The sequence below is a fragment of the Marmota monax genome, unplaced genomic scaffold, assembly GCF_021218885.2.
Source record: "Marmota monax isolate L192 unplaced genomic scaffold, Marmota_monax_Labrador192_F-V1.1 WCK01_AAM20220418_F8-fsc00065, whole genome shotgun sequence".
In the NCBI taxonomy this organism is placed as follows: Eukaryota; Metazoa; Chordata; class Mammalia; order Rodentia; family Sciuridae; genus Marmota; species Marmota monax.
In genome coordinates, this window is record NW_026694038.1 from 6,974,342 (window position 1) to 8,015,984 (window position 1,041,643).

General features: G+C 36.8%; 16 protein-coding genes, 1 long non-coding RNA gene, 3 other non-coding genes and 3 pseudogenes across 45 annotated transcripts; 13 read left to right on the top strand and 10 right to left on the bottom strand.

Annotated features, from left to right (window-relative positions):
- Positions 1-53,883: 53,883 nt before the first annotated feature.
- Positions 53,884-169,900, bottom strand: Ptpn12 (protein tyrosine phosphatase non-receptor type 12). 2 transcript variants are annotated; one of them, XM_046464125.2, is made up of 18 exons: positions 169,747-169,900; positions 122,113-122,221; positions 114,602-114,678; positions 112,596-112,691; positions 110,493-110,531; positions 107,173-107,244; positions 104,840-104,899; positions 103,241-103,383; positions 89,708-89,774; positions 87,294-87,371; positions 87,101-87,199; positions 80,969-81,054; positions 65,295-66,259; positions 60,105-60,182; positions 59,297-59,364; positions 58,330-58,360; positions 55,412-55,519; positions 53,884-54,730 (listed from the first exon to the last, which is right to left on the bottom strand). In XM_046464125.2, exons 1-18 carry the CDS (start codon positions 169,843-169,845, stop codon positions 54,669-54,671), a joined length of 2,337 nt encoding a protein of 778 aa, XP_046320081.1. In that variant the 5' UTR covers positions 169,846-169,900; the 3' UTR covers positions 53,884-54,668. The 2 variants fall into 2 exon arrangements, with proteins under 2 accessions (XP_046320081.1, XP_046320082.1); XM_046464126.2 differs by lacking the exon at positions 58,330-58,360.
- On the top strand, positions 59,148-59,219 carry Trnaa-agc (transfer RNA alanine (anticodon AGC)). Its single transcript has one exon. It is a non-coding gene; the product is annotated as a tRNA-Ala (tRNA).
- A 51,678-nt stretch (positions 169,901-221,578) lies between the features above and the next one.
- On the bottom strand, positions 221,579-222,001 carry LOC124106519 (small ribosomal subunit protein uS4-like; annotated as a pseudogene).
- Positions 222,002-259,117: 37,116 nt separating this feature from the next.
- LOC124106539 (high mobility group protein B3-like) lies at positions 259,118-259,717 on the bottom strand. Its single transcript, XM_046464201.1, has one exon. The coding sequence runs from the start codon at positions 259,709-259,711 to the stop codon at positions 259,118-259,120; it is 594 nt and encodes a 197-aa protein (XP_046320157.1). The 5' UTR covers positions 259,712-259,717.
- A 32,528-nt stretch (positions 259,718-292,245) lies between these two features.
- Positions 292,246-455,171, top strand: Gsap (gamma-secretase activating protein). 6 transcript variants are annotated; one of them, XM_058585497.1, is made up of 32 exons: positions 292,246-292,477; positions 301,848-301,924; positions 307,557-307,613; positions 314,807-314,876; positions 315,186-315,239; positions 320,983-321,071; positions 325,026-325,095; positions 326,656-326,705; positions 329,441-329,545; positions 329,796-329,855; positions 331,166-331,209; positions 332,279-332,364; positions 339,080-339,157; positions 340,444-340,521; positions 344,349-344,441; positions 344,554-344,771; positions 346,867-346,936; positions 347,481-347,563; positions 351,067-351,120; positions 358,244-358,372; positions 359,571-359,629; positions 360,294-360,325; positions 362,436-362,497; positions 376,470-376,565; positions 378,732-378,802; positions 379,233-379,327; positions 389,557-389,676; positions 390,471-390,532; positions 391,754-391,855; positions 392,008-392,107; positions 402,079-402,215; positions 402,573-408,292. In XM_058585497.1, exons 1-31 carry the CDS (start codon positions 292,381-292,383, stop codon positions 402,168-402,170), a joined length of 2,553 nt encoding a protein of 850 aa, XP_058441480.1. In that variant the 5' UTR covers positions 292,246-292,380; the 3' UTR covers positions 402,171-402,215; positions 402,573-408,292. The 6 variants fall into 6 exon arrangements, 5 of the variants coding, with proteins under 5 accessions (XP_058441480.1, XP_058441478.1, XP_058441481.1 ...); XM_058585495.1 differs by lacking the exons at positions 402,079-402,215; positions 402,573-408,292 and adding an exon at positions 451,875-455,171; XM_058585498.1 differs by lacking the exons at positions 402,079-402,215; positions 402,573-408,292 and adding an exon at positions 429,520-430,894.
- Positions 366,844-373,161, bottom strand: LOC124106480 (RNA-binding protein 27-like). Its single transcript, XM_046464096.2, is given in 2 exon segments — positions 366,844-371,980; positions 371,983-373,161. Coding segments are annotated over 2 exon segments (3,114 nt in total). The 5' UTR covers positions 372,998-373,161; the 3' UTR covers positions 366,844-369,881.
- Positions 382,816-389,562, bottom strand: LOC131424935 (small ribosomal subunit protein eS24-like; annotated as a pseudogene).
- On the bottom strand, positions 392,593-532,783 carry Ccdc146 (coiled-coil domain containing 146). 4 transcript variants are annotated; one of them, XM_046464099.2, is made up of 19 exons: positions 532,659-532,783; positions 501,959-502,136; positions 441,028-441,110; positions 437,698-437,907; positions 423,847-423,904; positions 421,947-422,123; positions 420,188-420,261; positions 419,176-419,403; positions 417,929-418,115; positions 411,347-411,442; positions 408,331-408,501; positions 406,359-406,447; positions 406,104-406,268; positions 404,349-404,573; positions 402,699-402,927; positions 399,862-399,990; positions 398,931-399,068; positions 397,089-397,337; positions 392,593-395,448 (listed from the first exon to the last, which is right to left on the bottom strand). In XM_046464099.2, the coding sequence occupies exons 2-19, from the start codon at positions 502,124-502,126 to the stop codon at positions 395,245-395,247; spliced, it is 2,880 nt and encodes a 959-aa protein (XP_046320055.1). In that variant the 5' UTR covers positions 502,127-502,136; positions 532,659-532,783; the 3' UTR covers positions 392,593-395,244. The 4 variants fall into 4 exon arrangements, with proteins under 4 accessions (XP_046320055.1, XP_046320053.1, XP_046320057.1 ...); XM_046464097.2 differs by lacking the exon at positions 532,659-532,783 and adding an exon at positions 532,413-532,555; XM_046464101.2 differs by lacking the exons at positions 437,698-437,907; positions 532,659-532,783 and adding an exon at positions 532,413-532,555.
- Fgl2 (fibrinogen like 2) lies at positions 474,257-479,725 on the top strand. The gene is made up of 2 exons (XM_046464103.2): positions 474,257-474,933; positions 477,066-479,725. Exons 1-2 carry the CDS (start codon positions 474,321-474,323, stop codon positions 477,770-477,772), a joined length of 1,320 nt encoding a protein of 439 aa, XP_046320059.1. The 5' UTR covers positions 474,257-474,320; the 3' UTR covers positions 477,773-479,725.
- A 28-nt stretch (positions 532,784-532,811) lies between the features above and the next one.
- Positions 532,812-581,987, top strand: Fam185a (family with sequence similarity 185 member A). 2 transcript variants are annotated; one of them, XM_058585499.1, is made up of 9 exons: positions 532,812-533,497; positions 536,344-536,453; positions 541,000-541,092; positions 546,242-546,380; positions 555,319-555,360; positions 564,356-564,451; positions 568,396-568,530; positions 577,447-577,508; positions 581,096-581,987. In XM_058585499.1, the coding sequence occupies exons 1-9, from the start codon at positions 533,053-533,055 to the stop codon at positions 581,135-581,137; spliced, it is 1,164 nt and encodes a 387-aa protein (XP_058441482.1). In that variant the 5' UTR covers positions 532,812-533,052; the 3' UTR covers positions 581,138-581,987. The 2 variants fall into 2 exon arrangements, with proteins under 2 accessions (XP_058441482.1, XP_046320060.1); XM_046464104.2 differs by lacking the exon at positions 581,096-581,987 and having other exon boundaries at positions 532,819-533,497; positions 577,447-580,630.
- Positions 581,612-791,892, bottom strand: Fbxl13 (F-box and leucine rich repeat protein 13). Of its 4 annotated transcripts, XM_046464167.2 has the most exons (21): positions 791,667-791,892; positions 777,761-777,864; positions 776,536-776,626; positions 765,410-765,477; positions 764,280-764,434; positions 760,792-760,901; positions 758,352-758,513; positions 726,180-726,275; positions 721,241-721,373; positions 694,939-694,991; positions 690,267-690,367; positions 681,052-681,181; positions 656,672-656,770; positions 655,953-656,070; positions 655,696-655,858; positions 645,997-646,116; positions 645,097-645,223; positions 622,687-622,770; positions 598,991-599,125; positions 591,281-591,444; positions 581,612-582,563 (listed from the first exon to the last, which is right to left on the bottom strand). In XM_046464167.2, exons 1-21 carry the CDS (start codon positions 791,739-791,741, stop codon positions 582,377-582,379), a joined length of 2,475 nt encoding a protein of 824 aa, XP_046320123.1. In that variant the 5' UTR covers positions 791,742-791,892; the 3' UTR covers positions 581,612-582,376. The 4 variants fall into 4 exon arrangements, 1 of the variants encoding a protein (XP_046320123.1); XR_009228595.1 differs by lacking the exons at positions 581,612-582,563; positions 591,281-591,444; positions 598,991-599,125; ... (15 more) ...; positions 776,536-776,626; positions 777,761-777,864 and adding exons at positions 789,956-790,473; positions 790,713-790,791; XR_009228594.1 differs by lacking the exons at positions 581,612-582,563; positions 591,281-591,444; positions 598,991-599,125; ... (15 more) ...; positions 776,536-776,626; positions 777,761-777,864 and adding exons at positions 789,956-790,473; positions 790,713-790,828.
- On the top strand, positions 680,834-712,028 carry Lrrc17 (leucine rich repeat containing 17). Its single transcript, XM_046464205.2, has 4 exons — positions 680,834-681,111; positions 697,383-698,290; positions 707,079-707,234; positions 711,084-712,028. Exons 2-4 carry the CDS (start codon positions 697,519-697,521, stop codon positions 711,479-711,481), a joined length of 1,326 nt encoding a protein of 441 aa, XP_046320161.1. The 5' UTR covers positions 680,834-681,111; positions 697,383-697,518; the 3' UTR covers positions 711,482-712,028.
- A 107-nt stretch (positions 791,893-791,999) lies between the features above and the next one.
- On the top strand, positions 792,000-812,279 carry Armc10 (armadillo repeat containing 10). 3 transcript variants are annotated; one of them, XM_046464079.2, is made up of 6 exons: positions 792,001-792,394; positions 796,838-796,983; positions 802,481-802,615; positions 805,220-805,396; positions 809,345-809,416; positions 810,488-812,279. In XM_046464079.2, the coding sequence occupies exons 1-6, from the start codon at positions 792,256-792,258 to the stop codon at positions 810,740-810,742; spliced, it is 924 nt and encodes a 307-aa protein (XP_046320035.1). In that variant the 5' UTR covers positions 792,001-792,255; the 3' UTR covers positions 810,743-812,279. The 3 variants fall into 3 exon arrangements, with proteins under 3 accessions (XP_046320036.1, XP_046320035.1, XP_046320034.1); XM_046464078.2 differs by having other exon boundaries at positions 792,002-792,394; positions 796,835-796,983; XM_046464080.2 differs by lacking the exon at positions 809,345-809,416 and having other exon boundaries at positions 792,000-792,394; positions 796,835-796,983.
- Napepld (N-acyl phosphatidylethanolamine phospholipase D) lies at positions 811,227-850,728 on the bottom strand. 4 transcript variants are annotated; one of them, XM_058585500.1, is made up of 6 exons: positions 850,193-850,571; positions 835,031-835,162; positions 834,191-834,491; positions 824,626-825,272; positions 820,845-820,959; positions 811,227-816,217 (listed from the first exon to the last, which is right to left on the bottom strand). In XM_058585500.1, exons 3-6 carry the CDS (start codon positions 834,473-834,475, stop codon positions 816,071-816,073), a joined length of 1,194 nt encoding a protein of 397 aa, XP_058441483.1. In that variant the 5' UTR covers positions 834,476-834,491; positions 835,031-835,162; positions 850,193-850,571; the 3' UTR covers positions 811,227-816,070. The 4 variants fall into 4 exon arrangements, with proteins under 4 accessions (XP_058441483.1, XP_046320037.2, XP_046320038.1 ...); XM_046464081.2 differs by lacking the exons at positions 835,031-835,162; positions 850,193-850,571 and adding an exon at positions 850,611-850,728; XM_046464082.2 differs by lacking the exon at positions 835,031-835,162 and having other exon boundaries at positions 850,355-850,571.
- Positions 850,729-851,909: 1,181 nt separating this feature from the next.
- On the top strand, positions 851,910-852,015 carry LOC124106548 (U6 spliceosomal RNA). The gene has a single exon (XR_006856092.1). It is a non-coding gene; the product is annotated as a U6 spliceosomal RNA (small nuclear RNA).
- Positions 852,016-867,884: 15,869 nt separating this feature from the next.
- Positions 867,885-869,045, top strand: LOC124106521 (large ribosomal subunit protein eL33-like). The gene is made up of 3 exons (XM_058585485.1): positions 867,885-867,931; positions 868,373-868,385; positions 868,704-869,045. Exons 1-3 carry the CDS (start codon positions 867,885-867,887, stop codon positions 869,043-869,045), a joined length of 402 nt encoding a protein of 133 aa, XP_058441468.1.
- A 175-nt stretch (positions 869,046-869,220) lies between these two features.
- LOC124106522 (large ribosomal subunit protein P1-like) lies at positions 869,221-879,972 on the top strand (annotated as a pseudogene).
- A 25,009-nt stretch (positions 879,973-904,981) lies between these two features.
- Positions 904,982-917,635, top strand: Pmpcb (peptidase, mitochondrial processing subunit beta). 2 transcript variants are annotated; one of them, XM_046464136.2, is made up of 13 exons: positions 904,982-905,125; positions 906,177-906,317; positions 907,161-907,247; positions 907,770-907,899; positions 909,804-910,002; positions 910,339-910,418; positions 913,942-914,054; positions 914,492-914,635; positions 915,660-915,820; positions 916,673-916,758; positions 916,902-916,990; positions 917,125-917,200; positions 917,284-917,635. In XM_046464136.2, exons 1-13 carry the CDS (start codon positions 905,024-905,026, stop codon positions 917,346-917,348), a joined length of 1,473 nt encoding a protein of 490 aa, XP_046320092.1. In that variant the 5' UTR covers positions 904,982-905,023; the 3' UTR covers positions 917,349-917,635. The 2 variants fall into 2 exon arrangements, with proteins under 2 accessions (XP_046320092.1, XP_058441484.1); XM_058585501.1 differs by lacking the exon at positions 904,982-905,125 and adding an exon at positions 905,364-905,386.
- Positions 917,557-948,173, bottom strand: Dnajc2 (DnaJ heat shock protein family (Hsp40) member C2). 6 transcript variants are annotated; one of them, XM_046464131.2, is made up of 17 exons: positions 948,084-948,173; positions 944,973-945,163; positions 940,435-940,510; positions 933,741-933,839; positions 932,325-932,466; positions 930,155-930,235; positions 929,212-929,277; positions 928,341-928,432; positions 928,133-928,254; positions 927,555-927,704; positions 924,457-924,545; positions 924,238-924,307; positions 921,951-922,135; positions 921,235-921,335; positions 920,868-920,975; positions 918,006-918,160; positions 917,557-917,707 (listed from the first exon to the last, which is right to left on the bottom strand). In XM_046464131.2, exons 2-17 carry the CDS (start codon positions 945,003-945,005, stop codon positions 917,633-917,635), a joined length of 1,644 nt encoding a protein of 547 aa, XP_046320087.1. In that variant the 5' UTR covers positions 945,006-945,163; positions 948,084-948,173; the 3' UTR covers positions 917,557-917,632. The 6 variants fall into 6 exon arrangements, with proteins under 6 accessions (XP_046320087.1, XP_046320089.1, XP_046320086.1 ...); XM_046464133.2 differs by having other exon boundaries at positions 944,973-945,074; positions 948,084-948,150; XM_046464130.1 differs by lacking the exon at positions 948,084-948,173 and adding an exon at positions 946,581-946,874.
- Positions 948,174-948,189: 16 nt separating this feature from the next.
- On the top strand, positions 948,190-966,454 carry Psmc2 (proteasome 26S subunit, ATPase 2). The gene is made up of 12 exons (XM_046464138.2): positions 948,190-948,346; positions 953,603-953,640; positions 954,292-954,373; positions 955,074-955,173; positions 959,260-959,391; positions 959,987-960,059; positions 960,470-960,565; positions 961,399-961,563; positions 962,533-962,620; positions 964,297-964,499; positions 964,592-964,688; positions 964,773-966,454. The coding sequence occupies exons 1-12, from the start codon at positions 948,277-948,279 to the stop codon at positions 964,928-964,930; spliced, it is 1,302 nt and encodes a 433-aa protein (XP_046320094.1). The 5' UTR covers positions 948,190-948,276; the 3' UTR covers positions 964,931-966,454.
- Positions 966,455-970,054: 3,600 nt separating this feature from the next.
- Slc26a5 (solute carrier family 26 member 5) lies at positions 970,055-1,020,336 on the bottom strand. The gene is made up of 20 exons (XM_046464139.1): positions 1,020,244-1,020,336; positions 1,016,894-1,017,011; positions 999,451-999,655; positions 998,864-999,003; positions 993,320-993,430; positions 991,917-992,083; positions 991,120-991,284; positions 988,385-988,537; positions 986,404-986,486; positions 981,911-982,058; positions 980,679-980,792; positions 979,598-979,675; positions 978,835-978,930; positions 978,554-978,660; positions 976,763-976,832; positions 975,049-975,141; positions 974,343-974,450; positions 973,421-973,621; positions 972,457-972,511; positions 970,055-971,536 (listed from the first exon to the last, which is right to left on the bottom strand). Exons 3-20 carry the CDS (start codon positions 999,600-999,602, stop codon positions 971,343-971,345), a joined length of 2,235 nt encoding a protein of 744 aa, XP_046320095.1. The 5' UTR covers positions 999,603-999,655; positions 1,016,894-1,017,011; positions 1,020,244-1,020,336; the 3' UTR covers positions 970,055-971,342.
- LOC131424936 (uncharacterized) lies at positions 973,611-990,613 on the top strand. 2 transcript variants are annotated; one of them, XR_009228597.1, is made up of 4 exons: positions 973,611-973,907; positions 977,321-977,412; positions 988,269-988,335; positions 988,460-990,613. It is a non-coding gene; the product is annotated as an uncharacterized LOC131424936 (long non-coding RNA). The 2 variants fall into 2 exon arrangements; XR_009228596.1 differs by having other exon boundaries at positions 973,611-977,412.
- On the top strand, positions 1,007,192-1,007,264 carry Trnaa-ugc (transfer RNA alanine (anticodon UGC)). Its single transcript has one exon. It is a non-coding gene; the product is annotated as a tRNA-Ala (tRNA).
- Positions 1,020,337-1,041,643: the final 21,307 nt, after the last annotated feature.

Consider the following 1,041,643-nt stretch of genomic DNA (forward strand, 5'->3'; position numbering starts at 1 on the left):
CGCTCGTGCATTGAGGGAAGATAAAGTCCTATGAACAGGATACTTCCTTTCGGATTACTTCCGAGCTTGAAGGTAAGATATCCCCTGGGTTTGAAGACTTTTAAAATTGTGAGTGGTCCCTTAAAGGTTTTAATTTTTTTATTTTTTTGTAATTATAACTTAAACTCATCAAGAAAATGCGATATTACTAAGTGTTTGGAAACAAAAAAAATTAAGCTTCTGTATTTTATTGTGTAGTAGCGCCGAGTGTTCCATACTTTGTAAGCGGGTGTTTTGATTTTTGGATTAACAAGTAAGGAAGTTGGGGAGACGGGTTGCAATACAGTTGTAACCATAGCAAAGAGCATGCTTTTAACTCTTAGATGTCATAGGACGTCAGAAAGTCAAAAGGAATGAATGTAAAAATAAAAGCAGTCAACTCAGTGGGCCAGTGAGAAGAAATTTTATGATTCTAAGAGGAGCCCTAAACTGCATAGGCTTTCTGGAAACGCTTAAAAGTAACTTTTAAGAATATCCATTCTTGCGACCTCAGAAAGTTGGAATTCTTTACTTCCGTTTTCTTTCTTTTCCCCCTTGAGATTTGGGAAGGAGTAGTCAAATTTTAACATTGATTTATAGTTATATTTAATTTTAAGTACCTAAAATTTTTACAGTAATGAAATATTTAATACATAACAGTAAAAACTTTGGAATTGACTGGCATCAGATATCTTCAAAATAGGAGCATTGGTGGGAGAGTGAACAGAGAGGATAGGTAGGACTGGAAATCATCTGTCAACTCAATGGAGTTGTGACCTTACGCTGGCTTCACCTGTCACGACCTGTTTTCTTATCTGTTGAATGAGTAAATTTCATCCCATGATCACTAAGTTCCCTTCCACACTCTAAACTTACGCAGTTTTGAAGAGGGTTTTCAAAATCACACTGAAATCATTATAAATAAAATAATTTCTTAGCCAGATGCATTGGTGCATATCTGTAATCCCAGCTTGGGAGTCTTAGGCAGAAGGATCACAAATTCAAGGCCAGCCTGGGCATTTAGCAAGACCCTGTCTCAAAATATAAAATGAAATATGGCTGGAGTGGGGCTCATTGGTGCACACCTGTAATCCCAGCAGCTCTTGAGGCCAAGGCAGAAGGATCAAAAGTTCAAAGCCAGCCTCAGCAATTTAGCAAGACCCTGTCTCAAAATAGAGATTAAAATGAGCTGGGGATATGCTCAGTGGTTAAGTATCCCTGGGTTCAATCCCTGGTCAAAAAAAAAAAAAAAAAAAGTGCCTGAGAATGTTGCTAGATGGTAGACTGACCCATGAGTTCAATCCCTAGTACTGTACTACAAGTAATAATAAAAGTAATTTATTAATTGTTGGCCCTCCTTATCTAGAGAAGGATCTCATAAACATTAAGGTATGCCTTGAATCTTGTACACTCATTTATCTTCCACACTGAAGTCTTAAAAATCTAACTTCTTAAAGGTGCAACTAAATGATACTCTTATCTGTGTGAATTTGTTACTCCTTGCACAATAGTACACTATACTACCCTGTTATCAGGCCTGGCCTTAAACTAGCAGAGCCTGGACAAGACCCATGTACCACCTGTCTAAATATTTTAAGTTATAAATCAAGATAACAAACTATTACATAAAATATATTGTATTAAACCTTGACAAATCCACTTTTGTAATGATCTGGAAGGCTAGCTTTAAATTTAGAATTCTCAAGACTCCTCAAACTGATTCTGAGTTCTTTTCTTCCCCCAACTTCTTCACCTGCCACACTAAATGAGGCCATGTATGGACCCAGCATGTTGAAGCATGTGTCCACATCCCATACTCCCTGAAAATAAGTACAATCAGCAGCTCAGTCTACCCTCAGACTTAGGCAGTCTTAAAGAGATGGGGAGTCTCCTAACTGGCATGGCCACTTGACCTCAGGGATTCCTTGTTCTTTGCAGCAGAAAGAGACAGATTAGATAGGGGCCCCTTACCTTTGCCTAAGGGCAGCACTGTCTGCTATAAATCGGTTTGATTGTAGTTAAGTAAGGAAGTGACCAGAAAGAGGAAATTTTTTTCTCTCCTATACAATTTCCATTTTCATTCCTAACATTGTTTAGAAGAGAATATCTACCACTTTCACCAGTTCCTTTTATCATCTCACTAGCCCTAAAAACTATCCACTTACATCCACGTTCACTGTTCGTACCTGTGCCAAGCACCCCCACTTCTCAACTATTTGACTACATTAGCCTTTTTTCTGATCTCCTTGTATTTAAGCTTTCTCACATCTGTTCTCCATTCTACCAACAGAATGCTCTTTTCAAAATCTAAATCTAATCACATCTATTCCTTTGTTCCAGACTTGTCAATGTCTCTTATTGCTCTTAGGATAAGAACAAAATCCTTAGTATGGCCTATAAGACCTTCAGGATCTAGCCCCTTCTTCAGTGTAAAAGTAAAGTCTTTAGCTTCAGAAGACACCATGTCTTTCAACATAGGAACACTGCATATGTTCCCTCTGCTTGGAATGCTTCCTTTATCTGATGCTTGTGTAATGGTTTAGATAATGAACATAAGGGAGGCAGATAGATATCATGAATGTCTCTTATATTTCTAACCTGCATAACAGTAGGTCCGTTCACTGAGCTAGAAATCACTGAAGAGTGACAAGTGTCAGGTAATTCTTTGGCATTGGACTGACTGAATATGAGGTACCTGTAAGATATCACGTTCTTCAGATCTCAACTCAAACCTCACTTTCTTAGAATAGTCTTCCCTTCTCCTTTCAGTCAAGATTAAGTTATTTTTCTGTTTGTTCCTTTTTTGCTTTTTTTAATTGTTGGTATTCGGTGTTCATTCTCTCATCATCTCTCCCACCCCTTTTCATTCCATCCACTGTAACCCCTCTACTGAAAACACTACCCTGTGCCCTACTTTTCCATCTTGTCTGAAACTTGACTGCTCTCTGAGAACACACTACATTTTTAAAAGTAGTTTATTCTTTCTGAGCTATGGATTATCTCCCCAGTTCCACATTACAGAATTTCAGGTTGTTATTACCCTTTTAATATATGCAAAAAGCCCTTCCCTTTACAAGACCTTTAGGATATCCTGATATCATCCTTCAGTGACTTCCTGGTCATTTTACCACACTTTTTGAAGATTTTGATACTTGGCTTATTATACTCCTCCATCCTCCAACCATCATTTTAGCTGACTTCAATGTTCATGCTAATGATCCATCTAATTGCTCTAGGCTCAGTGTTTTTCTCAGCCCTATACTTCCATTTGGTTTCAGCCACAAACTCCAATGGGCTCTCCATGATTTTTTTCATTACCCCCAACTCTTCCATGTCTGAAATTCTAAACAATAGTGTTTAGTATTCAGTTTGCAAGGGCTAAGGGTGTAGCTTAGTGGTAGAACATTTGCCTAGCATGCACTAGTTCCTGGGTTCCATCCCCAGCACCAAAAAAAGAAAGAAAGAAATCAGCTTTCTGACTCTTTTTACACCATGCTCTAGCCCTTTGACCTCAGGATTCCATCTTTTTTCACCTACAATAATTGTCAAATAAAATGCAGGCTATATACAATGTTGGAGCATATTTATTCTTAAAAATATTCTGTTTATCTGAAATTCAAATTTTTCTGGGCCTTTTTTTTCCCCAACAAATTTGACAGCCCTGCATTGATTCATACTATCTATATTTTTTTCCCCTATCTAGCTGGAACATGTATTATATTATTTGCTTTGGTTTTTGGGTATGTTTTTGTTTTTGTTGCAGTACTGGGGATTGAACCCAAGGGTGCTCTATTGTTGAGCTGCACCTCTCACTCTTTTTTATTTTGAAACATTGCTCAATTGCCTAGGCTGGCCTTGAACTTGTGATACTCCTGCCTTAGCATCCCAAGTAGCTTGATTTACAGGGGTGCCCCACCATACCCAGCTGTGTTATATTATTTGTACTGAACATTTGCCAGCATCTCAATTCCTTGCTCCCTAATTCTCTTCATCTCTGAACTAACCCCAGCCTCAGGACATTAACATCTACCTACTTTTCTGTATCCAGACTGCCAATCTTTGCCCCCCACCCTTTTGTTTGTTTGTTTGTTTGACAGTGTTGGGGATTCTTAGGAATGTGCATTCCTTTTTTTGTTTGTTTGTTTTTGTTTTTGTACCAGAGACTGAACTCAGGGGTACTCAGTAAGACCCTCTTTAAATAAAATACAAAATAGGGTATTTATTAATTACTATTCTGTGTGCTACTACTCAACCCTATTTTGTATTTTATTTAAAGAGGGTCTCACTGAGTTGCTCAGTGCTTCGCTATTACTGAGGCTAGCTTTGAACTTGAGATTCTCCTGCCTCAGCCCCCAGAGCTGCTGGGATTACAGGCATGCACCACCAAGCCCGGCTATGCTTTCTTTTTTAATCATTCTGTATACTTTCATGTATTATTATTCATCACATTGTCTTCCAGTATCTCATAAGTGCTCTTTTTCTCCTGCCTTGACCTTCCTCCTGATTCTTGACTCATAGCCAGGTGCTTAGTGGACATTATCATCTGTGTAACTACAGACACCTCCAGCTTTATACCACCCATTCTCATCCTCCTAAATATCATGCTCTTGCATTCTTTATCCACCTGTCTTTCTGGCCACAAACCTGGAGACCTTCTCAATACCTTTTATTTTCTCACCCTCCACATTCAGTCACCATCCCATCCCTAGTCAATTTGTCTTCTCAATTCTCACTATTGCTTCCTGCCTTCCAGCCTCAAATCAACTTGTATTTTGCCAACAATTTCATTAACTGTTTTTTCTGTCTCTAGTCTTATATCTTACAAACTATTCTGTGTGCTACTACCAATGATATACAAACCTGGTTATGCTTCACTCCCTTCAGTAATGCCCTATTACATATAGAGTAGAAGTCACACTTTTTAATGTAGCCATACAAGCCATTCTTGATACAGTCCCAGCACTCCTAACTCACCTACAGCTTCTCTCTATTTCATCTTTTTGGAACTGTGTATACATTGTTTCTTCAGCAAGTTCCCTTTCTCCTTCAAGATTTGGCTGAAATAATATGCTTTCTAGCCTTCCAAATCAGAATTGATCATTCCTTTGAACCATCATCATTCTGCCTAGGATCAAGGGTAGAAATGTGTTATTTATATTTGTATGCATAATATCTGGGGCATAGTCACTGCTCAATAGATGTATGTTGAAAAGAAGTTAATAGGATACAGGTTTGTGATCTTTATGAGAACCACAGGTTATGTGCAGACTTAAATGCTAACTGTCTTGGTAGGTATTTTAGTCCATTTTGTGCTACTGTAACAAAACTTCTGGGACTGGGTAATTTTTAGAGACCAGAAATTTATTCTCTCATAGTTCTGGAAGCTAGGCTATCCAAGGTTAAGACCACTAGGGGTTCTGTTGTCTGATGAAAGCTGCAGAACCCCAAGAAGAGAAACTCCATGTCCTCACGTGATGGAAGGTGGAAGGACAAGCAGGACTAATTACTGTGAGAAGCCTCTTTTATAAGGGCCTTAATCCCAATCACTAAGGACTCTTCATGGCCTAATTACCTCTTAAAGGCTCCATCCCTTAATGTCATCATACTGGCCATTAAGTTTCAATACCTGGATTTTGATGGTGACACAAACTATAGCAGGTTGGGGGACAGTTGGAATGTTAGGTAATAGAAAGTGGTGAGAACTGTGGCAAACTGTGAATACAGATAGTTCCTTAGTTTACCATGGGGTGACATCCCAATAAACGTATCCTAATTGAAAAAATGTCAGAAATACATTTAACACAGCCAACCTACAAACACCATAACTTGGCAACATTCCACAGTACATTGTAGAGTATTGTTTGTTACCCCTCGTGATCCTGTGGCTGACTGGAAGCTGTGTTCCACTGCCCAGCATCACCTGAGTATCAGATTGCCTATCACTAGCCTTAAAAAATCAAAATTCAAATTTTGAAGTATAGTTTCTACTGAATGCATATCACTTTCACACCATCGTAAAGTCAAAAAATTAGAAGTTGAAACAGAATAAGTCAGGTCCATCTTTACCTGCCTTATCTACAAATTTCACTTGCTTCTCAGCTTTAGCTGATTGTTCCCATATGGAAGAAAAATGGTCCTACTTGCTAAATGTGTAAGGTTTTTTTTTGTTTTGTTTTTGTTTTTGTTTTTGTTTTTTTAGCATGCAGTTTCCTAAGAAACTATGCAAGCCAAACAAAACAACTATGAGTCAGATATAACTCACAGTCTACCAGGCTGACTCTTCTAGAGAAGAGTGGTTTAATTTTGTTAGAGTGGTTGAGGTAGCTTGTGAAAGCTTTGTTTGTATGTTTTAATAGCCCTACCCTTGCTAATTACTGGAATAGATGCTAAGCAAATATACTCAAACCTCCGATCAGAGTAAATGGGTATTAGCAGTGCTTAGAGCTGTCCTCTGCACCACCTAAAAGCTGGTTTCTCTGTACGTGGTGTTCTCCTGTGTTCTTGAGATGAACGGCATTTTCACTCTGTAGATAAACTATTCTCTGTCTTTGGCTAAGATTCTTGACCCCCTTGGATGAAGAAAGCAATTCTTTTATATCTTGGTTCCTTGTAGTTTATGCAACTGTATACTGACCTTAGAGACATTTCTACTTCCTTTATGACATGAACGTCTCAAAATTCTACCTTTACCACATTGATCTTCTTATCATTATTTGTCTTTCTCATTTGAAGCAATTACTACCTCTCTGTAATTACTAGGTCTATGCTTTAGGAAACCTAACCTGTTCAACTTCTGTGCTTTCAGTTCTAGAATATTTAGTCCATATTCTAGAACAGGGGCCCATAACTTGTTTTGTTGCGGAGACTGGCCTCAAACTTGCAATCCTCCTGTCTCAGTTCATGAGTTGCTGGGATTACAGGCATGTGCCACCACACTTGGCAACAGTCAGCAACTTGTTTTGTAACCAGCCAAATAGTAAATATTTTCAGTCTTGCAAACCATGTAGTCTCCAGCAATTACTGCTTGTAGCACAAAAGCAGTCATAGATGATGTATAAATGAATGGGCATAACTGTGTCTCAATAAAACTTTATCAAAATAGGAGGCAGGATGGATTTACCTGACATAGTTTTCTGACTCTTGCTCTAGGAATTTTTTATTTATTATACCTGACAATAGAGTGTATTTTGACATATTATATATACATGGAGTATAACTTCCCATTCTTTCAGTTGTACGTGATGTGGAGTTATCACTGATTGTGTATTAATACATGAACATAGAAAAGTTATGTCTAATTCATTCTACTGTCTGTCCTATGCCCACCATCTCCCTTCCCTTCATTCACCTTTGTCTAATCCAAAGTACTTCTAATCTTCCTTCCATGCCCCCTTATTGTGTGTTAGCATCTGCATATCAGAGAGAACATTGAGCCTCTGATTTGTTTTTTTTTTAAATTAGCTTTTTTCACTTATCATGATAGTCTCCAGTTCCATCCATTTACCAGCAAATGCCAAAATTTCATTCTTCTTTATGGCTGAGTAATATTCCATTGTTTGTGTATACCACATTTTCTTTATTCACTTATCTGTTAAAGGGCACCTAGGTTAGTTCCATTTGCTCTAGGATTTTGATTTTTACCTTTATGTCATGTGAAAAAAATAGCTGAAAATCTCATGTGACACTGCCCATTGTTCACCCTGCTACAGCCACACTCATTTTCTCTCTGTTTCTTGAACATGCTCCTTCATTCCTTAGAACCTTTGCCCAGGCTGTTTCTCTTGCCTGGAATAGTCCCTCCCTTGTACCTTTCCTCTTTTAAATGTCATAAAGAGAACCTTCCTTGACCATTTGGTTTAAAGTGGTCTCTTTTATATTCTTCTCTACCACAGCATTCTTTTTGTTTCTTTTAGAGCATACATCACAGTTTATAATCATTTTATAGTTACTTAATTTTTACTACCTATCTCCTCAGTAAACAGTAAAGCTCCATGAGAATAAAGGTCATATCTTATTCACCCTAATTAACCATTGTATCCCTGGAATCTAGTACAATGCCTTGTACACATCAAACATTCATCAAATGTTTGTGGAATGGATAAATCAGTAACTCATCCTAAAATCTAATTAACCAATTTGTTTTTTCAAGAACTTTGAAGGAATCATTTTATAATAGTTCAAAGTTACAACCACAGGGAAAAAAGTCAAAATTTTAGCTTTCTGATGAATCGTGTTATACCAATATGTGCATTTCAGTCAATATTGTTGTTTCTTAATATATTAGTACACCAATACTTTGGGGTTTTTTGTTTGTTCAATTGGTTCATTGGTTGGGTTTTGGTACCAGGAATTTAACACAGAGGCTCTTAAATACTGAACCACATCCCCATCCCTTTTTTAAATTTATTTATTTATTTTTTTTAGTTGTAGATGGACTCAATGACTTTTTTATTTATTTATTTTCATGTGGTACTGAGAATTGAACCCAGTGCCTTACATATGCTAGGCGAGTGCTCTACCACTGAGTCACAACCCCAGTTCCCTAAATTTATTTTTTGAGATGGTCTCATTAAGTTGCTTAGGGCCTCACTAAGCTGCTCACTCTGGCTTTGAACTTGAAATCCTTCTGCCTCAACCTCCCAAACTGCTGGGATTTATGCGCATATATTATAAGCACCCAGCTGAATACCTGTACTTTGAACACATCTCAGAATGCCTCTCTATCACTGTTTTGCCAAAGGTGAAGAGTAGCTTTAAGTACAAAAAATCCACAGACCAACATTGCAAACACTCTCTCTATCCACACCTCACCTTTTGAAAGGACTATTGGAATTAATTATGGAAAAAGGAAACTTTAAGCAACATAAGATCACACTATAACCCTTTATATTTGACAAATAAGACTTCTAGTGAAATATATATATAAAGAGAACATATCAAACCATAGATTTATTATTAAATTTTCCAGTATCCACCAACATTGAGCTCTGAAACTAATTATGTCCTTTCCCTCACAGAAATTATAATCATTATTAAATTTAGGAAGTAAAAAAAAAAACCTTTTTTATTACAGGTCCAAGAATTGAGAAAAATTACTATATTATAAATTGGTCATTATTTAAACACATGAAGTGTTTGGTTTTTGTTTGTTTGTTTAAGTAATTATTACCCAGGCACAGCGGTACAGACCTATAATTCCAGTGATTTGGGAGTCTGAGGCAGGAAGATTGCAATTCAAGATCAGCCTGTGCTTAGTAAGATCCTCCCTCAAATTTTTTTAAAAAGGACTGGGAAAGTAGAGCTGTAGAGCACCCCTGGGTTCAATCCCCAGCACTAGTGGGGGGGAAATAATTACTAGAAGATTGGGCTATAGGGAAAAAGTCAAAACAGCCAGACAAGACAGCCTTTGTTTAGTAATATAGTATCCAAAAATAATTTTCTTATACAAGTAAAGGGCAAATATGGGGACAATGGGAGAGAATCGCCTGTTACATTTGACTGCCACAGTCAGTTTACCTGTATATCAGTTTTTTACAGGCTTCTCCTTTTCTCTGACATTATTAAATGGTAGAGGCCTCAAGTGTCAACTCAACAGCCTTTTTGCCCCCTCATTATTCTTTTTCCTGGCCAATCTCAAAAAAATGTTCATAACTTAAATAAATTGTATTTATTTATTTAGATTCTAGGGATTGAACCAAGGGCCATTCTACCACTACCACTGAGCTAAATCCCCAGCCCAGCACCTCCCATTTTTTGAGATAAGGTCTTGCTAAGGTGCCAAGGCTGACCTCAAACTTCTGATCCTTCTATCTGCCTCCTGAGTTGCTGAGAGTACAGGCACTTACCACTACACCCAGCTAAATTATGTTAATGGCTCCCTGATTTATATCTCTAAACCTGAATGTCGCTCTTGTGTTTTGACCTAACTGCCCAGCAGCTTCCACAAATAATGTCAACACTTCAAACCACACATGTCAGTGGCCAAGATTGCTAATTTCCTTCTAAGTATCTGTTTTCCTCCCCCTTTTCTACTACCTATATTAAGGGACAGACAGATGAGGATCATGAGAACACAAGGTTAAGAGAATAGTTCTATAAAATGGGACCACGGTGCTGACTCCCACAGGCTTTCTTTTTCAAGAAACAATTTACCTGAACCCTGCCTGGCCTCAGTGGACAGGATGTGTCACATTCCTCAGCAAGCTACCTGTTTACTATAGGAGAAATGCAGGCTCAACATAACCTTGATAAGAGGAGCCCAAGTTACTCTGAAGGAAGAGACTTTTGTGACTAGATCCTGAAACTCTGGGAGATAAGGATAATTCCTCCTAACCATAAAATCTTGAAGAATGTATGGTTAAGAATCCAATTAGAACTGGTCAGCATGGGCCTAGGTGACCTAGAGTTGTCATGACAGTGGGGACTTGACCTGGGTGGGACTCACTGGAAACTTCTCTGGGATCTCCAATAAAACTGGAGTGCAGGAGAGGCACATGATCCCTTTCCTCTATGAGAGGACTCATTCTCTCCCTCGAGTGTGTCCCCTTTCCCTTTTCCTATCCCTTCAATAAACTCATGCCTATTGTTCTGAGTGACAAGTCTGAAATCTTTCTGACTTGGTGGCAAGAATTGGGATTTGAAGAGGGGACTTTCCAGTGCCTCAGTTTCTCAGAAGGCCCTAGCTCCGTACACCTGAACCCTTATTTCATCGAGATTGCAAAGTAAGGGAGAGGCAGGTTGCCCAATCTCCTTTATTCCTAGGCATGGCAGTGAGATATCAGAGGAAGTCTTTGGGAGAGGCTTTCAGGAAAGCTCCCCATAGGTGGGGGGATTAGCCTCTTTTCCCTGCTTCCTTCCTTAAACTCCAAGAAGTGGGGGGAATGGGCAGGAACTGTCAATACTGTAAAATTCCAGGCTGTATTTTTCTTATTCAGCATTTCAACTGGCACATGCCTCTAATCCCATCAACTTGGGAAACTGAGGCAGGAAAATCATTAAGCTGAGGCCAGCCTCAGTTACTTAGCAACACATTGTCTCAAAATTAATAAAACGGCTGGGAATGTAGTTCAGTTGTAAAGCACCCGAGTTCAATCCCCAGTAACACATAAAAACACACAGCACACAATTTTTTTCCCCAGTAGTTCAGGTAAATTGAATTCTAACCTTTTAGTCAGTAATATCATTTTACTATAAATGTGGCCTAACTACTTGTTCAACCACAGTCTTCCTTCTAGTTTGAATATGTGCTTTGCTCTGGAAAGGAGGGAAAATTTAGTTCAAAGTTACAAGTAATCAGCCACTTCTTGAAGACTTTACTAGAGAGCCAGTAGCAACCACAAAACAGGAAGCAGAAAGTAGAAAGAGTAAAAGAAGCCAAACAGAGTAAGTAGAAATCATCAGTAAATGCCTCTTAGGTTATTTTTGCTGCTAGAATTTTTATATGGAAGGAAATCAGATCATCTTGATACCTATTTTAAGAAAGAGATGGGAGCCTATTAAAGGTAAGAGAGGCCAGGTGTGGTGGCACACGCCTGTCATCCCAGTAGCACATAGGCATAGGCAGTAGGATCCCAAATTTGAGGCCAACTTGAGCAACTTAATGAGACTCTGTCTCAAAACAAAAAGTAACATCAGTGGTAGAGCACCCCCAGGTTCAATCCACAGCACCATAAAAAATAAGTAAATAAAGGTATGATGGGAGCCCTATTCAGCAGTATATATCTCTAAAAAGAAAAGCATCTGTTTTATAGTTCTAGGAAAAGAGAACTATTTTAGTGAAGAACTAATGAGTAGAAAGCAAAGTGTATCATGACCTCAAAGCCTAGGTTGGTAAAGAAGTGTAAAGAAAAATGATAAACTTATAAAATTCATTTCTTGAAAAAGCAATCCTGTATTTAAGTTGTGAATTTCCTTTACCATATACCCTTTACTTTCTTTTTGAGCATGCCTCCAGAATAACCATTCTCACCTTCACAGTTTCAGCCACTCTTCAGACTATTACTGTTGAGTAGGAGGATAGTGTTTACTGAGTGCCTTGTGTATGTGTCATATTTATGGATGTTTTGCGTCATCCCACCTTTAGAAAGTTTTCCAAGGAATTTTTCAAAATTTGAGCTAGAGTTCCTTGTTTTATCTGGCTCTGACTAATTTTTTTTTCTAATCTGTCCTACCTTGCAGGAAGAAACAGAAATCTGAAGCTTCAAAATTTTAAATCCAAATTGTATATACCTTGTAGTTCTTTCTGTCTTTCTGTGTACACCCAATCTCTTCAACTTCTTTTCAGTGAATTGTCAGTTCACAGGCATGAATATTAGAAGCACACAGTTCCTCTTAAATGTTGTTTGATGTTGATGCCAAGTGCTTCAATGATAATCATAGGAAAAGAAGCCTAAAATTATGCAGCATTAATACAAACTACAGTCATACTGTGGGATGCTTATAAAGAAGAAATAACTGAGTTCAGAGATGAAATGCCTCTTCTGCTCCAGGTAGTGGCATTAAACACAAAAACATAAATACATTAGTAGTATCTGATCATTATATTTGCAAATATGAAAGACATCATTATTTTTAATTCTCTTAACAGACATTTAATGTCTGGCAAGTTGTGACAACTGAAAGCACAAGTCATATTTACATCAATTTATATTGTCTCTTTCCCCCCATAATCTGTTATATTTATAAATGACAGTTTTAGTAGTTTTGTTTTTACTAATCAATGATGTTATTATTTCTGAATGTTTCTTTATTCCTGAGTTTATTACTACTGTAGAGATACTTTTCTTTTTTCTTTCTTTCTTTTTTTTTTTGGCATTACTGAATGCACCACACCCAGTAAAATGGACTCTTCTTGCTATTTATTTGTGCATTTCCTTCTTCAGCTTGTCTTCAAGTGGTTATTAGATAGCCTGTTCTTTCTTATTTGGCTCAGACATTAAGTATTTAGTCAGTAATACTTATTAATCACCCACATGTTGCCAGGTACCTCAGTAGGTTCTAAGAATACAGCAAGAGAAGAGGCAGACATGGTCCGTTTCCTTGTGGAGCTAACTTTAATCACATCTTATTTCCAAGTAATCTTTCCATTGGTGCTTTTTTGTTCAAGACTATGACATCATTTCTTATTGATTTATTCGTAAAAACAAATAGTACTGAACATCTGTATTGTACCTAGCAATGTATGACAATATAGTCAATGATATAATTGAGACATCAACAGAAAAATTGAGTGAGTATTCTAGGTGAAAATAAGGCAATAGTGGCATGAGCTATGTTCAGTACAAATACATAAGACACATCAACAACTCTAACTGAAGAAGGTAAGAAAGTATTGAAAAAAGATGTGTGAGACAAATTTTTAAAATATTAATAGACAAAAACGATTGGGAGGACTTTCTAGGAAAAAGCGCATTTGGAAAGAGATATAAAATAATGGCATGTTCAATATGCTATTTGCTATAAGAGGTTCATTATGGTTCTAATATAAAGGTCATAAAGTACCCCCAAAAAGGAGAAGAATCTCTGAAATGGGTGAGAGCCAATTTGGGAAAGATATTGGGTGCCTTACATGCTGAAGAGTCAATAAACACATTTTATTAACATAAGGGCTTTACTGAAGAAGAGTAAAAAATGTTCACATAACCATGTTTCACCTCCTGCTAATCATTTACAGGATTCACCAGGTGGAGCTGAACAGTTGCACATGTGGAACAGCACCAATTTGGTTTTAAACTATCTACATAATTCTTAAACACTATTTCAGATATCACAGCATTTCTTCAAAAAAATTAATATTGGGAAAACTTGAAATTCTGAAATTAGACTTTCCTTTACTGTTACTAAATAATTATCAAAATTTTATGGTCTGAGGCTGTAGTTCAGTGGTAGAGCACTTGCTTCGCATGTGTGAGGCACTGGGTTCAATCCTCAGCACCACATAAAAATAAATAAGGATACTGTGTTTTCATCTACAACTAAATAAATATTTTAAAAATTTAAATGTCATAGTCACTGTACACAGCTAATCTATTTAGCTCTGTTACTTATATACTTTGTAGTTCTTTCTGTCTTTCTGTGTACATATACATACATACAAATTCCACATGTTAAACCCTGGGATGCTTTACCACTAAGCTACATCTTCAGCCCTTTTTATTTTTATTTCATTTATTTTATTTATTTTTTGAGACAGAATCTCACTAATTTGCCCAGTTTGCACTCAACTTGTTATCCTCCTGCCTTAGGCTCTGGAATAGTTGGGATTATAGGTGTACACCACTGTGTCTAGTTAATATCTCATTCTTAGAAAAGAAAATGTCCAAGTGGAATCTGTTGTGGTATTAGAGTAAGCCTTCCTTAAATCCAAAAAGTATACTATTTTATCAAACTATTTTAATCACTGAAAATATAAAATGAAGAAGACATGGTCTTTGCTCTCAATGAACTTTTTGTCTTGGGAAATGTGAAATTGAACCACATGAAATTGCCCTGTTTTTGCTGGTCAAAAATGATAAATATCAGTTCAACCTAATGTGTATACATAAACAAATTTGCAACACTAAAGACGTGAACAAGGTGCCATGAGCACTGATAAAGTGGCTCATGCTTCCTAAAGCAGTCAATGAATACTTCCCTGAGGAGATGGCATTTGAGAGGAGTTTCAGAAATGACTGGGAGTTCACCATGTGTTCACAGGAAGCAAAAAGAATTAGGGCATTGCAGAAATAGGAAACAGCATGTGCAGAGTTGTTGACCAAGAAAGAACCTAGCACAGGTGGGAAACTGCAAATGTTTAGATTCCAAACATTTAAAATATCAGATAAGTTAGGGGTGAAAGAAGATGAGGCAGGGGGCTGGGACTGTGGCTCAGTGGTAGAGGGCTCCCCTAACATGGGCGGGACCCGGGTTAGATCCTCAGCCCCACATAAAAAATAATAAAGTCATTGTGTTGTGTCCATCTACACCAAAAAAATAAATAAATAAAAGATGAGGCAGGCAAAGAAAGTTGAGGGCAGAGTGTGGAAGGTTGGATGTGTCAAATCAAAGAGTTGATTTTATTCTTGAGATCCGTGAAAGGTATGTAACCTAGAGTGTATGCAAGGCAATCTGTCAGAGTTCAAAAAGAAAAGATTACTATTCCCAAGAATATTTATTTTTGTCTTAACTTTTACATTTTTCTAACTGTGAGAAGTTACAATATATGTAATTCTTATTGCAGTACTATACTAAAATAGTTTATAAAAATAGATGTTTTGGGCTAAACTGTGTACCCCCAAAATGTTATGTTTAAGTCCTGACCTTCAGTATCTCAGCACGCTACTTTATTTGGAAATAAATTGCAAGTATAATTAGTTAAGATGAAATAGGGCGGGCCTCTAATCTAATACGACTAGTATCTTTATAAAAAGGGGAAATTTTGAACAGGCACACAAACAGGGAAAATTCCACATGAAAATGAAGGCAGAGATTATTAGGACGGTCTGTTTACAAGCCAAGGAACTCCAAAGTTGCCAGCAAACCATTAGGAGCAGGGGGAGCAGGAGGGAATGCATTCTTCCTTACAGACCTCAAAAAGAACCAACCAGGCCAATACCTTGATCTCAGTTCAAGCCACCAAAACTGTGAGACAGTTAAACTGTTGTTTAAGCCATACAGAGTGTAACTCACTGGTGGAGTGATTGCCTACTGTGAGCAAGAACCTGGATTCAATCCCCAACACCATTAAAAAAAAAAAAAAGACATTCAGTTTGTGGTATTTTATAATAGCAGCCCTAACAAACTATGTCAGGAAGCTGGGTGCAGTGGTGCACACCTGTAACACTAGCAGTGTAGAAGGCTGAGGCAGGATGGTTGTAAGTTCAAAGCCAAACTCCACAATTTAGCAAGACCCTGGACTCAAAAATAATTTTTTAAAGAACTAGGAGTGTAGCTCAATGATAAACTGTCCCTTGTTTCAATCCCCAGTATCACACACACACATACACATACACACACGGCTTGGATACTCATTAGATGATGGAGAATCATTGCAGAGCTACTTAAAGGATCCAAATCATTAGTGATCTATCTTGATTTAGTCTCTGCATTCAATAATTTGAATAATTAATTTAATTTGAAGTGATTTCTTGATTCTATGCTATTTATTGTACTTTAGAAAAGCATATTGGAAAAACAATTTGTTCCAGCCTAGGGGTGTAGCTTCACTGTAGAGTTTTGTGCTTAGCATACACAAGGCCCCAGGTTCAATCCCAGCACCAAAAACCAAAAACAAATTGTTTTTGTTCATATTTGTGGTATAGTTTAAGAAAGAAGAGACTAGGAAATATTTGACCCTTGGCTCAAAGCAGATAGAAGGATGGTGATATAAAACAGTTTTAGGGGGAAAATAAATTAATATTTAATTTTAAAAAAAAGTGTCATTTAACCCGATTAGGAAAAAAACGGGGCCAAAATCAGAAATAGGGTCTATTATCGGATGTTTGTGTTCTCTCATGAAGATTCATATGTGGAAATCTCATCCCCACTGCAATAGTATTTGGGAGGTAATTAGGTTAAGAAGTTGTTGGCTTTGTGAATGGAATTAGTGCCTGTATAAAGAGAGGCAGAGAGGTAGTTCTCTCTCTTTCCACCATGTGAAGATAAAAAAAAGTCAGCAGTCTAGGGCTGGGCTTGTCGCTCAGCGGTAGAGCGCTTGCCTAGCATGTATGAGGCACTGGGTTCCATTCTCAGCACCACATAAAAATAAAAAATAAAGGTTAGGGCTGGGGATGTGGCTCAAGCGGTAGCGCGCTCACCTGGCGTGCCTGCGGCCCGGGTTCGAGCCTCAGCACCACATACAAACAAAGATGTTGTGTCCGCCAATAACTAAAAAATAAATATTAAAAAATTCTCTCTCTCTCTCTCTCCCCCCTCTCTCTTTAAAAAATAAATAAATAAATAAAGGTTATTGTGTCCACCTACAACTAAAACAAATTAAAAAAAAAAAAAAAGGTCAGCAGTCTTCAACTCTGCAAAGAATCCTCACCAGAATCATATCATGCTGATACTCTGATCTCAGAATTCAGGCCCTAGAACTATGACAAATAAATTGTTTATGAGCCATCCAATCTGTGGTACTTTAGTATAGAGCCAAACTGACTTAAGATGGGGTCCTAACAAGAGAACTCATAGCTGTGAACAGTAAAATGGTACTATATATCATCAATGTGGGGAGGACTATAGGCAAAGTATACACTGTTCTACCTACATAATCTTTAAGCATTAAGGACACAGTCCTTTTTATGTAAGTCATACATTAATCACATCTTGGGATTCCTAGACAGAGCAATTGAGAGTTTTCAGATAGAAAAAACACCCTAACCTTGAATGTACCTATTTGTAAGTCAGTAAAATTCAGAAGTTAGCAATATGTTAATTAGTACATTAATACAAAACATACCTTTGTCCAGCAACTCAGGAAGCTAAGGCCAGAGGATTACAAGTTCAAGGTTAGCCTGGGCAACTTAGTGAGACCTGTATCAAAATTAATTTTTTTAATACTTTTAAAGGGCTGGGAGTATAGCTCAGTGGTAGAGTACCCCAGGGTTAAATCCCTAGTATCACAAAAAATACTTCTGAATATTATATTTTCTGCATTTTAGATTTTGGTGCACCATGAAATGTTTGATAGTTTGTAGTCATTTATCCAGGTCAACCAAAGTATTTTAAAATACTATCACTTTTTAAATTCACATTTATTTGCTGCCATCCTTTAGACAAGTAGTTTTAGACTTTTCAAAGTAATAGAACCTTTTCCTCAAATTAAATCTTATGTGTTGCAGGGCTTGATGGCTCACACCTGTAATCCCTGCAACTGGGGAGACTGTAGTAGGAGGATCATAAGTTTGAGGCTAGCCTCAGCAAATTAGCAAGGCCCTAGGCAACTTGGAGAGACCCTGTCTCAAAAAATAACAACAACAATAATAATAATATGTGTTAAGTCCAATAAGAAGTAACTATGTTAGGTAGTTTACCCCATCATAGAAGACTAGCCATTTGTAAAAATATACCCTTGATCTTTGTTTCTCAATCTGTGTAGAAATTCTATATTTTGCGAATATATATATTCTGTGTTCATTGTGTATAACTCGTTAGCAGAAAGAAAAGGAATTTATATGGATGAGGCTAGAGCTTATGCTTAGACTTGCGCTCTAGTAGTGGGAATGGATTTATAAAACTTTATACATCCTCTTTAATTTGATCCCCTTTGTTGTCAACACAGCAGTCTGTGACCTACAGCCATTTGTTCAAGAATATAACATCTGTATCCACAAAAATACACTTCTCAGTAAGGGACTTTCCTTTCTCTGCTTTCATCACTGTTCTTGTAGCACTTTTTTGTTTTTGTTCTTCTCCTTTAACTATACCTTTGCTACCTTTGGACTTTAATACACTCAAAAACCTGCTTGTCCGGTTTAGTACATTTGTTTTTTCCCTCACCCATGAATTATATTACTTTAGGCTGAAAAATATTTGGAACTACATATTCTTCTTATATGTTTAGAGTATTATAAAAACTAGCACTAGATGGGTGTGGAAGCACTCACCTGTCATCTCAACTACTCGGGAGGCTGAGGCAGGAGGATTGCAAGTTCAAGACCAGCCTGGACAACTCAGCAAGACTGTGTTTCAAAATATAAACAAGGCTGAGGATTTAGCTCAGTGTTGTCACACTTGCCTAGCATGTATGAGGCCATGGGTTCAATCTCCAATGAAGTAGGGAAGTTTTTACCATATGCTTGGGATAGCAATGGAGTCTTTCAGAATTATGGTTTTTGTCTCCATGGTATTATATGGTTCATTTGTCCAAGATCAAAATAACTCAGGTAGCCAATCTGATAGCCCTAAAATCAAAATTTAGAGACTTTTTTTCTGTTTTCTAAAAGGGTACATATAAAATGGTTACTTTTAAATGGCAAGATTGATATTGTTTGGGCCTTAAATGTCCCACAAGACTCATTTGTTGAAGGCTTATTCCCCAGTGCAGCAGTGTTCAGAGGTGGGTTTAGAGAACTGATTGGAGTAAGAGGGACCTCATCTGTGGATTCATAACTTAATGGACTATTAGGAGGTGGAGTATATTTGGAGGAATTAGGTCTTTGGGGGACCCTCACAGGTTATATTTTGTCCCTGGCCCCTTCTTCTGTCTGTCTCTTCTTCTGCCCCTTCTGTTTGTCTTGGACACCATAAGATAAGCAGCTTTCTTCCATTACATGTTTCCACCATGATGTTTTGCCTCACCTCAGGCCTAAAAGTTACTGGGCCATTGGACCATGAACTGAAAACTCTGAAACCATGAGCAAAAATAAGTCTTTTCTTCTTTAAGTTGATTTCTCTAGGGTATTTTGTCAGAACAGAAAGCTGACTAACACAAAGCCTGTTCAGACAATTTGATCATCAGTGAATCATTACAATAAAAATATATCCAACACATAAAAAAAATAACTTCAGACTACTATCTCTAATGAACATAGATAAAAAAAATTCTCAATAAAATTCTGGCAAATTGAATATAAATACATATCAAAAAGATAGTACACCACGATCAAGTGGGGTTCATTCCAGGGATGCAAGGTTGGTTCATCATACAGAAATCAATAAATGTAATTCATCACATCAGTAGACTTAAAGATAAGAACCATATGTTTGGGGCTGGGGATATAGCTTAGTTGATAGAGGACTTGCCTCACATGCATAAGGCACTGGGTTCAATCCCCAGCACCACCACAAAAAAAAAAAAAAAAAGAAAAAAAAAGAACTATATGATCATCTCAATAGATGATAGATGCAGAAAAAGAAAAAGCATTCGACAAAATACAGCACCCATTCATGTTCAACACTAGAAAAACTAGGGATAACAGGAACATATCTTAACATTGTAAAAGCTATCTATGCTAAGCCCCAAGCCAGGCCAACATACTGGAACATAATCAACACCCATAAATCAAAAGCAACACCCATAAATCAAAAGCAGTGACAAATCCTCTGAAAGGGAAATGAGGAAAACTACCCCATTTACAATAGCTTCAACAAAAAGAAAATACTTGAGAATCAAATTAATGAAAGAGGTGAAAAATACCTCTACATTGAAAACTACAGAATGGTAAAGAAAAAAATTAAGGAAGATCTTAGGAGATGGAAAGATCTACCTTGTTCTTGGGTAGGAAGAATTAATATTGTAAAAATGACCATACTACCAAAAGCACTATACAGATTTCATGCAATTACAATCAAAATCCCAATGACATTTCTCATAGAAATAGAAAAAGCAAGTATGAAATTCATCTGGAAAAATAGGAGACCCAGAATAGGTAAAGAAATCCTTAGCAGGAAGAGTGAAGCAGGTAGCATCACTATACCAGAACTTAAACTATACTACAGAGCACTAGTAACAAAAACAGCATGGTATTGGCACCAAATTAGACTTGTAGACCAATGGTACAAAATAGAAGACATAGAGACTAACCCACATAATTACAGTTATCTTATATTTCACAAAAGTGCCAAAAACGTACATTGGATAAAAGATAGTCTCTTCAACAAATGGTGCTGGAAAAATTGGAAATCCATATGTAACAAAATGAAATTAAACCCCTATCTCTCACCATGCACAAAACTCAACTCAAAGTGGATCAAGGACCTAGGAATTAAACAAGAGACACTGCATCTAATAGAAGAAAAAGTAGGCACAAATCTCCATCATGTCAGATTAGGCCCCAACTTCCTTAATAAGACTCCTATAGCTCAAGAATTACTATCAAGAATCAGTAAATGGGGGCGGGGATGTGGCTCAAGCGGTAGCGTACTCGCCTGGCATGCGTGCGGCCCGGGATCGATCCTCAGCACCACATACAAAAACAAAGATGTTGTGTCCGCTGAAAACTAAAAAATAAATATTAAAAATTCTCTCTCTCTCTCTCTCTCTCTCTCTCTAAAAAAAAAAAAGAATCAGTAAATGGGATGAATGCAAACTAAAAAGTTTCTTCTCAGCAAATGAAACAGTCAGTGAGGTGAATAGAGAGCCTACTAATTGGGAACAAATTCTTACCACATGCATGTCAGATAGAACACTAATCTGTAGAATATATATAGAACTCAAAAAACTTAACACCAAAAAAAAACACAAAAATCCAATCAATAAATGGGCCAAGGAACTGAACAGACACTTCTCAGAAAAAGATACACAATCAACAAACATGAAAAAATGTTCAACATCTCTAGCAATTAGAGAAATGTAAATCAAAACTACTCTAAGATTTCATCTCCAGTCAGAATGGCAGCTATTAAGAATACAAACAACAATAAGTGTTGGCGAGGATGTGGGGGAAAAGGTACATTCATACACTGCTGGTGGGACTGCAAATTGGTGCAGCCAATAAAGAAAGCGGTATGGAGAATCCTTGGAAAACTGGGAATAGAACCACTGTTTGACCCAGCTATCCCACTCCTCAGTCTATACTCAAAGGACTTAAAAACAGCATACTGCAAGGACACAGCCACATCAATGTTTATAGCAGCACAATTCACAATAGCTAAACTGTGGAACCAACCTAGATACCCTTCAGTAGATGAGTGGATAAAGAAAATGTGGTATATATACACAATGGAATATTATTCAGCACTAAAAGGGAATAAAATCATTGCATTTTCAGGTAAATGGATGGAGCTGGAGAATATAATGCTAAGTGAAATTAGCCAATCCCAACAAACCAAATGCTGAATGATCTCTCTGATTTAAGGATGCTGATTCATAATATGCTGCAGGGGTATGGGAGAGGATTAAATGAACTCTAGATAGAGCAAAGGGGAAAAGGGGAGGGAGGGGATGGGAGGGGGCATAGGAGTAGGAAAGATGGTGGAATGCAATGGTCATCATCACCCTAAGTACATGTATGAAGACACAAAGGATGTGACTCTACTTGGTGTATAACCAGAAATATTAAAAATTGTGCTCTATATGTGTAATATGAATCACAATGCACTCGGTTGTTATATATAACAAATTAAAATTTAAAAAAATTAAGAAAAAAAATATATCCAATGGAGGCTGGAGATATAGCTCAGTTGGTTGAGTGTTTGCCTTGCATGCATGAGATCCTGAATTCAATCCCCAGAACCACCAAAAAAAACAGTAAAATAAAATTTTATATATATATATATATATATATATATATATATATATATATATATCTCCAGAATCTTTTTAAAATACTTTTTTAGTTGTTGATGGACCTTTATTTCATTTATTTACTTATATATCTGTTGCTGAGAATTGAACCCAGTGCCTCGCAAATGCTAGGCAAGTGCTCTACCACTGAGCCACAACCCCAGCCCATATCCAGAGTCTTGGTTTATTTTAGCAAATATTTATTGAGCCCCTACCATGTGCTAGCACTTATTATGCTAAGTGGTGAGCTAAACGAACAGGAGATTATTACAAATAATGAAGGAAATAAACAGGATTCCACAGGGGGCATAGTATTTTTTTTAAGAATAGGAAAAAAATGAAAACAAAACAAAACAAAAAGTCCAAGCAGAAAAATTAGTTTGTCAAAGACCCTGTGATAGAAAAGAGCTGGAACCATTTGAGTATAAGATCTTAAGTTCCATGAGGAAAGTGTTTTTCTCTCTTTTGTTTAGAGCAATATATGTTTCATAATAGGCATACAGAAATATTTGTATATGAATGAGTATCTGTATACCTAGGATTTAGGAAGTATAGTTATATGGAGAGGCAGGCAAGTTTCAGACCATGCTGAGCCCTGTTAAAAATGGGTGGACCACATCTAAGTGTCCTGAGAAACCAATGAGAGGTTTAATGAGAAGACAGGTAATTAGATCTAATTTATATTTTATAAAAATCACAACTGCTAGGAATTGTTAGGAAGGGAGCAAAAACTGAAGAAGGGAAACCCAATTAGGTGGTATAAGTGAATCAAAGGAAATCACTAACTATAACAATATTAGAGCCAAGGTCATTTACTTTAAATTCCTACCCATTTCACCACTTCAGCAGCTGAGCAAAGTAATAATATTATTAGGTGCTATTCTCAATTTGATTTTAGATTCAATACAATTCCAGTCAAAATCCCAGTAAGATTTTTTGTGGATATTAAAATGGTTCTAAAGTTTACATAAAGAAAAGAAATACCTATAATAGTTCACATAATATTGAAGAACAGCAAAGTTGAAGGACTGACACTACCTGACTTCTTACTGTATAGCTACAGTAATCATGAAGGTGGAGAAAGGATAAACAGATTATTTTTGTTCTGCAAAAGATACTATCAAGAGAATAAAAGGAGAAGCCACAGATAGGGAGAACACATTTGAAAAAGATTTATGACAAAGGACTATTACCCAAAATATACAAAGAACTCTTAAAATTCAGCAATATGGGCTAGGGATGAACCTCAGTGGTAAAGTGCTTGTCTAGCATTCTTGAGGCCTTGAGTTTCAACTCCCAGTGCTGGAAAAAAAAAAATTCAACAATGAGAAAACATATCACCTGATTGAAAAATGGGCCAAAGACCTTGACAAAGACCTCACCAAAGAAGATACAGAGATGACAAATAAGCATGTGGAAAAAAGGCTCCATACCATGTCATTGGGGAATGCAAACTAAATAATGAGGTACCAATAAACACCTATTAGAATGTCCAAAACTTAAAACACTGACAACACCAAATGCCAATGAAGATGTGGAGCAACAAGTACTCTCATTCATTGCTAGTGGGACTGCAAGATGATACAGGCACTTTGGAAGACAAATTGTTTGTTACAAAACTAAACATATTCTTCCTTCATGATCTAGAAACCACAGTCCTTGGAATTTACCCAAAGGAGCTGAAAATTTAGGTCCACAAAAATTCCCACACAGGGATGTTTATAGCAGCTTTACTCATAATTGTCAAAAGTTGGAGCAACCAAGATGTCCTCAGATAAACAAACTATGATGCATCTAGACAATGGAATATTCTTAAGTGCTAAAAACAAATGAGTTATCAAGCCATGCAAAGGCATGTAGAGCCCTTACATGTATATTAGTAAAAGAAGGCCATCTGAAAAGGCTAGTACATTCTGTGTGATTTCAGCTATATGACATTCTGGAAAAGACAAAACTATCGAGATAGTATAAAATCAGTGGTTGTCAGGAATTGAGGGGAAAGAGGGATGACTATGTGGGACACTGAGGACTAAAATACAGGGCAACTAAAATACTCTGTGGTACTGCTATGGTGGATACACATCATTATGCTTTTGTCCAGACCCATAGAATGTAGAACACCAAAGTGACCCCTAATATACTAGAGACTTTAGGTGACTTAGATTTATCAGTGCAACAAATGTTCCATTCAGGTGGGGAGTGCTGGTACTGGAGAAACCTATGCCAGAGTGGGGTCAGGGAGTGTATGGGAAATCTCTATACCTTCTACTTTCTGCTCAGTTTTGCTGTGAACTTAAAACTGCTGTTAAAAATAAATAAAGTCTGGGGGCTGGGGTTGTGGCTCAGTGATAGAGTGCTCACCTAGCATGTGTGAAGCACTGGGTTCAAGCCTCAGCACCACACAAAAATAAATAAATAAATAAAGATATTGTGTCCATCTACAGCTAAAAATATTTAAAATAAAAAGTCTATTAAAAACAACATGTTACTTAAAAAATGTTAAGCTAAATAAAGCCCGTGAAACTAAAACTAATGGTTATTTTTCTAGAAAACTTGCCCCTCTCATAGCTTGGGCTGTATTTTGAAGGGATAGCAGCATCTTTTTTTTTTTTTTTTTTTTTACAAAGATTCTATCTGTAGTTATAAGCAGTGATCAGTAAAATTGAGTTTAGGGATTGTCACGGAAGTATCTGAAGCTAAGAAGCAATTACATGGTGGATAACTCTGAAAGACAACTGAGACAATAATTTTCCTGGGTGTTAGAGGAACCCCAGCTTCCAGGTGGGAAGGTTCAGCTAGAATAATAATAAACAAAGTAATTAAAAATCAGGTCATGCCAGGTACAATGGCACACACCTGTAATTCTCAGCAACTCAGAAGGCTGAGGCAGGAGGCCCACAAGTTTGAGGCCAGCCTCAGCAATTTAGCAACTTAATGAGACCCTGTCACAAAAAATAAAAAAGGGTCTGGGATGTACTCAGTGGTAGAGTGCCCCTGGGTTTAATCCTGAATACCAAAAGAAAAAAAGAGAGAGAAAGAAAAAAAATCAGGTAACTATCCTACTTGTCCCTCATTTTGTCCCTCCTCCACATTCCACGATCATTTTCTTTTCTTTTTAGGTTAATATATGGATTATTGGGCTGGGGATGTGGCTCAAGTGGTAGCGCACTCACCTAGCATGCGTGAGGCACTGGGTTCGATTCTCAGCACCACGTAAAAATAAAATAAAGATATTGTGTCTACCTAAAACTAAAAAATAAATATTATTTTTTTAAAAAAAAATATATGGATTCTTTATATTTTATTTATGTTGGAATAATTTACAATATAAAATTGAGAAGAGGGCTGGGGATGTGGCTCAAGCAGTAGCGCGCTCTCCTGGCATGCATGTGGCCCAGGTTCGATCCTCAGCACCACATACAAACAAAGATGTTGTGTCCGCCGAAAACTAAAAAATAAAAATATTAAAACTCTCTCTCTCTCTCTCTAAAAAAAAGATAATAATAAAAATAAAAATAAAATAAAAGGTCCTTTGTTCTTTGCTTCACATTTCTTATTTCTGTTCCCCAAAAGGAAATTAATTGAAATCCTTTTGATATTTATGGCCATATTTTTAAATACTATGGTTTCGTTATTTTTTATTAATTTTTTTATTTATATATGACAGCGGAATGCATTACAATTCATATTACACATATAGAGCACAATTTTTCATATCTCTGGTTGTATACAAAGTATATTCACACCAATTCGTGTCTTCATACATGTACTTTGGTTAATAATGCCCATCATATTCCACCATCATTTATTTATAACCCCATGCCCACTCCCTTCCCCTCCCACCCCTCTGCCCTATCTAGAGCTCTCCCTCTCCTCTGTCTATACCTAAAGGACTTAAAACAGCATACTACAGGGACACAGCCACATCAATGTTTATAGCAGCACAATTCATAATAGGAAAACTGTGGAACCAGCCTAGATGCCCGTCAGTAGATGAATGGATAAAAAAATGTGGCATATATACACAATGGAATATTACTCAGCAATAAAAGAGAATAAAATCATGGCATTTGCAGGTAAATAAATGGATGGCGTTAGAGAAGATAATGCTGCATGAAGTTAGCCAATCCCCAAAACCCAAATGCCAAATGTTTTCTCTGATATAAGGAGGTGAGGGGGAGCATGGGAGGAATAGACAAATTCCACGATCATTTTCATAACTGGTAGAACAGTGTTAGGATTATCTCTAAGTGTTCTATGGAAACCTCTCAGCACTTAGCTCTGATGCTGTCCTGTCCTGAGGTTCTGCAGAACGGACTGGCTACTATACTGTTCCTCACCCTCTTTTTTTTCCAGAGCATCCTCCACTCATTTTTCTTTCTTCCAGAAATAGTCTCACTGAGTGACTCAGGCTGTCCTCAAACTTGTGATCCTCCAGCTTCACGTTCTTGAGTCCCTGAGATTACAGGTATGAGCTACCATGTCTGGCTTCTTATCATTTTAATGGTGTCTCAAGGAGAAGATATAAATAAGCATGGTCAGTCAGCCAACTTGAACCAGAAACATTAATTACACAAACATGTAATCAATTATAAAATCATGTGAAAAACATTTGGAAAAGATAGAAATTTAAAAAAACTATAATTATATCATATTAACACAAATCTATATATTCCTTTGTATTTTTATTCATTCATTCATTTTACCACATATTTACAAGATGTCTATTGTGGTCTGAGCTTTCCAGAGAAATAAAGGACTGGGGATGTCATTCATGTGGTAGAGTTGCCTGTCTAACATGTGCGAGGCCCTGAGTTTGATCTATAGCACCACAAAAAAAAAAAAAAAGAAGAAGAAGAAGAGGAAGTTTTATAAGGGAGTTATAGTTAGACAGAAATAACCATGAATGGGCTGGGGTTGTGGCTTAGCAGTAGAGCGCTAGCCTAGCATGTGCAAGGCACTGGGTTCAATCCTCAGCACCACATAAAAATAAATAAATAAAGGTATAAAAAAAGAAATTACAACTAATAATACTCTGGTATTTTTATGGAGTCCTAATGTTTTCATGGTTTTAAAAATATAGCCAGATGCAGGGACACATGCCTGTAATCTCAGTGACTAGGGTGGTTGAGGCAAGAGGATTGCAAGTGTGAAACCAGCCTCAGTGACTTAGCAAGGCCCTAAGGATTTAACAAGACCCTGTCTCAAAAAAAAAAAAAAAATGGCCAGGCATGTGGCTCAGTGGTTAAGTGACTCTGAGTTCAATCCCTGCTACCAAATAATAATAATAATAGTAATAATGATAAAATATGTATGTTGTGATTGTACTATGTAGCCAGTCCTATGTCTTTTTTTTTCTTTTAACTTATAGCAGAGTGGGAATGATGAGGAGGCAAAGTTTATTATAGATTATTGCCCATTGAATATTCCTCACCTGCCAACAAGTCTTCAACCAGGATGCTGATAGAGCCTACTCTTACCAAAATGGGGGAGGAGGTGCAGAATAAGCATTACTCTAGGGAGGGAATCAGGCCTTGTGCCATGGTCTCGATACTTCAGTTCCATACTGCTCAGCCTGCACAGCAGATGACAGAAGAGAGTGACACTATGCATGTTTTCTCCTCTCCTAATTCAACTCTTCCTCCCTTATTTTCCAAAGTCCTCTTCTTTTGTCTCTTCCCCTCCCAGAATTCTGATCTCCACAAGATTGCTTGGATTTCTCCCAATGCCGGCTACCTCTCCCTGAGGAAAAAGTGAAAGCCTGGTCCATTCAATCTTTTCTTATGTCTTACAAATTTCAAGCATCCATTCTAGGTCTCTTTTATTCCTTTATCTGATTTCTGCTTTCGTTGTCGAAATCATATTTTAACATAACTAAACCATACTCCAGTAATTTTTTTAATTCAGAGTTTTTTGTACATTCACAAAATTGTGCAACCATCATCACAATCTAATTTTGGAACATTTTCATCACTCCAGAAAGAAACCACACTTCCATTAGCAGCCACTCCCTACTTTCCCTATGCTCCTGTCAGTCCTCCTTATGGACAATCATTAATCTACTTTCTATTTCTATAGATCTGCCATTCTTGCTGTTTGTATGAGGTATGAGGGGTGCGGATAGGGAGAAAGATGAGCTCTGCCTGAGAGGCTTCTACTTCTAACCTCTGCTTATCTGCCATCCCTAAAACTAGAAGTTCAAACTCCTGGTCCCTTTGAAGATTAATTTTTTTCCAAAGATTCCCATCTCATCTCCAAAAGATTATTCACATATAATATCTATAAACACATATGTGCCTAAATTTGATCTTATGTCATGACTTGGATCTTGTAAAGTAAGACTCTCATCCACATGCACACACATGCCTTGTCCCCAGATTATACTTCAAAACTATCTTGTCTGAATTGACAATGAATAGCACTATGCTTCAGATACTTTCTTCTAATTCCCTAATTCCTAGGTTTTCCAGATCAGGCTGTCATACCTGTAACTTGCTGATGTTAGGGAAACTATACAAGTTACTAGGTAATGCTGAAAGGTAGGAGGCAATAGAATGAACCATAGGAAATGACCTGAACAAATACCTGTCACTGTCGTGTACATTAGAAGTGAACCTGGGGAGATGAGGAGAGAGGCTCTTTAGTGAATGCTTTTTCCAACCAGAGCATTTTGGCCTCCCCAATGTCCCAACCCCTCAGGAGCGGTGCTTTGTGAGGTCTAAGCATCCCATAGCCATCATTGGTTGTGGGGAAAGACATACCAACCAAACACAGCTGAAGAATGAGTTCTCATTGTCCTGGGGAGAGCCATTACAGAGAGGACATGATTTCTGGAATATACGATTGCGAAGCTTCGCCATGGCATAAGTGACCAGGAATTCATGGAATCCCTGCAGACTTAAAAACCAGGAACACAGGCACCAATCAGTGGAAGAAGTTCCCCTCTCAACATAGGTAAAAAAGAGCCAGTGGCATAGCCAGGTGACCTTACCCAAACTTCTCCTCCTTCTCCTCTCTATTTGTGTCCTCTACCCCCAATCTCAAATTTCCCACCTCTACTTAGCACAAACTTATTTCTTAGCTTCCCTCCACCGCCTCTCACCTCCCTCGATTGGGGCCCTACCAGGGTTAAAAACACAAAAGAGGGCTGGGGTTATGGCTCAGTGGTAGAGCTCTTGCCTAGCATATATGAGGCACTGGGTTCAAACCTCAGCACCACATAAAAATAAATAAACAAAAAACACAGAAGAATGTAAGAAAAAAACACTTCACATGAATTTAAGAAAAAAAAAAATCTATAGCTGTTAAGTACCCATGAACACAGAAAGAGTGAAAAGGGATAATATAATCCAGACATCACCACAAACTAAGCCAAGCAGCCAGGCAGGCCCAAAGAATGGCATAGAACCACACAATTCCAAGATAAGATCTGTGCAGACACTACCTGAGCAGCAAGAGCCAGAGAATTAAGAACAATATGCTTCATCTCTAGAGTTCTGGCTACTAAGAAATGACCTACTGTATGGAGATTGACTGACATAGTAACATAGAACATGGGATGCTATGTTGATTATTAAAATATAATCCAAGGTACGAGAAGCTTCTCAAAAAGTAAAATTAGACACCCAGCATAGAAATGGAACTGTGTTGCATTAGCATTTGAAACTGTCCCTCAAAATGAGGGAGTGAAATCACAAAGAGTGTTTCAGTGTGTTTGCAGCAAAACAAGCCCTAGGTCCCCCACATCTTCCTCAGGAGAGAATATACATGCAGTTTACCAAGGGTGGAAATATATCCTTTCTAGAACAACTTTCCCAACTGAGGCAGACCAATTTAACAATTTCTTTATCTGGTAATCTACATCCATGTTATTTTAATTTTATTTATATATATTTTTGTATTGAACTCTATGAATGCAAAGCATACACTCTACCACTGAGTTCCTTCCAGCAGACCCATTTTAAATATGAATAAAATCAGTATGATACTGATGCCTGTGTGCACTCTGGGTGGCTTAAAGGTAATGGAGAAAGAAAAGGGGGGAGAAAAAAAAAAGAAAAAGAAGAAAGCAAAAGTATCTTTAAGAGGCTGTGACATCATGGTGCAGGACTGAATTGCTCTAGGCACTTGGGAGTAATTAAAGTTGAAAATTGAAAGCTTCATTGTCTCCCTCTGCCTCTATTGACCTTGCAGTGCCTTGTTAAAAAAAAAAAAAGAAAAAAAGAAAAAGAAAAAGAAAGAAAGAAAAAGAAAAAGGTCAAGGCCAAAATCCACCAGAGTAGTACCAGGCCCAGCCACCAGGAGAAGATGGATAATCATGTCGCCATGTCAAGCAGAGGCCTCACCAAATACTCACCTCAGGCCTGATAATGTTCAGCTTCCTCTCTCTTTCCATCAACCATTTGAAAGAACCTGTACCCTCTAAGCACAGTTTTAAGTTGACATTCAAAAATTTTTATCATGAGTTTAAACACTTACTACAGATTTTTAAGCTTTCTGTGAATATTGGTATTTAAAATAAAACTTCAATCAGCCTCTTTTAATTTTTTTTTTACAGTCTGATGCATATTTTTGTCCCGATCAATTCTACCCCACTTTCCTATGGAATTAGATTAGCCAAGTACCCCCAGGCAGCATTATTATTTGGCCTGTATTTTTCTCATAAAGTTTCAAATCCCCTCAAATATTTGAACAAACACATAATTGAGACTCAATTCTTTACCATGCCGTGAGACTGAGGTGATTTTTTTCTGTATATTTTTAAAGACTAATATTACTAATTATCAGCCTTAACCATCAACACAAGTGCTAGTGTGGCTCCTTGTACACCATGTGTATCTGCAGGATACAGGAGCTGCAAAATGCACCCCCAAGGTGTTGAGTGAATGAGTCAATTACATGCAGTTATTTAGCATCATCATTTAAAAACTAGATGGCCAGTGTTGTATAGCATCCTTTGTGAACAGAAATATCTTGAGCATATATTTTGCAAGTGAAAAACATAACACAGCTGTGTATATACATATACTTTTTCTTATAGGGTTGAGGACATAACTCAGTTGTGGTGCAAGACCCTGGGTTGGGTCCCATCCCTGAAAAAAGAAAAAAAAGCTTATAGTGTAACATTGAAACCACTGTCTGGTTTCAATGTTACACTATTGAAACTACCACTGTTGGCTCTTTTCATACCTTTTTACTAACTTTGTCTTATTTTTGTGGTAATGGGGACTGAACCCAGAGAAGTTCTATCACTAAGCTACATCTACAGTCCTTCTTCTTATGTTTCATTTTTCAGACAGGTCTCACTAAATTGCTCAGGCTGGCCTTGGACTTAAGATCCTCCTGACTCAGCTTTCTGAGTAGCTGGGATTACAGGCATGTGCTACTGCAGCCTGGATTTCTTTTTACTAAACTTGGAACAAATTCTTTGTCATTGGAAAGATCACAGGAAACCACTAGCAGTAGTTGCTTCTAGGAAGGAAAATTGGATGTCTGGGGATAAGGGAGGGAGGTAAACTTCTATCAGATATCCTCTTGTAGTTATTAAATGTTAAGCCTGTGAAGGCACTGCATTTCAAATTTAAAATATGATTTAAAAATTTGTATTCAAAGAGAGAGTGGGTTGGTGGCACATGCCTATAAGTTCAGCTACTCAGGAGGCTGGGGCAGAAGGATAGAAAGTTTGAGTCCAGCCTAGATAATTTCCTCAGAACTTATCCCTTTATTTTATACAAAATAAAAAAGAGATGGGGATGTAGCTCAGTGATAAAGCACCTGGGGATTCAATCTCCAAATACCAAAAAAAAAAAAAAAAAAGAAAAGAAAAGAAAAGAAAGAAAGAAACGAAGATTCAGAGAATCTCAACTTTTATATTAAAAATTTGAAAAATTAATACAATGAGCACACATAACAATTAGATTTCACCAATTGTTACATTTTATAAATATCCCATTTGTTTTATCACTATAATTTTATCTGAATTGTCCACAGTCCTGACAGCCCCAGTGCTTTCTGAGATTTTGATCTTGCTGCCCTGTTGGATTGGGCTGGAAGTGTAGCTCAGTGATTCAGTTCTGGCATGCTTACAGCCCTGTGTTCAATCCCCCCCCCAAAAAAAGTCTCCTGTTTGGTCTTTGCCCTGGGAAACCCTGTCATATTATTCTCCTATCACAATAGCTAGGTTATGGTGTCCTCAAAGATACTGCAGACCTGAGAGTGCTACCCGCTTTTATAACTTAGACCTGAACTTGTGACGGTGTATAAAAATCATGAGAACTCAGCATCAACTGAATTGGTCGTAATTCTTGCCAGATATGTTGTTGGAAGGAGCTATAGAAATGGCTTATAAGGGAGGAGGCATTAGGATCCTTGGAGAAAGAAGTGTAAGGGACTCATCTTAGGGAATGATGAAGGAAGAAGCAACCAGGCTAATGGAGTTCAACAGCATGTGATGATGCACTTGCACAATTGGGAGGATTTAGATAGGAAATTTAAATTGTAGTGGGATGTATATAACATCTTAAGACCAGAAGAGGAAAAAGAGGGAAGTTGAAGGGGAAAAACATAGTATGGTAAACAAGCAAATAAATGCAAGTTCAGGATCATACAGAAGGAATTAGAACACTAAATGAGATTCCTGTTAAAATATCTCTGAAAACAAATTATAAATTATTACCAGAATAACAGATGAGTTTTAAAGTTAAAAAAAATGTGGTTTCTTTTCTCTCCCTTCAAAGATATAAAAAGGTGCAATGTGAACTGGAGAATAAGTATTTGTCCACATGTTTTAACCAACAAGGTCTCCAAATAACAGATGATACTTCAGAGACGGAACTATTTCCATTGGGAAGAGGGAATGAATAACAGTTTGGGACCATTCTAGAGAGAATCATGTATTTTATGGTAGGGATTTCTGGAGAATCTTTAATAGGGGATAAACCTCAAGAAGTCAGAAAAGCTGTCACCGCACTTACTCCCCACCTCCTCTTCGACCCTACCCGCACAGAGGAGCAACTCTCATTCAAGAGCTGAGAGACTTACCAGCAGAGCTCCTCTCTGTTCTTATGAGTCCCAAAGAAGGCCTCCAAACACCATTTTTTTCTTAAAAATTTCTTCATATTCAGCCTGATGATTTTTATTTGTTCAATGCGATTCATCGAAAGAGTTTTCTAGGGCTGGGATTGTGGCTCAGTGGTAGAATGCTTGCCTAATGTTTGAGGCACTGGGTTTAATCCTCCTTGGCGCCCCATAAAAATAAATAAATACATACATAAAATAAAGGTATTGTGTCCATCTACAACAACAAAAAATATTTTTTAAATTAATTTATTTATTTTAATAAGGGATATATGACAGCAAAATGCATTTTGATTCATTGTACACAATTGCATCACAACTTCTCATTTCTCTGGCTGTCCATGATGTAGAGTCACACCATATGTGCAGTATTACACATATCTATGGTAAGGATGTCCATCTCATTCCACCATCTTTTCTGACTCCATGCACCACCCCCTCCATCCCCTTTGACCAATCAAATTTCCTCCATTTTTCCCATGCCTCCCCACTCTCTGTTTTGGATCAACATCCACTGATCAGAGAGAACATTCGGCCTTTGGTTTTTGGGCATTGGCTTACTTCACTTAACATGATATTCTCCAGTTCCATCCATTTACCTGAAAATGCCATGATTTTATTCTCTTTTAATGCTGAGTAATATTCCATTGTTTATATATACTACAGTTTATTTATCCATTCCTCTATTGAAGGGCATCTAGTTTGCTTCCACAGTTTTGCCATTGTGAATTGAGCTGCTATAAACATTGATGTGGCTGCATTAGTATAGTATGCTGATTTTTAAGTCCTTTGGGTATAGACCGAGGAGTAAGATAGCTGAGTCAAATGGTGGTTCCATTCCAAGTTTTCTAAGGAATCTCCATACTGCTTTCCAGATTGGTTGCACCAAAAATATTTTAAAAATATTTTGTTTAAAAGATTTTTCTATTCTCTAAATTATTTCTATTAAATATGAAAGTGAATTTACTTATTTCAATGATAGTATATATGGAATTCTGAATCATAACTCCTTTTATCAGCTCCATAGAGCTTTTTAGTTTGAGGTTTTCACAATATTTAGTCTTTACTCCCACGGCTAAGTTTTGTGGGTTCTCCCCTATCCCTTAATCCCATGATTTAATTTTCTTTTAAACCTAAACCTCGCACTTGGAAACCATTCCTTCACATACTTATAATTAATCATTCATCATGCCTGAATGTCTTGGATTTGACTGAACATGCCCAGTTCTTTTAACAATTTCTCATAGATCTAATTTCACAAGGCTTTAATCAGTTGCTATTCTCTGAACATTCTCCAATTTTTTTTCTCTTTACATAGCATGGCATGTAAAATGAAATAGTTGGTTCCAGCTGAAACCTGCCCAAAGCCAAATAAAGCAAAAATAATTGCTTTCCTCCTTTCTCACACATATGCCTTAATACAATCCTATAAAGTATTGTCTCTTATTTCAATATAGAGAAGACTCATCCAACTTAAAACCAAGCATCATCTTTGGATCTCGTTTGGCTTTGTTTCATGGAGGGATGTCTTAGCCGGTATTTCCACATATTTGTTGCAATTCAGTAGTGTGTTAAATTCATAAAAGAGTTTCATCCACACACTTTTTCTTAAAGATTGGTATAAATGTGAATTTAGTGCTTGGGGTCTTGAGAACTAAGGCTTGAATGATTTGGAGTACATTCATAGTGGAAACTAGAAAGAAGGATTCAGATGGGGATATTAGAAGACTGCCCAAGACTGTAGAAGAAGCAGGCTGCTTTTGTTTTCTTCTGTCAGAATTCCTTGGTTATAAGTAATGGAAACCAGTTTGGGCTAACCTAAACAAGGGGGGAATTTGTTGGAAAAATATGAGAGGATTTCTAGTTGGCTGGAGAACCATGCTTAGAAACTAGTAAATAGCAAGAACACTCCAGGAAGTAGGACTCTCAGCCATGATCTAAGGAACAGTGTTATCATCTACTTGTTGGGACTATTCTTGGGTTCCTCTCCAGTCATTCAGAGTTCTAAACTTTGGATGTTGGATATGAGGCAATGTGGAAGATTCTAAGAGTGAAAAGATACAACCAGTGCCCTGCAGAACATTAAAATCTAGGAAGGAAAGAGATACACAAATAATGAAATATAAACCCAAGTGTTAAACATGTAAGAAAAGTAAAACACGCTAAAAGCTGAATTCCCAGCTGGTCTCCTGATTATAGAGAAATCATTCCAGTAACTCTTGCTGTAACTATGGTTGCTGATATAGTGCATTTAGCCTACCTTTAACAATTTCCCATTTATCTTCTCCTTCATATTCTTCCCTCAGATTGCATGGTATTTTCAGTCTGGGAAATGACAAAATGAAAATCATCAATCCTTAAAGATGCAATAAATGGGCTAGACAAAGTGGTGCATGCCTGTGATCCCAGCAACTCAGGAGGTTGAGGCAGGAGGATTGGAATTTTGAGGTCAGTCTCAGCAACTTAGCAAGTCCCTATCTCAAAATAAAAAATAAAATATAAAGGGCTGGGGATGTAATTCAGTGAAAAATGTCCCTGGGCTTTACCCAATCCCCAGCACGTATGCGCGCACACACACACACAAAAAAAAAAAAAAAAGAGAGAGAAAGAAAGAAGAAAAAAGAAAAAAAGCAATACATGGCTTTAAAAAACACCTTGGGCTGTATAAATGTGCCTTCAGTACTTAAGTTCTACCTTTGCTCTTGAAAATTCTTTCAGGCATTGACTCATTTATAGAGGGCTGGGAATGTAGCTCAGTGGTGGAGCACATGCCTAATATGCATGAACCCCTGGGTTCCATCCCCAGCATAAGGAAAAAAAAAATTGAATGCCTACCACATTTACAGCATTTTCTTGGATGTCCCCTTGCCCAGAGCTTACAACATCAGTAAAATAAGCATTTTGATATGTCACAGTCTGATATGAGGTGATCTCAAATAATTTAACTATCATAAAGTACTCCTGTTTTGTATTACTTATCTATGTACATGTAAAGATTCACATAGAGATATTTATGAGGGAAGGGCTAGTCAGGTTTGCCTCATGGCTATAATTACTGATGTGTTCCATCAGGCCTGGCAAAGTAATTTTAGTAAGAGTAAAAAAATATAATGTGGCAGTAGTCAAAAGGTAAAAATGACACAACTGTCCATTGATGAACAAACAGAATATTGTGTACCCATACAATGGAATATTATTTACCCTTAAAAAGAAGTACAATTCTGATACATGCTGGATTAATCTGGAAAAGTTTATGCTAACTGAAATACAAGCCAGACACAAAAGGACAAAAATGTGACTTATATGAGGTACTTAGATTTTTCAGATTCATAGAAACAGAAAATAGAATGATAGTTACCAAGGGCTGTGTGGAGGGAGAAACAGAGAGTTATGGTTTCATAAGTGATGAACAAGTTCTGGAGATGAATGATGGTTGATGGTTGTACAGCAAGGTGAATGCACTTGATGCCACTGAATTACACACATAAAGATGTCTACAGTGGTATATTTTATGTTATATACATTTTACCACAATAAAAAAGAATATATAATATATCAGAGACTATCCTCCCTGAGTACCCATTCTTCCTTTCTCTCTTTACTAGTGGCTAAGGATCTTGCTAAGTTGACCAGTTTGACCTTGCTAAGTTGCCATCCTCCTACCTCAGCCACCCTAGTCTCTGGGATTACTGGCATGTGCCACTGCACATGAATAAAATAAAAGGTGATTTTATAGTTTTAAAAATCTCTATTTTCCTTGTCCCAAGATCTCTGCTTAGATAGGCCGCCATTGGGAAATTTGACCAAAAAAAAAAAAAATGGAGAGATTTAAAATTACTGCTGTTACTCTCTACACAGGAACAATAAAATAGTTTTTCATTCTCTTATAAAGGAAAAAATATTTTTGAAAGTTCTCCTAATAGCTGTTTAAGAAGTATATTAGCATAGTGAACTTGTGCTGACTATGGAAATGTTCTTCCAATCCAGGAAAGCATCAAAGAATTATTACCTTAAAAAGGTAATTTGTGGTTGTGGGTTTAGTTGTGGGTAAAGTGCTTGCCTAACTTGTGAAAACCCCTGGGTTCAATTCCTTGCGTGGCAAGAAAAGGAAAGTAATTTGAGATTTGCAACATACTTGAATTTCCCCAGGCATTACTAATAGTTTGCAGGTACAAAAAGGGAATAAATGAATAGTAATAATTTAAATTTAATGACTCTTGCCCCATCTGATTCAAAGAAGATGTCCAGCCTCATTTCAAAACTTCACATTGGCTGGGCTCAGTGGTGTACACCTGTAATTCCAGCTGTTCAGGAAACTGAAGCAGGAGGATCAGAAGGTTGAAGCCAGTCTCAGAAATTTTGTGAGACCCTCTTTCAGTGTAAAAATAAAAAGGACTGGGATGTAGCTCAGGGGAAGACCATCCCTGGGCTGATCCCTAGTACTGTAAACAAACAAAACAAAACAAAGCAAAACTTTATTTACATTTGTTTCTGGGAAGTCTTGTGTTTAAAAAGGGCCCAAACAATTCTGGAAAATTCTTCCACGGACCTCACCAGAAGACAGTACTGCTTCTGCCCAGCAACAGGTTTGCAGGACCTGCCCCACCAGTATCACCTGAGCCCTATGGGGAGAGGCAAAGTAGGCTAAAGCTGGCCTCCCTCTGCACGTATAGAAAAATGGTCATTTCTATATAGTTATGGCCCCAGCTCTAGGATAGCCAATATACTGCTCTTATTTTAAAGGTAAGACATAAAAAAAAAGAAAGAAAAAGAAAAGAAAAAAAAGGAAGGAAAGAAGGGAGAGAGAAAGGGAACAGAAGGAGGAGGAAGAAGAAGGGAGAGGGGAGTGAGAAAATAAGACGGGGGAAAAAGAAAAAGTAACTTCTCAGTGGAATCTTCAAGATTTCTCAATGTGTTTGTTTAAAAAAATTAAATTATAATTAATTTAATTTACTTATTTATGATACTAGGGATTGAAACCAGGGGCACTTAACCACTGAATCACATCCCCAGTTCTTTTATTTTTTATTTGCTACTTTGCTTAGAGTCTCACTAGTTGCTGAGGCTGACTTTGAACTTGGGATCCTACTGCCTCAGCCTCCTGAGCTGCTGGGATTACAAGCATGCACCACATGCCTAGCTAAGAGTTACATTTTAGATAACATTTTCCTGTTTGAAATTTAACAGTATTCATTATATTTCATAGCTATTTTGGGTTTTATTATGTTGGAAGGCAGGTCAATTGTCTTAATTTTGACGTTAAATGTGTGAAGATTTTATTTGGGGTGAAGCATTAGAATTCACTCGCGGCTGAGGTTGTGGTTCAGCAGTTGAACCCTCGCCTAGCACGTGCCAGGACCTGGGTTCCATCCTCAGCACCACATAAAAGTAAATAAATAAAATAAAGGTATTGTGTCCAACTACAACTAAAAAATAAATATTAAAAAAAAAAAGAATTCACCCATTCCTTTGGTAAATACTTATTGAGCACTAGTGTGTGCTGGGCAGTGTTCTATGTACTTGCTGTGAACAAGTGATAAAGGAAGTGCCTGTGTTCATGAAGAGTAACAATCAACAAAGCCATGAACATTGGACTGGACCCATAGCTTAGTGCTACAGTGCCTGCTTAGTAGGCCCACAGCCCCGGATGTAAACCTCAGTGCCACACGCACACACACGCACCAAATAAAAGTAAATTAATGAACATTTAATTCATGTTCTCAGTTCATTTTCACAGACCTTTTATCCTTGGTTCATCAAGTTTTTTGAGTTTCTGATCTAAACAATTAACTATATTCAAATCATTTGAGGGGATGAGGTATCAGTGATATATTTTCTCTTTTATAATTAAAATAGCTGTAAAAAGAAGGGAAGTTCTGAGGGAAAGGATAAAAAGTGTTGCCGTCTTGTTGCAGAATTTCTGATCTGTTTCTCACTCTACTTGATGCCTCTTGTACTCCCCTACAACTCCTTTCTAGACCCTTCCTCACTGTTAAACACTATATACAAATTTACTTTCTAATGCATTTTATGGCCTTTGGAAGCCCTCCAGTGGCCAAATATTAAATCTGAAAAAAAAAATCCATTTGCTCTCTTGAAGTGTTTAGGTGTGCACTATATGCACGTTTTGCAACTTACTTTGAAATGTACTAAAAACTAAGATGGATTAAAGGATGAATAAAAGTCATCAATTGTAGAATTCAGGTGATGGGTTTATGAGTCATTGTACAATTAATTTTTGTGCATTTGAACATTTATGTAATACTGAATAAAAATCATTTGCTAGACTCTGAAGATGTATGCTTGATAGCTCACATTATTGAAAATTTTGTTAATACAATATTTAAACTACCTCTCAAATAAAATTGTCTTCATTAATAAACATGGATTAATTTTTAAATGTTTGGAAGAAAACACTTGTATCATTTTAGAAAGTTTTAGACAATAAAATGTGAAATGGCTGTATTAATTTTGTTTAAGTCCACTTTTTCGTCACTGTGACCAAATGACCTGACAAGAACAATGTAGAGAACAAAAGTTTTCTTTCGGCTCACCATTTCAGAGGTGTCAGTCCATAGACAGCTGACTATTGCACTGGGCCCAGGGTGAGGCAGAATACCATGCGTGTTGGAAGAAAGCAGCTCAGGACACGGAAACCAGGAAGCCGAGAGCGTGAGCTCTGTTTACCAAGGACAAAACATAAATCCCAAAGGCATGCCCCCAGTGACCTACTTCTTCCACTCACACCCTATCTGTGTACCATTACCACTTAGCTAACCCAAATCAGTATATTAATCCACTGATTAGGTTAAGCATCTCATAAAACAGTCATTTCATCTCTGACCTTTCTTGAATTGTCTGACATAAACTTTTGGGGGACACCTCATATCTAAACCATAACAATTTATTTATTTAAAAGGGGTTTATCTTTCCAGAGTATTTTATGAATTCAGGAAAATGTTAACAAGTTAACTAAATTTACTTTTTAAAAATTATTAGACAGGCAGTTATTAGAGGATATACATTGATCAGGATTGAAGGATGAGAACAAAACCCACTCTTAACTAGTTTAAGCCATAAAAAATAATAAATTGGCTGGGCACTATGGCACTCGCCTGTAATCCCAGTGGTTTGGGAGGTTGAGGCAGTAGAATCACAAGTTCAAAGCCAGTCTCAGGAATTTAGCAAGGCCCTAAGCAACTTAGCAAGACCTTGCCTCAAAAGAAAATATGAAAAGGGCTGGGGATGTAGTTCAGTGGTTAAGTGCTCCTGGGTTCAATCCCTGGTAGAGTGCGTGTGTGTGTGTGTGTGTGTGTGTGTGTATGTGTATGTGTATGTATGTGATATATATATCACAAAAAGTTGGCAGGGTTAAAGAAAAGTCTATAGGCTGAGCTCCAGGAGTGACTCAAATTCATGCTATTAACTTGGGCTGTCAGATGACTGTGGCTCATGACATCCCAGCTGAACCAGGAAGCTACTGCTATAGCCACTGACTGGTTCCAGAGCCACATCACCTTCACCATAATATACCCCATCAAGAAGGATGTCTCATAACCAAGGTCTCCCCCGCTCAGTTCTGAATCCTTTACACAAGTGCCCTCCTGAGGTGGAATATAAATCATATCTATGGGGCTAGGGGATGTACCTCAGGGGTCCCAAACATGCTTAACATTATGCAACGCCCTGGATTCAATCTCCAGCACTGAAAACAATAGCAGCAAAACCACATCCAGGTTAGAAATGTAGTTCGGTGGTAGAGTGCTTGCCTAGCATGCATTAAATCCCTGGATTTGATCCCCAGTACTGCAAGGAAAAAAATAAAACGAGAAATCCATAACTCTAGCCGCATGAAATCTGATGGAAACTTTATAACGAACAAATCAGGCTGATGCAACCTATCCACACTGGTCAATATTACCACTGAGATTACTAGATGTAGTGAACCTCCTGATGGGTGCTACATATAGGAAATAGATCACAGTACCTATGAAGCAAGCTTGCCCAAAATATCAAATCTGAATGTGAGAAACCCTCTAGATCCAACTATGAAGACCACAAGAAATAGAGGCACATGTTAATATTACTACACAGAGTTGTAATCAGCAAAATCCAGAGTGTGGGAAACTTGATTGGACAAATGGCACATTTTCTTCAACAAATAAATGACAAGAACAATAAAACGGAGGGGACATAAATTGAAAATGACCTAAGAGCCATATCAAGTAAATGCAGTGTGTGAACCTTAAGTGGTTCTTGATAAAAAAACAAAAAACAAAAGCAAACCAAACCAAAAAAACTATCTTTGAGTACATTTGAACTCTGAGGGGCCACAAAGTACTATAATATCTAAGTTCTTTTCCTATCCACAAGAACAATATTTTGGTTTTTAAATTTTTTTTTTTGAGAGAGAGAGAGAGAATTTTTTAAAAAATATTTATTTATATTTTTTAGTTTTCGGCAGATACAACATCTTTGTATGTGGTGCTGAGGATCGAACCCGGGCCGCATGCATGCCAGGTGAGCGCGCTACCATTTGAGCCACATCCCCAGCCCAAGAACAATATTTTGGAATATACAGTCTAAGCCCACTGAGAGAAAAAACTGGAAAGACAAGATTGCAGCCAACTAGTTTTGAGGCACCGACAGCCCAGGTGTCATTCCCTTCAGTGTGTTTGATAACACTGTGACCTTCGATGTGCCTCTCACTTTTCTCTTCCTGGCTGGGGATATGCTTTGGGGTTTTCCTCATTCTTATAATGAGACAACAGTTACCCTCTCATAGTTTCATAGACAAAGGAACATTTTGAAAATGTTTGAAAGTCTAATCAAATATCTACTCTATGGAACCTGACAAATGCTTTCTTGAAAGGATATGTTGTATGGTAATTTACCTATTAATTATTTCTTTCCTTCTGGGGTACTTGTGAAAAAAGTAGTTTCACAAACACTGGCTTAGGTCAAAAGATGTCTTATTTAGAATACTATGATTTTAAAATCATGTAAAATGGATATTGACACAGGGGATTGAACCCAGGGGTGCTTAACCACTGAGCAACATCACTAGCCCTTTTTTATATTTTAGAGACAGAGCCTTGCTGAGTTCCTTAGAGCCTCACTAAATTTCTGAGGTTGGCTTTGAACTCAAGATCCTCCTGCTTCAGCCTCCAGAGCTGCTGGTATTAAGGCGTGCACCACGTGCCTGGCTGACTGTTAACTTTTTTCCTTTTTTAAAAATATTTTTTAGTTGTTGATGGACCTTTATTTAATCATTTACATGCAGTGTTGAGAATTGAACCCAGCTCCTCACACATGTGAGGCAGTGCTCTACCACTGAGCCACAAGCCCAGCCCTGTAAACTTTTTTAAAAATTAATTTTAAAAACTAATGTTTTCTCAAGTACATACAGATCCTTTCTTTTCAGATTTCAATTAAACTATGAAATGAAAATACTGCCTTGCTTTCCAAAAATGATTCACTCACATAGTTTTCAAGGAAAACACAGCATCTCTGCCTAATGGAGAAGTGGTGATTTGTTGACTAAAGGGATGAGTGCGCAGCCTTCCTGGGGAACTCTAGCCCAGGTGGCTCATACTGTCTACTTTCAGTGAACTAATGAACTGGACATTGCTAATCTTCACTAAACTTCATGCTTTGTAAACAACCTAAAATGTCTTGATGAACTGTTTATAGTTGGTGTCTCATACATGTAGGTTTTTCCTCCCCTTCTTTTGCTTATATGGGATTGCTGTGTAGTTTTCTAGCTTGAATTTAAGATATGAGATTGCTGTTCTTTACCCTGAAACCAACACCGCCTTGAGGCAATACCAGAAATAAATGCTATCTCTGCATGTCTCTAAATTTTCTATAAAAGGAATCAAGTCTGAAAAAGGTGTCCTCTTCAGCCTGACTGAATGTTACATCCATTCAGATGATTTAATTGCAAATAATATGCACACCTAGGACTACTTGGAAGCAGAAAATTGGGTTAGGCACTCAAAGAGCTTGCAAATACACTTAAAAATATATATTAGTATATATATATATATATATATATATATATATATATATATATATATATACACACATACGTATACACACACAAACATAGATTCAAACAAACTAATTTATATAAGGGACTTGAGCATCACAATTTTTGGTATCTCACTGTGCTTGATTTCCTCATCTATAAAATAGAGATTGAAGAGAATGCCTTTCTGGTTAGTTAAAAAAGTTATAACAGTATGTGAATACAACACCATATAAGTGCTTATTACTCTAGGTAAGTTGTGAACAGTGGATACAGCACTACCTATCAGAAATTCTCCAACAGTTGTTTTGAGACATAGTGGCAGAGGAAGGAAGGATTTAAATTTTTTTTGTCTCTGTTAATTCCTAATCATGAATTTAAGACTTTTCACAATAAAAATCATTATGTATATTACTACAGCCATAAAAAGCATAATTGGTAAAAGGACTATTAGTATGCCCTTTTAGAGTCTAGGTATACACTTTTCCAGACCTACAAGCTTCTTATAGTTTTTATTAAACAAGTGTATGCATTTCTTTCTTTCTTTTTTTAGTTGTAGATGGACACAGTACCTTTATTTTATTTGTTTATTTTTATGTGGTGCTGAGGTTCAAACCCAGTGCCTCACACATGATAGGCAAGCACTCTACCACAGAGCTACAGCCCCAGTCTAAGTGAACACATTTCTAATTATTTAGGTATTGATGTAAGACTTTGGAAATTCCTCGGCTTTTAGCTATAGCCTTTTGACGTTTTCACTGTTCATTACCAACTCTATGCTGTGAAAAGAGAAAGGGTGTAGAGCCATTTTATACATGTATGAACAGTAGAAAAGTGAGAATTGATAGGAAAAAAGGTAGGATTTCATTATATATTTGTAGACTTACGATATCTTCAATTCTCCATTATTATAATAGTATACGTTGCTGCATTAGAAACTGCCACAAAATATAACTGCTTCAAAACAACACTATGATTTCTCATAGTTCTGCAATTTAGGAGAGCTCATCTGGATGATTTTCCCCTACGTATTATTGGCTTGGAATAGCTGAGTATCTTCCTACACCGTCTCATCATTTCATGGCTCAGGCTCAGCCATGGGAGGAGCTGCAAAATATAGTGGTCATGATTTCAAACATCACGGTAGTTGACCAAGTTGAATGTAAAATTAAAGTTGACCAAGTTGACAGAAATTCCAGATTTTGCCTTCTACCATCACAATGTTTACACCCTCAAAATTACCTTACTAAAGGGTACAAAGTACACAGAGATAAGGAAAAACATACAGATGGGGTCCATCAATTTTCAAGCTGTGTGACAACTGATTTCACTAGCTCATTTATAGTCAGATAACTAGCATGCAAGTTTCTTGCCCATTCAAGCTTACCCTCTTAGCTTCTCTGAAATCTAGAGGCATACAACAGGATTGGTGGTTGAAGAGTGAGGATTTTGGAATGAGTTGGTTCTAAATTCTTGCTTTGTGACTTTGTGTGACTTTAGATACTTCTCAGATTCATCCATAAAACAAGGATATCTGCCTCACAAGATTTTTGTGAAGATTTTGTATACAGAGATTAGCAGAGTGTCTGGCAAATTCTAAGCATTCAACGAGGTTAATCATATTTATTAGACAGGTCTGAGGCTGCATGAAGATAAATTGATGCTTTAAGTTTACTTAAGCATCCTACAAAGTGATCTCTGGGGTACTTGGCAGAAGGGCCTCCAAAAACACTCCAAACAGGCCCCCCCGCATCCCCTTCCTTTGTATATCAGCTTTTTGAATTTTGAGAGTCTTTACAGATTTTTTTTTTTTTTTTTGGATTCATAACTTTACTCCTGGTTTACTTTGCTGCCCCCATCTGGTAAAATGAGGGAAGAATTAGGTGACCTTCCATCTCTACAGCTGCTCAAACTGCTAAAAAGCTATCAATTATTTTAAACTCTGAGTCAAAAAATCCAGAATTCACAATTCTTTGGTCTGAAGTTCAATTGATTACAAATGAAACTAAATGTAAAAGATCTATCTATGAGGCCAGACACGGTGGCACAAACATAAAATCCCAGCACCTTAAGAGGCTGAGGCAAGAGGATCATGAAGTGAGTTCAAAGGCAGCCTCAGCAACAAAACAAGACCCTGTCTCTAAATTTAAAAAAATTTAAAAAAGGGCTGGGGATGTGGCTCAGAGGTTAAGCACCCCTAGGTTCAATCCCCAGTACCAAAAAAAAAAAAAAAAAGATTTACTTATAAACTTTCAATTTATATCATATTGGTAGATGGAATAATCAATGTGAAAAAGAATAACTCATTTTAGGTTGAAAAGATCTAAGAATATTTGGTCATTCTGAATGTCAATAAAAAATTCCCTAAAAAGTGCACTTCACTTTTCTGAAAGAGTGAAATATGTATAAACAGAATTTTAGTTAAAACAACAACAAACTTTTTCCTGGGGCTGGGGTTATAGCTCAATGGTAAAGAATTTGCCTAGCGTGTGTGAGGCCCTGGACTCAATCCTCAGTACCATATAAAAATAAATAAGTAAATAAAAAGTATTGTGTCCATGTATAACTAAAATACTAATTCACCCCCTCAAAAAAAACCTTTTCCCTAATGTTAGCTATATGTATTCCTAAATTGGTATTTAAAAAATTTTGCCTAAATGCTGCATTAAGAATGTTATTGTGGGCTGGGGCTGTAGCTCAGTGGTAGAGCACCTGCCATGCACATGTGAGGCACCGGGTTCCATCCTCAGCACTACATAAATGGACAATAAAGGTACTGTGTCCATTTACAACTAAAAAATTAAAAAAAGAATGTTACTGTGTATTACTTCAAATAGAATGAGAAAAGCTAAACATAGATTTTTTTTGTTTTTTAATTATTTACTTAGTTGTAGATGAACACACAGCATCTTTATTTATTTTTATGTGGTGCAGAGGATCAAACCCAATGCCTAATAGATGTGAGGCAAGCACTTTACTACTGAGCTACAGCCCCAGCCCCAGAACACAGATGTTAATATGTAGATTATCTAAATGCTTTTTCACATTCTTATTTCTAGAAGATAATGGAAATATTCTATTAGATTATATCTGTACACTCAAATTTAGAAGATACTTTAACATATCACAGTTGTAAAGATAAATTTGCTTCTTTAATTTTGATACTAGGAATTGAACCCAGAGGTGCCTTACCACTCAGCCACATCCCCACTCCTTTTTAATTTTGAGACAGGGTCTCACTATATTGCTCAGGCTGACCTTGAACTTCTGCTCATCCTGCCTCAGCCTCTCAAATTGCTGGGATTACAGGTATGTGCTACCAATCTTGGCTTTATTTATTTGTATGTTTAAAAAGCTGTTAATCCTATTGTAAAAATTTTCAATCAGAAGAACTCTTTTTTGATTCTTGATTTTCAGAAAAACATTTTTAAGGAAATATTTAAGTTAAAATTTTCTGTTTACTTTATATTTGGCTATTTGAGTAGAAATCTGTAGTAGCTGAAGAATATGTTCTTTCTGAAAATTGGCATGAGTTCTCAAGTCACAAATGCTATTATAGTAAATCGTAACAGTACATATGCAACATTATCTGTAAAAAATGTAAAATGACTGGAATCTTTGGAATTCCCTTCCCCCACTAATTCAACAAAGCCCAGATTTGTTGTAGTTAGAACACAAGAGACCTAGCTACCCAAGCATTGCTGCTTTTCCCTGGTTATATTTTCAATATAAACAAGTCATTGTATATTTTATAAGATTTATGCACCTTGAAGACTAATAGCAGAGGAAACAGGTTGCAGCAAATCTGTTATGAAAATATAGTTCATATTCAAAACTAGATCTACTCTACAATTTAACCTAAAATGCAAGGGCTGATTATTGAGTGGATATAGGCCAACGTTTTTGACAAAGGCTTTGAAATTCTCCATCTGTCAGAATGAAACACGCGCTTCTGGCCTTTATGAGCTACAAAGATCTAAAATTGTAGAAAAAAGTTAAAAAAAATTGAAGTAAAGTCACCTTTATAGATTGGGCACAGTAACACACACCTATAATCCCAGTGACTGGGGAGACTGAGGCAGGAGGATCCTAAATTCGAGGCTAATCTCAGCAATTTAGTGAGACCCTGTCTCAGAATAAAAAATAAAAAAGAGCTGGGGATATAGCTCAGAAGTAAGAGCCCCTCAGCTTAATTCCTAGTACCAACCCCCCTTCAAAAACAAACAAAACCCACAAAACTCACATTATGGTACTGGAGATCAAATCCAGGAACACTCTACCACCAGGCACCATTAGGCCAGTGCATCTCATTATTTAGAAAGCTATGAATAGAATCTCAATTTTTAATATCTGAAATATCCACCCAAAGCAGACAATTAGGAGTTGCCTGTTAAAATCAAAAGCAGCAAGAACTCTTCCAATACCATCAAAGCAATGACCTAATTCAATTTAATCTTGCATTTTAGTATTAGAAAGATTTCATATATTGTAATTAAGAGTGCCAAATCGCACCTTAGGAGGCTGAGGCAAGAGGACCACAAGTGTAAGGCCAAGACAATTTAGCAAGAAAATTAATAAGATCCTATCTCAAAATAAAAAATAAAAAGGTCTGGGGAGGTTGCTCAGTGATAAAGCACTCCTGGGTTTGATCCCCAGTACAAAAAAAAATGCCAAATATGTATTCCAACAAAAATATTATAATCATAAAATATCTTAAGGCTAAATATAATTAAGGTTATTTTTCATTGAAATTCCTTTCAACTTCAGAACGCAAATTTCGATTTAAAGCAGTTTTATGCTTTCCTTTTATGTTTTTTATGCTTCCCTTCATGTTAAGCACAAAGTTGTCTTTGTAGCTTTAACTATGAAAAACATTCTTAATACATGGATACATACTTTTGGAACAAAGTCAAATATGAAGTTTGGAAATCATGGATATATTCTTAGCAAAGTACTCACAGTAAGTAGATGAGATTTTTAACCATTTTACTTAAGAGCTGGCATCAAGAGCAGAAACAAATATGAAAACAACCTATGAGTATATTGAGTTTCACTCAATGAGTATATTTATCTAGATGCTTTAAATCATGTCAAGTATTAAATTTGAAAACACAGATTTAATAGTGGATGTGAATATAAATAAAAGGCAGGAATGGATTAGCTACCTTTACATTTGGTATGGTCTTGGATTCAATTTGTCTATTAAACATCTTTTTTTTAATTTATATGTATTTTTAGTTGTTGATGGGCCTTTATTTTATTAATTTATTTATATGTGGTGCTGAGAATCAAACCCAGTGCCTCACACATGCTAGGCAAACGCTCTACCACTGAGCCACAACCCCAGCCCCTAAACACTTATTTTCTACGCTGTCAGGATAATATTTAATACTTATATTCAATATTATTTCTACTTTGCACACTTAGCTGCTTGATGAAAAATATATATATATATATTTATGTCAACATTTTCACCAAATTTCATGGTCATTTCTGCCCAAGGGCATAAACTCTAAGTGCAATGATAAATGAATAGGTTTAAGTATAGACACAAAGAGAATGGCTGATTTGGTTGGAAACAGGATGAGTGGGTTTAAAGAGGAAATGACACTTGAACCAAGTCTTGAGAGAGGAATAGGGCTCATCAGAGAAAGAACAAAGAAGGGTTTTCAAGACAGAAGTCATGAGATGATTAAGGTGCAGGAGAGCTTCAGGAAATTTCTAATTCATTATGACTAGAGCACAGGTATAAATAGAAAAAAGGCCAGAGGGGTCAGCAGCATAGATCTTGAACAGGGCCCTGATGATCTAACTTCATTATGCAACAAAATCATCTATGGAGCTTATCTAAAATACACATTCCTTAGCCCCATTCTAATTTAAATCCAGAACCTTGGCACCTGGATTTTAAACACAGTTCCTAAATTCTTGTGCAGGAAAACCTGGGCCAGATTTTGAATGTTTTAAAGAAACTTTACCGTAGGCAATGAATTAAGACTTTTTTTAAAAGAGTATTTTTATTTGTAGATGAACACAATAACTTTATTATTTATTTTTTTATGTGGTGCCAAGGATCAAACCCAGTGCCTCACATGTGAGAGGCAAGTGCTCTACTACTGAGCCACCACCCCTGCCCATGAATTAGACTTTAAAAAATATATATATTTTTGGTAGTTTAGATGCATACCTTTATTTTATTTATTTATCTTTATGTGGTGCTGAGGATTGAATCCAGGGCTCACACATACTAGGCAAGCACTCTACCAATGAGCTACAACCCTAGCCGGAATTAGACTTTTTTAGGGTGAGCTAACAAATGGAAAAAAAGTCAACAGCAAATAAGATTGGCCTTTTAGAAAGATCATTTTGGTGGTAGTGAGGAAGGTGAACTGACAAGATCAGAACCTAGGAAGAAGAATCAGATGACTGGTATGGGTGGTGAAGAAAGGCAATGACATTGATAATGGATAGAGCCCATGTTTAACTTAATCATTTTTTTAAAAATATTTTTTTAGTTGCACATGAACACAATAACCCTGGCCCCCCAATAATATTTTAACAAACAGAAATGGTAAAATTTTCCATATAACTGCAAAATAATCACTGAATATCAAAAAGTTCATTTATTCTCCCTGTGGTTTTGGTGTACATGCATGGTTTCATTCACATCTATATTAATGCCCCAATTTTGATCTTGTCTGGATATTTCTTCTGAACTTCAAATGTCTACTTCTGCGAACTGGACATCACTTCCTGGATAATGGATGTTACCAGTTATATAAAATTCAACATATTCAAAACTGAGCTTTTCCTTTCCAAGGCAGAATCGTGGAAACTAAGAGACCTTCATTTTCTTTCATATCCATTTAGTTATCTAAGTAGAAGCAGGAATTCTGTACTTCCTACCTATGGTAAACTTAACCTCAGAATTTTATAAAAAGACAAACCGATTTCATATTCAAGAATTTGTCACTCATAGTTTCAACTATTTTAAGTCACCCCTTAGAACATACAGTGAGGTAATTTTGCTTATGCAAAAAACCTTAACCACATACCCTAAGAGGATATTTCATGGGAGCATGTCCCTTAGCTAGGGACCGAGCCTAGTTAAGCACTGACATTTAACTATGGTTATATTACTCTTCATTTAGTCAATATTTGAAGAAAATGTCCATAAGTAAAAAATATTATTTATGAAAGTAGTTCTAAAAGAAAGCTGATAGTATTTATGAGCCAGAAAAAAAGGATTTCATGTTTTTTGTTGTTTTTTTTTCAGTATTGGGGACTGAACACAGGGATGTTTTATCACTGAGGCAGAGCTATATCTCCAGTCCTTTTTAAAAAAAATCTTTTGAGACAGGGCCTCACTATGTTGCTTAGGGTCTTGCTAAAATTACTGAGGCTGGCCTTGAACTTGTGATTCTGTTGCCTCACCCTCTTGAGTTGTGTACCACTATTCCAGGCCTCAAGGTCCTTGGGAGAAGGCTAAGGATGGAGAAAGGATGAACTTAAAATATCATCTTGGTCTGGGTATGGTGATGTAGGCCGATAAACCTAGTGACTTGGGAGGCTGAGGCAGGAGGATCATAAGTTCGAGGTAAGCCTTAGCAATTTACCTGAGGAGTCTGTCTCCCTTACTCCCAAAAAAGGACTGGGAATATAGCTCAGTGGTAAATGTGCTCCTGGGTTCAATTCCCAGTACTGGGGAAAATACAAAATAACAAAACCAAAATAAAAAAGATGACAAGAAAAAAATTCCAAAAACTGACCCTCAAATCAATGAATACCTAATTTATGACAAAACTATGTAATAATAGGAAAAGGAGTTTTCTTAATAAATGATGGTTTGTTGGTTGAAAGCAAAATCTACACCATAAGATATCAATTCTATAAGATTTAGGTAAAAACAATATAGTCATGTGTGGAATAACAAATGTCTTGGTTCAACGATGGACCACATGCATGACAGTGATCACCCAATCATTTATTGCCTGATGACGTGGTAGCCATCTTAGTTTGTGTAAGCACTATATAATGTTCATACAACAAAGAAATTGCTTAACAACACATTTATCAGAACATATGCCATTGTTAAGTGACACATGAGTGCATCAATTAAAAAAATAAAGCTTCTAGAGAAACATAATGATTTGAAATCATTATGTTGGGATGGGCAGATTTCTAAAGGAGGATACCAAAAAGTATTAAAGGAAAAGACTGATGGGGCTGGGGTTGTGGCTCAGTGGTAGAGCGCTCGCCTAGGACGGGCGGGACCCGGGTTCAATCCTCAGAACCACATAAAAATAAATAAGTGAAATAAAGGTATTGTGTCCAAGTACAACTAAAAAATAAACATTTTTTTAAAAAGGAAAAGACTGATAATCTTGACTAAATTAAAGAACTTCTATTAATAAAAAAACCCCAACATTAATAAAAGGGCAAGCCAGGGCAAATCCATAAGAATTAAAATGAATTAAATTAAAGAATTAAAAAGAAAAAGATCCAAAGTTCACAATTGCTGGACTTTAGGGTATGTATACATTCAGCTTCAGTTTATTCTGCCAGATGGTTATCTACATGAAACTTGAATGCTTTCTTTCCTTCCTCTCCCTACTTCCCCTTTTGTGAGGCTGGTGATCAAACCCAGGGTCTTGTGCATAGGCAAGTGATCTGCTGCTAAGATATACCTCTATTCCCTGTTTGAGACTTGAATAGGCAGTTCATAAAAAAAGATATCCAGGGCTGGGGTTGTGGCTCAGAGGTAGAGTGTTTGCCTAGCATGCATGAGGCACTGGGTTCCATCCTCAGCACCATATAAAAAAATAAAATAAAGATATAGTGTCCACCTATAACTAAAAACGAATTTGGAAAAAAAAAAGATATCCATAAGATCATAAGCATGTGTGAAAAGGCACACAAACTCATTGATCATCTGGAAAATATATCTTCAGATATATACACATAGATCTTCAGATATATGGCAATATCATTTCATTCCCATTAGAATGGCTAAAACAGAAATTATTAGCCATACCAAATATTAGCAAGGAGTTATAACAATTATAACAAGTTTGTAAAATTTTGGCAGTGTCTCCTAAAGCTTAAATATATATTATGCATACCCTATCATCCAAAAAATCCCGGTCTATAATTTATATCAAACAGACATATGTACATGTGTTCCCAAAGATACACATAAAAATGTTCACAGCAGCACAGTCTGTAGTATTCCCACACATTCAATGTCTATTATAAACAGTAGAATATTGTGGTATATTCATACAATGCAAATGAAAAATAAACAACTACTACATATATGAAAATGAACAGATCTTGGGGGAGAGCTTCTTAGTGGGTATTACTATTCTATTTCTTTTTTTTAATATTTATTTTTTAGTTTTCTGTGGACACAACATCTTTATTTTATTTTTTTATGTGGTGCTGAGGATCGAACCCAGCGCCCCGCGCATGCCAGGCGAGCGCGCTACTGCTTGAGCCACATCCCCAGCCCCACTATTCTATTTCTTGACCTAGGTGGTAGTCACATTCACATAAACATGCATACATTATGATAACTAATATGATTTTTTATACTCATTTGAATACAGTATATTTTAATGAAAGTATTATTTAAAGAACAAAGACAAAAGATTTCAAAATGATTTCAGTATCAGATTCATTAAGTATGTGAAGGGTCTAAAATTTCCTTCAGTTATACTTTACTTCAGTTAAAGTTTCATTAGAAAAATGGTATAAGAGCATTCATGTCTTGTGAACGTGTACTGTTCACTGTATTACCACTTCCTTACAACCAAAAATACAAGTTTTCGACTTCTAAGGATTCAACATGAAGACCATTTAGCTTAAAAAAAATTTTTAACACAAAATTATGGTATTATTTTCTCATTTACAATTAACCTTCTATTCATAGTTATTCCATTTTATTTTAGTTTAATTTCTTTATTCTCCTGTATGCACAGGGAAAATAAAAATGTTCATCAATTCCAATCCATGATGTCAGTACTGAGACAGTATAGTATTTTGGGATGGAACTAACTCAAGCTTACCCTCCCAATTTCAACCTCTGGCACTCAACCAGGATCTTGGAAGGCTAATGACGATAAGGATGAGATTGCTGATTTAAAAATGTGTTTAGAATTGGCAGAGACAACTGGGCATGGTGGTGCATGCCTGTAATCTCAGTGGCTCATGAGGATAAGACAGGACGATCACAATTAGCGGCTCAGTGAGGTCTTAAGCAATTTAGCAAGACCCTGCTTCAAAAACAAAAACACAAAAAGGGCTGAGGATGTGGCTCAGTGGTTAAGTTCTCCTGTTCAATCCCTGTTACCAAAACAAAATGAAATAAAACAAAATTGGCACATTCTTTGTACCTGGGACCACAGGTGAGTACCATTACACACAGCTTACCATTCCTTAATTAAGAGATTAAACCCCATTCATATTTGTAACTTAGAAAGTTAAGACTGAGCCAGCTAGAAGGTTGATAGTAAGTCTAATTTCCTAGGAATGAAAAACCAAGACACTGTGTAGGCACTGTAAAATTGGTTTTGTTTTTTAATGGCAGGTCAAATATCCTGAAACATAACATATATTTTGATAGTCTTCTAATCCCAGTTGAGTTCAAATATTAAAGTAACACACACAAGCTAAGAGAATTCAATATTGTTCCAAGGCACTTACTGAATCTCCATGACTAGATGAAAACAAGAACAATTAGGATGACAATTAGACAGTATATAATATAAAAATAACTTTTTGCTTACAATTTACAAAATGTATTATTATTACAATCTTTGATCTCTGATAACCTGCAATGCTGGCTGCATGAATCCAGCAATTTTAAAATTCAAAAACTATTTTCTAAAACTTCAGGGCAAATAATTTACAAATAAGGTACACAAAGATTTAGACCATGCAGAAATTTCTTACATCTTCTGTTAATAATATTTATGACTGCAACTTTATCAAATTATATACCTACTTGCCCTGTACATATACAAAATAATGCATACATGATAAAACAGCAAAAGAGTAGTCCTTAAACTCAATTTATCATAAAAGTATTACTATATTAACATGTCTACAAGCAGCGTGTAACAGGGTTAAGAGACATTAAGGCAATAATACTTGAAGTTACAAAATAAACCATATTTAATACTTTTTCCTAAGGCAGGTAGATGGTCCCAGCAAAGTAATATCATGGTAACAATCTACACTGCTGTTAGTCCCACATTTTAAAGATGGAATACTATAAATCTGGCTTTCAGTGGCACTTGGATTTTCCAGTAAATTTAAAGTGTCTTTTAGTTCCCTGAATCATGTCCATTCTGAAGGTGGATCTCTTGGTCCTTTGGGTTTTCCACAGCGATTACCAAAACCTAGGGTCAAAACACCAAAACTGGTCAATGTCCAGAAAAACCTTTATATTACTAAAACCATATCCACAGACATCCTCATTTTCTGAAACAGATTTCAAGAAGGGAATTCATAATTCAAACCAAATGAAACTCTATAAATAAAAAAACAAATAAACATTTATTTGGGGTAACTGAAAATAACTGCTTCTTTTTAAAAATATTTTTATTAGTTGTTGATGGATTTTTATTTATTTATTTATATGCAGTGATGAAGATTGAACCCAGTGCCTCACACATGCTAGCAAGTGCTCTACCACTAAGCATAACCCCATCTTGGCAAGATACGTGGAGGGAAGCAAAGCAAAAAATAAAACCGATTCTATCACAAAGTAAGAAAAATATCTACGCTACTTTAGACTTTCAACATAAAAGATTCATTTGCTTATATATTGAAATTTTTAAAATATTTTGGGTTTTAATCTCAGTTGTGGAACAGAATAAGTTAAGTATTTCATTTACTTCATAATTATTCCAAGACACTTTGACCATGCATATTTCATTCTTGGCAAGTATCTTTTCAAAACCTGAATAAACCTTAGTAAAAAGTCTGAAAAACTCAAAAGGAAATCCTGGAAAATGATCTTTTCTAACTCTTGACAGCATTAACTATTTAGTTTTTAAATTATTAATTAAACAAATTACCAATATCTGTGGCTTCTGTTGGACTTTCTGCTATTTGATCTTTCTTGTCACTGAAAGTAGATGGACATTCTGTACAAGTCTCTGTGTGAATACCTCCTGCTGGATGATCTAAAATACAAAACAAAGCTTCAATCATCATTCTTTGTAGCACCATACATTAAACACTTCAATTGTTTTAGTGTGGGCAATAAGTTAAAAGAGCAACTTTTACTTTAGGTTATCATAAATTTTAGTGTGCACAGAAAATCATGTTAGTTATTCTCTTTTCTTTTGGGTACCAGGGATTGAACTCAGGGGCACTCGATTACTGAGCCATATCCCCAGCCCAATTCTGTATTTTACTTAGAGACAGGGTCTCAACTGAGTTGTTTAGTGCTTCGTTTTTTGCTGAGGCTGGCTTTGAACTCGCAATCCTCCTATCTCAGCCTCCCAAGCCTCTGGGATTATAGGCACGTGCCATCATGCCTAGTATGTTACTTATTCTTGAGGGTACCTAGAAATTTGCAGTGAGAACTCTGGCAATGTGGAAATTCTTGTTATGTTATGTTTTCACTTTATTCCATATAACTAGATCTTGTATATTTCCCTAAAGTAGGTATACCACATGCTTTGTGTTCTAAGGCAATAATTGCAACTGAAATGCCTTTAAATAGAAATCAACGGCAAAGAAGTTCTTGGTTAATTAATGGACTATTTGTCTTCCAAAGTAGTAATTCTTTTCAAATCTTACTTGTTTAAATTGTAGTTAGTTTACTCATTTAATTATCAACGTTTAAAATTGGTAACAAAAAATTAACTATTAAGATTCATTCACTCCTTTACAACCTTTATTATAAATCCCCTATACCTCCTTGAAGAACTTTTCTAGAAACCTAGAATTTAATTCAAATAATACATGATTCCTATCCTCAAGATGATTAGTCAGCAAACTTCTTCCTAAGATCTCTATCACATATATTTTGTTTTTGTAAGTTTGTTTTGCTTTAAAACAATTTTTAAAAAGTTTAAAAGGCCCTTGTTCAGCTCAAGGGCATATGAAAAAAAATGAATCCAAGAGCAGGATAAGGCCTGTGGGCTACAGACTGCCAATCCCTGGCCTAGTGAAAGACAGAAATGAATATTTATTATAGTAGTGTGATAAAGTGATAAACTTTATAATGAAATAATACACAGAGTACAAAAGGGACAGAGAAGAAAAACACCTACATAAAACTAGTGGTGGTGAGATATTCTATGCAGGGCCATATACTAGGATGAAGAGATGATCTAGTCTTAAGGTCTTGGCTTTTGAAGTAAAGGTCAACTAAGAGTTAGTGGAATTGATAATTTTATTATTATTTTTTGTGATGCTAGGGACTGAACTCAGAGGTTCTTTACCACTGATGGAAAGGAACTTACTAATAATTTGCCAAGGCTGGCCTCGAACTTGCAATCCTCCTCCCTCTGCCTCCTGAGCTGCTGCGATTATAGATGTGCACCACTATGCCCAGTTCAGTACTGATGATTTAGAAGTAAACATGTAAAAAACTTGGAAATAGAAAAGTACCAACTAGAGCACATAAGAACAGCAGGCAATACCTGTGAGGGCCCAACTGTAGATGACCCTAAATTGTGGCTTAATCTTTAAATTTAATGATATTCCCCAGCAGCACTCAGCATGGGAATTAGGGCAAGAAAACTGAGGATAACTCCAAGTGTGACTAGAGTGATGAGGATGGTATCTAGGTTGCATAGAGAAAGAAGAGAAAACAGAAAGGAGTTGACAGACTTAAAGAAAGTAAACCAACCATCCAAAGATCCACCAGTAGTAACAATGTAATAACGATGTAATAATAAGAGCAATGCTACCATTTGAGGGCCTATCATGTGCTAGGCACAAGTGTTTAATGTTTTACATATGTTGTTTAATTTAATTAAGCGCTCACAGAAATCTTCTAAGGTAGGTACTATAATTATCTCCATTTCACAAATAAGAAAATTTGGGCTCAGAAAAATTAAGTAACTTGTCAAAAGCCAAATACTATGTACAATGGCAAAAATGGGATTGCAATCCAGGTCAGGATGGCTTGAAAGATTCTTCTCTTTTCATTATAATCTGATGCCTCAGTAAAGACAGAGGGAGTAATGAGTTTATGTGATGGAACAGACCCATTAGATCAAGATTTAAGGTGTAAGCATGAAAGAGAAGACCTGAGACAGACTGGAGAATAAGGGCAGAGACAACAGGTAAACTGAAGAATTTGTACAGAATAAGTTGTTTAATAAGTCCCTTACATGGTCACGGACATATAATAATTTGTCCCACTTTAGTAGTATAGGAAAAGTAGTATGGTAAAAAATTTTGTAAACTGGCATTGTAACAACTGGTTTGGGTTACATAATTTTATTGGTTGTTACAAATAAATGTAAATTTCATTAGAGGAAGATACCTAAAAAGAACTGTTTTTAATGAATCCAATCCCATCATCTAGGTAAATTTGGGGATTTATTAAAGTCAGCATCTAACTTCTAAATGTTTTGTTTGTTTGTGCATGGGATATTGAACCTGGGGCTTCACCTCAATATGCTAAGCACGTGACTCTACAGCTCTACCATTGAGCTACATGCCCCAACTATTAAGTGTTTTTATAAACAACAGAAAACTAAATACAGCAAATGTCTTAAAAAAAAATTACTCTATATATTAACGTGTAACTACTGAAAAGAGATGTTCCTATAATTTTTCCAGGTCCATAATATCTGGTTAATAATAATAATTCTAGTTAACTTAGAAGAATTATACCACTTAAATAAAGCTTCTAGAAAAGTTGCCCTAGATATCTTCAAATATAGAAATACCAAATACCATGAACCATGCTTTTATAGAAATTAATCTACAAAGTCTATTGAAGAAAGGAAAAAAATATCTAATAACTCACCACATTTTCCATTTCCAGAGGTTTTCAAGCCCTATAAGGAAGACATTTAATAGCTATTATATTACATTCATTTTATGTGCAAATAATAGAAGGCTTAGTCTGTTATGGGTATATATATATCAAGGTCTAAAGATTTTCAATGTCAAAGGAAAACAATGATGTTTTCAATTATGCTTAAAAATCATGTTGTTTAATATTGCAAGCAAAAGTTTCTCAGTGAAAACTGAAAAAGCAAGAGCCACTGCATAAAGGAATACACACATAGCTGAAACTTGCCAGTCATCTACCATATTGCATTAAACTTACTGATCTTTATAAGATTATCACTTTTGTAGGATTGTCATTATTTCATGACAATTAAAATGCATCTTGTTTTTATTTCAGAGATACTACAATTAACATTGATGAAAAGTGGCATTTCCTATTGCCAAAATGTCTAACTAACAGATCATTTCCTGAATGTGAGAGAAACCTAGGATGGCCACAAAAATGAAAGGAAAAAAACCAAGGGTTACCAGTAGTGTTATAATGAGGAGAACAAAATCTAGGAAAGTAGCATGACCTGGAAGTAGTAAGACCTGTTCATACCTTCATAACAATTTGGAATATGATATAACTTACAAATTTCAAAAGCAGCTTGAGAAAATAATACTGAAGTGATGATCTTATGTAGGTAAGGTTGTGCTTTTATTAAAACAATCTCCTACATTTTATATAGATATTATACCAGAAATCTTACAATAAAAAAGACTCATCAAAAAATCATAAATTATATTCAATGGTTTAAAGATGACAGTTATTATAACAACCTTAAGGCTTGGGATATAGCTCAGTGGTAGAGCGTCTGCCTAGCATGCATGAAGTCCTGGGTTCAATTCCCAGTACTGCAAAAAATAATAACAACTGTAAGAGAAATAGGTGAGTAAAAATATTAAGCTCTAGTTGCTCCAATTCCAAAAGGACTTACTTTAGATTCTATTTGTTCAGACCATTCCTGACTTTGACGTTCATTCCATTCTGATCTTATAGGTGTATCTGAGAAAAATAAAATTTTATTATTCAAATTACATCATTAACTCCTGAAATCCCCAAGTACATACAAAACAAGATTCTACACGTTTTAGGAACTATTGCCCTCATTAAAGAGTTTTATTTTTCATTAAATCAAGGCAATTCCTGAGTTTCTGTCCCTAAAATTTAAATTAATTCAATCATCAGCTTATTATTGTCTATAGATAATCTGACAAACTTTAGAAATCTGACAAACTTTAGAAAAATTAAAGGTACAGGGCTTCACTGTTTTTAATGTCTTTAGAATCAGTCAAAATGAATAATGTGCTGGTAATATGACTCATTAGAAGAGTAAGCATCTCCACTGAACATGAGACACAATAAATATATTCAAGCTTTTCCTGCACTGTTTTTAGAAGACTAATGGGGAGAAGTACATTATTAATGCTTTGAAATATGATCACTTTTGCCCAGTTCTGATAGTCTAGTGTTCTGAAGTGTCTCTTGGTTAATACCATTTAACTGATGCCCACCCACAATCAAGCTTAATGTTAACTACACTAAAAAGTGAAAAAATTAGTGTTCTTATAAATACCATTTTAAAGGACTTTTCAAATGAGGAATTAAAAGCATGCTAATATCAATTCAAAGCAGCTTTTGAATTTAATTATTCAACATAACAGTTATTAAATTAAAACTGGCCACATTTCCCAGAGTCTTTTATTATAGTATAAAATAAATGTAAAAGTAGAAGAGACACTCACTATGTTCACTTGCCAATACAAAAGATTCAGGAGTTCTTTCAGGTAGGGGCGGTGGTGAATCTTCACTAACATCACCATCTAAATTAAATACATAAAATGTAGTCAATTTATTAAAAATTCACAACATGTCATCTAAATAAAATCTGAGAGCTGTTTTGATATTCTAAAAATTATAGTCACAAGTATCTAAAAGATCAGTTCCTTTAGAAAAGCAGGGTGGGAAGGAATATAAAAGGGTCACATGAAAACAGAAGGGAGACCAGTAGAGAACAGGGGCTCAGGAGGAGGGGAAGAAGAAAAAGAAAAGCGGAAATATTGGAGAATAAAACTGACCAAATTATGTATTATGCATGTCTGAATATATCACAAGGAATCATGTGATGTATAATTATAATGTACCCATAAAAATGTATACAGTAATATAAAAAATTGTTTTAAAAAACATTCTTAAAAAGACTAAAAACAAATCTTTATCACTCAACTCATTATCAAGAAGAGTTGTCATGCTTACTAAGAAGAATTAACTCTACCACTATTGCACAAAGATTTTTCTTACACTACAGACATAAAGCAGATTTGTCCTCTGAGGCTGAAGACTCAATAGAGAAGTCACTTGCCTGATGGGGCTTATTGATGATGCTTCTTTAGTCCAAAAAATAAAGCTTTAATCATTTCCTTAAGCCAGTATTTCCCAAAGTGGATTCAAATGCTTAACTCCTTTCATGATTTTTGCCATACTATACATCTGCCCTATTCACTGATTAAATCTAATTTTAAATTTAACTATGTACTTCAGTCATGTTCTAAATAGTAATAACTGAAATAATATTTGAAATGCTAGTTATTTTAATATACAAAAAATATAGCTATTAAAATTTTGATTCCCATTTATTATTGCCTAAGATATTGTGAACAGTGTATTTATAAGAACACTAATTGCACATGGCTATAATTTGAGAATACTGACAAAAGTCATATGAAAGTTTTTCACTTTCATATGAAAGTAGCCAGGCATAGTGATGCATACCTGTAATCCCAGCTACTCCCTTGGGAGGCTAGTGTAGGAAAACTGCAAGTTCAAGGACAGCTTTGGTAATGAATATAGATAGCAAGACCTTGTCTCAAAATAAAAAATTAAAAGGACTGGGGATGTATCCAAGGCATTAAGTAAGTCTCAGAAGTTAACTTTATTATGCCTTAGGATAAATAAGTATATTAGATCTTTGAGCTGTCAATGGTGATAGAGAAAGTAAATGTGAGCATACAATTCTGTATAAACCATAAGGACTTTCAGGCTAGGAAGCATGGGATAAAAAAAAGGTAATGTAAGAATCCCATATTATTTTCTCTGGGCCTTGTCCACTGGACTCTTTTAAAATGAACAAACAAACAGGGCTGGGGATATAGCTCAGTTGAAGAATGCTCAGTTGGTAGAGTGCTTGCCTGGTATGCATAAGGACATGGGTTCAACCCCCAGCACCACACACACACACAAAAAAGGAACAATCAGCCTGCCCACAATACTGTCTTTTATCATATCTGTAAGCTATGCATTAAACTGAAAATGAAGTACTTTTTCAACAACTTGAGGCAGGTTAAGAGTGCTCTTTGCCCCTCCTACATTTATTTAGCTGGATAAACAAGAAAATACAGCTTGGGTTCTGTATCTATCTAGAGTATCTAAATTCTCTTGCCACTAAATAACTATCTACATTATCTATCTGATAGTAGCAGTGGAAACAGGATACCTTCTTGTTACTAAAAACTAGAAGTTAAGAGATGTTTGTTGAAAGGAACAACACATAATCTTGGCATTGTGATACCATCTCATAAATTAAGTGAACAAAGCAGGAAAGGTAATTCTATTTGTATCTTAAAAATTTTGTATCCCCTCATTTATAACAATCTTTACTTTTAACAATTTATTTTCTGGGCTGGGAATGTAGGTCAGTGGTAGAACAATGTATAATGCAATTCCCAGTACTGCAAAAAAGAAATAAAGGGGAAAAAAAAAAGAGAATTTATTTTCTAACTGTGGCCCTTGCTTCTTGACTGGATGTTTCTTTTCTTTTTTTTTTTTTTTTTGGTGGGGGGTACTGGGGATTGAACTCAGGGACACTTGACCCCTGAGCCACACCCCCAGCCCTATTTTGTATTTACTTAGAGACAGGGTCTCACTGAGTTGTTTAGTACCTTGCTTTCACTGAGGCTGGCTTTAACTCAAGATCCTCCTGTCTCAGTCTCCCAAGCCACTGGGATTATAGGCGTATGCTACCATGCCCAGCTTTGACTAGCTGTCTCTCCCTGGATCTCTATATTAGCTTTCATATGTTCATGTTACATGACTACCGTTTTAAAAAAAAGAAGTTATTAAAAAAAAGTTTATACAATTAGAGCCTGCACATTTTACATAGGTTTTTGCCTGCATGGAGCATACTATGGGTAAATCTGAGAAATCTTCCAGAAGGCTTGAGACAAGACTAAAATCAGAATTCATGTAGTATGCTTAATATGCATGAGGCCCTAGGTTCAATCCCCAGACCAAAAAAAGAAAATTCACGGCCAGGAATTTTTGCCAAGCAATAAAGGCTATTTTAGGTGTCAATACAACATTATTTAGCTAACTAACAAATTCTAAGACAAAACTCCCTAATTCTTATATCAAATCAATGATATAATATATAAAGTAAACAATCACCAACGATTAAAAAGAAGACTAATTGTACTTAGGTTGCAGCAATGAATATTTATACAGGAAAATTTTCAGTTAATATCAAATCAATAGAAAGGTGGGTAAGGTGAAAAGAAATGAGAAATCAAATTTACAACTACCTTTGTCTTGAAACACAAATTAAAAAAAAAAAAAAAAACCCAAATATGAATTAGCATATAGCACGGTGTTTTCACTTAATCCTGTACAATATTTGTTACTTTAAAGGAACTCTTTCTGTATCATCACAAGACTGGTCACCTGATAATAACTTTTTTTTTCTTCTTTTTTTTTTGAGTGCTGGGAATTGAACTCAGGGACACTTGACCATTGAGCCACATCCCCAGCCCTATTTTGCATTTTATTTAGAGACAGGATCTCACTGAGTTGCTTAATACCTCGCTTTTGCTGAGGCTGGCTTTGAATTGGAGATCCTCCTGCCTCAGCCTCCCAAACCACTGGAATTACAGGTGTGCACCACAGAGCCCGGCCCCGGACCTGACAATAACTTTTAAAGAGAATATCATATCATGCATCCTTCCTGTCCTCACCAAATTCTATTTCCAATGAATAGTTTAAAAAGAAGGGAGGGAAGAGGAAAGGGGAAAAAAGAGAAAGGAAAGGAAAATTTCCTGGAAAAAAAGCCCCAAATTTATACTCCATGTATACATAATTGCTTGTTATATATTTTCTTGCATAGTTAAACGTTAACAGTTATAAGCGTATATGTATAAAAACAGAGTATATAAATATAGTTATATTTCTGATTTTGAAGTTGAGGAAGAATAAATGGTAATACAACTTAAAATTATGGAAAACTGATAAAATGATAATCATTTTCTTCAGAAGATTCTTCAATTAAATACATCATATCTTCAGAAGATTCTTTAATTAAATACATCAGAGAAGAATAAAAAACAATAGAATTTGGGCTAGGCATGGTGGTGCATGCTTATAACTTGTGAGACTGATGCACGGGATTCATGAAGTTCAAGATCACCTCAGCAATTTAGCCAGACCATGTCTCAAAATAACAATAAAAAAGGCTGGGTATGTGGCTCAGTGGTAGAGTGAGCCTGGGTTTTACCTCTCAGTACCCCAAAACAAAGAGAAAAAAAATCCAAATTCTGTAACTTATAAAATTAGATTAGAATCTCATGTAGTCTACCAGATACGTTCAAGACACAAAATACAGTATATATGATTGGAGAAAAGTGCCACAGCCTGGATGGTTTTATAATTGGTCAGAAATAGAAAGTTATCTTTCAAGTTCATAGTACTTTTTTGGGGGGAGAAGTGGGTGCTAGGAATTGAGCCTAGGTCCTTGCATAAACAAAGCCATTCTTTACAGTACTGTATCATTATTACTTTAAGCAATTCTATTTTCCCTAAAAAAAAGGTTCACTGATCAATATATCAGTAAATAGCTTTCATGTTTATACATCTGCTTTCATCTTTATGGGGGAAGGAGGGAGGATGGAAATGGGAAAGACAGTAGAATGAATTAAGACACACAATAGGCAAGTGTTCTACCACTGAGCTATATCCCTAGCCCCACAGTACTTATTTTGCCTTCACATTGTATCAGTCTGCAATGCCCTTCAATAGATGAGTGGATATAAGAAAATGTGGTACAGATACACAATGGAATATTATTCAGCAACAAAAAAGAAATGAAATTATGGCATTTGCTGGTAAATGGATGAACTGCAGACTATCATGCTAAGTGAAATAAGCCAATCCCAAAGAACCAAAGGCTAAATATTCTCTCTGAAATGCGGATACAGACTCAAAAGAGGCGCGCGTGTGTGTGTGTGTGTGTGTTGGGGGGTGGAGGGGTGGGTGTTTGTCGGATTGGACAGGGTAGATATGGGGGAAGGAGGGAGGATGGAAATGGGAAAGACAGTAGAATGAATTAAGACAGAACTTTCCTATGTGCATATATGAATACATGACTCTACATCATGTACAACCACAAAAATAGGAAGTTATACTCCATGTATATATAATATGTCAAAATACATTCTACTGTTATATATAACTAAAAAGAACAAATAAAAAAATCAGTCTGTGTGTGTCACCATCAAGGTTCACTGATCAATATATCAGTAAACAGCTTTCATGTTTATACATCTGCTTTCATCTTTATGGTCTGTTTAAGAAAGCATCCATGGTTTTTAATAGCAGATCAAAAACCAATAATATGTCTTAGAAACTGAATACACGCATTATCTTAAGACCACTTGGGCTGGGGTTGTGGTTCAATGGTAGAGAACTTGCCTAGCACATGTGAGGCACTGGTTTGATCCTTAGCACCGTATAAAAATAAATAAATAAAATAAAGGTATTGTGTCCATCTACAACTAAAAAAAAATTTAAACAATGTTAAGACCGCTTAAAGAAGAGTCATTATAGTTTTGTTAACTAGGTAGGTATATATCCCACTCAAGACATTTAAGTGTTAGATACTGTATTATTACCTTTTTCAGCACCCAAAAGTATCGTTTCTGCCATATCATGTCTAGCAATGGACATTGGCAATACTTTCCTAGTAGAAATGCTTTCAGTACTAGTGGCAGCAGAAACCGTGGCACTTGCTGTTGAAATATTAGTTTTATTCTTGGTCACAGCACCATCAGAGTTCCTTTCATCTGAATCCGAGTCATCAGAGTGAAGAGGATTAGTAAAGCTAAGGGGTGCTCTGAATAGAGGTGAACTATTTTGATGATCCACAAAGGTTTCAACTTGTGCTGTAGGGCTTGGTGTTAAACTCACAGTTTTCATAGTTTGACAGTGCATATCTGAAGATTTGCCTTCAGATGAATCAGGTGTGGCATTTTCAGGTCCATGAAATGACCACATTACATGCCCTTTCTTATCAAGAGGCAAGCGATCTGGCCTTGGAGGTGTGTCTGAATTCTTCTGTGATTCTTCTGGTGCAGTAACAGGAGCTTTGTTTGACTGTGCTGCACTACAGTCCACACAAGAATTCTGAGATATGTCATCAACTTTTAGATCCCCTGAACTTACTTCCTGTGGCTTAGACATTTTATCAATTATACAAGATGAAGTAGATTTAATTTTAATTGCATGTCCCCTATTCAAGAGTGCATTCCCATCGAAACTTTTTGGTCCCTCTTGGAGAGGGACTTTCTTAATCTCAAAACTTAAATTTCGCTCCAATTTTTTATCTATTTGTTCAATAGTTGATTCGTTTTTCCCTGGAAGATCTGTTGATTTATTATAGTTTCTGTTGAGGTCTGTTGAATGCTGTTCTGATGAAACCACGTGCAATACTGGCTTTGGGTGGTATCTATCATTGTCCTGCCACACAGTAGTGACTGTTGGAAAAGCTGAAGGGGGAGAAGGTGTCAAGATGGGCGGCACTGGATGAGGTTCTGGTGGTTGCAGTATTTCTTCCTTAGCATCCCCTTCTACAAGGCAACTGAAAAATATTAACAGAGGTTATATTAAAAGCCATTAGAATATGGTTATAAATAAAAAAAAATTATAATTTTTCAGGGAAAGTTAATGTTTATCCAAAGCAATACACATATACTGTTTTTAAAAAGTCATATGATGCAAGTTTTAAAGAAAAACAGTAGTTTCCTCTTATGGACTTCCAGTTAGCCACAGGTATCTACTTTCAACTTCTTTCACAGGTGTTTCTGACTTATTTCAAAATGTTTACACTGCTCTTTTAGTTTCACACATTCTCTACTGATTTCCTACAACATAAGCATCTTTTCTGGTACTGTTTTATTGTAAATTTTGGCTAACTCCATCTTATGACTTCAGATATTATTCATACGTATGACACCACGATTTCTTTCCTTCTGTAACTTCCTGTTTTTCCCCAATAGCCTTAGGATTCTGTGTCATTATTACTTTAAGCAATTCTATTTTCCCAATTGCTTGGTTCTCTATGTATTATCTGTAACTCATTTCTTCTAACTGTAGTACAGATTTGTAGTATACCTCTCAATAAGGGTCAAACACACCAGGTAACTATCAATACCACAGATAACACTCTTAGATACCTCGGGCATTGTGCTCCAGTGTGAATCACTGGCTCCTTAGGCCACCATGGAGCTCTGGTTTCAGACTCTCATGTCTTCCAGTCCCCATCTTTTTCTTGTTTTGGTGGGTTATATTCTCTAGTTACTTCTCAAAAACTATATGTAGGAGGCAAACATCTTGAGGGCTTGTATATATTTGAGTATTATATTTTCAGAACCATTAATTTTTTAAAAGATAGAGACTCATTATTGCCTAGTGTGGTTTAAATATGAGGTGTTACACAAAGGCTCATGTATGAGGCAAGGCAAAAACATTCAGAGGTGAAATCATTATAGACCATGAGAGCTATAACCTAATCAGTGGATTTAGTTCACTGATATTGATTAACTGGATGGTATCTGTAGGCAGGCAGGGTATACCTATAGGAAACAGATCACTGAGGTTAAACCTACACAGTTTATATTTTGTCCCTGGTGAGCAGAACTCACGCACGCTCTCTCTTTCTCTCTGCATCCTGGTTGCCATGTCCTGAGCTACTTTCCTTCATCTGCCATTCTGCTGTTCTGCCTCACTTTGGGCCCAAAGCAATGGAATTGGCCAGCTGGAGACTGAACATCTGAAACTGTAAGCCAAATAAACTTTCCCTCCTCTACATTGCTCATCAGGTCTTTTGGCCACAAAAAAGCTGACTAAAACAAACTGGTACTGGGAGTAAGGCCACATTGCTGACTAACCTGACCACATGATTCAGAAGCCTTTAAGTCGGTTTGCAGGGAGAGGAATTTTAAAAAGTTTAGAGAAGCAACTGGAAAAGTTTTAGAAGGCTGTAAGTGGAGCTCAATGGACAATTCAGATGAGAGCTTGAAAGACCAGAATACCCATAGGACTATGGACAGTAAAAATTGGGTTCTAAGGTTTCAGGACTCTTGAAAATCGGACTAGACACTATTGATGTTATGTTCTGACAAATAAGTTTCTACATTTTGTTTGTGTTCTGAGACATTTTGTGAGGCTAAATTTAAAGGAGATGAGCTAATTATATGGCAGAGGAAATTTCAAGGCAACATTCTGGCAGTGGCACCGACATTGCTGGTGGTTTTTGGCCAAGTTTACTGTGATAACCAGGAGCAGAAAAAAACTTGAAGTTTGGCAAGAAAAGTGTGAGTAATACAAGGGCTAACGAAAGTGTGATTGTTAAAGAGTTTATAGTCACTACAGAAATGACAAGTCCTTTGCCCAGAAACAAAAGGAAAGATGGCTTAAGTCCATCTCAGGTTTGGCAAGAACACACCCATCGAATTCAAGGGTATCAATAATGATTTCTTTGAAAAGAGACTAGGGGCACTCTGCTTGCACGGGGGTTGCTACGAAGGTGTTTCACCATGCTTAGCTGCCAAGACACTCAGCTGCAGCTGGGTCTTAGGAGGATTGGTTACTGCTCTAAATAGTGGCAGACCTTGGTGTCAATCACGTGGTGCTGGTTTTGCAGAAATGCAGGATATTGGAATTAGAGAGTCATGGAGGCTTTCAAAGGAAGCTCTGGGAGGCCAGGCAAACTGCAGCAGATCAAAGTTCCATTGTGCTGCCTCTGAAAGGGTGATGCATGAAGATGTGAGAAGGAAGCTGAAGCTGTAGTGGAGACTCCTGAGATTAAATAATGCAAGTAATGTGGAATCTGACAAGGAAAGGTGTGGGAATCAAGCAGAGACAAACCCCGAGAGGCCAAGGAGGCTCAAGTAGCAAGGACTCAAGAGCGAAGCTATATAAGACCTTTGGAGAGAACATCACAATGCCATGTGCTCCGGATGCTGGATGTGGAGCTACAGAATTTGCTTGCCCAGCTGGGTTTTAAGCTTACTTGGTCTCATCCCTTCCTTCTATGCCTTTATCTCTCCCTTTTGGAATGAAAATGTTTATTCTATGCCATTGTATATATGTACCTTGCTTTTTATCTTTTAAATATTTTTAAAATTGTAGACGGACACAATACCTTCATTTATTTACTTTTTATGTGGTGCTGAGGATCCAACCCAGTGCCTCATACATGCTAGGTAAGTGCTCCACCACTGAGCTATGACTCTAGCCCCTTGCTTTTGATGTTTTTTTTTTTAATTTTTTTTTATTTGTAGGTGAGCATGATACCTTTATATTTTATTTATTTTTTGTGGTGCTAAGGATCAAACCCAGTGCCTCACATGAGCTAGGCAAGCTCTGTACCACTGAGCCACAACCCCAGTCCCTGCTTTTGATCTTTACAGGATCAAAAGAGCAAAGACTTTGCCTTGAGTCTCAGAAGAGATTTTGAACTTGTGAGTTCTGAGTAATGCTGGAACTTTTAATGTGGGGAGCAGTGACTTTGCTCAGGATTTCTGTCTTGCAGCAGGAGCCTACAACTGTACTGGGAACTTCCTGTGCAAAGGTGCAGATCAAGACTGCCCAGTTGCTATGGTGACATAGCAAGGCACAGGACTATCAGTCTTGACCCTGAGTTCAGACACCAGCTGCCAGGGGTAAAGAATTATGAGCCCCAAAAGATAATTAAATTTAGTTGGCTGCCTAGTACTTTGTCCTTTAGCCTGCCTGCTTTGAAGAAACTTCCTCACAGAAAACCCTTTTGATGATAAAACCTATATAATAAATGTGCTGAGCTAGTACATCTATCAGAGGACAGTGTCCCATCTTTCTCTCTGTGTCTGTTTGTCTTTTTTAATCCCCCATATCCCCTTGCTGGTTTCTGAATTAATGACCATGCAGGTTGTGGCACTTTAACACTACAGGAACACTTAGAGATGAATTAAATGTACTTTGAATTATGAAATGGACATCAGCTTTTGGGTACAGGGGTAGAATGTTATGATTTAGATATGAGGTAAAAGCTCATGTGAGGTAATGCAAGAATATTTGGAGGGCTGGGATTGTGGCTCAGTGGTAAAGCACTTGCCTAGCATGTGTAAGACACTGGGTTTGATCCTCAGCACCGCGTATTAATAAATGACTAAAATAAAGGTCCATCAGCATCTAAAAATATATTTTAAAAACAGAATATTTGGAGGTGAGTTGTAACCTAGTATGGATATGAATTAACTTGGATAGTAAGTAATTGTAGGAATGTGGGGTATGGCTAGAGAAGAAGGGTCACTGGGGGTATGGTTTTGGGGATTTAATTTTGTCCCTGTGATCAGAGCTCTCTCTCTCTGCTTCCTGGTTGCCATGTCCTGAGCTGCTTTCCTCCATCATGCTCTTCTGCCCTGATGTTCTGCTCTACTTCTTAATCAGAGCTATCGAGTTGTCTGACTATAGACTAAATTCCTGAAACTGTCAGTCAAAACCAACTTTTCCTCTGTATGCTGCACTAATCAGTTTTTTTGGTCTCAGTTAGGAAAAAGCTGACCATGGCTGTCTTCAAACTCACAGTCCTCCTGCCTCAGTCTCCTGGATATATAGGATTAAAGGCACTTGTCCCCATTCATAGCTTAAACCTACTGTTTCCCTTTTTTTTAAAGGCACAGAATTCTAGATTGATTCTTTTTCTTTTAATTGTGAGCTGTTTTTTTTTTTTTTTCTCCTCTTGGAATTTTTAGTTTCTTCCTTTCTATTCTATTTTTAAAAAATATTTTATAATATTCATTTATTTTTATATGGTGTGGAGGATCAAACCCAGTGCTTCACACATGCTAGGCAAGCAATCTGCCACTGAGCTACAACCCTAGCCCTCCTTTTATTCTTGATGTTTTACAATCTCATGATGTGACTTTAAAAAAATCCACTGCATTCCAATCCCTTTATACATATATTATGCTGGGAACTTGGTATATACTTTCCATATGGAAACTCACATCCTTTAATTCTAGAAATTTTTCTTATTTCTTTGCTAATTTCTTCTCTACTTTCTTTTCACACTGTTAGTTCAGTGATGGACCGACCTTCTGCTTTAGTGCTATAATTTGCTTATCTTCTCTCTCCTTTCATCAATTCATTAACTTTTTGGGGAAAGTTTCTTGACTATTTTCCAACCTTCTTTTTAATTTTTAAAATTTATGCTGTTATACTTTTTAATGTTCAAAGGTTTCTTATTATTATCATCTGGCTCTTATTCATGGTTGCAGGATTTCCTAATGAATGAGAAATGGGTTAGTTGTTATTTTTCTTCCATCTTTTTTCCTACATTTCCTCTGTCTTTGATGCTAGAGAATATAGTTCAGTGGTAGAGCACTTACCTAGCATTTGCAAGGCCCTAGATACAATACCCAACACCAAAAAAAAAAAAAAAAAAAAAAATCCATTTGATCAAGGTTGTTGTAAGATTACTGAGTTCACTACACTGCATATCATTTCAACACATCACCAACTACCTACAAAATGAATAAAGAGAAGACATGGAAATACCAAAAAAAAAAAAAAAAAAAAGAAGAGAAGATTTGATGGCAGACTGGTGGAACCCACCATACGGTATCCATGCAGTGGCATGCTGACACAGTAAGGCAGACAACTGAAAGAACTACCCACAAGGTGAAAACCACAAATAGGGATTTCTAGAATAGAAAGAGAATTAATAAAAAGAATAAACTGCACCAGTGTTGGGTGCACGGTGGCTCAATGGAAGAAGGAGGAAACCCTCCTCAAACAAACTGAAAAAAATCTCCCCTGCCGATTGAAGAAAAACAGGTGTCATTAACTAACAGATTTGCAACCTGTGCAGAAAATTTCTTCAGATACTGAAGTGGGCCAGCCTGGGAGAGTCTCAGTGCTTTCCAGCAGATTTTAGAGAAAGCAGGGAACTGTTGACAGGGTTAGATTCTTTCTTTGGACTTCCCAAACAGGACATCAGAAATTCCTGCAGTTTACCTTTGTTTTTCATTTTTCTCCTTTTAAAAATTCTGTTTCTGTCTTGTTCTTACTATACTTTCTTTTTGAGTACCCAAGAACCAACAGATGCTTAGTTTTTACTTTTCTCTGGATCAATATAGGTACCCAAGCCAGGAGTCAATCTGAGCACAGGATAGAAACTGTAACATCCTTAGGAGAAGCTCTGGATGGCAAGAGGAACAGTACTGCCAGTTTGCAAGTCTGTAGAAAAAGAATAGGGAAGGGCTCTTTCATTTGAAATTGCTGGTGTGGAACTGGGAAGGATCAAGGTTGGGTGGAAAGTGGTGACACCACAAAATTCTACTGTAGATTGTCATCTCCTCAAGTCCAGAAGGGTCTGGAGAATAGACTGGTGCATCCTGGACACTTCCCACACCTTTTCCCAGCACACAGACTAAGGCTCTTGGAATGGGGATATAGGACCGTCTGAATCAGTCCACACTGCATGGGTGAGAGGACTGATGAGCAGCCCTGCTAGAGTTACACTCTATTTCCAAGTCACAATAACACAGCCATATTTGGGGTGAATTCTGCTCTGAAATAGGTAACACTCCCACAGAACTTGCTGTCAGGCAAGAAGGGGACAGAATCCCCTAACAAGTTTGGCCAGTTTGGGTCAGAGTTGAAAACAAATAGCATGATATTTGTGTCACACAAACATCCTCATAACTAGGAGATTCTAAAACTCTGGAAAGAAATGTCTCTATTTAGAAAACCTCAGCAAGAATACAAAACATTTTTTATGACTTGTAGTTGTACTAGTTGCTCTGTGTAACATAACAGTGTCTTCCTTCATTTTTTGCTTTATATTATATCTAATTTATGTATATACAATTTATATACAATTAATTATATCTTGTCAATCAAATGGAAACTTTCTCAGGTAACCTAATTTCTTTTTTCTCATCTCCATTCCTTTCCCCTCTCCTTCATCCTTCTTACTTCAATTTTATATTCTGTCTTCCTTATCTCCCCCACCTTTTCCTTTTCTTTGTTTTTATTCTTCTTACAATTAATTTAGCATACTATCATTAATGCTTAACCTTCTGAGAGTATTATATATTATTTCTCACCTACATTTCTCATTGGTTAAGTTACAGAGGCCATTAGTAATAACTTCTGTAGTATATTTTTTTTTGTGTGTGTGTGGGGGGGTGGGGTACTGAAGATAGAACCCAGGGATACTCTATCATTAAGCTACACCCCTAGCTCTTAAGCCTTTTCTAATTTTTTTCTTTTTCTTTTTTTTTAAATTTTGAGACAGTGTCTTAATAAGTTGCCCAGGCTGGCTACAAACTTCAAAGCCTCCTGTCTCAGCCTCCTGAGTTGTGGGGATTACCGGCATGCACCACCATGACCAGATATGGTATATTCTTAAACTACCAACTTTTTTTTTTTTTTTTTTTTTTTGCAGTGTTGGGGATTGAACCCAGGACCTTGTGCATGCGGGGCAAGCACTCTACCTACTGAGCAATCAATCCCTAGCCCTTAAACTACCACTTTTAATGGCAGTTACTCTGTCCTATCAAAGTGGAACTAGTGGTTGAACTCAGCACTTTTGATTATGGTGACTGGCTGTGTTGAGGCTAAAATATACCCCTGCCCTAGCCCAGGGATTATTATAAAGAGAAAACTGCATACTAAAAGACCCTCATATAAAAAGGAGGAACCCATTACAATGATGTGCAAATATAGTATTGTAGGAAACATGACAAAAAAGATCAAGAAGATGCCTCAAAAAGTTCATAACTCCCCTAAATTGAATTCGCCTATAAAATCCCAAAGAATTCAAAAAGTTGATTATTCAAATGATTAATGAATTAAAAGATGATGCAAGAAATGAACTAAGGGAGAAAATACAAGACAAGAAAGGGCATTTCAATAAAGACTGAAGACTATAAAAAGAACCAAACAGAAATCTTGGAAATGACTCCATAAATCAAATTAATATATTTCAGTTGAAAAATGTCTCCAATAGATTATGCCAAATAGAAGACAGACTCTCACAGCTTGAAGAGAAGGTGGTTAGCCTTGAATATTCAGAAAGTATTAAATCAACTATATAGAATATACAAGAACTCTGGGACAACATAAAAAAACCAAACTTAAGATCCATTGACACTGAGAAAGTAGACATACTGGCCAATGACACTGATAACATATTCAGTGAAGTAACAGAAAATGTTCCAAATCTTGGGATTAAGCACATAGGACATATCCAGAACTTCAAATGGACAGGGCCAAAAAAGAATCTCTCCACAACACATTATAATTAAAATACTAAACATACAGAATAAGGATAAAAATTTTAAAGCCCCAAGAAAGTCAGGTTACATTTATAGGTAAGCCAATCAGCATGATATCGGATGTATAAGAATATTTAAAAATTTAGAATAATGTGTTTAAAGCACTGAAGAAAATCTGTACCAACTAAGACTGCTTAGTCCATCAAAGCTATCCTTCAGAATAAAAGAAGCAAAACTGTTCCAATTCAAGCATAAAGTCAAAGAATTCATGACCACTAAGCCAGCATTGCAGAAAGTACTTTGACAGATACTATAAACAAAGGAACATAAAAATTTCTGAAGAATAAACCTCTGTATTTTTATGGTGATTTTAAGTCTTTGGGTATAAACTGAGGAGTAGGATAATTGGGTCAGTGATGGTTCCATTTCAAGTTTTCTGAGCAATCTTCTTACCGCTTTTCCATAAAGGTTGCACCAATTTACAGTCCCATCAGCAATGTATGAGTGCAACTTTTCCCCGTATCCTTGCCAACATTTATTGTTGCTTGTATTCTTGATAACTACCATTTTGACTGGAGTGAGATAAAATCTTAGAGTAGTTTTGATTTAAATTTCTCTAATTGCTAGAGATGTTAAACATTTTTTCATATATTTGTTGATTGATTGTATTTCTTCATCTGTGAAGAATCTGCTCAGTAAGATTTCTGAGTTTTTATACATTCAGGAGATTAATGTTCTATCTGAGGTACATGTGGTAAAGATTTTCTCCATTCTGTAGGCTCTCTCTTCATGTTATTGATTAAACAAACAATCCTTGCTGAGAAGCTTTTTAGTTTAAATCCATCTCATTTATTGATTATGGAACCAACCTAGGTGCCCTTCAACAATAAATGGATAATCAAAATGTGGTACATATACACAATGAAATATTACTCAGCCTTAAAGAAGAATAAAATTATGGATTTGCAGGTAAATGGATAAAGCCAGAGAATATCATGCTAAGTGAAATAAGCCAATCCCCCCAAACCAAAGGCCAAATGTTTTCTCTGATACATGGATGTTAGCTTACAATAAGTGAGGGTGGAGTGGGGGGGATGACAATGAGATACTTTGGACTATACAGTGAAGGAAGAGGGAGGATAACTGGGTGAAGGGAGAGGAAGGGGTATGTGGGTAGGAAGGATAGTAAAATGAATCAGACATTATTATCCCATGTACATATATGATTACATGACCAGTGTGATTCTACATTATGCACAACAAAAGAATGAGAAGTTATAATCCGTTTATGTACAGTGTGTCAAAATGCATTCTATTGTCATGTGTAACTAGTTAGAACAAATTAAAAAAAGAATAAATCTCATTAAAGAGTAGCTAATCTAATCAAATGATAATTAGAATTGAATTAAACACTAAAACAAATCAAAATGTCAGGAAATAAGAAACATATACCTCTCTATAATAACAATGAATGTAAATGATGTCAACTTTCCAATTAAAATACATATAGACTGACCAATTGAATTAAAAAAACAAGACCCAAGTGAATATTGCCTGCAACAGAAATACCTAACAAGCATAGACATACTCAGGCTGAAAAATCAAAGGACGGAAAATTACATTTCATGTAAAGGGAACCCCAAAAGCAAGCAACAGTAGCTACTCTTATATCTGACAAAACAGACTCCAAGCCAAAATTAATCGGAAGAGACAAAGAGATCACTATATACCGATAAGGGAAAAATCCATTAAAAAGAAATAATGACAATAAATATTTACACCCCATGTCAGTGCAACTAATTACATAAAACAAATATTACTTCACATAAAGGCTCAGATAAATGTCAATACAGTAATACTGTGATTTCAATATATCTAGATAGGTTGTCTAGATATAAAATCAGCAAAGACACTTTTGGATCTAAAAGATGTTATAAATCAAAATGGACTTAATAGAAGTCTATACAGTAATTTTTTCTTTCTGCATTTTTTTAAATTAGTGCATTATAGTTGTACATAATGATGGGGTTTGTTGTAACATATTCACACATTCATACAATATAACAATATTCCCAAGAATTTTCTCCCTTGCTCCCCTCCTCTCACCCCCTAGTCCCTTTCCCTCTACTGATCTCCCTTTGACTTTTATGAGATTTCCCCACCCACCTTTCCTTTTTCTTCTATAGTTTCTGCATATGACAGAAATATATGACCCTTGACCTTCTGAGTTGGCTTATTTACACAATGGTCCCAAGTTTCATCCATTTTCCTGCACATCACAAAATGTCATTTATCTTAATGGCAGAATAAAACTCCATAGTGTGCGTATATATATTCCAAATTTTCTTTATCTATTCATCCACTGATGGATACCCACGCTGGTTCCATAGTTTGGTACTTGAATTGGGCTGCTATAAACACGGAAGTGCATGTATCACTAGGATATGATGACTGTAATTCTTTTGGATAAATGCCAAGAAATGGTATAACTGGGTCATATGGTGGTTTCATGCCTAGTATTTTTTTTTCTATTTTTTTTATTGGTTGTTCAAAACATTACAAAGCTCTTGACATATCATATTTCATACATTTGATTCAAGTGGGTTATGAACTCCCATTTTTACCCGTATGCAGATTGCAGAATCACATCCGTTACACATCCACGTTTTTACATATTGCCATACTAGTGTCTGTTGTGTTCTGCTACCTTTCCTATCCTCTACTATCCCCCCCTTCTCTCTCTACCCCATCTACTGTAATTCATTTCTCTCCCTTGTTTTTTAATTTTTTTCCCTTTCCCCTCACATCCTCTTATATGTAATTTTGTATAACAATGAGGGTCTCCTTCCATTTCCATGCAATTTCCCTCCTCTCTCCCTCTCCCTCCCACCTCTTGTCCCTGTTTAATGTTAATCTTTTTCTCATGCTCTTCCTCTCTGCTCTGTTCTTAGTGCTGTCCTTATATCAAAAAAGACATTTGGCATTTGTTTTTTAGGGATTGTCATGCCTAGCATTTTGACAGGCCTCCATACTGATTTCCCTTGTGGTTGTACTAATTTACAATCCCACCAACAGTGTGAAAGTGTTCCTTTTTCACTATGTTTCACTGAGTTGCTTAGTGCCTTGCTTTTGCTGAGGCTGGCTTTGAACTCGAGATCCTCCTGCCTCAGCCTCCTGAACTGCTGGTATTACAGGCATGTGCCACCACACATGGTTAAAATGATATATTAAGTGTAACCTCAAAGATAAACTATATTTAACTTTTCCAACCAAGAACTTTTAATTTCTTTCATTAATGCAAATAAATGCATTTCGACTTAAAGGCTTTACTTTCCACTTAAACGCTACTGATTTTTCTCTTATCCAGTTATTTTGCTCCTCTCTTTCACATAAATTAAACATTTTAAGGCAACTTATTTGAGTTTAATATAGTTTTTGTTAAAAAACCTAATAAGGAAAATAAATTTCAAAAAAGAAAGAATTTTTTAAACAAACAAACAAAGGTAAAGCAGAATGTTAACCGTTCTATGTGCTATGGATTTCTCCCATTCACTAATTTTCAACCTGCCATTTTCCCAAGGTCCTAAATCGCCAATGTTCTACCACATCCTGAGCTATTTGAAGGTTTCCAAATGAGGTAGCTTTAAATTATTCCATCTGAACAGTTCTCAACTCTTTGCTTTGACCTCACTTTCAGACAAAATAGATTTGAAATTCCAGTTCATTCTCCCTGGTGACATTTTAAAGAAGGAGATATTAATATATTTTTGCCATATTAAAAACTCTCAGGGGCCACAAGTATGGCTCAGTGATAAAGCACTTGTTTTCCCCCAAAACTACAGAACAGAACAAAATGGAAACAATAAAACCTCTTTCCTTCATGGTTTCTACATCACTGTTTCTTGGTTTTATCTCCTTATTGTTCTTTTTCTTCCTTAAAAAAAATTTTTTTAGTGTTTAATAGGATTATTACCTCTGTGGGTATTTTGTCATATCCAGAATCAGAGAGATTTTAGCTATTCCCAAGTCTTCTATCATCAGTTACATAACTAAACCTTCAATAAATCTTTACTTCAGCTTAGAGATCAAAATGTGTAAAACAGAATCCTACTGTGTTCCTCCCAACCCTATTCCTAGTTAAAATGTTTGACTAGAGAGGCATTAGAAAAAAGCATCAAGCATACTGTCACTGTTTCTGAAATGTTAAACATAGTAAGAAAATTTAATGAGGTATAAACTCTTTTGTGTCTCCATAGTAAATCTGTGACAGTCTGCAGAAATAGCAAACAAGGTATATTTCCAAAGTGATAGTATTGGTAAATAAAGTGCACAGAGAACTCTGTTTTTAATACATACTTTGTTAAACTAATAGACAATGAAATCTGCTGTTTGAAATATGTTTTAAGATTAGACAAAGGGGAATGAAAGGAAAGGAGGGGGATGGGAAAAGGAAAGACTTTTCTGACATAATTTTCCCATGTACATATATGAATATACTATGGCGAACCTCACCATCATGTATATCTATAAGAAATTAATTTTAAAAAATATAGGTAAATGGCAGAAAAATCAATAGAGCAGGGAGCAGGAAAAGAGAAGGGAAAGGAGAGGTACTGGGGTCAGAATAAAATACATTCCATTTATATAATACATTCCATTTATATAATGTAAAAATGAATTCTATTTTCATGTAAAACTAAAAGGAACCAATAAAAAATTAAGCCATCAAAGCTTAAACAAACAAACAAACATGATTTAAGTGTTTATAAATCAGAGCAGAAAAGTAATTAAATCTAATCAACAAACATGAATGTTTCTTTTGAGTCTTTCTCCAATAATATGTACTTTAAACAATTAATGAACTTGTTACTACACTCATAGAGAGTAACATATACTGGAAAACAAAGCACTTTTTATCAATCTTTCAATTTTGTGACTTTATTTTCAATTATGTTGTAACAATTTACAATGGGTTCTAGCACTCATCTCAACTTAGAAGTCACGAAGTCACAAAGTTCTCTGTGGAAAACAATGAAATTCTGGCATTTGACTCTACTGTATGAAGGAACTTGCCCCCCCCCATCCCTAAAAATCAAACAAAAAACCAGACTTACATATGCAAAATAAAATTATACACACATAAAACTTTGAGTGTGCCTGCCAAAGAAAAACCTATCTTAAGTTGAATATTTTTCTAATACTTATTTGCAGCCTTATCATCTTTTTGGATTATTAAAGAATAATATGAGCCAAGTTTTAAAAAAAGAGAAAGGTTTAAAACGTAGAGCATTCTATTCATTTTTTTCCTCTGCAAAATTAGGAAGAGGCCACTACTATATGTTGTTACAAAGTATAAGAACATATAAATCATAAGTACCAGCATACACTTGGAACGCTTCAACACTGGTTCAATCTCAAAAACCAAATTTGAAGATTCTAGGGGGCAAGCATGCTTCTTAAGTACCTTTAAGATCAATAGTTTTCTTTTAGGACCCTAGAACTTGGAACAAAGAAGTTAGAGAACAGTTCATAGATTTCAACTGGCTTTCTCCCACAGGTGGCTAAAATACCAACTTTGATAGATAATAAGATGAAAGTCAAACTGGAAAGAATTATTAGAAAATTCTGTTTTCCCATAGTTTAACATCTTGAACATTTAAATGTGGAGACCTAACCTCTCTATACTGGCTTCCTGATTTCCTTTTGCTTTTTGAAATGCATTCCAAAGACTATAATAATTATATGTTAAAAACCTATTACTACAGGTCAAGCATGTAGCTCGATGCTTCATACATATTATCACTAATTATTAACAATTTTAAAAAGCAGCACTGTATCTCAATACAGTGAAGTAAACAATTTTCAAAGAAATAGCTTTAGTTTATTCAGTTTATCAATACTGAAGTTAAGGCGGCTGGGGTGTGGCTCAGTGGTAGAGCGCTTGCCTCTGGTTCAATCCTCAGCACCACATAAAAGTAAATAAACAAAATAAAGATACTGCATCCATGTATAACTAAGAAATATTTTTTAAAAAGCCCCTTTAGACCAGAGTACAAAGGTGTCTTTTCCATATCCAGAATATTCCTTCACAAGCAGATTGAATCTTGCTTAATCAAAATGTGAGACAAACTACTCCTGGGGAATACAGAAATTCTGGCCAAATCTTTAGCTACTGAGGAAAGTTGTAGGCTTTTTTTTTTTTTTTTTTTTTTTTTTGGGAAAGAGGGATGATCACATTAGAGCTGTCTCTTGGTATTAGCAAATCACTTCATTGAACTTAGTCAAGCCGCAGCAAACTTTCAAGGGGGAAGAATTAAGAATTGGTGTACCCTGTATAAAAAAATCCTAATTTGAAGGAAGGTCAATCAGCTTGGACAGATCCATATGCAAGAAAAAACACTTGAAAATATTTTATATGTCTTATTTAATCCTCAAGACAATACTTAAGCCCTGCTGTCACCACTGCTGCCCGCCCCCTCCTCCATCCAAATCCTAAGGATTAAATAAATAACAACTCCAGAGCTAACTGATGAAAGTGATTTGAAATTACATCCTTATGATTGCCTATATTCCTTCCATTATTCCATGTAACTAACTTACCAGCTATTCCTGTCCCCACCCCAAAAAGAGAAGTAAAAGAAGAGACAGTAATTACTTTGCTAGTAATGTTATTAAACACACATGTGTACAATTTTTGTCATATTATTGGTACAATCATTACAAGAAGATAAGAACTCTTCGGAATAATTAAAATTTTAATTGTAACATGTATCAAACAGGAGCTATAGTCAATTCATGATTGACTGTCTTCTGGCACAGTACACCACAGACATTTTATCCAAAATAATTAAAAAAAATTTTTTATTATACCAGAAACAAATCAATTGCCGTACATATCTTATATCCTAAACAAAGTAACATTTAAAAAAGTAACTTAGAAATATAGACAATTAATCATTTTAATTAACACCCTGTAAAATACAAGTATCCTTCCAAAGAAAATACTCAAAGACATATAATACCTGCGAGTCCTTGGTGGTTTTGGAGGAGGAGAATCTTGTTTTTCCGTATCTATGGAGCTGACCAAGCTTTCAGTGCTAATTTCATTCTGCCAAAGGAAAAAAAAATACTTTACTAAAGCTAGGAAAAAAATAATTTTCCTTCCTTATGTTTCAACTAAATTGCTTCTGGCTTTTGAAGTTTTAAAATAATGCTACTTTTGCAAAGTAAAAAATGGTTCTTAAATTCTGGCTCTAAAAGAGCAAACTTCAACAGGAATAATTTATATAAACCATTATCAGTTACTGAAAAAATTAATTGGGTACCTGAGCATTTCAGCACATCTTAAATGCTACTCTAAAAACCCAAACTGTCCAAGATAGAAACTTCATATGTATAGAGAAGGAAAAAGTAAACACCTTTCTCAATCTTTTTTGGGTACTACTATGACTTTCCATTTACTACCTTAAAACTGTACCTTAAAACTGTCTAGGATTCATTTTAAACATTCTTTGTCCCACCCTCTTCCACCATGTGAAATACCCTACTCCATTAGGGAGTGTAACATTTATATTGCTAACTAAGTAGGCCTGGAGAGACCATTTAAGAATATCATGGTTCCTGTGAGTCACAAGAACCAATGACATGTATTCTTGATAACTTCCATTCTGACTGCAGTGAGATGGAATCTCAGTATAGTTTTAATTTGCATTTCTCTAATTGCTAGAGATGTTGAACACTTTTTCATATATTTGTTGACCAATATTCTATGAAATGCCAGTTCAGTTCCTCTGCCTACTGACTGACTGGGTTATCTGTGTTTTTTTTTTTTTTTTTTTTTGGTGTTAAGTTTTTTGAGTAATCTGTATATACTGGAGATTAATATTCTACCTGAGGGGCATGTGGTTAAGATTTTTCTGTTCATGTTCTTGACTGTTTTCTTTGCTGTGAAGAAGATTTTTAGATGCTAACCCATAACAAGGGAGGGTAGAGAAGTAAAAAATTTCACTGGATTAGACAAAGGGGAATGAAGGGAAGGGAGGGGGGATGGGAATAGGAAAGACAGTAGAATGAACTGGACATAACTTTCCTATGCTCATGTGCGAATGCATGACCAATGTAACTCCACCTCATGTACAACCCCAAGAAAGGGATAAAAATTGTAATGGACTGCACTCTATGTATGTGTAGTATGTCAAAATACACCCTACTGTCATGTATATTTAAAAACAATAAATTAAAAAAGAGTTAATAATGACATCATTCACATTGATGGATCCAAAGTTAATACAACTACAAGAATCTTAGAGATTTAGGACTATAAAATTATTATATAAAATGCTCTCTTGAATTAGTTTCATTCTAGCCAGGCTATTAATTCTGGAACAGAAAACAGAAATCATTTTCAACCTTTTTTTTGCCTACATCTCAGATAATTTTTTTAAAAAAGCTCTCAGCATATACTGTCAATAAATAACAAAACAACTGCACTCTCAGAGTTCCTTTATCAAAAGGTATTTCTAGTCAGGTGCAGCCAGTATATATTGTGATCCCATTTGTGAGGCTGAGGCAGGAGGACTGCTTGAGTCCAGGAATCTGAGACCTTAGTGAGATCCTGCCTCAGGGGCAAAATAAATAAGCAAAGAAGTAAGTAAGTAAATAAAAGACATTTCTACCATGGCTATCATGGCAGGTTCTTTTTCTTTTAAATTTATGTTACTTAAAGTGTTTCCAACTAAAGAAAATTGAGATCTCAACTTCCCAGCAATTTTCAGTGTGCCCTGTCTCCTAATATATAATCTGATAGATCAGAAGAGTTTTATATTATACATCTAACCAACTGACCAGACAACAATTACATCATAAAAGTGAAAACTTTCATCATTACCTCAAGCTACCCACCATTATAAAAATATCTGTTCCAGGATGTGTGCTATTGGTAAGGTGACCATATGTCACCAATGTACTACCCAAATCAGGGCTCTTTTGAAAATGAAAGTGGAGGACTATTGATCATTACAGGTAGAAAACAAGTACAACATATTACTGTCCTAGGCAAATTAGGAGTTTGGGTCATCACAGTTTTAAATCCTCAGACACCATCAGAACTTTTAAACACCCTCCATCAAAAAGATCCCTGACATATTACTGATTCATTATCACACAATATTCTCATAACACTCATTACTACTTTGCACCAAAAATCTAAAATTTTACATTAAATAAAAGTTAAAGGTGAGGGCTGGGATGCAGCTCTGTGGTGAAGCACTTGCCTAGCATGTGTGAGGACCTGGGTTTGATCCCTAATACTGCAACAAAAATAAAATAAATAAAGGTGAATTACATAAAATTGCTTTGAGTAAACTGTTTCTAACCAAAAAATGGTATTTTTTTTTAGTACAACATATAGCCTCATGCCATATTAATAGGTTTTGCTACAAAATGACTATAAAAATTGGACACAGAAACAAACAAAAATCAAAGCACAACAAAACTAGGTTTTCAGAGCATTTGGACATCTGGAACTGTAGGTAGGGCAATGAAAAAAAAAATCAGCAGTCAAGAGGATAACAAAGGATATTGGTATTTAATTTCAAGAAGTAAAGTCTGGAATTATCACCAAACAAAAATATAAAAGTAAATACTAAAAGTCCTAAGGTGATAAAAGTACCATGAAGCTGTGAAATCAAAGAAAAGAGATATTACAGTTGAAAGAAAAAAAAATATGTACATATAAACTAAGAATATCAAGGTGGAATGGTATTAAAGTTAAGGATATTTGTAGGCAAGTGACTATATGTGATATAAAGAATTCCTCTTTCGGGGTGAATTAAATGATGATGGGAGTCAATAGAGAGAATGACACAGCCATTAACAGGAAAAAAGAAAAAAAGCTTTCTAAACATCATAAAGATGAATTTCATCTGGTGAAATCAACCAATGTGGCAATGCAGAACTGCAACTCAATGGAAACCTACCGCCTAACAGCAGGAACAAAACCTGGCCACTAGACTTCATATTAGAATAATATTCTTAAATGTCCCAGTATTTACCTATAATAATTTTGTTGTATACTCTTACATCTTCTGATCTTTTTTTATTATTTCATTTGTCCTGATTTATACAATCTCTTGGGATGCTTTTATTACCTGATGAAGCTATCACTAATTTTCAAAATTGAAAGTATTTAAAAAATTAATCTATAGGAAGGTTAGGTTTCTAGTATAATCTCTTTCCATCAGAGCTTATAGAAGTTATTTTGTGTATTCCATTTAACAGAGCTGTATAAAAGGCCACACATAAAAAAAGAAAGGCTCAGACCCTAAGTATCAAATATTTAAGAACATATGTGCTTTAAAAATACAGAACATTCCATTTGAGGAAGTCTTCCAGAATTCAATATTTAAATGAATTCAGAATTCCTCTAAAATGTATAAAACAAACACAACAGAAAGACCATAACACACATTATTGATCATTCATTCTAGAATTAAAAATCCTAGTGTTGATAGTACCAATAATGATGTTCTTTATATCAAAGATAAAAAGGCTCCCATGCATACCTTACAGATTTTTGCTTACTAAGGTGTTTCTAAATGGGAATCAATACGATACAACAGAACAAATGTTCTTTAGCTCCCTTAATCGGTACATCATTTTAGGTGTAAACAGCTCTAACAAATATCATTTACTGTAGAGTCTTATACTACCAAAAACTATTTCAAACTAAAATTTCTACAAAACTAATTCTGGAATAAAGATTTTTTAAAACTTTTACTTCTGAATTAAACTGTGAGAGAAATAATAAGAGATTTATTATTTTTTATAGCTTTGGAACAGTAAATGTATATATCTGTAGATATATATTTACTATATATACAGTAAGTATATATTTTTATAAATATAAATACATATAACAATAAATATATATACATAATTGTTTATTTGAAATACAACTCATTTTACTCAACCACACAGTTCTAAGATGATTTCTCCCATTTTTTTAGATTCCACATTTCTCTAAGTGGGTCTAACAATCTCCAGCTACATATAGTTGTCTAATAAAAACAGTCATTTTATATTTAAAAATTCCAAAAGAGTAAGATTTTTTTAAATGTTACAAAACTATCTATGATGATTATATTTTCTTCTATCCATTTATTTTTCTATTTTTTAATCAATTCATCCACCTGGGATATAAACATACAGTCATGTACCACATACCAAGTTTGGTTCCACAGTGGATCACACACACGATAGTGGTCCCATAAGATTATATTGCCTTGTAATAGTGGTAGCTGTCTTAGTTTGTGTTTAAGATAATTCTATGATATTCATACAACATAAATAGTCAAATAATAATTTATCAGAATGTATACACACTGTTAAAGAATACACAATTTGCATATATCTCAACAACAATTAGCGTGTGTCTACTACCAGGCAATGATAAGAAAGTAGATTTGAAATCAACACTTATTTGCTACTGGGTATTATTTCATCTTTTCTTATCCAATTTATGACTTTGTTTATTATATTTCTTAGTCATCTGTAAATATCTAACCCATTAGACACAAACACTTATGACAAAATTATAATCCTAGTGTGAACTTCAGGCTAGTAAACAAGGAGTGAGAAAATAAAAACCTAATAAAGATCAGGTAATAGGAATATTGAGATGAGAGAGCAATGCAATATTTATCATGCATTATTTCCTGGAGATTATTTAAATATAGCAAAAAGCTTAATAAAAAAAAGTAACACTGAAAACTGCAATAAAAGAATTTCCTATACATCTTATTAAACATGTAAAGGTTAGTAATGGTTAAAATTTTTCACTACTATATAATAAAGAAAATGGTAGTCTAAAATACATTTCTGAAATACAAAAACCTTAGGTTTGAATTAATTTTGCATTTATGGAATAAAATGAAAATATTTCCAATTAAAGTTTAAAGAAAAGTCCATACTGAAATAGTAAATGTCTTGTTTTAGATAAATTTTACAAAAGAAAAAACATTTCGTTTATAAAAAATGTGGCTAGATTTAGAACAGGTTACATAACAGGATTTAATTAAACAAAAGGGAAAAAGAGATGGAGATGTAAGGCCTAGTTGTAAGATCATTCTTATATTAACAAAGGAATAAGAGGATCCATATATATATAGCCTTGTGCCTGTAAGGTAAGCACTCTACCAACCAAGCTATATCCCCAGACCAATGTATATAAATCTTAAAAACAGGACTGGGCTTATAGCACTTGCTAGCATGGGTGAGGCACTGGGTTTGATCCTTAGCACCACATAAAAATATAAAGGTTATATTTTATTTAAAAAAAAAAAAAACACCATTAAAACTGTCACTTGACTAATAAAGGGAATACACAGAGTTCCTAAATTCATGGAACACTATTAGATAACCTGAAGGTATACTAAGACTAGCATTTGTTAATAAATCTCTATTTGAAAAACTAAGAAATTTCAAATGAATACTCTGGGAAATTGACAAAACCATTTAATAGAGAAAAAGGAAAACAAGATATAATTTTACAATTAATTTTCTCATATTTGGTTCATTATAAGATAGTTCTATGATAAAGGTATAAAGAAATTCTACCCCAAAACTTAGCACCATTATGAACAAGGAAAGAACTATTACAAAACAGAGGCAGAAATGAAAACACTAATGAGAATACCTAATTTTTGTTAGGTCAAAAGTATGAATATCTGATAAGCTCTTTTAAAGCTAAAATGACATTGAACTACAACATGACAAAAGGGAGCTTATAATTCTGCTTAAATAGCATACAGTATACAAAAACAACTGCAAAACTTCATACTGTCAAGCCAAGAACAAAATAAAATTTAAGTGAAAACAACTCACAATTATTTAGTTGAGTGGGGGGAGAAAACAATACAGTAACATTTTTAAAAAGTAATTATACTTTAAACAATAATGAATTATATGACTTGACAGAGATATAAACATGAAGAATGAATTTGGGAAACATTCACAACTTAATAAAATCACATTAGATGAAAATAATAACTGTTGTGGCTATTCTTATGTTAGATAAAATATAAGGTAACAATTAAAAGCTAAATATTATAGCTTGGTAAAAAGTTTGCTAAAATTAACAGGTCAAGAACACCTACCCCTTCATCAGCAATTTTCTGGGTTCCATGAATTTCATACAACTGTAGCTGTTTTTCAAACAGTTGGGCGATAGCTCTATGAACAAGCTCATATTGCTCCTATCAGGGAGACAGATGATTAAGGGAAAAGACATTTAAATAAAACAAGGCATTTATAAAAATGTAGTTTATAGAGTAAAACAAACAACTATACCTTTGTTTGCACTGCAGAGTGCCTTTGAGTTCTCATTTCTTGTATTAAATTAAATACATTAAATTCTTCTGGTATTTTCTAAAAGAAGGAATAATTATAAAATCTGGATTACTCCAAAACACAGTAAAAAAGACCAACTTTTCATACAGACCTTAGATACATTTATTTCATTTCTTTTCATATAGACATTAGACACAACTATTCACCATATATTAGACATGGAATGTGGCATTGTGGATACAAAGATAATATCCAGCCAAAGCATGATTACAATGTACTAGGAATAAAGAGTCTGTCATAAACTCTGATGGGTGTAGTGACAATTAAGATGGCTATGAAAATAAGGTTATTTCATAAAAAGTGAAGAAAATATACACAGGCACGGCAGTTTGAATATACAATTTACTTGGAGGACTGAGAATTTGATATGGACAAAAACTAAGATTAAAAGGAAGAGGAGAAGGTACTGAAGGGAAGAGAGAAGATAATGTTCCTCAGGATCAAACTGTAAAAAATACACAATTTAGTCTTAACTCTACAGGCCAGCATCTCCTGAATCAGCAATGTAAGGACCAGCTAAAAGTACTAGGTAAACATACAGATTCAACACTTTTGTCTCTAGGGAATGATTGTAAAACAGCCTACACAATTCCTTGTATATTTGGAATTGGAAGTACTGCCACAAGGCAATCCTAACATGAGCAGATCCAATACTCTGGAAATGTTTGTATTAAGGAAGATGACAGTCTAAATGGGAGAGAAACTAGTACAAGTTTATTAAAACATAGCTATTAAATATGCTGATCAACAAGGATATTCTGAGGTGATAAGGAAGACGGAAGAGTTGTGAATGTTTCCCAAATTCATTGCTAGAGAATCATTGTAGACATCAAAAAGAATTTTGGACAAATAATTAAGGCCTATGATTATTACATTTATGTTAAGCCAAATTCAATCAAATAAAGACTGATTTAAAAATGTTTAGGGGCCAGGGCTGGGACTCATGTGGTAGAACACTTGCTGGAACATGTGAGGCACTGGGTTCAATCCTCAGTACCAAATAAAAGTAAATAAATAAAATAAAGGTATTGTGTTGGTCTACAACTAAAAAATATTTTTTAAAAAGTTTAAATGATCTGACCATCTCAAACTTTCTGAATAAACCTGAAATTTTGTGTGCTGGCATTCATTTAAATGCCTCTTCCCATTTCAGTTTTAATCTTTGACTTTAATGTTAAAATGACATAATTCTAGTTAACTTTTTCCTCCACTTAATAAATTTTAATTTGAGAACTAGTAAATGATTATAATTTTTAAAGAATACAAAAATAAACTCTAACACCACAGAGATGTTAAAGAAACTTTTTAAAACTTAAATTTTCCCTAACAAAAATTTTAAAAATGGGGGCTGGGGATGTGGCTCAAGTGGTAGAGTACTTGCATGCGTATGGCTGGGGTTCCATCCTCAGCACCACATACAAACAAAGATGTTGTGTCTGCCAAAAACTAAAAAATAAATACTAAAAAAAAATTCTTTCTCTCTCTCTCTCTTAAAAAAAAAAAAAATTTAAAAATGGAAAGACAGCACAGGAAAAAAAGCAGAAAAATAGAGGAAAAAGGAAAAGTGAAACTGTACTGACTCTATTTTAAGGAAGATATAGAATGACATGCTCAAAGAAAGCCTAAAGCTACAGGATTAAAAATCTGTCCTGAATGCATAGAAAATGAACATAATATAGAAACAGCAAAAGCACCATATATATAAAATATATGGTAATATGTTTTTTAAATCTATAATGAGGGTTGTGTCTTATCTATTTTTGTATCCTCCATAGCTTCATACACAATTTTTTGGAAATAGCAATGGCAGAAATAATCATAATTCCAACAATTAAAAACAATAAACTCAAATCCCACAGCTCATAGAGGAGAGTCAGAATTTTAATCCAGGCAGTGTGGCTCCACCATTAGCATTCTTAACTACTCTACTATAATATCTCCAGTAGGCATAAATTTACTGAATACAGTACACTTATACCTAGAATAAATATAAAAAAGGCAATGAGAAGTCTGTATTAAGAAAAGTTAGATTGTCCCATACATTACCCTCAAGGCAATATGAACTATTTATACCTTTTCATTATCTTTATTTTTTATTCTTATGTGGTAAAACTAATTCTGAAAAAGTACCATGTATAACCAAAATATATGCTATTTCTTAACATCATGTACATCCACAAGACTGGGATCCTAATTAAAATAAGATATATTCCATGCTTGTTAAATAATAAAAATAAATTCCATTGTCATGTATAACTAAAAAGAACAAATTTTAAAAATGGCCATTTACTGCAATTAATACTGTTTGAAAATCATAACAGATAGATATAATGCTACATAAAAAATTTTCTTACCCCAGCTTTTAGTAAATTCCACGTATAATCTATGGCACAAATGGCACCTGTTCTTCCACAGCCTGCACTAAGGATATAAAATTTGAAAAAAAAATTGATTTTATGATAAAACAAATACAAAATACAGATGGGCATATGAACAGTCACAAACAAGAAATAATTTTAGAAGTGTATAAAATACTACTTATTTAGTAAAAAAAAACTACAGCTTAACAATGCATGCATGACATTTATAACATCAGTATTTATATTGTTTTAAAGCTTAATTCAAGAAACTTCTAAGAGTGACTCATAGAATACCTGTGAGCCTTTAGTTTAGAAATCTTATTCTAACTCAAAAAATCTTGTCTAGCTAAAAATATCCTTTAAATTTATTCTATGTTCAAAATGGCTCTTGTGTTTTATAGTAGAGTAAGAAATAGTACATTTGACCTGAGAGAAGTAATGGCAAGATGACAAAATGCTGCAAGCCCTTAGAAATTAGTTTCAGTACAAGCAATGATTTCCCTAAAAGAACAAGAAAACTGATGTCAGCTCTCACTTCCTGAAGAATTAATGGGAGCTGGAGAGTATAAAGTAAAATAACCTCAGGCTTTTTAATTTAAAAAATTTTAGTGGTCTTTGTCTGTGGACCCCACCATTCTTTGGATTCATCTCCAGACTTCCTCTTTTATGCTTAGGAGGTCCAGGTTGCTGAGCTGTGCAGGTGCAGGCTAATCTCTAAGAGGCAGGCAAGGCACCAGGAAAGCCAGGATGGTTTACTGTTTCAAAGATCAGCCTGCGGGGGAGGAGAAGATGGTAGAATAGCTCTAGGTGTATTCTCTAATCCCTCCAAAGCCCAGAAAGGAAGCAGTGAAAGAACAGTAGCCCAGAGAGTGATTTCATACTGGAAACAGCTAAGGACACACTGAGTGAAAGCATCAATACCTGGATATTCACTCAGTCCAGGGTCATATAGAACTTCAAAGAGAAAAGATTAAAAAAAAAAAAAAAAAAGATCCTCTCCATGACACACAGTAAGAAAATGCCCAACAAACAAAATCAGGACAGAATTTTAAAAGTTGCGTGAGAAAATGGTAGGTTACGTTTAGAGGTAAGCCAATTTGAGTTTCAACTGATTCCTCAACCAGGAGGGCTTGGAATATACAAATCCCTGAAAGAAAACAGGTGCCAACCAAGATTACTAGATCCAGTAGAACTATTTTTAAAAAATATTTATTTTTTTTTAGTTTTAGGTGGACACAATATCTTCATTTTACATTTATGTGGTGCTGAGAATCGAACCCAGTGCCTCACGTATGGTAGGTGAGCGTGCTACCACTTGAGCCATATCCCCATCCCAGTAGAACTATTTTTTAAAACTGAAGATGAAATAAAACCTTTCCATGATAAGCAGAAACAAAGAATTTATAACCACTAAGCTGGTAAAACATACTCCATGAAATATTTCATGGAGAAGAAATGAAAAATAAAAATGAAAACCAGCCCAGGGATGCATCACAATAGAAAAATAGTTAAAGGAGAATCAAGATATAGGAATTAGACCACGCACAGAGCAGGCCCAGCGGCCTGCTGAGGGGCAGAGCTGCCCCCCACCCCCCGCGCCTCCCAGGTAGGTGGAACGGTGACCACCGACAGAAAAGGCCCAGTGGCCCGCGGAGGGACAGAGCTTCCAATCACTCCTGCAAGGTAGGCGGGCCTGCGACCCACCGGCAGAAGAGGAGCAGCGGCCTGCTAAGAGGCAGAGCCGCCCCCTCCCCCTGCACCGGCAAGGTAGAGGGAACTGTGACCACGCACAGAGCAGGCCCAGCGGCCTGCAGAGGGGCAGAGCCGCCCCCCACCCCCCGCGCCTCCCAGGTAGGTGGAACGGTGACCACCGACAGAAAAGGCCCAGTGGCCCGCGGAGGGACAGAGCTTCCAATCACTCCTGCAAGGTAGGCGGGCCTGCGACCCACCGGCAGAAGAGGAGCAGCGGCCTGCTGAGAGGCAGAGCCGCCCCCTCCCCCTGCGCCGGCAAGGTAGAGGGAACTGTGACCACCATCAGAACAGGCCAGACCTGCAACCGAGAGACAGAACAGGCCCAGTGGCCTGAGGAAGGGTAGAGCCGCCCCCCCCCCGCGCCTACAAGGTAGGCGGACCTGCGACCCACTGGCAGTACAGCCCCAGAGGCCTGCAGAGGGGCAGTGCCGCTGCCTGCGCCTGCAAAGTAGACAGAACTGTGACCACCGACAGAACAAGCCTAGCGGCCCGCAGAGGGACAGAGCCGCCGCCCGCGCCTGCGAGGGAGACTTTGCAACTATACAAGACCAATATAAATATATAGGGGGAAAATTCAATAGCACAACAGTTTCACCAAGTAGAAAGGAACGCGAACAGTATGAAGAGACAAGGAAAGAAAGGACCACAAGCATTGCAGGTCAACTCAACGTTAGAAGAGGTAATAGCAGCAGCAGATGGAATGTTAGATAAAGAATTCAGGATATACATGCTTCAGATGATCTGGAGTCTCAAGGAAGATATCAGATAGCAAAATCAGACAATGAAAGATCACTTCAACAATGAATTACATAAACAAATCCAAGAAGCAAAAGATCAACTATACAGGGAAATAGAGGTTATAAAAAACAAACAAACAGAAATCCTAGAAATGCAGGAAGCAATAAGCCAACTTAAAAACTCAATTGAGAATACTACCAGCAGAGTAGAACACTTAGAAGACAGAACATCAGACAATGAAGATAAAGTATTTCAACTCGAAAAGAACATAGACAGCTCAGCAAGACTGTTAAGAAACCATGAGCAGAACATCCAAGAAATATGGGATAACATCAAGAGACCAAATTTAAGAGTCATTGGGATACAGGAAGGGACAGAGTTTCAAACCAAAGGAATGAGCAATCTATTCAATGAAATAATACAAGAAAACTTCCCAGACTTGAAGAATGAGACAGAACCCCAAATCCTAGAAGCCTACAGGACGCCGAATGTGCAAAATCATAAGAGACCCACACCTAGACACATTATAATGAAGATGCCCAACATACAGAATAAGGAGAGAATTTTAAAAGCTACAAGAGAAAGGAAGCAGATCACATTTAGGGGTAAGCCAATCAGGATAACAGCTGATCTTTCAACACAGACTCTGAAAGCTGGAAGATCCTGGAATAACATATTTCAAACACTGAAAGAAAATGGGTTCCAACAAAGAATTGTGTTTCCAGCGAAATTAAGCTTCAGGATGGAAGATGAAATTAAAACCTTCCACGATAAACAAAAGTTAAAAGAATTTGCAGCTAGAAAACCATCTCTTCAAAACATCCTTGGCAAAACATTACAGGAAGAGGAAATGGAAAATAACAATGAAAACCAACAGTGGGAGGTAGGACACTAAAGGGGGGAAAATAATCAAAGAGGAAAACAAACCATGTTTAGTAACATAAATAAACAAATATGGCTGGAAGAACAACCCATATCTCAATAATAACCCTAAATGTTAATGGCTTAAACTCACCAATCAAGAGACACAGGCTAGTAGAATGGATCACAAAACAAGACCCAACAATATGCTGTCTACAGGAGACGCATTTGATAGGAAAAGACATACATAGGCTGAAGGTGAAAGGTTGGGAAAAATCATATCACTCATATGGACTTCGGAAACAAGCAGGAGTGTCCATACTCATATCAAATAAAATAGATTTCAAGCCAAAGTTAATCAAAAGGGATAAAGAGGGACACTACATACTGCTCAAGGGAACCATACACCAACAAGACATAACAATCATAAATATATATGCCCCAAACAATGGTGCAGCTATGTTCATCAAACAAACTCTTCTCAAGTTCAAGAGTCTAATAGACCACCATACAATAATCATGGGAGACTTCAACACACCTCTATCACCACTGGACAGATCTTCCAAACAAAAGTTGAATAAGGAAACTATAGAACTCAATAACACAATTAATAACCTAGACTTAATTGACATATATAGAATATACCACCCAACATCAAGCAGTTACACTTTTTTCTCAGCAGCACATGGATCCTTCTCAAAAATAGATCATATATTATGTCACAGGGAAACTCTTAGACAATATAAAGGAGTAGAGATAATACCATGCATCCTATCAAATCATAATGGAATGGAACTGAAAATCAACGATAAAAGAAGGAAGGGAAAAGAATACATCACTTGGAGAATGAACAACAGGTTACTGAATGATCAATGGGTTATAGAAGACATCAAGGAAGAAATTAAAAAATTCTTAGAGATTAATGAAAACACAGACACAACATATCGGAATCTATGGGACACATTGAAAGCAGTTCTAAGAGGAAAATTCATTGCTTGGAGTTCATTCCTTAAAAAAAGAAAAAACCAACAAATAAATGATCTCATACTTCATCTCAAAATCCTTGAAAAAGAAGAGCAAAACAACAGCAAAAGAAGTAGAAGGCAAGAAATAATTAAAATCAGAGCTGAAATTAATGAAATCGAAACAAAAGAAACAATTGAAAAAATTGACAAAACTAAAAGTTGGTTCTTTGAAAAAATAAACAAAATCGACAGACCCTTAGCCATGCTAGCGAAGAGAAGAAGAGAGAGAACTCAAATTACAAACATACAGGATGAAAGAGGCAATATCACAACAGACACTTCAGAAATACAGATGATAATCAAAAATTATTTTGAATCCTTATACTCCAATAAATTAGAAGATAGTGAAGGCATAGATAAATTTCTTAAGTCATATGATCTGCCCAGATTGAGTCAGGAGGATATAGACAACCTAAACAGACCAATATCAATTGAGGAAATAAAAGAAACCATCAAAAGACTACCAACTAAGAAAAGCCCAGGACCGGATGGGTATACAGCAGAGTTTTACAAAACCTTTAAAGAGGAACTAATACCAATACTTTTCAAGCTACTTCGGGAAATAGAAAAAGAGGGAGAACTTCCAAATTCATTCTACGAGGCCAACATCACCCTTATACCTAAACCAGACAAAGACACTTCAAAGAAAGAAAACTACAGACCAATATCTCTAATGAACCTAGATGCAAAAATCCTCAATAAAATTCTGGCGAATCGGATACAAAAAATTATCAAAAAAATTGTGCACCATGATCAAGTAGGATTCATCCCTGGGATGCAAGGCTGGTTCAATATACGGAAATCAATAAATGTTATTCACCACATCAATAGACTTAAAAATAAGAATCATATGATCATCTCGATAGATGCCGAAAAAGCATTTGACAAAGTACAGCATCCCTTTTTGTTCAAAACTCTAGAAAAACTAGGGATAACAGGAACATACCTCAATATTGTAAAAGCAATCTATGCTAAGCCTCAGGCTAGCATCATTCTGAATGGAGAAAAATTGAAGGCATTCCCTCTAAAATCGGGAACAAGACAGGGATGCCCTCTCTCACCACTTCTGTTCAACATAGTTCTCGAAACACTGGCCAGAGCAATTAGACAGACGAAAGAAATTAAAGGCATCAAAATAGGAAAAGAAGAACTTAAATTATCACTATTTGCAGATGACATGATTCTATACCCAGCAGACCCAAAAGGCTCTACAAAGAAACTATTAGAGCTAATAAATGAATTCAGCAAAGTGGCAGGATATAAAATCAACACGCATAAATCAAAGGCATTCCTGTATATCAGCGACAAATCCTCTGAAATGGAAATGAGGACAACCACTCCATTCACAATATCTTCAAAAAAAATAAAATACTTGGGAATCAACCTAACAAAAGAGGTGAAAGACTTATACAATGAAAACTACAGAACCCTAAAGAGAGAAATAGAAGAAGATCTTAGAAGATGGAAAAATATACCCTGTTCATGGATAGGCAGAACTAACATCATCAAAATGGCGATATTACCAAAAGTTCTCTATAGGTTTAATGCAATGCCAATCAAAATCCCAACGGCATTTCTTGTAGAAATAGAGAAAGCAATCATGAAATTCATATGGAAAAACAAAAGACCCAGAATAGCAAAAACAATGCTAAGCAGGAAGTGTGAATCAGGCGGTATAGGGATACCAGACTTCAAACTATACTACAGAGCAATAGTAACAAAAACAGCATGGTACTGGTACCAAAACAGGCGTGTGGACCAATGGTACAGAATAGAGGACACAGAAACCAATCCACAAAACTACAACTACCTTATATTTGATAAAGGGGCTAAAAGCATGCAATGGAGGAAGGATAGCATCTTCAACAAATGGTGCTGGGAAAACTGGAAATCCATATGCAACAAAATGAAACTGAATCCCTTTCTCTCACCATGCACAAAAGTTAATTCAAAATGGATCAAGGAGCTTGATATCAAATCAGAGACACGCCGTCTGATAGAAGAAAAAGTTGGCTACGATCTACAGTCGGTGGGGTCGGGCTCCAAATTCCTCAATAGGACACCCATAGCACAAAAGTTAATAACTAGAATCAACAAATGGGACTTACTCAAACTAAAAAGTTTTTTCTCAGCAAAAGATACAATAAGAGAGGTAAATAGAGAGCCTACATCCTGGGAACAAATCTTTACTCCTCACACTTCAGATAGAGCCCTAATATCCAGAGTATACAAAGAACTCAAAAAATTAGACAATAAGAGAACAAACAACCCAATCAACAAATGGGCCAAGGACCTGAACAGACACTTCTCAGAGGAGGACATACAATCAATCAACAAGTACATGAAAAAATGCTCACCATCTCTAGCAGTCAGAGAAATGCAAATCAAAACCACCCTAAGATACCATCTCACTCCAGTTAGATTGGCAGCCATTATGAAGTCAAACAACAACAAGTGCTGGCGAGGATGTGGGGAAAAGGGTACACTTGTACATTGCTGGTGGGACTGCAAATTGGTGCAGCCAATTTGGAAAGCAGTACGGAGATTTCTTGGAAAGCTGGGAATGGAACCACCATTTGACCCAGCTATTCCCCTTCTCGGTCTATTCCCTAAAGACCTAAAAAGAGCATGCTACAGGGACACTGCTACATCGATGTTCATAGCAGCACAATTCACAAAAGCTAGACTGTGGAACCAACCTAGATGCCCTTCAATGGATGAGTGGATAAAAAAAATGTGGCATTTATACACAATGGAGTATTACTCTGCATTAAAAAATGACAAAATCATAGAATTTACAGGGAAATGGATGGCATTAGAGCAGATTATGCTAAGTGAAGCTAGCCAATCCCTAAAAAACAAATGCCAAATGTCTTCTTTGATATAAGGAGAGTAACTAAGAACAGAGTAGGGTCGAAGAGCATGAGAAGAAGATTAACATTAAACAGGGATGAGAGGTGGGAGGGAAAGGGAGAGAGAAGGGAAAATGCATGGAAATGGAAGGAGACCCTCAGAGTTATACAAAAGTACATACAAGAGGAAGTGAGGGGAAGGGGAAAAATAATATAAGGGGGACAAACGAATGTCAGTAGAGGGAGCAGAGAGAGAAGAGGGGAGGGGAGGGGAGGGGAGGGGAGGGGAGGGGGGATAGTAGAGGATAGGAAAGGCAGCAGAATACAACAGACACTAGTATGGCAATATGTAAATCAATGGATGTGTAACTGATGTGATTCTGCAATCTGTATATGGGGTAAAAATGGGACCTCATAACCCACTTGAATCAAATTGTGAAATATGATATATCAAGAACTATGTAATGTTTTGAACACCCAACAATAAAAAATTAAAAAAAAAAAAAAAAAGAAATAGGAATTAGAGATAAATCAAAATGGAAGGAGATAAAAATCATCTCTTTATAACATGGAATATAAATGGTTTAAGCTCTTCAATCTAGGCATAGACTAGCAGGTTGGATTAAAAATAAGACCCAACCATATGTTGTTTACAAGAGACTCGCCTTACAGACAAATATATCCATAGACTAAAGGAGAAAGAACAGAAAAAGATAAACCTTGCAAATAATAGCCAGAAGCAAGCAGGGGTAGCTACTTTCATATCAGATAAAGTGGACTTCAAGCCAAAATCAATCAGAAGAGACAAAGGTCATTTCATATTGGTTAAGGGAACTATCCAACAAGATGTAATGAATGCAAATATTTATGCCCCATTACACCTCAAAGGACTAGAAAAAGAGTAACAAACTCATTCCAAAAGCAGAAGACAGGAAATAATTAAGATGAGAACTAAACTCATCCTAGGGATGCAAGGCTGGTTTAACACACACAAATCAATAAATGTAATACACCACATAAATAATGCTAAGGACAAGAAATATATGATCATTTCAATAGATGGAGAAAAAACATTCGACAAAGGCCAGCACTCATTCATGTTTAAAACACTAGGGAAACTGCAAATAGAAGAAACTTAACAGTACAAAGGCTATATATATATGTGACTATCCCAAAGCAAACATCATACTGAACAGAGAAAGACTGAAACCATGAGAAACAAAACAAGAATGTCCACTTTCACTACTCCTATTCAAAATATTCCTTCAAACTCTAGCCAGAACAATCAGATAAGGAAATTAAAGGGATACAAATAGGAAAAGAAGAAGTCAAATTATCTGTTTGCTAATGACATGATCCTATATTTAAAAGACCTAAAAACTCCATCAGAAGAAACTTAAAGCTGATAACTTTAGCAAAGTAGCAGGATATAAGATCAATATACATAAATCAATTGCTTTCCTACACTTCAATAATGAATCTGCTAAGAAAGAAATTAGGGAAATTATCCCATTCACAATAACCTAAATAAATAAATAAAATGCTTGTGAATAAATCTAACTAAAGAGGAGAAAGACCTCTTCAATGAAAACTACAGAACACTGAAGAAAGAAACTGAAAATGAGTTGAGTGTAGTGGGTGCACGCCTGTAATCTCAGCTGCTTGGGAGGCTGAGGCAGGAGGATCGAAAGTTCAATGCCAGCCTCAGCAACTTCATGAGGCCCTAAGCAGCTGTGAGACCCTATCTCTAAATAAAATACAAAAAAGGGCTGGAGATGTGGCTCAGTGGTTGAGTGCCCCAGGGTTCAATCCCCAGAATACCGCTCACCCAAAAAAGAAAAAAAATAAAGATGACCTTAGAAGATGGAAAGACCTTCCATGTTCCTGGATAGCAGAATTAGTAATATCAAAATGGTCATCCTACCAAAAACATTATATTGTCTGAGTGCAATTCCCATGAAAATACCAATGACATTTTTCACAGAACTAGAGGGGGGAAAAAAAGTTCTAAAATACATTTGGAAAAATAAGAGACCCGGAATAGTCAAAGCAACCCTGAGTAAAAAGATCGCTGTTGGAAGCATCAGAATACCAAAACTCAAATTATACTACAGAGATATAGTAATAAAAGCAGCATGGCATTGACATAAAAAAAGACAAACACAAATGGAATAGAGGACACAAAAACAATCCACATAGATACAGTCATTTGATATACAAGGGAGCCAAAAACACACACCAGAGAAAAGATAGCCTTTTTAACAAATGGTGCTAGGAAAAATGGATATCCATGTATAGAAAACTGAAGTTAGATCTCTTTCTCTTTCTCCCCAACACAAAAAGACCTAGGAATTAGACCAGAAACTCTGCAAATGCTAGAGGAAAAAGTAGACCCAACACATCAACATATTGGCACGTACCAATTTCCTTAACAAGCCTTCTAAAGCACAAGAAATAAAACAAAGAATCAATAAGTAGGACAGCATCAAAAAGATTATGCACTCCAAAGGAAAAAATTAAAGAGTGTGAAGAGAGAGCACAGATCTTTGCCACCTACCTCTCAAACAGGGGGATAATATCCAGAATATATAAAAAACTCAAAAAAACTTAATACCCACCCCCCAAAAATCCAAGAACAAACAAAAACCTAACTAGTAAATGGGAAAAAGAATTAAACAGACACTTTTCAAAAGAAGAAATACAAATGGCCAACAAATAGATTTTAGATTTTAAAAAATGTTCAACATCTCTTGCAATCAGGGAAATGCAAATTAAAACTAGAGATTTCACCTCACTCTAGTCAGAATGGCATTTATAAAAAATATGAATAATAAATGCTTGTGAGGATGTTGGGAAAAAGGTATACTCATACATTGTTGGTAGGAACGCAAATTAGGACAACCTCTCTAGAAAGCAGCATGGAGATTCCTCAAAAAACTAGGAATGGTACCAATATATGACCCAGCTAATGCCATTCCTTGGTTTTTACCCACAAGAACTAAGATCAACATACTATAGTGACACAATTACATCAGAATTTATAGTCGTGCAATTCACAACAGCCAAGTTATGAAACCAGACTAGATATCATCTGAAAAAAAAAGAAGAAAGAGATTATAGCATGTGCTGATAAATGATTGGAACTAAAGAATATCATGCCAAATGAAATAAGCTAGACTAAGAAAGTCAAGGGTTGACTATTTTCTCTCATATCAGAAGCTAAACCAAACTAAGGAAAAAGAAAAAGTTGGGGGATGAAGGGAAATCCATGAAAATCGATGAGAGATGTATGGGGAGTGAAGAGATGGAAATGGGGAGTGAAGACGGATGGAAAATGGGAGGAACAGTGGAGTAAAACTAACCAAACTTTCCTATGTACATTTATGAACATACTATCGTAAATCTTGCCTTTATGTACATCTTTATAAGGCATTAATTTAAAAAAAAACTATAAATAAATGGAAAACCAGTAGAGTTGAGGAAAAGGAACAGGATGGGAGGAGGGGAGGGATGGGGGAAGTTCTGAGACTAGAATTGGAGTAAATTATATTTCATACTTGTATAATTATGCCAAAATAAATCCCAATATTATACACAACTATAATACAGTAATGAAAAATTAAAAATGTAATTAATCTAAAAATAAAATAAAAACTACAAAAATACTTCAAAGCTTTTTAACTAGAAGAGGTATATATAATACACCTCACAAATGAAAAATCACTACAAGTAATTAGATATTACAGACATCATCGAAATAATTTTATAGTAAAGCTGTAGCATTAACAAATATTTTGAAGCTTTTATTAGTTTATTAAACACGTAACCTAAAAATTCCTGATAAGCAACTTTATAAGAAACAGTATGATTTTTAATACACTCTTAATAATAAAAGTCAGTAAAGAAATATAAATTTTTTAAAAATAGACTAAACAATAAACATGTAAGCTATTGTTTAAAACATCCAAAAAAGGATGTGGGCAGAAATTAATAGCAAATATTTAAGATTAAATATAAAGTAGTATACTCATAATATACTGCACTAAACAAGGGAACAAAAGATTGTCAATATTTTAGGATTAAACAATCATACAGATTCTTATGAGCTATGGGACAAAAATGCATTTGTAATTTCTCTGACTCTGCGCTCCCCCCAAAATTAAGTACTTCTTCCCAACTGAAATGCTTCCTTGCTCTCTGTTATAAACAGGATCAAGTACATTATCAACTGGAAAATAACCAGATTACAGTATAACCCAAAATATTTAATTAAGAATAATTAGTGGGCTAGGTTGTGGCTCAGAGGTAGAGGGCACGGCTAGCATGTTTGAAGTGCTAAGGTTCAATCCTCAGCACCACATAAGTAAAATAAAGACACTGTGTTCACCTATAACTAAAAAATAAATATTAAAAACAAAAAAGAATAGTTAGTGCCAAGCACAGTGACATATCAGCAATCTCAGCTACTTAGGAGGTTGAGGCAGGAGGATTTTAAGCTCAAGGCTTGTCTAGCAAGACCCCGTCAAAATAAAAAACAAAAGGGCCAGGGATGTAATTCAGTGGTAGAGTACCCCTAGGTTTGATCCAGTACTGCCCAAAACCAAACCAAAACAAACAAAAATCCCCAAACAGAACAGAACAATTAGTTATCTTAAACTAATTAATCTTAGGCAAAATATATAACAGAACTAAACTCTACCCTACCCTTAGAATATAAAATTAGCTACCTCCCTAAAACAAACAATATCATATTCAATATTCATTCACCCCAAAATCAAAGGCAGGGTTTACATGATTTTTTATGTCAAAAGGACTAGTTTTGCAAAGATTAACTGAACTTCAAATACTGATTGAAAAAATGCCAAGACTTTTTTGGGGCAATATTGGAGACTAAACCCAGAGGTGCTTTACCACCTAGTACAACCCCCAGCTCTTATTTATTTTTGGTATTAGAGACTGAATCCACTGAGCCACATTCTCAGCCTATTTTTATTTTTAAAATATTTTTACTTGTAGAAGGACATACTTTTATTTTATTTATAAAATAAATGCTGAGGATAGAATCCAGTACCTCACACTTGCTAGGCAAGCACTCTACCACTGAGCTACAGCCCCAGCCCCCATTTTAATTTTTATTTTGAGATGGGGTCTCACTAAGTTGCTTATGGCCCCCAGCTCTAATTTTTTTTGAGATAAGGTTGGTCTAAGTTCTTAGGTTGGCTTCAAACTTGGGATCCTCCTACCTCAGCCTCCTGAGTAGCTGGGATTATAGAAATGCATCACAGTGCCCAGCTCTACAGAGCAATTTAATATAGGTACATCTAAACTTTAAAAATGCCAGCAATCATTTAGTCTTAGGTATTGCCTACAATGAAGTCATCTTCTATAAAGCACAATTTAATAAAGATGTCTAGTAAGTGTGTATCAACAGTTTATACTGCCTTAATATAAGAATGCTAGCCTTCTGGTCTACTTAGATTTCAGTAACTTTAAAATATGATTCATGATACGATGGGCAACATCGCAAACATGGAAACTTATGTGCCTGATGAATGGAAACAGCCACTGAATTGTTTGTCAATTCTAAAATACACATTTAATCCCCATCATAACAGTTGTGAAATTGATATGTACCTTATCAACTATGACTTCTTACATATTATCTCCTTCCCTTGTATGTGGTAGTGATTTCTGATTCTTAATAAATATCAAATAATGGAACCTTTCTTTAAAATATATTTTTAATTGTTGATGGATTTTCTTTTATTTATGTACAGTACTAAGAATCAAACCCAGGGCCTCACACATGCTAGGCAAGTGCTCTACCACTGAGCCACAACCCCAGCCCCATAATGGTATATCTTGAAACCAATGATATCTTAGACAAATAAGACCTTATATACAGTATATATATATGTGTGTGTGTGTGTGTGTGTGTGTATATAAATTCACATCAATGTTTATTAGTTATGAAAACTGACCACTGTTCAGAGAAATTAAGTTAAAAAATTAATGATTTGCTTTTATTCTCTAATACAAGCTTTAATAGCCTTAGGAAAGAATATTTACTAATTTGCTATAAAACAATGTTTGGGTCATAAGATATCTACCCACATAAAAATTTCTTCTTTGGGTACCTTTTAAAATTTCAACGTACTATATAACAAGGCTATAAGTTAAGGATTACTATCATCACATTAATGTAGAAATAGAACACATTAATGTAGAAATAGAACCTTATTCAACATTGAGGTTAAAGAAAAGTACTGTATTTATACATTTGGAAAATTCTTTTGTACCTGCAATGAATACATATAGGAACATCTTCATGTTCTTGGTATTTCCTCATTAAGCTTATCATATCCAGAATAGAATCAAATGATGAAGGAACATCATGGTCTGGCCAGTTCACATAATGAAACTGATAGAGCCTACGAGATTCCTTCATGAAAAACAAATTCAATAATTAGGAAAATACATTTGCAAAATTTAAAGCTGTACATCTCATTTAGTTTCATTTTTGTTTGGTACTTAGCACTACCTAAAAAAAGGTAACAAACTATATTTACTGATTGCCTCCAATAAGCCAAGTACTGATGCTAAATGGCTTCACATGTAACAATTTATTTAATCTCCATAAGGAAGGTAGTGTTGTAATGTCTTCATTTAACAGGTAAAGAAATTGATAGAAAGATTAAATACCCTACCTAAAGTTTCACAGGAAGTGACAAATGTGGGATCTAACCCCAGTGGTCTTACCTCCAGAAAGTACATTTTAACCATACATTATATATACATTATTTAACTAATACACACTATTAAATGAAAGAGTAATATACCATAAACATTGTGTTAAAATGTGGTATAATTAGACCAACAGAATACTGAACTAAAAAAGAACTTCAGTTCTCAAAGTATGGTCTGAGTACCACCCTATCTATTCTCAATCCTTTGGGGTCAGGGTGGGTCCATCAATTTTAAAGTGTTTTCAGATTATTAATAAGGGGTTATTTGTCTTTTCCTTTAACAGCTAGTAGAATATATGCTGAAGACTCTGGATTTTATCTTTTCATTTTATTCATGCCTTGTAAAAACTCAGTTTCCATTTTAATTACAGTATAAGATACAACCCACATAAATAAATAAAAGCTCTCTGGGAGCCTAAAAAATTTTTAAGAAGATAAGAGAGTCCTGATGTCACAAATGTTTTGAGAATGGTTATTCTAGGTGTTAACAGAAAGTAAAGGGTTTGGAATCTAGGTAAAACTAATCAAATTTTACTTCTGCCATTTACTGAGTAATTTAGGTAAACCATTTTACTTTTTCAAGCCCCTGTATCTTCATCTATGCACAGTGCAGATGATAGTATCTACTGTTAGGAAGTTAGAAAGACTCACAGGCCTGATAATACTATAGAAATTCAGTAAGGTACACATTATTATAGATGAAAAAAATTGCAATGTACAATAAATGACTCATCTAAGGGGACATGTTAATGATAGGTAAAGTAAGGGGCAGTAAAAGTACTTGGAACTATGCATGTAAACAGGAAGGTAGAGATTATAGGTATGTTTACAATTGCATAAATTGGTAAGAATGATGTATTTTATGAACAAGTTGAGTATTTATAATGGTTTAAAAATTAAGATAATAAAAATAGAGACATGAGGAAGAATTTGACAGGCATTTCTACAATGTTCATCACATTTTTCTCAGATTCTTTCCTTGAGAAATTACCATATTATACAGCTCTGAAACACTGAAGTCAACAGCCTCAAGTAAAAATAATATATACCTAAATGAAGATTTAGCTTGCATGGTGACTTAAGAGTATAGTATTTATATACCTTCTCTTTGAAAACTATTCTTAGAGATTGCATCTAATGGAAAGTACTTACATTTTGAAATTCAAGTAACAGTGTCCTAATGAAGTAGTCTGTCCTTGCTTGTTCATCTTCCTAAAGACAGAGAAACATTTGTGAGTCAAAGAAAACATTAAAACAAAAACATATACATACCAAACACATAAACAAAATACTTAAAGCCCACAATATAAAATTATCCTTTAAAATTCCAGATGTACCTGATAATTATACAAACAACCATTCTAAAGGTTATACCTCTTTCTCTCCATATATATATATATTTGGCGGGGGGTGGGATATGGTATTGGGGATTGAACTCAGGGGCACACTACCACTGAGTTAAGTCCCTAGTCTTCTAAAAAATTTTTAATCTTTGGACAAAATTCACTAAGTTGCTGAAGCTGGCTTTGAACTTGTGATCCTCCTGCCTCAGACTCCCTCAATTCTGTGCCTGAAATTACAGACATGTGCCATGGCACCCAGCTTATCTAACTTACTTTCTCTCTCTCTCTCTCTCTCTCTCTCACTTTAAGTCTTTCACTGTCTGTCATTTAGCCAAAGTATTAGAATGAAGCCTCTTTATCAGTATGTCTCTAAGCAGATTATTCTTATAGTCCTATTAATTAAAACCTCAGATGATATTTTAGGTCAGTGATTTTCAAGGATAATAGCATATGCTATTTTATTAAAAGAATAATATTTTTCCTGTTTCAGTTTTTCAAATCATGGTAATTTACTTTGTATTTTTCGAATATATATGTTTTTACTTTTACCAAAAAGGAAAACAGGGCTGGGGTTGTGGCTCAGTGATAGAGCGCTTGCCTTACACGCATGGAGCACTGGGTTCGATCCTCAGCACCACATAAATAAAATAAAGGTATTGTGTCCATCTACAACTAAAAATTTAAAAAAGAAGAAAAAAAAAAAAAAAGGAATACAGATGAGAACCACTGGTCTAAGATTTGACTTTTTCGGTAAAGGACCAGAGAGTAAAAAGTTTTTTGGAACCAGCAAATTTCTGTTTACTCAGAAATTTGTGTTCTGTTGTGATAAATAAATATGTGAATTATATTTCACTTAATTATAGAAAGCGAAGTGAAAGTAATGCTGAGAAATGGGGAATGTAGCAGTTGACTTTATATCTTGGCTCAACTTGGTTGGGCCAAGAGTACCCAGATTATTTGGTCAAATATTATGGTAGGTGTTCCTAAGAGGGCATTTTTAGATGACATAAATATTTAATGATTCCAATTAATTTTCACATATATACAAGCCTGAGCAAATAAAATCTTATTTTTTTTTTTTTTTATGTGGTTAAGAAAGAAGATGCCAAGCCAGATGTGGTGGTGCATGCAGGGGCAGGAGGATCACAGGTTCATAGCCAGCCTTGGCAATTTATGGAGGTTGTAAATAATCTAGTGAGAGCCTGTCTCAAAATAAAAGATAAAAAAGCTGGGGATGTCAATCAGTGGTTAACGGCCCTTGGGTTCAATCCCTGGTACCAAACAAACAAACAAACAAACACACAACAACAACAAAACAAAAAAAAAAACAAAAGAACAAAGAAGATGCCACATGACACCTAAAAGGAAAAAAAAAACAAAACTATTCTATTCTTAAGCTTGACTATATTAGACTTCCTTCTGTCTGTCCTTTGTTTTTCTTACTCATGCTTTTTCTTCATTGTTTTTATTTTAAAATTCATTTTCTCTGATTTCTGCTGTGTTCTATTTTTGGCTTGACTTAATTTACTTAATTTATTTGATTTAATTTATTTAATATCCTTAAGTAATAAGGTATATATTCTAAGTTTCATATTAAATTATCTGCCATGAAGGATTGATTTTTTAACTTCCAGGAGAGCAAGTCTCAAACTCAACAATTTTGGGAAGGATAATATGGATATGAAAGGTTAATATGATATATTATACTTGGTCTTTCTCATTTATTTCCCTTGAAATGAACATATAGTTTCCAAACAGATCATTCAAAGCACACTATTACTCCATTTATTTATTTATGGTGTTGAGGATTGAACCCAGTGCCTCACATATGCTAGACAAGTGCTCTACCACTGAGCTACAACCCCAGCCCACCATTTACTCTTATTATATACATAAATCACTACTTTCAACAGATAAAGTAAAATAAAATTGCCATAATATACAAGTAAATTTATACATTTATAAGAACTTATTCCCAAACCTTATAAATTTAGACTATAAAAACAAACATTATTACTATTTTTAAAATTGTAAGTGTAAGTTTACTGGAAACTGAGTGTTTGGCTTATATCAACCTATTCTTCATCAATTCTAGCATGCCCATTTCCTGATTAAATAACGTGTATAAAAATAGGCACTTACACAAGAAATTTTGAATGGTGCAAATGTTATAGGGTCTTCTCCACACAAAGGCCAGTAGCGCTCACATTTTTTCTGTTGTTCAAAAAAAGATAGTAAGTAATGTACACAGTAGTTTTCCTTAAACTTTCACAAATATTTTGTATCCTATGGTTCAGCTTACTACTTCTCCAAAATTGAAAAACTGGCATCACTAGGTTATGAAACAGCTCAGACTTATCCCAACTATTTTTAAAAGTAAGCTACTATATCTTCTCTGAGATTAGTCACAATGACCTTAATTTATGTATAAGGTCCATTGCACCTGCCCAGTCTACCCAGCAGATCAAACACTTTTGTATAGGAAAGGAAAACTACTTTTAAAAAGTATCTGGCACAAAGAAATTCATTTAGTACATAGGGTTCCCAGATAAGTTTTAATGCCTATAACTTGATAATTCATTAATGTTAAATCTGTGAAATGTGTAAAGAGCATTCTTCTTGGTATAAGAATTTTGAAAAGTACCGATTTTACTATTTATTAATCTTTAATTTCTTCATCTGTAAAAAGGGGGAATACTAATCCTTATTTTATAGGGCTGTTATATATACTAATTATGAACATATTACACATATTCTATTGATTTAACAAACCTTAGGCAAGTACCATATATTATTTTAAGTATTCAATTTTGAGATTAAAAAGTATAGGCAGTTTTCCCTCTTATCTTCCTATTTTAAGCAGGTATAAAAATAGAACACTCAATTTTCACTGGTTTCTAATATTAAGCTCCATCACTTTAGGAAACAAGGTAAGTTAATGAAAAGCTTAATTTTTCAGTAGATGCTAGCATTCAAATACTAAAAAATGGTGCAATTTTTATCAAGATCCAATAAAATGGAAGTCTATGGTCGACCATCAAGTTTAAAATAAATTTTTTGGCAGTGGGAAATGCATCAGTTCATTAATTTCTCATTTTAAATTTATTTTTAACTCATATATAAACCCCCAAATTGTACATATTTATGAGGTAACATTGATGCTTCAATACATGTTTATATTGTATAATGTTTAAACCATGGAATGAATAGTACATTACTGTTATCTATAGTCACCCTAATACCAGAACTTGTAATTTATAAATTTCTAGTGTCAGAGTTCCAGAAATAGTGAAGTTATTACATATCAGCTGGAATGAACTGTAAGTTGACAATACTGCTCAAAGGACAGCAAAGGAGAACTATTCAGTGTGTCAGTTTAGCTTAAAAATACTAATATTTTAGAGGCTTAAAAGCACAAGTAATTTCTAAACCCCATTGCCCAAGAGAAGTTTATAGAAAATATCATTTTTAGGGTTGTTTATAATATTATTTTGAGGATTGTTTTGTTTTTGATTTTTGTAATTTGGTCTCCTACTTGGTAAAGTTTTAATATTTTAAAACAAACAGAAAACAGTTATATGAGTAACATGCCCCTCATTCAAATGAGCAGTAACTAAATATAGATTATATAGTAGTGTTTATATTCCTGGTCCAAAACCAAGCAAGTAATACCAAAACTTATTTGCTAAATGTCATAGCTGCATGATCTCTAATACTGCAAGATGGGTATTTATTTCAGAGATGAGGAAGTGAAGCTGAGAGTGGCAGTAGACTGTACACGGTCAAAATGGCAATAGAGGGTAGGTTTCTATGCTCCTTCCATCTATCATCTATGCTCCTTCCATTAAGTTACATTCAAAGTTGGAATCCAATTCAAGATTATCAAATAAATTCATAAATCCTAACTCATTCACAATCTACTACTTTTTCTCTTATGAAAAAGTTTAAAACCTATGAAATGCTTCAATTCCAAGTGCAAAACTTTTCAAGCATGATGTTAGTGTTCAAAAAGTTTTAGATTTTGCAGCATTACTGGTTTTGGGTTTGTGGATGAGGGAGGTTCAACTAGTAACATCTATGCAATTATATAAAAACTGAAAATTTCCAAAATTTGAAAAGACTTCTGGTCCCTAGTATTCTGGATAAGTGATTCTTGACCTATACTAACAAAACATATAATCACAAAACCTTTTGCTTCAAAAAATTTTACACTCAATACAGCTTTTCAACAAAAATTTTTACTATGATACAATATAAACTCATCAAGAAAAAAAAAGAAAAATCCTAAACCTCAACAGTAACTAATTAGAGAACATTAAATGTGTGAAATTTAAATTTCCTAGTACAATGAACTAATAATAGTATTGAAGTATACGCTGACAATATTTAAAGGAATAATTTCATTACTTAATTCCTTAATTGTTATATTTTCTAATATTAAATTGTTCATTTTCTATCCAAAAAGACAATACCAGTAAAAATACAGTTTGGAAGGAATAAATTATTAGCTAAATTACAGTTTCCTAATTATTTATATAACATTTCACATAACTCTTAAGATGTATCTTTCTTTTGCAATATTTCTCTTATTGAGAAAAGAAGTTTACTGGACATTATAATATTTTGAATATACTTAAACAACATCAGTCAAAAAAAATATCAAGGTAAGAAATTTTCTTCTGAGTTTTGAAGACAGAATAAGCAAAAAAAAGAAGATAGTGATGTTCATAGAAAGATTAATCAGAATATCCAAGCTATAAACTGATGATAAATAATCAGAATTATTATTTTTTTAAAAATACATTTTTTGTCGATAGACATACATTTATCTCTCTATCTATCTATTATGTACTTATATGTGGTGCTAAGAATCGAACCCAGTGCCTCACACGATAGGCAAGCACTCTACCAATGAGCCACAACCCCAGCACTAATCAGAATTATTTAACACATTCTCATTTGATTTTATTCCTATTCTAAAATACCTCTCTACTTTATAACGCCATTAAGTAATTGTAGACTGTTAAGTAACAATAGTCAATAATTGTAAGTATATCATAAAATGTATTTACATAATGTAAAAAAAAAGCGGGGGGGGGGGGGCGCTGGAGTTGTAGCTCAGTGGTAGAGCACTTGCCTAGCATGTGTGAAGCCCTGGGTTTGATCCCCAGCACCACATAACACTAAATAAACAAAATAAAGGTATTGTGTGCCCATTTACAACTAAAAATATATATATAAGAAAAAGTTTGTGTTATAGAAATTGTTTTGTTTCTTAAGTCAAATAAAAACAAGAGCGGAGCACAATAAAGAAGTACCTAACTACTTGGGCTCAGACTATTATATAATAAAAGACCACGAACATATTCATGGTCTAAATGGTCTAAATACTTCATGCATATTTATCTGGAACTCACGAACATCTATTGTTAGAAATGATAAATATTAATAGGTATACATACCCTTCCCATCTCAAATTCTCGACAGGCCATTACAATGATCTAAAAAGAAGATGGTGGTGGGGCAGAGAATGGAATAAAGAATATGTTAACTAAACACAATTTTACCTTTTTAAATACAAATCTCAAGAACTATTTTTTATGCTGAGCAAAAATACACTTGGTCTGTCTAAAAAGAAGTTTAAATATGAAAAGTATTGATCAAATTATCAAAATTGTATTTTCCAAAGTCTTAACTATATAGCAACAAATTAACTTGACTATAATTAACACGACTGACTTAGTTTGAATTAAGTGATGTGAATCTCCAGATTTACTTCTGACTTTTGAAATTATATTAAAATGCCATCTTTAGAATACTTACCTAATTAAACAGTATTTTAATCAAATATTATTTAGTATTTAATAAATATTACTTAGAATACATTTACTAAAATTATCTAAAGGTTGAATGTATTAAATTTAATACTGTCCTTAAATATAAGTTATAGCTATCTCCACCCTCAACATTTATTTTTTTTACCCCCAGTCCTTTTAATTTTTTTATTATTTTTTAAATTTTTTTAAATTTTAATTTGTTACATATGACAGAAGAATGCATTACAATTCATATTACACATACAGAGCACATTTTTTCATATCTCTGGTTGTATTCAAAATATATTCACACCATTCCTGTCTTCATACATGTACTTGGGGTAATGATACCCATCTCATTCCACCATCTTTTTTACCCCCCATGCCTCCTCCCCTCCCTTCCACCCCCCCCCTTTGCCCTATCTAGAATTCATCTAATCCTCCCATGTTCCCCCAGACCCTCAACATTTATAACAGAAAAGTTGAAAGAATTTTACAATAAACATTGTATAGTTTTCACCCATAGTTCATCATTACCATTTCACTATAATTGTTTTTAAATATATATATATTTTTAGTTACAGATGGACACAACACCTTTATTTATTTGTTTTTATGTGGTGCTGAGGATAGAACCCCAGAGCCCCACATGTGCCAGGCTACAACCCCAGCCCTCACTACACTCCCTCCTAAATACTTCATGCATATTTATCTGGAACCCAGTAATTTTTATACTTTGTTTACATTATTTTTCCCTTGAGGTAAATTTTACATACAATGAAATGTACTATCTTAAGTGAACATTCCAATGCACATATCTATACAACTCAAACTTTTATCAAGATAAAGGATGTTCCCATCACCCAGAAAGTTTACTCTGGCTCTTTTTCAATTATTCTCCAACTTTATCTTGTTTCAAGATGAAATAAAATGGCAAACACTAAGAACTGGAATGTTACCCCTTACCTTACTTATCTTTCAAAGGGCCAATGGAGGATGCTAACACTTTAGAATCAGTATAATTCCACAGAAAAAGCCAATTACAATGTTCATGAGAGAGGGATGAGAGCTCCTTATTGATTTTCTACATTTACCAACCAAAACCAACCCCAGGCAAATACTTTGGAGCTCCAAGGGTAGGCAGTAGAACAGGATTTCTCTTTGCAATATCCTAACTCACTCATATTTCTGCTTTAGAAAACTAAGGGCACACAATTTCCCTTCATTCAAAATAAGCAAGACGGAACTAAAAGGCTAACAGTTTGATATGCTTCTAAATGAATGAGCTTTAGGTGAGGGGTAGGGGAAAAGTGCAGAAGTCCTACAAATTATCTCAAACTTTACATAATAATTTGTAATTATATGCTGACATATGTTTTCCTGGAAGAGGAATTCAAAGGGCTTATGTCTAGAATAATGTTTAAGAATATGACTATATTATCAGGCATTTTACTGATCCATAAAACCACTAATCCTTTCCTGCCTTTTTAAAGTTATTTGGTAACTGTCTTAATAGTTATTGACTTAGGACAAGATTTAAGTAACTACCACACCCTTTTTCTTAAAATAGGGAGAACAGTTTGTGAAAATTTAACTGAAAGATCCTCAAAATCAGTTTTTGTCTTTTTCATAATAATAGCTATAATTAAATATACTGTTATGACTAAAAAAGTCCTTTTCTTCCTGACTCAATAAAACATCCTATGTCATTTCATACAATACTTAAAATATGTTTCAAAAAGTACTTACTACAACATTATACTCCCATATCATCCTCCAAAAATCGATTACTGTATTTGCTAAAGGTCCTTGGGTCGCCACATATGCTTTTGGCCCATAGACACCCTAAAATGATCAAATGCAAATTTCACATTTATTATTTACCAAAGATATTTCATTACCTAAATTTTAAGGTTTCAAACTTTATCAGTAATAGTGTTTTCACCTAAAGCATTTCTAAATAATTTTTCTTTCATAGCACATAAAAACATGGCAATAATATATCCAATTCACTTCAGGTTTTGTTAACTATTACTTTTGTGCATTTATTAGACATGCAGAATTAGTAATTAAGGATCATTTTATACTAATTAAAATTTATTATTTACCTGAGTATTAAAAACTAAATTCCCAATACCTAGTCAACAAGCTAACTGCAGCAGAAACACAAAAGCATGCTTTGATTCTACAAACAATACTAAAACTAGTAGTTAATCGTTTCTTCCACAGTCACCATCAATTATTTATCTATTAAACTTAAAATTTATTGAATATCTCCTACATAGGTTTTTATTTTATTTTTTGGTACCAGGGATTGAACCAGTAGCACTCAATGACTGAGCCACATCACCAGCCCATTTTAAATTTTTATTTTATTATTATTGTTTAGGCTGGTTTTGAACTTGTAGTCCTCCTGCCTCAGCCTCCTGAACTACTGGGATTACAGGCATACACTATTGCACCCAGCTCCTATTTATTTTAAAAAATAAATACAAGAATATACCAAATAGGATAATTGACTAAAATAATAAAACTGGCACATAATGTACATACAATGAATTTGCATCATTAAGTACAATTAAAATCTACTTTTAATACACATCCTCATAAAATAATATAAATACTAACATCTGAGAAAGCTAACAACCTATTAATTAGTTTTTTTGAATCTATTAATTTTAGATTTTACTGAAATTATAATAAAATTGATTTTGCAAAAAAATTTTATTTGAAACCATGACTGTTCATTGTTGACATAGATAAGATTAATTTTGCTACGCAAACTCTTCCTACTTGACATTTTTGTCAACACCTTATTAAAATATGTATAAATACCATATTATTATAAAATATCTAAACATTACACTTTTGTATAACTGTAAAGATTAAAAAACAGCAAAACTTATGGAACAAATTAAAAACTTTTAATTTAAACTCAACCAAGTAAGAGGCTTGCATCTCTCTTTGTTTATAACTACATAAAAATCTGACTACTTTTGATATAAGGATAACCAAAGTTATCTAAACAAGGATAAATTTAATCTTGGATGTGAGCTGTCACTTGACATAGTAACAATTACCAAAAGTTTTAAAATCTAAATTATGCTCTATAAATTTAAATAAATATTACCTATTAATTCCAGTCCTAGTAATTTATCCTAAGAAATTATTCAAATGAACAAAGAGGCTTATTGCAATATTATTATTAGAGAAAATTGGAAAACTATATGGTTCAGCTACAGAGAATGACCACGAACATTTGTACACATAAGCTCAAAGTGATAATTTGAAAGATGACTTAGCAATAGGTAGTGTTTATAAGCCTTAAATGTAAAAGAAGAAACAATAGAAAACTATCTCTGTCGTCATAAAACTTAGCAAAAATTGTTTACTTATATGAATAAGGAGGCTAGAAGGAAAGCATAGATTGTGCCAGGGCAGTGACTTACTTTTCTTTTGTTGTTGGTACTACTACTTAAGCAATTTAAAAAACTTTAATAAAATTGGTATGTAGGAGACAGATGTGGTAGCACATGCCTGTAATCCCAGGGATTTGGAAGGGTAAGGCAAGAGAATCACAAGTTTGAGCATAGTCTCATCAATTGAGCAAGACCTTGTCTCAAAATAAATAAATAAATAAAAAGTAATACTAGAGAAGCAGCTCAAGAGCCAGAATGCCCCTGGGTTCAATACCTAGTACCACAACAAACAAAGAGAAAAATGGTATGTAGGAAGATGACTTAGAGCATACATACCTTAATAAAATTTGCATTGATATAGTCTGAATCTTGAGAAGGAGTCTTTAAGGTCAACTTAACCCGACTGTGATCGACTACAAAAAAAAAGAAAATATTTCATAAATTATGTATAGTTGGCATTCAGATATTTTCTAATGAAGCATAAGTACGGTCAAGAAGATAACTAAGAATATTTTCTTTAAAAAAATTAATGAAAATGAAGTATAGGTACCAGAAATGTAATTTCTGACATGACAGTAACAGAAAACAGAACTTAAGTAAAACAAAACCAGTGATGTAAAAAATTGTATTAGGACTGTAATCAAAATCATCTCTGGAACTTTTTGAAAATACAAATTCTAGACATAATCCCAGATTTACTACATTAGACTTTAGGATTTAAGCCTCTGTAGCTTTAAAAAAAAGCATACCAGGTGGGGAGCAGTGGCGCACACAATCCGCCTGTACTCTCAGCGGTTCAGAGTTCAAAGCCAGCCTCAGCAACAGTGAGGTGCTAGGCAACGCTGTAAGACCCTGTCTCTAAATAAAATACAAAATAGGGATGGAGATGTGGCTCAGTGGTTGAGTGCCCCTGAATTCAATCCCTGATACCAAAAACAAAAAACAAAAACAACAACAAAAAACCTAGCATACCAGGTGGGTGACTAATGAACAATTAACCACTAATAACTAATACACACAAGCTCACTGGCACAAGTTTTATTAGGAAATCTAACTTTCATATTTTACAGGTAACTATAAAAATTAAGTAAATTATGACAAATTAATGAATTAAAATATATCAAAATTGCTCAGTGATGTAGTTGCCAATAATATTTATCAAATTAGGGTAAAAAAATCTATAGACCAAAATTCCAAAAACATTAACTTTATGAAATCACATTTTTCTTTATTACATTGTATTTAAGTAAACAAAATATGTACATGATTTTTAAAAATTAAATCTGTAATAAAGGTATAATATTAAAATCAAGTCTTCCCCTGGCCTTCAATTTCAGAGTTCATATCTTGTTTTGATTTGTATTTCTTGAATTATACAAATGACTATACATATTTTCATACATTTCTGGTTATTTATATTTCTTTTTTCCATAAACTGATTATTTATTCTTTGCTTATTCTTCCATGTCTAGTTTTTCCTCCTTCCTTCTATGTAATCTACACAAAAAGAGAAAAACAACTCTGTAAGATAGGTAAATAGTTTTTTCCAGTTTGTGTGGATTTTAAAACTTTTTATTTAATAAAGAACTAATTTTAGATATACAGAAAAAATGCAATACTAGTTTCCCAGTACTTCTGAGTTTCCTCTAATATTAATATCTTACATAACCACAGTACAATTATAAAAAATCAGAAAATTACATTTTTAAAACATTATAATTAAATACACTGCACAACTTTTATCATTTTTCCCCTAATATCTTCTAATTCATGGACAGTGATATCAAAGGCAATTAAAAACATAAAAAGACAAAAAAAAGGTAACAAAAAGAAATAAATTTTTTTGGCGAACTCTTAAACTTATTTTTCATCTGTCCAAAAAAAGATTTAGTGCGAATTTTATTAATTTATTTTCTTAAGGAAACTTCTTTGAAAATTTGTAGGAAGAGACAAAGAAGAAAGACATGCGAGCTACTAATGACAATTATTCAACTCCTCACCATGTTTCCAGTTAAGAGAATATTAACATGTTTTAATATTATACAAAAATAATATACTGTCATTTATTCTATTTACCCTAGATATTGCCCCCATTTTTATGACATTTGAAATAAAAAATATATGTTAAAAAAAAGCTTACTTCTGGTAAATGAGAATAAAATATTCAGTAGTTAGAATAAAGGTGGTAAAATAACAATATGAAATTTCCTCTTACCTATTTCCCAGTAATAAGGGCTTGGGGTTGGGGTTAGGGTTAGGAACCCTTATTCATATGGTATATTAGTCTCTATTCAAAGTATCTCAATGGCAGAGTACAATAATTTGTTTAGCACTGGGTTTTCCATAAATATTTCTGATGGTTATGAATCCAAATGAAAATAGTGATTACCAAATAGCTGCCTACATGCCAAACTGTTTATATGCAGGCTGTGAATTAATTTTTTCTAAGATGAAAAATTTTAAGTATATATACAATAGTATAGTGAATTCTTGAATGTCCATTATACAGCTTCAATAATTTTCAACATTTTGCTAATCTTACTTCATCTATCACTAATCATTCAACAGGTGGGGACCGAAGAAAGCAAGTTAAAATTCAAACTTTTTGGTGTTCTATATTCTGCATTAAATTTGAATCAGTAAGTTCAAAATGGGGCACAAACCTGCCTTTTTTAGAATTCCCCATTTATACTCTAAAGCAAGGGTAAATATAGTAGTCAATGACTTATATTATACAAATACTGTATTTTAATTAAGAATTTAAAAAATAATTCATACTGTTTATATAACATCTCATATATTTTAATATTCTTCATTGATGTTTTATTAAGCATAAAGATGAGAACAAGTCTAAATATCAAAGAAATAAAATCAATTATTTCTCTTCATGGTTTTGCTGACTGCCTCTACAATCTCCTAGGAGCCTGACTTCCAACACAAAACCAAGAGACTCCTTAAGACAGCAGTTTTTCCCTCTCTATCCTAAGCAACATTAATGACCTATGGAAAACAAAAAATACCAAAAAAAAAACATAAATGTTGTTACCTCCAAGGACACAGAAACTGTCTATTAACTAAATCCTACTTCTGAGAAATAAAAGAATCTCTACAATTAAATCATTAATAGGCAGAGTATCATGATCCATCACTTTTAAAGTCTAGTTCAGTTCTAGCCTTTTCAATTTTCAATGAACAAACCATAAGTGGGTCATCCTTTGACCCAACAGTTTGCTGAAATTTCTCAATTCTGGGATTAGCCTCAGTATCCAGAACATATTAAAAACTCTTACAAATCTGTAAGATTAAAAAAAAAATATAAATGTGAACAGACTTTTACCAAAGAAGATATACAAAGGCAGCACACACGAAAAGATACAAATTAGAATCAGAAGGTGAACCACTAGTATAAACCTATAATCCCAAATTCCAAAATTAGGCATTACACCTGTGGCACACATCTGTAATCCCAGCTGCACAGGAGACTAAGGCAAGAGAATCACCTGAAACCAGGAGCTCCAGACCAGTCTGGGCAAAATAGTGAGAAATAATCTCAAACAAACAAATGAAAATATCCCACAGTAACAAGTGTTAATAAGGTCGTGGAGAAATTGGAAGCTTCACACATTACTGTTGGGACTATAAAATGGAATAACCACTTGGATTATGGTTTAACAGTTTCTTAAAAATCTACATGTAAGTTTCTAAAGACACAGCAATTTCATTCCTACATATCATCCACCTAAGAGAAATAAAATTATATGTACACATAAAGACCTATATGGAAATATTTATAGCAGCATTATAATGTTCAACTGGTGAACAGATGAAGAAAACACAATATATACATAAAATAAGATACTATTACTCAATAATAAAAAAAATGAACTACTGATACTATACCCTGTATGACTGTGTTTATATTAAATTACCAGAAAAGGAAAATCTGTAGAAATAAAGCAGATTAAGCAGTTGCCTGGGGCTTACAACAACAGATCTTTGGGGGCAATAGAATGTCCTAAAAAATGGATTGTGCTTATTGTTGTGCAACTCTAAATTTACTTAAAAAAAATCATTGAGTTGTACACTTAAAATGTGTAAATTTCATGGTAAATTTATTTCAAAGTTGTTTAAAACAGACATGTTAGTAAGCATTCAAAGGAAATTGATAAATTATTCTCTAATAGTAAATAAATATATTAAGTATGATTACTTTTAAAATAATTTTCAAAATAAAAACAAGTGGAAATCTACCAAAAACTTATCTACCTATCTACTCCATAAATAATTTAAAGACACACTGACCAGCCCAGTGATCTCAAACTCTAGGCAAAGTCTCTCAACTTTAACACACTGGCATTTTGGCCTGATAATTTTCTTGTGGGGTAAGCTGTATCCTGTGCATTATAGGATGTGTGGCAGTACCCCTTGACTGTATCTATTAGATGCCAATAGTAGCAGACCTGACAACCCCAGACCTACAACCGAATTATCTCCAGGTGTTGCTAACTGCTGCTTGAGGAACAAAATCATACTATATTATCTGAGAACCAATGTCTTTTTTTTTTTTTTTTTTGCATTTTGTATTAGTTCATTTTAGTTATATATAATATCAGGGTTCATTTTGACATAATTATACCAGCTTGAAATATAATTTGCTCTAATTAAGTCCCCAGCATTTCGCCTTTCTCTCCCCCTGTTCCCTTTCTTCTACTCTATTTATTTGTAGTTTTTCTATAGGTCTGTCTTCTATTTATTTACAGTTTTTTTTTCCCCCAAATTAGTGCCTTGTGGATATACATAAATGTGAGATTCATTGTGGTAAATTCATATGTACATAGAAAAGTTGTAATGTCCCCCTTCTTTTCTCCCTTATTTTGGTCTAGCTTTTCTTTTGCTTAAATTCTCACCCCACAAATTAATTAAACAGATACTTCTCAAAAGAAGAAATACAAATGGCCTGAAGATAAATGAAAAAATGTTCACATCATTACCAATTAGGGAAATGAAAATCAAAACTACACTGAGATTTCATCTCACACCAGTCAGAATGGCAGTCATCAAGAATATAAACAATAGGTGCTGGAGAGGATGTGGAGAAAAAAGGAATATGGGAATGTAAATTAGTACAACCACTATGGAAATCAGTATGGAGGTTCTTCAAAAGAACCACATTATGACCCACTATACCACCCCTTGGTTTTTATCCAAAAGAATTAAAGTTATTATATTATAATGATATATGCATACTCATGTTTATAGTAGCATAATTCACAATAGCCAAACTATGGAACCAGCCTAGGTGTTCATCAACAGATGAATGGATCAGGAAAATGTGTATAATTTTATTGTGTATAAAATTATAAAATAATAAAATTATACACAATAAAATTTTATTCAGCCACAAAGAAAAATGAAATACGTCATTAGCAGGAAAAATGGATGGAACTAGAGATCATTATGTTAAGCAAAAAGCCAACTCAGAGGCTAAAGGTCATATGTTTTCCCTCTGTGAGCTAGACAGGAAAAAGGAAAAGAAAGAGGTGAGGAAGGAAGGGATTTCATGAAAATCAAAAGGAGATCAATAGAAGAAAGGGACCAGGGGATGGAAGGTGGAGTGGAGGAGGGAAGTGCTGAGAAGTGATATTGACCAAAATACATTTTTATATTGTGTGCACGTATGAACATGTAACAAATCCCATTATTATGCATTAAATATAATGTACCAATAAAAAGTGTGGAAAGAGAAAAAAAATTCTCACCCCAATTAGTTGCAAGCAATCTAAGCCTCTACCTTTCAGTTTCTAATCAGTAAAATGGAATATAATAAATAGCTTTGTTGTCATAATTATGGTCAAAAATCCATTATGGTGATAATCTATTTAGCACAGATATCAGCAAACATTATAAATTAAGGCTTCCATTTTTTTCAGAAGACCACTGACCTTGTCCTCTAACCCTATTCAAAATTAGAAAATTCTTCTTTCTACTCTCAGCTTTCCTTATGTCCCTCATTACTACTATATCATTCTCAATGATCTGTATGACTGATCATATATGTTTAATCTATTGTTTATCAAGTAGACGAAAATATAAACTTCATAAGGCAGGGATTGTTGACATTTTGTTTTTTCATGTATCATTAGTACATAATATATACTCAAAGCCTTCTATAAAATGAAATGAATGAAACAATATATAAAATCAGAAATCTGGAGCTATTTAAGATTTCCCTAGATGACGGAAAAATAAGTGGAGAGAATGAGCATTAATTACAAAGCACTGCAAGATCACCTCAAGATTATCTTGCTTAATAAAGTGTACAGAAACCCTTGCCAATCCCTATTCTTGAAGTGAACTAGTGCTAAATCTAAATATTGGTGTAAACTACCCCCCTCATTTATATCTAAAAAAGAAGCTCGATGTAATAGTATTAAGAGGTATAGCCTCTTAATTAGTATTCTTATAAAAGAGACCTAGGGAGCTTGACTGCCCCATCTACATATAAGTACACAGTAAGAAGGCATCATCTATGGCAAGCCCTCACCAGATACCAATATGCTGTTGCTCCGATCTTGGACTTCCCAGCCTCTACAACTGTAAGAAATACACTTCTGTTTATAAATCATTCAGTTTATGGTATTTTTGTTATAACAGCCTGAAATACAACTGGTGAGGAATGTAGGGTGTTTTGCAAAAGCTTAATGAATGGTTATTATCCTAGGTATCATAAAATGTTTAGATCTATTTAACACTCCAAACAATCCTAAAAATATTATCATTATCATCATCTCCATTTTTACAGATGAGGAAATCAGGTACAAAGAAAATGAGTCCAAGATAGGTACCAAGTGGTGAAGTTGGGATTTGAATTTTTGAAGTTAAGAACTCTTCACCATTATCCTAAGCTGCCACTTGTTATTTCTGCTAACACTGGTCATCCACATATCCCATAGCTGAGAATAATGTAGAACAACAGAAAGATGAAGGATTAAATTTAGGCAACAAAATCAGTAAGGAACAGAGCAATGAAAACAAGAGAAGAATGAGATGATCTAAAGGAGAGTTATTATTAAAAAAGAAAATTTTAGAACAGGGACAGGTGAATGACATCAAGATAGCACAAAATAAACACTGAAAAAAGACCACTGAATCTGCCAATTAAAAAGTCATAGGAATTTTATATTTTATCAAGGATATTTTAGAAGTTTTAAAAAAGACTAAGAGTTAAAGGTATGGTGTCATGAAATGCAGATATTTCAAGACACTAGAAGCAAAGGCAAAGAGAAAAAAAGACTACTGGTTGCTTTATTAGATAGCAGGTACCAAGCAAAGTATGTGTTTAAAGTTACTCTGTCAGAAAACTGTTATCTAAGAATATAATTATAATGTTATTAGAATATAATGCTATTTTGACCCCTAAGAATAGTGAACCCACAAATAAGTGAGCCATCGTATGACCAATTTTTTTCATGCATAAGTAATTAATCAAGATTCTTATTGTGAACAGATAATAGATCTGTCAGTATTTAGCATTTTATAAAAACATTCATTATCTATTATATTTTAATGAAATCGCTTCTTTGAACAAAGAGTCTATAAAAGATATCCTTAAAATTTTAGTATTTAAAAGCAATTTATTATTAGAGAAACTGTGGTGTTTAAAGGGATAAAATTAAACAACAAATTAGAAGGAAAAACACAATTACAAATTATTTTGAAGTGTACCTTGGAAAAAAAGATTATTTACTAACTCCTTAACAATCAAACTTGGGAAGAATAAAGCTAGTTAGGTTACAAAAGACTAATTAGCATTTCTGTTTTGTTCTATCAAAATATTTCAAACTTACATGGCAGTATGTCCTTATATCTGTTCTTTTTAACATTTTCTTCTTTTTCTCCAGTGGCTGTGGGATAAATCTTTTCTGTTCTATATTTGGTAGATAATCTTCTTAATCGCTTAAAATACAAGAAAATAAAATTCAAGTTTAGAGAAACATTTATATTTTTAAATGTTAATGATTACAAGAAAATAAAATTCAAGTTTAGAGAAACATTTATATTTTTAAATGTTAATGATTTACAATCACTAAATTTTGCTGACCCAATTCTTCACAACTAATTTTCCTGTTTCTCTAAGCTCTTAATTTCCCCATCCCTAAATAATTAACCCTAAGGATTTCTTTTAGCAAAAGTGCAAACATAAGATTCACATTTATTCCAATGAGAAGCAAAGGTGGTAACTAGAATAAAAATTAGTAATTTTATTTAAAAATATCATTAATAAGCTGAGTCAGGATACTTAGTTCTTTAATGTATTCAAGTAATTTCTGTTTTAACCTAACTGTTGCAATAACTAAGTTGAAAAATCATGCCTAAAAAGAATTATGTACGATTTCTTTATTTCTTCTCTCAATAAACCATGAGCATCCATGATGTGCCATGCTAAGGCATAAGCTAATAATTACTTATAAGATACTGCAAAACAAAGTTCTTTCATATTGAATTGGAAATGTCCAACAAAGACCAATTCTACTTATTCACTGCAATACAGAAGTGGTTTGTGGGTTAGTGACAAATTCTTACCACATATGGCAGTAGGGATGTTCGTTGGGACTGGAATATTTCTGCACGTCAGTAATACACTTCCTGCTTTCAGAAGTACTGAAAGTCGGCATTGTGAATTGTTTAAATTCTACTCAACTACACTGCTAAAATTTAATTTCAAAGAAGTTTACTTTCTTTCAGGCTTAAAAGACATATTGAGGGCATTATGGTTTTACTGTTCAACAAATTATTAAATACAAATGAAATGAAAAAGATGTCTGGTAACATTTAACTTTTTCACCATTTATTTTTGCTTCTTGTAATGTTTTTAAGCAACTAAGAATGGTACATCTGCTCTTTTTAAAATCATCAATTTTAATATAAAAATCTTTGCCTCATTGTTGTTATAATTTAACATTAAGCACTTGAAATAAATAGGCACTTAAATGCAGAATGGATAATGTTTTTGTCTTTAAAAATTACTTAATTTTATCATTATAAGATGATGAAAAATCTTACAATCTTGTTCTGTGTTGGCACAATGCCAAGTGCTATATTTACAATGTTTTTTCTCCCTATGGTAATGAAGTTCTTAAAATATATACAAGGTTATCAAGGGAAAACACTGTATTCAGTTTTTTGTTATTGGTGAGAGGGTGGTCAAACCAGAACTTGGATACAATGTTGGTGGAAAAAATCATCAGCACAACTCAAGGAGGGAAATCTGGAAATTACAAATGCATATAATGTCTTGGTAGTTATTATTTCTACAAGTTTGTCCTCCAGATAAAACTGCCACACACATGAAATAATATATGCACAAAGTTACTTATTGCAGCAATGTTTATAATAGCAAAAGACTGCAAATAATTTTTAAGTTCTTTAATAGGGCTGTCTATATACATTTGTTTTATTCATATAGTCAACTTTTATGATACTGCTAGAAAACAAGTGAGAAGCTCTGTATATATGGCAATTATGGCAATATCTCAAAAATACATATTAAATGTAAAAGGCAGAAAAAATATGTGCATATAAATATACTACTACTGGTGTTTGAAAGAGTTTAAAATATATTTGTATTTGTTCATATGCATAAAATATCTGGAAGAAAACAAATATTTGTGGGGATGGCAAATGGGTGGGAAGGAAATATCACTACATGTCTTTTCATACCTTTTGGATAGGAGTACACTGCCTGTTTACAAAGTTAAATATAAAATAATGGGAAAGTCAGAAAGACTTTGATTTCATATTCCATATTAACAAAAACATCTTACATATTTAATCAGAATTTTGTTTCTTCTGCTCAAAGATTAGGTATCTAAAAGGACACATCCCCCACATAATGCATAACAAATATGTGAATTTGATTTGCAAAAGGATATCAATTTAACAACTGCAGAAACACAGGAAAAGAATGCATTTTAAATTACTGCCTCAAAAAATATATGTAACAAAAACAACAAAAAAAGGTGCTGAATTTAATTATAAATGTTAATGTACTTTTGGACTCTGTTGTTACTCTAAACATTTCTTCTTTTATGTGACAAATTATGTTATTGAGAAAGGTACAAAGTTTTTATGTCAAAGAATTGCCAGTAATTATATAGTGAACCTTGAGAACACTAGTATGTCACAACAGATATTTAAGTTTGATTTTTCTTCTCTTTTTAATATTTATTTTTTAGTTGTAGTTGGACACAATACATTTATTTATTTATTTATTTATTTATTTTTATGTGGTGCTGAGGATCAAACCCAGGGCTCACAAGTGCTAGGTGAGTGCTCTACCACTGAGCCACAACCCCCGCCCCTTAAGTTTGAATTTCTATTATTCAGTTTTCTTAAAGCCTGGCATATCATGGAATGCTTTATACATTCAAGCTTAAAATGAAAAATGTTCTAGGAAAATGATAGTCTTTCTAAATATTATACTTAGCTCTGATATGGTTATTACAACTGTAAAAATGTACTAAAACATCAATTGTACCCCATATGTAAAATTACTATTAATGAAATATATATGTATATGCGAAATATATGTATACATAAAGAGAGAGAGAGAACTTAGAAATTTTCACACCCATCAAGATACAAAGGTGGTCTACAAAACATATTAAAGCTTTGTTTTGTATTTAAAAAGCAAATTCTATTCAAGTGTATTAAAAAGATATCTTCAAGTAGAAGTACAAAAAAATAAGTCAGCTTAACAGTTGAATTAAAATTCTGGATCTGCTACTTTCAGTTGTATGACAATGAACACATTTAATCCCCCAGTGTCATAACCCTTATCAAATGGAAATAATAATTCCATACTCAGCAAGAGCCTGGCATATAAAATGGATCAGTAAATGTTAACTACTATTACAGTCAATTATGGAAAACTGTTCAAATGTTCTGTTATTTCAGACTTATTTCTTTAAACCCTTTCCTAGATGAAAGATCAAGAAGAATTACACATTCTGGGTCAATCTGTCTGCCTGAACTGGTGAGTACTATGAAACAGGAGTTTGCCTACCACACTTCCAGGTTCAGGCTTCAGAATCACCTGGGTAGGGGTTATGGGGGGAGAGGCACAGTCTGACAGCCCACCTTTAGAGTTTTTGGTTTAATAGGTCTGCAGTAAAACCTGACAATTTGCATTTTTAGTTCCCAGGTGCTGCTGCTGCTACAGTTCATGACCAAGTTTTAAGAACTACTAGTACAATAAGGTCTCTAAGCTTTAGAAGGAGTGTTCATTAACATGGGAAAATGAAGGTTGATTTTCAACAATTCTTAGGTTTCTCTGTATTTTATGTATGGCTTGACAGCATCAAATAATTTTGAAAAAAAAGTGCTTAGGAATTTTTCATAGAATAATGGAGAATCAGGAATGAAGAGGGAAAATTATAGTTATCAAAGGCAAACAAAAAAGATGGGTGTGGAGGAATGGAGATCATGGTTAAGCAACAAGTCAAAGCAAAAGCTCTAATTGCAAGAAACAAAAAGGGCATAAATGAAAGAACTTAAAGGTTTTGAAACCGCAAATAAGAAAATTAACACTCTTTTTAAAGTCACTTTTCTCTCTCATAAAACAGAATCATCCACCTGTGTATGGACACAGTAACACTTCACATGCTTTTTCATTGTGAGGCTATTCCACTTAAATACCTCCAAACTTAGCAATCTTTTAAGACCTAGCTCCTTTAAAGCGTTTCTGATGTTCCTAGTCCAAAAAATAATCTTTCCCTTTCAAAATCTTCTTATGTTGAATAAATTAATCTCAGAATAAGACTTGATTTAGATTAAAGCTTTGTTATTTTTAAACCACTCAACATGCTACCAAAGTTTAACTATATGAAACAGAAAGTACCTATATATACAATATTGTTTTAACTTTCTTACCAAATTCCTTTGTCTCTAGTGAAGCTGTCACTAGGAAATTAAAAGAAAGAAAACAAAAACAAAAACCTTATATTGTTGAGAAACATGCCATCACATACTAAGGGATCTTTACAAACACAGTATTATGTGATACACACTATGAGAACAGCATGGAAGTAAACATTTAATAAAATAATTCATTTATTAAGTAGCATAATTATTTCAAATAATTCTAAAGCCAAGAAAGGACTTTGAATCATTTTATCTTAACTGGGCAGAAATATACCAAAATGGCAAAAATTAACAGATGCCCACACCACACTCTATCATGTGTGGGCTTCTTTTTTTTTTTTAAACTAAGAAAATAAACAAAAGCATTTTATTTAGATATTTTTAATTAAGTCACATTTACTGGGTTTGGAAAAGTTGCATAAATGAATTCCTTAAATAATTGCACTACTGTATCAGTTACACTTCTAAAAACCAAGTATGATCATTTTAACTCTATACTCAAAAACTCCAATGAGTCTATCACCTTCAAGAGAACTACCAATTCTTAGTTTAATTATCAAATACTTTTCTGCCTATTCAATTTCCTAGCCTCTTTCTGTAATACTCTCTCGCTGCAGTATGATGCTTCAGTCATACAGAATTAATTACCAATCACCACCACCAGAAACCCTGATCACTTAAATATCAGTTTCACAATTTTTGCTTGTTGATAAGTTCGTAGGACTGGATAGTGTTATTTCCTTTGTGAAGCCCTTCTTGAAACTTCCCTCCTTGCTCTCCAGCCCCCTTGAGTCCATAATATATCACTCTATTATCACTTAGGATAAAAATACTTTAATACTTGTCTCTCCACAACACTATAAAACTGAATGCAGCTGGGGGCTGCAGGTGGCAGCCCAGGCCTATAGTCCCAGTGGTTCTCTAATGGCGGAGGCAGGAGGATCACGTATTCAAAGTCAGCCTCAGCAAAAATGATGCATTAAATTACTCAGTGAGACCCTGTCTTTAAATAAAATACAAAATAGGACTGGGGATGTGGCTCAGTGGTACCCCTAAAAAAATCAACAAAACCAACCAACCAAACAAAAAAACTCCAACCAAAAAACAAAACAAAACAAAACTGAATGCATAGACACAATACCTTTATTTATTTTTATATGGTGCTGAGGATCGAACCCAGTGCCTCACACGTGCTATATAAGTGCTCTAGCACTGAGCTACAACCCCAGCCCAGAGCCTGGACTATTTTATTGGGCTTTGAAGACCAATATCTAATGCAAAGCAAATCACCTTAAAAATTGGTGATTTCAAAACTTACTTATTGTGCCTTCTCAAACAAGTCACAGAAATATTTTTAATGCATTAGTTTTCTGTTTTTGTGGTGCTGGGGATCGAATCCAGGGTCTCTACCACTGTTAGGCAAGCACTTTACTACTGGGCCTTAAATTGTAATTTTTGATGCAAACAAAATCTGAGTTTAATATTCACTTTGTTTTAGCAGTGCTGGGGATTGAACACAGGGCCTCATGCATGCCAGACAAGCACTCTACCACTGGGCTAGCTTCTCAGCCCAATATTCACTTTGTTCTAAATTTCCAAATAAATTGTTTTTCCTTTAATTTTTAAAACTCAAAACTGAATTCCCATAATCTGAAACCAATAAACTGATTTTCAAAGGCTTCAAAAGTCAAAAGTAATATGACTATTCTCTTTAAAGATATCTGATTATGTGTCAAGATTTCAATTCTCAAAGGCTAGAACAGCTTCATTATTATTTAGGGACTGACCCTACTGCTAATATGGTCTATGAAGTTTGTTCAATCTCTGCAGAGTCAAATAGCTAATTGTCTGTTGGGTTATCTGCTGAGTGTGTCTCAAGGGCATCACAAACACATCAAATAGCACCATCATTCAACAGCTGCTCAAGCCAAAACCCTAGGAATCATCCTTGAGTCCTACCTTTAGCTCACCTTATTCCACACTCCCCATATAATCCAACAGCAAGCTCTACTATTAAAATATAGTTAATGCACTTCACATTTGTCAAACAGAGTTTGAATTGAGAATACAGACATGCATTAATTTTTTTTTTTTTTAATACCAGGGATTTAACCCAGGAGTGCTTAACCACTGAGTGACATCCCCAGCCCTTTTTATTTTGTATTTTGAGACAGGACTCACTCCGTTGCTTAGGGCCTCACTAAACTGCTGAGGCTGGCTTTGAACTTGAGATCCTCCTGCCTCAGACTCCCAAGACGCTGGGATTACAGGTGTGTGTCACAGTGCCCAGCTGTTGGCAGAATTTCAAATTAAGAAAACAATAAATGAACAACAACAACAACAACAAGGAATAAAACTGCCCAGCACGGTGGTGAATCAGGAGGCTTAGGCAAGAAGATTCCAAGTTCAAGACTCTATACTTGAACTTGCCTCAGCAATTTAGCAAGACCCTGTCTCAAAATAAAAAAATAAAAATTGGGGATACCACTGCTAGCTCAGTGGTAAAGCAACCCTGGGTTAATTCCAGCACAAAAGGGGGGAAAAAGGAAGAAGAAAAAGAAAAAGAACTAAAATGAAAATTAAGCTAATTCAAATTCTTTTTGGAATAGTTGGAATACAAATAAATTAAACACCAGAGCTTAAGATCTCTCATACTTTGTTACCATTGCCTCAAATTCCTCAATGTCACAACTTAAATATGCACAATCAGAATATACGTATCTTTTTTAAAAAAAATTACAATAGACCTTATTTTTATAAATAATTTTTATAAATAATTTTATTTTGTTTAGTTTTTTTTAAATGTGGTGCTGGGGATTTAACTCAATGCCTTACATGTGCTAGGCAAGCATTCTAACACTCAGCCACAACTCCAGCCTGAATATACGTTATCTTTTTTAAAAAAATTTTTTATATTTATTTTTTAGTTGGACACGATATCTTTATTTTATTTATTTATTTTTATGTGGTGCTGAGGATCGAACCCAGGGCCTCACCCATACTAGGCGAGTGCTCTGCTGCTGAGCCACAACCCCAGCCTTAAAAAATATGTTTAGTTGAGCATGGACACATTTTTATATGGTGCTGAGGAGCCCAGTGCTTCATCACATGCTAGGCAAGTGCTCAACCCTAGAATACATGTATCTCAAAACTACACTGGGTATAGTAAAATAAGATAATTAGGCTTAAAAAGGTACATTGTAGCAAAACAGTAGGGATACCTACCCCTAAAAATCACAGTGTTTTGACATTGCTATGAAAACTTTGAGTTAATGATATAGAGCAGAATAAGGAAGGGTAATGGAGTGAATATGACCATAGGAATAGGACTATAATCATGTGATAGTCATGTATGAATATGCCATGATGAAACCCATTATTCTGTAAAATTAAAGCGCCCTAATAAAAAATGAAATTACAATATAAAATAAATTCTGGATTTAATACTGGAGAATCCATCTGAATTTTAAAAGTGGGTCTGGCACCATTATATATATATTTATAATGCACAATAAAAATATGGAAAAATAAAAGATATTGGGTTTGGGACATAGTTGGTATTTAACTATAAAAAGAATAAATTCATCTAGTTTTACACATGAGATATTTATTTATCCTGAGTCACACACACAAAAAAATCACCCAATCATAATACTATTAATTTAACTCTACCATACAAGTTGCTTTAATGCCAAACCAAAATAGGTTTTAAACCCCAATAAATAAACTGGACAAAGTGGCACATACCTGTAATTCCAACTACTTGGGAGGTCTGAGGCAGGAGCATTGGGGATTTGAGGGTGGCCTAAGCCATTTTTAAAAAAGCAGTCACATTAAAAAAAAAATTAAAATCTAAAGCAGCAAATAGTAAACTATACTATGTCTAACTATTGTGAAATCTTTACAAACACAGTAAAATATACGTATATACTAGTAGCTGTTTATAAGCACAACTAAAACAACCAAAGGGGTTTCAACTGTAAAACTGAACAATATAACCTTCAATTGCAAAATATGTGAAAATTCATCTTCCTGTCCTGTCTTTGCTCACCTTTTTTTTCACCACTGCCTAATAAACTAACTTGTTTGCCATTCTTCTTCAAATGTATGGTTACACCTCCTCATTTGAAGCCTAAATCAAGATTGATTAATAAAAGGCATAACTTTGAAGTAAATAAGGGCCAGTCTTAAGAGTCTGTGTAAAAGAAAAGTCTTTGTTTAAAATTATTCTGTGTTTTAACTCATTTATTTCTATGTTTCAGTTATTCCCCTATTTGTCCTTGCTTCCTTTTACCTCAGTACAGAAATCATCTTGATGAAACATTTCCTGAGACTAATACTGACATATAGCCCCATCATCCACTTCCTCCCAAACTGCTTCCTCATCAAACCACAGCCCACTATATGCACCTCTAATCTAGGACATATCCCAATGCAAAATAATTATACATATGCCATGCTGACAGAACATGAATTCCCTGAAGAGGCAGACCATACCGGCTACTATCAGAATAACCCATGACAAACAGTAGAGAGTCTAAAACTATTTAGGTCTTCTCAAGAGGTAAAATTCAGAGAAAACACATGTAAATCAGAAGTGACCAACATACTTAAATGATTTTCTCTCCCTTGCTTACACTTCATTTCTACTTTACAATAGGACAGCTCTGAGTCAGAGAAACTGGGGATCAATTTCCATCTCCATCGTTACTAGCGAAGAAGATCTCCCCAACCCAGTTTTCTCATCCTCCCTGAACAGATCCATCACTACTAGCAAAAACCTCCCCAACCAAATTTTATCATCCTCCTTGAAAAGGTGCAGCAATGGATTCCACCTCTTGGGTCCCCTTCTTCCTCCGGGAGAAGTCTTTTCTGCTGTCCTTTAATAAACTTCTAATTTCTACTCTGACCTTGCCTCAGCGTGCTTCTTTGGTGTTATTCTTCAACATTGGGGAAGCAAGAACTCGTCACCGGTCAACAGCGGTAACATATTGGAGGTCCCAGACCGAGATTCTACACCGAGGTAAGTGCACGCACCCCATGTCTGTTTGAGGTGCATCTTTCTCTATTTCTTTCTGGAGGGTAAGGTGGGCACCCGACGGCTACTTAAACGCAATTAGTGCAGCCGCCACTCTTCAAGACTCGGGTGAGAGGTTTCCCGGACTAGGCAGCTCTCAATCACCTGTTCAATACAGAGCAGGCATGTTGGGTTCTGCCAAAGCCGCTTCCAACTTTTCTGTCTGGGCCTGGAGAGCAATTGGCGTGAGTACACAGTGTCCCGAATCCCGATCTGCCTCGGATGCGTGGAGGTGGAGGAAGGAGTTTGGAACAACTGCGGAATTCCGGTCTGGGCTACACTCAGACGATTCCTAAGGTTCCTTTCTCTTGAGCCCCCTCCCGACAGCCCTCAGGGGTATCTAGGGTGATGGTAGATGAATGGCACTGAGGGAAAGCCCCAATCACATTTGCCTCCGTATGGGCCATGCAACACTCCCAACCTCGCATCCATTCCTCCTGGATGCTCCCCTTCCTTCGCAGGTCAGAAATATTAGCAATTCAGGTTGTAGGACTGAGAGAAAGGCATGGGATAATTAGCAAAATCTGCCCAGGTTCCCTAAGATGCATAGGTAACTTTTAAACATCTGGTCCACTCATGGGGAAATCTATGGTGCCACTGATAAGAGTCATAATTAAATGGAAGTTCAAAACCTGGAGAGATTTTTTTTCTTTTAAAGAGATTTTTTTTGTTTTAAAGGTTATTATAGGTTGTTTCTTGGGGATGATCTTGGCTAAATGTGTGTCTAAAAGATGATTTTTTAATTGTAACATCTGGTATCTAAATGAGTTTGAAGCATTGCATAATTTTGCAGTTAAAAGTTGGGGTTAGGTAATTGTTTAGTTTGTGATTCCAGATAATTCATGCCGGAGAACTTAAATACTTAGGATAGAAAATTAAAAGAATTCTACTTCCAAGTTGGCAAGTAACTCCCAATCATTTAGTTTTATTTTGAACTGGGTAGCCTGAGAAGATTTCACTAGGTGTACCAGTGCATTAACTTGGGCAAGGATAGTAAATTATGATATGGTATCTGTTCCCCTCAGTGTGTAAGATTTAGGAAAAAAATGTTGAATTGGAACGTTGGTCTGGCTTATTGAAATAACATTGAATAGCAACAGTCTTGGAAATTTTTAAAAGCTTAATTTTGGATATACATGGTAGTGTGTGGTTCTCTTTAAGATTTTTTTTTCAGGTGATTTAATGTAACTTAATACTACTTTAGGAACTTCAGAATAAAGGAAGTGACTTAATGATCCTAAAGAAATTTCTTCTGATGGTAGAGATCCTATTTTCAGTTTTGTGTGAGCAAGTTTTTCTAGTGTAGGAAAATGTAAAGGTATGAAATTTTATAAATTGTATCTTAAACTTGTATCATAATTTTCAACATCCAAACCTGAAAATTGTGACTTATGGTTAAAATGCCTTAGGCATGAGGTTTCTGCTCAGAATTCCAGTTTTCCCAGTTCCTTCCAGACCTCAGCCAGGACTTAAGTTGATATGCAAATAGAAGAAGCCTAGAGCACTCAGTAGGAGACAGATCTAAGGCCCAAGAAAAAAAAAAAGAGTAAAAGTGTCTTTTTATGGGAACTCAAACTAGATTAAACCAAAGAGTAAATTATATGGTATTTACTAATTACTGGCCAGTCATCTTTTTTCTAGGACTTTTGCTCTTTCTTAGATTCTGTATTTTTTGAGCTCATGATTTTGATCCTACAGACAAGTTAATGTTTTTCTGATAAGTTCTATTTTTGATCAACTGGAGTTTTTTTTTTTAAACATTGCAATGAGATTTCACCTGAAAAAGCTACAAGGCCTTTACTATTGTGTTGTGCTACACTTGTGTTACGTGTTGTATGTTGGTATGTCTGTGTGTATGTCCATATATTGTGCAGTGATATGACAATTGACAGATGAGGAGCGCTCATGAAAAATTTTTAAAAAATGGATCCAAATATCTTTGATTCACGTGATTCAAATGGCTCAATTTAAATTTGGTAAACAGATGAAAGTAAAGATGTCTTTAAAATTAAGCTTATAAGTTTTTCTAGATGTTCAAAAAGGCCCTAATAAAGTGTTAAATCTGCTTAAATTCAAAAATTTACAAGTATTGTTTCAAAATGTGAACAGGAGGAGGTTAACAGATGAAAAAGAGAAACTAGAAGGTTCTAGATATGGATTTAATAGAGGGAAAATGTGTTTCTGGATAAGAGTCTATATGATTAAGAGGGTTTAAGTAAATGATATAAGAAGGTCTGTGTAAGTTGCTTATAAGTGTAAGATTTTGAGCAAGTAATCTTAAAGAAATTAAACAGCTGGTCAAACAAGTACTGTTGTTTTAGAGAATTGTGCTATGTTATTTCTTTAAAAAGCTAAACTTGATTAATATAAAAACATCAATGTAATTGTGGGGTTAATGTGTCCATATCTTCCAGGTATACAAGTCTGTAAGGTAGAAGTTTTAAAAAGAGCATTATATCAAGCTGGTGTTCTAAAGTTGTATGGTAATTTTAGGCTTAAAAAGAAAAACATGTTGGAGATTTATTTATATCATTTGTGTTCTATAACTGGACTTATTATCAATAAGATATGTAAAGTTCTATGTTACTTTTTACACTGAGATACAATTTAAATGTATTTTTAAGTTAATGAGAGCCTAATCTGTGTGAAGGTTTTATTGCAAAACACAAAAGTACTTTGCTACTTTTCTACAAAAGGTTAAAAGCTTTCAGCCTTTCTTTAATTCATGTTTTAGAAGTGATATTATGTTGTGTTTGCTCAAGTTCACAACAATTTATGTAGGCTTTGTAAAATGATGTTTAAAAAGCAAAGATCAGTTTCAGAACTACAGTACTTAAGATTTATGAAGAGCCCTGCCTTACTTGAGATAAGGCTCTGTCCCATCTCACTACATGTGAAAGTGACTATGAAAGAAGTAGGCCAGATTTCAGTACATTTAAAGTTGTCTCCAAAAGTTGGTTTTTGTCAAAAATTACTAGGATCTCAAACAGGGGATTATAATGTATAACTCTGCCAAAATTCAAGGTAGCTATTACATGAACTAAATATGTTTTTACTCTTGATAAACTCTTAGTATAAGGCTGTTGAAACTTATTTGCTGGATGTTTAAGATTAAGTTTTAAAATTAAAGTTAAATTAAAAGGGCCAAGAAAACCAATATTTGGCTCTTGCCCTCTAAGTCAGTCTGAATCAGGGAATAGGGGACTTCTCCAAAGGGCTCTGCAACTCTAGGCCACATAACCTCCCAATCAGGGAGATTAATGAGACCAGTGGAGGACAGAAAGCCAATCAGTGCATTTGCTGTGAAGAGGAGGGTCATCACAAAAGGGAGACATCCCTGATGCTTCCAAGGGAAGCCACATGGTCAAGCAAGGCCTGGACCCATCCTAGCGCAATGGCACTAGCAGAACTGAGAAGCTGCTGTGAAGTTCCCTGAGGACTCCCAGGGAAGCTCAGCTGACTGTTAACAATAGATAAAAACAAAAGTCAGTTTGACTTGCTTCATCTTAAACACTTAGCAAAAACAGTCAAAGCCAAAGCACAGCTGTTCCTGGACATTTTAAATAATAATAATAGTTAAATGTAACTTCCAAAAATAAGTAAACTGGAGGCTACAAAAGAGATTCTCAGACAGGAATGCCTGATAACTATCAAAAGGAACTGCCAGAGTAGTTTTTAGTTTAAGGCCTTTATTTCTAACTTACACAGGTAGGCTTAGTGTTTGCAAGTATGGTTATCCAGCCCTAAGTAACAGAATTAAAGATTTCTCTATTAGACACAGAGGTCACACTAGTAAAAGGATTTTGCAAGATCAGATGACATTAAATTATTAAACTATATCTTAAGGAAAGGACATCTGTAACCCTACAAGTTAAATGTTGTGTTTACATTCCTGACAATTCTGGCAATGTGACAAATATCCTTAAAGATTTACATGCTCAGATAGAAGCCATGTCCTCAGCAACTTTGTCATGGAAACAATATCTTAGCTCCTGGTTCTTGGTACTTCCTGGTGGAAAACATTGTTAGTCTTTGTCTTTGCCATCATACTCATTGGCATATTCCTGTGCTATGGCATTTATTGCTGCATCGATATGGTTCCAGTACTAATGAATTCTTGTTTCTCTTATAGACCATCCATCACTCAAATGGCCCTCCAGCCTATTCTCAATCAGACCTCTATCATGGACCACTCGATAGACCCGATTTTTTAAAGGGGGACTCCAAACTGCTTGCCCCACATCGTCCCTTTTCAGCCTGAAGAAGCCAGAGAGATTCTCTTCGCCCCCCCTTCCTTACAGCAGTAAGGAGTTACCAAATTAGAGGGGGGAATGAAGCCAGATTTAAAGTTAGGTAGTCAGTGTAGTTAGATAAATCGGGTCTAATGCCGAGTGAAATCTAAAATGGAGGCCATGCTGGCAATGATTCCGGGAAATGCAGGACAACTCATGGAATGTTAATGAAGTCCCGAAAAGGCCCTAGGCCAAAGTCCACCTCAAAGAAATGTTAATGAACAGCCCCCAGCAAAAAGGTGCTGACTCAGAAGTCCTTCCTGACCAGATTACTTCTTTGGCCCACCTGTGTCCCACCCCTGGGGCCTTCCAACCTACATTCCATCACCAAAACTATAAAAAGGGGAAACAACCGCACTTCCACGGATTCCACCTCTTGGGTCCCCTTCTTCCTCCGGGAGAAGTCTTTTCTGCTGTCCTTTAATAAACTTCTAATTTCTACAAAAAAAAAAAAAAAAAAAGAAAAAAAAAGAAAAGGTGCAGCAATAATCCTTAATTTCAAGAATTTGCTTTTAAAGAAAACTCTGTACTACATACTTTACAAATAACAATAAAAAATACGGCAAACATGGAACTTAAAGTAAAAAATAATTTTAAATTAACAGCTTACAATATAGACCCCCCTATACACACACACACACACACACACACACAGCCTAGACAAATAAATACTTTTCTTAAAGAAAGGCTCAGCTGGTTGCAGTGGTTCACATCTGTAATCCCAGTGGCTCGGAGGGCTGAGATAGGAAGATCTCAGTTCAAAGCCGGCCTCAGGGATGGTGAGGTGCTAAGCAACTCTGTGAAACCCTGTCTCTAAATAAAATACAAAATAGGGCTGGGGTATGGCTCAGTGGCTGAGTGCCCCTGAGTTTAATTACTGTTATTCCCCCCATCGACCCCCACCCCCTGCAAAAAGAAAGAAAAGAAATAAACACAAGGCTATCTTCTCCCTACCCAGAAGATGTATTTCTATGGAAATTGAAGTAGAATACCATTCAAATTAGAAGGATAATAAAATTTTATCACATGTACTACTTTTACTGAAAAGAAGATATCTAATACAGTAAATGGAACAGAAGTTCCAGAATTATTTTATTTTTGTTTCAACTCATGGGGCCCTCACATTTTCTTTCAGTTCCTTCTTTTTTTTCTTTATATAGTGCCCCTCTATCCATTTAACTCATGTAATCAATAGTGTTTTCACTGATTTTCCAAGTCAATCTCATTCTCAAATATCTTCTCCCATTGTCCCATGGTATGCTGAAACATTAAAAGCTCTAGGCATTAAAACTATGGTTGCCCCTGACTATGCCTTCTCTCATCTGGTTTTATGTCCTGATTTTGTTTCAGGAAAACAGGATCAATATAGTCTCCTTCTGCCTCCAAAGGGGACCAAAGCAATCCCATAATATGTGTGTGTGTGTGTTTGTGTGTGTGTGTGCGCGCGCGCCTGTGTGCACATTTTACTCAGTAAAACAGAGTATCAAGGTTCAGTGTTTAGACATAAAACCACAATTATGTTAATTCTATTGAGTTCCAACTAAGACATAAAACAAAAAAGATCCTCAAATTAATAGCAAGTACAAGAATTCATATTAATCATTGTAAAAACAAATATGACACAGGAAAAGTATTACTTCTGTAGTTTAAGAGAGATCAATACACAGTTACCACTATATGGATTTTTTTTTCAGGATAGAGTGCCACAAAACTATGGTCAACAAACCAAACTTTTCGAAGAAAAACATACACTTCCTAGTGAACCTAAGCTCCCTGAAGAACATTTTATTTATTTATTTTTCCCCTTTACTGCTTAACTGAAATTACTTTTATAAAGTCACCAATAATCTCCAAAAGACATCAAAATCTCAGTGTTCGATACAGATATGTATAGTAAAAAGAAAAGGTAAGGTTCAGATTCAATAGTCACCATCATGATGATAATGATTAGTTTCACTTCATTTTCTCCTAATCTATCCCATTTGCTAATGTTTTAGGTTGTATAGATACAGTGATAAACAGGGAAAAATCCCTGTTCTTATGCAGTACACATTCCAAAAGTATGTTATAGTCACATAATATTTATCACTCCTGCCTTTTAACAACCCTGCCCTACTCACAACCACTGCTGTTACAGCCAATGATTATAATTTACTGCCTGAGAGGTATCTCTAATTCTTTTTATTATCCCAGAGTGCCACATATAATACTTCCTATATATTCAATATGGCATAATATGACTTCTAGACATAATGGGCATTGATAACCACATATGTAATATCAGAGTCAATGAACTGGAACCCAACTATCATTTATAACACAATAAGTTGATTATTGATAAGTCAAAAGTTGAGATAATATAGTTTGTGTAACGGGAGAGTACAAAATGCTATTTGTAACCTGTTTTTTTTTTTCTTTTCTTTTTTTTTTTTACCATCACACAAAGTGAAAGCAGTAAAAGGGAAAGGTGAAAGAAGCAAAGTCCAGAAACACCAGACAAGTTTTCAAGAATTCTCTCCCAATGGAGTTACCTAGGACCCACTGAATTCTTGCAGGAATTAGTTGTGACAGCATGTGTGAAATGTTGTCTACCAGAGAAACTCATTAAAGGTACAGAGCCCAGGTCTATGACTGGAGCATAGTCACATAAGCACTCTTTGCTTGGCATATAGCAAAATTCTAAACTCCCAGAAGGAAAGCAGGTGTTCAACATAAATCATATTGTTTGTGCCACAGAGACACAGTGAGCCACTCTTATCAGCAAAACCCTTTCAAAAGCTCAAGTCAAAACATCAGACAAGGACCAACCTTGCAAACAAGCCTAAGAAAAGCAGTCTTAGGCCTGCTATGTTAACTATTTTCTATGCACAAGTTTAAAATGAAAAAGCAAAATCTCTCCCCCCACTCCAAATCTTTCTCCTTTTAAGTAGCCAAACCATGTTAAACTGTTCTCCTAATAGATATTTTAGGTTATTTCACAAAAATTGTTGCAACTAACATATGTAGATACAGTACTTTATGCACACATTAATATTTTTTATATATAACCTTGTCAACATTTACTTCTCTCAACTTCTCAATTTTGTCATTATCAATTTTACCAAATCAGGTGGACCTTCCCAAAAGTTAATGTTGATTATTTTGCATCTCTCTGATTGCTGGAGAGGTTGGTGATTTCCCCTCATATAATTCAGTAATTATATGAATCCTTCTTCTGTTAATTATTATGCCATATGTCCATGTTTGTACTGAAATGTTCTTTGAATTATTTTTTTAAATCCTATATGGCAAAGATTTATTATTATACTCATTGTATTTTTCAAATTTTACGATTCTTCATTCCCTACACAGCATTTTACATTATGATTTTGAAGGGTTCAATCCCAGGATTCAGGTTAATAGAAAACTGAGAAAGAAATTCATAAAACCATTATAATAAGTAAAACACACAGCAAAATTACTACATGGTACAGAACCCAAACTCATAAACGCAAAAGCTGTCTTTTTCTCTCTCTGGCACCCATTTGTACTTTCCCAAACACTTATTAGCCTTTTAGGTATACTTCCAAAGATACGTAATGCATGCACAAGCGCAAATCTGTATCAATTCTATAAGCATTAGATAGATATTACTGGGTATTTTGCATGTTCACTATATAATGCATCCTAAAAATGGTCCCACATCAACCCATATAGAGAGCCCCCTTTTTATGGCTTCTTAGTATTGGTATGCTATAAATTAATTCACTAGACCCTCTGGGTAGATATTTACTATTTTGCTATTTTCTGCTAGTAGAAATCAAGTGAAATTCCATACTTCTCTACAGAAGTCATGTTGCCCAGGAATTTATTTATTTCAGAATAAATTCTTGAAAGAGAAATTGCTAGGTAAAGGGGTATGTACACTTAAAATTTGACAACTATTGCCAGATTATTCTCTACAGAAGCAGTACTACTCTAAATTTCATCTCACTCCTGTTAGAATGGCAATCATCAAGAATATAGGCAACAACAAATGTTGGCAAGGTTAGAGAAAAAGGTACACTCATACATTGCTGGTGGGACTGAAAATGGGTGCAACCACTATGGAAAGCAGTATGAAGATTCCTCAGAAAAATTGGGAATGGGACTACCATTTGACCTAGCTATCCCACTACTTGATTTATACCCAAAGGATTTAAAATCAGCATGCTATAGTGATGCAGCCACATCTAAACAATGGAACCAACTTAGGTGTCCCTCAATAGATAAATGGATAAAGAAAATATCATATATACTCAATGGAATATTACTCAGCTTTAAAGACTGTATGCAGTTGGAGAATATCATGCTAAGCAAAATAAGCCAATCCCACAAAACCAAAGGCCAAATATTTTCTCTAATATGTGGACGCTAATTCACAGTAAGTTGGGGCGGGGGGGGGCACTAGGGAAGAATAGCATTACCTTAGACTAGGTAGAGGGATTGATGTGGGGATAGGAAAAGTAGCAGAATGAAACAGACATTATTACTGTATGTATAAATGTGACTACATGACCAATATGATTCTGCAACATGTATACTCAGAAAAATGAGAAATTATATCCCATCTATGTATGATATATCAAAGTCGATAAATGCACTCTACTGCCATGTATAACTAATTAAAACAAAACAAAACAAAAAGACCTGGGGATGTAGCCCAGGGGTAGTGTGACTCTGGATCCTATCCCCAGTATCACACAAAAACAAACATGCAAAAAATGTTTCTATAAATGGAAGAGAAAAATTCTAAGATCTTGAAAAGAAAAATGGCAAAAAAAAAAAAAAAAAAAAAAAAAAAAAAAAAAAAACCCAAAAGTGTCAGGTAGAAAAGGAATTTAGAATGGTTCCTAAACATATGGAGACATTCATCATGATGGCAGAAAAATAAATTGACAAAATAAGTATGAATCATCTTTTTGCATAACTGGTATTTTCTACTTTTATGAGGTCAACTCTGATCTTTTCATTGTAACATCTGTGCTTTAAGCATAAATCAGGTGGGAAAGGCACTTTAATTCAGATTGGCTCTGCTCTAAATAATTTTTGTTTTGTTTTGTTTTTGAGGGGTACCAGGGATTGAATGCAGGGGCAGTCAACCACTGAGCCACATCCCTATCCCTATTTTGTATTTTTATTTAGAGATGGGATGTCACTGAGTTGGTTAGCACCTTGCCATTAGGCTGGCTTTGAACTTGTGATTCTTTTGCCTCAGCCTCCTGAGCCCAGTTTCTTTAACTGGCACACTGCCTCCCTCTAGATAAGTATCTATTACATAAGAAAAAATTTACCCCAATAGGGTGGACACTTGCTATGGATTAGCAAGACCCTAACTTTTTAAATAAAATATAAAAAGGGCTGGGGAATGTGATTCAGTGTTTAAGCACCTCTGGGTTCAATCTCCAGTAATTCCTTCCCCCCACCAAAAAAAGGGATTAGGCCATGAGGGCTCCTCCCTTGTTAAAGGGATAAAGATTCTTATAGAAAAGACTCTATCTAACATTAAGCTAGTTTGTCCGGCTTGCCCTTCCACCTGTCATGTAAGGATCCACCAAGAAGGTCCTCACCAGACCAAACCTGGCACCTGGATCTTCAGCCTCCAAAACGACGAGAAATAAATTTTTGTTTGTTTGTTTTTAGATAAAATACCTAGTCTAAGTAGTTACAGCAGCACAAATGAGCTAAGATACTGTCTTTCTAAACTTGCTTATTTTATTTATTTATTTTTAAAAATATTCTTTTAGATGTTGATGAACCTTTATTTTGTTCTTTATTTAAATGCGGTACTGGTAATTGAACCCAGTGCCTTACACATGTTAGGCAAACGCTCTACCACTGAGCTATAACTCCAGCCCTGAACTTGCATATTTTAAATTAGGATGAAGAAATCTTCCAATTTAGCTAATTATGAGGGGGTATCTTAGACAAAGTGGTATTTGCATCACTTTATGAAGTGATAATTCTTAGATCTTAGCTAATTTCTAATACAATAAGGCCATTCATGTGACTCAATACTTCACTGTTACCCTGACCTCTCTGAGCCATGTTATACTGCTATATAAGTTTACCTGATGTATAGTATGGTTATACGGGTAATCTCTGGGCTTAAATTAGAGTGCAGTGGCGTGCACCTGTAATCTCAGTTACTAAGGAAGCTAAGGCTGAAGGATTCCAAGTTCTAGGCCAATCTCAGCAATTTATTGAGACCCTGTTTCATAATAAAAAAATAAAAAGGGCCAAAGATGTAGCTTGTTGGTAGTTGCCTCTAGGTTGTAATACCCGGTACCATATAGCCAGTAGATAATTTACTTATCTAAATTTAATTTCTCTATATTAGACCTACCTATAAATAAATCATATATTGGCTGGAACATTTCATGGATGACAAAGACAAAGTCTACTTTTGCCTATCTCTAATTTTATTCTAAAAACAGATACTTCTATAGCTAATTCTTTAACACTTATAAATATACCAAGAGCTCACTGTATTAGTTATTTCTATAAATGTTCTTTTTTAGTTAATGATACTACTAAATGCTTTCCGTCATCCTACTCTATTTGTTTGCTCAAAAGGTTACTTCCACCAAAATCCACCTACCCTTCTGGTATGTTAAAAGTCCTTTCGTTTAAAGCCCTGTTTTGAAAGCACGTGATCTCTTCCTTCTAAGAATCCTCATTGAACAATACTCATGTACTTAATGCCTCTAAACTGTACACTTCAAAATACTAAGTTTTATGCTATGTACCTTTCACCACAAGGGGGAAAAAGGGTAAATAAAATCTTCACTTCATTGCACTTTGTTCCACAGCATTATATTCAGCTTTATGTTAGTTATTGGTACATATCTTTATTTTCTCATCTCCACTGCAAATTCCTTCAAGAAAGAGACCATGTAAGTCCAATGTCATTCAAAAGGGTTGAATTTACCAGAAAACTCACTTTCTTTGAAATAAAGCAAACCTGGGATTAGTCTATATTAAACTCACTTGAGACTTCTGGTTTCCAGTTCTATATGTAAGAAGGTTAAAAGTTGTCCCTCAGACCTAATAAATAAAAAGCTAAACAAATTTATTAAAAATAAATCACGGGCTGTGGATATAGCTCAGTTGGTAGAGTGCTTGCCTCACATGCACAAGACCCTGTATTCAATCCCCAGAACCACAAAAATCAATGAGTCTTCTTAGATCCATAAAATAAGTGAGGTCACAGGGCAAACTGCTATCCCCAAAACTGAGGAGACCACGAGGCAAATATAAAACCACGATTTATTAAAGCAGCACCCTACAAGAGTAACCTGATCTGTGACAGATTTATGGAGGCTCAATGTGAACAACAGTTTGTTAAAAATCTCCAGGTGGACCTAGTCAGAGGTGGGATCCCACACTTTTTTATCTCCAGAAGCTCTACAGGTCCTCACAGAAAATACTAGAGGGAAATAAACCCTTTTATTCCTGGTAGGTGGAGAGGAAAATGAACCATTTTGAAACACCAGAGTATTTTGTTTCTTAACAAGGCCTACTTTAAGGAGAAACTACCCAGAGCCTAAACTGCTGGGGTGTTAGCAGAGCCTTACTGACTAGAAGAGAGGAAAACTGAGAAGTACATTAACTTAAAGCCTCACTATAAAAGGCTGAGACTTAATCAAAGGATTATAGAACACTACTCCTCCCCTGAACACCTTACCACCACATTACTAAAGGCACATTTATAGCAATTCCTTTTCCCCAGTATATCATGTTCAGCTATCAAGAAAAAAAGTATAAAGTCAGATGTGGTAACACATGCCTGTAATCCCAGCTGAGGCAGGAAGATCTCAAGTTCAAAGCCAGCCTGGGCAACTTAGACCTGATCTCAAAATAAAGTTAAAAGCACATTGGGGATGTAGCTCAGAGGTGAAGCACTCCAGGGTTCAATCCCCAGTACCTCAAAGGAAAGGAAAATTAAAAAAAAAAAAAATTATAAGACCGAACAAAAGAGAAAACAGTTTGAAGAGACAGAGCAAACATCAAAAACAGACTGAGATATGACAGAGCTGCTATAATTATTGGGAAGTAATTTAAAAAACCTATGAGTAATATGCTAAGAGCTCCAATGGATAAAGTACTCACCATGCAAGAATAGATGTATAGAAGAATATAAAAAGAAAGATGTACATTCTAGGAAATAACCAAAAAGAAATGCTAGAGATCAGATAAGTGGATGCTACTCCATAATGGTGGTGGGGGCGGGGGAACAAGAGGAGAAATTCTGGATTGGGCAAACTGGAGGAGGAAAGAGAGGGGGAGATGAGGGTAAGAAAGATGGTAGAATAAGAAAGACATCATTACCCTAGGTACATGTATGACTGCATGAATGGTGTGACCCTACTTTGTATATAACCAGAAGTGAAAAATTGTGCTCTATCTGTGTACAATTAATCAAAGAGCATTCTGCTGTCATGTGTAACTGATTAGAATAAATAAATAAACGCTAAAGATCAAAAACAAAAAAAAAAGGAGCAGAAATGAAGACACCCTTTGATAAGCTTATTAGTAAACTGGACATGGCTGAGAAGAAAGAATCTCTGTGCTTGAGGATATTGCAACAGAAATATCCAAAACTGAAAAATAAAGAGAAAAGAGAAGAGATAAGGTTGAGGGAACGGGAACAGGATATTCAAGACCATGAGACAACCACAAATGGTATATAACATGCATAATGAGAAGGACATAAGAATAAAGAGAGAAAGAAACAAAAGAAATATTTGAAAATACCTTATCTATAGAAGAACAAATATAAGAATTATACCTGACCTCTACTTTTAATATCGAGGTTCTAGGAGCATGTTTCAGTGACATTATACTGATAAAACACTTTGAAACTGGCAGGAAGGTGCCACATCATTCAGCAAAACACACATTAACTAGCAGAATACTAAAGGCCTATGAACAGAAATGCTTTGATTGGTAAGTTTGCAGAGATGAAGTAATTGCTTCTCCTTGATTAAAAGTGGTTCACTTCATATGCAACATTTTAAAAATTTTGATGTTAACAGGCTTGGGAAACTAACATGTTCTACCCCATACACAGTATATTTAAGGTAAAAGAGTCTTAACAAATAGCTAAGAGTCAAGAGAAATGTTAAATTCTCTGGATAATCAATAACCTCTTATTTAAAGGTTCTACAAACCAGTCTCCGATTACAAACGAATGGATAATCATGCTGATGGTTCCCACACTGAAAAAGACAACAAAATACAAAACAGCATAGGTTTTATAGCTGAATAGTCTGCCACTTACACATTCAGCTGAACACATGAACCTTCCTAATGTTCTGTGCTCTCCTGTTATTATCAGTGTGTGTGTGTGTGTGTGTGTGTGTGTGTGTGTTTGTGTGTATATATATATCTTACCTCAGAAATCTCATCTTCCATGAGTCTAATGATCCCTAATACACACACACACACACACACACACACACACACACCTACACCTGTATTTATAGGGCAAATCCCTGACCTTGGGCAAATTCAGTTTCCTCATCTATAAATACTGGACTTGGATTAGCCTGAAGACATAAGGTAAAGCACTTGTCAGTATTTCTTACAGTTTATTATGTAAGCAATATACCATTATTTGTATTATCTGTTGAAAATATACTTTGTGAGCATATTATAATGATTAACTTATTTTTAAAGATTTATAAAGTACCTATTGTGCAACCACTGGTTAAGCACCAAAAGTAAAAAGACAAGTAAAACCCAGACCTGGCCACTGCAAACCTCACAATACAGTACAGGTTAAGTATCCCTTATCCGAAATACTTGGAACCAAAGTATTTCAAATTTCAGATTGTTTTTAGATCTCTGGGAATGGGACCTAACTTCAAACATGAAATTCATTTGTGTTTTGTATACCCCTTATACACATAGCCTGGAGGTAATTTTATACAATATTTTTAGTATGCCTATATTTTGACTGAGACCTGTCATATAAGGTCAGGTATGGAATTTTCAACTTGTGGCATCATGTCAGCATTCAAATACATTTTGAAGCATTTTGGATTCTGAATTAGGGATACTCAATCTGTATCAGAAAAACAGATGATTCCACTATGATATAGTGAATGGAGATAGTTAAAGTGCTATGCAATCAAAAAGAAAAAAAAAATGTAAGTCTGAAATATCTCAACTCTGTTAAATCCAACTTATTTCATCAACAGTTTTCTGATGCATCATGTTCTTCCATTTAAGGATTACCACTCTCAGGTACCCTGACTGATACCTTAAAAGGAAAAGTGCTAGGGGCAATGGCTCATGCCTAAAATTCCAGCAGCTTGGGAGGCTGAGGCAGGAGGATCACAGCCAGCCTCAGCAACTTAGTGAAGCCCTAAGCAACTTAGCAACACCATGACTCAAAATAAAAAACAAAAGGGCTGGGGATGTGACTCAGTGTTTAAGTGCCTCTGGTTTCAATCCCCAGTACATTAAAAAAAAAAAAAAGTATGATATTATACTAGTTGGGGTTCTAACCAAGCTGAAGAACAACTCTACCAACTGTGTTTTCACTTGTAAAATGAACATAACAACTTTCCCACTGGGTTGTAGTGAAAACAAGAGAATTTATTAAGCACAAAGTGGCACCAACTGAATACTTGTTTAAAATCACCTCTTGGATTCTATTTATCTCTGGGCTTTGAGCCATTACTAGCTACAATGATCAACCACTGCCTTAGAGTGAGAATACAAAGTAAAATAGTAGCACAGGGTAACAGCATAGAAGGTACAGAAATGGGAGAAGGGATCCAAGGTTAAGAGAGAAGGAGAGAACAACAATAAATCAAATCAACAAACAAGCTGTTTGACCAAGTCCCTGGGTCACTTCTCTGCTTCTCTCTTCCCTAAAATGACTACAGCAGGTTTACCTCTGGGGGCAACTCATATACAACAGGATTTAATGAACAAGGACAATTCTTCCACTACTTTAAATTAATAAAATCTATTTTAACCTATTAACCACTGGCTAAAAGTCTCTTAATGTTATCTTTAATATTTAAAAACTACAAATTTGGGCGCTGGAGATGTGGCTCAAGCGGTAGCGCGCTCGCCTGGCATGCACGGGGCGCTGGGTTCGATCCTCAGCACCACATAAAAATAAAATAAAGATGTTGTGTCTGCCGAAAACTGAAAAATAAATATTAAAAATTCTCTCTCTCCTCTCTCTCTCTCTCTCTTAAAAAAAAAAAAAACTACAAATTTGGGTTGAGGTTGTAGCTCAGTGATAGAGCACTTGCCTAGCATGTGTGACGCACTGCGTTCAATCCTCAGCAGCACTTAAAAATAAATAAACAAAAGGTATTGTGTGCATCTACAACTAAAAAATATTTCTTAAAAAAAATATACAAATTTGCCCTACTCATTTCTCAGTGCTTTGGATCAGGCTGAATCTTGGCTTAAATCCAAATTCAAACCCCCTTATTCCACTTGGTCTCTATCTACACTACCCTCCGAATTCTGCTGTATTGTGCAATCACTGGTTAAACACCAAAAGTAAAAAAGACAAGTAAAACCCAGATCTGGCCACTGCAAACCTAAACCTTCAGCACTAATGATCTCCTCAACCAGACACTTAAATGTCCCTAATATTTTGTGCTCCTGTCAGCCAGGTGCTGTGGCTCATACTTGTAATCCCAACATCTTGGGAGGCTGAAACAGGAGAATTCCAAGTTCCAGGCCAGCCTAAGCAGTTTAGGAGAGGCCCTAAGCAACTTAGTGAGACCCTATCTCAAAATAAAAAAATAGGGGGCTGGAGATGTGGCTCAGTGGTTAAGCACCCTTGGGTTCAATTCCTGGTATATAAAAAAGAAAAGAAAAAAAAATCTCATTTTTCATTACCATAATCTTACCAACAACTCAAACTAAAGACCTCTAAAATTAAAATGATTATCTAACTTCTCAAATGAATTTCTTTTTCTGTATTCCCTATCTCATCATTAACCCTAGTGTCCATGGTTGCCTAAATAAGTCTGTCCTAACTCTCTATTTTCACCAAGTCTTCTTGGTAATGTTACCTAAGAACTGCCTTTCAAACTCATCCCTTTCCTTCATATTCACTGTTATTGTCTTTAGGTCCTTCTGTTTAAACTACTGGAACCATTTTCTAAGTGGTCTCTGCATCTGTTCTTAACTCTTTTACATCTATTCCCCACAGAGCAGTCAGGATGATCCCTCCTAAAACAAAATGTTAGTAAGATAATATCATACCTCAGGGGAAAATTCAAAAGGTTCTTATCTCACCCACTAAAGACCAAAGTCCTCATACAATGGCCTACAATAACCCAAAAGGTCTACCACAAGTTCTGATCCTACTGTAAATCTACTACTCTCCTTCTTACTCATTCTGCTCAAGCACACTGGTTTCCTTGACATCCTTTCAGTGTACTTGGGCTCTTGCTATTCCTTCTCTCTGAATAGCTCTTCTCAGGATAACTGCATGTTTTTCTCCCTCTTTCACGTCTTACTTCAATGTACTAACCTCCCATTGTCATAATATCTTTGATACCTACCATATGGTAGATTATCAATTTTTCTATTATTCTATTTTTGATCCTTCCAGATAAAAATACATGTGATTCTGCAGTTCTTCTGACTTAAAAGGTGGAGTCTCTTTCCCTACTCCTTGAAATTAAGCTGGCACTATAACTTGCATTGACCAACAGAATGCAACAATGTGACAGTATGCCAGTTTCAAGTCTAAAGAGATCTTAAGTAGTCTCCCTCACTTGCTTTTTTACATCTGCTACAATCATGAGATTGTGCCTAGGCTAGTCTATGGGAAAACAAGAAACATGGAGCAGGAAGGGACCATAGCCATGGGGGATGTACTGACAGTCAAGTGGTCCATGGAAATGTAATGAACCTAGCCAAGATCATCCAAACCTCCTAGCTGAACACTACAACGTGATACATATTTCATAATAACAAATTTTGGTATAGTAGTGCAAGAGTATGATTTATAAATTAAAGAATATATAGAGAGAAGATGCTTGCTGAAAACTTTCTACTGAGAAAAGTGTGGAGATCACTAGCATGGATAATACAGAAAACTCCCAAGTGCAATAAATATGAGATCTTCTATAATCTGCTCCCAATCTCCTCTTTCCTATAATATATTTGCCACTTTTTGCATGTACACTATATCAAGACAAATTATGGCTCACTGATCATCTGCTTCTGTAAATAGTTTTATTTGGACACAGTCACATCCATTTGTTTATATATGATCTACAGTTATGCTATACAACAAGTGTTCAGTGGTTGCAAAAAGACTATATGGCTTACAAAGCCTACGACATTAATAATCTAATATTTATAATCTAATCTATTTATAAAAAATCTATCTATTTATAAAAAATCTATTTATAAAAAGTCTGCTGATCCCTTAGCTCTAGACCAGCTGTTCTTCTTTTTTTTTATTCTAATTTGTTATATGACAGCAGAAAGCATTATAATTCATATTACACATATAGAGCACAATTTTTCATATCTCTGGATGTACACAAAGTATATTCACACCATTCGCATCTTCATACACGTACTTAAGGTAATGATGTCCAGCTCATTCCTTTCCCTCCCTCCCCTTTGCCTATCTAGAGCTTATCTAATCTTCCCATGCTCCCTGTCCCAACCCTACTAGGAATCAGCCTCCTTATATCAGAGAAAATATTCAGCATTTGGCTTTTTGGGATTGGCTAACTTCACTTAGCATTTTATTCTTCAACTCATCCACTTACCTGCAAATGTCAGGATTTTATTCTCTTTTGATGAGTAATATTCCATTGTGCACTGAATGATCTCCTTAACCAGACAGTTAAATGTCCATTTTCTTTACCCATTCATCTACTGTACGGCATCTAGGTTGGTTTAGCTATTGTGAATTGTGCTACAATAAAAACTGATGTGGCTATGTCCATGTAGTATGCTGTTTTTAAGTCCTTTGGGTATGGACCCAGGAGTAGGACAGCTGGGTCAAATGGTGGTTCCATTCCAAGTTTTCCAAGGAATCTCCACACTGCTTTCCATACTGGCTGCACCATTTTGTAGTCCCACTAGCAAAGTATGAGTGTGTCTTTTTCCTCACATCCTCACCAACACTTATTGTTGTTTGTGTTCTTAGTAACTGCCATTCTGACTGGAGATGAAATCTTAGGGTAGTTTTGATTTGCATCTCTCTAATAGCCAGAGATGTTGAACATTTTTTCATATATTTGTTGAATGACTGTATATCTTCTTCTAAGAAGTGTCTGTTAAGTTCCTTGGCCCATTTATTTATGGGGTTATTTATTATTTTGGTGTTAAGTTTTTTGAGTTCTTTATATACCCTAGAGATTAGTGTTCTATCTGATGTGCAAGTGGTAAAAATTTGCTCTGAAGCTGCAGCTCTCTATTCACCTCACTGATTTCTAAGAAGCTTTTTAGTTTGAATCAATTCCATTTATTAATTCTTGATTTTAATTCTTGCCTATAGGAGTCTTATTAAGGAAGTAAGGAGCCTAATCTGATATGAAGAAGACTTGGGCTTCTATTAGATGTGGGGCCTCCCTCTGGCCCGCCATCTTGGGTCCCTAGGCCAGCTGTTGGGGATGTGAGCATGGGAGAAAGGAGAGGGAAAGGGAAAAATAATCTTGAAGGAAGACCTGGGGCTTGTTTTGGTTGGAGATCAGTATCTTTCCTGCCTCCTTTCTCATCCAGTAGGTGGGGTTGTCCGTTGTTAGTTGGTATCTCCGCCCTCAAGACAGCTCTCTGGCTTACAGTGTCAGCTGACTTTAAAGCCTGTGTGAAGTTCTCAGGTGCAGGCAGGCAACTGTAGGGGACTACGTGGGCTGCTGCGCAGTCCCAAGATCACGGTGGTAAAAGATACTGAAAATACTAATACTGATATATTAACTGCATGTATGAATATCCCACTGAAATCCACTATTATTTATAATTATAATACACCAATGAAAATGGAAAATTTTCTTCATCTGAAAAAAAATTTTTCATAGAATTATTATTTTGAAATATATTAAAATAAATATTTCTAAGATTTCTTATTTTCGTTTCATTTCCTTTGCTACCTTAATTAATTCCCTTTAATCTTAAGACACAAAAAATGGGCAAGATATTGTAGAAGGGTCATTAGATTTATCTTGTGTAGACTGTTCCAAAGCATACAATAAATAGGGAACTACTCTAGTTGTTTACTCTAGTTGTTTACCCATTCATCTATTGAAGGGCATCTAGGTTGGTTTAGCTATTGTGAACTAACTGTGCTGCAATAAAAATTGATGTGGCTGTGTCCACGTAGTATGCTGTTTTTAAGTCCTTTGGGTATAGACCCAGGAATGGGACAGCTAGGTCAAATGGTGATTCTATTTGGGAATGTTAAGGTGATTCTATGACTTAGTAATATTATTCCCAAGACTCCTTTCAGTTCTGAGATCCTTTTAATTAAAAAAATAAGGGTTCATAACAACTCTCCAAGCCATACCTTCTCTGGCAGTAGTATTAGTGATCAATAACAACAACAACAAAAAGGAGAAAGCTTGGGAAGAAACTAATCTCAAAGGCGTGAGGTACAAGAGTAGAGTTGACATTCTGAATTTATCACTCTCTAACAGGCAGGAGGCAAAAATTATGGCTTTGGAATGAATCTGTTATTTTATTTATTTTTTAATATTTATTTATTTTTTAGTTGTAATTGCACACAATACCTTTATTTATATGTGGTGCTGAGGATCGAACCCAGGGCCTCACACATGCTAGGTGAGCACTCTACCACTGAGCCACAACTCCAGCCCAAATCTGTTATTTTAAGCAAGCCAATACTTGAAAGTAATAATGTAGGAGGACATTTAAATTTTTTAAACATCTTATGCAGATCAAATTACATACACTACATTCAAAACATTAACTTTCCCAAAATAAAACACGATTTTCTATATATTACTTGTATTTTCCATATAAAATGACTGGGGATGTGGCTCAGTGGTTGAGTGTTTTCGAAAAGACAAAAAAATAAAAACCTTCCATACAGAAGCCAGAGTGTGGGAACCAGTCAGATGGGCTGGGTTCTGCAAGGTTTTGGCTCTGCCACATATTTATTCTCCCTACTTTTATTTTTATTTTATAAAATTTTCTTCTGCTTTCAGATAAAAAAAAAACAAAACAATTTTTGTTTTTTAGAGATCAAAGAGAAAGGGAGCCCACAGCACCCACCTGTAATTCTAGTGGCACAGGAGGATGAGGAAGGAGGATCAGGAGTTCAAAGCCAGCCTCAGCAACTTATAGTGGCCCTAAGCAACTCAGCTAGACCCTGTCTCCAAATAAGATATAAAAAGGTCTGGGGATATGGTTCAGTGGTTAAGCACCTCTGGGTACAATCTCTGGCAGTAACAATAAAAAAAGAGCAGGCGAAACGAGGTTTTAGTATGTCAAACACCTACATACTGTATATTTAATAAATGTGACCTTCCTTCTCTCCTTTTCTCTGTTCACAACAAGTTCTTCTTTATAGTGAATTGAAATCTGCTTTCTTCTTCCTGCCTTCTGAAGCTAAGAGTAAGTTTTCTAAATAGGAAAGAGTAGAAGAGCATGAGTTTGAGGATGAAGCCCAACTTCAGTACCTTACAGTACCTCTTTCAGTATGAATTTTCTGATTTGTAAAATAAAAATAGTACTTATACTCAATAGTACTTTAGTATTCACAGGATTGGTTGCTAATTGAATTAATGTTGGATGTCAGAATTCAAACATTAAAATGTTATAAGATAAAATTTGTATTAAGTTAAAAATTTAAATTGGACACATTATGGAATAACCTTATAAAAGTTCAGTAAAAAAGATCTATAGATATTAAGTGCAACAAATGTTATGGGTCAAAAGTGAAAAATATCATTTAAAAAAGACATGAGAAGACCCACTGTGTCTTTAGAAATAAGATCTCAATAAGGACTATGTTAAAGTTTCTAAATGCCATATTTGAAGAACAATGATAAAAGTATTTGGCCTGTCATAAGTGAAATAGTTGACAATATTGAAAATTTTGATTTAAAGAAAATATCTTAGGAAACAAACAAAACTGTTTTCAGGTGCTTGAAACAATATAATATAGAACAAGATGTAGGATAATAAACTACTTTACTAGCTATCTACTCTAAGCCAGGCATTTTTACTCCCATACCCCCTTCATGAAAGGTTCACCAAAAATTTCTTCCCAATTATTAAAACAAAGAATGTCCACTACTGAAAATAGAAAAATACAAAAAAAAGTATTAAAAAATTATCCAGAGTCAAACATCAAAAGATAATCATCATACCAAAAGATACTTAAATTCACTTCTAATATTTTAAAAATTATTTATTCAAGGGACCAACTGTGTGAGGGGGGATGTACGGTAAGTAAACAAATAAGAGTATATTCAGTTACAAACTGAAAGAGCTAGGAAGTCCTCAAGTCTGTAACTTGCTTAGTCTGGTAAAATGCCACAGAAATGACACTATGTTGAGTTACAGAATCTAGACCTTATCTAAAGAGGTCTTGCAATTCTTGAATCCCTAAGACCACCACACTGTGAAGTAGCCTGATATGAAAGAGTAAGTGTAGAGAGGAAGAGAGTTCCTAGCCATTCCAGGGAAAAGTCCCAGACATGTGACTGAGGTCATCATACAACACTCAAGGATAGGTTGAGCCTCCAGCTGATTGCAGCAGCATGTGTGAGTCTAGGCAAAACCAGAACAAAACAAAACGAAACAAAAACAAAAAAAACATCCTCACCCAGTCAATCCACAGAATCATGAGAAGTCATAAATCTTTGTGATTTTAAGGAATACTAAGTTTGGGAGTTGTTTGCACCACAGTAATAAACACCTACCTAAATACTGCCATTTACTATTATATATTTGTGTTTATATCACATTTCCACTTAACAATGTATCTATCACGAGAGCTGGGGTTGTAGCTCAGTGCTAAAGCACTAGCCTGGCATGTATGAAGCACTCATTTTTTGGGGGGTGGGGACAAAGGGTACCACGGATTGAACTCAGAGACACTCAACCACTGAGCCATATCCCCAGCCCTATTTTGTATTTTATTTAGAGACAGGGTCTCTCTCAGTTGCTTAGCACCTCACTGTTACTGAGAATGGCTTTGAACTTGAGATCCTCTTGTCTCAGCCTCCAGAGCTGCTGGGATTATAGGCCTGTGCCACCACGCCTGGCTCAGCACCACAAGCAAATAAATAAATAAAATAAAAGCCCACTGACTACTAAAATTAAAACACACACACACACATATATATAAATATATAAACATTGTATCATAAACATTTCCTCATTTAATCTTCTAAATCTAATAAGAAACCTTCACTTGGCAAACCATTTAAAATGACATAAAAAGATCTTTGTATATGAACTGAAGGTGCTAAACTGCTAAACTGAGTCATTACTGCTTTCATCATATATTAAACAGTTTCTAAAAAAAAATTTTATAAAAAATTATCTTACCCCCCCTTTCTAATAATGCCACCTGTGTCTTCTGTTATTTGTGCAACATGGTAATCTAAAACAATGTTTTCCAGTTGTGTGATCTCCAGTGGGAAGTCAATCAATTTAGCATGTTACAATAACCATTTTTAAAAAAATGAAATAGAGAACACAAACTATAAGCACACTGCAAGTAGTTAGGGTTAAGAATTCTTAGATAAACCTTTGGTCTATGAAATGTATTCTAAATATTCATGTACGATGTATTTTTAAATCAGGGCTTAGGTAAAAATCCTTGAAACAACACTATGTTGACTTGTTTGGGGATACCTACCATCAATGGCATCTTCAGATTAATATACTATAGATACTGTTTTTATCTCTCACCAAAAAGGTCAAAAGAGAAAGAGCAAATGATTGTCTTTTTCTTCTCACATTTACTTTTCACTCAATACTCTCATTCTTCCTTCCTAATTCTCCTAGCATCTTTTATTTTATAACAAGTCTAACACTACAAAATATTTACTTTATGAATACAGAACTAAGATTGAGAGTGGTTTAAATCACTCAAAGTTACACAGTTAAGAACCAGATAGGTCTAACCTATATATGACTGTTGTAATCCACACATTAGAATGTCCAGTATGCTGGGCTTTCAAATTACTAACTAAAGTCAAACATACTATAAAGATATACTCTGTCCATGTATGCATTCCTTCCTTAATCCCATATAATTAGTATTCCTGCCCACGTGTATCAAAAGATTATTTTCCCCTTGTCTATCTCCAATATACATTTCAAAGACAAAAGAGAAAATACAGAGATCTGGTTAAATTCGTTCTATTTTAAAATAAAAATTCCTAAGCCTTATTTAACAATTAGAAAAATAAATGGTGAGGTCATTTTGGAAACATTACAGTTCAAGAACTTACAGTGTCAAGAACCAGTACAAAATTGGTATATAGTAAAGCAATGACAGAAAATTAGTTGTACTGCTTATTTACTTTGTATTTCTAGTTCAGATTAAGTTCCATTTTCTAAAACTAATTAAATAATTTAAAAATAATCCACCATTCATCACAATAGGCTATAAAAATATTAATATTATTCTTCTAAAATCATAAAGAGCATTAGGATAACCCGTGTCACTATAGTCAGTTTTACCACATTAGTTGGATTCTTCAGTATTTATAAATAGTGAAGTATTAGACTATATTTCCCTGAGAATCTAAGAGCATGAAAAATATAAAATAATGGTGCATCTGAGCATAAATGAATAGAAAGAGACTAAAATAGGAGAAAAAACAGGTTTAAGTGGTGCTTCAACATCAAGGGAAGAATGGGCTTTAAAAACAAAGATGGCAACAACACTGAATACTGAAGAGAGATCAAGAAAAATAAGTACTATTATAAAGTGTTCATTGGAGCTGGGAATGGTGGTGCACACCTATAATCCCAGAAATTTGGGAGGCTGAGGTAGGAAGATTGAAAGTTCAAAGCCAGCCTCAGCAATTTAGTGAGGCCCTAAGAGCCTGTCTCAAAAAAATAAGAAGGGCTGGGGGATCTTGCCCAGTGGCTAAGCACTCCTGGGTTTAATCCACAGTACCATTTAAAAAAAAAAAAAATTGTTCACTGGATATGTCCAAGAGGTACAAGGTAACCATGGCAAATACAATTCCAGCAAAATGCTAAGAGCTAGAAATTAGCTTACAGTGGGTTAAAGAAATGAAAAGGCCAATAAAGTAGAACTAGCCAATGCCTACTTAACTATTTATTCAAGAGAGCTCACAATAAGTCTTCATTTAATATTACTAATATTTTTTAAGTTGCAGATGGGCACAATACCTTTATTTATTTATTGAACCCAGTGCCTCATACATGCCAGGCAAGCACTCTACCACTGAGCTACAGCACAAGCCCCCACTAATAATTTGTGAGTGCTTACTTTCACAAAGAAGTATTTTCTGCTTCTGGCTTTCAAACTACTAAAATACTCATCTTTAACTTTCTAAAGTTAAAAAAAAAAAGCATCTGGTATATTAAAACATTAAAGGCACATTTCTCTTTTATAATTTTCTACTAACTTTATTGTAATTTTTTAAAAAAGCTTTTTAATTTTTTATGACATTCAATAATGCCTGTGAATGAGTGGAGATAAATATTTGAACCTAATCAACTATTTCAGTTGAAAATTGTATTATGGATATCCATTCACCCTGTGTTCCCACTTGACACTTATGTTATTTATAGTATTAGACGTAAACAATCACAAATAACTAGTTATAAATTACAGGACATTTCCAAATTACGCAAGTCCTCCCCCAAGCTAATATCCATTATCAGCACACAATGACAGGTGAACTGACAAGAGTAGATAGAGATGGTACATAAAGAGAGGTACATAAAAAAACACAAAGGTAGATACATAGGCACAGAGACAGGAACACTGATACCCAAGAAAGTACAATATTAGAATATATAGAATATATAAATTTTTAGGTGATTCATGAGTTTAGATTAATTTTAACAAAGTATTCTGATACATATTCAGGAAGAGAATAAACAGTGACTGGATACCAAGAAGGTTCCAGATTTTAATATTAACAAATTATTAAATTTTAAGATACTATAAATATGCTGTCACATATGATCTTAATTTTATACTTTCTACACAGAATCCTTACAATCTTGCTTAATGCTTAATGTATACTGTAAGCATAAAATAACACTCTGCCAGAACCAAGACAGTGTTCTCTCAGGTCATGAGGACTCTTGAGGCCTCTTTTTCCTTCTCTGAAGAAGATAAGTAAGTTTATTTGAGGGTGGCTTTAGTTTGGAATGTCCCCTAAAGTCCATGTGTTAGAGGTTGGTCCCCAGCTGGCTGCCATTGTAAACTGGTTGAATCTTAGAGGCAGGGCCTAGTAAGAGGTCTTCTGTAATTGGGAGTATGTCCTCAAAAGGGAATTATGGGATTCCATTCTTTCGTGTTCCAGTCATGAGGGAAGCAGCTCTGCCCCAGGGTACACTCCTTGCTATGATGGGCTGACTTGTCACACACTCAAAAGCAATGAAGCCAATTAATCATGGACTGGAATCCCCAAAGCAAAATATAACTTTTCCCTTTTAAAAATTGAATGATCTTGGGGGCTGGGGCTGGGACTGGGGCTAGCACATGGGAGGCCCTGGGTTCAATCCTCAGCACCACCTAAAAAGGAATAAGTAAAATTAAAGGTATTATGTCCAACTACAACTAAAAAAATACATATTAAAAAAATGATGATCTTGGATATTTGTTTCATTAACAGAAACTAACACAGGGATGAAACATTAAAATAGTATTTTTTTGTGTTTTTTTTTTCCTTCCAGTTTTGCTTCAAGGATTCTACACTGAACACTCTGGACTGCCTAATTAGTAAACCATTCCTCTTTTCTCTAAGTTTCTTCCACATAATTACGAATGAACTCCCATCCTGGTCAATTACACATACTTATACTACAGAATACTCATCTCACTGATAAGTTGACTGATTCTCAGTAATTGGAAAGTGAGATATAACAATTCTAGTCATTCTAACTCTTCCCCTCAACTAAGGTAAAAGTGAATAAGACAGGATAGACCACCATAAGTTAAAAGAGAAAGTTGAGTTAAAACAGAAGTCAAAATGTAAAGAAAGAACAGTATAGCAGGTATGTAGAGAAGCAAATACCACTACTCAAGCAGCCCCAGAAGTCAGAAAAACTGATAAACATGGAGGAACATAGAAAGATGGTATGAAAATATATAAATGGATCTCCATTTCTCAGTTCTTATTCTTCAAGCAGCTGAAGAGCAGTATTTTATTGCAATAAATCCTTTTTTCACTTATGCTAGTTAGGAAGTAAGCTGTAGCCAAAAATCCATAATGATAAAAAACGATTTTTTTCTTTTACCGATTTTTCTTCTAAAAAATGCCCACGTACTACTATGTCTTAGAAAAAGTACCCCCTTTCATTTAATGTATTGGGTTAAATCCAGCTCTGCAACCTTTGTAATTGCAAGATCCATAATAAACTCCTCAGTTTCTGGACAGTATTAATGTTCCTTTTAACACTAAAGAGTCAATGACTTCAGAAGTAGAGCCATCATACAGAAAGTATGTAAAAAGCTATTCTCTGTCTTTGTAGCATATGACCTAGAACTCCTTTCTGTTCCGATCACAAATGCATAGTCTCAAAACCTCTTTAGAGTAATCTTATTGAAAACTCAAATTTGCTGGAGAATCAAAACTAAACAAGAAACCACCATTATAAATCAGTTGCCCATGTCCTAAAGAACAGATTTGAAAGAAGAAGATGAAAAATTGGGCATAATTGTGGCTGGGAGTGTAGCTCAGGGACAGAGCATGTGCTTAATATCCACAAGACCATGGGTTCAATCTCCAGCACCAAGAAAAGAGAAAGGGGATAAAAAAGAGCGATCTAAGAACTGTGAGAGAGATATAAGAACAGAGTACTGCTTTATATATCTGAAATAAAATAAAATTACCAGATTTAAGAACACTGGCTAAAAATTGATTTTAAAAAGTCCTACTCTAAAACAGGCATGGTGGTACACACCTGTAACCCCAGCCGCCCAGGAGGCTGAGAGAGAAGGACCTAGAATTCAAAGCCAGCTTCATCAAAAGCGAGGCTCTAAGCAACTCAGTGAGATCCTGTCTGTAATAAAATACAAAATTGGGCTGGGGACGTGGCTCAGTGGTCGAGTGCCCTTGAGTTCAAACCCCAGTACCAAAAAAAAAAAAAAAAAAAAAAGGTCCTACTCTAAGACTAAAAAAACTATACCATAAAATAATGGGACATCAAAACATTTCTTAGGCTGGGCATGGTGGCATATGACTATAATTCCAGTAAACCCAGGAAACTGAGACAGAGCACTGCAAGTTAAGAGGCCAGCCTAGGCAATGCAGCAAAACATTGTCTCAAAATGAAATAAAATAAGCTGGTGGTGTAACTCAGTTATTGGCTAAATCTCCAATATTATATATATATCCATCATACACATAACCATATATGCACACATATATGTGTGTGCACATACGTGTACATATCTCTATATATATTCAGACATTATCTTGGTCTTTCCAGGTAGGTATTATATCTTCAGTTTCTCTAGGCAACTTGCTCATGATCACAGACAGATCAGGATAGAAATTAATGCCTGTATGGCTCCAAAGCTTGTGATTCTTCCAACAGTCCAGAGGTTCTAAGATTTTCGGCATCCAAGCCCTTGTAAGTCAAGGACTATGAACTTTCTTCCCTTCAAACTGGACTAATAAACAAAATTATACAATATGAAAGGGTTCACAGATCCCCTGGAGGATCACTCACTACCCCCAGGAAAACTCCTTTTCAATACGTATGTTCAGTTAGTACCTTCCTAAATGCCATACTTTCAATCTCCAATTCTAAATACAGCACCCAGGGCACTCATAAACTTCAACCAATATCTTTGGTATGAATGGTAAAGACCATTGATGACAGGGACAAATTTCTGAATTTCTTCATGGCCTACCATGAATTCCTATCTCTCACCCTGCACAAAAGTCAACTTAAAGTAAATCAAGAACTAGAATTTAAACCAGAAACTTTGCAACTGCTAGAAAAAAATGAAGGGTCAACACTACAACATACAGACACAAGCATCAACTTCCTTCACAAGATTTCTAAAGCTAAAGAAATAAAGCCAAGAATTAAAAAGTGAGATGGCATCAAATTAAAAAACTTATGCACAGCAAACAATTAAGAATGTAAAGACAAAGCCTATAGAATGAGAGAAAATCTTTGCCAGTTACTCTTCCAATAGAGAACTGACATCTAGAATATATATTACAAAAACCTCAAAAACTTACCAAAACAAGAACAAAAAAACCCCAATCAATAAATGATTAAATGAACTAAACATATTTCTCAAAAGAAAAAAATACAAATGTCCAACAAATAAAATGAAAGAAAAAAGTTCAACATCCTTAGCAATCCCGTGAATGCATCAAAACTACACTGAAATTTCATCTCACTCCAGTTAAAATGGCAATTATCAAGAATACAAACAATAATAAATGCTGGCAAGGATGTGGGGGAAAAAGGAAAACTGACACATTGTTGATAGGACTGCAAATTAGTCTAAAGACTATGAAAATCAGTATAGAGGCTACTCAAAAGACGAGGAATGGAGCCACTATATGATCTAGCTATTCTTCCACTTGGTATTATCCAAAAGAATTAAAATCAGCATTACTACAGCAATATATACATACTTATGTTTAAAGCAGCATAAGTCACAATAGCCAAGATATGAAACCAGTTTAGATGTCTGTCAACAGATGAATGGTTAAAGAAAATGTGATATTTGTACACAGTGGAGTTCTACTCAGCCATTAACAATGAAATTAAGTCATTTGCTGGTAAATGGATGGAACTGGAGAACAGTTAAGTAACACAAGCCAGACTTAGAAAGTTAAGGGTCAAATGCTTTTTCTCATATATGTAAATTAGAAAGAAAATAAAGGATTTCACAAAAATAAAAGGGAAAACAGGGATAGAGGAAGAGGCACAAAGGCAGGCATGTATATCAATGAAATAGAAGATACAGAGACAAACACACAGATACAGTCATCTGATCTTTTTTTGAAGGAAGGGAGAGGGGAAAAGAGAACTACTAGGGAATGTGGACAGATTATGCTATATGCATGTACAAATGTATCACAATAAATCCCACTTTTATAAAATTATAATGCACTAATTAAAAAACATAAAAGGGAAACCAGTAGAGGAAGGGGACCAAGGGGAGAAAAGAGTGGAGAGAAAGGGGAATTACAAGAAAATAAACTGAGCAAATGTTGTATGAATGTCAGAATGAGTTCTGCTATTATAATTATAATGCACAATAAAAACATTAAAAAATAAAAGCACTCTGAAAAAGTTACCACAGGAAATACAGACATTAATATACATCCCCAAAGTTTCTTAGTAACATGATCCATATTCCACAGTCCCAAGGAAAAACTTTAGAGAAGCAACTATTGTTTTGTTTCTTTTCTCTGCCACGAGCCAGCCACATTTGCTGTAAGATTATACAAATGGAAACATTCGCTGTAAGATTATACAAATGGAAACAAGATTTGTGTGTGATTTCTGAGAGAAATAGACAATTGTCTATTTTGTCAACATTTGATTGCAAAAATCTAAAAAATTTAAATAGTGTAGGAATATGAAGTAACAGGAAAGGAGTTATCTTTTTGGAAGAGACTAGTGGTGTAAAACAACTGTGTATTACCTGACTGACCTCTGTAAGTTTTCAACTCAAATCTAATGAAAGGCTTTTATTCTTGTAGAATTCAAATTCAAATTTTATAATGAAGAAGTACTTTAAGATAAACTGAGCTAGCTAGGTGTGGTGGCACATGCTTGTAATCCCAGACACAAAAGAGGCTGGGGCAGGAGGACCACAAATTCAAGGCCAGCCTCAGCAACTTGGCAACTGTCTCAAAATAAAAAAATATAAAGGTTAGGGATGTAGCTCAGTAGTAAAGTACCCCTGGGTTCAATCCCCAGTTCCAAAATAAATAAATAAATAAAAGACAAACAGGTCTAAAATATTTATCCCAGAAAATGTGTATTATATTTTTGCTTCTGAGTTCTAAGTAAACACAATAAGCTCATTCTAAATTTTTAGTTTTCTGATCTTCAAAGTACTAGTCTGTAAATAAAGGAAAGCTTTCTAAGAAGGGAAAATATATGTTCAACCACAGAGAAGCAAGATTTTATTCATTTATATTCAAGAATAAGGAAGAGCTTATTTCAGGGGGAAGAGAGGTACATAATGCATAGTATAGGTATACTCTGTAAATGTAATGTGAAAATATGTTAAGGCACTTATGGAATGCCAGGCTAAATAGTATAAAGTTAATCCTATAGGCTTCTCAACTAGAGCCAGAATTACAAAAAAGATGGGAGGGGACAAGTAGAAATCAGGGAATCAAGATGGGAAGGAAAAAGAGAAGATAAATAAAATTTGAAAAACAGTGGACATTAGATCCAATATTTTGAACTGCTTAGGTATTTAAAATTTCTAATAATTTTAATGTTTAGCAAAAGGAACCATGAATATTTTAAAACAATATTTATTGAAAAGAAAAAGATCATGTTTCCAATGTAGTCCTTTATACATGCATTAAAGGACTAAATACAACTAAAAAGGAAAATGGAGGCTGAACATACATCTGATTTTAGTAGTTGGTTCCTATTAGCCTACAGATGCCAACAAGTGGTATTTTGGGAAAGTACATATGATATGTGGAATGGATTGGATAAGACAAGAAACAAGGATAGAACAGTTACTGTTTGTAATCACTCCCAAACATCTATGTGTTCTCCATTTTTTAAGAGATGACAGTAACAAATATCTAGGTTTTATTAAATCAAAAACCAAATGTTTAAAATTGGGGCTGGGGATATAGGTCACTTAGTAGAGGGCTTGCCTTGTATGCCCAAGGCCCTGGATTCAATCCCCAGCACCACAAAAAAAAAAAAAAAAAAAAAAAAAGTTTAAAATTGGACATTTTGTTAAAATTAGTAGTCTCAGAAAAGGTTCTCCAAGTATGATTGGCAGGGAATAGATTAGTAGAAAAGTTACTTTTAGAGGGCCCTAATACATCCCTATGCATACCAAGCAGTGTCCAGAGACAGATAAGTAGAATATTATTATACAAACTTATGTAGAACAAATTATAATTAATAAGCAATACTTAGTTAAAAGGTCTAAATTTAGTCTAGCTCCTTATCTTGTATTTTCTTTTTCAGTGGACACTGTGTATAAGCACACCTGTGTGTAGGAGTGAGGAGAAGCAAGTTCTCATGATGGTCTAAGAGCAAGCCCCTGGATCATTTGAAGAAATCACCTGACAAAATTTTCTTTCTAATACCATTAAGCTCACCTTCAATATTTACTCATGCAATGGATATTAGTACCTATTAAATATCAGGAAGGTATTATATTAAGGAATGGGGAAACAGATAATTAAGTCCCAGTTTCTAGCCTGGGAGGCTTTCAGTTTGGATAAGATAAGACAGTGGTAAGTGTTTATGAACCTAATGAAATGAGTGCTATAGGAAATGCATACATTTTTAATTTATAAAATAAATAAAATTAAAACTAAATAAATATTAATGTCTTGCTTTTAGTTTCATCCTTTCAAAATATTTCCCAAACAAAACTGTCCAATACTGAAAAAAAGAAAAAAATAAGGCAACCATATTCTAAAAGTAAATACAGTAAAACATACTAGAGAATTAACATGAAATTAATTTTTAGTGTTCATCTCAGTGAGCCATGTCTGGACAGTACTTAAAATTTCGCTTCTACTCTTGAAGTTAGTTAAAATGTAAATATGTGTAGTTAAATACTCATCAAAGGATGGACCCCCAACCCAAACAAACAAAACCCACAGCTAAACAACAGGCACCAGGAAAGCATTAAGATGCATGGAGAGACTGAAAAATATCTTTGAAATACAAAATATCTTTGAAAGACAAGTTGGACACACAAAACCTTACAAACCAACAAGGTACTTATAACCAAAAAGACAAATGTAGAGAAACGGGAACCCATATATAGTACTGGTGGGAATATAAAATGTGCTATCTCGGAAAACAGTCTGGCAGTTCCTCAAAATGTCAAATAGAGTGTTATCTTCTGACCTAGCAATTCTGCTCCTCAATGTGGACCTAAGAGAATTAAAACAGTTCCAACCAGTGGTGGCACATGCCTGTAATCCCAGCAAGCCAGAAGGCTGAGGCAGGAGGATCACAAGTTTGAGACCAGTTTAGGCAATCAAGGAGACCCTGTCCCAAAATTAAATTTAAGAAAGGGCTGTGAATGTAGTTCAGGGGTAGAGCACCTGTCCAGCATGTGCAAGACTCTGGGTTCAATTCCAGTATTGCAAACAAATAATAAAAAGAAACTATCAGTTCACACAAAAACTTGTATACAAATGTAGCATTACTCATAAAGACCATGGAAACAATTAAATTACCCATAAACAGAGGAATGGATAAACAAAATGTAGTATCCATAGGATAGATTCTAATTCAACCATCAAAGGAATAACATACTACTGACACACTCTACAACATGAATTAACCTTTGAAAACATTATATTAAGTGGAATCAGCCACAAAACACCAAATATCACAACACTATTTATATGAAATGTTCAGATTAGGCAAATCTAAGAAGACAGAAGATGTATTAGTGGTTGCCTATGGCTAGAAGGAGGAGAGTGACTGCTGTTGTGTGTGGGGTTTCTTTTAGGGTGATGAAAATTTTCCAAATTGACTCTACTGATGATTACACAATTCTGTGACTATACTAAAAACTACTGAAATGTATACTTTAAATGAAATTTATGGTAGGCAATTATACCTCAATACAGCTATCATTATCTTAAAGCAAAGAAAACCCTACAAGCCACAATATGAATAAACAATTACGATTTTTATACTTATCTAGTCTCTTCAGCATAAAGATCTTTCTAGGCTTTCAGTCTTCCCTCCCTTTTTGATTTCTAATATTTCAAATCCAAACACGAATCAAAACTTTCAGAGATTTTGCTTAATCACAAGACAAGATTATTGATATCTTTAAAAATTATATTTAAACAATCACTTCACAAAGGAAAATATGCACATAAATAAGAAATAATATAAAAATAATCTTTGTTATTTTTGTAAAATAGCAGGGATTGAGAGGGAAACTGTCTTGCTTATTGAAACCTGTACCTTCTTTCATTTCTACCATCTACCTTCCAAATATTAAAATGGAAGGTAATTATACCTATACTTTATCTATTTTCTCCTCAAACCACTACAATCTGGCTTCTTCCTGTAACTAATCCCAAACTGCTTTTTCTAGGACAAATACTCCTACTTGTCAAAAGAAATGGGTTCTTCTCATCCAGCATTATTTGACTCTGGTAACAACTGACATCTCTAGTTCGGCTCCATTATCTTTGGCCATACCTTCTTAGAAACAATCGCTGGCACATTTTTTGGCTGCTTTCTTTAAAGCCATCACCCTGTCAGAATACCCTTATTCATTACGACGCTTGACTATGTCCTACATATGTATATGAGGACACCTAAATCTTTTTTTTTTTCTGATACAAGGGATTGAACCCAGGGGTGCTTTACCACTGAGCCACATCCCCAGTCCTCTTTCGTAATTTTCTTTCTTTTTTTTTTTTTTTTGAGACAGGGACTCACTAAGTTGTTGAGGCTGGCTTTAAACTTGTGATCCTCCTACTTCAGCCTCCCAAATTGCTGGGATTACAGGTGTGCACCACTGCACCCCAGGATTATCTCCATTTTAACATGTCCAAAACTAAAATTCAACCTCTTCTTCCTTGAAATTTTTTCCCACTATCTTGTTTCATCCCCTCTACCTGTTTCTACTCCCTTACTCCTTTATTCTACCAAATGTTACCTTCTAGCTTTTTCTTTACTATTCACATCTAGTCAATCATTAAGATTTTTTTTCTTATCAAATCCACTGTATACTCTCTATTCTCCCTGATTTAGTTCAGCAAAGGTCCTCATGTCTAACTTCTTATATTTCAACAGCTTCTAAAATGCCATACTTTATGCTGCCATCAGAATCAACTTAAACACCAATCTGTCAAATATCTGCCATCTTACTTAAAACATTCAGTGGCTCCCCAGAGACCCAGAGTAGTGATTTCTCAGCTTTTCTACCAAAACCTATTTGGATGATACACCTTAAGTTTTATAGTAATCTCAAAAAGCAGTCTGCAAAGATGGGGTGGGAGAAGATGGAGTGGGGTATCATTGCAAGACTGTTTGGCCAGAACAATTTACTTTCTTAACACCATCTTACTCTCCCTGTAACTCTAAGAATTGTAGTGCAGAACTGTCTATAATTGCCATTATGAGTCTACAGAAAAACTAAACATAGTATTGTTAGTACAAGATCCTTCACAACCCCACCAGCACCACCTTTAGCCCTAGCTCATACTGGCTCACTGGTTCTCAGAGTACAGTTGAGGGACACCTTTCCTCCAGACCACTTCAGGGTACTGTATGGAGTAAAACCTCACTGTCAAACATGAATGACAACTTGTCATGATCACAGCCTGCTACCTTATAAAGATTAAAAGTTGAGATACTAAAGTTCAAGTTTTACAACTGTCACAAATTAACTGTTTATTTGCCAATTTGTTTATTAGCAAAATTAGCCTGTTTCCAACATGTAAGTAATAATCTAGGTGCCATAATTTACACAATCACAGTACCTTAAGTTTTCTCCTCTTTTAGAGGATGGGAACACAAGAGACTAAGGCCAAGAACAAATGACTAACTCACAGAATATTTAACAATAGGTAGAAAAATTCCTATCCTCAACAGTATTCAAGAAATACAAATTAAAATAAGATACCATTTTTTCAGCCATTAAGTAAAGATTAATGCAATTATAATATGAACACTCATATTACTGACAGTTGTATAAATCAATACAATTTTTTCAAACAGTTATTTATAAACATGTATTAAGCGTTCATATCCTCTTACCTAGTACTTCTACTACTGGAAAGATATGAGATAATCATGAATACAAAAGCTCTATGTATGTCTATCACATATTATATATTACAGAAAATAGAATGGCCTAAACATTTAAGCATAATGAAATGGCTACATTATAAAATGGCCACTTGGTAAAATATTATACATACTATTAAGCCACTAATATTAGTTAAAATTATTTTTACAAAGCAGTTTTAATAAATGAAAAAATCTTATCAAAAATCTAAGTTTAAAACCACAAGAATATAAAATGAGACATGCAGTTATGGTCACACAGAATGATTAAAAATATTAACATGGCAGGTGTAGGGCACAAACCTATAATCCCAGCTACTGGGGCTGCGGCAGAAGGATTACAAATTCCAGGACAGTCTGGGCAATTTTTTAGTAAGACTGTACCTCAAAATAAAATAAAAAGAGCTGGGGGTGTAGCTCAGAGACCCTTGGTTTTACCCCTACTGCAGGAGGCAACATAAAACTAAAAAAATTGAACAATAAATATAGGCTTTGGGTGATGCGACTACAGAATAATGGAAATAGCATTGTGGAGTCAGACCACAGGTTTGAATGCCCATTCCACTTTCCTAAGTATAAGGCATTACTGATTATTGTTAGTAATTACTACTCTAGATTTTCCAAATTTGAAATACCAGTAATACTTCATAATGGAACTATCTCTAAGGCTCAGTTCTAAAAATGTTAAGATTTTAAAACACATTTTTAATCCACATCAGAATTTAAGAATAAATCTGATCATCTATTATTCTCTTTCCATGACAGTACACAATTCCTCTCCAGCCTTCCAGTCAAGAGAAAAGCAGCACCAACTACAGGCAGTCTTAATTATAGTTATTGCTTATCAACTCAGGAAATTAAAAAAAAAAAAAGCAGGCACTATAAAAGAATAGCTTTAGTCATCAAATCTCCAATGTAGAATCACCTAGCTACACCAAAGTATTATGGAAGAAAAAAGTCATTGAGTCCTTGAGAAATGAAATCTCCAATAAGAATCCCTGACTCATCCCCAAAGCATGAACCAACCTTAAGGCTACTTCCCCTGTTCAGGAGTTCAGAGACTGGTCACCTGTCCTGATGGCCTATATTATCAAGCAGTGCTCCTTCCAAACCATATATATCCAGGCATAACAAAGTGAGAAACCAAGAAACAGCCAGGAACCACACCACCTCTTCTTCCATAACCCAATAGGACTGAAAATTATTACTTTTAAAGATTCTATATACTCAATGCATTTTATTTTTGCTAGAGAGTAGCAAAAGGGGACTCTACACAATTATTGTAAATGACACCATTCAAAAGATACCACACAATCCATTCTCAACAGCATAAATGGAAAATGTCCTCTCCTTTCTTTAATCTTTTCAGACCAAAAAGTAATTTTTCAAAAACATAAAGACTAAATACCAAGAGAAAATGTTCAAAATAGACTTTTATCTACAATTTTCAGTTTTCACAAGATAATAATAAAACCTACTCCTATCCTCTATTATTGGCCTGGGAAGAGGGAATCACAAAGCTCAACATGCTATTATAATACTGTTTTAAGGCTAAGGATCTGTTTTTTCAGCTGTTAACAATTTTAACGCTAAAGCTTTACTAGACAGAATCCTTTAAAAAGGTGAAAAATTATTTCCGTCCTAAAAGCCATTTCACCTGCACATTGAAATCACTGCACATGGAAACAAACTGGCTAACGTTTGGTGCCTGTTCATTTTTACAGACATTAACTGTGTATCCTTCTCACAATCGAATTTCAGTTATGTGATTATTCTTGCTCCCTATTCAGGAGCAAATTTTTCCCTAGCTAATTTCCCATTCCCAACGCCCGCCAAGGCTAAAGGAGCAATCACTTCCCAAAGTCCCACTTCCTTTTCCATTCCCCAGACCTCCAGGGTTTCCAACGCCCCAATCTTGCGCAATATCCGTAGGAGCAACAGCCGCAACCACCGCCTCCTAAGCCGGGAAACAACCCTAGAGGGAACATTGTCCAGCAGAAAAATAAAAGGGGCGGGGTTGGGGGGGGGAACGTAGGAAGTCCGCTTCTGGTCCCACGCCTTCGGATCTGACCCCCTCACAGTGATATATCTACAGCAATTTCACGAACAAGGTTTTTAACCCTCACCTCCTCTCAAGCCTGTCTGCACAAGCACAAGGCGGAAAGGGAGGGGGGCGAGGGGGGGCCGGGAAGGTTATCTCCCGGTTCAGGGCTTCGGCCCGTACCGTCGCCTCCGCCCCACCAGGACTATTGTTCCCAAGTTCCCCACCCCCACCCCGGATAGGAAGTGATAGTCACATCCCCTCCGCCTTCGGCAATATCCCCCAGGGAGTCCGAAGTAAGCTTCCTACAGGACAACCCCCACCCACAATGACCCCCTTCAATCTGAAGTCACAGTGACCCCAAGACTATCTCAAACCTGGGTCTCTAGAGAAGAAACGACACGGGAGTGAATGGAAATTAGGTAAACCATGAGACTCCACGGACAACCCTCTCCCAAATGTTGGAAAAAATAATTGTGAACCAGGAGAAAGCATGAGTCCTACCTTGCCCACTTGGAGGCCGGCTTGAGCAAAGGCACCCTCGTTCCTCTGCCAGCCACAACCCGCTGTCCTCGGGTCGCAGCCAGACACCCTGCCTCGAACATCCCGGGAAGGGCAGGCCAAGTGGAAAGGCGTGGAAAGGCGAGTCCCCAGACCCCTCGGCCTGCACCTCACTAGCCTCCGGCTCCTGGCCCGAGAAACAATAGGTGGTCGCGGGCGGCTGTGCCGAGTGCGAGCTCGGCCCCGCGGGCGCTCGCCGAGGGGCCGCGAACCCGGGAGGATGAGAAAGGAGGCTGAGGGGCGGAGGCGAGCTCCTCTCCGCCGGCCTCTGGGACCACCCGGCCCTCGGGTGGGTGCGCGCCCCCTGCTCCTCACAGCTGCACACAAAGCGCTGGCAGCTCTGGCCGGCCCGGAGAGGCAGCAGGGGGCTCCGGTGCCGACGAGCAAGGCGACAGCGAGCGGAGACACTCACCATGAAGTCCCGGGCGAAGTTGTCCTCCCCATTGTGGTCCGGACTCTTCATGGCCTGGACCCTCTGGATGAATTTCCTTAAGATTTCCACTTGCTCCATCCTCCCGCGTCCCCCAGGCTGCGGTCGCTGGCCCCCCCGCAGCCCGCCCGCCCGCCGCAGAGCCCGCTCCGTCTTCCCCAGCTCGCTCCCCCTGCCCGTCCCTCCCTCCCGACCCCCGCCAACCCTGACGCTCCCTCCTCCTCCCCACCGCCCAGGCGGCGGCTGCGGCGGCACCCGCCCGGCTCCCGACACCACAACTTCCAGGAGCAGCCAGTCGTTCTCCCACAGTACGAGGCCAGCCGCTGCGGCTAGCGCCAACCCCAACCCCCAGCTTGCTCCATCCTCCTTCCCCGCCCTCCTCCTCCTCCTCCGTCCGAGACGCCGCCGCCGCCTCAGGAACACTGCTCTCCGCTCGCCCTGCCCCCTTCCCCGGTTCTTCCTCCCCCCCCACCCCCCACTCGCAGCCGCAGCCGCCGCCGCCTCTCCCCACGGGCGCGCCCCCGCCGCCACCCAGACGCGCGGCCCCGCGCTCCGGCCCCGCCCCAAGCGCTACGCCGCGCCGGCCCGCCCCCGCTCGCCCGCCTCACGGCCGCTCCTCCTCCAAGCCCGCCCAGCCGGCTCCGAGTGGCTGGAAGACGCTTGAGCTGTCTGGGGGACCACCCGTCTCCACTTCCTGGGCGTGTCCCGGCCGGGAAGCTCGGTGGTCAGAGAAATGTTAGGATGAGTTTGTTCTGGAGGAAGGCATGCAGCTCCGAGTAGGGGAAACCTTAGTTGTCACAATAGGACTTCATGGCCTCACTGCTAGGAGGAGTAGATTCCCAGAGTGCCTCAGCCTCACCGCCAGCCGGGGGCTGGGACTACAAGTCCCGGCCTGCCGGGGTGACCTGCAGCGGGCAGGGGTGGGCAGTGGTGGGAAAAGGCATGCTGGGAACTGTAGTCGCGCCCCCTCCACGCTCACAGCAGGTAGGTCTTACGAGTGGCCTGGTGAGAGTGAACAGGCGAATAGACTGGCAGTTTGGGAGACTGCTATGACTAACCGAGAAACGAAACGCTTCTTGGGTGAAAGGACTTGACTCCTTACAAATCCATTTCAATCCCGACGAGTGAGCGCCTGAAATGAGTGTGTCCTTCACGTACCCCGCGTATGCTAGGGACTTTGATGAATTGATGGGATTTGTCATCTTGCCTTGAGATTTGCACACCTTTGAAACTGATGTGGGAGCTTTCCCTCCTCAGAATAAACTTTGTAAATATTCTTGTTGCCAAAGAATAGGCTAATCTAAATCATCTTTAAAAAATTAAAGTGATTTGTCCAAGTTCCCACAGCATATTCTTGGCAGAGCCAGAACTAGAATTAAAGCCCTTTTGCTTGCACTACAACATCACACTGCCTCTCAGTAAGGAATGTAAATTTGTGCTAATGTGACAGAAATGAAGGATTTAATCCAGGGATACCCACTAATAGCATTATTTTTTATAGAGCAACTGGTCAGGGAATTTGTTTAAAATAGGAAATAGCAGTGGTAGAACACTTTTCCTAGATGAATGTTTAGGTGCACTGTGGAATCTGATGACAAAAAAAAAAAAAAGTAAAGAAAATAGATGTGAGTAGCAAGACACAATTGATTTTAAAAAGGAAAATATTTAAAGCAATGCACTAATGTATACCAATCTACTCCTAGTCTCAGAAATATGAGTTTCCAGGTGTTCCCTTCCAAATCTTTTCCTATAAATTTATATGTGTATGCATGTTAAGAAATATAATTCTCCATTTTAACAATTCATTTAGTAAAATGGTTCAATTTCTAAGATAAACTTTATGGAAACAAAGGCCTGTAGTATTTTACTTTAACCAGATACTGAGACTCATTTTCACTGAGATGAATCTGGGCTTGATCCCTATTAGTATAGGTCATCATAGAGAGCCCTTTTTCAAAACTGGGAGAGAAATCAGACTGTAAGCAATGAATTGAGTAGATGAACAATAGTGCCTCTACTTTTGATATGTCCAAAGAAAGTAAAAGCTAGACAGTGATTGATAAAGACTATATGGACAATCTAGTGACAGTATGGTAAAAAGTATTACTGACATACTGAATCTCATATTGGCTGGTGTTTTATAGGTTTTTTTTTCTTTTCCTCTTATTGACAAGCTTCTGTTTCTATCTTGCAACACTCCAGGATTTCTTGAGTTCTCAGCAGTTACTTTTGGCATCTACTATAGGTTACAGAAAATTAACAGGAGGCACTCCAAGGATTTCAACTCTTGGAAAGGCTTAACAGTGTTTTCCTTGGTATCTAGCTAGTTTTTTCTTCTTTTTAATATATTTAGGTCTCATTTCAATCTACAGATGTTTTTAAGCACCTCAAAATATGGGGTTATACTTTGTGTGTGTGAGAAATAGAAAAATGTTTTAGGTATGGTTTCTTCTAAGAAGCATATAGCTTAGTTCAGGAGAGAGAACAGCTCTTATTTTAAGATAATAATTGCCCTGTGATACAAAAATGAGTAGTTTATCAAATTAGAGCATTGTGGACCAGGCTGTCAGAGCATGAGGTAGTCACAGTAAACTAAACTATATTGAGTGTTGATTGCCTGTTTAAGGATTTGAACTTGACACTGTAGGTAGTGGGAGCCTTCAGTGGTTTCTGAAGCTAGAAGTAAAATCATAAAAATTAGAAAAATATTAATCTGGCACTTTTGGGATAAATTGTGAGTTGATAAAGGGAGAGAATGGAAAAATATGCAAATGGGGGGAAGAGAGACTTCAGAAGAATTGAGCGAACTTGATGACCCACCTAGGGTTCAAGGAAGAAGGCTGAATTTTAAAAGATTGAAATTAGGCCTGGGGATGTAACTCAGTGGAAGAGCACTTGCCTAGAATGTGTGAGGCCCTGGGTTCCATCCCCAGCACCATGTACACAAAGACTGAAATTAACCAGTATTTAATTGGAGATTAGATTGAAGGAGAACAGAAAGGTTGACAAAACATGGGCTGTTGATGGTATGGGCAGATGGACACTCTCATACACAGAGAAACTGGCACAGCATCTTTGCAAGGTAGTTTGGTAATATCTATCAAAATTTTTTTTTAACTAATTTAAAAAAAAATTTTTTTATTTGTTGATAGACCTTTATTTATTATTTTACTTGGTGCTGAGAATCGAACCCAGTGCCTCACACATGCCACGCAAGTGCGCTACCGCTGAGCCCCAGCCCCAGCCCCTCACTATCAAAAGTTAAGAGTCACCCAGCAGCTTGGGAGGCTGAGGCAGGAGGATCTAAAGTCCAAAGCTAGCTCCAGTACTTATCGAGGCTCTAAGCAACTCATTGAGACTCTGTCTCTAAATAAAATATTAAAAGGGACTAGGGATGTGGTTCAGTTGTAAAGCACCCCTGGATTCAATCCCTGGTTCAAAAAATGTTTTGAACAATTAATAATAAAAAAAAAGAAAGAAAGAAAGAAAATACCACATTTTCCAGCAGAGTGTTATTGAATGCAAAATACATACATGTATGTATACATCAAATATTTCTCATTCACCTGAATGTGTTGCCTTTTCAAATTGAATACTCTTTTTATTGTTTTTCACAAAGGTTACTATTTAATTTTGGTTAAAATGAAATATACTTAGAAATAAAAGAAAATGTTCAATTTAAAAAAAAAAATTGAAAATCACATATGTATTGACCAAATTGCCCTTATAGGAATTTAGACTATGGATAACATTTACAATTGTGTGTAAATATATATATATACTTACTATAGCCCTATTTGTAATGGCAATACTGGAAACACTGTAGCTGCTTATCAAATGGGCACAGATTAAAAACAAAATCATATATATAATGAAATTCTGTGAAGCTGCTTAAGAAAATTTTTTTTAAATTATATATGCTAATGTGGACTAGACCCCAAGATCAACTTGTTATAAATTAGTAAAGCAAAGCATACATCATGTTTGTTTTATTCTTCCATATATGTAAAATTTAAATGTGGATATAATGTTTGAACACATGAGATTTTTCTGAAGAATACTTTAAAAACTGTTAGCTGTGGTTTCTTGTTTGAGGACCTTGAAAACCGACAATAGAAAGGAGATGATTTCCAATATATATCCTTTTATATTCTGAATATTTTACCACGTACATGCATAATTTTTTCAACAAAATTAATTCTACTGAATTAAAATTTTTTTAGAATTTATTCCAGGTGGTGGGAAGAATAACAAATAAAGGGAGAAGAAGGCAGATCTTGTTTGGGAGGTTTTTTGTTTGTTTGTTTTAATGACATACGACAGACGTTTCAGAATCCTTGCTGGGTACACCACAGTTCTCTTCTCAGGGAAGTGCCTTGCTCATCCTCAGCTGCAGTTGAGTGTTTGGGTGCTTAACGTAAGTCATCAATCCATATAAACTGGTCAGTGACCCATGGCCTGCTGTAGGAATATGAACTGGGTCCACTTCTCATTTGGGAATCTGAGCCTGGAAACCTTAAGTCACTAAATCAGCAAGTGCTGATGCTGAATGTTTGTCATGAGGTAAAATTTGGTAGAATTTACTGGCAGAGTAAAAAGCCTTAAAGAATCTGATTAGTCAGGAGAAGAATATCGAGCAGGCATGCAGCAATATGTAGAGGTGTGATATAACCCACATGCCCATGTAGGAGAATCCTTGAAGCAACTCAACTTCCTAATAACTTTTCAGGACAGTTTTGGTTGATATTTATTCCATAAATAAATCCTGTTTTTCTTAAAAACAGAATTGTAATAATAAAGAGCATGGACTCTGAACATTCATTCAAACATTCAACGTTTGAATGTTCCAAAACCTGCTTCATTTCTTACTTGGACAAGTCACTTTTCCCCTTTAAATCTGAACTTCAGTTTCCAGGTAGAAAAGCCACCTGGTGCTATCTTAAGGAGATGATTTTAGCAGTGGGGCACTACTCATTCTATTTTCTCATGGAAAACACAAAATAAGAACTGGTTAAACTGAATGCTTTCTGGACATTTTTTTTTTTTTTAATCAACTAACTTACTCTTCTGCCTCTTTTACTGTGTACTAGCCAGCCACCTTCACTCTAGGTAAGTAAATACATTAAGAATGAAGAGGAAGCTGAAGATCATTTTTAAAACCCTTTCTTATGCTTTTGTGAAGGGTTGAATGGGAGTGAATTTAAAATTAATAATCTGAAAGAGGTTTCAGGATTATCTACTTGTTTCATATTTGCAGGATCACTGTCCTCCTTAGCTAGGTTAAAAGAAAGTTTCAATATCTGTTTGAAGTTTAATTTTTAGACAAGTTTTAAATATGTTTTCTCATAAAAGCTATGATTGTTGCCACTGTATAGCATCATAACTCTTTTGAGTTTTATTTTCTTTTTCCTTTTACAATCTTAGGAAATAATTTGGTATCATTAGCATCATTATTAGACGAAAAGCTAAATATAACACCACAGGGAGTGAACATGATTAGCTCACTCACTTATAGAAAACAAATGTCAGACTCATGGACAGAACCCACAGGTCCTGAGTTTCCAGCTTGTTGCATAAACCACTGAGTCACAAACACTTTTATATCTGGTATGCTTTATGTGAAACTACAGGTGAAGCTTCAAACCATTCTTGAGATTCTGATATTAACCTGCCATTTCATTCTAGGTCCCTCAGTCCTCTTTGTAATTTAAACTATATGTTAAATGGATTCCTAGCTGGGAATTTATGGGAAAGTGAATGAAAAGGGAGGGAAATTCTTCTCTAGTTTATTCTTGGTATCCCTTACTCCCTCATTCCTAGCTCATCACCATTGTTTAATCTGTAAATTTTTCTCTTGAAATATGTAATCCAGTATATGGAGAAGTGAGGATAAGGGAACATATTTTTAGTTTCTTAAGATAACATAAGATTTTTAGAAGAAAGCCACATAAAAATGGTGAGAAGTTTGGAATGGATGAAATTTCTTTAATAATATGTATTTCTACAGCTTAATATTGCAGAGCTTTTTTACATGTTACTCCCTATTTATTATCACAACTCTAGATAGGTCAGGTATTATTATGCCCATCTTTAAATGTATACTAAAATACTGGAGGGAATAATAATATGTAAGCTTAGAGAAATTCAGTGATTTGCCTAGAGTCACGCAGAAAGCCAAACTGGAACCCAAACCCAGGTGACTCTCCACTCAATGAAAACTTCAAACTGTAACACAACAAAGGATACAGCAATAATACTGAAGGAGAATGAAGTAATTAAATATACCCTCTCCTCCAACTTTTTATTTCATATTTCTTATGCTGTTTCATTGAACATTCAAAGAAAAATTAAAATTTTATAAATAACTTCAAAGTCAAGCTCTACCTGAGCATCTAATTAGTGATTCTTTAATATAATGACATTTAGTTTCTGTTCAGAAATGAATCATTAACAAGGACTATGAAATATTGTACCAATTGAAATCCATCTATTATATTGATTGGGCTGAGGCCAAACTATCAGCAATAAGCCCCCAAACAAAACAAGCAAAAATCTCTTTCATTCAGAGACTGTAAATATTTTAGATTAAAAATAAACTGAGAGTCCATTTTTAAGAGGTATTTGATGTAGTCAAATTCATAGAAACAGACAATAAAATGATGGTTACCAAAGGCTGGGAGAAAGGAGGAAAATGTAATTGTTTAACAGGAATAGAGTTTCAAATTTGCAAGACAAAACAGGTTTGGAGATCTGTTTCACAACAATGAGAATATACTTAACACTTCTGAACTGTATGTTTAAAAATGGTTAAGATGATAAATTTTGTTTGTTTTTTACTAAAATACAGATAGGTGGATAGATAGGGTATATTGTTTAGAATGATGAAAAAGTACTGGAGATGGAGTGGTCACAGTTACACAATAGTGTAAATTTATTTAATGTCACTGAACCGTGCATTTAAAAATGGTGAAAATCAGTCAAGCATGGTGGTGCATGCCTGTAATCCCAGCTACATGGGGAACTAAGGCAGGAGGATTGCAAGTTCAAAGCCAGCCTGAGCAACTTAGCAAGACCCTATCTCAAAATAAAACTTTATAGAAAGACCTAGGGATCTAATTCAGTGGCAGAGTACTTGCCTAGCATATAGAAGGTCCTGGGTTCAATCCCTAATACTATAAAAAAAAAAAAAGGTTAAGCTGGCAAATTTTATGTTAGATATATTTTATCACAATAAAAAATAATAAATTGTATTTAAAATTGTATCATGATTTTATATTTTTATCACATTAGCTATTCTGTAAAAAAACTTTCATGTCTGTGTAGGTAACATAGTTGAGTAGGTATAAAGTCTGTGTAGGTATAAAGCCAAGATTTCTTTTAGCGTCTCAGTTACTTAATCTATAGTTCAACATAAATAGTTGGTGGTGTAGGGGAGCCATACAATTCTAAACTAAAATCTAGAAAAGAAAATTTCATTGCCAAAATTTATATTATGCAAAAATCTTTTAATTAGAATTGTATAAGACACTTTATATGCATATTGTTTCTTTCATTGAAATCACTGAATGAATGCCTGACCTTGTCACTGAATATCACATTTCAAGATGACCAGTTTGTAGAAGTATATATGTATGTGTATGTTTATGTGTGTATGCAAGTATATACATATATTTAGAGGTTGAAAAATGTGTTAAAGGACATTTATTTTGAATAACTAGTTTCAATTGATAAGCATTTTGTGATTTTAAAATTATTTTAAACTTTACTTTTAGTGCTGGGTTCATGTCTATATTCCCAGTGACTTGGGAGAATCTCAAAGACAGTCTTGGCAATTTAGTGAGACCCTGTCATAAAATAAAAAATAAAAAGGACTAGGAATGTCACTCAGTGATAGACTACCCCTGTGTTCAATCCTCAGAACACACAAAGAAAGAAAAAAAAAAGTTTCTTTAAACTTTTGTATATATTTTGTATATATTTTCCATCTTTTTCAAATAAATTATTATGTGACTTATCAAAGCAATTATTATCTGACCTTTCATTGTCAATTCCTAAATAAAATTCCATTGTTTCAAATCTCTGGTGAAGTCTTGCTTACATCTTTCTTCAATAGTAACTTTCTCTCTCTCTCTCTCTCTCTCTCTCTCTCTCTCTCTTTTTCCATCAGTATTGGAATTGAACCCAGGCCCTCGAACATGCAAGGCAAGTACTTGACCACTGAGCCACATTCCCAGCCCTTTTTTACTTTATTTTATTTTATTTGAAAACAGAGTCTTGCTAAATTACACAGGCTGGTCTTGAACTGGTGATCCTCTTGCTTCAGCCTCAACTGAGATTACAGGTATGCACCACTGCACTCAGCTCCTTTCTTTTTTTAGTTTAACATTCCTTCAGTAGATTCCGGTTACCTGTCTGTGTTCTCCAGTTCTGCCTGATTAAAACTTTGTTACATGTTACATAAACACTTTTAAAATATATTCATAATATATCCCAAATCCAATATCATTTGTTAGATGGTTTAATTTTTAATTTGTGGAACAATATTAATCATGCAGTGCTTTGAATCTTTGAAGTTTTTCATTGTTTATTTGTATGTGTGTGGTATTTGTGATTTCTACAAAGATCTTAAAGCCGCCCAGCAGAACTTTTATTCATCTTTGTCAACCCCCAAAGCTTACTACTTACTCTCTTGAAGCTCTACATATTTAGAGAAAATAGGAGTTGGCAAATTTCGATTCATTCATTCATTCATTCTCTCTCCCCTATGTGAAATTGAAAATCATAAATTTACTCCTATACTTATATTTCTCTCCAGTGTTAGGATTCTTAATTCTTTCCAATGCTGACCTCCCTACTTGTTGACTCTATTCTCTTCTATCTTTTCTTAGACTTGCTGTATAAGTATCTTCTCTTCTTGCCTTTTTCACTGACTCTTTTACCTTATCCTACCAAATGCTCAAGACTTCCACAGGCTCATCTCATGCCAATGTACAACAATATGACTGCTGACGTGTTTCTCCTAAGGTCTTCTTACTTGACAGATCTAGTGACTTCTTAATTTATATCCTACTTGGCCATTCTGCTGCTTTTGACCCTTTTCAATAAATGCCTTTCTTGAAATTCTCCCTTTTCTTAGAGTTTTTTTGTTGTTATTGGATTTTGTTTTGTTTTGTTTTTGTTACTGGGGATTGAACCCAGGGGTGCTGTATCATTGAACCACATCCCAGCCCTTTATATTTTGTATTTTTGTATTTTGTTATTTTATTTTGAAGGGTACTCAGGATTGATCTCAGGCACTCAACCACTGAGCCAGATCCCCAGCCCTATTTTGTATTTTACTTAGAAACAGGGTCTCAATGAGTTGCTTAGTGCCTTGCTTTTGCTAAGGCTGGCTTTGAACTTGTGATCCTCCTGCTTGTACCTCCGGAGCTGCTGGGATTACAGGCGTACACCACTGTGCCCAGCAAATTTTTTATTTTGAAACAGGATCTTACTAAGATGGTGAGGCTGGCCTCAAACTTGTGATCCTCCTGCCTGAATCTCCCAAGCAACTGGGGTTGCAGGTGTGCACCACCATGCCCAGCCTTTTTTAGAATTTTTTTTTTAGTTGTAGATGGACACACAATATCTTTATGTATTTATCTTTATGTGATGATGAAGATTGAACCCAATGCCTCACCCATGCTAGGCAAGTGCTCTGCCACTGAGCCACAACCCCAGCCTCTGCCCAGCCTTTTTATAGTTGTTTAAAATTAAAATAAAATTAATGTAACATGTAATTAACCATTTTAAAGTATATAATTTAGTGGCATTTAGTACATCCACAATATTGTGCAGCTATCGCCTATCTATTCTAAAACATCTTCATGACCCTGAAAGGAAACCAACTGCACATTATTCCCAATTCCTTCCTTCCTAAACCATAACAATCACCAATCTATTTAGCAAAATATTACAAAGCAGGGCATAGTGACACTCATCTTTAATCCCAGTGACTTGGAAGGCTGAGTTCAAAGTTAACCTCAGAAATTTAGTGAGACCATAAGCCGATAACTTAGTGAGATCTTGTCTCATTTTTATTAATTAAAAAAAAATAACATGGGGCTGGGGTTGTGGCTCAGCGGTAGAGCGCTTGCCTCACACGCACAAGACCCTGGGTTCGATCCTCAGCACCACATAAAAATAAATAAGTGAAATAAAGGTATTGTGCCCAACTACAACTAAAAAATAAATATAAAAAAAAAACAGAATTACTGCCCTACATGTTCTGATCCAGCTCCTTTCCTTCCCTAGCTCTAATTGAATCCATTTGATTAGCTCTCTGGTTATTATATGCCTCTGCACTTAACTTCCTGTGCCCATACTCGTTACTGGCTTCTCTGTTGTTCCATGGAAGCTCTAGCACATGCCCACTTCAATCTGCATTTGCCATCTCTTTCCTCTGCTGGCATGCTTCTTTACAAGATATTCACATGGATCATTTCTAAAATGAGTATCTTTAAAACTCCAAGAGAAATAGCTGGGTATGGTGGTGCATGCCTGCAATCCCAGTGATTCAGGAGGCTGAGGCAGGAGGATCACAAGTTTGAAGCCAGCTGAGCAACTTAGATATTGTCTCAAAATAAAAAGAGCTGGGGGTGTTGCTCCTTAGTAAAGCATCCTTGGGTTCAATCCCCAGTACCAAAAATTTTTTTTTTTTAATTTTAAAAAAGAAAGAAAGAAAAAAACTTTTTTTTGTGTGATGATGTTTTAATTTTTTTTACTCTTTATATTACTATGGTTTTCGAAAGTATAATATCACCTGGAGAAGTACCATTTACTTTCCTTCATGCAGTTGATTCATTCATAATTGATTCTTTAAAGGTTCTAATGTACTTTTTGTTAAGAGGATTTACAGCTAAAACCTAATGTTATTTATAAGCCATACCCATAAGGCACACTGACGTGTATCCTATATGTGATATAATTAGTCTGAATCATAAATTACTTATCAATCATATGCCCTTAGGTGTTAGAGGAAATATAGGGTGTCTTTCTTAAGAAAAAAATGGGGAAACATTGTTAATACAAATACAATTTGTCTGAGCCCACCTACTATTTCTGAAATTGAATAATTTGCTTGAACTGAGTTAAAATGTTTATCTTTGCATATCCTTAAATAAAAGCATATCAGTAGTATAAATGGGATTACAGGAAGAAGATCAACCTATGTAAGAGAACAGACTACTTGTAAATAATCATTTGAAGTAATCCTTTATTTATTCATTCAGCCAGCATTTATTAAGCAGCTATATAAACACCAAGTGTGGGTCTGGAAGTATAAGGATAAACAGGCATAGCTCCTACCTTTAAGGAATTTATAATCTAATAGGAACACAGCAAGTAAATAAGTACAATAAAATGTCATAGTCACCAAGATAACAGTCTTACAGTGGTTATATCCACCTGTGGAATTGAAAATGAGGAGGAAAAATCTTCAAAGAGAAGGTAACACTTGAAATGAATCTCTGAAGTTATGAAGTGGTTGTGTGAGCGAACTGGGTAGTAGGTAAGTTAAATGAGGATATTCTAGGCATAAAGAGCACCATGATCCAGAGATGTGAAATACTGTGCCATTAACATAATTATTTAGCCCAGTTAGAGCACAGATGACTCTGCAGGAGTGATAGAGCTGGAATGGTGGTACTGTTAATGTTTACTGAAAGAGAGACAGTTTACTTCACTTGTATATCAGTGAAAGATTATTCTGGTGGAGCTAGCAGTGAACTTCATAGGCCAAATCAGCAGTATTGAGATCTTGAACTAAGAGTTCAGCAATTAAGATGAAGGAAGAAGATACATGCAAGAATCTATAGGCCCTAGTTATTGGTTATAGATGGAAGTAAGGAGAGAGGAAGAAGTTAGGACAGGAGTCACAGTTTCAGATGCCTTCAAAAGCCAGGCAAGGGGCATGGATGAATGAAAGAAGCCTCACTATCCCATTATGAGCATTACATGAAAAAGGAGTTCATCTGAATCTAAATGGGACATGTGCTCTCATCACCAGCCAGTTTCATGCAGGTGGGACCTGGAGTTGCCTCATCTTCTGATTTTTAAAGAGAAGTCTAAATCTGTATTTTCATGCATGATCTCCAAAATCTTAAATGTTCGTCTAAAGATTTTAAAGTACCGTCTAAACCAAAACAACTTCAGCAAATAGGCACACAGGTTGTAGTTTCTGTTCTGGAATGATTTCTGTTTTCTACCATCAGTGACTAAAGTATGGTACTCACTAAGAGAGTAGATTTTATGTATAGGGATGTGATAATTATCTTGATTATGGAAATTACTTCACAATGTATACATATACCAGAACATCATTTTGTATACCTTATCAATTATACATCATTTTGTATACCTTATCAATTATACTTCAAGCAAGGTGTGATGGTACACACCTGTAATCTTAGTTACTCAGGAAACTGAAGCAGGAGGATCACAAGTTCCAGGCCAATGGTACAATTTAGTGAGACCCTGTCTCAATAAAAAATACAAAGGAATGGGAGTGTAGTTCATAGGAGAGCACCCTTGGGTTCATTCTCCAGTACAAAAGGAAGGTGAGAGAGAAAGGCAGGCAATTACACCTCAATAAACCTGGAAAAATAAGAAAATAAAGCCATGAGGCTAAAATAAATTAAAAAAAGAAAACACTGGTGTCATTCAATAAGATAGGAAATGGAGGAGAGACAGGTTGGAAGGTATTATGGATAAGACTAATGATTAGATTTTGAACATGTTGAATTTGGCATGGCTCACTTAACAAAGCTACAAAAATGTAGGTCTACAACATAAGGGAGCCCAGCAGAGTGGCACACACCTTTAATACCAGCCTCTCAGGAGGCTGAGGCAGAAAGATTGCAAGTTCAAGACCAGCCTCAGAAATTTAGCAAGACTCTGTTTTAAAAATAAAAAAGGGCTGGTAGCTCAGAGATAGATGAACCCTGGCTTTGATCCTCAGTACTGAAAAAGAAAAAAAATATTTAGAACACAAGAGATAATTCTGAACTGAAAAATAAAGATCTGGGAAATCAGTAAGTAAATGGTAGATGAAAATGTTGAAGTGAACTTGTTTTGTCCCTGGAAAGAAATATAGAATGGGATGAAAAGAGCCAAGAACAGAATCTTAGAGAGGACTATCATTTAAGAGGCAGGCAAACAAAGACAAGTTAGCAAAGGACAATAAGAGGAAGTTGTCAGAGTAACAACTGTTTTATGATATACAAGTCCAGGGAGATAAATATATTTTAAAAGTGTCAGATACCTTAAAGAAGTCAGGTAAAATACAATAAAAAGAGGAAGAAACGTGGAGTGTGTGTGTGTGTATGAGAGAGAGACAGAGACAGAGACAGAGACAGAGAGACAGAGAGAGACAGAGGATGAAGGAAATCCTAGTTAATGGGTCAGGCCTAATTATTGACCAGTTACTGAAAGTAAAGGGGATAAGAGACAAGGTTGCGTTATGTTATATAATACAATGCCAACTAAGATTTTGGTTCTTGTTTGTTTTTAGCAAACTTTAGCTTTTGTTTTTCTCTCTGGTAAAATATTACTGAGAGGGCTGGGGTTGTGGCTCAGTGGTAGAGCACTTGCCTAGCAATTACCGGGTCCTGGGTTCGATCCTTAGCACCACATAAAAATGAATAAATGAAGGTATTGTGTCCAACTACAACTAAAAAATAAATATTAAAAAAATATTACTGAGAAGTAGCCAGGTGGCACCCCTATAATCCCAGCAACTCAGGAGGATCTTGAGTTCAAGATTAGCCTCAACAATTTATAGAGAGGTTTCAAAACTTTTTTTTTTCTTTTTTTGGTGGTGCTAGGAATTGAACCCAGGTCCTTGGAAATGCAAGGCAAGCACTCTACCAACTGAGCTATATCCCCAGACCCTAAAAGTTAAAAATGTCTGGAGATATAGATTGGTAATGGAGAGTCCCTGAGTTCAATTCTCAATACCTCAAAAACGAATAGAATATTACTGAGACATTATTCTAGTATTTCTGAAGCAAACTACTCCAGGCAGTTAGTAGAGAGAATCAGCCGTCTTACTGTATGGTGAACTCCTGATAGAATCATAGACATTTGAAATAGTAAGAAGGCCTTGGACTTATTTAAAGCATTGATGTCAACCCTAGTTACATATTAGAGTTATCTATGAGTCTTTTTTTAAAATATTTTTTTAGTTGTTAATAGACCTTTATTTTATTTATTTATATGTGGTACTGAGAATCTAACCCAGTGCCTCACATATGCCAGGCAAGTGCGCTACCGCTGAGCACCAGCCCCAGCCCCCTATGAGTCTTAAAAATACTGACACCCAGGCTCTGCTCCAAATGAAAGAAACTCTTCCAGTTGATTCTACTGTATATCTAAGGTTGAGAATTACTGGCCTAGTGGAAATGGATTCACCTTGAACCACTTAGGAAGTATTACACAAAAGTAGAGTTACTCCCATATTCATAATAATTATGATAATTGCTAGCATTATAATTGTGAGAATTGATAATATAATTATTACTATTCATAAACTAAAGTGTACAAGAAATAATATAGTTCTTTATTGTCTATAATAGTTTAAATTTTTTTTCTCCAATTCTACCAGACTGACAAAAATCTTAAGAGCAAACCATTAAACCTTGTCTCCTTCCTCAATTCCTGTTATAAGGTTAACTGATTAGCCACCTTAATCCCATCAAGTACCTTAATTCCGTTCACCATGCAATATAATATATGCACAGTTTCTGAAGATGAGAATATGGGCATTTGCGGGGGCCACCTCTTTATATTCATGCCCTTCTTCCATCTCATACCAAGATTGGTCTGTGTGACAAACAGCATTCAGAGGAATAATGATACATCATTTCTGAAGCTAGATCAGAAAAGACATTGTCAGCTTCTGACATGTTTTCTTCAATGTCTCAGTCTGGGTGAAGCCAGCTGTCAAATGTAAGGAAACCCATGGTGAATAAGTAAGACCTCTTGCCAATAGCTGGCCAGCCATAGTAGTGTGCCATATTAGAAATGGATTCTCTTGCCCCAATCAAGCCTTCAGATGACTATAGTCATGATATGACTCTCAACTTCACAAGGGACCTGATTCAGAACCATCCACCAAAGCTGCTCCTGAATTCTTTCCTAGAAAAACTATGTGAGATAAAAAAAAAAAAAAGGTGTTTTTTTTTTTTAACCCACTAAGTTTTGGTGCAATAATTTGTTACACAAAAATACGTAAGTAATGCAGCATAATTCCTCTGGTATAATGATTTTTTTTTGCATATGTAACACCCTGGAAGCACAGGAAATCCACCATTTGATGAGGTACTTGTAATATGGATATAACTGTGAGGTTGCCTATGGCACTATTTGTCCCAATATACAATGTACTTATTCCTTTAGCAGACTTGCACCTTCCTGGTCTCTCTACTGAGGAAACAAGGTCTAAATTGCCTCTTTTCCTAAAACTACAGATCTATCCCATCTTTGTCCCCAGTATTTTTTAAATATTTATTTATTTTTTAGTTGTAGTTAGACACAATACCTTTATCCTTTATCCCATCCCATCAATACCTTTATCCCATCCTTTGTCCCAGTATTTTTTAAATATTTATTTATTTTTTAGTTGTAGTTAGACACATACCTTTATTTATTTGTTTTTATGTGGTGCTGAGGATCGAACCCAGGGCCTCACATGAGCTAGGTGAGTGCTCTACCACTGAGCCACAACCCCAGCCTTGTCCCCAGTATTTTGTTTCTTAAAGCTTTCTCCATATTTATGGCCATGATACTTTGTAGTTCAATCTTCTCAATCTTTTCTGACTTTTGGAAATAAAAGTTAAAAAATGGAAGACTTATCTGTTTTCTACCATCCATATTATAATCACTTCCCTAGAGCAGTGAACACATGGTTATCTCCTTGAATTTAGGGAGCTGTAGAAGGAAAGGGTAAAATGAAGGGAGGAAAAAATAATATGTGAATATTACAAAATACTATTCTATCAATATATGTCAATTAATTACTGTGGTCACTGGGTATAACAATTGATTTGTTGACTCATTTGAATTCCCTTAATAAAAATTGTTTTGAATAAAAATGCTATCATTCAAATGTACATGTTTAAAGAAACCCCTCTCAGGTATAGCTAATCAATCTATTAGAGCATGTGTGGGAAGACATTCTCGCACGTGCACGTGATTTGAGTTACCTCCCTGGCTGGGTGAGAGGCGCTTAGATGCAATTGTGTCAGAGCCTTCCCCACCCTGTCCCAGGTTCGAGGGCTTGTCCGTGTGGAGGTGTTCCTGACCACTGACCCTGACCTTGGAATGCTGCCCCCCTTGACCTTCATTGGATGGAATTTTCCCTTGAATTTTTTGTTCCCCAATAAAAGCTCACTCCCTGGCGTGTTCTCTTTCTCTCTCTCTCTCTCTCTCTCCTCTTGTGTTAATCTCACCACCACATTGAATTATGTCTCTTTAATTTTAAAACTCACTAGTTAATTTTTATGCTTCGGACCTCTATTATGAAGCTCGCGTGCTGGTCTCATGGCTGAAGCATGTTTCCTTGTTCTCAATTTTAAACTCCCCCCTAAGACTCCTTTCCCTAGAGCTATTCTTGGGAAGCTCCATCCACCAACTGAGTTTACTCTCATTTTGCCAATTCACATTCACTGGAAATGTTAATGTCTAAAACACAAGGAAGCAAGAAAAACATGGGTAATCTTAAAACTGGAAACTCAGGCTTTGAATAACCTTAACTCCATGAAAATCAGTTGTGCAATCTGTAAATTTTCTATATCACTTAACATACAGAGTAAATATAAGAAGGAAAACCACATTGTAGCAATGTCTTATTCGATATAAAACCTGATTTTATGCTAGAAACAATTATCTCAAACTTGCATGAAACTTTAGGATCACAACCTACCAAAATATTGAGTTAGATACTACGTAGAATGTAAAGATATGTAAAACTTGATTCTTTTTGAGGAATTTAATACTTAATAGAGGAAATAAAGCACATTTGTATAAAAAATAATAACCTAAGCTACTATTTGGGGTCAAACAGTTCTAATGATAAGTAAATATTTTTTATGAATAATATGACAAATAGTGCAAATGGTAAAGAAGTAATATATTTTTTTCCATCAAAAGGTCAAGAGTATTTGTTAATAATATGGACTTAGACTATTTACAACTAAACATAATACTCAGAAATGTTTTAGGATTTGCCAGTTCAATAATGTGCCTCACAATATTCAGAGCAATGACAATGGGAGACTCATTTTTAACTAAACATTATACAATACTTCTAAATTCTAGCGTAAATTCATAGGAGAACCAAAATCTTTCCCCAAGTCATAAATGATGGAGGATATATTTTGAAGATATAAACATTTTTAGCCTTACAGCTTTTATAACTTGTATTTTTTTCTTATTCCGGCAATACATGTACATGCAAAAAAATTTAGAAAAAGTAACAAAAAAAAAGTAATGTTTTAATATTGCAAAGGAGGTATTTTGACTAATAATGCTAGGCTCTTATTTGAACCAATCCTCCAAAAATAACTAAAAACATCTAAGGAAGTAGTCTCAGAAAACTGAAACCCAGAGAAGTTAGTACAGAGGTTATTTTCTAAAAGCATGTGCTGACCCCTAGAAAATTCCAGCTTTAATTGGGTGCGGGGCGGGGTGGAGTGGAGGGTAACTAGGGATTAAACCTAGAGGTGCTTAGATGCTTTCCTGCTGAGCTACATCCCCAGCCCTTTGTTGTTGGTACCAGAGATTGAACCCAGGGTGTTTATCCACTGAGTCAGATCCACAGTCCTTTTTATGTTTTATTTAGATACAGGGTCTCACTAAGTTGCTTAGGGCCTTGCTAAATTTCTGAGGCTGGCTTTGAACTTGTGATCCTCCTGCCTCAGTCTTCCAAGATGCTGGGATTACAGGTATGTGCCACTGTGTTCATCTCTATTTTTTAATTTTGAGACAAGTTCTCTCCTGTAATCCCAGCAGCAATTTAGTTGCTCTAAGCAACTAAAATTGCTGGGATTTAGAGCAACTAAATTGCTGGGATTAACCTCAAACTTGGATTCTCCTGCCTCAGTCTCTTGAGTTGCTAGGATTATAGGTGTGCACCACTGTGCACGGTTTAGCTGTAATTTTCATAGCTTCCTGGTACCAGGGTCAGGAAAATCAAAATGTGTGCTAAACTCAATATAGAGTCCAGTAGGCAATTTGGATTCAAACAGTAAACAGACTCTAAAAGAATTCACCTTTGGGACAATGGTAAACCAGTGATAAACCAGTGCTCAGTACACCATTTAGGTTTACTTTAACTGGATGGTTTCAGGGAAGCTCTGACCTTAAATTTAAATCAAGATGGTTTCCAATTGGTAGTACTATCCCAAGACCCTAGCAAAAATAAACATAGAAAACTACCTTTATCTTTGGCCTCAAATTACTACTTCGAATAACTTTTCAAGTACAATGAACTGTGCACAAAGATAATTGAAGTACTTAAGAAAATCTTGCCCTATAAGCAAGTTAAAGGAAATAGCATATAGAAACAGACCCACAAAGATTTCTGTGTGTGGGCTGGGGTTGTGGCTCAGCAGTAGAGCGCGGCCTAGCGTGTGTGAGGCCCTGGGTTTGATCCTCAGCATCACATAAAAATGTATAGGTAAAATAAAGGTATAGTGTCCAACTACAACTAAAAAAATAAACATTTCTTTAAAAAGGATTTCTCTGTGTGTGACAACATTGTCTTTGATTAAAGAAATAAAAACTAAGGCAGTAGAGAGAACATGAAACCTGCTATGGAACAAAAGCCCACTTGATCCTGATTTTCAGGACCAATACAGAAGATGAGAGCAGGGAAGTTCCTTCTGACCTTTTGGGTTTGAAGCAGAAGATGTCAGGAACGTTACCTCAGGGATTTAAAAATGTGGGGGGAACTGGGGATGTAGCTCAAGCATGCATGAGACCCTGGGTTCAGTCTCCAACAGTGTAAAGAAGAAAAAGGCAGCTTTGGAGAACAGAAGACTATCTAGTGAGATACAGATTTGAAATGATTATTTTGACCAAATTAATTGTGTAAATTTAACTAGTTTGTCTTTTTCTTTTTTAGTCTCATGTTTAAAACCTTTATCAGTTTACTGTGGCCAAAATTGTTAATCTCAACAGCCCTGCAGAATATAGATATTATTATTATCATCATATTAGAAAAATCAGATGGGCATAGCCCACTTCTGATTCAGGGCCTGTAATCCCAGTGATTTAGGAGACTGAGACAGGAAGATCCCAAATTCAAGGTCAGCTTTGACGACTTAGAAGGCCCTAAGCAACTTGGTAAGACCCTGTCTCAAATGAAAACCAGAAAGGACTGGGGATGTAGCACAGAGGAAAGGTATCCCTGGGTTAAATATCCAGTACCAAAAATAAATAAATAAAAGTAGAAAAATCACAGTACTACAGTGAATGGTCATTAAGTCTAATGATAACATAATTTCAACTTACAATACAGATTTATGATCTCACATTTGTACAAAGGCAGTTCATTCTGACCCTTACATTACTTTTTCTGATATGTCTATCTGTCTTATGTATTTGGTACCAGGGATTGAACCCATGGGCACGGAACCACTGAGCCAGGTCCCCAGCCCTTTTTTATTTTTTATTTTGAGACAGGGTCTCTCTCAGTTGCTTACAACCTCACTAAATTAATGAAGCTGGCTTTGAACTTGCAATCCTCCTTCCTCAGTCTCCTGAGCCGATGGGATTTCAGGTGTGTGCCACTGTGCCCAGCCCATCTATCCAATTTAAAGAAATGAAACCAACCTTAAATACACTGATAGATTGCTGCAGCAGGATTAGTTTCAGCTATGAGGAATAGGTCCCAACATAGTAAAGACTTAAACAAGGTAGACCTGTCTTCATCTCATATAAAAATCTACAGCTATTGTGAGCTAGGGCTATGGTAGCTTCCATTATCAAGAGCACCTCATATTCATTCCAACTGGACTTCTTCAGCCCTCTCAACCACATTCCATCCATGTGAATGAAGGAAGGAAGAATCACAGGCAAAAGACACATTCCAGCTCTTTTAAAATAGGTTTCTGTGAATACCATGTGTTACCCATAAGGAAGATATAAACAGCCCCTGGCATTGTAGAATAGCCCTAGCACTTGCAGACCTTGATGTTCTCCTGTTAAACATACACAGTTTCAAAGAACAACATTTGACAGGCCACTCTGTGACTGATCAATATAAAAACAAGACTACTGCACAATTATGTCTGATCAGATAGAAACATGAACATTGTCCAAACTGCAAAGTGACAAAACACTCCCTATTCTGCCTAGTATTATTTGCTATCAATTGTAGCTTTAGCTGTGCTTCATTCCTCCTGATAATGTTTTAAGATACCCAATCAAAGAATAGCCCCTGTTTACTCATCTGGAGTAAATCCTTTCAACCCTCCCTAAAATCAACTAACACAAAGCAAATCCTATAGTAAAGCCTTCCTAATGCCCTTTTCACTGAGCCACCCATGGTTCCCCATAGTGTGCATTCTCCCTTATTACAACAAGCAATAAACCCAGCCTACTTAACTGCTAAGCCATTCCTGTGGTCAATGCACAGAGGATATTGATACCTCATATTGGCAATAAATTAGTTCCAGGACTACACTTGTTTGTAAGAGTTGCTGAGAAAAGTAGTCTTTTGGGTAGGAGTTTAGGGATGCCAAGATGGTGGAGGCAGGGTATAAGAAAGATGCTGCCGGAGGACAAGACAGGGAGAGGAATCATCATGTCCCTGTTTATCATAAAGTGCCATTACCATGACAACTCCCACCACTGAGGACTTGTCACCATGACAACTCCCGCCACAGGTTCTATATTTTTAAATGACCAATGGGGGTAAAGTAGGAAGTATTCTAATTAGGTTTTATAAAGTAACCAGTGGGGGAATATTGGACCATATTTTAGTCAGGTATCATAAGGTAACCAGTGGGAGCAAATGAGGTTAATAAGGTCTTCAATCCTGTCCCTATAGAAAAGAGAATACCTCATAGCTCAGCATATAAGACACTAATTTCCAGATGTTGGGCCGTAAGTCTCTGTTTCTGGATTGGCCACTCTGCTATACATATGCTGTCACCTTCACTTTCAATACATCAGTACTTTTGCGTGTTGCTTTTGTGTGTCTTACTCAGTTTTTTGTTCAGGACAACAAGGAACTGGATGTTAGAGTCTGTAAACAAGTCAAGATGGCGCCTGGCATTTTGTCAGAGGGAGTGATTTGTGAAGTAACGCCAGTGAGCCATTAAGTATAGAGATTCCTTATTGGTTGACTGCTGTATCTAGTTTATGTTAATTAAGATAAGCTGTGTGGAATCTATATATACCCCTCCTGTCCTAAAATAAACAGCTCCCACTCCTGCTGTATCAATGTACACAAGTTGTTCGTCACCCCCGGGTTAGTTTGCTGCAGCCGGGCTGCGGCACCTGGACCCCACTGGACACCCCAACAATAACAGTCTTTTCCTTGGGTCTTCGTGTGCTCAATGAATGTTAGGTTTCTATTGTCACAGAAGGGAGAGAATATAGGATTCAGCTAACCATCCCTTCTATAATCTCCAAACTGAAGAAACCAAGAAGATTTTTTCAATGTTACTATCTAAAATAAATGTGTGCGCCAGACTCGGTAGTGCACACCTATAATCCCAGAGATTCGGGGGGCCAAAGCAGGAGGATCACAAGTTGGAAGCCAGTCTCAGCAATTTAGTGAGGCCCTCAGCAACTTAGCAAGAATCTGTATCAAAACAAAAAATGAAAAGGGCTGGAGATGTAACTCCATGGTGAAGCACTCCTGAGTTCAACCCCTGGTACTAAAAATAAATAAATAAAATGTGTGCTAAGAAGCAAGAACACAAGTTTAGAAAATAAATAAGCCATGTAATTATTTGGCAGTCAAATAAGTGAAGTTGTGGGTCCAGTCTCTCAGGAAAAAAAAAATAGGATGTCCCAGATGAAAATATAGATTCTACAAAGGAGGGCAGGCCATATACAAAATAAAAATCAGCTGGACTAAAATCAAATTCAAAGAATAAGATATCCTTTGGAAGTTCCTCCCCCAAAAGAGAAAACAAAATAATTGTTGATGACAATTGCTATATACTTGAAGGTACTGTGTGATTAAGAACAAGGGAAGGTGCCGGGTTTCTGTTCTCACGACTAAAAGGCTCAGGGGTCACTCCAGTTAAACTGGGCTAATTGGGCTGCACGAAATAATCACACAAGAGACAAATACCTTTTTTGCGGGGGTCGCTCTGACGGCTCCTCTGACCTTAAGGGTCCGCAGGAAGAGAGAGAGAGAGCAAGAGCAGGCACTAACCCCTTTTATTGAGGAGAAGCTATTCAAATGAGGCAAGGGGTCAGGTTTCAGGGGGCTGTCCACTGTCAGCAGGTTGACTGACACCTGGATACGCCACACCCAAGAGCACAGTAAGAGAAGGGGACACACACAAGGCACTTCCATGGCAGATTCTATCCTAAATAGGGCAAGGGGTTACATTACAAAGGAACAAGTGAGCATAGCTTCACCCATGGGCTATAGCAAGACACATCCACGCACGAGACACTGACCCTCGAACCCAAGAAGGGTGGGGAAAGCTCTGCCACATTTCTGCGACTGAGCCCCTCAGCACCCAGCCGGGGAGTGTGACTCAGTCACGTGTAAGGTTGGTCTCCCACAGGAAGGATTATTTCTTTTTTTGGAAATGAGAGAAATATTAGTACCAGCCTTACAAAGGAGGTAACAATTTAACTGTGTTTTGAAGGGTAGGAATCTGTTAGCATAGTTTAGGTGTTAAGGATACAATAATAAATCAATGGATTTTTCTCCATTCAATGTGGAAAAGGTTATCATTTTTTAAAAAATGAGGTTTTTAAATTAATTGGAGTAAAAAGAAAGTAGGCACCAGCATTGTCAAACTTTTTCTGTTGTGAAGTTATTTTTGATGTCCTTGGGCCAGCTCTTTGTTTCTATTAGATTTTTAAAAAATGGCATCAAAACAAACATCCCTGGGGTTTAATGCTTAGGAAAAAAGTCATTATAAACAGCTTCTGAGATGTTTCTTCAAAAATGGTCATTAAAGTCCTTTTATTAAAAGGAACCCACAGTCTAATGAATTTATTCCTTACATTCTGATTTTTTGCAGACCTAAATGAGGAAGGAGTGATGACAAAATAGGAAAACAACATTGCCTCTTGGGTTGTTGGTCAGCCATTAAATGCACAAAACAATAATGATTGATTTCTACCACTTCTTGAATAATAATACTAGCTAATATTTTTTGATCCTTTATATACCCTATTTTATTTGGCCAGACAACTCTATGAATTATTTTTCATTCATTTTAATTTTATGGATCTCAAGGTTATGTAGTGTATAAGTGGCAGAGCCATAATTTCAACATAGGCATATAAAATTTAGAATTTGAACTCTTATCAAAAGTCTATGATATCTCAATAATAACATATTGAATACTAGTTTATGATTTGTAAATAAGTAAATCTGATGTTTGAGGACAATAAATACAAAGAAATCAACTATTTTGAGCAAACACTATATGCCATTCACTGGACTGTGGCTTTACTTATTTAATCTTCAGATCACCTGCTGCACAGTATATGCAATTTCTATTCTTAATTTATAGGTATGACAATTGAGATTTGAAGAGCTTAGATTACTTATTCAATGTAACCTCAAGTCCATCTGGCAGTAAATTTCCTGTTGTTAATCACTATAAGGTGTCACCTATATACTCATGGTTTATTTTCAATCCTAAAGATTTTTCTATTTTCAGTAAGAAAGTCAACTTTTAGTTTTTCCTACATTTTTTTAAAAAATATTTTGTTTAGTTGGAAATGGACTCAGTACCTTTATTTTGTTTATTTTTATGTGGTGCTGAGGATCGAACCCAGTGCCTCACATGTGTGAGGCAGGCGCTCTACCGTTGAGCCCCAGCCCCAGCCCCCTATATTTTGTATTTTATATAAAACATTTTCAGTTGCTGATAAGAGTTGTCATATTGCTCACAGATGTCACTTAGAGAATAGGGAGTAACTTTAATATTGAAATAAAGCACCATAAAGATGATATATTTGCCTTACAATTATCTCATAGTTTAAGATATTAAAGGCTAATTATAAATGATTTTAAAATCATGTGTCCTTGGATGATCCACTATACTGTTCCTTTCTGTTAATGAAGATGTAAAATTCATAATTTAGACAGTAGTTTCAAAATTCAAAATCTATCTAAATTGTATTCACAATTTACAATTGATAACCATGCTCCTCTAACTAATGTTTTCCTCATCTAAGCTTTATTTATTTTTGTTTTATTTTCAGTGCTTGGGTCAAACCCAGGGCCTGTGCATGCTAGGTGAGTGCTGTACCACTTATCTATATCCCTAACCCTCATCTGAATTTTAGATATGACAAAATACCAGAATTATAGAACCTGAAAGCTGGACAAGATTTGTTAAATTATGTAGTTCAGCCTCCTGATTATACAGATGAGGAAACAGGTCTCAGAGATTAAAATAATTTGCCCAATGTGACAAGTAGTGCCAAGGAATAGAAATGTGCTTGTTATGAAATGAAACTTGAAGATCAAATATCTGTTAGAATCCCCCCAAATCACTTCAGGTTTACTTAGTTAAAAACTTTGTTTGTTGCACAATCATGGAATCAAATTGCTGTTCCGATATCTCTCTTCTATATAAATTCTGGAGTCATGCCTGTCAGAACAGCTGACTTCAAGTACAATTTGGTGCTAAGTCCACTCACAACATAGTTTTAAATAATACTTGGATTGTACTTACTCTGGTCAGAGACTGTGGTAGTTGCTTTGTGTATACTAACTTATTTATCTTCCCAGGAACCCTCTAAGTTAGGTCCTTCTATTGTCATCCCAATTTTAGAGAGGCAAAACATAGGCACAAAGAAGTCAGAATCATCCAAGACATACATAGCAAACTGGAGATTCAAACACAGGCAATCTGGATCCATAAGCAGTGCTCTTAATCACGGTACAAATACTTCTTGCAATGTAACATTCATGGGTCTTTCCAGAAAAAAATTTAAGCATCTGTTCTTAGAATTTCTTGCATCACATATATCTTCTTGATTTATAGTTAACTCTTTTGCTTTAGGCAGAAGAATCCTTCCTTAGAGGTGTTAGCCACTTAGATCATATCAATGGCCATTCCCTTTCTATATATATTTTCAAAAACAAAATAAGTAAAATGCATCCAATGTAAAAAAAAAATTATACAATATAAGGGTGAAAGTCTTTTTTAACCTCTCCTCCAATTCTATTTTGATTTTTCCAGGTAGTTTTCAATCTGTTTTTAAAAGTATATATATATGTATACATGTATGTGTTTATATATATATAATGCACACAAATGTGTATGTGTGTGTGTGTGTGTGTATGAACGTGTGTGTAAATATCTGAAATGCATATAGGATATAAAACTTTTTTTCTACATATATTTCAAAATAAAAAATATACTCAATATTATATCTACATGTGGTTCTAAAATAATTAATTAGTAACAAAAGCTTTGTAATAAAAAAAAACAGCAGACATCTACCTGTCTTCTCTCCATTTATCCTGTCCTCTATAAACAGTTGGGTTTTTTGATAATTACCTCTAAAATCAATAGCTTATGATTTGTTTCTTAATTTATCAATTTAAGAGTTTAGATTAGTAAGCTATTGCTACATGACAAATTACCTAAAAATATAATGGTTTATAGCAGCAAACATTTATTATCTCACATTTTCTATGGGTTAGGTCTTCGACAGTGGCTTTAACTGGGTGATTCTGGCTGAGGACTGCAGTCATCTAAAGGCTTGACTGAGGGTGAAGGACACACTTTCAAGATGGCTCACTCACCTGGATGTTGGCAGGAGACCCGGATTTCTTGGAGGCTATTGGCTGAAGGCCTCAGTCCCTCACTACCTGGGCCTCTCCACTGGTAATCATAACACAGCAGCTTGCTTTCTCCACATAAGCAATTCAAGAGAGTCTAAGTAGCAAAGAAGCTTCAGTAAAACTTTTTATAATCTAGTCTCCAAGATTACATACTGTCACTTGCACTTTATTCTGTTTGTCAGAAGTAAGTTGCTAGCTTGAAGCAAGGAAAGTTAGTTTCCAACACTCGAAGGAAGGATAATCAAAAGAATTTGTGTACATATTTTAATAACATCACAAAATTTATTTACTCTGACATCACAGATGTGGATTTAGAATTCTTATTCCCCTACCACTGTATATCATCCCCTCTCTACACAGATGACTTAGGTACATTTTGTTTGTTTGTTTGTTAAATATAAAGTCAATGCTTGCATTATTATAATTATATAAGTGGCATTCATTGTAAGGCCAATCAGGATCCTATGATTATGTTTGTTTTTTCTCAAATAGTATTTTATTTTCCTGGAGTTCCTGATTCTCTTTTCCCCCCTTTATCATATCCGAGTTATTTTCCCTGAATACTCCAACATAATGGTTAAGTTATGGAATCCCTATTTTTTTTTCTGGAAACTTTTCTCCTAGATAACTCTGTCAGAACTGGTTGCTTCATGGCTGCTGCACAACAAGAATCCCAGAATTTCTCTTCACTGTTGGCTCCTGTATCTCTTGGATCCAGTGTCTTCTCTCTTTCTTGGTTTACTTTTCCATTTTATTGGAGCATATATTCAAACTGCTTTCTAAGGAAGATAAAATGGAGGGGGTAGGGTTGTGGCTCAGTAGTAGAGCACTCACTTAGCATGCCCGAGGCGCTGGGTTTGATCCTCAGCACTACATAAAAATAAATAAATAAATAAACATAAAATGGAAAGTTTAACTCCTTCTTACCCTGTCTTAGTCCATGTTGTACTACTATAACAGGATACCTGAGACTAGATAATTCATAATGAGCAGAAATTTCATGGCTTGCAATTCTGGAAGATGGCTAGTCCAAACTCCAAGTAGCAACATCTAGCAAGGGCCTTCTTGCTGTGTCATCACATGGTGGAATGCGGAGGGCAAAACACAAGAGAAGGCCAAACTTGTCCTGCCCCGCCTCACCCCAGCAGAAAGTGCTAGGGACTCGTCACAGGCCCTGGAGTATCCTAGGTGAGCACGCTACCACCAGCCACACTCCCAGCCCAAACTTGTTCTTTAATAACAGCATTAATCCATCCATGAGGGCTATCACCTCCAAAAGATTTCACCTCTGAATGCTGTTAAACAGCAATTAAATTTCAGCATGAGTTTTGGAGGGTACGGACATTCAGACTATACCATACCCTATGCTAGGGTTTGGGGGGCCAACTGGCTTCTTTTTTTTTTATTAATTTCTGTTACTCTAAACTATACTTTCTCATTGATTTATTCTCCTCCAGTTACTTTAGAAATCTATGATAATCACTTGCCTCTTTTATTCTTCTGTGTCTTTGTCCTTGTGGATTTATGTGATGTTTTGTTCTTTTATATCATTTTAATGAGGCTTTAGTATAATAAAATTTTCATCTTTAATGAAAGACTACCTCATGACTTTTAAGGACTGCATGGTATTTCACAATATGGATGTATCATAATTTATTTAGCTATATCTTATTGAAAGACATTTAGATTCTTTATTTTTTTGGTAAGTATCCTTACTTGTACATTTTTTGAATAAATGTAGAAGTATTTCTATAGGATAAATTTCTTCTTTTTTTTTTTTCATCAGTATTGAGGATTGCACCCAGGGATGCTTAATTACTGAGCCACATCCACAGTCCTTTTTATTTTTTATTTTGAGGCAGGGTCTCCCTAAGTTGATGAAGCTGTCTTTGAACTATGATCCACCTTCCTTAGTCTCCTGAGTTGCTGGGTTTATAGGCATGTGTCACTGGGCCCAGCTTTTTAGTATAAATTTTTATAATGTGTTATGTTAAAGAATATATATTTTTGTATTTTAAAATTTGGTAGTATCTTCAACAAAAGCTGTACCAATTTTTCCTATAATTCTTCTTCTTCTTCTTCTTTTTTTTTTTTTTTTTTTGGTTACTGGGATTTCACCCAGGGGCACTTTACCATTGATCTACATCTCCAGCCCTTTTTATTTTATATTTTGAGACAGGGTCTCACTAAATTGCTTAGGGCCTTACTAAATTGATGAGGCTGGCCTTAAACTTACAATCTTCCTGTCTCAGCCTCTCAAGCTGCTGGGATTACAGGTGTGTGCCACCATGCCCAGCTCATTTTGTTTTTGTTTTTTTAATTTTCTTTTAGTTGAATATGGACACAATACCTTTGTTTTACTTATTTATTTATTCTATGTGGTGCTGAGGATCGAACCCAGTGCTTCATGTGTGAAAGCAAACGCTCTACCACTGAGCCACAACCCCAGCCCTCATTTTTAATTATAGTTGTTCATAACATAAACATCCCAAGACTAAGCAAAAAATTCTTTTATGCTATATCCTGTTCATGAAAAAGTGGAAGGAAAAGGATATATAAGCTATTTCCACATCATAATGACAATTCCATCTTTAGTCGGTAAACAGGAAACAGAACCAGAATAAAAACATGACTTCCTTCATTTTCAATGAAAAAAACATTACACTTTCTCCTACCTCTGCCTAAAAACAAAACAAAACAAAACATGCAACTAAATAAACAGGCCGTCACATCTCCATAGTCACATTCACAAGTAAAATTGATACTTTAAACCAAATGAAAATAAGAAAGCTGGTAGAAACTTAAAATGTCTTTTAAAACTTCTGCTTGTACATAGTCTATATCATATCTGCTAACATTCCATTGGCTAAAGCATGACAGAGGCCACACCCAGTGTCAGTGGATGGGGCTACATAATTCTCTTTCAGGAACCCCCTACTTGGGAACATTCATTCTTCTACTATACAAGGTGACTATATATTTTATGCTGTGGGTATGATGAAGAGGTGAGAAGAAAAGAACTGCCACATTGAGATCTCGCTCTTCTGATAGGCTAGGAGAAATGCTTAACAATAATTAGATATCTGTGCAGAATAAAGCCTTTACTTATATTGCTGTGATGAAAGAAAGAGCCAGATTATGGTGTAGTGAGTCTGCAATAAATTGCATACATGGACACAAGGTTTGTTTTTAGGGTAGTGAAAATGTTTTAAAATTAGATTGTGTTGATGGTTACCCAACTCTGGAAATAAGCCTCAATATCTTAGAAAGACACTGAGAAATTTAGCAAGACCCTGTCTCAAAATTTAAAAAATAAAAATAAAAAGGTCTGGAGATGTAGCTCAGTGGCAAAGCACCCCTTGGTTCAACCTCCAGGACCAAAAATAAAATAAAATAAAAATAAAACACATGTGTAATAAATAGTACCTATGAAGTTTTTTAGCTTTTTGTTATGGAAGATTTCAAACATACACAAATAGAATAGTATAAGAAAGTCCATACACCAGTTACCCAGCTTCAGCAAGTATCAATTAGCCAATTTTGTTTTCTCTAAACCTCATATTACTTGAAGTCCTGAGTGTCATATTTTATCGCAAATATTTAGTACATATATCTAAATGAGAAGGACTCTATCATTTAAACAAAATTGCAATATTATTATTGCATATCCAAAATGCAACAGTACCTTTTTTATATCATTAAATATCCAGTCAATGTTCTTATTTTCTTCTGGATCTATAAATAATATTTTGTGAAGTATTTTTCTTGAAAAATAATTTAGTATTGTGAATTATTATAAAAGACGTTATTCAGAACAAGAAAATAAAATTCTTTTTAAAAATATCACTAAACTACTTTCCATACAATACTAAATATTTGAAAGGGGATTTCTTTTTGCTGCCTTGATTATATATCTATAATCTCATGTATTAATATATGTGTGTTCCAAGGAACTTCTAAGAAAATCCAATCAAGTATAACTAAACAGATGAGCAAAAGGAAGTCTCCTTCTAGAAGAAGGAGAATGGGAGAGGGAAGGGAGCTGGAAGGGAAAAGGGGGAGGAAAAGGGAGAAGGCACATTTAACTGAAATCGAATTCCATGCATGCCTGAGTTTTTCGGGATGTACCCAACTGCTATGTATAATTATAAAGCTCTAATTAAAAAAGTGTATGTACATCTATGTGTGTATTTGTGCATGTGTCTATAGAGAAAAGGAATTGGAAAAGAGAGGAAAGATTTTTAACTTTTTCTCTGTACTATTTGAAATTTTTAACTATGGCTACGTATTACTTGTACCTTTAAAAACCAAATATCAAAAGGACTTCTCTAGGTGTTCCTTTTTCTTTTTTTTCTTCTCAGTACTGGGGCATTGTATGACTGAGCTACATCCCCAGTCCTTTTTATATTCTATTTTGAGACTGTGTCTCACTAAGCTGCCCAGGCCGGACTTGAGTTTGTGATCCTCCTACCTCGGCCTTTCAAGTAGCTATGATTATGTGCCAGGGGAAGAATTTTATTTCAACTATCTTCTTTTTATTTTTCTCTATTAAAATAGAATACTTGTTACTTTTTAAATAAAGTGAGAGAGAATGTTGAAACAAAGAACAAAAGCAGCATGAGATGCAGTCCAGACTGCCTTAAGCCTTATACAGTTGCTAAGAATGGACTACAAATTTTTATTTAGATTTTCTAGCAATCAGTAAGAAAAGAATAAGCTAATGTTTACCATATTTATAAGAGAAAAGCAAACAAAATTCTTTGGACAACTAATTGCTTGGTAGTTCTCTTAATAAGGCCAATAGGAAATTCCTTCTCGAGGTCTTCATAAAAGATTCAGTTTTGTAAACAACATGGAATCTACATTCACTGTAGCTGAATACATAGTTTCAAAGGCTGCTTTACAGCATCCATAAATATAGGCTGATGACAACTACCAAAGTAAAATCAGTAAAAGCAATGTTGACACTAGAAAGGCAGCATCATGATGAGATCCTGTTACTCAGTTCTCTGCTGAATTAATCAATTTTAGAATATTTATAGGAGTCACAATGCAAAAAATGACCAGGGCTAGATATGCGATGATAACAGGGTGTGCGAGTGTGTGTGTGTGTGTGTGTGTGTGTACATGCGTCTATGGGTCCTGTGACCACTGGGGCCCTCTGTCCTAACTGAATGGAGCAGCAGTCATTTCTCAGCTCTTGTAAGTGTTGTCATGTGGGGATACTGGTACAGAGTCACCAGGCCATCTAAATGTGAAATCTCAATTTTTTTCAATGTTGGCTGATATTTTTTAAAATACTGTGTGGGTCAAATAAATTACTACTGTGAGCCAAGTTGATTCCAGTTTGTGACTGGGTATTTAGAGAGATGGTTTGATTTCATATCTTTAGGTAATCTCCCATGAGCATGTTTTAATGATTTTCTAAATTGGGAATATGATGGACTTCCACTTGCAAGACTAGAATTGCTTAATATGGATTCCTGAATAGAACGCCAAAAGGAAGTGAAAGTAATTCATTCAGTTTTCATCACTTGATTATTCCTTCCAAATTTTCATGAAATGACCAAATGATCAGAATTTTAATTTTAGAGCTGGCTTTCTTCCACAGTGCACCTGAAACTGACCTAGAAGAGGTCCAGCTTATTTCACAGAGATCAAAAATGGTGTCAGCACTCAGAGGGGACTTCCTTTCCATTTTGGTTCTTGCAGTTATACTTCTCACTGCTGATATTAATGTTTGACATTCTCTTACTCCTGAGTAGCCAATTCAGAGTTCATAGATGCTGGGGCCTGGAATGTTTGACTCCTGATTTTATTAGCACCAGAGTACCATTGAAATGTCTACATGTGGATTCATGGGAACTCTAGTTCTCACAAGGTGGCCTCCAGAGCTAAGCTTTTCTGACACAAGCATATCACTAAGGCAAAGTCAAGGAGGATGCTCCAGTACGGTATTCTTCATTAGCTTTTCATCAAGGATGACAAATATAAATTTGCATAGATACTAGATTGACATAAATGTGTATAAATTTGCATAGCTACTAGATTCACAAAGATCATTTCAAGATGACTGCAATTATTCAGTTGATCAAAATCAACCTTGCAGATAACACCCAGATAAAAACTTCAGAGACCACATGTAGAAGTATTATCAGACTTATTTGTTTCTACTATAAATCCAGGGAATAATTAAGATTTTTAAAAATCCAGATATAAGACTAAGTGATTGGTAGCATGAATTAAGGGAATTTTCTAGCATATTTGTAATACATGACATATTAATAGTGTATATATTTCTATTTGAAGCTGTTGGACATATTTGGAAGTAACAACCATATGTATTTCTGGGCAGTATGACTGTGTATTACTACCTCTAAGTAAACTCATACCCCAGCATTTCCTGCTTGTGTTGGTGTACTGCTTATTAAATTTAAGCTTTAACATTATAAGCCCAGGCATAATATTAACTTTAATTATAGTAATTGCCAAAATAAGAAAAAATAATATACATTGCTTGACAATGTATATTTATCTGTATTCTTTCTGAAAAGATTTGAAGTAGTTTATAATAAAGCACAGAGGCAAATTTTTAATAAACAAGAGAGCCAGGTGCAATAGTGCATGCCTATAATTCCAATGACTAAGGAGGCTGAGGCAACAGGATTGCAAGTTTGAAGCCATCCTCTTTGGAAATTTAGCAAGATCCTGTTTAAAAATAAAAAGTAAAAAGAGGTGGGTATGTAGCTCAGTGGTAGAGCATTCCTGGGTTCAGTCATCAGCACCATAAGTAAACAAACGACAGAAAAAGAACAAAAAATAGCTTATGAATAGCAGAAGGTATAGGGATATTGAGTAATGAAGCTGAAAACTTGAACATGAATAGATGTCAAAATTAAGTGGAAAATTTAACTCTGGACTTTTTGGCAAACAGAGATTTAAGTTGCATAGTTTTCATTAACTATTAAAACGAAGCATATTAACAGAACAAATAAATACTGTATTTTCTTTTTTTTTAATACTGTTTTTTCTAGCACTGAACTCTAAGAAAATTTAGTGTACAGAGCTTGTTATGGACAATATTAAAGAAACAATAGTATAATCAAATTACAGTTTTGTAAAAGATATTATTTCTCACATGATCATTTCAACATAAACTTTTGGCATTTCAAGTAATATTAGGGCTGGGGATGTGGCTCAAGTGGTAACACGCTCGCCTGGCATGCGCGGGGCGCTGCGTTGGATCCTCAGCACCACATAAAAATAAAATAAAGATGTTGTGTGCACCGAAAACTAAAAAATAAATATTAAAAAATATTCTCTCTCTCTCTCTGTCTCTCTCTGTCTCTCTCTCTCTCTCCTCTCTCTCTCTCTCTTAAAAAAAGAATGTAATATTAAATAGATTTCTATGAAGGTTGAAAAAATGTATTTTGTAATTTTGAAATGATGGTATATGAACAAGGATAGACTCAATAATTGCTTTCTCTTAAGTATCCCACTCAGCAAACAAATAATTTCTTAGCAAAAGAGATTTTTTTTTAGTTGTAGGTGGATACAATACCTTTATTTTATTTTTATGTGGTGCTGAGGATCGAACCCAGTGCCTTCCACATGTGGGGCCAGCACTCTACCCCTTAGCTACACCCCCAGCCCAAAGTACAACACATTTTGAGACTCACAAACCTTCTGAGATCTCTTATGTTCATTAATTCAGCTGGATTTATTGATATTATGCATACATTCTTGTTCTGTTATATGCCCCTGAATTTTCATGAATATCTCATCTGTAACAAGATAGCTTTAAGCAATTATACATAATGTGTATATCCACTTGGCCTAAGGAAAAGTTATACTTACCATAAATTCACTCTCTGAAATGTGGTTGTATTGAATTCTGAATTCAGCTACTGTTTTCATGAGGTTTATGGCTAGCTATTTTTTTCCTATAGTAAAGTGAAGATATATGGTTAAAAAGAAAATTCACAAAAAATACAAGACTTCAATTTGTAAAGAACATTTTTATGTTGTTAATAATATAAATAATTAAAACAATAGTGGGAAAGATATTTAAAATACCCAGAAAAACTTTCAGACTTGCATAAACTTTTATCTGGCTATTTGATCTAGCCATTTGTAGTTCTGATAAAAACAGGTGTTTCTGGTCAAGTTCATTTGTATTTATTTTGACCCTTGACTTTGGGAACCCAGACAGCCAACATACATGCCAGCTGGTTCTGATTATAAGGGTGATAAATGATGAAAAGGAAAATATTGTAATGCAAGGCCCATATCCAACTCTAAAGCATAAATCTAACAATTTTCTCAACTTCTATTCCTTGTTTCCCTGGGAAAATGCATGTGATATAGTTGGAATGGATGAGGTGCATCTCCAAAGATAGACAGCAGAAAAGATGAGATTAACTTTACTGAGGCTCTCCTATAAAAGACTGTATGAGATGAGACAGTACCCTGGACCTGGACCTTTTTTTTTTTTTCTTTTAGGTATTATATGTTCTCAACTCCCATCCCATACATGAACAAACAGATAAGTAACTTGGCCAATAAGGTGAACCAAGTGAATGTTGTAAGGGTAGCAAGAACATGAGAAATCTGACTTCAAAGGGGGTTAGGCAGCCTCTCCAAACTCCCACAGTAAGAAAGTTCAGGGCCAGGAAGTGATTCCATCATCCACAGGCAGCACTGTCAGCCTGGAAAGACACAGAAACACATACTTTCAGAATTGAAAGAGACTTCACGGATCATTGCATTGAGTTAGTTCAACCTGCTATGGCACACCAATTTTACATATGCAAAAAAAAAAAAAAGGAAATAATATTAATGTGCTTTCAAATGAAGATAAGTTGTGAAATTGTTGGTTCAATTTAACTCTTTGCCTAGTATATTAAAGGCATTCACATTACAGTGACGAGGATGCTGCGATAATAATTGTTAGTTTTTTTTGTGTGTGTGGTGAGAAAGATGTTGCTTGCAGTGGGATAATCATCAGTGAACTTGGTGAGCAAAATCTGAGTGCTTGTGCATTATTAGGAGATTGGCAAAGTTTGAATATGGACAGTATATTAATATAAAAATTATGTGAATGTTAACTTTCCTAATTATGTAGGAAACCGATTTCTATATAAATATAAATATGCACTCACATGCAAAAATAGATAGATTCTGTAAATAGGATAGTAGAGTCAGAAACTGGCAAAGCCAATACTAAAGTAAGTGTGTACAACTGTTAAAAATTGGTGAATCTGTCTGGGCATGGTGGTGCACACCTGTAATCCCAGCTGCTTGGCAGGCTGAGTCAAGAAGATCACAGGTTCCAAGCCAGGATAAACAATTTAGTAAGAAACTGTATATATATAAAAGTCTGGGATGTGTCTCAGTGGTTAAGTGCCCTTGGGTTCAATCCCTGCTACAAACAAACAAACAAACAAACAAACCCCCCCCCACCACCACCACACACACACATATTGGTGAATCTGGGTGATGTCCTATTTTTTTCAACTCTTCTGTAAGTTTGAGGTTGTTAAAAAATAAGTTTAAAAAAAGAGCTTATAAAGTTTTGTACAAAGTAATTGATGTCTTGATACACCTAGTTGACTTTTAAAGCAGGATGTATTTAGAAATAGCTAAAAGGTCCAGATGAGACATTAAATCTGCCCTTAACCTATGAAGATTGACCTTGAAGTAATGAAGGTGATGAATTCTCTCTCATCCTTTTAGAGGGTGGTTCCCCCATGCAAGTCCAAGGTCATGGATAGGATCTTCATGTGAAAGTTTGCACTACTAGTGTGAATTGAATTAACAAGTAAAATGAATGGTTTTGAACTTCCATATGCAAAAGGTAGACCCACAAAATAAAGAGAAAACCTCTTTTGGGAAAAATAAATCTCAATTTGGCACATTGATCCTTAGAGCAAACTATTAATATATACATTTTGAAGAATCATTTAAATATTTTAAATTTGTTTTCTCTGAAAATTTAAGAAGTTAAATTTCTCAGAAATCAATAAACAGATTAAATATTACTTTCTGGAATTAGATATTTCCAAAGATACAAGGAAATCCTGAATATTTTACTTTCCCTCTTTTTAAATTAAGAATGTAAAATTCCTTACATGTAATAATCAAAATACTTCTTCTCCTTCTTCTCTTCCCCCTTCCTCCTTTCTCTTTTTATTCCTTTTACAGATATCAGACTCCTGAACATAGTGCCTGTCATAACTGTGGTGTAGCAGAAAAACATGAGCCCTGAGTAACTACAACCTTGAACTTCAAATTCAAGTTTACCATTTACTGATTTACAACCTTGACAAATCACTAATGCCTTTCAGATTCCTTTTTCATTCTTAGGAAAGAGTGAGCTCTCATTTTCATTTTTAAAGCCTTATTTTATTTTTAATTGACTCATTAATAATTATATATATTATGGGGTACAGTTGATGTTTATATACATTATATAATGGTTGAATCTGGGTAAGTAGCCATATCTGTCATCTCAAATATTTACAATTTCTTTGTGATGACAATATTCAAAGTCTTCTCTTCTAGCTATCTTGAAATAAGTAATACATTCCTGCTAGCTATAGTCATTCTCTGTAATAGAAGCCAGAATTTATTCTTTTTTATCCAACTGTAACTTTGTACCTGTTGAGCAACTTCTCCCCCTCTACCCCACTACCTTCCTAACTTCTGATAGTCACAATTCTAATTCTATTCTACTCCTGTGAGATGAATTTTTTTTTTTATTCTACATATGAGTGAATCACGTGGTATGACTTTCTGTGCTTGGCTTGTTTTACTTAACACAATGTCCTCCAGTTTCACCTATGTTACAGTAAATGTCAGGATTTCATTCTTTTATATGTTTATATTCCACATTTCTTAGTCTGTTCATCTGTTGATGGACGCTTAGGTTTATTTCATTTTGTATTTATTGTGAATAGTGCTACAATAAACATGAGAGTACAGATATTTCTTCAACATATTGATATAATTCTATTTGGATGCATACCTAGTAGTGGGCCTGCTGGATCAAGTAGTAGTTATATTTTAAATATTTTTATAAACTCTCCATACTGTTTTTTTATAATGGCTGTACTAATTTACATTCCCATTAACAGTATTTAAGAATTTCCCATTCTCCACATCCTCAACAATATTAGGGTTTTTTTTTTGTTGTTGTTGTTGTCTTTTTGATAATAGCCATTCTAGCTGAGGCAAGATAATATTTCATTGTGGTTTTGATTTGCATTTCCCTGATGATTAGTGACGTTGGTTGAACATTTTTTTCAAATACCCTCTGGTCATTTGTACGTCTATTTTTGAGAAAAGTTTGTTCAAGTCTTTTGTCTATTTTTTTGGTTTGTTTTGTTCTTGTTGGGTTTTGTTGTGTTTTTTTGCTATTGAGTTGTTTCAGTACCTTATATATTCTGGATATTAACTCCTTGGTCAAACACAGTTTGCAAATATTTTCTCCTATTCTGTAGATTGTTCTTCATTCTGTTGATTGTTATTTTTGTTATATAGAAACTTTTTAGTTTGATCTTATTTTGTTAATTTTTGTCTTATTTGCTTGTACTTTGAAATCTTATCCAAAAAAATTTTTCCTGGTCCAGAGTCATGAAGACTTTCCCCTGTTTTCTGCTAGCAATTTTCATTGTTTTGGGTCTTACACTTAAGTCTTTCATTCATTTTGAGTTGATTTTTTTAATATGGTGAGAGACGGGGATTGGTTTCATTCTTCTGCGTGTGAAAGTCCAGTTTTCCCAGTACCATTTATTGAAGGATTGTCCTCATTTGAATGTGCATTCCTGGGGCCTTTGTCAAAAATAAATTGGTTTTAATGTCTGGATTTATTTCTGGGTTCTGTATCCTGTTTCATTGGTCTATATGTCTGTTGTTATACCAGTATCCTGCTGTTTTAGTTACTATAGTATGTTTTGAAACCAGATGAGTAAAACTTCCAGGTTTTTCTTTTACTTAAGATTGTTTGGGCTATTCAAAATCTTTTACAGTTCCATAGTTCCATACAAATTTTAGGATTGTTTTTCTATTTCTTCGAAGAATGTGATTGATATTTTGATAGGGATTGCATTGAATGTATGGATTACTTTGGGTAGCATGCACATTTTATCAATATCGATTCTTCCACTCCATGAACACTGAATATGTTTTCACTGATTCAACCACTATGTAATGGTTGAATCTGGATAAGTAGCCATATCCATCACTTCAAATATTTATAATGTGTTCTCTTTAATTTCTTCCATCAATGTTTTCGTTTTCATTATAGAAAGCTTTCACCATCTTGGCTAAATTTATTCCTGTTTGTTTGTTTTTGTTGCTATTGTACATGGGTCCACTTTCTTGAATTCTTTTTTCAGAGAGTTTGCTATTGTCATATGGAAAAACTATTAATTTTTGTATTTTGATTTTTTTTTATCCTGAAACTTTACTGAATTTATTTAGTAGTTCTAAAAGTGTTTTGGTGGAATTTTTAGGGTTTTTTTTTCTGTATATGATCATGTCATCTGTAAACAGGGACAATTTTATATTCTCTGGAAATACATATGCAGCAAAATGAAACTAAACCCTTATCTCTCACCATGCACAAAAATCAACTCAAAATGGATCAAGGACCTAGGAATTAAATCAGAGACCCAATGCCTAATAGAAGAAGTAGGCCCAAATCTTCATCATGTCAGATTAGGCTCTGACTTCCTTAAAAAGACTCCTAAAGTGCAAGAATCAATTAATGGGATGGATTTAAACTAAAAAGTTTCTTCTCAGCAAAAGAAATAATTAATATAGTGAAGAGAGAGTCTACATTTTGAGAACAAATTTTTGCCACACACATGTCTGATAGAGCACTAATCTCCAGGATATATAAAGAACTCAAAAAACTTAACACCAAAAACAAACAAACAAACAATCCAATCAATAAATGGGCTAAGGAGCTGAATAGACATTTTTCAGAAGAAGATATATAATCGATGAACAAATATATGAAAAAATGTTCAATATCTCTAGTAATTAGAGAAATGCAAATCAAAACTACTCTAAGATTTTATCTCACACCAGTAAGAATGGCAGTTATCAATAATACAGACAACAATAAATTTGGTGAGGATGTGGGGGGAAAGGCATACTGCATTGACTCTTCATTGAATTCAAGGCATACATTGCTGGTGGGACTGCAAATCGGTGCAACCACTATGGAAAACAGTATGGAGGTTCCTTAGAAAACTTGGAATGGAACCATCATTTGATCCAGCTATTCCACTCTTCTGTCTATACTTAAAATCAGCATACTATAGTAACACAGCCACATCAATGTTCATAGCAGCTCAATTCACAATAGCTAAATTATGGAATCAACCTAGACGCCCTTAAATAGATGAATGGATAAAGAAACTGTGATATATATACACAATGGAATGTTACTCAGAATTAAAAGAGAATAAAATTATGTCATTTGCAGGTAAATGGATGGAGTTGGAGAACATCATGCTAAGTGAAATAAGCTAATCCCCGCAAAAGGGGGGGCTGAATGTTTTCTCTGATAAGTAGATGCTAATCCTTTATGGGAGGGCACAAGGGATGAGTGGAGGAACTTTGGATGGGGCAAAGGAGAGGGGGCAAGAGGGTAGGAAAGATGATGGAACAAGACAGACATCATTACCCTAGGTACATGTATGATTGCACAAATGGTCTGACTCTACTTCACATACAACCAGAGAAGTGAAAAATTCTGCTCCTATTGTGTACAATGAATCAAAGAGCTTTCTCTGTCATGTATAATTGATTAGAACTAATAAAAATATGATGCTTTCAAACAAAATATAAATGGTACTATTATTTGTATTTGCATCCTTTCTGTATTCTTTACTTTTGTTTTAATCTATAACTTTAGATTTTGTCTGTTTTAAAAAAATTCCCTTTATAAAACTAACCAAAAGCAAATGCTAATTTATCTCAAATATTTTCCAATTGAGAAATGGTCACAGGATCCAAGACCATATGTCACAAGGTCAGAGAAATGGTTCCTGTGTTGTGGAATCTGGAGTGCTTTTGTAAGTCCTTGGGTGGTCTGGCTGGATTTCTAAGTTAAGTTGTAACAATCTTTTATGTCATGGGATGCCTTGCCCAGGTTGTGCAATGTAACCATTAAAACCAAGCAAACCTGTTGCTCAACTACTCAAGTCCTGGTTTCTTTGCTTCTAATGCAGGTTATTTACATTCAAACATGGTTTCATAGAATTTTTACCATCTGACAAGAAGGGTTATAAGATTTCTGTGGATTTTCTGATTTAAAAAAGAAGGAAAAAACTATTATGAAAATACACTTTGAACCTATTTATTGTCTTGATAAAATTCAGGTTCAGCAAAAAACTGGTGATATCCAAAAAATTGTCCTTTGCAGAGGGATCTCCCTTTCTTTTTTCTACCCACATAACCTACCCATATGCTCCTTTACTTCTCGTCCTGGGACTCTGTGTGCCACAGTTGTGGTAGGTTTGGCACATGCTGGCACAATGTCGGAAGAGATGTCTGTACTTCCCACCAAAGCCAAGGGCCAGGTTGGGCATTCAAGTAAGAACCAATGGGGCCTTTTCCTGCCCTGGGACAGAAGATAGGAGAGAAAGAGGAGTCTATGAATCACCCTGACAAGAGAGCGTATTAAGTTCCAGATTTCAATAGTTCAATTGTTCCAACATTCTATAGTTTTTATATACAATGACCTTGACTTCAGTCATCTATTTACCTTGAAGTAGGTGATTCATTTTGTGTTTTATGTTCTGGCTCTCAATATATTTTGAGAAGAATGTGGATCAAATAAATTTGAGCTCAGTCTCATTTATTCATCAATTCTTCAACTGCTAATCCCTCAAAGAAAAATAAAACAACCACATGAAATTCCAAAAAAAAATGATTTGGAAAATTAATTTTTAAGAAGAAAGGAAAATAAATCGCCAACATTTCTTTGGGTAGTTCTGTGTCATAACTTTGCACTGGAACTTCCAGAGATTGAGTTTGCAGAAACTGCTTTTGCATAGGATTTTCTTTGATTTATTCTTTAATGTTTAGAGCCCACAACTACTTTACTACATTTTGAGGATCTCTCAGGGTCTAAAGCATGTAAAGATACACAGATTAATCCTGTCTATGTAATAAATAATTACTGAAGGCTCACCACGCGCCAGTCACTGTCCAAGTACCAAAGATACAACAATGAAGCTCCCTACCTAATTGGGGAATATATACATATCTGAAAAATAGGAATAGTCACAGATACCTAAAACAGATACCTACTAAGTGCAAGTGGGGTTAGACAATGGAAAAACTAATTGTGCCAGAGAGTCCAAGAATGTGGTAATATTTGATCAAGGTCTTAAAGGATGACTAGAGATTGACTCAATAGGTCCACCCAGTGGGAGTTGGCATTCCAATCAAAGGGAGCATTGTTTGCAAAACATGAAGCCCTGAAATGCAAGATAAATCCCCAAAGTGGCTAGGAATTATTGGAATTTAGGGTACAGAAATTAAGCATACCTTCCCTTACCCAGTTCGCTGACTTTCTCAGCTGCTTCTCATGTTTCCTTAGTTTCATTCCTGCTTTAGCTGTTATGCAACAACAGCACTCATTCTCTTATTAGCATCTCTCATCACTGAGTGGGTGATTTCTAAGCTGCTTTATAAGCATCAGACTCCTTTCATGAAATACAACTTATGCCTCTCGGTGCCTATTATTCCCTTAAAAAAATAGTACTGCATCTGGATACAGTGGAGCACAGCTATAATTCCAGCTACTCAGGAGGCTGAAACAGGAAGAACACATTTTCAAGAGAAGCCTGGACAACTTAGCAAAACCATGTCTCAAGAAAAAAAAAAAAAAAGAAGAGGAGAAGAAGAAAGACTGGGGGGTGTAGACAGCACAGGGTTCACTTCCAAGTAACAAAACAAATAAAAAAAAATCATTACTGTTCCATCTGATTATTCTCACTATTCATTGTGAATAAAATATTTATGGTTGTTTTCAAGTCAAATGTAGCCATGAAGAGTGAAGATTGGTCATAATTTGGGATACATAGCCTTGAAATATATGCAAAGATAGACTTGGACATAGCAAGACTTGAAAGAAATACTGATCAGATATATTCCAAAAATGTTTTAAGAAAGATTAGCATTGTTGATAGTATTTTAAGATGATTCTTTGAAGAGAACCCTTCTTTGAATGTGCAAATAATGGTATACTTAAAATTAAGCCAGGAGCTAGGCTTGATGGTGTATACCTAAAATCCCAGTGACTTGGGAGGTTGAGGCAAGAGGATCACATGTTCAAGTCCAATCTCAGTAACTTAGTGAGGATCTCAGTTACTTTGTGAGATCCTGTCTCAATAAATAAGTAATTAAATAAAATGAAAAAAAGTATATATATGTATAAATCCTTAGTACTACTTCCCCCAAAAAAGTCATTTTTAAAAGGATATATATACTGGAATAATAAAGATGAAAGGATGTGGGATTTGCTTTAAAATAACCCAGTGAAGGGAGAAGAGAGTACTTTGGGGAGTATAGATGAAATAATATTAGTCATATATTGGTAGACATATGGGATTCATTGTACCAGTCTATTTTTGCATATGTTTGAAAATTTCAACAATAAAAAGTAAAAAAAATAAATTCATATTGTAGTTACACTTTATCTTGCACATGTAGCAAAGAAATAATCATTCCAACAAATAAAAAGATACAGATACATTTTAACACCATCAGTTCGGTACTCCATCCATAAATGGGGGAAATCTAAGTTCTTTTTTTTTTTTGTTGTTCTAATTAGTTATACATGACAGTAGAAGGCATTTTGATACATCATACATAAATGGAGTATAACTTCTCATTCATCTGGTTGTACATGATATAGTTACACAGGTCATGTAATCATATATGCACATAGGGTTAATAATGTCTGATTCATTCTACTATCATTCTGACCCCCATATCCCCTCTCCTTCCCTCACTCCCCTCTGTCTAGTCCAAAATACCTCTATTTTGGCTCCTTATTATGAACTAGCATTTGTACATTAGAGAAAACATTTGGCCTTTGGTTCTTTGGGATTGGCTTATTTTGCTTAGCATAATATTCTCCAGTTCCATCCATTTCCTGGCAAAAGCTATAATTTCATTCTTCTTTAAGACTGAATAATATTCCATTATGTATGTATACCATATTTTCTTTATCCATTCATCTGTTGAAGGGAACTTAGATTGGTTCCATAGTTTAGCTATGAATTGAGCTACTATAAACATTGATATGGCTGTGTTGCTGTAGTGTGCTGGAAATCTGAGTTCTTTATAAGGACCTACCCTGGAGAGCCCATAGACCAGGAGCATAGGGCAAGTTCATTGGTCTCTGGGCTCACCTCAGGATCTCAGAGATCTTGGGAGATATCACCACAGGCATCATATGCTTCTCTGATGCAAATGAATGCTGAACTCACAGTGTGTACATTCACCTTGAGCCTTAATAGACCCTAAACTTTTTCATTTTATGAATCACTACTACAAATTGCAATTTATGAATTTTCCAACATACTTTCCCTTTTAGTGAATGCTTCCCAAAGACTGATCTAAGGATCCCTGAATCTGAATCACAGACATTATGGCTGGGCACCTCTAGAGCAGAAGCCTGGGAACAGGGGTCCTAGGCACATTTAGGACCGACAACTAAGCTTCGGAGGAAGTTTGAATATGTAATGGTAGGGCCAAGAACAATAGAACACCAGTCTGCTCCTGTCTTTCCTGTTATATAGAAGCATATTTCCTCAAGTTTTAAGATGCACTGTTGATTTAAAGACAACTTTTTAAAAATATAAAAATATCCATTTCTCCTAACATCAAAGAAATTGGCAACATATAGAGGTTTTACAATTTGCTAAGTTGCTTACACTAATTGTAAGCTCTTAAAAAATACAAATATACCAGTTGACATTTAAATGTTTAGTCATTCTCATTCTTTTCACATTCAATTTATGAGTATTTTATACTAATAGAGAAATAACACACAGTGGTCTTCAAACTAGTGTGGTATATGAACACTTTATAAAGGATATCAAGAATAAGAAGAGTTTTAAGGGGAATCAAATTCTGGATATTCATTTCCTCTTTGCCCTTCTTTCAACTGACCTACCTGAGAACACATCTTTTCCATCTCTTCTTTCACATACCATTCTCCCATTATCTCACATCATCCTAATCTGACTACAGTGTCCCTAGGGTAGAAAAGTTTCTGCGATAATTAGAAACAAAGTATAGTGATTGGTATTGGTGTTGAGAAAGGAGTCACATTAATGAATGAGTAACAAACTCTTTTGAAGTTAGATGGTTTCTTAGTTTGCTTTCAATATAATCACAGGAAATTTTAGAATTGAGTTGTAGATGAAAAGATAATTAAAAATAACTTGTTGTGTGGCGATGGGGTTTGAATTCATGGCTTCACACCCGCTAGTCAACTGCTCTAACCACTAAGAAAGAGCCCCAGACTTAAAAAAATAAAATTTGATGTTAGTTGGCCTCAAGATTTTTGTCATGATTCTGACAGAGTACAAAGAATAGAAGGTATTGCTTCTATTTCCACCTACTTACTTATGCAAACAAATATCCTCAGCATTTACATGAATAATAAAACAAAGGCAGAGGAATAAAATTGAGGTTGAACCATGTCTTAATTTAGCAGTAAACAATTTTTATCTACAAATTCTTGGCCTAATTTGAACAAAACCAACCAGGCTCATCCTGCTCAACAGAGAGACATTTAAAATAAAAACTGACTTTTTTGTTTAATAATTAGTTATCAAAATTTATAATATATTCATGCCTTTATCAAGACTATGCTTATAATAATCGAAATTATAACTCAATCTAGAATAATTTTAAACCTAACTTCCTTGTCACGGGAATTAAGCATATAATTTTGATATATATACTTTCATTATGATAACTAAGATAATTGATCCAAAGACTTTCAGGAATTAAAATATGTCATAATAGAATGAAATTCTTTGGTGAAAGCAGAATAGAAATATGAGCTCAGAGAGAAAGGAAAGATGCAAAATCTCTACTAAAGAACAGCTTGATCATGCAGTTTAAAGAAATACATGATGTGATATTTAGATTCTATTAGATATGTTTTTTAATTACTATATATATTTTTTTAAATTTTAAAATGACAATATTTATAGCACATTGGGAGTTACATCCCTTGCAAGTATTTTAACTTTGGATGAGAAATTTTAAATGTCAGTTTAGTAATGTGCAAGAGGATACAAACCTTTGCAAAATTCATTTTGAAAGTAGTTTCAAGTAAAAAGTTTGAGGAACACTGTTTTTGGGAAACTCAGTCCAGGGATCAGTGTGTAGAATGGACTAGAACGAGGAAGAATTAGGAGAGATTGGGCACGGCACCAGTTAGAAGACAATCGATTTTTCCCAGACCGAAAGAATTTGAACCATATTAAGTTCACAGACACGGAAATGAAGAAAACCAGACCAAAAAAGCTACTGGGAAGTAAGAATCATTGGTATCCTGCTTCCTTTTAGCTTAGGTTTTAAATACTATCAGAACTAAGTTTCCTAATGCTTTCCACCTGTTGTCTCTGTCATGACCTTGTCCAGAGCTTCTTCCTTTCATGCTCACTTCCTTCTTTCCTTCCTTCTGCTACTTAGCTGTCAGATGTTCTGTTGAGTGCTGGGGCTTATGAACAGCTGTTAGGTACCTGGCCTCCGAGAGCTTCCAATCTTGTAGAGAAGCTTATAGCTTAATAGGGTGCCAAGAGAGAGATCCTGTCTGTCGCACACCACCATTACACCCCTCTTCTCTTTGCAGCATGCTGTAAGATAGACAGCTGAAGCTTCCATTTCCCAAACTCCTTCAGATTCTGCATGTGACCCAACCTTTGCCAAACAGACATATGAATGTGATATTTGGATGGCAGAATCGAGGCAGAGGTGTCATATCTACTGTTTACACTGGCAAGCAGGGACATGGAGGCTCCAGTTTTCTCTATGACAATGTAGCAGAGGCCTCAGGGTCTGGTGGCCTACTTCTGTGAGTGCCAGTGACAGCTGTTTTGCTTGCATGGATCTGGGCAGTGTGCCTGGAACCAGCATTTGGGGCATTTCCTCATTCTGATTATTCCTTATTTTTGATTATTCCTCAGTTTTCTGAACCTAGCACAGGCAATAGCTACATTGGTTGGCAATTCTGTTGATCATTCTTGGAATTTCAGGGCTTGATTTCCCAGGCTTTCCAACAATTTTATAAGCAGCTGACTAATTATACAAATGCTGCTAGATTTAATATCAGGTTACATCTCAATAAGACCATCTTAAGTTGCAATATCGTTAAGTCGCAAATGCATTTAATACAGCTAACCTACTGTACACCATTCATCATAGTTTGGCAACACAGTATGCTATAAATATCCTGTTGTTTACCTTCATGATCACATGGCTAACTTGGGAGCTGGCGTTTGCTGCCTGCTGCTCAGCCATCAGGAGGGAGTATCATACTGCATATCACTGATCCAGAAAGAGATCCCAAAATATGAAGTATGATTTCTATTGATTGCTGATACTTTTGCACCTATTTAGAGTTGAAAAATCATCCAGTCAAACCAACCTAAATTGAAATATTGCTAAGACAAGGACCATCTTTAAATTCCTTTGACTTTAAAGTATCTAGAAAGGCTTTCTTTTCTGGCGACCAAATCCTGACTGACACAGGTGAAGCCCTGAATCATTCCTCCAAGCTCCCCATCAGTCTCCTGCATTGCTCCTTAGGGCTTTTTGTTATCAAACAGAGTGGGGATCTAGCCAGAAGTGATAACCCTGGAATGTAACATTGTTACTTGAATTGCTACTGTTTCTCTTGTGATTGCTTTAATTCTCAGAACTAGTCTCTGGCACACCTTATTCTGGTTGGTCCTCCCTTTGGGGAGATAGAGTCTCTCCTGACTTATTCTGGCAAATACTGTTCATGTATGAATCTAAAAGATGGGTTCAGAAGTAATGAACCTTGCAGTTTACTCTGATTTTCTGCCTCGGTTCCACCCTCCTGCATGGGACTCCATCATTTCCTCTTGGATCTCAATTGTGCCCTTTGGATAGGGTATCTTACTCACCTGCTTCTCTTCCATGCTATGTCTTTCTGTAATTGGGTCATTTCCTTTAGAGTGTTGATTCTTTTTAGTTGGCTTTAAAAGTCCTCTTGGGATCTAATTTAAAATGCTGATTCCTCAACCCAACCATGATTCAGTAGGTCTGAGGTATGGTTGGAAGTCTGCATTTTTAACAAGTGCTGCAGGGTGTTGTGACTCACAAGGACCTTGGACTTAACCTTGACAACTCTGATGTCAGTGCCTAACCCACATTAGTGTGTAGAACTGAGAGTAGGTTCTAGGTCCTTCTCTCTTTGCTGTACTTGTACTGAGAGGATGAGAAAAGAGAGCCATCCTAGCTTGTAAACTTGGATGATTAAGATTAAGATTGTAGCACTGGTTCACACAGAGAAATTAAGAAGGGAAACCAGTTTGTGGAGGAAGATAATAAGGTCCATTTGAAACCTGTTGGGTTTGACATCCAAGTGAAGATGATATATTGTTGGCGCTAGTAAAGTGGACTCGATGACTCAGGTCTGGAGGTTGATTAGTAGGATGGATTCTCTATTGAGACTTCAATCACTGCTCTAGCTAAATTATTTCTTTAATATGGTTCAACCGTGGTTGTCTTGAAGATGACATAAATCTATTAGTGTCATTCCCAGCATGACTTAGAGTCAAGTGTACTTTGTATTTTCTATTGAGTTGTCTAAAAGGAAAAGTGGGAAGGTATATGGTAGGAAAATCAGCATTACAGGTTGCCTAAGAGATGCTAAAGGCTCAACTCTTTCCCTGAGAGCTATCTTTCCCTTATCCTCCTTCACCTTTCCTCCAGCCAACTGGGAAGTACATCTTGGTTGCATAAATTAGGGAAGGAAAAATTATGTAGGCTAAGAGCAAGAGAGGACAATAAAAGCTAGGACTAGGAGTAATACTGTAATGGTTTCAGTTAACCCCAAACCAACTAAAGAATCAGAATCTTGCAGATATCTTTGTGCAAAGACCTGTAGAGAATGGGCACAGTGGGACACACACCTGTAATCCCAGCTACTTGGGAGGCTGAGGTTGTAGGATCACAAGTTTGAGACCAGCCTTAGTTATTTAGTAGGACCCATTTCAAAATAAAATTTTAAAAAGGGGTGAGGATATACTCAATGTAGAGCACTTACCTAGTATGTGTGAAACCCTGGGTTCAAATTCTGAATAAAGGAAGAATGAAAGGAAGGAGGGAAATAAACATCTAGATTATTTTTCCAAACTTAATGTAAAAGTTATGTTTTTTCTCCCTGAAAAAAAGGAGGGGTTTTCAAGTGAAATCTATGTAGAAATGGAATTTTCTTACTTGTAACTGTACTTGATTGAATTTATATATATACACTGAATTCATTCTAAAGTTGTTGCCTGAGTTTTCTAAGAACAATGAGCTTTTTTTTTTTTTTTTTTTGTACTAGAAATTGAACCCAGGGAGTGGGGCTTTATTACTGAGCTATATCTCAGTCCTTTTTGTTTTCATTTTAAGACAGGGTCTCACTAAGTTGCTGAGGCTGGCTTTGAACTTGTGATCCTCCTGCCTCACTGGACTTACAGGCATATACAGCCATGCCTGGCTATACATAACTTTATTTCATTTCTTTTGTACTGGGGATTGAACCCGGGAGCTCTTAATCACATCCCAGTCCTTTTTATTTTTTATTTTGAGATAGAGTCTCCCTAAATTGCTTAGGGCTGCGCTAAATTGCTGAGACTGGCTTTGAATTTGTGATCCTCCTGACTCAGGCTCCTGAGCCTATGGGATTACAGGCATGTGCCACCTCTCCCTGCCTAGATATAACTTTATTTTATGCATTTATTTATTCATTCATTTTTTAATGAAATTCTTTTGATGGAGTAAAACATGTTAAACTAATGGGCCAGTAATGAAGGTTAGTGGTAGAGTGCCTACTTCCCATTTAGCACGTTCCAGGTCCCTGTTTCAATCTCCAGAAACTAAAAATAAATAAATAAATAAACAGAAGAAAGAAAAAGAACAAAGAAAGAAACTTAAGCTAGGTATATAGGTTATATATAAGCAAGCAAATTTATTTCCAAATGTGAGTTGGTTACATGGTATTGATGATATCCTGATACACTTAGAAAAGTAGTTGCAAGTGGAACACTTAAAAAAAACATTTTTTGCAGTCTTAGATGCTATGGAAAAACAATTCTGAAATCTATGCAAAAAGAGTTTAGCCTTGTCATCAGTCATAGATGTTTCTTGAACCCTTAGCATGTTGTAGACACTGAGATTCCATTACAGAACAAAAGAGACACCTGGGGTTTATAGCTTAAATTCCACTACATAAATAGACATTAAATAAATAATTGTGAGTAAGTATAAGTTCATAAATTACAAGTTGAAAGAAATTATGAGTATGCTGGGAATGTGTAACAGGAGGCCTTCTCTTATATAAAAGTGGTCAAAGACATTCTTCCTTAGGATACGATGTTTCTATTGAGACATGATAGATGAATACACAAAGGGAAGAGAAAATAATAAGTATTCTGGGTAGATGGGACAGTTTGTGCAATGCCTTAAAGGTGGGAGAGAACCTGGTATATTCAAGGAACTAAGTCAGCGTAGCTTTCACCTAATGACTTAGAGAGAGTGGAGAGCATCACAGAGAGGCCAAGTAGAACAAGACATTTTAGCCAATGTATTGGGGGCTGTTTGTAAAGTATTAATTGATGTGTTTGTAATCCCAAAAAACTATGTCAGCCTTCAACCCTCCACCACTTGGACTGTAAGCTAGGAGGCATCTCCCCAAAGACAGGAAGAGGATGCTACAAAGAAACCCAAGAAGAGAAACTTGAAGTTGAACAACAACAACAAAATAGCCAGTTGAGCACTAGAAAAATGAAGAACGTATACTCCCTGAGTAGGAGTATATGCAAATCCTCCATGGGGTACTAAAGAATTGGACCTGAGCACAGATTCACAGGTAAGTGGGCTGTGGAGAGGTCATATTTTCCAACATATTAGCCAAAAAGTGACTCTCACAGCAGGCTGACTAGGAGGATGCAGATGAGGCCACGGAAATACTGAGGGCAGCAAACAGTTAGATGAGGAAAGACAAGAGTCAGTATCCTGGAGTGGGGTTGGGGACCACCAATTAATATTTCTTATGTCATCCTGATATATCTATGTTAAATATTTGGGCATTATTTAAAAGACATTGGAAAACCTTTGAATGATTTTAAAAAGAAACCTAACATAATGATATCCCTCTAGTTGGGTTTAGATAAAGTTCTAAAGAGGAGTGAGACTGATCTAGATGGACACAGAAAACTATCGCAGTATCCCAGGCAAGAGCTGAAGGTAGCCAGGCACTGCAGTGCACACTCTGGGATCCCAACTATATGGGAGCCCATGACAGGTGGATTCCAAATTTGAGGCCAGCAACTTAGTGAGACCCTGTCTCAAATGAAAGGAAGGATGGATGCATGGAAGGAAGGAATAAAGAAAGAAATGAGTGATGATAGCCTATCCAAGGATGGTAGCAGTTTATAGATATGTCTTAATCTTCGTGGACTGCCATAATAAAATGTCATAGATTGAGTCTCTTCAACAACATTGACTAATTTTCTTATTGTTCTGGAGCCTGGAAGACCCAGGGTCAGGCAGGGTTAGGCTCTGGTAGGGGCTCTCTTCTTGGCTTTCAGATGACCATCTTTTTGCTGAATCTCAGAGACAGAAGGAGAGATGTGGAGAAGCGGGAATGAGGGGCACTCTTCTTTTTATAATTCTCAAGCCTAAGGGATTGGGGCCCCCATAGGATTGAGAATTATGGTTTCATTTAGCCATTTGATCTTAAATACCTCCTGAAGACCCCAGGTAGAGCCACATAAGATTTTAAAACTTCAACATATGAATTTTGAGCAAACACATTGACCCATAGCAATATCTTATGTTGTTAGGAAATAGTCCTTTATTGGATATGTAGATGAAGGGGAAGAGAATGGGGGGAGTGAAAGATGACATGTAGTTTTTTTTCCGCTTGAGCAGAAATGATAGTGTCATTTGTAGAGATTGGGATCACTGGAGATAGAGAAGATTGGGGTTGCAAATATCTGAACTTAATTGTAAACATGCTAATTTTGGAAATATCAACTTGGAATTTAGAAAATTCATCTGGAGTACAGATATTGATTTAGGTCTCATCTGCCTAGAGATGGTGTCTTGGTGCACTCTTATGCTTTAAGAGATTACCATAGGGGCTGGGGATGTGGCTCAAGCGGTAGCACGCTCGCCTGGCATGCGTGCGGCCCGGGTTCGATCCTCAGCACCACATACAAACAAATGTTGTGTCCGCCAAAAAGAAACCTAAAAAATAAATATTAAAATTCTCTCTCTCTCTCTCTCTCTCTCTCTCTCTCTCTCTCTCTTAAAAAAAAAAAAAAAAAAAAAAAAAAAAAAAGAGATTACCATAGACTGGTTGGCTTATAGTCAACAGAAATTTATTTCTCACAGTTTTTCTTTTTTTAAAAAAGTGTTATCCTATTTTATTATTTGACTGAAATACAAAATAGTTCTCAGCCCAGGAGGAGAGAGGCGGGCTTAATCTTTCTCTTCCTCGGCTCCATCTTAGACCCCACCCTGGCCCTTGTTGGCATTCTTCCTCTTCCTCTGGCTTGGGGGCCATCCCCCATGTGAGTCCATTGCTTCTGAGAGGCCAGGCGGACAATGAAGGGGCGAAAGTTCATCACCCGCTGTGGACCCTGATGTTGTGCTGACGGGAAGCACACAGGCAGGACAGCCTTGGTGGACAGGAACCGGTGGTGGATGGACTTAGCCAGACCCAGCTTAAAGACCTGGGTCTGCAGGCGCCTAAGAGATACTCAATCTTCAGGCCCAATATGCAATAATCCTCCTTCACCTTGTGCTCGTCCAGCACCTGATGCGGACAAGCTGCCGTAGCAAGGCTTTACCCATCAGCTTCAGCTCTTGATCAAGGCGGGATTTATCGGAGGTCACTGGCATATTGGTTCCGCTTGCTGGTTTCTGCCTTCAGGCTGGTCCCCTGAGAGAACTTTTCCCCTCGCAGTTCTTGGGGCAGGAAGTGTAAGATCAAGGCATCAGCAGTTCCATGCCTGATGAGGGCTCAATTCCTGCTTATAGTTGAAGCCTTCTTGCTGTAATCTCACATGATGCAATCAGACAAGGAGTTCTCAGAGTCCCCCATGACCTAATCACCCTTGAAAGGCCCCACCTCAGACACTGCTACATTGGGGATTTGGTTTCAACGTGTGAATTTTGGGGTCACATAAACAGTCAATCTCTAGCAGGTGGTCATTAAGCCAGGAAAGTGGGTGAGAATGTCTAGGGCAATGGTTCTCAAACTTAAATGTTAAAACAAATTGACCCCACCCTCAAATTTCCCATAGCATTTTACTTTCTGAGGCAGTATGAACATTTTAAGATGTTTGAAATATACTGGTAAATTACTTTCCAAAGAGCTTATAAGAATTTACAGTTTTTCTAGCCGAGTATGAGAAATCTTATCTCAAAGTACTGTTTCCTACATTGAAGAGTGTCATTTTTTTTTTAAGTATTAGAAAGCAGATCTTATTACAGTTTTATTTGGCACAACTTTGGTTATGAATATGATGGTGAACTTTTTTTTCACACTTAAAAATACTGTTTGTACATCCTTTGTTTTTTGGTTAAAAAAAATCTTTTGGTTTTTACACATTTATATTGTAACACATTTTTTTCTTGGGGCCCTTCAATACACCATTGCATTTCATGATAGTCATCATTGGGAGATAGTTCACCCTGATGAAATGTACCCTAATGTGTGTGAATATTCACTGTTAGGCAGGTCTTTCATATTCATCTTTGTGACTATGATTCAAACACCGTGCTACTGATATTTTCCAAGTTGAGTAATATGAAAATGTAGTCTATTTAGTTCTAGAGGCAGTTTGCATGTGGTATGTAAAAATAAGACATTGTTATTCTAACTGACCCTAGGCTGTCCTGTGGCCTTTTAAGGGGACAGGGGCCCAGAAATTTTTCTTCTAAATGTAGAACATACTTGACTAGCTCTGGAAAACTGGACATGACCTAATGTTCCATCGTACAAGATCCCATTGCATGTGAAAGCCAGCCCAGGATGTTTAGCCAGCAATGAAGTTAATGATGACAAAACCAGATCCTTCTGGGAGCTCAGCTGTCTTGTCTTTGTGGCTCTTTCAGTTAAAACAGGGCTCCTTTTCTAACAACCTTTTTCAGTCAACGACATTGGATGACTTGAAATTATATTTGAATGTATGCTGCAAATGCCTTCTGATTCTTTCTTGGCCTGCAGGCTCCCTTGCTAATTTGTCATCACATCTGCCTTGGTCTTTGTCATCACTCCTTTTGGCACCTGACAATCTCAATGCAACGAAGCTGGGATTAAGTCTGGTTTGATGGCTGTGAAGCAAATGTTCCCCAGTTCATTAAATTGCATGTCTTAAACACTCACCCTAGAGTTAGTTAATCATAGCTAGAAATTTCTTCTGGCTCTTTGAATTAAAGGATAGCCAGCAGATTTTGCAGATAAAATGCACAGAGGCATAATCTGGCAATCATAGCAAAGTCAAGTCTCTTTATATCCAAAGGACATTGGATTTTTACAATACATTTTCACTTTAAATATATACATAGATTCTGGGGTCCTGTAGCTGTTCTTCAATTGGGGAAAGAACAGAGTATGGTGGAATGGGCTTGAATTCTGAGTCTAGACAGACCAGTCTTCTGGTTGTGTGACTGAGAGAAATTTTCTTCAGTTCCCAGAACTGGTTCCTTCTTTTGTGAAGTGGGGTAATGCATATTTTACAAAGCTTTTGTGAGAATGAGGAAGCATGTAAAACACAGCGCTGGTGCTCAAATGTCAGTTCCCTTCTCTTATTGACTAGGAGTAGTCACCACTTTATGAGAATTTTTAGTACAGGACCAGAACTCAGAAGGTAAGTTCTTCAATGAATAGCCTAATTCTTGGATAACAGTGGCTTACCCACAGGGCTTGAGTAATTGTTTTGTGGCATTGAACTTTCCTTGGTATGGGCTCCACCCAGCGCATATGAAAATGAATACCTCTGAGCAGCCAAATGTTCCTCATTCTCAAGACAAATTTGTAAAAAAGAATTCAGCATTCAAGAATCAAGTAACCACATTTGAATATTATGCATGAAGACCAAGAACCACAGGTCCAAAATCTTTTGTATATCACATGCTTAGCATGACAATCTCATTTCTCTTTATAATATATGATGATGAAAGAGAAAAATGAGGTCAAAAGACAGACAAAGTCCCTCTTTGGTGCTCCATTGAAAATCTTGGGTATTTTCTTCCAGGTTCCTTCTTTCCCTTTGATGGAGATTTTTTATAATTACACCTTTATTAGGACTTCCAAAATTCAAATTTGAGAGAAGCTGACTGGGCGTTAAACTTCACTAATGCAGGAAAAGATAGAAAAACTCAGCTAAGACATCTGATTTATTAATTCTTCAAATTCAGTTACTGAAAAACAATCCCTAATGTCTCTGAGAGACAGTCAGCCTAGTCTCGTATTTACTCCAAAGAAAAAATTCTTCTGAAGTATTTTTAACTTCACTCTTTTGATCAATTCAGACTATGTTCCCACACAACCTACAAAGCCTTTTAGTTCAAATTTGACAGATGTAATTGCTTGAATATATTTTCCTCTAAGTATACCAAATAGAGGTATAATTATCAGAATTTATAAAATATAGTATAATTTAACGGCTGGTTATTAACTTTTTGAAAAATAATTCTCTGGTTGAAACTTCTCTGATTCAACTAATTTGATGATAAGTTCATGGAAAAGACAAGTGGGAGCTTGGGAAGAGCTCTGACCTAGATTCTAGGGCCGTTACCAACCAGTTTTGTCACACTGGTTACATCAGATAATTCGCTAATCCTTGGTTGCTTAATATTAGGGAATTGAGCAAAATATTTGCCATGGTTTCTTCTGTAATTTCAAATTACAGGAACTCATCTATTGTACAAACCAAGGTCTAAATTTCTGTCTTGGAAATTCTGAATATCTTGTGGAATTGTTAGTGGAGTTAGGAATTTCCCAAATTCTATTTCCCATCATTCCTTCTACCATTAAATGCCACTGGTCACTGACTTCTGTTTTATTATAGCAACAATAATTTAACATTGAATTCAAGGACATATGGAGGAGAAAAAGTTTCATGTTAAAAGCATTCTTAATATGTCTCATATGATAATGAACTTTTTCAATAAGGTTGCAAAAGTTTCCAACTAATTGAGTGTTGTTTTACAACATTATAAAATCTAATGAACAATACCTTTCCCATCTGATTCGAAAGTATGCAAATTAATATTAGTGAGAACATTTTAAACAACATCTATCATAGTGTATGACTTAAGTCCTAAATATAAAATCATATTGTGTTACAATTCCCTTGCCTCCTTCTGATACATTTAAGAAGGTTGATAATATTACTCAACCATATCTTAGGGCGTTTAGGATAACTCTATTTTTTAAAAAAAACTGAAAGCAGAAAATCTGTAAGGATTGCTTATAAAAGTGACTGGCCCAATTTGGTGGTCAGCCCATTTTTGAAAGATTAGGTTTGAATGGAAAATTGAGAAAGCAAAAGGCTATTAATAATGACAGGAGGTGGGTGGATGAATAGGTGTAGTAGATTGTGGTGGCAGAAATGTGAAATTGCTATAATTCTAAAGAACCACATCTCTGTTTCTTTGTCACCTTCTCAGAAAATGGTGGTTTCATGGTTCGGAAAAAGATGTACTAAATGTTCAGATGAGATCATGAAGCTCAAGAGGGTGGAAAGATTTCAATTTGCTATTTTAGTACTCAAAATAAGAATTTTATATCCGTGAGACAATTCAATATTCTTACAAGCATTTATAATGACCATGACCAGAAAGTCCCTCATTCTTCACATGCAGGAAGTTATCAGGTGTTACTGACTCTAAATATCTTCACTTACATTCATTTTTCTCTGTCCTGTCACCATATAGGTGCATCCATTACCATTTCTTACTTGGATGTCTGTACCAGCTTCCTAACTAGTCTGTTTCCAGCACTGGTTCTCCATTTTACTAACAAAGTGATCATCTAAAAACACAAATCTGATCATGGCCCTGTACCATTAAAAAATCTTCCATAGTTTCCATTGCCTTCAAAATAAAACTCAAATCTTCAGCAGAACATAAAGGTTCTTTGTTATCTGACATCTGTCCCTCAATTCAGCCTTATCTGACAGCACTCTTTTCCTCTCTGCAACTTAACTTCTTGGTCATGCTGAAACAATTTTACTTCCCTAAACTTGCCTTGCCTTCTTATCACATGTCCATAACTCCACACATATGTATCTTTTGCTTGAAATGACTTTCATTACCTGTTCACGTGAGAAACTCTTGATTTTAAGACTTGGCTATCACATACTTTCTTCATTTGTTCTCACTTCTGCAGTTTGATTTGCACCAGTATGTTCCTGTTGTGAATTTCAAAGCTTGATACTTCCTTCTCTGAAAGGCACTTTATCATTGCTCTGAAATGTAATTGTCTTTCTCTAGACTAAAACAAGGAAAAGGACTATTTCTTGTTTATCATTTTCTCTCAGTACTTAGCATAATGCCTGGCACACAGTAGGCATTCTTTTTTAAAAAAATATTTATTTTTTAGTTGTAGTTGGACACAATACCTTCACTTATCCATTTTTTTTTTTAATGTGGTGCTGAGGATTGAACCCAGGGTCTCACATGTGCGAGGCCAGCGCTCTACCGCTGGGCCACAGCCCCAGCTCCCACAGTAGGTATTCTTTAAGTGAATGTTAAAATAATCAATGCTTAAAAGTTCAAGCAGGAAAAGCACAACTTGGAGTAACTTCAAAATGATATTAGTTATGACAGTTGTTTGAATTGTTTTTAATGTTGTCAAAGCTACTATTTACAGCACAAAGGCCTAAAAATAATCTCAAATTGACCATAAAGAACCACATTCAAGGTGTGACTCCACTTTGTGTACAACCAGAGACATGAAAAAATTGTGCTCTATATGTGTACTATGAATTGAAATGCATTCTGCTGTCATATATAACTAATAATAATAATAATAATAATAATAATAGACCACATTCAAACAACAATCTTTCCTGACACTTTGTAATTTTACTTGGACAGAAAAGAATGATTTTTTTAAAAATTCATAATTTCTTTTCTTATTCTGCAGCTATCAGAGGCATCTGGAAATCTCTGAAAACTTATCAATTACATTTAAAAGAGAAGAGATAACTACTGTTTATGTTCCATTATCAACAATTTCTATAAAGATTTTAGAAATTTTACTTTTATTTTCACACCATAGTTCTAGGAAAAAAATCCAAGTCCCGAGTGACCTTGCTTTCATAGAAGAAACAGCTGGCAAAGCAAGATAAAGCTCCAAAAACTTGGGCATCCAGAAATTTTATCATATTCTTCTATATATAATCTATGATCTTAATTTCTACATAATACTCCAGTAGAAAGGCTAAAATGAAACATTACAGAAATTTTTTTTTTTGGTACCAGAGACTGAACTCAGGGGTATTCGACCACTGAGCCACATCCCCAGCCCTATTTTGTATTTTATTTAGAGATGTTTAGTGCCTCAGTTTTGCTGAGGCTGCTTTGAACCCATGATCCTCCTGCCTCAGTCTCCTGAGCCACTGGGATTACAGGCAGGTGCCACCAAGCATGGCTAGAAACTTAATCTTGGTCAATTTATGCTCTTTTTTCTTGAAGTCTAGAGGCTAATCTAGTTCCTGGGTATCAGAGGGATGGAACAAGGGTTGTTTTGTATTTACTTTCATCATTTAACATGCTGTCTCTCAAGTATTTTTATGTACAAACATGGGTAAATTGCATGGTACAACTACAGTCCACCTCTAATTGATAGTCATCTGAAGTGGACTATTATAGACATTTGAAATTCTGAAAACAAAAGTCACAGCATACTCTTCTTTACCAGACCCAAGTCATGGATTTTATTATCTAAGCTTCAGAGCATTTTATATGCCTTCTGAGAAGCTCATACCGGTTCCAAATGTTATACAAGGACAATGCATATAATAAGTTTTAAATAAATTAAAGTATTATATTTCAATATATGTAACAGTGCATTAAACAAAAAGTTGTAAGTAGGTGATTTTTATTTCCAGGAAATCATAATTGCTAAGCAAATCCCATGCTGTAAGCACCAAGCAAAATACTAATGGCTTTAATGTGTACAAAAATATAAACCCACCCAAACTACTAGCATAGCCTTGAATATAACAATGGAAAAAGACAGGAAAACAAAATGCATTCTGAGGTATTAATGATGATTGTCTCTAGGTAGCAAAATCACTGGTGATTTAATAGCTTTTCTTTCATTTCATTTTCTAAATTTTCTGTATTGTATATGTATTATTTTTAGAGTAAAAATAAATTACATCTGAAACTTTTTGCTTTTGAGGATATTGTTATAGAGCTAGCAGGAGCTTCGAGTATTTTTGTGTACTCATGTTAAGAGTGAAGGCTCTGTGAGGGCAGATTGTACTCCAGTGCACAGGGGAGAATCTCAAGTGGTGATGGGTGTAGGGAGGGCAGACAAGAAACGTAGGTGAAAGAAAGCAGGGAATGTGGAAAGGGTGCACTCTGTCTTGGGGGAAGCTGTTACCCATTGCCAGCTGACTGTTGCAAAGTAAGAATATGGCTCAGTGTCAATTTTTTTTTAATGAGAAACCAGATATCTAGATTTCTATTTGAAAATTGTTAATGTTGAAAACAAGTTATTATTTTTAAGTTGTCAACAGTGTTTCTGCCAAATCAAAAATGTCTACAGGCCAGATGCAACTTTTAGGTAGTACATTTGAACTTCTGCTTAGATGTTTTGGTTCACAATTTGATAAATAAATTTATAGCATAATAAATAATAAATTCCCATCATACTTGAACAAGGGCACATAGAAAAATAAAGTAACATTTGTCCACCACAGGGAAAGAAGCTTTTCATTGCCTAGAGGTGTCCAAACTGTGGCCTCTCAGTGCCTAGGTTAGCCCTTCTGTTGGAATTTCTAAGGGGCTGAAGGAAGAATTAGCTATCTTGGGCATCTGTGTAACCCATTTGCAGCATCGGCTGTGACATGGTACACTCTGCATTTTAAAACATGGAATAATGTCTGCAGAAATGAGATAAACATAGCTTTGGGTGGATGGTGTGGAGAGAAATCCTTGGAAAAGTCCTTACAGGGAAGCAGAGGGATTTAATGGGTGGGCTAGAGAAACTTAGTGAAGAACTTGAGACCTGATCAGCTGGTATAATTTCTTGAAGATAAGAAGTGAAAAGATCTTAGTATCCCTGGGGTTCATGGAGATGCTGATTTGAAAGTGCCCCCCTACCCGCAACAAACAAACAAACAAAAAAACCCCAAACTTTGTTGAGCGAATGCAGCCCGAGGGTGCTGATTCAGGAAGGAGAGATCTGACCTCAAGTTTCTACCACTTTGTGAGAGTAAAGGTGAGTATTCCATTCCTGACCTACCCCACCCATGGATACCAGCCACTCTTTTCTCCTCTTGCTCTCTTCAGCCCCATTCCCTGAGGAGTTTTCCTTACCCCATGGGACAGATTGATGTTTCCTAGATTTTTCAAAAATACTCTTGCATTTATTGCAGTTTTTCAACTTTTTTTGTCTTTCTTTAAAAAATAGATTATGAAGCAAGAAAGGAAATATTGGTTAGTTTAAATCAACTAAGGATATACCACAATTTCTAAGGGGCGTGAGAGATTGACTGGAATCAGTTTCTGAATCTTGGACTTCCACATTCTCCTTTGAGCTTATCTGCCTTAGGACACCCTTGCAGTATCTGCTTTCTCCTCTCTCATTTTCCTTTGCTCAATTTCCTCCCTTCCACCAACCACCTTAGGAAATTCAAGATAGTTCTGCAGCATATTACTTTGGGGTGGAAGAAGCTCTTAAGTGCCAAACCAAAAGACAATTCAAATAATTGGAGTGGATAATGAGCAGGGGAATAACTGAGTAACAAGTCCTTTTAAAACTCAGGAGATTTTCAATTCTTTTCAGTAAAAGAGAAACTTTAACTGAGTGGTCAGTTGGTGAGTTATTAAAAGATAACTTTTGATAATACCTTACCATGTGATTTTACTCATAACTCTGAAGGTATTCGAGTATAATTGCAAGTCATTGCTGTAATAACACTCTTTCTTGTTTAATTATTCTTTTACGTGAATAAGTTTTTCAGAGCTAACATTGCGAAAGAATAAAATGGAAATAAAAGTCTAAATGTAGCAATAATTATTATTAACTCACAGTTACATAAACTAATTGAAAAAAGTCCCTACTATCTCTCAAGATGAATTTACAATAAAATTTTAATGATGTATATTAACATTAGCTAAATGTGCTATTTATCCTGGTTGATCAATTTTATCCATATAATAAGTTATGATAGCTACATGCAAAAGAAAAAATGACAGCAGTATAGAACCAGAGACTATTTCAATTTTTATGCATATTTTATTGCAAAGGATTGTGATATAGTGATCAATAAAATATTTCAAGTATCAAAATATGGCATATTAGGGCTGGGGATATAGACCAGTTGGTAGAGTTGTTGCCTCCTATGCATATGGCCTCGGGTTCAATCCCTAGCACCACACACACACACACACACACACACATTTTAGGATTAGGATATAATTTTGTTGGGAGGATGGAATGAAAATATGAGTTCAGGGAGAAAAAGAAATAATGTAAAATTTCTGACAATAAAGAAAGGTTTGTTTATACACATATTTTTAAGTGGATGATGGTCACCAGGCATGGTGGCACACTGTAATCCCAGCAATTTTGGAGAACAAGACAGGACTGCACATTTGAGGCTAGTCTTAGCAATTTAGGGAGACCTGCAAGTTCACTGGGCTGGGGATGTAACTCCATGTTAGAGCACCTATGGGTTTAATCCCTAATACCATATCCAGATACACCAAAAAAGATAAAATAGATGATGGTGAATGTTGGGCCTATATGGTATTTAACTTGTCTTTTCCTCCCCCCCCCCTTCTCTTTCCCTTTCCACGCCCCCCTTCTTCTTCACATCCACCGTTTCACTAAGTTGCTGATGCTGGCCTCCAAATTATGATCCTCCTGCCTCAGCCTTCTAAGTCCCTAGAATTACAGGTGTGCCACCCTGCCTAACTATATTCTCTTGGTTATATTTAAGAGTGATTTAGTAGCTTAATTTAAATAATGTCTATATTATAATACATCAGAAATCATATCCTATGCCATTAACTAAATTTACAATAAAAAAGTTTAGATTACGATTTTAAAAAGTCTGAGGGAATATAAAAAGTTTCAAATTTATTTTAGGGAACAAGCAAGCAAAATCTGAAGATCTCTGTCTTAGCAGCCAGGCCTTGGATCCTACAATAAAATGAAATCCTGTTTATATTTCCATGGGTACCATAGCCCTGATTTTTAGAATTGGCCTAATGTGCCTTGTTGTTTACTTCTTCAGTGGAGCAGATAGATACTAAAGAATGCTACAAGAAATTCTCAGTGATTAGCTGTCACTCAGTAATAAGGAGAAAATGGTTAGAGTATTTAGCTTTAACTTCTAAGTGATGAGGATTCATAAACCCTCCCCTAGTCAGGACCGCTCCTCTGAGTTTTAGATTTACATTTCCAGGGACATGTGACAAATCCATCTGGGCTGTCTGTCGGGCAGTGTGCCCATATCAGGTCCACTATTCCAGTTCTGATACTGTGATCCCCTTCCCTGCAACTCCAAACTGGCTTCCAGTGAACCTTTCATCTCTCTGAGTTTTAGGCAGCTGGGACTCCCTGCTCCTGCCACTGTGTGGCTGCCACCGCTGCAGCTCCTGGTTTGCCTGGATGAGTAGGAATGAGACAATGGGGGAGAGAAAAAAGGAAACAGATGTTTCTCCTGTTTTCTCTGAGCACTAGGGATCTCCTTTCTTACTCCTTGGTTTAGAACTACAAGATTTCATCTGGGGCTTTTTCCTTGCCTGGTTTGGGCTTCAGGTTTCAGGAGATAATGGAGGGAAAAGATAATGGGAAACTCCCTGCTTGTCAGCATGATTTCAAAATCTGGTCTTCTTTCCCAGTCTGCTTGCTGTGATTTTATTTAAAAATTATTATTATTTAGTGCTGGGGATTGAATCCATTTCATTTCACTTTTAGAGCTGCCTCATTTATTCTGTCCATTTTACATATGCATTCAGTGGGAAAGACAGGGTTATAGTCTGCTTATCCAGAACTTCTCTGTATTCTGTATTTTAACTTATTATGGGATAAACATTGTCTATTTTTGTTAGTTAATGGGTGCATGCTCCCCTCTTTACCATCTTTCACCAACGTAATCATTTTAAGTCTATAGTACAGTAGTGTTAACTATGTGCACCTTGTTGTGCAACAGATCTCTAGAATTTATTTGTCTTGCAAAACTGAAGCTGTACCCATGAACAACTTCCCTATTTCCCTCTCCTATTTCCCCCTCCTGATAATCTCCTACACCATATTCTTGATTGGGTGTTTTAGTTTCTTCTTAGTTTCTATTATAATTGTGATGGGTATATAGTTAGGAGAGTTTAGAAAAATGTCTTTTTTTTTTTTTTTGTGGAGCCTAGGCCTTCTATGCAAATTCCTATTATAATGAGACTTTTTCCTTTTGCTACCAGATTGTCTCTTAATTTAGCTGAAATTAGTAGCTTTCAAGTAATAAGCAATATCAAGAAGTTCTGTTATACTGTAAAAATTGAATTTGGGGACAGATGTTGTATTTGACCTGTTAGACCAGGTCTGGCCTATAGTAATGTAATTTGAAGATGTATGCCTGACTGTTGTGTTTTTTCTTTCTTTCTTTATTTTTTTTAAAGATGTGGATGGACATAACACCTTCATGTAATTTATTTATTTATTTCCATGTGGTGCTGAGGATCAAACCCAGTGCCTCATGCATGCTAGGCAAGCGCTCTACCACTAAGATACAACCCCAGCCCCTGTCTGTTGTTAAGACCCATCATGATATCTTGCTGGGTGTGGAAACACCTGAGCCCTCTGGTTCTCTCCAGAAGAGTTTGGAAGAATGGGATTCAGGTCAGCACCATGTATTTTGCTGCTGGAACCTGTAAAAGATTCTGCTTCCCTCTCCTCTAGGTATGAGGCAGATGTTGTGATCTTGACAGATCTACAGGCATGCAGATACTTCCAATTCTTTTCATCAGTATATGCTCTGATTTTTCCCCAGAATAGTGAGAATTAAAACCTTTACTTTCTCTCCTGGGGCAGGGACCCTCATCTTTCAATCCACTAAGTCTGCAGAGGGCCGGAGATGGCAGAAAACTTGCTTTTTCTTCTAACTATGGCACATAGTCTGAATTTTCTGTGTAAATTCACTTGATTCGAGGAAAAAAAAAACCAGAATTAGTTCCAAGTTAGTAAGATATTACTCTGATTTTCTTGAGTGAGGAATAATCTCTCTAATGGTTAGATTTCTCTCCAGAAAAAAAATGATACCAATTTACATTTATACTAAGAATATATAAAAATACGTATCTCACCACACCCTCACTATCATTCTCATCCTTTTATTGTTGTTGTTGTTACTGGGGATTGAACCCATGGGTGCTTTACCATTGAGCTGTATTTCCAGCCCTTTTTAAATTTGAGATAGTGTCTTGCTAAATTGTTGAGATTGGCCTTGAACTTGTGATTCTCCTGCCTCGGCCTCCTGAATTGTTTGGATTACAGTTCTGAAATCATTTTTTTTTTCTGAAATCATTTTACTGCATTATGGTGGCAAAGATCACATAAATAACTGAAATCTAGAAAGACTCCAAAGCCTAAATTAAAATAATGACGTAGGTTTTCTTCTTCCAACTTTTTAATCAAACCAATTACAAATGCTCTTCTTCTTGCCCTGCCTGCCCTCTGGTGGAGTGGCTAAAGAGCAGGCAAGGAGATCAAGCAAACCCTAAAGTGGACTAGGAAAGAAGTTTCAGGTAAGTCTAAATTGCAAACCACCCCTGAATAAGTAGAGCCATTATCTCATGAGTAATAAGTGTGTATTTATTTTTTTGGTTTTCCCAACATTAAATTGGGTCAACAGTATGGGGACAAGAAGGTGTTATTCCTAAGCTGGTGCCTTTCCGTAGGTACTACTCCTTTGGCTTGCTCACCTAGATAATTCCCACATGGGAAAACCATCTCCCCTACCCCCAGTTCTCTATCTGGAAGAGAATGCAGCTTGGTTCAGTGTGGAACACAGTGAACTTGGAAGTGAGGGTGCCATTTCCAGTACTGGCACTTGCTAGTTAATCAAATGCCCTCAGATAACCTCTTAACCTCCTGAAGACTTCATCTGTAAATGAAGAATAGTGATATGAATGGGTCTATTGTGAGATTTAAATGAGATAAAGGTAGTACAAGTGCTGTGTAAACAGCGAGGTACTCTACAATCTAGGACAGTATTGATATAGTGTTGACTCCTCTTCTCTCTGAATCAACATTTGACTTGACTTAGTTACCTGTGTATTTTAAAATTTTTTTTAAAAAATCAGTCTATCCTTTTAATCTTTAGCAAATAAATGGAGGCTTTAGTTTCAGATCCCTAAGAGAAGCTAATTGTGTGTCCTGATGTGACTCAGGTCTCTGTGTATACTCTAGTTTCACTTTCATTTTTGTTTTAATTATAGCATTGAAAAAGTAGAAGGCTTACAATTACGTCTTTCAGAACTAATCATTATTTAGTGATTGTACATTTCAAAAATATTGATCATGTCTTTAATATAAATTATTGGGCTCTTTTAATGTTACCTTGGCCTACTATAAGTTTGTTGACAGCAATGATAATAGTTTTAAGTTTTTTTAAAAAACATTTAATTGAAGCTATAATAATTTAGAAGATGTAAGTATTTAAACACACCTAGGTGTTCAAATTTATTATACTTTTATTTATTATACATATTATTCTGTGTAGCTAAAGATAAATGTGAAAATTCATAAAATTGTTTAACCAGAGAGTTGAGTTCTGCATTCTTCTTTCTGCTGTACACACAATCTCTCATCCCTTCTTCTATCCCACTTTAGTAGGTTATACTAAAAGGAAAACAAAAACAGAAAGGTAGCTATCTGAGAAGTCGTAAAACTGTCAGAGTTGCCTGGTCCAAGTCACTATTTTTCTTGTCCAGGTGTTTACAATAGCCTCCTATCTGATTTTCCTACTTTAGTTTAAACTTCTTAACAATAGCAGCCAGAATGTTAGAATTCAGGTCAGATAATGCCATTTATATATTCGAGTTCTTCCAAGGGCTTTTACTTCTCAGTCCTCTATTCCTGCCTACATCTCACTCCCTCAGTCCAGCTACATTGATTGGCTTCCTTGAATAGCCAGGACCACCTCAGCCTCAGAGCCTTGCTGTGGGATGCTCTCCCTCAGGTATCTGCACTAGTGGCTTCCTCACCTCTTTCAGATTTATTCATTTTTTTCCCATTTTTTTATTGGTGCATTATAGTTGCACATAATGATGGGATTTCTTGCTACATAGTTGTACATGCACACTGTATAACAATATAATTTGGACAATATCGGTACCCAGTGTTTCCCCTTTAATCTATTCATTTTTCAAGTAGGGTCTTCTCTGTCACCTTTTTAAAAATTCCAGCTCATACTCCATCCTTATAACCCTTCCTTTATTACTATCTAGCATACAATATGTTTACTTATTTCTTTTGTTTATTATCTGTCTCCCCCTCTAGAATGCAATCCACATGACAACAAGGAGTTTTGTCTGTTTTTTCAACAGTTGTAACTTTAACACCTGGAAGAATGCCTGGCTCATAGTAAGTGCCCAATAAATAATTATTATAAATAATTTCTGAATGAATAAATGAAACAAAGTCGAGGTCCTACTTGATTTGCAGCACTATAAAAATTGCAAAATGTCCATCAAAACTTTACCTAAAAAGTCACAAAACTTTTGGTATGTTCTGGTAAGACCTGTTACTATAACATCCAAGGGGTTGGTGTTCTCTTCCATATCCCTGCCCCTATCCCCAAATATATTGGTCTTTTTATGCTTCTAGAATGAAGATCTCCTTTAATCTATCATTGTTCCTTTTAGTATAACTGTTTAAATCATTCCTAATTTTTCATAAGAGGAGGAAATAAATGAATTACAGTGAAATACCTATCCTATGCTTTCTTTGATGCTATAATCTCCTAATGGACTTAGTTTTGGTTACCCATTTTCCGACTTCTCTTTTCCCCCCATCTCCAAAATATAGATATTATAACCAAAAGATTTTATTTGGATTTCTTGTCTTGCTTTACATGCTCTTCATTAGCAATCTTGCACATTTGATGGTTTCCATAATCTCTTTCTTAGATTACTCTCGAATTTTTAAGCCCAGTCTTGACATTTCTTATTGACCCTAGGTTGGGCCATCATTCAAATTCTCAAATCTCATGTGTCTAAAACCAAATTTATCTTTTTCCTTTAACACTATCTTTTATTCCAGTAATCTGTCTGCTAATGACCTTGCCTTCTTCCAACTTTGGAAACTCTTCTAAGGCTTATAATTATGAAAGCTTACATGAGTTTCTTCAGTGTCAAGTTTCAGTGCTTATACTTCTACAATATCTTTTGATTTGTACCTTTCTTTGTTTTTAGTAGATTTGGGATAAGCCTGAGATTCTGCATTTCAAGTATGCTTCTGAGTTGGCTCAGGTTGCTGGTCCAATTGTTATTCCTTAAGTTGCAAGGGCATGCTCTAGGCTAACAATGATCATCTGAGCCTAGTCTTCTACTTCCTGTTCATAGCTATAGTTACGAAAATTCAATTCTCTTCCAAAAATAGAGATCTGATGTTGCCCAGTATTGCTTTAAAAAACAAAATGGTGCCCGGTGGTGGTGGCACATGCCTGTAATCCCAGTGACTCAGAGGTTGAGGCAGGAGGATTGCAAATTCAAGGCAAACCTCAGTGATAGCAAGACCGTGTCCCAAAATAGATATTAAAAAAAATAAAATAAAAAAAAAAAGACTGAGGATGTAGCTCAGGAGCAAAATGCCCTTGGGTTCAATCTCCAGTACCACAAAAACAAACAACAACAAAAAACAAAAGCCCAAACAAACAAAAAGAAAAGTTTTGTTTATGTCACAAAAAATTCAGATATTTACAGATAGAAGCCATAATGGTCAATTCAGATTTGATCATTAACACATTAATGTATATCTTTTCAGTTCTTTTCTTGTTGGCATGTAAATATATATTTGTATTTTAAACCATAAAGGAATCATTTATATCTCATTGCCCAGTGTACAAATTTGCTCCCTAAGTTTGTTGGACTTGCTCATTTTATAAAACTGAATTTTTCCTCTTTTCTCTATATGATAAAAATGCCAGATTCTCTTTTGCTCAGCCTCTCTTACAGCTGGGAACTGGGGCCTTAGTGCAGTCAAGCAGATGCATCCTCTCTGGACTTTAATTCAGGAGCTGGTGACTCAAAGCAGCAGGGATGACGCAGAGGCCACTCTGGCCAGGGCACAGCGGCCATGACAGCTGCATCCGGTTTCCAGTGGCAGGAGAGACAGCTGTTCTGTGGCTGTCCTGCACCCAAGGACGTGGCAGTGGGAGCCATGGGGTCAGTGCTCAGCAGCTGGGGTGGTGACTTCACAGAACCAGCTCTGTGGAATGATTTGGGTGTGGTTCTTGCCTGGATGATTCTTCTTCCCACCTTTGCTTCTTAAATTAGTTTAAAAGTTGTTTTTAGTTTATTAGCAACAAATACTAATGCTGCAAACAGTAACTAGCTCTTGGATAGTTACGCCCTTTCTATGTGCCATGCAGATCTCTGAATGCCTTATGTATATTAACTTATTTAATTTTTACAACAATCCTGAGAGGTAGGGACTAGTAATATCCCCATTTTACAGAGGACAAAACTGAGTTATAGAAAGATTAGGTTATTTGACCAGGGTCACATGACTGTAAAAGGTGACTTTGAAACTAGTCTGGGATAGCTGTTATGGCCCTAAACTTTTTTTTTTTTAAATTTTTTTATGTTTATTTTTTGTAATTGTAGTTGGACACAATACCTTTACTTTATTTATTTATTTTTATGTGGTGCTCAGGGTCGAACCCAGGGCTTCGCACTTTCGAGGAGAGCGCTCTACCGCTGAGCCATAACCCCAGCCCCAACGCCCTAAACATTGTATAACTTATTTTTTTTTCATGTAACAAAATTTCATGAGTATTTTCATTTTATTAAATATTCATCTGGATATTTAAAGTAGCTATATAGTGTTCAAGTATAAGGTTGGCCTGTGATTTTTTTAATCAATTCCCTATTGTTTAACATTAACGGTATCCTGGTAGCTAAAGTCTTTCTTAATATCCATGACTGTTTTCTTGCAATATAGTCTAAAAGTGGAATGCCTGGTCAAGGGTATCTAAATTACCTTCCAGAAAGATTGTTCTTATTTGCACACCTGACATATCCTGTTACCCTGAATTCTTATTAATGTTGAATATTGTCCTTATTTTCTTTGTGGCATTGAAAATGACAGATCATTTTCTCTTAAATTCGAAATTCTTTATATATATTTAAAAATACTTCTTTTGGCCCTTTGTTCAAAGTCATTTTATAAATTGTCTTCATCAACCATGGCATAATGTTGAAACTATTTCAATTCAAAACTTTTCTTTCTCTGGTTTTAATTACTTTTCTAACTAACTTTCTTCCTACAAGTCCTAAATGTTCATCCTAAATACTCATAGGGATTATTTTGTATTAGATTGAACCATATGAATGTGCTACTTTCGGCCTTGAAATTGCAATCTTCCTGCCTTGGCCTCCCAGGTCACTGGGATTATTATGGGCATGTGCCTGGTGCACTAAATGCGTTTTGCAAACGCATTTGCCTCTCTCTGCTTGGTGAAATCCTATTAGTATTTTGTGAGGCTGAGTGTATGGGTCAGGTCCTTGTCACTCTTCTCCAGGTCCCCTTTCCACCCCTCTTCACCTTTCCACTTTCTTTCTTTCCTGTCATAGATGTAGAATGGCAGGTTTCAGGGCATTGTAGCTGAGTAGGAAGCTTGGGACTGCTTGGCAGTGGGCAAGCCTCCTTTTGTTGTTCCCTGGTGGAGACTTCTTGTTTTGGCAGCCACAGGGAATGGCAAAATTTCTGGCTCCTCGCAGATGCATAACAGATATCTGTTGAATTGAAGGACTAGTAAGTTTTGAGTACAGGAAATGCCTTATTAGCCAAATAATACTTGCAATTGTCTCCCATGTTGAATGAGAAAGATTATGTGTAATGTCCTCAAATATCTTCTAATTTGGTTGGTATTCTGTTTGGAATTGGTCTTCCTTTTTTTGAATTCTCCAACTCTCCGAGTCATCTTTTTTGGGGGGGGGTGAGGGTGGGAGGGGGTGAGAGGGGAGGGTACCAGGGATTGAACTCAGGGGCATTTGACCACTGAGCCACACCCCCTGTCCTATTTTATATTTTATTTAGAGGCAGGGTCTCACTGAGTTGCTTAGCACCTTACTTTTGCTGAGGCTGTCTTTTGCGATCCTCCTGCCTCAGCCTCCCAGCCACTGGGATTACAGGCGTGAGCCATGGCACTCGTTTTATCTTTTCTTATATTTTCAGGTGCGATAATGATATTGCTATTCAATGAAATTATTTTTCTTCATGGCACAGTTCTCAAGAATGAAACAACACAACTCTCTAACTTGTTGAATAAGTAATCAGTGTACTTTCTAAGAGATAAATTCTATTATTTGTTTCCCTTTAACCATATTTATCTTTTCTCTTAGGTGAACTTCCAGGAACTTTCAGGAAACATTAATAATGCTAAAGATACAGTTAAAATATTAAACAAACTACAAGTATTTTTAAAATACATTAAAAATGAGACTTCCCCAAAGTCTCATATGCTAAAGGCGTGGTCACAAGTCTGTGGCAGGGCTAGGAGGTGGTGGGACCTTTAAGAGATCGGGCCTAGTGGAAGGGAGTCAGGTCATTAGGGGTTTACCATTGAAGGAGGTATTGGGACTCTAGCCCCCTCCTTCCTCTCTTTGGTTTCCTAGCTGTTATGAGGCAAGCAGCTTTGCTCTGCCACATGTTCTCCATCATGATGTTTTGTCTTGCCACAGGCACCAAAGCAACAGAGCCAACAAACCATGGAGAAATCTCTGAAACCATGAGCCAATATAAAGCTTTTTTTTCCCACTTAAGTTGATTTTTAAAGATATTTTATCACAGCAATGGAAAGCTGACTAACCGGGATACTTAGTATAATCAATTTAAGATACACTTACAAGAAGAAAATCATGGAATTATAGGATTTTAAAAAATGGAAGAGATTCCCAAGGGTTTCAGTATGTGCTCTTTGGGGACAAAACACCAGATGAAAATGTTGAGGAGGAGAAAATAGTCTTGAGTTTAGCTTTGGCTCCATAGTCATTCTCAAGTTAATTTGAGTTCTGTCTCAACCCTTTCTCAGCTATGCATCCTGCACTAACCAGTCCTGAAACAAGTTCATGTGGAAGCAACGGCAGTTCTAGTTCTTTTGGTTTATATTCAGAAGGGACTGGGTGCTGCTTTATGTCCTCCTTGCCCCTGAGTCCACCAGGCATCCAGACAGCTCTTGCCTGCTTACCTTTTCTTTCCTGCTTACCATTAGGAAAATGTGCACTCAGTATTTTGCGTTTGGTAAGTGGACTTCTCTAACTAGATCCAAGGATCCAGAAGATCAGTTTGAGATTTGTAATGAGGGGGTGAGGCATTATAATAAAAAGACAGGTAAAAACAAGTGTTGGTGAGAAATAGAAAAAATTCCAACCCTTTAGATAGGTGAGTTATATACTCTGTGAATTATTTCTCAATAAAACTGTCAGAAATAAAAAAAGGCATCTGTATTTTATATTTAATTTTGTCTTCTGGTACTTCTCTGGCTAGCTGGACATTCCTATGTCTAATTCTGCTCCAAGTCCAGCCAATAGCTAATGTAGCAGAGTAGAAATTGAACTCACTGCAACTTGGGCATGAAGGGAAAATACACGTTACTTATTTAGTCTATCGTTCTGAAGTCCAACTGATGGACAGTGGAGAAATTAGTGACATGCTGAGTGTGTGGTGTCTGGGAAGCCACTGTGCTGGAAGGACTGGCTGGGACTGAGTCACCTGCAACTAACACACAATATTCTTGCTGCCACTACATCCACCCAAATTACTAATGGACAGGGCAGTTAGGGAGGTGCTTCATATGTATGATCTGAATTTTTGTTTTGGTTCTTGATTCTGTTCCTTGTTTTGGACTGTGATCCATGTGATTTAGGACTTGCTGTGAACTCCTGCATGTATGTGCTCTGTAGCCTACAAAGGCTCTCTTGACTTCTGACTGCTGGCTCTGTCTTGAACATTGGTTCCCTGGCAGTGTCTCTGTGTCTGGGTTTGCTGTACTCCTGTGGCTAGTCACAAAGGTTCATTGTTTTGGTGTCTGTCTTGGCTCATCTCATCTCTATGATCAGTAGTTGGCCAGGGTGATAAAATGATTGTTTTGTGGCTTCCTGAAGCTCAATAGAATTCATGCACTAAGTCCCTTCATCCAAAACTATTTAAAGCACTCTAAAATGTTTTAAATAAAAATTACTATGTGTTTATAATTTTTTTTGTTGATGATGATATGAACACTTATTTTACTTGTAAACCTGTATTATGTTTGTTTGTTTGGAAAGAGAACTGCCTGGCTGTATTGGTGTTTTGGAAGAAGGTACAAAATCATATTATATGAATTGGCTCTGATGGAGATAAACAGTAATGTACATTTACTTTTCACATTCTTTTATTTTGGCCAAACCAAATCAGTGATGTAATAGTTCAAAATAAAATTTGGAGTACTTACTGGTTGCTTTGAGTAATTTATATCTTAAAGGATTGTGACTTCTACAAACAACCAAAATTATTTTAAAATTTGTATTCATTTAGGAATGAAACTTAGAGTATCTGCCATTCTTTTTTTTTCTTTATCTGTTTTACAGCATGTTTATTTCTGTGCCATTAGACATTATTCAACATTCCTATTTACAGTGGCTATGCAGAGTTCTGGAGTGTTCACTGAATTCCTTATCATGGGATATGTATTTTACATTGCTCCCTGAATAATTTTTCCTGTGATAGACCATACCATTAGAAACAATACACCAGAGTCTTTGCACATTCATGACACTTTCCTTAAGATAATTTCCCAAGTGGAATTTTGAAGTGAAGCAGAATGCACATGATTGAGGCTTGGGATGGGCATTTCCCAGTGGCCGTTGAAAGTGAGTGTCTGTGCACAATTCCACCAGTTGTGCAAGACTGCCCATGCCTATCTATCACTCTGGCTAATACTTAGTGTTGTGTAATTTTTCAGCTGGATAGGAAAATGGGGTTTTCAATGTTCTCTTTTTAGTTACTGGTGAGGCTGAATATTTTCATATGCTTATTGGCAATTTGTTGTTTTTTGACGAAGTTTATTGTATATATTTGAGGCTTACAACATGATGTTATAGGATACATAATGTGTAATAATATGAGGCTTACAACATGATGTTATAGGATACATAATGTGTAATAATATGGTCACTCTACAGCAAGGGGTGTGTGTGTGTGTGTGTGTGTGTGAGAGAGGGAGAGAAAGAGAGAGAGAGAGCGAGCTGGTATATCTGGCATTCTTACTGTCAATGCTTGGGTAGTCATTTTTATTACAAATAATACTTTATTTTGGAAAAATAGACATTTTATGAGAATTTTAAGAGTATTTAACATGAGTGTATATTGAGCTTATAAAGAGACCAACTTGATTAAAATATTTTACTACTAAATGAATAAGAATTTGAGAATGAATCTGTTACATAGACTTTTAATTTTTAGACAAATCATTTGTCAGTAATATACACACACACCACACATATGCATACACACACACACCACACATATGCATACACACACACACATATATATATATATATATATATACTCAAACTTATGTTTATTTTTAGAAATAATCTGTTTATTTTTAGAAATGTTGCCCTAAGATTCAACAGGATATAATTTTCACATTATTACCTAAACCAAATCATACTTGTTAATTCATAAATGTTTATATCTGAGAAGCAAAAGGTTAATAAAGACAATTTAAGGAATAGGAAGATGGCGGCGAGGGGAGTGCATTGCCCCCGTGTGCTGCTTCACTGTGTGGGAGTATGACAAGTCAGGACGGCTAAAGGCTATCTTGTTAGGAATTTCCAGCAATAGTGGGGTGCTCCGGAACCTGGAGGAAGGATTTCCATCACACGAGGATTGGCTACGGGGACTCAAACGCGAGAAGTTTGTCGCACGGAGGGTAACATTGCTTAATCGCCCCGCGGCTAGAGTCTGCAGCCCACGCTGGGAAACGAGGAGATAGCGACGCAGGAATACAGCGCTGCAGTTTCTGCCAGCCGTGCAAGCACCGTACTCAGGGCTGAATTCTGGGTTCGAGACGGGGAAGGAAGCAGTCCATCTCGGTTCTCCACACCGGTCAGACCACAGAGGAGGCCAGCGGCCACCATGTTGGAAAGCTGACGTCACCATCCCTGTTTTCGACTGACCGCAGCTCATTCAGCCATAGAACAGGTAATTTCAGGCTGCCATTCGCCTGCGGCTTGCAGACAGATTGCTCGGGCTCAGTGCCTGGGTGCTTCTTAGAACCTGCTCTTATAGGAGAGAACACAGAGCGCGGGGCGGCCGAGTTCCGGCTCCCGGAACCGCCCTGGCCCAGGGCTGGGGAGCCTGCGGAGGCTGCTTCTTGAGCACTAAGCGGCCGAGTTCTGGCTCCCGGAACTGAGCCCGTGGGGGATGCTTCTTGGAGCCTACTCTTATCGGAGCATACACCGAGCATGGAGCGGCCGAGTTCCGGCTCCCGGAACTGCCCTGGCCCAGGGCTAGGAGCCCGTGGAAACTGCTTCTTGGTCCGGGTCCTGCTGAGGGCCGGTCAGGACTCACCCGTTGCTTTGGTTGCCGGGCAAGGGGAACGAAATGCTGCCATTCGCATAGGATACCAACATGGCAGAGATCTGATGTCATCAGAAAGCAGCGGAGGAGAGAACTTCATCAATACCAGCGGCGACAGAAACAGTTGGTCTCCTGGTAGGGGGGGTGAGGCACAGACACCCGAGTCTCCTCGATTTGTCGTCGAGCCAGAGGGGAGGAGCCAGGCTGCCGCCAGCGCCGGAGCAGGCCCAGCGGCTCGCCAGCGTGGTGACCGCGTGACCCCAATTGGAGAGGGGGCAGAGCGGAGCCACCACCCGGGCCCGCAAGGTGGGCAGATCCGCGACCCAGTGGTACACGGGTGTGGTAGGAGGGGCAGGGCAGAGCCGACGCCCACGCTTGCAAGGTAAGCAGACCTGTGACAGCCTGGCGGGTCAGGCCCAGTGGCCTGCCAGCGTGGTACACACGTCACCCCAACTGGAGTAGGGGCAGAGCAGATCCTTCGCCCACGCCCGGATCAGGCCCTGCCGGTGTGGTGGTCACGTGACCCCAATTGGAGTGGGGGCGGAGCGGAATTGCCACCCGTGCCCGCAGGGTGAGCAGACCTGTGACTAACCTGCAGATCAGGCCCAGCGGTCCGCAGGCGTGGTAGGAGGGGCAGGGCAGATCTGCTGCCCGAGCCTGCAAGGTAGGCAGACCTGCGACAGACTGGCGGATCAGGCCCAGGAGCCTGCCGGCGTGGTACACACACCACCCTAATTGGAGTAGGGGCAGAGCAGAGTCGCCGCCCGTGCCAGGAACACGCCCAGCAACCTGCAGGCGGGGTAGTCACGACACCCCAATTGGAGTAGGGGCAGAGCAGAGCCAGCACCTGTGCCCGAAAAGTGGGCAGATCTGCGACTGACCAGCGGGACAGGCCCAGTGGCCTGCCGGTACGACAGACACGTCACCCCATTTGGAGTAGGGGCAGAGTAGAGCCGCCGCCCGCGCCTGCAGGGTAGGCAAACCTGCAACCGACTGGCGGATCAGTACCGGTGGCCTGCCTGCGTGGTACACTCGTCACCCCAATTGGAGTAGGGGCAGAACAGAGCCGCCGCCAGCGCCCAGAACAGGCCCAGTGACCTGCCGGCGTGGTAGTCACGACACCCCAATTGGAATAAGGAGAGAGCAGAGCCGCCGCCCGCGCCTGCAGGAAAGATACACAAGCAGTATGAAAAGACAAGGAAAGAAAGGACCACAAGCAATGCAGGTCAATGCAACTTTAGAAGAGGTAACAGCTGCAGCAGATGGAATGTCAGATAAAGAATTCAGGATATACATGCTTCAGATGATCTGGAGTATCAAGGAAGACATTAGACAGCAAAATCAGACAATGAAAGATCACTTCGACAATGAATTACGCAAACAAATCCAGGAAGCAAAGGATCAACTATACAGGGAGATAGAGGTTATAAAAAACAAACAAACAGAAATCCTAGAAATGCAGGAAGCAATAAACCAACTTAAAAACTCAATGGATAATACTACCAGCAAAGTAGAACACTTAGAAGATAGAACATCAGACAATGAAGACAAAGTATTTCAACTGGAAAAGAACATAGACAGCTCAGCAAGATTGTTAAGAAACCATGAGCAGAACATCCAAGAAATATGGGATAACATTAAGAGAGCAAACGTAAGAGTCATTGGGATACAGGAAGGTACAGAGCTCCAAACCAAAGGAATGAGCAGTCTATTCAATGAAATAATACGAGAAAGCTTCCCAGACTTGAAGAATGAGACAGAATCCCAAATCCTAGAAGCCTACAGGACGCCGAATGTGCAAAATCATAAGAGATCCACACCTAGACACATTATAATGAAGATGCCCAACATACAGAATAAGGAGAGCATTTTAAAAGCTACAAGAGAAAGGAAGCAGATTACATTTAGGGGTAAGCCAATCAGGATAACAGCTGATCTTTCAACACAGACTCTGAAAGCTAGAAGATCCTGGAATAACATATTTCAAACACTGAAAGAAAATGGGTTCCAACCAAGAATTGTGTATCCAGCAAAATTAAGCTTCAGGATGGAAGATGAAATTAAAACCTTCCACGATAAACAAAAGTTTAAAGAATTCGCAGCTAGAAAACCATCTCTTCAAAACATCCTTGCCAAAACATTACAGGAAGAGGAAATGGAAAATAACAATGAAAACCAACAGTGGGAGGCAGGGCAGTAAAGGGGGGGAAAATAATCAAAGAGGAAAACAAACCATGTTTAGTAACAGAAATAAACAAATATGGCTGGAAGAACAACCCATATCTCAATAATAACCCTAAATGTTAATGGCTTAAACTCACCAATTAAGAGACACAGGCTAGTAGAATGAATCACAAAACAAGACCCAACAATATGCTGCCTACAGGAGATGCATTTGATAGGAAAAGACATACATAGGCTGAAGGTGAAAGGTTGGGAAAAATCATATCACGCATATGGACTTCGGAAACAAGCAGGAGTGTCCATACTCATATCAAATAAAATAGATTTCAAGCCAAAGTTAATCAAAAGGGATAAAGAGGGACACTACATACTCCTCAAGGGAACCATACACCAACAAGACATAACAATCATAAATATTTATGCCCCAAACAATGGTGCAGCTATGTTCGTCAAACAAACTCTTCTCAAGTTCAAGAGTCTAATAGACCACCACACCATAATCATGGGAGACTTCAACACACCTCTCTCGCCACTGGACAGATCTTCCAAACAAAAGTTGAATAAGGAAACTATAGAACTCAATAACACTATTAATAACCTAGACCTAATTGACATATATAGAGTATACCACCCAACATCAAGCAGTTACACTTTTTTCTCAGCAGCACATGGATCCTTCTCAAAAATAGATCATGTATTATGTCACAGGGCAACTCTTAGACAATATAAAGGAGTAGAGATAATACCATGCATCTTATCTGATCATAATGGAATGAAACTGAAAATCAACAATAAAAGAAGGAAGGAAAAAGCATACATCACTTGGAGAATGAACAATAGGTTACTGACTGATCAATGGGTTATAGAAGACATCAAGGAGGAAATTAAAAAATTCTTAGAGATAAATGAAAACACAGACACAACATATCGGAATCTATGGGACACATTGAAAGCAGTTCTAAGAGGAAAATTCATTGCTTGGAGTTCATTCCTTAAAAAAAGAAAAAACCAACAAATAAATGATCTCATACTTCATCTCAAAATCCTTGAAAAAGAAGAGCAAAACAACAGCAAAAGAAGCAGAAGGCAAGAAATAATTAAAATCAGAGCTGAAATTAATGAAATCGAAACAAAAGAAACAATTGAAAAAATTGACAAAACTAAAAGTTGTTTCTTTGAAAAAATAAACAAAATCGACAGACCCTTAGCCATGCTAGCGAAGAGAAGAAGAGAGAGAACTCAAATTACCAGCATACGGGATGAAAAAGGCAATATCACAACAGACACTTCAGAAATACAGAAGATAATCAAAAACTATTTTGAATCCTTATACTCCAATAAATTAGAAGATAGTGAAGGCATAGATAAATTTCTTAAGTCATATGATCTGCCCAGATTGAGTCAGGAGGATATAGACAACCTAAACAGACCAATATCAATTGAGGAAATAGAAGAAACCATAAAAAGACTACCAACTAAGAAAAGCCCAGGACCGGATGGGTATACAGCAGAGTTTTACAAAACCTTTAAAGAAGAACTAATACCAATACTTTTCAAGCTACTTCAGGAAATAGAAAAGGAGGGAGAACTTCCAAATTCATTCTATGAGGCCAACATCACCCTGATACCTAAACCAGACAAAGACACTTCAAAGAAAGAAAACTACAGACCAATATCTCTAATGAACCTAGATGCAAAAATCCTCAATAAAATTCTGGCGAATCGGATACAAAAACATATCAAAAAAATTGTGCACCATAATCAAGTAGGATTCATCCCTGGGATGCAAGGCTGGTTCAATATACGGAAATCAATAAATGTTATTCACCACATCAATAGACTTAAAAATAAGAACCATATGATCATCTCGATAGATGTGGAAAAAGCATTCAACAAAGTACAGCATCCCTTTATGTTCAAAACTCTAGAAAAACTAGGGATAACAGGAACATACCTCAATATTGTAAAAGCAATCTATGCTAAGCCTCAGGCTAGCATCATTCTGAATGGAGAAAAACTGAAGGCATTCCCTCTAAAATCGGGAACAAGACAGGGATGCTCTCTCTCTCCACTTCTGTTCAACATAGTTCTCGAAACACTGGCCAGAGCAATTAGACAGATGAAAGAAATTAAAGGCATAAAAACAGGAAAAGAAGAACTTAAATTATCACTATTTGCAGATGATATGATTCTATACCTAGCAGACCCAAAAGGCTCTACAAAGAAACTATTAGAGCTAATAAATGAATTCAGCAAAGTGTCAGGATATAAAATCAACACGCATAAATCAAAGGCATTCCTGTATATCAGCGACAAATCCTCTGAAATGGAAATGAGGACAACCACTCCATTCACAATATCTTCAAAAAAAATAAAATACTTGGGAATCAACCTAACAAAAGAGGTGAAAGACTTATACAACGAAAACTACAGAACCCTAAAGAGAGAAATAGAAGAAGATCTTAGAAGATGGAAAAATATACCCTGTTCATGGATAGGCAGAACTAACATCATCAAAATGGCGATATTACCAAAAGTTCTCTATAGGTTTAATGCAATGCCAATCAAAATCCCAACGGCATTTCTTGTAGAAATAGAGAAAGCAATCATGAAATTCATATGGAAAAATAAAAGACCCAGAATAGCAAAAACAATGCTAAGCAGGAAGTGTGAATCAGGCGGTATAGCGATACCAGACTTCAAACTATACTACAGAGCAATAGTAACAAAAACAGCATGGTACTGGTACCAAAACAGGCGGGTGGACCAATGGTACAGAATAGAGGACACAGAAACCAATCCACAAAACTACAACTATCTTATATTTGATAAAGGGGCTAAAAGCATGCAATGGAGGAAGGATAGCATCTTCAACAAATGGTGCTGGGAAAACTGGAAATCCATATGCAACAAAATGAAACTGAATCCCTTTCTCTCGCCATGCACAAAAGTGAATTCAAAATGGATCAAGGAGCTTGATATCAAATCAGAGTCACGGCGTCTGATAGAAGAAAAAGTTGGCTACGATCTACAGTCGGTGGGGTCGGGTTCCAAATTCCTCAATAGGACACCCATAGCACAAAAGTTAATAACTAGAATCAACAAATGGGACTTACTCAAACTAAAAAGTTTTTTCTCAGCAAAAGAAACAATAAGAGAGGTAAATAGAGAGCCTACACCCTGGGAACAAATCTTTACTCCTCACACTTCAGATAGAGCCCTAATATCCAGAGTATACAAAGAACTCAAAAAATTAGACAATAAGAGAACAAACAACCCAATCAACAAATGGGCCAAGGACCTGAACAGACACTTCTCAGAGGATGACATACAGTCAATCAACAAGTACATGAAAAAATGCTCACCATCTCTAGCTGTCAGAGAAATGCAAATCAAAACCACCCTAAGATACCATCTCACTCCAGTAAGATTGGCAGCCATTATGAAGTCAAACAACAACAAGTGCTGGCGAGGATGTGGGGAAAAGGGTACACTTGTACATTGCTGGTGGGACTGCAAATTGGTGCAGCCAATTTGGAAAGCAGTATGGAGATTTCTTGGAAAGCTGGGAATGGAGCCACCATTTGACTCAGCTATTCCCCTTCTCGGTCTATTCCCTAAAGACCTAAAAAGAGCATGCTACAGGGACACTGCTACATCGATGTTCATAGCAGCACAGTTCACAATAGCAAGACTGTGGAACCAACCTAGATGCCCTTCAATAGACGAATGGATAAAAAAAATGTGGCATTTATACACAATGGAGTATTACTCTGCATTAAAAAATGACAAAATCATAGAATTTGCAGGGAAATGGATGGCATTAGAGCAGATTATGCTAAGTGAAGCTAGCCAATCCCTAAAAAACAAATGCCAAATGTCTTCTTTGATATAAGGAGAGTAACTAAGATCAGAGTAGGGACGAAGAGCAGGAGAAGAAGATTAACATTTAACAGGGATGAGAGGTGGGAGGGAAAGGGAGAGAGAAGGGAAATTGCATGGAAATGGAAGGAGACCCTCAGGGTTATACAGTGGAGGAGGTAGAGAGAGAGGAGGGGAGGGGAGGGGCGAGGTGGGGAGGGGGGATGGTGGAGGATGGGAAAGGCAGCGGAGCACAACAGACACTAGTATGGCAATATGTAAATCAATGGATGTGTAACTGATGTGATTCTGCAATCTGTGTATGGGGTGAAGGTGGGAGTTCATAACCCACTTGAATCAAAGTGTGGAATATGATATGTCAAGAAATTTGTAATGTTTTGAACAACCAACAATAAAAAATTAAAAAAAAAAAGAAAAAAAAAGACAATTTAAAAGAAGTGTACTCTTTTGATTATTTATTTACTTATTCAGATATCCAAAAGGATTAAAAGGTATAAAAAATGCTTGAGTTATTTCCTAACAAGTCTAAAGCAGCTGTAGAAGAAATGTGAATAGAGTGAGGTAAAATTACACAGATCTCTAGACTAGATAAATGCAATGGTGATAGAGAATAGCCAAGAAAGAGAAGGAACTATAAATACCCGAAGATGAGTGAAATGTTAAAGGACTGGTTTAGTCCAAGTCCCGGATGGATATGGCCATCAGGGTGGAAGGGTATGACATAGGAAAAGTGTGTTACAGTGGTAAGCACCGCAATGAGTTTATGCATCATTCACATACCACTCGTGCCTCTCATTCCATTCATCTTGGTTGGGATACAGGTTAGACTGTTGTATCAACATATGAAGACTCAAACAAACCCAAGTCAAGGGAGGAGGGACTTGGGTTTTGTGTCCCCACTGATACAGTATGAATTGGGGACAATTGGCTGCTCACCAGGTTTGAGAAGGGGTCACATGGAGAGATCAACTCTTTCTTGGATACTACATAAAAATCAAGGGCAAGAGACTTCTTTGTCCTTGGTTTTAATTTGATTTATTAAACAAGGTTGTTCTCAAAGTGTGGTCGGTATTAGTAATCCCTGGGAACTTGCCAGAAATGCAAGTTCTAGACTTAATGAATCAGAACTGCTTGAGGTGGGGCCCAACAACTGTGTTTTAACAAGCACTCTAAGGGATGCGAGGCAGTTTAAAAAATCATGGATTTAATACAATTTTTTAAAAGGGAATATCAGCGTATATGTTTGACTTTCCTTTTTTCTTGTGTTCTTCCTGCCATCTCTCTCTCTCTTCTATATACAATTCCTCAGCACTGGAAAGGAGCAAGCTTTCCTTTTACTTGACCTAATGTAACATCCTACTACCATAAAGCACGAATCCTCATATCTACATTACATAGCATGAGCAAACAGACTGTGAGAAAGAACCCTGTGGGCTTGGTTGCACAGAGAGAAGGAAGATATTTGGAAAATAATCTGGATTCCTGCATGATCCTATTTTGAATGCCAGAAGCTGAGCATTACTTTTGTCTTTGTATCCCTTCTTTAAGATGCATTAATTTCCAGGGACTGGGGTTGTGGCTTAGTGGTACAGCGCTCGACTAGCACATGTGAGGCACTGGGTTCCATCCTCAGCACCACATAAAAAAATAAACAAAATAAAGGTACTGTGACCATCTACAACTAAAAAAGAAATTCACCAAAAAGGTGTATTAATTTTCAGTCCCCCTTCCTGAAATGAATATCTTGAACTGACCATTGCAAGGGTCCTATTCACAGAACAATAAGAAAAGAACACATTATTTTCCAGGTATGTATAACCCAGTTACACATACAGTTATCCCTCACTATCAGCAGAGGAATGATCAGAACAACCCTCCTGGATACCAAAATCTGCAGATGCTCAAGTCCTTTATATAAAATAGTATAGTATTTCATAGAGCCTATGAAATACTGTATCTTGTACATCCTCTTGTATGCTTTTTATTATCTCTGGATTACTTACAATATCTAATACTGTATAAATGCTATGTAAATAGTGGTTATACTGTAGTATTTAGGGAATAAAGGTAAGAAAAAAGTCTGTACATGTTCAATAAAGATGCAATTTTCCCCAAATAATTTAGATCTGAGGTTGATTGAATCCACAGTTATAACATCCAAATCCTGCCACAGATGGGGAGGACCCACCCTACACTGTTCATTTTTGGCAGGAGTCTGGCTGCTACTCCTATGTGTTCCACAGGAAGAAACAGTACTGAGCATCAACAACGAGAGAGAGAGAGAGAGAGAGAGAGAGAGAAATAGTCAAGAATGGAGAATTTCTAATTCTGGTTCCTAATTCTGCCAGCCTCCTCAGGGGAGAATGTCGTTTCCCCTGTTTATAAAATAGAGATAATATCCTGAATGCAGCATTACATAAAAGGCATTATTTTCACTTCTTCCTCAAATTACTTACCAATAGTAATTTGTTTTCATTCTCAATGTATGTTAGAACTTATATTGTCAATCATATAATACAAAACATTTCAATTTTCATTCATTTAGTGTTTCCTGTGGAAAGAGTTGCCTGGTAAACAAAAATGTAATTATTGTAAAGAAATAACTCTAAGTGTGCTACATTCATATGGTTGTAAATTAGCAGTCTTCATTTTTGAGAATGGGGAGCTTAGAGAGTGGGACATTATTCTTGCCTCTACCTATTCCATTCTTCACACGTCTGACTTTTTGAGTAATCATTCTTGGAATGTAAACGGCATGGCCCTCTTTTTGGGCTTCCCATTGCATTGAGAGTTAACATCGACTTCCTCAACATGTGCCTTGAGCTCTGCTGCAGAACCTCTGGCTTTTCCTCCTCATACTGATTTTCTTTCTGGTTCTTGAAGAAACTGAATTCTTCCCTATTCCAGGGCTTTGGGATATTCCCGTTGTCAGGAATATTTTTCCTCTAACCATTTGTGAGGTTAGTTCTCACTTATTCCTAATTTCTGCTAAATGTCTCTTCCTCAGACAAGCTCATCGTGATTTTAGGATTTTCTGTTAACTGACCATTTCACTTCATATCAGTCGTCACAATTTGTAGTCATGTATTAATTTGTTGCTTATTATTTTGTCTACATTAGATTATAAACTTTAAAACATCAGAGATCATATCTATTTTTTTTTACCTCCCTATACTCAGGGCTCTGGATAGTGCTAGACACATAGCGGGTGTTCCATAAATGTCTAATGATGGGATTATCAAATATCATATAGAAAATTGGGCACTATGGTTTGAAATGTAAATGATAAATTATAATTTTAAAAACATTACAATTTATTAGATTTGATTGTTCACAAGTGAGTTGTATTTCTCAATTTGCAAAGCAGTTATCTGAAACTCAGAACATACTGCCATATAGAAAAACTGTCATTGTTGATCCAAGCCTGCATTTGCTGAGAATAACAGTTACAGATCTCTTGCAAACTTACTTCCATGCAAATATCTGTATCATTAGACCTCAGTTTCCAAGTCAGAAATCCTAGTTTTCAGTCTCCATATAATTTTTGAGGTCTTGGTTTTTGTGTACTTAAGAAATAATGTATTAAGGTGATTTTTAGTTCTTCTTTCTTGCTGTCCCTTTCATACTCTCAATTTTTGCAAGAGAGAGACAGAAACATTGCTATAAAGTTGTGCTCAGTGTAAGGGGCAGTCTTAAGTATCAGAGAAAAGGAACAACATGCAGTAGAAGTTTGGAATATGTCCTCTGAGCACCCACTGAGACCTCAGCACAGAGGGGCGGTTCCCAGTGTAGAAATGTGTTTGTGTGGATGTGCATGGGAGGTGGGAGTGGGCTGGGAAGAGGAGAGATTCTACTTGGAGGAGGGGGAATGACCCTGGGTGTTTTTTCCCCCCGTGTATGCTGGAGTGTTCCCTGTTTAGTCACAGCGGCAGCTGCACAGCCCTAACTACCATTGGAATGTTGGCTCTCAAAGACTCCATCAACAGGCACAGAAGTGGCCACCCACAAATGCAGATGTATCTCTTAAAGAGTCCAACGTTAGTGGTCATCTTAAGAACAATTATTCACTGCTGTGCTCTCTTTTCAAGGTCAATTCAAATCAAATTTAATTTTGCTTTCAAGTCCCTCTCAGACACAGAAAAGCATATTAGACTTGGAAAGGCCCAAGTGGCTAAAAATTTCCTGACCAGAACAGGAATTTCCTCCACACCCTGACAGGTGTTCCTCTTGTCCTTGTTTGCTCACCTCTTTGGACAGCCCACTTCATATCCCACTTCATATTTGGACAGGTTTTATTGTTACATATTTCACTTCCTTACCCTGTGATGAAGTTGGCCTCCCTGAACTTTCACCCTATTCGTCTTTGTTCTGCTTTTTTGGAGCTATGTAGAATATATCTAATCCTTCTTCAAAATGGCAGTTCTTCAAGCATCTGAAGACAGCTGTCATATCTCTACCCCTAAATTTTCTTTTTCAGGTAAAATAGCCTCAGATCTTTCAATTGTACCTTTTGTAAATAGTGTATTCATGTAGGGACTCTGACAGGTGGCAGACTGTTTTGTTCAGCTGATTTGTTTATTCAATTATTTGTTTTTCTTGCATGTATTCATATGAATAAATAGACTATTACAATAATGATAAATGCTACAAACGAGAGAGAGGTACATGGTTCAACAAGTGTGTACACTCAGGCAGAATTTGAGCCAGGAAGAAGAAGTCAGCCCAGGCACTCTTAGGAGATCAAGGTTGAACTGGGAGCTGATGGACAGGAAGAAGTTAACAAGGTTAAGAGGGTGTGTGTGTGGGGGGTGCTTTCCAGGCAGAAGGAGCAGTATTTATAAAGGTTCTATGGTTGAGGGACCTGTGATGGAAACATCACTTGTCCTCTTGGATCTTCAATTTCTGCATTTTCAAAGAATTATAATACTTTCTCTCTTATTAAAAGGATGGTTTTGAAGACCCATGAGATGGATACCAGTGTGCTATGAGCCATACAGTATTATCCATGACAGAATAGATCCATAACCCAGCCAGGCCCGTTCCCTTACTGTTTACCAAGAGACATTCCTACTTCTGTCTTTTTTGCTTCTGATTTTCCTTCCCCAGAAAGTAGTCCCTGTTTCTCCAACCCTTTTAGGGTTGCAGTGCATCTTACATCCCAGTTCCTTTGGGCCCTCAGGCTCAGGTTTGTTTCTGTAGGGTGAGGGCTAAATGCTGGGCTTGGAGTCTTGAGTTTGATTTCTGTTTCTGCAACTGACTACCTAGTGGACTCATTCAGATTACTTTTCTTATATTCAATTTCTTTATCTACCCAAAGGGGATAATAATGGTAACTAATTCATGAAGTGGTGGTTAAGGTGCAAACAAAATACAGAGACCAGTTTCAAATAAAGTGGGGGTGGGAGTGGGGGTTATTTGGATTTAGGCAATAGGATTGCAATCCTAGGAACACATGCACAGGTCAGAGTGGCTTCTGAACTATCCAAGGGACATATGAAAGGTTAGCATTTCATCCAGAAAAAGAAATGTTATGTGAGGTGTTTTGGACTTGCTATTATGTAAGAGTTGGCTAAATCTGGTTGGTGAGTAGTTGCAGTTATGATGTAAAACTAGTCTTAAAGTCATAGCTGGCTGTTCTATGGATAGCTGCTAAGTAAAATAAGTCTTGAAGTTATGGCAGGTTGTGTCTTTGGACTGATATTAGGAGATAGTTCCTTAGGACACAGGCTCCCTGGCCTGAGTATTTTTTTTCCCTATGATTCCTCAACCCCTTTTTAGCACAGAGGGACAGAAATTATTCCACTATGGACAGTAATTTTTCACGTACTTATAAAAGAGAGCATTTCCTAATCATTGTTATCTCAGCCTGCAGGTCCTGCACCTCCTCTCTGGCCTCTAACCTCCCGACCTCATCCTGTCCCCACCCGCTTTTAAAAAGTCATTCTTTGTGCCACCCTCTGAATATCCCTACTGACTAAGAAAAGTCAGACCAACATCATTAATAACACAGAGAGAAGATGTTTTCATTCTGCATTTGGAAATAATCATCCTCCTTTTTATCCCCTCTGACACCCAATGGCTCAGTAATTCTTATAAACATATTCTTTTTTTGGGGGGGGGTACTGAGGATTAAACCCAGGGTGCTTAACTACTCAGCCACATCTCTAGCCCTTTTTATATTTTATATTGAGACAGGGTCTCACTAAGTTGCTTAAGGCCTGGCTGAGTTCAAAGCCTGCTGAGGCTGGCTTTTTTTTTTTTTTTTACTTTTTGGGAAGACTGATTAAGAAACTTTATTACAGAAAATGAATGCATCCAACGTCTCCAAGTACATTTGTGACAAGAACAGACACAAGGGAGACACAGACAATAGTTGCTACATTACAGCCTTGTTCTTTCCAAAAGATAAAACATTACTCAAGAACAGGGTAAGGGGGTTGGAAGAGTGTGTTTGAGAAAAAAAGTACTGTCCTTTTGACTTAATAACAGGTTGGCATTGCAAGAGGATTGGTCCAGAAATCAAGCTAAGCCTAACCTTTTGTGGTAACATCATGCCACTTAAAGCATCTCAGAGAAGCTAGAGAACAACATTCCACTGGGGCATCTAGTGGCAGTGTGAAAACCTTAAGAGTAGTGGTCTTGTAACAAGCAACTGGAGTCTCTCTATAACCAAGTCTGCTTAATCAAACATCATTTAGCTAAAACCTACCCCCCACTTCTATCTGGCTACTGAGGGAGCATAAAATCCACCCCCTTCCATAGTTAGAAAACTACTTCCTTGGGATTACAGGTTGAGCATCTCTTCCATATCTGATGAGGTTGGCCTGTACATTGTGCATTGTGCAGTAGTAGCAGTTTCAGTTTAGAATGCCAAGTGACAAGGGCATGGCTAAAGCAGGATGAACAATCCTGGAACAAGTGCCTCTGGGCAAACCTAATGACCAAGGGTTTTTAAATTAGTGAAAGAATTAAAAAAAAACATATTTAGGACAAACAGTTCTGATGGAGAGGGAATGGTTATGAATGAAGATCAGCTGTGACCATGACTTGTACTCATCTAGGACCTGACACAGTAGAGAAGACAGCTCCTTAGACAAGCAAGGTTCCAAAGAGTGAACTTTTAAGAAAAAGCTGCTTTCTTGTAAAATACCATACACACAAAGAAAAAAAGAAAAAAATTTCTATATCCAAGTGTTAATGCTAGGCAATGCTGACACTTACCCACAACAGTATTATCATTTGTTACTTCAATGAAGTACAGATAATCCATCCACTGATATTTAGTATCACCATTTGCCACTGTAGCAACCACCCCCATCCTATCCTGGGCAAAATGTTAACACCATTTACTAATACAACCACTGAAACACAAACCAAGCTTCTTTCAGTTTAAGAACATTGAACAACAATCTACATTTCTGCTGAATAAGCTCAAATCACAGGTAGGCCACTCTCTATTTCATGATACACTTACTGCTTAGAAATGTTGATCCTATTGGCCTGCTGAAGTGACCCAAGATGGAACTTAAGAAACTTTCTTGGAATGTCTGATTTTTTGAATGAGGAAAACAGGGCCAAAATACGGATAATGTCCCCTACCCCACCCCATCCCCCCTCACTGGGGTCTAGGAGACAAGCAGCAATTTAAGGCCTCCTCAAATGTTGAGCACAAGAAATAACTATGCATCCCATTACATGTGCAGGAGTCAGAGAGGAGTGAGAATAAATAAGGTATGAAGTTTTACACCCTATATACTCTGGAAGACATTCTTACTGTTTAGCAATGCATTTGACACCAAAAGGGGATGTAGAAGCCGAAGGTAAGAAGTAAAATCTGGAGTTAGCTGGCCCCCATCCCGCCTGCCTGCCTTCCTGAACACTACTGAAGGATGCTGGCCCTTGCCTGTCACTACATTCACTGGTCTACACTTCATCTTAATGCCATTCAGATACAACAAATCATGCAGTAACTTCAAGTAGCCCCCTCCTTCATCTCAGTCCTAAGCTGACCATGTGAGTAAAATAGAAGTTACCAGATTTATAGGGAGGAACAGTCTTAAAAATGTAATACTGTTTATTTAACTTCAAAAACATTTCAGCATTCTAAACATACAAAAAATAACATAACGTCGCAAATTGCATTTAAGTACAGAAGGTTCTTGAACTTTCATTGATGCAGTAGCTCTTTGCTTTGCTGACAATGAAGAGTTCTACAGTTTGTTTGAAAACAAAGTTTAAAATCTACCGTACTTAACTAAAAAAAAATTCAAACACTTCTCATGCCAGCTGACCCCCCTTTTTCCACAACTAAGAAAGGCAGCAGAATGCTATATCACTATATACAAAAACAAGACAACCTGAAGCTAAATGGATGCCCACCGCAGTGTCAACAGGTCCAGCCTCACAGTGCACACCCTGAGCTACGGCCCCTCCAAAAGGCATCTTCCCCCCACAGCCTCAACGCCAAGCAAGGAGCATCAAGAGTTTGTCTCGGTTGTTTTGTTCTTTTTACAGACTATAGATATGTACAGTTGATAACTGAGGATTTCTAGCCAATAACCATATAGTTAACACCACCTTACAAATTAAAAAAAATGCCAGAAACATCTTCAAATGCCTTGTCACACCAACAGCAAAGTGCACAGAGTGAGGAGAACACGAGAGTGCCTTTTCATTTTAAAAATGTTTGGAAATATGTACAACTTTGATACAGTTTTAGGGTGCTCTGGACACCCAGGGCCACTTCATGTAAACCACTGACAATTTCTAGAGCATTTTGAGAGACTACAATATGATCGTGATCAAATTCTGAAATTAAACCTAATGAGAGTAACAGACACATCTCAAATAAGATGTGTCAATCATGGTGCTCCCCTACTCTAAGGTATTCACAAGACGGATAAACAGTTTTTTTATTCATCCTCCTCCTCCTCCTCCTCCTCCTCTTCTTCTTCCTCCTCTTCTTCGTCTTCCTCTTCCACTTTTTTCCGGGCAACTTTAGCAGGACCCTTTGTGCCATCAAACTTTCCTTTAGACTTATAGTCAGCAACATCCTTCTCGTATTTCTCCTTCAGCTTTGCAGCCTTAGTGATGTATGGCTGCTTTTCACTGTCACTTAAGTTATTCCACATCTCACCCAGCTTTTTTGCCACATCTCCAATGGAGATACCAGGATTTGTGGACTTGATCTTGGGGCGGAATTCTGAACAGAACAGGAAGAATCCAGACGGTGGTCTTTTGGGGGCATTAGGGTCCTTTTTCTTCTTGCCTCCCTTAGCTGGTCCATAGTCCTTCATTTCCCGATCATAGCGTACTTTATCTGCCTTTGCCATTTCATCAAATTTAGATTTCTCTTTCCCAGACATTGTCTTCCACCTCTCAGAGCACTTCTTGGAAAATTCTGGGACTTCTGGATTTTTCTTCTTATGTTCTTCTCTGCAAGTCTGCACAAAGAAAGCATAAGCAGACATCTTGCCCTTTGGTTTCTTGGGGTCACCTTTAGCCATCCTGACTGTATTGTTCGCTAGTCTGGGCAGCGCAGGGCACGACGTGCGGCTCAGCGCTCCCCAGCCTTGCGCTAGCTGCCTCCACGAGAGCCGCCCTGAGGCTGGCTTTGAACTCGGGATCCTGCCTCAGCCTCCTGAGCTGCTGAGATTACTGGTGTGCACCACTGTGTCCAGCTATATTTTCTCTCTCTCTCTCTCTCTCTCTCTCTTTTTTATTTGTTCTTCTTAGATATACATGGTTGTGGAATGTATTTTGACATATTATACATACTTGAAGTATAACATATTCTATATTAGGATCCTATTCTTGTGGTTGTACATGATGCCAAGTTACCCTGGTTGTGTATTCAAATACAAGGATAAGAAAGTTATGTCCAATTAATTCTACAGGCCTTCCTATTTCCCCTCCCCACTTCTTTCTCTTTATTCCCCTTTGTCTAATCCAGTGGACTTCTATTGTTCCCCTTCCTATCCTCCCTTTTTTGGGTTAGCATCCACATATCAGAGAGAATATTTGGCCTTTGTTTTTTGGAACTGGCTTATTTCACTTATCATATTCTCCAGTTCCATCCATTTACTAGCAAATGCCACAATTTTATTCTTCTTTATGGCTGAGTAATATTCCATTGCGTGAGTGCATGTGCGTGTGTGTATGTGTATTCTCACATTTTCTTTGTCCATTAAACTGTTGAAGGACATCTATGTTAGTTCCATAGCTTGGTTATTGTGAATTGAGGTGCTATAAACATTAATGAGACTGTTACACTGTAGTATGCTGATTTTAAGTCCTTTGTTTAAGTCTGAGGAGTGGGATAACTGGGTCAAATGGTGGTTCCATTTCAAGTTTTCTAAGGAATCCCCATATAGATTTCTAGAGTTGTTGCACCAATTTACAGTCCCACCAAGAATGTATGAGAGTACCTTTCTTCCTACATCCTTGCCAACTTTTATTATTACTTGTATTCTTGATAATTGCCATTCTGACCGGAATGGGATGGAACTCAGAGTAGTTTTAATTTGCATTTCTGTAAGTGCTAGAGACATTGAACATTTTTTCTTTTTTACTTTATTTATTTATTTTTATGTGGTGCTGAGGATCAAGCCCAGGGCCTCACATGTGCTAGGCTGAGCACTCTACCGCTGAGCCCCAGCCTCAGCTCTGAAAATTTTTTCATATATTTGTTGACATTCATATTTCTTCTCCTGTGAAGTGTCTGTTTAGTTCCTTAGCCCATTTTGTTTATTTATTTATTTATTTGTTGGTGGTGCTGGGAATTGAACCTAGGGCCTTGTGCATGCAGGGCAAGCACTCTACCAACTGAGCTATTTCCCCAGCCCTTAGCCCATTTATTGATTGGGCTATTTGTTTTGTTGGTGTTAAGTTTTTTGAGTTCTTTGTATATCTGGGAGATTAATGCCCTATCTGAGGTGCAAGTGGCAAAGATTTTCTTCCATTCTGTAGGCTCTCTCTTCACGTTCTTGATTGTTTCCTTTGCTGAATAAGTTTTTAGTTTGATACTATCCCATTTATTGATTTTTTATTTTACTTCTTGTGCTTTAGGAGTCCTATTGAGGCAGTTGGTTCCTCAGCTGACATGATGGAGATTTAGGCCTACTTTCTTTTCTACTAGGCACAGGGTCTCTGGTCTAATGCCTAGGTCCTTGATCGACTTTTAGTTGAGTTTTGTGCAGGATGAGAGAGAGGTCTAATTTTATTTTGTGACATATGGGTTTCCAGTTTTCCCAGACCATTTGTTGAAGAGGCGATCTTTTCTCCAAGGTATGTTTACGGGGCCTTTGTCCAGTACGAGATAATTGTATTTGTGTGGATTTGTCTCTGTGCCTTCTATTCTGTTCCATTGGGCTTCATGTCTGTTTTTGTCTGGCTATATACTCTTAAGAAGAGAATAGAGAGGAAAAAATTGCTCTACTTCTAGATATTTGAAAATTGGATATCTAGATCTCTACTGCAAATCCAGTGGAATTGCCCTCGCGGTGAGACAGCATGTATATGCTAAGGCCCTCTGCACCTCCCACAATTTGGCCTAGTCACCTGACAGCTCCCCACACTGGCTCTGGCTCTGCATCACCTTACAAGACCAGCCCAGGGCTGGGATTGTGGCTCAGTGGCAGAACACTTGCCTCGAATGTGTGAGGCACTGGGTTCGATCCTCAGCACCACATAAAAATAAATAAATAAATAAATAATAAAGGTATTGTGTCCAACTATAACTAAAAAATATTAAAAAAAAAAAAAAAAAAAGACCAGCCCAGTCCAGTGAAACTTGCTTTAGGTGGCAAGTTTTCAGAATGTCACTTCTGAGGTTTTTCTAGACTAAGGATTGCTTTATAGAAACTTGTTTGGCAAATATATCTTGAATTGTTTGTTACTGGGGATTGAACCCAGGGGCACTCTACCACGAGCCATATCCCCAGCCTCTTTTGAGAGAGGGTCTCTATGTTGCTGTGTCTCCCTAAATTGCTGAAGCAGGCCTGGAACGTGGTGATCCTCTTGCCTCAGCCTCTTCCGAGTCTCTGGGATTACAGATGAACACCACTGTACCTGCCTCTTGATAATTTTTAATAACATGGAAACAAATAAGATAGCTTTTTAAAGGAACTTACATTTGAATGAGATTAAGTAGGTGAAATTCTAGCAGGGTCTTTTGAAAGGTTGCAACAGCAATCGTCAAAACTGCAGTCAAGATTGGCAGGACAGTGGTCAAGGTTGTAATGACAAGGTATTGGATTTCTACCTTGAAAAAGGAATGGAAATGTGCTGAATTGATTAAGTTCATTGATTTAAGATTCTTTATATTTACAGACTGCAGACGATTGTAGATCAATAGTGCAAGTAATTTTCTTCTTTATAGAATTAAAAGAATCTGCAAAATAGAAACTCAACCAATACTATGCTGGTGGCTTAGAATATAACCCCTTATCAGCACCATACTTTTGACACTTCCCATGCTCTGCTAGCTCAGGGGCCATAAAAACTATATTAGTGCATGTCTAGTTCTGTGATACCCTATGGGACATAGCATAGTTCGGGGTTTAAGGCTCAAAGAAAATCTATTTTGAGAAATGTATGCTACAAATACTTTGTTATGAGCAAGTGTGTATCCTAATAATGAAGATATCTTTTCCCTCAGTCCCTGAAGCATTAACTATTAGATATAGCATTTCTTTTCCTTACCAACCTGAATCCTATCAACTGAATATCTTCTGCCTCTATACTTTTGTTTTGAAATGTAGCTTCCAGTCCCATTTACTATGCTGTTTTGACATAATGAAATGAAGATGAATGTGCCTATTTGTGTGTCACAACCATTTTGATTACAAGTATTTAAATAGTATATAAAATCTCACTGAAGCACGTAGTTGGGAATATGAAAATGTGGTTACACCACCACCATCACATGATTCTACAAAGATTGAAACTGGCCATTTTTCTTCCTTATGAAATTGGTCACAATGAAAATGTGCATTGTGTTCTCTTCATTCTTTTTCTCTTCTCTCTTTAATTCAGCATCCTTTTCTTTGTTTCCGTGGGTAGTTTTCTTCAGGCCTATCCCCTAATAATGGATACCTAACATCTGTGCCCACATTCTAAACACCTTTGTTAAATTCAATATCTTTTATAAAAATCCATGCACATTTTAGGAAGTCAGGAGCCTAATAAATGTTAGCTAAACTCATCATATGGCCAAATCTCTCTTTTCCTATTGCTTTCACTTTTATTTTGTCAATTGCCAATTATCTTATTTTTTTTAATAATGAGAACTTTATTTTTTCTTATTAATCTTGAAACTGATAAATAAAACCATAAAATATACATACTAATGGGGTACCATGTAATATTTTGATACATGTATACTTTGTGTAATGTTTAAATCAAGTTAAATATTTATCATTTCTTTGTAGTGAAAACTTTTAGAATCCTTTCTGCAAGCTCTTTGAATTTTTTTTTTAGTTGTTATTATCTTCAGATCAGGCATTATGGTAAGAAATGAAGAAATCTCATTTTTTTTCTTTCACTACCCAATGTTCTATTTTGATAAATGCCAAACATATGAAAGTTGAAATAATTACACAGTGACCATATGCATACCCATTAATACATATTCTACAATGAGTATTTTAATATATTTATTACCCAACTATGTGCATTTATATCTTATTTCATCCATTCATCAATCCAACTTATTTAATTCAGTAAGTTGCAGATGTTAGTATACTTAATAATAAAGGCTTCAGTGAGTGTATCATAAGATTTTTACATTGGCTTACAGTTCTCTGTCTTTCCTTAATAGGTACATATAATGATCTAAAAAATATTGAGCTTACCATTCACTGAGTTTTGACAAATATCTACTCCTGCATAAAGTGAAACCCCTCTCATGACATAGATCACTGCTATCACCCCAGTAACTTTCCTCATACCCCTTTCCAGTCACCACCTCCCCCAACCAGGGTTCTAATTTTTTTCTACCATGTATTAGTTTTGCTATTTCTAGATTTTTACACAAATGGAATCATAAAATATGTGCCTTTGTGGATAAGACTTCTATCATTTAGCTGTATGTTGTGTGTATCAGTATTTCCTTTTTATCTGTTGTATGACTATGCCGAATGGTCTTTCCATTTTCCTATTGATGAACAACAGTGGTTTGTGGCTGTGACGAATAGAGCTGCTAAGAGCATTTTAATGCAAGCGTTTTTGTGGACATATGGATAAATAATACTTAGAATGGAATTTCTGGGTCATAGGATATGTGTAGCTTAATATTATAAGAGACTATCAGCTTTATTTTTCAAAATGATCATGCTATTTTACATGACAGCCAGAAATGCATGAGAGTTCTGGTTGCTCCACTTTCTTGTCAACATTTGGTGCAGTCATTCTTTTGAATGCTCAGTTTTGGGGTGGGTGCATTATGATACCTCATTGTGGCATTCATTGACATTTCCCTGATGACTAACGATGTTCAGTACTTTTCATATGCTTAACGGTCATTAGTAGGCATTCTTTGTGAAAGGTCTTTTCAAAATCTTTGACTACTTTTTATTGGGTGGTTTAGGTTTTTGTTGAGTTATAGAGACTCTTTATATGTCCCAGATATCAATCTCTTGACAGATGCATGTTTGTGAAACCATTTATCCTTTGATTTCATCTATTTTGACCTTCATTCTGTAGCATAAGTGAACCTGTGCCAAGCAATGTCCAAAGATCCTTATAAGTTTGTGAGATAAATATCTGCTGGGCAAATATTTCTGGGAAAATTGTGCCATATCAAGGACACAGTGGCATGCTGGAAAACTGGTGAGTGTCAAGGACTGTGCCATTTTGTCCTTATCAGTGGTTATTTTCAGTATGGAAAATAGTGTTCACTTTCCTAGTTTAAAACCTTCATTTTATCTAGCAGTCTGTTTATAAAGTAATAAAAAATGAAATAAAGCTAAGAGTAATTATAAAAGAGGAAATAAAAACCCAATAAAAATTTTTTGTTTTACTTTATACATAGTTATCTAGGGAAAAAGTAATTAGTATTACTTGTGATTGATGGTAATTATAAAGTTGATGAGAATACTATAAATTTGTGAAGCCATCATTTTTTTTCCAAAATATTTTCACATATTCTCTACATCATGAAATCAGGAAATACATTTTAGAGTTGTCTTCATCTCTAATAAGAGAGAATTAATACTGCAAGTAATGTAGCCATTTTAAGTCATACTCAGAGTTCAGTTCTTACAATCAAATTGAAAGTCTAGGAGAGCTAAAGTATTTTTGCATCATTCATTGCTACATTGTAATTCAGAAGATTGGTAACAATCCTAGCATCCACTTACAGAGACTGGTTTAAATAAACTGTTTCAGCCACACTGTACGTTGGCATGCTTTACTTTGTCTCTTTCTACTGAATACTTACATTGCTTTATTTTTTCCTCCATGACTTTATAACCATAAGATTTTTACAGATGGAAAGAAGTTTGAGTTCAAACTTTTTTGAGAGAAATTTTACATTTTACAGAGAAGACATGGATCTGCGAAATTAAATAACGTGCCTCAAATAATAGAACTCAGAGTTCTGGGAGTTAGGAAAAAATATCCATCTTCTGATTGAATAGACATTTGGTTTTGTGTTTTTTTCTCTAATGTCAAGCCCTGTGGATTTGCACGATAAGTAGATTCTTAAATTTATCCTTTCCTTTCCACTGTTTGCCACCTCTAATTATATCAAAACTGAATTACCACAACATCCTCTTAGCAAGTCATCCAGACTAATCTTTTTCCTTCAAATCCATCCTGCACCCTTTTGTGTCACTAATTTTCCCAATATAGACCTTTATCAGGCATCCATTTACTCCAGAAGTTTGAGTGGTTTTGTTGAATGAAGTCCTAAATTCTCAAGGATCTCCATATTCTGACCTCATCCTGCCTCTTTATCCTTTTTTCTCAATCCTCCCAAACTATACCTACTCATCAGAGTGGTCTCACCATCCTCCAGTTGCATGTGAATTCCTGCTGTAGTTGCTTATTCTGGTATGCCTCCTTTTCTCCATTTGCCCTTATAACTGTTAGTTCAAAATCCAGCTCAAATTCAATCAACTCCATGAAGCATGCTGTAATTTTTTTTTTTTTTTTTTTTTTTTTTAGCTGCTGTGATCTCTCACTCTTGAACATAGCGGTGATCTACCTAGCAATTGATACATTTCTCTAGTCCTTAGACGCAATAAAACCCCAAATCTCAGCGGTTTAACGGTAGAAGTTATATTCATGGGCTGGGGATGTGGCTCAAGCGGTAACGCGCTCGCCTAGCATGCGTGGGGCGCTGGGTTCGATCCTCAGCACCACATGAAAATAAAATAAAGATGTTGTGTCCACCGAAAACTAAAAAATAAATATTAAAAAAATTCTCTCTCTCTCTCTCTCTCTCTCTCTCTCTCGAAGAAGAAGAAGAAGAAGAAGAAGAAGAAGGAAGAAGTTATATTCATGTTCACCGACAGTAGAGTGGTGGAGGAAGCTGTGTTTTCTGCAGCCCTAGGGACCCAGGGTGAGGGAGACTCTGCTACCTTCAACATAAAGTTTCCAGAGTTGCTCAGGGTAGCAACTTTCAGCTAGAACTTGGAGAGAGAGCTCTTAGCTGCATTGGTCTAGAAGTGACATGTCACACTACTTTTGCTGGTGAGAATTAGGCACAGGGCTCCACCTTGTGCTGGGAAATGTACCCCTGGCTCAAGATTTGTATTCTCTGAACCACTCTATGAAGGCAGGCACACAACTGGGGAGCAGCTGGCTACCTTTGTATCACCCTGTTCTGATTTCTAATTGCTTTTTGAGGGCAGCCTGGTATCCCCAGCTGTATTTTATGCTGTAACTCAAATTCCACAAATATACACAGCAAGATACCAAGCACTTAGTGTGTTTTTCAGTAAATGTTTTTGTTAAATGACAAAATGATTTATGTAATTTTTTTTCTTGGGTTCTTCATTCCTAAAGAGAAAAACAAAAACCAACTCTAAGGGTTCTGACTTTTTAAAAATAAATAAATAAATGAATAAATATGCCCATGCCCTTAAAAAAAAAGAGCACCTTGCAATGCATTTTTTCATATAGAAAACAAAATTGATGCTGTATAATTTTTAATTTCATATTAACATTTTCTGCTCTAAAAACTTTTTTTTTTCCTTTGATGCTGGGGATCGAATCCAGGGCCTCATGCTATACTAGTCAAGCAATCTACAACTGAGCTACATCCCCAGACCTTTAAAAAAAATCTGATTTTGAGGCAGGGTCTAAGTTGTCCAGACTGGTCCTCCTGCTTCACGCCCCCTAGTAGCTGAAATTATAGGCACTAGGCTCTATAAAATAACTGGTGAATCTGGTTTCTCTTCCTTTCCTTGTCTTTTTTATTATAGCAAAATTAACAAATATATAAAAATAGAGAGGGCATTATAATGAAATCCCATGCACATATCATCTGGTTTCAGCAAATGATACCTAACCAGTTTTGTTTTATTTATACCGTTTCTGTCCCACACTCACTGAACATTTTGGTGCTAAACATAAATATTATATTATTTCTTATATAAATATGTCTATTTGGCTAATAGATAAGGCCTAAAAAGACATCCTCATAATACTGTATTTCATTGAAAAAAACAATAGTTAATTCCTTAATATCACCAAATAATCCAGTTATTATTCACATTTCCTCCTATATTTACAACCATTGGTGTATTTGTAAAATATTTTTTTTTCTAGTTGTTGATAGACCTTTATTTCATTTATTTATATGTGGTGCTGAGAAATGAACCCAGTGCCTCATGCATGCTAGGCAAGTACTCTACCACTGAGCTACAACCCCACCCAACAATTGGTTTATTTAACTCAAGATCCAAAAAAGGTCTAAGTGTTCTTATTAGATACACCCAAAAATAAATAAAGAGGGTGGGAGGAAATTTTCGGAGGTCATGGTGGTTTCACAAATGTATACTCACCTCCAAGCTCATCAGGTTGTATATATTACAAATGTAGTTTTTGTGTGTCACTCATCCTCAAAAAGGTGGTTTAAAAAAATCAAGAGTTAGGGTCATATCTTAGTGGAAGAGTGTATACTTACAGTTTGTAAGGTCCTGCGTCCAATCCCCAGTACTCCCCTGTGAATAACCTCAACACAAACAAAAACTGCCACCCAAATTCCATCATTAAGAAACTTAAAAAGAACCAAACAATGTCTACACTAATATGTTTTTCATATACCTTTTAAATGTTTTTTAAAAATCATACTTCTCCCCCTTCTCTTTTTCCTTGGAATTTATTTGAAGAAGCCAGAACATTTGTTCTGTGATGATTCTCACATTCTGGATTTGGCCGATTCTGTCCTTATGGTCCATTTAACAGTTAAATGTCTGCTTCCCACACTAAGAGCAAACTGGAGTTAGGTCTAGAATCTTAATTAAGTTCAGGTTTGTTTTTTTCATCAACGGTGGGCCTATCTACCTCCAGCAGAAGGCACATAATGTCTGGATACTCTATTTGATGTTAACATTTAGCAGGGATTTAAGAGCGGTTACCCTAATCCATCATTACGAAGTTCCTCCTCAGCATTTGACCTGCTGCTCTTGGCTGCTGCTGTTGTCTGTTTCCATCCATTCAGACCCATCTTGTCCCTACTTATAATGCGATCTTCCAAAGTTTTGAAATATTTTAATTATTATTTTTCATTTTATATAATTAAACACATTAAAGACAATTAATCTTTCCCCTAATCATAATAATAGTAATCATCATCTGTTTGGCACCTAATACTTTACAAAGCATTTCAAACATACTGTTTTACAAATATTATCTAATCCTCACAAAATACTCTAGAGGTAAACTGGCTCTATGACCTTGGGCAAAGGTCAGAGATGAGGATCTTAGACAGGAGGAAAATAATAATAGTCACAGGATTGTTATGAAAATCAAACATAACATGGAAGCTCCATAGAATGTTCTTACTATATTTTAGGAAGAGTGAAATAAATATAAACCACCATTATTATATATAGTTATGTTGCCATCATCACAATTTCTATTAGTTTTAAACTATCATGTTGTACTTTTATTTTAGCTTTTATTTTAGCCTTGGCACTTCATTTACAGATAAACAAACTGAGGACCAACCAGGTTAAATGACTTGTCCAACTTTATATGACAAACCAATGGCAGACAGGACTAATAACTGCTCTTAAATCAAAATCAGCTCAGGTCTCTAAACTTTTTCCATTAATTGCATAATGCTAAATTATTTTAAATGTTTCTCCAGTGACTCTCATACCACTACTCTAGGAGCAGACAAAACTGTTCTTTGCAATTGAAAGGGAGAAATATGAACTGCATGTTGAAACCACAAAAATGTCAGTAGAAGCAGCAAAATGGACCCCATCCCTATTTAGGGACACTTGACTGATGACAGACAGTAAATGTAAGACTAAATGTACATGTGAATATACATTAATTCATAGACATCAAGGAAAATGACAACTTTTCCACCAGTGTGCTTAGTAGTTAGTACTTGTCTAGTCCCACACAGTAGTATATGAAGATTAGAGTTCCAAGGAAGATTTTATTTTTGGCCTTTTGGCTTATTACTTTGAATTGTGGAGAATTTTAATTTTAAAAAGAAGTAGACAGAATGGCACCACGAATCTCTATGTAGTCATAGTTAGTCCCAATATCCATCAGTCCTATCCCATTGCTCCCCTTGTCCACTCCCTTTTTGTATTATTTTGAAGCAATTATAGACATCATATTATTTCATCTTTATATATTTGAAGAATATTTCTCTAGAAGACAAAAGCTCTTTTTAAGAAAATAACCACAAGATCATTACTATACTAAAATTGTAACAAATAAACAGTGTTCCATTTTTCAATTTTCCTATTGTTTTAAAAACATCATCTTGTTGTTGTTGTTATTATTTTTGGTACTGGGGATTGAACTCAGGGGTGTTTTACCACTGAGCTACACCTCCAGATCTTTTTGAGACAGTGTCTTGGTAAATTGCTGAGGCTGGTCTTGAACTTGGGATCCTCCTGCCTCAGCCTCTAAATTGCTGGGATTACAGGTGTGTCCTACCACACCTGGCTCAGTTTGTTTTTAAAAATTGGGCTCCTATCCCATACATTATGATTATTTCTTTTTACTCTATATTTTCTTTCTCTTTTCTCTGTGCAATTTATTTGTTGAAGAAACTAGTTTTGAGTTTTAGCTTTCCTTTCAGTTTGTACTCTGATACTTACATGCCCATTTAAACATTATAGAAAACCCGCATAGGGGTATGGTGGCATACACCTATAATCCTAGCTGCTTAGGAGGCTGGGACAGGAGGATAACAAGTTCAAGGACAGCCTTGGCAACTTAGGAAGACCTTGTTTCAAAATAAATAATAATAAGGGCTGAGATGTAGCTAAGTGGTAGAGTCCCTGCCTAACACACCCAAGGTCTTTGGTTTAATCCACAGTACTACAAAGAAAACATTCATGTACATTTTTATCAGGTTTCACCTAATTTTGTGAGTACTATTTTGTATACTGATAATAATAGCTGGAAGCCAGGTGACACCAGTGATTCTGGTGGATCCCAGCTGCATATGAGTGCTCTGTGACTGCACAAGTTGTGATTGTTAGTCTGAGTAGGCCAAGGGAGTTTGTAGTGCCCCAGTCCTTCCCTGCTTTCTAATCTAAGTTGGACCTCTTGTTATATCTTTGAAGAACATCCTCTACTTTTCCTTTACAGCGATTGTCAAATTTGTAATTGTAGTGGACTTTGACATTTGGTATCAGGAAAGTCAGGAATGCATAAATGTAATTTTGTGTGTGGTTGAATTCTACATAACAAAGCCACAGTTTCCAGCTGGGACTAGGAAAACATAAATTTGACAATTTGTGATAATCACTTGCAGAAGGGAAGTTTTCCTCTTGTGACTTAATACCATTCAGATGCAATTCTTTCCCCTTCCTTTTCTCCCTGGGGAGAACTATTCCTGGGCCATAGTCATCCTGTATATAAGCCATTCTTTACTCATTCATCACCTTTAACTGAAATTAAATAAATTTCATATCATAGTCTTGTTGTATAAACACTTCCGAATAGACAGGAAGAAGAGATCCAGAGGAGGCAAGAGTAGGCTATGTATGCTACACGAGTCCCTTGTCCCCTGATGCTGGAGGGTGGTTGAGGCTTCTTGGGGAAATCAGGCCATCATTTAAAAAGGGAAACAGAAGAAGGAGGAGAAGAAATTTGAATTTGAGAGAGCATATTCACTGAAAGAGACTGAGTTATCTTTAAATGGCAAGACACTGAGTTAATTTTCTTCCCATCAGCAGAAAGGGGACTCAAGAATTGAGTTGAATTCCATCAGAAAAGATAAAGGCATATTCCAGTACACATGGGTTATGATTATAAACTTTAAATCCACCACACAATTCACATTCGTGTTTATTTTAAAAGTCTTACCTAGATTTTCAGTTTCGCAAGGGCAATATGGCATCCCTTTTTTGTTCTAGAGCTTAGTATCCGATAGACCATGTTTTAGTTAACTTTTCATCACTGTGACCCAAAGACCTAACAACAACAATTTAGAAGAGAAAAAAGTTTATTTTGGCTCCCAGTTTCAGAGGTTCAGTCCATAGTTAGCTGACCCCATACCTCTGGGCCTGAGGTGAGATAGAACATAATGGCTGAAGGGCGTGGCAAAGGACAGCAGCTCAGGACATAACAACAAGGAAGCAGTGTGGTGGGGAGGCAGGGTCACAGGGAAGATGCACCCTTCCAGGGCATGCCACAAAGACCCACCTCCTCCAGCTACACTCCACCTGCCCACAGTTACCACCCAGTTAGTCCACTCAAACTAGGATGAATTGATTAGATTATGGCTCTCACAATCCAGTCATTCTACCTCCAAGTATTCCTGCATTAACAGGAGTTTTAAGGGACCTGTCACATTCAAACCACAACAGACCCTTAAGAAGAAATTTATCTTTTATCAGATCCACACATCTGAGTACCTCCCGCAGTACTTGACATAGAACAAGAGCATAATATATTATATTTTCTTCCTTCCCTCATTTCTTTGGGTATGTTCCATTGGGCTGTTGAAGCCAATTCTGCCTTAGGTGGCTCTGAAAGTAAATCTGCTTTGGTTGTTTTATGGGAAGAACTTAAGAAACTGAGGACACAAGGTTTGTCATCTTAGCCAACACTCAAAGGGTGTACTGGATAAAAAGCAGTAGTCACACCTGCAGCTGCTAAGGGGGCATTCGGTGGAAGATCCTGAACAACCAATCAGTGGTGTTTGCACACTGCTACCAACACAATCCTGGCTCCTTGGCTCCTTCTGGAATTATAACAGTTTTTGTTTTGGTGGTGCTGAGACTTGAACCCAGGGCCTTGTGTATTGGAAGCACAAACTCTACTACTGAGCAAAATCCATAGCCCCCAATTTTAATACTTTTTATTTCTTTGCCTTTCAGATGCTTGGGATTCAATCTGTTCATTCTTCTTCATGCCACTATCTGGCCTGCTCTTCCCCAGTCATACCCACCCCCTGCAATCCCTTTCTTGCTCAGGATTCACTGTGGCACCTCCTAGTACTGTTTCACCTGCAAAGTTCTGTACAAAGACCTCTGCTGTTCCAGAATTTCTGGCCAGAAAGGGGTCATATGTCCTGGATAGTTCTTCTCATTTTGATAGTCGTCTTATTTTGGAAAACAACAACAACAACAAAAGGAATTTATAAAATATGCCAAAATGTTATTTATTTATTTATTGAGATAAGGTCTTACTATGTTGTTCATTCTGGCCTTAAACTCAAGATTCTTCTGTCTCAGCCTCTGGCGTAACTGGGATTTCAGGTGCATGCCACCATGCCTGACCTTGAAATGAGTTTAGTATCTGCTCTCTTTAAGCCATTAATTTACATTCCACACCAATTATAACAGTATTTGAAGTAAGTGTGTGTGTGTTTATGTGTGTGTGTGTGTGTGTGTGTGTTTTGTGATTCTGGGATTGAATGCAGGGTCTCACACATACCAGGCAAACACTCTACCACTAAGTTGATTCTTGCAAAACATCTTGCTAAGATGTGCAGGTTGAACTTGCCATCCTCCTGCCTCAGCTTTGGAGAGGTTGGGATTACAGGCATGTGTCCCTGTACCTGGTTGAGGTAAGTATATCTTCAGTAAGACATTTGTTGTACATAAATTCACAAGCCATATACTTTAAATCATCCCTGGATTATTTATAATACATTATTAAATGTAAACCCTAATATATATAGTTGTTTCACTGTATTGTTTAGGAAATAATGGCAAGAAAAAGTCTACATGTTTAGGATTAATGCAATTTAAAAAAATTTCCATCTGTGAGAAGCTGCTTAATATATATCTGAATAAATGCTGATAGTACGAAGATTCATGGGATTATGAAAAAATATTGACTGACAGACCAATAATATTGATGGTGTCAAAAGATTCTGAACTAAAGTAACAACAAAAAACCCTGAAAGGACCTAAGGCTTTGTAAAATAGTACTAATTATAATCATTTCAAGGACCTTCTTACTGTTGTATCTTATTATCATGTGACAAAAACAGGTATAGCTTCAAATGTCTCTAAGTTGTAGGTTTATGTAAACAGAACAGTAACTGTCCTTCTAAATACTTACCTGTATCTTTATGTAGCTTTCATAAGTAGTCGCATATGTAGCATGATTCCTTTTCAACCTTATAACATTTGAAGGGTCGGAGGCATCTGGGAAGGGCAGTTAAAGGAGGGTGCTGCATATCAGGGGAAGGAATAAGGAGAGGAGCCAGGCTTGGGCTCCTGCTGGACAATCTCACATTCTGGGGGTGTTGGGAAGGGGCTTTGTGGAAGTCAGCCATCTGGAGATTACCAGGCCTCTAGTTTAGGATTCTGTCAAAATGTTCCTGACTTAAAAGGTGAGATTATTAAAATTGATAATTCCCAAAGAACCCAGCTTTTGTTGTATGAATCTCTTCTTAACAAAATGTGGCACAATAGGAAAGAAGATTAATAGTACAGGTTTGGGGGCTGTTTTTATCTGCTCCTCAGGATCTTTGGCTCTACTGTTTAGCGTCAGTGATTTGGCTTTGGGCCAGAGACAGCATAGTTTCTAATCCTGTTGCACTGAACACTATTGTCATTCAGAAAAATTTCCAGTTGCTTGGTACTTCCCAAATGTTGAGTACTTTGAGAGGTTTGCAACCATGGAATAATGCCTGTTAGTTTAGTATTATGCCTTCTCTGCCTGCTTTTTATGTCAAACAATATGGTGCTGGCTGATCTGCTGATAGAATTCAGCACTGAAGGGTCTTAATTATATTATTCATAAAAAGTTAATTTGGTTTCCATAGACTTATACTGCTGATGCCCATATTTACCAGTCTCATCATTTCCTTCCTCTCTTTAGAGGAGCTTTGTTGCTCATCATTAAAGGAAGAGAAAAAACAAAACAAAACAAACAAAAAACCCCAAATGCCTTTGGAGGTTCCCACAACACCAGTTTTCATAAATCAAAGGAAAACAGCACTTGACAGAAGAGGCAGATCATATAAGAATTATTTGGACCCTTTGCTTGATTTCCTTGTTGGTTGATTCAGTCCATTCCTTTGTGTTGGCCTATCCATCTGTGAAGAGGAGATAATTATACCTGTTCCTTGTTTACCTCAGAGGAATGCTACAGGAATTCATTTTAAAAGCCTATAAAGCTGTTTGAGCATGGAGAAGTATAATTACAAGAAAACATATTTTCATTGCAGTGGTCCTTGCAATTATTGGGCAATTGTTGTCAATATGTTGATGAATATGCAACCCTATATTCAGTTTCATTAAATAAAAGTTGACTCTTTATATTTTGTGATTTGTTCCCAAAGTGTGTATATCTAAGAGGAGGGAATTTGTAGGATGAAAAATGAGCCACAAATGTAGGTTTTAAATAATCCTTTTTCTTTTAACTCATTTGTGTTCAGGCATGATGCTAAAGGAGATAAGCCAAAGAAGAAATATGCAGTAAGCAGCAATCCTAAATTCTACTATACGGACTAATATTTTTCTGGCTCATGATCAAAAGTGATCACTTGAGTCAGAAAAGACTTCTCTAGGTCAGAAATGTTTGCTTCTGCTAAAAAAGATTTCTATGTAAATCTTGGCAAACATCACTTGGATCTTTTTAACTGATGGTTTTTCTTAATGGTTTGAGAGAAAATCAGGAGTTAATTTTCACATCCCTAAAATGTCAATCATCAATTATCAGAGATATCCAGGACACGCCCTTGTTTCTTTCAAATACCTATTATTAGCTATTATTAAATTTTCATTGTCTTTCAAGGAAGGAAGAAAGAAATAACTGTTTCCTGAAAATTGCTTAAATAGAATATGGTGGGGAAACAGAATGAGAAGTACAACAAATATAAATAAACTCAGAAATGCAGAATTATTCCTGTTTCTTCTGTTCCATAGTATGCATCTCTGACTTCTTATTATGAAACTGAATAAGCTGGGCACAGTGGTGCACACCTATAATTCCAGTGGCTTGGAGGCTAAGACAGGAGTTCAAAGCCAGCTTCAGCAGCTTATTTTATTTAGAGACAGGAACATCCTGTCTCTAAATAAAATATAAAAAGGGCTGGGGATGTGGCTCAGTGGTTAAGTACCCCAAGTTTAATCCCTGGTACCAAAGGGGTAGGGGAAGAAGAAGAAAAAAAAAGGAAAGAAAGAAAGAAAGAAAGAAAATGAACAACAACTATTAGTTAAGTGACTACCGTGTGCTAGAATAGTGGTTCTCCAGGGCATTTCCCCAAACCAGAACCATTGGCTTTATTTGGGAACTTATTAGACAGGCAAATTGGAAACTCTGGGTGTGGAGCCCGATATTGGATATTTTAACAAGCTCTCCATACCTGCTAAAGGCAATTCTTAGAATTGGAATTTCACAGGGTAATAGAAGGTGAGGGACAGAGCTGGGAATTCTATGGGTAGTAGCAGGGTAGTGACTGATCATAAAGAACACACAGTTTAGCCCTATGACTCATTAAAGGGTGTCCATTCTTCTGGTCCAGGACTTGTGTTTTGGGACAGGAGTGATTCTATTTAAAAAAAAAATTTGTAGTTATAGATGGACAGCATGCCTTTATTTGTTTATTTTTATGTGGTGCTAAGGATTGAACCTAAGTGCCTCACACGTGCTAGGCAAAAGCACTCCGCCACTGAGCTACAGCCCCAGCCCAGAAGTGATTCTTCTCTGGGATTCAGATCTCATTCCAGATAAAATACCCAAGAGGAAGATAGTTCAATTTGTGGTTAATACTACATGGCATGAAAACAAAGCTTCTCTCTATGCCTTTCATAACACTCAGTTATAGAGCTTGGGGAGGGACCCAAGATGGAGAGAAAGGGACAAGAGGATCTAAAAAAGGATTTGATCCCTACCATTACCATTGCTCATATCTAATTCCTCTCTACTACGCTTTCCTGTTTTCCTCTTGACCTCCCTGAGTCCAACAAGTAAACACTGTGAGAGGAAAAAAACTGATGGTCAAAAATGCACTAGAGATGGCCTGAAGAGAGGGTGCACTAGGGCAGTCTCCTAACTCGCTCTTCAACCCGTGTACTTCTGATTCCAAGGGGTGAGTTGCACCTTAGCTATTCATAGCAGTCTGGTATCCCATCCCACTCCCTATCCCCAAACAACAATTCCTGGAAATAGAATGAGTCTTTCACTTCAACAGGATGTGACTGTGATGTATGTTCCAGCTGTTGGTGACCTGCCTCCCAAAAGGAACCCCCATCTCTCCTACCCTCAGTGGAGAAGCCTGGCAGTGCAGCTAGCTTCCCAAGCTTTATGACCCTGTAACTCACAGAACAGGTTGGTCCTCCTCACACTCACTGTCTTAGCAGTCAGATTTGGTTACTAATCATACTTGGAATCAATATTCCCCACAGGAAACCTTCCCTTAGGAAGCTTTGGGCAGCTCTGCAACATCAAAGAGAATCAGGAAGTATAGGCTTTAATTTTCACCTATGGCTTAAACTTAATATATAAATATATGAAGAAGCAAAAGGAAGCTGAGTGGACTCGGCCACCAGAGACATCTGGCCTTGCTTTATTCCAGTATTAATTTGTTTTTGAGATTATTATTCAGCTGCATACAGAAAGAGACTTGTGAATGAAAAACAGGACAGAAGGCTTGGTATACCTGGGTTGCATACAATCAATGTACAAGGAGTTAGTATTTTTCTAATGCTGAAAAATACCTTGACTGGATATTTAACACAAAATTTAACAATACTGCTTGAATCTTAGATTGAATAGAAGAGTTGAACCACCCCAAAGAATTATTACTCATTTATCCGGTGGTCTGTGGGAAAACCTACAATTTGGTTTTGAGGGTCAATTGAGAAATAGAAGAGAGTTTTTGAAAATTCTCCCTAATAGTCCTTAATCTTCAATTCAATTTTTTTTCTGGTTAACTTTATGGAATTTATCTTATTTTGTTACTTTCACTGGTAAAATTTTAGAGTTTCCTTGGTTACTAGAGTTGCAGTTTTATCCTAAGCCTGTCTGCACATATGAACTGGGTAATAAGGGCTGGGAAATGGATTGTTTTGGTATTATTTTATTGCAATTATGGTTAAGAATCATGAACAGTTTCTAAGTAAAAGGGACTTCAGGGATCATAATCCAACCTGTTTTATTTTATAAATAAGGAAACCAAGTCTGGAAAGGTTTAGTGAACTGCCCAACATCACAGAACCTATTGATGCCAGGACCTTGACAAGAATTCAAGCCTTAGCTCTCAGTCAAGCACTGAGCACATTACACTGTCGCTGGCCTTTCTTTTAATACCTGAAATTCTTTACCCTCCTGGGACTCAGCTGAGCATCTGGCCAACCTAGTGTCGATATCAGGCTTTTTCTTAAGTGACAAGGTTTTGATACAATCTGAGGACGGGGAACTGTACTAGCTGCTCCCAGGGGTGGACACAGATTAGATGAACATTGGAAAACCAGAGGCCCTGAAGAGAAAGGTGACACATTACAGGCTTCAGGTTGCCATTAATCCTAAGCATGCTGATGGTGCTCTGATTCCATGCAGGGGAGAGGGCCAGCTCTTTTTTTTTGCTGGCTCTGATTTGTCTCTGCAATCCCTTTCAGCAGACCCAGTGACAGGTGTTGACTAAAATGGTAGAGAATCTGATTATCTTTTTATAGGAAAAACTCTGCAACAGAGGAGATAGGCTCAAAGTTTGGCTCAAATGTATAGATTTTTTAGAATGATTAGTCTTTAAAGATATTTCAAAAAAAATTATACAAAAAGGGGAACATTCATGAATCCCTCTAAAAAATTTAAATGACTACTGTAAATCTCAACTTTCACAAATTAAATTTTCAGAAATAACAGGCATTTTGAAAACATACAGGACCATTTTGGTGACTGACTGCTTGGATCCTCTTTTGAACAAGCTGGGTTAGATTTTCTTTCTCTAAAGTGGTCTGTATTATTAAAATGCACAGAGAGAAAGTTTCAGCGGCTCACTTTTTTGGCACAGTAAAATCATATTCAAAAGGATTTTCTTTGATAGGCTTTTCTTAAATACTTCTGGTCAAATCATGTTCCTTTGGTATATATCATGATTCATGAGAATATAAATAAAAAATGAGCCATAATTGAAATTTAAACAGAAGCTACTTAATGAAGAAGATCTTTAAGTAGCTAATGAGTCAGTGTGTATTCATAGAACTTTGATCAACACTTGCAGGGACTATCTGTGCAGAGAACAAAGCCACCACAGAGATAGCCACTGAGAGAGAACTGGAGGGGAGGGAAGAGGCTAAGTGGAGCATTGGAATCAGGAAACATTTCCCAGCCTAATTAGCAAAGCCAAGTGGAGAGGGAGACGGAAGCTTGGGGGGAAAAAATCGGAGCCACAATCAGGTGAAAAATGTAGGAAAATGTAATGTTCTTTGCAAAGAGACACATCTTTTAATTAAGATCACCTACAACATATTTTTCAATGTAAAATCATTTCAAAGAAAAGAAGCTCTTGTGACTCAACCTTTGAAGGACAGCCTGTCATTTCCCTTCCCCCCACAACTGACACTCTCCACAGGGACACTAGATTCCCCTGAATTGTAGCATTACATTTTACAATATAATATTTAATTGTAATCAAATTTATTTTCTTAGGACATTCAGAAGAGCACACTAACCCTCTACTTTGGAGATGGTAATTTTATTTACTTGGTTTTTTTTTTTTTTTTTTTTTTTTTTTTTAAATTGGAGACCCTCCTTTGCTGACTTCAAAAATTGCCCCTCCAGAAAGATGTGGTGACAATAGGTCTTCTGTGGAGGGAGCTGCTGGGAGAGAGTTCAGCTTCAGTGAAGGCTGCTTTCAGGGAAAGCTGGAGCTGGGGGCCTGGCTGCCAAGATTTTAATGAATTGCCTCAGATATTCTCTCTGGTGTTTAGAAATTTGAAAAAAACAAAATCTGTGTATGGAACACATGGCAGTTGGACATTAAAAATCTGCCACACACACAAATATCTGTTACACATTTCCTTTTAAATGACTGAATGCTGTTCATGGAAATCACAAAGGATTTTATGAAGTCAATGTGTGCATTTTAAATAAAAATCTTTCTATAATAGACATATATTCCTTGTCATCAGTTTCCCTAGGAAATAAAGTCATATGATTGCTTTAAAAAAAAAAAGGTTAGTTTTAGTAATTTTTTTCTGAGGCTAGTTAATGGAAGTTTCCTATGCTGGAGAAAAGATAGGAATTTAAGAGATAAAAATTTCCATCAGTCTTCTGTTATTTGACTCTGGCTTATTGTCAGCCAGTTTTAGAGAATTAAGGTTAATAAGTGCAGCAACTTTCTTTAGGGGTTTGCAGTAGAGTGGAAAAATGCAACCTAATTTACTGAAAATTGTGTTTTAAATCAAACCCATCCATGTTACTATTTAAAGTTTGCAAGAGCAAACATAGTGCAATTGGAGATAATAGTTCCTTATGTGCAAAAAGAAAAACGAAACTTCATGAGGGTTCTGAAATGCCAATTGTTCTGATAATATCACCAAGGTCTGAGGAGTTTCCAGAGAGGGGACCTTGACTCAGGACAAGTGGGGTTCTTGGCTTACATGATAGAAAAGAATTTCAGTACGTGCCAATCAGAGAGAGAAGTTTATTTAGAAAAGCAGATACACATTCAAGGGAGAACGGGGGGCCATCTCCAGAGGGAGAAAACAGCAACCCCTTGGTGTGGGGTTAATATTTATAGAGGGATGTTGCTAAGGGCTGGAGTAGAGGTGGAGTCAGGGCAGAGTTAAGCAATTTTGTGCCAATTTTCCCTGTGCTTGCTCATTGCCCTCCTGTCACTTTTTACAGGCAAGGATATGAATCAAGGTTGAGGGTCAAGGGTGCAGGTTAAGAATATGGGTTGGGTTGCTCCAGGATGCTTGTTTTGCATTTCAAGGGATCCTGGGCATTTTTCCTAAGACTCAGTCTATCTTTCCTTTGCTGTGTTCCTAAATACCTATCACAATAACGTACTTTTAACTTTTTTTCATCATGAAATTATCACAAACTTATAATAGAAAAGTTGGGAGTGTAGTATAAATAACTTTTTTTTCCCCCTGAATTGCTGATCTGATGTCCAATTGCCCTCAAAAACTTTAGTACATATTTTCTACAAACAGGAATATTCTCCTATAGAACCACAGTAAAAACATCAAATTCAGAAAATTTCTCTTGATTCATCATTGTCAATCTTTAGAGAAGTTTATTCATTTGAATCAATAAGGAATTTTATAGGAAAAAAGATTCAGAATAGGATATGTGGAGTATTTATTATCATGCCTCTTTATTCTTCTGTTTGGAACTGTCATTCAGACTTTCCATGACTTTGACACTTTCAGAGATTACAATTCAATTATTTTGTAGCATGTCCTTCAATTGAATCTGATGTTTCCTCATGATTAGATTAAGATTATTTATTTCTGGAAGTGATTGTATCCTGATTTCCATTTGTCCCACTGCTGATTAAGGTGGTAAGAACCAGGCTTAATAAGTATTTTGCAGAGTGGTACTTGGAAACTTATATTCTGTTCCTCATCAAACCTTCAATCTATATGTCTCTTTCCTTATCAAACTTTCAATGTATCTATATCTCTATGGACTCATGCTTTCATGCTTTAATAGTATGTGAATGTGTGTGTGTGTATGTATGTATGTGTATAATTATTTATTTTGATGTTCAAATTGTCCCAGATCTGGCCAGTTGGGAGAGTCGTCACACTGGCTCCTGTGACCTTCTGACATGTTTGCATTCTTGTTTTTTGGTACTATAAATGTTCTAAGTTTATCTTATTCTTTTCTTGTGTGTTAATTAATATAGGGTATTGTTGCTCGTAGGTTAGGTGGACAGACCTAGGAAATACAAGCATGTATCTAGGCATCTATATGCATATACATTTATACACATTTATATCACATCTTACATTTCTATCTATCATCGTCTATTTCTTTTTGAGGGACTAGGTATTGAAAGCAGGGTGCTTATTATGGTTTGGATGTGTGTCCCCCCCCCCCTAAAACTCCTGAAATGATTAGATTAGGAGAGCCATAACCTAATCAGTCCATCCTAATCTGAATGAACTAAGTGGGTGATAACTGTAGGTAGGTGGGGTGTGGCTGAAGGAAGTAGGTCACTGTGAGTGTGCCTTCTTGGGGTTTATATTTTGTCCTTGGTGCCTCAGTCTTTCTTGCTCTCTCTGCTTCCTGGCTGCCATGAGGTGAGCAGCTTTCCTCCATCATGCTCTTCTCTAATGTTGTTCTGCCTCATCTTGGGCCCAGAGCAATGGAGTTAGTCACAATGGACTGAACCTCTGAAACTATTAGCTCAAGATAAATTTTCCCTTTCCTCTAAGTTTTTCTTGTCAGTTGTTTTGGTCACAGTCACAGAAAGCTAACACACTGCTCTGCCATTGAACTACATCCCCAGCCCTTTTTATATTGAGACAAGATCTTAGGAAGTTGCCAAGGCTGGCCTTGAACTTGCAATCCTCCTGACTTAGCCTCCCAAGTAGATGTGATTATAGACCTGTACCACTGTGCCCAGTAACCTATCATAATTTTTCTTTGGAAAATTATAAGTTTACACCAGTACCTTCAGCTCCCATCTGACACTACAGAGTTTATTCTGTGTTTTTTTTTTTCTTTTCCTCTTTCTATTTGGTGATTTCCTTGACAGAAATAAAGCATGCATTTTTCTTAATATGTTTACTTAACTGGTCAATGCCCATGTAAGTAGCCAATCTCTCAGTTTAGTGACCACTCTCATTCCTTCACAGATGCTTTCTTGTAGCCACTTGAAATCTGGTACCCCAGGCTGGACTCGCCCGCCCCTCTTGCCCCTTCCCATGTGCCCTCTATACCCTCTTTGAACTCTGATGTGCTGGGTGATCACTACCCTTCCTCTGGATTCCCTCTTTACTCTGTTTGAGCGCTGGCATCAAAATCGGTCAACACCCTATTCTCAACCCTACCTGTGCAGACACTTATCTTTTTTTGCCTCACCTGATAGTTTTCTTATTCAGAAAGAGAAGGGGAAAAGAACTAAGGAGGATGGGATAAAAGGGGTGAAAAAAAAGGGAGGAAAAGTCCATAAGCAGATTTTCTTTCTTTTTTTTTAATTTTCTTTTTTAGTTGTAGTTGGACACAATACTTTTATTTATTTTTTATTTATTTTTATGTGATGCTGAGGATCGAACCCAGTGCCTCACATGTGCTAGGTGAGTGCTCTACTGCTGAGCCACAATCCCAGCCCCTGAAACGAATATAATTTTAAGAAGAAAAAAAGAATTTGAGAAGCCACTTGAAATGGACCATTTTCTGGTTGACATAGAACATAAATCCTTTTTTTTTTTTTTTTCCAGTACTGAAGATTGAACCCAAAGCTTGTACTTGGTGCATGCTGGGCAAGTGCTCTACTGCTGAGCTACATCCCCAACTCTTTTCATTTTATTTTGAGGCAGGGTCTCCCTAAGTTGTGTAGACTGGCTTGAATTTGTAATCCTCCTGTCTTTGTCTTCAGAATAGCAGGTATTACAAGCATGCATCCCTATGCCAAGCTATAAATCTTTTTTTTCTAGGTTGTTACAAACAATAAAATCTAGCATTCATTTATCTTGTGAAATACCACAGATGGCAACACAATTTTCACATAATTGCATATTTCTTGGATGATCTCTTTATATTTCATACATTCCATTGTTTTTCCTATTTGAGATTTAGTAATTCCACAGTTAATAATAGTGTTCTTAAAATTTTTTTTAAGGTTGTGGTTGGACACAATACCTTTATTTATTTATTTTTATGTGGTGCTGAGGATCAAACCCAGGGCCTTGCATGTGCTAGACGAGTGCTCTACTGCTGAGCCACAACCCCAGCCTTCTTTCACTAAACTTTAAGAAGAACTTGGTGAAGTATTCTTGCTGTCAAAAATGTCGAGTGCTCTTTCTAAATATTTCCTTCCCAATTCTTACCTATTCTCTTGATTAGACAGGTATAATTCCACTATAAAATTCAAATTGTTGTCTAGCACCTTAGGTTAAATGGCAACACTTTTTTCCCCTTCAAATCATCAGGCTAAAAAAAAAAAATCATCAGGATATTATTATTCCTTAGGATGTTTCCTTTAAAAATCTATGTCATAATGAATCCCACTATTATGTATAATTATAATTCAACAATAAAAAAAGAATACATATAACTAAGTTGCTGGCAAGGATGTAGGGGAAAAGGAACATCTATACATTGTTAGTAGACAAATTAGTACAACCACTATGGAAATCACTATGAAGATTCCTCAAAAGACCAGAAATGGAACATCATATGACCCAGCTATTCTATTCCTTAGTGTTTATCCAAAAGAACTAAAATCAGCAAACTATAGTGATACATGCATACCAATGTTTATAGCAGCCCAATTCACAACGATCAAATTATGGAACCAGCCTAGGTGCCTGCCAACAGATGAATGGATAAAGAAAAAGAATGAAATTACATTATTTACTGGAAAGTGGATGGAAGGAACTGTAAATTATGCTAAGTGAAATAAGTCAATCTCAGAAAGTCAAAGGTGGAATGTTTTCTTTCATGCAGGGAAGCTAGAGAGAAAAAAATAAAAAAAGGAGATAATAGAGGCAGAGGATCAAAAGAGAGGTGGGGGAGGGGGTTAAAGGGAGATATTGGGGAATTAAATCAACCAAATTATGCTATATCTACATATATACCCCTATCACAGTGAATCCACTTTAATATATAATTATAATACACAAGTTTAAAAAAATAGCAGGGATAATAGAGTAGAAGAAGGGGTTGAGGGCAGGGGAAAGAGGAGGGAAAGAGGAGATATTGGGGGGAATGATATTGATCAACTTAAGAATTTACTATGTATAATTGTAATGCACCAATACAAATCATAAAAAAGTAAAAAAATTTATGTCATCTTCTTTTCAACAAATGCTCTCAGACTCTAATGTTGTGAGTGAGAAGCAAGCCAATTTAAACAATTACTTTGTCAATCACTGCCAGACTCAGTGTTAGGTTTCTAAGAAAACATGTAAAGACAATATTTGACATCCCTTGGCATTCAGCCATCTCTGCAACTACACAGGACAGAAATTAGCATAAGTTTTCAGGATAATGGTTTCTAACAATTTGAACAAAATTTTATAGCCAAAATCAGAATGAAGACTTTTTTTAAAAAAAAGATTAATCTAGTTAAAAAAAAAACCCAACTATTGTATGATCTAGCTGTACCACTCCTTTGTATGTACTTGAAGGAATTAGCATACTGTAGACACACCTGCATACCCATGTTTATCATGGCACAATAGCCAAATTACAGAATCAGCCTGGATGTCCATCAAAGAATGAATGGATAAAGAAAACATGGTGTTTTCACAATGGAGCACCACTCAGCCATAAAGAAAAAAATCATATAATTTTCCATAAAATGAATGGAACTAGAGATCATAATGTTAAGTGAAATAAGTGAAATAAGTCAGACTTAGACAAATACAGCATGTTTTCCTTCTCATATCTAAGAGAAAAAACATGACATGAAAGTAGAGGGGAGACTATTAGAGAAGAGGAAGGGGGTCAGGGGGAGGAGAAAGGAGAGAGGGAGGGTAATGGGAGAGGTAATATACTCTTTGAGTATAAACATGAAACTACCACAATGAAACTTCTTATTCTGTATAATTAAAATGTACTAGTAAAAGTGAAAAAATTAAACTAGTTTTAAAATTAAAAAGTTAATGCAAGCCGAAGGTTAAACAACAACAACAAAAACATTCACATAGCTACCACATTCCTCAGAGGTAATGATGGTAACAGTTGGGACAATATTTGGAATTCCACTTGTAACTAGTAAGAACTAGAACTATATTTTCTATTTTTAAGCATATTTGAATAAGACTGTTAGATGAAGAAGAAGATATATAGGATGCTGGTCTGCTTTATTTTCATCTCTTGGAGAGAATTAAAAACGACTGTGAAATGAGTACAAAACATTTTACCATAACAGAACTTGTCATTGGCAATTTAGGGATTATCCACCTTGATATCCATTTTGTATCTTTAAAAAAATTCTCTAGAAAGACCACATCTTTTCCCATTTTCTGTTGTGTAGATTTTAAATACTATTCCTAGGATCATATCAAGTAAAATACTGGAAAGGTTGAGAGCAGATAATAAAATCACTTGGATTTGGGATGCCTTATTATTTTTTTAGGACTACTGTGTTGTGCTGTGAGTGTTCTGGAAGACTCATACTTCTCTGCCCTCTTGCCTCCTGTATCTTGGAGTGAGGTCTCTGCTCCACAAGTCGACAAAGGCTTGAAACTCAGTAAATCAGTCACAAACAGAGAAAGAAAGAAAACACAATTAATTTAAGGTAGAAGGCAGCCACACCAGTGCATCTCAAACCTTAATGCACAAGTGAATCATCCAGGGACCTTGCCTCTGATTCACTGCTTTGCTTCACAGCTTTTCTTGCCTCGTGCTTGGATCTTTCCTGTAATGTCAGCATTTTTAATCTTTGTTCAGGCTCTGCTTTCTAGAAATCCAGGCTAAGATTCTTTTCTTTTTCCTAACATCACTTCCTCCCGGTTTACTGATTCTCTGTTGTTTGTTACTAGGACTCACTGCCCGTGATCTGGTTCAAACTTTTGAAATTAGTAACTTACCCCCATTTTACACTTCTCTCTGGACCTAGACCTTTAGCTCTGGGGTGTCTCCAAAGCTAACTCATCCAAGCCTACCATCCACACCAGGCCTTCTCTATGGCAGAGAATAAGGAAGAAATATGGGATGAGGGGATTGTCACATTAAAACAGAAGAACCTTGTTATTCCATTTGTTATCCGTGGATCAGCAGCACCTGGGAGCTTGTTAAAACGTGGACTCCACATTACTACCAACGCTTGCTGAATCAGATCTGTACTTTAACAAGATCCTCAGGTGAGGTGTTTGCTCATTAAAGTTTGTGTATCCTTGATTTGGGGTGTTTCTACCACAACAGAAATTCAATTCAAACAGGCTTACTAACGAAGGAAATTGACTCATGTCAATAAATGTAATTGAAAAGCTTGCTGATACAATGAGTTTTAGGTATGATCTGGTCCAGAGCTGCTTAGGATATCAGGGCTCTGAAACTCATTCTCTTTGCTTATTTGGGCTTTCCCCACACAGTCTACTCCTTAACATTGCTTCATTTTGTGTTAATAAAAACAATTTAAAAATACAGAATACTGTGTCCTAATAAGTTTTTGGGCTAACAAAACAAAACTTAGCACAAAAACTTCTTATGATCCCAGAGCTCTTTGTTTTATGTCTGAAATTTTGAAATATCGCCCTTTAAAACGAAGACCCTTGGTTGCAAGTGAAATAAAATTCTGACTCAATGTTGTTTAAACAATAGGGAAATTTATCTCTATTATTAAAAATGCCAAAAGTAGGGCTGGCTCCAACAATGACATGTCAGGGTTCCTCTTTTCTGCTGTTCTCTGAGCTCTGACTCCATCGATCGACTATTTCAGTCTGGTTGTTGATGTCTAGTCTGAGGATGGCTGAAGTTCTAGGAATCATATCCAGATCTCAACATATTTAAAGACAGAAAGGGACCATCTTTTTCCATGTCTTCTTTTTTAGAAATAGAGAAATCTCTCCCAGAAATAGCACATCAGAGTTTTCTTCACTGCCCCTTAGTCAAAATTGAGTTTCCTCACATAATAGAGATATTTTGTTGCTTCAGAATATCCATTTTCCTCATTTTTTTTTTTTTTTGTATCAGGGATTGAACTCAGGGGCACTCGACCACTGAGCCACAATGAGCCACACCCCAGGCCCTATTTTGTATTTTATTTAGAGATAGGGTCTCACTGAGTTGTTTAGCGCCTCACTTTTGCTCAAGCTGGCTTTGAACTCAAGATTCTCCTGCCTCAGCCTCCCAAGCCACTGGGATTACGTGCATGTGACACTGACCCAGTAACCATTTCCTCATCTTATTTCATGACATTGTCCTGATTTTTGTCTGAGTACATCACCGGTCAGGTATATTTCTTTACCTCCTTTGAAACTACATTTGGCTAACGGCTGAATTCTGGTCAATAAAATATAAGTATACATGTAGTGTAGAACTTTTGGGAAGTATACGTAAAAGATAGGCAGTGCTTTCCTTTTATCCCTCTTCTTCCATTTTCGCTTTTGGAATGCAAACCCCATGGCTAAAGCTTTTGCAGTCACCTTGGGCATGAGGACAAAGGTACACTCAAGGTCTGGTGGAGCAAAATCCTGGAAAAGCTTGGGTCCCTGATGACTTCAGGAACCTGCCCCTGAACTTTGGACTATCTCCCTCAAGATGGGTGGGACAATAAAACCTTCTGTGTTTAATTTACAGTTAATTTGGGTTTCTATTAACTTCTGGTAAACATAGATCTAACTGATGCATGTGTCCATTCCTAAATCAATCACTGGCCAGAATTGTTACTACCTCTTTGGTGCAAATGGACTTTGGGAAGTCATAATGATTACCACATGAAAATTATTTCTTTAAAAATATATTAAATATTTCTATTAAAAATGAATTACTCTAGGGAAGTAGCATTCTCAATATTTACACCTCACTCTAAATGCTGTTGCATCTTTGTTACGAAGCTTAAAACAATTATTTCCTGGAAAGTGCAAAAGAAACTTGCTTATCATGTACTATTTAGATTCTAATGGGTTCTGGGGTAATTTCTATTAATTACAAGAAAAAATTCTTGGCTATCCCAATTTCAAAGCCATAGTCTCCAAAAGCAGGGTTTACCTTTTAGTCTATTCACTTCCAATTTCAAAACATATGAGTTTGTTAGTAAAAATATTTTTTAGACATTCACTGCTCCACTGAATACAAATTTCAAACCTAATATCTCTAGTCCTTAGGCACTTACAGTTAATTTTGGGGTTAGATTTTTGTTAAATAGGCTATTCTTTAACTTCTTTTAAAAAACTATAATCTTGACATATCATATTCCACACTTTGATTCAAGTGGGTTATGAACTCCCACCTTCACCCCATACACAGATTGCAGAATCTTGTAATGTTTTGAACAACCAACAATAAAAAATTAAAAAACAAACAAAAAAACAAAAAAACCTATAATCTCATCAGTATGTACAACTATAATGAGCCAATAAAAATATGTGGGAAGAATATAAAAAGAAAACTTTTAAAAAATGTACTTTTAAAAAGTGGAAAAAAATCAAACTATGCTTTTTTCATTTCTAGGAATGGTCAGGAGAGTGGAGGGAAACTTCAAATTTTAATACCTTTGTAAAATAAACTCTCTTCCACATACAAATGGTTCACTTAATCCACATTTCCAAATTCTTTTCATTTCCTTCAAGTCTATTTATTTATTTATTTAGTGGTACTGGGGATTAAACCCAGGGGTGATTTACCACTGAGCTACATCCCCAGACCTTTTAACTTTTTGAGACAGGGTCTCACTACATTGTTGAGGCTGGCCTCAAACATGGGATCCTTCTGTTTCAGCCTCCCAAATTGCTCAGATTACGGGCATGCACCACCATACCCAGCCATTTCCTTCAAATCTAAAAATTCAAGATGAACTTACAAAGAATCTGTGCTATTTTAAGAAAAGTGTAAGATCCAAGTTTGGTGATTTCTCAACGTGGTACAAGAATTCCATCCCAATCTGTGGTATTTCAATACTTAGAAACCTCAGCTGGAAAGTAACTGAAGCTTCCTCTAATCTGTCTGCTGATGCTGACCAACATCAACACCAGCAGTCAGAAGCTACGACCTGGTACCATGCAAACCAGACACCTTTTTCAGCAGGGCCTTCCTTGATTATATGATCTTTAAGTCTTTAATTCTTTCTTGTCTGATTTTAAGGAAGATGATGGTTTACTCTTAAAATTCCCCCAAAGCAGAAATTTTTTATTTCATCTAAAAGCCTGTTCCAGTCTTACATGACTCTAAAAGGCAGCCTTTTAAGGTCATTACAGTCTCTAGTTTGCCTTCACTAGAGCTGACACATCCCATCAGCATATTTCTATTAACCCTTCACCAACTTTAAGCTAGTTAAGTAATCCTTCATCAGTCTCTTTTCTAATCTCCAAAGTTCTGCCACTCATATAGCATCTTTGTGATCTGGGTCACATCTTTCTGTTATTTTTTTAAGATTTTGTTGTTGTTGTTGTAGATGGACACAATACTTTTGTTTTATTTATTTATTTTTTATGTGGTGCTGAGGATCGGATCCAATGCCTCATACATGTTAGGTGAGCCCTCTACCACTGAGCCACAACCTGAGCCCCTCTTTCTGCTATCTTGTCTACTATTTTGGAACTTCTTTACAGTTTTTTAAACTTAAATTGATTTTAAAGAGAATCTATATCATTATTGCATGACTATCAAATTGGTCTTGCTTGACAAAAATAGAAATTAACTGCAAAAACCAGTGAAAACAGCGAATTTAAAAAATTGGCAAGTGAGGACATTTCTGTTTGACAAAGTCCTCGAGTTGCATTTGGTATGAAATAGTACCTTCTCATGTCTTTAGTGTCCCCTTTTAAGTTTTTATTTATTTATGTATTGGTACCAGGGATTGAATCAGAGGCCCACTATCGCTGAGCTATATCACCAGTCCTTTTCATTTTAAGACAGGGTCTTGCTAAGTTGCTGAGGTTGGCCTCAAACTTGTGCTCCTCCTGCTTCAGCCTCCTGAGTTGCTGGAATTACAGGCATGTGCCACTACACCAGGTGTATCCTTTTATTCATAGCTAATATTAGCATTAGATTTCTCTAAACTTCCATGCAAAATGACAAGCAGGAGGATTTCCATAGGAAGTTAGTGGAGTTTTATCTGAGATCATCCAGTAACACCCTGGAGAAATGTGTCTCTAGATTTTATTATTACTATTATTATTATTTTACATTTATTGAGTAGTTTTTGAATCATAGCAAGACTAAGGTACTGAGGCTCTGGCTAAAATGTACATTTCTGGGCCTTGCCCTAGTCTAGACTAGACACCAGGAATCTGCATCGTAAGATAGTGCCTCAGATAACTTCAGTGCAGGTAGTTTTCAGACTCCAACTTTGAGAAACAAATGAAAAAGTAATTCTTTAGTCTATTATTATTTGCTCATTCTTCCATAATTGTTGAACATCTTCAGAATGCTGTTAGCTCTTCATAGGGGCTATTCTAAGACTCAATGTTCGTGGCATTATATAATTGTCAAATGAAGTGTTCTACCTATACCACTCTAGGAGTTTAGCTCTGGGAAGGTTGCTGTGGGCTGCAGTTGTGAGAAGGTTCTGTGGAGCTAGGCTGGAAAGACCTGGAGATTTTGCTAGGAGGAAGGAGAGAGGAATCAGAGGACTTCTGGGAAGTAGGTAAATTAGGAGTTGAAGTTCTGGGTGGAAAGACACTTTATTCTGGGGCAGTAATTTACAGTCTTTTGCATGTAGACATGAGGCTAACTCAGTTTTAGGGAAAGCAATAATCTGACATTGATGTTTAGGATGGATTGGGTCTGACAGGGCCAAGAGTACAGCGACCACTGAATTTACCAATGTTGCATGCTGAAACCAACAGAAAACTAAAGGATGGCCAGATTATGGTAACACGGGATTTGTTTGTAGGCAGAGGGAAGTGTGGGTGGAAAGGTGCCCAAGATGACAGGTGCTCCCGAACAAATAAGAGCACTTCTTAAACATAAATCTCTTCAGAGGGCAATCTAGACAATCCAGCTTCCTCAAACTAGTGCAGTGTAGGGATTAACAGGCAAAGAAGACCCTGTTTGTGTTAAGCATTTAACAGGTATCCAGTGTCTCTTTTAAAATAGAATCACACCAGGAGGCCGAGAAAGGAAGATTCCAAGTTTTTGGCCAGCCTCAGCAACTTAGCAAGAACTTGGCTTTTAAAAAAATTCACGTTCTTTACATGCTTCCAGCTGCCACTTATTACCTAAACACCACGAATAAAACACCATCACCCTGAGCTGAATTAAAGAAATCCAAGACCCTGGCTGCCCCTGCCACAGTGGCGACCTTGAACTTCCTCAGGTGACGCAGTTCTCTCTAGCCTAGTGGTTTCCAAACTTTGCTGTTCAGTGAAATCACCTGGAGCTAAAGTAGAAAAATGCCTAGTCTCCACAGCAACGTGCGGCAGCGTTTGGAAACTCTTGGTTTAGCCACCTGGGCAGGACCTACAAACCCCCCAAATCTCCGCTTCTCTGTCCTCCGCCCGGAGGGTGCGCGCCGAGGGCTAGTGGCCCGGGCGGGCCTGGTCCCGGCGCCTCCGACCTCCTCTGTGCAGGCCGCTGGCCGGGAGGAGGCGGTGCTCGGGGCTTCTCAGGCCGGGACGCTCCAGAACCGAAAGCAGCGGACGGCAGCCGACAGCCTGGGAGGCGGGGGAGAGGAAGAAGAGGGCGGTCTCTGGGGTAGGGCGAGGTGGTGACCCAGGGCCAGGAATGTCCGCGGCGCGGGTCCCCAGAGCCGCCCCGGGGCCGCGTGCGGGCGATGGCTCTCCGTCTGGTCGCTGACTTCGATCTCCGGAAGGACGTGCTCCCGTGGCTGCGGGCGCAGCGGGCGGCGTCAGCGGCCCCTGGGGCAGAAGGTGACCGGGGCGAGTCACCCGGGCGGGGGACCGCTGGGGGAGTGGAGTCGGAGTCGTTGGTACCCAGAGGGCTCCCGGGCTGCGGTGGAGTGAGGGGCACTAGCCCGACGGGGAGCACCCCGAGGCTCCGCCAGCCTGTGGAGGTTGGTGCGCAAGGGTGAGCCTCCCTCCCTGGAGCTCCGGCGTCTTTGGCTTTGCCACTCTCGCCGCCAGTCGCTGGGCAAGGCTGGAGCTGGAGGCGCAGGGCCTCCGCGAGGTCGCAGCTGGGGTGCGCTGCCTCTGTCCCTAGCGTCTGACTTGCTTGGTGCCCGCAGTAGTTCACCCTTCGCAGACAGACCGGGGACACTGGTGGTACCCTCGGCGTTATCACTTCGGGGGGAGGGTGTGGAGGAGCAGCTGCGGGAGCGAGAGAGGCTCCTCTCTCTGCCATTAGCATTCACCTGCCCAGAAAGGCTCCCATCAGCTGAGTGGGGGCTCTGCCAAGATCCGATGCTCCTGCAAGTTGTGTGTTTTGAGAACGGAAAGATGAATTGTGGCTACCAAGAAAACCAGCACAGAGCTATCCAACTGTTGCCCAGTTTGTCCCCAAGTGTGATTTTTTTTAAAAAAGGCTTATCGGCATTGATTTTCCTTAAAGGGAACTGATTTCCTTTTTTTTTTTTCTTTTTAATAAAAGTTCGTAATTTTTCGAGTCGCATTTCTCAACAGAGTTAGGTGACTTAGGGGACATGCCACTCTGGATGTGAAGTGAGAGGGGTCGGCAGTTTGCTTTCTGTCAGAGAGGAGTGAACTTGGAGCCTGCTGTTGCTAGCCCTTTCTACCGGCCATCCAGCATTACCACCTGTGCAGGCGCCAAGCCAAGTGAGACAAGTGATGCTCCCCTTCTGGCCTAGCTTCCTCAGTGTGAATTGGCACAAACATTCCCAACAGTTGAGGCCACAAATGTCTTTTGATTTTGGTGACAGCGTGAAAAATGACTTTTGATCCTTCCTAGCATTGATCCTCTTTAAAGAGGAGGTCTGTGATTTCCCAGTTTTTTTTTTTTTTCCTTGTTTGCTTATACAAATCCTATCATTTGGGACAACTATAATGCACCAGTAAAAAAACGTGGGGAGGAAAGTTTGCTTGTAAATAATGGAGCATCTTGGGGTTTAAATTCAGAATTCAGCTTCAAATCAATGTTGCTTTGTATGTAAGAGCTGTCCACGTCAGAGAGAGAGAGAGAGAGAGAGAGAGAGAGAGAGAGAGAGAGAGAGGGGAAATATGTTGGGATTGAAACTAAGTCTGCTTTACCTCAGAGCTAGAGCTACATCCCCAGTCCTTTTTAATTTTTATTTTGAGACAGAGTTTCACTAAATTGTTGAGGCTCTAGTTGCTGAGGCTGGCCTGGAACTTGTGATCTTCCTGCTTCAGCATCTCTGGGATTACAGTCCTATGCTACCACTGCTAACTATGCTTTGCCTCTTTTTGTTTTTCCTTAAACACTAGACTGCAAGTATATTTTGTGGGGGAGGGATGTCAAATTACCCATATCTACAACTCCTTTTTCCTAAACTCTGGTTAAAGTTTTTGTTTGCTACAACATATCTTTACATTCTTTCATGCCTTAGCACAATTGTTTGTAGATCTCCTTGTTTTGGCATGTTGTTAGTTCCAAGTAAGGAGTCATGTTTATGTAGTTTCTGGTTTGAGTTTGCTGGCAGTGTTATTATTAGTAATGCTTTGCATTTTGTGGGCAGGAAGAAGATAATTTTAAAAGTCTCCTGAATATCTAAAATGTTTTTTTTTCTTTTTGAAGATTTTAACTTTTTGAGATACAACAGGCAGTTCCAAATCTGTTTTCCAGTATAAAGTAGCCCTTTCTTTCTGAACTCTCACCTTATTTTGTTAAATGACAAGTGACTGCAAATGAGAAGTTAGGTGAAGTGTGAAATGCCACAGTCTTATGTTTCAGTAAGATATGTTGTAATTGAAAAGCTGTGTGTGCCTTAGTAGGAGTTTTGGCTTCCTTGTATCTTTCACTCATCTGAGTTGGGCTAAATCAGCCATGGGAATTTGGTGACTACAATATTTTAGTCAACAGAGTCAAAGAGTTAGGAGAATAGACTTAGTTACTGCATCTGTTACTGGTTCTGGGTTGAACTTTGGAAAAATGATATCTCTCTGAAATAAAATGAGAAAAGATTCTCAAATCAAAACAATTATATAAAAGAAATAATAATTTTTAAAACCCCATGTACTCGCCATGCAGCTTACAAACAGAACAATTTCAGGACTTTTGAAGACTCTTGTGTGTTTCTATCTAATCCTATTTCTCCATCTCTTACCACTGCCCCCAGAGGTAACAATTACTTAAACATTTATATCATAGTTTTTTTTTAATATTTGTAGTTTCAATTTTTTTTTTTGTCTGTGAACTTCAAGAAAATGAAAACTGTTTTCTTTTTGATTTTTCCTCTTCCTAGTATTGTGAGATTTAGTCAAGTTGACTGTCTATCTTTAGGGCATTATTTTTCACCACTATACAGTGTTGTATGAATATATAAAAACATGGTGGACATGGAGATGTAGCCCTTAGATTGTCCTTGCAAGGAAGGGCCTCTCCTGGGTGTTGTGAGTATGGTCACTTCCCTCAGGGATGCCTCCCCTAGCTTCATTCTCTTTTGAGTGTGGCCCACATCCAGTGAATGATTAAGGTGGGTATAAAGCGCCGTCCATTTTGACTCCACCTGGGATAACTCTGGCAATGTGTTTCAGTTCTAGAGATCCCCCGCAGGGGGATCATTGGAAGTTATTGCCCCTGGCCTGCTGGCAGCTCAGTCTCTCCCTCTGCTTCCTAATCCTTCCTTCTGCAGGTCATAATCCCAACCTACTAAGGACAGCATGTAAACACATACTGAACTGTCTAAGTGCTTGCTAGGAAGCCCAGCTTTTACTTATTCATTTTTTGAGGGTGACATTTTGGAGGTTTCTGGATTTGTCATTACAGTCAATGCATTTACTGACCACCCTGTGCCCATCTCTGATCCACAAAGTTTCTAGTTAATCTAGGATGTGTATCTAAGAGTGGAGTGGTCAAGTCATAAGCTATGCCCATTTTCACCTTTCCTGGGTATTATCAAATTGTTTTCCAAAGTATTATACTCATGAACACCCTAATTTTATGTTTCAGAAGTTTTTCTGACACTATATCCTGACAAGTTCTTAATGTAAATTTTAAATTGATTTAAAATTTCAGATTTAATTTTTTTAATTATACTTGGTCTAAATGTTATTTCATTGCATTCTGCGGTTGAGCATCACTATTGACTATTTGAGTTTTCTATGAAATGTTCATCTTTCTATTTGATTTTTTTAAAAATTATTTTTAGGTGGTTTTAAATGTATTCTGGATTCTAGTTCTTTGTTCGTGATTGTGCTGCAAATATTTTCCCTCCATCTGTTAGTTGTTTGTGTGTATGTGTGTGTGAGTGATGGTGCCTTTGATCAACAGAGAATACTAATCTGAACCCAGGGCTTCACACTTACTAAGCAAGTGCTCTATTATTGAGCTACAATCTCAGACTTTTTATTTATTATTAGAAAGGGTCTAAATTGCCCGGGCTGGCCTTGAACTTGCAACCCTCCTGCCTCAGCCTGTGTAACCGATGTGATTCTGCAATCTGTATATGGGGTAAAAATGGGAGTTCATAACCCACTTGAATCAAAGTGTGAAATATGATATGTCAAGAACTATGTAATGTTTTGAACAACTAACAATAAAAATTAAAAATAAAAAAATAAAAAAATAAATTGCCCAGGCTGGCCTTGAACTTGCAACCCTCCTGCCTCAGCCTCCCAAGAAGATGGGATTACAGGTGTATGTCAATATGCTCAAAAGGGAGATCTTAATTTATGAGTCTTTTTCTTTGATTTGTGCTTTTAATTAAAGAATTTTCTCCATAGTCAAAAGTCATGAAGACATTTAAAACATTAATTTTGAATTGTAAAGTCTCTATACAGCTTGGAGAATTGGCATTTCTACAATATTGAATCATTCCAATTATGAACAAAGATAGCTTACTTATTTAGATCTTTTTAAGTGACTCTCAAGTCTTTGAATTTTCTTCATGAAGGTTCCACACACTTCTTGCTAAATTATTCCTAGGTTATTTCTTTGTTGATCTCCATAAATGGCACATTTAAAAGTATCACATCTTCTAACCATTTCTGGTATAAATAAAATACCTTTTGCATATTTTTTTGGGTCCAGTGCCTAATTCCTTGTTGGGAGGGATCTAATCTTTAAGATGCTGAGGTCTAATATAAATTTTCCAAGGTTTAAATTTCATATAGACAAATGTTTCTAGATTTATGATGGGGTTCTGTCATAAATCTATCATAAGTTGAAAACAGTAAATTGAAAATGCATTTAACATGCTTGACCTATTGAACATTCTGGCTTGGCAACACAGTTCATGTAGGGTATAGGTTGTTTACCCTCGTGATGTGGCTGTGATTTGCTCCTGCTGCCCAGCATTGCAAGAGTATCCTATTGCATAATGCTAGCTCAGGAAAACATCAAAATTCAGAGTATAGTTTTACTGGATTTATATTGCTTTGACACCATTGTAAAGTAAAAAGTCATAAATTGAAATATAAATCAGGGATAATCTGTATATAATTCTTGGGGAATGTGATCTTCTTTTGTGTGTATTTTCTCTGATTAGTTCTGGATTTATGATATACTAGATCAAAACATTTTTTTTTTATAATTCATCCTTGCCAGGAAAGTAATGTGTTTTGCTAGGTTTTAAGAGTAAGCTTTTCTGTTGCCTCTTGTGAACCCCCAGATTGATTTTTGAGACCAGGATTTGCCTTAGTTTCATTGTTTTCATTTCCTTCACAGTTCTCTTGCCACTGTCTTTCCTATTTACTTTTCCCTCCTGTACTTCGCTCATCTCCTAATTCTCATCTCTTTTTATTGCTTTTTAATTAAGTGCACTATTCTTTTTCTCATTCACAATATAAAATATAAGTTACATGATATTTACTTCATCAATTTTGGAGTTATAATATCTGGTCATATTGAGCCTGAGGACTTATGGGGATTATTTACAGAATAAGGGTGTTGTAGGCATAGTACTATTTTTTTGGGGGGGCGGGGGTTACTGGGGATTGAACCCAGGGGCACTTAACCACTGAGCAACATCCCCAGTTCTTCAGCCTATCAAGCTGCTGGGATTACAGGTATGCACCACTATACCTGGCTATTTCATTGCTTCTTGATCTAAGGTATTTGTAATTAATTCTGATTTTTGTGTGAGCCTTCATGACTCCCCTCTGCCCCAAGTATTGTTGTTGTAAAGACAAAAATACTTTTATTTTTGTCTCGTATAACAGTTTCGGTTAAAATTTATGCATTTGTGATGCGCCTTCCTGTAAAGTGAAATCACTTTTGGCAAAGAATAAGTTGAAATGGATGAGACTACTTAGAAAGCCAGCTTCTGTTTTACATGAGTTATGACTTCCCAATACCTTGGATATTTAGGTACCGACGTTTGGTAGGTTTACTTATGTAAGTATCTCATCTATCAATGCTACATTTTTTCTTTGTGAGCACTGAATACATTGAACTATAAAATCACATTTCCTCATTTGAAATTGCTAAACTTCCTCTTCTGGACTTTCCAGAAATGAACTACTGAGAGAAGAGTCATAATGAATAAGCAAAGAGGTTATTGAACACCCCTTTAAAAAAATAGGGTGTGTTTAAAACATGAGCAAACTAATCTAGGAAGGAAGGGCCAGTGGGTTAATGGCGTGTGGTGATACATTGGTCTCTAGATTTCTAACATTGCCAAATCTGTTTTAAATATTCTAGAGATGTGAGCCATGCACTTCACTGCAGGGTTGGCATTATTTAATGTACTCCATGAAGGCATTTTTTTTCCAAACCTCTCTACCATAGTTACATAATATTTTGGTCCTAGTTTTTCTGTCTAATGTTGCTTAAAATGTAACATAAATATATAGTTTATTGGTTTGCAATCCAGGATTCTATTAGAATCACGCAGGGAATAAACACACACTAGCCCAATAAAATGAAAATATCTTGGTTAGAGCCTGGGGGTGGGGTATCAATGTTTCTTTAAGAACTTCTCTGATGTTTCTGTCTTAGCCAGAGTTGAGAGTTAATGGTTTAATGGAATAAAGATGTCATTTGTTGATTTTTTTTTTAGTAATTTGAAAATAGGTGTGTTTATTAAAACAAACAAACAAACAAACAAACAAAAAACCCTTGATTTTTCTCACCAAGACTTTTTATCAGGAGTTTCTTATCTTGGTTGAAACCTTTTAAGTGTGCTTTTGTGCAAGTCTGTCCCAGCAACCTCATAATCTTGAAAGAAAAAAAAATACTTCTCAAGATATTGACACATTGCATTCCAGAGGTTTTGAGTCATGTGTAGAATCAAAAGGAACTCACTAAAATTCTCCTTAGATGTTTACAAAATCTACTTTAAAAGGATTTTTAAATAATTAACCATTTTCCTATTGTAAGCTTGATACAGGACACTTTGCGCATCATTCTGCTTACCTATTTTGGATTTAAGATGAGTCTGCCCCACTTTGTCTATGTTGATCAAGTGTCTTCTCACTGGAACTCAACTGTGTTATCGCACAATGGGCCTGCAGCACAGTATACATGGTGTGGATGTTCTAGAAACAAAAACTCTGAATTTGGAAGTAATATTTAGCAGAATATGATTCAATTATTTTACTGCTAAGAGGCCAAATGGTTGTCCTTATATTAAAATTAGTGTAAAGCATGTATGATAGTTCAATATATGTTGAAAAAAAAACATATATAAACTTCCCTCTCTCTTTGCCCCACCCCTAGGAGATCCACACAGCTGCTGCTTATGAGGGGTGGAGAAGGGCTCTCAGGATGATTGAAGTTAATGAAACTATACTTCCCCTCTCTAAATGCTTCCTAGCTCAGTGCAGATGTCCTTACCAGTTATCCTTATTACCTTCTTTTTCTCCCCCTTTAAATCGGGAATATAAACAAAATTTTGCTCTGAGTTATAGAATGTTTTGCATGTCTTATCTGAATATTATAATTTGTCATCAACATAATTTAACATCTAAAAGCAGTATTAATGTATAGAAAAAAAATGAGTGAAGCAATTTAGTTTTTTGGATAGCTTTGAGGAAGTTGAAAATACACATTTCTACCCAACAAGTTATTAACATTGTATCCACTAATGTTTGAATCCTTTAACTGTACAATTAGGGCTATCCTAAAAGTTTTAGAAGATGGCCAGTTGTAAATATTTGTGTAAAGAGTCTGTCCTTCAAAATGTCTTTTGTACAGAAAAGTACAAAATCAAATGCACAGCTCATTTACTTTTCTGAGTGAAGCTCACATAACTAGCATTTGGTGCAAGAATGAATGTTAGCACCATGGGGACCCTTCATGTCTCCCTTCAGCTGTCATTTATACAGCAACATAGATTAGTTTTATAGTTTTACCTGTTTTTGAAGTCTGTATATAAATTGAATCATATAGTTTATTATTTTTATGAGTGGTTGGGGTGGAATCTGATTTTTCTCAGTTTTTATATTGTTATAGGCTAATTCATTCTAATTAATTCTAATTGTGAGATATAACATTGGACATAACAATTATTCTTTCTTGAAGGATACTTGGCATTTTTACTTTGGCTATTCTGAACCATAGTACTATAAACATGTGTCTTTTGCTGAACATATGTACTTCTGTTGAATATATGTATGTGTATATGTGTGTGTGTATATATATATATTTTTCACACATATATTCACTTAAAGTGTAATTGCTGAGTCACATATGTTGAGCCTCAATAGACTTTGCTAACAGTTTTTCAACTTATATCCCATTAACAGTTTATGAAATTTCACTTCCATTTTGTGGTACCATATAACATTAAAACATAATATTGAGAATGCTCAAAATTGTTAGGATAACAAGTAAAAGAATAGCAAAAGAATATGAAATTAATGAGGAAATAGGAAAATGAAATAATAAACTGATTAATCAAGAAGAATGAAAGAGTAAAACAAGTGAGTCACGGAAAGCAAATAGTAAAATAAACCCAATATGTCGGTAATTATGGTAAATGAAAGTGGACTACATATTCCAAATGAAGATTAAAGCTGTCAGATGGGATCATGAGTAGATACTGCTTATAAAATATATAACTTATAAGGGCACAGGAACATTAATGAAAGGCTAGAACAAGCTATCTCATATAAACAATACTCTGAAGAAAGCTGACGTAGTATATTAATATAAGGCAAAATAGACTTTGGAGTAAAGAATTATTAGATAAAAATACATTTTTATATTGAAGTGGTTGACTAGTTCAGCTCCTGGTTCAAAACTTCTGTGTGAATTTTCAGACCTGAATACGTGCAATCACAAGGAAGGCTTTACCTGGAAGTCTTCACAGGAAAGCTATCCTTCCTAAATCAGACTGGACATATAGCCAAGGAAGTGCAGTTGCCAAGAGAGTTGCAGACAGGCCTGGGCCCTGGCCATACCCGTTCATAGATGCCTTGCTAGATCTGAGTGTCTTCATTGGGAGGCCTCTTTTTTGGGGGTCTTCAGCAAAGACTTTCCCACAAGGGGAAGAGGGGAACTTTGATAACTTTTTGTCAGTAGACTCAGAATCCAAATGACTCCCCATCTCCCTTCTATTTCTGTGTCCATGTTGCTCCCTCAACAGGGAGAAATTCCCACATCTCTGCTAATGCACCTGATCCTTCACCATACGTCACCTTTCCATATGGAAATGCAACAAAGAAGTTGGCACTTTTTCTGTTTAGCCCCTGGATATAGCATCATAATGATTAAGGGCTTGACTGTCATTTTTTTTTTATCCCATTTAACAACTGAGATGCATGGAAGCTCAGCTGTGTGCCTGACAAGTTAATTCACCAGGAAGCTATACCAGTTCCGAATTTGTTCCTAATAATGTAGCCTCAAAATATATAAAGCAAAAACTAGTAGATACAGAAAATTTATTGAGGTGTGACACATACAGGCAAGTATACAGTATAAAGTGTGCAGCTCGGTAAGAGATTAAAAGGTGAGCTTATCTGTGTGCCCAAGGCGTGCAAACTTATCAACACCTTAGAAGGCCTCCCTTGGGTGATGCCATCTCTGCCTCCTTTCTTCTTCCTGAAAGGTCACTGTTGTTCTGACTTCCAGTAAGTGAGATTGGATTTGCTTGCTTTTAATCTGGGTATAATGGAATCCTCAGCATGTATGCTTTGTACTTCTTTCACTAATGTTAGCTACGTATTTAAACATCTTAAATATTAACTGGCTATTATTTTATTTCAGATGTTTTAGAAACAAATTATGAGAGCTTACGTGTACTAAATGTTGAAAGAAATGGAAATATTATTTATAACTATAAGGTATGTATATGTTCTCTTTTTATTGTGGTAAAGTAAATGCAACACATTTTACTATTTTAACCATTTATGTTATTTTATGAAAATTCTCTCCTGTATAGAAGGGTAATGGATAAGACTTGGTATTTAACCTCTGGCCCTTGTTTTTTTGTGTGATATTGAATAGAGTGATTTGAAGTCTTAAGAAATGTTTCTTTTTAAAATAAGTTAAAATGTGCATATTTGAAGCTCAAAAAATTTGAGTAAAAGAACAATTTCAATTTCTAGAGGGAAATGTCAAGATGTTTAAACTTGACAACTGTTAATTTTTTGTCTTTGAAGATACGTTAAATTTAATTTTTGTCTATTCAGAACTAGATATTCTAGGACTTGTGAGGCATTATTAGACAATGTGTTTCCAATGTTAAGTGTTCTGAGGAAAATTTAATTTTACTGATAACTTTACTAGGGACATATGGAAGAAAAATTCTCATAGTTTGCTTTGAAAATTATATCATTGTACTTTCTTTTGTTTAAAAATGTTAAGTTGTATCTAAGGATAGTGTATTTAAAAATTGTATGATTCAAAAAATTGTATTCATAAGAATATCATGGATTTATTCAAGCCAATCCCATTATCTATTATATAGATTCTTTTTTTTTTTTGGTGATTTTGGGGGTTGAGCCCAGGAGTGCTCTACCACTAAGCTATATCCCCAACCCTTTTCATTTTTTGAGTCGGGATCTTGCTGAGTTTCCCAGGATGGCCTTCAACTTGCCATCCTTCTGTCGCAGCTGAGTATCAGGGATTTTAGACATGTGACATCATGCCCAGCCATCACTAATATTCTCTTAAAGATACTACTGGAGATACAAAATGATTGACTCTTTCTCCATGCTCAGTCCTATAAAGATCCTCTGAACTCTTTGAGCCCAAATGGCCAGCTGAATCAGGCCTGGCCCCTATCTGATATGCACAGCAAGCTTCCTTTAGCTTTTTTAAAAATTACAGTAGAATGTATTTTGACGTATTTTACATACATGGGGTATAATTTCCCATTATTGTGGTTGTACATGATGTGAGGTTACATTGGTTGTGTATTCATATATGAACATAGGAAAGTTATGTCCAATTCATTCTACTGTCTTTCCCATTCCAATTCCTCCTCCCTTCCCTTCATTCCCCCCATTCTCCCCTGTCCAATCTGGTTAAACCTCTCCTGCCCCCCAACCTGTTGTGAGTCAGCATCTGCGTGTCAGATGCCTTTGGTATTTGTGGATTGGCTTATTTCATTTAGCACGATAGCCTCCAGCTGCTATGAATGTGGCCACATCACTATAGTGATGTTGACTTTTCTATTCTTTTAATGAATGAGCTCAATGCAATGAACTTTTCTCTTAGCACTGCCTCCATAGTATCCCAGAGATTTTGATATGTTGTATTGCTATTCTCATTTACCTCTAAGTACTTTTTTATTTCATCCCTGATTTCTTCTGCTATCCATTGGTCATTCAGTAGCATGTTATTTAGTATCCAGGTGTTAGAGTAGCTTCCATTTTTTATTTTACAATTGATTTTAAATTTCATTCCATTATGTTCTGATAAAATGCAAGGTATTATCTCTATTTTATATTTACTGAGAGTTGTTTTATGGCCTAAGATATGGTTTATTTTTAGAGAAGGATCCATGTGCTGCTGAGGAAAAAAATGTATTTTGTCATTGATGGATGAAATATATATGTCTGTTAAGTATAAATTATAAATTGAATTTTTTTAGTTCTATAGCTTCTTTATTTAGTTTTTGTTTGAAGGATCTATCCAGTAGTGAGAGAGGTGTGTTAAAGTCACCCAGTATTATTATGTTGTGGTCTATTTGATTCTTGAAATTGAGAAGGGTTTGTTTGATATACATAGATGCTCCGTTGTTTGGGGCATAAATATTTGTGACTGTTATGTATTTTTGATGTATAATTCCCTTAAGCAGTATGAAATGTCCTTCTTTGTCCCTTCTGATTAACTTTGGTGTGAAGTCCACTTTATCTGATATGAGGCTAGAAACCCCTGCTTGTTTACATGATCCATGTAAATATGTTTTTTCCCATCCTTTTACTTTCAGTCTGTGGATATCTTGGCTTATAAGGTGTCTCTTGGAAATAACATATTGTTGGGTCTTGCTTTTTAATCCAATCTGCCAGTCTATTTCTTTTCGTGATGAGTTCAGGCCATTTATAGTCCATGTTATTAAGATATGATTTTTATTCCCTGTCATTTTGACTTATTTCTGATTTTTAATTTGAATTGCTTTCTCCATTGATTTGCTCTTATTTTAGTGTAAGTTCCTTCCTTTGCTGGTTTTCAAATTTTTAAAAAAAATTTTATTAGTTGTTGTTGGACCTTTATTTATTTTTATGTGGTGTTGAGAATCAAACCCAGTGCCTTACACATGCTAGGCAAGCACTCTACCACTGAGCCACAACCCCAGCCCTGCTGTTTTTCACTTTTATTTTTCATTTATTCTTCATGAAATATCTTGTTGAGTATGTGTTCTAGTGTAGGCTTTCTAGTTGTGAACTCTTTTAACTTTTGTTTATCATGGAAGTTTTTTATTTCATTGTTGATTCTGAAGCTTAATTTTGTTGGGTATAGTATTTTTCTTGGGGGAGGGAGGTAGCAGGAATTGAACTCACAGGCACTTGACCACCGAGCCACATCCCCAGCACTATTTTGTATTTTATTGAGAGACAGGGTCTTCCTGAGTTGCTTAGTGCCTTGCTTTTGCTGAGGCTAGCTTTGAACTCGTGATCCTCCTGCCTCAGCCTCCTGAGCTGCTGGGATGAGAGACATGCACCACCACACCTGGCTGGGTATGGTATTCTTGGCTGGCATCAATTTTTCTTTTAGAGCTTGATATATATTATTCCAAAACCTCCTAGCTTTGAGGGTCTGGGTTGAGAGATCAGCTGAGATTCAGATTGGTTTCCCTCTAAATGTTACCTTTTGTTCTCTGGCAGCCTTTAAAATTCTATCCTTATTCTGTATGTTAGGCATTTTCTTAATAATGTGCCTTGGTGTGGGTCTGTTGTAATTTTGTATATTTGAGGTCCTGTAAGCCTCCTGTATTTGATCTTACATTTCATTTTTAATGTTTGGGAAATTTTCTGATATTATTTCATTAAAAAGATAGTGAGTCCATTTCCTTTGTATCTCTGAGCCTACATCTATCCCAATAAATCTTAAATTTGGTCTTTTCAGGTTATCCCATATTTCTTGGAAGTTGTTAATGGTCTATTAATATCTTTTCTCCATGATAAACTTTGTTTTTAGGATTATATATTTTGTCTTCATTGCCTGAAACTCTGTCTTACAAGTGATCTAGTCTATTGGTGATGCTTTCAATTGAATTTTTAATTTTGTTATTGATTTTTTTTTTATGTTGAGGATTTTTTCCTTTTTTTAAAAATCTCTCTTTATTGAAGTGATCTTTCACTTCCTGTGTTTTCTCTCTGATTTCACTACTTATACCATCTTCTATTTCCATATCAGTTAAACTATGTACTTCTCTGACATTTCTTCCACTGTGATGTTGATGGATACTGTTATTGGAGTATATTGGTTTGTTCAGGGTGATTTGTTCCCTTACTTTTTCATATTGTTTGTATGTCTACCCATCTAACAATATGTATTTGAGGCAATAGAGTTTCTACCTTGTGAACTTCTAGCGTCCCTGAAGGTTTCCAGTACCTCATTGTTTAGAAGGAGCCAAAAAATAAAAACAACCAATGCAAACAATATACAGCATTAAACCAAATAGTTTCTACTATGATATCTACAATGCTAATTATTACAATACACAGAAATTATATGGTCATTTATTGCCTACAATAAAAACAATAAGATTGCAAAAGATTTTAAAAATTTGAATGGTGAACAGGGAGGAAACAGAAGAGATATAGGAAGTATGATTATGGGTGAGGAGGAGAGAAGATAGAATAAAAAATTAAAGAGTGAAAGAGAGACCAGTAGAGATTGGCTGTTAGTGGAAGAAAAGAGAACAATAGAATCAAGGGAAACAGGTAAGAGAGAATATATATAAAGTAAACATTTAAAAAAATTAAGAATATAAAAACAAAACTATAATATACTAATCAAACATCTGAGTCCTTAAAAAATTGATCCATGGGCTGGAGATGTGGCTCAAGCGGTAGCGCGCTTGCCTGGCATGCGTGCGGCCCGGGTTCGATCCTCAGCACCACATACAAATAAAGATGTTATGTCCGCCAAAAACTAAAAAATAAATATTAAAAAATTCTCTAAAAAAAATGATCCATGAACATTAACTGGCTTCAAAAATGCTAGAAATTAGGAAAAAAAAATATGAGTATGTATAAATGTCCATGTACCATTAAACACGATTAAACACAAAAGAAAAAGGAAAAAACATCTCCATGAAAAGTTAAGAATTCTTTCCTTTGGAGTTCAAAAGATTCTTAGTAGTTTTAGGTGGGGTCGTCTGGAATATAATGCTCTACCTTTGGATTGCTCGAGTGAAAGAGGTAATCCTGTAGGTAGAATTCCTGGAGGCAGGGTTTGGGCTTAGGTGGGCTCCAGGCTCTTTGGTGAATGCCAATTGGTTCGAAGATTCAAAATCAGCTCACCTATAGTGCCCAGTAATTGCTGGTCTACATTGGAAGACTATTTCCCAGGGATCTCTCCTGGGTTCCACTTGTGTGGTAGAGGAGCCAATTCTTAGTTCTCTAAATCACTTTCAAAAGCCCATGCTTCGTTGTCCTGGGTTTAGTCTCCAAACTCGGTCTCTCCCACCCCTTCCCTTCTGAATTCTCTCCCAGCCGGTCCTGCAAGCAGCTGGATTGGAGGTGGGGGTAGAGCCCGGTGGGTTTCCATGACACCAGTTGTCCCAGTGTAAACCACTCTTCTTGTTTGATTTTTCTCCTGGTCACTTAAGCACACTCTATGTCATGTAGTGTATGTTTACTGGGTCTGTGTTTTGGGACAAACTCAGGTTTGCCATGAATTGCTTCCCTCAGCTGCTGGCCTCCACGCTGATGCTGCAAACTGGTTCCTTCCTTTGTCCTCCACATGTCACCAGGAGAGATGGCAGTTTTTTCCCAGAACAAGGGTATTGTGCAGCATGCCTTTCAGTTTAGTCGGGCAATATCCTTGATCTCTTAATGCCTCAGGCCTTCTAGAAATGTGGGTTCCTTTAATTCCCTTATCCCTCCACTTTGCTCATAGAGGGACAACTCTGGCTGGTGTTTCCAGCCCAGAAGCAGCTGTACTGCTAGGGATTTCTTCCTCATTTTAGTATATCCACCCTCCTGAATTCCTAGTCTAATTTGAATGTCTAGTTTTAAATTCCAGTAAAGTCCCCCCCGCACCCCACCTTTGTTCACTCACTTTGTTTGCTGAAAAGCTGCCTTGCTGAGAAGCTGCCTGTCTACGCCTTCTTGGTTTTGTGCCACGGAGCAGCCAGGAAAGTGACCTTCTCTCTTCTGCACTCTTGGGAAAAAAAAAATCCTCCTTTAGAGTTTTTAATTGCTAAGATTGAATTATTGCAGGTTTGTCTTAAAACTAGTGTTAGCCTAACTTCCTAAACTATGACATTTAATAAACATCTGGTTATTTTTCTTTTTTTAGGATGATGAGAGAAATATTGTCTTTGGATTATATGATTGCCAAACCAGAAAAAATCAGGTAAACATCACATAAATCATAGCTTACTTATTGTTTACTGCTTTTAGAGTTTTCTTTGCCTCCACTGTTTGTTTTCTAGATAAAAATTCCCACTTCATTTTATAAAATTTTTCTTTGCCTGCCTTCTCTGCTCATTTTTTAAAAACTACTTCTTGGCCCCATTATCTTTTTGTTGTTTGTTTTTGTACTGTGGATGGAGCTATATCTCTAGACAGGTCTGGCTAAATTGCTGAAGCTGGCCTTGAACTTGTGATCCACAGGCTTCTGAGTCATTGGAATTACAGGAGTGTGCCAGTATGGCTGGCTTTGGCCCCATTATCTTAAAAAAATAATAAGGACTCCTCCTGAATCAAATGTTATATGAAGTCTTAGTCCTTTGAGTTTAAGTAAAATTGGCCTAAACCAGCTTTCCAACATCCTATAAGGAATTAGGAAATCCAGTGCCCTTCCAGGACTTGTGTGCTCCAGGTCATTTCATAATGACCTCTGGCTCTGAGTTCTGCTTGTGCTCAACCATCCCTTGTCTTGCTTCTTGCTCCTTTTCAACAATTCAGGGTTTGGAACTTGGCAAAGCCTTCATTACCTTTTTCCTTAATTTTCTTCTAAAGTACTCATATAAGGCCTTGGTTGATGTAGATAAGCTTTGTCTAATTGTGTGTGTGTGTGTGTGTGTGTGTGTGTGTGAAAAGGGAGTTGTTTGGGGCCTATATAAAAGCAATTTAGGGTTTAATTAATTAAGGATGTTAGACATCCTTGAAGTTAAATATTCTGTGTGGTCATTTTCAAATTTCTCCCAGTCACCTTACTCTTTAGACTGCCAATATTTTGCTTTGTTAATTCTCTGGTCTTTCTCCTTCCTCCACTCCTTTTATTCACACACATTCATTTACTCATTCATTTATTCACTGACCCAACAAATATACATTCAGTGTTTTCTTCTCTGAGCTTCTGGAGACCCAGTATTGACCAAGACAAATCTTGTTACAATATACAGTCTTGGGATAGATGCAGATTTAAAAAATCTCACATGTTAGTGTAATTCTTAACTTAATTTCTATGTGGTACAAATTCTAAGAAGATGGCTAGAGAGAAGACATCATAGTCTTCCATAGTGGTAGGTATTACTATCTATCTTTTGTGGACATATTTCTCTCTGCTAAGGCTATGAGCGCCAAAAAAGTGAGGAGCATTTTGCATACCAATGTGTTTCATCTGCACTGCATTCAGCTTACTGCCTTATAAGCCATAGTAATTCAGTGAAGGATTTTTTTACTGAATTGACAGTGATAGGTTCCCTCCACAGTGGCTGCTTTTCAAATGTTTTCCAGTGACAGCACTTCATTGGATTTCAAAATATGAAGATGATTTCAGAAAATAAATCAGTTAAAGAAGAAATTCATGGGAAATTTAGCTAGCTTTTATAAATAGGCAAGTCTTGCTCCTATACCTAATTGCTATCTTAGTCCATTTTCTGCTGCTATAACAGAATGGGATTTGGAAGTTATAAAGAACAGAGGTTTAGTTCTTACATTTCTGGATGCTGGGAAGTCCAAGATTGAGTACCCACATCTTGTAAGGGTCTTCTTGCTACATCATTTGATGACAGAAGGTGGAAGGGTGATAGTGAAAGGGTAGCAGGGACTGAGCTTACTATTATCACAGACCCACTCAGTGATGGATAACCCCTCTCTGGAGATGACAAAACTAATCCGTTGCAGAGGGCAAAGCCTAATGATCTTTTATTAGGTTTCACCTCCCAACACATTGCAGTGGGTTAAGTTTCCTTACACATGAACTTTGGGAGCCACGTTAAAACAGCACAGCTCTCTTTCCCCATCCCTTCTATACACTCAAAAGTCTTACAACCTACATATTCTTTATTGGCCCTTTGGTTTTATTGAGAGAATGAATTTGGATGCCAAGCCTAACTGGGCTTTAAAATTTTAAGTACTGTGTGCTGCCAAGAGAGAGATGGTGCTTTTTTTGTGGTGCTAGATCTTGGTGTCTGAATCTTAAAGCTTTTTTTTTCTTTTATTTTTCCCCCCTAAATTATGTCTCACATACAATTCACCCAGTTTTCTCCAATTATTGGATGTTGTGAAGTTAGGTATACCATTAAATATTAATATGAATTAATATAATGTTAATAGGAAATTGACATTGGTAGAATGTGCATATATAGTTTTATGCCATTTGGATTTTTTTTTTTGGCAGGGGGGAGTTACTGGGAATGGAACTCAGGGGCACTCAACCACTGAGCCACATCCCCAGCCCTATTTTGTATTTTATTTAGAGACAGGGTCTCACTGAGTTGCTTAGTGCCTCACTAAGTTGCTGAGGCTGGCTTTGAACCCACAGTCCTTCTGCCTCAGCCTCCTGAGCTGCTGGGATTACAGGTGTGCACCACTGCGCCCAGCAAGTTTTATGTCATTTTATGTGTAGATCTATGTGTAGATTCCTGAAATTGCCACTGCAATCAAGATACAGAACTGTTCAATACCATGAATATCTGCAGCTGTTGACTTTTTACCAGTTTGAATGAAATGTGACATTTTACCTTATCTCCTATTAAGTTCATTCAGTGTCCTGCATTTAAAGTTGTCTTCATTCCTTTTCTACATTTTTAAAGATCTACATCAGATGATACACTTTTTGCCATTATTGTCAACCATAATTTAGAAAACACAAGGGAAGGAAAGTCAATTATGTTTTACCCATATTTTTTGCACTTCTTATTCTTCTTTCCCAGTGTTCTAGGATTCCTTTCAAAAATAATTTCCTTTCTCTTTCAAGAACTTGTTTAGCTATTATCATAGGGTGGGTATGGCAATGACAGATTCTCACAATTTTCCTTCTTTTGAGAATGTCTGTTTTGATTCCTAAAGGATGATTTTTCTAATAATAGAATACAGCATGACAATTCTTTTCCTTCAGTTCTTGAAAAATGTGTCATTTCCTTCTGTCCTCCATAGTTTCTCTTGAGAAATCTGTTGACTTTCAAATTGATTTTCTCTTATACTCAAGTTGTCATTTTTGTTTTCTAATTGCTTCAAAAATATTTTTCTTTGTCCTTTTATTTTCTGAAGATTGATTTGTATGTCTCTGTATTTGTTTGGATTGTTCCTGTTTGGGATTTGCTTCTTGAATCTGCTGTCTTTTGCTCAACTGGGGACGTTTTCAGTCACCAGCCATTATTTCTTTTTTCTTTCTTTTAACTTTTTTTATCTGTTTGTTTTAGATATATGACAGTGTATTTTGACATATATACATAGAGTATAACTTGTTTTAATTGGGATCCCATTCTTTTGATTGTACATGATGTAGAGTTTCACTGGTGGTGTATTCATATATGAACATAGGAAAGTTATATCTGATAATTTCTGTGTCTTTCCTATTTCCATTCCCCCACCTCCCTTCATTCCCCTTCATTCCAATGAACTTCTGTTCTTCCCTCCCCCACTAATTATGTGTTAGCATCTATATATCAGAATGTTTAGCCTTTGTTTTTTGGGGGATTGGCTTATTTCACTTAGCATGATAGTCTCCATATTCATCCATTTACCAGCAAAGTCATTCTTTTTTATGGCTGAGTAATAATCCATTGCATATGCATACATTTTCTCTATCCATTCATTTATTGAAGGACACCTAGGTTGGATCCATAGCTTAGCTATGTGAATTGAGCTGCTATAAACATTGATGTGGCTTTATCACTGTAGTATGACCAGTCATTATTTCTTCAAATACTTTAAAAATTCCCACCTTTTTTCTCTTTTATGGACTCTAATTGCATGATTGTTAGGCCTTTTTTTGTTTGTTTGTTTGTTTTTAGTCTTTTTAATCTCACAGATATGGTTCTGTTCCTTTTTTCCATAGTTCTGTCTGTTGTTCAGATTAGGTGATTTGTGGTGTTATATTTTTTAAGTTCACCAATTCTCCTGTACTTTCTGCTAGTATGTTATATGTATCTACTGAGATATTATGGCATTTTAATGATGTCTGCTTTAAAATTTTTGTTAGAGAATTCCAGTACCTCCATCATCTTGATGCTTATTCTTATTTTCAAATTGAATGAGAAAAAAAACTTCCTTGTTCTTGGCATTGTGCATGGTTTTCCATTGTGTCTCAGCTATTTTAAGTATTATGTATGAGAATCCAGATCTTATTGAAATTTTCTGTATCTCCTCTGAAAGTGTTCTTGTTGAAGAATGAGGGTTACAACCTCACTGCGCCTAGGTAGGGGTGGAAGTCCAGATTCCTCACTTGGCCTCCTTTGACACCCAGTTGACAGAGGCGGGATTTCAGGCTGCCTTCTAGGCCTCTACTGATATCACAGCAGGAGATCAGGGAGTGATAGGTAGGTAGGTGGAGGCCTCATTGTCACTGGGTGGTAGTAAAAATTTTGACTTGCCATTCAGCCACTTCTGACACCACTCAATGAAGAAGGGGAAAGTGCACTTTCTTAGTGCTAGGTCTGGGAAGAAGTACAGAATTCCCACATGACACTCGTGGTCATGAAGGTCTTGGAGGCTCACTTCTATCAGGTGGGGATAAAAGTCTTTATTTCCTTCTTTTTCTTCTTCTTTTTTTTTTTTTTTTTTTTTTTTTTGGTGCTGGGGATTGAACCCAGGACCTTGTGCATGAAAGACAGGCAAGCACTCTACCATCTGAGCTATACCCCCAGTCCAAGTCTTTATTTCCCATTTGATCTTTTCTGATCGAAATATGGCAAGAGTGAGAGTGGTGCCTTGTTACAGCTGGGTAAAGGTGGGAATTTGGTCTCCCCACTCAGCCTTTGCTGGTAGAAGTAGGGGCAGGATTGCATTTCCCCCATGGTATTTGGTATAGTCTAGAACTTTTCTGCCAGGCAAGGTTCCCCCTTTCTGGTTTCTTTGGCTGGAGATAATGGGTGTGTGTTTCTGTCTGTTCCTGTCAGCAGTTCTGTTGTGTTCTTTTCTTTAGTTTCCTGTTTAGGATATGAGATGCAAAAACTGGCAGCTCTTATTCTTTGGGACCTGAGGTCCCTAGAGAATTTGTGGCTGCCTTCTTTCTCCTCCTCCTCCTTTTGCAGTGTTAGGCAAGTGCTCTACTACTGAGCTACACCTCCAGCTTTCTTTTCTCTACTTTTTGGTCTTAGGTTTCTTCTGGATATAATGTCCAGTATTTTTATCCCTACAGTGGGAAAAATAGGGGAAAGTGTGTCTACTCTACCTTGGTCTTGATCTCTCAAGTTTTGATTGAATGATCTCTCTCTTTGCCATGCCAAATGGAAAACAATAAGTTATACATATGTAGGCAGATTCCCAAACCTTTTCTTCTTCACCCTCTGTACCTTCTACTTCCTCTCTGTTTTAGGCAGACCTACCTTTTTAGTGCATACAGGAGTGAATATGACATAAGCTGGTTGACTATAACTGTATAATAGACTTTGGGAATTTGGACATGGACCCTTCCATTGGGTGTGGTGAGGGATGAATGAGGTTGGGACTACTGTGGCTCTGAGGAATAGAACATGGAATGTCATTGCATGGATGCTAAAATTGTATTTAACCCAGATAACAGAAAGAATGGTTATTTCCAGCTTTAGATCGAGCTAATGCTGAAGCCATATGCCCTACATTATTCAATTCCATGAGCCACTATGTAGTTGCCTTTTTGCATAAGCTAGGTTAGGGGAGAGTTTTTGATGCTCATAATGGAAGAATTCAATACTTGCATACATTTTGACCTACAAATTCTACTTTGAGGTATGATTCTACAGAAATACTTGTATGTGCTTACAAAGATATATATAAAAGTACATTGGATCATTATACCTTAAAGCTGGCGGTAAACTAAGGGGCCAACAGTAAGTTCTTGGGACATCAATATAACCATTAAAGGGTTAAGAAGTCTATAAATGTATACTGTCACAGAAGTCTCTCCAAAACATATTTTTACATGAAAAAAGCAAGTTGTAAGGATAATACCTTCCATTTATGTTTTAAAAAACTTAGAGCTATGAACTGTGAGGACATAATATATTAAAATTATTTTAAAAGATTTAGAAGTCTACAGAGCAAATTATAAACATGCTCCCTTTTGGATGGGAGTTGGGATTAACTAGTATATGAAAGATTTTGACTGACTTTGTAGTGTTTTCATCTTTTAAACACTGAGACTATGTTCATGTGTTGTTTTATAGTTAAAAGAATAAAACATTAAAAAACTAAATGTAGACATGATCCTTCTTTTCTTATACATTAGAATCCCTTGGAGCAAGAGTCAAAGAAAACCAAAATGTATTCCAGGAATTCAGTTCATCTTTCCTGTTTCCTGACTTCCCCAGTATTTTTCACAACTTTTGGCCACTCAGTCTAGTGTGTTCAGCCTGCAAGTACTAATTACCTTCTAACTACTTCTGCCATTCACTACTTCCCTCAGCCCGTTCTCTCCTGAGGTCTGAGACTCTCCATTGTTCCCTTATCTTCTGGGTAAACTTGAAAGGAGTTTGCTTAATGAACTGCAGTTGTCTCCAGTTCCTCAATCTGCACATTACACCCTCCTTCTGTGTGACTGTTTTCATTTCCTTTAATATTTCAGGAAATGGAGTCTTCTGATATTTTGAACAATTCAAACAGCAATAAGAAAAAAGATTACAGACAACTTATTTGCTAATTCTCTAAATATGAGATACACTTGTGCTAGTCCCCGAGACATAACTAACGATATCATGGTCAGTTGGGTATTTGATTAAAACTTTATTCAATAATTACCATACCAACATTTGAGTACTTATTATGTGTGGCACACATTATACTAAAGACTTCATTTGTTCTTTCTCTTGATCCTCCTAGCAACATATGAGATAGTTATTGATGGGGGGATAGATTGAATAATTTGTCCAGAGTCACACAGCTTCCAAGTGACAGTTACAATTTGAACATGGGACTAGTTTGGCTCCAATGTCTGTGTGCTTACCCACTGTGTTTGGTTATCTCATGGCTAAGTTTCAGTGCCAAATATGGCCTACAATAGCAAACTTGTCTTTAAAATAATGCACAATATCTCAGCATGGATAAACTAGTTCATTGAGTATTCTTTAGTGAAATATTTCACCATAATACTTGATACAAAGCCTAGTGGGATTTTTTTGTACCATTGTTATTTGATATAAAACTTCAAATTAAAAAGGAAAACTTTTGTTTTAATAGCATCTGTATACCTTTGAGAAAGACTTGCAAGTTGTCAGTTGCTCTGTCAACAGGGAGAAAACTTTACTTGGTAAGTCAATCTTTCTTGTTGCTACATATCAAGAACTAACTACATCTTTTAAAAGTTTTAAAGTATTGGATTTTAGGATATTTGATTATTCTACAACTATAGGTCTGGGAAAGAAATGTTCTTGGGAAATTATTTTGGAAATTAAGAATCTGCAGAGTAGACCTACAAAAAAGAATCCTTTGCATTCTACCTTAATGTTCCATAACAAAGCCTTTAAACACTCGTTTACTTCAGGTATAAAATGGTAAACTTTAATAAGATACTACATGTATCAATTGCTAATGGATTTTTTTTTCCTTTTTCCATTAGCTGCAAGTTTAGTTAAATCTACTGAAGAAGGTAGAAGGAATGAGCTACAACCAGGTAATGAAACTATGCTTTTCTTGATATATGGTAGATGATTTATTGAACTAAGTCAAATGCCAAGCATCTTTAGAAAAAGCTTTGTCTTTCCAAGCATCTTTAGAAAAAGCTTTGTCTTTGAATAAAAAGGCAGTGATGATTTAAGCGTGATCAAGATTTTAAGACTTATTTAATTTTTCAAGTAAGCATGAAGGTCCAAAAAATAATCAAACAGTAAATAGCAAAAGTATTAAGGTGATAAATATCACCTGAAGACTGAGGCTGATATGACACTAGAATCCTATGGCCAGAGCTGTCAGGAAAAAAAAAAAAAGTTTGGGGAAGTCCCAAATACCATTTAAAAAATTCCTGATTAGGTAATGACTTTTACCTAGCACATTGTGAAAAGCCTACCAATACACAACAACAAAAAAAAATTTCTCATTTGCCAAGGCCCACTTAGTACTTTATTAGTCATGTAACCCTCACCTTTTTAATCTAACATTTTATGTCATCCATCTGTCCATAACTCAACAGTATTGAGTAATTTCTGTGGGTGAGACACTAGGCATCGTGCTGGGGATACAATGCAAATGTCTATGGTAAGTAAATAAGAAAAATAGTGTCTTGTTTCCATTTTAACATAGAAACTGGAAAATATTTCTTCTCTTTTATAGGGGGTGGGAGGGAGTTCAAGAGCTATAGAGATGTGGTGTAGATCCCCCATGGGAGACTTTACAGGGGAAGCCACTACTCAGCTTTAACTTTTCATTGTCCTGTGGGACTGTAAGTCCAGCAGGGTCAGCTTTTCAATTTAAGAGAAGTCGGGACCTTTATGTAATATATATGTATGTAAAAGTTGGTTCAAGTTTTTTAAAAAATCCTGCCCAGGCAATAACCACCACCTGTGGGCTGGAGCAAGCATGTGGGCTACCACCATTCCACCTCTGGTCTAGTGGATCACGTATCAATCCCGCACTGTTCTGATCCCAGGTGCTTTCCATCTGGTCTATTTGTTTGGCATTTAAATTTCTTCTTTGTTAGCTTAGTTCCCACTCAGCATCTGATGGAAAAACCCTTTAGACCTGTTTTTCCATATGAGGCCTATGAAGAATCCTGGGTTTCTCATGACACATGTTCCCCGCCCAGAGGCAGCTTTGAGAGGCAAGGAGACCAGAGTTCAGTCTGGACGGGTCCTACTTGGAGTGCTCAGCATAATAGCTTATGGCAGGTGTTGGTGGGCCGGAGCTTTCCCTGACATCTCGTTGTATTCATTGCCCTTGCCTCCCCTTGCCTTGATACACTGAGAACCTGCTTCGGTACCTCCTTTTGATAGTTCCCCAGAACTCTCTGGTCCTCTTAAAATTAGGTGCAAAGCTCACTTCGGAGGAGATAGAACTGAACTAACTTAAGCAAAATGTGATCTTGAACATTGGTATCTTGACCCCTAAAACAAGGGTCTGCAAAAAAACAGGATCTGGCCTCTATCTCCTGGGCTAATAAACCCCTTTGTCCGAGAAAGGAAAGGCTTCACTGCTTGGGTTTCTTGAGATGGTGAGACTGGGCATCTATACACAACCTTAGATTTGCTTCCTGTATCTCCCAGTTCTTGTTGTGCCTCATTCCTTTTAGCCTTCGACATACTTTATTCTGTTAAACCCAGCTGCAACTGTATCTTTTACTTGATGTTCATCTACGCATAATTGTTGTACAGAACAATAATCTTTAGTGACTATGCTATAAAATGTCCTTTCAGATCAAATTTAAAATTTTATTTGATAAAACAGTAAATTATATGCAGATTTTCTTGCTCAGTCTTTTAAGCTTGCACCTATAGTGAGATTATCTGCTTGTATCTTTAAAAACATTAGAATGAATATTGTTAGTTATTGCATTGGGTATTTCATAGCTTTAATTAGCTTACCTTTTATGCTGGCCACTGAGGTGAGAACCAGCTCTGTCTAGGTGTAATTTGACAGTGCCTTACCTTAGTTGCTCTGCCTACTTCTTACTTTCTGCCTGGGGCCTTTGGGAAAATCTCTTTATTGCCTATACTTATTCAGCCAGGAAGTATGGTTGGAAGTGATGCACAGTAGGGCAACTCAGTATCAATGAACTAAATGGGACTAATTGTTCCCTGTTTCCATCCCTAGAATGAGTAATTCTGAGGTGCCCTGCAAGCACACTCAGTTCGACATGCCTCACAGACATCATGGTAGAGAAGTGAGGTAGGAATTTGAACAAGTCCGAAGCTCAGCTGAGAGTTTGGGGGTGGAGATATAAGTCATCAGTGTTCATCATAGGAAGGTTTCATTTTGTTAAGATTTCAGAAATGATGTAACCAAAAAGCATTTTAGAGTCTAATGTTTTGTCCTTTGGATGGATATTTTGGAAAGACTTAACCTTTCCATAAATAATCTTGTAAGCCATTTGATTAGACACACACACACACATACACACACACACAGTTTGCTACAAGGTGTTACTTAACAGTCACTTAAAATGAGATTTGTTTTTTCATTGCAAAAGAGACAAACTAACATTTTTTTCAGAGTTCTTTGATCCACATGTTTTACAATGCAGTTTTTATCAACAGTGCTTCTCTCCTTGGCTGTGACCACACAGAATTAGTGTTTTATTTAGAAAATGGCTTTTCCTGGGAAACCAGGTCCAGGCTGTCCTCCACACTGTCCCCTGTGGAGTTGCGTTTGCCACAGTGCTGCCAGCAAGCAGCAACTGGGGTGACCACATGTGTTGGGGCCCCACTGCCACTGACTCCTGGAGATCCATTCAGTGTTAGGGCCAGTGAAGAGCTTCAAAGTGTGGTTCAGTTCAGGAGCCGCACTAGCCAGAGCTCCTCCAACTCTCCCAACCTTGTCACCAACTTTTGAGATATACCATCTCTTGCATCAGACCAGGTTCTTCCGCCACCTTCTTCCCTCCCATGTCATGCCTGTCCCTGTACTTTAATCTTGCTGTGTCTCTTCCTGGGACATCCATATCCTGCCTGGTTGCAAGTTCCCCTTTGGTGATATCCTCCCAGGCTCCACTGATATTTTGATTTTTTTATATTTTTTTTTGTGGGGGCGGGGTGGTTTCAGGGAACACTTGGCTGCTGAGCTACATCCCCAGACCTATTTTATATTTTATTTAGAGATAGGGTCTCACTGAGTTGCTTAGCACCTTGCTTTTGCCAAGGCTAGCTTTAAACTCACGGTCCTTCTGCCTCAGCCTCCCAAACTGCTGGGATTACAGGTGCGTCTCTATGCCCCACTTGATTTTCCTACATTCTTAATACAAGTTTAGCACTTCATGAAATCATAGGATTTTTATGACTGAGAGTGATTATAGAAATAATCTGTTTCTGTAGTCTTTTATTTTAATAACAAGGTATTATGGCCTAGAAAAACTTGGGTGATATGTTGAAAAGTATATTATGTTAGTGGCAGAGCCAAGATTAGGAATGATGTCTCCAGAATTCTAATCCAGAATGTTTTCGGCTCCACTGTGAAAGCACATGGTATGCTACTGAGGGAAATTCCTGTTTGCAAAGATTTGCTCTTAAAATTATAGCAGTTATATAACTAAATGTCTGGGCTTCACTGAAGAAGGAGAAAATTAGAAATACTTCTTTTCTTGAAGATCATCTCATTTTGAAGATAAGAAAATTTAGCTGATTATCTTATTTGAGTATAAATTCATACTAAAAAGGCCAAATATGAGTTGATTATTTTTCCAGTGAGAAAGTTTGGTCAGTCTCCCCACCCCAATTTTTCCCCCAAGTTGGAATACATTAACTTTTATTGCAAGAGATAAAATAGTTAAATGTTGTTTATCCTATTTAATAATTTAGTTACACATTAAAATATTGATAGGGAAATTTGCCTCCACCCCACTCTCCCCTTTCATAGAACATTTCTATTTTGTTTTTTTCTTTTTGTGAAATTCTTTGACATCAATTTCTTTATTATTCCTGGAACCATTTTTTAAATCATCCAGCAGATTTCTAAGCCTGTTTACCTTTGCCTCTGTCCCAATTATGTGGAATACAACCCTGTTGAATTGGTGTACAAACCTGTCACTAGAATTTTTATCCTGAGCTATAAGTATTTTTCTTTTTCATTAAACATTTTTTGGGGGGTTATCAAGGATTGAACTCGGGGGCACTCAACCACTGAGCCACATCCCCAGCCCTATTTTGTATTTTATTTAGAGACAGGGTCTCACTGAGTTGCTTAGCACTTTGCTTTTGCTGAGGCTGGCTTTGAACTAGTGATTCTCCTGCCTCAGCCTCCTGAGCCACTGGGATTACAGGCATGTGACACCATCCCCTGCCCAAACATTTGATTTTTAGTCTACAGTTAGATAACTCATTGCTCTCTTGGTTTTTCAAGTGGTCTTTAAGAGACATGTTAATAGAACGGTCCATCCTTCATTGTTAAGCCATATCCCAGAAATTGTTTCACATTCTTTACCTTTTTTAAAAATCAGTGCTGTCATGTTACTTTCTTAAATATTGAAAATTGGTATTGATTTTCAGGCTATTGTACTGTTCCCAGATTGTACATTATTCAAAATAAAATCCTTGTGAGAGCACCTGATCTTTATTAGAGACTTAAGCACTCAATACAAGGCAACACTTTGTTTTCTGAGGGTTAGTAGTGGAGGAGGGGGATCTCTGACCTAAATTTGGGTATCTGTGGTAAACCCCTTCCAGCCTGTGCCCACGGACTTCCTCCTAATCATTGTGTTTTATGACATTCGCTCAGATGTGACACTGAGGCCCTAAGTGGGCCATTATCACCGTTCCTGAGGGAAACCAGCCTGTCCTACTGATAGGTGCTGTCAGCCATAAACATGTTTGTGCATCAGAAATATCTTTATACTTTCATACACAATGTTTGCCATTGTGCTGCAAAATTGAAGTGACACTGAGATGTGTTTATTTAGACTTAGAAACCTAGGGGACCTGTGAAGCTATGTTCGAAATGGCTGAGGAATGGATGGGAGCTTGTTCCTTGCCTTGAGCATATTGCCTTGTGATGTTTTCTCTGTTTTGGAGCTCACTCCCCACCATCGCCTCCATGCTGGGGATCAAACCCAGAGCCTTACAAATGCTAGGTACTAAGCTACCCCTGAAATTCACTTTGGGTGACAAAGGGTAAAAGTGAACTTTAAGAAGATTTCTTTTCTTTAAGGAACGGCTTAATGCAATAGGAAACACCGTTACATTTTCAAAACTCAGAAGTACCTATATTGCAAATCTTAGAATCACAATAATTTGCGGAGAGATGAGGCCATTGGAACCCAGTTTGTGAGGCACTGGCATCCATTGCTGGTGAGGGTTCAAAATGACATCATCTTCTGTTTCAAAAACCACTTGTATTTCAGATGTGATGCTTTCCCCCTGGTGTCTGTTGCTGTTTACAGGAACGCTCAAAAACTTCCTTTTGACATTTGCATTTTTTTGAGCATCCTTTGGTCCTCATAATACAATGCAGCCTCCTTACAGTGTCAAGAATGTAGAAGGCAGGTCATTTGGCACAGTGATTGCTCTTTGGGGGTCCTGGAGTCACACATTATCCCTGGAGAGTGGAAATGGGATGGAATTACAGTTTATGTCACCTCAAGGGACTTTATGATGATGGGAAAATTGCTTTGTGTGGTGTAATAGGATTTACCAGGAATTCCTCTCCCTACTTGCTTTGGAAAATATAATATGATATTCTAATATTTACTTCTAAAAGCCTTCTTTTCTCTGTAGGATCAAAGTGCTTAACTTTGCTGGTTGAAATCCACCCTGTTAACAATGTGAAGGTTCTAAAAGCAGTGGATAGCTATATTTGGGTACAGGTAAGTAAGCTTGTCATTTATCACTTATCTCATTAATAAAAAGGTATGAAACCTAGTGGAAAAATATTTACAAAGTGCTTTCACATGCATTATCACATTTAATCCTCAAAGCAATCTTGTAGATGGATACAGCTGGATACACTGCCTCTTCCTTTACAAACATGGAAATTAGGATCTCAAGTGTTAGTTTCTCTGATTCTGCTACACCATGACTTGTCTGATGGCAAGGCAATATGTTTGACATGATAAAACACTGGATATGAAAACATGTTTATGGTAAACATTAACGGTTTATTTACCCAGTGCAGTGGTGCACACCTGTAAACCCAGCAACTGGGAAGCCCGAGGCAAGTGGATGGCAAGTTCAAGGCCAGCCTTGGCAACTTAGATCCTTTCTCAAAGCAAAAATAAACAGGGCTGGGATTGCAGTTCAGAAGTAGAGTGCCCCTAGGTTAAATCCCGAGTTTCTCTCCCTCCCTCTCCTCCCCTCTCCCCCCGCCCCCCCCCCACAGAGTTAATTAATCTGTCAACCATATGATTATATTATCTATGACTAAATGACTTAATAAACCCGTGGATTTATCAATTCCATGGATACAGAAGCATTTTGTGTATAATGGCAGGTGGATTACTATCTTCTTTATTTGCAGATTCCATGTTTGCAAATTCTCCTTGCTAAAATTGATTGGTAACTCAATATTAACACTCAAGGCACTTTCCTCATCATTTACAGATGTGCTTAGTGATGAAGAAATTCAAATCACCTGAGGTGAACGTCCCCAGCAGACATTGAACAAGGAGAGCTTTGCCTTGTTTTGGTTCCCATGCTGTAAAAGGGAGGCTTGTGCCATATTATTCTAATTTTTGTGCTCTTGTTGGTGATTTCTCTGTTTTAAATGCCCTCCCCCCGCGTATTGTGGAAATGCTTTCTAGTGTTCCCAGGGGCAGGAAGGCTGTGATGTGCCTTTTTTAGAGAGAGTATGTGTGCTGCTTCGGTACATTTCATTCTGGCATGAATCGTAACTTCCCTAACTTGGCCCTGAGCTCAAAGTTAGGGAAGCAACAATATATATAAATTCTCTTTTAAACAGAAACACGTAAAATCGATGGATAATACATAAGTGTTATGAACAGAAATGTTAAGAACAGGGGCTCACAGTAACCTAGCCTTGTTTTTGCCCTAGGCAAGGTTAGTGTGCAGTAGACAGTGTTTTGGTGATTTTATGGAACACAGTTGCCACAGATAACAAGAATCAACTGTGCACAGACATCTTAGGGCTTAATTTCCCTCTGCATAATTTCAGATTCTGCTACAGGTCAAAACATTCCTTTTGGTCTACCTGGGGTCCACTGGCGTCACATGAAGTACCTGCTTCTTCCTTCCCACCCCATCCCCACTCCCAGCCAGCAGCCAGCACGTTTAGGAGAGGGGTTGTCTCTCCTCTGTCCTGGGTCCTCTGCTGTCAGCAGTCCTTCCAGCTGTGCACTTTTCTTTCCACTCCTGTTGTTTCTAGATGGGTTTGGCCTGGAACTCCCAAGCTATATTTCTCCTCCCTGGAAAGTCTGTCGTCAGTGCAGGGGTGACTGTGGGACAGAGGCACACTTCCCTTTTCTGGCTTGTTTTTGGGCTTCCCTACCCAGTGCAAATAACAGACATTATTGAAGGTTTGGGGCAACTAAAGGGAATTACAGCATAGAGTTTTTATAAGTTATGCAACATTGTGAGTAGATTAAAAGCCACTGAAAATTATGTCAGTTGAAGTGGTTAAAACTATGAATTTTATGTGAATTTAAAAAATTAAAAGCATATGATATATGACAGCATTTATAGGCCAAAAGAAAAGAAAATTTCCACCCAAATCAAATACAGTCTGCACACATTCTGTGGACCCGTCTCAGTTCCTAGTCCTGCTCTATGCTTCTCGTGTCTGTGCCTCTAGAGAGAGAAGCTCCTCCAAACCTCCATGGCTTATCTTCACCTTTTCCCTCCCTTCCTCCTCCCCACTTAGAGTGATGCCATTTCACAGTCTACTGGGTTATCACTGGGACCTATCTCACTTTCTCACCAAAACATCCATGGTGATCTCCAGTAGTATGTTTCCCTGGTCACTGTCTCAGAGGATCTTCAGCAGGACAGTGGTGGGTGGTGCTTGCACCCCAGTCTGGTACCCTTTGAGAGATCCCTACCAGTATGAGGTGCATCTTCCAGGTAGTTCCAGAGTGTAAATACATACCCCTCTATACAACTAGACTACCTGCTCCCCAAAGACTAGCACCAGTTCTCAGTCTAGCTCCATACTTGTGAAAATAGATGTTTCCTTAAATACGTGTAAAACCTGCATAACTTCCTATTTAGGATGCACTTATGTAGTTGTATTTGAAGCCCCCCCACCTTTTCTTTTTAAACTTTGGGGCTTTGCTCTAAGGCTGCCTCATAGTAGGAAGAAAAAGAACCATCACCTGGATGGGCTTTAAAAAAAAATCACTTTCTTACTGGTCACCTATGCAAAGACCAGGTAGAGGTTGACAATTATAAATGCTGTAGCACCTCATGTTCCTAATTTGGCAGATCCCCACCATCTTGGTAGACTCAGGAGGCCATACTGTCTCCTATGGGAGTATCTCCTTATTTTGAAGCACTGAGTCTTTGCTCTACTGTTATGTGTGTGGTGCCAATTATTTCTGCCTTTTTTTCAACCCCAGTGCTCGGTGTGTCCTATTTGTGCACAATTTCACAATTATGAATAATGAGCTCTATATTTTTGTAGCCAATGTACCACATTGATGTTTATTTTGTAATTTAAGGTTATTGCCATGAGGAATGGTGGGAAGTTTTGCTTTTCAATTCCGAATGTCCTTTTTGTATATGCATGTATGTATGAATTGAACCCAGTGCCTTGGGTATGCAGACAAGTACTTCACCACTGAACTATGTCCCTAGTCCTTTGTTTTTTAATTCTAAAAGGGAATTTGACTATAAACACTTAAATTGACCAGTTCTATTTCTAACTTATTATGAAAAATTAGGACACTAGGTATTATATTTAATCATTTTCCTAAGTTTTAGTAAGATTGATGACTATAAAATAGAAATATAAAAAGTTATGTCCCTTCATAAAGTTTTTAAGTCTTGGGGGCAGGAGGAAGGACAAAATTTAGTGGTGGATCTTACCTAGTAAGCTGTTTTTCATGCCAGAAAAATGAAATTGTTGATTTGCAGTCACCTTTTTGATGATGAAAGAATTAAGTCACTGGAGTCATCCTATGACCAGTTTTCCTCATTATCACGGTTGATAGGGTCAGGCCTTGTGGTGCTGGCTGCCTGCTTTGTCCTATGAGGATCCTGTGTAAACCACAAAGAAGAAATGGGGTGAAATAAGTCTTTTCTTCCCAGTGGTGATCATTCTGTCTTTGAGGCTTGTACATTGTCAACCACAGGCCACATCATGACTCACTGAACTTTTTTGGAAAATCCCCAATTATGTCGTGCTTTGCTTCTGGGGAGCAGGAATTTGGAAGCTGTAGTGGGGAGTATGTTTACTTGGCCCACAAAGTATACACTAGGTTTAGTTGTACACCAAATAGACTGATCACTCTATTTTTGTGTGTGAAAAATACTGCATAAATGTTGTTTGCATTGCTTCTTTCAATTGGCTTCAAAATCAATATTCCAAATAGGAAGTATCATCCCTAGAAATAGCTCCAACTATTGCTTTATTGTTTAACTATATGGTGATAGTGTTGTGCTTAGATCAACTTCCTCCTAGAAAAATTGAAGTCCTGAAAATTTCTACTTCCTGTATACTTTGACCTATGTGTATGTGTGTTTCCCCTGAACTATTGTGTAGCTCCCAGTCCCCTGTATGGTATATAGTAGTACAGTGATTAAATACAACTTCTGAAATATTTGTGCAACTAAGAAACTTATGATTTTGATTAATTTGCTTTTTACAGTTCCTCTACCTACATGTTGAAAGTCATCCTCTCCCACAGGACCAACTGTTACTGATATCAGAAGAGAAATGTAAGTGTATCTTTAAGTTCCATGCGGGGGCATGTGAATGAGACATAGTCTCCTAATGAAGTGTGGACATGAGTGAATCTTCTAGATGTCTTTGCCATTGCTAAGGGTCCACTGATCTTTGTCCATTTGAGACCTAGAATTCCTGTGGAAGAGTTTGTCCTATGGTGCCCCCAAGTTCTGCTCAGTTTGCCTATCTTGGGAATGATAGGATCCTATACATAGATCTCCAACTTCGTCACGTGGTGGGATGTGTGGAGAACAGTTGTGCTGGCTGTTTTTGCATTTTTCAGTCCTTCCTTCGTTAGGATGTCTGTCCTAGGAGATAACTTTAATAAAAGGAGAAAGAGGCTTGGATGGAGAGAAGGGAAGGCTTTGGTTGCTAGAAGAATTCCAGATCTGAGGACACATATCAACATGGCCAAATTCAAGTAAAAGCAAATAAGATTGTGTCAAAAGAGCTCACGTCCTTTCATGATGTTTTCAATGGGAAGTGGGGAAGGACAAAACCCACTTGTGGACTTGTCTAGTGAGCCATCTTTCATTTATGGCTGGCAGAACAGGCTTGAGGGCTTAAGTGTGTGTTCAGTCCTTGTTCTGCCACTCAATTTCCTGTCTCATGTTTTTGTAAGTAGAACTGGCAGAAGGTGTGACTGAATCAAAATTGTTTTTGCTGGGCGTGGTGGCACACACCTGTAATCCCAGTGGCTGAGGAGGCTGAGGCAGGAGGGTCATGAGTTCAAAGCTAGCCTAAGCAATGGTGAGGCGCTAAGTAACTCAGTGAGACCCTGTCTCTAAATAAAATACTAAATAGGGCTGGCGATGTGGCTCAGTGGTCGAGTGTCCCTGAGTTTAATCCCCAGTACTCAAAAAAAAAAAAAAATTGTTATAAGGAATCATCTGCAAATTAACATTAAGTCTTGGGGTTTGGTTCATGTGAAATTGACCCCAATAAAACTGCCTCTCCCAAATGTCTTGTATGATGAGTTTTCTATCTATACAAACAAACACAAGTTCGATATTTGGACATTGAAGATAAGCCCTGCTAAGGTGCCCTGTTTACTCTATAAAGACTGCTGGCATAGGGGAACAAACACTGTTTGAGGGAAGAAGGGTGCAGAGAGACAACACAGTATTGGTGCTATAAACAGAGATATGATAAATGGTGGTATAAAGATGTATTAAGAATTGTATGCAAAAAAATAAGAGAGCTCGTGTATAATGGCATAATTTGTAGTGAACATACTTTATATACAGAGTTACAAAAAAATTGTGCTGTGAATGGATAATTATGAATGTAATGCACTCCACTATTGTCATCTATGTAAGAAATAAATAAAAAAAAGAAAGGAAAAAAAAGAGTGAAGCAAAAGTGGGTATTGAAATAGACTAAAGAAAGGGGAAGAAAGGCAGGTTTTTATTTGTGTTTGAGTCTCTGTTGTAAGTCTGATAACATTGCTTTGTAACAGTTGTTTAATCTGTTACTTTTGTAAAAATTTTTTCACAACAGACAAAAATATACTGATGTTTATGTTGAAGTTTCAATTATCTTTTTTTTTCAAGATATTGAACAATTTCATATCCAAGTCACCCAAGAAGATGGAAATAGAGTGGTAAAGATTTGAAATTTCTTTTTTGTCAGTTTTCTTCTACAAAGAACTATGTAGACTGTTTAAAGATTAATGCTATCAATATGTGGTATTTTCTTTATTTGAAGTCTTTTAAATTATAGACCTGCTATCATAACATGTAAAACAAAGCTATATGAGGAAGTTAATTATCGCCTTTATCTCTATGTCACCCCTGCCAATCTGTTTCTTGGAGTAACTAATAACAGTGTCCGTGTGGGTCTTTGCACAGCTTTTGCCTTGCTCATGCAAACTTGCACAAGGTTAGACACACATACATGGGGAGTTCATTGTCCTCACAAACTAAAATTTTAATATGTACATTTACCAGCTACTTTTGTGTTTACTTTTTTTACTTTGTCAGGAGTAAATAAGTTACTAAATAGAAAAATAGTCGTTTTTCTAATTTTTATGCATATTATACACATAACAAATGAGATCATAACATTTATGCTGCAGTTTTCCGTTTTTTTGTTTGCTTTCCACATCTCCCTTTCTTCTTCCCCTCTAACTTATGTTCACCACCTGGTATGTATCCTTTCATCCTTAACAAAATCTCCTACCCCACCCCAGCACACCCAGGGTTGATTTGTCATTCACTCTTTACTTCATTCAGTTTTGTGGTGTTACCTGTAAGTCAGCTAGAATAGCTCCAATTCATTCTGTTTAGAAGCATGAACATAAAAACCCATAATTTTTCAGTCATTCTACCATGGATGGATAGTCACTTGATTTTCCAGTTTTTCATTTTAATTTTTGCATTAAAAATCATCAGGAGCTGGGTGTGGTGGTACATGCCTGTAATCCTAGTGATTTGGGAGGTTGAGAAAGGGGGATCACAAATTTGAGGACAGTCTCTGGAGCGAATTAAATAAGATGGGGTCAGGAATGGGGAATGAGTTTAGGACTGTGCAGAAGAGAGGGGAGGGCCCCTTACCAGCTGCCCAGAAAGGATTCTGCTAGCCAACTTGGCACAGCCTCAGCATTTCTTCACCCACATGTGCTCTTCCGGGGAACAACCCTGTCGTTCTTAAAGGATTCCATGGCTGCTGCATACAGCAGAATGCAATTTCACGTGCTCACCACAGCCTCTTGCCTGATTGAGGTTACGGTATCATAATCATAACCATTTTCACAGAGAAGATGGCAACCCAGACTCACAGAGGTGAGGTAACTGTAAAGGGACAAGGTGGAGATTGGAACCTGGGTATGCCACTCTCATGCTCCTGTTTTTTGTCAGCACATCCCTTTAGTTGAAAGGGTTCTAATACTGCCCCAATCTAACAAATTTCAAAAAAAAAAAAAAAAAAGGAAACAGGATGAATATAGAGGTTTAGAAAAGATGTGTGCTCTTGGATCCTTTGTCAAGTGTCACTTTCCTATAGACTAAATGTAATGGACCTACCAAGCAAGAAATGGAGATATATTCTATGCCTTGTATTTCCCTCAAGTTCCAAATTAGCTTTTGCGAAGAGATTACTTTTAGGGTTAGAGGTTAGGCATGAATATGGACCATTCTGATAATCTCCTTTTTCTTCATTTCTTCTATCTTAACCTGTCTTCATTTTTTACTCATCTCTCAGTGTAGATTATTTTTGCTTGGTAAATGTTTTGAGGAAAATAAATTAAACCTAGAGTCTTCTGCACACGAAGCATGCACCATACCACTGAAATGACACTTCCAGGCCCTGGAAAGTGAATTCTAAACTCATTTTCAGTTATTTTTAAGTCAGCTGGGGTGTCCAAAGGGTACTGGCAGGGTGTCAGATGTTGGGATTCTGGGTCTCGCTAAACTAACTGTACAGCCTTCCTAATCTTACCTCTCTGGGTCTCAGGTTTCTCACCTGTGTAAAGCAGAGGGTTGAATTAGATGATTTCTGGAATCCTCAAATTTTAAATTTTATAGTTCTGACTTTGTTACTTGTAAACACATATTTTATACTGAACAGTTTGACTTTGCACACCTGACTTTTCTGTCTTTTGAATAAGCATTCCTTGAATGCTATTCCATGCTAGAAATAATCAAGATATGGAAAAATAAAGGTGCCGTAAAGAATGCAGGCTCACTTGGGGAAGCTTATATTATTAATTAAAGTGTGACTAATAGAAGTATGCCAAAGCACCAGAGAATATAGAGGGGAGGAGCTTTGCCTTCATCTTGATGAGGGGAGGGAAGGCTTTGTGTTGGAGACAGTGCCCAAGTCATGTCTTGAAGGATGAGTAGTTGAGAATTGCTGACAGATGGGCAATGTCATCACACTGGTTGTGGAAGGCATAGAAGCATGCCCAAAGTCATGGCCAGATGGGGGTCATGGCAGAACTTCCTGTGTTCAGGCCTGAGTGTTTTCTTGGCATCACAGCCTCTGTCTTTGATAGGGAGGCCTTCTAGTCTGCAGAAGTCTGATGGAGGGGCTTATGTACACAGCAGGATATTGTGAATCTTCTATTAATGCAGCTATTGATTTTTAGGTAGGTGTAGTCTTGCCTCCAAAAAACCTGACCTGTCCACTAAACTAGGAACAAGAATAAAATAGTATATTTTAGAGCATTTGTGAGGGAACTACACCTTAATTTTCCTGGAAAGACTGTGTGTTCTGGATTGCAGGAGGTGCTAACAATAAAGTAAAAATATTCACACATATCACAGAGATGAAATATGCAAAATAATTCCAGATATGATCTTATAAACAATGTTTATAAAATCTTTTTTGCCTCTTTAGGTAATTAAAAATTCTGACCATCTCCCAAGACACAGAATAGCTGAGGATTTTGTTTGGACTCAGTGGGATATGACAGAGCAGAGATTATACTACATTGACCTGGAGGTAAAAACTCATTTTCATAGGAAAAATTTTATTTTGCCATTATCATCACTACAGTTTATTAATCACTACATTTTTGTTGGTGGGAGCAGTCAGCAGAAGTTTATTAAAAATAATGAAAAAGTTTTTGTTACTACTTGTTCGCTGCTTTCTTTTCTCTTTCTCCTTTCCTTCTTTTCCTAATGTATTTTGTTGTGTTTTTTTTGTGGGAGGGAACATGGGGGATACTATGTCACAATGTTTTCTTTTTTAGAAATCAAGGAGTATCTTAAAGTGCCTCCAGTTTTATGCTGATCAGAGCTGTGATTTAATGGTAAGTCCAGAATGATCAGCTGTAGGAAATTTTATAACATGTTGCTCCCTTTTAAGAGCTGCCACCATGAGCAACATTTTAGCCTTTTTAATGTTGGGCTAGTCACTTGGATGAGGAAGTAAAATAGGTCTTGCCATCTCAAGCCTTCAGCTCTATAACAAATGCATATTTAATATGGGTGAGAAGAGCACCGGTGGGAAGTCCCTACTAAGTACCCCACGTTATAGGAATAAGCATAAGAGTGGGACTCAGTAGTAAGTGTGGTCTACAGTAGATGACTTTAAGTGGTTGCAAGTGATTTGACCTGAAAGGACTTGTGAGTTTGGATTTGAAAATAAAGAGAGCTAGTAAGAGGGTACAGTTTAATTAGCAAAACTCTAGCATTACTCCCAGGAGAGCTACTGAAAGTGTTAGCCTCATTAGGCATCCCCAATGTTTTTATCTGGGATGGATTGCCACGACCCTCTCATCTCTCAGTCCTAGCCATTAATTCAGAAACCAGATAAGGGGCAATGGGGAGAAAAGAAAAGATATACACACACACAGAAAAGCTCTGATGGAGCTCGACTGACCCAGAGCTGGCTTAGCACGTTTATTATATAGGTTTTGTCATCAAAAGGTTATTTGTGGGAAAGTTTTAGCAGAGCAGGCAATCTGAAGGATAAAGGACTGGCAAGACATTAGGGTCATCTTGTTATGCTCAGAATTTTCTGTCCCTGGAAGTTGGTGCTTGAACTCAAGGTCCTAACTGAAAAATCTGAGCCTTTGCACAGGTGTCACCATAGCAACTGGGCTATCTTGACCTGAACAGGTAGTTCCCAGAGCAAAGGCAGCCACAAGGGAGTCAGAAAGACCATGATTCAAATCACGGCTCTCCACAACAGATGATCCTTCCTTCTTTTCCTTGACTGTCTAGTATGGATTGGCTTCATGCCATTCCAGGAATTTCATTTACTCCTTTTGCCATTTTTGGCTTAGCCACTCCTTGTAAAGACCCCAGGCCTGCCTGCCTTACGTGGTCATTCATGTCTCCTAAAAAGTTATTGCTTCTAATTGTCCTATTGTACAACCAACCCATTTATGATATTTGGATCCAAGGCAAAGTTTGCCAAGCCTTAGCTCTTCAAGAAAGAAAGTATATATCAAGCTTGTGGTTGTATGTAAACTCCAGAATATTTCCAGTGCACTTCCTGTGCCATGCATTTGAGTGTCAGCTCTGAAGATGAGGATGGTTAAGTGTCTTCTCATCACAGGTGAGTACGGCCTGTCATCACTTAGTGTCATTTTTTTGTCTCTCTCTTTTTAAACAGTTTGAAGCACCTTTGGACATAACATTAAGTGACTCAGGATTTAAGTAAGTTATTACTTAAATAATTATTTAAGTAATTAAATAATACATTCCCTCATAAATGATGTGAGTGACCCCTGTAATGTACCCACAGAAGTAGAGATGTGTCTCTGAGATATTTAAGTAGATAACTTTTTTGGTCAAAAAATGCTGGACAACAGTATTAAAAAAATACATCAAAACAAACGAAAGTCTTCAATTAAGTTATTAATAAATGGTTATTTTTATAGATATTTTTGGTCAAAATGATTATATTCCTCATTCATGATATGCAAATAAAGGGTCAGTTTGATAGTCTATGTATCTTATTTTATATTCCTGTTCTCTATAGGGATTATAAATAACTTTATCAAGCACAAACATGAGATTTTACATGTAAAGTCAACTTGTTGATTTTATTAGCCGTTTATTTCTGTGGCACATCTCAACTTATTTTGATGTATGGAAGTACCCTTTTCCTCATGATTAAATACAAAGATTTGTAGGCCACGGAGCTGCATTTAGAATAAAACATCAAAACCCATGTTGCCCTCGAGAGGATGTAACAGGTCAATCTGCTTGTGGCTCAGCTGAGTCTCTAGCTCTGCTTTTCTGCTTTCCTTTTTACAAAGAAGGCAAGCTTTCATTTTTATTCCTGCATACTTTACCTGTAGTAAAAGCCTCAGACTCTTTGGAAAAAACAAACATAAGGCCATCAAAACGAATGAAAGTCTTCAAGAATTAGAGTAATGATAATCCTGAGCTATGATGTATTTCACTAGATTTTCTAATCATATGAATGTTTAGTTGTGCTTCTTCAGAAACATATGCTTCAGAGTATATCTCTAAATTACAAAAAAATATAAAAATGTAAGTTTTAAGTAATATTTATTTTTCTCTTGCTCATCCCACACTGTTTATGTACCATGTATTTTTTTTAAATACTGTTGTCCAGAATTTTTTGACCAAAAAAGTTATCTACTTAAATATCTCAGAGATACATCTCTACTTCTGTAGGTACATTACAGGGGTCACTTATATAATTTATGAGGGAATGTATTTTTTAATGCATTCAATTTTTCCTTTATCTTCTCAGACTCATCAACTTTGGATATGATTATCGTCAAGACCAAGAAAAATTGTGCAAATACCTGACTCTGTGTGTTTTTACCAACCATACAGGTAGAACCAGGGTTGTATTTATCAATTTATTCCACTATACTCAAGTTCTAGCTAAAATTTAGTTATTATTCAGCAATATGGATCCTGAAAATGAAATATAAAAGAGACACTTCATTATATCCTTATTATAAAGGTAATCATATGGATTCACATACATACCAAATTGCTTTCTCCACTGTGATTTTATTTTTTGCCTTTGGTGCTAGGGTTTGAATCCAGGACCTTGTGCAGGCTAAGCACATGCACTGTCAGTGAGTGACACCTCTAACCCCTCCACTATAATTTTATACATATGCTCTCTGTATGAAAGAAGCTACGGTTAACAGGATCATTGTTCTAATAAGTATCATTTGTGTTGTTTTAACAGAGGGGATGGGCTTATATTTAATCCATATTTTTCTCACTTGCTTCATCTTTAAGCAAATGGTGTATAGAGATAGGGATACCTGTTGTGTCTTGTTTACTAATATGTTTGGGTTCTAAACCCATTTTTTCTTTTACTTTAAAAGCAATATGCTTTGTAGGTGGTATTGTGAATCTCCTTTTTTCAGGTCAGGAGACATAGAATGCTAGGATGTCCTATTGTTAGTGGTGATAAGTGTGTTCATTTGGTTAAGTGGTGACTACTGTCTCCCTTGTAGGTTAAAAGATACATTTTTAACCTCTAAGTTAACTTGTGGGTAATTTTTGGCACCATGTGACTATCCTATTCCTGACAATTTTCCTCTGGCAGTTTTAGGGTCCATATGTGTCACTTCCTGGTAGTGTTTTAAGCAGGAAGTAGCATAATTAGATAATCTTATGAGATCATTGTGGCTGCTGTGTGAAGAAGGGGTTGTAGGAGGCCAGAGAAGTGGGGAGGTCAATAGTTAGGATGAGACTGGGGTGATATGTGTGAGATGATGGAGGCCTGAACTATGATGGATTAAACTGAACTACAGATGAACTATAGATGGATTAAACTAGAACATAAAGATACCAGTATCTTCTACTAATCCCCAAAATTATGCTCTCATAGCTTCCTATAATTTTCATTGATAGGTGGAGGGAGCTAGATGAGTTTGAGGTGCATTTTGGTGAGGAAACTGAGAGGACTTGCTATAAATAAGTGACAAGGAATGTTTTTCGGGTTTCTGGCATCAGCAAATGGGTAAAAAGCGGTGCTGATTTCTGGGGTGTAGAGGTTTGAGTGGGGTTTAAAAAGGAAGATCATGAGTTTCCTTTTGGGCATGTTAACTAAGAGGTCTGAAGTTTAGAAGAGGTGTCAGGACTGGTAATGAGTAAGTGTGGAATTTTTCGGAATATATTTGGCATTTGAAGCCATGGGATGAGTTCAGGGTCAGAAAGGAAGACATTAAGAAATAAGATCTGGGAGCATAAACGTATTGAAGGTTAGGGAGAGCATCCCAGGGATAAGGAAGACAAATGTCTGGAGAGAGAGGAAGAACAGCAAAATAAGTGAGGTGGTAGAGGAGCTGAAGGTGAGGGGTGGATCACACAAAGGAGAGGGGGTGGCTGGTTGGCAGGAGGAAGTGAGAGGTGGAGCCCATTGGGTGTAGCAGCACGGAGGTTACTGAGGTTACTGTGAGATTTCTGTGTGGGGTGATGGAGGTGAAATCTTAATTATGCTTGGTTGAGTGGAACTTGAGAGTTGAAAATGTAACACTGTGTAGACACGAGAGAGGCAGCAGCTCAAGGTGGAAGTGGGGTTCGGGGAATATTTTTATTTTTTGATGGTAGAGACTCTAGTATGTTCAAATCCTTACAGGACATATTTAATGAAGAGGATGATCATTGGTAGAATAAATTTGCTTAGGAGGTGGGATGAAATGGGATCCAGAGCTCACAGGGAGGGACCAGGGTAGCTATTTCCCTTGTACTTCACTTTAAGTCTGTGGGCTGTAACAATCATTTTAGGCTTTAATTTCGTGTGAACTTTTATTTATTTTCACTTTATTCTCGCAGGAATTTCTCCTGAACAGTAACCGATAAATGGGCTACCTATGACACCATATTTAACAAAATGTTAGCTTTATGGGGCAGGAGATATTAAAGCTTTTTTTCTTTTCCCAAGCAATGTCTGGGAGAGTACAAAATAAGCTTTGAAACAAAATTAAAAAAAAAAAAAAAGCCTGTTGAAAATGAGATGTTTCCAAATGTAAACATGAAAAAGTCATAGAACCAATCACTTGGTTTTCAACTGATAGTGTTATAGTTAAAGCTTTAACCCCGGGGTTTCATAAACTGATTTCCAGACCACTCACGTATAATCGAATCAAGCCTTTATTGAAGTACACCAGTGGCGGCTGACCAGAACACAAAGCTGTTCCCCTGATCAGCCCTGAACAATTGCAAGGGCACTCCACTCCTTATAAGCCTGAAGACTGCAAAAGGGATGTTTAGGGGGTCTAGCCAATGCAAGCAAGCCAGGTTACAGAAGCGGGACAGTGCAGTCAAGCGGTGGGAAGCCTAACCAATCACAGTTAGCCCAGTCACCCCAGTTACAGAAACAGAGCCCCGTTACCCTAGTTACAGAAACAATGCCCCATTAGGTAGTTCCGTGTTCTTAAAGGCTTCTGCAGCAAAAGGAAAAGAACATCTTGCCCCAGTCATGACCCTTCTACTTGGCATGGTTGTTTTACAGGATGAAGTCATAAAACAAAATGGAGTCACATTTGCTCCTACTATCACAATAGTTTGCCAGTTCATATATTTCCCAAATTGTTTTTTTAAAATGTTTTTATTTTAACCTTTGTGGTTAAAATAAACAAAATTTACTTGAGCAAAGTAAGGTTAGAGAAGGGAACATATAATCTAATCCAAATATGGCTCCACACACCAACTATTCACACTAACGATGATGACATAATGATATTTGGTATTCACTGGTCACACCTTGGTCATTAGGGAGAGCAACCCAAGGATAAGGAGCTACTTTGTCCTTTCAGCATTACTTTTTTTGTTCTCAAAAGCAGATTTGTCCTGAATTTGTTTGCCCCAAGAAATGAATGGGATCTCATTCCTCCCATATCTTCTGAGGAACGAGAGGTTAACATCTGGATGATAGTTATATTCACGAAAGTTGGTGGTGCTGCTACAGTGTGAGGCCTCTTGTGTATTATGAGTTCATCTAGGCTTTTGTGATAAATCTCTTACAATAAGAAGGTAAAGCAATTAGAGACTTTAAGTATTAAAAAGGAAGAAAATATTCCATCCGTGTCTGATAGGGGAAGCTGCACTCACCATATAAGTCAGTGGCTGTAGTTCTTTCTCATGTACCTGATCAGAAGTAGTGGGGACATGTGTCCATTCTTCCCTTTCACAAAATTGCAAGAATTGCTCCATATGAGCAGTTCATTTCACAGTGTTTTAGAGCGCCCTGTAATAACCATTCCAAGGACATAATTTCCCTTAGAAAACTTCATAATAGTTTTCATGGTATAAATGGTTTATTAAAGGTTAGCCAGTATTGAGATATTATCTTCATTTTTGATGAGTATTTATTAAAAGTCTCTAGAGTCAGGTGTGGCAGTGCATGACTGTAATCCCAGCTCCTTGAAAGGCTGAGGCACGAGGATCACAAGTTCCAGACCAAACTTAGCAACTCAGTGAGATCCTGTCTCAAAATAAAAAGGCCTGGAGATGTAGCTCAGAGGAGAGCACTCCTGGGTCCAATCCCAGGTCTGCACATGCTACTAAGAGTATACCTTGTTTCAAACTGTGATTTCTTCAAACTTATAAATAGCAGCAAAATTGTTCTGGAATAATAATAGCAGCTAACATTTATAGCCAGATATAACTACTTTGTCAGAGCTTTATGCACATTATTGTATTTAATTTTCGCACAAGAACCTTATGAAGTAGGTTTTATATTTTTCTTTATTTATAGGTGAGGAAACTAAGGCTTAGAGAATTTAATTAACTCATCTTAGGCAATATACTTTAGTAAGCCCAAACTAAGATTCACATCCAGATATGATTTTTAGAAAGTGGTTCTCAACCTTGGTTGCACGTTAGAATCTATTAGCTTTAAAAAAATATTGATGCCTGGGTCTTGCCATGGAGATTCTTAGATGATTGGAAGTGGATCTTAACATCTGTGATTGCAAACAAGTTTAATGTACGGTCAAGGTTGAAAACCAGTGCTCTAAGGGCTGGGGCTATTCAGTGTTAGAGCACTTGCCCACCATGTGTGAAGCACTGGGTTCAATTCTTAGCACCACATAAAAATAAACAAAATAAAGAACTAGTGCTCTAGAACTGTGTTGTCCTATAAGGAAGTCACTAGCCATGTATTATTAAGTTGAAGTTAATTAAAAATTTAAAAAGTAGTACGTTAGTCACACTAGCCACATTTTAAGAGCTCAATGACTAACTCTGGCTAGTAGTTACCATATAGGACTATATAGGTTTAAAACATTTCTGTCATCTATAAAGTTTATTGAACAGCACTGTAGAGCTTGTGCACAGCTATTTCAGATGGATGTGTCTCTCTTTTCCTTTGAGTTTGGGTGACAGAATTAAACTACAACCTAACAATCTGGAAATATTTGCTTATTAGATCTGATTATGGTTTTCAGTATATGTAATTAGGTGCATTCAATTTACATGTTGCTTTAATTTTCTTCAAAACAGAAACAATTATCCTCATTCTATAGAGGATGGTATGTGGAGGATTTTGTTACAGAGGAGGTTATGATCTTATTTTATTGACATATCATGCTCATTCCTTAGGATAGATTCCTAAATAATTCTTCAGTTTATAAGTCTGAATATATTTAATTCTCTGTAAACCTACTTTTTAATTTTATTTTATTGGTACTGGAAAGTGAACCCAGGAACTCTGTAAGCTTCCTCTTCAGTCCTTTTTTATTTTTTGAGAGCTGGTCTCACTAAAGTTGTTGAGGCTGGCCTTGATTCTCCTACGTTAGCCTCCTGAGCAGCTGGGATTATAGGTGTGCATTACAGTGCCTATTTTTGGGAGAGGTTGAACTAGTTGTCTTTTCCAACACTCCTCAAGAATCTTCTTCCTACTGCTTCCTTGACAGCACATTGTTGTTTTTTTAAAAAATTTGCTGAGTAATACAGTATCTTGCTTAATTTTTCTTTCTTTATTGCTAGAGAGGCTTCCTTTTTCTATCTGTGCTTGCTAGCAGTTTCTTTCTCCCTGTGATCCTAGGATAAAATATAATGGGTTGTTTTTGATAATGCTTACTGTAGGAAAGTAGTCAAAGTGGTACACTGCACTTTTGTAATTCCTATGGTTACTATTTTTTTTATGCTTTACTAGTAGATTACTTTTAATCTAAGTAAGTGCTGTAATTTAAAGAAAAGTTGTTATTGGGTGATCAGTAACCATAAGAGTGGCAGAATCATTATCATTTTTATCTGATAGCTTTTTAAAATTTTGTATTTTCAAGCTGTTTGCAATAAAGTGTACTTCTAACAATACATTGCAATTTTAAATGTCATTAAAATACTCACAACTGTGGAATATTGTAACGGGATTTTTATAAATGTCCTTGAATAGTCTTCCTTAAGAAAATGTACATTTTTCTCCTTCCATGATTCTTTTATAAAGAAACTAGTAGAGAATAAAAAAGAAAATATCAAAAGCCACTAAGGTATAGTGGTGATAGAATTCACACAGCTAGTTAATATTGGCTCTGGGACTAGAACCTGAGTTTTCTGACTTCTGTCAAGTTTCTTTCTATTCAACAATGTCCTATTTCAGTCAGTCACATAAATGTTAACATAGGAGAGTAGCCCTAATCTGAAAATCCAAAATGCTGAATGCTCCAAAATCTAAAACTTTTTGAGCCCTGATAATGATGCTTAAAAAATTTCAGATTTGGGGGCATCTTGGGTTTTCAGATTAGGGATGCTCAACCAGTAAAGCCTATCAAAATATTCCAAATTTGAGGAATCCAAAATATGAATTACTTCTGGTTCCAGGCATTTCAGAAAAACAATATTCAACCCGAGTTATTTTAAGCATAATGCCCTCATTTGTACATCATTGGTGGACATTGTTCTATCTAGTTAGCAACAACTGTACAGATAATGTACAGTTTTCCACATGGAGATGGGAAGGTTGAGGGTTTTCTGAGTGTTGGGGTAAGTGAAGAATTCTGGGTTAATTTGGAAAGACCACTCCATGCCAGGTGCTTACCTTGGGACAAGCTTTCAGTGACCCAAATAGGGGTGAGCATGGGTTCAGACACCAAATTTGCTGCTACTGTCCCATAAGAGATCACAGTTTACTTTTTAGTCTAAATAAACAAGAATGGACAACTTCTGTAAAGAGGGGAACATATTTTTTTTTTTTTAATAAACTGGCGTCTCTAATATTAGAAATGATTGAAAGTGGCAAGATAGATAAAAGGACAGGGCAGTACATGCACAGCAGGAAAATTTCATGAAGTTTGGAGATGTTTCTAGACTCCCATTATTTCAGATATAATAGCATCTCTATTCATTTTTCCATCCATCAGTCACTTCCCACAACATATTGCTTATAATTGTTGATGCTAAATAGTTGTTGATTTGAAATTTCTTAGCAACTTGTTAATTGGCCACTTCTAGAATTTGGGAATAATCTGTGGTAAGATGGGGGCAGGATACCTAAAGGAATAGAATGGCTAAGCGGCTTAGGAAAATTATCTATTACACAGATTCTTTTAAACTCTATTATTAAATATGTTCTTCTTTCCAGGAAGCTTGTGTGTATGTTACAGCCCGAAGTTTGACTCTTGGGAACAAATCACATATTCAGTGTTTTACTTTCATAAAGGTACTTTACATTTATTAGAGTTTACATAATTGCTTTTTTCAAATAGTAGCAAATTAGATTTTTAAAGTCTTACTACTTCTATCAGTACATTCTATTCCTATATACCTACGTAATACATGTTTCCTGAAGAAATTCACTAGTGATAAATATTAAATTAGCTAAATATTATGTACTATATATATTTTTTTGTCCTGGAATACATCTCCTTTTAGGCCCATGAACCAATGCCAATAGAATGTATTTGCCTAGAGTATGTGTGTTTGACTTTTGTTACTAATTGGAAAGTACCTATAGCTTTACATCAGTTTTAAACTGAAATTGTGATCTCTGACCTTTAGACCTAAGATGGGTTTATTTCATTTTATACATCTGTGGCCCTGAGCTATTGATTAGGCAATAGGCTGGGGAGCAGGAACAAATGCCCAACCTTTTCCAGTTTTGCAGTAGGTCACAGCATGCCCTCTCACAGTTATAGTCTGAACCATAATAGGGAGTACTTATTTGTTTAGTTCTTCAAAATTAGCATTTGTGTAGTACTATGGGTGGAACTAAATTTTTTTTAAAGTTGGATTTTTTCCCCTCAAATATTTAAAAAATATTTATGCCAAGCCACACCACAATTCATTATTCTGCAGGAGTGCCTAATACTACCTAGGTGCTAGTGATCAAGGCAGATGAGTTTAAAAAACTTAATAGTGGAGAAACTAGAAGTAACTTTACAACTGGACATATATACATACTTACATAGTATAAATGTAAAGTTTTGTGGAATGTTTCCATACATTTTTCTCATGGTTAATGATTAAAACCAGTGAATGAACTATTCTGAAGACTAAGTTAGAATAGTAGAGTGAAATACAGTATACTGGGATTAATGGTAGCTCAATCCCCTTTTTAACTAAAAGTGGGATTATTACTCAGAGTGTCAGAGGGTCTTAATGCCTACAAGTGTGGCAGTGAGCTTTGAAGCATGAGGGCTAATGAGCCATCTGATATTCTCCATCTCTTAGATTATTAAGTAGATTTCTTTGGATCCTTTTCTCCCTGAACAATCTAATCCACCTCTTATGGTCTAAGGTTACATAGGAGCTGAAAGCAACCAGTAGATTGTGCCTGCACTCAGACCATCCACCTTAGTGCAGGCTCCCATGAGATGGAGAAGTCACAAGGTGCTCGCTCTACCAGATTCAGTCATTTCTCTGGTTACTGAAATTGAGAGTGTTACCTAGAGTCACTGTCTTAAGTATAGTTCCAGTTGTTTCTGACATTCCTTCTCTGGCTTTCAGGATACAGCAAGACCTTCACTGCTGCTCTTGGGAGTGCTGGCTCACATGGGACACAAGGCATTACTTTCCTCAATCTTGGTGGGTGATGAGGAGATGTTCTCTCTCTGTTCTGACCTCCCAGTACATGCTATGCCTCAGCTTTCACGGTCTTATTTTCTTCTCTCTGCACCTCATTTTCTCATCCTCTTTGACTCTCGGCTTGTGATGACAGTCACCAATCCTCTTGACATCTGATGGGAGAAGGTTTTCTCTGAAACACACCCTTCCACTTGACTCCATTAGCTTTTGTGGTGGGAGTGTATATTCCCCCTTTAGAAAACGTAGGCTGTGAGCTTATGCTTTTGGTAGCGGTCCTTAGAACATTTGTTAGTATTGATGTATGATGACCTTGGATAACACATTCCCTAACAGCCTATGAAAAGTAATACAACATCTTGACCCAAAAGGTCAGGGCCTTTTAGGAATTGTCCATTCCCTTTTGCTATTTATGATAAGGCTTATGGGTTCCATTCACGACCAGCTTAAAGTGAGTTGTTTTCACTGAGGAAATATGGCGATGGGAACCAGATGAATGTTAAACTTGGGAGTATTAGGGGACTCTAATGGTGTTTATTGTATTTCCCTATTGAAAGGTGCTTTTCTAGGACAATTGGAATGTGGACAGAGTTTTTAGTACAAGAACTATGAAATAGTTACTTGCCTACATATGGGAAATGGCACAATATTTATTTATAGATTGTATTCTATTAGTTTATGGTATTAATAACTCTTATTTTATGATTTACTTTTACATATGTGAAGTGTGTCGGACACTTTGAGGTCAGTGAGTTTCTGTACATTTGACTTGGTAGTATTAGAACTTGAAGTATATTACAAAAGAAAGATACTTTCATGTAATTGTGTTAGGTAACAGTAAAGGAACAACTTATAGAAAGTATTCCATTTATAAGCAATGGCAAAATATTTAAAGAAGGAAAGCTTCAGTTTGAGAGCATAGGATTCCTTGATATCTTTCCCCATCCATGACCCCTGCTCCATCTGCTGTCATGACAAAGGTTTAGATAAGTACAATGGGAGGGGACTGAAAGAAGTAAGAACCCATAAATGGTAAGTGCATACAAAGACCGTTTTTTTTTTTAAAACTACTTTATTATATTTTAATGTTGGGGGATTGAACCCAGGGCCTTACACATGTTAGGCAAACATTCTATACCTGAGCTATATTCCTCAGTCCCCAAGATTTTTGTTTTGAATGATATTATTGATGAAGTTAAGTATTTGATGTTAAATTGGCCAATCTGTAGCAAATTTTAACATGATCTCAAAACCTGTGAAGAATGGCCTTAGAGAGGCCTGGCTCCACTGCTTCCTGTGACAGGGAGAGAAATGTAAGGCTCCTGGGTCTGGGACCTGAGTCTTACTAGAGTGCTGAGTCAGCACACTCAAGAGTGGTGTGGGAAACGTCCCACAAAAATAACCTGGCATTTTATGAGAGCAAAGGTTTCTTCCTCTTTTTTCCCCCTGGGAATGACTTGGAAAGGGCAAGGCAGGATTTAATTTATGATCTTCAGAGTGTACAGAGGGCAGGAATACTAGAGCTTTGTAAAAACCGGCTGTTTTGACATAAGTTCTCTCTCTTGGAGCACATTTTGGTTTATAGGCACCAAACTGTAACACAAGATTTAAACTCTTTTAGAGGGGATTTTAATGACAACAGTAGTACTTGTTTGAGGGATATATGCTTTGCTATTAGTTGCTGATAATTTCTATGTAATATTACCCAGTTAAAATGTGTCTTCTACTGATTGAAATATTAAAGAAATATTAAGATTTAACAAATTTCCATGAGCCTTAAACATATCTACATAAGAGCTATGCTTAAAAATACAAAAGCTAGTCTGGTGCAGTGGCACATGCCTATGATCCTGGTGTCTTGGGAGGCTGAGACAGAAGATCGAAAGTTCAAAGCCAGTCTTAGCAACTTAGCAAGGCCCTAAGCAGCTTAGTGAGACCCTGTCTCTAAATAAAAAAAAGGGACTGGGGATGTAGTTCAGTGGTTAAGTGCCCTTGGGTTTAATCCCTAGTATAAAACCAACACATAAGTCTCAAATTTAAGAACAATTTTCAAAAAGCTATTATTTAATGAATACTATAAGCTAAATATTTTACTTAAATTATTTTGGTCCTTGCTACAATTCTGCCTGGTGAGGGTATCCCCATTTTACAGATAATGAAACCAAAGCTCGAAAGGGTGAGATGTGTGACTGGACTTCTTTCATTGTTCCTCACAAGAGATACTATGTCAGTTTCTCATTGCTGCTGTAATATACCACAAACTGAGGGCTTAAAACAACCCATACATTGCCTTGAACCTCTGGAGGTCAGAAGTCCAGAATGAGAGCTGAGGAGCTGAAATCAAGGCATGGCAGGAATGGGTCCTTCTGGGGACTCCAGGAAGAATTTGTTCCTTGCCTCCTCCAGCATCTCAATTACATCACTCCGATTGCTCTGTCACTATGTGATCCTCTTCTCTTCCATAGTCCAGTCTCATTCTGCCTCCCTCTTATGAGGACTTTTGTGATCATGTTGGGTCCGCTTTTGGTACTCTCCCCATCTCAAGATCCTGATCATATCTGCAAGGTCCCTTCTATCACAGAAGCTACCATATTCACAGGCTCTGAAAATTAGCATATGAATACTCCTAGGGGTCATCTTTCCATTTACCACAGGTCCTATCAACATTTTTGAAGAGAGAATCATTCTTTGGGTGAGACTGTCCTGCACAGTGAGGATTGAACACCCCTGGGCACCACTCAACAAATACCAGGAGGAATCCCCCACCCTATCCTAATGATGGTGATAACCCAAAATAATACATTTTTAAATGTCCCTGCCCCAGGGACTTAGTACCATCTTAATTGCCTAAACCCTTTCCACTATGCTTCACTAGGTTATTCCTCGTGTTTTTCCAACTGAAATGTTGACACGATAATAAGATTATTAGCATTTGTGTGAAGCACTTTAACTTCACTCAGTCCATGTGAAAGGACACTTACCTGATTGGTTTATACTATTTCTTTCCCTTTCCACAGAATGCTTTCTATGCCACTGGTTAGCATAGGTTTCTTTGCTTCTTTGAGAAAGAAATATAGCTAACTCAAAATTGAAAATTTTCTCCTATATGAAATTCACTAGTACCACACAAATTTATTATTATTTTTTAAGATCCTAGAAAAGTTATTGGCAAGGGCTCCTTCCACCCTCCCATTCTCCAGAAACCTATATTTATACTGTTTCAATCTGGATAAAAATGTTCTGGCTACACAAATATCTAGCAAAGGAACCACTAAATTATGAATTCTAAGCAGCTGGCTATGCAAAGAAACAAATTAGTACTTCAAAAATGTCAGGATGCCATAGAGATCACCTTGATGAGTAACATGGTTTCTTTATACAAGATGATGGTGACGACCAGGAGTGACAAAGATGGGAAACTAAACTGCAGAGCTCTCCCAGCCTGACTATGGAGAAAATCCCTTTATAAGCTATTCCCAGCTTGTCAGATTGAGGAATGATTCATGTTGCTTGATAATTTTGATCCTAGTTTCCTCTGAGAGATCATTTTGATTGAAATAAAACGATGCATGACTTGGAACAAAACTATAGGTATAAACTTAGATAACCAATGCTAAATGTCTGAAGATAATTCGCCACAGACAGAAAAAAAGGAGACCTGGTTAGTCCCATGAAATAAACTAGCATCAGACAGCTTGTTATTACATGGTAAAACCTTTTGTGTTTTGAGAGGTTCAATGAAAAATTGGGATAAAGTAGAGTTCTGGGCCTTATCTGAACCTGTACAGCTTTTACCACTTATAGGTGATTTGAATCTTTGTCTTTTACAGAACGTTATGTGGCTGTTTACTTACCTGGTCATTTCTTTCATTTACTTAACATTCAACATCCAGACTTGATCTGCCACAGTCTATTTCTGACAGGTAGGGATAGTATTTTCTCCCATGAATGTGGTTCGTTTGGATTTGGTTTGACTTTAGTATCTATGTTTGAGTGTGAGAAGTTCCTTTATCTGCTGACTTTTTTTTTTTCCAGAAAATAACAAAACAAATGATACGCTACCTCATAGTTCTTTCCAGTCCCTGTCAGGATCCCTGGTACTGGATTGGTATTCTGGAAGGCTCTACAGAGCATTCCTTGACCAGTCCTATTTATTGCGGTTCCTATGGAACACCTCCCTAGATTGTGAGAAGATGGCCATATTGCACTGTGTGCTCTCTTGTGGACAAGATCCACAGTTCCTGGAAGGCCAGGTAAGAACATGGTAAATAGACAATACCAAAAGTATTTATTTGATAGTTTAAAGTAATGGAAGTTATTTTTACTTGTTAATAGTTAAGTAAGGATTACGGCCAATGTTGTGACTTGAACATATTCTTCCTTTGTATTTCCTTTTTATGGATCTCTACCAGACCTCCAACTATGAGGGTGTATCTGTTCTTTTGAGTAAAGTAACCACCTGCCACCTACATCCATGATTTTACTTTTTGCAATTTCAGTTATCCAAAATTAACTGTGTTCTGAAAATAATAAATGGAAAATTCCAGAAATAAACAATTCATAAGTTTTAAACAGTGGTGTTCCAAGTAGTGAAATGAAACCTCACACTGTCCTGCTTGGGGTTATGAATCATCCCTTTTTTTAGTGTATCTGTGCTGTATATGCTACCTGCTCATTAGTCACTTAGTTACTCTCTCAATCATCAGATCCATGGTTCCAGTGTTGATAGTGCTTGTTTTCAAGTAATCCTTATTTTACTTAATGGCCTCAAAGCATAAGAATAGTGATACTAGCAATTCAAATATGCTTAAGAAGCCTCTAAATACTTAAGTGAAAGTTCTTAATGAGAGAAGAAAAATCACAAGCTAACATTGCCAAAGTTTCAGATTAAGGTTTCAAGCATCCACTGGGGGGCTTAGAACATATTTATTCCCTGAAGATAAGGAGAAACTATTGCACTCTTTTCCACGTTGTGAATGAATGTTTAACTACATCAGTAACTTTCCAATTAAGTGCTCAGTAAATAATGAGTTTCTTAAACTTCTGCTTTTTTCCTGGTTTATATTTGGCATAAATATATTGTCAGAAGGGCTAAATTTGGTGGTGGATATTTATTGCATTTTTAATGATGATAGCTTCCATTTGTGTTTCATGTTATAGTTTGCAAAACACTTCCACACCTTCTCTGTGATTTAATTTTCTTTCTTTTCTTTTTTTTTTTTTTGGTGGTGTTGGGGATTGAATCCAGGTCCTTGTGCAAGTAAGACAGGCAGCTGAGCCATATCCCTAGCCCTCTGTAATTTAATTTTTGCAGCTAGGCTGTGAAGTCAGAAATCTTATCAGATTTGGCTGGGACTAATAGGTTGCTGATTAACTGGGGAAAAATACAATAGACATTTAAGTTTAACCTAAAACATATGAAGGTACATTTATTCACCTATCTTTTAACGTATATTAAGGCCCTTTCTATGTAATTTAGCTCATTGGAGTTCAAAGTCATTTTTTTTTTTTGCACAAAACTCCTAATAATGTACATTTCTGATTCCCTATTACTTTCTGGAAAAAAATTATTTCTAAGGAGATCCATAATTTAAGAACCTTTCCAAAGTAGTCTGTATATTAGGCATTTTTTTTTACCCAATCTTACGTAGTTGTCTCATTTATACCTAGTCTTAAAATAAACATCTGAGAGACATGCCTTTGAGTCTTTCCAAAGCATTCAACTTTTATCAACCCAACAATACTCTTTGCACTATATTTCATTTGTCTGTAGTAAATTTTATTAAATTACCTAGTTGTGAAAATAAGTAAAACTGGCATAAATAAGTTTGGAATAAAACAACATGTTGGTAGGAGCAGAAATGTGAGTGTGCACGAGGGCCAGGCAACCCTCAGGAGACATTCTTCCAGCAGGTGAGGGTAGCTGTGGAGACTGACAGGTGCTGCCTCCAAGCCTGGTGGTGGTTTTGCTTCCTTTGTTTCTATATCTCAGAGCTCTTCCCACTGGTGCCTTGCATGACGTGATCCATTCTAGCAAAACCAGCAAACCTTCATTGGCACTGAAGAAGATTTATTTGGATCCCAGTCAAGGGCATTTATTTTAAAAATGTATAAAAAGAGGTCTCATTTATAATACTGTTTCACCCAGCCAGAATTAATATTATTACATATCTTAAAAAAATAGCGTAGAAGTGAATATATTCCTAGGTAATTCCAAAACATAGAATTAAAAAGATTCATTTATATAGTATATAAACACAGGTATGTGTATATATGTACATTTGTACTTTGGTTGTGGGGATGGAGTGCATATTTAAATACCAACAGAGTTCTGTTCTCTTTTTAAAGATTATTCAATGGATTTCTGAGAATGTCTCTGCCTGCCATTCATTTGACCTCATTCAGGAATTTATAATTGGTAAGAGATGCTGATGTTGCACCTTAAGTCGAATACTTGACCCTTTTGCTTGAGGGAAAGCAATAAATTGATAATGAATGCCTCAATCTGTCAAAATGCTGCCTAGGAACATTTAAAAAAAAACAAACTATTGCAGTCAGCAGCTAATTAAATTTCATTCTCTTGTGGTTTTTGAGAAGCTGTGGCTTTTCAGACACAGATAAGATATAAGATAGGATTTTGATTTTGTAACCTTATTAGTGATTTTTTAAAAATAAAATCTTTCTTAGCCCAGTTTTATGTTGTCGGCTCTGTATAAAGTGGTGTAGTGTCATTTAAGTAGATGTAGTAGCAAATTAAAAAAAAAAATTGAAATTATTCTCATTGTTAAAAGCAGAACTTAAATATTTTAGTCTATAGATAAAATCACAATGGTTAACCTTTTAAGGATGATAAATAAAGCAGTGGAAACTTTGGTTGGTTTGCTTGATTTGGTTGAATTATAATGTAGATTTCCTTATTCTTATTAAATCATGTCTCTTTTCTCTTTGAAAAATCTATTCAGCTTCTTCTTATTGGAGCATATATGCAAAGACAAGTAATGTGGACACAATTTTGCCATATTCTTCAGTGCTCACCTGGAATACAGTAAGTTAATACTTTGTATGCAATTAAACTTGATTTACAGTGTGGGTCAGTTGTAGGACATCCCTGTTATAGCAGCCAAGGTTATTTCATTTCTATTTTGACTGATGAGGAATTGAGTTGGAATTTTATGGCAGAGAAATTTAGCCTTCCTAATCTGAAAATCTGAAATTTGAAATGCTCCAAAATTGATAAACCTCTTTTTTTGTGTGTGTATCGAGAATTAAACCCAGGGGTGCTTAACCACTGAGCCACATCCGCAGCACCCCTTTTCTCTTTTTTGTATTTTATTTAGAGACTGGGTCTCACAGAGTTGTTTAGGGCCTCACTAAATTGCTGAGGCTGGCTTTGAATTTGTGATCCTCCTGCCTCAGCCTCCAGAGCTTCTGGGATTACAGGTGTACACCACCACACCCACCCCCAAATCTAAAACTTTTGACACCATGAGTGTCAACAGATGCCACAGCTGATCTCAAGTGATGAGTTACAGTCAAAACATAGGTAAAATTTTGCATACAACAGCCCTCAGGCTACGTACCTAAGGTGTTTATAGGAAATATAAATGAATCTCATGTTTAGATTTAGGTCCCATACCTAAGATATCTCATTATGTATGTGCAAATATTCCAAAATATGAAAAAATCCAAAATCCAAACTCTTTCTCATCCCAAGCATTTTGGGTAAAGGATGCTCAATGTAGAGTGAATCCCTGTCCTTGGCCAAAAGTATTTATATAAAGCAGTAGAAGTAAAGGAGAAAGTACAGGATATTTGTTACTTTTTATACTGCCAGGCAGGACTAAACCTCAAATGTAGTATTTTTTATAAAATGATATTTTTAGTTTTTTATTGCCTTGAGTAGATTAATGTATTAGGTTTTTTATAAATGAGAAATGGCCAGACCACTGCAGTTAGACTTGGTAGATTAGGATCTTCATGACCTCTTTGTCCAGTCTCAATAATTACTCAAGCTTCCAGATCAGTAAAAGTCTTGAAATTGTAAGTAAACACGCTCTATTCAACATTTTCTTCCTTTGATCTTGGCTCTTTGCTTTTTAAATTAGGAAGTGTTCCCCTGAAACACGATTCATTTTCTCTTGAATGTGGTGCAGTAAATTGAGCCTTATTAGATCTGCAGATGAAAATGCATAGCCTGTGCCTGAAAAAGGTTCTGCCTCTTTGCCTTTCATATTTAGATGTTAGAACTATATGCTTAGTCTTGAGGCAGAAGTTGTATCAAAAAGGTATTTAGAAAAATAAGTCCTAGTGTAAATTGTGACACTTTCATTTTGTGTTTAGACTGCATCTTAATATAGTCCTTAACAAAGACATATCATGTGTTTAATTAATTTCTAAACTTCTGATAATGGTAGTGTTTTGCTGAAGACCCCTTCTTTTTTGACCTTTGCAGTTATTAGATTTTCATGCTTCACTGTAGAATTATGAGGGGAAAACCTGCACTTGCCCCTCCTCCAGGCACCCATGTTTTTCTTGAAGAAGACTTGTGAATATACATGCAGACTCTGTGGTTTGGTGGCAGGAAGTCTGCAGGTTACAACACTCTGAGGTCAGGAAATGCACACAGCAGCTCCCCTCCCTTTTCACCCACTGCTTTTATGTCCTGTGTTCAAAGTGTTCAGAAGGCAGGGCTGGGACCACTGTTCCCAGCATTGTACTGAAAGACAGAGCACAAACTTTGTGTGGGGATGCCATTCTGAAGAGACATACTTTACTTCTGCATTTCTTAACAGTCTATGGGACACAGAGGGCATTGTGAACATATGCAGAGTGACATCAGGAAGTCCCACATTGAACAACAATGTAAAGAAACCACCAGTTATCACCTACATGTACCAGGCTTATTTTGGGGTTTACCATGTTGCTTTAAAACTTCTTGTGGTTGGAGTAGATTATCTTAAAGGTCTCTTCTCATCATGAAGTTCTATGAATTTATGCTTATCTTTAGCAATGATGTAAACAATTTACTGTCCCCTTCTCTGACTAGCAAATGTTCTTTTTTCAAATTAACATGTCTTAATTGTACAAATTAGCAGGTTTTCCTGTATTCTCCTATCTATGTATTGATCAGCATTGGTCAGATTCACCTTCCCTTTTATTCTGTTTCCTCCCCTGGCCCCTTCCTAATCGTTAATAGTCCCACTTCAGGTCATCTTTGCAAATGTTCTTAATGCTACAACCTTAATAAAAAAACTTGCCACAGTAGAAAAATATTAATTTCAAGCTTCTGAATTGAACAACTGACAATATATATTTTTAAGATACTAGAAAATATGGTACTCCTACACATAGATAATCTTGAATTGTGCTTTGCAAATAATTAGACCTATTTTAAAATGCTATTGTTGTACCTATTTTAAGTGCTATTCATAGCCTAGAATGGCAATTTTAATGTTGTTTTTATGTATCCTCTGTGGTTGAGTAGTGATGGATGAAGCTCACAATACATCTTACCACAGGCTTCATGCTGCTGTATGGAGACCTCAGTTGTTGAAATGTTCTGAAAAATTTCTCTATTGCTGTGATGCTTTTTTCATAGGATGTTATATGTTAGTCAAATCCAGGTCACTTAAGCCCTAACCAAAGACCAATTCCTATTTTTACATAGCACCTCCTAAACTGTCTCTTACGGGAATCTGAAATGACAAGATGAGAGGCTAATTACACAGCTACCACAGAGACATCGTTTTTCAAAATAACAATGAATAAAGGGCAATTTTTGATATTCATTCTTTCAGTATCTGTTTTAATGCTCACTGATCAGCAGAAGGTTGTCATTTGAACTTTCTGGTATGAATTGCTTACCTTTGAGCCTGACCATGGTACTCTAGAAATTTTTTATGGGGAATTCTTATCTCTGGAATCATGGTGGATAATGAGGTGCACAAACATTTTCCATCTGAATGTTAGAATTCTATTAATTTTTGTTCCTTCTCTGAGGCAGGGGCCAACTATAATACACATAAATGAAAGAGAAGAAAAGGGAAGAAAGTGCAAATTATGGAACATTTCCCTTTTGATGGTGTAAATATAATTTACATTTGATGGTGTAAATATAATTCACCTGATTTGTTCTTAAATAGAAATATGTAAAAAAATATATTTGCTCTATTATTTCATAGTGATTTGTTTCTTTAGAGACCCTGTCAATTAGTGATTAAACAATATTTCAGCCAGGTACAGCAGCATGCCCTTGTGGCTCAGCTACTCATAAGGTGACTTGAAAACCAGCTTGGGCATGCGGTGAGCTACAGTCTCAAAAAAAAAAAAATTTTTTTTCCCTCTTTTTAAGGTAAGCAATAGACCATGTTTGCTATTTATATACCCCAGACTTTATTTAAAGTAGAGGTTCACAAACTGGAAGCTTTTCTCAGCTGCTGTCTGTGCAGAAAACACTTCCTGATGACTTGAGTTTGTAGCAGTTGATATGTTGAGCAGGATTTTTTTTTCTTTTTTTTTTTTTTTTTTGTGTGTGTTTTTCCTCCATAGGAAATTCCTGGAATAACCCTTGTGACGGAAGAGATTGAATTGCCTCTCATGAAGGTAAGGCACTTCCGCTGAGGGATGAAAACACAGATGTGCATGACTGAACCTTTGCTGCCCCCAGTAATGGTGGTTCTAAAAGGGACTGCATCATGGCAGGGGAGGACGGTGCGGGGGTGGGGGGAAAGGGGCAGGTTTGGTTCCCTGGAGAATCCTTCCATAGAGGTTGAGTAGTCATTGAGTATGATGTTACACACCTCTTAGGAATGCTCTTTGAGAGAGCAGTTTTCTGAAGATAGGAGAGAATTACAGGGTTCAGCTTAAACCATATACAACTAATACTTGCCATAGTACCTCAAACCGGTTCTTACTGGAGTTCCTGTAAATTATCTTCAGAGAACCAGGGAACTGTTTTTTATTTCTTTCATGGTCACTCCAAAATGCACGCACACAGTTCTCCATCTTAGAATCATTAAATGACCTGGGCTGGGATTATCTATGGCCTTTGCATTGATCTGCAGGGCTCAGTCAAGCTCTGCATACCTCCTTCCTGTGCACTGAACTGTGACTATTAGTGTCTTTGTGGTGATATCAGAGTAAAATGGGAGGAGCGGCTGGTGTGAGTAGAAAAGAATATGTATGTAGTTTAAAACTGGGGAGTCTTTTAATAGTTTCCTTAAAGTTCCTCTGTTGTTCCTGGCATTGCCTCCTGGTAATTATAGCTTGGTTTGGACTGGGAAATCTCAGCTTTTTGGCAGCAGGCAGCTCAGTGGGCTGCTGCCTTTTATTTACATTTGACTCTTTTGGATCCATGAGGGGCAGGCCAGGTCCCTGCAGCTGTGGGTCTGAGGGTCTAGTGATGCACTAATGGCAAGAGAGAGCAGACCGGAGCTGGTTCAGTGGTTCCAGGTTTTGGTTCTAAAAAGAGTCCCTGAAAGAGAGAATGACCAGCTGTCTCTAGGTGGAAGCGTAGGATGACTGTGAAGTCCTACTAATGTAGGAAGATGAAGGGAAAGAAAGATTTCATGAATAGTTTTGAAAGGTGTGTTAAGAGACGCCATCCTTTTATTTCTTTGTTTCTATCTTTACCAGTTGTCTTACCAAACCCATACGGTGTTTAACGTACAAATTAGTGAAGAAAATTTTTAGAGGAAAAAAGGTGTCACCCACAATTCTACGATTTCTAGCATATCAACTGTTGCCAGCCCCTCATTTCCTCTTGGCCTTTGCCTTAGGCATACTTATTATACCTGGTAGTAATGGTAACCCAGAGACATTTGATAAACACAGCGGATTATCACATATCATAAACATTTTTCACATTACTACATAAACTTATGATTTCTAATGTCTTAATTCATTTTTAATTTACTCCCCTAAAATTAAATGCCAGGACTCTCATTGGGTAAAAGACTATGATAATTTTTATAGTTTTTGATTCTTATTGGCAAATTAATATTCAACAAAAATTGTAATAATTTACACCATCACAAAGGATTTGTGAATTTATCAGTTGGATAGTAACCTTATCGACATTGTGCATATTCATTTAAACTAAGTAGAAAAGAGTAATGGGAAGGTCCTCTTAAGATTTTTTACTCATTGTCTTATTCCACACCCCCCACCCCTCCAGCAGAGTTGGGGATTGAACTCAGGGCCCTGTGTGTGCTAGGCAAGCACTCCACCAATGAGCCACATCCCCATCCCTTCATTGGCTTGTTCTAAGAATAATATTTGACTTTGCTTAGAAACAGAGTAACTTATTTTTACACACTCTAGCAGATTTCTGTGTGAGTGTATAAAATGATTTTTGTGTTCTGTTTTTTCCTCCATTGACATTCCTCTCTCTCCTTTTTTCTTCTTTCGCCCATCATCTTTAGCATTTGAGTCTGCAGAGAGTGGTTTCTCATTGGACATTCCCACAGATGCTTGGGAGCTCTTTGGTTTATTCATAAGCTAGAAGTTTCCTGGGAAAAGTTTGAAGAACTGTAGGTCTGTTACCACCCTTCTTACCAGACATAATCCATCAGAGGTACACTGTTGGGACTTCACTGGGTTCAGGAGATGATGAAGTGGCTTTGGTGTGACTAGCTGCCTCCACTCCCACCCCAGTTATTAGTGTGCAAGGCTAATCAGTACCTTTAGGTTCAAGGAAGGCCTGGCCCTGAGGGCTCCCATTTCTTCTCCCTCTGTATTTGCATAATGCCACTCACTGTAGCTGCTGCTTTTATCTTTGACCTACTTTTACCTACCCCGGTCTCAGCTTAATTACACTGTGATGGACTGTGGCCGTGGCACCTGCTGTCCTCGCCCCTGCCTCTCCAGCCCCAGTCTGTGTCCATTCTTGCCCTGGCTACCTGGTAGGAGTTGGCTCTGAATGCCATGACCTGAATCACAAGTTAGCTTTGGGATAGGTTCTTACACCAGAAGCCCAGTGAAGCCCAAGGGCCCTATTTTGTTCAACTGACTGCATTTCTACTTTCCTTGGTGTAAAGGGTCAAAGGAGGAAAGGGCTAAGGGAAACTAGATGTGTATTTTCCTCCTGCTCCTTTTGCAAGTAAATTTAGTGAGAAGTAGAGTACTTTACAAATATTTTAATATGTTGGTATGGTCTAAATGTTTGTGACCCTCTGAATTCCTATGTTAAAGTCCTCATCCACAAAGGCCCTGGTTTTAGGAGGTTGAACCTTTAGGAGGTGATTAAGTCTGAGGGAAGTGTCCTCAGGATTGAGGTTAGTACCCTGTTAAAAGAGACACTGAGGAGCTAGCTTGTTCCTTCTGCCGTATGATTTTTGCAGTGGAAACACAGCTGACTAGGACAGGACCACTCATCAGACACCAGATCTGCCAACGCCTTGATATGTGGATCCCCTAGTCTCAAGAACTGTGAGAAGTGAATGTCTGCAGTTTATAAGTCACCAGTTTATGTATTTCCACATTGTAGAAGATAAACCAGTTAAACTAGAAGATTGTCATCCGAAAGACAAGATTCTCTCATTTTATAAATGGTTTGTAAAATATTAAGCAAGGTCCATGCTGTAAATAAAATGTAACCAAGAGAGACTTTCCTAAGAACGATTTCATCCTTTTGTAAGCTGTGGACTGCTCTAGGGAACTAGCGACATTCATAAAAAGCTAAAAACTGCCCTTGATTTTATGGTAAAAAGAGAAACCATTAAAATTAGTCAACCACAGGAAGCATGTAATGATTTTAAAAACAGAACAATAGCTTACTCAAATATAAAAAGAATGTGCTACAAATGGAGATATGGGGTATTTTTACCAAAATATATATATTTTTTAAATTGGACACTTTTAATGTATTTGATCACTTGTAGAGATTACTGGCTACCTGACCCAGAAATTGGGAAGACCAGAGAGATTTAAAGGGCCTTCTGACCTATGGCCACTCAGAGGTGAGGGGGGTTACTGCAAGTGTCAATCAGGGGTCTATAGTTCCTGAGCAACTGGGAAGACTGGTTGTTCTCCATCCAGAAGGTTGTTTGTGTGTTTCTTCACTTAAAAAGTGAAAACTGAAACAGTTTAAAAGCTGTTTTAACTAGACAGAACAAGAGAATAATTAATTGCTTAGTGAAGCACACTTTATTTTCCTTGACCCTCCAAAATTCAGACAGATAGCATCCCTTAAAGATTTGTTAAGTGATCCCAAGTAGCAGCATAATCACAATGCAATCTTTCACAATTTTTAAAAATTAGAATCATTGCAAAAGGTAGTATCGTCAGAAGTGTCAGGTGGTCACATGGGAAACACTGATTTTTTTTTTCCCCCCACAGTTCAGTCCACACATTTTTTCTGGGACAATGAGTTGTAGTGAATTCAGTTAATATCATAAACCATAATTTTATGATGCTACAAAAAACATTACTTTTTGGAAACAGAGCCTCTGGTTGGTGACCTCATTCCTATCATTTCTGGGAGATGGGGATATAGTCAGACTAATTCTTTGCTGATAAAATTCAGGAACAGACTGTGGATCAAGGAATCTTGTTTTTGTTCCTCTTGTGTCAGCCTTAATTTTTAAGGTCAAGAGGAAGGCTTTCTCAGGGGATATGCTCTGAGAGAGCCAAATGTAAGATGGAATAGTTTAGAGCCATATTTAGTGATTGCATTAAAGAAAAATCTAGCCCATTAAAAAAATGGCTAAACCACCCAGCTGGGCAAGGAAGTGGAATTTTTTTGTTAGATACTGGAGAAGGAGGAAGTCCCAAAGGAGAAGGAGACCTTGAACTTGCAGTTCTCTCAGTGGGCAGCCTCAGGAGTTCTAGTTATTTGTGCCTGTTTAAAGTACCTTAGTTTAGTATGGTCTCTTACTAATTTACGTCCCTATAGACATTTCTCTGCCTTTGATTCTGTCTATGCTGGAGGTGGTGGGTTGCTGTTGTTTCTCTGGCTGTAACTAAAAGCTGATTCTGAGATGAGATCCACTGAAGAGCCAAATTGGTCTGGCACTTTAGCTCTGCTAGTTGAGTCCTGGCACAGAGGGAAGCGTTCTCTCTGAGTTGGCCACCTCCGCTAAGACTTGTGCTAAGAATCAGCAGAAGTAGGATCAAAGCCAGGGGACCTTGTAAAAATCAAAGGCAGATGTTTATTCCTGACAGTAGTTTGCAGATGAGCCAGTACCATGGGGCTTTTTTGTTTTGTTTTATTTTTATTTTAATTTTTTTGGATCTGTTGGCAATTCAAATTAAAAATGGGAAACAGTTGTTAATATAACACATGGGTGCTTTTGATTAATTAATAGTTGTGATGGGCTGCATTTGGTAATCGTTTCAAGTCATCTTATGAGAACAAATGAGATTATTTCTGAAGAAGAGACTTGGAATAATTTCCCTGTTTTTCAAATCAAAAGTTAATGTTCCCTTTTGTGCAGGAAAGTGCTCCTGGGTCATTTCTTGAGAATCTCATTGCTTCTAGTACCAGTCTTCCCAGAGGAGCTAAATTCATAGGTATTTTCCATATAAAGCATTTCTGTGTGTTTTAAAACAGTAAGCGCTCTTTTCATGTAGTTGGTGATGTGCTTCTTGAACTATTGCCATTGTTACAGGACTAGGTACTGTCTTTCAATTCAGTGATCTCCACATTTTTATAACTTAAAAGAAATTGTATCATTTACTTATTAGATACCAAACAGTGGCATATGTATTGATTCTTTTTTTTTTCTTTGTATTCTCTTAATTTCTGTAAGACATTGTAGTTATTATAATAGAGCAGTGACATCTCTGAAAGATCAGAAGTTCCACATGAAAATATTTCTGGGCCTTTTGGCTATCAGTATTTCTTACTTACATGTGAATTTTAATTTTCGTTTTAAATTCAGATCCCTTTCCTTTTAACTCCGAGGTTTTGGACATTTTAGGCCATGGATTTCTTTGAGATATGGTACAAGGTATAGACTCTCTCCCCAGAAGAGTGTTCATTCAAGCACTCGGACTCCATTTTTACACACAACCAGTGGGTACTCAGTTGCTTTGCAGCCTATCCATGGACTTGTCCAGAATTGTTTCATTAGTTTATTCTTGGGTGACACAGATTCTGAGGAAAGGAATTTTTTTTAATGGTATGAGAAGGAAGGTAAGGGGGAGTGTGAGTAGGGTCTTCTGACAGCAGGACAGCATTTGGCCTGAGGGGATGAGGCCAGAAAACAGGTAGAAGACACCAAATGTCTTGCCTCCCTTCTGGGCAAGGTCTGAATGAATGCCATCATGGGACTGGTGGCAAAGCAGGCAGGCTTAGTAGCCCAAGTGACCACTAGGTGTCACCACAACACCATCAAGGTTTCTGCTTTTAGCATCAGTGTGCCTGAGTCTAGATGTAGGAAGCAACAAAGACACAAAGACCTCCAGTTAGGCACTTCATCCTGCCAAAGGCCTGTAGGATTTGTCCTACGTATTTTTTCAATACTGAGAAGAAACAAAGGATGGACAAAGGCACATTTGTTATAAATAAATAAAAGGCGAGCAAGGTGGGTCAAGTGAGGAGTCAGCCTTGACTTTGTGTTCCCATTCCCCCCAGGAATAAATGTTTCCTTAGTTTTGGTTTTGAGATTTTGTTATTGTCTAATGTGGCTTTTGCTACACTGATTAAAGATTTTTTTTTTCTGTCTCTGAGAGAAGAGACATTGACTAAATGGGCATTTCAGGCTTCTAAAACAAGATTTAAAATGTTATGTAAATCATCTTACAGATACTTCAAAATCCATTTCAAACCAACTATGACCGTCCTTTCAATAAAAATTCAGATGACATGCTGTTACTTAACATTCGAGTACCTTTCTTGACTGAGGTGTAGTTTATTTAAATTCCCTTATTTTCTCGCAATTCAGCCAAGTCTACCACCACAGTAGGCAACAGAGCATTGAACGGTCACACATGTCATCCTTGGCTGCATCAAATCTTTTATAAATGTACATTTTTGGCAAGAAGGAATGTGTCATAAATCCATCTTCCTTGGGTTAAAGCAATTTGTGTCAGTATCCTCCAACAGTAAAGGTGTAAGCATTGCATTTTATTGATAAAAATAAATACACATTCTTTGTTCAGGATAGTATGATTAATAATAACTCAAAGACTTTAGAAAATCAGTTAATTCTGTTTGAGAGTATTTGACAACTGAATGTGAAATTTGTTCATTTTATCCTTTTTAAAAAATTCTTTTTTTATTTGGATCAGTTGGCAATCCAAATCATAAGTGGGAAACAGTCCTTTCATGTAACCATCTGTACTTTTCCTTAATAGTTGTGATGGGCAGCATTTGGTAATTAAATAAACTTGGGAAAGTAAGCTTACTCTGCTTGCTCCAAATTTTGTGTACATTCTCTGAACACAGCACTTTTGACACCACCCAAGTCATAAAATGGGTCTCTAGGGAGGAAATGGCTTGCTGTGTTGAGTACAGGCTTCCCCACTAAATCAACCCAGAGAAATCTGTTTTGGGAAGTCAGCAGCAGTTCTCTCTGTTGGAAAGGGGATAGAGTCTAAAGGCCAGATCTTTAGATCTGCTTTAGGATTCCTGTGGGGACCAGACTGCTGTCCTTCCTGTGAAACATTCACTAAGAAATACTGTCACCAAGAGCTGGGGAAGTGAGCCTTGTGTAATCCTTGGTGGGTGTTTTGAGCTGCAAGGCTTGTTTCTCAAACTGGCTGATGGTTTTATCTCCCACAGGTCCACAGCTTTAAGGGCTATTGGGAAAAACTGAACTCCAACCTAGACTATGTTAAGTATGCCAAGCCATACTTATGTTATAACAACAGTGTGGTCAAGAGAGAGTGGCACAACCTGATCTCTGAAGAGGTATGTATGCGTCAAGGAGAACAAAGCAAGCAGCCAACACACGTGGATTAGATCACAAGGTCACTTGACGTTGATGGTTCTCTTCACAGTTGCCAAGCTGTTTAATGTCATCACTGATCTCCTGATAAGCAAGCCGAGGCACTTCTGTGATCTCTGTTCTTTAAGAAACCACAGTACAGATGGGTTACGGGATGTACAGTGTATTCAGAGAATTGTGACTGATAACCATATCTCAGATATGTTCTTGAAGTACTTATAAAGTTAAAAGTTGATTTATAAAAATCTAGATGTTCAGCAGCCCAGGAGGCTGAGGCAGGAGGATCACGAGTTTAAAGCCAGCCTTAGCAGAAGTGAGGTGCTAAGCAACTCAGTGAGACCCTGTCTCTAAATAAAATACAAAATAGGGCTGGGGATGTGGCTCAGTGGTCAAGTGCCCTTGAGTTCAATCCCCCATACCCTGCCCCCCCACTAAAAAAATCTAGATGTTTCCAAATTAGTGGTTGCTAGAGTTGAGAAGGAGAAGAGTGGGTGTGCACAAGGGAGATCTTTAGGGGTGATGGAATAGTTCTGTGTATCAATTACATTTTGGGACATGAAATGATTTCTGATAAAATGACATAGAACTATGCACACACATTGAGCCAGTGTTGATTCCTGATTTTGAGATTGTAGTATAATTATATAAGATGTAAATATTGGGGGAGACTAACTGAAGGGTACCCAGAATCTCTCTGAGTATTGTGGTATATAGTCTAGTGTTGTTATACATAGCTGGCTTGCAACTTCCTGTGAGTCTCTTGTTTCTAAGTAAAACATTAAAAGAATTTTTTAAAAAAATCTATACTGGAATAGGGTATAGCTCAGTGGTAGAATGCTTGCCTAGCATGTGGAACGCCCTAGGTTCCATCCCCAGCATTGGAGTGGCAGCGGGGAAGTCTTGGTGTTCTGATTACCTGGAAAGTATATTTCTTCTTTCTGAATCTTTTAACCAGAGTGTAGTATGTCCTTGATGAAAAAAATAAGTAAAGTCGGGCTGGGGTTGTGGCTCAGTGGTAGAGCGCTTGCCTAGTATGTGTGAGGCACTGGGTTTGATCCTCAGCACCACATAAAAAATAAAGTTATTTAAAAAAATAAAAAATAAATAAGGCCACCCACACAAGCTTTACCTTCTATACTTCTGACATGTTTTTACTCCTAGAAAACGGGAAAAAGAAGGTCCACAGCATACATGAGGAACATTCTTGATAGTGCAAAAAGGTAAGTAGAACTAAAGATGGCATCTTACCTTGCTGGCCGCCTTTCACAGAAACAGCTTGCTTTTGTTGTATATGTTCAGTAAAGCTGTTGGCTTCATGAGTGCACCTGCCTAGGCTCTCTTCTGGAGTTGGTGCTGGAGTTCAGTGGGAAAAGCTTGTGTGTTAAACCTCAAAGACTTATACCCTGGATGACGTATAGTGGCTAAGTGGTAAACAGCCATTACTAAGTGAGCGCTTATGAGGACAAGAGTAGCCAGGAGATTTTGTTTTGTTTTGTTTTAAACTGTTAGTGGGCTGGTGAGCTTGCTCTTATTTTGAAGCCATATTTTCTGGGTAGATGAGTCATCTGAGAGCTAAAAGTATAGGCCCTGTTCCAACCTCTGTTCTATTTTCTACCTCCATTATTTCTAATAACTGAGAGCTGCAATTGTTCTAAATTATTGCCGTTGTTGGCACTAAAAGGTTTACAGACTTTATAATTGCCTAAATGTGGTTTTTTGCTACATTGAAAAGTTTTTGAGGTTTCTAGTGGCCTGAGAACAGTTTCTGCAGTGGTTTTATGGTTTAGTAAAGGAGGATAGCTTTGTATGGTGTTGTGGCTTTAATTTTTTTTTTTTTTTTTAATAATGCTTCCTATGTGAATAACACAGCTAATTTCTTTGTAGGGTGATTTCTAACATAGAAGCAAGGAATTCGGGTAAGACAAGATTTGTAATACAGTTGTCTGGGTTTCTGTGTTTTGTATGTAACACTGTTCTTGTCCCACCTCTGTGGATTGGCAGGAAAATCACTTCCAGTAGTGTCATGAAGGCTGCGCCCTTTAATGTTGCCTCATTAAAGTGACCACGTAGCTGTTTCCATGTCTGTCTTGGCACCAGGAAATCCAGGGACAGCTGCTGAATGTGCTTTTGCTGGAGGAGTCCCTGGGAGTTGACCCTCTGGTTTTCATTGTTTCTCCTCCTAGCTGAGCAAATTAACATGCCCTCTGGCTGTACCCCAGGATGCACTCTGGTAATTTTCTTGGCTCCCGCTGCTTTTCCCTCCAGCTGTCTGATCACACAGGGTCTTTGACTTGTATGCACCTTTCATTTTGGTTAAAACTTGAGCAACAGCACTGAGGTGAGGTGCTGGGGGTGCATTTCCTGCATTGTCCTCCTCAGGTCAGGGAGAAATGAGGGTGACACCCAGCACCTAGTATGGGCGTTGGTGCCTGTGAAGTGCCTTTAGTGGCTGCTTTATCATTAGTTAGGAGGAAATGCTAACAAATCGCTTCTAAACCAAGTAACCAGTATTCTGAAGCCCCTACATGCAAGGGGTTAGTCTAGGCGAAGACGGGAGTGGGAATGGCTGGAAGAGGCTTCCCAGAGGTGATAACTGGGTTTTCTCTTGACAAACAAGGGGATTTAAGGGAGGGGAATGCCGAGAATACCCAGGTACAATCCTTTTTTTGTAGGTGTCAGGGGAATACTTTCACGTCTCATGAAGGTCAGCATTCATTAAAGAAGCTGTTGTTTTTATATCCTACTCCTGTTTAATGGACTTTGAATGTTTTAGGTGTATGTTGGGGGGACTGTAACAGAAATTATTTATGTGACTGCATACCCCACAGCTGTGCACACAGCCCGCTGAACTATGGTGGTGAATTTGTCCCAAGGGAACCAGCCTCTGCCTATTACCAGGCCATCCGTGCTTGAAACCAGGGGCTCTGCCTTGCCAGACAGGGGCGAGCATGTGATCCAGGCTCGCCATCCTTGCATTGCTGGGGGTATTGCAATATGGAAACTGCTGACCAGCAGGGTTTTCATTGTGTCCATTTCCCTGCCCTGCTTTTATGGAGCTCCTCCTGCTCTCCTGCTCAGGCATCCTGTTTCCAGTTAGCCTCTCAATGCCTATTGGTAAACTTCCCGTTTCTCCCTGTGCTTGATCGTGCTAGTTTCCCACTAAGAATGCTGCCACTGTCTGCATGGAAAACTGAAATTCAGGGCTGTTGAGCTCATGTTTTGGGTTGCTTCATTTTAATCATGAAGGTTATGTGGGACAGAGGTAGGCTCTTTCCTGAGGGGTCAAGGAGGAATTGTCAGCAGGCTGAGCAGGATAGTTCTGCCCTCTTGCCCGGCACTGGGCCTCAGGTGTTCTGGGAGTGGAAGAACCAAACAGGAGGCTTGTTAGGGAGCATTAGGGCAGATCTTCCAGCAAGACTGTTTGTCTGCCTCTCTGGTCTTGCTAGTGCAGTATCCATTATGGTGGAGAAAGTGTCATTTTAATGTAACATTTATATCACTTTTCCATCTTGGTAACTTTTCAGAGTGAGAACTTGTATCAATTAGTATTGTTGGCCACAGTAACTGGTTCCCCCAGCTCAGTAACTCCAAGTCAAGGTGTATAGGGGTCAGAGAATAGAAGACAGTCATGTAGTCCTTCTATCAAGCCCCACTGTCCCTCAGCTTTTGGCTACCATAGGGTTAAGAGGGCCCTCGTCCCTGTCTCTAGGAAGTAGAGGTTCTAGTGGTGAGTTTTAGTGTTAAAGAGAAATCAAAGCCAGAATCTACTGGTGCTGGGCAATGCGTTCCTTTGCTTGCTTTCTGCTCAGTTGTTCTCTCTGTTTGACAGAGCTCTCTGGGTGTCACCTGAGTGATAGGTTCAGCTGGTAGGACGGGGTCACACTTAGCTATTAAAAAATGTCCACTTTATTGTGGAAGTGTTATGTTTCCCTGTAACTCAGAGAAGGGAAACTTGGGCTGACTCTTCTTCCTTCTGTTCCATGTTCGGAAATTACCCTGCTTGACTCCTGCTCTGTTTAATTTCAGAGCCAAGATTAACACTCCTCTTGCAGGAGGAGGACAACCACCAGAAGCTGCTCTTGGGGCTGGTAAGTGGCCTGGGGCTCAATGGGACCTTGCAAACAGTGGCCCGAAGACAAGGGTGAAGGGCTAGACTGTGTCCTTCATTCTGTTTATATTTTCTGTTACTCTTTCAACAAAAAGTTGTTGCAGACCTTGTCTGTCCAGCAGTAAGCATACACATGATTTCTGTCTTGGAATATGTAGTCTAATGGTGAAGACATTGGTCACACCAATAAATACATAATTATAAACCATGACCAGGAACATATGGCGTTGAAGATTTATTTTTTTATAAAAAGGAGAAAGTAATGTATTATGGCATTTATTTTGGGGTTTAAAATGCAAAAGAATAAAGCATTCCTTCTGTTACAGTGCTAGGATGTCCAAAGAAATAGAAATAAATTAATTGAAAAGCAAAATTGATAAATAAATCAAAAACTTTAAAATGATTAAAAAGACACCAATACAATATTTTTGATATTGTGCAGATTTAAGAATGGGACAATCTGTTATCTTAGATATGTCAAATTTAAAAATATGAGGAAAATATGTATAAATCCATGTTTATAACTTGGACAGTTCCAATTAAAGAGTTTCCTTGACAAAGAGAAATCCCAAAACTTGCTCTAGGAAGAAACTGAAAAGCTGAAAGCATAATGTCCATGAAATAATTTGAAAAATATGTCAAAGATTATTTCCAAAGAAGGCACTGCTTGTTCTTTCAAACTTCCAAGAACCAGATCATCCTCATGCTACATAAAGTATTATTTTGAAAGAAGACAGAAGTCTTCTCAGTCATTTTACAGGCCTGTGTGGCCTCAGAACCAACATCTGCCAATGACCACACTTATTCATGAATGTAGCTACTACAAGCTTAATTAAAGTACTTTCCAGTGGTCTATTGAAACCATAAAATGGTCAATAATGTTCTTTCCAGGCTTAATATTAAGAAATATATTGATGAAATTCAACATATTGCAAAGTCAAAGAAGAAGAAATATCTATAGGTGCTGAAAGAGGATAAAAGTCAAGTTCCACACCTGGAATATAAGAACTCAGTAAATCAAATAGTCTAGTCCTTAGGGTCAACATTGTTTTAGGGAATGCTAGAGGTATTACTGTGGAAAGTACAAAGAAATTAAGAATTCTTGTTATTTTCACTATAATTTCACATTGTTCTGAATAGCCAATGCAAATAAGAAACCCAGGTAAAGGCAGATGTGAAGATTAGTTTGTTTGCTTGTTGCATTAAACAATCATCTGGGAAAAATGGAAAAGAACAAAGAGTAATTTCTGTTTTTAAAAAATTAGTATTGAGCAGGAGAAGAAGATTAACATTTAACAGGGATGAGAGGTGGGAGGGAAAGGGAGAGAGAAGGGAAATTGCATGGAAATGGAAGGAGACCCTCAGGGTTATACAGTGGAGGGGGTAGAGAGAGGGGAGGGGAGGGGAGGGGAGAGGTGGGGAGGGGGGAGGGTGGAGGATGGGAAAGGCAGCGGAGCACAACAGACACTAGTATGGCAATATGTAAATCAATGGATGTGTAACTGATGTGATTCTGCAATCTGTGTATGGGGTGAAGGTGGGAGTTCATAACCCACTTGAATCAAAGTGTGGAATATGATATGTCAAGGAATTTGTAATGTTTTGAACAACCAACAATAAAAAATTAAAAAAAAAGAAAAAAAATTAAAATAAACAGTAAAAATAGAAAAAAAAATAAAAAAAAATTAAAAAAAAAATAAATTAGTATTGAGCTGTTAGATGTTAGAAAAGATAAAGAAGAAAAATATTCTATTCAAATCCTCAGTGTCTAGGTTTAATAAAATTATAACTCAAAAGCCGATAAAATTTATCTGATAATCAACTAACTTACTAGACAGATTAAATAGAAGTGAGACTGATATCTAAATGTGTTGTCAACCTATGATAATAGAAATAATATGGTATATATACAAAAATATACAGTTAGTAGACTATAGTTTAAATTTGAATCTTTAGTGTATAATCAATTAAGTTTTAAAATTCATGTGTATAGAATTTTTAATCAATTAGTAATGGTTAGTTATTTGTAAAAGTAAATTAGATTCCTTCTACTCCAAAGACTGTTTTATGCTATAAACCAACAGAAATGCCAATAGATTAAGGAGTTTAGTTTAAAAAATTAAACCATGTGAAGGAATATGAATAAAATAAGTAGATAATTAGATAATGATGAAATAGAAAAGGAGTTTAAAATATATTATTGAACACAGATAGAAAAAGATAGATTTGACCAAATGAAAGCTTAAAGTATAAATAGGAAACAAAAAGGCAGACAACAAATTTGGAAAAAATCTTCAACAATGTGACAAATGATTGACATTTGGTATATGAAGTTTATAAATCAATAAGAAAACAATACAACAGAAAGGAAATGGACAAGAGGCATTGACCAATCAAATTTCAAGAGTAAATGGCCAAAAAGTCTAGAGTAGGGGAGAACAGAAAAATGTTTAGCCTTACTGTAATCAGATGACAAATGGCCTTGAGCAAGAAGAGTGATGCTGGGTACATCACAATACCTGATCTCGAGTCACACTACAGAGCTATGGGAATAGCATGGTAGTGACATCAAAATAGACACAAAGACCAATGGAACAGAATAGAAGACACAAAGACAACTCACATGGAGTCATCTGACAAAGTCATTTGACAAAGATGCCAGAAATATATGTTAGAGAAAATATAAGCCCCATCCTTTTCTTTTGTACTGGGGATTAAATCTAGAGGTGTTTAAACACTGAGCAACCTCCCCAGCCCTTTTAAAATATTTAGAGACAGGGTCACACTGAGTTACTTAGGGCCTTGCTAAATTTCTAAGACTGGCTTTGAGCTGGCAATCCTACTTCCTCAACCTCCCGAGCTGCTGGGATTACAGGCATGTACCACCCAGCCTGGCAAGATAGCTTTTTTAAACAAATGGTACTGGGGATACTGGATATCCTCATATAGAAAAATGAAACTAGATCTCTATTTCTCACCCTGCATAATAATCACATCAAAGTGGATCAAGGACTTAGAAGTAAAATCAGAAACTTTGCAACTGCTAGAAGAAAACATAGGGTCAATACTTCAACATATTGGTGCAGGCACCAACTTGCTTAACAAAACCGTGAAATATAAGACATAAAACCAAGAACCAGTAAGTGAGACATCATCAAATTAAAAAGCTTCTGCACAGGAGAGGAAATGATAATGAGCATGAAGAGAGAGGCTAAAAGAGAAATTTTTGCCAGCTATTCCTCTGACAGGGGACTAATATCTAGAATATATAAAGAACTCAAAAAGTTTAACACCAAAAAATCCTCAAAACAAATAAAAACAATAATGAAAATCCAACAACACAATTGATAAATAGGCAAAAGAACTAAACAGACATATTTTTCTTTGTTCTTTTTAGATACACATGACAGTAGAGTGTATTTTGACCTGTTATACATACATAGAGTATAACTTATTCTAATTAGGATCCCATTGTTGTGGTTGTACATGATGTGGAGCTAAACAGACATTTCTGAAAAGCAGCACCAAAGACCAACATATACATTAAAAAATGTTCAATATCCCTAGCAATCAGGGAAATGTAAGTCAAAACTACATTGATTTCATCTCACTCCAGTCAGAATAGCAATGACCAAGAATATGAACAACAAACGTGGGTGAGGTTGTGAGGAAATAGGTATGCTTGTACATTGTGGGTGGGACTGTAGACTAGTACAACCACTCTGGAAAGCAGTATGGATATTCCTCAAAGTATCCAAGAATGGAACCACCATATGACCCAGCAATCCCACTTCTTGGTATTTTCCCAAAAGATCTAGAATTGTCATACTATAGCAATACAGGCATCTACATGTTTATAGTGGCACAATTCATAATAGCTAAATTATGGAATAACCCAGATGCCCATCAATAGATGAATGGATTAAGAATTTGTATATATATGTGTGTGTGTGTGTGTGTGTGTGTGTGTATATATATATATATATACACACACACACACACACACACACACATTTTATATATGTGTATATATGTACATATATACACATACACATATATGTGTATATATGGGTGTGTATATATAGAATATATAATGATATTCTACTCAGCCCTAAAAAGAATGAAATTATGGTATTTGCTAATAAATGAATAGAAATGCAAAATCTCATGCTAAGTGAAATAAGCCAAACTCAGAAACTCAAAGGTCAAATGTTGTCTTTCTTTTTTTTGGTGATTGTTATAATTTTTGGAATGGTTCATAAATTTTCTGAATTCTTAAATTTGTAATACTTTCATTTTTTTTCTTTTTTTCCCAATTGTGAACCATTCCATATTGCATCTTTATTGCAAAAGTCAACATGCTTCTTAGAAATTCAGATTGTAATCAATAAAACAAACATTACATATATGAATTTAAATGTATAAACAGTTAGAAATTCAACAATATCTCCTATTTTACTATTACACAAGTTCACAATTTTGTAAAAACTATAATACAGGCATACTATACATCAAGAGGAACCACTATTCCTTTTCACATGATTTTTTTCTTCTTTTTTTGAAATAATGATCCATCATAATGGACCTTTTTCACTTTAACAAGACTGTTTTCCAATTTATCATCTTAGCTGGTGACAATATTTTCCCAATATGAAGAAATTGAGAGAAATTTTGTATTCCTTAAGGTTACCTTTTTAGGCTTGGGCAGAAATCCAGTAACTCAACCTGACCTAGCCATATTGATGGCTTTTATTGCTTATCAACTACACATTAAGAAGAACAGCAGAATTTGCCTCTGATGTTGTATATTATTTATGTAAATAAAGGTGTCAAGAAAAAAAAAGTCATGGTAGTTATTTGCTTTTTAGAGAATTCTAAGAGTTTGAGAGGGTGCCGGTAAAAAAATTCCCAAAGGGGAAAAAGTGTGTGGTGTGTGTGTGTGTGTGTATTCAACTACTTAATACTAATCTTAAATTTTATAATATAATTAATTCATGTTCTGAATTCATTTGAGAATCAAGCATGTTTTAGAACATTTACGACATTTTAATATTTTTTAGTTCTATTTAAGGTACACTGAAAATGAAGTCTTATAGAAACGACCTCAAACCTTAATGAAAAAAACTATCTGTTCTTCACTTTAGCACCCTTCTCTTTCATCCCCTGCCCCCAGTAACTAAAAGTCAAAGAAATTCTCAACTCACTCTATAGTGAGAGTACAGTTGTCAACTTTGAAGTTAAAAAATCATATGAAAAGGAATCTCATTCTGTTGAACTGTCAGTCTACTGAAAATTTTCTTACAGCTCCATTAATTTACTGTAATTTTCAGTTTCCAAATACAAAAATACAACAATTCTTATTGAAATCTATACGCTGGTAGTTTTAGTACACAAAAGAAAAAAAACAAACAAATTATTTACAAAATTATACAGTTTAAGAAAAAACTTTGTACAAAAAATATATAAATCCTTTGTTCCCTCTATCACGTTTAAATTGTCAGGACTCAAAATATTCACCACAATGAATCTTTCAAAATATATACTGACTGAGCCACAGACATCAAGAAAATTTCATTAGAGATGATGGAGGAGTAAGGAGCAAGATTGCTTATTCTAGGTACCCCATTCTAATGTTCTCCTTCTTTTATAAGCTTATTTTAGCTTCAGTGTTATCAGAAATATAACAATAACCTAGAAAGAGGAAGTCCTTATTATGAAGGGAAAATTACACGCACTTATAAATGACCCTGGTTTGACACATCATTCCAGGAAAATATGTAGAAGGAAAAGGATGATCAGAACATGGGATTTAACTTTTTGAAGCTACGTAAATCTAGAGTCCTGAAGGTTTTAAGTTTCTTAGTGAATAGTTTCTCTTTTCAGAAACAAATCTTTACCTCAGGAAACAAAATCCTTGATATAGTGATCACCAAGAACCTTCTGAAGCCAAAAGGTTTCAAATTTTCACACCACACACATATAAAAACACAGATGTGTATATCCTTGAAAAAGTAACATCCTATGTACATTAATCATTTTATTTCCCTAGGGGTCAATACAGTGTAGTGTTGCTCCTCTGCTTTTCCATCTAACATTTAGAACACAAGGACATAAATTTACATATATATTTTACTTAACAGATATACTATACAGTGTACAGTAAAAATGCACACAGTAAAGGAAGCTGTCTACTAAAGGATGCATATGTTTATGGATAGCAACAAGCTACAAAATTACGAAAATATAAGGTCATCTGATCAAAGTCAAGTTATGACTCCCATTTATTATTAGCATACCCAGCCTCCTACCCCACCCCCATCCTACCCCCAGTCACCTCACCATCATGGTTTAAATTTAGGAAAAGAATTTCAGACACATTTTAACCCTTTTGTCTAACTATAACTAAACTGAACCTTTAAGGGGTGGGGGGAGAAGCTGGTGACTCTCCCCTTTTATTTATCAAAATATCACTTATTTATCAAGGTGGTGTTTTAAAACTTTTTATTGGGGAATGACTCTTGATGGCCCAACTAAATCACTCATCTCAATAATGGGTAAGTCACACCTATGACTAAAAAGGCAACAGGAAGAAAACAGGGAACGAGAAAGGGTGAACAGGTGAAAGCCTTTTACATTTTGAGTTTTTAAAAAAGGGGATCAACTGAACCAATTCACTAAATATCAAAGCAAAGATCAGCAGCAGGAAAAGTTTAGGAGTTATTAATATGAGGATAGAAATACCTCGTAGCTAGCTACCATTGCCTTGTAGCATTTGAGAACAGAGTTTGTTGTGATTTTCACTGAAATAGTACTACTGCACATAAAAACCCTGAAAAAACTGAGAGTGAATACAAATTGGGCTGCTCCACAGTAAAAAAATTAAATTTACTTTTCTTCCAAGACAACTCTTGAAAGCAAAAGGGTATTTTAATTACAAATATCTCCTACTGTCTGACGACCCATTCATAATAGCTGAGAGTTAAGAGATTCCAGGCGATTTTGACATTTAATGAAATTTTATCAGATTATAATCCAAAATAAAATTTCTGAACACCCTGTCATTTACATCATAATCCAACACCAATAGCAACAAAAACAGGTGGTGTGGAAAATAAGGCTCTAGAGATTATCCATGTCATTCCTGTGGATCTTCACAACTGCATAAAAGTCACTAGGCCTTTGGTGCTTTAATATCATGTACAATTATGAGATGTGTTTAAATAGCAAACTTGCTGTCCTTAAATCTACTGTGTTGAAAAGAAAAATAAAAAAAAATTTTTTTGGCTCATTGACTTCTTTAAATAATTTTAAAAAGTTGTTCTTCTAAACAATATTCCTAAAAATTATACAGCTTGCATCAGATTTCATCTTCGCCATGAACGAGACTCATATTCATCTTCATCTTCATCATCATCATCATGCAAGAACAAATCTGAGGATTCTGTTTCCTCTTCCTTGACTTCTTCTTCCTCGGTCTCAGTGGATATAGATGGTACCTTGGGCTTGTGCCATGATATTTGTAGCCGACGGTCTTTGAACTTTGACCCTTGGTTTGCAGCTGAGAAATGCTGAAGTAATTCATCTTCTTCCTCCTCAATGAATCCCCTAACTGTTAGTGCTTTGGGGCGGTGGTCCACCACCATGTGATTTAGTGAGCCCCTCCCTCTTCCTCCACGGCCTCGGCCTCTTCCTCAACTTTGAGAGGACATGGTCTTTCCTCGACCCACAGGTAAAATACCTAATCGTGCAGCCTCAACCTGTAACTGATTGAGTTTTTTCCGTAATTCTGTTGTGTCTTCTCCAGAGGATAACCTCTTATGAAGGTCTAGTTCAGTATCTAATAACTCTTTCTGGGCCTCTGTTTTTGTCTTTACTTTCGATGGTGTGGAGACTGCAGAAGAAGTTTTTAATTCATCTTTTAATTGTGAGATCTTTTCTCCAAGCTCTTTCAAAGTCTTCATTATATTTGCTCTTTCTTCTGGTTTCATGTTTTTGTTTTTTTCAAGCTTAGATATCAGCATCTTCTGACATTCTATTTGTTTTTCCAACATTTCTTGCCTCTTTTTCCTCATATCTTGTTGCAGCTTCATTGCTTCCTGTTTTTTTTTAAGAACTTCTTGAACATCATGAGATTTAGACCCTGAACAAAGTTTTGAAGGTGTCTTTAAGTTTGAGGAGCTGTAAATCGTTTTTGGATGGCTTGGACTTGGAAATATCTGGCAATCTTCCCCAGCACCACCGGACTGATTCAACAAGTGTGACGCATCACTCTGGTTACCACTTGCATGTCCAAGACGATGTTTAACAGGAACTTTGTTAAGAACATATGCACCTGATGTCTGTGGTTTGCCCATCATCTTCTGGATACCTCCGTGCACTGAAGGAGGAGGAGACTGGGGCACCAGCACCTGCTGCGGATGAAGGTGCTGTGGCAGGTGATGATGCTGCTGTGAGAGATGACTCAATGTTTGCTGCTGTTGCAGGAGAAGCTGTGTTGGGGACTGCAGTGCTGGTTGCTCGTTGTTTTCCCTGTGCCACAGGACTCGAATAAATCGGTTGTTTAGAACTGCTTCTGTGCTAGAAATAGCCTTCCTGGCCTCCTCGTTGGTAAGGTATTGGATGAGGGCTGCTTCAGGATCACCCTTAAAAGCAACCTGGATATTAACAATCGTTCCAAATTTGCTGAAGTGTTCATTGAGCTTGGTAATGTTGTTCAATTCCTGAGGGATTTTCTTGACTTCTAATTTGGTGTTTGTATACTGATTCTTTCGCAAGAATCCTGGTTTATTCTGATTGTTATTCCCTTGCTTTCCCAGCCAAGGTTTCTTTGTGAGTGGCCCTTCCAAACCACTCATAGCTCTTTTTCGGCTATCTGGTTCAAGAACTACTCTGGTTATGTTGCTATTAATTGAAACAGGAACTGGTGGTTCGGTCTGGATGACAATATTAGCAGCTCTTGGATTTGCATCCATATCTCCAGATGTTAGACCAATCAGGTTGGGACGCTGTGTCTGTGTTCTTGAAAAGAACTGTCTATACTGTGATCTACCAGAGCTGGTAATACTAGGAGCTTCTGGGTTATAACCATCAGGTTCATAAGTATCTGGGACCAGAGGGGTGGGGCTGGAGACTGAGGTATGATACCCAATGGAGGATCCCATGAGGTTTCAAGGTGGCACCAAACGAGCAGCCAACAGAGGAGGCGGTGTCCCCAACTGAAGTCGCTCAGATGCAGCAGCACCATGTTCACGAGAGTACATGGGCTGTCGTTCTGATACTGTATAAAGGAGGTTCTGGGGTAAGGGAGGAGGTAGTCTTGCTCCCACTGGTGCAAGATTGGGCACTGCACTTGTCCCAGGCTGGTCACGACTGTTTATCAAGCTTGACTGTGATATGGGTGGTCTTGGTATGGGAAGCACAACAGAAGGTGGAGGTTGACCATGTCCTTGTGGAACAGGAAGTCTGGCCCTGGCATTGGAGGCATTAACATTCCAGGAGGTGGTGGAGGAGGAAGCCCAGGAGGAGGGGGTGGGAAAGGAATCATACTTGGCAGAGCAACTTCATCAACAACTAGAGGATCATTTCCATGATCAAACTGACAAAGGTCCCCCAGTACACAAAATCCTCTTTCATCATAATCTCTGCATCGCCTCTTTGGTGGTGGGTTTCGACCAAAAGAATTGGAAGAGCTATGATTGTTATAATAATTAGACCAACTCTCAGTTGTGTTTTCAGAATGGTGAGCAGGTGCAATCACAGTAACAGTGCTGGGAATAGATTGTGCCCCAGAGGAATACTGCTCAGAAGAGTTTGGAGGTGGTGCAGACACAGGCACATAAGAACTCTCCAGGTCATTCCTTTCACTCTTAAACTTTGATCTTTCCCTGTGTTCAACATTCCTATTTGGATCCCGGTCTTTGCTGCGCCCCCTACTTCGGCTTCTACTTCGACTCAGGCCTCGGCTCTTACTCCGGCTCTTACTCCTGCCTCTTCTCCAGTCATACTTCTCACGGTATAATTCATTCCGTTCATAGTACCGGTCATAGTCCCTCCACTTGCCATCTTCTCTTTTTTTCTCATGTGTCCTTCGTTCACTAGATTCTGAACGAGTCTTCTGGGGACTAGGATATTTCTTTTTTCTGCCATCTCGCTCTTCCTCTGCTGGTTCCTGAAAAACCTCTTCTTTAATTTCTTCCTTTTCTTGGACTAGTGGTTTTGGTTCAGGTTTAACTGGTTCCAAAGGTGGAAGGTAGTTCTTAGTATAGAGACTTTCAAATAATTTGTCCACAAAACCTGAAGTTTCTTTTTGTAAAAAGACATCAAGTTGATCAGCACAAAAGGCTTTCAATTCTTTCTCAGATTTGTCCTTCTTGACCAGTGCTACAACATAGTTGGCTAAGGCTGATGGGTCAGCATCACATATCGGCTCCAGTAACTTGGCCAGCCAGGACTTGAGGGCATCCACATCCTCTATGAGCATGGTGCAGGGAAGGCGGGCTCGGCCGCCGCTCTTCTTCAGGCCTGCCGTGGGTCTCCACTCGCCGCCTCCTCACGCTCCCTTCACAACCCCCAGTATCTTAGCCCACCGGGCATCTTACGAGACTTCAACCTACTCCCCTGGCTGGGGCCTAACAGGAACTAACCCAAGAGCCCTCACTCAACCTCCAAATGTTGTCTTTCATATGTGAAAGCTAGAGTAAATAAAAGAAAGGGGCAGGGAAGGATAGCATAATATAAATAACCAATCAAATAAAAAATCGATGAGTGCAAAGAAAATTGAGTAGAGGAAGAATGGGAGAGGAGGGAGGACAGGAAGGCAAAAGGGGGGATCATGAACTGAAATTGATTTCCATGCAGGTATGAGTTTGTCAGGATGAACCTAACAACTATGTATAACTATAAAGCTCCAATAAAAAAATATTTAATGAGCAGTGGTGCACACCCAGAGGCTCTGGAAGCTGAGGCAGGAGGATCATGAGTTCAAAGCCAACCTCAGCAAAAGCAAGGCACTTAACAACTCAATGAGACCCTGTCTCTAAATAAAATACAAAAAAATAGGGCTGGGGATGTGGTTCAGTGGTCAAGTGCTCCTTAGTTCAGTCCCTGGTACCCACCCCCGCAAGATTAATAACATAAAGAAACTATAACATGAAAAAACAAAGGAGATTACAAAACATTAGAATGGGTGTCCATGGTCAGAAAGAAAAGGGTAAAAAACAATGTAGGTGGCAGGATTAAGAATGATTTAAGGGGCTGGGGTGTAGACAGTGGTAGAGCATTTGCCTAGCATGTGTGAGGCACCAGGTTCAATCCTCAACATATAAAAATAAGTAAAATAAAGGTATAAGAAATACAATAACAAAAAAAGAATTTTAAAAGAGAATGATTTAAAATTCAAACTTTATGGTGACTGTGGAAAAGTCAAAAAAGTATGCAAAAGCATGCAATGCTTCTTAAGCAGAAAAAAGTTAATGTGTTAAAAAGTCAAATCACATATATACCACAAATTTTCATATCTCTGTTTGTATATAAGGTATGTTGAAATTGCAATACAAAAACAAGAGTACATGTATAATGGCATAAGTTGGCATGAATATACTGTATGTACAGAAATATGAAAAATAGTGCTCTATATGTGTAATAAGGATTGTAATGAAAAATAAATAAAAAATAAAGTACCAATTAAGAACAACAACAACAAAAAAAGTCAAATCAACTAATGCATGCAGGAGACTGATCTGAAATATGATAGCACTGCATCTTGGCCTCAGAGGGAATCTGCTAAAATAGAAGATATGTGTATGATGACATCAGTTGTACAGTTGTCCTGGGCTGCTTCTTGGTACAAAGATCTCCAGCTAGGAGGACCTCTTGCTGAACAGAGAATCTAGGCAAAAAGGAAAAAGAGGAGAGAGAAAGAAAAGCAAAAGGTGGGAAGGGCTGGACATGCTGCCCATTTAGGAGGAAGGCCCAAAGGTGTTAAACTGCAGGGTCAGCAAGTGGGTTGGCAGGCACTAGAATGAGTAAATCATTACCTATGCACATCAGGGCTGGAATGAGTGTCTACAGCTGCTGTGCAGAGGGACACACCTGATGCACTTCTTCTTTTTTTTTTTTTTATAACAAAAAAACCTTTATTTTCAATATCAGGTTGTCAGCCAGATTTAGTTCAAGGGCTAAAGTTGTTGAATTTGGAGTAAGCATTGCCAGGATTCCTTTTTGTTCAGAATTCAATTCAAATAGCATTATCTTGGGTTAAACCACCCAATCTAAAGTAACTACGCATTTGCTTTACTTGCTTTGAAACCTTCCCATTTTAATGATCTCCATTGCACCTATCACCAACTGGTATTTTCTTACTTATTGGCTTATCCTCACTCCTACACACACACACAAAACAATAACTAACATTTACTAAGATCTTTTTTTCTTCTTAATATCTCTTTTTCAAAATTTTTAATTCTAATTTGTTGTATAAGACTCCTATAGCACAATAATTAAAATCAAGAATCAATAAATGGGATGGATTCAAACTCAAAAGCTTCTTGGCAAAAACAAAACAAAACAAAAAAACAGCGAGGTGAATAGAGAGCCTACATCTCGGGAGCATATTTTTTACCACTCGTACATCAGAGAGAGCACTAATCTCTAGGGTATATAAAGAACTCAAAAAGCTAAACACCAAAAAAAAAAATAATAACCCAATCAATAAATGGGCCAATGACCTGAACAGACACTTCTCAGAAGATTATATATAATCAATCAACAAACATATAAAAAAGTTCATCATCTCTAGCAATTAGAGAAATGCAAATCAAAACTACTCTAAGATTTCATCTCACTCCAGTCAGAAAGACAGCTAATAAGAACACAAACAACAATAAGTGTAAGGATGTGGGGGGAAAGGCACACTCATACATTGCTGGTGGGACTGCAAATTGGCGCAGCCAATATGGAGATTCCTTGGAAAGCTGGGAATGGAACCACCATTTAACCCAACTATCCCACTCCTGGTCTATACCCAAAGGACTTAAAAACAGCATACTACAAAGGCACAGCCACACCAATATTTATAGCAGCACAATTCACAATAACTAAACTGTGGAACCAACCTAGATGCCCGTCAGTAGATGAATGGATAAAGAAAATGTGGTATATATACACAATGGAATATTACTCAGCAATAAAAGAGAAAAAAATCATGGCACTTGCAGGTAAATGGATGGCGTTGGAGAAGATAATGCTACATGAAGTTAGCCAATCCCCAAAACCCAAATGACGAATGTTTTCTCTGATATAAGGAGGCTGATTCATAATAGTGGGGTAGGGAAGGGGAGCATGAGAGGATTAGAAGAACTCTAGGTAGAGCAAAGGGGTGGAGGGGAAGGGAGCGGGCAGGAGGTAAAAAAGATGGTGGAATGAAATGGGCATCATTAACCTGAGTACATGTATGAAGACACGGATGGTGTAAATATACTTTATATACAACCAGAAATATGAGAAATTGTGCTCTACATGGTGCACTTCCTTTTCATTACTGCCTCTATCCTTCCAGATGCCTTAAATCATTTCCCCTTCAACACAGTCATTCTGTGCTTAGAGTTGTTTGTTTTGGTTCCCCAGAGATCCAGGAACAGATTCCAATTCTTTGGTAGGTCAAGTTCACTTTCACTTCCAAGTTGGTGACCTCCACAGGCTTCTTTGGAGGATTCATATCAGGGCCTAGGAACTGATTTCGTTGGCTCCTTGGCCTTTGGGTAAATTGTAAATAATTTTCCTCTTGAGGAAAACCATAACACCAGAGAAATATTCAGAGTTATGCATCTGTTGGTGGGATTTCAGATCCGAAATTTTCATGTTGATAAGTAATGTTAATAAATGGTTCTAATTCAAGTCAATTCCATGTGTGAGTGGGTAGTTGGGGCTTAACTAAATGCATATTCTCTTTTCAGATGGTGTCTGAGTTGAGAGAGCATCTTTTGAGACACCTACAAGGTGTAGAAAAGAAGAAAATTGAACAGATGGTTTTGGACTACGTTTCAAAACTGGTTGGATTTACTTTTTCTTACTTCCATCTCATTCCCTACCCCTGTATATAAATCTCAGGATATAGTTCAGTGAGCATATTTGTGTCTTTCAAATTAGATTTTAGAAGATATCCCATCTTTAAACCAGTATATTTGGTGCTAAAGACTGAGGAAAGGGAAATAAGAACAATAAACAATGAGAAGTTGGTTTTGAAAGTGATTTACTGCCCTCCCTTCAGCTAGTGGTCATGTACTTCAAGAGGCATAGAACAATGAATTTAGGAAGGTTGCCAAATGTTCACTCATCTTGGCAACTCCCAGCTCCTTATTAAACACTAACTAGTGATTTCTGTGCCTGGAGATTTATGCAGACATGAGAGAACCTGAACTTCAGTTCTTAATTAGCTCCAACAGCCCTACTAGGTCAGATTCCAGCTTAGTTGCATAAATACTACCAAGGGTGAGCTTGCTGATGAGATGGCAGTGCATTACCTGGTAGCCATGTATTGAAATTGTGTAATACAAGTTAATAACACTAGTTCATTTGTAAATAGAAATGATGTGACAAGATCGAATTAACTTAAGGTACCTTGGGTCTTCCAAAAAGCACATAAAGTTAAGTCTGGTTCTGTTTAGAGTACAGAAATAATATCCTTTGACAAATTAAAAAATATATTTATAGAGAAAGAGAAAGAATGCTTCATTATTTTTCCAAGTTTGGATAAGACCTCTATACAAAAGAGCCCATGTGTAAACATTTTTGCAGTGAGCTCTGGAAGAGTCATTAAGTTTATCAGATCTGGCTGATTTAATCTCTTCAAGTTTAATTTTAAGATTTTTCACCTTATTATAATCGTTAATCTGTCTTTAAATATCATGTTTGAATTTCTATAGAAAGATTTGAGTTTCACTTTTTTAAGTTTCATAATTTTTAATGTTTTAGGAGATATTAGGCATTCTCATATTCTGATATTTACAAATGAGGAATTGAATTTCCCCTAAATAATTTTCCTTCTCAGTAAAACGATAGCAAGGGGGCTCACTTCATGAAAATGATATTGATCTTACTCATGTTGATGTTCACTTGCTTTCCTAGAAAGTCTGCTATCTTATAACACAATTATTTAGCATCCATTTATCACCCTTCTTTCTGTTGACTTTAAATTTCACCTTCCAAACTATTCTAGTTTGCATTAATTATTGCTAGAATTAGTAGGCCCGGATATGATATATATGTAGACTCAGAAATCTCAGTGTCCCTGACTTCCTAAATCTGCAATCACTGAGGCCAAATCTCCCTGCCCTTACCCAGCAGCAACCAGCCATACCTCCTCTTCTCCTCTGAGGACGACTGGGTAGTTTTTCTAAAATATATCAAGGACATTGCAGCAGCACTTGATTGTTGTTTACATGTTATCTTGATTTCAGCCGAAGAAATCACTAGCGATAGTGTGTGCCTGTACTTCTATGGAGATTTTCTGACTTGTTCCTTTTCTTAGCCTGCATGTGCGATGCACCAATCCATGGCTGACATCACTGGAGACTGCCCTACTGCTGACAAGCTTGCTGCAAAATTAGAATAGGTTTCTGAGTAGAGCTCTAAGACAAAGAAGGTTATCTACTTTGGTTGATTACAATTACGATGTATTAACCATAAATGGTGCTAATTCTTACAATAGCTCTGCTAAATAATAATTCATTTTGCAGATGAGGACACTGAGATTTGGGGAGGAAAGGTAACTTGCCTAGGGTTACACAGATGGTGAAATACAGAACCTGGACTTGATATTAGTCTCCCACAGCTCATGCTCACACCTCTATTCTACTATGTTTTCTTTCTTTGGCTTTTAGCTCTTGGGCCTTGTGGTGTAACAGGCCTAGAGCAAACTGAGTGACACTTGACCTTCACTGATGGGTCTGTAAGTGTGAATGGTGGGGCCAGTTTGCCAAGCTGGGGAGGCTCACTGGGGGCACTTCCTGCACAGACAGAGTGTGCTCTGTTAGGCTCTGGGAAGCATTTTCAATCTTTCTGTTTTGGATTCCTCTGCCTCAGAATTGACCTCAGAAAAGCTGGTTCTGTGTCAGGGCACAGTGTGAATGCCAGATGTCAGAGCTGTGTAGGGACAGCCAGAGGGGCCTGGGGGAAAGCATGTGAGCAGTTGGTGAACACCCTTTTCTGCCCTCTAGCTGGATCTCATTTGCCACCTAGTGGAAACCTGCTGGAGGAGGCATGATCTTCAGTCTTCTGTTCTCCACTTGTACGCAAGTATTTCCCACTGTCCTTTATCATGATGAACAAACAGGCAACAACTTTGATGGCTACCTATTCTAGCACAGCCTTTTTGAAACTTCCTAGTTCAAAGCAATTCTCACCAATCCCCGCCCCATCAATTCAGCATTTAAATTTACATTAGCCATCCTCTTTCTCTGGCATGGTTGATGAAGAGGGAGAGACACAGGATTACTGCTATGAAGGGGGAATTTCAGTTAATACAATTTATAATTTATGAGCCTACTGTCTGGTTAGATTCTAGGCCTTTGGTTGATGGTCATTGTCATATTTATGAAGCTTTCTGCAGGGCCTAGCATTTCACAATTAGCAGATCCCCTGTGTGATACTCGGAGCCACTGCTTGGGGCAGATGGGACTTTAGGCCTGCTGACATGCTGCTTTGTTATCTTTTCCCAGCAATAGGCCTCGAAGTGCTGCTGAATTTGAAGTCTTTCACATCATGACCAGGATTTTGGAAGCTACTAACAGTTTATTTTTACCTCTGCCTCCTGGTAAGTCTGGGTTCTTTTGTCCTTTGGTGTAATAAATTTGTTCTTTCTTTTTCACCTGGTCCCCAGACATTGGCACATTGTGAATTTCATGATAACTGTTAGAAATTGTGTGTCTCACAGTGTGTCACTGTGAGAGATTGGCATTGAGGTTGGTCTCTGCTGGCCAGACCTACCCTGGCTACTCAACTGTGCTGTAGCTTGTGACTACCTTCAAGAAGAAGACTTGACCCTGTGCAATTTTCTAGGGAAATTTGAATCAGTGGGACTGAACCAGGGAGCCCTTTCTCTGAGGTTTTCAGAACTTGTTTATCTGATGGAGATGTCTGGAGGTTCCCCCTTGAGAGGAAGTGATTCTGTGCCAAGAATTAAGCTGATTCTTGAGTGACTGGAAACTAAGTGTTTCCCTTAGAATTTTGAAACAGGACCAAGTCAGGCTTCAAAACACCCTTAGGATATGCGAATGCAATCCATTCATTTAAGTGGTCATTTGTTCATTTAGTCAGCAAACATTTGTAGAGCACATTTCATGCCAGGTAATCTTAGAAATTAGAACAGTTACAAAGATTATAAAGAATCTAGTTAAGATGTATATATAAATCAGTATCCATAATAAGAAATGAATAAGTTCCTATTTGCTATGAACTGCCTTGTGTTTGTTATGTTACTTTTTTAATAGTGAGAACACCTAACATGACATTTACCCTCTTAGTAGATTTTTAAACATGCAATACAATATTAACCATAGGCACAGTGTTCTAGCTCTAAAACTTATTCATCTTACATAACAGAAACATTTTAAACCTGTTGAAGAGCATTTCCTCTTTCTCCATCTCCCAGCCCCTGGCAATCACCTTTCTATTCTGTTTCTATGAGTTTGACTATTTTAGATGCTTCATGTAAGTGGAATCATGAAGCATTTGTCTTTGTAACAGACTTATTTCAACCAGTACGAAGCCCTCTAAAAGGTTCACCCAGGTGTTCGTCCTGTGTAAGGCAGGATCTCTTTCCTTTTAAGACTGAACAGTATTATGTTTATATTCTTCATTTTTAAAATCCATTTATCTGTCAGTGGAACTTCATGTTGTATTCATACTTTGACTATTATGGATAATGTGGCAATGAGCATGTGCAGATCTTTTTAAGATCTTGATTTCAATTCTTTTGGATATATATTCAAAAGTGGGATTACTGAATTATATGGTAGTTCTGTTTTAATTTTTTTTAAATGTAGGATTGTTTTTCTTTACCTTTGTTTATTTTTATGTGGTGCCGGGGATCGAACCCAGTGCCTCACGCATGCTAGGCAAGTGCTCTACCACTGAGCTACAACCCCGGGCCCCCTGTTTTAATTTTTTTTTTTGCAAAACCTACACACTATTTTTTAGGATCTGCACCATTTTACATTCCCACCAACAGGGTAAAAGGGTTCTCCACATTCTTACCAACTTTTTCAGTGCTGTGACTGAAAGATCTGAAGAGAACAATCAGAGTAGGAAAAGTTTATTTTGGGGCTCATGGCTTCAGAGATTTCAGTCCTCAGATGGCAGCTCCACTTCTTGGGGCTTGAGGTGAAACAACAGCATAGCAGAAGAGTGTGGTGGAGGACAGTGGCTCAGGACATGTTATCATGAAGCAGAGAGCCACCTATCCTCTCCATGGACAAAATATAAATACTAAAGGCATGCCCAGTGACCCTCCTCCTATAGCCACTTCCTATCTGCCAACAGTTACCACCCAGTTAATTCCTATTAGGGGATTAATGTATTGATTACATTAAGGCTCTCATGACCCAATCATTTCACCTCTAAGCTTTCTTGCATTGTCTCATAAGCTTTCAAGAGAACACTTCACATCTAAACCATAACACCAACACTTTTTTTCTTGTGTTTGTTATGGTTGCCTAAGAGGTGTGAGGTAATGTCTTACTGTGGCTTTAATTTATATTTGCCTGATGATTAGTTATATTGAGCATCTTTGGCCATTTGTTTGTCATCTTTGGAAAAAATGTTCAAGTTCCTTGCCCACTTTTTAATTAGGCTGTCTTTTTGCTTCTGAGTTGTTTGAGGTTTTTTATATGCTCTGGATATTAACCCCTTACAGGATATAAGGTTTGCAAGTACTTTCTCCCATTTAGTGGGTTATAATTATACAAATTAATTGGTTTCATTGTGGCATTTCCATACATGCATATTTTGAGCTTTGATCATGTCCACCTCCCTTCTCCTACCTCTCTTCCCCCACCCCTTCCTGGTCCCTAGTAGTCTTTTTTTTTTTCTTTTTAGTTTCTACATATGAGAGAAAACATGCAATACTTGTCTTTTTGTTCCTGGATTATTTCTGATGTTTTCCAACTTTATCCATTTTCCTTCAAATTATAAGATTTTGTTCTTCTTTAGGACTGAATGATAATCCATTACATATAATAAACCATATTTTCTTTATCCATTTATCTGTTGATGAGCACATAGGCTGATTCCATATCTTGGCTATTGTGAATAGTGCTACAGAAGGCATGGACATGCAGTTAATCTCTTTTGTATGCTGACTTCATTTGCTTTAGATCAAAACCTAGGAGTGGTATAGCTGTTCTTTGAGGAAATTCCATACTGCTTTCCTTAGTGGCTATTACTAATCTGTGTTCCCATCAACAATATATGAGGGTTTCTTTTTCTTTAAAACTTTGCCAGCAGTTGCTACTTTTGTTTTCATAATAGTCATTCCAACTGGGTTGAGACAGAGCCTCAATGTAGTTTTGATTTGCATTTCCTTGATGGCTAGAGACACTGAACATATATATATTTTTTCAGATATTGGCCATTTCTACTTACTCTTTTGTGAAGTATCTATTCAGATCACTTGCCCATTTATGAATTTGTTTTGTTGTTTCTTTTTTATTCTTTTTAATATGTATTCTAAATATTAATCCTCCATGAGATGAATAGCTGGAAAATATTTTCTCCATTCTGTAGGTTGTCTCTTCACTCTGTTATTTCCTCTGCTGTGCAGAAGGATTTTAATTTGATGAAGTTCCATTTGTTAATTCTTGTTCTTTTTTTCCTGGGTTATTTGAGTCCTGTCCAAGAAATGATTGCTTGTGCAAATATCTTGGAGTGCTTCCCATGTTTTTCTTCTAGTAGTTTCGAAATTTCAGATTTTACATTAACGTATTTGATCCATTTTGAATTGATTTTTGTACTGGGTGAGAGAGATGGTTCTAGTTTCAATCTGCAATCTTCCAGTTTTCCCAGTACCATTCATTGAAGAGGCTGTCTTTTCTCCAATGTATGTTTTTGGTTCCTTTTGTCAAGAATCAATTGATCAATTGGTTGAAGATGCATGCATTTATTTCTGGGCCCTCTATTCTATCCTTTTGGTCTGTTTTGTTATTATGTGTTATGGTTTGAATATGAAGTATTCCCACAAAGCTTTTTTCTTGTAACAAGGATTGAACCCAGGGGTGCTTAACCACTGAGCAACGTCTCCAGCCCTTTAAAAAATATTTTATTTAGAGACAGAGTCTCACTGGGTTACTTAAGGCCTTGCTAAGTTGCTGAGGCTGATTTTGAACTCATGATCCCCCTGCCTCAGCCTCCAGAGCTGCTGGGAATATAGGTGTGTGCCATTGAGCCTGGCCCCCAAAGCTCTTGAGATGATGCAGAAATAATCTGAGGTGACATGCTTCGATTTTAAGAGCTGTGACCTAATCGGTGGATTCATCCATTTGACGTATTACTTTGAAAGGACTACTGTATTGGGTGATAACTGTAGGCAAGTAGGGTGTGGCTGGATGAAGGAGGTCTCTGAGGGCATGCATTTGGGGTTTCTATTTTGTCCCTGGCATCTTGCTTTCTATTTCCTAGATGCTATGAGTTGAGACTTCCCTACCATGCCTTTCTGCCATGATGTTCTGCCTCATCTTGGGCCCAGAGTAATAGAGTCAGCTGACCATGGACCAAACCTCTGAAGTTGTGAGCCTAAAATAAACTTCTTCTCTATATTGTTCTTGTTGGGTCTTTTGATCACAGTGACCCAAAGCTGATTAACACACTATGGCTCTGTAGTATATTTTGAAATTAAGTATTATGATGCCTCTAACATTGTTATTTTTGCTCAGGATTGCTTTGGCTATTTGGGATTTTTTGTGTTTCTATAGATTTTAGGATTCCCCCCCCCACCCCACCAGTTCTATGAAGAACATGGGGATTGCATTCAATCTGTAGATTGCTTGGTTCATATAGCCACTGAACAATATGAATTCTCTCAATCTATTAACATGGGAGGTCTTTGCACCATCTATTGTTCAATTTCTTTCTTTAGTGGTTTGTGATTTTCATTGCAGAGGTCTTTCATAGCCTTAGTTAGGTTCATTCCTAGGTATACTATTTTTTTATTGGCTATTGAGATTGCTTTCCTCATTTCTCAGTTTATTATTGGCATATAGTAAAGCTACTGATTTTCATATGTTGATTTTTGTATCTTTCTACTTTACTGAGTTTATCAGTTCTGAAAATCTTCTGATGAGGTCTTTAGGATTTATTATGTATATAATCAAATCATCTGCAAATTTGACTTCCTCCTTTCCTATTATATGCTTTTAATTTCTTTCTCTAGTTTATTTTCTCTGGCTAGAATTTCTAGCACTATATTGAATAAGTCTGTGTGTGTGTCCTCTGTCAGGTTTTGGTAGCAGGTGTTTTGGTGCTGTGTGTCTTTTACTTTCCACCTCTTCTGTTAGAATCCCTTAAGCATCTTCTGTAATGCTGGTCTAGTGGTCACAGATTCCCTCATTTTATGTTTATCTTGGAAGGTCATTAGTTTTCCTCCGATTCTGAGGGATAACTTTGATGGGTATCATAATTTGGACTAGTAGTTATTTTCCTTTAGGACTTGAATTACATTATTATATGTCCTCCTGGTCTTTAGCATTTCTTCTCAGAAATATGCTGTTAGTCTAATGGGTTTGCTTTTAAATGTGACTTCTCTTTCAGCTTTAACACTCTTTTTTTTTTGTTCTGTACTTTAGATAGTCTGTTGTGGAAAGGTTATTTTCTGGTTATGTTTATTTGTGATTCTAAGTAGAACCTCATATACATGGACGTCCAAGTCTTTCCCAAGATTTGGAAATTTTTTTTGCTATTTCCCTGAATAGGTTTTCTATGCCCAGAGCACATAGCTCTTCTCTTTCCAGTATGCTAATTCTATGGCATTTGATATTTTAATGGTGTTCCAAAGATCTTGTATATTTCCTTTTTTGTTCTTAGTTTTTTTTTTTCTGTCTGAATGTAATATTATGGCAGATTTGTCTTCAATATTTTTTCTTCTACTTGATCTAATCTGTTGTTAAGGCTTTCAACTGAGTTTTTAATTGGACTTATTGAGCTTTTCATCTTCAAGATTTCTGTTTGATTCTTTTTCAACATCTCCATTTCTTTATTGGATTGATCATCTATATCCTGCATTGTCTCCCTCAATTCATTCAACTTTTTATTTATATTCTTTTGGATGTCATTGAACTTTCAAAAAATCATTCTTTTGAATTCTTTGTCTAGCATTTCATCTACTTTGGTATCTTTGGGATCTGTCACTATGGAGTTATGAACTTTAGGAAGTGACATAGTATGTTGGTCTTCTTGTATTTGTATGTTGAGATTTGTGCATGTATTAGGATATGGATACCTCTTTCATTTTCATGTGGTATTCTTTTTGGTATGTGGCTTTCTTCTCCCAATGTAGCTTGAGGTATTGGCTTGTTGTATAGTATATGTTGCATTTATTTCTAATCAGACTCTATAACCGTAAGTTCTTGGGTTTGGGCACAGAACATACTGTATTGGAATCAGAGACCCACTGTCTCTGAAAGTCTTATAAAAAGAGGGGGCACTCTGATACTTCAGGTAGATGTGTAGCCAGCAGAGTATGTGGGATGCACCCTTTGGGGTTATTCTCCTACAAGAGTTGTAGCACCTATCTGGAATTGGGGATTTCCACAGGTATTCCCTGTTGATAGCAGCTTTGTTACTTGAAAGTGATTCTGATATTTGTTACTCCAGCTGCACTAAAGAGCCTGAAGCTTTTGTCCTCTGGAGACTGGTGCAGATCTATGTGCTTCACCAGCAGGGGAGGGGCCTGAAATCACAGTTCCTCTTAGGACTCACCTTCAGTCTTATTAATCCTAGTCAATCAGATCAGTTTCGCCTCCAATCAATACGACCCATGTAGATGTGGTGTCAGCAAGCATTGTATATTTTTCTTCTGTGCAGCTATGGTTGGGGAATCTGTCCAGCAGCTGGACCTTAGCCTCTTTCTGCCTGTGCCCACCTGGGAACTGGTCAATAGCTGGGAGTTTACATCTAACCTTTTCCTTAAGTGTCCAACAGGGTTCCAGTGAGACTGGGTTGTGGCTGGAGTTGGGCTTAATTCTTCTTAGCAAAGCTGGGAGGATAGTTTAGTAGCTGAGCACCTGCCTATCCCCAGCACCAGAAGCAGGGGTGGGGGTTACCATGACAATAATAATAAATAAATTTAAAACAAAAAGGATAATGAAGAGGAAAAACACAAAAATGGAAATAAAAGGAAAATGAGAAGAACAAAAATAAATTTTTAAGTAAAAGTTAAGGAAAAAATAAAAGAATTGACATAGATTAAAAATGACTCAAAACTTTATGAAGTGCTTAAAGGTCTGAGTGTGGCTGATCGTAGTCTATGTTGATTTAAGTATCCTTCCAGTCTTTTAAGGTTGGATTCTGCCAGGTATGAGGCAAGTGTAGTGGGTTGAAGACACAGCCAAGGCTGCAGCTTGTTGGAATTCTCCGCTTTGCCATGCTAGTTTGGGTGGAATGCAGGCTGTGCCAGGTGTCTCTTGCCCAATAGATTCAGGTAGAATGTTGACCACAGCAGGAGGATATTCTCTCCTGAGGTTACTAGTCTGCCCACCTAGGAGCATGGCAAATGCTAGTGCCTCTAAGAGCAGGAAGAGCAAAGAAACCACCGAATTCTTCAAATTCTTCATTTGGGGTGTTTTTTATAAACCCAGTGATCTGCTACCCTGGATTCCAGCACCTTCAGACCTGACCCCTGTGTGAAACCACATGTGACACCACATGTGATTGGTGTTGCTCTCAACTGCAGAGGGGAGGTTCCCTGAGATTCCCTGTGGTAGTCTGCACTCCCAAGGCATAGAACTTCTCAGCAGGTTTGTGTCAGACACTCTCCCAATCCAACAGCATCCTGTGTGGCCACCTCCTGCCCAGTCAGTATAGCAGGGTATCCACAGGGTATTATGGTGTCAGATTTTCTGACCCCTGCCAGATCAGTATAATCTCAAGAGGGCTCCTGGATATAGCATCCTGAGAGTTTGCTAAGAGAGGTAGGGAAATTTCTTTTCTAAAGCCAGCTTGTGCAGAGTCCAGGTCACTTATTTAAGCTGTCTGCAGGGTTCAGCCTTCCACTCCATGGTGCAAATCTTTTACCTTTACCCTCTTAGACGGTAGAGTCCCCTTCCCCCGAGGATCTGAGCACCAAGTTCTGGGGTATTCCACTTCTCTTGTTTTGTTACTCTCCCTAGTCTCTGGATTCCACCAGGTCTCATTTTCTGTGCTGTCAGTTTTCAGCGGTCACCCATGGCTACTCACCTCGAGCAGTTGCATACCTGTTGTCTTGTTTCTGCCTCCAGAGAAGTAGGCTAGTGCTGGGTGCATCTCTTCTGCCATCTAACTCTCCATCTCCTTTAGGTATCATTTTTAAACATTTTTACAGTTTATTAATCCTCATGAAAAATTCACACTATCACCGCAGCTAAAGTCATTGCAGAAGCTTGACGCCTTTGGCTTTTTGCCAGCTCCAACATTTGCCTTCACAGTCCCCCTGACTTTCTTCATTCTGTTCTTGCGTTCCTTTCGCTGTTTTCTTGAGGTCTTTTTCTTTTCATACAGGCTGTATCTTGCCAGTCTGTTTGGGTTCATTTTTCTTTGCATAATCAAAGGAATCATAAATTTTGCCAAAGCCAATTGTCTTGCCACGTCCAAAATGGGTTCTGAATCTAAACACAAAGATAACATCTGGTGTGGTTTTGAACATTTTGGCTAATTTTTCTAGAATTTCTCTCTTAGGAACTGTTGCTTTCCCAGGGTGAAGGACATCAATGACCATTTGTTTCATCTGAAGTAGTCGATTAGTCATGAACTTTGTGGTCTGGATAGTTACTGTGTCATTCATGATGGTGGCAGATCCTCCTCCTTTATGTATTCTGATACTCTTATTGAACATTGGTTGCTGGTATATTCATGAATTTATTATTGTATATGTTATATTGAGCGTTGTTATGGTTTGGATGTGAGGTGCCCCTCAAAAGCTCATGTGTGAGACAATGCAGGAGGGTTTGGAAAGGAGATGATTGGATTGTGGGAATCTTAACCCAGTCGGTGAATTAATCACTTGATGGGATTAATTTAGTGGTGGCTGGGGGTGACTGGGGTGTGGCTGGAGGAGGTGGGGCATTGGGGACATGGATTTGGGGTATTTATTTGTATGTGGCAAGTGAGGATTTCTCTCTCTGCTTTCTGACCATCATGTGAGCCACTTCCCTTTACCACACTCTTCTGCCATGATGTTCTGCCTCATCTCGAGACAAAATAGATCTGGCTATGTATGGATTGAGATCTCTGAATCTGTGAGCCCTCAATATAAACTTTTCTTCCTCTAACATTGTTCTGGTCAGTTTTTTAGTCATAACAGCAAAAAAAAAAAAAAAAGACAAAATGTTAAGCTTTATGATAGCTGTCACTATATAATGCTATCAGTTGATTTTATTTAGTCACCTATATCTGTCCATTCATCCATTGTGTTAGCTTTTTGTTGTGATCCAAATACCTGACAAGAACAACTTAAGAGGAGGAAAGATTTACTTTGGCTGATGGTTTCAGAGGATTCAGTCCATGGTCCACCAACTTTATTGCTCTGGGCCAGAGATGAAGCAGAACACCATGGCAGAAGGGTGTGGTGGAGGAAAGCTGCTCTGTGAGTGACAGCCAGGAGGCAGAGGGAGACGGAGAGGAAGGGGCTGGGACAGTTCCCAAGACTATGCCATCAGTGCCTTGCTTTCTCCATCCATGCCCTACCTGTCTATAGTTTTCACTATTATCCTCTAAATACATTCAAATTATTTAACCATCAAATGGATCAATCCACTGATGAAATTAGAGCCCTCATGATCCAGCCATTTCCTCTCTGAACATTGCTGCATTGCTTAACACATGAACTTTTGGGGGACATTCCAGATCTAAACCATGTTGTTGATTAGCTGAGTGGTGCCATTGTGAAAAACGTAGGCTATGATCCCGGCCTGGATTCAGGTTACTTCAACTTGAAGAAATAGAAACTCAGAAAAGCTTAGTTACTTACAGCTGGTAAGTAACACAGCAGGATTCTAGCCCAGGTCTGCTCATGCTTAATCTGATATTTTCTAATATCTCCACTAAATATATTCTCTTTCTCCTTTCCACTTCTGAGAATTACATTTACTCTTCAAAAGTCCTCTCAAATGCCATCATTTCCAAGAGGGCTTTTCTGATTCTCTTGGTCTGATATCTTCTTCCATGTGTCTTGCTTCTGTCCATTGCATTAATAGTATATATAGAGCTTTGGGTTTGTGCTTGGTTAGCCCTCCCCATGAGGCTAATTAGGCTGGAGAGACGGCCTGCTCCTCTCTTGAATCCCTATAGATTTGCTCTCTGTCCATGGCATGTACATTCATTCTTTTCTATAATTTAGTTTGGGTAGACTCCAGAAGCCTTTCTCTAGGATATAACTAGAAATTAGGCACATAAACTGTTACTTTCTGGTCCAATTTTTTTCCCCTTTAGCAAGATAGTCTCTATCCAAACAACCTTTTAGCCTGGGCATAAATTTGAAAGATAGTCTCTTTCACTATCTTGCTGTTGAATTACAAATATTACTAAACCATAAAATAATTTTACACTATGTAGACCTTGCCTTTGTTTTGCTGAGAGGACCCAAGAACAAGGAAATTCCTACTTATTGGGAACTTACTATATCTCCAGTGTGATACTTAGTTTTGATAATATAAAGAAGGAAACTTGGAATTTGTCTGCAAGGAGTTTAGTTGTCTCTAGGCACCAAGCACTGAACTTTGTTAACATGGTCTGATTCATTTCCTCTGGGATGTTGGAGATGCCAGCTGATGTGTCTACTCTTTGGATCACTCATCCTAGGTTTCCACACTCTGCACACGATCCTTGGAGTCCACTGTCTCCCTTTGCACAACTTGCTGGATTATATTGATAATGGAGTGTTGCTTCTCACTGAAACAGCAGTCACAAGGCTTATAAAAGGTAAGAGGCCCTGAGTGTATAAGTGTGCTGGTTCCAGCCTAGGCACCACCAGAGCTGGCTTTCTGGGTGTGCGAACTGTGGCTGTCACACTGAGCCTGCTGCACTAAGAAAGGTCCCATGCTTGGCTTAATGCCCTGTAGAGGATCTTGAAATTTGTAATATTTGAACATGTTCCTTTTGTACTGGTCCCACAAATTATGCAAGTAGTCCTGTTGAGTATAGTCCATTGCCTGTGACCACCTTTGGGCCAACGTAAAGTACCTTAGCTTTTCAAGAAGCCCCGAAGAACTTCTCAAGCCACACACAGCTATTTGATGTGGCTTGAGAAGTTCTTTGGGGCTTTCACTGTGCACAAGGGCACTTTGAGAATAGGAGACCCTGTAGGCTTGTTCTCAAGAAAGTGTCACAAAATGGCTTACTTACAGCTGATTGACTGTCATCATCTCAGCCTTGAAATGCAGGAAAAACTGAGAGAAGCAGTACTTATATGAATTTGATTTTTAAATAAGGTCTGTTATGTAGTCACTCACAATTGTGGTACTTTAGTAGATGAATTTTGTTAATGCATATGAGAACATTTGCCAACCCTGAAAGTACCTTCTGTTTTAAGTTAATCAATAATATTGCTTTGTGATTGGCAGCTTATTACAGAAAATCCCTTCTTATTTAGTCACCCACCTAAAATTTTCAAAGTGTCGCTTAACTCGAGAATATAAAGTTGGAATATATATTATCAGGATGAACCACTAAAGTGTTAAAGACTGTTTGTCTTATTTGACAACTCTTTCTAACAGATCTGGATAATTCAGAGAAGAATGAAAAACTGAAATTCAGCATCCTTGTACGACTTCCTCCGGTAATCCTGAATTTTATTTTCCCCTAAGTCTTGGCACGACCCTCTTTCAATTTCTTTTTGTAAGAAGAGCATTTACTTGCTTTTGGCTAAAGTCAATTGAAGTATTTCATTTTCCAGTTCTTCCCAAGAAATCCTATCCACCCCCACCCCTCTGTTGGCTATTTCCCCTTAGGTCTACAATGTACTTGCTTTTCTGGCTTTGCACAGTATTGGCATAGCCCACTGAGAACATTTAGCCATTTTCTCCTCTTAGGAAACCACACTAATATTTACATTTGAGTTTGAGTAGGAGTGAGAGGGGAAACATGTGCTTTTGGCATTTAAACTGATAAGAAATTTAAATGCAGGTGAGGTCAGAAGGTTCTGGAACTGTATTTCCTCTTAGTACATTTCCAGCAGGAAAACATTCCCAGGTCAAAGGAAGAATGAGAAACATGAGGGGAAAAAGTTAAAGGAATTCCTTGGAGGTTTTTCTTTCTTTCTTTCTTTCTTTCTTTTTTTTTTGAGGGGGAGGGGTGCACTAATATCCAAGTCTGACATACCACGAAAAATACAGGATTCCACAGCAAAGTCTTCCGACTACTTCCTGACCCTAAGAGCCTAAGTACCCTGTCCACAGTTTACCTCCCTTGAGTGCTTGTACTTCTGACACCATCCTCCCCAAGGGAGGTCCTTTCTGGACCTAGTGGTCTCACTTTGTAATAGTCTCTCTCCATCACAGGCTTAATGAAGCAAAGGCAAGAATAGAGAACAAAGCATATTTTCCCTGACTCAGTCTCTCTAGGGAACATTGCCGAACATTTAGTTTGGTCTATAAATTTGATTTTTGTTTTGTTTTGTTTTTTTGGCCTCAGACTTAGTGAATAAAAATTTCCTAGGTAAGACAGGGGCAGAGAAGTTGATATAAACATGCCTATAACCTTTTGTTTGCTTTTAAAATATCACTTAGGCTTGCCACACACATTTCCAGCTTTTAAGAGTAGCAGATAACTCCATTTCAGAAAAAGAATTTGGCAGCATGAATGTATCAACTGCTTTCCTCAAGGTAGCATTTGATGGGAGTCTTAATTCAAAACTCAGAAGCATACTTCATAGGAATGTAGTCTTTTTTTTTAAATGGCTAGTCATTTTGGAATATTACTTTTAAAATTATGAACACATAAGGTATATTTAATGAACTGTGAGATATATTCTTTATACAATTTTCAATTTGCATGATAGCTCATTGGTCAGAAGATCTGTCGAGTTTGGGATCATCCCATGAGTTCCAATATCATTTCACGGACCCATGTGACCCAACTGCTTCAGAACTATAAGAAGCAGGTGAGTCTGTGAAAACACAGCCCTTCCATGTTCCTGAATCCTGTTTCCCAGTGTCAACATATCCACATGGACAGCAACTGTAATTCTGATGACTTTAAGTGCATGATTGTTTCAGAGATATCAGTTAATACCAGAAGTGGTTTCTCTTTTAGTCTCGGAATTCTATGATGGACAAGTCATCATTCAGTGTAGAATTTCTGCCTCTGAACTACTTCATTGAAATTCTGACTGACCTGGAGTCCTCCAGTCAAGGTAATTCAGCCCTCTGTTCACAGCTTTCTCCTTGACACATCAGTCATTCTCTATTCACTTCTGTGTACCATTTTATGTTCAAAAATATGCCTTACTTTATAAGTAGGCCTTTACTGCAATTGATTTTCATTAGCCATACACAATTTACTGCCCAAATTACAAAAGGAATAATCACCTTTGATGTTTTAAAAGGGTTTAAATCCTGTTTAGTTAATGTGAATGCTCTTGAAATTTGATGAAATTTCACAACACATTCTGAGAATGTATTTTGATAAAATATAAAGTTAATGAGCTATGGGAAAAGGTTATAAATATTCCTCAGTTCTATAGTAACACACATACACATTTTTCCCCCCAGCTCTGTGTGATTTTGAAGGACATGACAATGTGGATGCGCAATTTATACAGGAAGCAGCTCTGAAACACACCACAATGCTTTTGGACTTATAAAAGAAAAAACATTTCTATTGTAACTACTTGTAATATTTTAATCTTGCTCATTAACCTTACTCATATTGATAATTCTTTAGCAATATTTAAAACTGATAAAAAATCAGAATATATTGTTGAACAGTCTCAATTTCAGTTTGGTCCTTGTTTAGACAGAATTAACCTCATTCCAGTTTTGAACAACCAATAAACAGTCAAGTGTATTGAAATGACAAACAGTCCAAGATGACCTACAGTGCCATAAACAGTGCTCTTCCTAGTGGCCAAGCAGACCAAGAGCTAGTTTCTGTTGAACTTTGGAATAAAATGGACTTCAGAAATGTAGGAAATAGTGCTGATGCCAGCAAAAACTTAAAAATAACAAGCAGAAGAAATATTGTATAAGAATTTTACTTGAAAAGGAGTTTTTTTTTAAATTGGACTAGATAAAATCTATCTCCACTATACCATCATTTGTAACATAGTAATTTGTACATGTAATAGAGTAGGGTTTGTCTTTGTGATAGTTCAGATGGAACGGTATTTAATTTTTTATATTTATAAAAGTTTGATTTAGTATTATACTATTAAAAAACCCAAATGCTGACAGCTTTGGTCTGACTCTTCTTGTTTTTGAACATAGCCTTTTTATCCAGGAATCTTGAGTCCATGAACATGTTCCTTTAGTGTTCCCCAGGACACCTTAACTGGTTGTACCATTTTTCTGTTTTTCTCTCTTACAGTGACTTAATTCTGACCCATAAATACAGTTGCTTCTGGGACTCAGCTTATAATGCTTTTTTCCCCTCTTCAGTATTCTTGTGAAAATTGAATGATTATAAATATCACCAATGATTATTCAACTTTTCTTCTTTAAAAAAAAGTCACCATTGTGTTATAAAAATTGCCCTCTCCTATAGAATTTCCTCTTTTGTTCAAACACTTCATAGTCACCAATCCTCAAGATCTTGGAGCCAAATCAGCAATGCAGTGCTGATTCTTTTGAATGAGGTCTTTTTTGAATTGTCATTGTCTAAAGCCTAATTTTTCACACACATATTTAAGATAAACATTAGTTTGATCCTATCAGTCTGCTCATAATCATTCAATAGCTTGCTATTCAGTAAAAGAAAATTCAAACTCCTTATCGTTCAACTTTTCCAAATCCTGACCCTGTATACCATGAGCATTCTTTTTTGCAGGTAGGCCAGCTCACAGGGACATGAATACAGCTTTTTCAAGCTATTTCTCTCACTTAAAATCTCTTTCCACCTGTTAAAATCTTTTTCATGCTTAAGGGCCAGATTAGAAGTTCTGTTTGATGGGGCTGGGGCTGTAGCTCAGTGGCAGAGCGCTTGCCTAGCATATGTGAAGCACTGGGTTTGATCCTCAGCAACACATAAAAATAAACAAATAAAGACATGCTTGTCCACCTACAATTACAAAAAATTTAAATAAGAAAAAAAGTTCCACTTGAGTATAATCCAGGTCATTTCAACACATGGTGGCACCTACCTTCTCTCAACCAGTAGTATACATTATAATGGTTAAATATCCATCCCTTGTGATTTTTAAAAGGTGTTTCCTTTTTTTTGGTGTTTGAACTTCAAACCTTTTAAAAAAATTGTTCTTATTAGTTATACATGACAGTAGAATGCACTTATGGTGTTTAAACTTATGTGCATATATTTTGAGTCCTTAAAGAGATTACTAGTTTCTACAACACAGCTCTCTTTAAGTATATAGCATTCATTTATTAACTACATGGTTGATATAGTGTTACTTATCAAAGGCACTCCCAAATAATTACTTTATAATAACTCTGCAAAGCAATTAGGTTAGATTTGGGACTCAGAATGAGAAGGAAATTAATTTTTCCAATTTGACAAGATAGGGGCTTAGAACAGAATATTTATCCAAATAAAGGGATATATTTCTCATTCCAAGAGTTGTGAAATAAAATTTATAATTACTACCAGTGACTATAAAAACATATGTTTCAACCTAGTTGTATATTCTTGTATATGAGAAATAAGAATTAGGAAAATACACTTGGTGAAATACAGTAACATTAGAGTAGTAAGTAGAATTGGCCTCATTTTCAGGTCTTCTCTCTCACATGCAAAACTGTCAATATAGTATTTAATTTGAGATTTTGATAAATCTGTTATTAGAGCTTAAAATAATCATTTGATTTACAGATAATGTGAAAAATTCGGATTCATAAGAAAGATAGATTAGGACATAAATATTTGTGTGGCAAAAAGATTCTTGTGAAAAAGAATCACTATAACATCAAAAAAGACAAGCTTGGCTACTGCTTCTTACCTGATTTAGATTTACTAACATGACCTTCAAGAGCCACCTCAACAAACTGAGTTATGCTTTGTGATCCTTGGGATATCTTAAGTTCCATGTGTGCAGTTGAAAAAGAATTTAATTCTGTACTTTGATGAAAAGTTATTTTATTCTGCACTTGCCTACTACATATTTCTGAAACTATGAAGAGTGAAAAATACATGAGTAATTAAAATATTTGCTTTGAAATGTGGGGCAATTCTGTGTCTTTCTCAACATCATGTGAAACACAGAAGTTAGTGTAAAAAGAACCAAGTTGTACTGTTGCTGGTTGCGCTTCATTGATCTGCAGTGTGAGAATGATGATGCTCACGTGCTCTGGCTGTAGAAATGAGGATTGGTCTACACATTCAAATTTCAATTGGCTTTATAACAGGTTTCCTTATATGCCTCATATTGGCTCCAGGTTCACTGGGCTTAAAAGGAGCCAGAGCACCATATGGCTTTGGCACAGGAAGAGTGGCGTCTGCTTCTGGAATGTAGGCATTTGGACGCTGCTCCGCTGATGTGTAAACACCATTGGGCAGCAGTTGATTATCTCTTTCTTGCAACTCCTGCAAAGAATCATTTTCTTTCAGTTTTCTGAAAACTCTAAAGTTACCTCACCTTCAGATCCCCAAAGACACAACTGAGTCTGAGCAGCCTTATGCTGTGCTCAATGATCCGCCCCCCACATTGCAACTCTCTGCTATGGGCTGTATTGGTTAAGCATCATGATGAGGCTGAGGCTTAGGGTTTATCAAAAACTGCTTGTTGGGTTCTAGACGCACTGCATTCCAACCTCAGTCTCTCATCAAGAGCTAATTATTTCTGCACTTTTTACAAAGGCAGAACAGTAATATTTTCTTTGCTAAGTGACTGATGAGCAAATTTACAACAGACTAGACAATAAATAGAACCAGAAGAGAGAAATGGTCAGCAGTTTGAGCCTCAAGGTCTTCAATATTTCTGCCGTGCCTCTGGAAAATAATCTTAGGGCACTAATGTAAACTCTACATGATGAAGAGTATAGTCCCAGGAAAGTATAGCCCTGGAAAGGCTCGTCCCAGATGGTATGGAAATTACAAATCAGACCCTGTGCTCTGTAGTCCTAGTATGGATTCAGACTGTACATTTTACTTGGCTTAGTGATAAATAGTGATCCTCTTAGGGACATTCACTTGACAGTCTGAATTGTACCCCAGGATGCCATCTCCTTGGCAGGAGATGCTTGATTCTATCTTAATCTACTGAAAGCTTATGAGGGTAGACAGAAGAACGGGGCACCAAACTTGTGTATGGATTCAATGGTAGAAAGAGACTTAGGCCAGAGGTGGGAGAAGAAAGGAGTGGCCTGGAGGCCTGTGATGCATACCAGGTGTGATGTCTGTAGAAGGCAGTGGCAATCACCTTGATATGCATGATATTGTGGAAGTTTACAATGTGCTGTGAACACAGAAGAGGCAGGTATCTGAGCAAGGGTGTGAGAAGAAAGACTGGAGACCTTTGGACGAAGCCAGTGCCATGCTGGTGGGAGCCCTGGGAGTAGGACTGGGAGGGGACTTGATGCTTATTGAGTGTTCTCCAAGTGCACTGCTATACTTTGACTTATCTATGTAATATAACAAGTTTCTTTTTAATGTCTTTTGGGACTGTGTGTAGGAGAGGAAGACATTTTTCATAAATGGGCTGAGCATCCCTAACCCCTAAACCTGAAATCCAAAAATACTCCAAAGTCCTAACTTTTTGAACACAGGATGTCACAAGTGTAAAATTCCATAGCTGACATCACCGTGGGTTGTAGTAAAAACTCAGGCTATGTGTGTAATGTACATATGAAATATAAATAGGTGCTATACCCAAGATAGCTCATTATGTATATGCAAATATTCTGAAATATGAGAAAATCCAAAACACTTTTGGTCCCAAGCATTTTGAATAAAGAATAGACCACCTACATAGGAAGACTGGTCCCCAGAAAACAGCCCTTCCTGGCACACTTAAATTTTTTTTTTTTATTAATCCAGGGGTGCTTTACCACTGAGCTACATCTCCAGTCCTTTCTATTTTTGAGAAAAGGTCTGGCTAAGTTGCTGAGGCTAGCCTCAAACTTGTGATCCTCCCGCCTCAGCTTCTTCAATTGCTGGGATTACAGTGACTGTGTCTGGCCTTTCTTGGCACACTTTACAAATGCAATATGGGAGCCAAAGCTTACCCGAAACTTTTCAGCGAGGGCCATTTCATACAATTCTTCATCTCGAAGTACTTTCATCCATTCTCTCTCAATGTCTTTATTGAGTGGCAGACCTTTTTCTAACCTAGAATTGCAATAAAAGATGAATTCTTCTTTCTCTTTGACTTCCTTCTGGAGTTCAATGGTCAGGGCTTGTTTCATGGACAGCTCAGCAACAAGAGCCATCATTTTTTCAGTAACATTTTTGATCCTTTTCTGATAGCCATTCATCTAGAATCAAAGAGCCCAAGGTTTAGTCAATATGTACATTCCATGAAGACTTGAAGAAAATGGCAGTCTGTTGGCTGTCTGTAATGGTGTGTGTGTGAGGGGGGCAGCATTCTTACCTGAAGGAAGGAAGGTTTAACAATTTATGGAAAATAAGAAATGAATGAGACTTCAGGGATTGAGCCCAACACCCTGGTGTATGAAGAAAGAAAATGTTTATCAGTTACTTGATTTTGCAGTGAACAGCATGGAGGGGAAGTTTAGTGTCTGTTTTTAAGAGGTGAGAAAAAGAGATGAGAGAATGGTCTTAATGCTTCAGTTCTGGCTGAAGTTAATAGTTTGTATCTTACCCAGCTGAACTAGAGCTTTGCTGGCCATGTCAAAGTGGTCACTATTATCATTTCTCAGGTACCTTCCAGGGAGACATTGAGCTTTGACAAATAAGCCCTCATTTTAAAAAAAGAAAGTGACTTTTCCTCAAGAAGGGAAATTCATTTTGCAGAAGGAAGGTGGCAACATTTACAGAAACATGGGGTGTGCAAATTCATGAGCTTAAGTAAGTATTAGTGATTATTTTAGGAGGTAAAGTTGTGAACTATAGAGCTGCCACTGGACAGATCAGTCTATTAGAAGTGGCCAGAGGACAAAGATAAAAACCAAATAAAAATGAAAGTACCCTAAGATTTACTATCTTTCCTATTTAGTGTACCCAACCTTTCTAGAATAGGATTATGTATTCATGGATGTTTTTCTAGAGTCTAGTACATGTGAGACACTGGGGAAACTTAAGAATGAGAAACTATTGCTGCCTTCTGGAGCCCCCAATCTGGGATATAGCCACCACCATTATCTATCATCTTCTGTCTCCCCTGCTGAACATCATACAAGGTGGACAAGGTGTCCCTTCCTCTTTGTTTTTGCCCTCACAGCCTAGCATGAGAGTAGCACAAAGTAAGAGTTCAGTGACAATGGCTGAGTGCTGAAATCCCTGTGTTGGCGAGATGTTGCCAGGGATTACAGGGGCCAGGTGAATGACCCATCTTCTCATTGCTCAAGGTGCTGAGTCTAGTCCTGATATGTCTGAATCCCCAACCTCCTTTCCTGTGACTGCAACTTTTAGCATAGCTTTTAGTAGTTCCGCCCCCAGTAATTTTGAAGCTCCATGTTATTGGCCTTTCCTCGTTGGTGGTGGCTGCACCTCATGGTGTAGTCAGCCTGGGTATAGTGTGTCTGTTCTGCTCTTCAAGGAAGCTGAGTTTGGAATTGGAGCCTTTCCTACAAACCACTGGATAAGTGAGGCCTGTTCAAAAGGCATTAGGATTTAATTTTGTGCATGAAATACAAAGATAACAATTTTCATACTTGAGTGGTTGCCTGATAACTTATTTACTATTATTGAAAAGCTTAGGTTTTTCTCATTGTAAAATGAATTCATTCAGGGAACAAGACAAACTTGTTTTGGACAATTTGGAGTCATTTTATAGTTTTATGTTTCTCTAATCTCTCCAGGGCTTCTCTCAATAAAAAAAGCAACCTGGAAAATGAGAGCTAATACAGGAGTAGGGGCAGAAGAGAGAGGGTGGGTTTCAGGCAGACCTTCTTGGCTAAGAGCAGCGTGTCCTGTTTGCAGGCCTCAGTTTTGCTGCAGAGCCTGTCTGTAAGTCGGGAGACCTGTTCGAAGATGAAATCCTTCTCTAGTAACTTCTCCTCCTTCTTGGCCAACTGTAGTTCCAGCTGTTGAAAACAATTTCAATAGGAAGAAAAAAGAAAACACTCATGCAAGGCACAATCTTCTTTCCTAATTGGAGCACTACCTGACTCCCACCCCACCCCCGAGTGGTGGAGAGACACTGCTTTCTCAGTTGTTGCAAGATTTTGGAGATTGAGCCAAGTCAAGACTTCCCATGCCCCAGCCCCCTCCAGATAACTCTGGGAGTTCTTCCCTCCTGGTGGACTAGGGCCTACTTCCATCAAGCGTCCACAGTTGTAATAGTTGAGTAGTTGTTTGCCAAATGAAGCTCCAATGTTTTGAAAAGCTTAGGTTTTCTCATTGTAAAATGAATTCATTCTGAGAACAAGGCAAACTTGTTTTGGAAAATTCTCTCAGTCATTTATAGTTTGTTTCTCTAGATGTAAAGCCTAATCTCCCCAGTGCTTCTTTCAATAGCTCCAGATAGCACTGGAAATTCTTACCTCCATGGTAGACTTTGGACCTCTCAGCTCTGCCCAGTACAAAATTATCATTCTTTTGATCAGTAAGACAAATTGATCCATTCATTCAAGAAGTCAAAATGGTTGCTTTTAGCCCTGAGGGAATGGTGTCTTAGGAATCTTGAAGCACTGGACTTTTACTTTTGGTAAGTGTCTAAATCCATTTTAAAAATTTTTGCTAGGTTACAGTAAAAGGACTCTATGAGTGGCTGGAATAATGGATAGGTCTCTCAGCATAACAGGAAACAGGACCACAGGTATCTCTGAAACTGTACACAAGAGGCAAGTAGATGAAGTTTTAAGCAAGGCTGTTTACCTCATCTAATTTTTTGATCATTTCTGCTTCTGTCAGGTCCTTCCCTCGAAGGAGACGGATTCTGTTTTTATCCCCAGGATTTATAAACTGTTTCTCCAGGTCTCTTATTCTGTCTGTACACTGTGCAAACTGTTAAATAACAAACAAACATTAGTTTTAAAACTAACTCTCCAGCTCAGTAAATCTTAGGCTTGTGTGGCCAGGGTCTCTAGAGCCTTTTAGTAGGCCCAATCCAGGCAAGGGTAGAGGAGAACTGTTTTCTTAACACCCGAAAGTTGGGACTTGTGGTTAACAGTGTTTCTGTTCACTCATGGGACCATGAGGATGATGCCTAGGGTTGACTATGCAAAACAAGTCTGGCTTCTGAGTCAGAGAAAAAGCTGAGTTCACAAACAGCCCTTCGATTGCTTCCCATTTTGTGTGGGATGCTGCATGGTTATAGGACTCAAAAATATACAGCCTATCCTTTTGTGTTGCAGGTTGTTACAGAGCCCAGGGTAGCTAGCATATAATATGCTGACTCCACTTTAAAACCATTTGCTGGCAATAGGCTTAATGGCATCCTCCAAAAGAAGAAAGTTGTTAATTATGGGGTCACACAGTGAAATTCTTAGCATCAGTCATGTGTATATTTTTGTTAAATCTTTAATATAATGCTTTATATATCAATTTGTTGAATCATTGAAACTTGGAGATAGATGAAGAAACAGGACTACACTCATACAGAAATGATAGGCACACTTAGTTTTTTTCTTTATAATGAGAGATGTGGAGCATGGTGACAATCAAGAGGCATTATTTCAACTTTCTACTGAAGGCTTATGTGATCAGGCAAATCATTTCTCTGAACCTTAGTTTCCTCAATGGTCACATGGGAAGATAAGGCTCAATCAATAGAGTTGATCCATCAAATGAGATAACAGATTTGAAGTATTTTACAACATGCCCAAGAGTGGCACAGATAGGATTTTAAAAATTCCAATCAATGCTCCTCCTCCTCATAAATTTTTTTTAATGGTAATAATTTTTTCCTTCCTTTCTACATTCCTTAATAGCACTTAATCCCACATATACTTCAATTCTATATTAAGATTTTAAGTTCTTGCTAACACAATGTTCCCTTAACTAGAAAACTGAGAAACAAAAATGCAGTGTTTATCAAAGTGCCTTCATTTTATTCCCCCATTGGCATCTGAGGAGAAACTGTTCACTTTCTCTCTATAAAAGTGTCTTGGTATCCTAAAATAGTTCAAGAGACTTCTAAGATCCCTAAAATGGAGTTGTTATTACAGGATCCAGGAGATCATGACTCATGATAGTTCTGTATTAGTCTGTTGGACAATTAAAAACTGTTTCAAATAACGTGGTGGTGGGGAAGCTTAATAGAGTTCTGAAATAATACAACAAAGATGACTTGAAAAAAAAAAAAAAGCTGAAACACTGCGTCTGAAACCAATAACAGGATATGATGAGGATCCGGCCCTGGAGGACAGAGTGCAAACATGATGTACTTGAATCTAGAAATTTTGCATCACATCCTTCCAGAGCATGTGTGATTAAATGCAGTTTGAAGATGAATGGGAAACTTTCTATCCAACTGTTCCTAAGCATAGAGTTCACCCTGCTAAAATAGGTAACTGATAAGATGTAGCACACATTTCGATTAATAAGCAATCAAAATGATAATGGCTCACCATCGTCATGCACGGCAAGTAGTATTAAATATTTTCCTTTTGGGTAAAACTGCATTCACATTTCACAGTGGATGATTTTATCTAATGAAATGCCAAGTATTTTTTTTCTGAAAACAATTTTCAGTGGATGGAATTATTGATTTGTGGTCCACACAAAGAATATGCTCACAGAGAAGACATTGTTCTATTTTTGATCTTACTGAATTTAAAGTCTTTTTGGACATCCTGATAGTTGAGAATGAATGGGCAAAGACAGACCTGAAGCTACATTTTGGGAGAGAGCTGAATTACTATAAAAAATTCAGTGACTGGAGGATAGTGTGGGACAATGAAGCTGTGGAGGGAAATGGGAGATGAAAGACCAGTCAGTGAAATTGAGCCAGGTGGGGGTGCTGCATGGGGCAAAGCACCTGGGGGTGGGGGGCATCCCTGAGACAGAGTGGCCCCAAAGGACTTTGAAGGGCATAGATTTCTTAGATCTAATTTGAAGTTCCTTGCCTTTCTGTAATATAACCCCATACAGAGTTGCCTCAGGTCTTCACTAAAATCTGTTCAAAGGCCTTGATCTTGAGTAGATGTAGACCAAGGAAGGGACCAGTCCAGAGGCTGCACTGATGTGGCACAGAAGTGGAACAGGCACTGAGTGTTTGGTCTGATGAGGTAAGTCCCCACATGAACCTCTTGTTCATTATTAAATTATAGGGGAATTAGAGATTAAATCTCATTCTATGTGACTGAACATTAATAAGCAGCAAGCTTCAGGTAATCACTTGCTCCAGAGGACAAGAGGACCACACATGGTGCCCAAGCTGTTCCCAGCAAGCATCAGCAGCATAATTATGCTGTGGCTATTGACAGCCTAGATTGCTGAAGTTTTAAGATATGAGGAAGCTGAGCTAGAAAAAGGGGGAAAGCAGGAGATGCTTCATGAGAGAACAATCTATAGCTATGAAGCCTTCTCAGATTCCATCCCAGAGTAATGTTTAAAGGTATTTTCAAACAAGACATCATTCATAGGTTGCTACAGGCACCAGGAGTAGCATGGATTGGTTTACATGCAAGAACTCAAGTGATCTACAAACTAATTAAGGTAAGAGACAAATGCAAATGATGTGAGGAAGTGTCCCAGGACAGCTCTCCCACCTGAATCTGGAGCACCGCAAGATCGGCATCCAAGGCACTCTTGACTGGCAGTAACTTCTTTGTCACGCTAATCTGTCTTTGCTTCTCGGCTATCTTCAGTTTTAGGAATCGGATTTTTTCTTCCAGGACATGTATTTCAGTTTCCCCATTTAGTTTCAACTTCTCTTGGATATTTATTTTTTCATAAAAAATGCACACTTCTTCTTCTCGCTCAATCAGCTGAACACCACTGTGGTCAAATTCAAAGGAAGAGGCTAAGTGAATGCTAAAGCTACTGTTTCACTAGTTAACTGTAGTTCCCTCTAGCTTTGGGTACATACAAACACACAACACAGGAAAATTCCAGAGGGTGGGAGATACTTACTGATGTTTTTCTAGTTAAAACTGCACACTGGATTTTCCTGGAGGTGTGTTTAGCAGCTTGACACTTAGGCCAACCATGTGATTAGTTGGCTGCAGTGTCTCTGTGGGTTTCAAAGGTTTTCTGGGGGGCAGGAAAGAATGTCATTCCCCATGTGTGAACAAAGTAATCCCATAGTCTGATTTTCTGCAGACCCTGTTCTTGGGCCAGATTTGCCAACAAAATCCTGACCAGAAGTGCACAGGCAGGGGGCCAGAGAATGTGTTTTGGGGGTAATTCTGCTCTATATCAAGTTGCCAGGCCCACTAGGTTCTTTTAAAGTTGAATATTTTTTGATGCTAATTTCCCCATAAACAGGCAAAAATATGCCCTTTGTAATCATGCTGATGAGTGGGGGTGACCCCTAAGACCCCCCTCCTTGAGAGGAGACTATGGGAAAGAAACAAGGAATTTCTAACTAACTCCTGTAGCTCTGGTCTGGCCGGGGCCTGGGAGCAAAGCATTTGCTTAAATGCTTTGGTCTGTTTTAGGAACCAAATAAGATATATTACCTCCGCTCAGAGAACACATTCATCTACCCTTAGAAAAAGTGCTACTCAAGGACCCTAAAGGTCTTTCTATACCCGTTGTGTATGCATTACCCAGAATTCCACCTTTAACTATTTCTCTGTCAAAGTTTCTCATGTCAATAGTCTCAGCAGAAGTGAGGGGCAATGTTTTACGGTCTTTTTGTAGTCTGATGGTCAAGCACTCCAATGCCTCACACAGAACAAAAAATCAGATACCAGGCATCATTACTACAGGGCTCTACAACCACACATTCCAGTTTCTCAGGGCACAAGCAACTTGGGGGAAACTGCTAGAATATAAATTTATTAATGGCACAATTGCAGCCTGGAAGAAATAAGACCATTTAAGGGTCTTATTGTTGAGAAAATGAGCTAAGAGAATGGCTTTGATAAATGTAATAAGATCAAACTTGTCACCAAAATGAATACCAGTTTGTTTATGTCAATTATGTGAAAAGAATTTGATATCAGAGATATCCTGAATGGTAGCCTGAGAAAAGGTGTTGATCTTAAAAGTGAATAACCTCCCATCGCCTCCTCTTTGCCTGTTTCATTTACAAGGATAGCAGTTCTTATTTTTAGGCAAGACCTCCTCTAAAGGCTAATGAAATCTGAATGTCACATGTCCCTCACTCCTGTCAAATCTAGGAGGAGTAAGGGTGACATATCTAAGTCACATACTTTGGTACCCTGTTCTCACACTAGGTTCCTGGCCCTTACCTTTCATTTCGCCTCTGCACAGCCTTCTCATACTTTTTGCGGAGTCGCACCATCTCCTCTTCTATCGTTGTGATCGTATTGGCAAGTCTGTCCATGCTGGTTAGCTGGGTTTCCTTCTTCTCTTTCATTTCTTGAAGTTTTGATAAGATTTTGCACACATCATTTTGCATGCTCTCTCTGATAGTAACGTTGTTGGCATGTTTCAACACAGAATTTTGTAGCTTTCTTTTAAAATAACGGGACAGTGGCTAAGATTATGAGTCTAATGAGGACTTCTGAGACATAAGCATTTCAAAGTAGCTCTTGTTTTCACATGGCTCTTGAAATGACAGTAGTAATAGTAGTGATACTCCGGATACCATTCAGGAGTTTTTGTAATCGTCCCAGGTCTCAGACTCTTCCCTCCATCCAGAATAGGACACCTTTCCTTGGTGCCCAGGGTTGTGCCACTCCTCCCCCCCTTTGTCAAAGCAAGAAACTATAGTCAGTCATCCTTGCTCTGCTGTCCTCCAGAGGCTGCTCTCCTGAGGACAAGGTGGTCCTATCTGAAGGCATCTATTGGACCTGAGCTGGTGCCTGCACTTTAGTGTGGGCCATAATTGGTGCTGAATGAGATCACAGCCTCTGTAAATGATATTTAACTTTCCTGTTGGGTGAGAACCTGATTGGGAAATTATATTTTATTCTTTCTATACCCACCACTCTCCAAATGAAGCCATTTTGTAATGTGTTTATTAAAGGAAACTGGACAATAAAAAGCCAATGGAAAAAGTTCACATTGTGTAGACTCAGGAGATCAGGATCTAACATGAGTAAAAGAGTCCAATGTAGCATATGGCAAACAATAAATCAATAAAACTACCATTTGCCAGACACCCTTCTGTGTGCTATTACACCAATTAGCTCACATAATAATAAAAAGTCCTATGCAATAAAGACTCTTCTAATGGAAAAGGAAAGTGAGTCTAGAGATAAAAGTTAGCTTATTCAAGGTCAGTCAGCTAGTATGTGGCAGAGCTGGGATCTGCATCTAGGAAACCCCCTCTCCTAATTGCTCTCCGGTATTGCCTCCTGTAGGTTCATTAGATGCTTTAAATCTACAACCAGAGGATGCAGACTAATAGACAATTTGGTTGTTTTCTAACAAGTGCAGATTACCAGAGTTGGATTTTTCTAATTGGGCAAATGACAATCATAAAATCATATTAAATACTTATACATTATATTTGTCCAGCAATGGATAAAGAAAATGTGATATACATACATAATAGAGTTTTATTTAGCCATAATGAAGAATGAAATTGTCATTTTCAGGAAAATTAATGGAACTTGAGAATATTATGTTAAGGGAAATAAAGTCAAGGGTTGTATGTTTTGTCTCATGTGGAAGCTAGAGAGGAAAAAAGAAAAGGAAGGTAGTTGGGAAAATTTCATGAAAATTGAAAGGAGAGCAGTATAGTGGAAGGGAAATACTGGGGAAGGATAACGGTCCAGTTACATTGTCATATTGTGTGCATGTATGAACGTGTAACAACAAATCCACCATTATGCACAGCTATGATGCATCCATAAAAAATATGGAAAAAGAAAAAAGTGTGTCTCCCAAACAAGCATAAGCAATTGTGTTCCAAAGCTTAGATTATTATCTAGGAAACAGTATTTAAACAGGGCTTTCCCAGCTCTCTAAACTACTATTTTCGATCTTAAGATTCCCCAGTATGACTTTCAAAGGATTATAGTTATTGTAACTCTTACCTGTCCTGAGTAATGGCACTATTTCTTAAAATTTCCAGTTCATTTAATGACATTTTATGCCTTTCTTTTATTTCATTTACTTTCTGGTGAGCTTTATGAAGTAGGTTAACAAACTTGTTTCTTTCATTTCGAATTGTGTCATACAACTTTGCAAACTCTCTGAGCCTGTGAAAATACAAAGTTTTTTGAACTTTGTAAAATAAAAAAATCAACTTTGCACCACCAAATAGATAACCATGTGATTTTTTTCCTTACCTTCGATAAATTTCACGTTTTTTCTTCCTGTATATTCTGATTTCAAGATCCTTTGCTTTGATTTCTTTAACAATGTTGTTATATTTTTGCTGAAATATAAACCTTATATATGAAATAATATGAATACCCCCAGCTGAACCCCACTTCATTCCCATCGGTGAAGGAATCATTTCTCTTGGCATACTGGGTTATGTAGATCAGTTGGAGGGACTCGGGGCACATCTGAAAATTGCTAGCTGAACTGGTTCAAATGGGCGAGGCCAAAGGGTAACATAAGGACGAGAGATTGTCTATACAGGTTGGGTTTGAGGAACTATTGAGAGAAGAGTAATTGTGGACTGTATCACTGGACAGGGTGAGTGTAAAGTTTCTGGAAGATAGACAAGCAAAGATGATTTATAGGAAGCTGCGAAAATTTTTATGCATGAAACCCTCCAATATTTCATGAGAGGCTGAAACAATGTTTAAAGTGCTTTTCCATAACTCTCAGAATGGAAAAGAAGAAACTAATATTTAGGTAACTGTGTGAATAATTAAATAGGTATAAAAATGTAATTCCATCTACTCTATTTTTTTGGGGGGGGTGATAGATGACACTATATTTCCTCTATACCTTTTATCTTTTTTTAAAAAAAGGAATGTAGATGTTGTATGAAAGGAAAATGATAAGCTCTAATGCCTTCTTATAGAAATGACAGCAAACTATAGCTTTAATGGAGCAATTCCCACTGCTAAGAACACTCAAGGAATAAATATTTTCCCTTTATCAGCTTCCAGATCTCAAAAGGAAGAAATATCTATGTTTCAATATGAATGAGCTCATTTTGATTTTGCTACTCTGCTCCTCCCCTAACACCCTCTCTCCTGTCTGGTTGCCTTTCCTTCCCATTCCTGCAACCATTTTCCCCTTCTTTACTCTGTTGGAATCCACCTGTCCCAGGGACTCTACTGGGATTATTGAAGTCTTCATGATGGAATCAAAATCAAAATGTGGATTGAGTAACCTTCCCTATCTCACCTCTCCTGCTCTCTGGTTTTGCCATTTGATATCCCTTCTCCCATCTTCCCCTGTGTAAACTAAGATGAACTTCTTTCAGTTTCTCAAATGTTAAAATGGAAAAATAGTGAATAGAGGATGTGAAGAGTTTGCTATGATTAGATCTTTCTCTCTGCAAAATCTAATCCCATTGCTACAAATATTCTGGTGTGAGTTTTGTTTTTTTCTGGAAAATGAGAAGAAGTGTTGTCCTATGTAAATACTTATCCAAAATGAGAACAAAGGTTTCACTTGGAAACGGCCAATATATGGCTCATATGATAAATTCAAATACTCTTAGTAATATGTCATATCATATCCCTTAAGGAATTTCTGGGTATAATCTGGATATAATCCTTACATGGAACAAATGATTCTAATGTTAGAATTTTAGCTAGCATGACAGGAAGGTTTTATTTTGGGATATTGCACCAGGCCCTCTCTGGTACTCTGCAGGAGTCTGTGAGAAATCATGGAGTGAGAAGCAATAAGCAAGGGTATCCTGGTACTGGTTTGAATGATGCTTGCTGGATAAACCTGGGGGTGGGGGAATTGTCAAATGCTACTGCTCAAGTTGTTTCTAGGCAAATCACAGTGGGATCAGAAATGGTAGTGGATCCCAGGTTTTATCTGTGGCCCATGCACCTGCCTGCCCTGTCCACTGGAGGGACCCCCCCCCCAAACCCGCCCAGTTATTGTACTGAAATCACCAACTGTTCAAATCCTCTGCTTACTGTGATTCTTTTTTTCTTTTCTGTAGATTGCTGACTATTGCTAATTGAATTCTAGAACTATTTTTCAGTGCATGACCAAGTCTCATTCATGAAAAATTTATAGTTACTGGGATATGAAGGAGATTTCCAGCAATAGATTTCTAATAAACATTGCACCAAAATGAGCCCCCTCAGAATTTTTTGTAGTGATAAGTGCAATTACCTGAGCTTTCAGGAAATCCTTGGACTTTTGGTCCTTTTCATCAATTTTGATTTGTGTCATACGGACAAGGTGGAACAGCAGTTCTCGGAAGTGTTCTTGCTCCTTTAAAAGCTTGTTTTCTTCTATAACTTGCTTTTCTACCAACTTTAACTCAGCTTCTGATAGAACTTTCTTTTGAAAACCACAACATAGTTATAATTTGTTTGAAGGAATATAATGAAGATAGTATCTTGGACTACCTTTGTAATCCTGTGTAGATTTATTAAAATATAAAACAAAGCAACTCCACCATATTTCCCTCTGTTTTTTCAATAAAAGAATGTGCAAACTAGTGAGTTAACACAATGAAATTTTCTTAGCCTGTTGTCAAATGACTATGAGATAAAAAAAAGTTTTCAAATTTGTCAAAAGTAGCTTGAATAAACAAAAATTGAATTTTTAAAAATTTTACTCCCCCCCCCCCCAGTACTAGGGATTGAACCTAGTGCTTTGCATGTGCTAGGCAAGTACTCTATCATCGAGTTATATCTCCAGCCTTTTAAATTTTGTTATGTTGTGGTGTTGGTGCTGGGGATTCTACTCAGGGCCTCATGTATGTTAAGTAAGAGCTCTACTACTGAGCCATATCCCCAGTCCTTTATTTTATCTTAAGACCATCTCATAAATTTGCCCAGGCTGGCCCAGAATACATGTGTGCCACTGCACATGTTACTGTTTATTTTTAAAGTAGTCAATAGTCCTTTTATTTTTAAAGTCTCATTGATTTGTATACATTTTACCAGATCAAACACATCCTTTCCCCCCTGCCCCAAACTTAGTGTGGGGTTGGCGTGAACTTTGAGATGTAGGCTTAGTAGTCAAGCACTTGTCTAATGTGTGTGAGGCTCTGGGTATAATCTCCAGCACTGAGAAAAACTTTATAGAGAAGGAAATACAGCCACATTAAACAGAATGATATTTGCTTGATGACTTTTACTGATGAGATTTCATGGAGCACAATTAAAAATACCACAATAAGCTGGATCAGGAGCACACACTAGTAATCCCAGCCATGTGGGAGGTTGAGGCAGCGGGATCACAAGTTCAAAGCCAGCCTGGGCAATACAGTGAAATCCTATCTTAAAAAAATAAAATCATGCTCTTGGATAGGCAGAATTAATATTATCAAAATGATCATACTTCCAAAAGCACTATAGAAATTTAATGCAATTCTGATCAAAATTCCAATGACATTCCTCATAGAAATAGAAAAAGCAATCATGAAATTCATCTGGAAAAATAAGAGACTCAGAATAGTTAAAGCAATCCCTAGCACGAAGAGTGAAGCAGGAGGCATCACTATACCAGACTTTAAACTATACTACAGAGCAATAGTAACAAAAACAGCTTGGTATTGGCACCAAAACAGACTGGTAGACCAATGGTACAGAATAGAGGACAAAGAGACTAACCCACAAAACTACAATTATGTTATAATTAGACAAAGGTGCCAAGACCATGCATTGGAGAAAATATAGCCTTTTTAACAAATGGTGCTGGGAAAACTGGAAATCCATATGCAACAAAATGAGATTAAACCCCTATTTCTCACCATGCACAAAACTCAACTCAAAATGGATCAAGGACTTAGGAATACAACCAGAAACCCTGCATATAATAGAAGAAAACGTAGGCCCTAATCTTCATCATGTGGGATTAGACCCCAACTTCTTGTGACTCTGTGTCACAAGAATTAAAATCAAGAATCAATAAATGGGATGGACTCAAACTAAAATGTTTATTCTTAGCAAAAGAAACAACCTGTGAGGTGAATAGAGAGCCTACATCTTTGGGAGCAAATCTTTACCCCTCACACATCAGATAGAGCACTAATCTCTAGGGTATATAAAGAACTCAAAAAACTAGACACCAAAAACAAACAAACAAACAAACAAAAAAAAAACAAATCACCCAATCAATAAATGAGCCAAGGACCTGAAGAGACACTTCTCAGAAGATGATGTACAATGAATCAACAAACACATGAACAAATGTTCATCATCACTAGCAATTAGAGAAATGCAAATCAAAAACATTCTAAGATTTCATCTCACTCCAGTCAGAATGGCAGCTATTATGCATACAAACAACAGTAAGTGTTGGCGAGGATGTGGGGAAAAAGGTACACTCATACCCTGCTGGTGGGACTGCAAATTGGTGCAGCCAATATGGAAATCAGTATGGAGATTTCTTGGAAAATTGGGAATGGAACCACCATTTGGCCCAGCTGTCCCTCTCCTCGGTCTATACCCAAAGGACTTAAAAACAGCATACTACAGGGACACAGCCACATCAATGTTTATAGCAGCACAATTCACAATAGCTAAACTGTGGAACCAATCTAGATGCCCTTCAATAGATGAATGGATAAAAAAGTGTGGCATATATACACAATGGAATATTACTCAGCAATAAAAGAGAATAAAATCATGGCATTTGTAGGTAAATGGATGGAGTTAAAGAAGATAATACTAAGTGAAGTTAGCCAATCCCAAAATATCAAATGCTGAATTTTATTTTTCTTTGATATAAGGAAGCTGATTCATAGTGGGATAGGGAGGGGGAGCATGGGAGGAATCGATGAACTCTAGATAGGGCAGAGGTGTGGGAGGGGAAGAGAGGGGGCATGGGGTAATTAATGATGGTTGAATGTGATGATCATTATTATTATTATTTTTTTTTTTGGTGGTGCTAGGGACTGAACCAAGGGCCTTGTGAATGCTAGGTAGGCACTCTACCAACTGAGCTATATCCCCAGCCCTGATGATCATTATTATCCAATGTACACGTATGAGGACATGAATTGTTGTGAGTATACTATGTATACAACCAGAGATATGAAAAATTGAGCTCTATATATGTAATAAGAGTTGTAATGCATTCCGCTGTTATGTATAAATTTTAAAAAATAAAAAAGAGAATCATTATGACAACCATATTACCATTCTGAGATAGAAACTTAAATGAGAATATTAACCTGTTGGACCAAATTCCTCTTAGCTACTTCAACTTCCCTGTGGAGTTCTTTCCTTCTCTCAGGTAATACAGAATCATCTTTAGGGATTGCTTCAATCTGGAAATCAAAATTTAAAACAGGTATTTATAGAAAAAAGCAATCTTTGATGTCATGTAATCAAACCCATTACATACTTTCTGAAAAAGGCAGGCAAATCATGTTCTCCTCTTATAGGAACTGCTTATTATGCTGAACACTTTCTATAAAGTCATAGCAAACTATAACCCTGAAGAAATGTCAAGCACTCATTATTCACCAGCTGCAAATATTTTATTTATTCATTTACAAATAAATCTTACTAATATCTATTATTATTTTTATTGAGCATTGACTAGGTGCTTGGAAAACTCTAAGGGCTTATATGTATGTTCTTATTTAATCCTTACAATAACCTTATGAGGTAGATAATACTATTTATCTCCAATTGAACAGATGAGGAAAATGAGGCACAAACACATTTAGGTCATTTGCCTTAATGGTACAGGTGCAAACCCAGGCAGTGAATCTTGAGCTGTGATCTTAATACAACATCATATTACCTCTCTAACTCATGCTTCAGCACTTTGAAAACATGCATATACTATGACTATTCGAAAGTGATATTATAAAATGTGAGTTCATTTATGTAATTTTATAGGTTAAAGAAAAATGTAAACTATTTATTACTAATAGTGGGAATAGTTTGATACTTTCAGATAGGAGTGAAGGCAAGCCTTTGTCCCAGGGTAGCAGAGCTATAGACTGGGTGAACTTATGTACAGGTAATGAGCACAGACAGCAGTCTCGCAGATCCCATCATGCTGGCACGGGCGTGAGGCACAAAGAGCCCCGAGATAGCCCAACCTGGCCTGGTGCAGATGCCCACTCCACACAGCACCACAGCCCAGAACCCTGACCATCCACCATCTGACAACCTCAACCTCCTGCTTCCCAACAATCCATGGGAAAAGGGAAGTGAGGCAGACCTGAAAGGGACCGCAGGACTAACCAATGGCACTGGTAGTTTTCCAAATCCTGATTGGCATAAATTTGGACCAATAGTGTTGATTCAAGTGCTATAGAAACCCCTAGACTAGCATACCCAAGTGGCAACCTGCTATCAGGTCCCCTCTTGCCCCTGTGAGAGTTTCACACTTGAATAAATCCTATTCCTTTCACTATTGCCTTCTGTTGTCCCGTGAACTTTATTCTTTGGATTTGGAAGACAAGAACCTGAAAAGAAGTTGGCAGTGAGCTGCTGGGGTCTGTTGCAACACTGGAGGACACAGCTTGCCACTCAGAGTTGCAACACATCATTCCATAGTAGTGAAGAATCAGGCTTTGCTGGCTGCGACTTGGAGCTAATGTCCATAGGTATCCTCTGCTGTGATTAGCTGCTAACACTAAAACAGGCTTTCTTGGCTGCAGAGGCCTGCAGGATACACAGACCCAACCACCAACAGAAGTGGAGAATCTTTTCAATAGTTTGATGAGATGACAAAGTTCTTACACAAAAGAAAAGCCTCTTTTTTTGTTGATACCTAAATTTTGTTTGTTTTTCCCCCTGTGTTTAAGTTCTTTGGGAAGAGAGCAAAAGCTCAGTCTATGAATTTTTGTTGCCCTATTTGAAATGATCTTGACAGATTCTTTATGAGGAGAAGGACACATGGCAACTGATAAGGGAAGGGGTGCCATCTGAGGCCACAGGAAGGGACACCTTGGGGTGTGTATGGCCTACTTGATTTTGGACCATTATAACAGAAGCATATGAGACTAATCTGATGTGGCTCATTCTTCCTGTGACAGCATATACTTCCAGGCACCAAGGTTGAATAGTGGCTAAAACTTGTTCCAAGAGGGGAATATCATACTATTTAGTGATTTTAAAGTCACCTAACAAGATCTTTCTGAGAGTCAAGCTACTGTTTTAGAGTAGCTGAAGTGTCACTGGGCATGATGGTGCATGTCTGTAATCCCAGGAGCTCAGGAGGCTGAGGCAGGAGGATCGTGAGTTCAAAGCCAGCCTCAGCAACTTAACAAAGCTCTAAGCAACTTAGAGAGACCCTATCTCAAAATAAAAAAATAAAAAGGGGCTGGGAATGTGGCTCAGTGGTTAAGCACCCCTGGGTTCAATCCAAAAAAAAAAAAAAAAAGTAGTTGAAGTGTCTTTGGACACTTCATAAACCTGTGTATCTGCAGGAACATCTTTTTAGCTTTGTGTGGCCAGTGATGTCCTGCTTCCCATGCCTACATGGAAAGCTAGTTGTCAAAGAACACATACTTGTCTTAGGGAGATGAATCAGGGTCTTATGAGATCCATGTAACAATATACAGACTCTTGTGGTCTTAATGAACAGATAATTGCTATAGGAGATCAGCAAAGGGAGAGATCAAGTCTATAGGAGAGACTTGATGGAACAGGTAAGAAGTCAGTGAGAAAGAGCTTGATTTTCCCCACTGGAAACTGGAGCTAAGCCTTTCTGGGCAGAGGAAGTCCAGGAAGCATCCTGGGTTCCAACTCATTCTCTGCTACCAGTGGACTAGGAATGGGCTGCTTCCCATGCTCTGTTCCCAGGGGTAAGCAAATCGGCACATAAATACTGTCTGGGACCAGGAAATTTTATAAACTTGTGACAAAAAAATATGAGAGCATACCCACCAGCTACTATGTCAACCAAAGGTTCCCAACAGATTTTCCATCCATAACTTCATAAAAGAAATTAGACATTATTCTGTTGCTGTAAACATCCTGATTATTTGATATCAGGAAACCTCAGTGTTAAGGGTAATGCTTTGATATTTTTCAAAAACATTCCAAATATCCATGGGGTTTGTATCTTGAGTTTCTGGAAAAATCTCTAAAGAGTCAAAAACCATAGGAGAATCAAACTGTCTCTGGGGAAAATAAATTCTGAAGACTAGCCAGAACCATCTGCACACTCACTTTTTAATCTTTTCCCTTCTTGGATTGCATGCAAGTATGAAGTTTTCAGGGAGCGACTGGCCTGACTCCTATTTTCAAGTACTGCCAGCTGTGGGTAGTGGCCAAGCTAATTAAAAGTCATATGTCAAAGAGGAAGTATCTTACTGAAACTGTTCTAGGACAATAACTGAGCTTTTTCTTTAAATCAGTGAAGGAGAGTATCTTAATATATTTAATTTCTTTTAGTTTTATATTCATGGGTGCTATTTTATGAACTTGGTGGCTGGTAGTCATAGTATAAATAGTTTTTATTTGTTAATATTTGGAGAATGTGAGCATTCCACTGCAAACTACTCTTTAGTCAGGAGCCATTCCTGTGCACTCTGTGTCTAGCTAGATGGATCTATAAGTCTTACCATTGGAGTCAGAGCCTAGTTAGATTTCTAGTGTCCCATGCTTAAATATAATTAGGTAGCCAAGGATCACCATCCATTGGAGGAAAGTTCTTAATAAGAAAGAGATCAAAATAATCAAACCAAAACAACAAAATCCAGGAAAAAGTAATTTAAAGAAAATAAACTTCCTGTAGGAAGAAGTAGAAATCATGACTAGTATGTTCAGTGAGATAAGAGAAGATATTAAATACGAATAAGAATACTATAAAAAAAGAAAAATTCAGAGAGAAAAAAAAAGAGCCTATGGAAATACAAAATATAAGAGCCAGATGAAAAAGTAAATGGTTAGAAGAAAACATTGAAGAAAGCCCCCTCATAGCAGATCAAAAAGACAAAACGGAGGGGGCAAAAGTAAAGAAATAGTTCTAAGTCTCAGAACTGAATGACATGTTTCCACACACAAAAAACAACCAAGTACCCAGAGAAACAAATAAAAATAGAAGCCACCAGGCACGGAGGCACATGCCTATAATCCTGGTATCTCAGGAGGCTGAGGCAGGAGATTACAAGTTCGAAGCCAGCCTCAGCAAAAGCAAGGCACTAAGCAACCAAGTGAGAGCCTGTCTCTAAATAAAATAACAAAATAGGGCTGGGGATGTGGCTCAGTGGTCGAGTGCCCCGGGGTTCAATTCCCAGCAACCCCCACCCCCGCAAAAAAAAAAAAAAAAGCAGCCCACATGGGGGAATAGCCCTATGAGATTTTAAAAATTCTGGTGGCAAGTTAAGATCCAAAAAGCTTCCAGCATGGAATAAAGTCTTCATAAAGATCCAGAATCAGAATGATACCAGGTTTTCTTAACTGTGACTTCAGAAGCTATAATTGATCAATGCCTTTGTGCTGATGGAAAATTATTTCCAACCTAAAATTCTATATCCAGTTAAACTATTAATTATATGTACAGCTAGTGTGAAAGAAAAATATTTTATATCATGCATTTTCTGACATGAAAAGTCTTTAAAAACTCCTTCCAGTCTCATTTTCTCAGTAAGCTGCTGGGAGCATGTATCCTCCCAAAAAAGGTAGTGAAAAAGAAATAGACCTGTGGAATAAGGAATCGCAGAAGGGAGATAGAGCATATCACCAAGACGGTAGAGAAGGCTCCCCAAATGAGCATGGTGGTAGGCACACAGAGAAATGAGTTAGTAACAGGTCAGAGGGCTGAGAAAGAGATTAGCAGCCCTGATATCCAGGAGCTGGCTGCGCACTCACAGCTAAGCCCTGGTGTTCTGTTGATCCTAAACAATTTCACAGAACATCAACTTCAGACAAAGCCACTGTGTGATTATGATGGAGCAAGACAAAAACAAGACCATTTCATAATTGTTTTTGAATACAGACAAAAACATGAATGTTGTCCAAGCCACAAAACAGCATACATCCCCCACTTACAGTCTTTACCAATTACAGCTTTCCTCCATCTAGTCTTTTCTCTAAGATTTGTTAAGATACTCAACCATAAAATTACTCTCATCTCCTGACAACATCCAAATTCAAAGCTAAGTCTCATTCCTTACACCATTTCCCACATCACATGACACAAGTCCAAGTGTGGCTAATACCCTCTACTCCTTTCTAATTCCCTCTGCTGAGACCTCCTACAATTCCCTGTGGTATGTGTTCTCCCTTGCTGCAATGAGTGATTAAACAACCCATTCGATTATAAAAGCATTCCTGTTGTCTTTTGCTAGAGGCCACTGACAAGGCTCAGGAATGATTTCTTCAAGAAAATTAAATGCGTGGACTATCAAATGTGTTTTAACACACTGAGAGGAAATTCATGCAACTGGAGAGAAGGGGCTTGGGACTGAACTAATAAATACACAGGAAAATATACAAAAGAAAAAACAGGATGATTATAAATTCCTGAGAGTGTAAAGTTTTATTAAAAAAAGGGCAATTATATAATATAACATGGCTCAGGTATGCATAGGCTTCACATGTTCATAACAATGTAAACATTAAATTCTGAACTAACTGAAATTATGACTTGAGCATACTGGGATCATGGAGTGACAAGAAATGTGTACATGGAGAACAGGGATCTGAAAGAGAGCCATATCCTTCTCTTTTACAGTGAAATGTACAAAGATCAGTTTTAAAACTGAAAACTCAAGTAATAGTATTATAAGCATGTCACATAGGAAATGAAGAGATAGCAAAAGAACCAACTGAAGGAATAGCACTTAATTTGAAGGGAACTTGATGAGGAGTAGGAAATACACGGAAAATCTTTCTTTCCATGCCTGGAACAGACATCTCTAATTGACTACAGAGGTCCTTTCTGACAAGGCAGTGCTGGGCCTCAGAATCCTTGGCAACATGGTCACTATGAGGAGCTGGCACCAAATGAATGGCGCTGATTCTTGGAGTGATACTTGTTTGCCTTGATTGGACCATATGATCTTTATGATTCCTCCCAATTCTTTCTATGACTATGTGAAAAAAGGACCTATTGAATGTCTTGCATAGGTGAGTGATATTCATCAACATTATTTTAGTAGAAAAATGGAGTATAGATTGGACATGGAAGGAATAGGACCTACAGAAAATAGCCAGTGGGCAATTGTAGTCATTCAGGTAGTGAGAGTGGGTCCTGAGAAACATTTTGAGGTTCATCAATATGGCCTGATGATGTAGTCTTCTCCACTGTAATAAAACAGCCACATTCATAATCTTATCCTAACTATAAAAATTTCTTTAGCCTTTAAAAAAGTTTAAATAAAGGAAAACAATGTTGGAATCCGGATTGCCTTGGCTAGTTGGAGGTACAGACCAACTGACCACATTTACATGATTTGATATATATACATGATTTGATCTGGTCCTTAATGGACATAGTCTGCCATGGTGCCATTCTGAATCTCTCAACTTATAAAGACAGTGATGCACTCAGCCCTACCCTGAAGTGAAACCTCTAGTCTTCTAAAACTAAATGGCTAAATTAATTCCCTAGCCAGGCTGATATCTGATCCAAATAAGACATTTCTCTGGTCTTGGGCAAGAAAAAGAGATTGAAAAACATAGGGCAAAAAACTCTATACTAGGTCTGATGCATTTGAAAACTGTTTTTTCCCTGTTACTTTTCTTCTTCTTTCTCTATAGTTAGCAAAACAATTTCCCCAAATATTTTTACTTTAAAAGATGGCACTCAGTTTAAAAACCAGACAGAAGTTTGCAGCACTCACCTCTAATTGAAGCCTTTTATACATGGCTTGAGTTTGAGTAAGTGAATCTGAGGACACTTTCAAGAGCATCTCCATCTTTTTTAAATTTCGAATATCTCGCTCCTTCTCTCTTTGCTTGTGAGAAAACTCATCATGGTAGTTCTGCTTGTCGATGACATTGTTTCGTATATTGAGATCTAAGATCCCTCTGTCCAGGTACAGGGAGAAAATGAGAATGATCTGTTATCAGCTGTCTTACACATTTTTCAAAATATATCAAGACAGTATCTCAGTATATATGTACAAAACTATTCTCATGTTAGAATCACAAATTATAAATAATGCTCAAAGTTACCAGGTTTGTGAACTTGTATCATTTTGAATTAAAGTTTTATAAAACTCCCAAATGTAATAACAGAGTATCAGAGAGAGAAGCCCCTACTTTCTCTAAAATTTTATCTAAAAATGGTAAGTTGGGGCTGGGGATGTAGCTTAGTGGTAGAGTACTTGTCTAGCATGCATGAGGTTCTGGCTTCAATCACCAGCACTGGAAAAAAAAATAGGAAATAAAATTCTTCTAAAGAATCACACCATGAATTTGTCTCTATTAGGAAAAACAAATCAGGATTACTTCAAAAACATCATTTATTGGTTGGTAAAATCTCTGAACTGTAGAGCACACACCAGTGATATAATTGTCTGGAAGTACATTTCAGAAACTTCAATGGATTTTGTCCTTAAAATTTGGTCACAGAGAATTGAGGAAAAGTATGAGTAAAAGATGGAAAAGGTACTTCAAAACGCTTTATTGATAATAAATTTATATTTTAGTTTATTTCAGTCCTGGGGATTTAACCCAGGGCCTTGTTCATGCTTGGTAAGCACTCTCCCACTGAGCTACATCCACTGTCCAATAACATTTTTAATTAATAGTAAAAACTGATTAAAAATTCTTTTAATGCCTGTAATCTCAACTACTCTGGAGCCTGAGCCAGGAGGATGACAAGTTTGAGACCAGCCCCAATAACTTCGCAATGTCCTAAATAATTTAAAAAGAGCTTGTCTTAAAATAAAAAATAAAAGGACTTGGGGTGTAGCTTAGTGGCAGAGTGCCCCTGATTCAATCCCAGTACCACACACAAATAAAAAGAAAAAAAGAGTAAAAACGCTTACTTAATCAACATAAAACCATTTGAGAGTATGTTCTGAATCGATGCTTATATGTTGAAGAAAAAATTTAGATGACAACACACATAAATATAACTAACTTTTCACTTAGCGAAGTGGCTTCATTCTCTCTGGCTAATTCCAATAGCTTGACTAGTTGGTTATATTCTCGTTCTTTGACTTCAAGCAAGGTTCTTTTGCCTTCAACTTCCTTCATTACATCCTCCTTCTCTTCTACTACAGCACTAATTTTGTTTTCAATTTTCTTTAGGGAGTCGTTTAGCTCTCTGACTTCAAGTTCCAAGATAATATTTATCTTTTCCATTTCTCTGTAAGTGACACACACAAGAGTACCTTATTTCAAGCCCATGCTCAAAACCTGTCAAAAGAGTTAGTCATTAATTCAGTGATGTCAGAGGTGTGTCCAAGTGCTACCGAAGGCAGAATATGCCAGGCTTCCCTACTTCCTCCCAGATCCCAGATCCTGTTGTCTCCTCTACTTCTACCCACATCCTAACTAGCTTCCTGGGACTGACCTGAATTTCTCAACTTTGGTGCTGGTGAGCTTGGTTTTTGGAACCATTACTATTTCATTTCCCCCTCCTCTTTTAAGATCAGTCAGCAGATTTATCATATTATTTCTCCATAATAATCTTTATTCTTTTTGGTTCTTTGAAACCCTGAGAATTTCTTCAACGACCTCTGAATCCAAATCTGTTCTGAATGTCTGAGGGTATCATATCCTCATGAAGTGAAGAGTTACCATCATTTGGGCTGCTGGCTGGATAACATAATTCTAAACCATGAAATTCTAACCAGCTTAAATAATGTATCCCTACCTCTGTTAAAGTCAATTGAAGTTCTCCATAAAAACTATTTATAAATTGGAAACAGAATCTTGACCCATAAATAAATAAGAATGATAGCAATTTGCTGTACAACTTTCTTTTAAAGAACTTGATATATACAGCCGAGACAGGGCCAAAAGCAGATATTTCTAAATGATGATACTAATTTGATGTGTCCAGTGATTAGTTGTCTTGATTTAGTGTGCTCACATTACTTGGGGGATGTTAGGCTGGGAAAGATTCAAAATAAAAGCATTAATCTTACACTTTTCTGCGTGCCATTTTTTCAATCTCTTTTACAATCTGTACAGGAACAGTTTGATGGTAGACCATTTCATCCTAGTAAAGAAATTCAATTATGTTATATCATGTAGTCTTGGACCAGAAACAATCAAGACAAGCAAGTGAGATAGAAAAAGGAACTATAATATGTAGAATTCTTGCTATCACACTGATCTTATAAGATAGTATTTGTTACTGTCTTAAAGAGGGTGTCAATGAATGTGACAAAGACTTTTGGAGCTCTGCTCAGATTCCCTTTATGGAGGTGCTCTTCCCACACATGCTGCAGTGGACACCTGCCAATAGCTCATGTTAATCTCTCCATTGTATTGCCATTGGCTGAGCAGGGTATGGGGGGTGGTAAGGTGGAGATGGGGACAGGCTGTGACCAATGACTTAAGTGTCAGTAAAACAGCCCATACCCCTTGCCCGTGGGCAATAAGTGGCTGCCATACAATTCAAGATGTAGGGAACTCCATGGGGTCAAGTTAAGACAAGAGTTCTTTTACTGTAGAAACCATATTTTGACCCTGTATCTTCCCCAGCTCTATCCTGCTCCTGTGGGATCCTTCTGAGAGCTCTCCCTCAATTATTAAATATCTTAGGGACTGCTTTTATGGAACCCTGCCTAAGATTCATGCTAGAAGTTAAACCATTTTCCCCCACAGTCTAAATAGAGAATAAATGGCAAGAAGTTAAATTTAAGATCAGAAGTTAAGTTTATCTAATACCACTTTCCATTATGGTCTGTGGATTCATGGAAATTTCAGGCCCAAGAGTCACATGTACATGACAGGGGTTACATTAGGGCCCTTTCCTGCCTGAGGATCACACTGGACTTTGGGACCTGCAGTCACACATAGGCATGGAGGTTGAACACATCACTGTGGCAGAACATCTTTCAGTGGAACCTTGCTCAATTCTGGGGCAAGTCCACGTTTTGTGAGACTGAAACTTATACTTGGGAGACCCTCTTCAAATAAAAGAGTAAAAACTTGCAAATAGTAAATTAGGTTCAGGCCCCTTGGAAGAGGTTCATATAAGTGAGGGGCCTGAAGCTTATGCTTCACTGGGTTCCTGATAAATCCATCTCTGCTTAGTTTCTCTATTCCAGGCAACAGCTGGGCACATGTTGACCAATCGCTCTTAGACTCAAGGAAAAAGAGGTCAAAATACACCAGAATTGTCCTCTAAGTCAATGGGTCTCAGATGGTTATAAAAATAACTCTAAAAATAGTTATTTTTAAAGCAACTCTAGGTTATATTTATTTTTTTGAAACTTACTATCATACATTTTTCTTAAAATGTGAATTTTAGTTAATTATCTCCTAAAATATAAATACAGGCCCCTTATCATTTTTATGGTAAGAGGACAAGAAGTGGATTAAATAGACAAGGATAAGATAACACAAATACACACAAGAGGTTAGACATTTGGTTGCTCTTCAGGGAAGCAAAAGTGTGACACTTTTTTTTTAACATTGAAAAATATTTGATGATGTCTAAAGAGGCCTGTCTCCCAGAGCCAGGGCTTTAAATTAAAACAATAGTATCTATCAAACACTCCAGAGTATTTTTGTGAATTCTCAGAGCTTAGGTTTAGTTTGATAGGATCCTCCAAAACACACATTTGTGAGACAGTATCCCTTTTTGTCAAACCTATGTAGTTAACCTTATACAAAGGTATTTTTACATCCTTGCAGGTACAGTGTTCAAATATTCCTAAACTATAAGCACCATACCTTTAGGACAACCTGGTGTTCCAGCAATTCTTCTAGTTCCTTCTGTTCCTTTACTAATTGCTTTTGCTTAAATGTCAAATCTTCCCGCAAATTTTTAATTTCTAATTTTTTCTGCATTATTTCTTTACGTAATTCTTCAGTGCTGTCTCTGAGTATTCTCATCTTCTTCTCCATTTCCTTTAAAAAGTCATGAAAATTATCAGGTTATATAGTCTGAGCAAACATTTATCTATGTAAAAATGGAATGAAACAGAATTTTATCTTTTTGATTATATTTATTTTGAAGTGCATGAATGTTTTCTTACAGAGTTAAATGTAACTTATGTTTTCTGAAGACAAGACTTATGCTTGTCTTCAACAAGGACATGACAATTATACTGCATGCTTAATTAAACATTTTATTTGAATTTTTTAAACTAATGCTTCAGTTTTTAAATGTTTCCCTTTTCTGAGTCAATTTTTATTTCATACCAAAAAACATTAATGACAATGTCCATTATGTTTTCTAGTAGCTTTGGGATTTGACAAAATCAGCTGCAAATAATCTTTGACTATCTGGCTTATGGTTAACTGGAGTCACACATGGGAACTGAAGATGAAAGGGTTCATATTTGAGGTGTCCAACTCGTTCCATTTCTTAACTGTCCCACTTTCTCATTACTATTATTTCTTTAGCTTCTATGTTTTCCCCAAATGTCCTCTACCCCAGACTCAGAATAGATTGCATTTCCCATGGCTTATTATCCAGATAATGCTTGACTTATGAGAAAAAAAGCCTTCTTATACTCAGAAATGATACATGATACTAATGTCTAAGTAGATGGGTCTGTTTAACCTGCTCTGGGATTTCTGAGTAGGTCCCTCCTTCCACTGCTGCCAGGAAAGAGTAAAATTAGTAATCTACAACCTGAAACTAAAATTCAAAATGCTTTTTCTTATAAAATCTGTGTTGCAAACAGTGGTTAGATGTATTTATGTACAATTAATAGTATTTTACTAAATGCTAAATAGGTTTTTGTGGGCTAGCCATGGAATTAAATCATCAACATAATTTTAAAATATAACCATTCAGAAAGCAAATGCAATATTTGATGCATGATGATCTTTCTACTTATTATCTAAGGTAGAAAAAATGGTCACAAATTCCTCATATTCCTCAGGGTGTGCATGCCTCTCTGTAATATATATTTGCTATTCTTCTATTAAAAGGAAAGGCCTATTGTTCTATATCTTGATTCCAGAATTGGCCATGTGAATTGCTTTGACTACTGAGGTATTACACAAAATGGTTTAAACAGAGGCTCAAAATGTTCTTGCATGTTGGAATTTGCCCTCTCCTGAGGCTGGAAACTCTTCTACTATCATGGGATCAACTAGTGACTATGACCTTAGACCAACTAGCCTGGTGCAGGGTTGACATACACAAGCCCCAAATGAGCCAGCGCAGACCTGAAGAATTCAGAACTGTAGAAAGTAAGGAATTATTGTTGTTTTAAGCCACTAAGCTTGGGGATGGTCTGCTATGCAGGAATAGATAAGTAATACATCTTCTTTATTAAAAAATGTTATTGTAATAACTTGAGGAGTTAAGAAAGCTAGGTAGGGTATGAGCTATAGCAAAAATAATATTTTTAAGTGCTCAACATAAAACCTTCCTTTTTTTTTGGAAACAAAAACAAAGCAGATATTGTTGAACTAAATGATTAGATGCAAAATAGCTAAAGCCTATGATAGACACCACTCATATTTACAGTTTCATAGATACTGTCTTCCACACCTTCAATAGTCATGACTTTTCAGTCTTCAAATGTTTCAGGGTATGTTTATTGTGATGAAGATTCTTATAAAAGGATGTTTGAATCTAGCTGCATTTGACAAACTCTAAATCATCTATACTTACTCCTGGCTTAGGTATCTTCTCAAATTCCTTTAACATGAGGTCCTTTTCTTCTCTTAAACTGTAAAGAAAAAAGAAATCAAGTTAGAGAACATACAAAAGAGCAAGCTCTTTCTGTGTTTATAACATTCTATTTTCTCTTCTCATAGTCTGTTCCCAAGTTTATCTGCAAGCACCCTGATGTCCATTCTTTATGATGGGCTTGCCAACTCTCCTGGGCCCATTTGAGGCACTTCCTTCTCCTCAGCACCCCTACAACACTGAGTACACACACCCAGCGGAGAAGTCCTCTTAGCATGTTATAACTATTAGGGAGCACAGCCTTCCCTCTAGACTCAGGCTCCTTCCAGGCAGGCTCTGGGCCTTCTTTATACTACTTGCAATGGAGGACTAGTGCCTACCTGGGTTACTGACACAGCCTCCTAACTGGCCCTCCTTGCCTGCCTCCAACCTTGCTCATGAAAGTGAATTACCACCCAGCACCATAGGGAAGCCCAGTTGGCCCTGCATACATTGTCTCTCCAGTCTTACTGCCTGCTACCCTCTAGCTCTGGTCACACTGGCCTTCTTGCCAAACTTGTTCCTACCCCAAGACTTTTGCCTTTTCTGATCCTTGCAATTGGCTTGCTCTTTCCACAGATCTCTGTACAGGCCACTCTTCACTTCATGTAGAGCTTTACCTGGCGTCACCTTCTTGCAGAGGCACTGGATCATCCTATCTAAAACAGCATTCTACATCACTCTTTCCTTGTCCTGCTATAATTTCTATATACTATCCATCACAACCTGAAACTACATTATGTATTTGTCAGTTTGGCCAGCAGAAAACCTAGCTCCATGAGAGCAGGGACTTTGTCCTGTTTACCACTGTATTGCCATGATTCAAAAAGCATTTGCATGGGGCTCTGGTTGTGGCTCAGTGGTAGAGCGCTCACCTAGCACATGTGAGGCACTGGGTTCGATCCTCAGCACCACATAAAAATAAATAAATAAAATAAAGGTATTGTGTCCATCTACAACTAAAAAAATTTTTTTAAAAAAGCATTTGCATGTAGTTGGCACACAATAAATATTCACATGAATCCATAGAATGACTGAAGTTAGTTTTATTCCTTGTTTTATTATTTGAAATAGCATAATTTATATGCTAAATGAGAAGCCTATGCATATGGAAATATAACTTCCTCAGAATGGCCTATTGCATCACATTGTTCTATATCCAGATTGGAGAAAAAAACTGGTGTAAGTCATGGAAGGGAAGACTACACAGTTGTTTTCAGAGATGTGAAGAAGGGTTATTTCAAGAACTCACTTTAGTTTTATGTGATGACTGAATTCCTGAGGGATAATATTAGAGGGGAACATAGTTGCAGATGTGGTTGGGTGGTGGATATCCAAGGGATTCAATGGATGTTTCAGGTGAAGGACAGATAGGCCAGGAGGCAAGTGTAAAGGAGTATTACATGTGGAAACTTGAGAACAATCCTCTTTTATTTCCCTTCCAAACTATTAGGAACTCCAATATGAATTCACAGGAAGACCCTGTGTGCATACCTTATACTTTTATCTCATGGGTGTTTGGTTCATAAGAATCTGCCTTCGACCCCTGTGACAAACACATTGCCATGAATTCGTTATGCCATTTTCCCTCCCCGGATACACAAGAAGTCTACATTGTATAGCCTTCCTTGCATTTGGATGGCGACTAATTCTTGGCAATGAATGGGAGTAAAGACCATTCGTCTTCCCAGCCACACTGAACTGGGAAGGCCAGGGATCCAGTTGCCAAAGCTAAAAGATGGAGGGGATGTGACTTGCACTGGACTGCTGGGAGCTAGAAACAGAGTTTAGTGATTCCACTGACATTTGAAAATGTGTTACTACTAAACAGCCCAGCTGAAGTCTGACTTCTTATCCCCTCAAATTACAACTCATTATCTTCCCCCCTGAGATCTGTTTTTCTATTCTTCCTCTCAGTCCATGGCACTTGGGTCACTTTTCAAAATTATGAGTGTGAATCATTCTTGAAGCTTCTCCACGCCTTGCTCCTGTCAAGTTTTTTTTTTTTTTTTTTTTTTTTTGTCTTTAGCTTTCAGAAGTTGTATTAAGATGCATTTGGAAAGTATTTCTTAAGGCTTACTCTGATTGGGTTCATCAAGCTCCGCAAATCTGTGGGTTTATGTCATCAAATTTGGGAAGTTTTCAATGGTTATTGCTTCAAATATTTATTCATCACTTCATACTTTTTTTCTCTGCAACTGTGATAACATGAGATTTTTTTGGTATTGTCTCATGCATGCCTAATGCTGTTCATTTTTATTCAATCTCTTTTCTCTGTGTTGCTTAGAATGGATAATTTCTATTTATTTACCAAAGTTAAATAACTTCTATCATCTCCAATCTTCTATTCAGCCCATCAATTAAGTTAAATTTTTAGTTACTGTACCTTTTAGCTCTAAAATTTCCAAGGAAATGTTCTTTATATGTTTTTGCTGGGAGCCATTAGCCAAGTAGGTATGACAATTTCCTTGCCAGTGTACCCCATGTTGCTTAGTGGAAGGACTCCTGGAAATAGGACATTTTGCAGTGACATTGCATCTAAGGTGACCTTGCTCAAGGACCAGGGCGGATCCGGGTTTAGGGTGTTCCTGGTTTAGGATAATCCGGGTTTAGGGCGTTCCAGGTTTAAGGTTATTCCTGCTGGGAATAGGGCGTATCCTGCTGCCTGAGTTCCCCTTGAGTTCTCACGGGATTCAGAGAGTATTTTTTGGGAGACAGAAGCCCAGTGGGTGTGGATTTGGGCAGAGAACATGGATTTCCCCAGAACGTGATTGTAGACGGCTGGTGTGAGTTCGGGAATAAAGAGTTGCTGTTTGAATCTACAAGCTGTGTGGTGGCTCGTGATTTTGTGCCCAGCCAGACTGCGGCATGTTTTGTTTTCTGAGACTGTTTTTTCCACTGTTACAAAGTTGTTTGGAATTGTTTGTGGATGATATAAGCACCATAAATATTATAGGATTATTGACTGTTTATTATATTAATTAGTGTGTGTGTTGAATAAATAAGTGACTATAAGCAATGTGCCCATGATGTACTGTGAACTGCAATACTTAGATAAACTGCAGAACCCAAATAGACTTAAGTTAGTGATGTAAGAGTCTACACCCGGGATGTACACCCCAGACCTTACCCAGTTATCAGCTATAAGCACAACTGAACTAGGACTTAAAAACCCCAGACTTCTGGGGAGCGATGGGACTAACAGGATCAGGACAGAAAGACTGATACTTCCATCGCTGTTGTCCCCCCTGCACTAGACTCCTCTGGCACAGATCCAGTTCCAGCGACCCAGACTTAAGACATGTCACGGGTGAGCATCTGGGACCCTTGGGTGTAGACTCAGGACTTAGGATGTGTGTTTGAAATGTGATGAGCATTAATAAAAATAGATTTTATTAAATCTAACTGCACCTCAGACTGAGTCTATAGTAACTGCTTGTGACAGTGGAGTATGCATATAATAGCTGCTTTAAGTTCTTTGTCACATAACTCAAACACTTTTCTCATCTCAATAATGATATCTACTTTTTGTCTTTTCTCATGGAAGCTGATATTTTCCTGATTATTTATATATGACAACTTTTGTATTATAGCCTGAACATTTTGAACATTCTATGAGATTCCAGATTTTACTTAAATTCTATGACAACTATTGATATTTTTGGTTTCCAGACCTAGTTAGGTTTGTGTCAAAGGTCCAGTCAAGATTCTGGGGGCTCTCATTTTTTTCAGTTCAGTTTTCATCACCTTTGCAGTACTATTCAGATTTTTCCTTTATGTGTGCCCCCCTGGACAGGTTTGGGATATGGGAAATGAACTCCCTTATTTCAGTCCTCAAAGACTTCAGTAAGCTGTTTAGGGTCAGATACACAAATGCTCAGCTTGAGGGTGAGCCCAGAAGTTCATGAACACATGAATGAGTTCACACGTACAAGCTCTTCTTCCTCTGAGATCCCTTCAGTACTTCCTAGAGACTTGGATCTTCTGATCTTCTTCCTTTTTAACCTTCAGCCAGAAAAATGGAGATTTAGTTGCCTGTGCTACTTTGGCAACTGAACTTATATCTGGAGATAAGCAGTGGGATGACAGAGAGAAAATGAAAAAATAAGCAAAGGGAATCTTCCTATTCTTTTGGGAATCATAGCTCTAAAATAGTGAAGTTTGCCTCTCCTTAGAATCTTGGCTCCTGTGGTCTTCCACTGCAAGTGGCCTCTGTCATTGCTGCCTCAGTGTTGCTTGGGAGCTGAAGAGTGAGAGAATGTAGGGGAGAAAAAACCAAAATCGGGGTCTGCATTCTGAGCATTATGAGTTCCTTTCATGATCTTTGAGCCAGAACTAGTTTTTTCTGGGGTTCTGTCTGCCCAGGTCAATGTCCACTTCTGGATTTTAGCTGTAACAGTCAGGCTAAGAGATATCAGAGGGGAAAAATGGCAAATTCACCACCACTTCAGGATCATTTCCCTCAATATGCCTGCTGTTATTTACTTTTCAGAGGAAAATATATGCTACATGTGTTTCACCCAGTTTCATAGTTATGTTTAGTAGAAGATACTGGACACAGTGGAATTATTCTACAGTTCCTAGAGCCAGAACCCATGTTTAAGGCCACTCTGGGAGAAGGTATAGAAAGAGGGCTGAGGACTGATTTCTGGGATTCCAGAATTTACATACACAGAAGATGAGGAGAAACTAGTTTAAGAAAAAAAAAAAGCAAACTATTCTAAAACTATTCTGATTTCCATTCCTATATGCAAGGAGTTCACTTGCCACTCCTTTCTAGCAATAAGTAAAATGCCAAGTGAACTGAGAAATATATCCATAAGAAAATGAGGTCACAGGGTAAACCACCGCCACTAAAATTGGAGGGATAGATAGACGAATACAGAGAATCACAAGTGTTGATAGAAAAATCTAAATTGTAACTGAGGCATTGCTGGAGGCTCAGTGTGGATGTCTGAGAGTCAAAACCTCCAGGGGGCAGAGTTTGTGAGCTTTGCCTCATGAGCTTGACCTGATCCTCGGGGTGAATATAGGATAAAATCCCCTAGGCCTGTCCTCAGGAGAGACTAACCATTGAGGTTTTATTAGAGCTTCACTCACCTTGGAAAAATAAAATTACTGACTAGTTGGCTCTAGTAGTCCACATGGAAGACTGTAAGGAGGGCCTTAGGTCTAGCCTAAGCAACTCCATTTTAAAACTCCAGTTTGAAACCTGTAGTCTCATCAGGCACACCTACCTAATGGAGCCCTCCAGTATGACCCTCAGGCACAAACAAGTCACTTCTCCCCACCTTGACAAACTCAGAGTGAAATCTCTGGCATGCTGTCCTCACTGATAAGGGGGAAAGGTGAGAATATCAGGATGGGGACCACCAGACCAGATGTTTTAACACCAGGGTAAATGACATAACTGAGAGACCTGGTTGCAGCTGATAGGGATTGAAAGGGAGGTCAAAAGCCCCCAAATTTGTTATAAGTAATGGAGCAAATGAACATTCAGCCAGCCGACACTGATGCACACAAGCCTGAAAGCCTAATGGGGACCTGAACTAACATCCCAACTTTCCTCATCTGCCTGATCCTCTGTGTTGTTCTCGCTGCTCTCAAACTCTACAGCAGCCTCTTGACTCTGGTGAGAAAAGGACTTCTCCCTATGACCACCTCCTCAGCCAGTGCTCCACCCCAGAAGAAGCCTGCCTTGGTTCCTGACCTGATCACCACAGTCTGAGTGTGCATCTGATGGACTTAAAGCCTAAGGCTTGAGACTTTAGATCTGGCACTTGAGCTTAGCACACAGAGGGAATGTCTGTCATTAGCCTATCATGATTAGGTATATTTGCAGTACTTAGAATTAATCTGGAATTGTTTGCTGTGAATTAATTAATCTAGAATTGTTTGCTGTTAATTGATTATGTCATTGCAGTGCCTAGCATTAAGGATTGTCATTTTCTTGATTAAGAACTCATAGAGTGAAACTGTATTGAGTGATTTAGGTGAATAAAGCATTGACAAAGGCAGAAGCATGTGAACATTCTTTATTTCTCCCCTCGACTGCATAAGTCACACATTTTGCCATCGAGACGATGATAAGAACTAGACCCCAGCTAGAACCCACTCCAGCCATCCTGTCTCAGGGGCTTGGGGTGGGTGGAAAAAGCAGTCAAGCAGTTCGGAGTCCAGAGGCACAGGCTCACTAAAAGACTGAAACCCACACTCAGGACTATAGAGTGCCTCCCCGGGCCACACCTCATCACCACGGCAGCCCTAATTACAGCAGTGCTTTCTACACCGTGTATTATGTCTGGCTATCAAGAGAAAACTGCAGAGCATAGTAAATGGCAAAAAGCCCCATTTGAAGAGACAGAGCAAGCATTAGAACAAGGTATGGCAAGGATGTTTGAATTTATCAGACTAGGAACTTAAAACAATTATGTTATATGTTAGAAATGCAGCAAGCAAGAATATGGGCAGCATAAGCAGAGAGATGGAAATTCTAAGAAAAAATAAAGAAATGCTAGGTGGATGCCTCTGGATAGACTATTAGTAGAATGGACACAGGTAAATAAAGAATCTCCATTCTTGAAGTTATTTCAATAGAAACCTTCAAAACTGAAAAGCAATGAGAAAAACAAACAAAACCACCCCAGAATATCCAAGAACTTTGGGACAGTTACAAAAGGCAAAACATGCACCTATTTCCAGACAGAAAAGAGAAAAAAGCAAAAGAAATATTTGAAGCAATAATAACTTCCTTCACATTAACGTCAGACAGCAAATTATAGATCTAGGAAGCTCAAAGTATACCAAGCAAGATAAATGCTCAAAAAAGTTACACCTAGGACTATCATATATAAATTACAGAAAATAAAAGACAAAGAAAAAATGCTGAAAGAAGTTAGAGGAAAAACACCATATTTACAGACGAGCAAAGAAAAGAACTATATCTGACTTTTTCTCAGAAACCATGCAAAAAAAAAAAAAAAAAAGACACCAGAGTGAAATATTTAAAGTGTTGGCAGGAAAAACCGATGTGAAATTACTCTTCAAAAGTTAGGGAGGAATAAAGGCTCTTTCAGTCACAAAAAAATACAAAGAATTTGTTGCCATTGGACCTGCCTTGCAAGAAATGTTCAAAGAAGCTCATTAGCGGGAAAATGATATAGATTAGAAACTTGGATCTATATACAGGAAGAGCATCAGAGAGTAAGTTTAGACAAAACAAAAACAATTTTCTCATTATCGATTGATATAATTTGTTCAAAATTATAATACCAACTGTATTCAATGATGTATGCTTATAAAAATAAGCATGAATTTATTATGCTTATATATAGGAAATAATGATGACACAAAGGATAAGAGTGAAGAGTTAGATTATTATAAGGTATTTGAAGTGATGTAGTATAAATGGAAAGCAATCTTGGGTAGTTGTAAATGTATATTCCAAACTCAAGGCCAACCACTAAAAAAAGAAGTACAGTGGATATTGCTAAGGAAGGGTAAAAGGGGATTGTGTAAAATTCTCAAAGCCCCAAAGGCAGAAAAAAAAGTGGATGACAAATAGAAGAAACAAAGGATAAGGATGACAAATAGAATACAGAGACAAATATGGTAAATGTTGGTGCAAATACATCAATAATCATGGTAAATATCAATTAAAAGACTACAAGTTGGAAGAAAAAAGGCTCAAATATACGTTGTCTGTATGAGACTCATTTTAAATACATATGTGTGTGTATATGTATATAAATAAAATGGATGGATAAAGATATACTATCTTAATCAAAAGAAAACAGGAGTCCCTGTACAGGTTGAGCATTCCAAATTTGAAAATCTAATAATCTAAAATGTTCCTAAATTGGAAATTTTTTCAGTGCTGATATGATATTCAGAATTTCTGATTCCAAACTTTTGGATTAGGGAGCTCAATCAGTAAAGTCTATGCAAATATTCTAAAATCCAAAAATCTCTGAACTCTAAAACACATCTGGTTCTAAGCACTTAGAAAAAGGGATACTCACTTGTATTAATTCCAGACAGAGCAGAGTACAGAGCAAGGAAAGTGAGTAGGGCTAAGGAGGGTCATCTCACAAGAACACAGAAGTAAATTATTCAAGAGAACATAATGATCCCTTACAGGCATCCGCCCTATCAACAGAGGGCAAAAATACAAAAGGCCTAAATGATGAACTATAGAAATAGAAGAATATATAATTGTAGTGGGTGACTTCAACAGTTCTCTACCAGAAACAGACAAATGTAGAAGACAGAAGGTTAGCAAGGGCATAATTAAATTAAATATCATCTATCACTAAGATATAACTCCCATTCGTAAAAAGAAATGCCAGGCTTTTTTCTGAAAACCAGTCATCACTACAAGTTGAGATTAACAAAAGAAACAAACTATTAGGAAGTACAGACAGTAAATGGGAAAATGGGCTTTCTTTCACTCAATGAGAATAATAAAAAAGAGAACACTTATGTTTTATTTTTATTTTAACTCTTAGGCATATGTGGCATAATGCCAAAATGAGATTTTAGAAATTGCTTCAAATAGAGTTAGCCTGAATGTTCTAAACAAAATAAAGATTAGTGGGTTGGATATGATCACTTGTTTATTTTTTCTTCCAATAACCACATTTTGAATTCATTTTTGTCCACTGGACTTCCTGACGAGGTCTAAGGGTAATAATTTCCATTTTTCTTGTTATTCTGCATTCAATGATTAACTATTAAGTGCCAAAAAAGTCTTAAGGTTTTCTATATCTGATTAACACAACCTTTAAAATATAGAACAGCTATAAAATAAAAATTGGGAATGCATGGAGAATTAGGTCTGCTGGTTTTACCAAGGACCCACTGGTTATATCCACTAGTCAGTATATCTGGAAACAGGGAGCTAAAGCATGTGCATGCACACTGGCTTTCATTTTTATAAAATTTCGTTTATAATAATGTAGATTAAGGATAGGGCCACAATATATTTCATACTGAATTTAATATAAGTTAACTTTCTGGGTCAAAAACTGAAACTGAATTTTCAGAGCTGATGATATTTAATTTAATTTAACACCTTTCCTTTTAGAGTTTGAAAAATTGGTGATATTTTAATTCCCATATATTGATCCTACAGTTAGGCATGTTGCCACCAGGGGGTGGTAATGTGCTGCCATCTTTTGGTTATAAAGGCAACCTGATTGCCTTTGATTTTCAAAATGGTGACATGAAGCTATCCCATAAGATAGGACTTGTAGTCTTTAAATAAAATGGTCTTCATGAGTTCAAAGCCAGCCTCATCAACTTAGCAAGACCCTAATAAGCTTAGTGAAACCCTGTATCTAAATAAAATATTTTTTAAAAGGGGCTGAAGATGGGCTCAGTGGTTAAGCACCCTGGATTCAATCCCTGGTATGAATAAAAGAATGAATTAATTAATTAATAAGTAAATAAATAAAGTTGTCTTTTCTTTAAACAAATATATATGGCTAATTCTTATAGAACATTTTAAGCTAATTAAATTTCTATTATGCAATTTCTTTTTATTAAGAGATACTGACTTCTATTTCCTTTAAAAGATAAGTATTTTTATAAGGAGAGAAAGATCATAATCCTACCCCTATCACACCATGGATGGTCATTTTAATTTTCTCCATTTTTAAATAAGATTATATTAAATGTGTATGTATAGTTAAATCCAGTTTTGCTTAACAGTTATTATTTTCTCAAGTTGCTAAATAGACTTCATAATTAATGATTTAATAGCTATTTTCAAGGTTTTCTAGGGCATATATACTATAATAAAACAATCCTAAATATAATTTATCACATATTGAACCTACTATATTCCAGGCATTTTAAATATATCATTTCTAATCTTCACAACCTTGCTAAGCAATTTTTATCTTCATCGTATAAATGAAGAAACTGAAAAGTTAAGCATTTTCCCAGGTAGTCAAGGCTAGACTGACATTCAAATTGACTCTAGAGTCAGTACCTCTGGACTAATTATTTAAATATTCCTGTTTCCTAGAACTCAGATTACTTCAATTTCTCACTTTTATAAAAAATGATATAGTAAATATCTTTATCTAATTTTCCTTTTTCTCCTTTGATTTTCATTTTTGCAAGGCATTACTGGAACAAGACTTTTTTTTTTTTTTTGGTGGTGCTGGGGATTGTACCCAGGGCCTTGTGCATGCTATGCAAGTACTCTACCAACTAATCTATATCCCCAACCCCAACAAAATATTTTTGTATGTACTTCTTGGTATATATTAATTCCTAACCTTTTAAACTCACATTAAAATTTAAATATAAAAATGTTCAGCTTTCTGGACCAAGGGGTGCTTCAATATCAAAGCTCCTTAGGATTTACTTGCTTCCTGCAGTAAAATAGTCTTAATTGAAGCTATGTCATTGAAGGTTTTTGGATTTTAGGGTCTGTGAGTGTAGAAGCAATGCGGGAGCCCAATAGATTGCCACAGGTGAGAGAAATCCTTCACTATAAGGAGTAGGATCAGCATGAATGGGTAGAAGTTGCAAGGAGGAAGGTTTCTGAACCAACCTAATAACCATTTCAGAGTAGAAGCTTTCCAGAATTGGAACTGGTCACTGAGAAAGGCTAAGCAATCCTGGTTCCTGAAAGTGTTTAAGTGCAGACTGATTACTAAAAGAAGATTCAGGTGATCCTAACATGTAACTGCAGCTGAGTACCATTTTGGGGGATTAACCGTTCTCAAATTCTAATTTGAATCAGAATCATGTAGGACTTAAGGAAAATTCAAGTGTGGAGCTGGGGTGGAGGTGTGGGCAGAATTCAGAATCCTTAGTTTCAGCGATGAATCTACTTTTAAAATGAGTATCTCAAGTGCTTTTCTTTCTGTTATTTGAGGATTATACTCTGAGAAACCTATTTTAAACTTAAGACATTAGTTGCTACAAGGGGAACAAGAAAAAAAATTAAAAGTAAAAGGTTAGAAGATAAAATCTGTTGCAGCTGTATTTTTTTAGGTTCTCAGTAACCTGCCTGCATGCCCCTCTGTCATATTCTCTAGAATTCCAAATGCACTGCTAAAATCATCCTTCCATTTCTTTCTTACATGATTTGTTTGCTTCTTGGTTTCTACTTTGCTGTCATTATTGGACCAAGAATGAAAAATAACTAATGAACCCTGTGAGCAACAGCAGGGACTGTGAGAACCAGCTACAGGAGAGTGAACAGTCACTAAGGTCGGGATCACATCAGGACAGCCCTGGTTGTGTGTATGCGTGCATGTGAGGCCTGAGCATCCCCACTCTCCATGTCCACACTGTGACAACAGCACTGACTGACCATGGCCTTCTTTCCCCAGCTGAGACTTGTCAGAATATGTCATATTTAGGGGCTGGGGTTGTGGCTCAGTGGTAGTATGCTCGCCTAGCATGCATGAGGCACTGGGTTTGATCCCCAGCACTACATAAAAATAAAGACAATAAATTCCATCAACAACTAAAAAAAAATTTTTTTTAAATACGTCAGATTTAGTATGAGAGCCATGATGTATTTACTGTTAACGTTTTAGGAATTACTAGGAATCAGGGAAACCCCCAAAGTCAAGGCGAGGAAAATGTTGAAGAGAGTATTGAAAAACCTTTTCACATGAAGTTTTTAGAAAGATAAATTACATCCATTTTGTGTCTAGTTACTTTATCATTTACTTAGCTTATTTAAATAGGTTACATATTCTTTCCTATGTAACCTATGTATTCTATTTATCAAGAGGTTGTTAATGAAAGGAATCCAAAAACTATGACTATGGTAGCATAATTATGAACCAACCAGGTAATTATACTGACCATCAGTATTTATTAAAGGGCTTATCGTGAAAACAGTAGAAAATCGATTGAGTTATAAATTCTTTTTCAAGAGTATCTGAACAAGATGTTGTTCTTAGTAGCTGCCAATGATTCAGAAGTTCCTAAAGGGGCTGGGGTGAAGGGGTGCTAGTTATTTGGGCTTTTATTATTTAGAAAGTGAAAAACATGAGAGTTTATTATACTGGCCTGACAAATGTCATCTGTATATTTGGATGAATAGTTTTCTCTCACTGGCTTAGTTTTTTTTTTTTTTTTTTAATCTAGGGATGGAAATATCTACTTTTTTTCCAGGGGGAGGGTGTTGAGTGACTTATCATGTCACACTAAGCATGTTAAGCCAATGAAAATACATGGCCTGTAACTCTTGCCTGGTATTTCCTTTGGTATCATTTGTGTGTGTGTGTGTGTGTGTGTGAAAGCTTGTTAATTCTTGAGCTGATATTTGAAAATGCAAGGGAGTTGGCTCAAACTAAAGCATCATATGTCACAAATTAAAAAGAATCCACACTACGCATTTCTGTAAATGTGCATTTTGGACATTTTGGATGTTCTTGTTCACTGTAAATTACCATTCACCATCCCCTCCCTATCTCAAGTAGTTCAGTGAACAATCTGCCCATCTATACCTAAAAGGCAAGAGTTCTTTCTTTCCTTCTTGGCAGGAATACTTGGAAATTTTAAACAATTTAAATATCAACTGCCTTATGTTCTTCTTACCCTTTCACGAAATGTCAAACATTCATATTTTCAATACTAATGAACAACCACCAATTGTTTTAATTTCATTATTTTCTCAGCTGAAAGAGTGCTTACAGAGCACAGAAATAGCTAAGCTTTCTTTTTATAGATCTCAGTGGTGATTTTAAAACAAGTTTAGACTGAAAGAAAAAAATACTGATTTTTTTCCCCTCTGAGTAGAATTCTCTTGATTAAACTGGCCTTCATTATCTATCCATCAGTTGAAAAATAAGATCCTAGGAGAAGATCTCAAAATCTAGGGCTTGTGAGGGTTTTAACAAGCCATTTGCTGGTCTCCAGGCAGGACTGAATTCTATTTGTACTGACAGCAATTCTACCTGTTCTTAAAAATAGCTAGCTCTGCCACCTTAAATGGTAACAAATTCTAGGAGAGATGGTTCGGCTTTCTGACTAGTATCCAGGCACAGCACACAGTGTACCATGGCTCAAAACCAGAACTGCCATAATTTTGAAATTCAACCTAAATGGTAGCTCTTCCACCCACTTGCTACTCCACAGGAGGAGTGTTAAGAGATTTTGGAAATAACATTTGCTCTTCTAGTGACAGATTTCTTTTTTAGTTCATAAAATGACATTCTCTAGATTGGGATAAATAAATATGTCTTCCAAAAGGATGTAACGTTCTTCCTCGGCCCTAAGGAACAGTTTCAGATGGGGAGATGAAGGTTGAATCCTTGGGCCCTGTTGCTTGCTGTATTAGGACAGAGTGAGCCATGTGGGACCCTGGGCTCACACAGGCTTGTTTGGAAAGAACATGTGGGGAGAAGTGCTCCCACAGGAAAAGTGATCCAGGAACCCACACTTCTGGGGATAAGAATGAGGCGTCACAGTCAGGGGAAGGAGAGGGAAGGGCGTGCCAAGTGCTTGTTCTGTGGAGTGTAGTTTTTGGCTGTAGCTTCCAGAGCTATGGATTTCCTGACATACATTTAAAAAAAAAAAACAAACCAAAAAACAGGATCTCCATCACCTGAGTCATTTTTCCTAGATGTCAGTTGTGTACCCCTTTTGTTCAGAGACTGCTCACTCCAAGGGAGCAAGGAAAGAACTGAGCTTATAACTGTCAACATATGATAGGTACTTCTCTTTGTACCTAAAATTACTTTCTAATTTTTCTTATTTCTGTGCAAACAGCTTTGCTCTTATCTGTTTTCAGTGCGCTTGAGGGAACTGAGCACTTACCTGTTTAGTCTGTACTGATTATGGTACTCTCTTTCCTTCACTGCGTTATATTCATTTTGATACTTGAGCAGCTGTTCTCTCATCTTGGAGACCTCAGTGGAGAATGCGTCTGGGAAACTATCAGCTTGCTGCAGGTGAAACTGCTGCTGTTGTATTTGCTCAGTAAAATTTTTGGCATTCTGTAGCAGCTGGACCTCTGACTCTTGGGTGCTGGGTTCCAGGAAGACAGATTTGCACAATGAGAAAGGTATGCCCTCCATACCCTTGGTTGCTCCTGTGGGAGGCATGGAGCTGCTCCCATTCTTGGGTTCAGTTCACCTCAGTATTATTTGGGGGCCAAATACTACACTCCATGCTCAGGTGAATAAGGCTCAGCTGCTGACCTCAAGTTGCTCACCATGCAGCAGAGGGAATTGGTAACTGGAATGCCTGCTGACAAGTCCTACCACTGGGGTCTAGATCCAGACAATGGGAGATTGACAGAGAAAAGACTAAATTCAATGGGATTATGCACATTTCCTCTGACTTTGAAGAATGCCAAGACTTCCAAGGAAGGGGGGAAATGAGGGCAGTCCCTTGAACTGCCCCAGCAATCTGGCTTTCTTGAGTTCTCCTGACTTGATTATAGGAAGATCTTTGCCCTCTTAGGAAGAAACAAACTTGTAATGGCACTTTACAAGGAAAGTAGGAAGAAAAATTCCCCTGTAAAGTTATGGACAAAAATTATGGATTTTTAAAATCTTAACCCTGAAGCCTGTCCAAAACCATACTTGAACACCACAGAAAAGGAGATTCCTATTACTCCAATTATATTCTATGCCCTCGGCTCAATTTGGAAAGGGTGGACACAGAGGCAGATCTGGATGGATATAGAAATTGTACTTGGTCAAATCCACAGAACCTTCTAGAACTCACCAGTTTTATCATCAAACATGACTTATCTTTCTGAGAAACCCTCACATTAGCTACCCAAATCTATTCAGGGGCAAGGCCTGACCATTTTCTGTTTTAGAGTCAGTGTTCTCTTTGGGTGTGTGTTCTCCACCATCTTCAGGTTTTAGCTCATTTGCAGAGTGCCCCATAATTTGATCAAGGCTGTCTCAGCTCAAGCTATCAGCTCCACCCATTTCCCAAGCTTTAATATGTCAAGTGCCTAATGGCATCCAAAAAAAAAAAATTGCTATTAGCAGAATATGTTCCAGGTACTGTGTTGGGTGCTAAATAATAACTCACTACAGCTATGGTGAAAACACATATATAAATTCCACTAATGAAATTTAGACTTTTTTTTTGGTTCTGGGGATCAAACCAAGGACTCACACATACAAGGAAAGCACTCTACTACATAGTTACTGGGGTTATTCTCTTATAATTCAATTTTCTTGCATGCTCATATACTCAGTGAATCTAAAGTTATCTGCTCTTAATAAGACAGACTTCAATTACTAGACTATAAAGTATTGGATTTGGCCACAGTGTATGTTTGCCCAAAGAGTAGAGGAGGACAATGTGGTGTTTGGGTTCTAGTCAGAATGGAAATGACAATTCATCCATAAATTCTTGAATATATTTCAGCAGAAATATATTTTTGTGTCTGTAGGAGAGAATTTAACAACTTTTATAATGTGGTGTTTATGGAAAACTCAATCAGTTTCAATTTGGTACCTCCAGTCTATACCTGCCTGCTGCAACCCTAGCACAAAAGCAGAGAGTGTATTGTCTTCATGCCTTTAAAGACCCTTCAAGCAGTGGGCATAGGATAGAGTGGTTGGTGTTTACAATGGAGAGAGAGGAAACTTACGGGTCAAGAGGAGGTAAAATGTGGGTAGCAGAAGGGAAGTAACTATTTTGTAACATGACCTGGAAGCAGGAAGAAATAACACCACAGCCTTGCTCCTACATTGATATTTGTCACTAGGGCCCAGGGATCTGAGTTTGGGGGCAGCGGCCATTTGGGGAAGTCAAATCATTAAACCCTGCAAACTCCTCTGGCTCCAAATAAGAGCTATCCAGAGCACAAAAAACTCTGCAATATCCTTGTATCTTCAAAAAGATACAAGGAGGGATGCCCTGACATCTGCAGAGTCTTCTACCAGTAAAGTAGTTGAGGTACGTTGAAGAAGATGTCTCCAGATTTTTTACCTACAGCCTCCAAATTCCCGAGTCTTGAGAACAACTTACTGGCAGGCAGTGCCAACTCTGGGGGAATGGATTCTCCATGAGGTACTGGGGAGAGGAGCCAAGGCTGGGGGCTTCCTGAATAGAGCTGAGTTAGTATGGAGTGGGGTGCAAGTGAAGTTTGCACAGGGATGCGGGCCTGCTCTTCTCCCAGCCATTCACTCTTCCCTCATGCTTCCACCCTCAAAGTACCCTACAGACATAAGACCTGGGCATGTTAAGAACTAGGGGCATTGGTTGGGGATTGTCAGAAGAGGATGGCTGGGGACTGGGGGGATGGTGCTTTTGATGAATTTATCATACAAGGCTCTGAGGCAGGAGGAGAGGAAAGGAAGGAGGTGGCTTATGAGTGTTAAGAAACAGCAGCAGATTTGTTCCTCTCCTTGTTTCTCTACTCCCCTACGCCCTTGATTCCCAGTGCCTAATAGCAGGTACATGGAAAAGCTACTGAATCATCATTCTATGGAAGCTTCTGGCCTGCTGCTGACCTGGTCTTGACTAAGGCGAGTAGCCTAGCATAGGAGGAAGAGGTGAGAAGTAAAGACAGGCATCTTGGCAGATGTAGGCTGGGGCCATCATAGAATCTATATCGCTGAGTGGTGAGGAGAGGTGGGCAGGAGTCCCACAGGAGTGTTCTGCAGCACATGCTGTCAGCATGCCACCAAAATCCCCTTGTCCCAAGCTTCAGTATCACCAGAAATCACTTGGGTACCTCTATCTCCAGCTATAGAAGCTTGCTTGACTTCTCCAAGGGAAAGCTAGAAGTTCCAGGAGCAAATATCACTGGGAACAATCCTTAATCAATGAGAGATAGAAAAACTGGTGGTAAATATTCCAGTTTTGTTATCCCTCAGTGGCAGATTCTGAGGTGCATTCTTCATAGTCACTCAGAAAGTCCTCTGTGAGATTACACCCCAGTTGCCCACAGTGTAAAACCCACAGAATGACCCACCCCAACTAAACTCCTTTCCCAGTCTCACTTCCCCACTCTCCCATGATTCTTTTTTGAGTCATTTCTCAAACTACTTGAACTCAATCCGTGTCTCAGGGTCCAGCTTTAGGGATACTATCTTTGAACACAAAGATAAGTCCTGTTACAGGTAAGAAATATAGATATGATAAAAGACACCTCCACATTGGTAAAGAGCTTACCTCATCACGGTGTCATGCAGCAAGGTGTACTTGGCTTTTAATTCTGCCATTCTGGTTCCAGGAATTTTTCCCATGGCATGTAACTAGCAAAGAGAACATAAGGTCACCATTAGCCATCACCCCCCTCATGTTTAAGCAGGAAATAAAGTGACATATGAATATCTTACAAAATCTTTCAGTTAAACATCTGAGAGGGTACACATGAGGCAATATAGCTTACTCTAAAGATATAAGGTATTTAGAGAAAATAGTTCTATTCTGCCTCTAGTCTCTTTATTCTTGGACAAATCTTTTTGACTCTCCAGGCTATGACTTCTTCATCTGGAAAGTGAAATAACTGAATGAAATTCTTTAGCTCTAGAAGTATATTTCTAGGATTAGTAAACAACCTGAATATTATAGATTACTAGGATGATCATTTGTAAATTGAGTGAAGCAATGATTAAGTACCTATTATGAATAAATTATTCATTCTCGAAAATATTTTATGAGATAGGGATTATTATCTCCATTTGAAACTAAAGTTTTGAAGAGTTAAATAATTTGTCCAAAGTTACAGGTAAAATGCTAATTGAGACAGAGGCAGGATTTAAACCAGGTTTTTCTAGGTCAAAAAACCCAACATCGCCATCCTAACCTGATGAATGCTTCTGCCTCTAGTGTCAAAGCAGAAAGGAAACTATACAATATATACAGAGGTGTTAGTTTATTCCTTCTTTTATTTCTGGTAAAAAAAAATTGACTTGCTCTCTGAATAGCATGATAATTAGTTAATAACATCATAAAAATTAAACACCAAAGTTTTACCTTATTAAAACCACAACACAATGAGTATTTTGAATTAGGTTTCACTTTAAACTGTTACTGACATAGTATCAAAAAGCAGAACTAGGGGCTGGGGCTGGGGCTCAGCAGTAGTGCACTTGCCTGGCATGTGTGAGGCACTGGGTTTGATTCTCAGCACCACATATAAATAAATAAAATAAAGGTCTCTCAACAACTAAAAATTAAAAAGAAAAGATTTGTGTTTTCAATATTGCTTGAATCCATCCACTTCCTCCCTTTCTCTAAATCCACCAGTCCAAGACACATCATCTCTCAACTAGACTAGTATGAAATTTAACTGCCTCCCTAACTCCCCCTGTGCCTTCTTCCACTCAGGAACCCCACCCATCTACTTTCCACAGAGATCTTTTTAAAAATCAAACAAGGTCTGTTTTGCTGGGTGCTCAAAACTTTAAGTGGAATAAAATTCAAGATTCATGATATTCAAGATCCTGAGGCCCTGCATGACCCTGCCTTCCTCTCTGCCTCTCCTTCCACAGCATCCTCTTCAAGCTCACAGTGCTTCTGCCACACTGGCTGCCTTTTTTTCCCCCCACAGATGATGCATAGATCTCTTTCCTTTTCTAATGTCTCTGAATTAGCCATTCTTCACTTTTCTCCTATTTCATTTCAACTTTTTATTCATGCCTCAGGCTAAATATCAATTTATGAAAAGGCCTTTTCTCACTTCCAAATCTCCTTCAGCCCAAACTCTGTACTTTATAAAATATAACACCTACATTCTTTAATAATGAATTTAATTTTTTATTTTTAATAACTGTTTGATTCTTTGTGCCTTTATTTTTGCAATTAACACATGGTTATAAGTCCCTAGAGGAAGGGGTTTTGGACACCTTGTTCTTCATATTCCAGGTGCTCAATAAATTGTTTACAGTCATTAGCAAGTGAATAAAAGTAACTGACAAAACACAAAGAGTCTACACAGTGAGGCAACTGGTCTCTCTATCCAAATCAGGGTTGAAAATGTTAAATACACTGGAACTATCGCTTCTTTGTGAAAATGTTAGAGATCTTTCATGAGGGCCTGGGTTCCACTCCCACAGTCCTCATTTTTTTAAATCCATGGATGAAAAAGGGTGAACAGGATCTTAAAGACCTTTTAAAGGTTTAAAATACATTCAAATGCCACCTTAAATCATAATTTATACATACATTTTAACTGAGTTACTTTGGTAAACTGACAGTGTCACATTTTATAGACATTTAATTAAGCACATTTATTTTGGTTCTACATTTTTTTCCCTGTATTTTTGAGGCATTGTATAACTTATTTCAGGACTCAGACATTTTCACTGGTTTCTGAAAGGAAGTTGTGCCTTCAAAGTCTTGTAAGTAAAAAGTACATAAATACTATTAATAATTTGCCTATGGTGAAAGATTTCTGGGGAAGTTTAGGCAAAGGTAAGCATACAAGTGTATGTTAATATATATATGTGTATGTACTATGAAGTAGGGGCCAGCCTTATAACTAGCCAGCTGGCCAGCATCTAACCAGTGGGTAAGTTAACTATGGATTTATATGTTTTAAAATACATACAGTCTTTAGTTTGTTCTTAAGATGCAAAAACCATTACCTCCTATCTACTGTTCCCTTGCATAAGAGAAACAGAAATGAATATGACATAGGCCCCACCATTAGGTAAATCAGTTTGAAGAGAGAAGAAATGACAGAATACTTCACCTACATTCAGTAGTTTTATTGTTAATAACTATTTGATTCTTTGTGCCTTTATTTTTTTGCAATTATTTTCTTTATATTGTAAGTTAAAGCAAATAAGTAAAATTATAAATTATAAACCACTTCCAGAGATCAGGAGTGCTAGAATGGTGGTGTAAAGAACTCAAAGAATCCCTCCCTCAAAGGCATATTGATTGAACTCATCAAAATAAGCTAAGACAACAATTTAAAACCTCTGAAATTTGACCTAAGGGTTTGCAAGAAATGGAGAAGCATTTATTCAGTGAGAGACTGTGGCATTTGAATCATGAACTGCATCCATTACCCCTAGAGCTCCATGTTGCCCAAGAACTGTTTCAGGCAGGTTTGATAGTTTTCTATTGCTCAAGATCTACTCTAGGTGGGCAGGATAGCCCTAGAAAACAGTAGCACTCATCCACCTGCTCTTGGTTTAGTATGCTGGAAAAGTTTTACCAGGTGGGCAGCTGCAGCTGCTTGGTAGTACCTATTCCCACTCCCAAATGTCCTGTTCTACAGGAAGAATTCTTGGCAGGGCAAACAAGAAAGTTCCTGCTCAGTAACGGAGAAGGCTGGAGGCTGGGCACGTTGTGAATATTAACAGCTCTGCAGCCCTACCTTTGGTTTTATTAGGAACATAGTTTACAATATCCATGGACCAGAGCATTATCAAAAATAATAAATATAACAAGAGGTAAAAGAGGAAGCTAATATCTTTGTGATGTCAGTAAAGGCGGACCAGCAGAAATATAACAGAGAACTCAAGGAGAGAGATGGTCAAAAAAGCCCCACTAAAATTTACTCAATAATGGTGAACCAAGAAGCTATGGAAAAGCCAGAGGCATGACCAGAGAAGGTTTTCTACTCTACCAGTCCCTGTGTTAAAGTGAGGCAGATAGGTACACTCCCTGAACTTTCAGGGTGGTCCCCAAGCCACATGGAAAAGGATGAAAACCTTACAGGCTCAGGGAACTTAAGCACAACCCCTGACCAATCAGTACCTAGCCACTAGGCTATAGTAATCCAGCAGCAGCTCCCAGAAAGTCAAGCTTAAAAATAATAAGGAAAAAACATTTGAGCAGGAATATCAGAGACTGCATACTAGGGAAGAAACACAATTTACAGAATTAGTTTGGCCAAATGACTGAACAAGTGAACATATGAACAATAACAAAAGCAAAATGTCAATACAACAAACCTAGGAGGATCAGAATCCAGAGTTGTTACAATATATTGTAAACAATTTACAATTTTTAATAAAAATTTATAAGGCATGCAAAGAAACAAAGTATGATCTCCTACACAGAAAAAAATATAAAGAAACAGAAATTGCCTTGGGAGGATATGGATGTCAGATTTAACAGAGATTTCAAAGAACTTATTATAAATCATGTTTGAAGAATGAAAGCAGTATGATGACAATTTATCAAATAGAGAACATCAATAAACAGGAATTTTTAAAATGTTTAAATTGAAATTCATCAATTGAAAATTATAATAATTGAAAATTTCACTGGAGGAACTCAACAATAGATTTGAGCAGGCAAAAGAATTAGTGAACTTGAAGACAGATCAGTAGAGGTTATATCATTTGAAAAAAAAAAGAAAAAACATGAAAACCCATGAGCAGATCCTTCCAGAAGTCAAGGACACCATAAGGTCCACCGGTTATGTAGAATGGAAGAACTGTTGAGAAAGAGGACAGAAGATACTTGAATAAAAACTTTTCAAATGATGAAAAACTTTTCAAGTGATGAAAAACATTAATCTATATATCTAAGAACTCAACGAGTTCCAAATAGGGATATAACTCAATGAATATCTGAATAGGATAAAAAAGAAGATATTTACACCCAGACCCATCACAGTGATACTATTGAAAGTAAAGATTAAAATCTTGAAATCAAGAAAAACAAAAATGAACAGGAAACAACACCCCCAAAAAACAAAACAAAAAAACAGGAACTAAAACAAAACAAAACAAAACAAAAACAGTCCATTATTTACAAGGAAATCAGTTTAAGAATAATAGGTAACTTTTTGTCCAAAACAATGGAGGGTGGGAAGCAGATGGATGACATACTCAGAATGAAAGATAAAAACAAAAATTGTCAATCAAGAATCTATACATCAAAAGTATTCTCAAAAGTAAAGAAGAAATAAAGACATTCTAGGACAAACCACAGTGGAGAGAATCATTGCTGACAGATTTGCCTTGTAAGAAATATTAAAGCAAGTTCTTTAGGCTGAAAGTAAGTCACATCAGATAATACGTCAAATCTACATGAAAAAGAGTGTATCCAAGCAAATTTCAAGTACATGCTTACACAAAAACTTGGAATCACTTAAAATAATAAAAAAGGAAACAAGCTAAAAGCCCATCAATTTATGAAGGGACAAATGAAACGTTGTATATCCACACAAAAGAACATTATTCTGCCATAAAAGAGAATGGAGTCTTGATACCTGCTACAACGTGACTGAACCTTGAAATCATTATATGTTAATGAAAAGAGGTCATTCACAAAAGGCCACATATAGTACAAAGCCTATTGTACAGTATCTATGTACAAATGCTTATACAGAATAAGCAAATCTATAGAGACAGAAGTAGATTTAATGGCTGCCCATAGACATAGTGGCTATGGAGAATGGAGTGACTTAATGGGTGTAGGATATATTTATTTATTTAAATTTAGGAGGTTACCAGGGATTGAAGTCAGGGGCACTTGACCACTGAGCCATATCCCCAGCCCTATTCTATATTTTATTTAGAGACAGGGTCTCACTGAGTTGCTTAGCACCTTGCTTTTGCTGAGGCTGGCTTTGAACTCACAATCATCCCAGCCTGCCAAGCTGCTGGGATTAAGGTGGCACATGCCACCTCTCTTGGCAGATTTATTTTTGCATAATGGAAATATTCTAAAATTAGAACATGGTGATTTCATGATTGTATATATTAAAGACCATTGAAAACAAGAGTGAATTTTGTGGTATGGACATTCTAACTCAGAAAAACAAACTTTTAAATGTAAATTGTTAGAAATTAAGATTTTCAGTGTAAAAGATATACAATTGTAAAATCAAAGAAATTAGTGAAAACACTGTAAAGTTAAAACTGAACTGCAAATACTAGTATGAACTCATAATCCAAAACCAAACCAAACCAGCTTAGCTTTGTTCATTAAAATGGCCTAAAAACAATGCCACATTAGCAACAATGAACAGTCCCTAACATCCCCACTGTGGTCTTTAATATGATTGTGGTCTTTTATACCTCCATTAAAAGAAACCAGCAAGTGTCAGAGAAATGACTGAATCTAGGTCTGACACAGGGAAGATACAAAGTGAAGCTGACACATCTGGGCCAGAAAGCAAGTACTGTGTATACAGTATGATCTTCTACATATGAGTATGTGAACATACAGAGATCCAGAGGATAAGAGCTAAGGTGTTAAAATGGTGCTTTCTGGGTGGTAAGTATGTATTGCTTTCATGTTTTTATTTTTGTTTGTTTCTATTTCCTAATAGTTTGGTAACACAATAGGTATTGCTGTCAATAATGTTTATTAAAATATGCTTGAAAATGATTGCTTTACACAATAGGGAATAGAGCAGAATTTGGGGCGGGAAGGTACTGGAATCTGATACAAATGACAGATACAACTAGATTATAGCTCTGACTTAGGGACTGCTCAGCTTTATTTCCTATAAATGGGGTCCCAGCTTTAAATTAAAGGTCTGAAATGTAATGGCAGGTGGGCCATCAAGGCATGTTAGCATGTTTTATGACCATAACAAAGCAGAATATCTACACGTTTCCTTTTCTGTTTGGTGTCCCCATCATTCCAATGGTCTTTGATGTCTCAAAGGCCAAGAAAGCTGATGGGGCAAAACATCTTATTTGTTTTTGCAATTTCTGCCCAAATCAGAAATGTCACAGATGTTTAGAAATAAGACTAATAAGCTGTTATTTGGGCATCCTCTAATAAACACAAACATTTTAAAGAGAAAATGGTAAAAACCAAACTATGAAGAGTGAATTTTCCTCCTTAAAAAATATAAAAAAATCATAATCTGGTTCTTCAGAATAACTTTTTTTTTTTTGTCAAGTTGCCAACTGTCTGAAAGCAGGTCTGCCCCTGGTTAGAAACTCCAGATTTGGTGCTAATATGGAAATGCTTCACTCATACACAGTGTAGACATGGAAAAAAATGGTTGTATGTTCATACTGCATGATACAAGTTAGGCAACCAAATTTGTCATGTTTTAAAAATGCAGAATCTAAGGAATACAGCATAAAGGCCAATCTAAATGGTCAAAGAGTATACACAACAAAAGGTTAGATATAAAGTCAAAAGTTCATAAATACGGTTTCACAATAGATGCTTGTGTTACTGAACTGCCTTTTTGGTAACTGTGACTCGAAGGAAACATTTACACTAGAGCTGAAAGTTTAACAAGAGTTCATGATTCATGGATGACATGGAATAATATGGAAAAAATTTCAAAAATGGAAATTCTAGGACATTCCAAGGAAAGGAACAGCTCAGTAAGAGCTTTTTTAACAAGTGAGCTTATCTACAAGGGGGTCATATGAGGAAATAATTAGGTGTTCATGTTGGCCTGGGCAGGGGAGCTAGCCCTTTCAAAGGTGGCTGTGGTTGTTAGCCTGTCTCTTCTGGCCTCTTTGACATTATCTACTGGTTTGATCTCATAGATATAACAACCTTGAAAGCACAAATCCTTACTACCTTCATTTCCCTCTCACTCTTCACCTCCTTCCTTTTACTGCTAGAAATAAACAACACAGCCATTTGAAATGGCTTCCAAACACAACTGGGCTCTCACGACTCCTTTGAGATTTTCTTTAGTTGTATATCAAATTTTGTTTTCTCATTCCCCCGAAAAACCTGGGCCACCTGAACTCATCCCCAATATCAACGGACCTATTTAATAGCACCACCTTCCAGTAACTTCTTTCCCCACATCTCAAAAATTAAGTATTTCTTTTTTCTTGATTATGGCCAACCCATCCACTTGCTCTCACATACTCTCCTACCCCTTTCTAAGATGGCAAATCATCCATTATAGTTTCTCTCCTCTATAATCTCTACTTTTCCCTTTTTGCTGGCTCAGAGTAGTCAAGTTCATGACAAGTGGACTTTGGTTTGAATTCTAGCTCTGCTACTTTTTAACTACATAATATTGAATAATATTTAACCAGTCCATGCCTCAGTTTATTCAGTTGTAAAGGAGATAAAAATAGTTCCTATTTCATAAGACAATAGTGAACAAATAAATATATGTATAGTAGGTATATTATATCTTAGTACACAAATACGGGATTAGTCATTATCAGCTATTTTATTATTATCCTCAACCTATAAATTTGCTCATATCTTTTTTTATATTTATTTTTTAGGTATAGTTGGACATAATACCTTTATTTATTTATTTATTTTTATGTGGTGCTGAGGATCGAACCCAGGACCTTGCATGTGCTAGATGAGTGCTCTACCGCTAAGCCACAACCCCAGACCAAATTTGCTCATCTTTCTCATTTAAAAAACATGAGCCAGTGGTGGTGGTACACATCTGTAATCCCAGATACCTGGAAGGCTGAGGCAGGAGGATCACATTTTAGGCCAATGTGGGGAACTTAATGAGCTTCCGTCTCAAAATAAAAATAAGAGCTAAGATGTAGTTCTATGGTAGTTTGCTTAGCATGTGCAAGGCCCTGAGGTCAATCCCAAGTACTGGAAAAAAGAATAATAAGCAAAATAAAATATACCCTGGAAATTATGCTCCCATCTAATTACCCCTTTTCTGTCTCCTTTTCAGTCAGTTCTCACACAGGTAACTTGGTAACAGTTGGATCCTTTCAAGGTTTGCTTTAAACATTTGTTTAAGAGGTCCAGAACAATCTTATGTGTAGCAATACTTTGGTCCTCCTGCTGAATGCACACTCTTACTGAATTCCCCCACATGCTAGGAGGTTTCTATTTGGGTTGGTAGGAACATGACCTATTGCTGGCCCTGCGTGAGTTCCACTTTCTGGAAGTTCTTCCCCCAGCCTGAGCAGTATCCCTACATGCATGCCTTGATCAATATTCAGGAAGTCCTCTATAAATATCTGGAGCTATTTATGGAGCTCTTTCTTCTTAACTGTGTCATTTAGTCAACTTGGCCTGTCTGAACTCTAAACTCTGTCTTCTGAAATCATCAACAAGACCACCTGCCTCTGTTTCCCTCTGTATACTATAACCCAGAAAATCTGGGAAGTAAGATAGGCAATTATGGGTTTCCCTTCCTTATTTCCCTCCTCTCCAGGCATCATTGTGCTGTGTGGTCTGTGGTTAAAATTCTGAAAAGGAATATTTAATATAATTTGATCCATTTTTTTAGTTAAGGTAGGAGGTAAATATGGTTTCTATTATTCCATATTGGTTGCAAATGGAGGTCCTGTACCTTTTAATTATTAAATTCAAATAATATTTCTCTGGCCTTATCTTACTTAAACATTTTGTGATATATATTTCTATTGACTTACTACATTTAATTATTTCTGGAAGCCCCCCTCCTCTGGTTTCTGACATACATTACCAGTCTTTCCTTATTCTTATTTTCTTTCCTGACCCTCCCTTTAAAGGTTGTGTTCTCAAGGATTTGGCCCTCATTCCGTTTCTCTTTTTAAATAACTTACTTTCCCTAGGATCCCTTACTTAGTCTCACAGTTTAAACTACCACCTACATCCTGATGATTCCCAAACAGAAGGGTTTGTAGGATAAATGTCATAGAACAAGCCCTATAGGACTTTATTTGGGCAGAGACCATGTAAGACACGAAATGCCTTCTAGGCCCAGCGCCGGTGAACATTTGTTAGAGGGAAATTTGTATTACAGGGCATTTCATCTATAGATTCTGTTGAATTACATATTGTCAGATAGTTTCATAGAATGAATAATCCATAATGTGCCGTGCACATATCCTTATCATTTCTTGTTGAGACTTTGGCAGTAGTCAACTTCCTGGGCTTTAGGTCTTATCCTTCTTGAGTCTGTCCTATGTGCTACCAGCAGACTACTCTATCCAAACCCAATTCTCATCTTGCTTAAAACTCTTCAAAGATCCCATCCCTTCAAGATGGAGCCTAGATTCCTTACATGGTCTACAAAAGGTCTTCCTTATCCAGCAGCTGTCCCACCCTCCCCAGTCTCCCATGACCATTTCAGCTCTGTAATACCAACTGCAGATCCTATGGAGGGTAGATTAATGCTAACGCAAATATGTCCATGCCTAATCCCTGAAACCTGTGGATGTGTTACTTTATAGGGCAAAGAGGTTTCTGCAGATGTGATTAAGAGTGTGGATCTTGAGAAGTGAGATATTATGGACTATCTGGAAGGGTCCAATCTAATTAAATAAGTCATTAGAAGCAAAAAATTTTTCTTGGTTGGGTTTGAGAAATGAAAATGAAGGAGGAAAGACTTGAGATGAAGGAAGTCCTTGACCCACCATTGTTGGCTTTGAATGTGGATGAAAGTCATCATAAGCCAAGAAATATAAGTGGTCTCTGGAGGCTGAAAAGGTAAAGAACTGGAAGTACCCCTAGGACCTCCATTAAAGAATGCAGCTCTGGCCACACATCAATGGTAGACATCTGTCCAATGTTGGACATCTGACCTACAAAGTCATGAGATGATAAAATTGGTTATAAGATACTCAATTTGTTGTGATTTGTTACAGAAGCAATAGAAAATCAATATAGTCTGTAAATGATATCATGTCTTTGCAATTATATGCCTTCACCTGCAATTTGTCTCTTGTCTACTCAGAGCATTCAATCTTCCTTTAAAGTATCTCATGGTCGCCATCTGTGGTTCCTTCAAGTGAAACCACCAGAGAAAATTAATTTCTTCTTTCTGTTTTTGTATTTTGAGATACATCTATTTTTGTATACACTGTGCATTATTATCAACATTTTTAAATATGTCTATGGCCCTTCATGCTTGATAGGAACCTTGCTGTATTCATCTTTGAGGTCTAGTATTCAGCTTGTAAATTCTCAATAATTTTCTTTAAACTGTTGTTCATTTAAACTTATAACTAGGGATATATTTGGAAGAACACATTTTTATTCAGTCATTTCAATTCTAAGTATCTGTCACTCTAGGTAAATGTAAAATAGGAATAAAGCAAAGTATTTTGGCTACAACATGGGCTTAGAAGAGCAGAGAATTGCTGCACAAAACTGGCTGCCTTGCCCACAGCTTCTCCTCTCCTTTCTGTGTGGTTGGCAAGGTTCACAGGATGCACAGAGAGATCTGGGACTGTTCTTTCACCACAGCTGTCTGGTTCCTTCTTTGGTGGCCTGCCACAGGAATGTGAGGGGAAGACCAGAGGAGGCAAACAGGACCTCCCAAGAGTTAAGGTAACAAATTCAATGGACATTGTGGATGAACAATGCAGGTGCCTAGCTATATGGGTAACTTCAAAGTTAAGTTACAATAATTTAAAATGTACAAATAACTAAAAGCATGCTGATGTACATACATGTCCATAAGTGTCATTCCTGTTAAAACATATTTGTCCTTTTGAAACTGCAATTATTTGGATTTTTAACAATATTTTAACCCTTATTTAATAGATCTCTACCTTCAAAGATCCTGGCTTATTTTTGACAGGAAGTGAGCCAGACTTAAATCCAGATACCTCCTTAAGAACTTCAAAGGGTGTACCAGTGACTAAAAGCAAAGAACCTAACATGACCAAAGCCATGAAGAGCATTCACATGAGGGTCAGAACAAAACTGGGGTCAGGAAACACAGCCAGGTTAAAACAAGTGGAAGGACTAAAGTCACAATAGAGGAATGAGAAGAGTTGGGGTGGAGGTTGGAATTTGCATGAGGCCCAGAAATTCTGTTGATGTGACTCTAACCTATCAGCTTTTAGTTCTTCACATGCAGAGCGCCTCCCACCTCCACGCACATGTCAAGGAGCTCAGTGGGTTTAGGTAGTGAGAAACCTAAAATAGAACTTGGGCCATCTCTCAGGCAAGGGTTGCAAATGTATGAAGAAGATGTGCACAGCAGTCATTTGTTTATTTCACTTTGTAAAGTGATGAAAGTCACTGCCCTGACTGTCCTGAGAGGCTATCACTGTAAACATTAGTGAATCCAGAGGACAGCAGGTTGGGGCTCTCAGTGTGCCCCAGTTCTAGGCTGTGACAAATTCAGGTAGGGGACATAGGGTGCTCTTCACTTTCAGGTTTTGAAGATGCTTCTGTTCATAGTGATCCTGCCAGTATTTATCAATAACAATTTATTAGCATGGAGGTGACTTGGAGTGCCTTCCACTTCTTTTCCTAGCAGGCAGCCTGTGATGGATAATGATGCCTCTTGTTGCTACATAGATGTGGTCTTTAAAAAAGAACAAAAACTGAAAGTTGCAACTTCAACTTCTGTATTGATACCATAAAATGGAACTTCAGAACAGAAATGGAAGTGTTTGAATTCCACTCACGCTAATTCTCTGCTAAGGAGGCTTTAAATCCTGGCAGCATATTTGGATCAGCCATTGACTTTTTGTTAAATTTATTCCCAAGCATTTTTCTTTCTGAACCTATTGTAAGTAAAAATTTTCTTCAATTTCATATTTTAGATAATTTATTGCTTGTGTATGGAAGCCAATTTATTCACTAAAACTACTACTTAACACATAAATAGAGACTTCACATCAGAACCCTGGTATAAGCCTTTTCGTGATTTCTGCAAATGTCTGGAGCAGAATATCTTTGACTTTCTTGTTTTCTTGATGTATCCTGGAGCTTCTAGAACACTAACACTAAGGTACTAAAAAACTATTTAATGATTAAGGCCCCTATATCTCAAACATTCCTCTATGAGAACACTCATTCCACTGTATTGAAATGCTCATGTCTGTCCACCAGGGACAAAGCTCTCTGAAGGCAGGGATTGTTCTAGGGTCCCAAGAACCTTGCAGGGTACACGGCACACAGAGAGTGCTCAGCACATGTCTGAAGAATCTATTGGTATGCAGCAGGATGTGTGTTGGTGCTATGAAGAGCCACCCACTTCACTGAAGGAGATCTCTCTGTGTGGCTTTCTTTCCATATGCACATGTGAATTGGGCCAAATTGATCATCAAGGGCATCATGGAAGAATATTAAAAAATTAGTCACAGAAGCAACATCAACAGCCTGAAAGGTGTGTATCTGTGTCTGTGTGTGAGCAAAGGGAAAATGACATTAACTTAATTATACACTTCCCAAACATAGAGTGGAATGAACAAGCATCAAATATTTTCTCCTGAAAGCTTGCTTTCCAGGGATAGCCCTTAACTCAACATAATATACCTGTCCCAGGATACATAACTAAGCCCATAGTTACTTGATACAAATAACTTCAGTAGATAGGTGGGCCAAACTTAAGAATCAGAAAGATGCTGGGTGCAGCTAAGGCAGGGGAATCTCGAGTTCAAAGCCAGCCTCAGCAACTTCATGAGTTGCTAAGCAAATGAGTGAGACCCTGTCTATAAATAAAATAATAAAATAAAATAAAAAAGGGTTGGGGATGAGGCTCAGCGGTTAAGTCCCCTGAGTTCAATCCCCAGTACCAAAAAAAAAAAAAAAAATCAGAAAGATTAAAAAATTCCTTAGTAAAGCAGATAATCCAACGCCTGAAATGTTAGAGTACCAACAAACACTTCTTATAGAGCAAGATAACAGAATTTTAAAATAACTCATTGGGTATTATAAAGTGTTATATTTAAACCTGTGGTTAATCAGAATCTTTTAGTTTATATACTAATATGAATCAGTTGGCTGTCTTATAAATTTCTTTTAATACTGCAATTTACTTGTAACAGAAAGTAGTTATTACCCACGGCAATTACATAACAGATTATCCTGTAATTTTCTCAGAAAAGGGTGGGATATTCAGAAATTAGTAATTTTCCAAGAAATTTGTTTTTTTTACAAATGTTACAAGAAATTTATATTTAGAGACATGGATGGTTCTTTAGCTTATCTTAATTTCTGAAAAAGCAGGGAAAACCATACAATATAATTTTAACTTTTTTACTCGATGCCAACTTTCATACTCAAGCAAAGTAGAAAAAAAATTTTTAAACAGATTTAACAAACACATCTCCAAGAACAGCTGTTTCTAGTTCACAAAGTTGACTATTACAAAATATTTTAATGTGTTTTCTGGCAAACACAAATAGCTTCATTTCATGGAAATGCCACATTTTCAGTTATTTCTGATAGGTTATAACTGTTTAAGGATATAAAACCATTTCTAAAGATTTCTTTTTAAACATTTTTTAACCTTTATTTGTTTGTTTTTATGTGGTGCTGAGGATCAAACCCAGTGCCTCACACATGCTAGGCAAGTGCTCTACCACTGAGCTACAACCCCAGCCCTCTACAGATTTCTATGTCATAAAAACGACATGTATTTTTAAAGATGCAAATGCTAAGATACACCTTGATCCATGTCACAATAGTATATTTTTCACCAGAGATCACAAATTAGCAGCCAAACAACTCAGCCAATGTTTTGAGTATACACTGTTTTTTTTTAAATTAGAAAATTCGTTAGCAACATTTAAAAATTCATAGCTTCAATTTATTTTTTTAATATATTTTTTAAATTTTTTATTGTTGGTTGTTCAAAACATTACATAGTTCTTGATATATCATATTTCACACTTTGATTCAAGTGGGTTATAAACTCCCATTTTTACCCCATATACAGATTGCAGAATCACATCAGTTACACATCCATTGATTTACATATTGCCATACTAGTGTCTGTTGTGTTCTGCTGCCTTTCCTATCCTCTACTATCCCCCCTCCCCTCCCCTCCCCTCCCCTCTTCTCTCTCTACCCCCTCTACTGTCATTCATTTCTCCCCCTTGTATTATTTTTCCCTTTCCCCTCACTTCATTAACATTAAACAGGGATGAGAGGTGGGAGGGAAAGGGAGAGAGAAGGGAAATTGCATGGAAATGGAAGGAGACCCTCAGGGTTATACAAAAGTTCATAGCTTCAATTTAAAAATTATTACATTTGAGGACACTAGGTTTGTATTCCAACGTTGTAATCATCAATTTGTATTTAACACAGATTGACTTTCACAGGTACAGAAAGAGCCTGCTTCATTTTGCTCTACTCATACAATGTATGCAATCATATATTAAGACTTAGTCTCATCTATGTTATTTTATGGACTGTAGAGGCATTTGAAATTAGGACTGTGTTAGCTAGTTAGCTAGAAAAATACCATTCAACTGATTTAAACAATAGCTCCATTTCTAAAACTCTAATGTAAGCTTTTTAGAATGTCTTATCCCTTGGACTAGTATGTTCTCCCTTGCTTATCTCTGCACCTATGTGAGCTTAAGGCTGTATGACTGCATCATCTGAAGTTTTGAATTTAATGCTTTAAAGCTTCAGGGATCTCCTTGCTGTGTTTCCATAATTTTATTCAAAGAATTATAAACATAGTCTGATGCTTTGTTAACTTCAATATTTAATAATTATTTATATTGAACTATTGTGCTGCTTGGATATATTGACATGTATTTTCAATTCAATAAAAATATACCATGGAACAACAACAACAACAAGCTACCAGAGATTAGAAAGACACTATGAGCAAAGGTGTGGGTCAAGCTAAATTTTGCTGGAGCTGAAAAACAGGAAACATTCAGTTGACATAGAGGACTTTGTCTTATCTACAAACATCCTTGCAGCCAACAATCTCTTTGGTGCTGTACTGTATAAACTGACAGAGAGGTAAATTGTAATTTTTGAGAGAAGTGCAGATAAATTCTGAATAACTACACTCAGAAGTTATTATTTTAGAAGATCTTCAAACCAAAAAGGAAGTGAAAAACCAGTCATGTAGTCAAATGAGAAAATCATTTCCAGGCAAGCCAAGCATCAGCAAACTAGGGATCCTCAGAGGGTAGTTATGAGGATGAAAATAACTTATTCAAAAACTTCACAAGTTCTGACTTCTGGTAAGATGGAAGACAGACCATTTCATTCAGGTAGGGACTATGTCCATCTTTTTCACCATTGTATCGCCAAGGTTCAGCCCATATGGAACTCATAAATACTTGAATAACTAAAAGATAAAACTACACATGAGTACCTAGGAAATAATAGTCATTCAATAAATATTTATTAAATGAATGAAAAATTCAAGAAACGAATGATTTAGCAAATATTTATCATATAAATGCATAAAAAGTATACATTAATAATTCTTAATAATTCACCTCTTATATCTCGTTAAATAAAATGTTAAGTGCTACTTTTCTTTATTGAGAGATTGCTATGCGTCACATATTATTTTAGGTGCTTTACGTGTTGTCCCATTTAATCCTCACATCAACCCTGTGAAATAGGCATTATAATCCAAAACTTATAGAAATAAAACAAAATTTAAGATGGTTTAGGATGAGCAAGGTCACAAAACTGGCCCGAGGCTTTGCAGGGATTTGACTACAATTCTATTCTGCACTTCTCTCAATTTTAAGTGAGTTAGAGAAACTCAGAAATGAGTTTTTAAGATTTTGCTGATGGCATGGAGACAGTGTTAAAGACATTTAGAGAATTTTAGGTAGTTCAGTTTGAGAGGCATAAGAGACCATGTGGGGATAGATGATATTCATACAAGGACAGTATGTCAAATTAATATTGGATATTAAGGGCAGGGGGAAGAAGATGTGTTAGCTAGTAATAGTATGAAACCAAGAGATCCTAGTCAAAATTAAATTTTTTTAAAAAGAGGAGGTATTATATAATAGTATAAATATAAAATAACAATTATAAGAAAAGCACAAACCTTCCTAAATTCCAGGAGCTATCTATGAGTAAAGAAAGATCTTCATGAATATAAAGGGTAAACCTTTAGAGTTGTATAGGGGAGAGAGGGAACAGGGCAGAGGAGCTAGAGATAGAAGTTAGAATTCTTTGAAAATATTTTATTTATAAACATACTTTATTATAATCTAGAATACTATAATACTGAATAAAATTAAAAAGCAAATACTAAAATTTGGATACAACAAATATAAAACATAACTGGGTATCAAGTTGGTACATCACTGCACAGAGAGGAACCATTCCAATTTTACTATAAATCTTAAATAGGTTATATTCTTAGGCCTAAAACTGTTTTCTTTCTATGATCACATTGTTGTTGGTGGCATTATTCTGAAAAAGTTATGTGTCCACTACGGAATAAGTGAATGAGTAATTATATTAGTGTCATTGAAAACCAGGATTTAGATGTGTACAAAAGAGACACAGCTATAATATTTAAAGGGTTAAGTAAATTTCTGTATCACCAACTTCTAATTACAATTTCATAAGGTATTTTATCTTTTAAAGAATTATTTCCCAGTTCTGTTCATTAAAAAGGTATAGATATAATGAGCACTCTAGCAATAATGAGTACCTCTAGTTCTCAGATTCTAGTCTCCAAGTATCATTTTCCACTAAAAGAAATAAGGCTTTACGATAAGTGACTGGTTCCAGGTCTGGAGATCTGGAGGTCTGGGTCATGGAAACAAATGAGTGTTGATCCTCTTGCCATACCAGAAAGCAAAACAGCTAGCAAAGGCTACCAAAATCATGCAAAAAGGGGTCAGGTTGACTGTCAAAAGATAATAACTTCAAATGGCTGGAACACATATGTTTAAAAAAATGAGTTCTCAATATATAAGCAGGTTGAGGGGGGACCCACTTTCCTCTAGAGGAGATTAATCAAGTAAGAATTTTGAAAACAAGAAAATCAAGGGAATGAATCAAACATTTAATATGCCTTTCCTGCAAGAACTCTGTCCCTGGACAATCAAATAGTTGACAGGAAGTGTCTGTTTTTAGAAGTGTTCTAATTAATAAATGAAAAAGAAACCATAGCATTAAAATATTGTTATTTGTACTCCCTAATCAATTAATGGATCTAGACAAGGATCATCAATGGTAGGAGACATCATCAAAGGGGAGATGACTAGCACTACTCGCTTTTTGGTGAAAGTTCACGGTATCTACCTTAAAAGCACACTTGCAAAAAAAAAAAAATAGTAAGAAATTTAAATGTGACCTGGATCAAGACTCTATGACATAAGCATGGATGAAGAAAATGTGGTTTATATACACAACAGAATATTATTCACCCTATAAAAGGCAAAAATCCTGTCATTTACAACATGTATGAGCCTGTATGACATTAAGTGAAATAAGCTAGACACAGAAAGTTAAAACTACATGATCTCGCTCATATGGAAAATAAAAAAGGTTTATCTCATAGAAATAGAGAGTAGAATAGTGGTTACCAAAGCCTGGAGTGGTTGGGGGCAGGGATTGAAGAGCTGTTGGTAAAATGATAGAAAATTTCAGTTAGATAGGAGGAATAAGTTTAAGAGCACCATTGACTTGGAGACTAGAATCTGAGGACTAGAGGTACTCATATTGCTAGAGTGCTCATTATATTTATACCTTTTTAATGAACAGAACTGGGAAATAATTCTTTAAAAGATAAAATACCTTATGAAATTGCCAATTAGAAGTTGGTGATATAGCAAATTTACTTAGCCTTTTAAATATTATAGCTATGTCTCTTTTGTACACATCAAAATTCTGATTTTCAATGACACTAATATAATTACTCATTCACTTTATTCCATATTGAATACATAACTTTTTCTGAATAATGCCATCACCAACAATGTGATTATAGAAAACAGTTTTAGGTCTGAGGGTAAAACCAATTATGAGATTATGAGAGCTATTATGACAAGGTGACTACAGTTAACAGTACACTGTATTATTGAAAAAATGGGAGAGCGGATATAACCTATTCTCACCACAAGACTGTGTAAGGTAATACATATGTTAATTAACCAGACTTATTCACTCCACCATGTTTTTATATTTCAAATCAATGTGCTAAACATGGTCAATATATATAATTTTATGTTAATATAAGAAATAAAATGAAAAAATAAAGGAAAACATAGGTAGTTATGTATCTGATTGTAATATTAGAAGGAAAATATTAATACAAAATGCATTATCTAAGGATGTCTACAAATCAATACTACAATCAAAAGTCAAACTTGACAAAAACAGGCAAACACTTGAAATACAAAGTCTCAATAATATAGACGTATAAAAAATGTTTTACAAATAAAAAAACACAATAGAAGAAATGTCATGACAATGTAAGTCACTAAAAATACATCCAAATGACTAATAATTATTACCTAATCTCACTAATAATCCAGGAAGTTAAAATGAAAGTAGTTATTTTTGGCATATACTTTTGGAAGAGTTTTATGATGGTAATATTCTTTTACTGAATTCATGAGAAAATGAACAGATACACTTTGGGTGAGGATTTAAATATTTAAGCATTTTTTTTCTTTTTTAAAGTAGACTATGTGGCAATAAGTTTTAAAATGGATGCCTTAAGTGGATATATGCTTTTAGTTCATGAATTTCACTTCCAGAATTTTATGTTAAGGAAATAATCTATAACTGCTTAGTGAAATGTGTGTGTATTGTGTATGAATATATGCCTATGTTTATATACACAGTTTTGCATATCTATATAAAAACAAGAGGTGCTGTAGTATTGATTATGGCAATGAAAATTTGAAAATATAATTATCCTCTAATAAGGACTGGTGAAATAAAATATAATGTTATTTTTACTATGCACCTGCTAAATATGATCAGTTTAAGTGTCATGAAAAAACACGAGTTATAAAAGAATATTCAACTGACAGTCCCAGGATGTGGAGCTGCTAAAAATATTGGAAATACAATGTAAAAGTTCTCTTAAAGTAAAAGAAACACAAACCCTCTAATGAAGCATTCCATTCCTTGGTAAATACCCCACCAAGAGGCATGCACATTTATACCAGGAGATGTGTACAGGAATGTTCAAGTAGTATTATTTATAATAAATGAAAACTGGAAGCACTCCCAATGTCCATTGGAAATATAATGGATATAGGGGCATAACCACACAATAGAGAAATACACACAATAATGATGGCCCTCACAAAAACAAAGTGAAAAAATCCAGACACAAAAGCATGTATTCCATGTGATTCTATTTACATCAAGTTTAAAGAAAAACAAAGGTATGTTGCTTAGGAGTTCATATTTAGGTGGTAAAACTAAGAAAACAATGGACATAAAAATTACTTCAGGGTGAGTAATTTTGGGGCATTTCTGGGAGCTGAGACTAACACTGTTTAGTCTTCAACCTGATTGGTGGTTGCTGAAGTACTGATCTGAACCATACTTTATATTTTGGATATTTTAATATATATGTATACCTCACAATTAAAAGATTAAAAACTAAGGCTTCAGTTGTAGCCCATCGATAGAGCACTTGATTAGCAGGTGTGAGATACTGGGTTCCATCCTGGAACCACATTAAAAAAATAATAATAAAGGCATTGAGTCCATATACAACTAAACAAAAATATTTAAAAAGATTAAGAACTATTAAAAGGTGGTTTAATTTTTATGAAACTACACAGACATGCATGAATGACTGTATTTATATACAAAATTGGACACATATGTAAATATATATAAATAGATGTGATATCTATATAAATATACTCATATGTAATTTATACTCATAAATGTTGAGGAAAAATATTCTAAAAAGCTAAAGGTAGTGTCACACTCAACAGCAACAAAGACCGAACAGCTCAATTCAAAATGACTAAGGAACAGAATAAGACATCTTTTCAAAGAGGATGTATGTGACCAACAAGCATATGAAAAAGTTCAACATTGTTAATCAAGGAAATGCAAATAAAAAGCACACTGAAATGACACTTTTATACATAAAAGAAGAAACCAAGTCTTGGCAAGGATGTGGAAAAATTGGAACCCTTTTGCATTACCTTGGTAAGACTATAAAATGGTGCATCTGTGGAAATTATAAGATGTTTCTTCAAAAATTTAAACATGGAATTATTATCTGATCTAGCAATTCTACTTCTGAGTATACACAGGACACAAAAGAATCAAAAGTAGGAATTTGAACAGATATTTGTACACCAAGATTCCTAGCAGCATTGCTCATGATAGCCCAAAATGGAACCAACCCAAGTGTCCATCAACCAATGAGTGAATAAAGAAAATATGAGTACATATAGAAGATTGAAACTTGATTGCTATGTCTTACCCTGTACAAAAATCAACTCAAGAGAGATCAAAAGTCTAAATGTAAGACCCGAAACTCTGAAACCACCAGAAGAAAATATAGGGGAAATATTTCAAGACATTGGTACAGTCAATGATTTTCTGGATAGGACCTAAAAAGCACAGGAAACAAAAATGAAAATTTACATCAAATGTAAAAACTTCTGCATAGCAAAGGAAACAACAGAGTGAAGGGACAACCTACAGAATGGGAGAAAATATCTGCTAGCTATTCATCTCAGAGAGAGTTAATAACAGGAATATCAAAGGAACTCAAGAAGAAGAACAACAAAAATAACAAAACCCCAAAGTAGTCCAATTTAAAAATGGGCAAATGATCTGAAAAGACACTTCTCAAAAGAAGAAATACAAATGACCAACAAATATATGATAAAATGTTCAATTAGCCATTAGGGAAATGCAAATCAAAACTTCAGCAAGACATTATCTCATCCCATTATCTATCAAAAACAAAAATTAACAAATGCTGGTGAGAAAAAGGAACTCTTATACACCTTTGTTGAAAATGTAAATTAGTTTAGTGTTTTAGTGCCCAAAAGACCTGACAAGAATAATTAGAAGAGGAAAAGTTTATTTGGGGGCTCATGGTTTCAGAGCAATTCATAGATGGCTGACTCTATTGCTCTGGGCCCAAGGTGTGGCAGAACATGATGGTGGAAGAAAGCAGCTCAGGACATGAAAATAGGAAGCAGAAAGAAAGCTCCATTCACCAAGAACAAAACATATACCCTAAAGGCATGCCCCACAAAGACCCACCTCCTCTACCCACACTGGATCTGCCTATAGTTACCAATGAATTAACCACTTTTAGGAGATTAATTCACTGATTATATTAAAACTCTCATACCCCAATCACTGCCTTGAAACTTTCTTGCATTGTCTTACACAGGAGCTTTTGGGAAACACCTAACTTCTAAACCATATGGAGAATGGTATGGATGTTTCCCAAAAAACTAAAAACGGGTGTACCATATGATCCAGCTTGTATATAATATCCAAAGGATATCTGATATCTGGATATATATCCAAAGAAAATGAAATCAGCATACCAAAGAGATACATGCATACCATGTTTATTGTGGCATTATTCATAATAGCTAAGATGTGAAATCAGATCAGGTGTCCATTGATATATAAATGGATAAAGAAAATACAGTGTACATACACAAAGGAGTATTATTCAGCCATAAAGAATGAAATATCCCTAGATTTCCAAGATGGTGGAATAGAGGAGTCACTTTCCTGACTGCTCCATGGCACAAAACCAAGAAAGCAGATAGTCAGCTTCTCAGTAAGGTGGGTGAAAAAGAAGGGGGGACTTTATTGGGAATTAATGCTGGACATTCAAAGCAGATTGGGGAATTCAGGAGGCTGGATATAATAAGGAAGAAATCCCCCATGCCACCTCCAGCACTAGCTGGAGCCATCCTGCCACAAGCAAAGTGGAGGGATAAGGGAATTAAAGGAATGTGCATTTTCAGGAGGCTTGTGGTGTGTCTGGGCTCAGAGAGATCAGAGATCAAAGACACTGTGGACTAACCTGAAAGGTGGGGTGCACAATATCCTTGGAAGGGAAAGAAGCTGCCTCTCTCTTGGCTGCCCAAGGAGGACAGAGGAAGGAGCCATTCTGCAGCTGCACTGTGGAGTCCAGCAGCAGTGGGAGTGGATTCCTGGAAAACACAAGCTGGGCCCTAAATACAGGCCTGTTAAACTCACACCACATGACACAGAGTGAGCCTAAGTGACCAGGAGAAAATCAGACACAGAGAGGAGTTCACACAGGGGAATACAGTTGTGGAAACCCACCCAGCTATCCCTCCCCTTGACTCCAGCAGCTTGGAGGACCAGCAGGGAGGGCCGTGTCCAGCCAGGAACTCAAAAGGCTGGGGGTGGGGAAGTGACCAAGTTTGGAGGCTGAACCCTAGGGACCTGGAAACAGAGGGTCCACAGGTGATGGGAGGGGACAAATGGTTGCCTCCTCTGCTGCAGGAGTGGAACCTAGGGGCGATTCCTGTGGTACAGTCTCCCCGTGTGGACAACCAATGCTGGACCCTGGAGGTATGCCGAGTTAGAATCTAAAGACCAATCTAAAGATTCAGTGAAGAACCTGTAGCCTACCGAGGCCTCGACCCCACCTATAGGAGTGCTGCCTATGGGATTTCCTCTCATACTCCAGTGACCCCACCCTCAGGGTGCAGCAGACATCACAGCCCATCCCACCCCACCTAACCCTGCTGAGGAGGGAAGCTGAGAAGTTTTTGAATTCCAGTGGAAACAATTCTTTAACTTTCCATTGAGAAATCCTTTTCTTCTTCTTTTCTGTTTAATTGTGAACTGAATGGTTCATGACACATACATATTTGTCTCTTTTCTCATTTCTAGCATTATTTGAAGGCAGTTATTTTTTATGGCTCAGTCTTTTGAGGGCAAGAATTTTTTTATGTAATTTTTAAAAAATTTATATATGACAGCAGAATGCATTGCAATTCTTATTACATATATAGAGCACAATTTTTCATATCTCTGGTTGTATATACAGTATATTCACACCAATTCGTGTTTTCATACATGTACTTTGGATAGTAATGATCATCACATTCCACCATCATTAATTACCCCATGCCCCCTCCCTTCCTCTAAAACCCCTCTGCCTTATCTAGAGTTCATCTATTTCTCCCATGCTCCCACTCCCTATCCCACTGTGAATCAGCCTCCTTAGAGGGTGAGGATGTTTGATTAGTAAATTTCAGTTTTGTATTCTTTTATTATATATATATATTATATATATACATAATATTTATATATTCTAACTGATCTGTTTCCCTTGATTCTCTTTCCTTTTTCTATTAACAGCAAAATTCTTTTTTTCTCTCTTTCATGCTTCTAATTTTTACTTCTATTTTCTCTCCTTCTCCTTCATAATCATCACATCCTACATCTCATCTGTTTCCTCTCTGTGAGGTAAAGGATAATGTAAAGAGTGAAATCAGAAAGAAAATACAGAAAGGGAAAGATCAGTTGAATAAAGATATAGAGATTCTTGGTGTGGGGGGGAAACAACACAAAACAGAAATCCTTGAAATGAAGAAATCAATAAATCAAATTAAAAATTCAATGGAAAGCGTCAATAGCAGACTTCTAGACTAGAACACTTGGAAGACAGAGTTTCAGGCAATAGAGGAAAAACATATAATTTTGAAAATAAAGTTGACCATGGAGAAAAGATGTTAAGAGACAATGAGCAGAACTTCCAAGAAACATGGGATAACAGGAAAAGACTAAATATACTGTATCAGGATAGATGATGGCTTGGAGATACAAACCAAAGTAATGTACAAATTTTTCAATAACATAATATCAGAAAATTTCCCAAATATTAAGAATGAAATGGAAAATTAAATACAGGAGGCTTACAGGTCCCTAAATATACAAAATTACAACAGACCCATGCCAAGGCACATTATTATAAATATGCCTAACATATAGAATAAGGACAGAATTTTACAGGCTGCTAGAGGAATATCACAGGTCACATTTAGAAGTAATCCAATCCAGATCTCAGCTGATTTCTCAGCCCAGACCCTAAAAGTAGGAGTTTGTGGAATAATATATACTCAGCTCTGAAATAAAATAGATACAAGCTAAGAATAATATACCCAGCAAAATTAAGCTTCAGAATTGACAAAGAAATAAAAACCTTCCATGATAAACAAAAGTTAAAAGAATTCACAAGTAGAAAACCTGAACTACAAAATATACTCAATAAGATATTTCATGAAGAAGAAATAAAAAATAAAAGTTAACACCAGCAAAGGGGGAAGCAATATCAGAAGAATAGTCAATCAAAGGAGAAACTAATTAAAATTAAAAGTCATAAATAAATCAAAATGACAGGGAATAAAAATCATATCTCAACAATAACATTGAACCTAAATGGCCTAAATTTATCAATCAAAAGGCATAGACTGCCAGATTGGATTAAAAATAAGACCCAACAATATGCTGTCTCCAGGAGACTCACCTCATAGGCAAAAGCATCCACAGACTGAAGGTAAAGTATGGGGGGAAAAATATAATTTACATGGATCTTGTAAACAAGCAGGGGTTTCTATCATATCAGATGAAGTGGACTCCAAGCCAAAGTTAATCAGAAAGAACAAAGATGGAGACAAAGGTACCAAAAAACACATGTTGGATAAAAGATATCCTTTTTAAGAACTAGTGCTGGGAAAAGAACTAAACAGACATTTCCCAAAGTAATAGGTAGAAATGACCAATAAATGTATGAAAAAATGTTTAACATCTCTAGTAATAGGGAAATGCAAGTCAAAACCACATTGAGACTTCCTCTCACTTCCATTAGAAAGGCAATTATCAAGAATTCAAATAATAAGTGTTGGTGAGGTTATAAGAAAAAAGGTACACTCAAATTGTTGGCAGTACTGCAAATTAATGTAACCATTCTAGAAAGTAGTATAATGATTTCTCAAACCAACAACAACAACAACAAAAAAAAACTAGGACTGAAACCACCATATGACCCAGCTATCCCATTTCTTGGTATATATCCAAAAGATCTAAAATCAGCAAACTATAGGGATGCAGCAACATTGATGTTTATAGCAGTATAATTCACAATAGCCATGAACCTGACTTAGGTGCCCTTCAACAGATGGACGGTTAAAGAAAATGTGGTATATGTACACAACGGAGTATAAGTCATAAAGAATAAAGACATTATGGCATTTGCTGGTACATGGACGGAACTGGAGACTATCATGCTAACCGAAATAAGCCAGACCCAGAAAGTCAAAGGTTGAATATTTTCTCTGGTATATGGAAGCCAGTCCAAAATAAAGAGAAAAAAAAGAAAAAAGAGGGGACAGAATTCCACCAAAAATATAAGATCAGTCAGTGGAGTACAGGAAGAGGATTGAAGGGGAGGGTGGGGAGAGGGACAGGAAAGGTAAGGGAAAAATGAATGATAAAAGTTTAAGGTGACCAATATGCTAATTACCCAAGTTGATCATTACCTCATATACATATGAATCTAAATATCACATTGTGTCTCAACTATGAACAATTTGAGTCAATAAACAAAATAAAAACAGAATATTTTAAAAATTTGATATATATGTAATCAATGGAATATTACTCAGCCTTTAAAAAGTAATGAAATTTTCATCATAAAACAATATGAATGAAACTTTAAGACACTGTGTTAAGTGAAACAATCCAGACACAAATGAATAAATACTGTATGATTCCATTCATATGAGGTGCCCAGAATAATCAAATCCATTAAGACAAAGAAGAGTGCTTGGGGGAGGCAGAAGAGGATGTTACTGTTTCACAGATAGGGAGTTCGAGCTAAGGGTGATGAAAAGCTCTGGAGATGGATGGTGTGGGTTGTTCAACAAGGTGAATGTGCTTAATGCTACTATCTGTGGTTAAAATGGGAAATTTTATGTTATGTATGTTTTACCACAATCAAAAAAGCAGTGGGATTATGGCTATCATATCCATGTCTATAATTTTTAATCTCTTTTATGACTGGCAAGTATTTCAATTATAATTTGAAAAGTTAAAAAATGTTTTTGTCATATTCCTTGAACAATGCAGCTCTGAGAAGGATAGGCACAAAATGTTTTTTTAAAAAATATTATTCTAAGAATTTATCCTCTAAGACAACACACATAAATAAAAAAAATAGACAAATGGGAAAAAGTTTTTAGAAGCAACTTAGTATAACATTTGCAAACTGAGTCATATTCACATACAACACTGCATGTGAATAGCACATTTGAGAACTCCAATTGTTTTGAAGGATCTGGAGAAACTGTATTGCACTGGAATATCCCAGAAAAATTATACAAAGTATGTTAATGTGGGTAAGCCCTATTTCTGTAACATGTTTTCAATAATAAAAAGATGACTCTGGAACAGACAGTCTGGAGATTTGGAGACCTAAGCCTCAGTCAGGATTGGATACATTAGTTAGCTTCTTCAAAACATGTTTCTTTATCTGTAAACTGAAGGGGCTGATGTTGATAAGGTGTACTATCACTTCCCGAGGTTTTAAGGCGCTGCAAAAAATGAACTTGAAATAGGTGTGTAAACATTAAAGTTGTTTAGCAAATTCTCTAAAAGCTATTTTTTTCTATTTTATATTCATTCAAATTCCACCTGACAATATTATTTTGCAGTTTTAAAATATGAAAAACCCAAGAAATGACAATGAACTGCTATGATAGCAAGCAGTTCCCCAGAAGAATTCTCTTACACATTTTGAAATTGTGTATTTTGGCTGAAAATCACACTGTTTGTAAAGTTAAGCTATTTGGAACTCAGATGTCCTACAACTTTATTTAACTTTGTCAATGGGCATTATAACAATAGAAGCCAAAGCAACTATTATCAAGACAGGCCACTGTCAGAATGGTAGAAAAGGAATTTGTCTTTGACGCCCTATGCTCTGATTCTCATTATGTCCTCTAAACCCTATTCTCTTCAAAACCACTCCTAAAAAAATTAGCTTTACATAGAAACATAATATCATTAAACAAAATACGTTACAGTTTCCCCCCAATTCAGTTTCTCTCCCTTTCCCTCCCTCTTGCTTTGCTGTTTATCATCTTTACCTCACCACCTTCATCTCTGTGGGTTCTACATCATTCCACACACTATATTTCTGTCTTCTATGTCTTGGTGGGAATTGGAGAGACAATTTAGAGAAGATGGGCCACATAATAAGCAGCAGATGTTTGCTATTTGTGGATCAGTAAGGAAGAGCAACTTCAACTTGGCTTGGATTCTTCCAGTCAAGCCAGACAAAGGAGAAAAGCAACGTCTTCTCTCTCTTTACCTCACTGCTTCCTACTGCAGAAGCAAAGATTTAAAAAATGGGAGGAAAAAAACAAACTGTGAAAACAGAAAATATAAAAATCCAGAAAGTTTTAATGTATTTACCACCTATGCTTTTATATTCCCAATGCTGTAGGCTGTTATCTTTATTTCACACATTCTGCAGAATCTTTAATTTATTGAATAAACACTAGACTCAAATTTTAGCTTTAGAGAAGCTAAACATGCCATTGTATGGGACAAGGTTTGCTTTTAAAAATCTCTTTTATTCTAAACAGTTATTTTTCTACTTTGCAAATGGAGATTTTGGAGGAGTGGTAGTTGTTGAGATGGGTTAAGAGAAAAGAGAAGCTTAATAAAGAGGAGACCCAGGAAGCTTTCTTCTCTGTGCAGGCAGCATAAATGCACCATGATGGTAGTTATTTATAGATGCCACCCTTGTGGTCTGATTTGGAAAAAGTGATTCTAAAAGTGGCCATTTCAGGATTACTAGGGGAGGACAATGCCATGGCATAGTAGAAGGCAGTTGAGGGGTTTGGGAAAGTTGTGTTTACTGAACCGTACTCAAAGGCTGAACAGCTTTTACTCAAGATTGGCTTGGCTTGAAACTCATTGCTCTGTAACTTCAAGCTCCATGAAGTGAGAGATGTGTTGGTTTTTTCCATCCTTGTTAACCCCAGGGATTCTAGAGAGCCTGATTCAATAAATGTAAAATAATCATTGAATGGAAAAATAGCTAAAAAGAAGTACATCTTGGGCTGGGGTTATAGCTCAGTGGTTGAGCACTTGTCTCGCATGCGTGAGACACTGGGTTTGATCCTCAGCACCACATAAAAATAAATAAATAAATAAAACAAATACAGTGTGTACATCTACAACAGAAAAAAAATGGAAAAAAAGTACATCTTCATGATTTTCTCTTGGAGTTAATGATTTAAGGACAGACTGTATTTGTGTTTACATCTTGATGATCTGCTCTGCTATTATATGACTTCTAATTAATAACATTCAGTGTCATAAAATGTACCAGCTGCAAAGGACCTTACAGATCTCTAATCTGACTTTCTCATATGACAAAACCACGGCCTGCTTCCCTAAGCCCTTGTTCAACAGTAAGAGTCAGTGTTTCTTCACTGAGAACTCAGGTTCAATGACTACCAATCTAAAGCCCTTTTCACTCTGTTGTATCTTGGTAATTTTTTTTTGAGAGAGAGAGAATATTTTGATATTTATTTTTATATTTTTGGCAGACACAACATCTTTATTTGTATGTGGTGCTGAGGATTGAACCCAGGCTGCAAGCATGCGAGGCGAGCGCGCTACCGCTTGAGCCACATCCCCAGCCCAATATCTTGGTATTTTTTTTGAATGGTCACAGTAATAAGTGGAATTATATTCTAAATCTATATTTACATTCAACTGGTATAATTTTTCTATTTTGAAATCTTTCTGGTGAAACAACAATTGTTGCAGTTGAACTTTGCAACAGTTGTCAAAGCACATGTGACATTCATACATGTAAACATCAAAATAATTCTGTGTTAAATCCACAAGCAGAGGAAGCTGTAACAGATAATCAGAACTAGTTTAAAACAAAGGTCAGTTTTATTTTGTTGATAATGATCATGAGTGGTTTCTTTTACTTTGAAAAGTTTTCACTGCAAATAACAGGAAATGACTCAAAGCATAGATAATATCAAACTAGAAGCAGAATAAGAAATAAACTAAAGATGCCACACTGCATAATGATAAATACTTTAAATCATGTTTAAAAAAATTTCTTAGAAGACCTTGAATGAGGGACTATCATTCTGTTTCAAAGCTTGACCATTAAAAACTACATATATTTCATTTCATAAAATTTCCTAATTACTGGCACAGTGGAGATGGCCTTTAAACTTGATAAAAGTTTCACATGCTGACATACATATTTTAAAACATAAACTTAGAACTCTTAAAAACTAGTTTCAAAGAGTGTAAGGATAGGCATTTAAAAGACACATTTCACATAAAATTTGTTTTAGCAGTATAGAATTTTTAATTTTCCATAATTAGTTTTTAGGAGCACACTATTTTTATGAATGAACTGAAATTTTTTTCTTTTCTTCTTTTTCCTTTTGTGTGAGTGTTTGTGTGTGTGTGTGTGTGGGGGGGGGGTACCAGAGATTGAATCCAGGGTCTCATGCATGCTAGGCAAGCACTCTGCCACTGAGCTACAACCCAAATTCCACAAACATTATGGAACATATATATACATGCTATAGGCTATATAAATTCATGTTTATATGTTATTATAAAATGCCAAATATAGGCAAAACAAATAAAACCCTAAGGTAATAAGTGGAATTATATTCTAAATCTATATTTACATATATTTAACACAAGTGTTAAAACAATAAAATCAAATAACCATTTTAGTTTGGAATAAATGTATAGACATTTCGGAATAATTTAAAGCCATGAATTTTATAACAATATACAGTCAAACCTCGATATTCTCTCTATGGGTTGCTGAAATCAGAATTTTGTTTAAAGTTCCTTTCATGAAATTTATAAGGAAAAGACCCCTAAGGAATATTAAACATTTTTTACTGCTATCTTTTAAAATCAAGTAATTTTAAAAAGTGAATGTTTTAGTTTTCTTATCAGAAAAGCACATATGCCCTAAAGAATAATTAGCGCTTCAGAATTTAATAACAGAAACTATAAATGTTAAGTTAATCAGCTTAATATCAATGAAAGAATCTCAATACTATAAATAATTTCCATTAAATTTACTTATACTTTTGGTACAAATAGAAATATTTCTTCAAAAAAACACTATACTAGGGAAAATGAAAATTTAATTTAGGATATTATTCAGATATAGAGAGTGCAAATCCTCTCTCAAATGTATCTTGTATAGAAAAATAACCCTGAATATGTTATGAATATAGACTGATGAAAGTAATTTTCATATTTGTTTTTATAAAAGCAAATCTTACTACTTTGAAAGTTCATCATGGCCAGAGAATGGTTGTGCACTCCTGTAATCTCAGAATTCTGGGAGGCTGAGGCAGGAGGATCCAAGCCAGCCTCAGCAACTTAGTGAGACCCTAAGCAACTTAGTGAGCCCTTTTCTCAAAATAAAAAATAAAAAGGGCTGGGGATGTGACTCAGTGGTTAAGCACCCCTGGGTTCAATCCCTGGTACAAAAAAAAAAAAAAGTTCACCATGTAATACAGTTAAATAATTTGTTTAGAAGGAAAAACACTTCTGTAAGTGAGCAAAATGTGTCAATGCTGGGTTGGGGCAGATTTGGGGTAGAAGGGAAGATTCTGATACTGCCATGAGCAATCAGTAGTCAACACCAGGAATCAGGGCGGACTGAGTGAGAGAATCCAGAAAGCTTTCTAGCAAGAGGGAGCAGGCAGAAAGTCAATGACAGAGGGCAGAGAATTCCATAGGAGTTGAGGACAAGGATGTGAACGTTTTAGTTTTTGATTTTCTGATGGCCTCCTCCATGAAACTCTTTCTCCTATCTTTCTGACACTGCATTCTCTTGGTTTGTGCCTTATTTCTTCAATAATCCTTTTGCACCTGTAGTTTCAAATTGACATCCCCAGCTATGCTGTGATGATTTTCATATCTCAACATTTGTTTACTAGATATTTCTAGTTGGTAGTTTGTCAATACTTAAAATTCAACCTATTGAAAGCAAAACACTTAAAATTGAGAATCCAGAGGATCATGTATCAGTGTCAGTGAAATAAATATAGCAGTTTTCTACTTTCATTTGGGGAATTTTCTGAGGATCCTAAAGGGACAAGAGCCAGTTCCCAAAGGATACCCAGACTTTTTAGATGGTAAAATGAGACATAAGGTGTGTAGAATATGCTTGACAAATGTTTGGAAAGAATGTTACATTTATACATTGTCTTTTTTCCTTAAGCACTCAAAGTTTGTGTATGTCTCATTCTTGTATGAGCAAAGCATATATAAATTCCTCCTTTACCATACTGGAACAGATGCGAAGTAAAGTTAACTATCTGTGTATCCAGAAGAAGTAATTCAGGGTTTAAATACCCAGTCTCCTGTATATCCAGGAGTAAGCATATCATGAAAGCAGAAAAGGAGTCTGGCAGATTTCTAGAACATGAACAGATGAAGGGAGTGTATAGAAGAGTCATAAGAAGTCAGGTTAAAGAAACATATGAGATAGATTTACAGTGTGCCTTAACTGATACAAAAGAATTTGGAATTTTTCTATACAGGTAGTGTTGAAATCATTTTAAAAGCCATAAAATACTTTTTTGAAAAATAAGAAATCTGGGCTGGGGTTGTGGCTCAGTGGTAGAGCACTTGCCTAGCACATGTGAGGCACTGGGTTTGATCCTCAGCCCCACATAAAAACAAATAAAATAAAGGTATTGTTTTCATCTAATCTACAACTAAAAAGAAGAAGAACAAGGAGGAGTTTGGGGTTGGGGAGAAGAGGAGGAAATCTTATGAGACACCAATGTGCAAAACTATTTGGGTATAATTATTTAAAAGGAGGTGGTTTCTGTAATTGAAGCCAGTCCCCCTTCTTGCCCCTCAGCCTCTGAACAGAAGAGTTTGAAAACTACTGCTGTGAGTGCTGACATGTTGTGGACAAGGTGACTTGTTATATGGCCTAGAAAGCAGGTGGAACCCACCATAGAGGCAGACAACAGAGGCCTATCAGCCAGGGCTCCCTGTGGAAAAGAAGTTAGAAGACACATGTAGAGAGAGACAGGAATGGGAGGGTGATTCACATTTAAGCCACTGTGAAAGGTGACAGTGCAATTACAAAACTGGCAAAAGAAGCAGCTACTCATTTTGATAAAATACAATGTTCGATTTTGAATGTGTTTTAGCCAGTTAGACAATTGCATACACTATTCTATGGTTGAAAAAAGGAGAAGGCAGCATCCCACCCCCCACGCCCCCATCAATTTCTTCCCTTTTACAAATGGATGAAACAAAGTCTTCTTGCAAAGAGCCAGAAAGCTGTGCTTTGTTCTATTTTTTTTTTTTAAGAAACATTTCAAAGTGTTTAAGATTTCACCTGAAAGCCCAATATGGAGAAAATTAGAGGTCTTCAGTGCTCCAATCTAATTTTTAAAAAAGGACAGCTTCCACTTTAGTAATGTATTTCTTCTTCAGACAGTTTAGTAACTAACACATAAATACTTATCTTTTAACACTATTTGTTTCCAATGGAGTTGGGTATAATTAAGTGGTCTATTTCACGCATAACAAATTATTTTGAAATTAAAGGCTTAGTAAAATAAGCTTGTGCTTTATAAAATAAGTCATTAAAGTATATCTTGGCAAATATGCACATCCCACAGATTAATGTATATATTTTGTTAATTCTGATGTATATTATTTTGGCTGAGAATAAATTAGTGCTGGATAAACGGCATTTGGTGAGGACCATTTTCTCTTCCTGTGCGGTTCTGAAACTAGTGATGCAAAAGCTCCCGCCCTTTTCTGGAAATGCAGAAAGCCTGACTCAGGCGGCTGTCCCTGTTAAAGCACTGGGGCCGGGCGCGCTGCTTCCTTGCTGGGGTGAGCGCCGCGCAGAGATGAAGCTTCCTGACTGGTACTGGCTGAGCTCAGCTGTCCTCGCTGCTTATGGTTTCTTGGTCGTTGCAAACAATGAAACAGAGGAAATTAAAGATGAAAGAGCAAAGGACGCCTGCCCGGTGAGATTAGAAAGCAGAGGGAAATGCGAGGCAGGCGAGTGCCCCTTCCAGGTGAGCCTGCCACCGCTGGCTATCCAGCTCCCGGAGCAGTTCGGAAGGATCCAGGAGGTGTTCAAAGAGGTCCAGAACCTCAAGGAAATTGTAAACAGCTTGAAGAAAACTTGCCAAGACTGCAAGCTGCAGGCTGACGACAACCGAGAACCGGGCAGAAATGGACTACTGTTCCCCAGCACAGGAGCCCCGGGAGAGGCTGGTGACAATCGAGTTCAAGAACTTGAGAGCGAGGTGAACAAGCTGTCCTCTGAGTTAAAGAGTGCAAAAGACCAGATCGATGTGCTTCACGGCCGCCTGGAGAAGCTGAATCTTGTAAATATGAACAACGTAGAAAATTATGTTGACAGCAAGGTGGCAAATCTAACATCTGTTGTCAATAGTTTGGATGGCAAATGTTCATCGAAGTGTCCCAGCCAAGAACAAATCCAGTCACCGCTAAGTATGTATGCTGTTTTCTTATCATTTGTTCATGAATGTGAGGTAGTAAGTCAGTATCTATAAACATTAACCAACGTGAATAAGTTAAATAGTTGGATTAAACAAACATCTATTCTATTCGTTAAAGTAATCCAGAGGGGAAAAAATGTTTTCTCTAATGTACCACAGAAATGATATATAATCTGATTACAAAAGTCGTTAGCTCTATATCCATTAGGAAGCACTTTCAATTTCAAGGTGTTACTTGAAATTGAAAAATGCCAGACCTACACACAAACAGAAGCACAGAATTTTTTAATGTTTTAGTGCAGTCTATCTCTTTACTCAAGTGTTTGAAAACAAAAGATAAGGCAGTGCTGTGATTGTGCTTTGTTCATTAAAAATTCATTTTTCTTGTGGTTGGCTGACTGCCACTTCTCATGTAGCAACAAGTGATCCATAGAAGATTTAGAAATGATCTGAAGTTCTTAACTTCAAATAGCTAGTGAAAATGGGAGATTTTACAGACGGAATAAAAGCAGTTTCATGTGTGTGCAAAATGATTTTCTTTAGACCTGTGTTTTAGGGGAGAATTTTGGCAGGCCACTAAGGGAAGTTTCCTTATTAATATTTTTTAACATTTTGCCACCATTCAAGCATTTAATAGAACCCATCCTCACCATCCACTTTACTTGAACTTTAATAAACATGTTAAAGACAACAGCCTTGCCTATTCTATCAATGAACTTATAGTAGCATTGGTTCCCTGCCAAACTCTGGCTTTCCACCTAGACTCCAGAGACCATTGCTACTGGTCTTATTGGTCTTATTATACTTTGCAAAGCCATATCTGCATTAGGACTTCTGCTTACCATAAATCTGAGGTTGAGGGAACATGGTAGCTATCACATTATTTTGGAACAAGTACACCAGACATGCTCCATCCCCAGGGAATCTGCCCCTGAAGGTAGCTCGGTTTCCAGGACCACTACTGTTAATACTTCTGGCAGCCTATATCTGAATGTGTTCTGAACATTGCACATCATGTCTTAGGTGACATCACTGGGTAGATATTAAATATGGTGCTATATGGTAACTTGTAATGATATGAAAAATGGTATTATTCACTTTTCTCCTAAAAGTTTTATGAAACTAACTGAATATTCTGAGTTCTAAATATACATGATTAGATTTTTATGCACTGGATATCTTATATTAAACTTATGTCACAAAACTCTCTTTTGATTTCTATAAAACCCTATTAACTGATTACACTTATCCTGAACATGATCACCTGTTGTTTATTTCTAGAAATAAACATATGGAACACTGGCTAAATGTACTTTCCTATATAATAAATTCAGAATAGTATTGGCATATTATTGAAAAAATACATTCTCACAAGATTTTTTATATAGTTATTTAAAATAAATATGAATTTATGATCAATGCTGTAAATTAGAACCTTAATGCATTAATTGAAACATGTCCAATAAAATTTCCCAATAGTAGGAATGATCAGCCCCTTTAGGTTAAAGGGACAAGAAGCCTATATGCCTGGAATGCAGTTCTAGGACAATTGGAATCATCTGAATTTTAGGCTAAAGGAATGCAATGTTTATGAGAATAAGCTTTGCTGTCACAGCCAGATCTGAGTTTGTGTCCTGGCTCTGCCAAATGCTTGTATGAACTTGAGCAAGGCTTTGATTCTCTTTGGGCCTAAAAAGCCTCATCATCATTATGATCAAAAAAAAAAAAAAAAAAGCATAAGTGGCAATTAAAAACTACATTATAAGGTTGATATGCTGATTAAATGTGAAAATGTTATCCAGTCTTTGGTAGCATGCCTAGAACATGCTAGAGGTAGTCCTCATTAAATATTACCTTTACTTATTCTTTTCTTATTGTTGTTTGTTGATGTTATAACCATTATTAGCAAACAAAAGTATGTTAGAGAGTCTTGTCTACTTCATAGAACCATGTTCTTGTTCTGAGGCCTTAACAAACATTTAATAATCAGGTTCAGGTAAGTTTAGCAGAGCAAGGTTTTATTATTGCAATTATATACACAAAAGCAGTTTCATAATTTAAAGAATTTCTCAGATGTGTAGTTTTTTAATAAAATCCAATGCCTTTCTTTTTTCCCTCCTCCAGTTCAACATCTAATACATAAAGATTGTTCAGACTACTACATAATAGGCAAAAGAAGCAGTGAGACCTACAGAGTTACACCTGATCCCAAAAATAGCAGCTTTGAGGTGTATTGTGACATGGAGACCATGGGGGGAGGCTGGACAGTGCTACAAGCTCGTCTCGATGGAAGCACCAACTTCACCAAAACTTGGCAAGACTACAAAACAGGCTTTGGAAATCTCAGGCGAGAATTTTGGCTGGGAAATGATAAGATCCATCTTCTGACCAAGAGTAAGGAAATGATTCTGAGAATAGATCTTGAAGACTTTAATGGTGTCAAACTATATGCCTTGTATGATCAGTTTTACGTGGCTAACGAATTTCTCAAATACCGTTTACACATTGGTAACTATAATGGAACAGCTGGAGATGCCTTACGTTTCAGTAAACATTATAACCACGATCTAAAGTTTTTTACCACCCCAGATAGAGACAATGATCGATATCCCTCTGGGAACTGTGGGCTGTACTACAGTTCAGGGTGGTGGTTTGATGCATGTCTTTCTGCAAACTTAAATGGTAAATATTATCACCAAAAATATAGAGGTGTCCGTAATGGAATTTTCTGGGGTACCTGGCCAGGTATAAGTGAGGCCCAGCCTAGTGGCTACAAGTCCTCTTTTAAAGAAGCCAAAATGATGATTAGACCCAAGCACTTTAAGCCATAATCACTAATGCTTATTTCTCTAAACATTCATTATCTAACAGAGCAATTAATTCATTCAGTCCTGTGGAACATGCTTTATTTCACATTCCTTTTCTATGGCTAAAAATAATTTCTGAGTAGGTTCTTACCCAACATAGCATTTGAAATAAAACTGGAAAATATACATTTTAAAATACTCATTTGTTGCTATTATCCAACTAATGCTTGCAAGTAATTGGGAATATTGAGAATGATACATTTTATAATTATTTTAATTTCTTTAATTGAAAAGTTCTCAATATTCATATTAGTTTCTACAATTAAACAATTGTTTATTCAGCAAGCTAGATTCTACACAAGCAATCTCTATTGTGGCTATGACTTAATGTGCACATTTGAAAATATGTCACTTTTTTCAGGCTACGAGAAGTTATTTGTATATTTGTCTCTAAATACTGTAATCTTCATTCTGAGATATACTTATTCACTTTATGCACTTTTGAGTCAGAAAGAATTTACAGCATTTTAGTTCCCAAAGAGAAATAATATATGTAATTAAAACTGTTAATGCAGTAGTCACAAAATGCAAATTTTGGCATTAGAATATTGTAAAATGGGTAGCATGATGTTAGCTCCCCAAACAGTCAGAAAATAATGAAACTATGAAAACCTTGGTTTAAGAAAATTCATTCATGGTTTATAACTTGTTAGATGTTTGATGGTAAAAACTGCTTTAGTATAAGTTATCTTCCTCTGCTATATCTGCACAATCATTTTTAATTTAAGATTGCTCACTAGTGTGCTAGACTACTGGGAAGCTCTCCTTTTGGAGATAATAGTGTGTGGGAAAAGAAGTGTTTACATATACTTTGAAGCCAATTTCACATCCAAAGCAATATCATTGGATGATATACATTATAGGAGGCTAAGTTTTCTAGAATGAATAAATTTATTTATTAAAGCATGAATTTTGAAATGTAGTTTGACTAAACAACTGGTAGGTTGTTTATTTACTATCAGAAATTCAAAGATAATGTGTTTTTTTCCAACTAAACAAAAGTACCTAGAACTTTTATAATTCATCCATTCTGAATGCTAAGTATCATATAATGTTTAATTTCATTGTCAAGAAAAGAATAATTTCAGAGAGAACAGCAGTATTTTGCTGTACGTTTAAAAAATGCTCTTGACTAAAATTTGAAGTTATTTGCTATACTGTATGTGAGCCTCATAGCAAGAAACTGACCTTTAATTTCTGTTTGTTTGGCATACACTAACAAAGTTTTCAAAATATATTCACATTCACACAAATGTATCTTTACCCATTCTTTGAAATGATTGATGAGGTCAATTATTTTAGGATAACAATTCTTTTTAAAAGATTGCAGATGTTAAACAATGTTTTCAAATAAATATGATGAAAATTAAGTTATTATGAGTACTTTTATACCACAAGAGCAAGATAAAAGATGTTTTCAAATAAATATGATGAAAATTAAGTTATTATGAATACTTTTATACCACAAGAGCAAGGTAAACAAAGGTATAATCAAACGATGGCCAAAATGAAAAACATAGTATCAATCAAATACAAAATGTGTATCTATTCAGTGGGATACTAAATGTGAATGATATATTTTATTTCTATCTCTGGTTTTCTTTTTTAAGAAGATTTCGATATTATGTATTTGTTTTGGATAAGGGCATTTTCATTTGCTACATGTAACTATTAATATATGTATAAGTAATTTCTGCGATAAAATGGACTCATCACAAAATACAGTTCCCAAGAAAATTGTATACTTTCATAGAGAGTGTCCACTGATTTCAATGAGAACTTGGGATGTTTTCAAGAGAATTTGGTGAATAATTATTAATCCATGTAAATAGTTTATTTTTGCAAATTATTTCAAAGGATCAAAAATTTTCTGTTATACTTTTATAACACTTTCCTAATAAATTCCTTAACACAAAATTTTTTTGAATCATTGCATCTCAATCATTATAAAATATATTCTAGACTTTGATACTTTTCAGTATGTTGATGGAAATAGATTATATCTGAGCCAGTCCTTTGCTTTAACTATTCACTACTATATGCTAATGTTCATAAATGAGGACAATTTATAAATATTTTTAGAGTCTTGTCTTGGTTTCATTTTGGTGGCTAATATTTCTTAATTAAGATAAGGTCTTATTTCTAAATATTATCATTCTTTGAAAATGTTGGCTGAAACTGGGTCCTTAGAAGTAGATTCACCTATCACTGAGGAGGAAAAAAATTTCAAATTTTTCTGATAAGCAGTAATACGCCAAATGGATTAATGGCACACGCATCCAATAAATAATGAGTTCAAATATACAAAGCATTAGATGTATCTGAATAACAGCATTTACATATCCTTATTTTTTAAGAACTACCCAAGAAAAGGTTTTAAAAGTAAAAGGGATAGGTAATGTCACTACAATAATCTTGTTTAAAATTCTTTTATGTGTAATCAGGGTTATGATTCCTATCTTTTTAAAGCCTCATAAATCATGTGTTTATTCTTCAATGTGGAAACAATTATTGTTTGTAAAATATAAATTTGCTTTTGTTTGAAAAGTTGTATAATGATTACCGAATCTAGATAATATTCTTTTTTAAAAAAAAAAACAAAAAACTTTTTAGTTGTAGATGGACAAAATACTTTTATTTAATTAATTTATTTGTTTAATTTATTTATAAATAGTCCTCATTTATGAGCATTAGCATGATTTATTAAATAAATTAAATACAATTTAATTAACAGGAAGATGGGGCAAATAGAGGAACACCATTATCTTATTTCCCTCTAGAATAGTCTTGGCATGTTTACAAGGCACAATCTTCAGTTTCCTTTTGTGTCATTCAACTCCATCTCTTTTTCCTTTGTCAATGCTGCTGATCCCATTATCTCCTCAGGATACTGCAGACTCTTCCTAATAGCAGCTGGTACCTCCAATTTCAATTTGTGCTCACTTGTCTCCCTTATCACTGCCAGGGGGATTATTCAGAAATACAATTTTTCCTTATTATTGAATAATTGAGTTCTACAGTGTGGGCAAATAGGTGTAAAGGGATACTTGAGACAGGGGTGATGTTATTCAGTGACTAATAATAAGCTACCATTGAAGAAGTGCTGTAGTTTAAAGCAACCAGAGTGGCAACTGGGAAAGGAGTGGACATCACCAAATCAGAGGATTTGAGAAATTGAATACAGGTGATGATATCGGAGGGCATATGACAAGGCAATATTATATATTCTACAGGATTGGATACATAATTGCGTGTTAGAAGGAACCCAGGTAATATGCTTCTGGGATACATGCCACTTAGAGGTGTTTGGCTATACCAAGCTGAACAGTGTTCCACTTTCTGAGTTCCTAAGGAAAAACAATATTTTTCATACTACTGATACTATATTGTAAGTCTGAAATCAATTTTATTCATACAAATTAAAAATTACAGATTAGCCTGAAGAACCCTTTGCAAACCACCTTAAACTCCAACCTCCTCCCTCTCCCCAGAGGTAACAAGCTGAGGTGGCTGAATCCAATTTCAATTTCATTTGTGCATTGCCAAGTTGCAACATCTATTGACTCATAGCCTCATCAGGTCTTTTTTTTTTTCCACTAATTGGAAAGAACTAGAAATGAGGGAAAATGAGTGCAATTGGAGAACCCAAAGTACCACAAAATCCCCCATTCCCCAATGTGACTGAACCTTCCTTATTACTTGAAGTGGTCCTACTGCCAATGTATGATGATGCTCTTTTTGTTTTACTGGGAGACACTGTTGCTTTCTTGCCTGAGGGAATGATCTTAATCCTCTTTTTGGTTCCTTTATCCTACTCATCAGAGCCTGCAGATCTGTAATCAAGACATTCCCTGATATCAAGTATAGTCAAATCAGAAGGAAAAACTTTCACAATCTTTCTAATTTATATCAGAAAAGGTTAGGGAGGATGTGTGACAATAGACTTTGAAGATGCTTGACTAAGGAAGAAGAAACCAAATTTTAGATGTCACTGAATTTATTGATATAGATATTTTTACCAGAAATTATGGATTCAACAGGGAGGGTGAGATTGAGAAGATATATTTTGTTCTTATAATGTGCTTTCTTAGTTAACACAAAACCTAGATTTGACAGTAGCTCTTGTTGAGAAGTGAGAAAAGTCTTAAAACTCAAAGACTTAAGAAGATAGGAAATCTGGGATGGAGTTATCCTTAATTCATTCAAGAAATGCCAAAGAGCAAGACAAAAGCTTTTCTCATTTGTTAACACCAAGTACCAAAGTTTTGTAATTCTGAAATAAATTTTATTCATACATAAATTTTGTTATGATACTAGAGATATCAATGACCAATAGACAAAAATCCTGCAGTCATTGTTGTTAAAGACAAATAAATAAATGACATGTACCATGAAAAATGAATAGGACAAGAGTATATAAGAGGGATGCTATTTAATATAGAGTGATCCAGGGACACCTCTCTATGGAGGTGGCATTTGAACAGAGAACTAAAGAAACGAGAGAGCAAGGTAGGCAGATATCTAGAAGAGTGTTCCAAGCCACAGGAGCAGGAAGTGCCAAAGTCAAGAGTCTGGAGAGTGATTGGCATGTTTGAGGGTCACTGTCAGCAAAGAGGTCTGTGTGTAAAAGCAGAGTTTAGGGTGATGGAGATGTGAGATATAAGATTAGACAGCTTTGTAGGGTTGTGGATGAGGGTGGTGTACTAGATCATCTAGGTTTTATGAACTATGGTGAGAATTTTGCCTTTTACTCCAAGTAGATAAGAGTCATGAGGGTTTTGAGTAGAGGAAGGACACAATCTCATCCAGGTTTCAAAGATCACTCATGTTGAGAATAGAAGCCAAGTCTGGAGCAAGGACCCCACTTCACAATAAAGTGTTTGCAATAATCTTGGTGTGATATGAACACAGCACTACGGTGGTTGCAGTGAACTGCATCTATTTTGAAGGCACAGTGGACAACCTTAGCTGATCAAAGGTTGGTGGTAGATAGTAAAAGAAAAACATAAAGGTGTTACAGAAAACCACAACTTTGAGGAAATGAGGAAGTCTGCAGGGAGACCCTATGCAGAAAGTGTGTAAGGAGTGGGGTAGATGAGGACTGGAACCTGAAGTTTTGAGCATTATTAAATTTAAATACTTCTAAGACATCCAAGTGGACAGAGTTATTTGCATATTAGTCTAAAGTCCAAGGAGGACAACTAGGGTTCAGGAATACATTTGACAATTGCTAGATTGCAGATAAGGAAAATATGAGCCTAGAGGAAATAACCTAGTAAATACGTGTACATGGAACAAAGATTTTTTTCAAAGAAGCCCTGGGAGAAGCTGGCCTTGCAGAGGTTGGAGATGAGGAGGAACTAGCACCCTACCTACCCTGTAACTGTGTAATTTGAGAGGTCCTAGGGATGCTTCTTTGTGGAAGGGACAGAGGTGTATTCTCACTGTAACAGAAATTTATTCTAGGTTATTTTACACTTGGATTTGCTTTTCCTTCCTTCTGCCAGAAACACTTATGTTTAGTTATTGGAATACCTTTTAAACCCATAATGGTACTCCACAATAGTAGTCTACAAAATACTGATCTTGACTTAGGAGGTCATATCACAGCGAAAGGAGGCAGCAATGACATATTGAAGCCTCAAATACCACCTTGTGAGGCTGGGGTGTTATCATGCAGTATACCATGTGTACACACATGTGTGCACGTGTACATACAGCAAAAGAAACATGAATGGAGCCACAGAGCAAGACAAAAGCTTTTCTCATTTGTTAACAATATCTGTCCAAGTTTAAGGATGATTTATGATCATTTAAAATCATTAGGGTACTAGTTTGTTATGATTATAAATCTTTAGTTAGGATGAAATTATTTACTCCCCTTGTCTATTTTTGAGATATTGATAATATTCAACTTTCTTTCACAAATGTTTTCTAAAAGTTATCCAAATCAGCTTTCAAAGTGTGAATGACCATAAATGAATCTCACTCACAATTTTTACTAAAAGTTCCAGGTTCAGGTGAAAATTAATGTCACTTTTTGCATATGGGTAGGTTTTCCATATAGATGGATTGAGATAACTTTATATATGTATTCGTATATACCTACAAGTATGTGATTACATATATATATATATATATATATATATATATATATATATATGTTGCAAATATACTTATGCTTATTACTTATAACACATATACTATAATTACAAGGAAACCTGCCCATAAAAATAAAATAGATATGCAACTATTATGCGTAGTAAAAAAAATTAATACAAGAAAGATCACCACACCTAAAATCTCATGATCTAGCTAACTGTGGTCAGTATCTTTTAGACATAGCACAGTCTCTCAAAAAGATACATAGTATTAGGCATTTCAAGAGAAAAACTACGCCACACTCTAAGATATTCCCGTTTAGAGAAGAAATAATCAAAGAGGAGGGAAGGGAGGAAAGGGGATATGGGGGTAGGAAACATGGTGGAATGAGACGAACATCATTACCCTAGGTACATGTAGGACTGCATGAATGGTGTGACTCTACTTCGTGTAAAACCAGAGAAGTGAAAAATTGTGCTCCATTTGTGCACTAGGACTCAAAGTACATTCTGCTATCATGTGTAACTAATTAGAACAAATAAATAAATAAAAATTTAAAATTTAAAAAAGAATCATTTAAAAATAAACATATAAGCCTTTTTGGTCTTAGTCCTTCAAAATAACCAATATTTCTTTGTATTTACTATTTGAATCCAATTTTACCATTTGTTTATTATGTGCATAGTTTCAAAATTATTTTCTAAACTCAGAAATCTGAGTTTAATCATTAATATTTAAATTTTTCTTTAACAAGAATGATACTGTATAAAGTGAATAGTTTATTACAAAAGGCAACATATATACAAACACATAGGATCTGCAAACTGGTTTAAATTTCTCTGAAACTTGGCTTTCTCATATTCTCCAAGATGCAGGTAATTTATGCTTATGTTGTAAAAGTTTATCAAAGAAGGACCCACAAAATTATTTGCTTACATTTATTTTCCATTTGGTAATGGCATTTTTTTCTTTTTAGTGAAGCTAACCTGTTTTTATTTTTGCTTAGATTCTTGCTTCCACATACTAATATTAAGCAGCTGTCACTAGCTGAGTGCCAACCCTACACTGGATACTTTCCTAGGAGTATTTCCAGTGTTATCTCTGCTTGTGATTAATGTCCCAATGAGGCTTTGCACTAAATCTTTCCTGAATTTGAATGGGGAGTCTTGGTTATCTATGAACTGTTTATCATTTGTGGACTATTATCTGTTTTCAGCTTTCCTAACATTCTTAGTGTATTTTAGACAAAATGGGCTGATTTTCCATGGATAAAGTACATATACAGTAAACCTCACTATCATCCTTCCACTGACTTTCTGATGAACTCAGAAAGTGGGAAATGATTCCAATTATATTTCAGTTTAAGGTGGAACATTTCCTTTTGTGTCTTATCAAAACAATTATATAATTTTTGACAGGAGATATTTTTAAAATTAATATATTTTAAATTGTGTTCATGTCCCCACTTAACCTAGTGGTTAAAAATTGTCTTCCTGAAGCTAAGTCAAAATTTATAACAACTCAGAGAAAAGGCAAACAAGTTTTTAGGCTCTCCAAACACTGTTTTACTCCATGGTTACGTGGCAGAATTCACTGATGAACACATACAAAGCACTTTGTAAGTTCTTTGGAAGCTGAAAGACTTCTCATGTAAATGCCAAAGTTCTTATTTTTATTTGTTAAAATAATTTTATTTGTATAAAATAATTCTTACAAAACATATCACAAATGAATGGTGTTGGTAATGGTTACTTTTAAAATTTCTATCCCACATTGAGCAAATTTTTTAAACCAGATTAAGTCCTCTCTTAGAGACCTAGAAGGGCCCCCATATCATAGTAATTATGGAAGCTGGACAGGAAAGAGATACCTTCATGTTGAATACAGGGTTGGTATTTAATGTGCTGAGCTGCTGAGAGGTTTTCAAATTGTCCCAGTGACCCGAAGGTTCTACAGACATATTTTAGGAGTGCCAAAGAAAGCCGGGTTGGGGGAAAAGCCAGGAGAATACATGATGTGTGAAATACTGTCCGAGTAGAATAGTTCTGCTTTTCTATATCTTGGGCTACATTTTTAATTTCACTTTAAGAAAAAGGTTGTGCATGTGTATGATTTTGATTTGATAATCATTACTTCCATGTCACACTTCCCTTTAGGGGTTTTACTGACAAAACTGGAATACTTGTATGAATTTTCTAAGTTCAAAAAGCTAAACTACTGAGAACCGAGGTTGAATCAATATGTCAAATGCATACAGAAACTTGGAAGAAATTTCTAAGTTTGCTTTTTAAAGTGTTGATTTCATAGAGTGATTATTTAATGGAGTGTTTTACTAATTACTATGGATATTTACTTTTTGAGCATCTTGGCTTGGCTATATGCAAGATAGTGAAAGAAGAGTACCATCATTTTCTCTTCTCAGAGTTCCTGAGGCTACTTTAGGTTAGCTTAAAAATAGGAAAGAAGTGAGATGAGATGACTACATTGCTGTGGAGATTACAGAAGCAGAGGTGATCCACATTTTGTCAGGAAGTGAAATGCTTCCAGAAAAAGGTGGGATCCCAACTGGCCTGGAAAGACCTAAAGAATCTGGAAGCACAGAAATGGGGGAGCAGAGCACTCCTCACCTGGGACCTGGGCAGGGAATAAGCAAAGACACCAGCAATGTGGAAACTGGGAAGGAGTAGAAGAGCATCATTTAATTTGGCTGGAGCATGGGCTTTGTGGCAGGGACAATAAAAATGGGGGGAAAGGAATGGCAGATGAGACTGCAGAGGTATTTGACTGCAAGGTCAAGCAGGTGACAATCTTTTTTATGAATAGGCAAGGGAAAATTCAGACCTAAGTATCCACAGTCTCCCCCACTACCTATTGATTCCTAAGTTCTGTGCCTTGTCCTTTTAGACGACAGCAGGATACTACTGATTGCGAAGGAAAACTGGAGGGAACTCTGAAAACTGCTTTACAAAAATAATGAAATGGCCAAAGATATCAAGGAGAAGATGGGTGGAGATACAAAGAAAAATGCAGCCTGAGGGTGGGAAGGCAAGTTTCTGGAGGATTTTTAGAGTAGGAGTAAAAAAATGTGGCGAGGCATCTGCTCTGATGGAGAATTTTAGGAAGGTTTGCAGCTGGTTGTGCTGTGGAACTCACTCCTCCATTTCCTAAAGGAAACTTCATGTTGCTTCCCAAGGCTTTAAGAAGGTGGATCTGCATTTTCTTTATGCTGTGCTGTGAGATCTGTCTCAAAGTAGGAGTCAGAGGAGTGTTTCATGAAGTTCACACTTGAGCTGCCCAGAGCAGAGATTTCCCCAGGGGTGTCTTAGGGGGTGGGGTTTGGGCAAGGTTGGTGAAGACAGTAGGAAAAGGGAGAGACAGAAGGCCTTCATCTTGTGTCCTTCACCTCCCAGGCTGCCACATACAAATCTATTTTTTATATATAAAGAGCCCCTGTGTAAGATTTCCACCAGGGGGGGAAAATAAAGCAATAAAAAATAGGTGCTAGAGAGCAAGGTAACGAAGGATCATGAGCTAAAATATGTAGTATTAATGTAAAGTAAACCTCAGAGAACTTGAACAACTTGCTGAAAGCTTCCCTGCTAGTATGTACAGAGCAAGAACTAAGAGCCATTTCTTCTGACCCACTCTCTCACTTCCCGTTGATATCAGAGATTATCCCCCACCCCACCAAGCCTGTTCATTCTTAGTTATATCCTTTATAGGTAGCAAAATGCCTATCTTCTTAATCTGAAGTTTAATATCAGGTAATTCTTGTATGCCCTCATTTCCTATTTCTGATGCTGCCCAGGTATCCCTGTTTACCTCCATCTGGGTACGTATGGGCTGAGAATATAAAAAGGACTTTTGCCTCAGTAGATGATGGACTTGGCATTGGGTTCTAAGTTTGTTGCTGGTATCTCCTTTCCATTTCCTCTTATGCCAACTTATATACCGGATGGACAAAGGTTAAAATATGATGACTCAAATCATCAAGGTACTAGAAGAAAACACAGGAAATAAATTTATAACCTCAGAGTAACAAAGGTCTTTTAAAGTATGACACAAAATCCCGAAGTTGTGAATAAAGATAAAACTCAGGCATATTATTAAAAAATAAACTTCTACATGGGGCAAAACTAATTATAAGCAAACTAAAAACAGAACAACAAAAAAACCCCAATAAACACAGAAAGCAGTGAATAGTATACACAAAGGCCCACTTATCAAATGTATAAAGAGTTCCTATGAACCTATATGGAAAAAAAAATCATCCAATAAAGAACAGAAGAAAGAATGTGAAGAGAGTTCACAAGAATGGAATTACAAATAGGTCTTTGTATTAACCACATTTCTAACTTCTGCAAAGTCAATGCTTTAACATTTGACCTACATATATATGCCAGATACACCTAGTTCTGGACAACCTGATAAATGATGCCTGAGTCACCTTGCCTTTGGCTTCCTGCCTCCCTCATCTACCCTTCCCCAGTCCTCTTCCTGCAGGCACACTTTTCAAATGCAAACTAATCCAGAGTCTACACCTCCACTGGCCCTAAGCACCCCAGTGCCAGGTATTAGACAACTAAGGACTGTACCTGTGCCCCAGAACCGACTGAAATTATCCAAACGGTTCAGTTCTAAACTGCTTATCCTCCTTGCCTGTCCCTTGGCAGAAAACCATTTTCCTCCCTCCTCCTGACCTATCCCTGTATTTCCCCATGTGACACCCCTTCACCTGATGCCCCCATGGTATATTCTGGCCCCTCCTCTTGGAAACTGTGAATAGTTGTCATTTCAGTGGCAACAATCTCCTGACTTGTTGGCCTTCCTATACCTAAAATTTTGTATTAATATACTTTAAAACAGTTTTAAATATATTCATTCACTCATATTTTACTCACTCATTTTCAGATAAATATAAAGGCTGATATAATGACTTTTTTCCCTATCAGAATAACAAAGGTCAGGTTCACCAGATTGGATGGGGGGAGTGGAGGGAAGGGAGGGAGGATGAGAATGGGAAAGACAGTAGAATGAATCAGACATAATTTTTCTACATTCATATATGAATACATAACCAGTGTAACTCCACATCATGTTCAACCACAAGAAGGGGAAGTTATACTTCATGTATGTATGATGTGTCAGAATACGTTCTACTGTCATGTATAACCAAAAAGAATAAAGAATTAAAAAAACAAAACAAAAAAAAGGAATAACAAAGTTCAAAAATGTTAGTTGGCACACAGTGCTAGTATGAATAAAGGGATACACTCTTACAGTGGGAATGTAAATTGTCACAACACCTAGGGAGAATACCTTGGTAATAAAAACAAATTTTAAACACAAAAGCTCATGATCCAGCATTCCACTTCTGGGTGTATATCCAAAAAATGATAACAAAACTGAAATCACTATCTTGAAGAGATATTTGTATACCCTCGTTCATAGCACCATTATTCATAATAGCCAAGAGATGGAAGCAACCCAAGTGTTCACTGACAGATGAACGGATAAGCTAAATGTAGTATAAATATACAATGAATTATTTAATCTTAAGAAGAACCAATTCAGATGTGTGCTGCAACATGGATGAAGCTTGATGACATTATTCAAAGTAAAATAAGTCAGCTGCCAAAAGAGAAATACTGTAGGATTCCATTTATAGGAGGGACCTGGAGTAGTCACCTTCATGGAAATAGAAAGTAGGATGGTGGTTGTGGGGCTAGGGCAGAGGAATTAGGGAATTATTATTTAATGAACATAGTTTGTTTTGAATGTGCAAAAGTTCTGGAGAATTGGTTGTGCAACAATGTGAATAAAATTCATGCTAGTCAACTATATACTTAAAAGTAGTATATTTTATCTCAATTAAAGATTTTTAAAAATTAAGCAAACTTATTGACCCAGCAATGCCATTATCAATATGCCCTTTTAATGATTACTCCAGTGTGAAATGATGTATATATAAGGTTATTTAACCTATGACCTAAAAGTCTTATAGCAAAACTGATTAAAGCATGTTCCATTTTCATTAAAATACTATGAAAATCATAAAAATATAAAAATTATGTATGTGGGGAAAAAGTAACTGCATTCATCATTACTACCACTTACTTGTTTGGGAATAGACTTTCTGTAAGGCTGTACAAAGGATGGTTAATCAGGGCTGGGGTTGTAGCTCAGTGGTAGAGTGCTTGCCTTGCATGTGTGAGGCACTGGGTTGGATCCTCAGCACCACATAAAAATAAATAAATAAAATAAAGGTACTATGTTCATCTATAACTCAAAAAAAAATTTTTTAAAAAGATGGTTAATCATGTTTGCTCTGGGGACATTGACTTTGGATTGTGAAACCGGGTGGGAGTCTTAGTTTGCACTGAATATGTTTATGCACCTTTTGAATTTTGTACTATGTGCATAATTTACAAATTTAAAATAGCTTTAAGAAAAAAAGCTAATTTGTGACTGAAAAAACTTTATTACCTGTCTCCTAGATACTGTTCTTTAATTTCCTTTTCTGGCTTGCATCTCACTGCTTTACCACTGAAAACCTGATCTTGCTTGGCTAATGAAAACTCTGGTGATTGATAGCTTTGCCTTCAGTGACTTTTCTAGTGTTGATTTATTTAACTGATGTCACCTGTACATTCAGATGACATACCAGATGGTCAAATTTCCAGTCCTACTCACTTCTGTTTATACTCCATATAATCTACCCAACAGACAACAGTACCTTCTCTTCATCTGTTTTTTTTAATATTTTTTTCTGTTCCTTTATTTCCTTCTTCTCCCCCTCTTATAGTGCTGGAGGATCAAACCCAGAGCCCTGTGCATGCTAGGCAAGCATTAAACCATTGAGCTATACCCCTGCCCTACCATATATATATAGTGTAAAAGGTTTTTCTTAATTTTAATCCTTAAGCTTCCTTCTTTAATTCCTAATATATTTGAATAGTTCCTGGATTACTAAAGGTACCATGTTTTGCAAGATGCACATTTTCTACTGAGAGTCACAAGTTTTCTTTCTTTTTTTATTTTTAAAATTTATTTATTTACTCTAATTTGTTATACAAGTCTATTTACTTTCTCTCTCAAGAATTTTCTTTCACAAATGAAAAAAAAATACCATTAGTTATTTCTCCTATTCCTCATCTTAAAATGCAACATCTGTGATATGTTTACTTGCATAAACTAGTATCCAAGTTTAGATTATTTTCAATATGTAATCAAGTTGTTATAATAGTAGCTTAAAAATAAAAAATAAAGAATTGACACCTTGTTAAATATACCTAAAAATAAACATGTGCATACATGCACACAAGGTCCCCATTATATCAGTAAAGGAATAGAAGCAGATAAAGAGGAAGAAAGAAAAATTAACTGTACAGGGCTAGGGTTGTAGCTCAGTGGCAGAGTGATTGCCTTGCATGCGTGAGACCCTGGGTTCGATACCCAGTACTACATAAATATAAACAAATAAAAATAAAGATATTGTGTCCATCTACAACTAAAAATAAATGAACCATATAGATGAGGGACAGCAGGTCCACTGCCACACTTTCATCTTTCCTATTGCCAGGCTGGCATTATTGTAGATGTTCAGTAAAGACTTTCAGAGTGAGTAACAGAAGATAACCTCATGGATAGAGGGGAGAGGAACTATGAGTTCTCCCCAATTTTCAATGCTCTTCTGACTCCCACTTGCCATAAATCACAGTCTGTTCAGATAGTTCTCTGATAACATCCAGGATTCCTGATCAGAACCAATCTTCATGATTATCATTTTTTGAAAGTGACAAGAATAAAGATACCCTCAAAGGAGAACTTCCTTTCTCTGCTCTGTTCTATAGCACATTATTTTACTGATTGAATTTAGGGGTGTTAATCTGCTCTACAAAATAAAACATGCCCTGTATGCTTGTAATCCTAATATAAATCTTTAATCTTTGTAAATATAACTACATTGATACCCACATATGTAAAGTGCATTCATGGCACATCCCAAGGACTTCTCCCATACTGGAAAGAATTTTAAATTCCCACCCCAGTGTCAGAGTAAAAGAAACAACAGAAACAAAACAGAACAAAACAACATACCTCTATGTGAATAGTGGAACCTATCTCTATTGTTTAATAAACTTTCAGTCTATTTAAAGTCTTCTGATAGCTAAATAAAATCTTGAAAAATTATTCTTGTAAGGATTCCTGGAAGTGTGATGAAATAGTGAAAGTTTGCCAATAGAAAGATTTATATAAAGATTTTAAAAAGAAATTTCACAGTTTCTTAAAAACACACCCTCATGAGTATAGCTATTAATGAGGTGTGATAAAGAAAAAAGTAAGGAAGCGAATAAATATGTAATTCACAGAATGTTACATATTTATCTTTATTTTTCATTTTAATATAAACTTTATTTTAAAAGTTAATTTTTCAAAGCTTAAAATAGCAGTGTTTAGATGTGTGACTGCCAAGTGAATAATGTCAAGGGCAACGTGTACTAAGGTAAGAAATGGAAGACTGGCTTGCCTTAATGGTTCTGCCCAGATGTATAACAGGGCAAGTTCAATTTTTTAGAACATTTAACCTGGAAATGACATCTCAAAATTCCTATTCCTTATGGAATAATTAGAAAAGTCACAGGCTTAAAACTATTTTGACTGTAAGCTCCTTGATGGGGGAGTCTTATCATCTTTGTAATCAGTTACTTGATCAAGTTATCAAATAGAAACCATTTTAATTCCTTGAAAATATTCTAAATGTCATTAGGAATTATTCCAAGAAACTCATCAACAACCCTATAGAAAATGAGTGAAGGGCCAGACGCAGTGATGGAAGCCTGTAATACCAGCAGCTTGAGAGGCTGAGGCAGGAGGATCAAGAGTTCAAAGCCAGCCCTATCAAAAAAAAAAAAAAAAAAAAAAGCAAGGTGCTGAGACCCTGTCTCTAAATAAAATATAAAATAGGGCTGGGGATGTGGCTAAGTGGTTGAGTGCTTCTGAGTTCAAAGCCCAGTAACACCCACCCCCTCCACACAAAAAAAAAAAAAGAAAGAAAGAAAATGAGTGAAGGTTTGACAGTTATCAGAAAAGCACCAATATTTTCAGGAATTAAAATTTTTAAAAAGTTTAATTAGCATTAAGAGAACCAAATATATAAAAAATATCTTTTGAGTATGTGAATATCCTAGTAAAGAAGTAATAGTTTCCCCATTTTTTAAACTGGTACATTATAATTGTACCTAATGATGGGATTCCTGGTTACATTTTCATACATGCACACAATATATTAATATAATTTGGCCAATCACTTCCCAGCACATTCCCCCCTTCCTTTAATCTACTGATCTCCCTGATTTTCATGAGATTCCTCCCCTCCACCTTTCTTTTCCTTTTTTTCTCTCTTATTTCCACACATGAGAGAAAACATATGATCCCTGACTTTGAGTTTGGCTTATTTTATTTAACACAATGTTCTCAAGTTCCATCCATTTTCCTGCAAATGACATAACTTCATTTTTTTTATGGCTGAATAAAACTCCATTGTGTGTACATACATTTTCTTTATCCATTCATCCACTGATGGACACCTAGGCAAGTTTTAAAATAAGTAATCTTAAAAGTATGCAATCAGGTTAACAATGGCAGTATCTGCTTATAAATATGCAGTGGTAGATGATGCTGTTCAAATACACAAAAATAGGAAGTTGCAATCTTTCCAGAAAGCAATCTGAAAACTATCAAGTGATACTGTGTCTACATCTCTAGCCAGGGACTTTCCTGGAAAGCTCAAATCCACACAGTAGACATTCCCTTCAGATCTGTTGCTTCTTCTGTCACTTCCTCTACTATAATTTAGCCAATGTCCTATAAGAATCTAAACAACAATTTAGAATCTTTCCCTCACCTCCATCCACTCAGACATTAAGTCCAAAATTTTACATTTCTTTAATATCTCTGCTTAATGTATTTGTTCCTTCTTCCCATTGCCACTGCTGTAGTTCAGCCTCTCTTCATATCTTATCTTAATGGAGAGAAGATGAAAATGGAGAAGATGCAAGTCAGGAGACATTTACAAGAGAACCAGCAGACAGAATACCCAAAGAGGGTTAGGTCTGGGAAGAGAATCGTGTAGTTCTGATCATGTTCACTTTGAGGAACCTTGGAGGCCAAAAATATTCCAAGAACACATACATAATGGATGTGGGCAAAGTTCAAGGACAGAAAAACAGATTGAATACAACCTGGGGATATGCATGAAATAGACCCTCTCATGTCTTACTGCCTTCAAAAAGTCTTTCCATATCAACTCATTCCATAGTGATTGATCCTTCCACACCCACATATTCTATTTTATTGACATTTAACATTTCAAGCTTCTTGTTCCCAATCAAAGCTAAAGAATAGGAGCCTTCCCTATGCTTTATGTCTGTGAATCCCTAAGGTGTCTAGCACAATCCAGCACACAGGAGGTGCTCAAAACAAAAGAGTAGTTAAAGGGATAGATTCGATTTCAGTAGATTTAATAATTACAATCTCTCCTATCATAGTGCCCGGTGGGTGCAGTATAAATATCTGCATTAAGATTTAATGTCCCAGGCTGGGGATGTGGCTCAAGCAGTAGTGTGCTCACCTGGCATGCGTGCAGCCCGGGTTTGATCCTCAGCACCACATACAAACAAAGATGTTGTGCCCACCGAAAACTAAAAAAAATAAATATTAAAAAAATTCTCTCTCTCTCTCTCTCTCTCACTCACTCTTTAAAAAAAAGATTTAATGTCCCTCATTATTATTAAATTAAGATTTAATGACCCTCATTATTCTTCACAAACTTCTTGATATCTCAGTTCTCATCAAATCTGACATGAAACTAAAACTTAGATACAAACACCTCTATTTATTACACATTTTGTAAGAAGTCCAACATAGTTTTATATATAACCAGGTTTAGTGAGGGATCATATTATCAACCCACTTCATCTACTCACCCACAATATCTCCTCATCTGCACTACTTCTATAGAATCCCATATTTTCTCCTGATTCACATGTTTACTGCCTTAGAGTTTCCCTGCATTGTCTGCCCACTCTGCCTTTTCTCTACCTCTTGGCTAAGTTAAGTCAAAGACTTAAAGATTGGCACAAGAATTATTCACGGGAAATGAAGAAAAAAAGAGGAGTCAACTGACCCTTGGTGAAAAGCAAAGAGCCAAAAAGCTTAAGCAAAACAATATAATGTTTTTGATTTGGGCTGATGCATTAAGACAAAAATGATTTTATCACTTCCATGTCCCAGAAAAGTTCAACTTCTGACACACTGACACTTGACAACTAAGGTCATTTATAAATCAGTACTACTTTACATAGCACATAAAGACAGAAGTAGGAATCCTGATTTAGGGAATTTCAGGAGAGTTATAACATAATAATCCTGGGTGTGTTTCAGTCTCTAACATAAGGCCCAGCAGAGTATAATTGATACAATCTCTTTCAGAAACTATTTGAGGGTCTCTATTAAAACTGAATATAAACCTAGACCATGAAAGTAACCCCATTTGGGGGGGGGTACCAGGGATTGAACTCAGGAGCACTTGACCACTGACCCACATCCCCAGCCCTATTTTGTATTTTATTTAGAGACAGGGTCTCACTGAGTTGTTTAGTGCATTGCTTTTGCTGAGGCTGGCTTTGAACTCGTGTTCCTCCTGCCTCAGTCTCCCAGGCCATTGGGATTAGCCACTGAGCCCAGCTGTAGTAACCCCATTTTGATGTACATACCAATGATAAATAAAATTTCAGTACAAAGCATGTGTAAGAATAGTAGGACACTACATAGGCAGTGAAAAAATAAACATTGCTGTATATCATGCTAATGATATTTTCATGGACACAATGATGAGTAAAAGAAACCAACCAAAAGCATATGGTATGATTCCATTTATACAATGTTTAAGAAGAGGCATAACATATGGTAAGGTCACAACAGTGTTTACCTTTAATGGGATCAATGACTGAGAAGGGTCCCAGGGAGACCTCTGGGTTGCTGGAAATATAACTGGAAACATGGTGGGTAAAAAGATAAGTGCAAGAGATATTTAAATCCTTAACTGTCAAAGAACACAGAACTTGGAGAAGAATAAAATTCAGCACTGAACAGAGTGGTGGGAAGCATATGTAAAAAATTCACCAAGCTGTACACTCACTGGCATGCTATGCATGTTATATACCTTGTTAAAAAAAATCAAATAGGAAATGGGATGAAATTACATTTTCAATGGGACAAGAAAAATGTGAAGTTCCAGGCCTCATAGCAGTGATGGTTGAGTTGGGGAGCAGGTGTCCAGCATTAGCCCACACAGTCCATCAATGGGAGTCATGAGGCTCAGTGTTGTAAGCATCACTCTGAACATTCATTCCAAAGAGTGAATTAACACAGTGTAGTTCCTGCCCTGTTGGTTTTATTTCTCATTGTGATCATGTCAGTGAGGAATTCTAAATTTTCTGTGCAATATCTTATGATGAGAAGATATTTAAAACATCTGTTAATGAGTACCAAGCAACCACTACAGCCTACAAGTGCGGCAAGTTAGAGGTTGGAGAAACCCCTCTGAGCTGGGTACCCAGGCAGTTTCCCGGTGGATGGGGGAATTGAGGCTGATTCTAAAAGGTTAGGAACAGAGCAAGGGTTTCAAGTATGGTATATGCAAGAACTTTATTTCAAGTTTTAGTTTGAGTGGTACAGTCTTTTAAGAGGCAATGTGATTAGGCAGATTTGTGGGTGGCCATGATCTTATATCACATATTTGCAAGTCCACAGTGCCAGGCTAATTGTGTAAATAGCATAATAACAATAAATGTTCAAGGTGGTTTGGTTCTTTCAAAGTAATGCCAAGCCTCTGAACCTTTGCAAATGGATTCCTGATAGCTTTCTTCCATTTGCCATCTGAACTCTTGTTATTCTGCAGATATATGTAGTATATTTTTAGATGACTTTTTTGTTGCTGCAACCAAAGGACCTGACAAGAATAATTTTAAGGAGGAAAAGTTTATGTTGGAGCTCACAGTTTTATGTTGGAGGTCTCAGGCCACCGACAGCTTGCTCCATTCCTTAGGGCTCAAGGTGAGGCAGGATTTCAAGGCAGAAGAGTATAGTGAAGGGAAGTGGCTCACATGATGATCAGGAAGCAGAGAGAGCCTAGGCTCAGCTCACCAAATATATACTCCAAAGGCACGCACCCCAGTGACCCACCTCCTCCAGCTGCAACCTACAAGCATGCAGTTACCACTCAGTTAATCCCTGCTAGGGGATTAAATCACTGATTGGGTAAAAGCTCTCATAACTCAATCATTTTACCTCTAGACCTTCTTGCATGGTCTCATACATGAGCTTTTGGGGGACTCCTAATATTTAAACTATAACAACAACTTTATACAAAGATGGTTAAAAACTTTAAGATCCCCCTTAAATCTTAAGAGAAATGTTATAAGAATTAGAAAAACAAAGCTACAGGTGCCAAAGCTCAACTACGACTTTGGTTTTTTTTTTTTTTTTTTTTTTTTTTTTTTGTGTGTGTGTGTGTGGTGCCAGGGATAGAAGCCAGGATCTCATGCATGCCAGGCAAGTTCCTCTACAACTGAGGAACACTCGCAGTCCCTTAGTGGTGTTTATTATGCAAAATAGTTGTCTAATGCTAATAATTTATTTTGTAAGATCTCAACAGGTTTGAGAAACAGTTCATATGCAGCAAAATTGTTAATGTTGATATTATGCATAAGAGTGGATAAGTCATTTCTTTGACACCATTATTGAAATCTCTTGTGTATCCATTTGCTCAGACTCATTATATCCAATGTTAAATAACTATACTTTGTTCATGCATGTGTATTGAAAGTTTTTTGAAATACTTAATAAGTTGTTCGATTGAAGATAAACACAAACAAATCGTCCTAAATTCTCCTGTGGTTTTCATTTTTGCTTTTTTAAGCCAAAAATAAATCACCTTTTGTGATTCATTTTTGGCTTAAAAAAACATGATTATATAATTTTTACTCTTAGCATAAATTTGCTAGAAATAAATAAGCTTAAGTTGTGATGTTTTATTTCTTGTTATGATTTCTGCCTAAATTGGTATTGAGATCTCTCTGCCGAGAGTAGCCATGAGCCACAACAGCCACTATTTAGAAGAGACCTGACCTGGGGAGCAAGATGTAGGGAGGAAGTTAGACATGGGTGTGTCAGTTAAATGAGACACTAATGAAGAGGTGAAACAAATACATGAAACAGAAGAAATGTATTACATATACCAGAGAGTTTAGGGATGGTAATGGAGGGTGCCTGATGAGAAGTCTGGAGGAGCTCAACCAACATATAGGAGCAAATAAGAGAGGACCTATCTGTGCCTTAATTAAGGTTCATGGGCCTTATCCCTTAGATATTCCTGCAGGGGTTGTGAATTGTCTGGTTTAAAGAAAACACATGTGAAGAGGGGAGGAATTTACTTATAATGTTCTGGTGTTGACCATTAAGTTTTATCATGGTTAGCAGCTGTGTGTTAGGTTTGGGACCAGTGAGATGAGGAACAAGTGGGCTGTATCTCAACCACATGGGGAGGGGATGATTTAACAAGGTCATAAGGGACTGGAATTCAAACAACTTATGACAGACTTGAAAATGGATGATCATAAGTACATTGTTAAAAACTCTTCGGTAGCAATGTTAAATTAATTTATGACAAAAGTTTAGCCTTAGTATTAACAGAATTATTAAGGATAGAAATTTTATTGCAAATTGGACACATGATGTGTTTTAGCAGAAACAGAGAGCCATGATCATGTATAAGTACATGGTTTTAAATATGTAAAAGTACACATAGAAATTGATATAAATTTGTGTAGATGCAAATATTCATGTACCTGTTTCTAACTCTGTCCACTTAGAGGGCCTAGAATCAATGACATACCAGTAGTAATGACCATAACCAGCATTAGGATCTTAGTTTTCAAATATTATTCTTCACTAAAGAAACTACAGATTCTCCAAGAAATGGCTGATTTGAATGCTGGAGCAAAGAAGATACAAAAAGAGCCTAAAACACATTCTTGTACCCAAAAGTAAGGAATTGCACAAGGAATTATGACAGCAGTTTCAAAGGACAAATGAGCCTACCTGAAGACATGCATACTGGCCAAATCAGGAATAATTAAAGAATAAAAATGGATAATAGCAATAAGGGACTATAACCCACTAAATAAAATAAAAATCCATAAGTCCATACTGCTAAATAGTCAGATATATAAATTGGAAAGTGAAAAAATTCTTCCTTAGAGTAGGAAGCCACCTAAAACAATTGTAGAAGGAGCTGAAGGTAGTGGCTTGCTTCTGTAGTCCCAGCACTTGGAAGGCTGGGGTGGAGGATCTCTCAATAACAGGGCTTGAGACCAGCCCAGGAAACACACTGAGACCCATCTCAATAATGACAACAAAACATTTGGGCTGGGGATGTGGCTCAGTGCTAGAATTCTTGCCAAATATGGGTTTGATTCTCTGCACTGGGAAAAAAAAATTCACCATTTGGCAAGAATCATCAATAGACGCCAACCTAATAAGTAAAAAGATTTTGGGTAATATACATCCATAATCTCAGATACCTCCCCATTAAGTGTTTATTAGTTTCAAACATAAAAATAATGGTAATAAATAGAGAAGAAACTTGGAAGTCACCACCTTAAGCCAAGTGATAGAGGTTAACAAGAATAGTAATGGAACAAATCAACATCCTGTGTCTGCTATGAGATACAGGAGAAGAAAATAACATGTCTGATGATCCTGCCCAAAATACATACTTTAATCTGATGATAAGAACATCAGACAAATCTAAATTGAAAGAATTTCTACATAATAACTGGCCTCTACTGTTTAACAGTGTCAATATTATGAACATTTAAAAAATTCTAAAGAGCTATTCCAGATTAAAGGAGACTAAAGAGGTGACTATTGAATGCAGTGTCTAATATGGGAGTTTCTTTTGATATAAAGAACATACTGAGCTGGGCACGGTGGCATACGCCTGTAGTCCCATAGGCTCAGGAGGCTGAGGTAGGAGGATTGTGAGTTCAAAGCCAGCCTCAGCAAAAGCAAGGTACTAAGCAACTCAGTGAGACCCTGTCTCTAAATAAAATACAAAATAGGGCTGAGGATGTGGCTCAGTGGTTGAGTGCCACTGAGTTCAATCCCCAGTACCCACGCCCCCCACCAAAAAAAAAAAAAGAACATTGAGATCTGTATAAGGTCTGTAGGTTAGATAACAGTATTGTAGCAATATTGATTTTTTATATAATTGCACTATGGAAAAGAATGAACTTATTTTTAGAAGACACAATGGTGTATTTAGTTATAAAAGGGCATCTTCAAAGGGAGGGAAAATTGACAACGAAAGAAGAAAAAAAAAGGATAAAGTAAATGCAGTAAGATGTTAACATTGGGGATTTGAATGAAGTACCGTAGGAATTCTTTGTACTATCTTGCAATTTCTGTATGGCTGAAATTATGTCAGAATAAGAGAATAAAAACTATAGAAAAAGTAAACAATTTACTAATTTAGATCCTACACACACACACACACACACACACACACACCCCACTATCATTTTTTAAATTACTTTTTCATTGCATTTTATTCCCCTTTGGCTTTTGCTTCCTGGTTTTGAATAAACTGCATTACTGCTTTAAGAATTCTTAAGCTTATTTTTACTGTGCTTGTAAATCTCTTGTCCTGTTGTTAAGGTTTAGATCTGAATTATGTTTATTAATTATGTTTATGAATTATGTTTATTAATTTGGTCTCCAGTGCAGCAGCATCCCCAAAAGGTTCATGTTTTGAAGATTTGGTCCCCAATGCAGCAGTATTCAGAGGTAGGACTTTTAGGAAGTGACTGTATCATCAAGGTGCTAACTCTATCAATGTATTAATCCATTGATGATTTCATAGCTGAATTGACTATTAGAATGTGGGCTTGAAAAGAAGTAGGTCACACTGAGGGCATGCCTTTGAAGGGTAATTTTGTCCCTGAACCCTTTCTCTTTGTCTGCTTTCTGGCTACCATTAGGTGAGCAGCTCTATTCCACTATCCCTCCCCACTATGATACTATGCCTCTTTACAGGCCCGTAGCCAACCATGAACTGAAACCCATGAAACTGAGCCAAAATAAATCTTTATTCCTTTAGGGTGTGCATGTCAGGCATTTTGTCACAGTGACAGAAAGCTAATGCAAAATACTTAAAGTTAATAGTCAGGAATTCAGATGTCCTCTAAACAACTTCTTCTTTTTCTTTTTTTTTTTTTTTAATCATAGCTCACAGGCATGACGAAATTAACAGTTCTCTATGTGTTCAGTTAATTTTTTTAAATCCAACTCTTCTCATACATGGGTATTTCCTTTCGCTTTACAAAAATCAGAAAATAAGAATATGTAATTGGTCATACCCACCTTTTTGCTTCTTTGCAGATAGGAAGCAGATGTCAGTGTTCTACTTCAGTAACTACATTTAATCAGGTTAATAATTTTCTATTATTTTATGACAAGATCTTTTATCTTCATTGCATGAAAGTAAATTTTATATATAATTAAATATTTTTATTTCATGTATCAATCTATAAAATGTACTTAACCAACTACATATATGAAAAATACTTTTTGTGCTTTATAAATATCAAATCCTATACTACTGCACTAGTCCAGAACTATATGACAAGCTCTTCAGATGAAAAATCAGGACCCATTTTGTTTTAGAGAACTTCAAACTGTATACATTGTCTATAGGATATATGTAATAAAAAATTTTGATGAGGGGCTGAGAGAATAGCTCAGTGTTTGAGCACTTGAATAGTGTGCTGAAGACCCTAGGTTTAATCTCCAGGATACACACACACACACACACACACAAAACAAAACAAAACAAAAAAACCTTTTTTTTTTACTTCATCTGAATTTTTAAGTAGATGATGATTCAGATTGTATTATAGTAATAATTATGCAAAGGGAATATACCTCATTCAGACAAATGAAAGCTGGAGTTTCAGACAAATCCACGAACCGCTCATCTTGAATGTTAATTGTGGGCACTATGGCATAGGTGAGGTCTTTTTGAACTTTTTCATCCTCCTCTTCCTCTTCCTCTTCCTCTTCTTTTTCTGTGTCTGTGGAACTATCTCCCATTTTCTCAACTCTGAAATAAAATCATTCCATATTCAGTTATTTATAAGTTTCTTTGCTTATTAAGTAAAATTAATGAAAAATAGTAAAATTAGCTAAACTCAAGTGGAACAAGCTTTTTTAAAACTACATTTTAATTATATGAAGTAATGGAATAAGCTGGTCTTTAATGAAACTGCAAATCAGAAAAGCTAGCTATAATCTTGTTAACTATAAAAGGCTGCTCTGTTACAAAGATTCTTTTTCTTTATTCTTTTTTTTTTTTCCTACAGTGCTAGAGATTGAACTCAGGGCTTTGAACATGCTAATATTCTACCACTGAGCTGTGCTCCCAACCTCAGATACGTTCTATTATTATAGTAAAATCCATAATTCTAATTTTTAAAAATCAGCTATTGTCACATTGATTGAAAAATAAAATATATAACTAGAACATAAGCTCCATGAGGGAAGAAACTAGGTTTCTGAGTTTACTGAACACTCAGTTACTATTATTAAATGAATAAATAGATATAACATTTACCCTTAAAACAGAATACAAAATTAATTCCAATTATTTTGAAAAAATATAAACCAATAGACAGGCTGAGATGTGGGAATGAGAACGTTGAGGCTAGGCAGAAACAGGCTCTTGAGCCACGTCTAGGGAAGGAAGGAAGAGAGCCAATCCCATTCAGCAACATTTGTACTGGTGGCAGGGCTGGTGGGTATCTGATGTCAGGCAGTAGACTCTCTGCTCCACATTTACGCATACAAACAAAAGAATTCCAATAAGAATGCAAGTTCATTCCATCCTAGACATTCTTGAAACATGTTGGCAGGGACCTTTCCAGCTATCCCATTGGGTTAATTACATTTTACTTTCTGATACCACTGTAATCACCTGTGCATACTTTTGTGGCCACCCTTAAAGTACTGTATTATAATTTACTATTTTTCATTTGTCTTTCTAAATGAATTATTTACAACAGAAATTATATTTATTTTTCCATGGAGCTTCAACACCTGGCAAATAACTCACAGGAATGTGTGCAAAAAACACATTGATGGGACAAACAAGGTTGGCTACTCTTCCGATGACCAAATAATATTGCCAACTGCAAAAAATTTCCTTGATTTTTCAGAAATAAAATGCTAAACCAATGAAGTAACAATGATTGCTTCAATTTATTAGAAAGTTAGTCCACAAGTAAAGTTTCAGAGGAGAAAAACTGAAGTTCTTGTGTGATTGCTGTGCACAATTGCTATTGACAGCTTTGAAAATTTTCCTTCCCCAAATAATATTGGCAGGCTACTTACATAATTTGCAGGGCCCAGGGCAAAAAAGGAAATATGGGGCTCCCTGATAAAAAACAAGGGAAATGTAATATGAAAATTACCAAAATGTAAAATTTTCCTTTAAAAATATTACCCATGAAATGTAATAGGGGTGCTAGTGAGACACAACAACCCAAACTTACAAATCAGCAGAAAACACTTTTGGTGTCATAATTTTCTATAATAAAATGAATAATAATGATATTTTGATTAATCATAAGATTTTTCTGGCTCACTTTTCTGCAAATTCATTTAGTATTTCCCCATTAATACTTTTTGCAACTTCATTTTCAGTTGACCTAATTGAAAGTGATGTCAGTTGCTCTTGGGAAATACAAGATAACCAACAATTTTTGGCAATTTTTAATTTTGAAAAGACTTTTCCTTGCAGATGCATCTGTTGCTGGAATTATTAAGAGAATTTACAGGCTGTGACAGTATTTGGATAAATTTCTGATAATCATTTCAAAATTCATAACACTTAGAGCTGGTAAGTCCCATAGAACAATTTTTCTAAAATAAGAGTCAGTTTCATGTGTGAACTTCTTTTTAAATGTAAATTTATTCAATATTCATTTTAATGTTTCCTGTGACATCCCATGTAACTTGTGGAGGTTATGCAAGAATCTATATATGGCTTTATGCTTAGTATCTACACCAAAACACTCCCTATGCATTCTATTGGTATACATTCAATGACAAAGTAAAAATAAAATTCTTGGTTTAGTCAAAGCTTCACATGAAAAGTGTTTCTTTCTTTCTTTTTTTTTTGTCAAATGCAATGCCATTTAAATTTCATTTTTATTTCTAAGCATGGATACATGGATATTTGATTTGTAATGCTGTAGCCGTTTTCAAAACTGATGATTTTTAAACTATGATGAATTCTTAGGAACTCCCTGATATGCTTTATTGCATCCTCCATGTGTTTGCTTTTATTTTGTGATAATTTACTTAAAAAATATTTTGCCTGAGTGCCAGAAGTTCCTGCCCTTAATGTACAATGCCACATGGACAAGTTCTGGGAACCTGCCTCCCACGTTGGGTCCCAGAGCTGTCCTCATAAAAAGCATGAACATGATGGTTGGAGCTTCCCCTACTACTTCTGCTGACACTGCTGCTTCTGCTGCCATTACTGTCATCATTGCCACTAATTTGGACCCAGCCATTTCCAGTTTTTTGCTATTATAAAAGTGTTGCAAAGCATATCTATTTACCTTAAAATGCATTTTAAAGTCTCCTGGAACCTTGATAATTAAAATTAACTTTGAAAGCCAAGGTTGAGGTAATCAAAGCACTGTACCTTTAAATATGGTACAGCTTACCTGGCCAACAAAATATGGTTACTATATTGAATTTGGACAAATTTCTCAATTTGCTGAAGTTTTCAATTTCTATTGTCTTGAAACATTCTAAATATTTAGAACAGGTATAGCATTTTACATAGTGAAACAACTAAAAGACACTTTAACAGGGTTCTGATAGACATTATCAGACAAACTTTGGCCCTTAGAATAAAATATTTAGGCATAAATTTAACCAAAGACATGAAAGGGCTGTACATTGAGAACTATTTTTAAAAAACAGTGATGAAAGAAATTATGAAAACATAAATAAAAAGAAAGAAATCTCATGTTCATGGATCACAAGAATTAATAGTTAAAGTATCCACACTACCCAAAGTAATCTACAGATTCAGTGCAATCCCTGTCAAAATTCCAATGCACTTTTTCCAAGAAATAGAAGAAAAATCCTAAAATTCTTCTGGAATCATAAAAGATCCTGACTAACCAAAGCAACCCTGAGCAAGAAGAAAAAAGCTGGAAGCATCATACTTCCTGATTTCAAATTACAGTACAAATCTATAGCAATCAAAATAATATGGTAGTGGCATGCACTTAGGCATAACTTTAAACATTTAAATATTAAAAACATTTTTAACATAGACCAATGGAACATAACAAAGAGCTCAGAGATGAACCTATGTATATACAGGCAACCAATATTCAAGAAGGACACCAAGATTTCAAAATGACAAAGGAGAATCTCATCAATCAATTGTGTTGGGGAAACTGGATATCCATGTGCCAGAGAACAAAACTATACCACTATCTATACTATTAATAAAAATTAACTCAAATGGATTAAATGTTTAAAAGAATTGGAAAAAAACACAGAGAACAGCAGCAACAAAAAAAAAACGGATTAAATATTTAAGATCTGAAACTATAGAGCTCCTAGAAGAGAACACAGGGGAAGAGTTCCTTGATGTTGGTCTTGGCAATGAGTTTTTGGATAGGACACCAAAGCACAAGCAACAACAGAAAAAATAAACAAGTGGGATTACATCAGACTAAAAAGTTTCTGCACAGCAAAGGAAATAACCAATAAAATGAAATAGCAACTTGTGAAATGAGAAAAGATTTGCAAACCATATATCCAATAAGGCATTAATATCCAAAATATACCAGGAATTTATAAAACTGAATAGCAAAACAGAGAAAAGCAAAAGCAAAATGTGATTGAAAAACTAGACAGAGGATCTGAACAGATATTTTTTCAAGATGTAGACATGGCCAATGGATACAAGAACAGATGCTCAACACCACAAGTTATTTTGGAAATGAAAACCACAATGAGTTATAGACTCACATCTATTAGGATGGCTACTTAATACAATACAAAAACAAAAGATAAGTATTGAAGATTATATGAAAGGAAGGGGATTCTTGTACACTGTTGGTAGCAATGTAAATCGGTGAAGATGTTATGGAAAACAGTATGGAGGTGTCTCAAAAAAATTAAAAATGAAAGTGCTTTATGATCCAGAAATATTACTTCTGGGTACACAGCCAAAAGAATTGGAATAAAGATTTTAAAGATTTATCAGCATTCCCATGTTCAATGCAGTGCTATTCACAGTAGCCAAGTTATAGCATCAACTCAATGTCTTAACAGGTGAGTAATAAAGAAAATGTGGTATTTTTACATAATGGAACACTATTCAACCTCTAAAAAGAGGGGATTCTGGCATTTATAACATCATGCATAAAGCAGAGGTTATGTGAAGTCAAATACAAATACTATATCATCTCATGAGTGGAATCTAAAATGGTCACACTCATAGAATAGGATGGTGGTTGCCAGTACTTGTGACAGGGAGAAATTGAGAAGTGGTGGTTGAAGGGAATGGTTATGCAAGATAAATACATCCTGGAAATCAACTATTTATCATAGTGTCCATGGTTAACAATACTGCATAACTATACCTACAATAACAACAATAATAAAAAGGCCAGGCGGAAACCTTGGAAGACAATAAATGTACTCGTGTCATTAGTAATGATGATGGTTTCATGGGTCTATTCTTATGCCCAAACTCATTGACGTGTGCCCATGAAATATGTACAGCTTAGTGTGTGTGTGGTACTGGAGACTGAACCCAGGATGCTCTACCACTGAGCCACATCCCCAGTCCTTTTTGTTTATTTCCTGACAGGATCTTACTAAGTTCCCAGACTGGCCTCAAATTTACAATCTTCCTGTTTCCGTCTCCCAAGTTGCTGGGATTACAGGCATGTGCATCCATACCTGGCTATGTATAGCTTTTCAATAAAAAATTAGAGCTTTATAGTTATACATAGTTGTTGGGTTTATGTACAACTTTTAATATGTCAATCATACTTCAGTAGAGTGGTTAAAAGAAAGAAAGAAAGTAAGAGTGAGTGGGAAAGTAAGAAAACATAATAGAGACAAATATAAAAGTCTCTGTTAAGACCTAAATCACTAATTAAGCTAATTAAATAATAGGAAGGAAAAGAATTAAGTGGATAACAAAGTTTAATGGGTAAAACAGAAAATATTCAAGGATTAGTTAAGATAGGATTGCAAAATCCATTGTATTAATATTACCATGCTGCAGGCAATATGATTGACAGCTATAAATAAACAAATGGGAAAAAATACATTTTCAGGCTACAGTGATATAAACTAGAAAATGTTTATAAAATGCCTTGAATTCTTGGTGTGGGAAAAACTACACAGCTATCAGGTGTAGTGATTCTAGAGACTTATATGTCCAGAATACATAAATCAATGAAGCAAATGTCTATTAAAGACCAAGAATCTACAAATATGCAAACAACTTATCATCTGAAGAAGAATCAAGGCAGGGAAATAACTAGTTTTGTCATTCAAGTTAAGGTAAAATAAGCCCATAGAAAAAGCAATGTTCTTAGGCAGGTAGATAAAGCTAACAAACAAACAAACAACAACAACAACAACAACAACAAAAAACCCAATCAGTTGCAGCCTGGAATTTAGACTTTCATCTGGGGGTCTTGGAAGCCATCACTTTTTTTTTTTTCAGAGAGGAGTTAACCTGTGTTGTAAAGATACTGGTGACACCAAGAGGAATGGGTTGGAAAGAATGTGAATCTGGAGGTAAGGAGACAGTGTAGAGGCTGGGAACCAACCACTGTGCTGTAAGAGAAAGATCCTGTGGTGAGTAAGACCAGACAAGGGCCCTGGCCTCAGGGAGCTTGCAGACTGGTGGAAATTAATCAAGAATCAGAAACATAAACTTCAAAAATTTATAACTGAAATAGGTGCCAGGAAGGCTTGGACTGGAGAGGCCAGTAGCCATGCAGGATGCACTTGCAGGGGGTGCCACTGCTGGAAGACTCTAGGATGAGCCCTGAGTTGAGACAATGCTGCAGGAGTCTGAAAAGAGAACATGGTTTGATAAGGCCTTCCAGAAAGTGGAGGACATGAACCAAGCTTCCACATACATGCTTTTGTTTTTAAGTTGGACACAATATATTTATTTATGTGGAGCTGAGGCAGGTGCTCTACCACGGAGCTATTGCCCCAGCCCACACACATGCTTTTGATACACACAGAAGCAAAAGGCCAGCGAAGGAGAAAGGGAGCTAACTATCAAGGTTTGGTCCCATCTAGCTCCCCTATTCTTCACACTTCATCTAGGGGTTAAGATAAAAGCCAAAGTAGGAAGCTTCCCACAGAATAATTGAGCAATAGGCATTACGGGGAAGGCCTTGTTTTGTAAGACACACCACTACTTCCTCTTCTTTAAAACTAAACATGGACAATCATCATTTTGTTTTGATTTTGAACTCCAAAGATTTTTCTTGACAGTTTCGAGGAGTATGTACAAAAAACAAATAACACATGCCCCAGAAAACAGGTCAGGATACACAAACAATGTGACTTTCTTACGGTGAGATGGCAATGCTCCAAGAAAGATGTTGTAAGAAACCACAGTCTTTCGATATCACTTGTCGCTGGACAAGAACACATTTTGCTCATTTTAGAAACAACAAAGTATAATTTAAAAGTTAAATGTGTTCTGTTTCTCTCCTATGTCTACATGCAACCTGATCATTCATCATTGTAATTTAATTCTTCTAACTTCCCTGGAAATAGGATTGCATGTGAATCCCAGCAGCCCACTTCTATAGAAGGTTAGCTGCGTGACTGTTTCTACAGTGATTCAGAGTCAAACCTCTTGGAGGAAGGAAGAACTCTAGGACATTTCAATTTATTTATTTATTTATATATTTTGTTTCAGTTTCCTAATATATTTTTAAAGACAGAAATGTTGGAACAGGATTTCAAAAAATGTTTAACAAATGCATCTCAATCCTGTCAGTATATGGTTTGTGTTCTTATGTATATTTTTCTTATGTAACATTAAAAGGCTCCATTGAAGGCCTATTTTAAGAGCACTCTGGTCCACAATATGATAGGCTTAGAATATTGGACAACCAATCTGACATGAGGCATGCCTCAGATCCACTCAATGGACAAAAATAGCAGATACTACCAACTTGGCAGTCCTAAATGCAACAGATAAATGTACTGCATTTATTCATATCTAGATACTTTGTTCTAAGACTAATTCTTACTATAGGAAGACAAAATTAGGCTTGAAACATTTTTGAAGATATAGATACATGTGTTAAAAAAGAGATGCTAAAATGTTTTCTCAAAGATCTGATAAACCAAACCACAACTTCTTTTCTGTTCAAAAAAGAAAAGAAAATATCCTCTCAAAAAATGGTTTTGTAAAAAGCAAAACTATTCAGGCACAGGTTAAAAAAAGAAAGAAAGAAAACTCTAGCAGTAGGTATGTAAAGATAAAATTTGTCTCATTATTGAAATGTTCAAGTAACAATCTGGGTAAGACCACCTTTAATTAAACACACACACACACACACACACACACGAGAAAGGAAAACTCTGATAAGAAGCTCTAAGTGCACATGTAGCCATTAAATGTTTACATGTATTAAACAGTTCAATCCTAAATTATGTGCATGTACAACCAATGAGGAATCTGTTACTTGCCCACAACCATGGAGAGCCCAAAGCTCTATAACAGGTTAAACCCCCTCCCTGGAAGGGAAGCATGCTCAGTGCACTTGATCCTGGTTCTTCTATGCACTGTCCTCTTGCCTCCCTGTGCCCACTCCCACTGTGTCCCAAGCACAGATCCAAGAAAAGTTCACCTTCTTTTCAAAGGTTATGTATTTTTCCATTTTTTCTTTGAAACCTACATAGCCAAAACAAGCTCTGAATTAGTCATTTCTGAGTAGACATAATATATTGTTGGGTTATGACAGAGAAGCACCATACATGTGGCAGAATTGTCATAGAAACAGATATGATTTTGTCTCTAACGTATATTCCTGATGACCCTTATCAACATGAAGGCATTCCTGCCCAGTGGTGACCTGCTGTGTACCTATTAACAGTGTTATATAGTTCTTACAATTTAAACAAAGCTTTCCTTCATATTATTTCACATAATCCTAACAACAAACATATACCACAAGAATTATCTCCATTTTGTAGATGAGAAAACTGAAATCAAAAAGGGTGAAGGATGTACCCAAGATCATGCAACAATAAATAGAAGTATTTATTCAAACTATGTCTCAAATCCCTTGCTTTTTTACATTCTATTACCTTTAAGACTCTCTCTTGGGTCTTAGCTAAAGAGCAAGGGTAAAGGCAGGCTGATGGAATCCAAAACCTGTCACTGAAACAGTACAGGGTTGGGACTCCTTTAGCAAAGAGCAAGCCAACATAGTGTAAATCAATCAAATACAAATTAATTCTGGTAGAGCAGTGATGATTAGGCAGCCATGAGGTGGTTAAGAGTGAGCTGAGCAAAACAATGGACCACAGAGCTTGTTGCTATAGTTACAAACAAAAGGAAAGGCTTCACATATACACAGTGTGGCAAGAAACACTGGTTTCATATCTGCAATAATTTACAGTCCTTCTGCAAGTCCCGTCAGGCTTCAGAAATTCAGAGTGCCTGAAAGGCCCTATCAGTTCCCTTAAAAGTTTCCACATAATTTAGTAGTGAGCAGAGGCTAAGAGTTCCAAATCCTGTAGGAGGTTTGGAATGCCCAAGTAGGTCTGCAGCTGACACTCTTCCAGGTCTGTGAAGCAGAGATTCTACAAGTTTGAGAGCAATTTAGAATCAAATGTAGGCCACTCCTCAATCTTGGTATGAAGATAACACATTTGAAAAACTCCACCATCCTTTTTGCTTGAATTTTTAAAAATAATACCAGAAAGTACACTTACAATGTTATAATAATAGTCTATATATCTTTTTTAGCAAGAAAAATGGATTTAATTATTTACATACCATGGGAGTTGACTAAGAAATATGACTCCTGGTGGTAGTTAGGATTTACATCTTATATACCATTTTAATGGGGCCTGGCGGGGGCAAAAGGGCATTTTTGAGAGAACAAATCACTTTTAGGAAAAATCAGCGGAACTTTAGGAAGATAAATGGGAGATCTCATAGTTTTTTTCCTTTATTTTTAATTGGTTCTTTTAGTTATACATAGCATTGAGATTCATTTTTACATAATTATAAAAGCATGGAATATAATTTGCTCCAATTCAGTCCTCAGTACTTTCCCTTTCCCTTCCCTCCTCTCTACCCCTGTTCCTTTTCCTCTATACTGGGTTCTGCTATTTACTAATAATTTTTTTGTTGGTTATTTTTAGTTAGGGTCTTGAGGATATACATAATGGTGTGATTCACTGTGGTATATTTATATATGTACATAAGAAGATTAGGTCAGATTCGTTCCACTGTTCTTCCCTTATCATATCATCCCTCCTACCTCTCCCTGCATCCCTTTGTCTACTCCACTGATCTTTCTTCTATTTTGATGGAATTTTCTAATTAAGAAATTACTTTGCAAACCTGATCCTTCAGCTCTCCTTTTCTCTTCCTCATTACCTGGTTAGGGGGGATGTTATACCTAGATGGGTCTGTTTCCTTAGCAAAGAACTTCAGGAAATATGAATGATCACTGCTTCCCAGCTGCAGCAGCCAGGTTCTTCTCCAGGTTTCTACCTTTTTCCACCTCCTCCTCTGACTTCATCTGAGAGTGGAATTAGTGGCTTTAACTTAGTTTACCAGGATGGCAGCATGGGGTAATAAAAATGACTATTTTGGGGGGGGGTGGATATCAGGGACTGAACCCATGAGTATTTAACCACTGAGCCACATCCTCAGCCCTTTTTATTTTTTAATTTTGAGACAGGGTCTCACTAAGTTGCTTAGGGTATTGCTAAATTGCTGAGGCTGTCTTTGAATTTGTGATCTTCCTACCTCAGCCTTCCAAGTTGCTGGGATTACAGTCATGCACCACTGTTCATGCCCTGAAATGACTATTTTGAAGTTCAGTGATACAGCCTGCAAACTCATTTCTCCCCTTACTGTGTGATCCTGGGCAAGATATTCATCCTCTGAATGGCTATTTCCTAAACCATAAGATGATTTAAGAGTTGTAAAGATTAAATGGGACAATGCACATGATGTCTCAGTGCAGAGCCCAGTTTACACTCCTCAATAAAATGTTAGCTCCCTCCCACCACTGCCTCATTCTTTTGCTTTCATATATAATGTTCTTTATCTTATTTTGATGGGGAACAAATAAACAGAAGTCAGTCTGGAGCTGGAACAAAGATTTCACTAATAGGTAAGCTAGAAATGATAATTGGTTCTCTCCAGTATAAATTTGTCCATTTGTCCTTGGAAGTCCTGATCTTCAAATCCCACTGTAAAATATTTAAATGTAGGATAAGAAAGACTGGAGAGGACATTGAGTTTTTGAGAAAGGGAGCAACACATTTTTTTCTTAAAAGAATGCACATCAACTTTGAATCAGGGGAAGAGCCACCTTAGATAATAAGATGTTTCCTCTTCGTTTTCCACGTGTACAAATTTTACAGTCCCCTGATTTGGTTGTATAAGTATTTCCTTATCTCACCTGAAATCATAGGCTATTTAATGACCCCAATTTAGGTCTCATCCTAATAGGAGGATAGGAACAAGAAATCAGGAATTGAATTTAAAAAAAAACAGCTTTATTGAGATATAATTTATGTACAATAAAAGTCAAGATTTTAAGTATATAATTTGATGAGTTTTTTTTTTTTTTACAAATGTTGCCATCACTATCACAAACATTTCCATTGCTTTAAAAAGTTTGTGTTCCTTTACAGTCTGTCTCCCATCCCACTCCCTTCTACTCCTGTCCCTCCTCTTCATCCCAGGAACTTGAGAACCACCAATAGTTTTGCATTTTCTTAAAGTTCAAATAAATAGAATCTGTGATGAAGTGAATGTTTGTGTCTCCCAAAATTCATATGTTAATATAAAATCTTAATGTGATGTAAAAGATGGGGGCCTTTTAAGGGTAATATGGGTGGAGCCTTCATGAATGGGATTGGTGGCCTTAAGAAGAGGCCCGAGAGCCATTTGGCTTTCTTTCTGCCATGTGAGGATACAATGAGAGGTTGGCAGTCTGAAATCTGCAAGAGGGTCCCCACCTGAACCTGACTATGATGGCACTCTCATCTTGGACCGCTAACTTCCAGACTGTGAGAAATAAATTTCTGTTGTTTATAAGTCATCCAGTCTATGGTACTTTGTTATAGCAGCCTAAACTAAAACAGAATCATAATGTCTGACTTCTACCACCTAGTGTACCTTGAGATTTGCCTACATTGTTGTGATTATCAATATTTAATTCTTTCTATTGCTGAGTTCAATTCCATTGTACACCAATGTCACAATTTATTTTCCATTTGACAGTTGATTGACATTTGATTTGTTTATTTCCAGTTTGGGGCTATTATAAGTCAAGAACATTAAAGTACAAGTCTTCATGTGGCTATTTTAATTTCTCTTGGGTACTACAAAGGAGTAAATTTCTGGGTTATATGGTAAATGTGTTTAATTTTATTATTTAATTTTAGTGATTGTACCTTTTTATAGTCCCACCAGAAATGTGCAAGGATTTCCACTGCTCTACATCCTTGCCAATCCATGGAGTTGTATTTTTAATTGTAGATATTCCAGTGTATGTATATAGTACCTTAAGGTTTTAATTTGCATTTCCATTTATTATGCTGAGCATCTTTTGACATGTTTAGTTGCCATCTATATATCTTCTTCAGTGAGGTGTCTTTTAAGGTATCTGGTCATTTTAAAAAATCTATTGTGGGGCTGGGGTTGTAGCTCAGTGGTAGAGTATTTGCCTCGAATATGTGAGGTACTGGGTTCAATCCTCAGTACCACATAAAAATAAATAATTAAAATAAAGATATTATGTCCATCTATAACTAAAAATATGTTTCAAAAAATCTTTTGTTATTGAATTTTAAAAATTCTTTATATCTTTTGAATGATAATTCTTTTTCTCGCAAATATTTTCTCTGGACTTTCTAATTCTCTTCACATTCATTGCTTTTTACAGACATTTTTAATTTTAACAAGGTCCAGATTATCAATTATTTCTTTTATAATTATACCTTTGGAGTGTATCTAAAGCAACTTCATCAAACCCAAAGTCATCTAAATGTTCTCCTACATTTTCTATAACTTTCATAGTTTTGCATATTTTTTAGGCCTATGAGCCATGGTAAATTAATTTTTGTAAAAAATGTTAAGATCTGTGTCTAGATTTAATTTTTCTTTCTTGTGGATTTCCAGTTGTTCCAGCACTATTCCATTCCGATCCCCAGTGTAATGCTTATTGTCAAAGATCAGTTGACTATATTTATTTGAGTGTATTTCTGGACTCTCTATTCTGTTTTATTGATTTACTTATGTTTTGTTTTGCTAATAGTGCAGTCTTCATTATTGGTTTTAAAGTAAGTGTTGTATCAGTTGGACAGTTGTGCTTTTCCTTTAATGTTGTGTTGGGTATTCTGGGTCTTTATTTCTCTGTGTTAAGCTTCAGAGTGAATTTATTTAAATCCACAAAGTAAGTTGCTGAGATTTTGATTGAGATTACATTGAGTCTATAGATAAATTTGGGAAGAAGTTACATCTTGATAATATTGAATCTTCCGGTTCATGAACATGGACTATCTCTCCATTCATTTAGTTTTTCTTTGCTTTTGTCAGCAGAATTTTGTATTTTCTCATATTGATCTTGTACACTTTTTGTTTTATCTATACATAATCATTTCATCTTGAGGGGTTCTAATACAAACAGTATTTTGGTTTTTTATTTCAAATTCCACTTGTTCATTGCTGTTATGTAGCAATTTGATTAACTTTTTGTATATTAACCTTGATTACTGAAAATCAGTCATTATTGGATACTAGCTCTAGGTTTTTTGATGATCTTTTTCAGATTTTCTACATAAACAATCCAAGTCATCTGTAACATAATTTTATTTCTTCCTTCTTAATCTCTATGCCTTTTATTTACCTTTCTTATTTTATTGTTATCATCTAGGACTTCCAGAAAAATACTAGAAAGGAGTAATGAGACAGGACATTTTTAACTTGTTCTTGATTTTGGTTGGAACGTTTTTAATTTTTCACCTTGAAGCGTGACATTAGCTGTAGGCTTTCTTACAGATATTCTTTATCAAGTTGAGAATGTGCCCTTCTAATCCTTGTTTACTGAGAGTTTTTTTCTTTTTAATCATGAGTGGATGTAGAATTTTTTCAAATTAATTTTTTTCTATTGATACAATCATATGGTTTTTCTGTTTTTTAGCCTATGGATGTAATGAATTACATTAATTAATTATTAAATGTCAAATTGGCATTGCATACCTAGGATAAATCTCACTTGGTATCAGTGTATTATTCTTTTTAAAAACTTTTGGATTGAATTTGTTAAAATATTTTTGAGGATACTTGCATTTACATTCATAAGATGTATTGGTCTATAAGTTTCTTTTTTCTTAATGTCTTCGCCCTGGTTTGGATATTAGGGTAATGCTAGCCTAAGAATGGTTAGAAAGTATTCCCTTTGATTCTATCTTCTGAAATAGGTTGTAGAGAATTGCTATAATTTTATCCTTAAATATGTGATAGAATTTATCAGTGAGTTAACTCATCTGGGCCTTGTGAGTTCTTTTTGGGAAGGTTGTTAATTATTATTCAATTTCCTTACTAAATATAGGCCTATTTGGATTGTCTATTTCTTCTTGTGTGAGTTTTGGTAGATTGTCTCTTTCAAATAACGGAGTCATTTCATCCAGATTACCAGCTCTGTGTATACAAAGTTGTTCATAATACTCCTTTATTATCTTTCTAATGTCCATGGGATCTGTGGTTATGTTACCTGTTTCATTTCTGATTCCAGTAAAAAAGACAAGTAATTCTGTTCTTGTCTTTTTTTCTTAGTTTGCCCTGCTAGAGGCTTGCCTAACTTTATTGACCTTTTCTAGGAACTAACTTTTCATTTTATAGATTTTTCTCAGTTGATTTCCTATTTTTAGTTTCAGTGATTTTCTAAACTACTTCTTGGTTAATTTCTTCAGTTTACTTTGTATTTAACTTTCTCTACTTTTTACAATTCCCAAAGGTGGAAACTTAACTTGGGATCTTTCTTCTTTTCTAATATATGCATTTAAGGCTACAAGTTTCCTTCTGAACACTGATTTTACTAAATTCCGCAAATTTTGATAAGTTGTGTTTTCATTGAGTTCAAATTTTGGGGGGTGGGTACTGGGGATTAAACTCAGGAGCACTCAACTACTGAGCCACATCCCCAGCCCTATTTTGTATTTTATTTAGAGACAGGGTATTACTGAGTTGCTTAGCATCTTGCTTTTGCTGAGGCTGGCTTTAAACTCCTGATCCTTCTGCCTCAACTTCCCCAGCTGCTGGGATTACAGGTGTGCACTACTGCACCCAGCTCAAATTATTTTTTAACAGTTGAGCATTCTTTGGTCCATGTGTTATGTAGAAATGTGTCAATTTGAGAAGGAAGATGGGGGCGAGGGGAGTGCATTGCCCCCGTGTGCTGCTTCACTGTCTGGGAGTGTGACAAGTCAGGACGGCTAAAGGATATCTTGTTGGGAATTTCCAGCAATAGTGGGGTGCTCCGGAGCCTGGAGGAAGGATTTCCATCGCACGAGGATCGGCTACGGGGACTCAAACGCGGGAGGTTTGTCGCACGGAGGGTAGCACTGCTTGCTCAGCGAGCCGCCCCGCGGCTAGAGTCTGCACTGCGCGCTGGGAAGCGAGGAGATGGCGATGCAGGGATACAGCACTGCGGTTTCTGCCAGCCGTGCGGGCGCCTTACTCAGGGCTGAATTCTGGGTTCGAGACGGGGGAGGGAGGCGGTCCATCTCGGTTCTCCACACCGGTCGGACCACAGAGGAGGCCAGCAGCCACCATGTTGGAAAGCTGACGTCACCATCCCTGTTTTCGACTGACCGCAGCTCATTCAGCCATAGAACAGGTAATTTCAGGCTGCAATTCGCCTGCGGCTTGCAGACAGATTGCTAGGGTTCAGTGCCTGGGTGCTTCTTAGAACCTGATCTTATCGGAGTGAACACTGAGCACGGGGCGGCCGAGTTCCGGCTCCCGGAACAGTCCCGGAACCGCCCTGGCCCAGGGCTGCAGAGCCTGCGGAGGCTGCTTCTTGGACCCTGCTCCTATCAGAGCATACACCAAGAACTAAGCGGCCGAATTCCGGCTCCCGGAACTGAGCCCGCGGGGACTGCTTCTTGGAGCCTACTCTTATAAGAGCGTACACTGAGCACGGAGCGGCCGAGTTCCGGCTCCCGGAACTTCCCTGGCCCGGGGCTAGGAGCCCGCGGAGGCTGCTTCTGGGTCCGGGTCCTGCTGAGGGCCGGTCAGGACTCACCCGTTGCTTTGGTTGCCCAGCAGGGGGAACGAAATGCTGCCATTCGCATAGGATACCAACATGGCAGAGGTCTGATGTCATCGGGGAGCGGTGGAGGAGAGAACTTCATCAATACCAGCGGCGACATGGACAGTTGGTCTCCTGGTGGGGGGGGTGGGGCACAGACACCCGAGTCTCCTCGGTTTGTCGTCGAGCCAGAGGGGAGGAGCCGGGCCGCCACCAGTGCCCGGAGCAGGCCCAGCGGCTCGCCAGCGTGGTGACCGCGTGACCCCAATTGGAGAGGGGGCGGAGCTGAGCCACCACCCACACCCGCAAGGTGGGCAGACCCGCGACCCAGTGGTACATGGGTGTGGTAGGAGGGGCAGGGCAGAGCCTCCGTTCGCGCTTGCAAGGTAAACAGACCTGTGACAGCCTGGCGGGTCAGGCCCAGTGGCCTGCCAGTGTGGTACACACGTCACCCCAACTGGAGTAGGGGCAGAGCAGATCCTTCTCCCACGCCCGAATCAGGCCCTGCCGGTGTGGTGGTCACATGACCCCAATTGGAGTGGGGGCGGAGCGGAACCGCCACCCGTGCCCGCAGGGTGAGCAGACCTGTGACCAACCTGCAGATCAGGCCCAGGGGTCCGCAGGCGTGGTAGGAGGGGCAGGGCAGATCCGCCGCCCGCGCCTCCAAGGTAGGCAGACCTGCAACAGACCGGCGGATCAGGCCCAGGAGCCTGCCAGCGTGGTACACACACCACCCTAATTGGAGTAGGGGCAGAGCAGAGTCGCCGCCCGTGCCAGGAACAGGCCCAGCGTCCTGCAGGCGGGGTAGTCACGACACCCCAATTGGAGTAGGGGCAGAGCAGAGCCTCCACCCGTGCCCGAAAGGTGGGCAGATCTGCGACTGACCAGCGGGACAGGCCCAGTGGCCTGCCGGTACGACAGACACGTCACCCCATTTGGAGTAGGGGCAGAGTAGAGCTGCCGCCCGCGCCTGCAGGGTAGGCAAACCTGCAACCGACTGGCGGATCGGCCCGGTGGCCTGCCGGCGTGGTACACTCGTCACCCCAAATGGAGTAGGGGCAGAACAGAGCCGCCGCCAGCGCCCAGAACAGGCCCAGTGACCTGCCGGCGTGGTAGCCACGACACCCCAATTGGAATAAGGAGAGAGCAGAGCCGCCGCCCGCGCCTGCAGGAAAGATATGCAAGCAGTATGAAAAGACAAGGAAAGAAAGGACCACAAGAAATGCAGGTCAACGCAACTTTAGAAGAGGTAACAGCTGCAGCAGATGGAATGTCAGATAAAGAATTCAGGATATACATGCTTCAGATGATCTGGAGTCTCAAGGAAGACATTAAACAGCAAAATCAGACAATGAAAGATCACTTCGACAATGAATTACGCAAACAAATCCAGGAAGCAAAGGATCAACTATACAGGGAGATAGAGGTTATAAAAAACAAACAAACAGAAATCCTAGAAATGCAGGAAGCAATAAACCAACTTAAAAACTCAATGGAGAATACTACCAGCAGAGTAGAACACTTAGAAGATAGAACATCAGACAATGAAGACAAAGTATTTCAACTGGAAAAGAACATAGACACCTCAGCAAGACTGTTAAGAAACCATGAGCAGAACATCCAAGAAATATGGGATAACATTAAGAGACCAAACTTAAGAGTCATTGGGATACAGGAAGGTACAGAGCTCCAAACCAAAGGAATGAGCAGTCTATTCAATGAAATAATACAAGAAAACTTCCCAGACTTGAAGAATGTGACAGAATCCCAAATCCTAGAAGCCTACAGGACGCCGAATGTGCAAAATCATAAGAGATCCACACCTAGACACATTATAATGAAGATGCCCAATATACAGAATAAGGAGAGAATTTTAAAAGCTACAAGAGAAAGGAAGCAGATTACATTTAGGGGTAAGCCAATCAGGATAACAGCTGATCTTTCAACACAGACTCTGAAAGCTAGAAGATCCTGGAATAATATATTTCAAACACTGAAAGAAAATGGGTTCCAACCAAGAATTGTGTATCCAGCAAAATTAAGCTTCAGGATGGAAGATGAAATTAAAACCTTCCACGATAAACAAAAGTTTAAAGAATTCGCAGCTAGAAAACCATCTCTTCAAAACATCCTCGCCAAAGCATTACAGGAAGAGGAAATGGAAAATAACAATGAAAACCAACAGTGGGAGGTAGGACAGTAAAGGGGGGGAAATAATCAAAGAGGAAAACAAACCATGTTTAGTAACAGAAATAAACAAATATGGCTGGAAGAACAACCCATATCTCAATAATAACCCTAAATGTTAATGGCTTAAACTCACGAATTAAGAGACACAGGCTAGTAGAATGGATCACAAAACAAGACCCAACAATATGCTACCTACAGGTCTCGCATTTGATAGGAAAAGACATACATAGGCTGAGGGTGAAAGGTTGGGAAAAATCATATCACTCATATGGACTTCGGAAACAAGCAGGCGTGTCCATACTCATATCAAATAAAATAGATTTCAAGCCAAAGTTAATCAAAAGGGATAAAGAGGGACACTACATACTGCTTAAGGGAACCATACACCAACAAGACATAACAATCATAAATATTTATGCCCCAAACAATGGTGCAGCTATGTTCGTCAAACAAACTCTTCTCAAGTTCAAGAGTCTAATAGACCACCATACCATAATCATGGGAGACTTCAACACACCTCTCTCGCCACTGGACAGATCTTCCAAACAAAAGTTGAATAAGGAAACTATAGAACTCAATAACACTATTAATAACCTAGACCTAATTGACATATATAGAGTATACCACCCAACATCAAGCAGTTGCACTTTTTTCTCAGCAGCACATGGATCCTTCTCAAAAATAGATCATATATTATGTCACAGGGCAACTCTTAGACAATATAAAGGAGTAGAGATAATACCATGCATCTTATCTGATCATAATGGAATGAAACTGAAAATCAACGATAAAAGAAGGAAGGAAAAAGCATACATCACTTGGAGAATGAACAATAGGTTACTGAATGATCAATGGGTTATAGAAGACATCAAGGAGGAAATTAAAAAATTCTTAGAGATAAATGAAAACACAGACACAACATATCGGAATCTATGGGACACATTGAAAGCAGTTCTAAGAGGAAAATTCATTGCTTGGAGTTCATTCCTTAAAAAAAGAAAAAACCAACAAATAAATGATCTCATACTTCATCTCAAAATCCTTGAAAAAGAAGAGCAAAACAACAGCAAAAGAAGTAGAAGGCAAGAAATAATTAAAATCAGAGCTGAAATTAATGAAATCAAAACAATTGAAAAAATTGACAAAACTAAAAGTTCGTTCTTTGAAAAAATAAACAAAATCGACAGACCCTTAGCGATGCTAGAGAAGAGAAGAAGAGAGAGAACTCAAATTACTAGCATACGGGATGAAAAAGGCAATATCACAACAGACACTTGAGAAATACAGAAGATAATCAAAAACTATTTTGAATCCTTATACTCCAATAAATTAGAAGATAGTGAAGGCATAGATAAATTTCTTAAGTCATATGATCTGCCCAGATTGAGTCAGGAGGATATAGAAAACCTAAACAGACCAATATCAATTGAGGAAATAGAAGAAACCATCAAAAGACTACCAACTAAGAAAAGCCCAGGACCGGATGGGTATACAGCAGAATTTTACAAAACCTTTAAAGAAGAACTAATACCAATACTTTTCAAGCTACTTCAGGAAATAGAAAAGGAGGGAGAACTTCCAAATTCATTCTATGAGGCCAACATCACCCTGATACCTAAACCAGACAAAGACACTTCAAAGAAAGAAAACTACAGACCAATATCTCTAATGAACCTAGATGCAAAAATCCTCAATAAAATTCTGGCGAATCGGATACAAAAACATATCAAAAAAATTGTACACCATGATCAAGTAGGATTCATCCCTGGGATGCAAGGCTGGTTCAATATACGGAAATCAATAAATGTTATTCACCACATCAATAGACTTAAAAATAAGAACCATATGATCATCTCGATAGATGCGGAAAAAGCATTCGACAAAGTACAGCATCCCTTTATGTTCAAAACTCTAGAAAAACTAGGGATAACAGGAACATACCTCAATATTGTAAAAGCAATCTATGCTAAGCCTCAGGCTAGCATCATTCTGAATGGAGAAAAACTGAAGGCATTCCCTCTAAAATCGGGAACAAGACAGGGATGCCCTCTCTCTCCACTTCTCTTCAACATAGTTCTCGAAATACTGGCCAGAGCAATTAGACAGACGAAAGAAATTAAAGGCATAAAAATAGGAAAAGAAGAAATTAAATTATCACTATTTGCAGATGATATGATTCTATATCTAGCAGACCCAAAAGGCTCTACAAAGAAACTATTAGAGCTAATAAATGAATTCAGCAAAGTGGCAGGATATAAAATCAACACGCATAAATGAAAGGCATTCCTGTATATCAGCGACAAATCCTCTGAAATGGAAGTGAGGACAACCACTCCATTCACAATATCTTCAAAAAAAATAAAATACTTGGGAATCAACCTAACAAAAGAGGTGAAAGACTTATACAATGAAAACTGTAGAACCCTAAAGAGAGAAATAGAAGAAGATCTTAGAAGATGGAAAAATATACCCTGTTCATGGATAGGCAGAACTAACATCATCAAAATGGCGATATTACCAAAAGTTCTCTATAGGTTTAATGCAATGCCAATCAAAATCCCAACGGCATTTCTTGTAGAAATAGAGAAAGCAATCATGAAATTCATATGGAAAAATAAAAGACCCAGAATAGCAAAAACAATGCTAAGCAGGAAGTGTGAATCAGGCGGTATAGCGATACCAGACTTCAAACTATACTACAGAGCAATAGTAACAAAAACAGCATGGTACTGGTACCAAAACAGGCGGGTGGACCAATGGTACAGAATAGAGGACACAGAAACCAACCCACAAAACTACAACTACCTTATATTTGATAAAGGGGCTAAAAGCATGCAATGGAGGAAGGATAGCATCTTCAACAAATGGTGCTGGGAAAACTGGAAATCCATATGCAACAAAATGAAACTGAATCCCTTTCTCTCGCCATGCACAAAAGTGAATTCAAAATGGATCAAGGAGCTTGATATCAAATCAGAGACGCGCCTTCTGATAGAAGAAAAAGTTGGCTACGATCTATAGTCGGTGGGATCGGGCTCCAAATTCCTCAATAGGACACCCATAGCACAAAAGTTAATAACTAGAATCAACAAATGGGACTTACTCAAACTAAGAAGTTTTTTCTCAGCAAAAGAAACAATAAGAGAGGTAAATAGGGAGCCTACACCCTGGGAACAAATCTTTACTCCTCACACTTCAGATAGAGCCCTAATATCCAGAGTATACAAAGAACTCAAAAAATTAGACAATAAGAGAACAAACAACCCAATCAACAAATGGGCCAAGGACCTGAACAGACACTTCTCAGAGGAGGACATACAGTCAATCAACAAGTACATGAAAAAATGCTCACCATCTCTAGCTGTCAGAGAAATGCAAATCAAAACCACCCTAAGATACCATCTCACTCCAGTAAGATTGGCAGCCATTATGAAATCAAACAACAACAAGTGCTGGCGAGGATGTGGGGAAAAGGGTACACTTGTACATTGCTGGTGGGACTGCAGATTGGTGCAGCCAATTTGGAAAGCAGTATGGAGATTTCTTGGAAAGCTCTCAATGGAGCCACCATTTGACCCAGCTATTCCCCTTCTTGGTCTATTCCCTAAAGACCTAAAAAGAGCATGCTACAGGGACACTGCTACATCGATGTTCATAGCAGCACAGTTCACAATAGCAAGACTGTGGAACCAACCTAGATGCCCTTCAATAGACGAATGGATAAAAAAAATGTGGCATTTATACACAATGGAGTATTACTCTGCATTAAAAAATGACAAAATCATAGAATTTACAGGGAAATGGATGGCATTAGAGCAGATTATGCTAAGTGAAGCTAGCCAATCCCTAAAAAACAAATGCCAAATGTCTTCTTTGATATAAGGAGAGTAACTAAGAACAGAGTAGGGACGAAGAGCAGGAGAAGAAGATTAACATTTAACAGGGATGAGAGGTGGGAGGGAAAGGGAGAGAGAAGGGAAATTGCATGGTAATGGAAGGAGACCCTCAGGGTTATACAGTGGAGGGGGTAGAGAGAGAGGAGGGGAGGGGAGGGGAGAGGTGGGGAGGGGGGAGGGTGGAGGATGGGAAAGGCAGCGGAGCACAACAGACACTAGTATGGCAATATGTAAATCAATGGATGTGTAACTGATGTGATTCTGCAATCTGTGTATGGGGTGAAGGTGGGAGTTCATAACCCACTTGAATCCAAGTGTGGAATATGATATGTCAAGAAATTTGTAATGTTTTGAACAACCCACAATAAAAAATTAAAAAAAAAGAAATGTGTCAATTTCCAATTACCTTGGGATTTTCCAGTTTTCTTTTTATTATTGCTTTCTAGTTTAATTCCATTCTGGTCCGACAGAAGATGTTGTTAAGATTTCTATTCTTTTCAATTTGTTAATGTGTGTTTTATGGCCCAGAAAGTGGTATCTTGGTGAATATTCCATGAGAGTTTGAGAAGAATGTGTGTTTGATGGTTATTAGAAGAAATAGTCTTTAGATGTCCATTATATACTGTTGATTCATGGTGGTATTGAATTCAAGGATGTCATTATGAAAGCCCTGCCTGCTGAATCTGTCTATTTCTGATAGAGGGGCATTGAAGTCTCCAACTATGATAACAGACTCTAGTATTTCTCTTTGCAGAGTTCTATCAGTTTTTGCACCATCCAGTTTGATTCTGTGTTGTTAGGTGTCTACATGTTAATGATTAAATCTTTTTGGAGAATCAACCCTTTTATTATTATGAAATTTTCTTCTTCATCTCTGATAACTTTCCTTGCTTTGAAATATTTTTTGAAATTGATATAGCCACTCTTTCTTTTTTTTTTTTTTTGTTAGCATTATCATGGTATACTTTTTCCCATCCATTTAATTTACGGGTCTTTAAATTTAAAATGAGTTCCTGATAGAAACCTACAGTTGTATCTTGTTTTTTTTTATTATCTCTGGAAATATGTCATAATTGGTACATTTTCACCATTGCTGTTCAAAATTATTGATATAGTTAGATTAATAGTCATAATATTTGTTATTGTTCAATTAATTGCCCTTATTCTTTGTTCTTATTTTTGTCTTCTACTCTTTTTCAGTCCTCTGTGGTTTTACCTGAGCATTTTATATGCCCATTTTTCAGTATGTCAGTAACACTTTTTTAAAAAACAAACAAACAATAACAACAACAAAAAACTTGCTTTAAGTGGCTAATCTAGATTTTGCAATGTACATTTCCAACTAATCCATATTTCTTTTCAAATAAAATCAAACTGCTCCACCATATAAAAACAAAATAATTATAATTTATATTATGCATTGTATCACTGCTATCATCCATTTCAATTATATATGAACATACATTTGCATGATTATATATACATAAGCATACATAATTGTTGATTTTTCAGACTGTTCAATTTTTTACTTGGTAAGATGGAGGAGAGACTTCCATGTTCCTTACATGTGGAACATGAAACCAGAAGTTCTTTTATTTCCTTACATTGCCAAATTTCATTGTGTAGACATGCTGATTAGGAATGGCAAGGATATGGTACTAACCACTAAGTGTAGATTTTTTTTTTTTTTTGATAAAAAAGTGGAGGAAGTTTCCATCTCATCCAAGTTTGTGGAGAGTTTTGATTACGAATTGTTAATGTATTTTACTAAGTACTTTAAAAAATTCATTGAAATAATCATGTTTTTCCTTTTTTAAAAAGTGTGAATAATGATTTACATTTTTTTTTAAATCATGAAACTTATCTTACATTCTAGAGATAAATTGTACTTGGTCATTATGCCTTCCCTTTTTCACATATTGCTGGATTTGATTTGCTCATAAGATGTAAGGATTTTGCATCTATGTTCATAAAAATATTATGTAGTGTTCTGGCAATATCTATGATTTTCTTATGAAGATAATGCTGGCCTTGTAAAATGAGTTCTCAAGAGCTGTCTTCTAATTTGGGGTAGATTTTATGTGGAATCAGTATGATTTTTATCTTAAAATGTTTAGTAGAATCCACCTGTGAAGCCATCTGCTTCACAGATGGTTTTTTTTTTTAAATGGATGATTTTTAAAAACTCATTTTTAATTTACAGGGTAAAAATCACTTTCTGTTTAGTTTTTTAACTTCTATCAAATGCTTATACTCACATAACAATCAACATACAAAACAGTTTCTTCCTCTCCTCAAAAAAAGAAAATTATTCTCTCATGCTGCCCTTTTATAGTCAAATTCTACCTTCACAAATAACCTCTGGTAACCAATGATTTGTTTTTCATCTTTTTTGTTTTGCCTTTTCTAGAACATCAAGTGGCAAGACCAGATAAAGAAACTAGAATAAATAAACATGTCATTTAAAGTAAGAGAGAAAGTAGATTTGCAAAAGAACAAAATTAATTTTCTAAAAATGAAAATGCAGCCATTGGGATGATAACTCAGTGTAGGTATTAAATACTGTATTAGCAAACATTAGGAAAGAATTAGTGAATTAGAAAATAGATTTGAGGACATTATCCAGAAAATGAAGAAGCACATATCATGTGAACACAGTTAAGGCACATGAATGATAGCAGAAAATTTTCCAATGTATATCTAAATAAGAACTCCAGAAGTAAAGACTGAAAAAAAGCGGAGAGAGGCTTTGACTTGGTAAAATGTTTTCAAAGTTTATCTATTTTGTTGTATGTACTGTCACTCTATTTTATTACTGAGTAGCATTCTATTATACAGATACATGTCAGTTTGTTTTTCCATTCATGTTTGAGGGACATTTGGGTTGTTTCAAGGTTTTTGACTATTGTGAATAAAGTCTGATAATTTAAGGTTAGTATCTGTTTTAGTCAGCTTTTTCGCTGCTGTGATTGAAAGACCCGACAAGAACAATTTTAAGGAGGAAAAGTTTATTTTGAGGCTCACAGTTTCAAAGGTCTCAGTCCATAGTAGGCTGGCTTCATTCCTTTGGGCTAGAGGTGTGGCAGAACATCATGGTAGAAGAGTGTGGCAGAAGGAAGTGGGTCACATGATGACCAGGAAGCAGAGAGAGAGAGACTCCACTCATCAGATATGAATATATACCCCAAAGGCATACCCCCAGTGACCCACATTTTCCAGCCACACCCTACTTGTTTTCAGTTACCATCTAGTTAATCCCTGTAGGGGATTAATTCACTGCTTGGATTAAGGCTCTCCTAATCCAATCACTTCACTTCTAAATCTTTTTGCATTGTCTCAGACATGAGCTTTTGGGGAACAGGTCAAATCCAAACCATGTCTGTATCTGTTGATTGTCTGTTTCCTTGAGAATTGGTCAGGCTGAAACCAATACCCAGGAAGTGTTCTGAGACCTTGGTGGTGTTTTTATTGTAGCTCATTTCTCAAAGCATTAACTGCTTCTTTGGCACATTCCGTGTTTCTGCAGGAGTGGAGTTGACCTTGTTGCTTGTAAAGTGTCAAACATAGAATCAAGCCTTACCTTCTCCAGCTCCCTCCTGTGTTACCCTACACTTTCATTTTCATGAATCCTCTTTATTAGGGCCAGAAAGACTGGGATTTCTTACAATTTTGCCTGATGCTGTCATTCAGTTCCACAGAATTGGGGCTGCCCATGAGATAAAGTAGCAAACAAACAAACAACAAAAAAAAAAAAAAAAGAGAGAAGGACATGAGCATCCCCTCCCCATTCCCACTCTTTCCCAGATCCTCTATTTAAAGAGTCAGTGTTTTCCTATTCATAAATATACTCATGGCCTGTCAGCAGCAGTACAAATATGCTTGGAGCAGAGCCAACAGAACAAAACAAACAGGAATTTCCCCACTCTGTGTTGTAGAAGCCCCTTCTACAGACTTTTCAGTTCAGCCCATGTTGAAGTAAAAGCCAGCAGTTAAAGGAAGAAAAAAAAAATAAGGAAAAAAGAAACTCATTGGTCAAGTCTTAATTCTGTGGGTGTTTGGACCAGAGATATTCTTTTTGCTATTCCTTATTCATATTTTATATGCATTCTTCTACATGAATGAATTGCTTTACATAAAAGATATGAAGCAAAAACAAAATAAATTAAAATTGAAAACCTGGCCCCATGACCACTAAAGTTGGTAAGGATCTAAACAAAGGAAATTCAAAGTTGTTCTGGAGGAATGCTATCATAATCTGGAATTTAAAGGATTTTCACAAGGAGAATTCCCACTCAAGTGGAGCTAAGAATAAAAAAATACAAGCCACTATAGAAAATAAGCCACCATAAGGAGTTTGCTTATTGCAACAAAAGAGAAATAGTGACCCTGAAACAGATATAACAGAAAAATTTTAAATAAGTTTAAAACAGTTAAAGAGGAAAGGTGAGATAAAGAAACTACAATATATAAATAGGTCAGTTTAAAATAAGAGAAAGTAGATTTGTTTAAAAAAAGTAAATTTTCTAAAAATGAAATATAGCCAATGGGATGACAATTCAGTGCAGGTATTAAACACTGGATTAGCAAAGATTAGGAAAGAATTAGTGAATTAGAATATAGATTTGAGGACATCATCCAGAAAATGAAAAAGCACGTGTCATTTGAACACAGTAAGGCACATGAATGATAGAAGGAACAATTCTAATATACATCCAAAAGTAAAGACTGGAAGAAGTGAGGAAAAACTGAAGATTTACAAATTGAAAACTTCAGGTAAAGAAAGCTGAATAAATAAAACTCATAATTTTACACTGATACCCAATCAGAAAAAGTCATTAAAAAATTTCTAATCAATATCTCAGGAATACCAAATAAAAAATTCTCACAAAATTTAAACAAGTTGAATATAGCAATTTTTATAGAAAGGAGAATATAAGATGACCAAATAAAATTAATGCAACAAACAAAAAGTGGTTCAATATTTGAAAAATCAATCATTTAATACACAATATCAATAATTTTAAAAAGAAAAACTATAGGACCATTTTAATAGAAGCAGAAAAAGCATTTGACAAGATGCAAAATGTTCATTCATGGTAGAAAGTCTGAGAAAATTAGGACTGAAACTTCCCTAACCTGACAAAGGACATCTATTAAGTCTACAGGACACAGTTGTTGAAATACCAAATGTCTCCCCCATATGATTGCAAAGGAGACCATGATTTCTACTTTCACTGTTACAGTTCAGTATTGTAGTGGCAGTCTTAGCCAGTGTGATAGCACTAGAATTGAAATACAAGCCATACAGATTATAAAGGAAGAAATAAGAGTGTCTCTATTTATAGTTTCACATACAGATTTCAAAAGGGTCTATTATATATTCATTAAATGCTTCTCAGTACCATTACTTCAGGTTTTTGAGTATTGATATTTTATTAGAATAATAGAAAATCATAAGATAGATTTCTTTAAAGTAGTTTATAATTCAGAAAGTTTAATTCTTATGACTTCCTTCACTTAAACAGAAATAATCTTTTCTTTTGTTTATATTTTTTTCTGAAAACTCTCTTATGCCCTCTGCTGTCCATTTTTTAACATAAATCAATAAAATTCATTTAGATGATAAAAAGTCTTTAATTGAGTCAGTCTTAGGGAACAATATATGCTGAGAAACATATTTTTTTCCCTTATTGTAGTAATCAACATATGACACAGCTAGACCACTCCTTGGTATTTATTCTAAAGAGCAAAAGTCAGCATACTATAGAAATACAGGCATATCCATGATTATAGCTGCACAACTCACAATAGTCAAACTATGGAACCTGCCTTGGTGTCCATCATTAGATGAATGAATAAAGAAAATGTAGTTTATATACAGAGTGGAGTTTTATTCAGCCATAAAGAAGAATAAAATTTATCATTTGCAGGAAAATAGATGGAACTTAAAAACATTATGTTAAGTGAAATAATCCAAACTCAGAAAGTCAAGGATGGTATGTTTTCTCTCATATGTGGAAGCCAGAGAGAAAAAAGGTTGGGGAAGAGAGGAACCTCATGAAAACAGAAGAGAGACCAGTAGAGTAGAGCAAGAGGAGCAAGGGAAGGGAGGAGGGGAGAAAATGGGGAGGTGCTGGGGAATGAAACTGACCAACTTACATTTTTCTATTGTGTACACATACAAATATGTAATAATGAATCTCACTATTATGTATAATTATAAAAAGAAAAAAGGAAAACTTTTTTCTTATTATGTTAAATATGTTCACTATTGATAACATGCAAAAAATGTAATCACTCATAATCTCATTGCTTAGAGACAGCCACTATTATCAAGTGGTGTATATCCTCTTTCTGGAATTGTTTCTATATAATATAATTTTATATGAAATTCATTATTATTACAGAATTGGAATAATACTATATATACAATTTGGTATTTACTGTTTTTACTTAACATTTTGTTATGGAATATTTCTCATACCATTTACTCAATTTCAAAATACAATTTTTAAATTGTTGCAAAATATTACAACTGTTTACTAATTTAGGTAATGCTCTCTTTTAGAGGGGTGTTCAAATTGATGTGACTCTTTGATTTTCTAAGTAGCACTGTAAAACAAAATTCATTAACATTCCTTTTTCTAGGCTTACATTCCAAAAAGCACAATTTCTGGCCATAGATACACATATTTTTAAGGCTTTTCATGCTTATTGATGAAATGAAAAGTTTGTTTAATGCATATGAGAAGCATACATTCATGACCATGGAAATGGCTTGTTTAAAACTGAAGAGATAAAAATATCTTGCAAGTAAACTACAAACAAGAATAAAACATTATATCTGATACTCTATTTATGAAGTGAATATTTTCTTCTTTTCTCAAAGGTGTCAGAAATTAGGACTTTTTGGCAGAATGGTAAGAGGGGCAGAGCTTCTAACTGCTTAATCTTAATGTTTCTCAATCTGTTTCTTCAACTATAATGCAAAAAGAATAACAATTGTCCTCCAAAATAAAGAGTGTTTTGTGAGGATACAGTGACAAGATGCAGGTGAACATGTTTTGAAAACTATAATGTCATACAGATGGAAAGTACATTCTTTATTAGTCACTCCTGACATACAGACAGATTTCATACTTATTAGGCTGTTTTACATAAATCTTAATATCAGTAATTTTCCAAATTCTCAACCTCACATAATCATGAAGTATTCTCTATTTTATTAACTTTATTTCAAAATAGTGAAATTACTTCATTACATAGACAGTTATGGCTCAACTGCCAATTCCATTAACTTAGTTTGTCTCCAAAAAGGAAAAATAACCATATAAGTAATTACTTATTAAGGATTCATATTTCATCTAAAAATATCTAGCACTTCTGCAGCAAATTTGAGTGCATTCTCAACTTGTTTAATCCAATTCCTTTTTAAATTTTCTTTTGAAAAATTTGAAACTTGAAATCAATGGATTTGCCTGTTGGTTTTCATAAAAAGATACTTTGAAGATTAATCTGAATAATTATGACCAAATTATTCATTCTGTGGGCCTTTGCAGAACCTAAAAGCTAGCACCTATCTTGAGTCTTCATTAAATGAACAATATGGAGGGAGGAAGGACTAAGGACAGAAGAAAAGGGAAACTTAAGAAAGCATTGAATTTTTAAAAAGGTGTTACCAGCAAAGAACCTGTAACTAGGACTCAGGAGAACTTTAATCCAGTCTCTCTTTCCACTCTACCACCATAGCTCCCAAGAACTCTGGTCATTGCACTTGGGTAAGGGCTACAAGTTTTGAAAGCATTCATTTTCAGCACTTGTGTTTCATTAAACTTTATTGTTTGTTGGTGTCTTGACTAAGGAATTTATGGGATGATTTGTAGAAGGAGAGAGGCAGAGAAAGAAGAGAGATCAGGCAGATAAAAAGGAAATAAGTCTCTCACCCCCCACCCTCTTTTTTTTTTTTTACCTTCATAAAATAATAAAATAGAAAAACAAGAGAGACCTTATAGAGTCACTTAGTACAATCCATCTTTACCTTAACATAGAAGAAACAGGACCATGTGATGCAGATAAACCAATGGCAGAACCAGGAAAATAATCTGACCCCTAGATTTATGCTTTTTCCCCCGAATCTGGTTGACCCTCTCCTTTTTAGTATTTTATTTTAGACCTCAAACTGAGGATCTTTTGTAATCCAAGAGAGCAATGCTGTTCTCAAAATAAGTTCTGATCTCTCAAAACTGTCTTGGTAAGTTAGAATCAATGTTGTCCCTAAAATAAAAATACAGAACCTTACATTGCAATTTGTAGACTGTGCACTATTACCATCCTTTATCTCATTTGATCCTCTGAAGTAAGGCAAGGAAAATATCATTGTCCTTATTTGAAAAGCGAGCATTTTATTTGAACCCCAAAGATATCCAATGATTGGAGTAAGGTCACTTACATCGGGGAGAGCCAGGACTCTAACGCTAGTCCTATACTCTCTTCGCCACAGAAGAAGGAGTTTCCTTAAAAGGCACCAATGTTACTCTATTTCTTGACACAGGATTCTCCATCCCAGGGGGACCCCGCCCCCCCCCCCCACCTCGCCTCCACACACACAAACTAGTTTAGCGAAGCTTGGTTTAGCCACCCAGAAGGGACTTCTATTTTGCACCTAATTCTCGTCTTTTAGAAAGAGCAGTTTCTTACCCCTTCCCTTGGTCCTGATCCTTATTTAGGCTCCTAGTTTTCTTTTGGGGGTTTGACCTCCTGGATCTCACTCCAAAGCTCCGCCCTCTCCTGAGGAGAAGTCGCGTCCTTGGTCTCCAAGGTGACCACGCAGCTTTACCCTTACCCCTCCCACTCTTTCCATTGGCCAGCAGGATTCTCATGTAGATTTACCCCCCTCCCCCCGCCCCCCGCTCATCCCTCCAATGGCCAATGGGTTTGACTTACAGGTCGCGCGCCTTTCTCAGAAGAGGCCAACACTCCAGCACAGGACCCTTACTCTCCCACGCATTGCCTCCTGGGATATGTAATTTTTAAACCGCCAGAACGTCTTGACGTCTTGCTTTTTCAGAACTACCTATCCCGTTGGCCTTCGCGAAAGGGGCGGAAGTAAGCTAGGAGTGCTCCTCTGAAATTTGTATTTACAGCTTTCAAATTCCGGTTTACCATTGCCCTGCCGCTGAGATTTAAATCGCCTAGTTAAGTGAATGGGCTCGCTCTAGCTTCAGCAAATCCTCCTTTTTGACTAGTAGCAGCTCGGTGCTTAAGTCGATTGGCCCTGGCAAGGGACGCCGCGGGTGTGGTTGAGGTGTTCCTAGGGAGGGCGAGAGAGGGGCGAGTCATGTTCGCCTCCAGCTCTGGCTGGGGACTTGGCTGCCTCACGCTTGGTCAGCTCCGAGTGTGGGCCGGTGCTGGGCTCTGGACTCTAAGGGCCTGCCAGGCCAGGCCGTACTGCTCAGCTGGTGGCGAGCGGCGGCTGGGATCCGAACCAGAGGCCTCTCTGCCTGGCCCAGCGCGCCGGACTCTGAAGGAGTGGACGCTGCTGGTTAGCCCATTTGGTCGGCTGCGGGTGCGGCTCCCTTGCCACCTGTCTGTGAGGCCCCTGGACCCCCTCACTTACCCCGATGGCAACCGCCTGCTGGTCGCGGTGTGCGGCGTGGAGGGCGGATCACTGGGCCTGAATGACCTGCAGGTGAAGTACGACGAGGCCCTGCAGGAGGTGGCCATCGTGTCTGACACCGTGGACCCCCAGGCGTCGGTGGAGGTGAACGCACCCCTGAAGTTTGGCAAGTGAAGTTTGGGCCCCAGAGCACAAACACAGTGACCTTCTTAAATTAGACCAAGTTAGGCGAACGTGCATTTGCCTCTTTGAACTTGACTTTCTAACCTAATTTACAGTTGGCCCCTTTTCTTCTGCACTACTGAGTTCTGAGAAGTATTTAAGAATTAGGTTCCTAATGAAGTAATAAATAAATAAATAGAATGCAAACATGTTTTGGAATAATCCCAAATAATATTTGTGGAGACCCATATGTTTTCGTTTGTCACATTGTCATTAACAAACTGTTTTACTTTTTGGGGGTTGAGGTTTATTGATAATCCATTCAATGGTATGGCAACCCATCTATCTTTCCCCTTGCTTTTCCTTCTCTCCTTGCGGTCCCCACACAACATCTTATCTATGGGCTGTTCCATACCTAACCTGGAGCAAGTATCTGGTTTCAGAGAGGCACCTAGCTTCTTACTGATGTCTCTGGTTCTTTTTGGCCAAAGTTCTCCAGGAGTAGCAAGCTTTAAAGAAAAACACATAGTAAGATTGCCTGAGAAACTTCAGAAATAATGCCTGCATCATATATTTCCTAGGTGTTTGGGTTGTGTTATTTCTTAAATCAAGACACCAGGAAGGGCTCCACAGGCTCTCTTTCTTCCAGAGATTGAAGGATGATATTGATGGTGATCATAATAATAACAATCATCATTTCTAAAATAATCTTTTCTAATCCTCTCTGTAAAGTAGATGATGTTATTGTCACCATTCCAGATGAGGAAATTGGAATAAAGGGAGTATCATAAAGTAAATATTTATTGTGAAACATAAATCATAAGAAACATTTCATGGATTTGAGAAACTTACATTCTGGTTGGGGGGTTGGGGTGTATTTAAGAAATGTCTTCTTTCTCTTAGATATAAAGTGGTAGAGTTGGAATTTGAATTGACCAGAATCCACCCATCCACTTTGCTTCTGAATTTATTTTAACCAGCCTAGATGACTAAGAGACCCTCTAAAAATATCTGGAAGGTGCTGGGGGAGATTTACCCATAGTACAAATAAGACTGAGTGTTTAAGTACAGCTAAGCAAAATTTATGGCAGCACAGATGAAAATAGATACTACCTTTGTTGATGATTCCAAATTTCATTATTTGTTGCTGACTCTTTGTAGTGTCAGAGCTCTGCTTTTAAGTTACTGTTTTCATATCTATTCCCCAGTTCCCTCAAATCTCTATAACTTGGTTTTCTTCATACTGTTCCTTTACTTTGTCTATTACCTATTTCAGTGAATGGATGAAAGCAGCACTACTATCACTGTCTAGCTTTAATTTCTCCACCTACCTATCAAATGCAGTGTATCTGTGTCAGTCATCTTTCTGTCACTGTAACAAAATAACTGAAAGAAAGAAAGGAGGAAAGATTTACTTTGGTAATGGTTTCAGAGATTTCAGTCCATGGTCAGTTGGCCCCATTGCTGTGGCCTTGTGGTGAGGCAGAACATTATGGCAGGGAAAGGCATGGTGGAAACCAAGCTGCTCACCTCATCATGGCCAGGAAGTACACACAGAAAGAAAAGGGTGGGGACAAGATAAACCCTTCACAGGCACACCCCCAGTGACCTTCTTCCTTCATCTAGGTACTACTCCTAGTTTTTCACTACCTACCAGTTACCACAAGCTGGGAGCCAATTCTTTAATACATAAGTCTTTGGGGGACATTTTAAATCCAAACTATAATATTATCTTTAGAATCTTCCTCTTCACTACATATTAACCTGTGCTGCCTCAGATCCAGGTATATGTTGTAACATTACTGGGAAATAAATTTTATAGTTATATTTGCATCCATGTTTATGTGGCATAAAATTATCTTTTTATATATTCTCACTTAATCTCAGCCAAAATATTGGTGTTATTTTAAGCCTTTACAGAGATTGCTCTGAAACTGTTTTGGTGCTGTAACTATTGAAATTGTGGCATTAGCCCCCAATAGTTTGTGTTTGGAGGAACATAGTGTTTACTTCTACAGTCTACATTAAGGAAAATCATCAATATTTATGTAAATTAAGTATTAAACATCAGTGTTCTTAATTATTTTATTTTTATACAGAGATACCTAAGGTTATGCCTTAAATTGACAAAGATGGTACCTGTGATTCCTTATTTTCTAAACTTTCTTCATATAACACTCTTATTTATCCACAATCTTATAGTTTTAATACTGTTTAATTAAATTTTTCAAAGTGATTCTCATTTTAAAAAAATATTTCAAGTACTTTGTGATGTATCTTCATGGCAATATTCTCAGTTTTTAAGGCTTGAAAGGTTCAAGTTAGGATTTGAAACCTAAATCATAATCTTATGTACTAATTCATGCTGCTCCTGTAATTTGGGGGAGATGGTTAGAGAAGAATCTTTAAATCTTCCTGAATATAAGAGAGACTAGGCTGACTGACTTAACTGACTTATGATATTGACTCATTAACTCACTGTATTATTCATTCATATGTATATTGGGGGTATTTCTCAGGGCTAAGAGGCTTCTGTGATCTTCCATATGAAACATGAGTAACTACAAGAACTGCAGTCACTTGCCTCCTTTAATTCCCATCTGTGTTACTTCCTCTTTTTAGATGATAGAGGCCAACAGAAGAAATTATTTCTAAATACTGGCAGAAAGGTCATTACATTTGATCCTGTTACCACCTTTAGAGAGAGACTGTTAAAAAGATTCTGTCCCAGGATTTTGTAATATTCTGGACATAATTGAGACGCTGAATTTCTAGGGAGTGCTAAAATGCTTTGGAACCACTAAGACTAACTTGTTTTCTTCTTCTTCTTCTTCTTTTTTTAACTTCTAGATTTGAATATCAAGTCATCAGGGTCTGGCTGTGTAAAAGTCCAAAATATTCAGTGTGATAATTGCAAAATTGAAACTGAACAGGGAACCAGCATCTTACAGTCTGTTAAGGTATAAGCATTTTCCTAGTTCTGTTTCAGTTAAAAAACAAATAAACCTTGAACTGTGAACTCTAGTATCAAACTAAAGAGATGATTCTTTTTTTCAGAATATTATAATTTATTCATCAGTCAGAAATTCTTTGCAAACATTATGCCTTGACAGCTGTTCTCTTTTGAAAGTACAGATGTTGTAGCAGCTTTGAAGGTTTTACCTCATATTTCTTTGAGATCTCATTTCAAAGCATACAGTGAAACTCAAGAGTATATATTCTTAGTATTCTGAGATCTTTATGAAGTTATTTAGTCTTCACAGTTGTTTTCTTCTGTTTATTAAAAAGTAAGGAATAGCCTTTTTATGCACTAGAAATGTGCTTGAAATATTAGGTTACTTTAATCATGTTTTTAATGTACCAGGTAGCTGTTTTACTTAGAGACTAATAACTATGTATGCAAAACAGATGATTCATCTTGTTTTATAATTAACATTTTTATATTTTATTTTCTTAAAATTAGATCAATCTTAACTGTAAATGATTTGCAATAAATCTCTGATACGTAACTTGTCATTATTCCTAGTAATGTTATATTCTAGCACTTGCATAATCAAAATGCAATACCTTTGCAAACTTTGATTGAAGGTAATTTTATTGAAGTGAACTCAGTCATCTTTGCTTTACAATTATAAAACTTTTTCCTTTTTAGATCTAAAACAATTTTTAGGGTGATTAAGTTGATGAATTTTTATTTTCACATCAGTTTTTTATCCATCTTTATTTGCATATGAACTATTTTAAATAAATTTAGTTGTACAAACATAAAGAATTAAGAATATCTGCCAGATGTTGTGGTGCATGCCTATAGTCCCAGCAGCGCATGAGGCTGAGGCAAGAGGATCACAAGTTCAAAGCCAGCCATAGCAACTTATTGAGGCCCTAAGCAACTCAGCAAGACTCTGTCTCTAAATAAAATTTTTAAAAAGGGGCTGGAGAGATGGCTCACTGGTTAAGCACCCCTGGGTTCAATCCCTGGTACCAAAAAATAAAATACAGGATTAAGAATATCTTGACATAAAAAGATTGCACAATGAAATCCTCATCTTGAATGGATTAACTGGCTGAGAATACCACAGTTCCTTTTGTCCTTAGAAATATATTGTTCACTCATTGATACTTAAGTTTTGGAGAACTAAGGTAGAATACCGTACTCTGAAGACTCAGAGTTTGGGATTTCCAATTTCATGATGGAAATTAGAATCTAGAATGCTGCTATCTTTATTTTTGCTGTCATTATTTTTTTCATCTAGTAAATTTGAAAGATCTTTCTCAGCTTTTCTTTTTGCCATTTTGTGTATTAAAAAAGTTGGTTTCTCCACCTTGTCACTAGGGACATTTTGTGTCAAATAATTTTTTTCTTTGTGGGGGTATGCCCTGCGCAGAGTAGGTTGTTTAGCACCACCTCTGGTCTCTACCTTCTAAATGTCAGAAGAATACTCTTTGGTTATGATAAAGAAAACATCTCTATATGTTCCCAAATGTCCCCAGGGAGAGAAAATCACCTCCAGTTGAAAAACATTCCATCATTCTTTTGATTTCCTATTCTTTTAGTTTGTCTGTCTGTCTGTCTCTCTCTAGCATAGTTGGGAATAATCAATGAATAATAATTAAATAATTCCCAGGAGAATGAAATTTTACAAGACATATTAAAAATAAGAACACTGTTATCCTAAACATATTTTAGATTTATAGAGTTCATTGGATTATTACAGTAATTTCAAGATAGAGTGAGTTTAATTCTATTTTTAAAAAATAAGTAAATTTTCTGTTTGTTTTTTGAAAGACTTCTAAGAAAGAATAAAAATCATGAAATATCAATTCTTATAAATAAAATGACTGAAAAAAGAAACTCTAAAACTAAAACTGGGCCTTTGGGTGCTCTGGTGTACTAAGGGTTAAGGTAATTATTCTTGAGATCTTAGGATTTAACTGACTTAAATTCACAAAGCAGAACACTTTGGTAAAATATCTGGTTTAAGTTTTTAATATGGTACAATATTATTACCTTAATTAGTGGCCACCTTTTAATATAAATTTCTTTCACTTATTTTAAGGTCTTTTTTGTGTATGTGTGGTGCTAGGGATTGAACCCAGGGCCTTGTGCATGTGAGGCAAGCACTCTACCAACTGAATTATATCCCAAGCCCCAATTTAAGGTCTTCTGTAGAGTTCTGTTTAATAAAATTTATAGCAATAATAATTACTGCTAATGAGTCCTTATTATGTTCCAACTAAACCTCTGTTTGATCCTTGAAGCATCTCTATTTTCTCAAGAAACTAGGAGGCATTAAAAGACTAAGGAACTCACTTGAGTTTATACAGCTAAAAAATTTGATCTTGAATCTTCCTGATCTTTAAACTCATGCTTTTTCTACCCTGTCAAAAAACATATGGCAATACCATATTTATTCAGCATCCTTAGAGATTAGGTAAATAAATTTTTAGGCAACTGACCCTTAACTCATTGAATGCCACACATTTGCTTAAAAAAGAGTGTAATAATTTTGTTTTCTAAATAATTTCTGATTTAAATATCTATTTGTCTATTTTCACTACCTGGTTTTATTTATCTTTAAAATTTTTCACATTTTGGGGTAATTAGATGAGCTTTAAATTTTAACAGTAGCTCAGTGTTTTTGAGCCCCTTTGACCTCTTAGAAAATCTCATGATTGTCCTCTTAGAAAAAAATACACATGTATATGAAATTTTTCTTATGATTTCATAAATTTCACAAACTCTTGAAATCCATGGAATCTCAACAGTTGTTTCCTTTTTGAAAATCCATTTTGCCTGATGATGCATATATTATATTTAATTTGATTTTAGACTCATGTCTCTTTGGGCATAAAGTTAACCATACTATCTATGATACAAATACTTTGGAGAATGATTCATTCTGCTCTTTTCACTCAATATTTTAAAAATTGATTTCTAGGCTCTTTTACCTGAAGTTGAACTATTTCCCCCCAGAAGCTCCATGGTTGTTTTGAAATTTTGAGTCCTTACCGTTTAGACATTTTTCTGCAGTGGCTGGTCATAATGGTGATTTTGCTTTTGTTGTTTTTTTTCAGCCTTGACAGCTTCTGCTATTTACCTATTTTTTCTCTCTTTATAATTATAGCAGAACTGAAGGCATGTAGTAGTTCAGGGAAAGTAAATTACGCTAAAAAATAGACCGAACATCTATTAGCTCAGGTACAATTTTAATTTCTCACTTGTGCCCAAGTGTGCTGAGGTGGGGGGGCTCTCTTCCATTCAATGATTCTATTATCTTCTGGCTCCGCCATCTCTCTCTGAGGCTTGTAAACTGCACTCATCTGTTGGAAGAGGATGAGGACAGAGAAGGCACACCTATTCTTCTAAAAACACCGGCCTAGAAATGACACATAGCTTTTCTGCTTATATTCTGTTGGCAAAAACTTAGCAACACCTAAGAGGAAAGGGGAGCTGAAAAATGGTCTTATCATGGGTCCAGCAACACTGTTTTTACTTGGGGGGCAGGGGAGATTTGGGTAGACTAATGGTAGTGTTTGCCACAGTTGCCAAGTGTGAATCAAAGTACACACAATTTTTGTGTGCATGTGCATGAGAGAGAGAGAGAGAGAGAGAAAGAGAGAACTGGCTTGTGACTGTTTTATTTGTGCTTGGAGGCATTTTTCACTCGGTTTCAGTTTCTGCTGTGTGTTATTCTGTAAGGTTTAACAATAGCCTGTTACCATAGGTGTAATCTGCCCTTCTCCAGAGTATGGGCTTTGGAATCATATAGAGCTGGATTCTAATTTAAGTTAGATTTTGTCACCCTGATAAAGTTTATGTTTGTTTGTTTCCCAGCACTGGGGATCAAACACAGAGCCTTGTACATTCAGAGCCTTACACATGCTAGGAAAGTGCTCTCCTCCTGAGCTACACCCCCAGGCCTTATTTTGGGACAGGGACTGGTTGAGTTGCCCAGGCTGGCCTTAAACTTGCAATCCTTCTGCCTCAGCCTCCCCAGTAGCTGAGGTGTGTACCACCATTCTTGTCTCATGCTTTCTGAGTTTTGATTTTCTTCCCCTATAGAATGGGAAAAATACCCATCTCTCTTATTGTGAGGATCAAATGATAAAGTTCATATAAAATAAGTAAACTTGTTTGGAGTACTGAAAAACTGCCAAGTAAGTGATAACTATTAATAATAATGATGAATATTAACAATGATTAATGTGGTCATCTTCTTCAGTGGTGTTTTGCTTTCTGGTCACAGTGATCTTCAACTCCCAAACCCTTCTTCAGTGAGGCTACTGGAATATTCACATCTCTTCTTTTTCCCTATGAGTACAGGTGTTTAATCTCTTTAACAGCAGCTAACATTTTCTTCCAGTTGATATTATGATTCCAAACAATGAATTTCTATTTCATTTCTTGATTCTTTTGCTTCTTTATTATTAATAAAAAAGAAATGTTTCATTAGTGTAAGTCAAACATTCTTTTTCTGTATGTGTATTTTTATATTTATCTTTCAGGGTCAAAAACTACATGTTAAAACAAAAGGAGGCAGAGTGATCTCTCTGGGAACAGTTTATGGAAATATAGATATTCATGCATCAAATAAAAGTGTAAGATTGAAATTTTCTTTTTTTCACAATTGCAATATTGCTTCCAGTGAGCTCACAAAATGGGTAGCTTCTGTAGGATTTGTGCTGTGATATTGCGTTTTTAATACATTTTGTTTCAAATTCAAGTTTGGAATTGAGGTGATTAAATATTGTGCAATTTAAAATTTAGTTTGTGATTTAATACTTTTGACAGTTATTTAATTCATTATTTGTAATCAGTAAAAACTTAAATACTTACACTTTAATTCTGAAGAGATTTTTAATTGATTATCATTGATTAAAATATTTCATACTATTAGTATCTGGATTGGGTTTTTCTTGTTTGCTTGTGTGTGGTACTTTCCAAGACCTGTTTACTTTGCCATTAGACCAACTGAAGGACAAGGTTTGAAACTCAATTTTCTTCATTATTTTCCACAAGGTGGCATCATTAGATAGCTTTACTGCCTTCCAAAAGTTTTTTTTTTTTTTTTTGTAGGAAGATTGTATTTTAAATTAATTTTCTTATTGTTTCCTGTGATTTAGTATTAAGAGCTCAGGTCTAATTTTGGAAGTATAAGTTGTCACCTTTTAAAAATATGACTAGCAATGTTTTAAATTTTTTTGAAAACCCTTGGTCTTGGGCTGGGATTGTGGCTTAGTGGTGGATCTTGCTTAGCACATGTGAGGCACTGGGTTTGATCCTCAGCACCACATAAAAATAAATAAATAGCTGAATGTTTTCTCTGAGATAAGGAGGCTGATTCATAGTGGGGTTGGGAGGGGGAGCACGGGAATATTAGAGGAACTCTAGATAGGACAAAGGGGAGGGAGAGGAAGGGAGTGGGCAAGGGGTATAAAAAAGATTGTGGAATGAGATGGACATCATTACCCAAAGCACATGTATGAAGACACAAATGTTGTGAATATACTTTGTATACAACCAGAGATATGAAAAATTGTGTTATATATGTGTAATAGGAATTGTAATGCATTCTATTGTCATATATAACAAATTAGAATAAAACATTTAAAAATAAATAAATAAATAAAACATTGGGCTAATGATGAGATTTAAAAAAAAAAAAAAAACAACCTTGGTCTCCTCTTGTTTCTGACTTTTACAATTTGCAATGATTTTTTGTTATAAATTTGCTAAATTTCATAGCCAGCTTTATTCTTCCATAGTTGGAGGGGAGTAATTGTGAGCATATCTCGTAGGGTAAGTGTTGCTGGTGTAATTAAACAAAGTGGAGTATGGGACTCTTTCTGTTGTTATTTTCAATCACCTTTCTCTTATGACTTGTGGGAGCCTGTTTAAATCCAAATATTTGAGTGTACCCAACTGCCTTTTAAATTAAACTAGGAAAGTTCTGAAAGACATTGTGGCCCTTGATGACAGCCCTTTTTAGATGGCATTTAGTCAGATTTCTGTGGTTTAGATATGAAAGAGGGAAATTGGACAACTTTGCAGCTCCTTCAAGTTCATTCCTTTAATTGATGGCTAATGTTACTTGAAATGATATTTGAGCTACCAGAATATTACGTATTTATATTCAAATAAAAGTATCAATGTTTAAATCAGCTCTCATTTATTTGCTATTTTGAATAATTTGGCCATTCATTAGTTAGTTATTTGCTCCAACTTTCATGGTTTATTGAATATTTATTTATTCCTACTTCCTATTACACTATTTTGCTTCCTGCCTGATTGACTTTTGTAGACCCAAAGATTCAGTCTAGATTTTCTTCTATTTTTATTATATATAGTGTTAATTTATAAAGCATATTCCTAAGCCTGCAGTTTTTTAAAAAGAACATATAAAGTAAATAAGAAATTCATTAACTTTTAATATACAACTTTCATACATATGTGTCTTGGAAATTTGAAAGGCAGCATAGGGAATTGGTTAAGAGCACAAAATTGAGAACCAAATATTTGAATCCTGGTCCAGCCTCTGTATCCTTAGACAAGTTTCTAATGGATTTAATTCAGTGGGTTGTTATGAGGATTGAGCTAATCCAGGTAGAGTACTTAATGTCTAACACATAGCTAACTCTAACATAATGCTTGCCATGTTAGTGATAAAGATGAAGGAATTGCAAGAACGATTACTTGACCAGTCCTAGATCTATCACTTTATTTCTCTGAGCCTCCATTTTATTATTCAGAAAATAAGGATGGTAGTATTTGCTTTTCATACTCAATAAGATTGTGAAAGTTAAATGAGCCTTATAAACAGTAGCATCATTACATTGCCATGTTAAAATTATATCATTTATTTTAGTGTCCTAAATTTAGTTTTATAACAACCGAGAATATAAAAATCAATTTCAGCTGACTATTGGGTGAGTTGATGACATAGTTGTCAGTTTCCTTTCTTTCTTAGTCTGAGCTACAAAGCCACAGTACTTCCTTATAATTTATTTGTAATAACTATATAGTATATATGTATACTATCTAAACTTAGGAAAAAATTTCCTTCTTATATAGAAAAGAAAATTAATTTATAACAATACCTTTGTCAGGAAGGCATTGGTTTTTGGATCTGCTGTTGATTCTGTTTTTAAATAGGTATTTTCAATAAAAAGCAAACTCAACAGTGTAGAAAACCTATTTGTGACACTTCTTTCCATTAACATTTCATGACTGTAAGTCAGAGCCTCAATATTTTACTGTAAATTGTGCTGTCCTAAATTTAATTGTTCTAGTTAGTGTCTGATATAGTGCATTATATATGGCCCTCTGAGAATTTTGAATTTCTTTGCAATTTTGTGGAATGCCTTGTTAATATTGTAAGGGGAGTTGTTATGGTTTCACTTGATTTCATAGGGCAGAATATTTTTTCTAGCTTCCTAGAAAGTATAATATTTAGTGTCTACTGAACAATATAAATCTTTGGCATTTTCCAGATACTTTCAAGAAGTCTTGAAAGCTTTATTTGGTTGTTGAGAGAGTCTAAATCATAAGTGTTCCTTTGCAAATTTAATTAAGTTTCAAATTTCTTTTCAATATTTATCTTTTGGTGTTTTCTAAAATGGCCTCATTATCTATAAAAAGCCAGACTTTTTGCCTGCTTTATGGAAATAATTGGAGAATTTTATTCATAAAGCAATTTTTCAAATAGAGCATTTGAGCATAAAGTACCTTTCATGAAGAGCCTTTAAAGGATAATATTTTTCAGGAGTTTTATACCTTTACTATAAGACCAAGGAAGTCAAAAATTTGTATTCTCACAAATTTGGTTATAGGTAAAATATCTATCTATCTTTGACAGACTTATTGAAATTAGATTTAAAGAAAAATTCCTCTCAATCCATAATTAAATAAAAAGAAACTGTAGTAGTTAAGAAGCAAGTAGGGCTATATTGTATACTTAATAACTGCCCTTTAGAAAAGAAAGTTATATACTTTAAATCCAGAAGAGAAAGTAATTCTAATTTATCTCCCATAAGACCTCTACATACTTTTCTTTCTCTTTTTGCACTTTTACTTTTCTTCTTATTTTCCCAGAGGGCCATATATAATGCACTGTATCAGATACTAACTAGAACAATTAAATTTAGGACAGCACAATTTACAGTAAAATTTCTCGAAACTCCATTTTTGTTAGATAACATTTTAAAGTCTTAATTTTGAAGGACTCATTTAGGATTGATGGCACTAATGCCTACGTATGGAAAACAGTGATGCTATTTCTTTCAACACCCCAGTGTATGGCTTGAAGTTGTCCCTGGACAAAACTGAGAAACTTCCTGGTGATTCAGTTTTTATGTCAACAGTTTTACATTAACACTTACATTTGTTTAAAATACATAAAGATGATTTGGAATCCTTAACTAGATAGCTTCATTTTACGTTGTAAGCGATATTTGAGACACAAATACATACTGAATTTTGATAGGGAAATTTAAGGACAAATATATAATTTCTCCCATGTTGTACACTGGAAATGTAAAGTGGAAAAGTTGTAGAAATATTAGTGTATTCACTACATTAACACACTAAAGGAGAGAAATCGTGATAACTTTATAGAATCATGCTTAAATATGATTATAGTATATGCTAAAATTCAGACTCTGTTTATGATTTGATAAAAATATCTAAGAGACATCCATAACAAATGTGCTCAATGTTGAAATGCTATAAGCTTTTACTCTGAGAACAAGAATAAGATAAAGGTGGCTGCTTACATCTTTTAGCTGTAGAAGTGGAGACCAGAGCCAGGTGGTAAGGCAAGAAAAAGAGTGAAAAAGCAGGGGGAAAAGTATTAATATAAGGATTGGAAATGAAGCTATTACTTGTAGATAACCTAATTATGCATCTAGAAGTTTTTTAAAAATATGTTTTAGTTGTCAATGGCCTTTATTTTATTTTTTTATATGTGGTGCTGAGAATTGAACCCAGTGCCTCACATGTGCTAGGCAAGCACTGTACCACTGAACTATGACCTCAGCCCAAGTTTTTTTTCTTAATACAGATAAATTACTAGAATTAGTGAGTTTATTGTGGTTGCTGGATTAAGGTCAAATACAAAAGTCTATTAAGATAAAATGAAATATTAAAATGTACCTTGTATAGTAACACTTAAATGAAGGAACTGTGGAATGAAATTGACCAAATTATGCTATATACATGTATGAAGGTACTACAGTGAATTTCACCTTTATGGATAGCTATAAAACACAATTTTTTAAAAACGATAAATAGAGGGAATACCCAAAGATATAGAGGAAACGGAACAGAGGGAGAGTGGAAGAAAAAGAAAGAGGAAGTACTGGGAAATTGAGTGGAGAAAATTTATTCTATGCATGTGTGATTGTCAAAATGAATCCCAATATTATATATGACTATAATGCACTAACAAAAACATTTTAAAACTGTAATAGGACTAAGTATAACAAAAGAAGAACTTTACATAGAAAATATAAAACATAATTAAAAGAAAAATGAAAGATCTATATAAGTGGAGGGATATATAGTGGGTCTATTCCACATTCTACATAGAGTGCATGTTTCAATCTTGTAATTAGATTTAAAAAATCAGAATTAAGTTATTGTGAAGTAGGTAGTAACTTTTTATGTAGTTGCCTACTAATTTCATATGTATCATTTTAGTTTTTTCCAGTTTTTGTTTTATGATAAACTGATGAGTCTTTCTCTTAATAGACTGTGACCATAGATAAACTGCAGGGAAGTTCTGTTAATATATCTACTGAAGATGGTTTGCTGAAAGCCAAGTATCTTTATACAGAATCATCATTTCTGTCTTCTGCTGCTGGGGATATTGCATTAGGAAGTGTTCATGGTAAGCTGACAAAGATCTACCATATATTAGACTTTACACATAGCTTAAATTTTAAGAGATGAGGGTCTGTAGTTCAAGAAGGTTAGGAAACTGGCCTTCTAATTAATTGCAGACTAGCCATCTCTTAAAAATACAATGACTCATAACCTAGCTTAATGTTATTTTGACAAGAAATTGAAGATTATGCTGTTATATATGAAGCTACTCTGATTTTTAATGAATAGCCTTATAACAGAAAATGAGTAACAAAGATATGTATGCAGATGAAATATAAGCAGTATTAAATAAAGATGGGTTTTGAGTGATTCCTTTTAGTTATAATTGGAAAGCTAAAAGTTCATGAAACATTTGGGTAGAATCTAATTATAGGAACCCAGAGATACTGATTTTGGTTAAATGCTTTATGGGCATTTTTACTGATATCAAGTCCTCTCAGCATCCCCCCATTTCCAGTTTTCTTTGAGTATCCTCTCTCAATTTCTAAAACATATCTCTACAGACAAGCACTATTATTTAGTCAACATTTGTATTATTGAAAGAAAATGATAGAATGTAATGGTGAAGTAATATGGCAAAGGATATGATAGTGTTCAGTGTCACTCAGCCTGCCTTAAATTTCCACAGAGCAGAAGATTTAAATCCAGATGTGTTTTCCAAAATATATACAGGTAGAATTAAGAATCATTTATCTGGGGCTGGGGTTGTGACTCAGGGGTAGCATATGTGAGGCACTGGGTTCGATCCTTAGCACGACATAAAAATAATAAAAAAAAAGATATTGTGTTCATCTGTGACTAAAATATTTAATAAAGAATCATTTATCTCCGAGTACAATATATACATATCTGCTAAATGCCTTTTGGGCCGTATTCCAGGAAGTTTAGACTTGAACCTTTTTTTTTATTCTGTTATATATGACAATAGAATGTATTAAAGTTCATATTACACATATAGAGCACAATTTTTCATATCTCTGGTTGCACACAAAGTAGAGTCACACCATTTATGTCTTCATACATGTACTTAGGGTAATGATGTCCATGTCATTCCACCATCTTCCTACTCCCATGCCCCCTCCCTTCTCGTTCCAACCCTTTGCCCTATCTAGAGTAGGCTTGAACCTTTTCTATATATGGTCTACTAATTTCACTTCTGTACTAAAACTGAATATTGGTAGCTATATACGCTGGATAACTCCTCAGATTTTAATGAGTATAAGTTATTAGGTGGTAATAGAAACCATGGTTAGGGCTAGTCATGCTGTGAGGCAAACAGATAAGTAGTATTTTCAGTTTTAGAAAATAAAACTAAAAGAAGAGTATTTATATACTTGGAATAATTCTTGAGCCTTGAGCCTAATTTAATGACTAAGCCTCAACCATTCTTGCAAGGTTAAAATATTATTTTAGCCCAAAATAGCTTGAGCACAAGTGGAGCCTTAGTCAGATAAAACAAATGGTTTTGTTTACTTACTCATTTACTCTTTATTCAGTTGCACATTAGGTAGTTCTGGCAATTTGTAGCTTCATATTTTTAAAATAACTTATATAAGCATTACATTTATTTGTTAATTATAATTAAAACACTGCACCTAATATACTGAGTAGCTTTTAGTGAAAAACAATTCCTTATCAAATCAGATGTTGTTTAACATCCAAAGGAAAAACTATTCTCAGCACTGCTTTATACCACGTTTACATTAAATGCATTGATATGTGATTTCTTGCTTTAAGATGGATGAAAACTGAAATTGGGGTGGTTTATCACTGAGTACATGATAATAAAACAGGTATACTTTTTTGAGGCAGTCTTTTGAGGTCTGTTGATCACAACATAGCTGATATGTAAACATTTTTAGAGATAAGAGATCATTCTTTGGCTTTTGTAAAGCCTTTTAATATTTACTGATCTTTACTATTAAGTCAAATACATTTCCATATTGTGGTTTAAATCTAGGTCTTCTTTTGGACTGTTGTTTCACTTTGGGGTTCCTTGAAAGCACTCTGAGATGGGAATTAGAGTATAGCACATTTACTAGGGAGAGCTCTTGAAACCAATACCTGTAAAGGAAGGGACCCCAGTTTCCATGAGAGAAGTTGGACTATAACACAGTTTCAACAACCCTAAGAGGGAGCTCTGACGCTGGGGTGGTCCCTTAGAGTTGTCTGAAGTTGGAATGAGGGGAACTGGACTTCTACATCCCCAGTCATTAGATACTAGCTGCCCCGGGAAGGGGTATGATCTTGGGCCAAGATGGCTCTTTTTGGCTGAGGCAGTTCCCAGAGAGGACTGACAGCAAGGGATATCTGCCTACAATACTCCCAACAGCTAGGAAAATAAGCCTTCTGGTGTGAAGGGGGCTCTGCATAATCAATCACAGCCTCTGCTATAGTTAAATCTGTTTCTTCATTCAGCACATTTATTGACCATCTACTGTGTGCTGAATTTCCTAGCACCAGGGATGGAAAATAGAGCAAGAGATGGTATCTGAGTCCTCAAAGAACTCAGTGTCTAGTGGAAGGACTGAATGTCCTTTTTTGTTTTCTCAGTTACTACTGTCCCCATTGGGATACTACCTCCCACCTTATCTCCAATTGCCATCCATTGTCACCCTGCCTCAATGAAAAGCAATCATTTAACTGTTTCTCATAGCTCTTTTGTAATACTAGTGTAGAAGTGAGCAGGAGTAAGGGAAGGAAAAATGTGATCCAATTGCAATCTTAGAAAAGCTTCCATGTTGTTCATCCTTGCTTTCCCCATCTAGTCCTTGGTCTTCACTCTGTTTTTTATTTTTTCCGTATATACAAGTCATTTCTTAGTCATACCCTAGGCCTCAATTATTTTTTAAATCATCCTTCAGACAAGTCTAAATTTATTGCTCTCTCTTCCATGTCACCTCACTTTTCATTCTTATCCGAGGGATTCTATGAAAATACTGTTTAAGTTTGGAATTCAGGGGTGGGATGCATACAGAGGAGCATGCAAGGTTTTTAGTCCCTTGACTTGGTAGGTGAGAAGATTTAGAGGCATGGCTGGTGAAAGTAAATCCCTGTGTTCCAGCTCCTGGGTTTTGGTTGGGGATGGGGGATGTCTTCCAAGGATCTTCTCAAGCTGGAACTCTGAATATATATTTCAGTGAGTTCTTTGTTCTAATTGCTGGTGGTTAAAGAACACAAATTAGGCAAAGAAATTGGCTATATTTAAATAAGCTGGCATGGAATCTTAAAACTTGTTTTTATAGAATATATTGCTACTTCTAAACATCTTGATAAGCAGAAAACAAACTGAGAATTATATGCATTTAAAGACCTGCCTGTTCAGGATTTATTATTTTTAAAAAATATTTTTCGTTATAAATTGACACAATATTTTTATTTTGTTTATTTATTCTTATGTGGTGCTAAGGATTGAACCCAGTGCCTCACATGTGCTAGGCAAGCGCTCCACCACTGAGCCACAACCCCATCCCCCAGGATATAGTTTTGTTGGCTGCTTTTACTAAGGACAGTTTAAACTGATTTTTTTCCAGGTTGAGCTGAAAAACTCCAACATATAGATTTTTCAAAAGCCATTTTTATACAAATATGATGCAATAACTATCATCTTGGTAGATCTTATTTGGTAGATGATTTTGGAGCCCTTGTGCCAGTAGGTGGATGGGTGGTTGTTTGAAAGCAAACATGTAATGAGTGCTGTCAGCCAGCCTTGCTCATTTAATGGACAGTTGGCTGTTTACATATGAGAAAAACAAACTTAGAAATGTCTAATTATTTACCATTTGCTATAAATTAATTAGTAAAATAGCAAAGATTAGATGTAGCTTCTTGACTTTCTAAGGAGATGTTCTTAAATAGTATTCAAACAAATGTGGGCACATGGCCATGGTGAACTTTTTGATTGCACTAAAAATTCCATCATCACTTCAAGGGCTTCCTCAAGGCAGACAGATAGTAGCACTGGTACTGCTTCCATTGTGTTCTATGTTGTAATCTCCTTGAGATTTAGGACCATTTATTATTACCTTATGACATTTGAAAATGTGATTGCTCCTTAGTGTTCAATCTGCGTTCCATGGTGGCATTCAGGAACTAGACTCCTTCCATTAAAAAAAAAAAAATCCTATTATCTTAATTGTATGACTTCTAAGGCTTCCATGAGAGGAGGAAAGCATAAAATGTATTTCTCGTCAGCATTTTCCTCATTACTGGGCTCCCTCTAATCTCTCAGCACAGTTGGATGTTGATTTGCCATCAGTATTTGTCCTCAGCTCAGCCCCTTTGAGACACTCAGAGACTCAGGTCCTTCCCTACAGGGGATGTTTCCATTTTAGTTTGTGGCTGCCAAGGCTTCCATGAAGAGAGTGCATAGTAGAATCATGCAGGAAGTTTCAGGAACCAGGCCTACAAGTGCATACATTTCTTCTGCCCATATGCCTTTAGAAAGAATGTTTTCAAATGACTTTATCTAACTGCAGAGGCTGAGTGAGATATGTAATGTAGCTGGATTCGAAGGAAGGAAGGAGAGAAGCACACAAAACTTAATGGGCATAGGCACGTCTGTCTTACCTTATAGGTAAATTGCTCTTTTGCAAATGTCTACACATTCTTTTTCTTTCTACCTCTTTGATGTGGTATTCTCTAGGATTTCATATGTGTCCATTGTTTTTTCTTAACATTTGCCATCAGATGCATTTTTGAGTCTTAACTGTGCTTGCATATTGAAGATTCAAATCTTTATTTCTAGCCCTTTCAACTTAAACAGCCATCTGTCTGATGGACATAGCCCTTTGGATCTTCACCGGCATCTCAAACTCAACATTCTCAATTTCTCTTTTCTTCCCTTTCCTGCCTCCCAACCTCATCCATAAAGTGTCCTCCTTCTTTATTTCCATATGCGGGTTTTGATATCACCATGCACCTAAATCCCTATGCTATAAATTTGTGTCATCCTAAATTCCTCTCTCTCACCTCCTGTATCTAATCAATCACTAATTTTTAGGCAGGTTTTATGACTCACCTAAATATTTCTTCAATCTCTCCCATGCTTTTTCTTCTGATTTCTACTCGGAATTCTGTCTCACATTCTTCTAGTCTCTTGCTTTGAATCTAGCAGTAATTTTGCCTCCAATCTTACCTTCTTCAAATCCATTCTCCTCAGTGTAGCTACAGAAGTTCACTAGAAATACACATTAAACATGTCATTCTCTTACTCAAACCCTTTCCTACTGTCTTCAGTGATTGCTGACTTCCCTTTTCTGACCCTATGCCTTACCTTCCAGAATTAGTCTCACTTTTTCTTGTACCATTCTTAAGATGTTTTATACTTGATCAGAGCCTTCTATCATAGTGATCATGGTCATGCTGTTTTTATATTCTGCCCAAAATGCTTTCCAAGCTTTTTAAAAAAAATCTCAGTAAGTAATCTTTTAGTAATCCCAGCTGAAGCATCCTCACCTTATCTCTGGCTTTTCATTGACCTGTAAATTTTTGCCTAATTATAAATTCCTCAAGATCAAGGATTATGTTTTATTTGTCCTCACATTCTTGGCATTTAGCATTGTGGCTTGCAGATAGTAAAGCTTCCTTAAGTCTCCCCACTCCCTGTCCTCCCAACCCCCAAAAGATTTTAACCTTTAAAGATATTGATTGCTCTGTTTGGATTGTTAAGAGCATATGTGCTGCTTTAACCATGATCATATTTTTTTAATTGAAAAAAAATACACCATTGTCATTATTTTTAAATTGATTGTTCCTTATCGCCCCCCACCACCATCATGCTAGAATTAAGGGTTGCAAGGTAAGAAAAAAAATGCATATTTTCTCAAATACTAGGATTTGTGGAAAAGTTGTATAACTTGAGGGTAGTGTAAGCATACATAGCTATTACAGATAATGTAGTATCTTCTTTATTGGAAAGAAGGTTTTATTTCTCTCAGGTGATTTATTATATCCTGTGATTGGAGGTGAAATAGGTGTGACTAAAATATAGGAAATTTTGCCAATAATACCAATTTTTTATTTATATAATTCTAAATATTCTCATCTCACAAAATATTTGAGACAAGAGTTCATTTTGTGTATTCTGATGACTTTGGAATATTTATTTAGGGTAAAGACTTTCTAAATATTTGGTATGATTTGCAAATGTATTTATTTATTTATTTACTGCTTTATTTAGTATTTACGAAATATTTTGGAATATTCTTTTTTAACTGTATTTACAAATATTCCTTATTTCTTTTTATATATTTTTAGTTGTAGATGGACATAATAATTTTATCTTGTTTATTTATACTTTATATGGTATTGAGGATCAAACCCAGTGCTTCACACGTGCTAAGCAAGCACTCTACCACTAAGTCACAACCCTAGCCCATTCCTTATTTTTTTTTTTGTTCCACTGTGTCTTTATTGAATAGAACTGTATTCAAGAGAGATATTGTATGAAACTCTATAGATTCCACTATGATATGAATCAGTCTTCATTCTTTATAAACTTTTGTTTTCTAGTTCTAAGAATCATTTTCTTAAGACCCTATTACTATCATCAAAACTCCTAATGATTGGATTTTTGAGAAAGACCATATTTCCATTAAAAAAATAGTACATTCTTACTGATTCATTGATGACTAGTTTAGGACAATAAAGCTCCATTTCCTCGTGAATGGGTGAGTGGACTTACTAGATAAGTTGACTATAAAACTACATCATAGTTCTTCATTAATACTTAAAATTTTAAATATCAGGGGTATGAGATACCATCATTGATCTTTCTGGGGTCTTAGCAAAAAATTTTACAATCACCCTTCACTTCATTTTTAGGCCATGTTCTAGCAATAGCCTGGATTCACATTTTGTTTGGAAGCCATTCCAACTTCCAACTTCAAGTCATTATTAACTTTAGTATCTATTGCCATCTTGAGAGGCTAAATTGTTTTGAAGTCCAGGTCCTTTTTGGTTTAGTTTTAGTTTCTCTCTTGCATTTTCCTGTATGCAGCAAGGAAAAATAAATAGACAGCACTTCCAACACTTGACTTTGCTTAGAAATATTCTTAGCTAGAGCATTCAGTTAATTAGGCACATTCTGTACTTTCCACATTACCAAAGATGACAAGTGTTGCTAAGTTTCTACACTGCTTAGCAAGAATACTCCTTCCATTTTCAAACCCATTTTTCTCACTCCTTTTGAACCCTCAAGGGAAGCATACTAGATTTCTACTAAACTTGCTCAGGGCAAGTTAGTATTTCTCTATCATGCTCTTTTAACCCCTGCCTACTGCCAAGCTTAGGTTTATTATGACAGGACCCTATTTCAGGCATCAACATTTGTGATAGTTACTTCTGTAGCAAATAACCCCAATATATAGCTATTGAAAACAACAAACATGTCTTATTGGGTGGGTCAGGAATTTTGATGGGACTTAGCTGGGTCCTTTACCTCAAGATCTCTCACAAGTTTGTAATCAAGTCATCAGCTAGGGCTCTGAGCTCATTTGAATGTTCAACCAGGGGAGAATCTGCTTCCGTGCTTGTTCATGTGGTTGTTGGCAGGATTCAGTTCAGATCCTATTGGTTAGGGGACCCTTTGATTTCCTTGCCAAGTGGACTTCTTCCATAGGGCAGAGACAACATGATACCTGGCTTCAATAAGATTGAGAGAGGACTAGAAAAACAGAAGCCAGAATCTTCTTGTTACCTAAACTTGGAAGTGACATCCCATCACTTTTTCCCTATTCTCTTTTTTAAAAAGCAAATCAGTAAGTTCCAGCCTACATGTATAATCTTGGTGATTATACAAGAGCATGAATATCAGAGGCAGGGATTAGAAGTCATCTTAAAAGTATGATCTTTGCCCACTTTTGCTGTGATGATGAATCTATATTTATTAGGTCTGAATATTGGAAGAGAGTATACACACCAATGAAGTAATATTTACTTAACACATTTAACAAGATCTTCACAGCCTTATAACTTACTGAGTCTTAAATATTTTATGAACTTATGCATACAAATCATGTTTTTATTCCTAAACAAAGGTAGCCCTGTTCATATACTCACATGAAGTATGATAGAATGTTGGAAATATGGAAAGATTTTTGCAGTCAGGTACATGAAACAAGTGCCCTTTTTGGTTTTTTCCCCAGATATCAACAAGTGTTAGTATTAACAAAACATAAGCAATGAAATACTTTAAATTAATTCTGAGACAAAATTATTTATTTTTTCATGTAGTTTTGGAATTATATCAGAAGAGGTAATATTATTGCTTGCATCTTAAGGGAATTGAGCTTCTGACTCCAGAAGTACTTATATGTACACACCTTTGAAGAAAAATCCTGCTATTTTTGGTATTAGAGGAAAGTGGCTAGGAATGGTTGTAGTATCCTACACTTGTCCTGGAAAATGTATTTTCATTGAAAGAAAGAAGGCTTTGAAGCTTTTTTTGTTAGTTATGCCTCCGTGTATTCATTATTCCTATCCCAAACCACTTCAAGTTTTGGCCTCAAAACTACTTTAATCTCATAAACAGATGTGGCAACTGGCCTGATAAATAAAATTATTATTTCCATATGATATTTTAGTGTTACTTGTTTAGGATGAAAATTTGTAGTGAACACATTTGAGTAATCTTTTATTTATAGGCTTTAGAAATATAATTTTTCTCCATGTTGTCAGGAAGTGTGGTGGTTTGTTTTATAGTTATTCTATAAAAGCTTAAGGGTTGAGAGTGGGGGCAAAAGATTTGCATAGATGCTTAAAGCTAGATATTTCAGAACTATAACTAAATCTGGATCTGCAATATTAAGGAAAATTGCCAACAAAAATAACAGTGTTATCAAATAGCATTGTAGATTTTTCACTATGTTTTAGGATTCCATATAACATAATTTTTTCTAGATTGTCCCTAATAAAATTCTTTTTTTCTTTTTCTCTTTTAGGTAATATAATAATACAAAGTGAGACGGGTAACATCACCATAGGTATGTTCTGAGATACTAGTTGATAAATTTTGCCTGCTTCTTAAACTAGCTGTATTTTTCATGCTTTATTAAAGTCTAGAGTTTAGCTCATGAACCTGACATAATCCTGATATGTAAGTCAAATACAGGCAAACCCAGCATGACCTTGTCCACTCAGAGAGAATTACTTGAACTTGGTATTAAGTAATATAATACAAATTCTTTGAGTTCTTCAAATATCTACATTAAGTCTTAAAAGAAAGATAAATTACATAGCTGGGCCCCACATTGTGTTAACATTGGAAGACAACCCTGAGTATGCTATTAACTAATTAGACAACATGTGTTTATGAGTGCCTGCCATGTGTCAGGAATGTTTTTTAGGTACTGTTATGTATGTTGGTTAACAAGACACAGTCTCTGTGCCAGATACCATACCTTTTCTGAGTGGTAGGAAGAAAGATAATAAGTATGTAAACAACAAAAGGTAGTTTCAGATCAGGATAAGTGCAACAAAGAAGTAAAAAACCATAATGGGATAGAGATTACTTGGGGAAAAGAAAGCTACTTCACTTGGACAATCAGGGAGAGTTTGGGGAAGGGTTGTTTTAGCTAAGGCCACAATAATGGAAAAGAGTCTTGTAATATTCTGGATACAGAACACCCACCTAGAGGAAGAGCAAGTGAAAGCCTCAAAAATGGAATGAGTTTATCATTTTTGAAGTGTAGAGGAAGGGCTTGTGGGACAGAGGAAGGAGATGAAGTAAGAAAGACTAGACCTTAGAACATTGTAGACTTGGTAAGAGCCAGGAGTTCATTACAGAAGTTCATTATAGGAGTTACAACAGGCTGTTAGTACAGGACTGATCTAATTTACACTTAAAAGGGGCCACCTAGGGGTTGGGGCTGGGGCTCATTAGCATGCATGAGGCACTGGGGTCCATCCTCACCACCACATAAAAATAAAATAAAGATGTGTCCACCAAAAACTAAAAAATATATATATTTTTTAAAAGAGAAACAACCTAGCTGGTATTTTATAATGTACCAGAGTGGGCAGAAGTGAAAGCAGACCACTAAAACACAGTTTGTTGATCCATTCTCCTGTGGATGGACAGTTGGGCTGTTTTTAACTTTTGGCAACTGTCAATAAAGCTGCAGTGAACATTCTCAGAGTAGTCATTTTATGGAGAGAGAGAGATCCTTCTACTTAGGTAAATACTTAGGAATGGAATGGATGGGTTGAATAGTTCTGTATATGTTTAATTTTGTGATTTGATAAATAACTTGAACATTTTCCAAAGTTCCATTTTACAGTCTTATGAAAAGTGCATGGGCTGGGCATGGTGGCACATACCTGTAATCCCAGCAGCTTGGGAGGCTGAGACTGGAGGATCACGAGTTCAAAACCAGCCTCTGCAACAGCAAGGCACTAAGCAACTCAGTGGAACCTGTCTCTAAATAAAATACAAATAGGGCTGGGGATGTGGCTCAGTGGTCAAGTACCCCTGAGTTCAATCCCCAGTACCTCTGACCAAAAAAAAAAAAAAAAGTGCATGAGAAGTCTATTTGCTCCATATCCTCACCAACATTTATTATTGTCAGTATTTTAAATTGTACCCATTCTGAGGTACATATAGTGGTATTAATATCTCTGGTATTAATTTCTTTTTTTTTTTAAACTTTTTTTTTAAAAGAGAAAGTGAGAGAGGGAGAGAGAGAATTTTTTAATATTTATTTATTTATTTTTTTAGTTCTCGGCGGACACAACATCTTTGTTTGTATGTGGTGCTGAGGATCGAACCTGGGCCGCACGCATGCCAGGCGAGCGCGCTACTGCTTGAGCCACATCCCCAGCCCTGGTATTAATTTCATATCCCTAATGACTTTTGATGATCAGCACTTTTGCAGATACTAATAGTCATTAGTATATCTTCCTCTGTGAAGTTTTTTATTCATATCTCTTTGCTTATTTGCCTTATTATTGAGTTGTAGTAGTTCTTTATAAATGCCAAGTACAACTACTGTTTTGTGTTAGGGTCTGTAAACAAGTTGGGATGGCACCTGGCATTTTGCCAGGGTTTGTGAGGTGGCGCCAGCGAGCCATTAAGTGTGGAGATTCCTTATTGGTTGACTGCTGTATCTAGTTTATGTTAATTAAGATAAGCTGTGTGGAATGTATATATACCCCTCCTGTCCTACAATAAATGGCTCCCACTCCTGCTGTATCAATCTACACAAGTTCCTCGTCACCCCCCTCCCCGCCCCCCCCAGTTATTTTGCTGCAGCCAGACTGCGGCAGTTTTGTTAATATTTTCTCTCAGTTTGTGACTTGCCTATTCATTTTCTCTCTTTTTAAACTTCATTTATTTAGTTTTGGTATTGGGGTTTGAACCCAGGGGTGCTACATCTCCAGCCTTTTTGATTTTTGACACAGAGTCTTGCTAAGTTACCTAGGCTGGTCTTGAATTTACAATCCTCCTGTATCAGTATCCTCAAGTTTTGGGGATTACAGACCTGCACCACTGTGACCAGATTTTCCTTCTTTCCCTCCTTCCTTTCTTCCTGCTTTCTTTCCTTCTTTCCTCCCTTCCTCCCTTCCTTTCTTTCTCTTCCTCTTCATCTTTCCCTTCCCTTCCCTTCCCTTCTCTTCCCTTCTGTACAGGGGACTGAACCCAGGGGTGCTTAACCACTAAGCCAAAAACCAAGCCCTTTTTATTTTATTTTATTTTTTTTTTTTTTGAGACAGGGTCTCACTGAGTTGCTGAGGCTGGCTTTGAACCTGCTTTCCTCCTGCCTCAGCCTCCTGAGAGGCTTAATTTTCTTAATGGTATATTTTGATGAGAATATTTGAATTTTAATGAAGTCTAATTTACCAGTTATTTTTATTCATCCTAAGAAATCTCTGTCTTCCTTCAAATGTGAAAATATTTTCCTGTTTTCTTATAGCAGCTTTAAATTTATTGCTTTCACCTTGATACATTTCTAATTTTTGTGTTTAATGTGAGTTAGGAGTCAAGGTGTTTTTTTTTTTTTTTTTCCTACACAGATAGCTAGATGTTATATCACCATTTGTTGAAAAAAACTTCCTTTCTCAGCATCTTGGTCTAAAATCAAAAGACTGTATATGTGTGGACCTATTCCTGATCTCTCATTCCTAAGTCATTGATTTATTTGTTGAGCCCTAGGCTGGTGCTACAATACCTTGATTACTATAGCTTTAAAATAGGAAGTCTCTAAATCAGGTAATTGAAGTCTTTCAAACTTATTATTTGGATTTGTAGGTTCTATGATTTTCCAGTCAGTTTCTACCAAAAAAAAAAAAAAAATCCAATTCTGATTATGATTGTACTAAATCACTGAATCTGTTGATCAATTTGGAGAGAACTGATCCTCATTAACATTGAGTGTTTCCATTCATGAAAATGGTATAACTCTCCATTTATTTATATATTCTTTAGTTTTTCTCAACATTGTTTTATAACTTTTAGTGCAGAGATCTAGCACACCTTTTGTTCAATTTGTTTTTGATATTACTATAAATAGAATTTAACATTTTTGTTTTTTTAATCATCTGCTGCTAGTATATGAAAATACAACTGATTTTTAATACATGGACCTTGTACCTTGTAACCTTGCTAACTACATTCACCCATTAAGTGGCTTTCTAGAATATAGATTCCTTTTCTATATAAACAATCATTTTGCGTATAAACAAAAATAGTCGTATCTCTTTCTTTCCAATATGTAATTCTTTTATTTCTTTTTCTTGCCCTATCAGGTTAGCTAGGACCTTCTAGTACAATGTTGAATAGTGGTAGTAAGAGTTGGATTTTTTTTTCTTGCTGTGAATCCTTATCCCCATATTGGGGGGAAAGCATTCAATATTTTATCATCAATTGTCAGTTATAGACTTTTAAAAAATTTTACCAGATTTTAAGAAAGTTATCCTTTATTTATTCCCAGTTTTCTATAAGATTATTTTCCCTTTCCTTTATCATGAATGGGTGTTGAATTTTGTCAAATAATTTTTTTTCATGTTTATTAAAGGGATCATGTGATTTTTCTCCTTTAGTCTATTTATATGACTTAATACACTGATTTTTTTCTAAAAAAAATCTGTACACATTATTTAGTGCCTATGTTGCAATCACTGAGCTAACCACATTACAATGTAATTTTTAAAAATATTTTGTAGTTGTTAATGGACCTTTATTTGATTTATTTGTTTGTGGTGCTGAGAATCAAACCCAGTGCCTGATGCATACTAGGCAAAGTACGCTCCCACTGAACCACAACCCCAGCCCCCTACAATATAATTTTTTAAAAACTTTTTTCATCTTAAGTGAGGCATAACTGACCAATCTGTGTATATTTAAAATATATAATGTGATGATTTGATACATATATATAGTTAAATGATTACCACAATCAAATTGTTAACATCTGTCACCTCACTCAGTTACTATTTGTGTGTGTGTGTGTGTGTGTGTGTCTGTCTGTGTGGTGAGACTATTTAAGATCTATTTTCATAGAAAATCTCAAGTATACAGTACAGTATTATTATTTACTGTAGTCATTATGCTGTATATTAGATCCACAGAACTAACTCAGCTTCTAAGTGAAAGTTTGTACCATTTGACCAATATCTTCCCATTTCTCCTTTCCCCCGGTAACTGTCATTCTACTTTGTTTCTATGACTTCAACTTTTTTAGATTGTATATAAAAGTGAGATTAAGCAGAGTTTGTTTTTCTATGTCTAATTTTATTAGTATGATGACCTCAGAGCTCATCCATGTTGTCACAAATGCAGGATTTCTTTTTTATGGATTTCTTTTTTATACATATACCATAATTATTTATCCATCTATCCACTGATGGATACTTAAGTTATTTACATGTCTTAGCTTTTGTGAATAAAGCTGTAATGAATGTAGGAGTATAAATATATTTTTGAGGTACTGATTTCATTTGCTTTAGATATATACCCAGAAGAATAACAAAAGTAGTATGGTATAGACTTTCTTACATCCACATATATTACAAATCCCATAAAACAATTTGCTTTGTATTGTCTCACCTACTTGGAAGAATTTCAGGAAAATAATTTTTTATATTTACCTATTTATATTTTCTATTATATTAGTTACTATTTCCAGTGATTTTCAATTCTTCCTTAAAAAGATGAATTTATAACATAATTTTTTAAATACTGGTTGAGACTACTGATCCAAAATGCTTGGGAGCAGAAGTGTTTCAGATTTTGTATTTCTTCAGATTTTGGAATATTTGCACATATATAATATATTATCTTGAGGATAAGACCCACCTTCAAACACAAAATTTATAAATATATATATATATATATATGAAACATACACACACACAGTCCTTACCACATAACTGAAGGTAATTCTGTACAGTGTTTTTTAGTGCAGTTACATTTTGACTGCATCCCATTGCATAAGATAAGGTATGGAATATTTTACATATGGAATCATTTGGCCTCAAAATTTTCAGGTTTTGGATTTTGGAGTCTTAGATTAGGGATACTTAATCTATGTAATGCCTTCCTTGTGGAACATGAGGCCATCTTCCAATTAAAATGAGTTAGCACAAGAAAGCAGAGTTGATAGTAAATAATGGTGGGGTAGGAGTGCTAATAGAGTCGATTGTGAAACTTTACTTTTTCTGCTATGTATTCCCTCTTTTCTGACAATGAAAGGCATTGTCAGAAGATATATAATGATAATCATGTCTTTAAAAAAGCACACGAGTGTGTGTGTGTGTGTGTGTGTGTTTTATGTGCCTCTCATTAACTCAGCCTCCTATTTGCTCCCTTCCTGATATAGAATACCTGGAGAGGAGGTCAATTTAAAAAACTTAAATTTTGCCTTTACAACCCCTATGTCCTGTATATAAAGGTTGTTTCTTGTCCTTGCAATTAGTATAGATTTCTAAATGTATGAATCAGGTTGCAGAAATCAGGAACTATATTTTGGTTGTTCTTTTATATTTTGAAACTTCATGTAAAATTATAAAAATTAAGAACTCTTTGAACATGCTGGAGGAATTTTGAGAGAGTTCTTCAGTAAGCTGAAGGAAAACAGCAAAATTTAGAACTTTAGCCTTTCAAGCATAATTGCTATTTTTCTTCTGTTAACAAAATATATATTACAAATATCTGTTTCTTTGGTATGTGTAATGTTAAGCTGGTGGTTGACATCAGTATGTTCCTTTTGTATATATAATTTTCCAGGAAAACTTGATGGTCTCTGTCAGACCCACAAGGTCTTTGCCCAGAATTATAATAATAGATACTTTTCTGTGGAAGACTACTTTTTCCTATTAGTGTCCAAACTAGCAATTTCTGTTCACTGCATATTTCCCTTAAGGTTTTCTCCAAGATCTATACAACTTCTCCACTGTATGAATCTCAAAAGAAATTCTGTAGAGTAAACCTTAATTTTACTCTTAATAATTAATTTTAATTACAGTGATTTGTATTGTAAACAAGAAAAATAGGGGTTATTTTTCTGTCTAATCTTTAAATGTCATTTTTGCTTTCTCTTTTCAAAACACATCTACAGTTTTAATTTATTTTTTGACAGCCTCCAGGGGGTAAGCCATTATCAGAGTTCAAGACTGATAACATAAAGATATAATTACTTTGTGACTTAGGATGTAATTTAGTTGTTTATTTCTCATTTGGGATAAAGGGGAAAAATGGAAAAGTGTTGTTTATGAACCACATAAAAATCTTGTGACTCCCCTTCCCCCCACCACCACCACAAAGGAAGCAAGAAAAATCAAACTAATGCTTGTTCAGCTTAGGATAATATACACATTGTGTAGTCCACTTTTTTTAAAAAACCATAATGTATTTTTACTTGGCTTCTTTTATGATGCAGTAAGAGTAAAATCTCTTACTGGAGTTTCTGTTGGTATTATCAAAGCAGTGAGATATGCACCTTTGTCTGGCTATTTTATGTTCTTGATCTAGCAGTTAATTTTCTAATGTTAGTGATTACTTTTGACACTTGAAAATTTAATAAATTGTGTCTGATAAAAGGCAATTTTTAGTATAATAAATTGGAGACAAATTATAATAAATGATCTTGGTGCTAGATTTTGAACAGTTTATTCCAAAGTTACTATTTTTGTTTGGAGTCACTTAAAATTTTATAAAGAAAAACCTTGACTCCTTTGTGGATACACAAATGTTTTCTCTCCACATTTTATAAAAAGTGCATTTTTCAACAAAATTTTCCCCACACTCCCTACTTTGCTTCAACTTTAAAGTAATAAGAATTCCTGATGAAACGTGCTTTTAAAATAGGCTTATCCAAAAAGAATATGCTATGGCCTTCTCAGGACAGTCAAATAGAATATTAAGGCTCAGTTGCTGTGGGAGAAGAGGAGGAAGGAGGAGCCAATTGCATTGATTGAAGTCTTCAGGTCATTCTTTTACTTCATCTCTGACTCTGTTGGTTCCCCTTGAACTAAAATATTGGCTGATTGAAAATGGAGTCATTGACAACACAGAGAAATTTGAGTATGGAGATTCCTTAGAAAACTCAGAATGGAACCACCATTTGACCCAGCTATCCCACTCCTCTATCTATTCGCAAAGTACTTAAAATTGGCATACTATAGTGATGCACCCACATCAATATTTATAGCAGCTCAATTCACAATAGCTAAACTATGGAAGCAACCTAGATGCCCTTCAATAAATGAATGGATAAAGAAACTATAGTATATATACACAATGGAATATTACTCAGCATTAAAAGAGAATAAAATTATGGCATTTGCAAGTAATTGAATGGAGTTGGAGATGCTTCATGCTAAGCAAAGTAAGCCAATCCCAAAAAAACAAAGGCCGAATGTTTTCTCTGATAAGTGGATGCTGATCCATCATGGGGGAGGAGGGCATGGGAAGGATGGAGGAACTCTAGATTGGGCAAAGGGGAGGGTGGAGTGGAGAGGGGGCATGGGGCAGGAAAGATGGTGGAATGAGACGGACATCATTACCCTAGGTACATGTATGATTGCACAAATGGTGTGACTCTATCGTGTACAACCAGAGAAATGAAAATTTGTACCCCATTTGTGTACAATGAATCGAAATGCATTCTGCTGTCATGTAAAACTAATTAGAACAATTTTTTTAGAAAAGGATTATCAGAACTAGCTTATTTATTATTTTCTTACCTTGACTTAAAGATATATATTTCAATTCCAGAAACTTGGAAAGAAATATTAGATAAAAATAAGCTTTACTCTTTAGTGATCACGCTAAGAAATGTAGTAAACCTTATGTGTCATAAGATTTTTTTTTCCTCAGTACTAGACATTGAACTCAAGTACTCAACCACTGAGCCACATCCCAAGCCATATTTTGTATTTTATTTAGAGGTAGGGTCTCACTGAGTTGCTTAGGGCCTTACTCAAGTTGTTGAGGCTGTCTTTGAACTTACAATCCTCCTGCCTCAACCCTTCCATGCCAGGCATGTCATAAGTTTTTGCTATTAGGAGCACTTTTTAGTACCACAGATTTGATAAAAGGGAATTGTGAGACATTTTGATTTTCATTTACTTTATTACTGCTTACATGTGACTATATATGAGGTAGAATTCTTGGCAAATTCTGCAAGTTTACTAAATATATCAATATGATAATAAATGAAATAGACTAATGATGTTTAATGATCTTGGCTGTCAAGGATCCATTGTTTACATACTGTCCTTCCTCTGATGAAGTTATAGAGTAAATGTCTAGAGATAAGTTATTGAGGTTACTATAGATATATTTTGTTATTGTCTGGATATAGACTTCTGGATTTTTGATACTATTTACATTTTTATGAAAATGATGGCATTGTTATGAGGAAAATATAAAACCTTATAAGATTCTTAACTTCTATTCTAACATCAAAGCAGTCTTTTATTTCAAGTTTATACCATTCACTCGTATAACAATAATTACACTTACAGTGTTTTCTTCCTCAGACTCATCCTCAGGATGTCTAAGAGCCTCAACTCATCAGGGTGCTATCGATGTCTATGTCAGCCAGCTGGGGAAGGTGGAATTGAAATCTCACAAAGGTTAGCCAACTGGATCATTTATATTGATATGTGGTATAAATTTAGATTTTATGGAACACTGAGGAAACTGATGGTCATATTACCTATATTGGCAGAGTGACTTCAGGAAACTTTCTTCTGATAGCATCTTAAATGCCTGTCTTCTAGCTCTCAAAACCAATAATCTTTATAAATCTGGGGACAGACGACCATGAAGATTGTCTTTCCTACTTGTAGGACAAAATATGTAATATTTTGACTGTCTATTGTAGAATTTTTAGTGTTATTATGTGGGTCTTTCCATTTTTTTTGTGGGGGAAGATACTGGGGCCCTATTTTGTATTTTATTTAGAGACAGGGTCTCACTGAGCTGCTCAGTGCCTTGCTTTTTTGCTGAGGCTGGCTTTGAACTCATGATCCTCCTGCCTCAGCCTCGAGATGTTGGGATTACAGATGTGCGCCACTGTGCCCCACTTTCTGTTTAGTTTTATGTCTAAAATAGAATATTCTTTGGAGGGAAAATGCTCTCATATATTGAAAGCTTTCCTACCAGCCTGTAAGAGGACCTACTCAGGCTATCACTATAGAGTAACAGTTTGCAAAGTGTGACCCTGAAATAAATCTTACCAGGAAGATCCTGTAAAGCCATTAAATGAGTTTCTTCAAGTATCAAGATATATGATGTTCCTCTCTACATAATTTAATTTCTTATACTTATAAGTCACTTATTTTAAGAGATCAAGTTTTTCATTAAAATGGTATACTTTTTATTCATATGAAAGCTAATTATCAGTTTATGTGTGTCTGTGTGCACATGCATACACATATGCACAGTGACAAGTGACTTGTGTGGACATGGTGACAAGTGGCTCAGCAACAGAGGCCAAAGTGGCCTTGGTACAGAAAAAGTTAAGAGCTATATTAAAAAATTAAAGTCTAGAAGCTCTTGTATATTGATCTGAACAGGACTAACGGTATAACAAGAAAAGTATTTCTCTAGAGACTGTTTTCTTGCTATTAGTAATTTCTCTGCCAGGTTCGTTCAAGTTTTCATTCAACTAGGCTTTCTTGTCAGAGTATCAGAGTAGAGCTACCAAGCACAGAAGTTCAAAACTGAAGTTATTTCTGACACAGAGGTGTGATTTCTCACACCATAATATACTATTTTAAAGAAATATATAATTTTTTTTAAAATAGTATATTATCATGTCCTCAGTAAACTATGAAAAGCTTCAATAATACTATTGGAGTAAATTGTAGATACCTCATTAGTAATATAATTTTACTCTCTTATGAAGACCCAAAGGGGGACAAATCATACCATTAATGTAACTAGTAACATAGTAAAAAACAATACATGTAATAAGAATTGTAATGTATTCCGCTATTGTATATTTTAAAAAATAAAATCAATAAAAAAACAAACAAATAAAGTTTTAAATAATCTGTTTGTATGTGAAGGTTATTTCTTCTTTTGTGTGGTGGTCAAAAAAGGGAAACAAAACAAAAACTTTGGAATTTTTGGAGATTATTAATCTTCATCTATTTAAAATACTTCTTAGTATTATTTAGAATGTCATTCCAGCAGCCTATTGAAATAGCATATGATGTTGTAAAATTTGATTTGGATTACAATTTTGTGTTTTCTCCTTCTGGGACCACATTACTGGAAGAAACTTAAAGAAAGATAAATGGAAACAAAGATTTATATCTTCTGATTTCTTAATTTTCATTATACTTGGGAATAGTAACTTTTTAGAGTAATGGAAAGTTTGTCAGGATCTGTTGATTAATGGTTAGTAAAGACATCTGGAATCCATTCCAAGCTCTGCCACTGACTTGCTGAAGGGTTCAGAGCCAGCCATATGAATCTCTTAGGTCTTCATCATTTTGCCATATGAGAAGTAAAAATGTTACAAATGCTTGTTTTCTCTCTCCTTGTGAAAGTGAATATGGTGAAATTTATTCAGAAAGGCAGTTTGAGTTTGGGCTTGGGAGTCAGCCCTACATCTGAGGACTGATTTTTCTGCCAAACATGTTGTCCTTAGGAAAATCACTCATTTTTATGTAGTATGCCTTCAGTAAGTGGCATTTATTAGTATGAGTTTGCTTTTGAATTTTTAAGAGGATAGTATTGATGTCAGTAACCATGCAGAAGTTTGCAAGGTAAAAAGAGGTTGATTCCTAACAAGAGCTCTCCTTTCTGAAAAAGATAGTGTTAAAGATGGGAACACTGGAACACATTCAAGGCCTTAGAAGCCATTCACAAACAGAGGCAGTTTTGGTAGTGGCGGGTTTTGTTTTCAAAGATGTGAAGGGAGATAGGGATAGAACAGTTTGCTTAAACATTTGATAGACTTAAGATCATGTTCGTGTAAAAACAGAAAAGAGTGTTCTTATGTTCTTAAAATTTTTGTATTTGATATATTTAGAGGCATAAAATCCTAGAAAAAAAGTATTTAAATTCATGATTTTCTACTTCTAAAAATAGGTTTGGGGAAAAAAAAAGGTTTGAGGGCCTGGCACTGTGGTACATTCCTGTAATGCCAGCAACTGAGGAGGCTGAGGCAGGAGGGTCTCAAGTTCAAAGCCAGCCTCAGCAACTTAGAGAGAGGTCCTAAGCAATTCAAATAAAATAATAATAAAAAGGGCTGGGGATGTTGCTCAGTGGTTTAAGCACCTTGGGTTCAATCCACATCCCTTCCCCCAAAATAGGTTTGATAGGAAAACATATCATCTTCTATTCATCCTCAAATTTTCCAGGTTTGTTTTTGTTTTGTTTCTTAAGTCGTCAAATTTGTTGTCATGAGAAATCTCCTGTCAGTGTTTATATTTGAACCCCAGAAAGCAACTTATTTTTTAATAAACTAGATATAGTGATATGTTTAGTTCCTTAGTTTTTCTGAGGAATAAATATGAGAGTTTATCAGCCAAACTTCCAGCTCTAGTTAGGAAGACTAAGGAGATACCAGTTACTTTAGGCAATGCAAGCAGATGTTAAGCAGACTAGAAGGAAAACTCAGACCCATAAATAAATACATGCTAAAAGGTGTCTTTTCAGCATTCACAGTGTATATCATCTGACAGTTCACAGAGATGGGGTTAATGCTTTATGGTAGAGGACTCTTTATTTGATGAGAAACAAGAGAAAGAAACTTATGATACAGGAGTGTACTGGTAAATTTGTACTGCAACCTACATAATTGTTTTGAAAAATGACTCCATAGCTCTAACAGAGTTTTTTTTTTTTTTTTTTTACTCCTTAAAGAGTTTGAATTATCAGATTGTACTGAATATAGAGTATCAGGCCTCAGATACTCAAAAGTCTGTGATCCACTAAAATAAATAAATAAATAAATAATAATAATCCCTTTTCCTTTTGTTGTTATTTTCCCTTCACACAGTAGGCACGGTGTTAGTTTCTGGTTGTGGTCTTGTAATACGATAAAGTTGCAGTGTGTAAAATATCAGGGGTTGAAAGATGGGCTTTGTAGTCATTTAACTGGATATGTGTTCCAACAGTAGAATATGAGACCTTGAGCAAGTCCTCATATGTAAAATTGTGAGTATGATAGTACCTCATAAATTTCATGTGGATAGTAAGTGTCTGGCTCTTAGTAAATGCTTTAACTAATAGTAAATCCTATCTATAAGCTACATGTGTAGCAATCTACTCACTTTTCTAATATCAGATGAATTGGGTAGGGCTATTGGCAAAAAAAGAACCAATAGTTTATAATGTTCCTAATACCTCATACTCTTGACAGAGTTACTATGAATGCCTTGAGAGTAAGGGAACTTTGATCTCTTGGGAGTAAAGACAAGGCACTGCTATTTGAATAAATGTGCTGAGGAGTAAAAACATAGTATAAGGAGCAATCCTAACCTTGTTCAATCTAATTTATAATGGATTCTGGTACTTAGATTGCTTTGGACTAATAAGCTCTCCTTTAAATTTATCACAGGTTCTGTTATTGTGAAGGTACCATCTTCTCTTCAAGCTCATTTACAATTATCAGGGAAAGAAATCGATGTGAGCCCAGAAATCTGTGTTCAGGAAATGGCTGAAGCTCATAAGGATGATGGTGTAATAATTACTGGTAAGGAGGATGCATTTTACCATGTGTGAATACTCATTTTCTATACATAAGTAGAAATGTGGTATAGTTAGCCACAATTTTATTCTTTTCCATTGTCACATTCTAATGTTGAACACCTTTTTCTTTCTGTTGCTTATCAGTAACATGGTGAAGACATTTTGTTGAAAAGAACTCATTAAATCATTTAGGAACACTCATTAGTCCTGTCCTTGGATAAAATGGATTTAAATTTTTTTATGGAACAGCTGTTTTCTAATTCTTAAACTTGAAAATCAATTAAAAACATATATTATAATGTAAGACTTAAAGCTAACTTTGCTTGATTCAAGAAAAATAATTTGGTTTGTTATGCATATTATAAATTTCCTATTTTAATATAGCAAATTATTAATCCTATAAATGTAAATAATTTTGTATATTTTTCATTATAGTTAGCTGCACTGATGGCCAATGCAATTTTTTAAATGTTTGTTGTATAAATGGATACAAAAATTCATGATGGTGAAATTTTATTTTAAATTCTATCAGAATGGCATCAAAAAGGATTTGAAATTTAACTGTGTGCATGGGCATACCCTATGTGCTTAACCATGAGGGACTAACTAGAAAAACGAATGTTTGTATATGTGCTGAGGTGGGTACGGTCTTCATAAGATCAAGTTTCAGTTTTAAATGTTCATTTTATATGTCATGAAAGTTAAGAAGTAGTTTTGTTAAAATAATAAAATATTAAGAAAAGCATAAAGGGATAAAAATAATACCTGTATATATTTTTAGATCTGACTCAATGACTAATGAACAGGCTCTTAGTTACATAATGAAAATTTGATGAGAATCTGAATGTATCAAACAGTAATTCAGGAGAAAGAATACAGTTGGCCTGGTCTTTTCAGAGCTATCTTATACTCAGTAAACAGACTTTCAACAAATTTGGTTGAAGGACAAGGTTAATGAATGCAATGAGAAGATACATACTTACTTCAATGGTTATTATGAAACTGCTTGGCTTATTTAGATGTTTGTTTGTGTTATTTGTTATGTCTTACACTCTGATCTCTATTTACATCAGGAAGAACCAAATTGCAGAAGAAATTTTATTTCCTGCTCATGGTGCAAAAATCTAGATACTGACCTACAGAGTCTACTATGGGATTGGGCACCAGATAGATCTGTGTGTTGTCTCTGATACTAGATAAATCCATTAGAGTGACAATGTACAGAGACCCCAGGTAAAGACAGCAGCATTCTGTCTTGCAGCGAGCCGTATAAATTAGTGACTGGATTTAAAACAAACTCTCCTAGTTTGATTCTTAAAGGTCACAGGCCTTTTTTATCAAGTAGATGAAATACTTTTAAGAGACTTTGAAAGTGAAATACTTAAAAGAGACATTGGGTTTCTTCTTCTTCTTCTTCTTCTTCTTTTTTTTTTTTTTAGGGTTTGTATGTGGGAGAGTGTGTGGGTGTATAGATTTCCATTCTGAAACCTAATTTTAGAAATAATGGGCAGCTTCAGTGTACATTGTTACTATAAGCCCCTGAGCTCAGCTCATCTAGGCCTTCCTCATAGATCCTACAAGGCAGAGAAACAGAAATATTACCCTTATTGCTAAGAAGTCTGGACTTAATCTGTAGCATAAGTATGATTTCTGCAAGAAGCCATGCCAGTAAAATTTAGTCCCTCAGACTCAAGCTCCCCAAAGGGTTTTGATATATCAACCCTATAATTGTTTTTGATTTCCTGCTTCATGGTTTGCCTTGCCATTGCTGTCACTGATACAAACTCTCAGTTGTAGGATTCTTACTGTGATTTACAAGTATTGTGTGTTATTCTGAGATCAAAAGAAAGGCCAAGACTATGGGTTATGTACAGTATGTGTTCTCTGTGGAGCATTCTCTTTACAGAGCTTGGATTCTAAGTTTTATGTTCTACTCGTAAGTGGTAAATTCAACAGGTTGTGAATGACTGAGGTAACACATTTCTAATAAGAAGTTGACTTCTCTTCTGGGTTTTAGACTTGGTACATCAACTTAGATATGAAACCTGTGATTTATCAAGCCATTCTCCAAGCTCAGAAATGCATGTGGTACCAAATCCTTTTGTTTTAAAACTTCAAAATTTAGATATTTAAAAAGTATTAGAGATTAGGTGTATTGCATAGGATTGGTGTTTGTCACCATATAGTAGGGAAGTTGCCACTACTGGATTCATTTCATTTTAGTCAAATGGAAATGTAAAGCATATAAAAGATAACATTCATTTGAAATAAAAATAAACTACAACCAAAGATATGAAAAATTGTATTCTCTCTATATAATAAGAATTGTAATGCATTCTGCTGTCATATATAAATAAAAAAATTTACATAAAAATAAACACCAAGTTAGATGAGTTCTCAATTTATCTTTAGGCCAGAGGGTTATATGCATAATAGTATTATAATTTACAATGGAAAACTGGTTCATCGGTTGGGAAAGAGGTTGAAATGAGACATGGCCCATTGGATGCTACTTTGTGTGTATGGGTGTGTGTTCTGATTAGTTATACTGATGCTACTTTTAAAATCTAGGGACCATGTCTTCTCTTCCAATGGGAGGAAATGCAATCTTTTGATAGAAATTTTAGAAATAACTTTTTTTTTAAAGAACACACTGAAGTTGTGGTTTTCTCCAAGCTTATCATACATTTGTCAGTTATATGTGCATTAGGACCACACATAAGAAATTCACTAACATAATGAAGAATGCTGTTAGGTTGACGTCTGTCTGCTAAAGAATACTCTGACATGGAGTTACTGTGGGATCTGTCTTCTGATCATTTATGCTTTTATTATGCTGTTTTTGTTTTCCAACCCTTTTGTTAGGTGTAAGATCCTGGGAGTATCATGTGTAATCAGACATTAACTTTGTTAATGTTAAAAAAAAAAATCAGGTTTTGTTTCCATTCATCTGCAGATTTTATCTGAAAAGGCCAGATGGTAAATGTGTTAGACTTGGCAGGTCACACGTGCTCTCTGTTGTACATTCTTTTTTTGTTTTTTTAACAGCCCTTCAAAAATGTAAAAGCCATTCTTAGCTTTCAGGCCATATAAATTCAGTCCTGTGGCCAGATTTGGTCTATGGACTATAGTGTGCTAACCCCTAGACATCAAAGTGTTCGCCTCAGTCTTAGAGCACTACGACGAATTATTTGTGATGACTGTAGGTTTTTTTTTTTAATTATGTGTTTTTGTATTTATTTTTGTCATTCAAGAAATATTGAACCATAGCCAAATCCTTATCCTGAGTGAACTCTTCCCACTCTTGAAGATTCATGCACATAAAACTTCTATGCACATAAACATAATTTATGGGTCAAAAACTTTGATCATGGAAGATTTAAGAAACAAGGCAACCCTAGGAGATACGTAATGGCAAATAAATAAACAAAAGATGTTCAACATCTCTAGTCATTAGGGAAATGCATATTAAAACTGGAATGAAATGCCATTACATATTTGCTGGAATGGCTAAATACAAAATACTGATAATACCAAGCACTGGGAAAGATGCAGAGAAATTGGATCTTTCCTTACATTGCCGATAGAAATGTAAAATGATACATTTACTCTAGAATTGAGAGTGTCAGTATCTTCAAAAACTGAGTATGACCCAGCAATTATATTCCTGGATATTTTTCCTGGAGAAACGGAACTTAAGTTCCCAACTTTATTTGTAATAGCCCCAAACTGAAAATAACACAAATACCCTTTTATAGGTGAATGGATATACAAAATGGTATGTCCATGTAAAGTAATATAACTTGTCAGGAAAAAGGACCAATCAATCTATTGGATACACAATTTGAATGGAACAAGGTATTGTTTAGAGTGAAAAAAGCCAATTTTAAAATGTTAAGATTATTCTATTGGTATAACATTCTGAAAAGACAAAATTTACAGACAAGTGGTTTCCAAAATTTAGAGAAGGAGTGGGAAGGAGGGTGTGATTTTAAAGGGATATCTAAGGGAAGAATAGTTCTGTATTTTGACTATAATAAGCGCCATATGAGTCTGTATAGGTGATAAAATGTCATAAAAGAGCACAAAATCCTACCAAAAAATAATGCATGGAATAAGTGGTGAAATGTGAATAAGGTCTATAGTCTAATGAATTGTTCTTTGCCAGCCAGTTTTCTGGTTTTGATAACGTACTATAATTATGTAAGATGTTACCATTGGGGGAACTGCGTGATAAATGTACAGGACCCTTCTGTACTATTTTTGTAATTTCTTGTCAGTTTGTGTAGGGGTAAGAAATGGAAGGAGAAAGATTGGAAGGAGTTTAAGGGGGAGGCAAAGAAACAAAAACAATATAGTCCCTCAGTTAAGATGGAGTTAAAGGGACCAAGTTACCTTCCCACCTGAAGCTGTGATACACACACACACACACACACACACACATATTAAACAGACAAAATATTTGAAGTTTTCAAGACACTGAACATCAAGCAGTAAAGAAAGTAGTCACTGGGAGATGGGAAACAAATAAAATGGGCCTTGATCATTGCCAAGGAAGTCATCAAGCTAAGTACAGAGAACTATTACTGGCAGACTACCTGAATTGATGAGATCCAATATGAGTCCACAGAGACCAAAACAACTAATTTTGCAGAACAAACTTCCAGAGGGAGTAGAGCCTAGTGCTCACACGCATCTAGAAATAATGCTCCTTCTACCCACTAGATCAGAAACAAAAATCATAACTCATAGGGCTTTGGGTAGTGGGCAACAAATAGTCCTAGATAGAACTCAACTCCAAAACTGCCAGACAAATGAGAAAAGCAAGAGATGAAAGACTTAAACTGTTTCCAAGTAACTTAACTTCAATCACAAGCAAAACTCAAGATTTATAAGAATACAAAGTATTTGGCACCTAACAAAGTAACATTTACAACATCTGAAATCCATTCAGAGGCTATCAGACATTCAAAGAGGAAAGAAAACATGAACCATAACAAAAAGAAGAACCAATGAAACCAACCCAGAAAGGACACAGATATTAGATTAGCAGAGAAGGAAAGTAAAACCATCATCATAATTGTTATTCCACATGTTCAAAAACTTAAGGCATATGAGATACAAAAAAGACCAAAGTTGAATTCTTAGAAATTAGAATTATAAGTCTGAGATGAAAAAGGAAATAGATAGGATTAGATATCGCAGAAGGACAGATCTGAGGAAGGAGTCTATGAGATTGTTTCTCAGGCAGAGCTTATTAATTGTATTCTTGCTCAATGCCTAAAGTACTGTTAACTTTGTTACTGTTCCAGATATTGGAGAGAAAATATAATAGATGGGTACCATTAAAACTAGCTTATAAATATTTTCTTATCAGTAAAGACTTTTTGTCAAAATATCTTGGGTTGTACTTTTATTAAAAGAAAACTCTAGTTATTGTTGACAAAATATTCTGTTATGGAATTATATTGTTAGGAGTTTATGAAATTTATGTGTTAAAAATAATAAAAGTTCAGAGTAATTATTTTCATATTGTTTCATACATATATGATTTCTTTTCCTAGTGTACTGGTAAACCTCGTGAAGGCATAATTTGTCTTTTTATATTTTTTGAATCTCCCTAAATTACTTAGTATGGTGCTTGTGGTAGTGCATGGTCCATGGTATTTGTCATGTGAAAAAGACATGATGTGCTGAAGTTTTATCTGCTGCAAAAAGGGCAGAAGCAGAAGCAGAAGTGTCTCTTTGAACCAAATGTAAATAAACAAAGTCTGAAGTGAGAGTTGGTGGGAGGCAGGAAGAAGCTCATCTTTCTAAGAAGCTTTTTAATCCTATATTTTAAAAAGAGTAATAATTCTGCAAATTATTCCCCAGAGCCCCGTGTTTGTCCATAGTTAGAGCTGATTAGATTAGGTGCCTTTTGGGTTAAAAGTAGAAAGAACTTGTAGATTCGTATGTTAGAATAGATCGGGGGTAGGGGTTTGGAAAGCAAATGGCAGAGTTAAACATATGTCCTAAGCAACCTTTCCTCATTCTCAATAGAAGCCATACTATATAGGGATAGGGTAGTCATTTTTCCATTTCTAGGTCACAGAAAAAGTGCCTTATTTTCACTGGCAAAGGAACATTAAATAAGGTACAAGGTTTTGGAACCCCAAGTTCCAATATGTGTTGTAAGACTTTTATAGGAAGGATTTATACTTTACAAATTAGAATAGACTCACCATAGATTCAGGCCAAAGTACAAAGAGCTTTCAGTAAATTGCTTATTGGCAAGAAGGCTGTTTTTAGCAAACTGAATGGAATCTTGTAAACTGCCCTGTCTTTTGAATATTGTCACTAAGCTGAAATCACTCTTTGCTGTTACCCACAGCAGCACGGTGCTTAGCCTCTCCTGTTGCAGGAGGAAGTGGGTAGATGAGCTTCTCACTCCATAAGAAATGCACAACAACCCGGGAAGTGATGAGCTATATATTAAGACAAAGCTCCCAGATATTTAGGAAGTCCCTACTATTGCTGATGTTTTATTATTGGTGCTAAATGGTATTAAAGAACAAGCTAAGAATTTCCAGTTCTTTCCTTAACACTTATTTGAATTACCAGAAAAAGAAATTCTGTATTACAAACAATTTGGTGCAAGGTACCTTGAAATCCTGACCTACCAAGTGTAGCACAGGCACAGAAAAACAGATAAAGTTGATAGTACCGAACCCTATTAATGAAGAGCTGGAGGGAAAAGGGAAGCTTCTAACAGGGATTTACTAAATGGAGCACAGAGATATTTTATCAGTTCAGCAAAGCTAATGAGAAGTGGGTAATGATCATATCGAAAATATAGCAAAAGAAGAAGAAGGGGATACTCAGCTGTGTCTGAGAAAGATGCAGTGAGCTCTAGGACTTGGACAGGGTGGTGGGTCAGAGCTAAAGGAAGAGAGGCAAGAATTCAAAGAAGAATATGAATCAGAAGAACCCTTAACACAAAGATCTCATGGTAGAAAGCATCTTTTCTTCAGCCAAGAATACCTTGTGGTACCAAAGGAAAAAACTATACTGAAGAAGAGAATTAGTCTCTGATTTGTTAACTTGCATTTAACTAGTGAACTCCCAACAGTGTATACACAACTCTTCAGTTCAATTTAGACTGGCTTCTTAAATCCTGAAACAGTGGAGCTCCAGAGGAGATATAAGACCTTAGTTACTTTAATTAACAGAGAAGACAAGAACTAGAGTGTAACAGTGGTACCTTCACCTTCTGAAAGTAGCCCTCATTGCTCTAAGGCTTATTTTTTTTTAATGTTTTTTCCTCTCTTCTCCCCTCTACCTCTCCCTAACAAGATTGGGGAGACAGTATTATCCTTTCTTCACCTAGTTAATTGCCCTTGAACACACCCACTACAGGAAGGAGATGCCTGCTGAGGATCTGGGAAATGAATATCTCCCAAATTAACAAATGAATTCTAACATTTCATGAGGGTCCCCAGAGGCCCCCTACCAGAACACACCTGGTATGTGACACCCACCCTGCCATCCCTTCTGATTGGGAGAGTCACAGACTTTGGTACAGGAGTCCTCTGTGTTTCTCCTTTGCTAGCAAAGCAATAAACTTTTTCCTTTTTCTCAAAACTGTATCCTCATTATTAAATTGGCATTGGGGACAGGGGCCGAGCTTTTGGTTACAGGATCAGAGATGGGTGAGCTCTGTGATTGCCATAGTTTGTCCATTGAGAGTTTCCAGGTTGCAGGCCAATGACAGATAATAGAGCCAGAGCCTTGCAGATACTCGGACTACAGGAGACTGAGTGGGTAGACTGGGCAGACCAGGGCTTCCCAGAGCTCAGGAGACAAAGTTTCAGACAAGAGGGAACAATAGCACAGGGGATTCTGTAGATGGTACTCATGAGCACCCAACAAAGTACTGACTACCATGCCTGTGAAGAAACTACTGGATACACAGTACAATACAGATGAGCCTCAACATAATACACTGAATAAAGACAGATTTTGAAAAGAGAGAGAGTACATACTGTATGGTTCCAAGTTTAGAAAATTTTTGAAAATGCAATTCATAGTAACACAAAGCAGATCATTGATTGCTGGGAATAAGGAAAGAAGGGAGGGTGTGTTAGTGTATTGGCTTTCTTTTACTGCAAGAAATACTATGATAATCAACTTGAAAAGACATTTGTTTTGACTAAGTTTTAGAGGTTCCATTTCATGACCAATTGGCTCCATTGCTTTTGGGCTTGTGTTAAGGCAGCAGATCATGGTAGGGAGTGTGTGGTAGTGCAGAGCTACTGATATCATTACCAGGAATTGAACAAGAGACAGGATGAAGAAAGGCGGGGCTTCACTATCCTCTTCAAGGGTTTGTCCCCAGTAGCTAGAAGAACTCCCACTGGGCTCCACCTCTTAAAGGTTCTTCCACCTTCCAATAGTGCCATGCTGGGACTAAGCCTTTAGTACATGTCTTTGGGGGACATTCCAGATCCAAACTATAGTAGAGGGTCATGACTGAAAGATTGCAAAGGGGTTAAGAAAACTTTTGGGAATGCTGGATGATATACCTTATCTTGAATGAGGAGACAGTTTCACAGATTTCTTACATATGTCAAAACTTATTACATTGTATACTTCAAATACATGTGGTTTATTTTGTCAACTATACTTCAATAAAACTCTTTTAAAACCTTCCTTTAAAAATGATACAAGTAAAAACAGAGCAGCTGCCTCTCAATTGTTCTAAGAAAATGAAAGGAGAGCAAGCCCACATAACCTCTTTGCGGCTCTTTCTCAACTCAAACTACTTGTTAAGATTTTTGGCATTCTAAAGTATTGGTTTTAGAGCTATATGGTAAGATTTGTGTGCTTATATATTATTCTTGCCCATTAAGATATAACTTTATGCAATTTTCTATTTCAGGACTCATGAATCAAGCAAGCAAACATGAAAAATGGATTAATGTTGCTGCCCCAAAAGGCACTGTAAGTTTTAGAAGTCAAAGCTGGTTTCAGTCCCTGAAACTGCAAGACTAAGAATGGCTTGATCTGTACTTGTGCCATTAAAATAATGATCAGCAAACTGTGACTACAAAAATGCAACTTCCACTGTTCGTATAAATGCTGAAAACAGTGGCATTAGGAATTAATAGTGGTAAATAGTTTGGGATTGGGGGACTTTTCAAAATACTTACTTAGCCACCATATTCATTTTCTATTGCTGTGTAACAAATAACAGTAGTCTCCCCTTATTCTCAAGGGATATATTCCAAAACCCCACAAGCGGGTGCCATGGACAGTACCAAATTTTATGTATACCATGTTATTTCTTACAAATACATATGCAAATTTAATGCCTTTGTTATCTTAATTAAGCATTTGTGCATTATAGCTCTAACTTGAGCAGTTTGAGTTGCAACAGCAAAACTAGCTTCTTTTTCCTTCTTTACACTTTCACAGGTGAAACATTTATTCTGTTTTCTTAATATATTTTTAGTTGTAGGTGGACACAATACCTTTATTTTATTTTTATGTGGTGCTGAGAAGCAAACCCAGTGCCTCATGTGTGCCAGGCAAGCGCTCTACCGCTGAGCTACAACCCCAGGCTGAAACAATCAATCTTACCATAGATTTTACCAGACTTTTTTTTTTAACTTATAAATTATTTATTTCTGGAATTGTCATCAACCAGAGGTAACCGAAACCATGGAAAGCAAAACCTCAGATAAGGGGGAACCACTGTAGCACAAATTTAGCAGCTTAAATTAATACTCACTCATCAGATCACAGTTCTGTAGGTCAGGAGCCCAGATGGCTGACTACTCTGCTCAGGATATCAAAGGGCCAGAATCAAGGTGTTAGCAAGGCTGACTTCTTATATGGAGTCTCTGAGGAGAAATCTACTTCCAGATTCATTTAGATGATAGGTAAAATCCAGTTCATTATGAATATATGACTAAGATATCCATTTTCTTGCTGGCTGTCTGCTAGCAATCACTCTAAGCTTCTAGAGGCTACACTCAACCTGCTTGTGTGGCACTCATCATCTTCAAGCCAGCAGGGACACACTTGAGTCCTTATCATGCTTGAGTGTCTGACTTATTTTTTAAAAGTTGAGAAATCTCGACTTTCAAAGATGAGTTCAGGCCCACCCAGAATAATTTGTATTTTATCATATGTCACATGATCATGGGAGTGAAATTTCAGCATAATCAAGAGTTTCCATTTCCACTCAAGGTGAAGAGATTATGCAAATGCATCAGTCATGAAGGGTATTTATCTTAGAATTCTTTGTACTATACCTCTCATGTGACAGGTTTTCTACTGAATATCTCTTAAACATCATTGGAAATTTAAGTTGTAAATAAAATCTTATAATTGTGAAGCAGTTGCTATTGATTCTTAATATCTTTTGTGTAATGTAATATATAACTAGTTAGGAGAAAAAAAGTTATTTTATTGCCTGATGTATGAAGATAGATTTTCAATTTTATAATGGTGTACTTTATAAAGTTATTTTATGAAATTCATTTCTTTTCAACTTTATTCTTAGAACATTTAAATTATACAATACTGAATAGATCTGTTTATTGGATTATATTTTTATGACTAGGATAAATCAACTTTTAAATACTAAATTTTAATAACTATTTTTAAATTCTGCAATTTAGAATAATCTCCTTTTTGTTACTATTTCATTTCTTTAAAGTTCTGTTTTTAACTTCTTGTTTTTTTTGGGGGGGGTACCAGAGATTGAACTCAGGCACTCAACCACTGAGCTTCATCCCCAGCCCTATTTTGTATTTTATTTAGAGATAGGGTCTCACTGAGTTGCTTAGTGCCTCACCATTGCTGAGGCTGGCTTTAAACTTGTGATCCTCCTATCTCAGCCTCCCGATCTGCTGGGATTATATGCATGCACCACCGTGCCCAGCTAACTTCTTATTTTTGAAATAAATTCAACTTTGTGGGATATCTTAATGTCTTCTTTTAGTTCAGTCTTCATGAAACCAGAATTTGTATAAGTTTGAAAGATATTCATATGCTGGTATATTTGAGGTGATTGTGTGTGTGTGTGTGTTAAACTGTCAGGAGAGGAAAATGTGAGGCAGTAAGGCAATTTTTATAAACTTTTTTCACCCTCATGGAATTATATAAACATTTTCATGTCTAAAAATAAAGTTGATGAAATTAGCCAACAACAAGCAGAAGGTCATGACTATAATTCAGTCTACTATAGCTATTATTATTATGGCATTGTACATATGGTTCCCTTGCATGGCTCATTTTTTCTAATACCTACCCCTTTTCTTTCAATTCTGTACCTCTACATTTATCTCACCAGAATGAATGAATGGGTCTCTTGTTCTTGTTTCAAGGAAGGTATTACAGAGTTTGGGAGCAAGCTTTGCCTATAAAGTAACCTGTTGGGTTTCTAGAAAACATAACAGGATATATTTTTCCTTGGCCTGGTCTTACCCATGCAGGTACTCCTTTGGAAACCAACTGACTCTTCTACAGTTGTGTGCATGAGACATCTAGGGGTTAGACTTCTGAAGCTAATTTTTATGCAACTGCCAAAAATTTCCAAATTTAGTTGAAAATTTCACTCCTACCATAATCATCTTGGCTCAGGTCTTAAGATTTTCTACTTATTTGATTCCTTTGCTGTCCACTCCCAGGAACCTTTCCACTACTTATTTTAAAAAGCCAAGTAGAGGTGACACACACCCATAATCCCAGCCCTCAGGAGGCTTAGGCAGGAGCATCAAAAGTTCAAGGCCAGCCTCAGTAACTTAGTGAGACCCTGTCTCAAATTTAAAAATTAAGGACTAGGGATGTAGCACCCCTGGGTTAAATCCTGAGTACCAAAGTGTTAGAGTCTGTAAACAAGTCAGGATGGCGCCTGGCAAATGTTAGAGTCTGTAAACAAAATGTAAACATTTTGCCAGAGGGAGTGGTTTGTGAAGTAACGCCAGCGAGCGGTTAAGTGTGGAGAGTCCTTATTGGTTGACTGCTGTATCGAGTTTATGCTAATTAAGATAAGTTGTGTAAAATGTATAAATACCTCTGTTGTCCTATAATAAACGGCTCCCATTCCTGCTGTATCAATGTACACAAGTTGTTCGTCACCCCCCGGTTATTTTGCTGCAGCCGGACTGCGGCACCAAAGGAAAAAGGAATTTTTTAAAAATCAGGTAGAAAGAAAAGCCCTTTCAAAAATGAGGGAGAAGCTGGGTGTGGTAGCACAGGGGCTAAGGGGGCTGAGGCAGGAGGATCCCAAGTTCAAAGCCAGCCTCAGCAACTTAGAGAGGCCCTAAGAAACTCAGTGAGATCCTGTCTCTAAAATAAAATACAAAACAGGGCTGGGAATGTGGCTCAGTGTTTGAGTGCGCCTGAGTTCAATCCCTGGTACCAAAAAAAGGGCGGGGGGAGATTAGCTATTTTAGTCAGCTTTTTCTCAGCTGTGACCAAAGGACCTAAGAAGAACAGTTTTAGAGGGGGGAAAAGTTTATTTGGGGGTTCACAATTTCAGAGATCTCAGTCCATAGACCACTGGCTCCATTTCTCAGGGCTTAAGTGAAACAGAACATCACAGCAGAAGAATGTGGTAGAGGGAAGCAACTCAAGACATCACCACAGGAAGCAGGGAGAGAAAGAGCTTCGCTAAACAAGGACAAATGTTGACCCCAGAGGTATGCCCTAAATGACCTACCTCCTCCAGCCATACCCTACCTGCCTACAGTTACCACCCACTTAATTCCTATCAGAGGATGAACACACTGATTAGGTTAAGATGTTCTTAACCCAATCATTTTACCTCTAAGCCTTCCTGCATTGTCTCACACATGAGTTTTTTGGGAACACCTAATATCGAAACCATAATATTAGCTAACACAGAGCACCCTATAATAATGCTTGTACATCCCTTTTAAAACTTTCCAAAATAACTTTCATATCTTTAAGTTTTTATATTTATTTCAAACTTAAGGTAAACAAGAAGACAGGGAATAACCCCATTTAAGAGGGAAATTATTGAGGAAATAGGAAAGTTTAAAAAAAAACTGTCTAATATCACTGATGCAGCCTGTATGTAGCAGTCAGAACAGAGCTGTGCTTTCTCCTGGACTCTGTCAATATCAGTGGATGCAATTAACAGCCCATACCTCCTAGCAAAAATTGAGGGAACATCTTTTTTGACACAGTTTGGTTTTAAAATTCCTCCATAGTGCAAACTTGATTAAAAAGATGTTTCTGAGACATTATAGGAATTATAACTTTTCTGTTCATAGACAATTTTTGCTTCTATTTAATTTCCCCTATTAAAGTGTTTAAATGAATCCAGAGCTAATTTGTATTTAGTTCTGTTTTGTTGTAAAATACCTGGAAATCCAAAAAAAGGAGCCCCTTTTCCTTTGAAAATGGATGTCTATCTTTTATAATAAAGCTTCACAGATCCTTAAAGTCATTGTCCTGGCTCAAATTTTTATTTTGACTTATATGGCCATCCTTGCTTATCTAGAGACAAATTTAAAAATTCTTTTCAAAAAATTTACATCTCTCAGGGTTGTTTCCTATAATAGAACCTTAAACTTGATAATGTCAAAATTATTGGTTTGATTAAATTAAATTTAGGGATCATGATTATTTAGACAGAAAAACCAATATATTTAGAAACATTTGTAGGTGGGATAAGAATCAGAAGATGACTTGCTGCTTGTTTACATTGTTACTGAGATCCACCTAGAAAAGATACTTTCATCAAGTGAAGAAAGGTTGCTAGGTTCTAAATTTTGGTTTGGTTTTTTTTTTTTTTTTTTTTTTTTTTGGTTTTTCCTGCTTGAGGCTGAAGGTCATACTTCCTCTTCAGTACTACTGTACTCTGAGTCTTTCACTGTCACCTCTGGGACACCTTTAAATGGTTTTGTATATTGAACATTAAGAGGATTGCCACCACCGTCATAGCCAAACCAACTTGGAGGATCACTGCAGCTGTATTCCTGATGCTGGACTACAGATGACATTTTGTGAGCTGCCTCCCTGGAATAACAATGATTAGTGTTAGCAAGTTAATTCCTAGTATACCATTTTCAACTAGACCACATTTGGAATTAAGAGAACTTTGTCACAAGTTGGATTCACTTCAGAGCTCTCTTGCCTTTCTGGATAACTGGGCTGATAACCAGGATCCCAGAGCCTAAGCAGGTCTGGTTCAGCCTGTTCAGAGTACACAGTGAGTGGGTAAGAAGACCGCACGGCCATGGAATGGGAACACTAAGGTCACTCTATTTAGAGAGCTCTTGAACAAGCCCTCTCCTGGTATATCCAGGGTTTCTAATAAGGGAGTAACCTAACCAGCCAACCTGTGAAGGCAGACCAGGCACCAGAGCAGAAGCTCTTAACCCAGAGTTCACAGATCCTTGTTGGATACCTGAATGAACTAACTTCAGGGAGGTCCATGAGGGTCTCTGAAAGTCCACGTAGTTTTGTTTCGAATACATATTTCCCTGAGAAGAAGGGCTGTGACTCAAAAGAGTCCACAGCCAAATAATTAAAAATAACTGTCTTTCTTGGGGAAGGAAGGAAGGAAGGGAGGGATGGAGGAGGAAAGCATCAGAAACAAAGGTATATCAAAGCCATTTTGAGGACAGAGGACTTTCCTAGGAAATTGGTTCAAATTACAAGGCCAGTACTAAAAAGGCAATGAATAATTGTTCACTTGTATTGGATTAGAAATGAGTAACTATGATGTTCACCCATTAAGGGCCTACTTTCCCCACTACCATTGCAGTCTGTTACATTGAATTATTAATTGCAAAAGTAACTGAGTCATTGATATGGAGCTGGTATTACCACACCTTGGAGTTAAATTTGTACTAAATGTCCATATGAGTTCAGATAGGGCAATGAAAATGGAAAAAGCAGAGATATGTTAGTTTAAAATGCTGTTAATCATAACCAAACTCAACAAGGAGACAACCAAAGCATTGCTAATTCTGCCTCTTACCACATTGCTTTTTGGCTAACATTCTTGCACTCACACACGATTTATATAAATTTAAAGAATAATTTGAGTAAAAGTAATTGTTATATACTAATTTCTAGTTCAAAACTACCATCTTCTTGTGCTAAAACTTGGCAAACAAGTGTCGTTTCTTAATATTTATTCTCAAAGTATGAAGATGGTAAATTATGGTCAAAAATAAGGTTTTATACTGTTAATTTAAAAAATCTTTTTAAAGGTGATATTCTATTTTAAACATCTTATATAAACCTTTATATGTCCTCTAAGTAAAACATTATTATATAAAAAGAATAAGCTTGTATCTTTTGCTTTCCCCATATTCTTCTGATATTTCTTTTTTTTCAATTCTATGGAATTGAGATTACTGTACCTCTTCATATATCTTCTGCAAGATTTCCCTCCAAAGACTTACCAAAACAAAATACCAAGTGTTGGAGTAAATTGAGGCATAATACATTGGCATCACCAGTTTCAAAGGGGGGAGATACTATCCCAAGCAGCAGAACTTCGTTGTTAACCTTCATTCCCATCTCTACCTGTCTAAACTTTATCCATCAAACTCCAAGCCAATCTAGCCTCTTGTATAAAGATTCGACCCAATGCGTTCCTTCTCTGAACTTCTTTAGGAAGTTAATCATATAATTAATTTCTTTCTAATATAGAACCTCATGGCATTGTTTATAATTTTGAACTTTGTTATTTTTCTTTGGTTTAAAAAAATAGTAAATTATTTAAGGCCATAATTTCTTTGTCTCTCTGTGAAACCTAGCATTAACAGCCAAAGGAAGAGATTTCAGCAGCTGACACTGAGTGTGAAAGTCCTTTTAACTCTCTTGAGTTCTGCTGGTTTGCTGGTCTAGAAGAGGCATTCTTAGGTCCCTATTTCCAATTCCCTCCTGACCCTTGTCCTTTGGATCAGCTCTGGACACACATACAGTAGTTCACAGTTGTTCATTTGATTCAACACCACTGACACTGATTGTAGTACCAGAGTACTATAGTTAGAGACAACAGAGGCCTTGGCTATAAGAAAAGGAAATGTTTGTTTTAGAGAGTAAAGGATCTCCAGGTAGTTGACTAAATTATATGTTACTTTTAGTTTCATAAGAGCAACAGTTTTTGAGGGTTCTAGATAGCTGGTGTGAGGATAAGTACAATTATTGCTAAGTTTGATGATGTTTATTTTGGGGGGTACCAGGGATTAAACTCAGGAGCACGTCACCACTGAGCCACACCCCCAGCCCTATTTTTGTATTTTATTTAGAGACAGGATCTTACTTAGTGGCTTAGTGCTTCAGTTTTGCTGAGGCTGGCTTTGAACTCACAATCCTCCTGCCTCGGCCTCCACTGGGATTACACGCATGCTCTACCACACCCAGCTTTGACAATGTTTATAAAATATCAGGTCATATAGTTCCTCAGTCAGCTTTAAGCCAGGGTTAATTTGTTGGTATCTGTGGTATAAAAATAGTAATCCAATAGTGGGGGAGCCTTTTCAGACCCTGGGGTTTGTAGAATGACAGTTATATCTTATGGTGGGTGCTCTCTTGCAAAAGAACTATAGCTAGCTAGTTTGCTCATTGACCAACAAAAGTTTGCTCCTCTTCTGGTTTAAAAACACTGGGATGAGCCAAGCTTCTTGTTTTGCAAAGTTAGTGTAGTGTTTCCAGATTATAGTGAGTATGGGGAAATTTGTTGATAAAGCCATTTCTTCTGGAAGCTGTGATTGCATTTTAAGGACTGCAAACATATTTTCATGTTAAAAAATGGATTCAATTATTGAGCCTCTTCCCAAATAAGAAAAATTTCCTCTTTCCTAGAAGCCAAAGGTTCCATTTCACCCATACAAACAAAACACCTTAGTTGAGGGAACAACACTGGCCCTGGCAAGAGCAAACAACAAATAAGGGACTAGAGATTTTGTCTCTTGTTTTGAAGGGTCCATATTATGGTTTGGATGTGAGGTATCCCCCAAAAGCTCCTGTTAATGTGGGAGTATTCAGAGGTAAAATGACTAGATTTTGAGAGCAATAACCTAATCAGTCCATTTTAGTTTGCATGGACTGACTGGGAAGTAACTGTAGGCAAATGGGGTGTGGCTGGAGGAGGTGGGTCACGAGGGTCATACCCTGGAAGGGTTGGTTTTATCCATGGCCCCTTCCCTGGTTCCCTTTTCTCTTTCTGTTACCTGACCTCACCATGAGCTAAGCAGCTTTCCTCTGCTGAACCCTTCCCCCATGATGTTCACCTTACCTTGGGCAATGGAGTCAACTGACTTTGGACTAAAACTTCTGAGACCATGGGCCAAAATAAGCTTTCTCTCCTTTAAGTTGTTCTTGTCAGATATTTTGGACATGCTATGAAAAAGCTGACTAAAATAGTCCACAGACACTGTGCATTTCCAGTTCCACTTAAGGATCTAAGTGGAAAAGGAAGCTGCTCTGCAGCCCCTAGAGATTGCCCCAAACAGCTGCAAGCAGTCAGGCCTTACCATTTCTGTAGTTGAAGTTTTGAGGCCAAGTATTTCAGGAGCCCCCCGACTGACAAACAGTACCCTCTTTTAGATATTGGACATAAAGACAGATGTTCTTCGAGCCTTTCAATTTCAAACACTGGAACTCTTCCAGTCACTCTGCAGTGAGGACTGTCTTCCATTGCTAGACAAAGATGTAATCAAAGCACTCTAGGCCTTTTTCCTGCTGGAACTGAGCCAGGACAGAGCTTCTAAGAAGACTAAAAAGTGGTAGTCTGACCTCTTTAGACAAAGAAATGCATAGAACAAGCCTGCCTTCTTCTAGGCATTAGGGCCAAGTCTCTACCTGCTTCTTGTTGATAGAGACAGGCAGGCATTGTAGCAGAAGACAAATTAGGACTTGTTGCTGTCCTGACTTAGATAAAGAGATTTTCTAGAGATCTAGCTATAATTAGAATTTTGCATTGAGATTTGGGAACAAGGCCCAAGTAAATATAAATTCTGCCTTGCTTACGTTTCTTTGTGTGTGTGCACATGCATACACACACACACACACACACTAATCTAGGAACCCTGCAATAGAACTGAGTAATTAATGGTACAATTGGGCTATTACTGGATATCTTGGGTGTTCTTGGCCAGACACCATATTAATCACTTGTTAATATCCATACCACGATTAAGTTTAAAGAGTTCCTTGCCAGAAAGTCTTCATTCTACCTAAAATTCCTCTTATTAAAAGTTCAATAATATTATCTCCAAAAATAGTGATTGGCAAAATCACTATTGATTAAGCGATGAGATGCTAAACTCCTTTGAGTAGCACATTATCCATTAACACTGTCATCTTGCCCAGAGTTAGCTGTTTAATGATATAATAAGTTCAGCAGGGACTCCAAGGACCTTATTTCATGGCGTCTTCCTTAAATGATTTTACTGACATTTATATCAAAGTTATCTCCAGACTTATCAGAGTAGATTGAGTCTTTACCCTGCTTCAAAAATTTTCAAGGAGTTGCTCCTTTCTCTTTGACCCAGCTCCAATTAGCTGCCCTCTTCTTACAGACCTGGACTCAGGGCATGCCTGCTTTACAAATAATTTTCCTTCCTCCCTCCCTCCTTCATTTCCCTTCTCTTCCCTTTCCGCACACCCTTGGACCAGAAACCATTTCACCCTCAAGTGACAAGGGCCATGGTTCAGCTTATTCCATGGCTACTTAATTAAGAAAGTTTATTTATGAAATCTACATGCTTGGGGTAGTTTTCCTCATTTCCCTTTCAGGGGATTTGTCACTGATATACAGAAATGCCTTTGACTTATGGGTATTGATTTTACATCCTGCTACTTTGCTGAATTCATTTATTCTAGAAGTTTTCTGGTGGAATTTTTTGGTCTTCTAGGTATAGAATCATATCCTTGGCAAATAGTGCTATAATTTGAGTTCTTATTTTCCTATCTGTATCCCTTTCATTTCTTTCGTCTGTCTAATTGCTCTGGCCAGTGTTTTAAGACCTATGTTAAATAGTAGTAGTGAAAGAGGCATCCCTGTCTTATTCCAGTTTTAGAGGGAATGCTTTCAATTTTTCTCCATTTAGAATGAAGTTGGCCTGGAGTTTAGCATAGATAGCTTTTATGATGTTGAGTTATGTTCCTGTTATCCCTAGTTTTTCTAGTGTTTTGAACATGAAGGGGTACTGTATTTTGTCAAATGCTTTTTTCTGCATCTATTGAGATGATCATATGATTCTTATCTTTAAGTCTATTGATGTGATGAATTACATTTATTGATTTCCATATGCTGAACTAACCTTGTATCCCTGGGATGAATCCCACTTGATCGTGGTGCATGATCTTTTTGGTATGTTTTTGTATCGATTTGCCAGAATTTTATTGAGAATTTTTGCATCTGTGTTCATTAGAGATATTGATTTGAAGTTTTCTTTCTTTGATGCGTCTTTTCCTGGTTTTGGAATCAGGAATAGTCTCATAAAATGAGTTTGGAAGTGCTCCCTTTTTTTCTATTTCACAAAATAATTTGAGGAGTATTGGTATTATTTCTTCATTAAAGATCTTATAGAACTCAGCTGTGTATCCATCTGATCCTGGTCTTTCTTGGTTGGTAGGCTTCTGATGGTATCTTCTATTTTATCACTTGAAATTGATCTGTGTAAATTGTGTATATCATCCTGATTCAATTTGTGCAAATTATATGACTCTAGAAATTTTTCGATGTCTTCAATATTTTCTATTTTACTGAAGTACAAGTTTTTTGAATAATTTCTGATTATCTTTTATATTTCTATAGTGTCTGTTGTGATGTTTTCTTTTTTATCACGTATGTTAGTAATTTGAGTTTTCTCTCTCCTTCTCTTCATTAGCATGGCTAAGGGTTTGTCAGTTTTATTTATTTTTTTCCAAAGAACCAACTTTTTGTTTTGTCAACTTTTTCAGTTGTTTCTTTTGTTTCAATTTCATTGGTTTTAGCTCTGATTTTAATTATTTCCTGTCTTCTACTAATTTTTGTGTTGGTTTGTTCTTCTTTTTCTAGGGCTTTGAGATGTAATGTTAGGTCATTTATTTGTTGACTTTTTCTTCTTTTAAGGAATGAACACCATGCAATGAACATTCCTCTTAGTACTGCCTTAATAGTGTCCCAGAGATTTTGATATGTTGTATCAGTGTTCTCATTTAATTTTTTAACCTCCTCCTTGATGTCTTTTGCAACTCATTGTTCATTCAGTAGCATATTATTTACTCTCCAGGTGTTGGAGTAGCTTTTATTTTTTATTTTATCATTGTTTTCTAGTTTCATTCCATTATGATCTGATAGAATAATGAGGAAAATTACCCAATTTACAATAGCCTCAAAAAAAAAAATAAAATACATGGGAATCAACTTAACGAAAGAGGTGAAAAACCTCTATAATGAAAACTACAGAATGCTAAAGAAAGAAATTAATTAAATTATTTCTTTAGAAGATGGAAAGATCTACCTTGTTCTTGGATAGGCAGAATTAATATTGTCAAAATGACCATACTACCAAAAGCAATATACAGATTTAATGCAATTCCAGTCAAAATCCCAATGTCATAGAAATAGAAAAATAAGTCATGAAATACATCTGGAAAAATAAGAGACCCAGAATAGCTAAAGCAATTCTTAGCAAGAAGAGTAAAGCAGGTAGCATCACTATACCAGACCTTAAACTATACTACAGAGCAATAGTATAAAAAATGGCATGGTATTGGCACCAAAATAAGATTGGTAGACCAAAGGTACAGCATAGAGGACACAGAAACAATCCACATAACTACAGTTATCTTATATTAAACAAAGTCACCAAAAACATACATTGGAGAAAAGATAGCCTTTTCAACAAATGGTGCTGGAAAAACTGGAAATCCATATGTAATAAAATGAAATTAAACCCCTCTCTCTCACCATGCACAAAATTCAAAGTGGATCAAGGACCTAGGAATTAAACCAGACACCCTGCACCTAATAGAAGAAAAAGTAGGCCCAAATCTCCATCATGTTGGATTAGGCCCTGACTTCCTTAGACTCCAATAGCACAAGAATTAAAATTAAGAATCAATAAATGGGATGGATTCAAAATTAAAAGCTTCTCAGCAAAAGAAACAATCTGTGAGGTGAGTAGAGAGCCTACATTTTGGGAGCAAATTTTTACCACACACACATCAGATACAGCACTAATCTCTAGGATATATAAAGAACTCAAAAAATCTTAACATCACAAAAAAAAAAACAAAAACCCACAAATAACCCAATCAATAAATGGGCCAAGGAGTTGAACAGACACTTTTCAGAAGATGATATACAATCAACAAATATTTTTTAAATGTTCAACATCTCTAGAAATTAGAGAAATGCAAATCAAAACTACTCTAAGATTTTATCTCACTCCAGTCAGAATGGCAGCTATTAAGAATATAAACAACAACAAATGTTGGCGAGGATGTGGGGCAAAGGGCACACTCTTACACTGCTGGTGGGACTGCAAATTGGTGCAACTAATCTGGAAAGCAGCATAGAGAATCTTTGGGAAACTGGAAATGGAACCACCATTTGACCAGCTATCCCACTTCTTGGTCTATACCCAAAGGACTTAAAACCAGCATGCTACAGGGACACAGCCACATCAATGTTTACGGCAGCACAATTCACAATAAATAAACTGTGGGAGCAACTTAGATGCCCTTCAGTAGATGAATGGATAAAGAAAATGTGGTATATTCACACAATGGAATACTATTCAGCATTAAAACAGAATAAAATCATGGCATTTGCAGGTAAATGGATGGAATTGGAAAATATAATGCTAAGTGAAGTTAGCTAATCCCCAAAAAACAAATGCTGAATGTTTTCTCTGATATAAGGATGCTGATTCATAATGGAGTTGGTGGATGCATGGCAGGATCAGACAAACTCTAGATAGCACAAAGGGGAGGCAGGGGAAGAGAGGGGGTATGTGGGTAGGAAAGATGGTGAAATGAAATGGGTATCATTACCCTAAGTACATGGATGAAGACATGAATGGTGTGACTCTACTTTGTGTGCTACCAGAGATATGAAAAATTGTGTTCTATGTGTGTAATAAAAATTGTGATGCATTCTACTGTCATACATATCAAATTAGAATAAAAAAGTTTTTTTAAAATAAATGCTTGGACCACATTCTGTCCTTTAGACTTTGATAATGTTAATTCTTAATATTAATTTTTCCAGGTTGCAGAAAAGAACCTGACCTTTTTAAGGAATGTCAGGATTCTCCTTCTGCACATTTTACAAACTATTTCATTAGGTCAATTAAAATACTTACATATTTTCACCCTTAGTAATAGAGGAAAAAAGATTTATTGTGAGCTTGTTTAATCTGATTATTTTCCTAGCCCTAGGGCAAATTAACTAAATGGATTGTACTTTGAGAAAGAAGCAGTAGAGGAAGAGCTAGAGATAAGCTACAGAGGCAGAGTTAAGCTTGGGACACCTGCTTGGTCAAGGAAAGGAAGGTGCTTAAAGTAGAAGGGCCACTGGGAAAGGGATATGACACCACAAAGACCAGTTTAGAAGAGAACTTCCACGCTTCTACTCAAAATGTTAGATTTAAGTAGGCAAAAAATAAACAAATGAAATTTCTTAACACTGAAAGCCACTGTGTATTACAAATGTCATAGCCATATGTTCTATTTCTCAGAAAGTCATTCTCAAAGCTCTTTGTGCTCAGCAGCATACTTACATGGAAATGTGTCTGCAGTATTGCATCTTAAGGATCCGGAGTTGTTTGCAGCCTACCTTAAGGTCCTCAAGGATTTGGTCAGTAAGTCGGATACAACCAGAGATATCCAAAATATGCAGGTAACGGCATTTTGCTGATAACATCTCTATTGCCAAGTCAGTAATCTGAACACATAGCCAAAGTAAGTACTGGTTATTCAAACTACCCTACAGAAGAACAATGTCTTAGTCAGTTTGGGCTGCCACAATAAAATATGGGCAGCTTAAACATCAAGTGTTTCTCAGATTTTGAGGTTGGGAAATCCAAAATCAAGGTCAATATCAGGATCGTGTGCCTGCACATTTGGTGTCTGGTGAGGCTTCTCTTTCTTGTTTGCAGATGTCTGCCACCTTGCCATATTCTCACATGGCAGTGAGATCATACATACCCTAGTCTCTTCCCATAAGGACAAAATCCCATAATGGAAGCTCCACTCATGATCTCTTCTAAACTGTTTACCTCCCAATGTCTCCACCTCCTGATATTGTCACATGGGTGTGTGTAAGAAAGGTAGAATAGCCAGGTTGCCGAAAGGGACAAGTAGATGAGATAGATGTTTGGAGGCCAGGAGAGGAAGAAGAGCAGAAGCCACAAAGACAACACAAATCCCATCCAAGATGAGCATCCCCACATCTTGTAAGTTTGACAAAAAGTTCAACATATGAATGAGGGGAAGGGGAGCCCAAGATTCAGTCCATAACAAGCAAAATCAAGCCTCTTGCAGATTCTTTCACCCATGTGATGAGCCAAGTTAGTGGTGTAATTCTATTTCTAAATAAGATAGAATAGCAAAATGTCTGCCACAAGTGGCATTGATTTTGTTGTCATCTTAAAATCCACTGATTTGGATGAGAAACTTCATCAGAATTTCCTTTGTGATACCTGTCACAGCAAAATGAGCAACTTATAAAATGTCATAGAGATGGGGCTTGGCTTTAAAATCCATTCTAAGGCTAAAATCCATTCAATTTGGAAAGGTATTCTTAATAACATTGTATGTTTCAAACCTATAAAATATAGGTTTGAATATAGATATTTTTTTCCCTGAAGTTAACTTGCAAATGAGATCAGATTCCTATGAAAAGGGTGTGGACATATCTGATGGATTGTGTGTAAGAAAGGTGGCATCATGGGAAAAGAACAGCAGAAGCCACAGAGACTATATGAATTCCACTCTCTGAGAAACTCTGTTGAATGTTCCCACATCTTGCAAGTTTGACCAGATGTTCTGCAGAGGTAATTCAACTCCATTTCTTAGTTTATTTCACTTACTCAGGGCCTAGCTTTTGAATTTATAGCTGAGCTGAGACTTGCTGCAGAATCAACTAGATTACTCTCCCCAAAGGAATCTTTCTCCAACTGGATTTAATTTCTTATTTTATGTTTGAACATTCTAAAAAACATATGTCATGAGACTTGGCTTTTGTTTTTCAACATAAAGTTAGGAGAATTGTGCAGAAAAGTACTTCAGTTCAAAATATATGCCTTTTAGGTCTGCAAAAATAGATGGTGTCATTGTCTAAGCATGTCCTGTTTCCAGATCATGCTTTGGACCAAGGTTCAAACTGCAACTGATTCTAATGAAAATGCCTTCAGACATTCCTGCTGTACTCTGAGGCTATCATTGAAAAAAATAAACAAAAAAGTACTCAGCACTATAGATAAAAGTAAGGACAATGAGATGACAGAAAAGTTCAGGGCAGATGGAGTTTGGGGTATTAGTAGGTTTTGCTTAATAATGAAAGGTTGAAAAGAAGCTCAATATTTCCTATATATTAAAAGTTCAAGATGCTCAATAAAGTAGGTAACATTTGGAGTATTTATGGATTAAGGACTGGGAACTGGGGATGGAGTCTAGCTACATTTCTAACTCAGAAACAAGGTCTGGTCCCAGGGCAGAGATTATGTTATTCCCAACTCACCTCCCTTTGATTGTCTGGAAGAAGAGGCTTGATTTTGCTTGTTATGGACTGAATCTTGGGCTCCCCTTCCCCTCATTCATTTTGTAGTTGTAGATGGACAGTTGTAGATGGAATTTTGTAATTGTAGATGGACAGCATGCCTTTATTTTATTTGTTTATTTTTATGTGGTGCTGAGGATCAAACCCAGGGCCTCGCACCTGCTAGATGAGCGCTCTACCGCTGAGCCACAATTCCAGCCCCTTGGCTTATTTTTTAAAGGCAGTTATTTTATATTTTAGAAATAACTTAAACACAGAGCCAAATATTAGCAAAAATAGCAAAGGAAAAGCAATTACATATTTATCATTTCAACATAACTACTTTTAATATTCTGGAGTACTTCTTAATTAGTGTAATTTAAGTTCTAGGGAATTTTTAAAGATATTCAACATACTAAACAACACAACTTCCCCAGCACCCCTTCCCCTTGCCTTCTTGGAATGTGTTTATGCCCTATGAAGAAGTTCAGCTAGAAATGTAGCCAAATCATCTCCATCCCCAGTTCCCAGCCCTTAATCCATAAATACCCCAAATATCACCTCCTAGGATAAGACCATGTCAAGCAAGCAGATGCTATCTCAGCAGAGGTCCCTGGACCAATCAGCTCTAAGTGGAACCAACAGATGGCAGCAGCTACATGGCAACCTTGGGTACAACCATTAGCAGAAGAATCACCCAACCCAGACCAGTCCAAACAGATTTTTTTTTTTTTTTTTGGTACCGAGGATTGAACTCAGGGCCACTTAACCACTGAACCATATCCCCAGCCCTTTTTTATATTTTATTTAGAGACAGGGTCTCACTGAGTTGCTTATGTTCTCAATAAGTTGCTGAGGCTGGCTTTGACTCTCTATCCTCCTACCTCAGTTTCCCAAGCCTCTGGCATGTGCCACCTGTCCACAGAATTGTGAGTATATTAAATGGTAGTTCCTTTAAGCTATCAAGTTTTGGGTGGCTGGTTACATAACTAATATATTAGCCAACAACATGTAATGAGAGTCTCACTGTTTCTAATATACTGTAATATGATCCACTGATCTTGTAACCATTTTGAAACCTTTGATTCTCCTATGACAATTTTTAAACTCCTAAACTGAAAGAATTTCCAAACGTGAGCCAGCTACACTAAGAAAATCAAGATGCAAAGGGTAGGTCTGTCCTGGGGAGTCCCAGATTCAGCAAACATCTTCTTTCTGTCCCTTTATATGTAAGTCTGTGGGACTAGGTTGTCACTACAGTAAACATTGTCATTTGCCCAGTGCCTATACCTTTCCATTACTAATTTCCCCATCTGTAAATAAGATTAATTAAAAACAGACAATCGAAAAGTATTGTTAACTCTAATCTCCTAGTGTTATCAAAGCTCTGGAGACATTTCTGATAATGTTGGTGATACATTGTTTCATCATATTACCATGAGTTGGAGAGAAATGCCTCAGGCAAGAGCAGCAGGGTTTTGTGGCCTGGTTCAATTACCTCCTCAGATCTGTGATAACTGCAGGAGAGTTCTCCTGCTAACTTTGTAGCCACCCAGTTCTCTTCATTTTCTTGCTCACAGTTTTCAAGAATAACTGTAGGCTGTGATGGGAGCACAACATCCTGAGATGGAGTACTGGCTAGAGCAACCTGGGTTCTGTTCCAGCCCCCCTTGTAGTGATGTGTCTCTAGTGTTTCTGCTCAGTGTGTCATTTTATCCCTAGGATATAAACCCCACAGAAGGCTATTTTCTGGAGTTACTCAGCTGTGGTGCAAGTAGAATATGTATTGGAGACTTCATTCCCCCTGGAAGCTCTCCTGAGCCTTAGTGGACCTACTCTTAATGAATCCTAGGCTTCTATTGTCCCTTGCTACCTGCTTATAATAAACTGTTTCATGTGACTTATTGCATATGAGTGTGTTCTGTCTCACCAAACTCAGCCAAGTTGGTAAACAGCATCAGATGAACCTATGTCACATCACCTACACCTCCCTGACAGGCAGAAATGCAATTCCACGGCCCTGGCTGGGGTTTGGATAAGATTACTTTTTCTCCATCAAAGTGCATTGCAGAAATATTTTGTCATTGTTGTTCAGGGATTCGCTTTAATTTTTCCCTTCTCCCATGCCCCTCTGTTCTTTGTTTCTAATCATTATTAACTCCTACCTCAAATCATATAAGAATCAAGGATGACAATGTTAAGTAACAGAACAGTACTGAGGCCTCTGAAGTAGGTCCACAACAGCCAGCCTTTCTCCTGATTTGAACTATGTTTGTCTTCCTGGTATTTTAGTGTGGGTATGATGAGGTCACAGTACTGACTCACTGTGGAGGTGAGGTGGCTGCTTGGGAAAATTGGCCTTTTAAGAGATATATAAAATAAACACTTAAAATTCACCTGTGGGCTTGTGGGAAACCTTGCATACAATGATGAGCCAAATACTGGTGTATTTTATGGCCTACTAAAGTAGTGCAAGTGGAATAGATTGGGCTGGGCCACTGGAGATGAAGTGAGATGAGTTGAGGGATATACTCAGGTTGGCCCAAATAATGGTCACCACATTTTAATTAGGATACTTATCTGACCCACAATCTAATTAACAATTCAGATGGTAAAACTAAATCCTACTATTCCTTTACAGTGGGTTTCTGAAATAATCAGAAATAATCAGCATCTACTCCCGTTCCTTTTCCTGCCCTTAGACCTTTGATACACAGTGCAGTTTGTGACATCTTATTTATGTAACATATTCTTTAACTTCCAGGCTGCAACAGAATATCCCAATTTATAGAAAATTTCCCTCAGTTTCTTCTTACCAAAGAAGACAAATCAATCCTCTGCCCAATTTCCGGTTCTTATTGGAACCTTTCCTTTTCTCATCCTGCTACTTTCTTCCATAGTTAGTGGAGCCATTAAAGAGCTTGTGCCCATCTGTCCTGTTTTGCAGCCAGGGCAGTTCCCACTAAGCTATGCGTTGCCCACGTGACCCTTTGCTATGAAACGGAGAGCCCCTGTCAGTTCTCGCTGCTCAAGCAACAGTCAGTTTTCGGTGGTGCTAATATGTGGGTTCCTTGGTCCAGCTTCTACAACCAGGTGATCCTGAGCAGAAACACATCTGGTGTCCCTAGCTCTCTAAACAATTATGTTATTAAAAAGAATTTTGCTGTGAACTTTCTGGCTTAATTTTGTCATGGTTTACCATATGTCTTCCCCTACTGCCTCCTCCTCTTTATTGTTGCACAATTAGCTGTGGAAGATTTAGGAGGTTCCAGCATCCCTCTCTTAATCCACTCATCACACAAACTAAAAACACAGAAGCTGAAGGTGTAGCCTTGCTAGAATACAGGCATCTTGAGAAATGGGGTGACACTGTATGAATAAAAGTCTGTGGGTGTGCACAACAGAAGAGAGTGAAATTGCTAATAACCTTGCAATAACTGAGGATTTTTTAAAAGATTTAAATATTTTTTAACTCTGTGTGTGTGTGTGTGTGTGTGTGTGTGTTGCTGGGGATTGAACTCAGGGCCTCACACATGCTAGACAAGCATTTTACCACCAAGCCACTTGCCCCAGCCCCTCAAGTTTTTCCTGTTACTTTGCTTTGGTCTTTTCCTCTCCATCTGGTAATCCTTGAGTGTCTGTTCATGATTAATAGTGAGAGCTAAAAAGTGCCTGGAAACTCTGAGTGCACAGTGTGGAGCTTCTCCACCATCAACGTCAGTGAAGGGTGGTAGGATGGTTGGTTGTTGGAAAACCCCCCAATGTCAGTATTTTTAGATCTTTCATCTTGGGCTAGCCAGGGCCTGCAGAGAAGAAGCTTCAAGTCTGCCTGGAGGAAAAGATCTAGTAGCCAATTTCTGGATACACTCAGGGAAAAGTGCCTGAGTGTCTTGCACTCAGCATTCAGTCACTACGTCCTCCTTTTCACTTTTGTACCCTCTGCTCACAGCTAAGCAAGCATCCCCCAGCCTGGTTGGGTGTTCCTGACCTAGTGAGTAGAGGGCAAGGATGCTGTTAAACATCCCACAATGCACAGGGTAACCCCACCCCCACTATAAAGAAATATCTTGCCTGAAGGATGGCAAGTTCAAGGCCAGCATGGGCAACTTAATGAGACCCTGTGTTAAAGTAAAATAAAAAGGGCTGAGGATGTAGCTTTATGTTAGAGTGTCCCCAGGTTCAATCCCCAGTGGAAGGAGAAGGAAAGGGAGGGGAAGGCAAGGGATCTCTAGGTTTCTGTTTGTGGTAGGATGGACAACTTCCCAGAGGTGTGCTATAGAGGAGGAAATCTGAGAGACTGTGTGTTCTCAGGAATTTTTTAACTCGGTCTTTCTTACTTTAACCCCTTCTTAACATAGTTCCAGAGGTACAAAGTGCCTCCAAGTTAAAAGATTGTTGTGTAAATCAGATTTTTTTTCTCCAGCTTTCTTTACTGTTGTCTTAGGATTAAAGCTCTCTCATCATGTCTGCTAAATTTGTCCATCTATTTTCAAGCTCTCAAAATTTTGTTGCTCTTTTTCATGACCTATTTTTATTATCTACATGGGCCCTCACTCTTCATCTGCAGCTGTATTGGGGTTTCAAAACAAAATTATTTTTGTATATTGCAATCTACCATGTTCATCCAGAATCCAAGACTTCTAGTTCTTGATATGGGGATATGACCATAGTATATTAAGAGGAAAGAAAGTAGGTTAATGTGTTTTAGAAAGTATAAGTTGATCCTTTAAAAAAAAAAAAGACAAAATTCAAACCTTCTGTTTGTAACTGTTTCTACCTCTTTGTACAAAGAAAAAAATCTATAAAAATAAGTATAAGGGCTGGGGTTGTGGCTCAGTGGTAGAGCGTTTGCCTAGCATGCATGTGATACTGGGTTCAATCTCTGGCACCACATAAAAATAAATAAAATAAAGGTATTGGGTCTATCTACAACTAAAAAAAAAATTAAAAATAAGTATAAATTGCCAACAATGGTTATGTTGAGATAATGGTGGACAATGGATTTTTACTTTTTCCTGTAAGCTTTTATATATAGTCAAATTTTTTTACAATGAATATGTATTTCTTTTGCACAGATGCAAGAAAAATGATGAAACTCAAAAATAAGACAAAAGATGATTGTATGATTTTTCAACGTCATACTGACCCACTTGAGGAAATCTCTAGGGTTTCCATGCATTTGTTTGACATACTATTAGTACTGATTAAAGCCCAAACTCAGGGAAGTTACATGTTAAACTCAGGAAGCATTAGATGTTAACACTATGTTTTGAATGAAGAGAGATAAAAGTTATTTCTATCTGGTGAAACTATACCCTCAAGGTTATGGTTGTATTGTTTTGTTAACCATTAACCACTTTTTGATCTAACCTGACAATCAATCCAACAATCTTTCTTTCTTCAATTCCTATAAATACCAAGTTTGTTCTAATGCTGTTTTCACTGTCTTTATTATTTTGTTAGTTCTCTTATTAATGAATTAAATAAATCTAATACATGTTTATGTTTTTATGTGAATTATGTTTTTAACTTTTTGAAAATTCTACTTTAATGTACATAAACTCCTAAAGCGATTTCCAGTTTGGGGATAGGAAAAAAAATTTGTAAGGAATACCCCAGACATGGCAAAGAAAACCAGTCCTACCATGAGTCCAGCCCATTAATGCTGCCTTGCCTGGGTTCTTTGGAGTGCTTCCATTTGACATGTTTGAGCTCTGACTACTTCACATACCTGTGGACAGCCAGCAATGCTGAGAGATGTGAGGCAAACACAGTAAATGGCTATTGTCTTAATAATATCATCTGACAGCTGGAGACAATAAGAGACATCCAAGTGTTCCAAGAGCACAGAGTTTTTGCAGAATGCCTGCAAGAGAAATCCCTAGGTTAGAGGGTGTTTGTTTGTTTTACTTAGTCTTTATTCAAATGTTATATACACTGTATATATTTAGAGCCATCTTACCTATGGCAGTTTACTTAGTATACATTTCAGTCTCCCAAATATAAACGTTTCCATATTGTCCCAAACAAAATGAAATAACATAACATCCCAAATCTCTTTATAACAAAAGATATTCACATATCAGTTGGACAGCTTAGTAATAAATTCAATCCTACTAATAAAATTAAGTTTTTCTAAAGTTACCTCTGAAGAAGTTTGACTCATATGATAAATAATTATTAGAGTTATATTCAGTCAAATAAATAGAGGAAGATACATCAGGAGGTGAGATTAGATGGCAAACTAATCTCTGGGGTTGACAGTGGAAGCTAATTGAAAAAAAGTGAATTCTTGGAGTTTTAATTTCATTTTCAACATTTATAACCTCCAAGAACTTAGCAAGTCACTTCACTTTCTTGAGCCCCAGTTTCCTCTTCTAATTAGGAAAATAATATCTATTCTCTCACATTATTCTGAAATGATAAAATATTCATCTGAAATTTCTAGGGCTATAAAAAGACCTGGAAGTCATTAGGACTTAGGAATTCTTCTTTTTATCTTGGTATTTCTTAATTTTCAGTAAAAACAAAGAGACCTGAGTGATAAAAATAGACCATGTGGCCCAGAATAGCTAAAGCAATCCTTAGCTAGAAGAGTGAAGCAGGTGGCATCACTATACAGACCTTAAACTATACTATAGAGAAATAGTAACAAAAACAGCATGATATTGGCACCAAAATAGAGTGGTACAGAATAGAGGACACAGAGACAAACCCACATAAATACAGTTATCTAATATTAGACAAAAGTGCCAAAAACATATTTTGGAGAAAAGATAGCCTCGTCAACAAATGGTGCTGGAAAAACTGGAAATCCGTGTGTAATAAAATGAAATTAAAACCCTCTCTCTCACCATGCACAAAATTCAAAGTGGATCAAGGACCTAGGAATTAAACCAGACATCCTGCACCTAATAGAAGAAAAAGTAGGCCCAAATATCCATCATGTCAGATTAGGCCCCTACTTCCTTAATAAGACTCTTATAGCACAAGAACTAAAATCAAGAATCAATAAATGGGATGGATTCAAAATCAAAAGCTTCTTTTCAGCAAAAGAAACAGTGAGGTGAATAGAGAGCCTACAGAATGGGAACAAATTTGTAGCATACACACACATCAGATAGAGCACTAATCTCCAGGATATATAAAGAACTCAAAATCTTAACACCAAAAAAAAACACCACAAATAATCCAATCAATAAATGGGCCAAAAAATTGAACAGACACTTCTCAGAAGATGATAAACAATCAATCAACAAATATGTAAAAAAAAAAAAAGTTCAACATCTCTAGAAATTAGAGAAATGCAAATCACTCCTGTCCTGTCAGAATGGCAGCTATTAAGAATACAAACAACAAGTGTTGGTGAGGATGTGGGGCAAAGGGCACACTCTTACACTGCTGGTGGGACTGCAAATTGGTGCAACCAATCTGGAAAGAAGCATGGAGAATCTATGGAAAACTGGGAATGGCACCACCATTTGACCAGCTATCCCACTTCTTGGTTTATGCCCAAAGGACTTAAAAACAGCATGCTACAGGGACACAGCCACATCAATGTTTATGGCAGCACAATTCACAATAGCTAAATTGTGAATCCAATCTAGATGCCCTTCAGTGGATGAATGGATAAAGAAAATTTAGCATATATACACAATGGAATATTAATATGTTAAAAGAGAATAAAATCATGGCATTTGCAGGTAAATGGATGGAGTTGGAGAATATAATGCTAAGTGAAGTTAGCCAATCCCAAAAAACAAATGCCGAATGTCTTCTCTGATATAAGGATGCAGATTCATAAAGGGGGTTGGGAGGGAGCATGGGAGGAATAGAGGAATTTTAGATAGGGCAAAGGAGAGGGAGGGGAAGGTGGGGACATGGGGGAAGGAAAGACAGTGGAATGAGACAGACATCATTACCCTAAATATGTGTACGAAAACATGAATGGTGTGACTCTACTTTGGGTTCATCAGAGACAATGAAAAATTGTGCTCTTTTTGTGTAATATAAGTTGAATTGCACTCTGTTGTCACATATAACTAGTAATTAATAAAATTTAAAAATTGTAGGAAAAAACCATAAATATAATCTGAATGCTTTCCTGGTTAAAAGCTTGCCATTATTTTCAGAATAAAAATCACATTCTTTTAAAAAAAATTAAATAAATAAATAAATAAATAAACAAACAAACCATGTAGAAATAACAGTTAAGAGTTTACAACCCAGCAGTTTAAAAAGAATAAAATGGTACACAAAGGTAAACACTAACAGTAATTACAAAGAAAGATTAATAAGTCAAGACAAGTAGAAATTGGAAATCAGCAACTATTCAAGATAATATTTATAAGAAAAATCCTTTGCCCAAATTTCAAGAATTAGAACTATCTTCATACTCAATCATTCCCAAAGGTTTTGCCTCATTTTAAAGCAGCTCAAGTTCTAAAAGTATTAAATTATAATAATTATTAAATTTTAATAAACGTACAGGATTACTAGTGAAGTAATCCTTATTTATATGTAAAAATGGATGTCCATTGGACTGCCTGTTATTTTCCTTTTAAAACTGAGGCAAAGACCTGGGCTACTGGCTCAGTTCATGGCCATCAGGCTGACTCTAGAGGTAGAACCACCTGTGGTTTTCTCTCATACTGCTTATGCCTAGTTCCTTTTGTTTCAGCTCTAAGATTGGAAAGAACTAGTTACCCAGTGTTCTTCAGTGAGTTCATAGAAGAAGGACAATTATCAGGAGAAGCAATTTAGCACAGAAGACAAGACTGGGACGGTGGCATCATGCAAAGTGGGGTCAGAAGCCTGGCTCTGCCACTGTGTGGGTTACTACACCTCTCCAAGCCATGGTGTCTCATTGGGTAAAACAGAAATAACATTCATATTAAAAGGGATTGTGGAGATGATATGAAATTATACATACACATATATGGTTTCTGACAAAATATAGATTCTTGAGCAATCTATAAAATTTTATATTGTATACAGTGTTATTTGAGGGACAATATGTAGCACATTGGTTAGTGCTTGGCACATAGTAAGCACTCTATGAATTTTAATTACTGCTTAAGCAACACATACATTAAATTGGAGCCATACAGACAAGGTTAACTTGGCCTGTGATCAAGGATGATATACATTTTTTTTCCCCATTAGGAGGGAAAGGGTCTATTGTACAACAAACAGGGTTACTAAAGTTAATAGTAGTGTATTGTATACTTGAAAATTTCTGAGAGTAGATTTTTTTTTAAATGTGAGAAATAATGAGAATGTGAGATGAAGGGTATATTAATTAGCTTGGTGTAGCTATTCCACAATGTATTCATATATTGAAACGTCATGTTATATTCCATAAATAAATATAATTTTGTTAATTAAAAATGTAAAATTATTAGCAGCACAATTCATAATAGCTAAACTGTGGAACCAACTCAGATGCCCTTCAGTAGATAAATGGATAAAAATGTGGCATTTATACACAATGGAATATTACTCAGCAGTAAAAGAGAATAAAATCATGGCATTTGCAGGTAAATGAATGGAGTTAGAGAAGATAATGCTAAGTGAAGTTATCCAATCCCCAAAAAACAAATGCTGAATGTTTTCTCTGATATAAGGAGTCTGATTCCTAGTAGGGTAGGGAGGAGCAGCATAGGAGGAATAGACAAACCCTAGATAGGGCACAGGGGTGGAAGGAGGACATGGGGTTAGAAATGATGGTGGAATGTGATGAACATCATTATCCAAAGTCATGTATGAAGACACGAATTGGTGTGAATATACTTTATATAAAATCAGAGATATGAAAAAAATGTGCTCTATATGTGTAATATGAATTTTAATGCATTCTGCTGTCATATATTAAAAAATCAATTAAAAAAAATCTGAGCAATGAAAGTTGGAAATTTAAAATGTAAAATCATTAAAAAGAATAAAATAAATGTTAACTCTTACTGGGATTTTTGTATGACATAATAATAATAATAATAATAACAACAACAATAATCACTTATGCTTTCAGAAAAAACAAAAGATATAGGTCATTTAACCTTAAATCATCTTTTTCTGATCACAACAGCAAACAGTAATAATTCCTTACTGTGATCTCATACAAACTTGTCTTTTTCACCTGATTCAGCACTTAAAGTATTTGACTCATTCTTGCATTATGACTTTCATGGAAATCTGTCTTGTCTAGCAACTACATGATGTTGAAAATTGGAAACAACTACTAGTCAGGTCTGGAGATTTAAAAAAAAAAAGCCTCGGGGGCACACCCAGAATGACACAGAAGGGAAGCTATCTTCAAATGTTTGGAATCAATGGCCTTGAATCTGAACTCAGAGATTCACAGTCTTTTCAATAAGAATTCAGTAAGTCTTGTGGTACTGTCTGTAACTCTGCTAGTTTTAATACCCCCTCACAAGCATAATGTTTAGAAGATAGTAAATTCTCAATAATTACCAGCTAGTTGGTCGATCCTATATAAGTGTCTTCCAGAAAATTAAGAAGTCTGTTTTAATAATATAAGAATGTTGCAGGGAACAGGATAACATTGTTTTCTACTTAGAGAATGGATAGAGTTTGAGGAACCAGAGCAAATTGATAGCAAGAAAGAATATTTAAACTTTAAGAATAATTTACTGAAAGAAGAGCAGCTTTAAAGGGAAATTAAACCCTCTTCAGCAGCATCTGCCAATGTCTTTGGTCTATTCAAACCAATCCTGCTTTATGCCTTTTCAAAGCTCTTAATATCCTTTGAAACAATTTCTCCAATGTTTTAAATTAAATAACTTATAAAATGACTATAAGCTACATGCATGGTAGCATTAAATCATTTGTCATACACAACTTGATACATGCATGGTAGCATTCTCATCCATGGAAAATCTGAGGCACAATGATTGGTCCAAGGTGTATGCTAAATAAGTGGCAAATCTGAGAACTAAGAACCTTTCCTCTCTTGTAATTCCCATTTTCCTTAAGAGACATACAAGTCATATTAAGGACTTCAGTCTGCAGGCATGTTTCAACACAATCACTCATGAAATCTCATTTTCCCTTACAGATAAATTTATCCTATGCACTCTGGCTCCAGTGCTACAGAATGATTCATATATCAATGCCATTTATTTTCTTTTCTTGGAAAATGCTCACTAAGCTTCTTCCAAGTCAGAGGCTTTTATAGTGAGGATGGAGAGAAAATGCAAAAATTCTCAAGTTTGACTCTCATCCCATATCAGCCAATTTTGCTCTGGATTAATAATGTTAAAGAAAACTTCCACAGCTCCTAGTGAGTTAAATAATTTCTTCTCTGGGTCTTCTGAGCTGAGTCACAGTGCGGGGGCTTACTGACTACATTCCTATATTGGGTATGTAGAGGAGACTCACTCACAGTTGTTGATGGTCACAATAATGATTTCGCCAACATCCTGACTTAAACCACCTCGACAGGTGGCAGTTCTTAGCCTTCAAAAAGCTCATTTCATGGTTCATACTCATGACACATTCTGTTGACTGTTTGCCTCATTAGGTCCTGATTAGTTCTACCAAAAAGTTGGTTTGTTTTTTCCCTTTGTCAGTTCATAACTGGTAAAATATTATGCTTTCAAGAACCAATTTTTATAATGAAGGCTATTTTGGGCTGCTTTAAAGGCTAAAAATACAACTTTCACAATTTTAAGTTATAAACTAAATATAAAACTGCAGTTTCTTAGGCCTCCTATCCCATGAAGTGTAGAGGTACAGTCAACCAAAGATGGTGTTCTTCCCACCAGGCACTGGAGAGGGTAGGTATGGTCATGGCCTGGGCAACAAAACCCAGTCTGCAGAGGAGCCTGAGGACTCTCCTGGCGAGATGCCCCTCCTGTCTCCCACCCTCCCTGTCAGGAAACCAGGCTGAACAAAGGCCTAGCTAAGGCCCAACATCACAGGAGCATCCAGTTTTTCTATGTGTAAAGGACTCAACGAAAGGGAAAAAGGGAAAGGCCAAGACCCGAAGCAAGTATTCCCAAAGATACTCTCATAATGAAATGTACTACAAAATTATATGGTGATCGAGGGAAGAAGCTTCAGCTTTAGCTCATCCATGGAAAATCTGAGGCACAATAATTGGTCCAAGGTGTATGCTAAATCAGTGGCAAAGCTGAAATTTAGCTTTCTCTATAAAGAATTCCCAATTCCTCATGTGGCAGAAATGCCTCTTCCAGAGTCTTTCTGCTCCCATTATAATTTTTATGAAACTGTCTTATCTTCTTCATTGACTGTAGCTTTTTGAGGACAGAATCAATGTCCGATTTATCTTTGTAGCCCCAACACCTGGCCTGTACACTTATTCAAGATAGGAGGGTGTCTAAAGGGAATGGAGAGTTCTTCTGAGCACATTTGTGAGGATAATGAATTCCCACAGAGGGCAGAAGGCCCCCAGAACATTGTCTGGTCCTACATTTCACTCGGTTCACTAACTGCCAAGGGCAGTGTACAGGGTTGGTTAAAAGCAAGGTCTGAGGGCCTGCTGGCCTGAGTTCAAATCCTGCAACCAGAAGTCCTTTGTCTCTGAATAAGACACTCAACCTTTCTAGGCCTTAATGTTCTCTTCTGCAACATAGGAATAGCATGATACCTTACTAAGGCACCCACTTCATAGAGTTGTTGAGGATATTAACTAAGTTAATATGAATAAAACAATTGGATAGTATCTTGCACATAGTAGGTAGTCAATAAATAGCAACTAGTAATATTTGTCAAAATTTTCCCTGTGGCTCTGGTTGCCAAATTTTTAAAATCATGAACACCATGGTAAAAATATTTTGAGAGTGTACTTTCAATAAATTTATATTAATGTACTTTGTAAATTATAATGATATCAAATTGTTTAAATATTTTGAATATTATAAACATATAAATGAACAAATGTATATGATAAAAAATAAATCTAAATAAAAGTTCTAGAAGTTCTAATATGTTCTTGTCACACTAAAATATGTCATCTTATTCATTTGTTTACTCTGAGGATACCTACTCAATAGTACACTTTTGGTTATCGATAAATTTTGGTGGATTAATGTTGGCACAGATCCTGGGCATTTGGTAACAAGAAGGGAATTCTACTTAAAATATAGAATGTGATGGGGGTGATGGCTAAAGAATAAAAAAGGGTAATGAGTGAAAGAGGATATATATCAGAAAAATAAGGGAAAAATAACCAGGAACACATCAAAACAAAATATCTTTGTATTATATTTGGTAATTAGAATTTATTGAAAAAAACAAAGTTTTATATTTTATCTCTAAAATAAAAATAAGCCAGGGTTGGACAAAGGGCAATTAGGTTTTTTGTTTTGTATTTGTGGCCTGTGGCATAACCAAGATTTTTTTTTCCTTTTTTTTTTTTTTTTTTGAACAAGGATTGAACCCAGAGGCACTCAACCATTAAGCCACACTCCCAGCCTTTTTAGAGACAGGATCTTGCTAAGTTGCTTAGGACCTTGCTAAGTTGCTGAGGCTGGCTTTGAAATTGCAATCCTCTTGCCTCAATCTCCCAAGCCACTGGGATCACAGGTGTGTGCAATTGTGCAGCATTTTTTTCCACTTAAGATAAATTTTTTTTAAATTAATGTCAATGGCCCAATTACCTGGCACTTCCCCTAGGAGCCTCTATCTGATGAGAAGGGCAGGAAAATTATATAAGTCATAAAAATCAGCCTGAAAGAGTGGATAGATTTGTATTTATGCAGTCAGCCACCACATTTGTTTTTCCTTTTTCTTATACTTTCTCAAGAAAATGGGAATACAAAACGTTTACTCTAAGAACAAAGTCATAGCTTCCTCCTGTGACCCTCCTATTTAAGACTTTCTAAGAAACAATGAGTTCATCAATCATTGTTTGATGACTTCTTTGACCTCCCTCTCCATCACTCCATTTGGGGACTTAATAGAATAAAAGTCTGGGAGAAAAGTACATGACCTAGAATCTGAAGTTGTATCTGTGTACTTAAGTCATTTGACCTTAAAGTTCTTCATCTTGAAGAGGAGAATAAAAACAAAACCTATGTATCCCACAGGGTTATTTGAAGATGGAGAGAACACATGTATTATAAAATCCCTTAGCAGAAATAGCACTCTATATAAATGCTGGCTTTTGTCTGTCAACAGTGGACCCAGAGAGATCCTAGAACAATCCTGTCTGCTACTTTAAGACCTAGGAGCATGACCTTCAACATGATGAATCAGGGCTTTAGGATGGAGAAAATTTAACAAACAAAATTAAACTGAATTGATGGAGAATATTATTAGGAAACATACCATGATGAATTATAGCTCTTTAAGACGTTCCAAGGGCACTCTTCCCATGTCAGGTTAGGCAAATGAGCAAATTCCAGGTATGTCACATAGAAGAGGGATCAGAAACAGATAGGAAGAGATGCAAGGTTGGTTCAACATACAAAAATAAATAAACACAATTCATCACCCCAATAGACTGAAAGACTAGAATCACATGATTATCTCAACAGATGTAGAAAAAACTTTGATAAAATACAGTATCCATTCATGTGCAAAACACTAGAAAAATTAAGGATAGTAGGAACATACTTCAACATTATAAAAGCTATATAGGCCAAACCCAAGACCAACATCATTCTAAATGGAGAAAAATTGAAAGCATTCTTGCTAAAAACTGGAACAAGACATGGATGCCCTCTTTCACCATTTCTATTCAATATAGTCATGGAAATTCCATCCAGAGCAATTAGAAGAAAGAAATTAAAGGGATACAAATAGGAAAAAAAAAGAACTCAAACTATCCCTATTTGTGGACACATGATTACATATTTAGAAGACCCAAAAAACTTCACCAGAAAACCTCTAGAACTCATAAATGAATTCAGCAAAGTAACAGACTATAAATAATCAACACCTATAACTCAATTGCATTCTTATACATCAGTGATGAATCAACTGAAAGAGAAATTAGGAAAACTATCCCATTCACAATAGCCTCAAAGAAAATAAAATATTTGGGAATCACTCTAACAAAAGAGGTGAGAAAACCTCTACAATAAAAACTACAGAATGCTAAAGGAAGAAATTAAAGAAGACCTTAGACGATGGTCCCATGCTCTTGGATAAGCAGAATTAATATTGTCAAAATGGCCCTACTAACAGAAGCTCTACAGAGATTTAATGCAATTTCTATTAAGGGTCTGATGATGGTCTTCATAGAAACAGAAAAAGCAGTTATGAAATTCATTTGAAAAAATAAGAGAACCCAAATAGACAAAGCAATTCTCAGCAAGGAGAGTAAACCATGAGGCATCACAATACAAGACCTTAAATTATACTATAAAGCTCTAGTAACAAAAATGGCATGGTATTGGCCCCAAACCAGAAATGAAGACCAATAACAGAATAGAAGACACAGAGACAAATCCACATAAATACAGTTATCTCATGCTACACCAAGGCACCAAAAACATACATTGGAGAAAAGATAGCCTCTTCAAACAAATGGTGCTGGGAAAATTGGAAACCCATATGTAATAAAATGAAATTAGACCCCTATCTCTCATCCTGCACAAAACTCAACTCTAAGTGCATCAAGGACCTACTAGGCATTAGACAAGAGACCCTGTGCCTACTAGAAGAAAAAGTAGGCCAAAAATTTCCATCATGTCAGCTTAGGAACCAGCACCCTCAACAAGACTCCTAAAGCACAAGAGGTAAAATCAAGAATCAATAAATGGGATTGTATCAAACTAAAAATCTTCTTCACTGCAAATTCACAAGAAAAATTTTGCCACCTGTGCCTCAGATAGAGTATTAATCTCCAAGATGTATAAAGAACTCAAAACACTTATCACCCACAAAATAAATAACCCAATCAATAAATGGGCAAAGGAACAGAACAGGCACTTCACAGAAGAAATACAAATGATCAACAAACATGAAAAATGTTTAACATCACTAGCAATTAGATAAATGCAAATCAAAACTATACTGAGATTTCATCTCACTCTAATCAGAATGGCAATTATCAAGAATACAAGCAACAATAAATGTTGGTGAGATGTGGGGATAAAGTACACTCATGCTTTGCTGGTGGGACTGCAAATTGGTACAACCACTCTGGAAAGCAGTATGGAGATTCTGCATAAAACTTGGAATGGAACCACCATTTGACTCAGTTACCCCACTCCTCGGCATATCCCCAAAGGACTAAAATCAGCATACTATGTGATGTGGCCACATCAACGTTCATAACAGCTCAATTCACAATAGCTAAGCTATGAAACTAACCTAGATACCCTTGAATAGATGAATGGATAAAGAAAATGTGGTATATATATACAATGGAATATTACTTAGCCATAAAGAAGAATGAAATTATGGCATTTGTAATAAATGGATGGGACTGGAGGTTATTGTGCTAAGTGAAATAAGCCAACCCCAAAAAACCAAAGTCCAAATGTTTTCTCTGATACGTGGATGTTGACTCACAATAGGTGGCAGGGAGGGAGTAGTAGAGGTTTACCCAGTTGGAAAAGCATAATGGGGGAATAAGGGAGGATGGAATGGGAAAGACAGTAGAATAAACTGGACATAACTTTTCTATGTTTATATTTGAATACATAACCAGTGTAACTCCACATCATATACAACCACAATAATGGGAAGTTATACTCCATGCATGTATATCAAAATTTATTCTACTGTCATGTATTATTCTAAAAAGAATAAATAAAAATATATATATTTAAAAAACAGATTGCCACTTAGTTTTAAGAAGCCTAAACTCATTATTAGTAGGAAAGTAGAATTCTGATATTTAATTTCCCTGCATTTTTACTTTTTGCCTTCAGACAATCTGACAGGCTTTGCTTCACTTCCATCCTACATGATAAACTAATGTTCCAGGGGTAGCTTAAGGGATGGAAGAGGACTCCCAGGGATTATCTGCCTTTTAACACATTCTCATATAGTTCTTATTGGTGAATGCACAATATGAAAATAGCAGATGTGTGCAGTGATTTAGCAGTTTCAGCAGAATTGCAGTTGTCAGAGTGATTCTCCTCAGTGGGAGTGGGCAAGAGGCCAGGATTGCCGTGATGTGTTCTCAGCTTCAGTTGCTTCTTAGCCAAGAAAACATGGTACCCATGGCTCCAGAATCCCCTGGAACCTTACAGACTATGAGAAACTGACGAACTGTCAAATCTCATATCCTTTGAAGTCTGGCAGATTTCTAATTTTGTCGAATTGCCAGAACATACTAGAATAGGGTCAAGAGAAACAGAGAATACTGAGTTTATTTCTTTTGTCAAAACCTCTGAAGAAAGAATAATGCCCTGGGATCTTGGCAGGAGTTGTGACTCCCAGTTGATTGCAGGTGCTTTAAGTCTCCTGGGGGTATGCTATTTGATTGTAAAGTTTAGGAGACCATTCTTGGCATGAATGGTCATAGCACAGATTTCTGTAATGAAGCTCTTAGTTTTTCCAGGTTTTGTGGGGCTCGTTTTACCACAAGGTTCTAAGAGATTATCTCCTTAGTTCTACTAGAGGAATTCCTTATTTCCCTATCCTACGACTCTATAAAATAGTTCTAATCCTGAGACCTTTTGTGACCTTCATTATAGACCTTTCAGTCCATTTTTTTCCACTTCTAACCTGGAGTATTGGATGATATTAAAGACTTTCAGAGCAGTAGGGCCAAGAGATAAAGGGTCCAAATTTCAGGATGTGAATGTTCCACCGTCCCATACAGGAGATTTCTAAGTTTTTCTGCACCAAAGACCAATGATTAAGGCCATTTTGGAAAGGAATCCTCTGTTGCCTCCCTTGCAACCCATGAACATAACCTTATCCCTGGAGAAGAGGTGGAGTTATTGAAGTCTCATGCTTTGATAATTATTATTGAATGACTTCATCTTGGAAACAAAATAGATATCAATGTTGAATTTTCAAAAAATTGTTGTTATGTGGCGCCAACACATCTAATCCATCTTTGGAATTATGAGTCAGTATGTGTCAACAGCTACTGAAATCAGTTTTGGTTTAGCAGTTTTGGGGTGGAGTCTATCAACTGATAAAAATGATTAATGAGACTATTATATAAACAACATTTTGTAACTAGTTAGAAAGTTCAGTGATTCAAAGTAAATATTTAAGATCAGAAAAGATCCATGGGAGAGTAATTCAGTGTTTGCTGTTTGGGATCATAAACTCAACATTTTTTTTAATTTAAATTTTAATTTTTTTGTACCAGGGATTCAATCCATTGGTAAGCTTAACCACTGACAAACAACATCCCAAGCCCCCTTGCCCCCCCCCCTTTTTTTTTAAGTTTTAGAGATAGGTCTTGCTAAGTTATCTAGGGCCTTGCTAAGTTGCTGAGGCTGGCTTTGAACTTTTGATCCTCCTGTCTCAGCCTCCCAAGCCACTAGGATTACAGGCATGCGCCACCACACCCAGGTTTTCTTATACTCTAGAGAGAATAAAATACAGGCTGTCCATAGGCCATAGGCCACTCTGGGGGAAGAAGACTCAGATAGACTGTGGCTGAATGAAGTAGGTCTTTCTGGGTCTTTCTCATAAGGACTGTGTGTGGATTGTGTCACTGGAGCTCATCTTCTGGACCTTTGTGACCTGAGTTTCTATGTAGGTCTATAGTAGTTCCAAGGGTTTCCGTTTCTAGCACAGATAGTTCAGTGCACAAGACTGAGAACTCTGAACTGCCAACTCCCACTTACATTTTGCCAGTAAGCACCACATGGACACAACCACTTGACTTCCTAAACATGACTCCCACTGAAAGTCAAATAAACAGCAATGGATCTTGCTTTCCTAGCCTCCCAACTATGAAGCAGTTCACAATCTGTTCAACATGGCTGCTCTTCCCAGCTCCTTATTCCTTGAGTCCTCTTGTCTACCTCCCTTTATATTTGTAAACAAGACAAAATTGTTACTAAAGATCAAACAGAAAAGAAAATCACAAGCTTATAATATAAAATAATGGGTAATAAGTGGTCAAAACACATTGGATATTAAAGGAAAGAGAAACATGTAATTTTCAATGTCTAAGCAGCCAGGGAAAGTTTGAAGTTCCCGGAAAAGAAGGGGCCCTGGAAGGACAATGAGGGAAGTGGAGATTCTAGTATTTCTCCTGCTGCTGATATCCCATGAAAAAACACTGTCAGATACCTTTGTAGTCACCAGAGAACATGACATTTATCTAAGCTGTATCTTTAAAAAGTCACAGTACTACCATTTGCAAGATACCAGAAAATAAGGCACAAGCCAGGCAGAAAAGACATAAGACAGCAGATGGAACTGGCTATTTCTCTTGTGCAGTTATAAATACAATTGTTATGATTGGGATATGAGGTATATCTCTCAAAAGCTCCTGTATTGACACAGGACTGTGAAACGACTGGATTGTAAGAGCTATAACCTAACGAGTCTATCCTAGTATAAATGGACTGGGTGGTAACTGTAGGCAAGTGTGGCATGGTTAGAGGAGGTGTGTCACCGAGGGCATACTCTGTAAAGGCGCATATTCCCTGTAGCCCCTTGTCCCCCGCTGCCCCAAGCTTCCTGACCTCACCATGAACTAAGCAGCTTTCCTCTGGCCTTCTCCCCATGATGTGCTGCCTCATCTTGTGCCCAGAGCAATGGAGTTGACCATCTATGAACTGAGACCTCTGAAACCATGAGCCCCAAATAAACTTTGCATCCTCTAAGTTGTTCTTGTTGAGCATTTTGTTCACAGTGATGCGAACACTGACTAAAACAGAAATTGGTACCAAGAAGCGAAGCTGTTGCTGTGACTAACCTGACCATGTGGTTCAGAACCCTTTGGAGCTGGCTTGTGGGAGAAGTTTTAAGAAGTTGAGAGATACAAGCTGAAAAATATTTAAAATGTTGTAAGTGGAGTTTAACAGATGATTCTGGTGGGAATTCAGAAGACCAGAATGCTGACAAGAATGAGGATTGTACTCATGAGGGCTCTAAGGGAATTAAACTAGAGGCCACTCATATTATATTCTGGCAAAGAAGTTGTCTACATTTTTCACATGTCCTGAGACTGTGTGAGGCCAAATTTAAAAGTGATGGGCTAACTAATCTGGCAGAGGAAATTTCAAGGCAGCACAATATTCAGTCAGTAGCATGGATATTGCTGGCAGCTTTTAGCCTGGTTTACAGCAAGAATCAAGAGCAGAAAACAGGGCTAAAGGATTTTAAAATTTACAGTTTGGCTAGAAAAGTGCATGTAGAGTTGGGTCCAAGGAAAGTGTGCTTATTGAGGAGATTAAATCTCCTACAGAGATGCTAAGTATTTTGTGCAGAGATAATGAGAAAGATGCCTCAAGAGCATCTCAGGCCCACTACCGGCTCCAGGATATACAAAAGAAGATTCCTTTGAGAAGAGATCATGGGGGCATCCTACTTGCACAGGAGAGCCTAGGAAGTTATTGCCTCATACTGAGTCACACAGGACTCAGAGGGCACTGTAACCATAGACCAGAGCATCATCAATGTGGTGCCAGTTCTGCAGGAAGGCAGGATGCCAAAGTAAAAAGTCATGGAGACTATCACTGAAATTTCAAAGGCAGGCCTGGGAGGCCAGGCAAAGTGTAGCAGGTCAGAGTCCCTTCAAGCTGTCCCTGAGAGAGATATGCATGAAGCTGTGAAGGTAAATCTGAAGCTGGAATGGAGACCCCAGGAATTAAGAGATGCCAGTAACATGGACTGTCTACCAAGAAAAGCTGCTGGCATGGAGAGTCAGGCTAGAAGACAGAACACATTTGTGCTGAAACTGACAAGACCAAAGGGGTGGGGCTGTCCAAGCCCTTTGGAGAATACATCTCCTACTCATGTGTCCCAGAGGCTGTATATGTAATTAGGGGACTTGTTTGCCTGGCTGGGTTTCAGTCTTATTTTGACCCCGTTCCTTCTTTCCATGCCCCCATTCCTCCTTTTTGGAATTGGAATGTTTACCGTGTGACACTGTATATTGGATATATGTAACTTGTTTCTTATTTTTACAGAGTCTAACTCTCAAGAATTTTTCTTCAGTCTCAGAAGGAGACTTTGGACTTGGACTTTTGAGTAATGCTGACACTGTTAAGATTATGGAACTCTTAGAGATGGACTAAATGTATTTTGCATTGTGAGATAGACATGAAATTTTGGGGGTCAGGGGCAGAATATTATGCTTTGGGTATGAGGTGTCCCCCCAAAAGTTCCTATGTTAAGGCAGAAATGTGAAATTATTGGATTGTGAGAACTGTAACCTAATTAGACCATCGTACTATGAATGGACTAGGTAGTAACTGTAGGCAAGTGGGGCATGGCTGGAGGAGGTGGATCACTAGGGGTGTGCCCTGGAAGGGTGTATCTGCTCTGTGGCCCTTTACCCACCGCTTTCTGATCCCATCATGAGCTGAGACATTTTCCCCTGCTGGGCCCTTCCTCAATGATGTGCTGCCTTACTTGGGCCCAGAGCAATGGAGTCAGCTGTCTTTCGACTGAGACCTCTGAAACTGAGCCCCAAACAAACTTTCCCTCTTCTAAGTTGTTCTTGTCAGGTATTTTAGTCATAGCAACACAAAAGCTCAGTAAAGCATACAACCCACTGCATTTTGGTTATGGAGTTTTTTTTTTTAAACATGTCTGTATTAGAGATACTTTTTTCATAATTAACAAAAGATAAGAGGGGTTATGTTTTGGTTTGGAGAAAGTTGACAGTTTATCTAAGTCTAAATCTTTTCCTCCTCTCCAAACCACAAGATTTCCAGAGAGAACAAATAAAACTGCACAAGACTCATATATTCTTCATGACTAAGAGATGGAGAATACTACAACTTTCAAATTACCTGTAAATAAAGTAAAATTAGAAACAAATTCCAACAGAGTTTTCTTAGCCTGCCTTCAGCTGTCATAATCCTGTAAACCATGTGGGAGAGGGGAAGCTTTAAAGACTTACCTAAAAGGCTAATGTGAAGGGAGCTTAGAAGAAACACACTCAGAATCAGGTTTTCTATTTTTTTTATTTTTTGGTATGGGGATTGAACCCAGGGGCACTTAACCACTGAGCCACATCCTCAACCCTTTTTATTTTTTATTTTGAGACAAGGACTCACTAAGTTGCTTTGGCTTTGCTATGTTGCTGAGGCTAGCTTTGCACTCAGGATCCTTTTGCCTTGGCCTCCCAAGCCACTGGGATTAAGGTGTGTGCCACCACACCCAGCAGAATCACTTTTTATATAGGAAAAATTGAACTTTTTTCTGTACATACACATATCACTCTCAATAATTCCAACACCTAACACCAGATGTGTGGTTTTTTCACACACGGATCAATTCTCAGCTGAGTTCCATAATGTAACTTAATTGTTTTTAAAAAAATATTTTCAGTTGTAGTTATACACAATTTCTTTATTTTATTTGATTATTTATTTTTTGTTTGTTTTAGTGTGGTGCTGAGAATTGAATCCAGTGCCTCACATGTGCTAGGCAAGTACTCTACCACTGAGCCACAACCCCAGCCCCACAATGTAACTTAATTCTGATACTTAACTAGAATCAGTGTAAATCCCACAGTTTAAGAACCCAATCCCCACTTCAGTTGCCAATTACAAGTCCCAGGTTGTCACTGTATATCTGATGGATCAGATACAAATGGCGTTCACACAATCACTTTCTGAGATTTGCTAGGACAGCTCAGAGAACTCAAGGAGACCCATTTACCTGATTTTTACATAATAAGGGATATGATAAAGGTCAGAGATGAGCAACCAGATGAAGAGGTACATAGGAAAGACCTGGAAGGTCCTGAGTGCAGGAGCTTCTGTCCCCAAAGAGTTGGGGCATATATCACCAACTCTATGAATATGTTCACCAACCTGGAAGTTTTCCAAACCCCATAGTTCAGGGATATTTTTTTAAGATAGCCATGATCAGTTATTAGCTCAATCTCAAACTCCTTCCCCTTTCCCAGAGGATGGGAGTTGAGGTTAAAGTGCTAAGCTTCTAATTATGGTTTGGCCTTTCTGGTGACCAGCCCCCAACAAGGAACCATAAGGTTCCTCTAGGAGTTCTGTAGAAACAAATATTAGAACAAATGACTAGTATTCCTAATGCTCAGGAGGTTACAAAGGATTTAGGTGAGCTGTACCAGGATACGGAGACAAAGACCACATTTATATATTATAAATCACACATTCATAGGAAAAGAAAGTGCAACAATAATTGCCAAAATAGGACTTGGTAGCTCATAAATTTTGCTTGGCTATGGAAAAGTTCCTGAAAAATGGGGGTACCTCCCAGGCAGCCAAGTCAGATGCACGGACATCATTTTAACCACCTCTTCACCTTCATCCCACATCCAAAATATTACTAATTCCATGATTTTTTTCTATCTAAATGTCCTCTTGTGTTCAGTTGCCATCTTCTCTTCCCTGGGTAATAACACCTCTTAGCTTACCTTTACCTTCATTGTTGATGCTTTCTTTTCTTCCCCTTGCCCTTCAATCAATCTTCCATGTTATTTACTTAAAAGATTTTCTGACAGATAAACTCCCTGGCATTCCCATGCCGGATTAGGTACCTCATTTGAATCCTTCCATAACTTTCTACATGCTTTTATCACAACATAATGACTAAAGGAGTCACTTTGGAATTAGACATTTTATACTGTAGGTTATGTGCTTACTTATTTCATGTCTTGGGGAAACATTTCTAACTTCTATGAACCTAGTCTTTAAAATGTAATTAAAAGTATTACTAACTCATAAGGTAGGTAATTGATACATAGAAAATACAACAAAGACTAATATGTAGTAGATGCTAAATTAATGTTAGTTTGAAATTGCCACATGATATTAGATTTTTCTTCTTATAAATGTTCCTAACCCACTGAAGCTTGCCTCATCACTTACGAAAATCTATATGATTTTGGTTCTTTTTTCAAATATAGATGATTTAAGCATCTACTACATAGAAAGTCCAATAAAAAAAATGCTCAGGTCAATCACTGAACAAGAGGGTACATTTTCACAAAATTAATTAATCTGAAATGAGACAGTTTTAGATGGTCTTACACGAGGGCATTAGAGGGGCCTGATCATCTAAATTATTTCTAACTTGGTAATTGCAAATAATATCCTACTTTACTAAGGACACTTAAGAAACTTTCTGAATGGACATGACCAAAGTACCTGAACTCTGGAGCAGTCCCAGACCCCCACCTATTGAGCATAGCCCACCAGGCTGCACTCTAGAGAGCACAAAGATCGTGTGCTTGCCAGCCCTTCTGCAGTGCTGGCCAACACTGGATGCCCCAAAATGAGTCAATTATTTCTTTGAAGATCATAGTCCAAATTATCCTTTTGTGAAGAGCACTGGCTGTTGAGATTACTTGTGTTTTACCAAGTGTAAATAATTAAACTATTATACTAACGATTTTTTTAAAACTTAATAGTATATGTTGGTTACTATATAGAACAATAACAACAGTAATCACACTTACTCTGTGTCAGGAATCATACCAAGTACTTAGCTATTTTATATCATTTAATACAACCTAAAGAATATTTTAAAATTATACTCATTTTTATGAATGAGGAATCTTAAGACCCAGGGAAAGAAAGTAACTTACCCAAAGTCACACAGCCCAACAGAGCCAAAGTTGGAAAGTCCTGTCTGACTCTAAACCAGAGAGTGGCAATTATAACTTGTGAGGCAAACCTGGCCTGCCATCTATTTTTGTATGGCCTACATGCCAAGAATGGATTTTATATTTTTAAATGGTTGGAAAATAACAAAAGAATATTTAATAACATGTGTAAATTACATAAAGCTAAATTTCAGTGTCCATAAATAAAGTTCCAGTGTCCATAAACAAAGTTTTATTGGAAAACAGACACTCATTTTTTTTTCACATTGTCTATGGCTGTTCCCACACAATAGCAGCAAAGCTGAACAGTTGTGACAGAGACTATGTGGCTTGCAAAGTCTAGAATATAAGCTACCTGGTCCTGAACAGAAAAACATTACAGAAAGGTTAACAAAAAAGCCGACTCCTACTCTAGTATGCTAACTCCTATCTGTTTCACAACTGTAGTCACTATAACAGTGATGAACTATTGTGAGGCTAAGTATATTGCGTAAGATCATGTGGCCATGTGGAAGGCAGAATCAGTATAAAAATCAAGACTTCGGTCAGCAGAGACCAATCCCCTATATTACATCATTATCTTTGCCTTAAGAAAGTCAATCCACACACTCCCATAGAAAATAGAGCCTTGTAATTTAAGTGGATGATTATTTTTGAAATTAAAGATAATTCATTAACAAACTATTTTTTAAATTTTTTCCTTGAGTGCTGACCACCATTTACTGGTTTTAGCCTTAAAAGCACACGCATGCGCGCGCGCACACACACACACACACACACACACTATACACATACATTTATTTACATATATATATATATATACACACACACATTTATATATGTGTATATATACACACATCTATATATATTACAGAATACAATCTTATAGCATTTCTAAACACAATTTGGATGCGAAAAACATACATTGATATATGTATGTTATGTAATATATACTAAGATATATAGATACACTTAATTCACACACATATTAAACATATAGTTTTACATTTGCTTATGTATTTACATGTAAACACATATAATCAAACATGAAGTGCCTGTACATTTAATTTATACATACTAAACAATAGGTACACATTTTATGTACGCATTTACATATAAACATGCATGTATGCACACTTTTTTTTCAAGATGACATTCTTTTATTATATTGCAAAAGAGAACACTTCCATTTGTCCCAAATCCCAAAATAAAGCAATTATAAACTCAGAAAATTGTGAGACAATTCTAGTCTCACTACAACAGGCTTTAACTTCACCCACATCTTTGTTATACATTCAGTATACAGAAAGTGTGGATTTGAATATTATGCACACTTTTCACAGCATACATGTGTTAATGTTTTTGGTGGATCTCATGAAACCTGATTTTTGCTTCCTAATTCCCCTTTTTAACTGCCTCAACCTACTAACACTGAAATAATCAGAAAGTTTTGTCTAATTGCAAGATTTTCACCCACAGATACTCTGCATAAAGAAAAACATATACCTTCATATGAATGAATATTACATTACTGTTATTAATAGTATACTTTATTCTTAAAAAAAAGAAACAAGAAGTGTGAACTAGATGAAGGAAATATAAAAAGTAACCAGAGTACATAATTGGATTTATTCCATTGGTTCTATCATAGTAATCTAATACAGAACTTGCAGTTTATCTGTCTTGTAACACTTCCATTTAAACTTATTTCTCTGCCAAACTTGACATTCTATTATTTAATATTATAAAATGCTCAAAAAATGTTTCTTGAGAAATGCTTGATTAGTTATATCAAACATTTCTTCCAAAGTTGCATTTCAAGAGCACCAAATAATTTTAATTTAACATAATCATTGAACACATAATATTTTCAGAAAAGAACTGAAGCTGGAGAAAATAATTAAAGCCAGATCCTAAAAGTCAATACATCTGAGGCCCCAGACACATAATCTGCAAGAGCTGTAGCTTCCAGTAAAACTCCAAAATGAGGTAATTTTTTTATTATTATGTTTACAACTCTTACAAAACCTAATTAGGGTAAAAATCTTTTCATTTCTCATTAAAATGGGTTTTTCAATGTCTTATGCTAAAAAGAGAGTCTCCCCTACCTTTTATGAGTAGAGAGAGAAAATTTCTGATAAATTATGAATAACCTAAACATCTAATTCAATTGGTATGTTTTGCTCCTTTACTCTCTCTTTATAAATCCAGATAATAAGTTGTGAAATTGGCAAAAGTCACTTTCTCCTCCCCTTTCTTTCTCTGTTCCCTTTTTGAGACTAAATTCAGCGAGAGGAGGGAAAGAGGAAAATGATTACTTTTAGCATGTCCAGAAGTGTGAACCTTGGAAGAGTTAAAACTGGCTAAAAAACAACAACAACCACATACACACACATACACACACACACCACTTCAAAAACAGAGAGGAGAAAAAGAGGAATGAGAGATGGTGAAAACAAAATTTCCTTTTCATGAACTTGAACAAAATAGCTGATTTAATGTAACTAATAATTGAGTAATTATGTATTTCCATGTTCCTATATTCCATGCACCTTTAAAAAATTATCTCTTTTAGATTACTGAAATTAAATACATACAATTTATTTATTTATTTGTTTGTTTATTTATTTATTTTGGTGCTGGGGATCCAACTCAGGGCCTTGTGCATGCAAGGCAAGCCCTCTACCAACTGAGCTATATCCCCAGCCGTAAATACATACAAATTTTTAAAAGGTCAAATTTTATTCAAACTTTTAACTATTTTATTTTATTCATTCATTATTTATAGAATACCTGTAATATACCTGCAACTATATTAACTACTGGAACTACAAACTCAAATAAGAAATGATCTTTTCTCTCAAGGAACTTAGAATTCTGTTGTAGAAATTGGTTTCTCAACCTCAGTATTATTGACATGAGGGTTAACTCATTCTTTGTCATAGGGAGTTCTCTTGTATACTGTAAGATGTTAATATCACCTCTGGCCCATGGATGGATGAATGAATAAATGGATATGTGAGTAGATGGATAGATTCGGAGGAGAGCTAATGGATTAATGGATAAATGGATGATGATTAATTAGGCAGGCAGATAAATGAATAGGTAGGTTGATGTATAGATGGATGAATATATAGGTGGATAAATAGAGGAAAGGTGGGTGGCTAGATGGGTGGGTGGCTGGATGGGGACACATTATATATATGTACTGAACTATTGTTCTGTCCCTCATAAATATGTACAAATATTTTGTGCCCTTTAAAAACGAGAGAGTGAGCTAGGGTGTAGTTGAGTGGTAGAATGCTTGCCTAGCATGTATGAGGCCCTGGGTTCAATTTCTAGAATCACACACACACACACACATACATACACAGAAAAGAAAAGAAAAAGGTAAGAAGAAAGGAGCTGAGAAGAAGACAACAAGTTCTCCATAGTCTTGCTTTCTGGTTGTTGACTAGGGTGCAATTTCCTGAATAGGTGTAGACTGACTGATCTGGGACCAGAAAGAACATATATAAGGATTGGAAACTTATGTCCAATTCATGATCAGTATAATTCCACAGCATGTACAACCACAAGAATGGGATCCTGTTTAGAATAAGCTATTCTCCATGTATGTATAATATGTCAAAATACACTCTGCTGTCATGTATATCTAAAAAAAAAACGAATAAAAAAAACTAGGAATAGGGCTGGGATTCTGGCTCAGTGGTAGAGTGTTGCCTGGCACATGTGAGGCACAGGGTTCAATCCTCAACACCATATAAAAATAAACAAATAAAATAAAGGCATTGTGTCTGTCTACAGCTAAACATTATTTAAAAAAAAAAACTAGGAATGGAATCACCATTTAAAAGAAAAAAAGAAGAAGAAGAAAGCAGAATACTCTACTTGTGGGATCCATCCCTTTATCTCTGATGAAAGTTCCTTCCTCCCTTTTTTCCTTTTTTTCTAAGTCCCTCAATGTTCGTGGTTAGCCTCAGGTTCTCCTATGTGGTGAGGTCTTTTAAACTCTCAAGACTCATTTATTTGGAGTTCCCAGTGTCTTTAACAATTTCCATATGCCTCGGTTATCGGTTTCGTCCCTTTTCCACACATGCATGACACACTGTGTTGGTGTTTTTTAATCTTAACAACCCAGTAAGATTCTGAATGTGCTGAAAATGACACTGTGGTTGCTCACAATGCCTACTTTATGACTTCCTGTACAACTCTCAGGACCAGGTCTAGGAAATTGATCTTTCTCATAAATTATTGAAGTATCATTTGAGCACATAAACATTTATCCTACTCAATTACTTACCTTATGCTGTCCAGTCTGATAAAGAATGCTACCAACTATTTTGAGTAACTTAAGTTTCAAATTGTTAAGTATCTGGTATAGGTTTTTCAAAGTCGCCCAATGTTCATGGTTAGATTACTTAACATCTTTATTCTATTGAGCCCTCTCTATATATGAGAAGACTTTTTAACACAGAGCAGTTCCATCACTCTCCAAATAAAATGTCTCTATTTATCTGAGTCTGACATGAGGAAGAAAGAGAAAAGTGAGAAAACAAAGCCTCTCACTCATGTTGGCCTGGAAGACCCAACAAAGAGCCCAGAGTTGATCTTGGCTCAACCATAATCACATATGTGTTGTTCAATTTCTCGCCCACTTCTTTTATCTACTCTGACCTACAAAGTTTATTCAATTTATTCTTAGTTTTCTATCACAGTTCTTTAACAGAAGACCTTAATTATCATACCTGAATTCCAAGATCCGTGATTTTATAACACTCAGATAAAGAAAGTTCCTTAAGTTTCTTATGTCTGGAAAGCATTATCAAACCCTGAAAATATAAAGATCATTTTAGATTATAATTTAGTATGGAAGGTATATTTTTAATAACTATTTGTACAAATTAACAGCATTTTTTTTAAATTATGCAAGCAAAAAGAATTTATTTTCTGTTATATTTCTCTATATTTGACAAAACAAACTCAATTTGGATAAAAAGATTATTGAATAATGTTTCTCTAATATTTTTGTCTCTGATATTTTGCAAAAAGTGCTGCAGAATTCCCGGGCAAGAAAACTCCTTAGGAAGTTATTACATTGCTGTTTTCAGACAGATGTTATCGGAATCAATATAAACAACTCTAACTTTATCTTGAAGACACTTTATGTGGCTAATGAATCTGTTTGTCAGTAAGTCCTTATTCGTTCCAAACCTACAAATCTCAAAATCTTTAGCTAATTTTATGATTATTAATCCCTTGAAGAGAAAGGGAATAGATCTTTATATAAAGGCCTACTGACAGATAATCTCTCACTAATAGCCCACTTCTTTTTCAGTTTTAATACATTGTTTCTTTTTATGGAATACAAAATAGATTGCACTTTTAAGCTCTTACATTTTTAATATGTGATTGTATTGTCCTTTCTCAGGACTTTCCCCCCTAAACTGATAGGCACAACCCTCAGATATGACAAATGTGGCTTATAGATGCCATCTTCCTGTTTTGCTTTCAGGATCTTGTTACTTTTATAATTCCATAAAATAACATCCTCAGTGTCTCTCTCTCTCTCTCTCTCTCTCTCTCTCTCTCTCTCTCTCTCTCTCTCTCTCTCCCCCCACCATTCTATGATTCCAGAGTCAGTTAGCAGAGAAAATGCTAGAAATGGCTATAGATTTGTCCTTTTATTTGTATTTCTGGTTTACATTTTATTGATTTTTAAATGCAACATTTGGGTCATAATTGAATATGGAGTCTGCAAATATTAGATTTTTTTTTCTCCTTTGGGCCTCTTCATTTAAAGAAAGGAGAAAAAAAAGTTCAAACTAAAGGAAAAAGTGTTAGATTTAAGCCTCTGTTTAAACTGTGATTTGTAATTTTGTTTGATGGTTCTGTACACCACCCCAAAATAAAATCACTCTGTTCATTCTTTTAATTTTATTGTGACTGTGGATTCTTTTGCTAGGAACATATTATGTTTTCTGCCTCCTTGTTTCAAAACAAAGAATGATCAAACCCTGTGGAGCTATTGAATGTGGTCTGGGTTCCAGATGTGGAAGATATTTTATTCATGTTAGAAGAATTGGAAGAGCTTAGATATTTCCCCAATAAAAAAAACAAATAGTTTAAATGAAAATATCAAGTAAGAGATGCAAAGTTTGTCTCTTTGCCTTATAGTTGATAGTAGCCAAGTGTGTTTTATTATCCTATGGAAAATTTATCCTATGGAATTATACTTAACATTTTCATTTAGACTTTACTTTCATGTAGACAAGTTAGAATTTTTAAAGATTGGCTGCAAATGACATGCACTTGCTAAATATGCCATTTATCATCCTGTGAAATCTTTACAATTTTATCAGAATTATTAAAGTATTAAAACAAAATGCCATGTTTAATCATAATTGTTCACTAAAACATATTTTCCCTTTTTTATTTAACATAGTTGCCACAGAATTCCTTTTAGGGGGAAACTGTTGGCCTTGTTGATATTACTGCTTGTTTTGCTTTGCTTTACTTTGTTTAATTTGATTCCTGGTGCCAAGGTTTTACTTCTGGAAGGAATGGACAGAGTAGAATGGGAAGACAATGGGAGGAAAGATGATCCAGCAAGATGGAGTGACTGGGTCTCAGTGGGCAAAGGCAGGTTGATGCCCACTTCCAGGGAAATCGAAGCATCATTGTAATATAAGTCTTCGTTGGTCTCCAGAAGTTAGTCCAATACCTGAGACCTTTTGCAGGAAGGTTTTTGCTTTATTTTCTCAAAGAGTAAAAGGAGGCTAAATTTCATAGTCAGTTAAGGAACCATAGAGGAAAGTGGCTAGTGTGGTGGTCTGGTGATGTCAGAGGCGGTGCAGATTGTGTGAGAATGCAAGGCTCCAGAGATTCCCAGAAATTCTAGGGAGCTCTCTGTTCCTTCAAAGCCATGGAATCAAGATAATTGAATCTGAGAGATGTAGAAGTCACATGCAAAAATGGCTTATATTATAGCTCTAATATCAGGTTTACTGAGGGGAACGTCAAGACAAAAGGCTCAAAAGAACACAGGCACCAAGTTGAAAAGCCTTGTACATTATTCTAAGAAATCTGGACTTCACCTTATGCAACAGAGATAAACAGAACTTTCCCTTTCCACATACAGTGACCATAACCTAAGAATAGATAAATGTTTAAAGAGATGTACAGGGACCACACAGCAGGGTGCAATTGCTTCCAGTTGGAAGGAAAAAGTAGTGGTCTAGAAAAGACTTTTAAAGAGGAAGGACAGTTTGACTTAAGACTGACTATGATTCTGACAAGCAAGCAAAATAATGGGAACAGTGTTTTCAGGCTGAGGAAATGGCATGAACAGACTTCATGTGGAAAGTGTGAGTTGTTTGGAAGTAGTTCAGTTTGGGGTCATTGGGATTAGTGGGAGGGAATATGGAATACATGCACACAAGACATCTGGGAACAGAAAAATCCTTGAACGTTACATTTTTCCCCAAAGTTTACATCTGGAATTGTTTAGCTAATGTAGACAACACAGCAATGAATTAGTTACCAAATGTTGAAATGGTATGTATACGTGTATATATATATACTATGTGGCTGAGGTATGATACCCTGGTTTAGGATATCACCAACATAAACATAAAATATCCTTCCCTCAACTCTTTATTTTGAAAATATTCAAATTTACAGGAAGGTTCAAAGAAAGGTACAATAAATATCTATATATACTTTACTTAAATTCACCAACTATAAACATTTTGCCATAATTTGGTTGATGACTTTGTGTATGAACATATTTTTATTCATGTGTGTGAATATAATTTTATTTTTATACATATATATACCTATTTTCTTTTATATATTTAAGTTGTAATTCTCCAAATCTTTGGAAAATAAGTTTCATATATTACGATGCTTTGCCCTAATTATTCTGTATGCATCTTCTTAGGAATTTTTCTTTGTAACTGTATAGAATCATATATATACATGTATATATATGTATATATATATATGTGACCTATATGTATACACATATGTAGTTATGTATACACACATGTATATATTATATACATACACATACATATATATGTATGACATATATATACATATATATATGATATAGATATAGAGATAGAGATATAGATATCACTCTCACACCAAAGAAAAATAATAGTAATAACTTAAAGTTAATAAAGGTAAATATTCACCTTTTATTTCCAAGGACCTAGTAATAGTTCATACATTTTATTCGGTTGTTATGTCTCTTTATTTATTTAGCTTTCTTTCTTTTCTTTTTCTTAAATTTTGTCTTTTAAGACATTGACATTTTTGAAAAGCCCAGGCCAGTTGTTAGAATGTGCCATACTCTAGATTTGTGTCCAATTGTTACTTATGATTAGATTCAAGGTAAACTTTTTTTTTTTCTTCAAAAACCACATAAGTGCTGTGGCATCCTATTGGAAGGCACAGGTCAGTTTGCCCCACTATTGGTGATCCCACTGGATACTTGGTTCAGAAGGTGACTACTAGATCTCTTCATGGAAGTATTTCTCCTAATTTATTTAATAAATAATCTGTGGTGTGATTCTTTGCAACTTCAAGGATACTATTTTCCCAAAATCTTTCAGACAATTATGTTAATATTCACTGTTGATTCTTCCCTAAATCAATTATAACACTGAGAGTTGCCAAATGCTAATTTTAAATCCTATTTTTCATTCTACATTTATTTGCTGATATTTATTTAAACATTCTTCTTTATCGTCATTTCCCCTGTTGAATGTTTTTGGAGGTGTTTTGAGTAAAACAAAATTATTCCAGACATAACACTAACCGTTCCAATAATTTTTTGTGTACCTATTAATAACTTTTTTTTTGGTGCTGTGAACTGAACCCAGGGCCTTGAGCATGTTATGCATATGTTCTACCACTGAGCTACATTCCTAGTCATCTTTTAATTTTCCCAAATTCCTGTTGGGGAATTTACAAAATGTAGTTATTATTTTGATTGGTATGATTATGTTACCTATTGGCAAAAGATGATACATTAATAAAAATAAAAGCAACAATACCCTGCCCCACTATAAGACTGAACATTTGACCATAATTCAAAAACAAACCATGTTTTGTATACAGAATTTAAGTGGATAAAACCTTGTTAAACAGAGCTTAACATTCTGGAAATAGATTTATTCTTTATAACTTGCATATGGCTTTTCTTTTGAGATACTGTACTTTTAGAAAAAGTCTGGAAAAAATTGCCTAGGCATTATGGAATTTGAACATTTGAACAAAATATAATGTTGTAATTTATCTGGCTGCTGCATTGCTATAAATCATTCTTGCTTACAGTTTGTTTTAGTTTAGAAACAATTTAATAACAGGCACAACAGAAGAGTAAATAAGCATAAACTTTAAAGAATCACTCTTAAAAATATATAAAATTACAAAAGACTTCATAGTTAATCCATCTTTTTTTTAAGAGAGAGAGAGAGAGAGAATTTTTTAATATTTATTTTTTAGTTTTTTCGATGGACACAACATATTTTATTTTTATGTGGTGCTGAGGATTGAACCCAGCGCCCCGCGCATGCCAGGCGAGTGCGCTACCACTTGAGCCACATCCCCAGCCCTAGTCCATATTTTAAATAATTTTTCTTCATTTTTCAATAGTCTTTAGGCCCAGTAGCCTATAGACTTTAAGGTACACATGCTAAAACAAATCTCTCATGCATAGTCATGAGATAAACCATTGCAAAAGTATAGTCTGGCGACTTTAGAAGTAAAGAGACTTATCTGCCTTCCAATCCTGGCAGCTAGAGCCTCCCAACAGCATGGTGCTGGCTTCCTTTGTAGGGTCCCCTTCACTGAGTCATAACATAAGAGCCCATGCCCTTGCTCTATAACAACCTACTCTCATGAAAAAAATTTTAATTCATTGTGAGGGTGAAGCCCCCATGACCAAATTCCCTTCTACTAGGCCCCACTTCTTAAAGCTTCCCTTACCTCAATATCACTTCCCTGGGGATCAAGCCCCCAGTACATGAACATTTGGGGACAAATATATCCAAACCTATTGAGAAGTCAATTGGCCAAGACAACAACAACAACAACAAAAAATGTCTAGTTCAACAGAAGGGGAAAATGAGGTAGAAAAAAATTCCCAAGGATCATAAAATCTTCAAGGAAAGATGTTATGTCTTCCTGTCTTACTCCTATTTTTATACTTAAACCTAGAAGAGTGCCTTAAATACAGGAGGAACTACAAAGACAAGGAGGGAGGGAAGAATGAACTAATGAATAATGAAGTCTCTCAAGAGTGCTTGTCCCCCACCAGCACTGAATCATGGTGGATCCCTTACAATGAACCTCTCTCGTGCCTCATCCCACCTGCCTCCTCCTCCACTGAGAATGAACTCTGCCTTATGTCACTGAAGCTTTCCGCTGTTCTTCAAAGCCATCAAGCCTCACCTACTCCACCAGAGACCACAGACCAGAAGTGCTCACTCTCCCGACTCATTGGTGCTGCTAAAACACATCTCCCTCGCTGCAGCAAACTGACCTATTGTGTCCTCATTCAAATAAATAGTCATTGAGGAGCACTGAGCACTTACCACGTGCCAGGTACTCTGCAGGCAGTTGACATGCATCATCTTGTCTTATTTAATCCTTACAATAACATCGTGAAACAGGCAATATTAAAATTACTGTTTTAAAGAGAAGGAAACGGAGGCACAGAGAGGTTGAGTAACTTGTGCAAGGCCTCAGTATTGTGGCACTAGCCGGCATGTGAGCCCACCTCTGAACTCATGCTTTTGGTGACTTTTAACAGACAGTGTCAATTTTGTTGTTGTTAGTTTGCCGCTAGACCGTACCTTGACACAGGACTGTATCTTTCAGTTTAGTACTTTCTGAACTTAGCATAGTGTCTGATATACAGTTGACTGGGAATAAATATTTATTGAATGAGTGAGTAGTCTGTGAAATTATCTATTTTTTATGGACCCAATTTTATCTTGCTGGCACGCTCTCAGAATTCTTGGATGGAATGTGCTTCCTTTTGGAATTGTTTGAATCAGTGTCTACATTCCATATGTCTCTCTCTGAAAGATTTGCTCTGTTTGTTGCTGCCCAACACATTTTTTTTAGGAATAAAGAACAGGACTTACGCTTGGAAATACACATTATCTCAATTAACACAGCCTCTTTCTATTATCATTGACAATGCTGTTTTGCACAATATTCTTGAAAATTTATCTTAATCTCCCCAGAGATCTTCTCTTTTACACTCTAATTAGGAATTGTAATTTTATAAAAATAATTTACCTTTTCCTCTCAATTATTTTCATTCTTTTTTACTTATTCATTATTCTGAATTTTGTATATTTCTTTTTTAGAATCTATCAACCTTTCTGACCTAGTTTACTGATCTACAAGTCTGAAGAACAGCAGGCTTTGTCCAACACATAGAAATAAGTCCTCTACATACGATGAGTTGGAGGGAGAAAAAATTGGTCTGTGTTACTTGGTTTTAGAGCAGCTCATTTTGAGCCTGCTTGCTTCCACCTAATGGGGGTCGAGGAAGGGGGCTATGCTGTCAAAGATCCTTCCTGAGGGAAGAGACAGGCTTCTATTGGTCACTTCTGTTTGCACAGTTTTTAGTGGGCACTTTTGTTGGTAACAGGAGACAAGGGACTGAAGACTTTGTGAAGAGAAACCACTGTCATGACTTAAGGGACCAGCAGATTCACAGAAGACCCCTGGCTGACTTCTGGTTATGTGCTTTTTGAAAATTAAAGGCAAATTCTTTTGTCTCCAAGTTACCCTGCTTCCTTTTAACTCTCAGTCTTCCTCTTTCTTGAATCCCAAGTGATTTCCTGTGTTTCCTGCCTTAGAGGTTTGCTTTACTGGGCCTCAGGCTTTATTTGTGTGTGTTCCAGGCAGATGGGTGGTCTCTTGCAAGTGTATCATCAGATTAAGACCTGCAGCTGTAAGCACTCCCACTCCAGCTCAGAGAACTGATGAGAAAATGTGGAATTTAAAGAAGCCTTAAGTGTTTGGTTGAGAGGAAGGAAATGGTGCCAGATCCATTCATTCACTTGCTCACTCATCCAACACTGTGTGTGCCTCCTATGAATCCTTAGGCATTACCTTAGGCACCCTAAAGATGAGGTGGCCCAGCCTCTGCTTTTAAGAAGCTTACAGTGCTGTTGGGAGGCAGGTGTAGAACTAGTAAAATATAAGGAGCTGATTGCTTTGGTGGCGGCACATGGGAAATGCAGGAGAAGCCAGAGAAGATCCTGGGCCTGCCCACAATTCCAGGAAAGCCTCTCACAGATGAAACTTAAGGGTTAAAAGTTTACTGGGTGGACAAGTGAGAGGGTGTTTCAGACAAAGGGCAGAAATGGGGAAGCAGGAAGAGCATGGCATGTGTGAGAAGCCTTAGGAGGGTCAGCTCAGTCTCTGGAGCTGAAGAAAGGCAGGAGTCAAGTTTGATGAGGCAGCTGCAAAGATAAACAGAGGTCCCTTGGAAAGACTAGGCCACCACACTAGACTGCTCAGACTTTATTCCGTGAGCATTGTGGAGCCCCTGCAAGAACTCTGAGTAAGGAGACGACAGGCTCAGAGTTGCATACTGAAAGATCACACTGCAGCAGAGTAGAGACAAGATTAGAGGACAGTGGTACTTAAGAAACCGTGGCAGTGGGGATGGAGAGAAGGCAGGGGCAGATAAAAGAGAGACTAATAGACTATACAAAAGATTGCTACAGTTTTCATATTGTCTTCTTTCTATTTTAGCATATAATTTATTCATACATTTTTTTGTTTTGTTTTGACTAAGAATATCTGAAACTTGATAGCTTTTTAACATATGCAATTAAAATTAACGTGAAACAATGCCAACATTCAATTAGTATTGAATATATATTTGTTTATTTATTTGGTACTGGGGATTGAACCCAGAGACACTTTACCTCAGAGCCACATCTCCAGTCTTCCTCTTCTTCTTCTTTTATTTATTTATTTATTTTTATTTTTATTTTTATTTGTGGCAAGTTCTCACTAAATTTCTTAGGACTTTGCTTAGCTGCTGAGGCTTGCCTTGAACTTGTGATCCTCCTGCCTCAGTCTCCCAAGACACTGAGATTACTGGCATGTGCCTCTACACCCTGCTCTAATTTTTTTTAATCCAATTTAAAACTATCTTTGTGCTACCAATAATTTAAGAGCCACATTATGGTTTCTCAACCAAAAGCTCATGTGTGAGACAATGCAGGAATGTTCAGAGATGAGTTAGATTATGAAATCTATAACCTAATGAGTGGATTAATCCATTGGATGGATTAATAATGTGAATCAACTACTGGATGGTAATTGTAGGTAAGTGGGGTGTGTGACCTTAGGGATCATATTTGTCCCTCTGATCACTTTCTCTCTGTGCTTCCTGGCTGACATGAACTGAGCAGCCCTGCTCCACTAAGCCCTTCTGCCATGATATTCCACTATCATCTCAGGCCAGAGCAATGAAGTTGGTCGAGCATGGACTGAACCCCTGAACCCATGAGCCAAAATAATTTTTTTCTCCTCTAAGTTGTTCTTATCAGCTATTTTGTCATAGGACAAAAACAAAAACAAAAAACTGTCTTAACAAGCCATTATTACTATGAGGTTATCTAACTAGATAACAGAAATAGGGACTATGTTGTAATGTGACAGATAAGGTACATTAGACACTAAATGTCACTTATTTAGAAAGACATCTAGAGACTAGAATGCAGCAATGATATAAAACCACTGATGTCAAATAGAAGTGCCCTAGGTTGAAAAGTGGTTTTCTGATAATTATGAACAGCATGACCAATGTTTATTATAGGGAAAATAATGCCAAAAATATTTAAAAGGCACTAACAGCTATTTCAAAATCCTTTAACTCTTATCAGTATTATCAATCATTATTTGCTCAACATGTACCCAGGCACATAAAGAATAGAAGAAATAACATCCCAGGCACAGGCATAAAATGTACAAAGGTCCTAAGGTAGGAAAGACTCTGGCTTAAGGAGCTAAAAGGAGGCATAAGGGGTAGACAGAAGGGAATGACAGGCGTAGGATTATAAAATGACACCAGAGGGGTAAATGGGTGTCTGTTTGATTAATGGCAAATATTCTTTCAAATTTTGTCTTTTTCTGGTTTTCTGCTTTATAAGACATTGTTGGTTATTCTCACTCCACTCCACACCGGGCTACACTCACTTGGTTCTCTTAAACCTTCTTTCTCATTCTCATGGTCTCCCTGAGGATCTTGACCACAGTCACACCACTGTGCTAATGACTCCCACACCTGCAGCTCCAGCCACCCATCTGTCTCCCAAGTCTTTGGCCTCAGTACTCCACAGGTTCCTAGTCTGATAAAACTGAAATAATTTTTCCCTCAAAACTTGTTACATTTCTTACATAACCTAACTTTTTTGAAGTAGGATTTCCATCCACCCAAAGCCAGATTTTTAAACTCATTCTTATCCTCTCACCTTATCCTCAGATCCTCATTTTTCACAACTAATCAATCATCAAGTTCTTTTAGTTTCACCTAATAAATATTTTTAAATAAGTCTTTTCCATACTAGTTCTAGTCTCTGACTAGTTCAAGAACTCCTCATCTCTTTCTTTAGTCACTGAAATAACCCCTACTGGTCTCCCTGACTCCAGTCTTTCTCCCTCTGATGCATCTCCACTAGAACAACCCAAATAATCTGTGTGCAACAAGAGACTGACTATGACTTCCTAACAAAATGCCCCTTCCTCCATGTCTGGTTGGTCCACTCTGGCATCCCCTTGGTTCAAGTCCAAGCTCCTTGGAACAGCATGTAACTCTCTCAGTGATCTCTCCTTTTCACAGTACATTCTAGCAGGACCAAGCTGCATAGAATTCCCTGAACAAGCAGGCAGCTGCATGCCTCTGTGTTGGACAGGCTGAGTTCAGAGATCCTTTCCTCTGCTTGCCTCCATCACTACACCCGCCAAATCGTACTTAACTTATCCATGCCTACCCTTTCCAACTGGGCTGCAGAGAAGTGGTATTATTCCTTTTGGGTAACTGTGGAGTCCAGCACTTGTTCCTTCATTCAGTGAGGATTTATCAAGTGCCTACTACTTCCTAGGGTTCTGGGAAAACAGCAGTGAACAAAACAGTGTCGGTCCTCATGGAGCTCACGTTTATGAGGAGACTCCAGGAGATCACCTACATGCTAGGCACTCACAACCTATTACTCAGAATGAAAATTTTTGAAATTTGGGCAAATGAAAGACTCTTCTTAAACCACTAAACACAACGTCTGGAACATTTGCTCTGACTCACTTTTCCTTTCAACAACAAATATGGCAGTGACTAAGGCAACTTAAACTACAGATTGAACTGCTCTAATTGTGAGTCCTATGGTCTTTAGTAAATCATAATTCTCGTAACTACTATAAAACACTTTCCCATGTACATACATGGAGAGAGATGTGTGTGTGTGTGTGTGTGTGTGTATCCTCGTGTTCAAATAATCCTTGGGGTAGGAAAGGAATGAATAACATCTCATTTAATTAGACATTTCTAAAACTATAGAAGATTAAAGATTTCTAAAGGTTTCTGGCCCATGATTGCCTTGGAAACAACATCTCTTAACACTCTCCTCACAATCTAGCCATACTCAGTTGTGTGGACTTCTTGATGCCACACATCTTTAAACTTCCATACCTTGGTGAAGGCTGTTTCTTTGGCTCACCACTCCACCCCCTCCCCTTCCTTCTCATTTTATTTCCTTCTCTGAGCCAGGTGAGGTTTTTCTTCTCTTGTCCTCTATACCCATCACACTCCAAAAACATGTGGCCCACTAGAATGTAGGTGCCAGGAAGAGGGTCCATGTCTGGGTGGTCCACTCTGGCATCCCCAGCTCCAAGTACAATACATACTTGTCAACTAAATTGAATAGTGGGATTTCAGCTGAAAACTCACTCAGAAGAATTGGGAATGGGCATAATTATTAGAAAACATAATAAATCTTCCCCCCTAAAGGCACAATTGGTCAGTCACATTTCATCTCTGGCGAATATCTACAACATTCCAAAATTTAAATCCTGAATGTTAAGTCTGTAGTCAAATTTGCTCTTTATTAGACTTACAGTCCAGGCTGGTGTTTAGCTGCCCAAGTTGACATCTGGGCTGACTCATTTTAATTTGACTGTTTGAGGTTAACATCCACAGCTGTCGTAGCACTGTTATTGTCAGTCATTGCCTTTGAGATCAGAGTTTAACCGACTCAGAGGAAGAAAACAACAGCCTTCACAAGACCTGCATTCCAGTCATTTGTCAGAAAACAACCAGTGTTCTTACCCATGGATGTCTGTTTAGAGCTCTTTCATGTGTATTCTTCTGAAGAAAATAAAAACAGAGTATAGAACTTTAAGCTACATCCCTCAGTTTTATACTTAAACACAGTTGGAAAAATTTTAATATGAGTTCTCTGGAAATTAAAAAAAAAGAAAGTTTGAGCCTTCTCTCTACTTACTCAGCAAATGTTCTCCAGGCACTTGAGGTTTGTGATAAGTCCTATGGGAGAATGAAATCTTGATGATTTATTATGTGCTCTGAGCCTCTAATTCTTGTTACTCTGTGACCCTTCAGACAACAGCTGGGCACTCTACTCATGTGTGTCAGGGAAGGGTTCTGACTGCAGAACATGGGGGAAAGAAAGAATCCTGGGCTTTTAAGCTTCAAAAGCCTAAGCCCTTGGGGCATAACAGTTTTAAAAACCATGTAATCATTTTTTCTACCCATAGATTATATCAACAATCTATGTCAAATTGGACATAACTTTCCTATGTTCATATATGAATACACAACCAGTGAAATTCCACATCATATACAACCCCAAAATGGTAAGTTGTGCTGTATGTACGTATGATATGTCAAAATACATTTTACTGTCATGTATAAGTAAAATGAACAGATAAAAAATATTTTTTAAAAAAGAATCTATGCCAGGAGAAATGAGATGAGCTAGACAAGAGAAGAGGGGTGTGGAGGAGAGGGAGAATGAAGAGGAAATATCCAGAGGAGAGAAAAAGGGGGAGGAAAGAAGAAGAGAGAAGAGCCAGAGAGAAGCAAAGGGAGGAGATGCTTGGGGATTACCTATACAGGGGTCTGTTCTGGACTTTCCCAGATCTGCTCAGCTGGACAGAAAGTTGGAACCTCTGGATAGGCTTGGAAATCTCAGAATAAATGAAAACTTAGTCCACCTTTCTGTTGTGGGTTGAAAAAAATCAACTAGGCATCAGAATTTTTCTGTGCTCATCATTTTATCAGTTCAGATCCAATAAGGAAAACAGAAAACAACTGAGTATGCAAAACTGAGGGAATTTAATTTTAGCAGGGAATTTACTACATCTGTGGTAGACAAACTGAGAAGCTAAATAGTCTAATGGCACAATCTAGAGCTTCAAAGCAGTAGGAAGCCACTACCATCACTATGCTGGAAGGACAGTGAGAAGAGATGAGGTTTTGAAACCTCGGGTCGAGGTCACTCAGGAGAGCTGAAAGCACAACAGGCCTGCTCAGAGAGTAGAACACAAAGGTAATGCAGCTGATAATGATAATGCAAGAAAGAGAGTAGGGGGACACCAGCCTCCCCGTGTACAAACCCTCAGATACCTCAAAAATGCCTCATAAGTACCGAACTCAACTTGGAATCTAGCTGACATGGGTCAGGCACTGTAGCAGAGAAAGGGGAGGGTGTGGCCATGAATATCTGACAAACACACCCATGATATGGGAGCAGAATGTCTGCAGGAGTTGCCGAGGATGGTGGACCTACGGCAGCCTGGCAGGATCACCACACCCCAGCAATACTCAGCAAGGCAGACATGACAAGGTATCTTAAAAGCTTGAATGTGGGACAAGGGCCTTGGATGTGGGACAAGGAACACACATCAGGGATCTACCTAGACAGCAAACTAAAGACAAGATAGGTCCTTGGATGCCTCAATGAATTCTATCCTGGTCAGAAAACAATACTGAGAAGACCAGATACTGACTCCACCATAATGAGTTAACTACATATAAACTTTCCACCCAAATTTGCATATCACCTTGGCTAAAACTCCAAGGAAGGAAGAGGAGACCATCTAGTAGAATGGAAGTGTACTCAGATAAAGACAAGAAAAAACCTAGACCAATAATAGACACACCCTGCAACTAAAAGAGCCCACTGAATGTGGGACAAGGATAAGCACATAACACAAATGTCTGTAATGCAATGAGAAACAGATCATGTCAAAAAAATGTACTGAGGCTGGATAAACACATAGACAGGCCCAATATTTGCCTGCCAGGCAGAGAGCTTTTCAGAAAAGACCTCATAGACAGTTGATATTGGCTCTTTTAGTCTTTTGAGGATGAAGGGGAATTTAGCAAGAGAATCCTATATTTCTGATTTAACTGTAGTCCATTAAAGTCTTTCAAAAACATGGCCAGTCTCTCAGGACTTACCCTCATTTGGTCTGGTAAATGAGGCAGTACTAATAGATATAGCCTGGTGTTTTTTTTTTTTTTTTTTTTTTTTTTCTTTTTGTTCTGTCTTTTTTTTTTTTTTTTTTTTTTTTAATTTTTTATTGTGGGTTGTTCAAAACATTACAAATTTCTTGACATATCATATTCCACACTTTGATTCTAGTGGGTTATGAACTCCCACCTTCACCCCATACACAGATTGCAGATTCACATCAGTTACACATCCATTGATTTACAAATTGCCATACTAGTGTCTGTTGTGCTCCGCTGCCTTTCCCATCATCCACCCTCCCCCCTCCCCACCTCTCCCCTCCCCTCCCCTCCTCTCTCTCTACCCCCTCCACTGTATAACCCTGAGGGTCTCCTTCCATTACCGTGCAATTTACCTTCTCTCTCCCTTTCCCTCCCACCTCTCATCCCTGTTAAATGTTAATCTTCTTCTCCTGTTCTTCGTCCCTACTCTGTTCTTAGTTACTTTCCTTATATCAAAGAAGACATTTGGCATTTGTTTTTTAGGGATTGGCTAGCTTCACTTAGCATAATCTGCTCTAATGCCATCCATTTCCCTGTAAATTCTATGATTTTGTCATTTTTTAATGCAGAGTAATACTCCATTGTGTATAAATGCCACATTTTTTTTATCCATTCGTCTATTGAAGGGCATCTAGGTTGGTTCCACAGTCTTGCTATTGTGAACTGTGCTGCTATGAACATCGATGTAACAGTGTCCCTGTAGCATGCTCTTTTTAGGTCTTTAGGGAATAGACCAAGAAGGGGAATAGCTGGGTCAAATGGTGGCTCCATTCCCAGCTTTCCAAGAACTCTCCATACTGCTTTCCAAATTGGCTGCACCAATCTGCAGTCCCACCAGCAATGTACAAGTGTACCCTTTTCCCCACATCCTCGCCAGCACTTGTTGTTGTTTGACTTCCTAATGGCTGCCAATCTTACTGGAGTGAGATGGTATCTTAGGGTGGTTTTGATTTGCATTTCTCTGACAGCTAGAGATGTTGAGCATTTTTTCATGTACTTGTTGATTGACTGTATGTCCTCCTCTGTGAAGTGTCTGTTCAGGTCCTTGGCCCATTTGTTGATTGGGTTGTTTGTTCTCTTATTGTCTAATTTTTTGAGTTCTTTGTATACTCTGGATATTAGGGCTCTATCTGAAGTGTGAGGAGTAAAGATTTGTTCCCAGGATGTAGGCTCCCTATTTACCTCTCTTATTGTTTCTTTTGCTGAGAAAAAACTTCTTAGTTTGAGTAAGTCCCATTTGTTGATTCTAGTTATTAACTTTTGTGCTATGGGTGTCCTATTGAGGAATTTGGAGCCCGACCCCACTGACTGTAGATCGTAGCCAACTTTTTCTTCTATCAGACGGCGCGTCTCTGATTTGATATCAAGTTCCTTGATCCATTTTGAATTCACTTTTGTGCATGGCGAGAGAAAGGGATTCAGTTTCATTTTGTTGCATATGGATTTCCAGTTTTCCCAGCACCATTTGTTGAAGATGCTATCCTTCCTCCATTGCATGCTTTTAGCCCCTTTATCAAATATAAGATAGTTGTAGTTTTGTGGATTGGTTTCTGTGTCCTCTATTCTGTACCATTGGTCCACCCGCCTGTTTTGGTACCAGTACCATGCTGTTTTTGTTACTATTGCTCTGTAGTATAGTTTGAAGTCTGGTATCGCTATACCGCCTGATTCACACTTCTTGCTTAGCATTGTTTTTGCTATTCTGGGTCTTTTATTTTTCCATATGAATTTCATGATTGCTTTCTCTATTTCTACAAGAAATGCCATTGGGATTTTGATTGGCATTGCATTAAACCTATAGAGAACTTTTGGTAATATCGCCATTTTGATGATGTTAGTTCTGCCTATCCATGAACAGGGTATATTTTTCCATCTTCTAAGATCTTCTTCTATTTCTCTCTTTAGGGTTCTGTAGTTTTCATTGTATAAGTCTTTCACCTCTTTTGTTAGGTTGATTCCCAAGTATTTTATTTTTTTTGAAGATATTTTGAATGGAGTGGTTGTCCTCATTTCCATTTCAGAGGATTTGTCGCTGATATACAGGAATGCCTTTGATTTATGCGTGTTGATTTTAAATCCTGCCACTTTGCTGAATTCATTTATTAGCTCTAATAGTTTCTTTGTAGAGCCTTTTGGGTCTGCTAGATATAGAATCATATCATCTGCACATAGTGATAATTTAATTTCTTCTTTTCCTATTTTTATGCCTTTAATTTCTTTCGTCTGTCTAATTGCTCTGGCCAGTGTTTCGAGAACTATGTTGAAGAGAAGTGGAGAGAGAGGGCATCCCTGTCTTGTTCCAGATTTTAGAGGGAATGCCTTCAGTTTTTCTCCATTCAGAATAATGCTAGCCTGAGGCTTAGCATAGATTGCTTTTACAATATTGAGGTATGTTCCTGTTATCCCTAGTTTTTCTAGAGTTTTGAACATAAAGGGATGCTGTACTTTGTCAAATGCTTTTTCCGCATCTATCGAGATGATCATATGGTTCTTATTTTTAAGTCTATTGATGTGGTGAATAACATTTATTGATTTCCGTATATTGAACCAGCCTTGCATCCCATGGATGAATCCTACTTGATCATGGTGTACAATTTTTTTTATATGTTTTTGTATCCGATTCGCCAGAATTTTATTGAGGATTTTTGCATCTAGGTTCATTAGAGATATTGGTCTGTAGTTTTCTTTCTTTGAAGTGTCTTTGTCTGGTTTAGGTATCAGGGTGATGTTGGCCTCATAGAATGAATTTGGAAGTTCTCCCTCCTTTTCTATTTCCTGAAGTAGCTTGAAAAGTATTGGTATTAGTTCTTCTTTAAAGGTTTTGTAAAATTCTGCTGTATACCCATCGGGACCTGGGCTTTTCTTAGTTGGTAGTCTTTTGATGGTTTCTTCTATCTCCTCAATTGATATTGGTCTGTTTAGGTTTTCTATATCCTCCTGACTCAATCTGGGCAGATCATATGACTTAAGAAATTTATCTATGCCTTCACTATCTTCTAATTTATTGGAGTATAAGGATTCAAAATAGTTTTTGATTATCTTCTGTATTTCTGAAGTGTCTGTTGTGATATTGCCTTTTTCATCCCGTATGCTAGTAATTTGAGTTCTCTCTCTTCTTCTCTTCACTAGCATCGCTAAGGGTCTGTCGATTTTGTTTATTTTTTCAAAGAACCAACTTTTAGTTTTGTCAATTTTTTCAATTGTTTCTTTTGTTTCGATTTCATTAATTTCAGCTCTGATTTTAATTATTTCTTGCCTTCTACTTCTTTTGCTGTTGTTTTGCTCTTCTTTTTCAAGGATTTTGAGATGAAGTATGAGATCATTTATTTGTTGGTTTTTTCTTTTTTTAAGGAATGAACTCCAAGCAATGAATTTTCCTCTTAGAACTGCTTTTAATGTGTCCCATAGATTCCGATATGTTGTGTCTGTGTTTTCATTTATCTCTAAGAATTTTTTAATTTCCTCCTTGATGTCTTCTATAACCCATTGATCATTCAGTAACCTATTGTTCATTCTCCAATTGATGTATGCTTTTTCCTTCCTTCTTTTATCGTTGATTTTCAGTTTCATTCCATTATGATCAGATAAGATGCATGGTAATATCTCTACTCCTTTATATTGTCTAAGAGTTGCCCTGTGACATAATATATGATCTATTTTTGAGAAGGATCCATGTGCTGCTGAGAAAAAAGTGTAACTGCTTGATGTTGGGTGGTATACTCTATATATGTCAATTAGGTCTAGGTTATTAATAGTGTTATTGAGTTCTATAGTTTCCTTATTCAACTTTTGTTTGGAAGATCTGTCCAGTGGCGAGAGAGGTGTGTTGAAGTCTCCCATGATTATGGTGTGGTGGTCTATTAGACTCTTGAACTTGAGAAGAGTTTGTTTGACGAACATAGCTGCACCATTGTTTGGGGCATAAATATTTATGATTGTTATGTCTTGTTGGTGTATGGTTCCCTTAAGCAGTATGTAGTGTCCCTCTTTATCTCTTTTGATTAACTTTGGCTTGAAATCTATTTTATTTGATATGAGTATGGACACGCCTGCTTGTTTCCGAAGTCCATATGAGTGATATGATTTTTCCCAACCTTTCACCTTCAGCCTATGTATGTCTTTTCCTATCAAATGCGTCTCCTGTAGGCAGCATATTGTTGGGTCTTGTTTTGTGATCCATTCTACTAGCCTGTGTCTCTTAATTGGTGAGTTTAAGCCATTAACATTTAGGGTTATTATTGAGATATGGGTTGTTCTTCCAGCCATATTTGTTTATTTCTGTTACTAAACATTGTTTGTTTTCCTCTTTGATTGTTTCCCCCCCCCCTTTACTGTCCTACCTCCCACTGTTGGTTTTCATTGTTATTTTCCATTTCCTCTTCCTGTAATACTTTGGCTAGGATGTTTTGAAGAGATGGTTTTCTAGCTGCGAATTCTTTAAACTTTTGTTTATCGTGGAAGGTTTTAATTTCATTCTCCATCCTGAAGCTTAATTTCGCTGGATACACAATTCTTGGTTGGAACCCATTATCTTTCAGTGTTTGAAATATGTTATTCCAGGATCTTCTAGCTTTCAGAGTCTGTGTTGAAAGATCAGCTGTTATCCTGATTGGCTTGCCCCTAAATGTAATCTGCTTCCTTTCTCTTGTAGCTTTTAAAATTCTCTCCTTATTCTGTATGTTGGGCATCTTCATTATAATGTGTCTAGGTGTGGATCTCTTATGATTTTGCACATTCGGCGTCCTGTAGGCTTCTAGGATTTGGGATTCTGTCTCATTCTTCAAGTCTGGGAAGTTTTCTTGTATTATTTCATGGAATAGACTGCTCATTCCTTTGGTTTGGAGCTCTGTACCTTCCTGTATCCCAATGACTCTTAAGTTTGGTCTCTTAATGTTATCCCATATTTCTTGGATGTTCTGCTCATGGTTTCTTAACAGTCTTGCTGAGCTGTCTATGTTCTTTTCCAGTTGAAATACTTTGTCTTCATTGTCTGATGTTCTATCTTCTAAGTGTTCTACTCTGTTGGTAGTATTCTCCATTGAGTTTTTAAGTTGGTTTATTGCTTCCTGCATTTCTAGGATTTCTGATTGCTTGTTTTTTATAACCTCTATCTCCCTGTATAGTTGATCCTTTGCTTCCTGGATTTGTTTGCGTAATTCGTTGTCGAAGTGATCTTTCATTGTCTGATTTTGCTGTTTAATGTCTTCCTTGATACTCCAGATCATCTGAAGCATGTATATCCTGAATTCTTTATCTGACATTCCATCTGCTGCAGCTGTTACCTCTTCTAAAGTTGCGTTGACCTGCATTGCTTGTGGTCCTTTCTTTCCTTGTCTTTTCATACTGCTTGCGTATCTTTCCTGCAGGTGCGGGCGGCGGCTCTGCTCTCTCCTTATTCCAATTGGGGTGTCGTGGCTACCACGCCGGCAGGTCACTGGGCCTGTTCTGGGAGCTGGTGGCGGCTCTGTTCTGCCCCTACTCCAATTGGGGTGACGTGTCTGTCGTACCAGCAGGCCACTGGGCCTGTCCTGCTGGTCGGTCGCAGATCTGCCCACCTTTCGGGCACGAGTGGAGGCTCTGCTTTGCCCCTACTCCAACTGGGGTGTCGTGACTACCCCGCCTGCAGGATGCTGGGTCTGTTCCTGGCAAGGGAGGCGACTCTGCTCTGTCACTACTCCAATTAGGGTGGTATTTGTACCCCGCCGGCAGGCTCCTGGGCCTGATCCGCAGGTCTGTTGTAGGTCTGCCTACCTTGAAGGCGCGGGCGGCGGATCTGCCCTGCCCCTCCTACCACGCCTGCGGACCCCTGGGCCTGATCTGCAGGTTGATCACTGGTCTGCTCACCCTGCGGGCACGGGTGGCGGTTCCGCTCCACCCCCACTCCAATTGGGGTCACGTGACCACCACACCGGCAGGGCCTGATCCGGGCGTGGGATAAGGATCTGCTCTGCCCCTACTCGAGTTGGGGTGACGTGTGTACCACACTGGCAGGCCACTGGGCCTGACCCGCCAGGCTGTCACAGGTCTGTTTACCTTGCAAGCGCGAAGGGCGGCTCTGCCCTGCCCCTCCTACCACGCCCATGTACTACTGGGTCGTGGGTCTGCCCACCTGGCGGGTGTGGGTGGCGGCTCCGCTCCGCCCCCTCTCCAATTGGGGTCACGCGGTCACCACGCTGGCGAGCCGCTGGGCCTGCTCCGGGGGCTGGCGGCGGCCCGGCTCCTTCCCTCTGGCTCGAGGACAAATTGAGGAGACTCGGGTGACTGAGCCTCACCCCCCTTACCAGGAGACCAACTGCTTATGTCACCGCTGGTATTGATGAAGATCTCTCCTCCACCGCTTTCTGCTGACATCAGATCTCTGCCATGTTGGTATCCTATGCGAATGGCAGCATTTCGTTCCCCTTGCCAGGCAACCCAAGCAATGGGTGAGTCCTGACCTGCCCTCAGCAGGACCCGGACCGAGACACAGTTTCCGCGGGCTCCCAGCCCCGGTCCAGGGAAGTTCCGGGAGCCGGAACTCGGCCGCTCCGTGCTCGGTGTAAGCTCCTATAAGTGTAGGCTCCAAGAAGCAGCCCCCGCGGGCTCAGTTCCGGGAGCCGGAATTCGGCCGCCTAGTGTTTGGTGTATGCTCTGATAGTAGCAGGGTCCAAGAAGCAGCCTCCGCGGGCTCCGCAGCCCTGAGCCAGGGCGGTTCCGGGACGGTTCCGGGAGCCGGAACTCGGCCGCTCTGTGCTCGGTGTAAGCTCCTACAAGTGTAAGCTCCAAGAAGCAGTCCCCGCGGGCTCAGTTCCGGGAGCCGGAACTCGGCCTCTTGGTGTTTCGTGTTTGCTCTGATATTAGCAGGGTCCAAGAAGCAGCCTCCGCAGGCTCCGCAGCCCGGAGCCAGGGCGGTTCCGGGACGGCTCCGGGAGCCGGGACTCGGCCGCCCCGCGCTCCGTGTTCACTCCGATAAGATCAGATTTTAAGAAGCCCCCAGGCGCTGAACCCTAGCAATCTGTCTGCAAGCCGCAGGCGAATTGCAGCCTGAAATTACCTGTTCTATGGCTGAATGAGCTGCGGTCAGTCAAAAACAGGTGTGGTGACGTCAGTTTACCAACATGGTGGCTGCTGGCCTCCTCTGTGGTCTGACCGGTGTGGAGAACCGAGATGGACCGCTTCCTTCCCCGTCTCGAACCCAGAATTCAGCCCTGAGTGCGGTGCTTGCGCGTCTGGCAGAAACTGCAGCGCTGTAACCCTGCGTCTCTATCCCAGCGCGCCTTGCAGACTCTAGCCGCGGGGCGATTCGCTGAATAAGCAGTTTTACCCTCCGTGCGACAAACCTCTCGCGTTTGAGTCCCCGTAGCCGATCCTCATGCGATGGAAATCCTTCCTCCAGGTTCCGGCGCACCCCACTATTGCTGGAAATTCCCAACAAGATATCCTTCAGCCGTCCTGACTTGTCACACTCCCACACAGTGAAGCAGCACACGGGGGTAATGCACTCCCCTCGCCGCCATCTTCAAAACTCCTAGCCTGGTGTTTTAGTCAGCTTTTTCACTGCTCCAACTAAAAGACCTGAGTAGCCAACTATAGAGGAGGAAACGTTTATTTGAGGGCTCACAGTTTCAGAGGTCTAAGTCCATGGACAGCTGACTTCATTCCTGAGGGCTCAAGGTGAGGCAGGACATCATGACGGAAAAGCAGAGAGAAACTCCACTTGCCAGATACAAATATATACCCAGAGCCACGCCCCAATTCCGACCTCCTTCAGCCACACCCTACCACTTCAGTTACCACTCAGTTAATCACTGATTGGGTTAAGACTCTTACAACCCAATCATTTCTCCTCCGAACTTTCTTACATTGTCTCACAGGTGAGATTTTGGGAGATACTTCACATCCAAACCATAACACTTGGGTTTCAACTCTCATGAGTAGTATCAGCAACTAGTAGGAAATGAGTTGCTTAAAAAGTATCTTTTGTGGACATGATGAGGCCATTTCTAGACTTTGATATTGAACTAAAGACTTAGATCAAAGGTACTTAGGTAGTTTACAGAATGTACAATAAGCAGGAAAAATATACCTAGGCCATGTAAAATTATTATCACCACACTAACCAAACTTCTATGATAAATTTCAGATTCTCATGTAATACTTTGATCTGTTGTGACTTTTGCTGTATTTTTGTTGTTGTTGTTTTTTGTTTTGTTTTGATTTGGATTACCCGGGCTTGAGCCTCAGGACTTCTTTACCACTGCTCTACATCTCCAGTTCTTTTTATTTTTATTTTGAGACAGGGTCTCACTAAGTTGTCAAGGGCCTTGCTAATTTGCTGAAGTTGGCCTTGAACTTGCAATCCTCCTCTTTCTGCCTCCAGAGTCACTGGGATCACACTGCTAGATTTTGCTATTTTTTAAACAGAGAAATAAGACTCGATTTACAAATAATATATTTACAAATAATAATATTCCTAAACTTTCTTTCTGTAATCTAATAACTTAATAAATTAATTATTGTTCTCCATTATTTACAAAACAGAAAATGTTTTTATTGCAGGAAAAAAATAAAAGTCATCAAACTGTTTTTACTATCTTTTTACCTCATTAGAGATGACTGTTCCAGAAAGATCTAAAGATACCAAGGAAAAGATGTTTACAATGTATTCAATTCCTTGGTCAGTCAACTGTTCACAATTTCGTAAACTCAAGTAGTTTAAATTACGGCAGCTGAAAGAAAGCAGCACAAAGAATTAATTTCAGCTTTCAATCACATCATCAGTATTGATTTCTTCATGTAAAAACTATTGGGAAAACAAACAGTATTGAAACAAAGATTTTTCTTTTCTGAACATAAATGTAAGACTAAAAGTAGAAAATAATTTGGCATTATAGAGTTAGATAAAAGAAAGATTATTATATAAGACTTTCTTTTTGTTTCACATTACAAATTTTAACAAATATATATATATACATATATATATATATATTTAAAATACATATATTTTTTTAAAAATATATGTACAAAATACTACCATGTATGTACCACAATGAATAACCACTAAAAGTGCAAAGTTAAGTTCCCCACTTAATTATTATAAGTTTGCTGCAGGAATTGAGTTTCATCCTTGGAGAACACAAGACCTCTGCCAAGAGGATCAAAATACTCCTTGGGAAATGCTGGAGTAAAAGTTAGCATGTAAACAACAACAGTACAGAGAAATCACACTTATCTAGATTTTCATTACTTTATGAATAAGTCCATTTCAAACTTTCTCTTAGGTGACAATAATAAGAAATATAAGATGTAATCAAAAGATTAGTTCAATCGTGACTTTATATTTGATTCGGTTTCACTGAGGATGTGAGGATTGGATTAGCTTCTGGGCATGTTCTCCAAATGGCTAGAGTTTTTTATTTTATATCTAACTATGATCTCTCCTATTAGCAAATATACAATTACTAATGTATATGCTATGTTATTAAAGATTGCTTTATCATACCGCTCTGATAGTTTCACAATAGAGGCATCACCCAGTTGCATACAGTTACTTAAATTGAGCTCTCTTATCCTTATGCTTGAAGGGCCATCAAGAAATTGCCTTAGTCCCACATCACCGATCCTGTAGAATAGAGTGAGAAAATCTTCACTTATAATTCATATGTATATGAATATATACATATACATATATGTAGGTATTAAAGTAATAATTTCTATAATCAATATATTTTAAAAATCAAAAATAATATCTGTACAGTGGTATTTTGTTAACATTATAAGACCAAATTTGATTATGTAGCATTTAATGTAATAGAAAAGGTATAAATGATAGTGATGGAACAAGTATTAATAAAAACATTATTTGCATTCATTTGTTCATTTAATTAGGTGGCATAAATATTAATAACACAGATAGTCTTTTTCTCCCAGGTTAAAATGTGATCAGGTTTAACAAACCCACTGATGATTTTTGTAAAAGAAAAAGACCAAAATTTAGTAAAGGGAGACCCAATAGATACAAACTATTGCCACAGTCTTGAGGAATTTTCACAAAATATAAGGTCAATTCAGCTGGATTGGAAAATCAATAGATGACCTATGAATTCTTGCCTTCTGAGTCAGAGAAAACCTGTTTCTGGAAGAAGACCTTGACCTCAACCTTCCAACACCGTCCTAATCAGAAACACCCAGGTGTCAGCCCTCCCTACCATATGTCAGCCCTGATTCAGAAATGAATGAAGATCTATTTGGCCCAGCTCTCTGTCTTCCACTGGGACTCCTATTCCTAGTTTCAGATACCACCAATTCCTTCTAAAGACCATTTTAGGAAATAAACCAAGACAGAAGATTATATCATTGTAAACCTAAGAGGTGTTTTCACACACAAACCTACAGGTAGGTGTACAGCCAAGAACAACATTGGGAGCATTACAGGCTGGTTGCAGACACCTTCTATACCCTCCTTTTGGTCAGATTTGCAAAGAACTGAGCAGTAAAGGCAGAAGGTGATATCCTGTTGAAGCTAAATGGGCTGTATTAGTAAATAATACCCTGCCCATGGACATATCTTCCACCTGGAATATGAGAGGGGAACAATGCCAGTAACTGGGAAAGCAGTTGAGGGCCTAGTGAGGGGGTTGGGTAGGGGATAGAGAGAGGAAGAGATTCCAAATACAACAAATCAACTTATCCATTGGCAAATACCAGGATTGGAACATTCACTGAGAAATGTTTTCACTAAAAACAAAATATAGCACAAGATTTGTAAGACTGAGAAATTACACCTCTGGAAAAGATTTTAAGAAGAAAACAGAAAAGCATTACAGTATTTTTTTGAGGAGGGGAGAAGAGGAGAAATTAATAGAGAGAACTGGCTAAAATAAAAATGGCCTCAGATACATTCTGTAATGAAAACATGGCTGCTGGAGATAAGAAAGATGGCAAAGAAACTAAATAAAAATAATAACCTAATTTAATAAGAATAATAACCTAATTGAAGGTATCAAGACCAAAATTGATCCTTTAGGAAGTAGAGAGTATATTTTAAAACTTCCTTTGGAATGCTAAATATAAGGATGAATGATTTAAAATAAACAAGATAGAAAGTAAAGAACCAATGTTCAACCTTTAAATAAAGAAGATTCTTGGAGATGGAAGATGGCAGAGTAGAGTAAAGCTGCATTCCAAGCTGTATTGTATGTGGAACCAAAGCAACAGGTGTACGGATTCTCAGTGAGGTGGGTAAAAGAGGGATTTCATTAAAATTTAATATTGGACACTCAAAATGTCTTAGGTACTCAGAAATTTGGGTAAAATAAAAAAGAAAGAATATATTGGAACCAACCCAGGGGTTCCATGGGTGACACCAGCACAAATTCACCAGAGAGAGAGCAGGGGGAAATAGAATTTGGGTACAGAAAAACCTGAGATCAAAATGCTGCCTAATCTTAGCTGACCAGAGACTGCACTGTATGCTGGTGCTTAAAAAATGGGCTCTGTATCTCAACTGGCCTATGAGAGCTGAGGTGGAGCTATTTGGGGGGCAGAGGCCCCTGTGGAAACTGCAGGACCTGGGAGATTAGGAAAACAAAAAACAAACAAACAAAACATCAGAGTCACAATATCCTGGCAGGTGCCTATTGAGTAACCTGAGGCTGAGTCTAGCAGACATGAGTAATAAAACAGGTGTAAAGTAGACTCAACCCAGGGGAGGAGTTCAAGTTAGAAGGGTGAAGGGGAGCCAAACTCACTTCTCCTTTGTGTCTGCTGGCTCACATGACCAGCTGAAGTGGGCTGGAAGCCTGAGAGAATAGGGGTAAATACAGTCAGGGACTAAGCCCAGGAAGGCTATGCTCTTGGGCAGCCGTGAGTAGAGGATCAGCACCACTGCCTCACAAGTGGATTTCTTGAGAGGCTCCTGAGAACCACACCTATATCAGAGAACAACTATTGTCTAGCCCTAGGGGTGGGTCAATCTAGTCTCTCTAATTAAGGAACCACCCAACAAACTCCTGAGACCTGATTAGACCTTAGCCCCACTTGCTGGAACTCCCCTCATATAATGCTTCAGAAACTATACCCTGGGAATACAAGGAACTGATCCACATGGACAAAATGCCAACTGACAGTACTTCCTAACCCATCCTACTGGTAAGTAGGAAGGCTGACTCTTATATATCAAACAGCTTCAACCTTAGGCTGCTCCAACTAGTAGCCCAGAGAGAAACACAAAAACAGGAAGGGATACAAGAACTCTGGAACAATTTTACAAGACCAAACTTGAGAATCACTGGGATAGAAGAGAACATGGAGATACAAACTAAAGGCATAAAGAACATTTTCAATGTGATAGTTACATAAAACTTTTCCCACATCATAAATGAGATAGACATCCACATATAGGAGGCTTACAGGACTCCAAATAGAGCTAGTCAAATAAGAAGCTCTCTGAAAAATATAATGATCAAAATGCCTAACAAAGAAAATAAGGAAAAATATTAAAAGCCATAAGAAACATCAGTCACATTTAGAAGCAAACTAATAAGGCTTACTTCTGATTTCTCAGCTCAGACCCTAGAATCAAGGAGGGACTGGTATGAAATATTTTAATCCCTAAAAGAAAACAACTGCCTGCCAAGGTTACTATACCAAGCAAAACTCAGTTTCAAATTCAAGGAAGAAATAAACTGCCCAGAGAGGAATTGGCAAATAATTCCCAAGTCACAAACAGAGGAAATTCAATAGTAGAATAATCCACTTAATGAGAATCAAGACAAGGATAAAATATAGCAAAAAAATCAAAATTGCTGGAAACCACAAACACATATCCTTACTAACACTGAATGTTAATGGACTCAACTCCCCAAAAGACAGATTAGCAGAATGGATCAAAAACAAGATGCAACTATATGCTGTTTATAACAGACTCATCTATAGGCAAGATACCCACAGGCTGAAGGTAAAAGGATGGCAAAAAAATATTCTATACATATGATCCAAGAAAACAAGCAGGAGTAGCTATTTGCATATCTGACAAAGTGGATTTCAAGCAAAAATTAATCAGAAGGACAAAATCCACTACATCCTAGTAAAGGAAATAATACAACAAGAACATATAAAGATAATAAACATTTATGTTCTAATATCAATGCACCCAATTACATGGAAAAAATACTTCATGACATTAAATCCCACATGGACCTAACACAATAATTCTGGGTGATGTCAATATACCCTTATCTCAATAGACAGGTCATCAAAACATAAAATCAACAAAGATATCACCAACCTATAACACTATAAATCAGATGCACCTCATAGACACTCAGAATATTCCACCCCTAAGTTGCTGAATTTACCTTCTCTAGCTGCACATGGAACTTTTTCCAAAATAGATCATATTCTAGGCCACAAAGCATGTTATGGTTTAGATTTGGTATCCCCCAAAAGCTCACATGTGAGACAATGGAAGAAGGTTCAGAGGAGAAATGATTGAGTTATAAGAGTCTAAACCCAATCAGTGAATTAATCCCCTGATAGGGATTAACTGAGTAATAACTAAAGTGGTAGGGTGAGGATGTGACTGGAGGAGGTGGGAACTGGGGCATGGCTTTGGGGTACATATTTGAATCTGGCAAGGGGAAACCTCTCTCTCTACTTCCTGATCAGCATGTGAGCTACTTCCCTCTGCTACACTCTTCACTTGAGTCCCAAGGAATGGAGTTGGCTGTCTATGGATTGAGACCTCTGAAACTGTAAGGCCCCACATAAACTTTTCCTCCCTGACAGTTGTTGTGGTTGGGTCCTTTAGTCACAGTGGCAAAAAAGCAGACCAAAACAGAAATTGTTGGGTTATTGCTGTGACTAACCTGGCTATATGGTTCAGAAGCTTTTTGAGATTTTGGAATTGATGGGAAGAATTTTGAGATGCATAGCAGTGCAAACTCGAAATTCTTCAGATTGTTGTAAGTGGAGCTTAATGGCCAAAGTAAAACTAAGCATGAAAATGAATCAGGAGGCATCATAATACCTGATCTGAAATTATACTACTGATCTGTCATAACAAAAACAGCATGGTATTAGCATCAAAATAGACACAAAGACCAATAGAACAGAATAGGAGATAAAGAGAAATCTTCATACATACAGCCATCTGATATTTCACAAAGGTGCCAAAAATATATTTTGTAAGTTTAGCCTTTTAAACAAATGATGCTGGGAAAACTGGGTACTATATGAATAAAAAAGAGGTTACTCCTATCTCTTACCCTGCTCAAAACTCAAATCAAAATGGACCAAAGACACAGGAATTGGACCAAAAACCTTGCAAGTGCTAAAACAAGGTCATCACTTCATGATCTACGTGTTGGCACAAATTTCCTTAACAAGATCCCCAAAATGCAGGAAATGAAGAATCAGGAAGTGGGATGCCATCAAACTAAAAAGCTTCTGCACAACAAAGGAAAGGATTAAGGCATGAAGAGACTGGGAGAAAATCTTGGCCAGCTACTCCTCCAATAGGGGATTAATATCCATTATATACAAAGAACTTAAAAAACAACCCTCAGAAAACAAATAACCCAAGCAAGAGAACTAAACAGAAACTTCTCAAAAGAAGAAACACAGATGGCCAACAAATGCACACACACACACACAAAAAGTTCAACATTTCTAGCAATTAGGGAAATGCAAATCAAAACTACACTAAGAGTTCATCTCACTCTAGTCAGAATGGCAATGACCAAGGATATGAGCAACAATAAAGCTGGTGAGGTTGTAGGGAAAAAGATACACTTGTAAATTGTTGATGAGACTGTAGACTAGTACAACCACTTTGGAAAGCAGTATGGAGATGCTTTAAAAACCTAGGGATGGAACTACCATATGATCCAGCTATCTCACTCCTTGGTATTTCTCCCAAAGATCTAAAATTAATGTACTACAGTGATACAGCCACATCAATGTTTATAGCTAAATTATGGAATCAATCCAGATGCCCATCAATAGGTAAATGGATTAAGAAATGTGATATATAATGTGTGTATATATATGTACATATGTACATATGTGCTATATATACATGTATACATACACACACAATAGAGTTTTATTCAGCCATAAAAAAGAATGAAAATATGCCATTTGTCAGTAAATGAATAGAAATGGAGAATATCATGCTAAGTGAAATTAGCCAAACTCAGAAACTCAAAGGTCAAATGTTTTCTTTCATATGCAGAAGAGTAAAATAAAGAAAGGAAGAGCAGTAAAGGGTAACATAAGAACCAATCAAATATAAATTAATAGCCATGTGAAAGAAGTCTAGTAGAGTAAAGAGAATGGGAGAGGGGAGGAAGGATAGGAGGGCAAAGAGGGAGAAAAAGGGGGATCATGAACTGAAATCAATTTCCAGGCATGTATGAGTTTGCTGGGATGAACCCAACCACTATGTATAACTATAAAGCTCAACTTTAAAAAAAAGAAAAAGGGAAAAAAAAGATTCTTGAGAAATATTTAAGAATAAATTCTTTTAAAATTAGTAACTAGAGGTAGTAAAAACTTTTCAAATAGACAAACATAATTCATATATTTAAAAGACAAAAGCCAAAATGTAAAATATAAGTACAAATAGTTTGCAAATAGAAGAGGCAAAAGAAGACCAAATGCATTAGTTTTATAATAATTATAAATGAAAATACTCATGATTAAAAGAGATTCTCAGACTGGTTTAACAAACAAAACTAATATATAAATAAATTATCTATAAGAAACACATTAAAAATAAAATGACACCAAAAGCAAAAATGTTGCAAAGATGTATTAGGCATATATAAATAAAATGAATACAGTAATGGCCCTTTTATTCTGAATCAAAATGCCATGGTAGTAAAAATAGTGATTAAATTAACAACTGGGCTTTTATGGTAGGCAAAGAAGAAAGAGGTTTTTTTTAAAAAAAAAAAGTGCAATAGACTAACCAATAGACTCATTTTCATTTACAGACAAATCTGATGAATATCATTATGGTTTCACAGATAATTTTTGGACCCTTCTAGTACTCCCAAACTTGTGGACAAAACTAGAAATAAAGCACTCAAATGTGGCTAAAATATTAACAATCTGGTAATTTTATATTGATTAAAACTATCCTCACTGAAGATTATTTTATTAGATTTAGATTCCTGGGGGTCACACTTTTTCCCCCCTTCAAATGGTGTACAGAGAAATGGTATTAGGTAGGGAAAGTCTCACTATATTAGATATTAAAACATATTCCAAAGCAATAATAGCAATAGATAATATCTATTGAGTACTTATTAGGTGCCAAATACTATTTTAAGTACTTCATATTAACTAATTTGATCCTTGAAACATTCCTATGAGGTATATATTCTTATTTTGCTATTTTTCAAATAAAATACTACACAGAATTAGAGGATATATAAATTAATGGAACAAAAAGAGAGCCTGTGAACAAATATGTGTGTATATATATATATATATACATATATATATATACTGTACACATATGTGCATATGCACATATACATGCATGCAAGTGTGTGCATACACATTTATATTATACCCAAGAGGAGCTCAAGAGTCAGTGGAAAGGGTTTACTTAGGAAATGATCCAAATCAATTAGTTCTTCAAACCTAGTTGTGTACTAAAATCAGTCATGTTGTTTTTTAAAAAAATATACACTAGCTGAGGTTCCACTGCAAAAAAAATCAGATATCAATAGCTCTTGGACATCTGTAAGTTTTATTCAGCTCCCCCACCATGAGTCCCATGCTTTGGGATTTTTACTTTTAAATCATATACTATATTCTTTTTAAATTATTATTTTTTGTTACTAATTCCTAAGTTAATTGCATTTTAGAGAGTGAATATAGCTTATTGATATCAATGGTTTAGATGTTGTGGGAACTTGCAATACAAAAATTTCATACATTTTTTAAAGAACTAATATGTCTTTGATAAAAATGCATTTTCTTGCCAGGCACAGTGGAACATGTCTGTAATCTCAGTGGCTTGGAAAGCTGAGGCAAGAGGATCACAAGTCCAAAGCCAGCCTCAGCAACTTGGTGAGGCCCTGAGCAACTCAGCAATACCTGTCTCAAGATTAAAAATAAAAAGGGCTATGAATATGGCTCAGTAGTTGAGAGGCCCTGGGTTCAATTCCTGGTACCAAAAAACAAACAAACAAACAACAACAACAACAAAAAAAACATATTCTTTGACTCTCAAACTTACTGTTTCAGGTGTATCTTCTATAGGTGAATTAAAAAAATCTAATCTCAAACTGATATTAAACCTTTGTCTTTTTACCCTGGGTTATACACTCATTTTTTTCCATGTCTTTCCCTCTGCTGTTATTTCTTCACAGTTATCTTTCAGCTCCATTCTTCTCTCCGATATGCTGATTAGTATATCCTTTGAGTTTTTTTCAATACCTGTACTTTTTTAATTTCTGAAAGGTTTTTTCTAACCTAATAATTTTATCATATTTTTTGCCTGCTCATATTTCTGACTCCATTATTTATTTCTTAAAACATTTCATAAGTAGTAACTTTGTAGTAATTTAATATACTGTGTCTGATAATTCCTATGTATGAATTATTTGTATGTCAAATCTGTTTTGCTATTTCTGGTGACCCATTCTCCCAGTGGTTCATAACTTTGTGTATTTGACAATCTTTAATGGTGATCTTAATGTCTATTCATAGAAGCTTTGTATTAATTTCATCCAGGATCCTGGGCGCTATCTACCTGAGATCACCTTGTCCAACTTGAATAGGACCAAGGCCCTGTAGAAGTCTCTGATTCTGCTTCCCTAATCTGAGTCTTGCTCAAAGTTGATATTCTCAACAGCAATGTTGATACAAACATTTATGCTCAGGGTAGCTTAACCTTTTATGTTTGCTTGCTATTCACAATTCATCTCAGTAAGTCTATTCATTGAGAAGGTCGGGCAGAATCAGGGGACTTGGGCCTATTGGATATTTTCTTACTCTTTTTGGGCTCAGCAATGTACTGAAAATATATTTTCTAAAGGGTCTAAATTGTGGCCAAAAAAAGCTCTTTGAAATGTCCTGTCAACTATACTTTGAAAGCAGAAAATATCCATTTAATTTAAAATTAATTTTGAGCTTGGTAGCTTACATTTGGAATCTATCTCAGCAAATGAGAAGGCTTGAAGATTGCAAGTTTGAGAACAGCCTCAGCAATTTAAAGGGGCCTAAGCAAACTAATGAGATCATGACTCACAATGAAAAATAAAAAGGAGTTTGCAGTCATGGTGCCAGTTGAAGCTTCAATCATCTGAAGGCTTGACTGAGGCTGGAGGATCTGCTTCCAAGTCCACTCGTTTGGCTATGAGCCATAGGCTTCAGTTCTTTACTAAATATGCCTCATTTCTTAATCCATGTTTTTTCTCATCCCAAATGCTTATGTCTACACCAACCCCCTGTCAATCTATGCTGTGTCCCCACTAAAATAATAGGAAACATAGATTAAGATTTTTGTGTAGTTTAGCTTATTACTCTGACCTGTCTTGTATGTGTTTAAATATTATCTAAACCTCATTGTAGATAAAATGCTATTTTGATCTACAATGTCATCATCTGGCCCTGTGAAACTGTGAGAAAATTTACACAGGCAAGCTGCTGCAATATTTATTAAAGTAGAGGTTCATCAAGAATTTGATCATTGTTTATCTGAAAATACCAAGGTAGCAGCCCAATACTATGGCCCAGCTAAAGAAAGGGTTTCAGTAAGAACTTACTATCATTTGTCAGAAAACCCACATAGGAGAAATCTAACCATTAACAAAGCTTGCAGTTAGATTGGTTCCTCATAAGCAAGTCATAAAGTCCATTTGGTAAATGAACCTGTTAACTGAACTAGCTATGAGAACCTTGGGTAGGAAAGATAGCCCCAAACTTCATTGAATCTTACAAGGGTCCACGATTCCTCATATCCTGAGCTCTCTCTGACAACTTCCCTGCAACCCCATGTAACTGGTCTGGATCCAGTGTCTCCCCTTTGGGTTACCAGAAAACTCTGCTCTTCCCTTCACATTGACACTTGGACTACTCACTTTCATGTTTACCCCACCAACCAATTTGCTTCTTGATGGGAGAGACAGACATGTCCTAGATAATCAGTCTTTCTTGAATATTCAGCTGAATGCCTTCTTACCTTACACAGTTTGCTAAATTCAACACAGTCAGTTGCTTCAAAGGCGAAAGCGACTTGAGGCTGCCATCAGTTAGTCCCTTACAGTCCACCATGTAAATGTGATTGATATTTGGATAATTCTTGTCTATAAATTTGAAACATGCATCGGTAATCCTTTTATTTCCTGCTTAAAAGAAGAAAAAACAAGTACTATATACATAATGCCACAAGAATAAAAGTAAAAAATAAGGTTGAACCACATTTTTGATATCACAGACCTTCAAATCGGATCTTTCTGAGGTCACAAGTAGAAAGAGCTTTGAAAGCACAGTCAGAGATATGTGGTGAACCAATGAAAACCACTGATGTAATACTTTGGCACTTCTCAACTAAAGCCTTTAAGAAGAAAAAAAGATGATTAAATAAATTAAACATAGTATATAGAACAAATTTAGCAAGGCAGTGATGTCATTTTTTTCTCTCGATATTTATAGAGTCACAGCACCTATTTAATTTCCCTAATTTCAAAAAAATGGGATTTTTTTTCATCATATTTTAACATGCTCACATTTGAGTAATGTAGAGGAATCGGAATTATATCATGTTACAAGATTATGAGAAAATGAAATGTTGAAAAAAATTTGGCAGTTTAACATAGAAGATTAAATTGAAACTAAGCAAGCTTGGACCTGGTTAGTACTTGGATAGGAAAATTAAAGTTAAAATTTTAATTTAGGCTATAACAGCACTGAAACAAAAATATCCTAACTGTGAAGCAAGGTTTCTTAGGATTTTTAAGGATTTAAATTTAAATGTTCAAATGTTTCTGGAGGGGTGTGTATATATGTGTGTGTGTGTGCGTACGCATGTGTGTGTAAATTTTTTAAATTATTTTCTTACTATTAATTAATTAAAATGAAAAGTCAATTTACATTTTTCAGTAATTCAAGCCATTATCTAATGAGACTGAGAAGAAAATGCACTTTCCACTACCTACTTTCACACAGTTGTCCGTCAGAGTTGGCATATCATTGATGGTCAGATGCATAACTTTAGAGCAGCTGTTTGCAATGTTCCTGAAGCCTTGGACTGAAATCTGAATTGCACAGAGTAAAAAAATTAAGTGGAAATCACAAGAGAACCGATTAGTATGGCCTCTAACAAAACCCCAAGATATTAATAACCAAAGGTATGTCATCATTTTGTTGCTGTTTTAAAACTGAAACCATAAAAATATGGCACATATAACGGGAAGAGAGATTCTAGTCTTGATCTTTTCTTTATTATATAATGTTTTTATGAGGTGAAATTCATATAATAGCAATAAATTAAATAATTTAACCATTCATAATGTTGTGTAAACACCACCTATATCTAATTCCTAAAATTTTTCAGCAACCCAAAAGGAAACTCTGAAGTAGTTATCCCCTACAGTTGCCTCTTTTCTCAAAGAGAAGCATCACTGACCTGCCTTCTGTCTCTATGGATTGACCATCTGTGAATGTTTCATATAAATGGTATTACACAGTATGTGTCCTTTTGTACCTGACTTCTTTCACTTAGCATAATGGTTTTGAGACTTAACTACACTGGAGCATGTATCAGCACCTCATTCCTTTTTATGGATTTATTACTTTTGCTAATAGTCTGTCACATGGATATATTACATTTTGTTGATCCATTTGTCTGTTGATGACTATTTGGATTCTATATTTTGAACAGTTTTGCTATGTGTGCACACCTATTTACTTGAGTAGCAGTTTTCAATTCTTTGGGGTATGTCTAGGAGTAGAATTGCTGAATTATGTAATTCTAAGTTACGTTTTAAAGGAAACACAAAAGTTCCTTCTACTGTGACTGTACCATTTTACATCCTTACCAACAATGTAATTTCTACAATTGCAAATGAAAGGTTTGAATTTCTCCACATCTTTACCAACACTTATTTTCCATTTTTTTCTCAAGAATTTTCTAGAGGATTTGAAGGGACACTTAACATTGTCATTTTAATTTACATATCCACAATAATAATAATATTGAGCATCTTTTCATTTGTTTATTAGCTATCTGTATATCTTCTGTGGGAAAATGTCTAAGTCTTTTGCCTATTTTTAAATTGGACTTTTTTGTTATTGAAGTGTAAGAATTCTTTATATATTCTGTATACTATACCCCTATCAGATAATGATTTGGAATTATTTTTTCCCATTCTGTAGATTGTTTTCTCATTTTAAAAAATGGTGTCTCTTATGAATAAATGTTAATTTTGATGAGTCCAATTGATCTCTTTTTTTGTTCATGCTTCTGATATCATATCTAAGAATTCACTGTCAAATCTAATGTCGTGAAGATTTACCCCCAATATTTTCTTCTAGGAGTTTTATCATTTTACCTCTTATATTTAGTTAATTTCTTTATTTGTGTGAGGTAGGGGTCCAACTTGTACATTTTTTGGCGTGTACACATACAGTTGTCTAAGCACCAATTATTAAAGAGAATACTCTTTTTCCCAAATTGTCTTGATACCCTTGTCAAAAATTAACTAACCATAAGTATATGAATTTCTAGATTCTCAATTTTATTCCATTGATCTGACTTATGTCTGAACATTGGTCTATATTCCATATGTCTGTACATATGCTAGTATTATACTTTCGAAAACTATAGCTTTATAGTACTGATTTTTTTCTTTTCAGTTATCATTATCTACATTAATGTGGTCTGGCAGTGGTAGAAAGTGTTCAAAATAATGACAGATCAAAATATCAAAATATTTGCCTATGATAAATAACCTTAAAATAACTTGTTTTCTTAGGCTCTATTTTCTATAACAAATAGACATAGCTGGAACATCAGATGGATGGCATTCAGCTTTAGTGATGAGAAACCGAAACTCTACCCAAGAGCAGATGGAAGAGGGAACCCCCTGAAATGCTATCTTCACAAAAGCATGGCAGGGAGAATGAAATACAGCAACTACAATGGACCTCTTGGGAGACCCTTGGAGACCTCAGGTGTATCATCTCTCAACAAGGTTACTTCCAAGGTTCTGTCATCAAAGCCTCCACCTATTTAAAATGACTAGTCAAAAGTTAGGGAACTGAGGACCACATCTTCAAAACAATCAAAATTCATCTCAAATGTCACTTACTCAGGAAGTGTCCTTGACCCTCAGATTAGAACAGATTGTCGCCATACACTTAGGGTTAATTCCCCTCTACCCTAACTCCCAGAAGGGTATTTACAACATTAACTAAGTAGATAATCAAGTAATATTATTACACGAATAAGTAGGAGAATGTACAAATAAATTCGGAGAAATCTGAAAATATGGTAGGTTCTGTTGCCCAACAGACACTGACAATACCAGCACACAGTCAAAAAGACCAGGGAAGTTCTTGAAATCAGAGACAATCATGCAGACTTGAGTTGGAGAAGCTACAACCAGACTTTTGGGTATATGTATATTTCAGACAATTTTTCTAAAGAACCTTTTGGAAATTATACTTCTAAAACCTGAAAAAATGTATCTATTCTGGCCTAAGAATTAATCATGGACAAAATAATCCTAAGGAAATAGAGTTTCACCCAGAAATTTATGGACAAGGATACAGTAATGCGTGGCTTAATGATAGGGATACATCCTGAGAAATATGTCCTTTAGATTTTGTCATTGTATGAACATCATAGTGTTCTGACATAAAATAAGATTGCTATAATATCACTATGAGATAGCTGTCTTATATTCAGTCCGTGGTTAACCACAACATCATTATGCAGTGCATGGCTGCATTTATCACAGAATTATGTAGTGGTAAAAAACTAAACCCAAACTAAAAATTAGAAATGCATTAACTAAACTATAGAAATCCATCTGATGGAGTGTAATATAGTTAATACAAATGTTTTGATGGAATAACTGAGATCATGACTAGTTTTTAAAAAATAGTCGGTTACATAAAGTCTTGCTAATCAAAATGTGGTCCACAGACCACAGCATCAACATTACCTGTGAGTTCATTAGAAATGCAGAATCTCAGCCCACCACCTACTGACTTGGAAGCTGCACTTGAATAGGATCCCCAGGCAATTAATTTGCACATTACAGCTTGAGAAGTACTAATCCAGAGGAAATAAGTAAGTAGAAAGAAGATGTATCAGTCAGGGTCTTCTGAGAAACAGAACCAACTAGGTAATATGTGGACATAGAGAGATTTTAAGGAATCAATTCATGTGAAAACAAGCTTCTATATTAAAGTTTTAAGGCAGGATTGCTTGCTCTTGGAGCAACTCGAGTCTTTACTTGTAAGGAATGACTTATTGGATGAGTCTACCTACACTATGGAGTGTAGTCTGCTTTACTCAAAGTCTAGCTAAAATGTTTATCAATCTAAAAAAAATAAAGAAGACTTCACAGAAGAATCTAGACTGGTGTTTGACTAAATAACTTAACACAATTAGACTAGACAAAGTGACACAGAAAACTAACCATCACAGACAGAAATGCAGTACACCAAAATGTTAACAGTGATTATTTCTGAAGAATGGTAACTTCTATTTTTCAAACTTTCTACAATGACCAGGTATAACCAGAAAAAGAAACAGAAAAAGCATCTTTTGGAAAAGGGTAGCATGAAGAAGACCTTGGGCCGTTTTTGAATCATACACTGCTACACACCTCTCTTTGTAGGGAAACTCCAAGAATAAATGGCACATAACTGTTTCCTATAATCTGTGCATCTTATTTTCCCCCAAGAGATGATACTATGTTATATTTTAAATTTCTTATTGTGTTGGACAACTATTAGGTAATGAATGAGTTAAATTGAGGAATATGACAAAGTCTGAGAAAGAGTGTAAAATTTGATTACAGGCAAGAATTTTTTTTCATTTTTTTCTTTTGAGACTGTTTTTTACTAAATTTTCCAAGCTGGCCTTCAACTTGTGATCAACTTGTGATCCTTTTGCCTCAGCTTCCCAAGTAGTATGCACAACTAGGCATAGGAAAGACTGAAAATGATTCCAAGTGGAAGGTAAAGCATAAGCAGAAAAAAAGCCACAGGAGTGCAGGCCTTGGATGAAGCAGCAAAAACACTCCTAAGTGATTAAGAGAAGTTTAGTAGGTAAGAAGATAGGGAAAGCTAATGAAAGACTCCATAAAGCAAGAACAAGGGAGTTTGTATTGTATTACCGTGGATTCTTGAGTAAATTTTCCGTAAGTTTTCCCAGAGAAAAGTTCAGGGGAGATGAATGAACATATAAAACCATGGCGAGCAGAGGAGAAAATAATGTTGGATTAGGAGTCAGCAGAGCTGGGATTGAGTCTCATTCTGCCTCTTTCTCATTTGTAACAAAGTGAACTCAACTACTCCAACTCTGAGTTTCCTGTTTATGAAACAGATATAGTATCTATTTTTAAGAGATTCTTGAGAAAACAAAGTAGGCAATGTATATAAAAGTGGCTAGTCTGTACAATATCTGTCCATGTAATATCAGATATCACTTTTCCTGTTATTGTTCTTCTGGGCACAATTTGCTCCCACAGAAAAGTCAAAAATCAAGAACCATGGGTAGAGGACCTTGAGAACTCATTGCAGTGCACTGCAAATAAAGAAATAATATTCAGAGAAGTTGTGTAATACATATTCTTTATTCCTCACAGTGTGTTCCCAGTGCTAAAAAGAGTGTCTGATACAGAGTAGATAACATAAATGCAGAATGTATGAATAAATTGTTTTAAACCACACAGCAATGGCAGAGCCAAGGCCAGAGACTACCTCTTCCCATTGTGACATAGGACTCCAAAAACTGTTGTTTTTGACAATACTTGTGAGTTCTACCACTTTATCCCAGGCCCTAGTCCATTCTGTCTGCACTGGTATATGAAATAATGGCTTCCACAAAATAAACAAACAAGATTTTCACTCTTAATGTCTTAGAAACATATTCATGACAACACATGTTTTATTGCATTCAAATGCACAAGATTTCCTGAATAAGGGGGAAAAATGATAGCAACGAGCAGCCACAGCTGGGTGATTCCTTGCATTGCAGCCAAAAATTTGGTGCTATCAACCAATAAGATTAGTTTTTAGGAAAGGGGGTGGAAGGAACCTCTGAGAAGAGACTTGTAGCTTTGTCCTGGCATGAAGTGCTTAGTTTCCCACAAAGTTTATATTAGAATATCCAGCCTCTGAATGGGTCTCAAACCTTCAGCATGACATGACAGAGTTGTCTGTGAAGGAAATGCGTTTTGTGTGAACCCCATGAAATGAAGACCAAATTGCTGAGCACCAAGGTCCAGCTCACATCTCTCTGCCACTCTAAGGTGGCAAGAAGGAGGAAAGGATTTACAACACCGATGATAACATTTCATCAACCTTCTTCTTTCCACTTCTGTTTTACAAACAGTGTCTCTGAATCAGTCAGTTTGGCAACACAGAAAAGATGTATATACGCAGGGCCAGACCCTCTATGACAGCAAGAAATATCCATCTTAGGTAGACATGGCCTGAGCTTCGTTTCTTTACCATTTCCAGCTGTTTCTCTCATTCTAACAGCACTGTATCCAATGACTAATGGGTAATGTAATGACTTTAGTCATATCCATATATCCTTCATGACCTCTTAGTGACCTTGAGCCTGGCTTAGCAAATAGAATGAATTACTGGAAAGAAACGCTTTCCTCCAAAACACTATGAAACATTCTGTTTTATTGCATTCAAATGCACCCCAAGCATCTTCAATAGCAGTATTTCCCATACTGTCTGTGCTAAGAGGGCTTCACAAGCTCTGAAATATTAGAAGGCTTAGTGATTGTCCTCTTGAGGTCCTGCCAATTCTCTTTGAACAATCCTATAGTTTCCAGGTCTATACATTCCTCCTGACCGCTCCTACTTCTACAGTCTAAAATTGTATATGTTCACTAACGCCTTTCTACTAAGTAGCCCTTCCTGACCAACTCCAATAGGATGATATGGTAGTTATTTATGCACATGTTCAATATCCCGGAGGAGGAACATGGACAGCATCTTAGCATCATCCTTTATAGTAAACACAGTGCCTGATGCAGAGGATGGTGCAAGGATGCTTTGCAAATAGACCAAGTGGTTGTTGAACAAATTGTTTGTAGAATGTAAATTAGAATTAGTAGTTCTAAAGAGGATGGTGGTCGATACAGCCAGTTGTTAAAAACCAACATATTTATCTAAAAACATCATACAATCAAACATAGAAAAAGTTTCATTTTCTGATGTGAGTGAGGAGCTAGAACACAACATGAGTGAAGCCTGCAGATGCCAGGAAGGCGAGTGTGCTGGCCAATGCTTGTGTGCATTCACTGCACAATGACTCAGAGCTGCAACCTGCCAGAAGCAGGCTGGACCATCCTAAACTTTTGTCATTCTTGTCTAGGACACACTATCTTGTTCTTTTCCTTACCAGTGGCCAAATAGCTCAGAGCTTCCCGTGGATTATAATGAAGCTTCATGTCTTTAAAAATTGAATCATAATCCTGTTATACTTCCTTCTTGCAACACAATGAGCCACAAAGCTAGAGTAGCAAGTTTGACTAGAGTAGCAGGCTGGATGGTGGCTTTACAGCTACCACATGCTTCACCAGGTCCAAAGACCAAAACAGTTTTGAGAACAATTCATGAAATTCTGTGTGTAAGTCACTTCCCAAGATAGGGAACAGAGAAGACATTTAAGTAAGTATGGTTTTCAGAAAACATGAAACATTTTTTTTCAAATCTTTTTTTCAGGAGTGGGAAACATGATCTTACTCTTCTGAGACTCATCATTTTGTCATCTGATTCTTCAAGATCTAAAAATTGATACCAGATGTTTCAATTTTGCTACTTAATATAATAAAAATCTTTATACATCTTGACTACAAAGAGATTATATTAAGCTCGGGATGTTAAACAATAGGTGTTTGTTTCTTTATTTTTATTTTTTTGTTCTTTTTAGTTATACATAATATTAGGATTCATTTTGACATAATCATAAGAGCATGAATACAGTGTGCTCTAATTCAGTCCCTGGTACTTCTCCTTTCCTACCCTTCTCCATCCCCCTATTCCGTTTACTCTATTCTATTGATCTTTCCACTATTATCGTTTTTTTTTTTAATTAGTGTCTTATGGATACACATGATGGTGAGATTCAGCATAGAGTTATGTTCAAACTAATTATAAAAACCATTTAAATTCACACATCTTATTTACAAGATGGATCAAAAAGTTTTCATAGATTCTACAAGTTTTTTCAACACAAGTTGAAGTGTGGTTCACAAAGGACTATGTTAAAGCATCCCTTTAAAAGGGAAAATGAGGTACAAGAACTGAGCCAAAACAGCAGAAATGGCACTGTGATTTTTTTTCTGACTGATTTTCCACTAGAACTCCTTATTAAATGACACTTAACACTACACCGTATTTTTCAAACCCAAAATGAATATTTTTTTCATGATATGCAATATAGCACTTCAAATGATAGTCTAGTGGTTAACTGTCTGGTCTTTAGTATTAGATGGATGGAGGTTCTAACCTTGGCTAGACATTTTCTGTGTGATCTTAAGCAAGTTACTCCCCTATTTTAGCTCATGCTACTTGTGAGTATAAGTTGAATTTGAATGTTAAAATTTTTGATTGTTTAATTTTCAGGAACTGCATAAGTCAGCTGTGAAACACAGCCCTTTAAAAATTAAACCAGAAAAGTAGAGGGAACTGTGACCACACACAGAGCAGGCCCAGCGGCCTGCTGAGGGGCAGAGCCGCCCCCCACCCCCCGCGCCTGCCAGGTAGGTGGAACTGTGACCACGGACAGAAAAGGCCCAGTGGCCCGCGGCGGGACAGAGCTTCCAATCACTCCTGCAAGGTAGGCGGGCCTGCGACCCACCGGCAGAAGAGGAGCAGCGGCCTGCTGAGAGGCAGATCCGCCCCCTCCCCCCGCGCCTGCAAGGTAGACGGAACTGTGACCACCATCAGAACAGGCCAGACCTGCAACCGAGAGACAGAACAGGCCCAGTGGCCTGAGGAAGGGTAGAGCCGCCCCCCCCCCCCGCACCTGCAAGGTAGGCGGACCTGCGACCCACTGGCAGTACAGCCCCAGAGGCCTGCAGAGGGGCAGTGCTGCTGCCTGCGCCTGCAAAGTAGACAGAACTGCGACCACCGACAGAACAAGCCTAGCGGCCCGCAGAGGGACAGAGCCGCCGCCCGCGCCTGCAAGGTCGGCGGACCTGCTACCGACCGGCAGAGCAGGCCCAGCAGCCTGCCGGCGTGGTAGGCACATTGCCCCAATTGGAGGAGGGGCAGAGCCGCCGCCCGCGCCTGCGAGGGAGACTTTGCAACCATACAAGACCAATATAAATATATAGGGGGAAAATTCAATAGCACAACAGTTTCACCAAGTAGAAAGGAACTCGAACAGTATGAAGAGACAAGGAAAGAAAGGACCACAAGCATTGCAGGTCAACTCAACGTTAGAAGAGGTAATAGCTGCAGCAGATGGAATGTCAGATAAAGAATTCAGGATATACATGCTTCAGATGATCTGGAGTCTCAAGGAAGACATCAGACAGCAAAATCAGACAATGAAAGATCACTTCAACAATGAATTACATAAACAAATCCAAGAAGCAAAAGATCAACTATACAGGGAAATAGAGGTTATAAAAAACAAACAAACAGAAATCCTAGAAATGCAGGAAGCAATAAGCCAACTTAAAAACTCAATTGAGAATACTACCAGCAGAGTAGAACACTTAGAAGACAGAACATCAGACAATGAAGATAAAGTATTTCAACTTGAAAAGAACATAGACAGCTCAGCAAGACTGTTAAGAAACCATGAGCAGAACATCCAAGAAATATGGGATAACATCAAGAGACCAAATTTAAGAGTCATTGGGATACAGGAAGGGACAGAGTTTCAAACCAAAGGAATGAGCAATCTATTCAATGAAATAATACGAGAAAACTTCCCAGACGTGAAGAATGAGACAGAACCCCAAATCCTAGAAGCCTACAGGACGCCGAATGTGCAAAATCATAAGAGACCCACACCTAGACACATTATAATGAAGATGCCCAACATACAGAATAAGGAGAGAATTTTAAAAGCTACAAGAGAAAGGAAGCAGATCACATTTAGGGGTAAGCCAATCAGGATAACAGCTGATCTTTCAACACAGACTCTGAAAGCTAGAAGATCCTGGAATAACATATTTCAAACACTGAAAGAAAATGGGTTCCAACCAAGAATTGTGTTTCCAGCGAAATTAAGCTTCAGGATGGAAGATGAAATTAAAACCTTCCACGATAAACAAATGTTAAAACAATTTGCAGCTAGAAAACCATCTCTTCAAAACATCCTTGGCAAAACATTACAGGAAGAGGAAATGGAAAATAACAATGAAAACCAACAGTGGGAGGTAGGACACTAAAGGGGGAAAATAATCAAAGAGGAAAACAAACCATGTTTAGTAACATAAATAAACAAATATGGCTGGAAGAACAACCCATATCTCAATAATAACCCTAAATGTTAATGGCTTAAACTCACCAATCAAGAGACACAGGCTAGTAGAATGGATCACAAAACAAGACCCAACAATATGCTGCCTACAGGAGACGAATTTGATAGGAAAAGACATACATAGGCTGAAGGTGAAAGGTTGGGAAAAATCATATCACTCATATGGACTTCGGAAACAAGCAGGAGTATCCATACTCATATCAAATAAAATAGATTTCAAGCCAAAGTTAATCAAAAGGGATAAAGAGGGACACTACATACTGCTTAAGGGAACCATACACCAACAAGACATAACAATCATAAATATATATGCCCCAAACAATGGTGCAGCTATGTTCATCAAACAAACTCTTCTCAAGTTCAAGAGTCTAATAGACCACCATACAATAATCATGGGAGACTTCAACACACCTCTATCACCACTGGACAGATCTTCCAAACAAAAGTTGAATAAGGAAACTATAGAACTCAATAACACAATTAATAACCTAGACTTAATTGACATATATAGAATATACCACCCAACATCAAGCAGTTACACTTTTTTCTCAGCAGCACATGGATCCTTCTCAAAAATAGATCATATATTATGTCACAGGGAAACTCTTAGACAATATAAAGGAGTAGAGATAATACCATGCATCTTATCTGATCATAATGGAATGGAACTGAAAATCAACAATAAAAGAAGGAAGGAAAAAGAATACATCACTTGGAGAATGAACAATAGGTTACTGAATGATCAATGGGTTATAGAAGACATCAAGGAAGAAATTAAAAAATTCTTAGAGATTAATGAAAACACAGACACAACATATCGGAATCTATGGGACACATTGAAAGCAGTTCTAAGAGGAAAATTCATTGCTTGGAGTTCATTCCTTAAAAAAAGAAAAAACCAACAAATAAATGATCTCATACTTCATCTCAAAATCCTAGAAAAAGAAGAGCAAAATAACAGCAAAAGAAGTAGAAGGCAAGAAATAATTAAAATCAGAGCTGAAATTAATGAAATCGAAACAAAAGAAACAATTGAAAAAATTGACAAAACTAAAAGTTGGTTCTTTGAAAAAAAAAACAAAATCGACAGACCCTTAGCCATGCTAGCGAAGAGAAGAAGAGAGAGAACTCAAATTACTAACATACGGGATGAAAGAGGCAATATCACAACAGACACTTCAGAAATACAGAAGATAATCAAAAATTATTTTGAGTCCTTATACTCCAATAAATTAGAAGATAGTGAAGGCATAGATAAATTTCTTAAGTCATATGATCTGCCCAGATTGAGTCAGGAGGATATAGACAACCTAAACAGACCAATATCAATTGAGGAAATAGAAGAAACCATCAAAAGACTACCAACTAAGAAAAGCCCAGGACCGGATGGGTATACAGCAGAGTTTTACAAAACCTTTAAAGAGGAACTAATACCAATACTTTTCAAGCTACTTCGGGAAATAGAAAAAGAGGGAGAACTTCCAAATTCATTCTACGAGGCCAACATCACCCTGATACCTAAACCAGACAAAGACACTTCAAAGAAAGAAAACTACAGACCAATATCTCTAATGAACCTAGATGCAAAAATCCTCAATAAAATTCTGGCCACTCGGATACAAAAACATATCAAAAAAATTGTGCACCATGATCAAGTAGGATTCATCCCTGGGATGCAAGGCTGGTTCAATATACGGAAATCAATAAATGTTATTCACCACATCAATAGACTTAAAAATAAGAACCATATGATCATCTCGATAGATGCGGAAAAAGCATTCGACAAAGTACAGCATCCCTTTATGTTCAAAACTCTAGAAAAACTAGGGATAACAGGAACATACCTCAATATTATAAAAAGCAATCTATGCTAAGCCTCAGGCTAGCATCATTCTGAATGGAGAAAAATTGAAGGCATTCCCTCTAAAATCTGGAACAAGACAGGGATGCCCTCTCTCACCACTTCTGTTCAACATAGTTCTCGAAACACTGGCCAGAGCAATTAGACAGACGAAAGAAATTAAAGGCATAAAAATAGGAAAAGAAGAACTTAAATTATCACTATTTGCAGATGACATGATTCTATACCTAGCAGACCCAAAAGGCTCTACAAAGAAACTATTAGATCTAATAAATGAATTCAGCAAAGTGGCAGGATATAAAATCAACACGCATAAATGAAAGGCATTCCTGTATATCAGTGACAAATCCTCTGAAATGGAAATGAGGACAACCACTCCATTCACAATATCTTCAAAAAAAATAAAATACTTGGGAATCAACCTAACAAAAGAGGTGAAAGACTTATACAATGAAAACTACAGAACCCTAAAGAGAGAAATAGAAGAAGATCTTAGAAGATGGAAAAATATACCCTGTTCATGGATAGGCAGAACTAACATCATCAAAATGGCGATATTACCAAAAGTTCTCTATAGGTTTAATGCAATGCCAATCAAAATCCCAACGGCATTTCTTGTAGAAATAGAGAAAGCAATCATGAAATTCATATGGAAAAATAAAAGACCCAGAATAGCAAAAAAAATGCTAAGCAGGAAGTGTGAATCAGGCGGTATAGCGATACCAGACTTCAAACTATACTACAGAGCAATAGTAACAAAAACAGCATGGTACTGGTACCAAAACAGGCGGGTGGACCAATGGTACAGAATAGAGGACACAGAAACCAACCCACAAAACTACAACTACCTTATATTTGATAAAGGGGCTAAAAGCATGCAATGGAGGAAGGATAGCATCTTCAACAAATGGTGCTGGGAAAACTGGAAATCCATATGCAACAAAATGAAACTGAATCCCTTTCTCTCGCCATGCACAAAAGTGAATTCAAAATGGATCAAGGAGCTTGATATCAAATCAGAGACACACCGTCTGATAGAAGAAAAAGTTGGCTACGATCTACATACTGTGGTGTCGGGCTCCAAATTCCTCAATAGGACACCCATAGCACAAAAGTTAATAACTAGAATCAACAAATGGGACTTACTCAAACTAAAAAGTTTTTTCTCAGCAAAAGATACAATAAGAGAGGTAAATAGAGAGCCTACATCCTGGGAACAAATCTTTACTCCTCACACTTCAGATAGAGCCCTAATATCCAGAGTATACAAAGAACTCAAAAAATTAGACAATAAGAGAACAAACAACCCAATCAACAAATGGGCCAAGGACCTGAACAGACACTTCTCAGAGGAGGACATACAATCAATCAACAAGTACATGAAAAAATGCTCACCATCTCTAGCAGTCAGAGAAATGCAAATCAAAACCACCCTAAGATACCATCTCACTCCAGTTAGACTGGCAGCCATTATGAAGTCAAACAACAACAAGTGCTGGCGAGGATGTGGGGAAAAGGGTACACTTGTACATTGCTGGTGGGACTGCAAATTGGTGCAGCCAATTTGGAAAGCAGTATGGAGATTTCTTGGAAAGCTGGGAATGGAGCCACCATTTGACCCAGCTATTCCCCTTCTCGGTCTATTCCCTAAAGACCTAAAAAGAGCATGCTACAGGGACACTGCTACATCGATGTTCATAGCAGCACAATTCACAATAGCTAGACTGTGGAACCAACCTAGATGCCCTTCAATGGATGAATGGATAAAAAAAATGTGGCATTTATACACAATGGAGTATTACTCTGCATTAAAAAATGACAAAATCATAGAATTTACAGGGAAATGGATGGCATTAGAGCAGATTATGCTAAGTGAAGCTAGCCAATCCCTAAAAAACAAATGCCAAATGTCTTCTTTGATATAAGGAGAGTAACTAAAAACAGAGTAGGGTCGAAGAGCATGAGAAGAAGATTAACATTAAACAGGGATGAGAGGTGGGAGGGAAAGGGAGAGAGAAGGGAAAATGCATGGAAATGGAAGGAGACCCTCAGAGTTATACAAAAGTACATACAAGAGGAAGTGAGGGGAAGGGGAAAAATAATATAAGGGGGACAAACGAATGTCAGTAGAGGGGGCAGAGAGAGAAGAGGGGAGGGGAGGGGAGGGGAGGGGGGATAGTAGAGGATAGGAAAGGCAGCAGAATACAACAGACACTAGTATGGCAATATGTAAATCAATGGATGTGTAACTGATGTGATTCTGCAATCGATATATGGGGTAAAAATGGGAGCTCATAACCCACTTGAATCAAATTGTGAAATATGATATATCAAGAACTATGTAATGTTTTGAACAGCCAACAATAAAAAATTAAAAAAAAATAAAAATTAAAACATATAAACTTAAAATTATGTAAGTTGTATTAAAAACAAAGGTAATGCATACTCAAACTCATTACTCTTATCTTGCCACATTACCATTATCTGTGCTTTTGAGAATATTTATGTCTATCGTATCTCCATGGTGAAAATATTATATAATGGTGTGCTGCTACACAGCTCCCTGCAACTCCCTGTTCAGTGACCTCTAGATGGTGACTTCAAACAGGCCATGGTGAGAGTACTTACACTATGGATTCAGCAAATATTAATATCCTTCCCTTTATTATTCCCTAGAATGTAGGAAAATGAAATCAATCAAATATAAGTGCATTATGACTTCAAATTTAAATGTTACAAATTCATTTTGATATATAATCTGCTCATTCAAAACTAGTTTAGCTGAACAAGTATCTTTTATTATTCTATAGAATTAACTTTTATTGATAAACTCCTAAATCTATACCTCTACTCCCAGCTCCATTCCAAGGACCAGACTTCTACTTTCAAGTAATTCTTATCATTTACACCCAGATATATCACAAGAACTCAAAATTTAGCCTTGATAAATAAAATCCATTATTCTTTTCTCCCAATCTTGCTCCTTCTGTGGTTATGGTTGGTCACCATATAGAAACCAAAATCCTAAAGCTGAAAAAAAAGGCTCAGAGATCATCTAGCCCAGCCTAGCCATGCTGCAGATGAGGGAAGTGAGGCAGAAAAAAAACAAGTGACTGTCCAAGGTTACACAACTGGTCGGTGGCACAGTAAGATTAACAGATTCCAGGTCTCCTGAATTCAGTTTGGGCTCCTTTCATCATCCCACTGACTTCTGATGCATGAGAAGAAAGAAAAAAGGAGAGAAGGAGGGAGGAATAAAGAAAGAACAGTGAGAGAGAGAAAGAAAGGGAAATCCCTTCCCAGTCTAACTTTGCTAATGCAATCTCTATTCAATCTGGCTAGTATACTTGTCCCTGGACATGCCTGTGTGGCTTTCTCCCGCCTCTACCACAAATCCCAGGGGTGAACAAATAAGACCTTCCATGAGCTCGGCCTCTATGAAAGGGAACACTGGAATTCATGTAGCCTAGAACGAACTGAAATGACCTTGGAATCTTTCAGTTTGCAGTTTGCATAACCTTCCTTTAAGTTTCATGGGTCCCAGAGAGATTTAACAGTGTAACCGATAAACTGTTACTATTGCATCTGAGTATTAGAATCATTTGAACACTTCTGGTATGCAGTCTGTTGTTTATTTTTGTGTAGCAACTGAAATATAACTGATGAAAAATACTTTCACCTTGTATTCCATAGTTTTCTAGGCTCTTTTCTTCTTCAAGTTTGAAGAAATGTTACACTCAACCCTTTACAAGAAGAGATCATCACACCCTGCTCCAGAATAGGTGGGCAACTTCTAAGCTACCAAACAGATCTCCTGTGCTTCCATCTGAAGCACCTGGCTAGCCATGCCCTGAAATTCTCTGCAGTCTCATTCACTCATTGATTCATCAAACATTGATCACAGTCCTACCTTGACATGAACAGTATTATGTGCTAAGGATACCGATATGCAGCTAAATGAGGTATCATTCCTGCCAGCAAGGCACTTACGCTGGGGAGGGCAGCAGACCACTGAATACATAGAGACTGCTTATTAAATGTGCAATAGTCAAAGGATGCCTAGGTCATAACCCAGACGGGAAGGTTATGATTGAGCAGAGTCTCAAAGGATAATTTCAAGTTAGCATAGTGAATAGGAGAGAGGGATGGTATGGAGATGTCTAGGCAGAGGGCAAAAGAACCTAGTAAAACAATTGAGACTGGAAATGAAGAAAGCGGCGGGGGGCGGGGGGGGGGAGGCCTCAAAGGCAGAAAACCCACGGAAAGCTCTCCTACTGACCCTTTAATTATTCAGAAGCTGCATGTGCAAACCTGAACATTGGTCCAAACGCCTTACTCTTCATCTGGCTCCTTCTCCCATTCCATGTTCAGAATTGTAGCTTTCTGAGCATTTGGGTTTCAGTCTGAATTTGGCTTGGACACAGCTGTCCTTCCCAGCATGTCTGTGGTTATTCCACGCCCAGCTTCCTGCACAGTACCATAACTCTCTGTTATGCACATGAATCTATAGAGAAAGTAGCTACTCCAAGTTAATGGCAGCAGGAGACTCCTTGGAGTTACACAAACAGAGCAGAGGTTAGTGGGGAACAAGAACCAGGAATCACTACCCTCCCAAATGGCACTTTCTCATGTACAATAGAACAGATTTGTTCTCTTCAATAAAACTCTTAATTCTACCCACATTTTCCATTTTGGGATTTTGAGAGAAACATGAACTTATTTTAGAAAGCTCTGAATTGAACTAATGTGGATCTCTTTGGAGCATTTTAACTGTGCCTTTTTATTCATTTATTCATGGGAACAGTTGAGGAAAGACTTAGAGGAAGTTAACCATACAGATATCTGCAGAAAGAACATTCCAGGCAGGGAGAACAGCCACTAAAAAACCCTTAAGGTGGGAGCTCCCCCCCCCCCCCGCTTTTTTTTAAAGAACAGTAAGACAGCCAATGTGGCTGGAACAAAGTTGGCAAGAAGGAGAGTCAGAGAAATGATGTCAGAGAGGCAACTAGAGGACAAGGCAGATTACATGGGGCCTTCTAGGTCCTTCCAAGGCTTTTCTTTTATTGAGTCAACAGGAAGCCTTGCCAGGTATTTGAGCAGAGGAAGGACATTGACTTGGGTTTCAAAATGATAATTCTACATACTGTGATGAGAGCACACTTATACAGGGCCACCTGGACTGGAGTGGTGGCTGTAGAGACATTGAGAGGTGGTCAGATCCTGGATGGATTTTGCTGGAAGAGTTAACTGGAGGGCTGGGGCTGTGGCTCAGCAATAGAGCCCTCACCTAACATGTGTGAGGCCCTGGGTTCAATCCTCAGCACCACATAAAAATAAATAATAAAATAAAGGTACTGTGTCCAACTACAACTAAAAAATATTTTAAAAAAAAAGAGTCAACTGGACTTTCTAACAGAATGGATGTTGGAAGGAAAGGAATTGGGGTTGAAGAAGTGATTAAAGGGTGACATTTGCTATTAGAAAATACCACAAACTGGAGGGTTTAAACAACAGAAATTCATTCTCTCATAGTTTTGGAGGCTTGAGATTTGAGATCAAGGTGTCCATAGATTTGACTCCTTCTGAGAGCTCTGAGGAAAGGATTTGTTCCTAGGCCTCTCTTCTTGGTGACTGTCCTCATGTTCACAATGTTCTCACTGTATGCTTGAGTCCTTGTCTAATTTTTATTTTTTATAAGGACATCTAATCATATTGGATTATGGGTCCACACTTGATGACTTCATCTTAACTAATTGCATCTGCAGTGACCTGTGTTTGAGGTACTGGTGGTTAGGATATCAACATATAAATTTTGGGGGAACACACAATTCAATATATAACAGATGACCAAAATTTTTGGCCTAAGCAATTATAAAGATGCAGCTACCATTAACTAAAATGGGAAAGGCTGTGGTGGAGCAAGGAGTTATTTTTAGACTTTTTTTTTTTTTTTTTAAGGTATGAGTCCAGAATTTGAGAAAGAAGTTTGGGTTGGACTTCTTTCATATATATGAGATTATAAAGTATACAATAAACTTATATATACATAAATTATACACAAATATGTGTGTAGATATGCATATGGGCATAAATATGTATGCAAATATATAAGTGTATATGTGTATATGATTTTATATGTTCATGTGTGTATATATATATATACATTTACACACACACATATATATATATATGCTTATTTTTGTAGGTGATAAAAAGATACAAGATAGGATGAAATTCTCAAAGAAGCAGATGTAGCCTGAAAAGGAAAGTGAACCAAGGACTGAACCCAAGGGCTCTCTCTGATTTTGAGGTTGGAAAGAAGAGGAGATGACTTAATCAAGTAATTTCAGTAATACTGTCAGAAGTAAGAAACAAGAACTTTGGCATAACATAATTTATGAGACTTAAAATGCTAACACAGAGAACAACAGTATAAGAATATTAGAATACACAGAGATTTTAGGAAATACATAAAACAGATCAGAGGAGTGGCCTGGATGGGGGGAGGGAAAAGAAGGAAATAAATAAAACAAGAGCAGCACCCTGCAGAGACAGATGATGCCTGAACTGAGAAATACGAGTAAATGTGTTCTTGGTACCTAAATTCTAAAATTAACAAAAGAAATCCAGTATGAAATAAAATAGAAATCCCTAGTCATACTTCTTCTCTTGAATATTTTTTTCTCCACTGTACAACACTGCAGAAGAATCACAAAATTTTTATTTTATTTTATTTACTATTTATAGTATTAGGGATTTAACCCAGGGGCACTTTACCACTGAGTACATCCCCAGTCCTTTTTATTTTTTATTTTAGACACAGTATCATTGAGTTGTTTAGGGTCTCACTAAGTTATTTAGGCTGGCTTCAAACTTACAATCTTCCTACCTCAGCCTCTTGTGTCACTATGCTCAGTGAAACATAAAAGTCTTAAACTTATCTTTTTAAAATTTCTTTTATTGAAAATAGTCACCAATAGGAGCTCCTTATTGGGTTCTGGCAGTCTTATAAGAATATTTGAAAAGGGAAATGTAATGAAACTACTTATTGTGAAAGAGAATATAAGATGATATAAATCCTTACTGCTAGATTCTGAGGAAGAAAGAGTGCTCAGCACAGAAACCCACTCTGCCTGGGTTTGAAAATTGTTCTCCTACCCCTCTTGTAAAACACTTTAATAATAGTGTTGCTGTGAAAATAAATGATGTGGATAAATATGGGGAGTAAGCATGAGGAGCTGCAGCATCAGCCTTCCTGCAGAAATCACATCTCTATTATTTTCTAAAACATTAAAATGTCACTAGGATTGGTACAACCACTTTGGAAAACTAACAATATCAACTAAAGCTGAACATACATACACCTGACCATTCAGTCATTTGAAGTCTCTGTGTACCCACAACAAAAATATGTGCTGTGTTCACCAAAACACATGTACATGAATGCTCATAGTACTTTGTCCATTTTTCTGTCTATATGTTATATTTTGGGAAAACTTAGTATGGCAAAACTCACTTAAAAATTCATTAGAGAAGTTTATTTGTTTATTAGGTCCCAACCACCAGAAAAACAGAAAGCAGATTTAATCAGTCTCTGAAGTGATAAGGACTGCTTTGTGGCCAGTCACAAACATGTTCAAAACAACAACTTTGTTTAGGTTATAGAATATGAGTATGTGAAAAGCCATGAGAAACCTTCACGACTTTCTCTTTTAAACTTTAGTTTTATTCCTGAACAAGGCGACCCATAAAGCCCAACTGGAAATATTCTTCTTCTTTTTTTTTTTAAATCTATACTGGTTTTTTAAACTTTATTTATTTATTTATTTATTTATTTATTTTATGTGGTGCTAAAGATTGAACTCAGTGCCTCATATATGTTAGGCAGGCGTTCTACCACTGAGCCACAACCTGAACCCCATAAATATTCTTTTTAACACCAACTGAAAGCCAAATAAGAATGAAACCCTTGCCAGAGTTGTATCCATTTCTTTTAGTTGCAGTAATGGGAACCCAACATAAGCTAGACTAAGTAGAAGAGGGAAAAAAAGGAGCCCCCAGGGGCTGGGGTTGTGCAAGATGCCGGGTTATAATCCTCAGCACCACATAAAAATAAATAAATAAAATAAAGGTATTGTGTCCAACTACAACTAAGAAAAAAATTTTTTTAAAAAAGGAGCCTCCAACCAAAAGGTCAGTTAAACAACCTGTTACCTTTCCTCAAACACATCATCTGCCCCTCAAAGACTGGCTTTTTTGTGATGGCTTCATTCTCTTCCACTGCAGATAAAATTTGTCTCCCGTGTTGCTGAGGAAGAGAACCACAAAGCAGCTTCAACTTACATGCTCCAGGCTCTGTAACTTCAGGGAGCACAGAATCTATTCCCCCAATTTTAAGTACCTGGAAAATTCTAAATGGCTCTGCTAGGGTCACATAACCTCCCTGGACAAATTCCAGCCATTGGGGATACAATTTATGATCAGCTAGGCCTGGACCAAATGACCAGTAGCCATGAAAAACATAATTATACCAGAAATATAATAATAGTAGCTAAGGTGACTAAGTACTTAGTATGTACCAGTCACTGTTCTAAGCATCTTAACTATATCAAATCATTTCATTACCATAACACATTTAAGAAGTAGGTATTAGTATTTTTCCATTCATAGATAAGGAAACTTAGGTACACAGTGGGATATACTGCATCATTTCCATAATTAATAAAAGGCAATTTTAGGATTAACATGCAGGTACCCAGAACCTGTGCTCTGGATTACCCTGCTGTGCTGCTCTGAGTGTGCTATGAATGACAGCCCCCCAGAACCATATGGGATGGGAGAGGAGTGGCACCCTGAAGCAAAGTATGATATGAGAAGGAAAATTATCATCTCAAACAATGATCATTAGTTTCACTTATTGAACTAAACATTGCTGGGAGCCATTAGCCAAGTAGGTATGGATGCTGGGAGCCATTAGCCAAGTAGGTATGACAATTTCCTTGCCAGCGTACCCCATGTTGCTGACATGTTGCAGTGACATTGAATGTAGATGACCTTGCTCAAGGACCAAGGCAGATTAGGGTGTTCCCGGTTTTAAGATAATCGTGTTTAGGGCGTTCCCAGTTTAGGTTCCAGGTTTAAGGTTTAAGATTATTCCTGCTGGGAATAGGGTGTATCCTGCTGCCTGAGTTCCCCTTGAGTTCTCACGGGATTCAGACAATATATTTTGGAGATAGAAGCCCAGTGGAGGTGGATTTGGGCAGAGAACGTGGATTTCCCGAGAATGTGGATTTCCCCAGAACGTGATTGTAGACGGCTGGTGTGAGTTCGGGAATAGAGTTGCTGTTTGAATCTACAAGCTGTGTGGTGGCTCGTGATTGTGTGCCCAGCCAGACTGCGGCATTTGTGCCCAGCCAGACTGCGGCAAAACATGAAGTGAGGTATCCAATAAACATCTGACAAATGTCTACCGTGAGTCAGACCACATATCATTCCTTCAAGTAGAGATCAAAATCAATGAACTCACTGTTGCCAAATGTCTCCCAGGCCATAGATAACTAAGGCGCACAGGGACAGGGTACTTTCTTTATATGATAAAATCATTTGTGTCTCTAAAAGTGCTTTCCAAGTTGTGTTTAAATATGTTATTAAAACTTTTTTTGTCATAAGCTAGTATTTTAAAACTAAAATACTGAAGGAATGATAAATATAAAAGGAAATGAATTAAATTTGTTCAACTAATTTATTTTTTAAATCAGTCTTTTTTAATAAAATAAATCTCATTTTCCTCCTTCTTCTGAAAAAACACTATAAAGAAAATTTCTTTCAGAGCACTCCAGCTCTGAAAGAAAAGATAATTCAAGGTGACTAGTGTAAGACTAGAAGTTTGCCAGGATTAATGACAAAGGGGCCTTCCCCTGCTTTGAGGTCAAGTACAGGGGAGAGTTTTTGAAGCAAAAGAAAGTGAAGAGAAGCTTATCTCAACCTCACAAGGGATGACAGTATGCAGGTGAATGCATAAATGCTGGCATTCGTTAGAAATCAGTGACATTGCTTCATGTACCTGGAGTGTTCATAATTCCCAAAGAGTGAAGAATATTTCTAAAACATATGTCATTGATTTTCACTTTTCCTTGCAGCTCTCCATCATCTATTATTTTTTCCAACAAGTCTGGTAACAATTCTTTCACAATATTGTATAAATAATTTTTTCCTTTTTCAGGGCAGCAATGACTATATTAAAGTTTCATCCTTGGCATATTTTATGTTAATCCTGAACTCCTAAAGGACAGTAATGCTGTTTTACCCATCACTGTGCCCAGCATACAGCAGGCACTCAACAAACACCAGCCAAAGCTTCTCTTCTCAAGTCATTTTCTTATTAGGGCCTTTCTCTTTGGCTAGCTATATTAACACATGACTTGCAAGTACAAAACTCCAAACTTAGAAAGTAGATTTTAGTTTCCAAGATAGAACCTCTAACTTAGAGGGGAAAGCCTTAAAAATCTGCAAATCATCAAAATCTTTGAGCTCAGAATTGGGGAGGTGGGTGCTGGAGCCTCCTCTCAGGACTTGAGAAGTTCCTCAGCAGCAGTAACCTACAAGCTTCACAGGTCCTTTGTGAAGCAATAGCAATGGCTGTTACTATGATCTGTGTGGTTCATAACAAGCTCATTTCTGATTTCCAGTGGGTCTAATTGGGCTCATATGGCTCAATTCCCAGTGCCTAAAACAGTGCTTGACACCATGAGTGAAATTTCTACTGAATTAAACAAACGAAAATGGAAACGTGGTAAATGAAAGAAATTAACATTGTTTTGTGCAATGATACAAAATTAAGGCACAACTAGGAAAAGAATTCTCCTCTTTACACATTTAGACCAAACTTAAATACTGACGAATTCAGGCAGGCAATGAATTAAGCAGTTACATTATAGATATAAATGCATGCATGGATTTTGCTGAGCAGATGAGAGGGGTGCACTCTAAAGAGATCAAGGTCTACTTCACGAGGGTGAGGCTGACTCAGCTCCAGCCTGTTGCTGTCACATGGGGTGCAGGCCCAATTCAGCTAGTTTTTCCTTTTAAAAAGTCCTGTGTGTGTGTGTGTGTGTGTGTGTGTGTGAGAAAGAGAAAGAGAGAGATTGAAAGAGAGAGAGAGAGAGAGAGAGAGAGAGAGAGAGAAACTCCAAAATTGTAAATATTGGCTCAAAATGTAAAGGTAAACTATGTACGTTTTGATGTATGTTTTGCATGCATATTTGGGTAATGGATAACAGACAGGAAACCTTTGAGAATTTTATGTGTCTAAAACTATTTATCCCTAGGGTGTGTATGTGTGTGTGTTGTTGTTGTTGTTGTTGCTGCTGCTGCTGCTGCTGCTTCAATAAGCTTGTGGGAATGGAGATAAAAAAGGAAGCAATTTATACTGTAGGAAGGGTCTTCAGCATTGGAGTAAGCTAGTATAAAAGCACCAGAGGAATTATGGTTGAAGGGAGGTTGCTTAATGGAATTTGTCAAGCACATTACCTTATCTCTGAATTTGCAAATATTTTCCTCTATGAATAGGCCATCTGTGTTTGCTAACTCGTGCCCAGCAAAGTTAGGCTTCTATCCTCCCACAGAAACTGGAAGATAGGGTACTATCTTCTTTGATGATTATCTATCAAAGGGAGTGCTCCCAAGTCCTTGCTTTTTTAAAAGCAAGATGTTTCTTGCTTGTAAAAAAGATTTACATCTCAAAACAGGCAGAGAAAGAATGTCATTCTTTCAAATTCTTACAATTTCAAGTTTTCTAAAGGGAATGCTCTAAGAAAAAGGAGGTCAGAAAGAAGACTGTCTCAAATTCAGCCAAGCTGGTAGTCAAGTGTGGTCTATGTTGACACTTAGCAAGCTACACATCAGTGGACAAGTTTTAGAGAAAATTAATCTAGACATTCTTAATACTAGTTTAATATCATCCCCTCCTTTCCCCTATATCCAATATATCAAGAAACCATGGTCTGCCTGCTTGGTATCCACCAAAGTTGTTTGTAATTGTACCAGTGTCGTGAGCTTTCACCAGCTGTGCAACCTTAGGTTAGTCAACCACTCCATTTATAAGTAGAAATAATAAATACAAACTTCGCCACATTCTACGAGGAGGAAATCTTATCTGTATAGCACTCAACCCAGTGCCTGACATATAGTAACAACTCAATAAATGGTAGACATCAATATCTCAGCTAGTTCTTACCTGTGCTATTATGTTGTTCATATGGAATAAGAAACAGACTATGATACCAATACCAAGAAAACACACAGGGAGAAAATAAGTTAAAAAATTATGGCTTAGATCTATCAAAATTAGAGCAGAAGAAACTAACAATGATGCATTAACTATTTCCAGAGCACGTGGTCCGTTCTCCACAACTTTACCCTACTTTCTGCCCAACATTCCTAACCCTGTTTCCTCAAACTTAAAATATTTTTCCACGTAGAACCCAAGAATGTAATGCAATTTTCAAAATTGCAATTGTTACATTTCCTTCCTCACATGCATCCCCTGTGGGATTTTACCCCCCCACCCCCCACCAAACAAACAAATAAAAAACTGTTGGAGTTTATTAGCTTTTCAGGAATTCTGTGCAAATTCTCACCCAAAGGTTTTCCTTTGTTTGTATCTGAGTAGCAACTTTAAGTTTTCAAGATTTGGACTCTGGTCTTAGAATTGTGTTCAGAGTATCTCCACAGAAGTGGTCTGTTTCATCATCCAATGAGCTTTGCCTGTTTGTCGATGTGACACTCTAGTGGAAGGAAGCCAAGAGCCTATAGTAGTGATCCTGGGGAAAATTTAAGCAGCTGTGGCCATGTAATTTAAAACCTCTGAAGAGTGTGCTGCGGACCGTGCACAGCATTAGTATAACATGAGAGCTGGATGCAGCCTGTGCTCCAGAGGACGTCGCCTGCTGCTGGAAAGAGAAGACTAAAAGACAAACCTGGGTGCAGCCGGAAAGGTCCAGATAGATGAGCTTGTGGCATCCATTCCCTAAATTCAGGTACTGTAAACCTTTGTCCGTGAACTTTCGGCAATAAGCCAAACTAAGATTCTGTAAGTTGTGGAAGTGTCTGAAAAGACAGAGTGAGAAAAGAGAGGAAGGAAAAGAATTATACTTCAGCTGCTCTCTCACATCTTTCTTAAGCCACTATGACAAAGAGAACTAAAACTGTAGATTAATTTTTTCTCCTTGCAGATGGTTCAACAGTTTAACTCTATAGTTCACTCTCTTCTTATAATTAAAGGAGACCTTTATAGCAAATAATGCATAATTACATTTTAAATGAACTGAATAAAAAAATATTTGGCTAGATTTTTAAGAAAGTTGACTGGGATAAAGCTTTTTTGGGCAATGTGGGGGAGGGGGATTGCATTCATATTGTTTGGAAGTTAGTTTGTTTTTGAAACCAAAAGTGAGGGTTTGCTTTATTGTTGTTTTTAGGTTTTAGCTTTGGAGCAACAAAATAATACGAAAAAATGTCTACAAAGACAAACTTCGAACTGTTCTGTGAGAGTGAGGATTTGGGAAAGAAGGCAAAACAGAACATAAGAGTCTCTTTAAATGGATCTGATAAGTTATTGGTTTGAAAAATATAGACATAGACTTAAGTATGCATGCTTTTATAAGTAACAGTTTTATTATTACGGTTAAAAATTGTAAAAAAAAGACATTGCTACACAGAACTGAAACATAGGTTAAGAAGAACAGCTTGCAAATGAGTGGGCAATACATGAAAAAGATAAAAACTGTATCAGAGTCTCTCAATCTTACAGAGTTGAAGCAAATGAAACATGGCATTACCCCATTGACCAAAATGAGAGCTTCCAGAAAAAAAGGAGAGTAATTAGGATGAGCTTATACTACTGTGTAAGGGCTCACATTTTGAGGACACTCTGTGTATTTTAGAAGTGCAAGAACTCCCACTACTGCCTGCTTTTGTAATGGAATTAACAACTTGCTCTTGGTTTATGATCTGCAACAGTTTAGCAGCAAATGTGAAAGTGGGGAGAAAAATGCCTCTCTGCCCCTTAAAAGCTTACAAATTAATTTAATAAAATCTACTTCCCCCAAATGGAAAACAAGATATAAAAGTATGGACCATTTATTAATCAGAATTCTAAAATCTGAAAAACACATCTATATATTATAATGATTCCTATTCTACAGAGAATTATTTGATTCATAATTTTTTTCTCCAGGAATGGTTGTATACAGGAGATTCCGCCAGGGAGAGAGGGAAGCCCAGACTGAGACAGTGCTACCCTCTGCAGACTCACCCCTCTCCCCAAGGGCCCGCCCCCAGTGGACTAAAAGTGAGGCCAAAGTCCACTTTCTCTTCTTCTCCCTTCAACTCTGTGATTCAACTAAGTCAAGAACATAGGGGTGGGGTTTGTCACTTCTAACAACCCTGCAGATCTCTGATTTGGAGAAAAGAGTAGTGAGGTAGACAGCGCCACACAACGGAAAATATACCAGATTGTGGAATGTGACCAAACCAGATTCCAGTCCTAGCCCTGATACTTTCTGCAACTGAACTCTCAGAGATTGTTTCCCTGTCTGCTAAGTAGTGATAAGAATTTCATCTCTAATTTTTTTTTTATCCTAACCAACTGTGGGGCCACAAGCTTTACTCACCCTCAGTAACACAGAACGTAATCCCATCCTCTCTTTGCCTTTAGAAGTATGCAATTAAATGAGAACACAAATGTAATAGTAGTAGCTTGAGGGTGATTTTGACAATTAAAACCAGTGGGGACATTGTAGAAGCTTTGAGAATATATGCATTGTTATGACTGCTACTACTACCCCCAAATAAAACCACATAGTAAGTTTTTATGGAGTTTGTACTGTTTCTTCCATTTAATGGCATAGATACTTATCTGACAAGAGTGGTGCTTATAGATGATTTCAACAGTTTAGGGGATGTCACATTGAGTCTACACCTTGGCCCAAGCCTATTTTTCTATTTACTTAAATCCATGTCATTAGTTAACAAGTAAGAAAAATGAGAATTGAAGGGGCTTTTGTTGTTGTTGTTGTTGTTGTTGTTGTTATAGACACCATTGGCAGTCTAGTGAGGTCTAAGATTCTTTCTTAGTATAATGTTGTTTAATTCATAAAACAAAATACATAAGATTAAAAAGCAGCCAATTATATTGAAATATCTAATTATCAAAACATTTTTAAAACCAAATGGGTAGAACAGTAATATATGTGCTTCTTTATTAATAAATTAAATAACAAGAGCTAGTGGTAGTTCTAATAACTACTATGATTGTGAAGTAGTGATGAGTGTCAGTGGTATTTCAAAATATGTGTAACAACTATAACATGAGAAGAGTGTATTTTTTCCTCCTTTCTTCTGTATTACATTTATGTGGGGGAAAATGTCCCAAGAGCTGCTAATACTACTCTGATTTTTTTAATCTACATTTCAGTTTGAGATTAATGAAAATAAGAGAGAATTCCCCACCCCCCTTCAAAATACATGGACCCTGTAAATTTCATCCCTGATCCTCTGTGGGTGGGGGGTGCACTGACCCCAGGTTGAAAATCTCCAGTTTAGAAAAAAGATAAGTTCCTAAATAAGTTCCTAGGCTGAATGGCTTTGGATGGCTGTCTTCAAAATGGAACCTCATGAAAACCACCCTGAGTGTGCAAGCAAAGTACAGGAATCTAGAATGGCCCTATACAGCTGTCAAGGGATTTACATGTGGCATACTTAAAGCTGCTGGAGATGGGAAAAATATCAGTTAATAGTGAAATCACACTTGGCAAATTTTATGCAATAGTGATACTTTTTATTAAGGATTTTGGCAAAGAAATATGTCTCCTACATGAGTAAGGTCTGGTTCAACATTTTTCCCAGCACAGAGACTATCTGACAACTCTAACTCCGTTTTGAGGCATAGTGTTTCCAATCTTTTTAAATCTTTTCCTAATTATTCAATAACTTAAGTTTTTCATATTGGGGGATGGGTTTTCTCTTTGTGGTTTATTTATTTTTCTGCTACAACTATATGTAATAAACTACAATTCTTGTAGAAACTACAGAGATTATTTTTTTCCTCCTTTCTTCTGGCTTTGTTTCCTATGAAGAATTGAAGTGTTTTGACTTTAAATCTTTAATACCTGAGGAATGTAAAATTATGTATTTTAATGAAAAGTTCTCTTAAAAATCACTAAGACAAGACCAAGTTTGTAAAAGAGATAATTTGCATGTGGATTCTTTAGAGTGGAGTGTTAGGCTCTTTAGTTTCACAGAGGCAGGTTCAAGAAATAGAATTTTGCAGAAAATCTAAGTAGAGTGATACAGACTCTTTCTTACAGGGTGAACTTGAGGTTGTTCAGACAGGACAAGGGCTTACTCTGTCTGCCCCACTTTCATGGGTACTCTATATAATCCCTGACAATAAGAAATGGTATGTAAAAATGATAACCCCTGACAATAAGTTTCAAGCCAAAGAAAGGATCGATTCATCTATATGAAAAATAATTAGACACCACTCCACTACAGCATATTAAGGGACAAAGATCAAGCAAACCATGGTGGTCCATGCCAATAGTCCCAGTTACTTGGGAGGCTGAAGTGGGAGGATTACCTGAGCCCAGGAGTTAGAGGTCAGCATGGCAGACTCAGTGAAAGAAAAAAAAAGGTGAATGGGGAGTGCAGAGAACACAGATCATAATGACTGTACTACCAACCATATGTACATAGTTAATATGTGATGAATAAGTGAATGAATGTGGCTATTAGAATGTAGAGAGAGGAGAAAACACTGCACTTCGGGCAGATGGCATGACTTGAGGCTAAGGATTAGCAAAGAGAAGCAGAAAGGTTTTCCAGCTATAGAGAAGGCAAGCAGAGGGCCAGAATTAAGGGCTTCTCTTGGAAAACTTAGGCAGGTTCGTTTGACTGGATAATGTTAAGAGATAGTTAAGGAAGGTTGTAGACACAATAAGAAGAGTGTTCTAGTATGATCCTTCTTGGGGCACAAAGTAGGGCAGATTGTAGGGAAGAAAAACAGGAGGTGGGACCAGCAGGATGCTGTGCCAAATAAGGAGCTGAGAGTGCCACCTAGGTTGTGACAACAGGAATGACTACAAAGGGTTGAATTCAGGAAATAATAGAGGGGGAAAATTTCCTGAAATGGGCATGGACTGTGGGCAGCCCTCAGTTTCAACTTTAGAAAATTAAGCAAGTTTCTAAAGAAGTGAGGCAAAAAATTCAAATAAAAGATGACAAATCAGTGTGGCCAAAAAGGCCAAACAAATTATATTTTTCCTCTGGCAAAGGATTTCTTTGGAAAGATGTACTAAGGGCATGAAAAGAGAATGACAGCAGCAACAACCACCATTTTTCTGGTTATTTATAGTTTAAAGAACACTTTTGCATATCCAAGCACATTTGAAACAATGGAAAACAGCAAAAAATAGAAAATCATTACAAAATATATTTTTTTCATAGATAAGTCAGTGTATATTTTTTCCATATGACCAAAAAAAAAATCAGTATTAAGAAGCATTTATTTTGCATAACATTCTTTTAATGGCAAGAACTAGAAGTTAAATAAAATTCTTATTTTCTATCTATTGCCCAATAAAGTATAGTTTTATTTGTAAAACAAACATCCCTAAGGAGTTATGCATAGCTAGAATATTATATTAAATTTCCCTAAGAGAAAAAAGTTATCTAAATGTATGATTGGAGAAATATTTTTAAGTTGAAAAGAACTTAATTTGTAATGTGATATAAACCACTCTCAAATCATCAACTTTCTAAATTCAGTTTTTCATATATGGATTTTATAATATTCTTTCTGTCTGTATCTCTCTCTCTTCTTCCTTCTCTCTCTCTCTATACTATTATGTATGTACCGTTACTAAACTATTCTATGTAGAAATCTGAATAAAATCTAAAAAAGTAGAAATAATTTATATACATATTAACACATATATTCAGGTAGAGAAACAGAGATTCATATATACATATACGTAATTATATTTATATACTTTAGTATGGAATGTCTAAAGAAAAGTCCTGAATGAAATTCTAAATCAAAGGGTTAGAGGACCTTAAAAAACTTCTGCAAGGGTCTTGGGGATCCTCATGGGGGGCCTCCCACAGTGATGTTATTGGAGCTGGCTTGTGACAGCTCCAGTTGAACTTTAACATCTCCCAAGTTTACATTAAATGACATCTTGTTATGGCTTAAAATTGGCCACAATGGGACTATTTATGCCACAGAAATCAGTACAACCTTCTACCCACCACCCCATCCAGGATTTAAATATTTGCCTGAACAATGCTGTTTTTGGAATGCACTTTAAGAATTACTGATATAGAAAAAGCAGTATGCAGTGAATTACATATATAGAGAAAAATTGTGAGAAAAAATATGGCAGCTTCGAAGAACAGGAATAAATATAAAAATAAAAGGGGATTCTTAAGATGAACCTTGAACAAATTAATAGAAGCATTAAAAAGAGAATTTTGTCTTCTTGGGCTGAGAAAAAAAGTTCAAGTTTGAATGTTCAAAAAGTTTACCATGTTCCAGGAGAAATTAATTAAAAGAACACAATTAAGCTTGGAAAATGTCTTTAATTTCTCACAGAAAAAGAAACTCTTGGAAACATCTTGGTAGAAAAAAATAAGTTACAAAGGAGGGCCCTTAATTCTGGCCCTCTGCTTGCCTTCTCTAACAAAAAAAAATCATGCTGGCTTTTAGACTTCTCTTTCATCTGAAACTTCAAGGTTTATAGAGCAACACCTAAGAGTTTTAAAGATAAAATAAGGGATATGATTGAATAATCATATACCAGGAGAAGTTGTTGTTTATCTTCTAAGATAACAGTCATTTTTCAGAGATCAATGGCTGAAATTCTAACAATCATGCATCTTTCCTAAGAAAAGAGTTTTTAAAATTATATCTCTGGTCATCATAGGATGAATCAAAAATAAGAACTAAAGAATAAGGAATCTGTGGGAGAAGAGCAGTTCCAATAAATGGCCTAACTTGTTGGGGTTACATAGTAATTGTAATTATGATTATGATATTAAATGTAAAACACTAAAAATCAATATTAAAAGTTAAGTGAATAGCAAAAGTCATGATTAACAGGATGTATAATACCTTTTAAACACCTTTGTTTTAAAAGTAGATATAGAAACACTGAGTACAGTGCAGTAATAGAAAAATCAAAAAAAGATGGTAAAAGAAAGACCTCACACTCAATTTTTACAAGAATATTAATCTTTTAAACTGTCTTCTTTAAAAGGCAAAGAGGAAAAATTTTTAAAATGCAATGTTAACTATGTGCTGCATATAAGAAACAAATCTATAACCCAATAACACAAAAGTTAAAAATATGGGAATATATACAGTTTTTCCACAAAAAGGACAAGTGAAAGGAAACAAAGGTGACTATTTAATAGTAGATTTAAAAGAATTCATGACAAAGAAACAACCAGGAAAAAGAATATCACATCATGTGAATAAAAGCTATAATCTATATTGAAATGTGATACTTATGAACCTTAATAAATAAAATAACATCAAAATAAATTTAGAAGGTTGACTGTAATAAGCCACTAATATATCACTATTCTACCATGACATATCAAGAAGGTATATGTATATATGCACACATATATACAGAATTTTGTTCTCAAAAAGAAACTATCTTAAACATTCATAGATGATTTGTTGAAATTGATTATAACTAGTCCACCAAGAAATCTCAATAAATTCTAAAAAGTAGAAATAATTCAGTCCACATTTCTTGACTACAGTGCATAATTAAAAACAGAACCTTAATCAAAGAAATGTCAACCACTTAGACCAAAAATTCTCTTCTAAATAATTTTTGGGTCAAAGAGGAAAGCAAATATAGACTAGTTTGTTTAGAAAATGAAAATAATATTTACCAAATCTTGTGGACTTTGCCCAAAATCTTATATATAAATAATTTTATATATTTATCTTTATTTTTATATAATTTTGTATATTTATATAGAAATAATTTTATAGCCCTGATCATTTTCTTTTAAAAGGAAAGAAATCAATTAAATAAAAAGTTTAAAAAATACCTGCATCTCATATTGAAGTTCAAAAGTGACCATTTGGAAAATATAATCAGAAAGACTACCATTCTCAATAACAATTTAAAAGACTCTTAAGAATAATTTTCATGCAAAATAAAACCTATGTAAACAAATAAAATTGTATTGAGAGACTTAAGAATTTTGAAAAAATAATAATAAACTATGTTCCTGATAGGAAAACTAAATATTATAAAAATACAAAATCAGTTTCTGGTTTATATTTAATTATCTGAATCTACTGATTCTTTCACTGACTTTTACCAAACTCTTACAAATGGAGCCAACCCACCAATAGTTGCAATCAAGGAATGAACTTAGCTCCATATGGATTACAGTACATTTATTTACATTAAGGATTAGACAAAGATGTCTGTCCATAGTTCACTCATCCATCAATGACATGAGTAGTGCCTTTGCTGAATCAGTTAATAATTTTAAAGTATTGAAATAAGTATTTCCTCCATTTTTTGTTATTTACAATATTGTTACTACAGACCTGACACACTGTTAAATTTAATCTGCTTTTATTAATTGTTGTTTTCTGTCCCTTTCTCAAATATAAGCAATGGCAAAACAATAAATCAAGAACTGATTTGTAATATTTGTCATTTTCCATGGTGTGGATTACTCCGAATTAACTAATAATTGCAAGCTATCAACAAGAAGTCACTAAACATGGAGATGGAAAGGGCTGTATGACAGTATACCACTCCAAAGGATTTTCATCAGAGACACAATGGACATCAACAACTTCAAGGCCATAATGTAATATGAGATTAAATATTAGAAAAGGATGAGTTTTAAAAATTTATTGTCTGCAAAAGAGTTTTAGGTATATAAGGAAGAACCAGATACCACTTCATAGTCAATAAATGAGGCTGGATTACTGATTTGCTATTTAGTACTTAAAGTGTAAAACTATTCTTGGCTTATGGACCAAGAATTTTACACTTTTACATACAAAAGCAGGCCTTGAGCCATATGAACATATATGTTGACCCCTGATTCAAAACATCTGCTTCATTCATTTACTAATAATATAAGTTCTAGATTCATTACATATTTGAGTAAAAAACAAAACAAGTAAATGTATATGAAATGCCTAGAAAAGGGAAGACTATGTTTAAAGTACTAGGAGAAAATTCAAAGGGAAGTTTCCATAGATTTGACTAAATAAAACATGGTAATTCAATTAACGGGATAAATGGAAAATATGGTGGCACTTTTTCGGGGGTTTGCTTATTTGTGGAAAATGGTTACAGTCAGAAGATTAAAAAAAAAAATTACCACCCAGAATTTTCTCTAAGCTTTTCCAAATGTCTCATTGCTGTTTTTCAAAGAATCTCAAAAAGTTATATGCTCTAAAATAGTTTATTCTTTCACAGTAGTTTCAGAAATGTTTCTCAAAGTCAAATTTGAATGTCTCCCAGGGGCTGTATACTCTTCCTAATTTTTCTTTCCATAACACAAATAAAGAATAATGAGTGGCATTAATTTGTAGTAAGTTTGAATACTCTGTCAACTCTTATGTTATTCTGTCTCTTCTCATCCAAAGAAATGCTGGCTGAGGAGAAGCGACATTTCATGCCCAGGGATGTCAATAGTTCACAGTCAAAAACCAACTGTCAGATTCAGGTTTGAAGAGGTAGCCAGAGCACAGGGAACTTGGGACAGTGGTGCTCAAAGTCTAGGGAGGCAGGATGTTAGGTTGTATTATAGAGAGTTCCCAATACCAGACTGGAATTGGGGGCCAACGTTCATTGTTCAGAAAGGGTGACCAAAAAGAGCTAGGTGAGGTCAAATTCAAGCTATTGGGCACCTTGCTATAAAAAGGGACAAAACCACTGGCCAGGACAGAATACCCCTGATCAAACTGCATCTGCCAAGCGAGAAGATTGCTGTCACCAGCTTGGGGACTTGAAAGCAGAAGTCCCTTAGCAAAACAGCAGTGCCACTTCAGTGAGGTGTTGGTAAAGGGAGCACTGCCTTTGGGGAATGCCAAAACAATCTGGGCCCGGGGGGAGGATAATACAAACAACACAAACATTACTTTGGCAGGAGTCTCATCGTCTTATTAGTGATACTTGTGTTAGATAGATTAAGATACAGGACCCCATGACAGCCTTCGGAAATGTGTCTCATTGCTTCATCCTGTATAAAAAACAAAGGGAAGAATCTTATGAAAACCCTAACAGGCTTGGCAATTTCTCCCTTATCTATCACTTCTCTTCCTGCCCCAGGAAAAATACATGCAAGACTTAGTGTCTTCATATTCATTGGTATCAGTTTAAATTAAATTAAATAGAAACTAATGGTTTTGCTTGAAGCTTCATTACTCCCTTCTTTTCCCTTTCTTGAGAAAGTCCCAATCCATCACAAAGACACTTCATTAAAAGGTTAAGCCTTGCAAGTTCTATTCTGTGACAAGAAATTTGAACACAAATGTCAAATGCTCTTGACTTTTCACATGCAGAAAAGTGATTAAAAACGGACCCATTTAATAATTTAATAAAATTATTCTGAAAGATGAGAATAGTAAACCCTCTCAGCTGGGCTTTATTAAAAATTAGTCCATATTTACATACATTTTTTTTTGTGTGTGTGTGTAGTAAAGTTTCTGTGGTTGTAATACTGAACATATTAAAATGGCTGGACTGACTTTCACCAAATTTATAGTAAGTTTGAGATAACCTGAAAGAAAATATAGACTCTGCATAAGGTGGGCATGAAATTGAGTGCCGGAGAAAGTTGGGGAGAATCTCGAAGTTTCAAGCAATCTTCCCCCAGAAGATTGAAATGGTAAGTGAATGGTGTGACTGTAAAATGAAAGAGACAGAAAAACAGAGATTTCAAGCCCTAAACTGAAATTTATAAAATTAGATGAATGGTAAACAACCATAATGTGTGGCACTATACTTGAATATACACAAAATGTTCAGTGAACCAATCAAAAATCAAAGTATTTATGCACTTGTTGAAAGACATTGGTTAAAATGCAAACAAGAGAGCTGGGGTTGTGGCTCAGCAGTGGAGCGCTTGTCTAGCACATGCGAGTCCCTGGGTTCAATCCTCAGCATCACATAAAAATAAATAAATAAAATAAAGGTATTATGTCCAACTACAACTAAAAAATAAAATATCAAAAAATTTTTTTAAATGAAAACAAGATGGGACAAGAAGAGGTGAGAAAGTTTGCTTATCACCTTTAGAAGGACAGCCACTGAGAATGAAAATGTGAGGATCAGGAGGAGGACAGGGTGTGCTTTATGTACCATAGAGGAATCGGACTTTCCCTTGAGTTGAGGAGGTAATCCATTTTCTGCATTTTTCTGTCTGGAGGCACTTGGACATCCAAGCAAGTTCAGACCACTCCCATTCCCATTAAAAGAGCTCAAAACTCAGACACCAAATGTTTGAACACATAAATGCAAAAATGTGTGAGTGCATACATTGCAGAATAGCTTATGAATTTGTCCACAAAGTACAATACTCAAATCCTTCTGAATGTAATGTATTTTATAAGACAAGCTTGGAAATCAAAGCTCTGTGCATGAATGTTACCCAACTCCTTAAATGTAAGCCTTTCTTCCAGTCTATGTCTCCAAGAAAAAAAAAAAACAATAGTAAAATGTAGCTGGACAAAATTATCAACCCTTTATAGACTCCAAAATTGGACACGACTTTGATGTTAATAAATTCAATGCAGAAGTCATTGTGTTCTAACTTTCCTATTAGAAAGCCAAATTCAAAGAATATGATCTTTTTTAGTCATGTGCAGAACTGAAGCTCCCAGAGGGCAAGAATTAAAAATTGATTTTTTAAAAAATCCCTCTAAAACTTAGCTGGATGTCTTTAACATAGTAGGTGTAATGTATACCCTTAGAGAAAACAAATTCATTGTACAAACAATCTCATTAAAACCACAGGCAGACATCTGGAGAATGTCTGCAAAGATTTAAAATCTCCCAACAAAGGTGCCTACGTTCACTTTGCTGGTGGAGGAAAAGTATGGAAAAAATAGAATTTTTTTTCCTCTGACATTATCTGTCTATCACATGTCTATCCCTCCATTTCTTGGGGGCACTTTTGAACATGAAAAAGCAGTATTTTTACATTAAATTATAAGCCATTGAAAAAGATACTTAGCTAACTTCATCTAGAGAGATTCTCTGTGGTCTGATAGACAGAAACTAAACAACTAATATAAATGCTTGATTTGTGTATCATGGTAAGAAGTGCAAGAGTTCTGGGGGTTTTAATATTTTTATGTACACATTTTATTTATTCAAATAATGTCTTCCTTCCTTTGAAAAAATATTTTGCTGTAAAAATGGGAGGTGAATTTCATGGAAAAAACACTGAAGGAGAATTTCAAAGAGTTCTCAGTTCTAAAAGAGGATATATATAAAACTAAGTTGAATAGAGTAAAAAGTATAAATGCTGAAGTACTGAGACCAAAAATGCAACTCAGGAGAGGGACAAATTTATCCTGTCAAAAACTGAATGGCATTGCATGGGGTGGGAGGTTGGGAGAAAATTAGGAGTGACTGTTAATGTGCGTGGGTTCTTTCAGGGATGAGGAAAATGCCCTGAAATTGGTTATAGTAACTATTCCACAATTCTGAATATACCAAAAACTATTAAATTGTACATTTGGGGTAAATTTAATACTGATATCAATATAAATTTATTAATATCTCCATAATGTGTTTTTTTTTTTTTTTTTTTTTGGTGCTGGAGATTGAACCCAAGATCTTGTGCATGTGAGGCAAGCACTCTACCAACTGAGCTATATCCCCAGCCCTCCATGATGGTTTTTGTTGTTGTTGTTGTTGTTGTTTTTTCTAAGTAAAGGGAAAGACCCAACAGAGAGTACTTTAAAAGATGAGCAAGTTAGGTTGGGGTTAGGATGGGGGTCGTAGAGTACTCTTTCAGGCAGATAGAAAATGAATTCAAGGATTAAATGAAATAGCATGACATGTTCAGGGAACTTCAGATGATTCAGGATTGAAATTTGAGTAGAAATCTGAAAGGAAGAACTGTAAAGAGGAGGCTGGGGTAGCAGGAAAAGGCCACATCATGAAGTCTTTTCACCTATGCCAAGGGACTTGGCTCTCATCCTGAGTTGTGCACAATGAGGAGACTCAGGCTCTTCATTCTCTGCCCTCCTGTCTCCTCAAAGACTTGCTCCATTGGTTGCTTCAGGAGAATTTCCACCAGCTTCTATAAACCTGTTTCCATTCTCCTGCCCCTATTTTCCTTCTATTACCACCTTAATCACTTTTCTAGAAAGAACAGTTTATGATAAATGCCTTACTTTCTCACCTCCTGTCCACTTTGCTATAATTATATTTCTGTTCCAATATTCCCCTGAAGTTGCTTCAGCAAAAATCACCAGTCACTTTCTAACTCTCAAATCCAGGAGATGACACTGAGTCCTTTCCTTATCTGCTCATTTTGGCCTCTTTTTTCTGATACTCCTCACTCTTGTTCACTTTATGATACACCTCCATTTTCAACCTTCTTCTCTTATTATTCCTTCTTATTATATTCTGCCTGCACTAAAAGTCACGGTTCCCCATGGCTCAATTCTAAGTCCTCTTCTCTTCTCATACCTTCTCTTTAGGTTGATCTTACTCTTATAATGTTACTTAAGATTTATACATAAATGTAGACCAGAGATGGAATCTCAAGTTTTGGCTAATGTTGATCATTACCTACTAGGCATCTGCATACAGTAGCATTTATTAAACATCACTGGATATTTATTAGAAATCAAAGTCAGCGCTGTGTGCTTATGACTATCACTAAGAATAAGGCACTTCCCCTGCCCCTTGGAGTAGGCATAAACACTAGGTTAGAACTACTTATTTCAGGAACCCAGAGGATCAGCAGTGAACCCTGCCCTGGGAGCCAGTAATATCTTGGTAGAGGAGGTGATGTGTAAAATTAACTTTAAACCCTGTCAAAGAGAAAAGTGCCACTTGAAGACAAAGGCAAAGGGCATTCCAAGCAAAGAACATAGGGTTAGCAAATGAGAAACTGCAAAGAGCAACTTGGAGCATTTAGCAAGGAAAGCTCAAACAGAGGCTTGGGATCACACAGACTCTTAATGTGTACATGGGACTGGAGCAAGATAGGTTGAAAACAGAGGCAGAGCAAGAACACATAGGGTCTCCAAGGTATTGTAATGTTAAAGAACTCTGACTTATCCAACAGTGTAGATAACAGGAGGGTGCAGTTGATGGAAGATGTTAGTGAAGTGGTCAGATCTGCCTTTTAGAAGAGAATTGTGTGCTCATAACATGGAAGACAAGTTGGGAGTAGAGGAAAAGACTGGGGACAGGAATATACATGTTCTTTTCTATATTCGGCACTACTGTTGATATGACTGTTGATAGTCATGAAAACCACTATGAGTGTATCATCTCTCCTGGGGCCCAGTTTTTTTTCTGCTTCATACACATATGCATGAAACACAGCTTATTTTTATGTAATCATTAAAGTGTTTCCACTTGCCAGACGCTCCAACATTGGGCATCCATCTACAAGATTAATAATAGCCTTGTACAGATGAAGTAAAATTTCTTGCCAAAGTTTAATAGAGTTTGCTTTTTTCCACTTTCAATCCCCAATGCACATACAGCCATGCACTCTGCATATTGGCTCTCCAATTCAACAAGCACAATATAAACAACAGTGAATAAGCTGCTCATACTCACGGTGAGTGTTGAACAGTCAGAGACATTCAACTCTTGCAAGTTTCTACAGTGGCCTAAAATCAAACAAGTTACACATTACTAAACAATATATTACAGATGTTTAAGCTTTTAAATGTTTAAATAAAAATTTAACATTTTAAATAGAACTTTGGAAGTTTTTCCATCCTACATTCAATGTGATGCATTCATTAGAAAACAAACAGAAACCTTGGAAATCATGTGTTCTAAGTATATGAGTGTCTTTTCCCAGAAAAACGATTTCTTTTGGCTTCAAATACAAAATATATACACATGTTTATTACTGTTTGAGGCTTACCAAAGGAAGGGAAGAAGAGAAAAATATAACTTAGGGAAAAACACTAAATACTTAAAAAGCTTTTAGTTTAGAACACTTGAAGAAAACATACTTGCTTTTTGTGCATGAGTTTTTATTCATTTTTTTCTTTTAAAATTATGAAAAATTTCAAACACAATAATTGAAATAGTTGCATAATGAGGACTTATAACTATCTAGATTATAATTTATATCTTACTGTTTTCTTTATTACATACACCCATCCATCTCTCAATCCACTCCTCATTCCATCTTATTCTTGTACACATTTCAAAGGAAATTGCAGACATCAGCATGCATAATATTATTTAACATGCATAATAACAAACAAAAAATTTGCTGTGTTTGTTTAGTTTAGGTTTACATACAATTCACAATGAATTGCAGACAGAGAAGTGGAAGGTTAGAAAGACTAAATGCCTGATTAGATTAGCTCTAGGTCCAGAGGCCACTGCACAGTTTATGCTTTCTTAGAGAACATAAGATGTGAGTATTCAATTAATCCCACTATTATGGATGATTACAATGCACCAATAAAAAAAATAAAACTAATCATATGTGCTGGGGGTGTAGCTCAGAGGTACAGTGATCCCCAGCATTAGGGAGAAAAAGAAGTAAATATAAACAAAACAAAAAGACACGCACACAAATAGCTAGACAGTGAAGTGTTACACAATCTGTGTCTTGAAAGCAGCTAGGGAGGATACACAGACCAGTGAATGGGGAGAATGCTTAAGAAGAGGATGAAAGGCATTCAAGGTGGAGGAGACCCCATGAAGCAGGAAAACTCCAGGCAAGGGGTGATACTAACATCAAAATGCTACAATGAATAGAAAGCACATCCGTCACTCATAACCACATAGTCCCATGCTACTAACAATGGACGTGTTATTAGTTATAAATCCATTTGAACATTTCTTCCTTTACCAAGAGTGGACTTTATCCTAAGTGATAAATGCCAATCAGAAATATTTTTAGAACTGTTTTTTTAATATTTATTTTTTAGTTGTAGTTGGACACAATACCTTTAATTTTACTTATTTGTTTTTATGTGGTACTGAGGATCAAATCACCTAGGGTCTCACCCATGCTAGGCAAGTGCTCTACCGCTGAGCCATAACCTCAGCCCCACAGAATTGTTTTAAGAAATAAAAACAATGCTTAAAAATGTTCAGATCATGGAAGTCCACCCAGTAAAACTTAAGAAAAAACGAGATTCCCCAAACAACATGGTAGTTTATGAGATAAATGTTCTTACAGAATAGTTATATGAAAGTAATTCATACTTTCAATATATATATATATATATATTTTTTTTTTTTTTGAAGAAATACAGTAATGAGCAGAATAGACAAACAGCCTTACTGTTGGGAAGTTTATTTACTAGTTAAGGGAGGCAATAAACAAAAGAAATCAAATATTTACAGTGACAGATGCTGATGGAGAAAAATAAAACAAGAAAGTTGATTTGAGAGTGCCTAAGGAAGGAGGGGTGGTGCAAGTCTAAATAGGGCTGAAAGAGAAGGCTTCAGTTAGCAGGTGGCATTTGAACCCAGGAGATCACAAGGACAATGCCATTTACTCTGAGCATTTCTGAAGCCATACTCAATATGACTGGGGATTGAAGACAGTAAAGGAAAGAAGCACAGCCATTAGAATCTTACTCTTTTTTGCAAATTTCAAGGATATAAGGAGAGTTCCTTTAATTTCCTATAAGTTTCACTTTTCATCATTCCGAGTCCTGACATTTGTGCAGGACATTCCCTGGGCTGGGTATTCTAAAGTACCTTACAATGCATGAGCCCCTTTCATTCTCCCCACCACATTAGGAGGGATCTTTGGTCCCATTTTACAGATGATGAAGATTAGGTTAAATAACTAGCTGAGCATCACATAATCAAGCAGGTAGAAGAGCCTTAATTTAAACTGAGGGCCCAAACATTTGAACACTAAACAAGGTAAGGAAGAGAATGTCAAGCCTTCTATACCACTGATTTGAAACGCCTTTCTAAACCAGGAAGGTGTTTGCTTAAAAAAGACTGCTATTTCAGTCACACACAATATTTGCAATGATTTTTAACTTTTAATGTGTTTTTCTGTTCCAATCTAGGAACTCTGAATCTCCCAGCTGGGTCTCATTGTTCCTGAACTGCATTTAGTTAAGATTACCCAAATTTGGATTTCAAAGGAATACTTTCTTTGTTCCATCTGTCACACCAAAGAATTGGGGCCAGCTGGATGTCAGGATGCGCGTGGTTACTATTGTAATATTGCTTTGCTTTTGCAAAGCTGCTGAGCTGCGCAAGGGAAGCCCTGGCAGTGTAAGAAGTCGAACAAATCATGGCCGGGCAGGTGGGAGCCGGAGAAGCTCCAACCCAGTAAAGCGCTACGCACCAGGTCTCCCCTGTGATGTGTACACATATCTCCATGAGAAATATTTAGACTGTCAAGAAAGAAAATTAGTTTATGTGCTACCTACCTGGCCTCAAGATTTGCTGCACATGCTTTTAGCAAGAAACAAGATCCGCATATTGAAAAACAACATGTTTTCCAAATTTAAAAACCTGAAAAGCCTGGACCTGCAACAGAATGAGATCTCCAAAATTGAGAGTGAAGCCTTCTTTGGCTTAAACAAACTTACCACCCTTTTACTACAGCACAACAAGATCAAAGTCTTGAAAGAGGAGGTGTTCATATATATGCCTCTCCTGAGCTACCTGCGACTCTATGACAACCCCTGGCACTGTACTTGTGAGTTAGAAACCCTCATTTCAATGTTGCAGATTCCAAAGAACCGAAATTTGGGAAACTATGCCAAGTGCGCAAGCCCACATGAACTAAAAAATAAAAAATTGCTGCAGCTAAAATCTGAACAGTTGTGTAATGAAGAAGAAAAGGAGCAATTGGACCCAAAACCCCAAGTATCAGGGAGACCCCCAGTCATCAGGCCTGAGGCAGACTCAACTCTGTGCTACAATTATGTGTTTCCCATACAAACGCTGGACTGCAAAAGGAAAGGTATGTTTCTTCCTTTTTCATTTTCATGGCCTGTTAGAAATGTTCTTTGAGTCTTATAATCCTCCTTACACCCCATCATACCTTCAAATTTTTGTCACTTCCACCAGAATTTTTTTTCCCAATGACAACAGAATCAACAGACCCCAGATTTTCTGGGGTCAAACAAGGTGGTTGGCAATTAGGGGACAGTAGAAGAGGCATGAAGTATCCCCTACTTGTTCCTGAACTGCATTTAGTTAAGATCACCCAAACTTGGATTTCAGAGGAATACTTTCTTTGTTCCATCTGTCACACCAAAGAATTGCAGCAATTTGGATCCTACTTATTTGCTCATCATAAGTTGTGGCTATAAGGAATTCCTCTTATCTTAAATCCAATTTAACTTATGTAGGGAAAACCAATGGGTATGAAAACAGGTGCAAATGCCATCTATGTCTATGTGACTTGACTTACATAAATTAAAGGTGTACATCTGTGAAGGAACAAAGTGTACATGGTGTACATCTGTGGAGGAACAACCTCAATAAAAAAAACATCTGCAGAACAAGACAGAGGACAGAATTCTGAGAGGACAGCACTCTGAGACAGAAGCCAAGCACTATAGTGATAGTGCTTCTGTATTTCATGCTTAGTCCCAAGGTTTTAATAAATACTTGCTAGTGTCCTACATCTTTAGGGTCCCCATATTATCCAGAAAAGGACCAAAAAGAATATTTAAAGAACTAAATCTAAAGTATTTAATCTAAGACTATGAGACTAAGGAAATCTTTCTGGAATATTACTTACTCTCTGCAAATCACTACCAGGTTTTCCATCCCACACAATCTTGTGCTAGTGCTGTGCAGGATTTGCACTTATAGGATAAAGTCCTGAACTAAGAAACAGATGGGAGATTTTACTAATGTTCTTGACAGGTTAGTGAAGATGGATATTATCAAAGTGTGGAGCAGGAACTGCTAATCTACTACATAATAACGAACCATTATAACAATGTTTATATGTGTCATTTCTGGCATGGCCTAATAATTTATGAGTAAAAACAATTACTATTTAAAGTCATATATCACTGGATTAGAGTCATAAAGAGCATTATATCATTTCCTCCATCTATTTTAGGAGGCTTTGCTTTGTTTTGTTTATTTGAGGGCAAGAGAAAGGGAAAGTTAAAAGAGCATAAGGGGCCCCTCTCAAGAGAAAACAAGTCAGGAATTTGTTAATGGTGACAAATCAGACAACCTGAGCCAGGAGTACATTTGTTTACTTTTAAGCAAAGTTGTGCTTAAGCTTTACCACTCTCTCCCTGGCTCTGAAGGTGACACCTGGATAAGCACATCACAACCATGTGGCATGGAAAGGTTTGTCTACAAGATGGCCTGTGATTTGTATGTAATTTGATGCCAGAGAGGAGCAGTTACAGCCTCATAACCTGGAACATGCTATGCTGAGTTCCTCTGAATTTGAGATAAGGTGCTAACTTAAAACCTACTAGGCTGGCGAGGATGTGGGGGAAAAGGCACACTCATACATTGCTGGTGGGACTGCAAATTGGTTAAGCCAATATGGAAAGCAGTATGGAGAGTCCTTGGAAAACTTTGCAATGGAACCACCATTTGACCCAGCTATCTCACTTCTTGGTCTATACCCAAAGGACTTAAAAACAGCATAATACGGGAACACAGCCACATCAATGTTTATAACAGCACAATTCACAATAGCTAAACTGTGGAACCAACCTAAATGCCCTTCAGTAGAGGAATGGATTAAAAAAATGTGGCATATATACACAATGTAATATTACTCAGCAATAAAATCATGGCATTTGCAGATAAATGGATGGAGTTAGAGAAGATAATTCTAAGTGAAGTTAGCCAATCCCAAAAAGACAAATGCTGAATGTTTTCTCTGATATAAGGAGTCTGACTCTTAGTGGGGTAGGGAGGGGGAGCATGGGAGGAACAGACGAACTCTAGATAGGGCAGACAGTTTGGAAGGGAAGAGAGGGGGTTAGCAATGATGGTGGAATATGATGGACATCATTATCCAAAGTACATGTATGAAGACATTAAATGGTGTGAACATACTTTATATACAAACAGAGATATGAAAAATGTGCTCTATATGTGTAATAATAATTTTAATGCATTCCACGGTCATGTATTTAAAAAATAAAATCAATTTATAAAAAAACAAAAAAGCTACTATGCTCCAACAACCCTAATTTTCAGGATGGTAGTAGTGTGCCCAAACATAGGTGAGTAAAACGAGGTTCATGGAAGTCCAGTCAGTTGGTCAAGGCCTCAAAAGTAAGCAGCAAAGCTATATTTGAACCTTGGTCCGATCCCCAATGAGCATCCTACTTCACGATGCTGTCTTCCAGAATAATCTGACCATGTTCAAAACAAGTATTGCCTCAACAAGAAGCAATAGAAAATTCCAAAAGACTTGGTAGATGTAATTTTTTTTGTAGCAATATTGGGTAGAATTTTCCCTGTTATGGTTATGGAGAGTAATTAGAGCTTCATGCTAAAGAATGTATGTTTACTAGAATTTCCTTTGTGATGCTTAGAATTATACATTTTGAACAAATACAAAGCAACTATCCTAAAGTTGTCCTAGAATACTTTATATGAGGTTCTACAGTTCAGGTTAAGTTAATTTGTCCTTGCTGCAGCAGGTATCAAAGAGAAAAGTAGGATTAAGGTCATTAATTTTCTGAGAAAAATACTATCTATACAAAATTTAAGACTTCTTACAGCTCTCTGAAGAGATAACATATTTTTCTTTTTTAACTATCTTTTTATTCTTGGGCCATTCCCCTCAGTTAGCCTATTTCTGCTTTTGTTTTGAGTTTCATTTTTTTTCCATAATTTTTTCTTTTTCTTTTGAAAAAATACATTATTTTATGATGTTCTTTTATCAACTTATTGTTGTTTACATACAATCTCCCAGACATGTGCCATAAATTCATCCCCCTGCTTCAAAAATATACATTTTATTTAGTGGGATACAATATGAAGTTTTATGACATACAAATTTAAACAATCCAATAGTAGATCGTACATTAATGGACAACACAAGCTCCCCTAAATGTTAGTGACTATGTATATAATTCATAGCCTATACTTTCCTTTCCAAAATACACTTCGAATTTTAATTGACAGTAATTATATGTACTTATGGGATTCAGTGTAATTTTTTAAAAAATATTTTTTTAGTTATAGACAGGTACAATATCTTTAATTTGTTTATTCATTTTTATGTGGTGCTGAGGATCAAACCCAGTGCCTCACATGTGTGAGGCAAGTGCTCTGCCACTGAGCCACAACCCCAGCCCCACAGTGTGATATTTTAATACATGCATATGATATAAATGATCAGATCAGGGTAACTGGCACATCCATCACCTCAGATGTTTACCATTTGTGTTGGAAACATTCAAAATCCCCTCTAAGAGCTATTTCAAAATATACAAATAATGTTGCTAACCACAGCTATTCTACTGTGCTACAGAACATTAGAAGTTATTCCTTCTTCTATCTGCACCCTGTACGTTTTAACCATTCTCTCTCCATCCTCCTCCCACACCCTTCCCAGGCAGAGTATATACTCTAAGATTATAAAATGGAGGATAATTTTGCCTTTTTAGCACTATAGATGGTTCACCATTGTTTATATAAATCTACTGATTCACTTGATCATTTATTCTTCATTTATTTATTATTTATTTATTTATTTATAGTTGTAGTTGGGCACAATATCTTTATTTTATTTATTTATTTTTATGTGGTGCTGAGGATCGAACCCAGTGCCTCATACATGCTAGGCAAGTGCTCTACCTCTGAGCCACAACCCCAGCCCCTATTTTTTATTGTTTTTTACTATAGTGTCAGTTCCTATGTAAAGGCAGAGGGCTTATTATGAAGTCAAACAACAACAAGTGCTGGCGAGGATGTGGGGAAAAGGGTACACTTGTACATTGCTGGTGGGACTGCAAATTGGTGCAGCCAATTTGGAAAGCAGTATGGAGATTTCTTGGAAAGCTGGGAATGGAACCACCATTTGACCCAGCTATTCCCCTTCTGGGTCTATTCCCTAAAGACCTAAAAAGAGCATGCTACAGGGACACTGCTACATCGATGTTCATAGCAGCACAATTCACAATAGCAAGACTGTGGAACCAACCTAGATGCCCTTCAATAGACGAATGGATAAAAAAATGTGGCATTTATACACAATGGAGTATTACTCTGCATTAAAAAATGACAAAATCATAGAATTTGCAGGGAAATGGATGGCATTAGAGCAGATTATGCTAAGTGAAGCTAGCCAATCCCTAAAAAACAAATGCCAAATGTCTTCTTTGATATAAGGAGAGTAACTAAGAACAGAGTAGGGATGAAGAGCATGAGAAGAAGATTAACATTAAACTGGGATGAGAGGTGGGAGGGAAAGGGAGAGAGAAGGGAAATTGCATGGAAATGGAAGGAGACCCTCAGGGTTATACAAAATTACATACAAGAGGAAGTGAGGGGAAAGGGAAAAATAACACAAGGGGGAGAAATGAATTACAGTAGAGGGGGTAGAGAGAGAAGAGGGGAGGGGAGGGGAGGGGAGGGGGGATAGTAGAGGATAGGAAAGGCAGCAGAATACAACAGACACTAGTATGGCAATATGTAAATCAATGGATGTGTAACTGATGTGATTCTGCAATCGGTATATGGGGTAAAAATGGGAGCTCATAACCCACTTGAATCAAAGTGTGAAATATGATATATCAAGAACTATGTAATGTTTTGAACAACCAACAATAAAAATTTAAAAAAAAAGGCAGAGGGCTTGTCTATTATACTCCCTTTAGTAGTGCCTGGCCAGGGCCATGTACTTTAGATTGGTGAAAATAATTCAGAGGTTTTTCTTTGCTCAAAAAAAAAAAAGGAATTTAAGAAACCTTTAAAAATAAAAATACATATGTTAGAAATCATAGCTAGAATATAAGCATGACAACCTGAATTTATCTGATCTAATTTTTCTTATTCCATTCTATAAATGAGTAACAAATGTTAAATATGAAAAATAAATGCTTAGCAATGTGCATCTCTAGCTCCCTGCCAGAAAGTAGTAATGCTTTTGATAATTATGCTTCACATTTTAGACACTGTATAGAATCTAAGGAGGCCTAAAACATGCCATCAAGAGAGGAACTAGCAGTAATATTAATGAATAACAGCTAGTACCTATATGCTCCATGCAGTGAGACAGAGGTTTTTTTGTTTTTGTTTTTTAAAATTTTTATTTATATATGATAGCAGAATGCATTACAATTCTTATTACATATATCAAGCACAATTTTTCATATCTCTGGTTGTATATATAGTATATTCACACCAATTTGTGTCTTCATACCTGTACTTTAGATAATAATGATCATCACATTCCATCATCATTAATTACCCCATCCCCCCTCTCGTCCCTTCCAAACTGTCTGCCCTATCTAGAGTTCGTCTATACCTCCCATGCTCCTGCTGCCTATCCCACTATGAATCAGCCTCCTTATATCAAAGGAGACAGAGGTTTATACGCACTGTCATTTACTCCTCACAACCCTAAAAGAAGTATTATTACTTTGATTTTATAAGTGATATATATCTCTAAACCTTCTCTGAAGTATAGAGAAGCTAACTTGCCCTTCAAAGATCACACAAGTTGTCAGTAACACAGTTTTCAAGTCATTAGCCACCAAGTAATGCCATCTCTCCCTTCAAGATTCTGGCTGTTATATATTATATGAAGAATTATTAATGTTTCCTGTACAATTCCTCCCAGTATTGAAGCCTCCTTTTAAGCTCTTTAGAAAAATACACATAATTGCATAGAGAGAATCTGCAATACAGATCCCTCTAGTGGGAGTTGAGCCTTTCCTAACTGACTTAACAATGAGTCAGATGGTATGCGTAGGGTCCCTAATGCCAATTCAACCACATAGACCTCAAAGATCACTATTTTTGCCTTAAAAATCTGACAGCAAGAAATAAAATAATAGTTTCTTTACTGAGAGACAGGCACTTTGCCAACAAAACTTAAGTCTTTCAAAGGGAATAAAATGTAGGATTAGTTGAAAGGTACATTTATGCCATATTGAGGTAAATGCATTTGCTAAGAACACAGGAAAACAGAGTTATTAAACTGCTTTTAACTTCACATTTACCAGGATAATTTACCATTTTCACTTCAAAGGTCAGGCTAGGGCAAATTGTGTAGGTAAATTGTCTCCAGCTGCCTCTGATGATAAAGACACAATTTTTTCCCTAAATCAAACTGTTGAGGATTTTTAAGTTTGCAATAAACAGGGTCATTCATCTCCTTAACTCCTACAACCAAGCTTTCAAATTAATTCTGAGGTTGCTGACAACCAAGATAACTACTAAATGGGGGAAATTAGAGGGAGAAACTTTCCCAATTCCCTCCTCAAAGTCAGTAAGGTTTGGTTGGAGGAGAAGCAAGATCTGTAAAGAATAATAATCAAGCAAATATGGCATTGTCAGGGCATTTCTGAAGACTTTGGGTAGCAATAAACATGAACTCTGGATACCATGTGATGCCTGATCTAGAAATGGGGATATTGAAGAAATTTGACTTCTGGCCTGAGGAAATATTTATTTATACATTCTTTATGGAAGACAAACATACTTAGCATCAAGATTTACAATTCTTATTCAAGTTCTATAGTAAAGAACTATTTTTACTCATCAATACAAGAAGTAAGATTTTCCCTCTTCTCAAAGAAATACTAGTAAAAGCATTGGTTTACATTTCCTGGTACTACTTGTGGATCCTATTTTTATCCAGGATTTCTGCTGACAACCCCAAAGTTGGTTTTGTAATTCATATTCCTTTGCCAGCATCCACAGATCTGCCACTTTGCTCAAGTTGGGTTCCAGAGTGTTTGCGTAAACATTTTTTGCTATCCATTTACTTGTGGCTAACCCACTTTAGCTTGTCCCTCAGAGGTTGTTGTGTTACCCTCTTGTCCAGCCTAGTAGCTGTGGATTTGGCAAGCAAGTTCTGATAAACAGGCTGATTTATAGAATCTAGAAGGTGCTGACTCTGGTGACCAAGATGCCCTACAACCCTCAATGGCTTATAGGGCTTCAGTGAGTACTCATCCTGGCTTTCATTCATTTTGAGATGGGAAGCCATTGGATGGATTCTGCCATCTGGTCTGTCAGGATCACATAGGCTTAGGACATTATTGGAATAATCCAGATAAGAAGTGATGACTTGGATCAATGTGGTAGCAATGGAGGAAGTAAGAAGAAGTGGGATTCTGGGTATTTTGAAATAAAATTCTGCTCTGCTTTTTCAAGATTTCTATTACAAGATACTATAGCCATTCTCAATAATTATCCCAAATTCTAAGTGTCAAAAAAATTATTTCTTCTGTCTTTCCTTGACTTCAATTGTCTGTGGTTTTCAAATAATACTAAGATTTGTTAGAAATATTTGAAGGCTATTGGTCACCTTTAATTCCTTGCCATAGGGGCCTCCCTAACATGGCAGTTCGTTTCATCAAAGCCAATTAAAGAGGGATCTGCTAGCAAGATGGAAGTCACATTCTCTTGTAACCCAAGTACAGAAGCAATATCCCACTACGTTGGCTACATTCTCTTGGTTAGAAGCAAGTCACTAGGTTCATCCATACTCAAAGGAGAGGTTTATATGCAGGGGCATGAATATCTGTAGTAGGGATTATTTGCTGCCATCATAGAAGTTACCTGCCACACACCACTTATCTATTTACTCTGGCACTGTCCCAACTCTCCCTCATGCAGATTCTATGGAGGAAGGGAGGGAAGGGGAGCAAAAAACAAGGGGGAAAAAATCAGTAAAATGTATACTATGTCTGATGTTGATAACTACCACTGAGGAAAGGAAAGCAGGAAATGGTATTATTCATGGCCAATCCAATAGATGTTTTAAATGACTTTTATTAGAGGACACTTATAATTATTCCATTTTATTACTGGGTATTATTAACCTTATGTGCCTACTTTATAAATTAATCTTTATCACAGGTCTAGATGTATAGGTAAAAATCAGTATACCTGGAGTTTCATACTATCTATGGTTTTAGACATCCACTGGGGGTCTTGGGATGTATCCTCCTGAGGATAATGGGAGACTACTGATTACTGCTGCTTAAGATCATGGAGGTCATGAGCTTTTCATTTGTTTTTAGAGTGAAGCAAATTGAGCTTAGTTGTGAGCAGAGGGAATCTAAAAAGAAGGATAAAATGAAGATACAAATAAAAAAGCAATATTATTAGAAAATTCAGAAGTAGAAAGAGAGTGGGAGGAGACAGGCTTACAGCAGTTTGGTTTGCAGTTGTTTGACTTATAGATTTTATTTGATTCTTTTTTTCAAAAACTTCCCTGGCAACTACTGGTAGCTGGAACTAAGTCCTACCTTCCTCTTTGGCTACCTATATGGCACTGCCTGCTGTTTCTCCTCTTGGTTTTCTACCATTGCATCTAGGGAGTTTCTTTGAACAGCTCAGCAAGGATTGACAGTCCTTCCTCTAAATTTGATGCACTTGATTCACTGGGCTTTGACAGAATTTAGCAAACACTAAGACTTGCTCATACCAGTTTTCTTTGGCTCTAGATATCCTTACACATTATCTTTAAGAGTTAATTCTTCAATCACATGAGTTTAGCAGTGAAGAGAGACCTAGAGCAAGGAGCGCTCCAATACTAAATAAAATAACCTAAATACTATTAATTTTTCCAGAGTTGAAGAAAATTCCAACCAACATCCCTCCAGATATTGTTAAACTTGACTTATCATACAATAAAATCAACCAACTTCGACCCAAGGAATTTGAAGATGTTCATGAGCTTAAGAAATTGAACCTCAGCAGTAACACCATTGAATTCATAGACCCTGGTAAGTTTCATTGAATATCAGCCCCTTAAATGGGGCTCTTCTGTGATTTCTCTTTTATAGCAACATTTACAGTAAATAGTTTTAAAAAACTAAACTAAGCTAAATAATTAAAAAGTATGAATTTTAATCAAGTGTAGCACTTAAATTAGGACTTGTTTGGCACTGAAAGAAACAGCTGCCAAAAGTTGCTTTGTAAAGTATGTGTTACAGTCACCGACTGTGATGTGTATTCATTTAGCCCAAATAAATTATTTTGTAGAATAGATTTTTTTAAATGGAAAGATATGGCAAGTGATCACTGATACAGTGAACATGTAACAGTTTTTAAACAGAAATTCAGATGTGGCATTTTATTTGCCAACTTGCTTAGAGTAAATTTGAAACTAATTGCTAAATACAACCCTCACAAATTAAGATAAAATATGCTCAAACCAGAGCAAGACATGTTATTTCTCATCCTAAATAAAGATCAGTTCTCTTTCCAACTTCACATCTCTTCTCTATTTGCTAAGAAAAGCCTCTGGCAAAAAAAAAAAAAAAACTGAACTTAAAACATACAAGATGCAGAAGGAACTGAGAATTACTGAAACAATGGTAAGATGTGCTACATACAGAATACATGTGCTTTTTATGAAGCTACTTAAATTTGAAAAGTCCTAACTATAACAAAATTACTAATATTATTAATAATCAAATATAATGTTATAAACATTTTGAATGCAATTATTTCTCTGACTTTTCTTAATGGTAATCTAGTACTATTAATAAACCTTAGAATTTTAACATGATAGAAGTGAAAATTAAGGACGAATATTCTGGAGCCACAAAGGCATATTTTAAGATTAACATCTTTTAAAAATATTACAAAATTGTAATTTTTAAAATTTCTTAAAGGGACAGCAACGTGCTATACTCACACCTTCGCCTATATAAATATGGCAAATTTGAAAGTATCTTTGAATGGCAAGACCAAACGCAATTTTCACTTCACATTAAATAAGAACACCATAGAAACACTCTTCTCCCACATGAAGCGCTAATTTTCCTAGTGTGCAGGTCAATAACCAGTAGCTAATCTCTACAAAGCCAGGAGGCAGAGAGTGAAGGATCTGGAGGTGGAGATGCTTTCTTTGCCCCAGGAGAACCAAAGACCAACAGGACAAGTATGCCATATCCAAGGTCCCTGGGCAAGTGTCCAATTTCTTTCTGATGCTGTCATCTACAGCAATAGCTTACCAACTATCAAAAGTGTGGGTGCAAGGACTGAGGATGTGGCTCAGAGGCAGAGGGCTTGGCCAGCATGAACAAGGCCCTGGGTTTGACCTCCCAACTGGAAAAAGAATGAAGAGGTGGGGAAAAAACAGAAAAGAAAGAAAAAAGAAAAACAGTATGGATGCAAAGAAGTTTTAGATCTTTCTCAAAAAATAAATAAAATGTTAGTTATTATATGGCCCAAGTTAAACATATTAAAAGCAGTGAATAATAATGCAATAATGTTATAATTACAGGAAAACTACAGTATATAAAGAACACTGGCGAAAAAATGAAAGGAGACAATACAGAGACAGATGATAGCTAGAAAATGGATTTATTTTACTTCCAATCATATTTTTTCTTCATCATTTATAGAATTCACGAAATTGCAAGGATTTCTTTCCCATCCTTAGGATCCTTTTAATGTTGTTCACCCTATGAATTTTCCTTGCTGACATTTGACTTGATCCCTATTTATCAGCAGTGATACCCAGTTTTTAATAAATTCATTCAGTTCAATCCAAGGAAAGTATTTCCTACACTAATAAATATGTATTGTGCACCTACTAAATGCCAGCCACTTTTTGTGGGAGTATGTCCTTTGGAACAAAAAAATGTATCTCAGCACTTAAATAAGGCAAAATAACCTAAAGGAGTTTTCAGATAAAAGACCTACTATGTTCTAGGATCTTTGAGATGAAACACTGCCAAAGTAGACTTACTTTAATGATTTTGCCTGGCAAGTATGCAAATGCAGTGAGAATTTCATGAATAATAATCTTACGAAATGCCAGGAGTTACTGTGGAAAAGGGAAAGAAGTCACCCTACGAGTCGTTTTACCTCCTTTAAGAAACAGATGAAAACTAGCTTTCCCAAGTGCCTAGATTCATATGGTTTAAGTGACAACTATAGTACTTCCAAAATAAAATTTAAGAATATTTACACATGCTTTTGGGTGGAATCAGTTTAAGAAAAGACAATTTGTGAAATCATTGACATACAGAATTTTAACAAATAGAAAAAAAATGCAATGTCTTCAGCACTATAATCACAAGGACTGAACTTTTGTTTCCCCCACTCCCACCTAGACCCCCAAGCCATTGCTTTGTATCAAAATATAAAATATATTTTTAGGGGGAATTTCGGTTTTGTCTGAGAACAGATGATATGAAAATAGCTAATGGTATTGGTATGACAGCATATTTTCCAAATTCAAAAATGAGAATACTATGCTCTAACAAGGGCATTTTAAAACAGTAATGAGAAAATGGCTGAAATAGAAACAATATATCTGAAATCAGGATTAACCTATAAATTCTGAAATTATCTGTTTAGTTCATATCAACTAAAATAGAATTAAGATAGGATATTCTTTGCTCTTGGAGGAAAAAAAAACTTTGTTGTTTTATTTTGTTATGTTTTGATATTTGTTCTAATTATTCACCCTCTAGCAAAATTAAATACATATGGATCCAAGGCAGACAGCTTCCATAGCTTGCCAAATACAACCAGATGTTCTCATAACATTAGCAGATTGTTTGGGGACTCTACAGAATTAGAATCTTTCCCCTCAAAACTGGGAAAAGACTGTTTTCTAGGCATTTTTAGAATTTACTGATATCCCAGGAAGCTATCAAATCATCAACAGTCACACTTCTCATTTTTTCTGTACTCAAATCTTACATTTGAAATATTTTTTTCCCACCCCCCTTTCCCTCCCTCCCTCCCTCCCTCTCTCTCTTTCCCTCCCTCTTTTGGTGTCATATTTCTAGTAAGCATAAAATAATGCATATCAGAAAATACTGTTTTAAAAGCTAACCTAAAGCTGACTTTTCAAATCAAACGCTGTATACTAGTCAATCTAATCAAGGGGAAAGCTTTGTTTGAATAAAAATATGTTTTAGAAAGTATGCATTTAAATAGGCATAGTGGGAAAATAGAATTTTTTAAAAATCTCCTCCCAACCCAGACATCCTCTCCACAAAGGTAGTAAAGAAAAAAAGAAAAACACTTTCATTATTGAATAAACTTTATACCAGAATGAGATGCACAGCATAGGCAATCACTAACACATTGCAAAGACAGAGAGAATCTTGTCTTTTATATACTACCCATTACATACATGTTTTAAGGATAAACAAGTTCTCAAGTAATAGAACTTGATATTACATTTTATTACATATAGCTCATTCTAACTTTATCAGGTAGTCTTGCAACTGGAAGCAAAATGCCACCAAAATTAGGCTCCTGGCCTTACAGAAACTGGGATACAAGGGCTTATTTTAGTTGATGTTTTCATTTCAAAAAGATGGCTCCCAAGTCCTTGAGAAAGACATTCCTGGATTTTAATGGTGACAAATGGCCTATCTAGTCTTTAAAAGGATTTAAAGACATTTCAAAGAGAGGAGAAAGTGGTTATATTTACAAATTTTCTGTAAATGTCTGAGAAAAAGGAGAGAAGGGAAAACTTCCTTTATTTTCAACAGGGAGAATCAAACTTCTTATTTTTAATTTGTATTTATCCTTACAACTCACTATAGATCGTTGCATTAACTCAATTATTCATTGGTTTAATAAATATTTTCTGTTTCTAGCTGCCTTTTTAGGGCTCACACATTTAGAAGAGCTGGATTTATCAAATAACAGGCTGCAAAACTTTGACTATGGAGTATTAGAAGACTTGTATTTTTTGAAACTCTTATGGCTTAGAGATAATCCTTGGAGATGTGACTACAACATCCACTACCTCTACTATTGGTTAATACACCACTACAATGTCCATTATAATGGCCTGGAATGCAAAACACCAGAAGAATACAAAGGATGGTCTGTGGGAAAATATGTCCGGAGTTACTATGAAGAATGCCCCAAAGACAAGTTACCAGCATACCCTGAGACATTTGACCAGGATACAGAAGATGACGAATGGGAAAAAATACACAAGGATCATACAACAAAGAAACAAGGTGTAAGAATCACTATAGTGGGATAACTTAGAATTGCTCTGGCTGTAAATAGTCTCCTATTTGCTATACTGGTGTGAGAAAAACCATATGTTTACATTTTGATTAACTGTGTTACCTATTTATGTAGCGTTATCAGGTATATAAAGGTTTCCTTTTTTATCTCATAATTGTTATTACATTATGACAAGTATAGTAATCAAGAGAATACTGTCACCCTGCATGTCTGTCCATTGGTGGAGCAGCCTCTGCTGATACACGATTCCATGCTGGTAACCTGCAGGAGTTGGGTCCTAGTAATGGCATTAGAATTTCATAATGTCCTGTATAATTGTTTTTACTGCTTTTGGGGGGTGGGGAAACTTGGTTTGTTTTAACATGCCTTTTAATAGCTGTCTGTCAATATCTAAAGATGATCAAAATGAAAAGATACAAATGCTTAATCATAATAAAATGTTATTCCCTCCTCCATGCACCCCCTTTTTTTCAGAAAATCAATGTAAACATGAAACAAATTCTCATTTCTACTCCTGTACATTCCAAAATAAGGTCCTGGTAAACTCAAATTCTCAACCAGTCTTCACTGATCCTTGCAAATAACTATCAAGCTAGACCTAAAAAGCAATTGTCACAATAAAAATAAGAATAAGAAAATTATATTATTGAAAGCTGGTTAGAGAATGGGCTCTGAAAAGCAGAAGTAGATGGTATGAATCATGAGCCCTGAGGAAGTATAAACACTACTGAATGTAGAAACTCCCCCCCCCCCCAGTAGTGTTCAGGAAGCCTTCTGTCAGTGGTAGACAGCCTGAGTACTTCCTGCCAAGCTAATGTGACAAGGACTATAAAACAAAACATGTTCCTTATCAGATTAGGATTCAGGTCAGAATTTGGGATGAAGCCAAATAGAAAAACAGGAACTAATTCAGAGACAACTGAGGGAAGGAGTGGTGCTTGAGAGAATTCCTGATTTGGGTTTGCAAATTCAAATTAGCTCATCTACAGAAATAGGTCACAAGAAAAGAGCACATGCATGGAGAATTTAAACTTCTGACTCCATCAGCTTGCATTTAAATGGTCAATAGAAAGAAAAACAAAGTGAAAAGAAACGTATTTGATCTTTAGTGAAATACTATTTTTTTTCCTTTTACACAGATTTCCTTTTCACCTTGAGTTGAATACATTTTCATTTCTTGTATCAAGCTCTTCCAACAAAGTTTAGCAACTGGTCTTATACTTGCACAAACTCCCCGAACATGGAAGATGGTATATGATAAATAGTATTGAGCCCTTTTAAGCACCTAATAGATGCTGGGCACTAGGCTAAGAGTTTCACAAAATCCACTTGTCATTCTCAAAAAGAGTTCTCTGAGGAAGTTAATGTTATCTGCCTTCTATAGATGAGGAATCCAAGGGGTTTTTTTTTTTTTTTTGCACAAAGCTATAGGACTGACAGATAGCAGAGCCTGGGTTCAGGTCGGTCTGAACACTTTCTGCTGTGCAGGTTGTGCAGAACTCCTTTAAGAGTTAGGGTTCAGTCTTGGCTGTCTGGCATCAGCACTTCAAGAACCAAATCCCCAAAGAGGAGCAGATGACAAGAGGGTTAAGCCTGTCTCTCCAGGAGTACCATAGAAAGCAACGGGGAGGAGACAGTCTTGGTCCAAAATATTTAAATTTGCATTAATTTACATAGAAAACCAAGATGGGGAAGCTGGACGAATGTCCAGAGCTGGTAGTTTAGGAAATGAGTCTGGATTGTAAGGTTCTAACCATTTTACCCATTTTACCAGTGGTTTGGTTCAGAGGTAAAGACTTTGAGACACTGTTTCTCAATGAAAATCTCCTAAATCTCCATATTATTCATGACATTAAAGACAGCTGTCAAATTTGAAGTACTACCAGAGAGATGTAACAATATCATTTACTGTCCGTGAGCCTTAGGGTGGAATATTAAGAACATGGAAACTGAAACATCCAAGATTTGGTGATGAGAAAGGTTGGGGGACATCAGTAGGAGACAAGAGGATCACAGTGGGGGCAAGAGGATTCTGGAATGAAATGAGGAGATTTAATCTGATTCTGAGAAAGGATCCAAGGTGTTCTCTGGTTTAATTTTTAATAAGATAGTTGGGATTGTGTTGGTAGATTTTTATATCCAAAAGTATCCCCAGAGATCTATTTGGAAATAAAGCTCTAGAAAAAAATAGAAATTAATCCAGACCATCCAAAAGTAAGTTTATTGGAGCTACTAATGTCTTCCAGGACTTTAATTGAAGCATATTTTTCAAAGCTTACAGCTGCCTCTTCTCTGTATCAGAGTTCATATTTTTCTGGGAAGCATATTCCATCCATGATAGAAGGAATAATTAGATAATTCCTCTTCTACTAATTTCTTACTTGATAGTTACTCTAATAACTTTGCCTTCAATGATGAATTCAGGAGATTAAAAAATAAGTATACTTCTTGCTAGTCAAAAATATGACAATTCTGAGATTTTCATATTTGACCAAATATGTATTTCACTTGAGTATTTAGATAGAATAAGTTTCTTATTTAAACTTTCTTGCTGGACCTAAGATTCTCTGATTTCTCTGATGTAAACAAGATTTACTAGGAACTAGGATCTCCTGAATCCTAAGCCCATTATCTCTGACTTAATGCCTGATTATTTCAGAAAGATATTTTTTGTTGTTAATGTTGTTCTTGTTCTTGTTGGTGGTGGGTTTTGATGGTAGTTGTGGTAGGCTTTTTGTTTGTCTATTTGTTTGTTTTCATATACTAGCTATTCCCTACTCTGGAGCTTATACCCTAGATTAATTCATGTGTTTTGGAGAAATCTGAAGTCTCCTGCTCTGGCAAATAGAAGAAATTCAATGATGAGATGCCGCAGTCCGGCTGCAGCAAAGTAACAGGGGGTGTGGCGGGGTGGTGATGAGCAACTTGTGTACATTGATACAGCAGGAGTGGGAGCCGTTTATTGTAGGACCGGAGGGGTATTTATACATTCCACACAGCTTGTCTTAATTAACATAAACTAGATACAGCAGTCAAGCAATAAGAAATCTCCACACTTAATGGCTCGCTGGCGCCACCTCACAAACCACTCCCCCTGGCAAAATACCAGGCGCCATCCTGACTTGTTTACAGACTCTAACATTGAGAATCCACTTGCCCCAGTTCCATGGACCTGTTCCCTCATCTGCCTTTTAAACATTTTAAGATAACATTTTAAGGTTAATTTTATTTTAAAGCTTATATTGACATGAGGATTACAACTATTGTGCTCAACCAAACAGCCCCAAAGATTGGCCAATATTTTTCTTCAACCTAGAAATCCAAAAACCAAACTCCTTGAAAGGAATGTGTATAATTCTAGACACACCAGTAGAAAAGCTAGGGTGAAATGGAAAAGCTAAAACATCTCTGAGAATAGCTTTTATCTTTAACACACTCAAGTTTGCTATAATGCTAGAATTAAAACTGGTTTAATTAAATAACAGGTAGCAAATTTTAAATATCACAAACATGAAACATATTTATTGCCTTTTAAAAAAATCAAGATCTTTTCAGGCTTGCATGCTTAAGTATTTCTGTGATAAAGGTATTTGTACCAAGAATTATACTTCCATTTTAAAATAGACAACAAAATATCAAAAAGTCTAAAGCAACAAAATATTTTAGGTTATCTTGATCTCAGATCCAGTTGTAAACTACTATATATATTATGTGTCAGAATATAAAACATGCCATTATCTGATACAATGAACATACAGTCAACATGTGCACTGCACAGTAGAGAGTTTGACTTAGGCATTTTCATTGTCTGACTGTCTGTACTTCACACAAGTTACAACCTATGTTACCCTTTATTCTCCTATCCCAAACTTTCCAGTGAGCCTATGCCTAAGTATCAGGAAGTCTTTATGTGAAAGAAGTTAAAAAAAAATAAGGGAAGATTATAGCTGTAAATGCCTATTTTTTAAAAGAAGATAGATCAAAAGAATGAAAAAAACAAGCCACAAATTTGGTGGATATATTTGCATAAGACATATCTGACAAAGAACCATTATCCAAAATATACAAAGAACTCTTAAAACTCAACAGTAAGATAGCAACTTGATTTAAAAGTGGGCCAAAAACCTTAGCAGACACCTCACCAAAAAGACATAGGTATATGAAATACTCCACATCTTATGTCATTAGGGACATAAATTGTAAAAACAAAAACGAGATACCACTAACGCTCTATTAGAATGACTAAAATCCAGAACACTGACAATACCTAATGTTGGAGAGGATGTGGAGCAATAGGGACTCTCATTCATTGGTGATGAGAATGCAAAGCGGTACAGCCACCGTAGAATATAGTTTTGCAGTCTCTTACAAAACTAACCACACTCCCATTACACAATCTCCAATCGTGCTTCTTGTTATCTAATCAAATGAGTTGAACACTAGGTTATAGTTTGGCTGTTAAGTGTCTCCCAAAGGATTATATTCCATTCATATGAGGGAATATTTTCAGGATATTCATATGCCCCCAATCCTAGCCCCTCCCTGTTTCTCTTTGCTTCCTTGCCACTATGGGGTAAGCAGCTTTCCTCTGCCATGTGCCTCTGCCTCTCCATAGGCCCAGAAGCAATGATGCCACAAGTACACAGACTAAAACCACTGATACCCTTAGCTAAAATAAACATTTCTTCCTTTTAAGTTGTTTATATTAGGTATTTTTTCACAGTGACAGGAAGCTAACACAATTTATGCCCATAGGCACACACACACACACACACACAACTCACACACACAAACTTACACATAACTGCTCAAACTTGGAAGCAGCCAAGATACTATTCAATAGATGAAGGGATAAATGAATTGTGATATATGAAAAGATAAGAAAGAAACTTAATTGCATGTTACCAAGTGAAAGAAAAGGCTACTACTATATTATCCCAACTATATGCCATTCTGGAAAAAGCAAAACTATAGGTACAATAAACAGATCAGTGGCTGCAAGAGGTTGACAAGGGGAAGCAATGAATGAACAAAGCACAGACCTTTTAGAGGAATGAAATATAATACTATAATGATAGATATATAATTATAAATTTATCCAAATTCATAGATGTACACCACCAAGATTGAACTCTAAGGTAAACTATGGACTTTGAGTGATAATGACATGTCAATGTAGGTTCATCAATTGTAACAAATGTGTGGCTCCTGTGGGAGACGTTGATAGTGGGGAACTAAAATGTGTGGGGGCAGGGAATATAATGGGAATTCCTATACAATCTGTTCGGTTTTTCTGAGAACCTAAAACTGCTCTAAAAATAATAAAGCAGAAGCAGAAGATTATTATAAAGACAAAGAAGAAAGGCCCCAAATCAGCAACATAATTTTTCACATTAAGAAAGTAGAAATAGGGGCTGGGGTTGTGGCTCAGTGGTAGAGTGCTCCAGTAGCACACATGAGGCACTGGTTTTGATCCTCAGCACCACATAAATGTAAAATAAAGATTTGGTGTCCACCTAAAACTAAAAAATAAATAAATAAAAAGAAACTAGAAATAAGCTGGGTGCAGTAGCACATGCCTTTAATGCCAGCAATTCTGGAGGCTGCGGCAGGGAGCATTCCAAGTTTAAGGCCAGTCTCAGCAGCTTAGGGAGACCTTCAGCAACTTCAAAAAACTCTGTCTCAAATTAAAAAATAAAAAGGGAGAGCTTGTTAAAGTGCCCCTGGTTTCAATCCCCAGTACCAAAACAAAACAAAAAACTAGAAACATAACTCCTGTGCAGTAGTGTGAGTCTAAATAATGACAATGTTCTGGATATTTTTTAAAAATCTAGAATGAAGGATTTTGAATATTTTTACCATAAAAGAATGATAAATGTTTGAGGAGATAGATATATTTACCCTGATCTGAATACTACATAATGTATCAAAACACATGGTTTCCTATAAGTGTGTATAATTTATACATGTCTGTAAAAAATAGATTTCTGTTATTGATAATTTTTTAAAGTAACTAGAAAAAGATCAAATGAAGCCCCAAACAACCAGGATAATAAAGATTGGAGTAGAAATAAACTAAATAGAGACTAGAAGAAGAGTTAGAAATTGTGTGAACACCTGAATTCACAGCAACATAAGTCACAGTAGCAAAAAGTAGAAACAATCTTAGTGTCTATTGATGGAAGAACTGATAAACAACATGTGGTATACACACACACACATATTATTCACCCTTAAAAAGGAAGGAAATTCTGACACATGCCACAATGTGAGTGAGCCTTGAAGACATATGTTTAAAAAAAAAAAAAAGCTAGTAACAGGACAACTATTCTATAATTCGACTTTCGTGAGATACCTAGAATCATCAAGTTTATAGTGATAGACATTAGAATGGTGGTTGCCACAGGCCAGTCAGGAAGAAATGAAGAGTTAGTTCTACATGGGTACAGGTTTCAATTTTGTATGATGCAAAAGTTCTGGAGATGGATGGTGATAGTTGACAGCAATGCAAATGTAACTGTATAGAACTGTACAATTATAGGAATTACAACCAAAATTTTGATAATATATGTATTTTACCAATAAAAAAAGAATCAAAAAGTTGGTTGGTTGAAACAATCAAAAAATTGATAATATTTTAGCTATATTGACAAAGAAACAAGAAAGGACAAATATCACTAAAATATGAAATGAAAATATATATGTTAGTATCCAGTTTACAGAAATAAAAAGGATTGGGCTGGGGCTGTAGCTCAGTGGTAGAGTGCTCACATTAAACTAAAAAGCTTCTTCATAGCAAAGAAAACAATCAAGAACATGAACAGAGAGCCTACAGAATGGGAGAAAATCTTTACCACCTGAACCTTAGATAGAGCATTAATCTCCAGGATATACACAAAACTCAAAAAACTTAATGCACACACAAAAAAAACAAATAATCCAGTCAAATGGGCAAATAAACTGAACAGGCACTTCATAGAAGAAGACATATGAATGGTCAAAAAAAGTATGATATATCAAGAACTATGTAATGTTTTGAACAACCAACAATAAAAAAATTTTTTAAAAAAGTATGAAAAAATGTTCAACATTTCTAGCAATTAGAGAAATGCAAATTAAAACTACACTGAGATTTCATCTCACTACAGTCAGAATGACAGTTACCAAGAAAACAAGTAACAATAAATATTAGCAAGGATGTAGGGTAAAAGGTACACTCCTACATAGCTGGTGGGACTGCAAACTGGGTTCAACCACTCTGGAAAGCTGTACAGAGATTCCTCAGAAAACTTGGAATGGAACCACCATTTGACCCAGTTATCCAACTCCTCAGCTTATATCCAAATGACTTAAAATCCGCATACTACAGTGATGCAGACGCATCAATGTTTATAGCAGCTCGATTCATAATAGTCAAGCTTTGGAAACAACCCAGGTGCTCTTCAACAGATGAATGGATAAAGAAAATTTGGTAAATGTACACAATGAAATATTGCTCAGCCATAAAGAAGAATTAAATTATGATACTTGCCAGTAAATGGATGGAACTGGAGACTATCATTTCCAAAGATACCTATGTGAAAACCCTAAGTGAAATAAATCAAAATCCCAAAAAGCCAAAGGCCAAATGTTCTCTTTGATATACAGATGATAACACATAATTAGTAGGGAGGGAAGAATAGAAATTCATTAGATTAGACAAAGGGGAATGAAAGAAAGGGAGAGGGGATGGGAATAGGAAAGACAGTAGAATAAATCAGACATAACTTTCCTATGCTCACATATGAATACACAACCAGTGTAACTCCATATCATGTTTAACCACAAGAATGGTACAAAAATTGTGATGGGTTGCACCCCATCACATGTATAAAATGTATAAAATGTCAAAATACACCATATATCATGGGTGTAAAAAAAAACAAAATGAAACAAAAAAACCAAAGGCAGATATAATCAGACTGAATAAGAAATAAATATGGAGGAGAAAGCTGTTGTAAAAGTGAGAATAGCATTATATCCCCACAACAAGGTGTATTCTGGAAATTTTAAAATGTAATCATATGAACATTATTTTCATTAAAAATATGAAAAGAGGAGTCAAGAACACGCAAGATTCCACATATCTCTGCTACTTTTCAACCTTGCAAAGGAGATCCCAAGCAATGTAATCAAATGGGAATAAAAAGATATAAATATAACATTGAATGAACACAAAACTGTGAATAATCCCAGATGATATGACCATTTACCTAGAAAACCCAAGAGGATCAACTGACAAACTATTAAAACCAAGAACTGAATTTTATATATGGTCCAAAATAATAACATCATCCAAAATTAAAAAAAAAAAACTATTGTTTTCTTTAGCACCAGCAACAATCAATCAGAATTATTCCATTCTGTACAATTTCTTTTTTCAATAAAAAAGTTTATAAATAACAACAGTGATTCCTTGTGTACTTCTTCTTCGTTTCATTAAACTCTCCACCCCTTCCATAAACACTATCTTGCATTTAGAGTTTTTTACTTCTATTCGTGTTTTTATGTGTTAGAATGTGTGTGCTATGTCCTTAAAAAATATAAATATGTGTACATGTGTATATATATTTGCACTAATTTCAAAATAAAATGCAAACTATATACATATTAATTTTTCACATTGAAAAATTGTATTAAATTATATGTGATATAATTATATGTATGTGCATGTGTCATCCTGCAACTTGATTTTACCCTATTTTTAGACTTATCCAAGTTGATACTTATGCTTATATATGGCATTCTTTCTCATTATCTGGAATCAGTATGGAATATGCTTTTAAAAATAATTTGTTTCATTTCTATAAATACATGCATGGTAAGTAAAAACCACATCTCAAAAGAGATATAGGTTAAAGACAAAAATCACATTGCAAGTACAAAGCAGCTTGGAAAAAATAGAAATAACTTTACTGTTCATCTAGAGGAAGATTAAATAAATTATGGTCTATCTATAAAATGGTTTTACAATATTTAAAAAGAATTTAGTAGGTCTGTACATACTGACATGCAAAGACTTCCAAGACATAAAAGAAAATCTAAAACAATATGATCTCTTTCATGTCAAAAGTTAAAACTGTGTATTTTAAACCACATGTCTATGTAAATGTATCTTAGAAAGACAGAAAAATGATAATACTGGGCACCTTTCAGTAAATGAATGGGTTTGAGGGAGTTGAAGGGAGATACTTTTACTGTTTATTGCTAGATTTTGTTAAGTGAGGATATGTTCTTAATAGTGTGGGGGAGGGAGTGGGAGAGGGAAATGGGGAGGGAGAGAGAAGTAGGGGTGAGAAAGAGGGGGAGAGAGAGAGAGATCCAGGGGAGCTTAACCAGTGAGCTACATCCCCAGCCCTATATTTTTCATTCTGAGATAAGGTCTCCATAAGTTGTTGAGGGCCTCACTAGGTTGCTGAGGCTGGCTTTGAACTTGTGATCTTCCTGCCTCAGTCTCCTGAGCTGCTGGGATTACAGGTGTTGATAAATTGATGATACATAAATAGACAAATGCAAGATCAAATATTGATCAAGAAGAATGCACAAAGGACCAACTCACTCCCAGAGCATATAATCAAGTAAGAACTAACCATATTATAAGTTTTTAGTGTGGTTGCAGTCCACATTCTTTGACCTAAGGTTATCACTTAAGTTTCCCTTTTATTTGTTTTTTTTTCATCTATTTAATTAGAAAATAGAAAAGCAAGACAAATATTGTAATGAACATACTTACTGACATATTTCAAAGTTTTGGGTCGGAGAAGACAACCACGAAAATTCAAACACAGCACATTTAGACGCCACTTTTGCAAAGTAGACACTACATATTTATCTGTAACTGTATTCTTCACCGTGGAAAAGTTAATCTAAAAAGGATAAACAAAAGGCATTAAGAAATGCAAAAAATATGTTTCATATAAAAATTTTAAATATTTTAAATTATCAAGTACTAAAAGTTCTCCATCACATCATTCCCAAATAGAAAAAAAGACTAAAATATTAGAGTGTTCTACTAGATAATATAAATTTCATAAGTAAAAAAGGAATATACACACATACAAACACAATTCCAAAATGATTTGAGTTTGCCAATAAAAAATATAGCACATTAAACACAAATGGCTTTGGGGGTATGTGTATGTGTATGTTTCTGAGAATCAAAGCTTTGTACATCAAGAATGGGAAATTATACTCCATGTATGTATAATAGGTCAAAATATATTCTACTGTCATGTCTAGCTAAAAAGAACAAATTAAAAATTTTTTTGAAAAGCCTTGTACATGGGGGCTGGGGATGTGGCTCAAGCAGTAGCACGCTCGCCTGGCATGCGTGAAGCCTGGGTTCGATCCTCAGCACCACATACAAATAAAGGTGTTTGTTGTGTCCACCAAAAAAAAAACCCAAAAAACCTAAACTAAAAAGCCTTGTACATGCTAGGCAAGCACTGTAACCACTGAGCTATATCCCAAGTCCACAAATGGCTTCTTTATTATTATTATTATTAAATGATTCAACACATGAGACAACATCTAGTCTCCCACTTGTGAGTTAAGATATACAAAATAGTTTAACAATGAGAGATGATAGATTTCAAAAAGCAGGCAGAACTAAAAAAATCTTGGAGCAAAAGTCAGTCTATAACGCCATATACTTTTGTGATTATAAATCAATTTAACTTTTGTCATAATGATGTTACCTTTAGGAATTTATCCTGCAGATACAATCATGTATTTTTAAATATTTTTGTTTGTTTAAAATATTCTTTACATTTTCATATAATCATACATCTATATGGGGAACAATGATGTTCTGATACATTCATGCATGGTATAATGATCAAATCAGGGTAACTGGCATATCCATCACTTCATACATTTATCATTTCTTTGTGGCAAGCATTCCAAAACTTCCCTACCAGCTCTTTTGAAATACACATCATTGTTAAATACAGTCACTGTACTGTGCAATGGCACACCGGAACTTATTCGCTTTTATAACCATGCATTTGTACGCCAGCCTTGCCCTTTCCTGTCTCCTCTCCAGTCGCTTAACCTATATTCTACTCTCTATTTCTGTGGGTCAACTTTTAAAGATTCCATATAAATATGAGATCATATAGTATTTGTCTTTCTGGGTATGGTTTATCTCACTCAACATTATGTTCTCTAGTTCCCTACATGTTGCAGATGACAAGATTTCCTCTTTTTAATGGCTGAATAGTATTCTTTGGTGTCTACATACCACATTTCCCCCTCATTCCTTTGTTGTTGACATTTAGGTTGATTCCAAATTTTGGCTATTGTGAGTGGTCCTGCAGTAAACATGGGAGTGCAGGTGATTCTTTGATATATGGATTTTATTTCCCTTGGATATGTACCTAGTAGTGGGATTGCTGGATCCAAAAATGTTTAATTTTTTTATATCTTTATTGCATTTTTATGTGGAACTGAGGATTGAACCCAGTGCCTCACAAATGCTAGGTGAGCACTCTACCACTGAGTCACAGCACCAGCCCCCAAATTTTTAATTTTGATGATGACTGATTATCTACTTTTTTTCTATTTTTTTGCTCAGTATTATTTTAGAGACGCATTCAGGTTTATTTAACTCTTTAGTTTACTATCTGTCTAGTAGCCAGGCACAGTGGCACAGGACTGCAATCCCAGCAACTTGGGAGACTGAGGCAGGATAATTGCAAATTCAAGGCCAGTCAGGGCAACTTACTGAGATCTTCAAAATAAAAAAATTAAAAGGGCTGTGGATATAGCTCAGTGGTAGAGTACCCCTGGTTCAATCTCCAGTACCACCAAAAAAAAAAAAATCTGTATAGCATTCCATCACTCCATTGTATATATTTTAAAAGTTATTATTTTTTAAAAATATTTCTTCTTCCATTGATGGACATTTAGGTAGTGTGTAGTGTTTCTGCTGTTTTAAACACATGACTTGAGGACATCTGTGAGTTTCTCTAGGCTATATACCTAGAAATGCAATTGCTTGGGTCCTAGATTTGAGTGTCTTCAAATTAAGTAGATGCTTCTGAACTTCCCTCCCATGTTGATAAACAAGTTTATATTCCTATATTGGTAAACATTGTCATATCACCAACCTTTGGTGTTAACAGATTTTTTTTTCTTTTCTTTCTTTCTTTCTTTCTTTCTTTCTTTCTTTCTTTCTTTCTTTCTTTCTTTCTTTCTTCCTTTCTTCCTTTCTTCCTTTCTTCCTTTCTTCCTTTCTTTCTACCAGGGATTGAACTCAGGGGCACTCAATCACTGAGCCACATCCCCAGCCCTCAATCGTGTATTTTTTTTTAATATTTTTTTTTAGTTGTAGATGGACACAATACCTTTACCTTACTTATTTATTTTTATGTGGTGCTGAGGATTAACCCAGTGCCTCACACATGCTAGGTAAGTGCTCTACCACTGAGCTACAACCCTAGCTCCACACTCATATGTATTTTAAAAATGAGGAAAAGGATGTACACTAAAGGATTTTAATAGAAAGAGAGAGAAACAAGCTAAGAAACTAATTAAATAAATTGAAGGACTTCTTACAACAAAACACTGATCAATAGCTGAATTCAGGGTTTAAAAAAAAAAGCACAATTTACAGAAAACCTAAAGAAACAAGATCTAACTATGTTACTCTGCTTGTATAATTCAGTCCAAGAACAAAATTCACAATATCTAGAGGATTTAATGGACCAAATCCTACATGAATTTTACTCCTCAATGTCAATTTTTTTGATGAGAGTTGGTTCTCAGAGTTCAAGATTTCCCTTTCCCCATCCATAGTACTAAGGATTGAACCCAGGGCCTCACATGTGCTGGGAAGCACTCTACCACTGAGCTACATCCCCATCCATTTTTATGTTTTATTTTGAGACAGGGTCTCACTAGTTGCCCAGGCTGGCCTTGAACTTGCAATCCTCCTGCTTCGGTTTTGCAAAATGGATGGGGTTACAGGTGTGTGTCACCAGTCCCACCAAGATTCTATTATTTTCAAAGAACCTGGAAAGCAGAAATCCTGTGTTTCCAGGTAGGGGAAAATTAAATGGCAAAAGTGGCATTTCCTTAAAAAATATTTGCTAAATAATAGTATATGCTTTGTAGTCAGAGTGATCAGAGTTTGTATTCCTATCCAACCACTTAACAACTTGGGCTATTACTTGACTAAGCCTTAGTTTTTGGTTTTGTTAATATATTTTTTAGTTGTAGATGGATACAATGTCTTTATCTTATGTTTTTGTTTTTCATCTGTAAAGTGAGAAAAATAATAGTGCCTAACTCAGGAAACTTCAGGGGTGAACTAAGAAAATGCAACTTAATGTGCTCAGGGCAGAACTCATCTATAAGTCAACCAAACATGTCATCAGAGCACCCTCCCCATTCTTGGCTGAACTGTTTTATTCTCACTCTGTATGACAATATCAAGAGAATTGATTCCATCTGAGCTAACAAATCAGATACTCATGCCTTAAGTTTATTTTTAGTTTAATGCAGTGATTCTCAGACTTTAGCCTGTATCAGAATCATCTGGTTGGATTTAACGATCCAAACAAACAGATTGCTGATTTGCTACTCCCAGAATTTCTCTGGGGTGGGGCCTGAGAATTTGCATTTCCAACAAGTTCCTGGGTGTTGCTGATGCTGCTGGTCTTAGGACCATACTTTACGAATCACTAGTTTATATGAATAAATCTCTTATTTATGTGACAGATGTTTGGGGATGTTCCTTTTCGCTTTGGAACACATAAAAAAGAAAAAATGAATCCAAATGCTCTGAAGGAGAAATAATATGTGCAATATTAAGATCAGGACAAATCCTGCAGCAGCCTGGCAGAAATTAGAAAAAGCCAGCACTTCTGCCTTCATTGGATAAAGATGTAGAGAATATGAGAACGTGGCAGGAAGAACAAAGCCAGAATAGGAGGTTAGGTTTCTTTATGTTTAGTAAATTTCTATTTCCATAATTATATATTGGCCTTTGTTTTATTTTTGCTTTTATTTGTGTTTAAATGTGTCACAATTATTTAAAGAAAAAGGCAATGAGAAATGACAAAATGAGGAATTGGCTACTCACAAATTGGGTGTTTCAGCTAAATGCTTAAATTTTTAGCAAAAAAATATATCAATGTCATACTTTGAATTTAATTATCAGTCACTTCTGTCCTCTTTGAGTTCAAACCCCTCATCTTATCAGTTTTACCTGACATGCACATAAGGTCATTCTTTCTTCTTTCTTTTTAGTAGAACTAATCCTTCCAAATTATGAATGATGAATAGGTCATTACAAACCACACAGTCTAAACTGTCTTCCTCATAGGCAAGGATTCAACATACAGTATACACTCATGAAGGAATCAGGCACATATTAATAATGAAGCCAGGATAGGGTATAAAATATTCAATAAAACAGGCTTTGCTTCAATACTAATATAATATTCAATTCATATCTACTATTTAAAATACTAATATATCTCTTAAAATAACATTATTTTCTTTTTTATCTCTCCCTCCAAGCTTCTGCCCAGACTAAAGAAAAACAAATGCACTTGTTGCTGGTGGCCACAGAGTAAGGAGCAAGGAAGAAGGTGGTCCCTTCTTATAGCAGTCCATTGGCCCTTAAGAACTAAAATAACCCCATAGTTCAGAGAGTAGCTACTTACAGCATTCCACAATTTAGTTATCTGTATCATCACCATCCAGGAGTGATTTACTTGACCACATATTATCACATCTCTTAAACCAAGGTATGAGAAAATCTAAGTGCAAAGAAAAGAAATACACAATTTTGAAAAATGTGTAAACTTTGATGCAATTCTTTCCACTTTTTATGTGTGTGCACACATGCATGCAAGAGTGGAGGGAGGGAAAGAGAGATTAAGAGAGACTAAATAGTAATATAATCCATATATTGTATAGCAAAAGTTTAAGCACTAGAATTTTATCTGAAGATAGAAATTTTATCCAAAGTACTAGAACTTAACTGCTGATGCCTTTTGTACAATGTGATCCTTTATTTTTTATTTTTTTGGCACCAGTGATTGGATCTAGGGGATAATTAAACACAGAGCCAAATACCCAGTACTTTTTATTTTTTATTTTGAGACAGGGTCTTCCTAAGTTGATTAGGGCATCACTAACTTGCTGAGGCTGGTGTCAAACTTGTGATCCTCCTGTCTCAGTCTCCCAAGTTTTGGGGATCACAGGCAAGAACCACTACACCTGGCTTATTTATTAAAGTGGGTGGTGAGTACACAAGTACTCATTTTTTACATTTCTTTGCATGCCTGAAATATTTTATATTAATAAACTCACTTTTGAATAAAATACATAGGAATAAATTTAAGGGGGTGAAAGAATCATACAAAACACTGAATATTCCATTTTGTGAATTGGAAGACATAATAACAATAAGGAACTGAATCAGTCTGCCCCTGAGTAAACACCAAACTCAAGCTCAGAGTGTTTTATAATAGTATTATATCAAATATTCAAAGAACAAATAACAATAAAAACACAGTTCAACCCAAAGTGATCTATAGATTCAACGCAACCCTATTAATTTTTTCAGACTCCTTTTGCATAAATGGAAAAGCCAATCCTCAAATTCATATAGAATCACAAGGGGTTCAAAATAGCCAAAATAACTTCAAAATAGAACAAAGAGGGCTAATACAAAGCTATAATAATCAAAACGTCAAAGTACAGGATTAATATGTAGACCAATGTAATAAGACTTGAGAGTCCAGAAATACTTAGCATCTTTTTTTATTTTTATTTTTTTAGTTGTAGTTGAACACAATACCTTTAATTTTATTTATATTTTATGTGGTGCTGAGGATCGAACCCAGGGCCTCGCACATGCTAGGCGAGCGCTCTACAGCTGAGCCAGCCCCTACTTAGCATCTTTGAACAACTGATTTTCAACAAGAAGCCCAATACAATTCAATGGGGAAAGAAGAGTATCTTTAATGAATGGTGCTGAGACAATTGGATATTCAAATATTTTTAAAAATGCATTTAGACCCCCCCCCACACACACACACACTCATTCCATATTTTTAAAAATTCAAAATAAATCAATGGCCTAAATATCCAGAGCTAAAACCATTAAATTCTTAAAAGAAAACATGGGGTAAATCTTCATGACCTTGAGTTTAACAAAAGTCCTTAGCTATGACATAAGCCACAAAGGAAAAAAAATCTAAATTTCATCAAAATTCAAAACTTTTGTGCATCAAAAAACATTACAAATAAAGTTAAAATTTCACATTTTTTTTCTGTATATACTATTGAAGGAACGAATTATGCTAACAATTAAGTCAATCATTGAAATGGCCAAGAACCTTGGAAAGGTATTACAGTAGATGAGGTAGCCTAAAAAGCGTATTGTCATTTTCTACCTGTACTGTTCTTGTACAGTACTTTTTTAATTGATTTTATTTTTTTAAGTACATGACAGCGGAATGCATTACAATTCTTTTTACACATATAGAGCACAATTTTTCATATCTTTGTATATAAAGTATGTTCATACCAATTCATGTCTTTATACATGTTCTTTGTGGTTTTTTGCATTATAATTCTTATTACATATATATACCACAATTTTTCATATCTCTGTTTGTATATAAAGTAGGTTGACACCCAATTCGTGTCTTCATACATGTACTTTGTACAATATTTTAAAGAGAGGAAGTACGATAATTAGGCCTTATGTCCAGAGAGGTAAAAGCAACCTAGAAAAGTTAAATGGCCACACTTCTATAGAGCCAAATTTCTGAGACTGCAGGAGACAAATAACTTGTTCAAGAGTTGTATAAGAACAATCTAGATAAAAAGTGAGATGGGAAGCAAAGCCTTAAAGGCAGTAAACTGTAATTTAGCCAAGTAAGAAATAAAGTTCCTGAGCAAGCACCTCCAAGCCCCTCTGACACACACACAAAGCAGACAGGAAAACTGAGCACAGCTGCTCAGAATAGACTGGGCTTCTATTCACTGAGCCTTTGTTACAGAGACCACCTCTCCTTGGAAGGGTACTATACTAGTTGCTTAGGTTGCCATAACAAATTGCCACAAATTGGGTGGCTCAAAACAACCGAAATTTGTTCTCTCTGTTCTGGAGGTAAGAAGCCTGAAATCAGAGTTGAGAGGGTGGTGCCCCACTGAAGCCCTTGTAGAAAGTCCTTCCTTGCCACCTTAGCTTCTGGTGGTTGCCAGGATTCTTTTGCATTCTTTGTCTTATAGCTATATCACTGCTCCAACCTCTGCCTCTTGTCACATGGCCTTCCCTCCTGTGTGTGTTTGGTTCCCTCTTTCCTCTCATAAAGACAGCAGGTATTAGATTTAAGACCCATTCAAACGCAGCATGACTTATTCTCTGCAAAAATCTTATTTCCAGATTTCCAGATAAGTTCACTTTCTGGGGTTCCAGAAGTACATTAATTTTGGAGGACACTTGTCAACCTAGTACAGTCATCTAACTCCTCTGAGTCCGTTTCCTCATCTGCAAAACAAGGGTCTTTGGTGAAATAATTTCTAAAGGCCTCTTCCATACCTAAAATTTTGTGATTACTTTTGTAATTTATGGCCAGATAGTTAAAATTAGTCTCTTTATTGTATTGTCATATGGTAATTTTAATCTCAAATTTAAAGAGTTTATTTTTTTCCATATTGTGTGATTTAAGTTCTTCTCAACTATAAATTCTAAGAGGGTATTAATTACAACAAAAAAGCCCATATCTAAATAGATCATACCTATCATTTACACATTAAATTCTTTCATAAATGGATTCAGACTTTCATTTGCATTGTGGTTCATGTAGTAGAACAGAGAAAGATGATTAGAATAAGACTACATAATGCCTTTCCCAATGTGTGGGGATTTTTATGTCTTTTCCAATAAATGAGGAGCTGCCATTTTCTTCACTAGCTCTTTTAACACTTAATTGTTTAGCATCTAGTTTATAATGTCACACCACATTCATTCCATAGACTATTTCCCAGAAATACTTAAAAGGCAGGTGTTCCACAATTCAATGTAGAATAAACTGTTTCAAAGAATTTAAATACAATTACCACAAACCTATAGTTTCTCCTAAGGAGTGGGGCCACTATTATAAAATATAACTGAAAGTTTTAAAACATTCATATGCAATTACATTTAGAAATACTAGAAATTAATTCCACATGGAACACTATTGCCAATACGGCAACCTGGGAAGAACATCAAGGAAGAAGAGTATGATTTCTAATTCAGTTCCATAGATAATCACCAGGTACTCTATGCAAGACACATCCTAACCCATAAAATTGACAACACGTATCAGAAAATGGGGCATTTTAAGAAAACCATATGCCACTGAAAGTCTATATGAGCATGAAATCTGAGCATACTCAATAATATGTTTCAGCACCACTATGAGCCAGGGCGCTTTGAATTTCAGGAAAAAGAAGAGCATCTAATGGTCCATGAAGAAATATTGGGATGAGAAAGGAGAAAGAAAGCCCACATCATGAGGGAATTGGATGGACGTAACAAGAGAACAAACTGAACACTTTAACCCCTGGCAGAGGGAAAGAAAAGGAAAAGGGATTCACCAGTTCAAGGAAGCCAACCATGCCTCAAAGAAATTGAAATGGTGCCTGGTGAGATACGATGATTTCAGTTAAGGTTACAGATGCAGCTGCAAGAAGTCTACCTAGAGCAGAGACCTTTCAAGCCTACAGTCTACTTCCTACTTCTGACTCAATGTGAAAAATCAGTGATACTCTTGGAAGAGACTAGAAGTGGTTCTCGGGATGGGGAGATGGAAATTTTACAATACACTGAAGCATTGGAATCCCAGTAGCTATTTTCATTTTGATCTTATGTGACAAAACCAGAGCCCCTAGGAGGATATCAACAGCAGACAGATTTCAGCTTTTTACATTAGGAAAAACCTCTAATATCTTCTAGCACAAAAATGGTTTTTATTTTTTTTTCTCTTCCATACAAAAGAAGCAAGTTCCCAAAAAGGAATGTACAGGGTTCGTGGTTAGAATTAACTTTTCTGTAACACCCTGTGGCATTAGATTGGTATTAGGGGTATCAGCACATGTGTCCCATACAAAAGCAGCAACAAGGCTAACATGGCCAACTGACCAGAAAGGGTGCCTATTCACTGAGTATGAGGGAGCACTGGATGTGTTCAGAGGGGATTCTGAGTTTGGGTGGAGGAACCTATAAGAAGACATCAATCACAAAGTTTCTGTGATTCTAAAATTTTTAAATTCCCTGGTCTCCAAGATGAGCCAGCTCTCAATGAACTTCCTGAGAACTATATTCTCTAATAGTACCAGTATTCCCTACTTATTTGTTAAATACCCTGGATAGTAATGCATTTAATATGGAAATTCTTGCTATAAACACAGTAGAGAACAACAAAATAACTCCAGACCCAATTAGGAAGGAGGGAAAGAGTTACAGTATAAATCTAAATTAAACACAATTTATCCATCACAGAATTATGTGACTGTGGGCATCAACAACCAACCATAGAAATACCTCTTAAGCAACTAGACAGCACTTAGTATGCAAATGTGTAGTGGCCAGGTCATTCTTGAAAGACAACATGGTAAAGTCAAGCTAAAGAAAGGGTTCCCATTAGGTCAAGATATCTATATTTCTTGAGGCTTATAATTTAAGAAGAAAGAAGAAATAATAAAAAACATTTCTGTGAAGGGCTAGTTTTTTTTCAGCTAAATCAGGTACTTCCCTATAGCACCGCTCACTACTGATTACGAGTAAGTGGTTCTACTATTAACCAGGAGACCGTTGAAGAAATGGAAAACACCCTTTTTCTTGATGGAAATAAAACGTTAAAGTTTAATTTTGGCCTGTTATACATTAGGTGCCAAACCTATATCATGGTGTTCAAGTAGGCCTGATACTTTACCAGGAACAATTGAAGGTGGTGGACCATTGCCCCTTCATAGAGCCATTAGGTGGAGCTGAACAAAATAGGCACTTGCAAGGGGGACAGGTAGCAGAATAACACTTTGACCATGGGAAATTGTCAAAGCCCAAGAAAAGTGAGAAGAATGTCTCCTCCAGAGAATGCACAGTGCAGATATCTGAGTTTCAGTAGGAAAGGGAAATTTCCAAACTAGATGGGAGGGAGGAGCCTGGCATGGAATATGGGAGCCCAAACTACAAAAGGAGGCTGGTGTGGATGGGGGATACAACCCAGGAAACATAGAAATGGGCTAATCAAAGAGTGAGGACTCAAGATAAGTTGATAAAGCGGATAGTCACCCTAGGGGATAACAGTAGAACTTAGAATAGTGAGTAGTGAAGTTACTTGTGGGATGAGGGCCTGACCTGCATGGCCTGTCAGAAAGAAATGGAGGTAAAGGGCATTTGCATAAGAAATACGGCCACGCAATGGAATCTTGGTACTTATGGGGCAAGGGATAGATCAAAAAATAAAAGTATTAGGAAACTGGGAATCAGACATCTTGGTATAGAAAGTATTTACAAGTATGAAAGAGAAGAATACTAGAAATAACTCTGTAGTATTAGACTGGATTGAGTATTAGTGGGAAGTTGTGTTTTTAAGTATTGCTTCTGGTTGAAGAATTTACACCACAGCAAAAAGAAATGCCTCCAGAGGCCCATTGATGGATTTTACCAATCTTACCATATTTTCCACCAACCTGAAGTTGCTGGCTTCATAAAATGGTGAAATGGTCTTGTGATGACTCATTAACTATTACGGGTAGGTGGCAATACATTGTGGGACTGGAGCAAGATTCTCCAAAAGCCTCCATGTCCTCTGAATCAGCATTTAATACTGTTTATGATACTTTCTCCCATACTCAGGACTCACAGGTCAGAAATGAGAGTGGCATACTCACTATTACCCCTCATGATCCACTAATCCTGTTCCCATGACCTTATTCTCCTGGCTCAATATTCTAATAAACTGAAAGACACTGGCCTAAAGTTCTAGTTCCAAAGGAAGGAATGTTTCAACCAGGAGATAAAACAATAATTTCATTAAACTGGAAGTTTAGACTACCATTTCACCATTCTTGTCTCCTTGTGTCTCTGAATCACTAAGCACTTCATGTGCTGGCTGGGGTGACTGATCCTGATGATCAAGGAGGAAGTGTACTATCACTCCACAATGTAGATAAGGAAGAGTATGTCTGGAATACAGGAGATCCTTGTAGGTATCTCTTAGTGATGTCCTGTGTTTAGGTAATAACATGGAAAACAACAACCCAATCCAAGCAGGTTTTCTAATGGCACAGACCTTTCAGGAATGAAAGTTTGTATCACCATACCAGGTAAGGAACCATGATCACCTGAGATGCTTGTTTAAGACCAAGGGAATACAGACAGGTCATGGAAGTAGGTAGCTATAAATACCAGGTATAACCTCATGATAAGCTATTATTCCTCATTATTTTTAGCTTATTCCTCATTATTTTGTTATAAATACATATCAAATATCTGTATCATCTATGTATATCTCTATTATATTTGTCTTCTTCCTTCTCCTTCTTGATATCATATAACATAAGATGTATTGACTTTATATCATTGCATTTACGTACTTTTATAGCATTTCAATTGTGGGATATCAAGGAGACAAGTAAACATATTCAAGTATTTTATCTCTTTTTCTAGGAAATGATTAATACCTTTCTGATTATAAACAGGACAGCAGAATTGTGCTATATAGAATTATGAACTTATCATTATGTTTATTGAGAGATCAAGTACAGTTCAAGGAGATGTGTATGGGTGCAAGTTGACAAGGGTGGACCTATAATGGTAATTTTATGTGTCAACTTGACAGGATCATGGAGTATCCAGATATTCAATTAAACATTGTTTCTGGGCATGTCTGTGTGAGTATTTCTGGATAAGGTTAACATTTAAATCAGTAGACCAGGTAAAGCATTTGCCCTCCCTAATGAGAGTAGTTCTCATCAAATCCACTGAAGGACTGAATAGAATGAAAGACAGTGAGAAATAATAAGTCTCTGTCTCATTAACTCTCTGACTGATTGTCTTCAGGCTGGGACATGAGTTTTCTCCTGCCTGAGGACTCAGATTGAGATTGAAACTTACACCCTCGGCTCTCTTGATTCTCAGTCCTTCAGACTTGGATTGGAACTATATCATTGACTCTCTCTGAGGTCTCCAACTATAGATCTTGGACTTCTAAGTCTTCATAATCATATGAACCAGTTCCTTACAGTATGTACACACAGACATGCAAGTTTTGCTTCTCTGTAGAACCCAGATTAACACAGGGACATTGTATAAAAGAACAGAGCACCAAGAGTAGAGAATCAGGAAGACCTGAGATGGGCAATATGGCATCTTAAATGCTAGAAGAATAATTTCCAGGAAAAAAAAAAAAGAGGCCCAGAGTAAATGGTTAAAGCTACTGTATTTCTGGGGATAAAAGAAAGTCCTAAAGCAAAACCTCTTAAATATAATTTGTTAAGTGGGATTAGTACATATGTACTTATTTTAAATTTTCTGTCCTTTTCTGGATGTTTCCTAACCAAGCATTTACTTTGTTCTAACCAGAATCTCTCAAACTTATTTAGCCATATTACTGTTTTCTGTTTACTATAAAATATTTTGCAATATTTTAAGGAACAATTCTGGAAATATTGGTCAATATGTCCACAGGATTCAATGTTTGAATAGTGGATTATAACCACCATAGTCATTTTTAGAATATCTACCATTTTGTGCATGAGAAAATAATTGACTTATTGGCATTTCCAATGATGCCATATGGACATGAAAAGCTCACATTAATTACATTTTTAGAATGTCTACCATTTTATGCATCAGAAGTACTGTATTAAAAATAACTTCTATAAAACTCCCTCGTTTGGATATACAGAACAAGATAATTGCTAAGAATAGTCCATGTGTTGTATCAATATTTAAAAATTTTAAAGATTAAGCTTAAAAAGAATGTACAAGTAAGATATGAAGGTATATTGGTAAGTGTTGTACTCTTGAAAGTTTTCTTTTTAATGAGTATAGTTAAATTTCCCTTGAAGTGTTTGGAAGTGAAAGGGTTGTTATATTTTTTGACATCAGATACTGTGCAAAAAGGAACACTTAGTTAAAACAGCAAACTTTGGACCTCATACTGGTCAAAGTTCCATTTTAATTTTGGGTTAAAAGAATGACTCAATTAAATGGAGGTTTACTTTTGAACAAATTTTGCTGTCAAGTAATTGGGTGATTATAGAATTTTGACACAAATATCTTTTGTCAGAAAAAAAGTGGATAAAATCATCATTATATGTTGTCAAGCAGGTTATGATGAAAAAGAGCCAATAATTATCTTCATAACCATTCTGGAAATGTTCAAGACAGAATTTTTATGATGAGGATTAAATTGTAGACTAAGAGGTGTATTATAAACAACAGATGCATTCTATTCTAGGCAGGATTGCAATCAGGCAAGAACATTCTCTCATTCTAGAATGGAGTACTGTTTCTATAAAAACTATGTAGGGAAACAAATCCTAAATGTAGAAAACTAGAGTATGAATCCCCATTCTAGGTAACTGTGTGTTATGGATGAATTCCTTCCCAAATCCATATGCTGAAGCCCTAATCTCCAATAGGATGGTAGTGGGAAGTGTAATCTTTGGCAGGTAATTAGGTTTAGATGAGGTCATGAGGGTAAAGTCCATATAATAGGATTAGCATTCTTTTAAGAAAAAGAAATGTCATCAGAGCTTCCTCTGTCACGGGAGCATACAGTGAGAAGGTGGCCATTTGCGAGCCAGTAAGTGGGACCTCACCAAGAAAGGAATCTGCAAGCAATCTGCAGGCATCTGGGTCTTAGATTTCCCAGCCTCCAGAACTCTCTGAAATAAATGTTGGATGTTTAAGCCTCCCTGTTGATGGTGTTTGTTTTAGCAAGCCAAGATTACTAAGACATTATGTAACCTACAACATGTAATTTAATCTCTATTTTCTGACTTTTATAACATGGGTAAAGTTGATGTGAGTGATATTATTTGTGAGAAGCCTATCAATACAAAACATAGCTAAGCCCATACTGAACTCTACTGGGTAGATATCAATGGTGGAATGGACCTAAGAGGTTTGCTAGGACATTTAAAAATACATATCCAAGCTGCTTTAACAGTGACCCAAGTTACTAGCAAAGGTTTAAATGCATTCACATTCTAACAAAAGTCTATTTTTAATCTCTGGAAAATATGAAAACTGGCCCCTTTGAGATTAATGCATTGTTGCCAAAAAAAAAAAAAATCTTTAGGGAATTTTCTAAGTTTGGTTCAATCTATTTGTTCTGATGACGTGGGTCATCCTCTGGGGAAAAATGTCAACAAGGAAGTAAGATTAGGAATTTGGCTCACCTTGAAGGATCTTGCAGATGCCATAGTTCTAGCATGTTATAGTCCAGAAGAGGTGCCAAGCTACTTTCATCATGGGGTTGCTGGGGATAGAGATTGCCTACAGCAGGGATTGGCAAACTATAGCCTGTACACCAAATCTGGCCAAACTACTCCAGCTATTTTTGTAAGGACCTCAAACTAAGACACAAATTAGCCTTTTGGAGAGAAGAACTTGCTCAAAGAGTTGAAGACATCGCCTCTTGGATCACAAAATTTAAAACATTTACTTCCTAACCATTTTCAGAAAAAGTTTGCTGATAATCTAGAAGTTGGCTAGTAATTTAGCAATACTAAATTAAATAGGATAATGGGTAAGATTCAGGAAATGACATCTAGAGAAGACAAGATATCAAGCAAGTGTCAATGTGAGCTATGTACTGGGGCTAAGGGCATTTCCTACCTAGTTTGAGGATCTACTGGAATGATGTTGGTTACTTAACAATCAGTTTTTCCCAACAGAACCTTGATTTGGTTAGGACTATATTCTCCATAAGCTTTAGTGAAGTTTTTCTCACTCCAAGTCCCATCTATCTATTTAGCTATGTGTATTAAAAACCATGACTTCCCATTGAAATCCCAATTATAATCTAACACCACAGGGTTCATCCTAGTGTTTTCCTCTCTATACTTGTAATTACTTTCTAGAGCAAGAAACCTGGCTCTCAATTTCCTAGTAAATATCAAGCTTCCATTGCTTGGTTACCTTTCCTATTCAAATACCCCTTTACCCATCTCTCTTCCTGTTACATATAGGTCAGTCCCTATTCCAGAAGTAAATTCACTCTTCAATGCACTAAGTTCCACTGTTATTACCAAGGATGACTACTAGTCTATCAACATCCTAGAGTCCTCCCTCCTTGACTAGACAATTTTTGTTTCCTTGGGCTGTAAACTCCATGCCAGACCAGCCTCCTTATGTAGTTTGGGCTCCCACATTCCACACCAGCCTTCTCCCTCCCATCTAGTTTAAGTGTCTTCCTCCTCCCAAGAAAACTCAGTCATTTGCACTACATAAACCTCCTAAGGTAACATTGCTTGGGCTTTGATATGGTCCATTACCCATCCCTTTTTTTCATCTATACTTAAAGGCTCTAGGAAGGGGCAAGGATCCACCACCTTCATTTGTTCCTGGCAAAGTACCAGGCCTACCTGAAAACTATGATAGAGGCTTTGGCACCTAATGTATAATGGGCCAGAATTGACTTTTTAATGTTTTATTATATTTTGTTTTCCATCAAGAAAAGGGATCTTTCCAATTTTGCCAACTTTGATTTATGGTATTCTAGTTACTAGTTGGACCACCCACTCAGTCAGTGGATAGAAATGCCAAAGGGAAGTACCTGATTTAGCTAAAAGAAAATCAGCCTTTTATAGAAAATTTTTTTAATTTCTTCTTTTTCTTATTTTAGAATCTTTAAGAGATATAGATATCTTGACCTGATTGGGAACCTTTCTTCCACTTTACTAAGTAACTTTAGCATTTAGTCCTTACAGGATGACCTGATCACACGAATACTTCTGCAAACTAAGGGCTAAGCAATCACTAAGGAGGCATTATTATTATTTAATAGTCATATAATTCTTTGATGCATAAATTGTGTCTAATTTTAAATTTATACTGGGACAAAGTTCTTCAAGGATGCTGGGGCTTCCCTCACAAATGTACTTCTCACAGTCATGGTGAAGCGAGTAGTAGTGTGTGCCTTCTGGCTACTCCCAGTGGGGTGAATAGGTTGAAATGACAAATCCATTCTAACCTTCCAATCTCCCCCAAGTCTTTGAATCCTTTCCTTTGACTTATACAGGACAAGTCCTGAAGTTCTAAGATGCTCACTGCCACTTACCTTTTGTTTTGTTGCAGCCAACAAACAAAATTAAACTGTTATAGAGTTCTTCCTTACTCTCTGAGCTGCAATATTAAACGCAGAATCTCTGTTTATTGTGCTCATGTCAACAGATTCAATCCCTTACAATTTTATATTTCTTCCATCACTATTATTTCCAAGATTTCTGTCTTTATAAATTAGAAAAATCTTCTTTTGAAATATAGAGTACTTTCTCATGGGTTATACTTTGTCCTCCATCTTTAGGGGCATGCTGAGATTTGAGTATCGTTATAGATTAGCAAAGAGGAGTAATGGAGTGGGGGAAATAAACATTATCTTTCATGGTAACTGCCTCAGAGGAGGCCATTACAGTTTCCTCATGAAGTGTAGGGTTAATCACCTCAAACTGAGGTGGAAAGGCCTCAGTGCTCCCAGATTAATCAAATCTCACATAATTTCATTCCAACTTTCGGGATCCCATTCTTTCCCTGTCAATGCCTTCACTTAGAGAACCTGTGAAGCTGAGAGTTTAATTTGCATGGTCAGCTGTAGGATATGATTTTGCATTTGATTTTCACCAATCTCATCCCTGAGTCTGCAGGAGATGAATCTCTCAGGAAACACAGAGAAGCTTTCAGGTTATTTAACAGTGCTTGACCAGAGAATTTGAATATTCTAATACTTATATTTTAATACTTTTTTAGTAACATTAGAAGCAACAGTCAATCTTAAATGCATTAGTTAGATTTCCAAAACTTCTCAAAAGTATCATGTATAGTACAGCTCCTTTCTTCTAAAATAAGGAGGTGATTAGGAGTATCTACTGGAGATCTTTTGAATATCTCTATTGCCAAATCATACCATTGGACTACCAATGCTCACTCTAGTAATAGAAATAAAGTCATTAGAATTTTTGCCCAAATAAATTTTTAGTATAAGTAGATGCCACATATTGCACAGTACTTATTTATACTTAACAGATTTGTTTATCTAAAATTTGTTTATATAAATCTAATCACATAAAAAAGCTAATTTCAGAAATTCCAGAACCAATTAAGAAAACTCATCCTTAAAATCCTGTTTCTCTAGAACCACTCTCAGTATCAAAATTTGTACTAGTCTGGGTTCTCCAAAGAAACAGAACCAACAGGATCTATATTTCTCTATATCATCTATGAGATGAGAGAGAGGGAAGGAGATTTGTTTACTTTAAGGAACTGGCTCATGAAATTATGGAAGCTAAGAAGTCCAAGACTTTCAGTTAGCAAGGTGGAGATCCACATGAGTTAATGGCATAATTTCCTTTCAAATCTGAATAGAAAGGTAGGAAAAGACTGATGTCCCAACGCAAAGACAGCTCACTTATTCTTAGGGCTTATATGATGCTTTATTTATTAAAACTACCTAATCCATTTCTTTAAGTGCTGTACTTTCAAAATGAAGGGTAAAATGATGTATGGAGGTAGAAAGAAGTTTTATCTTTATTGTATACTTCTCATGTACTTGGCATTTAATCCTTCAAAGAACTTCAATGTTTTAATTATTATCTTAGTTTAAAGAAGGCAAATATAACTCTATACCATTGTCCAGTTCTACCTAGATTAGGGCTGTTAAATATAGTATGAGATGCCCAAATAAATTTTTAGTATAAGTAGATGCCACATATTGCACAGTACTCATTTATACTTAACAACAAATTTGTTTATCTAAAATTCAAATTTAACTGGAAATTCTGTATTTTTATTGCTATTTCTGGCAACCCTCATCTGGATTGGGTTTCTGCCTTGCTTGTGCTGGTTCTCTTTCTTCCTTAGTTCTACAAACAGACCTTCACTGCTTGAGACCTGATCACCCAATCCTTGATCACCCACCTATCACCAAGATCACCACATGTTGACAGAACCTATACCTACATCACTGTGCACTATCCACCTATAGGAACCCTTGGGATTCTCGCATGCTCACCACCAGGCCAGGATGTAGGTTGAACCTTTGAGTTACTGTCAAATCCTCTGGATACCATGCCCTACCACATTCAGCAATGGGGAAAATCTGTCCCTCACTTCACTGCAAGCTGAACCACCCTGGTGGTTGTATTCCTGACTGGGCATCCCACCAGCATACAAACCACTTCATATTCCATACAATACAAGATTCTGTGGGAAGGTACAAAATGTGAATATATTACTAACAACAACAACAAAAACTCAAAAAACCCAAAGAGGCATGTCACAGAGGCAGCAGAAAAAGTTCCACAAAGAGGGAATTGATAGAATTTGTGTTCAACATTTTTTCAATATGGATAAGAATGTAAGTATCATGTTTATCAAATCAGTGAATTCCTCAAGGTTGGAAAACATAACTAACTCACTGAATTCTTGAATAAGAACCAAAATCAACAACATGAAATTGAACAGGAATAACAAACTATTATGTTTAGGTTGAGAATACCAGTGACATAAGGTAGACTTGCTAGCCAGCAGTTCAGATAAAAACCTCAGCATTTTGGTTCAACACAAGGTCAAGGACAGTCATTACTACATTCCAGGGGAGAAATAACAATACTTACATTCAAACAAACCCTTTCTCAAATAGTGACTTCACCACTAAATTACCATGAGCCAAGTTACTATCTCCTTAAGATAAAATGAGGACAATACTAAATTCACTAAATTGTGAGAATTAACAAGATAACACATGTTGAGTCTGAACAATGCCTGCAATATGGGGGACTTTTAACAAATACAGTTCCATACCCCACATCCCTAGCACCCAGCACAATACCCAGCTGTTGATATGTTTTTTAGTAGGAAATGTCATATCATTTGACAATGATGTACAATATATTGAAACATTAATTTTGTTTGGTTATATTTATTGAAAGAGACCAGAAGAATGGGAAGATTTATGTGGTAATACTTGAGTTGTTTAATGGCATTAACATGGCAGGGCCAAAAGCAGAAGCTGTCATTCACCCTAAAAGCCAAACTAGCTCCACAAAAATCCCTTGCCTTGGAGAAAGAAATTGGATCACTGGGATTGTGACTAAGTGTGGGGGCAGATTTAAAGCAATTCCTGAGATATAGGGAAAGAATGGAAGCTTATGGCAAATAGCTGTCCTCCATTCCCATGCAGACCCTCCTAAGAAGGGACAAGCCTTCTAATGAGTGCTATCAGAAAGCCATAGCAACTGAACTCCAAGAGGCCTGCTGGACTCAGAGAACTGTGGACTTTCCTGTCTTTAAGACACTGTGCTGATTTAGGCAGGGAGCTCAGCCACATTATCCAGATAAGCTTCTTACACAACCAAGGAGCAGGGACCAGCAGGTTATTTGATGATAGACAATGAACTTACTGGCTGTCAAATGAGTGAGAATGTGCAGCGGACAGACGTGATGTAAAGAAATAAACATGAAACTATTTCCATCAAAGGTTAGGGAGTATAACTCACATTTCTATGAAGTAAAAAGGGTTTCCCCAAGCATCCTTTCTTTCATTTGCAAAATAGAAGTAATACCTAATTCAAAAATATTTTGGAAAAAAAATATTTTGGGAGGATTAACCTGAAATAACTTATATAAAAATCCTATCATGTCCTTAGGATAGTGTGGATGCATTTTATACACATTTGAAATCTGTGGACTTAAAAACAGGGAATATGGAATGGTGAGTAGTATAGTACTCCCAGAGGGGTAGTAAGCATGTCTTCAAGTTGAACACACTGGGTGGTAGATGCTGTGGAATCTGCAAGTGGAGTTATCCAGCAGGCACTGATTACAATAGCCTGGGTCTCAAAAGAGGAAGGTGACTGAAAAAAAAAATAGATTTGAGAGTCTCAAGTAAATAGGATACAACCTAAAGCATGTATTTAAATCACCAGCAATTGAGGATGGAGCAAGAAGAATGGAGGAACACTGATGGAGCCTTTACAAACCAATGAGGACATATTATCCCTAAGGGAACCTTAAGAGAAACCTAAGAGATGGACAGAAAATTAAGAGGGAATATTGCCACTGAGGCTGAGTTTCAAGAAAGACTTAAATGCTGAAGAAGGTGTCATCCATGTCAGAAAAAATAACAGAGCTACAAAATTTTCACTATGTCAATAATGAGTCTAGCTAGCACAGATTCAGGGCTGGTAAAGATAGGCTACTTAAATATCTGATTTAAGGGAGATGAGATTTACACTGGATGTTGCAATAATCAGCTCAAACTTGGAATATTTTCCTAGCTCTGAGAGCTATTAAATGTGAAGGAGATTGAAGGAGAAAGACTTTGGCTAGGAGAAGCAGAGACATCATGATTAATAATGGAAATAGAAGATAAATTAGAACATTCTGGAAAAACCAAACAGATCAGCTATATTATAGGGAAAGGAGAAAAACAATACACTGGGGGAGTGTGTAGAAACATAGAAGGGTGAATATTCTTTTAACCACAAGAGTGATAATAGCAAGAACACAGTGGGAACACAATGGGAATCAATCCTTGTGGGCTAATAAGTTTCAACGAAGTATATTTTGCTCCAGGTTGCTCTGGCAAAGGACTCCTTTATCATGCAAAAAGCATTAGGAGGAAATCATCAAGCTATGAAATAAACCATAACTGGTACAGAGACTAAATGGTCTAGGTATCTCCAACTGGGAAAGAATGGTTTCTTTGCAAAAGGGATTAAGTTGAAACAGACATCCTAGCCTAGAGTGCTGCTCCTCCCACTGATTCTGATCCCACTAATTCTGAATCAGTGTTGAGTAATAAATCACATGGTTATATACTCACATTGTTTTGTGTAGTTTCCTTTCACATTGCTAACCTTAGGGCCAGGATAAAGAGGGAATGCAGGTAGGGGTATAAAGCAATCCAGGCAACCTATTACCTGGAGATCTCCCCTGCCCTTCAGAAGATTGGGCCTTCTCAGAGTGAAGGGTAAAACATAGTTGGACCCACTTTATGAGAAACCTACAGACAGAATTCTTAGAAGATGGCAGCTAATAGAGTGGCAATGGTGGGGACAGGGAAGGTTCAAAATAGAAACTATCATAGAAAAACAAGCAATTGAGTGAACTGGGAATGGGCAATAAAAAGAACTGGAAAATAAAATTATAGCCTATGCTTAAATAATTAACAAATTTGATCATATGCCTTGTGAATGCAGATCCAACTCACAGAAGGAAACAGGGACAAAATGTACAAAATGTTGGAGGCACTTTATCTGTTTCAATATAAAGAACAACTTTCTAATTATCTAATCCTTTCCAAAATGAAAGAGACTGCATCCCAAATGGGGTTTGGAAGAAAAATCTAGGTCTGCAACTCAACTCCTGCTCCAACTTCCCTACTCTGAAAGCAAGATGCATGCATCCTGGTCTTCTCTCTGCAGCATGGAGGAAATTTGCAGTTGTCCAGCTATGCAGCGACTAAGGGGTGAGTATATCTGATTCAGTATCAAGAGAATGAAGCCATAATCTCCTATCAGGTATACCATATAATATTTCAATTTCCAACTGTCTACTTATCAGTTGGTCCCAAACTCAGATGAGAAAGGGGATATCATCATACCGTTCTCTAAAACTTCAATATTCTGTGAGGAATATTATCCTGGGAAAGAAATTGGACAAAATCCTCTGTATGGAGGATTTTGTGACTTTATGACTTTTTAGATTCTTCCAGGACTAACTTAATGCCTCACTGACATTTCAAAATTAATGATTCCAAAATTAAATTTCTTTGCCCCCCAAATCACCTCACTCTCCCAACACTGCACATCAAAAGTATCATGGGCCTTACATTCATTACGATTTAGAAGTTGAAGTTGCTAAGTGGTTAGGAAAGTTAGAAAGGTATCTATCATGATTCCAAATCAACACCAACATCATACAGTGGTGTTCGAAAGCCTGGCTATGACTTCCCTGAGATAGAGAAAGTACAGAAAAGAGAGAGGGCCAAAGTCAACATTTGGAGGTTCAGTCAGAGAACTCCGGTTGGTGGGGGTCAGGAAACGTTTCATGAGCATAGAAATAAAACCAAAAAACAGAAAATGTTATGTCATTAAGGCTAAAAAAAGCATTTCAAGAAAGAAGCAGAGGGGCTGAGTTGTAGCTCAGTGGTAAAGAGCTTGCCTAGCACATGTGAGGCACTGGGTTCAACCCTCAGCACCACATTAAAATAAAGAAATAAATGTATTTTTAAAAAGAGAGAAGCAGAATCAAAGAAGATGAAAAGTGAGTGCAGTCAACAAGCATCTAAGGGTTGAAAAATTCAAAGCAGATAATGCTCTGACCCTATCCTCAAGGCACATACAATAAAAAACAACAACAGAAAAAAATAAGAGACACTAAGAAGTGCCTTGGGGCCTCTGGGAATATACAGGAAGGATGAATAACCAAGACTGAATGAGAGAACAGAAAATCAAAGGTAGCCCTTCCGGGATGGGGTTGTGGCTCAGGGATAGAGCGCTTGCCTAGCATATGTGAGGCCCTGATTTAATTCTCAGCACTGCATATAAATAAATAAAAGAAAGGTCCATTGACAAACCAAAAATATATATATTTAAAAGAAAGAATATTTTAGAGAAAAAAAGGTAGCCCTTCTAGAAGAGATGATACCCAATCTGTCTAAGCAAGAGGGAGCCAAGCAAGGAAGAACAGAGGGCCCTACACAGAGAGGGCATGAAGGACAAAGTCCTATGCTCCTAGGTAATAGGGAGTAACTCAGTATGACCACAGACAAGGGCTCTATGGGGAAATGAGAACAAAACTGAGAGGTAGCAAGGACCTAAAACATGAAAGGCCTTATGCAGCATGTTAAAGTCAATTGAGAGTTCAGGAAAGATTTTAACCAGGAAAGAACCATGAACAAATATGATATTAGAAGGACACCTCTGGTGAGCAAAGGAAAAATGGGCTGAGATATCAAAGTCAAGAGTAGATGCTGAAAGACCAACTAAGTAGCTTTGATTATAGTATTCTGATAAATGAATACCAGAGAGAATGGAGAGAAAAAAGAAAGAACATTACCAGCTAAAAATGGAAAAGAAAGTGCAGTGGGGAAATCAAAGATAATTTCCAAATTCTGACTGAGTCTACTAAGGATATGATGGTGCTATTCATTCAGAAATAGGATATAAGAGAAAGTGAAGGTTGGCCAGGATATGGTTGAAGGAAGGAAATGATGAGTTCTATTTGGAAATGAATTGGCTTGTGACTTTGGAACACCCAGGTAGAGACTGCTCAGGGCAGTTTCTGAGTGATTCACTGAGCAGGTAGGGGGTAGTGTCAAGAAGTCTGACAACACATATAAGGAAAAAATAGAATACTAACTCAAGAGAAGCAGGACTGAGAAATGTTTTTTTTTAAGGGAAGGAGTGAGTTGAACACATTTATAAATATGAAGGAACAAATTAATAGAAACTTTAGAACAAAATTTTTTAAATTATTTTCAAAAATGTGATTTAAAAAAGAGGATTATCTTATGAGTATAAAACATAAACTCTTGAGATACATTATTTCACAAGCCACCTCAAACAAATGGTAAGCTGCTAAAATTAATTAGGCTTCACCAACCATTTAAATAGAACATTGTATGGTACAGAAAGAAAGTCACTTGGCAAAACAGGAAGTATGAGTCAGGAATGGGGGCAGGGGGTGAGTCATGCATTTAAGATCAATAAAGAAGCTGGCTCTGCTCCCTCCTGGCTTCATTCTTACTAAGTCTCCCAACCCTCTAGTTGCCACTCTCAATGCTGCCCTCTCAAGGCACTGCCTCACTCACCCTTTCACTCCACATACCACAGGTCCTGGGATTCTGTTAATGCTTTGGTTCTCACACAAGTCCTTTCCTTTTCATTCCCACTGATGCTATCCCAGGGATTCCTTCTTAGAGAAATTTCCTTCACTCAGCCTTCTCAACCTACCCATGGTAGGGGAAAGGGAAAGGGTAAAGGAAAGGGGTAAAAGAGAAAGAGAACAGTTTTCTTATTCCATCATGGTTTTACTGACTTAGGATGGTTCTCCAATGCCCATAGATTGAAGCCTATCTCTCATCTCTTATTCAAGGCCCCAATAACACATCTTTCCAAATTTATATCTTGTTACTCCCAATATAAATTCTCCCAGCCAAACTCACTTACTCAACCATGCCTAAAATATTTATCTCATTTTCCTAACTATTTAAAAAAAAAAAAATCTTCCAGCAAACACCTCCCAGAGAGAAGCCTTCTCTGACAGTACTGTCTATAGCAGTATACCCCAGTTGCGCTTCATCCTATCCTGATTTCTTTTCTTCACAGCATGTAATTATATGAGGCATGATTTTGTGTTTGTTGACTTTTTTACTATCTGATTCTTCACAGCAAAACATAAATCCCTTAAGAGCAAGTCTGCTATTATCTAATCTACTATGCCCCAGCCCCTAAGATGGAGCCTTATGTACTATAGACATTAAACGGACAATAATAAATTAAATGAATAAAATCTTGATCGTCTACTTATGAGACTCCTACGTATAAAAAAAAGTGTAACCCCAAAACCCAGAGAGCATAAATTTAGTGTAAGAGACACACAGAATTAATAACTATTTACAATAGTAAAAGGTACTAGGAAGGAAAAGAATAAGATTCTACACAGGACTTGATTTTGGAGCTGGTGGTCAAAAGAATCCTCTCTGATGGATGATATATAAATCACTACACACAGAAAGAGCTCCAGTAAACCCAGTCAGTCTACTGGGATGAAGGAGCATTCCAGGCAAGGATGAGAGCATATATAAAATGCTCTCTAGGTTTTTCAGAATTTATTCCTGACGTTGAACTCATTTCCATCCAAGATTTATAGACAGGTAGAGATGGAAGTCACCCTAACCTGTCCTCATTTCAAAGAGAAAACACAAGTAAATATTTTGGTAGGGATTTTCAAAGTCTTTACAATGAGATTGAGAGAAATTGGATACCTAGAAAAATCTGGCTATCAGAGGCAGCAAAGCTGAGTTTAGAATCTATTCTTCCTAACTTCCCATCTGGTGTTTTCTCCACCATCCAATATTCTAAACTCAATGGTTAATAACAGTAACCTCTATTGAGAAATTACTATCCACCAGGCATTGTCCAAAGAACTTCATAAATACTAACTCATTTAATCCTCACAAGAGCAAATGCAGAAGATATCATCATCATCATCACCACCACCACCACCACCACCATCACCATTTTCACCATCTTTACCCTCATCCTCCTTTTACAAATGAGACCATCTAGATACAAAAAGATTAAGCAGCATGCTCAGGATACTCCAGAGCGTATCCTTTCATTTTCCTTCTGGCTGCCTCTATGTTATAGTTTTTCATCTTCCATATGCTCTATCATTTTCGTAAGGATGGTTCTTGATAAAATTAATCAATTTAAAAATCATGAAAACTTTAGGTTAAAATCATTCAAACTCTTCAACTTAGAATTATTGATTAAGTGGACATAACTTTCCTATTCTTGTACATGAATACATGACCAGGGTAACTCCACATCATTCATGTACAACAAGAATGAGATCCTAATTAGAATAAGTTATACTCCATGTATGTACAATATGTCAGAACACACTCTACTGTCATGTGTATCTAAAAAGAACAAATAAAATAAAAATACAATATAAAACTTTAACTTTATGAAAACAAACATAAAAGGTAAAGCAAGATATTATTAATAACATATAATTTGCTTTTTTATTTTAAATTTAATTAAAACTGAATTTATCATCCTGCCTCTCCAAAAAAGCGGGGAGGGGGGTAAGAAAAACACTTCTCCCTCAGTCGTGTTTTCTTATCATGATGACCTTTATTATTTCCAATCCACTGAGAGTTAGGTTAAATGACTTGTTCAAATTTCAATAGATACTATTGAAAAATCTGACCTAAAACATGCATAACTTCCAGCTTCAAATTTAGGTCACTCTCCTATTACAGGAATTAAAAATGACCATGTGCTCACATAGGCACGGACACACAAATGCTAACATAGGATTTAATTTATAAGTTAATTTATTGTATCTCCTAGGAAACTTATGTCTACAATACATTTTAATACCACTAGATGACAGTAACATTTCAGAATGAAATACTGATCTAAGAAAATATTTGGAGGATTTACAGAAACAATTTCAAGGAATGTTTCCTTTCTAGAAAAATGTAACATAGCAATATAGGATTTCAGCCTATTCTTAGTAATTAAATTGAAATAAGGGGACATCATGATGAACTTGATCCTAATCTGCAAGGAATCACAGTGTGCCTGCTTCATGATGGGCTCTTCCCTAAACAATAGCCAGGGGGAAAAAAGTTTTAAAATAATTTTGGTAATCAAAGAGATATTTATCAGTTTCTCCTGTCAACAAATGTTTTCTCATGGGATCACTAGCACCCATTTAATGTTTAATTTTATATATCGCTGTATATTCCATATTCTCTGATGTGTGGCAAATTGAAGAGCAGCCCTCAGTGCCCTGAAGAGAACACAGTGTGCCAGGTACTAAAACACAGTATCATTGAAGAACAGTCCTAATCTTCTCCTGACTGAATAAAACCAAAGTTGCTCTAATCATTTCCTGGAACTAACAAACAATGGGAAGGGGGAAGACTTTAATTCAAGATATGCTTAGTCTACAAAAATAGTGAATAAATAACATTTTTTTCTTTTGTTCTATTTTGATGTTTTGTTGTTGTTGACGTTGGTTCTTTTTAGTTATTCATGACAGTAGAATCCATTTTGACATAATTATACAAGCCTGGAATATATCTTGTTCTAATTCAGACCCCAGCACTTCTCCTTTCCCTTCCCCTCCATCGATCTTTCTGCCATTTACCCATAGTTATTTTTTTAATTAATTTTTTGTGGATGGGTGGGAGAAAGAATAGAGAACATTTTCAAGGAGTACTCCTGGGAAATAAATCTCTGTCAAAAAAGTACATGTTTCCACCTATTGGAACATTCAGCCTTTGGTATAATATGTCCACTGTCATGTATACCTAAAAAGAATCATAACAACAAAAAAAGAATTATTAAGATTGGAGTGATGAAAGCTAGGAGGTTCGGAGTAGAATAACTTCTACCAAAAATAAACCATTTCTAAAGCAATTTTATGTGTTTTGCTTTGTCTACTTTTCACCCACATAACAAATCAAGCCAACACACACAGTTCCTTGATAGAGCATGACGGTTTTGGAAACTTCCCTTATCTGATGTTCATGTAGTACATAGTAATGAAACCTGGAACCACTCTGCTTTAGTAAAATAAGGTCAGACTGACCCCTGAGGTTATCAAAACATGGATTTAAGAAGTCACTGAGAAAACTCTTTGTTTTACAATTCCAAGTAATTTAATCAAACAAGCCTGAACCATCTGGTTCTTCTACAGCATGGTAATTGTTTTAATAGCTATCCAGGTTTTATACCTCAAGTGAGAAAATGAGACAACAGCACTGTAAAATCTGAAGGTGATTTTATAACTGTTTGCAAGTCCACATGCTTTACATCTTTTACAAACTAATAAAAAGTCAGTAGTTTGAAATGAAAGACGACCACAAGGCAGCATTTTCATTATGAAACTAATCAAAAAATTTTACACTTCAAGACAACTGCATTACTTAACTACATCATTTAGACTTTCCAAATTCATCAACATAAGGCTTTTCTCTGTATTGTGGGCCAAACTACGCAGAAGGACTAAAAAAAAAACAACTTGTATTTTCACGGAAAATGGTCTTTGGCAACCCTCCCACTAGCTCTGAGTTTGGCCGGAAGTTTGATGATAGTACACGAGTCCTACCATCTGCTAATGAAGCTGGATTCCCTAATGGGTAAATGATGCTAAAAAAAAAATGGTTGCAAAACAAAACTGGACTTGTTTTCATGAGTTGATGTAACGGGACCTAAGAAGCAAGCCTACGGTTCACATGTGTTTTCCAAGTAAGTTCAAATTGTATTTCCAAATTGCCATTTTCAATTATTCCTTCAAAACATTAGGTGGTTTGTATGTATAAATCTAAATTTATTTTTAAAACTAACACTTAAATTGTAAAGTTATGACCTGATTCATATAATATTTTTATGGGTTTTTTTTCCACTCAAGTCCCTGAGGATTAGTTAGCCAGAGAAGTTACCAAATTAAATGCTGGTTGGTTGGTTGGTTGGTTGATTTTTGGCACTGGAGATTGAGCCCACTGAGTTATAGTCCCAGTTCTTTATTTTATTTTATTTTATTTTTTGTATTGGGGATTGAACTCAGGGGCACTTGATCAGTGAGCCACATCCCTGGCCCTATTTCATATTATATTTAGAGATAGGGTCTCACTGGTTTGCTTAGTGCCTCACCATTGCTGAGTCTGGCTTTGAACTCACGATCCTCCTGTCTCAGATTCTTGAGCTGCTGGGATTACAGGCTTGCACAACTGCACTGGAAACCTTCAGGGACACTATAGGTCTACAGGATGGAATTTATCCTGCCTTAGATGCATACTTTGAAGATGAGAAAAAAACACTAAAAACATGAAAAAACAAGGGAAAAAGCATCCCAAACAAACCAAGATGCTTCAACAACAGAAGCCACTGATAACACAGTAGAAGAAATGTCCAAGAAGGAGTTCAGATTGTATATAGTTAAATTGATATGTGAAGTAAAGGATAATATAGGAGTGAAATCAAAGAAAAAATACAGGAAGTGAAAGACCATTTCAATAAAGAGTTAGAGATTATGAAAGAAAAAAAAACAAGCAAAAATCCTCAAAATGAAAGAATCAGTAAACCAAATTATAAATTCAATAGAAAGTATCACCAACAGATTAAACCACTTGGAAGACAGAACCTCAGACAATGAAGACAAAATATATAACCTTGAAAGTAGAACACGTGGAGAAGATGGTAAGAAACCATGAAGAGAACATCCAAGAATTATGGGATAACATGAAAAGACCAAATTAAATTTCAGAGTTATTGGAATAGAAATGCACAATCTTTTCAATGATGATAGCAGAAAATTTCCCAAACCTAAAGAACGGAATGGAAAAAATCAAATAAAAGAGGCTTACAGGACCCCAAGTGTACAAAATTACAGCAGACCCACACCAAGACACATTATAATGAGAATGACTAACACCGAGAATAAAGATAAAATATTAAAGAGAGAAAAAAATCAAATTACATACAGGGGAAAACCAATTCGGATCTCAACTGATTTCTCAGCCCAGACCCTCAAAGCTAGGATGTCCTGGAATAATATATTTCAAGCTCTGAAAGAAAATGGATGCCAACCAATAATTTTATATCCAGCCAATTAAGTTTCAGATTTGAAGATAAAATTAAAACATTCCAGGATAAAGAAAAATTAAAAGAATTTACAACTAGAAAGCCTATACTACAGAGCATTCTCAATAAAATATTCCATGAGGATGAAGTGAAAAAAAAAGTGAAAACCAGCAAAAGGAGGATCTACACTAAAGTGACATTCAACCAAATGAGAAACTAAGACAAATCAAAAACCAGAAATAAACCAAAATGATAGGGAATACGAATCATATCTCAATAATAACCTTGAATGTTAATGGCCTGCACTCATCAATCAAAAGACAGACTGGCAGATTGAATTTAAAAGCAAGACCCAACAATATGCTATCTTCAAGAGGCTCACCTCATGAGCAAAGACATCCATGAAGGTGAAAGGATGGGGTTTCCATTCTCTTTTCAGATAAAGTAGACTTCAAACCAAAGTTAATCAGGAGAGACAAAGAAGGACATTTCATACTTCTTAAGGGAAGTATATATATACAGTACATAACAATTGTAAATATTGATGCCCCAAACAATGGAGCATCTATGTACATCAAAAAAAAAAAAAAACTCTTCTCATTTCAAGAATCAAATAGACCACAATACAATAATACTGGGTGACTTTAACACACCTCTCTCACTACTGGACAGATCTTCCAAACAAAAATTAAATAAGGAAACTATACAACTTAATAATACAATCAGTAATTTAGACTTAACAGACATATATAGAATATTTCATCCATCAATGAGCAAATATACACTCTTCTCAGCAGCACATGCTCCTTCTCTAAAATAGACCATATCTTATGCCACCAAGCAATCTTAGTAAATAAAAAAAAAATAAAAACCCTGCATTATATCAGATCACAATGGAATGAAATTATAAATCAATGATAAAATAAAAAATAGAAGCTATTATAACAAATGGAGACTACATAATAAACAATTGAATGACAAATGGATAGTGGAAGAAATCAAGGAGGAAATAAAAAAAAATTTAGAGGTCAATGAGAACACTGATACAACATATCAAAATCTCTGGGACACTATGAAGCAATACTAAGGGGAAAGTTTATTGCATTGAGTGCATTCATTAAAAGAATAAAAAGTCAACAAATAAATGATCTAACACTGAATCTCAAAGCCCTAGAAAAAGAAGAACAAATCAACATGAAAAGCAGTAGAAGACAGGAAATAATTAAAATCAGAGCTGAAATTAATGAAATTGAAACAAAAGAAACTATTGAAAAAATTGACAAAACAAAAAGGTGGTTCTTTGAAAAAATAAATAAAATAGATAAACCCCTTACCATGCTAATGAAGAGAAAAAGAGAGAAAACTAAAATTACTAAAATACAAGATGAAGAAGGAAATATCAAAACAGACACATCAGAAATACAGACGATAATTAGAAACTATTTTGAAAATGTATGCTCTATTAAAATAGAAAATATTGAAGACATCGACAAATTTCTAGAGACATATGACCTACCCGAACTGAATGAGGAGGTCATACATGATTTAAATGCACAATTTCAAACAACAAAATAGAAAACGCCATCAAAAGCCTACCAACCAAGAAAAGCCCAGGACCAGATGGATTCTCAACCAAGTTCTACAAGACTTTCAAAGAAGAATTAACACCAATACTCCTCAAAGTATTCCATGAAATAGAAAAGGAGGGAACCCTTTCAAACTCATTCTATAAGGCTAATATCACCCTGATACCAAAACCAGACAAAGACACATCAAGGAAAGAAAACTTCAGACCAATATCCCTGATGAACATAGATGTAAAAATTCTCAATAAAATTCTGGCAAATCACATACAAAAACATATTTAAAAGATAGTGCACCACAATCAAGTGGGATTCATCCCAGAGATGCAGGGTTGGTTCAACATATGTAAATCAATAAACATAATTCATCATATTAATAGACTTAAAAACAAGAATCATATGATCATCTCAATAGATGCAGGACATCTTCAAGTTCAAAACATTAGAAAAACTAGGGATAGTAGGAACATATCTCAACATTGTAAAAGCTATATATGCTAAACCCAAGGCCAGCATCATTCTAAATGGAGAAAAATTGAAAGCATTTCTGCTAAAAACTGGAAAAAGGCAAAGATGTCCTCTTTTACCCCCTCTATTCAACATCATCCTTGAAACTCTAGCCAGAGCAATTAGACAAAAGAAAGAGAGAGAGAGAGAGAGAGAGAGAGAGAGAGAGAGAGAAAGGAAGGAAGGAAGGAAGGAAGGAAGGAAGGAAGGAAGGAAGGAAGGAAAAGAAAAGAAATTAAAGGGATACAAATAGGTAAAGAAGAGCTCAAACTATCACTATTTGCTAATGACATGATTTTATATCTAGAAGATCCAAAAAATTCTACCAGAAAACTTCTAGAACTAATAAATGAATTCAGCAAAATTGCAGGATATAAAATCAACACCCATAAATCAAACACATTCCTATACATCAGTGATGAATCCACTGAAAGAGAAATTAGGAAAACTACTCCATTCACAATAGCCTCAAAAAAAAAATACCTGGGAATCAATCTAACAATAGATGTGAAAGACCTCTACAATGAAAACTTCAGAACACTAAAGAAAGAAATTGAAGAAAACCTCAGAAGACAGAAAGATCTCCCATGCTCCTGGATAGGAAGAATTAATATTGTCAAAATGGCCATACTACCAAAAGCATTAGACATATTTAATGCAACTCCTATTAAAATCCCAATGACATTCTTCATAGAAATAGAAAAGGCAATCATGAAATTTATTTGGAAAAATAAGAGACTCAGAATAGCTAAAGCAATCCTTAGCAAGAAAAGTGAAGCAGGAGGCATCACAATACCAGACCTTAAACTATAGTACAGAGCTATAGTAATAAAAACAGCATGGTATTGGCACCAAAATAGACTTTATAGATCAATGATACAGAATAGAGGATACAGAGACAAACTCACAAAATATGGTTATGTCGACCAGACAAAGTGCCAAAAACATTCACTGGAGAAAAGATAGCCTATTCAACAAATGGTGCTGGCAAAACTGAAAATCCGTGTGTAGCAAAATGAAATTAAACCTCTATCTCTCACCATGCACAAAAACCAACTCAAAGTGGATCAAAGACTTAGGCACTAGAACAGAGACCCTGCTCATAATAGAAGAAAAAATAGACCCAAATCTTCACCAGGTTGGCTTAGGATCTGACTTCCTTAATAAGACTCCTATCGTGCAAGAATTAAAACCAGGAATCAATAAATGGGATGGATTCAAACTAAAAAGGTTCTCAGCAAAAGAAACAATCAGTGAGGTAAATAGAGAGCCTACAGAATGGAAGCAAATCTTTACCACACGCACTAATCTCTAGGATATATAAAGCACTCAAAAATCCTAACACCAAAAAAAAAAAAACAAACCCACAAATAATCAATAAATGGGCCAAGGAACTGAACGGGCACTTCATAGAAGAAGAAATACAATTGATCGACAAATATATGAAAAATGTTTAACATCTCTAGTAATTAGAGAAATGCAAATCAAAACTAAGATTTCATCTCACTCCTGTCAGAATGGCAATCATCAAGAATACAGGCAACAATAAATGTTGACGAGGATATGGTAAAAAAGGTACCCTCATGCATTGTTGGTGGGACTGCAAATTGGTGCAACCACTATGGAAAGCAGTATGGAAATTCCTCAGAAAATTGGGAATGGAACCACCATTTGACCCAGCTATATCCTTGGTTTATACCCAAAGGACTTAAAATCAGAATACTATAGTGACGCAGCCACATCAATGTTTATAGAAGCTCAATTCACAATAGCTAGACTATGGAACCAACTCAGGTGTCCCTCAATAGATGATGAATAGATAAAGAAAATGTGGTATATATACTCAATGAAATATTACTCAGCTTTAAAGAAGAATAAAATTATGGCATTTGCCAGTAAATGGCTGGAGTTGGAGAATATCCTGCTAAGCAAAATAAGCCAATCCCACAAAACCAAATGCTGAATGTTTTCTCTAATATGCGGATCCTAATTCACAATAAGGCGGGAGGCACTAGGGAAGAATAGCATTACCTTAGATTAGATAGAGGGAAGTGATGGGAGGGAAGGGGAGAGAATGTGGGAATAGGAAAGATAGTAGAATGACACAGACATTATTACTGTATGTATATATGTGACTACATGACTACATGCACACTCAGAAAAATGAGAAATTACGTCCCATCTATGTATGATGTATCAAAGTGCATAAATGCATTCTATTGTCATGTATAACTAATTAAAACAAACAATTTTTTTTTAAAATTACTGAAGAAATATTAATAATGGGGCACAGAAAGAAAAAAATGAACAGAAAATCAATGAACTTTGGGACAACAAGTTATCTAATAGATGTGTTTGAAAAGAAGAAGGAGACCAAAGTAGTTAAAAAAAAATAATGGCTGAAAAATTTCCAAGTTTGCTAAAATATATATACCCACAGGTCAAAAAGGACAAACACAGAGAAAACTATACCAAAGCATATCAAAATCAAATTACAGAAAAGTCAAAAAATCTTAAAAGCAACAAGGAAAAAAGGCACATTACATACAAAAGGGGAAAGAATATCCAGCTACTGACTTACCTGAAACAATGCAAGGCAGGGCCAGAATGTAGCACAACAGTAAAGTGCTTGCCTCCCATGTGTGAAGCTCTGAGTTCAATCCCCAGGCACAAAAAGAAAAAGACAGAAAAGAAAAGAAAGGGAGAGAAAACACCTAAATAATTCAAGGCAAAAGATAATGGAATCCCTAGCTAATCCCTAAAAAACAAATGCCAAATGTCTTCTTTGATATAATGAGAGCAACTAAGAACAGAGCAGGGAGGAAGAGCAGGAGGAAAAGATTAACATTAAACAGAGACATGAGGTGGGAGGGAAAGGGAGAGAAAAGGGAAATTGCATGGAAATGGAAGGAGACCCTCATTGTTATACAAAATTACATATAAGAGGTTGTGAGGGGAATGGGAAAAAAACAAGGAGAGAAATGAATTACAGTAGATGGGGTAGAGAGAGAAGATGGGAGTGGAGGGAAGGGAGGATAGTAGAGGATAGGAAAGGTAGCAGAATACAACAGTTACTAATAGGGCATTATGTAAAAATGTGGATGTGTAACCGATGTGATTCTGCAATCTGTATTTGGGGTAAAATTGGGAGTTCATAACCCACTTGAATCTAATGTATGAAATATGATATGTCAAGAGCTTTGTAATGTTTTGAACAAGCAATAAAAAAAAAGGAAAAAAAAGATAATGGAATCACATCTTGAAAAGAATGAATAGTATCAAAAATGAAAAAGTAGCCAGCCTAGGATTCTATATCTAGTGAAAATACCTTTAAGAAAGAAGACTTTTTCAGAGAAATAAAAGCTGAGAAAATTCAGCAGGAGTAGACCTGTATTTCAAGAAATGTTAAGAATTTCATCATGCTGAAGGGAAATAGCTCCAGATGAAGTCTCAGATCTAAACAAAAAGAGCAACAAAAAATAGCCAATTTGTGGGAAAATATAAACTACTTTTTTCTGGGGTTTTACTTTCTTTGAAAGATAACTGAACACTTTTCTCTCTCTATTCCCTTCAGCCCAGTCCTAAAGCCACTAAGTGGAGCCAAGCAGAGGAAGCATCCATGCAAGGTGAGGGGTACAGAAGGAGCCCAGGAGGCCCAGAGCAGGGCATCCAATTAATTGAGTGTGGAAAGGGCAGTATCCCCTCAATGGAGCAGCCTGGCACAGAGTTCTGGAGCCCAAGAAGTGTTAGAAGGTTGTTCTCAAGGAGGAATATCCCCAAATGAAAAGTTGGAACCCAAATTGGAAAAGGAAGGCAAACTAAGGAAATGTGGTTCATTGTGGGTTACTGGAGCCCAAAGCAGGTTATATCCCAAGAAGACATTTACCCAAATCTAAATCCTGAGTCACTGAGAGGATACACTGAGAAGAAGAAAACATGATCATGTCTGTGTGCTCTAGTAAAAATGCCTAGGGTAAATCAACTCATGCAGAAGTATTAAAAACCACACCTAAATTGAGAGAATTCACCATAAAACTTGCCAATTTCTTCATGTCAAGGTCATGAAAATTAACGAAAGACTGAGAACCTGTTCCAGACTGAAGGAAACCGAGGAGACCTGACAACCAACTGCAACATGTGTCCTGAGCTAGACCCTTTTGCTAGATCATCATTGGAATAACTGAGGAACCCTGAATTAGGTCTAAGTATTTTGATGATTGACTTTAAGAGGAAAACATGTTTATAGGAAATATATCAATAATATTCCAGTGTTGTGACATAGTATGCCAGAAACTCATTCTCAAAATTTTAGGAAAAAAATTCTTTGTAACATACTTGTAACTTTTCTGCAAGTCTGAGATTGTTAAAATTTGTTTTTAATTGTGCTGGATAAAATACAACTGACTATTTTAAACAAATATAATAAATTATATTGTGAAGTTTATAAATATATAGAAACAAAATATATGACAATAATAGCTAAAAGCACAGGAGAGAGGAAATAAAAGCACACTGTTGTTAAAGTCCTACATCATAATAATGTGGCATAAATTCTTTGAAAGTAATCTGTGATATCTTAAAAATACATAATATAAACCCTAGGGCAGCAATAAACAAAGAAACATTATCAGTCAAGGCATAGGAGTTTATAGGAAAAAAAAGAACAGCTTCACAAATGTAAGAAGAAATGTGATACAGCTTAGAAAATCAAGAATGACATACTAATACTGCCATATTAATATGACATAAAGAGAAATCATAGGGTGAGAGTCATAGACTTTATTACCTAAAACTTTAAATTTCTTTTATCAAAGGACTCCACAGGAAAAATGAAAGCCTCAAGTTTGGGGAAAATAATCTCTAAATAGATTCCAGACAAAGGGATATGATTATCAATATATAAAGAGTTATTACAAAAACTGTTGGTATTTTTAAATATATACTTCACAAATGCAGCCTTATAGAAGGAATATCCTATTAAACTGATGACAGAATCAGTCTTTAAAAAAAAGAGCTATTACAAATCAGTATGAAATTTATAGAAATTTTTACTAAAAGACAAAATATGAGCTGGTAATTTGTAAAAAGAGAGAATAATGGTCAAAAATACAATCATCCTAATTCCCAAGATATACATAAATGGTAATATTATATAGTATATAATTAATTCATACAAACCTGTAATACTGCATTTTCGGGTAACTGTGAAATATCAAATTCCATAGACTTACTCTTGAAAACAGCTTCAGAGAAACTTGGTTCAAGAGAAGCAAATTCTTCAGAAGATTTCATTTTTAACCTTTTTTTCCAGTTTTTCAGCTCAGATTCATGTTTTGATATCTGCAATGAAAATAATTAACAAATTCCATGGATTTGTCATAGAGATCAAATAAGATGATAGCACAGTGCTTAACATAACAATAGCACCAACCTAACATTATTTATTATCCTTGTTATTTCATAAATTAAAATTTTCAATATGCATGTTTAATACTCCCTGAACCACCAAAGCTTGCATTACAGATCATTTGTCTTAGCTGTTATACAACATTGGCACAGGCAGCCACCTTAAAGATCTGGTCTACAGTAAAGGAAGGAGAATAGAGGGAAGGAAGAGGGGAGCGAAAGAGAGGTATACTAGGGATTGAAATGGAATAAATCAAATTCCATGCATGTATGATTTTGTCAAAATGAACCTAACTATTATGTATAACTATAATGCACTAATAAAAGAAAAATTCTCAATCCATTGAAAAAAATTTGAATCTAGCCTCCTCTTTTATAGATGAAGAAACTGAAGCCCACAAAGTGAAGGTGCTGGTAATAAAAGGGCATGGAAGGGAGGTGTTTAGCAGAGAAATAGCAAAAATAAATAAAAATTTAAAAATAAAAGGAGGGGGAGTCAGAAGGAAATTATTTGGAGATTTGCCTGATTTATCATTTCAGGAAGTCTACATTATTATTCTGATACATTCCCGAAAAATGTGTAATAAATATAAAATGCTAAGGATAAACTAGCATTTCACATCCATACACATGCAATTTCCATGTAATTAATATATAGAGAGAGCATATAAATAAATGTATTTATCAATTAGAGTCTAAGGAAAAGCACACATTGGAGGGCCAACACACACAGATGTTCCCTGCCTCTGCTCCCAGCACATACCTGTCATCCTTACTCTACGTGAATATAGAATGACTGTTTGTGAAGAAATTATATAACTAGAAGAAAATTTCTTCTCTAAACACCCAATTAACTATGTAATACACATATATATTAAGAATAATATTAAATTACTCTTCATACGATATGTACTCTATGTATCAACTAGAGTGTGCAAAACATTATGCTTGGTGTATAGGGAAGATTGTGAGAATACTGCCTGCTCTCAGGGACATTCAGCTTAAGGAAGGATATTTAAAAAACAGGGGCTGACTGGTCAGATACAGTTACCTACTTTGCCACAAGATAATTAGTGATCAGGCATAGAAGACAGTGATCAAAACACTAGATTAATACACAAAGTGGTAGAAAGCACTGAATGAGCAGACACAAAATGGTACCCAAAGGTATCCACAAAAGGCAAAGGCTAGATGTCATCCTACAAGCATGACAGCCCAATACCCATAGATTATAAATGCTAAAGAGCCAGAACTGTGCTTTAGCTTTTCAATATCCTCCACAGACTCTAGAGCTGTTTCAAGCATACATGAGTAAAAAAAAAAGATCTCATATGCTATTCCTGTGTGGTATTGTCAATTTTAACATCTGAACCACTTTTGTGTGAATAGGGGCATTGCTCATGCCCTCCAAGGGGCAACCACAAAAGAGGGAGATTTGATTTAATCCTCTTTTTCCTAACTTAGTATTTCAAAGAATATTAATAAAATATTGCCTACTAAATAATATAACTACAAAAAATTCCAGCCTGATGCTAGTAGTTACTCTGAACATTCTTTAAAAAAAAATTAAGTAATGATATAATGATAACTTAAGCGAACTAGGGTGTTTTTATGCTTAGAGATGTTATCGTGAGTCCTCTATTTCAGTTCTTAGTGGGTGTTCCAGTTAAGAATGATTCTTTAAACTTGCCAATTTAGTAATTTAAGAAATCATTTAATGTTAAGGTTGTGATTTATTAAATTGAATGTTGAAAAAGAATAAATAAATAGCAATTTAATCTTATCTAGAAAAGGAATAGATTGATTCAACTTCATCATTTATTTCTCTAAATCATATTAGTTTCTCTTCCACTTCAGACATCTATCTAAATATTTACTTAGTTTCTTTATCAATAAATATAAACAAAATGTTAAAAGATCGTTTCTTGATTTTCATAGTTCAAATTAAACAAAAAAATCAGAAATATTTGGGATATGATGATAATGAACTTAAAAATTTAAAAACAGAATATAAAAAATAGAAGAGTAAAAAGAAATACTTTGAATAACTGAAGTGGAATTTAAATTACCATATTATTAAAAGAGCAAGAATACCAGCAAAGTACAAAATATGAAGGATTTTAATACTTTCTACATATAGCATTATTATCTGAGGCAATATACTATAACTAAATCAGATTCTTTAAAAAATTAAGTTTTCAATATACCATACCAACTCCTCTTCTCTGATTTTATTTCTAATTCTTACAATAGCCCGCCATTTTGCAATGAAATTCCTTTGCCTGTGATCTTGGAAGATCTTTTGTATCCATAATATTGCACCTGAAAAAAATTAATAAAGTTCCTATATAATTAAAGCTGTTTCAAAAAGAACCCAAATGATTCAATATTCTGTCATGCTTACAATAGGAACCAATGTTGCATCTGATGTTTTTTCTTGATTTTAATGACACCCAAAATTAATTACTTTGAAAGGATTAAAAAGTGCTCCCGAGACCTTATGAACCTGTAAACTTCACCTTTGCCCTTAGAAATATGAAGATATGTATAGAAATGTGAAGATATGTATCATTTCTTTTAAAACAAATCTATTTCTTATAAACCAGAACTTCTAAAACTTATTCATAAGAAATGCAATCATGAGGCAGTGTTCAGACCCAATGTTTTCTAATTTGTTATATGCTATAATTATTTGATTAAATGGATTGCTTTATACATGTTAACCAGGAATCCAAAGTCCAAAAGGGCCAGGAAGGAGGACAACAGCAGCAAGCCTGGAGATACTGCCCTCAGAAGACTGCATTTATATTCCTGTTTGTAATCTAAATTGCAGCCAACTATTTTTTTGCAAGAGTAAAGGCCTAGTTTTGGTTTTGTTTTTATAATGTTTGGTTTTTGTTTTGGATTTTGTTTTGTTTTTCTTTTCAAAAAAAGCTGATGTCTGGATTGTACATGACTACTTCTGACACTCAAAAAATAAATTTTTAAATTTGTTAAATATTGTGCAAATAGAGCAAAATGTGTTACCAGTTTTCAAAATCACAGTTAGAATTTTATTTTTATTTCGTTTTATTTGATTGATTGATTGATTGATTGATTGTACTGGAGATTGAACCAAAAGTGCTTTACCACTAAGCTACATCCCCAGTATTTTTTATTTTTTATTTTGAGACAGAATCTCGCTGAGTTACCTACAGCTTCGCTAAATAGCTGAGCCTGTTCTCAAATTTGTGATCCTCCTGCCTCAGCCTCCAGAGTCACCATGTAGTCACTATCCACACTATAATTTCGTTCTCAGATTTAACCTCTTCAGAAAGCCTAAAACTCATCTAGTTTGGCTAATTAATAGTTCTCAAATTGAGCTAATCTAACTCAGAAATGAATAAGCTTTTATCATTGCATATCTGTTCAGTTCACCTAATTAATCATCTACAGGACCACTCTTTTCATTCTGTTTAAAGTGTTGTGGTTCAGTATGGAGAGCTGAATCACACAAAACAATTTTAAGTTCAGCTCCCAAACAGAGGAACAAACAAAACCAATCTCTCTACCATGTTACTTCAGTAATCTTTTCAAGAATAATTATCTGGGACAGGGTTGTGGCTCAGTGGTAGAGCGCTTGTCTAGTGTGAGGCACTGGGTTCGATCCTCAGTACCATTAAAATAAATAAAAGTATTATGTTCATCTACAACTAAAAACATATATATTTTTAAAAAGAATAATTAGAAATTTCAACACTTTTGAATGGGCACATAAAATGATGGCTTGAAAATCAATTATTTAAGGCAATAAGTTTTTCCATTCATTTTAATTTCAATGCCTTTTGTTTGAATTGCTTTCCACCAAAATACAGTTCCATACATTCAAATACTTAGGTTGATTTTAGTGTTTACCCTTTAAGTTATAACAAGTACAAAATAAAAACATTTTGTGAGGAAATTATTATATTGTTTTATCAGAAACTTATTTATATACCAATATATTAGATTATTTATATAGCTTCTAAATTATATCAGCTTATAATATTTCAGACCTTCAAGGCTTTATTATACATTATATAAATGTACCATAAAATACTTAAATATTGGGGCTGGGCTTGTAGCTCAGTGGTAGAGAGGTACAGCACTTGCTTAGTATATGAAAGGCAGTGGGTTTTGTTCTCTGCACCACATAAATATAAAGGTATTGTGTCCATTGACAACTAGAAAAATTTTTAAATACTTCAATAATTATTATTATATTTTTTTAATATTTATTTTTTAGTTTTAGGTAGACACAATATCTTTATTTTTTATTTTTATGTGGTACTGAGAATTAAACCCAGTGCCTCACACATGCTAGGCGAGCATGCTACCCCAGCCCCTTTTTGTCCATTTTAAAGCTACCACTTTGAGAATCATAACTTGGGCTTATTATTTGGGATTCCTGATAATTCTCAAACAAGATTTTAACTTTTTTCATGATCAAGGTATATGAACTAAGGATAGGGCAGGAGGAATAACATCCTGAAGGGCCACAATGTGATTGTAACTGGGATGTTTTTAAGAGATTGGGAGGTGAAAGGTACAAAAGGCAAAATAGACAAGAGAGAGATTTAGAACAATAGAAGGAAGATGCAGCAGTGACAGAAAGCCTGAGAAAGGGAAAGAAAAGTGAAAAGAGAAACATAAACCAGGAGCAAAAAACCATCACAAGAATAGGGAGAGGTGTTGAGACATAGAAGAAGTAGCCTAGAAGTGGAAAGAGAAAAAAAAAATGATAGAGGCCATCCCCATTCTCATGTTCAAATTAAATTGCTTTTACTACAGAGCTCACAATTCCTCCAAGATAGGAATTTTGAAGATAGTTACTACCTACCATTATAGCCCTGTGAAATTCTAGTTAGCCAATTAACTAGATCCTTCATCACATTTATGTTAAAACCTTCAGGGGATCCACTCTGAGAGGTACAGACAACAACACAAAAGGAAATGATTTTGTGATTTGCACAGTCATATATGAGTCAGTACTAGAGAGCAGCAACAACATCCGAGCAAAAGGCTAGAATTCTTTACCCCTACTGGTGGGGGGGGTGGGGCGGGCAGGAGTGGAACCAGGGACTGAACTCAGGGGCACTCAACCACTGAGCCACATCCTCGACCCTATTTTTTATTTTATTTAAAAACAGGTCTTAACTGAGTTGCTTAGCACCTCACTTTTCCTGAGACTGGCTTTGAACTCATGATCCTCCTGTCTCAGCCTCTCTAGCCGCTGGGATTGCAGGAGTGGGGATTGCAGGAGTGGGGATTGCAGGCAGGCAATACCATGCCTGGCTACCACTACTCTTAATTAAGAGAAATGATTTTTCTTTAAGCTTTCTCATATATAAATTAAATTAAATATTTGTAAAGAATATATAGGTCTCCATAAAAGTAGTCAACTTTGATATCCACCTATAACATACCAGTTCTTTACTATGTAAAAAGTAATAAATCGCTATTTATATTTATATATTCATACACCAATACACAGAATTTAATTTTAAATATGCCTCTTTTCTAATATAATAAAATCTTTAAACAAAATGTCATTAAGTATTCTGAATTAATGGCTCTACCTTAATTTTATGACAATAATACAAACCATGCTAAACTATAAGTTTACTGATTCTCTGAATAAGTAAATTAAAAAAAAACTATTGTTATCATGTAAGGATTTACCTTGAAATTTTGCTTTTTGATTTTTTGTATAAGAGTACCATTGATGAAATAAAAATTTTTTAAGTTTAGAATCACAATAAATCATTGCTTTTTCCATCTTTTCAGCTAGGGTATCCTCTACATTTATATGAGGCATTGTTATTTCTTTCCAAGTCCTGCAGGCAGAAACACAGAAAAATAACATTTTGACGTCAGAGCAACCCGTTAGTAAATATGTTAAATGGAACAAGAACTAACACTTCCTTTATTCTCCTCAAAATCACAGCATAGAAAGAAAATCTATACATTTGGGTGACCTGAAGAATTTCTAATGATTACAGAGGATAACAGAAGTTATATGGCAGCCTTATTTCTTTTGGGATAAGATAAAGAAATCATGGAATAATGTCATGTTAGGATAACTTCAATTTCCCAAAATAATTGTCATAATGATGATTTAAGAAAAAAGGGGGCAGTGGAATGAGACAGACATTATTACCCTATATACATGTATGATTATAGTACCTGTGCAACTCTGCAACCATATTCAGCCAGAGGAAGGAGAAGTTGTGCTCCATTTGTGTACAATGTGTCAAAATGCATTCTACTGTCATGTATAACTAATTAGAACAAATTTAAAAATTAAAAAAAATTAAAAACAAAAAAGGGGGATCCAAATTCCAAAACATATCTGTCCCTAAGGATTTCAAATAAGTGAATTGTGGACCTGTACTATCTGTTTATAAGTTTTATTTTAAAAAAGAAAAAGAAAAACATACAAAAGTTATATCTCAAAGAAGTAAAAAATATATTTTAACCAAATACATTCTGATTGAATATTTTTTAAAATATAACATAAAATGGTAGGACTGGGGTTGTGGCTCAGTGGTACAACACATGCCTAGCATGTGTGAGGCACTGGGTTTGATCCTCAGCACCACATAAAAATAAATAAATAAAATAAAGGTACTGGGTCCATCTACAATCTTAAAAAAATGTTTAAAAATGAAATGGTAGAAACATGCTTAAATAGAAAAAATCAGCACAACTGGCTAAGAGTGAGTTTTTCTTTATGTGGAGAATATCATGAATAAAAACACAAAAAGAAATAGTATATAAAAATCACATTCTTAGAAAAATCACATTCTTACCCAAAATAGGTCTTTACTAAATGTCCAGTATAAAAGGTGCATGCTTTTATCATCAATTCTGGAGTCGTCTAAAATAAATAAGTAATTGAAATAAACATTAGACATAAGTGGAATACACAGTTTACCTGAGCAAGATACACAAGGAAATGAGAGCAATGATTGCCTCTGGGGAAAGGAACTAGGCATCTGGGAGACAAGAGTGGACTGAAAGAACTATATATCACTTAAATATTTAGGAATTTTATTATGTATGCCTAACATCTATTTTTTAAAAGTTAGAAGTGCAGGTTAAAATTATCCTATTACATCTCACTTTAAAGCATTTTAATGTATATATTATGGCACTGTTATTATTAGCTGTATTTATAAAAGAATAGAACTGCAGTTCTACTGGTCACTATTAATTAAGACTGATTTTGCTTATCAAGGATATGAGATTCTCTTCCTAAAAAAAGTGTAGGAATGCCTCACCAAGCAGAAATAAGAAAACCATATAAATTAAAAGTCTAAAATAACCCAATCAATAAGTGGGCTAATAAAGTGAACAAACACTCCACAGAATAAGAAATATAATAGATCAACAAACATGAAAAAAAAAATGTTCATTCTCTCTAGCAGTTAGAAAAATGCAAATCAAAACTACTGTAAGATTTCATCTCAGTTCAGTCAGAATGGCAATTGTCAAGAATACAAGCAACAATAAGTGTTGGCGAGAATCCGGAAAAAAAGTACACTCATACATTGCTGGCAGGACTACAAATTGGTGCAACCACCATGGAAAGTAATATAGAGATTCCTTAGAAAACTTGCAAAAAAACACCATTTAACCCAGCTATCCCACTCCTCTGTCTATACCCAAAGGATTTAAAATCAGCATACACTACAGTGACACAGCCATATCAATGTTTAAAGCAGCTCAATTCACAACAGCTAATCTATGGAACCAACCTAGATGCCTTCAACAGATGAATGGATAAGAAATGTGGTATATATACACAATGGAATATTGTGGGGTCTATCCCACAATAATATAAAGAAGAATAAGATTATGGCATTTGCAGGTAAATGGATGGAGCTAGAGAATATTATGCTAAATAAAACATGCCATACCCAAAAAACCAAAGGCTGAAGTTCTTCTCTGATAATCAGATGCTGATCCATAATGGAGGTGGGGGTAGGGAAGAACAGAGGAACTTTGGATTGGGCAGAGGAGAGTGAGGGGAGGGGAGGAGGTGTGGGAATAGGATGGACGGTGGAATGAGAAGGACATTATGATTATACTACCCATGTGATTCTGCACCATATATAGCCAAAGGAATGAGAAGTTGTTCTCCATTTGTGTACAGTGTGTCAAAATGCATTCTACTGCCATGTATAACTAATTAGAACAGACTAAAAAAGAAAAATGATTAATATCTAAATGTATAGGTATTTGTATAAGAATGTTTGAAAGATTAAAGACAGTGTTAACTGTAGAACATAATGCATTAAGAAAATTCTTATTATTAAGGGCCTCTATAATCTAAATAAATTGCAGTATTACATTCTTAACATCATCAGTTTCAATAGAACATACAATGAATCATTTTATTTCACATGAGAAGTTTTTATACACCCAGATTTTCTAAAACTTTAATGGCTTATATTACTGCATTAAAAGAATACATTTTGAAAGTTATTTCATCTTGGATTGATATATTTATTTCATTCTTCATTTTGTATTAAAATTACCTTTTAGCTAATGTTTCTAGTTTTGGGGAACTCAATAATTATATAGTTTGTGATGACTATAGTAAAATAAATTATATATAAATTTTTTAAAAATCTAAACTGTGGGACATGCGAAAAGAGTTGAAAAGCATTTGTTTTTGATGGGTGCCTACTGTGTGCAAAACACTGCTATAAAGGCAGTTGTTGAGTGGTGAGAATATTGACAGTGGAAATGAAACCATGTGAGGGCCAAGTTATCCAGGCTTATGCCCAGTAATGGTTGCACTTGGCCAAAAGTTCCACTGAGCTACACTAGAGTCAACACATGCCTTATCCCAAGCGGAGGATAGGCCTTCCTGAGCTAGAACCCTCACTGCCAGATGATTTCAACCACATTCATTTAATCAAAAAGTATACTCATTTTATGACCTGTACTATTTATTGTAAATATTTATATAGCACTTTGCAGGTGATATCATCTTAAGAGGATCAGGGGTAAGAAACTTAGGGACCCTTAGTAGAGTTAAACAAGTGCAATTTACTGCTACCACTTCATCTCCTTCCTGGTTTCATCTCCCTGCTATTATACCCCCAGTAATCCTACAGATGTGGCTCAGTGCCCCTGGGTTCAATTCCTAGTACCAAAAAAAAAAAAAAAAAAAAGAAAGAAAGAAAAGAAAAAGAAAAAAAAGCACATTTTCTGAAATAAGAGAAAATACAGGAAGTGAAAGATTATTTCAATAAAGAGATCAATATTTTTTAAAAGAATGAAACAGATAACCTGGAAAAAATTAATAAATTGAATTAGAAGTTCAATGGAAAGTATCATTGAGAGATTATGCAGAAGACCGATTTTTCAGGCCTTGAAGACAAGGTATATAATCTTGAAAATTTAGTCAGCAAAAACAACAATAAGAAACCATGATCAGGGCTGGGGATGTGGCTCAAGCGGTAGCGCGCTCGCCTGGCGTGCGTGCGGCTCGGGTTCGATCCTCAGCACCACGTACAAACAAAGATGTTGTGTCCACCGAAAACTAAAAAATAAATATTAAAATTCTCTCTCCTCTCTCTCTCTCTCTCTCTCTCTCTCTCTCTCTCTCTCTCTCTCTCTTTCTTTAAAAAAAAAAAGAAAGAAACCATGATCAGAATGTTCAGGAAATATGAGACAACATGAAGAGACCAAATCTACATATTATTGATATAAAGAAAAGAAATGAGATATAAACTAATGGCATGCATAACCTGTTCAGTGATATAATATCAGAAAATTTTCAAAACCTTGGGAATGACATACAGGATACATTCAGAACCCTAAACAGACTAGATCAAAAAGATCCTTTCTGAGACATATTATAATTAAAATGTCTAACATACAGAACAAGGATAGAATTTTAAAAGCTGCAAGAAAAAAAAATGGCAGGTCACATTTAGAGGTAAATTAAGCAAATCACCATTGATCTCTTAGCCCAGATAAAATCCAGAAGGCCTTGAAATAATGTATATCAAGTTCTGAAAGATAATAATTGTCAACCAAGATTAGTTTATCCAGCAAAGCTATGCTTGAGAACTGAAGACCAAATAAAAACTTCCAAGATAAGCATAAACTAAGATTCCATGATGACTAAACCGGCATTATAGGAAATTCTTAGAAAAATACTTCATGCAGAAGAAAGGCAAAACAAACTTAAAAGAGAGAAAATAAATCCCACTAGAAGAATAATTTTAAAAAGGAGAGTCAAGAAAAAATAAAACATTAGAAAAAATCAAAATGGGGCCAGGCGCATTGGTGTACACCTGTAATTCCAGTGGCTCAGGAAGATGAGATAAGAGTATTGCAAGTTCAAAGCCAGCCTCAGCAATTTAACAAGGCACTAAGCAACTCAGTGAGACCCTATCTCTAATAAAATAAAATAAAAGGGCTGGGGATGTGGTTCCATGGTTGAGTGCCCCTGTGTTCAATCCCTAGTACCCCACCCCCCAAAAAAAGATCAAAATGACAGGAAATAATCCTCTCTATAGTAACATGAAGTGTAAATGGCCCTGACTTTCCAATTAAAAGGCAGAGTGGATTAGAAAACAGGAATCAATGATATGTTGTTTACAAGAAACACAGTTTCTAAGCAAATACATACATAATCTGAAGATGAAAAGTTGATATACCATGCAAAAGGAGACCAAATGCAAGCAGGGGTAGCCACTCTCATATTTGAAAAGCAAACTTCAAGCCAAAAGTAATCAGAAGAGCCAAAGAAGATTACTTTATACTGGTAAAAGAGTCTATCCCACAAAAAGATACAATGATTATAAATATTTATGCCCCTAATGTTGGCACAGTTACATACATAAAACAAACACTACACACCATAAAGTCCTAGATAGACTCCAATACAATAACTGGGTGATTTCAACACACCTGTCTCACCAATAGATAGGTCATCCAGAACGAAACTTAGTAAAGGATCTTTAGACCTTAAAAAAAAAAAATACTATCAATCAAACGTACCTATCAGACAATTTCAACCATCAACAACTGAAGTTACTTTCTTCTCAATTGCACATGGAAACTTCTCCAAAATAGACCATGTTTTGGACACCAAGCAAGTCTTAACAAAAAGGAGAGAGAGAGAGAGAGAGAGAGAGAGAGAGAGAGAGAGAATTCCTTGCATCTTATCAGAAGTTAATGAAGTAAAATTAGAAATAAATAATGAAATAAAAAATAGAAACCTTGTTTATACATGGAGATTGAATAATATACTTTGGAATGAGAAATGGTTCAGAGAAGAAATCAGGATAGAAGTTTTAAAATTTTTAGAAACAAACAAGAATAGATTCAATATATCAAAAGCTCTGAAGGCAGTTCCAAGCAGAAAGCTTATAGCACTAAATGCCTACATTTATAAAAGAAAAAAAAAAAAAAACAGAGAGTTCAGAGAGTTCCCTACTATCTAAGGTTACATCTAAAGGTCCTAGAAAAGCAAGAACAAATTAATTTCCAAACCAGTGGAAAACAGGAAATAATTAAGATTAAAGCTGAAATTAATGAAATTGAGAATTTAAAAAATTACAAAGTGTTTTGTCAGCTTTTGCATCACTGTGACCAAAATACCCAACAAGAACAACTTACAGGAGGAAAAGTCTACTTGGGGATCCTGATTTCAGAGGTGTCAGCCTGATTCCATTGCTCTAGGGCCAATGTAAGGCAGCACATTATGGGGAAAGAGCCCAGCAGAAGAAAGTCATTCAGTTCATGGTGGGGTCAGGAAGCAGAAAGGGAAAGGGACCACAGGCAAAATGCATCTTTCCAGGGCAGACTCCCAGTGACCCACCTCCTCCAGCCATGCCCAACCCACCTCTAGTCAATACCCAGTCAGTCCATTTATACTAGGGCAGACTGATTAGGCTTCAGCTCTAATAATCTAACTGTTTCACCTCTGAATATCACTTGCATTAATGGGAGTTTTGGCGAGATACCTCATATCCAAACCATAATACAAAGAATCAATCAAACAATGAGCTGGTTCAAGATAAAATAGATTGATAAGCCTTTAGAAAAACTAACCAAAAAAGAGAAAAGACCCAAATCAACAAAAGTAGAGATGAAAAAGGATAAATCAACCACGGACATTACTGAAATTCAGAGGACAATTAGGAACTATTTTGAAAACTTATATGCCAATAGAATAAAAAATATAGAAGATAATTGACAAATTCCTGGACACATATGATTTACCCAAATTGAAACAAGAGGCTATAGAAACCTAAACATATCAATACCAATCAATGAGATTAAATCACTAATAAAAAGCCTCCCAACAAAGAGCCTGGGATCAGATGCTTTCACAGCTGAGTTACACCAGACCTTTAAAAAAGAACTAAAGCTAATCTTCCTCAAATGATTCCATGAGATAGAAAGGGGATGAACCATCCCAAATTCATTCTATGAAGCCAGTATCACCCTGATACTAAAATCAGATAAAAACATGTCAAGGAAAGAAAACTATAGACCAATATTCCTGATGAACATACACAGAAAGTTTCTTAATAAAATGTTAGCAATCTGCATTTCAAAACATATTAAGAAGACGGTATATCAGGACTGAGTTGGTTTCATTCCAGGAATTCAATTTTGGTTCAACATATGCAAATCAATAAATATAATTCATCACATAAATAGAATCAAGGGGGAAAATCACATGATCATCTCAATAGATGCAAAAAAATCCTTTGACAAATTCCAGCACCTAGTCATGTTAAAACTAGGCAAAGAGGGAACTTCCTTCAACATTGTAAAGGCTATCTACAACAAACCCAAGGCCAACATCATACTGAATGGAGAAAAGCTGGAAGTATTTCCTATAAAATCTTGAACAGAACAGGATGTCACTGTTCCCACTCCTATTTAATATATTTCTTGAAACTCTATCTAAAACAATCAGGCAAGAAAAGGAAATTAAAGGGATACAAATAGAAAAAGAAGAAGTCAAATTATCTCTGTTTGCTGATGACATGATTCTGTACTTAGAAGATCCAAAGTACTCCACCAAAAAGATTTTTGGAACTAATAAACAGATTCAGCAAAGTAGCAGATTATAACATTAACATATAAAAATCTGTAACTTTCCTACACTCCAAAAATGAATCAGCTGAGAAAGAAAGCAGGAAAACAATTCCATTCACAGTAGCCTCAAAAATAATAAAATATTTAGGAATAAATCTAACCAAGGAAGTAAAAGACCTCTACAGAGAAAATCAATAGAACATGAAAAAAGAAATTAAAGATAGCCTTAGAAGATGGCAAAATCTACTATGATTTTGGATGAGCAGAGTTAATTCTGTCAAAATGGCCATAGAAAATTTCTTAATAAAATATTAGCAATCTGCATTTTAAAACATATTAAAAGTATCAAAGCGATTATACAGATTCAATGCAAGCCCCATCAAAATACCAATGACACTCTTTGCAGAATATTTTTTTAAATCCTAAAATTCATAGGGAAGAATAAAACAACCAGCATAGTTTAAGCAATAGTGAGCAATAAGATACTGGAGGCTTCACAATAATTGATCTCAAATTATACTACAAAGTAATAGTAGCAAAAACAGCATGGTATTGGCACAAAAACAGACATGAAGACCAACATAATGGAATAGAACATGCAGGGAAAAAAATCCACATAGATACAATCATCTAATCCTTTACAAACATACAAAAAAACATATGTTGGAGAAAGAAAGCATTTTTAACAAATGGTAATGGGAAAATGGTATATCCATATGTAGAAAAATCAAGCTAGGTCCCTAGCTCCCACCCTGCACAAAAATAATCTCACAGTGGACCAAAGACTTAGGATATTAGACCAGAAATGTCACAACTGCTTGAAGAAAACATAGGCTCAACACTCCCACATATTAGTGTAGGCACAAACTTCCTGAATAAGACTCCTAAAGCTCAAGAAAAAATGTCAGTAATTAATAGGTGGAATGCCTTCATTTTAAAAAGTTTATGCACAGCAAAGGAAACAAGAGTATGAAAAGAGAGCCTACACAATTGGAGAAAAACTTTGCCAATACTCTTCCAACAGGAGATCAATATCCAGAATATACAAAGAACTCAAAAATATTAACACCAAAATAAATAAATATATAAAATAACTCATTCAATATATGGGCAAATGAAATAAACAGACATTTCTCAAAAGAAGAAATGTAAAAAATCAACAAATACATGAAAAAAATGTACAACATCCTTAACAATAAGGGAAATGCAAATCAAAACTACATTGATATTCCATCTCATTCAAGTCAGAATGGCAAGAACTTAAATAAAACTTTGAATTAATTTCTCTGTCAGCTTTGAAAGGTAATGCTTCTCAAGAAAAATTTGATTTGGAGGATTGCATTATTTCAAAATTTGGCATAAAGTTTGACTTTTTTTTTTTTGGTATTGGACATTGAATCTGTCTGAGGTTGGGATAATATTGGTGAAGCAGTCCCTTGCCACCTAGATTGACACTAAGTTGAATCAAGCCTGAATCCTACAGCCATAAGAACCTGCATAATCTCAGGGTTCTACTGGGGCCCACATTACAGCTAGCAGTTATGCAGGCAAAGCATAAATTTGTCTCACTGGAGCATAGGTCTCTGCCTGTTGCCAGGCCATTTCTAGAGCACCTGGTCTGGCAACAGCTATGCTGTCTAAGGTTGGGAACAGGTATTAGAGTCCCTTGGCTACCAAGGCTGTTGCTAAACTGTAAGAAACCTGATCTCATAGCTGCAGGGCCTGCACTCTCTGTGGAGGAGGGTGGATGTGCTCCTGGCCAGCTCCAGCTTTGAAATGATACAGATAAAAACTGAAGTCTGCCCTGTTGGCACTCTAGCCTCTGCCTGATGCAGGGGCTGTTCTGTGACCTCTTGCCTGAGTATGTGGCCTTCAGTTTCTATTGGGCACCGAGCTCCTCCAAGAAAAAGCCCTATGCTACCTTTTATGTGTTACTCCCTAAGCATAGAATCTTGTTCCCTAATCTGCTGCTCTTGGAGGAAGCCTAGTAGAAGGAGCCAACATCCTGGCCTAAGACAGTTCAGTGTCTCAGCTGGTCACACTCTGCTGTTGTTGACCTGGCCAGAGGAGCCCTGAGGCTTGGCCCATTACTGGGTTTTACGTGGCAGGCCTGGTACTGGGTTTCAAATCTAAAGCCTGGACTTAATTCTGTCTACTTCTCCCAAGCAGAAGGCAGCTTTTTCCACACTGGGTTGTTTACAGTTAGGGGAAGGAATGATGTGGGCAACTCTTTTCTCTTTCTGCTTTCTTCAGTACATCCTTTTGTTCTGTTAAACTAAAATCAGGCACTGTAGTCTCTTACCTGATTTCCTTAGCTCCTGTGAAGGTCATTTGGTGTGTGAGTAGTTTGTAACTTGGGGTATCTGTGGGGAGATGATCAGCTGAGCATCCTACTCAGCAACCTTCTTTCTCTGCCCTTGACACTATGTTTATATTTTCTAAAACTGCCATTTCTGTCAAAGATGCAACTGAAACATTTATTGGTAAATGTATGTTTATATGTATGTGTGTGTGTGTATATATATAAAATTTTTGGAACATATTTTCTAATACTCCACACAAAGAGTGGAAAGAGGACTAAATTAACAAGATTGGCAAATTGTTGACCATTGCTCAAGCTGGATAATGAGTGATGAATATGGTATTCTACTTTTGCATTATGTTTCAATTTTTCCATAATAAAAAGATTTTTTAAAACATTATATATGCTGTTTCTTATAATTAGACTATCCATCTGGAGACTTAATTTCCTAAGAAATGAGAATTAAGTCTGTGAAGTTAGCTTCTTCCTTACAATGGTTGATTCTTTCATCTTGGAACACACAGTCTTCCTCTCTCCTGTGATGAAATTTCAACTTTATTTGGTAACTATTTGGCTCGCTCACAGTTTCCTATATTCACTCTTTTCTAAGTAAAAATAATTATTTATGCTTTATAAATAAGCATATGTAGGCAGCCCTTACTGAGAAGGCCTATAGGGTATGAGACTATGAAACCCAGCAAAGAAATATTAAACAATGTGAAAAATTACAATTTTTTATGATCTTCAGGTTTTTGGTTAAAAATGTTAAAAATCCTTTTACTGCAGTTATAACTGCATAGGAAATGATGTGAATGCAAATTATTTTTAAGTGAAGCTAATATTTAGTAGCTATAATTTAAAATATCAAAAACACCGAGGATTACAGTGTTTTAACTTCTTTGTAACAAAAAGAAAAAAAAAGCACTTCATTTTTCTCTGAAAGTGAAGGAGAAATGAATGAATCTAAAACCAGCCTAGGTTGAGCCCTCAAAATAAGCAATCATAGAGTAGCTGGAGATTCACATTTTCATATCCAACCTTAATGAATACTTTCTTCATCACTGTTACAGAGTAATATCTGATTTCTATTTATTTCCACTTATTGTATGAAGTAAGCATCTTTTCTATGCCTTGGAAAATTGTCATACTTCTTTCAAAGTTTGGATCAGCTTCCATCATTTTTATTCTTTGTGCTTTCAACATCATGAAATATCTGAGAATTTCTTTTCTAAAACAACTTTAAGTTTGAAGCATATATGAATTCTGTGCAATTATTTAAAGACTAACTATAGGCTTCCATAGACACTGGAGACAGCATGATTTTTAGATCTTATAAAATCACTGTCAATACTACTCTAGATCAAAGAGATAGTAGTTTTCAAAGATTATAGCAATTTTAAGAAATTAAGTCTTCAGGCTTCCCACACACACACCCTCAAGCAAAATTATATTGAAAGCAAAACTATCTTAGAGTGAAGAGGTAGGGTTGGAAGACTCAATTCTGTCCCCTGGGCTTCCCCTTCACCTCTTCAGATGACCCCCCCAAATATCTCCAAGAACATAGTTTGCAGGTATCTGTACTCTTTAGTAGATCAAAACTCTATGGTTGATAAAGAACAGTTATCTACACATCATGATGCAGATCAACTAAGATCAGGCATTTGGGTTCTACATAGTATACTCGCCCCTCCAGTTCATCCCAGAGTTGGCAGAAATTGTCTGATCTCTCTGATTCTTTATTATAGACCACTGATGAGGAACCAATGGTACTTTCCAATGATCCCTGTAAATGGATACTCTAAATTGTTCCTGGCTCTCAGCACCCACTTTGAATGTGGCTTTGATTCCAACTTTCAATGACCAACTTCACCAGCAACTCTCAAGCCCTGACCAGGAACGGCCAATACCTCTGGAATTAAAAGGTATTGCATACTGTACACACATAGAATTTGTAGGGTTATTTCTCACCCCACATGCTTTTTGCTATTTTAGCTCCTCTTATGTACACAACCTTTATTCTTCACGTCTCTATCTCCTGAATTACTTCATTGCCCACTTACAGAATCAAAAATAGCTGCTTGAGAGGGTTGTTCCTTTAAGGAGAAGTAAGGTCTGGCTTTTGAGTTAGACCACATTTAATGTTTTGCCCATGTCTCTTTGAGTAGAATTCCTTTATTCTCATCTGCCAGGGCAGCCAGAGACAATGAACGGGAATGTGACACAGAAGAAAGCAGATTAGAAACAAAGGAAGACATCCTCTTTTATAGCCTTCCATAATGCTTCTTCTGTGTATGAGAGGTGAGAGAGAGAGAAAGGGGAAAAGCAGGCATTCAAAAACAGGAACAAGCAAGTGCTCTTGGAAATTTGAGGCAGTTACTGAGTATTGGCTCTGTGTGTGTGTGTGTGAGTGTGTGTGTGTGTGTGTAATTCTTTCACTTCTGAAGGTGTCCCTAGTTCCAAAAACAGTTTGAACTCCCATAAAATCTAAAATCTACTTGAGTTTTTCCATCAGAATTCAAGATTTATATTTTAAAATGCTTGGTTAATAATAATTACCAGCTGATCATCCAGTCCAAAAAGTTGTTCCAGGCAAGTTTCAGATAATATTCGAACATTTTGTTTCATCAATGGATCAATGCACATATCCCTTTAATAAAATCAAAAAACAAGGTCAAAATTAATTTCATTTCATAGTTCTGTTAGGGAAAAGACAGATGAGGATGGTGGGAACATGAGGTTAAGAGAATAATTCTATAGTATGGGCCCACTGTGCTGACTCCAAAATACTTTCTTTCCCAAGAAGGAATTTACCTGCAGCCCTGCCTGGTATAAGTGGACAGGATATATCACCTGCCTCATCAAACTACCTGTTAACTGCAGGAGAAATGCAGGCCCAAGGTAATGTTGATGGGAGGAACCCAGGAGACTTTTGTGACCATATCCTGAAACTCTGGGAGATAGTTCTTCCTAACCATAAAATCTGTAAGAACGTATAGTTAAGAATTCAATTAGAACCAGTCAGCATAGACCAAGAAGACCTAGAGTTGCCATGACAGTGGATACCTGAAAATCTGATGTCATCTTGCTGTCAGTCAAAAGTCAAGAGGTGGACCTGTGTGGGGCTTCCTGAAAACTTCTCTGGGATCCCCAATAAAACTGGAGTGCATGAGAGGCCCATTGTCCCTCTCCTCTGAGAGGACCTACTTACTCCCTTGAGAGTATCTTCTTTCCCTTTTTTGTATCCCTTCAATAAACTCATTCCTATTACTCGGAGTGACACATCTAAAATCCTCTGACTTGATCACAAGAATCATGACCTAAAAGGGGGTTCTTCACACTGCTTCAGTGTCTTAGAAGGCCCCAGCTCTGTAATAATTTCATAATTAAATCAGTTTTTCTTGTGGGTGGAGAGGAAGGGAAGAGAAAGAAGAGACATTTTCCCTTGAGAGAAACAGACCGGAATTACCTGAAAGTCTTCATACTACCTCCCCAAGATTTTGTTTAGATCCCCCAAGGAGAGTGTACCTGCCTTTCCTTATCCTTATCCTTGAAAAAATCTGCCCTATGATCATGTTTATGAGAATATGCTATATTTCTCAAGTTGAGAACCAGTGAACATATTATTCACAGTAAGTATATGGGACCTAACAGCCTATAGAGGCATTTGTTAATAACCGAGATTAGAAGCATTCGTTGGCAAGACCTTATTTTGATACTATACAATGTGTGTTTTGCCCTCAAAATAAAATATTTCCCAATCATAAATCAAAACAATATTTACCAATGAAGACTTTCAAGACCATTTTCAATGATAGCCATGATCATTCTCTCTAAATATCTCAGTGGATCCTCAGGACATGTAACAAGTAGACCACATAACAGTGCCTGTAGAAAAGGAAACGGAATCAATGTTTCTGAATTTACATGTGCTGACTCAGCAACAGATGGACTTTCTGCAAACAATTAAAAAGTCCAATTAATGCAACAGTTTTTAAAAGTAATCCAACAGTCTTTAAAAAAACATGCTTTTTCAATAATAAATATTGGAAAGGAGATTCAGAAAAAGGAGCACTTTTACATTGTTGGTGGGACTATAAATCAGCACCACCACTATGAAAATCAGTATTGAGGTTCCTCAAAAGACTAGGAATGGAATCACCATATGACCCAGTTATACCAATCCTGGTATTTATCCTAAAGAATTAAAGTTAATATACTATAGTGACACATGCATACCCACATTTATAGCAGCACAATTTACAATGGCCAAACTACGGAACCAGCCTAGGTGTCTTTCAATGGATAAATGGATAAATAAAAATGGGCTAGCTGAGCACAGTGGCACATGCCTGTAATCCCAATGCTCCTGAGGCTGAGGTCAGGAGGATTGCAAGTTCAAAGCTAGCCTCAGCAATTTAGCAAGGCCCTAAGCAAGATCCTGTATCAAAATAAAATATAAAAAGGGCTGGGGAAGTGTCTCAGTGGTTAAGTACCCCTGGGTTCATTCCCCGGTATCAAAAAAGAAAAAAAAGAAAGTCAAAGGCTGTATGTTTTCTCTCAGATGTGAAAGCTAGATGGGAAAAAGGGAAAGAAAGTTGGAAGTTAGGGGGATCTCATGAAAATTGAAGAGAGACTGTTATGGAAATTGCACACAGAAAGAGACAAGCACCACTCCTAGGGTTGAAGAACTCAGGTTTATTTACACAAAAGCCTTCTTTGGCTTTTCTCCCAACTAGCTAGTGATCTGAGGTTCTGAGCACCAAGGTTACATGGGGCTTTTATAGGAAATTTGACCTTATTTTTTTAACCATTACAACACTGGTAGGTTTGAATTCTTGGCCTACATGACCAAAGACCATGCACAGGAAATTTACCATAAGTACTTCACAGGTATAGAACAAAGATAGTAGAGAACGCTTGTGAGTATGGCCTTCACCACAGGTAGCAGTCACTCAAGATAACTTAAGTTTACCTCCCTAAGAGCTATATTTTTAAGAACTAAGCCTATGAGGTTATAGTTTAGACAGCAGTTCATTGGCCTAGCAATTAAATGATGTAGCTACATTCTTACAATTTAGAAAGTTACAAAGTATAAGGCATCTGTTGAATCTCTGGCCTTCAAAGCCTGGCAAAGGGGTGTTTACATTTGAAGAGTGGGTAGTCAGACTCCCAGAGAACAGCTATTTACAATCCAATAGGTAGGGAACCCATGGTTAATTAGGTTCCCTGTAGAAATGCTGACAGGGGAGGAAAATTAACTATTTTCCCAGGCATTGGTTCTTTATCATAATGTTCTTATAATTTCATTTTAAAATTACATCTGGTTTCTCCATCATGAGACCAGTAGAGTAAAGGAAAGGGACCAGGGGTGGGAGGAGGGAAGGGAAAGGAGAAATACTGATGAATGACAATGACAAAGTTAAATTGTTATACTGTATGCATGTACAGACATGTAGCGATGAATCCCACCATTATGTATAATGTACCAGTAAAAATATGGAATGAATGAATAAACAAACAAACAAACAAACATGATTTTTCATAACCCCTCTGTATTTATCCAGGGTTGATATTTTGCTAAAGACAAATCAAAATGCAACATACCCTGCCTCTTTCTAAAAATCCACCAGAAAATGGTCAATAGAGAGTCTGTACACTATTGCATAAGGAGGTAAGTTCTTTATTCCAATAGCAGACAGTATTTAAATATGAGGAAACCATGTTTTTAAAGTCAAAAATTTCTTCAGACCCAACCCACCATAAAAGTGATTAAGAAAAATCTACATGAAAGTCTACTGTGAAAAACTTTTGAAAACCACTTGTATTTGATCATTCACAACATCCACAGAGTATATACTTTGGAAAAATTTTAGCATAGGTGGGGGAAAAAATGACTCACCAAATCTAAGATAATGTTTAAAGAACATGTATGAAACCTCAGAAAGCTAAATTGTCTCATTTTCCTCTATGAGGTCTCATAAAAGAAGCTTCTTGTTAAAAGTATTAATGAGGCATGCAGAATTACTGTGGATTTCTCGATTTGAGACAAAGAAGGAGGTTTACTGCACACAGCCCACAGAAACCACCTGGAAATCTCCTTGGGCATTTATCTTTTCCTTCTTGGCTCTCTGTCTCCAGTGGGATCTAGCCTGTGTTTGTTGGGGGTGGAAGACATTCCTTGGCTTTTCTCCCAACTAGGATCTACTCCTTCTGGCTTTTTTTTTTTCTTTTATTTCAGGAATAAATGATCCCATCCTTTTAAACTATTCAAAGCTCAAAGGGCCAAGCAGACCTAAACCAGGGAGCATATCAGTTCTCAGAGATAAGAAGCAGGTAGGGAGGGAAGCAAAGGGAAGGGAAGGAGGAAGAAAGGAAAGGGAGGAAGTAATTTCTCCTGCATAATACAGTCTTTCCCTTTGCAATAGCTTTGTGTGCTCCTCTTCGGGTGCAGCCTGCAGGCTGGGAATCTCCTTAAGTCAATAGCTAAATGTCTTAGACATTGGATCCCTCTCCTTCTCCAGCTCTGCCTCCTGACCTAGTCCCACCCCAGCTGCTCACAGTTAACATTCAGCCCTCTGCAGACTGATTTCCTTTTCCCACAATCCAAGAGATTATGGTTACACAGGAAATCAGTGGTTCTTACCACAAGGGCAAGCTGGGTTTGTAAGGGTGTCTACCTAAGTAACAGCAAACGTGGGTCCTACATGGGACCTAATAGAAGGACTGAACTCTTCTAACAGCTTCCTAAATAGCCCTAATGAAAAGCCCATCAGCTCTGCAGCACTTGAGTGCCTGGGTCTCCAGTGCATTGAGTTTCTGCACCTTGCACTCCATGTCCCCCCCCCCTCCATCTTATTCTGATGCCCTAAGAACATCTACATCAGAATCACCTGAGGAGCAAGCTGTTCCCCAAGGATGGGGCCTAGAAATCTGTATTGTAATAGAATTCCTATGCACATGAAAGTGTGAGAACTAGTGCCTTAATGCAGTTTAACTTTCTGAATTTTTAAGAAAACTGAGGTCTGGTTAATGAATATTAGAAATTGCCTGTTTCTTCATATATCCAAGCTGCCCAAATCAGAAAACTACTTTCCCAAAAAGTTAACTTGCAGAAGTCAATTTGAGAAGATAAGTCTCTGAAATGTCCATGAAAGCATACTGAACTAGCAGTTGAAATATTCACTTTTTGCCTGAGAAATATCACTGCTTATCTATTTCCATTGGACAAAATATTACATCATGAGGTTTTGTTTATTAATGAATGAACAGTTCATATTAATCAATAGCTTTTTTCTGCTCCATGAAAATAAAACTCATAAAATAATCTAGTCTTTATTATAAGTAGAAGCAAGATATCCAAACGGTCTCATAAGATGAATGTGTGACTCAGAAACATTAATTAAGGTTTTACTACTGTTAGCTAGCCTTCATAGTAAAAACAATCAAGGACAAAAAAAAGACCACGACTTAACTATCACAAATGGCTTTCTCAAACTTGTAAATTTATAAAGCAATTATGCAATCTTCCACTTGCTTTTGGTTCTGCTTTCTTAATCTTGGTCCCCAGTACTTATCAAATATTCTGAAAAATATTCTAGGTATTAAGGACAAAGATGGGTTTATCCAAGACAGTTGTTGTCACTCCTTTCCACTATTTGATCTTTCAAGGAGCAAGTCAATGCATTCTGTTGGATTTAAATCCTAGGTCTGAGCCAGGCACAGTAGTACATGCCTGAAATCCCAGTAACTTGGAGGCTGAGACAGGAGGATTGTACCTTGCCAGCCTTGACATCTTAGGGAGGTCCTAAGGAACTCAGTGAGACTCTGTCTCAAATTTAAAAAAAAATAAAAAGGATGGAGGATACAGCTCAATGGTAAAGTGCGCCTGGGTTAAATCCTCAGTATTAAAAAAAAAAAAAATCAATTAATCATTCAATCCTAGGTCTGAAATGTTCTAGTATGTAACTTTTGATGATAGATTATCTCTCTGTTCTTCTGTTTTCTTTACTTAAATGGGAAGGCACATATGTTATAAGAATTAAATGTTATCACAAGAATTAAATGTATTGATATACGTAAACTGCTTTGAATACTGTTTAGAACAAAATAAGAACTCAATAGGTAACGATAGCAAGCCATTATTAATTTCAACCATTTCTTTGTTAATTAATCACCTTTATTAGAAGCCAAGACTTGGAAAAACAAAAAATAAATTTTAAAAAATTTCCTTTATAGTACTCAAAGTTCAGTGTGATGACATAGAGAAAGATTAACTGACTTTATTCCAAGTCTAATGGAAGAAGTTAGGGAAAATGCATTTAGGGGGAAATGGTTAGAGAAGAGAACTTGATAGAACAATATTTCAAATATAAACAACAATATAGTTACTATCCACTGTAACTCCGAGTAGGTACACCACAGATGTAAGACATTTAAAAGAGCAAGTCTTACTTATCTTGTTAGGTACTCAAATAAGCATGGTGAAATATGGTAAGGGCCTAAATAGTGAAATAAAAAAGCACAGTACAACTACTGGGGTCCTCAGCAGTTGGAGAAAAAATTCCAAGTTGCTAGGAGGGATGAGGACATGCAGGTGGGGAAAGAGCAAAAGCTAAGCCTGAGAGCAGAATCAATTTGCTCAATAAGGGATGAATAAAAATGAATAAAAATAAAAATAAAAATGAATCAATAAGGGATGAATGAAAGAGGCCGACAGATGGGGCCATCCTGGAAACCTATACCATGGCTTGGGACTGTGCCCCCCTCCAGACCTAGCAGGTCATTGTCTTGGCCTATTTTCTCCTGCAATAACAAAATTCCATAGATTGGGTAATTTATAAAGAAAAGAATTTCATTTGGGTTCACAGTTTTGAAGGCTGGGATATTCAGGAGCATGGTGACTTCTTGTTGCTTTATAACATGGCAAAGGCAAGAGAGGGCCAAGGAAGCTGAACTTGATTTTGTAATAATCTGCTCCTGTGAGAACTCATTCCTGTGAGATAAGCATTAATCCATTCTTGAAGTTGATGCCCCCAAGAACTAATTACCTTTTTAAAGGTCCCACACCTCTCCATACTATTGCATTGGGGAGCAAGATTCCAACACTTGAACTTTTGGTGGTCATGTTCAAACCCCAGCAGTCATTCATAATCAAATCTCAGCAAGAGCAATTACATGGCCAAAGGTCACAGATGGCCACGCATTGGAGAGCACCAGTATACTTTGCTTTCAACATCCTAGTAGGGATGACCTTGACTTTTATAGGGATATTTTTGCTTCTGGATCTCACAGATGAGCCAAAGAAGAATCAAATGATTCACAGAGCCAGGTATTAAAACTATAAACCTAAGGCTCCATCTTACTCATACCGTGTACTCACACAAAATTGTGTACATATATATCTTCCTCTGGAACTTGGAATGAGGTGAGGAGATTCACTGCATCTGAAAATATTGTGTTCATATACAAACTCAGAAATGTATTCTTTTAAACAGAACAATCAACATACAATTTTGTGCAATTTTTAAGAAATGAGAGTGTTTTAAAAAATGCAATGTCAGAATTACTGTTACAGAAACTCCTTTACTTACATAAACAGGTTTAATTTCCTAAACACTATTCAAAGTCCTTTGTACCACACACACACTTCCTTATCCCCTGAAATAAGCCAAAATGATATCTTCCAAATGATTGCCACTTCCCCATTTGGGATGAAGATGAAATTGACATGTTATTAGTTTCAGGAAAGTCTTAATTTGCATTTATGACAGTCAAAAGTTTGAAAATAAATGAGTGTCTATGTCTTGTCAACATTTGAATAGATGGTGCTAATATTTTTTCTATTTTTATAAACTCTGTAAATGAAAGTGTTATGAAGATTATTGCAAGAGACTAGTGGGCTTCAGTCATGCAGAAGGAAGCTTAGGGAGTGGAAGACACCATTTGAGGCCAGACTAGAGGGTTTTAAGGTAGACTGGACAGGTGAGGAGTGGCAGCTTCTGTGAAAGCCAGACAATGGTTCAGCTACCTGCCCAACAGGGAGGTAGTCCCAGGCAACTAATCCCTAGATAAAACATTATTGCTAGAAAGAGAATGAATCACACTTTTTGTTTGTTTTTGTGCTGTGGATTTGTTTCAGGAACTGCATTTTTAAACTAACTGTCCTCCAAAGAAGCCATAACTTTTTCACCTCAAGGTCTGATTAAATGAGTCGGTATAACAGCTCCTCCCCTTATAAATTGGCAGGGTAGTCCCTTACTACATAGTAATTCCTGATTCTTGCATCTCTGACAAATATTTACTTTTAGAAAAAGGGAGTCTCCTGTAATCCCAATGACTCAGGACGCTGAGGCAGGAGGATCGTGAGTTCAAAGCCATCCTCAGCAACTGAGTGAGACTCTGTCTCTAAATAAAATACAATATAGGGCTGGGGATGTGGCTCAGTGGTAGAGTGCCCCTGTGTTCAATCCCCAGTACCAAAAAAAAATAGAGTCTCATTATGTTGCCCAGTCTGGCCTCCTGCCTCAGCCTTCCTAGTATACCACCTCCCTAGTATATCAGCTTTTACATCTGTGACAAACATGCAGCCATTAGTTCCTTTTTAAAATTCTTGGTAATGGAGTATATATGAGTAGAAATAAATAAACTATTTTTAAAAATACAGATTGATAACTTAATCTTGAAAGAAACAAACCATAAAAACTTTTATAGTTATTAAAGAAGTGATTTTTTTTAAAAAAATCATGATTTGTAACTAAAGTCCACCCTCTGCTGGGCAGATCTAGTTTTGCAAACTTGTTTTTACTTTCCTAGGCATTAAACTGAGATCTGAGCTCAAAAATTGAAGAGCACTTTCTTCATCTCAATCTCTACCTATACTTGTTTGGGAATTATGTAAATACCATACCCACCATATCTAACTCATCTTCAGTCTCTATGGGGCAGGCATTATTTGTAAACAAGTGTGCTGATTTCTGCCTGGTAGAAAATTGTGATCTACCATCTGAAATTCTACCAATAGGGCATCATTGTGTGGGCTCCTATCTAAATTATTTCTTTGAAAATTCAAATGCCTTTGAGTGGTATCTCCAAAATAAAGGAGCAATTTAAAGTAATTCCCATAGTGGTGCAAAGAGAACTCAGCACTCTGGAGGGATATATGATTAATGTAGTGAGAATGAGGGATCAGAAGGCAATATAGGTATTCCATTTTCTTATAATTCTCTCTAGATGCAGACCCTGGATCTCTACATTAGAAATTTTTTTAAATGTGGAATTTCTAAAACATTCTTTTCCTGAAATATAAAATAATTTACAGAGTAAATTATACTTTTGTATAATTTACTTTTCCTAAATCATAAAGTAATTTACAGAGTAAATATTTTATTGCCCAAATTCCCAAGGATCATTTAGTTCATTTGTTTCAAATATTAACATTTTTAAAACCCTTGGTTCCAAGGTTAAAAAAAAAATTCTTCCTATATTTCTATGTTTATATCACCTATATAGATAATAGATCTGGATGGCAAGAAAGTCATTAAATAGTAATGGTCTATGATGGAAAAAAATAGCTTGATGCAAAGCCAAGGGCATAAACTATTAGAAAAGAGATTATTCCCTGACAGAGTCATGATGATTGACCACAGTAGTTTCAAATTCAATTTTTAAATAAGGAAAAAAACCTCTTTATAAAAAAGTTCATGTAAATCTCCATTGTATTCCACTGGTGTACATATCTTTTTTTATGCCCATACTCTAGCTCTGTAGTTTTGGCTACTCTAGCTCTGTAGTATAATTTGGGGTCCGGTGTTGTGATGCTTCCAGTATGATTCTTCTTGCTCAGGATTGTTTTGGCTATTCTGGGTCTTTTATTCTGACAAATGAATTTTAGGATTGTTTTTTCTAGTTCTGTGAAGAATTTCATTGGTATTTTGATTGCTTTGAATCCATATAATGCTTTTTGTAGTATGCCATTTTAATAATATTAATTCTGTCTATCTAAGAGTATGGGAGGTTTTTCCATCTTCTAATGTCTTCAATTTCTTTCTTCAGTGTTCTATAGTTTTCATTGGTGAAATCTTTCACTTTCTTGGTTAGATTTATTCCCAAGTATCCTTTTAGGTTATTGTTTTACTAATTTTTCTCAGCATACTCATTATTGGATTATAGGAAAACAATTGATTTATGTAAGTTGATCTTGTATCCTGCTACTTTGCTGAATTTGTTTATTAGCTCCAAAATTTGCTGAGTCATGTCATCAGCAAACAGAGATAATAGACTTCTTCTTTTCTTATTTGTATTCCTTTCATTTCCTTGCCTGATTGCTCTGGAGTTTCGTGAACCATATTGAATAGAGGTGGTAGCAGTGAACATCTTTGTCTTGTTCCTGATTTTAGAGGAAATGCTGTCAGTTTTTCTCCATTCAGTATGATGTTGTCATTGGATTTGTTGTAGATAGCCTTTACAATGTTGAGGAAGTTCCTTCTATGTCTAGTTTCTTCAGCACTTTTAACATGACTGGGTACTAGATTTTGTCAAAGGCTTTTTTTTGTATCTATTGAGATGATCATGTGATTCTTATTCTTGATTCTATTTATGTGATGAATTACATTTATAGATTTGCATATGTTGAACCAACCTTGCGTTCTTGGGATGAAACCCACATGATAATGTTGCACTATCTTCTTAATGTGTTTTTGAATGATTTTTATTAAGGATTTTTGCATCTTATATTCATCAGGGATATTGGCCTATGGTTTTCTTTCTTTGATGTGTCTTTAATAGCTTCATAGAATGAATTTGGTGGACTTCTCTATTTTGTGAAATAATTTGAAAAGGATTGGCATTAGTTCTCCTTAAAGGTCTGGTAGAACTAAGCTGAGAATTTAACAGATCCTTGGCTTTTCTTTGTTGGAAGTCTTTTCATTTCTGCTTTAATCTCATTGCTTGATATTGTTCTGTTTTTCTATATCATCATGGTTCAATTGAGTAGGTCATACATGTTTAGAAATTTGTCATTTATCTTCTGGGTTTTTCAGCTTATTGACCTGTAAGTTTTCAAAATAGTTTCTAATGATCCTCTGGATTTCAAAAATGTCTGTGGTGATATTTTTATCTATAATTTTTATTATAATTTTGTTAATTTAGATCTTTTCTTTCTTTTGGCTGGTTTGGTTAAAGGTTTATCAATCTCATTTACCTTTTAAAAGAACCAGCTCTGTTGTACTGATCCTTTGTATTGCTCTTTTATTCTCAATTTCCTTAATTTCAGCTCTGATCTTAATTACTTCCTATCTTCTACTGATTAGGGGATTAATTTGTTCTTTCTCTAGAACCTGGAGGAATAACATTATTTATTTATAATCTATTTTTTAAACATAAGTACTCAATGCTATAAACTTTCTTCTTAGAATTGCTTTCATACTGTTCCAGAGATTTTGATATGTTGTACCTCTGTTCTCATGTTTCTAAGAATTTTATTTCTCCCCTGATTTCTTCTATGATCTGCCTTCAAAAGTGTATTATTTCATCTCTAGTTGTTAAAATGCTTTGTTTTTATCTTGTTATTGATTTCTAATTTATTCCATATTGATCTGAATTGGATGCAAGGATGTATCTCTACTATTTTTCATATTTGCTAAAACTTGTTTTATGTTCTAAAATATGGACTATTTTAAGAAAGTCCCAAGTGCTGCTGAGAAGTGAATTTGGTTGTTGATAGAAAAAAAATTCTATAATTGTCTGTTAGATCCATTTGTTTGATAGTATGTAGTTCTAAAGAGTCTTTACTTAGTTTATGTCTGCATGACCTATTTATTGGTGAAAGAGGTGTGTTGAAATCACCCACTATTAAGGTAGTGTAGTCTATTTGATTCTTGAGTATAGGGTATATATGTAGATGCATCAATGTTTGGGGCATAAACATTTACAATCAGTATATCTTACTGTTGGATGATTCCCTTAACTAGTATTAAGTGACCTTAGTCTCCTCTGAATTTTTCTGCTTTAAGTCTGTTTTGTCTGATATGAGAGAGGCTACCCCATGCTTACTTCTGTTCTCCATTTGCATGGCATATCTTTTTCCATCCTTTCTACTTCAGGCTGGATGTCTTTGCCTGTAAAATGAATTTCTTAATCCATCCCACCAATCTATATTGATTAGAGAGTTAAGACCATTTATATTCAGTGTTATTCTAAAGAGATTATTTTTATTTCCTATCATTTTGATTAATTTTGAATGTTTAATTCAGCTGTGATTTTCTGTTAATTAACTATTCTTGTGGAATTCATCCCTATGCTGGCTATGATATTTATTTTCCATTTCTTTTGCATGAACTATTTCATTGAGTATGTTTTGAAGTGGTTATGGGGTTATGAATTTTTTTAGTTTATGCTTATCCTGAAAGGTTTTTATTTCATCTTCCATTCTGAAGGATAGTTTTGCTAGCAAAACTATTTTGGTTGGCACCTGTTTTCTTTCAGAGCTTGGCCTGTGTTATTTGAAGCCCTACTGGTTCTAAGTGTCTGGGCTAAGAAATCCATAGAATTCTATCTGGCTTACCTTTAAATGTGACCTGCCGTTTTTCTCTTGTGGTTTTTAAAATTCTATCCTTATTCTGTATATAGGCATTTTAATTTTACTGTGTCTTAGAGAGAATCTTTTTTTTTATCTTGGCTATTTGGAGTTCTAAATGCCTTTTCTATTTGGATTTGCATTTCATTCCTAAGATTTGGAATTTTTTATGATATTACTCATTGAAAAGGTTGTGCATTCCTTTAGTTTATATTCTGGTGCTTTCTTCTATGCCAATGATTCTTACTTTGGTCTCTTAATGTTACCCCAGACTTCTTGAATGTTTGGGCCATGTTCTCTTAATATCTTTTTTTTTTAAACTGTCAACTTATTTTCAAGATTAAACACTTTGTTCTCAAGGCCTGAGAATCTATCTTCTGTGTGTTCTAATCTATTGGTGATTCTTTCAACTAAATTTTTAATTTTTTTGAGTCTTTCATTTGAAGGACTTGGTTCTTTTCCAGAATGAATTATTCTCCCTCCCTCCCTGTCTCTTTTTGAGATCTTTTGACTTCTGTATTTTCTCTGTAAGTTCATTACTTACATCTTCTTTTAGCTCACTGAGCATTTTAACTATGAAATTTCTGAATTTTTTCTCCAATATTTCCTCCACTGGGGTTTCAATGGAATCAATTGTTGCAGTGTTGTAGGCTGTTTGGAGTGGTTCATTCCCTTGCTTTTTCATATTGCTTATATGTCTACCCATCTTCTGGGATGAATATCCTTTTCATTTTTATGCAAATAACTATTTAGTGAGCTTCCTTCTCTTAAGTGCCCTGACTGGGCAAATATTCAGGCAGCGATACTTTCACTCGATGTGTATCTTCTGCTGTTCCTAGTATCAGCATCACTTTGAGAGAAGATACTAAACCCTATTAACTGCAATCACTTGAGAGCAAAGCCATGTACTGATAACCCTTAGAAAAAAATATTCTCCACAGTTCCTCTAATCTGGGTATGTTCTGGAATAGGTTGAGAAATTAGTTATTAAAGGTAGTAAAATTACTACCCTATATAGGGGCTGAAAGGAGGAGGAGAAATTGGTCAAAGGGAAAAAAAGAAAGAGAAAAGAATAATACAAACCAAGATAAAAGGATAAGTCTTAAGTCTTAAGTCCAACTTAGTCCTGTCTGGGATTGATGTTACCAGCTCTTCCTTTCTCTATAGAAAGGAAAGGGAGACTCTTCTCTGCTGAAAGAGTATACCATGTGAAATGTCTACTTTTGTTTTTACATGATGTCCAATAAAATAAACTACTAGATATATGCAGAGGTTGTAACTGGATGAACAACCAGCTGAAGAAAACAAACATCGAAGCAGACCAGATATTCAAGATATTCAAGGTACCAGGCAATGGTTTTAAAATAAGTCATTAACACATTCATGAAAACAAGATAGACAAAATGAATGAAAAGATTCATAATTTTAATAAGTGAAAGATATTAACAAGAATCAAATGGACATTCTAGGAAAATATACTGTCTGAAATTAAGATTTCATTACAAATTCATTTCATATATTTAACAGGAGAATGGATACAGAATAAAACAATTAGGAAACTTGAAGACAGTCAATGAAAATGATCCAAAATTGAGCACACAGGAAAAATTAAACATGGGGAAAAAATAGAACAGAAGGAAAAAAAAAAGTATGTAGAAGTAAATAACAACAACAACATATTTATGACTGGATTCCCAAAAGAAGAAAAAGAGAATTGGATAAAAGCAATATTTTTAAATGAACAGTTCTAAAATTGATTTAAAATATCAATCAACAGTTTCAGTAAGCCCAGTGAACCATGCAGAATGCCTTGTGGGGTTTTTGTTTATTTTGCCATGTTGTCCAGGTTGGCCTCCAACTTTGGGTTCAAGCAATCCTCAGTGTCCCAAGTAGCTGGAACTACAGGGTGGGCACCACCATACCTAGATATTTTTTTTTAAATCAGACTCTAGTCAAGAAGTTTGCAGATATTATAAGTGGACAATTAGGTTTTACTTAGAATACACAGGTGTTCAGAAGAAGTCAACTATACAGGGAAATCTATGATGAAAGAGTGTTTATGTATTTCAAAACATGCAGATCAATTTTAGAAGAGTGTAAGTGCTGGGAAATTGTGTCAGATAAATAGATGTAAAAAGATAGAAAGCGAAATGAAATTCACCTTTATACTCTTTTAGGGGAAGTGGATAATGAATTTAATATGTCTGTGTAGAGCCCCAGAAGACAATGTTCTCTTCCACCTGCTGGTAATGGAGGAGCAGAAGTGGTGAAGGATTCCTCAGAAAAAAAAAAATCAACTTAGGCAATGGGGTACACTTGTACTTAACATTTTAATAAGTACTCCTAAGTTACCTTTCAACAAGGAAGAGGGCTGTAACAAATGGCCCTCCCAACCACACAAGAAAGTCAACTACCCTCAGTTGGGCTCTTCTCTTTCCTTCCTTAGGTATCTCTCTCCCTCATTCTCCACTGTTACTTTGCTCAAATCTCCTCCTGCACTCCTCCCCCAATCCCATCCAAACATACACCTTCTTGACAAGTATTTCACCAGCAATTTGCAGTGAAAATTAAGTCCCCAAATAACTCTTTCCTGTCCCTAAGTGTACAAAACCTTTTATTCACCCCCATACTATCCTCCTACCCATCAGTTTAAATGCGGGGGCAATCCTGATTGTGAGCGTCCTTCCCCACAGGCTCATTCTGAGACAACCCCAGAACCCCCTAGGTGATCACGGCCCACTACCTCCTTCTTAACACAATCTCCTAATTTTCCTCTGCTCTCTGGCATTTTTTTTTTTTTTTTTCATTCCTTCTCCTGTCCCTCAGGCTCTTATTCAAACCTTAAAAGTTGGGGTTTGGGGTTTCCGCCCTGGGCCCTGGGAGATGTCACCCACTATCTCCACCCCACTCCTTATCTTCAGCCATTACTACCCTTCTGCCTTTGATCAGTACTTTGGGTCCAGACCAATTCACCTAAATTTGACTTCCCCCTCTCCAATTCTGCGGCTCCTTCCCGCCACTCCTCCCAGCCCCTATTGGAGGAAGTCTTTCCTGACTCCTCCCCTTTCCACCTCCCCAAGCAGGACCCGGGTCCGCAATCCAGTGGCTGCAGTACCTCGCAGATCTGAGGAATGTAGTTTTCCTTGAAGTATTTCCTCAGCCTGGGGCTGGCAGTGCGTAGAGAGGACATGGTCAGAGGCCGGGCAGAGAGGCTACGCTCTGTCTCCCCACAGCGCCCCGCGCCTCCCAGCTGCTCAGGGAACACTGACTCGCTGCGACCATGCGTTGCCCGGCAACCACTGGGCTGGTTGCGGAGTCCCGCGCAGCCCGCGTCCCCACTAGGGGCGGGGCGGGGGGCAGTGAAAGGCGGGGCGGTGTGGGGGGGCGGTGAGAGGGGCGGGTCGATGGGGGCGGGCCTCCTGCCCAGCGGGCTGAACTAGGGAATAAGCCCCAGTAAGTGTCTCCCGGACGCTGCGATGCAGCTTCTCCCGGAGTCAGCTCCCCGCCCCGCCTGGTGGAAGCTCGGGGGACCAGCGGGGTCGAGTGGGAGGGTTTACGATTTAACAGTGCCGTTTCCGGGAGGCGGAGCTCAGGCACCCATTTTCTTTCTCTTGCCGAGTTGAGATCGACTCGCTGCTGGGCCCCAGTGCTTTGGAGACCCCACGTCGACCCCCTTGAGCAGCCTGTCCGGGCCCGGCCGCAGCATGGGCGGCGCGCGGGACGTGGGCTGGGTTGCGGCAGGCCTGGTCTTGGGCGCCGGCGCCTGCTACTGCATTTACAGACTGACCCGCGGCCAGCAGCGGGGTAGCGGTGGGCGCCGGCTTCGCCCTTCGCTGTCCGCAGGTGAGGTCGCGGGGTGCCCTGCAGATGGTTGGGTACCGGTATAGGGGCCATCCCGGGCCAGGATGGAGGCGAGGACGCCACGGCTTGTGTGATTTCCCTGTCCTTGGAGTAAAAGAAAGGGCCGAGCTAGAGAGAGAGGAGTGGCTAGTGAAATGCCGAGAGACGATCCGCCCTGCCACCTGGGCTTCCCAGCTTCCACTTCTTTGTTCAAAATCTGGAGTTGGAAAATTTGCCCAAACTTTTGTACTTGCGATCGGCGACATAGCAGAAGACCAGGTTTCTCAGAAAATCAGGAGAGGTTTCAAAGCAACCTGTGCGTTGCTTTGCCTGTCATTTTAAAGCTGGTTCTGGGCCTTTGGGTTACCAAAGGCATACCCCGATCTAGGGAGGGGTGTTGGGGCCCTGGAGCCCTAGAGGGAAGTTTGCAGCTGCCTGATAGAATCTACACCAAAGGGGCAGTTCTGCCCTCACTTGGCCCAGCACACAACTCTTCTTTCTAGAGTTGCTTGAGGATTAAATGAGGTAAAATATGTAAAGTGCTTACTGTCAAGATGATCCACCGTCTCGCAACTTGGGAATGGGGGTGTGTATTGGTTATTGGAACAATTGTCAGCGCGAGGCACACTCCCCCAGCAGACATGATGAGGTTTCTGTCTAAAAGTTGATTAAATCCGTACATTCAGAATTCTAACAGCTTGCTCTTAGTCCAGATCATGGAAACTTTTGGAAAATAATTAAAATCTTCCAACCAAGAAACTCTTCCGCAGATGTAATGAACCAAACAGCTTTATTATTGAGTAAGCATTAAGACATATTGCCTCGAACATCACAGGCAGTCTACTAATGGAATTCCAAAACAGAAGGCCCACCTCTATAACCGGCCATATACAACTCAAGATAAATAATAGCTTGTCCTTAAGAAAGAAAACTTGACAGCACAGTTTTTACATCACAGATTCATTGATAAATAGGGTGGTTATGTGTGTTAACTAGTTGCCTTGATCCAGAAAGGGGGGGACCTTTGTGATAAGCAGGTAGTTAAAAAATGAAAGCAGGTGCCTAAGCTAAGATCCCCTCACAGACCTGAGGGGATTGGTGTTCATCTTGAATGTTTCCATTTCAAGGTGATGGCTCCCAAATCTTTTAAGAATAACTGTCCTTGGATTGTAAAACTGGCATTTACTTTTTTAAAATTTACATTTCTATCAAAGGGACAAAGGATTTAAAATTACAAATGTGCTCAAGGAAATGTTCTAAGAAAAGTGAGTTGGGTGTCTCTTGTCACAAGGAAAAGTGATTGAAGTGTGTATTTACCCTTAGCCTAATCTGTGGACTCTTGTGTCAAAGGTATTTCTGTGTAAATAATTGGGGAGTTTACCTGGACCCAAATATCTTCTCACTTATCCTGATTCAACCTGGTGAACTCTGACAATGTTTAGTTTTTTGGACAAAAGGGAATGAATCATTACTTTAGGTCAGACAACTTTAAAAATAAATTGCTCAGAGTCCTTTCTTCCTGAAACTACACCTCTATTTTTTTATTTGTTCTTTTTAGATATACATGACAGCAGAGTGTTTTTTGACATATTATAAATACATGGAGTATAACTTATTCTAATTAGGGTCTCATTCTTGTGGTTGTACATAATGTAGAGTTTCACTGGTGTTGTATTCACACATGAACATAGGAAAGTTATGTCTGATTCATTCCACTGTCTTTCCTATTCCTGTCCCCCATTCTCTTCATTCCCCTTTGTCCAATCCACTAAACTTTTATTTTTTTTCACCTCTGCCCCCACCCCTTGTTGCATGTTAGCATCTGCATATCAGAGAGAACATTGGACCTTTGGTATTTTGGGATTGGCTTATTTCACTTAGCATGATAGTCACCAGTTCCGTCTGTTTACCAGCAAAAGTCATAAAGTCATTAATCTTTATTCCATTGTGTATGTATACCACATTTTCTTTATTCATTCATCTGATGAGGGGCACCTAGTTTGGCTCCATAGCTTAACTATTGTGAATTGTGCTGCTAAAAACATTGATGTGGCTGCATCACTGCAGTATGTTGATTTTAAGTCCTTTGAGTATATACTGAAGAGTGGTATAACCAGGTCAAATGGTGGTTCCATTCCTAGTTTGTTTGTTTGTTTTTAGCAATCTCCATAATGCTTTCCAGAGTGGTTTTACCCATTTGCATTCCTACCAGCAAGGTATGAGTTTACCTTTTTCCCCCACATCCTCTCCAACAAATACTGTTGCTTATATTCTTGATTATTGCCATTCTGACTGAAATGAGATAAAATTTCAGTTTTAATTTGCATTTCTCTAATTGAACATTTTTCATTTATTGGTTGATCATTTGTATTTCTTCTGTGAAGGTAATTTGCTTTTTGGTGTTAAGTTTTTTGCGTTCTGGATATATCCTGGAGGTTAATGCTGTATCTGAAATGCAGGCAGCAAATATTTTCTCCCATTCCATACCGTCTCTCTTCATGCTCTTGATTGTTTGCTATGAAGAAGCTTTTTAGTTTGATATTGTCCCATTTATTCTTTTTTTTAAAAAAATAATTTTAGTTGTAGATGAACATTATACCTTTATTTTATTTATTTATTTTTATGTAGTACTGAAGATCAAACCCAGGGCCTTATATATGCTAGGCCAGCACTCTAACAATAAGCTACAACCCAAAACCCCATTTATTGATTCTTGATTTTACTTATTGAACTTTAGGTGTCTTCTTGAAGAAGTTGCTTCCTAAGCCATCATGATGGAAAGCTGGGTTTACACTTTCTTCTAGGATCTCTAGTCTATGCCTAGGTCCTTGATCCACTTTGAGTTTTTACACCTTTATTTTTTAAAAGGCTTGAGAAATACTCATTTTGTTATCATCACACTTAAAGTTTGAAGGGTGATCTTTTCTTTTTTCTTGAAGTTTAAGCAATTTGTAATTCCTGTACTGTTAAGACTGTTAGCATTGAAAAAATATGGGGGGTCATTCAACAGTCTCATACAAAAACCTGACAGAGATAGCATGAAAAACTATAAATCTGTCTCAATTATGAATAAAAGTAAAAATCTTAAAGTATTAGCAAATCTATCAGGAATTAAAGAAATAATACATATACCAAGGCCAGATGGACATACAAGGAGAATTCATAGCAAGGAAAATATGTCATTTATTGCATTAGTACATTAGAAACCACATGGTGATCTCATAAATATAATTTGATTTGTGATAATATTTCTGATTTTTAAACTGCAGCCAAGTTAGGAATAAATAGAAGGAAATGTGCTTAAGTTGAAGAGTGTTCATCAGAAACCAAAGGTAGGGTTGGGGATATAGCTCACCAGTAGACCACTTGCCTAGCATACAAAAGGCTCTGGGTTCAATCCCCAGTAAAAAGAAAATGATACAAAAAACCAAAGACAAATATATTTAATGGTGAAACATAAGTAGTATCACTATTAAATTCAAGAACAAGAGAAGTATGACTACTAACATAGCTATTATTCAACATTGTCTTAGAGTTGCAGCCAGCTTGATAAGAATGAAATGTGTGAATATTAGAATAGAGGCAAAATTATGATTGTAGATGACAATTTTTATTTGGAAAAATCCAAAATAATTAACTGAATAACTATTACAAGCAATAAGTTTAATAAAGTAACCTGACTATAAGGTAAATATACTTTAGTCAGTAGCTTCTTATATATACACATTGTATACAAGAATTAAATATAAATTTAATTAAAAATATTTTAGTCACAGTATCTATAAGACTTTTTTTTTTTTTTTTTGGTGCTGGGGATTAAACCCAGGACCCTGTTGCATACAAGGCAAGCACTCTACCAATTGAGCTATATCCCCAACCCAATATCTATGAAACTTTAAAAATTAGGATTACATTTATCAGAAAGCTTGTATGATGATAATTTTACTTCTGTCATTACCACAAGTAGGACTATTCATTACTAGCATCCCAGTCATGTTCCTTTAAAACATACAAAAATGCCACACAGGCAGTGTGCTTGAGTTATTATAAAATTATACTCAAAAAAGTTCTACTTAATGAAAACCTATTCTGTAACTAACCAATGACATGGGGGAAGTGTTACTTTAGGTAGGCGAGCCTGGTTTTTAAAGGAAGAAACAAAATGCTATCAGTATTAGGGGTGTATCTTATTTGCACACAGTGTCTTACTAATAGACATAGACCAAGTGTCCATTTCACATCTATGAGCTTCAGTTTCCCACTTATAAATTGTAAATTTCTTCTTTCTAGAGTTGCTTGAGGATTAAATGAGGTAAAACATGTAAAGTGCTTAAAACTGTGCCTAGCATCAAGAGTGTGTGTTGAATCTGTTTTTAAAATTAAAAAAAAAAAAAATTCATGTTGATTTTAGATGAATTTTAACTAAATTTTCTTCTCATGCAGAAGACTTAACCAGTGATTCATGTGATGATGTTCTAAATGCTGAACAACTTCAGAAACTCCTTTACCTGCTTGAATCAACTGAGGATCCTGTAATTATGGAAAGAGCCTTGGTCACTCTGGGCAATAATGCAGCCTTTTCAGCTAACCAAGTAAGTACCCTCATTCAGCAAACAAGCTCCTTCTATTCTTACACACTAGCAATAATTGTGACCCTAGAAAATTTACTTAATCTCCTAGAGCCTCAATTTTTTATGCCTACAATATAATGTTTGTTTACTTCTAAAAACACAGCCTAGCAGTAATATGATTATTAATATGTTGCTAGATCCCTATGAAGCTGATTACTGGCATTGCATATTATAGTAAGTTTATCCAACATTTATCAGTGTTAGCAGTGCTTCAATAAAACAATAAAAGCATCTAACATTTAAGTACATTCTTTAAATTGTGTAATAGATCTTTGCAGTATGGTTCTGATGCAGATGGTCCCTGGATCACTCTGTTAACTCCTAAATCAATGTAAGTAGCTTTTACAAGTAGAGACTTAACACCAAGACTAAAGAGCTTTATTTGAATACTTCCTGTTCCTCCTCCCTGCTTCCCCATAGAGAACAAGTCAAAACATTTTTATAAATTTTTAAATATCATGCCATTTGTTAACATCATAAATGCAAGGATATTCTGAATTTATACTTTCAGTCCAGTTTTCTCCAGAATGACAGGATTTACTGATTTTTAAGGAGATATACAAAATATTTATACATTATTCTACTATTTCAGTTGCAAGTGACAGAATCCCGGTTATTTTAAGCTCAAAAGGGAAAATATTGGACTTCTAAGAATAGCATTGGCATCAGGCACAATTGAATCTAGCTCAAGGTTGTACTTCACCTTTTGGCTTTGCTTTTGCCAGCTTTTTATGTATTGGTCTTTGGCCCGGAAAGATTTGCTTCAATGAATGGAAAGAAAGCCGTTAGCCTCCTAGGCCTTCATCCTTATGGCTCATGATCCAGAATGTAACATTGTTCTCCCAGGATTAGGTACCTACCCTTTGGATCAGTCTCTGAGGCAAAGGACCATGGACCATGATTAGTGAGGCCTGGCTTACATGCAGGATGTGTGTGCCACACTAGCAACACAATTAGACAGTAAACACAGTTGGCCAACAGTCTCACCAGGGGACTGTGTGGAATAGAGGAGGTACCAGTCTGACCCAGTGGGAAAAGGAGCACTAGTCAATAAAAGAGTAGATGGTGACTAAATTGTTAACTTGCCTGTATTGGAATATTTCGATGCCATAGTTTCCTATCCTTCTGAAACAAGTTGTAGTCAGAGTGGGTCAGTAGCCACTGGTGAACAAGTATTCCCTTGAGCAATGGCAATCATTGCTCCTCACCATCAATTATAGTGCCTAGATGTGCTTTAGCAGTAGTGATGGTGCTTAAGGATCTTTTATGACAGACTTCATGTAGCATGGTAGCCCTATAAGAATATGCTGTTCAGTGACGTAGCCCTATTAGTTTGTGTTAAGCACATTCTATGATGTTTGCACAGTGATGAAATAACCTAATAAGCCATTTCTCAGAACATGTCCCTGTGGTTACATTGCATAACTACACAGAAAAGGGCGGGGGCACTGTTTCCTAGTAATAGCAAGTCCTTCAAAAAACCTGGAATTGCAGAGGGAAGTTTCTTTTTCTACAATGCTAAGCTCACCTTTAACATAGAGTCCTGGCAATTTGTAAAAAGTAGATGATGGCAGGTTTTTTTTTTTTTTTTCTGACAGAATGGCATGTCTGGCATGAGAAGAGTAATTTTCAGCTTATTTTTCTTATGAGAATTAAAGCAACTGATAACTTCTTTCAATCTTGGGACCAATGACACATGGTAACTCAGGGTGGCAATTAATTATGCAAAAAATCGAATGGTTTTTCCTCAGAAAATCTGGGCACCACTTTCCAAACTGTGTGAAACTCTAATTCTGCAAGATATTAATGTATTGCTTTGACTTCCACCACTGAAAAATGACCCTTTTGTGTATAGTTCACAGAACTACACTAGTCATTACTCCCTTCTTAAGAGATTCCCACTGCACATGAACATGTTACTGCCTCACAGTAAAAAAACGTTTTCCCTTGTTATACCCAGAGTTCCCCAAAGTCACATAATTATTGAACCCCCCCCCTTTTTAATGAGACATCTGTTAACAACTTGAAGGACTCATGTTCCAAAAAATACACATTACAGACACTGTATTCTAAATCTTAACACTTTTCCAAGTTTGCCTGTAATAAAGAAGTCACATAACTCATTTCAAAGTAAAATAATTTTATTTGTTAACTGCTTCAAAATCATTATAGTAACTGCAAATCTTCATTGTATAACTATAGTACAAATAATCACATATCTTGATAATTTTATTTTCAATTGCTTTTCTTTACCCACAGAATTATGTGTAGACAATGGGGTCATCAATAGACAATAGTTGCTGGGCACAATGGCATGCTCCTGTAATCCCAGAGGCTTGGGAAGCTGAGGTAGGAGGATCATGAGTTCAAAGCCAGCCTCAGCAATTTAGCAAGGCCCTAAGCAACTCAGCAAGACCCTGTCTCAAAATAAAATATTAAAAGGGCTGGGGATGTGGTTCAGTGGTTGAATGCCCCAAAGTTCAATCCTTGGTACCCAAAAAGAAAAAAAAAAAAATAGACAATAGTTGTATACTATGTATTGCAAAAAGGTAGAAGAAAGAATTTCAAATATTTTCACCATAAAGAAGTGATAAATATTTAAAGAAATAGTACATTTAACCTGGTTATGATGAACCCAGCCTAATTCCATCTTAAGATTGGGAGCCATCTTGACACAAGGTCATGAAAAGTTCAGTTCTGTTTACTGTAAAATAACAAGATTTCTATTTGGCCTGACCACACTTTGATGTTTTAAACTTGCTTGGAACTCCTGCCTGTGCTTTTATTTTATTTTATTTTATTTTTAAATTTTTTATTGTGGGTTGTTCAAAACATTACAAATTTCTTGACATATCATATTCCACACTTTGATTCTAGTGGGTTATGAACTCCCACCTTCACCCCATACACAGATTGCAGATTCACATCAGTTACACATCCATTGATTTACAAATTGCCATACTAGTGTCTGTTGTGCTCCGCTGCCTTTCCCATCATCCACCCTCCCCCCTACCCACCTCTCCCCTCCCCTCCCCTCCTCTCTCTCTACCCCCTCCACTGTATAACCCTGAGGGTCTCCTTCCATTACCGTGCAATTTCCCTTCTCTCTCCCTTTCCCTCCCACCTCTCATCCCTGTTAAATGTTAATCTTCTTCTCCTGTTCTTTGTCCCTACTCTGTTCTTAGTTACTTTCCTTATATCAAAGAAGACATTTGGCATTTGTTTTTTAGGGATTGGCTAGCTTCACTTAGCATAATCTGCTCTAATGCCATCCATTTCCCTGTAAATTCTATGATTTTGTCATTTTTTAATGCAGAGTAATACTCCATTGTGTATAAATGCCACATTTTTTTTATCCATTCGTCTATTGAAGGGCATCTAGGTTGGTTCCACAGTGTTGCTATTGTGAACTGTGCTGCTATGAACATCGATGTAGCAGTGTCCCTGTAGCATGCTCTTTTTAAGTCTTTAGGGAATAGACCAAGAAGGGGAATAGCTGGGTCAAATGGTGGCTCCATTCCCAGCTTTCCAAGAAATCTCCATACTGCTTTCCAAATTGGCTGCACCAATCTGCAGTCCCACCAGCAATGTACAAGTGTACCCTTTTCCCCACATCCTCGCCAGCACTTGTTGTTGTTTGACTTCATAATGGCTGCCAATCTTACTGGAGTGAGATGGTATCTTAGGGTGGTTTTGATTTGCATTTCTCTGACAGCTAGAGATGTTGAGCATTTTTTCATGTACTTGTTGATTGACTGTATGTCCTCCTCTGTGAAGTGTCTGTTCAGGTCCTTGGCCCATTTGTTGATTGGGTTGTTTGTTCTCTTATTGTCTAATTTTTTGAGTTCTTTGTATACTCTGGATATTAGGGCTCTATCTGAAGTGTGAGGAGTAAAGATTTGTTCCCAGGATGTAGGCTCCCTATTTACCTCTCTTATTGTTTCTTTTGCTGAGAAAAAACTTCTTAGTTTGAGTAAGTCCCATTTGTTGATTCTAGTTATTAACTTTTGTGCTATGGGTGTCCTATTGAGGAATTTGGAGCCCGACCCCACCGACTGTAGATCGTAGCCAACTTTTTCTTCTATCAGACGGCGCGTCTCTGATTTGATATCAAGTTCCTTGATCCATTTTGAATTCACTTTTGTGCATGGCGAGAGAAAGGGATTCAGTTTCATTTTGTTGCATATGGATTTCCAGTTTTCCCAGCACCATTTGTTGAAGATGCTATCCTTCCTCCATTGCATGCTTTTAGCCCCTTTATCAAATATAAGATAGTTGTAGTTTTGTGGATTGGTTTCTGTGTCCTCTATTCTGTACCATTGGTCCACACGCCTGTTTTGGTACCAGTACCATGCTGTTTTTGTTACTATTGCTCTGTAGTATAGTTTGAAGTCTGGTATCGCTATACCGCCTGATTCACACTTCTTGCTTAGCATTGTTTTTGCTATTCTGGGTCTTTTATTTTTCCCATGCCTGGCTCTCCCTGACTCTCCCTGACCAGATAACAACCCTCCCTGACCAGATAACAACCCTCCCTGAAATCTCAGCTGCTCCTCATTAACTTTGATATTGGTAAGGAACAACCATAGCGTGCTTTAGCTCATTTGAAGGAGGCGGGGCATGAGCCTGGAAAGGTAGGCAGAGTTTACTCTGCTATCCAGCAACCTTCAGTGGCTGCTGCTGCTATTTTTTTTTTTTTCTTTCTTGGTGGTGCTGGGGATTGAACCCAGGACCTTGTGCATGCAAGACAAGCACTCTACCAACTGAGCCATATCCCCAGCCCAAACTTTGATATTGGAATATGAGTTTACTTCCCACTTTGAGATGTTAAGCTATATAGATCATTAACCTGCTGTCTGCCCTTGTATTACGCTTATCAGAACCCTGTCAGCTGTAAGCTTCCAAGATACTCACCTTTGTAACTTTTCTTTTAGACCAGAGGCTGTCCTCTGGCCCTGTATTTGGGAGAGGCAGTCACTGATCAGCTCTCTTATGTACACAACATAAGCTTGCTTTAATTTGGTTTAAAATTGGAGTGGGTGGTCTTTTCTTTGCAAGGTGGGTTTAACAATTACACAATATATAAATGTATCAAAACATTACAAAGTATTCCATTAATATGTACAATTTTTGTTTTTATGTAAGAGATTATAATTTTAAAAAAATATTAGTTTTTCTTAGAAAGATTTTTTTTTTCAGTTTTAGGTGGACACAATATCTTTATTTTATTTTTATGTGGTGCCAAGAATAGAACCCAGTGCCTCACGCACGCTAGGCGCGCATGCTACCACTTAAGCCACATCCCCAGCTCCAGAAAGATTTTTATATGGGAAAGTATTTCTTAAAAGTGACTAACTTTTTTTTAAGTGATTAACTTTTGTATTTGTAGATCTGCACACAGTTCAGTGAAGGGGATGTATATTGAAGTTATGGTCCTGTTTGTTTCCCCCCCTTCTAGGCTGTTATTCGTGAATTAGGTGGTATTCCAATTGTTGGAGACAAAATCAACAATCCAAACCACAGTATTAAAGAGAAAGCCTTAAATGCACTAAATAACCTGAGTGTGAATGTTGAAAATCAAATCAAAATAAAGGTAAGCTGTCTGAAATAAAAAATATATAAGGTTTTCTACATATAAAAGGGAAAATAATAAAATAGTAAATAATGAAGCTTCATTAGACTATCCTGTATAACTTCATGGCAAGAATTAACTTCAAAGGAATAGAGAATAAAGCAGAGGAGGGAGGAACCTGAACTAGTCTGAAAGAAGTACAAGAAACTTTTATAATTGGAGTTCAGTTTAATGCAAAGGTGCTAAAAGAACCAAGCTAGAGGGGGTGGGGTTGTAGTTCAGTGGAAACGTACTTGCCTGGCATGTGTGAGGCATAAAAATAAATAAATAAAAAAGAACCAGGCCAGAATTAGAAAACTTCAGAAGGAGTATAGGCATGAATAGAATACTTGCTCTAAGAAAGTCAAGGTGGGGTAAGGCAAATCCATAAATATTTATGATTCAAGGCAGAAGATGATGGATTGCTTTAAGGAAGGATAGGTAAAACATTGTTGAGTACATGGAAAGGAGAGATTGCCATCCAAAAATATCTGTAAGAGGTGGAATCTGACCTGGCTCTTAGAGATATCTAAGGTGTCTATAGGTGGAGATGAAGAAGGAAAGAATTTTTTTTTTTTTTTAAACAAGGAGAGAATTCTAAAAGAAAAGAATTAGTTGAAGTGGGCACAGATCCAAAAATTACTGAGCTGCCCCATTGGGTAAGCTTGTTACTAGAATTGAAATGGTAAAAAGATTCATATACAATGAGGATGGAAATATTCAACACATTTTAGTAAGTGCTTTGAAAGACATTGGCATCTTATAAAAATAGGTGACTTATAAACAACTAAAAAAAGGTCACTTTTTTAAAAATATTTTTATTGTATATGGACACAGTACCTTCATTTTGTTTATTTAGTTATTTATGTTGCTCTGGGGAACGAACCCAGTGCCTCACACATGCAAGGTAAGTGCTTTACCACTGAGCCACAATCCCAGCCCCTAAAAAAATGCCACTTTTAAAGGATAGAGTATGTAATAAAATTGTAAGCAGTGAAAGCCAGTTGACTTGTAGATATAATTTAGAGCTTAAATGTTTAGATTAAAAATTCAATCTCTTTATTGTCATTACTGTCTTTGGCAACATGGTTATATTTATTTATTTATTTTCTTTAAAATGGCTAATTGGAATGTTGGTCATTTCTTAGCACTTCAAATTAGAAAATTTTTCTTACTAGTTTTAAATTTTAGTGGAGTTTCGATTTAGTAACGTGAATATCAATTTTCTGTGAAACATAATTTTTCTAAGCTAGAAAGATCATGGCCATACACTGTTTTTCTGAAAACAGAATTTCAGAAAACTTTTCATCATACTGGTTTTGTTCTCCCATGTGTGAAATAGGAGTATTACCAGCATTACATTCATTACTTTTGGCCAGTGGTGGTTAACAACAATATGAAGGGATACATACGTGTGCACGCGCGCACGCACATGCTCGCGTGTCCATGCACGCTTACATATAGATAGGTAGAAAGATAGACAGATAGATAGATGTATATAAGAAAAATAAGAAAAACCTTTGGCTAAATATAATTTTGCTCTGCTTTTTTTTTTTTTTTTTGGTACCAGGGATTGAACCCAGGGGCACTCAACCACTGAGCCACATCCCTAGCCCTAGTTTGTATTTTATTTAAAGACAGGGTCTCACTGAGTTGTTTAGCACCTCACCATTGCTGAGGCTGGCTTTGAACTCATGATCCTCCTATCTCAGTCTCCCAAGCTTCTGGCATTACAGGCATGTGCCACCATGCCCTGCTCTGCTTACTTTTGGTAGAAATAACTCTAAAGAAAAGTTCTACTTCATGTTGTTCCCCCATTCTTTACTTCTGAAATGGTGAAGTTCTTAAAACCCTTCTGCTAAGTTATTTACCATGATACAAAATGGCTTTGCATATCTTCCTCCCTGAACTTATTGTACCCAGACCAGTTTTAAAAAGTGGATTGAATTGGGAGGCTCCCTTCAAGAAAGGCCACTGGTGTTCAGAGCATGATCTCTGGACTTGGACATTGTCCCCAACCTGCTAGTTGACATTATACAGGGTCCTAAGCTCCTTAAAGACTTTAAAGTCTCTGGATGTAAGTTAACCATTATAACCCCCACCTCATTAAAGTTGACTTCAGGATTATATGAGGTGTATTTTTAAAATGCTCAGTGCAATGCCAGGAATTAACAAAAGCAGCTTTAAAATGTCATCAAAGTTTGAGGGCTGGGTAGAAATGTCATCTTTGGCCAGGTGCCTATAATCCCAGCAGCTAGGGAGACTGAGGCAGGAGGATAGCAAGTTCAAAGCCAGCCTCAGCAAAAGTGAAGTACTAAGAAACTTAGTGAGACCCTGCCTCTAAATAAAATACAAAATAGGGCTGGGGATGTGACTCAGTGGTCGAGTGCCCCTGAGTTCAATTACCGGTATCCACGTTCCCCCCACCCCACCAAAAAAAAAAAAAAGGTCATCTTTGTTTGAGGGCTGGGTAGAGATGTTATCTTTTTTGAGGAACCAGTTTCATCCTGAACAGTTGCCTTACTCCACTGTGAGAAAAGTTTGGGAGATTTGAAGATGCTCACTTTTCGCCACTTCTGCCTTCAGATATACATCAAACAAATCTGTGAGGATGTCTTCTCTGGTCCCCTGAACTCTGCTGTGCAGCTTGCTGGACTGAGAGTGTTAACAAACATGACTGTTACCAATGACCACCAGCACATGCTGAAAAGTTACATTACAGACCTGTTCCAGGTGTTACTTACTGGAAATGGAAACACAAAGGTAAAAAAAAAAATGAAGTGGTTATTACTTGAAGGTGAAAGAGCTATTGCATTAGCTTATTATTATTATTATTATTATTATTATTATTATTCTAATTTGTGCATTAAGCTTGTTAAGATTGACATCAAAGCCAGGCACAGTGGCTCATGCCTATAATCCCACCAGTTTATGAGGCTGAGGCAGGAGGATCATGAATTCAAAGCCAGCCTCAGCAAAAGCGAGGTGTTAAGCAACTCAGTGAGACCCTGTCTCTAAACAAAATACAAAACAGCGGTGGGGATGTGGCTCAGTGTCAAGTGCCTCTGAGTTCAATCCCTGGTACCTAAAAAAAAAAAAAAAAAAAAAAAAGAGTGACATTGAAAGCCAGGTGCAGTGGCACCTGCAGAGACTCGGGAGGCTGAAGCAGAAGGATTATAAGTTCAAGTCTAGATTCTGCAATTTAGCCAAGACCCTGTTTCAAATAAGAAAATGTGTGTGTGTGTGTGTGTGTGTATACATGTGCACGCACACACACACACAAACCATATATGTATAAAAGTTTTTTAAAAAAAAGAACTGAGGATATAGCTCATGGTAATGCACCCATGGGTTCAGTCCCCAGTACCAAAAAAAGGATTGACATTGAATTTCCAGGCCATCTATGTTAGGTTGATGTCTCTCAGAAAAGAGAATGTTTAGCCAAGATTTATTAAAAAGCTTTGACTGGGTCTAAGAAAGTACATTATTTTTATTCCCTAATATTGAATTGCAAAATTAACTTGTGAAAATGATTCACTGTTTCACGTTTCTGTAGATCAATATTCATTAGATTTCCTGCGAATCAGTGAAATTACCTTTTACTAAAGTGAAGTAGCTATCTCCCCCCAACCACAAATAGAAAAATTGTGATTAACAAGAATCTGAGTAATAGTGGTAGTTCAATTTTTTACTTACCTCAGGGTTAACAACATTTTTTTTTCATCCGTTTGTAGAAAATTTTTCTAACACCACTTTAAACAGTAGTAAATGAAGTGAATTAGGTAGGAAAAATAATGCAGTGCTTCACTTTGTCCAGTTCTGCAGATGTAGGAGGCAACAGAGGTGGGGCTGAATTAAGTAGGCTCTCTGAGCTGCTCTCTGAAGTTTCTTGAGTAAATCCCCTGTTAGTATGATTCTCATCATTGTCATTTTTCAAGACAAGACTGCATAAAACAGAATGTAGACTAATCAAATATTCTCATAAGTTAGGTTGATGGCTCATTGGGGTTTTACTATATTGATCTGTGTTCTCTGGGATAGTTGAGAGAGAAATGCACAGTTTTAGAAGGACCAAATATGAAGCCATACTCCTAATGTCCTGCTGTTGCTGCAGTAATTTCTGAGGTTATCAGGATGTGATTATCGGACAACCTCACTGTGGTCTGTTTTTGAGGTTTTTGTGTGGGCTTTTCCACATTTCCCACAGCCAAACTTATTTAGATCTGGCCCAAGATTTACCTATAGGCATTCAAAATTAAATGTAAAGGCTAGGGATGTAGCTTAATGATACAGAACTTGTACCTCATCCCCACAAAAAAATAAAAATAAAAAAAATATAGACAAGAGTTAATCCTCTTTCAGCAATATTGCTACATCCCCAGGCAATTTCCAACATGCATGCTCCTATCAACACTCTGTCCAGTGAAGCAAGATGACTTCCAACCTATGAGGACTCTTCCTTCTTATCCCATGGTGTGGTTACTACAAGAAAAACCTCTTCTCAGTCTGTCTCTAGCTGCTTTACCCAGAATCCCAGGAGAAACTCTGGTTGAGTGCAGAGCCAGGCAGGTCTGGCCTTGGGTCTGTATGTATCTGTCTGAGACATAGTTTGTGTTTTAATGCAATTTATAACTTTCAAAAAGAATCACATCACAATAGTATGTTTTATTTTTCCATTATATTGCCTATAATCTCTGGGACTGAGAATTTATTTCTTTTTTTTATTTTTGTCACCTGGGAACCTTTCCACTAATCTTAAATTGTTTCCCCATAAAAATCAAATTTTGGAGTCATATGTATCTATTTTAGATATTTTCTTAGTAAATAACCACCAAAGTGGCTTTTTCAAAATCTTTCTTTGCTTAAGCCTTGATCTCACTGTACTTTAATGACTTTTGGGCACACCATTCATTTATAACAAAATACAAATAGTGGAAGGTTAATTAAAATAAATTCTGTGCTTGCTATATCTGCAATGAGGGGGAAAAAGCTAGCAGCTTAAAATAAATGTCCTATAGTCACCACAAGATGGCACAGATGACAAGAGGGAAAAACAGGACTTTGCCTTTTCAAACCAAAATACAGTATATATATATATATATATATATATATATATATATATATATATATATATATATATATAAAATTCATATTTCACTGACATTTGAGCCAGGTGTTTTCCCCCTAACATTTATTCTTGGTATAGACAGTCAGTTAGACAGATTAAATCTCACAGTGACCCCTGCCCCCCGAAGTGCATTAATGAGTCAGAAATCTCCTTTACTTAACCACCTTATAAGGCCATGATTTAATAAGAGTATCTGTTTGGAGAACTTGATCTCTGTGTATCCATTTAGTAGTGACCTACTAAGACAGCAGCTTTTGTTTTTACCTTGTCCCCATGCAGTAATTTTATAAAAATACAATTTGCTGATAAAAGTAAGGTTAAGCAAAGCCTTATATCCTTCTCCTTCTCCTTAACAAATAATTAGTATGTACATGATCAAAGGAATTGTAAGCATTCAGTATAGGATATGGGCATAAAACAGAAAGAAAACACTAAAACTTCAGTAATCACTGATCTAAGATCATTTCTGGTCTTAGAAATATGAGGGAACTTCTTTCTTTGTACCTTTTTGTACATAAAACTATTCTAGGACTGAAGGTGTAGCTCAGTTATGGATCACTGCCTCGCATGTATGGCAGCCCTGGGTTTGATCTCCAGCACACACACAAAAAAAAATCTACAACAAACATCTATTGCCTTGGTAATCAAAAAGTTTTATAAAATAAGCATCCATGTTCTTGCCTAGATTTAGTAAAAGAACTTCTTTTGCTTTTTCCTGACTTTAGTACCCTCTTCCTTCTTGTTTTAATTTCAAATCTCTCATAAAAAGTATAAGGGCTGGGGTTGTGGCTCAGCAGTAGAGTGCTCACCTAGCACATGTGAGGCCCTGGGTTTAATCCTCAGCACCACATAAAAATAAATAAAGGTATTGTGTCTAACTAGAACTAAAAAAATAAATATTAAAAAAGTATAGTTTAGTTTTACAAATATTTAAAAGGGAAATTGAATTTAAATATTATTATTCTTGATTTTTCAGAATTAAGTAGTAAGAATGCTGGTATTTTAGGTAGTCAGCTATTAATTAACATTTGTTTGCTAGTTATATCACTGTCCTATATTGCAAAATATTTTTCACATAAAAATATAATATCGAAGTCAAAACCTAATTTTTTTTAAAAAGGCCATATTATTTATTTAATCTTGGTAACCAAACTATTGAAAATTTTTCATTCTTTCAGTAGAAATGAACTAAGCTTTGAGAGATTTGTTCCAAAGATCCCATTTCATTATACATATTTCACATTTATTTCTTATAAAAATCATTTAACATATGTGAAGCCACATTTTAAGAGTGTTATGTGTGTGTGAGTGGGGATTGTAAAGACATTCACAATATTCTTCCTGTCTCAATAGTGTAGTTAGAAAAGTAAAGGTTAAAATAACACTGCTCCCTGCTAACTGCTGACAGTGATGCCAAATGTTCTGAGTTCAGAGAGAGAGACTTCATGGAGTAGAGAGAATTTGAGCCAGGCCTCGAAGCACAGGCAAGAATTTAAGGGGAACATGGTAAGAGGATAGATAACATGGTAGGGACAGAAAAGTCATGTTTATTGGTCTGAAATAAACTAATATTCTTATTTCAGGTTCAAGTGTTGAAGCTGCTTTTAAATTTGTCTGAAAACCCAGCCATGACAGAGGGACTACTCAGAGCCCAAGTAAATAGATTACATACTTATTTTGTAAATACACTTATAAATTATGAGATTTGGACAAATAAATCTGGAAAGATTTATCACAGAATGTTCACAGAGCTTATCTCTGAAGAACAATATTAAGTTGTTGCTTTATTATTATTCTTTGTATACATGAATTTCCTAATTTTCTGTAACAAGCATATTTATTTTACTTTTAAAAATAAGTTTTAAAGGTTCTTCGTAGGAATAATAAATTATAATTTTTCTGTCAGCCCAATTTTGGGTAGGGTACACTATGACATCACATATCTTTTATACTTGGTTTCTTTCTGTGCACATGTGCCTTAGCAATACTGAATCCCCAGAATGTATGTGATAAATGTGGGGCTGAAATCCATGACATACCAGTGAGTACGTGTGTTATCCTAGAGCTTATGGTGTAGTGGAGACAAAAATATATAATAAATGAACAAGATAATTTAAAAGCTGTTGAGTGTTCTGAAGGAAGCAGAAGTGGTGCTAAGATAGAATAGAGTTCATTTCCTGCAGAAAAGGAACCATCTGGTTCATTTGCTCATCCCTGTTCTCTAAAATTATGCCAAAATTCTTGATTTTGTTGGTGTGAGCAGTAAATATTTGATGAGTTAATGAGTTCTCATGAAAACTGTATGATGGATCCTAAAAAGAATATGGATGTTTCTTCAAATTACTACATTCTGGGATTCCAAGGAAATCATTCTTTAGCTAAAACACAAAACCTCTTCTCTCTTTTTTCTTTTAAAGAGAGAAGAGAGAGAATTTTTTTTTAATATTTATTTTTCAGTTTTCAGTGGACACAACATCTTTATTTTATTTTTATGTGGTGCTGAGGATCGAACTCAGCGCCCCGCGCATGCCAGGCGAGCATGCTACCGCTTGAGCCACATCCCCAGCCCACAAAACCTCTTCTCATTAGTATATAACATAAGGATGCCTAAGATTTTACATGTGTAAGTTATTCAGTCAGGGTTAATTTTCTGTGACAGCATTTTAAAAATGTAAAATATTCAATGCAGTGTTAAAATATGACAGTGATACTGCTTCCTCTTCCAGGTGGATTCATCATTCCTTTCCCTTTATGACGGCCATGTAGCTAAGGAGATTCTTCTTCGAGTACTCACACTATTTCAAAATATAAATAACTGCCTCAGAATGGAAGGTCAGTTAGCTACTCAGCCTCCTTTCTCTAAAGGTTCATTGTTTTTCTTGTTATATGGAGAAGAATGTGCCCAGAAGATGAGAGCTCTAGTTTATCATCATGATGTGGATGTGAAAGAAAAGGCTCTAACAATAATACCAAAATTCTGATTGGTTGATCATATTTTTCCAAAGAGTAATGCAGTCTGGAAGTTAATACACCAAAAATTATTTTCCATTTTCCTTATAGAGGGATCCTTTCAGCTATTGAATGTGAGCAGCAAATATCACTTTTCATCTTTAACACAGTACAGGTGAAACATCTCTAATCTGACACAATGCTCAAAATTTGAGATTCTGGAGCATTTCGGATTTGGGGTTTGGGGATTAAGAATGTTTAACCAGTAAGTCTATTATGCAAATATTCCAAAGTATGAAAAATTCCAAAATCTGAAATACTGTTCTCAAGTATTTCAGATAAGGAATACTCAACCTGTATAACTTGCTATGGTTTTCAGGCTTATTTTGGACCATTTATTGATACCAAGTGAATATAAGAGCTTGAACTAAGACCAGTTATTTCACTATATGCTGAGATATTTTAGTTATTTCCTCTACATAAACAGTAACCTTCTATCTTTTTTTTGGGGGGGGGGGAGGGGGGGTATTGGGAATTGAACCCAGAGTGCTTAACCACTTAGTCACATCCCCAGTACCCCACCCCCTGCTTTTCTTTTTCTTTTTTGAGATAGAGTTTCTCTAAGTTGCTGGCTAGCCTGGAATTTGTGACCCTCCTGCCACAGCTACCCAAGCTACTGGGATTACAAGTATGCACCATCACACCTGGCCCCCTCTATTCTGAACTGATTTGCAGTTACTCTTATGAGACGGCATTGGTTTGTGATTAATTCATTGTTTCTGAACTACCATAGAATGGCCCTGTTTTTTTAATAGCAATGAGATCTTGAGCTCTCAAGTCCACCTGCCAACCCAGCCATACTGCTTTCAAAGGTCTTTTAATTATCAGAATCTGTTCTCATCAGCCAGGCACAGTGACACATGCCTGTAATCCCAGTGGTTTGTGAGGATGAGGCAAGAAGATCACAAATTCAAAGCCAGCCTCAGCAATTTAGCAAAGCCCTAAGCAACTCAGCGAGACCCTGTCTCTAAATAAAACTATTAAAAAGGGTTGGGGATGTGGCTCAGTGGTCAAGTGCCCCTGGGTCTGATTCCTGCCCCCCAAAAAATCTATTCTCATCATTTCTAGATAATGAAAAATGTAAACTTTTAGGGGAAAATGTTTTTTAGTATTCACCCACTCCCCTTCAGTAAGCTAATTATAAAGATATTACATGTAAAATACTGGGATCAATCAAAATGTCCATCCAGTAGGCAACTGGTTAAATCAATTAGCCAGTCTTTTAAAAAAGAGAAAAATTAAGTGAACCTGAATGTGCTGCTGTAGAAAGACATCCATGAAATATGGTTGCTTTTAAAGTACATGTAAAAGACTGTATGTACATTATGATCCCATGAATGGTTTTTAAATGCAAAATATTTATGCTTATAAACTCCTGGAGCGAGGCTGGGATATGGGAATGTCACTTAACCTATGCATACCTATTTCTACTGTTTGAATTTTTTTTACTTTGATCAGAAATTGTATAGTTGTTTTTTTTTTTAATAAAAAGTCACAAGTCTGTACATATTTTCTTCCCTTGACAGTACTTTATTAATTTTATCCATGTTTTACTTGTCTGGAATTACAATATAAAGATTTATTAGTTATTATCTATTTAAATAGTATTTTTATCCCATAAGGTATTTATTAACAATTTGATATATCTGAATGCAGCCAGCTTCTGTAATACTCAAGTTCATAGTCCTCATCGTGCTTAGCATTAAGTAAATCAATAGGCAAGCAGAAGCTTTACACTTGTGTACTTAAGACAAAAGCTTTGAGAGTGCTTTAAGTTTCATTTGCAAATATATGGATATAAACCTGTTGCTACAGGAAGTCACAAATCCTTAAACAGAAAAATATGTGTTATCAGGTTTATCCTGATATAAAAATCAACCTTTGAAGAAATATTTTCAGTAGAAAAAGGATGCAATATAAGATGAAAAATGGGAATTCCCAATGGGCTAGAGTAGTAACATAATATGATAGCTAAGAATAATACTTTCATATTGGTGACACAACACAGGTATTATTTCCCCAAAAGGCACATGTCTTTGTAACAGTTTTTCTAAAAATCTGTTTCCCTAATAAATGAAGCTGTGTTCAAAATGTGCACATATTAAAAACCAGGATAGGATTTGTATTTAATGTGCTTTAGACACATCAGATTCTAAATCTCCCTGTCTTCTTTTCCTCTCTTACTAGTCTGAATAAGTAATGACACTTCCTAGAGATCACAGCATTAATTATGAAATATCAACATGCTAAAGAAGAGGAGTAATTTTTAACTGTTTCGGAAGAATTCATAATAAATATATACAAATAGATATTTTCGATATAGGTCATCACATCTTTACCTTTTATGTGTTGTGGGAGTGGTTACTCAGGATTAAACCCAGGGATGCTCTACCACTAAGCTACATCCCCATTTTTTTATTTTTGAGACATGGTCTCAGTAAGTTGCCCAGGTTGGTCTGGAACCCATAGTCCTACCTCAGCCTCCCAAGTAGCCGGGATGACAGGCATGGACTACCACACCCAACACACCATCACTTTTATTAGGAGGTATGTCTCACCAGTGGACCTACCCTTAGGCAGTAAAGTATATCAAAGTAAGCATCCTCAGGAGGCTTGCTAATCAAAGAACATGAAACTTATAAGATAGATTTTAAAGTACCATAATGTATATCAGAAAGTATTATGTATATCAGACTAGACTGAGGATAGAGAATGGATTTGTCTAATTTTTCAAAATTTGTTTTCATTTGCACATAAACCCTTCAAAATGTACATAAGTGAAAAACTGGAAACCACTCAATAGGGTAGTTGTGACAAGGAACAATGACATTTGATGTACTTAATGAATAAAACTGTCAATGTAAAAAGAACACAAATGGTAATGCACCAATTTAAAAAAAATGTGGGGAAAAAAGATGAATGGCAATAAAAATCAAAGCAGGGAAGCCTAGAAAAATAAGGCTGGCTCAATCAAATGGCACTAGAATACAATTTAAAGTGCTTAGAGACTCTGAGTTAAACAGTACATGTGAATACAAAAATAATATTAAGGCCGTTCATTCATGGAGAAGAAATATCTAAGATATGTTTGGATTGCTCATAGCAGAGAGGTAAGAGATGAATTTCAGTTCAAGGAAGATGACCACAAGAATGCTGACTAGTGTTAGGGCAATATGCCTCAAGCTAACCCACCATAACCCTAACATCTGGATTCACATCTGCTTAGAGTGAAAAAGTCTATGTTGTTTTTTCCTTAAGTTTCTTTTTCTTATGGGGAATTTTTGTGCTTTGTGCCCCCAAATCATACATTCACATACTTTATACATACATATACATTGTGTACACATTTCCCCTTGATTGATTTGAACCTTTTAGATAAAAATATTAAATTTTGATAGAGATCGCTTATATTTGCTATTACTCTCCAAATCTACAAAATGAGTGGATTGTTTGGTGTCCTAATATGTAAGCATATATATGCAACAGGAACAATATATTATCAAAAAACATTAGCCTATTTTCAGCTTTCAAATGTACCTATCTGTATTAGGCAGTGATATTTTAGGAAATCATTTTCTCCCTTAGATTTTAAAAGTGCTTTTAAAAATATTTAGGCTGGGGATGTAGCTCGGTGGTTAAGCGCCCCTGGGTTCAATCCCTGGTACCAAAAATAATAAAAAAAAAAATATTTATCCTACTTATGTTGGAGGTAGGAGAAAATTATCCTCTTGTTACATGTGAGGAAACTGAGGCACAGTGAGCATAGGTGATTTGTTTCAGGTTACACAGAAAATTCATGATGAAATGAGAGGATTAACATTCAGATTAAGTGGCAATTTTTGGCATGCATACATATGTGCAAATTATAGAGCACTGTAAGTTTGTATATTTGGTGTAGAAAACCTATTCTAATTATTTTGTATGGATAAAGTTTATTTTACTATGTCTACAGATAAGGAACACAGAACAGGCCTCAACTAGTACCTAATACAGCTCACTCCTTTAAGAAGGTTCAGAACAATCAAGTGAATACAGTGCCTTATTTAAGACTAAAACTCAGGTCAGCCAACAACCAGAAATCTCTGTTTACCACTGGTATGCCATACTGCCTTAATAAAAGGTACAGTTATGCTTATAAGTCATTTAATATAAAAATATATGACATCTGAATCATGTAAAACAAAAGTACTTATAAAATAAATCTTACTGATACATTAGAGTTAGAACTAAGAGGGGGGGATGTATATAGAGAAAGTAAAATTTAATTCAAAGTGTTATGGCCTGTTCACATTTAAGATCTGCATTTATCTCATCTGTAAAATATTTCACTGTAGCTATATTTGTGCTTAGTAGAAGGTCTCACTTTTATATTAAAAATAGAAAATTTCATAAATCATTTCTCATATCCCTTCCTCTACCCTAGTAAGAGCTTTTAATTTGGAGATTGTAGAGGTGCAGTAAAATATACCCCTCTTTTAAAAATTTAAGTTCATGGTGGTTATGGCTTCACAAGAAATTTAAGATCATGTATATCTTGCCACAATCAATTTTAAAAATCTTTTAAAATGATAACTTGTCCCAAATCCTGTATTTGTATGCTTAATAAAATAAATCACTTTAACATCTGACATATAAGCTAGTCTTGATAGAACAAGAACTGCTATGTCTTTAAGCATGTGGGAATCGATTTTATCACTTATTACCATGTGAATATTAGAAAGATATGAGTGCCTGTGATCCCAGCAGCTCAGGAGGCTGAGGCAGGAGGATCTTGAGTTCAAAGCCAGCCTCAGCAACAGCAAGGCGCTAAGTAACTCAGTGAGACCCTGTCTCTGAATAAAAATACAAAATAGGGTTGAGGATGTGACTCAGTGGTTGAATGCCCCCAAGTTCAATCCCTGGTAAGGGGGGGGGGGGATATGAGGGTATGTATACAGGCGTCTAAAAAAATCTAGATAACTATAAAACCTTGATTCACCTGGTAGAGGTCCTGAAAAAATTAAAAAACAAATGGATCAAGTTTTTCATTATCTCAGAAAATTCTACCACCGCTAAAGTATAATGCTTTAGTAAATAATTTCTATTGCATTGGTTATACCATTAATATAAGATTTTTAAATCCACATTGTCAACTCATTATTTAAATGACTCACTCCTGAACGTTTCTTTTATATAAGCTAGTCATCATAGCAAGTTATTACACAAAACATAAAACACTTGCAGAAGTGTAAATATAATATTCATGACTTGCTTAGTCTTGTCATTTGCCTTCAAATTTACATCAAATGATGCTTTTTTCATCAAAAGCTTCTGTGCTCATATTCAAAGTTTTCATCCTCGTTATATAAGTATCTTGATTCTCCATGCTTCAAGACAAAAAAATCTTCAGTCTTAAGTCCATATCTTTCTAGAGCTTCACTCAGTTTCACTGGAGGCTCTAAGTAATGCTGGCAAAGGGCAGAATGAAGAAAAAGAAATTAATAACACATGGTTGGGGGATATTTCAAATTAAACTTCAAACTGAAGTAACCAACAAATCCTTCATAAAACAATTCCCTTTTTAATTGAATTATTAGCAAATGAGTCAATCGTATTTGTTAATACAGTCTGAGTCATTATGATATCAACAGAAATGTCTACTAATAGATAGAAATTAATATATCTAAACAACTGTATATCAAATGTGGTGCCACCTTAGACTGAACACCAATAAGATTATATGAAGTCTGATTTGTTAAAATTTCAATCTATTGTGGAATCTGCTAAAAATGGTATAGAGAATTGAATGTTAACATTTTGAAGCATATAAAAATTTGTGTGTGTGTGTGTGTGTGTGAGAGAGAGAGAGAGAGAGAGAGAGAGAGACAGAATGCTAGAGCAAATATTTTTGGCTGGAGAAGGGCTGATAGAATCAAAACCTCTAGCCACATGTAGAAACTAGTCTGCAGACTGAAAAAGGACCCCCAGAGAAGAGATACAGTGGGTAAGTTTCCCTAGGTCCCTTGATTTCCTCAATTTTTCATAGCTCAATAAAAAGGGAAGACGGCACACAGTATGTTCCAGAATGTTTTCACCCAAATATTTTCCAAATAAGGCGAGTCCACTGAATATTGAATAAAATAGTTATTTATAAATAAATTTAAAAGTATAAAGCTAAATCATGTCATTAGTTTTTGGTGGTGTTTTGTTTGTTTATTGTAGTATCAGGGATTGAATCCAGAGGTGCTCTACCACAGGATCTTGCTCAATTGCCCAGGCCAAATTTGCAAATCTTCTGCCTCAGCCTCCCAAGTCACTGGGATTGCAGGCATGCTCCACCACTGTGCCCAGCTGGTTATTTCTCATTTGGTCTAAGTCTCTACATCGCATAATAGCTATTTTTTCCTTTATTCTAAGGCTTTCCCCCCAACCATCAGACCTGTTAACTTCAATTAGAAAAGGTGTGAAAAAAGGAGTATCATAATCTGATTCGAGTTCTAAAGGTCACTGCCCTCTATAGTGTTAAGCAGATGTAAGGAGCAGAGTGGTAGCAATGAAGGAGGTAAGAAGTGGTCAAATTCTGAATACAGTCTAATGTTAAGTTGATTGTATGTAGGCAGGGTGGGGAGGGGGTACCAGGAGAAGGATGTGAGAAAGAGACGTTCAGATTTTAGCCTAAATAACTGGGCAGATAGAGTTGCCATTTACTGAGATGTAAAAGAAGTTTGAAGGAAGATCAGAAAGTTTAGTTTCAGACCCAAGGGGGGGATGTCAAGAGACAACTATAGATATATAAATGTGGATGATGGTGGAGGAAGGAGGGATATGAGCTAGAGAGGCACAGCAGGTAGATGGTACTTAAAGCCACAAGGCTGGATGAGATCCTTAAAGGAGAAAACAATTAGAAAAGAAGAGGTCCAAGGACTAATACCTGCAGCCCTCAATGTTTAGGGGGAGGGAGATGAGAAGCTACCAAGAGAGACTAAGAAGGGACAGCCAGTGACAAACAAGGAAAGCCACAAAACATTTCTTGAGGCTTAAAATGCATATGCAATATTCCCCCCTTGCTCACTTGTTCATGTATGACTCTCTTTAAAGGGTTACGAATATCTTTCCACTGACTACTGAAGATAACCAATTAATGGATGGCCCCAAACAGGAACCCACTTTTAGTCTATTTTATACATATAGAAAGGAGATCACTAATATATTGCCAATAGAATTTAACTAAATAATAACCTAAATCAAGAAATTTCCCTTGCAATTTTTTAGAAAATATTTCAAAATGATAAAATTCTTTCATTGAAAAATAACTACTTTTGTTAAATTCTTTTCACCCCAACAATACATATACACCATCACTTTACACTGATAATTTATTTATTAAGCTATATATAACTTTAGTGTGGCACATGATGTAGTATGTAGATTTAGTGTGGATTTTGATGTTTTAGCTGGGAGTAGATCCTTTGCCTTTAATCTGCCTAGGTTTAGCAATATTGTTCTGAGTTTTTTCATAGGTTAATTCTTATCTATTTCAACCATCTAGAAGATAACCCTGGAATTAGGTAAAAAAAGCCTTCTGAGTAACTGATAACAGTCTCCTAATCCAAGCACTTTAGTCCACAAAGGAGATAAAAATGCCCTACAGCCATAGGGGCAAACAGCAAGGTGGTAAATCAGAGATCAGTGAGATTGTAGGGAAAGCAGAGTTCCCAGCATTCTGGATTCGATAAAGGAAAGGCAAGCAGTCCTAGACAACAACTAAGTTCTAAAAGGGATCCCTATTAGAATCTTCTACAGTCAAGACCCTGGTCAACTAGAAAGCTAACTTACATATTATATAATACTTGAAGTCTGTTTCCATCAAAACTAATGATTTAATGTTTTGAGGCTTAAACACATGTTCTAGGAAATCCACATACCATATTTTAGGTAAACTGGATGTTGCTATATATGAAATTTTTTAATCTCATCTACTTTATAATTTAATAAACTCATGTTTGTCTAGTGTTATTCAACTAACATCAAAATGTGAACAACTATCTTTTTTTTAGGATTTAATCTTTTTTTTTCCATATCTTTATTTTATTTATTTTTATGTGGTGCTGAGGGTCGAACCCAGTGCCTCACATGTGCAAGGCAAGTGCTTTGCCACTGAGCCACAGCCCCAGCCCTAACTGTGAACAACTTTCAAAGGATTAAAAGCTATGAGTTTTTATTATATGTTTCATTAATAAATAAAGATGGAGGTTAGATTTATAACAGGAATAACACATGAAGGCTGAATAACACAATAATTATTTTTTTCTTCTTTTTCTCAGTACTGGGGTGCTGAACCCAAGGGTGCTATACCACTGAGCTATATCCAACACTTTTGTTGGGTACTAGGATTTAACTCAGGGGCACTTAATAACTGAGCCACATCCCAGCCCTTTTTGCTTTTTGACATTGGGTCTCACTAAGTTGCTTAGGACCTCACAAAATTGCTAAGGATAGCCTTGAACTTGGAATCCTCAAGCCTTAGCCTCCCAAGTTGCTGGAATTAGAGGTATGCACCACCACACCCAGTCCGGATACTTTTTATTTACTGAGACAGAGTCTCACTAAGTTGCTGAGGCTGGCCTCAAACTCCTGCGTCAGTCTCTGGAGTCTCTGGGTTCACAGACATATGCCACCACACCCAACTGTGCCAATCACAGATATGTGACTAACACAATAAATCGCAGACTGAGGTTTTGATCCTCTTCTTATCTTGCCCATGTATCAATGAAGATCACAACTGCCTACCCAATCACTCAAGCTAAAAGTCTAGGAGTTAATCTTGATTCATTTCTTTGCCCAGGTTTAATAAAATACTATAACTTCATCTAAGACAGTGATACCTATTATAAATGGTATATGAAACTCCTCTCTCTTCCTTCCTCATTCATTCATCCTCTGTACCCCACAAAGTTATTCATTTATTCACTCATTCTATTCCATCCCCTGACAGCATGGCTAAGAGTAGCTACATCATGACTCAGGATTGGGAATTCTGATTGAGGGGGTGGGAAACAAGCAATCAAGGTACTAAGAAATTTTGAAACAAGATGTATCCAGGAAGAAGGCAGGCCAGAAATGGTACTGGGGAGAGCCAAAACCAGCAAGAAACCGTGGGTACCTGCAGAGAGGCCCGAGGATATGGAAGATGCCACAGAAAGTAAAGAGAAGCCACATTCCATCCATCCCTTTCTAAAGTTTCCTTAGGGCAGGCTTGGATCCAGAAAAGAATAAAAAGTTTTAAGCTATCCCTCCTTGATCCCAGAATCCATGTTAACAGCAGAGTTCTAGGGTTCAGCTCCCTTAAGGAAAAAAAAATCAGCTCTTGTGGTTTAGTGTAGGAAAAAAACCAGTTACCCCAACGCCTGGTACACAGCAGACACTAAACCAAATATGACAACATATTTCTAGAAGATTCCACAATGTCAGTCTAGCCTGACTTCTCCCATTGCCCTTCATGCCATCTACTGTCCTGCTTAAAGGTTCCTCAGCATTCCCTGTACTTGCTGCCTCCAGGCCTATGCTGTGCCCTTGATCCCCCTCTGGAAATAACTTCCTCTTGCCTTCTCATAAGCAAGTTCAAATGTCATTTTTCCATGCTATTCTGATTATTGAGGATCACCCATGATTTTCTGAGACCAATGAATCTGTCCCACATTACAGCCATTTCCCCTTCCAATATCTGTATCACGTATACATCTTCTATATTCCACAGGAATGGAAGCTGCCTTGAGGGGGGGAGACATGATGGTTCATTTTTCTACTCCCCACTCTATGTACACAGATTTTTGGTTATACAAACACATGCTTCATTAACTACAATGATTAGTAGTCCGAAAAAAATAACTTGCAACAAGGGTTTTTCACTGTATGTGAATATTGTTTTACTGATTCATAAGGTTTAACACCCTAATTCATGTCATGATTGTGATGACTGCAAAGGGTCTGACTCCATAGTCTGTTTCTGAAAGCATTGCTAGGAGACAGTGATGCCTGAATCCCATCAGTGGTCACACACATCATCAAAGTTATTTTTATCATGATCAAACTCACCTCATTTGCTAAGGCAAAAGTTCCCCAGTGAATTGCCACAGATTTCTTTGTTTGAACATCGATGTGAATCCTGACAGCTTCTTCTGGGTCTACATGCTGGTATTTCATAAACCACCTGATAAAACACAGCAATTTATTAATTCTGGTCTTCAAATACACTCTGGATTCTAATTTTTGCTTTATCTAATCAGACTTTAAGACTCCATGCAGACCTGTGGGTTGTTTGAGAAATAAGAATCATCTCAGTTTGGGTATTCTGACTTTGCCTCCCTATTCTTCACTTGATTTTTAATTAGTACACCTAAGAATTGGGCTAAACTGCCAAAAGAATCAGCAACATACACTAGTGGTACCTCAACCACTTATCAGGCCCTGGACTTACAAAGGAACTTTAAGTAAGTACTGCTACTCAGCCTGTGCCCTCAGTGCTTCTGTTTTGATTGTTCTGGGTGGGACATGAGCATTAACATTTTCAAAAGTCTCCCAAATAAGTTCAATATGTAATCAAAGTTGAAAACTGCTGGTATAGAACATAAGCAACACAAACAGAATGAGCCAGAAACCAAGCCTGGAGGTCAAAGCTTAATTGTTTAAAAAAAAAAAAAAAATTAACAAAAAGATTCTGAACAGGAAAAAAAAAAAAATCACAGTAGGCAAAAACAATTCTAGCCGGGCATAGTGGTGCATACCAGCCTGTAATCAGCTCAGGAGGCTGAAACAGGAGGATCTCAAGTTCAAAGCCAGCCCCAGCAACTTAGCAAGACTCTTAAGTAAAAAAAAAAGGGCAGCGGTGTGACCCAGTGCTCCTGGGTTCAATTCCCAGTACCAAAAAAACAAAAACAACTCCACTCAGTACTTTTCTGCTGGAGGAAAAGAAACAAAGCAAACATCTTTCTTGTACAAATTGCTACACAATACATGAATCTCAAAACTCCTCTCTGAACAGTAAACTTTTATTTCATGTATATCCTTATTTTACTGATGATACATTCTGAAGACATGACTTATTATTTTAAAAAGTAGATATTTTGAAATCCTGGATATGACCCAAAGAAACTGAATAATGAGTAAAGAACTGAAAACCAAAATTCAAATGGCAAAAGAATCTGGATAGCCTATGAAAACAAATTTCTTTTAAACTTGCTGAAGTGAAAAGTAAACAAAAATAAGTGTATAAAATTTAAACAGCAGGAGTAAAAAATAAAATCCCATTAGTATTCAAGATATTTTATCTAAATTTCATAAAACTGAACATTGAGGTGTTTGGTTTCACAAGAAGGGAGGCCTGCGTAATGGACGAATGATTCGAGATAATGCAGAAGCACTGAAAGGTTGCAAAGAACAAGGACCCAGGCAGGAGGCAGGCCTGGCTGTGAATTCCAGCTCTTGCAGTTCCTGGAAGGCCTTTAGAAGGTCCCTTCTAATTCTCTGAACTTCCATTTCCTTGTTTGTTAAGTATAAATTTAGACCTATTCTGGGTAAAGGTTATTACAAGGATTAACAAAAACAATGTTTATAAAAGCATGAAGCATACTAGCTATTCCATAAAATTCTCCCAGAAAAGTACAGTTGACAAAAATCAACTTTCAGGAAAAAAAAAATTACTATATTAGGAAAAAACATATTATCTACAAGCAAACCTTTTGCTTTTCAAGCCATCAGTTTGGTGGAGGAATAACAACACTGTCTACCTGATCCACCAGGGCCTACTAATGCTACCGAAAAACTAATGAGCCTGGATTCAGCACAGGTGCTTCTGCAGTTCAGGGAACATCATGTAGGAATCCATCCATCTGTAATAGCCAAAGGGTGTTATTTACCGCCAGCAGTTGCTAGGTCCTAAGAGAGCCCCAAAACAAAGCCACTGTGTTCTCCCCAACAGAAGATTACAGAAGCACTGTTCTGCCATATCTCCTGGCACAGAATTCAGGGCAAGATGAAAACAGTTTTGGGGGGGGTGCGTCTTTATTGATTTTTTGAAAGATCCTACTGCAAATGAAAGGGATAGAAATTCCTTTCTATTCTAATGTCTATCTGAAATAAGTTTAAATTTTTGACTACGATGAAACAATTAAAATTTTAAATCCCAACAGACTTGGTGACAAGAGATCTCAAAAGTAAGGACGAAGCATTCCCAGCACATGACTGAAAGTCGTTTTTGTAATCATATCACGTTTGTAGAGCACTCTCAAGTTTGTTGAATGGATACTTTATTTCTGAAACTGTTAGTACTGATCAGAGAAATGAACTACCCAGAATAGGCTGCCACATTTAACTCTCTACAGCAAATAACATCTTCCCTGCCCTTCTCCTGTCTTAGAAATAAACATGGCCCAATGCAAGCAGGAAGGAAGAAGTAGGTAAATGTGTATATGGTTTGGTTTATCAACACAAGCACATATCTAATATGTACATTGCTATTTATGAAGACTTACTCTCATAATTACAAATTAGAAATATTCAGTTATTTTAAGAACATGTACTGAGTAAAGATCATTATTACACAAAATTGATTAAACCAGGCTGGGGCTGTAGCTCAGTAGCAGAGTGCTTGCCTAGCATGTGTGAGGCACTTGGTCCAGTCCTCAGCACCACATAAAAATAAATAAAGGCATGCTCTCCATCAACAACTATAAGATTTTTTTTTTTAAATTGATTAGAACAGTTCTTAAAAAAAACACAGATTGATATTTTCAGAGGCTTCATTATAACTAGAATTATTTAAGTGGAGAAGTGAAATTCAAGCACTAATATTGATTTATGATAATTTTAATAATTATCAGGCACTAAAACATTAAAATCTAGCCACCAAATTAAGTAAACTAGCAAAAAAAAAACATAAAAGGGAAAAATAAATGTTAATAAAGATAGGGAAAAATGGAGTTAGTGAACTTAAAAGGTTAACAAATAAGTTCAACAAAACCAGATGGAAACAAAAGATAAGATTCATATATTCCATCTATGTGTCAGAGAAACACTAGATGTTCTATTTGTTGGATCACCTAAATAAAATGCAGTTGTACCCATGTATGCAAGCACTGTAAAATGCAAAAAAATCATTTTTTAAATAAAAAAATTTAAATTAGCCCTTACTTTGTTACTATCAGTATTTGTTTTCTCTTTACTATATATAAAATCAGAATTGACTGAAATCTAACTGAATTCTCTGAAATCACTTCTCTTTTCCCTAAACATACAGTGTTAAGGAAAATGCAGATGTTCTCCTAGGTCTCCAGCCATATGTGGCCGAGAGCTGCTCTGGAAGTAAGTGATGAGGACACAGTGGCTGAAGGGTGAGCGGAGAGCAGTGTGACGTCATGACCACACACACTTTAGCGCAGACTAAAAGGCTGAAATGCCACAGGCCAGCTCTGGCTTTCTCTCTGCTCCACTCAGGAGAGCTATAGGACAAGGGATTGGTGCGTTCCAATCATGGAGTGAAAAGTAATTATAAAAAGAAAGAATATTCCATGTGAAAGAAAGAACAAGAGTTAGGTTTGATTGCTGGCTTACAATTGCTGGCTTTAGTTGGAATGGTACATGAACTTCGCATGAGGTATGTTATTTCTTTACGCCCTGGTCCTTCTTGATTTGGAATAATTACATAAAGGCTATCCTATGATTAAAATATTTGAAATTTAATAATATCTAACTGAATTTGACCCACAAAGCCCATCAATGTATAACAAAGCTCACCATTACATAGTTTCACAAAAATCATATCCTTTAAATTTCTAAACTTATCATGCAGCCGAAGTGTTTTCTTTGGAAATTTACAAACCTTGGTTCATAAGCTCCGATGGGAATAGCAGCAAGGTCAAAAGGTCCAAACCTTTTTCCTATCTCTTCAAAAGCAGGGCAATAACCAGTATCTCCAGCAAAAAAAAATCGATTCCAAGGCCCCAAGACAGACCAGCTTCCCCAGAGAACCTTGTTGTCATCCATTAGGGTCCTTTTACACCAGTGCTGGGAAGGTGTAAAGACAAAGGTGACCTTGTCGTGGCCAGGGACACAATTCTCCTCCCACCAGTCCAGCTCAATCACGTTCTCACAGCCACATTTTTGCATCCAGTCGAGGAGACCCAAAGGCACAAACCATCTCAACTCATTACCAAATTGCTCATTCAAAGCAATGACAGAACTGTAGTCCAGGTGGTCATAGTGGTTGTGGCTGATGAGGACTGCATCTATTCGGGGGAGTTCATTTATTGTGCATGGGGGACAACGGAATCGCTTTGGACCCATGTACTGCGATGGAGAAGCACGAGAGCTGAAGATAGGATCTGTGAGAAATATGAGTTCGTCCATTTCCACCATCAGCGTGGCGTGTCCCAGCCATGTGACTCTTAAGCCAGCTTCCCTCACTCCAGCTTCTCCAGGGTCATTGACAAAATATGGTTGAAGCACTGGGAGTTCTTTGTCAAGTTCCTATGTATACAAAGAAACACAAAGCAGCAGTGAGAAAAAGAAAGGTATTATATTATCCGGGCCCAGAAGGTCTATTTTGGAACAACTGACATTTTCAATGAATGAATTTGCTATTTTTGCTTTTCTCTTGAAAATGCATATTTAACTTCTTTTTTGATCAGAATAATATATTCAGATTATTATCTTCTTAGTCCTAAATGCAACAGGCAAAGGTAAAATTAAACTAAATTAAGCTAAATTAAGTTATTTTAGAGGCTTTCTGTTGAATCTCGGAAGCAGACTGGCTGGGATGTAGTTATCTTGCTTCACTCAGCTGATGTACTTGGTGCTGAAAACGGCCTCAGAAGCAGGTCTATGTCTAAAATAGTAAAGAAAGCTGATGATGACTTATTTGTAGCTCTTGGATGGCAGATACGAACCCAACTTTTTGAGCTCCTATGATTCAGTGTGGAGCACCATGATGATTCCTGGACAAATCTCATTCATCAATGTTCTTCCTTTCCTTACCCACTGATCAAACCTTAGAGAAATATGATCACTGCCTGTGACAAGATGACCGTCTGGCAGGGGGTGGTAAATAAATATACATCAAAAGTGTGGTAAGTATTGTTCCTTTGGCTACATGACATTTTATATTTGGATTAAGACTGACCAACAAAAACCTGTGGCCTACCATCAGTCCTGGCTTTTATAAAACTGCTTTTACTGAACTGTGACCTGGTGTCCTGCCATACAGAAGCATCGGGGTCTCTGGGAAGCTGCTTCTTGGATCCTGCCATGCATGCTGAAGACTTGTGCCACCTCCACCTTCCCACTGACCCCAGACACAGCCCGATTCTCAGTGACCGGCAAAGCTCTTCTCTGGAGCAACTGCCTATCTCATCTGACGGTCACTGGGAGACGTAACATTTCATGTTTCTTTCCCCTTTGCTGTGACCAGGAAGTTTAAAGCAAAATCTGAAGGGCGTGATGGAATGTAGTTCCATACTTTTTCTTGGCTTTATTTTTCTACCCTAGTAGTCTATTTGCTCTTATATGCTCATTCATTTTTCACTGCTACGTGCATTTTTATAAGTTTGCCTCAAAACAGTTTTGAAAACTGTGGTGTGAGATAAGTAATTAAATAAAATATGATGCGCTGTAGCCTAAGAAGAAGGAATAAAGAGCCCACTTGCCAGTGGCATCACAGATGCAGTGATCTGTGTGAGTGCTGAAGAATGATGAGAAATTCATGATGGAGAGAAAAGGAAGAAGCTAACCATGCAAAGACACAGAGCCAAACAGGAACATGGCGCCTGGGGGCAGGGAACAAACCAAATCTATCTAAGGGATAAGACTACACTAAGAGCCTCCCCCACTCCACCCACAGACAATGAAGAAGCATCTTTTTATACATGCAGACACAAAGACATGACCTCATTTATGTTTCAGCAATGCTAGAGTCTAATGATGACCTGAAAAGTATCCCAACATTGTTGTGTTTTGAAGAGATGAAGACCTAATAAAAGAGACAGCAGTGGGCTTGGACAAGAGAGAAGATGGGAGATGCGAGTGAAGGAAAACTGAGAAATTACCAGAACCATCTAAATGGAAGAGAAGCAGCAGCACAGGAGGAAGACATAAAAAGATTTCTCTTAGTCAGTCCAAGTCTTTTTTTTTTTTTAAAGAGAGAGTGGGAGAGGGAGGGAGGGAGGGAGGGAGGGAGGGAGGGAGGGAGGGAGAGAGAGAGAGAGAGAGAGAGAGAGAGAGAGAGAGAATTCCAATATTTATTTTTTAGTTATCAGCAGACACAACATCTTTGTTTTGTATGTGATGCTGAGGATCGAACCTGGGCAGCACACATGCCAGGCGAGCCCTCTACCACTTGAGCCACATCCCCAGCCCAAGTCTTAGTCTCCTCAATGCAAAACAGGTATAATAACTGAACACACAAAGACCTGAATTAGCAGTGGCTGGCATACCATAAGTGCTAAAAGCAAGCAAGCCTAAACTCTGATAACCAATCACCACCCATCTTATCAGTCTCTTGAATTCTGCAAAGCCACAACCTACTTAGGATCTTAAGTAACATCCAGACACTTCAAAGCTCTCTCAATTATTCAACTATCTTCCTGTCAACTCAGTCCACACACAAGAGCCAAACAGTCCTCAAGAACAGTCTACTCAAGGCACAACCCTTCCACCACCAAAACATCTTCCATGGCTCTCCACCTGACAAAGCCCATCCCACCTCCTGAGCTCAGCACTGCCCAGGCCAGCTCATCAGCTGATCCACACTACTCCTCTGCATATACTATGTCCCACCTACACAGAACCACTCACCACTCTTGGACTGAGTTTAAGAACCCTGTGTGGTACTGATTCCATTTCTCCAGTTAAGTTTTCTTCCCCTCTCATCCCTTTGAAGTCATAATCAAATTGCACATCCTTCCTGAGACCATTCCTGGGTCTCAGATCCTAGAAGCACTCATTCCTGCCTCTCAACATCCATGCCTCTCTGTCCACACATTTCCTCTGGATGTTTTCGTTATATGTAGACAAGATTCATTCCATCTCTTATGCAGCTTGAAATCATTCACAGTGCCTGGTTTGGTGATTTCCACATAGCATGTACTCAAAATAAAATGTGTTGGATGAATGAATGTCAATTTTTCAATCAGTTATCAAATCTGGTAAAGAGAATAACAAATGCCATATTTATCAAGAACTGAGGAGATAGAGAAATGAATAAAAGTTGAGGGCCTACCAAAAGTTAGGCATCATACCAGTCCTGGAATGATGATGAGGATGAAGTATCTAATATATCAAACACTTTAGTATAAAATAACATTAACAACAGCTACCATTTATGGAGTTTCTATATGCTCAATACTATTTGCTTCATAGATTTTTAAAAATATTTATTTACTTATTTTTAGGTGTAGATGAACACAACGCCTTTATTTTTATGAGGTGCTGAGGATCAAACCCAGGTCCCGCCCGTGCTAGGCGAGCACTCTACCACTGAGCCACAATCCCAGCCCATAATTTTTTTTTTTTAATTTAATACTGACCAAGACAAGACACTAGAAGTAAGTATTGTGAACTGTCTCCTTTTTAGTTTCCCAGTACCAGGGATTGAACCCAAGGGTGCTCAACAACTGAGCCTCATCTCCAGCCCTTTTTAAATTTTTTACTCTGAGACAGAGTCTTACTAGGGCTTCACTAAGACACTGAGGCTGGCCTTCAGTTTGTGATCCTCCTGCCTCAGCCTCCTGAGCCACTGGGATTATAGGCATGCGCCACCACAGCCAACTGAAATGTCTCCATTTTCACAGAACAGAAGAAGAACTAGTTAACAGCACTCGCACAAGATCTCCCTGCTGGTCTCCATGTTTACTGCTTCCCTCCACCATACTTTCACACTTGATCTCACTTAATACAGTCTATTTTTGTTTGTTTGTTTTTAAAGTAACAGCTTAGGGATCAAGTGGGGGAGAATAAGTAGAGATGGAGTACAAAAGATCAAAAGAAAACACTTGGGAATAATGGATATGTTCCTTATCTTAATTGTCGTGATCCCTCATCCCCAAGTGCTCTAGGTATTTGTGTATGTGTGTGTACATACATATAAAAATACATACACAAGCACACACACATATGTATGTCAAAACTGATCAAATTATACATTTTAAATATGTGCAGCCCAGATTATGTTAACAAAACTATTGAAAATGTTTTAAGTAACACTGTCTTTAAACAGTACATTAAAATCTCCTATAACAAAATACCCTGAAAACTGGTTGTTGTTTTTTTTCTGCTCTAAAAGCTGGTAGCTTTGACTTACTGTCTAAAGGTATTAAAATGATTTTTAAAAAGTATTAAAAGATAAAATGCTAAATAAAGCCAGTCACAAAGGCCCACATGCTGGATGATTCCATGTATGTGACATATCCAGAACAGGCAAGTCCAGAGAGACAGAAAATAGATCAGCTGTTCCCAGGGCACAAGGGAGGGTAAGGGAACTGGACAGGGATGACTCAGGGCATGGGTTTCTTTTAGGGTTGACAATAGGTTTCTTCGGGAGATAAATAAAAATTACGGTGATTATTGCACAACTCTGTGAATATACTAAAAACCACTGAACTGTGGATTTTAAATGAGTTGATTACATGGTATGTGAGTTATATCTCAACAAAGCTATTTCAAAAGGAGGTAAAGAGGCGACAGGAGAGCTGAACTAACAGGAACGCTTTTCTTCATGTTCCTTCCTTCATGGTGTGTAGTTTCCAGTCCCATCACACAAGAGTAACTTATTTTTAAGAACTTGCTCTCTAGCACTACTATCCCATAAGACTCAAAGACATGGAATCTATGTTGAGATTCCAAAGGAAAAAAAAAATATCATCTTTTACTTTCTACCCTAATCACTAGAGTTTGAAAAAGCATGTGGAAAAGGGATTGGGTTGTAGAAAGGGTGCTGGAAGACCACCGAGGGTCTTTTCCTCAGGGAAACTACATTGGGAAGTCACAGAAAGCAATAAAATAGTAATCATAAATACTCAGGAAGTCAAGCAGTTGAAAAAAAGAGGTATTACTAATATCAGGGTGAAAAAAAGCATATAAGAAAGGAGACATGGCCAAAGTTTACATTATTTTCATCAATGAAAAATATCAATACAATGACAAAAATGTTACCAGTGAAATCAGAAAGGTAATCAGAGTTAATGATGTTATATTGTAGAAATCAAAAGAACTAGAGAGGAGGATTTTGAATGTTTTCATCACAAAGAATTGATAAATGTTTGCTAGGATGGATAACCTAAGTATTCTAAAATATCACACTGTATTCTATAAAGATGAACAAGCATTATCTATCAAAAACAAAAAAATAGAGTTAGGCCTAAAGTCCCCAAATAGTCAAGAGGCTGAAGCAAAAGGATCGCTTGAGCTCAGGAGTTTGAGGCAAGCCTGGGCAACATGGCAAGATCTCATCTTAAAAAAAAAAAAAATAGAATATATCTATGTAGCAGAAGAGATCGAGTTACTCTGATATCCAGGGTAGAAGTCAGTATCAGAAAATGCCAAGAAAAGGCATATATTCTTTTTCCTTTGAAACAAGAAGGTAAACTCCAGAGGAAACAATTTAAAAGCACTGAAAACTGTTGCCTTTGAGGAGCAGAACTGGTGGCAGGGGCTAGTTAGAGGACTGACATTTTCCTTATAAGCCTTTCAGTACTATGTCTTTTTAAAAACTATACGTACTTTTTTTTTCTTGCTAAAAATTAAAAAGCATCTGTACATGTATACCTATAGTATAATTTGAATATTACCTTTTTTCCAAAGGGCATCCTATTCCTCAATGTCATACATCTAAGAATTCATTATATTTTCAAAATAATTTCATGTATCATGTGAACCTCAAAACAAGACTAGTGACCCACTCTAGTTTATTGTCACTTTATAGGAAAAAAAGATGAAGTTTGTGTTGGTCAGCTTTCCATTACTATAATAAATATCTGAGCTAAATCAACTTATAAAGAAAAAAAGATTTATTTTGGCTCGTAGTTTGGGATTTTCAGTCCATGATTTAATAGCCCGATTTTTTTATGGGCCTGTGGCAAGGCAACACACCATGGTAGGGAATACTCCACAAAAATCCCTCACCTCCTGGCTGGGAAGAAAAGAAAAAGGAAGAAGAGATCAGGGTCCCACAATCCCCTTTGTGAGCATGCTCCCAATGACTGGACCCCACTGTGCTAGGCTCCACCTCTTAAAGATTCCACTACTACTAAGCATGATGGAGCACATCTATAATCCCAGCTACCTAGGAGGCTGAGGCAGGATGATCGCAAGTTCAAGGCTACCATGAGCAACTATGGGAGAACCTATATCAAAATAAGATTTTTTTAATATTTTTTTTTAGTTGTAGTTGAACACAATACCTTTGTTTTGTTTATTTTTTATGTGGTGCTCGAATGCTAGGCGAGTGCTCTACCACTGAGCCACGACCCTAGTCCCTCAAAATAAGATTTTTTAAAGGGCTAGTGATGTAGCTCAGAGGTAGAGTGCTTCCTCTGCACCAGGCCTTGGATTCAATCTCCAACAGCAACAAAATGTTGGATCCACCACCTCCCAATAGTGCCAAGCTGGAGACTAAGTCTTTAATATGTGGGACTTGGAGAGACATTTAAGAGCCAAACTATCACAGAATTCCTTGAGGGACTATGATATAAATAAGGTCACACAGTCAGTAAGACTCCTAAACCTAACCCCGGTTCCTGAACTCCTGATGCTGTGGCAGCCTGATCTGGGTTTCTCAGACTCCAATCAGATGTCCTGTGTTTACCTCTGTAGTAGTAACCAATTAGGCCAGCTTCCTCCAACTAATGAAACCCAGGAAGTGCCTGCCTCCCTCCCACTTTGAAATTCTCCAATAGTCTCATTTCCCCACACTATCAGTGACTGTGATCAACAATAAAAATCAGACAAGGTCACTGAGCCAACAATAGCACAAAGCAATGATAGCATCTGAACAGTGTCCAGCTGTGAACTGGCATGCTGTGCTAAACCACCAGCAGAGACAAATATCAGGCCCAAGGAAAGAGACCCTGCTTCTGACCAGGCAACTAAATTATGCAGCTCTGCTTATGACCCACTTTCATTTTATTTAGACCTATCAGTTAATGTATACTTTAATTATATGCTTCTTCCAAAACATTTTCTTATTAATATAACTAAATAAATAAACAATAGAGGATGATAAAATCGCATGGTATATAATTATCCCATATACATCATATTATTCTCTTTCCAAAAAAAAATTTTTTTTTAGTTATGGTTTACTTACTAAATGCTAGCTTCCAAATTTCTAGAAATCTGAATTCTGAGTCTACCCAACCATATGAAGCAGGTCTTTTGCACACACTTCTTCATGTTGATTTTCTGGAAAACGCAGAGCTCTCTCACATTTGGGAGCCAGCAAAAGTTAATCATTTCAGCAATTTATTTAAAGAGTTTAAACAAAGAGTTATGGTTATTCCAGAAATATGAGAGGTCAACATGAATTTGACCTAGTTCTGGGCTTTGACTGAAAACAAGGAGGAAACAAGACAGAAATAAAAGAGATCAGAAACAAAACTAAGTTGAAATAGTGCAAAAGTGTTTTTTCTCTCTTATATGACACCGAATTTGTTTTTAAGGTGCACACTTAGAGACATGAAGCCTCCTTTGGCATTTTTTTTAAATATCCTAACTTAAAGACCAAAGAATAAACCTTTTACATCATTAAAGAATGCAACTCTAACTTCCTTCTGTTTTGTTATTCTCCATTGCACTTACCATGTTTCAATATACCACACAATTTACTTATATATTTTGTTTATTGTCTATTTCACTAAACCTAAGGTCCAAGAAAGCCAGCATGTCTTTCTGCTTTTTCTGTGGCTCTGTTTCTAACACATAATACAAGGTGCCCAGCACATAGCTGCTGCTCAGTAATGCTAGCTAAATAAATGAGTGAATGAATGGGCTTGACAAGACCCATAAAAACTGTAAAATTACACAAACAGGCAATGTGCTAATAATGTACATGTGTTTATTTTTCTAAGAAGATGGTCCATGGCTTTCATCGGCTTCTCAAAAAAAGCCAGCATCCAAAAGAGCTCAAGAACCACTGGCTCGGTGAGTCCTCAAGATTCAACCAAGTTTCTCAAATACCTCTTAAATCATTAGAATAGAGAGAGATATTTCACCTTCATGAGGTCATTTGCTCTTAGAAATAAAACAAAACTGAAAGTACTATTATTAGAAGCTGTGGCTCAAAAGCCAGGAAAAATTACCCCAATGTATAGCTTATATGTCCTGACCCTCTGCCCTAATCTTCTTCACAGCTTGATTCCATGTTCTCTCTTAGATAGGGTTCACGTGGGGGGAGAAATATCTTACTTGTCCCTTTTTCCCAACCTCAAAGCAGAAAATAAGCTTTCATGCCTAATTCTAATAAGGTGCTAAAACACAGTATTTTTGGGCTGGGGACATATAGTTCAGTGGCCCAGCACTTACTTGCATAGTAGGTAAAGTCTCTGGGTTCCATTACTAGCAACACAGGAATGGAACATGTGTTTGTGTGTGTGTGTGTGTGTGTGTGTTGTGTGCGCACGCACATGTGTATCTCTAGATATAGATATGCGGGGAGGAGGCTGATGGGAGGCATGCAGATAACTTAAGCAAGGAGAAGGGAGAAAAATATGCTCCTATACCTGAGAACCACCAACCGTTGCCATTCATATTTATGAATAAAGTATACCCTACTCATCTAATAATCTCTATGCTAAATGTTAATAAATTTCATCCTAAGTAAGGCTAGTGTATTTAAAGACCAGTAGTCTACAGTCAAGTTTCAAAGGTCTGGAAACATCATCTGAAGATTTCTTTTTCAGTTCTGGAAGTCTTATCCAAGGATTAAAAGCCATCCACTCTATGCCATCCATGTCTTACTTACTGCTCATAATCCACATTCCAAACTTGCCAGGTAACTACTTTCTAGAATACATCATACACTTTCTCACCTTCATGATCTTGTTCTTGCCACCCTCTACCTGGAAAACCACTGTCAAAAGACTTCTTAGCTATTTAGGCCCAGTGCAAACAGACATCTCTTCAGTGAAGTCCTATCTAACCCCACTAAGTCAAAATTAATCACTTTCTTTGCTATACCTCTAAAGCACTCCAGATCAGAGGTGATTATCCATGTGTACTCTCCTGCTGAACTAGGAACCTGTGAGCACAGGTTACGCTATTTACTTTGTTCGCCCAAAACCTAGCACTCTGCCTTATCATAGGATAGAGCAATTAACTAACTTGAGTGTACCACTCATAGCAAAGCTTAGTAATATATGAATTAAGAGTACAAAGGACTTTGAAAAGACAAGTGCTACCTCTTTGGAACATGGAACACTGCTGTGATCCTTCTCCATTATCAGCCATCTGAGAACATTTGAAATAGAGAGGTTTTTCCATGTTGGCCAAGGGTTAACAAATCTACCATCTTTTCCTTTTTTTGACTTAGTTACATCTTCCTCTAGTCTGTAATCCAGCTTGAAGCTTTTCCTAGAAAAATTACTTCCTCCAGAATTTGGAACTGAATTTTGGCGTTTTCTTACTGCTTCTTTAGGATACTGGCTGCTTGTCATCAGGGACTGGCTGCTTTCACTTTCATCCATGTCCTTTGGTGAAGAACTTAAGAGAAGAAAAAAAAAGAGGGGAGGAGTTTTAACATAAAAGCATTAAAACACATTACACAGTATTATTCTTAGTCAATAAAAATTCCCCAAACTGGGCTGGGGATACATCTCAGTTGATAGAGTGCTTGCCTCGCGCATGCACAAAGTCCTGGGTTCAAGCCCCAGCACCACACAAAAAAAAAAAAAAAATGTCCTAAATTATAAAAATATTATGTTGTTATTAATTCACACTTTCTTCCTGTGAAATGGTTTTAGAATCCAATATTTCTGCTTGCCAAATAGAAAAGATGTTCACCTTACCTATTAACCTAACAAACCTTTCAAAAATCTCTTCTCTGCTAGAATCTAAAAGCAACATATTTCCCAGCCAGCTTTTAAATATATGAAATCTGCCATTTCAATGACATTCTTTCGATTAAATTAAAGAACCTTCATGAGTCTATAATGTTTTCATATCTAAATTTTTGAAATATTGTTTTTAATAATGCATAGTAAGGATTGCTTTAGGACACCTCAGTAATTAAAGTGACTTACTGTTTGAGTCAGCTTTTTTGCTGCTGTGATCAAAAGACCTGATAAGAACCATTTTAAAGGAGGAAAAGTTTATCTGGAGCTCACAGTTTCAGAGGTTTCAGTCCACAGATGGCCAACTCCATTCCTCAGAGCCTGAGGTAAGGCAGAAAGTCACGGTGAAAGTAGTGACCGTGGAAAGCAGTTCAGAACATGGCCACCAAGAAGCAGAGAAAGCTCTCAGCTCACCAGGGACAAAATATTAACCCCAAAGGCACACCCACCACAACCTACCTCCTCCAGCCATACCCTACCTACCTATGGCTACCAATCCCTTAATCCATTCAAGTGAATTGATGGACTGATTAGGTTAAGGCTCTAGTAACCCAACCACTTCAGATCTTTTTTTTTTTTTAATTCTGATTTGTTATACATGATGGCAGAATGCAATTCATTTCATATTTAGCACAATTTTTCAAGACACTGGTTGTACAGAAAGTAATTTCACACCATTCATGTCTTATACATGTACTTAGGGTAATGAAGTCTAACTCATTCCACCATCATTCCTGCCCCCTAGCACCTTCCTTTCCCCTCCCTCCCCTTTGCCCTATCTAAAGTTCCTCCATTCCTCCCATGCTCCACCCCCAGTCGCTTTTATGAGGCTGCACCCTCACATCAAAGAAAACTTTCAGCCTTTGTTTTTTGGGGATTGGCTTGCTTCACTTAGCATTATATTCTCCAACTTCATCCATTTACCTGCAAATGCCATGGTTTTATTCTCTTTTAATTCTTAGTAATATTCCATTGTGTATATATACCAAAGTTTCCCTATCCATTCATCTACTGAAGGGCATCTAGGTTGGTTCCATAATTTAGCTATTGCAATCACTTCAATTCTAAACCTTCTTACATTGTCTAAGTCATAGCTTTTGGGGGTCATCTCATATCTACACCATAACACACATAACCCCACTTGGCCTAGGAATTTTTATGCTGAAATAACCCGATACCAACACCCTTGGAGTTGAGTCAAGTCCCAGGAAAGGAGATAACACATTGACATATATTTCAATAATATATTTAACTGATTAACAATATAAATCTGAATTAATTCAGACTCAGAACTGCCAACTTGGTGTAGTATGTATTCTAACTACGTGACTGTGGACAAGTTTTCTACCTCTCTGTTCCTTTATTTCCTCAACTATAAAATAGGGATTAAAATGTTACCTGCCCTCAGGGTTACTGAGCAGGTAAAACAAGTAAAGCATTTGGAGACAGAGTGACACATACACTTGGCAACAGCTCAATGTTGACTGTTGTCAATGACTTTGTCCTTACGGCTACTACATCTACCACTACTGACTACTTGACTCAAGGCATTGAAATCCCTGAATGTGAACTATTCAAGACTACAGATATATCACACAGTGACAAATGTATTAAGAGTATAAATTTGGGGCTGGGGATGTGGCTCAAGCAGTAGCGCGTTCGCCTGGCATGCGTGGGGCGCTGGGTTCGATCCTCAGCACCACATAAAATAAAATAAAGATGTTGTGTCACCCAAAACTGAAAAATAAATATTAAAAAAATTCTCTCTCTCTCTCTCTCTCTCTCTCTTTAAAAAAAAAAAGAATATGAATTTAATCTGCCATGAATATCATTTCTTTCCTCTTCTGTTAAACAAACATTTGCTTTCTGCTTAGTTGGTTTACCTACAGTACATACATATAACACACTTTATAACCCTAAGAAAATAAGCACAGTAACAGAAAGTCAATTATTATTTTTGTGGCTTCAATGGGGATTAAATAGAAATACTGCCCAGCAGAAAAAGGGAAAGAACACAAACCCCAGAAAGTACACGTATGCTAAACCAAAACTTTTTTTCCCAAACTTTAGAGTAAATAGTCTATAGCCTGGGGAATAATCACCATGAAGAAAAGAAACCACAGCAACCAAAAGCTAAAGCACTCACTGCTGCCTGCAGGAATGCCTAACATCTGAGCAAGTGCCTAACAAGCTATATATCTTGGACAAATAACCTTTCTAATTCTCCATTTTCTCACCTGTAAAATGCCTGCCTATTTGTGGAGGTTTCAAAGGATTAACTGATATAATGTACATAAAGTGTTTGACACATACAATGCCAATTCCTTTTTCTCTAACCCTGTTAACTGGCCAGACATCTAAATTCTTTAATTACTGTGAGAATTTTAAAGGGATCTGAGTGAGGTATCTCAGCTCCCACAGAATCCCTTTTCTTGGGTTATAATTAAGTCCAAACCCTCAAGGTAGATATTATAATCCCCATTTCTTTAATTGAAGCACTCAGAAGTAAATAGCCTAGTTGAAAGACAACGAGGTAGTGACAGGAAGAAAAAAAAAACAGAATAAATGCAAGAGTCAAGAAGTTGAGTCAGTAAATCTTGAGAGTATTCAGATGGTCATGAATTTCTGGACTCTTTGTAGAGCAGGTGGTGGGGGTGCATTATAGAGTGGGAGGGATCAGAAATGGCAGCCTCACTGATCAAGTTGGATTTCTGACCCAGTCACTTTCAGATCATGGGGATGCAAGAATCCAAGAGGATGGCCAGGTGTGGTGGCACATACCTGTAAGCCCAGTGACTTAGAAGGCTAACGCAGGAGGATCACAAGCTCAAGGCCAGCCTTAGCAACTTAGCAAGACCCTGTCTCAAAATTTAAAAAAAAAAAAAGGCTGGGGATGTGCTCAGTGGTAGAGCACCTCTGGGTTCAATCTTTAGTATCAAAAAAAAAAAAAAAATCCAAAAGAATGTTACTCACTGACCCGCCCAGCAGACATACATTACCCTGGGAGCCAGCCTGCTTTGGGGGTAGTGAATTGAGAACAGCCCAGAGACATAAGGAGCCTGCTTGAAAGCCTGGAGAGTAAAACAGGAGAGCAACATGGGTTCAGTGATCTGTTTTTTCCCAAAATAACATGGTTTTTCAAAACTGTTTATTCCTGCTACTTCCATTTTCTTACATCCCATCCACTCCATGGAAACAGGTCCCCATACCAAATGACTATCCTCTCTCACCACCTTCCCATCCTCCCTGCAGAAATCTACACAAAATTGTCTTAGGGGATGACTTTACAAAGACAAATCTGACACAAACAACAAACCCAAAAGGAAAAAACGTCCAAAGGGTCCCTTCTGCTTGGCAACCAAAGGTCAGTAAGATGGCTCACAAGGGTCTGGGTTTCTGGCCCTGCCCTCCCCACCTCTGCTCTAAACACATAGCCATGATCTTACTTTCTCAGATGCATAGTGCTCCTCCCTTAGGGGCATCAAATGCCATCATGGGGCCTTTGCATATGATTTTTTAATATCTGTAGGACAGGAAGAGGGAGTGTGTAAAAATGGATATTCACAGATTATGTATTACTAAGATACATGTCAGGCAAAACAAAATATGATACCACAAAGCACCATTTCACACCATGCTTCGTAAGTGAAATAATGGAAAGGAGCAGAAGCACGTAGAACCCTGAACCCTGACAATCTGGACTGGTTCTGCCAGAAGAAGTCCATTCAGTGAATGTGCAGAAGGACAAGCTCTGCCAACATGTGCCTCAGTAACGAACTAAACTTCCGCCCACAGAGACATAGGGAACCTGAGAGCCAGGTCATAGAGGTCTGCTCACCAACATCGGTCTTGTGGTCACTCTGTTAGTGGATAGATCAACACCCTCACCATCTGTAATACCACCTATAAACACCAAAGGTAAGATGACATAAAAACTAGTAGAAGAATGAGTTGTATGTATGCTCCTGATAGTAACTAACCAACTTTATTATAAAAAGGACAATTTATTATAAAAAGGACAACATAAATTCCATCCAGTAATTATCAAGCACATTCTCTACATTTCTTTGAATATTAGTTGCTTATTTAATTGCATAAGGACTCAACCCCTGGGTCTTTAACCAAAAAGGGGTCTGGACTGTGACATTTGGTGAAGAGAAGTCAGCCAAGTACAAATATTTTACTTCAATAACTGCACACATGGGCAAAATGCTTTCCAAAAACAAGAATTCTCTATTAAAAAAGCAAATGTTTCATGCTTTCTTTCTTTGACATTTAAGACTTGCCAACTCCCTAGAATTGAATGTACTGCTTTATCATTTAAAAGTTAATGAAAAAGTTAAAGAAAAAAATCATAACAGTACAACATGTTTGGGATTTCAACATATCCATAAATTATAAAGTAGCAAATCAGCATTCTTAGAATAGACATTCAATAAATCCTAATTGAGTGACCATCCATTTACAGAACAATCAAGACACTGACATTAAATTTGAGAAGTATTCAGAACTGTATTTTCAGATATCTGATAGAATAATATTAAATTTAGAATTCTGTATTTTCTTTCCTTATTTTTATCGAAGAGAAGTTTCCTTTTTTGTTGTTGTTTTTGTTTTGAGACAAGCTCTTACTATGTCACCCAGTTTGGCCTCAAACTCCTGAGCTCAAGTGATCCTCCCACATCAACCTCCCAAATAGCTGGGACTATAGGCATGCACCACTGCACTCAGCTAGAAAAGGATCCTTTGACCACACTGCAAGATAACATAGCTAACAAAACCACTGCAGTTCACTGAAACGTCTGCCAAGGGCTTCAGTAGAGTAAAATGGAACTCTTCCCATCTCTCACTTTCCACCAGACATCATGTAAGACCCCACAGACACTGAAAGAACTGGTGGGAGGCAGGTATGTCCAAGCATGGGAAACACACTAGACAATGAAAGGGAGAACTTACTGAGGGAGGCAGACACAAACATCCACATACCAAGAAAGTTCTGCATTGTTTACCCCGAATTTCATTTTTACCTCACTTTATTAATTTAACCAGTTTGCTAAGAAGCTAAAGGAAAACAAATAGAAAGTTTATTATACAGTGCCAAGGAGTACACTAAACAAAAGTTATAACAACTTGTACAACAATTATTGAGTAAAAATTATATCAGAGCCGGGCACAGTGGCACCTGCCTGTAATCCAGTCAGATGGGGAGGCTGAGATTCTCTAGGGAGAATCACCAGTGAGTTCAAAGTCAACCTCAGCAATGGCGAAGTGCTAAGCAACTCAGTGAGACCCTGTCTCTAAATAAAATACAAAATTGGGCTAGGGATGGGGCTCAGTGGCCGAGTGCCTCTGAATTCAATCCCTAGTACCACCACCACCACTCATCCCGCCAAAAAAAAATCAGAATAAATGTCCATGCACAGTACATAGTTCAACACACATATATATAATATAACTCAATATACCTCACCAACAGATTTATCTTCACAAGAGTGAAAAGAACATTAGTTGGGAGGGAAGAAACAGGACTCCAGTCCTACTATTATCTAGAGGTGTTAGCTTGGGGGGATAAACTCAACCTCTCTGAACTTGGGCTTACTCATCTGTTAAATAAAGATGATAACCTCTAAATATCTTCTTGAAGGACTGAGTTAGTGATTCAAGGTGCTACAAAATACACCAATTGTTATCTTTACCACTACTTATGTTCAGTAGGAGAGTAAAGAAAACATGGTAAACAGAACTTTCTGATCCATGTGAGTTGTTTTCAGGTGAAAGATATTCTAGAATTATAGATAGATTTAAAAACATAACCAGGCAGAGTGGTACACACCTATAATCACAGTTCATCAGAAGCCTGAGGCAGGAGAAAGCAAGTTCAAGGTCAGCCTGGGCAACTCAGTAAGACCCTGTCTCAAAAAAAAAAAAAAAAAAAAAAAACGGAATGGAGATGTAGCTCAGAGGTAGAGTGCCCTGGGTTCAATACCCAGTACCACCCACACACACAAAGAAAAACTGAGGTTACTAAAATTTTTCCATTTTTCTTCCTTAATAATTTTATGTAACAAGACTATAAAAGTATGTTTCTTTATCTCTTGTAAAAAATTACAGTATTTCCCATTATTTAAAAGAAACTTTAAATTGGCCTCATGCCATATTCATCTATAAGACAAAAAATTACTTGAGACAAATAATTCACAATGAAAATGCTAACTAACCAAAAGCTTATTAGACTAAATAGAGAGTTTAGAAAAGAATGAATGCTAAATACAATTCAATTCTTTAGGATACAAATTTGAGAACCCATTTTCTTTCAAAAAGTAATCAAGGCTAACAAATGCTCTTGACCACAAATCACCAAAGGCTTTGAAAATTCATAGTTATTAGATAAAAGTCAATACATTAAACTAAAAGTCATATTTTGCAGGCTCTCAACAGATTTTTAAAAGTCACCAAAATATATCAACACTCTAGGTGCTTCAACTACAATCAGAAGTTTTTCTGGGGCTGGGGTTATGGCTCAGCGGTAGAGCACTCGCCTAGTGTGTGGGAGGCCCTGGGTTCGATCCTCAGCACCACATAAAAATAAATAAATAAAAGCAGAGGCATTAAAAAAAAGATTTAAAAAAAAAAAAAAGAAGTTTTTCCTAAATTGTTCTAAGATTGTTATAACACAAAGTAAACAACAAGCTTAAGAACAAAGTCTTTTTAAAAATACTATTAACAGTATACAAGTGAAATCCTTAGGATAATCAAATTAAAATGTCATATTATGGAAAATTTAGAAAATGTACATAAAATGTTTAATGAGATGACATAGTTATTCCCTCTTTAATACCTCAAAAATAACACCAAATACAAACTGTACATTCATTTTGGGTATAATCAATAATACTGAAATAACATGCAGAACTGTGTAGTTGAAAAATCTGGGGGAAGATGGGGAGGAAAGAAGACAAAATTGATGCCTACAGAGCTTGAAAATATATACCAAATATGCTAGATGATCTTTAAATGCTCATTCACTATTCCTAATCCAAGAATTAACAAAAAAAAAATATGCTTCCAAAATGTGGTATTCTTTCTCTCTGCTGACTTTGTATTAATTAATTATGCAAAAGAAAAGCTTCCTGTATAAAGCATGACCCAGGAGGAAAAGAATGAAACAATAAGTGTCTTTCTAGGTACTGGAGAGAAAGGATAATGAAAGAGAAAACCAGTGCACAGTTTAACTCTTTCTTTGGCTGTTTTGGCTCCAACTCTTATTCTACTGATTTCAGTAGCCTTTAAAAAGTCACTTATGTATCAGAGACTCACTTTCACTTATCTATAAAAGGAGAGGCCCGGGGCTGGGGATGTGGCTCAAGTGGTAGCCCACTTGCCTAGCATGCGAGAAGCACTGAGTTAAATTCTCAGTACCACATAAATGTAAAGTAAAGATATTGTGTCCACCTAAAAAAAAAAAAAAAAAAAAATGGAGAGGCCTGGGCTATATCTCTAAGGCCCCTTCCACTTCTTAGATTCTAACAACCTTTGGCTACACCAAAAGTCAGCGTAGGCCACGCAACACCTGTCCCCTCCAGTTTCTACTCCCTCAAAGGAAGTTCCTGGGACAGTAGCTCAGGTCCTGCCACTTGCCCCACACTGAACTGGCAAGGGATAAGCAAAGTATTTTCACCTAAGAACAGCAACGTTATCTACTGGGAAAAAAAAAAAAGTGTCATTTCACGGGTATATCAGGTAGACCAGGAGGTTATTCAGGGCATGAAATGATATTTGATACAAACATTCAGTACACTTTCGACTGTATACATAAGAATCTGACAATTTGTGAGTGCCCCTACTTAAATCATTGTAAAGTCATGTTTAACAAACATTGTTCAAATGTCTACTTTATTTAAGTTCTAGCTCTCGGGGTGCTGTGGAGAATATGGAGCCTTTGACCTCCAGGAATTCAAAGTCCTGTAGGGGAAAAAATCATAAGCAACCTCACAGATTGTGGCTTACTATCATATTTCTAGAAGGGTTGGCTCTGAATAATAAAAAAGTGGCATAATAAGTCATAATGCTAGAATAAGACATTTTTTCAAAACCCATTGGCCCAAATCCTCAGAACAGCCAGGAACCCTCCTCCTCCTGTGCTGAGTGGTTTGCCCTGACATAATCAGTTCTGTGATCCAGACTGTCAGTGACACCGAAGAGGCACATAATCTTCTGAATGTGGTCAACAAGTTAAAGGGCCCCTGATGTCAACAGAGAGGAAGACCAAAAGAAAAAGTAACTAGAGAGGTTACTTGAGCCTGAATGAATTGCCAAAAGGGCAAACTTGTTATTCTGCTCTAGATGTCATGCCTGGCCCATCCTTTGTGAGCAAAGGGTAAATGAGAAAAAACAAAGCCGACAGTGGGGGTTTTTACAAGGAAACAAGGCCTGGGGTCCTCCCTGGGGCCAGACCCTGCTTACCATCTCCTGCCTCCTTAGCACAGAGTAGGCCTGGAGGCAGCCCCAAAGGTCAACTAATGGAATCCTGAGGTTCAAAGGACTTTGTGACCCCTGAGTTCAATTCAGTATCCTCTATTTAAGAACAGCAGGAAGTATGTAGTAAATTATAAAAGCATATTAAAAATGAACATAATTAAAATGTGCTTGACTCAGTTATCAAGAAAAACCACATTACCAGGAAAAGGGCACAGGGATTAAAATTTTTTTTTAAATAAATATCTCTAACTGTTCCCCTTGTCTTCCCTTCTAAGCCCTAGTTTCATATATCTTAGCTCAGTATCTGGTGCATACAAGTCCTCAATGATTATAAAAACCATTGTTTTACCACACTACAAACACTATTTAATAAATGTTAATGGGATACGTATACCATTTAAAATTTCTACACTAATGAGGTATATGGGATAAAAGCAATGGAACAAACTGTGGAATGTGTTTTTTGTTCTTATATTTGAATAAGAGAAGGCCTGGTCTTCCTGAAACTCACACAAATCTTAAAACAAACAGAAAAGAACAATTCCATGAGATTCCTAACCAACCCCATAGCTCCTGTGGCCTCACCAGCCCTCCTGGTTCACCAGGAGACTCTCATAATCACTGATAGTCTTCTGTTTCTGAAAATAATCATCCACTCTACCCCACCTCTCTTTATCTCCCCTCACTGCCCTCAGGAGCAAAAATTGCAAACTAAATACTAATGCTGACCACAAGTACCCAGCACTTTCCCCAGTGCTTAAAGCCCCAGTTAAGGTAGTTCTTTTACTCAAAGGAAAATTTTCCCCAATAGGAAGAGATAAAAAGGCAAGAAAGATCAGCTCCAGATAAATCATATGTAACTAAATTTGTCCCTAAGGCATTTCAGTGTCTTACCCTTCCTACCCAAGCCATAGATACTAACCTCAGAGCTCCTCCCACCTCCTCTCTGCAGTGAAAACTGCTTGTCAGGGAAGGATCTGATCTCCATATGTGACTAATATTCCTCCCTATAGAAGAATATTTCTTAGCCAACTAGATACAAAGTCTTAAGCCTGTGACTCTTGATGCTGGCTGTACATCAAAATTATCTGCGGAGCTCTTTAAACTACACCTGAGTCTACTGAATGAAAATGTGGCGGGGCTGGGGTGTGAGGTGATCCTCGGGGAGTTTTTAAAAGTTCTGTGGAAGATTCTGACATACAGGCAGGAATACGAACCACTACTGTGTTTTTAAGTCATCAGCACAAAGTAGGAAAGTCAACGAGACTTTCTGGTACCCTACAATTTATGCTAGTCTGCCAGCCGCCCACCATAAAGCTAACCTTCCTACCTGTCCCACACTCAAATCTAAAGAGGTGGCATACTGAGACTGCTACACAGCACTAGGACTAGGAAGACTACCTTGCTATATACAAAGTGACAGGTCACAGACTTGTACCCAATCCATCAGAGTCAATTCTACTCTGTGCTCCCAGGAAGCCAAGAAGGAAGGGAGAGAGGAAAGGAGGGGAGAAGGGAGGGAATACAACCAGTAATGATTCACGCTGTGTATAACAACCCATCACAACCTGTGCACAAGTGTTCAACAAATATTCACAGAATGAACAAATGAAGAACAGGAGTTCAAACTCCCTATCGCTCTTCATGGAGGTATAGTTCTTTCTTTCTTTCTTTCTTTCTTTCTTTCTTTCTTTCTTTCTTTCTTTCTTTCTTTCTTTCTTTTTTAATCACCTGTAGGGAATCAAATAATAGGAGAAGCAAAAGTAACTGAAGGTCAGAGGCACAAAAGTCAACAAAGAGCATCCCCACTCACTGAAAAGTCAGAGCTGAGTGAGTGGATTCTGTGGTGGTGACATGGTTATAGAGTAGCAAAGACTAGAAGGTGCCTATCATAAAAAAATCTAGTCTCCTCTTTCTCCTCAGGGACAGTGACTACACTCCCCAGCCTTCCAGTGAGGGATGGCCATGTTGGTGACACTGACCAGTGTGTTCCCAGCACAAGTCATATATAGCACTTCCAGGAGTTTCCTTAAAGAAAAGGCAGGAACTCCTGATTCCTCCAGATCTTGCTACTGGTAGCCATCTTTAGCCACATTGTTGCAATGGCATAGAGGAGACATGGAAGGACTTGAGGGTCCACCAGACTAAGCCTGTACTAACTCCGCACTTCTCTTCAGAGGAGAAAACATATTTGAGCAATCTTTTAACCTGCCTCAAACTAATCTTAACTGATATATCTGCCATAACTGAGAAGTTTAAGGGAGCTATAAAAACATTAAAAGTTTGAGCTGGATTGCTGCTAAGGGGTAGAGGGCTTTCCTAGCATGTATGAGGCCCTGGGTTCCATCCCCAGTAACACACACATATACAACCCTAAAGGTAATAATCTCCCAAAACACAGCCTTCCTAATTCAAACCATGGGTACACTGAGTAACACACATAATTGTATCCTTTATCAATTATTAAGCATTTACTATGTGCCAAGCACTTGATATATTATGTATATGTGTGAGCATACAATCTCATTAATCTTCACAATATTTCTACAAGGTAGATATCAGTATCCTCAAATTACATACAAATGATGTAACAGAGGTTCACAGAGTTTAGTAGCTTGCATTAAGTCAAAAATCTAGCAACCCAAGTTGATCAGATGCCAAGCCCATGCTCTTTCCAAGTACATGTTGAATCTACAAATAAAATTCAATAAATGTCTCCTGAGCAGTTAACTACATTCTAAATTGGTATCATTTAGTTAATGGTTGTGGTCTCACTAACAAGGCTAGCCTTTTTTGCTTTTAAGAATTTTTTCTCTCTTTTTTTTTTTTTCTTTTCGAAGTAAAAAGCTTTTAGTAGACAATAAATAGCACTTTCCTCATAAAAATAATCCCTTTAATTTTACATGGAGACAGCTTCAAGTGATTTAGCTATTTTAATTAATAACTCAATTGTTCTAATTTAAAATTAAAAATAATCATCAACAAATAATAAATTGATTATATATTTCAGTCATAAAAACAAAAAATATACCTGGTACCTTGAACATACTCCTCTTGATTTGAAAAGGTGTCTGCATTCAGCCAGCATATAACATAAAATGACCTGGCATTTTATCCTTCTAATTGTGAAGAATTGTTAGTCATGCCCCAGAAAGAGATCAATCCCCAGTACTCAAAAATAAATAAATATAAATAAATAAATAGAGAAATAGATAGATAGATAGATAGGACAACTTCTGGTAGGGAGACCAAAGCATCTGGTCCCTGGGGATTCTAGTGTTCACATTGAAAGTTCTGCATCCTGGGAGCCCCCTCAGTCCTACAAAAACCTAGAAGGCTGGTCGTCCTATGCATTAGGGTACCATAAAATTGCACGTATGTCTTCAAGAAAACTTATAAAATTGTGGGCAGTTTATACTGAATTAGAGATGAAGCATTAGCCAGGCATGGTAGCACACACCTCTAATCCCAGCATCTCAGGAGGCTGAGGCAGGAGGATTGAAAATTCAAGTCAATCTCAGCAATTTAACAGGGCCCTAAGCAACTTCAAGAGATCCTGTCTCAAAAAAATAAAAAGGGCTGGGAATGTATGTAGCTCAGTAATAAAGCACCTCTGGGTCCAATCCCCCCCCCCCACACACACACACTGAGTGGTGGGAGGCAGACAGAGAGGCAGAGAGAGATATGAAGCATTATTATTAAGTATGGTTTCAAAATATTTGATTGGCTGTAAAAAAAAAAAAAAAGCAATTACAAACTTCTACATAACCATGCTTAACCAAGACAATGTTGCTGAGAATATAAAAAGTTTTAGGTAAAATTCTTCATTGTAATGATATTCATTACGTGCACTTACAGAGAAAACTGAGACACTGTATGAGGCAAGACTGAGAAAGGAATCAATTTACTCAAGAACTTTATCTCATCTCTGTGAAATGGTGGGGAAAAAATAGATTTGACATTGCAGTTTTGAGGCATCGTGACAGGCTAAAACTCTGATGAGGGTAGAAATAGGCAATCGACAAGTTAAAAGCTGAGGTAAGCACATACCCTTCAAAGTCCCTTCCAACCTGAATATTCCAAGACAAAAGTTATCATTTGTATGACTCTTTACAGGTAAAGCAAGTCTGTCCAGAGAGTAATCCGCCACCCAAAGGGTCTCTCTGGCTGGTGATGGAGCCTAGACTCTCTATTAGCCATACTCTCAGCTTAATTATGCTTAGGAAAATTTCCCAAAGAGCATACAGTCAGCATAAGAAGATAAATGACACATTTCACCTCATGTGGAGTATTTTACTTAAGGCCTCAAGTTTAAAAGGAATTTGAGTTCAGAAATTCTTGAAGCTTTATCAAGTTATTTAACCATATATTCAGGAGGTAGCTTAGTTTTTTTATGAGCTCTCTAAACAAACCAAAGGGATGAACACAGAAACTTGAAATAAATATCTTCTCAATTCGAAGGAGCTTCAAAATAAGAAAACTCTTTAAAAAACAAATTATTGCTGTCTTTCAATTTTCCTGGCATAGTTTTCTCATAAGGAAAACAACAAGCATGTGCCCAGTTTAAGGGGTGCTAATGACAATGAGAGAGCTTGGACTTTCTTTATCCCAATAACTTTATTCTTTTAACAAAACAACTACAAAATCACACAGAACTTTGCAAACATTCATTGTTTGATCAATATGTTATTGTCTGTTAATCTGGGAAGGTCCCCAAATTAGATAAACACAAAAATCTGCTGCCTTCAAGAGGAAAGACAGATTGTTCTAGACAGGGGTTGAGTTGTTTTTTTAACCAAGCTTTTTAATTATGCTGATCCATCCATCTATATGCCAGCCCTAGCCTCTGTGACCAATGGTACAGATAGTCCACAACCTAGGTTTAGGATGCATCTCCAGATGTATTAGTGATGCACACTACTCATCCTTAGCTTTTTCGGTTCCCTTGTCTAACAAGAACAGGGGCTGCTGAGCTAAAGAACCTTGTCCAAATCATTAAAATCTCCCATGCTCTCAGATTCCTGTTTTCCTCTTCCTGGCATAGGGTTAATAATCCCATATTCTTAAGTCTATAAAGTCAACTAAAAGTAAATATATAAAAATATGTGAAAGAGCTTTGTAAATGATAAAATTATAATACATTATTTAACCAGATAAGTTGGAAGAAGACTGTATCTATGACATAGAACTGCCCTGAGGATATCTGATTATATATAATCTGTTGTGAAACACTGTTAGTAACATAAATACACAATAAATGGGTATCAAATTCAAAAGACAAACTGAGCCATGTACTATAAACCACAAGAGTGTATAATTCTTCAGGATTAAAGAAGGTAGAATGAAATAGTACTTGAACCTTATGCTGGAAATCACATGAGTGAATTTTTATGCCAGTTTTATGCATGCTTACACAGACCTTCAGAATAAAAATATTCCTTAATGATTACTTATGTGGAAAGTTCATTTCCCTAATGACACTTCAATGAAAAGATTTCACTTCTATGTACTAAATCTAAAATGCCCAGATCAACACAACCCTCCATACAGACATACCCTTAGTCACAGAGTAGAAAATGAATGGAAAAACCCACAGTATTCAGAGCTATCCACCATTACAAAGAGAAATCAAAATCAAACAACAAAATTAAAGGAAAAATACTATTTTTCCAAACGCAAATGGAATGTTCATAAAAATCCTCTCAGTTTTCTGAACTCACAAATACCCAAGTAACATAATTCTCCTTACAAACAAGCACATGAGGATGACTGTATCAAAGTATAAACAAAACCCTATGGTGAAATGCCTATGTTAAAATGTCCTTTATATAGTCATAACTGGACTAATTTAAGCATTCAAGCTTACAATGTAGAATCTGTCCAATATAATCTGGAATTGTGAGGGAAAATAGGGGTGTGAGAAATACACTCAGTATTTTGCTCTTTCCTCTCTTGGAGACTTACCATAATTCTTGCAGCAGGAAGTCCTGCAGACAAAATATTAACAAAATAAAATCCTTGAAAATCATGGCTATATTTTCAGTTGACATAACCCATTTTAATCCCCCAATCTCTTTCTTAGATTCTTATCTTAAATAAGTATACCTGTTGTACATTCCTTCTTTAATAGACCTAATATTTTCGTGCAACAAAACCAGACTACTGTGAGACATGGGTAATCTTTCTTTTTAAAGATTATATAACTTCCTTCTAAACGATGCTGGTATTACTAAATCATAGCCAATGTAACAAAATAGAAATGGAACTGTTACACTTCCATCTGTTAACAACGATGGAAAATTACTTCTTAATTTGCAGTAAACTATCTCAGGAGTGACTTTCTGAATAAATGAAACAGAATTATCAATAGCAAACACTTCATGCTAAGCCAAAGCCAACGGGGCAAGTCATATTATAACATATACAGAACCTACAGTAAAGGGAAAGGCAGGAACTAAATGACTTTAAAAGGCTGTTAATTTTTCTCACTCTTAATATTTTCCAGGTTCAACTGAGGTATAATACAGCAGACCATGGGGGCCCCGTGCAAACGCAACTATCAAGGCCATGTCTAGTTCCATGGGGGGTGGGAACTACCTGAATTCGTGTTCTGAAAAGCCTGCAGTAACACCCAATTTTAGAAGCCAACAACCACTGAACATAAAACTCAAGACAGTACTACCTCCCACCACCCCTTCCCTTGCCCCCCCATTCCTATTCTGATTCAATAATTACACTTATTCAAGATAAAAGGGGAGAACCCTGTTGGAATGGATTTTTAGACGATACATACTATAGATAAAGCATAAGTAAGTTGCTCTGAGGAAGTTGTAGACCCATTCCTACATATAAACCAAAAGAAGATACACCCACTTGTATTCCGATCAGTGAAGATGCAACCTGGTAATTTGCACAGACAGGTACTCTCCCAAAGGGGGCAGAAAGAAGACTGTAGTTCTTCACTCAGTCAGCGTCAGAGAAGCAGGCTCCGCAACTCTCGAGGTGCGGAAATTCAAATAAAGCCCTGCCACTCACACGTGCAGCATCTCCAGGAGGCAGGGCTTGGGGACTAGGATACGCGGTCGCAGCACGCTCCGCTCCAACAGCCCTAGGCTAGGGAGTGCGGACTGCTCCACACAGAGACCCGGGAAGAAGCAGCACAGATGCCAGAGAAAGCGCGGCCGGGACGAAACCGCCTCCCGCCAAGTCCCGGAGCGTAGGGGCTCCTAGGCGTTCTGGCTCCCTGCGGCGGGCGCGCAGCGGCGGGGGCGGGGTGAGGGCGGGGGCTCACCTTGCGCCGGCGGCAGTCGGGCGCGCGCGTCGCCGGCGCTGCTCCTCCTGGGCTGCGAGCCACACCGCCCGAGCGCCGCGGGGGGGGCCGCGGTGGCCGGCGCCCGGGTTCCTCCGCCCCCGGCCCCGCCGAGTCGACTCCGCCGAGGGTGCCAGCAGCTGTAGGCAGCGCCGGAGCGCTGGCCGCCTCGCCATACGTGGAGTGAGCGGTCGCGCAGCGCCCCGGGCGCCCCCGGGCCGAGAAGGGCCCGGCTTGCAGCAAGGTTCCGCTCCCCCTTGCCTGGTGACTTTCTCATTGTGACCTTCGAAGCTGGCGCCCCGGCCAACGTTGTCCCGCGGCCGCCGCTGCCCCCGCCTTCACCAAGATGGCTGCCCGGCGGGTCGGGGCCCGAAGCCATCTTGGTAAGGGAGGCACGCGGGTCGGGCCCCCTCTTGCTCGCCTTTGCGGGCGTTCTTCTGAAGACAGTTGGGTCGCCTGTCCCAAGCCAGCAGTTAACGTTCAAATCACATGAGCACATTCCTGGACACCAGACAACAATTGCTAAAAATAAATGAAATCCCATTGACCCTGGGAGCCCCTGAGACTGCTGGATCATAGAGAAGTATTGACATGTTAACTGCCTCGTTCCAAGAACCTGGTAGCAAAGAAACTAAACTCATTTAATGTGTGTATGATGGATATTGAATATTAACGACAGCTCTGCCTTGTCATGGTGTGCTCACTTTTAAAATGATGTCAGAGCTTCCTGGTACACACAGTTCTCTAATGAACCTGCATCATTTTTACATCCCAGAGTAATGACGAAAGAGCATTAAAATGTGATTCTGAGTTTCTTACTGGGTTTGCTTTTTAAATTGCAGGTTGAAATTAGTAATTTCAAGAAATATTTACAGGGCTAAGTATGTGGCTCAGTGGTAGAATTCTCGCCTGGCATACGTGAGGCCCTGGATTTGATCCCCAGCATGGAAAAAAATATATATTTACATATAGGCAGATTGAAATAGAATTCAATGATAGGTGGTTGGGCAAAAAGAATCCTCTGAAAGTCCTAAAGTTGTGTACAATGGGCCAGAAGAAAATCCGTCTGGAGTTATATTAGTAAAAAAGAAACACCAGCCCTAATGCAGATAGAACTGAGGGGAAATGAAAAACTATTCTGCCATTTGAAAATGAATGTGCACCGGTGTAATACTGTAGGACTGTAAAGCACTTTATGTGACTGGATTTTTGTCTCCTGGGGCCAACTTGAAGTTGTTGCTACATATTATTAATTTAAGTGTGATTAAAAACTACTTGCATGTGCTTGATTAGCAGCACATGTACTAAAATTGGAATGATAAGGAGAAGATTGGCATGGCCCCTGCTCAAGAATGACACACAAATTCATGAATCATTCCATATTTTTGTGAGTTCTACATCATGTACCACCAGAAGACTGAGAAATTATACTCCATCCATGTATCATGTGTCAAAATGCATTCTACTGTCATGTACAGCTAATTAGAACAATTTTTTAAAAAAAATTTATAGCAGCACAATTCACAATAGCTAAACTGTGCAGCCAACCTAGATGCCCTTCAGTGGATGAGTGGATAAAAAAAATGTGGCATATATACACAATGGAATTTTACTCAGCAATAAAAAAGAATAAAATCATGGCATTTGCAGGTAAATGGATGGCATTGGTGAAGTGAAGTTAGCCAACCCAAAGAAACAAATGCCAAATGTTTTCTCTGATATAAGGAGGCTGACTCATAGTGGGGTAGGGAGGGGGAGCATGGGGGAATAAATGAATTCTAGATAGGGCAGAGGGGTGGGAGGGAAAGAGATAGGGCAGGGGATTAGCAAGGATGGTGGAATAAAATAGACATCATTATCCAAAGTACATATATGAAGACACGAATTGGGTGTCAACATACTTTATATAAAAACAGATATGAAAGTTGTGGCATATATGTATAATAAGAATTGTAATGCCTTCTGCTGTCATTTTTTTTAAATCAATTAAAAAAAAGTTTAACAAAGTAAAAAAAAAAAACTGCTTGCACTTGGGTGGGGTTGAGACTGCTAAGCTGAATAATTTTGTGTGCAACAGCAAAATTTTAAAGAAAAGTAACAGTTCTATAAACCCAAAAGGAAGACTGAAGTTAACAATCAGAAGTTACTGCTCTTAGCTAAGGAGCTTTTAAAAGATATCATTTCTTCCCCTCACTCACATCCTTTATTTATGAAAAACTCTCAAATTTTTAAAAAAAGGCTATGTGTTTGGGGGGTATTTGTGGGATTTTGTTTGGTTTTGGGCAGTACTAGCGATTGAACCCAGGGACACTCTTGAACCCAGGGGCACTCTTATCACTCAGCTACACCCGGGCCTTTTTTATTTTTTATTTTTAGACAGTATTGCTACATTGCACAGACTAACCTTGAACTTGTGATCCTCCCGCCTCAGCCTCCCCAGTAACTGGGATTACAAATGGGACCCACCACAGCTGGCAGATAGGCTTTTTTTTGGTAAAGCCATTTGAATAAGTTGGAGATACCAAAATACTTAAGCATTAAGATACTTGCTTCCTAACCACAATATCATTCTCAATTGAGAAAGCAGTTCTCTCAGATCACTTAATATTCAGTTCCTAGTCAAGTTTCAATGATTGTACTCATAATGTCCTATATGCTGTTTTTTCTCTTTTCCATAATTAGGATACAATATAGGCTCATTAGTGCATTTGCTCATTATATATAAATAAGAAGCAATTTAAGCCAGGTGTGGTGGTGTACATCTGTTATCCCAGTGACTCAGGAAGCTAAGGCAGGAGGATTGTAAGTTCAAGACTAACCTCAGCAATTTCACAAGGCTCTAAGCAACTTATAGAAACCCTGTCTCAAAATGAAAATATGATCAGCAAACAAATATATGGAAAAATGTTCAATATTTCTAGCAGTTAGAGAAATGCAAATGAAAACTACACTGAGATTGCATCTCCAGTAAGAATGGTAATTATCAAGAATACAAGCAACAATAAATGTTGGTAAAAAAAAAAATAAATGTTGGTAAGAATGTGAGGAAAAGGCATGCTCATACATTGATGGTAGGACTGCAAATGCAACCACTGTGGAAAACAGTATAGAAATTGCTCAGAAAACTTGGAATGGAACCACCATTTGACCCAGTTATCCCACTCCTCAGTATATGCCCAAAGGACTTAAAATCAGCATACTATAGTGATGCAGCCACATCAATGTTTATAGCAGCTCAATTCACAATAGCTAAGCTATGGAACCAACCTAGGTACCCTTCCACATATGAATAGATAAAGAAAATGTGGTATATGTACACAATGGAATAATACTCAGCCATAAAGAAGAATGAAATTATGGCATTTGCCAGTATATGGAGACTATCATGCTAAATAAGCCAATCCCAAAAACCCAAAGGAGGGGTGAGTGGGTAGAATAGAAGTTCATTGGATTAGACAAAGGAATAAAGGGAAGGGGGAAAGACAGTAGAATGAATTGGACATAACTTTCCTATGTTCATGTATGAATACACAATCAGTGTAACAGCACCTCATGTACAACCACAAGAATGGGAAGTCATACTCCATGTATGTACAATATGTCAAAATAAACTCTCCTGTTTGTTCTAAAAAGAAAATAAATTTTTTTTAAAAGGCTGGGGATGTAACTCAATGGTAAAGTGCCTCTGGATTCAGTCACCAATAAGAAAGAAAGAGAGAGAGAGGGAGGAGGGGGGAGGGGGGAGGGGGGAAGAGGGGGAGGGGGAGGGGAGGGGAGGGGAGGGAGGGGGAGGGGAGGAAGGGGGAGGAGGAAGAGGGGGAGGGGAGGAAGGGGGAGGGAGAGGAAGGGGGAGGGGGAAGAGAGGGAGGGAGGGAAGGGAAGGGAAGGGAAGGAAAGGAAGGGAGGGAAACAGCAGCAGCAATTTGAATGTTCTCTTGCTGTTTTCTATACACATTGTTGTCCAAAAAGGCACAGATGATTGTGGTCTTAGAAATGTAATTTGGGAAGCTCACATTTTAGTAATATTTAGAACTTACAGAGAAGTTTAAAGGGTCTTTTCAAGGCTGACAAAGATGAAGTTTAAGTGAGTTACATAGGTTTTTGTCAAGAATTACAATTCGAGAATAAATCCACTTCTATAGTTCATTGGTCTAGTATAGAACAGCTTAGACCATACCATTGTTCTAGGAAGGAATTAGTCTATATAATCCTTAGAGTGCTCCTTCTCAGCAAAAAAAAAACTTTCTTTTGGCATGTCAGCAAATGGTCACCTCAGCACAAGTTGAAGACCAAAGGTCACAATATGTAGTCAACTTTTTTTGACAACATCATACAGCTGTCATGAAAAGACTAATATTCAGAGGGCATTTTTCATTGAGAGCAGGTACTTTATTTAGATAAGCACTATTTTGTGTAAACCAGGAAAGCCTAGGAGGAATGAATAATCTAACACTACATTGACATTAGGATTAAAGCTGTATTAAGTAATGCTTATGCTTTTGTAACTCATGAAATACTACTTAAGTTTTATGGATCATATTGGTTTGGTTGGGTTTTTTCCTAAACAGTGAAAAGAACATCTAGCTTGCCTTGCTTTACAGTACAAAAGGAGAAGCCTTTTACTCATGTTGGACTGGGCTTTATTTGTCTTTTCCTTTCGTGTCACCTCTAGGTAGTCAAGCACTCAGCACACAATAAATATTTATCTTCTAATCGGTTACTTAATTTTAAAATGTTAATTACCCCTGTAAAGAAGAGGAGCAACTTTTCACAATTCTCTAAAAATAGAATTAAATTAAATACTGTGTCTATACCCAGTCAAATAAAATATTGTTTTCCTAATCGCTAAGCATCTATAAATAACTCCAAATAGCAGCAGGAAGGATCTTGGGCTGCTAGATTTTAATCACTGCTCTGTCAATAACTACCCCTTTGACTTCAGAGAATACCCTTCCACATCCCTGGACCCCTTACTTCTCTCCCACCCCACCCCCAGCCCCACCACTGTGTCCTCCCACCCCCAAGTGACTCAGTCTACGTTACTCTATAGAATGGTATTGGGAGCTGAGTGTGGTTGCTCACACCTGTAATCCCAGCTACTTCAGAGGCTGAAGCAGGATTGAAAATTTGAGACCAGCCTGGGCTCAAACAAGAGCCTGTCTCAAAATAAAAATTAAAAGATGGGAGAGGCTGGGGATATAACTCAGTGATAGAGTTACTTGCCTAGAAGCATGAAGCCCTGGGTTTAATCCCGTGTGTGTGGCGGGTGGGGGATGCCTGTCTCTTTCTCTCTTTCTCTCTCTCTCTCTCTCTCTCTCTCTCTCTCACACACACACACACACACACACACACACACACATTTTGAAGAAAAGTAAATGCAGGCAAGTTCTGATTTCAGGGGTGTTAGATTGTGTTAGACCATAAGTCAACAAACTATGAGGGCCAAAGTTGATCATCTACTAGTTTGTTTGTCAACAGAATAAAGCAACATTTTTTTAATTGTAAAAAACAACAACAAAAAAAAACATGGTTTACCATCTTTGTATGGTTCTGGGGATTAAACCCAGGGCCTTGTGCATGCAAAGGAACCACTCTACCAACTGAGCTATATCCCAAGGCCCACATGATTTACTATCTTAACCACCACTTTTAAGTATATAGTAGTGTTGAATATAGTCATGTTATTGAATAACTAATCTCCAGACTGTATTCATCTTGCAAATCTGAAATTTGTACCCATTAAACAATTCCTCTTTTTCTTCCACCCCTGGCCTGTGGTAACCACCATTCAACTTGATGTTTCTGTGAATTTGACTATTGCAGATGCCTCATGTAAGTGGAATTCTGTAGTATTTACCTTTGTGTAATTTGTTTATTTCATTTAACATAATGTCCTCAACATTTACCATATCATGTGACAGGACTTTCTATTTTTCAGGGCAGAATAATATTTCATTGTATGTATATACCACATTTTGTTTACCAATGCATTCATCGATGGACATCTGGGTTACCTCCAACTCTTGGTTTTTATGAATGGTGCTAGCTGGGCGTGGTGTCACATCCATGTGATCCCAGCAATTTGGGAGGTTAAGGCAGGAGGATCAAAAGTTCAAAGCTAGCCTCTGCAACTTAGCCAGATACTGTCTCAAAATAAAAAATAAAGAGGCCTGGGGATGGGGCAGGGGTTGAGGCTCAGTGGTAGACCGCTTGCCTAGCATGTGTGAGGCACTGGGCTCGATTCTCAGCACCGCATATAAATAAATGAATAAAATAAAGGTTCATTAACAGCTAAAAAAAAAAATTTTAAAGGGCTGGGGTGTGTGGCTCACTGGTTAAGAGGCCCAGGTTTCAATCCCCAGTATAAAAAAAAAAAAAAAGAATAGGTACTAAGTGTTTGCCATAAATTAGGTAGCTTACAAAAATAATTTATTTCTTATAGCTCTAGAAGCTAGGAAGTCCAAGATCAAAGCACTAACACTGACAGAATCAGTATCTGGTGAAGGCCTACTTTCTGGTTCTCACTGTAACTGCACATGGTGGAAGGGATAAGGGGGGCGTTGTTGTTTGTTGAGGGAGCTGCTTGTATAAGCGCATTAATCACTAATCATTTCCCAAAGCCCTTACCCCTTAACACCATAACCTGTTGGGTTAGGATTTCAGTTTATGAATCTGGGAGACACAAACATCCCCAACAAAGAGCTGTACCTTGACCACCCCTGGGCCTAGGGGAGCACACAGCAGTGGTGCAGATTGACATCAGTGCTGCTGGACAAAAGACTGATGTAGGTCCTAGAAGTAGACTTGGAACTACTTGGACAGGACCCCAAATTCCTGGGTACCTAGAGAATAGTTGGGGAAGGAGCTTAGGCTCCAAATGGACATGTCTCTTTGGCACATTAGGAATAGACACAGCCAAAGGAGGGTAGAATGTGTTCTCAAGTGCCAGGTCCAGATCAAGAGCCTCTCTTTTCAGGGCAGTTCTGCTCTGAAACTTTAGCATATTCTGAATTTTACAGGCAACCAATTCAGAGTCAGATACTATGAATTCCTGTATCGGTACTTAAAAAAATTTTTTTTTACTCTCAGTGCGTAGTTAATCATAGGGTTCTGTTATTAGTGACCAGCCAACACTAATTTCAGACTTCCTCAATCCTTTTAAAACTGCCAAACACATTTCCAGCCCAATTTAAATTCAACTAGAACGGTATTTACTAAGAACAGAGGGAAACTATTGCCTTCTTCCCTGCAAAAATCAGACCAAGCCACTCAGGTGTATCTGATTCTCCACAGCTGTATTAAGGAAGACTACTTGCCTCAGCCTTTACCCCCTACCCTTGAATTCCTAAGTCTCCAACCACAATCATGTATATATCTTTGCCTGCTTCCAATTTGAGAGAAATAATACTGTTCTCTAGAGTAAACTGAATAACCCAACCCCCAATAAGATATGCATTTCCTGATCTGTGGAATCTGTGAATTTTACCTTATATCACAAGACACTTCTCAGAGTGTTTAAAGATCTTATGAAGGAGACCTAAAGTGTAATCATGAGGCTCCTCATGACCGGGAGATGAGAAGGTAAGCAGGGAGGAAATGTGACAACAGCAAAGGTCAAAACAATAAAAATCACATCCCAGGAATGTGGGCAGCCTCTAGCAACTGGAACAGGCAAGGAAGGAATTTTCCCCTAGAGGTTCTAGAAGGAGCCAATCCTTCCTACACCTTGACTGTAGCCTGGATAAACTGATTCCATATTTTGGCTTCCAGATCTGTTAAGTCTCCAAGTTTATGGTGTTTGTTTAAGCAGCAAGAGAAAACTAATATATTTTAAGTCTGGTAACAATACATATAAAATATTTGTCTAATTTGGGAAGGAGAGTACATAGCTCAGTGGTATAGCACTTGCCTAGCATGTGCAAAGCCCTCAGTTTCATCCCCAGAACCAATATAAATAAATAAGGTAAGTAAGTAAATCAGATTAACACAACATGTAGCACTATAGATTAAAATTCCACACAGTGGCTTCTATGTTTCCAGGCTTCATAGGACCAATTTTCCAGGTGGGTAATAGGAGATGTGGTTAGAGGCCACAGAGATTGGAGCAGAAGACTTAGAATTGGGAGAGATTGCCTCTACTCCTATCCTGAATAAGTCATTAACTGACTGTTTGTGTTTGTTTATTTGCTTAAGGCATTTTTTAAAAAGGATCAAACTCAGGGCCTTGCACATGCTAGGCAAGCACTCCATCTGTGTTGTATCCTCAGCCCAAGCTTCAGTCTATCTTATAAAATGATGTTTATCCATATGAGTTCTAAGATTCTTCCTAGTTTTAAAATTCATATCTGTAACAAAGTATTTTACCTTTGTATTTCATATCCTCTGTTATCACTAGCTCTCTATTATAATCTCTCTCCAGTCTCCCTGTCTACCATGAAACTTATATGTCAACCACATGCATATCCAAGCTGTGTATACATTGTTTCTGCTGCCCAGAATTTTGTCACCAGCTTTTTCTCCTCAACATTCAAGTCAAAAATCATTGCTTCTGAGAGACTCTCCCATCTTCCCCAAAACAGAATGGTCATCTCAATCTTGGTCCAGTCACAGATCTTTTAAATCAGTCATCAAATTCTAAAGTGACTATCTCCATTTCTGTTTCTCAAACCAGAATGTGGACTACTGGTATGCAAATACTCTGATCCATATTTATATCTCTAGCATCTACTTCTGTGCTTGACACAGACACTCATATCATGTCTGTGGATTGAATAAACACATGAATGGCTATTCCCTGAATACTTGGGGGTGAGCAAGGGTGGGAAGTGAAGAGGGTTGAAGGTAAAGGACAAAGAGATAGGAAATTCATGGTTCAACAGGATATCCAGAGCCCTGGAGTAAAAGATGAAGTTGATTTGCTTACTGATTTAATTCAAGGCTATCCTCGGATACTCATTGTACACGCAATTTAGCATCTCTCTTGACCTTGCTTCAAAGTCAGTTTCTAAGTGGAGTTAACAATATGAGCTACCTCACGCAGCAATCTGCTGATTAGAAGCTCTTAACTGGGGTGGATGGCCGGCAGCCACATATGATTTGTCAGTTCTGCATCCCTGCATGGCTCTAAGCAAAGGCTGGCAACTTCAGAATTTTATAGTACCTAGTTAAAAACTCTCCCTATAGATCTTTCTGAGTAATAACTCATAAAACTATGTACATTCGGTTTTCCTTCTTAGGCATAAAAAATATCCTCCTTGAGTATTCCAGACATATCCTCCTTTTCGTTTTTTGTGGTACTGGGGATTGAACCCAGGGGCACTTCACCACTAATTTACACCCACAGATCTTTTTATTTTTTATTTTGAGATAGGGTCTCACTAAGTTGCCCAGACTGGCCCCTAGCTTTTAATTCTCTTGCCTCAGCCTTCTGAGTACTGGGATTACAAGTGTGCACCACTGCACCTAGTATGTCCTTTTTCTTTATACAAAAAGAAAAACCTACTCTAAAAATGTCATTTTAGTAAAAATCAGAGTGTCAACTTCACACACCTAGAAAACCTATGAAATCACACTTTTCACAGTATAGAGGCTGATATTAATTTGTAATGTGTCTTTGATCACACATCACTCCTCATGACACGGTTAGCTCTGTGTGTTCCTTTAATATTTTATACTACATACCTGTGTTGGTTTAGAATTTTATGTCTAAGACCCGGATTATTGTTTTAAGGCACCACTTACTGAATATTTTCCAAGTCAGACACTTTGCTAAGTGCTTCATTCATAATTCTCATTTCCTCCTCATAACAACTTCAAGCACTAAGCGTTACTACACACTTTTCATAGATGAGGAAGCTGAGATTTAGAGAGGCTAATTAAGTTTACTAAGGATAGCAGGCTATTAATTGTGGAGAGAAGGTTTGGGGCCACACCTATGGAATGGAGAGGTCTATAAGTAGATTCTTTTTTTCCTTGTTTTCCACAATTCTTGTGTGATATTATATCACTTAAGAAATATCATTCAGCAATTAACAATAGCTTGCAGGGGGAAAAATGGAAAAATGTAACTATATTTCCAAAATTAAAACTTCCACAATTTCTACTGAAAACAAAATGCTTTGTCCCTCAAAATTCATATAGTAAAGCTCCAACCCCCAACATATTTGGAAATAGAGTCTTTAGGAAGTAAGATTAAAATAGGTTATAATTGTCAGGCCTTAACCCCCACAGAGTTGTGGTCTTATCAAATAAAGAAGTTCTAGGAAGAGAGGGCTGTACCCACAACCCTCCCTGTTGGCCTATGAAGACAGAGAAGGCAGCCAGTGGCAAAGCCGGGAAGACAGTCACCAGCAGAAACCATCCATATGGGCACCATTGTCTCTAGAACTGTGAGAAAATAAATTTATGTGGCTTAAGCTATGAAGCTGAAGTATTTTGTTGTGGCAGCTTGAACCGACTAATATACAATGGCACTGCCATCAGTTTATCTATACTTGTTTACCACCATGGTAGGGAGGGCTGGGGACCACCTATTCTCAGTTTCCTCAGCTTTAACAGCTGGTAGTTAACCCACTTGTAATATAAACTACTGTCTGTTTCAGTTTTTGAAGTTAGAGCAAAGCTAGAGCCCTCAGGACTTTTTATATTAATCTGGGTCAAAAAACAAATATAGGCCTTGGGCTGAGGATGTAGCTCAGTGCTAGAGCATTTGCCTAGCAAGCGTGAGGCCCTGGGTTAAATCCCCAGCACAAGAAAAAAAGAAAAAAGGAAATGAAAGAGATAGGCCTACAAAGTATACATAAATGTATATTGAGGAAAAAATTATGCTGTATAGAAATTCAGATTAGCCTTTGACATCTGTTCATGTTCTCTGACATCATTAATTATGATGAAACTTTGTAGATTTGGTTTCATTTATTCCTTATTGGGTTTTACAAGAAGGATATGGTATCCTATAGCCTAGGTTTTCAATGGAAGGATAAGAACTTCTACGTTTTCCAAGAAAAACAGTGAATTTAAGGCTTACAAAATGTCCCAAATTCTTGAGGACAGTTCTGAGAGTCACTCTTTGATTGGTTTTGGTTCTGATAAGATACTACTCAACTCCCCAAAGAGCAAAATTCAGACTTCAGTGGCTTCCCTAAATGGCTGTGTATAAACCCAGTTGCTTGCATAAAAATCACTGGAGATGTTTACTGAAAATACAGACTGATAGACCTCACTCCAGAAGTCTCAATAACAACAACAATACTAATAACAACCGCTAATACTTATGTGGTGTTGCCCCTGTGCCAAAGATTATTCTAAGTACTTACAAACATTTACTCATGTAACCTACTAAACAATCCTGTGAAGTAAATATTATTATTATTATTGCCATCTATCAATGAGGAAACTGGCCCAGTAGGGTAAGGTAACAGGCAGGTCAAGGGAAAAGCCAGATTTAGACATAAACTGCCTGAGTTCAGAGTCTGCCCTTTTAACTCCACACTGTGCTCCCCATATCTGTGTTGTAACAAGTTTTCTAGGCAAGTTGCATGTGCAATGAGGCTGGAAACCCCGACAACCTTCATCTGACGCATGAATCTCCTTGTCTTTAATACTTCCCTGACAGTCTGAGCTAGGGTTGCAAATTGACCACCTCACGGCAGCATTTTTTTTTTTTTAATCCCAGTTACTTGCTATTTCATCTCTGCTTTGTGGAAACAAAGTCTGATCCTGGGAAGAAACACAATAGGATGGAAAGAGTGAGGACTTGGAAATAAATAAGGTGATATACTGGAACTAGATCATCCTGGCTTGGAAGAACCATTTGTGTACATCTCTTCCCAGCCTTGTACTTAGTGATGTCATGTTGGGGGTTTGAAGTCTGCCTCAATAGAAGTATTAACACCATAGAAATCAGCAAACACTACAAACCAGGTTTTATTTCCTAAGCATTTACCAGCATGCCACTGCATTTGTGGCATAATCAGCTACCTATTGGCTACATTGCATCAGGCACATTCTTTAAACTATCCAAGCTTCAGTATTCTCATTTGTAAAATTGGAAGGAAGAACAGCTTTGGAAATCAAATGAGAAGAAATGTGGAAGCATTTGGCATAGTGTTGAACAAAGGAAGAGTAGGTACTTTACCAATGTTCCTTTTTCTTTACACTTCCCAATTGTTTCCAAACAACTAAAGTCATCTAACATATTTTCCTCTTTTTCCAGGTAAAATTTCTTCCAATTATTATTCATTCATTGGTGTCTCCAGACCCTTTATCATATTTTGGAATATGTCACAGTTCATCACCATTCTAGTTCCTTTGGGAGGCATTTTGGTGCTTCTTCTATTCCCCAAGGGAATCTTATTTGTGCTTCCTGGTCCACTGCTCCAGCTCCGCTGGTGCTACCTCTTTCTGTGGCTTTACAGCCTGTATCAGATACTTCAGTTACTTCCAGGTGTCATCATGTACCAGAGCCCAAGAAGGTCAGAGTTCTGTGACAAAACTAGAAGACTGCCTCTATTTCCATGTGGCTGATTGTTTTCTGTAGGTACCAAGGACGTGTTGGCTATCTCTCCAAGGCCTCAGAATCTTTTTTTTTAATCTTTGTTTTATTTATTTATTTTTATATGTGGTGCTGAGGATCAAACCCAGTGCCTCACGCATGTGAAGCGAAATCTCAGCCACTGATCTACAGCCCCAGCACCCCCCCCCCAAAAAAAATCTTTTTGGTGAAAAAAAGGTTGTTGAGTTTTGGTGAAACTGCTGTTTTAATGGTCTTCCATTCTCTCTCTGTCAGATTCAGGTGTGAATTTGGGGTAGAATAGTGGGTATGTCTTAACCCATTTAATAAAACCATAGACTGGGTAATTTATAAAGAAGGGAGTTTATTTTTTGGATTACAGTTCTGGAAGCCATAAAGTCCAAGGGCATGATGCTAACATCTGGAAAGGGCCTCTGTGCTGCATGATAAGATGATAGATGGGCAATGAAGCATACACAAGAGGGAGAAGGGGTCACTCTTATAACAAGCCCATTCTCAAAATAAATAACCCACTCTCAAGATAATGGAATTAATCTATTCATGAGGATGGAGCCCTCATGACCTAAACACAAACACCTCCCATTAGTCCACACTTCTCAACACTGCCACACTGAGGATGAAGTTCCAACACATGAACTTCGGGGGAGAGGGATGCTCACTCAAACCATAGCACTCTGTCCCTGGCCCCTAAAATCCATGTCCTTCTCACAATGCAAAATGCATTCATTTCATCCCAATAGTCCCCAAAGTCCTAACTCATTCCAGTATCAACTTGAAAGTCCAAAATCCAGAGTCTCATCTTAATCAAACATGAGTGAGGCTTCAATGCACAATTCATCCTAAAGAAAATTCCCTCCAACGGTGCACCTGTAAAATCAAAACACATCATCTACTTCCAAAATACAATGGTGGGACAAGCATAGAATAAATATTCCTATTCCAAAAGGGAGAAATAAGCAAGAAGAAAGGGGTAACTGGTTCTAATTAAGTCAAAATCCAATAGGGAAAACTACATTAAAACTACAGCAGGCCTAGGGGGAGGGAGGTTTCCTGAATCGAGAGATAAATTCAGGTGTCAAACAAAACTTCTGCCAGGTCACTCTTTCCCTCTGAGGCTCTGTAACTGGGCCAAGTTTAGCTGCCTAGCTCTTCTTTCTGTTTGTGTTTTCTCCCAAGAGGCTCATTTGTCCTGTGATCAGCCAGCCTATCTGGCCGGCAAAGGTGAGACAAATAGGCTCAGCCTGGGGCCTTCTCACATGGAAGTTCTCCTAAAGTGTGTACCCAGAGCTGACAACCATATTCCAGGTGCAGCTAGATGTGCAAGATGGAGGCTGAGAATCTCTTCTTCAGCATAGAACACTGTAGTTTTATTAAAAATCACCTTAGATGGAATCACTTCTTTTTAGTCATCATACTATTGATTTATTTAGTACATTCAATTTGGAGTTGCAAAAGAAAATGCTCTTAGATTGCTATTTAGTCCTATCTTCCACTGATCTCATGTCCATTCAGCCAGTTTTTTGGACATGAAGGGTGAGGTTTTATGCTTGTTCTTATGAAATCTTAATATATTATATTAGGCCCATCACCCTAGCTTTTTGAGGGCTTTTACATCTCTACAATTTGGTCTCTATCAAACATTCTGTCATGTGACAAAACAAACAAACAAAACAATCAATTTTTAATGAAAAATACAGCAACAAAGAAAACCGGACAAATGTTTATCGTTTAGGATTCAGCTGACATTCTAAATATCTTTAGCGACCCAGAGTTAATCCAAATGCTAGTAACATTGTCATTTTTGAGTCCACTCAAAAATTATTTTATGAGCATCCTTTCAGTGTTCTCGTCTTGAATTATGGAAGAAATGTGTCTATTTTCCTTGCTATCTGCTTTTCTGTTAACTCTGCTTCTTTTGCTATTACATATTTATATTGCCTTCTCCATACATTTTGGATTCAAAATAGCTTTAATGTAAATCTGATTGGATCTGATAGTTACATGCCATCTGTAGCACACTGTTGGGCAGATTTTTCATGCAGATCACTCATAGGTCACTGTTCTGCCACGACAAGCCTAACAGACAATATTTCTGTTCCCTTCAGATGCAGCCAACATAATGGTGTCACTTGAAAAAAAGGTGCCCAAACATCCATCCATTCATTCATTCAAGAGATATCCATTGAGCACCTCTTGTGGGCCAGATGTTGTTATAGGTGCTGGTGGTACAGATTAAGATTCTGCCCTCAAGAACTCACATTAATGGGAAACAAAGACATAAAATAAGTAAACAAAAAATTATCTTAGTGATAAATTAGATTTAAAAACAAGATAATGAGATAGAGAGACTGAGCTGGAGATAGGTATTAAGTAGGATTGACAAGGAAGAGCTCTTTGAAAAGATAAATTTTAAGCTGAGACTTGAATGATGAGAAAAGGAGTTATCCTGGTTGTGATCTCTCTCTAAGAGCATCCAAACACATTGTAGCAAAGGCCTGGGTGCAGAAACAAGGCTGATATTAAGGATAGGAAAAGGCCAGTGTGGTGAGCTCTGGGGAGTGGCAGATGGGATTTGGAGAGTTAGGGCCCACATCATTAGGATATCTGTGTTTTATTTTAAGTACTTTAAAAAGCCACTCAAGTGCTTTAAATATGGAAGGTGTATATCGGGAGAGAGACACGATTTGGTTATAGCAAAGATCATAGTATGGTAACATCAGAAAGAACTGGCTGAGCTGCTTTATTTAAGGCATTTGGGCCTGGCAGGCATTTAGTTTTCATAACTTGTTCAATCCAATCATCTAGAAAGTCTTGTGGAGGGGCAGGACTTTATGGATGACTGGATTAGACAATTTATAACTTTATAAGCATGCTTTCAAAAGCAAGTTTATGACTTTATAAGCATGCTTTCAGTATTCTCTTTTGAGTTATGATAGAAATATTGCATCAGAGGATGGGTATGAAGGTCAAAGTCACCAATGATGATGGGAGGATCTAAAACCAAGATCTAGATATTGCAGAGTTTGAAGGAGAGTCAGCTGAATGACAGAGGGAATTTCCCAACTTCCCTCCCCAAATGACCCCACTGCTTCTTGTTCCAGAACTGAAAGATGAAAAATCAGCTTCAATTGACAATGAAAGAAAAAGAAGATTCATTGAAAAAGAGATAAATCTGGCTGCAAAGTCAATAGGGAGCATGTTTGGAAAGGGAGCATATGGTGACTGTAAAATGCCAAAGCAACCCTTTCTTTGAATAACTATTTCTTTCTAGTGATGTCTTTGACCCATTTTATGATTCTCACCACTTATGGGAGAATCCTAATTGCTAAATCACCCTAACCTCATGATAGCACCCAACCCTTGGTTCATGCCTATTGAGCCCCCTGCAGAAACAGCAACCAACATGGGATTGATATCTGCCTCCCCAATACCATCCACAGAATCCTTCAGAGGGATCTCAGTCCTCACCAGAGATGCTTCCCTCCTTATGTAGGCATGCTCTCCCTTGTTGTGTGGGGACAGTAAATCTGATTTTGTCAGACCACAGATGCATGCCTGAAAGTCTTAAACCATCAGTCTCAGCCTGTCTTCTTCCTGTGTCATTTCCCCTCATGGACCTGAAATATGGCCATGGTCATGGTGAGGTAGTGAGACAATTTTAAAACCAATCTACTGAAACTCAGGACTGTAAATAGTGAAGTTATATTCCTTCTTATATTTCTGCTTTTTGCTGTTCTGCTAGAGGAGTAAGTGGTGATATTACTAGTTTTCTAAGGGAAGGGTGGAGTTAGGTCTCAATGTACTTCTCAGAAATCCACAACATCAAATTTTCACACCATGATTCTTGTTCCTATTGATAATCTGTCTCAATATATGATGTTTAATCTCTTTTTAAAACTACTCTAATTTTTTTAAAATAATGACTCCACTGGCTACTAACTGATATTAATTTGTAGGGCCTCCACAGTGTTAGCAAAATGGCTAGCAGGAGTATTAAAACAACTATCAGTTTCTATCATTCCAGGAATGTTTATACATTCCTAAGGTAATTAAAGACTTTCTGCTACCTACAGCACAAAAATACAAATATATGTTATTGATACTATCAGCTTGGAGCTTTTTTTAAAAAATAGTTTTATTTTATTCATTTATTTTTATGTCATGCTGGTGTTTGAACCCAGGGCCTCACACATGCTAGGCAAGTGCTCTACCACTGAGCTATATCCCCAGTCCCAAGACAATTTAAAAGAACACTTCCTGTGTTAAAACAATGCATGTTTATTCTTAAAACAGAAAAATACATTGAAGTATAAAGAAGCAGATAAAATCATCATCCCAGCATCCAGAGATAAGCTTGCTAATATTTTATGCTGATTATACTTTTAGTCTAAAAACAACTGTGCATATAACAAGACATTTATTAGAAAAAATGGGGGGGGGAAAGTAATAATAAAGCAAAAGCCATCATTTATCGAACATTTATTATGTGCCAGGCAACACACTAAGTGCTTTAATGTGTATTAATCTATTTAATTGGCCATGACCACAGTCACAAGTATGCTCAGGCTTCAGAAGAAGTTGGCCTCCAGGGTCCTCCACTATGGCAAAAAGAAGGTCTTTTTGGACCCAATGAAATCACAACATCAGTTCCTGTCAGCAGATCCAGAAGCTGATCAAGGATAGGCTGGTTATCCTTAAGCCTGTGACTGTTCCCTGACTGAATGATGGGAAAACACATTGGCCTGCAGGAAGATCAGGCATATGGGCATAGGTAAGCAAGTGGGGTACAGCCAATGCCCGAATGCCAGAGAAGGTCACCAGACTGAGGAGGATGGGGTTTCTGCCCAGGCTGCTATGATACCATTAATCATTAATCTTCACTGAAGGTAAAAGGCATTGTGTTCAAAAACAAGAGGACTATGGGAACACATCTATAAGCTGAAAGCAGACAAGGCTGAGGCCAGCAGCTCCAGAGCCAGGAAGTGTGCAAGCTTAGTGAGCAGGGCCTCCAGGCCAAGAAGAAGGAAATTATCAGGACCATCAAAGTAGGAAGGAACCTCAAAATAAAGTCCCCCTTCTCTTGTCTGTATACAGAAGCCTCAGTATCACTGAAATAAAATAAGCCTTCAATCTGCTTGCCAAGGAAAAAACAAACAAACAACAACAACAACAACAAAAAAAAAACCCCTATTTCTCCCAATATCCCTATCAGGAAAGCTAGTGAGGTAAGCAAAAGTGACTCAAACCAGCAGCCTGTCTAGAGCACAGGCCCTTACCCAACATACTAGGAAAGCAGAAACTGAGGACATTTAAAGTTATGACTCATAGAACCACTTCAACATGTCACTTTTCAAGAAAATTATTTCAGTAACATCAGAAAATGTATACATGGCACAAGAAGCAGGAGATATTAAGCACAATGTATTGTATTAAAAACATGTATTAGTCATTTATTCATATACATTAAACATTTATTAAAACATTTAGCTCTTCCTGCCACCTTGGAGCCTGAGGAGGCCTGCTGGGAACAGGATTTCTAAAAGGCAAATGTGTCTGGAAGGCTGTGGTGCAAAGCTATTTTTGCTGGCTATAAGTGGGGTTTCCGGAACCAAAGGGGGCACACAGTTCTTCTAAAAATTGAAAGTGTTTATGCCAGAGTAGAAACCAAGTTCTACTTGGGCAAGAGATGTGTTTATGTGTACAATGCAAAAACCAATACTGTGACTCTTGGTGGCAAACCAAACAAAACTAAAGTAATCTGGGGAAAGGTAACTTGTGTCCATGGAAACAGTGACATGGTTTGGGCCAAATTCCAAAGCAACCTTCTTCCTACTAAGGCCATTGGACACAGAATCCATGTGATGCTGTACCCCTCAAGAATTTAAACTAATGGAAAATAAATAAAGATGGTTTTGTGCTCTTGTATTTTTGATGTTGCTACTGTTTAGTGACTCAAAAACTTAACCGTCTTCAGTTGATTTGCTATATGCTTAAAAAGGTGGAGGTTCCCCAGCATCTTGAAAATACAGGGAAGTCGGAGGGTTATATGTAATGGACAGTATGGGGCAGCTACAGAGATTTAGAAAGCAACAGGTTAATGTGAGTATCTTAATAGATAGGCATTTTGGAGGAAATAAATATGCTTTGGGGAAAGTGGAAAGGTGGCTTATCATTAGATTAAGTGAAAGAAGCATAAAATTATCTCTCAAAAGGGTTGGGGACATAGCTCAGTGGTAAGAGTGCATAAAAGCGTGAGACTGTATTTCATCCCTAGCATTACAAAAAAAAAAAAAAAGGTTTCTAATAGATTGTACTAGTTCACTATGGATTGGGAAGCTTATGAGTGAAAATAGAATTGGAAATAATTTCAGTGGAAATTAAATAGATGATATTTGTTAGTGCCTTCTGATGGGCTGGGATGAACTATTCTTGGGATTTGCGACTGGACAAGTAGTATATATTACTTGATTGGTGGTGTAATGCAAGCTGAAAATGTCAACTAATGCTGCATCATTCTACTTCAGAATAAAAAGTGCATGGACAGAAAAAAAAATTTATTAGTTTTTGCATATGGCACTGCTCCAAAGTTTACCATTTTTCTCTCACAAACAGCATGACAGTATAATAAATAACTTTTTGCCTATCCCTTTATCCCTTGATGCATTCAACCTATTTTAAGAGCTGGCCTCATTATAAATGATACTGCACATCAGGGACTAAAGGAGAAAATCTGAACATCAGGGAAATAAAGAAAAGAGAGAACAGCACATGATAAGCTGGGTTGAGAACCCATCTGTGATACTTTCTTTTATTTTAATTATCAATTAATTTATGTATTTTAATTAGGTATATATGACAGCAGAATGCATTTTGATTCATTCTGCACAATTGCAGCACAACTTTTCATTTCTCTGGTTGTACACAATGTAGGGTCACACCATACGGGCAGTCATACATGTGTCTCTGAGATACTTTCTAACTGCATACATTAAAATTTGCATCTTTTGAGCAGGGCTCGGTAGCCCTCGCCTGTAATTCCAGTGGCTCAGGAGGCTGAGAGGGGATGATCACGAGTTTAAAGCCAGCCTCATGAATAGTGAGGCACTAAGTAACTCAGTGAGACCCTGTCTCTAAACAAAATACAAAAAAAAAAAAATTGCATTTTCTGAAGTAGATTAGTCTTCCATGGACTATAGTAACAGTGACCTCACCGGTCACTCTGACAGCATTCACTCTTCAACCCATTTTTTACATATAGCAGTCAGAGTTGCCTTGTGAAAAACAAATTAAGGCCTTCCACTTCTTAGAATGAAGACCACCTAACCCACCAGATCCTGCCATTCCCAGCTGCACACACTGGCCTCCATGGGGTCTTCTTCCCCTTCCTCCCTCCAGACAGCCTCTGCCAAGCCCTCGGCCTGATTCCCTTCCCATAATGCTTTCCCTCCTTTTTTGGCTTGGAGGATGTTTTCCTCAGAGGAGCCTTTGCCAACCTCCCTGACTAGGCCAAATTCCCACTTGCCAATTTACAGCACTGGCCACCTTTCCTTCTTAGCACACGTCACAATCTCAGCATTATATTTATGTATTTGACTCCTTATTTGGTATCTGTCTTGATGACTAGATTATGCACCCCATGAGAACAGGCTTCATGTCACCAGGCTAGAAATTCAAGGTTTTAGCATGGCAGCTTGGCACAGAGTAGGGACTCAAAAAATGAGTAAATGAATAACTAAATACATCTTTACTTAAATGTTTTCTGGTTGCTATTTTATTTTTACTATTTTAACTTTAATGATACTAGGGATTGAACCCAGGACCTCACACTAGGCAAGCACTCTACCCCTGAGCTACACCCCTAGCCCACTGGCTGCCATTTTTTGCTGCAGTCTGGCTGGGCACAATTCAGGAGCCACTTGTCAAAAGAAAGGAACTTTATTTTTAGAACCACACGCACCAAACAAAACAGCTCCTCAGGAAAAACCCTCAGAGCCCAACTGCCACCATGGGCTTCCCATAAGCCTCTCCACCTCCCCCACTCCTCCTGCTCTTGAGGCCGACTGGCTGGGTCGCATGGGCAGAGCCAAAAAAAGTCCCCCAATGAGCAGCTCCTTCTGAAAGGGAGGGGAAACAGCCCAATGAGCATCACTGCAGAGGAGCCAATCAGCTAGATGTTGCTGGGGCCGCTGTGAGCCAATCATCAGCTGGCAGTCTGAAAGTTTGCTGGGGCCCCTTCCCGCTGTGGCTCTCAACAATTTTTTTTTAAAATAAGTTGCCCATTTGAATTACTGTATGAATGGTGTGGTAATAACAACATGAAGGCAAAATAGTCTCTGAGACTGAGTGAGCACTAAGCTGATTTTACTATCAAACACAGAACAGGGAGGGGTTCAACCCTGGAATGAAGCCTCAGGGAATAGAGGAAATATAGCATTTTAAAACTAAATCCACAAATGCTCCATAGTGAAGTGGTGTCCTGATTGGTTGAATCCAGACAGTATGTTGAGTCAGGCTGCAGACAGTGACTCTTTCGCTATAAAAATGCTTTTCTGCTGGTTATTAATAGTATTCTGAGAAAAACAATGTTTTTTTAAAGTCCCTGTCCTTTTCTTTCAGAGTCTTTACTGCTTGCCATCTTGAAATTTCTTTAACCCTCTAAAGCTGAGAGTTCTGCATGTTGTTACTTTGAGGATTCATCCATAGAGACTATGCTTTTTTTATTTTTGCCTAGTTAAAGCAATGATTTATATTCATCTCTAAGATGGGGCCAGTAAATAATAACATCCTCAAAGGATTCATATGAGCATTATTAAGATAATTCAATAAGGGCTGGGGTAGTAGCTCAGTGGTAGAGCGCTTGCCTTTCAGGTGTGAAGCACTGGGTCCGATCCTCAGCATCACATAAAAATAAATAAACAAATTAAGATATTGTGTCCAACTATTAACTAAAAAATATTTTTTAAAAAGATAATCCAATAAAGGAAAATAATAAGTGTACAGATGCTTAATAAAGACCACTTAGATATTGTTGAAAATTATATTAGTGGTTTAAATGATAAAATTCTATTTGCAGACCAGTATGCCCATAAAGACTACACCCATTTCTTTATTGATCCTCTTAAGCAGAATAGGGATGATTTGGAGAATCTCCCTGAATGCGTTTTTCTTCATTATGTTAAATGAACTCGGGCCTTCAGTATTATAAATTTGAAGGCTAATTTTTCTCAAAAGATTCCTTAGGCAGTCATCTTGGGAGCTTCAGGACAGTAGAGTCCAATAAAGTACACAATGAAGTCATAGCTCTGGGCTCTTTTAGCATCTCACCTTGATTTTTTATAAGAGATGTGTTATTAGGAAAGTTTCTTAACTTCTCAGAGCCTCCATTTCCTCCTCTACAGGAGAGTAAAGATAATACACGTTGAGTGTCCCTTATTCAAAATGTTTAGGACCAAAAGAGCTTCGGATTTCAGATTATTTTGAATTTTGGAATATTTGCATGTACACAAGGAGATATTTTTTGGGGGGTGTCTCAATTCTAAACATGAAATTCTTTTATGTTTCATACATTCCTTATGCACATAGCCTGAAAGCAATTTTATGCGATATTTTAGTATGATTGCATCTTGACTCATTTGTCACATGAGGTCAGGTGTGGAATTTTTCACTTGTGATGTCATGTTGGTGCTCATAGTTTCAGATTTTGGAGCATTTCAGGTTTAGGGTTTGGGGATTAGTGATGCTCAACCTTTAATTGCTTGATATATCACTAAGCTATATTGTAAGGACTGAGAGAGAAAGGTTTCATGGAAAACTATAAACTGGTAAGTAAATTGAGCAGTTTCTTTATGAACTGAATATTTGTATCCCTCTAAAATTCACAAGTTGAAGTCCTAATTCCAACAGTGCTGGTTTTGGAGATGGAACCTTTAGGAGGTAATTAAGTTTAGATGAGATCATGAGGGTAAGGTCCTTGTGACCTTAGTAGACTTTAAATAAGACTAGTAGACTTTAAATAAGACATAGGTAGGAGAGAGCTAGCTTCCTCTCTATTCTTAGTCTTATGTGGATACAAGAAGACAGCTGGCTGTCTACAAACCAGGATGTAGCCCTTCACCAAAACTGGATCTGCCAGCACCTTGATCTTTGATTTCCCAGCCTCCAGACCAGTGAGAAATAAATGTTGTTTAAGCCACCCAATCTATGGTAATTTTTTATAGAAACTCAAATTAAGACAGATTATTAGCCATATATAAACTATTAGTTATACATACAATAATGATGATAAAAATATATGCCTAATTCTCCATAGAAACACAGTCATACTAACCTACCTGTAGGTATATAAATTGGTCTTGCGACCTTGATAAGCCCAACATATTAAAGCATTGTAGGAACCAAAACACAAATGTAAAAGATCACCAAATTATCATTTAGACATTTAAAATCATAACATTGACACATTACTAAAGATAACATCCTCTCTCTAATCACCCAGAAAGGAGCCATGTAATTCATGAATGCAATGTCCCTACCTGTTTAAAAATCAAAGGTATCATGTTATATTATTGTTATGTCAATGCTAAGCCAAATGAAATATTTATAAAGAAAAATACATATATAATATTTAATGTAAAATAAGCACAAGTTGTCTAAAAATCAAATAAATGTGTCATTAAATTTAATCCTGCACTATTTCAGAGGAAACAGGATTAACTTTCTCTCCCCAGCCTAGGCAGAGTTATTTGTCCTTGAACATACACCCACAATAGGAACAAAGTAATCCAGACTTTGGGGATGGTACCAGAAGATCCCAGAAATTACTATCTCTTAAATTAACAAGTGAATTACAACTTCGACAGAGAACATGTGGAATGTAGCCTTTAATCACCTCTGTCAAAGCCCCCTTTGATGGGCAGAATCACAGCCTTTGGGACAGGAGTCCTCTGTGTTTCTCCTTTGCTAGCAAAGAATAAACCTTTTTCCTTTTTCCTCAAAAAAAAAATTAATCCTACGTTACACATAATGTAGAGACTGGTTTTAAAGTCTCTAGATAGTTATATATGAGAAAGCATTTGAATTCTCTGTATATGCATGCAGGTATATGTGTGCATGTATACATACATATATGTACATGTGCACAGCATATATTTTCCCAAAGAAGTTTCATTTATGTGCTGTGAATAAATGAATCATTTTGCTTGTCATTTCCTTCATTCCTTCATTTTTTAAAAAATACTTTTTAGTTGTTGATGGACTTTATTTTGTTTATTTATATGTGGTGCTGAGAGTTGAACCCAGTGCCTCACACATGTTAAGCAAGTGCTCTTCCACTGAGCTAAAACCCCAGTTCCATTCCTTCATTTTTAATGTGGAGAAAGGATTTCATGAATCATTCAAACTCTCTTTTTATGCCTGAGGAAGTTCTGCTTATCTTAGAAGCTGAATGATTTGAGACAAACTGACAGGCCTACTTTTTGCTTGTCTTTTAATATCCTTGGTAGCTAATGTCTAGTAGCAAAACTACATAGACATTACAGCCTGATTCCCCCTGAAGGAAAATCCTAAGCACCAATTTCAAAAGCATGAGCTCTGTTAATGAGCAACATTGCAATCTGCAGCCATTATGCTGTACTTAAACCAGTTTTTCTTACAACCCAAAAGTACAAAAAATCAATCTCAATGCCCTGAAGACTCTTCAGGCTATTGCTCAGCAATTAATCATGGGGGAGGAAAATCCCCCATTTTCCACTTAATTGGTTGGAGGGCAACCTATAAACATAAAAACTGCAATTCATGGCCACTAATGAACAGCTATGCAAGAAAAGCACACACTGAGACACTATTTATATATATTAAAAGAATGTATAAAGCTGAATACTGCTTAATTCACATAAAACCTTTTTGGTCTTATTTATGTGCTCTATCTTTTCAGTTCCTATCTGCTGTTTCATTGAGTGAAAAGAACCTCTAGGCAGAGCTATTGAAGCACTCTTAAGCCCTGCACTGCATTTTTATTAAACATTCCATGCCAAATCACAGATGCTGATGCTGGCAAAACAGTCACAGTACAACAAGGGGGATTTTTAGGTTATTTGTCTTTTCAAACTTTTTATTATTATTATTATTATTATTATTGTTGTTGTTGTTGTTATTGTTGTAAAGCTTTGGGGATCCGTTATGGTTTGACTGCCTATGTAGCCAGCTACATGCATTTGGGAAACTCTCTCTTTACCAAGACTTAGAATGGTAGAATCTCTGGTTCAGAAGGGACCCTATATCAGGAAGGGTCCAGGCAGCATACAGAACTGCATGCCACAAACCTGGAACAATTGGGCCATCAGGAAATCCAACTGTTTGATACAAGTTAATAGCAAACAAAGGATGGTTTCCTAATCACATTGGTTAATAATTTAAGTTATAAAGCTACTAAGGTTTGCTTAGTATTGTCTCATTCATTTTGACATGTTTCAGAAGAGAGTTACTAGAGAAACCTTTTCTCAATTAGCTTAATATTAAGATTAGGAAAGATACTGGTTCTGATTCCAAGGGCAGGTACTCACACAGCATCACCCTTTTGAGGGACACAGTGTGAGATCCACAGATCTGTCCAACCCACACCTTCTATGCTGTCAACCCTGACTTTGACTCAGCAGATACTAGAGAATGGATCCGTCTGGTCTCAGATACACCTCTGATTCTTCAGACCATGTCACCTTTTCTCCTCTCACTGAGAGCAGATAGTGAAAGATCATTGTATTTAAAGTTATGACTTCAGTTTCTTGTCTTGGAGTTCTCCCATACCAATGCTATAAACTTGGGCTATCAGTCAGGGCCCTGATTTCCACACCTCTATTAAGATGTTTCATCTGTCTCACAAATACACAGTTATATGGCAAGAGGAAACTGAGATAATGTATGTGAATGTGTTTTAGGAACTATAAAGCATGAAATAAATTTGTCATTATTATAAAAAATAAATAAATATCTATAATGATTCTGTCCCAGATATAAAACAGACTGTCAAGTTCATGAGTCCTGATTCATTAGGTCATCAGTTAACAATAAAAAACAAACAACAAATGCACAAGCAAAAGAAAATAGTTTCCGTTAATTTTCTTTATTCATGGTGAGATCATTGTTTAATACATTATAAATGTTCAACAATACCATTGACTGACTAATGGTGGCTCATAAGATTAAAATATTTTTAAGGTTTGTATCTGGTTATGACACTTTTTAAGCACAGAAGTTTATGTATAAAAATTCTACTTATAAATATTTAATCCAAGATAATTGAGTCAGATTAGTACCTTAGCGAGAAAGAGAGAATAAAATATAATGGGAGAAAAGAAACAAAAGGCCCTCAATTAGGGTCACTGTTCAGGCTGATTCCAGGAGTGGGAATTCACACTTATTTATTTTGTGCCTTAGGCAAAGGTCTTATGTCCCCAAATCTGGGTTTTCTCATCACTATCAGTCAAATAACAAAATATCACCTTTTTTTCATAATTATTTGTTCTTTTCCTCCTCCTTCTGGTTCTTCATGGGACAGAAGAATCTAAGTTAATAAAGCCTTGTTTTCTAAGTGCTTCCAGTTAGAAACACATAAAGAAGTACCATTATTGTAATATTACTATATGACTCTTTATTGGGTTATAATTATGCAATTATGAACTCCAATGAGGCCTGGAGAGGCTTTCCCTGCTGACTCTGTTGAACAGAGTCTCTCTCTACCTCTTGTCCTTCTTTACTTCTCAGAGCACTCATCACTGCTTGTCACGCTTGTTTCTTTATCAATTGACTCTCTTTTCCCAGTAAACTGTGAGCTTCACAAGAGTAGGCATCTGCTGTTGAGTGCTATAGCTACAATGACCAAAAGAGTGCCTGTTCCTAGTAAAAACTAAATAATATCTTACATATCAATGAACAAACAACTGAAAGGGCTCATATTATTATAAAATCTCTATAAGAACATAGACTTAAAGTAATTTATTTGAATCATAGAAGATATTATTGTTAGTGTAGAGGGTATTTTGTACTCTCTAGAGGAAGAGACATCTACCTTGGTGCCAGTGGACAGGCACTTCAGTTGGTTAGAGTGTACCACCAAAAGACTAAACCCAAGTAGGGCTTTGAGAACCATCTGGGTTTCATACAAATCATGGTCCAAGAGAAAACTTAAGACCTTGCATCCACTGCCAGCTATTCTTATCCTGAAGAAAGACACCAAATTTGCACATTGGTTCATCCATTCAACAACCAGTGAGCTTCCCCATGGTACTGGGCCTGGCCTTATTGGTGAGGACACAGTGGTAGGTGAAACAGGTATGTTTCCACCCTCACAGAGCTCACAGCTCATCAGTCTCATGGCTAATAGGAAATAGAAAATGAATGAATCCACAAGCAGATATAAAATTGCTATTTTGAGAAGAGCAATGAAGAAAATGAAAGTGTATGAGACAATAATGGGGAGCGTCATTTATATTGGGGATGTCTATGGGAAGGTCCTCTTGAAGCTCAGACTGAGATGGAGATGCTTGTGCAAGTGGTTCATTAAGGGAGTACTCACAGAGGAAATGTGTAAGGGAGTGAAAATAGCAGGTTTAGGCAGGGGAGAATTCTGAATCTGATTTCAAAAGATCTCTCAGCTCAGCCTGATACCACAGCTCTGGAGTATGAATGGCAGATTGGAGTTTATCCCACTTGGGCATGGAGGATGAAGCATTTCCCCCTTAACAGTTGATAAGTGGTTCAAGTCGCCCTCTCAGAGTAAAATTCCAGGCATTTTGCAACAAGGCATTTTCCCTCAGCCAAAGCCAAAGCTCTGGAGAAAGGTACATGTGTGAGCAGTTAGCAGTGGTCACGCCTGCAGTGTAAGGATAGAAGCATTAGCTGGGTATAGGTAACAGATGGGCCATCAATAGTATCTGCCAGAGCATCTGTGAAGGCTTCCCTGAGAAGTGATTCTGATTAAGACTTGACAGTTGAGTAAGAATTAGGCAAAGAACCCAGGAATTTGGGAGATTGAGGAAGATCACAAGTTCAAGGCCAGCCTGGGCAACTTAGTGAGACCCTGTCTCAAAATAAAAATAAAAAGGCCTGAGGATGGACTCAATGGTAGAGTACCACTGGGTTCAATCCCCAGTACCACAAAAAAAAAAAAAAAAAAAAGAAGAAGAAGAAGAATTAGGCAAAGAAGATTCCAGTTTCAGGTAATGAACATGTATAAAGACCTTTAGGCAAAGAAAAACAAAAAGAATATCAGCAGCAGTAGAAAATTGTGAAATAGAGGAAACAGGATCAAGATTACTTTGGAGAAGGCCCAGATTATTCTGAAAATTATCTTAAGGACAATGGGAAACCACTGAAGGATTTTAAACAGAAAAGTGACATAAACTCCTCTCAGTGTTGTAATATCACTGTGGACTGGTCAGGAAAGAGAAGAGGAAAAGAAAACAAGCTGGAAAAACAAAAATCTGGCTCATAGTTATGTAGGCAATAAGGAACAGTTGTTTAGGGTGGAATGCGCATTGAATTTTTGACTCAAGATATGTTTTGGAGGTAGAATTAACAGAATTTGGTAAAGAATAATCTGTGATGGGGAAAATTTATATTTTGGGCAGGGTATGGGAGATCAAAGTAAGAGTGTATATCTCTACTATATCCTCCCCCACCTTGTCTATCATATGCACAACACAGGCTCAGAGCCTGGTGTTAGGAGTGTTTATTTCCCTGTGTAACCCTGTTAGTTGTAGGACATATTGAAAGAGACTAACAATAAAGAAAGGTAAAACAGCTATTCTGCAACAGCCAGCCAAACTGTAACAGGGGACCCTTTCGTGTAATATGAATCCACATCATGCTTTGAATATAAACCTTGCTGCTGGACCACTGGTGGCTTATTTTAAAACTGATGTGGTTTTCTTTTCCCCCCTCTTCTTCCTCTTCCCCTTCCCAACTACTGAGGAAACAAGATTAACATTTTTCCTGCCCTAAGCTGACTTATCTGCACTTCCATTCACTGTCCACAAGAATAAAGAAACTCCAGACCTAGAGACTGGAACAACAGCTCTTTCAAGGATAGCAGTTAAACATTAATTCGATCTACTGATAACAAGATTTGGAAAACAGTCCTTTTTTTATCCCCCTTTTTAAAGCCCCCTGTTTTCCCTGTCAAAAGGGCAGCCTCTGTGGTGTGAGGATTGCTTTTCTTTGCTAGCAAAGCAATTAAACTTCTTTTCCCTTTTTCTCAAAACTGTCATTATTATTAGATTGGCATTGGGGACAAAGACTGAGCTTTTGGTATCAAAACTTCTAGAAATTAAACTTTTGGGTTTTTTTTATTGCTGCATCACATTTAATGCAAACCTACTAGCTTAAAACAATAGGTTGCTTTCCTCAGCTGCTGCCAAGGTGCTTGGTCCCCATCAGGAAGCTAAGGCTGCGTTGGGGTGAGGCCCTCACTTCACCACATCTAGCAGAGAGTCCCACAATCAGCACCGAGTCCTGTTTCCTAGCTGGCCTGCATATACTCTGCCCTCATGCTGCAAGATGACAAGGTTACCATCAAGGAGGATAAAATCAATACCCTCATTAAAGCAGCTGGTGTAAATGTTGAACTTTTTGACCTGGTTTGTTTGCAAAGGCCCTGGCCAATGTCAATATTGGAAGCCTCATTTGTAGGGGCTGGTAGGCTATAACACCAGCAAGAGGTCCTCCACCACAGCTGCCCTAGCTGAGAAGAAAGTGGAAGCAAAGAAAGAAGAATCTGAGGAGTCTGATGATGACATAGGCTTTGGTCTTTTTGACTAAATTCTTGTAACATGTTTAATAAAAAGCTGAATTTGGGGGGGCTGGGGTTGTGGCTCAATGGTAGAGTGCTCACCTAGCACATGTGAGGCGCTGGGTTCAATCCTCAGCGCCACATAAAAATGAAATAAAGATATTGTGCCCACCTACAACTAAAATAAATATTTTTTTAAAAAAAGAAAAAACTTTTTTAAAATAAAACAATATATTATCTCATGGTTTCTGTAGGTCAGCAGTCTGCTCAGGGGTTCACAAAGCAGCAATCAATGTGTTGACTGAGTTGGTATCTCATCTGAAGCTGGAGTCTTCTCCCAAGTGTGCATGATTGCTGGATGATTCATTTCCTTGCTACTGTAGAGATCTTGGAGGCTTTCCTCTACAAGGCCAGAAGACTCTTTAGTTCTAGACATTCTATTCAACAGCTCATCTAATTAAAGTCCACCCAGGATAATCTCCTATTAAATTAGCTTACACTCAACCAATTAGGGGGTTTTGACACCATCTGAAAAATCCCTTCACCTTTGCCTTATCATGTAACTTAATCACAAGAATGGGATTTTATGGGGAGGGAATTACAAGGGCATGGGTCACAGGGGTTCATGTTAGAAATCTGCATATTACAAACTGAAACTAAAAGATCAATAATAGAAGAAGGTCGTGCCATCTTATAGTTTTAGTTTTCATCTTATGGTTAAGAAGTTTTTAAAAAATAACTTTAAAAGTATACTTTAGGATTAAATCTCTGTATCCAAATTTTATGAAATCAGCAAGGGACAAAAAGGGAAGGGTGTGGGGCTGGGGCTCAGCCATAGTGCACTTGCCTGGCATGTGTGAGGCACTGGGTTCAATTCTCAGCACTGTGTATAAATAAATAAAATAAAGGTCTATCAACAAAGGGGGGGGGGGAAGGAAGGGTGCAAGCAGATGGGTAATCAAACTGATTTGACTAGCTTTTCTCCCTAGAAACTGACACTAAAACAATGCTCTAATTTCTAGAATATCTCCAGACAATTCTGAATCTCCTATTCTTTTCTCAAATAACAAAAAAATGAGTAGATGTTAAAAGTATGTTCAATCTACTGTAAGAATATAACCATTAAGAAAAGTATCTTGGAGGGGCTGTGGATGTGGCTCAAGCGGTAGCGTGCTCGCCTGGCATGCGTGCAGCCAGGGTTCGATCCTCAGCACCACATACAAACAAAGATGTTGTGTCCGCCGAAAACTAAAAAATAAATATTAAAAAAAATTCTCTCTCTCTCTCTCTCTCTAAAAAAAAAAAAAAAAAAAGCCCAAGGCTTGAGACTTTAAAAAAAAATATCTTGGAACCCAAATGATTTGAAACATTTGCATTTAATATATTTATTGAATTTTTCCCACATTAAGGTAAAAGCTGAACTCTATCTCCATCTGTAATAGTCAGCTGCACATCACTATAAAAAAATACCTGACACAGTCTACTTATGAAGTGAAAAGAAATTTATTTTGGTTCCTGGTTCTGGAAATTCAAGTTCAAGATTGGTTGGCCCCATTGTTTGGGCCTCTGGTGATGGTGGCCCATTAAGGCAGAAGCATGTGGTAGAACAAATAGCAACCAGAAAGCAGAGAGACAAGGGACAGGCCAGCATCCTACAGTCCTCTTCAGGGACATACCTGAAATGTCTTAAGGCCCTTCCACTAGGCCTAATCTCCTAAATGTTCACAGCACCTCCCAGGAGTACCAGCCTGGAGACTAAGTCTTTAACATATGGACCTTTGGAGGATGCTACCCACATTCAGATCATGGCCCCATCCTTGTTCTTTACTAGGCCCCTTGCTACAGGTACTACTGGGGACATCTAGAACATAGATTCTATCTAGAAGGAAGGCCCTGCTGGTCACCACTGCAGATAGAATCTCCAGGAGGGTGTAGAGAGTAACTGGACACTAGAGGCAGAAGTTTTCAGTATACATCAATCCAGTGTCAATCAAGAAGCACTAAATGGAAAACAAAATGGGGAAGCAATTCAAGATTCATGTACCCTGAAAGACCAGGGAACATACATTCACAATTTGGGGTCATCTAGATGGGGGAAAATGAAGATGTAGAAGACAGAAAATCAGATTTTACTAGTATAACAAATACTGGACTTAGTTTATTCTGGAAGACATGGTGGCTTACATGGGATAAGGGGAGAGTTTTTCAGATACTATTTTTCTTGTACTGTACTTGATTATAGTTGATTCCTAGTTGACAGGCACAAACCAGAAAGGATGTGAAATTGTTTGTATCAGTGTCCCACGTTTTCTTCTGCTTCTGTCCTCAAGGACAAATCAGCTAACCTATAAACACGTACACACACTGGGCAGATGTATGCACTCACTCAAATTCAGAACCATTCAGAATACAGAAAAGTGCACAAGAAAGACTTTGACAATAGACATGTGGGGGCCTTGGGCCACATTCCCAGGGATTGATTGTAGCCTCAGTTCCCATGGTGATTATATATTCAGCTCAGGGCCTCCTTCCTACTCAATATAACCTCCATTAAGAAGCAAGATACAAAAGGAATAAAGCCGAAGCACTTCAGTGAGTCCAGACTGCACAAAGGCTGTCAGCACCACTGCTAGACAGAGGCAGCTACTCAAACTGTCACATTACACATCTCATAGCACACTAATCGTTACCTCATCACCAGGGGTCCACTGTAGAAAAGGCTGGTTCAGGAAAGCTTTATGAAACATGCACAGATTTTTTGCTCCAATTCATTTGCAGTTCTCTTTATTACCTTATTAGTTATGGCTAGATGAACAATTCTGAAATTCCTTTCCTATTTCAATTTGTGTAAAAACCCCTGCGATTGGGGTGTGTGTGTGTGTGTGTGTGTGTGCGCGCGTGTAAGGGATAGATAGAGACAGACTGACAGACACATCAGAGTATTTGAATGCATGGCCATGATAGATCATGGTCAGAAGAAACAAGGCAGTATTCTTTCCCTGCTATTCCCCTCCCATAAAAAAGATTTTTAAAAATGTAACCTTATTTTTTTTCTTTTAATTAAATATTTTTTTAAAAAAAATTTGAGATAATTCTAGGTTTACCTGAAGTTGTAAGAAGTCATCAGAGAGATCTCATGTATTTTTTATTTTCAGGTTACCCAAATGGTAATATTTTGTGTAACTATAATATCATATCATAAACTGAGAAATTTATGGTGAGACAATCCACTGGTCTTATTCATAGCTCGCCAATTTCACATGCATTCATTTGTGTGTGTTCAAAGATATACAATGTTATCACTTGTGTGGATTCATGTAACCACACATGAAGATAGAGAATGGATGGTCAAATAGTTGCATTGCCTCAAGGACTTCTCCTTCTCATCTCCTTCTTGTCCTTGTCCTCCTCCTGTCCTCATCCCAACCCCTGGAAACCACTAATCTGTTTTCTATCTTCATATTTTTGTTACTTCAAGAACGTTATGTAAATGAATTGTATAGTTTACAATCTTTTGAGATTGGCATGATGCCCCTGAAGTCCATTCAAGTTGGTGCATTTATCAATAGCCATTCCTTTTTATGCTGAGTAGTATTATGATGTCTGGGTATACCACAGTTTGTTTCATCATTCACCTTTTGAAGGACGTTTGGGTTATTCCCAGTTTTGAGGTTATCATAAATAAAGTTGCAATGGATATTCATGTATATGTTTTTCCTGTGATCATAAACTTTCATCTCTCTGGGATAAATGCCTAAAACTACACAAGATTGTTTAGTATGTGGCCATACCCACTCTAGAATTTTACATTCCCATTAAAAAAAAATGCATGAGTGATCTTGTTTCTCTGTGTACTTGTCAGCATATGGTACTATTGCAGGTTTTTATTTGACCATTCTACTATATGTTTAGTAATAACTCATTATTTTACTTTGCATTTCTCTAATACATTGAGCATCTTTTCATGTACTTATTTTTTTTGCTTTTGAAATTAAACATATATTTGTCATCAAGTTGTAGCATTTAATATCAGACATACAACATGGAATATCTCTCAAAATAATGTTTTCTCAGCATAATGCCCCTTGATCCACCTGTATTTCTTCTTCAGTGAACTGTCTGTTCACGTCTTTTGCCTGTTTTCTCACTGCATTGTTTTATTCATTTGTTTTTCTGTTTTGAAAGTTCTCCATGTATTTAGGGACAAGTTTTTTGTTGAATATATAGTTTGAAAATAGTTCCTCCCAGTCTGTAGCTGATCTTCTCATCTTCTTAACAGCATCTTTCACAGAACCAAAAATTTTAATTTTGATGTGGTCCAATTTATCAATTTTTTCTTTTATGGATTATACATTTAGTGTTTAAAAATGCCTGGATATATTCCTTGTATCCCTCCATGTCTAAAGATTCATTGCTTATCACTAATATCCTAAATCATTTATCATATATATATATATATATATATATATATATATATATATATATTCTGGTAAATTCCATAGTTTTACATTTTACATTTAAGTCCATGATCCATTTTGGTGGGATTCTTTTTTGGGAGGTGGAGGGTATCTGGGGGTTGAACCCAGGGCTTTGCAAATGAGGGGCAATCACTTTGCCACTGAGCTACATCCTAGCCCCCATGATTCATTTTAATTTTCACATGGGGAGTGAGGTTCATTTAGAGGGGTATGTTATGTACCTATTGCTACAGCAACATCTATTGAAAAATCAAAACAACAAAAATAGCAACAACTGTTTGACAATGAAATTGTCAGTTTATAGATCAATCAAAATAAAGAATTTAGGGGTTGGGGTTGTAGTTTAGTGGTGGAGCACTTGCCTAGCACATGTGAGGCACCAGGTTTGCTCCTCAGTACCACATAAAAAAATAAATAAATAAACAATTGCCAACATTTATATTAAAAAATATATATAAAGAATTTAGGAATAGAAAAATCACATAAAATAATTGAGGATATGGGGCTGAGGTTGTAGCTCAGTGGTGGAGCACTCACCTTGCATGTGTGAGGCACTGGGTTTGGTCCTCAACACCACAAAAATATAAAATAAAGGTATTGTGCCCATCTACAAATAAAAAAAAATTAAAAAGAATTGAGGATAAACATTGATCCATTTAAATATTATTACCAATACCAAATATTTGTATTGAACAGTATGAGTAGAATTAATTTGAGCAAGGCAAATAATAACTAACAAAAATCAAGAGATGGGGAAATGAGATCAAAGGAAAGGTGAGATTTCAAAAGTCTTATCTTTCAATAATAAGTGCTATTTTGCTTTTTAAAAAATGTCTGGATATATTCCTTGTATCTCTCCAGATTCACACTTTACCCTTTTCCTCTCTGTGTTCTAGGGGAGTGACCAGCACAAACTGCTTTTTTCTTCAGGTTTACAAGTGGGTTTAGCTAATGAAAGCAACAAAATCCTGGTGAAGTGGAATAGATGTTTTAATCCCCTGAGCATCCTTCCTGAGGATCAATGCATTGGTCTACCAAGGACCCAAACTTCATACAGCTATCTTCTCTGAGGTCTGGTGGCCATTTATTTTCTTTCTCTTTGGGTTTAAGTTGAGACAGATCTCTGTTGGTGCTAGTTCTGAACACCATAATCCCCCTTGTTGTTTTCTCTAAACCTGCATCAGTAAACAATCCCTTTATTAAGCCCTCCTTAAATGACCCAACTTGAATATACAGACACAAAGCTTTTATGTTAATCAAAAAACAAGAGTCAAGAACTATTGTTCAAATTGAAACACATGTTTAAAAATCTCTAAGAGAGAGCTTTTAAAAAAATTCACATTTCAACGAACATAACTTTAGATCTCTAAAGCAGTAGTTTTTATGAAGTTGTATTAATCAGGGTTCTCTAGAGGAACAGAATCAACAGGAAGTATAATAATAAAAGGGTGACTTATTAGGTTGGCTTACACAACCAGAAGCAGGATAGTCCACAAAGGCAGTCTGCAGGCTGGAGAGCTGGAGGAACCAGTATCTGTGATGTCCAAGAGGCTGAAGGCCCAGAACAAGAGGGATCAAGGGTGCTACACTAGTCTGAGACCCAAGGCTTCCGGAGAATCCACTTGGAAGAGAGAAGAAGCAAGAATGCGATAAATGTCCACCAGCAGTGAATGAGAGTTCCAATTTTTCCACATCCTCACCACTACTTTCTCTCTCTCTCTCTCTCTCTCTCTCTCTCTCTCTCTCTCTCTCTCTCTCTCTCTCTCTCTCCCTTTAAATTAAAGACATACTCATGAGTATGAAGTGCTATCTATTGTGGTTTTGATTTGGATTTCCCTGATAACTAATGATAATGATAAATTTTCATATACTTATTGGCCATTTATATACCTCCTTTGTCAGTGTTTTTTTTTTTTTCAAAATCAGGGACTGAACCCCAGGGCACTAACCCCTGAGCCATATCCCCAGTTCTTTTATCTTGAGATGGTGGCTTGCTAAATTGCTGAGGCTGGCCTTGAACTTCTGATCCTCCTGCCTCAGGATTACAGCCTGCACCACCATATCTGGCCAATATTTGGCCAGGTGTAAGTGGTACATGCCTTCAATAATAACTATATTATATATATCTATGTTATGCGTATATTATATAATATAAAATATTATATGTATTTTGGTGGTACTGGAGATTGAACTAAGGGCCTCACACATGCTAGGAAAGCACCCTACCACTGACTTTGTGAGTTATAAATTTTGGCTTAGTTGACCTTTTATTTTATTTTATTTTTTTTTTAATTTTTTTTTTATTGTGGGTTGTTCAAAACATTACAAATTTCTTGACATATCATATTCCACACTTTGATTCAAGTGGGTTATGAACTCCCACCTTCACCCCATACACAGATTGCAGAATCACATCAGTTACACATCCATTGATTTACATATTGCCATACTAGTGTCTGTTGTGCTCCGCTGCCTTTCCCATCCTCCACCCTCCCCCCTCCCCACCTCTCCCCTCCCCTCCCCTCCTCTCTCTCTACCCCCTCCACTGTATAACCCTGAGGGTCTCCTTCCATTACCATGCAATTTCCCTTCTCTCTCCCTTTCCCTCCCACCTCTCATCCCTGTTAAATGTTAATCTTCTTCTCCTGCTCTTCGTCCCTACTCTGATCTTAGTTACTCTCCTTATATCAAAGAAGACATTTGGCATTTGTTTTTTAGGGATTGGCTAGCTTCACTTAGCATAATCTGCTCTAATGCCATCCATTTCCCTGTAAATTCTATGATTTTGTCATTTTTTAATGCAGAGTAATACTCCATTGTGTATAAATGCCACATTTTTTTAATCCATTCGTCTATTGAAGGGCATCTAGGTTGGTTCCACAGTCTTGCTATTGTGAACTGTGCTGCTATGAACATCGATGTAGCAGTGTCCCTGTAGCATGCTCTTTTTAGGTCTTTAGGGAATAGACCAAGAAGGGGAATAGCTGGGTCAAATGGTGGCTCCATTCCCAGCTTTCCAAGAAATCTCCATACTGCTTTCCAAATTGGCTGCACCAATTTGCAGTCCCACCAGCAATGAACAAGTGTACCCTTTTCCCCACATCCTCGCCAGCACTTGTTGTTGTTTGACTTCCTAATGGCTGCCAATCTTACTGGAGTGAGATGGTAGCTTAGGGTGGTTTTGATTTGCATTTCTCTGACAGCTAGAGATGTTGAGCATTTTTTCATGTACTTGTTGATTGACTGTATGTCCTCCTCTGAGAAGTGTCTGTTCAGGTCCTTGGCCCATTTGCTGATTGGGTTGTTTGTTCTCTTATTGTCTAATTTTTTGAGTTCTTTGTATACTCTGGATATTAGGGCTCTATCTGAAGTGTGAGGAGTAAAGATTTGTTCCCAGGGTGTAGGCTCCCTATTTACCTCTCTTATTGTTTCTTTTGCTGAGAAAAAACTTTTTAGTTTGAGTAAGTCCCATTTGTTGATTCTAGTTATTAACTTTTGTGCTATGGGTGTCCTATTGAGGAATTTGGAGCCCGACCCCACCGACTGTAGATCGTAGCCAACTTTTTCTTCTATCAGACGGCGCGTCTCTGATTTGATATCAAGCTCCTTGATCCATCTTGAATTCACTTTTGTGCATGGCGAGAGAAAGGGATTCAGTTTCATTTTGTTGCATATGGACTTCCAGTTTTCCCAGCACCATTTGTTGAAGATGCTATCCTTCCTCCATTGCATGCTTTTAGCCCCTTTATCAAATATAAGATAGTTATAGTTTTGTGGATTGGTTTCTGTGTCCTCTATTCTGTACCATTGGTCCACCCGCCTGTTTTGGTACCAGTACCATGCTGTTTTTGTTACTATTGCTCTGTAGTATAGTTTGAAGTCTGGTATCGCTATACCGCCTGATTCACACTTCTTGCTTAGCATTGTTTTTGCTATTCTGGGTCTTTTATTTTTCCATATGAATTTCATGATTGCTTTCTCTATTTCTACAAGAAATGCCGTTGGGATTTTGATTGGCATTGCATTAAACCTATAGAGAACTTTTGGTAATATCGCCATTTTGATGATGTTAGTTCTGCCTATCCATGAACAGGGTATATTTTTCCATCTTCTAAGAACTCTCTTTAGGGTTCTGTAGTTTTCATTGTATAAGTCTTTCACCTCTTTTGTTAGGTTGATTCCCAAGTATTTTATTTTTTTTGAAGATATTTTGAATGGAGTGGTTGTCCTCATTTCCATTTCAGAGGATTTGTCGCTGATATACAGGAATGCCTTTGATTTATGCGTGTTGATTTTATATCCTGCCACTTTGCTGAATTCATTTATTAGCTCTAATAGTTTCTTTGTAGACCCTTTTGGGTCTGCTAGGTATAGAATCATATCATCTGCAAATAGTGATAATTTAAGTTCTTCTTTTCCTATTTTGATGCCTTTAATTTCTTTTGTCTGTCTAATTGCTCTGGCCAGTGTTTCGAGAACTATGTTGAACAGAAGTGGAGAGAGAGGGCATCCCTGTCTTGTTCCAGATTTTAGAGGGAATGCCTTCAGTTTTTCTCCATTCAGAATGATGCTAGCCTGAGGCTTAGCATAGATTGCTTTTACAATATTGAGGTATGTTCCTGTTATCCCTAGTTTTTCTAGAGTTTTGAACATAAAGGGATGCTGTACTTTGTCGAATGCTTTTTCCGCATCTATCGAGATGATCATATGGTTCTTATTTTTAAGTCTATTGATGTGGTGAATAACATTTATTGATTTCCATATATTGAACCAGCCTTGCATCCCAGGGATGAATCCTACTTGATCATGGTGTACAATTTTTTTGATATGTTTTTGTATCCGATTCGCCAGAATTTTATTGAGGATTTTTGCATCTAGGTTCATTAGAGATATTGGTCTGTAGTTTTCTTTCTTTGAAGTGTCTTTGTCTGGTTTAGGTATCAGGGTGATGTTGGCCTCATAGAATGAATTTGGAAGTTCTCCCTCCTTTTCTATTTCCTGAAGTAGCTTGAAAAGTATTGGTATTAGTTCTTCTTTAAAGGTTTTGTAAAATTCTGCTGTATACCCATCCAGTCCTGGGCTTTTCTTAGTTGGTAGTCTTTTGATGGTTTCTTCTATTTCCTCAATTGATATTGGTCTGTTTAGGTTTTCTATATCCTCCTGACTCAATCTGGGCAGATCATATGACTTAAGAAATTTATCTATGCCTTCACTATCTTCTAATTTATTGGAGTATAAGGATTCAAAATAGTTTTTGATTATCTTCTGTATTTCTGAAGTGTCTGTTGTGATATTGCCTTTTTCATCCCGTATGCTAGTAATTTGAGTTCTCTCTCTTCTTCTCTTCGCTAGCATCGCTAAGGGTCTGTCGATTTTGTTTATTTTTTCAAAGAACCAACTTTTAGTTTTGTCAATTTTTTCAATTGTTTCTTTTGTTTCGATTTCATTAATTTCAGCTCTGATTTTAATTATTTCTTGCCTTCTACTTCTTTTGCTGTTGTTTTGCTCTTCTTTTTCAAGGATTTTGAGATGAAGTATGAGATCATTTATTTGTTGGTTTTTTCTTTTTTTAAGGAATGAACTCCAAGCAATGAATTTTCCTCTTAGAACTGCTTTCAATGTGTCCCATAGATTCCGATATGTTGTGTCTGTGTTTTCATTTATCTCTAAGAATTTTTTAATTTCCTCCTTGATGTCTTCTATAACCCATTGATCATTCAGTAACCTATTGTTCATTCTCCAAGTGATGTATGCTTTTTCCTTCCTTCTTTTATCGTTGATTTTCAGTTTCATTCGATTATGATCAGATAGGATGCATGGTATTATCTCTACTCCTTTATATTGTCTAAGAGTTGCCCTGTGACATAATATATGATCTATTTTTGAGAAGGATCCATGTGCTGCTGAGAAAAAAGTGTAACTGCTTGATGTTGGGTGGTATACTCTATATATGTCAATTAGGTCTAGGTTATTAATAGTGTTATTGAGTTCTATAGTTTCCTTATTCAACTTTTGTTTGGAAGATCTGTCCAGTGGCGAGAGAGGTGTGTTGAAGTCTCCCATGATAATGGTATGGTGGTCTATTAGACTCTTGAACTTGAGAAGAGTTTGTTTGAGGAACATAGCTGCACCATTGTTTGGGGCATAAATATTTATGATTGTTATGTCTTGTTGGTGTATGGTTCCCTTAAGCAGTATGTAGTGTCCCTCTTTATCCCTTTTGATTAACTTTGGCTTGAAATCTATTTTATTTGATATGAGTATGGACACTCCTGCTTGTTTCCGAAGTCCATATGAGTGATATGATTTTTCCCAACCTTTCACCTTCAGCCTATGTATATCTTTTCCTATCAAATGCGTCTCCTGTAGGCAGCATATTGTTGGGTCTTGTTTTGTGATCCATTCTACTAGCCTGTGTCTCTTAATTGGTGAGTTTAAGCCATTAACATTTAGGGTTATTATTGAGATATGGGTTGTTCTTCCAGCCATATTTGTTTATTTCTGTTACTAAACATGGTTTGTTTTCCTCTTTGATTATTTTCCCCCCCTTTACTATCCTACCTCCCACTGTTGGTTTTCATTGTTATTTTCCATTTCTTCTTCCTGTAATGCTTTGGCGAGGATGTTTTGAAGAGATGGTTTTCTAGCTGCGAATTCTTTAAACTTTTGTTTATCGTGGAAGGTTTTAATTTCATCTTCCATCCTGAAGCTTAATTTCGCTGGATACACAATTCTTGGTTGGAACCCATTTTCTTTCAGTGTTTGAAATATGTTATTCCAGGATCTTCTAGCTTTCAGAGTCTGTGTTGAAAGATCAGCTGTTATCCTGATTGGCTTACTCCTAAATGTAATCTGCTTCCTTTCTCTTGTAGCTTTTAAAATTCTCTCCTTATTCTGTATGTTGGGCATCTTCATTATAATGTGTCTAGGTGTGGATCTCTTATGATTTTGCATATTCGGCGTCCTGTAGGCTTCTAGGATTTGGGATTCTGTCTCATTCTTCAAGTCTGGGAAGTTTTCTCCTATTATTTCATTGAATAGACTGCTCATTCCTTTGGTTTGGAGCTCTGTACCTTCCTGTATCCCAATGACTCTTAAGTTTGGTCTCTTAATGTTATCCCATATTTCTTGGATGTTCTGCTCATGGTTTCTTAACAGTCTTGCTGAGCTGTCTATGTTCTTTTCCAGTTGAAATACTTTGCCTTCATTGTCTGATGTTCTATCTTCTAAGTGTTCTACTCTGCTGGTAGTATTCTCCATTGAGTTTTTAAGTTGGTTTATTGCTTCCTGCATTTCTAGGATTTCTGTTTGTTTGTTTTTTATAACCTCTATCTCCCTGTATAGTTGATCCTTTGCTTCCTGGATTTGTTTGCGTAATTCATTGTCGAAGTGATCTTTCATTGTCTGATTTTGCTGTTTAATGTCTTCCTTGATACTCCAGATCATCTGAAGCATGTATATCCTGAATTCTTTATCTGACATTCCATCTGCTGCAGCTGTTACCTCTTCTAAAGTTGCGATGACCTGCATTGCTTGTGGTCCTTTCTTTCCTTGTCTTTTCATACTGCTTGCGTATCTTTCCTGCAGGCGCGGGCGGCGGCTCTGCTCTCTCCTTATTCCAATTGGGGTGTCATGGCTACCACGCCGGCAGGTCACTGGGCCTGTTCTGGGCGCTGGTGGCAGCTCTGTTCTGCCGCTACTCCAATTGGGGTGACAAGTGTACCACGCCGGCAGGCCACTGGGCCTGATCCGCCGGTCGGTTGCAGGTTTGCCTACCCTGCAGGCGCGGGCGGCGGCTCTACTCTGCCCCTACTCCAAATGGGGTGACGTGTCTGTCGTACCGGCAGGCCACTGGGCCTGTCCCGCTGGTTGGTCGCAGATCTGCCCACCTTTCGGGCACAGGTGGAGGCTCTGCTCTGCCCCTACTCCAATTGGGGTGTCATGACTACCCCGCCTGCAGGACGCTGGGCCTGTTCCTGGCACGGGCGGCGACTCTGCTCTGCCCCTACTCCAATTAGGGTAGTGTGTGTACCACGCCGGCAGGCTCCTGGGCCTGATCCGCCGGTCTTTTGCAGGTCTGCCTACCTTGGAGGCGCGGGCGGCGGATCTGCCCTGCCCCTCCTACCACGCCTGCGGATCCCTGGGCCTGATCTGCAGGTTGGTCACAGGTCTGCTCACCCTGCGGGCACGGGTGGCGGTTCCGCTCCGCCCCCACTCCAATTGGGGTCACGTGACCACCACACCGGCAGGGCCTGATCCGGGCGTGGGAGAAGGATCTGCTCTGCCCCTACTCAAGTTGGGGTGACGTGTGTACCTCACTGGCAGGCCACTGGGCCTGACCCGCCAGGCTGTCACAGGTCCGTTTACCTTGCAAGCGCGAACGGCGGCTCTGCCCTGCCCCTCCTACCACGCCCATGTACCACTGGGTCGCGGGTCTGCCCACCTTGCAGGTGCGGGTGGCGGCTCCGCTCCGCCCCCTCTCCAATTGGGGTCACGCGGTCACCACGCTGGCGAGCCGCTGGTCCTGCTCCGGGCGCTGGCGGCGGCCCATCTCCTCCCCTCTGGCTCGATGACAAATTGAGGAGACTCGGGTGTCTGTGCCTCACCCCCCCTACCAGGAGACCAACTGTTTATGTTGCCGCTGGTATTGATGAATTTCTCTCCTCCGCCGCTTTCTGATGACATCAGATCTCTGCCATGTTGGTATCCTATGCGAATGGCAGCATTTCGTTCCCCTTGCCGGGCAACCAAAGCAACGGGTGAGTCCTGACGGGCCCTCAGCAGGACCCGGACCGAGAAGCAGCCTCCGCGGGCTCCTAGCCCCGGGCCAGGGAAGTTCCAGGAGCCGGAACTCGGCCGCTCCGTGCTCAGTGTAAGCTCCTATAAGTGTAGGCTCCAAGAAGCAGCCCCCGCGGGCTCAGTTCCGGGAGCCGGAATTCGGCCGCTTAGTGCTTGGTGTATGCTCTGATAGGAGCAGGGTCCAAGAAGCAGCCTCCGCAGGCTCCGCAGCCCTGGGCCAGGGCGGTTCCGGGAGCCGGAACTCGGCCGCCCCGCGCTCGGTGTTCGCTCCGATAAGATCAGGTTCTAAGAAGCACCCAGGCACTGAACCCTAGCAATCTGTCTGCAAGCCGCAGGCGAATTGCAGCCTGAAATTACCTCTTCTATGGCTGAATGAGCTGCGGTCAGTCGAAAACAGGTATGGTGACGTCAGCTTTCCGACATGGTGGCTGCTGGCCTCCTCTGTGGTCTGACCGGTGTGGAGAACCGAGATGGACCGCTTCCTTCCCCCATCTCAAACCCAGAATTCAGCCCTGAGTACGGTGCTTGCACGGCTGGCAGAAACTGCAGCGCTGTATCCCTGCGTCGCTATCTCCTCGTTTCTCATCGCGCGCTGCAGACTCTAGCTGCGGGGCGATTTGCTGAATGACCTTTTATTTTTGAGTTGCAAAAGTTCTTTATATAATATAGATAAAATCCCTTATCAGATATGGCCACAGCTGAGTCGGAATGGCCCCTGGCATTTTGCCAATAGTATTGATTGACAGGCGAGGCATTACTATCCGCCTTGGCTGCTACTTTGGAGTTCTTGTGGGGATTCCTGGGGATTCCCGAAGAGTTCCCACTGGTTGGGGAAGTAAAGGAGGAGGGATTTCCGGAGGATATTTCCGGCTGCTGGTTCCTGGACCAGCCGCGTGATTCCAGAGGAGTTCCCCGGAACGTGTGTTGGAGCATGCTGGTAGAGTTCAGAAATAAAGTTTGTTCCTGCTTCAGTGGCTCGTGATTTGTGCCCAACCAGACTGTGGCAATCAGATATGATTTTTAGATATTTTCTCCCATTATGTAGGTTGTCTTTTCACTTTCTTGACAGATTTCTTTTAAGCACCAAATTTGAAATTTTTGATGAAGTTCAATTTATTTTCTCTTTCATCGCTTGGGCTTTAGGATGTCTTTCCATTTATTTAGATCATCTTAGTTTCTTTTAAAAAAAATCACCTAATCCATGGTTATGAAGTGTCACACATATATTTTCCCCCAAGAGTCTTATGGTTTTGGCACTTACATTCATGTCTTTGATTCCTCTTGAGTTAATTTTTCCATGTGTTATGAGGTTAGGGCCCAATTTCATTCTTTTGCATGTGGATATCTAATTGTCTCAGCATTAATATTGAAAAGATCATTCTTTCCCTATTGAATTGTTTTGACACCTTTGTCAAAAATCAATTGCCTATAAGTGTGATGGCTATATTTTGGATTGTCAATTCTTTTTTTTTTAACCATTTTTTTATTTGTTCTTTTTAGATGTACATAACAGTAGAGTGTATTTTGGCATATTATACATATATGGAGTATAACTTACTCTACTTAGGATCCCACTCTTGTGGTTGTACATGATGTGGACTTTTGCTAGTTGTGTATCCATAAAGGAACATAGGAAAGTTATGTCCAATTCCTTCTACTGTCTTTCCTATTCCTATCCCCCATCTTTCTTTCATACCCCTTTGTCTAATCCACTGAATTTCTATTCTCTTTCCCCTTGTTGTGTGTTAGCATCCACATATCTGAGAGAACATTTGACCTATGTTTTTTGGGGATTGGCTTATTTCACTTAGCATGATAATCTCCAGATTCTCTGGATTGTCCGTTCTATTCCATTTGTACCTGTCTATTCTTATGCCAGTACTGCCCTGCTTGATTACCCTTGCTTTATAGTGTGTTTTGAAACTGAGATGTGTGAGTTCTCTAACTTTGTTCCTATATCTCAAAATTATTTTGGCTATTCTGGGTGTATTGCATTTCCATATGCATTTGAATATCAGCTTGTTCTACAAGGGTTATGTGAAGAAACCAACTGAAATTCTCATGGGAATTGGTTTGAATCTGCACGTTGATCTGTGGAATATTGCTACTTAACAACATTAAGTCATCTGATACATGAATATGGCATGTCTTTCCATTTATTTAGATCTTCTTTAGTTTCTTTCAGTAATGTTTTGTAGTTGCCAAGTGCAGTGGAACTTGCCTGTAATCCCAGTGACTTGAGAGACTGAGGCAGAAGGAAGGCAAATTCAAGGTCAAACTGGGCAACTTAGTGAGATACTGTTTCAAAATAAAAAATAAAAAGGACTGGGAATGTAATAGTGGTAAAGTGCCTCTGGGTTTAACCCCCAGTTCTCATCCCATCAAAAAAAAAAAAAGTAGGAGGGCTGGGGTTGTAGCTCAGAAGTAGAACGCTTGCCTAGCATGTTGTGAGGCACTAGGTTCAATCCTCAGCATCACATAAAATAAAATAAAGAGATTGTGTCCTCCTATAACTAAAAATTAAAAATAGGAAAAAGAAAAAACTTTGTAGTTGAAAGTACAAGTTTGCATTTCTTTTGTTAAATTTATTCCTAAATACATATTTTTTGTGTGCGGTGCAGTGTATTGAACCAAGGGCCTTGTGCATGTGAGGTAAGCACTCTGAGTCTGCTCTCCCACTACCTTTCAGCATCCCTGGTTTCCAGTGAGAAATCAGGTATTGATCTTATTGAATCAAGTATACGTAAAGAATTATTTTACTGTTGTTGCTTTCAACATTTTGTCTTTGGCTTTCTATAGTTTGATTATGATGTGTCTAGATGTGGATCTCTTTGAGCTTATTTTACTTGGAATTTGTTGAGCTATTTGGCATATACATATGTCTTTCATCAAATTTCAGTTGTTTTTTGTTATTATTTCTTCAAAGATTCTTTCTACTCCTTAATCTTTGTTTGTTCCTGATACTTTTATCACATGTGTGTTGGTACACATGAGAGTGTCCCACAGGATTCTGAGACTCTTAATTTTCATTTTTGTCTTTTAATTCTTTATATTGGATAATCTTCATAATTGGATTTATCTTCAAAATTCTCTGATTCTTTCTTCCACTTGTTAATATTTGTCATTGAGTACCTTTAGTGAATATGTTGCTTTAGTTATACCAGAATTTTGATTTACTTCTTTGTAATGATTTCTATCTCTTTATTGATATTCTGCAGTTGGTGAGATATCACTCCCATATTTTTGTTCAGTTTTCTGATTCAAAATTAGGTCTTTTCAGAAGCTTTTCATAAGCCTCTCATCCCAAAGACAGAAGCATCCTGCATTCTTGTAGCACTTCACAAGTTTTGGAGGGGTGGGTTCCTAAATAAAATTTTTTTCACAATATTTTATTGGTGCATTATAATTGTACATATTGATGGGATTTGCTGTTATGTTTTCATATATATACATATACATATTTCAACACAATATAGCTCAAGTGGTAGAGCACTCGTCTGGCATTCGAGTTTGGGTTTGATCAAACTGGGTTTGATCCTCAGCACCACATAAAATTTTGGAGAAGTTTCCATGAGCCACTGAGGAAAAAAAGTGTATTCAGCTGTTTTTGAATGAAATAGTATATATATATATATATATATATATATATATATATATATATATATATATATATTAGGTCTACCTGATTTATAATATTTTTATGTACAAAGTCTTTACTGAGTTTATATTTGGATGACCTATCTAATGGTGAGAGAGGTGTATTGAAGTCACCCAGTATTATTGTACTGGTGTCTATCTGGGCATTTAATTTGTGTAGTGTCTTTTTTATTTAATTAGTTGCACCTGCATTTGAGATATAACTATTTATTATTGTTATATCTTCTTCTTGGATTGTTCCCTTTACCCATATGCAATGACCTTCTTTGTCTCATCTGATTAATTTTGGTATGAAATCTGCTCTTTCAGATATGTGAGTAGATACTCCTGCTTATTTTTGAGCTTCATTTGTATGGTATATAAATTTCCACCCTTTCACTTTCAGCCTGTGGATGTCTTTCCCTGTAAGGTGCATCTCTTGCAAACAACATAATAGTTAAGTCTTGTTTTTTTTTAATCCAATCTGTCAGTCTATGTCTTTTAATTGAAGAATTGAGACCATTTACATTCAATGTTATATAGAGCGATGTTATTAATTCCTGCCATTTTTATTTATCATGTTTAATTTGGTCCTGTTTCTCATTTGCTTAACTACTCTTCAAATGAGATTTGTTCTCCTGCAAGCTCTGAGGTTTGTTTTTTATTTCTTCGATGTCTAGTATTTCTTTAAGTAAATTCTGTAGTGTCAGTTTAGTGATCAAGAATTCTTTTAGTTTCTGCTTATCTTGGAAGGTTTTTATTTCATCTCCAATTTGAATGATAGCTTTGCTGGATATAGCAGTCTTGGTTGACAGTTTTGTTTTTTTTTTTCCTAGAACATGAAATACATTGTTGGCTCGTAGAGTTTGTGCTGAGAAATCAACCGTGATTCTGACTGGCTTGCCTCTGGATGTGACTTTTCTCTCAAGGCTTTTAAAATTTTATCTTTGACTAGAGCAGTGGTGGGTGCCTGTAATTCCAGTGACTCAGGAAGCAGAAGCAGGAGGACCACAAGTTCAAAGCCAGCCTCAGCAATTTAGCAAGCCCCTAAACAACTTAGTGAGACCCTGTCTGAAACTAAAAAATTAAAAGGTCTATGGATATGACTCAGTGGTTAAGCATTACTGGGTTAAATGCCTGCTACCAATAAATATATAAACAAATAAATAAAATTCTATCCTTGTTTTATATTTAGGCCTTTTAATTATAATGTGTCATGGAGAGCTTCTTTTTTGATCTTGTCTATTTGGGGCTCTGAATGTCTCCTGCATCTGAATGTCCATCTCATTCTGACAGCTGGGAATTTTTTTTTTATTATTTCCCTGAAGAGTTTATTCATTTCATTAGTCTGCATCTCACAGCCCTCAATTTCAATGATTCTTAAATTTGGTCTCATCATATCGTCCCAGAGTTCTTGTCTATTCTGATCATGTTTATTCATTTTTTAAAAATACAATCTGAATATAAAAGGTTGGCCACTTTGTCTTTCAGCTCTGAGATTCTATCTTCAGCATAATCTACTGTATTAGAGACTTTTGAAAGCATTTTGATTTATTGTGTCTTTCATTTCTAATATTTCTTTTTTTAAAAATATCTTTATTTTATTTATTTATTTTTATGTAGTGCTGAGGATTGAATCCAGCACCTCACATGTGCTAGGTGAGTGTTCTACCACTGAGTCACAACCCTAGCAATTTCCAATATTTCTATTAGGTTCTTTTCCAATATTTCCATCTCCTTATTGAATTTCTCGTTCATATCCTGTACTGACTTACTTAATCCATTCAGTTGTTTTCCTGTGTTCTCTCAGAATTCACTGATCAATTTTATAATAATCATTTTGAATTCCTTATCTGATATTTCATCCACTTCAATATTTTGGGGGTTATTTGCTGGTGAATTATGACCGTTAGGAGGTGTTTGCTAGCTTGCTTTTTCATATTTCTTGTATTCATTTTGGAGCTTATGCATCTGTTCAAAGGGATTTATCTTCCACTTTTATGTATGGGCCTTTTTAGGGTACAGTCTTCAGTTGCTAAAGATCCTAGGATGATCTGGATGGAGATCTCCTTGTAGATGCAGTGTCCACAGCCTTTGTATTATTTCTCTCTATTTTTGCTGTAGATATAAATTTCCATAGGTGGCACCTGGGGGCCTACCCCTAGCATTCTCTATTTGGGGCCTGGTCATTAGTTTTGGTTTTTGTCTCTTCTATTCTTTGTATTAAAGTATAGCTCTGTGTGGAACAAGATGTGCTATCTTTTGGTTGGTTTTAGTTCAACAGGAGAGTTTCTATGCTGTGAAATTGTAGTGTCCCTGTAGGTTCCCAGCACTAATAAGAAACAAAAAATAGCAACAACCAATGCAAACAATACACAGCATTAAACTAAATACTTGGTTCCTACTATGACATCTACAAAGTTAATGGCCACAAAAAACAGAAATGGTAGGGTCAGCAATTGCCATTAGCAAAAACAATATGTAACCATGAACCGTATGTGACATTAAAGCAAACAACAGGTGTTAACTATGGCATCTACAGCAGTAATAATTGAGACAGCACTCATGGTGTGGGCAGGAGTTATATAAACCATTAATTTAAAAGATGGTAAGAATAGTTTTTTAAGACAAAAGAAAATGTGAAAGGCAGGTAGAAAAGAGTTTAAAACCTCAAAAAGTGAACATAGAGAATATAGAAGAGATGTAAGATGTGATGGTTATAAGGAAGGAGGAGAAAAAATAGAAGTAACAAAGGGTGAAAGAACAATAGAATTTGGCTGTTAACAGAAGAAAAGAGAGAAAGAGGAACAGACAAATGAAAATTATACAAAACCAAACCAAAATATATTAATCAAAAACTTCATCTTCCAAAAACAAGAAAAATAATTACACTTAAAAAATGCTACAAATGTGGAAAAAAGAAACAAATATGTACGTGTAGATATGTTCATGAACCAATCAGTACAGCAAATACTCTCCAAAACAAAAATAAAAACACAAGAAAAAAAAGGATTCTTAATTAAAAATTGAGGAATTGTTTCCACTGAGATGATCAAAATAGTCAATGAGAATAGATGATGGTCACTGCTCATGTCTGACTGTCTTTCCATTTCTTCTTGAGCTATGTACTGAGTGGGAGAGCAAGGGCTGAGTTTGTTAAACATTGCCTCTTTTTGTGATGCTCAAATAGCTGCCAGTTTGAGTTCAAAAATTCTGTTTCACTTCTCACCAGTATGAGATAAAATGGGGGGGAAGTACTATCAGCTGGAGTTTTGTCTGCACAGACCAGATAGATACACTCACTCCTAGGGTGATACCGCTGCAGAGTTCTAGGAGGGGAGTTCCTGCAGGTGGGTCTTGGGTCTCATCAGGCCTCAGGGACTTTGTTGAGTGGTGGCTGCTCAGGAGAGATTAGATAAACACACTCTTGGGGCCTGGTACTTGCCTATTTCTGCTGAGAGTCTGAAACTCACGAGTCTCCCTAGGATTCTACTCATGTGTGGAGTGGGGGAGCCAATACTTTACCCCCTTTGCTGCACAAGAACAGAGCCTTTCCAGGCTTCTCGAGCTTAGTCATTGAGTATATATTCACACCTACCGTTCAGATACCCCACCTGCTTCAGCTAACCACATGAGATACCAGACTCAAGAGAAAAGCAAGTTGGGCTCCCCTGCATTTGAATCCCCTTGATTAAAATATTCTCTGTGCCTGTTTTGCTCTGGGTCAGCTAGCTATACCCTATGCCACATGGTAGCTGTGTTTGCCCAGATCTCCTGGCTCCTGCAACGGTAGCTGCAGCTGTAGCATGGCTGCCTCGAGATGGCTCCACCTCAGCTCTCCATGGCCAGTTGGGAAACACTGGGCACATTTCATTCACCAATGCACAGTGCAGCCTCTGGATCTGCTAAGGGCAGGCTACTTTTCTGATTTCAGGATTTTCCATACTAAATCTGTCTGTTGTGTTTCTCTGTGTTCTTCCTCCCTCTGCTGAAACAGTGCTGTCACTGCTGCCTCTGCTTACATTGGCTTCGTTCCAATGTACTCTTTCTTCTTTGTTCAATGTACCCAAATTTCTGAGTCTCTGAGACACTCTGACTGTCCAATATGGAGTCTTAGTGAAATCCCCTTTTCACCCACCTCACAGAGAAGCAGTACTCCTGCTGCTTGAATCAAGGAGTGACTAAGGAGTAGCCTTCCTCTAGCTCACCATCTTGAATCTTTTTTGGCTTTGTTTTTTATACAGTATCCTTTATTTCTTAAAAAAAAATAAAAGAGCTTATTTAAAGATTTGTTTAATGAGTCCAACAGCTAGGCTTCCTCAGGGACATTTTCTATTGATTGTGTGTATGGGGAGTGTGTGTGTGTATGTGCATGTTTTCCTGTGTATGACTATATTTCTTCTTTGCATGTCTTATATATACATTTTTTTCTTTTGAGAATTGGACACTTCAATTAATATAATTGTAAAGCAGAAAGGGGCTCCTGAGATCAGGAACCACAGAACAAGAATGAGGCACCAAAAAGTTTATTGGGAGGCACTCCTGGTAGAGGAAGGGTAAGAGCCGGGGAAGTCACGGGCGTGAAAGGCAAGGACAATGCTAATAAGGGAAGCTGGAGGTAGGAAGGCCTAGGCCATCTAAATTGCAGCTATAGACAGCAGTTGGCTGAGCTCAGTTTAGGGGGATCATGTCTGCCACGGGTTGGTCAGAGCTGATCTGAGATGACAGGGTGATTGCTTGGGATGGGGGGCACCCATTGTGGTTGGGGTCCCGTTGCCATGTCAGCTTCTGATTGGCCATTTCAGGTCTCCTCAGCCAGGTGGAAAGTCCCCACCCACAGCTGCCATGAAAGTGGAAGGGGCAGGGAAGCATGCTGACCTGACAATAATATGTCAATTGTGGTTATCGGATTATTTCCTGGGGCTTGTTTTTGCCGTTTGCTTGTGTAGACTTTTCTGAATAAATTCCTTAAAGTCTGTATTCTTTATCATGTGTAGCTATAGAAGTCTCTGCTCATTAGCTTATTAGCTAATGATTGAACACAGAGTTCCTTAAATTCCTTAATACATTTCATAGTGATACTAGTCTTGAAAATCAGGATTAGGTCCTCATCCCCAAACTGACTCTTCTTGTAGAGAAGAGGGTCCAGAACTGGTGCCCATGGGAGTGGGGTGTCTTGCCCCTTTATAGATTTTAGGTGTCCTTTCTTCTCATACCCCCTCCTCCTCTTATCTTGCCTAAAGTGACCGAAAGGTGGGAAAGGAGCCACCCAGGGAGTGATTGCTTGTGTTGGAAAGTGCATCCTTCCCCTCCCAGTTAGTGTTAGGTCCCTAGACATTAATAAGTCCATTTTAATTCTGGGACTCCAACTTAACACCAAACTGAAACTTATAAACTGCCAATAAAAAGAAACTTAAGGTACCTTGTTCCCATACTGCCCCCCAATGTCCCTAAATACAAAATCTGTTGTTAGCCAAACCCCTGCACCCAAGGTTAATCCTAACTTGTTGCATACAAGGTCATTTCCAGGTTGCTCTTGTTCCTTGTTAAAAAAAAAAAAAAAGATATAAAAATCTCTATTCAAGTGACTCTGGCTGCTGTGCCTTGCAGAATGGAATCCTGGCAGATATTCTTGTCAATAAGTGTTTGCTTGAGGAGCTGGGGTTGTGGCTCAGTGGTAGAGCATTCATCTAGCATGTGTGAGGCATTGGGTTCGAACTCACAGCACCACATAAAGATAAATAAATAAAGGTATTGTCCATCTACAACTAAAACATTAAAAATAAATAAATCTTTGCTTGAACTCAGAGATATGCCTCACATGGATTTTTGGGCTAGCTACCCTAACTGGTAGCAACCAGTTGATGGGGTGCTATCTACCCTTTTCCTTTTTTTTTTTTTTTTGATAATCAGTTCTTTGTCCCAGTCTCAATAGTCTTGTTGGGGAGCTTTGTGTGTGTCATACCTTCAACTCAGCCAGGTGATTGACAACTATGCTTTAGCTGTTTTTGCTTTTTGCTTGCTCAGAGACCCAAGGTCAGACACAGGGAGGGTGTAAGGGTCTTCTCAAATCTTTCCTGGGAAAGTGTGAAACCTGGGGTACTTCATACAGTCCTTTGTGGGTGTATGGCCTTTTAGATAGCCAGGAATAGGTCTGAGCTTTTCAAAGCCTCCATAAATGTTTCATGCCTTAGCTTTTCCCTTTAAGCTTTTTGGTTAGACTACTGTTTGCCTGTACTTTATCCATCACCTCAGGCAGCCATGAAGCTAAACAATTGCCTCTGAATATTTTTGACTAACACTCCTAGAAAAAGGCTTTGAATTTGAGTGGGATAATTTCAGCTCTCCAAATTTGAGGGTTTGAGGGAACTCCAGTGCTGTCTTCTATACTCTTTGGTGAATACTACACTGATGATTTTCACCATGGTTTTGGAATGTGACCATGAAGTTGGGGGAAAGGATGCAGGATAGAGAAAATTAAAATGCTACAAAATGCATTCTTCTTACTAAGATTTAGCTGGTTTTTTTTATATTATGCTTACATATTTTTAAATACCTTTATTTTATTTATTTTTATGTGGCGCTGAGGATCAGACCCAGGGCCTCGCACGTGCTAAGCGAGTGCTCTTCCGCTGAGCCACAACCCCAGCCCCAAGATTTAGCTGTTTTTAAGATTATTAATTGACAAATAATTATATATGTTGATGGGGCACAATGTGTTTTGAAATATGTTTATAATGAGGAATTATTGAATTGGGCTAATTAATAAATTTATCACTTCACATATCATTTTTTTGTAGAGAAAATACTTAATATATACCCCTTTAGCAATTTTGAAATATACAATGCATTATTATTCTAGTCAACATTCTGTGCCATAGATCACTTAAGCTTTTTCTCCTATCTAAATGAAAACTTGCAACCTTTGATCAACATCTCCTTTTTCCCTACCCAGCTCCCTCCCCAACTTCTGGTACCCATAATCATTATCCTTTATACTTTTATAAGCTTAGCTGTTTTGTAATTGAATTAAATTCTTCCCAGATTACTGCACATCTTTAATTTCCAGAGGTTTGAAGATGTTAATTCTGATTTTTAATGAGTTTTTTTTTTAAATTTCTTTGATGGAGGAGATAATTTTTCATGGCCCTGACTCTACCATCATTCTTAATTTCATAAATTTCTGAATTTCAATATGCATATTTATATTTTTTTCCTAGTTTACTCCATCCACCTGTGAAATAATCAGTAGTCTTAGGAACACTCTAAGGAAAAAAAATGATTATCCTACAGATGTTCTTAAAAATGTTCTGATTCCCAGCAATTTCTTGGCTCTTCTTTGCGATAAACAATCACAGCTAGTATTTTTTTTCTCCTGACTTTCCACACCCCCACCACCATGGTCAATCTTTAACTTTAAGCTCTATAGGAAGTGGGGGAAAAGTATGTCAAAGTATAAAGAAACATATATTAAGTGTTTTTATTATCAAATCTTTTTTTTTCTGAGCTTGATTACAGGAATGAACAGGACAAGTATCAAGTCTTATTCAGTTATATGGTGGTATAACAGTAATAATGGGTATTATTAGGGGTATAAGGACATTTTGGTATCAGTTAAGCACTGTGATTTCTTAACTCAGTTCTAGTCACTTAATTTCTGTAGGTTTTACGTTCTACTATATTGATTATAAATACTAACAAATTAATTGGAAAGGAAAGTTTACCAGAACTGGGGACCACCTTCTGTATTCTTCGCCAATCAGGTGTCTAACTCCTCTTTCACGTTGGGAGGTGGAGTTTTTGACCTTAGTTGCTTCGCTCCAGAGCTGGAACTGTAATGGTGGCCATCCTGTTTAGGGGGCTTAATCTGTAAGTCAATGCCATGTTAATATGGGCACCGGGGTCAATTGCTGATCAGAAGTTACCTTAGTGCACCTGCACTATTAAAGGAATCTTCTTTTCTAGACAATTGGAGACACTTATAGCCAAAATTCCTGGCTTTATATTAGCATCAATGGACCCTGTCAAGATTTAGTCCCATTAATCCTTCCATGACCGCTGCAAGGAATGTTATCCCCATCACCGCCACAAGGTGGGGCCCACCGGCTGTTCTGGCATGTCGGGTCACAACCCCGGAAGCACACCCTCCCAATTGCCCGCAGCGGAGATGGCGGCGGCGGTAGCGGCCCGAGCCTTGGTGTTACCGGCAGCGAGGCGGCGGTTGTGGGGTTTCACCCAGAGGCTCCTAGTCCCAGGCGCCGCCAGGAGGGTGAGCGTTCCTCCCCTGATATGGACCCGCTGGGGGCTGGCCATGACGGCCCGCGCCTTAGCGCAGCAGACCCAACCTCCCTGGATCGCGACCGCGGGTTAGGTCCGGCCTCCGGCACCGGGACCCTGGGACCCGGGACGCCTGGCGCGAAGGCCGGCGGGGCCGACAGCCCGCCACGTGAGCAGTCAGTGAGGTGTAGGATGACCCCAGTCGCCTCTTCCGCAGCTAATCTGTAAAGAGTGCCTACTGACCACCGAGAAGGTAGTGTTTGCCAGTTGGGAAAAACCTCAGCCTAAGACTGGGCTCCATCATCAGTTGGGCTTCCCACGAGCTAAAGTAAAAAAAATTGTGTTTACATTTTCCCATGGGAGAGTTTCTAACTTTCTCCAAAGGGACTTTAATATGTATATGTGTGTTTTTTTGTTGTGGAAAAAGGGAAAAGGAAAAAACGGCTGAAAGGTGAATAGTTCATAGTCAACAAGCCGGTTTATCTAGAGTGTGTTGGAATATTTGAGCTTCTTCCTATGTGCTTCCATTACCTTTCCAAATCGTTTTGCTTTTCTTCAGCAGTGACAATCTAAGTCTCATTTCTGTGTTGTAGTAGGTATTTATATATTTTCCTGGTTCCCCTCTTCCTCTGCTTGTTTTCTCCATAAAGAAAACGAAATGTTTCTAGAAGTTTTGAAATAAAATTTGTTTCTTTCTGGGAAATGGTAATAGCTACTCAGCTTTTCTAAAGGAAGGGCTTGTTTATAATCATGTTGCTATCTTTAGGACAGTGATTGGTTAAGGAAGGTTTCTAGGCTCAGCAAAGGGATGGATTCCAGTAGAACCAAAGTTAATGAGGAAAGATTTTGTTTTTTCAGTACTTGGGATCTAACCAGGCCTTCCTTATATTTTCAGTGTTCTACTAGAACTTAGTTAAACCCTTAGCCCAGGAAGGAGTATTTTACAGAGTCTGTTAGAGATTGATTTGATGTTCTAATCAACATTTAATATCAGAATAGTAATGTGGTTTGCTTCCCTCTCTTCCTCCTTCTACCCCAATCAGTCATTGCATTTTGGAGGGACCAGATTGAGAAGTACACAGGCTGCTACACAAATTGTTCTGAATGTTCCTGAAACTCGAGTAACCTGTTTGGAAAACGGGCTCAGAGTAGCCTCTGAAGACTCTGGGCTCTCAACATGCACAGTAAGTGACTCAAGGCAACCTTCTCTTGAGTCATGTGTCATTTAGGGAAGAGCAAACTATTTAACCTTCAACTTTGCAGTTGGCTGTAGTTAAAAAAAAAAAAAAAAACAGTGGTTGTTATTCTGCTTTGCTAAGTTTCTCTGATGTGTGAACTTTTCTTCAATTATTCTTCCATACCAGGTACGTGCATATCCTGTTTTATTGTTTGTATATGTTTCTTGTAGACTATTGCATTACTTATATTGTTGATGATTTCATTACTTGTATTGATGATAATGAAAGAGGTATATTTTTGGGCAACTCTATGTGATACTTTTTTGCATATATTTTGCTTATTTGATTTTTAAAACATTTCTTTGCAGTAGATATCATCCCACCTGTATTATAGTTGAGGAAGCTGGTTCAGAGAGGTTAAATGGTTTTGTCATGCATCTAATACATCGATTTCAACCTGAGCTTTCTGATAATCCCTTTTTTTTTTTTTTTTTTTTTTTTTGTGGTGATGGAAGGACCTTGTGTCTGCTAGTCAAATATTCTCCCACTGAGCTACATCCTCACTAACACCTCCTTACCCATGTCCTTTATACCACAGTTATTAACTGGCAGTAGTAGTGAGTTAGACTAATCTGTGTCCTTACTAAAGCTCGTAGGTAGATACTTGTAGCAACTAACACTAGCCTGAGTGTTAAGTCTCACTTCATAGGAATGAATGTCTCAGTTTACTCAGGAGAAGAAAACCTTAATGCTAAACTGAAAAACATTTGTCAGAAGAAGGAAGGAGACTGTTCTCTCCGCTCCTGGAAGAAGTGATTGTTTTACTTAGTTGTTCTTTGATTGCTTAAGGTTGGGCTCTGGATTGATGCTGGAAGTCGATATGAAAATGAAAAGAATAATGGAACAGCTCACTTTCTGGAGCATATGGCTTTCAAGGCAAGTTATAGACTTACTTTACAAAAATATGTTCTCTTTAAAAAGGCAGAAAGTGCAAATTTTTATGCTTTAAAGGCAAACACTACACTTCAATAGTATGACATGTTTTATTTTTATCTAGAGCAATATCTGCAATGATTACTGATAATTGTTTTGTAAAACTGAAATAAATTTTTTCTTGGGATGCAAGGGTTATTGGAATGAATATCATTTTTGAAGCCTAATCTATTTTAGAAACCAAATTTGTCCCTGTAAGAAACCTGACATGCCTTTGTCCTCCATGTTTCTTTTTTTTAAATAACTTTTTATACCTTTATTTATTTTTATGTTGTGCTGAGGATCCAACCCAGGGTCTCGCACGTGTGAGAAACCTAAACTGAAAACATTTGTCAGAAGAAGGAAGGAAACGGTTCTCAGCTCTACTGCTGAGCCACAAATCCAGCCTGTCCATGTTCATTTTCTGAAGTGCTTGGAGTAGATGAAGGATAAAGGAATAATTTGTTTTTATTTTTTTATTTCAAGGGTACCAAAAAAAGATCGCAGTTAGACCTGGAACTGGAGATTGAAAATATGGGTGCTCATCTCAATGCCTACACCTCCAGAGAGCAGACTGTATATTATGCCAAAGCATTCTCTAAAGATTTGCCAAGAGGTATTATTTATGCTGCAGATAATGTAATTTTCATGAGGGTTCAAAAATAACTTACTCCTGGGCTGGGGATGTGGCTCAAGTGGTAGCGCGTTCGCCTGGCATGCGTGTGGCCCGGGTTCGATCCTCAGCACCACATACAAACAAAGATGTTGTGCCCGCCGAAAACTAAAATAAATAAATAAATATATAAAAAAAAACCAAAAAACTTAAAAAAAAAAAAAAAAAAAAAATAACTTACTCCTGTTTTTATGTGTGTCATAAAGAGTAACCCCCAGAAATATGAAAAAATGAGCCAATCTTTGAGAAGAACAGAGCCCCTGTCATTGGATGTGGAATAATGTGGGGTGGGGGGTGCTCCTTGACAATCTGAAGTGGAGGTATGCTCTGAAGCATCTCCTATTTTGGGAATTTGCCTGAGATTTTTATCCCCGGAGCTGGACGAAGCTGGTGTATGAGGTAATAATTAGATGTTTGAAAATTTTTATGATCATCCATCTTCTTGTCAATATGAAATTTGTCATGCAGCTTTGTTATGTATATATTTATGTTAAATACATGTACTTCTATTCTAAAATGCAATATTAAAGATACATTAGAATGAAAAAATATTTAGATTAAAATTATAAATACTAGGAAATAGGAACTCTCATTTCCTATTATTTAGAAACCTGTCAGGTTAGACTACCATTCCCACATAAAGGAGGATCTTTTTTTTCCCCCCTTAACGGTAGGCATTGAACCCAGAGCCTCATGCATGCTAGGCAGTCCCTCTAGATCACTTAACCCCAAGAGAATCTTTACAAAGGAATTCTGCTCCCATATATCTGTGAGCTCTTCCCTACTTATCTTCCTGGTACATGGTTCATCCGTCTGGACAGATGGGTTTTATTTGCTTTCAGTGATAATTTTTTTGGAGGGTTACCAGGGTTTGAACTCAGGGCATTCGACCACTGAGCCACATCCCTAGCCCTATTTTGTATTTTATTTAGAGACAGGGTCTCACTGAGTTGCTCAGTGCCTCGCTTTTGCTGAGGCTGGCTTTAAACTCTTGATCCTCCTGCCTCATCCTCCTGAGCCACTGGGATTACAGGTGTGTGCCACCGCACACAGCAGTTTGATAATTTTTAAAAGTAATTTTATTGATGTTTTCCTTTTGGTTATGAGCTCAATCCCATCTTACTTTAACACTTTGTTTTGTTATGTTCTTGGTATTTGAATATAATTGGTTCAGAGGCAAGTAAACTTAAATTAGGGAACAAAAGTTTACTGTAAGGGCAAAAAATAAATCTGAAGATGTTTATATTTAATAAAATTTATATTGTGATTACAACAAACATGAATTAGATTTAAAAAAAATTTTGAGAGGTATATGGTTTTGTAAAATTACTTTGGCTTTTTAGCAAATTAGGGTTTAAGAGGACACAATTTTGTAAGTGATTCATTGGAGGCATATTTTAGACTATAGTGATTCTTTGCTTCTTTATATAGCAGCCTTATTGCTCTTGGAAATTAAAAAAAAACTTGGATGATATGAATGCTTCTGTATATACCTACATGTTTTTGGTCTTATACAGATAATTTTCTACTTTGTAATTTTCATAGAGAACAATCTGTATTAATGTACAGATTTCCAGGGGCTTTTAAAAAAGTCATTACAAAATGGTGGCAAATTGAGGATCCCCGCCCCCCCCAAATCTTCAGTACTACAGCGGTTTATATTTTACATTAATTTTAATACAATCCTTTTAGGTATATTGAATATATGGAAGTTTTTTTCTTCTCAGGTTAATCATTTAGTTAATATCAAAATGATGGTCATTGTCATGGTTTCTGATATTGGTTTGAGATCTTAATAACAAAAATTAGATTCTTAGCATTTCTGCTTACATTTTAATTTCAATTAGCTGTAGAAATTCTTGCTGATATAATACAAAATAGCACATTGGGAGAAGCAGAGATTGAACGTGAACGTGGAGTAATCCTTAGAGAGATGCAAGAAGTTGAAACCAATTTACAAGAAGTTGTGTTTGATTATCTTCATGCTACAGCTTATCAAAATACTGCACTTGGACGGACAATTTTGGGACCAACTGAAAATATCAAGTAGGTGTAATTCCCATATTTTTAAAATCAAATTTTCAAAAAATATGTTTCAATAATGTTTTTTTCCTGATAATATGAATGGAATCATACAGCTACACTTAACATCACATAGCTCCTAAGTGTCTGGGCTCATAACTACTTCTGGAATAAACAATGGTGTCAGATGGGTCTTTGTTGATATAAAGTTGAAGTTTTTGATACTTGTTGCCTATATCCTATTTCTGATTGCTTGTAACTCTTAGAATAGTAGGTTCAGTTTGATTTGATTTCAAGTATATTAATGTTATAAGATCTGTGTTTTTTATGTCCTTTAAAATTGCTTTTCCTCACTTACAGATCTATAAATCGTAAGGATTTAGTGGATTATATAACCACACATTATAAGGGGCCAAGAATAGTGCTTGCTGCTGCTGGAGGTTAGTCAGTTTAAATTTCTATAAAGACAAGTTACTAGAGTTATGTACTTACTAACTTAGTCTTGTTGGGAGATACATCGTAAAGAGTTTTTATTTACAGAACAAATTGTTTGTGTTGTGTTAGGGATTTCCCTCTGTCTTTTGTAGTAGGTTTCATTTATAGAAAAAACTTAATGAACTATTCCATACATAAGAATACACAGTAGAATTTATTTACAAGACTAAGGGCTAATGAGTGAACTGGGAAACAGTTACCTTGGAAGTTAGCTGTTCTACAATTTGAGACTCTCTTGAGATTGTAAATTATTCCTTGAGGTGCAGCTTCATCTTTGGTCAAGCATGGAATGGGTATGTTCATTCATTCTTTCATTTACTCAATCATTCACGCAGTAGATCTACTGATGACTGAATAGGGGAAGCACATAGGGAGCCATGAGAATGTATAATGTGAAATCAAACATGCAGGTAGCATCAGATTTCCTTGGAGACTGTGAAACCAACCAATCATAGAAAATTCACTTCTGCTACATTTCCTAGCAATGTGAATTTAGATCAACAGTACTTTTTTGAGGTGGGCAGGGCAGACTGGGTATTGAATCTAAGGGAGCTTTACCACTGACCTATATCCTCAGCCCTTTTTTATTTTTTAAGACAGGGTTTCTCTAAGTTTCTGAAGCTTGCCTAGAATTTATAATCCTCCTGCCTCAGCCTTGGGAGTTGCTTGGATTACATGTGTGTGGCACCATGCATGGCCCAAACAGTACATTTTAATTGGTTTTCTTGGTCTTTTAATACTAGAGCACAATAAAGATAGATGGAGTGTTTGTGTTATTTTAATTTTTCTCTTTTTAGAAATTACAGTAAATTAAAGTCTGGTTGCCCTCGATATACTTCTGAGCTAATTATTTGGGGGTAACAGAGAAGATGAAAGTGAAGTTAAATATCTAAGATGTGTTTTTTATTGTGGCACTTAGCTAAATCATGTTACCTTTTGTGTGCAGACAGTAGCACTGAAATTTTCAAGTGGCCAGCATTGTTTCTAAAATGACTACTGCTGACTGGGGTTTGGTTAGCAGGAAAGCTCTCTGGGTCCTCTGTGCACATGGACACAATAAGTTTTACTTTGGTTTATTGGTTCATTTTGAAGTTGCTGAAGTTTAGGTATGTTAATTATGTGTCAGATCAATTAGCATTTGTATTTCATTTGTTAATCTGCCTTATGAATAATGGCATCTTAAATTCAATGAAATAGGCCATTTTAATCCTCTGCTGACCTCTTCTGATTAACAATTTCAGCTACTCTTAGCTTTTTTTTTTTTTTTTTTTAGGTACCAGGGATTGAACCCAGGGGGTATTTACCCACTGAGCCACATCCTCAGTCCTTTATTTTTTATTTTTACTTAGAGACAGTATCTTGCTGAGTTGCTTAGGGCTTCACTAAGTTGCTGAGGCTGTCTTTGAACTCGTGATCTTCCTGACTCAGCTTCTTGATTACTTGGAGGACAGGCGTGTGCCACCGCCTCAGCTTCCATTAGCTTTTTTTTTTTTTTATAAATATATCTTTATTTTATTTATTTTTATGTATTGCTGAATATTGAACCCAGTGCCTCACATGTGCAAGGCAAGCATTCTGCCACTGAGCCACAACCTCAGCCCCAGCCCCTACCATTAGCTTTTAATCTTCAGGAATTTTTTGTATTTCAGTCTCATTAAAAAAAAAAATCGTAGGTTCACCTGCATTTTAAATTGGGGTAGCTGGAGGTGGGATTGAGCAGTAGGTAAATATCTGTCCTGTTCAACCAAAAGGGTTATTAGTAAGTGAAGGTAATAGTGAAGGTAATAAAATAGTGTTGTCATCAGGTGCCGAGAACTGTGTGCCTCAGGGTTTTTCACTCTGCAACTGGAACCTTTTACTGCCACAGTCTTCTGTTCGTGGTGTTGTCCTCTGGATTGATAATCCAAGATGACTCTCTTACATAATGATTCCAAAAATAACATTGAAACTGGAGTTTTGAGATGAAACTTGATTCTGTTTCTGCTGGCAGGTAAAGTCTGCACAAGCTGCAGGTGTCCGTAGCTGAGACACACTCTTAATGGTTGACTGTGCCCTCCAGTGTTGCAGCAGACCCCAGCAGCTCACCACCAATTTCTTCTTTCTTGGTTCTGGTTTTGAGAATTCAGAGAATGAAATTCAGGGACCAGGATAAGTGAGTTTAAGAGTAGGATTTACTCAAGTGTGCAAAGAGAAACAACTCCCGAAGGATGAGAGAGGAGTTGACAAGCGTTGCTGTCTTGAGTCTGCTAGTCTAGGGATTTATATAGCACTGAGGTCAACCCTATTGGTCCACAATTATGCTAATTAGGGAGGGTCTGGAAAAGTACTAATATTGTTGGTTAGACCTGAATCCCATTCAGGTTCACCTTACGTTTTTTCCCCCACTTCTTAGGAAGTGGGAGATTGAAGTCAGTGAATTGTGCATGCTTGGTGGGGGAGGGGTATCTGGAGCTGCAGTGTTGCACGGAGCAGGTGTCTGTACTGGGCTGATCAGAACCCTGGTGGGATGACAGGTTGGTGTACCTTGGCTCACCTGTGGCACTGCCCATTCCTGCTTTAGGCCTGCATAGGCATGGCAGGTTCCACAGCTGCAGCCCATGCTTGCCTCCTGCACTGCAGCCCACCACGGTTGTTACTCTGCTGCTCTACTGCAGCTTCTTGGCAGGAATCAGTGGGCTGGCTGGGTGCTTGGAAGCAGGTGAGCCCTGTCACATCCTACACTGCTGTTATCACACCACAGATTTGGAAAATATGGGTATAAGTTGTCTTTTATATTTTAATAGTATACTTAAAGAAATCTTATGACACTATTTTTTTAAAGCACTTGCACATGTTTGTAAGTTTATATTTGTGTTTAAGAATCCTTCCCTGACTGAATCTGTTTTGGTTCCCAGTTGGAATAAGGAATATAGAATCTAAGTAATCAATTTTGTATATCAAGTAGTGAGCAGGTAGATAGCTATGAATGTGTTCAGAAATTTAGATGAAACTTTTGTTGTTGGGTTCTAATAAGATTTAAAGAATAAAGCATATCTGTGTATCCAGCTTTCTTTAAATGAGATGGAACCCTTATTTGTATTCTTTCCTATTTAAAAAATAACATTAAAAATGGACCTTATTTGCTAGGTTGCATCTTAGAAATTTTATAACAATATAATGTTTGTATAGAAGATTATATTTTTCAAGTTGAAATACTGCCTTAAGTTGTAAAATTCATATTGACGAAAACTGTCAGTTCTACAAAATGAGAAATCTGTGCAAACACAAGCCTTAATTGCACCAAGGAAATGAATGTTGTGAGCCATTTACTCTTAAATGGCTTTTAATGAATTTGTATGAACAGTTCATGTGTAGTGTACATCACGTACCACCTAGAGTTTATTGTAAAGCAAAGTATTAGCAGTTGGCAGTCTTAGATTGTACTGCTGTTAGATACAAATGAAAAAAAAAATTTTTTTTCCAATTTAGGTGTTTCCCATGATGAATTGCTTGAGTTAGCAAAGTTTCATTTTGGTGACTCTTTATATGCACATAAAGGTGAAGTACCAGTTCTGCCTCCCTGCAAATTCACAGGAAGTGAGGTATGGTAAGCCTCCTAGCTAGAAATTGGCCTTTTGTAGTTTCGGATTTTGAGATGGGGTCTTGCTAAGTTGCCTAGGCTGGCCTTGAACTTGGGAGAATCTTGCTTCAGGCTCCCAAGAAGCCTATTCCACACTGCCTGGCAAAATGTGCATATTTCTTATAGTTAGATGGAAGAAATCTAAACTGAAACATAGAAAAGGCAAGAGAATGGGTGCCTTTGCTTACATTGCTTCCTATTCCATATTATTTAATACTGCCTGTTTTTCTTTTGGAAGGAAGCAAGGTCTTAAGAGCAGTGTTATATTTGGTCATTTTGTGCTTTTTCTTTGGCACTGTACCCACTTACGATAACTTTATAAAAGATCCCAAATTTTGACTCTTACTTGGGTTTACTCTTGGCTAAGTTCTGCCTACAGTACATTTTTTCTTTAACTAGATTCGAGTGAGGGATGACAAGATGCCTTTGGCACACCTTGCAATAGCTGTTGAAGCTGTTGGTTGGGCACATCCAGATACAATTTGTCTCATGGTTGCCAACACACTGATTGGCAACTGGGATCGCTCTTTTGGAGGAGGAATGGTGAGTGATTTTAAGAGTTACTTCCCATGCTAATTAGAAGATTACCATATTCTTCTGAATATAAATTCTTTGTAAGACTCTTCCCTTTGAAATGGCAAAAATGGAGCTTTTGTTCTATGATTTTTGACTTATATAAACTGATCTTGGATTGCATCTGAGCCTAGAAAAAACTATCTTTGCCACACAGTTTATTAGTGAATAATTGGCAAAATAAGGACAGAACTAGTTATTAGTTACTACTGTAATAGTAATGCAGTAACTATAATAGAGAAGTTACTAATAGTTAATAGTATTATATCAGTGTTTATAAATTTTAAAAGTACTGAGATGATATAAGAAAATGAATACCTTTGTATTTTCATTAGTACACACTAAAGAATTTAAGGACAAAGAAGCCTAATCACAGGGCTGGGTCCTAGTTCAGTGGCAGAGTGCTTGCCTAGCACTGTGAGGCACTGGGTTCAATCCTCAGCACCACAAAAATATAAAATAAAGGCAGTAAAATCCTGTCAGAAGCTTTCTCCCAAACTGTTGAAAATAATAGTTGTTAAAGAAATTTGGATAGGGGTTGGGGCTGTAGCTCATTGATAAAGCGCTTGCCTCACACATGTGAGGCATTGGGTTTGAGCCTCAGCACCACATTTAAAAAAAAAAAAAATTGGATAGAGAATTCTTTGTACTGTTTTTATAATTCTTCTGTAAATCGGAATTACTTTTCAAATAAATATCTTAGGCTTCACATACAATGCAATTTCAGATCTTACAGCCCTACATATGGGTTGATAACAGCAATGTCAACCCATAAGTTGGTGCAGCTACTACTATGTTAATTACAAAGATTCATTGCTTTTACATTGTGCATTGAACTAGATGAGCAAAATTCTTAGACTCAGTTCAATTTTGAATTACTGAAATGTTGCTGGATAAAACTAGGAAATGCCTCTTAGGGCATTTGCTATCTCATTTTTCTTTCTGGCAATTTAGACATGTGTACAATTCTCTTAGACTGTTGTTTTCCTTATAGAACTTATCTAGCAAGCTGGCCCAGCTCACTTGTCATGGCAATCTTTGTCATAGCTTCCAGTCTTTCAACACTTCCTACACAGATACAGGATTATGGGGACTCTATACGGTTTGTGAACCAGCCACAATCGCAGACATGCTACATGTTGTTCAAAGAGAATGGTGAGAAAAAAAAATTTAAGTAGTTTAATGTCTAGGATTCATATTCTAGGCCAGTTTCCTTTTTATATTTTATGATTATTTTGTGGTGGTAATTTTATCTTTTAAAGTAGTAGCAGCAGTTACCATGTTTTTAAAGCTCATAGATATGTTTCCTCCAAGTCTCATATAAGCTGCTTTATACTATAAGAAAATTTGTAAATCTTTTATAAGTAGATTACTTCATAAAGAAGATCCTAAAACTTAAGCTAACCAAAAGTTGTTCAGAAAAATCTAGAAGTAATCTGACTTGGAAAGACAGGGTATGAAAACTGAATGAGAAATTGCTCGTTGAAAGAAAACTTAGGGGCTGGGGATGTGGCTCAAGCGGTAGCGCGCTCGCCTGGCATGCGTGCGGCCCGGGTTCTATCCTCAGCACCACATACAAAGATGTTGTGTCCGTCAAAAACTAAAAAAAACACATAAATATTAAAATTCTCCCTCTCTCTTTCTCTCTCAAAAAAGAAAAAAAGAAAAAGAAAATTTAGTGTTTTAATTGAAGACTAGTATTTGAATCAGGAGATAGGCAGCTTATTTTTATATTGTGCTGAACCTTAGTCTTCTAATGAGCAATTACACAAATTTATATGTGATTTGCAAAAATAGAAATACCTGAAAAAACAATAAACATTATTTTAGCTTTTGCTTAGTTATCAGAATTATTAATAATTTAAACTTTTTACTTAGTTGAAATCATAACTGCTTACACAATGTGGTGTATGTAGAATGTTACCTCTTTCCTTAAGCCACTAATTTATAAAATCACAATAACATTTCCTAGCCACTGTATAATACCAGTTTCTCAATGTTTCTTAGGATGCGACTCTGTACAAGTGTCACTGAGAGTGAGGTTGCCCGAGCCAAAAATCTTCTGAAAACAAACATGTTGTTGCAGCTTGATGGTAGGAATAAATATTTAGGGGCTAGGGTTGTAACTCAGTAGTAGGACACTTACCTAATACATGTAATGCCTTGGGTTTGATCCCAAACACCTTAAAAAAAAAAAAAAATTCTAATACTTAAATTGTTTTTTCTCTTTAACCAGGTTCAACTCCAATTTGTGAAGATATTGGTAGGCAAATGTTATGCTATAATAGAAGAATTCCTATCCCTGAGCTTGAAGCAAGAATTGATGTAAGTTGTTGTCTTTAGATATTACTGGATTCCATGTAAAAGCATTCTTGTTAGAAGAGCTTTAGTTTTTAAGGTTCCAGGCATAGAATTTGTTCTTACTACAAAAAGTTCTGACAGTATCTTCCTTATTTCAGGCTGTAAATGCTAAGACAGTTCGAGAAGTATGTACCAAATATATTTATGATAAAAGTCCAGCTATTGCTGCAGTTGGTAAGCCTGGTTTCCTTTTCTCCTATGTAGAAAGTTGGCTAAGCACTTCTGTCAGTTTTAACCATCTTCTTTTTAATCCATAGGTCCCATTGAGCAGCTACCAGATTTTAACCAGATTTGCAGTAACATGCGCTGGCTTCGTGATTAAGAAGTGCATAATGGAAATATTTTAAACATATATTTATGAAACTGAGAATTTGCAAGTTTTAAACTACTGATCCCTAAAAGAAAATACAAATTTGGAAATTTGAAACAAATATGTGTCATACAAGACTACAGCCCTGATGATCATTTTAACGGTATATCTTTGTGCTCTGAAAAATTATTTTGGAAAGAGCACTTTGATACAATAAATGTAATTTTGAAAATGAAAGTTTATATAGTATTTTCAGTTTTATTATAAAAATGCACACAATAAAGATTGTCATTATGTCATTTCTTGAGTCTACTTGCATTTAACACTTGCTCTTGAGCAGCTTTCTTTGCTTTTACCATCTCGACGAGCTCCTAGAATGGAAAGTTGATTTAAATTAAGAAACTGTCACTTTAAAAACAGATATATCCAGTACTTGGTATAAATATGTAAATAATTCAAATTGGATGAATCTAAAAATTAAGACAGTGCTGGAAAAATCTGATTTTACTAACTGCTAGGGTTAGAAGCTAGGTTTCTGCAATAATTTTGGCCCATAACTTTGGATACTGAAATAAACACCATAATCTATATTATTACCCATTTAACAGCTGTAACTAAAATGCTAACTACATTACAAATTATAATGGAATCTATAAACTCAAACACAACCTTATATCGTTTCATGCAGTCCTTCTTTGTCCTGCCAGGAACTGCTTCTGCTATTTTTTCCCATCTTTCAGGTGTATTGACTGGGTATGTTTTCAAAGCTTGTTCCAAAAGCTTCTGTTCTTCTGTCGTCCAAGGGGTGAAATCTGTGCATGGAACTATTTAAGAAAAATTTTTATTTGGAAAATCTTAGTCCAACCGGTAGAAAATTATCTTGGAATGCCTTCCTAGATAAATCTTTTGGTGAACAGTGATCAAGTGCCTACGCTAATGAAACTTTGAGCAAACTTCTAGAGATTGAGACATGTATACATTCTAAGTGTTAGAACAATTTCTTACATTCCTAGAAAATGAACATCTCAAGGGCCTTTTAAACATGGCATAATAGGAAACATCTACCTCATATTGCTGTTCTCTTAAAATCTAATACTTGCCCAACACCTCATTTTTTAAGTTAGATTTAAAACTTGTACTCTTGGGCTCAAAACCATGACTAAGACATTTAAGATTTGTTTATTCCTTACATGTAGGAGAGGACAAAGAACTGCCTCAAGTTACACAATGTTTTCTTGGATAGGTTCCTGGGAAACACTCATTTTACACTGGAGTAAACAAGCTTATCAAAATTAAGTGCCCAAGGTTTCAGTGCTATAGGGACAAGCTAAGATTAGTTGTCACCACATCTGCTAAAATCTTGTGGAGTAGACTGCTAAAAACTTGCAAAACATCTAATACATGTGTCAGAGACAAATATATTTCCTAAGGATAGTAAGTGTCAGCCCAATTCTGCACATGAAATGAGAGTGTTAAAATGATGAGCTAATTTGGTTATTCTAAATTAATGGACTACTGGCAATCTAGTTGCTTCAGATCATGCAGTAACCCCTATATACTATCCATAATCTGACAACTGTTTGAAATTATACTCTGTGAGAAGACTGGGTACAATATTAAGCTTTAAAAAAATATTTCCCAATTAAAAAAGAAAACTGACACCTACTCAAAACAAGGCAAAGAACATATCCATATTTGAAGGAGATTAGCATTTTCTGAGGGTAGCTTTTAAATTCCAGGAAGCCTTTAATTGAATTTCTTTTTCTTGGTCTAAAGCCCACCTTAATACACATTTAGTTCATTTCCTCATAGAAAAAAGATGGAAGTAACATGCAATTATTTTCTGAAGTTTTCCAGTTACTTAATACCCAAATAAAGTGAAACAGTGTTGCAAAATTCCTACTAGAAACCATTATTCAAGAGGCTGGGGTTGTGGCTCAGTGGTAGAGCACTCACCTAGTGCTGGGAAGGGACTGGGTTCCTCAGCACCACATAAAAATAAATAAGGAGATAAAGAAGTCACACACAGATAGCAACACTGCCAGTCAATCCTGCCCTCACAGGGTCATTCACTTCTCATAGAAGACTGGATGTGGGCACAAACATCAGCGTCTCTCTCCAACATGAAAAGTTCCATAAGGAAGAGTTGGGAATAGTGTGCTAGTATCTGAACAATGATATCTTGTAGAAGAAATAAAGGAGAGGAATAAACACTTTTAAAAAGTGCCCTCTAGAGCTGGGGTTGTGGATCAGTGGTACAGCATTTGCCTCATATACTTGGGGCACTGGGTTTGATCCTCAGCACCACATAAATAAAATAAAGGTATTGTGTCCATCTACAACTAAAAATAAAAAATAACTTTAAAAAGTAAAAAAAAAAAGTGCCCTCTTAAGAGGTGTTCTGAAACTTCCCCTTTGGTTACTTATCTTCACATAAGCCAAAATAAAATCTAGCTCAAACAACTCGTCCTAGATTTTTATAAGGACAGAATGATTCCCCTTCCTTTCTAGAACATTCTAAGTCTCCTCTATTTTCAAACTACCTTTGGGGATAATTGCCAGTCTAAGAATACAGGAAAAACTGGGAATGTTAGAAGACAGAGACAACTTGTTATATAGAATGAAGTCTATTAGATTAAAAAAAAAAAAAATTTTTGGAATGATGATATGGAAAGCATACCCAAGATTAGTTTAAGAAGAGAAAGGGTTGGAGGCTCACAAATGCATAAAGTGAAACAACTTCTTCAAATGTTTTTCTCACAGTTAAAGAAACCCCCACAACTTTGTATCATATCCCAAAGACAGACAGACATACACACACACACGTGCAGACAAAACTGTACATATAAAACCTGTTTGCAGGTTTAACACTTGCTAATATTTTGTATTCACAACCCATTAAATTGATTTCGTAACTATTGTGAGTCATGATTTGTAGTTTGAAAAACACTGGTCCAGGATAATCAAATTAGGAAGAATCTCAAAACAGTGACAGCATTCTAATGGGTTTTGTTATTTTGAAATTCTTTCTAGAGAGTAAAAAATTCCTGTTAGTTCTACCTAGATTCTCTAAATGTGAACATTTCTGCCATATTTGCTTATTTTCTTTATGTATGGAAAGGTATTCTGAATCATTTTAGACTACCTTATTAGACACGAATACCTTCCCTAAATAATTTAATACTTTTTCCATAAAAATAAGGGCATTCATAAATGTTTCAAAACCAGGAAATTAACCTTGATTAAATACTATTATTTCTTCAACTGCTCCGATAATACCCAACAGTCATTTGTAGTATCTGGTGAACAAGGATAGCCCCTCCTCTATGGCGTCTGAATGGGAAGAACTGCATTTCTCAACTATTAATGGTCAGCAGAAGTAAATAATGCAACTGTCTAAAAATGCTTGCTTTACATCTTCCTGTCAAACATTTTATTTTCCAATCATTCTGAACACAGACCCCAGGTTTTGTAAGTCCTTAAATAGCCTGGAATCTTGGCTAGCATTTTCTACTTCTAAAAAGAACTTACCTTCAAATCGTTCTGAAGGTGTTGCATTATCTGCTTGAGGTACCACTCCATGTTCTTTTTTAAATTTATCAAAAGCTTTTTTGTTTATGTCATCTTTTTGATGAGGGTCTGAGGAATGAAAAAAAAATGTCGTAACATTAACAAAACATCTCAAAAAAAATTTTTTTGTAGTTGTAGATGGATAGAATGCCTTTATTTTTTATGTGGTCCTGAGGATTGAACCCAGTGCCTCATGCATGCTAGACAAGCCCTCTACCACTGAGCTACAGCCCCAACCCCATCATTTAGTTTTTAATTAAATTACAAAAAATTACTTAAAAACAATGTATTCAAGGTACCAAACTGATTTCTCAAAACTGTCACTCACCAAGTTTCTGAAGACTCTTTGCTTTGCCAATAACATCTTTGGCAGTTCTTTTGATGCCAGAAGAGGAATGTATGTTCATATAATTAGCAATAACTTCCCATCTACAACAATCAACATAAGAATTTAGTAATATTAAGAAAAAACCAAAACAGATACCATTACGTTTTTATTGCTATACATTGGTGGTCTAATTTATTACTCAACCTTACTATTGCCTGGACTATATAGTTCTTGTTTTTCACATGTTGAAATCAACTATCTATAATCTTGATTTTAAGTATGCTAAAACTTTATGATTCTGTGTATAAACCAACAAAAATAAAACCACACGTTTATGTATACTGCCAATTTAAGACATACTTCTTAAGAAAAGGAGAGATCACTGAAAACAGCCTTAGTTTCCATTTCTATATAACAAGAGAGGCTGGGTCTCTAATGCTTCTTTGAGTGCTCAACCTAGAATCAAAAATAAGCTCTGGTTTGTGGTGGGGAGCAACTAACTGATAAAGCATCTTGCTGTATGTATGTGCTGGTGTAATGGATAAGACTAATAAGGTTAAAAATGCATTGTTAAACAGAATTTAATAGAAGGCGGTTTTTACAGACTCAGGCTTACCCCTGCAAATTAATGCTATAATCATTGCTGCAATTTGGATTTTTGACACTATCTCTGGGCTCCAGTATGTGTTGAAGAAAAATTTCATGAAAACAAATACCTTGAATTTGTTCCAGCAGGGAAGAGATTCACAGCTTTAATTAGCAATTGCAGATCATCTTCTGACCAATTTTTACTGCTACTTCCACCTCCACCAGTTGATTTCTCTGCATTTTTCGATGCTTGTCGCATACGAGCCTCAGCTTCCTCTTTTTCTTTTCTAATTTGTTCATTTATTTCTTCTATCTACACAAATATTATAGATGAGTCAGGGACTTAAAGCATCCTGTACTCTACACACCCTTTCTGGCTGGGACTTTGTGATCCTTAACTCTAAATTTTACTCAATTCTCTTGTCATCCTCATTTTGACACTATACTCCTCCCAGGCCAAACTGATATCAGCTTTTCACTCTGGCTTCCAGGCTGCATAGGTCTGCTTGAAGAACCAACAGCCACCCAAAGACTGACCTGCCCAATACTCACGTCATGAGATTTCTTTATGCTTTAGACACAACTTTGTCAAGTTGACGGTCACTAGATTATCATACACAAGGCCATAATGAACCTCTCTTTAAGCTCATATACACTCTTAGCAAATAATACCACTTATCTGTCACAAAAAGATAAACAGAGGAACATGTCCCGTTTTACCTTGAAGTTCTATCCTTTGTACCTTCTAGTCTACCTTCAAATGTTGTAGGTATTCTGACCGTGCAAACAGCCAGGGAAGTGTTCCCCTGGTGAGCAAACTCCCAGGGAGTAATTGGCACCCTGATTCCCAGGAGCCTCTTCCCTCTGAGGTAATAAGACAACTATGCAGGCACTATCTGGTTTCCTTAGCAATGTCCTTGGAGAGAAGGGGCTCTGTGTTTGTATTAACCTGGACCTTATCTCAGTTAGCTAGCACTTTGGTTAAAGAAATACTAATTAGAATATAGTCATGGTAATGGGAGGTATGTGTTCTTTGAGTTAATAAACTCCCAGGCAGGAAGGAGTGGACACTTCACTTCTGCATTTCTTCTTCACCATTTCATTTCACTCCTATCCACTCCATCCTGTCTAACTGCTTTACTTTTTGTGTCTCTGTCTGTTCTTTGTGCACTTCCTCACAGGTATTCCTCCACAGGTGTTCCTTTACAAAACGTGCATGAGACTTTTGTTGGCAGCTATCATGAAGCCATCTTTAATTCAGTTCTCTCATTCAATCCTTAGAACCAGTCATGAAGTCCCTGTAATTCTAATTTTGAAAAGCTTTTCCTGTTTCCCATCTTTCATAGTACAGATCCTTACTGATATAATTAAAACTAGTTATTTTCTATGTACCCGACGCATCCTACCCATAAATGCCAAATAATTAGTATAAAGTTGAATCTTCTGCAATTCAAAGGTTTTGCAGTAACAGAAACTGGTCACAATATTAAACAGAAAGTTATGGCTCTTCTCTTCATAACCAACCTCATTTTCCACTCCTCTTAACTTTCTACTCTTACCTCTATTTTACAATTTATGCTGTTTCTCAACCTTCCATTTTAGCACTGTCCTTCCTCCAAGGCTGGTTCAGACCTTTCACTGAGACTCTGACTATTCAGATGTGGACTTGCCCCTTCTCTCTGACATTTAGCATAGGTCCTCCATATTTTGATCCTTGAGGCTTTACTTTCAGAATAACTTTCTGAATCCCTTTGTGGCAGCAGTAGCATTAGGTGTTTCTCCAAGAATGCCTAGGCATACGCTTTATCTATAGAATACTAATACTTGTTGAACTGAATTTAACTTCTAGGCCTGATTCTTCATCTATAAAATGAAAGATATACTAGACAAAACAAAAATCTTTTGGTTCTAAATGTTATCCTCTGAAAATATTCAGGGAAATTAAAAATTTACTTTTTTAACATTATTTTATAAAAACTGGTGATTAAAGCATTAGACATGGTGGCACATGCCTGTAATTCCAGCAAATTTGGAAAGCTGAGGCAAGAGGATCACAAGTTTGAGGAAACTTATTGAGACCCTGTCTCCAAATAAAAAAATAAAAAGGACTGGGAATGTAGCTCAGTGGTGAAGCATCCCTGGGTTCAATACTCAGTATCAAAAACAAACAAAAAAAAAACTAGTGATTAATGTGCTAGATACCACAAATCTAACATTTTACTATTTCATTTAGTATGAAAAACATACTAAATCCAATTTAAATCAACAACAGCACTTTATATAAACAAAACAAAGTTGGGAGACAAAGAGAAATCAGATATTCTTTACCCTTAGTAACCTAGTATTAGGTGAAGAAGGGTGAGGTAAAATAATTAAATGCTTAATATAAGTAGAAATTACATGTTCTTCTATTACCTGTTTTTCCAGAGCAGCCTTTCCTACTTCTTTTGTAGATGATGTGAGTGTTTCATTCAAGCACTGTAAGCTAAAGAAAAAAGGAATGAGGACTTGTGGGTATAGCTCAGTGGTAGAACATGTGATGCATGAAGCTCTAGGTTCAATTCTCTAGCACCACATACAAAAAAGAAACTTTAAGTCCCAAAAAAGACTTCAATAGTTGTTCCATACATATACCTTGCTAGTTCAAGGCGATCACAAAGTTTTTCCACTTCTTCCATCATTTTAACCCGTTCTGCCTCATTGTCTGAAAAGTGATTCCAGGTCTAAAAACACAAACACAAACATTTTTATTTTCTATCTACTGATATAACACTGATGCAAATACAACATAAATATGATGATAAGCATAAACTTTTCAGGAGGTTCTTCATGTAGATGTATACAATGTCCTTGTGCCCATTACTGACTATATTCCCAGCATACTGTCCAGTGGTCTCCATTATTATTAGCTTACAAGAAAAGGCATTATGCCAAGTGTAGGCAGGGGAGTAAAACAGAAAAGGAGATGGTGAACAATACCTTCTGAATGTTATCAAGGTATAAGTGGACCTCAAAGAACCAATTAAAGTTAAAGAAATGTGTAGGCTGACTCAAATTAAAATCCTTTTTTCAGCTGCCTGTTCCCACATGTGCTTCACTGAGAAGTCTACTGAAAATGTGAAATTAAAGAAATATATAATAATATATCCTGCTAAGGGACAGGAGATAGTATCAAAAAATGATTAACGAAATATTAAGCTCAGAATTGAACACCATAATGTAACTGGATTATAGGAAGTAACTGGAAAATACTTTCCATGTTTAAACTGCTACTGACATACCTCCTATTCCTTACTTCTTCTTGCCCATTTGATCCATTTGATTTGGATCTCATCAAAGTCTCAATACTTCTTTTACTGCTGATATTTCTAAAAGCACTACTGATTTTTCTTCTAGCGATTTGATTACTTCTCAGGTTTCTCTTCCTTTATAGCAGTATCTCAAGGACTGGTGTTCACTAGGGTCCCAACTTCTACCTTCCTTACTCTATATTCTCTCCCAGAGTGATCTAATCTACTTGAACGGTTTCTAATGCCACAAGATGTGCATGAGTCTGTGTTGATCCTGCTTGTGAACTCTATAATATGATCTATATGCCCAGGGTCCCTTCATTTGGGTGTCCCAATAGTTTCAATGTGCCCTAAACTGGACTCATCATTTGCCTCCTCCTCTGTCTTCTATTTCAATTGATGCTATCACTACTCATCCAGTATACCATGCCAGAAACCAAGGTATCTATAAACTTTATTTCTCCCATGCTGCCCCCAATATACAATCAGTCCCAACAGTCAGTAACCTATTATACTTCCAAAATACTTCTCATTTACTTTTTCCCATTCCCACCATTTCTACCTTATTTCAAGCCACACCGATTGGAATGTACCAAAAATTCCTGATTAGTCTCTGTGCCTCTTATCTTCTCTGAACACTCTAACCAAAACCAACTCAGGATCAGATTTAAACTCTTTAGCAAGACATATTAAACAGCCCTTCAAACCTTGCTCCTCCTACATATTCAGGTGTTTCTCACTCAGTAAACCTCATTATCTCTGCATATCTGAATTCACTCAATATTCCTCAGTCTTTTATCTGGTGTACACACTGCTTTGCCTGGCTCAATGCTACTAAAGAGAAAGCCTTCCTTCACTACATTTTTGGTATCTTTTCATCCTAGTGCTCATGCTCATCTTGAAGTGTTCGAATTGCTTGTTTACTTGTCGTTTTCTATTACAAGGAATCAGTGGATTCCTTGAAGGCAAGGACTGTGTTATCATTATACCCACATTAATTAAAATTGCTTGGTACCCAGTATAATGCTCATCAGATACTTGATGACTGAATAAATTAACTCATGCTGGAAAGGAGAATAAAACAAAGTTACTAAATATCAGAATTTGTACCCTCACTTATGCAAAATCTCTTAAGAATTATTCACTTTCTAGTTGATATCTGGTCTTTTTTTTTTTTTCACGTTCTCATCATACGCTGAATGTGCCAATTATATGTGAATCATTTCACTCAACATTCACAACCCTATGACTAACTATTATGGTAACCTCCAGAGGGTCCCACAGGTGGTAAGTGATAGGTGGAGAATGACTTCAAACCCAGACAGCCTATCCTGAGTCCATGCTCTTTACCATTTTGATATACTGCATTCTCCTAAAAATAATCTTCCACCCAGGAAAACTGTGAATACTTCATTTTTTTTCTAAATTTTCCTAGTTTACTAAAATGCCTAAATAGACAAACCAGTACTTGTGTTTTCATTAATTCTCTTTCTAAATTTACTGATGGGGCTGGTTGATTTCTTTTTCTTTTTTCTTTTTTTTTTTTTGTGGTGCTGGGGATTGAACCCAGGGCCTTGTACATGCAAGACAAACACTCTACCAAGTGAGCTATTTCCCCAACCTGAGGGGCTGGTTAATTTCAATTGTGTTATTAACTGAATGTTTAGGATATTTTATACTAAACATACTAGTGTCTAAAGCCTTCTGGATGGTCATGTGAAAGATAACATGATTTTTCTATACATATTAAGCATTTACATATTTCTTGAATTTAACTACAGTGGTAGAGTACAGAATATTCTCTTGTAGCAATCTGTTGTAGCTTGGAATTTCATAAATATACTTATTTGACACAGTTTAATAAAGTACAATTTGCTCTCTGAATTTACCAATTTAAAAATGTAAGAATACCTCTTACACAAAATTACAATAAGAAATTTGGGTTTTTCTATCAATATGTTTAATAAAAATTGTATTTGAATGAAAATTACCAGTATTCACCCAAATGATATCCCTTTGTTTAGATAAAGATAAAAGTATTAACTTCCAAAGAAACTTTTTTTAAGATAAAAATTAACTTTGTTCATTAGGAAGCAACCAGCTAAAACCAAATTGTTGCACGTTCTCAGAAAATAATTTGGTTTCTCCAACAAACATGGCCATGTGGTGGGGAGAAGTGATGGTAGGTAGGTTGTGACAGAATTAGAGGGTGTTAAGAAATATAATTAGAAGTTACAATAACTGAAGGTTTTATAGTGACTTATTTAAATTCTAATTTGTTTAAATCAACTATTAAAAAAACACTGAGAAAATCAGATCTGAATTTGGATGAGGAATCAGAATAGAAAAAAATTAATCTAAAAACAAAATATAAGAAAAGAAATAATCTTTAAGCTTCATCAGCTGCCTGCTTTACTGGTGCCTGATGTCAGTCTGACATACCTTGCATGAGTTTCGAAGTTTTTGCCTCTCCTTTTTAATAGCTTTTTTCTGGATATCTTTTTCCTTCTTTGCCAATAACGCTTGCTGTCTAATTTCCTCCTCTTCTTTCTCCTTAGCCAACCGAGCCGCTTCTAATTCAGCTTGTCTTTGCTTTAAAAACGAAGAGCAAAATTGTTTTGATAATTAGAATTTCAAAATGCTCTGTAATGATTTTAAAATTCAATCTTTTAATTAGAAATTAACAAATTAATGGCTCATCAACTTATTGAAAATTGAAGGTTGAACTAGGAGGGAAAGCAAGCTACCAAAGTTCTACAAGCATTTATGAGGAAACAAAACAAACATGTTAGAAATCAGCGTAATATAAAGTCAGATTTATGACATAAATATTTATATGAGATTATGTTTTTGTTCAATAACTATTTGCTATTAAGGAAGATCTAACTATTGATTTTACCAACTTGTTAAGATTCAATTATAGTAGTACCCAATTTCCTGCTTCCAGATAATAGTTATTTTAACTAATTTTCAATGATTAACAAATATTTAAAGTCCAACATAATCAAATGTCACCTTACTTTTTCTTTAGCTTCTTGTTCCTTTCGTTTTGCTTCTGCTTTTGCTTTCTTTTCTGCTTCTTTCTTGGCTTTTTCTTCTTCCTTAAATTTTTTTATCCTTGGATCACAGCTATAGGCATTGTCTACCCCAAAAAAATTAGTGAATCTTTTAAATTCTAACATTTAAAGAACTTTAAACATCAGTTATAAAAACATTAATTATACTTACCAACTAATGTTCTTATTCTGTTCATTTCTTCTTTTTTTCTTTGTGCCCTTGTTGCTCTATTCTGCTTTTCAATCCATCTTCTCTCATCACGACTATATAATAGTAAATATTGGAAACAAATTATGACTGGAAAGAGTAATATTTTATAAATTTATATGTAATAATGTCTTACAAAATTAACAATGCTATATCACTACTAACATTGAAGTGTGCTTCTGTTTATTATCAATTTTGGTTAGTTTTCTTGGACATGCATGTCAAAAGAATTTTCCTCCGTACTCTGGGAAAAGTATAATAAAACCTAGGTTAAGCAACCGAAAGAAAAATTTGCTGAATTGAGGTATCTTGGCAATTTTGGGGCAAGGAGGGTAATCAGGGAATAAACCCAGAGGGATTTTACCACTCATTGAGCTACATCCCAAGCTCTTTTTATATTTTTAATGATAAGAAAGGGTCTCATTAAGTTGCACAGGGCCTAAATTGCTGAGCCTGGCCTTGAATTTGTGATAATCCTGCCTCAGGCTCCTGAGCTGCTGGGATTATAGGTGTGTGCCGCCCTCTTGGCAATTTCTTAAGCATAAGCCTAACCAGTTACTCTTTTGGCCCCATCTAGTTTAATTTATATAGAGGAATTTCAAAATACTGTGTCAGAGAAAATAATGACTGGAGAATGTAGCTCAGTGGTAAAGCACATGTGCAACATATACTCGGCCCTTCTTTCAATTTCCAGCACCAAGAGAAAATACACACACACACACAAATGCATATATTTGTATATGTGTGTGTGTATATACATATACACACACCTTATTTTTATATTATCACAGGTACCAAAGGAATATATTCCTTTATTAATGATGTGCATACCTACCATTCTGCCTTTTCTTTTTCTTCTTCGTCTAAATATGAAAATTCTCTCCAAGAGTCAAAATTATACCTAATATAGATAGAAAAAAAAATTAACACAGAATAACATTCCTTTTAAAATTAAGTTAGATACATATAATTTTAAAAAATAGTAATGGCAAGTAAATAAGTTAGTCTGAATGGTTCCTTCCCTCCCTTTGGTATTAAACCAATACTATGCTCAAGTCCTTAATGTCATCATCTTGTGTTAAATGACTCCACATTTAGTATGAAAATACATTCATCACGCTTAAGTTAAAAAAAAAAAAAAAAAGAAGTCACACCTCACTGTCCTTTTTCTTTCTTAGGTTTAAGTTTGTTTCTCTCTTGCCTAGGACTTGTTAAGTTTTCCCTGCCTTTACTCTCATTTTCTGTGAAGCCTTAAAGTAATGGTTATTAACCAGTAATGGTTATTTTATTTCTGAATGTATAGACAACTGAACTGGCAACTAAATCTTACATAATTTTTCCTACAGTGAATTTATGCTTCCATTATTTACTAAATATTTAGTAAGGAAACACAATACACAATAAAATGCGCTAAATATTGTTTACTGAAAATCAATAAACTTGGACACAAAGCAATGTCTTCCTCAAATGCACAAACACTTTTAATGGGAAAATTGCTAAGTGAAAATGTGTTAATTTTCATTGAATTCAAATGATTTTATTTTTTAACTGCTACAGTGTGCTTGTTACCTAGATCTCATTAATAGAAAACAAGCTAAGTAAAACACTCATAAAAGCCTGAATATCACAGAGAAGATATAAAACATGTGAAACCTTTATTCATTTTGGAACAGTGCTTTTTGTTCAGTAAGTCACCCATCCCTCAATTAATTTATAAAGCATCAAGTACTTATTGAATATTTTAAAAAAATGACAACTTCATAGAAGTATTTACTTACCAGAAAGAATAAAATGCATCTACATCTTCAAATGATGAATTCATATCACCAAGTTTAGGGACATTTTTTTTATTTGACCATCTGATATATTAAAAGAAAAATTTAACTGAAAAATTTTGCACAAAAGTTCTACCTATAGCCTAATTTATTAAAAACAACAAGGGCCTTTACTAATCCCTTTTAACCTCCCTCCCCTATAATCTCTGCAATTAAAAGATGAGAGTTGGAAGGTCAACAGTCTCATGACAAACAATGTAGGTGTGAAGAATGTGAGGGGAAGGGTGGATTAGAAGGTGGCAAGAGACAATGGAATAACTTTCAGGTTATCTTCAGTTCAAAAAAATTTAATGATTTTGTTGTAGTGCTGGTAACTGCATTTATGGCCTTGCACTCACCACTGAGATATATTCCCAGCCCCAAGATACAATGATATAGTAGCTGTCAGACAGGTTAGGAAAAAATGGCAACTAGCCTTTTTTCCCCAAGCTCACTTACTCCTTCCCCTAAATAGGTAGCACAGAAGCAACACTAATGTAAGGCCTGGCCTTTAAAATAAATGCTAATATTTACAGAAAGAACAAACTTTCATCCCTTATCATCACCACCTGTGCCTAAGAGCTAGACTTCTAGGCTTGGCATTTCACTCATCACCTCTGAAAAGGACTCTATGGCTGCTACTGACCCATGTTTTCTATTTTATTAAATCACTACACACAAAAATACTATATCCTAGCCAGGTACAGTGGCACATGCCTGTAATCCCAGCTCACAGGAAGTTCATAGATTGGAGGCTAGCCCAAGCAACTTAGTGAAAATAAAAAATAAAAAGGGCTGGGGATGTAATTTAGGGGTAGAATGTCCCTGTGTTCCATCTTTCCAGTACCACTAACAAAACAAAACAAAAAAAGCTATGTCTTTATATCACCTTCAGTACTGTTTTAAAATAAATGTGAGAAGACAGAGAGGAGCAACCAGTAGGCCGCATCACAAACTACTAAATAAGTGGTTCAGCTGGTTGCAGGTGCATGCCAGTAATCTCAGCGGCATGGGAGGCTGAGGCAGGAGGATTCCAAGTTCATAGCAAGCTGCAGCAATTCAGAGAGGTCCTACACAACTTAGCAAAACCCTGTCTCAAAATAAAACATTTCAAAAAGGCCGGAGATGTGGCTTAGTGATTAAGCGCCTCTGGTTCAACCCCCAGTACCAAAAAAAAAGGTTCAAAACTTTGGCTGCACAGTAGAATCACCAGAGAGGATTAAAAATTCCTACCGTTAATCAGCATCTCTCTGCAAGCAATAGTCAGTACAAAGTTTTTTTAAGCTCTCCAGATGAATCCAATGCACAGCCAAAACAGGCTTTGAGGGAACAAAAAATATAGAATACTGACACTATGCATACTATTATAAAAAACATTTTACTGAAATAAATTATGTATGCTTTAATCTTAAATGTAAATCATCCTTTGTCAGAGATGCCTTATGATAATCTTATATGGGGGGAAAAAAAAAAAGGATCAAGCTAGGTGTGGTGGCACATGCTGTCATCTCAATAATAGAGACTGAAGCAGGAGAATCACAAGTTTGAGGCCAGCCTCAGCAACTTAGTGAGATGACCTGGTCTCAAAATTAAAATAAAAAAGACTGTGCTGTGGGTGTGGCTCAGTAGTTAAGCACCCTTGGATTCAACTCCTGGTACCAAAAAAAGAAGAAGAAGAAAAAGGACCATAAGCCCTTTTCTTTCTTTTTTTTAACTCATAATGAGCCAAACAGTGTACCCATTGATAAAGAGGAAGTTAAAAAAAAAAAAAGTACTATCACCTAACTTTCAATATCACATTACATAAAGCCAGATATAACTTTTCAGCCAAAGGAAAATATCCCATAAACGATAAAGGAATTTCACTATGGAAAGGTAGAATTTTGTTTAGAGAACAAAATAAATGAGAATCTATCTATTCTATAGAATTTTCTATAGATATATATATCTATAGAAAATTCTATCTATAGATAAGTTTACCGGAAGGGCTCAATAAAAGATGAGGAGGACAAGACAATGGAAACAATTTTATAAATAAAACTAATATCAGGGGAAAATAGCAAAAAGCTGGAGGACTGCACAAAGCAAGCTAATAGAGGCTTTTATGATCAAAAGTGGAAATGCTTTAACTCACCTGGAATTCCTTTCAAACACTGGAGAAAACACTTCAAAGAAATTATCCTTTGCTTCACTTTTAGAAGGAACTGAGTTATCAAAAGTAGGATCTACACTGTTAAATGCTCGTCTTTTCACTGGATCAGATAACATTTCATAAGCTGAGGGGGAAAAAAGCAAGATTATAGAACTATTAAGTTTACCCCAGGAAAAAAAGCAAGATTATAGCACCATAAGTTTACCCTTTTTTTTTCTAAGAGAAAACAAATATCCCCCTCTTTTAAGTTATTAATTTCCATATTTAAAATTTTGGGGGGTGGGGAGGATTTAATTTAGGTAAGGACAGCTCTAGCACTTCTGGATATGAGTGGACGCAACTCCTTTAAGTACTTCTGATAGGAAAGTGACAAAAAAAATTTTAAACAGTAACTGAAAAAAGATGATGAATACTCTGGGGGAAAAGAAAATTAACTGATGGATCTCATGGCTGTAAAAGATGGAAGGCTCTTAGGTTTCTAGAGTAATGTGTAATATGAGTGGGCTAAGATGAAGAATTTTGAAAAATGCACATATAATTATTTAACATGTATCATCAAAATGTAAAATCACACTGGGCATGGTAGCGCACGCCTGTGATCCCAGTGGTTTGGGAGGCTGAGACAGGAGGATCCTGAGTTCAAAGCCAGCCTCAGTAAAAGTGAGGTGCTAAGCAACTCGAGGAGACCCTGTCTCTAAATAAAACACAAAAATGGGCTGGGATGTGACTCAGTGGTCAAGTGCCCCTGAGTTCAATCCCCGGTACCCACAAAAATAAAAAATAATAAAATCACATTTAGGAAACATTTAGAAATGGTGGTTACCTGTGTTAACTTGCTTAATGAGCATATTGCTATGTAAATTAGCAATAAATAATTATTGTATAATGATATAATTAGCTTAATTATTATTACTTTTTCCTAGTGCTAGGGATGGAACCCAGGGCCTCCTCACACATTCTAGGTAAGTGCTCTGCCACTTAGTTCACATCCAGCCCCCAATTTAAATTAGCAAAAGATCTAAGGAACAATTTACTCTCACAAAGAAACTGATAGGCAAAAGATCTTAGTAGTCTCATCATTAAATACAATGCTTGTATAAGCTTCAGGTAAGAGTCATCTGGGGATCCATTAAAATGCAGATTCTAATCAGTAGTTGCAGGGCCTGAGATGTTGCACTTCTAACAAGCTGCCAGGTGTTATTGCTGCTGGCTGGGGGAACCTCACTTTGTATAGTGAGGCTTTGGGGAAATAAATAAAAAATAACCTGGTATAATTAAAAGTATTTAAAGATATCATGTGATAGTAAATGAACTATATCACACATAGGAAACCCAATCCCAGCATTTATTAAATAAAAATTACTTTCAGAAATTTCCGACTGTAAAATATTTTCTTACCTTTAGTTATACAAGTGAAGTAATCGTTGTCTCCTTCTTTTATTGGTTCACCCGCTGCTTTCCGTTTGTCTGGGTGATGTTTTAAGACCATTGCTTTATCTACAAAATGAGTCAGATTTGTCACTTCAGGCATCAAAACCAAAAATAAGGATGAGCTAAATACAGACCATCTCCAAAATTGCAATGCTAATTTTAAAATCTTTCCTTCCAAGGTGAAATGCGTGCTTATTAAGTGTGAAAATTAAAGAGCAACTGAAACAATTATTTTAAGAAATCAGCCAAAGTGCCAGCACCCAAAGACAAATATATAATGTTTTTGTGTATTTATACATAGGTTATTTTTTCCCTTAAGGATATGCTTTAAAGAATTTAGGAGTGCTGAGGGGTGTAGTTCAGTGGTAGAGCCCTTGCTTATTAACAAGGCCCTGGGTTGAATCCCCAGCACTGCAAAAAAAAAAAAAAAAAAAACAAGAGAAAAGAAAAAATTAGGTGTGATCATACTGTATGTATAAAGTTATATTGTTTTTGTTTTAAGTTAATATTATATAATTTGCCTTTTTCCATTTTTCTTGTCAACTCTTCAAACTTCCCTTTTAGTGACTGTTTAGGACTGCATTTCAAATAGAATTGTCATAACGTAAGCACTTCTCTAGTGATGGAAATTGGAATTGTTTCTAATCTGAATCATCTTGAATATTACTATTTTTTCCACATTTAGGACTCTTTTTCTGAAGATAAATTTATACAGAAGTGAAATTAGTGAATAAAAATGTAGGAACAAGGTGCATTCCAAAAATTAAACTATTTCATTTTTTTATGTGTACATCCTTTCCACCATAATCTTAACTAGCACAGGGTCTAAAAAATTTATCACTAGAGATATAAAATATCACTGATATAAAATTATCACTGGTGCTCAAAATTTTTTGTTCGTACCTTTCATCTATCTATAGATAGAAGGGTTATCTGTTTTTATCCTTAGTTTGTGTCACTTTACAATAAGATATTAGCTATTGAGCATTTGTGAGCCAGGCCTATTTATCTCAATAACTATGAGAAAAGCATTATTTGTTTCTTCATTTCACAGATGAGAAAAATGAGACACAGAGAAGTTAAGCAACCACAATCTTTGCAACCTGCACAAAGTTCTGGCCAAGTCAGGCTCTGATCCAAGCAGCCTATGAATCCTCAGCCTATGTGCATGCTGCAACTCTTTACATTCAATATCTGTTGCTAATGTTTTCCCCCAAATGGTGTTGTTCGTTTTTTAAAATTCATTTTTATTTATACAATTACTTATCATTTCCTCTATAGCTTTTTCCAGTATTTATAATTCTTCTAGTATCACAAATGTTTCCTATGCTTAGATTTAAAAACAATGAATCCCTTAAATCTTTTCTGGAATTCAATAGTCAAAGAGGTATTAAAATTTTGTCATTTCTTAAAATCCTAATATAATCAATAATACTTCCCTTTTCCACTGATTTGTAATGTTTCCTTTATCACAGCAAATTTTATAAGGGCTTGTTTTGATTGCTCATTATTGCCCCAGGATTGTCCTGAAAATGACTATAGCTATCTAATATATTTGATGGTAACTGCCAAAAAATATAGGTTTGCTACATTTTAACTTATTTATTTTTTGGTGTTACAAATATGATTTATTCATAGTTTCTTTTGAGCTCTCTTTGCTAAGTTTTCATACTTGGGCTGCATTAATTTCACAAAATGAATTGTTCCATGCTAGGGGTGTAGCTCACAGGCAAAGCACATGCTTAGTACAAGTGAGGCCCTGGGTTCAACCCCTGGCACAGGAAAAAAGAAAAAAAAAATAAATAAAAGGAAGAACAAAATGAACTGTTCCAAAACAGTTTATGTTCAGCATGAGCATTTTCAATTCCTTTAACATATGAAATATTCACCTGAAAAATTACCTGGGCCTAAAAATGGTTTTTAGAAGATAATTCTTTGGTAACTTTAAAAATTTCTTCTTCAGTTTTTACTGAAATTTTCAAATTCACTGCATATAAGAGTAGTTTCAATTAAAAGTATCTTCTATAATGGTTTTCATCCTTTGTATATTTCACTATTTGATTTGTTTTTTTCTTCTTTATAAAACCCATTTTGGAATATTGTTTTATCTCTTCTATTTCCTTCCTCCATCTTCCTTAGTGTTGTTCTCTTAAACAATGAATTGAAAGTCTACTTTATTTTTTCCCCTGTTTTAAAGAAAGTAACATAATAGGTTAAGGCAATGAACTTGCTATGGTACAATTCTAGTTGCCGTTCCTTTAAGTTTTGACAGGCAACAGTCTTAATCTTACTTTTGCATTCATAAATACAATTTTAATTTTTCTAGGCCCCCAAATATTTTAAAATTTCCCAGTGATTGTTTCTCTGGTTTGTTTTGCATCTTATTCATCCGGTTAAGATAAAATTTTAAAAAATACATTTTAAGAGCAAAATGTTCAGATATTAAGTATTCAATTTAATGAGTTAACAACTGTATATACACATGCAACTACAGTTACAACCAAAAGAAATGTACACCATTTCCATTACCCAGAGTTCCCTTGTACCCCTTTCCAGGTGACTCCCATCCCCTACCAACTAAGGCAACCACTTTTTGATTTATATCACCACAGATTACTTTTATATGTTCTTGAACTTCATATAAATGAAACCTATAGTATGCTATTGTGTCTGTCTTCTCCTGCTCAACACCATGTTTTGAAACTCTTGAGTATACTGGTAATGTTATTTTTTAATCCCTGAGTAGGATTCTATGTTCTAAGAGCAGTTTGCTTATCCATTTTCCTGTTGGTGAACATTAGGGTGGTTTCCTATTTATGAACATTTTGAATAAGGCTGCTATGAACATTTGTGTGGAAATTTTTTACTCATTTTTACAAGGGTTCAGAAGTGTGACATATACATTTGTTTTCCTGAAGTCCAAGATCTTCCTTCTAGTTAGGTAGTCATTTCTCTACTAGCACTGGAAAACAGGCATTTTAAAATTCTAGCTGGTTCAAGCAGAACAGAAATTTATTAAATGTTATTAGGTAGTTCACAGAACTTTTTCTTTTAAATATTTATTTTTTAGTTGTAGTTGGACACAATACCTTTATTTTATTTATTTTTATGTGGTGCTGAGGATGGAATTCAGGGACTCTCACATGCAAGGCAAGAGCTCTACTGCTGAGCCACAATCCCAGCCCAGTTCACAGAACTTTCATGATAACCAAATTATCATGTTTGGAAGCTCATGACTCAATTTTTACTGGAAAGTTCAGAAACATGTTTATCCCACCACTGATGGGCACAATCACTGTGCCCCACAACTGCTGATAATGAGCACAAGCTATGACCCCTGTCATGTAGCCAGTGAAAGCCTTAAGTTTCACTATGCAGTGCTCTTCCCCCCTTGCCAGCAAATGGATTCCTGCAGCACAGCCTGTTGTTCTCCTTTGACTCTGAAGTGTGTGATGATTAGTGAAACCTAAGTCATTTGTCTATATATTCTGAATCTCAAGCCATACATATTTTTAAAAATTAGGTTAAGCTTTCTAATTTGTAGTTGTTTCTTATTTCTTCTTTAGGGACATCTTGCATTTCGTTATTCTTTTCATCTGAATCTTGGGAACATTCTTTAAAGTTGTCCCTGACTTTACTGTATTTTCTAATTATACATCAGCAATTTTTTGTAATTTTATATTCTGCTCTCATGTTTTTAGTTTTCATGCAGCCTCTACTTATTTCTCCCTAATCTCCCTCTGCAATGCTGACCTCACTGTAATACAGCATCTTCGTATTTCATTGACAACAGACACTTCTTGGGTTTTCTTTTAAACCTCAGGATAAAGTCTGAAAGATAGCTTACTTTTTTTTTTTTTTGTAAAAAGGATCAAGTTTGTCTCTTTTTAGGCTGCACTATTTTTTCCAACACTGATTTTTCTGCCTGATCATCTTTAGTCACCCATGTGTATTAGAGGCTTCTACATTCCTACTTATAAAACTGTCCCTAGGAGGGACTGAAGATATTACCCAATTTAAGAAAATAATGTAAAGAGAGCCAAAAGACTGGCCAACTTGAAAAAAAAAAAAAAAAAAAAGTAATCTGGGAACAGCTGTTATACATTTACTGAAATTTCAGTCAGGCACATTGCCTATAATCTCAGTGACTAGGGAGGCTGAGACAGGAGACTTGCAAGACCCTGTTTCAATATAAAAAATAAAAAGAGCTGGGGGATGTAACTCAGTGATAGAGCACTCATGGGTTCAATCCCCAATACTGCAGTAAGGAAGGGAAAAATAAATAAGTAATTTCAGGTTTTCTTTTCCCTTCCCTCCCCCATGAAAAACAAGTTTCTCAGGTATTCTGAGGCTACACCAGTAAAGGGGCTTTTATTGTATGATCACATTGGTACTATTAAAAAAAGCATTTAGGGCTGGGGATGTGGCTCAAGCGGTAGAGCGCTCGCCTGGCATGCGTGGGGCACTGGGTTCGACCCTCAGCACCACATAAAAATAAAATAAAGATGTTGTGTCCACCAAAAACTAAAAATAAATATTTTTTAAAAAGCATTTAAATATATTTTTATTTTTAAAAAGCTTGAAAGTTTTTAGTTTAAAATATCACAAATAAATCTGGAATATCCAAATTATCTGATTATTCAAACAAATGAAACCTGTAATATGCTATTGTATCTGGCTTCTCTTGCTCAACATCATGTTTTAAAAATATTATAAAACCTACACACCATTTGCCAATGTGTACCTCAAGAACAAAATTACATAATTTATTTTGTACTGGGCATTGAACCAATACCACTGAGCCTCATCCCCACCCATGTTTTTATATTTTATTTAGAGACACAGTCTTGCTCAGTTGCTTAGGGCCTCACTAAGTGCTGAGGCTGGCTTTGAACTTGTGATCCTCCTGCCTCACCCTTCTGAGCCACTGGGATTACAGGCATGTTACAGGTATGCACCACCATGCCCAGCTACACGCAATTTAAATACTACCGTTTGTAATATGATCTAAGAACGCAAAAGATCTTACGTATTATTATGCTTATACTATAATAATCATGAATTTGCAAACACTAACTGCATTTTCACTTTTTGACTAGACTTTCAGAAAGCAGTAAGTAGCAACGGTCTATTTTATACTTCTCTAGTTAACAGAACTATTTAAACTGTTTAGTTTGAACTATATAGCTTATAGAGGTAGGGAAAATGACACTCTCCTTCTGAATAAATACTGATATTCAACCAGGGCGGTGTGGAATAAATTACAGTTCCTTTCTTATGGTTAACAATCTGCACAGGTGTTGTAAGACTTCCACTACAGAATACTCAAAAATTAATTTCTACTTTGTCAAGAAAAAGTGTGGCCTTAACAAAAATAAAATGAATATTTCTTTATAATTTTTGCTCATTTTTTATCCTTTAGAGAAAGACAAAAGAATTCCTTCATTTTAAAATGGCAAATATTTTCATAGTTCAAAAATAACTTCTAATTTTTTTTACAAATTTGTGTGCGTCATGACATATGCAGTACTTATATGCTATTTTTATAGTAAGACTCTGCAAATACTTTCCCATGGTAATTCCTGGCATTTATGTATATTGCAATAACTATTTGTATACACTAACATATGTTCTGTCTAAAATCATGCCAGCCTTTTAAGAAATCCAGTAATAAGTATAAAATAATCTGATAAATCCCTTCACTACTAAAAAGCATTTGTGATTTTCCTAAATAAAAGCATTAATGGGAAAAATTAAGTTTATCTACTAAACTAAGTCTCAACCAGCATTTTTCAACGTAAGTTCTTGTTTAGCCATGTTCATCCAAGCACAGTACTTTCTCTTCTTGGCTGGACTTGACTCCCTATTCCTTTTCCAAATGGCCACAATCTTACCTCCTCTGACCTCAATATCCATTCTCTACAGTGGAGGGCAGAACATTCTCCTAAGATAAAACACAGAAAACTAATCACCTTCACCTTTTTCATTAAACTTCACTAATCAAGGTGTTTAAGGAATTATGTCCACAGAAATGAAAAGAACAGGACATTTAGGCACATTAAAGGATGGTGTCTTTCTAAGGTATATGAAGTCTCAGTTCCCAACATTTTCCTCCCCCGATATTTAATCTTGCGAAGTAAAATAATAACAAAGCACTGGACTCTTGGGCAGAGGAAAGGGTGATATTGACAAAGGTATGACCTAAAATCACTAAATAATATTGAAAAACCAAAGAAACAAAGCAGGGCCCCCACTAAATACAGCTGCCCATACTTCCAAAGAGAGGTAAAATATTTTTAATAGCTTGCTATTGGAGTATTCTTTATCCTGCCTGCCCCCCACACTTCTTTCTCTCTGTCTCTCCTTCCCTCCCTCCCTCCCACTCACTCTCTCTCTCTCTCTCTCACACACACACACACACACACACATGCACACACCCAAACTGATTTTTTATCCCTAATGAGAAAGTCCATACATCATTAATTTTTTTCTGGTTATGAAGGCAAAGGAGACCTTGGTCTTACATTTTATATTGCTATGACAATTACTACACATATTGTTAAATGTAGAGTTATGGCAACAGATTATGACCCTACATATTTTTCAAAATAACATTTCCTATAACAAATATATAATTACTTCAAAATAACTAAGTACTTACGAGCTGCTTTGATCTGTCTCTGTGTAGCTTTGTATCTTACATGGCCAAGTCCAAGCACTGCATAATGATCTTGGTTCTGACAAGACACAAGAGAGTCAAGTTTGAAACGGAGTGATATATCCTATCCCTTATATTATGGTACCCTAAAACAGTATTTCCCACAGAGAAACTTTCATGGCAGGAGTCCAGTGAGAAGTTCTGAATAAAATAGGATCTCTGGTCATGTAAGTTTCAGAAATGTGAATTACTGTATAGCCTTCTTGATAATTTGTACGCACATAAGCCTAATAAGGGCTCCAAAAAGTCCTCCAATTACAAAAAGGAAAACAAACACAAAGAGGCCCGTAACACCTAGCATTTTCTAAAATTACTTGAAAGTACACTTTTCTCTCTCAACATCTATTAATACCCTGTAGCCCTCTGAAATCAAGGTACATCTAGGAATATTTCAGAACCAAAGGGAGCATTACAGTAGCTCCTCTGGTTGGGTCAGTGGACAATGACAGCACAAAATGAGGAACCATGTGGAGTAAAGAAGGTAGGCTGAGTAAAAATCAAACTAAGGGAAAAGGTGTCTGTGGATAGGAAGTACCTGTTTTCATTTCTCCTTTGGTTAACATCTAGTGAATTTATAAGCTGAGGTAGCAACTAGAATGAGGGCTCCTTACAGAACTCAAATTGTGCATTCCGTCTTGGAGAATGAAGACAGCTATCAGGTGAAGAGGAAGAGGAGTTGAGGGCACACAACATTGGAGAAAAAAGTCAAATAGGACTGACTAGTTTTCCTTCAAATTCAAGATACGAACATCACATGGATAGATCCTTTATTATGTCTGGAAATCAGTTCACTCTTCTACTTCCTAGCTATTTCAAACATTCTGTCCTTCCCTCATACTTCACACACCTTTCTCCATCCCCAAGCTGACAGTCGTGACTGCTGCTTAACTAAAAAGTGAAGCTATCCCAAACTAAATTAGATGTATAATAGGGTTTTTTTGTATATCAATTATACCTGAAAAAAAAACATTAAAAATTAGTATCATCCTACTTAAATGTCAGAATCTACCAACCTCCTTGCACTTGGACATGTTCTCCTTCCCTACTTTCACAATTGAGAAAGCCTTTCCTGTCATGATGAATTATTTCAGCTTCCTTTGTTTTGAAATCCATCCTAAGCTTCTCAGGTTAGCATCTTTCACCTTCTTCTAAATTTCAAGTGGATTGTTTTCATCAATACATAAGATGCCATTGTCTCTCATCCTTAAAAACCCTTCTGAGGCCATCCTTCCCCAAAGTTCTGCTTGTCAGTTAAGCTTCTTGAGAAAGCTGTTCACACCACATTCTTATCCTCTTGCATTCATTTTTCAACTTCAATCTAGTCTGCTTTGACCATTCTCACCACAGGTGCTGAGATTTGTTTCCATAGGTATTTTCACTCTCACTTGACTTCAACTTCCATTGGCTGTCCTTGAAACATTGTCTCTTTTAAGAGTTAATGTGAATCCATTCTCCACATTCCCCTCCACCTTCCAGCAGACATTTTTAGTCACCTTTACTGGCTTCCTGAAGACTTTCAAAGATCAGTTTTGGGGTTTATCTCTCACGTTGTATAAAATGTGCAAACAAGGCCTCTGGGGGATTTTATCCAACGTGATGATATAATACCTAACACTCGGTACATGCTGAAGACCCCCAACTAACTCTAGTACAGACCTCCCTTCTGATGGCCAGAGGTATAGAGCAACTCCCTCTCTCTAACCTCCTGGCCTATGACCCTCTATTGGTGTTCTAGTTCACTGAAAATGCTGAGGCTTTTCTCACTTCAAGGCCTCCTAAGTTTTTCTCCCTGCCTGGCATATTCTCCTTGTACCTACCCCATTCTTATGCTTTAGGTCTCAGCTTAAATGAGACCTGCATTTCGACTTGGTTGTTGTTTCCTCCAAAGTTCCTGAAAATGACCAGGCCTTAAAATGCTCTAATGGCTTTCCACTGACCACTACTCCTTGCCCTTCCCTCTGTCACAGCAAGTTGCCTTCTTTCAGTTTCTTCTTTCTGCCTTTGCATAAACTCTCTACATGCAATAATATTCTCTTACATCTTTGCAAATCATTCATGTTTTGTCTTAAATGTCAACTCATAGTCCTTTCCCATCTACTCAATCTAAATTAGTCACCTAGACAGTTTATTCATATCACCCTATTCTAATTCTTTGCCTGGAGCTTATTGGACACATGTTCTGCATTATTTTTTGTCTGCTCAATGGAACATAAACTATGTGGAAGCAACAATGCTGTCTTGTATGGCATAATATCCTTGGTACCTATAATAGTGTTTGACAAGCAGCAGAGGCTTGATTCATACTTGATGAATAAAAATAATGAATTGAACACTGAATCAACCATTACTATGTTCTGATGTCATTTACTTCTTATGTCATTTCTATACCTAAGACTTTTTTTTAACTTCGACATTCCCCTATTTTATCTTCTCCTGACCTTGCCTTCACCCCAAGTTACTATCTTCTCTTTCTTTACAATCCAGCAATGACAGTATTTCATACCTACATCTCTACATCATCATTCCCTGATCACTCCTCAACCCACCAAGAAATTTGTTTTCAGTCCTTTTACCAGAATAGCTTTCAATGAAGCCATGTATACTTGTTTTCTCAAATTCAATGACCTTTCATCATTTCATGTTCTGTGAGCGACCCCTCTCTGAAGCAGTTGACACTGATGAATGTTTTTTCCTTCTTGAGACTTCTTCCTCCCTTAGTTTCTAGAAGAGTATAGTGCCTAAAATTCAACAAATCTTTGTTGAACTAATACATTTCTTTTATTTCCCTATTTTTTTTCAATCCTCCTTAGTATCCTTTGCTGTTCCTTTTCTTCCTACCCCTTCAAATAACCATGTTCTTCAATGTTCAGTCCTTTTCTTTTGAAATTGATGACAGGAGAGTCAGCTAACAGTTTCTGAGTGCTTACTTGCTTTTCTCTTGAGGGTTTTATTCACATGCTTTACCCCATTTAATCCTCAAAACAACCTAAGACACAGGAATCTTATTGTCCACAATTTGTTTAGCATTTATCATGTGCCAAGCGCTAAATGCCTTATATGTATCATTTCATTAATCCCCATTACAACCTTGAAGCTGTTAATAATCTTAACTGTTTTAACAAGGAAAATGAGACATTGAGATGTCCAATAAATTTCCCAAGGTCTCAGTGCACAGAGTGATGGAAACAGACTCGAATTCAGGCACTCTAATTCCACAACATACACATATAATACCTGTTTGTCTATATTCTTCTCCACAACTGATGTCATTCAATTTCTCACAGCCTCAACTACCACCCTGTGCCAATGAGTTCAAATGTCTTTGGCTCTAGTATCTCTTTGGGGTCACAGACCATCTATATCAATGTGGTTATTAGAGCTTCCCCCCCCCCCCCCGCCCCCGGAAGTACTGGATTGAATTCAGGGATCCTTTACCAATGAGCTTTACATCCCCAGCTTTTAAAATTCTGAAACAGGGTCTTGCTAAGGTGCAGAAGCTGGCTTTGGACTTATAATCCTCCTGCCTCAGCCTGCTGCATTGCTGGGATTACAAGTGGTTCCACCATGCCTGGCTAGAACCTCCTTTTTTTTTTTTTGGAACCGGGGGTTGAACCCAGGGCCTTGCAAATGCAATGCAGACACTTTGCCACTGAGCTACATCCCAGCCCCTAGAACCTCAATTTTTGACAAAGCTAAATTTGGATACAGGTAACAGTCTCTACAAAATTCCTCATCCTACAGCTTAGTGTTGGTTACTGACTCCAGCAGGTCACTTAAGTCAGAATGCTGAAAACTTTCTGAATACCTCCCCTTCTCTTGTACCATACAAGTAAGGTCACCAAGGCCTGGCAATTATGTCTTCAAAATAAATAAATAAAATCTGTTTCTTCTTGTTCGAAATCCAGCCACAATTTTAGTTCATCTCCTTATTCACAGGCTTGGATTACTGCACCAGCCCTATCTCAGTAAATTATTCATTCCTCCCTCTAGGTCTGTCCCCACTTTCAAGCACTTTTCTGGAAAATCATTTTTCTACAATTAGCTTAGAAACTTGATGACTTCCTACTGTCCTGAAAATAAAATTTTAACTCCTTCTTCAGCATATCATAAAAAGGATACAACAGAGTTTGGTCTAGAGTACATTTTAGGCCTAATTCCTCACAACCATCCCTATGTATCCCACTTGACTCATTTTTAATCCTCTACAGTGGAACATGTTCTTTCTCCTTTATATCTATACCTATCTAGTTTTCTTTGATTCACTAACTGCCACTCATCCTTTGAAGACAGCTTAAAAATAATCTTTCCTGTGAAAGCTTTCTGGATTTCTACTATGGCTAGTGCTATCCCAATTCTGGGCTTAACAATCAAAAAGGGCTCAATTATGCTTATTTTGTACCACTTAAAAACATGGATGGAAAATCATGGGAATATTGCCTATGTCAATATGCACTGACTGAGAAAAAGATTTGATTAAATACCTTCCAGTCTTTTGGATCAAGTGTTTTCAGCATGGGAAATTCTTCCAGCTGCAATTCCTCATCTTCTGATTCCTCTGATAACTCTTTCTTATCCTCCAGTTCCTGAAAAGAGGCAGAAGCATTTCTGGTTCTCCTCTTAACAAAAGCTTCAAACCATCTTCCCACAGGTTCAACTTGACAGAGTGCAGAGGCTGTGATTGAAATTGGTAAGAGAGGCTTCAATGTATTACATGAAACAAGTCTGTTTCAGGGCAATATATTTTCTTAGGAAGATTAAAACAGTGATGCCATTAGAATATAATTTTAAAATCACCAACTATAAAAATAATTGCAGTCATCCTATTTACATGAGGGGTAGCAAGAAATTATCATTTCTAGTATCTACAGAGTATTCCATCAAAGTTGTCCAGATAACTAAAAAAACATAAAACCATTCAATAATGTCCATAATAAACCAATACTTTTCTGTGGATAAAAGACTGGTAGGGAACAGGAAGAAATGTTGCAAATTGCTTTACTTTTATACCAATAATGGAAATGAAGCAATACATAATGATAAACTGTCACTAGGAATTAACCTCCAAAAAAAAAAATCAACTCAAACTATCTCAATTATTAAAATCTTGAATTAAAATAGCTCCTAATAATTTTAAGGATTCACTAGCAAGATTGTTCCTAAAGATAATTTTACAAGCAGCTGATGGGGACTTACTAATGCTGCTGTGCTGTTAGATAACCTTGGGATCTAAACTCAGAAGCTATGAGCTTTAGTCTAGGTTTGACAGTGTATCTTGAAATGATTCAGAGAGGTCTTCAACTATAAAATGGGAACAATACGTAGGTCATTTAGTTCCTAGAAACATTGAGAACGCATAAAAGAACTCTGCAAACTACACTGCTGTAAGAAAAGCATTGTATATCTGTATATTGGTAACTGAAAAATAGCAATTTGGGTCAGGGAAGGGGGATAAAAAGACTCAAAACCACATTTAACAAGCACCAATGAAAGTGGCAACGGGAATTTGAAACCCGAGACTTCCACAACTTTCCTAAGCTATAAATCAGAATCTACAGCAGCAGAACAAGTTTCACTTGTTATGACTGCCTTTAAAGTCTATCTCCGCCAACCTTTCCAGCAGCCCAAGGAGGGGTCTTTTAATACTTTAGAGCAGTGTCTGAGTTCTGACGTTTAAACTACAAAGCCGGAGCAAACGTACAGGAGAAAAAAAGTGTTAAGGCTTTGTACAATCCCAGACACGTGGGGTGTTTGCAGCTGGTAGTCTCTTCGCCGAAAGCAAGGAGATGCTTATGGGTATCTTTCTGGGGTACTGGAGAGTTCGGTCCCGAAGTGTTCAGAAGGATCCATGAGTCAGCAGCCCCAAGAAAAGAAAACAACCTTAGGGGCAGAAAGATGCCCGCAAGCCGCTCAGTCTTCCAATCTAGAGCAGGATTACTTTAAAGCAGGGAGCAAAAGGGCACTTGTGACTGCCCCACAGAACCGGGAGCTAAACGCCGGGGTCAAGGGTAGAGAAATTACAAGATTGCGAGAGGGAAAACTGAGGTAGGGGCGGCTGAAGCGGGACGGACCCGGAGTTGGTGGGCACGTACCAGAGGTCAGAGCGTGGGTGATGGCGGTGCCCTGGCCGTCCGCGGCGCTCGGCAGGAGCAGCATGATGGCGCTAGGGCTAGCCCTGCGGGCGCAGCGGCTCACGTCCCCGGCGGAAGGCCCTCTGCGTTCCCTCCAGCTCTACCTCCCCGTCCGAGCCTGGCGCCTAGGCTCTACGACGCTCAGGAACCGGCGCGTGGACACAAGCAGCAAGCACTTCCGGGATGGGTCTTTCGTGGTGTGGACGCCAATCCCACCCCCACCCATCCGCGCCAACGTGTGCTGCAACCTAGTTCCTCTACCCACTCAGATCCGGCTGGAGACCAAGGCGCACGAAAGAACGGTTCCTAGACTTATTAGTACCCATGTAGAAAGGATTATTTTTACAAGCCGTAGAAAATAACTTTTAAAAGTTATTTGCATATGTTTCTCTCTCTCTCTCTCTCGCTCTCTCTCTCTCTCTCACACACACACACAGTAAAAACAGCTACTTCTAGATTGTAATTTTCAAGATCCTTCTTTATGTATTAGCCTGAACCTAACCACTGATTTATTTTTATTTTTTACCAGTAGCTCTACTTGTACAAATACATACACTTATGTACGTATACCTGTGATGCAATTTGTCATGCTATTATTCGTTTACCAGCATTATCTCTTTTAATAATCATTTGGAGAAAAAAAACACCCTCTAGCGTTAGATTCTATTTCAAGGCCAGCATTATTTTTATCCTGTCCTAACAGAATGAATTTTTATTTCAAGATATTTCCAATGACAGGGTTCTGGGTTTTGTTTATTTGATGTATATTAAAAGTCAATTGTATTTCTACTATAAGCGTCCTTCTATGACTGAGGTTAAAAAAAAAATTCAAAACGTGCAACCCCCCCCCCCAAACTTTTCCAAAGCTATCACACCATTCTACAGTCCCATCAGGTATACGTAATTTCATTCTCCACCCCCCACCCCCATCGTTGCCAAACTTACTTTTAAAAAAATTTTATAGTAACCATTCTAATGGGTTTGAGGTGGTTTTGATTTGCCTGTCCTTAGCAGCTATGTTGAACACCTTTTCATGTAGTCTGTCCTTTATATACCTTAAGAGAAATGTAGACTCAAGTTCTTTGCCTCCCTGCCTGCCTTTCTTTTTCTTTGCCCATCTTAAAAATAAAGTTGTTCTATGATTGAGCTGGAGGAATTCTTTGTATAGTTTGGATATTAATACCCTATGAGAAAAATATTCTTCGTTCTAGTTTATAGATCTATCCATCACTTGTGCCAGGCATTTTGCAAACACTGTTTGATCTGGCGTCTTCCTAATCCTGTGAGGTAAGGAGGAAATTAAAATTCAGAGATTAAACACATTACACAAATTGGCCACACTAACTCAGGATTTAAACTCATCGACTGAGCCAGGGTTGGTCCTGGAATTTACTGCTACGGGATCTTACGAGACTACAGACGGTGAGGGGCCAGAATAGACCATCGTTTCCTTCTAACACGTACGCTTTTCTCCAGCCACGACCGGGGCTAGAACGTGTTTCCTTACAAGGCTCTCGTCATCTCTCAGGTGCAGAGCAAACCAGCACCAGGAGCCGGTTCTACTTCCGGTGGGGAAGGGAAAGGGAAAGCACCACCGGAAGCGAGGAAGATGCTGTGTAATCACTGAAAAAGTAAGGGAGGCACTCGCATCCTAAAAATGCCGGATTACCTCGGTGCGGATCAGCGGAAAACCAAAGAGGATGAGAAGGACGACAAGCCCATCCGAGGTCAGTTGAGACAGGCATGATCTCGGAGCTGGGTGGGACCAGCCTTGGCACTGGAGAGGAGCTAGATTCTCGTCCTGGCTCGGTGTTCTGTTCCTTTCTGACCCAGTAATTTAGTCCGGGGCGGCAATCCCGGGCCTGCCTTCTCTCTCGTCCTCCTCCCGCTTCAAGTGGTGAATTCATCTGTTGCTGGTCGAATTTTTAATTAATTTCCATCTCACGGGAATTGAAGATGTTACGCACTCTGCAGGGCCTTACAGGCCTGCAGAAATTCCCTCGCCTGGCGGTGTTTGGTTACCTCATCCTCCTATCGAACCTCCGCCAACGGCCCCCAGAGTGTGACAATTTGGTACTATAACAGTGTAGCCAGAATCCTGAGACAACATTGTCTTTAAAATAACAACTTATTTGACTAGATAATGCATTCACAAGTTTCAAAATTCGAGAGTTAGGAAAGAGGCATTTTGAAGTCTCCCATCCTTGGCCCCAGCCACCAGCTTCTCCATGGAAGTAGCTAATGTTGACATTTTACGTAGCCTTCTAGACGTTTTCTATACAAACAATTCTACTTTTGTATTTTCTATTTTTTTTTTTTTACATAAATGCAGCATGCTCTGCAGGCTTCAACATCTTGCTTTTTAAAAATATATATTTAGAAATAATTTCATTGTAATGCTGTTTGTCTTTCTGCATCTATATAGTATTCCATCGTATGGGTGTATGATAATATATTTAATAAGGCATTGATGACGTTTAGATTTCCCTGGTCACCATTATAAAGCACCTTGTTCATATAACTTCCACGTGAAGTTGTAGTGTAAATTCTAGAAGTGGCGTTGCCATTTGTTTCTTTTGAGCTATTTTAAAATGTTATGGTGTTTTGAAATGTTTTTCTCTTACTCTTCCCTTTTGTAACTTCAACTTTTACTAGAACCCCCTTTTCACCATTTACACCCTCCTCCCAAAGAAAAAGCATTTTCTGTCCTCATTCTACTCTAGTCTCCTTGAAAGTCTTGTTAAGACTGAACATTTCAGAGGTACTAAGTACCTGTGAGAAAACCTAATCACAGAAATTCGCTATTTGATATGCATAGTGATCTATGTGATTCTCTATATTGTTTTGTAAAATTAACAAATTTGGACATAGTTACAACTAATATGTATATTGAAATTCAGGTGTTTCTTAATCGGTATCTTATTTGATCTTTACAGAAACACTGAAGGTAAAATGGTGTTATCTCTGTTTTTCAGGTGATGAAACTAATACTAAGATTTTAATGTTTTTACAAGGTTATCTAGCAAATACATGACATTTTTAGGCCTAGCCCCAGATTGTTTCATTCTCAAACCCCTTGATGTTCTGGCCTGCTATTCTGTGGCATCATTTTGAGTATTTTCAGTGGTTGTGTTGATGATCACTGATCACCTCAATTCTGGCAATTTCTGTTATCATTGCACTTTAACCACCTAAGGAGTTGATACTGTTAGACTTTATTATTAACAGAAGCTACTTAATTTCTATTAAACTTCACATTTCTCTTTCCATCACAACCTTTTGCTCTTCAGTCTTCATTATCACTGAACCTTAACCTGACCTCACTTTTGATCTGTTTCAATCTGGTATCTTATTCTTCCCCGCTCAGACTGTTCCTATTTTTTTGTGGTAACGTAGTATACCCAATTTTTGCTCATTGCATTTTTTTTTCTCTGTTTAATTCTGAAAGTCTCAGTGTTTCTTGTCTTTTCTCTGCTCACAGGCTGCCAACATTGTTCAAACAAGTCACAGAAATCTCATTGATGAATTTACTTCCAACTTAATCCTTCAGGTCTCAACTGAGAAGTATTGCTAATGCCCTTTCACTTTGTGGTTGTTTCAAATCTTTTACACATTTCTCAAGTCTTCAGTTAGTTCCGGTCTTCCTGGCTGATGATTTTTTTTTCTCTCTGCTGAGAAGATTGAAAATGCACTGTTAACTTTTCTATTATCATCCGTTTTTTGTTTTGGTCCTGCCTCAGAATGTGATGTTATTTTCTGTCAAGTCTTAACCTTCCCATATCTGTTCCTGACCCTTTCCCTTCCTCCTCTAGAACTTTGTTTCATCAATTACCACCTCTTTTGTTTGTTTTCTTATGGGCTTTCCTTTTGTTCCTGTGAATATACTAATATCAATTTTATCTTAAAACCACACACAATTGGGAAGATTAGTGTTTTTGTTGTTGTTTTGTGTGTGTGTGTTTGCCCATGTTTGAAGTGCTGGGGATTGAACACTATCATTGAACTGTAACCCCAGCCCTTGTAAAGATCTTTCTATTCTTCTATCTATCCTTTCAAGCTACAACCCATTTTCTTTTTTTATCTGAAAGTGGCTGAAAGGGTGGACATGAGAGTTAGGAAGATTTGAATCTTGACTTTGCTTCTTACTTAGTGGACGAGTCACATTCAGTTTTTCTAATGTATAATATGGAAACAATTGTATTCACTTTACAAGTTTATATAGGATTAAATGTTATATCTATGGCATTTATTTATCTGTAGTCAGTGAACTTTTCAATAAATGGCAGCTATGATTACTATTATGCTCACTAGTCCATTTCTTCACTACTGCTCCTTTTTTCTTTCTTTCTTTTTTTTTGGTCGTTCTGGGAATTGAAACCAGGGATGCTCAACCACTGAACTACATTCACAGCTCTTTTTTTTTTTTTATTTTAGACAGGGTCTCACTGAGTTTTCAGGCTAGCCTTGAACTTGTGATCCTCCTACCTTAGCCTCCCAAATTGCTGGGATTACATGCTTGTGTCACAGCACCTAGCTCTTATTAAGTTTTAAACCTCCTGAAGTTTGGTTGCTGTGTTTGTAAATCTAATTGATCATTGGTTTTTTAATCTAAGACCCTTTACTATTTTTTCAGTCCTAATCTTGATGTTTTTGACATTGTTACACTTGGGCCTCCTTTGGTTTCTCTTATTGAATCTTTCTGTTTATCCTCCCTGTCCTCACATGGTTTCTCTGCATTTTTGTTACTAGTGATTTCATTCTCATCTTGCACTGCTGCCTCTCAAATGTAATTCCCTAATCTTTTTTACTTCATACACTGGTATCTGAATTATAGAGCCAGATTACTGTCTGTCTTCCAGGTTGCTGCTTTGGGATACACTGGTGTTACAGAGTTCCCAAGACTGTGTCCTCAGATTCAGTAATGATCATTAGGTGGACTCATAGGACTTAGCATACTATTTTCCTTATTACTCTGATTTATTATAGCAGAAGGATACAAAACAAAATCAGCAAAGACAAAAGGAAAATGAGACACGGGTGAAGTTCAGGGATAAATTTCAAAGGTTCGTTGTGCTTGTGGATTCACACAGGTGCTCCTAATTTTCACAGTAACAATTGTGACAGCGTGTAAAATATTACCAACTAGGGAAATTTGTTAGATAGTCATTGCCAGTTTTTTTATTGGGGACTGATCATGTAGACACTGTCTGCCTACCACATACCAAATTTCACACTCTTCGAAGAAATGCAGTTGTATTTGTACAAAGGGTTTAGACAGTGAACTACTACTCATTGTCAGTTCTGGAAATGGTGGGAACACTCTCAAAAATTCATGTTTTCAGATACCATTCAAGGGTTAACCTTGTAAACAGAGCTTTCAGATGCCATGGTAACTCTTCTGAGAGGTAGAGTAATACAACAAACTTAAGAAAATGGAAACAGAACTGGATTTTCCCCTCTATTTTCATTGGTTTTTTAATCCAAGACCCTTTACTATCCAGTTTTTCTTATGATTTCTCTTGAAAGTTACCACCTTCTCTGGGATATGCAGTGTAAAGCCTGGGCATCATTTTGATTCTTCTCTTCCTTAGCTCCTGGCATTTAGTTGCCATGTGCTGCAGATTTCTCCTCCAAGGACTTTTTATCTAGCTCTTTATTTCTCTTTTCATTGCCACCATCATATGTCAGGCTCTTGTGACCTCCAAATGGCCTCACATACTCCAGTTTGTTCTCCATACATTAGCTAATTCTTCCTAAGGTACAGTTCCTATGTGTCAAGATGTGCCATGTCCTGTCTTAATTCACTCTAGCATTCTTGGACTACCTCACCAGGGCCCCAAACATCCAACTACTTAATTACTCACTAACCATACTATGTTTCAGTTAAATTGGTCTAGTTGGCAGTAACCTGCATGTTTTTCTGACTTTTACTTATACTTATTGGGGAAGGTGGGATCCTGCCCTGTGAAAATAGCTTGTCCTTGTAGGCTCAAAAACGTTTTTTTCTTGAAATATATAGAGTTGACTTTTGTTACTCATAGTAGGTTTGTTTTATAAATTCTAGGAAATAGGAACTAGGAAATACTGAACCATTGCTCCTAGGGGAAATACACACATATTTCACATGGAGTATAATCTTAGATACTAAAAGTGACTCATCCTGTTAGATTGTTGTTTTTATTTTACAAAAAAAGAGAAAACAAGTTCAAAAGTATTGACTTGTCTAATGCTGTTCCCATTAGCAGATTCCAGAGTTGGGATTCAAACCCATCCAACTGGTGGCTAAGTTTCTTGAACTATATTGCGTTGCCCCGCCTTCTCCATCCTGTGGTCTTCTGTATGAGAGCTGAAACAGGAGAGCATTCTGTGCATGATCACAAATGATTGCAAATGCACATTGGGGGATTTACACATAATTTTAGTGACTACACACATTCACTAATGCAGAATTGCCATTTAAAGAGGATTTACTATAAATAACCTGAAATTTCAGATAACCACTGTTAACATTTAGATGAACACCAGTTAGGGCTAATCTTCATATGTGTTTTAAAGAATTTTTATATAAAAAATTATATGCACGTCTTATATTTTTTTAAAACCTGCTTGTTTTACTTAAAATGATACTTCTTTTAGCTTTCTACTGTACTGTTATAATTTTTAATGACTACATTGTATTTCATTGTAATAACATAGTGTAATTTATTCAACTAAGATCCTTAATGGGAAAAAAAGATGCTTAATGGTTGTTTTGGTACATATTATATAAAGTACATAAATGTTAATCATGTATACTATGTATTCATCTACTTATTATGAATTATTTATTCATTTTCCCAATAATTAGGTCATTTCTTAAATCCAGGAACTATTTGATTGTTGTATTTATATCATTGTAATTTTACTCAAGTTTTGGCACTCAAAACAATTTGAATTGAACAGAAAAGTTGTTTGAATTTCATTTATTGTCATTTTTCTTTTAGCTCTGGATGAGGGGGACATCGCCTTGCTGAAAACTTACGTAAGTCCTTAAAATGTCTAGAAAACGTAAATGTTTTATGTTAAAATAAAAAAAAGTTTTGGTTTTGTTCTTCCATACTAATTAGAGGAGAATGTCAGGTAGTTCACAGTAATCTTCACTGAAAAGTTAATGACCTAAGCCTGTCTAGACTAGATCAGCGCATTCAGCAATCTAAGCTGCTTATACATACTTTTTATACTTTTCATAATTAAAGTGTGGTACTACATGGGAAGATATTTGAAATAATTTACAGAAATATTTACTATACTTATTATGTATGTAACTGAGATATGAATGATAGAGAGGTTTTTTTTATTATTATTATGTATTTGTTTGTTTATTTTATGGTGCTGGGAGTTGAACCCAGGGCTTCATGCCTGTTTAGGCAAGCACTCTACTGCTGAGCTATATCCCCGGCCCTTGAAATGGAAAGTTTAAATGCATAGAAACGGATTTATTTTTATTTGTTATCTTGCATAATGGCCAATGGTCTGGGGAAAAGTAATTGACTTAGGAATACTTCTGAAAATGGTACACACTCTGTGTTTCACTTCATGGGCTTTGGGACAATAAATACTAATAAGATTGTAATTGTTAAAAAATTTTATCTGTTGTTTAGTAAATTGTTGATATCTGATCTTCATCACCCAGGGTCAGAGTACTTACTCCAGGCAGATCAAGCAGGTTGAGGATGACATTCAACAACTTCTTAAGAAAATTAATGAGCTCACTGGTATGTATTTTTTAATCCCGTTTCCTCTCTTTAAATGTAATGTGTTAATTATAGTAAGAGTTTAAATGCAAATTTTAATCTTTCATAAATTATAAATTTTAAAAGAAATTATTATTCTTCCTCTATTAAGAAATTAGATCTTACTTAACAGTCTCTTTCACTGCTTTTTTACAAGGCTTAATGCTTATGTATTAAAAAACATCATCATCCTCTAAGCAAGTGATGTTTCTGTTGATGAAGGCCTTATTTAGTAAACTCCAACAAATGCAGCAAATAAAATTTTGAATAAAAACATTATTTCACATAGTATTGCTGGAGTAAGCAGAGTATTGCCTGGTAGTGGAAACTTTTCTTTTTGGGAACTTTAGCAGTGAAGTTTTACATTTTTTGACCTACATGAAAGATGTCAAGTATTTCATTAAATTTTTTGGTTTGATAATTACTTTAGGGCAGTGATATTTTCAAGTTGGGCGATTTTGCCCCCCAGGCCTTTGACAATGTCTGGAAACCGTCTTGATTCTTCTGACTTGGGGGAAGGCAATATTAGTAACATCTAGTGGCTAGAGGCCAAGCATGATGCTGAACATCATACAACATATAGGATAGTCCCCATAACATGCCAATAGTGCTAAGGTTGAGAAAGCTTATGTTAGGAAAATGTATTACATTTTGGTAAATTTTGTTGTTTTTCTCTCTGTAGGTATTAAAGAATCTGACACTGGCCTGGCCCCACCAGCACTCTGGGACTTGGCTGCAGACAAGCAAACTCTCCAGAGTGAACAGCCTTTACAGGTTGCAAGGTATACACAATTTTCTGTAGAAATTTATTGTTATCTAGTATTATCTTTTTTAAAATATTAATTTTTTGGTTGTAGTTGGACATAATACCTTTTTTTAAAATTTATTTTTTATGTGGTACTTAGGATCGATCCTAGTGCCTCATGCATTCTAGGTGAGTGCTCTACCTCTGAGCCACAACTCCAGCCTGTATTTTCAAGCACTTTTTGGACTTAGGGATAATGCAATAGTTTATAGGGAATTTTTATTTGAAATTCTGTATAAATAAAAACTTTCTACAAAAGTATCTGGAGGTAAAATTTTATGCAATTATTCAAAAAGACGTAACGTCATAAGTAAAAGATTAAAATGATACAGAAATATGCAGAGCTTATTATTAAAACCTCCCTTCTCATCTTTGCTCTCTGATTGCCTCTTCCTTAAATGTAACTACTGAAAAGAGTTTGGTCTTCCTATTCCTCTGCATATCTTTATGTGTGTATCAGCATGTAGAGAAACAAGTGGAAGGTTTTTTAAGACATAACTACACTGGTTTGGAAATCTTTCATTATCTTTAACATAGGCGTTACATATCTTTAACATTTACTTCTTTAATTTTTTTAAAAAGGGAAAAAAGAAATAATCTGTTGATACAAGCAAGCAGTTTGTAATTTTGTTATACATAGTGCCCTAATTAAACATTTCTCTGTGTACATGCATACATTTCTTTTTTTTCTTTTTTTTTTTTTAAGAGAGAGAGAATTTTTTAATATTTATTTTTTAGGTTTTTTTTTTTTTCGGTGGACACACATCTTTATTTTATTTTTATGTGGTACTGAGGATCAAACCCAGCGCCCCGTGCATGCCAGATGAGCGCTTTACCACTTGAGCCACATCCCCAGCCCACATGCATACATTTCTATAGGTTAGTTTACTAGAAGTGATTTATGGGGTCAGAGTCATTTACAGTTTTGAAAATCTGTGAAGCCAAGTGGTTTAACAGGTTTATACTCTTTACTTACTAAGAAGGTTTCAGTCAAATGCCTGTTTGCCTGATATATTTTTGCCAGTTTTATAGAAATTTTTCATTTTAATTTGTATTGCACTGATTACTAGTACTTCTTATTAAACATCTGTATTTCTTTGACATGTTTTGCTCTATTGGGTTCTTATTAGATTTTAGAAACATTCATATATTGTACATATTAATCTTAAATATGTTACATTTTTCAAAGTGTGTCACTTAACTTTTTGGTATATTGCTGTATGAATGTTTTAAATTTTTAGAAGGTAAAATAAATCAGTACTTTCATTGTCCCTCTTGGATGTTGATATTGCTTAGGAAAGCCCACTCCAATCCAAGGCTACATACATATTCTCTAATGTTTTAAAATTTTATTTTGATTCTTATTTCTTTAATACAGCTAAAAGTTGGTTTTTTTCCTTCTTCTACCCTCCTTGTATCTCTTTCTCCATCTTTTCGTTTACTCATTGATTTTTGTTTTATCATCATTTTAAAAACTTAATAGTTATGTAATAATAGCTGTATTTTCCAATTTCTAGAGATGTTCATTTTCACTTTTTTCAGCTGATTATTTTGTTTTCTACCTTCAGGTTCTAATGAGCACATTTACTCTTTGTGTATTCTAGATTCTACATGTCAATTTTTTCTTTTTTAAGTTTAGGTATTAGGTCTTGGCTTCCTACCATGGAAGATGAGGATTTTGTTTGGGTTTGGGGTTTGTTTCCTCCCCCTTCATCCTAAAGGTGTACCCTTCCTATCCCTATATCCTCCCAATATAATTACTATTTTGTAATTTTGATTAGGTAAGTTTTCAATGTTTATATAATTATATCCAAGTAAACTCTATTCACAAGGAGCCAAGTGGTAAACTATGATTACTTTTTCCTTTCTTATACCACTTTTTGTTATCCCTGTTAGAATCAACTTGTTTCCCGTTTGCCTGGTTTTCTATATACTTTACTAACTTTTGAGTTTTTTTTTTTTTTCGTCTAAATTGTTCTTCAGATGCATAGATCCATCAGGTTGTTTTCTCAGCTTCATCTTCCTTGAGTATTTCCTAGCACTTTCTGACCTGCTTTATTGCCCACCCCTAACTTCTCATTTTCAATAAATTTACCCAAGCCTTCCTCTGGCATTCCTTGCTACCCCATTTTACTTTCTACAGAACAGCGTTTAACAAACTTTTCATAAAGGGCCAAATGGTAAATATCTTTGACTTATTTATTTATTTATTTTTATTTTTACATACATGACAATAGTGTAATGCATTACACTCAATATTACCCATTTACAGCATAGTTTTTCATAACTCTGTATAAAAGTATGTTCACGCCAAATTATGCCATTATACATATATGTACTCTTTTTTTTTGCATTACAATTCTTAATACACATATATACCACAATTTATCATATCTCTGTATATAAGTTATGTTGACACCAAATTCAAATCTTCATACATGTGTTTTGATGTGTCCAACTACAACTAAAAAATGATGCACATATGGTAAATGAGAGAAGAATCAAGAAAAATTGAATCCTAAAGGAAAATGAAGAGGCAGACATCAGTTATCTAATGATGGCTGTCACCTTCCACCATCCTTGCTATTCCCCTTCCCCTTCCCTTTCCCTCCCACCCCTTTTCCCTATCTAGAAATAATCTTCCTCCCATGCTCTCCCTCCCTACCCCACTTAAATTGATATAATCAGAGAGAAATCAAACTAATTGTAGATATTCATGTTTAAAAACAAGCAGGATTTGGCCCACAAGTAATTGGCTGATTTCTACTCTAGAGAGTAGAGGTAATCTTTTGTCTATTCAAGGGAAGTACAGGCCACATCTTCTGCCTTCACCTACATCCTATCTGGTCTCTGAGCCTTTGCTGAATTTGACCTAATCAAGGAAGATGTCTGCCTTCTTCATTTTCCTTTAGGATTCAATTTTTCTTGATTCTTCTCTCATTTACCACATGTACATCTGTTTTCTACTTTACAAAATTTAGTTGTGTATGGTCTCTTTAATATGTTTATTTCCCTTTTTTTTCTTTCTTTTTTTTTTTTTTTTTTTTTTTTAGTTGTAGTTGGACACAGTACCTTTATTTTATTTGTTTATTTTTATGTGCTGCCGAGGATGGAACCCAGTGCCTTGCACATGCTAGGCAAGTGCCTTACCGCTGAGCCAAACCCCCAGACCTGTTTATTCCCTTTTAAAAATTCCTTTCTGGTTCTAGTGGCATTATGTTTAAAGAGGAAAAAAAATGGATGCTTGCATTGAATTTTTGTGTTCAACCACAGGTCCTTGGAGGTCTTTGTTGTTTTCGTTTTTTTAATATTTATTTTTTAGTTATAACTGGACACATATCTTTCTTTCTTTATTTTTTATTTATTTATTTATTTTTCTTTCTTTATTTTTACATGATGCTGAGGATCGAATCCAGGGCCTCACACATGCCAGGCGAGCGCTCTACCGCTGAGCCACAATCCCAGTCCTGTTTTAGTTTTTTTAATATGATGTGAGGTAGGATGCTAGCTTAACTTTTTTCTGACTAAGATAGCTGTTTTCTCAGTGCGTGAGGCACTGGGTTCGATCCTCAGCACCACATAAAAATAAAATAAAGATATTGTGTCCACCTATAACTAAAAATTTTTTAAGAATCAGTAGCAGTAAAAATGTATTTAAAGAAAAAACTCATGAAAAAATGAAAACACATTTACTATTGAATTTGACATGAGATAATATGACTGTCTTCTTTTAGGAAAAATAAGAAGGAAATCAAGATACAAAGGGGTATCCCTAATAATAAATAGGAAAAAAAAATCAAGAAATTTGAGAACTTCCTAATAAAATGTTTGGATTTAATTTTCCAGGGGTATGATCATTTGAAAATTTGGTTGCCTGGCTAAAATTGAGTGGATCCTTGGGGCTGAGCATAGAATGGAATCTTTAACAGTGGCCCAGTTTCTACAGTTCAGTTCAACTTTATACTTGCTCATTAGTGTCCTACATGTCCTGATAATCTAGTTACTTGAATTCATTATTAGTGGTTTAGATTTCATACTCTAATCAAGCCTTTTGCTGTGTTAGGTGTACAAAGATAATTAATGCTGATTCAGAGGACCCAAAATACATTATCAATGTGAAGCAGTTTGCCAAGTTCGTGGTAGACCTCAGCGATCAGGTGGCACCTACTGACATTGAAGAAGGGATGAGAGTTGGGTAAGATTTCTATTTACAATAAATACGCTTCTTTTATTAAAGACATCAGGTCACATTCATACCTTGGCTTTGATATGAATGAATGAATACAGTGCCATGTATTAATAATAATATAGTACAGTTGAACAGCCTTTCTTTTCCATCCATCTACTCCCTAACTTCCTATCATCTTCCCTGCTTTCCACTCTTAACTTTTGCTTTTTTTGTGTGATTTCAAATGTCATAAAGCAAGTACATAATTTTTACAGTTGAATTTACTGGTCCATTTAAGGTAGGTAACATGGTATAAGTAGAGGAGGTACTTGCTTAAAGAGAGTTACAAGGATTGAGGTAATGTCTATAGAATACAGAATAATCCACTCAGTAAATTTTGTAAAATTTTCACTTCCCCTTTGGGTCTAGGGTTTCATTGCACTTGTGTAGGTTGTTTGCCATGTCGGGCTGGTGTTTTAGTGTCCTAACTTTTAATGTTTCTCTTTGCATAACTGTGTTTCTCTTGCTTGCTTAAAGTATGGTTTGAGGATTAAAGACTAAACATAAAGGCCCTTAGAAAGCTTAAAGAATGTGTTACTGAGTATGTTTTTTACCTCCTTAGTGTGGACAGAAATAAGTATCAAATCCACATTCCACTGCCTCCTAAGATTGACCCAACAGTTACCATGATGCAGGTAAGAAACTCTGGGAGGGAAAACAATTGGTTGGCATGGCTTCTAATACAATTGCATTCATTATTCCCAAAATTTAAGTATATGGGCATGTATCAAAAAATTGCCAAAAATTTAAAAATAACTTTTCAGTCGAGATAGTCCTTATCAACCTTTATTTTACTTGTTTGTCTTACTTATTAATGTCATAAAGATATTGTGTCCACCTATAACTAAAAATTTTAAAAAAATCAGTATCAGTAAAAATGTATATATAGAGCAAATAATTCTAGGACACTGGGCAATGTACTCCATTTTTATTAAAATTCTTGTTTATAAGTCTGATTTTTCTTTTATGATATTGAGTCTGCTGTACTGGACTAGTTAATCAAAAGTCAGTAATTATTTATGAAGCAATGTTATTGCTCTCTTAGGTAGAGGAAAAACCTGATGTCACTTACAGTGATGTTGGTGGTTGTAAGGAACAGATTGAGAAATTGAGAGAAGTGGTTGAAACGCCACTACTTCATGTAAGTAATTTCAATATTGCATTCACATTTTTGTGTTAGAAAGATGTAATAATCTTTTGTGTATTGAGCACTAAAATTGGTTACATATTAGAAAGCTGTTAAGGTTAATATTTTCCTGAATGAAAATTTTTGAAAGGGTGGGGAGGTAAATTACAGTATGTGAGGCACTGGGTTCGATCCTTAGTACCACATAAAAATGAAACAAACAAAACGATCAAAAAGGATGAAATGATTAATTTGTATTTAAAAAAAGAAAGACCTACTATTTAGATCAGTAAAGGAAATTTAGATGTTACCTCTAGCACTAGGTTAAATATGTTATAGGTTAATTATAGAAGAAACTACGTATACTAATGACATCAAGAGGAAAAAAATTAAACTTAGATCATGAAAAATTAGGTATTAAATACCAGATAATACTTTCATTCTTTAAACACTAATTTTTCTTAAGGAAAAAAAAAGGAAAATGTTTTGTTCATAACTGTTCATAAAAGTTCATAAAGCACCTTTAAAAACCATTCAGGATGGGCTGGGGATGTCACTCGGTGGCAGAGTGCTTGCCTAGCATGTGTGAGGCACTGGGTTCGATCCTTACCACCACATAAAAATGAAACAAAACAAAGGCATGCTCTCCATCTACAATTACCCAAAACAGCAACAACAACAAAAATTCAGCCTTAAATGTTGGTAAGAGTCTATCTTACATATTATAGGTAAAGTAATATTTCTTATTTATATCAAATTATAAATTATGGGCCTAATATTGATGTAGACATAGTCTTATTTTTATTATACGGAAATGATAAATGAAAAAATTCTGTCTCTGTCAACAGCCAGAGAGGTTTGTTAACCTTGGCATTGAGCCTCCCAAGGGTGTGCTGCTGTTTGGTCCCCCAGGCACAGGCAAGACACTCTGTGCCAGGGCAGTTGCTAATAGGACTGACGCTTGCTTCATTCGAGTTATTGGATCCGAACTTGTACAGAAATACGTTGGAGAGGTAAAGTAAATTCATCAAAATCAAAGAATATATAAGTCTGTTGAAGATGAATGAAATTAAAATAGTAATTCACATTTTATTATGAGGGATTGAGGACTAAAATTTCTTGAGTGTGATTGTAATTGGTGATTGAGAAATCCAGAAGTCAGCAACCTTCACTTGTGGTCATTTGGAAAAAGACAACTATTTATAATTTGACAAAGACGCCCAGGTGCAGTGGTGTACCCCTGTAATCCCAGTGACTTGGGAGGCTGAGGCAGAATGATCGTGAATTCATGGTCAAACTCAATAAGTTAGCAAGGCCCTCAATAGCTTATTGAGACCCTGTTACACAATAAAAAATAAAATGACTTGGGGATGTGGTTCAGTGATTAAACGTCCCTGGGTTCAATCCCTGGTACAAGGATTACACGTTATACAAATCTGGTTTGTGAGACAAATGACCCAGAAATGCTTGGTGAATAAAATTTTATTTCAGGGACAGTGTTTTATGGTCTAATAAGAAAAGGAGAACATCAATTGCGTATATGTATGTATGTGTGTATCTATATATGCACCTCTATATATTTAGGCACTAACTAGGACTATGAAACCTATTAATGATAAGTATACTTGAAATAAGAATTAGAAAAGGAGCCACACAAAGTTGAGATATACTTTGATTTTCTGATCCATGTTCATAAGTCAAATTTGATAATTAGCAATTCCAAGTGATAGAGCAGATGCTTTTATTTCCTTAAGTTAGTATTACTTAACAGAATCATGAAAAATTAATATTGTTTTGAGGCTAATAAGATCAATTTGATGTTAGTAGTAGCAAACTTCAATCTTTAAAAAAGATTTAGGTAAAGATGGTTGAGAATACTCTTTAAGAGTTTAAGTAGTGAAACTTTTGAAACATAACTGTGTACTTTATGTTAAAAGATTTAAAAACCAACTCTGAATTAATAAATTAGTTTTTCTCTTTAGGGGGCTCGAATGGTTCGTGAACTTTTTGAAATGGCCAGAACAAAAAAAGCCTGCCTTATCTTCTTTGATGAAATCGATGCCATTGGAGGTATGAATGGTATTTTAAAGAAATTCTTTAGGATTGGAGTTCATAAGAGCTCTAAAGTGATATGTGTTAAAGTTCTATTATGTTCATCTTGTGCAAAATTTTAATTCTGACTCCTTTATGAGCTCTGGGACCTTTAAACCACAGATCTGCTTAAGAGTAGGGCTAAACCATAAAGGAAAAAAGAAATACTATATAGTATTGACATTTTTCAAAGCCTTTATTTTTGTACAGTATCATTATTGTGACACATATTTCTGCACTTGCATTAATAACTCCTACATTGAGATGAGTTGTCTCTTAATGTGGAAGCTCTTTGTTATAATTTGATTGGTGGTGATTATTTTAGTTTACATAAGTTAGCCTCATAGATTTGATGAGATACAGTATTAGTAGTCTAGGTAACTTATTTTAACTAAGCTTCAAGCTCCAGATTGCTCAAATTATAAAGGAAATGATAATTCCTGCCTTATGGGTTTTTGAGAGGTTAAAATTAAGTAATGAATGTGATAGACTTTGAAAACACTCAACTCTCCTATAGGCATTGACTGTTGTTGTAGTCTTTAATACTCCTTAGTGGCTGGAGAAGTATCACATTTCCATGTAGTTAATTGTTATTTAATAAACTGAATGACAAAAATGACTTGAACTATTTGGGTAATGATGTTAGGTGGTTTTAGATTGCATGGGCATTGTTGGGTTTGGACATTGTGCCACTAATGTTTTCAAAGGCCATTATTTGGCTGCAGTGTAATGATGTGTAGTGTTCTACTCTAATATCATCTATAACAAACCTTATAATGTCAGGGTACTTTGAGGCTCTGGTTTCCAAAGTAGATTGTGTAGAAAAACATTGTTTTAGGGTATAGGAAGCAAACACTAAAACTTCCTTTTGTATTTTTAATCTTTATTTAAATGTCCATTTTTGGTGTTTTATTAATGTATACATTAATAATATGTATTTATATAACTTACAAGTAAAAAAAGTATATTTGCAGGCTATTTTTTCCCCCATTTTTGCTATTCTGGTTGAAATAAGACATGAGCCTAGAGTAATTTCATATATCATTCAGCTTCATAATAAACTGCTGTGGTTTATTATATTATTTAGACATTTTAAAGGAAAATTTTGAGAAAATTAAAATAGTATGATAATTTGATAATATAGTCAAACATCCATGATAGTGCTTAAGTTGCCTTAACCAAGTATCAAACAATAGAGGTGGTTAAGTGATTTATAAACAAAATTCCTTAAAGGTCTTCAAAATACTGTAAAGGAGCCAAGCATGATGGTGCACCCCTTTAATTCCAGCTACTCATGCAGTAAGGTAAGAATACACAAGTTCCAGGAGACTCAACAACTTAGCGAGACCCTATCTTAAAATTAAAAAAAAAAAGGTACTGGTACTGGTGATGTATCTCTGTGGTAAAGTGCCCCTGCATAATTCCCACTACCTAAATTAATTATAATTAAACTTTAAAGGAGACAATGTTAAGTAAATCTGTGGTGAATTCTTTTAAAAGCAAAGATTCATTTTCTAATTAGTTTTGTGTACCTGATTTGCTTCAAAGTAAGATGTGCATTTGTGCTAGAGGTAATTTGAGCTGAGACTGACAGTACCATTAAGTAGTGCTACTACTCTTGGTGGACATGAAATGTTTTTCTCTTGTTTTCTTAGGGGCTCGGTTTGATGATGGTGCTGGAGGTGACAATGAAGTACAGAGAACAATGTTAGAACTGATTAATCAGCTGGATGGTTTTGATCCTCGAGGCAACATTAAAGTGCTGATGGCCACCAATAGACCTGATACTCTGGACCCAGCACTGATGAGGCCAGGGAGATTGGATAGAAAGATTGAATTTAGCTTACCTGATTTAGAGGTAAGAAAATTATTTCATTTTAGAAAAGGAATTCTTGAGTTTTTTCTGTGTTCCCCCCCCATTTTAATACTTGTCGATTCCTTCATTTTTAGGGTCGGACTCACATCTTTAAGATTCATGCTCGTTCAATGAGTGTTGAAAGAGATATCAGATTTGAATTGTTAGCACGACTATGTCCAAATAGCACTGGTAAGAGAAAAGGTGTTGTTTATTTTGCCAGTCTGTCTGTTTGGGCTACCATAATTAAGCGTTTCTTTTCTTTTTGTTTAACAGGTGCCGAGATTAGAAGTGTCTGCACAGAAGCTGGTATGTTTGCAATCCGAGCACGGCGAAAAATTGCTACTGAGAAGGATTTCTTGGAAGCTGTAAATAAGGTCATTAAGTCTTATGCCAAATTCAGTGCTACTCCTCGCTACATGACATACAACTGAGCCTCAAAGGCTTTCAAATGACAACTTCAGTTAGAATCTTAAGACTTGTTAGTACCACCTCACAAAAAAAAAATAAATGGTTTAAAAATTGTATGCTTTTCCCCCCAGATCTCTTTTTTTCCATAGTGTAAGTTATTGGTATATAGGCAGAAAAGCTTGTTACAATGTATGTTGACTTGTTTTGATCCACCACCATTTAAAGGCTTCACATTATTATATAAAGTGCTTGCTTAAACTATATATATTCTAGGGTTATGGTGGCTGGTGGCTATATCATTATATCCTCCCATCTCCCCAGTGAAGAAGATGAAATGGATCTTGAATTAACAGATGCAAAAACTTTTCCTTCCTAATTTACTCATTGGTAGGGCTGGGATTCAAATCTAAGTTTGTTAGCTCCTTTACCTATGCACCTATTTTGCTCTTCTGCCCTCCATTAAAATAGGTCATCTACATATTGACCACATGCATTATGATAGTTTTCCTCCACCATGTTGAATAATAAACTTTTGGCCAAACCTTTTTTAAAGTGAAAAAAAATAATTTGATAAATATTTTGCTTTGCTGTTTGGCTGATTTCAAATTATCCCAGAATTGGTGATTTTTTGTATATATGACAGCGGAATGCATTACAATTCTTATTACACATGTAGGGCACAATTTTTCATATCTCTGGTTGTACACAAAGTATATTCACACCAATTCGTATCTTCATACATGTGCTTTGGATAATAATGATTGTCACATTCCACCATCATTTATAACTCCATGCCCCTCCCCTCCAACCCCTCTACCCTATCTAGAGATCATCTATTCCTCCCATGCTCCTTCTCCCTATCCCACTATGAATCAGCCTCCTTATATATAAAAAAAAAAAATTGAGCATTTGGTTTTTTGGGATTGGCCAACTTAGCATTATCCTCTCTAATTTCATCTGTCAGTGGTGATTTAATAAACAGTGAAGTAGTAGCAGGTAAAATAGAAATAAAAATGTACACATAATTAATTTAGAAAATCCAGAGTTGGTTTCATTCATCGAAGTGGTTATTTTCAGTTTATAAATTTGTGCCTTAAAATTTTGGTAAACTTCTATAGTGAGGTATAAATATAGGTTCCATTAGAATTCCCAGTAGATCTCTTAGAATTACTTCTTATGCAACTACCACCAGATCCCCTTTTCTACCACAGTTACCTGTAGTCCCCTAAGTACTGAGACCAAAGCACAATAGTCAATGTTTTTATTGAATTTCAGTATTCATAAATAAATTGAAAATAGTGAGAGCTGGATAAATGTTTAAGTCACAAAAAATGTTGACAGCATAGAAACTGCTTGTTATACTGAAATATTAATGAAAGTTTTCAAATAGAAAAGTTAAAGTCCTTCATTTGTAAAATCCAACTAATATTTTCTTGATTTTTGATCAGAAACATTCTTTTTTCTAACCCTGTCCTAGTCTTTCTTGAGGTATAAAATAGAGCAAACCATTTCCAGGTTTTGCTTACAATAAAATGTACTCAAGTAAATGAGTGGAGATGTACTTTTTTGAATGTTTTGATTAAATAAATTTTAAGCATTTAGAACATTCTGATCTTTCCCCTTTTTCATATAGCCATATACTCATGTACACCAAGGCAACATTGTACACATAGGCCTAACATTGATAAAAACTAAATAATCTTGACATTTTTGTTTTTTTAGAAACATGAAAAGTCCATATGACTACATTAAATACTCAAAAGTTATTTGAAAAATGATTCTGCCTAGGCATATGTATGCAGATAGCATCAATACTACCTAGATTAGCATGTTTGTACCTTTTAAAAAAATAAAATACACATTTACTAGTAACTCCTATGTAAAAAATATATGAATGCATATATAGATAATTCTTGATTTTTTTGACTTTACAATGGGGCAAAAAGCAAAACACATTAAGTTTTCCCTGGCAGTATGCAATATGATACTTTCATGATACAAGGCAGCAGCCAGTCACAGCTCCCAATCAGCCACACAATCGTGAGGGCAAACAACTGATGCTCTCTCTACAGTGAACTGTGACCTACGATGTTTAGTAGGGTAGGTCTATTAAGTGCATTTCAGTTTACAATATTTTCAGTTTATGATGGATTTATCAGGATGTAACCCCATCATACGCCAAGGAGCTTCTGTACATATGTGTATAGATGTGCATATATATATATACATATATGTGTGTGTGTATATATATATACATATTAAGGACATATACACATGCACACACATACCTGTATCAAAGTGTTGATAAATTGAGATGCACAGGGTTATGACATAAGAAAAATATATTGAATTCCTTTAAAAAGATGCTTTAATATTTAAAAATTGTGATTAGATTTTGTAAAGAAAAACATTTCTGGACTCCTTGGATTCACTTATTGCATAAAGTGAAATACCAGCTAGTATAAGAAAACTGGCAAGCCTTTCTTGAAGACAAGATGGGTTTTTAAGATGTTCAAACTTGATTGAATCCAAGTAAATAAGTTAGCTAGTGTATTGTGAATTTTTGACTTTTTTGTTGGCAGGACTTGAGGGGTTTCAAAACTATTGTATGCATTTTGGTTCGCTATATTTTTGGAGAATTAGAGAATACTTTTATCAGTTTTCAAACTTACCAGCATTTAAAACATTATCAAGAATCTAAACATGCTGAATCTTACAAGCATTCCTGAAAGGTGCATTAAAAAGACCAACAGCATTTTTGCACTCACTAAAAGCACATAAAATCACACCAAGGAAGTTTAGTTTTGTTTTAGAATTTAAATTAATTTTCTATTTTTCAAGGGCACACATAAAGATAAGGCCTTCCCCACCATGTACCCTTCCCTCCCATTTTCCCTCCCACATCCCACACACAAGGGCATACCTCCCCCCCACTCCCCAACACACAGAAAAACCACCTATACTCCAGGGCAGCAGATTTTCTGGGTTTGCTACCTTTTCTTCATGCACACAGTAGGGCAGATTTCATTTTCTCAAATATTTGGAGGCAAATACCTCCTTTCTCTGCTAAACAGGTAAGGTACAGAATTAAATCACTTGGAATGGATATTTTAGACATTACCTAAAAACTACAAAATGAGCTGCTTTCAGGGATTGAAGAGGATCAAACACCCTTCACTGATTTCTGAGTCCCACTCCAGATGAGATCAGCAATTGGGATCCCATTGTCAACTACCATATGCTTTTATAGAGTCAATGTCCATGACATGCATTGGAATTTTCTTGGCCCTGGCCTAATAATTGTTTTCAAATTTATTCCATACATCCATAATGCAGAGATCAACCACTGTTATATTTTTGAGAAATCTCGACAAAGGACTTCTCTATGAGATTTTCCTGAAAACAGGGTTTCCCCATATTGCCATAAAATAAGGTTACTCTAGGGCCTGTAACTATGTGGACAATACCCGTTTTGATTGGGCAATATAAATCTTGAGTTTAAATCAGGACTGAAAACATAGTCAACATACATTAGCAGCTATTAATGCCCAGAACAAACGAGTGGGTTTACATATTAATTTCTTGAAAGAGAAAACTAAGCCAAAAAAAGGTCAGCAAATAAAAATTTTAAAAAAAGGTTAGGATGTTTTCCACTGTGTGAAAAATTCAAGTAAAACATTCAGACATATTTACATATAGATGTTATTTTCTGAAACACTATCAGATACATTCAACAAAAATATTTTCCCACTTTCAATAAATGCTTCTTATGTAAATGTGTACCTGCATTCAAACAGGTTAAAAATTAGAGAACAGAAAAGTAAAGTATAAATACTATTTGTACACTGCATTTATTAGCCACTAGGATAATGGGCATTGTCCACATTATCTACTGTGTAGAAGGAATTTGTTGAAGACTGGTGCTAAAGAATAAGCAATGAAGTATTTTATAATATTGTTTAAAGTCTATTACACTGAAATTATTTGGGCCATTTTACAAAAGTTTCTAGTATAAACTGAAGTTCTACAACTATGTGCTCTTTCAGAAGGCAGTCTGTCAGAATGCAGATGTATCTGATCTTGCATATGATGATTACAAAGGAAATAACTGGATGCAAATCTAACTTCATTCTAGGTTGAGATAAAGAATTGATTAAAAAAGAGGGCTCTACCTTGAATCAAATTAGTACACTCACTGAGAAACCTAACATATTATGCTATCCTTTTAGGGTCTGACTACTTTCCTTCATGAAAACTGAAACAAGGAGGCAGTAAGAAAACAGAAAAAGACTTAGCAGTAACTCTTATCAGAGAAGCTTCAGACATGTTGGCTAATGCCTGTGCTTTGTGAGGTGGTAATTAGATAATAGAAGGAACTATAGGAGCAAGAACTACTGATGACTAATTGGTTTAAATGCCCTGTCCCTCAACCTCTGAACATTCCACATTTCTGTATCAACTATAAAATGTCATTAAGATTAGCATTTTCCTCACCGGCAAAAAACTGAGTTTGACAGATTTTAACTGATAACTGTTATCAACTTCTAAGGAAGATATTAAATTATACCTGGGCCTTCCTTAGCTTTCTTAAAAACCATAGTCTTTGAGGCTACTTCACTATTAACAACAACAACAAAACTTCTAGGGAATTCTATGGGACATGGTTGTGACAATGTATCACCATAAAGAAAATGATAGTGTGAAATATTACTAACAAAATCTCAAGTCTACAATTTTACTAAAAAAGAGAAATATATAAAAATCCTAATTTGTCACATCTAGTAAACCAATTCCTTATTTTAAAGTTGATAATTAAATGGAAATAAAGCATTATCCTGCCTTACCTGTAAGAACTGTATTTAAGGATGACCAAATGCTCCAAGTTGAGGGAAAACTATAATTTACATAGATTAACCAACTAATAAATGCAGAAGAAATGAGAGAACTACAAAAAAATTCACAAATGTAATACAATTATTGATTTAGGCAAGGACTATCCCCTGATGTTACAATTTCTGAATCAGTTGTTAGTGGAGAACTAGATATTGTTTAATGCAAAAGAAACCATATGGATAACCCTGTTGTCACAAAGGGGAAAACCAATAGGAGGACCGGACTGTCATGCTGATCCAGAGATCCCCTACTGTTAGTGGTAGATGAACTAGAAGTTATGTTTTCTGATGTGATGCAAAATGAAGTATGGATCTTATCTACAATATATCTCTCATATCTATGTTTAACTCAAATCCATGAACCTTTAGGTGAAACTTTCAGACTGTAGGTAGTATAGAGAATAGAGAAACAAACTAACATTGTGGGAAAAAAAACTAGACAAACTTATAAGACAGAATTTTTTGTGTGTGTGTGTGGTGTTGGGATTGGACCCAGGAGCACTTTACTAGTGAGCTACATCCTTGTTCTTGTTTCTTATTTTAAGACAGGGTCTTATTAAATTATTGAGGCTGGTCTCAAACTCAAGATCCTTCTGGCTCAACTTCCCACCTTGCAGAATTACAAGCGTGTGCCATCAAACCTGGCCACAAGATGGAATTATATAAGACAACTTTTCCCCAGTCTTTTTAACAAGTAAATATAATGAAAAAAGGAACCATGCTAGGTTAAAATAAGATTTAAGGGATATGACCAGGTACAATATAAAAATCACAGAATGAATACCAGTTTAGACAAATCAACTGCAAATTTGGGGACAGCCAGGAAACTGGAATATGGTCTGAGGTTAAAAAATGTTCTGGAATAGAATGTGGAGATTGCTGACAAAAAAAAAAAAAAGAAAAGACTACAAAACACTAGGCAGATATGATCTTGTTTTGTTAAAAATGTGAATATATATGCATAGAAAAAATCCAGAAGGATATGTATGCATTGAGCCGTCAATAGTGGTCATCCCTGAGTGGTGGTAATACAATATTTTTATTTTCCTATTTTGCTTATCTATTTTTTTTTCAAAATGTCCACAATGCACTTCTATCTCTTCTGTAATGTTAAAAGGTTATCTTAAAACAAGAACTTCTAGACAATTATAGATTTCCTTTTTTGGATAGGTAACTGATTATAGACAATCTGTAGCCAAACAACTACAAAACCTAGGTACCACTGCCCATCTAGTGACAGTATATCCTATTTGTAGCTACAGTATTTTAAATACTTTAAAATAAATTTTTAAGTGCTTGGCTTGCAGGGATAATACTAAAAACTATAATAGAAATATCACTGCACAAAAAGCACATTGCAAGAGTATTCAATTTAAAAAACACACACAAGTAGATACATCATGCTACACGTCATTCACCCTCCAAATCAAGCCATAACTACTAGTATTACTCTTAGGGAAAAAAAAAATCTAGGTTCTAGTATTTCAAAGTACAAAGTAGGAATTTCTCAAGAGAGGCATCCATCCCAGGCCGAGGTCCTCGTCTATGCTTCAGGTGTGGTTGGAGTGGCATTGGGCTCCAAGTCCTCCTGGGGAGGGGGAGCTGAGGCTTCTTGTTCAGCAAGTGCCTCTCGGACTTGGCTGCCCAGAACTGCATCATGGATGCTATAGAATAGCAGCTCCTTTAAGGCAGGATTTTCAAAAAATCTATTTCGAGTGAGATCATTCACAACTTGTGCTATAAAAAGAACAGAAAATTATTCCATGAATGCTATATTACGTCTCACTCCAATCCCTGTGTTCATCACATCACACCTCCAGGCCCAGGAAACCTTTTTATTTCTTCTTGTGTAATCATCCAGGATTTCTCTATGCAAATATAAATAAATAGAAATATATATTCTCATTTTCTCCCTTTTATTACGTAAAAGGTATACACTATATTATTCTTGCCTATTTTTTATTTTTTATTTTTTTCCTACCACTACATTCTGTTCTAATGTATAGATATACCCCAGTTTATTTAACTGGTCCCTTTTGTTTTTTGAGTTTCTTTTCCATTCTCTTGTTTTTATAGACAACCTTGTGATGAACAACTATGTAGATGTGCCATTTTGAATGCGTGCAGCATGGGTTTGCTTCATTAAAAGGCAAATACCTCTGTATTTTCAATAGATAATGCTGGTCTGCCCTCCAAAGGGGCTGTTTTGCACTTAACACCAGTTACATGCCTATTTTTCTACCAGATTCCTATGAAGCAAGTGGTCACATTTTTCTTTTTCTTTTTGTCAACCTGACAGGTGAAAAATTATGTGTTTAGGCAGATTTAATTTTCAAGTACTGTTTAACCAAAATATAATATAAATAAAAATAGCAGGCAAAGTATTCCAAAACTATTGGATGGAAGGCAACCAGAATGATTTTATAAAATGTTTATGGCAGCCACTGATAATAAGCAATGGTTTATCAGCTCCTTCCCTCCAACACCTGTTCAGAGAGATGAATGCCTGTAAGTGGCTAATTTCAAAGCTGGCTTTACAGTGACTTTTGAGAAGAATGATTTTCATTTTTATAAAAAAATTAAAGTACAGAAAATAATTTTAAAGGCAGTTCTTAAAGAAAACTAAAATGTTAAGACATTCCTAAAGATATACTCACCACTGCATCCTGCTAAATATACATAAATACCGACGTCTCCATATTCTTTTACAATCTGTAATAATGTTGAAATAAAGATTAGTTTCTCTTGACTCTATGCCAGATGCAAGTCATTTTCTACCAATACATATTTAAGAGATATGAGTCTAATTCACTCATTGAGCTACCTTTAGCTTTAATATTTATGCCTTATTGAGCTAATCACTTAAAAGTAATTCTGTACTTCTTTTGCTTTGCATATAGTGATAATGAGGGGTATCAAAAATATTGTTTTACTTTGGTGTAATAAATGTATTATGGTAATGATTTTTTAGAAAGAATCTTCTTATAGACAAATACTGAAATATTTACAGATGAAGTGATAACTCAGTCGTACTTCAAAACAAGAGAACAGAAAATGGGTATCTGGTATAAATGAGATCAGATTGGTCATAAGTTGTAACCATTAAAGCTGAGTGATAGGTACATGGGATTCATTTTATTCATTTATTTATATGCAGTGCTGAGAATTGAACCCAGTGCCTCACACATGCTAGGCAAGAGCTCTACACTGAGCTACAACCCAGCCCCACATGGGATTCATTATACTTTTTTTTTTTTTTTTTTTTTGTATTGAGGATTGAACTCAGGGGCACTTAACCACTGAGCCACATTCCCAGTCCTTATTTTGTATTTTATTTAGAGACAGGGTCTCACTGAGTTGCATAGTACCTGTTGCCGAGGCTGGCTTTGAACTTGTGATCCTCCTGACTCAGCCTCCTGAACTGCTGGGATCACAGGCTTGTGCCACCATGCCCAGCTTTTACTTTTGTATGTTTAATTTACTTTCCATAATCAGTTGAAAAAAAAACAACAACAACAAATTTTAAGAGTTTTAAGAGCTGAAAGGACTCTCATCTATTTTCTGATGTGACTGATGGAGACCCTGGACATGGAGAAATTACTTGGTTAAGGTGATGCTCACCCCCGCCAGGGTTTTCACTCCCACAGAATCGATAAAATTGACTTGAGTAAAATCCAGGATGATGGTGTGAATATTATCCCCTGGGGGCATAAACCTCTGCAGTTCTTCAGGAAATGTGTTTTTGATGACTATCGGGGGATATTTGACTTCATCATCCTCTTCTTCAGGCTTAGTTCCATCCTCTCCATCTACTTCTGCATCCTATGTCAAAAATGAAACCAACCCAGAATTATATGAACATTTTTGGTTGTTAGAAAGATTTATAATGGAAAATAAGCCCTTAATTCTCAACTCACAGATTATATAAGATCCCTTCTAAAATATTTGTCATTCCAGCCTTGAAATATGACAAAAAGAATATGTGTATAATACTTAGGGTTAGTTCAGTTTCTTTTCATCTCTTTCTCCTTTTTAAAATAACTTTATTTTGTTTATTTATTTTTTCATGTGGTTCTGAGGATCAAACCCAGTGCCTCACAAATGCTAGGTGAGTATTCTACCACTGAGCCACAACACCAGCCCTCTTCTTTTTTATTGGTTCACTAAAATCTATACTCCTTAGTCCTCTTCTCCATTTTCCCCTCACTTCTAAAGTAGTTCCATTAACTTCAGCATGACAGGTCACAAGTTACCATAAGTCTGAATAGCAAAAGCCTTTGAGCTTTTTACTATCAGCTGAATAAGTCTGTGACAAAGTATGAATGGTAAAATTTACCAAGGTACTGTGTGATTTTTAACCTTGAAAACAACATTTTCACTCTTTATTACAGACATATCTTCAAACTGACCTTATTACATACTGAGATACTTAGATTATTTCTAAGTTTTTCTATTTTAGTGACTTTATGCTGTGTATAGACGTTAACCACAGGTAAAGATGGAGGTCACTGTGGACCAAGAGAAATGGGAAAAGAACACTCACCGCCTTGACCATAATTGCGTTGGCCATGTTTGCATTTCCGACTTCCTTAGCATACTTCCTCATGGCCTTTCTCCTGGCTCCCATTATGACTGCTGGGTTCACTCCAGTCTTTACAGAAGAGCAACATATAGAAATCACTTTTAGGCTCCCAGAGACATACCACATATTATCCATCTTCCAATCTCCCCCATTTAACCCATTTCTGTGCTTGATGACCACCCCAAATTCTTATTCTACTTTTCCCTCAGATGTCCTGAGCTACTCCCTAAGAAAACATTAGTAGCCTTTCTTAGTCTTTATTCAAGATAACTAGAAGCTTTGTGTGTTGATGGCCAGTGTAGGGTTGATTTTCACTCATACCAAAGGAATTCACCTGATCCCCAAAGTAGGAAATCTAAGACTTCTATTTTCACTTTCTTTTCTTAAATGTTTTTCAAAAACAGAACATATGCATATGATAAGAGACAAGGAATGGTAGTAATGGTTGTACAACATGAGAAAGTATTTAATGTCACCCACTGGATCGTACACTTTAAAATACTTAGATTTTATCTTATGTATATTTTACCACAGTTTAAAAGAGAGGGGAGATAAAGGGGAAAATAGTCTAATAGTGTATACTGAGACATTTAAGTGACCCTCCCATTCCTGCCAATTCACCCATCCCCTCCCCAGAAAGGATCACTCTGAATCTCATGGGACTCACCTTTCTTTTTAATGCGTTGCTATATAAGTCACTATTTGCATAGTAAATGGGGGCATTTATTTGGAATATTTTAATTCCAGGAATTTCTTTCACCTGAGAAATAAAATATTAGTGAATTTAACACTTTGATATATTTCATAATCAAAACTGCAAGTTTCTGCCTCCTTCAATGTAAAAATGAATACAGAAGCTGGGAATGGCCCTCTTAGTGTGTTGGGATAAAATGATGTCACTATATCTACTCAGGCTTTGTAAGGAAGAATCTTGAGAATAAAAAGTTTTTTAAAAATATATTTATTATTGCATTATAGTTACACATAATAGTGGGGTTCATTTTGACACATCCATAAATGCATATAATTTGCTCCCTTTCAATCCTTGGTACTTCCCTTTCCTTCTCTTTCTTTTATGTATAACTATAATGCACCAATTTAAAAAAACAATAAATAAATGGAAGAAAAAATTTTTTGAGCCAGTCTCTATGTTGCCCAGGCTAGTCTTGAACTCCTGGGCTCAAGTGAGCCCCTGCCTTAGCCTCCTGAGTATCTGAGACCACAGGCACATGCTTCCAAACCTATCTTGAAAGTCTCTAAAAATGTACATATTCCCATTTCTCTAACAATCTGTCTTTGTTTCATTTTTACCATTAAACACAAAGAAGATGGAAAAGATGGAACTGATAATCATTCAAAAAAAGAGAAAAGAAAGTGGATAGGAGGGGAGCTGCAGTAAGATGGGGAGAAGTAGGCTAACAAAGCAAACAGAGGTTGGCACTGGTGTGACCCACAGACTGCAGGAAGGAGCCAGTGTGGACACAGGCAACACAGAGGGACCTTTTTACTGAAAAGCCTAGATGCAGAAGGAGGAAGTCTACATGCAGTTTGGAAACAAGTAATTCACCACATAATTTTTTGGAATGAGGAAAAAGATAGCAACCCTAACACCAGGATCATTTCTTAATACTATAAAGTAAGTCTGAGAATTTCTTCCCAAGCAGAAGACAAAACTAATTTTAAAAGATTTTTTTTAAACGTTTTTGAGGTTGCACTGAAGAAAAGAACCTTTGTAATAAAGGGAACTCGAAGCCATAGTTTTACCCATTAAAAGTGAAATGGAAGAATTTTAGAGCCCCAGATTTTACAGTTAAAATTAGTATTGTAACATCAGTTTAAATCTATCAAGAGAAAGTCATGCTAGATGCAATGGCACATTCCTATAATCCCAGCAGCTCTGGAGGCTGAGGCAGGAGGATTGTGAGTTCAAAGCCAGCCTCAGAAATGGTGAGGTACTTTGCAACTCAGTGAGACCCTGTCTCTAAATAAAATACAAAATAGGACTGGGGATGTGGCTCAGTGGTCAAGTGCCCCTGAGTTCAATCCCTGGTACCAGGAAAATAAATAAATAAAAGAAAGTCATGCATTTATATACCATTCTCCCACTTTCAGTATTTTGTACATATATACTTTAATTCCAGCAATATATATTTAGCTTCATTAAAAATGAGGAAATATAAATGTTAGGAAGTTGAGTCATTAATGCACAGTATAAACTATAAAACTGAATCCTGACAGTAAATTAAAGCTCGTGATTTTCACTTTGACCACGATGCCTCCCTCCCTTTCATCCCTGGTTTTTGTTTTGGGCAAATATACCACTTAGCCAGTTACATAACACTCTTATAATCTTTTAAAATATTTTTAAAAAAAGGTCCTACCTCCTCATATGCATCTATGTCGATATACACATCAGTGTCAGGAAGCTGTCCCAGGACTTTGTAGCTTGGACTGGAGATGGAGAGCATGTTAAAGTCTACTGTTGTGCCGAGGGGCAGTGTGTACTTAGACATGACAGCCTGATTTGCTAGTGCATTCAGGAATACATGATCCATACACAGTGCCTTGTGAAAGGGCTCCTTACGTATCACATTCCTAGTGACATCACATTGAAGTGATATTGCAGGTATACAGGGGGAAGTCAAGGTCCCCTGGTGGGGGGAGAACTGGGCATCAAAGGATGAGGAGTTCAAGAGGCAGAGGAGGAATGGGACTTCTGATCACCTGGGGTACCCTGACACCCCATTACTGTAAGTCTAAATCCTACTGCTTCTAACAAAGGCCAAGTCCTGACTACATCCCTACTGAAACCAGGAGCAAAGAAGTCTCTTTCCATAAACTCCTCTGGGATTTCATTTGGGCATCTCTTATGTTTATTGTCACACCATACATTGCTTATATCTACTGAAGCACATAAAACTGTACATTCTAATTTTCAGAAGAAAGATTACAAAATGGTGATTAAGAGTCAGCTTCTGGACTCACAAAAATACATATTGAAGTCATGATCCCACCACATACTGTGATCTTGGTAAGTTAATCCAATCACTCTAGGACTCTGTCTATGGCTATGAAATTAGAGTACTAATAGTCATTGGGTTGTAAGGATAAAATGACATAAAACATTGATTTGCACAGTGCTCCATTACTTCATTGTCATCATTAACATTATCACTTATATTATAGTCTGTCATCCTTAGGAGAATACAACCTTTTTCAAGGGCAGGACCATGTCTAATTTTTGCAATATCCTGAAAGGCTACTATGTCCCTGGGAACATAGTAGACCCTCAACAAATAGCTACTCAATGAAGATTATAGTTATTTTAATACATTTTATAACACAGACTAAACTTTAAGCTCTTTGGGGGCAGAAATAAACCCTCACATATAACACACATAGTACTAGCATGGAAGAGGCCATCAGAGTTATTTGCTGAATGATCAAAATAATTTGGTTGTCTCATGACTCTGTGTGCTCTGAAGGAAACTTGAGTGTTTGGAACAAGCCAGTGCATCTCTAGCCATCTCCTGGAAGAATTCCCTAATTACAGAACTGAGACTAGCTGAGTCACCACATATCCTAAGAGCTGGTCCCAAACTCCACCCTACAAAACCCCAGCAAGACCCAACAACAAAGAACACACACATTCAAACTTAATTATCAGAGGGAGAAAGAGAATTATAACACTTAAAAAAAAACTTCCCCAATCTTAAAATTTATAGGAAACCATAAAATTCAATTTCATTAAAGAAAACAACAACAACATACTCTCAAATTCTAGACTAGCTTGTTAAAGGACAGATTTTTAAAAAAAATTTTTGGTGCTGGGAAGTGAAACCAGGGTCTTGTGCATACTAAGCAAACACTCTACCACTGAGCTATGCCCTCAACTCCCTAGATGTTTTTAACAATGATGATGACCAAAGTTCTGGGATGAAGGATTCCTATATGTACTAATATTTTTTTATAAAAATGGGGAAAACTTCTTTTAGATAAAAATGGGCAACAGTGTTATTATATGGGATTCCTCCCTCCCTTCCTGTGCTCGTGATGGATGGACCTCAAACATGCTAACCCCACTTCCACCCATTCAAATTCAGACTGTACTTTAAGTCAGCATGGGAATCTCAGCCAGGACATTCACCCCCCATTTTAGTCTGGGCACTTGCCTCTGGGTTCTGTAAATCACAGTCAGCAGAGCAATGATCACAGCAGTGATCAATCCATAGTCCAATCCCAGGAACAAGGAGGACACGAACGTGGTGAGCCAGATGGTCTAAATAGAAGTCAGAAAGCTATTTGGAGAATCATATTAAAAATTCCAAGAACTAAACACCCACAAGTTTTGTTCATCTTGCCTACGTGTGTACTGCAAATAACTAACTGGATTAACATCTTTCTCACATAGTTGCTGCTGTAACCTATTAATCTAATTATCACCTTTACTTACCAGCTCTATCTTGCTGGTTCTCCAGAAAAAGGGGAGATCTGAGAACTGCATAAACATCCCCTTCAGGTTGACGATCACAATGGCCGACAGCACAGCCTGAAACACAACACATCTACCCATGCCTCTCTTCTTGTGTCCACAGGGCCCTGTTGCTGGGTCTTCACAGTCTACCTGCTGCCCTTCCCACATCTTCTCCCCACTGACTTCCTAGGTTGAGCTGATGATACCTTTGGAGGCATGGATGCCTGGATACTGGGCACATAGTTAACTAGAATGTACTTGGGAAACCAGGTTTATATCCTAGTAGCAAACCTGCATGGTGGTCAAGAGGTTCAGAATTAAACAAGATACTCAAGGATTTCATCCATGGTCTTCCTAAGATTTTTTTTTTATGTTGTTTCTGAACTCTCCTAGATTAAATACATCAACAAATAAATTTCTTACAAGTATAGGTCACCTCATATTTTTAATGAAAGTATAAAGTCATAGAAGGTCAAAGAGCACAGGAACCTTGGAGATTACCCAGTTCAAACCCCACTTTGCAGATAAGGGAACTGAGACCAAGAGGAGTTCAGATGGCTTTCTCAAGGTCCCAGTGACACTTGATTATGGAGCAGGATCTTGATCCTAGGCATGGCTCTTTCTCGTTCCTTTCTGCTAGGATTATAGTAAAAATCCCTAAGGCAGCCATAAAAACAGAGAGAAATAAAATAGTAAAATATCTACACATGGAAATACCTCACATTAAGTCCACACTACACACCTGGGGTAATGATTCAAAGAGGAATCCAGTGGCTAATATGACCAGCAGAATCATTAATGAGGCCAAACAACCTGCAAGCTGAAAATTAGAGAAGACACAGGAAGGGACTTTTAGGAAACTAGAGTAAGAGGCAGAGGGTGGGTTGGTCTAATTCTTTTACATCACTATGGGAAAATCAAGAAAATCTACATTCCAATAAGTCATACAAACCATTATATAACCATATCCTGCTCCCTCTTTGAAGTTTTGATTCTTCCTATGGCTTTTAAATATTCTGACTTAAAAGCCCTTGTAAGAAGTGGAAGAAAGATATCTGGTACCAACCTAAGACTGACCAGGGCCAGAAGAGTCCAAACAAGTGGTTCTACCCAATACAGTAGTCACTAGATACATGTGACTATATAAGTTTTTTAAGCTAAAATCAAATAAACATTTAAAAATCAGGTCTCAGTTCCACTATTTATATTTCAAGTTGCTAGGGGCTGTCATATGGATGGTGCAAATATTGTACATTTTCATTACTGGAGAAAGTTCTTTTGGATGGTGCTGGCATCCTGCCCATACTCAGTCTCAGACTTTCTTTTTCTTTTTTCTTTTGGTACTGGAGATTAAATTTAGGGGCACTTTGACCACTGAGCTACATCCCCAGCCCTATTTTTGTATTTTATTTAGAGACAGGGTCTCACTGAGTTGCAAAGCACCTCGCCATTGCTGCGGCTGACTTTGAACTCACGATCCTCCTGAGTCAGTCTCCCAAGCTGCTGGGAGAGTGCGCTACCATGCCTGGCCTCAGTCTCAGGCTTTCATAACAACATTCCATGTCTGAACTTTGAGGTTTACTGGTAGCAAAGGGAGCACTATATAACTTTCCAATTTAACTGGAAAATATGCCTCTTTTTTATAGATTCAGTTTTTGTGATTTGCTTCAACCAGTCATTGTCTTTCTCTGATTCACTACATAGCCCACTGGACCATGGATTTGCAGGCAGAGTAGCTTTGTTTGGGTTCAGAATTTAATCAAGAGATCAACATTTAATTTCCACTCCAAACATGAGTTCTTAGAGGCCTGTTGTATACCCACCTGTGTCTTCCCTCCGGTTCCCTCCTGAACAAGGCTTCGAGACAAGGAGCACGAGATAGAAAAGGTCTGGAAGAGTGAGCCAATGGAATTGCACAGTCCCAGGGCAATGAGTTCCTTTTCCACATGGCAGCAAAAACACAAAGGAGAAGGTCATTTTTTTTCAGCTGGGGGGAAACCTGTTAGCTCATTTAACAAACATTCAGAAGTACAGCCTGTCTTTTCGTTCTTTCTTTTTCTTAATATTTATTTTTTAGGTGTAGATGGATACAACACAATTCCTTTATTTTTATTTGGTGCTGAGGATTGAACCTGGGTCCCGCCCGTGCTAGGGGAATGCTCTACCACTTAGCCACAATCCCAGCCCCATTCATTCTTTCTTTAGATAAAATAATTTGTTGAGTTCACAATAGGAATTGTGGCATATTTTACAATGGAATAAAAATACTTTGGTTATTATAATTTCTGTGATCCTCACCCTAATACACCCTATATATGAATAATACTATAAGAGAAAAGAAAAGAAAATCACAGTAAAAAGGAGAAAATACATTTGTTAAGAGAAAGTTCTTGATGTATGACTACTGGCATCATTTTGATACCTAGGCTATTTCTCATCAACAAGTACATGCCAGTGTCTTCCCAGGACCAGAGAGTTCTGCTCTTGGGCTACTCTGGCAATTTCTAGTTTGATGAATGCATCTCATATGACTGTGGGCAACTGGTCTTCCCTTAGAAATATACAGGGTGCTAAAAAAAGACACTGTTAGGCCAAGATAGTTCATGGTGTTTGGATTACCTACCTCATAAGTAGCTATGTTTAAAAAAAAGGCATCAGAGAGAATACTATGGAGTTCAGATGATTAATCATATGCTAAAGTTCAATGAACAAATATAAACCTTTCTGTGGAGCAAAAATGGTTCTGGAGATGTGTTTTATTCCCAGGCTGTGGGCTTTAAGCAGAGGGATAAATTGGAGTATGGCAAATCACAAATTTCGTGTCACCTTTCTAGCTGAACCCCTGAGGGCTCTCTACTTCAATGTTTGGATATGTAATGCTCATGAATAGTAAAAGAAATCATAGCATTGAATCAATACATGCTTCAAATACATCCATTAACAAAATAAAGGTTTTTCTACCAAGATAAAAATCTAGTTCATTTGCCTTCCATGACAGAGCGTAGTGAATGAATGTACCACTATGAAATATCTGCAGGAAACTAACAATCTTTACCTGATTGCCATCGACCTGGTAGCCATGTTTATTTGCCAAGGTCTTGGCCATTGAGATGGTCACTGAAAATCCAACAATGGCTATGGCAATGGCATCCACATACACGAGGTGGAAGAGGCTGGTGTCTGGATTGGCTGGAGGTAGTAGCCTGAAAAGTTAAGCTGATTTTAACTCAAGTGCTTTGACCACCAGGAAACCACTGGGAAACAGCACGCAACTCTCGGGGAGCATTAGAGAGGGGCAGAGTCTACAATGAGGTCACCAAGGTTTGGGTAGTTGTTTGCTCTGGGTTAGCAAAAATGAGGGCCCTCCTTGACAGAGAGAGGTTCTTTCCAAGCCCAAACTATACAGCGCAGGCATACTACCTGGATGGATTATCAGCAGAGATCAGATGCTGTTTTATTTATAAAGGAGTAACCTCATACGGCATAGCGCCCTGTTGGTAGGTGTAAATAAGACACAGAAACAGGAAGAAGAGAGGGTCAGCAAAGTGCTCAGATGCCACAAGACATTTAAACCAGTCTTGGGGTGGGGAGGATGTTGGAGGGACAAGGACTACGAAGAATTACTGTCGTAACATGATTCACTTCTCTCACTGTTATACAAGGTAAGGACTCTAAGTCTGTTAACTCTTCTCATGTCATTGTCCCTTCGGTTCTAACATGGGAAAGGAGCAGTGGCCAATTATACTCCTTGAGTCTCACCTACGAATCCTGGGAATCTGGAGGAGCCCAAAGTGTGATTCCTGCCTCCACAAAGGGGAACCTGACTTTTGTCCATTCATGTAGTTGGGGACGTTTGAAACAAAACAGAGATTCCCTAAAGTGTTATAGGGGAAAAGGCAACAGGGATTTTCTAAGGCATCCTGCTTCAAATCAAGGCATTTTGCTAAATAACAATCTCTTAATAGAGACACAATAATATCATTATTACAAAACAAAATTATTATTCATATAATAATATCATTATTACAAAATTATTATTGTTAAGTGCTCCCTTTGTGTCAGGTTCTGTGCTTTTTTTTTTTTCCCCAATAGCCCTGTGAACAAGGCATCATTATAATCTCGATTTTACACAGGTGGGAAAATGAGGTTAATTAAGCAACTTGTCCAAGACTGAACAGTTCTACTAGGTACAACAAAACCAGGAAGAGCCTGCCTCTCTATTTCTCTCACCATGTTATGCACAGTGACAGAAGGAACACTTCAAATTCTTGGGTAAAAAAGGGAAGGGAGGAAGGTAAAGGAAACTAGTATCTGTTAAGGCTAGATCACACACTATATACTTGATATAAGCCATCTCACTTATCCTCACGACAGTCCTGTTTGAGAGCTACCACTATCAGCCTAATTAATAGGTTAAAAAAGGGATGTTTTTAGATGCTAAGTGATTTCCCCAAGATGGATCAGAAAATTAAATGCAGGGGGTTTGGGTAAATTAGTAAATTAATTTACTCACAGGGAAGGCCTAACACCAGGGTTGGACCTGAGGAGTAAAAATGTAAGAAATGGATGTATTTTGGAATGAGTTCAGGAAAGTAAACCCCAAGTAGGTACATTACCATGACTGGGAACTTAGTAGTCAGTTGCCACTTTCTGGGCCCGAAAATGTGTTTAGCTTAGGAATATGTACAGATAAGGGTAACAGTTTACTTGCAAACACAGCCACCAACCATTCCTCTCATTCTGGTAAATGCGGACAGCTTCTCTCATCTAGATGTGAAATCTATTTGCCCTCTTTCTGAACCTAAGTTGACCTTCTGATTTGCTTTGAGCAACAGAATGTGGTGGAAGTGATGTCCTATGAATGTCTAAAGTGGCCTGGCAAATTCTCTATGTTTCTTTGTTGTTGCCCTGAGCACCATGTAAAGAGGTCTGGCTACCTTGCTGGGGACACCATGTGGAGAGAAGGTGCCAGTCAGCCCCCAGCTGTTCCAGCCACTCCAGCTGAGGCAACAAACATGTGAATGAAGCCCTCTTGAATCCTTCAGCATGAGTTACCCCTTCAGATACCTCCAGGTGTATGAGAGCACCCAAGGGAGACCAGAATCCTGGTGGAAGCCATCCTAGACTGAAGAATTATGAGCAAATTAATGATTGCTGTTTTAAGACACTGTTTTGGAGTGGTTTGTTATAAAGTAGCAATAAGACTCACAGATAAGAGAAACAGTATGGCTGTATGTAGACATGCAGGTAGGTGAGTATTTGTTACCTGCCTCTTTGGGGTAAAGTTTCAGAAGGACAAGGTTTCTAGGAAGCCAAGTTCCAGAATGGTAAAATGTTTTTGTTTGTTTGTGTTTCAAGTTTAGTTCTCACAAATAAAATGAAAGCAATATATTTGGATACAGTATAACAGGGAAAGGCAGACATTAATTGGAAATTATGGTGACATGTGAATTTTAATGAATCAGTATATTTTTACAAGGAAAATTTGAAGTGTAAAAATTTTGCATTTAATCAAATTATTTGTAATTAGTAAGTGAGAGTTATCTGTTGAATTGAATCAAAGGTCAGTGTTTATCAGTTACTGTGTTAGAGACCCAGGTGTGAAGTAATGGAAAGATCATACACATCTGGGTATCAAGAAGGACAATTTCTGGGTCCAGGCTGGGACTCCCCAAGTCACTAAAGCTCATTTATGTCGCTCAAATATCACATCCCTGACACTTAAAACTTCAACCCATTCCCTCCTATGGCTTACTTGCCTTCTCTTGTTTTCAAAGCGTTTCGCATTATTTGCCTATTGATCAATTGTCTATCTCCATTAGAATATAAACTCCATGAGAGCAAGGACTTTTTGCTGATGTGTCTGTTTTTCTCTTTAATTGCTGTGCTCCTGATATACAATAGGCATTCAATAAACAGATTCTCAATAAATAAGAATAAATGAACTTTTCTGTAAAATAGGGATAATAATGTATATTGTCAATAGAGTTGCTTTAATCTCAACTGAGATGGCAGATATACAAGTATTTTATAAATTATAAGTCAAAGTTGAAAAGCAGGGTATTATTGCTGTGCCATAGCTTTACTCCGAATCATTATAAGAAACATGTTCACTGCCATATTGTCATGAAGTTTAAAGGTAGAGTGCAATCTTCCTCCCTCAACACTTGTACTATGGGATGAGCTTTGGCTTAGAGAACATCTTCAGCGCCCTCTGCTTCCCAGGAGACTCAGGACTAGAGGGCAAGGCCTGATGGAATGGGAAGTTCCCTCAATGTCCAACATCTGGGCAAATGTCTGACTCTGTTAGTTAGGAAGAAAGAAGAGGGTGTTGAGAGAAAGCAAAATAGTACAAGAGATAGAAAGACAGGGATATACCTAGAGATTCAGAAAGGGTCGAAGTAAGATGAGCAGAGGTGGTAGTCATTCTTGCTTTCAGATACAGAGAAAGATTAATCAATGTTAAAAATGTAGAGTAGGTAATATAGATGAAGCACAGAAGCAAGCAGCATATGATTTGAAACTAGAAAACCCACAGTAATAGCGGACCTCAGAACTTCCAATTAGCCTGTCTTGAATGTGCAATGTGCAGACCAGGGCTACACTGGCTGTGAGCATGGTCTCCTGCCCTCTCATGGCTGCCCTAGGAGAAGCAGGGATTACCAGGCCCCCATTGAAAGGCAGGGACACTGAGGTGTTAAAAGGATAAGTGACCCACTATGAGTAAGGTCTTTTGCTCTTAATTCTTGTGTCACTCAAGGAAATGTTTTAAAAACTCTTAAGGAAAACAAAAGAAAAACCATTTCCCACAGTTAGTGGGATTGTAAAATAGTACAATTGCTATGGAAAGCAGTATGTGATTTCCTCAAGAAATAAAAAATTAAACTATCATATTATCCAGTAATTCTACTTTGGGGTTTATACCCAAAAGGATAGAAAACAGGGTCTCAAATATATATATTTATTTTTACCAGTGTTCATAGCAAGTACTATTCACAATAGCCAAGTGGTAGAAGCAACATAAATGCTCACTGATGGATGCTTGGAGAAACAAATACAGTATATATACAGTAGAATATTACTAAGCCTTAAAGAAAGAAGAAAATACTGTTATGTGCTACAACATGAATAAACCCTGAGGACATTATGCAAGTGAAAAAAAAAAGACAAACACTGTATGATTCTACTAACATGAGGTACCTATAGACCTTTTCATTGAACTAGAAAGATGAAGATGGTGGAGCTGGGAGATGGAGAAGGAGGGAGTCATTTAACAAGAAGAGAAATTCAGATGTGCAATATGGAAAAGCTCTGGAGATGTGTTTTACAATGATTTGAATATACTTAACATTATTGAATTGTCAACTTAAAAATGGTTAAGATGGTATGTTTTATTAATACACACACCCATTCCCAACCCCTAGCACCCTCAGTTATTTGGTATGCTGGAAAAGATTATTTTCCATTGCAATAGTACTTTTATAGCAGAGGTTAGAAACAATTTGATTATTCAAGTCACCCTGTTACCAAAGTCAACTATTTTCCTACCCCAGAGGAAGTGTTCCAACGACATCCACATTGTATGATTCTTTCAAGTTAAATCCAGCTGAGATGCCAGTTCCCATTACCACCTAAGACAGACACAAATACAAATGTACCTTCAGGGATGAATGTTCAAATGTCAGAAAAATAAGCTTCAAAGAATTTCTTAGCCAAGTCTAACCTAGTCTCACTTTTGATGGTCAGTTTTAAAATGAGAAGTTTTTGTTAGCTTCCAGCCATTCTAACTTCTCTCAATGACTCTACATCATGTAACACAAACAGGTTTTAAAGTTTCCTTGAGGCCTGGAATGATTTTCTTCTCACTTTGTTCTATTCCCTGCTGAGGTGTCAGGCTAGTTCAGTGCAACAGAAAGAGGACATTAAGCTTCTCAGGTGTGGACCTTACCTTGGGGCAGGTAAAAGGAGTCTCTGGCCAAGCTCTCATGAGTGGAGGGTAGTAAGATGTGTGTGGTGAGGGTGGCTCAGCATATCAGTATGAAATGAAAGAAATGAATGTTTGGATTTAGAACCCTCCTGCTGACTCTGTTTCTAGGACAGCAGCACCCCACAGTCTCCAGGGCCACAGTGCACACTCCCCAGGGTGATGGTGGATAGAAGGCCACCCTGGATGGGCAGGCCTCAGATTTACTTGAGGGATATTGCTCAACCCTTAGTGAGACACAGTGAGACGGCAGTTTGCTTCCATCTCCAGTAACTGCTGCTCATATTGCTTTCTGAAGGGGTTACCCAGGAGGGGAGGAATTAGACTATCTCTTACAATTTTAGAACCCCCTCTCTCTCTGGGACTGGACATGTAAGTCCCTGTTTCCACTTGGGAGTCCAGCAAGAGATTCTAAGCCCCTATGTATGCGAAATAAGGCAGGAAAGCCCCACTTACCGAGTGAGCAATGAAGGTTGCCTTTCCTGCCCGGGTTACTAACTAGCTCTGTCCACTTCCCAGATACCCTTTAGAGACTCCTTTGTTTTCCAGGAAAATGGTTTGCCAAAATTCTGTCATTGAAATGTCTTTCAGTCATAACTTAATCCATGCCTTTTCAACTTCTTATCAAAGCTATCCACAGAGCACACAAAATAGAAGCCATATTGGAAAGTTTGGGGATAGACTCTTTAGGATCCCCTTTGAACAAAAAGTAAAATATTTTTTTATTATAAAAACATTATTTTGAGCTTTTCATTCTATTTTATAACACATCTTTTTGTATCTGTTGGACACTGTGTAGACTTCTAATTGAAGGAAGCTCATAGTTTGAACATTGTTCATAGTATATTCATTTTGGTAAAACTGTCTTTGCAAGCTGGGTGTTCAGTGGTTGCTATGATTAAAAAAAAAATCCATGTGAACAGGAAATGAAGATGATTTTATCCAATCAGTTTCCAGGGTCTGAGGATTTGTACAGTGCTCAACAGGTGTACACATCCATGAATAAATGTAGTTATTCAAGAACATAATTTTTATTCCAATTTGTGTATAGTTTTTACAAAAAGCTAACAAGTCTGTTAGTCATAAATATGTATTAAGGTGTTTGGATCTAACTACTTCTTAAATGGAACTGTGAGGTGCTTCTTCGGCTCAGGCATGCCAGGTAGCTAAGAAAGTTTGGGAACTTTTGTTTTATACTATTTTGAAAGTGCAGACAACTTTATCTTTCTCTGATTATGAGAGCAATATATACTCATTAAAAAACAATTAGATCACAAACAATTTGAGAAAAACAAATCCTCCAAACTCCCATCACTCAGAGATAATTAAAGTTAAAATTTGTATTTATGGTCTTCATCTATATTTAAAAGTCATATATGTTTATGTTTTAATGCTTTTTCTTTCTACTTTTTGTTATCTATTTTGACAGAACTAAGAGAAAAAATATACTCTCTCTGCTCCTCTTTCATCCACTTCAAAATCCCTCACAGAAACAGGTACATGGGTTGTAGGAGTTGAATAGATCATCTCCTCGAGTGGACTTACCGCAAAGAACTCTAAAGGAATGGGTGCTGGCAGTTTCTCTTTAAATCTCTCATTAAACTCCTTTCCACCCAACAGCAAACCAAAAACCATCAGCCCGACGCCTAGGGAACACACGTTGAGGTTTTTAACATTCTGCAACACAGCAACTGTACTCTGTAACACAGTGAACACTGGAGTTTACACCAAGAAACGGCCCCTGTATTTAGTGACTCAACACATACAAGTTACCTAAAAGAGGCGATATACAGAGACAGAGGTAGAGGAGTCACCTGAGGCTGGGTGGAGGGGGAGGGAGGTGTTGTCTAATGGATGTGGAGTTTCTGTTTGGGATGATGAGAAGGTTCTGGAAATGGGTATTGGTCATGACTGCACAATACTGTAAAAAATGCACTGATGTCACTGAACTGCATACTTTAAAAAATAAAGTGGTAAATTTTATTATATATATTTTACCATTAAAAAAAAGTCTCAGATGAGCTCAGAAAGAAAGGGGAAAGGGAGGGAAGAAAGGACAGCCAGGGTTATAGCTTAGTGGCAGGGCATATGCTGAGCATTCTTTAGTTCGATTCCCAGCACTAAAAAAAAAAAAAAAAAGTTAAAGAAAAAATAGTTCCTGATTAGCTATCCTATTGTTGGACATTTCTAGTTAAAAGTTCTCAGAGCTGGAGTGTAGCTTAGTAGTAGAGAATGTGCTTAGCAAGTACAAGACCCTGGGTTTGATCCCCAGCATCACAGGAAAAAAAAAAAAATTCCTCTGGCTATAATTTCTTTGTAGCATCCACTAATTAGCTGGCATTTTGACCTAGTCATACTACTTCATAATTGTAATTCTTATTCAAGTTTCTTATAGTGTTTTGTAATATGCTGTTATCTCAATGTATTATTATAAATTTAGAAAAATAACCCTGAGGCTGAGCTGTGAGCATTAGGAAAGAATTAAAGGTTGATATCAGCAAAATACTCTGAAGGTAAACACACAGAAAAGCTTTTAGTTTAAAGAGGGAGAAACTATTGTTAGCAGATGAAAGAGAAGTTAGGTGGACTATGAGACAGGGCATGAAGTTTGGAAAGGAGCCCAAGAGAGTTAGAGAAGAAAGCCACTGGTTTATATCCCACAGCTACAGTCTGAGTACTCCAAATATAGGTCAGTTCTCAACTAAATCCAACAAAAATGACCCCCTCCAGGCCCAGGGCATGCACCCTTTCCCATCAATGCCTAGAACAAACTCAGGTATGCTTGGATTTTGTATTTTCTTTTTTCACAAGCCATTTTGAAAAGTCTCAGAGTAAGAAGTATGTTACTAGCTATTACCAGAAAAACAGTTTAACTATTTAGGGTATATTCTTATAGTTCCATTCTAATCAGTCAAGGACTCAAATTTAAACCTCAGAGTGACTTTCCTATGTCTCCCTATTCAACTTTTAGAACAATATGCACCTTTTCTTTGTAGTACTTGACATAATTTGTAATTACTTACTTATTTGCGAAATTCACAATTTACCAATTATCTTCCCCTTAGACTGTAAGTTCCAAAGGACAAGGGCTGTATCTGCTTGGTTCACTGTTTTATTTTTTTTTGGGGGGGGGTACCAGATATTGAACTCAGGGGCACTTGACCACTGAGCTACATCCCCAGCCCTATTTTGTATTTTATTTGGGACAGGGTCTCATGGAGTTGCTTAGCACTTTGCCGCTGCTGAGGCTGGCTTTGAACTTTGGATTCTCCTGCTTCAGTTTCCTGAGATACTAGGATTATAGGTATGCACCACCGCACCCAGCTTGGCTGTTTTATCTCAGTGCCTGGCAGAGAAACCTACAAAGGCTGTAGCAGCATCTCTTAAGGTTTAATATCTAGGACTTCTACTGTCAATTGGTTCTAATAATTTCCTAGTTTCCTCTTTATCCATGGGTCATTTAGAAATGTCATTATTGGCATTCAAATACATCGGGCTTTAAAAACTATATTTAGTCATTGATTTCTAGTTATATTTTACTCTGTGAAAAAATGTTGAAGTTTCAGAATTTGTAATCAGTTTTGTATAATCAGTTTCAACATGGACAGTTATTACCATTGCTCCCCATGTAATTGCAAATGATTTCTCTGAATTGTATAGAGTCTATGCATATTTTATCATATTAAACTGGTTAACTATGTTCATTAAATCTTTTATATCCTTCTTTTTTTTAGCTGCATGAGTTAGCAATTTTTGAGAGAGAGGTTTTCCCATTATGTCTTTAAATTATTTGTTAGTCTAAAAAGAACAAAATTTGTGGTTAAGAAAAAACTCTCTCTTCACCTAATTAGAGTAATCATATAGTCACCAAATAAAGACCTAACACAAAATTATCTGTGATGTAGAAAGGATCACTATCAATAAAATAGGATTTTAGGGTTTAGTTCTCTTTGTGGCACTATTCTCAGAAAGCCTCAAAATAGGGCTGGGGTTATGGCTCGGTGGTAGACCGCTTTCCTAGCATGTGTGAGGCACTGGGTTCGATTCTTAGCACCACATATAAACTAATTAAAAAAAATAAAGGTCCATTGACAACTAAAAATATTTTTTTAAAAAAGAAAGCCTCAAAATGTCTAAGTCCTTTTCCTTTTATGGAAATCCTTGAAAATAAAAAAATAATAAAAATTTAAAAAAAGAAAAAGAAACCTTGAAGATAAAAGATGAGGAAGAAAAATAAAGAAGGAAAACCAGTACCTCCAAATCAGAAGTTGCTTACTTACATACACCACTGAAAAGATGCCACTGTACCGCTTTGTTTTAACCCCAAACAGGTATTTTAACATGGACGTGAAGACATGCACAGCTGCCGCAGTGGTAAACCCCCGGACCAGAGGCTCTGTGAGGTATATGGCCACAAATCCAAACCTACAGACACCTAGGCAAAACTATGTTGTTGTTGTTGTATTTTTTTAAAAGACAAAGAAAGAAATAAATCACATGATAGGTTAGGAAATTATGATCAACAGAAACATAAAAATTCTTTCTGGAACACTTTCTGTCATTACAGACTTGCAACTGCAGCAGTTCAGTAGCTAACAAATTAATCACTGGTTATAGAGAAAACCATGGGAGACGTGGAGTGGCTTGGAGCCCCAAGGGGCAGTGGTCACAGTGCTTTCCCTGTCTACTGAACTAGGGACATGCTTAGTCAGGCATCACAGTCATTCCTTCCAAGCAGATAAGGAATGTCCTCTTCTCCTTATGAACCAATCCTACTGTTTCAAATTTATCTTGCTTTTGGAACTTCTAAAGTCCCCAACTGAAGCCTGCTTGTCACTCCTAGTTGTCAATAAGGCATGCAGTTTATAGGGTCTGAACTCTATAAACCCTGAGTTCTCGAGTTTTACTGGTTGGCCCTGCCCACCCCATAGTAAGATTATTCCACCACATAGTAAGTTTATCCTAGTAAGATTTTCCCTACTACATGGTTTCTTTTGCTTACTAGTAAGTAGCCAAGAGGGTTCAACATATACTAGATGAACAAGTCAGAGTCCAGTTCCCCGTTTTCTAGTCTCACCTGAATGATTCCTGAAAGTAAGGTCACAGACATGGCAACTTTTACTCTCAAGGCATCTCTGGCTTCTGTACCATTGGTTGCATTTACTCCTCCTGGAATGACTATATCATCTGGTACTAATCGAACAGCCACACCACCAATCATCAAGCTAATAACAGCAAAAGGACCTGAAATGATGAAACATGAATGACCATTGTCAGGGGCTTTAGGAAATTGTTCAGTGTATCAGGTGTGATGAACACATATGATCCTTATTCAGGGGGTACATGAAAACTCTCTCCAGTGCATCTGATATGATTATTGCCAGTATGTCAAGAGACACAGGTGAGGTCAATTAGTCATCCTTGGACAAAGACTGCCCTGACCTGCTGTAGCACTCTGTGCCTGGTGTGTGTGCAAACTGTGCTTCCAAATGTGACCACAACAATATCTCCCATCCCACAGGCTCTTCCAATACCTTGACAATTCCCAGCCAAGAGGTGGAATCTAGTTGCTCTCCCCTTGAAGCTGGGTGGCCTTATAACTTACTAGTAACCCATAGAATGCTGCAGCAATCACACTGTGTGTCTTTGGAAGCTAGGTGATAAAAGGTGATGCTGGTTCCCCCTGAGAGCTGTCAAACTTATGCTGGAGCCTGGGTCACCATGTAAGAAAGCTCCAACCAGCCCAGGTGGAGAACTCCTAGGACTACACAGAGGAGATGGGACGAAAGGGAGTAGACAGGAAGGAAGAAGGGAGAGAGGAGGAATTACCCAGACAACCTCTTCCCAGGTCCTGACGCAGAGGAACTGTGAGAGGTAATAAAATCATTGTTTTTCATGCTTTCTGTTTATTTATTCTTAAGTATTAAATTTATTTTTAAAACTTTTATTTTTAAAAACAGAATATAACCTGCTAAATTTTGGGAGCATTTCTCACCCCTATAATAGATATCTAAAACACTGTGGTGGTCTTAAGGACTACCACTACTTTGATGAACTTTATATACATCTGATCTTAAATACATTAAAGAGAAAACATGTACAACTCAGAGCCTAGAATATGATGAAAGTGATATACATGCATAGCCATTACAAGCTCGAAATACCACTATTAACATAAAGAAGGAAAACCAGACACAAGCAAATTGTATTAGGAAAAAAAAAACATTTACCTTATTTCACAGGTTTCAACAATTGCTCTTTTATACAAGAAACTTGTCCTTTTAAATTTTCCCAAGATAAAAAGAAAACTTTTTAATCCTAGAAATCTTGGGAGGAGTCTATTTTTAAAAGCACCTGTTGTATATTCAGAATCAAAAGTTACCACAAAGTGGATGTTCTATGACACTATTTCCTTGGCATATTGCAAAGCTTGGAAATCCAAAAAAGAAAGATTGTAGAATGTCAAGTGTAAGCTTTTACCTATGGATATATGTCTGGAGGTTCCAAGAAAACAGTACATGATAACAGGATAAAATGAAGAGTACAGGCCGAACACCGGAGGCACAGCTGCCAGCATTGCGAAGGCTAAGCCTGTGGGGTTGAGAGCCAGAGAAATGGGAGACCATTAGAAAACAAGGGATCATATGGACTTTTCTCTTGGTTCTATCTGATGAGCATCTTAATGGAAGCTGATGTGTCTTACCTGCCCACCCTTCCACCCCAATCCTGCACGAAATCCTGTACCTACGGAGTCAGGGCTGAGACAGTTTTCCTTGTCATCTCTGCTTTGCCATTAGGTGGATGTTTTCTGCTTTATTCTTTCACAAATTAGAAAAGAGCAGGGAAAAGAATCTTATTTGACTTGATGGGTGCAGTTGTAGTCTGGTGTTGGTGCACAAATGTCAGCTCTTTTTCTACTGGGCCATTATTGTGGGTTTGTGGAGATCCCTTTGATATTGGGAACCCACTGTTCCATTCCCTGGCCTATATGGTGCCCCTCCACCTGACCCTTGGATTCATCCCCTGGCTCCCTAAGATATAGTCATCCAGGTTCTTTCTGCTGGCACTTGCTCATCCTGTGGGCGGGCTTCTTGGGCAGCACCTTGAAAGGAGCCAAGCTGGGTTACCCTCCAGGGTCCCCAGTTTTTCAATGGGAAAGCTTGGTCCTTGACCCCCAGAAACTTTAGCAGTACAGGTCATATCTACTAGAAGACTCACTCTCTTCATTCTGCTGTCCCAGGGACTTCACACCATCTTTTACCTGTGACTCTTTTTTTCTTTAAAAAAAATGAACTTATTTGTTAGAGAAGCTTTAGATCCATAACAAATTGAATGGAATGCTCAGAGATTTCCCCCATTCCTACACAGGCATAGCTTCCCCCACCACCAATATCCCCCATCAGAGAGGTACACTTGTGACAAATGACAAACTTATACTGAAGCATTGTTATACCCAAAGCTTATATTAGGGTTCACTCTTGGTGTTGTACATTCTATACAAATATGTAATGACATGTATCCACCACTGTAGTATAACGCACAATGGTTTCATTGACCTAAAAATCTTCTGTGCTCTGCCTATTTATCCCTCCTTCCTCATAAAACCCTGGCACCACTGATCTTTTTACCGTCTTCATGGTTTTGGCCTCTTCTAGAATGTCATGTGGCTGGGATCACACTGTATGTAGCTATGTCAGATTGACTTCCTTCACTTAGAAATACATTTAAGCTTTCTCCATTCTTTTTGTGGCTTGACAGCTCATATCATTTTAGTGGTGAATAATATTCCATTATCTGGATGTACCAGTTTATTTACCTATTAGTCTACTAAAAGAGATTACATCTTGGTTACTTCCAAGGTTTGGCAATTATGAATAAAGTTGCTAGAAATGTCCATGTGTAGGTTGATTTCCAGATTTTTAAAAAAGAGACTATTTTTTAGAGAAGTTAGATAAGTAGGATTAGGAAGCAGTCTCCACAAACTCTGGGGACATTGCCCAATGCTCTGAGTAGCACTCTTGTCATCCTTCTTTCTTGCTTTTAGATGGAAGGAAAATATATAGGGTCTTTAGAAATTTCTCATTCCCATCTTATATCAGTCTCCTCTTCTCCTCATATATTCTGTTGCAGAATAAAAGAGTTTGGGTGTCATTCACTCATAGTTTTGCATAGATGGTCTGGCATCCCTCCAATGGGTAGGCAGTAAACACCAGTTTTTGTAGCTTTGGGAGCTCAGCTGAATTTCTAGGGCAACTAGAAAAATCACTTAATGCACTGTTATGTTTTGAAGAAAACAACAATAACAACAACAACAAAGAACTACTCTCCCTCCAGGTGTTGCTCAGGCTAGCAATCACTTCCAACTCTATCCTGTTTTTCTGCTATTTTTCTTCATTTTCCTAAATCAGCAGCTTTCATTGGAGATTGCTTTTGGTGCCCCCCACCCCCAATCACCACCATCAATAACATATGGCAAACTCTGGAGATATTCTGTTTTATCATGATGAGGAATTCTGCTACCATATAGGGTTAGATAGCGATACTATCAATCATCCTATAAATTCACAAGATAGTTCCCACAATACGTAAAAGGGACAGGCTTGACAAACCTTGTTTTAAGTAAAATGTTTATATTGTTATTTCCCAGTTTATCAATTTTAGATATAAACTATTAACTTTCTATTCTATTATCTACCTTTCAGTTTCACATTACTTATATCATAATTGCATGGGTTTCCGTTTCTTTTATAGAAAGTGATGCTTTCTTCTTTTTATCCCTGGTATTCAGATGTTTTGCTGTGATGTGCCTTGTTTTCAATTATTTTCCATTTTTGTCTGCAGGGTACTTAATGATTTCTCTGTCTGAAAACTCATGTACTTCAATTTTTGGAATTGCTCTTTGATAATTTCTTCCCTTTTTATTTCACCCTACTTTCTTTCTATAAGTCCTATTAGACATGATAGAACATTAGGCTTGATTCTCTGATATTTATTTTTTAAAAAACTTGTTTCATTTATTTGTGTTTTATCTCTACTGCCAAGATATTTCCTTTTCTTTATCCTCCATTTAAATGTTTTATTCTAGATATCATATTTTTAATTTCTATGAGCTCATTTTTATTATCTGATGTTTTTTTTTAAAATAGACTCCTGTCCTTGTCTCATGGATTCAACATGCTTTTATATTTCTTTAAAGATACAATAGTTTTAAACTTCTTAATTTTATCCTCTCCATCATTTCTGTTTCTGATAAATTCCTTCTCTGTGTATGGTTTGGTCTTTCTTGAAGCTTAATATATATTGGCTTGCTTTTTTTACCAATGAGTTTTATTGCTGTGCAACTGGGTGGCCAGATAATCTCTTCATTGGGGGTCCTCCAGCTGTCACTCTGTTTTTCCTCTGGGGAGAGTTCCCCATCTGCCATGGGCTATGTCTTTTTTTGTAGGCACTTTAGAGCTGAGCAGGGTGAGGGAAGAGCCTTTGTTGGCTTACAGCTGAACATGCAGACTTTCATTTAATCCTCCTGACAGCTCTAGGTGTCATCACCTTATCATTCCTTGCATGGCATAGGGTGGGCACCGGAGTGCCTATGTGCTATTTATAACACAGACATTCAGCCAATTATCTTGCTCTTGTCCTTCTGCCTGGCTCTCAGCTTTGACAATATTTGGAGCCTCCACACTCCCAGGGTTCTGTGGGGTAGGTTAATAAATTTCAGATTTCAGCTTCCTCCCTTCAGTTTTCAATTGTATATATATATATATATATATATATATATATATATATATATATATATATATATTTTTTTTTTTTTTTTTTTTTCCACCCCCACCAGGTCCACTATATCCTTTCTCCCATTCTCTTTGTCCAGGCTGGTTCATACCACTTCTCCTTCCTTTACTGATATTTTAGCAGAATTTTGAATGAAGACAAAACAGTGATTCTATCTGCCATGCTTAACCAAAAAATTCTTTCAGATATTTAAATCATTTTTCAATCACAGTAAATTTACTTTATCTTAGATTTCTATCTTTTTAATATTTTGTTTGTCATATTTATCTGTCTTCATTGATTTATGATGGGCAAAAATAGCTTTTCAATAGAAAATTGATTGTAGATAATCTATACCTCTTAGCAGCATCTGCTGGATCATTCCATGTATTGAAATAGGTTCCTTCTTTTTGAAATATCACATATGCTCCTGGTTTTCCTTTCTGATCCAGATACTCTTCTTTTCAGTCTCTTCTGCTGAGTCCTCCTTCTCTATTTGGCCTTTAATGCTGGACAGAATGTGTTCTTAGTTCTCTTCTCTTTTCACTTCACATTCTCTCCCTAGGTGCCCTTGTCTCTTGCTGTGGTTTAAATGCTCTTTAATCTGTCAAAGATTCTCTAGGCATGCCTCTTTTTTTAAGTTTGTCACATTTGAATATAAACTTGAAATATCCAATTGTCTATCTCACAAGTATCTTAAAATGCACAAGTTCAAACTTACCCTTCAATTCCATTCCTGTGATTTTTATTATTCTGCAACCATCCTTCCATCCCTCAGTAAAAGAAACCTGGGAGTCATCTTGACTATTCCTCTTCCTTATTATCCCCTCATCCAACTCAATAGCCCAGAAACCTTAAAACTATCTTTGACAATCCTTCCTCCCTCATTCTCACTAAACAGCTAGTCTTACTGATCTTACTTACAGAATACATATCACACAGTTTTCCAGTTGTTTCCATTTTTTAAAAATATTTTTTTAGTTATATATGGACATAATATCTTTATTTTGTTTATTTTTATGTGGCGCTGAGGATTGAACCCAGTGCCACACATGTGCAAGGCAAGTGCTCTGCCACCGAGCTACAGCCCCAGCCCCCAGTTGTTTCCATTTTTATAGCCATCACCCTAGTCCAAGATGAAGAAAGACAATTGATTAAAAATGAGCTTGTGAGATGACTGTGAAAACCCAAATAGGCAAAATCCTTTGGATTTCTTTGAGTATGAGTTTATTAGGTTTCCTGGAGGCACATCCTAAACTTCTGTATGCCATTGCAGGTGCTGAGGTTTTATCTTCTCCTTACCCTACCCTGGCCCCTGCCTTTGAATCTGTCCGTTTTTGCATTCTTGGGGGGTGATGGTGCCAAATGGGTATAGGAAACTATCCTCTACCTTTCTAAGATTTCAATAGATTTAATATATGTGGCAAATCAACCACTTGAAAAATTTTAAACTCAACAATTGATTGTTAGAGGAAGCATTTTTCTTAGAAATTAATTTTGGGGCCAGGAAAAGTGGTGTACACCTATAATCCCAGTGAACTGAGAAGCTGAGGCAGGAGGATCTCACTTCGAGGCAGTCTCAGCAACTTAACAGTGCCCTAAGAACTCAATAAGACCTTGTCTCAAAAAAAAAAAAAATAACAAGAGCTGGGGATGTAGCTCAGTAATAAAGTACCCCTCAATTCAATCCCAAGTACCAATAAAAAAAAGAAAGAAAGAAAGAAAAGAAAAAGAAAAAGAAAAAAAATCATTAGAAATTAATTTTCGGGAAACTGTCTAGGAAGGTAATGGATTTTTGACCAGCTAACTTAGAACCTGTTGAAGTCATTATTACCTTTGTCTATGCCAAGCCACTGGAATGAATAAATTGATATTTTGTTAAGTTCTTATATCAAATATAAAATCATAGTATATCATGATCCCTTGTAATTAGAGCATGGACTTAGAAGTCAAAAACTTTAATAACAACCACAACAAAATGTTGATTGACTTAGCAAGGTAATGCCAAATCAGTTTACTGATTTGCAAAATAGAACCACCATTTTCTGCTATGAATACTTCTGGGGCTTTTAAAGGGTAAAGTTTCTGAAGAAATCCGTTAGGAAGGTAAAAGTTATAAAAGTGATCTGATAAAAACCATACATTTGCAATCATGATGGAAAAGGGTCAAATAACTGTTCAAGGAGATGATAGCAAGGGAAACAAAAGAAGAAAAACAACAACAACAAAAGAAAAGAAAGATATTCTACTAACCTTGAGGAAGCTGAAGCACTCCAGTGCTTATGCCTGAGACCAAATCACCCAACACATACTCCTTGAATTTATATGCTGGCAACCATTTAGTTATGGGCAGAAACATATAAATGATATTTCTTATTTTTTTAGGAGTACAGCTGTGAATATAAAGACAGAAACAAAGTTATAAATAAGGAATATCTCTGCAGAGTTCACAGTGTGACATTTTCTCTTCCTCATATCCATGAGTGAGAAAGAAACATTCACAACTGATGATTCAAGGTGTTGCTAAATAGGGTCAGAGTCAGCAGTGGGGGAAAAGACAGAGGCCTGGACATTCTGGGAGACAGACGGAAGAGGTGGATATTTCAGCAGTGGGTGGAGAATTAGAAAGTGGGTCATTTGGGTAAAACTTGACACAAAAGTAAGGCATCGTAAAAGTAAAATAAACATGGTGACATCCATGATGAAGCCCAAGTTCCATCCTATGTCTAACACTGAACTGCTGTGGCTGGCTTTGCACATCAGAAGTGCTCACAATTCACTCTCCCTTCACTTCACGGTGGAACCACACAATAAAGGGAGCAGATTGGAACACAACGTACGTGAATGCCTGTTTCAGTTTATCACCAATAGAATCCGAAACCTTGTCCTTCGTGTGTAGTCTTTCCTGGAGGACTGGATGACTAAAGATGGGCCTTTCCACATAGTACCTCTGGGTTGCTGCAAGGATTTCATTTTCTTCAGCATGATCCATAGTACTCCAAAATTATTTATTAACAGCAGGAGACAAGCATTTCTTGAGAGTCACTAAGGAAGAAAATTAAAGCTTCATGTCAGATGCCAAAGTCCTACTGCTCCTAAGCATCTTCCTCACAGTATTCCTAAGTTCTGAGGACTTCTTAGACATCCAGGGCACCCAACACATTATCCTGTATACAGTAGGCACTAATAAGTAGAATAAAGTCATAATCAATACAAACATAAACGTGATTTATTTCCTCCCAAAGCAACAAGTGTACTTTCAACAAAAGCTCATCCTAAGTTCAGTGGCTAATGCTGTCTCTAGTTCATATTAAGGGGAACTGTAAGTCAGGCCAATGCTGGCCATCTGTTTATGTCAAGTAAACAGAATGGAGAGTAAGACTGCACTTAAATTGATACCCAATTTCCAGAAGGTGTATCAGCTTCCTTTCCCAATTCCATGCTTATATTTGATTACTCCTCAAATTATTCTATGGTTCAGACTGGATGTTCATGTCTCCATGATGGAAGTCCCTGTGAGGTCACAAATAAAAACTTTAGCACATTAGTATAATGTTGTTTTAAAGGTGATAATATTGTCAAGTGTTAGACTATTAGAATGGTTGATATTTTTTCCTTGCTACATAGTGAATATCTCTTATTTGAATAAAATAAATAATTGAGGAATAAAAATCTAACATATTTGTGTACCTGGAGATACATATAAGAATATTCACATGGTTTCATGACAGTAAACAATTGGTAAAAACCCAAATGTCTACTTGTATACAATAAAAAATATATTTTGGTGTATTCATAAATTGAACTCTATGCAGTTGTTAAAAGAAAGAAAATAAATCTATACATCATTATCAATCAATCTCAAAAACTTAATTTTGGAGCTGGGGTTTTGGCTCAGTGGTACAGTGCTTACCTTGCAGGTATGAGGCACCACATTAAAAAAAATAAACAAAATAAAGTTATTGTGTCCATCTACAACTAAAAAAATATTTTCAATAAAAATGTAAGGTACAATAGATATATAGAGGATGCAATTACAATAAAAAACTTACAAAGAAAAAGTGTATGTTGTTATAGCAGTATATATTTTATATATATATATATATATATATGTGTGTGTGTGTGTGTGTGTGTGTGTGTATAAAAGTACAAAAGTACAAAAGCATTTGTGACAATGGTAAACAGTAAGACCAGATGGTGTTACTTCTGGAGAGAAGGGGAATGAGACTAGGGAGGGATAGTCAGAGAGCTCCGACTAACTGTTATTGACAATGTTCAGACTGTAAAAAGAACTGGCATAATTAGAGCAAACATAAGATTTTATTGTGGTGAGTGGTAAGTAAACTGTTGTTTGCTACATGATTCTTTGTGCCTATCTTAACCGTTGAACTATATATTAATAATAAAAAGCACACAACCCTTGGGCTGGGGTTGTGGCTCAGTGGTAAAGCACTTGCCTAGCCATGTGTGAGGCATTGGGTTCTATCCTTAGCACCACATAAAAATAAACAAAACAAAGGTATTATGTCTATTAAAAAAAAGTTGCACAACCCAATATTCCCAGCAGAAGGAAGTCAAAAGCAGAGGAGCCGGGCGAACAAATGCATGGTTAGTTTTGGGTGGCGCCTATGGCATTGGGTCACTAATGTCAATGAAACTTCCTCATGGTGAAAAGTCAGGTTTTCACCAAAGTGAAACCAGTCTTGTGCAACTGGCCACAAAGCAGAATGCAAAATAAATGCATATGCCCAAAAAGACTGAAAATTCAAGAGCCTCAAATAAAATTATATGCTAAAAGCCAATGTGACCAAGTACCACCAAGAATGGTATTTAAATGCTGTGGTTTGAATGTTTCTGTCATCTCTAAAATTTGTGTTGAAACTTAATTGTCTATGCAATGAAGATGTGTGGCCTATAGGGGGGATTGAGCCAGAAGGACTCGGCCCTCATAAACGGGATTAGGTGGCCTTATAAAAGAGCCTGATGGAGGGATCCTGTCCCTTTTTGTCCCTTCTGTCAGGTGAGGACACAGTGTCCCTCCCCTCCAGGTGATGCAGCAATAAGGTGCCATCTTGGAGGTGGAGAGACCGGGCCCTCATCGGTGGGCAACTTGATCTTGGACTTCCTGGCCTCTGGAGCTGTGAGAAATAAATTTATATTGTTTATAAATGACTCAAGTCTTGGCATTTTGTTTTACCAGCATAAACGAGCCAAGGCAGGAATGACAGTCTGGGGAAGAAGGACTTTGCATCAGAATCTGATAAAGATTATACATTTTTTGTTTTAGATTAGCAAGACTGGGTGGACACCCGTCATCTGACTTTTATGCCCACTCCTAGGAACCATTTTAATACACTGAAATACAGCAGCAGAAATAAATATTAGACATCCTTATTTTTATTGTCAAGAGTTCTTTAGCTAGCCCCAACATCAGGAATCTCTCATTTACACCCATTAATCTGAAGAGTACTTGCCACCCCTGTTTTTCTCCTAGAACCTTAAACTTCATTTCATTTCATTAACCGGAACAATTTTATATATATATATATATATATATATATATATATATATATATATATATATATATATATATATATATATATATTTTTTTTAATTTAATTTTATTTTATTATTTTTTTTTTTTTTTTAAAGTTCCCAAGAAATTCAGATGACCAGGAAGACAGGCACTTGACACTTAAAATGCTGGCTTTCAACTGTGGCTAGACTGGACTCTCCTCAGACACTAAAACACTAGAGCCAGGTTCCACACACAACCTGTTCATTAGACAGCCTTTAGGAGGCAAGGCCCAGGCATTGTTTCTTAAAGCATCCTGACATGATTCTAGTGAGGAATCTAAATGGAGAACCGCCAGTTTATAACCTAAGAGAGACAGAGAAACAGATATGAAAGAGACAAGACAATCACCAAGCAGCATTTGAAAACAAAAGCAAATGACAGATTTTAGGAAATTAATAATGAATCAGTGACACAATTAAAGCCAGATTAGATTATTTTAAAAAAAACTTTATAATATATGACATAATAGAGTAATGCAACATAAAATAATAAATATGGTAAAAATAGTAAACGTACTGAGAAGTCCATGAAATCAGTTTTGAAGAGGAATTTTAAACATAGGGGCATGCTGTAGCAGTAAAAATGTTTCTCTGAATCTGCTATTTTCACTGAGGGCATTGGTTCTCAGTCCTGGTTGCACAGTGGAGTGATGTGGGCAGATTTAACTACTACTGATGCCTACCTCTACAGGCAGGGATTCTGTCTTACTTGGTCTGAAAAGCAGGCAGAGATTTAAAGTTTAAAAAGTTCTCAGGTGATGCTACTGTGCACCCAAGGTTCTAAATTAGTGACTTAGGAGATGGCAAAATAAAAACTCATACCGATCCACCCAGCTATCAACCCTACCAAACAAACAAAAAGGAAAAATATGAATACAATGTAAATAGTGTACAATGCATTGTATCAGTATCTTTACTTGTGTGTTTTTGAAATATTTAATACAAAATTACAAAGAGGAATTATTTAGCTTGGGTTTCTCAAGCAAGTCTTGCTTCTGTACTTACGTTCTCACATAAAAAGGGAATTCTATATAGATGGGCAGTTCACTGTCTCCTGAGTCTGAGGCAAATGCAGCCTTAATTGAAGGCCATTTCATTCAGAGAAAATCTCAATGCAATTTAGATCTCAAACATTAGATGGAATCAGGAAAGCATTAGGACATATTTTCTCCATAGGGTTCAGAGAAAGTACATGATGTTTGGTAGAATTTGCATGTTAGATAAGCATATTTTTTAGTATAAATATGTACCAAATATTACATGTGACATAAAAATTTATTCTTTGTTTACCTCAACTTTAACTGGGTATTCTGTATTTTTCTTTGCTAAATCTGGCAACCATAACTCCTGTAGATTAGAAAGAGACACAGTAAAGAGAGATTTCTCAAATATTTCTGAGGTTCTACAACCCTGGCTATAATCTGTGTCCTCCTAGAGAGATCTGTTTCACAGCTCAGAATGTCTCAACTGGGAAAGAAAAGAAGAGGATGTAATAGTAAAACATCCTGTTCTCATATTATGAAATCTCCTTGTTGGTTCTGCTTATTTTCATCAACAATGATTAAATAATTAAAGCCATAAAGGCTATCAATAACCACCACCTTATCAGAAGCAGAGAGGCAAAGAAATTAAGAGACATGGCAGATAATGAGCTTACAGTATATGAATTAAAAGGATGAGATCACTAAGTTGCAAAACTACACAAATCCTTATATGAGGAAAGTCACTTCTAACATGGTCTAAAGGGACAATTCTGGAGGTGCTCAAGCAAAAATACTAATGAGGCAAACTGACTGAGGGGTTAAGTCCCATTTTTCACAGCCATGAAAGAAGGGATTTAAAAATAATTTATAACATCTGTCATTCTGGGTGTTTAGATCTGAAAATATCCTTGGAGATCATCCCATTTCACTCTACCACTTAGTATGTAAGAAAATGGACTCATCTGCACTCACTTGAGAGTAAGTGACTTATCCAGAAATAGTCTCAAAACACAAACTCTATTCCCTCTTCAAAGTATGCATCAAAAAAATTTTTAAGAAAGACTCTAATTTTATTTATTTATTATGTGGTGCTGAGGATCAAACCCAGTGCCTTACCTGTGCTAGGCAAGTACTCTACCACTGAACTATAACCCCAGGCCATATGTATCAAATTTTAAAGGCAAAGATATTTACAAATAAAAGTTGTGTTAAAAATGGTAGTAACATTTTTTAACTTCAAACTAAGAGACAGAATTCATTGCTTTGTAATAATAGAACTTCTCCCTGGTTTTGTGGAAGATTCTCCACACTGAATGAGATGGTTGGAGTTCTAAACCACTTTGAGCTCTCTACAGTGTCATGCTGTGATCAACTAGACCTGGTCTTCCCAAGTCTGGTAGCATGTCAGAATCAACCAGACGGAGGTTAAAGATTTCTAGGTCTGACTTAGTAATTCTGGAATCCGAATTTTTTTAAAGCTCATGTAGTGAGTACAATGCACAACCTGTTGGGAAAACAGATTGAGGTCCCTGAGGAAAGAACTTCTGGTACAGTTCATTGCTGTACAGTGTCTTAAAAATGCTTGTTGAGTGAATATGGAAAAATAACTTGCCTCTCTGGGTTTTAGTTTTCTCATCTTTATTTACTTACTTTTAAATCACTTTATTGAGATATGGTTGACATTAAAAAAAATCTACACAGTTAATGAAAACAACTGATAAGTTTAGAGATAAGTACACACCCATGAAACCATCTCCATTTTAAAAAAACTTTACAATATGTGGCATGTGCATATCCATGATCTCCAAAAGTTTTATTATTTTGTGATAAGAACACTTAACATAAAATCTACCTTCTCAGTAAAATTTTATGTGTACAATGCAGCACTGTTAACTGCAGGTACTAAGTGGTACAAACCTTTAGGATTTACTCTTTCTAAAGGGAAATTTTGACTAATGCTTCCCCATCATCCCGTCCCCTTTCTACTGGCAAACACCATTCTACTCTCCACTTTTATGTTTCCAGTTCTATGTTTCATGGTCTTTAAATAAGGTTTCTAGTGACAAGATTCTGAGAAGAGAATTTTGCAAATTTGTCAAAATACCACTTAAATCTCTTTGTGCTTAAACTAGCCAGCATGGATTCTGTAGTCTGAAACTAAGAACCCTCACCTCTACAGTAATGCTTTTCATTGTTAAAAGTTTCAAAACTATTTGTCTCTGTGGATTGTAGGTACTTAAAGAAAGTGAGTCTCATGGCATCCATCCATCTTTTCCGAGTAGCCAATTTATGTATTTAAAACTTGAATAATGCACGTTAGCCTTTTAATTTCAAATAGGCAAGCACATGTCAAGTTTACTATCTTTCACAGATCTTCCCCATGGGTATTGGCATGAACAATTAACAAAAATAAATGTTATTTGTTAAGAAGTTGTTTTTTATACTGCCTAGAGCAACAAACTTAAACTTTTAAAATAAGTATACAGCATATAGCAAAGGCCTTATTAATTATAATCCAGGGTGGGGGAGATTTTCACTTGTGACTTTATCAGCTGATTTCTGAAAGCAATAGGAGAAACTGCTTTCTCTTTGTACTTCTGAGAATATATTATCTGATTGTCCCTATTAACAAACATTAATTATAGTGGCCCAATATGTAGGAAGAGCAAAAGGCCTTAAAATCTGTGCAAGCTGCTCTTGAATAGAGCCTATAAGCTCTGCGAAGGCAGGACTCTTATTCTTGAGCACAGAGCACACAGCTGACCTGTAGCAGCTCCCAGGCATGGCTGACTGAATATTCTCAGTGTATTTGGACTTCAGAGGCCAAAGTTGCCAGAGCATTTAGCCTCATGCTGTGCCCAGCCTTTCCCCCTCTTCTACGTATATCCTCTTACCTTACCTTAAATTCCTCTGCCAAATGGTGCCTAGCTTAGTATCCAGAAAGGCAACACCATATGCTGGGTTTGGGGTTTAGAAGGATTGTGTTTGGAGGCAGGAATTGGCACCCTACTACAGTGTGTTGTAGACAAGCTTTTATCCCTTGGTTTCCTTATCTGGGAGGCTGGGCTATGGAATCACTTCATAGTAGTTAGCTTATTGTTGCTATGACCATAATACCACCTCTCCCCAGCTCTAGTTCCATTCTTCTAAATAAATCACTTTCTTAAAATCATTTTTGTCATAAGTTATTATGGTAGGTTTATTTTTAACTCTAAACCAGTATTTCTTTAAAAAAAAAAAAGAGAGAGAGAGAAAGAATTTGGTGTTTATGGTGTCCTATGGTTTAGATGTGGTGTTCCCCTTCAAAGCTCACATGTAAGATAATGCCAGAAATTTCAGAGGAGAAATGATTGGTTTTAAGAGTTTAACCCAATTAGTGAATTAATCCTCTGATAGGGATTAGCTAAGTGGTAACTGAAGTGGTGGGAGTGTAGCTGGAGGAGGCGGGCATTGGGACATGGCTTGGGGTATATATCTGTATCTGGCAAATGGAGTCACTCTCTCTCTCAGCTTTCTGATCACCATGTAAGCTGCTTCCCTTCACCACACTCTTCCACCATGATGTCCTGTCTCACCTTGAGACCAGAGGAATGGAGCCTTCTGTCTATGGATTGAGACCTCTGAAACTGTGAGCCCCCAAATAAACTTTTCCTACTCTACAGTTGTTCTGGTTGGGCCCTTTCATCATAGTGGTGAAAGGCTGACTAAGGGTGGGATTTGTGTGGGATTGTTCCATATATTTAGCATCTCTATTCTTGACATTAAATACAATAGCACCCCCACCCCACCACTATGGTACATTTCTAAAGCTTTAATAGACGTACTGGGTGGTTTCTTTGTTTCCTATCATTCCTGGCACAGTCTCTACAGCTTTGTCATTTAGCTATGCATTCTGCAAGGTTTCAAAAACTGTATCTTTTAGTCTTTCCAAGAAATTATTATTATTTTGAGTTAGTGTCTTGCTGTGTTGCTCAGGATAGTCATGAAATAAATTATTTTATTATAAATAAAATCAAGGGCTGGGGATATAGCTCAGTTGGTAGAGTGCTTGCTTTGCATGCACAAGGCCCTGGGTTCAATCCCCAGCACCACCACCAAAACCAACAACAACAACAAACAAAAACAGTCAAAAAAATAAATAAGTAAAATAATATAAAAATTTTCTTTATTCTTTTGTATTCTGATTCTTTTTTAATAGCATTCTGTTTTTATTGTATGTAAATAATATCTTTTTAATCACTTTAAGGGTACTCAGATTTTTAAAAAGTGATTTTTCTTTTCCCTAAATTTCTCTTATCTAGTGATAGTAATTGTTTATCTTGATTTTTCATGTTCCTTAATATAATATAACATAATCAGGTTCTTATTTGTATATTTTCTTTTTAAGTCAAGGATTTCATTCTGGCTCATTTGTTTCACTTTCCTCAACTCCATGGTCTTGTATGTATGTGTGTCTAGGACAGGGTTCTTCTTTGAACAAAATGGAGATCAGAAAGCTTTGTGTACCAGAGTGGGCTTTGTTGGTGGTTTAATTTATTTTAGGGTGAGGAGGCAAGAACCAGCCTCTTCAGACCAGGGCTCACCATCTTTCCAAATGCCAAGAAGAAAATGCTTTATGGTTGGCCTTCCATATTTGTTGGTTCTACATCCATAATCAACCAAACACAGATCAAATGTCTTTGGAAAAAAAATTGTGCCTGTCCTGAACATGTCCAGACTTTTATTCTCATCATTAGTCCCTAAACAATATATGATAATAACTATTTACAAAGCATTTACAATGCATTAGATATTTTAAGTACTATAGAGCTTAGTTAAAGCATTTGGGAGGATTGTGTAGGCTGTATGCAAATACTATGCCATTTTATATAAGGGGCTTGGGTATCCATGAATTTTGGTATCCATTGGGGGAGGTTGGAACCAATCCTCATGGATATCAAAGCACAACCATATCCTACAGTCAATAATCAGAAACCCTTGTTCACTATAACTAATGCAGAAAGACTCTCCATTCACCTCTGTGCCTTCAGACCTGGCTGGTTGTGCATGTCCTCTGCCTCTGCCAATTCCAAGTTCACCACTTCTCTGGGTTTTTTTTTTTTTTAGAAGATCAAAAAAAATTGATAAATAAGAAAATAATAAAGACCATTGCAACCCCATGGTCTTTCTTATTTACTTATTTATTTTAATTTTTAAATTGGTTCTAATTAGTTACCCATGGTCTTTCTTGCACTAATTCTTTTTTTTAAAAAAGAGAGAATTTTTTTAATATTTATTTTTTATTTTCCGGCGGACACAACATCTTTTTTGTATGTGGTGCTGAGGATCGAACCCAGGCCGCACGCATGCCAGGGGATCGCGCTACCACTTGAGCCACATCCCCAGCCCTTGCTCTAATTCTTGATTCTGTTTCATCACTAACTTACTTCTAGATATTTTCCTATATCATTCTCCTATATCAGAGTTTTCCTTGCTTGCATAATTTTATAGCCATTTAAATGGAGTTCTGGGATAGAGAGAAAACAAATGTTTATGCTTACTCTGTTGTCTTTGACCCCTGATTTGTTATTATGGTCCATTTTTACATTGGGTAGAATTCATCACGTTCATTTTTAATATGAAATATATAAATGTATGAAGAAATATTTGAAATGGTAAACAGAAGCTGTGTTGATGGTGGAATTATAGGTACTGATCTTTTATATTTTTGTTTATCTGCATACTCTAGGATTTCCACATTAGATAATATTATTTTAGTAACTGACATAATAAAACTATGTTAAGTGCTGATAACAAAAGTAACAGGTACCTTCTGTTATCCTCTTAGAGGAGGAGTCTGCAAATAAAGGAGACCCTTGCCATTTGAAATGAAAAGTGGGAATTGTGAGCCAGAGGTGGTGGTGCACACTCGTAATCTCAGTTACTCAGGAGGCTGAAGCAGGAGGATTACAAATTCAAGTCCAGTATGGGCAACTTAGCAAGATTGATTATGTCTCAAAAGAAACTAAAAAGGGTTAGCGATATAACTTAGTGGCCAGAGTGCTTGCCGCCTAACATGAGCAAAGTCCTGGATTCAATCCCCACTACCATGCGCGTGCAGACTAAGTGGTAGTTATATCCACAGACCAAAATTTAAGAATTTGAGTATTGTCAAAATCTGAGAAGGAAATACAGGTGAATTGCTCAACTGATTCAAGTTATTCAGGATTATGCTTTGTAGTATGACCCACAAATTGCCCAAGAGACAGGTCTATTTTCTCTACTATGAAACATATGAGGCCTCTTTGGATTTGCTTCTTATTAATAATTGAAACCCAAACACCAACCATCTACTGAAGGAAACACAAATCAATGCCACCTATGAGGGGTCAGATAGTTAATGAAAATGCAGAAAGACTCTCTATTCACCTCTGAAGTGAACCAGTTGAGTCTATGCCAACCTAGAAAGCATATGCCAAGCCAAAGCAGACAGGTGCTATTCAGCTCTTGCTGAATATCGAGTAAGGCCTCCATTTAATCTTTTCTTTAAACAATCTTTTCAATAAATGATGTTGGGAAAATTGGTTATCTACATGCAAAAGATTGAGATTGGATTCTTTTCTCACACCGAATAAAAAAATCAACAAAAAATGAATGGATGAAAGATTTAAATTTAAGATCCAGAAGTACTAGAAGAAAATAGTACAGAAGTACTAGAAGAAAATACATGGAAAAGTTTCATTACATTTCATTACATTGGTCTGGGCAATGATATTTTGGGATATGATCCTGAAAGCACAGGCAACAAAAGCAGAAATAGACAAATAGGCTGACATCAGGAGAAAGTAACCCACAGAATGGGAGAAAATATTTGCAAACCTACACCTAAGAAGGAATTAATATCTAAAATCTATAAGAACGCAAAGAACTCAATAATAAGAAAACCAAAACCATGATTGAAAAATGGGCATAGGACCCGAATGGATACTCAAAAGAAGACACATGAATGGCCAATAGGTAAATGAAAATATGTTCATTATCACTAATTATTAGAGAAACGCAAATTAAAACCACAGTGAGATGTCACCTTGCATCTGTTAGAATTATTTATATATATACATGAAAAAGAAAGACGAGCATTGATGAGAATGTGGGGGTAAGGGTCAATCTTGCAATATTGTCAGTAGGAATGTAAATGAATACAGCTATTACGGAAAACAATATAGAATTTCCTTAAAAAAAAAAAACAACAACTATGATTAGGACTACCACATGACCCAGTAATCCCACTTCTGAGCATTATCCAAAGGAACTAACATGTTGAAGGGATACTACACTCTGGTGTTCATTGTAGCACTATGTATAATGGAAACAATAAAATGAAATGGAAGAAATGGAAACCACATAAGGTCCATCAGCAGATAAATAGACAGAAAAAATGTGCTATATACACACAATGGAATACTATTCAGCTTTAAAATAAGGAAATCCTGTCATTTGTGACAACATGATTAATCTGAAGAACATTATGCTAATGAAATAACCTAAGCACAGAAAGAGAAATACCACTGATGTCACTTACATATGGAATCTAAAAAGGCTGAACTCACAGAAATAGAGAGTAGAATGACAGTTACCAGAGGCAGGGAGATAGGTGGAAAAGGGAGAGAGAATGGAGAGTTGTTGATCACAGGGTACAGAGTTTTAATTGGAAAGGAGGAATAAGTTTTGAGATCTGTTGTGCAGCAAGTTGACTACAGCCAATAATAATGTAATGTGTATTTTAAAAGGACAAAGAGTAAATTTCAAATATCTCACCATACAAAATAATAAGTAAATGAGGTAATGGTTAATTAGATTGATTTCATCATTCTATAGTATATGTATATATTGAAATATCATATCATACTTCATAAATATATATAATTATGATTTGTCAATTAACAATACTATTAACTCAAAAATTAAAACATTCTTTATCTTGAAGTTCATTTACATAGAGTGAATTGTACAGATCTGCATATGGTTTTATGAGTCTTACTGTGTGTGCCTTTCTGGGTTCTATAAGTAGAATTCTCATCACCCAGAAATTTACCTTGTCAATCCCTACCACAGTTCTGGCAACCATGGTTCTGATTTCTATTACCATGTATTAGTTATGCTTATTCTAGAACTTCATATAGAACATCCAGGTATTTTTTTGGGGGGGGGGCACTCAATCACTGAGCCACATCCCCAGCCCTATTTTGTGTTTTATTTGGAGACAGGGTCTCACTGAGTTGCTTAGCACCTTGCTGTTGCTGAGGCTAGATTTGAACTTGTGATTCTCCTACCTCAGCCTCCTGAGCTGCTGGGATTACAGCCATGCACCACCATACCTGGCAGCTGGCAGAACAACCAGTTTTTAAAGATAACTTCAAACTACACTTTTAAAAAAATATTTTTACAGAAAATATAAACTTGATACAGAACATATCTTTCCCAGTTTTTTATCCCTATTAGCCCTTCAGAATATTTTTTATATGTGACAATCAACATTTATATGAAACAGGTGATCCTGACCCAACACATTCTTTCCTCCATTGCATACTGCCAAAGTTTATATTTTCTGTAGGCTTAAGCTATAAATATATTTTTTAATAAATATTTGTATGCTTAAATGTGTTGCTTTATTAAACAAAGATATGTGGCATTTAATGTTTGATAAATAGACAAATGTCAAATTAAGGAATGAGAATCATGATATAGAACTCAATTCATGGGGAACTAAATGTTCTTTTAAAATAAACTTTATTGTGCAAAAAAAAAAAAAAAAGAAAAGAAAAAGGTTGAATGTAAGATAAAATTTATCTTTTTCCCAAAACTTATCCTTCTGAAAAGAAGGAGGCATCTTATACTTAATTCCTTATAAGATCTTTCATAATCTGGTGTCCTTCTCAATTTACTTTATTTTGAAGAGCTTGCTATGTAGCATTTTGATCACATTGGTATTGAATACCTATAGAAGTCTCTGGGAATAATCAGTAAAACAGAGACCAGGATGCATTATATCTCTGGGAATAATCAGTAAAACAGAGACCTGAGAAATGATCTTATAATTGCAAAAATTGGAGGTCATGAATTTATAAAACAAGGTTTTGTTGTAGAGATCACCATTACACAATTTTAGGGACAAATAGTTTCCTGAAATGTAAATATGTATTGATTAATATATCACTTGTAGGCTGAAGTATCCTCAGAAATGAAGAAGGTAGCTCTGGAAGACAATGTTAAATATCTCCAAGTGGCTTTTGTAAAAATGGAGATATTGGTGTCAAGAATGCATGGGAAGATGTGGAATAAAATATTTTCATAGTATGTGGGAATGAAAAATATTTTAAGATCAATATTTCTTTTGTTACATGATTCCACGTACATATGCATAGCTATTTTAAAACAGAGAGTTGACTGTTTTATAAACAACTCTAACATTTTATTTATTCAGGTTGTCAGAAGTAATATTTGAAGCTTCTCACTGAGAAAACAGGGATTACCTTATAATAGCATTGTCTTATATTCTGCCTGACACAATGATATATTAACAGATATGCTGGTCTGAGATCATCTTTGCTTTCTTGGGCTAAATTCAACTGGATCATGTCTATGTATTTTTATAATACTGCTAAGTTCAGTTTGCCATTGTTTATTTCGGGTTTGTCCATCAGTTCAGAAGTGCAAATGTGGTTGGTGATTATTCTCTGTCATGTTTTGTTGTGTTGATGAGAGTCACTTAATAAAATAATTTGAATGGGTTAAAAAAATATTTTTAATCTTCAATGGTGGAAATGAATACTGGTTTTTAAGGAAACAATGGGCAGACCCAAAACAGAGAGGCTAACCTCAACCCCAAAACAACACAACACTGTGTGTCTGTTCTGCAGTATGAATGATTTGTACAAATTCGTTAAATTTATCTCATGAAATAACCTGATGGGTTTTATTCTTTAGCAATTAGGAGCACATTCCTTAAAACAGGAAGGGCCAGCCTTATCTTCAGGGAACAAGAAAGGAAGAAAAGGGAGAGTGGAGCCCACTCCATAGTCAGTCCTGGGGAAAAAGGAACTTCAAAGGAAATACTGAGAAAAGTCCAGTTTGGTGGGGGCGAAAATAAAAGCTAAGGGAATGCTTAGAGGCAGTAACACAGAGGGAACAGAACACAGGACTGCTATTATTTTGATCAAACAGCAGGAAACCTTATCTTCACATCATCCCTTAGGAATCCCACTGACAGGCTGGGGCTGGGGCTCAGTGCACTTGCCTAGCATGTGTGAGGCAATGAGTTCAAATCTCAGCACTGCATATAAAAAATAAATTAAATAAAGGTCCATTGAGAACTTAGGAAAACAAAACAAAACAAAAGAATCCCACTGACAAGGCACTACAAGGCCCTAGATGCTCTTCAGCCATCCTCCCAAACTCCTGTCCACAACTGCTCCTTTCTTGGCTGACTTTAAAAAATTTCCCACTACCTCTCACCTTGTCCCTGGGCTCCAGCCACAGGGACCTCTCTTGCTGCTCTCTAACTGTGTCAGGCACACCTGACTCAGGGGCTCTGTCTGGAACTCTACTCCCAGATAGCTTCATAATCTTTTCCTTTACCACCTCTGTTCTAGCTCCATATCACTTACTCACAGGAAGCTTTCTGTGAGCATTGATTAAAAAATTGTACTACGAGTCCACCACTGCTTTTTCCCCAGCTTTGCCTTAGCATTTTCATCATATAACCTATATTACATTTTATTTCTTTATTTTGTCTTCCCTCCTCTATTCATGAGACTGGAAGCTACAGGAAAATGGCATTAGAATTCATTAAATATTTGTTGAATGAATGAGTGAATCAAGGCAGAAGGAAAGAGAGGAAGAAATGAAAAACCCTGCTACCTTTGGAGACTGTTGTTAAGAGTGCTCAATAAAACAGGGACTAGTTAAGAAATTCTATCATTTATCATTATTTTACATTTCATTGTTTTGAGGAACTAAATCAGTAGATGAATGGATTAAAAAATGTGGCATATATACACAATGGAATATTACTCAGCAATAAAAGAGAATAAAATCATGGCATTTGCAGGTAAATGGATGGCTGTGGAGAAGATAATGCTAAGTGAAGTTACCCAATCCCAAAAAAACAAATGGTGAATGTTTTCTCTGATATAAGTGACTGACTCATAGTGGGGTAGGGAGAGGGAGCATGGGAGGAATAGAGGAACTCTAGATAGGGCAGAGGGGTAGGAGAGGAAGGGAGGGGGCGGGGGTTAGCACTGATGGTGGAATGTGATGGACATGACATTCAATTCATTCATCTTCATTCAATTCATGAAGACATGAATTGGTGTGAACATACTTTATATATAAACAGAGATATGAAAAATTGTGTTCTATATGTGTAATAAGAATTGTGATGCATTGTGCTGTCATATATTTAAAAAATAAAAGCAATTAAAAAATTAAAAAAGTTAGATGCATTGGAGAACAAATGTTTATATGTAAACATATTAATGAGTCTTTGAGTTTAGCAAATTTTTCATCATTGTTAAGGTTATGGTGACGAATCCATCTTTTCCTAGTGCCTTTATTCCTACCTTAATTCATTTTAAGAATCGGGCAAAGAATAAATTATGAAATCATAAAACAGCACGTGCCAATACCATAAAATCTTTGGGAACAATGATCAGTGAGAAAGACATAAAATCAATGCAATGCTAGAATTTTATTTATGCATTTTTTTTAATGGCAATGGGTAAACCAGCTCTAGGTGGCTGGCAAGGTGGAGGCTGAGCTGGTTCTGTAGGTATGCACTGGATTTTTAAAATCAGGGATGGGCAGCTCCTCTGAGATACAAAGGCAAAGAACTCCACTGCTGGTAGCTTTCCACTCCAGAAAAAAGTATTCTCCAACAAATACTAATATTAAAATATCATTTAGTATTCAATCAGGCCCTGGTATTGGTGAACACTAGCTTATATCAAGTGTGTGGGGGTCACCAGCTCACCCTTGGAGCTACCATTCAACACACTGCATATGGAAGACTGCAGGGAACAAGCAGGAATCAAGGGCCAGAAGCCCACGTTCACCAACACAGAGCAAATAGGATATGATGATTTGCCTACATCACAGAAAGCTTGAAAACAAGTTTGTAGCAGATTAACCCAAAGAGAAGTTCAATATAGTTCCCTGTAATGCACGTGCCTCTTACCCTGGCTTAATCCTTCCCATTTTTTGTCAACTCATGTCCTTCTCTCTGACATGCCTTTGAGGTATTTTCAGATATGTAGAAGGAGAAACAAAGAGCAGGAAAGACAAAGATCATGGATTTACACTTTAATAACTTATATCTTTATAGCAAGAATAGTTTTCTAAGTATGAGCATCTATAGAGGTTTCAATGTAACCACAACAAGATTAGGCCCTGAACAAGTAAGTAAACAATGTGCTCTTTTTTTTCTCTCTCCCAGTTCTGGTAACTGGATAGTCTGATTACTTGAGAAGGTTTGAGGATCTTAGCTCACATTTCAGCTACAATCAAGGTGATCATCCTTATCCCTTGTTGACACCTTTCTTCCCTACCCCAACAAGTCACAGATCACTTCTAGGAGACAATTTCAAGAGGCTATTAAACGCTGGACTGGATACCTAGAAAAGAGATGTAATCGTCCCAGGGGGACTTTTGGAACAGAGGATCATTTTAGATAGGCAGAGTTACATCCAATTCAGCCCATCAAAATGCACCAGGAGCTGAAAACTCAAAGCACTCTGGGTGGTGAAAAGGAGCAGTCCCTTCTCTGAACTCACTGAAATGTCTTGGTCTGGACTGCTGCTTACAGGGCATAATTCAGGCTTGGTTACCCTGAGTGTAGGTAATGCAAGGGTGACATAATATGTAACAGATTTTTTTGGGTCTGCTTTCTGTCCTAAGATTACAGAATCTCAGAATTGGTTCTTTGTGATTATTTAACCCAGTGATTCTGTATCTTGACTGGATATTATTATTTCCTAGAGGAACTTTTAAAAGATGTCTGGGCCTACCTTAGTCCAATTAAATCAAAATCTTTTTTTTTTTTTCCAAGTAAACTTTCAGGTGATGAAAGCATAATAGGCCTACATATTAGTAGCTAAGAAACACAGGTACCATATGTCAGCCTACTTTTTTTTAGAGACAGAGCGTCACTGAGTGTCACCATTGCTGAGGCTGGCTTTGAACTTGCAATCCTGCTGTCTCAGCCTCCTGAGTCACTGGGATTACAGGTGTGTGTCACCTCGCCCAGCTGCCAGCCTACTTTTATACATAGCAAAACCAAGGTCCAAAGAATTTAACTGACTTGCCCAAGATCATATGCCTAGCTACCCATGCCTAGAAGGGCCTGGATTAAAGCCATGATCTCCATGAATTTAAACATCCGATAAACATCTACCAATAATATTCTAGACTTGATTACCAGTCACAAATTGCCAGTCAAGAATAAGGTCAACCAAGTCTGGTTGATATCTAAGTTATATATCAGGATCAGTTAAGCTGATCCTGACCTAAGTTCAAAGGTGAGGATAAGGTATGAGGATTTTGGCATTCTCTTTTATATTTTTCTTCCAAATAGTGGTGTATGAATCACACCTCTGGAGATTTAAGGATCCCTTTGATCTAGATTAAATTTGTCACTACCTATGTCCCACTGTCTCATTTTACTAGTTCCAGGAGGCCCTTTACTTACCCAGATCCAATGTGCAGTACAAGAGGCAGGGGACAGAATCCCCAGCTGGGAGCTCAGTGCAGTTCAGTGAAACCTTGATTAGTGGGGCTGAGAGTTGAAGGGACAGCTTACTCCTTCCCTGGGTAAAGAAGAAAGAGAGTTAACACAGCAACTGCTGGTTTGTTCTTAGAAGTCATGCCTAAATGTTCATTGATTTCTAATTCCTAATTCCAACCCACTCCAAGATACAGCTACTGTTATCACAGTGGTTTACATAGACTTTAATACTTACAAAATAAATACAAATTGAATAAATAAATAAACAGACAAATAAATCTTCCTAAAGGTGAACTGCTATGGTTTGAGGGAGATGGACTCCTTGATTTTTTAATTCAACCATTCCCATACTTAGTAAGTCAAGGGTAGAAAATCATGTGTGAGAAACTGTTCCCCCAAATAGGACACTAGTACTGGGAACAAATCTTAGAACTACTTTTCTTGAGAAAAGCAAGAAAAATTTAAAAATAAAGCTAGGTATAGTGAGCACATCCCTGCAACTCCAGAGGCTGAGGCATGAGGATCACAAGTTTGAGGCCAGCTGGGCAACTTAGCAAAAACTTTCAAAATAAAAACAAAAAGTGCTGGGGATGCAGCTCAGTGGTAGAGTGTCCCTGGGTTCAATCCCTGGCACTCAAAACAGCAAAATACAAAAAGTGAGAATGGTATAATATTCAAGAAAAAGAGCTGATCTTTTAAATATCAATTAAAATAGCAATTAAAAATTAATATAATTAAAGTGTCTTTAGTCTTTCACAGATAATCCAGAACACTTACACAAGAGGCCAGGTATTTATTTCATGTGTAAGTAGAATAATACACTCAGTTTGTGGATTTATCCACATGCCTCTTCATTCTCATTTTCCTCTATCTATCTGCCCTCTTATAAAGCAAGATCTATTAACCCTGATATGAGGAATCCTCTGAAAGGTGTCCAACATTTTGAATAGGTGTGCATTTTTTTCTGGAGATGAAATCCCTACTTTTTGCTAGATTTTGAAAAAGACCTGTCTATTCTCTCAAAGTCCCCTACAATAAAATTGGTTTTCAAAGGTTGAGTTGAGCAGTAGATAATAATATTCATCATTCTTGGTACCTAAAATGAAAGATTTTATGAAATTGTCCTCTGGAACTACTGTCCAAAAGAAGAATTAAAAGATTCAATGAAATTGGGTCCATTCTCCAAAAGAATGGACTTAGATAAAAGATGGTTTGGGAGGTCCCAGAGGATTAAAGTTATCCATGTTTATTCTGTCTTCCTTCATATAAGATTTTACTAGTTTGAAAGCAAAAGAAAGGAAAACCATCATTTCATCACTTTTCTTGTTGATTTTAACTGTATTAATTTAATGGTAATTCAAACACCAGGAGAAATGGATGTGTCTTCTTATTTATATTTCTGAGAAAACTGCTTACTTTGGAATTAACTAAAATGCAGACTAGCTGCTACTATAAAATAAAATGCCCACCAGAAGACATGCAAGGCATTGAAAATGAGATGAAAACTCAACTGATTTTGATTTTCAATCAAACTGGTGCTACAAACCTGTATCAGCCCACTGTTTTAATTAGAAATTTCCCCAATCTTTCAATCTTCATTTCTTAGCCACGTGCCTTTTACACAGATAGCACTCACATACTTACTGGATTGAGTAAATTCTTTTGGTATCGCTCATAAATTAATGAGGAACCTGTAACTCTGTATAGTTTCAGAGTAGTTAAAGAGAGAGAGAAAAAAGAAATGCTATGCAACAGAACTGGGACCTCAGGTGTTACTTAACAAACTAGAACACTTTCCAACAGTGCACTTGATATCAGCCATAGCAACCCTACCCAGGAATTCTTTACCCTAAGTTTTTTTCTAATGCAAATTAGTTTGAATTTCGTTTTCCTCCCTCTTGTCCCTTCTGGTACAAAACAATAGGACCCTACAGCAATTGGATCACCTGGCAAAAAGTATCTCAGCTAGGGCTGCAGCACAGAGGTAGTGCTAGTAGGTGCAAGGCCCTGAGTTCAATTCCCAGCACCACAAGAAAAATTTAAAAAGGTCTTTCAAATTTCATTTCCAAAAGGAAATGTGCATTTCCTATTGCATATTTCAAACCCCATTCCATTTTCATTCTGGGTTAGGCCCTAAGCTAACTTTAGTAAATACGTTTAAATATAATGCACATTGTTCCCAGTTTTCAAATAAGATAAAGCAGAATCTCAGCAACCCCTCCAAACTTTTCCATTTTTTGTTGCTGCTGTTGACAAGAGTCTTCATTAAGTTTTTTAAAAATTCTAGACTCTAGATCAGCCCACCGTATTCATCACACCAGGAAAAGAATCTCCCCCTCCTCACAATGTATCTGGTGGTGGCCTTCTCCACAGCAGTAGATCCTTGCAGTTTTTTAAAGTCCACTGAGAATGTCCGGCTTGTCTCCTTGGGGGTCCGGTCCCCAGTACGTACCCAACCAGGCATAATCAATACAAGTAAATTGGTTTCCTGATAACTGCCTTTGCTACCTTCAAACACTCAGAGCCACTATTATGGTAGAGCACCTGCTACAAGGAGGGCAATGAATTTTTAGGCAGGAAACCAATACCAACTTTCAGGGCATATTTTTTTTTTTTAGCATATTAGTCGAAGCAAGGGGTCAAGCAGTGTCGTGTGATGTGCGGAGGGGCCCGGTCTCAAACCGGTTTACCCTCCGTGGATTGCCCAGGGAGTCAAATGCCAGTAGAACCCATTCTGACACAGCCCGAGGCAGCGCTGGGCTCCAGAGAGAAGGCTAAATAAAGGAATCGCTGAACGTTTTTTGTTTTGTTAAACTGGATTTTGTTACAAACAGGCTAGAACTAAGAGGGACTCGATTCTGGCCACAGCAGGGCAAGTATGAAGTATGACAATATTTTGGAAGCAAGGGTCAGGGCGCATGAGAAATTAGGAACACGAAACTGTAAACAGCGAAGAGCTGGGTTAGAACCAAAGGGACTTCGAGGGGCAAACGTCTAGTAAAAATCTCTCCGCAGCAGCTGCAGAGGGTAAAGGAACCAGTTAGGGAAAGCAAGGGAAAGCACATCCTGAGACTTTATCCCCGCAAGGTGTGGGCAAGTCAAATTTGTGGGCTATTAGTTTTAGAGGAGTGAGAAAGGCCTGAAGGTAAAGCCCGAGGCAGAGGGACAGACCCACTAGGAGAGGCGGTGACCGCCAGAGCCCAGGTCGGGTGGGCATCAGTGGAGTCAGCGCTCGGAGCCCGTTCCCCCCAGGGCGCAGAGCCCGAGGTACCCTAGCGAGCTCCCCCGACCCGCGGCCGCCCGCGCACACTCACCGGCCGGCGCTGCCCGGGGCTGCCCTGGGCGGAGCCGCCGCTGCCGCCTGGACGCCGCGCCGCTGCCTCCCGGTGCGGCTCTAGGAGGAGGCGCCGGCCGGTCAGGGAAGGCGCGGCGCGCAGCAGCGCTCCGAGTAACCCGAGCCGTCCCGCCCCGCCTCGGAGCCGGGACCGCGCGCAGCCCGCCCCTCCGAAGGCCAGCCCCAGAGCCCGCGGTCACCGCCGCGCCCCGCCGGACCCTAGGGCTCTGGGCTCCCCTGTTCCCCAGACGTCTCCTGGAACACTTTAGTCGACAGGCCAAGAGGAGTTACTGAGGCGAGACCCGCTTTCACCCCTTATCGCCCATGAATTTCTCAAGATGGGATTCCTGTAGCCTTGGGGTGAAAAGTAAAAGGCAAATTTAGAGGTCAGGCTCAAGAAAGCTCAGTACGCGAGCAATAATATTCAAGTGCAAAACATTGCTCCATTGCTTATTATTTGAATGAAAACATTCAAACATTTAAAAAGACAGTCATTGTGGAGATATAAGCATAGGAACATTCTAAAACTTAGAAAATACTCAGTGGAAAAAAAATGTATTTTTTTTTCCCTTTAAAACAAGCTTTGGTGAGCTGTCTTTGATTAACAATTTACTTACAAGTACTGACTATCGTGCAACAAGGCAATGGTTGATAGGTTACTTTGCAGGCATTTGAGTTAGAATTTACAAAACAAACAAACAAAAAAAACCCTTTATTTTTTGTTTTTTAATGTAAATTAACCAACCTGTTACTCCGGAGAAAGGAATATAAACAGAAGGAAGATGAGGAACGGAAAGGAAAAAAAAAAGGGGGGGGGGAGAAAAGAGGAAGGAAGGAAGGAAGCAGCCTGTTTTGTTTCTGACAGCTGGGATTCAGGAGAGCACCGCTGCCAAAGTGCCAGGATCCAGGAAGGTGAGGGTAGAAAACTATTTCAGACACTTTCTTCTGGTTTTATCGTTTTGCAAAAATTATATCTGGCTCATAAGGAACACTTTTTTGTTTCTGCTTTGTGCATTTCTGTGCGTGTACCCTGTAGTGACACAGGTGATGAGCTAGCTATTTGGCAGCCGGGTTTAAAACCAAAAACCCCGCCTAGAGACACCAATGACTGATGACCAGGGTACCTCACCGGCAGAGAACAGAGGCCAGACTCAGCCCCAGGTGCTCTATTTCAGAGAGAGGGGGCCGCAAATTCCTTCTGTATACCACTGGAGGGCACTGTTTTCAAGGATTCAAGTGCACTGCGTGTCCTGTGCTCAGAAGCGACTGTTTTATCTGGGCGCTTGTGTAGAACTGAGTTTGCTTTTCTCCAGTTTTTTGAACATCTCTGAACAAATCCTAACAGGGAGAATTACTAAGGAGTAGTTGAGCTCCTCGGCATGCATTTCTGGTATCTTTCATTTGCCACTTATCCTTTGTTAACTTGAGATTACCTTGTCACCTACACGTCCTGTAGCTCAATACCTCTTAAACAACTAGCATATGAATCACCTGTAGACCCCGTTAAAAATGCCCAGTTTGATTTAGTAGGTCTGAACTGGTTCCTGAGTCAGGCATCTCCAACAAGCTACTGAATGAGGCTGATGCACTATTGGAGGACCCAACTTTTGAGTAGCAACATTGTAGAGATGGTTTACAGAACACTTGGGGAGCCAGGGGGCGGGGGTGGCTCTCAGGTTCCTATTATAATCACAATAATAGAAACAGTGTTAACTTGTGCAGGGCTTACCTATACTAAGTACTGTTCTAAGCACTTAATCTGTTAACTCATATTACCACAACTTTGTGAGTTAGGCACAGCTATTATTTCTAGTTCAGGGATGAGTTCACTTTAAGTTTTAGTCCCCCCCTACCCCTAACTCGTTCCCATCGTTGATGGCTTACTTCTACTCTTCAAGCCTGTAGAACATGAATATGATTTAAAAAGTGAAAACTGCACAAAAAACACACTCGGAGAAGTGCATTTCTTCCGGAATTCCACCCATTCTACTCAGTCCTCTGAGTAAACAACTTCACGGTTTTCTGGTTTGTCTTTCCTGTGTTTCTTTGGTAAAGCTAAATGATCCATGTGTATCCTTCCCCAGCTTCTTTCTCACACAAAAGGAGACAAGCTCTACATGCTTTTTTTTCACTTCTTTCATGTACCAGTATCTTAGGAAGTGCACTCCATGTCACCTCACAGAGATCTTCCTCATTGTTTTTTACAGCTGCATGGGCCATCAAATACACATTCCATTGTGTGGTTCCATAGTGTGTTGAAATAGTAGCTGGCTTATGTTTGGACATTTATGTGGTTTCCAGTTACAAATGATGCTGCAATTAAGAAACTTTTACATGTATATTTTCATATTTTTGGCTGTATATCTTTAGGGTAAATCCTTAGAAGTGAGGTTGCTGTTTTCTGGGTTACAAATCAATGTGTATATAGTGATTAAAAGATTTTTTTTAAGCTATTGCCATAGTCCTTTCCTTAGAGCTTATATCATTTTACTTTTCAACATTTTACACAGCAACATATTAGTGTCTGTGTTCCACAAGCTTTCTAAGCTTCTATTGTCAAGCTTTTGAATTTTGCAATCTGATGGGTAAGAAATACTATCTCAATGAGGTTTAATTATTTACATTTCTATTATAATAAGTGAAGTTGAACATACTTTTGTATATTTAAGGGCCATTTTTATGTGTTTTTATTAATGATATATTTATCATTAATAAAATGATTTTTATTGCTCATTTTTATATAGATTTTTTGGTTTCCTTTTGTCTTCAATTTTAAAAGATCTTTGTATGTTAGGGATATCAGCTCTTTATCTGTGATGTGTATTCCAAATATATTCTCTCAATTTATCATTTGTATTTTGACTTTAAAACATTATTTTTGTTGACAGGGATAGCTGTCATTATTTAAAACATGTTCTTGTAATACACATATGTAATTCAATTGCAATTACTTAATTCTCATAGTAGTTCCATGAGTAGATATTATTTCTTTCATTTTACAAACAGCAGTCCAATATTAAATGATTTGCCCAAAGATCTAATGATAATAATATAATTTATGGAATGCTTATATTTTTTAATACTTATTTTTTAGTTGTAGTTGGACACAATGCCTTTATTTCACTAATTTATTTATATGTGGTGCTGAGGATCGAACCCAGGTCTTGCACATGCAAGGCCAGTGCTCTATCACTGAGCCACAACCCCAGCCTGCGGAATGCTTCTATGTTTACTTATTGTTTTTACAACTGTTACTTTTTAAAACACTATGTGAGCTGGGCATGGTGGCACACACCTGTAATACCAGTGGCTTGGGAGGCTGAAGCAGGAGGATTGCGAGTTCCAAGCCAGCCTCAACAAAAGAAGGCACTAATTAACTCAGCGAGACCCAGTCTCTAAACAAAATATGAAAAGAGCTGGGGGTGTGGCTCAGTGTTCAAGTGCCTCCGAGTTCAATACCTGGTTACCACCCCCTGAAAAAAACACTATGTGGCAGGCACTGAGACTATAATGGTAAATTATTTAGGGGGACTTTATAGCCCAGCAAACAAGAAGCCAGATTTTTGTCAAGATAATCATGCTAATAAAAGTGTAATTACAAACTTGGATAAATGTATTAAAAGAAAAAAAAAGATGAGCACATTTAAATAAAAACCTAATCCAGATAAAGAAGGCCTGAGGTATTTGAAATTAGGCATCAACTAGATGGAGATGAGGGGGTGTGGTAGCCACACCAGGGCATTGGTCAGTCCAGCTGCAGGCTACATTTCTGATCCCATCACACCCTAGGCCAGGCATCTTGACACAGGACAAACTGCATAACCAAGAGCCAGCATGTGTGCAAACCCACATGAGTGGAATTAGCATTCAGGAACAGAAGGAAGCCTGAGGAGGCCCCTGTGGATGAGCACAAAGAGCAGAGTGAAGATAAAGCTGGAGAGGAAGGCAGGCCAGAGAAGGTGAGCCTGCGGGGCCAGGATGAAAAACTTTGTTTTCTGTCCTAAGAGCAATGTGAACTCTGGAGAGTTTAAGCAGGAGGTGAGAGGATCAGTCTAGTTGCTGCTTGGAAAATGGGTTGGAAAAGACCAGGATGGATGCAGAAGAGGGCCAAATCCTGGTTACTGTAATAATTTTCTATCAATAAGTAGAGAGACTAGAAAAATGTTAACAGAACAGTAAGAGAAAAACTAGAGGACATAAAGGACAAGGGCATCATTAGATTTTATGAGAATTAGAAAGAAGTGCTTCTCTAGATGACAAGTTTTTAAAAGGCATCTCCAGGCAGGTGAGATGGTGCACAACTATAATTCCACACTCTTGGGAAGCTGAGACAGAGGATTGCAAATTTGAGTCCTATACCCTCGCTCAAAATAAAAAAATAAATAAATAAACTTGGGATGTAGTCCTGTTCAATCCCAAGTATGAAGGGAAAAAAAGAAAGAAAGAAAGACATCTCCTCTGGCAGAGGCATTCCTATAGACGCAGGGCTTGGGCAGCAGACAGTGGCATTACAAGAAGAATTAGGCTTCCCCTTCCTCTAGAAAGATTCAGCTCCACACCAGGGCATTGGTCAGTCCAGCTGCAGGCTACATTTCTGCTCCCATCACATCCTAGACCAGGTATCTAGACACAGCACAAATTGCATAACCAAGTTCAATGTCCGTGGCAAGAGAAGAGATCGTAACCAGAGGGATGATATGGTCAACTATGTCAAAGCAAAGCCAAGAAGAACTTCTTTTTCTGATATTGCAAGAGGACTGACCAATGTTTATTTAATACAAGAACATTGAGATGCTTGGGAACCTTGAGCAGGATCTATTTTGATAAAGAGATGAAAACAGAAGTTGTAGTAAAGTGAACTGAGAATCAAACAGATGGAGAAGAAGGTGCTAACTTGTATAATTTAAACGTGTGGGGCTGGGGTTGTGGCTCAGTGGTTGAGCACTTGCCTAGCATGTGTGAGACACTGGGTTCGATCCTCAGCACCACATTTCAAACAAACAAACAAACAAACAAACAAAAACTAAATAAACATACTAAAGGTATAATAAAGAAACTTGCAAGGAGTTTGTAAGGGGGAAGGAGATGTGTGGTGCTGAAGTAGAGTTAGCTAGGAGAGGCATGAGGATATTTGCAGAGTGATGAAATAGGATCCAGTTTATGGAACGTTGTTGATTATACAGGAGAAAGAAGGGATGCTATAGGGTAAGTACTGGGAGACAATTCTCCATGGATCTTTTGTATTTCTGTACATTTTGTGGAAGCTTTGTTCCAGGTTGCCTTTTTAGAGATATTTGTATAGAAACAGCCTTGAAAGATAGAGATGGCATCTCCCTTCAGAATAGAGAGCACATATGTTTGTCACTCAGGATAAGATTTCCTTCCAGAGCAAAGAGTGGGCATGTTTGCTAGTGGCCCATTTAAAAGACTGGGGTTTCCTAATCTCAGGGTTCCTCAGCTGTGACACAAACCCACTGTGTACAGCATTCATCTGGGTCCTTTTTTATATCACTTCCCACACATAGGACTTACCGTAGGACTTAGGTTGGAGAACTATGTAGCCAACTCAAAAATGAAGTTCATGTTGCCTTCTGTTCTGTAAGTCATAAAGTTCTTTGTCTCTGACCTAGGATTTATGAAATGGTGGCAGATTAACTTGTCAAGAACCTCATAGTTCCCCCTTTTTTTTTTACATGATTGCATGATTTATTTATTTTTTTTAATGAGCACTTTTTTTGTGTGTGTGTGGTACTGGGAATTGAACCCAGGGCCTTATGCATGCAAGGCAAGCAATATATCAACTGAGCTATATCCCCAGCCAATACTTCATAGTTCTTAATAGTACGTTTTCTGAGAAAGAAAAGAGGATTGAATCCAGAGCACTGTGAGGAGTTGGCATTAGATCAGGAGTGGGAATGAGATTCTTTTCAGATTATCTCTTTATCACCAAATTTTCATTCATTTAGTTATGATGTGTCTGGGAATGTTTTTATTCTGTTTGTTTATCCTGTCTGAAGTTTTCTGAGATTTTTGTTTTTTTGGTACCAGGGATTGAACTCAGGGGCACTCAACCACTGAGCCACATCCCTAACCCTATTTTGTATTTTATTTAGAGACAGGGTCTCACTAAGTTGCTGAGCACCTTGCTTTTGCTGGCCTGCCTCTGCCTCCTAAGCTGCTGGCTTGCTGAGATTTTTTTGATCTGTAGATTTATACACTTTATCAAATTTAGAAACATTTGTGAGATGGTTAATCTTCAGGATGGGAACTCAAGCTGTTTTTCGGCGTAGAGATTTGGTCAGGGTTCTGGTTGTATGGGAGTGTGTTTTAGGGAGAGGGCCCAAAGATAACTTTCTTCTTTTGCTGTTTTACCAAGCTCCAAACACAGAAGATACTAGAATACTAGTATTCTGTTACAGTTAGGACATTTAGAGGAAGACCAAAAAATCAACTTCAAATCACTGAAAATATCAATGCAGTGGATATTTCATTATGAGTGATAGGATTTCTTTTTTAGCCTTTAAGGGAGCTATGCAGTTTCTGCTAGGTGATTGTGGAGGCATTAAAAGTGTCTGATTTTTCACAATGCCTGCTGTCTGTGGGACTAGCACTAAGGGGCTACCATAATGTCTAGTGTAAGTTAGCTAACTGTCACTAGGTTTACTGAGGCAGAACCTGTAGGATATTGTTTGGAATTGACATTCTCTATTGTTACTTTGCTCATTTTTACATTTTCTTTTTTGTTTTCACTGGAAAGATGATGCTCAGTTTAAAACAAATTGTACAGATTCCTTGTTATAATAAAAATGTATGTGTGCATGCACACACACACACACACACACAAGCTATATTTTCCAGGCTTAACATCTCTTCCTCTGATGTTTAGGCATGAAGCTGGTACAGTGGGTATAGACACTGGAATAGATAATAAGTTCACAGGAGAGTGACAGACCTTCTCCTTATCACTGCATACTCTCCTATGTGTATAAAAAGCATCAATTTACATTCATGTGGTATTAAAAGAACTGTAAAAATTCATTTATAATAAGCACCCAAAGGATTAGATAGAAGATGCAGTATTAAAGTCTCCTCTCTTCTGAACTGGAATGCTCTTAATGACAGCTGTTTTTTCCTGCTGACCAAATAAATAAAAATAAACTTTTATCTTTACTACTCTATTTTGGATGTGAGCAGTTTTCAGTGACTCTTGAGAAATATGAATCTTTAGTAAAATCCTTGTCAGAGCATTTAAAATGATCCCTCAGCTCTTGTCCCAGGCCCACCTACTTTTAATTCTAGTCTTTCAGTTTTTTTCCTTAACTTATTCCAACTGTTCTCTATACATTGGCCAGAGAAGGCTAATGGAAAGGTATCTGCTCGAAACCATCCAACAGCTTTCCAATGAATGCCCCTTGGTTAAAGCTGCATTCGATTAATATGAGAAATTATTTCCATCTGTCACTCCTCACTCCCTCAGCAGCCCTGTCCTGCTCACAGCCCTTGACAGTGAGTTTCAAGCTGCTTCTTATAATATAAGCGGCTCAAATCCAAATGATCTACAGCTCCCTTAAGGAGTGAAGCTAGTTCCTGGTTTTGTGGATTTGCACATATTGCTCTCTTCCTACCATATATCTCTCTAGTGGTGTTCCTGAGAAATCCTACATATTCTTTTTTTTCTGGCTATAATAATTTAGAACTTCACATGGGAATGGAGACTAACACAACTCTTTTGTAAGCACACACAACTCATTTAAACATTAACGTTTTAACTACTTTATTCTGACTTTTTAAGGAGAAGTAAAACACTTTAGGTAGAGCTGATATCTTCCACATGATGCCTTCTGATCTTATTCCCCTGCCTGAGATAACTGCTATCATGAATTTGTATTTATTCCCACACATGCTTTTATACTTTCACTATGTATGTATTGATAAGCAATACACAGCATTTGTTAGCAAGTTTTAAGATCTGGTAAATGGTTCACATTATATTTGTAATTTTACAACTTGTTTGGTTGTTGTTGATAGGCATACTCTTCACATAATATAACAGTATATTATACAAATAAACAATGTATCCATTCTCTTGTTGATGAACTTTATTGAATTTTTTGTTTGTTTGGGTAATGGAAATTGAACTCAGGGGCACTCAACAACTTAGCCATATCCCCAGCCCTATTTTGTATTTTATTTAGAGACAGGAGTATCACTGAGTTTCTTAGTGCCTTGCTTTTGCTGAGGCTGTACAGAAAAACCTAAGGATTTCATCAAAATTGCTTATTTGCAATTATTAAAAAGAAAATGTGGTATATATTCACAGTGGAATATTAATCAGGCTTAAAGAAGAATGAAATTATGGATTTTGCCAGTAAATGGATGGAGCTGGAGAATATCATGCTAAGTGAAATAAGCCAATCCTAAAAAAACCAAAGCCTGAATGTCTTCTCTGATATGCAGATGCTAATTCATAATAGAGGGGGTTGGTTAGGGAAGAATAGAGTTACTTTGGCTTAGACTGAAGGGAGTAAGAGTGGGAAGGGGTTATGGGGTAAGAATGATATTAGAAGGAATTAATTGGACATTACTACCCTATGTGCATATATGACTGCATGGCCGGTGTGATTCTAAATCATATACAACCAGAAGAATGAGAAGTTATACTCCATTTATGTATGATGGGTCAAAGTGCATTCTACTGTCATGTTTAACTAATTAGAACAACAACAAAATAATGAGGCAAAAAAGTTTATTGTGAATTTTCTTATACACATCTCCTTGTATATGTATGTTATGATTTAGACATTAGGTGTCCTCCAAATACTCATGTATGAGACAATACAAGAAAGTTTAAGAATGAAGTGATTGGGTTATAACAGGTTTATCCTAATCAGTGCATTAATCCCTTGGTAGGGATTAACTTGATGGTAACTGTAGGCAGGTAGGTATGGCTAGAGGAGATGGGTCCCTGGGGGCATGCCTTTGGGGTTTATATTTTGTCCTTGCAGAGTTTTCTCTTTGCTTCCTGGTGCCATGTTCCTTGCTAATTTCCTCTACCACATTCTTCCACCATTATGTCCTGCCTCACCTTGAGCCCTGAGGAATGGAAACAGCCATCTATGGACTGACACCTCTGAAACAGTGAGCCCCCCAAATAAACCTTTCCTCCTTTAATTGTTCTTGAAAAGCTGACTAAAACAACATATGCGGGAATTTCTCCATGATAATTACCTAAAAGTAGCTGGGTCATCAGTACATATATCCAATGTTACTGATGTTACACTGCTCTCTACAGATGTTTGTATTAACTGTGCAGTATTTTCTTAAGTGTATTCTCTAAGAGAATGAACTAGACAAGAATGTCTACTTTCATCACTATTATTCAATATAATCCTGGAAGTCCTAGCTAGAGCAATTAGTCAAGAGAAAGAAATAAAGTTCATCCAAACTGTGTAAGAGGAAGTCAAATTGTTCTTGTTGCAGATGACCTGATCTTATGTATGTACAGAACAACCTAAGGATTTCATCAAAAAGCTTAGAACTGATAAAAAAAATTCAGTAAAATTGAAGGATGCAAACTCAACATATAAAAATCAGAAGAATTTCTAAACACCAATAATGAACTAGCTGAAAAAGAAATTCAAAAAAAGAAATCCCACTTTATAATAGCTTCAAAAATACCTGGAAATAAATTTAACCAAGGAAGTGAAAGATCTCTATAAGTATAAAACACTGAAAAAAAAATTGAAGTGGACTCAAAAGGAAAAGATATCCCATGTTCATGGATTAGAAGAAATAAAATTAAAATGTCCATACTACCCAAAGTAGTCTATAGAGATTCAATGCAATCTGTTTCAAAATACTAATGACATTCTTCACAGGAATAGTAAAAACAATTTATAAAATTGGTAAAGAACTACATAAGATCCCAGAGAACCAAAAGCAATCCTGAACAAAAAGAACAACCTGATTTCAAAACAGAGACCCCAGAGCCTGCTAAGAATTATTCACACTAGACAATCCTCAGTCTGCTCATTCTGTTTATCTTCTTCTTCCAAAAAATTACTACAATAAAGGTTCCTATCCGTGCCTTCTCTTCATTTCTGCCTCAGGACCAACTCTGCAGCTCCCCTGTGTGACCCTGAGTGACATGGCATATCTTTTCCTCTTAAATCTGTGGGAGACAAACTGTCTTTACAATGTCTGTCATCTTCTAACCTTGTTGGCCTCACCATACCTGAATAATAATGAAATCGAGATTTTAAAACAATATAACCGAGCGGTGTGTGAGAGTTCCTGTTAACATAGGAGAGTTCTTATTTCCAGCACCAATATGATTAGATTCTGATTTTTGCCACTCTGATTAGATATGAATTTTTTTGTTGTTTTAAATGATATCTGCCTGATTATCAATGAGGCTGAAAACCTTTAAATTTTTCATCATTCCAGTTTTTTCTTCTATGAATTTCTATTTTTATTCTTTGTCCATTGACAAACATTGTCTTTGTTTTAGCCAGCTCTTTCACTGCTCTGACCAAAAGACCTGACAAGAACAACTAGACAGGGAGAACTGTATATGTGGCTCACGGTTTCAGAGGTCATGGGGGAAGAGAGTAGTGGAGGAAAGCAGCTCAGGACATAGCCACCAGGAAGCAGACACACACACACACACACACACACACGTCTACACACCCACAAAGAGAGAGAAAGAGAGCTCCCTTCATTATAGAAAAAACATAAACCTCAAGAACACTTCACGAGCAACCCCCCCAGCTATGATTATTGCACAGTTAATCCCTATCAGTGGTTTCATGCATGGATTAGGTTAAGGGTCTCATAAGCCAATCATTTTACCTCTGAACTTTCTTGCATTGTCTCACACATGAGCTTTTGGGGGACACCACATTCTAAACCATAACTTCCTTCTTTTATCAAATTGCGTCATTATATATATATATATTTTCTAGACTCTAGTCCTTTATACATTATGACTTTTTTTTCTCCCAGTCTGTGGCTTTTTTTTTTTTTTAAAGTTTTATGGTCTCTTCAGTTACAAAGAAGTTTTATAAATTAATCCATTAAAAATTCAGGTCAATTTGCCCTCATATTTTCCCTTATGATGTGTGTATTTTATATCATGTTAAAGTAATCCTTCTTTCCCCAGGACCACATTATTTTCTTCTAAGAGTTGTAAAGCATTCCTTCTTTCATTTTTGTCTTTAATCCATCTGGAAGTTAATTTTTGTGTAATGGCATATCCAGGGATCTCTGTGTTTTTAAAAATATTTTCTATTACCCTAGTGTCTTTTTTTTTAATTGTTCTTTTTTAGATATACATGATAGTAGATGGTATTTTTTAAAACATTCTTCATTGTAGATTGACACAATACCTTTATTTATTTTTATGAGGTGCTAAGGATTGAATCCAGTGCCTCACACATGCTAGGCAGGTCTTCTACCACTGATCCACAACCCCAGCCCCAGTTGATGGTATTTTGACATATTATACATACATGGGATATAACTGATTCTAATCAGGAGCTCATTCTTGTGGTTGTACCTGATGTGAAGTTTCAGTGGTGGTGTATTCATATATGAACATTGGAAAGTTATGTCTGATTCATTTTCTACTGTCTTTTCTATTCCCATCCCCACTCCTTTCTCTTCATTTCCCTTTGTCTAATCTAATGAACTTATATTCTTCTCTCTCCCATTATTGTGTGTTAGCATCTACCTATCAGAGAGAAAATTTGACCTTTGATTTTTTTGGGATTGACTTATTTCACTTAGCATGATAATCTCCAAATCTATTCATTTACTGGCAAAAATCATAAAGTCATTCTTTTTTATGGCTAAGTATTGTTCCATGTTGTATATATACCACATTTTCTTTATCCATTCATCTGTTGAAGGGCACCATTGTTGGTTCCATAGCTTAGCTATAGTAAATTGAGCTGCTATAAACATCTATGTGGCTTCATCACTGTAGTATTCTGATTTTAAGTCCTTTGGGTATGTACAGACTAGTGGGATAACTGGATCAAATGGTGGTTCCATACCAAGTTTTCTGAGGAATCTCCATACTGCTTTCAGGGATTTGGTTTTATTTTCTTATTTTGAATAATGAATTGCTTTAGTATAATCCTTTCTTTACTCATTACAAATAAAACTGCTATGACTACATGCTTTCATTTCTTGAGTAAATATTTATGAATGGACTAGTTAAGTCATATAGTAGGCATATACTTAGCTCTTTAAGACACTGCCAAACTGTTTTCCAAAATGATCTGTATGGTTTCACAGTCTTGTCAACAGTATAAGAGAGTTCTAGCCCTTGCCAGTACTTGATATTGTTTGTCTCTTATCAGTACTAGCAGGTTTGCAGTGATATCCCAATGTGGTTTTAATTTGTATTTCCCTCATGATTAACCATGTTGAGCATAATTTCATGTGCTTATTTCCCCTCCTTATATGTATTTTAGTGAAGTATCTATTCAAATCTTTCCCTATTTTTTTTGTTTACTGGTTTGTTTGTTTCATTATTTTTGAGTTTTGAGAGTTCCTCATGCATTCTCGATACAAGTCCTTGATCAGATATTATTTTGCAAATATTTTCCCTGGTCTGTGGTTAGTCTTCTACTTATTTTAGCAATGTTTTACAAAGAGAAAAAGGTTTTAATATCTTTATTTTAGTTATTTATTTTTATGTACTGAGGATTGAACTCAGTGCCTTGTACATGCTAGACGATTGCTGTACCACTAAGCCACAACTCCAGCCCCCCCCAAAATTTTAATTTTGATAACATTTTTTTTTTTTTTTTAATTTTTTATTGTGGGTTGTTCAAAACATTACAAATTTCTTGACATATCATATTCCACACTTTGATTCTAGTGGGTTATGAACTCCCACCTTCACCCCATACACAGATTGCAGATTCACATCAGTTACACATCCATTGATTTACAAATTGCCATACTAGTGTCTGTTGTGCTCCGCTGCCTTTCCCATCATCCACCCTCCCCCCTCCCCACCTCTCCCCTCCCCTCCCCTCCTCTCTCTCTACCCCCTCCACTGTATAACCCTGAGGGTCTCCTTCCATTACCGTGCAATTTACCTTCTCTCTCCCTTTCCCTCCCACCTCTCATCCCTGTTAAATGTTAATCTTCTTCTCCTGTTCTTCGTCCCTACTCTGTTCTTAGTTACTTTCCTTATATCAAAGAAGACATTTGGCATTTGTTTTTTAGGGATTGGCTAGCTTCACTTAGCATAATCTGCTCTAATGCCATCCATTTCCCTGTAAATTCTATGATTTTGTCATTCTTTAATGCAGAGTAATACTCCATTGTGTATAAATGCCACATTTTTTTTATCCATTCGTCTATTGAAGGGCATCTAGGTTGGTTCCACAGTCTTGCTATTGTGAACTGTGCTGCTATGAACATCGATGTAGCAGTGTCCCTGTAGCATGCTCTTTTTAGGTCTTTAGGGAATAGACCAAGAAGGGGAATAGCTGGGTCAAATGGTGGCTCCATTCCCAGCTTTCCAAGAAATCTCCATACTGCTTTCCAAATTGGCTGCACCAATCCGCAGTCCCACCAGCAATGTACAAGTGTACCCTTTTCCCCACATCCTCGCCAGCACTTGTTGTTGTTTGACTTCCTAATGGCTGCCAATCTTACTGGAGTGAGATGGTATCTTAGGGTGGTTTTGATTTGCATTTCTCTGACAGCTAGAGATGTTGAGCATTTTTTCATGTACTTGTTGATTGACTGTATGTCCTCCTCTGTGAAGTGTCTGTTCAGGTCCTTGGCCCATTTGTTGATTGGGTTGTTTGTTCTCTTATTGTCTAATTTTTTGAGTTCTTTGTATACTCTGGATATTAGGGCTCTATCTGAAGTGTGAGGAGTAAAGATTTGTTCCCAGGATGTAGGCTCCCTATTTACCTCTCTTATTGTTTCTTTTGCTGAGAAAAAACTTCTTAGTTTGAGTAAGTCCCATTTGTTGATTCTAGTTATTAACTTTTGTGCTATGGGTGTCCTATTGAGGAATTTGGAGCCCGACCCCACCGACTGTAGATCGTAGCCAACTTTTTCTTCTATCAGACGGCGCGTCTCTGATTTGATATCAAGTTCCTTGATCCATTTTGAATTCACTTTTGTGCATGGCGAGAGAAAGGGATTCAGTTTCATTTTGTTGCATATGGATTTCCAGTTTTCCCAGCACCATTTGTTGAAGATGCTATCCTTCCTCCATTGCATGCTTTTAGCCCCTTTATCAAATATAAGATAGTTGTAGTTTTGTGGATTGGTTTCTGTGTCCTCTATTCTGTACCATTGGTCCACACGCCTGTTTTGGTACCAGTACCATGCTGTTTTTGTTACTATTGCTCTGTAGTATAGTTTGAAGTCTGGTATCGCTATACCGCCTGATTCACACTTCTTGCTTTGCATTGTTTTTGCTATTCTGGGTCTTTTATTTTTCCATATGAATTTCATGATTGCTTTCTCTATTTCTACAAGAAATGCCATTGGGATTTTGATTGGCATTGCATTAAACCTATAGAGAACTTTTGGTAATATCGCCATTTTGATGATGTTAGTTCTGCCTATCCATGAACAGGGTATATTTTTCCATCTTCTAAGATCTTCTTCTATTTCTCTCTTTAGGGTTCTGTAGTTTTCATTGTATAAGTCTTTCACCTCTTTTGTTAGGTTGATTCCCAAGTATTTTATGTTTTTTGAGGATATTTTGAATGGAGTGGTTGTCCTCATTTCCATTTCAGAGGATTTGTCGCTGATATACAGGAATGCCTTTGATTTATGCGTGTTGATTTTAAATCCTGCCACTTTGCTGAATTCATTTATTAGCTCTAATAGTTTCTTTGTAGAGCCTTTTGGGTCTGCTAGATATAGAATCATATCATCTGCAAATAGTGATAATTTAATTTCTTCTTTTCCTATTTTTATGCCTTTAATTTCTTTCGTCTGTCTAATTGCTCTGGCCAGTGTTTCGAGAACTATGTTGAAGAGAAGTGGAGAGAGAGGGCATCCCTGTCTTGTTCCAGATTTTAGAGGGAATGCCTTCAGTTTTTCTCCATTCAGAATAATGCTAGCCTGAGGCTTAGCATAGATTGCTTTTACAATATTGAGGTATGTTCCTGTTATCCCTAGTTTTTCTAGAGTTTTGAACATAAAGGGATGCTGTACTTTGTCAAATGCTTTTTCCGCATCTATCGAGATGATCATATGGTTCTTATTTTTAAGTCTATTGATGTGGTGAATAACATTTATTGATTTCTGTATATTGAACCAGCCTTGCATCCCAGGGATGAATCCTACTTGATCATGGTGTACAATTTTTTTGATATGTTTTTGTATCCGATTCGCCAGAATTTTATTGAGGATTTTTGCATCTAGGTTCATTAGAGATATTGGTCTGTAGTTTTCTTTCTTTGAAGTGTCTTTGTCTGGTTTAGGTATCAGGGTGATGTTGGCCTCATAGAATGAATTTGGAAGTTCTCCCTCCTTTTCTATTTCCTGAAGTAGCTTGAAAAGTATTGGTATTAGTTCTTCTTTAAAGGTTTTGTAAAATTCTGCTGTATACCCATCGGGACCTGGGCTTTTCTTAGTTGGTAGTCTTTTGATGGTTTCTTCTATCTCCTCAATTGATATTGGTCTGTTTAGGTTTTCTATATCCTCCTGACTCAATCTGGGCAGATCATATGACTTAAGAAATTTATCTATGCCTTCACTATCTTCTAATTTATTGGAGTATAAGGATTCAAAATAGTTTTTGATTATCTTCTGTATTTCTGAAGTGTCTGTTGTGATATTGCCTTTTTCATCCCGTATGCTAGTAATTTGAGTTCTCTCTCTTCTTCTCTTCACTAGCATCGCTAAGGGTCTGTCGATTTTGTTTATTTTTTCAAAGAACCAACTTTTAGTTTTGTCAATTTTTTCAATTGTTTCTTTTGTTTCGATTTCATTAATTTCAGCTCTGATTTTAATTATTTCTTGCCTTCTACTTCTTTTGCTGTTGTTTTGCTCTTCTTTTTCAAGGATTTTGAGATGAAGTATGAGATCATTTATTTGTTGGTTTTTTCTTTTTTTAAGGAATGAACTCCAAGCAATGAATTTTCCTCTTAGAACTGCTTTCAATGTGTCCCATAGATTCCGATATGTTGTGTTTGTGTTTTCATTTATCTCTAAGAATTTTTTAATTTCCTCCTTGATGTCTTCTATAACCCATTGATCATTCAGTAACCTATTGTTCATTCTCCAATTGATGTATGCTTTTTCCTTCCTTCTTTTATCATTGATTTTCAGTTTCATTCCATTATGATCAGATAAGATGCATGGTAATATCTCTACTCCTTTATATTGTCTAAGAGTTGCCCTGTGACATAATATATGATCTATTTTTGAGAAGGATCCATGTGCTGCTGAGAAAAAAGTGTAACTGCTTGATGTTGGGTGGTATACTCTATATATGTCAATTAGGTCTAGGTTATTAATAGTGTTATTGAGTTCTATAGTTTCCTTATTCAACTTTTGTTTGGAAGATCTGTCCAGTGGCGAGAGAGGTGTGTTGAAGTCTCCCATGATTATGGTGTGGTGGTCTATTAGACTCTTGAACTTGAGAAGAGTTTGTTTGACGAACATAGCTGCACCATTGTTTGGGGCATAAATATTTATGATTGTTATGTCTTGTTGGTGTATGGTTCCCTTAAGCAGTATGTAGTGTCCCTCTTTATCTCTTTTGATTAACTTTGGCTTGAAATCTATTTTATTTGATATGAGTATGGACACGCCTGCTTGTTTCCGAAGTCCATATGAGTGATATGATTTTTCCCAACCTTTCACCTTCAGCCTATGTATGTCTTTTCCTATCAAATGCGTCTCCTGTAGGCAGCATATTGTTGGGTCTTGTTTTGTGATCCATTCTACTAGCCTGTGTCTCTTAATTGGTGAGTTTAAGCCATTAACATTTAGGGTTATTATTGAGATATGGGTTGTTCTTCCAGCCATATTTGTTTATTTCTGTTACTAAACATTGTTTGTTTTCCTCTTTGATTGTTTCCCCCCCCCCCCTTTACTGTCCTACCTCCCACTGTTGGTTTTCATTGTTATTTTCCATTTCCTCTTCCTGTAATACTTTGGCTAGGATGTTTTGAAGAGATGGTTTTCTAGCTGCGAATTCTTTAAACTTTTGTTTATCGTGGAAGGTTTTAATTTCATTCTCCATCCTGAAGCTTAATTTCGCTGGATACACAATTCTTGGTTGGAACCCATTATCTTTCAGTGTTTGAAATATGTTATTCCAGGATCTTCTAGCTTTCAGAGTCTGTGTTGAAAGATCAGCTGTTATCCTGATTGGCTTGCCCCTAAATGTAATCTGCTTCCTTTCTCTTGTAGCTTTTAAAATTCTCTCCTTATTCTGTATGTTGGGCATCTTCATTATAATGTGTCTAGGTGTGGATCTCTTATGATTTTGCACATTCGGCGTCCTGTAGGCTTCTAGGATTTGGGATTCTGTCTCATTCTTCAAGTCTGGGAAGTTTTCTTGTATTATTTCATGGAATAGACTGCTCATTCCTTTGGTTTGGAGCTCTGTACCTTCCTGTATCCCAATGACTCTTAGGTTTGGTCTCTTAATGTTATCCCATATTTCTTGGATGTTCTGCTCATGGTTTCTTAACAGTCTTGCTGAGCTGTCTATGTTCTTTTCCAGTTGAAATACTTTGTCTTCATTGTCTGATGTTCTATCTTCTAAGTGTTCTACTCTGTTGGTAGTATTCTCCATTGAGTTTTTAAGTTGGTTTATTGCTTCCTGCATTTCTAGGATTTCTGATTGCTTGTTTTTTATAACCTCTATCTCCCTGTATAGTTGATCCTTTGCTTCCTGGATTTGTTTGCGTAATTCGTTGTCGAAGTGATCTTTCATTGTCTGATTTTGCTGTTTAATGTCTTCCTTGATACTCCAGATCATCTGAAGCATGTATATCCTGAATTCTTTATCTGACATTCCATCTGCTGCAGCTGTTACCTCTTCTAAAGTTGCGTTGACCTGCATTGCTTGTGGTCCTTTCTTTCCTTGTCTTTTCATACTGCTTGCGTATCTTTCCTGCAGGTGCGGGCGGCGGCTCTGCTCTCTCCTTATTCCAATTGGGGTGTCGTGGCTACCACGCCGGCAGGTCACTGGGCCTGTTCTGGGAGCTGGTGGCGGCTCTGTTCTGCCCCTACTCCAATTGGGGTGACGTGTCTGTCGTACCAGCAGGCCACTGGGCCTGTCCTGCTGGTCGGTCGCAGATCTGCCCACCTTTCGGGCACGAGTGGAGGCTCTGCTTTGCCCCTACTCCAACTGGGGTGTCGTGACTACCCCGCCTGCAGGATGCTGGGTCTGTTCCTGGCAAGGGAGGCGACTCTGCTCTGTCACTACTCCAATTAGGGTGGTGTTTGTACCCCGCCGGCAGGCTCCTGGGCCTGATCTGCCGGTCTGTTGTAGGTCTGCCTACCTTGAAGGCGCGGGCGGCGGATCTGCCCTGCCCCTCCTACCACGCCTGCGGACCCCTGGGCCTGATCTGCAGGTTGATCACTGGTCTGCTCACCCTGCGGGCACGGGTGGCGGTTCCGCTCCACCCCCACTCCAATTGGGGTCACGTGACCACCACACCGGCAGGGCCTGATCCGGGCGTGGGATAAGGATCTGCTCTGCCCCTACTCGAGTTGGGGTGACGTGTGTACCACACTGGCAGGCCACTGGGCCTGACCCGCCAGGCTGTCACAGGTCTGTTTACCTTGCAAGCGCGAAGGGCGGCTCTGCCCTGCCCCTCCTACCACGCCCATGTACTACTGGGTCGTGGGTCTGCCCACCTGGCGGGTGTGGGTGGCGGCTCCGCTCCGCCCCCTCTCCAATTGGGGTCACGCGGTCACCACGCTGGCGAGCCGCTGGGCCTGCTCCGGGGGCTGGCGGCGGCCCGGCTCCTTCCCTCTGGCTCGAGGACAAATTGAGGAGACTCGGGTGACTGAGCCTCACCCCCCTTACCAGGAGACCAACTGCTTATGTCACCGCTGGTATTGATGAAGATCTCTCCTCCACCGCTTTCTGCTGACATCAGATCTCTGCCATGTTGGTATCCTATGCGAATGGCAGCATTTCGTTCCCCTTGCCAGGCAACCCAAGCAATGGGTGAGTCCTGACCTGCCCTCAGCAGGACCCGGACCGAGACACAGTTTCCGCGGGCTCCTAGCCCCGGTCCAGGGAAGTTCCGGGAGCCGGAACTCGGCCGCTCCGTGCTCGGTGTAAGCTCCTATAAGTGTAGGCTCCAAGAAGCAGCCCCCGCGGGCTCAGTTCCGGGAGCTGGAATTCGGCCGCTTAGTGTTTGGTGTATGCTCTGATAGTAGCAGGGTCCAAGAAGCAGCCTCCGCGGGCTCCGCAGCCCTGAGCCAGGGCGGTTCCGGGACGGTTCCGGGAGCCGGAACTCGGCCGCTCTGTGCTCGGTGTAAGCTCCTATAAGTGTAAGCTCCAAGAAGCAGTCCCCGCGGGCTCAGTTCCGGGAGCTGGAATTCGGCTTCTTGGTGTTTCGTGTTTGCTCTGATATTAGCAGGGTCCAAGAAGCAGCCTCCGCAGGCTCCGCAGCCCGGAGCCAGGGCGGTTCCGGGACGGTTCCGGGAGCCGGGACTCGGCCGCCCCGCGCTCCGTGTTCACTCCGATAAGATCCTTGATAACATTTTAATTTGCTGTATTTTTAAAAAAATATTTTTTAGTTGTCAATGGGCCTTTATTTTATTTTAATTTATATGCAGTGCTGAGAATCAAACCCAGTGCTTCACACATGCGAGACAAGCACCCTACCACTAAGCTAAAACCACAGCCACTAATTTGCTGTTTTATGAAAGAAAGTTTATGCATTTTTGGTAGCATAGGTAAGATATTACCAACCAACTTAATATTCTCCTATGTTTTTTTCCTAGAAATTTCACATTTTTAGGTTTTATATTTTGGTCTGTGATCCATTTGGAGTTAATTTTTGTATATGATGTTAAGATATAGATAGAATTTCGTTCTTTTGCATTTGTGTATCCAATTCCAACTCCATTTGTTTAAAAGAGTTTCCTCAAAGCAACTTAGCAAGACCCTGTATCAAAAGAAAATATAATAAAAGGGCTGGGGATGTGGCTGAGTGGTTAAGTGCCCTGAGTTCAATCCCTGATATTCCCCTCCAAAAACAACAACAACAAAGACTATCCTTTCTCCATTGTACTTTTGACAAAAATCAAAAAAAGCAAGTTGCTCACATATATTTGCCTATCTTCCTGGACTCTCCACTGTTTTATTGCTCTATTTGTCTGTCTTGATGAAAGGAAGTTTATGAAAGAAGCTGTACCATATTGTCTTGATTACCAGTTTTATAATAAATCTTGAAAGAAAGTAGTTCTCCAATATTCTTCTCTTTCAAAGTTGCTTTGGCTATTCTTGGTCCTTTGCAATTCCATATGTCTCAGGATCAGTTTGTCAAGTTCTGTAGAAATGCCTGTGGGATTTTGACTGGAAATGCATGGATGTTTACGTCAATCTGGAGAGAGCTGACAAGTTAACAATATCAAGACGGCCAATTTGTAATCACAATACATCTCTCCTTTTAGTTAGCTCTTTCATTTCTCTTAGCCATACTTTGAAGTTTTCACATAATTTGAAGTTTACACATAATTTCTCAGATTTATCCCTATTTCTTTTTTCTTTTCTTCTTCCTCTTTTTTTGGTTACCAGGGATTGAACTCGGGGGTACTTTACCACTGAGCCACATCCCCAGCCCTATTTTGTATTTTATTTAGAGATAGGGTCCCACTGAGTTGCTTAGTGCCTCACTTTTGCTGAGGCTGGCTTTGAACTCTTGATCCTCTTGCCTCATCCTCCCGAGCCACTGGGATTACAGGTGTGTGCCATGGCATCCAACTGGATTTATTCCTATTTCATATTTGTGATGCTATTATAAACTGACTTACAAAAATGCTATCTCACTTCAATGTGGAATCTAAAATAATCAAACTCACAGAAGAAAACAGAGTGGTGGTTTCCAGGGATGGGAGCAAAGTGAAATAGGGAGATTAGTTACTCAAAGAGAATCAAGTTCCTCCTATGCAAGATGAGTACTTTCTGGAGAGCTGAGGTACAGCCACGTGACTGCAGTTAGCAATAAGGTTGTAAGTTTGAAATTTGCTTAAGAGATATTAAGTGTTCTCATCCCCCCAAAGGACTATGTATAATAGATATGTGAAGAATGAACACATAAATAAAATGACTGAAGTGGGCCATGTAGGAAAAATCCTCTGAAATCATAGTTTCATCTCTCACATTTAAATGTTTCAAAAGGTACTATCAC

Coding starts and splice junctions, on each gene's coding strand:
- Ptpn12 (XM_046464125.2), bottom strand. CDS start 169,845: ATGGAGCAAGTGGAAATCTTAAGGAAATTCATCCAGAGGGTCCAGGCC. Junction 112,692..114,601: donor TCAATGCAAATTTTATTAAG/GTATGTATGCTC, acceptor TGATCATTTTAG/GGTGTCTATGGGCCAAAAGC. Junction 87,372..89,707: donor GGAATTTACTAAAAGCTGGG/GTAAGAAAATTT, acceptor TCCTTCTTTTAG/AAAATACCAGAAGAATTTAA.
- LOC124106539 (XM_046464201.1), bottom strand. CDS start 259,711: ATGGCTAAAGGTGACCCCAAGAAACCAAAGGGCAAGATGTCTGCTTAT.
- Gsap (XM_058585495.1), top strand. CDS start 292,381: ATGGCTCTCCGTCTGGTCGCTGACTTCGATCTCCGGAAGGACGTGCTC. Junction 389,677..390,470: donor AGTCACAAGGCTTATAAAAG/GTAAGAGGCCCT, acceptor TCTTTCTAACAG/ATCTGGATAATTCAGAGAAG. Junction 390,533..391,753: donor TCCTTGTACGACTTCCTCCG/GTAATCCTGAAT, acceptor TTTGCATGATAG/CTCATTGGTCAGAAGATCTG.
- Fgl2 (XM_046464103.2), top strand. CDS start 474,321: ATGAAGCTTCCTGACTGGTACTGGCTGAGCTCAGCTGTCCTCGCTGCT. Junction 474,934..477,065: donor ACAAATCCAGTCACCGCTAA/GTATGTATGCTG, acceptor TCCCTCCTCCAG/TTCAACATCTAATACATAAA.
- Ccdc146 (XM_046464099.2), bottom strand. CDS start 502,126: ATGGGAGATAGTTCCACAGACACAGAAAAAGAAGAGGAAGAGGAAGAG. Junction 422,124..423,846: donor AGAAGATACCTAAGCCAGGA/GTAAGTATAGAT, acceptor GACTTTTTAAAG/GAAATGGAGAAGAAGATGAG. Junction 406,448..408,330: donor AGGATTTCCTGAAAGCTCAG/GTAATTGCACTT, acceptor TTTATATTTCAG/CAAAAATATAACAACATTGT.
- Fam185a (XM_046464104.2), top strand. CDS start 533,053: ATGTTCGCCTCCAGCTCTGGCTGGGGACTTGGCTGCCTCACGCTTGGT. Junction 536,454..540,999: donor GCATCTTACAGTCTGTTAAG/GTATAAGCATTT, acceptor TTTATCTTTCAG/GGTCAAAAACTACATGTTAA. Junction 541,093..546,241: donor TTCATGCATCAAATAAAAGT/GTAAGATTGAAA, acceptor TTCTCTTAATAG/ACTGTGACCATAGATAAACT.
- Lrrc17 (XM_046464205.2), top strand. CDS start 697,519: ATGCGCGTGGTTACTATTGTAATATTGCTTTGCTTTTGCAAAGCTGCT. Junction 698,291..707,078: donor GCTGGACTGCAAAAGGAAAG/GTATGTTTCTTC, acceptor TAATTTTTCCAG/AGTTGAAGAAAATTCCAACC. Junction 707,235..711,083: donor CATTGAATTCATAGACCCTG/GTAAGTTTCATT, acceptor TTCTGTTTCTAG/CTGCCTTTTTAGGGCTCACA.
- Fbxl13 (XM_046464167.2), bottom strand. CDS start 791,741: ATGTCCTCTCTACGCACTGCCAGCCCCAGGCTGAGGAAATACTTCAAG. Junction 764,435..765,409: donor TTAGTAAAGACCTATTTTGG/GTAAGAATGTGA, acceptor TTCTGCCTGCAG/GACTTGGAAAGAAATAACAA. Junction 694,992..721,240: donor CAAAACTTTGAAATATGTCA/GTAAGTATGTTC, acceptor GTTTGATTTTAG/GCCACTGTAGAAACTTGCAA.
- Armc10 (XM_046464078.2), top strand. CDS start 792,256: ATGGGCGGCGCGCGGGACGTGGGCTGGGTTGCGGCAGGCCTGGTCTTG. Junction 796,984..802,480: donor CAGCCTTTTCAGCTAACCAA/GTAAGTACCCTC, acceptor CCCCCCTTCTAG/GCTGTTATTCGTGAATTAGG. Junction 805,397..809,344: donor CTGGAAATGGAAACACAAAG/GTAAAAAAAAAA, acceptor TTCTTATTTCAG/GTTCAAGTGTTGAAGCTGCT.
- Napepld (XM_046464082.2), bottom strand. Junction 825,273..834,190: donor GTGTTCCATGTTCCAAAGAG/GTAGCACTTGTC, acceptor TTGTATACATAG/GAACTTGACAAAGAACTCCC. Junction 820,960..824,625: donor ATCGGAGCTTATGAACCAAG/GTTTGTAAATTT, acceptor GTGTTTTATCAG/GTGGTTTATGAAATACCAGC.
- LOC124106521 (XM_058585485.1), top strand. CDS start 867,885: ATGGGAAAACACATTGGCCTGCAGGAAGATCAGGCATATGGGCATAG.
- Pmpcb (XM_046464136.2), top strand. CDS start 905,024: ATGGCGGCGGCGGTAGCGGCCCGAGCCTTGGTGTTACCGGCAGCGAGG. Junction 914,636..915,659: donor GCTCTTTTGGAGGAGGAATG/GTGAGTGATTTT, acceptor TTTTCCTTATAG/AACTTATCTAGCAAGCTGGC. Junction 916,991..917,124: donor AGCTTGAAGCAAGAATTGAT/GTAAGTTGTTGT, acceptor TCCTTATTTCAG/GCTGTAAATGCTAAGACAGT.
- Dnajc2 (XM_046464130.1), bottom strand. CDS start 946,644: ATGCTGCTCCTGCCGAGCGCCGCGGACGGCCAGGGCACCGCCATCACC. Junction 945,164..946,580: donor CACCCACGCTCTGACCTCTG/GTACGTGCCCAC, acceptor TTTCAATCACAG/CCTCTGCACTCTGTCAAGTT. Junction 928,433..929,211: donor GAAAAAGAAAAGGCAGAATG/GTAGGTATGCAC, acceptor ACTATTATATAG/TCGTGATGAGAGAAGATGGA.
- Psmc2 (XM_046464138.2), top strand. CDS start 948,277: ATGCCGGATTACCTCGGTGCGGATCAGCGGAAAACCAAAGAGGATGAG. Junction 954,374..955,073: donor GAAAATTAATGAGCTCACTG/GTATGTATTTTT, acceptor TTCTCTCTGTAG/GTATTAAAGAATCTGACACT. Junction 961,564..962,532: donor TACAGAAATACGTTGGAGAG/GTAAAGTAAATT, acceptor TTTTCTCTTTAG/GGGGCTCGAATGGTTCGTGA.
- Slc26a5 (XM_046464139.1), bottom strand. CDS start 999,602: ATGGATCATGCTGAAGAAAATGAAATCCTTGCAGCAACCCAGAGGTAC. Junction 991,285..991,916: donor TACTTTCAGGAATCATTCAG/GTGAGACTAGAA, acceptor ACAACAACATAG/TTTTGCCTAGGTGTCTGTAG. Junction 980,793..981,910: donor ACCAGGTCGATGGCAATCAG/GTAAAGATTGTT, acceptor CATGTGGAAAAG/GAACTCATTGCCCTGGGACT.